General features: G+C 45.1%; 1 protein-coding gene across 1 annotated transcript; it reads right to left on the bottom strand.

Annotated features, from left to right (window-relative positions):
• Positions 1-190,537: 190,537 nt before the first annotated feature.
• Positions 190,538-784,996, bottom strand: SCARF2 (scavenger receptor class F member 2). The gene is made up of 11 exons (XM_069619200.1): positions 783,968-784,996; positions 499,312-499,370; positions 475,234-475,335; positions 430,587-431,106; positions 428,750-428,968; positions 422,656-422,784; positions 376,750-376,853; positions 352,302-352,419; positions 338,682-338,803; positions 235,994-236,146; positions 190,538-198,014 (listed from the first exon to the last, which is right to left on the bottom strand). Exons 1-11 carry the CDS (start codon positions 784,138-784,140, stop codon positions 196,762-196,764), a joined length of 2,952 nt encoding a protein of 983 aa, XP_069475301.1. The 5' UTR covers positions 784,141-784,996; the 3' UTR covers positions 190,538-196,761.
• Positions 784,997-1,153,433: the final 368,437 nt, after the last annotated feature.

Below are 1,153,433 nucleotides of genomic sequence, written 5' to 3'. Positions count from 1 at the left end.
TTGTATTCTTCGAAGTTGGCGCATTTGAGTAAGTTACTTTCCCAACTCAAAAAAAGCTTAGATATATTGATATCTGTGTAGCAGTCACACAGTGATTTGGGACATACTCATGCAGACAACCAAGCCATACTAAAAAGAGCAGGCGCCAAGGGAAAGCTTTACTGACTGCAACACTTTATTTCTTGAAATTGCCAGAGTTATAAGCCTCCCAGAGTTAGAAAGCATAAATACAGGATTGATATCACTGCGCCTGTAAAATATATCAGCGACTGCCGCACTATATGTAGTTAAAATGAAACTAATTTACATTGACTTTTCACATTATTGTGTCGCTGTTAACTCTTGAAACGCAGAACGGATTTGGCTAAAATTATGCAACAAATGTCTGACATGCACCCTTACACCCAAAGTTGAACATTTTGTGAACAGTTAAAACATTATTAAACAGAGATAAAAATGCTGTTTTCAGCCTACTCGCATTCATTTTCCCATAGAGAAAAAGGTGTGTTGAGTGTACATACATTTTGTAAAATCCACTAAAAAGATTTGCACCAAGTAACTGACTTTAACTCTCTTCTCCTTAACCACTATATCTCCTCTGTCCACTATCTGCCCACCCATTGAAATGGTAACTCTCGATGACCTTATTCTCATCTACTCTCACTCTCCACCTTTGATATACCCACCACCCCTTTCCCTCTAATCATTCCATCGTCTTTGTCTCAATCTCCACTCTTACTTCCACCTCACTTTCCCATCTACCAGTTCTATTCGCAAGCGGAATTTTCCCTCCCCCAAATCACCTATCTACTTCTTTGACCTACAGCACACTCTCTCCTCCAATGCAAAATTCACCATTCTATCCGATGATAAAGCCATGACTAATATGAATGTTGCTCTTAATGCTACCTTCTCCTCTCTCTTCCCGCTTGCTACAATCACTCCTAAAACCTCCCCTCCATGGTCATGGCTTACACCTACCAAATGCACAATGAAAGCAACAATGAGGAAAAACCTTTCCACTTGTCAAAGATCGAGACACTCCTCGAATCTTAAACTCTACCAGACTGCTCTTCAAAACTACTGCTCTGCACTGGACTCTGCCAAATGTGACTTCTATCGCTCTCTCATTTCGATTTTGCATCTTTAGTAAGCAGGCAAGTTCTAATGCTTTTACATTTTTTAGCATAGGTGAGGTTTGCAGAATGACGCATGTTTTGAGTTAGTTCTCTGTACTGAAAACACTGGCAGCGATTTACATTTCCTATGCTGCTGAGTGTTTTGTGGCATCTTTTGTGTCCTAATGTTTTGAAAATAGGTTTACCTTTTACTGGTGTCAACTGTAGGAGGTCTCTGAAAACAATAATGTGTTTTCCTCCAAACAATTCTTCAAAGTCAGTCTTTAGGACTTCCTACATTCTGTGGTGAATTAAAGCCAACATTAGGTTGGAAACCATGCTTACTTAATCTATTAGGAGCACTTTCATTTGTTTCCGAATTCTGCATACGTCAGTAGCAGCTTCTGCTGGTAATATGTAGTATTCTAATTTGTTTTGGTGTTCTACTGGAAGGAGCAGAAATCTGTGTAAAGTTACACCTCCTATGTTGTAGGCAGCTAAACCTGTGGGGGCTGTTACAACAGCCAAAAGGTTGTTGTTTGTTAAGTATTGTAGAAATGTGCTGATTATTTAAATTAAGAACCTTTTATCAGAACCAGCTTCACCACTTACATATAGGAGCAGGGGCTTATAATTATTACAGCTACAACTGATAGTTTCATGTTTAAAACTCTGTTCAATTTCTTCAGTGAATTCTAGATACACGGTGAGTTGTTCATCATTTAGCTGTGATTTGAGCAATGACAAGTTTTCTTCGGATTGTTTATATTGATACATGGTATTTCCTACTTCAGCCATTAAAATAAGTGGTTCTCCAAGTGGTTCTTGGCTTCCTGGAAGGCAAGGTTGACTGCCCTCAGGAGTATATTTATCTAGTTGAGCTTCAACTTCTTCCTCTTGTCGGCGTTCATTGTCCAAAATGTCTTTGTATTGCTTGAAATGGACATTTGGTATACTGCTTTCGTTTGCCTTGACTGTAGCTTCAAATGAGTCATGGTTACCTAATAATTATTTTTCTTTTCTCCATGGTTTAAAAAGTTACAATAGGGCCATGCAATAAAGTTACCTATGTTGCAGAGATTTAAATAATAATTTTTATTAATTTTTTTGTTTTTTTTTTGTTTTTATTTCATTTAGTTTGTACAAAACTTTTTGAAAAGAGATTTCCCATGCCCCTCCCACAGTGTGTCGGAAATGTTCCAAGGTATCAACGTGCTGCGGAGAGTAGCTACTCGGTGCGGCTACTTGGAACCAGGTAGCAACCGCTTCTGGGCTCTCAGATCCCATTCGTTCGGCAATGTCCCAAGATACTTCTCTATCCTGTTTTCGCATCACGGCTTCTCCGACACACCAGCGTTTTAGGCCCCACTGTTTATCATCTTTCTTGTCCGGCTTTGAGTAGTATTTCCAGTTTCTCTAGAAAATGTGTTAACCCAAAGATTTCTTTTCCCTTGGGTTATGGAATTTGCGCCATAAGTCCTCTCCACATAAAGTGTCATACTGTAGTACCAAACTTCCTAAGTGAACAGATCTGAGATCTTTCAGACTTTCACAGTACAGTGTGAGATGTTTAAGAGTCTCATATTGTTTCTCGCAAAAGCGACAATTAAGCATTACTGTTGTTTTCTGTGCTCTTATCGCTTGGCTCACTCTTGTGTTGAATAAGTTTAAACGGAATTTCATGTAGGTCATTCTGTGTCGAGCGTTAGGTGTCTTAATCAAGTATTGCAGCATCTGTTTACGGTCTTTGGCTTCAATGGGTGCATCATCAAAGAGCTTATGACGATTTTGCTCGTCCACTCTTGATAATTTTTATTAATAATTAGACTGGGTTTGACAAGTTTGACTAGGGTTCCTTCACAATTGAGACTACCTATTTGCCAGTTTTCTCATCTAGTGTCACATTATTTTTGTAGGAGTAGTTTTGGGCTACGTGGTACAAGCACATGTTTTCCAAAGCAGGACTTCTGTTTGGGTAGTATGTGTCTATTAAATTGTTCTGTAAAATGTCCTACCTGTTGGCATAATTTGTGGCTAATGTTTCTATCTCTTGGTAGGATATCAGTACTCTTTTTCGGGATGAAGCTGGACCAAAGTTTAGCCAATTTCTTCAGATTTGCCATATAAGGCTGTACCTATTAAATGGTATGCAGCTTCGTAGCACCCACATTCTCTACTGGAGAGAATCTTTATACCAAAGCTGTATCATTTTTGTGACAGTGTTTTGTCAGATGATATGTCATCCCAGAGGTTTTTTTGTTCTGTTGTTCTCAGCTTTGGTGAGATAGGCTGTGACATATGTTGCAACAGCAGTGGAATTGTCTGCAATATATTGTATGTCTACATTTGCATTCCACAAGAGGGCAATGATTGCATTGTAATCATTGATGTACTTTGATGCTTCATCCCGTTTAATGTTGTATGCGATTTTACTTGATTTGCCTTTTATACTGTGTCTAACAGAAGACATCAAGCTATTTACTTGTCCTTTTTCTGAAACTGATCTAGCGAAGCCAAAGCGACATTTGGTATATTATTTACCTTTGTTTTTATAACTACGTTGGCAGTATTTGCCACACTTATGTTTTTGGAAGCTTAAGATTTGTGTTCATAGGTCACTATGTGTGGTTTCAGAAGCGATGTGGCAGGTAATGTATTTTTGAATAAACTTTAAAACAGTGGAATCACTGTCATGGCCAAATTTGGGAGCATCATTTATCCACAAAAGCATATGGATGTGTGGTGCTCCTCTGGAATGATAGTCTTTTCTCCAGTGGAGGAGTAGTTTTATTGCAGATTAAGTGCAGCATGGCAATAAAGCGATGGTGAAAGTACCTTGATACATTCACAGGGTCAAGAGAACAGAGTTTTGATCAGAAGGTGGAAAACATATTCTACATTTTGTCTGAATCTAGGGTCTTCAGAATACATCCATAAAGAACGATATTATGATGCAGTTATTTGTGTGGATCTTTCATCATATCTTACTATTTTTCCTGTAGGAAAGAGTAGAGGAAAGGAAAGTAGAGGAAAGGAACATGCTTCTACACTTTTTTTCCCATATGCTCATTGGAGATCCTTTGGCTTGATGCATTTGATAGGTTTCATATGCATCTTGTATGGTGTCTTTGGAGTGTAGTGGGTGAATTGTATACTAGTCCAAAATGTTGGATGCAATAATAGGATCTATACGTTCAAATTGGCCAGTTGGTGGTGCATCCCGAATTATTTGGGTGGTTTCTCTTAAGTTCGCCTCTACGCTTATATCATTGTAGGATTAATTTTTTTCTTTTAGATATTGTAGGGCTTGTCTAAACTTGTTTAAGTTGACTAGTTGTTGCCAATTTTGTTAGTCTTTGGTTGGTACACCATTAACTAGTACAATCAAAGATTGATCTATTGAACATTGTACTCCTAGAATTTCTACATTTTTTTAAAGATCTAATGGCCAATATACTACTTTGCCACAAATGCCTTTTAGTAGCTTAGAAGGAGGCAATTTGGCTGTTTTGGGCTGAAGTCGTATTATAGCTTCAAATGTTTGTACTGTTTGGATTATAATGCTCACATACAAGTTCAGTTGTTGGAAAGCCTTTGGAAGTGGCAATATTAGTTATTAGTGACAGCACGTGATGGCATTTAATAATTGTCAAGCTTTGTATTGCAGTACGTGCAAACTATTGAGGGGTCAGTAATTTTGTTTTTATGTTCTGTTGTTTGATATAAAGCTAATTGGAATCATTGGATTCCTCACTGTGCTCTATTTTGTAGGACATATCTCCTATTTTTGTGTTGTTTTTATTAAATGTTTTGCAACAACAGACAGATACTTGGCCTGGTATTTCAGCAGATATGTTTAAATAGTTTCTATTTCTTTTTTATATGTGTTTGTGTCAGAGGTTGGTGTTTGTTCGGTTTTCACTAATGTTTTCTGAAGTTACTACATTTTCTAGATGAACTTCAGTTCCAAAATATTTACTTTGGATGTGCTCTATTTCTTGAAGGAGTTGTTTGGCTGTTCCATGTAGGAGAATGTTATTTAAATTTGCAGTTGCAGAGAAGGACCTTTTTCATAGTAAATCTAAGCACAAGATTGCGTATAGTGGAATGATTTGTTGCTAACATTTTGATGTGGTGGAACATGCTTTTCAAATGTCCTCACAGTGCGCTGTGGCTGGCACTGGACAGGAGTCAATGGTTTGTAAAGTTTTAATTCTACTTTTGTCTTTTAGTTTCACATAGTGATTGAGTAATTGTCATAAAGATTTTAAGTATTGTTGGCGTACGTTGCACATTGAGCTGCATGTCCATTTATACACTGCACAGATTGATTGGGTGAAAGGAACAGTTGGTACAATTTTTTTTGGGAATGTTTTTTCTATAAGGGTTTCCTTGTGGGATAATGGTTTTCCTAGCATTTCATACCCTCGGCCATTACTGTTAATGGCAACTGTTTTCTTTTGTACTTGTTTATAAGCCTCTTCATTGAAATATGGTTCTGTGCTGCTTGTGTGAATCCATTCACCTTCACAGACATTTAAAAAGGTATCTATATTGACATTGCGCATGTTTAGAAGTACTTTCTGTAATTTATGGATTAATTTAGTGGTTTCATTCTGTTTAAAATTAATATAAACAACTTTATTTTCAGTAGAAATACACTGTCAATTAGAGCTTAGAGGTTTAGTCTTCTGCCGTAGTTTTTAAGGGTAGATCATGACTTTTCAGCTGTCTTCATAAGATTGTGAAGCACTCTACGGTGGAAATTCTTTTGTAAAATAAATATTTTGGAATGCTCACTGTGGTTACGTTAACATTGTTATGTTATGTTATGTTACTTTGGATTTACATAGCGCCTTATGTACCATTAGTATAGTCTCAAGGCGCTGGTAGGTTGAAATCCCTCGGGAACCGAAGTTCAAGTCAGTAGAGAGAGTAGAAAGAGTCTAAGGTGCGTGTGAGCACCGTATATGTGTGCAGCTGGTGTGGTATTCGTGAAGTAGCTGCTTCTTAACGATAGGTGTGGTGGTTGAGAGATCAGGAGTATGTGTTAGTTCTGGCAGGTTTTATCCAGACCAATTCTGGCTGTGTTAGGCCTGAGGAGAACGCCTGGCTGGAGGGTGTAACCAGCAGTGTTTTAGTTAGAGTGATGGGAAGTATGAGGCGAATGTTGGTATGAGAACAGCCATACCGAATGGTGTCATAGTATCTCTGTGTTCTAGTTGGATGGTGGTGTAAAGAAGAGAGTAAGCGTGGTGATGTATGATGGTTTACATGTTCTTCAAACATTTAACATTGGTAGATATAGTGTTAGGTTCATTAGTAGGTTTGCTTTTGTTATACTTTTTTTTAGTTTTAGTTTTTGGAAGAAGGGCCTGGCTTTTTTTTAGTGCTCGCTGGTTCTGTTTTGTTGAGTGACGTTACCAGCAGTTTTGTTTTAATGTTTTTGACAATTTGTTTTAGAGGTGGATGACTATATGAATTCCTTTTATTCTCATCTGCTCTATTTTATCTTTGTTTTATACAGAGTTGCTTTTTAGTAGGCATTCTGTTGTGTCTGCTGGAAAAAAAGAAAGTTTGGGTATGAAAGTTGTTGAAAGTATTTGGGTGTATTGGGAATGTGTGTGTGAATGTGATGGTGGAGTGAATAGAGTGCGGTGTGATTGTGCAGTGGGATGATTGTTATGGGTTCGAAGGTTGTAAGAGTAAGAGTGTGTAGAGGTGTGAAGGGTTTTGGTTAGTGAGTACGAGAGTGGAGGTGTGAATAAGTAGGGGCATTATGATATTTTGAGGAGAACAGTGGGTGTTGTAATGATGGTGTTTAGATGAGAATAGAAAGAGTGTGGATGTTGAAATATAATGAGTAAGCGTGAAATAAATGTTGATTTGAAAGGAATACTGTAGGCTAATATGCAGCAAAACTATACTGTTACAATAACAGACAGATTAATACTATAGTAATGTACTTACTTTGTAGGATGTGAAGAGTAGTCACCTTCTGGTTGGTGTCTACAGGAATGTCCTTTTTTGTAATTGTAAAAGGACGTTAGTGGGTATGTATGGTAATGATAACATACTTTTAGTAAAATAAGTTATTTACGAATGTAGGAGGAGTTCGGAAAACAAGTTCATCAAGTTGTGTTATGGATAGTGTACAAAAGTATGTTAACTATTTTTTTAGAACAATTGGAATATGAGTAGTGCTGTTTGGGAGAGTAGAAGGCACAGGGCAAACATGTGTGTAAGACAAATGTACATTTGTAGGTTACTTTAGTGCTGCTAATTGTAATGAAAGAAGTGCTGTGTTTCTGGTGGAATGTATTTGTAAAATGTTGCACTGTTATTAAACAATGGGGAAATTGTGGCCTAGTTAGTAATTCAATGCAGCATTGTTGTTGCAGCAGAGTGTGGCATCTCATAGTAGAGTGTACACAGAAAGGTTGGGCCCTAGCTTAAAACTGCTCTTGTGTTCCGCTCTATAATTTGAGGAATGGATAATGTAGCAGAATGGTCACAGGTTGATGGAGGTAGTGCCCGCACCTCCTCTTGGTTGCAGTAAGAGTAGTATGGTCCCTGGTACCTTGCGCTCTTCATTTGTATAAGATAAATATCTACTCAGTAAATCGATCGAAAGCCCAATGTGGTTTTATTAATGTGAAGTCGACATGTAGTCTTGGTAAGTTAGCCGACATGTGTTTTGACCGCTGGAATCATTCCAAGGCTATCATGTAGCATACATGTCACATAGTGATACTGGTTAGAAGAGATTTTGGGTCAGATTAGTAAGTTAAAAGCATTCATGTATTACAGGCAACAGAGCAGGGGGTGGCCCCTTGTTTAAATAACAATTATTGTATGTCAGTCATACAGTGGTCCATATTACATAAGTGGAACCAACATAAAGCGTATTTAGACAATGTTAACAATTACAAAGCATCAATTTTACACAGGTAGTAATCTGAGAGAGGGGTTGGTGGAAAAAGGACATGGGGTAGAGGAAGGGAAAAGAGAGGGGGAAAGAGAAAAACTAGGGTTAGTTTCTGGAGGTTTAATTTATCAATTTGCCTAAATGTAGTTCTCACTGGCACTGTTCTGGTGTGCTATCCTTATCTATTATGATTGTTGCATGAGGCCTATATAGGTCTGGTGCTGGTGAGTGAGCCTGGTTGGGTGAAGACAAGCAGTTGTAGCGAGTCCTTGTTAATCCTGGGTTTATGGTCAGTCTGGTTAGTCTGGGGAGAGAGATGGTGAAGATTTGGTAAGTCCAAGGTGCAAAGTCCATGGGCCTCATTACGACCCGGGTGGTAAGGGATTACCGGTACCGGTATGGGCACCGGTACCGGTAATCCCTTACCGCCCTATTACGAGTTCCCTTTGCGGGTCCTCCCTTAACGCCAGGTTTTACCAGGCGTTAAGGACGGGACCCGCAAAGGGACTTGGTGCTAATAACGGTACTGCAATGTGCGGTACCGTTATTAGCGCCTTCCCCATTCCCATTGAGCCCTATGGGGGCTCAATGGGAATGGGGAAGGGCCCTGGTGAATGGGGAATTACCGCCCCGCCAACCTTGGAATGGAGCGGTAATAGCTCCATTCACCAGGGCGGAGTCGGTAAGGATTTGGAGGCAGCCATGGCGCTAATAGCACCATGGTTACTTCCAAACTCCTAATGAGGCACCATGTCTGGATTGTGAAGAGTTGAGCCCTAGTGTGCAAGCAAAGGAATTATTGGTTGTGTATGCCTGTGGATATAAGGTGCCATGCAGGTGCTGCGCTTGGGGGTGGTGAGAGAGCACATGCCTTCCTGTGATCCCTATGTCCTGGATGTGTGGATCCCTGTATGGAGCCCCAGCCTGTGGTGCCATGGATGTGTGGGTCCCCATGGGTAAATATGGCCTGTGGTGTAGTGGACACCACTGGAACACCCGCTAACGTTTAGCATATGCTGTCCCTGATAGCATGACGATAGAAACATATGCCCAGTGGGTGAAAAGTGGGCGAGGCAATGGATGAGAACCGATGTGTCCATTGCGCTGCCATGGGTCGAGACTTGGGCTTGGAATAATGTGAGGCTGTAAAAATATGTCCAGAGTGGGTATCCGTGTTGTGATGCCGTGAGCTAGACAATGCACGTGTGACAGTGTTCAGTCGGTGGTATAGTTGGGGTTCTTACCCCTATGCGGCTTACCTGGAGTGTTACTCCTGTCGTGATATGCTAACCTTCCTGATTGCGACCGGGGCTGTGTCTCCCTGCCAGTCCTATTATTAAAGGGCGCACTGTATGCAGTGAAGCTGCACACATACGTACAGTGCTATAGTGTTTGTTGCTGTTGCGCGTGCACATCTGTGGATACAGTTATCATAAGAATATGCGCATGTCACAAGCTGTTCGTTTAGTGCTGTATATCTCCTTTAGACCACAGGATGGGGCCTCAAGTAATTGGGTCGCCTGTAAGACCATGAAGGGTGAAGTATGTATCCCTCTGTCATGGTCTAGCCGAGGAGCAGTATGCTCTCATATTTGTGGTGTTTTATGTATTAGGTTTATATTACCCCATTATTTGGCCATGTTTCACTCAGTCATGAGCAGTGTGGTCTCATATTCATGGTTTATAATGTATTGGAATTGTATGAACCCATTGTTAGGCAATTGTAGCAAGGGCAGCGGGTGGGGGTGTTTCATTTGTGCAGGGGTGTTGTTGCAAGGGGGGGGAGGGTGGTTGTGCTCTATCCGTGTATTTGCCTGAGAGTAGGAGTGGTGTCAGATCAGGGATGGTGGTAAGGAGGGGGAGCAGAGGAATTTCTGTTCCTGTATTGGAAGGGTGTTGCTGTTTCTTTAAAATCTTTTGCTGAAGGTTTTCTTGTTAAGTGAATAGGTTTTTTTTCTTTGGCTGGGGGGGTATTTTGTTAGTCAGTAGGTGCCTGAGGATCACAGGGGAACAAAGGTAGATAGTACTCCTTGTGAGACCAATAGCTAACCGTTGGCCTGGTGGTGGGGAAGGTGGGCCAAATTTGTTGGTGGATCACAGTACTTTATAGAAATACATTGAAAACATTCAACATTTTGTAAATCCAATTGATTTGGATGTGCTGAGCCAGTCTGTTGAAGAAATCTGCTGCTGTCCCATGTAAAATGGGCTGAGAATGTTGTGCATCGTTGGAGCTCTTCTAAATAAAAGGCTGGGGTAAGGTTTCAGTTCAGCTCTGATATCCTGGTACATGAGGAGTAGTGACCAATGTTTCTTGAAAAGCTTTTGGATTTCATGACTGTTATAGTTGTATCTTGTTACAAATCTAATACTACTGTCATCACTTTGTTTCTTTGTCTTTGATATAAGGAGGGACTGCCTTTTCACCATTGTAGTTTTCTCTTTTGGAAGTTTCAAGTTACTAGCAGTGTAGCTTTCTTCATTGACTCTAAGGTCAAGAAGAGCGCATTCCTGTTGAAATGCTTCGACTGTGTTGGATTTACGCCTAGCTCTGATGTATTCTCCCTTTGGGTTATTGTTGATAACCGATCTTTGGTGGCAGCTGGTTGCATGTAGTACTGAGTTTACTTCCATTGGTTTACAATACGTTTTTGTGAGCAATATATAATTGATTATCATGGTTGTTAGGCCTAGCTTCCAGTTGTTTTGTGTGCATGTGGCTTGTTAGTTCAATACCGAAATTATTATTGTTGAGAAATTGTACATATCTTTCTAGTTGATCTTGCATGCCTTTCCAGATGAGTATTATATCATCTACATAGCCATACCATTGCACAATTTGCTGGGTGAGGTCCGTATTTCTCGGGGCATGCTTCTGTTTGAAATAATTCATTAAGCAATTGGCCAGTGAGGAGCATAGCTGGCTCCCGTTGCAATGGCCCTTGTTTGTCTGTAATGATCATCAATAAATAGAAACACATTATCGGCTAGAGAAAATTCTAATAATTCCTTGGTCATTTCTAACTGGGTATGATATGATGCCGATTTGTCAGCAAAGATATAGTGCATGCTTTCTATTGCCAGTTGGTGTTCAATTGAACTGTACAGAGCTTTGACATCTAGAGTTGCGAGGAGAAACCCGGGTCCCACTCTATTTCTTCCAAAATGTGCAGTGGGCATGGTGTCTCTCATATATGATGGTATGGTTGGTATCAATGGTTGTAATATGTTGTTGATGTAGCGTGCTAATGGTTCTGTTAGTCCACCAGTTCTACTCATGATAGGTCTGCCCTCCAGAATATTCTCAAATAAATTCTTTGTGAATCTTGGTTAGGAAGTATAGGGTTGGTGTTATTGGGTGGGTTACTTTGAGGTACTGGTATTCTTCACCCCAAAGCATTCCTTTGTCATGGTATTCCTTTATCATTGCTGAGTGCTCTTTGTGTATTACTGTATTAGGATTGTTACTTAGTTTGGTATACCGCCCTTCGGAGCCCAGATGGTTGTTGACCATTTGTATTAAATAAACCTTGTCCATCAAAACGATGTTGCTCCCTTTGTCTGCTTCCTTAATCATAAATCCAGCATCATTCTGGAGCCTTTGTTGTGCTTGAGATTCTTCCTTGTTCAGGTTTTCCCTTGTGTACCTGTTTTCTGTTCCTCTATCCTCTAGTTTATGAAGGTCCAGAGTTACCGCTTGTTGGAATGTGTCGATATAATTTTCAGAGAAAAGTTAAGGTGTACATTTTGATTTACATTTCAATTCTGGTAAATTCATGGATACATCTTCTATTTCAAGGTGAGCCATAAGTTCCTCCTTACTGGTGGCATTTTCCTGATCCAACGTGGACAGTTGGTGTATCTTCTGTAGATCTCTAAGTGTGGTAATACTTTTAATCTCCTTTGTAGTTGTTTTTTGTAGCAGATTTTTCGTGTGAATTTGAATAAGTCAATTTGTATGTCTATGAAGTTGTTGTAGCTGGTCAGTGAAAATGACTATCCCTTATTCAGTACTTGTCTCTCTAGTGGTGACAGTTATAGTAGAGGCTTGTAAAGAAGAGTACTTTATATATAAGGGGAAGTGTTAAATATAGATTCTTTGGTGGTATACATGTATGTGTGAGCTGGTGGAGAATGGTGGCAGTGTAAGTGAGGTTGAAAGTGTGACATTTATAAGAAATGAAAAATGGAAAATGGAGAGTGTTTAAAAAGGTTTCATTTTAGGAGCATTTTCATGAATGTAAAAAAATGGATATGTGAATTTATAGCAGCGCTGTGTGTAACTTTTTTGTAAAAGAAAAAAAAGCAGATGGAAAAGATGTGTAGAACATTTTTAAGTGGCACTTGTGTGGAAATTAAATATGTTGTCAGTACATGTATACTTTCCAATATGATGCATTCTAATATGTAGGTGCTAATTAAGTGTTGTTTTTGTCTTTGTATTGTGGGAATTGCAGTTTTACTTTTTCTATTAGAAATGTTTGACTACAAGTGCCAGAATGCAGAGAATAAAGTAGGACTGGATAAGCACCTACAGATTGGAACAGGTTATGTTAGCAAGTGTGGTGGCATTTAAAACGTTGTACACATCGTTTGCATTTGCTTTCTTTTTTTTAAAAAAGATACACACCATGTTTTTGTAAAGGTATACATGCATTTGTTAGCTTTAACGAAAATGCTGCTAAAAAGAAATATTTTTAAATGCACATTTTCCATTTTTCATTCAAAGTACATGTCATACTTTGCAAGCGTCCATGCAGTCCTGGTTTTGACTTTGCATTCTGGGAGTTGTGTGAATATTTTTTAATGCGAGAAGTGGTTTTGGAAGTGACAGAATGGACAGAAAAAAGAAGACTTGATAAGCACTTATAGATTTTAATGGGCCATGTTTGCAAGTATAAATGTACTGCCAGCATATTGAACTTGCACACACCAATTGCCATTTAAGCATGTTGTACAAATCATTTCAATGTGCTTTTCTTTTTTAAAGAAAATGTTACACACCCTGCTGCTATAAATGCACATATGCATTTTATAACTTTCATGAATATGCTCCTCAAAATATACAATTTTAAATGACAGCATTGCAAGTGAATGCTGCAATGCATAGATTTTGCTGGAGTGGTTAAAAAAGAGAATATGCTCATTGAGAAGCTTATTACAGGGTAAATAGCAGGAACCCTCTATGTATATATGTTTAAAAGAATTGCAGAAAATACTTAAAAAAAATATAACCATACCTGTACTATGTACTTTTAGATGCAGATGTTGAATCTGGAAATAGAAATGTTACAGAGTTTAACAGTAGTTTTTGATGCAGATGGCTGTGATTAACAGGAGCAGTGTAATCTCAGACTGTAAGTGTAAATCTGAAGTGTTGAACTGAGATGACAGGGTTAGGTGTAGAGTTGTTGCATGTGATTGGTGGATGGATGTGTGACTCTTTGAAAGCAGCCAATGAGGGAGTATTGAGAACATGAAAGTGGAAAGGGTAGAAGGGCTGACCCTGTGTTACGTGGTCCGCAGATACTGCAGTAGTCCGCAGATGGCACGTGCAACATCTGGGTCTTTCAAGGATACCTGGCATGGAAAGGGAACTGTGGGGATAAGCCAATGAGGTGTTCTGGATGTGGCTTACAGGAAGAGAGGGTAGTAGGTATTGTGATTATTGCGTTTAGTGAAGATGGCTTTGGCTATGGCTTTGAGGAAGCAGAATGTGTGGGTTTTGGGAGATTCTTCCATTCAGTCATTGAAGGTGTATGCTGAAAATCATGGGATCTTGGGAATTATTGGATTGGCAGAAGTGGAGGTTTTGTGGTATGCAGTTTGTGGCTTAACTGGGCAAGTTTGTTCTCATTCTCTCATAGTATGGCTCAATTTAATTGTCCAGACATTGTAATTGTGCATTGTGAATGGGACAGTTTGGGGTATTTGACTCCAATGTATTTGGAAGTTGCCCTGAAGGATTTCTTGAATAGCCTAATGGAACTGTTTCCTGCTGCAAAGATATTTTTTTCTGAAATGAATCAGAGGCAAACACAGAGATATCCAAACTTGTTCAGTTCACAAATGGAAGAATCGAGGCAGCTTGTAAATAAAGCTTTATCTGCTTTTTTATATGCTGCAGGAATGTTATCTTTTGCGAATGACAATTTGAGGTCTGATGGTGAGAATTTGTTTTGTGAAGATGGAGTTGATTTTACAGATGTCGGAAATGCGATTTTTCTTTGCAATGTTAGCAAGGCATTGAAAAAGTTCCTGCACATAAAAGCAAGAAAAGGCAAAGAAAGGTGTTTGTTAACACACCCCCCAAAACAAAAAAAAACAAAAAAAACAAAAAGGTTATTTTAAGAGCGACCATTAAAAATGGAATAACTGAAATTGTGTTTCATTCCTCCCTACCCCCACCCTCTTGGGTGGCTGCGACATCCACGGACACCACGGTAGTCGGTGGATGGCACGTGCCACATCCAGGTTTTTTCATGATGCCTTGCATGGAAAGAGTACTGCGGAGGCCACCGACAGCCGTGGATGTCCGCTGACATCGGGGGATCAGCCAATCAGGTTTTCTTGGTGTGGTGTACAGGAAGATAGGGTGGCAGGAGTTCTGCTTGCTGAGAGCACTAAAAATGGCTATGGCTATGTCATTCAGGAGGAGGAGTGTATAGATTTCGGGGGACTCTTGGATCCATTGGCTGAAGGCGTATGCTGAGCACTGTGGAGTGGCTGAAAATCTTGGGTTCCATGAATTTGAAGTCTCATGATATGGAGTGCGAGGAATTAAGTGGCCTGACTTACTCCCATTGTGTAAGAATATGGTTCACTTAAAACATCCGGATATTATTGTTGTTTATTTTCGAGGGAACAGTTTGGGATATGTTACCAGGATTACATTGCAATTTGCAATGAAGGATACATTTGGAAAGTTGACGAAAATTTTTCCAAATTTGAAAATTATGTTTTCGGGCATTGCTCACCGACAAATGTGGATGTGCTTGAATGTATTTTGTCCGCAAATGGAAAAAGCGAGGTGCAATGTCAATAAAGTTGTGTGTGCTTTCTAACAAGATTTTGGCATGACATATTTTAAAGGATGAGAACATTAAATTTGACATTGCCAACATTTTTTGGAGAGATGGAGTGCATCTAACTGATGTGGGTAATCAGATTTTTCTGGAAAATGTTCAAAATGCTTTGAAGCAGTTTTTGTGAGCATATAAAGTATGGATTTAAGTATTCTTTAGTAGTTGAAATAAAGAAAATTGATAAAACGGGATGAAATATGCACTTTTTGTGAAAGCTCGAAGAAACAATTAAGTTCAGTAAAATGTTCCTTAGTTCAGTTTATAAAACCAAACATTTCAAAAAATATATAAAAGACAAAAACACAAAAAAGGTTCTTTTAAGAGCACCGATTTTTAATGCAAAACAATTAAAATGATTAGTTTCCCATGCCAGGCCTGGAACTTTTTCTAATGTTTGCGGACTATTGGGCTGTCTGCAAACTATTGAGGCTGCACAGGCGCCAGTGACTTTTTTCCCACTTCTATTTTTTAACTGTAAAAGGTGGCTCCTAAATGAACCTTTTTGTGTTTTTTTGGTTTTGTATTCGAGGAGAGGTATGCTAAGGTGTGGGGAGGGAAGGGAAGGGGCACCAACCACAGAGACGAAGGGGCAGGTGGACAGAGGAAGATGTTGGGCGGGCCTTAATCAAAGTAGGTGGCAGTGTTTCTCATGCTCCTTGACCGCAACCTTGAAAGCACTCCGAAACTGCTCCCCCATACAGATCGGTGATTCACAGTACAAACTTAGGAGTGTGACGCCCAACAGGTAAGGGTCAACAGCATTTTGTATGGCCTATGTAGCCACTTCTTTGATCCTCCGACCCAAATGAGTATCCTTTGTGGTAACAGGAGCAGTTGAAGATGACGGGATGGAGGATGTCAACCTACTCTTACCTGAGAAAGGTATCGCCTTCTTGAGAGCATTTGGGTGGTTAGATTTGGTGTGGCGCCTCATGAAAGTTGTCACATAGGAATACAAACCAGGTTTCCCACTACTGATTACAACTTTGTACTGCACAAACCTTTGGTTGTAAAAAAATGTGCACACCCAGCACTCACTCCAAGTACTGGGCTTCCTCCACCTCATCCTCTTCTTCCTCTTGATCCTCATCTTCTGTATCGCTGCACCTGTTCCCCTGACCAGGCCCTCCAGGTGGTGGTGGTGGTGGGGGTGGTTGGGAAGCAGAGATGGCCATAGCAGATGCCATTGCAGCAGGTTTTGAAAAATCTGCAAAGCAGGTGTTTCCCAAATGCCATCTCCTGGACAGCCAGAATGAGAATTAGCAAAACGAATGGGTGGGTCCCTACAGAGGAGCTGTCTGCTGACTGAGCAACGGTTTGCGGACCATCGAGTCAAATGTAGGCCTTAAAAAGTTGTACAAAGTTGCCAGATCGATGAAGAATTGGTCTGGGAGCTGTGGAATGATAACGTTTCTGCTTGAAACACACTAGATTGGCTGAAAATGCACTTTTAAGCTGTCCGCATGATGACGTCAGCAGCTGTCGGTGGGCATGACGGATGTCTGCAGACACCCATTCTGTGCGAATCACAGGGCCCATGTGCACGGGTGTCCGTAGAACAGGCGTGGTGTCCGTGGACTAATTAAAAGTGCACCATGCGAAAACAGACAAGTCTGAACATCGTGCCTGTCTAGGGGCACATCCATTTTTGTGTGAGGACTCTCGGACAGTCCTAGTGTCCATGCACTCATAATTGTTTTTTGTTTTTTTTAAAAGACAGAACAGTATACACAGATAGTTACAGTATAAAAGATACATTTATTTAGGAAAGGCATAAGGTATCAGAATGGGAAACATAAATGGGAGAATAAGGAATGTCTGTACAATAATGATCAGGGGAGGAAGGGAGTGAGGTTTCATGGAAGTGAAGTGGGAGAATGGGATAACACCCTCCCCCCAATCTCATCCAGACCATGGCCTAGGGGATCATGGCCCAGACTCCCTCCACGAGATGAGTTTGCCTATTTGCCATACGACAAAATACCTTGGTTCAAGAACTTACACATAAGAGGAGTATGCCCACCTGTAAGATCAACACCAGCCCCCATGGCTCAAGATGATACCTGCGGCATGGATGAAATCGACTAGAGCAATGACTACAAGTATCCACATCGTTAGAAATGCCATGACAACATAGCCAACAGACAAGAGACCTTGTGCCACCATGCACACTGGTCACTCACACACCAACCTACACGAAGAACATACTCAGTTATGACGTAGCGGACCGTCACACTCACGGACGCGCATCTTTTTTATTTTTCACATAGGCCTTCCAGAGCACCGCAGAAATGCAAGACACCTGAAGAGATCGTGTATATGCTTGCTGATGCTTCCTTGCCACCTATCTCTACAAGACGCTATCACATATACGTAATGCTGCATATGATGATTTGTCACTCCACGACCACAAGGGACCCATGAACTGGGCCTGAGTAGGCCACGAGCAAGAGTCCCCAGGTTGGAGCCTTGCAAACGAAAACCCCTTCAGAACGAAATACAAGTGCTGATCAGGCAGAACAAGCCCCTAACGAGGGCCCACAGCCAAGGCCACGATGTTGCAACTTGCATGCCGAAAGCCCAGTGCCAAGGTTACACCTGCAAATGCTAAGCCTTCAGACACAGAATACTAAAATCAAATGCTCAAAATTCTGCTCCAGCCACGGTCTCTCCACACGTGACAAAGCCGAACTGACAAGGTGCCAAGTCTACGAGACAGAGAAGCAGCCAGGGTCTCACAGAGTGCAACAACGAAGCGGCAAGATGGACACCTACAGTGATGAGAACGACTCGCCTATGAGAAGACCTGTCCGTTGTTTGCACAAAACACATTGGGCCTCATCACGACCCAGGCGGTAAGTTACCGCCTGGGCCGTGACTTTACCACCATGGCGTAAACTACGTTTACGCCATGGTGGTTGGCGGACTTACCGCCCCATTCGGACCTTGGCGGGGCGGTAAGTCCCCAATCCCCATTTACCCTTCCCCATTCCCATTTTTGCCCCATAGGGCATAATGGGAGTGGGGAAGGCGTTAATTACGCCACCGTAAATTACGGTGGCGTAATTAACTCCATGGTCCCTTAGCGCCATGGATTTTAACACCTGCTAAAAGCAGGTGTTAAATTCGCCATGGCGCTAAGGGACCTCGTACTCAGGCGGTAAGGGTCGGCGCTGTTTACGGCGCCGTAAACCCCTTACCGCCTGGGTCGTAATGAGGCCCATTGTTGCTAATGACAGGTACACCGCGAGCTGGGAACGACAATGGTCCTAGGCTTGGGGCCTCGCAAGAGAACCAATCAGAACACAGGGGGACTCACTACTGACATCATTTCTCATAGCCAATCACCAAGGGTCCCCTTGATGCAATTCTGAAGTAACAAATGGTCCCTTCCAATAACAACTTTCTCTATATGCTAACCATACTAACCTTACCACTTGGAGAGCCAATCCTTAGTGGCAATAGGTTTTCACGCTAACTTTCTCAGGTGACGCAGGTAGCGCGTCATACTGTAGTAAAAAGGGCCTGCGAGCCCCTCTGAGAGTGATTGTTGCGCTTTCTCGAATGCATACGAGAAACCCATCCCTGCCGTTGCAATAAACCGCAGTCTCAGCCTTGCTTCTTGTGTGTGCCTCATACTCATTTTTTGGGGACACGGGAGGAGTTGTGGTCTCCCAGCCCGGAGGCCGGCGGACGGCTCTGCCGACTCCGGGATAATCACCACGACAAGTTGGTGGAACTGCTGAGATCTGTTGAGATCTATCCCCTTGTGTTTTTATTCCAAGGCCTCTCGTTGCGAGGTGGCCCGGCAGCGCGGCCCCCTCTGCCGCTGCCCCCTTTTGAGGACTACAGGACCATCGCGGAACTGCGAGAAGACCGGACGGCGCAATCTGGATATTGGCCCTCAGGAGCCGATTGAGAAGTATCCCGCCCGCGGTTGGCGAGTGTCCGGACGTGTCCAGACGAGGGGAGGTGGTGAGCTTCTTGGAGGGGTGCACGCGGTCGAGCGGCCCCGCCTCAAGGTGAGTATGGCACACCCACCAAGCAATTTAATGTTGTAAGGGAGGGGGGATGATTTGCGAAAAGGGCGGCGGGGGTATTTACGGTGTGTGCTAATGATTTGAATACTAAGTGACAACAGGTAGGCGAGCAGTGGTGAAGGCAGGCACGAGGGCCATGTCCCACTGCGTCGCGGAGGAAGGTGGGTGGAGCCGAAAGGCACCACACGTGATCGTTAGAAGGCACTGATTTGTTCGGACCGAGCACACATGTATGAAAGGGGTGTGGATTTCCTATGAATTGGCGTTTTAGGTCAATGAGTAGATGTGGATACCTACTAATTGAGTGTTGAAGCTCGTTAGGTAGATGACGTTTCCCCGTAGGAGGTAGCTAGAGTGTTGCCTAGTGCGGAAGATAATTGGCTGGTTAAGCTCCCCAGGTGAGGGGCGTATCACACGCGAGGCGACGTCACCTGCGCAGTCCGATTATAAGAGTTGTATTGTCGAATCCCTTGTTCCGGGCGTAACAAGAAGACAGCTGGGGGGTTGACGGGGTCAAAGAGTTAAAGTACATTGCGTGTTTTAATACTGTAAAAGTTCTTACCGGTAATAGGCTAACGAGGTTGGTGATGTCACCTGTAGGATACCATAGGACACCGCGGCTGCCTGGTGTTTCGCTCGGGTTGCCCAGGAGGTGACCGAGAGTTAAACAACAGGGAGAGGGGCAGAATAGAAGAGGTGGGGAGGCCGCGCGCGGGGAGCGCCGGCACCTCTCAATAAGGACGGAGCGAGAGGGGGAGAAGCGGCCGCGCACGGAGAACGCCGGTCACGTTGAGCGCAGTGTTCAAAAGGTGGAGAGTGAAGGTGGGACGGCTGTACAAGCACGTCACACAGGGCACGCAGCCGCAGTGGGCTTTGTGTACCGTGGCCAAAGGGGGCCGTACAAGTGAATCCAAAGGAAAAGAGAGAGATAACTGTATATTTCTGAACTTAATTGCTTTTCAGCAGACGATCGGAAGTCCCCCAAATTACGAGGCCAGGTAAAGAAGTTTGCAATTGCAAAGTGTTAACATGAAGGAGAACCATGTCTTACGAGTTAGGGTCCATATGGTGGGGGACGACTCTAACTACCCCCCTCCAACATATCTGTAAGATGTTATCACCTCATAGGGAGAAACTTATCAAATACAGCATTGCATGGACACAAGGAACAGACAACAAAATGACGACACCATGGCCGCCTAACGGCAGTTTTGACCCATTTGTTCAGCACATGCTACTAACAAACATACACAACACGTACAAGGGGAAGAAGTTAGCTCATCATGTGGAGATGTTTAACTTGTGGAGGATGTTCCAGGCCACGACCAACAGGTGTGTTTACCGTGGAAGGGACCACAGAAGAGAAGGGGAGTAAGGAAACAAGGGAGGGCAAAGGAGGTAAGGAAGAAGGAGGGAGTGCGGGTGCGGTGGTTATCAATACACAGAACAATGAGAAGAACAAAGGGGAGGGCAAAGGGCCTGGCACCACACGTGACGTGGAGATGAAGAAGGAAAGGATAGAAGAAATGCCTTTAGCGAAGGTGGTAAAGAAGGAGGACGGTGGGTTATATCCAGTGACAGAGTTACGAGAAGCAGCGAGGCAGCAGTTGATGGCAGCTGAGGGGTACTCAAACCCCACCTATAGCCCTCCACCATATACCGCTACAGGTAGTTACCAGAGGGGGGAGGTAATGAGCACGGTGGGTTCGAGTTCCACAGAGATGGGCGGAAAAGGGGGAAGGAGAAGTGAGGAGTACATCGCGAACATAGGACCTGACGAGTGGGTGGCTGCGCAGGTGTTCTTAAAGTTGTGGGGTCACTAACTGGAGAAGAGGAGAATGCGGTAAGAAGAGCGTACAAGGATGATGAGGATGGTTCACAGGTAGTGGACGAGGTGAGTAAGGTGAAGGAAAGAGAATTGTCACAGGAAGAGGAGGAAATGTTGGAGGACAGGTTGGCAGAATTGAGGGAGGTGCGGAGTACACGGAAAGGACGTCCCGTGCGGAGCAGCGTGACGTGAAAAGAAGAGAGGAAGAGAGGGAAAAGGAAATGGTTATGTGGAAGAAGAAAATATTATCTGAAAGCACCAGGAAATACGAAGAGGGTAAAGTAATAGAAAGCATATTACAACAGGAACGGGAAAAAAGGGAAAGAAAGGAAGAGGAAGAAAGGATGTTAGCAAGGGTAAGTAGTGAGGTAATGAAGGAACTAAAAAAGAAGAGAGAGGAAATTGGGGGAGAGATAAAGGCAAGGGAGGATGAGGAGAGTGAAGGTAAGAAGGTGGGCTGCAGAGTGAGAACATACACCCGACAGGACTTGGAGGTGCCCACAACCTCGACGCAGGGCGAAGAGAGAGGGAAGGATTTAATTTAAAAACAGTGGCAGTGGGAGGGAAAAGAACAGAATGGGGGTTGTCGCTGTGGGACGGGTTCTGCAGTGAAGAAGATGAGGGTATTGGAAAAAGAGGAAGCAGTGGCAATAGGGAAAGTTTAGATAAATTGTACCTCATACGTGCAAAAGTTGAATCACCATGGACATGCGGAAAAAGGGAAGAGGAAAAGAGAGGTGAAGAACAGGTAAGAGAGGTAGCAGGAAGAACAATGCCAGCAGCAACACCTGCGCTAACAGTCCACCACGCCCACTCACGCCTACGCTCGCCATACATTGGCAGGCTTAGGGAACTCCCTCGACACAGGCAGGAAGAACGACCACACACACCTGCGGTGAAACAAGACAGCAATAGGAAAGGGAGGAAGACTGAGGAAGACAATATGACGAGTACTCATAAAATAGATATGATAACAGAGCTTCCCGACACAGAGAACGAAGACGAGTACACTGACACTGCCTCACCGTTACGGGGGAACAGAAGGGTTACAATTTAATGCCACTTTTGGAAAGGGGAGGGGTACGACTGCAATATGTTCCCTGGAAGCATGCTGATAAGGAAAACATAAAATGTAGACTCCCATCATTAAGCGGGGGAGCGGTAAAGTGGATATATGAAATGGAGAAACACACTGCGGGGCAAAAGTTAGCGGTGGGTGATGTGAAGGGGCTATTAATATGAATACTGGGGGATGCAGCAGATGACATCTGGAAAAGGGTGGGCTTTTGCGGAGTTACTACTACAGACACGTCACATGATGGGGCACCATTCACCAACTGTAGGCATGCACTATGGTAGGCCCTGAGGGTCCAGTACCCAGACACATCAGACATAGGAGCTATCACCTCACGCAAAATGCGTGAGAATGAAGATCCTGTTGATTACATCCAGGAGATTCAGGAGAAGTGGCGCTTGGAAACTCGCGAGCAGTGGGATAAAACACCAGCCATCTTCTATCACATACTAGCACAGGGGCTCCCGGAGGCAGTACAAAGACAACTGAAGAAGGTAGTGGGATTAGAAGCAAAGCCATGGCCAGAAATACAACTAACGATAATACACCACTGTAGAATATGGCAAGAAAAGATGAAGCAACAGGAAGAAGATAGGAAGGCAGAGGAAGCAAAATTAGTGCAGAAGAAACTAACCAAATACTCAATGGAAGGTGCCTTAATTACAACACCAGCAGCGGTAGCACAGACACCCACGCCAGTAGTGATAGCACCGGACACAAGACAACAACAAATCGCCCAATTACCACAACCAACGCAAATAATACCACAGCAGGTTTCATAGCCCCCATTATACACAGCCACTGTTGGGGGGGGGATACGTGCAACCAGGAAATGGATATTACAACACCTTCCGGGGAAGGGGCGGTATGATGAGAGGGAGGGGATATACCCCGGCCCACACAGCAGCAGGTGGGAGGGCTCCGAGGTCACTGCCCCAATGGGCAGCCAGTGTACCAAGATAACACAGGCAATTTCCCATGGCAGGCCAGGGAACCACCAGCATGTTAGGTCTGCGGAATGGTGGGACATATGTCACGCACATGTAGAGTAAGGCCATAGTATGGGCAGAGCAAGGGCAACAAGGACATGTGGGGGAGCAACAGGTGTACCAACAACAACAAGGGATGCAACAGAATGCCACACAACAACAAGTGCAGTACGTTGCACTACAACCACAGACACAGGGTCACACTTCACCACAGCAACAGATGGTAATGACACAACAACATCAGATGCAACCAGAACCACAACCAACCCCAATACAGGACAGTAAGGTATCAACCACTGACACACCACTACCACAAACACAGCTGGGTAGAGTGACGATATTAGGACACAACTCCTACACCGGGGGGTGGTATGTCATTATACCCACAATAGGCCAGCCCACAGATGTCCTTGATGTGTCCCATCCTGTCGGTAACACCCAACTGTGCGGAGGAACCACGCATACAGGTAACGATAGGTGACAAAAAGTTTGCCTTCCTTGTTGACACCGGGGCAACCAGGTCATGCAGAAGGGAGGGTAAATTTAAGATGTCAGGTAAAGCCATGCACACTCAAGGATTCTCTGGGGCTTGAGGGTTGGTTCCCTTTACTGATAACATCTCCTTATCTATAGGAGAGAATGAAATGTCCGTCCCGCTCCTATACTCAAGGAAGTCGCCAGTAAACATACTTTGGAGGGACATTATGAGCAGACTGAATATGACTATATCCTTCACGGAGAATGGCATAATTTGCTCTACACCAGGAATAAACATGCTCACAGCACGGCAAATATTCAAAGCTTACTGTGGTAAAAAAGTAGCTCGAGCTGAGCCAGTTGACGGAGAAATGTTCCAGTACTGGACAGATATGGCATTCGCATGGATGCCAGGGATTGAGGGCAAGGTTTGGGGGAGACCAGTAGCATACTTATTCAGGCCAGAGACACCAGCAGATGAACCAGAGAGGAAGGTGATTTCAGTAAGCATCAAAAGCATCATGGCAACTCCAGATTACATTGCAGTTCATGCCCAAAACAGGGAGGGCAGGGAATGGAGAACAGTAATAGCATTGGCAGAGGTGTGCAGACTTACGCAGGTGTCTGACGAAGAGCTTTTCTCAGACGACAAGGGAGAAGGGGTGATGGTGTTCATGATGAGTGTTGACATTTGGCTGAAGGTGGCATACAAGCAAATGGCGCTAAAAATGGCCATGGCACTTGAAGCGCCCACATTTACCCCAGTACCATTTTATGAGGAAGACATGGCAAAGGTTCCAGCATCCTTGTGGACCACCAGTCCATATGACGTGGGCTGTATAAAGAGCATTTGGGGGGTAAGAATAACATTGAAGAAGGGAGCAATCCTACCTAGAGTCAAGCAGTACCCATTATCAAAGGAGGCAGACGAGGGCATATATGAGACGATATCAGCCCTGATAAATAATGGCATATTGGTACCATCAGAATCAACATGCAACATGGCTGTCTACCAGGTGCGCAAGGCAAAGGGAGGGTCATGGTGTTTCATCCAGGACCTTAGGCCCTTGAACCACATATTAGAGGCAGAGTACCCTATAGCAGCAAACCCGGCTACAATACTATGTGGAATACCAGCTGAGGCATCACGGTTCACCGTAATTGACCTCAAAAATGCCTTTTTCTCCATACCTCTGCACCCAGACTCACAGGATCTCACGAGTTTCACAAAGTGGAAACATACCAGGTTGACCCAAGGGTACTGTGAGTCACCCTCAATTTTCAACAGGGTAATACAGATGGATTTAGGAAACATCCAAATGGAAAGCACAGTGCTGCAGAATGTCGATGACATAATGATTTGCAGGCACCACGGAAGAGAGATGCAGGAAAGATTCAATAAAAATGCTCACAGTGTTGGCTGAAAAGGGGTACAAAGTGGACAAAGAAAAGTTACAGTACTGCCAGGAACAAGTACTATATATTGGCCAACTAATTTCCCAGCATGGAAGACACATAGCACCACAGAGAGCGCAAGCGATAAAGAACACACCACAGCCACAAACGGTGCGATAACTGCAACAGTTCCTGGGCTTATGTAATTATTGCACAGCATGGGTTTTTGATTACAGTTCATACATAGGACCCCTAATTGAAGCACTGAGGGAAGCACAGCAGGGGGACAGGAAGTTGAAATGGACAAGAGAAATGATAGAGGGGTTTGATGAGCTGAAGAATGCCATATCCTCAGCACCCGTGCTGGCCACCCCAAACTATGAGCACCAATTTTTCATTTTTTCACATTGCGACTCAGCAGTAATGAAGGCGGTTCTGACTCAGAAAACAAGCATGGGACACAAACCAATAGCATTTTATACAGTGGTAACTTGGATCCTGTAATGTTAGGTCACTTGCCTTGCGAACAAGGTCTCGCAGCAGCCGCATTCGTGGTGGAAAAATCATCATCAATAACAATGGGGTGCCCCAATACACTATTTGTGGAGCATGCACTGTTCGCAGTTTTGAACAAACCCAAATCTACGTTGACCACACAAAGGGCCTCAGGTTATGAAATAATTTTATCCAGACCAGAATTGACCATTGTTAGGTGCAGCACTGTAAATCCAGCCAGATTCCTAGCAGAAGTAATTGAAGAAGGTGATTATGCCCATGATTGCACACAAACCACTGAAATATACTCCTGTACAAGGAAGGTTGAGGAGGATGCACTAGAAGAGGGTGAGATAATGTATATTGATGGGTCCTCAACTATAGACCAGACAGATGGAGTAAGGAGGACTGGAGCAGCAGTGGTTAAAATGACAGAGGATTTGCTGTATGTCCCGGTCAAATGTGTCCAACTGCCACAGCATTATTCGGCCCAAGCAGCAGAATTAGTGGTACTGATTCTGGCGCTGAAAGAAAGTTTTGACAAAAAGGTCACCATATATATATATATGTAACGTCAACAGTACACTCGGGATTAATTAAATGGCAGAGAAGGGGTTTTAGGAGAGCAGATGGTACCCCAGTAAAGCATGCCCTCCTACTAGCCAAACTCATAGAAGTAATAAACGATCCCCAAGAAGTGGCATTGGTTAAGTGCCAGGCACACACCAATGGTGATGACTATATCTCAAAGGGTAATGAAGTAGCAGACGCACACGCAAAACATGCTGCGTATTTTGGTGAACTGTGGACTCCCCCAGAATCAGAGAGAGGGAGGAGGAGGTTGAAGGCAAGACAAATGTTGATGAAGGTTGGGTACACACATCTCCCCGCAACACAGATTATGGAGTTGCAGGCATCTGTGCCAATGGCAAAAAAGAAACTGTGGGTAAAAAGAGGGTGCACGATGTCCCCTATGGACGCATTATGGCGACAGAATAACACTGGAAGAGTAGTTATGCCACTAGCACTGTTAAAAACTGCACTTACTCAGCTACATCATCCAGCACATACAGGAAACAAAATGATTGCAGCACAAATTAAGGAAAACTGGGTTTTTCCCAATTTAAACTCCCACGTTGCCAACTTCATCAGCAAATGCCTAACATGCCAACAGTTCACGGCCGGTCACACGCTGCAAGTGATAAAAGGTACTATACCCCGGCCAGAAGGACCCTTCCTACACCTTCACATTGACTACATTGACATGATCAATGTTTGTCAAGGACATAGGTACATGATAGTAGTAGTATGCCCCTTCTCAAGGTGGATCGAAGCTGGTCCCTGCACACATGCAGGTGCTTTCAGAGCTGCCAAGTTTTTAGTGAGAGAGGTCTTCCTTAGGTGGGGTGTATGTGAAGTGCTACGGTCAGACAACGGCCCGCACTTCGCAAACAAACTATTCCAGCACATCACTGCCCTTCTGGGAATAAAGCACACATTTGCATGTGCATATCACCCGCAAGCAAATGGCGTGTGAATGCCTGAACAGCCTCCTAAAGGAAGAGATAGCAAAGATTCAGCAGACACCAAGAAGAGCTGGTGGTACTGCCTCCCCTTGGCACTATTCGAGTTGAGAAATAGACCAGGTTCCGACCACCACCTCACCCCCCACGAGGTGGTTACTGGTCGTCAAATGCGTCTCCATTTAACGCCCGCATCAAGGGCACTAACTGACAATGAAAGTTCTGCAAATGTTTTTGGTGATGAAATGCATCAACATGTGTCTACCTTGATTACTAGTGTCGCCTTTATCTCTGAACAGCTCGAGCGCAGGCAGGGCGGGTCGAAGAACACCCAACGCGAAGAATCAGCTGAAGAACAAGAACAGCAAGGACTGTGTAAAATTACGGAGGGTGACAGTGTTCTCCTCTGGAATTTTAATCGTAAGTGGCATGAACCCCGTTTCACGGGGCCACACTTGGTAGAGGGAGTAGCTCCTCGAGCAGTAAAGTTAGCAAGTAAAACCACTTGGACTCATCTTCACGACGTTAAGCCCTACAACTACAAGACCCGCCCTCGCGCTGACAATAGGGCCACTGTGCAGACGACATCATCAGCAGCACCATCGGCGGACAACCACACTGCAACAGCCAAAGAGGACAATTGTGACTCTACCCCCGATCTACCCCCAGCCACGGACATCTTAACGGAATTCAAAAAATCAACCCTAGCCCATCCCATGGTTACAAGGTCCCAAACGAAAGAAACACTTGCTCAGCCCCGCCCTGCCCATCACACCATTGAGTAAAGAACATTAAATTATGAAGTAGAATGTTGTATACACCACTATAAACACTTGTATGTTCTCTTTTCCTTTTCTTTCGCACATGCAGGTACCGCATATTACTGTATTGTCTAGAAAGTTAAATAACTAACGTGGTGTTCTGCCCAGGAGTAAATGCTGCCCGCAGATGATTATAACCCTGAAGCCCTATCACACCAATTTGTATACCACATAAGGAGACCAAAATATCTGAAAAGAAGGAGGGTACGTGTGTATTACACAGCATTTGTTTTGGCCATAGAGCAATCATTTCCCCATCTTCATGAGCACCTACCAGCTCTGAGGGATAGGTCCCTGAGATTAATGTGGGAACAGCTTTTCGCCTGGGCAATGAACGATTACCTGATAGGGAGTGCTTAATTAACAATACTAACCATAATAATGCATACCTTCATAATTTTCAGGCGGGCAACTTTAACATCGCAAGAATAAGCTGCAGGACCGCAGCAAAGGTAAGAGCAAAATGCCGGTGAGATTAGTGACTGTAATAAAACTGTTAGGTGTGTTGGTAATCACTGGTTTATTGGCTGCCTCTGTATGGCAGAACACCTATGCTTTGAATATTATGGCTGCACCTAAGACTAACATACCCCCTTCCACGGCTGCAACAGGTACAATATCAGGTGGTACAAGTAGCACTAGAGGTGAGGGTTGTAGAGTTAAATGCAGCACATACGTAGAAGAGAAGGAAATTAACACATAACTTACAGATTCAGCACACGTATCAAACAACATTTGGTATAAGCACATGACCAAAATTGGTAAGCAAACAACGGAAGACAACTGCTACGTTTTCTCATTGATCCCGTATGCCATGAGTGCATCAGGAACATTTGTTGCTACAGAAGTACCAGCAAAAACGATGTCATGCTTGATATATATAGCACTATTCCAGACAAGAGGACGATTCCAAGGGACGGTGGTGAGAATAGAATGGAAGACGGGGGACACGTATCCATACAAAAATAATTTCCTCAAAACATACTCGGCCTACCACAAGAGAAGCCTACATACTGAAGCCTTTAGGTACATCACTGACGGCCCGACAAAGGAGAAACTAAGAAGGTTACACTGGACTACCTGCCATGCGATTGGTATGCGACTGAAATACCTGGAGAACAAGGGTGCTGGGAAAGGCCCCTTATAGTGATAAATGGAAAAGTATATATGAACGATAAATGACAGATAGGAGTAGTTGGGAGCAACATAATAACGAGAGAAAACACTACCACCATACAGGAACACAATGACAGATGTTGGACAACATGGAGTATGTATGTACCAATGTTAACGTGGATGGAGAAGGATGAAGACCCAGTAAGAATACTACCACTATCTGCACCCACATTATGCTACCAACACAGAGGAGATGTGGCTGTAGGGTACAACACCAACTGTAAAGACATAGTGGAGTTGCCTGAGGGGGGTGCTGGCATAGCGGTAACAATGGATCACTATTGGGCCTGCGGTGACAAGGCATATCATACACTGCCCTCCTCTTGGAATGGAGTATGTACTATGGTACCCATCAACGTGCCATCACTAGTTGTGCCTCAAAAACACGTCAACTTGGCCAATTTCCCCAAGATGGACGAAGGGAACAAGAGAAGGAAGAGGTCATTGAGGGATACAGTAGGTGATGAGAACAACAGCAATACTGTATTATCAAGAGCAAAGAGACAACCGGAAGCGCTTACAGGAAACTACCTGTGGGGACGATCAGAAACAGCACTCACCTCCATTCCACCAGAGCACAGATTATTTAGTAGAGCGGCGATGTTCTTCTCATCAATAATACATCCAGGATTGCAGGCATACGCAAATGCGAAATGGCTTCAGATAACACGGTGGGAACTGATGATGACAATAAATTCAACCGTCAATGGATTTAACGCAATAAAAGAAGAGCTGCGAGCAGTGAGAATGGTGGCGCTACAGAATAGATATGTGCAATGGAAGGAGGGGTTTGCGTGAAAATTGGACAATCATCTACACATTCATTCCTGCTAATGATGCAGACAATGGAACACTTACTGAAGCAGTATCCCAACTAGCCCTGATGCACTCAAAGATGGAAGAAGAGAATAAGGGAGTAAAGAAGGACAACAGCTGGTTTTCCTTTCTGTGGCCATGGATGCCTTCATGGATATCAGATGGGCTAAAATTACTTGTAGGATTGATAATACTGGGTACAGCTCTGTTGATTATGATAAAGTTTTGGAGAGCAAGAAAAGCTCGCACAGTGGATGAAATGATGGAGATGGATGGCATGCACGCCTTACTACTAGCAGATGACGCTCTACACACGGATATGATAATAAAGGAAAGAGAGAGGCTGCACAAACAAATTATCGACAACCACAAGGATCCATCATTCCTGAAAGTGGAGAACCCAAGAAACCCGATGATCTATGTAGGGAGATGGGTATACTGCAAACATGGTGGCACCTGCGTATATATGTACTGGTCTTTTGAAGATAATGTGAACCATTATGGACACTTGGCTGGAGTAACTAAAGTATGGAGAGTAAAAGGAGATAAGGAGAAGGATGAGTTTGTGGTCGACAAGTCGACCAGAGGGGGGACTGAAGTGGGAGAATGGGATAACACCCTCCCCCCAATCTCATCCAATCCATGGCCTAAGGGATCACGGCCCAGACACCCTCCACGAGATGAGCTCACCTATTTGCCAGACAAAAAAATACCTTGGTTCAAGAACTTACACATAAGAGGAGTATGCCCACCTGTAAGATCAACACCAGCCCCCATGGCTCAAGATGAGACCTGCGGCATGGATGAACTCGACTAGAGCAATTACTACAAGTATCCACATCGTTAGAGATGCCATGATGACATAGCCAACAGACAAGAGCACACGTGCCACCTTGCACACTGGTCACTCAGACACCAACCTACATGAAGAACATACTCAGTGTTATGACATAGCGGACCGTCACACTCACAGACGCGCATCTTTTTTATTTTTCACATAGGCCTTCTAGAGCACAGCAGAAACGCAAGACGCCTGAAGAGATTGTGTATATGCTTGCTGATGCTTCCTTGCCACCTATCTCTACAAGACGCTATCACATATACTTAGTGCTGCATATGATGATCTGTCACTCCACGACCACCAGGGACCCATGAACTGGGCCCGAGTAGGCCGCGAGCAAGAGTCCCCAGGTTGGAGCCTTGCAAACGAAAACCGCTTCAGAACAAAATACAAGTGCTGATCAGGCAGAACAAGCCCCTAACGAGGGCCCACAGCCAAGGCCACGATGTTGCAACTGGCATGCTGAAAGCCCAGCGCCAAGGTTACACCTGCAAATGCTAAGCCTTCAGACACAGAATACTAAAATCAAATGCTCATAATTCTGCTCCAGCCACGGTCTCTCCACACGTGACAAAGCCGAACTGACAAGGTGCCAAGTCTACGAGACAGAGAAGCAGCCAGGGTCTCACAGGGTGCAACAACGAAGCAGCAAGATGGACACCTACAGCGATGGGAACGACTCGCCTACGAGCCTATGAGAAGACCTGTCCATTGTTTGCACAAAACACATAGTTGCACATTGTTGCTAATGACAGGTACACCGCGAGGTGGGAACGACAATGGTCCCAGGCTTGGGGCCTCGCAGGAGAACCAATCAGAACACAGGGGTACTCACTACTGATGCCATTTCTCATAGCCAATCACCAAGGGTCCCCTTGTTGCAATTCTGAAGTAACAAATGTCAGGGACAGCCCAAGTATACCACCTGATCTGGTCCCTTCCAATAACAACTTTCTCTGTATGCTAACCATACTAACCCTACCACTCAGAGAGCCAATCCTGAGTGGCGATAGGTTTTCGTGCTAACTTTCTCAGGTGGCGCGGGTAGCGCGTCATACTGTAGTAAAAAGGGCCTGCGAGCCCCTCTGAGGGTGATTGTTGTGCTTTCTCGAACGCATACGAGAAACCCGTCCCTGCCGTTGCAATAAACCGCAGTCTCAGCCTTGCTTCTTGTGTGTGTCTCATTCTCATTTTTTGGGGACACGGGAGGAGTTGGGGCCTCCTAGCCCGGAGGTCCGCGGACGGCTCTGCCGACTCCGGGATAATCGCCCCGACAGAAGCGTCTAAGATTACAATTTTGGGGAATATGATGAGGTTGATTGCTAGGGTTTAGGGGGACAGGTGTAGGAAGGACAGTGATATTAAAAAGTTTTAATCACATGATTTGTGACGTGCTTTAAAGTGATTGCCAATTTGATCCAATTTTTCAGACAGCATCTTGATCTCATGATGTACAGTTGGGAATGCATAATTAAATTCAGGTGTTGCTTCTTCATGACAACTATGTACTGTACAAAAATAAGAAATTCTTTTTTTTCAGTGAGGTTTCTACAAACTACAGTATTTTTTAAATATTATACTAAACCATGTATTGTATAGGATTAGAAATGTTATTGTCACTCATTTCTTCTTATAACCACTCCAGTGTGTTTGCCATTTCTGTGAGAAAAACAAATAGTGTTTTTTTCTTCAAAGAAATGTTTATATAATGAATGGTAATAATAGAGAAATAAATTCAGTGCACTATTTAGTGAGACCTTGTTTTCCAGCGCCAGATTTTTAAACTCCCCATTTCCATAGGACTCTTTGAGAGTGGGGAGACGGAAGCACTGTTGCTAACGGTGCTGGTGCTTCTGTGACAATTCTGCCTACCGAGGCCACTACGCTCGGCAAGTCAGACCTGTCGCGCGCAGAGGCCCCGGTAGGCAGACCTGTAGTGTGGCGGTCCAGAAACAAGGGTGCTGGTAAACTTACTGGCACCATTGTTTCCGATCCGCCACACTTATAATGATACCTATTGTGTGCTAAATGAAAAAATAATTTGTTCATTTTCAAATGATGATTTTGTGCAAAAAGGTATATTTTGGGTGTAGTAAATATAAGTCATGTTTGTTTGTGTTTATTGGTTCAAGGGTACAGCATTTTCTGTTGTTCCTTCTGCTTCTTGGCTTTGTCAATACTACCTTCTGCAAACTACTGCACTGTCTGCAGACTCTACAACTGCTACATTGGGGGTGAGTATAAAATAAGGAACTTGTAGCAGATTAAGGGTGCAAAAATAAAAACCTATCAAATTCACTGAAAGAAATGTTGTTAAAGGGACATTATGGTTACAAGTAAAACCAAAAAACCTGGAAATTCAACATTTATGGTAAGCCAAGCAACCATAACTCGCGCCGCCATCATGCACTGCTACGACTAACACCCAGGACATGAAAGATGACATCACAAATGTAATTTATGACATTAGAAGTGGAACGAGGGATAACGGTCCGGCAGCCCAAGTTATCGGACCAAGCAAAGCGAGGGCGGATAACGAGGGCTTCGGAACTATTATCCCCCATTCCCGCCCCTGCGATGGGAGATGAATGCCATTAGCACCCTGGCTTGCCAAAGCGCTAACCTGTGGTGCTACAAAAAAGGATTTTCCTTTCTACGGCGGCACACATGGGACATCCCGCTGCAGGAAGAAAAATCTGTTTCCAAGATGGCCACCTTGGAAAGGGAAGGCAGAGCTCCATACAGAGCCCCTCTTCCCTTTGCATGGCAGCCTGCAGAAGGCGAAGAGAGAACCCTATGACCATTTTCAGCTTCCACACACCAACTGCCACTTAACAATCTTTTACAAATCTTTTCCATCTACATTTCCCTTACATATCCAAATAAATTGTAAATAATGCTCCTATAAATGCACATTTGCATTTTTTAGTGAGAGAAGTTCATAAATAGAAGGGGCAGTACAGATGGGCAAGTGCTCATGAGAACCCAGGAAGGAAATACCAAGGTAGGTCAAGGTGTGACGCTACTAGGTAACTACTGTAGCAGAGGAGTCCCAAAGGTGGGTTGCATCTTAACCATAACATCCCTTTAAAAATGTTATTTCTGTAAATTTAATAGATTTCTATAAGTGAAAAATGTTCATGGGGTTACATCACTGTATATAAGTTATTAATAATTCCTCTTTTCACATATATGAAAGAACTATACAGCTCCTTTAAGAAACACATTTTTTGCAACGCATACTTATGTTTGTTGCTATCAGCAGTGCATGCTGGGGATGGAAATCATTGTTCAATTGCCTACAGCATAAGGTTTAACCATTACCCCAGCCGAACCAAACCACCACTATTATTCACTGAACCTACCCTGCATCCTAGTTCAGTGTCCACTATACCATAATAATGTAACCAATGGGCAGTGCCCATAACTTGCAGCCATGGGCAGTCTCCAAATCCATTGGGCATAGGCTTCAGCCATGCCGCATTCCCCAATAAACAAATCAGAGTACACATTTGCATTTGCCGAGGTCCAGGCCCACTACCCAGACACCAAATGTATATCATTAGTTTTTCTACATCTTACATCCTTACACTTGAAAAAATAAAACACGAGACATATTTTGCCTGCAGGTCCTCGTTAATGCTCATCGCGCAAGTTTGTTGTAATCTAGTCCACCACTTTTGTCTGTAACCGCAAGCAGAATATGTTTTCCCATTCAAACCTACTGCTTTGGCCATGCCGCATGCCACAATAAGCAAATTACAGTACACTTTTCTCCTTGCTGACGACCAGGTGCATTGCCCAGACACCAAGGTTATATCCCTGTGTTGTGTACTTACTATTTATACTTTAAATAAAAAACACATGACATATTTGCAAAACGATGCTTTCCAGTTCCTGCTGACCCTCCTTGTGCATATTTGCTGCAATCTCATCCAGAATTTCAACCTGTACCTATGAGCACATTTCTTTCCTTTCAAATCTATCACAATTTCGAAAATCTTGACCACATAGCTGGTCCCTGGTGGACATGGCCAATTTATCTCCATTGGTCATCCCTCGTGGTCATGGCCAGTAGCCAGATTGTCCAGGTCATGACCTTATGCCATGAACTGGACAATCTGGCCACTGCCCATGGCCACAGGCTATACCTCAGTCTCCAAAGCTATATCATTATTTTTTGTATCTGATACTTGTCAAAAAATAAAACGGGGACACATTTTCAAAACCATGCTTTCGGGTCCTTGTCAAAGCTCCTTGCACGAGTTTGCTGGAAATCCACCCATGTTTCATTTTTCTTAAAGTGTCAAAATGTATGTCCATACAATAGTCATATAACTTAGCCCCCACTTGACAAAATTCATTCAGACTTTGCACAAACATTCAAAGTTGGGTCTATAATCTTTCTTGAAACTTTTGTCTATGTTCGTCAAACAGCAACTAAGTTATAAGCCAACTAAAAATGTTAAGACCCCCTCTAACTTTGCCCCATCTTGACATATTCCCATCAAACTTTACAAAAACATTAATATCTTGATCTAAAATCTTTTTTCAAACTTTTGTGCAGATTCGTCAAATGGCACCACATTTATAAGCCTTTAAAATATTTTGGGAACCCCCCTCTAATTTGGTTTTATCTTGACAAAACAGCCCCACACTTTCCATAACCATTTAGAATCAGGACTAGAATGGAAATCCCATATTACATGCAGTTTCTTTGAGTGGTGCCAAAGTTATAAGCAATCCAAAAACTGCTTTTCACCAACCCTGCAATAAGATGTTCACAGACATCACAGGACTGTCCTGGGTTTTTTAAAGCCATATCCCATCCTCATCACCCCTCACCTCCCCAGGGATCTCGCCAGATATTGTTTGATAGGTTTGACAAGTGCAATGTTGTGTTGATTAATATTTTTGACAGCGGCTGTCCATGAATCCAACATGGCGGGCGTGCCCGAAAATCTGACGCACCTCACACTTTTTCATCATCCAATCAGCGGGGACGTCTGATGTCCGCAGACATCACGCCGTCCCTCTAGACCAATCGGAGGCCCGTCCGCAGACCGAACAGGGATGTCAGTCCACGGACCAAACCCAGATAGCACTAATTTTTTTTTACCTAATTTTTTGTCATTTAAAAAATAAACTACTGGATGCGTTTACACCAAATGCAAATTTGATGAAAATCCGTCCAGCGGTTTGGGCTGTAGGCATGCGAAAGATTTCTTTTCCATTGCGTCAATGGGAAAAACCACACATTTTGGTAACTTTGCCCCCCCCTTAACGAAACCTCACCAAACTTTGCAGAATCAATCTTGCAGAGCCATATACTTTTTTCACAACATTTCGTGAGGATCCATCTGGGGGGGGTGGGGATGGGGTGAAGTTATAAGCCACCCAAAAAGTGCTAATCCTATGATTAAGCAACTTAACCATAACTACGGGCCCGCTACTGCAGGCCCTGTAATACACACACACACATCAGCTTCCCAGTGTTTCCTTTTCATATTTCAATATTGAATCTTATCACTCCCTATAAAAAACGAATGGTAAAATAGGATAAAAAGTTGCCACCATACTTTGAATAATTATCAGAACAGGTTTGTTTAGCACCTTTGGGGCATAAACTGTGCTCTACAAATAATATTCAACTAAAGTAAATGAACACAACTAAAACGCACTTTCGCCATCAAAATCGAGGTCTTTTAAGAAAAAGACTGTAAAGAAAAGTAAAAGAGATTAAGAAAATTAACCACTCTGGGGGTCATGTTCCAAGTCACAGAGAGCGGCATAAATGGAAACAATAATGGTGGTATGATTTCAAGGCATGTTTTACTAGTCTGCAGGATTCTATACATTTTGTCATGGAGATTTGGTAAGCAGGACAAACTATACTTCTCCGCCTGCTGTGCGAGGTCTGCCTGACAAATGCATCTTTATTACTTCAAGTATGTACTTTATTGCTGGTGGTAATGTAACAGATTCCAATAGGATTTGCCTGCAATTACCACCTTGTAAAAGCAGGCTGATTCCATAGGGTTGCATTGCAAATGCATCCAGCAATCATTGATTGCAAAAGGCATTTACACTTTCCCACAAGCAAAGTGAAAATGTGAAGAGTAAAGTCAATATCGTCTTTCACATGTAAAGCTCTGCATTGCTTCTTGATACAAATGGTATGATGGATATTTGAACATAAAAGATCGAACCGAGGCGGTCCCATCCGTGCAATCAGTACATTGAGCAACATGACCCCAGACTTTGATTGGAGAGAGGCTAAGGGTGAGGTAGAACGGTGGTGAAAGTATCAATGAAGCAAAGAAAGAAATCCTGAATTAGACCTCACTATCTCACACAAAAATATTCCTGATGCTTGCTGGTGCCAAGAGAGACTGGCATGAAGGGAGAGCTTGATGACTAAGGTGAAAGCCTCAATTTAAGAGATTAGGTGTGTGGATGGTGAGGGGGACAAGAGACCAGGATACAGAGACTTACTGGAAATATACAACAAAATGGATGTCCATGAAAAAATCAAATGCAAATAGTCAGCTGATTTTCGTTTTTTTCACGGACCTCCCCTTTTGGCGGCTCACTTGGCTGTGTGCCGCCGACTCCCTGTCTCCCTGCAACGCCAGTTCCCTTCACTTATGTGGTTGGGAACCTGCGCCGCAGGGTCCTTTTTTAAACTTTATTGTACAGGGAGCGGGGGACCGTCACAACCACTTGTGCCATTATAGCGCAAAAGCGTGTGGCAGAAACCCACAAAACACCCCGCTCCCCTTCTTTGCTATAATGGCACCGTATGGCATTTTTGTTTGAAATTTTCGACTGTTTGAAATTTTCATACAGCCGAAATTCGAACAAATATGACATAGGTTTTTTTTTTTATATTCGAACATTTCTATGGATACCCAACAATATATTTAGGTACCAACAAGGAACATCAATAAACACAAATATAAATCTGTTATTTGTCTATGGTGCGAAGAGGTCCTTCTTCGATGAATGTGCACTTTACAGACACACCCCTGCTATGTTGTGGAGAGGCTTATATGGAGACAAGTATTGGGATGCAGATAACTGATTGGGGAGACAGGGGACAAAGACTGAGGGGAAGATATTGAATGATGCAGTGTAAGAGACTTAATGAGAGACAGAACATGATGGCGAGGTATGCTTTTGATTAAGCTCTAACAATCTGTTTTGGGATTTATCCATAAACTCTACAGTGAAAGGATTAATCTCACACAATATGCGGTCCTAGACATCTGTCTGCACCTGACTATCACTTACGTGGCAGCTCGTCTGTTTGCAACTTAACATACGTTTTCCCAGATGTCTGCCAGCATGTGCCTGATTTGAATGGGGCTGAATAGTTGTTGACCGTTGGTTGTCAGAGAGCTGTCTGATTGTGTCTGTTGTGCGTATGACTAGCAACCAACTTTAGCTGTGTTTGTTCCTCGTTGTCTGTCATTACCCATCAAAAGCATTTCTGCATTTGACTAGATATTCCCATGTACTGATCTGGTATATGTGTCTGTGTCTGAGCAGGGGAGGAATTGGGCCCAGAACAAGACTGAGCTGCACTCTGGCAAAATGTGTCATGCAGGAGCGCTGTCAAGGCCCAAGGACCAAACGATCCAGGTTCCCTCTGTCACACTTTAATAGTGCATCAGGGGACTTCTCTGAGTTGGGGGACAGGGTGATTAATTCACAAGCTCTGAGCATAACAGCCCAAGACTCACACAAAAAGCCCAAGTGTAAAAGCGTCGAGAGCTCTAGTTTGCCTGAGTGGTACCGCTTTGCCAGCTGTTACCGAGCACATACCAACACGCACGCATGCATTCACATGGTGACATAGTAGTAAAGAGGTAGTGATAGAATCAGAGTGCTGGGAGCTTAGACCTTCTAAAGGAGACGGTTCGTGGAGAGAGAAGCAGTTGCACTGTTTAGGGAGAAGATGTAGTGGTATCCACGGGTTATTGAAGATAGCTACTTAATAAATAAAAGAATATAAAAGAAGCCTACTTGTGTGGACCACATCCTTCATTTGGGGATGAGTGGCTGGAGTTACACCACGAGTGCTGGACAAAGTTAAGAAAACCCAGGGGTGCTGCATTGAAATGTTCCAGTGTCTCCATTGGGATCTAAACTGGATTGCATGTCCGTTGGAGGTGTCTCCTGTTGTCCAGAGGCTGGAGTTTCCCAAAGTGAAAGTGGAAAACCCTGAGGTGAGGCATGAGCTTCAGTGTAATTCAAGCACTCAAATTAGCATGAGCGGGTGCTACTTGTTGGAGACATGGGGTTCTGAGGAAAGGACCTCAAAACATGTGCCAACGTGCTACCAGGAAAGGGTCGGCAAGATAGCACAGTGATTGAAGGAAAGAACCTTATAACGTTCAGTTGCGTGCCGCCATCTTGCCTATGTTTCAGTTATAATTGTTATTTCTCCCTTCCTTCATCATGTCAGTACTGCTGTAAAATTACTGTGATACTGAAAACAGCAAATAAACACAAAGTAAACACAAATAATGCTGCAACAAGTGGGAACCATACAATTATACACCCACCTCAACCATTTCTCTGAGTGCCTGGTGAGCCACCAATTCCATGCACAGATTAGAAGGAATACTGGGTGAACTATATTGGAACTATTGAAAATGAAAATTTCCCACCAACAAAAAATAAAATGTTATTATTACACTCCCTAAGTCCAGAGGGATACCAAAGTTTCAGAGAATGGCCCCTTTACAATCACGGACAGGAGAAGGAAGAAATAAATATGGAGTGGCATTGAAAAGCCTTGATATATATTATTAACCCAAAACCAATGTGGCTGTAAATATATACTATTTGTATTCAAGGAAGCAAAAGAGGGATGAATCTGTAGATGACTATGTAAGTGCTCTCAAAAAGTTAGCATTGACGTGCAATTTCGGCAGGCAGTTAAAACAAGATTATTTTATAAGGGATCAGATTATAATACATATGAACAGTAATATTATGCAAGAGAGACTATGGATATGTGATGATCCTTCGTTGGAAGAAACCATAGCGATTGCTAAGGAGGGGTAACATGCCACAATTTGTGCAAAAGCAATTAAACCGAAGGTTAAGGACTTGCAGAAACCGACAGAAAATGCTGTAGTCAAATCAAAAGAGATGAAAGGGACACCTTTTGGGAAATATAAGGAGAATAGTGCTGGCGAGAGTAAAAATAAAGAGGACTGGAAGAGTAGGCAGTGCGATGATGCTGAGGAAAAGAAGATTATATTTTCGGGTGAAAGATGCTATCATTGTGGGGAAAAAGGTACATCATGCTAATGCATAACATTGGCCTGCTTTAAATAAAAACTGTTAAAGTTGGGGGATGGGAGGCCATTTTGGAATTGTATGTAGGAATAGAAAACAAGACAGCAGAGTAAGGTGGGTACAGGAAGATGAAGAGGAAAGGGAAGAGAAGGAAGAGCAGGGTGTGGACTTTGTTACTATACTGCAAGGCAAAGGAAAAAGGGCACTGAAGAGCATGTTTAAAATCGATGGTGTGTACTCAGAGTTGACAGTGGATTCTGGATCTCCATATAGAATTATTACAAATGATAAATAGAGGGAGCTCTGTAGAAAGGGTTATGAACCTGAATGAAGAAATCTGATAATAAAGACCCAGGAGCGTTTGAGAGCTCTGTGATTAAAATGCTCGGTTATAGAATGGCCTTAATTGAATTTGAAGGGAGATTGGCAGAAGTGGAGGTGTGTGTGGCTAACTAGGGAGTGAATTGTTTGGGCTGGGAAGACCAAGCCACACTTAAAATTACACTGAATCCTAGGAGAGAGGATCCAGTATCAATCATGGTAACGAATGAAATGGAAAGCAGAGAATATGTGAAAGGAAACCAAAAATGATTGTTTCCTACTATATTTAAAGATGGAAGAGGGACGCTTAAGGGATATTGTCATAAGATAGAACTCAAGGAGAGGGTCATGCCTATGTCATATTGGCATGCCCCGCGTTCCTGCACACGGACGACTGGGGTCATCCGTTTCCATGTGGAAGTTGCCTTGGCGACTATTTCCAAGCCGCAGGACACGCCGCACTACATTTCCCAGCATTCCCCCTTTTTGCGGTCACATGACACGCCAACAACGCGTCTCACGTCCTGGGAAAGAAACTCGTATTTAACTCAGATTGTCCATGCCACGGGTGCTCCTAAAACTAAGCAGTTAGTTGAAGTGCCCGATTCTCGTTATCCTGTTTTCTGAATCTCCTGGACCCGGCTCTTGGTTTACGGACTATTCCATACGTCTCCTCCCTTACCATTTCTGGCGCTAAAACCCTCGACTGTTTTCCCTTTGGTAATCGGACCCCTGGCTTTGTATACGGATTGCTCTCTCCTGCTCCTGTTTGTTGTGACGTTTTCGGATTTGCTTCCTCATCACTGAACTTCCAATTAAGCTTTGTTTATCTCTGGCTGCTATCTCCACGGACTTCCTAATTCCCCTTCAATATTCTACGCATTCTGGATTGTTTAATGGTACTTTTCATTTCGTCACAAGACACATCACTCTACGCATCAACGTGACTATATGGACGCTTTCCTGATTCTACTGGTCGCTACCTGGATTGCTTATCACCACTTCAGGGACGCTTTGCTGAATTGAACAAGGGATTTCTTTTTGGACATTAGCGGCGCCCTCGTGCCGTTTGGGTTAGGTGAACCTCTGCACCAACTTCGACCAACTGGGACCTTCTTCCTGCATCACCTGGTTTTCGTGGTGTGTTTGGACTCACATAAGGTTGTGGGATATCTTTCTGGCTAAGCAGGTAAGAGAGGGTAATTGTGGGTGGCTGGTCGCTGCATTTTGGATAACCCTAGTTCATCCTATTGAATCATTGTTTTGTTTGCTCCCTTAGCTCTGTTGTCGCTGCTCCTGCCTTTTCGCTCAAGCCCCTGGCCTGTTAGTTATTATTAAATTCCTACAGGCTATGCTCTTGGGGGGGAAGTCTTGTTTAGCATCACGCGCAAGGTGTCCCGGAAGAATCTGGTTCACTGCACGTTCAAGCTACCCCAGAGCGGAAAGGGCTTCCCGAGAGTGGATGCTGACTGTATCCTTTACACGACTGTATCCTTTATAAAGTTTGTCTAAACTGTGACAGATTTAGGAGCCTATTCTATTTTTGCCTGTCGGTCATGGACACCGGAGCTGATCAAATGGCTACTTTGATGCAAGCCTTTGCGGCTTTGCGTACCGACATGGCATCAGCACATGCGACCCTCCATCAGCGCATGGATGTACTACAGAGTTTCTTGCAGCCACTACCACCCGATGAGGAGTTTGATGATGCTGTTGCAGCGGCAGCTCCTCCTACACCCCAAGTTCAACCTCCTGCTTCAGCCCCCATTGTACTTCCTGGACCTTTTCCCTTGGCCCCTCTGGAACGCTTTTTTGGAGATCCAAAAACATATCGGACCTTCATAAATCAGTGCCGTCTGCATTTTCTGTGTCGGCCACTGGCATTTCCTGATGCTGTTACTAAAGCAGCGTTCCTTCTTTCCCATTTGGGAGGAACAGCAGCGGCTTGGGCTAACCCGTTACTCGAAGCCAACGACCCAGCCTTGTATGATTTTGATACCCTTATTCAATCCATGAATAGAGTATTCGACATGCGTTACAAGGCACAAACTTCTGACCTCGAGTTCCTTGCTATCAGTCAGGGCAAAACGGACCTCTTATCTTACCTTGCCCGCTTTAATCAGTTAGCAGCGGAAACTACATGGCCCGAACAGAAGAAAGCAGCCGTCTTCTATAAGGGACTTTCGGAAGAGTTAAAAGACGCTCTATCAGTGGTACCGGCTCTACCGCCCAGTTTTCCGGAACTGGTAGACCTGGTTTTACAGGTCGATGCTAGGCTACGACAGAGACGTGGCGAACGACGTATCCCTGATCTTCGTCTTCCAGCCAAGCCAGAAACCTCCTCTTCTGCCTCTCCAGGAGAGGTCGAACCGATGCAAATAGGAGCTGTCAGAGGTCCATTAACCAAAGCCGAACGGGAACGGCGTATGGTTAACAATCTATGTTTCTATTGCGGCCAGTCAGGCCACTATATCCGTGTATGCCCTAGGCGACCTGTCAAGACGGCGGGAAACGCCAAGACTCGTCCTTAAGCCGAGCCCTAAGGATGAGTCACCAAACAGATGGCTCGGAACAACGTTCCCCCTCCTCACACATCTACCTGGCTATGTATTTTGTGATCCCTGGTGTGGAGCCTTTCACCAATCCAGTCATGATTGATTCAGGGGCTAACGGTAACTTCATGGATATACAGTTGGCTCGGTGCCATGGTTTAATGGTAGTTCCTAAGGTTAGACCTGAGGAGGTGCATGCTGTAGACGGTTCTCGTCTGGTATCCGGATGGGTAACGGAACAGACAACAAAAATGCTGACAGTGGTGCACACCTGGTAACAATTGATATAGAAATTCAAATCATCATTATATGTACAGAAGAGCTGGTTTAAGAATTTAAAGGTGCGGGGGAGGAAAAAAGGCCTTGGCACAAAGCCTAAATCAGAAAAGAGAAAATAGAAGAGGACCCAAAAAGTGGGGCCCTCCCGTCCCCTGCACACTGTTTACTGATGCCACATAGGGCCTTCAAATATATGGATATAGATATATAACAGCAGTTTGTTAGTTGAGCATATAACAATTTATTTGGCAAAGAGGAAAACAAAATTTGCCAAAAGGCACATTCTGTTGTACAAAGTAATTCGTGACGTTTAACATATTAAAACAAATTGCGAAGAAGCAATAAATGATGGAGAGGTGATGCTGTCCAATTGTGGAGTGGCCGACGCGTTTCGAGGGTAACCTCTTCTTCATAAGGGCCCAATTGAACTGTTGACAACATTTCAAAGATTTTACTTTTTGTCTCCTTGAAATGTTGTCAACAGTTCAATTGGGCCCTTATGAAGAAGAGGTTACCCTCGAAACGCGTCGGCCACTCCACAATTAAACGGAACAGACAACCCCGCTTTGCATGTCCACCACAGAAGGCCACACTGAATATATAGTATTTGACCTTATTTCGGCCCCTCAGTTTGGCATCATTCTTGGTCTCCCCTGGCTTCGGACTCACAACCCTGAAATCGACTGGATCCAACAGACGGTGCGTTTTTCTTCTGTGTTTTGTACCCAACATTGTCTTCGAAACCCAGATATGACGTCTGTTTCTCCTTGTTTGGCTTTGGTGGCTAATGTCCCCTCCATTAATGCCACGCGGAGTGATCCAACGTCCGAACTGCCGACGGTATACAAGGACTTTTCTGATGTCTTTGACAAGGGGCTATCAGAGAAACTCCCTCCACACCGTTGTTACGACTGCCCCATCGACTTAGTGCCTGGGGCAGTGGTGCCTCACGGTCGTGTCTACTCCTTAACCGTCCAAGAAGAGGAACATCTAAAGGAGTATGTGGATAAAGCATTGCGTCTGGGACATATTCGACCTTCCCGGTCCCCTGCTGCCTCTCCCATATTTTTTGTGCCAAAAAAGGAGGGAGACCTACGCCCTTGCGTAGATTATAGGGCCTTGAACAAGATAACAATAAAAAACCAGTACCCACTACCCCTCATAACGGAACTACTTGACAAGATGACATCTTCCACCATTTATACCAAATTAGATCTCAGAGGGGCATATAATTTGGTTAGAATGCGAAGTGGTGATGAATGGAAAACAGCTTTTAAGACGAAGTTTGGGCTCTACGAATACTGTGTCATGCCCTTTGGGCTTTGTAACGCCCCCGCCACTTTTCAGCACTTCGTTAACGACATCTTTGGAGACATGCTGGATTGTTATGTAGTGATCTACTTAGACGACATCCTGATATTCTCGGATTCACTCACTCAACACATCCAGCATGTCCGCTCCGTGCTGCGGCGTTTACGTACTCACTCCCTCTATGCTAAGCTAGAGAAATGTGTGTTCCACGCCGCCTCTGTTGAGTTCTTAGGGTTCCAAATATCAGCAAAAGGGGTGCTCATGTGCACTTCCAAAGTCAAAGCTGTGATGGACTGGCCGGTTCCGGACTCTGTAAAAGCGCTCCAGTCTTTTCTGGGTTTTTCAAATTTCTACAGACGCTTTATTGCCTCCTTCTCTGAAATAGTGGCACCTCTTACTCGTCTCACTAGTCCCAAAGTCCCCTTTGTTTGGGACAATGAAGCCCAGTCGGCCTTTGAGGCATTAAAGAAGGCCTTCACCACAGCTCCTGTTCTACAACACCCAAACTCCTCTCTCCCTTTTATAGTGGAGGCTGATGCCTCCGCAATAGCGGTGGGGGCCATCCTGTCTCAGACCTGCCCTGCTACGCAGCGGTTGCACCCGGTGGCCTATTTCTCTCGAAAACTGTCCCCGGCTGAACGCAACTATACCGTTATGGAGAGAGAGTTTCTGGCAATTCGAGCGGCTTTCAAGGAGTGGAGACACCATCTCCTGGGTGCTCGACACACCATAACGGTGTACTCTGACCATCGGAACCTCCAAGCTCTTTCACATGCAAAATGTACTAATGCCCGCCAAATACGTTGGCATTTGTTCTTCACACTATTCGATTTCACGGTTACATATCGCCCTGGCCTTCTACATGGGAAGGCGGATGCCCTATCCCGTGTCGGTACCGATTTTATTACCCAGGACTCGGTGTCGCCTATATTGCCCTCGGGTTCTGTAGTATGTGTCTGTTCGGTCTCCGCCTCACTCCTTGACCGAGTACGACAGTGGACCAAAGATCATGCTTCTTTTCTCAATACTTTGGATGCCCGAATCGTTACGGGTCTTCCTTATGTTCATGGGCTTTTGTATTTACCTGATGACCAAACCAGACGGAAGGCCTTGGAATGGGCACATGATACCCCGTTGGCTGCGCACCCGGGTCAGCTTAAAACCTATGACCTGTTACATCGATGGTGCTGGTGGCCGGGCATGAGGAAAGATTCTGATTCATACGTATCCAAGTGTGCGGTGTGTATTCAATGCAAGAGACAACCTGGGAAACCTTTCGGTCTATTGATGAAGATGCCTCTCCCACCACATCCGTGGCATACGGTTACTCTAGATTTCGTGGTGGAACTCCCCTTGGTCAGGGGGATGTCAACTGTGCTTGTAGTAGTGGATGTTTTCACAAAGATGGCACGGTTTATACCATGTTCTGGTCTACCTACTGCTCCATTGTTGGCTAAACTATTCTTCGATCATGTGGTACGTTTCTTCGGTCTTCCTACAATCATGATTTCCGATCGGGGCACCCAGTTTACCTCACGGTTCTGGAGAGCCCTTACCCATTCCTTGGGCATAGATGCACGGCTTTCATCATCCTACCACCCTCAAACGGACGGACAAACCGAACGCACCAATGGCACCATGGAGCAGTACCTTCGCTGTCTGTGCTTGCAACATCAGACCGACTGGTTGTCTGTTCTGGGAACCGCAGAATTTGCTTATAATAACTCTCGGCACTCTTCAACAGGTTGTTCCCCGTTTTACGCTTTGTATGGTCTACACCCAAGGATTCTTCCGCATGACCTACCTTCATTGGACCAGATCCCTGCTGCAAAATCTACAAGAGACACATTGGTTGCTATCCGCGATTCGATTATGTCTCATCTCCTGGCTGCGCAGTCTCGGACAAAAGAACAAGCGGATAGGCATCGTTCACCTGCCCCCTCTTATGCACCGGGTGATCGTGCCTGGCTCTCGACCAAGCATCTCAACATTCGGGGTAAACGAAAGCTTTTGCCTCGCTATGTAGGTCCTTATAAGGTACTGCATTGTCTCAATCCTGCGGCAATCCGTTTGGACATTCCATCTCATTGGCGGATTCACCCTGTTTTCCATGTTTCCCTCCTCCGCCCCTTTGTACCTGGTACCCGTCTTTCTGTTGCTCCCGCTCCCATCGACGTGCAGGGGGAAGACGAATACGAAGTGCATGCTATACTGGACACTCGTCTGCGTCACGGAGTACGATCTTACCTGATTGATTGGAAAGGTTACGGCCCCGAAGATAGAACTTGGGAACCGGCCTCAAATGTGCATGCACCCCGGCTTTTGCGTGCCTTCTTTTTGGAAAGATTGCGTGCCCGCAGGGGTAGTCGCTCTTTGCGGAGGGGTACTGTCATGCCCCGCGTTCCTGCACACGGACGACTGGGGTCATCCGTTTCCATGTGGAAGTTGCCTTGGCGACTATTTCCAAGCCGCGGGACACGCCGCACTACATTTCCCAGAATTCCCCCTTTTTGCGGTCACATGACACGCCAACAACGCGTCTCACGTCCTGGGAAAGAAACTCGTATTTAACTCAGATTGTCCATGCCACGGGTGCTCCTAAAACTAAGCAGTTAGTTGAAGTGCCCGATTCTCGTTATCCTGTTTTCTGAATCTCCTGGACCCGGCTCTTGCTTTACGGACTATTCCATACGTCTCCTCCCTTACCATTTCTGGCGCTAAAACCCTCGACTGTTTTCCCTTTGGTAATCGGACCCCTGGCTTTGTATACGGATTGCTCTCTCCTGCTCCTGTTTGTTGTGACGTTTTCGGATTTGCTTCCTCATCACTGAACTTCCAATTAAGCTTTGTTTATCTCTGGCTGCTATCTCCACGGACTTCCTAATTCCCCTTCAATATTCTACGCATTCTGGATTGTTTAATGGTACTTTTCATTTCGTCACAAGACACATCACTCTACGCATCAACGTTACTATATGGACGCTTTCCTGATTCTACTGGTCGCTACCTGGATTGCTTATCACCACTTCAGGGACGCTTTGCTGAATTGAACAAGGGATTTCTTTTTGGACATTAGCGGCGCCCTCGTGCCGTTTGGGTTAGGTGAACCTCTGCACCAACTTCGACCAACTGGGACCTTCTTCCTGCATCACCTGGTTTTCGTGGTGTGTTTGGACTCACATAAGGTTGTGGGATATCTTTCTGGCTAAGCAGGTAAGAGAGGGTAATTGTGGGTGGCTGGTCGCTGCATTTTGGATAACCCTAGTTCATCCTATTGAATCATTGTTTTGTTTGCTCCCTTAGCTCTGTTGTCGCTGCTCCTGCCTTTTCGCTCAAGCCCCTGGCCTGTTAGTTATTATTAAATTCCTACAGGCTATGCTCTTGGGGGGGAAGTCTTGTTTAGCATCACGCGCAAGGTGTCCCGGAAGAATCTGGTTCACTGCACGTTCAAGCTACCCCAGAGCGGAAAGGGCTTCCCGAGAGTGGATGCTGACTGTATCCTTTACACGACTGTATCCTTTATAAAGTTTGTCTAAACTGTGACACATATGCTGTGATACATGTACCCATAGCATTAAGAGATAATGTTAAGGAAGAACTTGATAGACTTAAGAGAGAGGGAGGAATAGAAGAGTTAAAAGTGTCAAAATGGATGTTTCCCAAAGTTGTAGCTTAAAACCTAATGGTAAGGTTAGAATTTGTATGGCTCTGAGGGAGTTGAATAAGGCAATTGTGGTAGAAAAGTATCTGTTGCACTGAATGAAGATCAGACCAAGCTCATGATGGTTGGCACTCCGAACATAATAACAAAAACTTGGATCTTCTCTGATTGCTTTGCTATAGCTGAAAGTAACATTGCCACAAAAAAGAAAGTCAAGACGCTAGGCACCGTTCTTGATCAGTGTAAAGACCGGAGGGGGTGTCTGTACTTCCTCTCTCTATGTGGTAGAGGAGAGACACAGAGGACCCCTGCCAAGATTCTCTATTATTGGTAACGTACTCGAGCAACAAAAGACTAGCTTCTCATGAGGTGAGGCAGGCTGGTTCTTAGGTACAGTGTAGTCTCCAAGCACCCACAAAGGAATGTCCACACACTGTATAGGTTAAAACACAGTCTTTATATAATTAATATTCGAGGTGATATACACTATCACGATAACTCACTTTGTACTCAGAAATCAACAATGGTAAATATATACAGTTCTAAAGTGGTACCACTAACGTTATCAGATCTCATTAAAGTGCATACGGTCAGAATGACACACAGATCAAAATAAAGAGGAAACCAACAGTAGAGAGAGGAAGGAAAGCAAGATGGTTGAACAATCGGCAGAATACTGGTCACTACCGTTAAACACAGTTCTGTGTGGAGATCCCGCCACCTGGGTAACCTGTAGAACAAAGATACATGCCCAGTCCATATATTGTTCACACTAGCCTTCCCAATAGTTCTGCAAACCCAAAGTACCTGGCATTGTAGCGTTCTTCGTTGGGGAATTGACGGCCCTTCTTGAGTGTCCTCCCTTTCAGGCAGGGGTCACGGGTCGTCGAACGTCCTACGGAGAACAGGGCGAGCTACAACGGTGAAGTGGTCACGTCGTTCCTAGCGGTGCTCGTTGACGGGGAAGCGTAAATGTCCTGCAAGGAAGAGGCATGCGGGGCACCTCGGTGTTGATAGCTCTGGACCGCAAAGAGTTTGAAGAACTGTGGCCCAGCAAGGGCGTCGAGTCGTCGCCGTCTCTGTGGTCTTTGGGTGGCAGGAAACCCACTGGTGGATGCTCCTTGGCGCGTCAACGGTCGGGCCTTTTCCAGCAGGATACAGCGGCGACGATGCGGATGAGAGCGTCCATGGATTTGAAAGTTCTTAGGCAAACGGGAGCATGGCGGCTCTGGTCGGCGACGGCGTTCGTCGACAGTCACGGTCAACAGTCCGGGCGCTTCTCCTTGGAGTTCTGCAGCATTCCCCGTATCGGGTCGGCTGCCTGTCAAAGGTCTGTCTACCAGGGAGCTTTGGCACAAATCAGCTGGTGCACGATGGTCCCTCGTAGCTCGGGAAGAGGGCGCCTTACCAGGTCCTCTCTGGGTCAGTCCTTGGAGGCACAGCAGATTTCAGATTGTGAAGGAGAGCAACAGCAATACTTCTCGTCCAGCAGGGTTTCAAGGTCAAGCTTCAGTTACTCCAGTTACTCGTCGTAGTGGACTTCAGCTTCTGAGCACGATTCCTAGCAGTGAGATGTCCCCAGATATACTGTTGATCTCCCATTCATTCTGCTGGGTCACACTCAAGCATCCAATCACGACTAAGGGCATTCATGCAGGCAGGCAGCCAATCAGGCACAGAGTGCATTCAGGTCATTCACTTCTCTCCAGACACTCACAACAAGTTATGTGTATTGGGACAAGTACCGAGCCATTCAACACTCCACTCCAGCAGTCATACCGGTTTTGGGCAGGGCAGTCCCATTCATTGTGTCAACCACCAGATACTAGACACCCACCCACAACAGAGAATGCGTATTCGTCACACACTCCATTCACCCAGGTCCCACCCACAGGCGTACCCACAGCATACGGTCGTTGAGAAGGCTCCAGCCTGTCTAGTCAGCACTTCCCCACACTACCATATATGGAACTTCCACCGAACAGCCAGTCAGGGGGAAGGGACAGAGGCAGGGCTTCCCGTGACTTCGGGAAGATCAAGGTAACAGGTGATGGAAGGCAAGAGGCCATGGGGGCCATTTTGTCTCCATCACAAATCTACCGATTCCAATGACAGGGCCTGGGCATCCCAAAATGGAGGACGCTCAGGGCACCAGTCATTTCAGCACAGAGCTGCCACCAGCCCGTACCCTGCTCTGTGGGCCACACACAGGTGCCCATAAACATACACTAGGTGCACAGGGTTGTACCTCTACCCATGGGTGCCATAAGGGTATCCTATGGGTCTGTTCACCAAACCAAAAGAGAGAGCTGCACCGCCAGGAGTCCCACATGAACTCCTGCGCAGAAAACACGACAGAACACACAATAAAAGCAGTAAAGGACAAGGATAAGGGAGGCCCTGTCCCTCCGATGCATTTTCAGCATCACAGTCACCCCCCCAGACTGAGGTTAGGGTGCCTAATCTCCCACGAGACAGACAACCTCATCCAGACGGTCAACATACCTTCTGGAAAGGCCATCTGCATTATTGTGACTCTTCCCTGGTCTGTGCTCTATGGTGAAGTCTAGCCATTGCAGGTTAATAGACCACCTGAGCAGTTTCAGATTTTCACCCTTCATCTGCATAAACCACTTAAGGGGCTTATGATCTGTTTGGACCTTGAAGGTAGACCCAGTGAGGTAGGACCTAAAACGCCTAAGACTCCAAACTATACTAAAACATTCCTTTTCAACAGTAGCCCTCCGAAATTCTCTACTCTTGAGTTGTCTACTGATGAATATGATCGGATGTTCTCTTCCTTTGTCATCTAACTGGGACAAGACAGCTCCAATTCCGGTGTTGCAGGTGTCAGTTTGAACGATAAAGGGCTTGCTGTAATCAGGCGCACACAGCACGGGTGCCCTACACAGACTTTCTTTCAAGCCATTAAAGGCCCTCTGACAGTCTTCAGTCCAATTAACCTTCCTGGGTTGTTTGGGCGAAGTCAGAGCTGTCAGGGGTGCAGCTATGGCTCCATAGTCTGCCATGAAATTGCGATAATACCCAGTGAGGCCCAAAAAGGCTCTCACCTGGGTTTGAGTAGTGGGAGTCTCCCAGTCATGTACGTCCTGTACTTTACTGGGGAGAGGTTGGATTTGACCCCCTCCTACCTCATGACCAAGATAAGTGACTTTCCCCTGAGCTATCTGGCACTTGGTGGCCGTGATAGTGAGGTTAGACCTTTTCAAGGCCTGCAACACTTTATCCAGATGTGTCAAATGCTCTTCCCAGGTGGAACTGTAGACGGCAATGTCATCTAAGTAAGCCACACAAAAGGCTTCCAGTCCACTGAGCGCATCGGTTGACCAATCTCTGGAAAGTGGCAGGGACATTCTTCAACCCAAAAGGCATTACTCTAAACGCGTAGAGTCCCTCTGGTGTTGAGAACACTGTCTTTTCCTTGGCATGGTCCGTCAGAGCTATTTGCCAATAGCCTGAGGTAAAGTCAAAGGTGCTCACAAATTTGCCAGCACCGATGGTGTCCACGAGCTCATCAGCCCTGGGCAATGGGTGCGCGTCAGTTTTGGTGACGGCATTGACTCCTCGGTAGTCCACACAGAACCTCCAATCCTAGGTGCCTGACTGGGAACTTGCCTTGGGGACAAGGACCACGGGACTGGACCAGGGACTGGTTGAGGGTTCAATAACACCCAGATCCAACATCTTGGCGACCTCCGCCTGGATGTGGTTCTTAACGGTATCTGACATACGGTAGCACTTGCTTTTGACAGGCACACTGTCACCAGTGTCAATCTCATGCCTACACCATGGTGTAGGGCCTGGTGTCAGGGAAAACAGAGAGCCATACTGCCGGAGCAAAGCCCTGCAGGCCCTCTGCTGCTCTGCTGTCAGATCCGGAGAGAGATGTACTCCCTCCACGGAGCCATCCTGAGGGTTGCTATGCAGCAAATCAGGAAGAGGCTCACTCTCATCCTCTTCTTGCTCTGAAGCTAGCAAGAGACATGAGACTTTGGCTCGCCTGTGGAAAGGCTTGAGCCTGTTAACATGGAATACCTGAGGGGCTACCCCAGAGACTCCCATGTGAACCAGATAATTGACCTCGCCCATCTTGGAGATTATCCTGAAGGGTCCAGTCCATTTATCTGCCAAAGCCCGAGGCTTGGTAGGCTCCATCACGAGGACCTCCTGTCCCGGAGTCCAATCCACTTGCGATGCTTTAAGGTCATGCCAGTACTTATTCAATTCCTGGCTGGCCTTAAGATTCGCTGTTGCCTGACCCATCATCTGTGTCATCCTCTGTCTGAGGCCTAACACATAGTCCCCCACTTGCTTGGCGGGACCTGGAGGGGTGGCCTCCAAACCTTCTCTGATCAAGGCAAGGGGCCCTCTCACGGGATGTCCAAAGATTAATTCAAAGGGGCTGAAACCAACAGCATCTTGAGGTACCTCTCTGTAAGCAAACAGCAGGCATGGAAGGAGAAGATCCCACTTCTTCCTTAGGGGCTCTTCCATAGCGCCTAGCATGCCCTTGAGAGTCTTATTAAATCTCTCAACCAGACCATTGGTCTGGGGTGGTAAGAGGTGGAGAACTTGTAGCTTACTCTGCACTCTTTCCACATAGTTTTCATGTAACTCGACATGAAGTTGGATCCTCTATCGGAGACAACCTCCTTAGGGAATCCAAGACGGGTGAAAATGCCCAAGAGAGCCCGGGCAACCACCTTGGCCGTAACCGTCCGAAGGGGTATAGCCTCAGGGTACCTGGTGGCATGATCGACCAAGACCAGGATGAACCGATGTCCACTTGACGCTTGAGGGTCAAGGGGACCGACAATGTCGATGCCCACCCTCTCAAACGGTGTGCCAACCACTGGCAATGGTTGCAGTGGAGTAACTATAAAGTGTAGTCGAAAGGCACTCGCCTTCCGTTTATACCTCAGTATTGTAACACATATGTAACAGAAGGCTAATTTATTATAAAGTTATTCCTAACGCTGAGTCCCTAACACAAAGTTAAATGACCCTATCTGTAAAAAATCTCGTATCCATATGTTGACTGCCCTAGGTATTGGTGCTCCACCGACTACAAGGGGATGTCAAAATCCTGACCCTATCCTCTCTAAACCACTTTCCTAGTAACTACAAGTAAGTGCACACAAGGTGGAGGTCGGGATCTTATATTTATTTTTTCCGCCCCCAAGGAGTGTGTTTTATCATTAAAAAACAAACTAGCAAAAACTCTATGACCAATGGTCAATAGAGAGATTTTTTTTTAAAACGTATTTTCTCACCACTATGTTATGTAGGGGAGAGAATAAGTGGTGATAACTTAATACATTTCTTTTTACAAGCCCTTCTCTCTATATGTAAGGGTATCGGGGTCTGGGTTATCAACCAGTACTTCTATAAGAACAGTCAACCGGTTTCAGCAGGATTCTTGAGTGGCCGCTTTCTTCAGGATGAATACTTGTGGATCTAGTATTCTATAAGTATCTTCAATTCTATGAAGTTTTTGAGGATATCTTCCGGGGTCCACCTGGGTCTAATGGAATAGTCCCTGATCCTCTATATATAAGAGTTCTTTCTCATGCCTGCTATAAGCTGTGGGTATCTTGACCTCAGTTGCATGTGTTGTTTGCAGGATTCTGTCTTAGACATTCAGTCCTGTGTGAGGAAGGAAGGTGCACAGACCTTTCTTCTCTCCTGGAGTGTTCTATCTCTTTGCTATTATAGCCGCCTCTTGTTACGCGATCTGATGGTTGCAGTGGGGCAATGACTCTGCCTGCAGTCTTGCCAGACAACTGACAAGTTGGGCAGATCCTGCAGTGGGACTCCACTTCTACTCCCATCCGTGGCCAGTAGAAATGGGCCGAGAGCCTCTGCTTAGTCTTCTTGGTCCCCAGATGATCAGCTAAGGGAGCATAGATCCCAATGGGTGCTGTCGGAACAGCAGGAAGAGCAGGGGCTCCCTCCACAGAGGTGGCCTTCTTACTTTTCCGTTTCCTTTGCGCCTTGGGTTTCCCTATCAGCGAGGGAGCCGGGCTTGCAGCCGGACGCTGTGTGACCTGCGATCGGGTGACTGCCATAGCAGCCATGGGTAGACCATCCGTGATCATCCTTAACTCGACCAAATCGTTTCCCAACAAAATGTTTTCAGGCATGTTGTCCTGAACCAGGACCGGTAGCTTTGCTGTCCTGTCTCCAATCGTAATGTTGACTAAGGCTACAGGTGATCATTTGGGAGTCCCACCAGCTAAACTGGTGGTTCTCAGAGGAGCACCTACATAGTCCATTGAGCAGGGTCCTTTCCACCACTGTCATGCTTGCCCCAGTGTCTCTCAAACCAGTAGAAGGCTGCCCATTCAAGAGGACACTTCTCAAAAACCTACGAGTGTTCTGTGGGATAGTGGCTAGTACTTCTGTGTACTGGTCCCAGGCCCCAAGGGAAACTAAGGAAATCTCTACGGGAGCACCGAAGGTGATCCCAGTAGAGGATGGGAGGACAGCGGCCTCCACCTCAGGTACGGAGAAGGGATAGGTCAGGCTGGCAGCCTGGACTCTAAGTGCCTTACCCTTACATTTGGGGTCACCCCTTTGGTGGTCCAGAACCCCACAATCCCAACAAGTTCCAGGAGTGTGGGGTATGGTACTGGAGCCACTGGGACCCTGCTTTGCAGCAGGGGGACCACTACTCTTTCTCCCACCCACAACAGACTTATCCCCACTAGGTTTTTGAGTCTTCGGAGAGGAAGGTCTTGGTTTACCTGACTGTGACTGCTTTTGGGACTCCTCAGCTTTCTGAGAGGCCCCCTTTTCTTTGTCCTTGTCCTTCCACTCGAGTCCTTAGGGGACACCCGTGGGAGAACCACTTGTCAGCCAACCTAGCCAGCTAAAAGGGGTCAAAAATGTTCTGGTCAGCAACATACTGACGCAGCTCTGGTGAACAGGCTTCTGTAAAATAGTCAAAAAACAAGAGGTGAGACAATTCAACAAATGTTTTCACTTTGTAACCATCAATCCACCCCATCATGTTCATGTGCGCAGCACTCACCCAGTCAATCCAAGACACATTCTCTTGTTTCTTAAAATCCCTGAACCCTTTAAGATATTGGGTAGGCGTCTTGCCAAACTTGGCAATTAAAACAATCTTCATGCATTCATACTGACCCCTTTCTTCCACACTCAGTTTCAGAATACAGTCATATCCAGTTTGAGGCACTCTGCTTAACAAACACTTAGCCCAATCTCTCTTATCAACATCGTGAATTGCACAAGCCATTTCTAACGCTTCAATCCATTGGAGGATATCAAAACCCTCCGCATACACACCAACCAAATCTTTCATAAACTTGGTTGCTGGGAACCTAACACTCTCAACTGGTTTAGCTGAAGTCTCCACTCGAGCTTTCTCTAACTGGATTCGCTCACATTCAGTGTCCTTGTCTTTGAGTTCAAGATCCCTATTCTTGAGTTCCACTTGCTGTGCCAACTCCTCTTTCTTAAGCTCAGCATCGATTTCCAACTTGCGATATTCAAAGGCCAACTTCATCCTTAATAACTCAAGTTCCAAGGAACTGCTGGGGTTTGGAACATAGGCAGCAGGAATGGTTGCATTCCCAGATTCAGATTCGGTGACAACACTCAGGGTAGAGTCCTCACTGGTTGCATCCCCCCCTTCAAGAGTTTCAACATCAGTCTGGTAGTCCACCAGGGCAGCTATCACCTCAGCCCTAGACTTATCCACAAAGTCTAACTCCCTGGCTTCACAAGCATCTTGAAGAGCCTCTAAGCTCATCCAAGTCAATTTACCATTTGCAATAGATTCCATTGCTTGTAATGCAGTTATCTTGTACACGACTAAACCTTAATTTAATAAAGTGCAGCTATCCTTCGTAAGTGGCACGGTTATACACTGATTCTTAAAATCATAAGCATACCACCACTGTCACCAGCTGTAAAGACCGGAGGGGGGTGTCTGTACTTCCGCTCTCTATATGGTAGAGGAGAGGCACAGAGGACCCCTGCCAAGATTCTCTATTATTGGTAACGTAGTCGAGCAATCAAGGCCTAGCTTCTCAGGAGGTGATGCAGGCTGGTTCTTAAGTCCAGTGTAGTCCCTAAACACCCACAAAGGAAGGTCCACACACTGTATAGGTTAAAACACAGTCTTTATATAATTAATATTCGAGGTGATGTACACTATCACGATAACTCACTTTGTACTCAGAAATCAACAATGGTAAATATATACAGATCTAAAGTTGTACCACTAACATTATCAGATCTCATTAAAATGCATATGGTCAGAATGACACACAGATCAAAATAAAGAGGAAACCAGCAGTAGAGAGAGGAAGGAAAGCAAGATGGTTGAGAGGAAGGAAAGCAAGATGGTTGAACAATCGGCAGAATACTGGTCACTACCGTTAAACACAGTTCTGTGTGGAGATCCCCCCACCTGGGCAACCTGTAGAACAAAGATACAAGCCCAGTCCATATATTGTTCACACTAGCCTTCCCAATAGTTCTGCAACCCCAAAGTACCTGGCGTTGTAGTGTTCCTCGTCGGGGAATCGACGGCCCTTCTTGAGTGTCCTCCCTTTCAGGAAGGAGTCACGGGTCGTAGAACGTCCGAGGGAGAACAGGTCGAGCTACAACAGTGAAGTGGCCGCGTCATTGCTAGCGGTGCTCGTTGACGGGGAAGCGTAAACGTCCTGCAAGGAAGAGGCATGCGGGGCACCTCGGTGTCGATAGTTCTGGACTGCCATGAGTTTGAAGAACTGTGGCCCAGCAAGGGCATCTAGTCATCGGCGTCTCTGTGGTCTTTGGGTGGCGTGAAACCCACCGGTGGATGGTCCTCGGCGCGTCGACGGTCGGGCCTTCTCCAGCAGGATACAGCGGCGACGATGCAGACAAGAGCGTCTGGGCACTTCTCCTTGGAGTTCCACAGCAGTCCCCATTTCGGGTCGGCAGCCTGTCGAAGGTCTGTCTACCAGGGAGCTTTGGCAAAGTCAGCTGGTGCAAGGTGGTCCCTCGTAGCTCGGGAAGAGGGCACCTTACCAGGTCCTCTCTGGATCAGTCCTTGGAGGCACAGAAAATTTCAGATTGTGAAGGAGAGCAACAGCAATTCTTCTCGTCCAGCAGGGCTTCAAGGTCAAGCTGCAGTTACTCCAGTTACTCTCCGTAGTGGACTTCAGCTTCTGAACACGATTCCTAGCAGTGAAAGGTCCCCAGATATACTGTTGATCTCCCATTCATTCCGCTGGGTCACGCTCAAGCATCCAATAACGACTAAGGGCATTCATGCAGGCAGGCAGCCAATCAGGCACACAGTGCATTCAGGCCATTCACTTCTCTCCAGACACTCACAACAAGTTATGTGTATTGGGACAAGTACCGAGCCATTCAACACTCCACTCCGCATTCATACCGGTTTCGGGCAGGGCAGTCTCTCTCATTGTGTCAACCACCAGATACTAGACACCCACAACAGAGAATGCGTATTCATCACACACTCCATACATCCAGGTCCCACCCACAGGCATACCCACAACATACGGTCATTGAGAAGGCTCCAGCCAGTCTGGTCAGCACTTCCCCACACTACCATATATGGAACTTCCACCCAACAGCCAGTCAGGGGGAAGGGACAGAGACAGGGCTTCCCGGGACTTCGGGTAGATCAAGGTAACAGGTGATGGAAGGCAAGAGTCCATCGGGGCCATTTTGTCTCCATCAGGAATCTAACGATTCCAATGACAGGGCCTGGGCATCCCAAAATGGAGGACGCTCAGGGCACCAGTCATTTCAGCACGGAGCTGCCACCAGCCCTTACCCTGCTTTGTGGGCCACACACAGGTCCCCAATAACATATACTAGGGGCACAGGGTATGACCCCTACCCATAGGTGCCATAAGGGTATCCCATGGGTCTGTTCACAAAACCAAAAGAGAGAGCTGCACCGCCAGGAGTCCCACATGAACTCCTGCACGGAAAACACAACAGATCACACAATAAAAGCAGTAAAGGACAAGGATACGGAGGCCCTGTCCCTCCGATGCATTTCCAGCATCACAATCAGTATCTAAATTTGAAGGCGCATGTTAGCAACCTGGTCTCATCCTACGCTTATTACATGAAATTGTTAGTTCATCTTCGCCTGTACATTTCTTAGACTAATGCAGAAACCATTGCCAGGGCTATAGTAGGCTCAAAATGTATTATTGCTGTAGCCTTCTGATAGGCATCAGTAAGTCGGGATCCAACCGCCTACAGGTAATCCAAACCAGTGCGGTCAGAGTAGTCACAGGCCTGGGCTGGAGATATCATGTCTCTAGGGCCAGACGGAGCTTGCACTGGCTCCTGGTAGAGTCCAGATTACTATACCATCTACTTCTGATCACACATAAATGGTGTGTGGGAAGGATGCCTTCTTACTTGCAGCAACTTCTAACTGAGAAATCTAGTGCCAGAGTCCTAACACAAATCAACTGAAGCCCCCTAGATGTAAAACCAATAAAGCCATGAAAGGGGCTTTTGTGAATGTGGAAAATAATTAAAACATTGCTTTTCTCCTAAGTAATCCTTTTCTTAAATCGATATGCTATACTTTTTTTGGATTGTTTTAATATTTTGTATTGTGCTTGTCATTGTGTCTGTTTCTTACTTGTGCATCCTTAAGCCTACGGGTCATTGGCTGTGCGTTATAAATTATTGAAAGTAAAGTTAAAGTAAAAGTGATATCTGAAATGTTGAATTTGATAGGTTTGCGGATACATTTTCCACAATTGATTTGTCTGTGGCATATCATCACATCCAATTACATCAAGAGTAAAAAAAAAATCCACCACCTGTATAACTCCTTTCAGCATGTACCGTTAGGTGAGGATGCCATTTGGTTCGGCAACAGTGGCAGCTGGATTTCAACGGGTAATGTCACAAATGTTTGGGTAAATGACTGGAGTGCAAGTGTTCCAGGATGATATTCTAGTGTGTGGACAAGGAGAAAAACAACATAATGAAAGACTGTGTATGGTGTTGAAGATGTTAGATGGAAATTGACTTATTGTGGAGCATAGTAAATGCAAATTTAGCATGCCAGAGGTTTATTATTTGGGTCACACTTTGTCTAACGGTGGATATAGACTGAGGATTCAAGCTATGAAGGCAATAGAGGAAGCTCCTTGTCCTAGTAATACAAATTAATTACACTCTTTTCTGTGTTTGCCAGCGTATTACAATACATTCATTTCAGGGGTTACAGCCTTAAGGGGAAATCAAGAATAAAACAAAATGCTAAATTTGAGCAGATGGAGAACCAAGAACATGGTGTAAAATGTATTAGGGGTAATATAGTAGAAGCCCCCATGTTAGGAGGGTTTGTACATGGGAGGAAATCCATAATTACAGTTGATGCAAGTTGTAAGGGCTTGTGTGCAGTGCTATCTCAGAAAAATGGGGAGAACGAACAATAATGTTTGCATCTAGAGCAGTGACTGATACAGAAACACGTTATTCAGTTATAGAAAGAGAATTGCTAGTCTGTTGTTGGGGAGCAGAACATTTTAGGAAATATGTATGGGGAGAGGAATTTGTGATGAGGATGGATCGTAAACCGTTAGTAGAAATTATGATGGTGCGAGGAATGCCAAAGGCAACTTTGAGGATTGCCAGGTTGGGATTGAGGTTAATGGAATACAATTGTGAGGTGGAATATTTGCCAGGAAGTAGAAAATGCGTGGCAGAGTTTGTCTAGGATGCCATTATAGACGGGTAGTGGAGATGTATTGGTTGAAGAAGTAGAGGAACACGTGTGTGAAATTGTGGAAGCATTAAGAAGAGATGAGTGGGAAGAATATTGTAGAGAAGATGAATTGCTGAATTAGGTGGAGGAATGGATTATCACGGGGTGGCCAGATAAGAACAAATTAGTCGAAAATATATAGGGTATTTAATGGTTAAGGAAGAGTTATTTGTTGAAAAAGGATGGATTATCCATCTGGCACATGAAGGACAACGCAGAGTTGTGTAACGCTCACCTGGTATCCACGGGGACGTCACTCAGCCTGTTCTGACTTCTTATGACCTCGAACCCTTCCCTGGAGTCTACTCGACTGGGGACTGGGCCTGAAACACAGCATTGGTAGAGTTTAACTCTCTATTGTCTCTGTGTGCTTGAACCCCTTCTTAGCCGGGGTCCAACCCTTCCCTTTGATCCACAGCTCACCTTGTTTTCTTGCAAAGTGTGGTCTCCGTCCTGCTTTCAGCGCAGGGGCGTTTTGATTGATGCTGGCTCGTTGCTGCCTAGTTACTTCACTGGCAAGAGTCTGACAGGTAAGTATAATGAGTCTTTTGAACAGTTCTCTAACTTCGTTCCTATCCTTCCTTAGATGATGGCCGGCGTCCGGGGATGGCGACGTGCTGCTGAGATGAGTAGCGCTGAAGGTGAGTGAGAGCCCGGTGCGCGATGCGACCCTTCCGTATTTGTATTGAACTGAGTTCTTTTTCTGTGTCTTTTAGGTGCCGCAACGTTTTCAGCGTGGATGCCGGTTATGAAGAAGAAATGCAGTGAGTAAGCGGTATGCGCCGCCTCTAGATGTTTCCACGCTAACCTGGAGTGTCTTTCCCTCTTGCAGATGGATGAGAAGTTCCGGAGACAGAGTTCCCCCAGAGCGGCTGGGATTCAGGTAAGCGTTTGAAGCTTGTACAGTCTTTAAAAATAAGCAAAGATTTGCTGAATGCTTACTAATGCCTTTTTTCTGTTCTTTTCCCTTTTCCTTAGGAAACGGCGTGCCAGGATGGGAATGATACCGCCGAAGATGCCCGCAGAACAGAAGATGCGATGAATGATGTGCAGAAGCGCTGCAAGGTAAGGCTGTTCCTAACAGTGTTCTTGTTCTTGCAGGAGCTGAGTGCAGAAGAAAGATGCAGGCCTCCTGGAGACCGATCCGAACACGGTGAGTGTCACGCTGCAGGTGCAAAAAACACAAAGTATGTTTCTCAGCCTGGGTGTGGCTTAAATAGTCTCTGGGTATCCCAGGTGTCTCTGGCTGAACCACACCCAAAAGACTAGACTGCACATGCAGTTCTGGGAACCGAAATATGTGGGGGCATACATCTTGTCCCCATCAGTGCACTACAAGTCCAATCCCTAATGTTATCCTATGGGAGTGAGTGAGTCTGGTGCCACAAGCGCCAAGTCTGACTCCAGGTGGGTCTTTGGAGGGATGGAGAGGCCCTTGAGGGCCATGTAGGTGACCGTGGCCTGGCTCCAGCCTGACATCTTGGAGGGCTGGGGACATGAGGGGCAGGAATCATGACCACTGCTATAACAAAGAGAAAGGTAACGGACAGATATTGGGTCCGACAATGGATACACTAGTGTCGAGAATATTGAATATGCATGAGCCTTGTGTAAACTGTGATAAGAATTTATTAACCAACAAACTACTGTTAAATCCCATTCCTGTTCCAAAGGGACAGTGGATGGAATTAGGAATTTATGTTCTGGGTCCTTATGAGGGTTTAGGACAAGGTAACAGGTTCTTGTTGGTAATGGTAGATAGATATTCATGAAGGCCGGAGGCAGCGGTTGTGGATAAAGTGAAGTCAAGGAAGGTTATTGCATTTTTAGATAAGCTCTTTAAAAGAGGAGGACATCCGGAATATATGCTTAGTGAAAATGACTCTCAATTTAGAATGAAAGAAATCAAGAAATTCTGTGACACATCAGATTTTGGGTGGAAGTCTTCATCAACCTATCTCCCAGAAATGAATGGCATGGTGAAAAGGTTGAATAGAGTGATTGGGGATTTTGTACAACTAGCTTTAGATAATGGAATGGACTGGAAATGGGCTTTAGTGAGTTGATATGAGCATTAGAGTAGTACCCCATAGTGCTCCAGGAGTTTCACTTTTCAGTTTGATGAGGGGTAGATAACCTAACAGTAGGTTTTCCCTAGCGTGGATGAATGACACGTTAGGAATTAAAAAGATAAACAAAGGATTTGTTGCCAGTAAAATGTTGGATACTCAGAAGAAATATAAGGAGTACCATGACAAGAAGTTTATGTGAAGCATAAAGAGAGGAATGCACAAGATTTAAGTAGGAGATGTTGTGAAAGTAAAATGGGGAAGAAGCGATAGAAAGGGAATATCTAAATTATCTGGTCCAATGAAAGAGTTAGAGTGCTTTAAGAGTGTGGTGAGAGTGGACGATGGAACAGTTTGGAATTTGAATAGAATTGTCAAATGTGCATCCAAGATATTGGTGGAAAGAAGGACTGAAGAGAGAGATTAGGATGAATGGGATCATGCTACTGAGAAGGGCATTGCGACTGGCAATGCTAGGGATAGAGGTGATGCCAATGGTCTGTGTGATGGATGGAGAAACCGTAGTAGTTAATAGATTTGATGAGGGAAGAATGGAGGAAGTTGTAAGAAGGAATGTGAGGATTCAGAAACTGACGGACAAGTTAAAGGGTTACCAAATAGTGTATACGTTTTAAATTTCTTTTTATGTATTTGTATTATTGTTTTGTTAGTACTGGATTCATTTTTAGTATGGTTCTGTTGTGTCATACTTGTTATTATCAGAAGGGGCTGTGTAGTAATGAAGTAGTAATAGAATGAGAGTGTTGGGAGCTTAGAGCTTGTAAAGGAGACGGTTGGTGGCGAGAGAAGCAGTTGCACTGCTTAGAGAGAAGGCAGAGTGGTGTTTGCAGGGTTGATGAAGATACCTACCTACTAAATAAAAGAGAATAAAAGAAACCTATGTGTGTTGACCGCATTCTTCAGACATGTAGCAGCATCACCACGAGATATAAAAGAGATGGTCCTGGTGCAGGTGCCAGAGACCAGCTGGAGAAATGTTCCCAACGTGTGGGTCTCATTATGGGAAGCACAGCTGCCTTTGCTATGGAGTTGGGTGTATGAGTGTGGGTGCTAGGCGGAATCCCGACCAGCCCTTCTCTCGACCTAGATTCCTGCTGGGGTACTGCGAGCCCCTCCTGATCTGTGCTGGTACCCGGGCCCCTACAGCAAAGGAGACACAACACCAAGTACTGTCCAAATTAAAATATTTGTCTTGTTGTTTACAGACATTCTTCTGTTAGAGTGAGGATTATAACAAATTGAAAGAGCATAGAGCCCATTTTGCATTAATTACTAATGAAGGGTTTCATGCCTGATTCCATGATACAGCCATATTTTAAATATACAATTCAGTGGTCATCCTTATGTTCCCAATAAGCTCTTTGATTTATGCAAATAGCCAGGACTTACTCCTTTCTGCAGGTGCCCCCTCAGCTCCTGCGCCATCCCTTAGCCCCTCCCACATCACTCTGTCCACCTATTAGCCCCCATTCATGGAGGGAGAAGATGGTTCCTGGAGTAAATTGTGTCCATTCCCAGCACTGTGTCTGGGTATGTATGTGTGGTACGTGTCTCTGTTTACCCTCTTTTTTACCTGAGAGGGCTTACAGACTATTATGTATGTAAATGCATTTTTATACGATAGTTAATGAGTGCCCTTCTAATTATTTGTTGATTAAGGCCTGTGGAGCTTCCCCAAAAGTGACCCATGAATATTCATTGGTGAGTGACCCTAAAGTTTCTTGATCTGTGAATATTCTTGGTGTCTTTGTGGTGTCTGAACTATCCCCAGGATCCCACTCTGTCATGATTAATTAGGTGGTCACACTCCACTCAGGGCATTCCTTTCCCCCCAAGCAAGGTGGCACATACCCAAAGTGCTTATACAGATTCAACTTTAGTGAGGCCTCCCACCCGTCTTGCACCACCCCAACAAACACTATCTATAGCCCAAATGGGCCCAAGCAGGTGTATAGTAAGAATATATATATATTTATTTAAGGTTTGACAAAACAGAATATCAACCAACATCAACCACCAATGCTGTGACACTACACAATATCACAAATTCAAATTCCTTGCACCAATTGACTAACACAGGTATAAAGGAATTACAGTTTCGATATGACACAGATACAATTTGGAAATATGCAGCCACAACTTACATCAGATTTACTTGCAAATTAACCAATAGAAAACATTCGCAATACAATGGAAAAATCGTTTTGCAACACACATTCAAAGGACAGGCAGTGCTTTGGGATTCTGGTTTGGGGGGCAAGAGAATGAATGGAAAATTTCGTTTTTTTAGGCTTTTATTTGAAAGGCACAGTTGGGAAAAGGAACTCAAATGGGGAATCCATTTTTCAACTTTTATTTAAAAGAGAAGCAATTCTTGGTAATTCTGGTTTGGAATACAAAGGAATAAATGGGGCATTTTGTTTTACACCATCACATAAACTTGAATGGCAGTGTTTTAGGGTTACTTATTTGGGGATTATGGACATCCTCCTTCAGGACAGGAGTCAGGAGTGTCAGAAGGACAGTCACCCAAGTCTTTATTGTCTATGCCAGCTCTAACACACTGGGCATGAACTTTGCCAGTTTTGAATTCTAACAACACTGAACCCGTGATTTTCTTCATGGGAATTAATTGATTTAACTTCAATTCAATGTGCTAAGGATATACACAACTTCCCCCCTCCCCACAATTTAATGGAAAGGATTAAGGTGGTCTGTTCCCAACACAATGCAATTCAAATGGACAGGGTGATTTTCTATAGTGGAATTAGTTTGAATTGGGTTTAATCCAAGGGGCCAAGGGCATTCCCAGTACTAACCCCCTACCTGCTATGCAAGATGGAGATTAAGTCTGGCTGTTTCCCCCCTCACACTTTTGAGGATATCTCTACTTACATGGCAGGCTTTGGTCAGGGAAAAACAGCAGGGCTCCTCTGAGGACAGCACAGATCTGGTCATGGATTTTCAGTGAAGGAGTTTCTCCTGCACCCAGGCTCCCACTGACTACTCTGATTGGTTGGCAACTAACTTCTACATTTCCCTGTCACTGTCTCCAATGCAAGGATTGAGGCCTCTCTGCTAGTTGTTCCTCACAAGAGTCCGGCAGCAGACTACCTCTCAGAATCAAGTGGAAAAGTCTTGTTCCGATGCAATATTGACCTCTTAAAGGGCTCATGACACTCCTACATTATCAAAATGTCGATGGTAAGGATTGGCTAGCACTCTCCCTTCACCTCCCACCAAGATGCCAACTGGCTGCTGATAGGATCAGAAGTTGGGAGATATGTATGATGTAGGCTGACGGAGGAGAAAGATTGTTCATCCCAAAATGAAAAGTGGGTTTTACCCTTTTGGGTTCTCAAAATCTCACAACATGGCAGCTATGCAAATTTTTCAGATAACTACATAAATCTATATAATTTTGGATTCTACATGTTATGGTAAATTGTAAAATACATTTATTTTGGCACATTCTTCCTGGGCAGAGCCAATGTTTTCTCACGGTTTACTGCTGCGCCTAAATAGTTACAAGTCTAACACTGCATACTTCCAACATTAATTTTACCGTCTATCAAACTATCATTATTTCCAATTCTTCAGATTTATGAAAATGACAGAATCATAATTCTGATCATAACTCAAGTCATGTACATGACAGAAATTTCATTTTTACATGGTCCCAACTAGATTTCTATACCCTTTAAAATGAACCCGGTGTGGGCACACTGGGACACACAATGCTCTTTTTAGTTAGGAAAATGTGTTCAATGTTAAACATATGGCAAAGCATTATATGAAAGGTGGTTTGGATTATGATCGCCCCAAGCAGTTTCATTTCTCTTCTATGACCAGATCAGGACATGTGGCTGGCCAATATTTATTCTGCCTTCTTCTCCTGAGCTTCAAATGGTCTTTGTTCAGGGCTAATCCACATGTTATGGGGAACCTGACCTTAAAGGTCATTTCTGTTGGTCATGTTATCTGTATCACAGTACTTCCAATCTCTCTCTCTGTATTTTTAACATTTGGACTGATAACCAGACCTGTTTCCTTGGTGGCCCAAAGGTCTTGGGGTCAAAGTTTCAGCTCACAGAGAAAACAAGTTGCAGTTCACAATTCCGAAAGGCTAGCATATTGCATTTACCCACCGTGTACATGTAACTTTCAATACTGCACCAGGGCCTGGTATTCACAATATAATCTAAACAGAAATACGTTCACTCTTGGTATTCTTCACATAAATATGCCATAGTTACATAAGATACATGTGTTCATTTATGCAAAAACAAAATAGGCCTTTCCTTAAAAAATGTTTTATGTGCTGAAATTAAGTCTCTTTATTCTTCATGAAGGCAATTTTTTAGCTTCGAAATGCACAGTATTTCAAATGTACTTATTTCCTTCCATTTGCCCTTCTGCAGCCTTAAATCTGTTACATGTGCCTTTACAAAATGTCAGCATCTGCAGTGTCACATGTTTTATAGAATCGATGGGACGCAGTTAACAATATTGCAGTTCTAAGTCTCGCTTTTATTAAGCTGAGTGCCTGCACATTTTAACAAAATGAATAGATGCCCGTTCTTGCTCATTCTTTAGGATTTATGTTAAAATCACTGCTTTGTACTGGCTTTTATATTTCAATGGAACTCCACACTTAGCCAGCTTCACTCTCACAATGTGGGCTAGCATGGCCTCCCCATGTCTGTCGCTCTGGGGCTGTCTATTTACCCCACAAGCCCCCACCCCGGTCTTTGATTCAGGTGACTCAGAGAAAAGAGCAAGTGGAGAGTGGGGTTTTTGTTTTATCTTTTTGCTTTGGCTCATTCCATGAATCTGTTCGTTGGAGCATGTCTGCTATTTTCCTGTCCTGAGGGAGTGACGCTCTGGTCTGTACACCTCTCTTTTTGAATTTGGTCCTGGAACTCCTCCATTTCTGGAAACTCCAGCCTCCCCAGCTGTGAAGGTAAGGAGTTATTGAATCTGTCGAGTGTAAAAGAGGGGTTGAGTATTTTATACAGTACTTCTTTCCCGGTAAATAGGGATAAAAACTGACAACAAATGACAGTTAATACATTGCAACCAACTGTTAACATTGATTTTAATTGACATACACAATTCAACAACATTCTCTTTCTCTAATTTTGGTGCATTCCTTATAAGCATGAATTGTTTTACTGCCTGTTAATGTGCAATATTCTCCATCCGGGTTTCCATCCTTTCCTTTCATTCTTCAGATGGTTCCTGGGCTTTACCGTGACTGAGCTCTTCAATCAGTCGTAAAGTCTGTCAGGGGTGACAGCTCTTCAACTGATTGACATGGACCCACTTCTCTTCCGTATGTTCTCCTTTAGGGATGTGGATCTTAAAGGTGACAGGTGAGATTTTATAGACAATTTCAAAGGCACCGCACCAAGAGGGGATGAACTTCCGCTCCTTGGTTTGGTTCCTTTGGAAATTGTACAGGTAGACCGTGTCTCCTACTTCGTACTCCTTCTTGGTATTTTTTAAGTCATAGTAGGCTTTAATTCCCTCTGCCAACTTTTCTAAATTGCGCTGAGCGTAAGAAAAAGTGTGCTGAATGTGTTTCCATGAATAGTCACTGTACTCATGTGTCATGGACGCGTTGATCAGGGTCTGCTCTTGAGTTCTGTAGAGCAGATGCTGAGATCGCACCATTTTTCATTCAGTCAGGAGCTCAAATGGAGAAATTTTGGTTGCAGAAGACGGCGTGGACCTGATGGCCATTAGGACAAGCGGTAATCAGATGCCCCAACTTGGTCCAGAGTCCTCCACAAACCTCTTCAAGATGCCCACAATTGTTTTTTTGTACCGCTCAACTCCCTGCTTCAGGCTGGGCAGTAGGCAATGTGGAGTTTTCTCTTGACCCCTAGTATCTCCCATATCTTGGTCATCACTTTGCTGGTAATATGACTTCCTTAATCCTTTGGGGCAGGCCAAAATGAAGGAGGATGTGATTGATCATTAGTGCAGCAGCTGTCTTCGCCTTACAATTAATTCTATCACTTGGTAAACAAGCATGTCACGGTCAATATTTACTTGTTTCGTCTAGAGGAGTGAATCACTGGCCCAATGAAATCAACTTGCAAATCCGACCAAGGCAGTGTCATTCCCCTTTTCTGTAGGGGATCTCTGTGTGTGAGAGAACTTGGCTGAAACTGAGCACACACAAGACACCCCTTTAAGTAGATGTCAAGGTCCTGCTATGGCCACATCATGGGCGTAACTTAACATCAGGCTTCGGAATGAGGTAGGTACCACCCCCTGGTCACACCCGGACATCCTCCTTCCTGATATAATTGGACTCTGTCAGAGGAAAATTCACGGGGTCGTCAATGTGTTGATAACATTTCCCAATAATTGTGTCCCCTTTTTGTGCAGTAATCAAACCTGCATTTGGGGTTTCTTTACTCAAATGGGCAGGTGAGAGTTCGTTATTGGCATGGGTTTGGGACCTAGTGACAGCAGCGACCTGGATTACCCCCAACAGGGACTGAGACCCTTATTGGTGATTTTATGCCTTAAGAAGTTCACGCGGTTCTTGCACCACTGTGCCTTCTGAAACTACAGTTTTGCTCCGTCTTTCTGCAACTGGGTCAGAACATAGCCTATTTCAACTACGTGTTCCTCCACAGTTGAACTCTTGATTAAGACATTATCTACACAGGCCAGGTTTCCCCTTTCACTCAAATTAGGCATGGCCTTATGAAGGAAGATACTAAATTCGATGCCAGAGTTTATGCCTCCAAAGTGGGAATGGGTCCACGTGTATTGCTGCCCCCCCAAGGTAAAGGCAAGCTTTTACTGATCTTTCCTACTCATGCATACTGTCCAGTGACCATTGGTCAGCTCAATGGGGGTATACACCTTTGATGCTTGGATCTGGGCCAGTCCCTGATCGATGCAGGGAAGGGGCCATCTTGACATGTGGACCCGTTTATTTAACTCCCTTAGGTCTGTGCAAAATCTCCATTGGCCATTGGGTTTGAGTATCCCCAGTACCGGGTTATTAAAGGTACTGTGGATTGGACGACTTATCCCACAGGAGTCTACATTTTTAATAATCTCCATGAGTGACTCCATAGACGCGAGGTGTAACTGATATTGCTTCACAAACACTAGAGCCATCTCGGGGTCCGTAGGTATGGCAGTTGAATGTATCTCTGTGTGCCCACAATCATATGAATTCACTGCAAAGATATCCTGAAAATCCAGAAACATCTGTTTCAGCTTCTGCTTTTGCTCCTTGGTCTCACCAGCATCAGTGAGATTGATTTGCTCTTCGACCACCTGCTTAAAGCCTGGAAAGACCTCAGGTTTGTCAATTTTAGTGGTATTCCTCAATTGGGTGGAGAGGTCTCTTGTTATGGTGTTGGCCTGTGTGTGTGGTTTCAAGGATGGGAGGTAGTCACTGTTGACTCGGAATACAACCTCATCCTTCCTGATGTCACAGGTCCCCTCTCCCCCACCATAAGGGCAGGAAGAGTACATCAAGAAATTCCCCCTTGGTGAAAATCTTTTCCGGAGGGATACGGTCATCGATATGGAAGCAGTCATTTGGAATTGGTCCAATGATCTCATTACATAAATCAATAGGATAATGTTGGGCATCAACCACCATTCCAATATAGGTCTCTGTGCCCAAAATGATATTTAGAGGGTTGCTAATATCCACCAATATTCAAATGGTGTTGTGTTCTAGGGCAACTAGGGGTGTCGGATGTAAATACAAACCTTGTTGTCGGAGTTGATAATTCAAATTTATATAGGCGTTGCGGTTTTTGAGGTTCTGTCCTCACTTAATTTTAAGCGGAATTGTAAATTGTCGCACCTGTCCTGGGATGGTAAATTCTTCTCTCACTTGAACTTCAACCGCATACGGCAGCAATTGAGCTGACCGGAATGCTTTCTCAGTGTTGCCCATGGGGTTACCCTCCAGTCAGGACCAGGCTTTGTTATTAATTAGGTCCAAATTAATTTGCAAATAGATTGAGCATGTAAATGCCTAAGTAAAAGGTGGAGGGCATATCTTTCACAACCCAACAATTATGTTCTATGCTTTTGCCGCCAATGGACATTTTTAGCATACACCTGCTACGCAGGAGATGTTTGGAATTGGGAGTTTCCAGGCCCATTTCCCACTTATCAATCAATTTAAATGTTGGAATGGTCTGATCCTTTGGGAGGTTCCTGAATAATGCTTCACTGATGAAGCTTCTTCCGTTATTCAGGCATACTCTGGCGATAACAGGCTCCTCTCCCTCATTTACCTTAATGGGAAAAAAACAGCTGGTCACCCTTTATATGGTTGTCGGTCAAACTTTGAGCTGGTTTTTCATCATCTTTTGTCATGGGATTTTGGTTTTTCCTCTGATTGTGGATTGGTATAAAACTTCAGAGTATTTTCCCTCCAGTGTGGAATGCAGTATGAAAGACGGGGTGTATGCGACTCCAAGATTGTGGCAGATGAAGTCTTTAAGCAACAGGGTTTATGGCCTTCTCGACCAAAAAGGGGCCAAAATACTGTGGTCAAAACTTCCCTGGCTTCAGTCGACGAGGCAGGTACTTGGCCAATAACCAAACCCAATCTCCTTTTCTGTATTCCTTATTCTATCTTCTCTTCCAATCAGCAAAGGCCTTGCTTCATGCTTGAGCCTGAAGCAGGGCTTGACTGGTCCTTTATTGAATCTCCTGGAGGTTCTTAATGTTCTCCTCAACTGTTGGTACCGTGGTGATTACAGAAGGCAGACTGGCAATCGAAACTGAATGAAACCCATAGGAACAGAAAGATGGGCTTTCACCAAGGGCTGAGTGAACCATGTTGTTTTACGAGAACTCAGCCAATGGCAACAGTGTAGATCAATTATCTTTGCGTAAAGTTGGCAAAACATCTAAGATATTGCTCCAGGGTCTGATTTATGCCCTCGGTTTGTCTGTTTGTTGTGCCTTTGGGTTGCCTTTGTCTTTCGATTTCTCATACTTACCCTCTGTTCTTTAGGTTCTAGCTTTTCGGGGGTCTCAGATTTATATTCAGACTCAGAGGTTTCCAGGGGTTTTATTCCAGTGGGAAAGGAAGCTTCCTCTAGGGCTTCGCATCACCCTTCCACCCTGGCCCCCAACAGTGGTACCTGTTGGTTCTCAGCGGTTTCTTCCCAGGTGTTGAGTTATTCTGTCCAGCAGTTTCCAGTTGAGGGTTCTTCTGAACCCTCAACATGCATTCCAGGTCTTGAGTTAGTTGTTGGACTTGTCACTCTAATTCTGACATTTTTTCTGGTTGTTTGGGAGGTCTTCATTCATACCTTTGCTGCTCCCGGAAAGGGTAGCTGTTCCATCTTCCAGAGTTTCCCTGATAACCTTCCATCCTAGGTCTCCCTTCGCCCTGATTTGGGAATTTATTGTCTTGAAAGCAGAGAGAAAGAGGAGGATTGTTCTGGAAATTGGGGTTTGAAGGGTATCTAGGAAAGAAACTTAGGTTGGGGGGGTGGAGTATGTCTTCCCTCCGGAGGGAAGTTCTGGGGGAAGTTTTGAGGGAGGTTTCCTAGGGCATTACTTACCTGATTGGACCCCCCTTGCGCTGGGGGAGTGCATACATACCCCAGGATGGGTCTGTTACCCTTCTATCTTGGACTGATATAGGTGACAGGGTCAGAGGACCGTTGGTTTGGTACCCTGACTGGCTACCACCAGATTGGGTTGGATCTGAGGGTCTCCTCTGCCTCTCATTCTGCTTGTTGGTGGGAGGAGTATTTTTAGGCCCCCCCGTCTCCAAGTCCAATGTGGGTGTATTTATTACCTCTGCTACCTTTGCTACATTTGCATCAGCGGGTATGTGGATGGTTTGGGATTTTTAGGGTTGTTTTTGTATTCAGAGGGCTTTTTGAACCTCATAAATCCGAATGGCCTGTTCTATCATCCAATACAGCATCCTACGCTCATGCAAATGCCTTACTAGTTGGGTCATAATGTATTTCAGGAGCGCATGGAAATATGTGTTGATGAACTCCTGGCTTTTTATGTTCACCCGCCTAGAGGTCTGTGCAAATGCTCGCTTCAGCTTCGGCACAGACTCTCTAGGCACTTGGTATCCCCACACTTCGGGTTGTATGTCGCCTTGCAGGCCTCCTGAGGGTTTATGTGAATGTAGAAGTGTTTTAAAAAGGCTGCCTTACAGGTGGACCATTTCTGGTGATCTTGGTCGTCCAACCCTGCAAAGAAGCTGGCGTATTTAGGGGAAAATGTCCATTTGACAAACTGCATGGAGTTTTTATCATTATTATTACCAAATGAAGTCATCATTTGGTCATAAAGCTCTAGATGCTCCCATACTGAATATTTGTCATTCAAATGGTAGGGAGTCATAGAGATCTTTACGTCCTTTATCTGATTCTCTTCTGTTTGGCAGACTTTCTTTTCCGCTGCACCTGAGTCCACTCACCCTTTGACTCAGAGCTGCTGCTATTATTAGTCTATTCCATGTCCTCTCAGCGTCACTTACCTCTATGAGACTGTGAAAACCTCCCAGAATGAAGGGGTCTGATCTTTTCTCCCCTGTGGTGCTGTGGGCTCTCAAGGCCATTTCCCTTGTACTCTCCTTTTCTCACGGGGTAGTACCCATCTTCCTCATCCCTCCGTCCGGGCATGGTGGGGAATTCCCCCCACCTCCCTGAATGTTTGGAGGTTCATAAGATGCTCTTTTGAGCTCTAAACACTGGCCCTTCTCTTTCTGCAAAGAAAGCGAACCAGGTGGTCCCTTTGTAACTTTGCCAGTCCAACTCCCTGATCTTTTCATCATAGGAGCCCTCTTGGTCAGAAGTACCTGCCAGGGTATTTTTAAATTCCCAGAGCCCACTGGTCCGGCCACCTTCCCTTCTACTGGGTAGAGATGAATATTCATCAATATCTGATAAGGATTGGCCTTCTGGCTCAATTGAACTAGGCCTGGTTGAGTGCAGCTGACTCATGTTTCCCTGTTGTTGAAAACTGGCAGGTATGAAGTCAGCTGCACACCGTACATATGAAGTGGTGAGTTGGCTTGAGGTCCCTGGTAGAGGTCATCACACTGTAATCGGAAGATGCTTTTTCATACCCTAAATGGTCAGGGGTATGGGGCCAAGCCTGATTTGCATATGGTCTTTCCCTTCTGTAATGGCTTGGCAGGCGAAGAACGGTGGTCTGGAGGGTTGCCCAGAGCGTTGCCAGTGGTTAAGATTAATTCTAAACCTTCCAGCCATCACCTCTTTGTTTTTGCTATGTCACCCCGAGTGGGACGGGTATGCCCAGACGTGGGTCCCGTGCCTGCTGGGCCTAGAGACCCAAGCTACTCCTCACTGATGAGCCCCAACAAGGGCGATACATGTTTGGGGATGCTTGTGGTCTCGTGCAGAAGGGATGTGGCCTAGCAGTTCGGGCTGGACTGCCCCTTTTGGGGTGGGGCCAAGCCTGATTTGCATATGGTCTTTCCCTTCTGTAATGGCTTGGCAGGCGAAGAACGGTGGTCTGGAGGGTTGCCCAGAGCGTTGCCAGTGGTTAAGATTAATTCTAAACCTTCCAGCCATCACCTCTTTGTTTTTGCTATGTCACCCCGAGTGGGACGGGTATGCCCAGACGTGGGTCCCGTGCCTGCTGGGCCTAGAGACCCAAGCTACTGAGCCCCAACAAGGGCGAAACATGTTTGGGGATGCTTGTGGTCTCGTGCAGAAGGGATGTGGCCTAGCAGTTCGGGCTGGACTGCCCCTTTTGGGGTGGGGCCAAGCCTGATTTGCATATGGCCTTTCCCTTCTGTAATGGCTTGGCAGGCGAAGAACGGTGGTCTGGAGGGTTGCCCAGAGCGTTGCCAGTGGTTAAGATTAATTCTAAACCTTCCAGCCATCACCTCTTTGTTTTTGCTATGTCACCCCGAGTGGGACGGGTATGCCCAGACGTGGGTCCCGTGCCTGCTGGGCCTAGAGACCCAAGCTACTCCTCACTGATGAGCCCCAACAAGGGCGAAACATGTTTGGGGATGCTTGTGGTCTCGTGCAGAAGGGATGTGGCCTAGCAGTTCGGGCTGGACTGCCCCTTTTGGGGTGGGGCCAAGCCTGATTTGCATATGGTCTTTCCCTTCTGTAATGGCTTGGCAGGCGAAGAACGGTGGTCTGGAGGGTTGCCCAGAGCGTTGCCAGTGGTTAAGATTAATTCTAAACCTTCCAGCCATCACCTCTTTGTTTTTGCTATGTCACCCCGAGTGGGACGGGTATGCCCAGACGTGGGTCCCGTGCCTGCTGGGCCTAGAGACCCAAGCTACTCCTCACTGATGAGCCCCAACAAGGGCGAAACATGTTTGGGGATGCTTGTGGTCTCGTGCAGAAGGGATGTGGCCTAGCAGTTCGGGCTGGACTGCCCCTTTTGGGGTGGGGCCAAGCCTGATTTGCATATGGTCTTTCCCTTCTGTAATGGCTTGGCAGGCGAAGAACGGTGGTCTGGAGGGTTGCCCAGAGCGTTGCCAGTGGTTAAGATTAATTCTAAACCTTCCAGCCATCACCTCTTTGTTTTTGCTATTTCAGGATGCCTCAAAGCCTGTTTATACTTGGCTATTTCATTTTCCAACCTCTCACATTTGTTTTGTGTTCTCAGTCCCTATCTCTTGGTGACATGCAGAGGCCTGAGCTTTCAATTCTGACACCAGTGAGAATGGCTGTGGCTTCTAGCACTTTATTTTGTGCCATTAATCGGTCTCTTAGTCCCTTGTTCTCTTCACAATGGGACTCATTTTCCTTCTGTGAGGCTTGTATCATCTGTGCATATTCAGATCTTTACTTTTTCAGGAGACTAATCTTCTCCCCTTGTGCATTGTTGACCTGTGTCGGCTGCTCTATGTCAACCTTTGCTTGCCTCACATGTTCCATTTATTTTTTGCATTGTCTAGCCACATGCCAGTAAGTTCCTGACAACATATCTCACGTTTCCTACGCCCTTAACTGACACACTTCCTGAAACAGGGCACTATTCTCTTGACTTAATTTGGAAATGTGATCCCATAAATGCTCTCTCTGCTATTTCAAGGTGTTCAGATCTTGGTGCATCTGACCGTATTCACCCTGAGAATTAACCTCCTTAATAAATAACTTGCTGTTTTCAGCTTTCCGTTGTTTAACCTGTGCTTGAAATGTGAAAATATCCTCTAAGCAGGCTCTATTGTGAACAAATCGCTCATTTAATTGGTGTTGACTTGTGCTCAGATTGTCAACACATTCTTTAAACTGCCCTTGCAGTTCAGAAAATTGAGCCTCTTGCTCTGCATTCCCTTGTTGTTGTGTCGCTAACTCATCTTTTAGCTGTGAATAGTATTTTCTAATTTTGACTATGAATTGTGGCTCTGTTGCGCTTTTGCTTCTAATTGTTTCCACTCTCTCTGGGCTTCATTCAAAAGCTCAGCCTGGTTTTGCACAGAGGCCACACTATCCTGGTGTCTTTCTTCCATGATCAGCATATCAAAATACATATATCCTTCAGCTGAACCGTTTTAATTTGCTCATCTTTGCTGGTCTGTGTAATATAAAAGTTTGTCAGGGCCTGATGTAACAGCCCATTATCCTGCCACATATCAACATTTGCAGAAGTAACCTCCGGCATCATTCTAGCCGGCCACATTCCATGTTCTTGTTCTACCCATTCACCTTTAATAAACAACTTGGCCATGTTGATTTCTACGGTGCTGATTCTGAAATGTGCTCTGCAATGGCAAAGATCTCAACCCTGTTCCTCCTTAGTTTCCACTCCCAATGACAACTCAAAATCAACACTGTTTTATCTATACACCGCCTTGGAACCCAGGGTACAGGTCTTAATGGCACCTTCACAATGCAACACAAGTTTCCATCCATTGCGATGAATATGAATAGTCTGCTGCTAATGTACTGTCACAAGTGAAGACTCTCAACCAAAACCCGGCCAGGAGCCCCCAGGTATGTTGCAATTAATTAGGCAGTCACACTCAACTCAGGGAGTCCCCCCCAAGCAGGTGGCATGCACCCAAATTGCTTATACAGAAAGAACTTTAGTGAGAATTCCAACCCGTCTTGCACCACCCCAACAAACAACCTCTATAGCCCAAATGAGCTAGGAACCAGGCCGGTGTGCAGTAAGAATATATTTATTTATTTAAGGTTTGACAGAACAGAATATCTACCAACATCAACCACCAATTCTGTGGCACTACACAATATAACAAATAAAAATGTCTTGCACCAATTGACTAACACAGGTTTAGAGGACTTACAGTTTACAGATATGACACAGGTACATTTTTGAAATATGCGGTCACAACTTACATCAGATTTACTTGCAAATTAACCAATAGAAAACATTCAAAATACAATGGAAAAATCGTTTTTGCAACACACATTCAAAGGACAATCAGTGCTTTGGGATTCTGGTTTGGTAGGCAAGGAAATCAATGGAAAATTTCAGTTTTTGTAGGATTTTATTTGAAAGGAACAGTTGGGAAAAGTAACTCAAATGGGGAAATTGTTTTTCAACTTTTATTTAAAAGAGAAGCAATGCTTGGTAATTCTGGTTTGCGATACAAGGGAATGAATGGAGAATTTAATTTTGCACCCTCACATACACTTGAAAGCAGTGTTTTAGGGTCACTTATTTTGGTATTATGGACACCCCCATTGGGACAGGAGTGATTTTCTATATGCAAATTCATTGATTTAAATTGAATTCAATGTGCTAAGAATCTACACAGCTCCGCCCCCCACACCCACAATTTAATGGAAAAGTTTAAGGCTGGCTTTTCCCAACACAAAGCAATTGAAATGGATAGGGTGATTTTCTATAGTGGAATTAATTTAAATTTGATTTAATACAATGAGCCAAGGACCTTTCCAGTACTACCACCCCCCCATTCCACTATGCGAGATGGAGATTAAGGCTGTCAGTTTCCCCCCTCACACTTTTGATGGCATTTATATCTCTACTTACATGGGAGGATTTGGTAAAAGAAAAACAGCAAGGCTCCTCTGAGGACAGCACAGATCTGGTCATGGATTTTCAGTCAAGGATTTTCTCCTGCACCCAGGCTCCCACTGACTACTCTGATTGGGTGGTAACTAACTTCTAGAGTTCCCTGTCACTGTCTCCAATGCAAGCATTGAGGTCTCTCTGCTAGTTGTTCCTCACAAGAGTCCGGCAGCAGGCTACCTCTCAGAATCAAGTGGAAAAGTCCTGTTCTGATGCAATATTGACCTCTTAAAGGGCTCATGACACTCCCACATTATCAAAATGTTGATGGTAAGGATTGGCTAGCACTCTCCCTTCACCTCCCACCAAGATGCCAACTGGCTGCTGATAGGACCAGAAGTTGGGAGATATGTATGATGCAGGCTAAGGGAGGAAAAAGATTTGTTATCCCAAAATGACAAGTGGGGTGTAACCTTTTGGGTTCTGAAAATCTCACAACAACGCAGCTATGCAAGTTTTTCAGATAACTACATAAATCTATATATTTTTAAATTCTACATTTTATGGTAAGTCAGAAAATACTTATTTTATTTCTGCATGCCCTTCCTGGGTGAAGCCACCATTTTTTGCGGTTTGCTGCTGCACCCAAGTAGTTACAACTTCACTCTCACAATAGGGCCTAGCATGGCCTCACCTTCTCTGTCGCTCTGGGGCTTTATTTTTACCCCACAACTCCAAAGCACCGCTTGGTTGCCCTTCATTTCTTCACTGCTCCCAATAGCTTCCCTCCCTCCCATCACCCCAAGAATATTTTCAACTTTTTTCAATTCCCAGCGCAGAGATTCTGCAAATAGAAACAAATGAACAGCATGCCTTACTACACTGTGGGGGCGGACAGATCTAAGTAGGGCAGTGGTGCATAGTAGCCAATGGGGGGTGGGGGGAAGCAAGACCCTAAGATGCTATCCTCGGTTGATCTCAAACGTTTCCAGATTAAGTTCTGTACATATTTGAAACATATCTAGGACCTTGAACTACCTGAGATTCAGAGGGCTCGGTTTCTCCTTAAACTGGCTCACCCAGCACTACTGGTAATAGACCTTTGTATGAGTAACAGTATCTGTATTTAATTGTGCATTCATGAGTATCTGCCCAGTTGTGTATTGTGTAAACATATCCCTGTTACAAGCAGGACTGGTGCAATGAATTATTTTGACATATTTTGGCACCAAATGCCCTCAACAATGTTGCCATATTTGATGGTTTTAGGGTTTAATGGGCCCATTGACTGTACCTGTATTATAATATATAGCACTGGTCCTCATAGCAAAACACTCAAGCTCAATTTCTTCCTTTTTTTGTTCACAATACTGATAGGTTGAAAGATGGAGAAAGGAGTTAGATTATGATGGGAAGCATGTGGTGAAACCAATCTTATTGCAGTCCTTAGATCGCCAATCTAAAGGGCTACACAGAAAGAGCACTGTGCATGGGTCGACACAGTATGTCGCACTTCGAGGCTGTGGGGCGGGGACCTTGACTGCCGGGTGAGAGTGGTGGGAGGAAGGGATGTGCATGGCAACACAGTGAGGAGTGGGCCAAGGCGGAGACAACCTACATGGCAAAAAAGCTGGGGGACAAGAAAGTTTAACTTGTTAGTGCCGACCGTTTCAAGGAGGCCTTCCACAAAGTTGCTCTTTCCAGAATGGAATTTGGACCCAGAGACAAACAATCTGGACATTCTCTGGAGTCAAAACGAAGTCATCAACGGTTCAGGAACAGCTTAAAGGGCTGCATTCTCTGTAGGATCTGGGCCATTGAGAAAAATGTGCTACAACACTCAATAGAGCTAATCTCTGCTGCCACTGTTTAACCCATCGTTGAAAAACCGGCATCTAAAAAACATCCAGATAGAATTCTATAGCTACCCTCTGACACCATGGACACCTATTGACTCCGAGACGGTCCAAATCACTTTAGACTTTGGCAAAGAGCACACTATAACAACCACCAGTATGCAAATTCCACTTCATATATCTACTGAAAAACTACCCTATAACTTTGCAGTAGAACAGTGTGTACACATTTTCACTGGTTCATGTACCTTGCCAGCACTTATTTCTCCTTTTGGGACCTTTGAAAAACTTGAGAAGTACACCGGCCTCAAGGAAAGCCTCTTCCGTGCCAGCAACATGGTCAAGTGCACACTGATGCATTGCAATGCAGAAAACCAAGGTTAAAAACAGATTTGTTTTTATGACTAAATGTACACAGTGAAATGATCCATTGGCTGCAATTGAAATAACTAACATTTTGGGAAAGAAATATCAGAGCAATGGAAATTAACCACATGCTTTCATTGCACTTAGCCGGTCAGATAGCACAGCGAGTAGAGTGCTCGCTTTGACATCCGTGCAGAACCTCAGCAGGTTCGAATCCCGGCAGGGTCAAACTCAGCCCTTCATCCTTCTGAGGTCGATAAATGAGCACCACACACCGTCGGTAATAAGCAGCGCTCAGATACCCGAAAAACTAAATAAAGGAATACCACAAATTCTCCTCAATTAAAGCTCATTAAGGGGCAGATTGCCAATACTTGCACAGGGTTACCCAGTGTAACAGTGGGGGAAAGGTTTGGACTCATACATTCTGAATCCAAGTGCAACCCCCTTTAAAGATGCCCACCTCAGGCTGGTAGCATAAACCCAGGGAACATCATTCACTCCGAGTAGATGTCTAGAATAAAAAAGTGCAGTGAGTGGTAGAGCAGGAGAGCAGGCATTTCAGAAACATTGCACCGGTGCAAATGCAATTATCACTTGGGTAGACTTTGTTCTAGTGCAAAACTTAAATCAGAGATATAACATAAGGACAGCTTCACCCTGTCAAATGAACATGTTTATAGTAAACAAGTTTCCTGCTTAGTATTCAAGTCCTTGGAAGAGTGCTGAATCCTTGAAAGTTGCCTGGGTGAGTAAATCACAAGTTAAGTGCTCGCCTCTTACATGGGGCCTGCCTCTCTTACATGGGGCCTGCCTGCTGCTCGCAAGTTTGTGTTCCGAGGCAGGGCATGGTAGCCCATCCTCCTTCTCAGGGTGCCACATTGAGTACCATTGAACTGGATAATACAAAACACAATTTCTAAGGCAGTTAGAAGCCGGAGGAATCTAGAAATACCATACAGTGATGAAAAAGGTCTCTAAATAAAAAAAAACAACTGAAGAGGGAGCACAATCATGAGAAAAGCAAAGCACTAAACAACATTATTTCTGGCACTGAATGACATGCCACGAGGTTATAGAATGTGGAGACAACACTGGGGTTAGTTTGCAATGAACCAAAGTAAATTAAAATAAATATAGTGGAAAACAGATAAAACATACAACATCTCATTACATGTGCAATAATGTGAATGTTGAGGGATTCACCGTAGAGATGAGAAATGCACCAGGATGTTACATGCAGCAGGATCATCTGGAGAAAGTGCTGCAGACATTCCACGTTACAAGGGAAAATAATGAAGCATGGCCAAAGTGGCTGCTCACAGACCCCGACCAGTCCTTGGGACGGGTCCATGGAATAACACTCTTCTTTTCCTATGGAAGTGTGAAGCACTTACCTTCTTATCTCACAACTGAATGCATTATGAAGGCAGTGGAATGCAGTACTGTGACAACCAGCCAAATTACAGTGGGCTGTTGAATTACATGAGGCTTTACAACAGTGACTGTGACCACGCAAAGAACCACTAAGAAAGGAAAACTACCAAACACTGACAAAGAGAGGAGTGTGAAGCAAAGGGCTACTTGCACCCTCAGTGCCTTGCCTTGGCTTCGATGCAACTCTAGCAGAGATTAAGGGGTTCAAAGAGGAATGCTCAGGATACAGGACACCCAACTGGTGGCACTGAAGATGCTCCCACATGAATGTGGCCTGCAAAGAATGATTTTTGGAACCCATTTCGAGATTAAAATAAGGTAAGAGGAACGAAAGCAATACAATGGAGATCCTATGAAAGCAGAGTACAGATTTGCAGTAACGCAATTGAGTGGGGAAGGGTTCAGACAACTATAAATGAAAGTGAATGAATAAGCCAGAAACACATACCTGAGGGACGGTGTTAGGCAAAGTTTGTATGCAGTACCCTACCCTCTGGGAACACCACAAACAGCTCTGACTACAGGTATAGGAAACCCAAACTTTGGTATAAGCTTGTACTACACAGTGTTGGTAGTGTGTTGAGCAGCCAGTCTTATCTCAAGAGGGGTCACTGTGAGGTCTAGTGGAGTTACACAGATTTACAGTTACAAGTATGCAAATAAACTCTTACACTCAAGGTTTCTTGAATAAACAATTATTAATTTATTTATCAGTCAGTTAGAATAAGCATTCTTCAGAAGGGAGCAAAATAATAGTAACACTCAAATACACTTCATGAAATACACACTCTTAATATCTCTAAATCAGTAGATACCCTTTTGGGATGGCCCACAGACACTACCTACACCATCAGGTGACTTCAATTGCTAGGGTGCTGGGGACATTAATATATCACTGTTGCATTTAGGATCATATAGTAATAAGTCAAAGGAAAAGATTATTTACAACAAACAAGAGATCACAAATATTGTTAAGCAGGCAAATTCTTTTGGACCGCACCCAAGAAGAGTCAGTAAGTACAATAGGCTAGGCCAAAGTGAATGGGCAAAATGTCTTATATAGGATGAAGCATTTCTGGTAGGTTCATGGAAGAGTCTTGACACAATGTTTTAGAAGTCTTTGAAGAAAAGAAGTATCAAATGTAGGGCCACACGCCGATTAGACTTGTGAGTAGTAGAAGATGCAAGCAACTCAATAGCAAGAGGTAAATTCTCTTAGACTTTGTACAGTACCTTAAAAATGAAGAAAAGATGCAGCAGATGACTCTTGTTCCTCTGCAGCTCTGCAGATCTCACTGTTCCTGGGCCTCAGTTGTGGGGACAAGAGGGAGGACATCGGGGGACTCCTGCACTGCACTGGGATGGTCAAAATTCGCAACCGGCAAACTTCACTTTCAGTGGCTGTTCAGTGTTTCAGCTCCTCGCGTCTACCGCAAATAGCAACACCATGGTTCCTGGCTGTCAAAATGGACTTTGCTTGCTTCTGGGGTCCTACGCTCTGTTGTGGGGGCTCAAGCTCGGACAATCCTGCTTCCTGGGAGTCCAGAGGATCTTCATGGAGCTCTAGGCCAGCTTAAAAACAAAGCACACAATCTTGTATTCCTCTCCCTGGCTATACGGTTTCCAGCAGCAACTCTGTGGAAATTCAACCAGCTTTGAGATGGATGTCCAGGTGGCTTACTTTGGAGTTGATTGGTCCCACCAACTCAAGGGGAGAAGTTGTCCTTGCAGGGGCTTATCTGTCAATGCGAACTTGGCGTTTTGGCACTGCAGCAGGGCTTCACCGCGCAAACCAAAGGTCCAGGACTTACAGCAGGCGTCCTCTTCAAGTTCTTCTTTGGTTCCTTCATCCAGTGGTCGACTCTGCCTTCCAAGCCAAAAGCCTCACCTTTTATTCAGTTCTCTCCCATTCATTCCAGCCTAGCTGCCAGTCACCCAGCTGGGTGGCTGTCCTTGCCTGACAGACAGCCTGCCAATCACCACAGAGTGCATTTGGTTCTCCTAGGAGACTAAGCACAGGGAGATTCGGGCACCTCCCTCATTCCTGCCTACCCCAGACACCCTGGAGCCAGAAGCGGCCTTCACTCATGAATCCCACCAAAGGCAAAGTGAACAATGGGACCAAACCTGGTTTGTCGCACAGAGTAAATCTCAAAGAGAACCTTTCCACAAAGAAATGGCGAGAAAAGAAGACTGGGCCATTTTGAAAAAAATGGCACCCTTGGGTGCTGTACTGCAGCTGCGAATGCAGCCCACCGTAAATGCACATGATAAGCTTGACAAAGGGGATACTAGGTAACCCCTCCAGCACCCTATTGTAAGATAGTGTGTGCTGGGTCTAGAAAGCTACACATGGAAGTAAAGTCAATTTCACTTTACTGATCTGGGAAACAGTAGTTTATTCCAGAGAACATATTCAAACCTTTGGGAAATCTGAAAGACTTCCCTGTGTCACTGCATTTTCTTTCATCCATCCATAGGGCCCATAGACTGAGACTCAAGATTGTGAGTCACATGTATTCCCATGTCCATTCATAACACAGCTTCCATGCAAACACTCAAGACATATTCCTAATACAGCAAAACGCTAGGCCTAACCCGAGTCTGAAAGCAATAGAACATATCTCTCAGCTGAATTTTTCAGTATCATCTTAGTCAAGGAAAGATAATGCCAAATTTAGGAATAGTGCTTATGAAGTGGGGTTCAAATATGGCCATACTGAGCCAGCAGTGAATATTGTAGCAGAAGCTGGCAGGACCAGGGAATTCATTCAATGCATTCAGGGAAGTGACAGAATCATTAACACAGAAATAATTTGTATTCATAGCTACCCACCCACATTTTTATATATATATATATATATATATATATAATGGCCTCAATATCACTAGTAAGACCCACATACTTTAATTCATAAATATTTGACTTGAATTGCTATTTATGTATTGCTGCAATTAAGTTGAGTTGGTAAAGCTAAACTATTATTGTTTCTAAGTGCAGGTTTCTAAGTGCAGACGCAGGGATGTCATGCTCCCAAGACAAGCACGTTGCTCCTGAGCTATCCTCCCGAGACTGTCTGTTTGAAACGTCTGAAAAACATTGGTTTATATATGACTTGTGGCTGCTCTTGTAGACCAAGATGTGACACACAAACTCTGTGTCAAATGTAATTACATAGATTTTCTTACTTGCTAATGATTAGAAAGCCAATTGATATGCATTTTATACTATAGGTAGTAATATGTTAGCAAAATTCAATCAACACAATTAAATCAAAATATATTTAGAATCCAATATTTTATATGATCCTGTCCAAAACTCGAATAATTGCCAGCAGTGCATTTTCATCCCTGCCCTCAATACTGTACTACTCCTCATTTCTATTTCACATTCTCATAAACTGAACAGAATGTTTGCCAAATCATTATTACCATACCGATAAACTATACTTATAATTTCCTGCCAAAACATGTTTTGCCCTCTGGGCTTTTTCAAGGCTTTCTCCGTTATTGGTATATCTATAACCACTCTTTTATTTCTAACCAAGTCAGATCATTTGTGCAGAATTCATGGTAGTATAATATTATATATTGGATTCCATTGAAGAGATGTAAAGACAATGGCGAAAACATATAAAGAAAAAAAAAAAGGAAATTCAAACATCGTGTTCGAAATTTCTTTTACTTCCTTCTGTTGCTCATTCTCAATATAATTGTATATTTATCAATTTCTACTAATGTGATACTTAATTATTTCTCTATTTTTCTATCTTGATCTAGTAGCATTAATACTGTAGTCTAAGTGCCTTTTGTATTATATGTAACTATGACCCAATAATCAATACATTTGCAAGTACCAAGTTTCAGATCCTATTGATTTGTCGATTTGAACATACCTTAAGTTTACCTTAAATGTAAGGCCTTCTGATCTTATTCAACCGTTGCACACTATTACATCAATCATAGACATAATACAAAGACCTCTGTTCAAAATGGACACTTTTGTTTTTACAATTTGAAGCCTAATATAACAGCGTACTGAAAACCAAACACTAGCTAGAAATGTCCGAGTCTTTCGCAAGCAAATGCATACATCATTCTCCTTTTGTAGTCCTAGTCATTCAGCCTGATTGCTCAAATGATCCATTGTCGGTGCCCAGGAAATGGATTGCTATCAGGAACATGATGTTGGTTATGCACTTGTAAGTATTTATTTATGAAGCAAAAACCTAGCTGGGAATCAGTGGGTCACTGTACATAGGGAAAACACCCAGTGCTTTACAGATGCATCGCAGGGGTACCAGAGTTAGCTGGAATGGAAAGGGTATTGAGGAGAAGGGAGATTCTCGTGCGGGAGAAGTTCTGGAGGGGGAACGTTCAGAAGGGAGGAAAAGTACAGAAAGTTTAAATGTTCTGAGGGGAAAGTCATGTTGAGTGGAGTGGTCATCTTTTCGCACAAAGACTGTGGCAGGGATCTGGATCTGCAAGGCAAATTCATAAATTTGATGGGAGGTTGTAGGGCGGGTTTGAGAGGCAGAGGGATGTGGTTGCGTAGTGGTGTAATTTTGCATAATGTTTATACTGGCATTGATTGTAGGGTGTTGGGGAAGGTTTAAAAAGCAGAGCATTTGTTGCATGTTTTTTTATTTGGAGCTCCAGATGGCGATGGAGGAGCCTGCCAGCCTCTGCATTCTTTATTTTATGGAGGGCTTAGTAGGGATTGCACTGGTGGGATTCGTGCAGGGCTGAATGCCATTGCACTGGTGGTCTTGATATGGTGATGTATCCCATAGCAAGACTCTTTTTGAAAACGATTTGTTTTACAAAAAGGTGAGGCTTATATTTTGCCTAAGTAGTGGGTTGAATCTTCAGACAAGGTCAAGCTAGCCACTTTGCCTGAGTCCTAATATGCTTCTCCACCTGCACCCTAAAATGTTGCCAGATAGTACAGCCTATATACAACATGATGCTTGTGCCTTTTCTAATACATGTTGAATTCCAAGCACTATTGCCTAGTGTGTACTTTCATAGGCATAGGTTACTGTTGAACCAAGAAAAATGCATCATTGTGTTTAACAAACCTCTACCACTTCACTCTTTTCACCGGTTTCTCTCATCCTCCAAATTGTGAGCTGCAGACTCAGTGGTGGTTGGTGCATAATCGACTGTGGGGCACACCTACCTTCTATACAGCAGTTGTCCTCATTCTGTCATGCACAGCACTCCATTTCAGGAGATATCTGCAGTATCGCCAGGGTGGGGGTACGGAGGGTACCTGCCTCCCCTATGAAATGTGTGCCCCCCTCCCTAGGAGGCAGGTGTGGGATATGGTTGCTGTGCCCTCCCTCTCGATCGAGAAGGCCTGCATAGAACAGAAGAGAAATGATTTTATGGTCTGGCAGGACACCAGGAGCCAGGTATAGGGCTTGTGCTCTGGGTGGTGGAGGGTCAGGATGCCAGGTATGGGGCTTGGTTATGGGTGCATTGGGGTCAGGATGCCAGGCTTGGGATTTGGAGTTTTGGTGATAGGGGGCAGGAGGCCAGGTATAAGGCTTGTACTCTGGGTGGTAAAGGGTCAGGATGCCAAGTATGGGTCTTGGCGCTGGGTGCTGTGGGGTCAGGATGCCAGACATGGGCCTTGCAACCTTTGTGGTGCCGGGTATGGGACTTGCACACTGAGTCATGGTGGCAGAATTCCAGTTATAGGGCTTGTTCTCTGAGCAGTGGGGGGGGCAGAATGCCAGGTATGGTACTAGAGCTCTGGGTGAAGGGGGGAAGGATGCCAGGTATAGGGCTTGTAACCATGGTGGATGATAGCTGACCAGGTGTATGATGGAATTATTCATGGATTTGAGGCTGTACTTGTATCAGAACATGTCATACTGGAGCAGGGTTGGGCAAGGATGACATGGCACTGTTGGAACTTGCATTACGTTGACTGTGATTAAGTAGAGTTGTTTGAAACTGGCAAGGCTAAGCTTAACTGGCAGGCTGGCATATTGTGCTGAACATTGCAGTTTTCAAGCGTTCCATGGTGTACTTAGAGATTAACCTAGGCAGGTTGGCACTTTTATTATCAACTCCCTTCAAAGGAAGAACATGGGCCACCCTGAATTAACAGCACCCTGCAGCATTTGAGCAAACTAAGGTATACTTTGAAGTAACTTGGCATTTTGGTGGCACTTCCAAACCCAGTTCTGTGCACTGCATGATCTGCTAGCACAGTATTAAAACTGGTGTCACTGACCTACCATGCATTCCAGAGCTAATATACCATGTAGAAGTTCCCTGCAGTGCGATATAACATAGACACTTGTATGCATATCACAACCCATAGACGTGCCCTAAGACTCCATCTTGTACCGCAATAGACGCCATCTTTTACTAGGCCCAGAAATCATCCCCCTGCAAAGAGCAGTTCTCCCATCCCCAGCTCCTGCATGGACAGCCCAGAGCTCTGCCACCCCTTCCTGTCCTGCCAGCTCCGCTCAAGCCCTGTTCCCACGGAAGCCCGGCGATTCATTTGTTGCAAACAGCATAACATCATGTCCTCACAGCGCCCATTCTGCAGAGCATTAGATCAGAGCAAGTCTCTGCACCAGAACCCATCCATCTCCACTAAACTACCTGTGCCCCCTCGACTCCCACCCACCCAAACCACAGCCCACTAGCTCTAACCCCTCAAGTCCTTTAATGCAGATACCTATCTGACCCGGCCTCACCCCGACCCCACCAGAACCTCCATCAATATACTAATCCTGCACTGCAATATATTGTCTAGAATCAAACACTTGCCCACAAATACCAGTAAGACAGATGGGAGCTCAAACCTTGAGGTGGACACAAGGGTGTGGGGCATGCGGTATCAAAAGCATTGTGGAGGGTAAGGGTTGGAATGCCTATAAACTAGCTCATGTGACCGAAGCACCCTGATTCATGTAAGATTTGATGTGTGCCATTACTCTTTCATTATCAGTTCTTGTTGTTTAGGTTAGCTAGATAGAAATGTGTCTTGTTGTACCCTGACCTTCACCGCGAAGATGAGCCCAGCTGAACCACGTGCCACCGTAGTGACATCCCAGCAGCAGCCAATCCAACGTGGTCAGCCCTTTTAGAAGCATAATGTAGGATTCCATTTCACCAATTGTATTGTAGAATTGTATACCTATAGCCTTACGTCACTAATGACGTGTTTGCACTTATAATGTGCTGCCCGTGCATTGTTTGGCTCTCAGGCAGAAGAGTTCTTTGCTCGCTATTATTCTTATATAAAGTTTGTTATACTAGCAATTGATCTCAGCTTCACTCCCCAAAAGGGGAGCGTCCTAATTATTTGGTCTATTGGATATTACGTGCATTGTTGGGTGTGTGCCTTGAGGGGTGCAGAGCAAACTGGGACTGGTCTGGCCAACTCACTGATGGATACCCCTGCTTACTATAAGCCCCAAGGAGACACTATAGCAGAGGGGACAACTAGAGGGAAGATCTTTGTTCTGACCCCGCTACTCTTGGCACCGGTAGCGGGGGATAACACAAGGAAGCACTCCCGGTGAGGCACAAAGAGGGAGACAACTGCGGTGCTACTAAGGTAGTGCATTACTTGCGATTGATAACCTTCAGAGCTGATTCACCTGCGGCGACAAACGTGCCCCCCGGTCGCAGCATGGGGAGATTGACAAGCGCAAAGGGGTGGAAAGACCACAGAATGGGAAGGACTACTCCAGTGGGCATAACAATATTAGGGTAGTGCACGGCCCATGGTTGGAGACCCTGAGAGCAGGTTCGCCATGCAGCGACCACATATATACCCCCCCTGGTCAGAGCGTGGGGCAGTCTTCATAGTGCAAGAGAGTGGAAGGATGACAGAACATAAGGGACTAATTTAGAGAGCATAACCTCGACACCATCATACATATCAGTCCACAAGTCAGAAGTAACTAGTGACTGGAGATGCTGACTCTGAGGGCCGAGAAACCATAACGTGCTGAGGAGGTGTTAGATCTACCGCAAGCACGAGATTTGGTGTGTAGCCCTTACATTGACCAAGTCCAGGGCAAAAATGTGATGTTGAAATCAGGCAAAGGAGGCAAACAACAGTCTGAACTACACTTCGACACACCCTCTCAGGGTACAAGCAACAAACCAATAGACGGACCCTCAGATGGGTGACCGCAACCCACTCCCCAAGATCCTGTGGGGGTTTTTCAACATACTAAAGAAATGTTCAACCAGTTGCAGAACAGTATCCAGTCCCTGGATGAGAAGACGGATACCCTTACCTGTAATGTTGATTACATCCAGGTCCTCTTTGACAATCATGGGGAGAGACTAGATGAAGTGGAGGGGCGAGTATCCACTCTGGAGGATGAATCCACATCCACAGCCAGACATATGATGCTAGTGAAACAGGCCCTGAAAGAGTTTGCTGATAAACAAGAGGATTTGGAGTCCAGGTCCAGGAGGAACAACCTGCGAATAGTAGGCATACCCGAATCAGTGGTACAGAGAAACATGGAACCCCTAGTAGATGAGATACTGCGCGAAGCACTGGGACCAGAGGATTTCTCAGCGGTATTCATAGAGGAGAGGGCGCACTGAGTGCCGAGCGGAAAGAAACCGATTCCTGGGGTCCCACCATATCCGATCATTGCACCATAAAGCCAGAGAAAAGGGAATAGTGACCTATAAAGGAGATACAATCAGACTCTTTCTGGATTTTTCAAACAAGGTACAAGCTTCCAGGAGAGCATATATGGAAGTCAAGAAACACATGCGGGAGAGAGGTATCCGTTGTGCCATGCTGTTCCCAGCCAAACTGTGGATAGATCATGAGCGGCAAGCAATTTTCTTTCATACCCCAGAGGAGGTTAATGCCTTTCTTGAACTGCAAATGAGGAACCCAGACAACGCGGGAACAATGGGGGATGTCACTTCTACAGTAACATATTCTTGAACAATAAGTGATGTGTGAGACAAAGTGGGCCTACCCCTAATGCAGAAGATTATGTTTGATAGAAAAGATAGGAAGGGGACAATGCTGATAAATTGGGGTGATCAGCGGAGGAGGGAGGGAACCGGATATACTGATGAATTGGGGTTGTCTGTGGTGGTGGAGGGAGGGAAGGGTGTAGAGAAAAGGGCACGTATGAATCTTAATGTACGGTTGAATCATGGCGCACTCAGTCATGGTAATTACCTGTGGTCAGGAAGGTTGACCACCTGCTGTCTAAAGATATCCGGAAAAGGTCTGCTCTCTAAAAGACACAATGATAGTGACACTTAAATACATAACATGGAATGTAAGAGGGCTGAACTGTCCATCCAAGTGTCGTAGGGTCCTACTCTACATGCAGCGCCATCAGGTTGGAATGGAGTTTCTACAAGAGACTCATGTAACTTTGGAGACAGAATCTAAATTTGGGAAAAGCTGGGGGTGTCATAGATATTTTTCTTCCTACTCCTCGTATGCAAGAGAAGTGTGCATTCTCGTCCATAGCTCTGTTGGGTACCGCCAGACCACTATGGTGAAAGACCTGGAGGGGAGGGGACTTGTGGTGCATACAAGGTAAATCATAAACCCTAGTTAACTACTATGGCCCGAACCAAGATAAAGTGGAGACAGTAGACTGGATTGATCTTCAGCTGTGGAATCTTCAGCCCGGGGAGGTAGTTTGGGCTGGGGACTTCAAAACGGTCATGAACCCCGTTTGTGATTGCACGGAAAGTGGCCATCGCACGGTACCCAAAGTGACAAGCAAAATACAAGGCATGTGCCTAACATGGAAGATTGGGGATGTTTGGAGGATTAGGAACCAAGGAACACAGCAATACATGCACCACAAGTCAGCCCACACCTCAGCGTCATGGCTGGATTTCTTCTTGGTTTCACATACACTTATGGAGAGGGTCCTGGAGACAATAATCCTTGCTCGCTCATTATCAGATCATGCCCCAGTGTTAATGACTGTTGAGTTAATGTGTCTCGAGAGAGGAAGGCCACCCTGGATATTTAAGAGTGAAAGCATCATGATACATTGTTCTGAGATCGAGGCAATAAACATGTTTTTTAGATTAATGTTGGGTCAGTGAGATCGGCAGGGACTTTATGGGAGAGCTTCAAATGTGCAATGAGAAGGGAGAGCATATCAAGGGAATCCAGTATACTACCACAAATTAAAAGGGAATTGGCAGTTAAGGAAAATTGTTTACAAACACTGGAATTTGCAGCACCCACACCATCATACTCAGAACAAGCAGACATTATGAGACACTTACAGGAGTTTAACGAGTTAGCACAGAGGGAGGCCAAATTAATAAGGGGGAAAGGAGCAATACTGCAATATGGGGAAGGGCAGAATCCAGGCAGCAAAGCTGGATAATCTCAAGGGTTGAGTTTTATGAATAATGAATGAACAAGGGGTGAAAATATTCACGGACACAGAGCTAGTTCGGGAATTTCACCGGTTCTATAAACAGTTATACTCATCCCAGACCCAAGCCTCCCAACAGGAGATAAATACTTACTTGGATCAGGTAGCCCCACATTGATGTACAGATGAACAGAGGGAGTGGCTGGGTCGACAGTTGACACTGGAGGAGGTATTAGGAGCTAGTAAGTCCCTCCAGTCTGGGAAATCCCTGGGACCTGACGGGTTTACAGCTGAGTTTTATAAGCACTATACTACCAAACTCGGTCCGTACCTATTACAGATGTGCCAATAGAGTCTGAGGGATGGCCATTTGCCCAAATCCCTGAGAAAAGCGACAACACAATTCTGGCCAAAATATTAGCCTCTCGGCTAGCACCCCTAATGCAAACAATGGTGAGAGCAGATCACCAGTAAGTCAAGTTTTATACCAGGATGCTCCTCCTCCTATGGACTAAGGAGGCTGTTCAGGCTCATCTCAGCGGTACAACAGGAGGACCTAGCCAGCCTAGCAGGGGTGCAGTATAGTTGAGTAAGGATTTTGAAATTGTATAAGGCGATATTTCAAAATTTATGGACACACCCTTTTGATAGAGCAGGCTTGCTTTCACTGCGAATACATGAACACAACACCCAAATCTCCATCCCATTTCTCCCTGTTGTTAGGGACCCGTCTAGCATCCAGTGACTGAGCCAGCTTGTAGAGTGTCAATATAGTCTTTCTACCTGATGTATGAGAGAGAATATAAGTCAAGCAGGCATGTGTAGCAGGTTCTAACAGGGATACTGGCCAGCACACTGAGATAGCCACCCTGAGACAGAAGTGGTATAACAGTTGCAGCAGGGTGTCCCCAATATGTTCCTTGACTTCTTTCCACATAATGAAATGGTCAGTCAAATAAAGATCACCTATAGTTTGTAGGCCCGCCCCACTCCATATTCTTTCCACCACCCTTCCCATAGTGGGTGCTAGAGCAGCCATATCACAGTGGGGAAGGCACCTATTGTTTGAAGCAAGGACCTCCAGTCGTCTATTCAGTCTGTTCCGAGCATCTGGGGTCGCCCACAAAGAGTTCAAGGGATGTGCTCGCCGGTATACATTTCCTGTAAGCAGCATCACTAGGGGGGAGGGGCCTGACTGCAAACACTCCAGTTGAATGCGGGGGGCATCTGGCTGTTCAACCAACCATTAGGCAGCATAATGAATCTGCGCCACCAAGTAATAAAGATTGAAATTGCGAGCCGACAGCCCACCCACATCGTATGGTCAGGCCAAGTGCCCCCACCTCATCCAGACCTGCCCACCGGACCAAATAAAGGAAGAGCACATACCAATAAGTTCAGTAAAAAAGGCACACTCAGACAGTAATGGAATGTTATGAAACAAATAAAGAAGTTTGGGCAGCACAGTCATCTTGATTAGCGACAGCCTCCTCACCAACGATAGCGTAATCTGCCCCCATTGTAATAGTTGGCCGTCAGGCCAGACCGGTAGGCCCCATAGTTAAGACCAAACATCAAGGTGGCTGACCTTGCTACTCAGATCCCCAGATAATGAAAGTCATGCGCTGTCCACGTGAGACCTGACGTGTCTGTCAGTCTCTGTGTGCCATCTGACAATGGAACAATCTCAGACTTATTACTGTTAAGGTGAAGGCCAGAGTATCTGTGATAACCTACCACCACCCCCATTACCTGCATCAGGTTAACCTCTGGGTTCCTACATACAACAGAATATCATCAGCATATAATTATATAATGTCAGGTTTGCCACCTAAACGGATTCCCGCCCCACTAAACCTATCAAGGATGAGTAGCGCCAATGGTTCAATTATCAAAGCGAACAATAGGGGCAAAAGGGGGCACCCCTGTCTTGTTCAACCACCTAGCCGCAGAGTAGGGGACAGCATTCTGTGTGTATGCACATGAGCAAACGGTTGCGAGAAGAGTAATCTGACCCAGGAGGTAAAGTTGGGACCAAACCCATAATTGGACAGCACATGGAAGGTCCACAAGACTGTGTCAAAAGCCTTCTGCATATCCAGGGAAGCCACCACCACCCGAGAGTCCGATGGGACCTGAGCAATCACATTATAGAAACGCCTTATAATAGACACTGGGCCCCATTACAAGTATGGGGGTAAGGCAACAATGCTGCTACCGTACCGCCATACTACGAGTTCTGCTCGTGGGTGCCTTTGCAGCTACCAGGTCCGACCTGGAGGCCGTACCGGCATCCGCAATCCCAACAGGACTGTAGCACTGGTAGCCTCGTAACGAGGCCCACCGTGGATTCCTCTGGAATAAAGGCTGATTGATTCAGGTGTACCATATGGACCATTAAGGCAGACAGTCAGGTCGCGAGAACCTTAGCATAAATCTTAGCGTCAATGTTTTTAAGCGAAAAAGGCCTATATAATCCACACTCATCCGCTTTCTTGTCTGGCTTAAGGAGGAAAATAATAATTGCTTCACTCAGCGTATCATGTGCAGGGCTAGCACATTCTGGAATTCTTTATAGAACTCAGCACAAGACCCATCCGACCCCAGTGCTTTCCCATTAGGGAGATCGATGATGGCTGTTTTTATCTCCTCAATTGTAATTAGGACCTCCAGTGTGTCACTGGCCTCCCCAGAAGTTGTTGAAATTCCCCCAAGATACTGCTCATCTCCGAAGTGGTGGCAGTGCCATTTGGCAGGTAGAGGGTAGAGTAAAACCGATAGAACAGTTCACTGATGTCTTCGTTTGTGTGTGCTATGAACCCATTCTGCCTCTTGACGTATATAATGTGCGTGGGCCCCCTCTCAGTTCTAGTAACCTGAGCAAGTAGCCGGCCAGGCCTATCCGCTTCCACATAGCGCCTAGCTGCCAATGACCTGTCCAGACATTCTAACTCCCTACTAGTTGCTTCCCAAAATTCATCTAGCTCAGTTTTAATTGCATGTCTCAGGGCAGGAGAGGAGATCTGCTCGTGCTGCTGCTCCAGAAAAGACAAAGAGGAATCACGAGTCTGCAACTCATTCCTGGTACTCTTAAGGACCCCAAACTCAGTGGACATCGCTATCCCCCAGGCGTACGCCTGAAAAGCGTGCCACAAAGACATAACTGAAAAAACCGTGGAACACATTAGTCTGAAAATATGTCACAATATGATCATGTAAGTTCATGGAGAAAACAGGGCGTACACATGCCACGCCCCTTGGATATTTTGCAGAGACAGAAAAATGGGAGAATGATCCGACAGCCGAGCGAGACAATATCCTACATTCTCAACCCCATTGAGTAAGGAGCTGGATATCAACCACAGATCGATACGAGAATGCATATCAAGTACAGACAAGTAATATATATACTCTCTGCACGTGGGTTGCAATGAACACCAAGCATCTAGTAAACCTATAGCAGTCATATTGGCAAGAATGACACGGGTTGCGCTGGTGAGTGCCCTAGGTGTCTGAGATACGGTCAAGATCCGTGCTCAATATCATATTCAGGTCGCCCCCGCAGATTATCGAGGCCATAGGGTACCTAGTTCAAAGTCAGAAGACAACCTTGTAAAAGTCTCGGTCGTCTATGTCAGGTCAGTAAATGTTAACCAATAGCGCTTCCCACTTACACAGGATTCCACGTACATATCTCCCGCCCTCATCTATTTTAGATTCCAAATGTACAAATTGCAATGAGCGATGCACCAGTGTCATAACACCTCTGGCTTTTGTTGAGTATGACGTAAAATATCTATTCTCTCCCTACCCATGCGCGAAACCCTCCACCTGCCGACTCTGCAAGTCAGTTTCTTGTAGAAACAGAATTTCGGCACTGTGCTGATTCCATATGCCACTACTCTGCGAGTCTTCATTGGATTTCCCAGCCCCACACATTCCAGCTGAGGAGATTAAGAATCTGTCTCAACCCACCCACCTGCGCCATTGGCACCTAAACAAAAGGGGGCACTCAATGACAGCACCAACCCCAACCTTCCAACCCCTGTGTTCTGTCAGCAAGTGCATTTGAACATGTACTCCCCTCCAACCCAACAAAAGGCACACACTTCCCACCAGCAGAGAGTGCATTTTCAAACCTCACAACGCCTCAGTTGCCAACCCCACCACCCCCACCCTCACCGTCCCCCAAACATCGGCGGTATCCATCCTCCCACCCTCAAACAGAACAACACACATAGGCACCAATTAATCGAAAAGTCTGCTAAAATCCTGCATAGACCACGCGCCGAGAGCAACTCTTTGCGAGCTTGCATGAATGTGTTTTTCTGCACACACTGGATATTCATGGAATTTTTCCCGCAAAGTAAGCCTATATGCAAGTTGCGGCTGGAAATCCTGGACATCCCCTTCCGAAAAGCACAAACAGCCATTAATGCCTACCTGTGCGCAGTCCTCGGGTGCAAACTCATGCACCTCTGTAATCCTGCTTAGAGTCCCTCATAACCATTCCCAGCATCCCATCAACATGTGCAAAATGTCTAGTAAAAGTTGTGATTTCCCGATATGCGTGTGAATCCCCATAAACCATTTCTGCACCCCGCAATACTTCTTACATGCGCCTCTTACTTCTACCGGAATCTTGACTGCATGCACGCGCCTCTAAATCCAACATGCAATCTTACCTCTGCACAGTGATTCCTATGCACAAGTGTCTATCCGTCTGCCTTCGAGTCGCAGTTACATCAAGAGCTTTACATGGTCATTTCCCTGACGTGAGGTTGCGCGGTCAGATCGATGAATATGATTTTACCTGCACAGTTGTGGGTGTGTGATCACCTCGGGTGGGCTGTCCCTCGCACCCACTATTTTCCTTGTTCTTCCTCATTCTGCATAATTCGCCTCCTACTCTGGTCTATGTGCAGGCAACGCCCACGCTGTGAGGTGTCTCACGCAATGCGAACTACTGTACGCAGAGATGCGCAGATTTTGATGAATTGATGAAAGGGGTTTGGCACGCGGTTTGGCACGTAAAGTCCCAATTTACTGCACAATTAATTCCATGAATCTGGCACTTGCAAAAGGGGACAACCGTTGCCATGCGGTGCGGCTTCTGCTACCTTGTAATGTAAACCAACATTTTGAAGGAATAAACAAAGATTTTTACTAAAGTCTTATTGACCATGCCATTTTGATTATTCTAGTAATAATACTTAAACTGCAGTAGTATTTACTACAAACTGGAGTCCCCAGTTAGCTTTTTTAATCCCTCGATATTGTCTCTGGAGGATAGATCAGCAGCAACGTGCTCGCCTTGGAAGCTAGACGACAAGTCGCAACACAGGTTCGATCCACGGCTCAGCGCTTAGAAACATCTGTGTATTAAGCGCGTTATAAATAACCTATCATATCATATTACTTCACCCTGGGAGGCGGTGCCATCCAACGCGGGTAGGGAAGTGAGGCCGCTACCCGATATTCCCCCTGGCGTGGTACTCAGTGGGAGGATCCACTTGAAGGGGACCCCCCTCTGTGGGAGAAGTGAAGAATATTGAGGGAGAAAGCAGTATGACAATTAACCCTCTGCCCACAGAACCACATCCGCACACACTCTTAAAGCCACAACATTCCCATACGCTGTACCCTTTTTTTCTGCTCTGAGTTGCTTTATGCAGTGTAGACCTGTTTCTGAGTATGAGGAAAACCATACTGGGATGAGGAAGAGTAAGAAAAATGATGGCTGTGTAAATACTGACACAAGGAAGAAGAAAAGAGGAATGTAGAGCCCCTCGCAGAACCAAAGGAAGCATCCCAGTTCTCAAATATGCAGGCCAAAGATTAAAAGAGTGGAAGGACTTTTCTGGCTGTATGACCCTTCCTGGAGGAACCGCGAGCTGAAGGGCGCTGCAGTGCCAAGGACAGTGACAGAAGGAGACCTGGATGCTGAGCAGCAAATTAATTTTCGTGTCCCTGCAGAGCATGCCGCCGACATCCGTGAACCACAGCGCAAGATCAGATAACCGGCGGCAGGTGGGAGAAGGTATCACTGTATCTGTGAGGAACCCAGGACTGGGGGGCCACTACACGATTTTGAGGGGCGAGAGAAGCCAGAGGAAGCTGACAGTCAGCAAGAGGGGCCAAGAGAAGCTGAGGGCCAACGAGAGAAGCCAGGGGAGACCAGTAGAGCATAGAACCAGAGAAAGAAGCAGCCACAGAGCAGGAGTAAGGAGCAAGCCCCTGGTGCTGGAAGAAACTATAAAGCAAATTGTGATAATGAATGGGAAAATGCGCTATGAAGTAGAGGACAGTGTGAAATCCCTAGTGAGGCCCTGAGGAGTGAAATAAAACTAAGTCGATGCAAAAGAGAGATCCCCAAGAAATAACCAATTATTGAAAATAATCCAACTGAGTACAAGAGTCATCATCTTCCTCGGACCAGTACTTGGAAGAAACCCAGAGAACATTGTATGTCAAACATTGCCGGGCAGGCAGTGAACTGGGCCTGATTGAGAGACATCCTAAAACTGAGAGAATGGGCTGGGGCAAGAATGCTGAGAGAATTGAAGATTTGTATGTTCAAAACCGTGCCTGGCAGGTTAGTGAACCAAGCCTAATTGAGGGACACTATAACCTTGAGAGAGGGGTCTGGAACCCAAATGTTGAAAGGATTAAAGATTTGGATGTACAAAACAGTATCTGGCCAGATAGTTGAAAAGAAGACCAAGGGAGAGAGATACCTTTTATATCTTGTTTTCTGTGCTTAGTTCAATTAAAACTTTTCACAGATTTATAACGGAACAAAACATTAAGCACATCAAATTACATATTCATACCCTAAAATCAGAATTGATTTTTAAAAAAGTAACATCTAAAATCAACTTCCACAAATTTCACATAATTCATTTACACCATATTACAGTTAACAATCTAGTAACAATCTAAAAACATGTAACCAAACACAATAAGAGTGTCAAATGTAATGTAGACAGACTGGAGTTCAGGCAGTAGATTCAGAAATCTACACTCTTGATTTCATCATAATTATGAACAAATTGACACAGATTGCACATGTAAAGGCTACCCAACACTGACACTCAGTCATCACGTTTAGGTGTCTCCAGCATGTCTCAATTTGCAAATTTAACAATATTATTATTAATATTACTATTATCATTATTATTACAGTATTTATTTAGCACGGACCTAGCTTCGAGAAGCAACAGAGTGCTTTACAGAGGTATTCAAGACAGATACAAAATGGAGCGTTTGCCGATGTATATAACAGTGCAGATATACAGCAGGGGTAGGATACTGAGGGGCACAGAGAGGTACGGCTGTACCAGTTGGAGCGGAGGAGAGGGGCAGGTGGTGTCCAGTGAGTCAGGTGACACGAGGGGCGAGGTGATGGCTTAGGTGTTGAGGAGGAGAAACTCTTTGAAGAGGTGGTTCTAGGATTATTTTCTGAATTGTAGTAGCGTGGGGCGACCCTGATTCTAATGGGGAGGAGCTTTCATAGTCTTGGGTCATAGGCAGAGAAGGCTTGTTTTCTGGTCCTTCCGTTTCTGCAGCCTGCGGATTTCAAGTCTGCACGTGTCCTGGCTTCTGGTATTGTGCTGTCCGCCAGAGATGCTGAGTTTGTCAGCAAGGTAGTTGGGTGACTTGTGGGCGACTGTCTTATAGATGATGCAGCAAGTATTGAAGGTGATTTGTGCCCCTTCTGTGGGCAGTGGGAACCAGTGAACGGTGATGAGGGCCAGACTGATGTGGTTGTAGCCGCATAGATCCTTGATCAGGAATGTGGCCGCGTGTAGGACACTTCTCAGGGGCATAACACAGGACAACAGGGGGCCTTGCAGGAGTGCATTGGCCCCATTCAGGTGGGATAGGACCAGTGCTTGAACAGTGGGTCTAAAGCTGACCATAGGAAGGAAGGGCTTGAATTTCCACAAGAGGGAGAGCTGATTCCAAGCTATCTGGGGTTTCTTGGCTTTGGCTATGTGTTTCTTGAAGGACAGGTTTTTGTTGATGTGGAACCCAAAGGACTTAGTACAGGAGATGAGCTCAGGTGTGAAGGCCTCAGAGTTCATGGTTAATAGCTAGGCTTGTATGTCTGGGTGTCCAGTGTTATTAGTGAGGAGTAGGTATTAGCTCTTGGAGGGGTTAATCTTCAAGTATGCATTGGGCATCCAAGACTGGATCAACGAGAGGCAGGTTTTGAGCCTATGGAGGTCCTCGTTGGAGTCTATATTGAGTTATAGCTGTGCATCGTCAGTGTATTGGTGGATGTGGATGTTTTGTATGGCTAGGAGGGCTCCCAGCTGCTTCATGTATAGATTGAAGATCACTGGGGAGAGGATGGAACCCTGTGGGACTCCACAGGTGATGGGCAGCATTGGCAAACTAGAGGAGTCCATCTGAAGAAACAGCTGGTGGTTTGCGAGGTAGGACTTGAACCAGCGTAGGTACGTGTTGCTGATCCTCATGCACAGAGGTAGGTTGTCTGTAAGCACCTGTGGTCTACTGTGCAGAAAGCGGCCGAGAGGTCAATTAGAACCAGGAGGCAGTGGTGGCCATCATCAAGGATGTTGAGGGTGTTGGTGACCACCTGTATGGTTGCTGTCTCCATGCTGCATATGGGTCTGAATCTGGATTGGTAGGTTTGGTGGAGATTGTTGGTGTTGATGTGTTGCTGCAGTTGGGTGGTTACCGCTTTCTCAATTATCTTACCTAGGAAGGGAAGATGTGTGATTGGGCGATAGTTACCGAAGTTGTCGGGACCCAGAGTGGGTTTCTTAAGTAGAGAGAGGATTTGTCCTGTTTTTAGGGTCGATGGGAAGGTGCCTTGATTCAGGGAGCTGTTTCTGACCTCCAGGTAGTGAAGGAAAGCATCTTCAGGGAGGGTCTTGTGGACGGATGCTGGGAGGATGTCATCTGTATACAATGTAGCTCTGAGGGCATGCAGGGTTTCTACCAGGTCCTCTGTCGAGAGTATCTTGAATGTTGTTCAGGGTGTGGAGGTTTTTGCGAGGACGGATATGAGGTGGGTCTCTGGATGCAGAGGTGGTGTCCATGTGCTGGCGAATCTTGCTTATTTTGTCGATGGCAGTATATTTTTCGATGGAGTGTGGTATGCCAGGGTCAGGTAGTGGGTTGATGCAGTGCTTTACCGCTTTGAAGAGGGCTCTGTCTTTGTTGTCGCCTTCTGCTAAGTTGTTCTGATAGTAGGAGGCCTGTGCTGTGTTGATTAGTTGTCGGCAGGTTGCGCAGAGTTCCTTGAGGAGCGCCAGGTCGGATGCGGTCTTGGAGTGGCCCCTAATTGTCTCTTGCTTCCTAATGACTCTTTTGCTGAAGCGTACCAGGGGGCTGATGCATTTGGTTTGCAGGTGCTTGTTTCAGAGGCACAGGTCGGTCGATGTAGGCTGAACGAGAGGCTTTGAGTGCTTCCAGTAGAGAGTCATAGTTTGTTGGGGTTTGTTTGGGGTTGTTTGGTCCCTATAAGGTGGAAGTTGGCGAGGCCTTCCGTGAGGGTGTGAATAAATGAGTGAATGTTGCCTGAGTGTGTGTGTGTGTGTGTGTGTGTGTGTGTGTGTTTCATCTGGGCCGCCCTCTGAGGAGCTGATTTTAGGGATAGGAGGCAGGTGAGGACTGGGGGAAATGGAGTTTGCCCTACTATTGCATTTTCCATCCATAAAAAAGTAAGCATGCTAGGTGTTATTACGTGGCTAGATTGGTATTATGTGACAGACAGTGTAGCCATTTTTTACTGTGGCAAGGTATTTTTAATGGGCATCCATCCATGATAAAGCAAGCATGAAATGTGCTATTGCGTGGCCAGACTGGGATTTGGGTGCATCCAGTCTAGCCATTTTTTACTGTAACCTGACATTTTCTACTGGTCATCTATGATAAAGCAAGCGTAATACTTGTTATTACCTGACTAGACTGGGACTTGGGTGCAGCCAGTCTAGCAATTTCTTACTGTGGCATGTCATTTCTTACTGGGAATCACTGATAAAGCAGGCATGATAAGTGCTATTATCTGGTTAGACTAGCATCTGGGTACAGCCATTCTCGCCATTTCGTAATCTGTCATAGAATTTTATACTGGGCATCTATGATAAAGTAAGCATGATAAGTGTTATTAGGTGGCTAGACTGGCATTTTGACGCAGCCATTATTGTGACATGTCATATTTAATGGCAAAAGTCAACAGGTGTGTGCCCTTATGTGGGGATACTGCCAGCCAGCCAGCCTGGACATGGATTCTCATAGCATCCTTACTGGCATGTTGTGCAAAGAAAACATGAGTATGTTCTTCTCTGTGACTACTGGAATACATATATTTGTACAGACATCCTGGATATGTATGGGCACACTCAGCTTGAACATGTTTTTATACTGGCATATATTGTGGGAAAAGGGATCATGAAAAAGTGCATTGGGGAATGCTTCTGTGCACTGTTGGTGAATTGCATCTATTGGGTTTTTGGTTTGGAGTAACCCTACAAAACCAACTGTCTAGTTTTTTACTCAATTTTTCATAAAAATATATTTTCTCGGGGGTGAGAACCCAGTTTGGTTGGTTGCACTAGCATATTTGTGGGAGATGTATACACCCCTCTAATAAAAAGATTCACCAGCTGCCACTCGATGAGTGGTTGGTGGGTGAATTAATATAAGTGTACCTGCACCATGTGAAACATTCCTCAAGTTGGCTTTGCCCAAAGATACCCCTACAACATGTAAGAAAATGTCAATGCTCCAATGCTCCTTGCCTGTGTCCCTGCCTTAGATCCCAGAATCCGTTCGGAGGCGCTGGGCAATATCATTTTTCTTCCTGCTATTGTTCTGTGTTTCCCCATTTGTGTAGTAATACCAGGGTTTCCTCATGCTCCCTTGTGTAGAAAGATGTTTTTAAAATTACATTCCTTGGTTGTGTTCCTTGTCTCTCAATGTTAGCCAGGTGGGCTAAATGATCTCCTATGTGTTGTACATCTTGTTCTCTTTAGTAATTCCATTTGGTGGGACACTCTGTTTCCCTACTTTCTACTACTGACATTCTAATCCATCAAGCCCCCTATTTCACCTGTAGGTCCAGTTAGTCCTCTCTAGTCAGTGCTTAATTTGTGGGGGTGGTTGCCGGTGGCCAACACCGGAACTCTTTTTTGGGCACCGGAACTCATGCGGGCCAGCGCACATGCAATTGCTTTGTTTGTTCTTCCATTTCGCTTTGCTTCGATTATAAATCACTGGGATTTGTCATTCTGATCTCAATCTCTCTCGTGCTTGCTGGTTGCAGGCCATGGCTGGCGGCCTGGGAGGGGCCAGCAATAGCAATGAACAACAAACTGTTACAAACATCAGCCAATAAAAACTACCATTCTGTTGTTACTATGCAGTATTTGATGCAGTCTGTATAGTAACATAGAATGCACAGTTTTCATTGGCTGTTCTTCTGAGCCAGTGAAATTACATGGTGACGTGTTGTGGTTGCCATAGGAGGCAGCACAGCGCCACCTTCTTTTCATGAGTTACTGTGAAGTGAAGGTGTCGAGGCAGGGTGACGTCGGTCCTGACTTGTGAGAGAGAGAGTCTGCCCTGCTTGGTGCGGTCTAGTTGCTTCCTGGGGCCCCCTCTGCCTGCTTTTTCATTTATGCGGGTGCCAGTGTGCGCACCCGCCCTCCCCCCACCCTGAGGCCCCGACAGGAGACCAAGTTCCAGCCGGCAAAGAAGGTAAGTCACTTGTTGTTGCGTGCGGTGTAGCCTGAGCCTGTCACAGTCAAGTGATCAGGCAAGGCCCAGGTTGGGGCTCGGGTGGTGGCACGGTCCCCTGGTGGTGTCCTGACTCCCCAGGAGTCAGGATCCCACCAGGGGCCCATCCACGCCCAGGCTTCTGTCTGTGTGACCTGTGTGCAGTGTGCTGCTGACTGCAGTCAGTGCCAGGCCCAGGCCAATTTCTGTGACCAGGGGCTGCCGGCTGCCGCAGACTAAGTCGGATGACTCTGCCGCAGGTGGCCGGGCCTGTGGATTGTGCCCAAAAGTACATTTTTTACTTTTTTCTTTGAAAACCTGACCTTCTGTGGGGCCGGTGGCTGGGGCCCGCCCCACGGAAGGTAGGTTTTAAAAGAAATAACTTATTTTGAGTGGCCGCCCAAATATACGTTTCTTTCTTTTAAAATCTTACCTTCCGTGGGGCCGCTGCGTGCGCACCTATTTTTGTCATCATCAGGCTCAGCATGGCTGTGGCGGTGGAGGCTCCACAGAAGGTAGCCTATGTGATTGAGGCAAGGGCAAGGTCCAGGACCGGGCGGGGCACGGGTGTTACTGGCTGCGTGGTCCATGGTGGACTCCTGAGTGACTGGGTCTGTGACCTGCCTTAACGGCTAGCTGGTAAGTCACTTGTTGTCATGTGCAGTGCAGCCTCAGCCTGTCACAGTCAATTGATCAGGCAAGGCCCAGGTCGGGGCCCGGGTGGTGGCACGGTCCCCTGGTGGTGTCCTGACTGCCCAGGAGTCAGGACCTCACCAGGGGCCCACCCGCGCCCGGTAATCTGTCTGTGTGACCTGTGTGCAGTGTGCTGCTGACTGCAGTCAGTCAGTGCCAGGCCCAGGCCAATTTCTGTGACCAGGGGCTGCCGGCTGCCGCAGACTGAGTCGGATGACTCTGCCGCGGGCGGCCGGGCCCGTGGATTGTGCCCAAAAGTACGTTTTTACTTTTTTCTTTGAAAACCTGGCCTTCTGTGGGGCCAGTGGCTGGTGCCCAGCCCCATGGAAGGTAGGTTTTAAAAGAAATAACTTGTTTTGAGTGGCGGCTGTGGCCCATCACTTCGAAAGTGATGGGCCGTAGCCGCCCAAATATACGTTTTTTCTTTTAAAATCCTACCTTCCGTGGGGCCGCTGCGCTGCGCACCTATTTTTGTCATCATCAGGCTCTGCATTGCGGTGGCGGAGGCGGCCCCACGGAAGTTAGCCTATGTGATTGAGGCAAGGCAGGGCAAAGCCCAGGACCGGGCGAGGCACGGGCGGCAGCATGGTCCCACTAGTCTGTCACAAAAGGAATGAAATGTCGTTTGCAACTTTGGCCACTTTTTCATTGGTGCCGAGCCCGACTCAAAACATTGTATGCCCAAGTCCGACCCTGGATAGCATTCATCTAAGCGAAACATGAACTGTGAATTTTTGCCTGGGTGTTTCCTTTTTTCCTTTTAATGTTATCGGCCTCATTAGTTCCCAAACGAGCTTCAGCGAGGGGACCCGGTCCGGAACGGTGCACGTGTTGGGCCGAAACCGAACCGGCTGCACTTCACGAGAAAAGCCCATGCAAAGACGAACTTCTGAAATGCCATTTCAGGCAAAGATACACACATGGAAACTAGACGGGATAAACATGGTGCACGTGCCCACTAATCTGTCGTCATAAATAAAAGCACTAGTTGAGTTTTCGTGTATAATTCTCAACCGTCTTTTGCTGTCATTTTTTACATAATTGTAGTGCATGTTTTCTATCCTGATGTGTGGTTTATACACCAGATGTGACCCTTTAACCTGGGTACAATACGCTCCGAGCATGTGCTCCGAATGAGAACACATGCAATCCTCAGATAGGAATCCTCAGATAGAGCTGGGTGTCTGTTACACCCCGCAGTTTAGTTTAGTGAAGTATGGCAAGAACATGTCAGTGGGAAGGAGATATCCGAATATGCATTTTCCTCTGGCTCCTGAATATTGGGTGACAAAACATATTTAGTTTTTTAATATGTGCCAAGGTGGAAATAGGCCCTAAAGCGGAAGTAGCACAGGCCGTTGATTTCACAACAATGTCTTGCAGAAATTACTTTTTCCAAGTTATACAACACCATGCTCATGCTTGAAGGAAGGGTGAAGGGGGATGCATTTATGAGATGTGATGACTGATGAGGGCTTGAGAGTAAATTGATTACACAAAACACATGGATGAGGTGACTGAGGAACGGGCTGAGGGGAGGGTGCTCTTCCTGAGATAACCGATTAACAATACTTGGTGTACTTTAACAGACTGTCAGATGGGGCACAAGGGGTAGAGACAAATACAGTGCAACAGTGACTGAAACAGAATGTTTTTTTATTTATTAGCATTTTTAAAGCGTTCACACAGCCCGGGGGCATCGAGGCGCAGTTACAGGAGGAGCATGTTTTAGTTGCGTATTTATAACGCGCTTAATACCCAGAGGTTTCTAAGCGAGTAGTCGGGGATCGAACCTGTGTTGCTTCGTGTTGTCTTACCTCCAGTCAAGCATTTTTCTGCTGAGCTATCCTGAGTCCCGGGACAATGATTGCAGCGCAGCTCCACTCAGAGCCATGTGGGAAACAGGGCTGTGGGAGGGGGTGGGCCGGGCGGTGAGGGTTCATTCTACAAAATTGACAAATAAGATAACATCCACAGGTTTGCAACAATTTTATCAAATGCATTATCACTTCGAGGACAGCAAGTATGGTCCAGATGTCTAACAAGTGTGGTCTAGAATTTAGAAGTCTGTTCAAATGCACTCTTGCCTCTGGGTTTGCCGGAATAGGAAGGAAGGGCTTGAATTTCCACAAGAGGGAGAGCTGATTCCAAGCTATCTGGGGTTTCTTGGCTTTGGCTATGTGTTTCTTGAAGGACAGGTTTTTGTTGATGTGGAACCCAAAGGACTTAGTACAGGAGATGAGCTCAGGTGTGAAGGCCTCAGAGTTCATGGTTAATAGCTAGGCTTGTATGTCTGGGTGTCCAGTGTTATTAGTGAGGAGTAGGTATTAGCTCTTGGAGGGGTTAATCTTCAAGTATGCATTGGGCATCCAAGACTGGATCAACGAGAGGCAGGTTTTGAGCCTATGGAGGTCCTCGTTGGAGTCTATATTGAGTTATAGCTGTGCATCGTCAGTGTATTGGTGGATGTGGATGTTTTGTATGGCTAGGAGGGCTCCCAGCTGCTTCATGTATAGATTGAAGATCACTGGGGAGAGGATGGAACCCTGTGGGACTCCACAGGTGATGGGCAGCATTGGCAAACTAGAGGAGTCCATCTGAAGAAACAGCTGGTGGTTTGCGAGGTAGGACTTGAACCAGCGTAGGTACGTGTTGCTGATCCTCATGCACAGAGGTAGGTTGTCTGTAAGCACCTGTGGTCTACTGTGCAGAAAGCGGCCGAGAGGTCAATTAGAACCAGGAGGCAGTGGTGGCCATCATCAAGGATGTTGAGGGTGTTGGTGACCACCTGTATGGTTGCTGTCTCCATGCTGCATATGGGTCTGAATCTGGATTGGTAGGTTTGGTGGAGATTGTTGGTGTTGATGTGTTGCTGCAGTTGGGTGGTTACCGCTTTCTCAATTATCTTACCTAGGAAGGGAAGATGTGTGATTGGGCGATAGTTACCGAAGTTGTCGGGACCCAGAGTGGGTTTCTTAAGTAGAGAGAGGATTTGTCCTGTTTTTAGGGTCGATGGGAAGGTGCCTTGATTCAGGGAGCTGTTTCTGACCTCCAGGTAGTGAAGGAAAGCATCTTCAGGGAGGGTCTTGTGGACGGATGCTGGGAGGATGTCATCTGTATACAATGTAGCTCTGAGGGCATGCAGGGTTTCTACCAGGTCCTCTGTCGAGAGTATCTTGAATGTTGTTCAGGGTGTGGAGGTTTTTGCGAGGACGGATATGAGGTGGGTCTCTGGATGCAGAGGTGGTGTCCATGTGCTGGCGAATCTTGCTTATTTTGTCGATGGCAGTATATTTTTCGATGGAGTGTGGTATGCCAGGGTCAGGTAGTGGGTTGATGCAGTGCTTTACCGCTTTGAAGAGGGCTCTGTCTTTGTTGTCGCCTTCTGCTAAGTTGTTCTGATAGTAGGAGGCCTGTGCTGTGTTGATTAGTTGTCGGCAGGTTGCGCAGAGTTCCTTGAGGAGCGCCAGGTCGGATGCGGTCTTGGAGTGGCCCCTAATTGTCTCTTGCTTCCTAATGACTCTTTTGCTGAAGCGTACCAGGGGGCTGATGCATTTGGTTTGCAGGTGCTTGTTTCAGAGGCACAGGTCGGTCGATGTAGGCTGAACGAGAGGCTTTGAGTGCTTCCAGTAGAGAGTCATAGTTTGTTGGGGTTTGTTTGGGGTTGTTTGGTCCCTATAAGGTGGAAGTTGGCGAGGCCTTCCGTGAGGGTGTGAATAAATGAGTGAATGTTGCCTGAGTGTGTGTGTGTGTGTGTGTGTGTGTGTGTGTGTGTGTGTGTTTCATCTGGGCCGCCCTCTGAGGAGCTGATTTTAGGGATAGGAGGCAGGTGAGGACTGGGGGAAATGGAGTTTGCCCTACTATTGCATTTTCCATCCATAAAAAAGTAAGCATGCTAGGTGTTATTACGTGGCTAGATTGGTATTATGTGACAGACAGTGTAGCCATTTTTTACTGTGGCAAGGTATTTTTAATGGGCATCCATCCATGATAAAGCAAGCATGAAATGTGCTATTGCGTGGCCAGACTGGGATTTGGGTGCATCCAGTCTAGCCATTTTTTACTGTAACCTGACATTTTCTACTGGTCATCTATGATAAAGCAAGCGTAATACTTGTTATTACCTGACTAGACTGGGACTTGGGTGCAGCCAGTCTAGCAATTTCTTACTGTGGCATGTCATTTCTTACTGGGAATCACTGATAAAGCAGGCATGATAAATGCTATTATCTGGTTAGACTAGCATCTGGGTACAGCCATTCTCGCCATTTCGTAATCTGTCATATAATTTTATACTGGGCATCTATGATAAAGTAAGCATGATAAGTGTTATTAGGTGGCTAGACTGGCATTTTGACGCAGCCATTATTGTGACATGTCATATTTAATGGCAAAAGTCAACAGGTGTGTGCCCTTATGTGGGGATACTGCCAGCCAGCCAGCCTGGACATGGATTCTCATAGCATCCTTACTGGCATGTTGTGCAAAGAAAACATGAGTATGTTCTTCTCTGTGACTACTGGAATACATATATTTGTACAGACATCCTGGATATGTATGGGCACACTCAGCTTGAACATGTTTTTATACTGGCATATATTGTGGGAAAAGGGATCATGAAAAAGTGCATTGGGGAATGCTTCTGTGCACTGTTGGTGAATTGCATCTATTGGGTTTTTGGTTTGGAGTAACCCTACAAAACCAACTGTCTAGTTTTTTACTCAATTTTTCATAAAAATATATTTTCTCGGGGGTGAGAACCCAGTTTGGTTGGTTGCGCTAGCATATTTGTGGGAGATGTATACACCCCTCTAATAAAAAGATTCACCAGCTGCCACTCGATGAGTGGTTGGTGGGTGAATTAATATAAGTGTACCTGCACCATGTGAAACATTCCTCAAGTTGGCTTTGCCCAAAGATACCCCTACAACATGTAAGAAAATGTCAATGCTCCAATGCTCCTTGCCTGTGTCCCTGCCTTAGATCCCAGAATCCGTTCGGAGGCGCTGGGCAATATCATTTTTCTTCCTGCTATTGTTCTGTGTTTCCCCATTTGTGTAGTAATACCAGGGTTTCCTCATGCTCCCTTGTGTAGAAAGATGTTTTTAAAATTACATTCCTTGGTTGTGTTCCTTGTCTCTCAATGTTAGCCAGGTGGGCTAAATGATCTCCTATGTGTTGTACATCTTGTTCTCTTTAGTAATTCCATTTGGTGGGACACTCTGTTTCCCTACTTTCTACTACTGACATTCTAATCCATCAAGCCCCCTATTTCACCTGTAGGTCCAGTTAGTCCTCTCTAGTCAGTGCTTAATTTGTGGGGGTGGTTGCCGGTGGCCAACACCGGAACTCTTTTTTGGGCACCGGAACTCATGCGGGCCAGCGCACATGCAATTGCTTTGTTTGTTCTTCCATTTCGCTTTGCTTCGATTATAAATCACTGGGATTTGTCATTCTGATCTCAATCTCTCTCGTGCTTGCTGGTTGCAGGCCATGGCTGGCGGCCTGGGAGGGGCCAGCAATAGCAATGAACAACAAACTGTTACAAACATCAGCCAATAAAAACTACCATTCTGTTGTTACTATGCAGTATTTGATGCAGTCTGTATAGTAACATAGAATGCACAGTTTTCATTGGCTGTTCTTCTGAGCCAGTGAAATTACATGGTGACGTGTTGTGGTTGCCATAGGAGGCAGCACAGCGCCACCTTCTTTTCATGAGTTACTGTGAAGTGAAGGTGTCGAGGCAGGGTGACGTCGGTCCTGACTTGTGAGAGAGAGAGTCTGCCCTGCTTGGTGCGGTCTAGTTGCTTCCTGGGGCCCCCTCTGCCTGCTTTTTCATTTATGCGGGTGCCAGTGTGCGCACCCGCCCTCCCCCCACCCTGAGGCCCCGACAGGAGACCAAGTTCCAGCCGGCAAAGAAGGTAAGTCACTTGTTGTTGCGTGCGGTGTAGCCTGAGCCTGTCACAGTCAAGTGATCAGGCAAGGCCCAGGTTGGGGCTCGGGTGGTGGCACGGTCCCCTGGTGGTGTCCTGACTCCCCAGGAGTCAGGATCCCACCAGGGGCCCATCCACGCCCGGGCTTCTGTCTGTGTGACCTGTGTGCAGTGTGCTGCTGACTGCAGTCAGTGCCAGGCCCAGGCCAATTTCTGTGACCAGGGGCTGCCGGCTGCCGCAGACTAAGTCGGATGACTCTGCCGCAGGTGGCCGGGCCTGTGGATTGTGCCCAAAAGTACATTTTTTACTTTTTTCTTTGAAAACCTGACCTTCTGTGGGGCCGGTGGCTGGGGCCCGCCCCACGGAAGGTAGGTTTTAAAAGAAATAACTTATTTTGAGTGGCCGCCCAAATATACGTTTCTTTCTTTTAAAATCTTACCTTCCGTGGGGCCGCTGCGTGCGCACCTATTTTTGTCATCATCAGGCTCAGCATGGCTGTGGCGGTGGAGGCTCCACAGAAGGTAGCCTATGTGATTGAGGCAAGGGCAAGGTCCAGGACCGGGCGGGGCACGGGTGTTACTGGCTGCGTGGTCCATGGTGGACTCCTGAGTGACTGGGTCTGTGACCTGCCTTAACGGCTAGCTGGTAAGTCACTTGTTGTCATGTGCAGTGCAGCCTCAGCCTGTCACAGTCAATTGATCAGGCAAGGCCCAGGTCGGGGCCCGGGTGGTGGCACGGTCCCCTGGTGGTGTCCTGACTGCCCAGGAGTCAGGACCTCACCAGGGGCCCACCCGCGCCCGGTAATCTGTCTGTGTGACCTGTGTGCAGTGTGCTGCTGACTGCAGTCAGTCAGTGCCAGGCCCAGGCCAATTTCTGTGACCAGGGGCTGCCGGCTGCCGCAGACTGAGTCGGATGACTCTGCCGCGGGCGGCCGGGCCCGTGGATTGTGCCCAAAAGTACGTTTTTACTTTTTTCTTTGAAAACCTGGCCTTCTGTGGGGCCAGTGGCTGGTGCCCAGCCCCATGGAAGGTAGGTTTTAAAAGAAATAACTTGTTTTGAGTGGCGGCTGTGGCCCATCACTTCGAAAGTGATGGGCCGTAGCCGCCCAAATATACGTTTTTTCTTTTAAAATCCTACCTTCCGTGGGGCCGCTGCGCTGCGCACCTATTTTTGTCATCATCAGGCTCTGCATTGCGGTGGCGGAGGCGGCCCCACGGAAGTTAGCCTATGTGATTGAGGCAAGGCAGGGCAAAGCCCAGGACCGGGCGAGGCACGGGCGGCAGCATGGTCCCACTAGTCTGTCACAAAAGGAATGAAATGTCGTTTGCAACTTTGGCCACTTTTTCATTGGTGCCGAGCCCGACTCAAAACATTGTATGCCCAAGTCCGACCCTGGATAGCATTCATCTAAGCGAAACATGAACTGTGAATTTTTGCCTGGGTGTTTCCTTTTTTCCTTTTAATGTTATCGGCCTCATTAGTTCCCAAACGAGCTTCAGCGAGGGGACCCGGTCCGGAACGGTGCACGTGTTGGGCCGAAACCGAACCGGCTGCACTTCACGAGAAAAGCCCATGCAAAGACGAACTTCTGAAATGCCATTTCAGGCAAAGATACACACATGGAAACTAGACGGGATAAACATGGTGCACGTGCCCACTAATCTGTCGTCATAAATAAAAGCACTAGTTGAGTTTTCGTGTATAATTCTCAACCGTCTTTTGCTGTCATTTTTTACATAATTGTAGTGCATGTTTTCTATCCTGATGTGTGGTTTATACACCAGATGTGACCCTTTAACCTGGGTACAATACGCTCCGAGCATGTGCTCCGAATGAGAACACATGCAATCCTCAGATAGGAATCCTCAGATAGAGCTGGGTGTCTGTTACACCCCGCAGTTTAGTTTAGTGAAGTATGGCAAGAACATGTCAGTGGGAAGGAGATATCCGAATATGCATTTTCCTCTGGCTCCTGAATATTGGGTGACAAAACATATTTAGTTTTTTAATATGTGCCAAGGTGGAAATAGGCCCTAAAGCGGAAGTAGCACAGGCCGTTGATTTCACAACAATGTCTTGCAGAAATTACTTTTTCCAAGTTATACAACACCATGCTCATGCTTGAAGGAAGGGTGAAGGGGGATGCATTTATGAGATGTGATGACTGATGAGGGCTTGAGAGTAAATTGATTACACAAAACACATGGATGAGGTGACTGAGGGACGGGCTGAGGGGAGGGTGCTCTTCCTGAGATAACCGATTAACAATACTTGGTGTACTTTAACAGACTGTCAGATGGGGCACAAGGGGTAGAGACAAATACAGTGCAACAGTGACTGAAACAGAATGTTTTTTTATTTATTAGCATTTTTAAAGCGTTCACACAGCCCGGGGGCATCGAGGCGCAGTTACAGGAGGAGCATGTTTTAGTTGCGTATTTATAACGCGCTTAATACCCAGAGGTTTCTAAGCGAGTAGTCGGGGATCGAACCTGTGTTGCTTCGTGTTGTCTTACCTCCAGTCAAGCATTTTTCTGCTGAGCTATCCTGAGTCCCGGGACAATGATTGCAACGCAGCTCCACTCAGAGCCATGTGGGAAACAGGGCTGTGGGAGGGGGTGGGCCGGGCGGTGAGGGTTCATTCTACAAAATTGACAAATAAGATAACATCCACAGGTTTGCAACAATTTTATCAAATGCATTATCACTTCGAGGACAGCAAGTATGGTCCAGATGTCTAACAAGTGTGGTCTAGAATTTAGAAGTCTGTTCAAATGCACTCTTGCCTCTGGGTTTGCCGGAATGCTGGAACCACTACACCTACCATAACAAGTGTTTTCCAATTTTAAAGCATTATACTTTCTCAACCCATGTGTGCCCTTCCCCATCCATCCCACTGCTAGCCTGTGCCAGCAGTTGCTGCAGCGCCAAACATGTGACATGGATCAGCAGCAATGTGATGGGCTGGTGGTGGGCCAATCTAGTTAGGTCTAGCACTGAACTGGTGCGGCCGGCGCGCCCGTGCTGAGGATGGCGCTGCGACCGCGCTGAGGGCAGGGCCATGCCCAGCATTATGGGGCCAATATTTTTTGGGCACCGGCACTTATTTCTTTTTACATATTAAGCACTGTCTGTATCTGTAGCAAAACGACTGCTTGCTGTCTCTCTGAGTATGTTTGATAAGGGGAGGCAGTATACTTTGCAACCTCAAAGTGGTGGATGGGATCAGCTGTATCAGATCCATGAGTATAAGTGTTTAATGGACAGGGGAGTATCTCCCCCATCCACAAAACGTATTTATTTTTGAAGTTTGGCCACTGATTTTGAACACAAACTGTTTACTTCACTTAGTCTTAGTTTGGCATTGTTATTCATTTTAATAACCATCTGCTGTTTACTATGAAGTAACTGCTCCCTTGATTCAAAAATACTGGCTTGACTAGATTATAATGCCTTAGTTCTAAAAGCCATTAATTCTAATGCATTTTGTCTTTTCTTTCTTAAGGAATCTTTTTGATGTAAAGCATGCTCTTCATTCATTGTCTCTTGGGTTATATATTGCCAACTAGCACTGTCTTTACTCAATTACCCTGTTTGCGGCACTGTTCATCATTGACTTTTCCATTTCTTTCACAGTGTCACATTTTCATGTATTCCTTCCACTCATTCTTGTGCAGACACACTGTTAGACTTCCTTGTACTGTCGCGTATACTAATTGCAGAGAAAGTAGATTGTTTTTAATAACAACACCCCTTTTCCTTTGCTCGCTGGGTTGTGTGCTGCTTGACTACTTTTAAATTCTGCTGGAACTGATCCTCCTCAGCCTGTGAATCTATGGCTTTCGCAAATCATTTTGTAAATGTTTCTTGACTATCTTTAGTTGAGTTTTTAAAGACACAATAGCAAAGCATTGATGTAGGCGGTGTGATCATACAATGTATCCTTTCATTTGTCATGCATCTCTAAATATGGTGTATAAGAATCCTTGAGACTCAGAATGTCTTTGTCTAGGCATTCCTTGAATTCATTACATATTTTTAATTCACATTGTATTGTCTATAGTAGATACTATTATCATTGGCTTGGAGTGTGTCTTCTTTCCAGGACCTCCTCTAATTGCTTTATTTCTTATTCTCTGCGATCATTGGTGTGTTGAATATCTGTAAATTCTGGTGATATCTTTTGAGCAGTTTCACTCTCTGTATATATTAATGTCATTCTCCAGTTTCTCCACTCTGTGTCCAAACAACTTAGGATGAAAAAGGAGCTCTATTGAAAGGTTGGTCAGCAAACGACTTTCATCATTCTCGGCAGTGCTCACATAAGTTTCTGTAATTACTGTTTTTATAGCCCATGTTCTTTATAAATGTCTATTCCTACCTTCTCAACTCTGTCCTTCCTTTTGTCTTTCCATGATTCCATATTCGTTGTCACCAGCTGTCCATGAAGACACAATTTGGACAAGGCATGATCCTGAGCTTTTTGTATGACTTGCTACTTCTTTGTATATTTTTAGAAAGATATTTAATAATTAATCGCAATCAATATTTGATGTTCAATGAACACCTGACAATGTCTCTAGATAAGTCCGATCTATGATATGATATGGCATTTATAACCCACCTATGCACAAGTGTTTCAAGGAGTGACGAGGCAAGGGAGGGGGAACAAAGGGAAGACAGAAACAACTATCTTTCTGTGCCAGGTGACATTGAGATAGCTCAAGTGCAGTGGAAGGGGGGGATGGGGAAATAATGCAGGGGAGAGAAGGGGGCAGTGCAGTACATGGGATCGACAGTAAAACTAAATAGAATAAATAAAACCAATAAGTAAAAAGTACGGCCAGCTGGTGGCAAGTGCAAGGGTAAGTGCAGGCATCAGGTGTCAGATACTGGTAGGGGATTTAGGGATACAGAAAACAGTCCCCAAGTGCAGGGGTTTCCAGGGAGGCAGTGCAGGTGTGCAACTGGTGGGGGAGGAGACCAGGGCCCGAGAACAGAGGGTATCCAGGTGACCAGTGCAATTTCAGTTTCAGCCAGGAGTTCAGCAGGGGAGAGGAGGAGAGAAAGCAGAAGCAAAGAGGAAGGTTTTGAGGTGCTTCCGGAACCGGAGATGATACTCCTCAAGTTTCAGGGAGGCAGTGAGGCTGTTCCAGAGGGAGGCCCCACCAGAAGAAAGAGATCTACCACCAACTTGTTGTTTGGAGAAGCAACTGACCCTGAAGGAGTTGGAGGTGGATGAGCGAAGAGCTCTAGAAGAAAGACATTTAGGAAGAGAGTCTTGAAGGTATTGAGGCACCAGGTGCCGGAAGGCCTTGTGGACAATGCTGAACTTAATCCTCAAAGCCACCGGGAGTAAGTGCAGAGATTTTTGTCCTGGAAAGATAAAATCCCTGGGCTCGAGTCCAAGGACAAGTCTCACAGTCCTGTTCTGGATGAGTTGCAGAGGGCGGAGGGTATAAGAAGGCGGATTTAGTAAGAGGCTGTTGCAGTAGTCCAGCCTAGAGAGAACCACAGCTCTGGAGACAGTGAGCGTCTGGAAGGAAAGAAAGGAAAGGAAGAATACCTCTGAGGAGGCACAGCTGATAGTGTGACTTCTTAGAGATGTCAGAGATGTGAGGAGAGGAGGAGAGTGTGGAGTCAAAGCTGACCCCAAGGTTTTTAGCCTCACAGGTGGGAGCAGGAAGAGGGCCAAAAGAGGCCGGCCAGAGAGTGACAGGAAAGGAGGAAGTAGGTGGGCCGATGAGGAGAATCTCGGTTTTACTGGCATTAAGGCAGAGATCATTGGCGCCACACCACTCCCGGATAGCAGACAAACAGTCAGAGATGAAAGAAGGAGAAGATGTGGCCGAATGGAGCTTGAAAATGAGTTTAGTGTCATATGCATAGCACTGAAAGTTGGGGCAGAGAGTGGCAATGCAGTGGACAAGAAGTGCCAGGTATTGGTTGAACTGCCAGGGAGAGAGGTTGGACTCCTGGGGAACACCACAGGTAGATATAGAGATAGAGGAGAGGAAGGACCCAAGTTGGACCTGGGAAGGGCAGTCGGAGAGGAAAGAGGTCAGCCAAGCCAGGGCCTGATCGGTGGTACCCAGGTTATCACGGAGACGGTTGAGCAGGATGGCATGGTTGACCATGTCAAAGGCAGAAGAGAGATCAAGTAAGATGAGGACACAGGGGGTGTTGGAATCGAGGTTGGAGAGCAGGTCTTCACAGATGTTCAGGAGAGCCGTATCCATGCTTCTGGCCGCTCTGAAGGCAAACTGATGGTCGTGGAGACAACCAACAGATTCAGTGTGAAGATTTAGATGGGAGATGGCCAGCTTTTCCAGGAGTTTGCCCAGGAAAGGAGTGATGGAGATTGGGCAATAAACGGGCAGGGTGGGTCGGCAGAGGGTTTCTTAAGAAGAGGGTGGACAAGGGAGTGCTTCAGGGGGGAAGGGAAGACTCCAGAGGTAAATGAGTGGTTGTAGAAGTCAACCAGAGCAGGGGCCAAGTGTCAATGAAAGGTGTCAAGGTGGTATGAAAGTGTCAAGCAAAGAGGTGCTCCTTTGCTCCTTCAGAGCAATCAAGGACCACATTGCCACCCTCGCTCCAGCCAGAGGCCCAGAAACTGCTCTGCTGAACACCTGTGAAGATTTGCTCTCTAACCTCAACTTCAGCTCTCCCTCTGTCCTCATCCTTCTTGACCTTTCCTCTGCTTTTGACACAATCAATCACACTACCTTGATCAACAGACTCTGTGTGAACCTGGACATCACGGCTCAGGCCCTGGCATGGCAGACCTTGTTTCACCTGCAGCATCCCTCCCAGGTCCAACTTGGGTCTTTTATCTCCACCACTTCTCTTTCCACATGTGGCTCTTCAATGTCTATTTGGCCCCTTTGGCCCACCTGATCTCCTGATTCTCTTCTAACTTTCAGTGTTATGCGGATGACACTCTGCTCTCCTTCAGGCTTCCCTCAGCCTCCTCTCCCCCATCGCTCATTCCTGACTGTCTATCAGTGATTCAGGATTGTGTACCTTCAGTGATCTTTGCCTTAATGCAAGTTAGAAGGAGATCCTTCTCATTGGGACCCCTGCTCCCGCTTTACCTCTCTCACTTGGGCCACCCTCCTTGGGCCCTATACTGTTGCCATCCTGTTAGGCAAAACACCTTGGCATCACCTTTGATTCCACCCTTTCCTTCGCTCCTCACATTACAGACATTACCAAAAAAGGCTCCCATTCCAGCTGCAACTCCAAAGAGTTATTCTACCTTTCCTCACTTTCCCCTAGAAGCTCACTGTCTCCAGAGCCCTGGTTCTCTCCATGCAGGACAACTGTAACAGCCTCTTTCTCAATCTGCCTACCTCTACTCTTCACCCCCTGCAACTAATCCAGAACATGACTGCAAGACTTATCCTTCGCCTCAAACCCAGGGACCATATCTCTCCAGCCCTGAAATCTCTCCACTGGCTCCCGGTGACTGCAAGAATCAAGTTGAAAACCCTCTGTATCATCCACAAGTCTTTTTGGGGCTGGACCCACACTGCATCCAACTCTTTCTTCTGAAATACCTTCCTTCTAGAGGCCTTTGCTCAGCTACCTCCAATTTTTTGAGGGTCGGATGCTTCTCCAAGCAGAGAATGGGGGTAGATCTCTCTCTCCTCTGCAGGTGCCTCCCTCTGCAATGGCCTCAGTGCCCATCTCAGGCTTGAGCCAGACCTTCTGAGGTTCCGGAAGGAGCTCAAAAGCCTCCTTTTCTCCTTTGCGTTCTCTCTCACCCCATTGTTAACTTACCTGCCTGCTGCGCTGTATGGTTGCTTGGTTCCCTCAGAGTCTCCCTGGGTACCAGGCTCCTCCACAACCAGTTTTCCTTGCACTACATCCTGGCCTACAGCACAATTAGGGACTATAATTGTAACCCTTATAGCCTGCCTTGGCCTCCACACTTACCTAGAGCCGCGCTGCCCTGGCTGCACTTACTCAGAGCCATGCTGCCCTGTTCGCACTTCCCCTTTCCCTTCCTTGACTTCCCCTCTCTCCTTCCCCTTGCGCTTCTATTTTCACACTTGCACAATGTGAACAACACAAGGCCAAGTAGGATCGTTTGTCTAGCCCTCCCAATGTCTTCCCTCCCTTGTCTTGTGGCGCCTAGAAACATTTGTGTACAGGTGCGTTATAAATGCCATATCATATCACTTCATATCAAAGCTTATCACTAATCATTGCCTCAATAATATGTCTTGCTTCACAGTGGGCTCATATTCGAGTTCTCTGTAATTTGGCGGTGGGGACCAGTTATGCTCACACTGTAATGTAAGTTGGTACCCAACTGTCAAATTTGTGTCATTTGCACATGGGTTGCACATGTGAAGGCCAAAATGTGGTGTACAAGTGCATATTCAGGCTTTTCCCCTTCACATATGCACTCTGCAGTGCAGAGTGAGTATACGCTGCCCGGCATGCTTGCATGGCAGGCAACATTTACTTTAGATTGTGAGCACTTCTTGCCATGCACGCATAGCAAGCAGTGCTTACAATGAAAAATAAACACTCTCTGGCATCATTTTAAATTGTAAACGCTGTCTGCCATGCAAGCATGGCAAAGATCATTCACCGTAGATCCCTATGGGGTCGCCTGCTTTAGGCTGGTGCATAAAGCTGTCAGACCACATAAGGATCTCCACCATTTGCACTGGTATAAAAATCCATGCAGATGCAAATGCTGGAGTGTTTGCATAGTGGAGATGAAGGGCCAGCGGAAACGCAAGTTGCGTTCCGCCCCTCCTCTCTGCCATACAAATGCTTGAAAATAAGCTGTGATGTTAATGGAAGGAGTAAAACCAAACACAAGGCTTTTACTACTTCATTAACGTTACTGCTATATTGAATATGAGCCCCAGAATGCCAATTTATTTTCTCTATACCGCAATCATGTATGTACACATAACATCACATCAAATGTCTATACAACTGAAATGATATGCCTCACACATCAATATTCAATCGATAATCTAAATTCTCTGTCTATAGCTAAATCCAAAAACGAACTGTATCCTTTGTCTAGTGATTTACCTCGATGATCATATTCAGCACAAGAACACTTTTTTACCCACATATCTCTGATCTCAGACACAATCTGGTTAAACGATGTATGTGTTTGTTGATAACAAAGCTATCTACATTCTGCATCATGACTTTGAACCCCCAACAAGTCAAGTATCAATATGTGTGATTTAGTGACTCCCCCGAAGGAAATTCAACAACCGACCATGAAGTTGAATGCACACAGAATTTCAGTCCAAGTCCTGTAACAGATAAAAGTAACACCAGTTTCATTAGCCATGTGAGACAATCCCACTCGTCAATCTGGTACAAGAACAGACTGTTTTAGGGTGTCCAGACAAAGGGTCGAATTACTTTTTTTAAATGTATTTTTTTTGGGACTTGGAATAGGTTAATTTTGTGGTTTTTGGCTAAAAAACGGGTTTGGGAGGTGGACCCCCCCCCCCCCCAAATAAAGTGCATTCGATTTTTTTTTCGGTCCTTATGATTTGAAACAATTGCAGTTTGACCCTTTGTATTCGATCCTTTCACCCTAAACCCTGTTTTAGATTAGAATATTTTGTTTATATTGTAAAAGTATAAATTAACTTAAATACAGTAGGTCCCCACATCATAACAGGCAACGTCACATGTATAATACAAAGACATTGTTCCTTAAAATACATACATCCATAAATTATCATAGGTGAATGTCAATCCAAAATGCTGAATCCTTGTATTAAATCACTTTAATGATTAGCACAAGTTTAACTAAGCATAGAGAATCTATTTAGTGAATCTTGGATAAAGCACAGGTAGCCCACTTTATTGAATCATGGCAATCAAAAAAGAGAGCCATAATATGAAACATAATCACATCAATGCCTTTGATTGAAAACATATTTCCCTGTTCTACCACACCTTAGCTTTTTATGGTGAATAAGAATTAGGACAAATATGGACAAGTAAAATAGATGTGTGAAAGGGAATATATTTGGTATGCAGGTTCCTTTGGATTCTACTCTCTAATCAAAACCTCACCCACACATTCTTAATACTGAAAGTGAGAATTTAATTTGAGACATTAATTGACTAAGACTGCTACAGTGAATCAAGTATTTGAATTCCTTTTTCAAATCAGTAGCATTCTATGCATCAAATGGCACAGATGGCACATATTCCAAGAAACTCTTGATTTCTGAAACAAACCAAGGAAATTCAATCATTAATTTTTTCTGCAGGTGCTAATGTCCCATCCAATATTCAATTTCTAAGGAAATTCGCCACAGGTGTACTTATGTTTTCAGCTGCTAAAGAGAAATCTTTGGGACAAAAATTGACATCAACAATGATCTCCCAGGACACTCTGATTGCTGCTGTCCCACATCTGCCCCAAATGGAACATCATATCATACGAAACAAGGCACCTAACTCCTCTTCTCAGCCATTGGATCAAGGTAACATTATATTTCAAGTGTGTCACCTTCTTACTCTGTGGGGAAATCCTCCTGCTCTCTGGAATGAACTGCCTCAGCTCCCTAACAGACAATTTGCCATGACTTTCCTTGTTCAAATTCTGTGCTTTGTCAACTTGCAGGAATATAATGATCTTGCCTGCTTATAACCTAAACTTGGCCCAGCCATCCCAACCAACTACCGGCCATTCACCACTGCCCCATACCTCCTTAAAGTCCTAAATCATGCAGGGTGCTGGCAGATCCAGCTATACCTGAAATCCAACAACCTCCTAGGTCTGGGATAGTCCGGTTTCCTCCCCGGCTATGGCCCGGCTATGACACGGAATCACCATTGTTGGACTAAAAAAAACAATTGGATGAGATTGAGATGCTGACAAGTAAGCCCTCCTCCTTCTGCTTGACTTGTCGGCTGCTTTCGACCTTCGTGGACCACAAAATTCTGTGTGAACACCTAGCCTCTGCAGCTCACTTCTTAGCTGAAACTATCTCTTGGATTTCCTACTTTCTGACCGACTGATTCATGAGAGTTTTCTTGGCCAATGCCTCAGCCTCTCTGTCATCTGTGGTGTTCCCCAAGGTGTGTGTGTCTCCCCCACCCTATACAAGATTTTCATCAAACCCCTATTTCACATTTAAATGATTTGGGTATAGTGAATTATCTTCAAAACATTTGCTATCACCCTCAAATGCCTCTCGAACAGTGCCCACAGGTACCTCTCGCAAAAACTGAAAAAAGCACAATTGGCAAGACCCACCTGCTCCTCCCAGTCGTACCGAATGATCACACCAAGATTCAGACTAAAAACACTCCTAAAACAATTGTAATAAATAATAATGATGGCCGGGCTACAGAAATCTTGAGGCTGTTTGAAGAAGCAGGGGCCTCTGCGGTCCCTTTCATGTGACTGGCTAGCATTATGGGGCATCACTTGCCTTGGGCCCCCCGCACTGCAGGGCTGTGGAGGACCCTGCAACACCAGTGCTAGAGGGAGCCTTTTGAAATAATCCAAGATATGAATTAGAGGTAAGATTATTTATTGTAGTTTATTCATAAGCCCACCGGCTCATCAGTGCAATCTCTTCCACCCCCAACCGACTTTCTCCCATGCATCTTTCCCTTGTATTCCATAATCCACATTCCACATTCCATGCTTACCTCAGCATGGAATGTTATGTGTAGAGCATGAAATACTACACATCTCCCTTTCTTACATTAAGACAATACCAAATGTGAACAAGGCATTTAAATATGGTATGTAAAACATTCAATAACAACAAGTTTGATATTGGTGGATGGAGGGAGACTTTTGCGTCTCAATTCTGTCAACAGTCACAGGTTAAATTTGCTATATATGTTCTTATCTAGTAATCCATAAAGCCAAACACACTAAAAAGGGAACATCAATTTAGTGGTTAACAGTACACACCCTAGTGATGATTAATCAAACACTCCAATGGAAGAACATGGATATTTACATACTCAATATCATCAATTTAGTGGTTAACAGTATTCATCCTGGTAATGATTAATGACACTCCAACGGAATTAACACTCCAACTGAAGAACATTGATATTTACATATATACATTCCTTGATGATTATATAAACCATTTGCCCTTAGGTTCATCAACTATCTAACTGACATAGGGCCTCATTCCGAGTATGGCGGTAAGGGATACCGGTCACCGTTAACGAGACCGGTGCCGGTAATCCCTTACCGCCACATTCCGAGTTCCCTTTGCGCCCTCGTCCTTAACACCTGCTTTTAGCAGGCGTTAGGGACGAGGGCGCAAAGAAGCTTTTTAGCCAATAACGGTGACTGTAAAGTACGGTCACCGTTATTTGCAATTTCCCCATTCCCATTGAGTCCTATGAGGGCTCATTTGGGAATGGGGAAGAGCCCTGGGGAATGGGAAATTACCTGCTGGTACGGGTCCGGTGCCGACCAAGGCGCTACTACTCGGAATGAGGCCCATAGTCTTAAAGTCCGAAGGTCTGCCACACACAAGTTTGGCATGAGTTAAACAACTCCTCTCTCTATCTTTCCCTTCATCCCCAAACTTGAGACATTTTCTCTTCCCATCAATGTTTTGTCCTATGGTACTTGTGCTATTGTGTTTACCATTCACACACTTGAATATTCTGTTAACGTTCCACACTCTGCCATCTGATACTCTAACTGCTCTGTGAAACTTCTCCAAAACGTCCATAGGCTCAGACCAATCAACACCTCTCCCTGCTCCTATATGTGGAACGTTTATCCGTACCCAGTCACCTTCCTTATTAACACAGCATATTTCTGCTGCTTTTGTAATGTCAAAACAAATGTTATTATTTACTTGCTTCTTGATAACATTCTCCTTGACAATATTAAAATCAATGGGCCTCATTATGACTCCGGCAGTAGCCGTGCCGGTAAAAACAACACGGCTGCCGACAGAGTGATTTATTTGCCGGTGCCCAGCAATGGGGACTTACCGAGGCATTACAGCCTTGGCGGTCCCGGTAATTCCTCATTGTCAGGCGCAGGAAAAATTACTCCCCATTCCCATGAGTCACATTGGACTCAACGGGAATGGGGAGGACGGTAGCACCGGCACCATTCATGAATGGTGGTGCCGGTGCTACTGTCAAGGTCTGTGAGCGGTGCCATTCCGCCCACCAGGTCAGACTTGGCGGCTGAAAGACACCCGCACGCAGAACTCGGAGTATGCTGGTCCAGTAACAATGGGGCCAGTAGCTTACCGGCACCGTTGTTACCGGACCGGCATACTTATAATGAGGTCCAATGTCTTTCTGGCATGCTCTGCCCAACCAGGGCGGACAGACTCTAGTATTGCGTTTTCTCCCGTTCAACACCTCAAAGGGTGAAACTTCTGTAATGGGATGAGGTGTAAACCTATGTGCCATTACTGTGTTCTCGGCTGCCTTGCACCCATCTCCATTCTCTGAAATAACACACCTGATGCTATTCTTGATGACTCTATTGAATTTCTCAACAATTCAGTTTGCCTCTGGGTGACAAATTGAGCTGGTTTTATGCTCTATGCCATTTTCTTTCAGAAAAGTCTCTATTTCTTCAGATAGAAGTTGAACTCCATTATCTGTTACAATGGTCGTGGGATAACCCTCTCTCTTACAAATGTCTTCCAAAAATGTAATACTATCTTCAGAACAGACATTCTGTACCCATGGAATCTCCACCCATCTAGATTGCATAACTATTAAGACAATACAAAATTATAAAGTCCCTTGACTCCTAATAGGTCCCACAATATCTAACCCTACACGCTTCCAGGGTACAGATGGAATAGACATTATTGTCATGGGTTTGACTCTTGTAATACAACCATTTGCGGAATCTTCACAATTGTAACAATCCATGATTAATCTCTCTACCTGCAGGTCCATTCCAGGCCACCAGTAATCTTATATGATGAGTTGTTTGGTTTTGTCATTCCTTCGTGTCCCTCATGTACTTTCACTAGTGTTGGGTGTCTTGACCCACGTTCAAGTTATTAGGCTACAATATTGTGCTGTGGGCTTAGGGAATCCAAGAGGGCGGAAAAGCCCACATTGCGCCAGAATCCAGGAAAACCACGCAGTTTTGCGCACACCAAAATGGTTGCCTGACCTGCCACCCACCAGTGCGAGCGTGATAGGCCAGAAGCGCCATGAGTGAAATGTGGTGCCAAAGGAAAAACAGCAGTGCCTGTTAGCTCAGAAAGCGCTTTGAAATCACCTTGGTTTCTCTGAAATGCAAGCTAAAAATGCCTATTTTAAACATTGCAAGATATTCAAAAATCTCACTGAACCCAGAAGACATTTGAAAGAATGTATTCTTGTGTACATACAACATCTGGAAAGATGAAGAGCCCAAAACAATGTTTATAACAAAACTGGCTGAGCTGTGGATGTCAGCAGCTGAAGTGAAATTGGACTGAAAGACATTAAAATCTAAATGTTTAAAATAAATGAGTGACCTACTGTTGAGTGTCACATAGTTTGCAACTGTTAAATGTCATAGTTTTAAACTTAGAATCAGTGTTCTAGCTGCATGTGTAAAAATTGCAAATTTGGTTTGAATGTAGAAAACTGGGAACAAAAGTGACATTTGGCTGAAGCCTGGCTTGAAGAGAGTGAATTCTGCCCGGCAACTACCCCCGACAGGAGTTGAAACTTGCTCAGCCACTCTTCCCAGGCCTGGCTGCATTCTGCTGCCCCCACCAAAAGGAGATGACACCCCCCTGATTGAATCAGGGGAGGAGCACCTAGGACTGGAGGGAAACAAAACAAAGCACTGTCCTTGGCCCAGGCAAATGTTAAATTAGGGGTGTCGTAAATGGCTTCCTCTTGGAAGGAAACGGGGAGGGGCACTACATCTGTGAGCAAGCTGAGCTTGGGGGAAGTAGATAAGCCAGAAATTCCACCATGTGCTTTGGAAAACCACACCCCTCGGGGCCAGAGCATAATTTAAAAAAAAGATGAATAATTCATAGTGCGGACTTGTAAAAATTATATAAATAATATCATCATTCTTGTGATTTTTCTGTGCACATTTTAAGAGGTGTTAGGACTCTGTGGTATGTTCTTGGGGATAGTAGCGGAAAAAAGGTTGTTACTCCAAATGTATGCATGTTAAAAATCTGACACTTTATCATCTGAAACCCATATCCCTGGTGCACATTTGTATAAAATCTGGAAAGGTTTAGAGGTTGTTATCTGGATGAAAAGGGCAGAATTCTATCATAAGTGGACACAACATCTTACAAAGACAGGGATTGGATGGTTTGGTGCTACAGAAAATATGTTAACTGGACATATAATATAAGAAATATGGTACATAGATAAATATGTATTTGGATCAGAAATAGATTTTGTGCAATTTGACAAGGGGAGGATCCTCTGACCATAAACCTACCTCATCACTCTGACTCACAACCCAGGTCCCCCAATCAAGGGAGAGAGGAGGAACTGGCCAATGATAAGTTGAGAGGGTTGGGCATGCAGAATGAGCCGACCCATACACTTTTTCAAAACACATAAAAGGAGACGGTGCGGGACAGGCAGGCCATTCACTCTTCACTTTCTGCAGAGCATTTTGGCGGACGACTTCACATCCAGACTACAGACTTTGCATCCAGATTGACTCCAGAACAAAACTCCAAGAACTCTAGAACCCAACAGCTGAACTCCTATCAGCAGGCCTTCAAAACCTAGCAACCAAACCAAACTATTCAAACAGCCGGGCTGAGCTGTCTGATTCTGGCTAGTACCCTGTGCCACTACCCAGAAAGCAGTGCTGAATCCAGAACCACAGACTAGACCAGAAAGCAGAGCTGTATCCACAACCAGAGATCTGTGCAGTGCCAAGAACTTTTGCCAGAACCAGAGACCAGACTGCTGTGAGCAGAACCGTCAGGAGCCCAGTCCAAACCTGACCAGATCGGGGACGGAGGCCCATTTCTTTCAAAAATATAGTGTGAGTACTCAGCCAGAACTGTGCAAAAACCCAATCTCTTAGTTTAATATGATCTTATTCAAACTATTTTAACCTATTGAGAACTGCATCATAGAAATCGTGTCCCTTCTTTTGATTCAAAGCTGCAAAACTGTCATCTGTCATTTTGAACTTTAAAATTTCATTTCGAGAATCTACCTTCACAAAATCGTCCGTATCTCCGGAACCGTTTGTCCTAGGAACAAGCTAAGATTCTAAGCTTTCCAACGAGCCCTAAACCGACTTGCTACTCCTTATAGTGCCTCTGTAATCGCACTCAACGCACTCAGAAAAAGTGCCGCGATTTGCGATTTGGCTCAAATTTCTTCACATGTCAAAATAGGAGCTCCTTGCTTTCCTTTGCTGAAATTCGTTTGCAACCTGACAATCATTCATAGAGCATTGCTAAAGTGATCATGAACTAATTTAAAGTAGCTATCACTCACCCTAAACCTCTAGAGGGAATAAAAAAAATGTTTTTGCATATTTTTCCCTTCTTTGCATACCACCTTTAAAGTACTTTGCCTGTGTTTAAAATCATCCCTGTTTCTCTAAGCTTGCTAGGGGGGAACTGAATTCGTATTGTACTGTGATTGTATTCCTGGAGAATTGTGTGTGTTACTTCCATCTCCTTACATTGCATAGGGGGGGAGTGAATTGTCAAAGAAAAAGTGATCACATTATCTTTTGCTGAAATCATATCAAGTTTATTTCTGTACTGCCTTTTATTCATCTTTGCATCTCCTTGAAACCATAAAGCATTCTCTGATACCTTATTCCCCTGTTCCTAGTCATAAGTCACCAGAACTGTGCTATTGTAGGATTACCTATTGCTGATTACTGCTCATATTTACAAGTGTGATATCAATTATTAATTTATTATAAAAGTGCGATATATATATATATTGTTTAATTCTCAAATAAACCTTTTAAATTTGCAAAACAAACTTACTTCTTGGCTCAGTGGGGTCAGGGGGATTCTAAGAGAGGGGTGTTATTTAAGGGTTGTCATCCAGAGTACACGAACTGGACATAAAAATATATAAATAAGGGCTTCCCTTGAGCAATCCCAGACAAGGCACTGACTTAGTGGGACTGCTTGATTGGAGTCTTTAACACTAGAATGTTCTTTCTTAAATTGGTGGGTGGGATCAGTTTTTCCCCTCTCAAAATCATGCCTCTGTTTATTAGCAATTCATCAAAAACATGTCTAACTGCATCGGGCATTGTCCCTTTCTTAATATCACTACTTTTAATGCCACATTCCAGACATTCCTATACATTCTTGAATACTTCATCTGCTGACATAGCTTCTTCCCACTCTTTCTCTGACACAATCTCTTGGTTAACGCTTAAAATGTGATCCTCTTCACTCTCATCATGCCTTCAACCACATTGGTCCGCCATGACAGAAAATCGGCTGCTTTGTTCCTCACTCCAGGTACGTATTCTATTTCCCAGTTGTAATCTTTCATACTTGCAACCCACATACGTATTCTTGAAGACATTTTGTCAAAATCTTTTGTCATAAAAAATTCTCTTAACGGTTTGTGATCTGACCTGACCACAAATCTCATACCCTAGAGAAAGGGACGGAACTTATCAATCGCCCACTTAATTGCTAGTAGCTCTTTTTTAATCTCATAGAATAATTCTCTTCCGCCTCCTTTAACCCCTTAAGTGCCAGGCTATTGTGAAAGCATACTCGTCCTTGGCACTTAAAGGGTTAAAACCCTGGATGCAAAAGCAATGGGATACTCTTTCCCTTCATTTATCTGAGACAATACTGCCCCCAAACCATGATTGCTCGCATCTGTTGTGAGTCAAAACACTTCAAAACTCTTAAAAGTGGGTGCATTGTTTAAGACTACTTGTATTTCCTCAAATTCATGTTCGCATTTATCATCCTATTGAAACACCACTCCTTTCATCATAAGTTTTCTCATGTGAAAGGTTTTATCAGCCAGCTCGGGAATAAACTTGGCATAGTATTCAGCCATTCCTAGAAAGGATATTCATGTTTCCTTGTTATTGGGGCTGGGAAAATTTAAAATGGTATTCACTAGATCCTTCTTTGGTCTAATACCTTGTTCAGATATTTTGTGTCCTAAATATTGTATGGTGGATTTATGGAACTTGCATTTTTCTTTACTAAGTGTTAGACCAGCTTCCTTGAAGGTGTCTAACACTCTCCAAAGTCTAAAATTGTGTTCTTCCACTGTTCTCCCATAGACGAACACATCATCTTGAAAACACAATACCCCCTCCATGTGGTGAAACAATTATGCGCTGAAACACGTCTGCTGCTGATACAAGGCCAAAAGGCATGGGTTTACATCAAAGCAGTCCTTCAGGGGTGATAAAGGCAGTTGCATTCCTAGTAAGAGGAGGCAATATAATTTGGTGGTACCAAGACTTTAATTCCAAAATGCTCATCACTCTTGCACTGTTAATTGTGCCTAGTATTTCTGTTATATTAGCTAAGGGATGTATGTCTGGTATTACACATTGATTCGCATATCTCAAATCTATACACAATCTAAGTTTCCCATTGGGTTTGTGAACAATGACTAACGGTGAGACCCACAAAGAGGATTCAACCCTTTCCATCAATTCTTCTGCCTCCATTTTATAAAGTTCTTCTTTCACAGTACCTCTAATAGCTAAATGTATTGGTCTTACATTTTGCACAATTGAAATGGCATTGGTTTTCATGTGAATTCCATTCATAAAATCTTTTAGATTACCCAATTCCTCTCGAAGAACTGTGTGTTGGTCAAACAGTTCTGGTGATTTGTCATAATCTACAGCATAGACTGCTTCTTCAGCATTGGGGTCTAGTTTAATTTTGAGTCTATTTTGATGTGACCAACTAAGTAGTTGATATGTTCCTTTGCTGGAAATATAGATGTTTCCTTTTGCTGATCTGTCCTTAAATCGCATGGTAGACCAAAACTAACCTTCTAAGTCAAAGCGTTTGCTGCCACAGGCTACTGGTTTAACTTCCACTTGATTTAGCACAATATATTTCTCCATATTTGCATCAAAAATGGATCTAGTTAGTAAAGTATACTTGGTTCCAGAGTCAATTACCATATCAATTTTTATACTGCTGATTTCTGGGGTTGACATGGGTTTATCAACATCAGCGTCTTCATCCTCCACATTATTTCACAATCGATGACGAAGGACCCCTCTAACTCTTCACATAACTTGTCAACACAGTCATTGTTTTGAGCCTGCACTTGAAAAGTTTAAATCATGGGCTGCAAACACGTAGTGATCAAAAAGCTTCTTCCAACATTTCCAGGGTACACTGCGTTCACCTCTGGTATCTAAAAAGTAGTTAGAGGTATTCCTTGCATGGTTGTTAGTTGTGGTTGCAGCTGTTTTCCTTATGTTGTTGCTTTATTTTCCTTTTTATAGAGGTGTTTTCTGTGATTTTCAGTGTTTCTAGGTTATCTTTGGCGAAGCTGGAATTTTTAGTTGTATTGGAGCTGTGTTCTCAAGAAAATATATTCCTTACTGGCTCCTTATAGTGTGACAGACTTCTATTTGTTTCTCTCCATTGTGACCTCTTTTCTAACAAACCTCCTTTGTTTATTGTTTAGACTTGTTCCGGAGTCTTTTTGTTTTACCTTCCTTGATTAATGTTTATAATGCACATCCCTTGATGGGCTGTTCTTTACAAAGGTGGCAATGCAGATGGTGTGTTAAAGTTCAACTAATTCACATCAATGCTCATCCTTTGATGTCCTTTTTCATTAAAAGCAGTGGTGCAGCAGTGGGTTCATGTTCACTTTTGTTAACTTCTCACCTAAATGTACCGGCGATGCATAGTGTTGGCACTGGTTTTCTTGGAAACAAAAATGGCGGCGTGTAAAGTGACACCGTAGGGTCCTTTACTCTGATGACAAGCGATGCATTGTTCTCGCGCTGCTCTCACTCTCATCTCTGCAAGCTGTTCTCACGCTTGTCCCTATCTTTGGGGGCGTTTTGCCTCCCTGGTGCTCGCACTTGATGCAGAAGTGTTCCGCTTAGTTTGGAAGTTCCGCTTCGTTTGGGAGGCAGGCTGTGCAGGACTGACTCTTGGGACGCAATTGCTCATGGTTCACATACTTTAATAAGATGGGCAGGACACCTCACTTTCACTTGTGGGATGAATCCACAGCCTTCGACTTAGTAGACCACAGTAAACTATGCCTTACGCTAGCAAACAACTTTCATTTTTCAAAGGATCGTACCGCTTGGATCAGGTAATTCCTCCAGATCGTACATCTAGAGTAGCAATAGGTGATGTAGCAGCAGATCCCATAACAGTCCCATTGGGAGTTCCTAAATGATCCTGCCTCTCCCCGACGCTCTATAACGCATATACCAAATTACTCTTTGCAGCACTAGATGCTATGGAAGTTATATATACCAAGTTCGCGGATGACACACAAATACTTATCCCCATCTCAGGCAACCTCGAACAGGACACCATCTGTGCTAACAAAATTTACACCATCATCCAGAACTGGATGTCGACAAATAGCCTCGGCCTTAATGGAGAAAAAACAGAGATTCTCATAGTAGGCTCCCCAGACCGACTAAGTAAGCTCCACCCACAATACTTAGCTATAGTCATAGACGGCACCCCAATAAACATCTCCAACCAAGTTAAAACCTTATGGGTTTATCTAGACTCTAGCCTTACCATGTGCAAACACATTAGTGCACTCGCCTCATCCACAGCATACACGGCCAAACGTATTGCCCTAAGCAGACCTTTCTTCACGCCCCAAAACTGCATCATGCTTGCCAGAGCCCTCATCTTGGCCAAGATCGACTACTGTAACACTCTCCTGTTAGGCACCTCAAAAGAAAATATAAACAAAATGCAACTACTTAAGAACAAAGCATGGAGAGCAGTGCTAGGCATAAAAAAGAGGGATCACATTTCACAACACAGGAGAGTGGCCCACTGGCTGCCCATACAAGCCAGGATACTACATAAAACCCTTAGCATTGCACACAAATGTGTATCGGTTAATGCACCGATCTATCTCAACCAATGCCTAACCCCCAAAATCACAACTAGAACACTCAGATCGAACACAGACACGCACTTATGCATCCCCTGCTTCAGGAATGTGAGAACAGGTAATTCCAGCTTCCCAGTAGCAGCCCCCAGAATCTGGAACTCACTAGCAACCACTATTTGTAATGAGCCTTCCCTCCCACAATTCAACAAACTCCTCAAAACCTGGCTCTTTAATAAATTATAAAAAGCCACAATCTCTCCACTACACACATTAACTATGAATGTAAATACTAAGACTGTAAGAGTGTAAACCTGTATTTCTATGTAACCATTCAATGGTACTCAAGTCAAGCAATTCCTCCGTGTAACAACCTGCACCTTTTCAAGTAATAACACTGTTTGCCTGCAAATATGCTTACATGTAATGACTAAGTATCTTAAGTATTCTTGTAACTCCCTGCATCTGATCAAGTAATAACACTGCATGCCTGCAAATATGTTAACTTGCAATGACTAAGTATATAAGAAATCTTGTAACTTATGCCATGATACCCCTCCTTTTCTTGTCCTGCGCTGTAGTGTGGTGCTTGTTTCTTCCCACCACGCTGTACTAGAGAGTCTCGCTTTTCACCTTTCTTCCCACCGCGCTGCACTGCAGAGCCTCGCTTTTCACCTTGTCTGCTGGTTAAGACTCAGCAGGTTTGATAACGAATGACTACTTAGTGGGCTGCCATTCAGTATCCTCGTCCCCACTGAAATAATCCAAGATACGAATTAGAGGTAAGATTATTTATTGGAGTTCATTCATAAACCCACCTGCTCATCAGTGAAATCTCTTCAACTCCCAACCGCCTTTCTCCCGTGCATCTTTCTCCTTGTATTCCATACTCCACATCCCACATTCCATGCGTACTGCAGAATAGAATGTGACGTGTAGAGCATGAAATACTACACATTTCTGTTCCAATGAGCAAGGACTTTTGTTAATTTACACTGCCCAGCCCATTGTTGAATGTGATGTATACAATGCTGAAACACTGGCAACCTCATGGAAAAGGTAAAGCAGCATTAGGTTTAAAAGAGGCTCCTGCTTCCAGTCATCACAGTTTTCAGATGCTGAATTCCAACAACACGTGTGCCGGCAATGAAATAGTACCTTCTAAATTTGCACACTGCTTGTGGGATAGCAAACAGAGCCAGGTTTCTACAACAAAGAAAACTGGCAAACAAACTGGCTGGTCTCCACTTTCCGGAGGCCCAGCCATCCAGTCAACGCTTTCCAGGGCATACAGCCCCCCATGGATACAATTAAAAAGAACCTGCATTTCAAATGCTTGGACTGCTACCAAGATCTGATGGAGGCAGGATTCCACGATTAGCATAGATGCCATGCCTGGCTAGCTGCAGCAAGCCCGTCAGAAACAAAATATCCAATAATGCACATGAGTGCCTCAAAGTCCAGAGCTTTGAATTGTGGGCGTTTCGTTCAGACTTTCAGAACACAATACTAAGTAAAAACCCAAGTGAAGGACGTTTTCTGAGAACATGTGCTTACTGCAGAAAACAATTGCCGAAATGTGGCTTTGACGCTTGTAGAATACCCAGCAATTTGAGGAACAGATGTGCATCAAAGAGCTCATGGATGATCTAAGGCTTAGGAAGGTCCTTAGAGAGACATCCTGAAAAGGGTCAGTTACATTTTGTAACAAAAGCACAACACTATTTATATCGAGCATGTACGGAACAGCAAATAATGATGAACACAAAGAGGAACAGTCGCATGGTCTAGTCTGCAAAAGGCTATTCTACATGGCCATCTAATGCTCTACCACAAGGAGGATACCATAATGGCCCTAATTCATGGTTCTCCAAATCTGGTCGCTTGAAGCCATATACCCTCCATATTTTCTGAATATACACACACTAAATGCACTTGAATGAACTGAATAAAAATGAAATGTATTCACTTAGTCATTGGTTATTGTTGGGTCTTTCAATATCAAATTTGGAGTCCACTGCCCTGGAACTATGAAAACTGACCCCCTTCTATTGTGCCAAGCAGCCAAGATGTTAAGGAGAATATCGAGTTGAGAGAATAATATTCAAAGTCCAATATTCAAAGGAGATTAGTGTTTTGCAGTACTGTCTTGCTCCTGCTGTTTTAAGCACTTTCCATTGCAAGCACTCACTGAAACATTGTTTTACAACACTGCCCAACCAAACTAACTCTAATATCTACACCTTATATGCAAAATGTAACCAAACACTGAAGGACTTGGTAAACATAAATGCCCCCCTGAAACAACAGGGTTAAATTAACTGCCCATGGTATACCCAAGACATGGCTGACAACAAACCCACTATCCGAACACAACGTAAACTCTGGAGCGAAACTCATAAGCACGAGGACCTCCCTTTAAGGATGTTATGCAGTACTCATCGGGCAGTCAACAAGCTAAAGCTGCATACTACTTCATGACTACTGTGACCACTGTGAACAGGAGAAAAGCCCTTTTTGTGACAGCCAAATGCTGCTCTAGCACATTGTCCAACGCAATAATCCCTAAGTCCACAGGAAAATGTATCACCAGTACAGATCAAATCAGACAACATATTGATGCATCAGAATTGGGGCACACTCCCCCCCCCCTGCTCATGATCTAACCTCATGCAGCTCAATCCTCGACATATTTCACACCCCTCACCAACAAAGACCAGGCTAATACTCTGGCGTCACTAGTGCCTACTTTATACAAGGACAACATCCTTCCCTCTGAAATTATGAAACAGTTCTCTGGATGTTCCCTTACCCTCCCCATCCAAATATTCAATGCTTCCTTGATCATGGCATCTTCCCAAGAACCTAAAAAACATGATGGACCGACCCACTGACTCATCAACAAACTCAGTCTAGATCCAGACAACTTTGCTAACAATTGGCCAATCACTAGCCTTCTGTTCATTGAAATCATTGAAGAGGCAGTTGCCAACCTACTCCACGATATTATTAACCAACACGGCCTTCTGCGTGATTGCTAATCTGGATTTAAACAGAGATTCAGTATGTAAACTGCCATCACCCAGGTCATAGACTATGCTTTTCAAATCATGGATACATTTCACTTATTCCTTTTGGTCCTCCTTGATCTGTCTACCTCATGTGACATGGTCGATCATGTCATACTACTGTAGGTGCAGAATAATTTCTCCTCTGTTTTGCTCTTTCCTGCTTTCATTTTTCATCATGTGATTGTTCGTATGTGATAGTGCATATATAACATCATTTTCATAGCTGTCCTGAAAAATCTTTTCAGTTGTTGTCAATGCAGTCAATGCATTATTTATTAGTATCTAGTATGTTCGTCTGTTTTCACTTATTTTCTTTCTAGGACTATTTGCATTGATTAATCAGACAATGAAAGCTGCAGTCAGGCTTGTCTGTGAGTGACACTAGTGGCAACATTTGACAGAGACTGATGTAATCTGGGAACTTGCACAGGAACTGATAGTACAACCATTTTAAGGTGGAAAATGGCGATCTTGACAATCTTTCAGATTAGATCCTTCCAGAAGGAACCAGAACATATGACCCACAAGTTGAAGACATATGTTTCGATGACAGTCTTGCCAGTCACTTCAGCATGTGCTGGACATGGCAGGGAGGCCTCTTCCACTGGGACTTGTTTGTATGTTTGTTTATTGAAGGATTGTTTGTGGTTTCTGCTATATCATGAGGGTTTGACATACAAAGGTGTATGTCTGTTTTTTCCATACTCCTCTTGTGCCAGAACAGTAAGGTAGGAAGTCCTAATACAATCTCCAGCATGGTGATCAAGCAGAGGATGGGCCTCATTACACGGAAGGCGGTATTGATTTAACGTTACCGGTAATGATTCACCGGTAATGTTAAATCCCTATGTGGATCATGACCCCGCACACCGCTATTAGTGGCACCGCTAATTACGGTGCCACTAATAGCGGACACGCCGCGTGCGCGCGACCCTCCATTCCGTTAATTACATCATGCCGCTATTAGCACAGCATCACAAGGCCAGTGCACATGCAAATAGCGGCATGGTAAATCCCCCCAAACCCCATACCGCCATGGTGCAAATACCGGCATCGCGGACCACCCGTTAAGGGAAATGGGCAGTGTACCCACCTGCCACAGGTGGACCAAATCAGCACAGGTGAAGGCAATGGAGACTGTGGCAGCTGAAAAGGAGCACACCACACCCCTTCCCACACCCCTCCCCACACCAAGATGGTACCGATACTGGCAGCATTAAATGGCCTGGAGGACCTCATTGCAGCGCAGCTGCCACAACAACAGGCAGCACAAAGGAGACGCAGGAGGAGGAGGAGGAGTAGGGCAAGACAGGCACAGCAGGCACCACAACGGCACCTAATCATACCACAGAGGCACCCACCAGTACCCAGGACCAGAGCCAGTCCATTCAACCTGACCCCTGAGCAGATACACACCCTGTACCATCTGAACAGGGCTCCCATCACCAGCATCGTGGACATGATCCACAACGACATTGCGAGCCTCATCGACATCAGAACTGCCATCCCCCCGCTACTGAAGGTGGTGAGTGTGCTCCACTTCCTGCCCACAGGCACCCATCAGCATACAGTGGGACAGATGCATGGCATCTCGCATCCAGTATCCTCACGCACGCTGAACCAGGTACTCGATGCACTCCTGAAGCATGCACCTGAACACATATCCATGCCACAGACTGGCCAGGAGATTGCAAACACAAAAGTTGGCTTCTATTGACTGGCAGGCATTCCAAGTTGCATCGGGGCCATCGACTGTACCCATGCGGAATTGGTGGTCCCACATCACAATGAAGCGGTGTACCGAAACAGGAAGCAATTCCACTCTATCAATGCCCAAATAGTATGTGATGCCAGCAAGATAATCACACATTGCTGTGCCAGATTCCCAGGATCAACACATGATTCCATGGTTCTGCGGGACTCAAGTATGCCACGCTACATGGAGCCACACACCGGACAACGTACGTGGCTACTTTGTGAGTAGCAGGGCAAGCACATGGCAGCGTGATTTTGGGGGGGAGAGATACATACTCCAACTGGGTGTGAATGGGGGGGGGAGATACATACTCCAACTGGGTGTGAATGGGGGGGAAGATACATACTCCAACTGGGTCTGAATGGGGGGGGGAGATACATACTCCAACTGGGTGTGAATGGGGGGGGAGATACATACTCCAACTGGGTGTTGACTGGCGTACGTAGGGAAAATGGACATACAGATGTACGCCAATGTTCTCCAGGGAAGGCCACAATGTACCTGAGAAGCATCCACATGCAATTTGATGCTGCACGACTATGAGAACAGTGCAGGCTGCAAAATATTACACATCCATCCCCATTGCACATCATGCCACGCTACACATTACACACATCATCAACATGGCGTCAAGATGGTAATACAGAATCAGCGCATCACAGCATCAACCCAGCAATGTACCCTTGAATGCATGCAAAGGGAACACCCCTAGACATGGCACTGAACCACACACCTATAGCACCACGGAAGTGATGCTTCACAGCATGGCAACATTGGTGTCAGAATGTCAGTACACAAGCAGTGTGCTACAAAATTTGCCTGGCCCAGGGACACCTAAGACCGGGCCACACCCAGGACATGTGAAAACTACTGTTGTAGGCATTATTGTGCCATTTCTACTTGCAGGGTCGGCCACACACTTGCACGTTGCTGTCACACAGACCATCTGCATGTATGCGCACATATCAGCACTTGCATCACAATGCTATGTCAATTTGTGTGATGTGAACAGGCCGCCCTTGAGGTGAACAGTAACAGGACCCCATTCATCCCCCCATACAGGTGATGCGGCCTATCCCCTGAAAACCTGGCTCCTCACACCTGTACGGAGACCACAGAATAGGCACAAGGAGGTAATCAATAATGCACATACCCATACCCGCATTGTGACTGAGCAGACCTTTGGACTCTTGAAGTCACGTCCAATGTGCATTACCAGGTCTGGTGCTGCTCTCCTGTATGGACATAAGAAGGTGGGCAAGATCACCATGGCATGTGTCATGCTGCACAATATGTGTGACAGACGGAATAGCCCACTGCCCCCTGACGTTGGGATAGAAGCACATGATGAGGATGATGGTGTTGATGTGGACGGAGGTGAAGGGGATGCAGGCGTTGCAAGAGGGAATGGCCAGGAGGCACGTGCTGTGAGACAGCATCTGATCAGGCAATCAATCTGCGGAAAATGTTTTCGTACTGTCACATGGATATGGGGAGGAATGCACTGGTGTATGTCTCAGAGCACGCAATGGACCCTGTCGCCAATGAAGTACACACACACACAATGAAGATGTCCAAGGCTGTGTTTTCATCAGAAACCAGTGTATTGACTAACATAAAGGTGAAGAAGTGCAAGCCCCACAACATCCCACCACCCCCCCAACAGACCCATAACACCCTTCCCACCCCCCCACAACATCCCACCACCCTTCCCCCCCCAACAGACCCATAACACCCTTCCCACCCCCCCCACAACAGACCCATAACACCCTTCCCACCCCCCCACAACAGACCCATAACACCCTTCCCACCACCCCCCACAACAGTCCCTCATTTCTCTGCCATTTCTGCCTTGGCCAATGCACACCGGGGTATCCCCATTAACCCCCTAATTGCAATTGTCCTTGGAAGGGTCTTGAGGGTTGCCAGACGTGCGCCTGGTGGTTCACATCGAGCGCCTCAGGGGGCTTGTTTGAGTCGACCCGGAAGTCGAGGATGGGGCAGACTGGCCTTGTGGGTGAAAGTGGCGGTCCATTGTGTCTGCCATGCGGACAAGCACCTCCCTCAGACTTGCAATTTCATTGCATATCCTGTCCGTGTTGGCGTCCATGCGCTCAGTGGAGTGCCTCGCCGTCTGGACTATCTTCTCTGTGAGATTTGCAGCCCCAGCGACATGCTGCCCAACCAGCACGGTCAGCTCCTGTTGGCGCTGCAGGATGGCGGTGAATTGGTGATCAGTGCCGGGTGACCGTGCATTGGATGCCGTGCCCTCAGATGGCTCCAATGCAACAGGTGATGGTAGCATGGGTGACATTATTGCAGGGTTGGTGTCCTCGTAAGTCCCATCAGAACTAGGGGTCTGGGATGCCACGGGCTCTGGACTTCCTGGGGGGCTTGGGGTGTGCATCTCCATGTGCTGGAGTAGGGTGTCCTCTGGATCGGACTGGGGGCCAGTGGCGGCTGCCTCACCAGCAGAGCTTGCCGCAGCTGATGGTGGGCCCTGGGTGTCTGGCATTGTTGGCAGTGTGTTTGCCTCCGGTGGTGGGGCCACAGTTGGTGGTGCAGCTACTGCTGCCCTGGCAGTGGCACTGTGACGTAGGCTGCCACTCTTCAAGTGTGGCCTTCCACCCTTGCCCCTGGATGTTGCAGGGGTTTCCTCCGGCTCCTGTGCCCTTGGCCTCTTTGATGTAGGTGGTGCCTTTGATGCATCAGCAGCATCCTCCCCATCTGTATGTGAGCCTGTCAGGGACAAGAAGGGGGATGGCATTGGTTGCGTTTCAATATACTCAATGTAAATTACAGGAATGATGCAGTTGTGGACATTGGGACTTAGCAGTTGTGGATGCAGGTGATGTGCCAGTTCAGTGCCTCATCCATGCATGGTTGAGTTTGGGACTTGTCTCTGGTGATGTGTGCATGTGTGTGTGTTTGGGTCTGACACTGACATGGTGATGGATGGGTGCATGTGTGGATGTGTGTCCATGCATGAGTGGGGTCTGGGCTCACATATGGGGGTGACTGTGCATTCACACCGCATCCTGTCATGTGTACACTCACCTGCATCGGAAGTGGTAGCCACGCCGACCTCCATGCTGCCCACTCCCTCGATGCTCTCGGTGGCAATCATGTTGGCGCATGTCTCCTCCCATTCCTTCAGGCGTATTGGGGAGCCATCTCCGCCAGCAGTGGCAATGCGGTGGTTCTCCGCCAGGATGCCCCTCACCCGCAGCCTGAGGTCATCCCACCTCTTCCTGCATTCGCGCACAGTGCGCGTGCTGGTGCCCACGGCACTGACTTTGACGTCCACCTCCTCCCAGATGGCTTTCTTCTTGAGCAAGATGGCGCGGCGCATATCATTTGCAAAGACTACCTCTACATGCTTTGCAAGGGTCTGTGTCAACATGACCAGTTCCTCGTTGGTGTACTTTTCCTTCCGCTGCCTGTCACAGGTTTTCTTCAGGGCCTTGGGCATGATGCAGGTGTCACGGTTGATTTCACACAGCTCACTACTCCAATATGGTCCAGGGGGCAGAGGATGGCAATGGATTGTGTTTTTAAAGATGGCCGCCGTGCTCTTTCCCGGTCCGGTGCGATGACGCTATTTCCGCTTCTGCTATTTAACGGTCGATGCTAATAGCGGTCACCGCTAATAGCGGTGACCGCTAATAGCATGTACAGTGAGGGCGGAGGTGCTATCAGCACTTTGGGCGGGCCCGGTAAGGTGCTTTTGCGGCATGGCGGTAGGGTCATTTACCGGCATGGCCCTATGCGCGTGTCCGCTTACTCGTAATGGTGCGCTATTGGTGGTCTCCTGTGAGGGCGGACACGCTAATAGCGCCATGCCGGTAAATCCCATTTTTTAGCACCTACCGTGTAATGAGGCCCGATGACTCTAGGAGGTGCATCTTTGAAGCAAACCAGGAACTGGTCTTTGATAAAGTAGTGGGATCATATGCAGAGGTATACAAGTCATACCATTATAATCGGTAGTATAATCAGTAAAGGGCTGTGTCTGGTTAATAATGTCATAGGTCACAGTAGCATCTTATCGCTGTCTGGTAATATGAAACACTCCCTTTGGTTAACTGCTTTTTTTTCAAACTAGAATTGAATTTGGTCGGGAATATTAGTTAAGCGTGTTCTTTATGACCTTCTCAGGGGCACATTGCAGAGTCTTTGAACCCCATCATTTTCCTCCAATGGGTTGCAGATAAATGGGGGTTTCCATAATGGGGGTGTGAGTGTATATGGATGCGTGAATGTAAAATGGCAGATGATGAAGTGGTCAGTATCAGGTAGAAGAAATAAATAAGAGACAAAAAAATAAATAAAACATGGTTAAGGAACAACCTAAAGAGGTCACTGTTCCAGCCAGGCGCTCACTGGTAAATTATATGTAAACCAAATATAGTGCAGAACATGTAAAAAATTACAGGAATGGCATAATTTGCCAAGGGAAAATCATCATAACCAGTTCCTGCTAGAAGTTACACACATTGACCGCTTGCCAATTTAAATTGTGCCATATATTTAGAAAGGGTAAAATGTGCCCAACACACTGGGGCAATTATTCTGAATAGCATAAATAGGCATCAGAAAGGAAGAGTAGCTCCTAAATTAGGGGATTTAAATACATGAATAATAATCTTAAGGAGCAGATTGCAAGTCTGAGGATCAGGGTTTGACCGGGAGAAGAACCAGGCCATAAATCCACTTACTGGACCCCCGATTGGTAAACTATGAGTAGGATGAGGAGGCAGCTAAGAATATAATTGAATTATTTACTGGTGCACCCACCACACCCTGATAGGATGAGTATATGAACAGTGTAGCTGCACCATTCTCAACTGTACTACCCCACCTAGGGCAACCCAAGCAATGGGCCATATGGGTCTCAAGGAGAACCTATATCAGCTCACAGACTGACTGTTCTAGGGCTGATATGAATCAGCTTGCACAGTTAATAATGCCAGCAGGAGTAAGAAAGAGACTTACTCAACAGAAGCAGTGGCCAATTGATGATCTGTGAAAGGGAACATGAAGGAAACAGGCCAGCAACAAACGTTTAGTAGACGTTCCCAAACTGTGGTCCTAGAAAACAGATTAGGGAAAGATACATTATTGTAACTGAATTAAGGGGAGTCACCAGCGATTATTTGGACAGACTGGAAAAAGTATTCAAAGAACAGTAAGGTATAATGAAGCCAGAATTTACAGCAGAGGAGGCAGTAGCCAGCACCTTTGTTTCTGGGTTGCAAACTAAGCTCCAAATGCAACTCAAAATTATCTGTATTGGTTGGCAGACAGAATCCCTCTCTGAGCATGTGACAGTGGCAAACAACTCTGTGCTTGTCAGGAACAGAAGAAGGAGACAACTGAAAGCAAGTTTTTAAAATACAGTAGCAAAACTCCAGGGCCAGGCCCCAAGAGGGCAGGGGGATTTATAGTGGAGGAGCAAATGGAGGGGTTGAGGAAGATGGAGAAGTACCCTACAAGACAGCCAGCAGCGCAAGTACCCTAGTCCAACAGCCTGTAATTACTGCAAAGAGGAGGGCCAATGGAAGAATTAAGGTCTGAATGAACCACAGCTGAATTTTCTCATCCTACCTCAAAAGCAAGATTCATGAATTCCCAAAACTCACTGCCCCTAGTTTTAAACTAAGAAATGAATACCAAATGCTCTAAGTGATTATCAATGTTGAGGCTGACTGAGATAAAATATGTAAAAAATCAGCTAATTTCAGTAGATCAATATGGTCAAATTAGACAATGGCCCTCATTATGACCCTTGCGGAAATCAACCGACCGGACCGCCATAGCGTAAATAGCGTTTCCGCCATTGCACGATGGAGCAAAGTGCGGCTCATTCCGACCCATCAGGCACGAGCACCACGCCATGGCGGAAGTGCAAAGTCCGCGATGGCGGAAATGACCCCAAAACGGCCCACACCGCCGCCTTACGGCGCCCTAGGTGCAATACCGCCACCCATCTCAGCGGACACCGCAGTGAGCGCCAACCGGAAAGTACGGTGACCGTAAATATACGGAAACGGAAGTAAAAGCATGGTCCCGGAACGGTACACATCCCGCCGTACACCTATAAAACCACAAATTCCACACAGCCATTAAAAATACTACCCTGAGACACATCCCAACCCGTCATCCACCCTAGTGAAACCAAGAAAAATGGGAAAAGTAGCGAAGAAAGCGTGCGACCGCAAGCGGCAGGTCCACTTCTCCCGTGAGGAACTCACGGTGCTCACGGAGACCCTCCAGGAGAATGCTGCCGTCGTCTTCTCGACGCAAATGACCAGGACGGCACTTGCGAACAAGAAGGCCATATGGGCCCTGGTGGCACAGCGGGTAAGTGCGGTGGGGACCGCACCCCGCAACCCACAGCAATGCAGAAAGCGATGGGACGACCTGCGGATACGCGTCCGTAGCATACTTTCTGCCAACCGCAACATTGCCACAGCTACCGGGGGAGGATCGGAATCACCCATCAAGTTGACCCCCTGGGAAGAAATCTGTGCCTCCACCATTGGAATGGAGAGCATAGAGGGAGTCGGAGGGATGGAGAAAGGAGTGCAGACATCCGAAGATTCAGGTAGGTGTCCCAAATAAAACAATGCCAAAACCACAATGTCCAATCATGTGAAGTACCACGTGCCCACATAGTGCAACAGGAACACATGTCCAGGAGAACGTCCACATACATAGGCCTGATAGCACACTTTAAAACTCACATCAAATACATAAATAATTAAAAATCCTAAAAACACCCTCTACACGTGCAGCAGGCACACCCTAACTGCAGGCTGCCAAACAACTGCACCCTCACTCCACGCACAAATGAAACCACCTCCAAGGCCCCGACCCAAATCACCCTCAGGTACCACCCCAATGCATGTGATACATTGCCATTCCAATTCCCACAGACCCATCAATAACGCTTGCCCTCCTTTACTCCACCACAGGGTCCGATCCAAACGACGAGCTCCAGGACACCCCTACCAGCACACCTGCAAAGAGGGCCAAGACCAACGGCCAAAGACCCTCCACCTCAGCTGCACGCATCAAGACACGGCAGCAGCACAAATCAAGTGGCAGCACAGAGGAGGGAACTCCAACAGGCACCCCAGCAGCCAGCATGCCCACAACAACACCACCACAGGTCCCCCCAATGGATGTCACAGTAGGCACTGCTTCTGGTGGCAGCAGCACCATAGGTGATACTGCATTAATGGCAGCATGCTCCGACACAGAAAACGGGGATGTCGAAGTTAGATCCATCCATGACCTGTCTCAATCCCCCTGTCTGTTCCATCCCGTACACCATGAGGATACCACGCAGGGGCACCCACAAGACGACGACTGGCCATCCCCCACAAGCCCTGTGGCAAGGCAACATGAGGTGATCAGCCCCTCTGTGACACCACCGCAAATGGCCATGGCCCAGCAGAGGCAACAGTCCCTCGACCAGGTAATCGTGCAACAGCAGCAACTGGCCACGCTCCTCAAGGACCATGCCGATGAATGTGGGGGCACTAAGGCAGCCATAGAAACATCAACTGAGACACTAAGGGCAGAAATGGAGAGAAGTACAGAGACACTAAGGGCACAAATGGAGAGTAGCACCGAGAGCCTGAGAGTAGAAATGGAGAGAAGCACCGAGAGCCTGAGAGTACAAATGGAGAGAAGCACCGAGAGCCTGAGGGGGGAACTGCATGCGACGTCCAAAGACGTATGTGCCGAACTTGCCGCAGTGCGCCATGTGCTCACTGAGCTCTCACAAACCCTTAGGGACATGCATGGACGTGAGCAGGCAGAGACATCATCCGTTGCAAGTTCCGTCCAGGGCAGCCCCCAACGTAGATCTGGGAGGAACCTGCGCTCCACAGGCAGGGGTGCCCATGATACCCGCAGAGGGGGCTTGCAATAGCGACAGCCCACTGACAATGAGCATCTTTGGACACTGGTGTTCGGGGGGGAGGTAGGAGGGTGGAGGGGGTGTGTTGGGCTCACTTGGGTGGCGGGTCGATAGGGTGTTTAACATGATATCACATATGCCATAAACAATGCACGATCATGCAATGAGATGTGTGGACATTGATCTTTGTGTACGAGGCCATTATAGGCGTACAGTCCATATTGTGCATGTTCCAGACACACACAGTGCCACGAGTCCCGTGTCCATGTATCAGCCACCAGGCGTGAGTGCTAGAAGCATGCATCTATGAGATGCTGACGAATGTCACGGCCCTCCTGTGCCTCGCAGACTCCTTGAGGTGCTGCCACATCCCCACCCTCATCATGACCATCATCAGGTGCTTGCAGTTCTGCGTCAGGGGGCATGGGCACATTTCTACGTACGCACATGTTGTGGAGCATGACACATGCCATGACCATCTTTGCAACCTTCACATGGCGGTACAGGAGTGCCCCGCCAGACCTGCTGAGGCAGCGGAAACGAGTCTTCAGTAGGCCGAATGCCTGTTCTATGACTACACGGGTACGTGAGTGGGCATGGTTGTAGTCCTCCTCATGCTGGTCCCGTGGGTTCCGGACTGGTGTGAGGAGCCATCTCTTCAGTGGATACCCGGCATCACCTGTATGTGGACAAGAAAGGAATATTGAGGAATGCCATTGCTACGTACGCACCCTCCCCCCCCTTCCTGCCAGGTCATTGCCGCATCACATACCCCACATCATCATGCATGAAATGAGACTCACCGAGTAGCCAGGATCTGTTCCCTGCGTGTCGCTCCATGTAGCGTGGTATAGTAGAGTTCCTCAAGACCATAGAATCATGGGTTGATCCAGGGAATCTGGCACAACAATGTGTAATGATCCTGTTGGAGTCACACACCATTTGTACATTCAGGGAATGAAATTGTTTTCGGTTGCGGTACTGGGCCTCCATGGCATGTGGGACGACCAATTCCACATGGGTGCAGTCGATGGCACCAATGCAACCCGGTATGCCGGCAAGTGCATGGAATCCCACTTTTGTGTTGGTAATTTCCTGCTCCGAGCGTGGTAGAGAGATGTAGTCGTCTGCGTGCTTCAGGAGGGCATCGAGCACTTGCAATAGTGTCCGTGAGAACAGTGGCTGTGATATGCCATGCAACTGTCCGACTGTGTGCTGGTAGGTGCCTGTGGCCAGGAAGTGTAGTACAGACACCACCTTCAGTAGGGGTGGGATGGCGGTTGGGCTATCTATCATGCTGACAAGGTCAGCTTGTGTCATGTCCACAATGGCGGTTATGGTGTCCCGGTCCAAACGGTAGAGGGTGTGGATCTGCTCATCAGTGAGGTTGAACGGATGTGCTCGGAGGCGTGGGATTGCGGGCTGCCTGCGTGGTGGTAGTGGCTGTGCTGGCGGCCCTTGCTGGCCCTGCCTTGGCCTCCTCCTCCTCCTGCGTCTCCGCCGTGCGGCCGGTTGTAGTTGGTGTTCGTCTTCTTCTTGAAGTTGGAGTACTTGCAGTGCTATCAGGTCCCCCAGGGCCAACATGGCTAGTCCTGCCGGTAGCATTTCGGAGTGGGTGTGGTTGTGGGAGGAGACTGGGTGTGCAATTTATGTGTTTTCAGGCTGTATGGCCTCCACCTGTGGTGATTCATTCCACCTGTGCAAGCTGCACTCCCCTTTGGGCGAGCACGTCCCGCACACAACGCTGCAATTCGACGAATGGCATCTTGCTATTGCAATCATGTATTTGTACCCGATGGCAGTGTAACATTGGTTGATATGTTCATTCGGCTATGGTCCCATTGTTTCACATACTATCTTTGCAGTCGCGAACAGACTTGTGAAGGGTCAGTGGAACGTAGTACTCGAGTAACGGTGGACCCTCATGCAACACTGTACCGAGCTTCACCGACGGGCGGGGCGTCCCATTTGTGAGTGAAGGCAGTTGCCATTTTCACACACAGCCGCACTAGATGGATTAATTTGTGATTTCAAGCGGCCACAGATGCCTTTTCGACGTGATGTTGCAAATGAGGAATTCGAAGGGCGGCGCTTTCGGTTTTCAGCTAGCGGCGAGGAGATGCCCACAGGTCTGACTGCAAATATAACGTTCTATTGTTCAATGTCCTTGGGACAGGGGCCATGGCGAGGATGCAATGATTGATATGAATAGTTTGGGATGCGCAATAGCGACGTGGGCGATGAGGCCGGACGTTCCCAAATACATGTTACTTCACAACACTGGAATAACGGGCTGGGGCACAGTGGATTTTGCAGGCTGCATAACGCACAGACTCAATGGACATTTCACATGTTATGTGAGTATGGAAACAGGCGTTTTCATTACGGGATGAGGGAATGATGTATGGATGCATGGACAGATGATTTGATACAGAGTTTGCCATGTACAGGGCTTCTTGGAATCTATCCGCCTCCCCTGCGCTATGTGATGCAGGGCTGCCATAGTGGGACCATCGTCTATCTGGCCTTGTTGAGCCCTCCCTGTCTCGACGCGCCTTCAGACACTTGTGTCTATGCACGTTACCAATCCCATCTGATGGATTCTGTTTTAACAGACGCATGCACAGGTACACTCGTTTGTGATAGTGTTTTCACCTCGATATAGATAGTTATGATTCGCAAGTGGTTTTTGGGTGGTGATGATCCTTTGGAGTGGGCTAGCATGCATATGGCTGTGGATTTGGTGTGATCATTGAAGTGAGTAATTCAAATGTAGTTCTGATGGCCATGCTATTCTTTTTCATTTCATTTGGTTGACAGGTATCTCCTCCCCTTTTGCCACTGCCATCTGTATGCCACTCCTGCAGATGGATTTTACTCCCGACACCTGCTGCTTCGTGTTAATCAGTGGAGCAGCATTACGATCTTATGGGACGATCGCCAATGGGCCACATGCCCTTACGCAGTACTAGTGGCTAGGAGCAACATTTCGGCCTTTCAGCTGGACTAGTGCCTCCCTATTGGGACGGCCCTGCGGTTCTAGGCGCTTCCATGTTGCCTTTTCGTACGGGAATGTAGCCCCTGTGTACCATGAAGGAACAGGGCGTCACACAAGAAGTAGCTGGTCATTTATTGCGGATGCAGCCCACAATGGTGAAATGTATTTTGGAGTTCATGGCCTAATGGCTGTATGGGCTTGGAGAATTTGTTGTGCATTAAATTTCTATTCTGATATGAACCGTGTAGCGTTCTTCTTTGCAAGTGATGTGGCATATTACTATTTGGGGAGCGATGTATTGTGAAGAGATCTGCATTGGGTTCCAGCTTCGGGGTATAGTAGCGTGGTACTGTGCTGGGCGCGTTTGCCTACGAAGCCCAGTGAGGTCAGGGATAAGGGCTGCCATTATGACTGTTTTGATGATGTCATGCTCAGGGGCGGGGGATTAGCTTTTGTGTAACAGATGCCGGTCAGCCAGTTGGATTGGTGGAATGATGTGATTATCGGAATATTGCTGGTCACAGGTGCCTGTGTTTGCGTGCGTTTCTTGGTGGGAGACTGAGGTCATGTCCATTTGTATAGCTTCTGTATTCGTGCCATCTGTGCCCTGCAGCTCCCATTGGGCCCTCTTGAGATTCATTTGTTCGTTGGCAGGCATGGATGACTAGTACATTTCACTGGTTGTATTGTGTGACTTCATTGGACCTACGGGGGGTTGTACAATGTGGCCAGGGAGCGGTGTACAAGCACTCAGTAGGGCCGTTTACGGTTGGTTCGCGATGCCGTACTTCTCACCATGGCGGAATGGTACTTTCCGCCGTGCTTGATGGCGTTAGGTGCATGTCCGCTAGGGTCGGAATTCGCGTACCGTTGCGCCATGGTGGTAATTACGGTTTGGCATGGCGCGCGCGCGCGTACTTGGTGCAGTTAGCGTTGGCGTTCACTACGGTGTCGCTAATGGCATCGTACTTTGCGGTGACGGGTCATGATCGCACCGAGCGCTATTCGATGGCGGTATTGCATTTCCGCCATCGTTTTTCGATTTCCGCCAGGGTCGTAATGAGGCCCAATGTGAGGTGGGTGGTCAGACCGTTCCTTGTCTGGTAGATGCAGGAGCTCTTAGGTCAGCAATCTGGTCCAACTGCTTGTTTGACATTCATTTGTCCTTCATGACTGTCAATACAGTAGGCATATCGGTTTATAGTGACTTTTTCGAACGTCACATTTTCGAAATACAATTTTTTCGACACAAAAATGCCAAAAAAAAGAAATTAAAAAATTTCAAATGTTTTTTTAATTTTAATTTTTAAATGAGGGGGTTCCCCCAACCCTCTGTGTTTTTTTATTTTTGACACTTTTTTTTACGAACGAAACCAAAATAAAACATATAAAATAAAAAATAAAAACATTCAGAATTGTTTTTTCCGCATTTTTTTTAATGGCATTTCAAAATTTGTTTTCGAAATTTGACTGGATATCAGGCATATCGAATACACCTGTCTAGCACTCCATTACTGAATTAGTGCCTGTCATTGTAAGAGCATTATTAGGGTTGAGGGGTTTGACTCTGCTGAGCATCCATCCCAGGAAGCTGTTTTCACTGCTCTTGAAGTGGAGAAAGCTTTCCTTTCCCAACACTATGGGAAAGCCTGATTTCATTCAAGGCCGAAATCTTTAAGAGAGATCCGGTTATATGGGTATCTTTCTTGACCACATTTTTCAATGAGATAAACAGTTCTTTGATTTTGCCTGTCGGAGGGGAGCACCATATTTTGAATTCATAAGAAAGGAGACCTGCAACCTCCTATGAATTATAGACCCAATCCCTGACCAACTCACTTGCCAAAATATATGCGAAAGTCTTATTGCAGTCTCTGGAAGAATGAGCTGAGGAACATGACATTCTATCCTATACACAAGCAGGTTTTAGGAGGGGGGTGGAAACTATTGACCAGGCTTTTAGGTTGGACCTCATTTTGCAAAAACTTGTTATACTTCAATTCCAACCTATCTACATGGCGTTCGTTGACCTCCAGATGGCATTTGACATTGTCCCAAGAGATAAACTGTGGAAGGTTTTGACCAACTGCTAGTCCCTCTTTCTCTTACTGTATTCCTGTAATTATGCTTGTGTCAGATGGAACTACGTGGGCAAACTAACAAATTCCTTCCCCGTCAATATAGACGTAACACAGGGCTGTATATTTGCTTGACTGTTATTCTTGCTATATATAAACAGCTTAGCCACAGATATGTCTGCAGCATCATTAGATGTCCCAAGGTTGGGCCCTGTCTAGTGGAGCCTTTTACTCTTCAAAGATAATCCAGTGCTGTTGTTAAAAAGTCCAGCTGGTCTTCAGCATCACCTTACGACCTTTGGAACATTACATGTGACTAAAAGCCTGACTATGAACACATCTAAAACAAAAGCCATAATGTGTCGTACTACAGGTTGCCTTTATCATGCCAAGCCTATATTTTATTTAAACAATTTATTTGATATCTGTGAATGGCTTTGAATATCTGGGAATAACATTTGTCAATAACTTGAAGTGGGCTAAACACGTTGAAAAGAGCAACCTAACTAGACAAGCTGGTGCAGAAGCTGGCTTTTCAGACCATTTTGGAGGAAGGTCAATTTCCTCAACTCTGATCATATATGTTACCCAGGCCATTGCAGCAATAGTTTATGGTGCAGAATTATGTGGTCATGCGTAATGTGTTCCTCTTCAGACGAATGAAAAGAAATTCTTGAAGCATCTTCTGTGTCTCCCCTCGATTGCCCCCTCTGTTAGTAGCCCCTGAACTGGGGCATATCGAAATTAAATGTGAGGTTATGATTAAACCCTTGTTATACTGGCTTAGGATGTGGACCTCTGGAACTTGGACGAACTCAACGCCTATAGAGAGGGTATTGTTGATTTCTTATCTCTGGATGGTGTGAAATATTTACTGTGGCTGAAATATGTCAAACAATTGCTTATGGCATCTAGTATTACCTCACAGTCCAAACCAGCTCTTAAGGGGAAATGTTGTGAATTGGGCTTTGGGAACTAGATTAAAAATCTGTTACATAGGTCAATGTCAGCAAGTTATTTGAAAATTAAATGTAACGTGGCTATGGAACCCAGCAGGAATGAAGAAGAAATCTCTGTTTACTAAATTCTAAGGGGGCATTCTTCCCCTTGCTAAATTTACCAAACATTGGGGGAAAGGAACATCTGTTTTTTGTCGAGCATGTGTGAAATTAGTGGAAGATGATCTGCATTTTATGTTGTCTTGTCCATTATATGAAGCTTTGAGACCCAAGTGGCTTAAACCATTGCTAAGCCTGTATCTGGTTTCAACTCTTATATTAATGAAATTATGCTCCTCAACCATGTGGTGTCAATGTTTTTATTTACTGATTTCAGAAAGAGGGAACATGTCCTTAAACAGCGGTAGACAATAGATTTCTCATCTGAAATGGATGTGGCATTCATTGATGCTGGTTTACTCTGTTTGTTTGCTTTCAGACACCTCCCTGGATCATGTACCTATTATTTTGCTCAGAATTCCATGTATTGTGATGTTCTTTTAAAAAAATGGTGATTATTGTCATTTGCAACTTGTGCAGTAACACAAGATTGGGTATAATGCTGTTTGTTTATATGATTGTATTGATACTCTGTTGTATTGATTTGTTTTGCGTTTATGGTGTACAACCAAAATAAAGTTGATCTTGATGATGAAGAGCCCATCGGTTCCTGTAAATGTATGATAAAGAGACCTTTTTTGTAAATTGAATTGCAGTATGTAGTTACCCCAGTACACTAAGGCAGTGATAGCTCTGCTACACAACATGCTATCATCCAAGGCAGAGCCCAGTGGCATGCATTCATCCCCAAAACTCACCAAATTGATAGCCACGGTTCCATGTACTCTTTGGTCAACACATGAGATTTGCGTTAGTTGTATTTGAAACTCAGAGCCAGTGAAACTAAGGTAGACCAGTTGGAGCAGTTACTCAGAATTCTCCAGTATAAGTTTGTCGGATATTTTAACCCATACAAATGAGCCTCACTGCCTCAATTTACAAAGGGCAAAAGAAACAGCCAAAAATGGATGCGCTAACCCCTGTGTGCGCAAAAATCTGCCAAACTGCGCATGGGTCACACTCACCAAAGGCTGCACACCCCTGCCACACAGTCAAAGAGGGGGTGAGAACAGAATTCTCACTGCAGGAGAATGCCAGTGGGTGCTGTTACAGTTAACATAAAGCAAGGCCACAGAATTGGGCTAAACATCGAAAATGCCTCTTAAAATGCAGCTTTTGCAAACTTCACATTGCTGTTTTGGCGCTAGATCCATTCATTTTCCAGTGAACCATTGAAGTTAAAAGTGTACTGAAATCACAGATCCTCCAGGTGGCTCAGAGAAACCGGGCCTCACTGACTGAGAGCAGCTAAGAAATCTATTTGATGAAAAACCAGTCCAGCAACAGTTTGTTTTCAGTTACACTGGAAAAATGGGCTAAAAGTGGCAACATATAACAATTTGAGCTGTACAGAGAAAACTCCAAACAAAGGCGGGATACATATATCCAGATTGCAAACCAAAGCCCAGCACTTAAGGACAGAAATAATACTGAATTAAAAGTGATGTGCTGCATAAGAAAAGTGGATTTAAAAGACTCAGTTTAAAAATGCTTTTCCAGGGAAGAAGTGAAAAAATCACTTATTTAAAAGCATGTCTTGGTGAAAGGTCTAATTCTTTAAATATAAAAATCTACCTATAACTGTGTTCAAGTTAAAGTTTGTAATGAAAGCTGTAGGTAATTCTTTAAAGTCAAAACCCAGTTTGGAATTAAATAATGAATTCTGACTTGACAGTGCCCAGCCTGGGAAAGATGAATCTTCATGTTAACACCTTGCTGCTACAGGAAGGCTTAATTGATGCTGGAGGTTCTCGCATATTGACAACAATGAACTGATTAGACATTCGTTTGGGGCCCAGCCAAGGACAATGGCAGGCTGCCTACTGATCCCTGGAGGGGAGGGTCTGGGAGCTTCCCTCTCGAGGAAGAGGACATCCAACCTTGATCAAAGGAAGTTGACAGCTGTTACCAGTTGAATGAAAGTAAAAAAAAACTGCCAAGAACTTTTGGTGTTTATATGCCTATTTGTGATTCAGTTTTGAAACTCTATAACTTTGCAACATGAAGGAGGATAAATCTAAAATTTGGTAGTTGTAAATCTAATGTTATGCCCTTTCTTTGAAGATGTGAGTGAACCCTGTACTACAAAAGAAACCAAAGTTACACAAAAAGAAGAATTGTGGCAAAACTATTGATGCTGCAAATATAATATTGTACAGCCGTGTTCTAGTGATGATTGCCCAGATATGTAATGAATTAGGAACTGTTAGGCCAAACCGTTATGATTAAAATTGACACAATTTCACAGAATGACAAAGACAGCTCTCACTGAGATGGGAATTGGAGGTAAAGATAACCCATAAAATATGTAATGCATGTGTCTGATTGTAGTAGAGGGCATAATTATAAAAATGTGTATTTGTGGAAAAGTTAAGTTTTGGTCAAAATCACTGTGGGAGTTCCTAAATCGCATCATAAAATATGACAGCTCTTTCTGACTTCCAATCAAGAAAAGACAAGTGCCTTTGACCTATCATGGATATGGGGGTGTGGTTTGAAATTCTGCCCCTACCATAAACTTTGTGATGTCACTTGGCATGCTAAATATAGGAACTTCACCACACACACACACACTGATTCCTGACTCCATCCTGATTTCCTCGCAGCGCTTTGTTCCTGACTTCTTCATCTTGGCCTGATTCCAGACTACTTTGCAAAACCAAGGCCCAGCAAATCCTAAACCATCCCAAAAGAACTTTAGGAATTTAATTCTGATCCGGTTTGGCTTGCTACCATTCATGCTTGCCTACTGAACTCGCCATCCTGCTAATCTACCGTGTCCAGTGACCAGAAGGGCCAATCCAATCCAAATCCAGTCTGAGGTGCCGCTCAATTGAACAGAACCGCCCAGCTGACCATCCTGCCAGAGGTGCCCTGCTGCCGGTAGACCCAATCCAGATGACCAGAACCCTGATGGTCCAATCCAAATTTAGAGTGGACTGTAAGTATAAACAGGAATCATAATAACCAATAGTATATTTGCATTGTCCTATCCCAATCTCAACCTATTCCATCTTTAACTCCAGAACCTCTAATATTGTCAGAGCCGTTGTTGCGCTGATTTTTTCTCATTTGTTTCATTAAACTATAAACCATTACTGATTTGGGTCAAATAAAGTAATTCCCAGAATGGAAACCAGAGTATCATACGTGAAGAGTTACAAGCGGTTGTGCGTAACTGTGGAGATTTACGGGTGGCATTCTCTTTTTCATAGTCATTAATATAGTTTAATAAACCAATCTGTCATTTTTAAAACCAAATTTCTACTTTCTCTGTTATATTTTTTTCAAAAACGCCTCTCACTAAAACTTACATAACTTCTTCAATTTTATAGCTAGAGACTTAGGGCCTCATCACGAGTTGGGCGGTAACGCCGGCGCTAGTAGCGCTGGCGCTAATAGCCCTACCGCCAAACCCCCCGGCATACAAACAGATACATAAATGGACTAAGCCACTCCAGCCCACCCAACCACACCAAGATATTCAGATCCTGCAACAACTTGAAAATGCTGGCCAGCCATCTCCAAGACCACCGACAAAACAAAGGGTTGGCCTAAACACTCATCTCAATGGCAGAGCTAAACAAGTCCCATGATCAAACCGTGACCCAAAAGATTTGTGGCCAGGGTTGACAAATAACACACAAGATAAAGAAAAACACCATGCGACTCTTCATCTTGAACAGCATCTTTAATTTTCGCCATTATACTTACCGGAGGGCGTCCCCTACCAGTATCACACTTCATCTACCTCAACCAACTGTCCATTAAGATAAGAGTCGACCTCTCCTAACAGTGCACTACTGCCAATCCTACAATCACCAGACTTACAACTCCACTATCCTTAGTGCACTTCTCACACACCACTCACTAATACTCCTAAAAGGGCGCTACCCCCAGGATTTACCTGACCCGACACTATAACCAAAAGAGGAGCTAACTCACAACGGTTAACTCATACAAAGGCGCTACCTCCATATACAGTATACCAAAACCCAAAACTACTATGGTTGCTACACTTAAACACCTAAAAAAAACACTCATCTCCTGTCACTCTCAAAGGGGACATTACCTCCATCTTTTACTTCAAAAACCAATGAACAACCAAATGAGGCGCTACCTCATCATGGTTAATTTACAGTGACACTACCTCTGTTTCACTACACAAAGGCGCTAACAGAGGTGCTACCTCCTAACCTACTCTTCACTCATTATGACATACACATACAGCACGCAAAGTCACCTCGCACCACTAAATAAGAACTTTGCACACATCAGTCATACCTGTGATACTCATCATATCAATTCCATTAAGCCTCATATACACTCCCAAACTTAGAAACAGTGTGAGTACCACAAATGACACTTCTTCAGAATTTACAACTTTAAACTGAAACAACTCCAGCATAGTTCATTTCCTTGTCCATGGCTTGCATTAGTTCTAAATGCCTAAAAGTCCATGTTGATGCTTAAAAACCTTTAACCTAAAAATCCTCAATAGGTTAAACTAGCTCATCCACACACAAATAAGCTCCACGCAATATCTCATTGCATTTAACATGCACGTTTCACTATAATGCCTTATAAGTCAATGAATCTGCAAATGCTAAAGAAATTGTTAAATTCTAACAGCAATGTCTTAACCTTTGCCTTACACACACTCATCAGACCAGCATTTCACTTCACAGGTGCTCTCACTCCCACTCTTCCTGTATACAAATTAATTGTGTGTTTGAGGCCTGCCATTGCCCCATGCATGTGCTTCATGAAATACCACCAGACCCAAGGCAAGTACTTTAAGAACACACGACAAGGGTAACGTTTTGCTACACTGCACCTTTTCAATTTTCATATTGTGCTGGTCAGTTAATAAAACCACCCAGCCTACATTTTTCAATTAACCAAAATAGTTGAGTCACACATGTGATGTCATGAGTGATGTCATCAATGATATTTTTGATGTCCTGGATGTTAGTGTTAGCAATGCACGTAGATGGTGCGAGTTATGGTTGCTTAGCTTACTATAATGGGGGAATGTGCAGTGGTGTCTAGTTGCACTGTGAAGTATAACATTCCTTTAGTGATATTATTTTACTGAATGCACATATATATGTATGGCAGGGAAGGAAAAGAAAGGGGCTAAACAAGTGATGTCATCATTGATGTTATCATTGACATTAGAGATGACATTTTTCATGGTTTGGTGTTAGTGTTAGTAGTTCACAGGGGTGGGGGCAAGGTTGGGGGCTTAGTTTACCATAACTGCGAATTTCAGGGGTTTTTCAGTTTTAATTTGAAGCATAAAGGGGAGGTGGTAAGTTTTTTTTTTTGTGAAGTGTACAGCTTTTTGTTAGGGCAACTTAACCATAATGTCCCCTCAACAAAGTTTTGTTTGTAGTGAATTTCACTGGTTTTTGGGAGGGCAACTTAACCATAAAGTCCCCTAAACAAAGTATATTTTGTAGTGAATTTAACTGGTTTTTGGGAGGGCAACTTAACCATATCGTCCCCATAACAAAGTTTTTTTTTGTAGGGAATTGCATAGGCTTTTGGAAGGTGGAACTTAAGCATGAAATTGTGGCAATGAAGTCGTTCAGCAGAATATACACTGTAATCATTTGATTCTGAAAGATATGTAGTATAGTGTACGTACTTGACATAGATTTGACATACAGAACCCCCTCCTTAATGATATTGGAAAGGGACGGACTGAGCGCCTGTTTGCGGACGGGGTTGGACAGCATCAACATTACCCAAAGAGGTGGGGGATAGCTGAAAATGTACTATTGTCTTACAGATAAAATGTGCAACGTAGAAGAAGGACATAAATATATTATAAGTAGTAATGAGTAAATATGGAAACCTGAAGTTAGGAAAAGAAAACCACACATTTAATAATCATGTAGAATAAAGTGGATGGTACCATAAAAAAGAAAGGATGCCTCCAGCGTAATCACTTCACAGAAACTCAGCAGCCTGGAATGACAGTGGACGGATGCAGTAGGACGAAGGGACATTACAGCAAAAGAGTGAGTAGAGGTCATGTTTTTATATGGGTGATTTTTTTTGTGGTATGTAGTGCATAAATAGTAATTTCTTTCTGTTGTTTTGACTCAGAAATGGCAAGTACTTTGGAGTGGCTGGAGGAGCATTTCACACATGACGAAATGTCTGAAGACAGCGACAATAATGGTACAGAGTGCTCTGCATATGCAAAATAGTGACCAGTATTTTAGAGGCATTCAACCTATGTATTTCTTTTTTTTAACAGACCAGGAAAGAAAAGAACAAACGAGACAGAAGAAGACAGGATAAAAAGGATAGAGCAGAAAATGGACACATTGAACAACAATATTCAAAGTTTAGGGGAGTTTGTGGAGGACTGTGTGAGAGGAAAAGTTTGTTATCATTGCCCCACCTGCACCTGCCCTGCATCTCCATTCCCTAGTGAACCATCCCCAAACCTTGAACAGAAAAATAGACATTTTAACGAAATATCCATCCCTTCTTCCCCTCACAAATCTTCTCCTCATAGCCAGCCTGTGTTGAATCCTAATTCCCCCATATTTGTTTCCGTGTCCCCTTCCCCCGCTATTTCTTTAGATTGATGTGTGTGTGTGTGTGTATGAAATGTTTTTGTGCAGTAGTTGTAGAGAAAGAGAGTGTGTGTAGATTTTTTTTTTAAAAGACGTAAAATGTTCGCGAACATCGCGCCTGTTCGACCTATCCGTAAGCAATGGAATGTGGGTGCTGTCTAATGTGAAGTAAGACGGATGTGATGTGTGACTGCACCATCTTTTCAAAATGTGCGTACATAAACAGAAACGGGTGTCCAAAGGATATACTACATACTTCTTCGGCGTACTGCTTCGAAACGAGATAATACATGGTCGTAGAACACACAAGATGTCCGGAATGGGTGTAAATGAGTAAAAAGGGAGTGTGTGAAGGACAGTATAGCAGTCCGTATTGGGCGCAGTCAAAATGTTGCCGTCTGTAGAACAGGCATGGTGGCCGGCAAGATCGCAGGCAAAAAAAATGGAGTTGTCCTAAGGACACTGGAACTGTCCGTACAGTGAACATAGCATGCGTGCACATGCGCAGTACAAACGTAAGGATTGTGAACATTGCGCCAGTTCCTAACTTTCCGTCTCACTTGTGTCCCACTTTGAAGTAGTTTGAGAACCCGAACACTGTCCGTAGGACACTTGTGCGCATGCACATGTTTGATTGTTTGCATTTGCTGTCCAGGGGACTTTCATTACGGGGGCGGATGTGTTGAGGACGTCATATTGTGACCGCACCTAAGCTGAGCGTGGGGACTGGTTTCCGTGGTTTGTGTGCTTCTGCAACAATAAAAATGAACTTGTAGACACAAGGCAAAGAATTGTGGAGTGTAAAAATTTAATTTCACACATCCCAAACAATAGGCCACCTCAGGAGTTGCTTTGTAAAATGCGTGTACTGCTTTGTGGGGATGAAAACAGTCACGAGGCACACCGCTGCACCTCTACAAAAGGCCACACCCCCGAGCGCATCTCCATTGTCCTTCTAGCTATAGCAGATTGATGTGCGTTGCCTTTACTGATGTAGTGACCAAAAGGAAACTAATCAGTGTGGCTTCCAAGGCTGCTGTTGGGTTATTAGCCTCTGCACCACCCCCAAACCCGCCACCATCACCACCTCACCAAGGGCCTGCAGAGAGATATATGGGTGAGGATGTAGAGATTGAGGAAGAAGAGGAGGAAGAGAATGAAGTGGAGGAACTCCGCACTAGGAGCACTCGGCTGGAGTTGTGGGTGTGGCGGTTGTTTTCCGTTTATGAGAACGTACCAAAAGCACATTCGAACTTGGTGAAGTGTAACCAGTGCGATGTGGTTTTGGGACGTGGGAGATTTGGAGCGTACAGTTTTGGTGCGACAACCATAAAGCGACACCTCACTTTGTTCCACACTGCGGACATTCGCAAGGTGGTGCCATGTGAAGAGCGTAGTCGTTTGAGTTCCTCCACAGCATCCTCGGAATCCAATCCTCCCACATCAAGAGACACTCCTGTGGGGGAGCGCCTCCCTCCAGCTGCTTCACAAGCTATTCGCAATGCTGTGGCCCCTTACCTTTCAAAGGTGACAGTAGTGTGCACGTATTGTGACGCAGTACTCTGCAGGGGGGAGAGTTTTTGAAGTGCTTTTGAGGCTGCAGACACAGAGCACCAGAAGATTTGCTCCTTACCTAAATAAAGATCACCCTTAATATTTGTCTGTTCAGTTGCCCTTTCTTATCCCCGTGGCTGGTGTCCTTTCCTTAACCTCCTTTCGCCTCTTCTCCTACTGTGTCGAGTGCTGTTAATCAATGAATGTAAAAACAACAAAAATGACAGAAAAGGCTCTTTTCAGAGCCGCCTTTCTCAGTGTAACAATAGAACTATGAAGTGAAGGCCATAGACCCCTGCGGAGTTCAGCAAAAGTTTGTGGACTGTCGTAGAGGGGAAAAAGGGAGGGTGCAAGCAGAGCAAACGCAATAAAGTGTACGTTGGAAGTAAGTTGCGGCTCTGGAACGAGCCTTTTGGTGGTGTGTTGTGTGGGTCAAAAACAGTGGATTGGGGAAAACGGATTGTCAAATAGGTTAGTGTGATTGCAAAAGAGGGCGCAATGCATTTTGTAAATTGTGAAGAAACAAAGGAAGCATTCATTTGTAAACCATGCTACCTACAAATATCCATTTATTGAGCAAAGATTTACAGGTGGAATGGCTGACAAATCCTGTGTGTTTGGTACAAAATAACATAGGAAATCCTTAGAATGTTAGATTGTGAAAATAAGTTGCGGTAGCAAGTTTTTGGAATTTCGGTTATTAAGAATGGTTCTCGTCACAAGTAGGGCACTTTGTACTCTCATCTAAAGCACATTGTACTAGTATACAAACAGTAAAGTAGCCTTACCAAATGATAGTTAGAGGTCACTGTGCGTTCACACACCATGCCAAAGAGCTTCCCCATCACAATTATGCACACATGCACACAGCACACATACATTGGACAACAGACCAAAGTATACTTTTTATTCTCAACAGACACCAAAGAATGCCTACCAAAAAGCAGCTCTGTAGAAAGGAACGCAGAATTAGAGCAAATAAAAATAAAGGTGCCCAATGTAAGCATCCACCTGTTGTAGAGTTAGTGGAGAATCTTGGTACAAACCACCTAATGCAGTTGGGTAACCTAATAAAAGAAGTCTCAACTACCAAAACTGTAGCTCCTCCATCAAAAAGTGTCAGAAATCACAGAAATGTTGTCAAAAAAATGGCTGCCAGTACAGCTAACAATGTTCCTCATAATCCTGATAGTGTACGAAGAACCCATAGTAAAAAAAGTACTTTAGCAAAAATGTTTCATCACATAGTCCTTCAGAATCTACTAAGAAGAGGACCAAAATCATCCTCACCCCTTAAAACGTACCCTAGAAAGTAAATTCTACAAGCACTCGTGGACAGTGCAATCCTTCTCAAAAGGAAGTTGTTCATATTAGTTTTAAAAAGGATGAAAGCACTAACAAAACTAAGTACCAAACTACAAATGAAACTCAGCAATAAACGGAATGGAAACAAAAATAATTTTTTGCATGTTTGTGGTGGTGAATGGAGTCACACAACAACCACAGAGCCATATCTTAATGAAGAAGCACACACACAAAATCAAACAAACAATTGCCATCCATAGCAGTGGACAAGGGTATGAGGAAATCAATACTACCTTCATGGAACAAGAAACACTGCTTACAAAATTATCTTCTGAAAACTCAGAATTACCTCTCGATTCAGCAGAACCACACCATACAGTATACAAATGGCCGTGCACATCAATGTGTGCCATTCCAAACAAAGCTTTCAAATCTTTACGTCAGTTCCTCAATCAATATGTAAAAGGTAAAGACAAAAGTAAAATGAAAGTGCTGCAAAATATGGATATTTGTGTAGTGTGGAAACACACAGGATTAAAAGGACATTCATTAGCCTGCATTTCTGGGCCTATTTGCAAAAGTACCTACCATGATATCAAAATAATATCAGTACATCATTCCAAAGTAAGACATTTTGTGTATAAAATATACTGTGCAAAATTCCAGCTTCAGAATTAGGCAATTTAAATACCACTCTTCTGCATGGTACACCTAAATACTTACAAGAAGAAATTGACCGTATTCAGAAAAAAGTATTTTGGAAGTGAGAGCCATGTAGAAAATGCAACAGTTTTAGAGCATAGTAGCGACAATTCTGCACATAACTACCTTCTATTACACACATACAGAAAAGAAATACTAAAATTTAAAAGGTCATCAGCTGAAGTACCAAACCATATGTGTGTATGTTGCCGCAGAACGTTTTACAAAAGGAACACAAAAAATGTGGAAATAGCATACAAAATAGAAAACAATGAAGACTCTAAATGGTTTGAATTAGCTTTGTACATTTTAACTGAAAGCAAATATGAAATAACTGAACGCCTAATATGTTGCAGTTACTGTACTGCAAAATTAGACAACAACCACACTCCTTCAAGTGCAATTAGAAATAATTTGGAATTGTTTCCATTATCAAAAATCCTGCAACAGCTCAATTTGTATGAGAGCATAATAATTCAAACAGTACACCCATTTCAAGCAATTATACGCCTTCATCCAAAAACAGCAAATTTACCTTCCTCTGAATTGGTGAAAGGCATTTGTGACAAATAGTTTACTTGCCATTAGATCTAATGGAAAGTGTGCACACTCTAGGAGTGGAACGTTCAATAGAGCATTCTTTAATAGTCTTGGTAAATGGAGTACCAACAAAGGAAAAAAAAAATTTGGCAACAATTAGTAGACTTACACAAAGTTACACAAGCATTGCAATATCTAAAAGACAACAATGAGTACTGCAAGGAAATAAATATTGATGAAAGTTTAAGGGTAACAACTGAAATAATTCAAGAGCCATCAGAAACTGGACAATTCGAACTTCTGGATCCAGCTACAGTATCCACTCTTTTGGACCATTACACAATTCATCCATTGCATTCCAATGAAAGTATAGATGATGCACTAGAAACTTACGAAATGCAACAAACCAAAGGGTCACCAATGAGTATTTGCGAAAAAAGTATAGAAGCACGTGCTTTTCCACTGCTATTTCCTACTGGCAAAGGTGGGAAATACGATGATAGACCCACTCAGATTGGGGCATCAGAATACCGCTCATTACGAATGTATTCGCAATATCCCAGATTTAGACAAAATGTGGAATACATATTCCACCTACTCTATGAAAGTGAATTAGCAACACTATGTTACGGAGTTGCACACATTCTTAAATCTGGAACGCACTTTCAAAATATGTCAGCTACGTAGTTAATACAAAACGTACAATAAAAAGATGAGGTTTTACAATCAACTATAACAAATTTGTTTGCAAACATGCGTGGTACAAAGGAATACTGGTTTAGACAGCATGGAGACCTGTGTTGCATGATCAGAAACCTTGGACCACCAACTTGGTTTGTTACGCTAAGTTGTGCAGAATATGCATGGGAAGATTTACATGAGTTCCTATACATAGCAAACAGTAACAAAAACAACATACATACTTTAACACCTGGAGAACTTTGCTCTCTAGATCCAGTTAATGTCTCAAGATAGTTCCATCATCGTTTCATTGCAATGCTACACTTTATTTGCAATAAAACTGTTCATCCCCTTGGAGAAGTGCAACACTTCTTTTGGAGAAAAGAAAATCAAGCGAGAGGAGCACCACATATTCACATGCTGTTATGGATCAAAGGTGCACTGAAATGTGGGCACGATAGTGATAGCACTGTTTTGCAGTTTATCCAAAGATATGTCACATGTGAAATCCCTTAACAACAGACACATAGTGAGCTGCATGGGCAGATTTTACAATTTCAAAGACACAAATGTGGCAAATATTGTCGCCGTAAATACAAAAACAAAGATAAATACTACACCAAATGCTGCTTTGGTTTCCCTAGACCAGTTACAGAAATAGGTGAAGTAAATAACTTCATGTCTTCAGTTCGACATAGTGTTAAAGGTAAATCACCTAAAAACACGTATTACATAGAAAGAAGGGAAGAATCAAAATATATCAATGATTACAATGCACTCATTGCCCTATTATGGAATGCAAACATAGATGTGCAGTACATTGCAGACAATTGAACTGCTGTTGCACCATATGTTACAGCCTACTTAACAAAAGCAGAAAAAACAGAGCTTCAAGACCTCTGGGATGACCTAGCATCAGACAAAACATTATCACAGAAATTGTACAGCCTAGGCATAAAAATGCTCTCTCATAGAGAATGTGGGGCCTATGAAGCAGCAGATCGTTCAACCGGTACTGCTTTGTATGGAAAATCAGACAACATAGTATGGCTCAGTCTTGGTCCTGCAAAATCTAGAAAAAGAGTGCTAAAATCATATGAGGACATAGAAACAATTGCCAGAAATGATCTCAACAGCCAAGACATTCTAAAAAACAATTTACTAGACACATACTATCCGAACAGGAGTACCACTCTGGAAAGCATGTGTCTATACCACATAGCTCAAAACTTTGCATACAAAAATAATGTAAAACCCGATGAAAGCAAACGTAGATATAGAGTGACCGATTGTGAAGGGAGCTTAGTGAAACTTAACAAACGAAGCTTAATTAATCATGTGAAATTGTCATTAAAAACTCCTCAACAGAAAGAACTATATTACATGTCTCTGTTGCAACTTTTCAAACCATGGAGAAAAGAGGAAGACATACTAGATAATTATGAGTGCTATGAAGATGCTTTCAAAGCAAATGAAAGCACTATCACTGATGTTAACTTTATGCAGTACAAAACAATGTTACACAATGAGCAGCAAAAGGAAGAAGACATTCAGGCCCAACTAGATAAAGACTCTTTCGACAGTAGTCAACCTTCTGTAACAGGAAGTCAAGAACCATTAGGACAACCACTAATATAAAATTAGGCTGAAGTTGCTATGGCAGAAGTAGAAAACACCATGTATCAGTATCAAGAAGATACAGAGGACTTAACTGTACAACAAGCAAAACTTAACAACGATCAGCGCACCATTTTTGAAGAGGTAACAAAACATTGTGCATGGCGTACAACACGAAAATAAAGAATGTAACTGCCAAAATTACAAACCTATACTGCTGTACGTCAGTGGTGAAGCTGGATCAGGGAAAACATTCTTAATCAAAATGATCAGCAAGTTCCTTCAACAATTGACAAACAACAAACTGTCAGCTGTTGTAACAGCCCCCACAGGTTTAGCTGCCTACAACATAGGCAGTGCGACTTTCCACCGATTACTACTGCTTCCAGTAGAGCATCAAAATGAATTAGACTACTACAAACTTTATGCAGAAGCTGCAATGGAATTACATAGAGTATTGAAACAAATGAAAATGCTACTAATAGATGAAGTGAGCATGGTCTCCAATCTAATGTTGGCTTTGATTCAGCTCAGATTGCAAGAAGTACTTAAAAGTAATAACGAAGAACTCTTTGCAGGGAAACACATTATCGTTTTCGGAGATCTTCTACAATTGACTCCTGAAAAGGTGAACCGATTTTTAAAACCTTATGCCACAAACTCTGCCGGAAAACTGTTGGTAGCATAGGTAATGTTAACCTTTGGCAACATTTCCAATACAGAGAATTAACTGAGAACATGCGGCAATCTGCAGATCTCACTTATGCCAACATCTTAAAAAGTATTAGAGTTGGTGTATTAGCGCAAGAAGCACAAGCTGTATTGAAAAGCAGCATATCCATGCACTTCATGGTGATAATGCATGTGCAACTGATGTTATGGAACAAATAGCGCACAAAACTGTCAATTGTATGGCCTTAATGCCAACTCTTGCAAGCTGTTTCAAATTCAATGAAACAATGTTAAAGAAGGAAATGCAAGCAATAATAGAAATTAGCGCCACAGACAAACTAGACGTACATGGTTTGACAGTACCCATGTGTGAGCAAGCCACAACACGACAAAACAGTTTAGAAAATTCAATCTCCAACACAGCTGGGTATTGTAATTATCATTAAATTGTAGAGTAATGCTTAAACGTAACCTTGACGTAGAGCAAGGGCTAGTTAATGGAGCACTGGCACAGTTGTTGGCTTTCAATCATACCCACGTGATAGCAGCATTCAGTTTGTAAATATTCGCTTTGATAAAGTTTCAGAAGTGAAAAGGATAGGGCGCTCAATGGCTCGATTTTTTCTCTTCAAAGACATGTATGTACGTAGAGAGCAATTTTCTCTAACTCTTGCAAATGCAGTTACCATTCATAAATCCTAAGGTCTTACCCTAGAGAAAGCATTGATAGATATAGGAAAGACAGTGTTTAAGGAAGGCATGAGCTATGTAGCATTATCACACTTACGTACACTTGACCGTCTATTGCTAATACATTTTGATTCAAGTAAAGTCAAAGCTGATATTCCTTGCATTCTAGAATACAAAAGATTGCGTTCACTGTACACCCCTCATCTGAAACAATACCCTGTTCCAGATAAAGTGAAACGTGGTAAAAGAAAAGTAAATGAAACAGAAATGCAACAGGAAATTCTGCAAAAAAAAGAAAAGATGCTCAAGTTTCATCAATTGCCGCAAACATAGAAGAACCTATTAGGGAATGTAAACCAGGCACGTCGGCAAAGAAGCAACAGAAAAACCGAAAAATTCACTCAGATACAGAACCTGCTGGCCCATTCAAATTTACAAATGAAAGTAGGGTAAATTGCTCTGCAAATGTAGCAATGAATATTCTATTTCAATTGCCACCAATTGTTAACAATATTTACCTGCACAGAACGGACCAATTGTGTTTGCAAATGTTAGTGCTGCATAGAAATGCAACAAGCAATCCTGGCAACACATACAGTGTTCATGGAGTAAGGCAACAATTGGACGGCTGTGCTGGAATGGTGAGATTCATTATGAACTCACAAGAAGATCCACAAGAATGTCTAATGTACATAATATTAGTATTGGAAAACAAAAGCATAGCTGTAAATGAAATCTTCCAAATTTGATACATGTGGAAACATACATGCACTCTCTGTAACAAAGTGATACAGGAAGAAATCCCAAATGAGCGATTTGTGTATATATCCATATCAAATTGTGAGAGCATTCCATTTCAGCAACTTGTACAAAATGCAAACCATGGCAGATTATGTAGTATTTGCAATTCAGACAATCGCTCTACCTTACTGATACAATCACATAGTGCCTACATAATACTTATGCTTCTATGTTATAATGCAGATGGCACCAACAACAACTGCAAACTAACTGGATTTACACACGGTCAAGTGTCACTTGGAAAGAAAACCTTTACAACAGTAGGAATAATCTACCATGCAGGAGCTACAACCAATGCAGGTCACTACACTGCATACATTAAAAAGAATTCTGGATGGTTTGAATGTAATGATAGCACCATTACTCTAAAGCAGAGGTTGCCAACTAACCTAACAAATGCGTATTTAATGTTATTGAAGCCAAAATTTACGAAATAATGTGTACTTCAAAATTGCCAACAAAGTATGTGAAAGACTACAAACAGTTAGAATACGCCCACAGGTATCTAACTACCCAACAGGATGTAAGAATTACACAAATAAATGATTATCACAGATCGTTGGAAACAAATGCACAGGCAGAATACGCCTTTACGTATCTAACTGTTGTTAAAAATAGGCAGGAAGGCAACAAAGAAAACCTTAATGGGAAAGATAAAGGGAACAGGATATGTCAACGACACAAATGAATGAGTATCACAAATCTGTAGGAACAAATGCACAGTTAGAATACGCCTACAGGTATCTAACTACCCAACAGGATGGAAGAATGACACAAATAAATGATTATCACAGATTGTTGGAAACAAATGCACAGGTAGAATATGCCTATAAGTATCTAGGTGTTGTTAAAAATCAGCAGGAAGGCAACAAAGAAAGCATTAATGGGAAAGATGAAAGAAACAGGATGTAACGACGACACAAATTAATGAGTATCAAAAATCTGTAGGAACAAATGCACAGTTAGAATACGCCTACAGGTATCTAACTGTTGTTAAAAATGGGCAGGAAGGCAACAAGCATAACATTGATCAGAAAAATGAAGAAAACACTGAAAGGAAAAAATTAAGTACTTAGTTGCATAAGAAATGAAGTTTTTTTTAAATCCGACAAGGATTTTTTTTCCCCAGATCGAAGGATTAGAAAAGCAAACACAGAAACTGAGCGCAATGCACAGTACACTGGTTTGTAGACTAAATATGAGGGTCTAAAAAAAAAGTTAACTGTCTATTATGCAATGTGGTAAATGTGGAAAAACTGCAAACATTAACACACCTTTTTCTTTCATCACAGAAATGGAAAAAGTGATACTTCCGCCAAGTACGAAAACCAATTTAAAAAAAGTTTATGGATTGTGAACAAAGTAAGGAGTAAGTATATTGGCAGGCATTTTCTACTCCTGGGAATCTACTTGTCTAATCTATGGTAGTAATATGCTGCAGTGCCGGTAGGCTGGCCTTTCGTCTGCAGTGAGTAACCTACCACCTATGCCTTACAACCAAGTTTCAAGGAGTACAGTTCCTATCCACAACCATCGCTGCATATGTAAAACATGGTCCTTGTAAATTAGCTGCTTATAAATTTACTTTTCGGACCATCGTCTGCAGCCATGAAGTAGAAACTAGGGCATCAACACAACAACCACAATCCACCACACCCACATTAAATTGTAACTCCACTGCTTATTTTTTTTTTTATTATTGAATTTTATTCAGGAAGTCCTGAATTTTATCAAGATTTTGAACAACTTGGTTTCTCCAGTTCTAGGTTCTAGGTTCCTCCCCAGTCCTCTGTTATGTCCCTCTGGTTTCTCTAGGGTGGTCAGAAGATTCCCGCTTCAACCCAATCGACTTGTTGAGTCTCAGTTCGCCTGGGGAGTCGATGCACTCGGTGCCTGATTGATCTGCTGGAATGCTCGTTCAATTAAGTTAACCATAGCCACCGTCCATCTGGTGGTTTCTCCTGAGATTAATCTGTTCCACAACTCGTCTTCTTGTAGCATCCATGGGTTTGTCAGCGGTAGGGGATAAGTACTTCTGTTTTGTTTGGTTTTGGGACAGTCTATCACCAGATGTTTCAGAGTTTGAATCACTTCTGCCTTTTTACACAGGCGGCAACCATTTTTGCTCTTCGATCCCCGGATGGTTATAATTTCCTGTGTTAGCAGTAGATTTAGTCTGGCTTTCATGAAGAGATTTCTCTTCCTTTTTTCCGGAAATTTGGCACAATAGTTTTTTTTTTCAGTTTATTAAAAGTCGGAGGAAAATGAGTTAAGAGTTTGTTCTCTGTTGCTTTCTCATTCGTGTGTATCCAGTCCATCTCCTCCATTTTTTGTTTAATTCTGTCAGGATTTTCCTTTAGCTCCTTTTCTGTGCAGGCTATTTCACTTAGCTTTTCTTTTCTGTTTTCAGCCCATTTATTTAGGGCTTCGCATTTACCGATTTCGATTTGTACCCTGATGATGTTATAAACGGGTAATGTGTCTGCCATGATGATTTTCCTATAGGGTCTCATGGCACTTTGATCGACCATGGATGTTAGTGACACTAAGCCCAATTCTCGTCTGATGGCCGGCATGGAGGTCAACTTAGGCAACCCTAAAACTGCTTTCCAAACAAGCCCCTCCAGTTTGTTCCAGAGAGGACGTGGGATATACAAAGAGGCTTCCATTCCATACACCAGGGCTGGTACAACTTTGGTCTTGTAAAAGTTTATCGCAGGGATTAATGAGAACTTCCCGAACTTGTTGTCGACTGCTCTTGTTTGCGAAGTTAGTCATTTGGCTTTATCCCACAGCATGTCTTGCATAGACGTATCTGTTCCTGAGCTGTCAATTTGGACTCCGAGATATCTGATGTTTTTTACCATTTCTATTTTGGTATTGTCGAGAAACCAGGTCACTTGTTTGGTTAGTTTATTTGGTGCTTTCTCAATTGCCAAAATGTTCATTTTTGCTTTGTTTATCTCTAGATGGTTATCGTCAATGTATTTCGCCAGATTAGATAGTTTGCGTTGCAGCCCGATTTTTGTCTGGTCTGTTAGGATAACATCATCTGTGTACAAGAGTCTTGGGATGATGGTTTTACCAGTTTTTGGCAGGAAAGCCCTAATTTTTGCTTCAGAATGCTGGTAATCTCCTAAGAATGCAATAAATAGGGCCGGGGCCAGAGGGCATCCTTGTTTGACACCTCTGTTTACCATGATTTCTTCCAATACAGTACCTTGATGATTTAGCTTAACTCTTATCTTAGTTTGCGAGTGGAGAGCTTTTATTGGATCGAGCACCTGTGTTGGGCAGTTCCAGCCGTGTAATTTCGACCACAGCTTGTTTCGATCTATCTTGTCGAAGGATTTCGAGAGATCCACAAAGGCCACATACACCTTGGGCGCTCCTTCCTTCACTTTGGCTTTCAAGATGCTAATTAGCATGATGTTAATCGTTGTGCTGCCATTTTTCTGGAAGCCCATTTGCAGGTTGTCTTTTGATGGACCATTTCTTTCCCAGGTCCTGAAGTGTTCGAGCAGGTGTGTTGCATATATTTTTCCTATGATATCCAGTAACGCTATCGGCCTGTAACTCTGGGGTTCATCTCTACTACCCTTCTTGTGGACCGGTATTATGATTGCTTTCTGCCATGTCTCGGAATCTGTTTTTTTTTGTTGGAGTCCGCAAAGATCTTACCGATCACTACCGACCACTCTTTAGGAAACAGTTTGAGGTCCACGTTCGTCAGTCCATTGGGACCAGGATGTTTTCACCTTCCTGATTTTCGTTTGTATGTCCACGGGGTTTGATACAACAACCCAAGCTGAGTTGAGATCGAGCTCCATTACGGGTGTGGTTGCCTTTGGACCGTCGAATTCTGTCGTTAGGTAGTTTATCCACTTTACTTCCGACACTGTATTGCTCTGCATCGCACTTGATGTATTGTTCATGTTTTTTATCAGCGTCTAGAATTCGTTAGATTTTTTTGCCGATAATCTTTTCATCATCTCTTCAGCATCGTTTTGGTATTGTGCTGCTCTATGTTGTTTCCTCCAGCTGTTGTACCTTTTCACTTCTAACTGCCATTTCACCCAATCTTCTTTGGCGTTCATTTTCTTGGCCACTCTTCTCAATCTCCGCCCCACTTTTCTTTGTTCAACAACTGCTTTGTCGTACGCGTGCTTTGAGTGATTTTGTTTGGTGACTTTTCCTGACCCTGGCTTTTGGTATGCCAGTAGTAATGGCAGATAGTTTGGTCTTTCGTCAGCCTTGTTAGACGAATTACTAGCGACTCTCTGGTCCCAAGATTTTTTGATTTTCTGGATGTCCGCTTCTGTTAAACAGAGCTGTGTTTGTTGGATATTTTGTTGGATATTTACTTCAGTGACCACGTGATAGTTCGATTTCACTCGTCTCTTTCCTTGTCAAGTACAAGACAATACGTTGTGGTCACTGTGTATTGTTCTTTGAACTTTAAAACTCTCAATGCTTTTTGTTAGACCTTCCGTGATCAATATGTAGTCTAATGTTGCTTTTGAAGACAATCGTTCCCAAGTTGGGATGTTATTTTGCTCCGGGAACAGCGAGTCTATGTTTTGGATATTTCTTGATCTGGTAACTTCATTCCATGCTTTTCCTCGGTCCTTAGTTGCTTCAGTTCCACCGGGCCGTTGTTCGTCACTCGTCACTCGACTTCGCCTCAGATGCTTCATTGCATTTCGCATTGAAGTCTCCAAATATGATGATTTCAATGTTGTCGAAGTCTTCGTACAGCTGATCAATTGTTGCTCCCATATTGAAGCAGAAGGTTTTTGTTGACATACGTTGCGTGTTCCAATAGCAGTTTATTATTGCTAGAAGGTTTGGTTGGCCGCCTCGCTTCTTCGCGCAACGTTGTGAGTATGTTGTCAGAATCACAAGCATTTCATAAGCTTCTTTCCACTTTCTGGGTTCCGTTAGGCCCAAGCCCGTTTTGATTGCCGGTAACAGACCCCAGGATGGTCTGCCTCAGAGGCCCTTAGCTGCTGGCGATATTTCCACAGTAAATCCGTCGAGCGTAGGTTTGTCCATCAACCATGTCTCTTGCAAACAGACTATGTCATGTAGGCCTAGATTCACGTCTCCTCTTGTCGTTAGGTGTGTGTGGCCTATCGTATTCCAGGATCCCAGACTATATTTTTCATTTTCGGGCCGCTCCGCTCCACTTGTAGAATCGTTGTGCTGGTCTCGGGCCAGCCCTAGTCGCTGTTATTTGCCGCTATTCTTGTTCCAAGTTGATGTAAGCCACTTCCATGGGCCTTTCGTTTGGGCTGAGTAAGACTCCTTTGAGTTATTCTTTAGCTCTTGGACTTTTGAACCTGACTTGATTTGTGTCCGCTGCTCATAATCTTCCTTTCTTCTACTTCTAACTGATCCATGGCCTTAATTGGGATGCATTATTTTCGAGTCAGTCTTTTGCCTGTTATTTTCCTCTTCTTTTTTCCAATTATTTTCGCTTTGTTGTTTTCCATTTCTTTGTGTGTGCTGGTTCTTTCTTTCTAAGGCTTCAATTTTACTTTCCCAATTCTTTTGGTGACTGCTTGTTCGGTCTTCCACCGCCGTTATGTAGCTTTCCACGTGTGACATTTTTGTTATCATGTTCGTAAGAATTGCTGTGTTGTCTTGAATCTCCTCTTTTATGCCTTTGTAGAGTTTACAGAACGGCGCTAGTACAATGGTCATCGCAGACATGATTGCTAACATGTCTGGCTTCTTGTTAGGGGATTCTTTCTGCATTGATGCTGCAAAGTCACTTAGCCGTCGGTTCTTCAGGGATAATTGAGATGTATCCGTTCTCCTAGAAACCCCTGGTGATTCCATTGCTGCACGCTCCATAGCTGACCTTTGATCCTGATCTGTTGGGCACCCTGAAGTTCTTTTGTTCATTCGATGGTTATCCCGCTGGCGTGCTTCCTCATCTGATTTTTTCGATGTTGGCGTTCTTACCTGACCTGTCGACAAATGGGGATTTGTCCAGGCAAAATGATGCTCACTTTCAACCTGTAAGTGGTCCCGCCGTTGCGCCTCTAGCATTATTTGGTCAGCCTGCGATGTCTCCAACATTTGCTCCTCCACTCTTTATTCTGTTTTGCCCGGATTGGCCTGCGCCCCTTTCTTTGTTCTTTTGATCTGCTCGTTGTATGGTTTGCATCGGGGATCGCTCCTTGTGTCTGTTTGGTTGATCGACGGCTGCCCTACCCCCCTCAAATCTTCTTGGTTATTACTTCCTTCAATATTCCTGTCATTAGGATTTTCTTGAGCTCTGGCCTCTTCGGCAGCCGGTTTTGGTTTTAATGTACAGACCATGTCAGTTTTCCTCTGCTTTGGACAAGGCGGAGTTTCTTGTGCCACTTCTAGCATCTCTGCGTCTGATACTTCCGTCTCCGTATTTAGCTTTCTTTTGTATTGTTGCGTAAAGAACGCCTTTAGGGGCATGATAGAAGTGGGTTTGGCAGGCCTTTCTGGGTGGTGCCCCGCCTTTTGATCACCTTTAGACCTAGACTTAATTTAGATTTCTCCTTTTTTTCTTTATGCTCCATCACGTGTGACATTTTTGTTATCATGTTCGTACGAATTGCTGTGTTGTCTTGAATCTCCTCTTTTATGCCTTTGTAGAGTTTACAGAACGGCGCTAGTACAATGGTCATCGCAGACATGATTGCTAACATGTCTGGCTTCTTGTTAGGGGATTCTTTCTGCATTGATGCTGCAAAGTCACTTAGCCGTCGGTTCTTCAGGGATAATTGAGATGTATCCGTTCTCCTAGAAACCCCTGGTGATTCCATTGCTACACGCTCCATAGCTGACCTTTGATCCTGATCTGTTGGGCACCCTGAAGTTCTTTTGTTCATTCGATGGTTATCCCGCTGGCGTGCTTCCTCATCTGATTTTTTCGATGTTGGCGTTCTTACCTGACCTGTCGACAAATGGGGATTTGTCCAGGCAAAATGATGCTCACTTTCAACCTGTAAGTGGTCCCGCCGTTGCGCCTCTAGCATTATTTGGTCAGCCTGCGATGTCTCCAACATTTGCTCCTCCACTCTTTATTCTGTTTTGCCTGGATTGGCCTGCGCCCCTTTCTTTGTTCTTTTGATCTGCTCGTTGTATGGTTTGCATCGGGGATCGCTCCTTGTGTCTGTTTGGTTGATCGACGGCTGCCCTACCCCCCTCAAATCTTCTTGGTTATTACTTCCTTCAATATTCCTGTCATTAGGATTTTCTTGAGCTCTGGCCTCTTCGGCAGCCGGTTTTGGTTTTAATGTACAGACCATGTCAGTTTTCCTCTGCTTTGGACAAGGCGGAGTTTCTTGTGCCACTTCTAGCATCTCTGCGTCTGATACTTCCGTCTCCGTATTTAGCTTTCTTTTGTATTGTTGCGTAAAGAACGCCTTTAGGGGCATGATAGAAGTGGGTTTGGCAGGCCTTTCTGGGTGGTGCCCCGCCTTTTGATCACCTTTAGACCTAGACTTAATTTAGATTTCTCCTTTTTTTCTTTATGCTCCATCAATGGGAGTTTCTTTGTTGATCTCATTTTCAGGAAGTTAGTATCCCCTGATTTTGTTGATCTGAGCTCCATTTTTGTTTTGTTTATTCTTTTCTTTTTTTGCCTGGCTGCCGTCTTTAGTTGTTCACCATCTGTCTCCTTATTGGAGTCTTCGGTTTCACCTTCTCTTTCACTTTCTGAATCAGTGTCTCCATCATCAGAAACACCTTCTTTTTGACTTTCCTTGTCAGTCTCACTGGCTGAAATCTCTATCATGTTCTTCGTGTCCTTAACTGACCTTTTCTTGCTGGTTTCAGGCTTTACCCAACCTGGTGAGTTTTCGTGTTGCTCCCCGTTGCTGGTATGTATCATTGCCATTGTTTTTATTTTATTTTGGGAGGTTTCCACTTTTTTCGATGTAAAGTCTGGTACCATTTTTGCACCTTTCTCTTTACATTTTTGCAGAGTCCCGACTTCTCGTGTTGGGGAGTTTCCCATGTTTTCTCCTAACTTATCCACCCCCTGAGGCCCCTCCACACATTGGACCTGGGCGTCGGGACCCTTTTCCACTTCCACGGAGTTTGGGGCATCCATACCACTGCCCGTCTGAAGGGGAGAGGCTTAACCGCGGACCGGCTCTTCCCGGGCCCCATCCGTTGCATTTCTTCCCCCTCTCCGCTCCCCGCAGCTGGGACTCTGATTGGCGTCCGGCGAGAGCCCTCCTCCGACAGCTCTCGCACGGGCTCCACTCGCCTCACCGGCGGACGGCGGAATACAACCAGCTGAGAGCAGGGAGGGAGACGGCGGCCTCGTCTCCTCGCTGACGCCCAGCCCACGGGCACAGGCATGATCGTGACTTTGATCGCGGGCTCCCATGATCCCCGGGTCCTCTCCAACCTGGCCAACCATGACCTCCCGGATCTCTGGAAGTCCCGGATCCCCCACCGGAGACGCTGGCACCAACGGCCCAGGTAGGCTTGCTCCTTCTTCTTCTCTTTCGTCTGTGTGTCCGTGGGTTCCGGCTTCATTCAGATCTCCATTACACACAGGTGTGTGGCCAGTTATTACCGGGTCCATGAGCTCGTTCACGACCCTGGATGCGGGTCTTGAAGCTGACCCCACCCCCACCTTGCCCCTCTCTTCTTCCTTGCACAGGAGACTTTTGCATTACTTTTGATGGGTGCACTTCAGGCTCCATGCGGCTCTTGCTCTGCGTCTGCAGCGGACTGCTGCAGACTGGCTCTCTACCTCGGCTCACCAGCTTCGCTCACCGCTCCGTGGTGTGTTGGTGTTGATATAGGCACCTCCTTCTCACAACGATGTGGACAGTGACTGCTGCAGACTGGCTCTCTACCTCGGCTCACAAACTCCGCTCCACTGCTTATGACTTCAGTCTTGCATGCATGGGCTTTAGCCATGCACCCAAGACTGCAGGGTCTCCCCACAACCACATTGGTGATGTGTGGTAGTGGGGGTTATTCTATAGGTGTGTTATTCTTCAGTACCTCTGCCCAGAGGCTTCCCTCCTAGGTGTATGTCTGTAGATCTAACATGGGATGGGTGTGCAGTGTCTTCCAAGTCTAGTACATACCACTTTGTTCTTGGATGCATGGCCTTTGGCAATGCACGCAAGACTGCACACACTCCCCACAACTTGCCAATCAAAACGCAACACCACGGCGGTGGTTGTGGCAAGGGCCTACAGTCTTGTAAGTAGGGCCTTCGGCCTTTGGCCAATGGCCATGCATCCAAGACTCTAGGCCCTGGCCACAACCACCGTAGCATGTGCCACCCATGGCGGGGTACTAATAAATATAATGATAACCATTAGAAAAAATAATGCATTCATGGCATGTTGTCAATTTCAATGTTCCCTAACACCACACGTGTCCTTACAAATCTAACAACTCCCCAGTGCACTGCATGGGCTGAAATACTGGCCTTCCAGGACCCCTCATTTTCTGTGCATACAAGGAGGCCACAGGAGGTATAAGTGTACTATTGGGTGCATGGCTTTCGGCAGAATCTCCCCACAACCACCTCATTGTTCTTGGGTGCATGGCCTTTGGCCATGCACCCAACACTGCACACACTCCCCACAACTTGCCAAAGAAAATGCAACCCAAGGGGTGCATGCATGGGTGCCACATGCGGCGGTGGTTGTGGTCAGGGCATAGAGTCTTGGAAGTAAAGCCTTCGGCCGACGACCATGCATCCAAGACTCTAGGCCCTGGCCACAACCACTGTAGCATGTGCCAAACATGGCAGCGTACTTATGAATATAATAGTAGGCATTGGAAACAGTAATGTATTCACAGCATGTAGGCAATTTCAATGCTCCCTAACACCACACGTGTCCTTACAAATGTAACAACTCCCCCATGCAGTGCACAGGCTCAAATACTGGCCTTATTGGAACCCTCCTTTTCTGTGCGTACAAGGAGGCCATAGACATACGTCATTAAGTAAGTTTGTGTACTGTGCGTACAAGATGTCCATACACATTACATCATGACGACCGACCCCCAGAACAAGAGCATTAATCACCCATATGTTAAGACTGTAGCCCCTGGCCACTACCACCGTAGCATGTGCCACCCATGGCGGTGTACTAATGAATACAATAATAGCCATTGGGAAAAATAATGCGTTCATGGCATGTTGTCAATTTCAATGTTGCCTACCTATACCCGTGTGCTTTCAACAGATACAAACTTCCTGCCCACTACATGGACTGAAGTGCTATCGTTATTATCCCCCACATTTACTGAAATTACATCATAACGGCCGAAAGAACAAATGCATAGATCACCCATTTCTTACTGTGTGAACCTTTCCCAATGCTCTGTGAGACAGCAAAATAGGGTAATGAAAAAAGCATGTGTACGCTGGTTGTTGCTCCGCTTTCCGCGGATCCAAGATGTCGGGGGCATCCAAACCATCTGATGCAGAACACGTCTCGCAGCCAATGGGAAGAGACATTGCATGCATGTGGTCATGATGGCAGCCCCTTAGCCAATCGGTTTCTTGTTTGTCGACCGAACAGGGAAGTGTGACCGCGGAGCGAACATAGATATCACTAATTATTTCAGACCTACTTTTTCATAATTATAAATAAACATACTGCATGTATGGTGACAAAATTTACAAAAGCACGCTTTCTGGGCCAAGCCCCTGTACCTGCCGCAGATTTCGTCAAAATCCGTCCAGCGGTTTCACCTGTAGCCGTGCGCAACGTTTTTCCCCCATTCAGTCTATGCGAAAAAAAGACGTTTGGTACCCCCCCTATAACTCCGCTCCCCCTGGACGAATTCTCACCACACTTTACAATAAAATTCAGAGTGTCCCATACACCTTTTTTGCAAAGTTTGGTGAGGATTCGTCCAGGGGGAGCAGAGTTATAAGCCGCCCAAAAAGTGCTCTTCCTATGGAAACAGAAACTTAACCATAACTACATGGCCACTCCACTACCGTGGCCATATTATATATATATTCAGTGAAAAAACTTTGTTAAAGGGACGTTATGGTTAAGTTGCGCTACTAAAAATCTATGAAATTCAGTGAAAAAACGTTGTTAAAGGGACGTTATGGTTCCAAGTAAAACCGAAAAACCCCTGAAATTCGCCAGTTATGGTAAGCTAAGCAACCATAACTCGCGCCACCACCGTGCACTGCTAAGACTAACACCCAGGACATCACAAATGTCATTGATGACATCACTGATGACATCACATGTCTGGCTCCCTCTCTTTTCCTTTAGTGACATATCTAGGCCACATGGTTTTCTTCAGTAAGAGTCAGGAACTAAAAATTGTAAACATACTATATTTGTAGACTTATCCTTCAAGTAGGTTCTTACAGTAATTCCCTTAGAGTCCAGTCACATCATATGAAACATATACATAGGGGAAGACACAAGCTTGAAAGACAGCAATCCTTTCTGTGCATGAAGATAATCAATAGAGTTATCAGCACTTTCTGATAGTTCTGTTGTTTTTTTATGGCTGTACTTTCCCTGTATATGCTCATATTTGTATACATTGTACTCACACTACTTTCCTTAGGGTCCAGTCACATCATGTGATACATATACATAGGGTAAATAGCAGCTTTGAAACAGCGCAATCATTTATTTGCATGAAAATAATCAATTAGGTTATGAATTGTTTCTGCTACTACTGCTTTTTCGCTTACTTCACTTTCCCTGCATATACTCATATTTGTGTGTGTTCTTGTCTCTTTGTGTTTTGTCTGTAGTAATGCAATTATGTAATACATGGGTTTTATTAGCTACTTATTACATATTTCACAGTACACAAAACTCTAATAAGAAAACAATTATTTCATTATTCAACATATCAACATTATGAATATTATACCTTCATCATGTATGCTGCACACAATGCTATGTTTCTGCATGAGTAGCTTAGTATGCTAGATAGAACCTCATAATAGAATGCTATTTATATCAATGCATTATTTAATGCACTAATTAGCTTGTGATATTTATTGCAATGATCCTTGACACTTTTTTCTCAACATTATATTAAGAATCCCTTGTTCAGAAATTTCATGAAAAGTAAATACTCATGTGATGTCATCAGTGATGCCATCTTTGATGTCCTGGGTTTAAGTCTTAGCAGTGCACGGTGGTGGTGTGAGTTATGGTTGCTTAGCTTACCATAACTGGCGAATTTCAGAAGTTTTTTGGTTTTACTTGGAACCATAACGTCCCTTTAACAAAGTTTTTTCACTGGATTTCATAGGTTTTAGTAGCGCAACTTAACCATAACGTCCCTTTAACAATGTTTTTTTACTGAATTTCATAGGTTTTTAGTAGCACAACTTAACCATAACGTCCCTTTAACAAAGTTTTTTTTACTGAATTTCATAGGTTTTTATTTATTCACCATAGCGTCACTTTAACACATTTTTTTTAACCATAACGTCCTTTTCAATGGAGGAAGACCACTAGCATCCTAGGTTCTCAAAGTGGGAACCCGGCGTGGTAAAAAAAGATTTTTCTTCCCAAACCGTGACGCTTGTGGCGTCACGGTGTAGGAAGGAAAATCTTTTACCAAGATGGACACCACGGAAAGGGAAGGCGGGGTGTATAAAGAGAAAACAACAGGGCATCGGCGGGGGGTCGGGAGGACCAGGAGAGAGACACGGGGCATGAGCAGGGGGTGGGGGGAACAGGAGGGAGACACAGGGCATTAGTGGGGGGTACAACAGGGAGACATGGGGCATGGGTAGGGGGTGGGGGGAAACAGGAGAGAGACACAGGACATGAGCGGGGGGTGGGGGCAACAGGAGGGAGACACTGGCCATGAGCAGGGGGTGGGGGGCAGCAGGAGAGAGACACGGGGCATGAGGGACAACAAGAGAGAGACACGGGGCAAGAGTGGGGTGTGGGGGTACAGGAGGGAGACATGGGCATGAGCGGGGGTGGGGGGACACATGGGCCATGAGCAGGGGGTGGGGGGCAACAGGAGAGAGACACGGGGCATTAGCAGGGGGTGGGGGTACAGGAGGGAGACATGGGGCATGTGCGGTGGATGGGGGGCAACAGGAGAGAGACACATGACATGAGCGGGGCGTTGGGGGCAACAGGAGAGAGACACGGGGCATGAGAGGGGGGTGGGGGGAACAGGAAGGAGACACGGGCCATGAGCGGGGGTGGGGGGGAACGGGAGGGAGAGACTGGCCACGAGCAGGGGGTGTGGGGCAACAGGAGAGAGACACAGGGCATGAGGGACAACAAGAGAGAGACACGGGGCATGAGCGGGGGTGGGGGTACAGGAGGGAGACACAGGGCATGAGCGGTGGGTGGGGGTACAGGAGGGCGTCATGGGCCATGAGCAGGGGGTGGGGGGCAACAGGAGAGAGACACGGGGCATGAGCGGGGGTTGGGGGGCAACCGGAGAGAGACACGGGGCATGAGCGGGGGGGTGGGGACAATAGGAGAGAGACACGGGGCATAAGCGGGGAGGTGGGGGGGAAACAGGAGGGAGACACAGGGCATGAGCGGGGGGTGAGGGGAACAGGAGGGAGACACGGGGCATGAGCGGGGGTTGGGGGGAACAGGAGGGAGAGACTGGCCACGAGCAGGGGGTGTGGGGCAACAGGAGAGAGACACAGGGCATGAGGGACAACAAGAGAGAGACACGGGGCATGAGCGGGGGGTGGGGGTACAGGAGGGAGACACAGGGCATGAGCGGTGGGTGGAGGTACAGGAGGGAGTCATGGGCCATGAGCGGGGGTTGGGGGGCAACAGTAGAGAGACACGGGGCATGAGTGGGGGGTGGGGGACAACCCGAGAGAGACACGGGGCATGAGCAGGGGGTGGGGACAATAGGAAAGAGACACGGGGCATGAGCGGGGAGCAAACAAGCCCATATAAAAACCAAATGGAAGAGCAGCTCGCAAGTCAAAATTATCTACTCACTAAGGTAGTTATTAGTCATCACACAGCATGTGCCCCTATGGCTCGTTGTGTGAGTGATCAAGCTAGCCTAGTCTCTGAGGAAGATCTTAGTAAAAAAGAGGAACTATTAAGACAGAGTAAAGCCATTCAAACCACAATAGTGATCACGGATGTAGAAGAGGAGCGAACAAGAGATCCCCCAGGAAATAAGGGGAAATCAAAGACTCCGAAATTAGCTCACACAACTTCAGTTGCCATAGAGAATAAGAATTTGTCTGCCAATGGAATAAAAGATCCCTATGTGAAAGGAGAGTGCTGCGGGTAGACTGCATGGAAGGATCGGTGGGCTGCTGTTTTCAATATCACAAGGGACTTCCATTTCAGAAGATAACCCTAAAATAACACATTTCTAACCGCTAAGCCCAACTTGTGGCATCAAACCCAAACTGAACTGAGCAGCAGGGTTATAGCCAATGCAGATGGTGTTGATTCTCTGAAATGGTAAGTGGGGGACAGATAGCAACTTTCTAGGATTTTTGAGTTAACAGAAGGCTGCTCAAGTAAACATAAGAAAATGAATGTGACTCAATGAGAGAAGATCTTTATCTAATGAAGCCAGTAACTATAGCATCTACAAACAACAATGACAAATAGTAGACAAAATGCTATATTTTGAGCTATGGCCACATCTTGGGCTCAATATTGTTTTTAATCGAGCAAAATTATTAAGACTGCTGCGCAAAATGTCCACCCTTGAAAGAATTGCTATCACAGACATAGAGTACATTAGCTTTCCTTTTGAACCCCGTACTGATCTCATGGAAGTACACTTGAAATCCTCTTTTGTGATAAAATCCATATTAGAAGAAAAAAAAGAAATATTCAAATATGGTTGTTTTGACAATCAAGATACGGCAGGTTTGTGATGAAAGGCTTAGTAGTGGCAAGATTAGGGAGGGCATAGTTCAGATAGGGTTCGGCCCTTGGCCATTTAAGTAGTAGAACCCACACTGGTAACCAATCAATTTGGATATGCTTACTGAACATGTTGAAGCAGGAACTGACAAAGTGTGATGGCGGAAATAATATGCTTTGACAGTTTACAGCTTCTAGCATGGAACAGTAGAGGGTTTAACCATTTTATGGTAAATGATGAACAAGCTAATTTCTTTGATATTTCTGATGTAATTTTCTTCCAAGAAACTTGTCTCACCACTAAAATTTGGAGGGTTGGTTTTACACTAGTACAGCAGGCGGACATTAAGTCAAAGGGTGGAAGGCCTTCAGGGGTCCTACTGATAGCAATCAGAAATTCAAGAACGAAATGTACTCATTTAATCTCAGATTATATCCCTGTTATTCTGGCAGTTGTAATTGAGATTAACCATCTCGGTAATACCCAACATGCACGGCTAGTGAATTTGTACTGGAACCCAGCGATGAGTGATCTGGACTCAAATGAGTCTCATGTAATTCTAGCCGGTGATTTAAACTCATATTGCCTATGCAGTGGTTTGATAAGTAAAAACAACAATGTACTCAAAGGGAAAAAGTGGCGAGCCATGTTCTTGCAATGGGGATTGTTCATTGCAAATGCCAATTTTATGGGAGATTTGCCACCAGAAGTCACCTGGAAAAAAGGTGGACAATCCTCCATGATTGACTACATAGTCCTCTCTAAATATAGGTTTAATATATGCACTTCTCTAAAAGTGATACACACCAACCCTAACAATCATAATATGTTGTGGGCCTCATTTAAAATAGACCCAACATAAATATATCCAAAATTCACAGTAGCTTGACAGTTCATTCTGTGGTTAATTGTATTTGAAAAATTGAAAAAAGGTGGCTCTACTCTGACAAAAAGAAATGGAAGAATATGTTAATTTTGCCTCAGAGAGGGAACTGAGTGCAGTCTGTTCCATAACGTTAACACTTTTTTGTGGGAGAAAGCAATGCCTAAAGATGTACAGCTATCCAGACCTAGCCATTAACATAGTTTTGACCAGGCAGTATGAGAAAGGAAAAAGATTTAACGGCAACAACTGCGACATCTTTCTTTAAACCACATGGATGTTGAGGGTTACATAAAAAAGAAAGTTGAAATCACCAGAAGGTATACAAATTGGATGTGAAACTACGAATACATGATGGTACAAAAAAAACCGGACAGTTAATGCTTAATACATTATTTAAAAACAATTACATCATTGTTCATAATTAATCATTTATGTAATCATCAAATTGAGTTGCAAGGTAGTGGTGTAAGTGAGGCAGACTGGCATTCCCACTGGCTTAAAATGAACGGTGAAACAAAAAGTTGTAAGGGCTTTTCTAAACAGGTGGCCAGGGAAATGGAATTTGACAAAGATGATATGGAACGGGTTATTGCCAAAGTCTTGTCTTCTAGGGCTGCGGGGCCAAATGGGTTGGTGAATGCCACATTGAAACTAAATAAAGAATTGTGGATTCTTTTGCTTGACATGCTGTTTAAAGAACTATTGGAGCCACAGTCAATGCCAGAAACATGGAAATAATCAATCATAGTACCAATTTTTAAGGACGGAAATCATCAGAATCCAACAAATTACAGGCCAATAGCCCTTTTGGACTCTTATAGTAAAGTATTTGCTTCTTTGGTTCTTGAAAAACTTGAAGCTTGGGCCATAGGTATTGGTATCCTATCAAAGTTCCAGACAGGCTTCAGAAGGGGAATTTCAACTACCCTCAATGGCCTAGCCATCTCAGTGTTGAGAGATAAGGTGTGGTCTTCTAATGGGGCTTCCGGTCCGTCGATTGATTCATTTTTCTAAGTCCTTTGACACAGTCAATCAACACTTTCTGTTGCAGAAGATAAGGAAATGGAAAATATCCCGTCTATGTTATCCATTCTGTAATTCATCCATGAAGACACCAAGATAAAAATGAGGCTGGATACTGAGGGTAATCTACCCACCACTAAGGGGCTACATCACAGCTGCATAGTCGCTCCATGTCTTTTTAATCTTTGTCTATCAGACCTTCAAGAAACCATGCAAAATGTATCAATTGGTTAGTCCAAAGATTGGAGGATTACCTACACATTGGCTGGCCTATGCAGACAAATTGGTTCTCCTTAAAAGTGGGACTATCATTGTTAGAAGTATGGTTTCGGTGGTGAGTTGTTTCATTAATGAGTAAGCTGAACTCACCCTTTTCAAATTAGCTATATTAGTTGCTTCAGTTGGAACTGAACCGTAAATCTTCCAAATCTCCTGAATATTTTTTATTCTAAAACCATTGATATATTGGATCATTGTGGGAGAACCAAAATGTATCTGATAGAGAATCCAAATCGGGTTAACAAAACATTAAGACCGTGGACTGGGAAGAAACGATAACAAAATTAAATAGCTATGAAATGTATTCCACTTTCTCATACCTGGATAAGCCCCTGTGTGAACTTCCTAAATATCTTAATCATTTCCCATGATCTAATACTAGAAGCACTTTTTATATGGGGACATTTAATATTCTTTTTCTAAGGATCGTGACTTTAGCCTGAGAAACTGTGTTTATTGTAAAAATCCATCTGTTATTCAAACTCTTAAACATAATGCTTAGGGCATTTTTTCCAGCGCAGTGGTGATATTTGTACTGAGCATGTGTGGAGTATTTAAGGTAAACATATTTTTGGATTCTGAAATAAGCCTATTATGAATTAAATGAATACCCATTTTTAAATGTAGGGAAAATGTAATTAACATTTTTAGAGTTTTCAGAAGAGTTTTAAAAAATGTGTATGGATTTTATTAACTCTTTTTTATACTGTTGTTCCATTGTATAATGTTCTTAATTAATGTCTAGTTTACTGTTTAAATATGTATTAAATGTTTTGTGAAAGACCAAGGTTTGGGCCATAACACAATTTAAAAACAGTTTCTTCTTTTCATTTTTTAAGAAACCTTTTCAGTGGAAGAAAAGTTAAGGGAACAAGTGTAAAAAAATTGCACCAGAAGTGTCATAGGTTTTCAGCAGGGTTTTCAACAAAGCATTACTGGTTGTTATTTTTAAAACGTAAAGTTCCAGTACAAAGGACGCGTCACAAAATGCTGTTCAAAAGGGGTTTTAACATATGATGTTTTTGTTTGTGTTTTTATATTTTTGTTGGAAGGAAGAAGGTGAAAGGGAAACGGTTGAACATATTACAAAGAAGTTGCCATGCAAGGGTGCTTATAAGGGCTTCTCACAAAGGGCTTCTTCTGTGTACTTTCTTCGGTGCAAAGTCTGCGTCTTTACGTTCCTTCTGCTGCTGCCTGTCCAACTCTACTTCTTCATGTTCCATCTCTGGCTTAGCCTACATCTCTCCCTCCTTGTGTTCCATCCTCGGCCAACCGTCAATCTTCTCCTTTTTTACACCCTCGACCATCACATTGTCTTTTGCCTCTTACCATCAACATCCCAGTGCAACATACCCTGACAGCCTCCACTTCCTCATTGCCACCATCTCCTTCATGAGAAATCCAGACTCTCTTGCCACCTCCTCCGACATAACGTGGGCAACCCGCCCTAATGACGGCATTCTGCAGCTCTATTCTTTCAACCGTTCCACCTCCTCCTCAGCTTCTGATCATCACTTGACAGCTCCCCCGCAGCATCATTCAATGCCTACATATCTACATCCCCATATGGACTGTCAGGTTTAAACTCAACAAGGTGTGCATCTATGACCACATACACCCCTGGACCTAGCTCCATCCACTTATCCGAAGATTACATGTTCCCAAATGGAGGCACTAAGGGACACTTTTTCATAACGGCTTCCACCTGGTGTTTCATGAAATGTTTTCTTTGTTTCAATTTTTAAAAACATTCTCAGTGGAATAAGGGAAGTTTAAACTGTTTAAACAATCACACCAGTTGTGTCATAGCTTTTCTAGCAGGGTTTCAAGCCAAGCATTCATTTTTGTATATATTTCTTTCTTTCGGTGGACGGTTAGGTTTTTCTTTTTTTTTTAAACTTTATTTTTGGTATTTAAAACATAGAACAACTTCACACCCACATTTGGGTGACTTAAACTTTGCGACAAAAACCCAGATCCCTCTCTCCGACCCCCTTTCCCCCTCCACCTCTTCTCTTGAGTTCAGTGTCCCCTTTGGTAAGTGTTGTAGCTTTCCAGTCTCTCGGTTTGAGGAAGTAGCAGTGCACAGTCCATGCCTTCACCGAGGTGTACCCTCTGTTTCTGAGGTGTCTGCTGAGGGGTCTTCTGCTTCACTCATCAAGAACAACATCAGCAGGCCCCAGATGTCTGGAGGACGAGCATGTAAGGGTAGTTGTTTAATAAAGTCTGTTTATACATCCTGGCAATAGAGAATGTCCTTGCGCCAGGCAGTGATTGCCATGGGGGACCTCGGCCCCAGGCCATGGCGACTCTCCTACGAGCTAGTTTCAGCAGAACCCCAGCTAGTTTCCTTATTGGAGCGGAAAGTAACCTTGTCATGCCCAATAAGGCTGCTGTTTGATTTGGTTGTCCCACAATTGCAGCTGTCGTCTCAAGGACTTGGTTCCAGAAAGGGATTAGTTCGGGGCACTCCCAAGCGAAGTGAACAAAGTCTGCTGAAAGAGTCCCGCATCTATTGCATTTTGCCAATGCACCAGGATGGTGTTTGTTGGCTTTTTCTGGTGTGTAATAGGTTTGGTGAAGGAAGTTGAAGTGGATAAGTTTGAGGCATGAATTGAGGGTGACTTTTTGTGTCTGTTTCAGGATGTAGATCCAATCTTCTTCTGAAATGGATACATGCAGTGACTTTTGCCACCTGGATTTTGCGCGTGTGATGATGGGGGTTGTGCTGGAGATAATGGATTTTTAGATCTGCGACATCAGCCTACCTTCGCCTTGTGCCTGAATAACGTTATGTAACAGTTGCCAGGTTGGTGGTTGACATGGGAAGTCGGGCAGGAGGGTCTGCAGGGTGTAACGAGTCCTGAAGTAAAGGAATACGTCTAGTGCAGAGTTGTCCCCTTTCAGTTTTGTTTGATCAGCGGTTAGACAGCCATCCTCTGTGAAGAGGTCCCCTAGGGTTTTTATGTGAAGTTTTTCGACCCATTGGTGAAACACTTTCTCTGAGGTCAGTGGAACTCCTAGTATAAATTTAACGGGCAAAAGAGGAGAGTATCGTGTTTGTACCCTGAGCGTTTGGGCTAGTGTCTTCCAAACTTTGTAGGTCGAGAGCATTACATTCATTGTGTTGCTGGGGACGGGAATCTGGCCAAAGATGACAGCAGTCAGTAGGTTAGGCGTTGCCAAGGCTCGTTCCACTTGTACATGAGGTCGGATTACTTGAGTGACATACCAATGACTGAGGTATTGTGCTTGCGCTGCCCAGAAGTATTTCTCCAGATCTGGGAGGGCCAGCCCCCCACTCGAAACCGGGAGTGTCAGTGTTGCGTGTGCCACTCTGGCTGGCTTGCTCGCCCAAAGTAGTTCAAGGACCAAGCTTTTCAGTTTTTTCAGAAAGGTTTACGATATCAGCAAAGGGATATTGGTGAATAGGTATAGCAGTTTTGGCAGGATCACCATCTTGACCAGGGAGGCCCTTCCCCAAAGGGTTAGTGGAAGAGTCTTCCAACGTGACACTCTTTCTTGAAGGAACTTGACCACCTCTTCGCAATTATCTCGAAACACCTCATGCTGATTCAATGACATATGTATCCCCAGGTATCGGACCTTGGAAGTTTTCCATGTGAATTGGAAGTCGTCTGTAAACGGTTTGGTTGCTGGGGTCAGTGGGAATACGATGGATTTGGATTGGTTGATTTTTAATCCGGAGGCCGCTCCAAATTTAATGACTTCCCTCATGACAGGGTTCAGATTGTCCTCGGGGTCGCGTATGAACAGTGCCATGTCGTCGGCGTAGAGGGATATGATGAGCTTGTTTGACCCTATGAGTCCCCTTTGATGACGCTGTTCTCGAAGGTTGGAGGCCAATGGTTCCATTACCAAGGCAAAGAATAATGCTGATAGTGGGCAGCCCTGTCTCGTGCCTCGCTGAAGTTCTATAGGGGCTGATTTGGCTGTACCTACAATAATATTAGCTTGTGGCTTTGTGTATAATAGAGAAACAAGTTTGATGAAGCGGGCACCCAGTCCCATCCTGGTGAGTACAGTGAACAAAAACGGCCATTCCACCGAATCGAATGCTTTTTCGGCATCGAGAAGAACTGGAATTGCCTGCTTTGAGGGGTCCAGTGCCTCGATGATACCGAACATTCTCCTGATTCCGAAGGTCGTATTGCGGCCTGGTACGAAGTCGGCTTGGTCTGCTAGCACAAGGGATGGCATCATTGGCATCAACATTTTAGTAAGCACCTTAGCGAGTATTTTATTGTCGAGGTTAAGCAGGGAGATAGGACGATAGGATGCGCAGTCTTCTGGTGGCTTGCCAGGTTTGTGTAATAGGATGACATTGGCGGCACAGGAGGAGTGTGGAAGGTTCCCCTTTTCCAGTGCTTCCTCGTATACCGCCGCCAGGAGGGGAGCTAGGGTGCTTGCAAATGCTTTATAGAATTATCCCGTTAGGCCATCTGGGCCCGGCGCTTTGGAGCAAGGGAGGGTCTTTATGGCCTCTATAATCTCTTCTTGTGAGATCATCTCATTCAGAGGTTCACGCAGGGGTTGATCGACCCAGTACAGCTCTGTGTTTTCCAGATATTCTAGGGGGACGTTTGAGTCTTTGTTAAGTTTGGCGCTGTAGAGATCTTGGTAGAAGAGTCTGAATTCCTCTGCTATCCTTTCGTCGGTGTGGATCGCCTCACCCTGTTTGGTTTGAATCCATTCGATTTGAGACTGTTTGTTGTCGGCTCTGATTAGGTTCGCTAGAAGAGCGCCAGGTTTTTGGCCCTCACCATATCGTCGGATTTGATTGCTGCAGCTTAGAAATTTGATCTCACGGTCTGCTGTGGAATTGAATTTTTGCAGTTCCTTTTTCAGAGCGGCTGCTATTCTTGGGTCAGCCATGCTTGCGTTCTGGAGCTCAAGGTGTTTTAATTTCTCTTTGCTGGTTGCCAGCTTGCGCCTGATGAGTTTGAGGATGCCGTTTTCTTTGGTGTGGCAAACTCCTCTAATAAAGCATTTTAGAGACTCCCAGATTGTGCCAGCAGAGGGGACTGATCCTCTGTTGGCTTCGAGAAACACATTGATCTCCTCCCTTAGTTCTGAGTCAAATACCTCATCACGCATCGAGCCTCTCTTAAAACGCCACCGCTGTAGTGGCGATGTAGGTTTGGAAGGCTTAAGACTGAGGAAACAAGGGGAGTGGTCTGAGAGCGTTCTTTGATGGATGCAACACTGGCCGCTTGACAAGGGGCCATTCTCTGAGGTGAAGAGGTAGTCGATTCGTGAGCTTGTGTTGTGTACCGCAGAGTGAAAAGTGAAATCTCGTAGTTCCCCATTAGAAACTCTCCAGGTGTCTTGCAGATCGAATGCTTTGCAGATTTCCTTTATTTGGAGGCAAGCTTTGGAAAGAGGCTGTGGAATGGCTTTCGATCTGTCTCTTGTTGGATCTAATACCGTGTTCATATCACCTCCCCAGATTATGGTTGCCGGGTCTTGAGCTGAGTTAACACCCATCCAAAATTGTCAGGGCCATGCACGTTTGGTGCATAGGAGTTGATGAAAGTCATTTTCTGGCCTGCTATGATGCCGCTTACTAGGACCGCTCTCCCCTCGGTGTCTTTCACCGTGCGGACCAGTCGGAAGCTGATCCTCCTATGTATGAGGATGGCGACTCCTCTAGAGTAGGAGGAGTATGAGGAGAAGTATCTGTGGCAGCCCCAGCTCTTAGCCCACTGGTGATCTTTCCCTGGGAGTAGGTGAGTCTCTTGAATCATGGCCACGTCCACCTCATGTCGTCTGAGGTATTGGCGGAATTTCCTGGTTTTGGATGGGATATTGCCTCCTCTTATGTTCCAAGTCAAGACATTGAATGGGTCGAGTTAATCTTTATGTTGGACCACTTTTCGTTTCCAATTATCAACATTGATGCGGCTAAGTTTAGCCCAGTGTTGGGGTCAATGCCTGGAGGTAGGGTGCCTGAGTGGTGTGGCGGTAATGATAGTGGGCTGAGGAAAGGGGGACAGGAGGGCGGCGGGGAACGGGCAGTGCTGAACTTTCCTGGTGTACTCTGAGAGCACACTCCACGGGCAAACCCCAACAGGCCCGTAACTTTTCTCTCTTTAGGGTGGGCAACCCCCAACTGGCCCACAGAGAGGTCCCTCGTCAACCAACAAGAACAAATGGCGGACCATGGAGTTACCATGCCGACGGGTGTACTCCACCCCGAAAAAACTCAACTTGTGAACCAAACAGTTGCTGTGCTAGGGCACCTGGGGCCTCCCAAGTATCTCAGCCCCGTCTTACGTTCATTGTGGATGTTCACCTTTCTCTCTGGCCAGCCGGAGGATGGCATCCCGATCTCTATAGTTAAGTAGCCTCGCTATGATTGCCTGGGTGGCGAGCCTGGAGCAGGTCTGGTCGAATGTACCCTATGTGCCCTCTCTATTATGAAAAGTTGAGATAGTGCCTCTCGGCCGAACAGGGCTATGCAAAGGGACTCCACGTAATCTTCCATTTTCTCCTGCGTTTGGTGCTCTCTCACCCCAACTATCCGTAGGTTGTTCCTTCTTGAACGGCCTTCTAGATCCTCGCACTTGACAATTGTTGATTTCATTTGAGATTCCAGTTGTGAGACTTTGTTGGCTAGGGTTGTTGAGTTATCATCAAGATTAGCTACTGCTCAACATCGTTCATGCGTTCAGCGTGGGAGTCCATACGATGCTGCAGGACTTTAGAGGCCAAACCATCCATTTTATTGTTCAGGCTGCCAATGCCAACTTTCAAGTCTAGGAGGATTTATTTGATCTCAAATGGGTTATCAAATGTTTCTTCCTGGTGTGGACAAACTGACGATGAGGCCTGGTCCTCCTGATGGAGGGGCGCTTTTGGGGTTGAGCCACTTTCAAAGCTCAGTTTCCTCTGGGATTTGTCATTTTTCCCCATCGTGACTGCGGATCTGGGTATGTCTGTTGGGTCCGGCGGATGGACCGTTACGCTTAGGGCACACTGGGGACCCTTCTCTGGGCAGGAATGTTCGTTGTTCGTCGTGATCGGTGGACGTGTAGACTTGTAGGGTGGAGGTCCGCTGCTATTGTGAAGGGCGGACTCTTGTCAAGTTCTGTTCTTACTTTATTTGGAATGGGTGACAGAGCACGATCGGTGCGAACAAAGCTTTTATGGCTTTCTCTTCCTTCAGGGAGGGGGGGAGCGATGCAGCGGAGGGCTATGGGGCAGGTGTTTGGTAAAAAAAAACACTTTGTGCTTTGTGAAGACGACTGCTGGTTGCTTTTTATACAGGAGGAAGATTATCGGCTTTCAGCTGCTGCAAGTGTGATGAGAGGGTGGGATCTAATCCTCTTGTGGTATGGCTGGCTTCATTTTTCTATGGTGTTGTTAACCTCCGGGTTGACGGGAGCAATCCGGCCGTCCAGGGGCTGGCGAAGCGCCACCAGCGCGGGGCCGTAGCCAAGAGAATGGCAGCAAAGAAGGACATGTGTGCCGAGTCCCGTGTGTTTATTTGCGTGCGGGGGGGAGGCCCGCGTTCGTGCTGGCTTCATTCAAGGAGCAACGCGACCTCCTTCCCTCACCTTACCTCTGCACGCGGCAGTCCTCACGCCCCCAAGGCAGCCGGGCCCTTCTCGGGTGTCTCGGTGCTCTTGGGTCCCTCGACGTTTCCCCGCCCTCAAACCTGCTGATGGTGAGCCGGAGTTCGGAGCAGGCTGGATGGTTGCTGGGGGGGCAAGGGGGGAAGCGGCAACCTGCCTCTCGCCCAGTCGCCTCGCCACTGAGGCCTTGTGTCGACCCCCAGCCCCAGATGGCCAAAGGGGGGCAGGATCCTCCACCGGTCTGCTGGTGGACGCCTCTTCCCCAACACTCCGGGCAGGCCTGTAACACGCAGCTCGGCCGGCAGATTTTGCCCCAGATTTCGTAGGATGGTAGCTGGAGCAAGCAGATATTCAGGGATGGGGGACAGGGTTTGCAATATCACCGGGAACAGCAAGGATTGTTCAGGATTGATGCAGGGCTGAGCGGGAGCCTAGACCAAGGCGGCCATCTTGGTTGGCCCTGTAGCGCCCTCTTCGGACGGTTAGGTTTAAAAAAAAAATCACAAAGTATGTGCAACACAGCACCGTACAAAAAGGGTTTTAACAAAGGATTTCATTTTAAAATGTTTTATATATTTGGTTGGAAAGAGGAAGGTGAAAGTGTTTAAAAGTTTACAAAGGTGGAGTTACTCAAAGGCGTTCGTAAGGGCTTCTAACAAAGGGCTTACATGTTTGTATTTGCTTTGGTGAGAGGAGGAAGATAAAAGGGATCAAAAAGTAGGTGTTAAACCAAGGTTTTCACAAGTGTTTCGAATACATTTTCTTTTTCTTTTTCTTGGTGGAAGGACGAAGACTAAGGGAAAGGTTTCAAACAATCAGAAAGGATTTTCACACAGAGTTTTTTTTATTTTTATTTTTGAATGGATGGAGGAGAGCTAAGGGAAATGCTTCACAAAACTTCACTTCACAAAACAAGACAGTACAAAATAAAATGTAACACACAGGGAATACTTGAGATATGCCTTTTATATTAACACAAATCTATCTAGAGATTCTAGATCTCTGATTGGCATGAAAAATCTCATAGAGAGGTTTGTCTTTTCTGATTAGACGGCAGAAATGGGGCCGGTCCGCCAAACTCTCAAGCATGTTTAGGTGAGAAGCAAGTTAGGGTGAGAGTTCAGCCTGCTACTGAATCTCATGAGACCTCACAAGTCCAGGGCTCAAGTGGAGGGTTCACACGGGTGGATAGAGTCTCACCACTTATTTTCAGTATTCCCCCCACCCTCCTTTTTTCAGAGGGCATCCTGATATGCTAATTTCTGGTCATGCAATGAGTCCTCCCACTTTTTTTTAAGACCTGACCCCTGTCCATTGTACTCTGGCCATGGAACTCAGTTCGACTCACAGCTTGGTGGGTGGGTACCCACCTCTACTGCCGACAGCAAAGACCCTATGAACCTTTAAGGGGAAAGAAGAACGGAACGAACGAAACTTAAACAAGATATTGTTACAAACAAGTATAATTTTATTAACAAAGCTTTTTGTCCAGCATTGATGCCAGGTAACAGTACCAGTCATTCAGTACAAAACACATAAGCATCCCCTCACCACTCTTCCAGAACACAGGATGAGCTTTTATAATTGTTTCAACACAGTGTTCTGTTATCCGGTTATAAATAACGCTTTTGACTATTTCGTACATTTGTTTTCTGGTCACTGAGATCATTACGAGCCGCGAGCACCAAAGGGGAGCAGCCAAAGCCAGCTTGACCTCTCCACTTGGCGCGGGGCTGGACTCGCCCAGAAGAAGGAATGCGGTCAGTCGCATAATCTGCCCCTATGGAAAATCCCAGTCCCCGGAGTCCACACAATAAGAAGTAAATGCAAAGTAGCACATTGTTCTAAAGGCACACAAAATAACAAAAAAAGCAAATGAGACAAAAGTATAATAAACGAGTGGGTCTAAATATGGCATGTATGTGCTTGATGTGTTGGAGCAGTTCAACACAAGCAGAGTTTCCGGGAAAGAGCTAAGGGTATGTTCCCTCATGGCTACAAATGAACTCATGTATAAACCAGGGGTATTGGGGTGCAGGTGGGCTAGTGGAATGCCTCTGAACAAACAGATCAAGTCACCACTGAGTCAGCAGGAAGTGCAAAATGTCAGGCTGGTATCGCGGTACTTCTTCTATCCAGGGCCCCTTGCATGTGAAAGAGAGTAGGACATGTGGGCCTGGCGTGTCCGCCCGCAGGCATGTGGTGCAGATACTCTACATGGAAGTGTGGTGTCCATTCTGTGATATATAGTCCAGATGTCCACGGTGATCTGTTTAAAAAAAATGTAGAGGTGAGGTGTCTGATTCTGTGCTCTTTAGCATGAATGGGGGAGCATGGCTTTGTCTAGCAGAAACGTGATGTGTGTGCTATTTTTATGTTGAAGGCTTTGTGGTTGGGGGGACTATGGGTGAGTGCTTTTTCATGTATGACTTTGAGGAAATTGAACTGTGCGACTGTGTGTTGGGGCATAAGGCGTTAGGAGTTAAGGGATTATGGGAAAGTATGCACTTACTCTGCCAAAATTGTCCTCGGACATAGTATGATAGTTACATTGTTTCTCTTCTCCCCCTCGTTTCTCTTCTGTCCCCTTCCTCTCCAACAATATCTGAAATGTCGCCAGGCCTAGTACAATAGTCGCTTGTTTTGTTCCTCTCCTTTCTTCTCCTCCCCCTCTCCTATTGTAATCTTCCTGCTCTATCAGAAATGTCATCAGGCCTAGTACGTTAGTCGCCTGTCTGTTCCCCTAGGCATTAACTCCATTCTGACACAGCGTGTAGCGTCAATGGAAAGATGTTTCACCGCTCACCCACCCCACTCAATGATCCCCTGTTCCAGCACTCACCTACCCCGCTCAATGATCCCCTGTGTCACCGCTCACCCACCCTGCTCAATGATCCCCTGTGTCACTGCTCACCCACCCCACTCAATGATCCCCTGTTCCAGCACTCACCCACCCTGCTCAATGATCCACTGTGTCACCACTCACCCCCCCTGCTCAATGATCCCCTGTGTCACCACTCACCCACCCCACTCAATGATCCCCTGTTCCAGCACTCACCCACCCCGCTCAATGATCCACTGTGTCACCACTCACCCCCCCTGCTCAATGATCCCCTGTGTCACCACTCACCCACCCCGCTCAATGATCCCCTTTGTCACCACTCACCCACCCTGCTCAATGATCCCCTGTTCCAGCACTCACCCACCCTGCTCAATGATCCCCTGTGTCACCACCCACCCACCCCGCTCAATGTTCCCGTGTCACCACTCACCCACCCCGCTCAATGTTCCCCTGTGTCACCACTCAAACACCCCGCTCAATGGGAATAATTAAGAACAATATTTATGGGTAGTGGAGGGAAGGTGGAACGGGGAGCTTGTACCCCACACAAACCAAATGCCACACAAATTGCGATGAAATGGTCACTGCAGCGAGATGCGCCAGATCACGTATGTGCACTGCGCCTTCATACGTGAAGAAAGTGTCATATACGCCAAATTGGTGTGTGGGGCTTTCTTAAGAGATAATAACGACTACACACGTAGCTCTGCTAGGTGTCATCCCGCGGAGACCAGTTCCACTGCCATCTGTCTACTGAAAGAGTGTTCCCAGAATGCTGGGCTATTCCCACTTACACCAAAGCAAGTCTTAATGCGTCCCCTGAATGCCTGCTTCGAAGTAAGTATGCATGTATTTACTCATCATCTTTCTGGCATTTGCATAGCAGCAAGGTGCTGCCTTCCAGCCACTTCAGAGTGCATGCCCTTTCAGCCAACTCCATGAAATGCCAAAATACATGGAGTGCGTGCCAGAAAGCACAGACTACGAGTCATTCATTAGAGGTTGAAGGAGCAGAGGACATTGGGGGCTTCTGGCATCCACCCAACGCATGGATTACCAGAAAGAGTCAGCTGAACGAGGCCAAAACAACATACATAGGTCCTCGGATCCTGTATGTGCAGCAGCTGTAAGGCTCCACCCCAGACAGACACGATGATGAATATGCTGCCATGAGCATTCACATGTTATCAGACTTTAGAAAATGTCAGTCTCATTTAACTGTATAAAAACACTAACAATATACACACATGTATAACCATGCATTTGATTTCTTTGTGTATCTTTCTTTCCCTGTGTTTCTCGTTGTTGTACGTGTGTTTTTTCTATTGTTTGTCATGTACTTGCGCAATGATTTATTTGTGGTTTGGGAACTGCACATGTCAGTAACAGCCCTGAGGAAGAACTTAGCTCGAAACACGTGTAGGCTGAATGCATGTGTTTTTTAGAATTATTTTCCCAACTACAATCTTACTAGACCAAATATGTGTACTCACGAAAAAAAATAATCTCTGGAGTCACAGTCCCATTGATACATTGATTTATGTGTGGAAACTTGTTACATGTTGTTGTTTTGCATTTTAGGCTGAATACCTGTGCCCTTTGTATTTATCTGTATAACCACAGTCTGGCCAGACTAAATTTAAGTGCTCTCTGATTTGTTTTCCCTGAACCAGTTTCACTAAAAATGTGTGTATAATTTAGAGACATGCTAAATGTTGTAATTTACTCTTTGATGTTCCATTTGAAGGATTCACAATACACTGAAAATCGTTGATACATGACTTTTTGATTTCTCGTGTGAGGCTCCCGGTGAGACTCACTGTTGGTATATTTTCTGCTATACTTCAGTAACTGAGCTCTAGTGATGTTACTATTTTCAGTGGTATGCGTGCCACACTACATGTCTTACTAGGTCAGGGCTGTGTATAATGGACCACGGTTATGAAATGAAGCCCAATTCACTGCAATGCCTTGTTTGATTTGAACAAATCTAGGGAGGTTTTCTTATGGGTGTGAATATCAACTACGAAGGAGCTCATGCACCTACCGACTGCCAATGCTGCTGTGTTAAGCATGAAATTGTAGTAGCAGAAATGCACACACAAGTGCTTTCATGCGGCACCAGGTAGGAGAGGCGTGGCATGCCTCTGGCCTGTAGAAAGAAAGCATGCCTCGATCTTCCAGTTCAAGAGTCACAGGAATTACCAGACTCGGTAAAGAAAGGAGAGCAGGTTGTGTACTAACAAGACCTAGGATCAATGGAAAAGGAGGCACCACCTGCATTACAGATCACGTAATGCATGCAGCAGAGTATGGGTAGCGCCAAGGCACTTGGGAGCAAGCTCGTGGAGGCTGACAGGTGAAGGACACATGCTCTGATCCTGCTAAGGATTAGCAAGCAGACACAATCTGAATGATTTAGTAAGGGGACTGGGAGCAAAGACAAGCCAAGATGTCAGAAAAGCCTCATAGTGGGAGTGCGCTGCTCAGAACATGGTGCACATTTGCATCACTATCAGATGTAAGGGTTGGTCATACATTTTGCAAACGGTCAGAGAATACAGAGGCTAGGCAGCTGTCCACATAGGGCTATATTTGTCCAGCTCCCACTGCAGTGCCGAGAATCACTCCTAGTTGAGAAATGGGAACTGGGCAAGGCCTCTGAAAGAAAGAAAATGACATGGCTTAAACTTCACATTTCACTGTGGTGAGTACGCAAATAAATTGTCTCTGGTGGGGGGGGGGGGGGGTTGTAGGCTCTTACACATAACAAAGAACAGCTCTCCCGACCTGTTCCAAGGAGATTCCATGAGGCAGTCCAATCACATACACACCTCAACGCCATTGTTGTCTATGGTTGATGTCCAAGAGGGTGGCACTTGCTTGCACCCCAATAACTGTCTGGACGAATTCTTGTTGAGGAAGCCAGAGGATTCTTCTTTTTGCACCCTATGCCATGTGGCCTAGTTCTGAGATATAGTGTGTGACATGGACTCATGGACCCACAGAATGTTTGATGGGTGCTGCCTGTCACCAGGCAACAGTCTGTAAATATGGTTTGTGTCCATAGTAAGATTATGATAATGTCACCCCCTGGCTAGCTTTGATTCAGTGGCAAGGCTAACTGAGTAACTTATCAAGAGGGTGCCACCCAGAGAACCTTACCTAACATGCACCATTGCTTTTTTGGAACACCAGCTTCACTAGCAATGTAACAATCCCGAAGAAGTGCCCTGTTCTGCACGAAACACACATAGACTACATCTTTAGTACAGTTGGCTATCTTTTGCAGTGAGGATGTGACTAATCACATTTACATCACAGATTGAAAACATTTCTGAATATTAGAAGAAAGACTTATCTAAGTCCTTAAACCCACTCATTGCCCAGGCTGAACACTCCATTTAACATATTTACTCCAAGAGAGAGGGAGGGTTATTTTCAGAGCCACTACAGCACAGAGACTGCCTTCTCTTCTTGCTGTTGCGCACATTGATTAGAAATCATGTCTCACCCCAGTGATGAGCTTCAAATGAAAAGAATGATCAATCTTCCCTGATGCAGCAACATGTCAGAGAAGGACATATTCCAAATCCTCCTGAACCCGAGGCGCTAGGAACTATGAGCGTTTCTTTCCAATGGATACATACTTTAGGTTAACACCGCTTTCCACTTATGTCTGAAGTTATACAGGTTCAAAATAAAAAACAACTTGGCATTTGTCTTCACAAATATGCAGTCCGTGGAAACTCGCCATGTAAGACTTGAATACAAAAAAAGGCATGAACACAACAAATAGTAGAAAAGCTAGCTTATCCATTATTGCAAAATATAACTGAGTTACACAAGTATTTTATATTAAAATAAGCACTGCTTATGCACTTTATAATACTGTTACCAAAGTCAATCTTGATCTTCTTTATAAAATAATACTGCTCTCTTCATGTAGCATTGGCCACATAACATAAAGGGATCCCAAAACAAAACACAACACGGTACCTTGATACTAATTACAGTAAACAATGAACCCAGAGGCCTCAGAGGGTCAGCTACTGCAGGTCATTCCTTCCGTTCTTTTCCTTTTCACTTTGAAATGTACCGTTCCATTGCCATTCCCCACCCTCATGCAACCGCCCGCCATCCACGGATGCTGATATAAGTGAGGCACTTTGGTCCCATCCAAAGTATCTGTTAAATAGGAAGTGCTGAAACCCCTTCAAAAAAGTAAACAAACGATGCCCCATGAGCTCAACTTGCAAGGTTCTCTTCCCAGCTCCTGGGTTCCACGAGAGTCAAACACTGATAATCCCGGCTCCTGTTATTTATGCTTATTTGGGATGTGTGGCAAGATCAGCCATCCTACAAACAGCACAGGACACTAAGCGGGGGCAGGCACTCCCGATAAAGAGTTAAGTGTGGCCACTCTCTTGACATGATCTTTCACACAGACCAAAGGTTCATGAAGGTCCTTCTCATTTTGGAAATCACATGCTCTAGATATTTGCTTCCTAGGCCATTGACTCCAGTGCAGCAGGAACTCGAAGCCATACAGAGGCTGAACTTCTTCTAAATGTCAGGTGAGAAGACAGGACTCCCCCATAAATCACCAAGGTATAGTCATGGTGTTAGGCTCATCCTAAACACACATTTAACCATCTATGCTGCAAGTGTGATTCCTTTATTTGTGTCTTGGCTGAAATTTGGAGTACAGCAACATGAATCTCAAGGGGGATCTTCCTCTCACAGCTAACAGTTTTTCAGTTGCAAATTTCAGAGGAAAGTGTATTAATACCGCAGTGGACGAATTTCCATCTTTCATCTTGACGTCACTACTTTACCGTCTGGGGGGGCATGATGGCTGTTTTTGGCTGACTCTTTGAGTCAGAGTCTGGGGTGGATTCTCTGCTTTTCTTTCTTGGGGGTTTCTTGATAGGTGTTCTCTTGACAGCTGGATCCACGGTTTCTGGTTTGGAATTTGGTACTTGTTCTTGGCTGCTGTTTGAGTTCTGCTTCTCGACACGTTTTGCTGGGCTGGGGACGGCTTCAGACAGTGGGCTAATAACCTTTTGTAGATTTGTTGTAGTGGGTAGAGTTGGCTTATTTGTTCTCTGATTGGCTGTAACTACTGAGCGCTTGGCCTTCTGCGGGGGTGTAGGTTTCTCCTTCTGGTTCTGAAGTGGCCCAACCCCATTTTGTTTGGCGGTGCCTTCACTCCTATTGAGACTTTGGGTTTTTTCCTTCAGCTGGGCAGCTAGTTGGGTGGCAGCTTCTGATGAGAAGTGGGGGTGGACCACCTCGGACAGTGATTTGCTGTGGTTGCGGTTCTTGGGAGTTTCTTTGCTTTCTGCAGCCTTTTTGTCGATGTGGAGGTTTCCAATCTTCTTAAGTGCATTTTGAACTGTGCCATTGATATTCTCTACCTGGTCTGGGACGTGCCTATTTCGGTGTTTTGTTCTTGATGGTGATTGTGGCTCTTCTGGTGTAACAATTTGGTTAGAATGCTTGTGTCCCCTTTCTCTGCTTCTAGAAAGGACTTTCTCTTCATTTCTGTGATGATGTGAACCAGAGGATGTCTCACTTGGGATTCTTTTTGTACTGTGGTCCTTAGCTGGAACCTGTCCTTGCTCTGGAGAATCGGAAAGGCTGGCTGCTTTGTCAGGTGACTTATTAATAACAGGTAAAGAATTGGAGTGATTTGAGTTATATTTACCATGAATCCAAGACACCTTTGGTTTTGTGGATGGATCTGGCGGAGGAGGTTTGGTTCTCTCAGGGGAGGGTGGTTTACCACCGATGGTGGCACTCTTGTTGTCTATAATGGAGTACTCTTCATCCCTTGATTGCTTGGATAATCTAGCAATTTTGGCATAAAGGGCCCCACCAGTTGATCCTGACCCGCAGGAAGACCTCTCGCTATCAGAAGATTTGAGAAGTGGAGTTTCACTCATGTCCGACTGGAAGGCTTTGTTGGATCCAGTTTCTTTCAGGTAAGTGTATTCCCCCGCTTCTTCTTCACTAATCATTGGGGCAATCTTTTCGATGAGGCTGGAACTTCTTTTCTCCTTGCTCTCTGACACTGACTCTGGAGGAGGAAGAAGACAGGTCATTTAATATTTTACTTGTTTTAAACTGTTGCATCACCACCTTTGAATGCTAGGATAGTTTACATTGGGTCTGCAGTGCATAGTTAAAACAAATCTTCCAAAATAATGGCTACACATCTTTTAGAAACAATAGCAGTAACATTGGTAAGTGGTTCATAATCCAATACAGACTGGTGCAAGATAGCAGAGTAGGGGAGGGGCATGTTTTCCAAAGTCCTTTTGAACATTAGGTACTAACACCAAACATCCAGTATCTTTCATGGATCACTCTTCCTATCCAAGCTTTTCCCATCAATCTCATTGAGCAGCAATTATGGAGTATCAGCATAAGAACCTCTGCCCATCTCAAAACGTCCCCATCTCAAGTATGACTTCCTGTACAAGACATAACCTATACACTTACATGATACAAGTTTCTTTCATGCCTCATGGATCAATGGATCAAGTATATTAACCATCAATCTCTGATTCTAATTAAGAGGAAGATGTGCATTATATCCAATGTCATGCTCATAAGGCTTATGGCCTGTGGAAATACTAACACATAGCATTCAGGAATATTCTATATAAGTTATAACATGCCTGGCATTCACACACACAGCTGAATCCAGCATTGAAGAAAAGGCAGAGATAGTGATTCTTTTTAGGTATAGATTTCAAGGGATTCTCTGTAGCCAGCAACAAGGCTAGACCTCTATCTTACTATGCTTGCTCTGAAGCCTTCTTCCCTGGTGAAGCTCCGCCACAGTCTTTTTGGTCTACTAGAGATTTTCAGGATTCCATGGTGTGAGCCAAGATCATTTACAAAAATTCGGTAGGTTCCTCAGAGGAAGAATTGTCCTCCCGTCTACTTTGTACTAAGAATATGTTATTATGTTTTGATTGGGTGACAAATATGGATTTGCTTTCTACATACAGGATTTATGACCACTTTCTATATGATTTAACATCTTCTAACACAGTACAATGTTTTTTAAGAAAGCATCCCTCAAAACAATGTGGAAATATGATGTTGAGGTTGAAATTTAATGTGTTTCAAACTAATGATGTGATGGTGCAAGGTTAAAAATTCTGAAAAACAAAAGACTATTCCGCTTTTGTAATAAGGTGGTAGAAACTTTAGAACATCTGAATACTGAATGTGACAAATTGGTGCATGTTCGTAATCAAGTGTTTGGTAAATTTGAGCCAATTACTGATGAATTATTTCTTGTTACCTTTTGGCATTGGTTGCTCTGTGAATCTAGTACTTCATTGTGTATTGCTGCCATGAGATTTTTTAATTAGCTGTTTATGGATGAAATGTTTTTGTTGCCTTAGAAACATTTCTTTTTAATCTGTGTATTTTATGCTATTGTGCAATGCCACTTCGAGTATTTATTTGTATATACCTATATATGGTTGTGATTTTATATGTTGATGTTTCTTGTTAGTAACTGTGTGAAATGTTTATGTAAAGCTCACAATACATAAATACAAATAAATAGATAAGAATTCAGTGATTAGATACAGTAGCTGCACCTACTCCTCACTTCCCATTGGTTAACATTTTGAAATCTATGACAGACACCAGTCCAATTTTCTTGGGTCTGGAATGTCTGTCATTTCTAAGACCATTGCCATAAAATTGTTATGCCAATAATTGTTTTTGTGCCCTTAACACAACCATAATTCTAATGTAACCTGTTTATTGTACTGACTTTCACCATGTCACCTACCTCACCATTGTGTCATTTTGGCCACTCTTGTCACTACACGTTACTATGTGAAACAAAAATGTGACATCTCTGACCAATATTGTATAATCATCACCCTTGATAAAGACCCTCCGGGGTTGAAACACGTTTCGGCTGACCATCCTTTCTTAAACTATGTGTCCACATCATGGACAATAAAATCACATAATAAGACACAGCAACCTGCGTGAGATCCTCTTTATTAACAAGGGTCTAACATTTCACGTCTAACTGCAAGGTAACTAGGACTTCTCTGCAACTATTTTACGAGAAGATTGCATATGAACAGAAAGGTACATGAGATTGCATGAAGATGGAACAGAAAGGAAATTCAGATTGGCGATAGATCTACTACAGTCTGCCAATAATAAGGGATTTTGTGTGATCAACCATCCAGGGATGGGATCTAGGTCAGAATATGTAACTTATATTTTCAAAATGATAGCTAATGCTTCCAAACAGTCAATTGGATGAAAGTTGAAGGGCACTCTCTCTGGCTCTACACGGGGGCGAAGATGGTCAAGAGCAATCTGGTGTCTTCTCTATCACCCCCATGGTTCTGGTGATGGTGGAGAAGGCAGTGTGGGTGAAGGTGAGAAGTGGGACGAGTACATGAGTGGATTAAAAGCAAACGGGTTTGAGACTGATTAGGTGCATATCCAATCTAGGTTTTCAAGTAGGTCTTTTCAGCATATAGAATTGCTTTTGTTCAAGCTTTCAAATATAGTTGCCTACTTGTTGATGAGATTTTTACAATAACCATTCAAATGTTCGAGAGTGCCGGAGCCCAATATGTTTCCCTGTCTCTACATGCTCAAAATGTACACATCACTGCAGGGCGTGCACACTTCAGAAGATTAATTTCATGTCTGTGTTTCACCAGGTTATCTCTTAGAGCTGGCCAGGCGTTCTCCTTATCAGATCCAGCCCAGGCCTCTAAGCACTTGCAATACTTTTTGTCTCACTAGTTTCTTTTATATATATGCAATACATAGTTAGAGGTAGAATATTTCTTAATTTCATTGTGAAAAATACAGCAGATCACTGTTGAGCCACATTTTATTTCTAACAAAAGCAGTTTCCAGCAGGCTGAAACGCACGCTCTGCATAGGATGAACTGTAAACGTAAGTGTGTATACTATGAAGACCTATGCATATTTGTACATTGGCAGTATACTTATACAGGATGTGACATGCTGCTACTATATCAGCCTGGGGCATTTGAGCCTGTGCTTGGCATATGATGATATCCTTGGGACAGGTGAGGCTGCAACTTACTTCTTGTGACTTTCCAAAAAATGTTGTCAGTGTGCATAGTTCAACGAGGTAAGTACTTGCCTTTGATATGTATCGAGCCTGCACTAATATGAACAGATATTAATACTTATATTAACGGTTATTAGTACAGTGCTTAGAAGACGGCTGAACCAGTATGGAGTTACTATCTATAAAACCATGATATTATGAATAGGCATTATCTGGCATTGCATAGCATCACAGGGACAATATTGGCTACAATTGGCATATGATCACAGCAAATGTACAAGTGAACTGGTGCTGTACATATGATGAATATATCTGACATTAACCCACACTAGATGGCATTTGTGAGATATTTTAGACTGTGCTGGGAATATTGTCACAGCATCTGCATGTGTAAGTCTGCACCTTGTGGATTTACCAGTCGTATGAAGTATTTACTGGAACTTGAGATGCACTTGACATTCAATGGCAACACCTACGCATATGAGACTGTACATTGTATACAAAGACTATACCATGCATAGGAGGCATTACATTATATAATATAGGATTTCTGATGCTTGTGAGGATGCACTTGGCATATGATGGCAGCACCTGGGCATGTTATGCTATATCGTACATATGACATACCAGGTATGTGAGGCTATACCAGGCTTAGGGCCTCATTACGAGTACGACGGTGCGGGAACAATCAGTGGTAACCTGGAAGTCATTCCTTCACCACTGCATTCCTGCACTGCCATACTATGAGTTTGGTAGTGAGGTGGAGGATTCACCTCCAGCAAAAAGCGTGCAGTGAATCTGTGACTTACTGGCGAAAAGGGGCATAATCAGCAGAATGAATGCCAGCAGTAATTCCCCTGAACTCCCCATGGAGCCCTATGGACTCCAATAAATGGGGACTAACACCGCCTACCACCACCTGTAATCCAGCTGTAATTGCGCCAGACAAAGTGGCGGTAATGGTACATTCGTTTGGTGGCATTTCAGCAGATATACCACTGAAATACCGTCAAACATGTAAAGAGGCCCTATTAACATAGCAATATCTGCACGTTAGTGTACACTTGGCTAATTAAGGTAACAGATGGGAGCTTAAGGTAGCATTAGGCATATAAGAACTATACCTGTTGGGTGAGGATGCAAATACCATAGGACGGCACTAACTGGCCTCATGCAGCTGTAGTTGCATATGATTACAGTGCCTCCAGCCTATGCAGGCAGGTCCTGCTGGGTGTAGCCCTTAGATATCATGAACCAACCTGGGGCATATCAAAACAGCACCCTAGTTAAAAACTGCTTGGTAACTAAAATAGTCTTTTTGCTTTTGTAGCTATTCATTTATTAAGCGTAAACCTATACAAGCATTTTTTCACACCTACAATTTCACTTCCGGGTGTGTCATCAGATGTTCACTTCCTGTGATCTCATCACTGTCAGTGTTCACATCACATCCCTGCATGTGATGTCTTTGGGAGTGTGATGTCACGTCCGCTACCACTGAAATGTTGATGCATTGACACCCCTCTCTCTATAAAGGACACCAGCATTTACAAATGGAGATATGTGAACGGCTACTCACAGGGCTTGTGTTGTAAATGCTGCACCTTTTTTTGGCAAGCATTCTTTTCAATGCCTCTAATCTGTCCTTATCCTTCTGGAGCTTGATTAATAGAGAGGAGAATGCTCAGTGATATGCCTCTTCCGAAACATCTTAAAATAGGTACTGCTTGAGCGGCCTTCTGCCAGTCAGGATGGGAGAATGTTGACCTTGAACGCCAACATTCCAAAGGTGGATATTCCATTACATTTAAGGGCCCCTTGATGTTCAGGAAACTGATTTACTGTGCCTCTGAGCGGCTTAAAGCTGCTTCCTCAAAGTGTCCTTTTATTGGCCATTAGCATCTGCGGACTTCCTCAGCATCTACGCCTTTGGTTCTATTGTTCCTCTCTCCACGATTAGTGCCGGACTCCAATCAATGAGTCCAGCACATGTTGGATATGTGTCATGTTTAGGCCCCAGTGGCTCAGACACCAGAAAATTAATCGTCCCACGGAAAGGCATGAACGACTAAAAAAAGTCATGTCGTCACATAATGAACCTATAAGTGCACGTGTTTCTAGACAATATTAATGCACGGAAAGTAATTGAGTGCCCTTGCAAATATCTCTAAAATCAACTGTGAAAGTCTGGGAAATTATATCAGAATTCAGCGAAAGCCCCAAGTCCTACTACGCGCTGCCCGTAGAACATACTGCTCACAGGTGGATCTATCACTGAGGGAAAACAGGAGAACATGGACCTGGGTTCAGCTTTAGCAGAATTACACGGAACGTATGCGTTTCCACAGGTTTTGCAGCATTTAAATTAATGTGCGCCATTAACCGGTTCAATAGCACGACAAACAGATTGGAGACTGAACCTCCCTCCTCCCTTCCCAGTGCCCACAGGATCTTCTTTTTCCCAACGCTCCTTGTGCGTCCAATCATTGTTCTCCATATTCCAGTGCCACCATGCCTAGGTGCCCCCATGCACATCATGATCGTCATTCCCTCCTCTCCCTCTGATGTCCCCCTCTCTACAAGCTTTTGGGTTTCTCACACACCCGACTCTGTGCTCTCTATCATCAGCAGATTGTCAATCGTCATTTCGCCCATTCTTCTACGACCAACTCCCCCTTGTGTGCTCGATTCTCCTTCACCCTGCTCGCTTTAGAGTCCCTTGTCCTTTATCGTGTAGGTTAGGGGCCACAGTTTGACACCATGAGGGCCAGGTCTACAATGATCAATGTATTATGGTTACATGATACCTACAAGGAATATTCCCGATGACCCTGAAACTTAATTTCAGAACATTCTGACTTCTATCCGAAGGACCTGCATGCCCCAATCAAATCTTATAGAAATCTCACATTTCCAAAACCCTATGTCTAAGGTCCAAAGCCTCAGAACAAGGCTGGGCAATTGCTGCGATGGTTGAGAAAATGTTATCGCAAAATGCCAGCCCTGAATCATTGCACTGGCTGACATTTGCGACCTCAGTTGAGTTTAAGCCAATGTAAATTGTACATAATTCCCATAGCAATTCAAGACCCAGATTCCTAGGTAATACAATCAAATTATATTGGCCAATCAGGAACCTACTTTCGTCCAAAAAACATCTGATGATGGTTTCTACATTTCGGCAAACAAGATATGGTAGGCAGAGAATTTTATGTGGCAATAAATATGTGAAATTCCTAACCACTGACCCATAGAGCTATATCTGACCACCAGTGCTAAACTAAACACCTTATTCTTTTGGTGGGTACTCATATTACATGCAGCTAGTCTCCTTTGACTGTCTCTACTGGCATTGCCTCTTAGGAGGTGATAGAGCACTGTGTAAATTCTAAATAGCATGACCTACCATGACATAAGGTAACAAAACATAACAAAGGGAGAAAAAGAAGGTGGTTTGTCTTTGACTGGGAATCCTACACTCAGCTTGGAGATAGACTATACTGCTACTGCAGGATCTGTGGAATTGGACCCCTTTCCTGCATTATATGGCAATGGAAAATTGCCATGTATCTATTGCTCTAGCCCCCCTGTGCATTTCACAATCATAACGCTATTTATCACCATGCATATTTCTGGAATGTATACCATTTTATTGATGAAAGATTGTAACACCTCGAGAGGATATATCTGACCCCAACAGTATGAATAATGCCAGAGCAAGAATGAACACGCTATTAAGTCTGTAACCATTTAAACTGGCTTCAAACTGTCACTGTAGCCAAGGACAGCAAGAATGGATGTATCCACTGTGGGTAAGGGTCTCCAATAAGCTGTATCCAAAACCAAATCAGCTATCTCTATATCATAAGATTATGGTTCCACCATCTCGCTATTCAATTTTGCTCAGAATTCACTAGGAAAAGGAATTGTTCTTACACTACAACCGCAGGAGTCAGGTCCGGCCATAGGCATTACAAATCTTGCTTTCGTCTTTCGGGCTCTTTATTGCAGATATCATTAATAGTTCCCTGGAAGGGTCGCCACTCCCTAGATGTGTGTATTGTACAACTCTTCTGGAAGAAAACCTCTTTGCATGACAGCTGTCTCGTGCATTATGGGCTTACAGCTATTCTGCTTGCTATTGCTATGCAATAACGTGTTGCTTCTCAGGTACCAGAACATATGAACACAATGTTGCCTGCATCTATCCAAGAAGAGCCTGCTTGTGGAACAGAGACAACATCCATAGGAGGGATGATGTCCTTACAATGGTCCACTATGGACAGTTATTATTATTGGTATTATTAGTGATCTTTGTCTGAATGCCAACAAGACAGAGATCCTCCTCATTGGCTCACCTCCACCCTCCTTCCCTCTCACTCTCTGGCCGGCATCCTTTGGCGCTCCTACCACCACCTACGAGGCTAAGAACCTTGGGGTCATCTTCAATTCCACACTTTCCTTCTCCGCCCACATCTCTGATGTCTCTAAAAAGTCAAACTTCCTACTGCACCTCCTCAAAGGTACTCTTCCTTTCCGCTCCTTCCCCCAGAAGTTCACTGTCTCCCAAGCTCTGGTTCTCTCTAGGTTGGACTATTGTAAAAGCCTCTTTCTAAATTTACCTGCCTCTACTCTCTGCTCTCTGCAACTAATCCAGAACAGGACTGCAAGACTTGTCCTTGGCCTCAAGCCCTGGGATCGTATCTCTCCAGCTCTGAAATCTCTCCATTGGCTCCCAGTGGATGCAAGGATTAAATTCAGCACCCTCTGCATTGTCCACAAGGCTTTCTGGGGCCTGGGTACAAAATACCTTCAGCTATCCCTCCGCAAATACTTCTCCTCTGGAGCTCTTCACTCCTCTACCTCTAACTCCCTGAGGGTCAGTTGTTTTTCAAAGAAACAAGCTGGGGGTAGATCTTTGTCTTCGGCTGGGGCCTCCCGCTGGAACAGCCTCCCTGCCACTCTGAAACTTGAGGAGAACCATCTCCGGTTCTAGAAGCACCTCAAGACCTTCCTCTTTGCTCTGGCCTTCACCCCCCTCACTCCTGCTGATCTGTTCTCTCCTGGCACCGGGCACCTGTCCTACCCTCTGCCTTCCGGGCCCAGGTACCTGCCATCATCCCGCACTGACTCTGGGCCACCCCTTGCACTGGGGTCTGTATCTGTACCCATACAGTCCCTCCTCTTCTTCCTCCACTTATCACACGTACCCTGTCTGCTGCCTAAACCCAGCACATGCCACATGTTGACTACATTAACACTGTTTGTTGCCTTATTATTTATTTATTTATCTGTTTCTCCTTTTCTCTGCACTTACCATTTCTCCCCCTTGCATGCACTTTTCCACTCTCCCTCTCCTATGCACTTGCACATTCTCAATGTCACTGGGCCTAGCAAGATCGTTGTTTTGTTTTCCCCTGTTCCCCTCCCTTGCCTTGTCACGCTCTGAAAACACTTGTGTACGAGCGCGATAGAAAAAAAATATCAATATCAATATCAATCCTCCCTGTCATAGCCTACTGGTCCTACAATAAATTAATTATACTGTCCTGGAACATGTGATACAGTATTGGTGCATATACCTTCTGAAAAAGGGAGAGCAGAGGGACACCAAGACTCTTTATGGAGTGCTGAGGGGACCATTCAATCTACCTTTCTGTAGACTATATATATGTTCCCTTTAATTGAATCCAGGAAAGGGTGCCACGTATGAGCTGAAGACTCTGAACTATACATCTTTTTGGAGACAGCAACAGGCTAATTTAACCATCTTATCTACTGTCTTAGAAAACCAAAAAGTGGGATTTAGCCCTGGTGCATAAATGCATTGAAAATGTATCTTTTTTGCACTAAGGCAATGTAGGCCCTGGTGCTTATACCATGTCAAACTGCACTTGCAACGGGGTTGCTTTGCCTGTCGAGAAGCTGGAAAGCCAAAGGCCCCAGATAATGCTTGATTGAGGGTCGTTCAAAGCCAGTAAGACCCACATTGTTGGGAAACAGGGTGTATCCATCCACAAAACCCCCCCTGGTTGGGGAAGGGTAGAGTAAGCCAAAATGAAATTTGAAATTATATGTATGCAGAATGCTAAATACATTATTATAACAGATAATCATTGGCAAGTTATGCATATGTTTTTGCTTTAATGGTGTTTAGCAAAGAAAATGGGTGTCATTAAAAGTTTGGGGATAATTTGGTGGTAAATCTGTTGAATTATCACCAGGATTGTTGGCCATTACCACCCCTTGGTCCTGTGGGTTTATCCCGATATTACAAGTGGTGGCAAGGCTGTGTAAATACCGATTTGTGGAGTCCATAGGACTTCATGCGGATATTGTCATAATTACTAATAGAGGTAATTTCTCTGCAGTAATTCCACCAATATTTGGAGATGAGGTCCAATTGTGGTAAAAAAGTAACAGCAATTCCGTTACTGCTTACTTTTGATGGCAGCAATGGAATTACAACAATTTTTGCAGCACAGCAGATCTTGGAGATAAAGCAACAATCTGGAGGTGGACCCCCCCCACTTTATCTCCAAACTCGCAACTCGGCTCTGCTGTAAAAATGGTGGTAATTCTTTTGCTGCCAACAGAGGTGGCAGTAACGGAATTACAGTCACTTTTTTACCCCACTGCCCAACTTGTAATGAGGCCCTGGCGGTTTTGAGGGTAGGACGTAAACAGAGAGGAGTAAAAATTAACCCAGGAGAGCGGGTTAGTGATGAGGGAAATGAGGGTAAAGGAATAGAAAGAAAGTGGGAAAATAGAAAAAGGGCTGAGAGGAGGATTGAGAGAAAAGCAGAGAGAAGACGAAGAGTATGAATAGATGTACAGAAGATTAGATAAGTATGGAAAGATAGGGGTGTTGGATAAGAATGATGCAAGAGAAAAAAGCCTGTTGGGATGTGGTAATAAAATGGTTATGACATTTATAGCAAAAGGGGAAGGGGAAGGCGATAACACAAGGGAGAAAGAGAAGAGAGTGAGGATGGGACACATAAATAGAGAGCGAGAGAGAAAGAGTGAGATTGAAAGAAAGTGAAAGAGAAGCATCCCATTAAATAACATCCAACTAACTAAAGCTAGGCACTAGAGAGTATGGGAGAGTGGGACAAGAGGGGAAGGAAGAGAAAAATAGATGATTTATTATATTAAAACAAGGGAGTTCTAGAGAGAAAAGGGGATGTAAGTAGGTTTGGGAGGGACAGAGAGGAAAGGGAGCACAAACAGGAATGAGCAAGTAGTTGAGAGGTAAAACATGAAAAGGAGGAGGGAAGGGGGATAATAACAGCAGTGGTCGAAGTGGGTCGGGAGCATCAGGGATCGGTGTTTCTCTACTATTTTAAATTAAGTTTTACTGTTCCTATACTTTTATTTTAAAAAGAAACCATTCCAGAATCGTTTTATTTTAAAATAAAAGTGTAGGAAGAAGTTGAAACTTGCACTTTAGTACACTGCAATGAGCATTCCCTTAGATAGCAGGTGTGTTTGTTTGGGGGGTTGGATTGTGTGTGGGAGGTAGCGAGGGTGGGGAGCTGGGGGAGGCCAGTAGGGAACATAGTTCCACTTATTTTCATACACTTCTACCACTGAATAACAGGCTTGTGTGTTTCTGAGCAAGGAGAATCATGGTGAAAGAGCCTGACAACATATACTTGGTTGTGCTCATTCACCTAGATTTTGATGATTCACTGCACCAAGTCAATCCTGAGTGACCTCTGTCTAGCAGGCATGTGTGCATCACCAATCTGTATTGTTAGCCATCTTGTCAAACATGGCCGCCGTTTTTGCACGATTGAATTCTACAGGCTGCCCGTCGTTTTTCTTGGTGCATGAAAACTGCGAGCCATCGGCATCAATCAAGCTACTTTGTGGGGATCTGCTTTTGGATTCCCAGCATGGTGCGTTGCCTGGTGGTGCACACGATATGGGGAATCAAATTGAATCTGAGCAGACATGGAGAAAGACACAGGATGCATCTTTTGTGATTTGTACATGCACATCCTAATAAGAATGAGGCAGTTAAAAGGAGAGAGAAGTCAGATGCCCTACTTCGTATTAATAGTTTTGGGCTTATGCAAATATGTTGGTGAGATCTTGCTTTGATGACAAACTGGCATTACAGCTGAAAGCACAAAAATTACACAGTATTTCCCAAAGCCATGCAGCTGCCTCTCCTCCTTACCAAAAAAGGACACACAATTCTAATTACATAGAATTATATTCTATAAAAAGAAAAAAGAGGAAGCATGGTCAGGGCAGAGTCTTATGGAGCACAGTTCGAGGGCCTGTAAAGCAACACTGACTTCCACTTAAAACAACATTACAAACCTCTGAAACAAGGGATCCTAGGCCCAGTAGAGAAAGAGATGTTTATATATGTGCCAAGTACTGTATTTCTGTGGTGGATGCACAGCTGAAAGGGTCAATGCACGTTTACAGAGAGCTGTGTGAGCGGAAGAAATGTAATCATCTCCAATCCCAGAAGAGTAGCTTTAGTGTATCACCAAATATCACCAAGAACAAGAAGAAATGACCCAAACATTTTAAAAAAGAGGATACACAGAAGAAGAGTTAATGACGGCCAAAGATAAAATTGACACTAAGGAACAAACATCTCTGCTGGCACCCAAAATCAAATACAACTCTAACACAAACCAACTAGTTTTTGTGAGCAAGTACAGTACACAGACACCTAGAATCAAAACAATGATACTGAAGCATTGGGAAATATTACAGTGCGACAACAAACTACAAGATGTATTTAAGGACAAGCCCATTTTTGATTTCCAAAGGAGTAACAACCTTAGAGATTTGTTAGTTAGAAATTATCCCAAAAAGAATATTCAACAAACAAAGAAGAAAGGTACATTCCCTTGCATGTCCTACAATAATTGCAATAATATCATTAAAGGAGAATCAGTCACCAACCCTACAAAAGGTGAAAAAGTTAAACTCCTAATCTATGCAACCTGTAACACCGAATGTGTGATATACTTCATTAAGTGTCGTTGGGGCCTACTGCATATAGGCCAAACCAGCCGGATAGCAAGAATTAGTTGGAACAAACACATATTCAACATCAGGACTAAGAACCAACAATCTCCGTTTGCAAGACATTTTCAGCAAGAGAACCATCATCTTTCTCAAATCAAATTTCAAATTTTGGGAGTTATCAACTTAACGAATTGCAACATGAGAAGTAGTAAACAACTCCAATAGAGGGAGGCTTACTGGATTGATAAACTGGACACAGTCTCTCCGCATGGTCTGAATGAGGAGTTCGATTTATTTTGTTACTTGTAAGTGAAGGTTTTTCTTCCCCGTAACACTTCACAAATGTTTATTATGGGAATACACAGTAAATCTAGAAAAGAATGGATAATTTTGGAAACATATGCACCTCAGTCTTAATGTGTTTTATTTTGTTGTATATAGATATCCAATGTTAGAACAGGACAACAATATCAATGGTTTAGCACGTTTCTAGATGCATCTTGTTATGGCAAATCTTTGGAATATGCGGTTATTTTGAAAAACCCCTTAGCTCTACTGGTGTATCACATTTCTGGACTGTAACCATTTTAGGGTTCAACGTAACTGCATAGTCATGCATATTAAGCTTATTGTAAGTCAAAATAAGAGGCATACAGCTCGATTTGTATAATGAGATTGATGCTACTCATTTTGGCAGATTACTCGAATATGCAATCATTTTTAATACCTAGATTCATTGACCGATGTTTCAAACTCCCATATTGTAACCCTGTCAGGGTTAATCATATTTGTAGATTCATTATCATTAAGCCTTTAATTCTTGTTACATCAGTTCATCTTATGGCAGATTGATATACAGAGCATGAGGTTATGAGGGAACGCCTTCACCTCCAGTGATGCAAGATAGCTACAATATAGAGGTTCCTGCATACACATACAACTACAAAGCGGTCTACATGACAACGGCATATAACGGCCTTAGTATTACAGAAACGTGATCACGTAGTGCAATGATGTATTGCGCCACATGTTAAAGCCTATCAACCTTAAGCTAATGGTGGTTTCATGGACACGCATACAACACGGAGAACGGCGTCAGACAATTTGCTTAACTGTAGTCTACTCTAACATGAGTGATTGCCACAAATACGCGTAGAGTAAGTTCCTTCTCCATTTTTGTACAGAACTCTCTTAATTGAAGACACACGCTACAATAAGTAGCATTTCAACTTGCCCCACTATTATTTTGTCGTACTGTAAGAGGATTCAATTCAGCACTACAGCTAAGTCAACGCCTGGTCTATAATACTGAATGAAAACCCTTATTGATATATCTTTATGTCCAGTTCATGCGTTCTGGATGACTACCCCTATATAACACCCCTCTCTTGGAATCCCCCTGACCCCACTGAGCCAAGAAGTAGTTCTGTTTTGCAAGTTAAAAGGTTTATTTGATAAATTAAACAATAGATATATATATCCCACTTTATAATAAATTAATAATTGAATAGCACACTTAATCTGATATGATAAAGATCAACAACGGAGAATCTGGCACTAGCACACTTCTTTATAATCACTAATGAGTTGACATGAAATGGATAAGGTAGCACACTGGTAAATAGGAACAAAAGTATAATGTGGTAGAGGATGCTTTATGTAAGCTCAGGTGGATGCAATATTCAATGAATGCAGTACAGAAAATACTCAATATGATTTCAACCAAACAATGTAATCACTTTTCTCTGGCAATCCCCTCCCCCCCTTGATGCAAGGCAAGGAAATGGAAGGAAAACACACAGTTCTCAGAAATGCAATCAATGTAAATCAGTTCACCCCGGCAAGCTTAGACAACAGAAGTTTAAAAACACAGGCCCAAATTGCTTTGATATGTGCTGGCAATGAATTAAAAAATATGCTAAATTGCTTTTAATTCCCTTTCAGAGGTTCAGGGTGAGTGGTATCTAGTTAATATTAGTCCAGGCTCACACTAGCAATGATGCAGGGATAGTTAGCAGGTTAAACGAAATTCTGGCAAATGGAAGGCAAGCAGCAGCAGTTTTTACATGTGAAGAAATTTGCAAATCGCGGTAAAATTCGCGGATGCGCCGAGCGCTATTACAGAGGAACCACAAGGACTATCTCTATCGTTTTGGGGTCCTAGGAAAGCATAGGATCTCAGCTTCAAAATGGAAGTTACTGCAAGTCTCTAGCACAAACGGTTGCGGAGATATGAACGATTGAATAAAGGTCGTTTTTCAGATTTGAAATTTTAAACGCACACTTTTTCAGCTTTAAAAATGATGGCAGGATAACACAATTGCTAAGCTGCAGTTCTACTTAGGTTAAAATGGATTGAATTATATTATTTTAACTAAGAGATGGGTTCTACACAGTTTTACTATGTACTCACACTATATTCTTGAGTGAAATGGGCCTCGCCATGGATCTGGTCAGGTTTTAAACTCGCCTCTGGTCTGGTCTGGTCTGGCCTCTGCACTTCACAGTGATCTGGGTCAGCTCTCTCTGCTGGTCTGGGTCTCTCTGGGTACAGCACTGCTTTCTCTCTGGTCTGGTCTCTTAGTTCTGGATAGATTGAAGTCTCTAGTTTGGCTTTCTGGAGGTTGATGGAGGTAAGTATGGATTTTTCCGGCAGAGCGTCCCGCTGCAGATGGAATTGAAGGTCCCTATCTGTCCTGTCTGTCTGCTTTTATGTGTTTAGAATGTGGGTGTGTTCTAGCATCACTGACCCTACCTCTCTCTCAGCTTCTAATTGGTCAAACTTCCATTTATCATTTGATTGGGGAATGAACTGTGAGACAGAGGGATGTCATTTTATGGCTTGCAGATAGGACACTCCTCTGTCAGATTGCACACATTCTATATTTGATAATAAAAGACATATTTCACAGTTACACAGTTGCTTGAAATTACATATACATGGTGTGGCTGAATTTAGCCATGTCTCTGTCCAAATCTGCTGTTTCTAAGAGCTTGCATTCAGAAATGGCACATAATTGACTTTTTAACTGATTTTTCACTTTCTGACATTGACCCAACTTTACATACATGTGTGCAGGGAGTAGGGACATTAACTGATGAAGTTTCAGACTTTTAACATGCACACATTTAGAGTAATATCCACTTTTCCGCTAACACCCCCCTGAACATACCACCGGTTCTAAAAACCTCTTAAACTGTGGGCAGAAAAATCACAAGAATTATGGTATCATTTATAAAATTTTCACATGTCCGCTCTATGAATGATCCATCTTTTTCTAAACAATATTCTGGCTACAAAGGGGTGTGGTTTACCCTCAGCACAAGGTTGAATTTCTGGTTTTTCCAGTTCTGCCAAGCCAGCTTGCTCTCACAGGCAGTGCCCCTCCCCTTTCCTCAGGAGGAAGCCACTTTTTACGACCATTTACGACTCCTGCCAATAAAACCTTTGCCTGAGCAAGGACAGGGCTTTGTTCACTTTCCTGCAGAGCACAGGTAATTCAATTATCAGATAGATGGCATATCCTTAGTGTGAGCAGCAAAAGGGCAGCTAGGCCTGGGAACACAGCTGTGACTCAAGTTTCACTCCTGATGGGGGTAGTTGCCAGGCAGAATTCAGTTCCTTAAGCCAGGTTTCAGATAAAATGTCACTTTTTGTTCCCCAGTTTCTGCATTCAAATAAAACTAAACATTTTCACATATGCAGCTAGAAGGCTGATTCTAAGTTTAAAACTATGACATTTAAACAATTGCAACCTATGTGACACTCAAAAGTAGGTCACTCAGTCAATTTAAACATTTAGATTTTTTTTAGTGTCTTTCAGTCCAAATTTACTTAAACTGCTGAAATCCACAGCGCAGCCAGTCTTGTTATAAACCTTCAAGTTACTTCAGAATATAACCTTACATTGGATCCACCTCTCAGTAAGTCTTTCTTTGGCCTGTTTTGGGTTCATTTATTCAGTTTTCTACAAAATCTGGTGGTTTTAAAACGCCGGCTTTTGGATAGTGGTGAGTACTGGTACTGCACCCCTTTTTGGGATTTAAGAAAATGAATTCCCAACAGTTATGGGTTTGCTTTTGGCAATCAGCATTGCCATTCCCAATGCTTTCAGACTACTGTGCGGGTAGTCCAATGGTGGTTTTAGGCAGTTTCCTTCTGTGCCCATAACATCGGCAAAAATGGGTGGCAGCCTATTCTTCATGCATTTCCCTATGCATTTTCTGGGAAACTCTGGCCATCATGAGGTTTTCCATGTCAGTACTGCACAGTTTTGAGGTAGGGCTCGGATGCATGGGTAAATACATCCCACAGTACAGGCACAGCGGCTCCAGCTTGTTTCCCGATCCATGCACCGTACTGCATACTACTGTTAGGTAAAACCAGTAAGAGCACAAATGGTACTTTCTCTTACTAATGGATGGTAAGTGATCACTAAGCCAGAGGAGATATTACATTTTACTTTACAGTTTGCAAAACAAAGTCAGTGCCTGGTACAGCACAGTAGTTGATTCAGCTACACATGCCACAAGTAGTGACATTTGTGGTAAGAGACACTTTCTTTTAATTTGATGAATTGTTTTGCTGGGCTGGAGTTACTAGGAGATTAATTCATTTTTCAAACAACATTGGTTACTCACAGCTTGATTAGGAAACGGCTGACATACATACTTTCACTTTGTAAGAAAGACTCCAGAGTTATTCTTCTTAGAAAGGCATATGAACACATGACGGGCATTGAGGATCCCAATCACCTTGAATCTCTTCATTTTTCAAATAGAGACCAGGTATTATTGTGTATTTTCATTTATTAACTTTTCGATAAATATGCATAATTAATTGATTCTTTTCTGTAATTCATTTTATCCGATCACGTTCTAAATAAATGTTTCATATTGTTTGTTTGTTTATTATTTGTAATGCGCCAGAATACCCTAGGGTAACAAGGCACAGCAGATACAGGAATTTGCGAAACTTAGTTGCAGACAATAAAATATGTACATGGCATATACACAGTAATAATGAAAGAAAAGCAGGGAATATATACATATATACAGTTAACACATGTATGTACGGTATGTCCAAATGACAAGAGGGAGATGCAGATCATGGCTCAGTATGTTTAGACAGCGGCTGTCTTCAGCCAAGACATAATCTTGGATCGGAAATTTTGGTAGGGTAAGTCCATTCTGAGAGTGGGTGGTACGGAGTTCCACAGTTTAGCCGCTTTCAATGGGAAGCTGTTACCTCCCATGGTGGAGCGTTTGTAGTTGGGGACGGAGAGGCAGTCTCTGTATACTGTCCTTGTCGGTCTCAAGGATGTCTGTCTGTGAAATCTGTCGATCAGGTAGATAGGGGCTGCGTTATTGACGGACCTGTGGGTGAGTGAAGCAGTTTTTAGGGAGATTTTATCTATGATAGGGATCCAGTTGTTCTGTTGGCTGTGTACTGTGATGTGGTCTCTTCTGGAGATACCCAGGGCCGCTCTGAGTGCGTTTTTCTGGAGAATTTGTAGTTTGCTGGTGGTGGCTTTGGAGGACCCAAGATAAAGCGTGTTGCAGTAGTCTAAGCGGGATCGTATGAGGGCTCTGGCCAGGGTCAGACAGCCTGGTGTCAGATAGAAAAGGTTTGGCTGCACGGATCAATTTACACGTGTAAGCCGTGGAGGAGGCTAGTGAGTTCACCTGTCTGTTAAAGGAGAATTTGGAATCCAGGTAAAAGCCCAGTGTTTTGACTTTGTGTCCCACTCTGATAGTGTTGCCATCGATCATGAAGGATGAGTAGGCTGGGCTTAATTTCTTTAGTCTGGCAGTGGTACCCAAGGTGATGAGTTCAGTTTTATCATCATTCAGGCATGGTCCATGAGTGTCCATCCATGCCTGGATGATGATGTAAACCCTATTCACCAAGGCCAAATCCTTTTCATAATCTCCAGAAAGTGGAAGGAGGATCTGGGTATCATCTGCATAGTTAGTGTAGGTGATACCGAGATGATCCAAATCATCGAAAAGGGGCTTGGTAAGTATGTTATACAATGTAGGCAAGACACAAGAACCCTGTGGTACGCCACAGGTGATGGGTATGGGGTCTGCAGCATCTGTGGGCGTGAAAACCCTCATGGTTCTGCCATTAAGGAAAGATCTAATCCATGTAATGGCCTCGGAGGAAAAGTGGGCGGCAGTGTGTAGGTGAGTGCATAGGACCGAGTGGTCAACCAGGTCAAATGCTGCAGAGAGATCGAGGAGGAGGAGTAAGGCTGCTTGGCCATTGTCTCTGAGCAGATCGATCTGTGTTTTAAGGTCAATAAGGGCTGTCTCAGGCCTGTGTTGGGGACGGAAGCCTGATTGTCTGGCTCCTAAAGGTGATATTCTTCCAAGTTCTTCTGTATTTGTACATAGGCGACCTTGTCCAGGATTTTTAGGAGGAATAGTACAGTCGTTATGGGTCTGTAATTAGTAGGAGTAGCTGGGTCAAGTGTAGGTTTTTTTAGTAATGGTAATACCCAGGATTGTTTTAAATTAGTTGGGATGGATCCATTGGAGAAGGAGGCATTGATTAGCTTTGTGATAAATGGGGAGAGGTCACGGCCAGCATCTTTAATGAGCTGTGCTGGACACAGGTCTCCCTGTCAGTTAGAGGGCTTCAAGGACAAGATGATTTTTTCAACTTCGAGTATGGTCACTTTAGTGAAGTTGAAGCAGGTATATTTGCTTGAAGTCTGCTTCTTGGGTAGCTTGGAAAAGACAGGATTGTTCAAGGATGCTTTTTTACAGGAGATTTTGTTTTGTAGCGTAGCGATTTTGTTGGCTAAGGCATTTTGGATTTCGGTGCACCAATTCTTGTCTTTAATGCAGGTGTCTGGTGGTGCTATGGGGGTTTCTACTTCTTTCAGAATAGAAAATAGTTCCTTCATGTTTGATTTGGCTTGGGAAATACGGGAGTCAAAGGAGGTACGTTTTGCTAGGAGGATTTCTTTTTTATACAGGACCGCTAGTTTGGTGAGTTTGATTTTGTTGGCTGCTGATGGGTCTCTTTTCCAGGTGGTTTCACAGTTTCTTTTTTGCTGTTTTAGGTTTTTGAGGAATGATGTGTACCATTTGTTCAAGTGCATTTTGGGCTTGCTTGGCCTGAGTTTGAGAGGGGCAATTAAGTCCAGGGAAGTGGACATAATTTTATTGTATTCCTTGACCAGGGTCTCAGGATCCAGGTTGTCAGGGAGTGAATTGAGTGTGGGGAGTAGGTTAGGGATAAGTCTCTCCACCGTGATGCTCTTTTTGTTTCTCGTGAGTGTGGGTGGAGCCCTACTAGTCTGCATAGGAGGAGGTCTAGTGGTGGACAGTGAGAACGATACCAGGTGGTGGTCAGTCCAGGCTAGTGGTGAGATGTCGGTGATGTTAGCTAAGCAGTTATAGTCGGCCACCCAGTCAAGTATTCTGCCCTTGTCATGGGTGGGTTTCAGGCTTCTTTGAGTAAATCCTAATTCGGTGAGGGTGTTAAGCGTGGTGATGGCGGGTTGGTCTTCGGGGTCATTGAAACCCATGTTAAAGTCTCCAAGCGCGAGCACCTGTGTGGAGTTTTTTAGGTTAGTAGATAGGATAGTGTTAAGATCATCATCAAATGTGCCTAATGGGCCTGGAGGGCGATGGATCACATGGATGTTGAGGGTTTGGGCATAGGTAATGGGAACTTTGACGGAGAGTAGTTCGCAAGAAAGGACACTAATGGTGGTGGCTACTCTTATAGGAAGGCTACATTTATGAATGATGGCAACACCACCTCCTCTAGAGTTAGGTCGGTCTTGTCTCAGGATAGTGTAGTTGTCAGGGACTGCTAACATAAGCATGGGGCCTGCTCCCGGATGGAGCCAGGTCTCTGTGATAGCAAGGAGGTCAAGGTCTTCATTGATAATTAGGTCTGCAATTTCAGTTGCATGAGCTACTAGTTTTCTAGCGTTGATTAGAGCTCCCTTGATTTGGGGGCTCGCTGTGGGTGTAGTGGTAGCAGAGGCTGACAATTTATGTGTGGATTTACTACTTCTCTGGTTAGTGGGATAGAGTAGAGATTTATTATGGTGGTTCAGAGATAATTTAGGTTTAAGGTTGTTTACGCTGGTGGGAGTGGAGTTAGGTCTCTTTGTGGTGGGCATAGAACGGGCGAGTGGCTCGTAGGTTTTGGCTAGTCTAGCTCTGAGTCTTGTGTTCCTGTCTATGGTGGGGCAAGGGACGCTGGTCGGTAGCACTGGAGGTGCCTCAATTATCATTAGCTGTGAGCTGCTAGTTGAGTTGGAATTTGGTAGGGTCGCGCACATGGTAGTTGGATGTTGAGGCGGCATGTTGGACAGTACTGTCATGATTAAGAGGAGCAGGGAGCAGACAGCCCAGCTACTGAGCAGGGGAGGCATGCTAGCTAGTTGTAGCAGGTGTATTCCTAGAAGGTAGGTGGTCTGGGGCTTAGGAGGGGTGTAAAGGTGAGATGTAGGATTGGGATTTAGGCTATGATTAAGGACAGATGGTAAGCAGATAGGTGGCAGTTGGGATAGTCTAGGGCAGGGTGCTATCAAGCGGTATTGACCTCTGATGCCAAGTGGGCATTCATCATAAGCAGTCAGGCTCAGATAGGCAGTTATCCAGCATGTTGTAAGCTAAAACAGTATCTAGAATAAAGCTAGAAAGGGAGCCGCAGTTTGTAACAGGCTAGCAAGCATTAATGGCCTCTGGGCGAAATGGGCGAGCAGCATAAGCAGTCAACAATCATATTAGCAATAGGGCAACATATTGTAAACTCAGCAATATTTAGAATAAGGCTAAAAGGGAGCAGCAGCTTGTAAGAGGCTAGCAAGCAATAATGGCCTCTGGGCGAAATGGGCGAGCAGCATAAGCAGTCACAATCAGATCAGCAATAGGGCAACATATTGTAAACTCAGCAATTTCTAGAATAAGGCTAAAAGGGAGCAGCAGCTTGTAAGAGGCTAGCAAGCAATAATGGCCTCTGGGCAAAATGGGTGAGCAGCATAAGCAGTCAACAATCAGATTGGCAATAGGGTAACATATTGTAAACTCAGCAATGTCTAGAATAAGGCTAAAAGGGAGCAGCAGCTTGGCAGGCAATAGTGTCCACTCGGGCAAGGGTAAATGTACATCACGTGCAGCTGTGTGGAGTGCAACTCGAGTCAGGCAAGCATGGCGGAAGTTTAGACGTTATGCCGGTCGATATGGGCTACTATGGGATAGCACGAGTAGACGGATGGTGTGCCGTACGTCGTGCAGGCATTGAGCAAGTTGAGGAAGCACGGGCACAGGTAGTAGTGGGACGGGTAGCGCGACGATCGGGTACGTATTGCGGGTCAGTTAGTGCAGTTCAGCTGCCGAGCACTCTATAGTTGGCAAAATGTACAGAATGATAGTGGAGGGCGGGCGGGTGGCTGAATATATGTGAAGTGATCATTGAAGATGCAACAGTGAGTTCATTATTTCGGGCGGCAGGTCGGAAATGTTAGCTCTGGGATCTCACCGTAATCAGCTCATTCAGGACGGGGGACGCACTCGAGCACGATCCAGCTCGGTCAGGCTCAGTCAGGAGGGGAGCCTTTGTCTGTTGCCCTCGTCGGGGCCAGCTTCGCCTGCCGATGCACCCCGATTGGTCAAGGTGCAGCAGGCAACCAATCACGAGGCAACAGGCTTCAGGGGCTTCTCAGTGGAGCAGAATGAGTGAAAGGAAGCAGCGGCGGCCATCTTTAAAAGGCAAAAACCTTGTGTTTTTGCAATGCCGAATCTGGGTGAAATGGACTTCGTTTCAAGAGTCCATGCAGCACAAAGGGCTAATGTGCTTGTGTTAGGAAAGATTTCATAATTGTGGGTAATTTTCCTTCCATGTGGCAACCCCTAAACTTTTTGCTGTTGTTTTCACCATGATCTAGACTTTGCCAGAGAAGTGCAGCCTTCTGCCGCACTCCTCTGGGCTTTCGCTCCATTCTTACGGGGAAACTGACATGCGCTTAAGACAGTCAGTACCGGGAAACGCTGTTTTCCGTAGTTTCTTTATCATGTTGCAGCTTTCGTGCAACATGACACAAGAGGGCACTGTAAGCTAAGTTACTGCTCTCTTCGGTCTATAGCCTTCTACAGGCCCTAGATACTCTTTTTGGATTGTAACTGATCGGTGCAAGTGAATCACGGACGGAATGGTGGCAGCGATCGTTTCTTGTGTTTTGAGCTCCTTTTGGCGTTTTAAGCACGTTTCTCGCGCTTAGCCCAAAATGGTGGCCTGGCTCCCAAAATGGCTAGACCACGAGGCTCCTTTGTCCTGTCTGCTGACCGTCTTGCTCCCTTCACCTTCCCCAGGTCGAGCCGACCCGGGGCCTTCCTTATTTGGGCATGTACTTTCCCACGAAACACAGATGCTTTCGCGGGCTTCTACAGGCCTTGTGTGTGCCTCCAGGATGTGGGCTGGGATGTCTGGTCCCAATACACATCCTGGGTGCCAGAGAGTCTAGGGTGGTGTGAATGCCTGGGACCACCGTGGTCTGTGATAGGTCCACGTATGGTGTGAGAGTTGATGAGCGGATCTCCCATTGGGTCCCCTCCGTTTTGGCGCGAAGGGAACCGTGGATAAGAGGGGGCTGGAAACGCCACTACCATGTCGATCTCCTGAGTTCTCACGAACAAAGGAATACAGGAGCCAAGTATCCTGCAACCACGAGGCTGCACCGAGGAATCGCTGGTGACCCGCTGAAGGACTGCTTCTCGGCACTGCTGTCGCTTTGTGAAACCCTTTTTACCTCTGATCGCACCAGAAGGCCTGTACTGGTACTTCGACCCTTGAAATAGCGGGGACAGCTATTCTCGGCATCTTCACCATCTCCTACACGTAAGCCTTCGGAAGTGTCTCTGGGCCATCCAGCAGACTGACCAGCCTACACAGGATTCTTGCTCTGTAACCGCCGCCAGGTTGTGTTGTATTTCGGGTTCTTGTCACTCTCACACGATTCGTACACTTGGCATTCCCAGGTCTGAAGTGAGTAGTGTAAATTTGGCTGAGATACACACGGCCGCTCCGTTGCCCTGCTGTGGTAACAAACTGTGCGGGTTCACTTAGTTTGGGACATCTTTAACTCAACTCTGCTGCTGCAGAATCTACACGACGACGAGACGTCCCCTGCTCCCCTGAACCTGCCAGCACTGAAACTGACGCGGAGAAGCCTGGGTCTGCTTGCATCGGGGACCGGTGAGTAGCATAGCTAGGAACTTGTCGCCCTCCTGCAGGAGCCCATAGCTTTTCCCCGCTGTGTCAAACAGCACGCCTTTCGGTACTCGCGCTCTGCTTCTGCCCACAGTGGAGGCTGCGCTTGAGTCACGGAACTCTGTTCTTCTTCATTTGTGCACCAAACTGAACTGCCTGATTCCCTCGAAGAGACTCCCCTTTTTGCCCGTTGGCACCAGCGTGTGCAGGTACTTTTGAGCACAAGGCTCCACTCTTCGTAGGGCTTGGACTTCCTTTTAGTTAGGTGTCTCTGAAGGCGGCCTGGGTCTAATCATTATTTCGCACTGCCTGTTTTCCTCCCCTTCTAGGTGGACTACACATTTCGTGCATCTAACACTTTAGACTTGTTTGTATTTGTATATATATTGTATTGGTTTGGTATGTGTTGGTTTACTAGAGTTTTATTGTGATTTCTCGCTACGGTCATTGTTGCAAAGGCCTTGGAATAAATGTGTATATATTTTTAATATAACACCTGTTTGGAGCAGTTTGTAAGTGTCCTTGCTTTGTGTGCTCATTGCGGGCTTTCAGTCACCCTCACCCCTCTTGAGACCTAGTCTTGACTGCCGCGATCGCTACCCTGATTGGTCTGGCTTGTCCAGAGGTTACCCTGTTCCAAGTAATTAGGTTGGCCTTCTGAACTTCTGCGCCGCCAGGACAGAGTTCAGAAATCCGTCATAACAGCTTGCCAGTATACTTGGTATGGATGCACAAGCGGATGGCTTAAATTATAAAGTAAATTAGGCGATTTAGATCGTGGAAGGCTGAGATGCCTAAATACAAAGGTGTAGCCTCCACGCTTACCTATGAGTAGGCAGGGCTTCAGGCAGCATGGAGCTGCACCTGCAGCTGGTGGGAGAGGGAGCTCCTGCTCGACCTCATGAGAGCCTCAAAGATTGTATTTATGGAGCTCGCCCTGATGAAGGACTGATGTCTGAAATGCATCTGCGACATTGGCCTCCAGATAATCAATTATGAAAATAAAGAATAAATAAGAAGATTTGTATTCATGAAATTATCTTGAATGTTACTTTTCTGAATTAAGAGCGTATCTAAATTGGTACGGTTTCAGTAACTTAAAGTAGTATTTACTACAACCCTTGAATTCAACAGCTCTGGTGACAGTTTCACCAGACATTTGTGTTGCTTTAGCTTTAGTGTATCATATGTTCAAGGTAGATAAAGTAAGTGCTGCTCAGTTAATTAGGCTTATTACCCATAAAAAATAAGTCTGACAATTCTGGGAATTCCAACTTAAGGTCATTACAAACATTCCAAAATAACAAAAAGTTGAAGTCCACAAACGATTGTGATGCTGCTACTAAGGTGACTAAAAAGACTCAAAACGACTCCACAAGATTCAATTTAACCATAGTGCTAATATAACCCATCTAATATTGAAGGTAAGTGTTGTGAAGTAGTGTTCACGTGTGAGCTAACGTTACATTTGAGGTTTTGGAGGAATGCTTATGCTTGAGAGATATTTAATTTACATTGAGTGTTTGTAGTTAACTTAATGTTGGCTTTCCCGCGGCCCGGCCCAGTTTTCTCTTTCTCTTCGACACCTCCAATATATTTTATTTTATTTGAATTTTTGTTCAGTGCTTGCACTACCCAGAGGGTCTCAGAGCCCCATACACAGTTCAAAGGTTGCAAAGGTGGGCGGTGAAGTGGAAGTTACAAAATAGTTTCAGGGTTGTATAGGAAGATTAAGATAGACAAGTGGTAGCAGAGGAAAGGGAAATGTTATTTGTGGGGAATCAGGTACATTTTGAGGCTCTTTCTGAAAGTGGAAATGGAGGTTTAGTGTTCCATGCACTGGGTGCCTACTATGTAAATGCTTGTTTTGTGTGCATGTTAATTTGCATAGTGGAATGGCTAGATGATGCTGGCTGGCTTGTCTGGTGTTTGTGTGGGTGATGAGTTTGTCGTGAAGGTAATGTACCCGCAGCCACCCATTAGACAACTCCAAGGCAAACCCAGCTAATAACTGCACCCGGTGGCCTGGCGGTTGTGCCCCATGTACCGACATGCCACCCAGTATGGCCATTGACCTCGCTAAAAACTCTGCTCTAGGCACCTCAGAGGCACGCCGGTGATGCATGCTATGTCCGAAGAGAATGACCTGTGGCTATGTCCAGGAGCCTTTGGTCCGGGGCATGGGGCTCACAATATTCTGACCACCCCAGTGACTATTGTGGATCTCCGGGTTATCACTAGCATGTGGACTCAGTCAACTACTTTCCCTTTAGAACTGCCTTTAGCCCCCAGATGGCCATAGGTGGGCGATGGGTTAATAAGAAGCTAATGGACCTCATACACTAGTTTGAGCAAGGTCTGTGTGCATTTATTGCACCAATCTATGCCCTCCCACCATTAGGTGTGGCCCACAGGAATGAAATACACCCCTTTTAAAACTGTTTGCTGCATTGGGTCCGCAAGACTGTGTTAAATGTCCAAAGGATACGTTTTGGTCCATTTGGAAACACTTTCTGCATCCAATGCCAATCTGATTAGCCAATTGAATTGCCCGTTACTAAAATCCACAGACTGGATCAGCAAATGCAATTTCTCTGATCAGGACCAAGATTGAGAGTATGATCCTGGGGTTCACAGCGAGGGTCCAGAGCCAAGAGATCTCTGACAGGATTGGGTCATTTGTGCTTAAAACAAATCATCCTTCAGATGTATTTGAACCAAACGAGCAAAAGCATACTTTCAGGACCAGATGCTAACTTCTGGTGAACGTTTGGTGTATATCCATTCATCAGTTAGGGCTGTAGTTAAGAACACAGTTTGCCCTTATGTGAAACCATCAGGGAAACTAAACTTTTGGAATCCCCCAACAACTTTGCCAATCCAGGATGAAAATGTACAAAACTTTCCAAAACAATCAGAGTCGGGTCACTGTTTTGTTATGGAATGTTTCATGAAGTTTCATGAAACATTGTGCAAAAAGTGCTCTTTTCCAGGAAGTCCAACTTAAAATAACTACAGACCTGCTGTATTTATATGTATATCCATCTCTATTAAAGTCAGCGAAAGAATGTTGCTAAGGCAACGTTACGGTTAAAAACCTGAGAAATTCAGGGAAAATCGTTTGATGATGGAACATTAAAAACCTTTGAAATTCAGTACTTCTGGGCTGCGTAATGGGGGTTCAAAGTTATCATGGCATAGCTTCCAACACCTTACGAATTTCATGGCTTTTGTTGCATTGAACCAGCGCCTGGTCGTCGCTTCAAATCAAGTTTTCTCACTGAATTTTAAAAGGTTTTGTTGCACTGCACTTATTCATCTTAACTGTCCCTTGCCATTTTTTTTCACTGAATAGCAAGGGTTTTGTTATGCTATATTTCCCACCACCTATAATTCTACAGTTTTTATTCCGATTTTCATAACTGTTGCCTTGTGCTCAGTTATCAATGTGTGTTCTTAACCTACACAACATGGGTTTTTCCCCCAATTTGGGTCCCTCCGGTTGAAATTCCGAGACCTTTAAATAAAAAGTGCTTATTTTTATCCCTCCTTAATGTATAATTTTCCATATTTGACTCTCTTTCATATTCCTTACATCTTCCCTATATTCAATACATTTAAATTGCTGTTATATATATGTAGTTCAAAACAAGTTTCTTATATGAAGAGCATGATCTTCAGCGCTGAAAAGTCATAAAGATCAAGGTCTTTCTAGTTAAATCATGCAAAACGCTTGTCCAATCAAAAAAGAGGATAATGAAAACAAGCATCAGAACCATTTGTTCACTTTATTCTCACAAACCACCAACAAATGAAGCAATTTCTCCCAAATCGCACATCCCCAAATTACCAAATCGACCTAATGCCTGCATTCAAACATTTTAAGTGAATTTAGAAATTGACCCCAGCATTTTCATTATAATAAAAAACAGGGATTGCTTCCTAAAGTCACAAAGAGTATTTATCATACATTGTACCTGCTAGATCATAATATTTAATTTCTTTCAAAGTTTTGACTTTTTGCTTTTGCTTAGAATATTGATGTAGAGGAAACACTTGAAAAAAAGAAAAGCTACACTATCCCTAGACCTCTCACCTTCGCATATCCCTTTCACTTACCCTGCCAAATTCCTCCCCAGAATCAAACCTATCTTACTTCCCAACCACATATCATTTTAAGGCCTTTTTTCATAAAAATGAACTCAGTCTTTTGTTTTCACTAATTGATATTTTCTACCTGTCAGGTTTTCAAAAATGAAAATCTTCTGCTCTAGCTCTGGTAGATACTTTACACATTTATGGATGATAGGGACACCCTACAATTTGCAAAATTTAAGACAAAAAACTTACCAGATTTTTGCTAAACCAGCCGAGGATTTCCTTCTCCACTTTGTGCCAATTTTAAAAATAAATGGGTGCAAATGCATCCAGCAGTTTGGGCTGTGCACTTGAGCAAATATGTACACATTGGGCCTCATTACAAGAGTGGCGGAATGGGTTAACGGTTGCAGCAAAAGGATGCAGACCCGTTAACACCATTCTGCCACATTACGAGGTCCCCTCGCGAGACCCCCTCCGAACTTGGAATGGCCCGGTAATTCCCCATTCTGGAAAACCGGACCTGGACCCGATTTTGGCAGCAGCCATGCCGCCAATAGCGGCATGGCTACCGCCAAAATCGTAATGAGGCCCATTTTCTCTTTATGAATATCAATGGAAAATACACATTTTGGTACCCTTTATATCTTTTGAACTGTAACAGGGATTTGCGCCAAATTTTCCATTTTGGTGGGATTCAGGCCAAACATTTAATTTAGAAAAAGCCATGCTGAATTGTCCCCTGTGCCAAATGTTATTAGACATAGGATTTTCACATTTCTAATTGATGATAGGTTTCTCCTTAATAATAGGGTGGCTATATATGTCACTAAGGTCAAGGTTACAGAGGAAAATAAGAAAAATAAATATCAGTTAATTTTGTAAATTCTCCAAAACGGACAGAAAGAAACTCATCTGACCTCATCCAAACATACATGCCAAATTTGGTGAACATTCATTTAAGGACATTGGGCCTTATATGTATAGCTCTGGGTTTTTAACTACCTAACCAGGTGCGTCAGCGCATGTGGCCGGTTTGCACTGGTTAATGTCTGGGATGTGTTTAGACGTTGGATGCTTTGCTGCTCTTTCAGGGCACAGGTGCTGGGTACAGTTCATTACCCTTTTTGTTTTTATTCTGTTATTTACTTTGCGAGTGATTTCCCCCCTGATCCCACCCCTTCCTGCTCCTTCTCTTTTGGAAAGGGGTTGCATGCATAGAACTGAAATCCTAGCGCATTTTCTTGTGATGGATTTTGGTACTGCTTGTAAACCTGTTGGTAACAATCCCTGCATTCCATTGGTTTCAATACAGCAATCCCAGAAGAATTGAAGGTGTTTACTGATTCCTCGCACTTATTATGTAACAAGAATGATGTGCAACAGTCTGCAGAGAGAGATGTCATGTTTTCTTTGCTATGTGTCTCCCACATTGCTTTAGCACAATCGGCAGACGCACTCATGCCCTCTCATTACATATTAGAACCCAATGTGAGTCCCAATCTGCTTCATCAAGCTTATAAGAGTTGCATGGATCTCACCTGTTTCACTGATGTTGTGACATCTACTGTGAGTCCTTTAATGAGCGTAGCCATAGAGGAGAAGAGGGTGCCTCTTCTTTGCATACTCCTTTACCCTTGAATAATATCTTGGGTGTGCTTGATCATCAAACCATTTGGCAACCTCCAAGTCACCTGCTCTTTCTCAGATGAATTGTTTTATCCAGAATGTATTGAAAGAGGATAATGTGGAGTCTGAAGTAGGGAATCCTGATATTAATAGAAGCAGTCACTGTCTAAAAATCTATCTGCTGAATACACGGTCATTAGTCCAACATGCGACCGAAATAGCAGACCTCCTAGTACAGGCAAATACAAATATTTATGCCCTTTCCGAAACATGGCTTCATGATATTGCTGCTCATGTGGCAGCTCTTGCCACACCAGATGGGTATAATATTCTCTGGGGTGATTGGTCCTCGACCAGAGGTGGGGGAGTGGCTCTTACATAAAAGGATTCTTTGAAAATTCACATGTCGAGGACTGTGATTTTGGATAACTGTGAATCCTTATTTGTTAAACTTGTCTGGACCATTATACTTCTGTTGGTATCCTTATCCTCTATAATCTGCCACATAAAATTCCTGAGTTTGAAGAGCAATTGGTAGCTCTTCTTAATGATGTTATGAAACCTGGTCACATGCTTTGATTTTCGGTGATTTTATTATGTGGTCTAATAATGATTTTGATCCAGATGTGACTTATCTCTGTAGCACTCTCGAAACAATAGGTTGTCATCAAATTTCTAGAGCTGCTACACATGTTGGTGAACATTTACTAGACTGGGTTCTATCTTATAACATCATCATCAATTCAATGCAGATACACCCTTGTTTCTGGTCTGATCACTGGTTAATTTCCTTCAATATAGTACTCCCAAAAGCTATATCTCATGTGGACTCTTACCACAGAAAAATAAAAAGGGATTGGAATTTTAAAGAACTCTTGCCAGGGGCTATTACCCCGTTGGTCTCCTTGAGTCTTGCTAAAATATCTCCTACCTTTAATTTAAACAACCTTGTAGCTCAATTTCAATCATTGTCTCACGAGGCAATCGGTACTATTGCCCCTCTATGATCTATAATAATAAAAGGTGAAACCAGAAAGAACATCTGCTTTAATAGTGAAATAATTGAATCAAGGAAAGAGAAAAGAGTTTGCGAAAGGGCATGAATGCAGATTCCTTACTTCGGTATTAGAATGCTGAAAGGAACCATAAGCAAACTATTTTTGCAGCCACACAGCAATATTTTAATAACAGAATTTTAAAGGCTAAGGGCCTCATCACGAGTTGGGCGATATCGCTGGGGGAGTTACTGCCGGGGCTGCACAGTAAGTCCCCATTCCTCATGGGGCCCAATGGGGCCCAATGGGTAATTCTCGGTGCTACTACTTATTAGCGCGGCGGTAATAGCGCTGAAAAACAGCAAAATCGCAGTGGATTTGCCCCCACCTCAGAGCTGGGGGTAAATCTTGCTGAACCCGTGATTTGGCAGACTCTTAAATGCAGCTTTAATAGCATTACCACTGCATTTAAAAGTTACCGCCAAACTCGTGATAAGGCCCTAAATCTAGTTCCAAGGAATTATTTACAATTCTAAAAGAACTAGAAGGGATGGGAAGCAGCAGTCTGATATTGACATCACCAGTGCTTGGTGTCAAGGCATTCAGCATGAATTTATTGATAAAATAGCGAAACATCAACAAACTATCTCTGTTCGGCAATCCTTCCTTCAGTCTTCTACTCATAATGCCACGGTTTTCATTTCATCAGGCTTCGGAGAGCGAAGTTCATTTAATAGCTAATAACATGAAACTGTCACCATGTGTGGGTGATGTTTGTCCAGAAAATGTCTTTAAGAATTATCTGGGTCTTATTCTTCCAGTCTTTACCAAGATTGTCAATGCCTCTTTTTCTGAATCAAATGTTCCACTTCCTCCTAAGGAATCTTGGATCACCCCTCTTCTAAAGAAAGATAGTCTAGACCCCTCAATGGCATGCATCTTTAGGCCTGTCACAAATGTTCCTTTATTAATGAACATACAGGACAGAATTGTCTTTCTACAGTTTCAGGAATTCATAGAGACACATAACATTATGGGTTTCCATCAGTCTGGGTTTAGATCCAAAAATGGGACGGAAACAGCTCAGCTTGACCTTAAATCGAACATGGTCAGTATTATTGATAAAGGCCATGCTGCACTGTAACGGCTGTTAGACTTGGCTGCAGCATTTGATTCAGTTGACCATGCCCTATTGGTGGAAATAGTGGCCAGCATGGATTGCTGCTGCCATAATGATACAGCCTGGATTAAATCATTGTTAGGGCCCCAAACAGTAAGAGTGGCCGTAGGTGAGTTTCAAGCTAGTCCTGTTGAACTCAAATGTGGAGCTCCTCCGGGGTCTTGTTTATCTCCAATTCACTTTATTATGTATACTAGACCCCTATTTGTTATTTTGGATAGTGCTGGTGCTGTCTATGCTAACTACACTGATGACACCCACATTGTACTGTAATTGAATGGAGACTATGATCAGGAATCTGCGGCTATTAATAAGATATTTGTATGGCAAATAATTTGTTAGCACTAAATGACATTAAAACAGAGCCTAAATTGCGGAAAATGGATTCACAGTTTATTATAGTTGATTGTCCAATTGCTGTCTCGCCTTATGTAAAAACACTTGATGTTTATTTTGATTCAAAGCTATCGTTTAGCAAACATGTCAATCAGCTCCGCTCGTCTTGTGCCTATATGTCCTGTCTAGTGATACAAATTCGACCATACGTGTCTGAGGTAATAGAGAGCATTTGGCATCTGCGCTTATTAACTCTCGGCTAGATTATTGTAATATCCTACAGAACGGCACTTGTAAGTACAACCTGAATAAATTATGTAAAGCTCAGAATGGGGTTGTTCGGGCTATGTGTGGGCATGCCCGGCAGGAGCATGTTACGGTGACCAGACAGTCTTTACACTGGCTACCCATAAAACACAGGATCTCACATTAAGTGCCCATGATAATCCAGAAAGCTCTGTCCGGTGCTGCTCCAAAATACCTTGTGGATCAGTTCAAATCTAAACCATACAATTGTATCTTGCGATCTGATAAAAGCAAGGTGCTCTTTCAGCCCTGTTTCAAACTGGAGAAGTTTGGTGTTCTAAGCTTTGATGTTGAGGCACCAAGTACATTGAACAATCTCCCACCAGATTTAAGGGATATTCCTTGCTCCACTCGCTTTCATAAAAGAAATTAAAACATTTCTCTTTGATAAAGGCATTGATTAGCTTCCTTTCTGATTTGTTTCTGTTTGCTTTTTGTCTTTGTGTGTACCCTGCGGCCTGTGGGTTTGTGGCTCCATATGTTATGTTATGTTATGTTAGCGGTACTTGTATAGCACACCGTCACCAACGGAATTGGTCCACAGGTGCTCTGGCGGATCTGTAAACAAGAAGGGTGGGGTTAGGGTTAGTCGGGAGGAGGGGAGAAGGAGAGTAGGAGAAGTGGTGTGCTGTTGGCAGCTTCAGTTCGGTATACACCGAGTGCTGGGCTTTTGTGCTAGTATCGGATCGGATGAAGGCCTCGAGTGCTGTGGGTGAAGTTTATGTGTTGTTGCTGCAGTGTTGTAAAGTGTGTGCGGATTGCTGGGAGAGAGATGGTTGTGTGGTTTGTGTGGGTTTAAGTATGCAGAAGATTGAGGGTTTGGTTAGTGGGGTCTGTATCCTGGTTCAGGTACTTATGATTCTGTTAGAGTTGTATACCTGTGGGTTCGGATGTCGCTGGTTCTTCGTGGGCCGACTCGATTAGGTGGTGTTGCGCTGATCCAGCTGTATCCTATTGAGTATAGTTTGGATACAAAACTAAACTAAACTAAACTCATTGCAAGTTTGTTGTTATCTAGCGGTAAATCTGCCAGAATACCTTGAAATGGAATTACTGTTACTGCCACTTCATCCTGTGGATTTACCACCAGATTACAAGTGATGCTTGGCAATTTAAATCCCCACTTTTCAGAATCCATGGACTCTGTAGGGATTCTGGTGAAATTACCACAGATTACCACATATTTATTGTCAGTAAGGCAGCAGATTTACCTCCAGCATTTTGCTGGAGGAAAATCCTCCACCTCACTTCCAAACTTGTAGTACGGTGGTGTGGTAAAATGACAGTAATGGAATTATTGCCACGTTACCGGCCCTTTGTTCCACACCACCGTACTTGTAATGAGGCCATTGTCATGTAGGAACACAATCAGACAGCCTCATTATGAGTTTGACAGTGTTGTAGAAAAGTGGCAGCAATTCTGTTACCATCACCTCTATTGGTGGTAATGGGATTATCACAATTTTTACTGCACTGCTGAATTCTGAGCTTAGAGACAAAGTGGAGGATTCACCTCCAGAAACAAACCCTGGGGTAAATCCTCCCCTTTACCTCCAAATATCAGTGAAGTTACCAGAGAGGAATGACCGCCTATGTTCATCTGCAATAAAACCCCATGGAGTCCTATGGACCGGCGACTGCCCTTGGGTGGTAGCGGTGTGTGGTATAAATCAACATTACATAATATAACTCAAAGATTAAGATTTAGTTACACCGTCTTGCCACCACTCATATTCCCATGGTAAATCCATGAGACCTGTTGGGTGTCCTGACCCACGTTTGGACTATTATGCTGAAACATTTGGTGCTGGGGGCTTAGGAAATCCAAGATGGCGGAAAAGCCCACATTTGCGCCAGAATCCAGGAGAACCGTGCAGTTTTGCGCACACAAAAATGGTCCCCTGACCTGCCACCCACCAGTGCAAAGAAAGATGGTTCTGTTCAAAACCCATTTTTATTAATGTCGAAAATTGCTAAGATCATGGGCCCAAAACCACCAAACAAAAATCCATCTATGGTTGAGTGTTTTACTTTCCTCTACTACAAATCCACATCAATGCCATGTCAAGCAAGGATCATATAATATCAAGTAAAATCCTTTCTTTTTGAAATGTATTAATTCAAGACAGCTTTCAAAAATAGGTGCAGTACCAGCATTGGACACTGACCGGCGCTGGCGCTCTATAAATCCTGACAGGAGAGCTGTCTTGCAGAACTGGGCAGTGAACAGAAGGGGGTCTTATGTAATTAAAAGTTCAAAAGACTGGCCTTTCCTGAGAACGCTTAACACCCCAGAGACCCACACCAGGAGGCAGGACATCACATGGCCCTGTTGATTGAGAGGGAGGGGACTTCCCTGCAGCCTGCTAGAACCAACACAATAGACCCTTGCAATTGAATGGGATATGCTAATTTTGGGTGTGGACTGTAAACAGAGCTCTGCCTCGAAGGAGAGACATGTGATCCCTGACTCCTCCAGTTCCTAGGGGCGGGCCAGAAAGGACTGTGGATTCATATTGCAGCAAATATATGTTTAAGTTAAATGCTTCTAAAATCTTGTTTTAAGCTCACAGAAATGTACAATTTGAGGATCCTGAAAATGAAAAATGCTCTAACGATTTGAGCCAAAATTTCACTTTGTACGGTGTTCTGGGACCGAACCCCGCTATTTATTAATATTGCAGACACTGTGTTTAGGATAGAGACATAGTAATTTCCAGTAATATACTCAGGGAAGGGGTGCAGGTCTGTGTAAATTTTGAGGAAAAAGCAATATGGCGAAAGTCACTAAAAAGCACAAAATGTTGCCATTTGTGAACCCAGGCTCTGAGGGGGATCAGAGTTGGATGAGAGTGTATCTTAAATTAATCTGTGAAATGTGTATGTAATTTCAACGACGTGTGTATCTGGGAAACCTGTTAGTTATGGAAAATTCATTTTCTAAGTAAAAGCAAAGGGGCGTTTCTTCAAAAGACTGTAAGACTCTGACTCACTCTGGCACACTATCCCTTCTCAAATCAGGTCACGGAGAATCCTTGACCTATCAAATCATGAGAGGGTTGGGCATGCAGAATGAGCCGACCCACCCACTTTCAAAACACATAAAAAGAGACTGCTTGGACAGGCAAGACATTCATTTCCATTTTGTTGCAGAGCATTTTGCCGGACCACACAACATCTAGAAGGAACATCCAGAACTTAGACTCCAAATAGACTACAGAACTTAAAGCAAAGGCCTATCCTACAAGCTGAGAACTCTTCTCAGCAGGCCTTCAGAATCCAGCAATCCAACCAAACTATTCTACAGCCGGGCGAGCTGTTGGATTCTTTGCCAAGAACTTTTGCCAGAACCGGTAGCAGACCCAGAAAGCAGTGCTGTATCCAGAATCCACTTGATCCAGACCAGCAGAACCACAGACCAGACCGCTGTGAAGGGCCGCTAGCAGACCCAGACCAGATCGCTGTGAGCAGAACCAGTACCAGAGAGAGCGAACTTGACCAGACCCTGACGGCCTATTTCAAATTCATAGTGTGAGTACTCAGCCAGAACTGTGCAAAACCAATCTCCTAGCTTAAAATAATCTGATTCAAAACATTTGAACCTGTCCAGAACTGCATCATTGGAATCGTGTGTTCATTCTCCGATTATAAACCTGTAAAATTGTAATTTTGCCATTTTGAATCATTATTTCATTTCTGAAAAACTACCTTCATAAAATCGTCCATATCTTTGGAATCATAGGTGCTAGGAACATGGTTTAACTTTCATCTTAAAGCTAAGATTCTAAGCTTTCCAACAAGCCTAATACTTGACTTCCTTATAGTTCCGCTGTAATCGCGATCGACGCACTCGGAAAAAGGAATTGACAGTTTGCTTCATTTCAACCACGTGCAAAAATATCTGTCTTTTGCTTCCATTACTGAATCCTGTTTTCAATCTGATAACCATTGCTGAATCATTGGTCGGGCTGACCTGAACTGATTTAAAGTATCTCTCACTCACCCTGAACCTCTAGAGGGAATTAAAAGCATTTTCAGCATAGTTTTCACTTCATTGCCACCACATTTAAAAGGATCTTGCCTGCTTTAAAATCATATCTGTTTTCCTCTAAGCTCGCTGGGGGGAACTGGAAATTTGTATTGCATTTTGTATTCCTGAGAATTGTGTGCTCCCTTCCATCTCCCTATCTTGCATAGGGGGGAGGGAATTGTCAAAGAAAAAGTGATCATATTATCTTTAGTTGAAATCATATCAAATTTATTTCTGTGCTGCATTTTTCCCTCATTGCTTTTCCTTGAAACCATAAAAGTATTTTCTGCTACCTTATCCTTCCTATACTAACTCTTCATTGATTGTAAAGAAGTGTGCTAGTGTCAGATTATCTATTGTCGATCAACATTATATTAATATGCCTAAGTGTGATATCAAATATTAATTTATTATAAAAGTGTGATATATATATATATATTGTTTAATTTTTCCAATAAATCTTTTCAATTGCAAAACAAACCTACTTCTTGGCTCAGTTAGGTCAGGGGGATTCAAGGAGGGGCGTTATATAAGGGTTTATCGTCCAGAGTATAACTTGTCATAGAAATATATAAATAAGGGCTTCCCTTGAGCAATCCCAGACAAGGCACTGACTTAGTGGGAGTGCTTGATTGGAGTCACTTGACAGACCCAGTGGAGAAACTGTAACCATTTTTGGCCATAGTGAGGCAAGTGTACCACAGAATAACTGCTCACCTGCACATACACACAGACATTAACAACCCATATATCCGGGAACATTCCAATTCCAGTGGAATGGTACAAAACTGGCACCTGGATATACCTGATAATAGATCCCGGATAAGGACACCAGAAGTGCAAAAACGAACACACAAGCCTACAATCTGGACAACTCCGATCATACCAACCGATATGAAAAACCATTTGGATACCTGTGGGCATCACCGTCGATACAGAGAGCGCATGCGGAGAAGACACATAGGGGGTCATTCCGAGTATGGTGGTAGCCATGGAGCAATTAGCTCCATGGCTGCCTCCCATAACGGTACCGCCTCCGGTCTTGTCCAAGGGGGACTTACAGGTCCATTCCGACCCTGGAGGGACCGGTAAGTCCCCATTGAACAAACCATTCCCCATTCCCATTTGAGCCCCCAAAGGGCTCAATGGGAATGGGGAGCGCGCAAATAACGGGCTTGTGAATGGCAAGCCTGTTATTTGCACCCTGATCCCTTAGCGGGACCTGTAAGGGACGTGTGGTCCGACCACACATCCCTTACGGTTCCCGCTAAGGGACCTCGGAATTGGGCGGTAGGGGATTACCGGCAACGGTCTCCTTACCGGTGTCCGGTATCCCTTACCGCCCAACTCGAATGAGGCCCATAGGCAAAACACAACTGGATGAATTCAGCACGTCTGTGCTGAACATTTTGGGTCTGATTCATGGAATACTTTGCACGGTCAAGTACTTCTCATTGTTATAAAGTGATTTTGCACTGCCAACAAGTACTCTGATTCATGGAACAGTACAAAGTGTCTTTGCACGCGAAAAAGACACTTTGCACTGTTCCATGGATCAGGGTGGAGCAGTGCAAAGTATATTATTGCCGTGCAAAGTGACTTTTCATGGTAAAAAACACTTTGCAGTGTTCCATGGGTCAGCGTGTTTGTTGGCAGTGCATAGTCACTTTGCACCAATGAAAAGTACTTTGCACCGTGCAAAATATTCCATGAATCAGGCCCTTTGTGTTTATAGCCTCGTAAGTGCCTTCTTAATTGCAATGGTCCAAGTGAACCTTTATTGACTTTGACTGCTCCCCATCAATACATTGATTCCGGAATGGCATGTTTCTTACAATGTCCCATTTGCTAATAAAGGCAGAGGGCCCGAGTCTTAGGCTGTTGCCACTGGGAGGGATCCATCTTCTGCCATGTCATACAACAGGAGCAACTTTCCAGCGGGCAGCGAGTTTCTTCACTAGACTGCGGAATGCCATCTGTACGCAGCGTGTTTCTAAAAGTGGCGCTTGGCACAAGGACAAGACTTATGAATCATAATGGGCTGGATTCGGAGGGGGGAAGGAAATGGCCTGCTTGGGCATGCTGGGAAAGCAGCTGGCCGCTTGACATGGCCCAAAGTAAACTCCTTAGGTTGTGACTCACCCTCATGCGGCACACAGTACACTGGGCCATCATCTGTGGTATCGAAGGATGAGAAGGAGCCCCGGGAAGACCAAGAAGGGGAGGGCTGCTCCACGACAGAAGGGGGCTCAATGTAGCTGCAGTTGAATGTGTTTTCCATATCGTGATGAGCCACTGGAAGGGAAGAAACCAAAAAAGACAATAAGGAGCTGAATGGCAGTCGATTGATTGAATCATGCGCACAGGCGAGTACGGATTGCAGCATACACAATCAATGTATAACCTTTCATTTTGTGCAGGATGTCAGATTGTTGGTCTTCGCTCACACCTGTGTGTTGCCTGTCTTCCTTGCAATCAGGTGACCTTTGTTTTGTACAACTAGTGAAGCCAACAGCAAAACAAGCGATCCGTATGGGGGCACCTTAGCATGCCACACTCCCAGAAACCATAACTGGTATGCCGCAAACAGGCTCAACACGTTGTTTCTAACATATCACAAAGTTATGGCAGTTACTAATCTGGTGCAGGCCCAAATTCATGCCACTTCTTAACCACAGCAGCCAAATGGCTTCGGCTGGACACATCCACCCACAAACTAGTACGACCCAGTCGCGTTTTCACGCACTCCACGTCGGATGTGTGTGCAAATAATGCACATATAATGAACCTTCATGAACACCCATATGGATTTTCCTGCTAAGTGAGTTGACAAGCTCAACCCTTGCCACTGGCAGGTAGTTTGGCATACGACCAGCAGTGAACAAGAGCAGGGCCATTGTTGTCCCATCGCAACGACTTTTGATATGGACAGATGGCTGGTAGATCAAGAAATCAATTGAAAGAAGTGAAAACATTCCCCAGTAATTTGACTTACTCTGCCTGGCTGAGGAGAAACAGAGACCATCAGCGATACTTGGAACTGCATAAATATCACTGAGAAGGCACAAAGTTACCCTTTTATAGATCTTGTTTCATAAACCGCCTGTGGTCTCTCATGGGAGGAAACCAGCTGAATGGTGTTCCAGTCCAAACACAAGATTGTGACCTAACTCATAATACAGCTGCTATGTTCTGCTGTACAGTAAAAAAATAAAACATTTCCAAAAATGTATTTTGCTCTTTTGTTGTTTGAAAATGATGCTCATGTAGTAGATAATAGTGATCAATTAGGATGATGGATAGGACCTTATCAGGAACCTTACAAATGTGGTAAGTGTCACAATACCAGCTGTTACATTTTCAATTACGATTGACTGTTGACTGTATTGTCTTGGTTTTTGATGGCTGACTTCCCTTTTCATATATCGGAGACATAAGTGGGAGTAAATAAGATCATGTTGGGGCCACCATGTAGAAACATTGCATCAGTGAATGTGCAATTAGCAAAATTGTGCTAGTGCCAAAACATTATTTCAGTGCATCTTTGTACTAGGGCAAAGGATTGGTACGAGGGCAAATATTACTCTGGAGCCAAAATGCATTGAACGATAAAGCTTTTTCACAAAGGCAATGCTGCGCCCTTTCGCTAATTGCACTTGCACTAGTACAAAGTTCATGTAACACCACCAAGGACAGGATTATGATAGGTCTGTAGCTAGCCCATTGCAAGGCACAAACCACTCTCAAGTAACAACGGGTGTGCAAAGCAATCCTTAACGTGGCGTCACTTAAATTGAAACGCCTGCCGGATAAAATGCATTGCAATACGCTTGTCCAAACACAACAACCTGTGCATGGGTTCCCAGTGTAAGTGGCTTGAGATTAAGATGCATTTGCATACGAGAGGGAATTTATAATGTGCATGCAGTCAGTGCCTTACAATTTGTTGGGCGAAAATCTATAGTGGTACATCGCACCTTTTACAATCAGGGCGCCGAATACATACAGGAACATTTTTCCTGTTATGTGCTATCCCGGTCTCTGCGCTCTCAGTCGGCTCTACTGATCTCTGTTCCTCGAGTTAGACTGTCCCATATTGGCGGTGCGCTTTTTCTGTGATGGCCGCAAAAACCTGCAACAGTCTTCGTTCTACTTCTCCGTGCCAGTGATAATCACCTGGCCTTCTGCCGCACTCTAAAGACCCATCTGTTCTAGACCTCTCTGCTGCTGTACCTTCTGCCCTTTTCAGCGCCAAGATACCTCCGGGTGAACGTGTGCTTTAGAAATGCATTTAACATAACACATGAACTTCACTCATAAAGCTATAGGGATTATCAGCATGTGAAATAATTATAAATTGCTAATGGACCGTTCTAAAGGCCGTGCTTTTTAATTTTTTCTGGCCACAAACATGTTAAATCAGGGACACCATGTATTTAGGAGTAGGGGGAAGAAAGTGCTTATTAAGCAAATTGCCAGTTCATACATATCGTATGTAAATAGGGACACCCAGTGTGGGTACAGAGGTGAAACCTACGTCGCTGTATCCGTTTCTGGGGAACATTTCTGATACGTGGTCGGGGAGAACGCCTATCTTTTGGCTGTACTGTGAAGGCGCTCTGAGCTTCATATACTTGGTATTGTCTCTTCTTCTCCATCAAATGTTGGTTCTCACAGCGCTGAATGTTTTCTCACTCTTGATTCTTTCAGGGTAGACAACCTCCGGCTACTGAGGACCCATTGTCTCCAACTGGACTCTGACTGGCTTTGTTTCTTTGGCCTTTAACCACCTCAAAAGAAGCAAGCGCCTGCCAACTAAAATGTGCAGTCAAAAGCTTATAACAACGTTAAACCCAAGAGTTAAACAAAAGGAGTCATTATCTGGAGCAGGCCAGGAATAGTGCTGGAGCTTTCGCCAGGCCTCTGTACTCCGCGCCAGCTACTGCGGAAGGCGCCACAGTGTTCTCAATGTGAACCCTCTGAACTGCACCCTGAAGCCGTAGGGATCCTGCCATCGGCCCCCTGGTCCCACCTGCCAAAGCTGTGATCCAGAATATTCTCTCTCACCCCACTTTTAATGCATTCCCCACACTTAATCTTTTTTTGTGTAAGGGGTCGAGACTTCAGTTTGTATGTCTTTGCGGTTCTTTTGATATGGTTATTGATAACTAATTTGCAACTCCAACTGGAGGATTTCTAAAACTTGTTGTTTGCGGTTGTGACTTTACACTCATCAAGGAAAGTTGACCGCATGTCCACATTCACAAGCGAAGCAGACATTTAGGACAGAGAGTGCGCGCAGACATTTGAAGGAATTTGCGTTTGCTAAGGGCAGGCAGTCGCTGCAGCGGGTTGAACAGAAGGTATAATGTCACTGTCAAGGAAACTCAACAGAGAATCCACTTGCATTCCTATCGGCCGATCGCACTCCGAGAAGAACAAGGGTTCGCTTTTTAAGCATTAGTGTCCCAGGGAACAATAACAGAGATTAGTGCCCGAGATGGCTCGTTTCTGATTGGCTGTGCCAACAACATTAGCAAAAAGGTGGTCATTGGGGAGTTAAATCCAGTTTTGCTTGCCAAATAATCTACCATGACAGTTTACAATTTATCATCATTATGATTAATTTAGAAATGCTGCACTTAGCAATCAATACCTGTGCATATTAAGCAAGTAAGAGCAAGCATTTGTTTGAGGAGTAAAGGAGAGGTATCAATGGCACTTGAGAAAAATCCGATTAAATGAGCAGAGGTGCTTGGGCACGGAAAGTGAAAATGAGTTGATTTGCACATTTAAAATATGTGAGAAGAGTATACATCTTTGTGGAGAGTAATGGAGAAAGAACTATGGTGCTTCTATGAGGAGTGTTTGAGTTGATTCTAAGAGGAGCATTTGAGTAAGCATTGTGTGTGCCAGAGCAAATTGTCGGAGAGACGGGCTGAAAGTTGTTGTGAGTGCAAAGAAGAGCAGGGGAAATGCGGGTTTTGAGGAGAGGAGGGGGAATTATGAGATTTGGAAGAGGTAGTGCAAGTTAGAAAGAAGTTGAGAGGCGCAGGTGGGAATGATGTGAGAATGGCAGGTGTTTGGAAAGGTAGGTGAGCAAAACAGAGGTAGGAACATAGAAGAGTAAAAGTAGGAGAAAGGGAAAGCAATTGTGGTGTGAGGGCGTGAGGTTTGATAGGAACGCTCGTTAGGGGGCGAGAAGGACCAGTGTAGAATCTGAGGAGAGTGTGAAGGGTAGACACCAATGACTTGTGATGTAAAAGATTTCTCTGGAGATCACAGTCTGTTTCTACTTCTTCGTCTTCTCTTAGCTGTACCGGGAACGGGACCACTTTCTGCTATGGAGCTGATTTTGAGAAACAATCTGTAGCCCTCCAACGAGCAAATGATAAAGAGGATTTTGGATGTGTCTGGTAACCATGCAGACTCCAGAAAATGACCCTACAGCCTACATAAACACAGAGTGAAACATAACAGAGAGAGAGAGACACGTGTGCATTAAAGCCCTGAGGGGTCCCTAGGATAAAACATATACAAAAACATGTAGAGCCTTCTAAAAAAAAGAGATGAGACCTACAAGAGCAAGAAAAATCCCTATCCAAGAGGAAAGCAAGATTAGCAATTTCCTGATGGAGTTTCACAACTTAATACAAAGAATAACAAGAAACTATTTAAGGATTGCCTTTTGACCAGATCTTTAACATAAGAGAACCACAGTGCAGAAACACAGCCACTAGGAGAAGGGAGTCATTCTTCTGGCCTTAGTTGATTATAATAGTGGTAGTGTCAGTTAGGTTAGTTTTGGGCAGCAGACTGATTCTTATTGGATATTGATTCACAACTGACAATTACCTTTCTTAGTAATGTAGGTAGGGAACACCCCATAGTTATATGGAAAGATAGCCCTTCCTTTTTAATAGGCACATAGTAACAATGTCCTCAGAGTGTCCGTGACCTTCTTCTGATCTGCCACAGTACCCATGGAAGAAGATATGTAAATTTGTTGGGATTGTTTTCCAGAGGTTCCAGTAATAAATCATGTGCCGGGGGAGGGGAGACTGTCAGTTATGGAACGGTGTCTGGTTTGCTATATAGGCATCACATCACCATGAGGCGCAGCACTCGAACATGGCTGACATCCCTTAATCAGGAAGTTGAAAGGTCTTTGCCTTTTGTCATATTTTCAGAACTCTTCAAGGGTAGTCCTTACCTAGTACAAGACAGTGCTATCTCATCTAAGGAAGTACCACTCAAACCAAACCGTTCTACTCTCTTCAATATTATCCCCAACTACTAACTACTATCCCTTGCAAACATTTAAGGCCTTTACCATGCACTAGACACTCATAGTGACAGAAAAGCTATTGTAAAGCAATAAAATATTCGTACAAGACACCAGAGTGACCTTTTGCAAAGATACAGACGTCTTTAAATCTTGTGATTTGTGATTTGTGAAGCATTTCAGCGCAGCAGGAAGCAGTACTCTGTGATTTTCCAATTACTGTGACACCCCTGAAACAATTCCAGAGCACAAAATGTGACTTCTGTGGTAATGTTCCTGGTGGCTATCAGCAATATAGGCACTGAAGCCTTCAACCAAAACTCCCTCCATATATTTATTTCTTCACCACTTCCTCTCTTCCAGCCATTTCCTTCTCACTTATTGCCACCCATTTCTCGCGGATCCTCCTTACCTTTTGCAAAAACGTAACGGGATTGCACCTCCATGGCCAGTGAGCATCCGGTGCCCACTGGAAATGTATAATGGTATAAATATTAGGGGCTAGGCTTAGTATCCAGCAGTATGCTGGGTGTTAATAGCATTATTGCTCTTTCCTGCAATTGCAATATGGGCAGTTATGTGCTCTGAACCCCCATTATGCATCTTTGATTCACTTGGGCCCATAAGGATGTAAGTATGGCTTCTGAGCACATTACTGCCCACACTGCTCACAGAATCTGGCAATAATGCCTAATCAATCAACGAGGCTAATGTGACTGCAAAGGGCAGGTTAAGGCATATCTGATGACACCGTCTACCAAACTAATTGTTATTTTACATAAATACATGGGGAAGAAATTGTTGAACAACTGCAGTAAATGAAGGCCTGCAAATTGTAAATGTACATGGGATAACTAAGCATTTAATATATTGGAAATTAAACATTAGCTTATCTTCCTTAACGGCCCTAATTGTGGCTTCACTGATGATTGGCCCTGATTGTTTTAAAGTAAAAACTATGACACAAGAGTACAAATTACATTGCAGTGAAACACACAAAAACTGGAGAAATCCAGCAAGTCACGGGTTGTGCCATCTGCCAGATCAAAGCCTGATTAATTGGCTGCACTCACGAACACCCATGCATCTGAAGCAAAAATACCCTGGAAGTACATTGGAAATGCATTTAGACAAGTGTCCAATCCATACCCACCCCCCCCCTAGATGATCACATCCTATTCTGATGTGTTAAACATGGGTCTTAATTCAGCATACTTTAAAGTGGACTAAATAGTAGATGAGAATAGCACATACTTTGAGGTATTTCTGTTGAAAATATTTGTTCCTTGACTTCGACCGTGTGGGTCTACTTCATGCTGGTGTGCAAGCTTCCTCATTGGAGAGTTTTCGAACAAAATGGTTTTGGTGCTGACATTTTCGGCACCTGCTTTGTCCGGATCGGCTTTCACTGTGCCAGTCTTCTCACAGTCAACCTTCTTGTTGACATTTTTTTCTCTGCACTGTATGTCTTGGCTCGAACTTACTCTGTGACATGTGTGGATGTCCTGTGTGTGTTGCGGGCCTTGGTGTGTGAGGTCTCAGTGCTTGCATTGGGCATTGGCTGTGTGCCAACACCCTCACTGGTTTCAAATATTGATGTGGAGGCTTTATCGCAGAAGCCTTACATATGTCATATGGTGGCTCACAGGCTACTCATTCAGACAGCCCATCAGCTGGTTGGGAAATCCAGGGGTTCCCTTGTCTTTTGGAGTTTTGGGTAATTTTCTGTCTACATGGGGCCTTAGGTTTCACCCTCAGACTTACTGGCTTTGACAGCCTCCCTTCAATAAGCTGTCCAGTGCACTCTTAGGTTTTCATTTTCAATATGCTGCACATAATTCCTCTTTGTGGTGCATGGGTTGGCAGTGATTATAAACCTTAAGGGTATCTTGCCACAGAAACTTTGAATTGCATTGAATTGGAATTGTATTCTGGTCTCAGGAGACTGAGACCAGTATACGTACATGAACAATTCAAGCAATTTATTTTAATATAACCAGTCACACAAGGGATCATGTGGATGCCACTTTGGGGGAAGGGGAAGTGAAGGGGCTTGATGTCGCTTTTTTAACCCAGTCAACATTTTTTTTGGTGCAGGATTCATGTCTGCACGGAAAAGCTGTTTTTTACCTGCCATTGTGTAGTCCGGTGATTGGTCTGTTTCTGCACCCCACTCCTGGGACAAGTTCAATGGTAAAAAAAAGAACAATCTGAGAGCCTCAACACGCAGAGCATAATGGATACTTACACACCCTGTTAAAATCAATGTTTTACTTTGGAAGTGAACAACATATTATACTCTGGACCAACCCCTAGTTGGCAGCATATGCATAGTATGTGAATTTAAAAATAGAGATAACAAAATGGGAAACTAATAGCAATAAAACAAAAATTACTAAAGGTAAATGGGGGAGTGGTACGGTGGGGATTCCCCCATTTTATAAGAGAAGGGAGAAAAGCATCTTAAAACAAATAGATACAGATATATCCAAGTATTGCCTGAGGAAGGGAGGAATGAGCCCCCACATGCTTACATTTAATGGCACAATCTTATTCTTAAAGGAAGAAAACAAAGACCCCCCTCAATCTGTAGATCTCCACATAGCTGTGTATTACACTCAACGTGGACTTGGTGGACCATGGGACGTAACTGTCTCAGGATACATCTTTTAAGCCCTCATCACCTCAGATCTTAATCACTGTTGACTCCTTGGATTTTGATAAGGGGCTCCACTGTGAATTTCATTGAAACCCCCAACTCATAATTTGATTAGCACAAAAGCTATGTACAAGGTTATGCTGGGGCTAATGGCCATCCATTATGCATATAAATAAATCCTCTCTACTCCATTGCCTGTGACCCAGTGGATCGTCAGCGCTGTAGGTGTTCTTCACGCTGACTTATAAGCTACAACATCACAGTGTTTACAGTACGCATCCTAGATGGGCCGGTTCCTTGGTCTACTGCAGAAGGTCTTTTTCATGAACTGAGTGAATAACTTTTCAAATGAATCATCTCTTATAGATACATATATTTGGATAGAAGATATTCTCTGCATGGTTCATCTCATATAAGCAGATACTCAGTGAGATAGATTTGGGTATAACCCAGCTAACACCTGTTCTGTTTTTTGGACATTCTGCAGGAGCTCAAACTCCTCTTCCAGAAATCCCACATGCCTCTCATTTCTACCACTGCATCTCTGAAATTGAAAGCTTGAAGCACCGCACTTTATAGCAATTGAATGTCTGTTGTTCGAAATGTTGATGTATTGAAGGAAACCCAGAGGACTCCGCTTGATCATGATTCTGAGTTTAGTGGTAGTTTAGAGTTTAGTGGTAGAACTCCCCCACTTAGCCCTGAGCTTGAAGGTAGGAGCACTCCAATCTCTCATTGACAATGTGTCGCCACCTTCCTTCCACCTGGTTCAATGGTAGGTACGATTGAAATCACTAAGTTACTTACAAAATACTCAAGAGGGTACTTTTGCGTTGCCCAATCCTCTTTGACAGACTTTTTCAGTTATTTGCAGCGGTGAGGAATATCCTCCTCATTGTTACCTGAAGTTTACTTTGTCCAGGATGCTAAGCTTTGGACAATTGGGAGCATCACAAATGCTCAAAGAAGATGCTTAGTTGCCTTGATCAGAGAGTACAGATAAATACGAATGCTCTTTTAACTGTCTGTAAACTGGCAAGCATCGCAATACAGCCACAGAAATCACTCTATCCCAGTGCACCGACTTCAACTAGAATGTTCCTTTGCTGGATTGTTCCAGCGCTTTCTCCTCCATTCTCCACCCGTTCTGTGTCTGCAGAGCTGAACACAAGTTTATTGGTCTTATATTTCAGACAAGTCGGGGGGATATGAGTGCCCTTCGGAATGTTGATCTAATTACAGCTTTCTGCAGAGCTATTAAGTTTTGTTGGCTGGTGCATTGCTGCTCTGATGTGGGTTCTGCACAGAAAGGACACTGCAGATGTGCATCGCTGTGGTCATATTATGATGGGGCCGCCATCATTACCACATTTAGCTCTAAAGTCTTTCCTGATTGAAAACATGTCGGTCAGCTTTGTTAGGGACCCATACATGTCCTATCCGCATTATCGCACGATGGCTGCAGTAAACATGTACAAGAACCAGGCATTCCATCTTCTTGTTAAAGATGTATTTTTTTATTTTGGAGGGGAGATTTTTGAAAGCGCTTGTTGTGATGGAATGACTTCTCTGCAGGAGTATAAGGATGAGTAGCGGCTAAACTGCCTACTCAGACCGCACACTTCAACAAACCAACAATGCTCGCAAACTTAAAGGTAAAAAAGGCACAGCTAAGAGATACACCTCCAGAGCCTTTTGTTGCAACATGGGCTGAAGGAAAGCTATACTCTCAGAAGGGGTGTGACTGCGATCCAGTAGCAACCCAAACAGCAAAGTACCACAGTCCAAAATAATGGAATGTCTAATCAAGTTTAGATAGCAGCTGGGACCGAAACGGCAATAAAGCACCACAATGTAATGTAACATAATTTGTTATTTGTATAGTGCCTTTATCCCAATGGTATGGCCTCAAAGCGCTGTGGGAGAACACCCTCAGGTGACCAAAGTCCAAGGTATGGGAAATTTATCATAGAAGTTTAGAATGCCTGTGTGCATTTTGGCCAATATGAAGTAGGGTGGTGATAGCTAAGCCCCCAATTAGCAACCCATGCTGACCAGGCATGTGGATGGGTGCAGTGAGGTAGTTGGGTGTGTATGAAGATGCATGTGAGAATGCAGTGGTATAGATGGCACTATCTAGATACAGCATTGATGTGGTGTGTGAAAGTGTTAGATCGGCATCCATGGTGCATCCCAGGTTCTTTACTGAGTTGGATGCTGCAGGAGGGGGGTCCATGCAGGATGGCCAGGGGGTGGGTTGGGGGAAGAGTGCGGTCTTGCTGCAGGTTATGATTTCTGTTTTACTAGGTTAAGGAGGAGGTGATTAGCCATAATCTAGTAGGAGATTTCTGACAGGCACGCGGCAATGAGGGTAGCTGAGGTCTTGGGGAACTTGAAGATGATCTGGCTGTCAGCGTAGTTGTAGTAGATAAGGTCATGTGAGCTAATAAGAGCACGGAGGGGACTAAGATAGAGGTTGAAGAGTAAGGGGGATAGGGAGGTGCACTGTGGGACCCTGTTGGTGACAGGGTGGGGGGAAGAGGTGTAGGGGGGAGCAGGGTGATTTGTGATTGGTTAGTGAGGAAAGAAGATATCCATCTTAGTGCAGAGTCCCTGATGCCGTGGGACTGGAGTCTGTCTGTGAGGATGCTGTGGTCAATAGTGTCAAAGGCTACCAAGAGGTCAACAAGAATTACTGCGGTAGAGCCTTCTGAGTCTGCAATTCTTTTCAGGTTATCTCAAATGGAGATGAGGGATAATTCAGTTCCTTTACAGGGTTTGAATCCAGATTGGGCAGAGTCGAGCAGGGAGCTGGATTTGGTGAAGAGGTAGAGCTGGAAGTAAGCTGGGCAGTCAATGAGTTTGGCTATGAAGCGGTTGTTGGAGATTGCTTGGTAGTTGGCTGAAAGGTGGTGGTCAAGCGGGGTGGGGGGTTTTAGTAGGGGTTTGACATGCAATGTCTTCAATGCTGCAGGGAAAATGTCTGAGGTCAGGGAATAGTTCATTGTAGATCTTGTGACGCTGCCTCCACAGTTTAAGGAGAGTATATTCTTAAGGGGGGGGGGCATGGATCTCCTGGGGATCCAGATGGGTAGCTGTTAGCGAGTAGCTTCAGGAATTCTGGATAGGAGATACTGGAGAAAGAAGAGAGGATAGGGTGTGAAGGGGAAGGAGTGGAGTGTCAGGCGACGGAGCAGTCAAGATAGGGGGAGAGCAGCTAGATTAGTGCTGATAGTGCGCTTTCTTTCTATAGTGATGTTGTAAAAGTGGTCCAAGAGAGTATCAGAGAGTGCTTGGGAGATAGGGTAGGTGGGGAGTAAGGGGCCTTGAATTCTGAGATGATCTTGTGGATGTCCCTGCTGTAGTTGCAGGCGTTAGCGATTCGGTTCCAGTAGAAGGATTTTTCGGCTTTCCTGATTTCTTCCCTGTAGGCCTTAATCTGCTGTAGGTGGCTTGGTTCTGAGGGGAAGGGGTGGCCTGCCATTTGTGTTCCAACGAGTGGTTAAGTGTTTTGAGGGATTTGATGGCAGGGGTGAACCATCTGGGTGTAGGGTCGTGTCCATGGGAAGAGGATCTGGATGGGGTGAATGGTTTGAGGGCACTTGAGAGCCATAGGTCTGAATAGTAAATTGAGGGCAGAGCTCCCTTGCGGGGGGTAATGGGAAGGGAGTAAAGCAGGGAGTCAGCCAGGTCAGGGGTTAACATGACCTTGTTCCACAGAGGAACAACGGAGGATGCTCTGCTGCTGCTGAGGTGATGGAGGGGGGCGGTCAAAAGTGAGAAGAGGATGGCTGGGTGGTTGGCCCAGATTGGTGATCTGGGGTAAGTGTGGAGATCGATGGGAGGATCTGAAAATGGTATCTACAGTTTGTCCAGCTGGGTGTGTGGCACCTGAGATCAGTTGCGTCATGTTAAGGGCTTTCATGTTGCTGATGAGTGGACAAGTCATAGGTTTGAGTGGTGCATCAAACCAAATGTTGAGCTCTCTTTGAGGTCTGCAAATGAGTGAGAAGCTGTGGGTGAGGAATGGATGGAGTGATAAGGAATTTCACCAGGAGAAATGTGCAGTCTGCATTGCATGCGTGTTACTCGGAGTATGTGACGGTGAGGTGTAGTTTGTGGAGGATGACTAACCCTCCTGCTCTACTGGTTCTGCTGTGCACGATCAGTGAGTAGCCTGAGAGGAAAGCCTCATGAGCTATGGGTTAGGAATCCTCAGAGAAACAGGTTTCTGTGATAAAGAGAATGTCGGGCTTTCAGAGGAAATACAGTTCAATATGCTGTGTCTGTTTTTGGCGACTGATCTGGTGTTAATAAGGATGCATGAGATTGTTTTAGATGGGTGGGAGTGGTTGTCCTCCATAGAGGGGGGTGACGGAGGACCGAAGGCGGGGGTGAGTGCATAAGTGAGTGCATACAGTGATGAGGAATTCCTGGGTGGAATCCCACAGGAGGGGTCTGGAAGTAATAAGATGAGGGCAAGGGGAGGGGTGTCTAGAGTGGCAGAGGGTTGATGTTGGGGGTGGTGATGGTTCTCTGTTGAGGGGTGGAGGGGATGCAGGGAACAATCTTTGAGTGTGTGAGAAGAGTGCTCGTAATGTATGATTTCTTAGGAGGGTGTTTGGTTTGGATGTGGGCGTGAAGGGTGTGTGAGAGGGGGTGGACGAGCACCCCTTGTTTGATGTGAAGGGTGTGGGGTGAGAGGCAGCGTCGGTGATGGGGCACAGCGGTTGCTGGGGTTTACTGGGAGAGGAAGAGGATAAAATGTGGTGGAGGGGGCGGTTGGGGAGCTAGGTGCAGATGTTCAGAGGAGAGTCAAGAGGGCTGGGTGGGGTCAGTGCTGGGAGTGTTGGCAGGGGAAGTGAAGAGGGAATGTAGTAGGTTGGGTGACATAGGGGAGGTCCTAATAGTGTAGGAGAGAGGTGCAGGCCAGTGTCCGGTCGGAGATAGGGTGAGTAGTGAGGGGATGAGAACGGCTGATTCTGTGTTTTGATGGGTTCTTTGGTGCCAATGGTGTGTGTATGATGGTTGGTAGGGCAGCTAAGAGGGGGATATTGGCGAGTGTAGCCTGGGCGGTGCTTACAGATGGAAAAATAAGGGGTTGGTAAGATTGGTGGGGAAAGTGTGGGAGTGGCAGTGATGGGAATGCTGGGGGAGAGATTCGTGAGGGGGTGCAGCTGGAGGAGTCCTGATGTGTGGAAGGGGAAGGTGTCGGGGCCCAAGTGCTGGGTGTGTGGGGGGGGCGCTGGAAGGTGGAGGGCAGGAGCACAGGGAGGGGCCTGGTCAGGCTTCTGGTCGGCCACAGTGCCCTCTAGCCTTGGAGCTGGTGGAAAGTTTGCTGCCTCTGCTCTGGTGGTTGGAATCACGCTTGGGGGCTTGTGGCCCTGTCTGCCCTTTCAAGGCCAGCTAGATTGACAGAGGTGGCAAGTCCAGGTAAGGTGAGACTGGATTATAGGCGAGGGCTAGCTTCATGTCTACAAATAGAATGCAGGTAGGTACAGTACAACTTCAAAAAAAAGTGTACAGGGAAAATACTTAATAAATTGTCAGCCAGTGCCGAGTTCAAAACCCGCAAAATCTAATGTTATGGTCCCGGCAATTCCCCGACAGCTGCATGTTTTTGAGGCCAGACCACAATAAACCCTATTTTCAAAATCCAAATGGGATTAGACACACGCATGAATGATTGCGATTAAAAGAGAAAAATAGAAGCAGTCTTTTAATTTTTTGAAGTTGGAAGAAGCATGGTTTGGAGACAGACACAACTTAATGTGTCTGGGACAATTCAGAGTCAGAAGCGATACCAAGGTTTTTTATGTGCGTTAGTGAATGTATTGCCTGCCACGTATTTGTATTATAGAGCAACGAGGTAAAGCGCACACTTGTATTTACCTGAAGTCCATTCTTTAAACTATCTGCGATTAATTACCCCTGCTATGTGTTCAAAGAATCATTTTTCACAGCATATACATTTAATCAAACAATTGAAAGATTTCTTTTACTCCTATTTGTTTTTCTTTTTTATGTACTATTTTAATTACTGTTGATTAATTACAGATTTACTTTTTACATTTTAAATGCATCTGTTTGACACTACTGTTCATGCATTTCATGCGAGTCATAGAGTGCATTTTTGGTGAAATATGCTTGCTGTGTATTTGTTTGTCTGAGAGGTGCATTTCAATAAGACGGTAGGTTACCGATTAACTTGTCACATAAACAACATTATGAGGTGGATTCCAGAGTGGAAGTGCCCTCACAGTTTCACTTGTGTGCAATTGTGCTGAGGGTTCCATGTGTTTTTACTGACCAATGCCTCACCACAGATTTTGTTATTGCTGTTTTTCCTGAAAATTGCAGGATGAGACCACACAACCCCCAACCTCTTCCCATCCAGTATTGCCTCACCCAAATCAACCATTTACTTTTTTGTGGCATAACATTTTTTCAGTAAATACCACCCTGAGGACTTTGACGTTTGTAGATTCTCCAATAATCTGTGATGGAAGAATTAGGAAGAAGCTAAACGTCGGGCTCCCTCCTGGAAGCCTCAGTGATGGATAGCGTAATACAGTTTCACAGCAACAATTACTTGGGTTATGTTTCCGGAAGATATGGGCCACGCCCCTACGGCTCAGCTCGAGTTTCTATGGAGAATGTGGCGCTTTAAGCTCAGATCGAAGTGCCGAACAGGTGTTCGCATGAGTTTACAGAGTTTGCCATAGTCTGTCTCCTCAAACAGTGAGAAAACGTGTGGTATCACCTAAAGCACTCTATGTGTACTTTTGGGAACACTGTTTCCATATCATCAATTTAGACAAAGGTGGCACTGGACTATGACTAAATTCATCAGCACTGCTAGCTTCAAATATAGGGTAGGGTTTCATATTCAAATCACACAATCAATCCATTGTTTTTTCAACCCGTTTTCAGTGACATACATGCCTCTCGTTAAGCTCTTATTTCTACATGTGGGGAGATAGTTTGAACCTGTTCTCTAAAAAAGTGGACTAATCATGTAGCTCACAGGGTTAGTAACAGGTGGTATTTTTGGGTACGCTCAAATCCACTAGTCTCAGCTGTGATTTGGTTCCTCTTTTCAGAATTGCATGACATGTTTGTATTGACGTATGGCTGGATGGCATCCACCCGCTTTCCTGTGTGGTAATTAGGATGAACCAGCATGTAAGAAGTCTCATTCTCCCTCTATCCCTTTAAGGTGGAGCACTATATATATATTTTTTTTCAAAGGTCTTCAGTTTGACTCAGACCTACCTTGCTATCTCCCCAAGGCACTACCAATAAGTGCTGTAAAAATACAACTTTGGGCTTCTATCGATTATTCATGATGTCACTTCATAATACCATATTCTGAACCTGGAAACCATAACTGGATCCATCTTGTGAAGCAAACATTACGGAAAAAGGAATAATGACGGGAACCTTTGTAAAATAATTATGGCTGGACCTGGCACTGAGTATGTCAATAGAGTACAGATAAGTGCCTATTATAGCTTACTCAGGTGCAAGCTACTGAAGGGACCAAGCAACCACTTCAACATGAAACACCAAGGATGAGTCCCTTTCTCAGTCCTAGCAAACAACTTGTGGCATTTCATACTCAGGTGACACCACACTTTCAATGACCACCTGATTTTCAGGAACTCCCCCAAAACGTGTCTGTTACAACGCCACAATGAATGAAATATCACTCCAGAGGCCAGACTTAATCTGGTTAGTTTTGCCCATGTGTACTCCATGACAAATGCCAGACTCCAAGACCTTTCATCAACCACAGGCATAAGCTTGGCCAAGGACATTTCGAGAACATAACTACCAACCACTACTTTCATCACAGGAATATACCAAGGACAGCAAGCACACAGCAGCATTATTAACATTGTCAGAACAGGATCTTTGTGGTATTGATTCCCCACTAACCTGCTCCCCATTTTGTACTCCCACCTTACACACCACACTGATCTCATTACACACCCTGTAGCAGGATGCTTGCTCATCCCCTCAACAGCTCACAATAACTACAAAAGAGTTGTGCACAGATTGCTCTGCAAAAGTCTGCACCACTTCTACCATCCCACCAACCGTACACATCACATCCTCCAGACCCACTCCTTTCCAGTGCCTCGCTGTGGGAATCAAGCAGGATACTGATCTGAGGGGCTCCCTTCTGGATACCCACTACCCAAGGCTCGTCACGAAGAACAAGCTAGAAACATGCTGGCACACGGAAATCAGGTTCTTCTGATCCGCACTCATCAACACTTCCGGAGCCATGTCTTCCTCGCCCTATCATCCCACGAATCTCATATTCCTCTTTCTCCCAGAACTGTGACTCAAGAGGCCATCAATATGTAGAAAATCACTCAACATTACATTTGATGACATGAAACGGAGCCTACGGTTTTCATGCCATAGTTCACAAGGCCTTCTGGGGCCTGGGGCCTCAATACCTTCAACTCTCTCTTCCTAAATATCTTCCTTCTCGAGCTCTTCGCTCATCCACCTCCAACTCCCTCAGGGTCAGTCACTTCGCCAAGCAACGAGTTGGTGGTAGATCTTCTTCGGCTGGTGCCTCCCTCTGGAACAGCCTCCCTGCCTCCCTCAAACTTGAGGAGAACCATCTCCGGTTCCGGAAGCACCTCAAAATCTTTCTCTTTGCTTCTGCTTTTTCTCCTCCTCTCCTCTGCTGACCTCCTGCCTGCTAACCTGAACTGCACTGGCTACCTGGACACCCTCTGATCTCGGGCCCAGGTCCTGCTCCTTCTCCCATCAGCGCCACACACCTGCACTGCCCACCTGGCAACCCCCGTACTTAGGGACTGTTTCTGCATCACTACAGTCCCCCTACCAGCCCTTGACACCTGAAGCCTGCACTTTCCCCTTGCACTTGCCACTTGTGGCCATTTACTTACTTATTGTTATCATCTTTCCCATGTACAGCACTGTCCCTGACCTCTTCCCACGCACTTGCGCGATCTGAATGACACCTGGCCTAGTAGGATCGCTGTCCGTCCTCCCTTTGTTCCCCTCCCCTGCCTTGTCGCGCCTCGAAACACTTGTGTATAGGCGCGTTACGAATGCCATATCATATCATATGGCACTGTAGAGTCTGGGTTCAATAAGGTTGAAAGGACGCAGTGATGAAGTAGGAACCGGCAGGTACAAAAGCTAAGTGCTTTATTAATGGTTACAGGCTATAGGCCAGAAGTAATGGGGAGAGCTAATGTATAGGCATCCCAAGTCCCTAACTGTAGTTCCTGGAACCCTGAGGGAACACAGGGTTCTAACCCAGCTAACATTCCATGGCTTGCATTGCCTTATGCGATGCAAGCCCACACCACAGGCACCAAACAGTCCCAAGTAAGTTATTGTGTTCATTGGGTTGCCACATGCCACAAACAGCATTCTCTCTCATAACAGCCAAGAGGCCCCATGCCATGCATGCTACTTTCAGCCAGTGCCGATTTTGCATGTTGCATGCTGGGAATTCTAGATTGTTTCCCGCTGAAACCTGGGCCTAAAAGTCATCATGTATTGTACAAAATCAGGAGTGGCTGAAGGGGTCACGCATAACAATGTTCCAATTGACAGCCATGATCTCTAAATGGCAGCGCTTGAAGTCACCCGACTCAACAAAACTCCTTTTGCATCATATCTCTTGCGGGTCCTGTTAGAATCCGACCCTGTGAACTGCAAGTCTCTGGGCTGGCCCCCAGCCATCTGAGACGACTGTAATTTATTGCCCCTGCCTTTGAGAGCGGAGACTTCCCTCCTCCGCTCTGAAGTAACAGTCATATTGAAACAGGAAGTGGAAACCACAACACGCAAAGTGACCTGTGGCAGGAGGGAGTACAAGAACAATTGCCTCACAAGTACATCTAAGCCGAACACGACGTTCATTGAAATCACAGTCCTGCCTACCATATAATGCACCCTTATTTTTAACACACGGGAAACGAAGGGGCGAGAATGGTGTTTTCGTAAACGTATAAACAGGATAGAAGGGGGCGGATATTGCAGCCCACGAGGAACCCTTCTGGGGAGCGTTTCCTGCAGCTGGCAGGCCTAAAACATCTGTTTTCATAGCGATCAGTGCGGAGGTAAATCAGGGCCTGACACTGAGGGGTGTGGGGGACTGTGCATGTGCCTCAGAGACCATTATGGGGCACTGCAGGTACAGCAGCATTCACTCACTCAGCTCTGAGGATGTCTTGTCTCACTGGGTGAGAACTGAGCCTTGCTCCTAGCCAATTTACTGAGAACCATGGGGCCTGATTTACAAAGCGCTTTTCAATGGGATTTTCTCATTGAGCAAACGCTTTTGTAAACCAGGCCCACAGACCTTAATAGCATCTCACACTTGGAATCATTCTCTCGCTCCCTCTGTTAAAAGAGCATCTTTTATTTTCCCAAACTTAACATTTTACCCCTTTGTATCCATTGACCATGCGATCTAGGACAGGAGCATTGGCACGTGTCATCTGTTTGCAGCAATTTCATTGAATGCTACAAGTGTTTCTCATGCCACTCCAAAGCTAACCAAGAACAGTGTTAGAGACAGCATTTGCCCTTCAGTTATTGTGTGGATACTGCACTTCTCCCAGAGGTGCTTGTTTAATCTACATTAAGTGCTAAAACAAAGTCTTTACTAACACAGCTGCATGGAGCCTAGTCTTCGTCAATCATCAGAGGCAAAAATTGATATAGGGACTTCTGAACAATCTGCAGACAGATCAGTGCTCTTGAAAGATTAGTATGGCAGGGGAAGAATCAGAAGTGAGGTGCCAAATCAGTTCTTCTTAGGCCATGTCGATTGCTCACAGTTTCCTTCTAGGCCAGTCACAGTTACCGTCTCGGGCAGTCACATACTGCCATTCTCTGATGAAATAATTACTGCTCTGCAGGCGTACAGAGATGAGCAGTGGCTTAAGCGCCTACTCATCCCCACACTCGCAGTAAACCCACAGCGATCCCAATCATACAGAAAAATCCCAGCAGGTTATTATTAATAATAGGGTATTTATCGAGTGCAGCCCTAGCTTTGGGAAGCAACTGAGCGCTTTACAATAATAGAAGAACACTGTGAGGGAAGCAGAGAAAAAGGAGTGGGAAGCTAAAAAGTGAGGGTGGGCAATTGGCAGCATGGGGGGAAGACAGTGGGGAGAAGATCACCAAGTCCCAGGTAGGGTGGGGAGTGCAGGGTCTATACCTCCTTTGCTTCTTTTGGTAATGCGTGCTGAACCAAGGCTTTGCTCTTCAGGAGCATTGTGCATTGGTTCAGAAGCAATCCAGACAACAATAGTACAGTGATACCAAAATGTAGGAATGTCAAACCAAGGTCCAATAAAAAAAATAGGATCTTTAATTACTGACAAAAATGCACACAATGAATACAGCACTACTGGCCCACCCATGTGGGGAAAACACAGAGAAAGTATTTAAGGAGTAATCTGGATTGGTAGATGGGTGTCCAGGCAAAGATGTTAGCAGCAAAATGTCATAGTTAATGACTATGGGCTTCATTATGAGTATGGAAGTACCGTACCGGGTACCGGGTCCGGGTTCCAGGAATGAGGAATTACCGGGCCATTCCGACCTTGGAGGGCCCGGTAATTCCCTTTCCTGGGACCCAGACCCGGTACATCCCCATTCCGATTTGACCCCCTGCTCGATATGGCTTATTTGGAGATATAACTGCCACCAGGCTGCTGGAGTATACAATTATAATATTTCTAAAAAAATCTACCTTTTGGCTGTTTGAAATATGAGTTCTAGCAGCTGCGTTCAGGAATGCACATGTGACAGTTGAGCCTGCCATGCTGGCATTGTAGGACAGTTAATGGAGAGGTCTGAAGATAGTCATAGCAAGGTACTTGTGCCCATTATGCTTTTTGCCATGAAGCATTATGGAATTGAGTACTGATTAATATATCCCGCTTTCAGACACAGAATGAGCATCATTAATTTATTAATAACAATAAAAAAAATTAGGCTATTTTACCCTCGCAGATGGCATTCCAAAACACATAAATAGTTTGATGCAGCCAAAGGATCAATGCATATGTTATAGCTCTCACGACCGTTACCAACACATTTTTTTTAAATAAAATAGTACAGAAATCTCAAAATATATCTCATATATGCAATCAAATGTTATGTTATCTTATGCTATAGCATAGTAGACTATCCCTACCTGGTACACAGTTCTAGACATTTGAGATCTTGGTGGAAACCACAACAAGTGCCTCTACCTTTCTTTTTCTCTGTTGCCACTTGATGGCTTTGTTGACTGCCTATGTATGGTCTGATACAAGGCAGGATGGTGTGCTGGGAATCTGAATTGGGGTGTGTGATGACCCCCATATGTACTTTGCCCTAACCCTTTGTTAGGGTTATGCCATGGACCACGCTCCGACAGCTTAATACCCCATTCTTTTGTTTCAGTATGCTTCCTGAATCTTAGTCGAAAGTTCCACTTCCGTCCTCTCTACAATGGATGCTCTCCTGGACTAGTCTTCTTGTTTGCAATTGGTTTCTCTTTTCTGTGTTTAATCATGTCTCCTTTTGCACCCACCCCCTCCCCCACCTGCCAAAAACCACTTTGGGAGAGCGAGCTGCAAAAATAAAATCTACCAACCACAGTAAGTCAATTGCTTCAAACCCACATGTAAATCCACCTCCAAACCTGATACAATACAGGTATTCTATGTTATCTTATGTTATGGTATGTTAATAGGCATTTTTATCTTTTGGTATGGTCTCAGCACACTGTAGGTTGAAGGTTGTCAGGGACCAGAGTTCAGGTCAGTGGAGATAGAGCAGTAAATAGTGCATGTGTGCCCTCTGTATGTGTGAATTCGATGCCTTCTTTATTGTGTGCAAAATACACTACTACTTCAAGGTGCTGAAATAACCTTTTTTCCAGAAAGTGTCAAGAGTTTCTTTAACAAAGTTGTTTATTTCAAACAAAGTTGGAAACCCTTATGTAGCATTGTTTATGATAATGCGTATTACTTTATAAACAGATGTGCTGTCTTCTCTGAAGGTATTAAAAGCTGTTTTGTTCGATCTGTGAAATATCTCAACACCTTATGTAGAGGAGCAGTTACATGCCTCTGCAGGAAATCCCACCCCCCTACCTCCTATATTTTGGAAGCCTGAGATTGTGCCATGCTTGACACCAGCTGTTGTGACCATATCACAGCAAATATTTGAAAGAAGGTACCCACTGAGAAAACCCTATCAAATGTATCCCAGAAGAGTCAACAATCTGGGGGGATGAACTCTCTGAAGTAGTATGAGAAAAAATTAAAGAGGAGCAAGTGACATCACAAGAGATAAGTGTGACGGCCTGAGTATACTGGCTGAACAGAATGTATGGATCTTACAGAAAATGATGATGAAGTAAAGAAACAAGTAGACTTTCATATTCGAAAAGAAGATTGCACATGTGTGAAGCACTGCAGAAAATGCAAGCCGTTCAATAACTGTACAGATGCTGTAACACAAGTGGATTAAGTGATCATAGAAAGCTGGCTATATGTAGTGAATAGACTGCAGGCGAAGCCACCATTGTATAGAAATGGTCTTCAGTGTCATGAATTTAGTAAGCCCACACCCATGGAGAGGAAAGGCTGAGAAATGTGTTGCAGCAGGAATAAGCTGAGATTGTGGAAATGAATAGCGAGGATGTCTGGCCTGGTGTCAAAGATGAGGCGGCCAAGCCCGGTTATCTATTCTCAAATGCAGTGAACGTGAGAAGCTGAATCATCCCTTATTAAGGTGCAAAGAAAGAACACCATGCGTGTCAAGTTTTAATCATTTAATACATTTAAATGCTGCAAAATGGTCCAAATCGGGTCTCGTGCCACGTGAGCTGAGGATAGAAATAGAATTGAGCTTGGAGTCCTAGAACAACGATAGTGTGTGCTCACACTCCCTTATATTCTCAGAGATAAGATTACACTGCAAGGCCAAGTTCAAAGACAATCTTCATGGCAGAAGGCATGGGTGATGAGAGATGATGGGCTAATTGGGTGGGGTGGTAAAGTCAAGTACACCTCCTGGCACCTGGGTCTGAGCTTGCGTGCTGATAAGTGAACCGAATGTTCCAGACATGGCACAAGCGTGCCAACCAATTACAGGGGGCTGTATAACGAAGGGCCTTATAGTTTGAAGACAAATGATATACCGTGTATTTAATAGTGTTGAAGATTACATGTTTTAGAGTTGGGCATAAGTTGTTCACCTGACAGTAGATATCCAATCACAATCCCAGCCCGTGTAGAAAGTATACTTAGATGTTCCCCTTGAGCCTATCACAATCCCTCATGGGTTGTTCTCATTTGTCACGTAGTATGATGTCACGTCTGATGTATTTTTTGTATAAAAGGTTGTTTTTATGTGAAATTCACTGAGAGCTTGAGCGAACGTCCGATGATGTCCGTTGTAACTCACTGTTTTAGATCATTGTTATTAAAACAGCAACCTTTGCCATCTTCCTGAGTTGGTTTGATTATTTGGTGTCAGAGTTATTCTGCATCCCCAGCCATTGCATGCACAATATCCAAAGGCCCATATGCTCACTTACATTTCCCAACTCTAACCACATACTCTGTGATCAGTTTCATTCACAGGGAGAAACAAAGACGTGAACTAGACCACAGTGTGGGGGAGAAGATGAGTCAGGAGTGCATAAAGTACTTAATAGACATCCTGGCCAAGAATCCAAGACAGGCTAATGCCTCCATGGTTTGAAACACTTGCAGTGATAGCTCAAGACTTCCCTGAGGTGGGCTCCGAAGCGTGTTTCTTTTCAGAAGTTACACTGATAACCCACAGATCGTTTTCTATTTGGAAGACGAGATGGATTGCTTGGAAATACATAAGATCTTCTGCCAGTAAGATAGTTCAACAGTTTGAGCACTCGCTGCTCAGATTTGTGTATGAATTCCTGGTGGCATTGCGGCACGGCCAACTCAGCTTTGCCTCCTTCTTAGGTTGATAGCTGGGTACCAACTTCAGTTGTGAGATAATATTTGTATGTAAATGTTCTATGTGCAGCACTTTGGCGAAAGCACTATATATATATATATATATACATATATATATATATATATATATTTATATATATAAAACACGTTATTAGTATTACTGAAAAATGGATGAGAGAGAACTGGCTGGGTTGAAATGAGGGTAGGCCTGAAATTGGTGATGCCTGTACAACAATAAGGCCTTTCAAACCACGGGGGAAATCTACTAAGGATCGGGTTTAACCCCTTATTATAGGCCGAAACGCAGTGCGTCCACATATAACCTTGATAAACATCTAGTCCATATAAAAACCTGTGGAGTAACAGACATTTAGTACTTTGCAGGGATGAGGAAAAACAGTGAAGAGACAGAGGCACAAGATAAAAGAGTAAGACGCGGTGCTCAATATAGGAACATCAAAACCGTGTGATAAATAGGATGAGACCATTGATGAAAAAAGTCCTGTAGAATAAGAAATCACATTGTGAAAGTGCCCTACTGTCTCCACGTTTTTCAAATCACTCTGTTATGAGGCGTCCAGTAATTAACGCGTTTTTTTAAATGAAGCACATATGTATTTTCTGGTGTTGTAGAACTCATGATGATATGGCATAATAGAGATGCCAGTCTTCCTTGTATACTAACCCATTTAGAATGACGTATGATTGTTTGTATTTGTGAAAAGTATGGTGTAATTTATGTTTTTTAACACTATACCTTGCAATAAGGAAACTACTTTGTGAAATACATGTATTCAGTTTTCCTTTGCAAGAACCAAGTATGCTTGTTGAAACATGTCAACCTCTTGTCATTGTTTTGGGCCTAAATATTGGTGAGATACAGGAGAAGGAGGTACTCTATAATCCTTATGTACACTAAGCTGAATTTCTACGACACTTCAGAAGTGTGCAATGCTGTACATGGCTTGTTGTCGGGAGGATGGACTTCAGAAGTGTGCAATGCTGTACATGGCTTGTTGTCGGGAGGATGGACTTCAGAAGTGTGCAATGCTGTACATGGCTTGTTGTCGGGAGGATGGACTTCAGAAGTGTGCAATGCTGTACATGGCTTGTTGTCGGGAGGATGGCAGCATCTCCATCCGCACCTGGCTTAGTTACAGATGGAGATAGAAGTTTAGATACGTTAAAGCACGTGGAGAACCATTTTAAGTTCCAGCCTAGCATGATCCTGCAGCTTTGCATATTTTATTCTCAAGCACACGGCCCGAGTGAGATTATAAATATATGTTGCCTGTGGTAAGGGGTCTAGCTGCAACAAACAGATGCTCATATTTGAATGGTGAGCGCTATAGAGGGCAGCTACTAATAGATAACAGACGCTTGTTCTCAGCAGGACCCTGCATAGCATGCTTCTTCTGCTATGGTATAGACTCTAGCAATGGCAGTAAAATAGTTCAAAGCATTATCTGCCTGGCACCCATCTTCCATTGCTATGACTGTCTCTGCTGCAACCCCTATGCACGCTACGGATCCGTTTTCTTTTTGAAGAGAAACGCTATTAGTACTCCTGGGCTGAGATCCGGGGGGCTAATAGCCTAATACTCACAGTGGCGGACTGAAAGGCCCACTAATGGCACCGGGGCCAGATGTTAAAGCCGAGCTTCCCTGAGGCTTCGAACTCGCGCTCTGAGCTGTTATCGGTTGGTCCAGTCCCCCAATGCGTGTATGCTTGCCAACACATGTAGATAAGCACACACACGTTGAGGCACTTGAGTTTACGATTTAGGTATAAGTGCAGGATTGTGACTGGTAAACACTACAAAACTCAGAATGGGGGTCCTTGGCTAGGCAACAGTCACTAGACAAGTTCAAGCAGCGTCCTTGACGCCCAATGATGAGCAGCAGCATCTTGTCAGTTTCAGAGATGCAAGTGTGACAGTACGGCTTCTTAGAACATCTGGACAGAAACACGTGTACAAGGAATAATTTCAACCACAAAATAATTCTAAACAACAGTGTGCTGTGCCAGTTATACACAATAACTATTGCATGTGTTTATTTATTTTATATTTAATATAATGGGCCTCATTACGACCCAGGCGGTAAGGGGTTAACGGCAGCGTTAACAGCGCCGACCCTTACCGCCTGAGTACGAGGTCCCTTAGCGCCATGGCGCTTTTAACACCTGCTTTTAGCAGGTGTTAAAATCCATGGCGCTAAGGGACCATGGAGTTAATTACGCTACCGTAATTTACGGTGGCGTAATTAACGCCTTCCCCACTCCCATTATACCCTATGGGGCAAAAATGGGAATGGGGAAGGGTAAATGGGGATTGGGGACTTACCGCCCCGCCAAGGTCGGAATGGGGCGGTAAGTCCGCCAGCCACCATGGCGTAAACGTAGTTTACGCCATGGTGGTAAAGTCACGGCCCAGGCGGTAACTTACCGCCTGGGTCGTAATGAGGCCCAATGTGGTTTTAGTTCAACAGAACCATTCCACATATTACATAATTTTTAAAATAAATCTACCATTAATAAGATAACATAATTAATCCATTGACATACAATAACTACATCGTAAATAATACTATAAAACCAGTCACGTTTGCATAAGCGTAATCAGATCTTTTCGCTCAATTTAACTGCAGCCATAGTTCATACTGTACATGGACAACACATAGCACAAATTAAGGCAGGACTTCATCCTCGATTATGGCAGTGACAATATGAACAAACCCGGGCAAGTAGGATTATATAAGATTGTTTCAATGTCTCGTGAGAAGTTGATATGAGCTGTGCAGTCTCAAGGATCTCAGGCCTATTACATAAACGACAGGTACGAGATTTCCGGGGGATACGAAGTCTAGGGCCCAAGGTAGTCAATGTTGGAAGATGTTCTAACCTTAACAGCAGATACAACCTACTGGCCAAACTAGAAGGACAATTCAGCAGATATTGCTGCAGAGTAGATAATGTATAACTCAAGTGGAAATGGCCTGGGTATCTTTTGAGTAACGCTATGTGAGTTAACTTGGAGACCCGATCCCAGGTACTTAGTTTATGTACGAATTTGTATTTCTGATTAAAGAAATCAAGCGACCAATCAGGAGCGCAGTTAAGTTTCTCAAATAGGTCGATAGTCAGTTTTGCCCATAAAGACAATGCAATGACTGATGGCAGGTCTGTATGCAGGGGGAAAGGACGCCACTTATAATTGCCTTGGTCACCTACTTGGATAACGTTTTTAAATGTATCAATGAAAATAATGAAGTGCATCTGAGAGAGAAGGAGAAAGGAAATGAAACTTCACAAGATAATTAATTGCGATCCGATTGCCCGAAAAATTGGAAAGTTCATTATAAAGGTCAAAGACTGATGAAAAAGTCATAATACCTTTTTAAATAAATTTTTAAAAATACAAGCTGTCGCCTTTGAAGTTCTTCCGCATAGCATAACTCATAGCCCTCAACAATGGGCACTTAGGATCCTTCCTTGCCTGAATAGAAATATTCCCCTCTTTCTAAGGACTTGAGGAGAGTGAAAGCAACCCTAATTCTAGGCGCACCAGCTCAGTCAGCACTGATCTGGGCAAATTCAAGAAGGACCTCCAGAATCTGCACTCAATAACTTTTAACCAGTGGAAATATGTCACTATACAGGATTCTAACCTATACACAACGTTGTGCGTTTAAGATTACCGGGGAATGTTGAAGGATTTATCTTAAAAAGAGTATGCCAAGAAGAGATATTAAAGGGATAAAAAGATGAGGAAAAATAAAATTATGTAATTCAGATCCCCAGGAAGACTCAGACACCAACACCTAATAAGACTTATGTTTTCCACCACTATGATTTTTGTGTTGCGAAGGGACCAGCAAGGGCACAGGAGTGGCTGACAGCACAAAATATAGCTGCTAGCTCAGCTGTGTCGGGTAGTGGGGCAACTCATATTGCGGAGACGATTAAGGTGGGGCCCTGGAGTGAATGGAAGAGAAGAAGGGTTTGAGAGGAGGAGAAATAGTGAAGTCAAAGTACTCAAGCATTGGCTGAAGGGTAATGGAGAGCATGCGAGGATGAGTGAAAAGAGAGTAGATGAGGTAGTATAGTTACGGGCATCTGGGTGCAGACAGGTAGCAAGAGCAGGGATGGATTCCTTGTATGAAGCAATGACAGAGAGCCATTTCTGCACCAGTGGCACAGGATACCATAAATGGTTGTCATCAGCTGTTTTATAGGTCTGGAGATCTATTGTATATGGAAAATTGAGAGGGCAAGCCAGGCGATAGTGCCCAAAGAAATTTGCCAGGGCCTAACTGAAGTAATGTGCAAGACATGTTATCATCAAAATAAGTGAAGAAGTCTTTCCTCTAATTCTTCACCTATTTTGCTGATAACAAAATCAAGGCAATGTGGTTGTCATAGAGGTGTAATTAGAAAGTAAAATCATAACATTTCAAATTCATGAAGTGAAAAAACAAAAGTCCTCCTTTATTTCCAGACAATCTACTAAACATCCACAGAGGACAAGCGAGCTGTAGGAATAATAGCTTGTGTCGACACATTGGTTGCAAGGGAGGTTATGCACTATTATTGATGGAATGCAGTACAACATGGCCGGTGAAGGTTCCTAGTCATTACATCGAATTCCTACCGTCGACATATAATTGAATCTAAAGAAAATACACCCAAAAAAATTGCATTGAATGCAGTTGCTTACATTTTTTTTAATGGGGGTCCTCCGAGCCCCCCTTTTTTTAACCTTTAAAACCCATTGGGCCTCATTACAAGTGAGGCAGAATGGGTTAACGGGCTCCACTAATGGTGGCGGGCCCGTTAACACCATTAAGCCTCATTACGAGGTCCCCTCGCGGGACCCGGTAAGGACGCGGGAACCAGGCGTCCTTACCGGGTCCCGCGAGGGGAAGAGGGAGCTAACAACGGGCTGGTCGTAATCGGCCCGTTGTTAGCTCCCTCTCCCATTCCCATTGAGCCCTATTGGGGCTCAGATGGGAATGGGGAAGGTCCGGGCCCGGGTTCCCAGAGAGAGGAATTACCGGGCCCTCCGAACTCGGAATGGCCCGGTAATTTCCCATTCTGGGAACCCGGTAAAGGAGCCCAGTTTGGAAGCAGCACCAAACTCGTAAGAGGCCCATTTTAATTAAAATAAACCCTTTATCTTTAAAAACAATGCATTCAATTCTTTTCTTTCAATGTAATTTTTTAGATGGAATGGCATTCGATTGTATTGCATTCGATGCAATGACCAGATACCACTGGTGATCAGTCTTATTATAATGAACCACGACTGTCACGAAAGTAGTTTTCGAGGAAGTTTTCTACAAATGGGGATTTCCATTAGAAATATTTTCAAATCATTGGGTTGCAGTTTAGGTCACCTAAATGGAAGGAATGTCTGGAGGAGCTTTATGTGAATCCCAATGCACTTTAAAATCAAATAGTTTGCTTGCTAGCCTTACAGTTCTTAGCTAAATGGGCTCTTCGCCACCTTTTTTACATTTTAGAAGTTAAGAAGAATATTCTTTTCTGGAAATTGGATGTTTTGTTGATTGGCCTCAGCCAGGGGGCATCAAGCAAGTTTGCACCACACTTGGTCCCATTTCCCCCCAAGCCAAGCCTTTCACACCCATCAGCACCACAAGTTCAACAAGAAGGTCACACGTGCTAAAAATATTCTGTGAAATTAAAATGAAATGAAATTATATCTGGTGAGCTCTTGGGCCAGTGCCCAGCTGGGGTCCCGCGAGGGGAAGAGGGAGCTAACAACGGGCTGGTCGTAATCGGCCCGTTGTTAGCTCCCTCTCCCATTCCCATTGAGCCCTATTGGGGCTCAGATGGGAATGGGGAAGGTCCGGGCCCGGGTTCCCAGAGAGAGGAATTACCAGGCCCTCCGAACTCGGAATGGCCCGGTAATTCCCCATTCTGGGAACCCGGTAAAGGAGCCCAGTTTGGAAGCAGCACCAAACTCGTAATGAGGCCAATTTTAATTAAAATAAACCCTTTACCTTTAAAAACAATGCATTCAATTCTTTTCTTTCAATGTAATTTTTTAGATGGTATGGCATTCGATTGTATTGCATTCGATGCAATGACCAGATACCACTGGTGATCAGTCTTATTATAATGAACCACGACTGTCACGAAAGTAGTTTTCGAGGAAGTTTTCTACAAATGGGGATTTCCATTAGAAATATTTTCAAATCATTGGGTTGCAGTTTAGGTCACCTAAATGGAAGGAATGTCTGGAGGAGCTTTATGTGAATCACAATGCACTTTAAAATCAAATAGTTTGCTTGCTAGCCTTACAGTTCTTAGCTAAATGGGCTCTTCGCCACCTTTTTTACATTTTAGAAGTTAAGAAGAATATTCTTTTCTGGAAATTGGATGTTTTGTCGATTGGCCTCAGCCAGGGGGCATCAAGCAAGTTTGCACCACACTTGGTCCCATTTCCCCCCAAGCCAAGCCTTCCACACCCATCAGCACCACAAGTTCAACAAGAAGGTCACACGTGCTAAAAATATTCTGTGAAATTAAAATGAAATGAAATTATATCTGGTGAGCTCTTGGGCCAGTGCCCAGCTGGGGTCCCGCGAGGGGAAGAGGGAGCTAACAACGGGCTGGTCGTAATCGGCCCGTTGTTAGCTCCCTCTCCCATTCCCATTGAGCCCTATTGGGGCTCAGATGGGAATGGGGAAGGTCCGGGCCCGGGTTCCCAGAGAGAGGAATTACCGGGCCCTCCGAACTCGGAATGGCCCGGTAATTCCCCATTCTGGGAACCCGGTAAAGGAGCCCAGTTTGGAAGCAGCACCAAACTCGTAATGAGGCCCATTTTAATTAAAATAAACCCTTTACCTTTAAAAACAATGCATTCAATTCTTTTCTTTCAATGTAATTTTTTAGATGGTATGGCATTCGATTGTATTGCATTCGATGCAATGACCAGATACCACTGGTGATCAGTCTTATTATAATGAACCACGACTGTCACGAAAGTAGTTTTCGAGGAAGTTTTCTACAAATGGGGATTTCCATTAGAAATATTTTCAAATCATTGGGTTGCAGTTTAGGTCACCTAAATGGAAGGAATGTCTGGAGGAGCTTTATGTGAATCCCAATGCACTTTAAAATCAAATAGTTTGCTTGCTAGCCTTACAGTTCTTAGCTAAATGGGCTCTTCGCCACCTTTTTTACATTTTAGAAGTTAAGAAGAATATTCTTTTCTGGAAATTGGATGTTTTGTTGATTGGCCTCAGCCAGGGGGCATCAAGCAAGTTTGCACCACACTTGGTCCCATTTCCCCCCAAGCCAAGCCTTTCACACCCATCAGCACCACAAGTTCAACAAGAAGGTCACACGTGCTAAAAATATTCTGTGAAATTAAAATGAAATGAAATTATATCTGGTGAGCTCTTGGGCCAGTGCCCAGCTGGGGTCCCGCGAGGGGAAGAGGGAGCTAACAACGGGCTGGTCGTAATCGGCCCGTTGTTAGCTCCCTCTCCCATTCCCATTGAGCCCTATTGGGGCTCAGATGGGAATGGGGAAGGTCCGGGCCCGGGTTCCCAGAGAGAGGAATTACCAGGCCCTCCGAACTCGGAATGGCCCGGTAATTCCCCATTCTGGGAACCCGGTAAAGGAGCCCAGTTTGGAAGCAGCACCAAACTCGTAATGAGGCCAATTTTAATTAAAATAAACCCTTTACCTTTAAAAACAATGCATTCAATTCTTTTCTTTCAATGTAATTTTTTAGATGGTATGGCATTCGATTGTATTGCATTCGATGCAATGACCAGATACCACTGGTGATCAGTCTTATTATAATGAACCACGACTGTCACGAAAGTAGTTTTCGAGGAAGTTTTCTACAAATGGGGATTTCCATTAGAAATATTTTCAAATCATTGGGTTGCAGTTTAGGTCACCTAAATGGAAGGAATGTCTGGAGGAGCTTTATGTGAATCACAATGCACTTTAAAATCAAATAGTTTGCTTGCTAGCCTTACAGTTCTTAGCTAAATGGGCTCTTCGCCACCTTTTTTACATTTTAGAAGTTAAGAAGAATATTCTTTTCTGGAAATTGGATGTTTTGTCGATTGGCCTCAGCCAGGGGGCATCAAGCAAGTTTGCACCACACTTGGTCCCATTTCCCCCCAAGCCAAGCCTTCCACACCCATCAGCACCACAAGTTCAACAAGAAGGTCACACGTGCTAAAAATATTCTGTGAAATTAAAATGAAATGAAATTATATCTGGTGAGCTCTTGGGCCAGTGCCCAGCTGGGGTCCCGCGAGGGGAAGAGGGAGCTAACAACGGGCTGGTCGTAATCGGCCCGTTGTTAGCTCCCTCTCCCATTCCCATTGAGCCCTATTGGGGCTCAGATGGGAATGGGGAAGGTCCGGGCCCGGGTTCCCAGAGAGAGGAATTACCGGGCCCTCCGAACTCGGAATGGCCCGGTAATTCCCCATTCTGGGAACCCGGTAAAGGAGCCCAGTTTGGAAGCAGCACCAAACTCGTAATGAGGCCCATTTTAATTAAAATAAACCCTTTACCTTTAAAAACAATGCATTCAATTCTTTTCTTTCAATGTAATTTTTTAGATGGTATGGCATTCGATTGTATTGCATTCGATGCAATGACCAGATACCACTGGTGATCAGTCTTATTATAATGAACCACGACTGTCACGAAAGTAGTTTTCGAGGAAGTTTTCTACAAATGGGGATTTCCATTAGAAATATTTTCAAATCATTGGGTTGCAGTTTAGGTCACCTAAATGGAAGGAATGTCTGGAGGAGCTTTATGTGAATCACAATGCACTTTAAAATCAAATAGTTTGCTTGCTAGCCTTACAGTTCTTAGCTAAATGGGCTCTTCGCCACCTTTTTTACATTTTAGAAGTTAAGAAGAATATTCTTTTCTGGAAATTGGATGTTTTGTCGATTGGCCTCAGCCAGGGGGCATCAAGCAAGTTTGCACCACACTTGGTCCCATTTCCCCCCAAGCCAAGCCTTCCACACCCATCAGCACCACAAGTTCAACAAGAAGGTCACACGTGCTAAAAATATTCTGTGAAATTAAAATGAAATGAAATTATATCTGGTGAGCTCTTGGGCCAGTGCCCAGCTGGGCACACGAGCCGACAGTTTTCGCAAAGAGTGATTACTCGGCTCCATTGCGGTTTTGCTGCTCCTTTTTCAATGAGGGTTAAACACTTTTAGCCCCATATTATTTTCGCTGCTACCAGAGACCAAAAAAACAAACCCTTTTAGTAGTTGTATTTCAGCTCTTCAGCTTGCTCTGACTTTAGCTGTCAAATCTACTTCTGGCGCAAAGATGACATGAGTTAAAATAGAAACGGAATGTGAGGATATGCACTGAAAAGCGCACGAGGGTGCACCTCAAAGTAAAATGAGATTCCGCTATTTATTTAAAGAGTTTTGTTGGTCTGTGGAGCAGTTTAGTGAGAATATGGAAACCTGTCATGAGTCAGGGGCCATGTCCCAGGCATAGTAAGTGGATCGGGAGGATAGCTCAGGGCGAACGTACTTGTTTTAGAAGCAAGACGACACGGAGCAACACAGGTTTGATCCCCGGGTACGGGCTTAGAAAAGCGCATTATAAATAACCTATCATATCATATCACCTGCAGCACATTTGCGTGCTAGGATCCTGGCTCATTTGAGGATGCAGTCACTTCTGTCTTCTGTTATATACCCACTGCTGCTTAGAATTCTGCTGAGGTTTCCCCATGCTAGGTAAGAAAACGTGCCCATCAATGCAAACAATGGAGGTGCATGCATTTCTAGCAGTAGATTTCTGTGAATGGGCAAAAAAGCCAAGATTATCAAGTGGGTACAGACTTTTTGACAATAACATAATGGGCAAACTGGTTCGAATCTGATTCAAACCTAATCATTTGAAATGATTTGAAAGATTTGAAACCCGATTCAAGGGGATTGATTCTATAAGAGTACTTGTTGGCTTGACTGGCAATTTTTTTCTTTTTCTTTTTCTTACCTTCATTTGAGTTCCTTTTTTTATTACACATAATGACCCTCATTACGAGGTTGGCGGTAACACTGTATTACCGTTACTGCCGCCTGGTGTTGGGTGTCCTGACCCACGTTTAAGCTATCATGCTACAACATTTGGTGCTGTGGGCTTAGAAAATTCAAGATGGCGGAAAACCCACATGTGCGCCGAAATCCAGGAAAGCTGCGCAGTTTGTGCGCACACCAAAATGGTTGCCTCACTTGCCACCCACCAGTGCGAGAATGAAAGGCCGGGTTGCCATGAGGGAAATGGGTTGCCAAAGGAAAAACAGTAGCGCCGGTTAGCTTCAAAGCGCTTTAAAATCACCATTGGACTACCCGCACAGTAGTCTGAAACCATTGGGAATGGCAATGCTGATTGCCAAATGCAACCTAGAATTGTGGGGAATTCATTTCTTAAATCCCAAAAATGGGTGCAGTACCAGTACTCACCACTATCCAAAAGCCGGCGTTTTAAAACCACCCTGTGTTTCTCTGAAGGCAGGCTCAAAATGCCTATTTTCAAACATTGCAACATGTGCAAAATATTCACTGAACACCAGCAGACATTTGGCAGAATGGAGTTTTGTGTGCTTACAAAATCTGGGAAATGAAGAGCCCAAAACAATGCTTATAACAAAACTGCTATGGAGTCAGCAGTTTAAGTTGCACTGGATTTAAAGACACTAAAATCGAAAATGTTTAGATTAAATGAGTGACCTATGTTTGGTGTCACATGCCTTTGCAATTGTTTAAATGTCATAGTTTAAACTTAGAATCAGCATTCTAGCTGCATGTGTAAAATTGCAAGTTAATTTAAAAAGCAACAAAAAACATGACAGTTAGCTGAAAGTCTGGCTTAAGGAACTTGATTCTGCCTGGCAACTACCCCCATCAGGAGTGAAACTTGAGTCACAACTGTGTTCCCAGGCCATCTGCCTTTTGCTGGCCACACTAAGGATATGCCATCTATCTGATAATTGAATTACCTGTGCTCTACAGGAGCTCTGAACAAAGCCTGTCTTGACTCAGGCAAAGGTTTTATTACAGCGGTCGTAAAATGTAGCTTCCTCTTGGCAGAAGCTGGGAGGGGCACTGCCTGTGAGAGCAAGCTGGCTTGGCAGAACTGGATAAACCAGTATTTCCACCATGTGACCTGGGAAACCACACCCCTTTGTAGCCAGAATATTGTTTAGAAAAAGATGAATAACTCATGGTGCGGACATGTGAAAATTTTATAAATGATACCATAATTCTTGTGATTTTTCTGCCCACAGTTTAAGAGGTTTTTAGAACCGGTGGTATGTTCAGGGGGGTGTTAGCGGAAAAGTGGATATTACTCTAAATGTATGCATGTTAAAAATCTGAAACTTCATCAGCTAATGTCCATACTCCCTGCGCACATGTATGTAAAGTTGGGTCAATGTCAGAAATTGAAAAATCAGTTAAAAAGTCAATTATGTGCCATTTCTGAATGCAAGCTCTTAGAAACAGCAGATTTGGACAGAGACATGGCTAAATTCAGCCACACCATGTATATGTAATTTCAAACAACTGTGTAACTCTGAAATATGTATTTTGATCATATATAGATTTGGGTGCACAGATGACAGGGGAGGTTTTTCAAGAGATCATAAATGGCTGACATCACTCTGACACAACTTAGTTCCCCAATCAAGTGAGGAATGGAAATTTGACCAATGACAAGGGAGAGGGGCAAGTTTAGTTATGGCCAACACACACACCCACTTGCAGAACATATAAATGGACCACTGAAACTTAGGTAGGGACTTTCTATTCCATCTGCCGCTGGAAGCTCTGCCGGAAAAATCCATACTTACCTCCATCAAATTTCAAAGAGCCAACACTTAGACTCCAAGATAAACAGACTTCAGAACCTTAACCAGAAAGGCCACTGCCAGCAAGAGTATTTGTCAGCAGGCCTCAAAATATTTTTGCAATTGAACTCTTCAGACAGCCGGGCGAGCCGTCTGAATTTTGCCAAGAACTTTTGCAAGAACCCGGTGACAGAAATATCCAAAGAGAAGGCAGGACCCGACCCAGAGAACCGGTGCCTAGCAGAGACCAGGCCATTGTATCCAGAGTGCTGACCCCGATGCTGTGAGCAGTTCCAGAGGCCAGGCGCTGTGAGCGGAACCCGGGAAGACCTGACCAGATCGTGACAAAGCCGCCTTCCTGTTTAAAATCTCTTGTGAGTACCGCCAAACTGTACCAAACCAAAGCTCTTAGTTTAAATTCATCTAATTCAATCTATTTAACCTAAGTAGAACTGCCTGATAGCTCCAAATCTGTCAACTGTCATTTCTAGTAAAATCTGTCACTTGTCATTTTGAGCTTTTAAAATTTCAAATCTGAAAAACGACCTTCACAAAATCGCTCATATCTCCGCGACCGTTTGTCTTAGAGACTTGCAATAACTTTCATCTGAAAGCTTAGAATCGTGGCTTTCCTAGGAACCTAGAACCGCATTCCTACCCCCTATAGTTTTACCGCAATCGCGGAACACGCATCCGCGAATTTTACCGCGATTTGCAAATTTCTCCTCGTGTAAAACAGCTGCTGCTTGCCTTCCATTTGCCAGAAATTCGTTTAACCTGCTAATCATTCCTGAATCATTGCAAGAGTGAGCCTGAGCTAATATTAACTAGATACCACTCACCCTGAACCTCTAGAGGGAATCAAAAGCATTTTAACATATTTTCACTCCATTGCCAGCACATTTAAAAGCATTTTGCCTGCGTTTTCAAAACTCCTATCTGTTTTCTTTAAGCGTGCTTGGGGGGGTGAACTGAATCACATTTGATTGCATTTTTGAGAACTGTGTGCTTTCCTCCCATTTCCTTGCATTGCATAAAGAGGGGGGGAGTGAATAGCCAGAGAAAAGTGATTACATTGTTTGGTTGAAATCATATTGAGTATTTTCTGTACTGCATTCATTGAATATTGCATCCACCTGAGCTTACATAAAGCATTCTGTACCACCTTCTTCTTTTGTTCCTATTCACCTGTGTGCTACCTTATCCATTTCATGTCAACTCCGTATTGATTATAGAGAAGCGTGTTAGTGCCAGATTCTCCGTTGTTAATATTTATCATATCAGATTAAGTGTGATATTCAATTATTAATTTATTATAAAGGGTGATATATCTATCTATTGTTTAAATTATCAAATAAACCTTTTAACTTGCAAAACAGAACTACTTCTTGGCTCAGTGGGGTCAGGGGGATTCCAAGAGAGGGGTGTTATATAGGGGTAGTCATCCAGAACGCATGAACTGGACATAAAGATATATCAATAAGGGTTTTCATTCAGTATTCTGGACTAGGCATTGACTTAGCTGTAGTGCGGGATTGAATCCTCTTACAAACTGGGGGCTCGGATGGACGTTTGGGTTATAATACCACTTGTGCAGCTTAATACAGTGTGCTAACTGACGGGATACATACATCCGGTCGGATCACCACGCTGCATTACGCTGTGAAGCATTCCTCAAAAGGGACACTCCAAGAAAAGTTCTGTTCTGCAAAAATAAAATACTAACTTCTGTAAGTCAGGACAGAGACCAATCTCTAGAATGACGACCTTGGTAGATATGAAAATAGCCAGAGAGCACTTCTTACATAAACTATTTGTGAGAGGTGAATGGGCTGAGCAGGGCCAGGATGTCTGGTTGCAGGCCATCACGCGACAGGTCACTGAAACAGGGTCAGACTTATGGAGAGATCAGGGTCCATTACATGTGGCCCTGAGTGAACTATATATGGCTCCTAAAGCCAAAGAGGAACACAATAAGATTGCCAGGATAGCAGCATACCTGTACCTATATATGGGAGACATGCAGGATAGATGTGCTGAAAGCCAAAATCTGGCAAATAGGCAACAGGTGGTGTTAGAGAAGGTCCAATCTGACCTGGTCTCTTCTGAGCAGAGGCTGCAGGGGAGCCAGGAGTCAGAAAATGACAGCAGGCAGTACATCATTAAAATAAAAGAGGATATGGGCATCCTACAACATAATTGATTACAGGAAAAGACAGACCAGGATACCAGATTTCTGGCCCTGCAGAAGGAGCACCAAGGCAGTTTGGACTCCTTACTGCAGAACCAGAAAAAGTTGGAGCAACAGATCAATTTCAACAGGGCATGCGCGGAGCAGGTAGTCACCCTGCAAAGCCAGCTAGATAGAGAGAAAGAGGAGAGCAATAAACTGATTCTGAAAGACCTGGATACCCAGGCAGAGTTTGATCAGGAGCGCCAGAAAGCTGGTGCCTTCCAAAGGCAGAGGGACGACCTGGCGGCACAAATGCAGGCTCTTAGTCAGGAAAGAGACGCCATAGGCCAGGAAGTCTGCCATTTAAAAAGGAAAATGGAAGAAAATCACCTGGCCCTCCAGGGGCTGGGTGACCTCCAAAAAGAAAACCAGAACTTGTTAGAGCACACCAGGAGGGTGGAGGATGCTCTAGCAAGAAAGGAGCAGGCCAATAGGGACACAGCTCAGGAGGTAAACCTCCTGCAGCAAAGACTGGCCCAGTTCTCCAGGACCAACCAGGAAGCACAGAGGGAAAATGAGGCCCTCTGTCAACACAATGATAGGCTCCAACAACAGGTAGCGATGCAGGAGAGACTGATAGAGTCTAGTAAGGCCTTAACTGAGGAACTGAAGGCACAAATGCAGGCTCTTGCATTGCAACAGGGAGCAGGGGCGGATAGAGATGAGGTTCGCTGGGAAATGGAAACTCCGGAGCATAACCTCAGGAGCCCTAGTACCAGAGGCCCTCATACCTCTCAGTCCCTGGACTCTGCCACCCCCATGTCCCCTGGCGCACGTGAGCACAGGGCCACAGGGATGGCAGATTACTATCCAGCTAAGAGTATGGGGCTCATAGGCCAGTACCACCCAGGAATGGAGGGGTGGGCATCCGGGTATGGGCACCCAAGTACAGTACAGTTCAATGGGGAACCCCAGGAGAGTAGGCCGATTAAGGGCATCCTGAAAACCTCTGCCCAGTTAGGTCAGTGGAGGGGGTACCCATCAAATCCTGGCAGCAAGGAGGAATCTGAAGACTCCTCTGAACTGCGCAGGACACAGGAGACCAGGTCCCCACATTCTGCCAGCCATTCCCAGGCTCGCAGAATCCGGGAAAACCTGGAAGAACAGACGGGAACCTCTGGGAGCAGTGCCTCTGAGTTCGAGGACGAATGGACAAGGGTTACCCGAACCAAAAGGGCCAATAAGGCAAAAAGGGCCTTGCTTAAGGACCCCTTAAAACAGATTAAGGCGATCAGGAGCGTCATCACGCCTTACCATAAGAACGCTAAGTATTCTGTTTGGGAGCACTTAGAGTTGTTTGAACAAATGATGGAGACTTTCCATTTGAAGGACAGCCAAAGCTGTATTCAGTATGTAAAGTGGACCTTCTCCCCGGAATACTCCAGTTTCTTTGCGGGGCTGGAGGACCAAAATCATTTAAGATGGTCCACCTATAAGGCGGCCATCTTGAAACATTTTTCTGTTCACAAAAATCCTCAAGAGGCTCGCAAGGCAGCCTACAATTTGCAATGTGGGGAGGATCAGGCCCCACAAGAATTTGTGCAAGAACTGAAACGTGCTTTTGTGCAAACCACCAGAAGGGTGCGCACAGATAGTAGAGAGTTCATTAATACGTTTTTTCATGCCTTGCCCAAATACATAATGACCCAGCTCGTGAGGGATTTTCACGAGAGAAGATCTTTAGACTGGGTCATTGAACAGGCTACCCGGATCTATGAGGTGCAGAAACCGGTAGATAGCAAAAGTAATGCCCAGAAAAACCCCAAAGCCAACAGCACCCCTGCTGCTGCCAAGGTGGCAGAGGTAAAGGTCACCCCCGTTTTGGATTTGGAGATGGGGGGGCCTAAAAACCTACCTGCACCTAATAATGCTAGGCCCAGGAGGTCCTCGGGTCAGTCACAGACAGGGAGCCAAGGAGGCAGCCCCACAAATGGGGTCCCTCGCTCTCCTGATTATGTAAGTCCCCGTTACAAGGGAAATCGACCCATCCTGGGTTATGTGTGGACTCCTCCAGCCCAAGGGGGGGGATCCAGCCAAGCACCTAACCCAGGGAACTTCCCTCCAAACTTCCCACCGGAGGGCAGAAACTCTCCAAATCCTGGGCAGAACTTTTTCCCCAGGTATCCACCCAACTTTCAGCCCCAAAACCATCCATCCTTCTTTCCCCAATTCCCTGAGCCCAGACCACTGAAACCGGGAGAGGGGAGGCCAAGGGTGGAGGGGTACCCAAATCTTCCCAACCCGGGGTATTACCAGAGGAGGGACAGCTACCCTTCCCAGGATCAGCCCAGGGGAGAAAACAGGGCCCCGTATCAGCCGGAGCGGGTTTCCCAGTTAGAGCGCCAGGTTCAAAACATGGCGCGGGATATGGGTCACATACTGAGGGCTCAGCAGAACCCTCAGATGGGCGTGCCGGCGCAGAACGCACCCAACGCTGGACCTGGTGCTCCAGAACAATGACGGGGGCAGCACCCCGATAACTCACCGGTTCCCAGGGAGGAGGCACAAAGGGAAGGGGGGTGTAAAGCCTTGGAGGAAGCTTCCTTCCTCACTTGTAAACAGCCCCTGGAAACCCAGGAACCGGAAACAAAATCTCTTGCCCCTGAAAGTCTGCCTCCTAAGGAGCAGAGGGGGGGTAGGAGAAACAAAAGACCCAAACAGACTCAGTTTGAGGAGGAGGTACAGATCTTCCAATTTGAGGGAGAGGGATCCTCAGAGGATCCTGGGAAAAGGATCTTCTCCTTCAGAGAGGGGGGAACTCCTCCCAAAGAAAAATGGGTCCCTAGGGATGCAAATCCAGACTGGGGAGATGTGGAGACTGAGCTACCGCCGCCCACCATCTCATCCCAGAACCAACCGCAAGAAAATCCCCTCGTTCAAACCCATCCTGGTGACTGCCTCCAAAAAGGGGGGGGCGGCCCAGAACCGGAGCCAGGGGAACCCACAATGGCTCTGATCTCCAGTTGCCAACTTTTTCTTTCAGATTCCCAAGGCTTTCCACAGACTTCTGCCCAAATCTCTTCGCTAGCGATGTCCAAAACCAGAAAATTAGCCCACCAGTTGTCCAAAAATGTACATTATCTGTGCCCCCTTGAGGAGAAGGAGGGAAGATATTATGCCCCGGTACAAGTACAGGGACAGGGTACAATTTTGGCACTGGTGGACACTGGATCTCAAGCTACCCTTCTGTCCAGAAGGGCCTTTGATGAACTGAATGCAGGAAGGGAAGAGAATTACCAAATTCCTCTCACCTCTCTTCCTGGACAACTGCAGAACTTTGACGGGAAGGAAATTCCCGTCGAGGGGACGGCAGACTTGGACATTAAAATTGGGCGACACAAGTTGAAACACCCGGTCATAGTTGTGACCCCAGAGGGCACCCCTTGTTTACTAGGGAATGACCTCCTGAGAAGGTTGTCACCCCTAATAGATTGCGTAAACAAGGTCCTCTGGACCCAGACTAGCCGACCAATAAAATTAAAACAGAGTGTCAACCATGTTAGTTTAAACGGCACCTGCCACATGGTTGAACAAAAATCTGACCAAGTAGAATTTCACTTCCAGAACAACCAAATTCCAGATGTGACAGTAATAGCAGTAGGACAAAAGACTGGTGATGGGGGGTCCTCTCTATTTCTGAAAATCAACCTTCCTTCCAGCCTAAAGTGGTATTCCACGCTGGAAGGAAACACTCTGAAATTCTATACTAATCCACAATCAGAAACTCCCACTCCTATAGTCCAGAAAGATGTGAAATCAGCTCAAAGCCTGGCTGATATTCAGCAAAGTGGGGAGCAGTTGTTCATCCCTGTTCAGTTAAATGATGGGAAGGACTCTGTTCTCGCTCGAGTGTGTGTGAACAACGGTAAGAGCTTCATCAGTGAAGCCATGTTTCGCCAACTCCCAAAGGATCCAGCCATTCCCACCTTCAAACTGATAGACAAATGGGAAATGGACCTGGAAGCACCTAATTCCAAACATCTCCTGCCAAGCAGGTGTATGCTCAAAATCTCCATTGGCAACAAGAGCATAGTCCACAATTGTTGGGTCGTGCGAGACGTCCCTGCCGCCTTTTACTTAGGCAGTGACATTCTCAATCGCTTTGCCATTAGTTTGGACCTAATAAACTTCAAAGCTTGGTCCCGATTAGCGGATAATCCCATGGGCTTTGATGATCCAGAAAAAGCATTAAGGTCAGCTCAATTGCTACCTTATGCAGTTGAAATTCAGGTTAAAGAGGAAGTCACCATCCCAGAAAGGACCCGACAATTCTCCCTGGAAGTGAAAGTTAAAAGGGGACAAGAGTTGAAAAACCCTGATGCTTACATACATCTAAATGCTTCTCTCCAACAGCAAGGGTTAGGGGTAAACCCAACACCATTAGTCAACATAGAACATGACACCATTCCAATAGAGGTGGATAACAGCGACTTAAAGAGTATTACTCTAGCCGCAGGCACCATTATTGGAATGGCGGTTGATGACCGACATTTCTCCATGGATCTTGGAAATGAACTGTTAGGGCCAATCCCCAAGGACTGCTTTGACAGTGACAGTGATGACAACACAACACCAGACAGGATTTTTACCCGGCATGGGGGGAACTTCCTGGTGTACACTTCCTGCCCCTATGGTAAGGAAGATGTGACTTGTGACTTCAGGAGGGATGAGGTGATTTTCCAGGTCCATGAGGGCTGCCTTTCCCACCTGAAGCATCCAGTCCAAATCAGCACTCTGACCAGGGACTTCTCCACCCAGCTGGAGGAGGCCGCTGAAATAGCCAAACCAGAAGTCTTTCCAGGCTTCAGGCAGATGGTGGAAGAGAGAGTCAACCTAGCTGATGCCTGTGTGACTCTGGAACAAAAGCAAAAGTTGAAACAAGTTTTCTTGGATTTCCAAGATCTCTTTGCGGTAGACTCATATGACTGTGGTCGCACTGACATCCACACAACAACAATCCCCACGGACCCTGGCATGACCCCAGTGTTTGTGAAGCAATATCGCTTGCCTCTCGCATCCATGGAGTCCCTTACTGAAATAATTAAGAACCTTGAGTCCCGGGGAATAATCCGTCCAGTCCACAGCACCTTCAATAATCCGGTGCTGGGAATATTAAAGCCAAACGGCCAGTGGAGACTCTGTGCTGACCTCAGGGAGCTCAACAAACGGGTCCATACTTCCCGATGGCCTCTGCCCTACATTGACCAAGGGCTGGCCCAGATCCAGGGGTCACAGGTATTCACTGAAATAGACCTGACCAATGGGTACTGGACTGTGCCTGTCAGTAGGGAGGACCAATACAAGCTGGCTTTTATCTTTGGGGGCCAGCAGTACACCTGGACCCGTACTCCCTTCGGATACCTCAACTCCGGCAATGAATTCAACATTTTTCTACACAAGGCCATGCCCGACTTGGGTGCAAGGGGTAACCTGGCTTATGTAGATGATGTCCTCATCAAAAGTTCATCTGTGGAGGAACACATAGCAGAGATCCGTTGTGTTCTGACACAGTTGAGGGCCGCCGGAGCAAAACTTTCCTTTCAGAAAGCACAGTGGTGTAGAACCCGTGTTAATTTCTTGGGGCATGAGATTACTCCTCAGGGCCTCTGTCCCCAAGAAAAGAAAGTGGAAGCACTTCAGAAACTGAAAGACCCCACAACTCTGCGGGAACTAAGGAGCCTCCTTGGACTGACTAATTACAGCAGAAAGTTCAGTGAGGGCTACGCAGAGATCACCAGACCCCTGATTCATCTCCTGAAGGGGGGGGTCAAGTGGGAATGGGGTCCAGAACAAGCCGAGGCGGTAAAACAACTCAAAAGAAGCCTCTCACAAGCGCCTTGCCTAGCTTACCCTGTCAGAAACAAGGAGTTCTTCCTGGAGACGGGGTTCTCTGATACGTGCTTGACGGCCGTATTATACCAAAAGCATGACAAGGTCAATAAAGTAATCTCCTATGCGAGCAAAACTTTATCCTCTGTGGAGGAAAAATTCAACGATTGTGAGAAGGCACTCCTGGCAACGGTGTGGGCATTGAAGAATTACCGCCCGTTTATCCAGGGGGAACACATCATAGTGGAGACTCCACACCAGCCTCTGCAATATCTCCAAAGTGACAGAATCCGGGCCGGAAATGTGAGTAATTCCCGAATTATTTCCTGGATTCTGTCAATGCAAGGCTTTCCTGTGGAGGTCAGATATGGCCAAAACAAGAAGAGTCCCCTCGCGCAAGGTCTGGCTGACTTGCATGATTGTGCCAGAGAAAACTGTCTCGAGGACGAAAGTCTAAAAATAAAGGACAACATGGAGGCATACCTTAATTCCCCCCACAAAGTCTTTGAAGAAGACAAGTGTGAGGGAATGCCCACTGTGTATGTGGATGGATGCTCTTACCATGTTGACACCAACGGGGAGAAAGAACTGGTGGCCGGCGTAGGGAATGCATGGGTGAATGAGTCCCCAGAACCCTCCGCTGGATACAAAATTGGTCCCCGAAGTAGTCAGGTGGCCGAATTGATGGCTGTGCATCAGGCCATCCTCACTGCTGTCCAGCATCAACTCCACGAACTGGTCATAATCACAGATTCGGATTATGTACGGAACGGGTTCGTGGAGCACCTGGTTAATTGGAAAACCAGAGGCATGTTATGTGCTAACAACAAACCCTTGAAACATGAGAAGTTGATCCAAAACATTGATGATCTGGTCACCTCGAATGAGATGACCATCTATTGGAAAAAGATCAAGGGTCATTCCAAAGTAGAGGGACCAGACAAAACTGGAAATGACTTAGCTGATCAGCTGGCCAAAACCGGGGCCATCCAAGGGGATCTAATTGAGATTGAGTCCCTGTTGGGGGAAATCCAGGTCACTGCTATCACTAGGTCCCAGACAAATGCTCACAATGACCTCTCAATTGCACAATGGAGTAAGGAGACCCCTGATGCTGATTTGATTACAGCTCAGAAGGGGGATCCAATAATTGGTAAATTTTACCAACACCTTGAGGACCCTGAGAACTTTCCCCTGACGGATACCGATTACATTGGGAAAGAGGACCTAAGAGTGTTGATGAAATGTCCAAAAATGTTCCGGATCCAAGACGGTTTGTTGGTAAGGAAATCCAAAGCTGGCCACGATCAGTGGGTGGTTCCTACCTCATTCCGAAGCCTGATGTTAAGTCACGCCCATGATGCGGCCACTGCCGGTCATAGGGGGTTTCACACAACATTGGAAATCTTAAGAGAGGTTGCATACTGGCCACACATGGGGCAGGACCTCGACCAATACTTGAAGGGGTGTCTTGTGTGTGCACAATTTCAGCCATCATCCCTCACGCATCGTGCACCTCTCCAAAAGAGGGGGATGACACTGCCATGGTCAGATTTACAAATTGACTTTGTAGGCCCCGTGATTCGCTCTGCTAGGGGGAATAAGTACATGTTGACCGTCACATGCTTGTTTACCAAGTGGGTGGAATGTCTCCCAGCCCCAAATTGCAAGGCAGAAACGGCAGCTGCCTTGATGATTAACCACATCTTTTCCCGTTTTGGTCTACCTCAAAGGATTGAGTCAGACAGAGGTAGCCACTTCACCAGTGAAGTAATGACAAAGATGTGGGAGATACTGGGGGTCAAGAGAAAGCTGCATATTGCTTATAGACCAGCTTCTTCTGGGGCAGTAGAGAGGTATAACCGAACCATTGTGAGCATATTAAAGAAGTTTGTGGCAGATTCTGGGCCAAGTTGGGATATCCGATTACCTCTGGTCCTAATGGCTATCAGATCTACCCCTTCATCTGCAACCAAAATGTCACCATTTGAGTTGATGACTGGGCGCAAGATGGTGCTTCCTCAGCATTTGCTCTACAGGACCCAAGAGCAGACACTGATAAATGCCTCCACTACTCATGAGTATGTAGAGAATTTAAGGAAACACCTCCAACATGCTTTTGCTTATGCTCAGCGGAATCTAGAAAGATCAGCTGATAGCATGAAGACCCATTATGACCTGAAAACTTCCAGGAAGGAATATCAGGTGGGAGACCGGGTCTATCTATACAACTTCCAAAGGAACCAGGCCAAGCAGCGCACATTTTTGCCTACATGGAAAGGACCCTTGGAGATCATCGACAAGATCTCCCCTGTGGCCTACAAAATCCACATCCCCAAAGGTCCTTTGGCAGCGGGGGAAGACAAGTGGGTCCACATAAACCAGTTGAAATGTTGCCATCCCAGGCACACTCTGCAACAACTGGAGGAATCCTCTGGAATCCTAGCGGGTACTGTCTCAGACTAATTCTGTTCCAATCATAAAACATACCACATCTAGTCTCTAAAATATTGTGATTTGCATGAAACTGTCTCTTAGTTAGACTGTTTTTTTTCAAAATAAGAATGTAATGTTTCGTTTTGATGAAATGCATATGCTGCCCCACTATCTCAACAGTGGTGGAAAAACGTCTATGAGTAGGTATTGCCGCTCTTCCTTTGTCATCCTAGGAGAAAGAAGACCTTGAGACTGGCCAAGGAGGACGATCCGGAGACCGGGAACGAAGATCCAATGGGCCCAGTGGACCGCCCAATACTCCCATCAGGACTGGCGAGGAGAACCGATCGATCAGTACCGGATGGAGAAGAAGATGCTGAACTGTGCCATCTACAGAGTAGGAAGAAGATTATGCGGACAGACCGGTGCGTGGGTCAAAACCCTTGGGCAAGCGACTCCCCATCGACTCAAATTCAAAGTGCAGTCGCGTGGGGGGGCTTGTTGGGTGTCCTGACCCACGTTTAAGCTATCATGCTACAACATTTGGTGCTGTGGGCTTAGAAAATTCAAGATGGCGGAAAACCCACATGTGCGCCGAAATCCAGGAAAGCTGCGCAGTTTGTGCGCACACCAAAATGGTTGCCTCACTTGCCACCCACCAGTGCGAGAATGAAAGGCCGGGTTGCCATGAGGGAAATGGGTTGCCAAAGGAAAAACAGTAGCGCCGGTTAGCTTCAAAGCGCTTTAAAATCACCATTGGACTACCCGCACAGTAGTCTGAAACCATTGGGAATGGCAATGCTGATTGCCAAATGCAACCTAGAATTGTGGGGAATTCATTTCTTAAATCCCAAAAATGGGTGCAGTACCAGTACTCACCACTATCCAAAAGCCGGCGTTTTAAAACCACCCTGTGTTTCTCTGAAGGCAGGCTCAAAATGCCTATTTTCAAACATTGCAACATGTGCAAAATATTCACTGAACACCAGCAGACATTTGGCAGAATGGAGTTTTGTGTGCTTACAAAATCTGGGAAATGAAGAGCCCAAAACAATGCTTATAACAAAACTGCTATGGAGTCAGCAGTTTAAGTTGCACTGGATTTAAAGACACTAAAATCGAAAATGTTTAGATTAAATGAGTGACCTATGTTTGGTGTCACATGCCTTTGCAATTGTTTAAATGTCATAGTTTAAACTTAGAATCAGCATTCTAGCTGCATGTGTAAAATTGCAAGTTAATTTAAAAAGCAACAAAAAACATGACAGTTAGCTGAAAGTCTGGCTTAAGGAACTTGATTCTGCCTGGCAACTACCCCCATCAGGAGTGAAACTTGAGTCACAACTGTGTTCCCAGGCCATCTGCCTTTTGCTGGCCACACTAAGGATATGCCATCTATCTGATAATTGAATTACCTGTGCTCTACAGGAGCTCTGAACAAAGCCTGTCTTGACTCAGGCAAAGGTTTTATTACAGCGGTCGTAAAATGTAGCTTCCTCTTGGCAGAAGCTGGGAGGGGCACTGCCTGTGAGAGCAAGCTGGCTTGGCAGAACTGGATAAACCAGTATTTCCACCATGTGACCTGGGAAACCACACCCCTTTGTAGCCAGAATATTGTTTAGAAAAAGATGAATAACTCATGGTGCGGACATGCGAAAATTTTATAAATGATACCATAATTCTTGTGATTTTTCTGCCCACAGTTTAAGAGGTTTTTAGAACCGGTGGTATGTTCAGGGGGGTGTTAGCGGAAAAGTGGATATTACTCTAAATGTATGCATGTTAAAAATCTGAAACTTCATCAGCTAATGTCCATACTCCCTGCGCACATGTATGTAAAGTTGGGTCAATGTCAGCAATTGAAAAATCAGTTAAAAAGTCAATTATGTGCCATTTCTGAATGCAAGCTCTTAGAAACAGCAGATTTGGACAGAGACATGGCTAAATTCAGCCACACCATGTATATGTAATTTCAAACAACTGTGTAACTCTGAAATATGTATTTTGATCATATATAGATTTGGGTGCACAGATGACAGGGGAGGTTTTTCAAGAGATCATAAATGGCTGACATCACTCTGACACAACTTAGTTCCCCAATCAAGTGAGGAATGGAAATTTGACCAATGACAAGGGAGAGGGGCAAGTTTAGTTATGGCCAACACACACACCCACTTGCAGAACATATAAATGGACCACTGAAACTTAGGTAGGGACTTTCTATTCCATCTGCCGCTGGAAGCTCTGCCGGAAAAATCCATACTTACCTCCATCAAATTTCAAAGAGCCAACACTTAGACTCCAAGATAAACAGACTTCAGAACCTTAACCAGAAAGGCCACTGCCAGCAAGAGTATTTGTCAGCAGGCCTCAAAATATTTTTGCAACTGAACTCTTCAGACAGCCGGGCGAGCCGTCTGAATTTTGCCAAGAACTTTTGCAAGAACCCGGTGACAGAAATATCCAAAGAGAAGGCAGGACCCGACCCAGAGAACCGGTGCCTAGCAGAGACCAGGCCATTGTATCCAGAGTGCTGACCCCGATGCTGTGAGCAGTTCCAGAGGCCAGGCGCTGTGAGCGGAACCCGGGAAGACCTGACCAGATCGTGACAAAGCCGCCTTCCTGTTTAAAATCTCTTGTGAGTACCGCCAAACTGTACCAAACCAAAGCTCTTAGTTTAAATTCATCTAATTCAATCTATTTAACCTAAGTAGAACTGCCTGATAGCTCCAAATCTGTCAACTGTCATTTCTAGTAAAATCTGTCACTTGTCATTTTGAGCTTTTAAAATTTCAAATCTGAAAAACGACCTTCACAAAATCGCTCATATCTCCGCGACCGTTTGTCTTAGAGACTTGCAATAACTTTCATCTGAAAGCTTAGAATCGTGGCTTTCCTATGAACCTAGAACCGCGGAACACGCATCCACGAATTTTACCGCGATTTGCAAATTTCTCCTCGTGTAAAACAGCTGCTGCTTGCCTTCCATTTGCCAGAAATTCGTTTAACCTGCTAATCATTCCTGAATCATTGCAAGAGTGAGCCTGAGCTAATATTAACTAGATACCACTCACCCTGAACCTCTAGAGGGAATCAAAAGCATTTTAACATATTTTCACTCCATTGCCAGCACATTTAAAAGCATTTTGCCTGCGTTTTCAAAACTCCTATCTGTTTTCTTTAAGCGTGCTTGGGGGGGTGAACTGAATCACATTTGATTGCATTTTTGAGAACTGTGTGCTTTCCTCCCATTTCCTTGCATTGCATAAAGAGGGGGGGAGTGAATAGCCAGAGAAAAGTGATTACATTGTTTGGTTGAAATCATATTGAGTATTTTCTGTACTGCATTCATTGAATATTGCATCCACCTGAGCTTACATAAAGCATTCTGTACCACCTTCTTCTTTTGTTCCTATTCACCTGTGTGCTACCTTATCCATTTCATGTCAACTCCGTATTGATTATAGAGAAGCGTGTTAGTGCCAGATTCTCCGTTGTTAATATTTATCATATCAGATTAAGTGTGATATTCAATTATTAATTTATTATAAAGGGTGATATATCTATCTATTGTTTAAATTATCAAATAAACCTTTTAACTTGCAAAACAGAACTACTTCTTGGCTCAGTGGGGTCAGGGGGATTCCAAGAGAGGGGTGTTATATAGGGGTAGTCATCCAGAACGCATGAACTGGACATAAAGATATATCAATAAGGGTTTTCATTCAGTATTCTGGACTAGGCATTGACTTAGCTGTAGTGCGGGATTGAATCCTCTTACACTGGCATCCTCGTGCTACCGGGATATCACAGGAGGAGGCTGTACTATAAGTTCCATAGGACTGCATGGGGATGTGAACCTTGAAGATTTACTGTTAGTAACGGTGATGGTGCTTCAGTGAAAAACTTGCCGATAGGAACCTGAACTCCCGGCAGGTAAGGCCTGCCGGTAGTTCAGGGCCCCTACTGGCAGACTAGCAGTGACCCGGCACCTGTATTTCCATACTGGGTCACTTGTAATGAGGCCCAGTATCATTCTGAGGATAGTCCTTTGTTCAGATTGAATCCTATTGCAGACACTTCAAATCTGATTTGAACCAATAGTTCCCTATGTCTCCAAATGGCGTAAACCATTTTGAGCCGCAAATAATGGATTTCGTGTATTTTAGTCCTAGGTTAGAATTGCCTCCCAACTGATTTGATCCATTATTTTAATGATTTGGATCATGATTCAAGTCAAACACTTTAGGTTTCCCCCTCTCCTAGGAAACACAGCCTCAAAGAAGGCAAAATAAAAAATCACATGGAAATGTATCATTATTGCAAACCTTACCTCGAGGGGTAGGACGAAGCGCTGTACAACAAAATACAAAAAAACAAATATATCCTACAGTAACATAAACTCTCATAGAAATAACCTCAACAGGGTAGAGTGAGAAATGAAACAACTCTCATACCTCACCCAAAAAAGAAAAACCATGAAGCTAAGTTCATTGGCATGGAGCAAGGGCTTAAGGAATATACCAGCATACGTAAATTACTCACATGTTTTTCAAGTTGATATGTTTGATAGTTGTATATCTAGGTTTCCTTCCCCCACAGCCAATAAGCATACAATCCATATGTTTATCTCATTCTGGGATAGGAAAAATGCTCATCTCAATCTGATCCCCATGCAACACCATGTTTGACCTCGACCTTCCCATTCAGCCATGCCCGATTCTTGCCCCGCAGGGCCTCCTATGGTTCAAGCCATGTATATTTTGGGACATTAGTTATAATAACAGCCCTTCTCTCTTTCATAAATAATGGGCGCCCTGAACTTTCTGCATTTCTTGTTCACATCTTAAACTAACTCATAGTCAGGGTGAAGAGAAAGGGATATGAAGCCGCCATGTTCAGGATATCAGACTTGCAGTGTTGATATTAGAACACGATACGGATACATGTGGTACTGTACATATGCATGGGTGTGGAGGATTTGCCAATCTGATAGTAGTATTATTGCCAGGAAATCCTTGGGTATCAACATTTCGTTCCCTGCAAGACGATGAAGGTAAATCTGCTAGAGCCTCTCCGTCTAGTGTAGAAGATTGGCAATGGCTTCAGCTCTCTGATCAAGCAAGGGGTTGCCTGGTTGAACTTCAGGAGCACTCATTTCATCTCTAAGTGTAGGACTAGCACTCAAGTAGTTGTAATCATTTTGTTTTTATCATTAAGGTTTGCCAGAGGTGGTTGAGCGTATTAGGAAAAGTAGCCCAAACTCCTCGCAACTAACTCTACTGTCTTCAATTTGACTTTGGCTATTATTCATTACAGATTGAATTTCTTAGCATTACTGTTGACTGAGAGGCAAGCAACTCAGCTGGAGTTTGATCATGGTTGGTATCCTTGAAAAAAACATTGCTAGACTCTTTTAGAACTCCTGGAACCTGCAGGTCTCTTCCTTCTGGGTCCGTACATGTGGGCAAGTTGCCTTAATGGCTATTGAAGCAACATGATTCGTTTTCAGAGGCATTCTTTTTCCTAGTCGGGAGCACAGGACTGCAGTTCAGAGCAGGAATTATTTCGACATTGACATTAGACACTAATCCCCATTCTTACTTATTTCCTGTCTATCAGAAAGTGTCTGGAGTGCTCCACATTTTCTGTTTTGTCCATTTCATTCAGGCCTCCTCCTCTTAATGCAGGTGTAGGTGGCTCAGTGATATGCATGACCCTCATATCACTCATCCAAGTCCTCGTAATGCACCTCTTGTTTCTAAATCTTCATCAAAATATGCAGATTATCAGATATTAGTCACATTGATATTTACTGACACTTTACCAGTACTACTACTCTTGCCTCCCCTACTAATCATATACCTCCCACGTTACTAATGGAAGAAGCTCCTTGCATAGAAAGTAAGAAGCAATTATCAAACAGTCCCCCCCCCACGCAACCCCGGATTGCCCATGGGAACAGATGTATGCATTGTGGCAAGTATCGCAGGCGTCAATCAGCACGCAGCAGCGGAAGGGTATTATAGGGGAAGTGGTCTAAATCGAAGAACAGAGCAGAAACAGCCACCATGCCTGCATTGACAAAGGATGCAAGAATAGGAATACAGAGCTGTAAAATGCCAATGGAGACAAGGCGGGCGTGCAGCAACACACAGACACATTACACCAACCCAACGCTCAAGTCAGCTACGTGCAAGTGAGGCTGCTTTTATCTCAAGTCGACTTGGCTTTAGCTAATGCTAGATACTGTGCAGAAGTGGGCCAACCTAATGGAAATCAAACCAATTCTTCCCAAAAAGGACTCGATGAGCTAAAACCGCTAGACTCTATCCGTCCGCACTTCATGAGGCGGTCCAGTGGAATCAATGCGTCCACATGTGGACATCCAGCACTGTGCTTTGAGACTCAGGCTTCACCTCAAAGAGTCCAAATGAGGTGGACGTGGCTGCTTGCTTCTGGTGTCCACTAGAGCTGGACTGGCAGTTAAGGTTACACTGCTTCTATTGGGGAAACATGGTACTGTTCTCCGTACTCTTGGGCCCTTTTCCTAGTTTAGAAGCATAAGCTTCAGTGTTGCCACTTTGATGTGAGTTCTCAGTATATATGTGCATCATTAGAGGAGACTGTGCAGCCTATGTGTAGCATTCACGGATGCACGGGGGAGGGGCACATTGATTGACATAAATACAGTGCTTGCATCATCCACTGCTGCTGTATCTGCCGGTATGTGACATTAATTGTGAACCACAAAGGATGTTCAAAAATATGATCTTGGGTTCCAGCAATCGTGCAATGCTCTCCCTTAGCTTCACTTTTATATATATATTGCCACGCTTAGCCCAGTGGTGACTTAGCTTGGACTGTTAGTGCTTTTGAGTTGAAATTCGCTGAATTTCATTCTGTAGAACTGAACCTAAGTGACATGTCTCTTGCATATTTTGTGTCTTTGTTTCAGGGACTTGCAGAGTCCAGTCGTCAGCCCGTGTAAGTATGTTGGTGTGAGTATCTAAACTTGGAGGTGCGATCGCTTGCTCCATCAGGAGTGTTTCGATTTCTTTCCAAGGAGAGCAGTGAATGAGCTGTTGTACATTATAAATCCAACAGTCAGTAAGTAAACCTCCCCCTGCAGGTACTCAGCCGGAACTGCCTACTGATCCAGGTGCTCAATATACACTCATTGCTAATTCAACATTCCATATGCAATCTCCAATTCTAATGGTGTTCACATGACATGGGTTTGATCAATTTAAATGTACTGCATCTGATAATAAAGAATTATAGAGTTTGCAGCGTTAGCCAAACAAATATTTAATACTGGAATAGCGTGGGTAATCAGGTCTTAAAACCTCAGCTGGGATTCTCCTGGACCTATGAGTCCAGATGGACAGTTGTAATCTGGTTGTCACTCTGACATGACTTTTCGTTCTCATATGTTGGCCTCCACAAAGTGTTAATTGTTTGCTGCATTTAATATCAGTGCTAGCTCAGTACCTGGCCACATGGCCACCGCCCTCATCTTCCCACCGCTTCCCGTCCTTCCTGGTTGCCCTCTCCTGTCCCCACATGTTTTCTCTCAGCCGAGTAACATCAGTAGGAAGAATCTGACATGCAATGGGACTGGCTCAAATGTACATGTTAGCGGAGGAGCTGAGATGATTTTCCCAGCTGCTACGTAAACAGATACTTCCCCTCAATGAAAATATTATGAAAGCTGAGGCTACCCCCATGAAAAAGTAACCGAGCAAGCAAAGCCCAAAGGAAACGTTCTCAAGAAATAAGAGGAGAAGGCTGAATCCCTATCACTCCAAGACGTGTGTGGTGGGCAAGGGTGACCCATCACACAACAGAGCGAACACACTGAGGGCCCCAACGAGCTCCACAAAGAACCTCTGTCTCCCTGGTGGAAACTCCAGTTGGCTAGTTTCCAGAGATCTCTGCTGGATTCATTAGCCGGCCTGTGGGTTTTTGGACATCTGCTGAACTTCAAAGTAGAGAATTCCAGTGATTTTCCGCTGCATTTATAAACTGGTTATTAGTGTTTAATGCTGTGTACTGGTTTCATTCTTTATTTTTACTTAACAAGTAGAATGTTCATCATATCATGTTTTAAAATGACGCTTCTTGCGTTACTTATCCAAACTGTAAGCATCCCCAGGCAGGACAAAAATACGCCTCAGGCAAGGATCGAGCACCTTGAAACTACAAGTGGTGCTCATTTGGTGCAGTACAAATGTACAGTAACATAACATAGCTCAACAGAACAGAACAGAACATTGTAATAACGTGTAATTAATGGTCCTCAATGTATTGATCATGGAAGCAAAAATGGTCGAATTCTTGGATTTTGTTGGATTCATTCCTGCATTCTGCAGGATGAACACTCATGTCTAGGGAAATTGCTTAACTTGTTCGGGATATGCTGATGGCTAGTGGGCCTGATTTGTAACAAGCAACGGCCAAGCCAACAGTTTGGCTTTTGTATATGCATGGTGTGGGGATTTTCCAGGCACTGCCATAATGGTACTACCTTCCCATAAGAATGCAACAGCTGGCAAATGGTATTAGTGGTTTGGTATATTACGGAAGTGCTTGGCAAATGCCTGTTTAATGCCTAGAGAATATATATGTTTAAACTATTGGCTTTTCCAATGTTTATTTGTACAGGAGTGCAGTAAAAGGAATAGATGCATGTGCACACATATTGCGTATACTTAAAGTGGCATCCTCTTAAAAGCAGATGACAGAGGTGTGTGTTCTGGGAGGAGAGGGACAGGTAGTTGGTGGCAATAGCCACATAGACCATCGTGGCCAACTTGATCATTCTCTTCCCGCCGGCTGTATTCGTGCTTTAAAAAAAAAGTTCTGGCCTCTCCCTTGCTCAAAAAGGCCCCTCTAGATTCAGCCATCCCGGCTAATTGTCGTCCCATCTCACTGTTGTTGTTTTTAATGAAGATTCTCAAAGCCATTGTAACACCCCAGCTGAGAGTTTTTCTGGAGGTGGATGCTGTGCTGGACCCATTTCAATCAGGTTTTCATCTTCTGAGGGGCACCAAATCAGTTCTGGTCTCGGTCATCGATGACCTCTATGTTATTCTAGACCAAGGTGGAGCAGGTGTCCTTGTTTTGATGTACTTTTCAGCTGTGTTTGACACAATTGACCATGCTATTCTGTGTCAACGTCTCGTGGAGGTCGAAATTGGTGGCCACGTTCTTGACTGGTTGCAATCTTTTTTGTCTGATAGGACACAATCTCTTTCTTTGTCCCCTTTCTCTTCTGCTCCATACCCTTGACTGTGGGATGCTGCAAGAAACAGCTATGTCTCCTCTGTTGTTCAACATTTATCTTCTCCCCGTGGTTAGATTCATTAATGCACATGGCCGTAGGTTTTACCCTTATGCTGACGACATGCAACTTATTTTGCGTGTCAACCAGGATGCGGAGCATGCTGCATATCATCTCAGAAATTTAGCCCGACATTGGTAGTTGGATACAAATGAACTGGCTTCAGCTTAATTCTGATTAAACAGAGGGCATGACTCGCTCAAAGGCTCTCCCTGGTCGGCTGAATTTTGGCCCCCCTCTTTGGGCTCTCTTCCTTCCCCAGGTCAGATTAAATTTGCCTCATCATTGTCAGTAGAGCCTCAGGTCAAGGCCAAATATAGTGCCACCCATTTCAAACTTAAACTACTCCGAAAGATTGTTCCATTTTTGCCTGCTAACTTGCATGGCCTGGTGGTCTCCACCTCTGTGATGGCGACCTTAGACTACTGCAATGACATGCTGTTTGCCAACCTAAAACTTGTCTCCATCGCTTACAGGTGGTTCAAACTCGGCTGTCCATCTGGCTATGGGTCTTTCCCAAGTTTGACGGACCTCTGCCGGGCTTCGGAAGTTGCACTGGCTTCCAATTGAGAGTCGTATTAAATTTAAGATTTTGTGCATGACTCATCGGCCCTATCAAAGGTGTGGATCTTCTTACCTTAGCCAGAAAATAAGGAGCTACTGCCCCTCCCTAGTCTTCGCTCTGCCAATTGTGCTTGCTTCATGTTCCTCATTTCAAGAAGTCAACTGTGGATGGCAGAGCCTTCTCGACTGCTGCCCCTGCTTTGTGGAACTTGCTTCCTTTTTTTCTCCAGACTATTTCAGATCATCTGTGTTCTAGGAAAGTTTTGTAAACTTTTTTGTTTAGACACTAACAGGCCGATTCATGGAATTAATGTGCGCCGAAAAAACGGCGCACGCGTGCGAAAACGTGCGATTCGCAGTGAAATAGCGAAAATCGCAGTGCAAGTGGGATTATCGCACAGAAAACATCGCACATCTATTCATGGAAGTCCGTGCACACGCAAAATGTGGGATGTGCGCTGAAAAAGTGCACGGCGCACGCTGGCGCACGCTGGCGCACGCTGGCGCACAGGTCATCGAACGCCGTGCGATAAGGCCACAGCGAATTCGCACATAGCGCAACACACATAACAAAAGTAGGCGTAACACGGGGCGTCACACGCCGAATGGGGAACAACTCGTGAAAATGTGGGCGTCACGGGGGAAGTACAGGAGGCAAGTGCGCAGAACGCCCACACGCTCGCCTACAACACGTATTCATGGAATCGAAAAGGGAAAAACAGCGCACGGCCAAAGACGCGCACAGGCCCATACATGTCCGCCACACGAAAGCAGGCGGTAGCGTCCCTGCGGAGGAAAAAAATGTGCGCCAAAGTGCTACATGCGCGAGAAGGCCCAGACGCGATCGGGCCTGGGGGAGCGTGTGCGTGTATCTCAGAGGTGCGCGAGAAGTTTCACACGCGATCGGGCATGGGGGAGCGTGTGCTTGTATTTCAGAGGTGCGCGAGAAGTTTCACACGCGATTGGGCCTGGGGGAGCGTGTGCGTGTATTCCAGAGGTGCGCGAGAAGTTTCTCACACGCGATTGGCCTGGGCGCGTGTATTTCAGAGGTGCGCGAGAAGTTTCACACGCGATCGGGCCTGGGGAAGCGTATGCGTGTATTCCAGAGGTGCGCGAGAAGTTTCTCACACCCGATTGGCCTGGGCGCGTGTATTTCAGAGGTGCGCGAGAAGTTCCACACGCGATCGGTCCTCAGGGAGCGTGTGCGTGTATTTCAGAGGTGCGCGTGAAGTTCCACACGCGATTGGCCTGGGCGCGTGTATTTGAGGGGCTCGCGGGTGGTTTTACAAGCAATCAGGCCTGGGGGAGCGGGGTACGTGTATTTCTGGGGCTTGGGGTGGTTTCACACGCGATCGGGCCTGGGGGAGCAGGGTACCACTCACCTGTCTGCCTTGCATGTAGAAGAACGCGTAGCCAACACCCACCCGCTGTGAAGTGTAAGCGAGTGAACCCCAACACCTGCAAAACACACGCACCGCACCCCACAAAAAGCAACACCCGTGCGCGATACGTCACAGACGCGCATACGCGCTAAGGGCCTTTGGTCCAATGGAATCGCGTATGCGTGCTGACGCGCTTACGCGCTAAGGGGCTTTCCTCGAATTACACGCTGACGTGCAGAATTTTCACGTGCCAAATCACTCCGTATCAAGCTGGCCGCGCGTAAGCACACGGAAGACCACGCTCCTGCCCAGAAGGCCGAACTACTGCCCCCCAGAGCCCCGAGCACGCTCCCACCTGCCATCTGCTGCTGCCTGACTGCCTGCTGCCCACGTGCCCTGCCATTTGTTGCCTGCACATCAGCCTGGGGTGCTGTTGCTGTGACCACCCCTGCTGGAACCGAAGACTCCCGACTGGGATTCCGTCGCTCCACAGCCCAGCCCTAGGACCCAGTTTCCCACCCACTCCTGCCTCTGGGGTTGTCATGTCGGGCACTGCAACATCTGGCACCACTGACAACCCCCGGCCAGAGAGGCTGAGGGGCACCAGCTTCAGTGCCACCGAAGTTGGTGTCCTGGTGGAGCATGTCCTGGGGCAGTATGATGCCCTCTTCGGAAGTTCCCGCGCCGACAAGGAAGGACGGACTCGGATCTGGACTGACATCGTGACTGCCATCAACGCGGAGGGGGTGGCAGTCCGCGACTTCCAACATGTCAAGAAGTGCTGGGAGGACTTCAGGTCCAGGACCCTGAACAAGGCCCGGCGCCTCTTGAAGGCAGCGGATGCCAAGGGGCGCCGGGGCCACTTGTCAGAAGATCAGATGAGGGTCCTGGAACGCATATCCCCAGCGCTCCACGTCCAGGTCCTTGAGAGGCAGACCCGTCTGGAGTCGAGCGGTAAGTGTACATGCATCCTGATTGTGAGCTGTGCGTGTGGTGATGTTTCAGTTGTGTGCAGGATGCACATCTGTTTTTATGGGGTCGAGTATGGGTGGGGGTGTACAGGGCCGTGGGGCTAACACATGCGAGGGCTGTAATGTGTGAGACATGGATAGTGCTTGTGTGTGTAGGCTTGCATGCCAAATGCAGTTGTGTGGGCACACATGTTTGGATGAATGTGTATGTAAGTAGACATGTCCGTGATGTCACGCATGTATGTTGTTTTCAGCTGCATGTATCAGCACTGTGCACGTGTGCATTTGTGTGTATTTGACAAGGGGGCAACAGTGATGCAACATGGATGCATGTGACAGCGGGATGTGGAAGCCTGATTGGCAGATGTGACATGGATGCCCATCTGAACACTGCGACACTTGGCAGAGGTGTACACATGCATGCAAGTGTGGTAGTGTGTGTACATGTGTGGTGCACTTCCTGTGTTGCATGTGATGTCTGGCTGAGCTTTGCCTGCTCATGCTGTTGTATGGGTATGGATGGTGCTGGCAGTTGCGATATGGCTGTGGTATGGCTCATGTGTGCGAGTTGAAATGACATGTGTGTTGGGGATTGTGATGGCATGTCTGAGGTTTGCAAATGCCACTTATGTACAACTGTCATGTGTGTATGTGTCCATTGTACAGTGCCCTGATGCCTGTGTTTTATTTCTCCCTGTCTGCAGCGTCAACTGATGAAGAGGGCGGAGAAGGTGCTGTGGAGCACAGCGGCGGGGATCCCACCACCAGCCGGAGACGCAAGGCCCGGCTCCCCTCCCATGTTGCCATCTCGTCGGGGAGTGAGGAGACCGGTGCCGCGTCCCAGGCCGCAGCTGCCGGGGGGAGGTCCAAGAGGCGGAGGTTGGAGTTGGACTCCTCGGCAGCAGAAGGGGCAGCTGGGACCCCACAGGGCCCAACGGGGGAAGATGGCACGGAGTCATCCAGGTTGGTGGGGGGTTTGGTGGAGGAGGAGGCCATGCAAGCAACAGAGACGGGGTCTGAAATACACGCACACGCTCCCCCAGGCCCGATCGCGTGTGGAACTTCTCGTGCACCTCTGGAATACACGGGCCCAGGCCAATCGTGTATGGAACTTCTCGCGCACCCCTGAAATACACGCACACGCTCCCCCAGGCCCGATCGCGTGTGGAACTTCTCGCGCACCTCTGGAATACACGCGCCCAGGCCAATCGCGTGTGGAACTTCTCGCGCACCCCTGAAATACACGCACACGCTCCCCCAAGCCCGATCGCATGTGGAACTTCTCGCGCACCTCTGAAATACACACACCCAGGCCAATCGCGTGTGGAACTTCTCGCGCACCCCTGAAATACACGCACACGCTCCCCCAGGCCCGATCGCGTGTGGAACTTCTCACGCACCTCTGGAATACACGCGCCCAGGCCAATCGCGTGTGGAACTTCTCGCGCACCCCTGAAATACACGCACATGCTCCCCCAGGCTCGATCGCGCGTGGAACTTCTCGCGCACCTCTGGAATACACGCGCCCAGGCCAATCGCGTGTGGAACTTCTCGCGCACCCCTGAAATACACGCACACGCTCCCCCAGGCCCGATCGCGTGTGGAACTTCTCGCGCACCTCTGGAATACACGCGCCCAGGCCAATCGCGTGAGGAACTTCTCGCGCACCCCTGAAATACATGCACCCAGCCCGTTCGTGTGTGAAACTTCTCGCGCACCTCTGAAATACACGCACACGCTCCCCCAGGCCAGTTTGCGTGTGAGACTTCTCGCACACGCGTGTTCCCGAAACCCGTAATACACGTTCCCCGCTTTGCGTTTGCTGTTTGCCAGTCCGGTAAACTGGTACAGGGTTGGCGCAGCCCTTTGCGATGGTTTTGCGATCTTGATGGCTTTTCCTTGCGCGAGGGTGTTCTTTGGGGCGTAACTGGCACTGCTGCAGGGTCGCTGCGCCACTCTGCGCCACGTCTGCTTTTGGAGGCGAGAATCCATGAATACGCTGTGCGCGGAAATTGATTTTATCGCACGCGGCTGGCGCAGACATTCGCACGGGCACACTGTGCGCCAGCCGCGTGCGACACTTTTGTGAGGAATTACATGAATCGGCCTGTAAATGTTTTGTCTTGCTGTTGCTTTCTTTTTGACGGTTATCTGGTCTCCCTCTTTCAGGCATGACCTTTTCAGCACCAGGACACCTTCGGGTATCAGTGGTGCTTTATACGTTTCATAACATAACAACATAACATACGTGTAAGTAAAAACCCAAACAACACCCAAAGGAGCTGTGTCCTTACTCTCGATTCATCTCCCGTCTAGGATCTGTGCTCCTCTTCTCATTATATCTCTCTTCTATTTTCTCTTCCCATCCCAGTAGTTTTGGTTTTAAAGTTGCACTTTCAGTGCCACTTAATAGCCAAAACTAAAGCTGTGCGCCTCTCTGTGCAGTCCAAACCTTCAGCAGCACAGAGATGCTAACATCTATACAATGACCATGCCACCTTATACACAGTGGGGACTTGTACACTGTAGGAACTGACAGGCAACATATACAGTGTGCAGCCGGGCTGCATGCACATATGTTTTCATGAGCAACTGACATCCAAGTGCTTGTGCAGCCAGACTCTTCTAATGCCAGCAAGTGACAGTCCTCCAATGATGAGACGTTAATTAAGCATTTCAGGCCCTATCATGTTACACTGACACCGTCACAAGAATGCATGTCTAACTCTTGTAAATGGTCGACGTGCGTTTGGGAAAGCAATGTCTCATGAGGCTGCTGTCCAGTGCTGTAGCATGACCCTTCTGTGCTTTGAATATTGCTCTTCCTTTATGGGCAAAGAACAGGGAACTGGTTGAGAAGTCGCTCACATTTGTGAGCATGCACTATGTGCAAGTATGTGATGTCTGGGGGCAGCGAACTGCATCTGAACACCGATGGATTGGTGTGGTGCTAGCAATTTAACTATGCCAAATGAGTCAGAAAGCTATGCAAACAAATACGTTTTCAGATGTTTTCCGAAAGATAGTTAGTTAAAGAGTTTAATTAATGTAGGTGTAACGGAAGGGAGTTCGAGGCTTGAGGGCCTGCTACGAAGAACCGTCTGTCACCCCAAGTGGTAGTTGTAGAAGAGGGAACTACCAGCATACCTTTCTCCATCGTTCCCAGAGCACAGGAGGGTGGCTGGCTTTACAGTTTTGGATGTTAGATAGACAGGGGCGAAACCGTGAATGCATAAAAAAATGAGGCAGAGTAATTTAAACTGTATTCACTCCTGCACTGGAAGCCAATGACGGCTATTCCGGAACTTTGATATCAATGTTTTCCGTGGCAATGAGAATATCAATCGCAATGTGGAATTTTGTGTGACCTGAAGTCGCTGAAGTTGGTATTTGGGTAAACCAACTAACAGGGCTTTACAATAAGCCAGCGTGGTGTTTGTGAGAGATCCCACTACAATAGGACGGTCCTTCTCGGAGATGAGCGTGTTGAGTTGCTGTAGACGGACACAATATTTACCAAATGTTATCTTTCATTCGTTTGTTGCCTGGAGGGCATATTTTCCATAGCAATTGCATCTTGGTGCTGAGAGTAACAGTTAAAAGTCAGATGGGCATGCAGTCCAGCAAGTGTTTGGGCAAATCTTAACTGATTATTGGAATTACTGGAATTGCTCTGTCACCCAAGGGTATGACAGCCAATGAGTTGACACTGCTCCTGTGCTATCTGCTCTTGCTGCCATTTCCTGGTCATGCCTCACTCTGGAGTTGTTTGGTCTAAGACTCAGCCTTGATGTTAGGACTCACACTTTAGTCTTCACGTGCCCCTTTTAGGAATGTTTCATTTACCAAAGCTAGGAATTGTGCCACACAAGGGGTAGCTTTCGGCATCACCCTTTCTTTGGATTATCTAGTATTGTGGGTGCGCTTTTGGTTTTTAGGGAGTCCAGAACGCTTCAGCAGCAGGCAGGCTTCCTTCATCCCCCGAAATGCTGAACTTGGTTGCTCTCATGGATGAGTTTGTGTTTCTCTAACTCTTGATGAATATTAACTTTCTTTTGAATTTCAATGTTCGTGTCCCCTGGCTGCTCTCCAAGCTTCAATTCTGCTTTCTTTTCCATGAGTTGCTTCTCCACTGTAATCTGCCTCCTTCCAAGGCTGAACAAGGCTTAATGTTGCTCATTAGGTAATGAGATTGGCACAACTCATGTGAAGTAGAGACTAGATTTTATATTTCCTAGCATATGACTCTATTTCTCATTATGGGAAGGTAGGACCTCAAGATCTGATGATGGAGTGAATAGTTTATATTCCTTATATATGCGTGTAACATTTGGGACATGCTGACTTAATTTGCTTTAGTGGTTGAAAGAAAAGACTCACCATATCCTATTATGTGTTGGAGAAAATGCCCATCTCATCATGTTCTAGGGCAGTAGTTGCAATCAGGTAATGGTTTGCAACTTAATACGTTCCATCATGTGACAAAGCATTTTAAATGGTGAGGGACTGTAACAGAATTTTTCCATTTTCATGAAGGGATGAAACTGGTCACTTTCAGTCATATGATGAGCCACTAGAATTATTATTGGCCATTGTTCATCCCAATGTTTGATAACCATATATAAGCCTTACAGACTAAGGCAGTGGTTCTGATTGTGTGACAATTGCCCACCAAGTTATGCCCAAGACGAAGCCAGAGATATAGATTCAGGAAAGGGTAATTATTTTGGGTGCTAATGAACAAATGCGAAATGTATACGGCTATTAGCACAAGGTGTGATAATAGCATTATAGGCACGTGGGTTGTTTTAGAGTGGTGACAGTGATTACAGCCAGTTTCGAAATGTGCAATGTAATGTCAGTGGTCTTGTAAAGCACTGTTCTGCCACTATTGGTGCTCTTGCTACTCTTGGCTCTGTAAGAAAAGAGGGGGTCAGTGGGAAAGATGCATGCAAAACATGTGATGTTGATGGGTTTCAGATTGGAAGTACCCCGTTCCAGAGTGCAAATCTGCTTTCTATGAGTTTGGCGGAGATATTTGGAGTATGTTATCCATAGGGAAGAGGCCGGATCAGATAGACTGCAGCGCTTTGGGTCCGAATACCCACTGATAAGGGAGATTACGACAAAACGGAGGGATTAGTAATGGCTCAGTGTTTATGTGCTCATGGATAGCCCTGTTGTGGCCGTCTGTGTGGGGTTTTGTGTGTATTTTGTAAGGTGGTGTGAGATCTTTGAGGCAGACGGCTAGCCAGGCAAACAGGGTTGGAGGCCTCACAAGGTGAAAAGCCTGCAACCCTGTACTCCCACCACTGGCTCCTTGCATACTCATCCCATTTCACTAGCTCACAATGACCCGGTCACCTCACTCTCTCTCTCTCTCTCTCTCTCTCTCTCTCTCTCTCTCTCTCTATCTCTCTCTCTCTCTCTGTCTCTCTGTCTCTCTCACATCAATACATTGTATCCCTTGTGCAACAAAACAAGCATCTGCGAGTTGGCATATGAGGGATAAGGGGCAGCCTGTAAACTCCAGTCAGTTGCCATAAACTACAGCTGAGGGTGAAAGGGTCGAAGCCCCTTTGATTCAGAGAAATTACTACTTGAAATGTGGGGCCCCAGTCACCCATGTTTCCATACTTAGACAGGCTGAGAGATGCCTCAAAGCTCACTCTACCATGCTCAGGAGCTGTGCTAACTGGCCTCCTGGGAATTCTGCCCAGCAGGGCTGGGCCTCTCCTGGGCAGGGCAAGAAGTTTTGCCAGGCGTTCATCGGGCGTTGGTCCGGGAAGGGGCTAGATTTGCTGCTCATTTTGCACAGTAGTCTGCCCCTTTTGTCTGTCTCAAACCCCAAACTGTTCTAACACAGTCCACAATGAAAATCCTCCCTCCACCACCAACAACAGACACAAACTCACATGGTTTTAATGTGCCACCAGGTCGTTGATATCAGAGTAACGTTACAACCTTGCATGGGATTCTTCATAATAAAACACAGACCTGAATATATGGGGGTGAGGGGTGGATTCATCAAATAAAGTGCTGCACCTTGGCTTAAAAAAGGGGACAGAGAGGTGCGATGCTGCAGGATAGTGGAGAGAGGTGTGTTGGCAGAGACAGACAGGGGTTTGTGGTTGGGGTTATGATGGACTTTCCAAAAAAAACTGCTATCTTGAGTTTGCGGTCTCTCTGACCACATTCCAGCTATGGGTCTCTGGGGTTGTCCTTACTTGTGACACAACTAAAATGATGGGAGCAGAGCCAAACAGACATTCTTTATTCATCCAGATTTGTAGAGCTGTCCTTCCACGTGCAGGGCGTGGCTGTCAGTAATTAGCATACTCCAGGATGTGAGCTGTACCACACAGGAGGTCACCTGGAGCCAGGGAATATACCGTCTGACCCATTCACAGTTATTTAAAATACAGAAGAGAAGGAAGGGGAGTACATGGCTCTCTGAAGTAGATGGGATGTTGACTGTAATTTGCGTGCTTACATTTACAACTTTTACACAATGTGAAAAATCACAGGAATTTGAACGGAGCAGAGCTTTATTTCGAAGGTTAAAACCATCATAAAAGACACTGTGCAAAATTAAGTATACAATAGTTTTCAATAATTAAAATAATACACATTTCTATGCTACAAATTTAAGAACATGCTTCAATCAGTGATAAGACTCCCTCTATGAACAAATACACAGCAAAGGCAACATCTTTGTTCGCAGCTAAACATATATCTTTAATAGCTTCTTTGGTTGTTCGGCAGTTAGATCTTTTTAATAGCGCGATTAAGAAACTAAGCCTCAGCTTTTTTGATAGCGGGCAGAAAAATAAACATGTGTAAGAATCCTCAGCGGCTTAGCATTACATGGTCAGGAGGCGCTCTGTTTTTATCTAGACCTATCCATGTGAAGGCTCCACACAGACGGTACTGGTAAGCAACTAGCCCTCAAGTTAAACAAAACACTCCATGTATGTGGGCTCAAAAACCAACCCAAATAATCAGCTATTCATGCATTGCACCCATGTGCAAAATACTAGCGGACTGAGTACTTCACGCTTTATACACAATAACGCTTGGAACTTCTTTGGTTCATAAACCTCCCGTGTACCAGTAGTAAATATTTCTTCGAGATAGTATTAGATGCGCAAACAAATTCTCAAGGCTTAATAAGCCAAACTCTTTCTTTAGCTTGGTCAGCCAGGGAATTATCATGCAGATATCTGATTCTAGCAAATCTTTAATAATTTCATGGGTCAAGTGTGACTTGGCCTGTGACCATAATCTGATTCAAATTTCAGAAGTTTAAGATTAATTACATCATTTATGTAATCCAATCCTAATTTTTGATGGATGAAATGAGTTGGTCCACTTTTGTAAACTCTGAGGAGTTGTCGTAGGAATTTGTTTTCCTTTAATTGAATATCTTTTATTTGGGAGAAGCCCCACACTTTAGCCCGTACACACAGACTGCTACAAGCCTAGCCTGATAAATTGTTAATGCAATAAATTCCCCATATCACTTCCAAAGTTTATATTTGCTCCATTGGCTTGTGCAAATATTAGGTTAGCGCTATTAATTTGATCTCTTCAATTTTCTCCAGGGTTTCATGTTGCTTTACCAACAGGAATTACCTCAAAGTAATTTATTTTGAAGTAATTACTTCTAATACAAAATCATCACATTGTTTTTTCAAATGTGGGGGGTTTCCCCCCATAATCTCCCCTTTCCCAATACTCCTGGCCTACCCTCCACTGGAACTCCTTACCTCTCTCAATCCGCTCTATTCCTACCTTTTCCTCTTTCCGCACGTCCCTTAAATCTCTCCTTCTCCATTCCCCGCCATGATACCCCTGGCCCTTTTTTTTCTCTTGCTCCCCCTCTCCCACCCTTTCCCTCTTCCCTCCTTAAGCCTCTCCCTCCATTTCCCTCCACCCCATTCTCAGCCCTTCCTTTCCTCCTCCTCCCAACCCCCCCTCCCTCTTCCACCTAGATCTACTCCAATTCTACCCCCCTTTCCCTCTATCTAATTGCTCTACATACTGTTTTGTTGACTGATTCGAGTTTGTAATTTGCTTCTATTGTTACTGTTATTATTATGTTAAATGTATCCTGTTGTTGTTATATGTGCAGTGCTTTGCTCTAAAGCGCTATATAAGCCTAATAAATACAATACTAGTATATACTCGTGAGAGTCTGAAAGGCCAACGGGTGCGGGCTAGTAAAACAACACGTCCACCCAAGAAAGAATGTACATGTGTCTCCCCACAATTTTTGGCATGTCTTTTGTGATTTCATTTAGCTCAGATGCAAGAACGCTGACATAAAGCTTAAATAAGAGTCGAGCCAGCTCACACCCTTGCCTGATGCCGCGGAGGACACTAAAGTTAAAATTAAGTTTCCCTGAACTATCCAGCCCCACAGCTGACTCACAATTATTATGCAGAGAGATCAATAGATTTAATAGGGGTGTGGGCAGACCGAGAATACCCAATAGGCCCCACAGCTTGTCCCGGTTTACCCTGTCAAAAGCCTGGCTCAGATCGATAAACCCCAGGTAAACCGGACAATCATATCCCTTTATGTATTTATCCAGTATCAGCCTGAGGTTTAAGACCTGCTCGGTCATGCCCACTCCCGATCTGAATCCATATTGTTCCTTGGGAAAGATTTTATTATTTTGTGCCCACTCAATTATGCAACTATATACAAACCGCCCCAGCCATTTTGCACAAGACTCAATCAATGTAATAGGGCAGCTGGGATCCAATCTATCCCCTTTTTCAAAGAATGGTTCTATAATGGATTTCTTCCAACTGGGTGGTATTTGATCATTTGCCACTATGGAATTAAAAATCTTGTTGAGAGAGACCAAAATGAACGTGTGAGGACGCTGCTCCTCTCTGAGCCGTTGGGCCTAGTGAATTCGGTTCTCCCCCCCGTGGACACTGGCCTGCCTGGGGCCACCCACGGGCCCCCGCAGCGACTGAGCCTGATTGTGTGGAAGTGACCAGAAGGACCTGACAGATCCGCAGGCCCGGAAGGCTGTAGGCCCCGCAGTTCGCACACAGGGGATAGAGAAGGCGTCATCATCCTGCCCAGCATCAAACCCGGCGGAGAGTACGAGAGCCGGTGGGGAGCCGGAATAGTCCCCCTGACACCCTCTGAGGCACCCAGCAGCCCCCGACCATCAGAGGGCTTAGAATTTGAAGTGCGGTGCCTGGACCGGGGCAGTGCGGTGAGCTGCAGAGGCAAGTTGGTGACACCAGTCCAAACAGCATCCCTGCGGGAAGCCAGGTCCCCACAGTGGTTTTACGTAGGCATCGGAGGATCAGAGCTGACCAAGTCCAACAAGAGGAAGGCGATTGGTGCCAGAGCCCAAGTAGTTGCGGCGGGACCTCGGACGTCCCTCCCAACAGCTGGGGTCCCCAAGGAGAAAGGCCACAACACGGTGAAGCATCGGCTGACATCAGGAAGGCGGGTGTCCTTGAAACTAAGGTGAGGAGACCCACGAAGGAAGGGGGGTGACCCAGCGGTGGAGGGATATAGATCGAGATCGAGGGAGATCGAGGGAGACCTCGGAGGAATGGCCAGATTGCATTACAGTGAAGGGGGCTGGGCAGTTTCAAGCTTTTGCGGGCAAAGACAGATGGGAGCCCATCGAAATCCGGGAAATGCCATTAAGAGCGGCACCCGGGCCCACAGGGTGAAAGAGGAGCCACGTGGGGAGGCATAGACTTGGAACCTTACGTCGGGTGGTGGGAGTCGACCGGTGCTTCCCTGTGACAGCACCCAGAACCGGTCGCAGAAAAGGAAACCTGAGACCCCGACTAACAGGATATGCGGTCTGAAATGGGAGGCCCAGGTGTGGAAGAAGCCCAACACCTAACTAGGGGGCTAGCATTGGAGCCTGTGGCAGGAAGCCACCACAGGCAGAGGAGAAGAAAGAAAGGCTAAAAGGTGGGGGAAAACAAATGGAGCAACGAGTGAACCCATGTCCCACAGCACAACAGGGTGAGATCCCACGTGGGAAGAGCTGACCGGGTATAGGCAGTGAAGCCGTGGAGTTGCCCCATAGGATACGGTAGATGGTGCAGAGCTACGACAAAAGGGCATGTGGACCTGGAGGAAGGACACAGGCCCCCCACAGAGAAGCCCAATTAAGAACAATCTGGTGGACGCCCGGGGGTGCAGTTCTTGGGCAAGCCCGCTACACACCAACGAGGTGAGCTGCCCCAGGGGGACGATCGAGCACCATTGAACTAGAGGGAGTGGTGAGGGGAATGGTGACCTGGGGCACCCTGTAATTTTAATTCAGAGGGCCAGCGCAGGACCCAGGAATGCCTCAAGGACTGAGGGTGGCACTGAGGGTGGCGTCTGGTTTTCCCCAGGTAACTCAGGGTGACCAACCCCAAGTTCCTTGCAAACATTTTTCAAAAAAGGTAGCAGGCGCACCGCTATACTGTTTTAATGGCTTGTTTCATGTTTGTAAATTTGCTCCTATTTTTATTATTTTTAATGTTTTACTTTTATTTTTATTATATTCCATGTGTTCTTGTTATAATGTAAAGTGATTTGGCATAAAGCGCTATATAAACAAAATAAATACAAATACAAATACAATGTGCTACTCTGTGACCTGGGTCTTTGGTTGTAGAATGCTGACTGGAAGAGCCCCTTGTGTCTACCCAGCGCAGTGTAGAGACCCATAGACACAAACATGCAACACAAAGAAGAACCTTTCAGTTCCCTAAAAAGTGGGCAAAACGGCATGTGTGTTTGTACAGCATCAGTTAATTTGGAAATATCGGAGCTTCCATGTAAACTGGCTCTAGGCTTGTAGAATCCTGTTAATGTGACTCCCCCTGCAGGTATTGGGCCACACCATTTTATCCCCCCAATCGTTTTGTGTAGGGTTTTTCTACCCTATGTTTTTTGCACTGGACAAAGCAATGCTAGGCAAGCTTGTGCATCATGTCCCTTACTGAGAACACGTATGACATTCAGTGACATTATTGAAGACATATATGAAACCTAACTCATGGGCCCTTAAGTTAGTATGGGTGCAGCCCTGACCCACTATTCCTCTTTTTATACATGCACAGTGTACCTTCAGCTTAAAAACAACATCCACAAACAAACCAGGGTGCTCAACCTCGAAAATCATCTGGCACCCGCTACTGGCCATAGTTGATGTATCCCGTTCTCATGCGAATGTTGAATTACATTGCTGCCCATATCAACTAACCTAAACTGAGCTGTTAAGATCAAAAAGTGTTTATTAAACGGAAACCACGTTGACACCAACATCTGTAAAAAAACTTGAGAAAACTCGGCAATTTGGTAAGGCTTTCGAGGGACACTCCACCCTTACATGATGTGTTAAACGATATAAATGGAAAGTGTTCGCCTGACCTCAGCCTTCACAATAAAAAAAGAATCTATTTAAGCACGTTACCAGAGTGTGTTCAAAACCCCCACTCTCTTCCCCCGTACAGACCATGATGCAGTGTACAATTCATGTCTTGAGAAAGTAAACACAGTCTACACTTGAAGCAAACCACAAGTGGCATGGGTGGTCCTTGAACAGTCAATGCCGCTCTCTTAGCTGCATATGAAGACAGCGTGAATTTATAGCACAATGCAAACTAGTCCACTAATATCTAAGCTTTATCGTGGCTCAAACTGGGATGAATTCATTTCCAACAATGAAATCTAGCATTGGTTATTGTAGCCAATCAGATTAGCACATTTATTTGGCCTATTTCACAATCTGTTCTCTGAAAGTTGGAGCGTAGTCGCAAATAATATGAACATATGGCAAGGATGAAAAGCCAAACGCCACAGATCATTTCCATCAAGTGAAATAACAGCCTTCTCAGGCAGCAACAGGGGCCTGCAGCATCAACCTGCTAGGAGAGAAAGAGGGAAAGAGGGAAAGAAAGGGAGGTGATGGGTGGAGAGCAAGGGAGAGCTCTGAGAAAGGGCTACATGATGAAACAGGAGAGGACGTTCGAGAAGAAGAGGTGGGAAAGAGAGCAGTGGCGTAGCGGGGCCCCTCGGACATCAAAAAGAAATAGTTTCTTTTTGAAGTCCTCCTGACTTCATAAAGAAATTATTTCCAATAGACCGTATCGGAAATAATGTCTTTATGAAGGCAGAGTGACTTCAAAAAGAAACTATTTCTTTTTGATGTCATAGGGCTCCACCGCCCCATGACACAGGGGACTCCATATCATGGGGTGGAGGGAGAGGGAGAGCCCTATGAATTAAAAAATAAATTGTTTCTTTTTGAAGTCACTCTGCCTTCATAAAGAAATTATTTCCATTATGGTTCGGTCCCTTAATGGAAACCATTTCTTTATGAAGGCAGAGTGACTTAAAAATACGATTTCTGTTTGGAGTTATAGGGCTTCCCCCTCAACCCATGACATGGAAGTCTCCAGCTCCTCAGGCATGACAAGCATTTATTTATTCGCATTTGTTGAGAGCACAGCAGCCCGGGGGCATCGTGGCGCTTGTTACAGTGGGTGATCATAACTTAGTTACATACAAAGATACAGACAGTTAGTTGAAAAGAACAGGGAGCTAGATGCCTCGTTCCCAGCACCAATGGATTCAAAAGGTAAGTGCATGGATTTTTTTAATTTGTGAGCATGCATGTAAGTGTGTGTGCGTATATGTCTATAATGCTATGTGTGTGAATGAGTGAGTGCATGATGTATGGGTGGCTGCCTCTGTGTGCGTGTGTGTGAGTTTATGGTGAATGGTGTGTGTGTGCTTGTATTTCATGCCTAGATTACTTATTGGTAATCTTAATTACTCCTAGCCCTACTATTCCTCATCCTAGTACTTGTGTATGAGGTATAGACAAGTACTGGAACTAGGTACAGGGATGTGGAGGTAATGCCTGGATTAGTTACCTGTAATTTTCATTACTCCTAGCCCTACTGTTCCTCTTCCCAGTACTTGTTTATGAGGCACATTGCCTCATACACAAGCACTGAGATGAGATAAAGGTATGTTGAGGTAATGCCTGGCTTAGTTACCTGTAATTTTCATTACTCCTAGGCCCACTCTTCATCATCCCAGTACAGTGGGGATGTGGGGGGGCGGTGGAGGTTGAGCGCTAAATTGTAATGGTCATCCATGTCCAGGCTAAGCAGGCATAATATGTGTTATTAGTGGCTAGACGGGCATTTTGGTGCAGCCAGTCTAGTAATTTCTTACTGTGGCTTGCCTTTTTTTTACTGGACATATCTGATAAGTCAGTCCTGCTAAGTGGCATTACTTGGATAGGCTGGCATTTGGGTGCATTCAGTCTAGCCATTTCTCAGTGGTGGCTCGTCCATAATGGGGAGGGGTGTCGACCCATCGGCCCTCTCACCCATTATAGAGGAGCTGAGGAGCCAGTCCAGTTAAACACTGAGCACTCCCTCAGCTGTTTTCTTCAGCTGAGGAGGCACTCCTGGGCTGGCTGAATTGTCAAAGGGAAATGTGGTTTTCCTTTGACAGTTATGTTCCCAAGCCACACATGATCAATGAGCCAAGCAAGGCTGGTGGCATAATGCTTCGCCAGGCTTTCACAATCCATTGGAAATGCTGGGGTACCACATGTCTGTATGTGCGAGGGGGTGCTCCTGTACCTCCTCGCACATACAAACAAAGCAGGCTGGAGCATGGCATTTCATCACCCATGCTCAGGGCCCTGCGCGCATGTGCAGGGACAAGGAAGCTCTTGCTTCCTAATTCCTGTTCATGCTATTCAGAGCTGAAGCACTAGGTATAAACTTCACACTGGGCCCGCAATGTACATGTATGTTAATGTATTTATTGTTTAAATATGTGTTATGAGTGAGTGTATAATGATGGGTGCTCGTGTGAATGAGCAAGTGCATGCTGTGTGAATGTTGTGTGAATGTATGTGTGTGTGTTTGTGCTGGTCTATGGAGCTGCTTTTGGCGAGTGGGGGCAGGAGGGTTGTTCAACAAAGGCATCTGTGGTGCTGTGTGGCAGCCCAGGGGACAGGGATGATACTTTTGACTGGCCATCTATGATAAATGTCTATTAAAAAAATACCATGCCTTCCCACTTGGCCCCCAGCACCTCATATACACACATAATCACATTGATTGTGTGAATGTTTGAGGAGCTGTGGGGTCCAGGGGGCAGACATGCCATTTTTACTGGTCATCTGTGACAAATGAAGCATGATAAGTGCATGATAAATATAATTCTGTGGCTGGACTGGCACTTTGGTGCAGCCAGTCTAGCAATTTCTTACTGTTGTATGACATTTTGTATTGGGCATCTTTGATAAAGCAAGCATGATATGTGTTATTACGTGGCTGGACTGGCATTTTGGTGCAGCTAGTTTTGCCATTTCTTACTGTGGCATGATGTTTTGTATTGGCATCTTCAAGAAAGCAAGCATTATAATTCTTCTGCAGCTTGACTGGCGTTTTAATGTAGCCAGTCTAGCCACGTCTTATTACAGTATGACATTTATTTTGAGCATCTTTGATAAAGCAAGCAGTAAGGGTTATTATGTAGCTAAACTGGAATTTTGGTGCAGGCAATTTGGATGGATTTTCACACTGTAGCATGCATTTTGGTAAAGGCAACAAAAGTATGTTGTGGGGGTACTGGTATATATCAGCAGAACCAGCGTGGACATATTTTCTTATAGTAGCATTACTGGCATTATGAGTATGTTCTTATATGGGAATACTGGTATATGTTGCTGCATCCTTTATTGAAATATATGGGCACAGTCAGTGTGAACATGTTTTTATACCTGCACATATTGTGGGCAAAGTCATCATGAAAATATGTTGGGGAAATGCTCCTGTGCACATTGATAACTTGCATCTATTGCATTTCTATCATGAGTTCCCCTACAAAACCAATTGCAAACTGTTTGGCTTTTTACCCAATTCTTCCAAAAAAGTGTGCTGTAAAATGCAGAATTGTAACCCATTGTTTTTTTTAAAAAAATCAGCGGGGGAAACTCCCCGCACCACCCTTAATTAGTTTGGGCTCCCTCGCTGTGCTCGGTCACTAAGACATAGTTGGGGGCAACATATACACCCCTCCACTTAAAAAATTCAATAGACACCACTGCTGTTTCTTACTGTGGAATTATATATTTTTCTGGGCATCTGTGATAAAATAACCATGATAATTGTTATAGCTTCGAGTGGCATTTTGTGCAACCAGTCTAAGTATGTCTTAATGTGGAATGGCATGTTTTATTGTAATATGTTCATTATGTTTCTAGACTGGTCTAAATTGTGCAGCCAGTTGGGCATGATTTGCTTGTGGAACTGCATTTTTAAGGGCAAAGAATTACATTAATTAAAGCATTAATGCTCCTGCACACTGTTGGTGACTTGCATGTATTGGATATTTGGATTGGTCTTACCTAAAAAACAAATGCAAACGTTTTGGCTTTTTAGCCAATTTTTCTCAGAAAGTGTGCTGTATAATGCATATTTATATTTTTCTCCCACTGCAGTGTGCATGATCATGGTGTGTATTGTGCAAGCATGGTAGTCTAGGTCGGTCCACATTGTGGCGTGACCCTTGCTATGTGGGCGAGCTTGGGGTGGAGGACCCTCAGCATAGCTTGTAGAGAGGGCCCCCAAATGTTGTGCTATGCCTGCCGAAAGAGAGTCACAGCACATCGAAAAAAGGGTATATAGATGGTGACAATGATAACAGTCAGGGCTCACTGCCCACTCTACTCTTAACATCAAAGAGTGACTATGGGCAGTGGCAGCTGGTACATTCTTTTATCGGAGGGGCTAAACCATTTCCAATGAATATGCATAAACAACTGAGCATAGCGAATGAGACCGAACCAAGCCAGGGTGATTGAACCCCCTGATAAAAAATGTTTTTTAAATAGTGTGCTCAAACGGTGCTGGAAGATAAGATGGGAAACAAAGCAATGTAAAGCATTATCTAACACATGCTGACTTTGCCCACCATATGCTACTGTATTTTATTGCTGAATGTGCTCATACATGAGCAAATTCAACCTCATCACCCCAACCGTCACTGAATTGCACTAGCTCACACTGCAAACCTGTATCACCTAAATCCTACCACATCATTTACAAGGCTGTCACCCTGAAATCCCCAACCTACCAAACTGAAAAACCCAACAGCTCCGGAGGCCTACGATCCACTAGAAGTAAGAACATGTGCAGAATTGAACTCTGCTGGTGCAGGAAGGACAAAAAACAGAAGACAGGCATTCTCTTTCTGTGCCCCAAGACTCTGGAACTGCCTCTCCATCAACATCGGGTACTCCCTTTTGCTTCTATAAATCAGGAAGGTACTCAAAACCCTCCTCTTCAATGAATGGTTCCTCTCTAAATCCTTGGTCCATACAATGTCCACTCCCTACCATACGTGAGAATGAGTGATCTGGTTGCCACTGTTTCCTCCCCTAGTTACTTTTAGATCCATTGCTGACAATTACCCATCCTCCCCTGTTGTTAGATCCCCATTGCTTCTCTGCTCCCTAAGCTTGCTCTTCCCCCTATGATTGTAAAGCACTCCATTGCTTCCTGAAGCTAGGTCAATGCTCAATAAATACCCTAATAATACTACTATTAATACATAATAATAATAATACATGTCCATGCTGGCTGAACCAATATTTGAGTACTGTGTTGTTTGTACTTTGGAGTACTTTGACATAGGAACATGCTAATTTTTTCATTGCCCATAATGTCAATCTATGCCATTATCCCCACATAAGAACATATTCCTGTTGGGTGTGCCCTCAATGCAAAACAAAGAGGTGCTAGCTGGAAGGTTTAGAATGAATGTTATACCTCTGGCAATTGCTCTGGGCAACCCTCCAGACCTGATTCTTCACCTTCCAAGGCATTACAGAAGGGGAAAGACCATATGCAAATCAGGCTTAATCCCACCCCCAGAGGGGCAGTCCAGCCCAAACTGCTAGGCCACATCCCTTCTGCAAGAGACCACAAGCATCCCCAGACATGTTTCAGCCTCATTGGCTGTCATCAGTGAGGAGTAGCTTGGGTCTCAACACCAGTAAGAAATGCTGTGCCATAGTGCGAAAAACTGTCCAGACTGGTTGCACCAATAATGCCAAATATAGCCACGTAAGAACACTCATAATATTGGTTTTACCATTTAAGGTCAGAAAGAAAAGCCAAGACACAATAAGAAACCCCATCTTTGCTGGCTGCTGAACTGACCCACACCATCCCCATGTAAGAACGCTCATGATGCTGGCTTTGACCTTAACTCCATTTAAAATGTCATACTACAGTAACAAACATGTCTTTGCTGGCTGCATAAATACACCTCCATGTAAGATCACTCATCATGTTGGCTTTGCCCTTAATGCCAATATAATATGCCATTCCACAGTAAGAAAACATGTCTCTGCTGGCCACACAAATGCTTCCCATGTCTAAGAACACGCATCTTGGCTTTTCACATAACATAAATATAGAATGCCGTACAATATTACGAAAGAATGCTGTTGTTAACTACACAAATGCACCCCAATGTAAGAACAATAATCATGTTGGCTTTGCCCTTAAAGTCAGTGCAAGATGTCATGTCATAGTATGAAAACATGCCTTTTCTAGGTACACAAAACCCCCCACCCCCATGTAAGAACACTAATGTTCGCTTTGCCCTTAACATCAGTATAACATGTTATGGCATAGTAAGAAAGCAATGTCTTTGCTAGCTACACAAATGCCACCACCATGTATGCACGATAATCATGTTGGGTTTGCTCTTAAAACCAGTATAGAATGCCTAGTCATAGTACGACAACAGTTATTTGCTTGCTAAACAAATGCAAGTGCCCTCCTCTCCCCACCCTTTATATGAGAACACTCATCATGTTGACTTTTTCAGTGTGACTGAAATACCATGCCCCAGTAAGGGTACATGCCCCTGCTGGCTGCATGCAGCAACTCTCCCCACAATGATGGCGCTGGGGCCTTTCAATGTTTTCAGTTGAAATAGGGTAAGGGCTCTGAGGGCCTGAGCAGCTGCTCTGTTTTGGCAGTCTTTTGACACAGAAGAATACTCCTCTATTTCAGGACATTAAACATGCACACGGTGCAGACTGACTTTGCTAGTGGCATCAGGCCATCATCTCCTTCTTGCAGTCTCTGGCAACATTCTTAGCCCCTTGTTGCCTTTTTTGTGGGTTCCCCAACATTAGCACCCTGTTGCCAAAGGCCACATTAAATAGCTGTTCAGTGTCCTGTGATAATCTGCAGCTATTCACTACCTTGATGTATTCTTTTGAGCTCATTTTAATTTATCACATATGAATTCACATGTGTTGTGAATAGCAATTGCATCCAAATACTGTAACTATATTATTATTTTTTGTTATTTCTACCATTATCAAAATGATGCAGCTGCACCTCTGTCACTCATACATACTTCCTATTCAAGCATGTAATGTATAATGACCAACAATTAAGTGAAAAGACCAAAGGTGCGAGGTAGTATATATTTAATTAAGACACAGATTCGATAATGATGCAATATTATACAAATGTGCTAATGTCTGGGAGTATACATTAGCAAATGTGTATAATATTGTATCATACAGGCACCCCTTTATGCCCCCCAAACATCATGCTGGAATGGGCCCCCATGACCCTGACACATCATGGGCGGTCCTGCTCCCCCCTGCCTCGCATGTACCATTCATACCCATGCATCAGAGAAGTAGCCACGCACCCATGCAGCTCCTTGCATGTGCACATTTAAACATTCACTCTGATTCAAAAAAAGAAAATTCACTTGCATACATTCATACATTCCTCATTCATGCATTCACGCAATCAGCTGCACTAATTTTACTCTCATTTTCACCAGCATTCAGTCAATTGTGCATTCAGCAATCATTTGCATTCATTCATTGTTCAATTAAAATGCAATGCTTGTGTGTGTGTTGGCACGGGACAAGGCACCTGCTCGCCCCACAGCTGCTCTGGAAGGCCCTCCATGCAAATCCTCTATGGGGAAAGCAGGGAGAGGTGATAATCAAACACCTCTCCCTGCTTCCTTTTGTCTGGAGAGTGAAGCAGAGCAAAGAGAGCGGCTGGGTCTAGCCGCCCCAGTCCCTCCTAATCCACTGGGAGGCACAGGAGTGCACTTGGGTATTTTGAGGGTGCAGTATCCCATCCGGCATAGACAGTGGGCTATGCAAGGCTGGGGAAGCAAAATGCCCTGGCATTGCACGACTCGTTGCCCATTCTAAACATGGGTTCTTTCACTCAAGGAACAGCCTTGTTTCCCCACAACACAGGCCAACCCAGGAGCACTCGTGTAGCTGCATGATGTAGCTGAAGGGGAGCTCAGGTTTTCATTGGCCTCTGGCTTCTCAGGATGGCACGATCAACAGCAAGGGGCAGGCTTGCACTGGCCTTTAGGGCAATAGGCCCATGGCCGAACCAAAAATGCAAAATGTGGGCCAGTTTCTTTGGTCTAAGTGGGCCACTTTGTTTTGTGGCCAATGTGGGCCAGTTTGACGAGTTACTTCACTATGTGATTAATAGTTTTGGCCAGTGTTGTTGAATAAATATTCTTTAAAATACACAATTTGCATAATATTTTACGAAACCCCTTCTGTACTATTCAAACAGTGTCACAAAAGGAATGAATAGCCATTTGCAACTGCGGGACACTTATTTATTGGTGTCCGAGACAATGTAATGGCCCAGTCCGACCCTGGCAAGGGGCACACATTTTCAATCTCGCTCTCAGTGAAACTGTTACGAAAGGCCTCACATTAGAATGTCGAGAATACACTGAGCAATACTGTTCTCGGTGCGAATAACTCAACTTTTGTGTGACAACATGACGCTGTATAGTCATCATATTTTCGTTCACAAAACAATCTACACAAACAGACAACTGCCAGGCATGTTTAACTAAGCTTGCCTTCACGTTCCAGACCCCCAAACATTACCTCCTAAACTCAAACAAGGAATTATGGGAGTGATACTGAAAAAAATAGCAACATTCCACTCTGAGATCCTGTGCAATTGCAAACCTACTAGGCTGCATACTCCGTTGTGCTCCTCACTTCCTCCCCGGCTTGCTTTCTGCGTCCTTCTTCTCCTGCAGTTTTCCCTGTACTCATCCTGTCTCATGCTACCCCTATGCTCATTCACGCGTGCATTGGAAAAGTAAAAAAAGCATACAATGCCATTACCTGTATATTGCAGTAGTGCCTGCACATTTGATGGAAGAACCTTTGCATTTGATGGCATGGGATGTTGTATCAATAAGTGTTCTAAAATGGAAGCGTCTTGGCATTGACCATGGCCGCAATTTTAGTGGGGGACAGGGGTGTTTGTCACCCCCAACTTTCATGACACACCATTTTGTCCCCATTCATTTGGCGGGGACACCTTTTCTTCAGATGTCATGTCCCCCCCAACATTTTCAGCAAAGTTACTCCACTGACATTGACAGTGCTTTTATCACAGTGAGTGAGTGCATGGATACACGATGCCAATACCTTTCATGTTGTGGCAGTACTTGGTCACGTGATAGCAGCACTTAGGTCTTCCTTGGCAGTGCCTGTATTTTATAGCAACATGTGACGTATAATGTGATCCCTTGGGCAGATGACGGTAGGGTGTGGAATATTTGCGTTTTGTGGCAACATGTTGTTGCACTAGCTGGGCTCATATTGGCAGTATGATGACATACAATGATGCACGTATGCATATGATGCCTGCAGCTGGGAATGAAGCTTCAATTATGTGTGTGATGGTAATACATAGCCATATGGTCCCTCTCTTGGCCCCTTGTTGTGTGCGTCTATTCCTATAGCATTCACAGCGTCTCCATTAGCACCATCTGTCTGTTCTTTCCTAGTAACCTTTCAGAGGACAGCACAAGGTGGCAGACTGGGTGAGAAACGCACATATACTGCCCATACCTAGCATATTGCAGCACTGCCAGGACATGTGTGGGCCATACCTGGCAATTATTAGAAGTACCTGCATTTTATGGACACGTATGTACAATACGTGAATGCTGGTGTAATATCTGGGAATTTGATGCCACAACCTGGCCAGGAAATGGTATTTGCTTGGCCGATGAAGGCTGACAACTGACAAGGGAAGAGGATGCATGCAAAGGTCTGGGAGCACAACTACCGAGAACGAACACAGCCAAAATCCTGTGTTCTGTGGGTTGGTTCCCACTCAGGACAGTTTACAACCATGTTTTACCTCATTGTACCTTTTACAGATGAGAAATACCATGTGCATATGCATTTGCATATCTGTCTGTTCCCGCCCCCCGGGACAATTTAGCACTGACATTCAAGGTAAGTCTCCTGTGAACCAACAACAATGCCAGGCACATGTTTCGTCCTTGTTGGGCCGCATCAGTGAGGTGAATCTGAGACTCTCTAAGGACCAGTGAGCAAGAGATCCACATCTAGAGAAAAAGGCAATGAAGCACAATAATGTTCGCAAAAAGAATATGCCTTTCAGAACAATGCGCAAAAGGGAGCTTAACCAGTTTCTAGGGCCCCAATAAATGGATCTGGGTAGCTGGGGCCTTCAAACAGTACCTTAATCAGTTATCTTCTGTTCAATGGTGTCACACCAGGCTTCACCACATTGTGCGAGTGGGTCAAACCAGGTATATGGTGATCCAGTCAGGGAGCAGATGTTGAGTCAGGTTCGAGATGAAGCACACTTCAGTTTTATGTGGCATACCAAAGATGAAGGTCGATGAGTTTACCAAGTTCGGTTCAGTGCTTGATCAGGGGTTCACACTGAAGATGCTGGTGGTTCAAGCTGCAAATCAAGACACGGCAGTTCGAAGGCTTCTGCAGAAGCAAGCGTCTTGTTCGAGCTGAGGCAATGCAGCACTCAGGTGCTGTGGCAAACTGGTTTGAGGCTCAGCCACAGCTGTTTGAAGAGGTTCAAAGACTTGCCAATGGGACAACGTGGGTCCTGATGTTTCGGTTATGTTGGTTTTGAATGCGTTCAATAGCCTTCAACAATGGTTTGGTACAGTTTGACGCAGTAGTAATACAGGAGACCAGCTGCTTGGCTTCTTCTGTTGCTGTAAGTCCCAATCCAGGACCTCATGGACAAGATGTGTCCTTCCTCTAGTTCTCTCAATGGCGTGAAGCTGGCAAACACCTGCAGGAGTCGTACACCCGCAGTGAAGTCCATGGCACCAATGCAGCTGGCAGAGAGCGAGGTCATGCTTCAGCAATAGTTCACTCCTAATTTGACCTGAGAGTAGGTAGAGAACAGAGTTTGTCTCTGCAATAGAGCACTCCACCTTAGAGGTTAAGGGCTTTGAAAAGGCCAACTCTCCCAAATGATATCCAAATGATTTCTTCTTGCAGTCTGGGAATGAATCAAAGCAACAGGGTGATAACCCCTCACTTATTATGCAATATTCCATTGGGATTGGTTGGAATTAGCATGCTTTAAGGAGTTCAGTCCTTGGTAAAATAACACATGACTTGTGCCTTGTTGCATCATACTCAAAGTGCTTTGCTGTGCAGGAAGTGTTGGAAACAGAAGGGAAAGAGAACATAAAACTAAAATGGAGGAATCTATCCTCCTTTTGCTTCTGCTACCGACCTGTCTAAACCAGCCTCTTCACTAGCCATGCTCTTCAAAGACTCTTTGGTGTGCAATCCCCTATTGTGAGGAAGCCTTTTGTTATGGAATTGCCCCATTGACGCCAGGCTGTTAGCTCATCTGCTGCTGGGAGATCCCAGGACTGGCAAGGAAGGAGTTACCCAACCTTCCAGGATGTCAAAAGAATCAGGACACCAGCATGTGTCCCATTCACTAGAATGCAGAAATGCAGACAGACATCCCATAGCTAGTCTTAGCTCAAAGCGTTGACACTGGTTTGTTACAAATCAGATGTGGCTTTTAATAATTATGTGAACCATCAGCCACCCAACCAAAGCCTAGGTATGGCTTATATTTCCAGATTGTCCGGTCACCAGTTTGATGGTTTATCATAATTATGATATTTTGGAACAGGGGTGCAGATTTAAACATTCTCTGAACTGTACTGACTTTTCTGTCTCGGCAGCTGTCAAATAGGGCATATGTGACCTCTGAGCCTGTTTTGTGCCATGGGAGGGCATGGGCTTCAAATCAGGATACTGATGCAACAGGGCACAGGGGTACACTATGCATATGGCATTCGGTTTGATGAAAGCGGGGAGTCCGGTTAGCAAACCACCCTTTCCTAGATGGAACTAGCCAAATAATTGTATTAATACAAATAAAAAAGAGGACTGTTTTAGCCTTACCAGGTGGCAATTCCTCACGTAAACACACAAGAATTTGACACAAATGCTGAATGTAGCCTTCAGCCGCTTTGCCCTATTTTAGAGCTTGAATTGCTCACCCTGTAAACGAAACAGGGCAGACATGTTCTCCAATGTTCACAGTTTGGAGAATGTCTGCCGCATGCATTGTCTGCGTTATTATGAAGGTGACCTTTGGCGTTGTGTGACTGAGGGCAATTAATGGGATGTTTCCCATTCAATGCACAGATCTGGTTGATGCTAGCAGCTTTAGTGGGTTATCAGCATTCCCGTGCAACATGTCTCATCATGTGATACCACAGACATACTTTGCACAGGTTTTACATAGAAGCATGAAAATTGGTTTGTCCTAAGCACCACTGATGTGATTTTTATCACCACTACTTCCAGTGTTTTCCCTCCACCCCTAGGGCAGTATCCATCACCCTCTCAGCATGGGGCTGTTGTAGGAGAAGGGGTAGGGAAATGCATGTTCCTGTCACTGAGCAACAGTAAAGAGAGCAGAAACAACACCTGCAGTAGGCAGCTGCTCTCAATTGCCAACACAGGAGAGGTTTACCAATGTCATATATTTATATAGATAGTCCACTGCTCACACCATCCATTAACTCTTGATGTGTAATAAAAGCCATGCACCCCGTATAACACATCAATACACAATAGTGTATCATTAATGTCACTATACACAACACACTAAAATCATATTTGAGACGAGAATATATAGTCATATCTGAGACATAGACAGCCATCTAGCTCTAGGGATGGCAATGAAAAGATGGCTATTCCCATCCACACACTAATCTTAATCCCAAATCAAAACAGGCTGACTGCACTGGTCCCAGTGAGGCAATGGCAAGGGATGAAGGTAATACTTCCTATCAAGCGTAGGAGCTCTCGACAGGAGAGCTCCTGGGAACCCTGCTTTCAAAAGTGTACTCACAAAAAAAGCCATCCCCATACCAGGGTGCTCCATACCGAAGGGCCATTAAAGTTACCGACATGGGAAGGGGGCAGAATTAGGGTAGCCACAGAGAATAAAAAGGACAGCAGAAAGGGTTCCACCATGTTGCTTCCCTGTGGGGCACGAATTTCCTTCATGTATCCTCTATTTCCATACACAAGGCACTTTGATGATGGAGGCAAGGGTCACTTGTAACAGCAATACGGATTGGACCCCTTATGACAGGTGACCTGTTAGCTTTGTTTTTGATTTGTCTATGGACCATCAAGAAAAGAATAAGCATGCACAATTTGACCTCTCTTGGGAGTGCAGTCTATTCCAAAGTCTGTTACCATAGTGGTGAAGACAAAAGGTATCGAAGGTAGAGGAAAGCTCTGTTCCCTTACCAGCCCCAGGCAACAGTGGAGGTGACTGTTCTTGGACCAAGGTCTCAGTGCTGGCTCTACTGGAACTAGGACCCTGTTCAATGGAGGTGATGGGTCCCATGTAGGTGCAAGCCAGGCTCCCTGGAGTTGGTGTGCAATCAAAGGACCTACTGTTAGGGACAAGGCTCCAAGAGGCCACAGAACCTCCTCTCGGTATCTGCAGTGCTATAGAAAAGCTTACCAGAGTCCCTGGAAGTTTAGATTCCAACTGCACGATCGAGCGCAGAGGACAGATCCGTTCTGTGCAGTCCGTGTCGGATGGCAATGACGCAGAGTGTCACAACATTAGTGGGTCATGCCCTCTAAAATTGTATGTTATACCTTTTGCACCCCTCCTGAAAGTATAGCCTGTTCTTGGCCCATATTACCATAAAAGGCAAAGGAGGTATACCCATCAGAATGTGTTTGTTTTACCTTAAATATTGGTATCACTGCTTGTTTAGAAGTAGTTTGGAGCTGAGTAGGCACTTTGGTCACAAAGCCTCTCTGCACTCCTGGAGAGCAGTAGTCATTTCCTTGCAGAGCAAAAGTGGTCAGTCACTTGGTACTATTACCTTTGCAACTGCACATATTGATGGAGCCCCAGTCGTCTCTAAATGACATGCTGGGTCATCAACATGGATGGGTCTGAAGAAGCTATCAGGCCTTCTGGTGGAGCCCAGACCCTTTTGTCAGAGGTGGTTGAGAGGATGGATGCGGGACCAACATTATTTGATAGCATGTCGTGCTAGATCACCAATCGCTGACTGCAGGTGGTGCATTTGGAAACATCAATAAGAGTTGAGTTCATGCTGACTGTAAAGGAACTACCTTCCCGATAACTGGCATTGGTAAGTACTATATCCCAATTACATGACTGCGTGTAGACAGAAATCCCAGTAGCTGAATGGGTTGCCAAACCTGCAATAACTGATTAAATTTGTTCGCTCTATCTCCACTAACATTATGAAGTTAGGGATAGTGTCCAATAGTCAATATATATGAGGTAAAAAACATTGAATATATGTGGGGCTCAAACCCCGTGATTTCCAGTCTGTCGGATATAATCCTAAAGTATTGACTGTAGGTGTTTCTAAGTGATTCACATCACCAGTAACTCGCTGGGTAGGCCACACCTCTAATGTCTCATCATAGGTAGAGCTATATTTCCAGTAGATGATTGTGTGCAGGATTTAATATACTATACCTGAATGCGGGTCAGGAAAAATGCCCAGTAATTTAATGCATGTGGGGCTTAATATGATAAACGATTGTAGGTGTGGCTAAATCCCCAGAAAATTACCAATATGAAAAAACTCAGCATGGGTGGAACAAAACATGCATTGAATGGATGTTTGTGGCGTGTAATGTCTGACTAATGACTCCAGATTGGGTGAAATACCCGGAGAATGGCTGATATCTGATAATTGAATGTGGGTGGGGCAAATACCCAGTAAATTAATGTGTGTGGGGTTTAATATCTGAAAAACTTACATCAGGTAGGGTTTATATAATTTAAATAATTGATGGTGGGATGAACCTCTCACAGATGTCATAAATTAAACTATACAAAAACAACAGGGACTATTTTTGGGTATTCAAACTGTGTGTTGCCCAAAATGGTTTTCACACTAAGGAAGACACAGTTATGTCGAGTGGGGACGAGTTTTCACAGAGCCAGTGGATCTGACTACGCTTTCCAAGTCGTCTCTAGTGCACTTGTGTTGTGCTAAAAGACACATGCTCCGCCACCTTGGTTTAAGCATGTGTTTGTTGCCGTACAGATGACGGTAAAGTTAATTTTAATAGATTTTCTCTGTGGTGGCAAGTGCAGATTATGTTTTAAAACAGTGAAGAACTTTCTTCAGCAGGTGTTCTCTCTGGAGTGTATTCACCTCAAACAGTAAGGGCCCGTAGGTACTTGGTCAGGGGGTCCTATATCAGAACGAGATAGACCTGTGCGGATAATGCTGGGCAATAGGTTTTGCCGTTCTATATCCGACCGGTTTCTGTGGGACAGAATTAGTGAGCCACATTCATCAGGGCTAGGCAAGGCATCTGTGTGTATGCCCGCTGTGGTTTATGTCTGTCAGCGGTGTCTGCATATCTTCAAAAACCTCTCCCTGTAGGGGTGACAGGAGGGAGGGGAGAGAGATAGAGCAGGGGTAAATGTCCATTTTGAAACCTTCGTAATAGGTTTTCTCAAAACACTGCATTGTATGTAAAGAACAGAGGGGAGAAGGCTTACCCGCTCCGTGTGTGAAGGAAGCTCTCCACGGGGGGTGAGACGGCCCGGAACTTAGGGGCCAAAAGACAACGATTACTGTCAGCTATGATGCACTGGTGCATCTTGATGGGAAAGCGACAAACAGCAAAATATTGCTATCTATTTTAACCAAATTGGGTGATTCTACTGTAAAAAGCTGCACGCGCACGGCGTTGCAGCTGCAAGTTTAGCAATTGTACACGAAGGACATCCTGTGTAAGCACACCAACCCGCGCGTCTGCCTCTCAGAACCCAGAGTCTGGGGGAGTGGCTGACCGCGGGTAACTACAAAGATGGTCGCTTACCTTAGATCGTCTCAGAAGGTCTAACGGGCCGTGCGCGAGAGGTTTACTTCTCCGCGGGTCGCGCTCGCCTTCTGTTTATGTTTCCATTGTGTTCTGACCCGTGCGGTCACGTGAGCCTGACTCCAGCATGGCCGCCCCATTTGGAAGAGGCGGCGGCCATCGCGGAGTCAGGCGCCACGCGCAACGAGGTATCAACGAGGTATCATGACCCTACAGCTGAAGGACCCGTGAGTGCGATTGTGCAGCCAACCATCAGGTTGAGAAAGGAGTCTCATATACACCTCACATACTTTCCTAGTTGAGTGAAAGGACCGGGGGGAGTAAATGGATAAACTAATTTTGAATGAAGGAATTTCAATATGGAATGCAAAATTAGTGAAAAATCACTGACAAATCCCCCAGTCGTACGCACAACACCAATGTGCAAGTCTAGCTGGGATGACTATGGCAGGCACTGTCTCAGCCCATAGGGGCAGGGGATGCATTGCAAGTACCACAGAGGATGTAGTCAACATTCCGAATAGTAGAATAAATGCATAAGTTACATGATTAAATTCAAACATTACATGCAGTGGCTCACAGCTAGCCAGACATTAAGGCAATTCAGGCAAAAGCATTCGAATGAATGGAGACAGAGATTGAGACTTAAAAACACAAAAAAACTGCTGCAAGGGTTGTGCAGTGGCCAGTTATCAGAATTGGTTATAAAGTGGCCAAGGTTTGCCAACTGGTGGGTTCGTTGAGCCCAGACTTATCTGTCTGGAGACGAAAAATCCAGAGTTGTTCACGTCTGAAAAGCAGATTGTGTATATTCCCCCCCTGGTGGGGATAGCCATTTTTTCAATTATTGTCCATGTGAAGTCTGTAGGAGTGTGTTTTTGAGCCAGAAAATGTTCCACCATGGGTGCCGTGATCTTCTTCGTGTGGATGCATGATCTGTATTCCGCAAGGCGTGTTTTAATTGGACGTGTTGTCATGCCTACATTACGTTTGTTGCAAGGGCATGTAATGATGTAGATCACGTTGCAACTATTGCAGTTCGTGAGGGTTTTCTGGATCCACGGGAAACGCCATCCTATGTCAATCGAGGTGGTTCTCTTGGTACTTGAGCAGGCGTTGCATGTGCCACATGGAGTGTGGCCAGTTGCTTGGTTCTGTCCCCACAGTGTATTGAGTTTGGGTTCTTTCTCTTTGTATGAGTGCACAAGGGAATCACGTAGGTTCTTCCTTCTTTTCAATGCAAACCTCAGAGTCTCTAAACTGTGTGAGCCAACATTCAAGATCGGCCATAGCTTCAGGATTTCTTTCTTGATCTTGTTAATCAATGGGGAGAAGCTCAGTACTGCTGTGATGTTATTGTGGGATTCATTCAGCTTAACATGATGTTCCAGGGTAACTTCTCGCGGGATGTTCCTGGCTCTTTTTCGTGCCTGTTTGATTATACGTTTGGGGTAACCCCTATTGGTGAGTTTCGTTGCAAGGCCTGCCGAATGCAGATTATAGTCTGGTAGTGTGGTGCAGTTTCTCCGGTATCTCAGGAACTGTCCAAAAGGTAGATTTCTTCTCAGGCTTGTGGGATGGAAGCTCTCATAGGTGAGCAATGAGTTTCTATCTGTAGGTTTATTGAAGACTGTACTGACAATTGTTTCATTACGTATCTCCAGGGTGAGATCTAGAAAATGTACCAACACAGTGCTGTGGGTTTCTGAGAACATTAGAAAGGGGTTCTGGCCATTGAGCCACTCCATGAACATTACAAGGTTGGGTTCATTGCCTCTAGAAATTAGAAGCACGTCATTGATGTATTTCGACCACAATTCCAGGTTGGGTAGCCATGGATTGTCTGGACTGTAAATCTTTTCTTCTTTGAAGTTGGCGACGTACAAGTTGGCAAGACTCGGAGCAAATGTGGCTCCCATAGCTGTTCCGACACTTGCTCATAGAACGTGTTCTCGTAGATAAAGACATTTTTGGTCAGAGCGATCTCAGCCAGTTGCATCACCAGAGTGACTGGGGTTTGCATGGGGGGATCTCTATCTCGTAGTATTTGCTCGATGACTCTGAGTGTGGCCATTTGAGGGATCTTAGTATAGAGCGATTCAATGTCTAATGTCACCAGGATGTTCTGTGCAGGATTAAAAGGGCGGTCCTTGATGAGTTCTAGAACAGCTTTAGTGTCCTTAAGATAGGATTGCATTTTCACAACTTCTGGTTTCAGGAAACAGTCTATGAATTGTGACAGTGGTTCCAGAATAGAGCCTATCCCGGACACAATGGGTCTGCTGGGTGGTCGATTCCTCCCTTTGTGGACTTTGGGGAGAGCGTAGAAGGCCGGCTTTTTGGGGGATTTTGGATTGAGGAATTCGTATTCCTTATTACTGATGAGTTCATCAGCACTGGCTTCCTCTAGAATTGGTACTATCAACTGTCTGATGGCTTCAGTAGGGTCCGTGACAAGTTGTCTGTAGCTCGTGTGGTCTTGTAAGGGTTCCATCACCATTTGGTGATATGCAGTCGTGTCCATTATTACAGTGGAACCCCCTTTGTCGGCCGGCTTGATGGTAATGGCTTCATTACTGGATAGAGATTGAAGTGCCTGTCTGTTTTTCTTAGAAAAGTTCTTGAATCCCCGCGTGATCTCGGATTCTAATTCTTCTAGTTTCTTAAGGAGTACTTTTTCAAACGTGATCGACTCAGGTGTGATGGCATTAGGTGGAGGATAGAATGTAGATTTACCTCTCTAAGTGGTGGCACTCTTATCTTCTGGGAATGTAATTTGTCTGAAGTACTGTTTTAGTCTGATTTTTCTAATGAGCTGAGCAATTTCTATCCTGGTTTGGAATGGATCATGTTCAGCTGAGGGTACAAATGAAAGTCCCTTCTCGAGTAGGTCTTCTTCTTCTGGAGATAAGGTATATTGGGAGAGGTTCATCACTAAGCTTTCTGTATGAGGACTACTCTCCTCTGGGTGTCCACCAGGATGCTGGTTCATTCGGCCGGCAATGCTGCCTGACCTTGGCCGCAGCTTTTGCTGTGGGTGACTCGCGTTGACTGAATCTGCCAATGCACTTGCGGTTGCCAGTTGCCTCTTCCTTTGTTTTTTGCTTTTCCCTGCCCTCTTGGAAAAAAAGGTCTTGGTGGACCACTGTTGGTTGGGGCCGCGTTGCTCACTGAGCTATTGGATCCTGAGGTGTTTGATCCGCTGCCAGAACTTCCACTCGAGAACGTCCATTGATTGGGTCTTGCTCGGTTGTTATGGATTCTTTTCCTATTATGCTGGTTTACTTGTTGGCCTGGCATAGATGTATTATTAGCACTCAGGTCTTCGTAATATGCATCTGTGATATAGGGGTAGATTCTTTCTTGTGTGTAGGCTGCCAGATCTTTCTTTAGTTTAGTGACTTTTTTGTTGAGATTGAAGTCTCTAAATTCTTTCATTGTGGCCTCTAGGTCCTCCAAACTTTTTTTGTATTGGGCAAGAACATTCGAAGATTTCAGGCTCTCTTGCTTTTCTTCTATCTCCTTCATTAGTTTTTCTGAGACAGATTTGGCTGCACTGATGATTAACATCAACCAGTCCCTGGTGCATTTATTAGAGATATAACTCCAGTCCTTCCTGAATTCTATGTGTTCTAGAAATATCCTGGGTTCTATTAGTATAATCAGCCCCAAGAGAGCGGCAAGGGCTCGCAGATACTGCGTCATTATTGCCCCATGCAGTTCTGTCCTTATCAGCTGTTTTTTCAGGACCTCCAGCTCGTTCCATTCGTTGTTCGCCGTTCCTGCTATGGGTATGGATATTTCATCTCCTAGAATTGTGGTCGAAATACATGGACGACGTGCTTCTAATTTTTAGAGGCAATGAACCTGACCTCGTAATGTTCATGGAGCGGCTCAACGGCCAGAACCCCTTTCTAAAGTTCTCAGAAACCCACAGCACCGTGTCGGAACATTTTCTAGATCTCACCCTGGAGATACGTAATGAAACAATTGTCAGCACAGTCTTCAATAAACCTACAGATAGAAACTCATCGCTCACCTATGAGAGCTTCCGTCCCACAAGCCTGAGAAGAAATCTACCTTTTGGACAGTTCCTGAGATACCGGAGAAACTGCACCACACTACCAGACTATAATCTGCATTCGGGAGGCCTTGCAACCAAACTCACCAATAGGGGTTACCCCAAATGTATAATCAAACAGGCACGAAAACGAGCCAGGAACATCCCACGAGAGGTTACCCTGGAACATCATGTCAAGCTGAATGAATCCCACAATAACATCACAGCAGTACTGAGCTTCTCCCATTGATTAACAAGATCAAGAAAGAAATCCTGAAGCTATGGCCGATCTTGACTGTCGGCTCACACAGTATAGAGACTCCGAGGTTTGCATTGAAAAAAAGGAAGAATCTACGTGATTCCCTTGTGCACTCATACGAAGAGAAAGAACCCAAACTCAATACACTGTGGGGACAGAACCAAGCAACTGGCCACACTCCATGTGGCACATGCAATGCCTGCTCAAGTACCAAGAGAACCACCTCGATTGACACAGGATGGCATTTCCCGTGGATCCATAAAACCCTCACGAACTGCAATAGTTGCAACGTGATCTACATCATAACATGCCCTTGCAACAAACGTTATGTAGGCATGACAACACATCCAATTAAAAAACGCCTTGCGGAACACAGATCATGCATCCACACGAAGAAGATCACGGCACCCATGGTGGAACATTTTCTGGCTCAAAAACACACTCCTACAGACTTCACATGGACAATAATTGAAAAAATGGCTATCCCCACCAGGGGGGGAATATACACAATCTGCTTTTCAGACGTGAACAACTCTGAATTTTTCGTCTCCAGACAGATAAGTCTGGGCTCAACGAACCCACCAGTTGGCAAACCTTGGCCACTTTATAACCAATTCTGATAACTGGCCATTGCACAACCCTTGCAGCAGTTTTTTGAGTTTTTAAGTCTCAATCTCTGTCTCCATTCATTCAAATGCTTTTGACTGAATTGCCTTGATGTCTGGCTAGCTGTGAGCCACTACATGTAATGTTTGAATGTAATCATGTAACTTATGCATTTTTTCTACTATTCGGAATGTTGACTACATCCTCTGTGGTACTTGCAATGCATCCCCTGCCCCTATGGGCTGAGACAGTGCCTGCCATAGTCATCCCAGCTAGACTTGCACATTGGTGTTGTGCGTACGACTGGGGGATTTGTCAGTGATTTTTCACTAATTTTGCATTCCATATTGAAATTCCTTCATTCAAAATTAGTTTATCCATTCACTCCCTCCGGTCCTTTCACTCAACTAGGAAAGTACACGAGGTGTATATGAGACTCCTTTCTCAACCTGATGGTTGGCTGCACAATCACACTCACGGGTCCTTCAGCTGTGGGGTCATGATACCTCGTTGATACCTCGTTGCGCGTGGAGCCTGACTCTGCGATGGCCGCCGCCTCTTCCAAATGGGGCGGCCATGCTAGAGTCAGGTTCACGTGACCGCACGGGTCAGAACACAATGGAAACATAAACAGAAGGCGAGCGCGACCCGCGGAGAAGTAAACCTCTCGTGCGCGGCCCGTTAGACCTTCTGAGACGATCGTTCTAAGGTAAGCGACCATCTTTGTAGTTACCCGCGGTCAGCCACTCCCCCAGACCCTGGGTTCTGAGAGGCAGACGCACAGTTTGGTGTGCTTACACAGGGTCTCCTTGGTGTACAATTGCTAAACTTGCAGCTGCAACGCCGCGCACGTGCAGCGTTTTACAGTAGAATCACCCAATTTGGTTAAAATAGATAGCAATATTTTGCTGTTTGTCGCTTTCCCGTCAAGATGCACCAGTGCATCATAGCTGACAGTAATCATTGTCTTTTGGCCCCTAGGTTCCGGGCCGTCTCACCCCCCGTGGAGAGCTTCCTTCACACACAGAGCGGGTAAGCCTTCTCCCCTCTGTTTTTTACATACAATGCAGTATTTTGAGAAAACCTATTACGAAGGTTTCAAAATGGACATTTACCCCTGCTCTATCTCTCTCCCCTCCCTCCTGTCACCCCTACAGGGAGAGGTTTTTGAAGCTATGCAGACACCGCTGCCAGACATAAACCACAGTGGGCATACACCCAGATGCCTTGCCTAGCCCTGATGAATGTGGCTCACTAATTCTGTCCCACAGAAACCGGTCGGCTATAGAACGGCAAAACCTAGTGCCCAGCATTATCCGCACAGGTCTATCCCGTTCTGATATAGGACCCTCTGACCAAGTACCTAGGGGCCCTTACTGTTTGAGGTGAATACACTCCAGAGAGAACACCTGCTGAAGAAAGTTCTTCACTGTTTTAAAACATAATCTGCACTTGCCAATACAGAGAAAATCTATTAAAATTAACTTTACCTTCATCTGTACGGCAACAAACACATGCTTAAACCAAGGTGGCGGAGCATGTGTCTTTTAGCACAACACAAGTGCACTAGAGACGACTTGAAAAGCATAGTCAGATCCACTGGCTCTGTGAAAACTCATCCCCACTCGAAATAAATGTGTCTTCCTTAGTGTGAAAAGAAATTAAACTATGACACTTATCGTTAAAAAAACACTCTTCTCGTTTTGAGTGTTATTTTCTCTGAATACCAAAAAAAACTAAAAGCCATTGAAGTATACCAGAGATAATCTCTTTTGTTAATGACAGGAAATGTACCAGCTAAAGTAGTCTGCTGGTCATGGTGTTTACTAATATGCTCTCTAGTTTAGGCTTGTTACAGCAAATGCCTATATTTCTGGCTTACAAAAAAACATTTGGGCAGATCCGATTGGTGCAAAACAAAGTTGCAAGACTGATCCTCGGTCATAAACCTCGAGCTCACGATGCTCTGGTACTAAACACCCTGCACTGACTTCCATTCTGAGAATCAAACGTATGGTACTTTTTGTGAGGGAGAAATCTCATAAATGGCTAATTTTCCTTACATATTGAGTCCCTCAGCAGCTTTGCTGGATTTCTAGGATTTTTTTTCTTCACCTGGTAAGAGTGTGAGCCTTTTTCCCCCCCACTTTTACATGTGTTTTGCTGTGTGTGTTTTTACCATTTGTGTGATCTTGGGCTCTGGAGCCTCACCTACTCCATGAGCACCATGTGTGTGTGTGTTACACAGAACCCTCAATGCAGTAACACAGGGTTGTCTTTTAGACTTCCCTCTGACTCCATTTTTCTGGGACTGACTACTGTCTCCCAGAAACATGTAAAGTTGTGATTGTCTTTAAACTACAGACCCAGTACACCCCATCTTACATGGAGTATTGGAAAGGGTTAAATCTTATCCCTTTTTATCTGTGGGCCTCATTACACGCAATGCGGTAAACCATGGTGCTATAAGCCCCATGGTTGCCGCCGGTACCATACCGGTACCACCATGGAGAAAAGGGGAATTACCACCCCATTCCAAGGTTGGCGGGGCGGTAATTCCCCCTTTCTCCATGGCCCTTCCCCATTCCCATTTTTGCCCCATAGGGCTCAATGGGAATGGGGAAAGAGCTAATTATGTACCGCAAATTGCAGTACCGTAATTAGCACCAAGGTCCCTTTGCGGGACCCAACTTTAACGGCTGGTCTACACCAGCCGTTAAGGTCGGGTCCCGCAAAGGGACCTCGTAGTAAGGCGGTAAGGGTTTACCGGTATCAGTGCCCTTACCGGTACCGGCAAACCCTTACCGCCTACCGTGTAATGAGGCCCTGTGTCTCTTGGAGCACTGTTCTGCTCCCTTTACATTAAGACTAGGCTGGTGACAGTGGTATCTACCCTAAACTCTCTACCGCGATTATCTTATATAAATGTGGTAATGTTTTAGGCTATTATATTAGCCTCGAACATAAACCCCATTGACCAAATACATTTTATTTTGGCTCCCATCGGGTTTAGTCACCATTTCTTTTTGTTAAAGTCTTTCTTGTGTTCTTCTCTGCGCACCAAACCGGCGATGATTCCTTTGTTCGCTGTCTTTTCGCGGGTTTCTGCACATAAGCCCTCCTTAATGCGCCTGAAAGTCTGGGTAGGCAGGATGTGAGGGAGAGGACTTCGGACCCCTGTCATGGGTTCCCTTGGTAACCCAAGTCGCACTCTTGTCTGATTGGCTAAGGGGACTGAGCCAGGCTGTATGAATGGGGGAAAACTGCACAAAAAGCAGGTCTCTGGGACTGGAAAGACAGAGTCGCCACTGGAATTAAAGAACCAATGAGGAACTGGCTGAAGAGGACCCCCACAACGACTGAACCACCTGTTGAAGCCCTGCTGTAGGTCCGAATCTCCAGAATCCAACGACAGAGAAGATCCTCCAGGAACTTCTTCCCTTGAACTGGTGGGACCAACCAGTTCGCCCAAACTTCAAGCCAGGACCCCTCCTCTGGTCGAATTCGCTGTACAGAGCTACAGTGGGCCGGAATGCCAGGAAAGTTGGACACTGCTTGGGTTTTAAGGAGCGCACCTTTTATTTGTTGCTTTGCTCTGCTGCTGGTTTCTTGCCTGCGTAGTGTACGACCCTCCAGTCTTCCTACTTCTGATCAGTCCGACAGTCACTTCAGGAACCGTGAGCCTGCAGGAACTACCAGGAACGTACACCTTCCTCTCCGTTTTAAGGTACTGTGCAAACCCGGTTGCTCGTTTCGTTCAGCCGCGGGGAAAGGGTGTGAAATCTTTCTCCAATCCGAGGGCTTGTCCTTCTCTTCTTTTTACCAACCAACCTCGTCTGTAAACCGTGCCCCAAACTTTACCGCGAACTACCTTGAACCGTGTGATCTTGAGCAGAAGACTTTTAACCCATTGACTTTGGCCCTAAGCCTTTTCTATCTGATCTCCTCACTGAAGTTCCTCTTTTTCAACTGCCCTGAGTACTTACCTGTTGGTTTGATCTAATTTCTAATAACATTTGTCTTTCCTTCCCTTTTAAATTGCTGGAGTGCCATTTTGCTCCCACTTCATTTTGTGAGCTTAACTTGTCTGGGATTTAAGGGAAGTGATGTGGGGTACTGAGAGTGTGATTTTTAAACTGCTTATAATGGTGTAATGTTATACAACTGAAGAGTGAAATAAATGTTTATGTTTTTACTTGAAAATCCTGAGTCAATGTTTGCCTGAATCAAAGTAATTGCTGTCCTTTCTGTAACTATTTGATACTGCTCACTTACTCTTACTCTTGGCAATGTTTGAATATAACCACGGGATTCAAGGTCTCTCAGGGAATCAATTGCTTCTCTTGCTCTTCTCTAGGCTACCCCCTGTTGCATCTGATGTTGCAGACCCACTCCCTAGACTTGGATTCTTTAACAACTTTTCAATCAATTCAGTCTTTTTGCCTTTGGCAGAGAGTTTCCTTTCTTTACACATGTTTCTTAAATAATCAGTAGTGTAACTCAGGAGGGTCTCCTGACTGTGGCTTTCCATATTAGACATGATTAATATTGCTTTTGGTGATGTTAGCCTTGTGGTTAGTTGATCCAAGGTAATAGCAGCACTCTAAGTGTAATTACTATACTTTGATCCTCACCGCTGTACACCAGTATTAGGCACTGTTCACTAGGCCTGCAAGGGAGAGAACCTTGAGAGGCTCTCCAGAGGAGCTGATAGAGGAAACTATCACTCCCACTCCACAGGAGTTGCTCGCTGCTATTTCTAGTAAGAATGAGGCAAAGGGGAAACCCAAAACCTCCAGAAAAAAGGCAGACATCACCCCTGTGCTACCAACAAGAACATCACCAAGAATGTCCAAAGTCACACCTGTGACTACTCCACCTGCAGAGGCAGAGTGTGAAGTGCAACCATGTGTGGTTCAGTCAGCATCTGAAGAGTCCGATTTGAAAGAAGACACTGTCTTAGTTGGAGATCTTGACCCCATTGAACATCCTGAGCTGCAGTCTTTGTTAGCAGAAGGTGGACCCAACAGGGCAGACTTTAGCAAAGGACAGAGAGAGTTTCCCACTCTTGAAGGTCTTCTACAACAGGCTGCTAACCAACTAAATGGGCAAGAAGTTGGAAAGCACAGGTTAAGCTGGGAAGATGGCCTCTTCTACAGTGAACCAACTGAGTCTATCCCTGGGGACCGCAAAAGAATTGTAGTGCCCCTTGCCAACAGACTCCAGTTCCTACAGTTCGCCCATGAGATACCTTTGGCTGGTCACTTGAGTTTCAAGAAGAACAAGGAAAGGCTCTCTCTTTACTTCTGCTGACCTAAAATGGGTGCAGAAGTTGAAAAATTCTGTAGGAGCTGTCACACTTGCCAAACCTCTGGCAAAAGTGGGGCCAAGAATGTGGCACCCCTGGTGCCTCTCCCAGTTGTGGGAGTTCCTTTTGAGAGGGTGGGCATTGACATTGTGGGTCCCCTTGACCCTCCCACATCTGCAGGGAACAGGTTTATCCTGGTTGTAGTAGACCATGCTACAAGATACCCAGAAGGCATACCTATGAGAACTTTTACGGCTCAGGCTGTGGCCAAGGCTATACTTGGTATTTTTACCAGAGGCTTTCCTAAGGAAGTGATATCCGACAGGGGATCCAACTTTATGTCCCACTACATGCCATGTGGAAAAACGTACACGTTCTCTACAGCCTACCATCCACAGACAAATGGACTGGTAGAGAGGTTTAATTGTACTATGAAGAGCATGATAGGTGCTTTGGAGGAACCCCTTAAGAAAAAGTGGGACCTTCTACTGCCATGTGTTCTCTTTGCATATAGAGAAGTCCCTCAGGAGGAAGTTGGACACAGTGCCTTTGAACATCTATATGGCCGTCCAGTCAGAGGTCCATTGGCCCTGATCAAGGAGGGGTTGGAGAGTGCTCCTTCTCCCAAGCCAGTCAGAGTGACTGACTATGTGATAGGTCTCCAGAGGAGAATGTCACAGATGATGGCAGAAACAAGTGATAACTAGAAAACAGGTCAGGCTCTGGTCAAACATTGGCATGACCAGAATGCCAGCATGGATGAGTTTCCTCAAAACCAGCTTGTACTAGATATGGTGCCAACAAGGCAGAGGGCCTTGCAGGACAAATGGATAGGACCCTTCAAGGTTGTAGGCAAACTTGGAGAGGTGAACTATTTGATGGATTTAGGCAAACCTAAGGAGGTTCCCATAGCCTTTCACACCAACTGGTTATAGGCTTTTGTCTCGAGACCAGAAGTGGGAGCTTTGCTCCTAGCTTCAGCTCAAGAGGAAGAAGACAGTGAACCTCTACCTGACCTCCTCAGAGGTCAACCTTTAGATGAACAAATAGAAGGAGTTAATATCTCTTCTCAACTGACTTCTAAACAAAAGGAGGAGTGCAAAGTTCTGTTGAATCAGTTTGCCTCCCTGTTTTCACTAACACCAGGCTTGACCCCTTGGGGCCAGCATGATATTCTCACTGGTGTCTGTTTACCTGTGAAAAGCAGAGGTTACAAAATGTCAGAGCATGTGAGATCCCACATCAAAGAGGAGGTCAACAAGATGCTTGATCTCGGGGTTATAGAGCCATCTAAAAGTCCATGGTCTAGTCCAGTTGTTCTAGTACCAAAGGCAGGATCCAAGCAGTTGAGATAATGTGTGGACTATAGAGCCCTAAATGCAGTCACTAAGACTGATGCCGATCCTTTGCCAAGGACAGATGAACTGGTGGATAGACTTGGTTCAGCCAAATACCTCAGTACATTTGAGCTAACCTCAGGCTATTGGCAAATAGCACTGACAGACCATGCCAAGGAGAAAACTGCATGTTATAGCCCAGCAGGCCTTTACCAGTTTAAGGATATGCCTTTTGGACTAAAGAATGCACCTGCTACATTTCAAAGGACGGTTAATCAAGTTCTGAATGGGATGGTGGAGGACTTCTGCATGGCATGCTTGGATGACATTGCAGTGTTCAGCCCTACATGGAAAGAACTTATTGATCACCTGGGATATATTTTGCAGGCTCTTGAGCAAGCCCATTTGACCATGAAGGCAAGCAAATGTCAAATTGGTCAGAGTAAAGTGGCATGCCTTGGTCATGAGGTAGTAGGAGGTGAGATAAGGCCATTGCCCAGCAAAGTACAAGCTGTGCAAAACTGAGCCGCCCCTACTACTCAAACCCAAGTGAGAGCTTTCATAGGTCTCACTGAGTACTACAGGAATTTCATAGAGAACTATGGGTCCATAGCTTCTCCCTTGAATGTGATCTCCTCTCCAAAATTCCCCAAAAAGTTTAAATGGAATGAGGAGTGCAATCAAGCCTTTGAAAACCTGAAGAAATCCCTTTGTCAAGCTCCAGTCCTATGAGCTCCTGATTATCACCAACCCTTCATTGTGCATACAGCTGCCTCCAATATATGTATAGGTGCAGTCCTTAGTCAACTGGATGAGAAAGGTAGGGAGCACCCCATTTGCTTCATCAGTAGGAAACTGAAGGACCCAGAAACAAGGTGGGCAACCATAGAGCGTGAGCGTTTTGGCATTGTGTGGTATCTGAAGAGGTTTGAAGAGGTTTAGACCAAGTTTGTATGGATCTACCTTTGTGATTCAGACAGACCGCCAACCCTTGAGATGGTTAATGCAAATGAAAGGGGAGAACCCAAAACTTCTAAGATGGTCAATCTGCCTGCAAGGGTTTGATTTCACCATTGAGCACAGAGCAGGATGTCACCACCAAAATGCTGATGGCCTCTCTAGGATGTTTTTGCCGACTAGAGGTAGAGATTCATCCAGGAGTGGATTAAATCCTCCTGTCCCTTAGTCTGGGGGGGTGGTGAGTGTTAGGGACAATTCTCATAAATGGCTAATGTCCCTTACCTATTGAGTCCCTCAGCAGCTTTGCTGGATTTCTAGGATTTGTTTTTTTCACCTGGTAAGAGTGTGAGCCTTTTTCCCACTCTTACATGTGCTTTGTTGTGTGTGTTTTTACCATTTGTGTGATCTTGGGCTCTGGAGCCTCACCTACTCCATTAGCACCATGTTTGTGTGTGTTACACAGCACCCTCAGTGCAGAAACACAGGGTTGTCTTTTAAACTTCCCTCTGACTCCATTTTTCTGGGATTGACTACTGTCTGCCAGAAACATGTAAAGTTGCCATTAACTTTATGTAGTCTCTTTAAACTACAGACCCAGTACACCCCACCTTACATGGAGTATTGGAAAGGGTTAATTCTTATCCCTTTTTGTTATGTCTCTTGGAGCACTGTTTCGCTCCTTTACATTAAGACTTCGCTGGTGGCAGTGGTATCTACCCTAAACTTTCTACCCCGATTATCTTATATAAACGTGGTAATGTTTTAGGCTATTATATTAGTCTCGAACATAAACCCGCTCGACCAAATACATTTTATTTTGGCTCCGGTTGGGTTGTGTCGCCATTTCTTTTTGTTAAAGTCTTTCCCGTGTTCTTCTCTGCGCGCCAAACTGGGGATGATTCCTTTGTTTGCTGTCTTTTCGTGGGCTTCTGCACAGAAGCCCTCCTTAAGGCGCCTGAAAGTCTGGGTAGGCAGGATGTGAGGGATGGGACTTCGGACCACTGCCATGGGTCCCCATGGGTTCCCTTGGTAACCCAAGTCGCACTCTTGTCTGATTGGCTAAGGGGACTGGCCTTGCCAGGCCATCCAACCTGCTGTGTGATTGAGAGCCAGGCTGTCTGAATGGGGGAAAACTGCACAAAAAGCAGGTCTCTGGGACTGGAAAGACAGAGTCACCACTGGAACGAAAGAACCAACGAGGAACTGGCTGAAGAGGACCCCTACAACGACTGAACCGCCTGGTGAAGCCCTGCTGCAGGTCTGAATCACCAAAATCCGACGACAGAGAAGATCCTACAGGAAACTTCTTCCTTTGAGCTGGTGGGACCAACCAGTTTGCCCAAACTGCAAGCCAGGACCCCTCCTCTGGTCGAACTCGCTGTACAGAGCTACTGTAGGCCGGATAGCCAGGAAGGTCGGACCCTGCTTGGGTTTTAAGGAGCGCACCTTTTATTCGTTCTTCAGGAACCGTGTCTGGGATTTAAGGGAAGTGGTGTGATGTATTGAGAGTGTGATTTCTAAACTGCTTATAATGGTGTAATGTTATACAACTGAAGAGTGAAATAAATGTATATGTTTTTACTTGAAAACCTTGAGTCAGTGTTTGCCTGAATCATAGTAATTTCTGTCCTTTGTGTAACTATTTGATACTGCTAGCTTACTCTTGAGGTTTGGCTGCTCCGTTACTGCAACCACTTTAACAGTGTAGCTACAGGCTTGTACCAAAGGTGAATTTGTACTGTCTCTTGTTGTCTTAATTGTGTGTGTCGGTGTTCCCAAAGGCTACTGCATATAATTCTGCCTAACACTTCTGTCTAACCCAGGAGAATACTGGAAGCATTCAGAAATAGATGACGGACTGCATCAAACCCTCTATTCCTGCAAGGACCTGGCAATCCTTCTCAGCTACGGGACTGCATTCTTCCTGTGCCAGAAAAAAGGGAAACAAAGTCTAGTTTTGGCTTAATAGGTTTCCGTGCTCTGCAATAATCTTTCAGATGACGGAGGAGCCTGGTTTTGGGCTTAACCATTTTAGATTGTTAGGGACTTATTTGTATGGTCTCAAGAAGTTGAGTTTGATGTACTGTGGATGCTTTTTATTAATTTTCTTATATAATTTTAATCATGGTTTTATTGACAGGGTATCCTGCGTGATTAAGTTTAGGACAGGTAAAATGTTATTTTATTGTAATAGTATGTTTTACCGTGTGTGATTATTAACTGTAGGCTTTAGTACATCGTTTTATTGTAATGCGCTCATAGGCTCTTGCAGCTAGGTTTGCTTTATAATTGATTAAATAAATAAATTAATAAATTCACTGCAAGTTCCAAATGCGCCTTAAACAGGAAGTGCTACATGATATGATATATGACATTTATAACACGCCTATACACAAGTGTTGCAAGGTGAGGCAAGGCAAGGGAGGGGAAACAGAGGGAGCACAAAGACACCGGTCTTACTAGGCCTAGTGAAATTTAGATTGCGCAATTGTAGGTGAGAGGGGAGGGGAAAAGTGCCAGGGGAAAGGGAGGAAGGGCAAGTGTAGGACACAGGATCAAAAACAAGAAGTGCGGCCAGCAGGTGGCAGTGCAAGGGTTACATACAGCCAACACATGTCTAAATAAGTGCAGGTAAAGGGACTGTAGGGCTGCAGATACAGACCTAGTGCAAGGGTTGCCAGGAGGCAGTGCAGGTGTGCAATTGGGCGGGCAGAGACCTGGGCCTGAAGTTCAGAGGGTGGCCAGATGACAAGTGCAGCATCAGACAAGAGATCAGCGGGGAAAAGGAAGAGAGAAGGCAGAAGCAAAGAGGAAAGTCTTCAGAAGCTTCCTAAACCAGAGATGGTTCTGCTCAAGTTTCAGAGAGGCAGGGAGGCTCTTGCAGAGGGAGGCGCCAGCCGAAGAGAGAGATCTGTCTCCAACTCGTTGCTTGGAGAAGCACCTAACCCTCAGGGAGATGGAGGAGCAAAGACCTCTAGTAGGAAGATATTTCCGAAGTGAGAGTTGGAGGTATTGTGGTCCCAGGCCCCAGAAGGCCTTGGGGACAATGCAAAGCGTCTTGAAATTGATCCTTGCAGCCACTTGGAGCCAATGGAGAGATTTCAGGGCTGGAGATATACGATCCTTGGGCTTGAGGCCAAGGACAAGTCTCCCAGTCCTGTTCTGAATGAGCTGTAGAGGACGGAAAGTAGAGGCAGGCAGATATCAAAAGAGGCTGTTGCAGTAGTCAAGCCTAGAGAGAACCAGAGATCTGGAGACAGAGAGCTTCTGGGGGAAGGAGAGGAAAGGAAGAATACCTCTGAGGAGTTGCAGTTGGTACAATCCAGGATGAGAGAAGGAGAAGAGGTGGCAGAGGGGTGCCTGAAAGAAAGCTGAGTGTCATCTGCATAGCCGCAAAGTTGGAGCAGAGAGCAGCAACGCGGTGGGCGAGAGGTGCCAGGTATTGTTTGAACAACCAGGGAGAAAGGTTAGACCCCTGGGGAACACCACAGGTAGAGAGAGAGAAAGAGGAGAGTAAGGACCCAAGTTCGACCTGTTCGACCAAGTTCAAGGGTCGGTCCAAGAGGAAATAAATCAGGCCAGAGCGTGATCAGTGATACCCAGGTTATCACAGAGTCGGTTGAGCAGGATGGCATGGCTGACCATGTCAAAGGCAGAAGAGAGATCAAGTAAGATGAGGACAGAGGGGAGATTAGCATTGAGGTTAGTGAGCAGGTCTTCACGGATGTTCAGGAGAGCAGTTTCCATGCTTCTGGCAGCTCTGATGCCAGACTGATGGTCATGGAAGTCATGGAGACAACCAACAGATTCCGTATGAAGATTAGTATGATTAGAGTACCTAACCACCTGAACCGTCTCATCTACTAATTAGACCTAAGCACGACTTCACAATGACACTCATTAGACATGTTCCAGGAATGCCTTTGCTTGTCTGAGAATCTTTGTGCAATCCCATCTTCATTGACTAATTTCCGCTTGTCACCCGCCCTGCCCTGAAATGAATTGCGTTGCATGTTGCTATGTAACAAATGACAATTGGGGTGGGGGCAAAAAGCACATAAGACCACGGGCCGCCTGAACTTTGAACTGATTTGGGAGTACCCTTTCTGCATGTTCAGAACACACGTGGCACAGCTGAAGGTGTCACAGGTCTGAAATATTCCCTGACTCTCCAGTGACATCCTCTGTAGATCTGCTTCATAGTCCAGAGATCATGAAAGGGCAAACCAGTGTCTAAATTCAGCACATCTGGCCTCGCCATGTGCAGAACATCTGGCACACACCATGGCAGCTGTGAACTAGACCCCACCCGAAAGAGTTATCCTCTGAATATTTAGGACACATGGAGGTGTAAAGGGCCGGCTTACTAAGCAGTGCGCACAGACCACTCGGCGCTGGAAATGAACAGAAGCCAGACTCCTTTACCCTCTGGAAACTCAGAAAATGTGGCAAAGGCAATGAGAGGTATGAATGTACATTGTTAGCCTATCAATCACTGCAACATTTGGGACACACAATGAAGGGTCAGAACTTTGCTGAAACACAGACCATTTACCCTCTGCATACCAGGAACATAATGAACACACAGAATGATAGCTCTGAACCTATTATACCAGGACATGTGGCAAACACAATGAGAGGTCTGAAGCTTCTTGAGAGTTAACAGTTTCACCCTACAGTATGTCTCCAAAATGTAAGACGCACAATGACAGTTCCGAACTGAGAGACAGGAGTTTCCGCTCTGCAAACCCGGAACATGAAGTACACTGCATGATAGGCCTAAATATTTTTTTTTTATTGTTGTATGATTAGTTTACATAAAACCTTATACAACATAAAGTACATTCCAAACAAGTAGAAAAATACATTTCATTTTATGAGCAGAACATTTTTTAACACTTTTATCAACTTTTAAAATCGTTCCCAGACATAAAATCAAATTCCATATGTATTATATACAGTTTACATTTCATATACCGTATATCATTTCATATACCATAGGGTAAATCTAGTCTCTACTCATTGAACATTTTACGCCCCCTGCATGCCCAGAAAATGTGGCAGATCTGATCGTTCCCACTACTCAGCAATATCACCCTCTGCCCGATTGTAACATGTGGCATACACCTATGCCTTTTCCTTGGGCTCAGGAGTGTTACCCTCTGCATGCCCAGAATATGTGGCACATGCAAAGGCAGATGTGAAGGTACCTAGTACTCAAAAAGTGTATCTGCTGCATGCCTGTAACATGCTAAAATGTTAAGTCTGAAATGTCCTGTGGCTCTGGAATTGCACCACCGGCATGCACAGACCATTTGGCCACAACATGTTAAAAGTGTGCACCTTACCAGGCAGTCTTGACCCATGCTAGTCTTGAGCACACATTAGCTTATTCTAACTTACCCACAACCTTGGGTAGCTTCTGTCGGCCCAGTGGTATCCTGGGCAGCTTCATGCTGATGCGGCTGAATCTGCCGCACAGGCGCCTGTGTGCTTTCTTGCTTGCAGACGGTTCTTGGCTGGCACTAGGAGATAGAAGGATTATGTATTATTTAAGCAATAAGCCGTGAGCAGGGGGGCATTATCACTTCAGGTGATGCCCCGAGGTCCATAGCTACAGGCCCGAGGGAAGTGAATGCTCAGTGCAATAGTGAGACATGTTCTTTATCAAAATCATATAATATGTCATGTGGAGTGCCAGGGTTTGGCAAGAACTGCAATCCACTGTTTCATCTCTACGGCCATGGCCCTCTACTTTCAGGTTTGATCTTCCCCCATTTGAAAAAGGCTAAGTGGCATAACATGAAAAGGCACAACCTACACACAAGTGTATATCACTGATATCCTAAATGGCACACATCAGTGCTACAGATCAACACCTACGTGATACAGACAGAACAAATGTGCAAAGGTCAAACTCATACACTTTTTATTCACACAGAGGTGATCATTCACTCAGTCCAGTACAACGCCTGGCAACATGCCATTCAAAATACAATATACTATTAGGAAAATGTCGTTTTTCATTCTTTGTCTAACACAGTCCAGGTGAGTGCAAAGTAAAATGCCATGCTGTGTGGCAGTCACGCCCTCTACAGTATACTGAAACATGACAAAGGAAGGACGACCTACTGATACATAATGTAACACCAAATGGCATGTGATAGGCAGGCTATGGTATATGAGAGACAGACCTATAGGATTATAATGTAACACATTATGATATGATATGATATGATTGTTTATTTATATAGCGCCAATACACAATGTGTTTCAAAGCGCTTCGAGGCAAGGGAGGGAACAAGGGAAAATACAACCACATTCTTTCAGGCCATGAACAGTAAGAATGTGAAATTAACTATCGTACTCGGCCTGACGACATTTCAGATAGTGCAAGCGCTAAGGCATAGATAAGGAAGGGAGGGGGAGAGTGGGAAGGAAATGGAAACAGACAAGCGACTATCATACTAGGCCTGACGACATTTCAGATAGTGCTGAAGGGGTGGTGTGGAGGAAAAAAATAGTAATGTGAGGATGGAGGAAACAGAAGAGGCTATTATATTAGGTCCAGGGACAATTCGGATAGAGTAAGTGCATAGAAGAAAGTAAGGGGAGGAGATAGGAAAAGGGAGAACGGAAAGGAGGAGAGAAAAGAGAGTAAGCAGTCAAAAAGAGTGGAGAAGCAAGAGTGGAGAGCGAATACAATTGCAGAAGTCAGTTGTAACACATAATGTTGCAAGCCAGGATACAAGATGAAGATGGGAACAGCATGATTCAGGGCCACCATGAGTACAAGATGCAAAGGAAGTCCAGCATGAGAGTTGAGAAAGAGTGACGCACCGTGAATGAATGAAGTCCATAAAAGTCAAATCCAGCATTGGCCACAAGACAGTGATGGTGAAGGAAGGCACCCGGTGGGCGGGGCTTCCTAAGTGGTGAAAAAGAGCAGCAGGCAGGAAGGTACCAGGTGGGCGGGTCTTAGGCCAGGTGACCTAGATCCACTTGCACCTGCTCCCCATCTGCAAAGGAAAAGAAGCTGGAGGGCTCCTTTAGTAGGGAAACAGAGCGGCAATCAGGAAGGCACCAGGTGGGCGTGGCTTGCTAAGTGGTGAAAAAGAGCAGGAAGCAGGAAGGCACCAGGTGGGCGGGGCATGCTAAGTGGTGAAAAAGAGCGGCAAGCAGGAAGGCACCAGTTGGGCGGGGGTTGCTAAGTGGTCAAAAAGAGCGGCAGGCAGGAAGGCACCAGGTGGGCAGGGCTTAGGCCAGGTGACCTAGATCCACTTGCACCTGCTCCCCATCTGCAAAGGAAAAGAACCTGGAGGGCTCCTTAATTAGGGAAACAGAGCGGCAAGCAGGAAGGCACCAGGTGGGCGTGGCTTGCTAAGTGGTGAAAAAGAGCTGGAAGCAGGAAGGCACCAGGTGGGCGGGGATTGCTAAGTGGTGAAAAAGATGGCAGGCAGCAAGGCACCAGATGGGCGGGGCTTGCTAAGTGGTGAAAAAGAGCGGCAGGCAGGAAGGCACCAGGTGGGCGTGGCTTGCTAAGTGGTGAAAAAGAGCGGGAAGCAGGAAGGCACCAGGTGGGTGGGGCTTGCTAAGTGGTGAAAAAGAGCGGCAGGCAGGAAGGCACCAGGTGGGCGGGGCTTAGGCCAGGTGACCTAGATCCACTTGCACCTGTGGACGCTATAATATGTGCAGGAGACGGCATTTTCTTTTTTGAGGTAAGACTGTTTTTAGTTGCTTATTGTGGTCGGCATACATAAATGCTCGTGTTTGTAGTAAGATGTTGTTGCACTGACTTTAAGTGCGTGGTCTTCGTGTTATTTTGTTTTTAGAAGCAGATGTTTGCTGCATGATACACGCTGGAGCTCTGCAGTGACCCGACGCATTCTTATCTAGTTGTTTAGCTGAACAGACCTTCATTTTCAGGTACATTTTACCGGGGTGATATTGGTTGCAGATTTCATGATGCTGGGGCATACAAACCGTTTGGTTTAGGGATTTTTTACCCTTACATACAACTTGCATTTTTTCATGCTGTTTAATACAGGTTCTTTGGAGATGACATCTGGATTAATTCAAAATAACTTTCAGCATTGCAGCAGACTTCAATTAGGTAACATATTTTTGTTTGATCAAGCGGCAGTTCGAGCATAATGGGCTGCACATAAGAGGTGAACGGCAATCGACTGTTCAGATTACCCTTTCATAGTCTGCATACCAAAAGCACAGTGGTATCTGTGACCTTCTGCATCAGTATACTGATTTAGAGTTCTTGCTCTACCAGTGGCACAGAGCAGGTCCCGAGGTCGGAATGGCCCATTTGACAGGTGCAGTGGCACCCAGGTATCTGCAGTGCAGTGGTTGCATTTAGAATATGCACCCCTGTTCCAAAGACTACATAACTCTGACGATGTTGTCCTGGTGGCACATACAACTGTAAATATAAACCATACCTGAGTTAGGCTATCTCTCAGAGTTATCCCAAACACATTACATTCATTTCGCACATGTAGCAGCCCCGTGGGTCCAGTTCAGTTGTTTAAGGATTAATCATGTGTATTCCTCCCAAACAAGGCCCAACCCTGTCAACTGACAGGACTCACCATGGGGGATTGCTTCTCTTTGTTCGTTTGTAAGGCCAGGTAAAACCGTTTCCCAGAGGACAGCCACTTCACAGGATGCTGGCATGGGACAGAAGCCATGAGGCATGCCCATTCACAGAGAGCCAGGCCTCAAACCAAGGGCTGCATTTTCATTCATTTTCATTTAACCTATTGAAAGGGGAGAGGGTGGAATTACGGTGAACCATAGATGGGTCTGTACTGTTTTCGGAGGGTCCTGCCATCTTGAGTCTCTCTGCCTCTTTTTCTCTTTCCTATCCCCTCCAATTATTCTGGAGCAAAGCACTTTCGGTGTAACATCATAGGGCAAAGTCCACACCTTTCAAGAGAAGGGATTGGACCCCTAAAACAGGCTAGCTTTAGTCCGATCACCTTGGGACTTTTGCCTATGAAAGAAGGGGTCCCCCACCACTCCGTAGAATCATCTGGACTCAACTTTAAGCATCCTGAAGATTAGATGGACCCTGCTTAGAGAACACTCTTTTCTAAAGTCCTCCATTTGTGGGGTGAAAGCAGAGGTTCCAAAGGCAGAATCAAGATCTGCTCCATACCATCCCCAGGGAGCACTGGGGGTGAACACTGCTGCTGGACCAGAGGTCTGTCTCTTGCCAGCCACCCTGTGTCCAGGACCTCACCGTGCTGCAGGTCCCATGAAGGTGTGTGACAGCATCCCCTGTGTTTGGGAGCCTGAGAACAGACTGATATTGGCCCTTCAGACCTTGAAGTGGAACTCATAGTACCTGGATGCAAGAACAGCCTAGATCCTTGTTGTAGATGATGACACGCTCCGAAACCTGATTCAAGTGCACCTTGCCACCAAGCAATCCAGCATAACCCATCAGTGCTGCCCGTTGGCGCCCATTTTTCCCTGAACTGCTGTCCACAGTTCGACCGTGTTTTCACCGTTATACTGCGCCAGCAAAAGCATGTTGCCTCAGCTCGAACTACAAAGTACTGCTGTCTTGTCTTGCCTGAGTCACCGTCTGAAACACCAGCTTCTTAATCTCTGCTCCTGTGAGACGACTGCCCAAACACTTGTGTTCCCCGAACTGCGACCTCTGAGTCTTTGCATCAAACTGAATCACCTGAGCATCTTGGTACCAGCCCGACTGCGGAACCAGACCTGGTAAAGATCTGATCTGCACAGCTCGAGTAGTTTGTGCAGCTACCCTTCCATTCGACCCCACCTCGATGCTCGCTAACCTCTGTTTCACCGCTACTGTCACATCTGCGACCAAAGCAGATACCATGGCCGACGACAAGAAACCTGGTTCAATGCTGTCGAACCCCTGAGACATTTCAAAAATGTATTTGAGTGATATCTGCCCCCCCGGTTCATCTTTGTGCCATAGAGACTGGATAGGTCATTTTTATCCCTTCTTGCAACTGGAAGAAATATCCTTTTGAACATTGTGGTCTTTTGAACGCCTTTTCTCTCCTTGTCTCATCATCCAGAGTGCTGCATCTATTCTATCTTCTACAAGGGTGGGGTTTTTACAGTCTTTTTTTTAAGTTTGTTATTTTTGTACAGAACTCTATTGAACATTCCTTTATTTTGGACTGCTATACGTCCCTGTTTGGATTTCTAATGAAGGGTGAACAATCCTTATCACCAGCCTATTGCTAAACTCAAAATGTCCATCTAGAAAAAGCTCCACTGCCCCTCTGCAACTACTTTCCATATACAATGCTCGTGTGACACCTATCTACTAGGGATAGCAGAAAAAGAAGTCCCAAAAACTAAACTGCTCTAACATTACTGCATACGATCGCACTTATAAAAGCCGATTATAGCAATACACTTAAAAAGATACATTCAGATGGGGATTTTTGGCCCACTTTATTACACCGTCGCATGAGTGTGTATCAAATAATATTTAGAAAATGCAACATAGTGGTAACATACACTGGATACCTTACGATTAATGTTATGCAGTTTATCACTACAAAGGATATCTGTAAACTGGCCGACCAGTTTTGGTGACAGCACAAACAATTCTATATCACCTTTTTCAGGACCAATACAAAGATTGAACAAGCTTCGTCTTTATGTCTTTCTGGGTCTTCCCAGCTATTTAATAACTGCAGCACTTTTTGCTCAATTAACCTACAAGAGACCAAACACACAAAATCGGGACATTGACTGGTACAGCAAATAATTGTTACAACTCAAGTAATAAATACAGGTCTCAAGGCACTTATAAATATACCAGCTGCAGCAGTCTGGAACAGTCATTCAAAGTAATGGTGCCTACCTGTCTGCACAGTACATTCAACTGCTTTGTGTTCAAGAGGGTAATGCGTGTCATTAAACCTGCGATTACCCAAACATCACTGCACCCGTGAAATGATTGCATGGCAAATAAGCCAACAAATGCCTGAAATTGGAAAACATATCATTGTATGTTAGTACCTAAAAGCAGAAATACTCTTCTTGAAAACATTTCTGAACAAGAATGAGAACACTCGTTATCTTGTGCGTAACTACCAGTCACTCACTGCATCTACTGGCACCTAAAGTCCATAAAGGACCATTGGTCATGTGGATGTGGGTCTTAGAGGTGAGGTGATAGAGGTGAGCACGCAAGCATCAATGCCATGCACCTCATGAGGCTCGACCAACACCATAACCCCTCCTGGCACGTTGTTCAAAGTCACCAAAGTGAAAGCAACGTAGTTTCAGGAGCCTAACTACATGCTCCTATTTACTCACTCCATCCTTATGTCATGGTGCTATCAATGGCAAAGCCCAAGTCAGATAAATAACCGTAGCAGGCAACAACCAAAGTCTGTGATTACCTCACATCCTCCTCCTTGTCATCATGAGTATCTTTCACTGAACCTGGCTTTTATATGGAGCAATTAACAACTTGCGTCTCATGACACATAGCCAGTGTCACGTGATTCGTAAAGTCATGTATATTGAAACACCAATGGGGCCAGAATGAGCGTGCACTGGACTAGATGTGACTTTCGCCTGTATGCCCCCGTATTCACTACTTGAGTCTTAGAGGAGGGTAAATGCCACTCCGTTTAAGGCTCAATTAGAATGGTAGCATGTATATAAGTATATATAGAAGACGACCCAATTGTTATTATTGTCTAAAGGACACAATCTTGAACCAAATGATCATCCTCACACTGACCAAAACACAACATCATTACCTTCATGTTTTAGGAATGAAAAAGACTATACTAGACGGGCAATAATTTGAAATTCCCTTACCACTATCATAATGCAACCATGCACATCTAATCAAATCTTATTTCTCAAAGTTGCATTCATCCGTAACTCCAACCTCTTGGGCATATTCACATAAATTCCAATTTGTGTACTGGATAGCGTGCTAAACATGTACACTTCAGACCTCTTTCACCTTAACAAAGTGTATAATGGAAAATGGCCTCTGAATGGTCATTAGATTCACCTCACCATAATTGCCAGGTCATGCTATTGTATGCTCTCATTAAGGCCATGTGTGTCTGATTTTATTTGAAAAGTCCAAAGTTGTTCACACTTAAGCTCACACTTAAGCAGTGTTGATGTAAATGAACACCTCTCCTTGAGCATAGGCCTTCTCAAGAATAGTCCACATTAATCATACTGAGAGAAATGGCTAACTAGTGGAGCTCATTGTGTATTCCTTCTGATACAAGATGTATGCTCCAAATTCCTCTTATTGATGTGCCTCATCATCATACCCACATATCAGAGATTGCATGTGCATGTAATCATATAAATAACCCCTGCCATATTACAGTTAGAAAAGACTCTCTCGATCCAGGGGGTTTTCCATCCAATATCAAGGGTTTTGGAATGTTTGAGTTGTGGGAATACTGTGCATGGCCCACATGGGGCATGGCCCATCAGCCCTCTCTCACTCCACAATTCTCTTTGTGAGAACGATTGAGGATGTTCCAAATCAGATGTATGGACCAATATGTCTATGATTTTCTGTCTTTTCTTAATCGTGATCTGTAGTTTTAATAACAAGCACTGTCCAGTATTTAGAATAGGCCACAACCTCAGAATCTCTTTGTTTAGCCTTCCAAAAAGTGTGTAACTAATAACAGCTGTAATCATCTCATTGTTCATTTCCTACAGTCTCTGTTCCAAGGTTGTTTTCCTAGGGATATTACGAGACCTCTTAGCCGCTCTTCTTACAGATCTTCATGGGAATCCTCTTTGCACAAGGCGTTGTGTTAATGCGTTTGCCTGTTTGTATTCTCTTACTTCTGAACAAGTTTGTCAATGGCATAAACATTGCCCAAAGGGGAGGTTGTCTCATAGTACCTGTGGATGATAGCTTCTGTAATGTTAATGTTAAATGATATTTGTACCGCGCACTATCACCACCGGAGTGGTCCCCTGTTGATCTGGTGGATCTGTTGCAATAATGAGTTACGATCTGTTGTTTTTTTAACAGCAAGGTCATCAGTGTCAAGTCCTGTGCTCTAATCTTTAAATCCCCAAAATCAATCTCTACCTTACTATATGTGTGTGGATTCTGGTTGTTGATCCATGTAAAAAACTGTAACAGTGCCTCCTGTTGGCCATTAAATATCAGAAAGACATTGTCAATGTAGCTGTGCCAAGCCAGATTCTGCTCATAAAAAGGGTTAGAGGAAGGATAGATGCAGGATTGTTCAAACTCATTGACATAGATGTTGGCTAAACATGGGGCGGTCTTGGCCCCCATTGTTGTCCCTGAGATCTGATCAAAGAATTGATTCATATAACAAAACACATTCTTAGTAATGGCTATCTCCACTAGCTGGAGAATGAAAGTAGCAAGTACCTCCCTTGGTTTTTGTTCAAGGAATCTTTGTATGGCCAATAATGTTGCTTCTTGAGGAATCATAGTGTACAAAAAACTCTATGACCATGTTCAACAAGTACTGAGTTTCTGGATTGAAGTAAGACATATATAGGGGTGTAGACACTGTTATATCCAGAAAATTACAAAACTAAAGAGTATATAAATTCAATCTCAACTTCTAAAAACTCATTTTGCATTAAAATTAATACAATATTACAGTTAAAATCATGAACTTTAAACAAATTGGGCCTCATTATAAGTAAACCGGTACGGAACTAAAGGTGCCAGTAACAAGTTACCAGCACCTTTTCCAGACCGGGTCACTGCAAGGCTGCCGCTAGGGGCAATGAACTACTGTCAGGCCTGACCTGCTGGTAGTTCAGGCCCCTACCTGTAGGTTTTTTAGTGAAGCACCGGCACCATTACTAACGGTACTGGTGCTTCAGGGTTTCCATTCCCATGGAGTCCTATGGGGTTCCAAGGGAATGGGAACTTATTGTACCACTGCCCCCTATGAAATCCCAGTAGCACCAGGATGTCAGGCAGCGGTATTGCCGATATGAGGTTACCGGCAACCCACGGTGAACAACAGCGGGTTACAGCAACTTCGTAATGATGGCCCGTCTAAATCTATGTAGTCATGTAATTACAATCAGAAATGTTGATAATGCGCAGAACACATTCAAATCACTTGCCCATAACAAAACGCCGGTCAACCTTGTCTCGGATCCTGTTTTTTGAAGATCAGATATAATAATGCTCTTGTCAGAGATGGATACCTTTGTATTGTATTTGTCAATTATATCACACACAAAAATGTGGATCGACATTCAGGAATTTCTGGGCAAAAATGACATCATCTGAGCAGTTCTTTCGGTAAGTCCAGACATCTGAAGCCAACTTTCATTTAGATCCCGGAAGTTAAAACGTGGCCTTGACAGATGGAATCTATCTTTCAAGAAGATATTTCTAGTCAAGTAAACCTGAGGTCCTTTAGGCGACAAAATGGCTGTTAATGCCATGTTTTCTGGTCAGCTTATTTATAGATCTTCCCTCTCTTTGAGGAGAGTGCTCTCTAGCTCACCAAGGATTCTGCTTGGTCATTCAGTTGGATTTCTCCTAATTGAAGAAAGTGAACTGGACATATGAGCATCTGTCTTTCAGAACATGACTCATCAATACACGAAAAATAACCTGAGAGGACATTTTCAAAAAAAACGTTTCTGGCATTTCAAAATCATTTTGAAAGCACTTTCGTATGGACTTGTGTCTAATTGCTGGCATGAGAAACTGACTAACTGGATTTGAATGCAGACTTCAGTAAAGCTGGTAGCACCTACATTAACTAAGCAAGTCATTCTGTTCATTTAAAAACACACACGGGAACTGCCTCCGCCTTCAGTCAGTGAAATAATAGGTCAAAGGGGGTTTTCTGCATTTTCTGAAGGTTCAGACTGGAGTTTGGTGTGCGATTTGAACTCTATACGTAATTTGTTTCAGGTGGGGTTGAGGCTTGAACAGCCACCTTCCGCTAGGGATGTTAACAAGCTATGGTCTGCGGGGGGTGGGGAGGGTGTATGTGCTTAGACGATCTAGGTATATGGCTATCAATCACATATGAGTGGAATGCTGTATCTGTCGCAGGCCCCTACATATGTGAGCCTGAGTTTGTGTGTGTGTCACACTTTTCAAGATCCAACCTCATGCTTGAATTCCACTAAACGTATTTGCTTTCACATCTATGTCATACTATGTAGTGTGTTTATACTGTCCACATTACTACCACAGTGGTCCGATAGCACCAAGACTTGTCCCTGTAGTGGCAAATTGTGACCCGCAAAGTTAAAAAGTAGAACGCGGTCTGTTGCATGAGAAGAAAAGCGAAATAGTTGGAATGAAACACAAGCAGGAAACGGAGAGAGGCCAGGCAGTCAAACAGAAGTCCATCTGTTAACATGCTAGGTCTTACTCATACATGTATGCGCTGTACCTTAAAACTCTTAAGCTATGGCTCGAGCAAAGCCAAACTCTGGCCAGCAGCTGTTGTCAGAATGGAGCCCCTGCTGCAAATGTACACTTTCATTCTTGAATGCATGCTGCCAGCTGCCCAGCTCAGCACTGCATCGGAACAATAGGAGCACGAGGCCTGCCGCTATGCTCGATGGCACGTGGAACCCGCAGCCACGCGCATGTATTTTTAGTAGCATTTTGTAATGCGCCTAACATGATGCGGCTTGACCACGAGGGCAGTTTGGTCAGTTGTTCAGCAAGACTTGCATGAACTTTGTCCTTCAAGTGATTTCATTAAGTGCCAGTTAGCTGGCGAGGCACGCGGCCAGGGTGACATGAAACCTCTTTTTGCATAGTTTATCAGGGCTGGTGCCAGACTGTGTGGCACTCGAGGCGAAATTACATATTGTCGCACCCCGCTCTATGTGATTTCTGGGACGTCATTTCACAAAAATGCCAAGGGTAGCGGAAGTGACATCACACGACCCTTGACCCCTGGTGACAGCACAGGAAGTGATATCATTTGACCAAAACCCTGAAGTGACATCGTGGGATGCAATGGAACGCGACCTTTCACCAGTTGACAAAACAGGAAGTGCTATCACATAGCATTGTACACTACAAAAAATATAGTTACGATATCACTGTAATGTGATGTACATTTCATACAAGAATGGATCGCAATATGTATCGTTAAGATCAGTGTGTATAGGCCCTTTTTACCAAATTACTGTGAATGCAAGCAGACGTCCATGACCAAATGATAATGATGTGCTATTATATAGCACTTACGCTTAAGCACTGTATATAGAAAAAATATACACCCAATATCACCCATCCTGTGTTGGTACTCATTTATCGACCTCAGAAGGATGAAAGGCTGAGTTGAGGCGTTTAAGAACAGACTAAATCAGTGACTGACCCTCTGAAGTGTGCCTTAAATAAACCTTTAATGAGTCTAGCAATTATTGTATAGAATTCCAGAAAGACACATTATTTGGTATTCCTAATCTTTCTTATTTAGGCTCAGTGCTGAAAGTGTTAGACTTGTGGCACTTCTTTTTCTTCTTTTTTTTTAAGGGGCCTTAACAAGAAAGCCAGCCACTCCAGAACTAATGAGCCACATGGTGCTGGCCACAGCCCATGAGCTTGCATTACAAAAAAAAGAACGTTTTTTTCTTTTTTTTTTCTAGAGGTCGCAAGGGAGACCTCAGAGGTTGCAGTTGCGACCTCTGGTGACCCCTAAATGACATCCGTCCCTGTGTGACTTTGGGGTGTAAAATACTGATTGGGTTTCCCACTGCCCAAATACATTTCACAGATTCCAAATATAGAAAATGATGATATTGTGTGGAGGGTTTCCCCCCTTCTGCTGTCCCCCTCATCTCACCTTCCGGAGGCTGCCCTCTCAAAACTCCCCTCTGCATTTTTACATTCCTGACGTATCACCACCCTCCCCCACCTGTTCTTCTCTTGTTGATTTTCCCGATAACCCATCTTAATGCAACCGTATTTCTAGTTTGGGCTGTTAGGTGTTGCTAGCAACACCTATAAGCTTACACTATTGCATTAGGGTTTATGGTCTTTCCATCAAATTTATAGCATCGAGGGACATTTCTATCGAATATTTTGCAATGACAAAATGTGCATCAAATGCATTTCTTTTAATGGGGGAGGGTCCTCCCAACCCCCCACCCCGTTGTTTACCCTTTAAAACCCCCCACACAAAAATGAACCCTTTACCCTACAAAAACATGCATTTGATGCATATTTGTTCGATGCAAATGAATTCAATGGAGAGTACACATAAAGAGAAATGGCATATGAGGAGGGACCCACATCCTGTAGATGTTGTTTGGTAATTTGCCCACCCATGGCCATGCAAATCCCTATGTCCATTCCCACCCAGTTCCTACCCCTCACTGCCCTAAACACCTCCTCCTGGGAACTCTTTGAATTCGCCTTAATCAAGCCTTATCATCAAACATTACACTCAAAGTGCCAGCCAGTGTTCTTCCAAAGCAGTCTTCTGAGAGTTAATAACTTAGTTGGAGTTCTAAACCCGCTCAAGGTGGAAGAAAAATGTCAACCAGGTCTGCCTTCAAATACCGATTTATAAGCCCTATTCTTGTCCTTCACTAAAATCCTGTTAAAAACAAGCATGTGCAAAGTCAACCGTTTTGCATTGTGTATAAGTAGTTGGCATTTGCCAGGCACTGCTAACCGATGCCCAGGTACTCACACCATGTTGCACCTGCTACCATCAATGACCAGTTAATACCACTATGGATGTGCCTGGTAAGTGCCTTTCCCAAGCATACACAAAAGCCCAAACTGTTGGCATTGCCAATGACTGTTTCCCCTCTTGCCAGAGCCCCGCAACAACCTTGTTTTACTTTTGACTAATAAACGCTGCAACTATTGCACTTTAGTACAGCTGAGAGGGAGATGACATGTGAGGCGGAGCACACAGCTTTAGGGTGTTCTTTGATTAGTTACCCACCCACTGCCTGCCCATGGTAATCCTGTGGCCCTTCCCACCCACTACCTACCTTTCCTCGCCCAAAATGCATGCTCCTGGAATCTCTTTGAGCTAGCTTTAGCAAGCAGTCCTTTCCTGCAGAAGGGGGGTGTCCAAGTAGTTCCGTCTGGGCCCCCTTTCGGCATGGGACCTATCTCGATTTCCCTATGGTCTTTGCCCTTTGAGTAATGGCTTGGCAGGCTGAAGCACGGAATCATGGGGGGCTCCCCTGAGCAATGGCAGAGATCGTGCTAATCCTTCCAGGCATCACCTTGTGTGTGTTGCCAAAGGTGTGCATCAGGTGTTAGCAAGCCCCCTGAGGGCGCCTTCCTTATTTCCAATATCGCGCCCGTGTTTCTGTTGTGTGTTCTACCTCGACAGCCTCTGTCGGTACAATAAAGGCACCCTCAAATGAACAAAGGATACAAGACACATGAGTGAGGCTCTATACATGTTATACGCCATCAGCACTAATATTTAATTTGCCATCTTACAAAACGACAGCCTATTCTGTAAACAATTACAGCAATGCATGGCGGAATTTGCTGCTTGCCTTCCGTAAGTCATTGATTTTGGAGATACTACAAATATGGCGCCCATATAACATCATTAAAATGAAACAGGTCGTGTGAGGTCTGATAAAAAGATGCTCCTGGCCACGCATCCCCAAATTAGTGGCCATCCCCACCTTGCACACAGCTATTCAAGTTTGGATGCACGTCAAAGACTTATTTAATTTGGGATATGACTGTTGGGGATGTTTTTATTTATTACACCCCTGCACTTGATGGACCTTTCACTTTTTGTGTTTCTAAAGTTCTTTACTAATACAGATCAGAACCCACATACACCCAGTCGTATGGAATGACATGCAGGCATTTACAGCACTAAATCCCCCACAACAACAGTTAAACACACACTAAACTGACACCCCCTAAATTATCCTAGAGACCCCTCTCACACACACAAGCATGAGGCTCCAGCTCAACGCCCCCCCCCCTCTCTCCCCGTCTTCCGCCTCACCCCTAAGAAGAATACATGGCATACTTACTCCAAGAGGTCTTCCTTCTTGCGGCAGACGCAGCAGCAGAACAGAAGAGACAGCAGCAGGATCAACAGGAAGGCCACCAGAGCTCCGGCCCCAATCACTCCCATGCGCTGATTGGCTTCTGCAATAAGACACAGGCGCACAGTCATGCTCTGCAGCCATTAGATAATGTGCGCAACCTTCCGTGTGTCTGCCTCAGTACCATAACGCGACAGTGTTAACCCAGATAATGAGAGTCCAATCAGAAACGTGCAGTGCTGGAAGGAGAAGCACCTGATGGGCCATGATGTGTGTGGGAAGGAGTTATGCTCATTACTTGCCCATTCTATCCGATGCTACGTGGGTAATGTGCTGTGCATAGATGTCTGCAGCCAGCTCTGTGGGCGAAGCTTCCGGTTCTTTCCTGTGTACTTCAGGGAAAGGATTGTGCCTGCGTATCCATTTGGTGTGTGTGGAGGGAACATGATTGGTGATGTGGGATGTGGAATGGGATTGAGAAGAAGTGGTCCCTGTCTAGCTCTGCACCACGTAAAAGTGAGCTGTGCCTGCTCATACATGTACAGTCAATACATTTGGATCCCCCCCCCGCCTGGGAAGACCGATTGACCAATGAAAACCTGTTTTTCCCGGGCACGATGCTGTAATCACCACCTGCATCGCAGCCATTTAAATAGAAAAGGGACTATGTCCCTTTTCAGATGACAGTGGCCATTTTGGAACATGTTTCTTATGGCCGCCATCATACAAACAAGGACCTAGTCCCTTTTCCATTTTATTGGTGGTGGCCATTTTTTTACTATTTTTTTTTACTCCAATGCGATGTTGGCGTATGCTGCGCTGATCTCCCATCAGACAATAAAAAAGAAATCTATCCGCACCCTGGTAAATCCCGGGGTTCAAATAGCTTTCAGGCCCCAGCTGGGGGGCGGACATGGGCTTTAACAGGAGGCTCCAGCTTCCCATTCATTGCCGCAACATAGTGGAACTCCCTGCCATATAACCTCAGAGGTATCTCATCCCACATAGCCTTCCGCAAGGAAATCAAAACGCGACTCTTCATTTGAGTTCTCCCAGTACCTACCCCTCGGTGCTCTTTAGGCACTGATTTGCCCGGCATGTAACACTGCTTCTTATCCAAGTAACTTTGCCATGTGTAACCTGTTCCAACATTGCTACGCGTCATGTAACCAGTAAGCATTGTTGTAACCTGTAACTAAGTCACTCTCTTGTAACAGCACCTCGATGCCCTTGGGTTGCAAGTGTGCTTTATAAATACAAATACATAAAAATTAAATAAATAAACAGGCCGCAGCCCGAGCTGAGCAGGCCGTTAAAACCCATGTCCGCCCTTCCACCAAGGTGTGAAAGCTATATTATCAAATATGTGCTTCCATTTAGAAGGGCATCAAAAAGCAATTTCAACAACAGTTGTTTAGGCGCAAGAGTAAATAAATTAGCATATGAAGGTCAATTCATATTGATAAACATGGACACAACAATGATTTTAAGTAAACCAGCAATAGTGGAATGCCTTATCTGAACTGATGCAGTATTCCAAACTCTGGCACCTGGCCAGGCCTGCCGCAGTATTCAAAGAGCTGAAGCAGAGGCTATACACCATGGATAGGAAGAACGAGCTACTTCAGAGTGACCGTAGTAAACAGCAACATTTCTTCACAAGTAACCGCTTCATGCAGCACCCGCTCCATGTTTGCTCAATGGCTCTGTGCATGCGCAGTGGCATCAAGCGTGTTAGTGCGCGGGCAGAGTTAGAAGGTTTGCACATGGGGCAGAATGTGCACCTTAAGTGGCTGTACCTGCCCACCTATCATGCCATTATGAAACAAGATGTGGTGATGTGGCACGGTCCTGATGAACAGAAGGATTAGTGGTCAATAGCTCAGATTTATCCGTGGACTCTATACGGTTTTGACAGATCTTGTACAGCTTGTAGGATAAGGCTGTGTTATACGAGTGAGTAATCCCAATGGGTTGAATTGCTGATTAAGTACAGTGGAAATGTTTCCTGCTCAAAGTGAGAAAAACATTTCAGAATTCAAACCACCGTATTCCACAGTCACTGATGTGCTGGTGTGAGTTCAAGGGGCAGCGCAATGGATGCAGTTCTGGTGATCATGATCTGCCGGGTGAGTCCACAGCTCCTGGATTTCCTACATATGATGCTATTTTGAGATCTGACACCATACATATATGCATTGGTCTAAATGTACTCCATGGGAGAGAACCATGACAAATCGGAGAATGTGAGTTTAGTTAATTAGTGGGAGCACAAACTCATACTAGCACACAGCTAGTGGGTCCTGGGTCCACACTTTCCTTTTGCCGTGGCTCCAGCTCATGACAGCTATGTCTGTGCACATAGTACTTACGGACTGATGACTCTTAAGCAGATAAGATTTCAGAACATTGATGGCTCGCATCTATATGAAAATATGAAATCCATTACTACAAAGCCCAAAATGACGATTTTGTTTACCCCATTTCTCTGCATATAAAAATATATTTGGGCGACCACCCACAATCCGCCCCCACAGCCACATTTGTTATGAACTAAAACCATTTCTGTAGATGTATATATATATGTATGCAGTGAAATGGGGCTGTTAAACATCGGTATTGTCGGCTTTGCAGTGATGGTCTACGATATTTCATAGTTATACCCATGGCTCGATGTGGTGGATTGTGATGTAGAAAAAACTCCCAAACAACGGAGTTGAGTTTTGCTGCACTGTTATAGTGAGAGGAGGGCGCCAGTTTCGTTTGCCTGAGCAGGATGGGCACTGACAGGAAGTGGGTCACTATGTTTTGAGAGAGTGACAGATTCGCACAGGTCTATATGGTAATACAGCAAAGCCCGAAGGCCCTGTCCAACATGTAAGCGTGAGCTGGCTCTATGTGTCAATGGGATCCAGTTTAATGACTTGTACCACTGGTAAGTGTGTAGTTTTTGCTCATGCTACGGGCCCAGTGGTCTATAAAACACACCATTGTCCACAAATGTTGACAACATTAACCCCATTGCACCGCGACTACTCCTACAGTTTAGCAAAACAAGTTAAACATTGTGTTCTGTGGGCCACATTCTCTTTCGTCCGTGGTTCTATATTTTGCCCCAGTCCGACTGTGGATAGGGAGCAGGGCCAGTGGTGTAACACAAATTGTGGGGGATCCCCCTGCAAGCCGTGCTGAGCCTCCCACTCCCCAAGCTCGTTCTGAAGCTTATCAGAGCCCCTCCACTACGTAGTGTGGTGGGCCGGCCACCATGCAGGGGCTGCGCGTGGCCCGCAATGCCACTGAGCAGGGCCCTAACAGTGCATGTTTGCTTAAAGTTGCAGTATGGGTCTCTAACGGGAAATGAGACTGCGTCAGTCAATAATGAGTAACAGAAAGCAAAGAGGGTTTCACAGAGGTCTGCCACGAAGACCTTCCTTCATAGAATGGACACATGGCTCGTGATCATGGAAAGGGGAGTTACAAAGTGCCAAGTGTTTGTTTCTGTGTGGATCCAGGACTCACTTGCAATGGACTGACACTGAATCAATCACATTTGGAGAATACAAACGGTGCATTCGTTTGAGACACAAGAGGAAAGTTATCATCAAATGTAAAAAAAAAACAGTATCAGTATGAATACAAATGTGTAACAAAAAGCATTGTTAAAGACAACAGTTTGGGCTTTTGGGTAGCTATGCGATAGGCATTTGCCAGATACTGATACAAAGGTACTTCCTGAACATAAGATCGCCACAGCTGGAGCATTAAGTGATTTCCTGGGCATATGATTTCAGTACCTGCCAAATGCCTATCTAATACCGCAAGCCCAACCGGTTGTCTTTGGAATTGCTTCCTTTTACCAGAACATCAGTGCAAAGGAAGCATATAAATCAAGTAGCTCTAAGCACACTTGGATACGACATTGTTATTACACCACTAGCCATGATCAGCTACTTTCAGCAGACTACTTGGAAAAACACAGACAGGCTAAGTTTGATTTTACTAGAGTGAGCTCAAAGAGATCCCAGTGAGATATGTTTTGGGCGAGGAGGGGCAAGGAGTGGCTGGGAATGGCCATAGGGATGTGCATGACCATGGGCGTCAATGGGTGGGTAAATGACCAAGCAACACCCACAAGCTGCGTGTCCTCCTCACATGTCACCTCTCCCCTACCTGTACTCCAATGCAATGGCGCCAGTTTATAGGTGGTGCTAAAGCGCCACCCAATAGCCCAAACTAAACATAGGCATTCTGGCTTGTTTGGCTCTTTCAGTATGACGGAGGCATCAAACCATCTGTATCAATAACAGCCCAAACTGATAATTCTGCCTCTGTCTGACAGTAAAAGATGTGTACTTCTGTGTGTCATTTGTGCCCTGGCAATTTGTTGAAAGGGTGCATGGTGTGGAAAGGCACTGTACATGCTCAACCATCTGCTATGGACTGGGTTAAAGCCGGCTGAATGGCAGAGCACATGCCTGTTGTGCCGAGGGCTAAAGGGGTGTGGTTGGGCTACTGAGTCATGTGTTATATGGAAGGTCGCCTGCCTTTTCAACTCTGCATAGGATGAAAACAATGCTAAGGCTTGGTCATTCCAGAGATCCCAAGACCCAGGAATCCACATGAATGGGATCTAGGGAAGGGGCGTCATTTCATCAAATGGCAAGGGGTAGCAGAAGTGATATCACTTGAACCTTGACCTCTGATGACATCACAAGAAGTGATGGTATTTGACCCTGCCCGAAGTGACATCACAGGAAGCGAAGGAACACAACCTTTCACCCCTTGACAAAACAGGAAGTGGCATAACATAGCATTGTTCCTAAGTAAACTACGAAAAATATGGTTACAATATCACTGTAATGTGATATACATTTCATAAAATAATGGATCATCATATGTATCATTAATATTGGTGTGTATAATAGTAATATTACCAAATTACTGTGAATGCAAGCAGACTTCTAAGGCCAAACAATACGGTGTGTTGTTATATAGCACATTTACGCTTAAGCGCTTCATATATAACAAATATTCGTACAATATCACCCAATGGTACTCATATATCAACATCAGCAGGATGAAAGGCTGAGTTGACTGTGGGTGGAGTTGAACCTGCAGATCACACACACATAGCACTCAACCCACTGAGCTATCTTTCCGGCTTCAGCTATCAGAAACCCAGCCACTTCAGAAACAAAGAGCAACATGCTGCTGGACACAGCCCATGGGCCTCAATAAAAAAAGGGAGACCTCAGGCGTCTGCTGTTGTGACCCCCTGCGACTCCTAAATGAGGTGCATGAAGGTCAAAGGTCATGCCAATTCTGCAAACTGGTTCAGAAGATAAACCAATATAGGTCTGCTGAGAAAAGGCACGCCGTCGGGGGAAAGGTGTTGGCTTACCTGCCCTGATTACCCTATAGCAAAGCACAGAAATGAGCAGGGGGAATTATTCAGCACAACACTAGACTGTGCAGGCATAACCACCTACGTATATCTCGACCTCTTTTAAAGACCACGAGCTGAACCATCAAAACCACATCAACAAATGAGAGGACTGAAAAGGCACAGCTCTTTATTAGAGCAGAGGCCTGACCAGACACAACCTTGTTAATAAAGTGCAGGACTAAAGAGGCGCAAACTCTTCGATACATTGCAGTGTTGAACTGGGCAGGCCAAGTTATGCAATACTTCGAATGGGTAGATATAAAATCCTATATACATTATAGGACTAACCATGCACCCTCTGTTTAGTACTTTAAATGGTTTAGCCTGCATTACTTATTAAATTCATCCCTCGTTTGCACAAAGAGAATTTCTACAAAAGAGCGCAAGACTGAGCATGCATAATCTCTTCAATTCAGCACAGGGTTGAAGAGACCTACCTCTTAAAAGCAGGCAGCATCATCTGTTCAATAAATCACATTCATAATGCCCTTTGAGGTATGTGACAGAATTGAGCTGATGGAAATCTTGCAATAAAGATGAATTAGAAGAATGTTTGTGCCCAGGGTTGACCATTGTTTTTTGGTTCGAGTTTTCACCAGTCTGCACTTGCCATCTTGATCTCCGGTTTGAATTTTGGATTTATCTGTCCAGGATCAAATCGGTCCTTCATATTCACCTTTCGTGACAAGGGTGGGGTCAAATGATATCACTTCCTGCGATGTCATGAGAGGTCAAGGGTTGTGTGATGTCACTTCCGCTTCCCTTTGCATTTTGGTGAAATGACGTCCTTGTTCACCTTCCGACTAATTCACGTTTTCCCATCCCCTGGCTCACACATTAACTTCCTTGTAGCTTCCTGATTTCAGACCTCATTTTTTTTGGCTCTCGTGTGCTGTTTGTTATTTTCACACCCCAGTTACTTCGTCCCATTCTCAGTCTCTCCTTTCACATCCCCGCAGATGATTTCAACTCCACTGCACTTTCGCCTTTATTTTGTACGGCGTGAATCTCTGTACCCCCTATCTCACTCACCCCACACACCCCTTTCTCATTACTCATTTGCAATCTTGATTTTGTCAGGGAAATACCCCTGTACACCTCGGTTCATTGTCCTTACCCAGTGCCTTAAGTGACACGTTAAAATCAGCATGGGCTCCTTAAGGGGGCATGGCCTAATGATGGGGGTCATCTGCTGGCTCTTTAGGCCATGGCCCCTCAATGAGCTCCCAGCTTAATGGGCTGCAGAGATGCCTGGCGGGGGACAGCGCCACATGTTTTCACCCTTAATTGTGGTGCTGTCCCTCGCCCGGCATTCCTTTAACTAAGATATGCAGCGATCACCGGAGGGTGATCGCTGCATATCTTAGATCAAAGAATGCCTGGCAAAGGACTGCTCCAACCAATAAGGATGAAAAGGTGAGTATGCTGGAAGCCGAGGCCAGTTTTCATAAAGGCTGAAGCTCCCGCGAATGTGGGAGAGCTTTAGGCTTTCGAAAAAAAGGCCTTTGCTTCAGGCAGCCGTACCTTTTCTTCCATAATGGTAGCACGGCTCACAGGCATCTCTTGGTCAAAGCGATGCCTTGCAGGTGCCGGTACCACCATTATGGAGAAAAGGCCTTTTTTTTCTAAAGCCCGAAGCTCTCGCACATGAGCAGTACTTCAGGCTTTAGAAAAAAAAAGCCTTGGCCTCTAGCAGCTTCATGGGCTGGGACTGCCAGGGGCCATCAGGGAGCCCCAAAAGGGCCCCATCTCAGAACCATTTCTCTGAGCCTGCAGAGGCTCTGCCCCGGCTAGCCCCTGCCCACTGAAAGCCCTATCCTTACCCCTGGCCCAACCCCCCCTTTTCAGTGTAGACCTACCTTTCCACATTTACCTCAGTGATCGTCCACCCTTGTTCTCCTGTTCTCCCATCTTCATAGTCACACATTGAAAGCCCTACTGAGAGGTAAAGGTTGACTTGGTAGCCGTTACCTGTTATTTTGCTTTTAGAATGCATTTGATCAGGGGTGTTGCTAGGTCTGGAAAAGATCCATAGTTACCCTAATCTCGGGGCTAGCTAGCCTTTTGGTTTTAGCCCCTGTGCTTTTATCCGGGACTACAACAAAAGACCAAGGGCTACAGCCCCTTCAGCCTCCCCCGCCCCCCCCCCCTTAGCAATACCTCTGCATTCGATCATAGTTTGTGTACCGGCTGTTTAGGAAACTTTCATTTTGCCCACTGTTGAATCCTATAGTTCCGATTCATGGAATTGTTTGCACGGTTTGTACTGCAAAAATGACTATGCACTGATTTTGCTCGGACTTTGCACCGCAAAAATACACTTTGCACAGTTCGATAAATCAGGGTTTGAGTCAGCAGTGCAAAGTCACTTATAAGCAGTGCACTTTGAACGGTGCAAAAACACTATATGAATCAGGCCCATAGACAGGAAAAACTCAGTATCCCGATGTAGGTTGTCTTGTAAATCCATTCCAGTGCGCCTAGAGGAGGTGTCCAGTGTGTCAGAGGTGCTATGGAGGGTCACAGCTGTAGGGACCTCTACCACAGTTAAGGAAACACAATTACCGGCAACAAGGACTCTCCCATCTCCTCTAGGACCTCATAACAGAAAGTCAATCGACTAGTCATTTAAAAAGCACGGAAAAGGCAGATGACAAGTTGAACATGGCATCTGACAACATTTGCCACCACCAAGTGCAACATTGCCTTTTGCAGTTCAGCTCCATCAGAGAACCCCCCCCCTCATATGAAATTTAACACAACAATCTTAATTTACACAGGACATAGGATTCTCAAGTATATTGCAACGTTAAATGGCACACACATACTAAATTTAGATATGTTAATAATGCATACACAGATACAAAAATATATACATACCCTATGGTCTGCTACCTGTGGCAACCTTGTTCATTTGGGTTACAAGCATCCATTTCTAGAGTTGTCCCTGATTGCTTTGATGTTTTCCTGCTCCTCTCTGAAACTTGAATACATGCTCTGTTTGCATGTTGTCTATTGTTTTCTTTCATTTTTCAAAAGGGAAACTCCTATCTTGCTGTTCATAATTCAATGCCACTAATGAACCCTGCACACTGAACTGTTTTACATTTGAGATCAATTAAAATAGACATAAGGTTCTTTCTTGTCCCTCCAAATCAGAAGCTGCAAGCATGGTAACGCTGGGACTGAAAATCTACATTTAATTAATTTCTGAAAATGTGGACTATTGATTAACTCCTACCTGGAATGTGACTGACCTATGGGCAAAATAACGGGGGAAACATGTTTCTCATCAACCCACTCAGTCATATTTTTATTCACTCATCTGCATCCTTTAAAGCTAATTGGTTGGATTTTTATTTTTATTTTTTATCAGCGTTTCCCAACTGACTAATCTTGATTTCCATGACACAGATTTTGTTCCTTGAAGTCTGTTTTGCAATCATCATTGGCTGGTTTGGTAAAAGACTGTGCCAGCCTCAAATTAGACTATTTTCAACAATCATTTGTGAAGGTACAGAGCTGTCTCGAGCCAAAGGGCCAGCCATATAAATATTAGAAGTTTAACATAAAATGTACCACTAAAATGCACCATTGTTGCACCCATAGCATCCCCACGCTCTTCTTACTCCAAATGGCCACTTCATCACCTGCCAATAAAGACATTTTAGTTGTTGGTGATTGCTGGTCTAACCACCAAATACTAACGGATGCCATGCACATGGTAATTGATTTATGTTGTGGAATGCACTAAATACTGTTGTCAAACAGTATGGGCTTTGTGTATCTTTCCACAAGCAAGAAGTGCTTAAAAGGATAAAGCACATGGCATGCTATGGAGTGCACCTTCCCAAGGCAGGGGTAGAGATACACTGTAGTTGGCAAGGCGTTATTGCATTTCCCTTCCCTGTTTCACAATCCGCGACCTATGGCATAAATGCATAGGTATTTGATGGCAACTTGTGGCAATGGTGTGAGTACCAGGGCATTTGATTGTAATAGTTGGAATATGATAGCAATAGCTGTCATATGGTATGGAGAATGGGGCAAATTATTGTACTGCCTGGTAATATTATGGGAATAGCTGGAGAATGGTGAAGGCATGGCCAGTGACTGTACAATGACAATATAAATGCCCAAACTATTGGCTTTGTCAATGATTAATTGTTCTTCTGGACTGTTTGTGTTATTGGTATTAAATCTGCCTCCGGTTTGATCTATAACTCAGAAGGACTGTGTGCATTTGAGAAGTGTGTGTTCAAGAGGCGTGTTCCTCACAACATCACAGGACAGTGTGTCAAGATATAGGAAGCAGCTTTTGGTGCTGGGGTGGGGGGGAGGGGCGAGGGGTTGTCGCCTGAAGAGGCCTCAGCATTTTAAATAATTGCAGGACAGTGGCAGCTGGAGAATGTTTTCAGTGGATGGTCGTTATTATTGCCCCTGAAATAAAACGAGTGACCGCGCACACCGGGTGAGCCCTAGCAGATGCAGGGTGATGCTAGGGCATTCTCTACCTGAGAACATGTTCAAAACAATGGATTGAAAGGATGCATTTGATATCGCAATTGTTGGGATAAATGGGGTAGAAAGCCAAACATTTACAATGGGGTGAATTAGTTAGCACCTGAAAGAAACCAATACATTCCAGGTCACCAGAATTGCACAGGAACATTGTAAAACCTGTTCATAATGTTTATACCCACAATATATGTCTTTGTTCTCAGTGTAATGTGCCCACAGTACATGCCAACCATGCCACTCTAGAACACTTTTAGGATCCATGCCCATGAACACTTTCATAATGTTTTGACCACAATATAGGACAGCATCAGGTGAGGACTGCCCTATTGGGCAATAGGCCCATGGCCGAACCAAAAAAAAAACATGCCGGTGTGGGCCCGTTTTTTGGGTCAAAGTGGGCCACCTTTTTGGCCAATTTGGCCAGCCAGTTGGATGAGTTCATTCCCTCTGCGGCTAGTAGTTTTGACCATTGTTGCTGAATAAATATTCTTGAAAATGCACCATTTAAATCACACTATACCAACAATGCCCCCCTTGGTTACCATTCAAACAGTGTCACAAAAGGAATGAATAGCCATTTGCAATGGTGGGTCACTGTTTCATTGGTGCCCGAGACAATTCTATGGCCCGGTCCGAGCCTGGACAGCATCACCACTATAAAATAATGTCATGAAGTGCCATCTGCAATATAATACAGCACTGCCACAGCAAAATACTTCATGATGGTGCAACCACAATGTATGCCATAATTCACAGTGTAAAACCATGTCATGATTCCATGCCCACAATATATGCTAGAAATCCACTGTAAAATGTATTCACGCTGCCAGTGTGGCCCTCCTTCCCTGCCAAACAAATACGCAGGCATTTGTTGCACTTGTGTGCGCACAGACACACACATTAACACATACCCACATGCATGTGCACTTTCAAACTCTTGCACACAGATACACACACATACAAACATTGCATAACAATCAAAACATGCACCCCTCCATGCAAACTATTTTTGTTTAATGCACATATGCAAGTGATGATGGCGTCTTCAGTATTCTCTGCCTTTTTTTGCATGGGGGTTTAATATCAGAAGGATTCAGGAAGGTACTGTCAGGGAGCTGAGGGAACATGTGTTGGTTTCAGGGTTCCAGAGCATGGTTAGCAAGCCACTCAAGAAGTGTACTGGAGGGAGTGCTGTCTGTGTGTTGCCAACCAGCTCACCTGTTCTAGCATTCAATTTAGTTAGGACCAGGCTCACCACTTAGCCAAGCGGCTGCAACCTGATGCATACCAGGATACGAAGGAGGGTGCAAGGGCGACACTGATGATATGTGTCCACTCCTGACTCTGCCACTGATATGCCAATGGGTCAGTGATGTGTATGGACAGCCAATCACCAGACCTGTACCTCAGCAGGGTCAGGGTGTATGGCTCCACGGTGAGAAGGATACATAAGTGAAGAGAGATCTTGATAAACACTTATCTATACCTCATCTGGATGAGTGTACAATATGCCTTTGGTTGCGAGTTCTTCGCACGATGTCTAACACATACTAACTGTACACCGAACCAGCTTCAGGCACAAGCATCTGTGTGCCTCACTTCACTCCACTACTCTAAAGACTAAACATGGAGGTGAGAATAAGGTGGTCTCATCTGAACATGCTCGCTCATGTCGCTCATGTAAACAGTATTGAGGAAATGAAGCTCCTGGCAGGAATGGAACAGGGAAAACATTTAATCAATTAAATAAGGCTTGGGATAGACACAGGGGAGGAAAAGCTGGAGACCAAGCAGTGTTTATGTTAGGGATCTGCAACCTTCGGCTTGCCATTTATTTTGGATTACAGTTCCCGTCAGCCCTAGCCAGTATAGCCAACAGTGAGATGTGATAAGGGGAGGCAGACATGAAGTGAAAGGTCCAGTGGGTATTACTGCTGTTACATTATATTTCCCCATGTGCTCCAGCAAAATATATTTAGACAATATCTGGACATGTCCGCACCAAAAATAGACCCTAGGTGAGGTAATAGTAAATGCAGATTTGCACACCCTCCTCCTAGGTGTAACGCGGTCCTGTCACGATCACTGCGCGCCAGCCGTTCCGCTCCTGCGTCACTCGGCATCCTCTAGAACAGGCAGAGGCCTAGCAGGTTTCAGGGCTCTTTCTTTCCCCTCCTTTCCATCCAGCAGGACCGTACCTCAGGGAGTCGAAGGCTGCCTGTGTCAGCTGTGCCAGAAACAACAGCTGCTATTAATAGCTGGGGGCTGGACACTTGCTCGCGTTCCGATTATGTAGCTTTAATACGCAGCCTTCTCATAGTCCTGGCGAGCTGACTGCCCACGTTCATAACAAAGTGCGACCAGACAGGCCTGCGTCCAGCAGTCACGTGCAGCCGCTGGCTCTCCACAGGGAAAATAAAGCTAGGAGGGGCCTTGAAATAGTGCAGGCCCCTAAGAATCGCTCTTGCAAATCAACAAGTGAGATTCTATATATAAAACAAGATTGAAAAAAAAAAAAACATAGGTAACGTGACATGGAAGGCCACGCCTTGCCCTGCTTTCAGGTGTCGTAAAAACAAGACCATTAGGGGCATCTCCTGGTTCAAATGGAAAACTGCAAACATGTCAATAACAAAGTAAACTGCATGCACACAGGGCTGTCACATGGTTTGGTGAAGCCCTGGGCCAAAGCTTTGGTGAGGCCCCTTACTATTTTTTGCACTGGCCAGAGGGGACATGACGCTACGAACAGGAGAGACAAGAACTCTCCTTTGAGTTCATGGATGGGGGAATTAGGTTTGTTATAATTGCAAAGCCATGTTCAAGTCAATAATCAACGGGCATGGTGCCAGCTGCATAGAAATGCCATTCAATTAACACCATTGGCGCTATTAAACAGCACGAGTCTGTATATTGAATTGGTAGCAACTCTGTGTGTCTCTGATAATGCAGAAGCTGATCTAAACGCCACATGCCACCAAATTGATCCTGTTAATACAATTTGTAGCTGGTTGGCTGGAATTTTCACCAAGGTAAAATGAGGACCATTTTCTGCAATGGTAGTTCAAAGGCGAGCCATGAGGTGGCACTATCAGGTTTCCAGCATATCACCGGCGCCCTCACATTCTACAAGTAGTGCCAGGCACACTCGTCAAGCCTACAGTGCACCCTATTTAGAGAGGAACGATTATCTTTTGCCGCGTACCTTGCCATTTGCAAGGAATCCTCCTGCACTTTGTGCATTTCCCATATTGTCCACACATCCTAATGATTGATTAGGAGGATGCATATAGCCCATTTGGACTCAAATATCCCCAGTGATAACTCACAAATCCGCCCAGGTTGACTGTTTTATGTCACAGGGCTGCCATTGTTTGGCAGATTATGTTGTTGTTGTATAAAACCATGAGTTAATATAATCAAATTAAATTGCTATACACCCTGTCTCTGGAGCAGGTTACCAATGCAGATAAGACTCTCCACCATAGAGGTTGGAAGAACCTGTAGAACCTACACTTCAAAGAACATCTTGCCATCCACTGTTTGCTTCACTTAAACCTGAGCACGTACCTCCCCTGTTCCTCAGGAATAAAACCATGAAGAAAAGGCTTTTCAATGACAATCCTGAGAAAATAATTCTCCTTGGCATGCCATCCATTGAGGGATTTATTGAAGTAGCCTCAGGTAAATAAATGGATTTTTGTGAATATTGGTGAACAACACCTTGTAACAAAAGCATGAGGTCTCAATGTTTACATTGAGTCTATCAGGCTGAAGTTTAAAAATAAATAAATAAATAAATAAAATAAATGATACCAAAAGGGGCAAAGACAAGCGTGCTAGTGTTAAAGCCAGGTGCGAATGGAAGAAACATTTCTGTTATGTACAGGCCCTTCACAACTCCTATAATTCGAGTCTCTGTGATTGCCCTACAAACTTTCTGCTTTAGGTGACGTAGCCCAGATTCTCTAAAATGCATTTAGTTGACCACAGTCACCCTGAACCTGTTCGATAATGGCACCTTCCCAAATAAAAAGCCTTGATGGACTTTTCAGTTGGTCACTTTCAAATGGTTTCTACTAGAGGCAGATGAAGCATATGTGGCATACCCCTGAGGTGTAGGAGACAATATTGAAACGAAGTGGCATACCCCTGAGGTGTAGGAGACAATATTGAAACGAAGTGGCATACCCCTGAGGTGTAGGAGACAATATTGAAATGACGACTGACTGAATCCAAAATTAGAGATGCTGGAATGGTAATTTGCCTCATTCACATGTATTGTCTTTTTCTTTAAATATCATGAAAGGTTGTGCTTGTAAAATGCTGGGAGTTACCTTCTCACCTGAGAGACAGCACCAGAAAAATGAGGCAGATTTTCCCCACAAACTATAAATCAACATTGTAATTGCATAGGAGAACCCACGAGCGAGCCCAAGGACTGGCTTCTGATGAAGTATAGAAGCACGGCAAGAAAGGAGGAAAGCTCCTTTTTCAAAATAAAATATTCTACTTTCATCTGAAAAACGTTATCTTACTGCATTGCAACAATGCACTTTACAGAACTCTACAAATAGGAAACATGCTGTCTGAGAAATGCAGAGCAGCATTGCATCTATTTAATAATAAATCTATTCCCTGCAAATAGTAGGGTGCAGAGTGTGAGAAAGCCAAAGTACTGGTGCAAGTTTTTACATTACTCAGAAAACAAGACCTTCATATATCACCTGTAATTTTATAAAACAAAATGTTCTGATATACTTTCAAATGAAGCATCGAAGTGTACAACCATTTCATTTCAGAAAGTGTTGCCATGTCATTTCAAATAACATATCACATTGTGAACGACTTTGCTTTAACTTTGCATTATCTCATTTAAAACATGTGAGTTAATCTTGAAGGTAAATCATGTATTTCTTTCTCCAACAGAAATAAAAACTAAGTGGACTATCCTTTCAAGAATATATGACAGAAAAATACTGTGATGCATTCATGGATGCAAATAGAAGCCTATTGTAAAGGTATTGCGTGTTATAGGTATATGTGAGACTGTAAACAGGGAATACATTACTATTCAAATCTGCATGGACAGGTTGATATTAGAATGTTGCTTTGTCAATGCTAGTGTTTCTGATTTTTCCAGGGAGGCAGACAACAAGCTAATGTTTAGCATAGCATATATTTCTTAATGGGAAAGGCTTCCCATAAGAATAACTTAGTCATCTGGAGATAAACATACTTACTCATCCTGAGCCAAAGCAACACATTCAAATCTCTATTACAAAGAGCCACCAAGGCTCATTGTTCAAGGCCTCTGGTCAATGAGATGCCCCATTCACATGGACTCATATCAAGAGAAATATTCTTAAAAGAATGCATTTAAACATTCTAGAAAGGCCTCAAATAGTGCACCTGCATTGATAAGAATCTGGACTGAACACAAAATATGAGGCTTTTTTCCTGGCCCAGTGCTTCAAAATGATGGAATTTACTTACGATCTTGCCTCTTGGCATTAGCTCTCCCCATAAAATCAATAAGGTGCCATTCTAATGGCAAGTTAAATAAAATAGGTCTTTCAGCTTTACTCATTATGATTCATGGAAAGCTTCACAAAGGGGCTTTTGAGAGCTGTTCTCATGATTTAGCATGCTGTACTAAATCCAAAATAAAGTGCATCATTAGCTTTATAGGGTGCTTTTAAAAACAATATTCTACATATCTCCACAACGAAAGAGAAGATATTGTGAAGCTGCGAGAGTCTCCTCTTTGATTGCAGGCTAAACACAATTATTAATAATGGATACATTATATAGATGTTAATAATTCAGTCATATTTCATCTTGCATACTTGTGTTGGGTGTCTCTGAATTCGGGAAGGTAATGGCAGTCTAGAAACCCATATTTCATTGATGTGTCATATTGCTACTATGAGATATGGGATAAATATAATTCTCAGTTCAAAGTGTGCAGCCCCACCCTGTCTCATGTGCAGAAACACAAATACCCTATCAAAAAGAAGTTGTGTATTCCTGTTAAGCAAACCATTGGACAAACTTGACCAATCAAAACATGTGAGATCACCATAACATAATGTAGTAATAGTACACATTATATAAGCAGAAGCTCACAGGGGAGAAAGCCAGTAAGATTATGATGGTGGTAAAAAAGGAGACCCCCCTATTCCAATTGGATGAGTGCTGAGCTTGGGTAATGTCTGGTGGTTAAAAGGCCTTGTCCACGAGGAAGCCTGAAGGAGATGTTTTCAGACGCAGACATGTTTTCCTAGAGAGACGAAGTTACAAGAAGGGACCTAGATAATTGGGAATTTCCTGGAAACATGCAAGGGTCTTTGCTGGCTCTGTGCCTTAAAGCATTATCCAAAAGTGATTATTCCCCAATGCTATTCCCTCTGGAAATATTTATCTGCAAACTCTCAGGAACTGGTGGACTGGGAAGGAAGACAACTAGGTGGAGCTCATGCCAAATAGAATGCTTTCATATGTTGCTTTCTGACTATATTTAGATCCCAGTAAAATCTGATTTACTGTCGAACACAGAGCATTTTCCAATGCACGGTGTGCAGAGCTTGATAAATGATCACCAATAGAACTTAACTTTCACACACCAGGTTATGGTGATGAATGCCTTTTTCTCCTCTAGATTCCACTACAATAATACTATCTACATCAATCTTCCATTGTATTAATTAAATAAATTATATGGCAGACATAACTTTCATGAAGTTTAAGACACAGAAGCACATTTCACCTGCTCGTCACGTACTACACTGACTCACAATCATGAAGAGAATAATGTTCAAGGGCCTATGTATCGTTTTCAAAGGCTTACATTTTTCCTGTGAATCACCTCTTTCTTCCAGGTTTAAATGGTATGTATCTAGGCGTGCACTGAGATCTGGTAGTGAAAGGCTTATACACATTCCCCAGAATTTGAAGGAAAACTGAGAATGGCGTGCCTTTTCGTGCATGCTACAAAACTATGGAATGCAATAACACTGACTAATATCTTATCTTTTAGGAAGAAAGTCAAACATAGCTATTTAGCAGTTCTTCAAACTAATACTAGGTATCGGTTCACTTTTTGTTTTGTCATAACCCTACAGTGTCAAGATACTGTCAGCGGATGTTTAAGCTGTACACACTCCCCATACAATACAATACAATAAAATGGGAATAGGATGTTGTTGTCTGTCAGTGTGAAAATTATCCTGCCTTCAGTGTATTCAAAGATGACATAGATTGCATTTACATTGGAAAAAAAAGTATTTTCTGCCTTCCTATGCTGTTTGTGCAGTGTAAAACAGATAGCATTTCCCAGAGTCGAGAGATCAGCATTTTGCAAATCATAAATAAATAAAAAGGAATACTGCGTTTTTCACAGGTTTAGACAGAGACTGGGTTTCTCAAGCCGTGTGCAATGCCTAATAGCCTCACAGTGGATTCATAAATATAGACATTTAAAGGTCAAGTAATTTGACATACTTAAACAGAGTTTAGCTAGGGCATTTCTATTTCTATAGAAAAGATGCTATTTGAAGTGGAGAGTAACATTTCACCAATTAGAATGTGCTGAAGGGAGAAGAACCTGAAATAGATAAACCAAAGTCATTCAAGGGGATTGGGTGGATCATTGTTGTCCTTTCAGAAAATCAGGACCTTTGGTAGATACAGAGCGTAGATAAATCAGCATTTTGTGTTTTGTAAACTGATAGCACAGCTTAATGGAGTTTGTATTTCATTTACATGCATGATCTACAAACCCATCACACTACATTGCACATGGGACACGTAAATAATGTGAAATAGGAAGCAACTGTATTTTTCTGTGTAACTTTAACCTGCTGTATCATCTGCAAGGCTGTCCACAACCTTCCGCATTAAGAAACTCAACATCAGGCCTACAATCCATCAGAACTAAGGTCATGTGCAGACTTGAACTCTGCCAGTACAGGAAGGAAGAAAGCAGAAGACAAGCCTTCTCTGTCTATATACCAATTTTCTGGAACCTCCTCCCCATCAAAATGTGACTGGCCCCATCACTTTTATAGTTCAGGAAGGAGCTCAAGACCCTCCTTTTCAAGTAATAGCCACTCCCAAACAACTAGGTCCACAAATCCTTCACACCCCTCCCTACCTGAGACAGGGTAATCTGATCCCAACGGTTTCCTCCCATAGTGACTTGTAGATCCATTGCTGGCGATTGCCCTCTTTCCCCTGTTCTTAGATCCCCAGTCCCTTGTTTCTCTGCTCCCTCATATTGTACTTTCTTTTCTCCTATGATTTTAAAGCACTCTGTTGCTTCCCGAAGATAGGTCTGTGCTCAATAAATACCCTAGTAATAATAATAATAATAATAATAATAATAATAATAATAATAATAATAATAATAATAATATTTATTTCTCTTAACACCAATTCTATGTAAATGTTTGGGAAACATGTGAACACACTTACTGATAATCAGTGACGTAATCATTGAATTAGTTGTGCTATTTAGAAGTTGCAGTGTATTCAGAATTAGACATACTTGGTGTGACTGCATGACTGAATTGGACTTCAGTGGAAATTTCATAGGGGGGTTGGTTTTATTTTGTACATATTGTGCCTATGTCTAATTATATATAATATATTGGGATGACTTCCTCAGCAAGTAAGGACCCCATTTGAATTAATTTCACTTTAATAAAAACAAAATATTGATTGCATGCACAGCCTTTTTCTTGTCCTCAGATTGCGGGTAGGGATTGACTACAAGGGGTGTTAAATTATGAAAATATACCATTGAATCCACACAATATCATACATGGGGAATTGCTGTATTCCCTCTGCCAGGCACTGCACTATTTGGACGATGAGCAAGTCAGAGGGAACAAAGGGTCAGTGCCATTGAAACTCCTATCAACCCACTCCCTAATTCATCTGCACCCCTGGCCCCGCCACAACTAATTCCCTAAAATAACCATTTGGGATGCTAACTGTGATAGTTAAGGGATGCCAAATACATTCCATGGGTAATCTCACAAAACATGATGATTTAGATGTCACCAGAACTAGTATATGGTATGAGGGACCCTGATTCCCTGTTCTGCATGCTTATGATGTTGCATGGCATGTGGACTCAACCTCACACCTGAAGAAATATGCTGATGTAGTGAAAAAACAGCCACATACCTTGCGCCTGAATTTCCGGCACATCCTACAGAATGAGGGCGAGAGGAAGCACACGATACCCTGATCTCACTCTTCTTTGGAGTGACGGTGTAAGCTAATGCCAAGAATGACAGCCAATAAATGTGTTGTTCCAATGTGCCAATAAAGTATGTGTACGGCTGTCTACAGCATATGCTACTTTGGGAATGCGGTCTGACTTGGAACAGTGGGCAGCTGGCTGCCTTCCACTTCTGATCCAGCTTCCCGAGCAGTTACAGTCCTTGGCACGGTCTAGAGGCAGCTAAAATGAGTCCTCCGGCAGGCTACTGGCCCGGCAACATGTAGCTGATCGTGGCACATGGATATGCAAGAAACCCCCCTCCAGAGACTCTTTGTGGGCATAGGATAAACTCGACTGGCAGACTCCAACAAGCCAGGATCAGCTGCCCTTGAGTACATTCTCCAGGCCAGTGTATGATATAACCCATCTGCCAGGCAGCCATTAGCATGGCAGCCTAACTCTTTCAGCTGAGCAGACTTACGAATGTAAACACAGCTAAGGAAATACCCCAAAAGGTGAGGATGAATGTGGGGTAATCAGAGAGTAAAACAGGTCCCAACAATTAACGGGCTTCCTCTCTTTACCTTCTACATTGCCGCGGCCAGAGTAAGACATACTCCTTTCAGTCACACTTTGTCAGTTGCTAGTTTCTTTTGCCAGAAACAAGGTCCCTTTAGTTTCTGCACTGTTAACAGTGTTCATGCACATGAAAACTGAACATCTTCCAGGCTGCTTTTAAAATTGGAATCTAATGAAAGACTTGACCCTGCAAGGACAGACACACCCTGTGTTTATCTCCCTGTGCTACCCTGTTTGAACCTAAAAAGGACTGGCTTGCAAGCTTGGACCTTTGCTAAAATCCATGTGGGACATAAAAGTCAGGGTGACTTCTTGTGCCTTGAGCAGATGGTAACTGGCGTGAATATGTCTCTACCACAGCTATACCAGCTTCCAATAGGCTCAAGGCTTTTAGGCAATCTCTTGATCTTAATGGGGCCAATCAGACTCTGGCTGTTAAGGTTAGTGCTGCTTTTGCCTCAAAAGACCAGTTATGTTGGTCTACCTTCAGGGCTTAATTTGTGTGGAGAGGTGGGTATTTCTGAGCCCCGGCACTTATTTTTAAACCCAGGTTGATCATGTTATGGTGTTTTGGCAACTTTATTATTTTAACTGTCAGTCAGTCAGGCATAGTATCACAACAATCAACAACAGTGTGCACTGGCCAGGGTTGGTTCATTGTTATTCACAAACCTGATGACCCAGGTTGTCAGGGCAGGACTATTTATCTGTTTTCATGTAAAACAATGAGATGCAAGGTGACAATCCTGAGCACCAAAGCTACCATGTCCAGACACTGCCCCAGTCAGCCTGCATGGCATTGCAGCAAAATCTCGAGTGTAATAACCAGCACGGTGAGTTGACTGCAACAGGACAGTCACCAGCAAAAGCCCCAACTCAGGGGCACAGTCAGTGAAAAGTCTCATATCGAACAGGAGAGCCAGTCATGAGTGCCAACCAATGCAAGATGATCTTGCTGGAGTAATTGACAGGCAACTCATCAGGTCAGTAATGATTTTGCCTACATTTGTCCATCAATGTACCATAGGAGGAATGCAGTTTTGCCCTTTTTTCCTGTGGTTAGATGGTTAACATGTTCCGCTTGACACTGATAGGATTAGAGCAAAATGTTAATGGTGATGTGTTTTTTAAAAAAAAAAACACTTAAATATTTATTTTATTTCAATACACAACTAATATGTTGATTTTACCCTCAACGAACCAGTGGGAGTTGGAGGTTTAACCCCAAAATATGTTCACAACTTATTGGAGAAGCTGTGTAACACTTTATGGAGCAACAGGGGGGTGTCAACAGTAAATGGGTAACTGCAAGAACATGTTTGGTTCGTGGCACTTATTTTCTTACAAATTAAGTACTGTTTCACTTGTACACCTCTTTGTTGCATTCTCCCTCTCCCATAGGCATGGTACCAATGCTTCCTGCCTCAGTATCCTGGCAGCTCATGAGAGGAAGCATTCTGTGCATGTTCAGGATTGTACCCAATGACAAGTGCTCAAGGAGCCAGTGCAGCAATTCAGCGTGGAACGGCATGCTAATATAATCAGGTTTAGAAATACATACACATTTCTAAATATAAGCGGGACCAACGAGCATTGCACAGGTCTGTAGTTGACATGCACATGGGAGTCTGCTATAGCCTCGTGTATGTTTTATTGTCTCATAACTTCCTATTTTTGAAAAATCACAAAATTGGCAATCTCACAAAATCACCTATACTGGTGGCACAAGGACAGACCCCACTCAACCCCTGTTATGGGGCTGGAGCCAGTCCCGAACATACAAACACACTTTCACAAATAAATATATAGATAGATTTAGCTTGTGCGGTTTATCTTGTTATGTCCCCTACGAGAGGTGAAACTATGAATTTCCACATTTGTGACTAGTCTTATATCTGCTCCATGGTGCTATTCACCTCCTGGACTATGGTTCACATTGACACCTCACTACTGACCCCCAATACCTGGTGTCCATCACTCATTCTGATATATAGCCATTTTCTAAAAAAGGGCTGACAATATGCCTCTGGAAATGTCTGCCTCCGCCGCCAGCCTTCCATCAAACATGCAGGCATGGGTTAATGCACTATTTTTCTTTGCTACCCTGGCAGTGACCCCCTTTCTGTGTTTTCAGGTGCACCTCATGTTTGAGAACTGCGTAGAAGCAATTGAATTTGAGGACTTTTCAGCAGGAAGGAAAATGACCCTCTTCTGTATCTTCCATGGTGCTGAAAGACAATGGTTGCTCAACTAGACTCCTATAGCAACACACCAATATGGTACAGCAAGTATTGAAAATCAGGGACGTCATTTAGGTGTTACGAGGGGTCGTACTTGCAACCCCTGAGGTCTCCTTTGCTACCTCTGTGGTCTCCCTTACTACCCCTAATTTTTTTTTTTTAAACAATTGAAGCTCCTGGGCTGTGGCCAATGCCATGTGGCTATTTGAGATATTGGTCTTTCTGGAATTCGATACAATATTCACTAGACTCATTAAAGGTGTATTTCAGGCACACTTCAGGGGGTGAGTCACTGATTTAGTCTGTTGATATTGATATTCTTAAACACCTAAAATTCACAATGCAGACAAAATCCTCCAAAAAGCATTTAGAGTAGAATTAGCATCCATTTCGGACTATGTATTTTAGTTTTCGCAAGTTCCAGTTATAGCAAGTTTTTTTCTGCCGATACATATGGTGATCCATTCTTGTATGAGATGTATATCAAGTAATATTGTAACCATATTTTTCATAGTGCACTTAGAAACAATGCTATGTGATGCCAGTTCCTGTTCTGTCAAGGGGTAAACGGTCATGTTCCATCACTTCTGGTGATGTCACTTTGGGGTGGGAGTCACATGACATCACTTACTGTGATGTCATCAGAGGTCAAGGGTCATGTGGTGTCACCTCCACAACTCCAGGCATTTTTCTGAAATGACGTCCCTGATTAAAAGGCTCAACTTCACATAGAAACCATGTTTGGCACTGAAGTAAATGACAAAATGGAACGGAAGAAGATCGACGTTTGCAGGGGCTGAATGCCTGAGTATGTTATGTTATGTTATGCTATCTTAACTTATACTGCGCACCGCTACCACCAAGGTGCAGTCTCCAGGCACTCGCGTGGCCCTGCAAGAAAGAGGACAGTGTTGGTTAGTGAGGGTAGAGGGATAGGATAGCTCCAGAACAAGGAGAAACTGACATCTGTGTGTGTTGGGTTGTAGATAGGTTGATTGCTTGCACTGGCCATAAGGGTAAGGTCCAGTGACGGGGATTGTTGTATGCGTGTGTTAGTTACGCTGGGTCTGTGCTTGTGTGTAGTTTGGCAAGCCCATGGGCATGTATAGTACAAGGGATGTGTGGTGGAGGGGAGCAGGAGTGGAGAAGGCAACTTTGTGAAAGCGTCAAGAGAACTAGCCTTCGTGCGCTTGGTTGGTGTGTTTGATTTGCAACCCCCCAACGCACTCGGCACAGCCATTGCCAGAGGCATGGAGCATTCCTTAAGATACATGAGAGAAGTGAAAAAACGAGCCACAAACAGATGTATATGCAGTGGGAAGAGATGGAGAATATGGCTTCAGAGATAAGAATGCCCCTTCTCTGAAGCACTACCATAGATGTGGTCAGAACAGATACCCGAAAAGCACAAACTCACCATATGTATTCTGTGCACGGAACATCCTACGCCAGCCTCTTTAACAACAACAAATCAAACAGATGACCGCCGTGAAAAAAGGCAAAGCAAGCTTTACAAAGAGCTCTTTTCTATGATTATGACTGCTTTGGTGGAAAGAGTGATGTGCTGCCTGGGTCAGCGGGCCATAGCGATGGCCATAGCGATGGGTAAGTTCTGGTCACTGTGGAATTTAGAATAACATGTGCTTGATGCTTGGCAGGTAAAGGAGTGGAGGAATGTCTGATACAGTCCGTTCTTTGCAATCTAATTGGCTGTGGCGCAACAATAGGGTGCTGTAGAACAATAATTAATGCAACATGAAGCCGAGGGAACAGGTGTAGGCCACTGAGGCGAACATTCAGCATGTAACACATAGAAACCCTTGCACCTTGAGGTGCCATTAACCCCTCATACATTTTTGCACTTGTACCTAAATAGGAGAATCAAATTTGGTCATGATCTTTTTACCTCATTAGCAAAGAATTCCCTTTGGACATCCCTATGTAAGATAAAATAAGGTGTTTCTATGCAGCAGCTTAAAGGGTTCCACCACAGGGTCACCAGTGGGAGAAACATTGTTCCATATAACATCAAATCTTAGGACATTGTAAAGAGAGGAGGAACCACAATTTCACTGTGCTTGTGTGGGATACACATAGGCACCGGCCCTCCTTCATATCTTCACATTGTCTTATAATGCAGGTCAAAAAACCTCATCACAGAATTGCGCTGACCTTCTATATTGACCTATAGGCTATCATAAAGAGGAATGACACCCAAACCACCTCTTCTGTTTCAGGTCTTTTCTGGTAACTTTTAACTAAAAGGAAATTGATGAAAAGGTCCTCATGCTACATACTGTAGTAGGTTGGCATCACGCAATGTCATTTACCGGCTGGGACTGCACGGGGGCGCTGGTGTGAAATGCCCATAGTACTGTCCTAACTGGATATTTCTGCACTGGGATGCATACTCACCCATATGACATGCTCCTGAGACTGGGTCGCACCGGTCATCACGACAGTTGCAGCTCTGATCGCAGTTCACGCCATATTGTCCGGCAGGGCAGGTCATATTGCAGCTAGCATAGAAAGAGAAAGGGAACACTTACACCAATGTCTACATTTACTCTCACCAGGACATGTGGATAGCAGGAGCATCAGGGATATCTGTCACCATAGTAACAACAATCCAAAAACGTATAATGTTATATTCAATTTCACCAGGTCACATCACAAAGGAGGTACCACCTTAAAAGATGGTGCCCCCCCACAGAGTTGTTGAAGGATTGTTCTGTCGTAAATTCCAACCTTTTTCTAAACTCAAAACAAATAAAATGACCCCAGGGAAGTTGGGGCAGAATCTCTATATGGGGAAATGTTTAGCACTGAAATCTCAGCAAACACTGTCTGCAATCCCTATGTTCACAGAGCTTCAATGAATGGCCTATTGTGAACTTATCCGCTACTGATATCTATCACTGGACATTCACACAGACCATGCAGTCATGAACCACAATCGCGAGTGTAGATGTAGAATAGACAAAGCTTCTTTCACTCCACGTGACAGTGGACGCGTCCTGTTTTCTTGTCATTGGGCCCTTCACCACATTTACAAGTTATGTTATCTTATGGTATATTATGTACAAAATAATGAGCAATATCAAAGATGCATGTCCCGGGATCATGGACTAACCATGGCCACGTTACAATGAACACAGCAAGGCTGGTGACTTATGACAATAGGCAGCTCTGGTTGCCTTTCCTTATATGTCACTGTTACATGGTCAGAGAACATGTATCAAATTATTTCCATGATCCATGGACAAACCCTGGATAGAAATAATTGTGATCGACATGTTAACGATGGCCATGTATATACATGGAAAACTTTGCTTATCCATGATACACCAAAGGCTACCTGTCCATGTATACTCCTGTTATATGGATGATCACCCTGAACAAATTCAGTGTGATTCATGGACAGACCGTGGACAAAACCCTGAGACTGGAAACGGATGACCGCCAATGTAAACAGATAATTCTGTTTATCCAAAATACCATGGAAAAATGAAAAACAGGTCCTCCCTAAACCATGTGATGACATGACTAAACACTTCTAAAATATAGCTAAAACACCTGGCAAGCCATACATGCAACACAGTTTGACAGAGTTGATTACATCTTCCCAAACAAAATCCCAATCACAAGCCCAGCACTCAACTAATTCGACCCAATCAGAGAAATTAACTTCAAAATAATTGGTGAAAGCAAGTCACAAAGTAGGACCCCCAGCAGATCCTTGGCCCTGGACACCAGCAAGGAGATCCTCACCAATGAAAGCCCAGTACTATATGTTTGATCAACTGATGAACACTTCACCTGAAACAGGAATTATGCCAAGAACCTACTCAAAAACATCACCAGGGATCCAGATGATCCCCCTAACATCAGACCTATCACAAACATACCTTACCCTGCTAAAATCCTGAAAAGCTGTGTTCATGGACAAATCCAGGAACATATTGTTGGGCGACAGATAAATAGGTCATACAAAGCTACTGCCCCTCCCACAGGACAATACTGGAGAGGTGAGAAACGTTACTCACTAAGGCAACCATACCACCCATATCCCAGGCAGCTACAACAAGATATGGACAATCTGAGCAAAAAATTGCAAGAGTTATAAAACTAATGCTGCGACAATACATGTGAATGCATTAGACACAAAGCAAATGTGCACTCAACATGAAGGACATGCACACTAGGTAATATATGCATTTATACATGAAGAATATTGACATAGCAACCACAAAAATTTAAGAATACTAACAAAAGCATTCTATAAGCTCGATGCAACATGAATGACACGTGAATATAGCTCACAAACACAGAAATGCGAGAGAAATGAGCAGCCATCTTTTCCAAAGTGGAAGCTGCAACACGCTTACAAAAGCCTCAAGGCTTTGAGAGAACACAAAATGCTGAAAACACAAAACATACAGATCTGTGAATAACTCAAACAGTAGCTAGAAACTCAAGCTAAGTTTACCATGAACAAGGGAGGATAGGAAAGGCAGAGCGAAAACAAGAGATAACAATTTCCAAGACGAGATGATTTAAGAATACAACCAGTCTTTGATTGCCAGGTGCAGGACAACTAAAAGCCAAAACACTCACATTAATATTAAAATCCTAATAAATGCAGGGTTACATAATTTCAAACACGTTCCCATCACCTGTGACCCATAATTCACACCACAAATTGAACGTTGTTGAATTTGAAAACACTATTTAATGTTCTCCATGACTACATTTGTAAGGGGTCAGGTAGCTCAAGAACAACATCTTTGCCTTGGGAACAGGGTGATGCTGTGTAACGTGGGTAATTATAGGGACACCTATTTTTAAAGCACTTGGAAGTTGTAGGAATCCAGTATGAAGTACTATGTAAATCACCAAATTGTTATTATATGGCATTAAGCACCTGTTCCAAGGGTTGCAACGGACGGTAACGGCCTGGCGGCCCAAGTTAAAGGCCAAAGCGAAGGCCCTGGGACGTGACTTCTCGTTGCATACCTTGGAAGTGATGGTTAATGTAATTAGCACCCGTCCCGTGAGCTGGGACAGGGCTAACAAAGTGTTTTTCATTCTGTGAATGGGTCGCATTGCGGCGTTCTGTTCACGGAACTAAAATACTGTGCAAAGATGGCCGCCATGGAATGGGAAGGCAGGCCTCTGTACAGAGCCCCTCTAACATTTCGATGGCTGCCGAAGCGGAGCAGAAGGCATGGCAGCAGCTCCGGAAGGTGGCACTCGCCAGTGCAGCCGTAACCAGGTAACTGGGGGGTCGGATTTTATAAAAGTGAACAGAGGGTGGGGGGGGATGGCCGGTGGGCGACCCAGCCATCTGGCAGCTTGGACCACGGGCTGAGATCGTGTTTCGAGCCTCCTGAAAGGCTGGCTACAAAACACAGTGTGTTAGTAATGTATAAGTTTAGAGCAAATTTCTTGGAGTTCAATATACTGTAATAAACCTTCAATGCTTACCTGGCCAACTTTACAGGGATTGTTCAGATTTCCATTACGTTGATCATAACTAGCATAGCCAAACCGGCAAGTAGAGGAGTGAAAGCAGTGTTAGTGAGATCGACTGTGCCCACTCAATAGAAATGTCTGGCACCAGGACTGCTTGACAGGCTTACATCATGCGCTAGAAATCACGTGTCATTTGATGGCCGACTGATGAACGCTGCTGAGAACTCAGCTGGACATGCAGAACTAAGACCCAAATGGTGGGGCCAGACTGGGCCTCCAGAGAATCAACTGTGCTGTTGGTTCTAGAACATAGCAAACCTTATTGAGCAAGTACAACTTCCTGCACGACGCTGCCAGCCCCTAGCTGCAAACCCCACAGAACCATCATTCCAGCTGAGCACTGTAATGCATGGTGGGAATTCATGCAGTAAAGACATTGAAAAAGCACATTGTTTACCCTTTCTCAGAATGGAGATGTCCATATGGAAAAATAATTTTCTGAACACGATTCCTCTAAAATGTCCGCTTCGATGTTTGTGATTTTTGCCACACATGTACAGTTCATCATGAAATTGTGCATGTTTTAAAACATTTGAAAATCGCATCAGCCAAATTCATGATGCTAACTTGTAAGGAAAATAAATGTATCTATTTTTTGAATATTCGCACAACTCATGTAGGGGTTTGGAAGGTCTAATGGAATACACAAGCATAGGCATACAACTCATCTAAAAAGAGCCCTGGAGCAGAGAGCAGGGCACTGCTCATGCAGGTTCCCTGAGAGCTAAATTCATTGAGGGCTGACTGAGGGAGGTCATCCTGTGCAGCATGCGTGCCCTCCAGTGAGTGAGTGCACTATTTTGTAAGTGTTCTAATTTTTGGCACTTTGCATTTGCCCTTTCCCCGCGCAGCCTTTCTGCCTGCCTCCGCCTGGTCTAGATTGGTGCCTAGGGGGGTTCACAGGACCCAAACCAGGAACCAACTGTTCCCCACAGCAGTGCAGTAAGTGCTGCACTCCATCCACATCACCCAGGCCTTTATGTGTGTTATGTATAATGTATACCGGTGTAATTACTATTTGGAAAGCTTGCCACGTTTTAGGCCTTTGCTCTTCCTTCCTCTGCCCATTCCCTCCTTGCTTTTGTGCTGCTTCCCACCGGCCTTGATTCATTGCTTTAAGATAGTCATGTCACCCACAAATCTTCATGAGCCCCTGACAGCTCAAAGACCGAGTAACATCCATCGCCCTGTTATGATTGACTGCCTAACAACCCATCATTATTAATTCTGGCCCCTGATTCGCTAGATTCCTTGTTGTCCCACTGTATGAATTGTTTAATTTAGATTCATTGTGGCCCATGGTATTGTTCTGCCTGGCATCAAGTGGATCTAACTCTTGCCCTCGGTTAACTGTTGCTTAACTGTACCTATTATTACCCGACTGTCCTTCTTAAATGTTGCATAAAACGAACTGCTTTTCTACTGCATGACTTGCTCGCCAAAGATTAACTGCTGGCCCCTCTGTATTTTGCTTCCTGCCATCTTAGATTAATCGTTGCCCTAGGTTAATTGCTGCCCCCATTCTATTTAACTGGTGCTAGAGACTAAGGGCCTGATTTACAAAAATGTTTCAACATGGGAAAGTCCCATGGAAAACATGTTTGTGAATCAGACCCTAAATGTTGCCCTGCTGTAAGTTGCCCCCTCCCTTCGTAGATAAAAAAGAATTGCACACTATATGTAAACTGCCACTCTAGATTAATGATTGCCCTCTGCATACCCCCGTGGGTTCTAGGCAGGGGCATGTGCCTGATATTTTACGTCGTGGTACCCAAAGGCAATATATGCCCTATTATGTGGTGTTCCCTGACACATCGGTCTACGCCCTAAATTGCCATTAACCCACTTCTCTAAATCTCATCTTACACACTCCAACAGCCTATGCACAGACCAACTACACCTCTCTCACAAAGCTCCTGAAAATCCCTCCTGCGGGTATCAAACAAGAGAAGACTACATGCAATCAATGTACATACTACAGCCCCGGCCAAAGCATCATAGCATAGTGTGCAAATGAGGCACTTATCTAGACACACTTGCCTCTGTGCCCTTGACACAAATCACCAAGAAACAGACCAGCACACAGTAACAGGGGACAGCCGAGCTGCATGCAGCAACACTGTAGGAAAGCAGGCTGCCATTCTCCTCCTCTTTGCGCTAATCTAACACACCCACCTCTTTTTCAGATCTGCCATGGTGCCTGGAGACCATGCAGATGGTATCAGGTAATAATGTTCCCAAACATAATGTCCTCATACATAATGTCGCAGGGAAATGCCATTGGCAACTTTATATTTGGTCTATGGGGACGGGTTGCGGGGATGTCCCCTGCTCCCATTGAAAAAAAACAGGGGTTTTGGGGGTGTCCCCCGCATGTTCAATGTAATAATGTCTCTGCAAAAAACTGCAACTTTTTTGTCAGGGGACCATTTTGCAGGGACATTATTACGTGGAACCTGCAAATGGCAGTGATTCATAGTATAAATTCCAGTAAAAGAACATGATAAAACATATCAAAACATAATATAATATTTAAAAAAGCTGCAAAGAAGAGGACATCTCTGACGGCTTCTATAACCGCTGCACATTCACCTCAGTGGCCCTGCTGTACTCCTCCCAAATACTCTTCCGGCCTTTCCTGTTGGACACGTTCCAACACATGTCTGTCACATATTTAATTCTTGGTTGTTTAGTAAGCAGTTCAACAGCATTTTGTGGGCTGTGCATCCAAACGTCAGGGCGAGAGGCTGCAAACCTGTGTCACAAGGTATAGCTCACTGCCTCCACCATGGTTGATGCTTAAGGGGCAGTATTGGGTGCGCTTCAGGCAGTGGTGTTGTTAGGTCTGGAAAACTCTCTGAGCTTCTGTCTGGGCTACAACCAAAAGACCCTGTGTTATAGCCCCCCACGGGCCCTCTAGCAATGCCTCTGGCTTCAGGGTTCTGGCTGGAACTCCTTTAATGTTCTCTGAGATGCTTTCAGACCGAGGTCTAGCTTTGGAGCCTAGTAGAAACTGGAAAAAGTTATCTTGAGATACCACCTAGGTTTTTTAGTGGGGAAAACTATGGGTGGTTCATGAAGGCTTCTTCTGCTTTGCCAAAAGGCAGCAATCAGATGACTCCACTCAATAGACATGGCCTGGAAAGCCCACTCTTTACAGCAAGGGTACTCATTGAAAGTTTCAGGTCTTAAGCCAGTGTTTGAAATGCTGACCTTGCGGAAGGGCACAGGGTGAACCCGATGGTTGAACACTCCTGCGGGTGAAACTGCTCCATCTAATGCTGCTTCTCAGCAGCACACACAGGAGCTGTGTAGTATAAGAGTGAGGGCAGTCGCTCATGGAAGGGGTGATGGAATATATGAGTGAGCGACAGAAGGAGGAACCGGTGGGGCTGAGTGAGGTGCACAGGTGTGGTCAAGTCCAGAAGAAGTGACGGCCATGCATGAGGGTGCTTTCTTTGACCATTCTATGCTGGCTCTGCAGGCATTCAGCCTGTCAACAGCTCGATACGTATCCCTCATACCATTTCTTACCTGTAGAAATCTTTCATATGCGTTTAACCTTTCTCCACATTTACCTCTTTTACCCCTTCTCCGATGCTCCTTTCTGTTCTATTGCATGCCATGGTCTGGATACACCTGTTGGGGGGCACAAAACGACTCTCTGGACGAGCCTGTGGCACCTCGTTAACCCACAACTGTGGTGACTTGCGCATTGCAAAAAACTCTTAACATCACATAACATGTTCATGAACTAAATTAACAATTAATCAAATTGGGGGTCATTTGTATATTAATTGGCTCTGATGCAAGCTTGGCTTTGTGGGCCCTTATTATTATTATAATATAATGTATAGAGTGCCGGACTAAGGCCTGAGGGCATCTAGGTGCCGCCTTTATGCAAGGCTGCCCCCCCAAAAATACTGTAGCCACACTCCTGCCTTTTATTTCTTGTTTCTGATCTCTGGGCCGCAAGAAGCTAAATCTGACGATCCCAACACCAAGTCGCACAGCAGAGGATGGTCAGGCCATTCAACACTGAGCCGCACAGCAGAGGATGGTTAGGCCATGCAACACCAAGCCGCACAGCAGAGGATGGTCAGGCCATGCAACACGAAGCCGCACAGCAGAGGATGGTCAGGCCATGCAACACCAAGCCGCACAGCAGAGGATGGTCAGGCCATGCAACACCAAGCCGCACAGCAGAGGATGGTTAGGCCATGCAGCACCAAGCCGCACAGCAGAGGCCGGTCAGGCCATGCAACACCAAGCCGCACAGCAGAGGACGGTCAGGCCATGACACCCATAAGAAAGAACAGAGAGCTTTTAGAAACAGAAACCGCTCCAAAAACCTCTCTAAACATGCAGGAACCAAGCAGCAAATGGATACAATTTGACAAGTTAAGAGAGGAAAATGAATGCCTGCAGACAGCTCAGCTGATGTGTCAGCAAGCTTGCAGAGCTATTGATCTACCTGCATTCACAGAGGTCTGCTTTTCATTCTAGTTGAAATTGAAAATGTCCACCAAAGATTCAAAGCACTATGAAAGAACCAGGTTTTAATAACAATGGGCATGATACATCACTAGCTAACTTGATAGCTAGGTAGATGATAGATAGGCAGATGGTTAAGTGGACAGAGGCAGTGCAGACTAAAGGAATAGTGAAAGGTAGACAGACAGAGGGAGGAAGAGGTAGAGAAAGAAGGAGCATGACTGAAATATAGTGTGCGGGAGAGAGATCAACTGACTTCTGTATATTGGATTTATCCCCTGATATCATTTTTGGGGGTTGCATCCATGTGAGCGTACCCCCCTCTGTATCCCCTGGTACCTTAGCATTGTCACTTAATGTACGGTCCATTCTTTGGCTCTTGCTCAGAGCTTTCCAGATATGCATGCAAACTAAAGGCCCAGAGAGGATGAAAGTATGAGTTTACAGCACTGTGGGATTTTGAATCTACCCCTGCCATCTGCCAGCACAACCGCCTTTCTCTCTGATTCTTTTCAACATGATGCTGCTGCTGCACCCCCTTTATATGAGGGGATGGCGCACCCAGCTTTTGGGGAACTCCGAGGAATTCACACATCTGTTATCTTGCCAGCTCATCCTATGATCTCCCTCCCCTGCTTAAAAACCACAGGCATCATTCTGAAATGGAGGCAATGGAGCCACCCCAACACAAGGTGAAGGGAGGGGAGGGGGTCATGATTGGCCTTTAACTGTGTACACTGGGGTAGAGGGGATTGAGGACTTTTGGAGGCACACTTCTTAGAGAAACAACCAGAGAGTTGGTCCTGTATCCTGCTGTTAAGTCCCCTGAGTGGCAGAAGTCAGTGCAGGGCCCACTGAACACAGCGCCTCAGCAAGATCGAGTGAGCTTTGAGGTGATGCTCAGCCTGCCCAACAACATACTAATGCTGGTGATGTGAGCGCCCGAAGTTTCCATCTCTCAGGCATCCCTTTCTGTGAACCTTAATGTCTGGCCTCCCATAACTCTCATCACTCCGCTTATGGTAATGAGTATAATCCCTAGACTGCCACCTCCCCTCCTCTGCCAATTACCAGATCCTTGTATGCACAGCACTCAATGTATTTTTTTTGAGAGAGCGAAAGATCGACAGACAGACTGACAGATGCAAAGTGAGAAAATTATATGGCAGCTATCTGCATCTGTTAGTGGCAGCATTTTGGGGACGAGGCTATGCTGTCTTTCTTGTTATGCCTTCTCATGCTTTGCAACATCTTCTAATGTTTTATTATGCTTTGTCGTGCCCTTAATGAGCCCAGCTAAGCCATGCTATTCCTTGCAATATGTGGTTTGAATGTTTGCTCCCCTCCTTACCCTAATCACCACTTACTTCTACCTTATTCTTTACTGCTTCCAGTGATTCTGCCTGCTGGGATTTGCTCCCTTGTTTCCCACTGTCATTTTACTCCCTGGCGGGCCACTCTGAGTTTTCTCCCTGGCGTCCTATGCAATTAATGCCTAATCTTGTTTTGCTCCCTGATGTTCAATGTAATTCATCTGATGTGATATCTCACTCTGACCTCTTAGCATCAGGAATCTGGCCTCTGTTGAATCCTTACTCTACCCTCCTCTCGGGACCTATTCTCACTGGCTCTCTTCTTGGTACCCACTGCATTGGGCTCCCTAGGTCTTCCACTCCTCTGTGTTCCCCCAATCTCACTAAAATATCAGTTGCTGGGCACTTTCCACAGCTAGAGTTACCAAGCCACTGTAGTGTGCCTCAGACCATCTCCTCCCAAGTACCTTTCATAAAGAACATCACTACCGATTTGTCACATTGACTACACCGGGTGAATGTTCCTATTTGCCCACTGGGCTTTACACTAACCTCCCTACGCTAATCATCTCAACCTCTTTGATCAAACACATTATACAATACCAACTAAGCTGCTAGCACACACCAACTGAATAACCCTCCCAACATCCATCAAACATCAGAATATTGCACCTCTAAAATCAGCTTACATTTCATAGAACTGCACCCCTAAAATCAGCTTACATTTCACAGACCCAGCCAATGCATCCTCGCACCACGAGCATGCAAGCCTCCCCTTGTGGTAACAAATGCCTCTATGCTTGCAACACTGGACACCTGGAAAGAGACGGCACATAGAGCTCTGGGCACCTCCCGTCGGCTCACTTCAACACAACGGCAAATCTATCTTGCACCTTTCCTCACCCTCCAGTAACCAAACCCCTTCCTTCTCTTTTAGATCTGCCAGAGCACTTGGAGATCATGTGAACTTTGATTCCTGGATTTAAGGCTTTGCCAGTTTGCCCTCTCTGACTCTGCTCCATGGCATCTCAGCCATCTCTCTTCATACACCTTCATGCATGCACACGTGCACACATGGACCAAGCAGTTCCCCATTCCTGTGCTCCTCTTATATTTTCTTCTGACCCCTCCTGCTTCTAGTTCTCCAATCAGGCCTGGGTCTGCTTGGCATACATGGATGAATCATTCCGTTTGACCTCTGTTCCACTTATTTTAAAAACTTTTGCTTTAGTCACCTCCCCAATGTCCTCTAGTTTTCAATTAATCAAGTTGCTTTCCATGCCCCCATTTCTCTACTATGTACTTCTGGCACCCTGTCCTTTCAGTTGAGCAACCAGTGCTGTATCAGTTTGCCCACCATGCCAACTAAATTCATTCTGACACCTTCCTTTCAGGTCTCCAGTCAGAGATGTTTCAGTTTGTCCTCCATGCCTCTGTTCCATTTTTATTCCAAATATGTCTATTTACACATGTTATTATTGTTCCTCCATTCAGAAATGGTTGTATGTGTTCTCTATACGTGCCCCGCTTCCTTGGATGTCTCAGCCTTTCCTCATTCCATACTCCTCTTTAGGTTCTCATATTAAGCAACCACATACACAGATTATTGTGGGTCCAGACCAGATAATCTTTCATTCTAAATTAGGATCATGTATTTATATAGGATTCAGATTCATTTCTCCTTCGTTAAATCCTGGTGCCGTCTTGGTCTGTGATAGGGCAAATTAATATATCTCTAATCCCATGTCCCACAGAATATCAAGAACAGAGCATTTCTGCTGTGATCGTCACCCGCTGGGGGGCAGGGAGGTGGTATGGGGTTATATCGAAAGCCAGCTAATTAATTGTGAGGCGATGGAGGGGAGAGTATGTTAATGGTGCTCATCTGGGACCACGCTTTCCTGCATAATCAGTGCGTTGATTCCTATATTATTTCACAAGGTGGTCGATTTGTACACGCAGCTCAAGGCGGCCCTACCTGGACACCTGACCAAGGACTAATTCGAATGGATGTACAGACTGACACACAGACCGTAACTCACAGTATTTACATAGGATTCAGATTAATTTCTCCTTCGTTAAATCCTGGTGCCGTCTTCGTCTATGATAGGGCAAATGAATATATCTGCTAGTGTTATCAGATGCCAGCCCATACACTGGCTACCCGCACCATGTATAGTGCTTTGCTGCTCTCGAGCTAAGTCTGGACTTTTAAATCAAATAAAATGTGCCCCCCCATTACTGAACTGATTCACACTTCGTTATTCCATGTTCTATTTGTTCTGTGTCCAAGTGCTCAGTTCCTCGTATTTCTTTGACCCCCCCCCACCACCCTCCTTCCCCCATCCACCTCCCAACGCGTCTTCCCTGAATGCTTTCATTTGGCATTGGTGTTCCCTCAAGGTCTTTGGTAAGGTTTTGTGTGTATGTAGTGTAAGGCAAAGATTTTGCTGATGCCTTCAGGATGCCCTCGTGGGTGGGAGTACCCGGGTTTTGGCACCCAATGCTATCAGAAGCAGGCATCTGCTGCTCACAAGCTTTTCATAAATGTCTCTAGCCTTAGGGAACTTGAGCTCACAATTGCAAAAGGAAACGAAACAGCATGCCAACTCCCTTCCTGGACTTTAGTACATGCTTCAGTACAAATGTGAGCTCTGAACCACGTGACTCACTGACCCGGGACCTTGCGTTCTGCTTTGACAGGACACACCCTGTTTTATTTCACACAGAGGGATGTAACCGTCCAGGTGGGGAATGTTGCAACATCAGCAGAGGCACTGTCCAGAGTTCCTGACATTCGGCAAACTGAACGGGCACTTAGAAGGTCCATGCTGGAGAATGCGGGCACCGTAACTGCTCTCAATCATCAAAGACTAATAATTCAACCCACCAGCCTACCATCTGCATCCTCCAGGTGCTTAATCACCGTCTCATCAAACCTCCACACCTCTCTGTTTGGGAAGCACCCAACTGGGTCATGGATCATAGTCCTGTCCATTTACATCACCAGGGAATGTCAGGCGCGCTACTGTTTGTGGGCAGCTGTACTTCACCATTCACAATGTTTCGCCAAATGTCTTATTTCTCCGGTATATTCGTCATGTTCATTAGTTTATCTACAGAGTTTTCACTGCGCTCAGATGTAGGCGCTACGGCAGTGGCAAAATAGATTAGTAACTACAGGGGACAAACAGCTGGCAAAGACACCCAGATATCTCATTGTATTTGGTGCCTTCTAATACTCTCTTCAGGGCTTCCTGATGTACTGTTCTAGAACATTCCAAGTCTGTTTTTAGGGCAACAGAAAAGGATGTACATATCTCCCACTTCTGTTCACTCATGATATTGAGGTGCTTTTTGTCTGACTATACCAAAAATATGGAGTGGATTCGGTGGTTTTGCACCAGAGTTGCAGACCCCTGCATGATTCGGTTTGAGTATTATAGAAATGTGTATGCAAAACCACGACCTTGCAACCATTGTTTGTGCAGATGTGTTGGGCTACAACTCCCATAAGCCCTAGCCAGGATAGACAATACTGAGGCTTCATGGGAGCTATTGTTCAAAGCATCTTGAGAACTACTAGTTGCAGAGCCCTGTCCTATATTGAAGAGTAATGCTTAATACATCAGAATATTGCAATTCAAGAAGAATTAACGCTGTACATTAAATATTCATATGATTCAACAAAAACAACATGATTATTTGTTTAAGAAATGTGCTTTGTAACTAACACTGTAGGTAATCTTGGCTTTGTAGAGCATTGGGCGTGGGTTGGTTGAATATGGTGCCTGGACTCACCCGGACAGGGCTGCTGCTGAGAACAGGAGATGCGACAGGGTGGCGACACAAGACTGATGCAGAGAAGTCGTGCTGTGTGCAATCAGTTTGTGGAATGCAGACAGTAACAGAGAATTTCCGTCAATTTGTGATGGTGCCTGGTACAGAGACATTCGTTTTAAAGTGGTGTTCTACAGATGCCGGCAGTGGAAAACCCTATTCCGTGTGCTAACTACACACAGGTGCCAGCAGACGAGATGGTCTCACGGTGGAGAGGATTCCCAGCTAAAAGCTATATAAAGAGTCTGCCACATTGGCTTCTCCAGTTATACATCACTGTGAGATCTGCGTTCCACGGTGGAGAGGCTTCTCAGTTAAAAACTATATAAAGAGTCTGCCACACTGGCTTCTCCAGTCATACATCACTGTGAGATCTGCGTTCCACGGTGGAGAGGCTTCTCAGTTAAAAACTATATAAAGACTCTGTCACACCGGCTTCTCCAGTCATACTGCGGTCCACGGTGGAGAGGCTTCTCAGTTAAAAGCTATATAAAGAGTCTGCCACACTGGCTTCTCCAGTCATACATCACTGTGGGATCTGCGTTCCATGGTGGAGAGGCTTCTCAGTTAAAAGCTAAATAAAAGAGTCTGCCACACTGGCTTCTCCAGTCATACATCACTGTAGGATCTGCATTCCACGGTGGAGAGGCTTCTCAGTTAAAAGCTAAATAAAGAGTCTGCCACACTGGCTTCTCCAGTCATATATCACTGTGGGATCTGCGTTCCACGGTGGAGAGGCTGCGTAGTTAAAAGCTATATAAAGAGTCTGCCACACTGGCTTCTCCAGTCATACATCACTGTGGGATCTGCGTTCCACGGTGGAGAGGCCGCTCTGTTAAAAGCTATATAAAGTGTCTGCCACACTGGCTTCTACAGTCATACATCACTGTGGGATCTGCATTCCACGGTGGAGAGGCTTCTCAGTTAAAAGCTATATAAAGAGTCTGCCACACTGGCTTCTCCAGTCATACATCACTGTGGGATCTGCATTCCACGGTGGAGAGGCTTCTCAGTTAAAAGCTATATGAAGAGTCTGCCACACTGGCTTCTCCATTTATACATCACTGTGGGATCTGCGTTCCACGGTAGAGAGGCCGCTCTGTTAAAAGCTATATAAAGAATCTGCTACACTGGCTTCTCCAGTCATACATCACTGTGGGATCTGCGTTCCACGGTGGAGAGGCTTCTCAGCTAAAAGCTATATAAAGAGTTTGCCACACTGTCTTCCCCAGTCATACATCACTGTGGGATCTGCGTTCCACGGTGGAGAGGCTTCTCAGCTAAAAGCTATATAAAGACTCTGTCACACTGGCTTTTCCAGTCATACTGCGTTCCACGGTGGAGAGGCTTCTCAGTTAAAAGCTATATAAAGAGTCTGCCACACTGGCTTCTGCAGTCATAAATCACTGTGGGATCTGCGTTCCACGGTGGAGAGGTTTCTCAGTTTAAAGCCATATAAAGAGTCTGCCACACTGGCTTCCCCAGTCATATAACACTGTGGGATCTGCGTTTCCCGGTGGAGAGGCTTCTCAGTTAAACGTTAAATAAAAGAGTCTGCCACACTGGCTTCTCCAGTCATACATCAGTGTGGGATGTGTGTTCCACGGTGGAGAGGCTTCTCAGCTAAAAGCTGTATAAAGAGTCTGCCACACTGGCTTCTCCAGTGATACATCACTGTGGGATCTGCGTTCCACGGTGGAGAGGCTTCTCAGTTAAAAGCTATATGAAGAGTCTGCCACACTGGCTTCTCCAGTCATACATCACTGTGGGATCTGCGTTCCACGGTGGAGAGGCTTCTCAATTAAAAGCTATATAAAGACTGTCAAACCGGCTTCTCCAGTCATACTGCGGTCCACGGTGGAGAGGCTTCTCAGTTAAAAGCTATATAAAGAGTCTGCCACACTGGCTTCTCCAGTCATACATCACTGTGGGATCTGCGTTCCACGGTGGAGAGGTTTTTCAGTTTAAAGCCATATGAAGAGTCTGCCACACTGGCTTCTCCAGTCATACATCACTGTAGGATCTGCGTTCCACGGTGGAGAGGCTTCTCAATTAAAAGCTAAATAAAAGAGTCTGCCACACTGGCTTCTCCAGTCATACATCACTGTAGGATCTGCATTCCACGGTGGAGAGGCTTCTCAGTTAAAAGCTATATAAAGAGTCTGCCACACTGGCTTCTCCAGTCATACATCACTGTGGGATCTGCGTTCCACGGTGGAGAGGCTGCGTAGTTAAAAGCTATATAAAGAGTCTGCCACACTGGCTTCTCCAGTCATACATCACTGTGGGATCTGTGTTCCACGGTGGAGAGGCCGCTCTGTTAAAAGCTATATAAAGTGTCTGCCACACTGGCTTCTCCAGTCATACATCACTGTGGGATCTGCATTCCACGGTGCAGAGGCTTCTCAGTTAAAAGCTATATAAGGAGTCTGCCACACTGGCTTCTCCAGTCATACATCACTGTGGGATCTGCGTTCCACGGTGGAGAGGCTTCTCAGTTAAAAGCTATATGAAGAGTCTGCCACACTGGCTTCTCCATTTATACATCACTGTGGGATCTGCGTTCCACGGTGGAGAGGCTTCTCAGCTAAAAGCTATATAAAGAGTCTGCCACACTGGCTTCCCCAGTCATACATCACTGTGGGATCTGCGTTCCACGGTGGAGAGGTTTCTCAGTTTAAAGCCATATAAAGAGTCTGCCACACTGGCTTCTCCAGCCATATATCACTGTAGGATCCGCATTCCAGAGTGGAGAGGCTTCTCAGTTAAAAGCTATATAAAGAGTCTGCCACACTGGCTTCTCCAGTCATACATCACTGTGGGATCTGCGTTCCACGGTGGAGAGGCTGCTCAGTTAAAAGCTATTTAAAGAGTCGGCCACACTGGCTTCTCCAGTCATACATCACTGTAGGATCCACATTCCACAGTGGAGAGGCTTCTCAGTTAAAAGCTATATAAAGAGTCTGCCACACTGGCTTCTCCAGTCATACATCACTGTGGGGTCTGCGTCCCCGGTTCTGATTCCTCTAGAATGGCACAGGAGTTATTTTTCCCTCTGTTTCCCTCTCATCAGATGTCATTGCATGTTATGGTTTGCTGCCATCGCAGTGACCAACATGCCCCGAGTGCAGCATTATGTGGAGGTTTCTTTGGCTGTTCTTTCCATCTTTCAGGATGGTCTTCCAGCTTTTGTTTCTTCTTCGCAATGTATCTCCCTTGCACCTTTGTCTCTGCCTTGCTCCTCTAATCAGCCATTTTGCCACCAGTCCCACAACTTTCAGACAGTGTCATGCCACTGCTTGCAGTATTGTTTGTGGCAAGCCAGCCAACTTGTCTACTGGGCTCAGTGTGCGTTCAGCTTAACCCTGCGAACCTCCCTATCGGTTCTAGCTTGACTTTGGTTTGAGGCTCGTTTACCTATTCACAACCACCATCTTGAAATCAATCTCCCATCTGATTAGGAGGCACCCGTTTCAATAGTTGCATTATGTGGCAAAAAGGGCAGAAAGAGGTGGTCAACTTTTTTCTCGATGGTCATTACACCTCAGTGCGTGCAGTCACTTCAGCACGGCCATCGTTCCTTTTAGCAAATACCATGAGATAATATCGCAGAAAGGAAAATAGACGATCCAAGCCAATGGAATTTACATAACATTTACAAACAATTTCAGAAGTTACTTTTGATTGGTCTAATATCAAAATACTGATATGTCTATTTAAACTGAAAATGCCTTAGGTTGAAAAAGAAAGGCACATAACTGCAGTACTCTCTCTTTTACATTCTTTCTACTTATAGACAGGAATATCACAGAGCACCAGGTGAGCCATGGAATGCTTCACTCCTCTCTCCCGTGTCTGTGCTCCATCTGGGTGAACGCTGCCTCCCGCCACCTTACCTGGAACCTATGAGGAGGCGAGTGCGACTGAAGACGTTCCATTTAGCAAAGAGCAAAACTGCTAGATCTGCCAATGCGTGGTGTCTTTTGAAGAGATGTAAATTCCCTGCATGGTCCACCTCTACTGACGGACATTCCACACCTCAATCCTTCCAACATAATACTGACTGCACATCTTCCCCTCACATGACTCCCTGGAGATGCTGAACGTGGTTCCCCCCACTCTTGCATTGACTCTGCCCCCTGATCACCTTTCTGCGTCCCTGGCTCCTACCCACGACTCATCCTGACTCAGGAACCTGGAACTTGCTAATCTAAAGTGTTACTCCACGAATAATAATAACATTTATAAAATGCATATTGTTGGCGGGGCAGGATGAGAAGTAAGGGTCTTACGTTGTGGGGGGTAGACTGGGTGCCAGGTATGGGTTGTGTGTTGTCGAGGGGCAGGAAGCCATGTGTCGATCCTTTTCTGTGCTTGTCTTTGGCTCTTAGAACTAAAGGCAGATCCTCTGGGCCCCTCTATGGCATAGCTCTACCACTTAATTTGCTAGCATCACCACCTCTTAACACTCTTCTAAAAAAAGAAAATGGAATGGGATGGGAGGAGATGTGGCCTGCTATCAAATTCCAAATCGGGATGGTAGGAAACCCAGGCTCAAATTCCAGCTTTCCCATTTCACCACATTATATTATCTCAGTGAAATCATTGTACTATATTTAGTATGTGGGGGGAGGTTCCCTGGGACCTGGGTCTTTAGGAAACCCTAAATATGACTGAAAGATATGTTGCATAAAAGGAAAGTCATGTCATCAATGAATACTATATATAGTTGAGAATGTGTGGAAGGAGGCGAGGTTGATATTGATTTCAGTTGTTCTGGAAGGTGGGCTGTTGTATTGGGTGCTTGGACCACTACACCATGGGCCAGATAATTGTACTTGGCCCCCCGGCCATAGGTTGCCCCCACCGCCAACCCGTGCCAGATACAGCTGTATATGTCAGGTATAGATTTTGCATTCACTATATAGACTTGCATGACCACATGCTGCTATTACATTTCAAGTAGAGATTTAAATGCTCAGTCGCTGTCATTTTATACCAGGTATAGCTTCACATTCTAGATAGAGTGATCATATTATTGAAGCTACAGCATTGCCTAGCCAGGTTCTGCCGTCGTATAGCAGGTGGAGTCACATACCTCTAAGGCCTATTGCCAGTAAATGCAGATTAGAATTTAATTTGAATAGGGACTACCAGTCTCGCTTATAGCCTTGAAGGCAGGTAAGTTCCTAAAATGCAAAATACAGCCTCATACACTGAGGTACTGATATCATATACCAAGTACATCCTTGGGTGTTCAGGTTCTGTGTCTCCTGCCAGAGGGACCACATTATTGCATGACCTGTTCCCGCCCATAGTGTTCCTGCTATTCAGATATTCTGTGAAATCAGAGCCAGGCCAGGACAGGCTGGTGCAGCAGGTGCCATATGTAGTCAGAGCTGGAACTATTAGAGATGGGATGGAGCTGCCCTACAGGAACAGGAGTCCTCAATGAAAGGGCTCCTCTGCTCCTACATGCACCGAACCCCAGTCACCTGCCCCCCACGGTGGCAGCAGGCACTGTAGTTATAGGCAGAGAAGCAGAGATGGCCAGCTGACTATCCCCCCTGATATCCTCTAGACTGTGCAAGGTGGAGACGTCATTGCAGCTTTACCTCCCTACACCACATTCTGTGAAGTGGTAGAGGGACACAAGTCAATAAACAGACGCATTCTGGACATAAACGGGCATGTGCACAAGCACCCGATTAACCACCTGAGGTTGTACCTCTCATTCCACAAGCCTTGCATTTGATCGACATGCATGCAATGGCCATGCGTGTCCTGTTGCTCTTTGACACTCATAGAGTCAAGATGGGAAGTGCAGTTTAAGAGGGGTACTGTAAGCTTGAGGGAGACATTTGTATCAATGGGAGGCGGGTTCTACCCCCCAACAAACCTCTCCATGTTTGTATTACCTTTTCCCCATTTAAAGCCTTAGATGTTAAATCAAGTATCTCCCATTTTACATGTGCAGATAGGGTGCAATACTTGCCATTTATATTCTCAGATGATGTGCCCATTACCATTCAAAAAGGCTGAGAAAAAGCATTGTGTCACGAAACGGGGGCCCCACCAAATAGCATGAGATTGATGTCTGAAGGGTGCTGGCAAGGATCGGCCAAGCATCCCAGCTAATGGAAAGAGGATGTTGAAATGCACAGATGAGTGACTATTTACTCTAGTATGCTGCCTGATATCTCAGGACCCATGTCCTCTATGTGTTTCTACAGGCTAACAGTTCTATATAATAAATACATATCTTAAATTACCTATAAGGACCATGCCTGGTTTGAATGCATCAACCACACAGACAAGATCAAGAAACTTATATTAATGATTATACCTTGCAGGGGAGGGATTAAAACAGAAGGGACTCCAGGACTCTGAACCTCTAACCTGATGATGGCCGTGAGGGCGGCAACGTATCTCCCTTTACCATCCTTGTGTTCCTTAACAAACGAACAAGCACAACAGGCTTGCCCTTGGCAACAGAACAATGCTCGTGCAAAATCAGTTTCCTACGCCATGTGGGCTGACCTAGCCCCACATCCGCAGAAATCAACAAATTAAGTACACCACGTGAATAGTTATGCTATTACAGCACCCAGAAACTACAAGAATCCAATGTAACGTTCCTCATAAATTGGCCATTTCTTAAGTCCTATCCCCCACCCAAGCTGGATGCTCTCCCACTCACGCGTCCAGTATGGAAATGGCTTGCGCCTGCTGGGATCTGGGTTTTCTTGTTCACATTGAACTCGTAGCGACCCCTAACACCGGCACATCTTTCGCATAGCCTTCACTTTCACGGTGGTGAACTTTATCCACCTCGTTCCACCTTGTTAAAGGGCTGTTTCAAGATCTATGTGTCCCTGCGGTGCTTTCACTTTTGCTCTAGAATTGTACACTAGTTTAGCAGATGCTCTTAAAGATTTCCCAAGTCTTATACATATTTGTAGTGCAAATCCACATTACCTCCTGCACAGTCTGCTTTTTCTGCCCAGTTCAGATCAACTGATCATATTTCATAAAATGGCGCCGTATTGTAACGCTGCTCCCTAGACGCTGTGTTTCCCTTTGCGGCTAATATGAATTGAATGCAATACTGCTACTTAAAGCACCTTGAATCTTTGACTAAGAGCTCTATAAAAGCATACAATAAACAGTCAATAGCCTTAGGGTGAGCAGGGTATTCTGGATTTTCTGACAGGCTCCTCTGTCAATAGTTTCTATGTTCAGACTGTTTTTCGACGGCGTCACTGAAGACCTTGCACTACTGTCCATGGCCACCTTGTAGGAAAGGGTTCCTAAAAGAGTCTCTAGCTACTATTCCTAAAGGAGCCAATCTGCCTTTGCTCCTGGCTAAACACACAACGAACACTTTATCTTACATGGCAACATGATATGTTTGGTTATTTATAACGCGCTTAAACCCAGAGGTTTCTAAGTGCGGGATCAAACCTGTGTTGATCTATATCGTCTTGCTTCCAAGGTGAGCACATTGCCCCTGAGCTATTCTCCCAAATCAATGGCCATTACAGTCGGGAGATGCTAGCCCAGTACTGGTTGGAACGCTGCATCCTAGGATTTGTAAGCTTGGGACTATAAGGGTAAAATCTGTGACTACAATTTCCAGAATGTACAATGAAAGCCAGAATTAGACCAGCACCCCCCGAATGGGGCATGTTGGCCCGTATTCTTCATGACCCAGGTAATTGAGATGCCTTGCCATTCAGTTATTCATAAACTGAAGTTCTACAGCATTCTGACAAAGGTCCACACCACATTGTCACACTCCTACTGCATTGGCCAGACTGGTATGTGCTATTGTAGCTCTCACACAAAAGAGGTACTCACTCTGTGGTGCTGCTGCAGCTCCTTGCTAGGTTCGACATGCGGCAAATCACACCGTATGAATGAACCGAGACTTGTGAGGAGATCTGACTTCATGGGCCCTGAAAACGTCACCCCATGGCAGTCTCATCATCTCATGTGGAGATGGCAAATGTTTATCTGAACTGCCTACTGGAGATGCTACTGTCATAACCACTAGGTTGTGCGTACACATTGTATAGCTGTTGAAGAAAACTACTGACACCTGAAAATGGATGCTGTTGGCGTAGAATAAATGGTAATACACACATAGGGACTAATTCATGGAACTCTTAGCGTGGTGCAAAGTGACTTTGCACTGCCAACAAGCACGTTGAACCGAGCTTAATTCACAGAGCGGTGCAAAGTGTATTTTTGCGGAGCAAAGCCATTTTGCACTGCTAAGGTACTCTTTTTTACAGCGCTAAATGGGCCTAATTAAAAGCTGTGAATTAGGCACTTTTAGCGAGGTGCAAAGAGTTCTTTTGCAGTGCAATGTGACTTTGCTCTACAAAAATACACTTTGCACCACTCTGTGATTTGGGCCTGGTTCAACGTGTTTATTGGCAGTGCAAAGTCACTTTGCACCAAGCTAAACGTTCCATGAATTAGGACTAAAGCCCTTAATTATATCCTTTGCTAAAGTCAATAAGGAACAGCACCCACTCCTACACCAAGGTCAAAAGCGCTGGGGTCCTGGCAGCTGTTAATGCTTTCGAAGAGTAATGCTGCACACTGATGACAGCACATTGGCTTTTTACTATTCATTCCAAGTCTACCTTATAGTGGTTCATACAAAATGGCGGTTGTGCATTTCTTCTTAGGCCAGTTGAAACATACACTTTATCAATCAGTTCTTCGCTTGCCAATATGCAATTAAAATATCAAAATAATGTTCTGCTGCTCCCACAAAGGCCTATACAATTAACTTTCTGAGATCCAGGAAAGCAACTTCTGCATTCGGATTAAACGTCTGGAAACAACTAAGCATTCTCCTTGACATCAATGGGCCAAACACACTGTCAACCCACCGGCAAAACCACCTGGATCTGCCTCTGACATCAATTATTGGCTCCTGAGTGATTACTAGAAGATTGAGGCAGACTGCACCTCCGGAAAGATTTCTCCTTTCCACAGCGGTGCTTTCCTGCTGTACACTGTGTACTATTTCCAGTGGCTGGTGGTCCAGTGACTCAGCAGAAACCCTCCATCCCCCACCGGGAACCCAGCTCTGCTGTTTTCAAGCTCTGCTCTGAATTTGTTTTGCAGACCTCAGGAGTAATTCTTGCCAGGACGTCAGCGCAGAAGCACGTGCTGGTTTTCCAGTGTTAACCCGTTTGGTGGAAGACAAGAGTAATGCTACACTGGCAGACACAACCAATCACCCAGCAGGTCTTGTCCCCTGCAGCTTCAGCAGCAGCAGCAGGCCAGTTTTTAAGAGAGAGGAGGGTTCTAGGGCGATGCTTGTACATGCACTCCAATAGTTACAGGAGCATTGAGGCAAAGTGCAAAGGTTTAAATGTAATGCTCAAATCCTATCCCAGACATTTGATTTGATGAAGGCTAAATCCGGGCTTGGAAAGGATGCATAGGCAAAGCACACTTCTGCCAACATGGTCACTGTTACGTTGCCTGATGACTGATGAACGGATGACCTTCGGCTATGGAGATGCTGAGGAGAGGCTATGGATCAATGGGCTTCATGACGAGGGCCATTGTGATTGTTTATTTCTTGGCATACACTGTGCCTCATATGTAGGCTTGTGGGATATTGATACGTGAGCAAGGAAATATTCATCAGTGTACACAAACAAGCTCGAAAAGGAATGCGCCCAATCAGGGGAGACCACACAGCTTTTCTGGATCAAAGCCATGAACCACAGCTCATCCTTCAGAGCCACCATGCATAGAAGTAGTTCCCATCACTCTAACATCTAAGGAAGAAGGAAAATGAATTGGACTCTGAAAGTTGATCTGTGAGACGGGAATTGACAGGACGCCCTATTCTCTCCCATGGCCTCAGCCAACCTAGCTATTCATCTCAAGGCCTTTCCAGTAAAATTCTGAGTATCAGTGAGTTGATTCTCAGGATAGATTCCCTGGGAGACGGACCAATGCACAATTTGATTGCTTCATGTCTGTCACCTCACATAGAACCCAACACTGCTGGTCATGCTCTAGATAAGGGATCTGCTACCTGCGGCTCTCCAGATGTACTTGACTACAACTCCTGTGATCCCTCCCAATCAACTACGCTGGTATGATGGAAGAGAGTTGCTGGCTATGGTGGATGGGAGCTGTAGTTCAAACAATCTGGAAAGCCAAAGGTTGCAGAACCCTGCACGTGATCGAGGGTGTCATCCTCATTCACACTTCAGGGAACCACACATTAACTCTAGCTTCATGGCATGAAAAATCAGTGGTTAGGTATGAACCCTCACACAGTATCCCAAACCGCCATGAACTCAGATTCCAAATATGTGGCAATGATACCCAGATCCACTTCACAGTTGAATGAGTACATGATTAGGTGCTAATCTGACCAATGAAATTCCCATGATTGCCTCTCCCATGTACAACAGTGGGAGAAAAACAGCCTTTTTGGATTATAAATTGGATACCCAACTGAGAATCTCCTTGTAGGGGATTTACCACATAACCAAGCCTCTTTTATTGTGAAGGGTGGATGGGGTTGTCTAATGGATGCAAGAAGAAGATTAATTTGCAAACAACAATACGTTTCATGCAGCAGCTGCTTGCTCAAGCCGTCCACAATTGAAAAGGAAAAGTCAGAACATGTGATAAATACTCAGAGTGCAGGAGAAAAAGAGAGGTTTACACCAAAGAGAAATGGACATCATTAAAGATAGCAGCCATATATAAAACTGTCAAGGAATTCAGACATATAGATTCTGGCAGATATGATCCTGGTTAATGAGCGGTGTATTTATGTGTCCTCATTATATAAAGAAATAGAAAAGAAATTTATAGCGATCCCTACATTTTTGACAGATCTGGTAATGTATAACGCCATTCCAATAAGCCCAGAGATTTCACAGAGGGGAAACTGCATCAGCAAGTTTAGATGCCAGGAGATTTATGTAAACAGGAGCCAGCCATGTGACCCTCATACTTGACACACCTATTTAACTGGATTAATAGTTCACAAACTGTTTCTCCATCGTGGTGAGGGCCAATGATTGTACCAATTTAAACAATGTGATAAAGAAATAACCATTCTCATTCCCACCCAATATCCCTAATGGACTCTACCAACAATATCTATAAAGGGATTTTACTAGGAAGATCATGGGAATGGGTTCAGGACAACTGAATGTTAAGCCATTTGCAGGCAGGTTTTCAAAGATATGTAAGTATGGCCAACAAAGCTCTTGGGATTTTATTTGCTTCTTTTATAAACATGATGCACTGAAAAACTCCCCTATATGTATGGTTTTCGTTGATTTAATTGCCTCACTGATGTGACTCTGAACTCGAGGTGAAGCTCCAGCAATGCCAACTAGGTGGCATGCAACATGTGTGATTTGGCTCACATAGATTATCCTACTGTTGCAAATGCTGCAATGTTGCTGGAAGTTCACCTCCAGTTTGGAGCCACATCACCAAGGCAACTTGAGTATGCACATTAGCCCAAGTTCAAGCTTTTTTCTCCAGAAAATGAACTTTGTCTTACAGGGCAATGCTACTTTCTGCATAGCATAGCTTAAACAACCCAAGACAGACATGTCTTAAGACTGCAGATAACTATATATCTGGTTTGACCCTTATTAGGAATCATCGGTGCAGTTTAGTCAGAAAGTGTTGTGGTTGGAGCATTGGGACATGTTTAGCAAACACCATCAAAGTTATGGTGGGTTTAGAAAGGCTAGTTTCCTCTTCAGCAAACCTTTCCTTTTGTAGCCAAGTAAATGGCAAACTCACATTAAGCAATAAGCCCCAAGCCACAGGGGTATTACCGAGTCAGGCAATGAATGCCCCGGCGCATTACCTGACTCGGTAATGCCACATGGCGAGGGACTTATTGCTATAAGTACCCCGGCCCGCAAGACCGGGGTACTAATAGCATTGTTTTTCTGATCCGAAGCGCTGCAGCATTTCAGAACAGAAATAAAAAAAAATGTCAAACAAAATTGCCACCAGGAAGGGAAAACGGAGTCCGTTTCCCCTTTCCATGGCGGCCATAGGCCGCGGACGTGCTGGAAACAGAGCTGTTCCCAGCGTGTTTGCTCCCAAAACAGGACCAAAAAGAAGGTAAGTGGGGTTAGCAGGGCAGAGAGGGTATTGTTTGGAGGATGGTGTGGGGGCAGAGGGACACAACACTTACCTGAATACCTGACGGGGGGTGATGGCAGCCTCCAGCCGTGTGGAGGCTCGGAGTGGAGATTGCCCCATTTCGAGCCTCCTCATTGGCTGACGGGCTTATACCCCCTCCCCCGCCGGGAACAAAGGAAAGGAATCCCGGGCGAGGGATTCCCGGTCAGGTAAAGCTCCAGCGAGTGTCAATCAGATTGCATGTAACAATCTGATTGTCCCTCGCCGGGGTAAAATATTCGTTAACTATTTCTGCAAGTTACATACTTTGCTTGAAAAATGAACTGCTGATAAACCTTAGCTTTCGATTTTTCACTTGGTCCCCAGAGAACATTTCCGATAACATGCCCTATCACTCATTTTTCTGCAGCAATTCTGCAGGTTTTAAAAACGGCAAAACTTATTTTGCAGACTTTACAAAATTTCACCAAAATTGTTGAAATAATTGAATGCACAATTAAATTAAACAAAGAGAATACGATTAATAGATTTGTTTTGTGAGGAAACATCCCCGGATGTATCACCTGCCACTACAATGATCCAACCCCAAAACTTTGGACAGGACACAGGCTATTTTTCATTTAAAATAATACATCAACATTAAAGGTGATCTCATAACTTTAATGCTGTGATGGGAGGTCATCCACAATATTCCACACAAATACAGGGTATATGTGTAATGAAAAGAAACACAACCTGTTATGATCTCTATAATGTTTTACATTCACAATTCACACACACATCCATTTGTATAAAACCATGTCTTAATAACTATTATATAAACAAATGTACAATCTTCTCTAACTTGAATATTCAAATTATCACTGCTTGTAGGCATCTCATTTCAAAGAAAGCAGAAAATAAACCTTCAATATTTAGTCCATTTAATTTTCTGTGACACCATTGACAAGTGTTGGCATCAGAGGAAAACATTTGATCCCCATAGTGCTTTCTTATTCTAGGGCTGATTTTACTCTACATTTTGGGCAGTGTTGGTTTCTAATTTGGCCAAAATCACAAGAAACTGGATATGGTAGGTTTGGCTACTTTGTTTGCAGGTTGGGGTTTACGATACAAGCTTTAATTTTAGACAGCACAATATCTTCATTCATCTAGCCCACTAAAGGCAGAGTTATTTCTTTTCTGTGCAATGTTGTTTGGAAAAATGACATTGTTTATTTAAATTTAAATAATTTTCTCTGAAATAAAGGAGATAAACTAACTCCTATTTTATGCCACTTCAGGTGGTACAAAAGCCTATACAGGATTTCTATTTGTATGTAAACTATGATTTTCAGAGGTAAAGATGTCAATAGATTACTGTAAATCTATAAATCACATTGTGCACCATGTCAAAATGCAGTTTGCAGAAATTGAGATTGGGAACCTGTTTTGACACACCTGAAAGTATTGTTATTTTAACTTTTGTGAACAGCAAAGAGATGTTAATATTCAGAAAACCCACGTCTGGCTGGATGTACTCTTTGCCCCAGAAGTAGTGGTTGCAGGGTATTTCTCTATGGTTAAACATTATTACCATAGGATCTTCCCAACAAATGCCAAATTGCCTCTCAAGGCCATAACTTGCAATTGGATGAAGAATCAGATAGGAGCTGTTGCATATTGTCTTTGGGGTGAGAAGGAAACACTGCCCCATTTTATTATAACATTGTTCCCCACATACCAAGATATTAGGAAACTATGCTAACAGTGAATCTTAAGGGAATCTGACCTGAGACAATGGAGACCAGATTTTATGTTGTTAATATCTGCAGCAAAGGTTAACATGGCTTTCACTTCTGAATGTTGGATGCTCAGGGATTGGATGCAAACTAAAATGTACATTACATTTTGAGATGATGGTGCCACACCATGAGCTAAATGCTGCACTGATCCTTTATGTATTGATCGGAACAGAGATCTTACTTTTAAAAGATGCAATAACTATGTGCGCTCAATGTGCAGTTATTATGCAATGCATTTTATGGATTATGTACTCCAAAATAAACTGGTGTGATGATGACAGGTACAGATATAAATTGTCCCTGTGAAGACCCGGGCATACATTAATATGTAGCTACTATTAGAGTGTAATATGCCCTGCACATTCATAAATTGTAGGCCATTGTCATTTGAGTAAGCGTCCTCAAGGTTTCCCGTACAGTCCCTGTCCCCATTTAGTGACATAGTGTACAAAGGATTCCCCAAACAACTTTCAATTGGTTTATCTGTTAAAATACCCAGGACAAGGAAGAACACCAACAGCTCCAGGCTGCTCCATTCACTAAGCTCTGTTCCCAGCCTGTCCTCTGCTTTCATAATGCCTCTGAGGCAATCTGCTTTTGTTGTGGGAAAGGCTTCTGCTTTGGGCTCACTCTGGAGAAGGTCTCCTTGGGGGAGATCTCCATCAGGTAAATTTAGGTGGAACCTAAATCAGCACTAAGCTTCAACCCTCTGCAGTTTTCTCCAAAACCATCCACAAATGCCTGTGCCTTTGGCCTGAAATACTTGGAAACCCCAACACATGCAGCATGATTTGACTGGAAGGGGCACATGATACGTTCTATTCACATATTGACACTCCCAATTATATTTGCCTTGATTTTAATTTAATTGGTCCAATATATTTTCCCCTCCTCCCCTCCAGAATGATGATCACATTGGAATTGTCCATGAAGCAGACACTCCATAGCTGATAGTTTATTGCTCTGCCTAGGTCAAAGGAGTCAGGGTTGTATGGATATCTTGTCTTTTCAAGCCTTTTTTCTTTCTTCTTTTTTTTTTGTTGGCAGAGGTTTACAACAGAAACACACCCACACCGCCCGAGTTGGCAATGTGTGCAACTACAGGGGTGTCAGGGGGCTCGGCGGGAAAGGAGGGTCATGCAGCACGAAATGCAGCTCAGAGTCTGTAGTATTGTAGTGTCTCCAAGGCGGACCCGGAATGGCCCGGTTTCCATGTTTGAGGGTCAATGAACCTGCCTTCGGGGTAAAAATCCGATAATGCCTGGTAGCCTAGGGTCCCCCAAGCCGGGTTAGGGCAGTGTCATGTGTGGCCTCCAGTCCAGGGAAGGCCCACACAGGGAGCCATTTATAATATGGAGGGGATTCCCCAGTTTGATGTAACAATCGTTTCCAGGCGCGCAAGGTGGTACCGAGTGGGTCAATGGGAGAGTCGGGTAAGTAGTGCTGATGTAGTATAATGACACTCCGGTAGTTGCATACATTGCCAAATCGGGTGGTGCGCAAGCGTTGTCTCCTCTTTATACAAGTTGGCACAAGCCGCTGCCCCAACCATGGTTCTCGGGGCATGCGAGGAGTGGGCGGAGGAACTGGGTCAGTCGATCAAAGACCATTTAAGGGAGAAGATGTGCTCGCACACCCAAATGGTCTCCCTTAACTTCCGCTACCGGGCCATGCAGTACAAGCTATTGAACAGGTTGTACTACACCCCCTACAGGATCTCTAAGTTTTCCCATACTGCCACACAGTCCTGTCCCCGCTGTAGGGTTGAGGGTGCTGACCACCTATACATGTTCTGGACTTGCCACAAATTGCGGGACTTCTGAGGGAAAATCATGGACACACTTACTGAGGTAATAGGCACCACAATAGATCCTGACCCAATGGGGATTCTGTTTGGGGTTTGGGAAACCGAAGATGTCAAGCGCGTGGCCGAATTCCTCAATATCATCTGCATGGTGGCTAGGAAGTATATACTTCAAAGCTGGAAGAACCCTTCTCCCCTGATGTTCCGAAAATGGTTGAGCCTGCTTACATGGTCACGAAACTGTGAAGAAGAGTACCTCTTAACGCTCCCTACTCACCCCCGCTCCAAGAACATGTGGACTGCATTTAGCAGCTACCTCAATGGTCAGTAGGAGAGGACATCTGAGAGTAGCTCGTCTTCCCCCCCGATTGCAAACGTTTGATCCCTTTGCGCCTCTTTACCCTACCCCCTTCCCACGTATTATGCAATTATATATGTGGCTTATTGTACTATACTTATGTATCTGATGCATATCTTGTTGCTCTAGCATTAAAGCAGCAGCCCTCTGACTTTTTGACCTTGACGTCCCTCGTCGACTGTGAAGCTCCATGAAAAAGTTGTTTGGGGAATATAAGGGCTTTCATTTCTTGTATTTTGAGATTGGAACATATGACTGAATGCCCACTGCTTTGTCTATTCAGCTCAGCCAATGGATTAGTTATGATTAATGGCATAGTTTTTTTACCACAAAGCTGACCCCTGAAGCTCTGATATGCAAAGGCCAGATTTACAAGATTTCAGCTGCATGGACCATCTTCACCAATCGGGGATCCTTCTCTGTTACTCCCTGCCCACCTTTAAACACTGTAGAGTGTGAATACGTTAAAACATTTCATTTTGTTATTTTTGTCCACACTTCTAGGTACATAGGAGACTACTCCACACAAACATTTTAGCAGAACTTCCTTCTGAAAAACACTCTCAGGTGATATGTCTGTCCCTGCATTTGTAGGCAGGTCTCTAGATAAGAATTTGAGTATTGTATTCCCCATTTTGCAGCTGGGAGTAAAATGATTTTAGGGATTACAAGCAATGTTCTCCTTCCTGTCTGGTGAATTTCTAGGCAAGAAAAAAGTATTTTAATTGAAAAATATATATATAGTCTTTGTGGCTAGCAGTTCCCATAAATGATAATAAGCATTGTTATTGCTGCTGCAAACCCCTACAATGGTTATGAGTGCAGTAGAACATATTTTTAACTTACCAAACAATAAAATAACATAACATAACACAACTCAAGTATCTGTATACCTGACGTAGTTCCCCCCAACATGAGTCGTGGCTTTGCCAGTTTGTGCAGATACCTCTATTTTGTCTCTCAAGTATCTGTATACCTGGTGTAGACCCTGTAACATGAGGTGTGGCTTTGCCAGTTTGTGCCTGTACCTTAATTGTATCTCTCAAGTATCTGTATACCTGATGTAGCCCCCCATACCATGAGGTGTGGCTTTGCCAGTTTATGCTACTTTGAACCACCTCTATGTTGTAACCGACTTGTGTGATTTTGTACTCATAAGAAAATCTCCTTGCACCTCTGTAACTAGCATCAGAGGCGTTGCAAGGGGGGCCTGAGGGGGCTATAGCCCTGGGTCTTCTGGTTGTAGCCCTGGATAGAAGCTCAGGAGCTACAACTAAAAGGCTAGCTAGCCCTCAGTCCCGACAGTCCCAACATTAGTACAGCCCCAGATCTTTTCCAAACTAGCGCCCTGATGCCTGAGTGTTTGGTGCGCTGCTATAAATGCAATAGTTTTCACACCAGGGAGAACTATAGCAGTGTTCAACATTTTGTGAGGTCTTTTTCATGCCACTGGCCTACCATCCCTTGAACTGAATGTGAAGTATGATTTTATATAAAAAAAAGAATCTCAAAATGTCTATATTCTGCCAGGTCTTTTGGCTGGTATCCAGAGCTGCATTTGATAACTGCCTCCAAAAAGGAGTTCACCGAAAGCAGTGATTCTTCCATAATTTAGCGTTCTGTGCAAAACATGTCTCTGTAGAGTTTGATCCTTATGAAAACCCAAACACATTTGGTAATGTCAAACAAAGGACAGTTATGGCAATATCCGGTTGGTTTGTGTTCAAGGCTTTATGAGTTGTTCATTTTTATCTGAGAAGCAAAGCAACATATTGAGCACTATTTTAGAAAATATGTACACTTCCTGTTCAATCTTCACCTTGCAAACATTTATCAATTCAGCACTTGCACCAAAAACTACCCCTAAAAAGGTGTGGTTTGTCTCTATGCACAACAAGGAGAATTAGATCTGCATGCTTTAATGAGAACATAGCAAAACTCTGACATCTTTCTGGTAGTGGCAGTGACAAAGGAAACAGAGACAACATAAGCTAGCAGGAGATAGAGCGAAGGCATGGACAGGACTTTGTAAAAAGAAGTGCAGACAAAGGTTAGAGAGAGGACCGGAGAGAAAAAGCGAGGCAGATAGACAGAGAGAACCCGAGAGCGGCAGAGAAAGAGATAGTGAGAGGGGGAAGTGAGGGGACAAAGGAGGGTGTTGTGAGAGAGCAGGAAAGGGAGGGCAGGTGAAATAGGGAAATGGATAGTGATGGCGGGCAAAGAGAAAAGACTTAGCGAAGAAAAGAGGGAAAGAGGCATGAATACATGGGTAAAGAAGAAAGGGCAGAGTATGTGTATGTATGTGGTTTTCTTTATAGCGCAACCATAGCTGTGAATGAAGTGAACAAGTGGATAGGTCAAGTTATGTTGCTGCCATTTGCTGTGGTAATAGGGTACAATATTATGGATAAATTTAGTGTAGAATATTAAGTGTACATTTAGAAGGACATGGAGAGAGGGGATACAGAGGGCTAAATATTATGGTGAGAAATGGAGATCGAGACTTGATTAATTTATTGGTGGATGGTAAACTGTGGTCTTGTTGAATTATACACCTCTGAGTTTCAGACATCCTTATCCCCCTGAATGATCCATTGGGTGCCTGGGTCTTCATCAGTGCGTTTCCTTTCCTCACAGTTTTGCTGATAGAGTAGACAAGGCACAAAGTGTATACTTTTCAATACCCCCAGGAGTTATCAACCACCTCCCCAACATTAGTCACCCTATATCTATGCAGCTCTGAATTTAAATGTCCTCTCTTTCCCCCTAGTGTTCCACACTTCTGAATCTAGTCATTTGCTTCAATTTTAATACATTTGTAGGTAGAATAACACAAATCATAGAAGAAGCACGGAGGCTCAGTGTGTGAGGAGACATGAATGGTGAGTGGCACAACACACACGCAATTGAGTCTCGTTTGGGCACTGGACACAGAGGATGTGATAGATATGATATGATATGAGACATATAACGCACCTGTACACAAGTGTTTCTAGGTGCGTGAATGGAGAGGGACCACTCATGAAGATAGTAGAAGGTGTAGGGATAGGCATTAAAGAAGGCAGGTGGCAGAAAGGGAGAGCATAAGAGTGACAACCTTGGAGCCAGGAATAGAGCCAGGGCAGTGGGGGAAAAGGAGAGTGCGTGTACACTTCTACACCCCGGGCAGCCATTGAGCATAGATGCCAACAGGCTCCATATCATTTGGGAGATGCACATGCAGTCCGGCTTTGCTAGTAGCCTTTTGGGACTTGTACACCTGGATTTATATAGGGACAAGCTTTCAAAGTGTTCAAATAAATGACAAGAAGAGGGTCTCCCAAATACCCTGGAGACTAGCAAGCCTGCAGGCTCTCTGGGCATTTCTGTCTCCCTTTCATCCAGCTAAATTATACTGAAGTGTGCGGATAGACATTGGCATTTATGTACATGCGAACAGTTTGACAGCCACATTTCCGAAAATTGAATTGAACTGGATTGTTAATTACAATACGCCAGTCCACTCTGAGTGAGAGAGACATGGTGCAAGAGAGGTGGGTTGGATTAAAAAGGAGAGTGGATCTTACTGGCCTGGGCATAACTTTACCGGGGGACACGGGTGTTTGCCAGGGACGTTATTTGGGGGTCGCAGTTGCAACCTCTGAGGTCTCCCTTGCTACCCCTTTGATCTCTCATGCTACCCCTAAAAATGTTTTTAAAAAATATTTTTTTTTTAAATGTAAGCTCCTGGGCTATGTCCGGTGCCATGTGGCTCTTTGCTTCTGGAGTGGATGGCTCTCTTGTTCAGGCCTCTTGAAAAAAATAGGGGGTTCCACAAGTGTAACACTCTGAGCAGGAGTATCAAATAATTTTGTCTTTCTGGAATTCTATACAATAATTACTAGACTCATTAAAGGTTTATGTCACCCACATTTTTCAGTGGGTGAGTCACTGATTTAGTCTGTTCTTAAACACATCAACTCAGCCTTTCATTCTTCTGAGGTAGATAAATGAGTACCAACACAGGTTGGGTGATATTGTTTGTATATTTCTTCTACATAAAGCGCTTAAGCGTAAGCGCTATATAATAACACATTATTATCATTTCGCCCTGGACGTCTGCTTGCTTTGACAGTAATTTGGTAATATGGGCCTATACCCACTGATATTAACGATACATACAGTGATCCATTCTAATTGAAATACATATCACATTATAGTGAGAACGTAACCATATTTTTGCAGTGTACATGGGAAAAATGCTATGTGATGCCACTTCTTGTTTTGTCAAGGTGTGAAAGGTTGTGTTCCATTGCTTCCCGTGATGTCACTTTGGTGTGGGGTCAAATGACATCATTTCCTGTGATGTCATCAGAGGTTAAGGGTTGTGTGATGTCACTTTTGCTAGCCCTGGCATTTTGGTGAAAAGATGTTACTGGTGCTTCCCCCCACCCCCAAACTTTGAGGTACACCATTGTGTCCCACTCATTTGGTAGGGGCCCCTTTCATTTAGGTGTCATGTTCCCACCAACATATTCACAAATGTACTCCACAGCTTCCTGGAAAAGGAGGGGGTGAGACTCGGCAGCAGAAGCAAAGACTGGCGTCAAAAGAAGCCCACCATGTTTTGAAAGGATGTCGGGGAAGAACTACTGTGGGATAGTGCATGAGTTTCCCGCCCGATCGGATTCCTCCCCACGCCCTTTCCATCACATCCCCTGTGGTCACAAGGCTCTCGGGCATGCCAAAAATAAGAGCACAGAGTCCTTTTAGTGCTAAATAAATCCAGTGCTGCAGGGATGTTTGCTCAGAAAACAGCGACGTGTACACAACACTGCTCCCGGCAGGCCGAGCCCCCTCTCGCTCCCTGGGAACTAGGAAAACCCATTTAATCATATTTCTTTTTTTATTAAATAACTTATTTTTTCTTTGATAATGGTCTCCCTCAGAGATACGCAAAACATGCTCCCCATTCACAACAACGGTTCATTCAGAAGCTGCGCACTCAGCGAAACCAAGTAGCAGCCTGGGAAAATGATGAGTATATTTTTCACAGTTTCACATTTTGCTTCGTTGTGCATATTTAAATTTTTGTGGAAACTTTTACTTCTGTGTTTTGTTGTTAAATAACATGATCATGCTGCTTTAACACTTCCTGGTGGCGTTGTCTCGGTCTCATTCTTCAAGCCTCATCCTTCCTCCTCCTACTCAATGTAATATCCCAAAGAAAGGCTGCTTTTAAACTGTGCAGGATTTACTGTGGCACAACAATAATGGCCCTTTTTTGTTTATGGCTCTTTTTTCCTAGGATCCCTGTGCAATAGATGAAGCAGGGCCAAGGACTAGAAGCAATTGTGGTGTTCTCTGAGTAGGCTGAGGGAGGGACGGAAGAATGCAGACATTTTGACTGCGTTTACTTGCGGTACGAATGTCTACCATCAAAGGTAAGGCTCTGACTTGGAAGGTAGATTGAAAGCAGCTGGCAAAGAATAGGAGAAGCTCAGAAAGGCAGAACATACACAAACGTGCTGACCCCGCATGGGTGCCAACCAGACGATATCCCGTCCTGCCCCATAACCTTGTGATAACTTCTGAAATCAAGTGGGATTAGACAGCAGGAGCATCCCCAAACCAGAACAAGTGAGTGGGCCGATTGGCTCGTCTCTAACCAGTCATACACATTACAGAGGTCGCAAGGCTTTCAAATGGGGAACAACGTTTGCGTGAATATGCCTTGCTTGAATATGCTGTTGATAACTAATATGCTTAGCGCATTTATTATCTATCAGAATGTTGTGTGAGCCATGGAACCTGAAGAACATGTAGGTTCTAGGTTTGATGGCTTAACTGGACTTTCAGGATGGGAGCTAGACCTGTGTGGAAGTCATTCTACTGCTCTCCTGTTCCCCCACCTAGACTATACCCTGTATCTAATAAACCACGTTCCTTTTATTCCGCCTGACTCCTGCCTCATTCATGGTCCTCCTAGCGTGACTTACCTGAAGAAGTATAATGTTTCAGTAACATTTTCATTCAACTTACTGAATGACCCCCACTGCCAGAAACTCACATGTTTCCTAGATAGCATGCAGCACCGATGGAATGATGTATTCTGCCAATTGTCAATAACAAAGAAACAGGGATTATTTTAACAGATGTAGGCCTCTGATCCAGCCTCTTGAGGTCCACCTCAAGCATGATTGGGTCATTGATTGTGAAAGCGAATGGTGGCGTACAGCCCCTCCCCCACACCAAATCACTGTACGGAGAAATAGAGGGCTGGCTGAAAATGACCTAGTATCCATATGGCTCGTGTGCAGCTTTGTTTCTATATGGGTCAACTTATGTCTAAGAATAATATGCCCTTAGAAGCCGATCACTCATAGTCCTGTGCATGCAAGACCACCTTAAACGTGTTATGTGGGTAGACAGAAGGAGCTTTCCGGGAGGGATAACATATAACTTTCTGACTACAGAGACAGAGATCCATCGTAGACTGTAGATTGCTGAAGCTGCCCTCACTTTCTCCTCACTAAATCTCCTAAATCGTCCTTGGTTACAGTTTCATCAAAACTGGGTAAACTATTTACAACACCTTGAGGGAGTCTGTACCAACCCCTGTGCATTACAACAGCATAATGCAAGGGTGGACAAGGCCAACTGAGCCACAGACAACTAGCACCACAGATACAACAACATTGGGTCCACTCTGTTGCCCACCTAACAGCATTTGCCTGAGTTCTTATACATCTAAGTCGTCCCTGCTTACAGTTTGTTCAAAACTGGGTAAACTATGTACAACACTTCTTTGGGTTGATTGTTCCCATTCAAAAAAAAAGGAAAAAAGAAAAGATATACTCACAATCCCAGACCCAAGCACTCAAACCATGCAGGTAAAAAACAGGAAAGTGGGTCTATCATATGTTTATTCAAAAACATTGTCTCTTCATGAGAGTACACAACTCAGGACCACCCCTACCATTAGGGCACGGTTAAGTAAACTAGTTAAATCGTATGTGAAGGTAAAGGTTGCATGATAGCCGATAAACTACTCCAGACCCCTGGTAGGTACAGAATGCCATTGCTGTGATTAGCTTTCTAACCCATCCCTGGCCAGGAAGAGAGGTTTGAGCCACCTTGTCAACGAACACATGAGCAAACATGAGAACGTTGTTCCTCCAAAACTATCAAGGACCACATCGACTCCTTGGCTCCTGCCCTTGCTGACTTCTGCAACCACTCCTTCGCCTCTGGCGTCTTCCCATCCCCTCTCAAGCACTTCCTTGTGCACCCCCTGCTTAAGAAACCCTCTTCCGACCCTTCCTGCCCAGCTAACTATCTCCCAATCTCTATCACTCCCTTCCTGGGCAAGCTCCTGGAGAAACTGGCCATCTCCCAGCTTAATCTCCATGCTGAATCTGTTGGTAGCCTTCATGACCATCAGTCTGGCTTCAGAGCCGCAAGAAGCACGGAAACTTCTCTCCTGAACATCCGTGAGGATCTACTCTCGAACCTTTACTCTAACATTCCATGTGTTCTCATTTTGCTCGATCTCTCTTCTGCCTTTGACACTGTCAACCATACCATCCTGGTCAACCGTCTCCGTGATAACCTGGGTATCACTGGTCAGGCTCTGGCTTGGCTGACCTCTTTCCTCTCAAATCGACCCTCCCAGGTACAACTGGGGTCTTTCCTCTCTGACATCTTTTTCTCTACCTGTGGGGTCCCCCAGGGTTCTAACCTCTCTCCTGGCTGTACAACCAGTATCTGGCACTTCTTGCAATCCGCAACTCTGCTCTCTGCCCCAACTTTCAGTGCTATGCAGATGATACCCAGCTCATTTTCAGGCTACCCTTGGCCTCCTCTTCTCCTTCCCTCATCTCTGACTGTCTTTCTGCTATCCAGGAATGGTGTGCCGCCAGCGACCTCTGCCTTAATGCCAGTAAGACTGAGATTGTACTCATCGGCACACCCACTCCCTCCTTCCCTGCAGCTCTCTGGCCGGCCTCACTTGGCCCTCTTCCTGCAAGGCAAAAAATCTCGGGGTCACCTTTGACTCCACACTCTCCTTCTCTCCTCACATTTCTGATGTTTCTAAGAAGTCACACTACCAGCTGCACCTCCTCAGAGGTATCCTTCCTTTCCTCTCCTTCCCCCAGAAGCTCACAGTCTCCAGAGCCCTGGTTCTCTCGAAGCTGGACTAATGTAACAGCCTCTATCTAAATCTGCCTGCCTCTACTCTCCGCCCGCTGCAAATCATCCAGAACAGGACTGCGAGACTTGTCCTTGGCCTCAAGCCCAGGGACCGTATCTCTCCAGGAATGAAATTGCTACACTGGCTCCCTGTGGCTGCGAGGATAAAGTTCAAAATCCTCTGCATTGTCCACAAGGCCTTCTGGGGCCTTGGGCCAAAATACCTTCAACTCTCTCTTCCTAAATATCTTCCTTCTCGAGCTCTTCGCTCATCCGCCTCCAACTCCCTCAGGGTCAGCGGCTTCTCCAAGCAACGAGTAGGGGGGATATCTCTCTCCGCAGCAGGGGCCTCCCTCTGGAACAGCCTTCCTGCCTCCCTGAAACTTGAGGAGAACCATCTCCGGTTCCGGAAGCACCTCAAAACCTTCCTCTTTGCTTCTGCTTTCTCTCCCCCTCTCCCCTGCTAAATCACTGAAACTGTACTGAATCAGCAACTGGGCCACTCACCAATCTCGATCCTTGGCCCAGCCACTCTCCCCTGCACTGCCTCCCTGGCAACCCCTGCACTGCGGGACTGTCTCTGTATCCCTAGAGCCCCCTTCCCAGCACTTGTCTGCACTTATACTACACTTGCCACCAGCTGGCCCTTACTATTTATCTTGTATTTTACTAATCACTTGTACTGCACTTTCTCCTCTCCCTTTCCCCCTTGCACTTTTTCCAGTCTCCTCTACCCATGCACCTGCGCGATCTGAATGACACCTGGCCTAGTAGGATCGTTTGTCTGTCTCCCCTTGTACCCCCCTCCCTGCCTCATCGCGCCTTGAAACACTTGTGTATAGGCGCGTTACAAATGCCATATCATATCATATCATAACGTGGTCCTCCCCAGACAAAATGCAGAAAGATAATTACATATAAACTAACACTTCCGTTCCCACCATCCTTACTGGCAATGTCAACAGTCCATGGCAGGCACAACCTTTCAGGAGCCAACCCTTCCTCTAGTAGCATAGCACCTGAACCTCAGCCAGCTATAATAATAATCATTGTTATTATTATTATTATTATCATTATTATTATTATTATTATTATTATGGGCAGATAGTGATAGGCATCTATATGGCCAGTAAATGGAGGGGTTGCTGTGCGTCCCCTACTTCCCCCTCCAAGGAGAGGAAAGTAGGACCTAGCACAGAAATCACAAAGGGCACTCCAGAGGTGCTGTCAGGACACCAAGCAAACATTTGGGATGTGTTCTCTGAAATGCACACACACACATACACACACACACACACACACACACACCCAGCCAATCAGATGAAGTGCCATTCTTCACCCTTTGATAGCAAACCAATCCAGAGACTTTCTGTGTGCTCCAATCAAACATTGCTTAACACGGGTGCCTACCTCTCCTTAACCAACTGTAGTAGATAATGACATACAGAATGGACAAACTATAGTAAACCCTTCTATGGAAATACTCACTTCAGATAAAATGAGCAGCCTGGTGCCTCAGCACAGCTGATATCAATGTACACCAACATAGGAGATTACAACACAACCAAACATAACCCTCCCTGATTTGCTAAGTCACATGCTCTACATATAAATCTTAGTTAAGAAAATGACACAAGTGCCCCATACTACATGAACCGGGGTAATGTTCTGGCCTGACCTAAACTCATTGGAAACAAAGCCACCTGAGCTGGAAATGAGGCTCCTGTCTAAGAAGACATGTGGTCCTTGAAATTGCAAATTGAAGGTCTGACTTTGAAGTAACATAATTTGAAACTGTTAAGATATACATCCTGAGCTGAGCGGCATTACCAGGCAGGTAATGCCCCAACACGTAAGTTAGAAGCCCAGGTGTCACGCTGTACTGGGATAATTATAGTTTTCTTTTCAAGTTGAGAAACAGCTTGTTTGGCGTTTTTCAACTTGACAAAATTACAAAACAAGATGGCCGCCATGGATCAGTGAGAAGAAACTAGATGCAGTCCCTTCTCTCTGTTCATAGTGGCCATTGCCAGGAAGGAGATTTGCTGGGAAGACTGAGTGTTCCCGGCATCGTGAGGGACTGAGGAGCTCAAGGTAAGTGGGGAGGGAGTGGGGTATGTAGAAATTGAAGTTGGCCTGAGGGGGGACTGATGGGGGAGGGAGCATGGGTGCAGTTACCGGATTCCTGGCCGGGAAGATGGTGGCCTCCCGTTTCTAAGGAGGCTCAGAGGGAGGGCTTTACAATGTGTTAAATCCCTCGTCATGAGCATCCTGATTGGCTGTGAGGCCACCATCATCCCCCTAAACCTCCCACCGGATACCAATCTCTGGTATTCCATGGTATCCAGAGAGATTACTAGTGTAAGGATATAAAGAGTCATGACATCTATGGCAGGCCTCTCTCAAGAAACTATGATCTAGAACTGAGCGGGTGTGAGCTTCATACTCAACCAGTGAGCTGTACAGTCTACGAGGCACTGTGCTAAAAACCTGATAACCAATTACATGTTTTTATAATTAAGTTTGTATAACACTCATGCATTTTTAATGTCACTTTGGTGCACTTTCAGGAGGGCGGTGGCAGTTCACCAGGACCAGCTCTAAGTGGAGTTGATGTACTGGCGCAAATGAGGCCTAAGAAGTCCATAAAGAGCCGTGGTCAGCTGGGTTTTTCGACTTCTTTGACTTCTCAGGAAGCATGGAGGGTGAATGGTATAGGAGGGTGATCCAAAAGGAGGAACTTATTAAGTGAAGAAATCTCATGCAGAGCCACTTGAGTTTAGCCACTTAAATGTCCAATTGGTTTAGAGAGGCCAACCATAGGCATCCGGTCGACATCAAGATGTAAAACAAAGCTTGTAAGGATGACATTCAAATTTGGGAGTTTCAGCCACAAAGAACACAATGTATCCACTATTACTGAAAGGGATATGCATCAAAAATGTGCTTGAATCAATAGCACACACATGTTATGACGCTAGGGAAATGAGAGAAGCAAAGAAAGGCACCTTTGCTTCATTATTCCCGAGGGAAGCTTGCTGTCACCCTGGATCAGAGAAGGACACTGCCCACCAAAGGCTGAGGTCAAAGGGGTCCCCTGTGTCTTCTGTAAGTGGTCCCCCCACAGAGGATTCGGAAGGGTGATGCCTGAACAATGAATGGACGCTCCTAGTGAACTGCAGGAGAACATCAAAGCAGAGCAAATAAAGAATGGCGACCCATATAGACACCAGGGGCTTGATTTGCCAGGACACCTCACAAATAAATTCAAAGTTGCGCTGTGAATAAAAGCTCCCTCACCTATAAGGGGCAAATCCATATTAAAAAAAATATGCTTCAACCTATGATGGACAATGACCAAATAGATGCAAAGGAGGTTAGAGCAAACTAAACGGTGACACAGATTGGACCTTTCTGTAGCCTTTGCCTGGACTAAAGTTACTAAAATACAAATTGTTGTAATTCGCTCCCGTCACATACATACTCTGTGGAAAGGCGCAGTCTTGCTTGTGGTGGAGGACAGAATAAGGGCGGCAGCACTACAGAAAACAAACAGCTCTTCTTTGAAACGTTGGCCTGCATTCCTTGCTACGCCGTTAATGGCCCCTGACAGCATGTGCTCCACAGAAGGGCTGCATTCCAAGGCCTCTGAGCTCATCGGGACGCTGTCCACCGGCACTGACCCAATGAGGCCTCCAGAGGAGACGATGCTTCAGCAGCTCCTGACATTTAACGTGTTTTCACCACAAAGCTCCATCACTTGAAAGGTCGCGGTCCCTGGGGCACAATCCATTGCATTTTCTGAAGCCCTTTTCCAGCTAATAGCTTCCTTGCAAACAGAGGCAGGGCATTATTTGGATATATGTATCAAAACTCTCCCAAATCGCCTTGTGTTCAAACATGACCTCTACTGCTTAAAAACGCGGGATCCCTGTCAGTTCTCGAAGGGCAGCAAAGTTGTGATTCTAGTACATACTAGAAAACACGTTCGCCTGCGCCTCTTGCACTGGTGTTGACCCATTAATGCTCCTGGCCCAGCTGAAGCAATTCACTATGCAGTGGTACTGCCTTGCTTGACTTCCTCAAGCACCATCTACCACGAGAAAACTCCAAAGGGACTAAAACCACGCAGCCACATACATCTTTGGCATTGAAAGGTCTGATCACAATAACACTCCGTTCAATGCACGCATGCACTAGTTTCTGATAAATACATGATTGGCCTCAAAATCATATGCCCTGGTTGCTGTGCCCGCTGCCACCATAGTAGTTTGCACGCACTGGGGGCTTTGTGCAGAAAGTGATGCGTGGATGCTTGGCTCTTTAGGTGACATGGCTGCTCCAGGCGCCTGTGGTCAACATCCTAAGCTCAACTGCCTCCTCACTCGGGCAAAAGTGTCTTGGAGGTAGAATTCTACTTCCATCTGCAACGCTCTCTGGCCACGCAGGGAGGCAGAAGGCCCACCTGTTCTCATTGTCCTATTTCCGTCTCTCATTGTCCACAGATTCCTTCTTAAACCCTCACCCCACGTCCCTCTGAAGAGCCCCTGGCACGGAGACTCCCGGAGTGACACATAAACCAGCCATATACACGAAATAACGTTTTTACAAAATCACAGTATCCAAGTGCTTAATATATGACACTGGAAATCCTGTTCAAGTGGCAGATGCTCCACCAAGGGGTGGCCAAGGGGGGCCACGGTCACCCTTATAGAAGCGCTGCCGCCCCCCACCGACCCCAACTGCCAGTTATGTGTTTGTTTTGGTGTGCCACCCCAAGATTTCCAGTGACGTCATCAGTCCACCCCTATGAAAAATGTCTGGGGGCGCCACTGTGAAGTGGTGATCTTTCACGAGGCTACTATCACTATGCTCACATCAACACCTATACCTACTCACACACACACACACATATGCATGTAGGCTCTCTCTATCTTCCACACGTGCACAAACACACACGCACACACATACACAAACACACACCATATGTAGCAGGGTTGACATGGGTCGCAATCAGCACCTTAAACACAGCAGAGGAATAAAGGCTCCTATTAATATAAGCCCATCTGAGAATTACAACATCATTGAGTTACCATGAACCAAGGATTTCACGTTCAACATAAGATACATGTCTTTTCTTTAAATGTGGTTTGTTGTTCAAAGTGACAGAACTGAGTAATTCCTGTAAGAGTCGGAGCCATCAGACTAACATTGGTGTCACTGAAAAAAGAAAAGAAAAAACTTCATCTATATTCATAGTTCCCACCTCTGCAATGATACACTTCCAAATCATCATCTTCAAAATGTATGTTGTCGAACCCATGTTAGAAATGGTCAAGGACATCTCTTTATAAAATGGAGGTCAAGAAAACCCAGGCCAACAATAAAACCAAAAACACTTTGGTGGGCAACAAAAAAACAGGCTGGTAGACAAATATTCTAGCAGGGATATGCAGACTAGAACACAAAACCCAGAAATGTTGGTCAAGGAGGCCTAGACCGGAAACACAATTCAAGGATATCTAGTAAGGAATTGGAGGTCAAGTACAGTGAGCAGGAAACTTCGATTAATACAGACCACAAAGCAATGCACTTCCATAACCTCAGGCCAAAAGTGGAGGTAATGAGCATGCAGACTCATTACCGGATGCTCCACAAACCCCAGGCAAGAAGTAGAGGTCAATGACACTTGCTTAGAAATGAATGCACGGCATCGGCCAAACAAAAATGGAGGTGTCAGATACCCAGTCCAGAAACATAACTTAAGGAAACCGGGAGTAGAATGATAATTCAATGCGTCATGCCAAGAATAGAGGTCACTGACATTTCCAAATAATAGAGGCCGCTGGCTTCTGGGACAGGGGGCAGAAGGAGTGTGAAATGGTTTTCAAGCACACACAATCTAGAAATAGAGGTCAAGAGCAACAGATAGATGGATCACAGTACTTAGCACAAACATAAACAGTTAGTGATACCTGCCCAGGATGTGGAAATAACTTACAGACAGCACAGAAATGAAGATACTGGACACACAGAAAAGAAATTGAGGTAATGGGCATATTAGCTGAAAATCTGGTTGATTGACAACTATGCCAAAAATGTAAATATGGTTAGTCCTGTCAGAAATGTAGACGACTGACATGCAACCCATTCTTGGCAGTGAATGTGGTAATGGATTGCAAAGACGCTAAGCTCTAACAGTGAAAGCTAATAGCACAAAGGTCATGAATGCATTTTGTAAACACATGTTATTAAAGCATACAAGTTCCTGTCCACTTTGCCAAAAATGGACAGAGATTTTAGGAAGTCTTGGCTATAACTGGTTCTCATGGATTTCAATACAAGAAAAAGAGGCTAGAAAAACCTGCAACAAAAATGGAGGCAAGGCGGACCAGTTCCAAAATAAAAAGACAAAGGTTCAGTAATCTGCAAAGGCACAGACATCAACAAGAGCATACCATAGAGCTGCATTGTAAAACAAAAAAAAACAACAGAAAACTACCAAAACTCCCTGAAATAACAAGCAAACACAATGAGTCTAATTGTGCTTATTCCAGGTGTAGATGTAGTCACAACCAAATCAGAACTCGAAATCAGAGATATTCAGCCAAGACATAGAGGGGAATGACTATAAGCGCAGAAGCCAAAGTCATGAACACTGTTACATTAATCCAATTTCTAAAGACTCAAGCCCATCAATGGAAATCAGAAAATCCAGCAGAAATGCAAATCGAGGAAACCAACCAATAACATGAATCCAAAGACCCTTGATGAAGAGACAGGTGTTAAGGGCACCAAGACACGAAAAAGAAGTTACAGACATCAAGATGAACTAAGCCACTCCGAACACAAACAGAAGAAATCAACTATATCAAACACAGAAAGAAGGTCAAGAATATCCAGCTATTGAATTCAGAGTTTGAACACAGGGAAGACAACTCGAGGTTTTTTACTTTCCTCAAATATAGATCTCTTGAAATTCAAAATACATAGACAACCAAAAGCATAAACAGATGACCCAACCTGGATTGGACATCAAGCACCTCTATCAAGATTGTGAGTTTATTTTGTTTTTGCACAGCATGCCTCCCAAAAGGGCAACTTTTAGAGGAAGATGAAGCAGAAAGATGAGCTGTAGTTGGTCTGACTACTGTTAATAGAAACATTTTTGCCACTCCTGAAGGCTGAGCGGTCAATGGACCATCTGATTTTGATACGAATAGTATCCCAGGAGGCCCTTCTTTGTCCTACACAACTCACAAGAGCATCCATTTTTGACCCCTTTGGTGACCCTGGAGCATGCAGACTTCGATTTCGATCTTATGGTTGGTAAATAAAAGGGGACGATATCACATAGTTATATTAAACAAGGTTACTGCTATCCCACATTGGCTACTCAAAGCACCTTGAATTCCATATCAGCTTTCACTGTAAAACCGGGACAAAAATTGATGTTATTAACATTCTTCACTAATCTGTGAGGCACTGATACACATCAGAAATATAGAGATTGGTCAATGGCATAAACCAAAAAACATATTTTAGATTTCCGCTCTTGCTGTGGACTACTAGTGACCACAGTGATCGAACATAGAGGTTTGCAACAGTCACGCATGATTTGGGGGTCAAGGATACGTGCCACTGAGATTGGAATTTGTGATCAAACACATCTACTACAGATTTGCAGGTTTTGGTTCACCCATAGAATATGGTGATCAATGACATCCAAAGCAGTGATATCAACCTTACTAAAGGCAGACAGGTAGTGAAAAGACAAAAAAGGCTCGAAAAGTAGGAAGAAGACACAATCCACAGAAATTCATCTTGAGGAAACATATCATAGAAGGGGAAGTCAACACAACATTCCACGACATGGAGGCCAAAGATATTTTGTCTAGAAATGGAAAGCAACAATACCTAAACCAGAAATTAAGATACATTAAGAGAAAAACACAAGACAGCTATGAGAGGCTCAATCACCTAGATCAGATATGGAGGGCATCGCAACCAAGCAGAATTCATATGTTTGTAAATATACGTAACACAGATATAGATCTCAATAATTCTTTATATGAAGGGTTGTATATTGTAACAGAACTTTCCCTTTACTCCGCAACACCCCTCTCTCACTCTCTATTTTGGGAGAATCCACCCCTGCAATCCCTGTTTGAACTCCACCACCCACACCCCCGACCCCCACCCCGCTACCCTTACATCCCAGCCTTGGGTTTGCCTCCTGCACTTGTCCTCTTCCCCAACCCACATACTTGCTCTCTGCCTTCGGCAAAGCTGTTGTAGGTGCGGAGACAACTTGGCGTTAAGTGCTCCGGCACACAGGGGTGGTATCCATCGTAATGACCTCCTGCTGGTGAACTTTTTATATGACACCCTATTGCCGGCAGCCTCCTAACCTACAATGATTTGGTAGTTTGCAAAAATCCAGCCCAAAAAGAGAAATCATTGATGCTATAGTACAACCCATACTCCAGCCAGTCAATGTTTTTATCCCAAAGTAAGTGCCACCTGAGGACAGATTCCTATAACCTGAACATAACACTGTCTAGCATTGGCCATCTAGCTGCAGAACCAAGCACTGCCTGTGGCCAGTTCTCTGCATCAGAAAACAAGTGCTGCTCGTGGATAGATCAGTGTATCTTGGGAAAGGTGTGTTATCAGGATATAATTCCAGTCTGATTCAAGTGTGAAGCCTTCTGTTCCACAGTACATTGGGGGCGGAAGCAAAAGGTGTATTATCAAGTGTCACCCTGGCAAGCAGGCAACGTTCCAAAACAATAGGCATTAAGAAGAATTTTTGACAGCAGCATAGTCAGATAAAATAAGAGCAACACTTACTAGGGGCCGTACGATCCTGCACTGCAAAGGCACAGACCGGTCTCAAAGTGGCATTCCCCGTTGTAGCAGTCGTTGCAGACAAAGGCGCAATTCTCGCCATACGTGCCGTTGGGGCACTTGACTTCGCACCTGGGAAATGGATGGCAAGACCTCTGTTCAGAAAGCTGCAGATACTGAAATAAATCACATTTTCCACTGGATGCAACAGTTGTCTGATTGGTGCTCTGTATCTTTGAAGTGGCAACATAAGCAGCTACGTTTGGACATACATGTTGGCAAGTTTGTTGACAATCAAAAACTCTTTGCTGTACATCAAAGAAGTTCTTGAGGTATCTGAAGAACTCCTCAACGCCTATGGATTTTTTCCTTTACGTCAACCTTCAAGTCACATTTTACAACTGACTGTTAAGCATATCTTGTTGTAGCCAATACATGTGGGAAAACACACTTTTGTATTTGTATTTTCTTTTGTTTATACAGTGCTTAACACCTAAGCACTTCACAGAGGTAAAAATGGTACAACAATAGAATATGACAGTAAAAATCAATTAGCAAGCAAATGCTCTTTTAATCAAGGATGAGGAAAAACCAGAAGAAAGAGAAACTGGGAGCAAAGGTAGCGAGAAGGAGAATAGAAAGAGACTAAAGAGGACAGATGGGAGGAGCTAGAACATAGAGACATTTGAATACTAAGTAGAGAAAGAAAAATAGAAGTCAGACTTCAAAAGTCAGCGACTGAAGACAATGCAAAACAGAGGAAATAGAATCATAAGGAGAATGAGTGGAAGGAACGCGACTCTAAGAATGATAAGTAGAGCAAAGTGGAGCAAGACGGTAGACAGGGAGACCAAGTAGTAGGCAAGAACAATAGAATAAGCGTGAGAAGACTAAGGATGAAATTATAATTTTGGAAGCATGGCAAGTTAAGAACCAATGAGATTTATGGATATTGAAAAGTTGAAATCGGCAGGAGTGTGAGATAGAAGAAATATGAGATGGAAATGAGAGGGAGGAGTCAAAAATGACTCCAAGATTAGGGGCTAAAGCAGAGATAGAGAATAAAGAAGGGGGAAATAGATAGAAGATGGAGGAAGAGGGCGAGGGATGGTGAAAGCAGGAAAGAAAAGAACTTCAGTTTTTGAGGGATTAAGATGTAGATAGTGAGAAGACATCCACTATTGGATAGATAGCCGACAAGCTGAGAGGGAGGAGTGGATAGAGTATGAGAAAGACAAGAAGGAAAGAAAGATCTGCAAATCATCTGCGTAGAGATGGCAAGAAAAGCCAAAGGAAGTAACAAGAGAACCAATGGGGGATGTGTAGGGAGAGAATAGGAGATGGCCGAGAACAGACCCCTGAAGCATACCATGCAAAAGAGGGAGGACATGGGAGGATAGACCAGCCCAGGAGACAGAGAAGGTGTGGTTAGTGACATAAGATTGAAACAAATTCAAAACAGAACCCCTCTGACCAAGATGAGAGAGGAGAATAGAATGGTCAACGGGTCAGAAATGTGCAGACAGATCAAGGAGTTCAGGAGAGAGGAGTGTTTGGCATAGCGTGAAGAGAGGAGAGCCTCTGAGACTGCCAGGCAAGCAGTCTCTGTAGAATGACAGGGAGCAAAAACCAAGATTGGAGGGGAGGAAGAAGAGAGTGTTGATCGACAAATGAGGAGACTTGGGAATAGATGATACGTTCCAATAGTTTAGATAGGAAAGGCAGTAGATAGATGTGGAGAAAGTTAGAGGGAAGAAAGGGATCAAGAATGGGTTTTTTTAAGATTGGGAAGGATTGATGCATGCTTAATGTGAGCAGAAAGGGTGGCAGAGGAGAGTGACAGATTAAGGGGGACAGTGAAGTGGATGAGCCTTAGCGAGGAAGTTGCAGATATCAGAATTAGAAAGTGGACAAAAAGAAGTCATCAGTTCAGCACAAGAGTAAGAAGGTGAAAGCAGAAAAACTGGTGAAGAAGTAGTAGTGGAAGGTGAGATTGAAGACCGTAATAGGGAGATTTTTAAAGAGAAATAATTAGCGATGTCTGAGACTAAAAGTGAAGAAAGTGAAGCAGGATCCTGGGCAGAAGGAACAAGAATGGGTTTAAGATTTAGAAAAAGACAACAGGGTTGAGAATAGTTGAGAATAGACAGAATAGTTGAGAATAGACAGAATCAAAGAGAGTGTTGAATTACTATTGTTTAGCAGAGAATAGTGGGTTATTTTAGGTTGAATGAAGAGTAGACAGGGAATACACATCAACGGCAGTCCTAGACTTAAGCCAACGTAGCTCAGCATACCGAAGAAGTCAACAAGCAAAACGAAGAGCAGGAGTTGTCCAGAGCTGTGATGGCTTATGGGAAGGATGGAAGGGCACAGAAGGATAAAGAAGATCAAAGGTGTTCATCAGTCAAGTGGATGTAAGAAGTGAAGCAGAGATAACAGATAGAGAAGTGCATGCATCAAGAGAAGAATTAAGGAAAGTAAGGGCAAATGAGAAGGAGGAGGTACTGAAGGTTCTAAGGTCACGATGGAAGAAATCCACGGGAAAAGGGTGAGGTGAAGGGGGAGAACGAGGGAGAGGAAAGAAAAAAGATAAAAGGAAATGGTCTGAGAGAGAGTGAGAGGTACAGCAGAGACTGAGGAGAGAACAGGGATTATTGAAAAAATGTGATCCAGAGAGGAGCTGGAGATATGACGAGGGCCTGTGGGAATTTGCAATAGGGTCTAAGAGTCAAGAATAGGAACTAAAGAAACAGAAGCATGAGTAGAAGCAAGATAAAGGTTAAAATCACCTGCAAGAAATAAGGGATGGTCAAAAGGCAGAAGGCAGTAAAGGAGTGATTCAAGATCATTACAAAAGGAGGCGATAGGACCAGGAGGGTGGTAAATCACCAGAAAAAGCAAGTGGGTATGGAGAAGAATAAATAGCGTAGAGGTATTTGTACAACAAGGGCATAAGTACCCACTGCCAAACTTGGCGAGAGAATTTGGAGGAACAGGAGATAGGATACAGACGCCTCCACCGCAGCCAGAAGAGGGGGCGTGTGGCAGAAAAATTTGTGTTGAGAAGACAGTGGAGCAGGGATTACATTATTAGTAAAAGAAAGACAGGTTTCAGTAAAGCAAAGAAACTGTAGGTGTAAATGGGACGAAAGGTCAAGAGCACAGTGAGCTTTATTGTTAGGCGAATGAGTATGCCACAGGCCAAAATTAAGGATTTTTGTAAGATCTGTGGTAGGTGAATAGATAAGGTTATTATAGTTACGTGGAGAAGGAGAGGTAGTGGAGTACCAAATGGAATGCAAACCAAAGGCCTTAGGGGCAAAGAAAGTGCAAAAGAGAACTGAGGGCAGAAATTGATTGTGGGGAGGAGGATATGGAGACACCAGAGTGTTGATTCGAAGGAACCTCCAGAGAAGTCAAGACGGAGGTGTACAGGTGGGCGAGCAGACAAACAGGCAAGGGCTGCTGGTAGCATCAGATTGAAAAACACACAGAGGTAGCAGTAAAAGAGGATAGCAAAAGACATATGCCGGTAATTCTGGCGGGTTCCCGGCAAACGTGCCTTACCATTATGGCACCTGATATCCTTTTATTACCAAGATATTATGGGTACCGGCAATGGTGGTAAGTTCCCATTCCATTGCGTCTCATAGGACTCCATGGAAAGGGTATGCCACAATCACTGGCACCGGTATTACCAGTGCCGGTGATTGCACCAATTCATTGGCAGTATGGGCCTTAACTACCAGTAGGTATGGCTTGCTGGTGGATCAGAGCCCCTACCAGCAAACTTGGAGTGTGCTGGTCTGGAAAGAATGCTGTAGCCGGCATTGCTGGCATTTTTCCCAGCATTGTTACCATATCGGCACACTCGTAATTAGCCCCATAGTGAGTAAAAGAGACAGGAAGCTACCATCAGCAAGCCGCTGGGACTTTGCCTGACTTTGCCAAGGATTCACCTGGAAGGCAAAATGTTATTTTTCTGGGGCGGGGGAAGTGGGAAGGCAAAGGATGTGACAAAGCAGGATAGGTGGGCAGAAGGAGGCAGACAATAGTCTGCAGTCCGTTGCAGCCTGATGGATCTTGTCCCCAGCTCCACGCCATACAGCATGGACACTGACAGCCCGGCTGCAGCACAGAAGATGGTGGGGCCGGCACACAAACCAGCAGCAATCCAGGAGCCAATTAAATGAACCAATTAAAATATATATTTCAGAAAAGCACATTAACCTGCTTCACTCCTACACATATTCCCTGATTACTAAGCATCAGAAACAGGGATCGAAATTAAGATTGGACGAGCAGGAGCTAAAAGCGGCTCCTGGGTATTCAGCATTAACCAGTGAGCATGAGCCCACTGGGCCCACTGGGGCACGAGGAGCTGGTACATAGCACTGCACAACTCTAACTCCCATGTAAGATGGAAACTTACATTTTGTGCTTTACTTATGAACCCTTCTGCTTTATATGTCTTAGAGATGTGTCCTAATGCAAAAAGTTAATGCCACAAAGGTATGTTGGTTCGGCGTCACTTGGCCTGTGGAGCCAAAAGTAGTTAATTGTAGCTCTTGATGTCCAGCTAACCAGGCTCTTCTGAGATACAAGCAGGAGCTAAATAGCTCTCAGCTCCCCTCAATTTCGAACCCTGAGAAATGTCAGCTCTTGCTAAATTGACAGTAAGATTCATTTTAGATACACGCCTGGAATGCAGACGTATTCCCTTCTTGCCTTGCTATGTTAATTCCAAAACACACAAGGAAGTACCTCTGTTGCTCTGATGAGAACAATTAATTGTGTATCATTGCTGTTGTACCACCGATCCTTCTAAAATATATATTTCACTTGTGTGTGCACAGGCAAGTGAAAGAACGTGCTTCCTGCTGTGGTTTGGCGAATACTGGAAGGTGACATTGCCTGCAGAAAGACCGTGCTGTGGGAGTGGCACACACATCCCTTTTTTCATAAAATGTTATGCTTGAGGCCCATCCCTGTCGCTGCAACAGTTTCCCCTGTGCTCATGATGCCCTGATGTAAGACAGGCACTGTGGAATGCTCTGTGTAAACTGAAATCTTTAATAATCCCTACATAAATTATTGTGACCCACATTGAAACATTCATGAACGCCACTAGAATTTATCTAATTTCTTTACATTTCCTTTATATCCCCTCTGCAGCAATGTGCACCAAACACCCTGGTGGGTGGGTGTCTGATCTAACCCCTGACCCATGATGGGAGCTGGTAGCCAATATGTGTTGAGCCAAGGCCACACTGAGTAAAACCGTAGAAAAGAAGGGTGTGGTGGGCTTTGGCAAGTACTCCCATGTTATGGTATAGTATGGTATTCTTTATTTATAAAGCGCCTATACACAGGCAAGTGTTTCAAAGCACTCAAGGAGGGTAGGGACATGGGGAAAAAGCAAGTCTCTCAGAGCCCTTGACATTCTGAGATGATAATAGTCTGCACAGGCAGAGTAAGTGCGTAACATACATTTAACAGATTGAGATACAGCAACTGCAAAAGCACAGACGGTTAAAGGGAAGGGGAGGTCCAAGTGCACCTGGTCGGTGGAGACTGGGGTAAGTGCAGAGAGAGCCCCTCTCTTGGGTTATTTCTCAAGTGCAGTGAGTGTGGGTGGGGTGTAGAGCCCTGAAGCAAGTGCGAAAGAGGACTGGTGGGTGTGCGAGGGACCCGTAAGACTCAGAGGCACACCAGGCGGCCAGTCAGCCAGCTGTAAGGAAGGGGAGAGGGAAAGAGCAGAAAACTAGACTAGCAGGGCAGAGGGAGAGAGAAGGAAGAGGAGAGGAGGAAGGTCCCAAGAAGTTTCCGGAAAAGGGGGCAAGTGGGATACAACTGAAGTGTTTGGGGCTGTTACCCCCACACCCAAATAATTATATATATGGAGAAAAAAAACAAGATTCAGTGCAAGTCATTATTGTCTAAAAAAGAAACAAAGTATTTTGCATTGATATTTTTTTGCAATTTTTTAAAACAATATTTATTTTAAAGGAATGAGTACGTATGTCAGATCAAACTGAGATCTCCCGTCATCAGTGAGAAGCATCTGTCCTTGAGGGCAAGTTGAGTACCTTACCGATCTCCGATCCAGCCAGGGTTGCAGTGCAAGCACTTGCCACTGATGTGGTTGCAGGTGTGGCCATCCTTGCATGGAGGACAGATTTTCTCGCAAGCCTCGCCATAGAAGCCGGAAGAGCAGACCTGGTCGCACTTCGTCCCGTTCCAGCCCGCTTCGCAGGCCAGGCACCGACCATCGGCGATGGTGCAGGGCTGCTGTCCTTTACATTGTCCGCACCTGAAGAGATGTGACAGGAATGCATGAGGATGTGTATTCATGAAAGAAAAGTAGATTTACAATGATGTATTATACCAAATAGAGGGTTCAGCCACTGAAGAGGAATTGCTGGGGCTCTGAGAAGTTTCCTTTGGTAATCTGGTATCAGGTATTAATGTCCCCATACATAATGTCATCGTGAAAACCCATTGGCAACATTATATATGCTGACATTATGTATGGTGGCGGGGATGTCCCCTGCTCCCCTTTAATAAAAAAAAAAGAACAATCAGGGGTTGTGGGGGTGCCCCTGCATGTTCAATATAAGAATGTCTGTGGAGAAAACTGTGACTTTTTTGTCAGGAGACATTTTTGCGGGGACATTATTACATGGAACCGATAATTTATCTTCAGAAATATTATAGAACATAGGACGGTATTACAGAAAGTTTGCTCCGGTCCAAGTGCAATTAGCACTAGGGCAAAACTTGACCTAGTGCAACAACAAATTCTTAAAACGCATTTTTTTTACCCGGGTAATGTTTGACCTAGTCCTAGTGCTTTGTCTCGATACAAAAAAAGCATTGAAAGAATATGTTTTCTTCATTAGAGCTATTTTTCACGAGTGCTAATTCCAGTGTCACTAGTGCAAAGTATCTGTAATGCTACCCATGGCGTGATCATCAGCAACATTATTTAACCACGATATTTTTTTCCAGAATTTGGTGTCTAAATACTGTTTCATCTGTTTCATAAACCCAAATCTCTATTTGTAGATTATAAAAGAATGCAAATGCTTATTGTGACAAAAAAAAAACATCTCTCTCACCCAGGACTCCTGATCACGTCCCCAAAAAGATGCAATGATCACCACTAGAGATGCTGCGAGGCAGTCCAATTACACATGTCTTTTGTGCCCACTTCCAATTTTAGTAAGTGTTAATGTCAAACTAGATCTGTTGAACAGATCCCCAATACATTATACTACAGATCCCTCCATCAGCTCATACGTTTGGGGAGAGAAAGCCAGTTGAATTTCCTATGTCATACTACCTGTATGATATAATGAGCAATTTCCATTCACATACAAACATACCGAGTATACAAATGTAATCCCAGAGCATTGACGATTTATAATCCAAATTGAAATGCTCCAAACTTCAATTCAAGAATTGTACACAAAATGCACATATTAGCCTACACAGTCCATATCACTTGATGCGAAGTGTCTCAGAACTTTAATTCAGATTAAATAATCTAAAAAACTGCTCCGGTGCCACCTGGAATTCTGTTATGTCTCAAGAATCAGTGATTGTGACGTCATAGTACAGCTGTAACAGTTATTGCAGTTAGCATAGTAATGACGTTCTAGTTGTACTTGTGAGTAAGGATGTCACAGGTAGGCTGCAATATTGAGATTATGCATAGGCTTTAATACAGATATTACAGGCTATAAAACAAAGTAAGGACTTTATCACATGTCTTATACACCCACTGTGTTTTATGTGGCTAACTAAAGGGCTGTATTCTGCTGGCAATATTTGCCCATTTCCATGGCATGATGGAAACATGTTATAGCCAGGCACCTGGGTATCACAGCAGTAGGAATGAGCACATTGATCCGCAGATAGAAACATACCTCCTCCTGCAACCTTGTCCATACAGTCCAGCTGGGCAAGGCTCGCGACAGAATTTGCCCCGATACCCTGGATCACAGGTGCAGGTTCCATCCACTTGGTTACATTTGCCCTTGTGGCACTGGCAGTAGCGTTCACAGCGTTGCCCCCACAGTCTTTCGCGGCACTGGCATCTGCCGGTTAGCTGCTCACAGGGAGAGTTGTTGCAGGCACACTGGTTGTTGCAGCTGCGCGCCCACCATCCGGGCTGGCAAATGCACCGGCCAGTCATCTGGTCGCATTGTGAGTTGGTGCTGCAGTAGCAGGCATTGGAGCACTGTGGCCCCCACCAGCTGGACTCACAGGTGCACTTCCCATTGTCCTGGTCGCATTTGCCATGCTTGCACAGGCAGGCGTTCTCACAGTTGGCTCCCCAGCGGTTTGGGTTGCAAGTGCACTGTCCGATGACATCATCACAATGGCCATTTGGGTGGCAAGCACATTTCTCTTTGCAGTCTGGACCCCAAAACTGTTTTGGACATTCTAAAGAGGGGGGAAAAAAGGACAAATCAGCTTTTAAATTACTGTATTTCAAGCTCTAGAACAGGGATCGAGGGAAATCACATATGATTTTCATCTAAACATTTAACTGTTGCCCAATGAGGTTTTAGATGGACCATGATTTCAATGCACGTTTAGTTTATGCTTAGTGATTGATATCAGCAACATGTAATATTGTCTCCTTTATAACACCTCATGGTGCCCCTTTCTGAGCTCTCAATCTGGCATATTCAAGAGAAATATTGATTTGATTAGCTAATCCGAAACAATGATATGATGCTTATGTACAGCACGACATGTTTAGTTATTTAAATTTATATTTATTTATATTTATATACAGGGATGAACAATCCTCTTTTGGTCAAAAAAGAACATACACTATGATAAGATATTAGATTTGACGGGAAGCAGTGAGCTTCTTACAATGGGGTAAGTTTGAATAAGATTCTAACCAGGTTGGTTGGGAGGGTCAATGGAACAGTCACTGGGGACAATACATGGGTGGAAATACATATATTAAGGACAATCAACGTTAATCATGTTTAGGTGCAGGAAGGCAGCACAGGCAGCTGTGTAAGGGATGTGACCATGATGGATGAACTACTAGAGAAGAGGCAGAGTAAGTGAGGGACAGCGACCGGATAGCGGAGAGGGAAAAATGTTGGCTTGAAGGCAGATGAGAGGCAGGTTAAGACAGTATCTTGGAGGTGAAGAGGTAGCCTTTCAGTTTGGTTTTGAGCAGGTGGACTGTTTCTTGGATATTGCAGGGAAGAGAATTGCATATAAGCGGTGCAAGAAGAGAGAAAGAGTGAAAGCAAGAGGAATCACAGGGAGGGTGGGGTGCCACAAGGGTAGTCGAGGAGGCAGAGCGGAGATTATGAGAGGGCTTAAATAATTGGATAGAGGAGGATAGATATGGTGGTGCCTTACCATGGATACATTTGTGAATCAGGAAAAGACATTTAGATCTGGCCCTGTGTTGCATTATCAGCTATTCAGCCTGGTGATGGTAAGAAGAAGTAGGTGTAAAGAGAGGGAGTTCAAAAAGAGTCCTGGTTGCAAAGTTAATGATCTTGTCAAGAGGACAGAAAGCGTAGTTGGGGAGACCAAAGGGGGTGCAGCTGAAATGCCTCCACTCAATAATAGAGACTTAGGAATTGCAAGATCTGGCAATGCCAAGATCAGGACTCAATCCCCAGAAATAAACGCTAAGTATGGTCTTGATAGGGCAGATCTTTAGATCAGATGATTTGAAAGTGGGGGTTTCGACCATAGTAGAACAATGGGATTGGTGGGAGAGGTTGGGGTGAATAACATAGCCTCGAAACTGCCATCCTAAAGATAAAGAATAGCCTTAAGAAAGATTAGCAAAATAAAAATAGGGTATACACAGTGTTAGGGAGAATTCTCTGTTAAGGCTAATTTCTCAAACCTAGTGAGTCCCCCAGCAGCTTTGCTGGATTTTTGGGGTTTATTTCTTTCTCGTGCTAAGAGTGAGACTCTTTTTCTCCCACTCTTAGACATGATTTGAGCTATCCTTTGACTTTGCAATGTGTTTAATGGGCTATGGGGTCTTTTACTCCATAGGGTTTCATGTGGTTTTTGGCAAGTGTGTTACACAGCACCCTCAGTGCAGTAACACAGGGGTGTCATAGTGACCCCCAAACATAGACTCCATACCCTGGGACTGACTACTGTCTCCCAGGGCATGTAAAGTCACCATTGACTTTACTAGTCTTAAATTGGGAACAGAACCAGTACAAACCATCATATTGTGGAAGTACTGGTAGGGGTAATTAGATTGCCCCTGGGTCTGTTTTTCGAGGGGGCACTGTGCAGTCCCCCCTCGTCGAGTTTCTGGCTGGTGGCAGTGGTTACCACGCGAAATATTCCTTAAGAATATTTACTATGTGATTTTCCCATTCATTTTAAATGCACCACTTTTTGGTGCAATGTTAAAGATACCGCTGGGCTATTTATTTAATATTTATTCCCCGGTTGGGTCTTTTCGCCAGGACTCAGTTTTAAAAAGGCGTTTGTGTTCGCTTCTGTAACTCCAACCCAAGTCAAGCCCTTTGTCCCACTTTTTGGCGGGCTTCTCCACAGAAGCCTCCAAAAGTGGTGCCACTCTGTCTGGGTCTACAGGATGTGTGGGAGGGGGTTTAGGCAACCTGGACTGAGTTGCCTCGGCAACTCAAGTCGCACTCTTGTGTGATTGGCCCAGTGGTGAGCTGCCCGGCTCACCACTTAGCATGTTTGAGTGACAGCTAGGACTGATGAATGGTGGTTTTCTGCATAAAAGCAGGGCTTTGGGGACTGGAACTTCAGACGTCGCCACAGGACCAAAGAATCCGAAGAGGGAGAAGCTGAGCCGACCTGCAACGATGACACCATCGGTGGAGCCCTGCTGAACCGACTCACCACTTCTTCCAATGACAGAGGAGATCTTCATCCCGAAGAGTCTTCTTCCCTTGACTGGTGGGGATAACCAGTTTGTCCGCCTTTTTGCCTTCCCGGATCATTTCATGGCCGCCTTGCCTGTGCCAAGCACCTCGGCAACCGGGATACCACGTTTTTCCACTACCGCAAATAAAAGGGTAGTACCTTTTAACCGGAGAACTCCGCGGCTGGTTTCTTCCCTGGCAGTGCAACGACCTTCAGCTTTCTTCCACGACGAGATCTTCTCTTCCTCTGGACAACGCTGTGACTTGCATCCACTGCCAGGAACAACTGCCCCCGCTGGAGGATTCTTTCCACTTTCAAGGTACTGTGTTCGCCTGGCCTCCCTCGCAACAGTCTGTGTGCGGTGTCTCGTAAATCCTCATCTTACCACTTGGGTTGGCCCTAGGCTGGCTAACTGAACTTTTCTGAGCTGAACTGATTCCGTTTTAAACTCTCTGCAAGACTTTCCAAGCCTTTTAAACTGTGTGATCTTGGGCGCATTGGTGTTCTACTCTCTCCAAGAGGGAGCCTGGCCTCTGAACTTTTTGCTCACAAGTAGACTTTGACTTTCCTGCCTTGCTGGGTGCTTCTAAAGTATTGTGTTGTGTGCTTTTCCTAATTTCTGCCTTTTCCCTCCCTTTTTCTTAACTTATTGGAGTGCCATCTTTAGTTAAGTGCTCACCTCTGTCTGGAAATAAGTGGTGTTAACTAAGACTTGTCTAATAAGGAATAAGGGATGTATATATATTAATAGTGACTGTGTTTTTGAACTTGCTTACAATAATAGTGCTAAAGTGTTTCTAAGTGTGTCTTTAAATAAATAATTATATACTTTGATACCATAGTTCTGGTCAGTGTTTGCTTGTGCTGCTGTATTTTGGTACCTATCTTGTATACTCTATATGCTGTCTAACTCTTCTTGAGAGAAGTCTGGCTGCTCAGCCACAGCTACCAGGTAAATCTGGGTGGTACAGACTGCTACCAATTGGGTTTACTGCCAACACCTGTAGTCTTAAGCCTTTTGCAGTGGTCCCTAAGGGAACTGCACAGGTTTCTGCCTAACACTGGTGTACAGCGGTGGGATTTGTATTGAGTATACATTGTAGTGTGCTTACAGATACCTTAGTGCAACTAACCACAAAGCTTAGCACTAAAAAAGGTATTTTCTAAACCTGTCAACTATGGAAAGTTATAGTCAAGAGTCCCTTGCTACAAAAACTGCTGATTGTTTAAGAGTTCTCTGTAAGCACAAAAATCTCCTGACTAAATGCAAGAAAATGGAGCTAATAGAAAGGTTGTTAGCAAACCAAAGTCTGGATGGTGGTTCAGAGGAACCTACCACTCCAGCAAATGTAGATAACAGCAATGATATTGATATTGAACCTAGTATTGATAACCTTGAGTCAGAAGCAGAAGAGGAGGGTGAAGATGATGTTGTTGTCTCCCCTGGCCCTCTACCTGCCGTGCCAGCTGTGCGTACTGGACCTTTACCAGGTCCCACACGTAGTCCTCAATATCTGGAACTAGAGAAAATGAAACTTGAATTGGAGTTTAAGAGATTTAATACTCAAGCAGAACGAAGACACCAAGAACGGAATCAAGAACTAAGGCTCAGGGAAATGGAGCTCAAGCATGAGCTAGAGATGAAAAAATTGTCTGTGGAAAATGCTTCTCCCTCCGGATCCTCTAGGAGTTCCAGTCCCAAAAGACCCCGGATGCCTAAAGAGCTTGTGGTATGTATGAGCCTAAGTTGAATGTGTTGGATTGGTTGAGTCTGTTTGAGTATAATCATGGGCTCCAGAACATTACAGGAAATGAGTTACTTTCTTGGTTGTTCTCTAGGCTCCCCCCTGTTGCAACTGATATGGTAATGGAGTTGGGGGAGGAGGATAAGAAGGATTATGAATGTGTGAAGCTAGCTTTGATAGCTAGATTTGGGAAGACCCCTTCCCAGTAGCTTAAGAGGTTTAGGACCCTCAAAAAGCATGATGGTACCCCTTGGGCTACCTGGGTGAGTGAAAGTTTGAAGAACTTAGAGGGATGGATTAAGCGTTACAAGGTGAACACCTATGAGGGAATGAAGAATCTTGTGATGGAGTCAATTTCTGATGCCTGCTCTCCTGAGCTCAGACAGCACTTAGCTGATTCAAATGAATTAGATTCCAGAAAACTAGCTAAGGCTGCTGACTTGTGGGTTGCCAACAGGGCTACTCACAAGGACTCGGGGTAACTCAGAAAAAGAATGAGGGGAAACAGCCAAAAAAGGACTCCAAAGAGAATTCTAATAATTCCAATCCCAAAGAGGGCCCCAAACCAAACAATAAGGGTAAGCCACAAGGGAAACCGAATCAGAGTAGTGTACCTTCTGGTAGTAAACCAGAAGGAGGTCAGAGCAAGCCACCATTCAAGAAAGCATTTGGTAAATGCTATGTTTGTAGCTCGCCTGACCATGTGAAAGGAGATCCCAGATGTAAGGGTAAACCTTCAGGGGTCCAGCTTGTCTCCTTAGCCTTCGCTCCAGAGGAGGAAGTACAAATGGCAAGTGGAAACTTTCTGTTACTAGCTGATGAACCCATTGGAGTCTCAGCTAGTGTTTCTTTAGTGTCTCTGGGGTTGTGCGAACAACATAATGTAGATGTATATAATTCTATCCCAGATAATACTGAAGAGTATTATAAGGACAGTGTCCAGATGAATGGTCAGGAGACTCCTGCCATTAGGGACACTGGGGCCAGCATAACTGTGGTGGATAAATCATTTTTTCAGGCAGGGGATGTTGCTAAGGCACCCAAACGCCTCACCAAGTTAGCTGGAGCACCTGTGCAGATGCTTCCCCAGTTACCAGTTATCATCCAGTGTAATGACATGACTGTGAAGATACCTTTCAGCATACAAAGTGAGGTACCAGGAAGGGTTCTGTTGGGTAATGACCTGAAGACTCTTGGAGTAGTGTCACATACCCCCAGACCTCCTAGTAAAAGGTTACAGGAGCTCACCAGACCTGCAAGGGAGAGAACCATGAGAGGTACTCCCAAGGAGATGATGATGAAGGATATCACTTCTACTCCACTGGAGTTACAACTTGCTATCTCTGAACAACAAGAAGTAAAGGGGAAACCCAAGACTTCTAGGAAACAGCCAGCAGCAAGCACTCCAGTGCTTCCAACAAGGACTTTCCCTAGATTGTCCAAATTTACACCTGTAACTCCACCTCCAGCTGAGGCTGAGAGGGAGGTACAACCCTGTGTGGTTGAGCTAGACTCTGAAGAAGAGCTAGTGGAAGGCCAAGAACTCACTGGATATCTGGATCCTGTTTACCATTCCTGAGCTGCAGTCTTTACTGGCAGAAGGTGGACCCAACAGGGCAGACTTCAGTAAGGGACAGAGAGAATGTCCAACTCTGGAAGGTCTTCGCCAACAGGCAGCTTCTCAGGCTGATGGGCAAGAGCCTGGGAAGTATAGGTTGCACTGGGAAGATGGCCTCTTCTACGGTGAACCAACTGAGTCTGCACCTGGAGACTACAAGCAGCTTGTAGTACCTCAAGAAAACAGACAACAGTTCTTGCAACTGGCCCATGAGATTCCTTTGGTTGGTCACTTGAGTTTCAACAAGACCAAGGAAAGGCTCTCACTCTACTTTTATTGGCCGAAAATGGGGGCTGAGGTAGATAAGTTTTGCAAGAGCTGCCACACCTGCCAAACTTCTGGTAAGGTTGGTTCCAAGAATGTGGCACCTTTAGTGCCTCTCCTAGTTGTGGGAGTCCGAATTGAGAGGGTAGGGATTGACATTGTTGGTCCCCTTGATCCCCAACCTCCTCAGGCAACAGGTTTATCCTTGTTGTAGTAGACCATGCTACTAGGTACCCTGAGGCAATTCCTAAGTTGGATGTGTTGGATTGGTTGAATTTGTTTGAGTATAATCATGGGCTCCAGAACATTACAGGAAATTAGTTACTTTCCTGGTTGTTCTCTAGGCTCCCCCTGTTGGAACTGATGTGGTAATGGAGTTGGGGGAGGAGGATACGAAGGATTATGAATGTGTGAAGCTAGCTTTGATAGCTAGATTTGTGAAGACCCCTTCCCAGTATCTTAAGAGGTTTAGGACCCTCAAAAAGCATGATGGTACCCCTTGGGCTACCTGGGTGAGTGAAAGTTTGAAGAACTTAGAGGGATGGATTAAGGGTTACAAGGTGAACACTTATGAGGGAATGAAGAATCTTGTGATGTTGGAGTCAATTTCTGATGCCTGCTCTCCTGAGCTCAGACAGCACTTAGCTGATTCAAAGTAATTAGATTCCAGAAAACTAGCTAAGGCTGCTAACTTGTGGGTTGCAACAGGGCTACTCACAAGGACTCTGGGGTAACTCAGAAAAAGGATGAGGGGAAACAGCCAAAAAGGACTCCAAAGAGAATTCTAATAATTCCAATCCCAAAGAGGGCCCCAAACCAAACAATAAGGGTAAGCCACAAGGGAAACCGAATCAGAGTAGTGTACCTTCTGGTGGTAAACTGGAAGGAGGTCAGAGCAAGCCACCATTCCATAAAGCATTTGGTAAATGCTATGTTTGTAGCTCGCCTGACCATGTGAAAGGAGATCCCAGATGTAAGGGTAAACCTTCAGGGGTCCAGCTTGTCTCCTTAGCCTTCGCTCCAGAGGAGGAAGTACAAATGGCAAGTGGAAACTTTCTGTTACTAGCTGATGAACCCATTGGAGTCTCAGCTAGTGTTTCTTTAGTGTCTCTGGGGTTGTGCGAACAACATAATGTAGATGTATATAATTCTATCCCAGATAATACTAAAGATTATTATAAGGACAGTGTCCAGATGAATGGTCAGGAGACTCCTGCCATTAGGGACACTGGGGCCAGCATAACTGTGGTGGATAAATAATTTTTTCAGGCAGAGGATGTTGCTAAGGCACCCAAACGCCTCACCAAGTTAGCTGGAGGGCCTGTGCAGATGCTTCCCCAGTTACCAGTTCTCATCCAGTGTAATGACATGACTGTGAAGATACCTGTCAGCATACAAAGTGAGGTACCAGGAAGGGTTCTGTTGGGTAATGACCTGAAGACTCTTGGAGTAGTGTCACATACCCCCAGACCTCCTAGTAAAAGGTTACAGAAGCTCACCAGACCTGCAAGGGAGAGAACCATGAGAGGTACTCCCAAGGAGATGATGATGGAGGATATCACTCCTACTCCACTGGAGTTACAACTTGCTATCTCTGAACAACAATAAGCAAAGGGGAAACCCAAGACTTCTAGGAAACAGCCAGCAGCAAGCACTCCAGTGCTTCCAACAAGGACTTTCCCTAGGTTGTCCAAAGTTACACCTGTAACTCCACCTCCAGCTGAGGCTGAGAGGGAGGTACAACCCCGTGTGGTTGAGCTAGACTCTGAAGAAGAGCAAGTGGAAGGCCAAGAACTCATTGGATATCTGGATACTGTTGACCATCCTGAGCTGCAGTCTTTACTGGCAGAAGGTGGACCCAACAGGGCAGACTTCAGTAAGGGACAGAGAGAATGTCCAACTCTGGAAGGTCTTTGGCTGGTCACTTGAGTTTCAAGAAGACCAAGGAAAGGCTCTTCCTCTACTTTTATTGGCCAAAAATAGGGGCTGAGGTAGATAAGTTTTGCAAGAGCTCCCACACCTGCCAAACTTCTGGTAAGGTTGGTTCCAAGAATGTGGCACCATTAGTGCCTCTCCTAGTTGTGGGAGTCCCATTTGAGAGGGTAGGGATTGACATTGTTGGTCCCCTTGATCCCCCAACCTCCTCAGGCAACAGGTTTATCCTTGTTGTAGTAGACCATGCTACTAGGTACCCTGAGGCAATTCCTATGAGGACTGTTACAGCTCAGGCTAAGGCCCTCCTTGGTATTTTTACCAGGGTTGGGTTTCCTAAGGAAGTAATCTCTGAGGAGGTCACATTTTATGTCCCACTACATGAAAGCCAAGTGGAAAAACTGTGGAGTTACTTGCAAGTTCTCTACCGCCTACCACCCTCAGACAAACGGATTGATAGAAAGGTTCAACAGAACCATGAAGAGCATGATAGGTGCTTTAGAATATCCGCTTAAAAGAATGTGGGACCTTCTATTGCCATGCCTTCTCTTTGCTTATAGAGAAGTCCCTCAGGAGGGAGTAGGTTATTCTCACTTTGAACTTCTTTATGGCCATCCAGTCAGAGGTCCATTGGCCCTGATTAAGGAGGGGTTGGAGAGTGCTCCTTCCCCCAAGCCAGTCAGAGTGACTGACTATGTTATAGGTCTCCGGAGGAGAATGTCACACATGATGGCAGAAGCTAGTGATAACCTGAAAGCTGGGCAAGCTTTGGTCAAATATTGGCATGATCAAAAGGCTAACATGGTTGAGTTCACTCAAGACCAGCTAGTTCTAGTTATGATCCCAACAAGGCAGAGGGCCTTAAAAGATAAATAGATGGGACCATTCAAGGTTGTGGATAAACTTGGAGAGGTGGACTATCTGGTGGACTTGGGCATTCCCAAGGAGGCTCCCAGAGTCTTCCACACCAACCGACTAAAGGCGTATGTCTCCAGGCCTGAACTAGGAGCCTTGCTTCTAGCTTCAACAGAAGAGGAAGAAGAGAGTGAAGCTCTCCCTGATCTCCTCAGAGGCTTACCCTTGGATGAAAAGATTGAAGGAGTAAATCTCTCTTCAAATCTGACACCTGAGCAACAAGAAGAGTGCATATCTATGTTAAAACAGTTTGCCTCTCTGTTCTCACTTCCACCAGGCTTGACCCCTTGGGGACAGCATGATATACTCACTGGTGACTGTCTGCCAGTCAAAAGCAGAGGATATAGAATGTCAGAAAATGTAAGGACCCACATCAAAGGGGAGGTCAAGAAGATGCTTGATCTCGGGGTAATAGAGCCCTCTACTAGTCCATGGTCTAGCCCAGTTGTGTTAGTACCAAAGGCAGTTTCCAAAGAATTGTGATTCTGTGTGGATTATAGAGCTCTTAATGCAGTCACCAAGACTGATGCCCACCCTTTGCCAAGGACAGATGAGTTGGTGGATAGACTTGGTTCAGCCAAGTTCCTCAGCACATTTGACCTTACGTCAGGCTATTAGCAAATAGCTCTGACAGACCATGCCAAGGAGAAAACTGCATTTTCTACCCCAGCTGGCTTATACCAATTTAAGGTTATGCCTTTTGGACTGAAAAATGCACCTGCAACATTCCAAAGGATGGTAAATCAGGTTCTGGCTGGGATGGAGGACTTCTGCATGGCATACTTGGATGACATTGCAGTATTCAGCCAATCCTGGGAAGAACATGTTAACCACCTAGGACATGTTTTGCAGGCTCTTGGACAGGCCAATCTGACCATAAAGGCAAGCAAATGCCAGATTGGTCAGAGTAAGGTGGTCTACGTTGGGCATGAGGTAGGAGGTGGAGAAATAAGGCCTTTGCTCAGTAAGATTGAAGCTGTGCAAAATTGGACAACACCTACTACTCAAACCCAGGTGAGAGCCTTCCTAGGCCTCACTGGTTATTACAGGAATTTCAAAGAGAACTATGGGACCATAGCTTCTCCACTGAATGTAATCTCCTCGTCAAAATTCCCTAAGAAGGTCAAATGGAATGAGGAGTGCAATCAGGCCTTTGAAAACCGGAAGAAAGCTCTATGCCAAGCACCAGTATTGAGAGCTCCTGACTACCACCAAACTTTCATTGTGCCGACAGATGCTTCTAATGTAGGTATAGGTGCAGTCCTTAGCCAACTGGATGAGAAAGGTAGGGAGCACCCCATTTGCTTCATCAGCAGAAAGCTGAAAGATCCTGAGACAAGGTGGGCAACAATTGAAAGAGAATGTTTTGCTATTGTGTGGGCACTGAAGAAGTTTAGGCCATACTTGTATGGCTCTACTTTTGTGATTCAGACTGACCTCCAACCCTTGAGATGGTCGATGCAAATGAAGGGGGAAAACCCAAAACTACTGAGATGGTCAATCTGCCTGCAAGGGTTTGATTTTACCATTGAGCACAGGTCAGGGTGTCACCACCAAAATGCTGATGGTCTCTCTAGGATGTATGTCATCGATTAGAGGTATGAGATTCATCCAGGAGTGGATTAAATCCTCCTGTCCCTTAGTCTGGGGGGGGGCGAATGTTAGGGAGAATTCTCTGTTAAGGCTAATTTCCCAAACCTAGTGAGTCCCCCAGCAGCTTTGCTGGATTTTTGGGTTTATTTTTTTCTCCTGCTAAGAGTGAGACTCTTTTTCTCCCACTCTTAGACATGATTTGAGATATCCTTTGACTTTGCAATGTGTTTAATCGGCTATGGGGTCTTTTACTCCATAGGGTTTCATGTGGTTTTTGGCAAGTGTGTTACACAGCACCCTCAGTGCAGTAACATAGGGGTGTCATAGTGACCCCCAAACATAGACTCCATATGCTGGGACAGACTACTGTCTCCCAGGGCATGTAAAGTCACCATTGACTTTACTAGTCTTAAATTGGGAACAGAACCAGCACAAACCATCATATTGTGGAAGTACTGGTAGGGGTAATTAGATTGCCCCTGGGTCTGTTTTTCGAGGGGGCACTGTGCAGTCCCCCCTCGTCGAGTTTCTGGCTGGTGGCAGTGGTTACCACGCGAAATATTCCTTAAGAATATTTACTATGGGATTTTCCCATTCATTTTAAACGCACCACTTTTTGGTGCAATGTTAAAGATACTGCCGGGTTATTTATTTAATATTTATTCCCCGGTTGGGTCTTTTCGCCAGGACTCAGTTTTAAAAAGGCGTTTGTGTTCGCTTCTGTAACTCCAACCCAAGTCGAGCCCTTTGTTCCACTTTTTGGCAGGCTTCTCCACAGAAGCCTCCAAAAGTGGTGCCACTCTGTCTGGGTCTACAGGATGTGTGAGAGGGGGGTTTAGGCACCCTGGACTGAGTTGCCTCAGAAACTCAAGTCGCACTCTTGTGTGATTGACCCAGTGGTGAGACGCCCGGCTCACCACTTAGCATGTTTGAGTGACAGCTAGGACTGATGAATGGGGGTTTTCTGCATAAAAGTAGGGCTTTGGGGACTGGAACTTCAGACGTCGCCACAGGACCAAAGAATCTGAAGAGGGAGAAGCTGAGCCGACCTGCAACGACGACACCACCGGTGGAGCCCTGCTGAACCGACTCACCACTTCTTCCAATGACAGAGGAGATCTTCATCCCGAAGAGTCTTCTTCCCTTGACTGGTGGGGATAACCCATTTGCCCACCTTTTCGCCTTCCCGGATCATCTAGTGGCCGCCTTGCCTGTGCCAAGCACCCCAGCAACCGGGACACCACGTTTTTGCACTACCGTGAATAAAAGGGTAGTACCTTTTAACCGGAGAACTCCGCGGCTGGTTTCTTCCCTGGCAGTGCAACAACCTTCAGCTTTCCTCGAGAACTTCTCTTCCTCTGGGCGACGCTGTAACTTGCATCCACTGCCAGGAACAATTGCCCCCGCTGGAGGATTCTCCCCACTTTCAAGGTACTGTGTCCGCCTGGCCTCCCTCGCAACGGTCTGTGTGGGGTGTCTCGTAAATCCTCATCTTACCACTTGGGTTGGCCCTAGGCTGGCTAACTGAACTTTTCTGAGCTGAACTGATTCCTTTTCTTTTAACTCTCTGCAAGACTTTCCAAGCCTTTTAAACTGTGTGATCTTGGGCGCATTGGTGTTCTACTCTCTCCAAGAGGAAGCCTGGCCTCTGAACTTTTTGCTCACAAGTAGACTTTGACTTTCCTGCCTTGCTGGGTGCTTCTAAAGTATTGTGTTGTGTGCTTTTCCTAATTTCTGCCTTTTCCCTCCCTTTTTCTTAACTTATTGGAGTGCCATCTTTAGTTAAGCGCTCACCTCTGTCTGGAAATAAGTGGTGTTAACGAAGACTTGTCTAATAAGGAATAAGGGATGTATATATATTAATAGTGACTGTGTTTTTGAACTTGCTTACAATAATAGTGCTAGAGTGTTTCTAAGTGTGTCTTTAAATAAATAATTATATACTTTGATACCAAAGCTCTGGTCAGTGTTTGCTTGTGCTACTGTATTTTGGTACCTATCTTGTATACTCTATATACTGTCTAACTCTTCTTGAGAGAAGTCTGGCTGCTCAGCCACAGCTACTAGGTAAATCTGGGTGGTACAGACCGCAACCAATTGGGTTTACTGCCAACACCTGTAGTCTTAAGCCTTTTGCAGTGGTCCCTAAGGTAACTGCACAGGTTTCTGCCGAACACATAGGTGAGGGCAATGAAATAGAATTGGTAACAAATAAAACTAAGAGTCCAAATTGAAAGAAAGTATCAGCTTGAGGGGAGAAACTAATGAGCCAAAGAAAAACATAAACAAAGTTTGAATAGGAAACACTTTTGAACACAGTCAGTTGAGTCTCTTAAATTGCTGAACCGGACAATTATAGTTAGGAAAAAAAATAAGATTCAAAAGTAGAAGTGTAGGTCAAAAAATGAGAAGGCCCACAATCCAAGTGTTACAAAATCTGGAAATCATAAACCGTTACGAGTCCTAACAGCTTGTCAACATTAAAAAAGGGTAAAACAAGTTAGAGCTAAATTACAAAGATACAACAACTAAAGGAGCCCATGGTAGGACAGCTCAATCACATAAATTAAACCACACTAATTTTCTAATGCTAACCTAAACTGGTGGAAATCAAGAACAAGGAATTAGACGTTTGGTGCATAAACAAGCATATGGGTGCCACCACTACCCAGAATACTACATTAAAAAAAAAAATGGCACTTAGGATAAGCTTGCCAGGAAAAGATGCTTCATTTAAAATCAACATAAAAATACTTTTTTTCAAGAGATTAACAGTCCCCCACTGAATTATCAAACAGTTGGGATTATAGGAAGCAGGGACATCCACTACAGTTAATTTATAGATGATAGCAACACTCAAACTGTGTTAGTTAGGTACTAAAACCTTTCAACTGAAGGCAAACGAGTCAGAAAGGGAAAGATACATTAGATTTAAAGTTCCTATCTCTCTACCAACGATGGGAAACAATTATTTCCTGATGGTGTTAGAGATATTGGTCATACAAATTGGAGAGTGGGTCGTGAGAGTGCAATGGTGTTGTGTTGGAGTGTTACATTGATGGCCCTTTAAATCATTCCAAATACAAAAGGAGTTTTTGGCATAAAGCGCCAGTGCGGGAGAGTGCCGTTGTAGTGCAGTCAGACTGAAGGAAGGAGTGGACATTCTAATAGTCGCCTGATAAATATGGAGCCCGGTCTGCTACCAAGAACTCGGGCGATGCTCTGCTACTTGGAACGCACACATGGGAAAAGCCAGTCTGAGCGGTAACCGGCGCAGGACAGAGCCCGAGGTGAGTGAGCTGGATTTACAACTTACCAATGGTGGTAACGGTATGAAAGTTCACATGCCGAGTGCTAAAAACACTGCCAGCACTCCTAACATCATCCCACGCCTGACTTGTCCCATCTAACTCCAGCAGCATCCCCTCGTTCCGGATCCAATAATCGGCAGGTAGTGATAGAGGGAGAGGCAGTAATTGCTATTGCCAATGCCAATGATGTGCCCTTCCCTTACAGACCTGACCTCCCGAGCCAGCTTCCCTTTCCTCTCCTATTTCTGCCTTGCCTTCATTCTTAGTAGGTCCCTTAGTAGGCCTACCAGTTTACCACTCCCACACTGGATCATTAGCAAAGAAATCTCCACAAACCCATGAATCAAAGGGGGGAATATGATGTTTTTCTCCCTTTTGTATGATTAACTGGTTTCACCTTGGTTCTTAATTTCCTTTAAGCTTTATGATGAATCCATTCACCAAAGCATGGGACTTCACTATCCAAAACCAAAGATGTAGGAAGATCAGATATTACTGTCACTAATACTGAACAATTCTTTTCTAGAATGGTAACATCAAGAATGGTTCAGGGATGTTTTTTTATCCCATGTACACAATTGATTTTTTTATAGCCCATGGTTTTCCAACTAGCTGGAAGAAGACTTGCTTGTATGGAAGAGATTATACTTCCAGTATCTAACTGGGCCCAAATAGTTTTACCCTGAAACACTACATGCATTCTATAAGTGGTCTTTTCCCCAGTACACAACATGTTATCTGCCTGATTTCCTTGCTTATATTTAGACAACTTAAAGATGAAATACTGTCTTCAGAAATATGCTGCTTTTCCTCTCCCCACTCATCTTGTAATACTTTATATGGATGCTGAGGTCTACATCCATACTCATATTGTACAAAGCTCCCACATTTAAACACCTTAGCTCAGGAGATACATCTTTTTCAGAGAAACGTAAATCTCTAAAAGGAGAAGTGGTTTCCTGTGAGCATCTGGAATTCCATTTTTGGGATATCCCAAAACCTGAAAGTAAGGTTTTATCTCCCTCTTCATGTGTCGAAAAACATTTCGGTAGAGCTGAAGAAGTACATCCATGTGATCTTCTATCACTGAATCTGATTGTTTCCTCAAAAGGATCGGGATTTTGTTTTCCTTCCACACTCCAAGTATCACTTGTTTGCTCTTGGAAAAGAGGTTCAAGTTCTGGGCAACTAGTGTCTTACTCAAAACAATATAACATGGTAGTCTTAGAATGATCCCTTTTGTCGTAAACAAGGGTTCAAGATTAGGGCAACAACTCTCTTTCTTCATACAATATAACAGGGTAATCTGGTGATCTTCCTGTTTGATCTTATTGGAAACAGGAAGAAAAAAACATTTTCTATAGTTATCACTAGCACATGCAGGTGAATATTTCTCCTGATGCCATGAATCCCAATCTACAACATACAATAATCTGCCCAATCTATCTCCTCTGTGGATTTCATGGGTAGTGGTTGAAAAATTGAGAACCATGAGTTTTAATTCATTTCCACTAGAGATATGAGGATAGATCTTAAAACTGGGTCCTTGTTCAGGTATAATGTAGGCAGAGATATAAATGGGAAATTCTACCTTTAGTAACAAAGACACTATAAATGTGTCCTTTCGTAGTAGCAAATGATTCTGAGGGAAATACAGATGATACATATTCCCTTCAACATATTGATTTTTTGGAAGAATAGCCTGGACTGAGACTTTTAAGAATTGCATTCCTAAATTCACCATAGAGGCCACAGATTGCAAGGCACTTCTCTAACTTTCCCGGCTCCTTTGATGGAAAAGGAATCAAAGCTCCTTTCCTCCCTGGTAAGGGGGTGGGGGTTAGAACCAGTGTTTTAATGGGAAGTACAGGAGGCACGAGTAGGTGGAATAGGTTCAGACCAACTTCTCTCTCTCTGATTCAGCCTCAGTTTGATCAGAGTCTACCAAATACATTGCAGATCCCCAGTTCGTATCAGCAGATGCTGATCCCACTTTTGACACCATATATGAGGGATCAGTAATGCGAGGCAGACAACTGCTTGTATTTTTCAGTAAGTTAGACTTTTTATTAAAGTAAAAGTTTGCAAATAAAGCCTTGCTTGCCCTACTCTATCAAGGAATTCCTTATCTAGTCTAACGGCTAAGGGAACCATCTCTAGCATGGGTAAAATGGCCCTCACACTAAACAACAAACATTCAAAGAAAGTGACAAAGCAATATAAGATACTAAACAATAACTGAACAATATTTGGATGACCTTCACATGTCCTGGGTAAACCTCCTTTCCCCAGGTTGTAAAGTCAGTTTCAAAATGTTCAAAGGAAAACGAAACCAGTACTTATCAGTTCCAGGTCAAAATAAAAGGTCATCAAACAAAATTCCACTGGTAACAATTCTCTGGTTTGGTTGAAAGGATTCCCTTCCAATTCCAGCAAATACAATATCACCAATGGTAATCTTGGTTGTCTTCTCTTCAAGCTTCTTTGACACATTTAAAAAGGAATAGTTTACTTTTATGACTTCTCCAGCTACAAAGATACAACTTTACAATGTCTGCAGTACGTTTGGTATATTTGCCAGGATGCCTCTCTTTGGATTGCTGCTTCCTTTTAACAACCACTCTTCACTGTTGTTACTATGAGAACAGTCATCTTCGTCCCGCATAATGCCACTACTTCAAACCCCTCCAATGTGACAACCTCTGACAACTTTATATACCACCACAGTACACGTACTTCTATCACTGCTTTGGATTTCTTAATTGTCAGGTAGAGCCTGACAAGACACTTCAACCTCTTCAGGTAGGCAAGGCACTCTTCCCTTTATTGACTTTCAAAATGGGGGCAGCGTCTTTGCCTCTTCCATCTGTCTAACTGACGCAAGGATATAATTGCAACTGTTCAGTACTTCATATTTATTTGGCATGTATTGACGAGACACTTATATATGAGACCACTGGACTGTTGACAACTTCGCAGATTAGGTGGATGGGTTTAAACAACAAGGCGTGTTGTACTATAAAAGGGGTTTGCCTCTTGACTTGGGTAATAGTCACTACTTACAATAAAGAATGTCAATTCTCGATAATACAAGGTTCAGTCTTCAAAGTGAAAACATAATAGGGCACAAACACCCACTCTTTAAGGTAGATTTTGAAACTTAAATTATTGGATATCATTTTATTCCCATGTAGTATCAAGGAGGGCACTTCTAACTTTCCTCGAGAAATGCAATTGGTCACACGCGACCTTCCTTTGATGTAGTTTTCACTTCTAACTCTTCTAGCTGTTGTAAAACGTTAATATCAGGTTTTCAGAATGGAATCTTTTAGCGTTCCTTCTGCACAATTAAGGACACGCAACCACTCCGGTAATACAAAAGAGTTCAACAATGGATGTAATAATTTTTACTTATCACGCAAATACTGCAGCTTTCAGAATAAGCACAAAGGTTACATTTCCATTGTTAAAAGTCAGTTTAAGGATAACAAACAACTTCTACTCGCTTTTATCTATATGCGAGCCACTTTGGAGTTGGTTACAGTTACTGACAAGGCTTGTTGAGTGAATCTAAACACTGTGCTTCACTCACCGGCTTCAGGGATCTATATGCGAGCCACTTTGGAGCTGGTTACAGTTACTGACAAGGCTTGTTGAGTGAATCTAAACACTGTGCTTCACTCACCGGTTTCAGGGACACTGCGGTTTCTAGTTGCTCTGCTTTCCTGGTTTCCTTGACCATTACTATTACTTTGGGCTCACTTGGGACCTACACCTTTCTCCAGCATGGGTGTCTCCGGTTCGGCAACCTTAGTTGGGAGTCTCCTTCACTACAGAGACCCTTGGCTTGCCTTCTACTTCTGGCCTTGGGCTCCAGCATGCTCTTGACTCCGCAATCACAGCAACTCGGCTCACATGGGGAAAGCTTCACTTTCAGCACCTCTTACTTTGCGCAGCCACTGCAATACAGGTTTTGGGAACACTGGACCCTCTCAGAACTCGCAGGTGAAATCTGCTGTCTCCACATTCAGGCTTCCCTTCTGTGCTCTCAATTCCTCGTGAATTGTCGGCTTAGTGCTTCTTTATGCTACTAGTACTGCCAGCCTTCCAACTCCTGCTCCAACTCCTTCTTCAACTGCTTTCCTGCTGGGGCATTTTATTCCTCACACGTTTGACATTTGGCCTCAGGTGTCAGCCATGAGTTTCAATTGCCTGACTCCTAGCATGGCTATTAGCCTTAATTGCCTGACTACTACATCTACATGTTTCTTCAGCCCTCTTCCTCATCTCAGTCCCTCTAGTATTCTGGGAGGTAGTTTGTTTTACCAAAGTTAGGTTTTTCCACTTCTTTATTGCTTATAAGTGTAGATTTAATTCCCTTCACATTTTAAACAGAGGCGCTGTGGATTTTAACTTTTATAGAGGAAGATGGGTTTTTTGGTATAGTGTGCTTTGATGTTACAACCTTAGGGTTCATAAACGGTTGAGAGACATTAAAATGTCAATAAGCCATAACCTCTTTTGGCACAGTGGTAAGAATCTCCCTTTCAGAGGAAAAATTCTGTGTCTCATCCCAGGGATTGTCCTCACTACTGAAGGCAAGCCTGTGCATGCTCACAACAGAAACAATACAGCCCACTAGGGAAAAAGGCCCAAGACACTCTTGCAAGGATAACAAGTATTTATTTCTACAAAAATAGGGATGCATCAGCAAAGAACTCTGCTGCTGGGGAACGTTCTGAGGTCCCTTGGCATGTGCAGTACATTATAAGCACAAAAAGCATCACTAATGACGTCATAGTATACAGTACAATTCTACAATATGGATTGGCGGAGGCCTATAGATGTGGGGCCTGCTCCATATGGGATGCCAGGCCATTGGTCCATCTTCATCTCCTCATCTTCGCTCACGTGGGTGCTTCTGGGCTCGTCATCTGTGGTGGGCTGATCTAACAATGAATTACCTACTCTAACATGCACTGTTATTCTTATGATTGTAACAAAGCACCTTGCAGATCCAGGGATGGGCTCGGGGGAGAACCAAGGTCACACTAAATTACACCCACTTCACTCAGCAACTCAGAATTCTGATTCCACCCTACACCTCGCTGCACAAATCACTGAAGGCGCAATAGTCTTGCTTCTGATCTTAGTGATCGATCGATCGAGGGGTGTAAAGGTTTTATGGTTGGTGGTCTCGGTTTGGATGGTGCTGTGGCATGTGGGGGTCATGGGATGTCACGCCACTTACCTGGAGACCGGGATCCTCTATGCCAGTCCGCTTCACTCCTTCCTGGCGGCTCTATCCGCGCTTTCGCACGTGGGGGTCTGCTGCCGGGAGAGTATCGGGGGTCCGAGCTGGTGTGTCTCTGCGCATGCGCGGACGACCATGCTCCCGGCTCCGAGCATGCGCAGTAGACTGGGCCCTCGCTACTGCTGCAGCTTGCGTTCCAGGGCTCGTCAGTACCAGGCAACGAGACGGCTTGCGCCTCAAGCCTCTCGGTTGCTGACGGCCCATAAGAGGAGTCGAGAGCGAGGGTTAGTTGCGTCTCAACGCGGTTTGTTTATCGCGTTGCTCGCTAGACTCCCTAGCGTTCTGTTCATTTTCCTGTTCCTTGCCTTGTTCTTTGCTTGGGTCCTGGTTGTTGTCCTGCTTGTCTTCCTTGCTGCTTCCTTGTGGGGTTCCCTGGTCTCCCTCCTTGGCCTTCCCCCCGGGGTTCCCCTTCCTCAGTTCCCTTTGGGTCTCGCTCTTGGGCTCTCCTAGGGTTCTCCTCTCCTGTGAGTTCCCCTCCTGCCGGGTTCCCCTTTTCCTGTGTCAGCTCCTCGCCCTCTTGCTTGTCAGCCTGTACCCCTTGGAATCTCCTCTGGCTGCCTTCCTTGGCCTGACCTTACCTCTTCAGCTACGTTGCCTTGGTCTTCGTTGGAACTATGACCATTCCCTGCATCAGTTCTGTTGTTTCCTGGACTTGCTCTGCTGAATATCCCACTCCAGCAATCTACCTCATCGGACATTCAACTACACTGAACATCTGCCTCTCCTGTCAGTGCTTGCACTGTCCTGATGTCACGCTAATCAGGAGAGAGCACCCCGTGACGTTGGGAGTCGGTCCATCTTTCACCCAGTACCATTTTGGGTGGTGGAAGGGTTGGTTCCTCGCGTCATACGTCTGTCTGGAGACAGTTGTCAGTCTGGCTGCCACATCAAGATCGACAACCAAACCAACAGGTACTCGAGTTTCTCGTGATAAACACCATAACAGATTGAGACGCCTGCCTTCAGATTTGGAGATGGAGGACGATCAAGCAATACGAACCGAGTTACAAAATCTTACGCCAAATGGTAACACAGGGGGCAATGAGTGCCCCGCAATCGGAAGGTTCATTGGCACATACATCTCCAATTAAATTTGACGGTGATCCGCGACGAGTGGCGGAATTTTGTAATCATTGTCGAATCCATTTTCTCTTCAGATCAACTTATTTCAACAATGACAAGTCCAAGATCCGGTAAATTCTGGGAAATTTAACTGGGAATGCTCTGGCCTGGGCAACACCTTTGGTAGCTACCAATAGTCTCATTTTGAACGATTTTGCATCCTTTGAGAAAGCTTTCCTGGAAGTTTTTCAGACGCCCAATCTGGCATCTGCAGGGCAGAATCAATTGATGGATTTGAAACAAGGAAACGCCGATTTGATAACATACATCAGTCGTTTCCGTCAATTGGCAACCGATTCACAATGGCCAGATATCACACACAAGACTCTGTTCCGCAGAGGCCTGAGAGAAGAATATAAGGATGAGTTGCTTCATATCCCTGGGCCAGAGACCCTTCAACGCCTTATTGAACAGGTGCTCCGGATCGACCAAAGGTTAGCGGAACGAAGAATGGAAAGATGTCGTTCCGAGAGGTTTACCTCCAGAATGACCAGTGCACCTGCTGGATCGTTGGGTTCCACAGATTCTGGAACAGAGCTGATGCAATTAGGGGTTATGAGAGGTCCTTTGTCGGAGGAGGAGAGGAGACGAAGAAGGACGTTACGTCTGTGCCTTTATTGTGGGGCCTCTGGGCATTACCTGGGCACATGTCCTTTGCGCCCCCAGAAGAAGAAGGCGGAAAACTAGAGGACCTGTTGTGTAATGGAAGGGCAATGACAGGTCTCATTCCTTTTTCAGTCCTTTCCTCATCTTGTTCAGTGCTTCATCCCATGCAACCAGCCGTTTTACTGACCTTGAGGATTCAACTACAATTGCCAGACGAGGTCCTGGAAGTATACGGGTTGCTGGATAGTGGAGCCTCAGGTAATTACATCGATGAAGCTTTCGCTACCATCAACAAGATACCACTCATTTCCAGAGATGCTGCCCTACCTGTGGAAGTCATCGATGGGACTCATTTGTCTTCCGGACCCGTCCGTCTGCACACAGTGGGTCTTGCGCTTCGGATTGCCGAACACCTGGAGAATATTGCCTTGGATGTCATTAAGTCACCTACATACAGAGTGGTTTTGGGATTACCCTGGCTTTAACATCACAATCCATTTATCACCTGGAGGACTCATACTCTGTCATTTTCCTCCGCTTTTTGCTCTCAGAATTGCAGCTTGCCAGCTCAGATTCAGACCCCTTCGACTACTTTGGAATCCCTTGGCAAAGGGTCTGGTCTTTGTTCCATTTCTCATGTTCCACAAGTGTACGCCGATTTTGAACGTGTGTTTTCTGAGCCAGGGGACATACCTTTACCCCCACATCGTTCTTTTGATTGTGCCATTGAATTGTTGGCAGGCTTTGAGATTCCACTCGGAAAACTGTATTCTTATGAACGAGAGACAAGTATTACACGACTGTCAGAATGCTTAAGTAAGGGATACATAGCACCTTCAAAGTCACCCGCAGGACTCCCTTTGTTTTTGTTAAGAAGAAGGAAGGAACCTTGAGACCTTGTGTTGACTACCGGCAATTGAACGATATTACTACTAAGGATCGATATCCATTGCCGTTGATTCGCAGTATCCTGGAGACCCTCCACACTGCCCGGATTTTCACCAAGCTTGATTTACGTGGAGCCTATCATCTGGTTAGAATTAAGGCTGGGGATGAATGGAAAACTGCATTTAAAACACCTTTCGGGCATTATGAGTACCGGGTTATGCCCTTTGGATTGTGCAACGCCCCGGCCGTTTTCCAGCGGTTCATGGATGACATTTTCTGTGACCTGATAGGTGTTTCGGTCTGGGTTTATTTGGACGACATTCTGATATTTTCCTGTATGAGGAGGAACCCGTAGGACATGTTCGTGAGGTTCTTCGTCGCTTATCTAGTAACCAACTAGGCTATTTATTCCACACTTTTCACAAATTTCAGCACCACTCACCAGGTTGACCAGCAGCAAGATTACTTATGTGTGGGATTCTCTTACTACTAAGGCATTCAATTCCCTGAAGACGGCTTTCATTACCGCCCCTATTTTGCGTCACCCTCAAGATGAACTACCCTACATAGTGGAGTCAGATGCTTCGGATTTCGCTGTTGGGGCTGTTCTTTTACAATGTGATCCCGGAACTTCCATTGAACATCCGGTGGCCTACTTTTCACGCAAACTGTCCCCCAGCGAGAGGAATTATGCAGTAATTGAAAGGGAATTGTTGGCCATAAAGACTGCATTCGAGGAGTGGAGACATCTTTTACTTGGAGGTCGCTTCTCTGTAGAGGTCCGTACCGATCATCGTAATCTGCAGTACTTGCGTTCTCTACAATGCCGTACGCCTTGCCAAGCCAGATGGGCTTTATTTTTCTCTCCATATGATTTCCACGTTACATACATCCCTGGTGCCTCTAATTTGAAGGAGGATGCCTTGTCCCGATCCTTGGAGAAGGAGGATGGAAACCCCAGTCTGGATCAGCCGTTGATTTCCCCACACCATTTCTTGTTGACACTCTCTCCGCATTTACAGTCCATTTCCGATGCCACCCAACGGGATCCGGAACGGACGGGTCTTCTTCAGCGGAAATCAGTATCCGAATATGAGGGTCTCCTGTTCTTCAAGAAGAGGTTGTACATTCCCGAGGGGTCTATTCGCAACGACATTCTGCACGGCTTTCATGATTCACCAATTGGAGGACATAGTGGAATTAGCGCTACTCGAGAACTGGTATCCCGACAGTTTTGGTGGCCTGGTTTGGTTGGAGAGGTCGAGAAGTACGTGGGAAGTTGTCCCGTATGTGCCCAGTCCAAGGTTCCCAGGAGGCGCCTTTGGGATTACTTGTACCTATGGAATTAGCTCCTTATCCATGGCACACCATCGCCACCGATTTCATTGTTGAACTGCCTCCCTCTGATGGATATACCTGCATAATGGTGGTGGTTGATTGCTTTACAAAGTATGCCCACTTCATTCCTTTCGTCAAGATACCCACGGCTGCCCAGATGGCTGTCGCCTTTTTGCACAAAGTGTACCGGTTGCATGGCCTACCTGAAAAGATCATTTCGGATCGGGGATCTCAGTTCCTCTCACATTTTTGGGGTAAAGTGTGTGATCATCTTGGCATCCGCAGGGCATTGAGCTCTGGTTACCTTCCGCAATCCAACGGTCTTACGGAAAGGACTAATCAGACTTTAGAGTGTTATCTCCATTGTTTTGCCAACGCTACTCAGTCCAACTGGAAGACTTGTCTGGATCTTGCTCAATTTTCATACAACAATTCTGTCCATGCTTCTACAGGATACAGCCCATTCTACTGCTCTGCAGGCCAGCACCCTAAATTGATGCCTTTCCATCCTGTGCCTTCCAGTTCGGTTCCTTCCGCCGATTCACTGATATCAACCATTCGGAAGCAACATGAGATTTATTTATTTATTTATTTTATTTGTTACACGCCCAGACCCTCGGGTGTCACGGCGAGGTTATAAGATAGCTTAGAAATTAGTCACATTCAAACATTACGTTAGTTGCATTACATGATATAGGTTACAACATATTCACAACAATATACAGTGGCCTAAGTATTCACAACAGTATCCGATGGAAGGGGTCCTATCTTTGGGGTCTAATATTGGTTGAAAAAGCAGGTTTTTAGCTGTTTCTTAAAGATCGTGAAGGAGGATGCTTTTTTGATGATGATGGGTAGGGTGTTCCAGTGTTTGGGGGCTAAAGTGGTGAAGCTGCTGCCCCCTGCTCTTGTGGTTTTGAATCGGAAGGGGGGGGTCCAGGAGGAGTTTGTCGTTGGATCTCAGTAATCTTATGTTAGTTTTAGGATGCAGAGTGTTATTGAGGTAGATAGGTCCTTTTTTGTAATGCATTTGTGGGTGATGCATAATGTTTTGAAAATGAGCGGGCTTTGATGGGGAGCCAGTGGGCATCTTTCCTGGTCTTGGATATATGGTATGATTTTTTTATGCCTAGCGCTGCCCTCAGGACTTTGTTTTGCAAAAGTTGCATTTTGGCTAGTTTGGTGTTGGAGGTGCCCAGTAGTAATACATTACAGTAGCCCAATTTCGATAGGACCAGTGCTCTGGCCAGGGTGAGGCAGTTTGCTGGGGTCAGAAATTGTCGGCTGAGTGCAATTAATTTGGAAGTGTAGGCCGTGGAGGAGGAAAGTACATTGATCTGTTTAGTCATGGTCAGGCTAGCATCGAAGTACACGCCCAGTGTTTTTACTTGTTTTGACACTGGAATATTGGTGCCGTTGATGTTGATGGTTGAATATTCTGGCTGAAGGGTTGCTAATTTGGCTGGAGCTCCTACGATGAGGACTTCCGTCTTCTCATCGTTAAGACATAGGCTGTTTAATGCCATCCAGTTTTTTATGATGACGTAAATTTTATTGATTGTTAAAGTGTCCTGGTCATAGTTGCCTGTAAGAGGTATAAGGATCTGGGTGTCATCCGCAAAATTTGTGTATATGACACCCATATCGTCAAGTGCTGAGAACAGGAGCTTGGTATATGCGTTATACAGCGTGGGAGAAGGGCAAGAGCCTTGGGGCACTCCTATGGGGACTGGGATGGGGTTGGCTGCTTCTTTGCCTATGGACACTCTGGAGGTGCGGTCAGTTAAGAATGATTTCACCCAAGCAGTGGCTGCCCCAGAGAAATTAAATTCACGGGCAAGTGAGTTGCAGAGTTTGTCGTGGTCCACCAAGTCGAACGCAGCTGAGAGGTCCAACAGCAGGAGAATGCAAAGTTTCCCTGAATCTCTAATGGCATCCATCTGGATTTTGAGGTCCAAGAGAGCTGTTTCAGTGCTGTGGTTGGGCCTGAAGCCTGATTGTCTGGTGCCGAGGAGCTGGTTAGATTCTAAATGGGTTTGAATTTGGTTGTAGGCTAGTTTGTCGATGATTTTGAGTAAGAATGGGACCGTGGTTATGGGGCGATAGTTAGTTGGAATGGTGGGGTCTAGATTTGTTTTTTTTAGAAGTGGTGTAACCCAGGCTTCTTTAATGCAAGTCGGAACTGTATTGGAGTTGAATGAGGCATTGACGAATTTAGTGATGAGGGGTGTCAGGGTGGGTGCACAGGCTTTGACTAGTTTGGCTGGGACAGTATCTCCTTTGCAGTTGGATGCTTTTAGTTTGGAGATAGTATCGAGTACGAGATTGTGGGTGGCTGGTGTGAATTGGAAGGGGGGTTGGAGTTGTCACTGGAAAGGGTACAGGGATTAGGGAAGGGGGGGTTTGTAGCTAGGAGTAATTTTTTGGAGCTGATTTTGTTTTGTAACATAGTGATTTTGGAGGCAAGAGCATCTTGTATGGTGGTACACCATTCTTTGCTTGTGTTTATGGGTGTGTCGGTCGGAAGTGGATTTTCAAGTTCTCTAAGGATAGAGAAGAGCTCTTTGGAGTCGGATGCTGCATTGCTAATGCGAGCATTGTAGGCGTCAGCTTTATGTGAGATGATAGCTGATTTGTAGAGGGTATTTGCGTCTTTGAATGCTTTAGCTGAGTCCGGGGAGGGATGTTTATTATGGGCATGCTCAAGAGAGCGTTTTTTCCTTCTAAGGGCGATTAATTCCTCGTTGAACCAGAAGTTGGATTTTTTGTTGAGGCGCCTTAGTTTGGAGGTTACAGGTGCTATGGTGTTAATCACTGTGGAGAGGCATTTGTGGTAGTACTCAGCGATAGTAGTTGGGTCATTGCTGAGGATTGAGTGGGTATCTAGCAATTTGTTCAAGGTGGGGTCGAAGTTCTCAGCTGTGAGCTTTTTAGAGTTTCTACTTTCGATGATGTCCATAGATATGTTCTTGGGTGTGCAAGGGTCGTCGCTAGTGATTGTAAATTCTATGCAGTAGTGGTCTGTCCAATTCAGTGCGGTAATCGGGCCTAAGGTGATGTTGGTGTTGAGGGTGAGGATCCAATCAAGGGTTCTGCCCTTGGTATGGGTGGGGACATTGACGTGTTGGCAGAAGTTCATGTCATTTAGTGCCATGATGAGGGCGGTTGCTTTGGTGTCTTGGTTATCATTAAAACCTAGATTCAAGTCACCAATGATGATACATTTCGTTTTGGGTTTGAGGAAGGGCGCCAGTATTAGTGGGATGTCTGTTTCTGGGTGGCTGTTTGTGCTAGGGGCTCTATAGATGACCACTATGTTAATTGTGGTGTTTTCATTCAATGAGAGTTTGGCGAGTAGTAGTTGTACCCTGAGATTATTTCAATGGAACTTGATCTAAGTTTGATAGTGTTTTTTGCAATGATGGCCACACCGCCTCCTGGAGTGGTGGTTCTATCAGATCTGAGAATGGTGTAATCTGGTGGAACAGCCAATGCTAGCAGAGGGCCTGATGCTTGGTGTAGCCAGGTTTCTGTGATTACTAACATGTCAAGGTCAAGTTCGATGATGAGGTCATGAATATCAATGGCGTGGGCTCCAAGGGAGCGGACATTGATGAGTGCATTTTGGAGACTAATGGGAGGGTTGGGCTCCTTAGTGGGAGTATTTGTAGTTGGTGGGCCACTTAGTGGAGTAGTTTTAGTTGCTCTAGGCTGGGTGTGTTTGTCGTTTGTTGTGTGGGCCGTGGGTTTGGGTGATCTGGGATGCTGGGTCTTGGTAGTAGGGTTGTGGTGTGGTAGCCTTGTGCGAGCTCTTAAACGGGATGTTCTCTCATATCCTAGGATAGGGTGTGTTTTACCATTGCTTGAGGGGTTGGGGTGTACATGTGGATCATCAGTGATGGTCGAGGTGGGATGGTGTTCCTTACTGGTTGCGTAGGTGTCCTTGAGCCTGGAAAAGAGAATGGAGGAGGATGGGAAGGGAGGTGTGGTAGGGAGGAAGGGGGTAGGACAGGGGATGGGATGGTGTCTTGGGCAAGCTAGTTTGGTGAGCCCATTACTGAGGGCGAGGAAGTGAGTGCCAGTGCACGGGGTGTCCGCTCGGACAAGGCAGAAGGGGAACATGATGCACAATATCCAACTTAACATAGCTAGGGATATAGGGGGGTGGTGTAAAGTGAGGCTCGGCTCGCTTTATTTGCACCAATTGGGCTAGATACAGTAGTCAACAGTAAAATACTGTTAGGCTAATAGCAAAAATCCTAGGAGGGCCTGTGAGTGGTCAGGAGCGACCATAAGGCACAACACTATATCACAGTGGTCTCTGAGCGACCATAAGGCACAACACAGTATCACAGAGGTCTCTGAGCGACCATAAGGAACAACACAGTATCACAGAGGTCTCTGAGCGACCATAAGGCACAACACAATATCACAGTGGTCTCTAAGCGACCATAAGGCACAGCACAATATCACAGTGGTCTCTGAGCCACCAAAAGGCACAACACAATATCACAGTGGTCTCTAAGCGACCATAAGGCACAACACAATATCACAGAGGTCTCTGAGCGACCATAAGGCACAACACAATATCACAGTGGTCTCTAAGTGACCATAAGGCACAATACAATATCACAGTGGTCTCTGAGCGACCATAAGGCACAACACAATATCACAGTGGTCTCTAAGCGACCATAAGGCACAACACAATATCACAGTGGTCTCTGAGCGACCATAAGGCACAACACAATATCATAGTGGTCTCTGAGCGACCATACAATTGACAAGCGACCAGGAGGGTCTCAAATGGGTCATAAGGTGTATTAGTAGGGGACCATGTTTATGCAGTAGGTGGTGAAAACACACTGTTCAGGGCTGCTCAAGCTGTAACAGTACTATGAAGGTCAGCCTATTGTGGACGCTAAATTTCAATAAGCACGGAGAGCTGGATAGGCTATTTCAATTGGGCATACTGGACAGAGAATAGCATATGCACAGTAGGCCACAGTGGCTAAGGTTCAAGTAGCATAGGCCCAGTGGGTAGCAGAAACTAAGTTACACAAAATCAAAGAGGGCATGGTTCAGCATAGTCTCCATAGGCTGCAATGACTACAATACTCATGGGCACAGTGGGCAGAGATCAGCAAAGGCTACAGTGACTAAGATGCTTGTAGGCACAGTGGGCAAAGATCAGCCTAGGCACAGTGGGCTGCAGTGACTAGGGTGCAAGTAGCAAGGCACGAAGGGCTATAATGATTGCATTTCAAATGGCATAGGCACAGTGCAGGCAACAAGGTAAAAGTAGGTGACCATATCGCTGGCAGGGAGGGATAGCATATTATAGCTACCTATTGAACTGTGATGGGCAAGCCTGAGCACCCATGTAGTGGCTAGTTTCAACACATATGGGGAACACCTTATTGAAATAGTGCGGTCATTATGGAAAGTCGAGCCTCATGCTTTGGGACTGTGTGAGCTGCACGATAGTGGGCAGAGTTATATGAGCACAGCTCGCAGCAGCGCAAGAAGTGTTACAGAATGGCTCTATGTCATTAAGTGGAGCGTAGATACTGGATCTCGATTTCAAGGTTTTTCGTTTCCCTGCTAGAGGTGCAAATTAAGGCCCCAAGGCTTACCGTGATGGGGGCCCATCGTAGAGGAGGACGAGGCTCCCTCCGAGCTACCTTTAGAAAACAGGGGTGAAGGGATGGGCACTTCCTCGCCTTCCCGTCGCTAAACAGGGCCTTTATACGGCCTTCATGCAGGCCGCCGGCGCATCCGCCTGCCGGCGGATACTGGAATCAAAATATGGGGCAGATCGAGGCACAGCCTCGCTGTGGTGCCGCGTCGCGCCCGGCATGGGCGGGTCAGGCGGAAGATTGGGATACGGTCAGGCAGGCCGTGTGATGCCGGTCTGCGCTAGCTGTAGGATACAGCCTGGTGTCCGAGATGGCATGCAAGTCTTTGATGGAAGCTAAGGAACGTATGAAATTGCAGGCTGACAGGAGGAGAAGTGTGGAACCTGACTTTCAGGTTGGTGACAGAGTTTGGTTGTCCTCTAAGAACCTCTGCCACTTAACAATTTACCCGTAAAGTTGGCTCCTCGATATTTTGGCCCATTTAGGATAACCAAGTGCCTGTCCTCTGTGGCTTACCGCCTCCAGCTGCCTCCGTCTTGGCGGGTCCACCCGGTTTTTCATGTCTCCCTTTTGAAGCCCTATGTTCACGATACCCATGGTCGTTCCTGTCCTCGCCCAACTTCAGTCCTAGTGCAGGGTGTCCCCGAATTTGAGGTCCAGGAGATCTGTGATGCCCGTTTCCGCAGGGGGGTACTGCATTTTTTGATGGACTGGAAGGGGTATCCAGCTTGTTATCGCACCTGGGAACCGTACCGGCATGTGCACGCTCCCCGCCTTGTGCGTGAATTCTATGGTCGCTTTCCTTGGAAACCTGGGGCCCCGGGTCTTTCTGGGGGGGGTCATAGTGTCACGCCACTTACCTGGAGACCGGGATCCTCTATGCCAGTCCGCTTCGCTCCTTCTTGGTGGCTCTATCCGCGCTTTTGCACCTGGGGGTCTGCTGCCGGGAGAGTATCGAGGTCCGAGCTGGTGTGTCTTTGCGCATGCACGGACGACCATGCTCCCGGCTCCGAGCATGCACAGTAGACTGGGCCCTCGCTACTGCTGCAGCTTGCGTTCCAGGCCTCGTCTTGGGCTCGTCAGTACCAGGCAACGAGACGGCTTGTGCCTCAAGCCTCTCGGTTACTGACGGCCCATAAGAGGAGTCGAGAGCAAGGGTTAGTTGCGTCTCAGTGCGGTTTGTTTATCGCTTTGCTCGCTCGACTCCTGAGCGTTCTGCTCAGTTTCCTGTTCCTTGCCTTGTTCTTTGCTTGAGTCCTGGTTGTTGTCCTGGTTGTCTTCCTTGCTGCTTCGTTGTGGGGTTCCCGGGTCTCCCTCCTTGGCCTTCCCCCCGGGGTTCCCCTTCCTCAGTTCCCTTTGGGTCTCGCTCTTGGGCTCTCCTAGGGTTCTCCTCTCCTGTGAGTTCCCCTCCTGCCGGGTTCCCCTTTTCCTGTGTCAGCTCCTCGCCCTCTTGCTTGTCAGCCTGTACCCCTTGGAATCTCCTCTGGCTGCCTTCCTTGGCCTGACCTTACCTCTTCAGCTATGTTGCGTTGGTCCTCGTTGGAACTACGACCATTCCCTGCATCAGTTCCGTTGTTTCCTGGACTTGCTCTGCTGAATATCCCACTCCAGCAATCTACCTCATCGGACATTCAACTACACTGAACATCTGCCTCTCCTGTCAGTGCTTGCACTGTCCTGATGTCACGCTAATCAGGAGAGAGCACCCCATGACGTTGGGAGTCGGTCCATCTTTCACCCAGTACCATTTTGGGTGGTGGAAGGGTCGGTTCCTCGCGTCATACGTCCGTCTGGAGACAGTTGTCAGTCTGGCTGCCACATCAAGATCGACAACCAAACCAACAGGTACTCGAGTTTCTCGTGATAAACACCATAACATGGGATGAAAGCATGGCAAAGCTTTATATCTCATGTGGGGATCTATAGGGGCAGGATGGACTTGCTATGTACTTCGTGGAATGGTACTGTTATTGTTATTGTTATATAGCTTTTATAAGGTGCAACTTGCCCAGAGGCCTCAGTGCGTAACAAGTCAGAAAGGGAAAAATAAATCAGAACCAAGGAGAAATAAGAAGGAGGATATAAAGAAAGTAATCTGAGTTAAAGAGAAACGTTTTAAGAGATTTTAAAAGAAGACAGTTCATCACAGAGACAAAGAGAAGTGGGAAGGCAAGGAGGAGGTTGTGAATCACTGAGACCTGGACTGGTTGGGGGTTGTGTTCACACTCATGCAAGGGCTTAATGCTAATACACAAAATACTGTATGCTGAGCTTGGGCCTAACTTCTGAGATAGCTGCCACTAGCCAAGATGCCGTTCGCACCCGTATCTATCACATAGCTTGTAATGCATGCACTAAGGTGATCGTGCACCCTCCTCTATGTGCACCCCCATACGCCCTGCTCCATGGATGTGCTCTATTAGTGTCCAGTTCTTGTTTGGTATTACCTGGGGTGTGGGAAGACCCTCTCTCCTTCCCAAAACTTCCCTGGGACCTTTCTCCACTAAGGTGATCCTGCTGCAGTACATCACCCCCAGGGATGGGATCAGGAAGTGCCTGCCTTCCCTGGACATCTTGGAGGAGACTTTAGGCAGGGTTTCAGCGAGGGATCTGCAGGATTGTTCACAAAATCAAGACGGTGCTGATAGAGAAAATAGAATCTCCCGTTACCGAATCACACACCATCCATGTGCTTGCATGTTGTAACAACTGCTCACTTGAAACCGAGCAGGACACTTCACTTAGACTGGCTAAAGACACATCTCCTATTAGAGAATATTCTATATTCTCAAGGAAGAAAAAGAAGAAACCAGAAGTCAAACTACAACTGAATAAAAAATAAAGAAATATGGTCCAATGCAGAAGACTGAAATCTAATTATTCAAGAAAGTTCCTAAGGAACCTGGACATACCTTCCAGCCCGAGAGAGTTAACCAACCACACGTAAAAAGCTATTAGAACAGTTCAAGGTGCTAAATGTAGAGACATGACAGTGTACCCCTTAGAAGAAAGCATCCACCAGTGACAACGGGCCAGGTGGACAAACACACATGATGAACTTACGGACGATTTGACAAACATGTCAACATACTCAATCATCACCCTCAATATGAGGCTGAAAAGCAAGACTTACCTGATGAAGTCCAAACGTTACCACCGAGGATCCTTTTGGGGTGGGGGCAGGAGTGAGCAAGTAACCCTAGTGACCACTGTATCCAGAGCTATCTTCCAAACATTAGAGCCTTAATCAAGAGGACTAAAGTGAAAGAAACAAATCAACTGGAAGAAGGGTGGGTAAATTAATTGATGACTGAATGGCAGTGGCTGACACAAGACAGTAAAATCATTCAAATAAAATGTCTTCTGTTGGAAAGAATCCTGCAGCTGGACGACATCCTGAGAGTGAAATGCGGGAACGTACTTAGACTTCTATTCCATATTCCAACATTGAGATCCATAACCTCTAATGATATTGAAACAGTAGAATTTCTAAACAACTGCCATTTGTATCGGGTTGTGATTCACCTGTCATCTAATTTGGTCAAATAGGCCATCTTGAAGGAAGCATCATTCCTCCTGCCATTGAGATTTGACCGGACGTGATGCCTGGAACTCTGAGCGTAGTTAACCGGGCTGCCGAAGTGAGGGTATATAACCATACGAAGAACAGGATATCAAGATAAAAGAACATGGTGAGTACTACTAAGATTTTAAGGAAAGCGGACCATTTTATTGATTGAAGGTGGCTTCCTTGCAAACCTGGGTACAACTGAGGATGTATTGTTAACAAATCCAGTGGCGGTAAAAACAACATTTTGGAGGAAAGACTGGTTAGAAACCTATAAACAAAAAAATGAAATTTAAGCTATACCAGCAATCATTCCAAGAATGTCACATGTACAACACTCTCCCTAAGTATTTAAGGACATTGCCTTGCAGCTTTTTTCGATTACAGTAACAACATGACTTGCAGATTTTGCACAAAACCACTGCAGCACCTTTTGTTGTTTTGTACAGGCCTCACAAACATACGCACACGCCACTTAGGAAACTTCTTTGAAGAGATGAACTCGGTTAAACCAGATGAGTGGTGGGTGATTTTTATGTGTGGAGAGTGGGTGATATTGGCCATAGCGTTAATTCAATTCCTAGAGGAAATCTTTAACTAGGGCATAAACGTTGAACAGGGCAAATGGTTATTATAAGGAATTGTATCTTTTTCCTGTTTAACATTTCAGAAGTTTTTAATAAAATTAAATGAAATGAAATGCAATCATTGTATTGTTGAACTATGGTGCATGGTTTGTATTAAGCCAAACATCAACTTAAATAAACAACAACAAAAAAAGATAGTGGGTACAAGGGCAAACACAATGAAGAAAATTTGCCACCAAAGACAGAAACTACAAAATCATGTACGAGATTTTAGAAAATCACCAGGATGAGGTCAAGATTAGGGCTCCCTGTTTCAACCCATGGCTAATATTGCAAAAAAAAAAAAAAAAATGTCACGTGTTATTGAGTACATTAGAAAACATGTACAATAACTACCTCTGACTGATGTGTCTACATTCTCCATTCATTCACGTTTAAACTGGTACCAAGACAAACAACACAGAAAGTGGACAACCACGAACTGCCAGCGCCTATTACCAAAGCGTGTCATCCCACCCTGTATGTAAACTCCTGAGAACCCTGGAGTTTGGTTCTCTGGCAAACCAAGTGCCAGGCTGCAGACAACACTCCAATTCCTAACTTTAACGGTGCGTAGGGGACCGGTTTTTCGCAACCAAAACTCCAACCTTTCTGAAAACATATTTTCAGGGAACGGACCCCTGCAGCAAGACTGGAAACATGGCCAAACACCTTAAATCAAGAAAAACGGACATCAAGAACCTATTTTCCACTAAAGCATCCACTATCCACGCCTTTCCGGCAACACCAAGCGGGCCTGATAACCTAAGGCAACAATTCATCAAACTAGAAAGACTATGTATCAAGGAAATAAACACATTTTGGGAGTGATTCACTCTCCAAACCTACATGGAACAGGAAAAAATACCCAGAGGACTAAGGATCATTATCTTCCCAGACTTCACGAACCCTGAAGATGCTGATCTTGCAGCGAAATGGGAGGAAAACCTGATGATGAGCTCCAAAATTATGATGGAACTACTAACTGAACATGCCGACAGGGCTCACAAAAGACTAATCATAGAAATTGACCAACTAAAGAGTGAGATTGAATCAAGCAAGTCACCTACTGCCACCAAAGACAAAAACTACAAAATCATGTAGAAGATTTTAAAAAATCATGATGATGAGGTCAAGATTAGGGCTCCCTGTTTCACCCCCATGGCTAATATTACAAAAAAAAATCATGCGTTATTGAGTACATTAAAAAACATGACTGATGTGATGTGACTGACTGACTGATGTGTCTATATTCTCCATTCATTCACGTTTAAACTGGTACCAAAACAAACAACTTCCTCATTGGTAGTTGAACCTTTCAAAATAGGCAATCATGATATGCTTGCTTTGATTTTGGAGTTGTAAGAGAATGGAACAGAAACTGTCCCACACATGGGACACGTAGAGTTTAGTAAAAAGAGGAACAGAAGAAAATAGACAACAAGAATGCATGAGAGGGCATCACATATTCTGGAGAAGATAGATATAGGGGAATCGGTCTCTGGAAACTACAACATCTGGCATGCACATCAAAACTGGACATCTCTTCATTATGAATTTACAATAGTAATTGTTGAACATCCGATTTGTGTGCTGAATTTAAGTAGAAATGGAGAAATGCGATCTAGTACCAAGACAAATGATAATGTTTTGCAGTTAAACAAAGATAACAGTATAAGGAGAATCATGAACAATGAGGCACCTGCAATGGCAGAATGATTTCTAAAAGTGAAAAACGGAAAACTATGCATTGCCACTGGACTTGTTCACAATCTAAAATACATTCCTTAAAGAAATGTAATAGTATGCTAGCACTAGCAAAGAGACATGATCATCGAAGATTTTGGGCATTATTTAATGCCATGGAAAATGTCATCTCAGTGATAACCTATCATCAGATTTAAGAAAATGTGTGGAAAAAATGTACAGAAAGACATTTTGCTTCAACGGGGGATATATGTGACCAAATGCCAGTTAAATAGAATAGATACTGGGAAATGGATTACCCTGTTGGTGAGATATGTCATATAATTATAGGGTGATCTAGAGCAGCAGAAATTGATCAAATCTGTAATATCATTTACATTTAGTATCTGAGATGTTGTTCCACATATTTTCATTGGTTATTTAACCATATATGTAGTTCAGGATTACTTATTTCATTTTGGATAAATACAAAATAAATCCTGGTCCCCTTTTATCATCAGTGACCCTACCAAGAATAGTTTAATAGCCTTATTAGATATTTCATGAAAGATCTGTGTGAACATCCTTCTGAGTGCATTAGAAAGGTGGAATCGAGCCTGATTTCAAGGGCAGGTTTTTCCAAAGGAATGCCTGTAAGCGTGAACCTTTTAACCCTTTTTACTAGAATGCATTGATCTCAAAATCCCACCCATTGTGTGTGGCATTTATGAGTTTTACTGCACCTTTTGACAGAGTGGACACAGCACACCTCTAGAATAGGCTGCTCTCAGGGAACATAGGCCATGCCTTATATATCTGATCAACGCCTTTCATCATAAAACAGTAGCTCAAATCGGTCTTGACGTGCAGGGGGATTTTACAATAGAACTTGCTACATATTGGGGTCTAAAACAAGGAGGTGTCCTTGCCCCACGCTATTCAATTTAGATTTCTAGATTTAGTTGACCTTCCACTTTATCTTTCTAGCATTAGTGCATGTCCTCCAAGGTTGTGTGTGAGCAGATCCAATGAATGCTTAGTTGTAGTTTGTAGTTTATTATTTGTATTGCGCACCAAGCCTGAGGGTATTCGGGCACATTGCATAAGGTTGTTCACAGCTTAGTTGTACATAGGAAAACATTTACAGTTACAGTGTAGTTATATAATGTCAGTAAACATATTTACAATGAACTATTTTACAAAATAATTACACAGAGGAGCATATATACAATAATAAACTTCGCAGTAAGATTACCAAGGGATGTCCAGAGTAAGAGAAGGGCTATTGCAGGTGAAGGCTAAGAAGATTTAGAAAGGTGCCAGAGGCTCACTTAACCATCAGAGTCTCTGAGCAACTTTATAAGGTTGTATCGAAATTTTGTGTATGATGGTTCTAGTCTGAGGGTGGCAGGAAGTGAATTCCACAGCTGGGTAGCCTTGACCTGGAAGCTGCTTCCTCCCACTCTGGCTAGTTTGAATCTGGGGGTCAGGAGACAATTTGTATTGGAGAGTCTTGTTAGTCTTCTCAGGTTTAGTGACGATTCTGTTCACAAGGTAGCGGGGGGCTACTTTAGTTACACATTTATGTGTAAGGGAGGCGACTTTAAGATTTATTTTGTCATTTGTGGACAGCCAGTTGTTAGCTCTTCTAGTGTCAGATATATGTGCTCTCCTTGTAATTCTGAGTGCAGCTCTAAGAGCATTATTTTGCTGAAGTTGGATTTTTTTTGTAGTTTGTCTACTCGCCCCAATGTACATGGCATTGCAATAGTCGAGTCTTGATAGTATAAGAGCTCTAGCAAGGGTAATACAACTGTTATTGGAGAGGAAGCTCTAATCAATTTGCAGGTTTAAGCTGTGGTCTAGGCCAGTGTATTTACCTGTTTGTTGAAGGAGAGGGTAGAGTCCAAGTAGAACCCCAGGGTTTTTACTTCCTTGGCGACTGTAATGATGTTATTGTCGATATTGAGAGCTGAATATTTAGGGCTTAGTGTTTTGAGAGAAGATGGTGTACCCAGGATGATGATCTCTGTCTTGTCATCATTCAGGCATAGTCCATGGGAGGCCATCCATGCCTGGATGATGAGGTAGACCTTATTCACCAAAGCCAAATCCTCTTCATAATCACCAGTAATCGGTAGGAGGATCTGCGTATCATCTGCATAGTTAGTGTAGGTGATACCCAGATGATCCAGATCATCGAAGAGGGGCTTGGTGAAAATGTTGTATAAGGTAGGCGAGACACATGAACCCTGGGGAACACCACCATAATGGGGATAGGGTCAGCCGATGCCATGGGAGAGAAAACTCTCATGGTACGATCACTCAGAAAGGATTGTATCCATGTGATGGCATCTGTGGAAAAGTGTGCTCCTGAATCCAAGTGGCTGCACAAGACCTGGTGGTCGACCAGATCAAAGGTGGCCGATAGGTCCAGTAATAGGAGGAGGGCAAGGTCACCTTTATCCCTGAGGTCATCTATCTGGGCCTTCAAGTCAATTAGCACAGTTTCTGTCCCGTGCTGAGGCCGGAAGCCTGATTATCTTGACCCTAGTAGGTGATTGGATTCCAAGTGTTTTTGGATTTGTAAATATGCCATTTTATCTATGATTTTCAGAAGGAAGGGTACCGTGTTGATAGGTTGGCAGTTACTGGGGACTAGGGAGTCTATAGTCTGTTTTTTTAGTAGGGGGAGCACCCAGGATTCCTTAAGATTGGTAGGGATGGAGTTGGTGGTAAATGAAGCGTTGATCAGTTTAGCGATGAAGGGTGACAGATCTCTGGCTGCGTCCTTTATAAGTTGGGCAGGGCATTGGTCACCATGACAATTGGAAGGTTTGAGTGAGAGTATCATCTTCTCTGTTTCGAGAATGGTGACTTTAGCGAATTTGAACAGAGGCAAAGTGTCGGTAGTAGTGGGGGTAGTTGGCGTGGTGCTCCTGGATGTGTTAGTAGTTAGTGAGGCTTTTTTATTGTTAATTTTTATTTGTAGGGTTGCAACTTTGTTGGCCAGTGCATGTTGAATATTTGAACACAAGAGTGTATCCTTGATACAATTGTCAGTTACAGGGATGGGTGCTTCTAGTTCTTTAAGGATAACGAAAAGCTCCTTTGTGCTAGAGTTAGCTTGGGCTATTCTTGTATTGTAAGGTTCGCGTTTGGCTAAGAGTATTTCTTTTTTGTATAGGGGAGAGATGGCACTCAAATTAATCTTATTTTATTCAGATGGATGTGATTTCCACAATGTCTGGCATGATCTTTTTTTTGGTACGTAGGGTTTTTAGGTAAGGTGTATACCAAGAGTTGAGGTGGGCCTTGGGTTTACTTTGTCTAAGTTTAAGTGGCGCTATTGAGTCTAGGGATGTGGTCATAATGTGGTTATATTCTTTAACCAATGCATCTGGTCCTACATTTTCTGGGTTAGCATTGAGAGTAGGTATAATGAGAGGGAGTAGTTTGTCGCAAGTGATGTTTTTTTTATTGCGAGTGGGGATGGGAGGAGCTAGTGAAACAGGCAGGGTGATAGGTTTACCAGTGTTGAGGGTGAAAGTTATAAGGTGGTGATCCGACCATATCACTGGAGAGATGGAGGAAATAGTGACGTTACAGTTGTGATCTGCTATCCAGTCCAAGGTTCTTCCTTTTGGGTGTGAGGGGTCAAGTACTTTTTGGGTAAAACCTTGTTCTGAGAGGATATTTGCCACATTGGATGCATGTGCATCTTTGGGGTCGTTATAACCTATGTTTAGGTCTCCTAGTAGTATAACTTGAGAAGAGTTTTTTAGATTATTGGAAATGATGTTAGATAAGTCATCTTCGAATGTTCCAATATGGTTTGGTGGTCTGTATATCAGATGAATTGTGAGAGTTTGGGCACTATTTATATTGAGTTTGGACGATAGGTTCTCACAAGATTTAGCGTCCAGATGGGGTGTGAGTCTAATGGGTAAATCGTCTTTTACAATGAGTGCGATACCTCCTCCTCGTGTATCAACTCTATCTGATCTTAGGAAAGTATATCCTTTCGGTATAGCTAGTGAAAGCGCTGGACCTGCAGCCGCATGCAGCCAAGATTCAGTAACTGCTAATAAGTCAAGTTGTTCTAGCTTTATGATCTCTGCTATCTCAATGGCATGGGCGACCAAAGATCTCGCATTTATTAATGCTCCTTTGAGGGTATGGCAGGGTGGGCCTATGGATGACAAATTATGTGTGGTTCGTAGAGGGTTGTCTTTGGATTTGTAAGTGTGGGTGTCATGTGCAGGTGTGGTGGATCTGTTATTACAAGGTACTAACGTTCTAGCTAGAGGTTCATACAATTTAGAGAGTCTTGCACGGAGTCTTCTATTTCTATCAAGAGTAGTACATGGGTAAGTTATCAATAGTTCTTGCATGGTTGGATTGGTGAATTTTTCTTTACTTGTACAAGATGAGGGTAATGCTAGTGTAATATTGGGGAGGCTATGGTAAAAGTAGTTTACCAAAATATTTGCTATCAAAGTGGTGGGTAATGCAAGAATAAGGCGTTTCAGTGTCCTCCTAGGAAAGTACATTTTTAGGAATACTATGATAGGAGGGCACAAACGCAGGCACAGTTTGGCAGTAGGCACAATCAGAGAGATTGGCCGCACTAGGCTAGCGTAAATGGGCAGGAGGCACTAGCACAATTTGGCCATGGGCATAGTCAACATTAGGCAAAAATAGTAGGCAAGGCAGATGGGCAGGAGGCACAATCACAGTTTAGCAATGGGCATAGTCAACATTAGGCAGAATAGTAGGCAAGGCAGAAGGGCAGGAGGCACAATCACAGTTTAGCAGTGGGCATAGTCTCGCTTAGGCAATTTGTGAGCTGCAGTCGGTTTCAGCATAGGCTATTAACAGTTGCACGGTAAGGCTATAATGAGTGAGTATGTAGTAATGTGCTAGTCCCATAGGGCATAGGGCACAATAATGGGTGGGCTAAGCATGGCAGGTGCATTCAGAAAGGTGCACTGGCAACATTCAACGCAGAAAGAGACACATGCCTTAGTGTATCATTGTGAATTAATCTTATTTGATTCAACCAGAATTGGTTTGCAGAGTCTTTTGAACAGGACATATTTAAAAATGCTTTAGAAAGTAATATTATGAAAACACAAATTCTGCAGTTTATTTTTGAATGGAATAAAAGCACATTTAAATATTATGTAAACATTGAATTTAAATATTTGGAAACATCTTTGACAAGAAGATAAGCTTGCACTCTCAAAAAAGAGAAATACAATTAAAATGTACACGACTAGTGAATGTCATGGTGTTATCTGATAAAAGAAAAACAGGGCTACTGTTTAGCACCGATTTTGAAATTAATAAAAGGGAACTCAATCTCTAAAATTATGTTTGGCAGTGACGATTGGACATATAACAACACAACATGCTTGAGAAAAGTGGAAGCAAAAACCAGTGGAGCTGCTGAATCTTGAACTTGGGATGCCATCATGGCTCAAAATACCGGGCAGAGCTGTGTTGGGCCTTGTATTCAACATTTAAAGAACAACAGAAGAGAATGCAACGATGGCATTACAAGAAGAGTTATGTCTAATCACGTCTATTCTTTATGGTTTAGTAGGAAAGATATATGAACGATATCCTATTTTGGAAAAGATGGTACATCAGGGGAAAAAGGTCAACGGGGATAGAAGGTTAGAGGTAAAAGACATGTTGAGAAATTATCACTTGGATTACAAGACAAAAAGAACCAAGTCAAACAAGCAGTATAAAATAATTTTTGAAGCATTGCCCTGTTCCCCAGTCACCAAAAATGAGGATATGCTTACAGTTTATGTATAATCTATTAGGATGAGGTAATGGATGCAAGAAACTGCACTTCACAGGGACTGAGGATTTGTAGATTTGGAAGAATTGTTAGAGATTTAAAGCTCTTACAAAGAAAGGTCGTTGGGTGCAATTGATGGTGTTTTTTGCAGTTTTGTGCTATTGGAATTTTATTATTGCTCGGTGTAAACAGAATTTGCCTGAACTATGAGTGACTGTTTAAAAGAGGATTGCATAGTGTTTAATGTGTCATATATTTTTGTCAAAGTTTAAAAATAAATGTGATTTAAAAATAAATGTTAAAAAAAACATTGGGCCTCATTAGGACCCAGGCGGTAAGGGGTTTACGGCGGCGTAAACAGCGCCGACCCTTACCGCCTGATTCCGAGGTCCCTTAGCGCCATGGAGGTTTTAACACCAGGTGTTAAAATCCATGGTGCTAAGGGACCTTGTTGTTAATTACGCCACCGTAATTTACGGTGGCGTAATTAACGCCTTCCCCACTCCCATTATGCCCTATGGGGCAAAAATGGGAATGGGGAAGGGTAAATGGGTTAATGGGGACTTACCGCCCCACTCACCTCGGAATGGGGCGGTAAGTCCGCCAACCACCATGGCGTAAACGTAGTTTACGCCATGGTGGTAAAGGTACGACCCAGGCGGTAACTTACCGCCTGGGTCGTAATGAGGCCCATTGTGTTTTTTCTAAGAAGTGTGACATATTTTATGGGGACAGATCTGAGACTTTCGCTAGCATCTCATCACGAACAAGCAAAGAGGAGGTTCATTTTGGCTATGGGGTTCCTAATCTCTCTGCATCTTTCGAGCGTCTTTTCTCAGTGCTATTATACTTTTTCATGATTCAACATATATGATATACATCCATTGATTTAGCGGATAGTTGTATTAATTGAAGTTATATAAAAACAGGTGTTTATACAGTGGTATATATTCTCACTTTCTCATGGTTTAATACATGACATAATGTTACAAAACGTATATGAGATGCCCTGAAAGAGCAGTGTTGCCGAAAGCTCAGCACTTCATTGTAAACTGATCAAATTCTTGCAGTGAATGCACTTCACGCAAAGGGGGAGGGAAAGAGTGTGTTTCAGACAGAAACAGACTCAGTGGAGCACGCGATTTCGAGTGTCCTTTCCTGGGCATGAAAGGACACTCAGAATGAGACAAAGTGTTGTGCTGCTGTGATGCACGCGCTCAGTCACACAACCCTGAATGATGCAGTCTGATGATATCTACGCTTTATCTAAAACAGAATAACGCAATGGAGCCTGGCAACACATCCATCAATGGAACCTTGAAAGTGCTTTCTTGGAACAGACTCAAGGGCTCTCAAGTCCCGTATCCTTCCTCCCAGCAAATCATTTTGTAAAGTCTGATGAAGGAAGAGTGGTTATTTGTCAATTCCCATATAATGCCAGAAAAAGGAAGAAGGAAGCGTGCCACTGTGGATTATTATGTCGTGCCTGGCACAAAAAAACATGACTGGACACAAGAGTCTTTGCTTCTAACATTCATTCATTCATGGCCATATCCAGAAAAGGTTGAAACGGTTTCATCTTAAAGTTTACTTTTAAATTGATTGAAAAGGTGTCAAGAGCAGAATACGAAATTGAAGGAAAACAATATACAATTAGGAATATTTAAATTGATTAAATTACAATGAAGTATTGTCTTAAAATCGTACCCTTATTAGGGTTAAGAAAATCAAAATATTTGATTAGAAGGTACATATTCAAAAGATGTGTTGTTTTTCTTTTGCTCATTTCGTAACCACTTTAACTAGTTGTGTATCTCAGCCTGAGACGAGTAGCATCAGATTACTTTGTTAAGGCACACATACCTTTGACTTTGTGGTGCATACTTAGTTGGGCAGCTGAGTAATAACTATCCAAATGTATGCACACGAGAGTAGAATCATGCCACAGTCAAGAATCTGGTCATATGTGTATGTAGTCGACAGGTGATGCATCTCCATAGATGTCCACTAAGGAGCAAACAGAATATACACTTTCTGCCACACAACTCCCCCATCTCCTTGTCCTTGTGCTGATGGAGCGATAAGGAAATATGTCCTCAGCTGGCTTTGCCAGGAAGGTACTAAACCCGCAACAGTGTGATGTTGAAACAGCAAGAACATCTGAAGAGCCAGTGCACAGTTATTGAGTGAAATATAATGTGTCCACTCCATGCACACATATTCTCTTTATTTGCATGTTTGCATGCTGGTGAGTTCGCCGTTCTCTGGCTTGAATCACACTACTTTAGAAGTTGTTGACAGATGCAAGAAAATATTTTTCATTTGCTTTAGGTTTTTGGAAGTTGCCATTTCTTCTATCCTTTGGGGGCACTATGGATGGCACTGTTTTCTAGTAGTGGCTCACGGGTAAAGGGCGGCAGAAATATTGGCATGAAGGTTGTAGTGAGATGAATTATATCGGTAGAAAAACTCTGTAAGTGTCCCCAGGCTAGATATGTTTGATTCACAGGTGGCTCTATAGAGCTACAGTTTTGTCTCATCATCAGTTCAGTTCACGGAAGCTAAACAATACACAACATGGACACTAATTAACTAGTAGTGCAAAGCAAGTGTGAATCCGCATGGGTAACAGAAGTTATAATCTTCGCTTTCTGCCCTGGACACGTAACACACATTGCTAAACTGTTGTCAACCTTACATGACACTATTATGGAGCAAAGTCAGAGTTGATTGTGGACACCAACTTGAAACCAGCAGACAGGAGAACTAGTCCTACAAAGTGGTTGTGAAAAGTAAGTAAAGTAGTAAAAGTGTAAAATAGAAGACATTTAACAAATAGAAAGAGTGCAGAAAGGGTGACAGTGATAGGGACAGGAGGGTACTATCTCTCTTGCAGGTGTGACACTGTTGCACCCCACAATGTTGGCTATCACAGTTCAAAATTCACCAGCCCTACTCTACCTATTCCATTGTATTCTTTGTGAACGTGTAGAGCGCTGACTAATTCACAGACAATCAATGATAGGGGAGGGAGGGCTACTCAGAAAGTCGAGAGCTCAGAAGAGATGTGTTTTTCAAATTCTTTCAAAACTGAAGATGGTCAACAGTGTCGCCCAGGTGTACCAGAAAGAAGGGAGTTCCACATTGTAGGGGCCAACACTCCTGCTCAGGCCATACGATGACTCAAGATTTTAAGCACAGCTTGTCATTCATGTTATTCATGTCACTTACTCGACCATACAATTGTCTCTGACTGGCACTGGGGAGGGGTGATGTGCAATCTGACTCATTACCTTGTTGTCAAACATGTCATGCAACTGCGAGGACTGCTATACATATATTGAAAATGTGAAGAGCATCTTCAAAGGAGGTGAAGGGAAGTGTGAGAGTCAAACTTTATAAAAAAGATCCCCAAGTCAAAGACATTTGAAAGGATATCCTCAGAGGAGTAACTTTGTTGAAAATGTTGGGGGATATGACATCTATAGGAAAGGGGCCCATGCCAAATGAAGGGGACACAATGGTGTGCCATGAAAGTTGGGGGGAGGACACACACGCTGGTTCCCCCTTAAATGACCCACATGGATATCCTGAAATGCAGGTTTCAGAGGAATTCTGAAACCGAAAGAGGTGGGAACATAATCCAAGACAAGCAGGTCGAAAGAATTACTTTTTACACTGACTTACTTGTTTCACAATTGGCTCCAAAGTATCCATGGCGACAGCGGCATTCATTGGGTCTCACACAAACTTCATTCTCTTTGCAGGTGAAATTGCCTTCACAGAGTGCTAAACAGGTGCAGGAAAGAAGGGATACAGCTTTTCGTAAAATGAGTGGGACCCATCAACAGATTTCAATTCTCATGGCTAGACACTGCAAATGAAATACCTATATTAGGAGTGAAAATGAAACCTCAGTTCCAACGCTGTCATTTTATGACCATCTCTAGCAGATTGCAGCTGGGAAAAGCTTGAGATACATTTTTACGAGAAAGTGAGATGGGATAGTCATAATCAAAGTGCCAATTGCTATTCAACGTCAGAGTTTAATCTGCCATTCTTGTTGCATTTCTCTTCTTAAGTGCATAAATGCAATCGAAATAAAAACACGGAAGGGAATGTCCCAAACAGGGACGTCATTTCACCAAAATGCCTGGGGTTGAGGACGTGACAACACACAGCTCTTGACCTATGATGATATCACAAGAAGTGATGTAATTTGACCCCAAACCCAAGTGACATGACAGAAAGTGATGGCACACTACCTTTCACCCCTTGACAAATCAGGGAGTGGCACCACATAGCATTGCTGCTCACTAAGCTAAATATGGTTAAGATATCATTGTACTATGATATACATTTTATCACCATATGTAGCGTTAATATCAGCGTGTACAGGCCCATATTATTTAGATCTGTTAGTTGTGTGACCACCAAAATTGATGGTACCATGTTCCCCTGCCCAATGGACCTTGACAAATACCCACTGGCTACTGTTTGCAGCCAGGTAAAAAAAAAAAAGAAATACAAGTTTTTTTGGGCCAGAGGTATCAAAGGAGACAGTAGGGGTCACAGCTGCGACCCCTAGCAGCCCCCAAATGATGCCCCTGCTCCCAAAGTCGTGGGAATGACAGATTTGATTTGTGAGAAACAGATGTAAAGGCATAGCACTAGCAGTGAAACTGATGTTTGCTCGACTAGAAACACATAACTTTAAAGGGTATTTTCAAATATGGTCTTGTATTTGCTGATTATCATCTCACCTGGTAAATCATGTTCTCTACATGTATAAGTAGATGATTTTCAAGCCACTACGGGGCAACTTTCTGGACTCACTGCCATCCCAATGCATGTTATTAATATATCACAACAGTATATCAAATAAAGGGTTAATTGTGATATTCATAAAGTATGTTAACAGTCTGAGTGATCGCCTTGAGGGAGTTTTCAGTGTCTATGTATATTTTAGATAGTTCTGTTCGCCTATGGTGAAACTGCATTATTATATATGTCATGCTGTATGGTTGCTGCTTTAATGTCTTGCAATTGACAAGTCAGGTCTCAGAGTGATGGTATTATCATACACTGTACGGTCTTAACGTCTCAAAGAAATTCCCCCCAAGATATGTATAAATGAGACAAAAAGAAATGAAAAGTCCGACTTGCATCTTAAAACATTTACTGTGGTTTTTTTTAAGTGTGTCTGTTAAAACCGCATCCATTGTGGTCAGATTATATAAATGGATATATTTTTTTTATAAGAAGTAATTTTCCACCCACAAAATCCAGCACATATCTCTATAGATATGGCAAGAGGATACAATGTTTCAAGCGTGTGTATTTAGGAATGTGCTGTAATGCAATGTCAAACAGAAGGATGAACAATGCTCGTGATGCAGTATTAACATGATTCATGAGGTTGTGTCCTGTGGTTAAGAACTCTCACTAGTAGTGTTGGTGATCACCAGTGGCAGAATATTGACTACAGTGATACACAGGGCGGAAGAAACACTGTGAAGTAAGGGAAGCCAAAGCAAGATTGAAAATTGTAGAACTATGGTTACTGCGATGTGTGCCATTATATACTACTTCTACTACTACTATTGCAACTACTTAGTGGAATATATATATTTTTTGGGAGAATGCTTGCCAGGTCTATTTTTTTAGCTGGCCTAGTTTTTCATTAGCAACGGGGCCGAGGGGCGCAGCCAATCAGGTTCCTTGGTTCACAAGCTGATACTCCCATCTCAACCTGCTTTCCATGGAACCTGATGGCTGCTTCTTGTGGCAGCAGCGCTGCCCCCCGCCGCAGTAGCTTCCCAGCATCTCACTTTTCTGGCCTCCATGGAAATAGAAGAGGGGTTCCCTACAGAACCCCGCCTTCCACAACCATGGCGGCCATCTTGGCACAGTATTTTCATTCATTGAATTAAAATCCTTTTTTTTAACACCCATGCTTAGCGCTTTGGTAACCCGGGGTGCTATTAGCATTTGTAACGCGTTTCATGGGCTATACAGGGGGTAATGTCCCGGTGCTCTCATTAAGCGCCCTCACTTAGCTCGGGCCTTTAACTCAGGCTGTCAGGCTTTTACCCCCAGTATAGCCCGTGGAACTGGTTACTAACGCTGTATTACTGTTTTTATATGTGAGTGATTGTATTTTCTAGCATACATTTTTAAGATACTGGATTTTTGTGATTATAATCAAATGTTTAGCAAATCTCATGTTATTGGTACGGGAAGAAACAACAAGATAGGCACAACGATTTTAGTAATGGAATATTCTGCATTTTTATAATTTTTTGTAAAGTTAAGCACATTTGTAATCGCTCAAATGTATCATTATGAACAAACCACTATAATTGTGATTGCAAATATAGTCACAGTAATACGTTGTGGCAGTGTGAGACTTAGCACACAGATATCACGCTATACCTTCTTGTCGGAGAGTTGAAGTAATTTAATAAAACAAGTTTCACTTTAATAATCTCTTAGCAAAAAGTCTGATAGTTTTAGAATGATTCCATAATTGACACACCACTTTTAGGTTGTGCAGTAGAAGCCGAAGCCCCATTGTAAAACTGGAAAGAATTAACAGCGCATCTTAGAGTCCAATGGAACTTCAGAATAGCCTTAGTTCAATAACGAGAACAACATGTTTTTCTACAGTTCATGGTGAGGAATGTTGAATATGCAGTCCTGGCCTCCTCATTGGATGCCACGTGTGGTCTGATAGCAGCGTTTCACGCAAACACGAACACACATATCCAAGCCTTTCTTTGCTTGGCTATCGCAAACAACGTTATATCTGTCCCCCAATATTATTTCATATCAATCCGAGAGTATTGCTTGCATATTAATGGTCACTAGACCTCAGATTATCTTTTTGACCGGGGAATGCACTCTTCAGTGCACTGCCAAAGGTTTTCCATCATTTCCCTTGTTAACAGCATCCTCTATAAGGCAGGGCTTCCACTATGACAGAACTGCAGCTATGCAATGAGTGAGTCCATTGCCAGCTCTCTCCAGCCATATCAGAATAATCTGGTTCTGTGTGATATTTCTAGGTCGCCTGACTAAAAGACCGATTTTATTTTGGTCGATTTTAGGTGACCTATAAAAAAGCGAAAAACCACTTTTCCACGCCCCCCATCAATCCCAACTGCCCACCTCCCCCACTGGCAGGACTAACCCAAAATCGGGGTATGTCACCCACCAAACCCCTCTCCCTCAGCCCCAGCACACCCCTCCCCACCCAAGACTCCCCCTATCCCCAATCCATCACAAACACCTAACACACACAAACATACACACACACAACACACACAGAAACTTACCTCCTCTCCCTTGACAGCACTTCCGGGTTCTGGAATGCCTGACAGCCCCTGCGCGCACTCATGTGCGACAAGGGTGTGACCGTTTGTTTTAGAAAGACCGCTCCATGCGGTCACAGAGCGGTCTTTATAAATCGATCCTTTTTGTAGTCATTTTTTTTAAAATGGTTACTTCACTTATGACCCATAATTCACCTGAAAACCATACTAGACACTCCTAAAATGAGGGCAGCTCCATGAGACATTAGTACCAGGTGTGACGCAGCTGTCCTACTGCTGCAAGTCCTTCCATTCATTGCCACACACGACCATCCCATACGTGTTGGTGCCCTGATGAAGGCCAACTTAGATTATGACAATGCTTTTATAGCAGGCATTCCTCAAACTCAATTAACCTGATTAAAGTTGCTCAAAACACGGCAGTCAGATTTAATTTTGCATGCCAAAATCTTATTCTATTTCACACTAACATAATTCTCATTACTGGCTGCCCATTAGACAGAAAATCGAGGTTAAGATTATATGCCTGCTTTAAAATGTATCAGCACCCGGATTTCAGTTGGAGAGAATCCAACGTCATCATCCTGCTCGTAATGTCCAATCGGCTACTGAATGTCTGCTAGTTGTGCCTGAAGCTAGTTATGTTATTATAGGTTATTAATAAGGCACTTAATACCCAGAGGTTTCTAAGCGCGGACCCGGGGATCGAACTTGTGTTGCTCTGCGTCTTCTTGCTTCCAAGGTGAGTGTGTTGCCCCTGAGCTATCCTCCCGAGAGGTTGCAGCGGCAAAGGTGATAGGCATGTCTACTTCATAGGAATTCCCTTCCCTTGCCGCTTAAAGAAATTACCTTCTTGTTATTATTCTGGAACATGTTTAAGACCCATCTTTATAAATAATTCCCCCGTTCTCTTTGATATTACACCCAGTTTCCCTTATTCATCTTTGCCCAGGTGCAGGGTATTCTGTTTTGGTTTAGGCCTCTCTATCAGTCAAATCAAATCAAATCATGCACTTACTTATCTCATAACACTTATGAAAATACCCTGCTGAGTCAGGGGAATGGGCACAACTTGTTTCTAAGGGTTTTATGGAAAGCGGTACATCTTTCATTCAGGCGGCATCTTCGGAATTGCATGTCTTTCTCCGCCAAGATGGCACTTCAAAAATGGCTGGGATCTTTCTATTCATATAATTCATTTCCAGTTTTCTGTTTTGAGTCAGCAGAGCAAGATCGGGATTTGTTTATAGCCCAAAGATGCGAACAAGTGGTGAGCCAGTTTTGGAGGCACTGAACAAATCGGGACAAAACATAAAACAAAGGTCGCTAGGAGTGCAAGATGGGTTGGCGCTGTGAAAGATGTGTACACATTTGTTGGGAGAGGTAGGGGAGAAATAGTTGGCAATAGCAGGGTAGGGGCAAAAGGAGGTGGACAGAAGAAGGTGGGGAGGGAGTGACCGGAAGACTGAGTGTGTCACACATTTTAGAGATTTCAGAGGAAATGTAGTGAGCAAAGGTATTAGCAGAGATGATGGGGAAAATGGATATTGGCTTGGGATTGGGGAGCAGTGCTTGGAAGGTAGATGAGCGAGTGCAGATATTAGGTTTGTGAAGTAGAAGGATTTTGCAGAGTCCAGTAAAGTGGTGAGTGTAGCAAGAGAATGTTCTATATGTTAGGGGTAGTGTGAGGGTTTGTGATTTACACGTGCATCATATTTGCTTCGAGTGCCTTCATCTCAGAGATGATCCAGAGGTGAAAACAGGGACAGAAAGGTGTAAATGTGCATGCAGGATGGTGTTGGTGAAAGAGATGCAAAAGGGCATAGCGAAAGTGAGAAAAGGGCAGTCAATGGAAGAGGCATCAATTGGAGAGGGAGAGAGCGGTACGCGCATCAACAAGGTAAGGGGCAAAAGAGTCCTGCTTTAATTTCCGCTTGGTCATTGAAGAAGGGAGATGAGAATTAAAGTGTGAAGAGACCAACATTTTTAAGTGAACAATAGAGTTATCAGAAGGGGGAGGAGTTAATGATATGATAAGTCATTCATAACGCATCTGTACCCAAGTGTTTCTAGGTGCGGCAAGACAAGGGGGGAAGACAGAGGGAGGAAAAAAAACAATCCTACTAGGCCTTGTTTCATTCAGATCGTGCAAGTGTAAACAATGCAGAGTGCAGGGGGCAGGAGAAGGGGGGAAGTACTAAGGAGAGGGAAGGGAGAAGTGCCATCAGGGCAGCATTGCTCTGAGGATGAGCAGCCAGGGAAGCGTGGCTCTGGTTAAGTGCAATGAGGCAGGGGACTGTAGGGTTCCACTTACAGCATAACATGCACAGTAGGCCCAGAGGCAGTATAGGGGAGACTGGCCATGGAGGAGCCTGGCACCCAGTTAGACTCTGGGGTTAGCCAGGCAACCAGTCAGTGCAGTGGATGGGAGGATCAGCAGGGGAGAGAGAGAGAAAGAGAAAGCAGAGATGAAAAGGAAGGTCTTGAGCTGCTTCCGGAATTTCAGGTGGTCCGGCACAAGTCTGAGAGGAGAAGGGAGGCCATTCCAGAGGGGGGCACCTGCAGAGGAGATAGATCTACCCCCCACTCTCTGCCTGGAGAAGCGTCTCACCCTCAGAGAGTTGGAGGTGGCTAAGCAAAGGGCTCGAGAAGGAAGGTGCTTTGGAAAAGAGAGTTGGATGTAGTGCAGCCGTGGCCCCAGAAAGCCTTGTGGACGAGGCAGAGGGTGTTGAATTTGATGCTTGCCACCACCGGGAGCCAGTGGAGGGATTGCATGGCTGGAGAGATACAGTCCCTGGGCTTAAGGCCAAGGACAAATCTCGCAGTCCTGTTCAGGAGTAGTTGCAGAGGGCAGAGAGTAGAGGAAAGCAGATTGAGAAAGAGCTGTTGCAGTAGTTCAGCCTATAGAGAACCAGGGCTCTTGAGATAGTGAGCTTCTGGGGGAAATGGAGAATATGTCTGAGGAGGTGCAGCTGGGGGTGGGCCTTCTTGGCAAGGTCCATGATGTGATGAGAGAAGGAGAGAGTGGTGACACCAAGGTTTTTTTGCCTCACAGCAAGGCAAAGGAAGAGGGCCAGAGGAGGGCAGCCATAGTGAAAGAAGGAAAGCAGGAGTCCCAAAGAGAAGGATCTCAGTCTTACTGGCATTAAGGCAGAGATTGTTTGAGGCACACCAATCCCGAATAGCAGATAGACAGTCAGGAATGAGCGAGAGAGGAGAGGAGGCTGAGGGGAGCCTGAAAGAGTGTCCTCTGCATAACATTGAAAGTTGGAGGAGAAGTAGAGATCACTTGGGCCAAAGGGGCCAAATAGACATTGAAGAGCCAGGGTGAGAGGTTAGAGCCATGGGGAACACCACATGAGGAGAGAGAGGTGGTGGAGAGAAAGGAGCCGGGTCGATCCAGGAGGAAGCAGGCCAACCACTCCAGGCCCTGATTCATAATGCCCAGGTTCTCACAGAGTTGATTGATCAGGAAGGCATGATTAACTGTGTCCGAAGAAGAGGAAAGGTCAGGAAGGATGAGGACAGAAGGAAGGCTGGAGTCATATTAGATAGCAGATCTTCAAGGGTTTTCAGGAGAGCAGTTTCCGTGCCTCTGGCTGCTCTGAAGCCAGATTGATAGTCATGGAGACAACCCACAGAATCAGTGTGGAGAGTAAGCTGGGAGATGGCCGGCTTTTCCAGGAGTTTGCCCAGAAAAATAGTGATATAGATCGGGCAATAGTTTGCCGGACAAGTAGGATCGGCAGAAGGCTTTTTAAGGAGGGGGTGCACAAGGAAGTGCTTGAGAGGAGAGGGGAAAGTTCCAGTGGGAAAGGAGTGATTGCAGAAATCGGTCAAGGCTGGGGTGAAGGTGTCAATGTGGTCCTTGATGGTTCTGGAGGAGCAAGGGAGCCATGTTTGGATGGCACTTTCATAAATCAGACTTGTCAAGAAACATTGTCAGGTGTAGTCGGAGAGAAAGAGGAGAAAGGAGGAGGAGAGGGAAAGGCGACCAGAGGGGGCCCGAGAGAGGAAGAGGGAGAGGAGAGAGAGGACAGGATGTTCTGAGTTTGCCATACAGAGGGCCTGGGAGAGAACAGAAGAGGTGGAGACTGCAGAAGGATTAGCCAGCTCCTTGCAGATTTTTAAGATGTCGTCCCTGTTATTAGAAGCCACAGAGACGCAGGCTTGGATGTGGACTCTCTTCTTGAACAGGACAGAGAGTCTGTACTACCTTTGGAGCAGGTGGAAGGCAAGTTTGTCAGTGGATGTGCTCGATGCCCTCCACTTCCTCTCAGCCACCCTTCACTTGCGTTTCAGGGCGGCGAGGTCAGAGTCATACCAAGTGTTGCACTTGGAGGTAGGCTTCAGATGGCTTCTCATGACAGGGGCAAGGACGTTCATAATGTTGGAGAGTGAAAGATGCAGGTTAAAGAGGACTGTGTCAGAGTGTAAGTCAGCCGCAGGCACAGTAGGAGCAGAGAAAGTAGCGGCAATGGCATCCACTGACACACACTTCATGGTCTGAATGACTGAGAAGGTAGGTGGCAGTGCTAGGGTGGGCTTGGATTAGGGGATAGAGAGTTTCAAGTGAGAGGAGAGTAGAAAGTCGTCAGTCCAAGAGAGAGGAGTGGTGATAGGATCCGAGAGGTGGATGTCTGAGGAGATGAGAACATCCTACGTGTTCCCGGCAGAGTGTGTCAGACCAGATGGTAGAATGGAAAGAGAGTAAGAGAGTGTCCCAGAGGTTGCGGAAGAGCCCACATGGGATTAGAAGCATCCAGATGTATGTTGAGGTCTCTGAGGAAGAGAAGTTGAGAAGTAGAGGCAAGGAGACAAGAGGAAAGGCCAGTCCACTCTGAGAGGAAGGGGGTGATCTGGCCAGGTGGCCTATAGATGGTGGCCACGGTCAGAGAGAGGGCAGGAGAGATAAAGAGCTTGCAGACTAGGAATTCTAAGGAGGAGTAGGCCTGTGTAGGAATGACGAAGCAGCGATCCACTCCGGAAAGATCAGTGCTACTCCACCTCCGGGACGGTTGGTTCTGGTTTCGGAGAAGATCTTGTAGCCTTCAAGGAGGAGAGTGTCAAAACGCATGACAGCTGACCGTGAACCATGTCATGGAGAGAGTGAAGACATCCAGGTCAAGTTCTTCAAGGGGGTAGCAGATGTCAGAGGAGTGTTTGACAGAAGAGCGAGAGTTGAGAGTAGCGACGTGGAGCAGGTTGCCACATTTGAAAGACTTCAGTGGTGGGATACAGCATGAGGTATGCCCAGCGGAAGTGATAGCGTTACAAGAGAGTGGGAGCGGCGTGAAGAAGGTGGCACTGTAGCCAGAGATGAGGAGGGTGGTGCAGAGAGGTGGCAGAAAAAGGGCGTGGCAGGGGAGCCAAAGAGGTGCTAGTGGGAGTAGCAGTAAGTAAGTTGATAAGACGCGTTAGACGCCAATAGAAAAGGAGGAGAGTGGGCTAGGGCCCTGGACCAAGACAGTGAGATTCAGATAGACATTAATGATGGTCTTAGAGGAGTGGAAGGAGGCCAAGAGGGCTTCCCACTGAATGGCAACATTAATGGGAGGAGGAGAAAGGAGAAAAAACAGAAAACATATGAGGTGTCCATACATAAGGAGAGGCAACAACCAACAGGATGTCAGTGAGAGTCTGTATGGAGGAAGCGCTGATGTAGGTATCAGTGACAGGGAGACCTGGGTGGAGACCAGGATATCCCTCTTGAACTTCTTCCTTCCAGACTTAATGAGAGGGATAGGAGATAGAGTAGCATTTAGAGAAGATGGGAGAGATTGAGAGCACCATAGAGGGTTAGAAGAGGAGGCAGGGGAGAGTAAGGGCAGAGGAAGCACAGCCAACTTTGAGCACCACATGAAGCACCAGAGGGAGGGTCATACTGAAGGAGGAACACAGGGGGAAGTAAGGCAATGCACTACAGGAGAATGCAGGCACAGTGGAGACGGAATACAGGAGGAGGGGAACAGCGCACTGCAAGACCCAGATTTGACTTTCCTAAAAAGAGGGAAAAAGACCTAGCTTCAACATAGACAGCAATGCAAAAACACACCCAAATTCGACTTTCCTAAAAAGAGGGAAAAGGCCTAGTTTCAACAGAGACAGAAATGAAAAAACACACCCAGATTTGACTTTCCTAAAAAAATGAAAAAGGCCTAGTTTCAACACAGGCAGCAGACAGCAATGCAACACAATTTGACTGTACTAGAGAGATGTGATTGAGGGCCAAGCAATAAGGATCACTGATGCTTATGAGTGGTGTGATACAATCAATAAAGTAATTACAGGGTTGGGTCAGTTTAGCGGGGTGCAGTTATTGCTGCCCCCAGAATCACCACACATATGTCAGTAGAAGCAGGTTGACGGCTGCTGGCTTCCTGCTTCCCTGGCTGACACCGGCAGACAGCATCTGCAGCTGATACCACTGGAGCTGTCCTTTGCCTCTGGTCCTTTGCCAAGTGGGCTGACACGCAGGGGTTGTCTGAAAGGCTGTCGGATAAGGGTCCAGTTCATCAATGGGAGTGCAGTGGACTGGAGGGAGGGGAAAGTGGGGGGAACAAGGAAGCGTGGACAGGTGAGGTAGGGGGAGCATCAAATCAGGCGTTGTGGCCTGAGAAGCGCTAACAATCAATACATTTTAAAGGTATGAGCCTGGAGCCAGTTGCTGCGGTGCTGGAAGCTCCAAATCAATGAATTAAATAGTTGGTCCTTGTGCCCAAGAAGCAGAGTACTCACCCCAGGCACAATGTCCAAGAATTAAGAGGTCAAGAGACTTCCAACCAGAATGGAAAAGCTGGCTCTGAAGGGAGAATAAGGAGTGGTCACATCAGAGGGTCTTAATTTCAAAGTGGGTCGCTGTCGAGGGCATGGGAAGGTTCAAGTCCACCAGAACGACAATGGGGAAGTCAAGGGGAAGTGACTCAAGGACAAGGTTTCGGTCAGGGAGGAAGGAGGTGAGAGGACCATAGGGATAGCAAGAAGTGTGAGATGAGTAGGAAAGATGAGTTGAACAGTGGCATATTCAAAAGAGGAAGAGATGATGTCAAAAGGGGTAGAAGAGCAGTGCTGAGGGCATTGGTGATAAGGAATCCCACTGCTCCACTCTTCCCAGAAGGTCATGGAGAAAGGGAGAAGGTAGTAGAGTCAGCGTGGAGAGTTTCCAGTGCAGCAGAGTCATGAGAGTATATTAGGTTTCAGTGATAGCAAGAAGCAAAAGTTGAGGGTGATAACAGACAAAGTGGCCAATGATGTAGGCAGACTTTTTCAGTTTGATTGTGCATTTCAGAGGTCAGGTAAAAGAGTGATAGGGTTTAGGGAAGAGGAGCATGTGTTACACCGTAGGTTAGAGGGATAGTTGAGGTTGAGGATCCTCATAGAACAGGGTTGTCAGGTTTGTGGGTGTGGGTGTGAGGGGCGATGGAAAAATGAGGAGAAGAAGAGTGAGGTAGATGTTACACCAAGCTCTGGCTGATGACTATGTGAAAATGGGAGTAGAATATAGAGTACAAGAAGGGATGGAGCAAGGTCAACACACGATAGAGGATAGAAGAAATAGGCAAGTAAAGATGGAGAATGAAGGTGGCAGCCCAAGATGGAGTAGCTGAGTGAGTAGAAATGGAAGGGGGACTGGTTGGCTGGGAAGGAACAGGTGAAAGTTCTGAGTTGGGCTAGAATGGGGCTATATGTAACAAAACCAAGCCCACAACATGGTTGTTATTTGGATATTAGAGGTAGCAGCAACTCTGCAGTGAATATAGATTCACTGGGTCAAAGATGTGGAAGAAGGAGTTATGCCAAGGATGAGCACAGTAAGGTCCTAGCATGAGCAAGCAGCACGTTTTCGTTAGCTTTTAATTGAAGACTACTGGACAAGATGTCCATTAGAGACTCAATATGAAGTGAGGCAGTGTGTCACATGTACCTTTGGGACCCAAAAAGAGTGTTCAATGTAATTTCCAAACTTGCAGACAGGATGCAGGAAGGTTCCAGGGTGTTGTAGGCCTAGGGTGCTATGTTTTTAGGCTGGTGCCTCAGATGCTGCACATGATCCTCTTGGAATGCAGGATGTTCAAAATAAAACTACTGTAAAATGAAATTCCAGTCACATGATGCAGTCACATGACCATCAGGAGCCTATCAGGGCACTTAAACTGGCTTCCAGACTTGTAGAAAGGATGCAGACAGGGCCCTGTATGTTTAAAGACGAGGGAGCCTTGTGTTTGAGGCTAGAAAATGCAGGTTGTTGCAAAAAGAACATTATTTTAAAATTAAATTCTTGTCCCATTATGTGATAACGTGACCCACTTGGAGATACTCAGAGTACTCAAGATGGCTTACAGACTTGCAGACAGGAGAAAGGCAGTGTCTTGAGTGTTGTAGGCCCAGGGAGTTTCATTTCCGCTGTTGGGTCCTGAGATGGTGCACAGGATCCTCTGGGAATGGAGACTGTCACAAAACGAAAATGGGTTTACAAAGAAATTCCAGTGATATGGTGTGGTGGCATGACCCTGTAAGATACAATCAGACTGTTCAAGATAGCTTGCAGATTTGCCAACAGGATGCAGGAAGGGTACTGGATGGTGTAGGCCCCGACATCTCCGTTTTTAAGGCAGAACCTGCAGATGGGGTACAAAATATTCTGCACAATAGCAGATTGAGAAAACTAAAAATTCTACAACTGCTGGATAACCTTTTTGCAACAATGAAACACCCAACACCCACTGAAAATGTTGCAGAATGTCAAGCCATAAAACTACTGAAATATCATGCGTGGGGGAGTGATAGAGATGAGTAGCCGACGGATGTCTACAACGGGCCCTTAAAATGGGGGATCAAACAAGTAACGAGGGTTTAATGCATTTGATATAAACTGTTCACTGAACAATTGACATTCAACTTTCCCGTTTTGTGTCTTCTCATTCCTTCTTTTACGTCCCTTTGTTTACGTCAATACAGGTCTATTCTTTTAAATACTTCCCAATTCTGACAATTCATTGTGACATATTAACATGCAACCTGGACTCCTTCACCTGACGATGCTATAACACTGTATCACTGCTCCCCCCGAATGTCAGACTTGTGACTTAGCAGTAGTTCTCCTCAGTGAGTGAATGCATTAATGCAGCAATTTATGTAGCGCCAAGTGCGATATCTAAGCCATCTGCATTGGGCGTTAGATGGGACTGAAGGGCTGACTGGCAAAGAGCTGGTGTGTTTAAGCGCATCTTATATTTGAATAAAGCCTAAACTCAAAACAGCAATTGACATACATTTATTTGTTCACCCTTGGGATAAAGATTTGGTGCATGCATCCAAAAATTGAAGTGCGATAATGATAAAGTTAGGCAAATGGGTAAATAAGTCTAAACATACATATGTCATGCACAATTCGTTTGCCAGCGTGTGCCCATCGCCAGTCATCCAGCATGTGGACAATGAGTGTATCAAGGATAGAGCCAAAGACACAAATGTGCGTCATATCCACGACATCGTAACATTTTAGGGGATCCACAAAGAGAATTTAATTGTATCCACTTTTAACAACTCCTAAATTACACCGGATTAGATCTAGCATAAGGGGGCACTTGTGTATAGGCGCGTCATAAATGCCATATCATATCATATCATATCATGTGAACAAATGAATTCTGGATTTGCAAGGTATGTTGGGAGGGGTATCAAGGATGAGCAACTCATTCTCTGTTTAAGTTCAGCAATTGTAGACGTGGGTCGTTTTAACACCAAGAGTAGATGTACAATTGTTCCGCAAATGGCTTAATCTGCTCAATGAAATATTATTCCATCTGGTATTTAAATGAAGTCACTCGGCCTGATTCTCAGAAGCATTTTATAATGGCGCGATCCCATAGGAAAACGTTCTGTGAATCAGGCCCACTGTGTTCAGTACCTTCGTTATGTCTTCCAGAGTGATCACTGGGCCAAAAAGTGGTGCAGGAGGTGTGCTATATCATTGCGAATGATAACCTATGGGGTTTGAAGGTGCATGTGTGTTCATCTTGATGTTGGTTTAGTGGGGAGATGTGCATGTCTGCCCGTGTCCACAGTGCTCAGCATCCATACCGTTCCAGAGGGAAAGAGGCCCAATTGACTTGGGTTGTAATAATGCATCTGGCACCTTTAGAATCATCATGGCACTCACTTCAGGGTGTATATGTGAGATTGCTACAATGGCACTTGCTCTCATATTGCCTCATGCGATATTAAGGTGCATTTGCAAATCTGCAAATGGTGTTTTGCACATCTACAATCACAATAGCGTTAGTGCAAATACGCTGGCGATGCATCTGCTCATGTGCTATTGACACTGCGCAAGTGCAAACAGCGTTTGCACATGTGTTATTTCGCTTGTGTGTGCCGGAAGAGGGCATACACATATGCAGATGAAGCATAATACTGCCCCAGACTTGCGAAACCATCAGCGAGTTCTCAGGGAGCTCTCAGGGAACTCTCAGGGAACTCTCGAGTTTCTTAGTTCCATGGGCGAGAAACCCCTCCCATCCTGTTTTATTCTTGGAAATCTGGTATTTTTAATTGTGTCTTTTTCTTTTCAAATGTAGGACTACAAATAACAGAATTCCATGAAGAAGAAAAATAAAAACAGGACTGTGCGACTTTTTCACGCATGAAACTGGTAAACTTGCGCGCCATTGTGATAATTTAAAAAGCAGTTCATTAGAAAACCACTATATGGAAAGAGTTTTCTGCCAATGTATTGTTAATGAGAGCCGTCGAAATGATTACATGGGCTGCAGGCTCTGGTTTTCCCAACAAACCCTCGTGTATCATTTATTTTGAGTACAGCCACAACACTTCTTCGGTAGAATAATACTCTTGGCTGTTTTGACCCCTGACAACAATGGACAGACATAACACACATCCACCTTTCTTGAATTTGTCAAAATACCACGTTACTGCCATTCCATTCTGCAGACGTGTAATCGGGCTCACTGCAGACAGACACTCCGTATTAAGGGACCTTCTGCTTCCGTTGTGTGATAAGTGCCCGGGGAAGTACTCTATGGGGTGGGAAACTCGGACTTGATTAGGCTTGCCTCCTTGCCCGAATGCTAGAATGTTAAAAACGGTATTTCTTCTTCTCAGCTATGTTGAAACTGAAATATAACGGGGCTGACATAAAAAAATAATATTCAGTCATATTTGTTCTCTTCGTTTTTTTATTTCCTTTTTTTCTTCTGCCAATGCTTCTTCTCTCTATTTTCATTCATTTCCGTCCTTTTGTCTTACATTTTGTTATTACCCTTTCTCTTTATTTTCTATTTGCTTTCCTCTCTTTAAAAAGGATCTCAGGTGAGCCCTGTGTATTTCCTTCCCTAACAGCCCTTTACCCATAATTACACGCATGTTTGTCCCATACTTTACAATCGCCTTCTTATTGTAACCCCAATCCTACCCTCAGCTCTCCCACCCCGTCTTTCTTTCTATGTGCACTACCTTTAACTGCAAATTTGCTTCACTTGTTCTGGAATATGCAGCCGGTCTGACATTGATACTAAACCAAAGAAAAAGGCGCGTATAGGTGCACTCCTGAGGTGTAGATAGGATATAGTAAGAGTGTACTCAAGAGAGTGGGAGGGTGCGGGGGAGAGGTAGACAGCCCTGGCACTGGGCTGTGTGTTCACTAGGCAAAAGAAACCGGTGTCTACAAGCTGTGGAACACTCGCGTCCCCCGCACACCAAGTATGCTTGTATAAACCAACAGTCTTTATGAATAATAAATCATATACAATCTAGAAAAAAAAGATACAAATACTGAAGTTTTGATAGCAAAAAACACTATGCTTAAACCTGACATATAATTGGTTCCATGTATGGTTAAATCATATTACATATTACAGTTAATTCATCACATTTCATCAAATACAGATGAATGTCCAAAGCGTTTCGGGACAGCACTCCCTTCATCAAGAGCACAGTTTCCAATGTCCTTTACAAATCAACAATTAACAGTGATCTATAGTATAACATAAAATTAATATGTATTAGCCATAATGGTGATTTAGAGTTTGCTCAACATATTATTTATAAATGCTTACCAGCTGCACCTCCTCAGAGGTATTCTTCCTTTCCTCTCCTTCCCCAGAAGCTCACTGTCTCCAGAGCTCTGGTTCTCTCTAGGCTGGACTATTGCAACAGCCTCTTTATAAATCTGCCTGCTTCTACTCTCCGCCCTCTGCAACTCATCCAGAACAGGACTGCAAGACTTGTCCTGGGCCTCAAGCCCTGGGATCGTATCTCTCCAGTTCTCAAATGCCTGCACTGGCTCGCAGTGGCTGCAAGAATTAAGTTCAAAACCCTCTGCATTGTCCACAAGGCCTTCTAGGGCCTGGGGCCTCAATGCCTTCAACTCTCTGTTCCTAAATTAATTCTCAAGCTCTTCACTTTACCGCTTCTCCAAGCAACGAGTTGGTGGTAGATCTCTTTCTTCAGCTGGGGCCTCCCTCTGGAACAGCCTCCCTGAAACTTGAGGAGAACCATCTCCAGTTTCGGAAGCTCCTCAAGACCTTCCTCTTTGCTTCTGCTTTCTCTCCTACTCTCCCCTGCTGAACTCCTAGCTGAAACTGTGCTGGTTACCTGGCCACCCTCTGATCTCGTGCCCAGGTCCCCTCCCCTGCCAGTTGCACACCTGCACTGCCTCCCGGGCAACCCCCGCACTTGGGGACTGTTTTTCTGTATCCCTACAGTCCCCCCCAGCACTTAACACCTGATATCTACTCTTACCCTTGCACTTGCCACCAGCTGGCCGTACTTCTCTTTTGTTTTATTATTTATTATTTGATTAGCCCATGTACTGCAATGTCCCTACCCCCTTCCCACCCCGCCCCTGTCCCCTTCCCCCCTTGCCTTGACACCTGGCCTTGTAGGATCGTTGTCTCTGTTCTTCCCCCTCCCTTGCCTCATCGCGCATTGAAACACTTGTGTATAGGCGTGTTATAAATGCCATATCATATCATATCCATCATGGCTCTCATGTGACCACTTTAGAATTTCACCTGGTAAGAATTTGTAGAAGATGATGAAGGAGGTCTTCAGTTCAAGTAATGAGGGGAGAACTCCCCCCCACATAAAGTCAGGTAAAATGGCTTTCCACACATGCAGATTAACCTATTGTTTCACAGTTTGAGAGAGATCGTAACCAGCCGTAATTGACCCTTTAGGTTCCATCCCCCGTCCTCCTGTCATTACTTGAACTGAAGCCTTCCTTCATCATCTTCTACAAATTCTTACCAGGCGAATATCTAAAGTGGTCACATGACAACCATGATGGATATATATGTAATATGTTGAGCGAACTGTAAATCACCATAATGGCTAATACATCCATCTTAATTGTATGTTATACTATAGATCACTGTGAATTGTTGATTTGAGAGGGACATTGAAACTGTGCTTCCGATGAAGGGACTGTTGTCCCGAAACACGTTGAGCATTCATTTGTATATGGAAATATATATGTATTTGATGAAATGTGATGAATTAACTGTAATATGTAATATGATTTAACCATACATGGAACCAATTCTACCTCAGGGTTACGCTTATAAAAACATTGTGTTTTTTTGCTATCATTGTATATGATTTATTATTCATAAAGACTGTTTGTTTATACACACACACTTGGTGTGCAGGGGACGCAAGTGTTCCACAGCTTGTACTGATACTAAACCAAACCAGCCCTCGTCTTACTTGCATTTACTTGCCTTACATTCATTGTCATCTTGGTCATTCGTAACACTGGTAAGTAGGTCAAAGTGTCAAAATGACACGTGTTACCATTTCAAAACATAAGCGCACAACTCAGTTAAAACATGCCATTAGCCAGGCAGAACCAACGATAGGTCACATTGGCCCTCATTACGACCCTGGCGGAAATCGAAAAACGATGGCGGAAATGCAATACCGCCATCGAATAGCGCTCGGTGCGACTATGACCCGTCACCGCAAAGTACGAAGCCATTAGCGACACCGTAGTGAACGCCAACGCTAACTGCACCAAGCACGCGCGCGCGCGCCATGCCAAACCGCAAACACCACCATGGTGCAACGGTACGCCAATTCCGACCCTAGCGGACATGTACCTAACGCCATCAGGCACGGCGTAATGTACCATTCCGCCATGGCGAGAAGTACGGCATCGCGAATCAACCGTAAACGGCCCCACTGAGTGCCTGTACACCGCTCCCTGCCCACAAAGTACAACTCCCCGTAGGTGCAATGAAGCCACAATGCAACCATTGAAATGTACAAGTCACCCATGCATGCCAACGAACAAAAGAAACACAAGAGGGGCCAATGGGAGCTGCAGGGCACAGATGGCACGAATACAGAAGCCATCCCAATGGACATGACCACAGTCCCCCACCAAGAAACGCACGCAAACACAGGCACCTGTGACCAGCAATATTCCGAAAACCACATCATTCCACCAGTCCACCTGGCTGACCGGCATCTGTTACACAAAACCCAATCCCCCGCCCCTGAGCATGACAACATTCAAACTGGCATATTGGCAGCCCCCATCCCTGACCTCACTGGGCTTCGTAGGCAAACGCGCACAGCACAGTACCACGCAACTAAACCCCGAAGCTGGAACCCAATGCAGATCTCCTCACAATACATCGCCCCCCAAATAGGCATATGCCACATCACTTGCAAAGAAAAACGCTACACGGGCCAAATCAGAATAGAAATTTTATGCACATCAAAATCACCAAGCCCATACAGCCATCAGGCCATGAACTCCAAAACACTAATCACCATTGTGGGCTGCTTCCGCAAGAAATGACCAGCCACTACCTGTGTGTCGCCCTGTTCCCCCATGGTACACAGAGCCACATTCACGTACGAAAAGGCAACATGGAAGCGCACAGAACCGCAGGGCCGTCCCAATGGGGAGGCACTAGTCCAGCTGAAAGGCCGAAATGTTGCTCCGAGCCACCAGTACTGCGTAAGGGCATGTGGCCCATTGGCGATCGTCCCATAAGATCGTAATGCTGCTCCACTGATTAACACGAAGCAGCAGGTGTCGGGAGTAAAATCCATCTGCAGGAGTGGCATACAGATGGCAGTGGCAAAAGGGGAGGAGATACCTGTCAACCAAAAGAAAAGAAAAAGAACAGAATGGCCATCAGAACTACATACCAACAACTCACTTCAATGATCACACGAAATCCACAGCCATATGCATGCTAGCCCACTCCAAAGGAACATCACCACCCCAAAACCACTTGCGACTCATAACCATCTATATCGAGGTGCAAACACCATCACAAACGAGTGTCTGAGGGCGCCTCGAGACAGGGAGGGCTCAACAAGGCCAGATGGACGATGGTCCCACTATGGCAGCCCTGCATCACATAGCGTAGGGGAGGCGGATAGATCCCAAGAAGCCCTGTACATGGCAAACTCTGTATCAAATCACCTGCCCATGCATCCATCCATCATTCCCTCATCCCGGGATCAAAATGCCTGAATAATTACTCACATAACATTAGAAACATCCATTGAGTCTGTGCGTTATGCAGCCTGCTAAATCCACAGTGCCCCAGCCCGTAATTCCAGTGTTGTGAAGTAACATGTATTTGGGAACGGACGGCCTCATCGCCCACGTAGCTATTGCGCATCCCAAACTATTCATATCAATCATTGCTCCCTCGCCATGGGCCCTGTCTCAAGGACATAGAACAATAGAACGTTACATTTGCAGTCAGACCTGTGGGCATCTCCTCGCCGCTAGCTGGAAACCGAAAGCGCCGCCCTTCGAATTCCTCATTTGCAACATCACGTCGAAAAGGCATCTGTGGCCGTTTGAAATCACTAATTATTCCATCGAGTGCGGCTGTGTGTGAAAATGGCAACTGCCTTCACCCACGAATGGGACGCCCCGCCCGTCGTTGCAACTCGGTACAGTGATGCATGAGGGCCCACCGTTACTCGAGTACTACGTCCCACTGACCCCTCACAAGTCTGTTCGCGACTGCACAGATAGTATGTGAAACAATGGGACCACAGCAGAATGAACATATCAACCAATCTTACACGGCCATCGGGTACAAATACATGATTGCAATAGCAAGATACAATTCCCCGATTTGCAGCGTTGTGCGCGGGACGTGCTCGGCCAAAGGGGAGAGCAGTTTGCACAGGTGGAATCAATCACCACAGGTGGAGGCCATACAGCCTGAAAACACATAAATTGCACAGCCAGTCTCCTCCCACAACCACACCGAAATGCTACCGGCAGGACTCGCGATGTTGGCCCTGGGGGACCTGATAGCACTGCAAGTGCTCCGACTCCAAGAAGTAGACGAACACCAACTACAACCAGCCGCACGGAGGAGACGCAGGAGGAGGAGGAGGCTAAGGCAGGGCCAGCAAGGCCCACCAGCACAGCCACTACCACCACGCAGGCAGCCCGCAATTCCACGCCTCCGAGCACATCCGTTCAACCTCACTGATGAGCAGATCCACACCCTCTACCGTCTGGACCGGGACACCATAGCCGCCATTGTGGACATGACACAGGCTGACCTTGTCAGCATGATAGATAGCCCAACCGCCATCCCACCCCTACTGAAGGTGGTGTCTGTACTCCACTTCCTGGCCACAGGCACCTACCAGCACACAGTCGGACAGTTGCATGGCATTTCTCAGCCACTGTTCTCACGGACACTATTGCAAGTGCTCGATGCCCTCCTGAAGCACGCAGACGACTACATCTCTCTACCACGCTCGGAGCAGGAAATAACCAACACAAAAGTGGGATTCCATGCACTTGCCGGCATACCGGGTTGCATTGGTGCCATCGACTGCACCCATGTTGAATTGGTCGTCCCACATGCCATGGAGGCCCAGTACCGCAACCGAAAACAATTTCATTCCCTGAATGTACAGATGGTGTGTGACTCCAACAGGATCATTACACATTGTTGTGCCCGATTCCCTGGATCAACCCATGATTCTATGGTCTTGAGGAACTCTACAATACCACGCTACATGGAGCGACACGCAGGGAACAGATCCTGGCTACTCGGTGAGTCTCATTACATGCATGATGATGTGGGGTATGTGAATTGGCAATGACCTGCCAGGAAGGGGGGGGGGGGTGTGCGTACGTATCAATGGCATTCCACATCATACGTTTCTCGTCCACATACAGGTGATGCTGGATATCCACTGAAGAGATGGCTCCTCACACCAGTCCGGAACCCACGGGACCAGCATGAGGAGGACTACAACCATGCCCACTCACGTACCCGTGTAGTCATTGAACAGGCATTCGGCCTACTGAAGACCCGTTTCCGCTGCCTCAGCAGGTCTGGCGGGGCACTCCTGTACCGCCATGAGAAGGTTGCAAAGATGGTGATGGCATGTGTCATGCTCCACAACATGTGCGTACGTAGAAATGTGCCCATGCCCCCTGACGCTGAACTGCAAGCACCGGATGATGGTCATGATGAGGGTGGGGATGTGGCAGCACCTCATGGAGTCTGCGAGGCACCGGAGGCCCGTGACATTCGTCAGCATCTCATTGATGTATGCTTCTAGCACTCACGCCTGGTGGCTGATACATGGACACGGGACTCGTGACACTGCGTGTGTCTGGGACATGCACAATATGGACTGTACGCCTATGATGGCCTAGTACACAAAGATCAATGTCCACACTTCTCATTGGTTGATCGTGCACTTTTTATGGCATATGTGATATCATGTTGAACACCCTATCGACCCGCCACCCAAGTGAGCCCAACACACCCCCTCCACCCTCCTACCTCCCCCCCGAACACCAGTGTCCAAAGATGCTCATTGTCAGTGGGCTGTCGCTATTGCATGCCCCCTCTGCGGGTATCAGGGGCACCCCTGCCTGTGGAGCGCAGGTTCCTTCCAGATCTACGTTGGGGGCTGCCCTGGACGGAACTTGCAACGGATGATGTGTCTGCCTGCTCACGTCCATGCATGTCCCTAAGGGTTTGCGAGAGCTCAGTGAGCACACGGCGCACTGCGGCAAGTTCGGCACATACGTCTTTGGACGTCGCATGCAGTTCCCCCCTCAGGCTCTCGGTGCTTCTCTCAATTTGTGCCCTTAGCGTCTCTGTACCTCTCTCCATTTCTGCCCTAAGTGTCTCAGTTGATGTTTCTATGTCTGCCTTAGTGCCCCCACATTCATCGGCATGGTCCTTGAGGAGTGTGGCCAGTTGCTGCTGTTGTTCGATCAACTGGTCGAGGGACTGTTGCCTCTGCTGGGCCATGGCCATTTGCGGGGGTGTCACAGAGGGGCTGTTGTCCTCATGTTGCCTTGCCACAGGGCTTGTGGGGGATGGCCAGTCGTCGTCTTGTGGGTGCCCCTGCGTGGTATCCTCATGTTGTACGGGATGGGACAGACAGGGGGATTGGGACAGGTCATGGATGGATCTGACTTCGGCATCCCCGTTTTCTGTGTCCGAGCATGCTGCCATCAATGGGGTGTCACCTATGGTGCTGCTGCCACCAGAGGCAGTGCCTTCTGTGGCATCCATTGGGGGGACCTGTGGTGGTGGTGTTGTGGGCATGCTGGCTGCTGGGGTGCCTGTTGATGTTCCCTCCTCTGTGCTGCCACCTGATTTGTGCTGCTGCCGTGTCTTGATGCGTGCAGCTGAGGTGGAGGGTCTCTGGCCGTTGGTCTTGGCCCTCTTTGCAGGTGTGCTGGTAGGGGTGTCCTGTAGCTCGTCGTTTGGATCGGACCCTGTGGTGGAGTAAAGGAGGGCGAGGGTTATTGATGGGTCAGTGGGAATTGGAATGGCATTGTATCACATGCATTGGGGTGGTACCTGAGGGTGATTTGGGTCGGGGTCTTGGAGGTGCTTTGATTTGTGTGTGGAGTGAGGGTGCAGTTGTTTGGCAGCCTGCAGTTAGGGTGTGCCTGCTGCACGTGTAGTGCGTGTATTAGGGGTTTTTAATTATTTATGTATTTATTGTGGGTTTTGACGTGCGCTTTCAGGCCGATGTGTGTGGACGTTCTCCTGGACATGTGTTTCTGTTGCACTATGTGGACGCATGGTACTTCACATGGATGGACTGTGTGGATTTGGCATTGTTTTATCTGGCCCACCTACCTGAATCTTCGGATGTCTGCACTCCTTTCTCCATCCCTCCGACTCCCTCTATGCTCTCCATTCCGATGGTGGAGGCACAGATTTCTTCCCAGGGGGTCAACTTGATGGGTGATTCAGGACCTTCCCCGGTGGCTGTGGCAATGTTGCGGTTGGCAGAGAGTATGCTGCGGACGCGTATCCGCAGGTCGTCCCATCGCTTGCGGCATTGCTGTGGGGTGCGGGGTGCGGTCCCCACCGCACTTACCCGCTGTGCCACCAGAGCCCATATGGCCTTCTTGTTTGCAAGTGCCGTCCTGGTCATTTGCGTGGAGAAGACGACGGCAGCATTCTCCTGGAGGGTCTCTGTTAGCACGGTGAGTTCCTCACGGGAGAAGTGGACCTGCCGCTTGCGGTCGCACGCTTTCTTCGCTACTTTTCCCATTTTTCTTGGTTTCGCTAGGGTGGTTGACGGGTTGGGGTGTGTTTCAGGGTAGTGATTTTAGTGGTTGTGTGGTTTTAGTGTTTTTATAGGTGTACGCCGGGATGTTTCCCGTTCCGGGCCCATGTTTTAACTTCCGTTTCCGTATATTTCCGGGCACCGTACTTTCCGGTAGGCGCACACTGCGGTGACCGCTAAGAGGGGTGGCGGTATTGCACCTAGGGCGCCGTACGGCGGCGGTGTGGGCCGTTTTGGGGTCATTTCCGCCATCGCGGACTTTGCACTTCCGCCGTGGCGTGGTGCTCGTGCCCGATGGGTCGGAATGGGCCGCACTTTGCTCCTTCGTACAATGGCGGAAACGCTATTTACGCTGTGGCGCTCCGGTCAGTCGCTTTCCGCCAGGGTCGTAATGAGGGCCATTATGATTTGTAGGACATCGCTTAGATACAGCGTTGAACTTAACTGAAAGCAGTAAAAATGTTGCTCACCAGAGAGGCATTCTTACTGCCCCTTGTTTGATGGGCTGGTGCACTGCTCTGCACCCTCTGGGTCGCTAGATGTTTTGGACTACAACTCCCATCCGCAGTTGCATGCATAGTCAATGGCAAAGGATCATGTGACTCATAGCCCAACACATCTGGGCCACTACGTTGCAGATCCCAGGGCAAGGGAATATCCCATAGATGATGTAAATATAAGTCAATGTTGATTCCAACAAAATACGAGAATAAGGGTCCCAGGAGTCCTATGTCATGTAGTGTCATGTAAAGGTTTTTATGGCTGTTTCCACACTTCCAAAGCCAGTGTTTTCAGTAACCACATCAGGACTTGAGAACCCACAGTTATTGGACTGTGTATGAAAAGTAATAATACTCACCAACTAAACATTCTTCTCCTTGTTGCTTCCATCCAGGACAACATGCCAAAGTAGAAGATCTAAAAGAAAGAGAAGCAGGAATCATCAGCATTGGAGTCTTATACTAATCATTTGCAATTTTTAAGGAATCTACTTTGCTTTGAGAAACAAAACCCCGTATTTTCAATTCTGGTCATTGAACGCAAAAACACACTTCATCCTGGTGCTGCCAGCCCACTGCACATCTGTAAACCAGATGGTTCATGAGAGTTCTGAGGTCTCTGCCAGATGCTTCCCGTGACAAGTTAACTTCCTTCTTAGGGATTTTAGAGAGTGCATGCTATGGGCGGCACATGCATGTGTGGAATCAGTCAATTACCCGTACCCCTCCCAGGCATTCTATTGTCAATTTCCTCACTGAGAGTAGTGTGAAAATGTAGTGCAATGGTTCCTAGACCGAGAAGACCGTAATCTTCATTGCTGAGGTAATTCTAGGGGCAGTTACTATTTGATAGTTAAAACATAATGCCTCAACCATGTCCCTGAGAAACATTCTAAGGGTCTAAAGGGTACAGTCGTTCAGGCCACATGTCTCTTCAATATCTGACCGCTCTGTGTGGGTGCAGGCAATGACCCTCATGCACTAGTGTGTCCAGCGTAGCACCCTTAAGTCGTCGGTGCACAGGATTGCCCCACCATAAGCGATTCAGAGTCAGTAGAGATAATAGCCCCATGGAAATGTTGTCATACCCATGGCTATACACTGTCTACAGTATGTGGCGCTACGTCACGTCAGGTTTTCCCCATAGACCTTTGACCACAAGCCTCGCTTTCTTCAGATCACGCATTATATCCCCTGCCGCTGCTGTCAAATTTCCATAGTGGGACACCAGTGGCAAAGGAAATGGGAAGACAGCCTACTAGTCATCTACGATGCAAAGGGGCCAATGAACATTTATTTAGCCACTTAAGTCAGTACCGACATTGGTGTAATTAATTCTCCAATGAGTGAAACATATGGCACCATATCCAGAGAAAAGGCACTAAATGGTACCCTAGAGCATGCTCACATCCTCAAAATGGCCTTGTGAGAGGGGGTCATGAATTGTGCTATCTGATACCTAAGCACGGGCAAACCGCGATCGATTCAGAAGTGACCTTTGCGACTTCCTGATTGTGAAATGGACCACTTGCTTTCAAAAGGTAGCAAGCATTGACTGCTTGATGACCACGAATTGTTTCCCAATGTAGTTATGCCCTGTCAGCCTCGTGCCACAATATGACACCATGTATCAAAGTGCAATGGTGTATGTTTTGAGCGATCAAGGGCAGAGAGTTAGTTTGTAAGAGATGGATTTCCAGGTGCTCTGGTGGATCTGACGAGTGGGGTGGTTAGCTTATTAGGGAGAGAGGCAAAATGCAAGATAGCTATCCTAGTGCAGTGATGCATGCGGCCGCAGGTGTCCTAAGCCCTGCATGCAGGTGAGCGTGAAAGCGGTGTGTGTTGAGAGCAACAGAGGGGTTCGGTCCATTGGGTAGCCTCGCGGCCTAAGGTGTCAGGGTGCCGGTGATGCGTAAATTGGTTGCATGAGTGAAGTGCTCCCTTGTTTGATGTCTATTGAGAGGGGTAGTTAAAATACTGCGTGATGAGTGGCTTAATTTTTCTGTGTGTAGTGTGTTTGAGCCAGGAAGATGACATGTTAGTGGGTTAAGGCTAGCACACGCTGAGGAACCAGGGAGCAGAATAGCACAAGGGGCCATTTTGTGGGAATGAAAGGGGAGTACATCACAGTCTAAAGGCAGACTTAGAGGGGCACCAGGGTGTGAATCAGTGTGGTACAGCAGCAACAACATGTTTTGCCCTAGTGAAAGACCATTCAGTAACACAAATGAGTTCCCCGCACAGTGAATGTGGTTACCAATAAAGATTAACCCGACCCACGCCTCAGCAGCCTACTTCCAAATGTAAGCTCTCGCTGCACTTTCAAAGATCCGTGTTGATGTTTGTATTTGAAGTATATTTCATGTTCTAGACTTTCAGCAAACACAAATGTCCTCTGGCAGTGAGTGAGCCATCACAGGCCATGATTGTAAAAAATAAATAAAAAAAACAGGCACTTCCAGAAACCTTACAAAAACGTGTTTGAAAACAAACAAAGTGAAACAAACGTGGGTCTCATTCACAAGGGGCCTCTGAATGTGTGCACCATAGAGGCTATCTTCTCCCCTGCCTATTGCAGATGCTAACATGTCCTGGTTCTTTTTGTTTGGAATCGAAATGCATTTTCTGAAATGTTCAAACAAAATGTCCGAATCTTCTGTATGGGAGCATTTTGGCATGTTTCCTGTTACTGAACTATGTAGTCAATCTGAGAGAATTTGAACGTGTTATTTGTTTTTGCTCTGGGAAATATATCTAACAGTGTGTTCCTGTGTTACATGTTATTGAGTTTTAATCTCAATGACTGCGCATATCAATGAATTGCTTGTTGCTATTCATGAGTGACATTTCCCAAGTGAGGCTCACTAGGCACTCACACATTCTTCAAATAACTTTGAGGAAGTTTGAGGGGTTCAAGAACAATTGTAACTATTTTTGAAACTCCACATATCTCCCTGCAATCCGGTATGAGGGCGTTAAAGAGATCAATGGTATTTCAGGGTTACAAAGAGATGTTTGAGGTATGCTGCAACTCACAAAATCCTTGTAAGATGGCTCAGTGGGAAAACAGACTTGCTGCAGGTCTAGGTGGGCAATCACAGGTTCCAACTCAGGCATAATGGCATCCCCTTGTGTCCTCATGCATCAAACCGATGAAATGAGTACAACTGAACAGAGATATAATTCCTGTTTTGTGGCAAATATCAATTCCATTTGAGGTTTGAGCTGTACTATCCAGAAATGGTCATGTTTCTTTGTGCATTGTTAGGAATTATATCCCAAGTAAATGGTGCTCATTTCATTGGCTTCAAATGGGTGAAAGGCAACATCTGTCTGCCTTCTTTCAAGCCTGTGACCTCTCAGCTATCCTACCAATCAATCATTGATTACATTGATAGAGCTCAGAATTGGCATACATCAATATAATGTTTCTTCCTCTTCCCCTTTGGTAACATAGCTCAGTGAGTCAATAGACCCGCTGCAGACAACCGTGTGAAACTTGTAGCTCACAGGTTTGAATGCAATCAGGAAGGGTTCAGATTTTCACCCTTCTCAAATTGTGAAATTAGCACAAATGGGTTTGGAAACACTTTCCAACATTGTACCGAGAACCAACAGCACTCTCAATGTGTGCCCTATCAATACAGGCTTTGCATTGCTCTTTACACGTTCTATGCACCTCACAAGTAAAAAGGCTCCATCTAAGATACACAGAAGGAGAAGTCACAACCTTCAATCGCTCTTGAGTTATGACTCCAAACAGGTATTTGGATTCAAGCTTATCTTTACCTATTCAAGGTCATCATTCAAGAAGGCTTTAGATAGAGACTTCTTAGGCCAGATTTCAGAAGATCTCTGTATGTGCCCTGTGCAGCACACAGCATCTTTAGTTAACGTTAATGTCAATGGGTCTTGTACCGCGCACTGTCACCACTTTGTCATGGTTTATTACATGGCACATTCCAGCCAGGGAACTCCTTCCCCTGCAGTGAATGTGGCGCACAATAAAATGCTTTTTATTTTTAGTATACTACGGGTTATTTTTGAGTAGGCCTCCAACCCGTCTCGCACCCAACCTCCACCAGCACCCTTGTCACAATGGACTAGGAACCAGGCCGGTGTGTATTAATAAGATATTTTATTAATTTATTATTCAATGTAAATGAGAATAATCAAAAAACAACTGCCACCAAAATTGTGGCAATACAAATGCAATATCCTATCTAGAGCGACCAGGTTGAAATAGACTGGTACATACCGCTTTTGTATTAATGATATGATATGATATGATATGGTATTTGTAACGCGCCTATACACAAGTGTTTCAAGGCGCGACGAGGCAGGGAGGGAGGGAAACAAGGGGAAGACAGACAAACGATCCTACTAGGCCAGGTGTCATTCAGATCGCGCAAGTGCAGAGGTAAGGGGAAAAGGAGAAAGTGCAGGGGGAGGAGGTGGGGGGGAAAGTGCAGTACAAGGTAAGTAGCGTAATAAAATAATAAATAATAAATAAAAGGGCCAGCTGGTGGCAAGTGCGAGGTAAGTGCAGAGCAAGTGCTGGGAAGGGGGCTGTAGGGATACAGTGACAGTCCCACAGTGCAGGGGGAGCCAGGGAGGCAGTGCAAGTGGAGAGTGGCTGGGCCCTGGACCGAGGTCACTGAGAGTGGCCCAGATGCAGGTTTAGTGCAGAATTCAGTGGGGAGTTAAGCAGGTTTAGCAGGGGAGAGGGAGAGAGAAGGCAGAAGCGAAGAGGAAGGTTTTGAGGTGCTTCCGGAACCGGAGATGGTTCTCCTCGAGTTTCAGGGAGGCAGGAAGGCTGTTCCAGAGGGAGGACCCTGCTGCGGAGAGAGATCTACCCCCAGCTCGTTGCTTCGAGAAGCGGCTGACCATGAGGGAGTTGGAGACGGATGAGCGAAGGGCTCGTGAAGGAAGATATTTAGGAAGAGAGAGTTGAAGGTATTTAGGCCCCAAGCCCCAGAAGGCCTTGTGGACAATGCAGAGGGTTTTGAACTTAATCCTCGCAGCCACTGGGAGCCAGTGAAGAGATTTCAGTCCTGGAGAGATACGGTCCCTGGGCTTGAGGCCAAGGACAAGTCTCGCAGTTCTGTTCTGGATAAGTTGCAGAGGGCGGAGAGTGGAGGCAGGCAGATTAAGATAGAGGCTGTTACAGTAGTCCAGCCTTGAGAGAACCAGGGCTCGGGAGACAGTGAGCTTCTGGGGGAAGGAGAGGAAGGGAAGAATACCTCTGAGGAGGTGCAGCTGGTAGTGTGACTTCTTAGAGACGTCAGATATATGAGGAGAGAAGGAGAGTGTGGAGTCGAAGATGACCCCGAGGTTTTTAGCCTTGCAGGTAGGGGCAGGAAGGGGGCCAAGGGCGTTTTTGTAAGGGGTTACTGGCGTTAAGGCAGAGGTCATTGGCGGCACACCATTCCTGGATAGCAGACAGACAGTCGGAGATGAGGGAAGGAGAGGAGGAGGCCGAGGGTAGCCTGAAAATGAGCTGGGTATCGTCCGCATAGCACTGGAAGTGGGGGCAGAGAGCGGCGATGCGGTGGGCAAGGAGTGCCAGATACTGGTTGAAAAGCCAGGGAGAGAGGTTGGATCCCTGGGGGATACCACAGGTGGAGAAAAAGATGTCAGAGAGGAAGGAGCCCATTTGGACCTGGGAGGGTCGACCGGAAAGGAAAGAGGTCAGCCATGCCAGAGCCTGACCAGTGATACCCAGGTTATCACGGAGACGGTTGAGCAGGATGGCATGGTTGACAGTGTCAAAGGCAGAGGAGAGATCGAGCAGAATGAGAACACATGGAGTGTTGGAATCGAGGTTCAGGAGCAGGTCCTCACGGATGTTCAGGAGAGCAGTTTCCGTGCTTCTGGCCGCTCTGAAGCCGGATTGATGGTCATGAAGATTACCAACATATTCAGCATGGAGGTTAAGCTGGGAGATGGCCAGTTTCTCCAGGAGCTTGCCCAGGAAGGGAGTAATGGAGATTGGGCGATAGTTGGCCGGGCAGGAGGGGTCGGAAGAGGGTTTCTTGAGGAGGGGGTGCACAAGGGAGTGCTTGAGGGGGGATGGGAAGACTCCAGAGGCGAATGAGTGGTTGCAAAAGTCAGCCAGGGCAGGAGCCAGGGAGTCGATGTGGTCCTTGATGGTTTTGGAGGAACAGGGGTGAACCTGTTTAGACGAGGCTTTCATGGATCGGACTTGTCTGGAAACCTCATCAGCAGAAAAAGGTGGAAAAGCAGAGAAGGAGGGCGGAGGGGCGGCTGCAAGAGAGCAAGAGGAAGAGCCGGGAAGAGAGGGAGGGAGGAGAGAGGAGGAGAGCGAGGACAGGATGTCCTGAGTTTTTGAGATGAAGTGCGAGGCCAGTGCAGTGCAGAGGGCCTGGGAGGGGACAGGAGAGGTAGAGACTGCAGCAGGGTTGGCCAGCTCCTTGCAGATTTTAAAGAGTTCGGCCGAGTTGTTAGATGCCTCAGAGATGCGGGCTTGGATAAGTGCTCTCTTCTTGGTGAGAACAGAGAGCCGGTATTGCCTTTGGAGCAGGCGGCAGGCCAGTTTGTCAGAGGATGAACATGAAGCACGCCATTTCCTCTCTGCCACCCTGCACTTGCGTTTTAGGGTGACGAGATCCGAGTCATACCAGGAGTTACATTTGGCTTTGGGCTTCAGGCGGATTCTCATGACGGGAGCAAGGATATCGAGAGTATCAGATATAGAGGAATAGAGCATGGAGAGGGCTGTGTCAAGGTGGGAGTCAGCCGAGGGGGGAGAAGGGGGCGAGAAGGTAGCAGCGAAAGCCTCAACTGACACGCGCTTCATGGGTCGGATGACCGAGAAGGTGGGTGGCAGTGAAGAGGGTGGCTTTGCCTGTGGGGTAGGGAGGGAGAGGTGGGAGGATAGGAGAAAGTGATCGCTCCAGGAGAGAGGAGTGGAGAGAGGGAGGGAGAGGGGAAGGTCAGAAGAGATCAGAGCATCAAGAGTGTGCCCTGCAGAGTGAGTAGGACCAGACGGGAGAATAGAGAGTGAGAGAGAGTTGCAGAGTTCGCGGAAGAGACCAGTGGGGGGACAGGAGGCATCGAGGTGGATGTTGAAGTCACCGAGAAAGAGGAGTTGGGTGGTTGAGGACAGGAGTGAGGAGGAGAGGTCAGCCCACTCAGAGAGGAAGGAGGAAATTTGACCAGGTGGCCGATAGATAGTAGCCACGGTAAGGGAATGGCTAGGAGAGAGAGAAAGTCGGCAGACAAGACATTCAAAAGAGGAGTAGGTCTGCGTAGGAGTGACAGTGGCAGGAATCCACTCAGGGAAGATAAGGGCAACACCACCCCCTGAACGGTTGGGCCTGGGCACGGAGAGGATCTTGTAGCCGTCAGGTAGGAGTGTGTCGAAGCTGGTGGCAGAGCTGGCAGTGAACCAAGTCTCAGTGAGACCGAGGACGTCGAGGTCCAGTTCCTCAAGAAGGCGACAGATATCAGAGGAGTGCTTGATGGCAGAGCGAGAGTTTAGAGTGGCAATGTGGAGAACATTGTAATGACAAAACAAGATCCACACAAAGTGATAGCACCTAGAGTTAAGCACTACACCCTGCAACACTCACCCCCAAACATCAATTGGACTTGATTCCTTTCAATAGAAGGCAGTGACAAGGGGTAGGAAAATAGGGGGGGGTGGGATCGGTTTTGGGGTGAAGCCCACCACCACAATATGGGAAGCCAGGAAAGAAAGGGACAATCTGTTTTTGGAGCAAAATGAAAGAATGGGGTTTTTATTATTTCTCACAACTGCTAGGGGACAGAATAGAAGAAAATGTGTACTGCTTACACTTAGGAGACAGGCAAAGTTTTAGAGAATACTAATCAGCACACCAGGGAATCTAGAAATAAGTAGGAAAATCGGTTTTTGGGAGAACGCTAATGCAACAGGAAAATACAGTGGCAAATGGAAATTCGTTTACACTGAGGCTTACAATGACAGGTAGGCTCTGGGAAAGGAGTATAACTCACAAAAAGAAAATAAAATCGGTTGGAGTTCAGGCTGACCGATGCAAAGAGGAATGACACTGGAAAATGAAAATTCGCTTAGCACGGCATAATTTAAACACATGGACACATTTGTTTTTTCAGCTCACAAGTGGATTGATTCTTTTGGGCAACGCTTTAATGACTATAACAATTAACAAAAACATTAGGAAAAAGATTGTTGGTTTTGAACTTCACCAATTCCATTCCAGTGAAATTCAATGGGAGGATTAATTGATTTACTTACAAAAATACTAAGGATTTACACAGACAAATGAGGGGTATGGGCATATGCTAATATACACAGGCAAACAAGAGATTCTTCTATGGGGAGATGACTGAACTACACTGGCAATTGGGGTTTTCAATGGGGAAATATTGGATGCACTGCTACAGACATGAAGGGCTTATACAATTTAGGGCTGGGGTTATTGCTACTTACAAAGCAAGCCTTTGTTTAAGTTTCAGGAAGGCCAGCTGCATCTCAGGACACTCTGGAAAGATAGGGCGGGGGTCTGGTCACTTCACTCTCAAATATGAATCGTTTCAGTAGCCTTCTCTCTGTCCTTCTTTTCTGTCTCCCCGGTTTTTGTCTGTCTGTCTGTCCTGAGTCCTAGTACAGTCCCCCTTATACAGCAGAAATGACATCACTAATTTTACAATCTAGAGGGAGTACCCTGCAATAATCCCTGCCACTAGGATTGGATAGTTACCCTCTCTCTCTCCGCCCCCAGTCAGGATTGGTTTAGGGGTTGGGAGCACCATCTGTCTTTTTTCCATTTGCCATCCTCCTTTGTTCTCTTTTCAACTTTTTGGCAAACACTAGTTATGTATCACAGCATCATAATTGTACTAGCAACTGCCATATGAAACATATATTCTGTGTTAGCTGATCATGGGGAATTAGATAAGCCAGCCACCAAATCTGTACGATGTAGCATGGCCATGTGTCACATTGTTGTCATTTTCATAAAATTTACAACAGCTATGAATATGTAAGTTATCAAGCATATTCCTAATTTCATTTTCCACGTTTTCACCCATTCTCACATTTGTAACATGTTCAGATCAGCCGGAAACCTAGTCTAACTGGCCATTACAGTTCCCAGAGTCACAGCTAGATGCATTTTATACCCCCCAAAACCACCTGGAAATTACATGAAAAATGGCATTAAAATGAAATTAATCCTCAGTCTGATTGCTGTGCAAAATGCCTTAAAATGAAATAGACTTTTATATTAATGATGAGTGTTTCTGTCAGCAAATGGGATGGCTGCTTCATTTCCCACAGTCATCTGTTCCCCTGGGTCAGCCTGTGACCAGAGATTTTTATGAGTCTCTTTGAAATTAGTGTGGGCTCTTTGAAGTGGGTGCAACAAGGATTCACACCTTTTAGTCATGCTTCAGCCCAGGATGGCCTTTTCTTGAAGTCCCTGCTTTCCTGCCAGCAAGTCTGTAGAATAGTGAATTTTGACGCCTTTAGCAGCATCAAATTTTATTGCGGCATTATTAGATGGGAGGTGTGACATCCAGCTGGAGTGGGGCTTTTCATTTGCGAAGTTTTTACCTGAAGTAAGTGTCTCTTCAAATGTCATTGGAGTTGTGTGGGTGAACATATATATACTGCTTTGGTCAACCCAAAAATCCTGTTCTGCTTTACTGACATTTTTCTGTGAGCAGTGATATCTTTTTCCATTGTGGCTTTTTAAAGCCGTTTTTATTTGCAAACACATGTGGGCCGTTTTTGCTTCTAATGTTTAAAAATTCTGTTTTCAATATCACAGGGTTCTTTGATTCCTCCTTCTTTTGTGAATTAAACTACTGATTGTCCATTGGTAATGACAGGTAGGCCCCTTTCCTCATGGTCCTTTAATTTTTCATGAACAACAAAAGAAAAACCCAGGCCGTTTTTGTTGCAGTGTTTAAATTCCTGCCATTAATGTGACAGGGAAAGCAAAAGCCAGGCCATTTTTGGTTGCAGTGTTTAAATGGCTGCTATTCATGTGGAAGGGACTTCCGTTTGGGGCCTTTAAATGCACCCCACAACTTGCGTGTCTCTTGGTGCACTGGCGGATCTGCAATGGAAGGAGGGTTATGGGGTGTGTTAGTGGGGTTGAGAGGGAAAAGAGCAAGATAGCTTTGATGCACTGTTGGCAGCATCAGTTCAGAAAAACAGGTCACTGAGCTTTATGATAGGTTATTTGTTATACGTTTAATACCCGGAGATTTCTAATCGCGGTCCAGGTGATCGAACCTGTGTTGCTCCGTGTTGTCTTGCTTCCAAGGGGAGCACGTTGCCGCTGAGCTCTCCTCCGTTGGTGCGTTTTCGGTTGGTATCCGCCGTGTAATGTTGAGGTGCGATTGTGTAGGGTTGTGTATGTGTGTTGTGTATGGCTCATATACTGACCAAATGGTTGTGTTTGGTCAGTATATGAGCTATCACCCGAAGGTCTGCAAAGACTGCATATGTAATATGTGTTGGTGCGCCAGTGGTATCATGTGCTAGAGAATCTGTGTGCTGCGCAGAGCACCGACAAAACATTCTGTAATATGGGCCTTTAAAAAAACAAGAAAAAAAACGATTATTCATTCACAAAATGCCTCTAATTTCTAAAGGAGTGACTGGGATTTTAGCTTATGCTCTGCAAAGGAAACAGTGTCAGTTGATCATATCAAGGACAGACATGAACCTGTCATGCACATTTATGAAAGTGTTGCATTTTGACTGCTATAGGCTTGGAGAATATGTACCTGAAGAGTTAATATTTACTCTTACTTGGACCAAGTGCCAAAGAGAACACATGCTTGCCATTATACATGAAACCCATATTGTTTCTCTTGTCTGAGATCCTCTGGCCTTTTTGCTCCTTGTTGACAACATTTGTGTATTATCAAACCAGCAGCAACCATTTTGCATCAAACATGCTTAAACATTTGACCTGGCTGAACCCCTTGACATTCTCCAGCATCAAGCTTTGCTGTAACCGGATTGTGCATGCATACTTCTTACTTTGATGAGCTCTCATCTAAATATTGTGTATATAAGTTATGTATTATATTACTCCTCTGGGCTTTCAGTCTCAGAATATTTTCATGAATCACATATTACTTGTTTGCTCTCTGCTAGCTGTGATTTGACCCTTTTGTTTGAAACCTTCCCGGGTCCTCAGTCAAAGAATTTTAGGCATCACATTATACATTTTGCCTCTACAATACCCATAGGTATTACTGAAATACTTCAAACAATTAGCTAGTGTATTCAAAACATCTGGATGATTTCCACATAGAATATTGTCATTTGAAAGTTGGATAAAAGGTAATGATTCACAAATGTATGTCAGATTCCATCCATCAAAATCTACAAGCTCCAGAAAAGAATGTGGCCAGGTTCCAGTCCCTTCTTCAGGGCTCTGAAAGAAACAATATTTCATCACTTTCTGGGATTTGAAAGAACTCCCAATAAGAAAGACAACCAAACCATCTGTGTCTTATATTTACAGTGAGGGAGGCACCCTGGGAAATAAAAATGGCATGTTAACTGGGTCAAGCACGGCAGACCACCACATCTAGGGCTACAACCTGGGGTTAACTGTGGGGTAACCCAGGTTAAGGTAGATACCACAGCATTCCGCTGTGGCCTGCCTTGATTGATAACCCATTAATAATTCAGACATTGTAACTTGTCTCCCTTGCTATTTTGCTCTGTTGTCACAAGTTCAGTAGGATTTTGTGCGCCCAATTCAGGATGTATGTACACCTATAGCTCAGCGCCCACTCCTGGCACAGGCAAGTAGTCAGACGAAGAAGGTTTAAGTAATTTCTTATATACAAAACTATCTTCACTACAGCAGGATTTATTATAAACATTGATCTATTTATCATGTATGACTTTTCTCTCTACCCAGGATTATCGCAAATCAGCAGCAATACTAAAACAAAGCAAGCATCTTCCTAACTTTTGCATTTCTTTCCCACTATACCACAAAATGTATGACTCAAAGTCGTTGATTTTCAAATATTCACCATCTTATATTTTCCCCACCAGGTGGTAGGGCCCATTGTAATCCACACTGGACAACAGTCCGGAATAAAGAAAATCCTAGTTGAATAAAAATGCAAATGCCCACATTCTAGGTGTATGCCAAATTCAAGATACAACGAGATCAGGAGCAGTAGACTTGAAGACGCCCTTATGATACAAAATGTGACCATGTTATTGATTGGATTGTGGGATGAAAGTGTGTCTGTGTCAAGTGTGTTTGATTTTGTGATTACCAGCGTTCTTACATCTCTGCTTATCTCGATGATGTTTTCTGAAACCATGTCTTCTTAGGGTATGGTTCAGACACAGCTGTATGTTTCTCTGTATCCTTCTGTTAGATCATGTGTCTAATGACTGTGCGCCTTGAAAGCCGGATCCGACGCATGATAGTACTGGTTACCTGCAGCTTGCCTGCTTACTTTTTCGGCCTCCGAGACTGTTTTTAGTGCCTTTAATCATTTTATGTCATCCTCAGTAACCTAGTGCAAGGCTGTTTTGTACAACGTCTTAGAGGTTGACTTGGTGTATATTTATCCCACCTGGATCTGTGAGATTTTCTGTCTTTGGGTTGTTATACTTTTTTGCACCTGTATCCTTCATTTCTCTGAACTTTGTTAGACACTTTTAATTGGCTTTTATTTACTGAGCAAGAGTTGGATTGTGGGATCCATCGCTGCCATTGGTAAGATTCGGGTGTCTTGTTTTTCTCTGCTAAGGACCTCTTTGGGTTCTATTTCACTCTGGTCTGATTACTTTGACAAGTACCATTATTGTGTTCCTGATTTACTGATTTCCTGATTTACTAAGCCGTCGCTCCGAGGAAGGTTTGGCCAGCTGACTAATGTACTGCACGCCTATCCCATTGCCTTGTGCAAATATTTAAATAATTATGTAAACATTTCTTGTAAATTGAATCAAGTAAAAAAAAAATTTAAAAAATTGTTATGCACCTATTACGCGGGTCCTCTCCTTTCATGAGTAGATGTTGGTCGTTGCTCTGTAAGATACATCATTTTCTGTAGTAAGATGTAATCTTCTTGTCACGACTATAAGGTCATCATGCAAACACTAATTCCATTGGCCTGTCCTTTTCTCTATTTATGAGTATGTGTTTTCCTCTAAAGAGCAGCTCTTTGTTAGCTACATTCTTAGGTGAAATTTTATGTCAGCAGTAACTAGCAATCACAGTCCTTCCATAAGTATTAGAATGAACTGCATCTTTGTGAATTACAGCATATAAACTGATTTCACATTCACCACTGGTAAAGGTGTCGAAGTGACAGTATTGAAGCAATAATTTGTCCTTCTTGAAATCACTTGGGCACATTTGCTTTTTGGGCTGCATGGAGTTATGAACCACATTAATCATGAAACCATATAAAATAGGGCATTTACCGGTTCCAAGACATTCGATCTTAATGATATGTTATGCTACGTTACAAGGATGTATACCGTGTACCATTGCCATTTGAATGGTCTCCAGCTGCTCTGAAAAGTTGGGTTACATTAGTGGGGCATGAGGGGAAACTCAAGTTGCCTGCGTGCAGTTCTGAAATACCCTGGTACAGCATGCAGGACTGTTTCTAGGTGGTCTGTGTCGAGGGCATAGTTGCCTTTGTATCCGGATGGAAGCCTTGTAGACGCATGGTGCTAGAGAGCATTGGTTGGAGTGGTGGTGTGTAAGAAGGTAGTGGAGTTTGGTCTCTTTAGGGAGGGATGAGGAATTGAAATTTGTTTTGCTCACGTTTGAGATCATGTTGCTAAATTAGTACCCGGCGAGGGACAATGAGATTGTAACATGCAATGTCATTAGCCCTCGCCAGGGTGTTACCCTACCAGGAATCCCTCTCCCCCAGAACGTTCCTTCCTTTCTGTCCCCGGCGGGGGAGTGTGGCAGCCACTCAGTCAATGAGGAGGCTCGGAACGGGGTAATCTCCACTCTGAGCCACCACAAGGCTGGAGGCTGCCATCTTCCCCCGGCGGGGATCGAGGTAAGTGTTGTTCCCTCCCCCTGCCACCCAATCCAAAGAATCCCCTTCCCGCCCTCCCAACCCCACTTACCTTCTTTTTTGTCTATTTCGGGAGCAGACACGCTGGGAACACTTCTGTCCCTTCCATGGGGGCCATTTTCTTTGTTTATATTTTTTCCTATTTTTTGCCATGGTGGTGATTTTGTTTGTTTACCTTTTTACATACATTTTCAATGGCTGCCTTGGAAAGGGAAAACAGATTTCTCTTTCCCTTGCCTGGCGGCCATTTTTTGACATTTTTCTTTTCTGTTCCCAAACGCTGGAGCATTTTGGAACAGAAAACACATGCTCTTAGTACCCCGGTTTTACGGGCCGGGGCACTAATAGCAATGGGCCCCTCGCAGAGGGGCATTACCTGAAGTGGTAATGCCCCCCCCTGCTCGGGGCCTATTGCTTAATATAACTATCACTGCTGTCCTAATTCCGGTATCAAGACTCATTGAAGTATATGCAGGCAACCAGAGGGATGCTCGCTGTAGCCCGCTGAACCATCTGCAAGTCATACAAGGCGTCTAAACCTTCACAGTACTGCGACGGCATCCTTGGAGCTAATGTTGAATGATATAGCAACCTAGCCACATATATGACATGTTAACCCAATCAAAATCTCCAGTCCCCTCCCCGGCGGTAGTTTCCATGAAGAGTGAATTGTGATCAACACGGAAGCAGGGGGGCAGAGGGGTGCCTGATAGCTGAATAACACAGGGAGACAAAAGGAATGATCAGGTATTGTTCTTGCACATTACATGTCAACAATGAGGTGAATATCAAACTATAACAATAATGTGCCTTTTACCTTTGCCCATATATTCTGTTTGCCTCTGTTTGTATCAATGTGCACAAATCATTCCGTTTCAATAATTTTGGACTCTGTGAATCTTGTCCCAATCGTATCTGACAATAAAAAGCATTCAGGTTGGAAACGTTCTCCTTCACAAACTCTTTCTGAGTTGCATTAACTTGTGTTGTCTTAATTATTCAAAAAGCATAACTCCATTCAGGGCACTCTTTCTAAGGTTTGACACTTTTTTCATGGTGCAAAGATGTTTGCTTACAGCGGGATTAACAGTCAAAAAAGAGTTGCTTGAGCAGCTAGCTCACACATCTGCATTTTTCTAACAGCAATCAGCACTTGAACATAATTGTTTATGATGGTGAGTGTTTATAGATTAATTTTAATTAAAATGTTGATTGTCATATTTTGCATTGTATTCTCATGTTTTGTATTTATTGAAGAACAGGGTGTAATTTAGATCAGAAATGACCTACAAATAAGTCATTGATAGAGTGGAGGCCAGGGGTGTTGCTCGGGGGGGGGGGGGGGGAAGGAAGGGGGCTCTTATGATGTCCTGTAGTGCTCAAACCATTACTACACAGACCACTTGTAGAGCCCTGGATATTGATCCAGGATACTTTATTATACATAAGTACATATGTATAGCTCCAGTTACTTGTATGTATCTTACACGGTAGGTAGACAGGTGAACATATATGGTCAGACACTGACAGATCATGACAGACCACCGGCTATCCTCTCACATCCAGCTCAGCCCCCCAACTGACATTCATGGAACACTCACTCACAACACTCACTCAACATTCTCCTAAGCTATCATGCATATACAACATTCCATCGGCTTACATTCCTGGCCAGTGGTACAGGACAAGATCAACTCACATTACAACATATCCCTTCCTATGAACAGTCATACCCCACATATAAACAGGCATACACCACAGCATCTCCCTTTCAAACAGAAAACCACTACACTGGAAACAACCAACCAACAACTCAGACGCACAGTCCATCAATCACCAACATAACATTCACACAGGTCACTAAGTCACAAGAAAAGCATTCACACAGGGCACCCACTCACACACAACACAGTATTCCTCCACCACAACCAAGAGCCTTCCATCCGGAGCTGCCAACCCCAGGTACAGGGTCTGCCACACCCTGGTACAAACACCCAAGGGGAAACACGCAAATAAACTACACACCAAGAGGTGGGTAAACAGGGTGGGGAGGGGCTCACGGATTGGCAAGCACCCGACCTGGATGCAACACGTACCATTGATGCAGAGCCAAAGTGGAACACAACCGTCAAAGTCTAACAAACTAACACTCAAGGAAGGTGGTGTTGCCCATAACAGGAACAACAGACACAGATGGGGCACATAATGCACCAACTTCAACCCTCACATTACAGACAAAGCACAAATGCAATCAGCTCCCAAACCTCACCCAAATCAGTCAGTCCCAACAAGAATAAGAACCACCAGGAAAAACTCACAGAATACTCAACCGTCACTACAGAACATCTATCCTGGCATGCGTCACGACCATCATCAAACATCACCAAGCACACCAAACACACCACACTGACACTGCTGTGCAAACACTAACAACCTCAGACTGGCACAAAAGGAATTGTGGAATGAGACAGCAGGATACAAATGCAAGCATACCTCTCACACGGGTGGTGCCATGCCACACCTAGCATGACAATACAGGAAGTGAACTGTATTCATTCATCCTCCATCTGAGCCACATACACCCAAATGCAGTGTCTCCTACCGTGCATGCACACATGACCCTCAAACATGCACAACATATGCACCGCCACACCTCAACACACACATCGTCAGTACAACATATAACAGATTAAACAGAAAAGGTGCACCTGGTGGCACCCAGAAACCAACTGTAAGTATGAACATTGCAACTAAATGGTAAAAAGAAAATGGGAACAATTGGCCATCATTTGTAAAATTGTCTTTAAACAGATGCATTAACTTAAATCCCTTTAGAATGCCCGTATAAAGGGCAGTCCATACATTTTTGGATCAGTTTATCTCCCTTATCCTTATTTGTCTATCCTTTTTATGTCCATCTGGAGGACAGTTCAGGGCATTTGCCCTAATCCTCTGCTGCACTCTGTACCCTGAGGCAGTCAGAAAATCATCTCTATCCCAACAACTGGATGCATACATATGGTGCATGGATGCACCCTAATGACACCAGATACCCTAACACCGGTGCATATCCTAAACCTGGGGCATTAACCCTAAATGCAAAATAAGTCTATTCACTTGAGCCTAAATTCCCTGAGCAGGTCTAGCACCAACAAAACAATTAGGTACTAGGTAAACAGATGACAACAATGTTATGGGTTTGGTGGGCCACAACACTTAGACACAACTTGACATGACAACGGTCCACAACTAAAGAAAAAGAGGTTGAACCTCACATCACATTGGCAGTCACATCCCATATCACTTGAACAATATGAATCCTGCATCAGTTAGACACTAGTCCTTCTCTTCAAGCTCTGCTCGCACCCTCCTGGCAGAGGTAGAGCATTAATATGTCCTCATGAAACCACCTTTTTGTTTTAAAGAGATCAGTAGGAGCTTTTCCCTACCGCATCATAGTATGCATATCCTGAATGACGTTGATGTAGGATTTTAGCATAAAAGCATTACCCAAAACAATGCAAAGATTCTCATTTAACATTCCTTATCATCCACTTTAAAGTTCCTTATTTCGACTTTACGTTGACTTTATGTGCAAACCATTTAGCAATGAGAAACGTGATTCTCTCATGCTGTAAACACCAATATAAATCCTTGGCCATGAGCTGTGCCGGTGTAATCAGGACCAACACAAATTCAAATGTACAAAATGGAGCAACTCGAACACCTCATGTGAAAACATCCATAGTATCAAAGAACGGATTCTTCTTAAAAAAAAAAATAACATTCTACTTTACGCTGCCGGAGGTCTTCCTTCTTGTAAAAGTAATCATTTAGTTCACTCGTTTTTCTACCTCCATACCATTGGGATACTCTTTTAAATGTTGATCCAGCCTCACCTTTGTGTCACTGATGTAGTTAATACTAGTAATCCTTATCAATAGTTGTTACAACATTTCACTACACTCCTGCTCCTTCAGGTCGCAGTGTTCATTCATACTGCGGTGCATGTTTCGGAAAAGGGATCTCTGCTGGGGACCCAGTGTAGGCCAGGCCACGCTTCAGGGGCTTTTCCTCTATCTTCAACTCTTTCCCAGTTCCTGGCGTTGGTGTTGCTTGGCAACAGGAGCATGTTGCTGTTAAATGACGTGTCAACGTCATCATTCAGGAGCGGGCATTGGGTAGGAAAGAGCTCTGTATCCCCTCTGATGCCGGTCAGCCTGGACTACCAGTCCCATTTGGGGATGCATTGCAGGGTCGTTTCCTCCATGCCGCCACGCCGCCACGCCAGATGGCTTCTGCCCTGATCCCCACTGTGGGGACGAATCCTTGTACTCCTGCAGTCCCTCTGAAAATTGGGACAACACAGTGAGGACAATGAGGAGTTGAGACAGAACTCCGCCGTTGGGACGAGCATTACACCTGCTAACGTCATTATCCAAACAAGAACTGGCATGTTTTCTCTCTCCATTTATTCTCACTCTCCTGCACCAGATACCTTCATTTCCATTGGATCCATTGCGGTGATCACCATACAAAGAGACACGGACCAATTTTCCATGTTCTAAAGAGCTAGGTGACAGATGGACACTGGGGGCAGCAACCCAAAGGGCCCACAAGAACAACACTGGGTGAGGATGGTGACTGACACCTGGGGGAACAGTGGGTGACTGTCTTGTAGCTGCCCCCACCCCCAAAGCTCTCCTTACTTATTTTTGCAGCAGATGTGTCTCCTGTATCTGAAAAGCTGGCTTCCTGGTTTGGGGTATAGCCCCGGGTCTTTTGATTGTAGCCCCAGATACAAGCTCAGGGTCTACCACCAAAAGGCTAGCTAGCCCTGAGTTCCGACAGTCCCAACATTATTGTAGCCCCAGATCTTTTCCAGACCTAGCAACACCTTTGGAGGAGGCTATACATAACAGCATTGTTTGACTGAGCGATGAATTCTGGGTGGTGAAGGAGTAAGAGAGGGAACACATACCATATACATGGACTGGTGTTTTTAACAATAATTTTTAATATCGAAATCTTGAGTCCAGTATTTACACATTTATACACTACATACAGTGGTACTGACGGCAGAATGCAAGAGAGGTGCGTTGGGTGGTTAGTTGGACATGAAGGTGGATTGGCCTGGTAATACCTCTACCAGGTGGAGGTTGAGCTGTATTTTGAAGAGTTCTACTCAAGAGACGGCTTTGATGGCCAGAGGGACAGTATTTGAGTGGAGTGGGGAAGTTAGGGAAAATGTGTGAAAGTGAGTGGAGACAAGAGTGCGTGGTGAACTGATAGATTGTGAAGTGTCAATGAGCATAAAGTACACAAGGGAGAGTACAGCAGCGAAGAAGTGGGGGGCCAAGACCATAGATGGATTTGTAGACGTTTAGCAGGAATTTAAAGATAGTGTGATTTTGCATCGAGGGACATCCACCATGGTGACAGTAGGTAGATGTGAAGAAAGATCTGGGTATGTTGAAAGGTGTGTGTCTGAAAGTTGAACAATGTGTTGAGGGCAACAGACAAATAGAGGGGTCAAGAAGGAAGTAGGCTCACACAGTAGTGCAGTTGAGGAGCACATGAGTAGAGATAAGTCTTTTATTTGAGTGGCGTGTGAGGTGTAGGGAGATTATTCTATTGTTTAGGAGGTTGTATTTGGTTGTGGTGGCAGTGGCTAAGATGAAATGAACGAATTTCAGGTCACTGTCAAAGAGATTCCCAAGGTTGCAAGCCATAGGTGAGAGGGTAAAAGATCAGGGGGAAAGAGATGCGAGAGAGGTCAGTGGGGTAGGCCTTGGAGGCACAAAGAAAGGTCACTACAGTATTTGAGGATTTCAGCCAGAGGAAGTGTAGAGCAATCCAGTGGCAGGTGGTGATTGGGCAGTTTTTTTCATGTATACTGAGACAGACGGGTGGATGAAGGGAAGAAGAGGGAGATTTGAGTATTGTCAGCAAAGAGGTGATCGTTAAAGCTAAAGGAGAAAATACATTTTCTGAGAGAGAATGTGTATAGGGTAAATAGAAGGGGGCCTATGACTGATGCCCTTAGGAACACCCACTGATAGGGCTGCACAGGAGGGTGTTCTGGAGTTGCAGGAGGTGAAAAGGGAGTGGTGAAAGAGATGGGAGCAAACCCAGTTGAGTACAGTTTTCTTGAAGCTGGGGGAAAGAGGTTGAAGCATGGAGGGATGATCCACAGTGTTGCAGCAGAAAGTCTAGAAGAGAGAGAACGGTGGAGAGAAAAGTGTGGTGGACTGTGGTAAGAAAATTGATGACATGGATAAGAGCAGTCTAAGTGGAGTGTTTGGTTCGGAATCCAGATTGGAGAGGGTCAGCAAGCGAGTGTTCCCCAAGATCGTTGACTATATGATTGAAGGCATTTGCTTTTATCACATTGTATGCAAATCGATAGCAATTCATTGAATTGAGTGTTTCAGAAAACCAGTGTTTCTCCCTTCAGATGCACAGTTATTATTAATATAAGTTAACCAGTCTTGTCTTCATCATGGCCACAATATTTTAAATCGGTAATCACTGTTCACAGAGGCATACATTTTACTTAGACCTCCCCTTCAGCAATGTGGCCAGTTTCTCCAATTCTAAACTTGTCTTAGTTGTTGTACTAAGAATGAGCAAGTCCCACAGTTTTGTAAATTGTTCTATTCTGAGGTACGCTGTTGATAAAATAATTTGCAGCTAAAGTAACATGGTCTGAATTGAATTGTTCTTAGCAATGGTCTTGACAAACAAAAATGATGCAGAGTTTTGACTTCTTATCCTTTCAATTCATGCCAAATGTAGCATCCAATTGGACCGGAAAAAACTCTGGAGTAATAAATGGAGTCAGAGGGACTCAGGGAGTATCTTGTGACCAGCCTCTCTCGAGTCTCTCTACTGCCAGGACACTCATGCTAATGACATAACACTTGAGTGGTGTTTATATACTGCCAGCAGAAATAAATCCATCATAGCTGCCAAAGAACGATGGCAGCATTTAAAATGAATCTTAAAATACCATTATCCCAAAATAGCCCAAATCATTTTACATTGAGCATTGCCTCCTGAAATCCTACTCCAGAAATTACCACTGCCTCAGCACCAAAGCAAACCACATTCAATGTCATGATGCCTCCAACAAAAAAAGATTCTTTTTTCTATGTTTGTATGCATGTAGGAAAAGGATTTAGATGGGAAACAAAAGAGTGCTGTTCATAGAGACGTAAACTCCTTGATTTAGAATGCTATCCGTTTCATGCCAGTCTGCATGTTCTTGGATAGCTGATGCCCACACCAAATGGCCCCCTTCATCAACCAGTTCATGATGGGCAGAGTTTGTCCAAATGTACTTCTAAGTAAGGAATTCAATTTAACATAAAGATTGTGAGGAGATGTGATCACCCTGTGTGATTTCTTTCAGCCCCTGTGATGATCTCACTCAACCAATAGAATGGCACATTAAGAGTACTAAAACGATATGTCAGTATGAGCTAGTGTCTGTAGACATTTAGACATTTAGAGATGTGCCGAGCAGGGACCCCTCAGTGGAAAATGGACACTGAAAACCAAAGAAATCTGACATTCCAGTCTAAATATTTCAAATTACAGTGACCAATTTCGAATGTATAAACCTACACAGCAGTAGAATGGACATTTACAAAACTACATAAGCAGTGAAATTCGATAAAGGTGCCATTTTGACTTGCTTTTTTGTCTGTTACTCATTACCAAAGCCCTATCAACAAACAACAAACTCTTAAAAAAAAAAAGGAAGTGCAGGCACAAAACAAATTGGTTTCTAACACCAATGCCTAACACCAACGCATTTACTACACTGATGAGGAGAAAAATGTCCAATTATTAGATTCTGGTAGACTTTGATCAACAATACATTAATGCGAAATAGCCAATGCAGTCACATTTCTGCATACTGAACTTTAGAGAAATTCAGACAGCCTAAGGTCAAACCTATCATCCATAGGAAATGTCAGAAAATTCTATGGCTAATAACTTTTGTGCCGTAGGACAGATCAGAACACACTTTCATAAATGAGAGTTTGAGAAAATTTGTGTTACGGTTTAAAAGATATAAAGAGTCAAAATAAGGGTGTGTTTTTCACTTTTCCAACCATTTCCCCACCTCACTCTTCCTCATCACAGTCCCCAACTACACAACTTCAGTCTTCTTCATCACAGTTCACCACTAAGCACATCTTGCGCTTTCTCTTCGCAGCCCAACACTACCACCATGTCACTCTTCTTCATCACAGTACCCCACTACCACCATGACACTCTTCCTCATCACAGTCCCCCACTATCACCCCTCACTATTATTCATCACAGTCCCCCGCCACATCACTCTTTTTCATCGCAATTCCCAACTTCCACCAACTCACTCATTCTGATGATACCATGCCACTACCACCAACTCACTCTTCTTCATCACAGTCCCTCTCTACCACCACTTCACTGTTCCTAGTCACTGTTCCCAACTACTGCATCTCACTTTCTCTCAATACAGTTCCAAACTAACCCAACTCACTCTTCCTTGTCGCAGTCCCCAAATACACAACTTCTGTCTTCTTCGTCATAGTCCCCCACTAACTCCACCTCACTCTTCCTCATCACAGTACTCCATTACTAATCCATTTCATCTAGTGGAAACAAAAAAGATTAAATACTTTATAAACCTGATAGTGAGTAGCTCCTGAACAGATATTGGTAACAAATGATATGACATCATTAATGTGATCACAGAAAAAAAGACAGAATAACAGGTGGTGGGAGGTGTAGCATAACAAAACCCTTGAAATTCGGTCAGAAAACTTTAGTTAAGGGACAGTCAAGGTGAATAAGTTCAGTGCAACAAAAGCCTTGAAATTCAGTGAAACATGTTTAGTTGCTGTTACATTAGGTGCCAATTTAAAGCAACCCCTGAAAATCGGCAGGTGCTAGATGGTGTGCCATCTTAACTGTGAGGCCTGCGGGCAGCTTACTCAGATACTTCACTGTATCCCAGGAACAGTATTTTTAAATGCAAACCTCAACCAAGCTTTGCACCTGAATCCACGCTTATATGCAGACACACACTTTTTAAATGTTGCATATGCCTTTCTCGCCCACGTGATATGCTTTCCCAGTGATGGTACTCATGATCTCATGTCAATGTTAATGTTGAAGGATATTTGTACCATGCACTATCATCACCGGAGTGGTCCCGTGGTGCTCTGGTGGATCTGAAACAAAAGGGGGGTAGGTTAGGGCGTGTTAGTAGGACAAAGTTTGAAGAAGAGCAAGGGAGCTGTGAAGTACTGTCACCAGCTTCAGTTCGATTAGCACGGTTTGCCAAGCTTATTGGTGTGGTCTTTGGGCCTAAGTCCACTGTGAGCTTTTATGTGGGGTCTGTGGGGTGTGTTTGTTGTTGCATTGTGGTGAAGTGTGTGTGGGTTGCTGCGGTTTTAAGAGGCGTGGTTGTGTTTGGTTAGAGTGTGACAGGTGTGTGAGTAGAGGTGAGGTATTTTAGAAGTTTTTTTTGGGGTTGGTTAGTAGCCTTGTTGTCCGGAGAATGCACACTCCTATTGTGTCTCCTTTGTGATTTAGAGAAGGTTGTCTTCCCTTCAGTGATTAAGTTTCAGCATGATAAGGCTATTTCGTCTCTCTGTCATTATGCTAGGTCAGCTACTTTTGTGTTTCTATCTTTGTAATTGGCCACCCTCTATATCCTAGTTTGTCGTTGCTGCAACCTAGTCCTTTTGGATCGATTTACTTGCGACCTGTGCCCGTACTCTACATCCTTTCTGGCTGGCAAGGTTGGTGGTAATGCCTTTATGTTGGGCATGTTTGCTATTCTGTCCTCGTAGGGTTGTCGCTCGAGTTCTGTTCCACCTAGCAATGTCTCTCTTGTTCCTGTAGGAGATTCCCTCAGTTGGTCCTAAGTATTGTCTGTGCCATCATATATTCTATCAGTCTATTCTTTTGTGTTTCCTGTATGATTGTTTCAGTTGTTTCCCTCTGGTTCCGAGGTGTTGAAGAGCCAGGTTTTTAGAAGTTTTCTAAAATTTTAGGTGGTTGTTGGTGTTTCTTATTTCTTTTGGGACGTTGTTCCAGGATTTTGTGGCTAGGTGGGAGAAAGTGGAGCCCCCTTGTTTTTTCCTGGCGTAAAGTTTTGGTTCCAGGCTGATTACATTGCTTGATCTGAAGAGTCTCATTGGCTTGTAGATTCTTATTTTCTTTTGTAGAAATTCTGCTCCCTGACCGCTGAATACCCTGTGTGTTGTGCACATTGTTTTGAAAGTGATACGATGTTTGATCGGAAGCCAATGTAGCATTTTTAGCACTGGAGTGATTTGGTCTCTTCTGGATAGTTTGAGGAGGAGTCTAGCTGCTGCATTTTGGATGCATTGCAATTTCTTCAGGAGGTGTTCCGGAATCCTGAGGTAGAGTCTGTTTGCATAGTCAATACTTGACATGAGTGAAGGAGGAAGAGGCATTTCTTAATTATCGCATTTACTTGTGGTCCTAATGTTAGAGCGCTGTCCATTAGGTTTTTTACTACCTTAGATGTTGTGGGCGTGGTTCCCAGTTCCGACTGCCATGAAATGTAGGTGTTCTCTTGGATTTTGGATATAATCACGATTTCTGTCATTCCTGGGCTGATTTTTAAGTTGTTGGTGTTCATCCTGTCATAGATTTCTTTAGTAGATTCTACTAGGGTTGTGTGATCGGCTTGTGTATCTTCGATTTTGTAGATGATTTGAGTGTCGTCTTTGTAGTTGTAGCATATAATGTTGAATTTTTTGAAAATCCTGATCATCAGAGTTTGGTAGATGTTGAAGTATAGTGGTGACAGTGAGGATCCTTGTGGTACTCCACAGTCGTTAACTTGTGGGGTAGATTTGAATGGTTTTATCCATACAGTTTCTGTTCTGTTTTCTAGGAATGGTTTAATCCAGCGTAGTGCCATGTCCGTTATACCTATATCTTCTAATCTTTTGATTAGGGTGTCATGTCTTACTGTGTTGAAAGCTGCTGAGAAGTCGAGCAGAATCGGGGCTGAGGTGTTGTTTGAGTCTGCATTCTGTTCCTCTTGTGGGTCTGAAGCTGACTTGTGCTTGGTCTAGCAACTGGTGCTTTTCTACATGTTCTTGGGTTAGTTTGTATATGTAGGATTCTAGGAGTTTTGCCGGGTAGGGAATGTTTGAAATCGGTCTGTAGCTGGAGAGGTCTTTCACGTCGCCACTTGTGTTTTTTAGAAGTGGTTTAATATATGCTGATTTAAAGGATCGTGGTCCAGTCCCTATTGTGAGCGACAGATTCAAGATATTTCTGTAATATTCTGATGGCGTTCCTTGTGCGAGGATTGATTTATATATGTCAGGAGGGCAGGGATCCATGGGTGATCCTGCTTTTTTGCTGTGTTTTACCAGCTTGACAAATGTTTCTACTGATATTTCCAGGAGGTTTTGGAGTTTGTGCTGTGGCTCCTCATCCGGTCTGGTTGGTTGAGTGTTAGGGTAGGTTGGTCTGTTTTGTATGATTTGTTGGATGTAGTTGATTTTGTTTTTGAAATGGTATGCCAGGCTGTTGCATAGTTTCTTGAGGGTATTGGAGTGTTGTCACAACCTGGTGGGTTTCTCATTTCGTTTATGATGTTGAACATTTCTTTTAGTGTGTTGGTGGCTTTGGTGATTCTGTCATCATAATGCCTTTTCTTTGCCTTTTGAATATCCTTCTTATACGATCAGGTTTGTCTCTGGAAGTGGGTTTTCTTATCTTGGTTGGATTCTTTCCTCCCTTCTAATTCTAGGATCTTCTTGTTCTTTTTCATGGTGCTTAGTAGTGGGTTGAACCATTTTGCCATTGCTCTTTTTCTTGAGGGGGTGAACATATGTGGTATCATCAGTGATGTCATTTGTGATGTCAACAGGTTGCTTATCGGCTGTGCAATGTATGCCTGACAGTTGCACCTGCTGATTTCCAGGGTTTTGCTGCACTAAATTGGCACCTTAATGTCAGCTCAACTAATGTTTTTTCACTGAACATGTCGGAGGCTAGTGGAAAGTTTAATAGGCCACTTGGGCTTCCATTTCCTTTTTAAATGTTTCCTTTTTTAAAAGGAGCATTAATGACTATTTAATTACTGATTAATAGCAATAATTAAACCGTCATTTTAGAATTGCCCCTTTTGTTCCTGTGTCTGCTTTTTGGTAGACTTGATTCGACAGGTAATGTGTATTTGATGATTAGTATTACTGGTCTGCCGCCCCAAAGTATGCCTTGCACTAACAGCGAAAGTGAAATCAAAGGGATTACCTCTGTAGCGCTTGATGGGATAATTAGCCCCATTACTTATAGCCTCTGAGCAAAGTATTTTAAAACAGCTGTTTGCCAGAAAAAAGGTCATTAGGCCACATTGACTGCAAGAGTTTCGGTTGCCAGAAGAAATGTACATTTTTAACGACCAAGCGCCAAAATGGAACATTCCGGTACACATTTTAGGCCACATTTAAGACTCTTAGGGCCTCATTACGAGGTTGGAGGTAAGGGGTTAACAGCGCTGATAAGGATGCCGGTGCCGTTAACCCCTTACCGCCACATAACGAGGTCCTTTAGCGGGAGCCGCTAAAGGACCAGGGAGCTAATAATGGGCCTGTTATTAGCTCCCTCCCCATTCCCATTGAGCCCTATGGGGGCTCGAATGGGAATGGGGATGACTTCTCTGAATGGGGAAATACCGGGTCCTCCAAGGTTGGAATGACCCGGTAAGTCCCCATTCAGGGAACCCAGACCCGGACCCAACTTTGGAGGCAGCCATGCCGCAAATAGCGGCATGGCTACCTCCAAACTCGTAATGCGACCCTTAGACTTTTATGTCCGAAATCGGGCCCCCTGTTTCCCCTCTACTCTGGCGCACTATGCAGCTTCTTGAAGTTGCCTTAGTAAAGTACCCGAACTACTTCTGGTAACCCACAATGTATGCCACATTTTAGCTTTCCTGATTATGCTTCGTATGATGTTCCCGTTAGTTTGATAGTGTGCATACACTTTATCCGAATCCTCAATGCTGCAAAAACGAAAGGGTGTGTCGGAAAAAACACCATTAAAAAAATAAAATATGCTATTCTAGTATTCAAACTTCTCTCTGTTTTACAGTCAGGCAGCCCAGCACATTTATTGCGCAATGTGTTCCGCAAATTGCAGCTGGGAACCATCGCCTGACCCCATAATAACAAATAATCAAGTTGCTAAAAACATCAAGTCTGTTTGAAGGCGGCAAGGCTCCTATGAATGACCAAGTACATGGTTTGACCAGTAAGCAACAAGGCTCGGGTGTTTGAGGAAAATATACAACAGATTAACTGCACAATGTTGCAATGGCCCACTGATTTTGGACATTACGGAGAGGGGCTTGTTAAATACAGCAGAAATGAGTGAATATTATTGCTTAGGTGGAGCCATTGTGTGTTCATAGACAGTCTGACATGCCTGAACTGCTTCCATATGACGAGTACATATGGCCAGGTACTGACATCGTGTGTAAGGTGCCATCGCCCCACCCATATCCAGCCAACATGTGCACTATCTACAGTTCATAGGCCAAGTAGAGCCTCATAAGCCACAATAGATACACCCTGAGCAAATTCTCCCACTGGGCAACATGTCTCATAGTGCATTATATCTCACATACTATGGACGACTTCACAGATGACTATACATCCCAGAATTCAGAATACCCAAACTGCCATGTCCCCGAATTCAGTCAGCCACAGTCAGTATAGACAACCCCATAGGAAAACGTGTTATTGGATGCATTCTGCTTCACACAGCACATACACTGAAAGAAGACTAGTTGCCCCAAAAAGCAGACTCTTACTCTCATAGGAATAGACTTTCAACAAGCCGCCTGGATTGCAGAGAACAAATGCCCCACACAGACTACATTCTAAATAATGCCCTTGCCTCACTCTCTGAAGATGCCCCTACAACACAAAACATCATAGAAGGCCTTTGTATCCAGTATCCCCCCCAGAGGACTGTATGCAGCAGGAACCACTGCACCTAGCCCTATACTAAGGTTGGGCACATTTTCTCGAATGTGATCTGCAAATTCCTACAAACCTCCTAGTGAGATTCGGGTAGGTTCAAGGGTTCCGGCAGATGTTTCTTCCAGCCTGAATCTGCCCGAATCTCCTGTAAGAGCCAAAAACCTTCAGAAAAATTCTAGAGTAGTACAGACAGGTTGGGGCTGATTCGTGAGAAAGAGAAACATATAGAAAATAACTTAAACAGCTTAAAGAACGGATGGAAGGTTGGGGTGGGGGATGGATGAGGTTTGGTTGGTGGATAAGCAAGAAGAAATGGAGTTCTGTGCATCAGTAGTGTTGTCCATGAAGGGCAGCACATTATGCTCGGCATTAGCCTACCTCAGTAGATTAATGCACCTACAGCATTGATCTATGGGTAAATTGCAGGTCCCAGTATTGAATGTGGGTAAGAAGAACTCATCCTTTCATTCTTCTGAAGTCGATCAAATTAGTAAAGTTGTAGTGGGGATTTGTAACATTGCATGTCAGACCAGAAGAGTCAGTCACATGTCAGGCATGTCTTGGTCTGATTTTCACCATTGAGGGGTTGACACGTTGTGGATCATTGAGGTTTGTAAGGTTACAATATAGAACATTAACAGACATGTATTTATGAAAAGTTCATACAGATGGAGAATGCATTAATGGTTCATTAAGTTTTATTCTGCTGAGTTTTCTTCCAAGAGGACCACTGAGGTTATTTATTTAATAATAGGGAGAGTCCATGACTGCAGGTCAGTAACCTGAGAAAGGACAGTAGGGCTGAAACAGAGACAGTCCCATGTCAAGCACTGATGATGTACACTCTGGCATTCCTTAATGGAATACGAATTATACTGGTAGGATGTCAATGTTATAAGCTCTGTACTAGGAAGGAAACACCCCATCTATTTATAGAAAAAGGCCTATGGGGCAAGGAGGGCCGTACAAGCTCCTGACGCTAATATATGCAAGGCGGCTGGCCAACACATCATTTGTGCTGCAGCACAGCCCCCTGGAAATGCAGAGGCCACATTTGCGAATAAGATCACCTGCACCTTTCCCAAAGTAATGCAAATAAAAATGCACCCTGTGCACATTTTGATTTGCATTGTTTTGGGGAATTTGGTTCAAAGTGTTTTTTTTTCAATTGTTACATTTGTTCAGCTGCAAACAAATAGTTGCATTTGGTTTCTAAACTAATAACACACAGCTTTCTTTGAGCATCCCAAGCAAGAAAGGTTCTGAACATCTGACCTATTCAATTAACTTTATACTTTGCTTGCTTTGCACATGTGCTGGCAGGAAACGGTCTGACCTCTTCAACCCAATGTTTACAGCAATACTTCATCAGCATGTACTGTCATGAGCTTAAACCGCATCTGCCACTAAATTTCAGGTGGACCCGAACCTGTCACTTGGGAACCCAAATCTCCCAAATAGAGTAAAATGTTTGGGTGATTTAGGGTATGGCCAAATTTCCCTGACTTACTCAGTATGGAGAGCACATCACACCACTATCTGTACCAGCCTGTACTGTTCCTAACTCGGCAAACATGTTAGCACAGAACTACACATTAGAATGCACTTTTCCTCACTCATTTTAGCTGCCACAATAGGACTACTTGCTCTAAAATGCACTCCTTGAAAACTGCCAATAAAATCCACAGAGGATAACCAAGGCAGCATCAATAGTGTCAGCTGTATTTACAGTTGTAGACAAATATGTCCCCGGAATACAGATGTGTCTGTGTACAGAGTTTCATATAATGAAAATCATACATATGACATTAAGGTACATTTAAACAATACACTTGCTATAGCAGCAAACTCCTACTTTGAGGGGCATGGCTAAGAACACCATGGTTTGCCTGCACAGTTCCACTCTTCCTACCCACGTGACACTATATTTGACTGCGGCAGATCGCTCCATCAAATGTCATAAATTGCGGCATGCCAACTGATAACAATGTGTAATTTGTTTCCGGTTCTCTGGCAAAAATACGCCTCACCGTCATGTGTGGCACGTCAGTCATTTGCCAGCATTGCACATGCCTGCTTCCTGAGCATAATCGAAAGCCACAGCTGTACAGCGTCAGGTCGTTCCTAATTCTTGCCAACCAATCACTGCATCTTGAAGTCTTGCCACATCATATCAGCAGTAATCGCGGTTGCATCGTGGTTCTGCTCAGTACAGCTGCATGCTTAGTGCTCATGAGAGAACATGAAATATTGTTTGAAGCGACAAATCGGTGCCACTTAGAGGTCCTTGACTACATGATCCTTGCCTGCTGTGCGCCAAGTGTCAGCCCTAAAAAAAATGCAGGCACTGGATTGTTTGTTGAGCGGTTATCCACCAAAGGTACAAATGTATCCGCTCACTCTGCATTGTAACAGGTGAAGCATGAGTAGGGAGAGTGCTGGAGGGGAGCAGAGAATTGACCCAAGCTAATGTGAATCTTTTAGTGTGTTGGGGCTCCCCACCGTGTACCACTATCCTGTGACATCCCCTTATTTGTCGGGTCCAGTAGGCCGGCCATTCAGAGACCCATGTTTCGTAGTGATTAATCCTGACACTGAAGCTACATCATTGCTGCATTCTCGACGATTGGATGAATGCTTCCCCTCGACGCAAGAAAACGTGTACTCTGCATTACGATCTCGCAACCTGCATTAATCCAGTCCATCCTTATAGGACGCTGATTCGTGAAACATCTACTACTGACAGTATTTGAACCAGAAATAACTAGCATATAGCAAGCAATCACCTCTTTTCACTGAAGGGAATTCCAATAGAGTTCATAGAATATCCAATTGAAGAAATGCTCGTTCTCTAGTTCACCACAAAACCCATAAGGCGTAATGTATTTCATGGCAGCTCCCTGTTCCATGTTAAAACACCCAATTGTCAAGCTATAAAAGGCTGATCTTCCTAACGACAGAGAGAGTCCAATGGTGGAATTCACCATCAGTAAACAACCTCTCTCACATGATACAGCGAGAAATCCCAAGCTGCTCCAGAATAGGCGGCACTGTCAAGGCACTCGGTCAATGCCCTACCTAAACTATGAGGGGCATTGCTCAAGATGCCACTTTGTGACATGAAAGAACAGAAATGGGCGTGAGGAATGCCAGTGCTTGAATGCCCTCGAGTTTAATGTACCCTCTGGCCATTGGTCTGTGCCTCGTACACAGCCCTGTCTCTGCGACAGTGGTGTGTGTGTGTAAGGGTCTAAGGCTAGAGGTTTGGGGTTCAGAGAAACCCGTGAGCGACAAGACGTATGAAGGAGCACGGCCCAGCTCAAGCAGACCTAGGCTCGCTCAACTCCCTTCACTACACAATCCACAGTGCTCTAACTCACAAAAGCATTTGCAAGTGCAAAGGTTTAGCACACAAAATGCACAAAACGCTGTGTGCACAAGGAGGTCAAGTGCACTCTCCACCGACTTGAGCAGGGGTGTCCCGGTCTTATACTAAAAACTTAAATGGGCCTTCATAGAGCAATACATGCTTATTTGGAGGCCCAGCTCCTGAGGTGCCCCACTACCAGCAAAGTGGTAGTCTACATAGTGTGGCCACTAAAATTTAGCAGCTCTTTCTCTCATGCGCCTCCTGTGGCCTGTAAGAGGATTCAATTCAACACTACAGCTAAGTCAACGCCTAGTCTGGGATACTGAATGGAAACCCTTATTAATATATCTTTATGTCCAGTTCATGCGTTCTGGATGACTACCCCTATATAACACCCCTCTCTTGGAATCCCCCTGACCCCGCTGAGCCAAGAAGTAGTTCTGTTTTGCAAGTTTAAAAGGTGTATTTGATAATTTAAACAATAGATATATATATCACACTTTATAATAAATTAATAATTGAATATCACACTTAATCTGAGCAGTAATCAATAATGGATAGTCTGGCACTAGCACACCTGTGAATAGGAACAGAAGAATAAGGTGGTAGAGAATACTTTATATAAGTTCAGATGGATGCAATGTTGAATGAAAATGCAATACAGAAAATACTCAATATGATTTCAACAAAACAATGTAATCACTTTTCTCTGGCAATCCCCTCCCCCCTTTATGCAATGCAAGGAAATGGAAGGAAAGCACACGGTTCTCAGAAATGCAATCAAATGTAATTCAGTTCACCCCAGCAAGCTTAGACTACAGAAGTTGGAAACACAGGCCCAAAATGCTTTTATGTGTGCTGGCAATGAAGTGAAAAATATGCTAAAATGCTTTTAATTCCCTCTAGAGGTTCAGGGTGAGTGGTATCAAGTGAATATTAGTCCAGGCTCACTGTAGCAATGATTCAGGGATGGTTCTTAAGAGGCAAACGAATTTTTAGCAAGGAAACTGCTGTTTTCACACGTGGAGAAATTTGCAAATCGCGGTAAATTTGCGAGTGCGTTTTTCGCGATTGCGGCAAAAGTGTAGGGGGTAGGAAAGCGGTTCTAGGTTCGTTGAAAAGCCAAGATTCCCAGCTTTCAGAGGAAAGTTACTGCAAGTCTCTAAGACAAACGGTCACGGAGATATGAGCAATATGGTAAAGGTCGTTTTTCAGATTTGAAATTTTAAAGTTCAAAGTGACAAGTGACAGCTAGCAACTAGAAAATGACAGGTGACAGCTTTGCAAATGACAGGTGACAGGAGGCAGTTCTACTTAGATTAAAATAGCTTGGATTAGATTATTTTAACTAAGAGATTGGTTCTGCACAGTTCTGCTGGGTACTCACAATATATTTAGAAATAGAATGGGCCTCGCCACGGATCTGGTCAGGTTTTAGACTGGACTCTGGTCTGGTCTCGGCACTTCACAGTGATCTGGGTCAGCTCTCTGGTTCTGCTAACAGCGGTCTGGGTCAGCTCTGCTCTGCTGGTCTAGCCTCTCTGGATTCTGGAGATTGATGGATTTGAAGTCTGGATCTCTGGATGTTGTATGGTCCGGCAGCATGCTCCGCAGCAAATGGAATTGAATGTCCCTATCTGTCCTGACTGTCTGCTTTTATGTGTTTTGAAAATGGGTGGAAAGGCTAGCTTCCTAGGCCCTACCCCTCTCCACTTGTCATTGGCCACTTCCTCCTCTTCCCCTTGATTGGGGGAATGAAATGAAGTGTCATCATGATGAGGTCTGTTTATGATACAGAGATCCCACCCCTGTCAAATTACACACAATCTATGTTTTGACCCAAAAGACATATTTGCACAGGTACACATTTGTTTAAAATTACATGCACCCATCACATATCACAGGAGGTATACCCTGTCCAAATCTGCTCTTCCTGAGAGCTTGCATTGAGAAATGGCAACATATTTCACTTTTTTGTCAGGTTACCAATATCAGATTCTTACTCAAATTTACCCAAATGTGTGCAAGGCATGCAGGCATTAATTGATGAAGTATCAGACTTTTAACATGCATACATTTTAAGTAATACCCTCTTAACTGCTAGCTTGCCCCCAGATCATGCCACCGGTTCTAAAAACCTCTTAAAATGTGGGCAGAAAAATCACAAGAATTATGGTATCATTTAAATAATTATGACAAGTCCGTACTATGAGTTATTCATCTTTTTCTAAGACCATATTCTGGCTACAGGGGTGTGTCTTTTCAGGTCACATGGTACAGAAACCAGTTTTTCCACTTTCTTCAAGCTCAGCCTCTGTCTCCAGTTTCTCCCCCTCCCAGTTTCTGCCAAGCCAGCTTGCTCTCACATGCAGTGCTCCTCCCCTTTCCTTCCAGGAGGAAACCACATATACGACTCTCACCAATAAAACATTTGCCTGAGTCAGGACAGGGCTTTGTTCAATTTCCTGCAGAGCCCAGGTAATTCAATCAGAGAAGTGTCAGATCCCTTTTGGTGGGAACAGCAAAAGGGCAGCTAGGCCTGGGAACACAGCAGTTATGCAAGTCTCATCTCCTGTCGGGGGTAGCTGGTGGGCAGAATTCAGTTCCTTAAGCCAGGCCCCAGCTAATGTCACTTTTAGTTACCCAGTTTTCTGCATTCAAATAAAACTAACCATTTTTACATATGCAGCTAGAATTCTGATTCTAAGTTTAAAACTATGACATTTAAACAATTGCAACCTATGTGACACTAAAAAGTAGGTCACTCATTTCTTTTAAACATTTAGATGTTTAGTGTCTTTCAGTCCAAATTTACTTAAACTGCTGAAATCCACAGCTCATCCAGTCTTGTATAAACCTTCAAGTCACTTCAGAATATAACTTTACATTGGATCCACCTCTCAGGAAGTCTTTCTTTGGCCTGCTTTGGGTTCATTTATTCAGTTTTACACAAAAAGAGAAAAAAGTCTGGTGTTGTTTTAAAACGCCGGCTTTCTGATAGTGGTGAGTACTGGTAATGCACCCATTTTTGGGATTTAAGAAAATGAATTCCCCACAATTCTAGGTTGCTTTTGGCAATCAGCATTGCCATTCCCAATGGTTTCAGGCTACTGTGTGGGTAGTCCAATGGTGGTTTTAGGCAGTGCCCTTCTGTGCCCATAACATCGACAAAATGGGTGGCAGCCTATTCTTCATGCAATTCCCTGGGCATTTTCTGGGAATCTCTGGCCATCATGATGTTTTCCATGTCAGTACTGCACAGTTTTGAGGTAGGGCTTGGATGCGTGGATAAAAACATCCCACAGGCCTCAGCCGCTCTATCAGTCCCCACCAGAGCAGTTATTATCAGAAGAGTGACTCACAGTGTCACAAGCTACAGTGTTTTTTAGTGCTTAACACGTTCCCATGGGTCAAAAGTAGAAGTCCAGTAAGGTCTATACGTTTCATGGCTATTCTTCAAGGCTCGCAATCTTAACTGGCGTAGCTCCAACCTCGGGCACAATTGAAAACAACTGTTGCGATTTATTGGCGCTTATGAAGTTTCCCTGCTCTCACGTTCTCTGAGTAGGTTTACAAACACGTGCGCTGCGTCTATTAACTGTAAGATTCTCTTTGGCTCCAAGGCTGTAATAAAATAAGGAGTGTCAGGTGACACATCAGAAGAAGCCGTGGAGGCTATCTGGACGGGGTAGGAGCCATACTTCCAAGGGGGCAATGACCAAAGGCATTACAAACATTAGAAAGTTGGCAATAGGGACTTTTTTCTCAAAAGAAAAAGTAAAAGAATAGGAAACATAGATAAACACAATTGCCTGCTCTTGCTCAATAACAGCCCGACAGACATACAATACAAGTAATGGTTTGTGCTTTTTACAATACTCAATCATGAGCACAAAAGAATGATACTCTACTAATTATGCCAGGGGTATCCGCTACTCTAGTAATCATGCAACAGGGTATGATACTCTGCTAATCTTGCAGAGGGTGTGTGAATCTCTACCAGTCGTTCACTGGATGGAGGATATTCTACTAATCATGGGCAAAGGTGTCTGATACTCTGCTACACATGCACAGGGGTGTATGATATTCAGCATGCGTAGTGGTGTCTGATTCTTTACCACAGCATGCTCGGGTGTCTGACACTCTATGAATCATGCATCGGGTGTATGATACACTACTAAGCATGCATAGGGTTATCTGATACTCTAGTAACCATGCACAAGGAGGAGTGATACTCATCATGAACAGGATATATGCTAAGTCACTGATCATGTGCAGGGGTGTGTAGTACTCTACTAATCATGAATGGGTTGAACGAAACGGTACTAATCAGCCAGTCAAACAGTATGTTTTGAATATACATTAGCCCTAAAAGTATAACCAACAGCAACAATAAACATACACAGAAGAATATCAGTTGCAGTTATCCAATGGAAACAGGTTAAAACAGAGCTACACAATCAACGAGTAAGCAGTAAGGACGCAATCCATTGTGATTTCATTAGCAAGTCTTCCTGCTTTAGTGCACATCACAAATACGATAGTAGAGTCCATGTCACTAACAGAGTACTTGCAAGAAGTATAAAGTGGCTCTACATTGCCTAAAAGGCAATTTTCTAAGTAATATATGGTGCTCGTTCTAATGAGGGCATATGCTGGGCTGAAAAATAAAAAATGCATCCGATCTTCACAAGAAGCATTACAAAGTTGTCAAGAAAGGTCTCTCAATGCACCATCTCTTACTGGGGACCAGGGCTTTAAGTGGGCCGGGGCCTGCCGGGGCTGGGCCCCGGCAGTCTCCGAAATTTCGTTTTGAGGCGGGGCCCTGCCGGGGCCCACTAATCTCCCCTGTCAGCCCCGGCCACTACAGGAAAAAGCATTTTTTTCTACAGCCTGAAGCTCTCGCTCGTATGCGAGAGCTTCGGGCTTCAGAAAAAAATGCCTTTCAGCCATAATGGTGGCGCCGCACCTGCGAGGCATCCCTTTAATCAAGGGATGCACGTGGGCCAGCGCCACCATTATGGAGAAAACGTGTGGCCGCTGGAAGCAGAGGCCTTGCTTTCTAAATACTGAAGCTCCCGTGGATTCTCGGGAGTTTCAGTCTTTAGGAAAAAGGCCTCTGCTTCCAGTGGCCTCACCCTTTCAGTCTTAATGGTGACGCTGCCCCTCCCCAGCTGGCGAGGGGCAGCGCCACCATTAAGGCTGAATAGGAGAGGCGCTGTCCCCTGCCAGGCAAGCCTATAGAATAGAAATGCAGAGATCAGCACCCTCTCCCCCAAAGGGGAGAGGGTGCTAATCTCTACAAAAGGCTGCCTGGCAGGGGTGCCAGTAGCCCATTGAGCCGGGGCTCGTCAAGGGGGTGTGGCCTAACGGCCCATCAAGACCCCCGTTGTTAGGCCACGCCCCCTCGATGGGCCCCGGCTCGATTTGTAGTGCCACTTAAGGCACTGCTGGGGACCACTTTCCCATGACCACCCCGAGAGATAATAAGTTAAGCCTTGCCTTCTTCATGACGGTGCGTTCATATTTAAACTTAGTCCAGGTCAGATAATCTGGAATTCTGTCAGCAATCAAAATAATGTACGTTGCAGGTTTGGGCACTTCTTTTTGCCCACGTTCTGTATACAGCTGGACAACTATCTTGCTGTATGGCAGAGAGATAGGTAATGGGCCAGTAAAGCATGACATCCCATTTACAAGAGCATTGTGTTTTTTCACAAAAGCTACCCAAGAGATCAATAAAGAGTTAGCTTCTTAGATGAGGAAATGAGTCAAAAGAAGGTGAGTACATGTTGCTTTCTCATTTGTCCAAGCCCTTAACCAGTGCTTCACTGGTCCCTGCTTTACCTCATCTGCAAGGTAGACCATGCCCAGCTCTCTGTGGGCAGCAAATAAGGGGGGCAAAGTAGGGGGACCAAGTAGCAATTTAATGAAGCCATTTCTTTCATTGGCCAGATTCCAGATGCATATGCTGCTCGAGCTTTAGCATTAGCCACTTACATTCTTAGAAACATATCAAAAGGCTGTATTTTAAACACCTTAGCCAATCGCAACACACGTCTGAGGGACAGAGCCATTTTAACATTCTGTTGTGCAATGGGTTTTGTGCCTTTCAATGTTTATGTAAAAGTGATGCATGCACAAGGGTGTCTGGTGTCTACTAACCATCGGCTCAACATGTTCAGGGACATGCAATGTTTTCTACAACCTAAAAAGGAATGCAAAATATGATATTAAACATGTGTAGAGAGGTACAATGCTACACGTGCAGAAAGGCATTCATGAAAATGCATGCAACTCCGATAAACGTGTACAGGAATGTATGATATGATATGATACGTCATTTATAATGCGCCTGTACGCAAGTGTTTCTGGGTGCGACAAGACCGGGGGAGGTGGGTGGGGGTGAGACAAAACAAACGAAGGTCATCTGAAGATCATCTGTCAAGCGATGAAATAAGCAAACAAAGTCTGGGGTGGTTCCCATCTGTGTTTTCAACCTTTGCCCGCTGATTGGAAAGGCTACTTCGAAACCCTTGGTCGCTGCCCGCACTGATCTTAACTTTCCTTGGGCTCAAGGTACTAACACTAACAGCAATAATGTCACACTGGGTCCTCAAGATGTACCTCCTCAGGCGACTCCCTGGAATAGCGTTCTGGTCTGTTTCGATAACGCCTTGGCCCCATCTACCAACACATTTGGGATACCTACCCCTGGCCCTGGTAACTGTGTGAGTAGAAACAACAGTGATGTCCAGACCTCTCTCTGCATTTCGGCCCAGGAACCCACACAGAGCGTCCCTTCTGGAGCGTCTGCTGTAGTTAGCTTGGCAGGCCATTAGACTTCAGTTGATGTTCCTAACGTGACTTTGTCTGTTCCTCCTGCCGTTGGCCTCCAGAAAAAGGGTTGCGATCCAAATCCCCAGAAGGGGGGTGGGCAGCAAACCACTGCATGATTATGCCCCTGTGTATAATTTAAAACAACTGTTTGCTGTCCCTGCAATTACCTCTCCCCCACAAGTGCCTACTGGCCTAGTAGCCAGATCTGCATCTACATCCGTGGCCCCATCTCCGGCCACATCCACCTGGACCGGACCTGGCCACATAGACACCTGTCCTCCTATTGAAAAGGCGCTGCAAACTAGGAGCCTTTTTCGAAGAGATCTATCAGACTTCTTGAATCGGGCCTAAGTATTGGAGCTGTTTAATTCCATGAATCTGCTACGCTTCATTAACAGCCATGACATAAAGGATGTGCTCCAATGTGAGGGTCCTGATTGTGTTACTTCATTTCTTTATTTATCTTCGCACTCTATGGTTGACTATGTCAATGACTATTCCCAACAGTTTTTTAGAGCTGGATACAACTGTGTTGCTCTGATCTGTAATATACTACCCCCCGGAAGTATGGGGGCAGATCCCATTATCAGTTTGCAAGCAAATGAGTATCTACTATTCAATCCAGTGGGTGATTTTTGCGCTCTGCCATGCCTTAACCCAGCTATAACTAATATTCCTCAGAGCGCTCGGCCCTCCAATCTGGGTTCGGGGAGGCAGCTGTTAGCACAGTCAACAATGGTAACCACTGGAAGGGGCTTGCACGTTTGGTTCAACAGAGAAATCTGAGTCACCTAATATCTTGATCGGATGGATGTCCCTAAATGATTCATCTGGGAAACATGACAGCATGCTTGTCAACATATAAAAACCCTGCTACGCCGCCGCTCATACTGCTGCTACGAAAGATCTGGTGGAGTGGCTCGATTCCGAGACTGACGTCCTCACAATAATACTGGTTGGGAAGTTAACTCTAGGATTCACAGTAATCAAGCTTCTAAGGCCGGGGACACGGATGCACACCACTCTGGCCCTAGGTATGAGTCGATCACAGTTGCTCTAGGGGCCTGAGTTGGGCGGCTCTACTGTACACGCAAGGCTTTGTCATGATGAATGGAGCACGACCATTGGACTGTACACCGCAGTTTACACAGTCTTCCCCATCCAGTTCTAGTATTATTGATCGACAGAGGCATTCATCTACGCTTGGAGAGTGATAGTTTTTCTGTCATTCACACTCTAGGCGTGGAGTACTCCAGTTATAGTGACCGTAATACAGCGTCAGTAATTCTTAACAGAGCATTGACCCCACTGGGATGCACCCCTACTAGAGTTGATGCTGCACTGGCAACAGCACGTAGGGTCTGTTCTGATTTTCCAACTATAGGGCCTGTTCCAACTTTTGTGGACAATGAAGGCTTGGGCCTTGAGAAAATAATACTATACAAGGGGATCGCTCAGGTCTCCGAGAGTATTCCCATGGTGAACAAGGGCAACAATCGGAGGGCCACTGGCCCAGCCAGGTTACAAAGACATGACTACGACAAAGCAATCCGTGCCAAAAAGAGATCTATCCGCACAGAGTTGTGGAAGTTATCGTGTGAGGCTGTAGATCCAGTCGTGCTTCCTGAAGGCAAGAGGCTGATTATATTAAACTATTCTAAGTGGCTTAGACTCCACAAGCACTCTAGAGACGGTCATAAATGGTGTGATTTGGTTATGACAACCATTAATCATGATGCAAGGAAATTCTGGCAGATTGTCAATGGCCAAAACTCACCTCCCCTAGACCTTAATGGTGTCCCTGAGCATGAATGTACTGCCTATATCTCAGCCACCCTTGGTTATCCTAACGCTAGGAAGCCTACATGCCCAGGGAGGTAGGAACCTGGACATTTTGGAAAAACATATAAGAGGTTGCAGTTTCATCACCGTCAGTAAATCCTGATCATCAAGGCCAACATCACTTTTTGGGCAAATGTTCTTCACCATATTTTCAGTTGTATCACTATTATTCCTTATTCCTAGCATGACAGTATTCTAGTTCCAGTTCCAGTTCACAAGAAGGGTGTTCCTGCGGACCCATGTAATTATCGCCTATTGGCAATGTTGGACGTCTCATCCAAAGTTTTTGCACAGATCTTATTGGATGAATTAACCAACTGGGTACAGACTGGAAACATCATTCCCTGGAACCAAACTGGCTTCAGAAATGGCTGCCCGACTTCTGTCAAAATGTTAGCCCTCACCACCATTATCGAGCAGGCTCTGCTGATTCGCAAGAGACCTATCTCTGCAGCATTTGTAGATGACAGTGATGCATTTGATACAGATGATCGTGGTATGTTCTGGGGGAAGCTGGATAGATATTGGATCCCACCAGGCCTGTTAAAGATGATCATGTTATTACACTCTGAAACCTATGTTAAGGTCCAGTTGGAGGGCAATGGCAAAACATCTGTTTAGATTCACACTGATTTAGGCCTAAAGGAAGGTTGCATCCTAGTCCCCATCCTCTTCAATCTATACCTTTCCGACATGGGGATAGAATTGGCTGACCCAAAGTGCCTCCCACCTACGCTTGGTGATATGGTGGTATTAGGGATGGGATATGCCAATGACATTGTCATTTTGGACCTTACGCCAGATGGTCTCCAAACCAAAATGGACAATCTTAACTCCTTTTTTGCCCTGAATTCTCTTAGGGTCAATACTGCAAAAACTAAGATCATGGTCTTTGATATTCCTCACAGGCGTGCAGTCAGAATCAGTTGGAATTTGGAGGGCATTCAAATTGAGGTTGTGTCCCAGTATGTATATCTCAGCATTGCTTTCAAAGTCAATCTAAGAGGTGTGTCTAATCTGAGTGGCCTAAAGGTACGATCTGCCAGAAATTTGGGGGCCGTTTGCTCTTTTGCTAGCCGGGGAGGAGGCTATTCAGTGGGAGCACTGCTTAAGCTGTATACTGTAAACATTGCTTCCATCTTTTGTTATGTAGCTGAATTTTTGGCCCTGGGATCACTGGGGGTCCTAAACAAGATCAAAATGAAACTGCTCAGGCATCTCCTGAGACTGCCCTCCTATGTCCCTGCTGAAATAATTGCTCTGAAGCTTGACTTCTTCCTGATTCGATAGACAATTATGTTAAGTAGTCTGACGCTCTACTGGAAGTTAGCACACGCTCAGAGCAACGCTCTCACAGGGATTTTGTTTGAGGCTTTTACCACGAAGGTCCCTTTCATGAAGCACTCTACCATGGAAATGATGCAGCGTCTTGCCGATCAGTGGCTTAGGAGCTCTCGGGAGGAATTTCTGATGCTGGCTCTGAACCATTTGAAGCGTATGATGAGGGGTAAGCTGGGGAATTGTAAACATGACCAAATGATTGTCACCTTGGCCTCAAAGTCCACGGCTGATGTTTTTTTCGCTATATACTTGACAGGCAGATGGCCCCCTTATATATTCGTGCATTCCTAGGAAATCACATTGTGTGCGATTACCTACGTCTGAAATTCAATGCTGTTAACACGCTTGGGATTGTAGGCAGGTGGTCCAAAATACTAAAGGGGGAAAGAATCTTGTCGTTTCTGTGGTGAAGATGAGGTGGAATCGGTACGACACCTCCTCTCCTATTGTAATGCCTTGGTACAACTGCACAGAAGGGCCCGGAGAACATCATGGTTGAATCTCCTGTTTATCCCGTTGCTCTATGGGAGTTTTTATGTCTGTTCTTGTGAGGGACTAACTGTTTTTCTCCCCAAAATGTGGAGAGATGTGTATGGCACAATTTTAATCTTAAAGGATTGAATGCTCTTCACTCTTCTCTTGTTAACTACTATTATTAAATTGTGGTTCATCTAGCTGGTAGGTCATCCTGCATTTGTGAAATGGCCTTGTTGTAATGTATTAACGTTATTTGAAACAACAAATGAAAAAAAAATATTTAAAAAAAACTTTCTTACTAGGCCTGTCATTCAGATTCTGCAAGTGCAAACAACGCAAAGTGCAGGGGGAGGGAAAAGGGGGAAGTGCAGGGGAGAGGAAAGGGGAAAGTTCCATTAGGGCAGCAATGTACAGAAGATGAGCAGCCACGGAAGAAAGTCTCTAGGTAAGGGCAAGGAGGCAGGGGACTGTAGGGTTACAGTTACAGCCCCTAAGTGTGTGGTGGGCCCAGAAGCAGTGCAGAGGAGACTTGCTGTGGAGGAGAATGGTACTCAGTGAGAATCTGGGGGGTAGCCAGGCAACTACTCAAGAACTGAACCTAAAATGTACAAAAATGTATGATAATCTACTAAACATTTACTGGAATATATGACACCCCACTTACCATATACAGAGATGTATGATAATATGCTACACACATACAAACATGAAATGCATACCCAACCCTCCCATTAAACTGGGATCAAGTAACATTTCTATGACATCCCCACCACTTCACAAACAGAACCATCCTCATCCAATCCATCACCATCCAAAGCCAGACCACAAAAGACAGCATAGAAAGCCACTTAGACTTAAATACCCCATCAGAAACCTCAAGAACAAAGCACATATAAGTAATGAATCTGATAACCAATCCACCCAACTGGTGAACAGGACAGCAAAGAGCAAGAAGACAAAACATTCAGAGAGGCAAAAGATCTCAAAGACCGCTCATCGAACACCCCCAATCCAAACCCAACCTTGAATAATCCTAATGTCACAACTTCACAAAAGCTCTGAGATAATAAATGTAACCCTCGATAAAGGAGAAGCTATAACAACTATAATATGCACCATACAATTGAAGAACTGAACATCAAACTCCCAAGCATCACAGAAAACAATATAACCAATGCCAACAATTGATCAGGAAAAATAGGGGCAGGAGGCCAGCCTAATCTCTGAAGAAAATATGCAAACATCCACCATATCTATGGAGGACACAAAATTATATGAACACATGCAGATGTTGCTGATCCAGATGTAGCACATAATCTGCCACAATCCATCCAAATCATGGATAAAGGGAACTGCTGCCACTTGGTCCTTCTTGACCTCTCTGCTTGTTTTGACAAGGTTGGCCACTTCACACATGCAAGCCTACTCACAGAAAGAATGGGGATCACAGGCAAATAATTCAAATGGTTTCCCCTCCTACTTATCGGACAGGTACTAAGTGGTCCAGCTGGGCAACTTTAAATCTGGCCATTGCCCTGTGACCTTTAGAGTCCCACAAAAATCAATACCAGTGATCTTCAATCTCTATGTGGGACCACTGAAGTCACTTCTCAATGACTCTAATAGCTCACTTAACCAACATTCCAATGATACGCAATTATACCTCAAAGTGACTTGCACTCAAGACATTTCACAATGATTTGCCTCAATCCAAGATTGGATGACAAGCGCCTTTCTGAAACGTAATCCATCCAAAATGGAATGTATACTACTAGGCCACCCATCGAAACAGGAGGCCATCTAAGGGTGGCTGAATGACATTCCCCTTGGTGGTTTGACTTCTCACTTGGCCCCATGTGCCAAATAACTCTAGTTTGTTATCGAGAACAATCTTTCCTTCCAGCAACATTTCATAAAAAAAAGCTCAAACTGCGTTGCATTAACTAGCAATCCTCTGGAAAAGAAAACCATTCCTCTCATCAATGGATTTCAGAACCACAGAGGAGGCTCTGGTAATCTCAGAGCTTAATAGGGGGATGTCATCCTCAATAGCCTCCTAGCCACACACAAGGCCCCACTTTGGAGTCTTCGGCATGCTGCTGCATTTCGCATAACCTGAATTAAGACATTTGACCACATCTGCTCTGAAGAGGTTCAGAGTACCAACATCCACTAACCGGTCATTCAATTGAGAAGTAATTCTCTTTGGATGGGCAGATGTGGTCATTCAATTGGCTGGACTCAATGGAACCCCACACTCTAACCAAACTAACAGAGTGAAAAACTAAGGAATCATACTAGATGCAGAACAACCCATCTTTCTGCAAATGAATGAATCCCCTCTGAAATCCCACTTTCAATTTCAAATGCATTATAAGCTAATGCCTCTGCTAATAATGGCTCAGAAATGTGACATGACAAGAGCAATAGTACTCTCCAATCTCAAGTAATTCAACAGTATCACCAATTAACAACGCCACAGAAGTTGTTGATATAGAAAATAGCAGCTAGAATGGTACTGGCCAGAAACCACATTGTACCTTATTCATTGATCCAACAATATCACACCTTGGTCCAAGGCCCTCAAGGCCAACCTCCTCCTTTTTGATAGATGTTTCTCGTGCCTTATCAACTTCCTTTCCTCTCCTGCTATACCTTTTTCCCCCTCTCTGGCTCCTCTGCCACTTCCATTTTCTGCCACTTCTACGGCTCCCTCTACTGCCTCTCTGGCCACCCTGTTGCCTCTTTCCCCCACCACTGCTCTTGCACCCTCCTCCTCCTTCCGGCTCCCTTGCCTTCTCCTCCTTCTTCCTCTGCCCATCCTGGGGCACCTCCAACAATTTCACAGGGTGTACCTCTGACCTGTACCCCTCCACAGAAGTCCTTCTTAGGGGGCAACATGCTCCATATTGCTACTCTCAACTCTTGCTCAGCTTTCAAACACTCCTCTGACGTCTCCTGGAAGAACTCGATTTGGATGTACTTGGTCTCACCGAGACTTCATTCATGGCCAGCTCTGTCACGAGCTTTGACACTCTACTTCCTGATGGCTACAAGATCCTCTCCAAACCCAGAACCAACCGTCCCGGTGGGGGTGTAGCCTTAATCTTCCTGGAGTGGATTCCTGCTTCTATCATTCCTATGCAGGACTACTCCTCCTTTGAATGTCTGGTCTGCAGGCTCTCTGTCTCTCCTTGCCTTTCTCTTACAGTGGCCACTATCTACAGGCCGCCTGGCCAGGTCGGCCACTTCCTTTCCGAGTGTCCTGACTTCTCCTCCTCCTTCCTTGCCACTACCTCTCAACATCTCCTCTGAGACCTGAACATCCACCTGGATGCTACTTGCCATTCTTCGGGACTCTTTCACAACCTCAGCATCTCCCTCTCTGTATTCTTCCCTCTGGCCTGACTCACTCTGCAGGGCATGCCCTGGATGTTTTGATCTTCTCAGACCTCCCCCTCTCTAACCCTCTCAACACTCTTCTGTCTTGGAGTGATCACTTTCTACTTTCCTCCACCTCCCTTTCTCTACCCCTCAGGTCAGGCGAAACATTCACCGTTACTTTCTCTCCTCCTTCTGCACCTTTGGCTGACTCACATCCAGACACAGCCCTATCTAACCTTCATCTCTCTATCTCTAACACTCTTGATGTCCTTGCCCCTGTCATGAGGATCCGCTTGAAGCCCAAATCCAAGTGCAACTCTTGGTACAATTCCAACCTCATCACCTTTAAACGCAAGTGCAGGGTGGCTGAGAGGAAGTGGAGGGCATCAGGTGCACCCCCGGCAAGCTGCCTGCTCCAAAGGCAATACTCTCTGTCCTTTCCAACAAGAGAACCCACATCCAAGCCTGCATCTCTGCGGCATCTAACAACTTGGCCGAACTCTTAAAAATGTGCAAGGAACTGGCCAATCATGCTGCAGTCTCTACCTCTCCTGTACCCTCCCAGGCGCTCTGCACTGCCTTGGCTTCTCATTTCATCACTAAAACTCAGGACGTCATGTCCACCCTCTGTTCCTCTACCTCCTCCTCCTCCACTCTTGGCCCGTCTGTGGCCGTCTCTCCTCCTCATTTTTCCTCCTTTGCCTTGGTCACCCCAGATGATGTTTGTAGACAAGTCTGATCTATGAAAGTCTTGTCAAAGCAGGTTCTCCCCTGTTTATCCAGACCTATCAAGGACCACATTGACACCCTAGCTCCAGCATTGGCCAGTTTCTGCAATCAATGCTTTGTCACTGGTACCTTCCTGTCACCCGTTAAGCACTCGCTTGTGCACCCCCTTCTAAAGTAGCCCTCTGCCTATCCTTCCTCCCCGGCTAACTATCGCCCGATTTCCATCACTCCTTTCCTGGGCAAACTCTTGGAAAAGCTGGCCATCTCCCAGCTTAATCTTCACACTGAATCTGTTGGTTGTCTCCACGACCACCAGTCTCCACGACCACCAGCACGGACACTGCTCTCCTGAACACCTGAGAAGACCTGCTCTCCAACCTTGATTCTAATATTCCTTCTGTCCTCATTCTCCTCAATCTTTCTTCTGCTTTTGATACAGTCAACCATGTCATCCTGCTCAATTGCTCCATGATAACCTGGGTATCACTGATCAGGCCCTGGGCCTGGCTGACCTCCTTTCTCACTGACCGACCCTCTCAGGTCCAACATGGGTCTTTCCTCTCTTCCATCTCTCTCTCCACTTGTGGTGTCCCCCAGGGATCTAACCTAGCTTACTGGCTTTTTAACAACTACCTGGCACCTCTTGCCCACGGCATCGCTACTTTCTGCTCCATCTTTCAGTGTTGTGCAAATGACACTCAGCTCTCTTGCAGGCTCCCCTCAGCCACCTCTTCTCCTTCTCTCATACCAGACTGTCTGGCCACAATTCAGGAATGGTGCACCGCCAATGATCTCTGCCTTAATGCCAGTAAGACGGACATCCTCCTCATCGGAACACCAGCTTCGTCCTTTCCCCCCTCCCTCTGGCTGCCCACACTGGGCCCTCATCCTGCACCTACCTGTGAGACTAAGAACCTTGGGGTCATCTTTGACTCCACCTTCTCCTCCTCACATCACTGATATCTCTAAGAAGTCAAACTATCAGCTGCTCCTCCTCAGAGGTATTCTCCCCTTCCTCACTTTTCCCCAGAAGCTCACTGTCTCCAGAGCTCTGGTTCTCTCTAGGATGGACTACTGCAACAGCCTCTTTCTAAATCGTCCTGCTTCTTCTGTCTGACCTCTACAACTTATCCAGAACAGAACTGCAAGACCTGTCCTTGGCCTTAACCCAGGGATCATATCTCTTCAGCTCTGAGATCTCTCAACTGGCTCCCCGTGGCAGGGATCATGTTCAAGACCCTTTCCATCATACACAAGGCTTTCTGGAGCCTGGGACCACACTACCTACAACTCTCTCCTCCTAAATATCTCCCTTCTTGAGCTCTCCCCTCATCCACTTCCAACTCTCTCAGAGTCAGTCGCTTTTCTAAGCAGAGATTTGGGGGCAGATCTCTCTCTTCGGCTGAGGCCTCCCTCTGGAACAGCCTCCCTGCCGCTCTCAAACTTGAGCAGAAACACCTCCGGTTCCGGAAGCAACTCAAGACCTTCCTTTTTGCTTCCTCTTTTTCTCTTCCTCTCCACTGCTGATGTAGCTACTACTCCACGTACTGGTCACCTGGCTACCCTCTGAACTTGGGCCCAGGCTCCTGCATGTCCAGTTGCCATTTGCACTGCAGCTTGGCTCCCCTAGCACTTGTGGTCTGTGTCTGCAACCCTACAGTACCCTTGGTCTGCACTTTTGAGACACCCGCTGGTTGCACTTTGAGTTACCTGCACTCTCCCCTCCCAACTCATCCCCCAGCACTTCTCCCCTTGCTCTTTGAAAATATGTCAAATGGAGCCAGGTAAGTTTCTTTAAGTTTATTTCATGGAGCCCCCACGGAGCAAAGCTCCTGCCTGGGACACTCCATCTCAACTGCCTCTTTGCGATCACGCGGCCGCCCTGATTGAACATACACAAAGGTACGCGTGATCGCAGCGAGGCACAGAGCACGTGTGAATCACGTAGTTCCCTATACATCTTCCCCCTCCAAGAAAATAAAGTAACAAAGCAACCCCAATCAATAACAGCATAAATAATACATTACTATGACAATAAAAGAATTGAAGAAAGCATAACATAGGAATAATAATGACTTAACATTTTGCCTTTCCAGAAACAGTTTTTTGCATTAGCACAATTATTCCCAAAATGAAGAATGAGATTTACACAAATGAAACTATCTAACACTCATAATCTCTCATCCATACAGGCTTTGATCTTGCCCTATGAGAACCTTCCCCATTCAGGTCCTCTTCTACCATCCCACCTGCATTGCTATTCTCAAGTCGCAATGCTGTTCTCCCAGATTCCTCTTTCAAATCTATCGCTCTTTCCAACCTTCCTTTTGACCACACTTCTCCCCCTTCTAGGATGACCACACTTCTTTTAACTGCCCATATCTTCTTCGGACCAAGGAACTTACTCTCCACACATTTATTCACCAACCTGGGGTTTTTAACATAGACCATCTCCCCAACCTTCCACTCCTGATCTTTCATACTCATCTTGGCATCGAACAACTACTTGTTTCTTTCCTGACTCAAGCTGATAAGCCTCATAATGCGATCCCGATCTACTTGAACAACTCTGGCCATACCTAACCACCCTGGACAGAGCCTTGTTCCAGGCTCTCTACCCTTCATAGACACAAACAGAGAAACTCCTGTCACTGAATGTGGTGTAGTTACATAGTTCCAAGTTAGCATGTTCAACACTTCCCTCCAGGGTTGTCTCAATCTCATTGCCATTTGCAAACCCTGCTTTAAATATCTGTTGACTCTCTCTACAAGACCATTTGCCTTGGGGTTATACAGTGCTGTCCTGGTGTGTTTTATTCCATAACCAGTTAGGAACCTCCTCATGGCCTCAGACACAAATTGTACTTTCAGTGGGTACTCCTTCTTTAAGAAAGACTCTCTCCAGGAACACAATCAATTCCCTGGCCATTACTTCTTTAACAGCTTCCCACTCAATCCATTTAGAGTGAAAGTCTACCACAACAAACAAAAATCTCAGGCCTTCACCTAATCCCGCTACCGGACCCATAATGTCCACCGCCAACTTGGTCCAAGGCCGGTCAGGTATGATGTTGGGCGCTAATGGGGTTTCTCTTACCACTCTGCACTTGTCACTAGTCTGGCAAGCCATACAATCCTTGATATACCTCTCCGCCCCCCTGTCAATCCCTGGCTCTGTCTTAATTTTCTTTTCATGGCTCCTTCTCCTGGGTGTCCCTGATGCGCAAGTTCTACCAACAGAGATCTGAGAGATTCTGGGGGAACTATACACCGTCCCCTCCTTAATCTGTCTTCATACAAATTCAACTCTTCCTTAATGTCCCACCACACATTGAATGTACTATCTAGCTCTTTCTTGTCTGCCCATCCCACCACCGTCCACATTTTGATCAATTTGAGGTCCTCATCCAAATCCTCTTCCTGTGCCCACCTTTCCTGACTAACAGCACTTTGTACCTCTGCTACTACTGACTCCTCCTCTACCTCCTTCTCGGCTTTGTCTACTTGTGTATTGCCAACCGGCAGCCTGGACAGGCAATCTGCAACTACATTCTTCTTCCCAGGGAGATAACTTACATCAAAGTTATAATTTTGAAGTCCTAAGCCCCACCTACCTATCCTGGGTAAACCCATAGCCCAGCTTCCCCTTTCAAAAAGCCGCACCACGGGTTTGTGGTCTGACCTGACGTTGAATCTTCTCCCCCACAGAAAATATTTAAAGTGACTCACGGCCCAAAACATTGCCAATGTTTCTCTTTCGATAACTGAGTACTTACACTCCGCACCCCTGAGTGCCCTAGAGGCAAATGCAATGACCCTTTCTGTGTTATTCCTGTCATATTGTACCAGGGTTGCACCTAAACCCAACATGCTTGCATCAACCACCAAGACAATCCTATCTTTAGGATCAAACCCCCCAATAGATGGAGCTTCACTCACCGCCTGCTTAATAAAATCAAAAGCCGCATCACACTCTGAAGTCCATTCAATCTTTGCACCCTTCTTAAGTATCATTCTGAGAGGTGTGGACACCTTGGCAAAATCATTCATGAATCTATGATAATATTCGGCTAAACCCAAAAATTATCTCACTTGGCCTTTATCTACTGGCACACGAGCACATGTCACAGCCTCCACTAAATTCCTTTTAGGTTTCACCCCTTGCTTATCGATCTCGTGCCCCAGATACTCCACCCTGTCAACAGCAATCTTACATTTTCTTCTTTTCACAGTCAACCCAGCCTCACACAATCTGCTTAACACTTGTCTCAAAATCACATCTTGTTCTTTGATTGAGCTTGCATATATTAACGTATCATATCATCTTGAAACACAATAATGTTGTCTACCCCATTCATTAAAGTTTCCATCGCCCTTTGGAACACGGCCGCCGCTGAGGCAAGCCCAAACGGCATTCTGCAATACCTAAATGTTCCAAAGACTGTTATAAATGCTGTTAAGTGTTGACAGTCTTCTTTCAGGGGAATCTGATGATACGCCTGAGAAAGATCAATCATTGAAAATACTTTTGCATCATTAAGCATCGACAACTTGTCACCAATTATCGGCAAAGGGTGTCTATCTATTAAAATGTTCCTATTGAGGTCTCGCAGATCTGCACAGAGCCTAATGTCTCCATTCGATTTAGCAGCAACCACCACCGGTGACAACCATTCGGAACTTTCGCTCTTCTCTATGATTCCTTTCTGCAACAATGACTCAACTTCCAACTTACGTTTCTCGCTCAGATCATGAGGCAGTGGCCTCACCTTGTGCACCCTAGTAATGGCGCCAGCCTTTAGCCGTATCTCATGTTCAAACCCTTTTAGCATCCCTAACTCCTCTTGAAACACCGTCGGATATTCCTTCTCCCATTTGTCTCTCAGCTCAGCCACAGCAAAAGGCTCTTCGGCACTTGCTTGAATTCTAATTCCCAATTTACGCTGTTCACCCCACCCCAGGAGGGATGAACCTTCTTGAGTAACATACACTTCTGAATCACAGCTTCTCCCTTTGTACTTAATGGAAGCTTGGAACTTCCCCAAAACTCCAATTCTCACATTACCATATGCATAAGGCTCTATTCTGTGCTCCTTCAATAGCTTCACATCACCCTGCATGCAACCTTCAAAAGTTGCCTTTGACATGAGGGTCCACGGTGAACAACTGTCCGCTTTCATTGTTACCACTCTATCGTTGACCATAAACACATCCGTTGGTGCACTTCCCTTGTGTGAAACATCTGATACTTCCAGTATGTGTTTGGCCTGGCTGCTTTGCAACGTGACTGAGTTCTCTTCCTGTTCAGGCACTCTTCTGCCAGATTCAATGTTTTGCACCAGCCCGGATTCTCGACAGACTCTCGCGAAGTGTCCCTTCTTCTTGCACTTCAAACATGAAATGTTTCTTGCAGGACAGAATATATTTGTAGATATGTGGCGATTGCTCCCGCACTTGTAGCATTTAACCTCCTTGTTCGTGATTCCCTTGCGAAATCCTCTCACAGCAGCCACTTCACCTTCTTGCTTCTCTCCTTTCATAGATAACATGTACTTGTGGGTCTGTTCCATACTTCTTGCCGTTTCCACAGCAGTCTCCAGTGACACATCCTATGACAACAGTCTCTCCTGTATTTTCATGTTATTAGTACATCCGACCAATTGGTCTCTTATAAGTGAGTCTGTTAGCAGTCTGAACTCACACGTGTGACTGAGGAACCTTAAAGCTGCAATGAAGTTCTCCACTGGCTCCTTTGGATCCTGCTACCTCTGAAAAAACGTATGTCTCTCGAATGCAATGTTTTTCTTAGCCTCAAAATGAATCTCTAACTTTCTCTCTGCCACAGAATATTGATCCAAGTCCTCTTGGCCCTCCTGCGGAGGTTCAGGTAGTCCATCATAAACGCTTCTACCTTCAGTCCCCAGATTGTGGAGCAAAATCGCCTCCTTCCTTGCTGGAGCAAACTTTTCACCCCCTATAGCAATCAAGTAAGTGTCAAACAGCCTTTTCCACCTGTCCCACCTCACTGGCGGAGTGCCCCGGCTCTGATAGGAAAGGCGGTGGTGGGATCATGCTTGCTGCAGCCATTGTTAATGTATGTGTTCTTGTACTGTGGATAATACCAAACACTTATCCTGTAAATTTATTTTTCATAAAACCTCTTCTTATTTACAGCCCACGTGATTCTGCATTTAACTTTCCTCCTTAGAGTGTCTTCTTTAACACTGTCAATATGCAGAATTCCTTTCCTTGGCCTGTTCGAGCTCAATCTCTTTTCTGTGGCAATTGGGCTTGTATTTTATTTATTTTCTCAATGTCCCTTGTCCAATGGGAGACGATGCGTGCAAAACCTTGAGTGGACCTCCCCCTCCGCTGGGCCCAACTCCCCTCCCAGCTCCTCACCTCAACATCCAATTAGAGCTGGGGGGCAGGCCCAAAATGGGATCGTCCGTTTCGACAGTGCTGGGAGCTCGGAGCAGGGCTGGGGATATCGTCAGCCCGCAGCGCCACCTCACACTCCAGGCAGCGCCGCTTTGATTGGCCACGGCTCGCTCAGGCCGTGGTGCAGGGCCTCCCCTCCGTTGCAGCTCTGCTCCGACTTTGCCTTAACGGAAGGTCTGATTCAGGAGCAGCACGCCCTCGCTGCCCACACTCCGCGGCGGGCTCCTGGTTCCCCTCGTCGCCAAATGAAAACATGTCAAATGGAGCCAGGTAAGTTTCTTCAAGTTTATTTCATGGAGCCCCCACGGAGCAAAACTCCTGCTTGGGACACTCCGTCTCAACGGCCTCTCTGCGATCACGCGGCCGCCCTGATTGAACATACACGAAAGGTATGTGTGATCGCAGCGAGGCACAGAGCGCGTGTGAACCACGTAGTTCCCTACACTCTTCCCTGCAATTGTGTGATCTGAATGACACAAGGCCTAGTAAGATCATTGTTTTGTCCTCCCTCTGTTTCCCCCTCCTTGTCCTTTCGCACATAGAAACCCTTTTGTAGAGGCGCGTTATAAATGCCATATCATATCAAATCATAGTTCCTAATCGCTTGAAATGAATCCCCATTGAATCCAAAATGAACCTTAAGGCAAAGCAATCAAAATTCAGAAGACCCTAAATATCTTCCATCCTATCACTAGAAAATGTGATGAGTGGAATGTTTTTAATTAATCTCAACCCTGATCTTTTTTTGCATCGGTATACGTACTGCTGTTTTTTAATCTTTCAATTGATTGTCTAGCTGCCCATTGAGTGTTGAATGAAGTCCGAATTAAGTTGTATTCCTTACATTGTTTGCAACATATTTATGCAAATTGCATTTTCTCTAGTATCATTGTATTAAACCTTTTCTAATGACCATCGTGTTGAGCCGAATTGTGTTGCCCCTTCTTATTATATAGGCACACTTGCATTTTCTTCTTTTACTCTGGCAATTGCTTCGGGAGCTATATGTCCTGTTGGGGCCCTTGAATGGTGCTTATGCACACGTCACTTGCTGGTGCCTCAGGCTTGAAAGGAGTCACGTCCGTGCAGAGGGCTGACGCAATGGCAGTTTATGGCTACTCAGACCAGTTCTGCGGTTTGAACATCATGATGGAAGCTTTTGTGCTTCCCGAAGTGTGGTAAGATTTGTATCTGTCTAGATAGGCCTTTCTTGATAATATCATTATAATACATGTCAGTCTGCAATATCCGTATAGAAAATTGAAAATAATGTTCTTATTACAAATCAGTTGTGATGTCACAACTGACTTGTAATAAGAAAATTACATCCCAACTACTGCCTAATCAGTTATTACACTTCAGTTGTGATATCACAATGTCTGCTGCTTGAGCCAGCAAGGGTCAGAATTTCAGCGGTCAGTGACTGAATTAACTAAAGTCATTAACGTTTTTTCAAATTCCTTGCTTGTTAAATAGTTTTCTGTGACACTTTACAGTGAATAATTGCCAAGGAATTATTTATGGTAGAATGTCTAATTTGTGCACTGCTGAGGTTAAACACATGTGAGCAAGAAGCTGCATGGCATTACTTATGTTAAAGTACACAATGAAAATGTTTTTAGTGCATTTTATTAAATTGTTTAAACCTGGGAGGATAGCCCAGTGGCAGCTCACTCACCTTGGAAGCAAGACCACGCGGAGCAACACAGGTTCAATCCGTGGGTCCGCGCTTAGAAACCTCTGGGTATTAAGCGCGTTATAAATAACCAATTATGAGCTATTTTTCTGCAACACATTCAATGCTGCATATTAGCTTTTTAAATTCAAACAGATTTTACATTGAATATATGGCTCATCATATGGAAGACCTCATGCAGAACCGGGAGGGAGGTTCAGGGGCAACACGTTTGACTTGGAAGCAAGACAATGCACAGCAAACCAGGTTGAATCCTGGTCTCGTGCTTAGAAACTGGTCCCCGATATTAAGCAAGTTATAAATGAACAATTAGGATTACATTACATTAAGCAAAAAGCTAGGTATTAAAACGAATGACACAGTGTGGCCATGTAGTGTAAGTAATAAAACACCCCCTACCATATGTAAAAAGGGTATTGAAAACCATCTCAGAGTTTCAAGACCTTATAAAGGAATTATGCCTTTGGCCTGGTTCTCCTATTTGGTCACGGGACTCCTCGGTGTCTTGCAATATCCTTATAACATGGTGTAGGGGGTACTTTATCCAAAATATCTTCAAAATGCCATTGCTTTGCTGATATACTGTCCTTTCCGAAAGCCAGGCTACTGTCCCTGAAGGACATCTTTGGTTCATTTACATTTTGAACTTTAAACAAAATCATGGCTTGTAATATAGTGCAAATAACCATGGATATTTAAAGATGCTGTTACTAAACTATCTTCAAACGTACTCCGTACTGCTGTAATACACATTAGATCAGCCATTAGAAATGTGGCTGCACTGGCCGACTTTATTGAACAATATGATCTTGACAGTTCAATTTTACCTGGAACCCGCTTTACACATAGCGGCTCCACTGCCTTTCACAGGCTCGTTCCTCACAACCTCTCGATCAAATGGGTAAATTGCATTACCAGCAGAGGAAGGGAGTTGCAGTCATTAACAAATCCTGCTGGACTCTGATGAATTTTGATGCTTTGACCTGGGATACACTATTTCACATTTGTACGATTACCTTATACTTATCTCCAGTCTGTTCCTTTCAAATTCTATAATGTTATTGCCCACCTGGGCCGACTCATAATTTCCTGGAGAACCTAAATGATTTGCTAGCCTTCCAAGTTCTCAGATACTCCACACAATTATAATTGAGGAATTTAATATATGGAACAATATTTCAGACAATATGGATTAAATTAACTGATACTCATTAACTAATTAACTTGAAGTGCACAATATGTTGACTCTGGTCTTTTCATCCGCTCATTGGCTGGGACAATTTGGATTTAATTCTATGCAGAGGTTCTGGAGTGTGGTGCCTGGACATCACGCTGGTAACTTGGTCCGATCTCTGTTTGAGTTTTTTTTTTTTTTTTTAAACCTCACCAGCCACCCTTTTTCAGGGTTTGGCACGTAGCACTAAGGATTTACTTAAGCTTATGGGACAAGACATCAGTTCTGCGTTAGCACTTCCTGACTGAACACATATATGGCTGTCATTACGAGGTGGGTGGTAAGGGATTACCGGCACCGGTAAGGACACCGGTGCCGGTAATATCTTCCCACCCTATTCCGAGGTCCCTTAGTGGGTCCCTCCAGTAACGCCTGGTCTGACCAGATGTTATGGACGGGACCCGTTAAGGGGCTTCAGAGCTAATAACGGTAGCACAAATTGTGGTACCGTTATTAGCTACTTCCCCATTCCTATTGAGCCCTGCGGGGGCTCGAATGGGAATGGGGAATTTTTTTTTCAATGGGGACCTATCGGTCCCTCCAAGATCGGAATGGACCAGTAAGTCCTCATTGAACCAACCCAGAGGCGGAATCGGTATGGAAGGCAGCCATGGAGCTAATTGCTCCATGGCTACCACCATACTCGGAATGAGGCCCATAGTGCGAACAATATATTTCCGTTAATATCTGTAATTCCTTTGCCCTACTTCAGACCAAACATTTAAAAATACATTGTAATCGATGGTATAATACTGCATTGGGAATCCTGATGGAGGGCCACTACAGCAAAGAAAGGTCGTGGAGAATATATTGAGATGTGTCTTCGCTTTTTTCTTCCAGGTCGGCACTAAATAGCTACAAAAAAAGGCTCTTTTTTGGGGGGAAAATCAACCTTTATGTAAAAACCAAAATAATAACGCCATCAATAAACCAAAATAATTGCTCGGCACTACAAATCAATGTGTCACCGAAGATTAAACTGACAAATGACTATGAATTCTTGTGTGAACCAAATTAAAACAATCCTGGAAGATCTTAGCAAAGTGATAGACAACTTGCCTATGGAAATGTCCATTTCTGTGTTCAAGCTGTTAAGGCTGTCTTTGACTTCTCCCTGATATATATCCATCATCGTCAGGTCATAAAAGTCAGCAATTTTAATTATGACACTTTTCCAGCATTTGTGACCTACAGACAGGCTCATCATTTGATAAAGACATTTTATGAGCTATCCATTTGTTGAGCTGTTCAAGGGGACCTTAAGTCCTCCACTATCACTCCTCTTCCAAAAAAAGCCTTGCTCGACCCAGGTTTATTACGAAAGAGGGTGTGCGCAATCTCTGACAGATCTAGTGTGGAGGCAGGTTAGTGCAGGAAAGGCAGTAATGCCCCAGGAATTTGCTTTTGTAGCATTTGATCAGCTGCACTAACCATTGCATGTGTCTAAGCAACATATCACTGCAGATATATAGGAGGATTGGTACATGTCAAACATACAGGAATGATTGACCATGTTAACGTCCAACTGTGTCATTTGCCAGACATATAGCACTGGACACACCCTGAGAATATTGAGAGGCATGTTGCCCAACCAAGCCGCATCCCTTGCTCTTTCTTAGCCCTTTAAATTCATTTCTAAATTTGCAAAGCTCTAACAAGATATATCTGTGTGTGTCTGTGTTCTCTACCTCGTCTGGGGCGGGTGCGGACTTTCACCCGCAGGGCCTCATTGTTTTGTTTTCCTCACACAGCCTGCAAGGATTCAGGCCTACCTTTGAACATAATACCACATCTATGTTTCTTATTATTAAGATCCATTCTGTGTACGTGGGCGGTGCGGATACAATATATTCACCTATCACCCTATGAAACTAATCGTTAGTCGGCCTTAAATCTATTTAAGATCCTACAGTCAGCGTGCCTTATACCATTTACCTTATACCTTACCAGCTCCCCCTGCCTCCTGTGTCCACCCATATACATTTCCTGTGCATTCAAATATTCTTTGCAATTTAGATCGTTTGGGAGGGGCTGGATCTAAACATGCATCCAAACAAAGGCATAGGGCCTGTTCCACTCTTTTTGTGCAGTAACGGACTCCTCGGGTCAAACTGGGAGGTTGTCTCTCTAATCCAATTCCTGTTACCTGTGGGCTACCTCAGGTGTGTTCTTTGACCCTGTTGCTTTTTGATATCTCTATCCAGCCACTGATGTCTCTTTCATACAACTTCCATCTTCAATCCCATTCATGTGCAGATGACACACAGATTTGTCTGTGTGTCAATAATCCTACAAATTCCTTTCTGAACATTGTTGACTGCATGTCTAAAGTCAAGCTTTGGATGATCTTGAATACATTATAGTTCAACCCTTCAAAGACATAGATAATTTAATTTTGACACATAAATTAGCTCAATGATGCATCTAGATTGCAATCCTCTCCAGTCCAGTGTGAACTTTCATACATAAAGTCAAGAATCTGTGTTGTTACTGGCAATATGATTTGGGCTGTGAACATTAGGTCAGGGTGATTATTAAGTCTATTTTGTATAGACTTTGTTTACTATCATCTCTTCTTCCCTTCATTGCTGTTGCTGATCATCCAATTGTGGTTGGAGCACACGTTACCTCCAAGATAGATTACAAAAAGGCCATTTTAGATGGCAAACCAAAAGCAGCACATTCTGTGCTTTCGCTTTCAGGTTGCACAAATTGCTGCAGTTGGGCTTATTTTCCATGTTTCGAAATCATCTCGATCTCTCAATTGCTCAAATCTATCAATTGGGTGCCAATCAATGAGATTATTCAATTCAAAATACAGTGAGCATGCATGGACAGGCACCACACTATTCATCTGATGGGATTCACGCCAACCAGCCAACGCGCTCTGATCATCATCACTTGTTGAGAATAGTTCCATCTTATTAGAGGCGCCTAGAAGACAGGCACTTCTCTGTTCTGGTCTTCCATCTTTGGAATTCTCTTCTTGTCAATTTGTTAAGCATCGATTCTTACTTCTGTTTCACAAACAACCCTGTCAATCATATATTTTCAACTACCTCCTGGTTGATCTCTCTTCCTCTTAACCAAAATCAAATGAACCACTGGGAATGCCCTGGGCACCCTTCCCACCATTATTCTTTAGCCCGTCGGCAACATTGCAAAAGGGGATCAGCCATTTGCAAATCAGTCTTGGTCCTGGTACCAAAGGGAAGAGTTCAGCTAGAACTGTTAGGCCATGTCCCCTCTGCATGGAAACACAGGCAACTACAGACATGCTTCAGACATGTTTCAGCCGTGTTGGGCCTAATCAGTGTGGTGCAGCTTGGTTTCCTATGGGGCAGCGAGAAAAGTACCCTTGTCTGGGCATTCTCTCCACCCACAGGGAAACAATAATGAAATAATTTGATCGGTGTTTGGTTAGGAATGAATCTTAACCACTGGTAATAATCTGGGCAACCTTCCACACCATCTTTCTTTAGCCCATCCGTGCTATTTCCGAAGTGGTTCAGCCATATGCAACTCATTTTCTGAGGGAAGACACAGACACCAACGTGAGAGCCTTTAGCCTGAGACATAATTAATTACCGCCTGGGCCATAGGCACCACAAAGCAGGTTACACACTAGATTTGATTTTAACGCAGAATCCCCAGGCAACGTGGCAACCAGATTGCTCTAATTGCATATTTTCTCTCTGCCAGTATTTTATACTGCACCACCCCCTTTTCTGACAACCTGTATACCTGGAAATTAGCATCTGTTCTGGGATTGTATTTCCCCACTTTGATCCACTCCTTAGTTGTCTCAGCCGTCATGCCATATCAGTTCAACTTCCCACATGTCCTTGTCTCTGTCTCTTCTTATATTGTCAAACGACTTCACCTTCCGCTTTTCATGCTGGCAGCAATTTAAAGCAATTTGTAGTCTCTTAGAAATGAAACCTATATAGGAATTTAAGACATTCTACACAATGTGTACAAGCATGTGTGGTACTCCACTAATAATGTAATGCATGATAACATCAATAAACATGCACGAGAATTATGATACTGCACTGCACATATTAAAGGATATATTCTGTAAACGTAAGTCACCCAGAAATGGGGCTGCTTTGTCCTCTATACAGTTCCTTTGTTCATAACATCGTCTGCTATCTCCAACAAATTACACAGCAAATGGTAGAGATTGAGTCTGAATTATTATAATGCATGCTCCAGCATATCCTCTGCTGCCCTCTGGCCCCAATGGCCACAGTGCATCACAGTGAGACCAGGATGCCCATAAGGGATGCCAGAAATTGAATGTATTCCTCCTAACATAGGAGTCACATGCACAGCAGTGTAGCCAAACCACTTTATTCCAGGTTCATGACAACACACAAAAAACAAAAAATGAATAAGCTTCAAAGCAGTTTGATCTTGCTTGTAGTTTTACACTGTGCTCATTGTCAAGCCCGGAAATAGAGGAGTACATTATCAAGCAAAATATTGCAACAATAAGGTAAGCTTGCATTGAAAGCAAAATCCTTGTCAGTGAAACTTGTAAACAGCCATTTTACTTTGCCATAAAAAGTCCCTGGGCCTGATTTGGTTAAACTATGCACAAGCCATCATTCAGTTACGCAAGCACACAACCTGCGAATGTGAATAAACACTGTAGCTGGTGGCAACAATATGCATACTAATAAAGAAAGTAATTCAAGCAGGCCCACATGGGGCCCTGATAAAGAGGCTAACAAAGGAGACAGGAAACCCCAACAACCTTTCATATGCAACAGTGTCAACCAGATGCCAGCTCCCGCCCTCAGTATTGACAGTGAAATGTCATGTCGGGGACTGCTTGGTCATCCCTGCAGGGGGACACCATTCAGAAGGTACGAGTATGTGGTTTGATGGAGCCAGACAGTCTGGCCTCGCCACAGCTTCAAGGGAGTGTTGCAAAGCACTCTGGTTATGAGCTCATACATACAGGAGTTTGTTAATGGGGACCCAGGATTGCTTAATTAAGGTAGGCTTAGCCTACACCAATCCATGTGGTCCATTTAGCTTTAAAAGAGGGCTAAGCCCCTCTTTTGGCAGATCATCTGAAGACTTTGCAGGGAGTAGCAAGAAGAACTCATCATTCAACCCTGGCTGAATGTACAGTCTGCCTTACATCTTCTGTCAGTGAAGGAAGTCCAGGACCTCCAAAGAGGGAAGCAAAATCCCTCCCCTAAATAATCTCACTGGGAACAGAGGGAGATCCAGAATCCAGAGGACCATCCATCCACTGCAAAATCGGTAACCAGCTAGCACACAGTGTGCCCTGCTAGGCTATCCAGCAAGTTTCCTAAGTGGGAAGTGAGAAAGGTCTCTGAACCCAAAACCAAGGACATGGTAAAGGACGACACAAGCCCAGTGAAGAAGCTGGGAGAAGTTCCTCGATGAGCATCTACCGACGTCCACCTTAATGGACATTTTCGAGCCAGTCGAATCCTCGAGCTACAACCGACTGCACCACTGACCGTTGTTACACCACAGTCGCTTAAAGAAATCGGAGATGTCTCGAACAGTGCTTCAGAACTGCTGACCAGCACAGAGACACCGATTCCTGACCCCGAGCTGCCATGTAGGACAGCCTGCAGCTGTTCGCGCAGCTTCACTCGTCGAACTGTCTTGCTGCCTGATACCACAGCTGTCTCCTGTCTTAAAATCTGTCACAGAACCCGCCAAGTGCACTGAAGCTGACCCGACCCTGTTGACCACCATGAACACCTACAGCACAAGGTACATTGTGGTTCTGTCCCCCTCGTCCTTCCTGGAGGGGCCCTATAGACATTTCAAGACCCATTTCTACCTTTGTGCAGAAGCCAAGTATCTGTGAGTTGTTGCAATTATTTCCCATACCGACTACCCTCCTGTCAGTATCTAGAGTGCATCCCTTTTTTGTTCTCTGAAACTGTCTGTTCTCTGCATTTCTAAGCAGGGTGGGTTGTATTTCATAATGTTGCTAGAACTGTCTTGGAATAATAATAAAGTAGATATTTGTATACAAGCTTGACTGGACAGTCCGTTTTATTGTTGGGTAATAATTGTATTTTTGGTGTGTTGCAACTAACCAACAATCCACGACCTTTCAGAGATAAGCCTGCGATCCGTCCTCATCACCAGAATCGGAGTAGGAGGTTTATAATTTGCTTGTGTTTCCAATCAGTTTGCATCCCTTCTTGTGTACTAGAGGTGTGGGCTGATTGGTGGTTTCAAAACCAATATCCATCCCTGGACCACTGGTGCCTTGGAAGGGGATTTGTCACAGGGAAAGCAACAAGGAATTGGGCGAGAGCAGTGTTCATGCATCGCTGTAGTTACTAAACATACCATTATGAATTTAGGTCTCTAGTCACAGTATGCGTGGTGGACCATATAAGCCGATTTGAAATTGACACTTGCCTTTATTGACAGCCGGTGGTCGGCTCACAGATATGAGGGTATATTCTGAAATTTGTTCCTGTCCATCAATATACGTGCCATGGCATTTTGGACTTTGTGGATCCATACACCAGCTAGAGTAGGCATGCAAATAAACATGCTAATGGCACGATCCAGATGCCAGAGCAACAGAGTAAAACTGCCTCAACTTTCTCTGGGAAGCATAAACAGGGAAAGACTAGTTTCGGTTTGAACCTCCCTTTGCCCCACACTATTTTATCACTGATGAGACGTGCGACCTCATGGACAGTTCCTTATCAATGAGAGCACTGAGGTGTTTTATCTTCTTATAGGGGAAAGGCACTCTCCTAGTTGCTGCGGCCATAAAAAGGGTGGCATTGCATATTCCAGCTTCGCTTTCATCAATCTCCTGTTTTGGATTGATTCATTTTCAAACAATGGTCAGATATTTCGTTTTCATTGGTAGTCATACAGTAACTGAATGTTCCCATTGAATCTAAGGATTTAGATTTAAGTTTGACGATTAAGTGAGCTTTGGTACAGTAGTTACACACATCTTCACTGAAGGTCTTATTGAGCTGAGCACCCTAGTTTGTTATATATTACATAGTAAAAGTGCTAAAGTGTAGCCATTGGGGACTCAGCAATCCGTGTTCAATAGTTGTGGCTTATAATGTGGGATGCCAATGCAGCGTTCTGATCGATGATAGCCTCCCCACTGATGGCTTGGGGCCCAATTCAAGACCCCTTTGGAAAGCGCTCTGTGAATCAGGGCCTTAGACTCCAGTGCTCCTGAGCAGGTAAATAATATGATGTGGCAAACTGTATCAAATGAGGTGTCGAACATTAGCAGCCTTCTGTTTTATAATCGTAGAAGCATCAGTGCTAAAAGGCGACCTGTGGCAATAGTTGCACTTTATAAACAGACTGTAACATAAAGCTTCATCCTGCCACTTTGGAAAAAAGTTACACATTGATACAATTTGCCCTTTGATCCAACGATTCAAAAGTACAGTGATGTACAGAGAAACAACTGTGCTCAGATGTAGCAGGGGGACATTATTTACGATTTAAAAAAAAGTTACCACTAACAAGAATCTCATATTTCTCTTCTATAACTATGCTCCTGGCTGGAACAACCCATAGCTGCTATTTTCTGGCACATCTGTTAGAAGTCGTGGGCGTGGAAGAAATTCATTTGTTTTGATAAAGTAATGGATTTGGGGTCAAGTGGTAGATTGATCCCAAGGATTTCTGCCAGTTTTTGGCTAACCATAGAACTAAATTCAAAACAATGATTTGCGTCACTCTCTAGCACTGCGAACCTGAACAGTAAAGAGTGCACATCAGGAACAAAAGAGAGAACTCGCAGCTGGCGAGCACGCGGCAGGCAATTAGAGAGAACATAGCAGGAATAGTTTGGCCAAGTTAAATTGTGCTGGAGAAAAAAAGAGGGGAATGCTGCAGCAGATTTGTAGAAATAAATATTGGTCTGCGTCAAGCAAGACACTGCTGAAGAAAGGCGCAGACAGGCTGACAGAGAGATCTCAGCAGACAAGAGAGAGCGCGACACGGATGGAGAAGAAGGAGAAGAAGAAGAACAGTCGAAGAACAAGAACAAGAAGAACAAGAACAAGAAGAACAAGATGAAGAAGAAGAACAAGACGAAGAAGAACCAGAAGAAGAACAACAAGATGGAGAAGAAGAAGAAGAAGAAGAAGAAGAAGAAGAAGAAGAAGAAGAAGAAGAAGAAGAAGAAGAAGAAGAAGAAGAAGAAGAAGAAGAAGAAGAAGAAGAAGAAGAAGAAGAAGAAGAAGAAGAAGAAGAGGAAATGCATAATTGAGCAGACGAACATTCAGTAATAATCACATCGATTATCAAGAGCCATGAAACAATTCCCTTTGGGTGTGCGGTATGAATCGAAAATAATATCACAATTATTAACGAAAGAGTTGAAGAGAAAGTAAGGCCAGAGACAGCCTGAATAGGGGTGACGAACACGGATAGTTGTAATGGGGGATTGACAGCCTACAAAGACAGGGACAGGGAAAGTGTAGAGAAAGGGGAACAACAGTCTGATCAGAGGCAGCTTTTCTAAAAGGCCAGATTGAATCCAAGGAAAAGAGGGAGAAAGGGAGAGAGAGAGCGAGAAATAGAGAGCGAGATGAAGAGAGGCAGAGACGATACAAGAAGATAGGGGAGAGAAAGCAGATAAAAGACAAAGAAAACTTGAAGAGAAAGCGTGATGGTCATCAGCTTTAAGTGGGACAGAGACAGGTCTAGCCGTCCTACCTGAGGAAGGTGGTAGTTTGAAAAAATAGATAGACAACTTATTAATCACTTAAGTGCTGAATAATATGCATGTCTAGCAACCCGATGTTCATGTAGTTTGTTTTTTGTTGAGGGCTGCAATGGATTCAGACAATAGGCAAGAGTCCCTGGCTCTGGAAGGAGCATGGCCCCTTCCAGACCAATGGAATGGTGGTTCTACATGATTACACATGCTCCTTTTGGAAAGGTCATCTGTTTGGTTGACTTACAGCCATTTATTCCCTATTATAAAGAGGTCCCCCATGCCATTCCTACTTCTCCCCATCTTTTTCCCACCCTACCAATGCGCCACCATATATATATGCATATATATGCATTTGAATGTCTCGGCCAAAGTTAACCAAAATGATGACCTTTAAAAGAGGGTCTGAGAAATCACTGCACACCTGAAGCAACAGCAAGACACAACAGTAGTGGGAGACAGAATACCCTAACGCTAAGTATACACATGGTGGTTACTAAGCAACTAAAGCAGCTTTTTAATGGAAAGATTATTGTACGCACGCATACTAGCACCTCTTCAAATGTCTTCCCATACCTGGACTCCAGTCCCCCGAGTGCGTTCAACCCAGTGTGCGTTGTGACCATACTAATGGTGAAAGGCACTATACAAATGATGTATTACATGACATGACATGACATTACATTACTTCAACACTTTAAGAGGCATTCAGGAGTTTGCTTATATGCTGTTTGTTCAACTTTGAGGCATAGAATGTTATATTTAGCACCAGTTTGCTTCAGAGCAACCAGTATGTTTAGCACCTGAGACTAACATATGTTATGGACTCTAAATATTTCAGGACATTTTTTTAGCCATGGAGACCGTTTTCTGTTATATACGATTTTTAAAACAACATTTTACATAATTTTTGTATTGTTTTATAAACTGAAAACAAAGGGCCTCATTACGACTTTGGCGGTAGCCATGCCCTTAATAAGGGCATGGCTGCCACCAAAACCCGGTCTGTGCCCGGGTTCCCTGAATGGGGAATTAACGGGCCATTCCAAGTTTGGAGGGCCCGGTAACTCCTCCTTCAGGGAACCCGGGCCCGGCCCTTCCCCATTCCCATTCGAGCCCCCATAGGGCTCAATGGGAATGGGTGCATGGAGCTAACAACGGGCAGATTACCACCACCCCGTTGTTAGCTCCCTGGTCCCCTCGCGGGACCGGGTAAGGACGCCTGGTTTTACCAGGCATCAGGGGAGCTCGTAATCAGTTGGAATGGGTTTAACGGGTCCGCATCCATTTGCGGCACCCGTTAACCCATTCCGCCAGGGTCGTACTGAGGCCCAAAGTATTAAGCTAAAGATAATAATGGAATATTAGCCTTTAATTTGCAATTTAAAAGTGCCCCTCCCCAAACTTGCACTCACTCAATAGCCCAAAGTTCCATGCAGGATGGTCCGTTGTTTGCTACTTGCCATAAAAGAACATGAGGCCTAGGAACGACCTTGAAGTCTCCTTCAGACAGACCACAAACCCAAATCAGCCTCTGGTTGCTCCCATGTAAGAAAAACAGTGGCTTCTTAAAAGTCACCAGCATGTTTTAGATCGCTGTGGTAAAAGACGGACAATGAAGCAACTCTTTAGAGATATGAGGTATAATACAAAATACAGGTCCCCACAAATACAATTCCATGAAGCAGACAGGAACAAAGAAGGGATGTGTTCAAAAAGCGTGAAAGACCTATTACAAAGATATAAGATACTGTACAGTTCCCAGTACACCGCAACCATTGGGCAAATGGGGCTTTAGCCATGCCCCACCACGTCCCATACCCCACCAATACAATATTCTGGGTGAGATTGGTTTCACCTGGCTTACCTTCAGAGCGCAATAGGGCAGGCATGACATAACACAGATGAACAATGGTGCCATGGGGCTGTGCTCTTAAAGGCCAGGCAATTACTTCTGTAAAGCATTTATTGCTTGAAACTGCACTTTTGTATGCAGACATGTGTAGGCAGTTGAAATCGTGATGAGGTGTCAGCACTTGCATGTCAGGGGAGTGCTTGTAAGGGTAAGAGGGGGCAGGTTTAAGCTTCACCAGAAGAGTCTCACTAGAATGTGTAAAGATGTTAGACGCCCTAATAACCACATTTGCTCAAGAATATACACAGAAAGAATGTGACTCACAAAATATAACTGTTTTTTAACCTTAACCGCTGAGCTTCAATCAAGTCCATGCAAAAGGGACGAGCATACTTGTCCTTAGCACTTAAGGGGTTAAAGCTAAGTTGATATCAAAGAGGTCTACTAGTTATAGATGAAAAGAAAACTCCAACAGTACCCAGAATCCCGTTTAAATGAGATCATACTACAATGCAGCTAGACATGCCCAATAAACCACCAGATGACAAAGCCAAGCACACACCACACTCCAACCACAGCACCACCATCATGCTGGCACGTACCAACTGAAATGTGCATTCTGTCCTTCAATTCCATCATGTTTAGAGGCTCTGCCAGTGGTTCAAAAAGCTAAATGTTCTGCTAACATGGCACTAGGTCCCACCTGATCTGTAGGTCGCAGGTTCGAAACTCAGCCTTTCATCCTTTTGAGGTCGATAAATGAGTACCAATTTCGATTGGGTGATATTGTATGTACATATGTGCTCTGTAAAGCACTTTGGATTAAGGCGCTATATAAATAACACATCATTATCACAAGCATGCCTTGGCAGAAAACACCCCTACACGAGTACATGTGATCCTCCCCCCACAGTCTACGGCGTTAGCCCCTCTCCCAACATTATAAGGTATACTGCCAGCCCCCTGGGGTTTTAGTCTATTTGTGCCCCTGTGAAATTCAGTCAGTGGTGTGCTGTTTATAAATATTTATTTTGGGTTTGAGAATGCCTCGTTCATTGTTCAGCTGATGACATGCTCCCTGCAGTGGGGGTGGGGAGTGGTGGAGGGATTGAGGGGGGTAACCTGCGTATTCAGGGACCCATCATCCCCATCTCCCTGCCCTAAAATGAGTTCCTGATGCTCCAGGGCGCATCCTCCTCCCCTTGTGTTTGGCGAGAGTTTCGCTCGTCCACATGCATGAGCGGAGGGGCTCCTGTTGGGGAGGAAGCCTGAAAGAGTGCCTCGCACACTAATCCTGGATCACGTGGCCCGGGTCTTCCTCATAAGTGACTGTAGCGTGTCGATCCATGTTGGCTGGGCCTGATAAGTGACTGTAGAGTGTCGATCCATGTTGGCTTGGCCTCATAAGTCACTGTCGTGTGTCGGTCCACGTTGCGCCCGCTCCAGCATCAGCACCCCCTGCTTTCCTGTAGCTTTCATCTCTGACCGGCGGCAGCAGGACCCAGCTGCTGGAAGAGCAACCCCTGGCGCTGGGCCACTGTTTACTTCTCTGAAAGCGATTAGGATGGCGGACAAGTTTCCATGGAAAGCGAAGCGGCCTCTTCCCGGCTCGCTGCAAGCCCGGATTCTAGGTTTCTCAGGTACAATAGCGGGCTCCGAGGTTTAAAATGAATGCAAGTCCCTGCAAATGGCTGCTTTCACGTGGCTGGAACTTTACCGATTGTTCCCCTACATTTATAATATTGAACAAAATATGGCATGGCCTTGCATCTCATTCGCAGTGAGGATTGATTTTCCCGAATTCTGCAAAAAAAATGGCTCGTCAGATGTCAGATCCAGCTCCCCAATCCCGAGAAATCCATGTGCACTCTACATTAATTTTAGAGTGCTGCTGTGCCGGGTTTTGAACGGTTGTAGCTTGGTTCAGAGGCAAGACACTTCGCTACAAGGCCACTTCGGGGTCTGAGCAGGACCCCCGTGAAATCCCTTGTCAACATTGCAATGTAAGGGAAATAACTGCTGTTGGAGGTTTTAAAAGGTGTGCACATTTTATACTCTGCTGACATTATACGAAATAGGGCTATCTTCCAGGTGTTCAAGATTGATCTTCTAAGGGGCTAAGAGGCAAATGCTTATGGGGTTGACAAAAAATACCCGCCCTATTTTCCCCCTCCCAACCCCATGCCCCTGCACACTAGGTGGGCTCGCTCGTTATAAAAAGTACATTTGCACCACTGCAGGGCCTGTTTTACAAAGCGTGTTTCAATGAGATGTCTCTATTGAAGAACGCTTTTGTAAATCAGACCCTCTGTATCTTAAACGAACCCGACGAAATGTAACTACACTTGTTAAGAGTTTTAGAGGGGTGTCGGCCGGCCCAGCTTTAAGCATTTAATATCAGGTTTTCTTCCCACTGTATACATATAATATATAGTCAGGCAAAGATAAAAGGGGCGTTAGCGCCGACAGGGCACATGTGTTCATGCATTCAATGCAAGACATAGCATAGAACAGCATCATAATGTATAATATGACATAACACGGCACAGAAAAGCCTAACATGACATAACAATGAAACATAGCACCCTAACTAAGCAAAGTATAACATATCAAAAACAACACAGTAAGGCACACCATAACAAACATAAAGCAGCATAGCATAACGGACATATCATAAAAGACATTAGCATACAATATAGCAACATAGCATATCAGAACTAAAATAACAATGTTCTACATCACAGCATAACTACATAGCGCAAAATACTGTAACATAACAGAATACAATGTACAAGAATTCGGATAAAAATCATAGCAAACTTATTGTAGGAGTCCATAATGGAAATACATAGCCTAGAAATATGCCTGCTGCCTGCATAGGATTGTGTTTGGGGTGCGTCATGCTTTACCTTGCTAAGAGTCACACCGGTGTCCAGGGACGTGTTATCTTTCATCTCGAAAACCAGCTGCAAGAAGAGCCGAATTATCAACTACAAACAATAAACGACCTCAATGTACACGAAGGCTAAGCGCCAAAGATAGTCTGATCACTTCCAGTTCCCAAAAGATAGCATAGGGGTCCTATTCCCATAGAAAGGGTTCACAAATTCATCAGTCACTGGTAAATATATATACATATATATATATATATATATATATATATAGTGATCCGGGTGTGCAGTGAGTGGCCTGGGGCGGCACGTGCTACTCCTGGAATCTGATTGGCCACCCCCGGTTCCAACTAATTATCCTAAACTATGATCATTATGTGTGTGAGCGCTCGTACTTCATGCCACCCCGGCATAAGCCAGTGCCCCACATGGGCCAACCCAGGAAAAGAGTCTGGACACGCCACTGCAGGTGTGAGGGTGGAGTAGAAGGTTATGTGCACCAAACACCCTCAATCCCAGGTCCAAGGGGCCCATCCCTCGCACTGGTGTCCCGGAGCTCCCTAGTAGGACCCCACCGGCCGAACGGTTGATCATGGGGTCACAGCAATCTCCAAAAAAAGGTAACAAAAAAAGAGAACGACTGGCGTTTCACCGGACCCGTGGACAAACCAACATTATCTCCACACTTCTACGCTTCTTACTGTACAAACACCAGAGTACTGATACATGTGAGGCAGATATTTTAAAGAGATAGATTCAAAATGTCGTAGCACATGCGCTTCCCTTAGCTGGCAATTGCAAGACCTAGGGAGGCGATGTGGTCTTTTGGCCATTACGCTATCTTTGGAATCTCGACAACTGGGTTCAAATCTTAGCTTTCCCATTTGAGCAAAGGTTAGATGACTCCAGGCAAATCAATGTATCTCCTTGCAAACATGAACTCTACGTAGGAGGTGTACAATAATATGCAATCAAAACAGATGTCAGACGTTCTGTGTAATATGTTCTGAGTTAAACGTTTCCATGCCAGTCAAGTGTATGAAAAGAAGCAGTGGAACAATGTTCCCTATTGGCCGGCCTCCGTGCCCCCACAAACCTCATCACCATGACCCCTCCCATGTACAATACCAACCCCCAAACACATGTTTCAGGGAACGTTCAGTGGAGTGCACTGAAAGCGCAATTTTCATTCTTACACTGTTTTTGTCATATGAAACCTTTACGGAACAGTTTCTTTTTTAACTAAAAGTATAGGAACAGTAAAACGTGATAGAGGACCACCGCTCCCAGCCGTTGCGCCCACTGCGACCACTGTATCACGCACCTCCCAATGATTTTCTGGTGCCTCTAATCAGAACCCCCACATGCTTCTGTGTACAGCACTTTTGCTCCAGGTGCTTGGCTAAGCCTTCAGTGGAATGTGACTGCTTCTTGGAGACGGGTTTAATGTAAGATGCCTGTGTACTGTGCTAGTTCCCTTCTAATGACGATTTCGACCTGGAGGAGCTCAGAGACTGCTTTCATAGATGTAAAAGATCAGCTCCTCGAAATTATGGACCAGAGTTCAACAGCATTCCTCGCGTTATTAGATCTGTAGGCCACTTTCGATACTCTGGGCCATACCATTCTCATGGCTAAGTTGAAGCATGGTATGGTCAGAAAATGCTGCACAGCTAAAGTGAAACGTGATGCATATAAATGGGAAGACCGTAGTAGCATTGACAGTGGGGTGCCACCAGGAGGTTGTCTGTTGACATTGCTGTTTAATGTATATTTAAAACCACTCTATGACTGGTTAATATCTCAACACATCAGCGTTAAGAACTGTGCTGATGACACAGCCGAGTGCCCTCTTGACCTCAGACAGACCTCAAAACAGAACCTTGGTGTAAAGCGCTCTATAAATCAATAAATCAAATCAAATCAAATCAAAAGAACCAGGAGTGCGCAGAACACATGTTTAGTAATATTGAACACTGGACGTGCACCAGTGGTTTAGCGTTAGGGCTTTAAAAATAGGGTGCCTGACATCATCCTACGCACTACACCAAGGGACACTCTAATAGAAATATCTTTAGATAAAGCCAATATAAAAAGACAATCGTGAGAAAGAAATCTGGGAATCAATGTTGTCTCTCATCTGTCCAGGTATCAGCATGTTAGTAAAATAATGAGCCCTTGCAATTTAAATGTCATGATTCCCAAACATCTCAGAGCAACATGCATCAGGCATTACTCGACGGTCATCGATTCCAGGGTTGATCATGGAAACACACTCTTACTAGGTGAACCGCAGTATGCAGTCATTCATGTACAGGTAATTCAACATTTGACTTCTAGGATGGTAACCATCATATGGGACACGCATATCTCCTATTCTTAGGGCCTACCGGTTCCAGCTAGAATGACATTCTAAGCACTTACCTTTGTGTTTAAGGCATTCCATGAGATAGATCTGAAATGCCTGCAATGGAAATTCCAACTTTACTCCCACCTCACACCCTGAGACCTGCTCAATCACTATCTTGAGTAAGCATCAGATTCCAGTGATCTACAGCAATGATGTGCTCTTTTCAAGCCGCGGCTATCAAACTCGGGAACTCTCTTCCACATGAACTTAAATCCATCAAACAACTCCTGGATTTCAGAAACTTAAAACCTACCTTTTCAACTAGATCCCTATAGTAACTGTAATATGTTCCTGAACAAGAGCGTTTAGATACCTGATGGTTGAAAGGGATCTGGGTGATCTGCTCGTGAACGTAAAACTGCTTGGGCTCCCGTTTTAATCATTCATTGAAAATTAGGGCCGAGCAATTTTTGTCCCCCGCATCCATTGTTAAGGATTCGGGGGACACCCCTGCAACTCCTGAGGCTGCAGATACCAAACATGGAGAGTGGGGGACACCCCTGCAACACCCGCTCCTCATGTTCAGTATTTTCAGACCCAAATTGTTAGAATATTTTTGAACTGATGGTAGTGACCGAATTCGGTCAAATCTACCATGTGTTCAATTTGTTTCGAACAATTTGGGTAATACCGGCTTTAAGCGCTATATAAACTCACATAGATAGGTAGATATAGGTCTTCTTTTGTGGAGGCTTGGCTTGAGGAAGGAGATGGCTGCTGGAGGAGAGGTTTAGGACAAGAGGGACAAGGCAGTCATAGTGGTATTTAGTTAGATGGGATGTTGCTAGGTCTGGAAAAGATCCGGGGCTACATTAATGTCGGGACTGTCGAGACTTGGGGTTAGCTTGTCTTTTGGTTGTAGCTCCTGAGCTTCTATCCAGGCTATAGCCCCTTGACCTCCCTTCGCAACACCTCTGTTAGTTAGGATGAGAAGGGTAGGTAGTGTTTGGTTCAGCTCGGGGACATGTAACACAAATGTCCTGATTATGTTTTTAACAAAAAATGTTACTGAGCATAAGATTGAACACGCCCATAGAGCTTGGATAAACGTGAATTCAAACTTTCAACTCTTTGTTTTGGGGGGTATACATTCTAGCCAGTCACAGTAAAAGCCAGATCTTGCAGAGAAACAGTAAATGTGCATTGCTTCTTTGAAATATCCTGCTACTGTTCATGGTACTACATCACCTGGATGATCCTTTCCTGATGAGATGTCAGGTTACCGAACCTACATTTGCCCTCTTGTGTGAATGAGGGAGAAGCACAGTGGCAGGCGTGACGCCAGCACAGCTCCAACAAAGGTACTGATACGACATGCAATTTTGGGCAGGTGCAGGTTTTGGGGGCTGGGGATGGTGCAAACTGAGGGTATGGGTTTTACATGAACACGCCCTTTAAATATAAAAAAAAAACATAAAAAGAAGGGACAAACCAACGAAGAAGGAAATATTTGAGGACGAGCGCAGCAAGGGAGCTTTGTGATGGCAGGACTAACTTCGAGGAGGAATGTCAATGGTGAATGGACATGGGTAAGTGCAGCAGGATGAGCAACTGAAGGGGGGGAGTTTGACATGTTGGGAAGGAACAGGTGTCGAAAGCCGGAGAGCTGGGCATTAGAATTGAATGTGAGGATGGTCGGTTTACAATATGATGCAAAAAAGAGCAACCGTAACACACAAAGAATAATATGGCTGCAGGGGGCCTGACAGAGGTCCATCACTCTCGTGCGTGTAGTCCTGAGAGACAACCATCACTCTCAGAAACATAATGGGGGCACATGTGCTTCCCTCTTGTTGATCTTGACATATGCAACAGTGGAGTTGGCCAGTCTGAGAGTCCTTAACATACTGATCTGTAATGGAGGTTCAGGAACCACAACACCTGGGGGAGATGATGAGTCATGTGGAATGTAGAAGTATTCGAAATGACAATATTTTGTGTCAAAGGCATTGAATGCCAGCTCAGAACAGAGGAACTCCTTCCATTGTTCCAACTCTGCTGTCCTCAGTCTTTACAGCTGAGCCAAGCACCTTCATAATTCTGAGAGGATCACCGTACTTCGAGTCTCCTTTTCACAAAAACCCAGGCCACTTGGTGTTCATGACACCCGCCATGTGGAGTTACAGCACCGTTTTACCTGCTAATCAGGTGGGCATGCTTCCTGGGTTTCTGTACTCGCACCCTCCCATGAGGTGGAAAGGGGGACCCTTGGTGAATGAGTCTCTGGTGGCCTCAGGGACTAGTGTTACAGCTTTGGTGTTGCCTTGCTTTTCTAAATTAACTTCAGGTCACTTGAGCAAGTAGTCAATCACCACCAAAGCAAAGCATGAGTAATTGAAACACCTGTGTATAGGAGCGATATAAATAAAATATCACATCATAATGGAGAAGATTATCATATGGCCCATGATGTTGAGCACAATCTTGAGCCATGACTCCTTTAAGTGTACTAAGGGATGGTTGATAGCCCCTAGCGATCCTTAACACCTGGTCAATGTTGTAAAAACTGGGACATTTCCTTACCGACCAATCTTTCTGGCAGTCCATTTCTGACAAGCAGAAGTTCTCCCTTACTGTTTTTGTTATGGCTACAATTACCAATTGCCTTGAATATACACTATTAATGATTCCCTCCCTGACTGAAAGTTATCAAGCAGGACCAGAATAGGGTCCAATCTTTGCTCACCATGAAGGTGAGTCCTTAAAGGACTTCACCCAGCTCCTCTGCTGCCCATGTTTCATCCGAAATATCACTGCCTAGCTCACAGATCAGCACGAGGGGCGTTATTAGCTCCTGACCCTCTAGGCCACCCATGGGGTCAGGCAAAGGAAATTTGGAGAGGCAGTCTGCAAGGACATTAAGATTTAAAAGGGCAATGCAATTTGTTCCTGCCTCGGTGATGCCTTGGCCGAGTCGCTGTCAGCTAACACTTGCAAAAGTGTGTTACGGTCCATGCTGAGGGACAAAGGGGCACCCACGATCTATTGCTGGAAATGGTGCACCACCAATGGACACGCCAGGGCCTCTCTCACAATGACAGAGTAGTTGACCTCTGCTGGATTGTGGCTTTTTGATGCAAATGTTGCTACGACATGTTACGCTCCTCCTGCCGTCTGGGGTAAAATGGCTCTGAGACCTTTAGTGCAGGTGTAGACCATTATGTTGTTTGGTCTGTCAGTGACAAATGGCTGTAGTACTGGAGCATTGGCAATCCCCTACGTGGCAGCCCCAAAAGCTCATTGATGTTGTGGGGTCCGACCAAACCCCAATCCTTCCTGAGCAATCTTTACAATGGTTCAACCTCCGAAGTAAAACTTGACAAACTTTCTAGAAAATGTACAAAGACCCAGAAGTGACAGCAACTATTATTTGACGGTGGGAGCAGGAGTTCAGTTGATTGGGTGGATAGGTTGTTGCTGCGGATGCATCTCCTTGGCTGATATTGTGCTCCCAAGGTATTCAACTTCAGTTCAGAACCGTTTCAATTTGTCCTGCTTTAACATGAGGCCGCCATTTTGGAGAGCCTTGAGAGCATGATCCAGTGCTATCTGGTGGCTTATTATGCAACATGAGAAGGTAAATTGATCGTACATCTCTAGATGCTGTCAACCCAGTGATGGTCATAGTGAGCATTTGTTTCATCCAGGTTACATTGAGGGTCTGGTAGATTGTGGCTCAATGTTTACTCTGTATTTTCCTGTTTGACCATCTCCCATATGTTATGAACATTGTGATTTCCATATGACATTAACCATTGAAGTATCCTTTCTCATATTCATCATGCTGAACATTCCTGTCTTTTTGTCTGCTGCTTCTGAGACCTGCACCATCGCCCCTCTTTATTTTCTACCTCCTATTTCTGGTTTTCTGGGGACTCCCTCATCATCCTCATTTTTGCCCCTCGCCCGTCATTCCTTTCACACTTCGACCCGCTCTCGCCCAGCCTCCCGTTTCTTCTGCTTGTTCTTCTTAACCAACCTCTGCTGCACTGTCTCTTCGCGGATGTTCTCTTTTCTTTTTTCTCTATTTGCCTCCTGGTTGTGCAGGACAGCTCTGAAAATCTTTGCCCTCACCACACCCCAAGCCATCTACACCTGCTTTATGTTCTTTTTAATTTACGATTCCCCCACATCTCCCCTTTACCTCCCGCATTGCCTTGTCTTTCTGCCTTCCCGAGTTCCTGTGCAATCCACATGATGGTCCCATCTGCAGCATCTCCAGTGCCCAGACCCTCCTCCAAGCTTCTCCTAGCTGTCCTCCTCTACCCCATCCACGCCTCTGCCCCAACACCCTCCAGGGCCTGCCTCTCTTTCCCCTGGCTGCTTAAACCTACAATGATGCAACATGGCAGGAGCACTGAGAGTATGGGGGAAGAAAAAAGGAAAGGGTCACAAAATGGGTGGAGCCAAACAGCAAACCTGTGTGGGGTGAAGAGGGATCCTATGGGCCTAAAACTCAAGGGGAGGTGGATCAAGTGACTGAGTTGACCTGCACCTAAAGTGAAGGGAGAAGAGGTGTTGATGATGTCCTGAAAAAAAACATACAATGGGGACAGCAGTGGCAATCTGGCAGCAGTCACAGATATATTAAGAGCGGACTGAAATAAGAACTTCAAAATCCATGGTGTCCCATGTGTGCTGGCCAATGTGGGAAGAGCACATCTATGTACCTGGTGTGACGCACCTTCTACAGTGCACTGGAGGTATGAGAGAAGGATGGTCAGGCCGCAAGGTAACATCCAGAGCTGTGATGTGAGGACACACTGAGGGAGGTGCCAGCCGGGCTCTACTAAGTGGGAGGTGAGTACGCAAAAGAACGGGAGCTGACCAGGCCTGGCAAACCTCTGATGATGTCCTGAAAAGTCATAGAATGGTTAATGGCAGGGGACTGCAGTGGCAATCTGGCAGCAGTCACAGATGTACCAAGAGCAGACTGTGATAAGAACTTCAAAAATCCATGGTGTCCCATGTGTGTTAGATAGCAGGATGGTCAATGTGGGAAGAGCACACCTATGTACCTGGCGTTAGGCACCTTGTACAGTGCACTGAAGATATGAGAGAAGGATGGCCAGGCTGGTCGCAGGCCGCAAGGTAACATCCAGAGATCTGGTGTGAGGACACCTGAGGGTGATGCCAGCAGGGCTCTATTATGTGGGAGGTGAGTACGTAAAAGAACAGAGCCGACCAGGCCTGGACAAACCTCTGAGACAGCAGCACAGCGTACTTTAGCCGGTGATGCTAGGGATCTGGAGATGTGACTGAATGCGTGGGAAGGGAGCAGAGGGCCGACGAGACCGCAAGACACAGGTGCAACTGTTGGCTAGCTGAGGAGGACGTAAGTGCAGCATCATGGTGCAGTTGACAAAAAGAGCACCTCTTCTGAGGGCTTCAGTGGCAGGCTGGGAGCAGAGTCGAAGATCAGTGGACGTTCGGCAAAGGAGGGCAGCTCATCTGTGGAACTGGATGGAAGGGAAGACAACAGAGGTCTTCCCTCTGGTGGAACATTAATCAGAAGGCATGCAGAAGGTAAGAAGAGGTCTTTATTGCAGTGGAGAGAGAGATACAAACTCTGAAGACACTGCCATAGCAGAAACAAGGGCAAGGACACAGGGCACCGAGGGGAAAGAAGAGAGGGTGGTCGGGGGGTGGACAGAACACATATTAATATCAAAGTGCTCTGAAAACACAAAAGATTGTGGGGGTCACACTGTTATGGTGTCCACAAAGAAACTAGTAAGGGAAAGAATGTGCTTGTCTATCCAATTAGAAGTGTACCCTACACATTACACATATATCTGCAATTCATCATTGCCCAGATGTGGTCGGCAGTGGCCGGAGACATCAGACTCTCATAGTCAGGGACATATGTTAAAGTGACTCTCATCGTCAGCATGAGTTCAATCCGAACGCAAGCGAATACCACAGTGCCCTTAAGCCAGTAGAAAGGTGCAATGCAACCATCAAAAAATGGTACTCACATTCACTATGAATAGAATAAAGGAACTTCCATGCTAGCAATGGGCACGTGCGCGTAGGAACCCCCCACCCCCACTATTTGCAGACATTCTAGGCTCATTGAGGCATGAAGCTGCATATCCCATACTATCTGGGAGTAATGTTAATTAACGTTGCCCTCTTCTGTGACCAGCAAAAGAAGTTGAGGCCTCGTGTTTTACTATATCTATGGATAACTATCATCTTCATCTGTTAAGCACCATCAAGTTTGACATTTGATCCTCCGACTTCTGCACATTGGTTTGGGCAACGTCGTTGTCATGGGCGCTGTTTAATAGTAGGCCACGCGCCCTCAGATGTCTTTAAAGACGTTCAAGGGTTTGAGAACAGTTGTGGCTGCCGTCAAATGCCAATTAACAAGGGGGGTCCTGGGAGTCCCTCTGCCAGACATTAGTCCTGGTTACGAGAGACTTACCCAGAGTCTTTAGCTCACTGTGGGATGTTTTACCCATGCATCCGAGCCCTACCACAAAAACTGTGCAGTACTGGCATTGAAAACATCATGATGGCCAGAGCTTCCCAGAAAATGCCCAGGGAAATGCATGAAGAATAGGCTGCCACCCATTTTTGCCGATGTTATGGGCACAGAAGGGCACTGCCTAAAACCACCATTGAACTACCCACACAGTAGCCTGAAACCATTGGGAATGGCAATGCTGATTGCCAAAAGCAACCTAGAACTGTGTGGAATTCATTTCTTAAATCCCAAAAATGGTTGCATTACCAGTACTCACCACTATCAGAAAGCCGGCGTTTTAAAACAACACCAGACATTGGTGTAAAACTGAATAAATGAACCCAAAGCAGGCCAAAGAAAGACTTACTAAGAGGTGGATACAATGTAAAGTTATATTCTGAAGTGACTTGAAGGTTTATAACAAGACTGGCTGAGCTCTGCAGGTCTGCAGCAGCCTAACTGAAACTGGATTTAAAACTACCAAAAATCAAAAATGTTTAAATTAACTGAGTGACCTACTTTTGAGTGTCACATAGTTCGTCACTGTTGAAATGTCATAGTTTTGAACTTAGAATCAGCATTCTAGCTGCATATGTAAAAATTATCTGGACTTAAACTGGGGAACAAAAAGTGACATTTTATCTGAAACCTGGCTTAATGAAACTGAATTTTGCCCACCAGCTACCCCCGACAGGAGTTGAGACTTGCACAACAGCTGTGTTCCCAGGCCTAGCTGCCTTTTGCTGCTCCCACCAAAAGGGATATGACACTTCTCTGATTGAATTACCTGGGCTCTGCAGGAAATTGAACAAAGCCCTGTCCTGACTCAGGCAAATGTTTTATTATGGGGGTCGTAAAAGTGGCTTCCTCCTGGAAGGAAAGGGGAGGAGCACTGCCTGTGAGAGCAAGCTGGCTTGGCACAACTGGAAAAAAACAGAAATTCAACCTTGTGCTGGGGGAAACCACACCCCTTTGGGGCCAGAACATAAATCTAAAAAGATGGATCATTCATAGAGTGGACTTGTGAAAATTTTAAAAGTAATATCATTATTCTTGTGATTTTTCTGTGCACATTTGAAGACGTGGTAGGACCCGGTGGTATGTTCAGGGTGGTTTTAGCGGAAAAGAGGATATTACTCTAAATGTATGCATGTTAAAAATCTGACACTCCACCACCTAATGCCCACACACCATGGGCACATCTGTGTAAATGCGGGGGAAAATCCAATATTGGTAACCCGACTAAAAAGTGAAATATGTTGCCATTTTTTAACCCAAGCTCCTAGGAAGAGCAGATTTGGGACAGAGACTACCTCATGTGATAGGTAATATGTACATGCAATGACAAACCACTATGTATTTGAGAAATGTGCATTTTGAATCAAATATAGATTTGTGGGCAAACTGACCAGGGGAGGATCCTCTGACCCATAAAACCTACAGCATCACTCTGACTCACAGTTCCTTCCCCAATCATGGGAGAGGGGAGAATTGGGCCAATGACAAGTTGAAAGAGGGGCTGGCTAGTGATGCTGCACACACACCCACTTTCAAAACACATAAAAGCAGACAGTCAGGACAGATAGAGACATTCAATTCCATTTGCTGCGGAGCATGCTGATCGACGACTTCACATCCAGAGATCCAGACTTCAAATCCATCAATCTCCAGAACCGGTAGCAGCACCTAGAAAGCAGAGCAGTATCCAGAATCCAGAGAGGCTAGACCAGCAGAGCAGAGCTGACCCAGACCACTGTTAGCAGAACCAGAGAGCTGACCCAGATCACTGTGAAGAGACCCAGACCAGACCGGAGTCCAGTCCAAAACCTGACCAGATCCGTGGCGAGGCCTAATTCAAAAATATATTGTGAGTGCCTAGCAGAACTGTGCAGAACCAATCTCTTAGTTAAAATAATATAATTCAATCTATTTTAATCTAACCAGAACTGCCTCCTAACTGTCACCTGTCATTTGCAAAGCTGTCACCTGTCATTTTCTATTTGCAAGCTGTAACCTGTCGCTTTGAACTTTTAAAATTTCAAATCCAAAAAACTACCTTTATTTAATCGTCCATATCTCTGGAAGCGTTTGGGCTAGGAACTTGGTTTAACTTTCCTCTGAAAGCTTAGAATCTCACCTTTTCAACAAGCCTAGAACCGACTTATACTTTTGCCGTAATCACGATTCTCGCACTCGCGAATTCTACCGCGATTTGCGATTTGGTTAAAAATCCAGCCACGTGTAAAAACAGCAGCTTCCTTGCTTTCCTTGCTAAAAATTTGTTTGCCTCTTAAGAACCATCCCTGAATCATTGCTAGAGTGAGCCTGGACTAATATTAACTAGATACCACTCACCCTGAACCTCTAGAGGGAATTAAAAGCATTTTAGCATATTTTTCACTTCATTGCCAGCACATATAAAAGCATTTTAGCATATTTTTCACTTCATTGCCAGCACATATAAAAGCATTTTGGGCCTGTGTTTCAAGCTTCTGTAGTCTAAGCTTGCTGGGGTGAACTGAATTACATTTGATTGCATTTCTGAGAACTGTGTGCTTTCCTTCCATTTCCTTGCATTGCATAAAGGGGGGAGTGGATTGCCCGAGAAAAGTGATTACATTGTTTTGTTGAAATCATATTGAGTATTTCCGTACTGCAATTTCATTCCACCTTGCATCCATTTGAAACCATAAAAGTATTGTTGCTATCTTATCCATCCTATAACCACTCATCATTGATTATAAAGAAGTGTGCTAGTGCCGGACTATCCATTATTGATTACTGCTCAGATTAAGTGTGATATTCAATTATTAACTTATTATAAAGTGTGATATATATATCTATTGTTTAAATTATCAAATAAACCTTTTAAACTTGCAAAACAGAACTACTTCTTGGCTCAGTGGGGTCAGGGGGATTCCAAGAGAGGGGTGTTATATAGGGGTAGTCATCCAGAACGCATGAACTGGACGTAAAGATATATCAATAAGGGTTTCCATTCAGTATCCCAGACTAGGCATTGACTTAGCTGTAGTGTTGAATTGAATCCTCTTACATCACTATCTTTCACAGAGAAGAAATATCCAAAAAACATATCAGTCTTTCTCCTGCCTTGGGGCAGTCCAGCACCGAAATGCTTGGCAATTCTCCTCTGAAAAAGAGTACCAAGAGCAACCACATCTCCCGGCAATCCTCGACCGTAGACGAACGGGAAGTCCGTGGTACTCTACAGGTGGCACTATTCCTACAAAACAGCACAGTGGTGTGGGAAATAACTCAGAACTGTGCACCAAGAAACAATTGCATTTGCGATTTGCCCAGTGCAAACCACAAATGGAGTGTGTTCATGGAGCCAAATTAGGAGCTATTTTTCCACTCGATGTTACCTACTTCTTCTGCTGCTGAAGTATAAAAGACTGGGTGCTCAATTGCTGCATTCAAACCGGCGATCCTCGAGTTTCACGCCGATGCCCGCAGCAGGTTCTTAAGCCCACAGGAGGTTTTATCAGTTGTACATTACCAGCTGGTCCTAGTGATGAATGCCTAAGCGGAGACACCATTTCACATGTCATGTTCTCCCAGATGTGTAAAATAAGAGATATTGTCCCCTTTTGATGTTTGCACAGATGCAGTTTGCATTTCTGGAGCGAGTCAGCATTTTAGAGAAAATCAGAGTCTACACATGTGCTGCACATTCTGTGCCATGCGTCATGATTTCTTAAACTTAGTTATCCTTGTCACCTTCGTTTAGGTCCCAAGTATGCAAAGTGTTGCTAAGTCCCATGCTCATTCCATTAGACTGCCTCATGCTATAGTGTCGTTCACAGTGTCTCGGGCTGCAGAGAGGCCAACGAGGCTCAATTCGCCTGTATGAGTTTCATCGAGGTTGGTGAGACCTTCATTTTTCTCAGCAGTTTATATACCCGTCATGGGCCTGTAGCACATGATGGGCGGAGAAATGGAATACATGGTTTGTCTCCATATATTCTTAGAGTTGTCTTACCCCCTAGTGCATGGATTTTTGGAGATCAGCTGGTGATTGATACGTATCAATGTATTTGTTAATGATTCCCCCAGGCAGACTTGCTTTTACAGTGTTTTTGATGTCTGCTGAAAATGTTGGCAAAAGCGGCCTCATGCAGGAATTTGGGCAGGGCTCCAATGGCATGTTTGATGCTTGAGGGCCCAATTTATGCAATCTTTTGCACGGTTCAAAGTGACTTTGCACTGCCGACAGAAACCCTAATTCATGGAACTGTGCAAAGTATATTTCTGCAGTGCAAAGCCCCTAATGTTTTAGGCACCCTCCAGGCCTCCTTCACTTCTAAGGGTTGAACTAAAGTGAACGCTGCTTGTAAGGAAGAGATTGGACACATTCTTTCAAGCTCTTCCACAACATATTGCTGCAAGCATCGCCTCCTGTCTGCTGCCGTTGCCTCAGTGTAAGCAATCACTTATATTATTGGTAGATATATAAGGAGTCTCATGTGTCCTTTATACATACACTACTATAAGTAGTATCTCATGATCTCTGCAGATTGATTACTGTAAGCAGTCATCTGTGTCCTATGTATTTACAAGTGAACCGTCTCTCATAATCGCTGTAGATGCATCACTACAAGCCACAGCTCATGATCTCTTTAGCGATATCACTATAAGCATTCTCCTATGATATCTGTAGATCAATTACTGTAAGCAGTCCTATGTGTTCCATGTTACTTACTACAAGCAGTCTTGCATGCCCTCTCCCAATGCATTACCGTAAGCAGTCTATGATGTATGCAGGCATATTACTGCAAGTAGTCTCTCGTGTCCACTGTATTGGCCTTCTTGCCTACTTTCTGGAAATAGATTATTCTGAGTGGTCGTTCAGGCTCTTTTAGACACTATAATGTAAGCACCATCTCATGCACAATTGTGGCCAAAGTACTGTAAGGACGCTCGCATGATCGTTAAGACCCATCACTGTAATCAATATTTCATGTTCTTTGTTGACCATCAAAGTAAATAGTCCATCATGCAACAACAGGCAGATCAGAGGAGATAGTACCTCATGCCCTTGCAGACACATCAGTGGATAGACTCCCTCATGCTCTTGCAGACACATCAGTGGATAGAGTCCAGCATGCTCCTGCGGACACATCAGTGGATAAACTCCCTCATGCTCTTGCAGACACATCAGTGGATAGACTCCCTCATGCTCTTGCAGACACGTCAGTGGATAGACTCCCTTGTGCTCTTGCAGACACACCAGTGGATAGAATCCATCATGCTTCTACAGACACAGCAGTGGATTGAGTCCCTCATGCTCTTGCAGACACATTAGTGGATAGAGTCCCTTGTGCTCTTGCAAAAACATCAGGGGATAGAGTCCATCATGCTATTACATACACATCAGTGGAGAAAGTCCATCATGATCTTGCAGACACATCAGTGGGCAGAGTGCTTCGTGCTCCTGCAAATACACCAGTGGATGGAGTCCATTATGCTCGTACAGACGCATCAGTGGATAGAGTCCCTCATGCTCTTGCAGACACATCAGTGGATAGAGTCCCTCATGCCCTTGCAGACACACCAGTGGATAGAGTCCCTCATGCTACTGCAGACACACCAGTGGATAGAGTCCATCATGCTTGTACAGACACAGCGGTGGATTGAGTCCCTCATGCTCTTGCAGACACATTAGTGGATACAGTCCATCATGCTCGTACAGACACATCAGTGGATAGACTCCTTCATGCTCTTGCAGACACACCAGTGGATAGAGTCCCTCATGCTCTTGCAGACACATCAGTGGATTGGGTCCATCATGCTATTACATACACATCAGTGGAGAAAGTCCATCATGATATTGCAGACACATCAGTGGGCAGAGTGCTTTGTGCTCCTGCAAATACACCAGTGGATGGAGTCCATTATGCTCATACAGACGCATCAGTGGATAGAGTCCCTCATGCTCTTGCAGACACACCAGTGGATAGAGTCCCTCATGCTACTGCAGACACACCAGTGGATAGAGTCCATCATGCTTGTACAGACACAGCGGTGGATTGAGTCCCTCATGCTCTTGCAGACACATTAGTGGATACAGTCCATCATGCTCGTACAGACACAGCAGTGGATTGAGTCCCTCATGCTCTTGCAGACACATTAGTGGATAGAGTCCCTTGTGCTCTTGCAAACACATCAGGGGATGGAGTCCATCATGCTATTACATACACATCAGTGGAGAAAGTCCATCATGATCTTGCAGACACATCAGTGGGCAGAGTGCCTCGTGCTCCTGCAAATACACCAGTGGATAGAGTCCATTATGCTCGTACAGACACCTCAGTGGATAGAGTCCCTTATGCTCTTGCAGACACATCAGTGGATAGAGTCCCTTATGCTCTTGAAGACACATCAGTGGATAGAGTTCATCATGCTCATACAGACACATCAGTGAAGATAGTAATTCATGCTCTTACAGACACACCAGTAGATAGAGTCCCTCATGTTCTATGGACATATTGTTGGATATAGTGCCTCGTGATCTTGGAGACATATCGCTGTAAGCAGTTTCTCATGAATTTTATGGACGCATTACTGCAGGCAGAGTAGAGAATGCAAGGATAAGCAGCTCTCCAGATTTTGTGGGCAATGAAAGCCAACTTCATGTCATATTCTTTTAAATTCCATCCAGGCTATCCCCAACCATCAGCTGACACATGTTTCATCCTTCTTTGCACTTTGCCAAGACTTCCATTTTGGATGGGGTGACAGTTACGGCTTAAATATCAATTCTGACTAATTTCTTTAATATGTCATGCTCTAGTTTCTTTTCATGAATACCATTAAATCCTTTTTTTAAAGTGTTATTGCAGTTTACTGGGTGCTACTAATCACAATCGCTGCATTAACTGGCACGTGCAGGGATGTAACTGCACTATATAAAGATCCATGTGCAGTAATGTATTAGTTAAGCGCATGGGCATTCACCCTATATGTCATACGCCAGTTCCAAAGATGTGCTTTATCGTTTGAAGACAATCAACGTAAAGCGTCTGTATAAAGTGCAACTATGTCATTCATAGTAATATTTCCTAACTGGTGCACAAAGTGCAATAATATAATCATTTATGTAATGTATATAGCGCTTAATGCAGAAAGACTGCTTCGAGGGGCTGTAAAGAACATTATTATTACCCACGTGTGGTGCTTAATTTATCAGCTGCGGATGGATGAAGGGCTGAGTCAGCTCTGGCTGGTGTATTCCGCCTTTGTTGCACTGGTGGGCTTGTTGCACTTGAGTTATTCATGGGGCATATGGCCTGTCCTGTATACTCCTGTATCCGTCTGGCACTCTGGTCCTAATTCACAGAATCATTATGAGGATGCAACCCCATTGGAAAACACTCTGTGAATCAGGCCCTCTATGTCTAAATCCATGCCTTATGCACGGCTCAATAAAAACCTTTTGCTGGAAACAGTCGCTGCGTTCTTTGTGCGCACATTCCAGAAAGCGGCCTCTCATGCTCGGTGCACAATGCCCAACAATATGTTTTGTTCCCATGGCAGGATCATTTGGGGGCCTTGACGATGCAGTGATATTGTGCCTTATTTTAATATTTATTTATTTATTGCATTTGTCACTCGGCCAGACCCTTCGGTATCACGGCGAGGTTACAGACAACTTAAGATACATACATAAATCGAGCCAGTGTGGCGCAGTTATATTGACACAAGTTACATGGCAAAAAGTAAGAACATGTGATTACAGTTATTGGCAGAGCAGAACTATATACATAAATGTAGACCTATTTGCAACATGTTGTGGTGGCTAGTTATTATTCGTATTGGTTGAATAGCCAGGTTTTCGGCAGTTTTTTGAAATTCTCAAGCAATTCTTAATTTTTGATAGTGAGTGGAAGAGAGTTCCAGTGTTTAGGGGCAAGGTGTTGGAAACTTGCGCCCCCCGTTTGGTATTTTTGTAGCAGGGTTTTTTGAAATTCTCAAGCAATTCTTAATTTTTGATAGTGAGTGGAAGAGAGTTCCAGTGTTTAGGGGCAAGGTGTTGGAAACTTGCGCCCCCCGTTTGGTATTTTTGTAGCAGGGTTTTTTGAAATTCTCAAGCAATTCTTAATTTTTGATAGTGAGTGGAAGAGAGTTCCAGTGTTTAGGGGCAAGGTGTTGGAAACTTGCGCCCCCCCGTTTGGTATTTTTGTAGCGGGGTATTGCCAATAGTGAGCGGTTATTAGACCTTAGGGATCTGGTAATTGATTTTTTGGTGACTACATGGTTTAAGTATAAGGGTGCATTTTCATGGAGGCGTTTGAAAGTGATGCACAGTGTTTTGAATATGACTCTGGCTTTACAACGTACAGAAGTATACAATACAAAATACATACTTAAACTGAAGCAGCCTTTACATGTCCGTGCCATGTCGCTAGTTTTTGTTCGATGGATATAATACACCATATTGCTAAGATGATTTTGCAGATAGGAAGGCGTTTCCCAGTGTGGAATGCGCAGCGAGTCTCCATAGCATTCCGCCTCCTAGGGCTTTGCTTTGATATCCTCAGTGCTTTGAAATGTACAGTGTGCATTCCATCAGATACACATGCTCATGCCTTCTAATGGTCGTGGGTCGGAGGTGGCGGTAAATTAGTACAATGTGTGCCACGTGTGGCACCTCGCTCAATCGACCCGGGCCATGTCATGTTTCACTTCCTCTGAAGCACAGACTGAAGTTACAAAGTTTAAGCGCAGTGAGGACAGGGCCCCCAAGGGGGAAGACAAGGCCTCATGCCCTGCATGGGATTGGACGTTGTTTGGATGATGCCCCGTTCATGGTAGCTTAATACACTCTGTGGCGGGGGGACGGGAGTGTGGCCTTATGTTAGCAAGACGATGGTGTAGGAGTTGACTTATTCAGTTCCTCTCGCTTTCCTCGTGCCGTGTCTTGTCTCGTGTGTGTTGAGATGGTCAGTAGAGCAGTGGTCGAAGTGCACGAAAAGAAGTAGTGGAACTATGTTCCCGGCTGGCCTGCCCACGCTCCCCACAAACCCTATCGCCACAACCCCTCGAACGGCAAGCCAAACCCCCAAACACACACACCTGCTGTTTAAGGGAAGTTTCATTGCAGTGCACTGAAGTGCACGTTTAAACGTATTTCTGCACTTGTATTTTAAAAGTAAAATATTCTGGAACGGTTTATTTAAAAAATAAAAGCATAGGAACGGAAAAGCTTAAAAAAAAAAAAGCAGAGGCGCACCGCTCCCAAATGCTTCCGCCAACTTCGACCACTGCTATAGAGTCATGTAAAATACTTTTTTTTTTTTTTGGACAGTGAGTTCGAACAAAAACATATATATGAGGGGAATACAATACACAGGACAATACTTCGGCTAAGTAAATTGCATCAGGAAATGAGCATTAATATTGCGCACTTTTTGTTATAAGTTGGTACACATACAAGGGATCATACATACAAGAGTAGACTGAGGCAATATAAAGGCAGCGGGCCGACCCTGCTGGTGATGTCTGGCCAGAGTGAAGCGAGAGCCCTTTAACATCCGCGGCGGTGCCATAACTGGCAGAGCCAGCACAATGCAGAGGGTTATATTTATTTCTTTATTTATTTTATTTGCAAAGCACTGGAACAAAGCCCATAGGCATGGAAGCGTGTGACTGGACAGACAAACAAGAAAACATAGAAAAATATGAAAAGTCAGATGTCAGAAACAAGGGTCAATCATTCAAATAGGATAGACTTCAGCGTACGTTTGTAGGCTGGCAGGGAAGAGCGAGATCTCAAGTCAGTCGGAGGTACATTCCAGAGGCGACGGGCTACCATAGGGAAGCAACCTTCAGATACCACAGTCAGTTTGGCCTTTGGGGTCAGAAGGAGGCCCGAGTTGTTGGATCGTAATGTACGTCTGACAGGGAGCCATCCCAGCACAGATGAAAGGTAGGCTGGGATTTTGCCAAAAAGACAGGAGTGAGCAATGCACAGTGTACGGAAAACAATGCACTTTCTAATAAGAAGCCAATGCAGGGATTTTCTTGCTACAGATACATGCTCTGATTTGTGATACTCTGACAGCATTGTCCTGCACAACCTGGAGGCGATTCAATTCCCCCTGACCTAACCCCTGTAGGAGGCCAGAACAGTAGTCTAAGCGGGACCCGATGATGGCTCGAGCCAGAGTGGCGCAACTGCGAGCATCTAGGAAGGGGCGGATTGGCGCCAGGAGCTTGATATAATAAGCAGGAAACAAGATGACTAACATGAGCTTTCATGCTCAGCTCTTGGTCCAAAATAACCCCCAGGGTCTTGACCCTTTGTAAGGGTTTTGAGAGAACATTCAGCTACTTTGAAAGTTTGGAATGCAGGGTCCAGATTACAGAGGTTCTGTGCAGTGCCCACAATCATGATTTCCGCCTTTCAGTTGTTAAGTGCCAGACCATTAAGCAATAGCACCTATGTATAAGATTATAAGTGGATTTGATTGTCAAGGAGTCAGTCGCATGATTGCCAGTGTGTGGATAAGACAATTATGTATGTATATATGCTCTGTATGTAACTTTTGCACAAGTTGCGCCCTGATGCCTCCAGGGCTGATGGTGCGCGTTGCAAATAAAACAAATACAAAATACAAACAGGTCAAAAGAAGGCAGGGTAAAAATATTAAAAAGCATGGGGATAGACATGAGCCCTGAGGGACCCCACAGGTCAGAACAAAACCCTCTTTAGCGGCATTGTCACAATAGATTCTTGCTGTTCGCTATGTCAAAAAAGAGGGAACACATCTAGCCGCTTCAGGAGAAAAGGCGGTGACTAACATGGCATGATTCACCAGGTTGAAAGCCGCCATCAGGTCCAGAAGCATCAGGATTGCTGTTTTACCTTTATCTAGATGTTGCAAGATATTGGTATTCAGATGCAACAGCATGGGTTCCGTGCTGTGATGACTTCTGAAACCTGACTGTTTTAGGCTTAGAACATTATGAAGATCAAGAAAATCTTGAATTTGCTGGTGAGCGATCTTATCTAACATTTTCAGGTGAAAAGGTGTATTAGTTACGGGCTAATAATTGCCTGCCATGGATGAATCGAGAGTTTTTTTTTTTAGCAAAGGAGCAATCCCTGCTAGTTTGATTCAGATGGGAACATCATTTGCCAAAAAAGATAGATTAACAAACTTGGTAATTAGAGGGGCAAGGAAGTGGGCGCAGAATTTTACAACGGTCGCTGGGCAAATATCCCCTTTACAGTTCGTTGGTTTTAGTTTATCCAACATGTCCAAGACCACAACATCAGTCACTTTAGAGAAGATGAAACGAGGTATATGGTTCAATGGTCTACCAGGACTAAGTACGGGCTTGTCACGTAATGGTGTATTGTTGTTGGCCACAATGTCACATAGTGTAGCATTCCTTATCAACCGAGGAGTTGGACTTATGCCATTTCTTTAGGTCCCTGTCTTTAGGCCCCTGTCTTTCAGAGATTTTCAGAGATTTTCATTTCTGGATGTCAAGTGAGTACCATTGTTTCGACAGTTGTGTCTTTATCCATCTCTCTTTCAGCAGCGCACAATTGTTCACTGACCGAGACATCATTTGGTCATAAACTGATGTGATTTTAGAAGCGGAATCAATGCAGGCAAGATTATCCAATACAGAGGCGAAATAGGGGTGCATAGTCGAGGGTGTCAGTTTACGTTGGTTACGATATGCAGTTTTTACAGGAGAATTCCTCTTTTTTTCAGCTGGCATACTATTTGGTTGCTGAAAGGAGATGAGAGAGTGGTCCGACCATGGGCAAGGGTTGTTGATGGTTGTTTAATATGTTGAGTGAACTTTATCACCATTAGCACAAACTCAGTCATAAAATTATCCACCGGTCAATCTTTCTATACCTTCCTGAAGAACCAGTATTATCATATTGGAGAAACACGTGTCGAGGGAATCAGCATGTTGAGGGAACCAGCATGTTAAGAAGAAGCTCAGCTAAATAAGACATTTATATGAAGTAATATCAATGTCTGCACCAAATGCAACCATCAACCTAAGCACTACAGAAACAACAAAATAGGAAGCAAAGAGGTAAGCAACAAGCTATCCCATTGGATATTGAGCAAACTATTACAACTGTGGGATGTATTTACCCATGCATCCGAGCCCTACCTCAAAACTGTGCAGTATTGACATGGAAAATATCATGATGGCCAGAGCTTCCCAGAAAATGCACAGGGAAATGCATGAAGAATAGGCTGCCACTCATTTTTGCCGATGTTATGGGCACAGAAGGACACTGCCTAAAACCACCAGTGGACTACCCACACAGTAGTCTGAAACCATTGGGAATGGCAATGCTGATTGCCAAAAGCAAACCCATAACTGTTGGGAATTCATTTTCTTAAATCCCAAAAAGGGGTGCAGTACCAGTACTCACCACTATCCAAAAGCCGGCGTTTTAAAACCACACCAGATTTTACTTTTTGTAGAAAACTGAATAAATGAACCCAAAGCAAGCCAAAGAAAGACTTACTGAGAGGTCGATCCAATTTAAAGTTATATTCTGAAGTGACTTGAAGGTTTATACAAGACTGGCTGAGCTGTGGATTTCAGCAGTTTAAGTAAATTTGGACTGAAAGACACTAAACATCTAAATGTTTAAAAGAAATGAGTGACCTACTTTTTAGTGTCACATAGGTTGCAATTGTTTAAATGTCATAGTTTTAAACTTAGAATCAGCATTCTAGCTGCATATGTAAAAATGTTCAGTTTTATTTGAATGCAGAAGACTGGGGAACAGAATTGACATGTAGCTAAAAACTGGCTTAAAGAGATTCCAATTTTGCCTGGCAACTACCCCCCATCAGGAGTGAAACTTGAGTCACAGCTGTGTTCCCAGGCCTATCTGCCTTTTGCTGGCCACACTAAGGATATGCCATCTCTCTGATAATTGAATTAAGGGGAGCCCCCACAGAATACAGGAGCTCTGAACAAAGCCCTGTCCTGACTCAGGCAAATGTTTTATTGGCGGGAGTCGTAAATGGAGCTTCCTCTTGGCAGAAGCTGGGAGGGGCAGGGTCTCTGAGCTTGGCAGAAACTGGAAAGACTGGTTTCTGTACCATGTGACATGAAAAGACACACCTCTATAGCCAGAATATGGTTTTAGAAAAAGATGAATAACTCATAGAGCGGACTTGTGAAAATTTTATAAATGACACCATAATTCTTGTGATTTTTCTGCCCACATTTTAAGAGGTTTTTAGAACCGGTGGCATGTTCAGGGGGGTTTTAGCGGAAAAGAGGATATTACTCAAAATGTGTGCATGTGAAAAATCTGACACTTCATCAACTAATGTCCATACTCCTTGCGCACATGTGTGTAAATCTGGAGAAAAATCTGATGTTGCAAAACCACTAAAAAGGTGCAAATATTGCCATTTCTGAATGCAAGCCCCCAGGAAGAGCAAAGTTTGAACAGGGTATACCTCCTGTAATGCATGATGGGTGCATATGATTTTAAAACAATATGGACCTCTGCAAATATGTATTTGGTTCAAATCTAGATTTGTGTGCAAGTTGACAGGAGGAGTGGACTTTCTGCAGGCTGTAGAATGACATCACTCTGACACAACCTAGCTCCCCCAATCAGGGGAGAAATGAAAGCTTGGCCAATGATAAGTGGAGAGGGGCTGGCTAGTGATGCTGCTCACACACACCCATTTTCAAAACACATAAAAGCAGAGAGACAGGACAGATAGGGACCTTTAAATCCATTTGCAGCTGGAAGCTCTGCCGGGAAAATCCATACTTTACCTCCATCAACCTTCAGAGACCCATACCAGACCAGCAGAGTAGAGCTGACCTGTTAGCAGAACCAGAGAGAGCTGACCCAGATCACTGTGAAGTGCAGAGACCAGAGTCCAGTCTAAAACCTGACCAGATCCGTGGCGTGGCCCATTTAACTCAAGAATATAGTGTGAGTACCTAGAAAACTGTGCAGAACCAATCTCTTAGTTAAAATAATATAATCAATTCTATTTTAATCTAAGTAGAACTGCCTCCTAACTGTCAACTGTCATTTGCAAAGCTGTCACTTGTCATTTTCTAGTTGCAAGCTGCACTTGTCTTTTTTAACTTTAAAATTTCAATCTGAAAAACAACCTTTATTTAATCGCTCATATCTCCGCGACCGTTTGTGCTAGAGACTTGCAGTAACTTTCATCCGGAAGCTGAGATCCTAGGCTTTCATAGGACCCCAAAACAATATTGATAGCCCTTGTAGTTCTTCTGTAATAGCGCCCGGCGCATTCGCGAATTTTGCCGCGATTTGCAACTTTCTCCACGTGTGAAAACAGAAGCTGCTTGCCTTCCATTTGCCAGAAATTCGTTTAACCTGCTAGTTACACCCTAGATCCTTGCTAAAGTGATCCTGAACGTATTCAAAGCATATACCACTCACCCTGAACCTCTAGAGGGAATTAAAAGCATTTTAACATATTTTCACTTTATTGCCAGCACATATGAAAGCATTTTGCCTGTGTTTAAAACTCCGATCTGTAGTCTAAGTTGCTGGGTGAACTGAATTACATTTGAATTGCATTTCTGAGAATTGTGTGCCTTCCTTCCATTTCCCTGCATTGCATAAAAGGGGGGGTGAATTGTCCAAGAAAGTGATTACATTGTCTTTGCTGAAATTCTATCAAGTTATTTTCTTTACTGCATTTCATTCCACATTGCATCCATTTGAAACCATAAAAGTATTGTTGCTATCTTATCCATTTCATGTCAACTCCTTAGTGATTATCAAGAAGTGTGCTAGTGCCAGATTCTCCGTTGTTAATCTTTATCATATCAGATTAAGTGTGCTATTCAATTATTAATTTATTCTAAAGTGTGATATATATATCTATTGTTCAAACTATCAATTAAACCTTTTAACTTGCAAAACAGAACTACTTCTTGGCTCAGTGGGGTCAGGAGGATTCCAAGAGAGGGGTGTTATATAGGGGTAGTCATCCAGAACGCATGAACTGGACATAAAGATATATCAATAAGGGTTTTCATTCAGTATTCTAGACTAGGCGTTGACTTGGCTGTAGTGCTGAATTGAATCCTCTTACAAATTGGGGGCTCGTGCCGGACGTTTGGGTTAGATCTACCATTTGTGCAGATTAATACAGCGTGCCAGCTGACCAGATACACATATCCGGTCGGATCACCACGCTGTGTTACGCTGTAAAGCACTCCTCATAGGAACGCTCTTAGGAAAAGGTCTGTTTTGGAAAAATAAAATACAAACTTCTGTAAGTCAGGACAGAGACCAATCTCTAGAATGACGACCTTAGTAGACATGAAAATAGCCAGAGAGCACCTCTTACATAAACTATTTGTGAGAGGTGAATGGACTGAACAGGGCCAGGATGCCTGGTTGCAGGCCATCACGCGACAGGTCACTGAAACAGGGTCAGACCTATGGAGAGATCAGGGTCCCCTACATGTGGCCCTGAGTGAACTATACATGGCTCCTAAAGCTAAGGATGAACAAGACAAGATGGCCAGGATAGCAGCATACCTGTACCTATATATGGGAGACATGCAGGATAAATGCACTGAAAGCCAAGATCTGGCAAATAGGCAACAGATGGCATTAGAGAAGGCCCGATCTGATCTGGCCTCTTCTGAGCAGAGGCTGCAGAGGAGCCAGGAGTCAGAAAATGATAGTAGGCAATATATCATTAAAATAAAAGAGGATATGGGCATCCTACAACAGGAAAAGACAGACCAGGATACCAGATTTCTGGCCCTGCAGAAGGAGCACCAAGACAGTTTGGACTCCTTACTGCAGAACCAGAAAAAGTTGGAGCAACAGATCAATTTCAACAGGGCATGCGCGGAGCAGGTAGTCACCCTGCAAAGCCAGCTAGATAGAGAGAAAGAGGAGAGAAATAAACTGATTCTGAAAGACCTGGATACCCAGGCAGAGTTTGATGAGGAGCGCCAAAAAGCTGGTGCCTTTCAACGACAGAGGGACGACCTGGCAGCGCAGATGCAGGCTCTCAGTCAGGAAAGAGACACTTTAGGCCAGGAAGTCTGCCACTTAAAAAAGTAAAGTGAAGAAAATCACCTGGCCCTCCAGGGGCTGGGTGACCTCCAAAAAGAAAACCAGAACTTGGTAGAGCACACCAGAAGGGTGGAAGATGCTCTGGCAAGAAAGGAGCAGGCCAGTAGGGATGGGACTCAGGAGGTAAACCTCCTGCAGCAAAGACTGGCCCAGTTCTCCAGGACCAACCAGGAAGCACAGAGGGAAAATGAGGCCCTCTGTCAACACAATGATAGGCTCCAACAACAGGTAGCGATGCAGGAGAGACTGATAGAGTCTAGTAAGGCCTTGACTGAGGAACTGAAAGCACAAATGCAGGCTCTTGCATTGCAACAGGGAGCAGGGGCGGATAGAGATGAGGTTCCTGGGAAATGGAAACTCCGGAGCATAACCTCAGGAGCCCTAGTACTAGAGGCCCCCATACCTCTCAGTCCCTGGACTCTGCCACCCCCATGTCCCCTGGCGCACATGAGCACAGGGCCACAGGGATGGCAGATTACTATCCAGCCAGAAGCATGGGGCTCATAGGCCAGTACCACCCAGGAATGGAGGGGCGGGCATCCGGGTATGGGCACCCAAGCACAGTGCAATTTAGTGGGGAACCCCAGGAGAGTAGGCCCATTAAGGGCATCCTGAAAACCTCTGCCCAGTTAGGTCAGTGGGGGGGGGGTACCCATCAAATCCTGGCAGCAAGGAGGAATCTGAAGACTCCTCTGAACTGCGCAGGACACAGGAGACCAGGTCCCCACATTCTGCCAGCCATTCCCAGGCTCGCAGAATCCGGGAAAACCTGGAAGAGCAGACAGGAACCTCTGGGAGCAGTGCCTCTGAGTCAGAGGATGAATGGACAAGGGTTACCCGAACCAAAAAGGCCAATAAGGCAAAAAGGGCCTTGCTTAAGGACCCCTTAAAGCAGATTAAGGCGATCAGGAGCGTCATCACGCCTTACCATAAGAAAGCTAAGTATTCTGTTTGGGAGCACTTAGAGTTGTTTGAGCAAATGATGGAGACTTTCCATTTGAAGGACAGCCAAAGCTGTATTCAATATGTAAAGTGGACCTTCTCCCCGGAATACTCCAGTTTCTTTGCGGGGCTGGAGGACCAAAATCATTTAAGATGGTCCACCTATAAGGCGGCCATCTTGAAACATTTTTCCATTCATAGAAATCCTCAAGAGGCTCGCAAGGCAGCCTACAATTTGCAATGTGGGGAGGATCAGGCCCCACAATAATTTGTGCAAGAACTGAAACGTGCTTTTGCGCAGACCACCAGAAGGGTGCGCACAGACAGTAGAGAATTCATTAATACATTTTTTCATGCCTTGCCCAAATACATAATGACCCAGCTCGTGAGGGATTTTCACGAGAAAAGATCTTTAGACTGGGTCATTGAACAGGCTACCTGGATCTATGAGGTGCAGAAACCAGTAGATAGCAAAAATAATGCCCAGAAAAACCCCAAAGCCAACAGCACCCCTGCTGCTGCCAAGGTGGCAGAGGTAAAGGTCACCCCCGTTTTAGAGTTGGAGATGGGGGGGCCTAAAAACCTACCTGCACCTAATAATGCTAGGCCCAGAAGGTCCTCGGGCCAGTCACAGACAGGGAGCCAGGGAGGCAGCCCCACAAATGGGGTCCCTCGCTCTCCTGATTATGTAAGCCCCCGTTACAAGGGAAACAGACCCATCCTGGGTTATGTGTGGACTCCTCCAGCCCAAGGGGGGGGATCCAGCCAAGCACCTAACCCAGGGAACTTCCCTCACAACTTCCCACAGGAGGGCAGAAATTCTCCAAACTCTGGGCAGAACTTTTTCCCCAGATATCCACCCGACTTTCAGCCCCAAAACCATCCATCCTTCTTTCCCCAATTCCCTGAGCCCAGACCACTGAATCCGGGAGAGGGGAGGCCAAGGGTGGAGGGGTATCCAAATCTTCCTAACCAGGGGTACTACCAAAGAAGGGATAGCTACCCTTCCCGGGATCAGCCCAGGGGAGAAAACAGGGCCCCGTATCAGCCTGAGCGGGTTTCCCAATTAGAGCGCCAGGTCCAAAATATGGCACGGGATCTGGGTCAAATACTGAGGGCTCAGCAGAACCCTCAGATCGGCATGCCGGCGCAGAACGCGCCCAACTCTGGACCTGGTGCCCCAGAACAATGACGGGGGCAGCACCCCGATAACTCACCGGTTCCCAGGGAGGAGGCACAAAGGGAAGGGGGGTGTAAAGCCTTGGAGGAAGCTTCCTTCCTCACTTGTAAACAGCCCCTGGAAACCCAGGAACCGGAAACAAAATCTCTTGCCCCTGAAAGTCTGCCTCCTAAGGAGCAGAGGGGGGGTAGGAGAAACAAAAGACCCAAACAGACTCAGTTTGAGGAGGAGGTACAGATCTTCCAATTTGAGGGAGAGGGATCCTCAGAGGATCCTGGGAAAAGGATCTTCTCCTTCAGAGAGGGGGGAACTCCTCCCAAAGAAAAATGGGTCCCTAGGGATGCAAATCCAGACTGGGGAGATGTGGAGACTGAGCTACCGCCGCCCACCATCTCATCCCAGAACCAACCGCAAGAAAATCCCCTGGTTCAAACCCATCCTGGTGACTGCCTCCAAAAAGGGGGGGGGGCCCGGAACCAGAGCCAGGGGAACCCACAATGGCTCTGATCTCCAGTTGCCAACTTTTTCTTTCAGATTCCCAAGGCTCTCCACAGAATTCTGCCCAAATCTCTTCGCTAGCGATGTCCAAAACCAGAAAGTTAGCCCACCAGTTGTCCAAAAATGTGCATTATCTGTGCCCCCTTGAGGAGAAGGAGGGAAGATATTATGCCCCGGTACAAGTACAGGGGCAGGGTACAATTTTGGCACTGGTGGACACTGGATCTCAAGCTACCCTTCTGTCCAGAAGGGCCTTTGATGAACTGAATGCAGGAAGGGGAGAGAATTATCGTATTCCTCTCACCTCTCTTCCTGGACAACTCCAGAACTTCGACGGGAAGGAAATTCCCGTTGAGGGGACGGTAGATTTGGACATAAAAATTGGGCGACATAAGTTGAAACACCCGGTCATAGTTGTGACCCCAGAGGGCACCCCTTGTTTACTAGGGAATGACCTCCTGAGAAGGTTGTCACCCCTAATAGATTGTGTAAACAAGGTCCTCTGGACCCAGACTAGCCGACCAATAAAATTAAAACAGAGTGTCAACCATGTTTAAACGGCACATGCCACATGGTTGAACAAAAATCTGACCAAGTAGAATTTCACTTCCAGAATAGCCAAATTCCAGACGTGACAGTAATAGCAGTAGGACAACAGACTGGTGATGGAGGGTCCTCTCTATTTCTGAAAATCAACCTTCCTTCCAGTCTAAAGTGGTACTCCACGCTGGAAGGAAACACTCTGAGATTCTATACTAATCCACAATCAGAAACTGCCACTCCTATAGTCCAGAAAGATGTGAAATCAGCTCAGAGCCTGGCTGATATTCAGCAAATTGGAGAGCAGTTGTTCATCCCTGTCCAATTAAATGATGGGAAGGACTCTGTTCTCGCTCGAGTGTGTGTGAACAACGGGAAGAGCTTCATCAGCGAAGCCATGTTCCGCCAACTCCCAAAAGATCCGGCCATTCCCACATTCAAACTGATAGACAAATGGGAAATGGACCTGGAAGCACCCAATTCCAAACATCTCCTGCCAAGCAGGTGTATGCTCAAAATCTCCATTGGCAACAAGAGCATAGTCCATAACTGTTGGGTCGTGCGAGACGTCACTGCCGCCTTTTACTTAGGCAGTGACATTCTCAATCGCTTTGCCATTAGTTTGGACCTAATAAACTTCAAAGCTTGGTCCCGATTAGCGGATAATCCCATGGGCTTTGATGATCCAGAAAAAGCATTTAGGTCAGCTCAATTGCTACCTTATGCAGTTGAAATTCAGATTAAAGAGGAAGTCACCATCCCAGAAAGGACCCGACAATTCTCCCTGGAAGTGAAAGTTAAAAGAGGACAATATTTGCAAAACCCTGATGCTTACATACATCTAAACGCTTCCCTCCAACAGCAAGGGTTGGGGGTAAACCCAACACCGTTAGTCAACATAGAACATGACACCATCCTAATAGAGGTGGATAACAGCGACTTAAAGAGTATTACTCTAGCCGCAGGCACCATTATTGGAATGGCGGTTGATGACCAACATTTCTCCATTGATCTTGGAAATGAACTGTTAGGGCCAATCCCCAAGGACTGCTTTGACAGTGACAGTGATGACAATACAACACCAGACAGGATTTTTACCCGGCATGGTGGGAACTTCCTGGTGTACACTTCTTGCCCTTATGGTAAGGAAGATGTGACTTGTGACTTCAGGAGGGATGAGGTGATTTTCCAGGTCCATGAGGGCTGCCTTTCCCACCTGAAGCCTCCGGTCCAAATCAGCACTCTGACCAGGGACTTCTCCACCCAGCTGGAGGAGGCCGCGGAGATAGCCAAACCAGAAGTCTTTCCAGGCTTCAGGCAGATGGTGGAAGAGAGAGTCAACCTAGCTGACGCCTGTGTGACTCTGGAACAAAAGCAAAAGTTGAAACAAGTTTTCTTGGATTTCCAAGATCTCTTTGCGGTAGACTCATATGACTGTGGTCGCACCGACATCCACACCACAACAATCCCCACGGACCCTGGCATGACTCCAGTGTTTGTGAAGCAATATCGTTTGCCTCTCGCATCCATGGAGTCCCTTACTGAAATAATTAAGAACCTGGAGTCCAGGGGAATAATCCGTCCAGTCCACAGCACCTTCAATAACCCGGTGCTGGGAATATTGAAGCCGAACGGCCAGTGGAGACTCTGCGCCGACCTCAGGGAGCTCAACAAACGGGTCCATACTTCCCGATGGCCTCTGCCCTACATTGACCAAGGGCTGGCCCAGATTCAGGGGTCACAGGTATTCACTGCAATAGACCTGACCAATGGATACTGGACTGTGCCTGTCAGTAGGGAGGACCAATACAAGCTGGCTTTTACCTTTGGGGGCCAGCAGTATACATGGACCCGGACTCCCTTCGGATACCTTAACTCCGGTAATGAGTTCAACATTTTCCTACATAAGGCCATGCCCGACCTGGGTGCGAGGGGTAACCTGGCTTATGTAGATGATGTCCTCATCAAAAGTTCATCTGTGGGGGAACACATAGCGGAGATCCGTTATGTTCTGACCCAGTTGAGGGCCGCCGGAGCAAAACTTTCCTTTCAGAAAGCACAGTGGTGTAGAACCCGTGTTAATTTCTTGGGGCATGAGATTACTCCTCAGGGTCTCTGTCCCCAGGAAAAGAAAGTGGAAGCACTTCAGAAACTGAAAGACCCCACAACTCTGCGGGAACTAAGGAGCCTCCTTGGACTGACTAATTACAGCAGAAAGTTCATTGAGGGCTACGCAGAGATCACCAGACCCCTGATTCATCTCCTGAAGGGAGGGGTCAAGTGGGAATGGGGTCCAGAACAAGCCGAGGCAGTAAAACAACTCAAAACAAGCCTCTCACAAGCGCCTTGCCTAGCTTACCCTGTCAGAAACAAGGAGTTCTTCCTGGAGACAGGGTTCTCTAATACGTGCTTGACGGCAGTATTATACCAAAAGCATGACAAGGTCAATAAAGTAATCTCCTATGCGAGCAAAACTTTATCCTCAGTGGAGGAAAAATTCAACGATTGTGAGAAGGCACTCCTGGCAACGGTGTGGGCATTGAAGAATTACCGCCCGTTTATCCAGGGGGAACACATCATAGTGGAGACTCCACACCAGCCTCTGCAATATCTCCAAAGTGACAGAATCCGGGCCGGAAATGTGAGTAATTCCCGAATTACTTCCTGGATTCTGTCAATGCAAGGCTTTCCTGTGGAGGTCAGATATGGCCAAAACAAGAAGAGTCCCCTCGCGCAAGGTCTGGCTGACTTGCATGATTGTGCCAGAGAAAACTGTCTCGAGGATGAAAGTCTAAAAATCAAGGACAACACGGAGGCATACCTTAATTCCCCACACAAAGTCTTTGAAGAGGACAAGTGTGAGGGAATGCCCACTGTATATGTGGATGGATGCTCTTACCATGTTGACAACGACGGGGAGAAAGAACTGGTGGCCGGCGTAGGGAATGCATGGGTGAATGAGTCCCCAGAACCCTCCGCTGGATACAAAATTGGTCCCCGAAGTAGTCAGGTGGCAGAATTGATGGCTGTGCATCAGGCCATCCTCACTGCTGTCCAGCATCAACTCCACGAACTGGTCATAATCACAGATTCGGATTATGTACGGAACGGGTTCGTGGAGCACCTGGTTAATTGGAAAACCAGAGGCATGTTATGTGCTAACAACAAACCCTTGAAACATGGGAAGTTGATCCAAAACATTGATGATCTGGTCACCTCGAATGAGATGACCATCTATTGGAAAAAGATCAAGGGTCATTCCAAAGTAGAGGGACCAGACAAAACTGGAAATGACTTAGCTGATCAGCTGGCCAAAACCGGGGCCATCCAAGGGGATCTAATTGAGATCGAGTCCCTGTTGGGGGAAATCCAGGTCACTGCTATCACTAGGTCCCAGACAAATGCTCACAACGACCTTTCAATTGCCCAATGGAGTAAGGAGACCCCTGATGCTGATTTGATTACCGCTCAGAAGGGGGATCCAATAATTGGTAAATTTTACCAACACCTTGAGGACCCTGAGAACTTTCCCCTGACGGATACCGATTACATTGGTAAAGAGGACCTAAGAGTGTTGATGAAATGTCCAAAAATGTTCCGAATCCAAGACGGTTTGTTGGTAAGGAAATCAAAAGCTGGCCACGATCAGTGGGTGGTTCCTACCTCATTCCGAAGCCTGATGTTAAGTCACGCCCATGATGCGGCCACCGCCGGTCATAGGGGGTTTCACACAACACTGGAAATCTTAAGAGAGGTTGCATACTGGCCACACATGGGGCAGGACCTCGACCAATATTTGAAGGGGTGTCTTGTGTGTGCACAATTTCAGCCATCATCCCTCACGTACCGTGCGCCTCTCCAAAAGAGGGGGATGACACTGCCATGGTCAGATTTACAAATCGACTTTGTAGGCCCTGTGATTCGCTCCGCGAGGGGGAATAAGTACATGTTGACCGTCACATGCTTGTTCACCAAGTGGGTGGAATGTCTCCCAGCCCCAAACTGCAAGGCAGAAACGGCAGCTGCCTTGATGATTAACCACATCTTTTCCCGTTTTGGTCTACCTCAAAGGATTGAGTCAGACAGGGGTAGCCACTTCACCAGTGAAGTAATGACAAAGATGTGGGAGATACTGGGGGTCAAAAGGAAGTTGCATATTGCTTATAGACCAGCTTCTTCTGGAGCAGTGGAACGCTACAACCGAACCATTGTGAGCATCTTGAAAAAGTTTGTGGCAGATTCTGGGCCAAGTTGGGATATCCGATTACCTCTGGTCCTAATGGCCATCAGATCTACCCCTTCATCTGCAACCAAAATGTCACCATTTGAGTTGATGACTGGGCGCAAGATGGTGCTTCCGCAGCATTTGCTCTACAGGACCCAAGAGCAGACACTGATAAATGCCTCCACTACTCATGAGTATGTGGAGAATTTAAGGAAACACCTTCAACATGCTTTTGCTTATGCTCAGCGGAATCTAGAAAGATCGGCTGATAGCATGAAGACCCATTATGACCTGAAAACTTCCAGGAAGGAATATCAGGTGGGAGACCGGGTCTATCTGTACAACTTCCAAAGGAACCAGGCCACGCAGCGCAAACTTTTGCCTACATGGAAGGGACCCTTTGAGATTATAGACAAAATCTCCCCTGTGGCCTACAAAATCCACATCCCCAAAGGTCCTTTGGCAGCGGGGGAAGACAAGTGGGTCCACATTAACCAGTTGAAATGTTGCCATCCCAGGCACACTCTTCAACAACTGGAGGAATCCTCTGGAATCCTAGCGAGTACTGTCTCAGACTAATTCAGTTCCAACCATAAAACATACCACATCTAGTCTCTAAAGTTTTGTGATTTGCATGAAACTGTCTCTTAGTTATACTGTTTTTTTTTCAAAATAAGAATGTAATGTTTCGTTATGATGAAATGCATATGCTGCCCCACTATCTCAACAGTGGTGGAAAAAACGTCTATGAATAGGTATTGCCGCTCTTCCTTTGTCGTCCTAGGAGAAAGAAAACCTGGAGACGGGACAAGGAGGACGATCCGGAGACCGGGAGCCGAGACGCAAGGGGCCCGGTGTACCGCCCAATATTCCCATCAGGACCGGCGAGGAGAACCGATCGATCAGTACCGGATGGAGGAAAAGATGCTGAACTGTGCCAACTATTGGAAGAAGATGAGGAAACATCCCAGGTCTTGCGAGTCCCATTCGTGAAATAGAATGGCCATCGCAAGAGGGGGGCTTGTGGGATGTATTTACCCATGCATCCGAGCCCTACCTCAAAACTGTGCAGTATTGACATGGAAAACATCATGATGGCCAGAGCTTCCCAGAAAATGCACAGGGAAATGCATGAAGAATAGGCTGCCACTCATTTTTGCCGATGTTATGGGCACAGAAAACCACCAGTGGACTACCCACACAGTAGCCTGAAACCATTGGGAATGGCAATGCTGATTGTCAAAAGCAAACCCATAACTGTTGGGAATTCATTTTCTTAAATCCCAAAAAGGGGTGCAGTACCAGTACTCACCACTATCCAAAAGCTGGCGTTTTAAAACCACACCAGATTTTACTTTTTGTAGAAAACTGAATAAATGAACCCAAAGCAAGCCAAAGAAAGACTTACTGAGAGGTGGATCCAATGTAAAGTTATATTCTGAAGTGACTTGAAGGTTTATAACAAGACTGGCTGAGCTGTGGATTTCAGCAGTTTAAGTAAATTTGGACTGAAAGACACTAAAAAAAATCTAAATGTTTAAAAGAAATGAGTGACCTACTTTGAGTTTCAGATAGGTTTCAATTGTTTAAATGCCATAGTTTTAAACTTAGAATCAGCATTCTAGCTGCATATGTAAAAATGTTCAGTTTTATTTGAATGCAGAAGACTGGGGAACAGAATTGACATGTAGCTAAAAACTGGCTTAAAGAGATTCCAATTTTGCCTGGCAACTACCCCCCATCAGGAGTGAAACTTGAGTCACAGCTGTGTTCCCAGGCCTATCTGCCTTTTGCTGGCCACACTAAGGATATGCCATCTCTCTGATAATTGAATTAAGGGGAGCCCCCACAGAATACAGGAGCTCTGAACAAAGCCCTGTCCTGACTCAGGCAAATGTTTTATTGGCGGGAGTCGTAAATGGAGCTTCCTCTTGGCAGAAGCTGGGAGGGGCAGGGTCTCTGAGCTTGGCAGAAACTGGAAAGACTGGTTTCTGTACCATGTGACATGAAAAGACACACCTCTATAGCCAGAATATGGTTTTAGAAAAAGATGAATAACTCATAGAGCGGACTTGTGAAAATTTTATAAATGACACCATAATTCTTGTGATTTTTCTGCCCACATTTTAAGAGGTTTTTAGAACCGGTGGCATGTTCAGGGGGGTTTTAGCGGAAAAGAGGATATTACTCAAAATGTGTGCATGTGAAAAATCTGACACTTCATCAACTAATGTCCATACTCCTTGCGCACGTGTGTAAATCTGGAGAAAAATCTGATGTTGCAAAACCACTAAAAAGGTGCAAATATTGCCATTTCTGAATGCAAGCCCCCAGGAAGAGCAAAGTTTGAACAGGGTATACCTCCTGTAATGCATGATGGGTGCATATGATTTTAAAACAATATGGACCTCTGCAAATATGTATTTGGTTCAAATCTAGATTTGTGTGCAAGTTGACAGGAGGAGTGGACTTTCTGCAGGCTGTAGAATGACATCACTCTGACACAACCTAGCTCCCCCAATCAGGGGAGAAATGAAAGCTTGGCCAATGATAAGTGGAGAGGGGCTGGCTAGTGATGCTGCTCACACACACCCATTTTCAAAACACATAAAAGCAGAGAGACAGGACAGATAGGGACCTTTAAATCCATTTGCAGCTGGAAGCTCTGCCGGGAAAATCCATACTTTACCTCCATCAACCTTCAGAGACCCAGACCAGACCAGCAGAGTAGAGCTGACCTGTTAGCAGAACCAGAGAGAGCTGACCCAGATCACTGTGAAGTGTAGAGACCAGAGTCCAGTCTAAAACCTGACCAGATCCGTGGCGTGGCCCATTTAACTCAAGAATATAGTGTGAGTACCTAGAAAACTGTGCAGAACCAATCTCTTAGTTAAAATAATATAATCAATTCTATTTTAATCTAAGTAGAACTGCCTCCTAACTGACAACCGTCATTTGCAAAGCTGTCACTTGTCATTTTCTAGTTGCAAGCTGCACTTGTCTTTTTTAACTTTAAAATTTCAATCTGAAAAACGACCTTTATTTTAATCGCTCATATCTCCGCGACCGTAGATCCTTGCTAAAGTGATCCTGAACTTATTCAAAGCATATACCACTCACCCTGAACCTCTAGAGGGAATTAAAAGCATTTTAACATATTTTCACTTTATTGCCAGCACATATGAAAGCATTTTGCCTGTGTTTAAAACTCCGATCTGTAGTCTAAGTTGCTGGGTGAACTGATTTGAATTGCATTTCTGAGAATTGTGTGCCTCCCTTCCATTTCCCTGCATTGCATAAAAGGGGGGGTGAATTGTCCAAGAAAGTGATTACATTGTCTTTGCTGAAATTCTATCAAGTTATTTTCTTTACTGCATTTCATTCCACATTGCATCCATTTGAAACCATAAAAGTATTGTTGCTATCTTATCCATTTCATGTCAACTCCTTAGTGATTATCAAGAAGTGTGCTAGTGCCAGATTCTCCGTTGTTAATCTTTATCATATCAGATTAAGTGTGCTATTCAATTATTAATTTATTCTAAAGTGTGATATATATATCTATTGTTCAAACTATCAATTAAACCTTTTAACTTGCAAAACAGAACTACTTCTTGGCTCAGTGGGGTCAGGAAGATTCCAAGAGAGGGGTGTTATATAGGGGTAGTCATCCAGAACGCATGAACTGGACATAAAGATATATCAATAAGGGTTTTCATTCAGTATTCTAGACTAGGCGTTGACTTGGCTGTAGTGCTGAATTGAATCCTCTTACACAACCAATTTAATCAAGGACCTAAAAAATACAGTAGTACTTCAGCGCACTAAAGATAACAACACTATTAAGGACCTTCTCCCTTTGTGGGGGCAACTAAACTAAGGGACATAACAAAGTTCCAAGGATCATACTATGAAGTACTACCAAGGCTCTTAAAGAACTCCATTAAACAAGAAGTCACCTCAAAGGACCCCTAAGAACAAGAGCAATTTCAATAGGTCTTTACTGTGAAATTAACAAATATCTAATAAACACGTGCTTGCACTTACTTTGTGTCTCTGTTCATCACTCAAAGACCAACTTACTTTTGATACCTGTAGGCGCAACCAACAAGGTAATATACCCATCTTCCTTTATCTCTCTCAAACATTGGGCAACCTCAATGTCGTATTGCCATGCAGCCACAGTTACCTCACCCCTACACTCCAACTAGCTTGCATTTGTGAGCTCGCTTTGAGACTGCGAATAGGTTGCACATTTTTCAAACAGATTTTATCACCATTAGCACCTGTGAAAAAGCGCACGTGAGTGGTAAAGGATAAAACGCATTCTGAAAAGGAAAAACAGACTTGCCCTTAGTCCTGCGACACCAGTTCTAAAAGAGGGAGCCCGTTCTAGGTTAAAATTATGATGATGTTATTAACACTGCAAGTGGGCTGCCAAAGAGGCAGCATGGTGCAGGAATGAAGGTAAGTGAGTTTTTTCATTTGTTAGTTTTTCTTTTAGCCTTTAGCACCCATGTGTACTTTTTGTGGGTGCTAAAGGTTGCATGTGGCAAAGTGGAGCCAGGGAGACACAGGGAGAGAGCCCTGTAGCACTTGGGAAGTGCAGAACGTGGGCTTATACCAGTGAATACATCCCACGTTACCATCTCCCAGGGTGGCTGGTGTCCTGTATTGCAGAAGGGTCATCATGCAGGTGGGAGCAGGACACTAAGGCGGGTCAAACTGCACAGCACAATATCAAGTAGTTGTTGATTTGAATGAGTGGAATCCGTGATATTTTGTGGTAATGTTTGCTTTAATGGAGCAGGGAGCTTGAGTGTTCTAACATTCATTGGCCTCTGAATCGTTCACAATGTGCCCACCTTTTTCACCGAGCAAAGCAATGACCTTGAAGAACAACAGAGTGAGCAGTACGGAAGGCCGAGCCGCGAATACTCAAGCAAACATTACCACACTCTGTTCAGATCCCCCAGGAAATGATGGCATCGATTTCCATATTTTACCTCAAGAAAACGGGAATATTTCGGCAAAACGAAGTATATGTTGTGGCATTTATGCTGAATTGAAATTGTTAGAAGTAGCTACTGAGCATACAGCATTCCATGTCTAATGTCCTTATGGACAGCTCTGGTTTGAAAACAATCTCCCATGAAGGGATTTCCTTCATATAAGTGATGGGTGGTGTTTTAGGCAATGGCGGATCAGGGATTGAATATGAGAAATTGACATGAATTTGTCTATCTGACTAATCATAATAGGTGGCAGATTGGTACATGCTATATGTTGTGGCTTTTTAGCAGCATTTGAGAGATTGTGCGTAGCATTTAAAAATGACAAATTGTGTGTTTTTGTTTGTTGGAGCACAAAATAGATATAGGCTAGATGATATGTTATAATTGTTTGCAAATTTGAGCACTTGCTGATACATGAGCCCAATACTGACTTTCAGAGTATTGCTGCCATAAACAGAGGATAATACAGGGCCAACACGCTCGTCTTGGAAGCAAGACTACGCAGAGCAACAGAGGTTCGAATCCCAGATCCACGCTTCGATACCAAACTCAGGTACGGTATTAGACACGTTATAAATAAACAATTAAATTAAATAACAGAAATAGGGGTACAGCCCATATATGTCAGGTCAGTTGCTAGACTAATGCCTAGTAAAAGTGGGCTACGTTGTCTGGCAAAGCAGTACAATGTAGGCATTACTTCCCCTCAAACTGAAGCCAACACTCTGTAGTGGCAAAACAAACTGATCACATAAAACGTGAAAGATCAGACCCCTGTTCCCATGGCCCCTGGACATGCGGACAGCACCTGTCCCGGCACAGAGGTTATACAAATTTGGGATCTGTTTTAGCAATGCATGTGGCTCCAGCCAGAAATCCTGCCGGCAGAAGGCAATCTATCATTAGACACGCAGCATTCATATGCTCGGGGGCCACAAGGAGCACTGAGGAAGCAGTTGTAGCATCTAATTTAACATATAATAAAAGGCCAGATGTATGTTTGTCCCTGTATTTTTTTCCGATGCAGTAGCTCTGCCTGTTGTCACCGCTAGATGGAGCAGTTGCCTTAGGATACATAGACAATTCCAATTTGCATAGCTTCGCCTGTTACAGTGGTGCAATTCACATAGCTTCGCCTGTTGTCCCCGCTAGAGGGAGCCGTAGCCTTAGGATTGATAGTGGTCCTACTGTGTCAATGAAAACCTGAACTTTGGCCCGTGTAGACTAGTTTGCAATTATTCATCTGTGACACTCCATCCATTTACTGTTCAGCCCTGTTTCTACCATGAGCTTCCAATAGGAGAAGTGCCAGGTTTTTTATCCCCCCCCACTGGGAGTTTAGGCCCTGGAGAGGGGCCCTTTTTAATGTACGGGTCACATGGCTCAACCTGAAGAGCATGTGCACAGTTAGGAAGATATTCGAGGCAGTAACACAACATCTTATGGCTCCTAAATTATTCCAAAGGTAGAAAGGGTGCACAGCAGAAGAATCTCCTGAATCTTCTTCAGAGGTGAATTTTCTCCTAAGATGTAGTTTGAGGATACCTCTGATACCTCTATAGGATGTATTGAACCACTTTTGCTCTACCATGCGGCATCCCGGTGTGCTGTTGGTGCCAGAAATATCAAAATGGCAGCAAAACCTTTATGCGCGCAAAAACCTATGAAAATCGTGCTTTACACCATGAAAAGAGGGCTGCCAAATCTACCATGCATGTTGTCAGTGGTGGAACGGAGATCTCACTCCTGAAACATGGCACTGGGCGTCACAATAAGTAAAAATGGAGCACAGAGGGAAAAGCAGTGCTTTGCTGAAAGAAATCCAAAATCTTGCTTTTAACTCCTTTTTCCTGGTTGCTGAAACTGCAGAATGCCTGTACAAAACACCCTCAAACATCCAATATTCTTGCTGGGTACTACAATTCAGTTAGTTCAGGAAATCATTATGAACATACAATGTCCTGAAAAGCTGAATTTGTCACCAAAACATTCACAGCAAAAATGAGCCTGCCTGTGAAATCTGTCAAAATCTGGGCGCAGTACCCGCGGCCGCCTGTATGACAGCTGTTAGAAGCCTGCATAGAATTTAAACTTGTATAAACTGAAATCAAATGTCTGAAAAGTAAGTGACCTGTTATTGAGAGTAACCTAGGTTGTAACTATTTAATCCCATGGTTTAGAATCTGGAATAAGTGTTCTAGTTGCTTGTTTTGAAATTACAAGTTTGTTTTAAACCAAGAAAAAAAATGTAACAAAATGACATTGAATTCAAGCCTGCCTAAAAGCAATCAAACCAGTCCAACAGCTTCCCCCACGGAGGCCAGGCATCTCACTTCTGCTTCACTCCACCAGGAAATCACATCTCTGTGATGATTAGATAAGGGGAGGAGAATTTGGGGCTGCAGGGGAAGGGGACAATGGACATCCTTTGGCTGAAAGAAAACGCGAAGTGTGAAGAGTCATAAATGGCCTGGCCCAGAAGGAACTGGGAGGGGATTGCTTCTGCACTGCTAGGAGAAGAAGAAGGCAGAGCCAAACCACAATGTGTTGCTTAACAAAGGCCAAAAGCACATTTTTAAAAGACTGATAAATGACTGTGTAAAATTGTGAAAAATATGTAAAAAACAGATTTATGAATCTAATTTTTGGTGGCACGTTTTAAGAGGCCCCAGAACTCTGGGAGATGTTCTGGGAAGTAACAGCGGAAAATATGGTTTTACACCAAATGTATATATGCCAAAAGCAGGAAACGTCATACACTCATGCCCATATTCAACGCGCACATTTGTACAGATTTTCTGATAAACTGGATATTGGGTTCCGGACAAAAAGGGCAAAATTCTGTAAAAAGCAGACACAAGATCTTACAGCGACGAGGTTCGGGGGAGTATCTGCTACACAAAATATGTAAACGGTATATATGATTGTGCTAGAGATTGCACACATGTAAATATGTATTGTACTAAAAGTAGATTTTATGTTCAAAGGGACAAGGGGAGGATTCTCTGACTCATAAACTCACACCATCATGGTGACACCCTGTCTTCTCCTCCTATCAAGGTAGAGAAGAGATTCCAGCCAATCGCCTGCCTAAGGGGCACACTTAGGATAAACAATCACACACTCCTCTTTATCATAAGTATAAATAGAGACAGCTCAGGACTTAGAAACACACACAGATTCACCCACTAACCGATTGCTGGTGGAGCACCGTGCTAGAGAACCATCCATCTTCCTTGCTCCAAACTCCAGAAACTTGGAAAGCAGAAAGGCCCATTCCATTAGTTGAACCATTTTCAACTAGGCCTTAAAATCCAGAACTAGCATCCCACAACCTAAGGGGAATCAAACAAACAGCCGAGCTGTGCTGTACTGCTGCCTGCTAAATAATTATCATCAGAACCAAAAGATCCAATCCCGTTGAGCCGTGCTGTGACCAGAGCCATTGCAGACCCGATCCAGTGCTGCGAATGACCCAGTCCAGTCTGGTGTGCCCAGCTGTCTATCTCAGAACCAGACTCCCTTCTCTGACCAGAAATCTTGACGGACCAGAATCCTGACGGGTCCGTGTAAAAACATATCTAGTGAGTATCTATAGATAGGACTGTGTCACTAGCATATGTACTGTCCATAAGTAATCCCTGTCTTAATGACATCCTCTCTTGTATTCAGAACCGGTAGTGTTAGGAGTATTTTTGAATTGTCAGAACTTTCTTGCGCTAAGTTTCTCTCATTTGTTTTCTAAAACCATAAATCATTAGTGTGTGAATAAATAAATTGAATCCCAGAAAGAAAGTGAGTATCCACCACGTGAAGGGTCCCTGGCCAGGACTGTGGAGATTCATGTGTGGCATTCTCTTTTTCTATAGTCATAATCTAGTATAAGAAATCCCATTTGTCTTTTAAAAGTGCATTCCGGTTTTCCCATTCTTGCGCCTATCTCAGAAAAACGACCTCCACTAAAACTCATTACTCCATAACTCATTCAATGTTTATGCTAGAAAAAAAATGTCAACTTCTGCTTGTAGCTAACATCCTCAGCTTTCCATAGAAATCAAATCCATATAGTTCTCCCGCAATCGCGATTACCGTGCACAGAAAAGTTTGCCGCAAATTTTATTTTAGGAAATTTCAGACACGTGTAAAACAGATTTTGATTGCACCCGACCTTAGTTTTAAGATTTCACATTGCTTATTAGTATTAAATCATTGCTAGTGTTTGCCTGTAAATATCTAAAGTGGCTCCCATAAGAATTTAAACAATTTCAGCAATTTAAACCATATTTAGTGTTTTACCCAATCCATTCTCAAGATAACTTTAAAACCATTTTTACAGCTTGCCAATCAATTCTGTTTCTCCCGTGTGTTGCTGGGGGGAAATTGGGATTGACATTGTGTTGAATTCTGCATTCCTGAAACCTGTTCTCTCTCCTCCTATCTCTTTACATTGCCTGTTGGGGGGTGGGGGGGGGGTTTGTGGGGTGTGCAGGGGGAAATTGTAATCAAAAGTATTATTTCTGTGCTGAATTGTTATGCTCACTATTACTCCTTATGATTAAAGAGATTGCTTACTGTTACCTCACCTCATTTGTGATTATTGTATATACATTAAACATAGTGTGATTATATTGTAACTACATAAATAAATATTTTAACTTTGCAAACCAGCCTGATTCCTTCGTTCAGTGTGACCAGGGAGGTTCCAAGAGAGGGGCGTGATATGAGTGGTACATCGTTCAGAATAAAAGAACTTTTAGACACAAAATAAATAAGGATTTCAGTTGTGCATTAGACGCTAGGCATTGACTTAGGTGGAGTGCCGGATTGAAATCACTTACACCACATGTTTGACGACTGCGGAAACACAACCTGAGAGCTTATTACAGACACTATCCAATGGTACCTAGTGCTATTTTGCATGGCATTAGCACCAGGGCAAACATTGCTCTGGCACAAAAATATACGCTTTCAATTCCTGTTTGCACCAGGACAAAGTTTGCATTAATGCTAATAGGGAACACTTCTTAGCAGAAGGGTATACATGGTTTGCACTAAAGTATTTTTTGTACTAGAATGAATGCCGTGAAAAATAAAATGTGGATCATTGAAACATTTTCTTAATATGTGCCATGATGTGGACTTTGTAGTTAAGATTTGTTCGCCTCAGAACTTTTAGCAAATGTTCTTGCTATCTACAGGTCCCTGAATAACTTACACTAGAATATGGGTCTGCATCCTTTGGCTCTACAGATGTTTTGGACTACAACACCCATTAGCCCTAGCCAGCACAACCACTGGTGAGAGATCATAGACACTCCCTGTAGCCTTCCCCCATTGAAGAAGAATAAAAAAAGGAACCACCTGGGGAAGGGCCTCGGGTGGCTGGGACAGTGGGTCGGGATTGTGTATTCTCGTGAATTGTGTATTCTCGTCCCGCTGTTCCAGCCACCTAATTGGCTGAGCACCCTTCCCTGGGTGCAAATATATTGGATATTGTTCTGGTCAGCCTCCAACAAATCTCCCAAGCCGCTGTGAGTGTTCTAATGCCAGGATCTTTGACCCCTCTTGAACACCTTTCCTGAGCCTTGCTCTGTCCAGGCACTAGAGTTCTGTCCATCACACACCTCTTATTAGCAGCCCTTAGTGTGATGGTGACCCTGTCAGCTTGACAGGCAGAACAGTGCTTTCTCCTGCTGTAGAGCATGTCAGCTAAGTGACTGGGGTTGGGCAGCTTCCATGTGAAGGGTCCTCGCCATGCCAATTTCTCATTTTAGTCTGCACATTGCCCCTCGGCTGAAATGACAGTACAGTACTGTAAGTGCCTGGACTATTGCTCGTTCATGACCAACGCTGCCATTTCTGCCCCTGCTCTCAGTCTCCACTAGAGCCTTCATTGTTTCTGATGATCCTGCTTACTTTCTCGCTACCTGGAAGTGCGCAGGAAAGGGTCAGAATTCCACAGTCAGAGGGAGAAAATCTGCCTTTGTATTTCATAACGTCCAAAATCTGTGCTCATTAAGAAATCAACGCCAGACTGCACCACACGATTTGGACTTTCCCTATTCTTTGGAAGCCATGTCTAGTACTGGCCATCCGCCAGCACTTCGTAGCTTGGAGGAAGCTTCCTCATTATGACTACACGTTCCATTTACTTTACTTCAGAGGTCGTAGCCAGTATTGTCTAACGAGCGGGCCTGAAGCTAATATAGTTGGGCCGTCCGTAGTGCCATTAACATCTGTAAATGCCCACACAGCGCTGCTGATGGGCCTTGCTTGCTCAGGCCCCTACTCATTCTACGTCTCTGCGGTCCACTCCTTTCATCCTCCCTATACACCCGTAACCAGACCCTAAAGCCTGTGCGTGTCACATGAGATTAAGAACTCGCCCTGACGTCCCATCTAAATTTCCCTGAATGGATTCCCGAAACGTTGGCGAGAATGTTGGATTTCCACACATGGAAAAAATGCAAGACTTTGGACTCGCGCCATGTTTGAGGTTGACATATGAAGCTGCTAACTGAATTGTTTAGACTGCAAACAGGAAATGCACAGCATTCCTCTGCAGAGGCTCTGCCAGCAGGAAGCACCGGAGGCTGAAGTGTCTGCTTGGGGTTGATGTGTGACTATCAAGGGTTAAGGGATTGGGATCAGAAAGGTCAATTGCGATATGCTGCACGAATGGGTCTACCTGAAGGAGAGCATATGGGCTCTATATATATATATATATCCTCGGAGAGTGTACCAGCTATCTCTCTGAAATCCTTGCAAAGCAGCTGAGCCCCCTATCAGCTTCGATACCAGCCAGGGGATGGATTACAGAAACCTTGCACTGCGGAAAGTGCAGTTTTGACAGTATTGCCCTAGAACAAAACCTAGATTCTCTCAATGCATTTTTGCAAGAGGGCAATGTTTTCCGTAGTGCTAGCACGAGGGCAAAATGTGCCGTTTCTAAAATGCATTGTACACATGCATATTTGCACTAGGGCAACGTTTTCACTAGTGCTAATGCCGTGCAACATTTGTACTTACACCATTGCAAAGTTTCTGTACTGATGCTGCTAGTGAACAGTGCAAAAACATTTAGAGCGCTAAATCATAGCAGGTTCTGTGAGTGATTGCCATTTTGCTTTGACAAAATCACCACTCCATATAAAGGGTGATGCGGCCCTTATTTTGGGGTACGGCAGCCTGGGGAGCAGATACCTGTCACAGTAATCGTTATGCGACTTTACATATTCCACTGGGCAAGTCACATTCACAGGTGGCTTTTTCAAGCTTTATTACATAGACTTGGCTACTTTTTGCCCAGACTCTGGTGTCTTTAGAACCATCCAAACCCTTAACCCAATTTATTATCTTTCTCTTGCAGAAAATGTCTCAAGAAACCCCATCCCTCCTCCCCTCTCCCCTGCTCAGGTCTCCCCCATAGCGATATCACGCCGTGCGGTTGGGTTCTATGTTCACGTCTCGCAAGCCTTGTGGGGCAGCGGGGACCTTTATCAATGGCCACTATTGACCTACATAGACCATCACATGAGGGCACCAGCCAGAATATTCTGAGATCTGAGAACCGTACAATCAGCTGTAACCATAGATACGCGTAGGATCTGGCCAGACGCTCAACCAGATCTGCTTAATGCGACCTCTAGAATCACTGAAGCACAGATCCTCCCCTTTACCAGAAAAACAAAACCAATTTAAGACCAATTTTGTTGCACTTCTAAATATCTAGTAAAAGCTGAAATAAATGCTGTTTGGTTGGTCGAACATTGTGAATGACGTTTCAATAGCCCGTTTGTATTCTAAAACGAATGTAAACCCAACTTGAAATAAAATGTCCACTATCCATAAAAGTAATCTAGCCTGTGAGAAGCATGTAACCTCAAGGTTTGACTGACTAGTGGTGCAAGCAACAAACTTCTGGACCTCATTACAAGTTGGGCGTTATTCCAGTGGTAAATCTGCCGAAATACAGTCCAACTGAATGACCGTTATTTCCACTTGATCCGGCAGAATTACCGCCGGATTACAAGTAGCAGTGGCGAAATAAATCCCCATTTTTATAGAGTCCATTGGTTTCAATGGGGCATTTTTTGGTGGAATTACAGCGACGGTAAATCCGGCGATTCTGCCGATTTTCACCAGAAAACGGGGGGATTTACCTCCAGCATGATGCTGGAGGCAAAATCCCCAATACAGGGCCATACATAGTAAGGCAGTGCACGTCCATTTTTTTCACACACTGCCATACTTGTAATGAGGCCCATTTACTTCCTACCGGGGTTAACGGAGCGACTGGACCAAGCAGTCCAGAGCATTGCACCAGTGGAAATGACACGTTTCTCCTACCCATCAGATGTCATGCAATGGCTCTGCCTAGTATACAATGCTGTGGAATGTCGACAGTGAGCAGAGATGCTGTGTACCTGTCCTGTATTCAATAGCAGAACGGGTGCACGGCTTCTCCGCTCTCCCCTGCCTGATTGGATGGCCCCTGCTTTGCTGCTTGCACTCTATCTGCTTCCTTGGCTTCTTTGTCTCAGTCAGAGTAAAGGGAGTGAGGAGACATCCTCCAGTGTCCCAGCATACCCCTGACCCGTACATACCCCTGCATGCAGTGAAAAAACAGGGAAATGGACCCGGCCTGGACAGTGCAGGGCCAACTCACTCCAGCCACCCTATTTCCACTCCTGCATTCAACCCTTCACGCCACCATTACGTTGGTGTGCAGTAGAGAAAAACAGCTTATCGAGTCCCTCCCCACTGCATGCTGGGACCAGCAATGCCCTTTATATGATAACTCGAGATAATGGAATCAGGACTTGTAATGCTATTACGGCATAATTGGTTAAGGGTACCTGGTCATGATTTAATTGACCCTTGCATTACATTCCTACTTGTGAATAATGGACTCAGGAATGGCAGTGCTAACCTGGAATTATGGAATCAGTCCATGCAGTTCGAACTGCTTATAATAGAATAAGTCCGTGAAATGGCAACTGGGCATAGTGCAGTCAGACCTTGCAATGCAGAATACCCGAAATAGAATCATATCTTACAGCGTTTGCTGATTAACATCAAATAGGTAACAGCTGGCCTTCAGTGCTCAGTGATGGAAGCGGGTCTTGCAGTGCTATACAATCCTGCTTGCTGTGCTTGCTGGCAACAATGGAATGTGCTCTTGCTGTGCTTACAGGGTACAGTTGAATAGGCCTTGCTGGTCAAAGTGGTCTTACTGGGACTAATTCAACATGGGCTTAGTCTGCTAAGTGGTCATACGCATTTGCTGTGGCAGAACTGTGCTTTTGGTAATAGAAGGATGACACTTTTGGCACAGCTAGGACATTTCTAAGGATCTTTTTAGACTTCCTGGTCTTCACAGATTTCTCTTTAAATAGCATTGGTGGACCTTAAAAAAAATGTCTGCCTATAAAATGTATTAATCTGCTTTGTCATGCTTGATGCGCTTTGTATCAAAATGGAAATATGCTTGCTTGAATGTGTACTATAATCTATAATAGACATCTCATTAGGGCTAGGAAATAGAATATGTCATCAGTACAATATGGGAAAAGCTGTTATTCCTCTTCCGCTCAAAGGAGGGCCCTTTATGACTAGTGCAGATGACAATATTGATCGTGACAACAACGCTACTACTGCTCCCGATTCATTCCATGCAGAAGGAATATCTATGTCTCAACATCGAACAGACAATAATTTCAGTGGCACTGATCAGACAATCTCCAGACATTATGATGCTGGAGCAAACGAAAAGACAACACATCTGTCTGAGTCTTACAACAGCATTGCTCCTGCTTCTCCTATTGGAACAGATTATCCTTTGCCAAAGCAAGAAGACCCAAACAACGTTGACTGTAAACTAATACAGCAAGCCACTGAGAAAGAATAAACCTGTCTGGAGCATGTGAAACAGGTTCTGGCGAGTGACAACCTCCAAGTAAATTAAATCATATCCTGGGTGCCAAACCACACAAGTCAACAAAAGGGACCTCCAAAAAGATGAGGAATTGACACTAGGCCATATGCTTCCTTTATTTCCAGATCATGGCATGTCTGTGGCCATGATTCACCATTCAAGAGTATTATGAAGACATCAGCACAAGCTCTTAATCCTGGGCAGGTGGGAATCATCTCATTCAATCAGCCATGCTAATGATTAGCAAAACAAAACCAGTGGAACTCATGCTGAGGATACATTCATTGCAATGTCTGGTGGACTCCATATTGAGATGGCAGTTCTCAAGGTACTTGGAAACCTTCAGAAGGAAAATAGGTGAACTGGAGCAATTGTTCAGGCTGGTGTTAACACATCTGGAAAAGCATATTCATTAAGAAGAGCGTCTCATGTGAAACACACCCATAGGGTTTAGCAGGTCAGAGACAATAGTCTCTATGCAATTCTGCAGCAGGCTTTTAATGAGCACAACAACGACTTTAAGATATCAGTCAAGTAACATTGCTAAAAGACTTGTATAAGGAAAGAAGTGTTGTATGTGTCCAGTTCCAATTCTGGTATATCAGTTGGAACGTTACAGGAGTTTGATGTCATGCTCTTCATATAGGCCTTATCCAAGATAGTTTTTAGGTTTGGCTCTTTGGACGATACCCGTGATGCAACATAGATCATTGTCCACTTACTTGATAAGGTTTCACTTAAAGAGCACCATTGCAACAGCCATGAAGAATTCATGCAAGGGAAATTGGTTATAAAAAGTAAAGATATACATTACATACATTCTCTGTTATTGCCATTGACCAGGCCCAAGAGAAGAGTCATGCATATGTGAAAGGACATGGTGGGGCTGCAAGTCTGACAGAAAACCCAGCAGGTCTGCATTGTTGGATATTCTCTATTCTTGAGATGGCCACTAATTTAAAGAATTTGATGAATAAATTAATAAGAGATGGGGGCATGGATGAGCATCAGAATGGGAGAAAAAGCATTCACAGATGGGGTATGCAGAAGATGACAAATCTCTCACCCAGCAACAGAAAATATAGGAAACTATTTAATGAAACCAGCAGTGATGTTATTGCACTCCACATTATGAATATAATACATCCAGAAATGGTAAATAGACTGCTCAGTATTGAGAAACATATAGTTGTCCAAAACATATGTTATTGTATTGAGAGGCTTCTTAATCATACCAAATGTACCACAGACCCTATCACACAGAACAACCTTCATATCTTCATCCATCCTCAAAGCAGAGAAAAGTCAAACTGTTACCCTTCACATCACTAAATTACATCTGCTCACATTTTTCTAGATGTGATGTTGCATCCAACATGTGTAATGGTGATCTGAATGTCATCTTTCAGTATGAAAATCATTCCAGTCTTCCAGCTTTTTTAAAGATGGGGAGTCAGAGAACTGGAAAAAAGTCTGATTTATTTCACAGTCTGGAACAGCCCACATCTGGGAATGAAAATATCTCGGGTTCTATGGTCCAGGTGGCCCTTTTTGGATGGTACCACAAATGTTAATATTCTGCAACCAGGATTTGAAAAAAACATTCTAAGATTATGTGAATTATTTTTTTGGGGCCCTGCATCAAATCACAGCTTCAATTTGTATTTGGATTAGACATAATCTGGGATGTGTATAGAACTGGGATCCTGAAGAGTGACTCACGCATCAAAAGGGGAGATAAGGTGTTTGGAAAGAAGTTGAGCAAAACACCAGCAAGAGTTTCACTGTGTGGGGTACATTTATCCACCCAGCAGAACTCTCCTACATCACCAAAGCACATCTCAGCAGTCCCGAGAAGAATGGCTGTGCTGTTTACCAGGCACAAATGGGGCAAGATGAAACACAGAACACCCTGAGAATTGCTGGCAATATTTTTTCGTTTGCACCAAAGAAAATAATCCAAAAAGGCAGCGCTGCTATAATGCCAGCTGAAAACTTTTCACTGAAAAAGAAAATATTCTGCCTTTTAAAATGACTGCACCCTGATGCTCTTTTTCATCTGTTCAACAGTACACAGTTCTGATCCAGTGAGACCCAGCTATGTCCATCCAGATTCAGGTTGTGCTCCAGCAAAAAGGGGGCCTTTCTCATTGAATGACAGGCTGTGCCAGGCAAGATCTGTGAAATAACAAAGAACTTCACTTCAACCGTACGCAAATAACGTTTTACTTTTATAACAAAATATCACAGCTAAACTCTTCACAAAAAGCCCTCTCTCTCCTAGCTCATGTATGTTTCAAAGAAGCTTTTATTTGAACAGGTGCCTGGGCATTAGAAACATGACGGGAGCTTTGAAAAGGTTCAGAAATTGGATGAGAGGAAGCCCGCATTGTAAAGTGACAGCCAAGGAAAATTAACCACGTGTAACATGGTGCTTTTTACAAACAAGAAAATATCTGTTTAAAAGTGAAATGTTGAATTAAGGCCCTGTCCTGCATAGAAATGTGATGGGGGTTTGTTTTAAAACATATATAGGATATTTAATTCCAACAGACCTGCTTTCTGGTTCAGAAAATATAACAAATATAAAAAAAGATAATTGCTGTGAAGCCAGCAGGAAACAGGTTTGCAGGCCCTGGCTTCAAAGGACTGACAACAGGATCTACTTCCCCCCAAGTGGACCAGCATCTGGGGCATATGAAAGGACCAAGGGCGAGAATGTAACACCCTCGTCAGACAGAGCGGCACTGCTCCAGCCTGGGACAAAGGATTTCCAGGACACATAGGTGCGACTTTCAGGTGGCACCTCCTCGCAACTCAAACTGAAGAGCTTCAAGGAAATCGTCATGACAACCTCTGTGCCAGTGGACCAGAGAAAGACATTTGGTTTGGAGGGTTGGAAACTGCCCCTCTTTGGGGCTAAATCCGGCCTCCTATGATTCTAAAGAAATGTCTTCTTAAAACTTTCTGCAACCTGAAAACTTAATAATGTGAAATGTTGCCAGTACGAATGTAATTTTTACACTTTTAAAACAAGACGATGTAGACCTGTCTGACAGGTTGTGGGCGCAAATGCCGGAAAAATGACATTTCCGGGGAAAAGTACAAAGGACCCGGTTATGAAAGTTGGATGTAAATATGACCCACATTAATCCGCTTCAGTGCACCTATTTATACATTTTTAGGAAAGACGGTTCCCACTAAAATTGTGAAAGATTATTAGAAGGGCTAAATGACACCGTATAAACTTGGGAGTGGGAATGAAATGCTCTGTGTTAAATATGTCATTTGCTATGTGATTTGCAAAAGCGCCACAACTGTAAAAATTTGCAATTTATGTCATAACTGATTTTTGGCAAAATTGACTGTTGGAGGGCCATGGGCATTGTAAGCACACACCATATAACTGATGACATGTCCCTGAAGTCCAACCGGCTGACATGAAGGCGGTAACAGTCACCTCTGACCACTCCAGTTGATAGAGGCATGTCAAGCCAAAGGTCTGCCCCCATAGTAAATCCTATGATGTCACCCGCCTTATAAAAGGTGGAAGCTCAGACACACTCACTTCTGAATTTGCAGCTCCTATGCATCCAGATATTCACTCTGCAAGATTCCAGATTCCACTGCCAGGCCAGAGCATGGCTGACCCTATCCAGGCAGGACCGCCGATCCTGAAAAATCCCACTAAAAATCCCAATAACTCAAAGTGAAAGGGGAAAGGTGGCTGAATCCTCATTGGGATTATCCAGTGCTACCTTCTTGCCCTGCTACCTGCTTGCCCAGCTGATCGACCTCACTGTCCAGTGACCAGACCAGGCCCAGCTGTTCCCTTCTAGGAGAGCCCGCCGTGGTGCACAGTGACCAGACCCTTGCTCCACTGTTCACATGCCCGGTTGGCAGTCCAGAATCCCATTTTCAAGTGCTGACTGTAAGTATCACCCCATCCCATAGCAAAAAGTAGCATATCCCATTCTGATATGTTGCCTTTGTTCCACCCTATAAGTAAAACCATCACTACCCGGATAACCTGTTAAAATAGTCAGAATCCCCTGTGAATTCTGTTTTTGACCTCCATGTGTTAGCGCCATTCTTTCCTATCCTTTGAGTCCATTGTATAAATCCTTAGTCATATTTTGGATAACTTAATTAATTAATAGAGCTGAACACGGCGTGAACAGGTTAACTGTGCAAATTAACCTTTGAGCGTACCGTGTCTTTCTTTAACAATCTAGTCACAAAAATATTGTTTAAGTGAAACTGGTCATTTCCTTTCCAAACCAATTTTCCTTGTTCACTGCTTTCATTTTTAAAACCAAATTTCCTTTCCTGTTAAGAATCTCATCCAGTCATTCATTTAGAGTCGTCACCCTTTCACTTTCATATTATCCCTGTGATGCGCATTTGTCTCTCAGCATAACACATGCATTCCAAATGTGTCTGTTTAACCCATTTAAAGCTGTGTTGACATTTAAACCCATGAAAATTAGCAGATGTAATTTCTCCACGTGTGATTTTGCTGCACTGTGTGTTCCTTCCAAAGTTGATTTTTTGAATCGTATGTCTGTTGCTTGTACATTGCCTTGTAGTTTACATGTGTTCTGACTCCTCTGATCCCGTCATACTCATTGCTACCTTATTCATTGAACCGCACATGTAAAAATAATATTGACCACTTCAGAGTGCTATTTTGTGTAATTGCAAAGGTCTTTAAATCGTGGGGGAAGGTCGGATTTTAATTCTGTTTGCTGCCTAGTATATCTGACTCCTTGCTACTCCTTTATATCCACACAAAATTCAGTTAATCAGGGTTTGAGGGAGCGTTGGAGGGAGAAATATTAACTGGGGTGCTATCTACACGAAAAATAATATTGCTCCCATTCATTTGTGCTTTGTGCATGTTATATTAGAAGGTCAAATTAAGTGTATTCTATCATTTTACAGTGTTATTATCACCCCAATTGTGATTGCTGCCCAATATTAAACTTGTGTGATTTCAGTTGGATTTTCAAAATAAATAAATATTGTATTACCACCCACCGGCCTGGTTCATGGTCCATTGTGGCCCGGGGTATTTGTAAAAGGGGGTGTGAGATGGGTTGGGTGCCATCTCAATCTGAATTCTTAGAAAATAAAGTAAAAGTGTTTTAATTGTGCGCTGCCGCCTAGGCCAGTAACAAGAGTCCTGGTCTGGTGTGTGACTCCCCATTAGAATCCTTAACAACGGCATTAATGAAAACAAGACTGAATTGTTTGCCTTCTTGGAAACAACTGCAGCAGCCGCTGCCACAAACACATGATTATCACAAATGATACCAATGTGCTTTGTATATATTGTTAATACATCTTGAGATTGGCTCGATGAAGAGGCTGATACTCGCATCCTACTCCACTTAAGTGATGCTGGAAAGCAGAGGTTCACAGAGAAACATAGAGCAAATGACAAAATACTACTTCTTATAGCCAACACTCTTCAATATGGCATGGTCTAAAAGCGTGCCAAACTTTAAACTTCTATCCCTAAAGGCACAATTGTGTTACTTATCTACCTAGCTGGTCAGATAGTACAGCAAGCTGAGGCTTTTGAAATATGGCTTTTGACATTGACATCTTTTTTGACATCTGTGCGTAGCCTGCTGACATAGTGTGCTCTAGAACCTTGAAGCGTCTGTCTGTGCTAGATAGAATTAAAATAATGATCTCAAACCAAATAATCTGACAGACTCAAAGAATATGGCAAAGTAGTACTTTATTGTCAATTTAATAAAGTAGGGAGACCTGACGGACATTGGACTGATGCATGCACACTTGCACAACAGCTTGGATACATAGAGGTCTTATACTCCAATATGCCTCAACTATGATGTCATTCTATGTGGAAAAATACAAAACCTATCCGGGGAATGGATTGGTTAATTGAACATATCTACTTATAGAACATATAAGGATTAGTACATCATTGGCTAGCCATTATCTGTAGAGCACGCCTTGAACTACCTCCAAATATGTATAGCACTGATTATAGCAGACAAAACAACAGTGGATTGGTCTATGCAACAATGTATGTTACGTTGTCCCCCACCCCCACTGATTGGTTGGCATACTATGGACTTTTGTCTCTTTAGCAGCATGTACGTGAAACAAAACTTAGGTGTTTGAATCCCATCAGACTACTCCCAGTTTTCCCAATTAGTCCATCATCTCTCATCGGTAGGCCATAAGCCACAGTCTTCCATTTGTAGTTGACCTTGTTGCCTGTTCACTTTCCTGGAACATTCAAGGGAGTGTGAGCACACCATTATCTTAGTTTAAGGCTCTAATGAATAGCCTTTGTTTTCGCCTTCTGAGTCACGCATGAAGAGACCACAAATGTGTCAATTTCAGCCTTCTATTTACTGCTATTTGATTTAATTATACAGGGTTCTGTTGCTCCTTTTGGCCTTTAGAGACTCGCTCACTCTATCTCACATGAACTTTGTAGACTTTTAATTGACTGGCAGTTTGGCTTTCACAGATGTCTTATTCTTCTTCCAACTATGAAGAATGTCCTACATTCAGAGAGTATCCACATACTCCCTTTGTGCTCTGTGCGTATCCTTTAAAAAATAGCATCCTTAACTCTGGGCCAACCTTGACTCATTGTCGGCTCTGCACACAGAGCTATTTTTCTGCGTCTCCTGATTTTACAGCCTCGGCCTGTCTCTGAGGTAGCTTGGTTAACCTCAACATGAGCCCACGTCCACCTTCCTACTATGGCTGTCCTTGGGACGTTAATTATTCCTCTTTAGCAAGCTTCTATATGTTTTCTTTCTACCTTACGTTACTGCGTATTTACAGTTATTGGTCAGTAGGTTGCTTCATCTTCCTTAGATCCATGATTACCTTAGCTTTAGGTGCATGTTACTCTTAGTGCATCAGTGACATTGTTACTTCTAAGTATTTTCATATTGTTTTAGCATAGGTTCATGTATCTTCTTTATGACATCACCTTGTCCTTGTCAGATTTCACTTTAACGTCCATCTATAATATTAATTGATGTATTCTGACATCTTGGCAGTTGACATCCTTCCATCTAGCATTTTTCCATACAACATACTTCCAAACTTTTCAGTGCGAGGATACATTCTGTATGACTGTCTGAGTGAATACCGTCTCTTATACACTCAATGCGGCATGGAAACAATACAGGGGTCTCATTATTGCTCTTCTCTGACTGTTTAAGTCTGACGGCAGTGAGGGTGTGGGACCTGGCAAGATAGTGTCTACCTGCTCCTCTACAGGAGATTTGAATCCCAGCAGGGCCAACTCAGCCTTTCATCCTTCCGAGGTTGATAAATTGAGTACCACGTGGTGGGTAATGATAACAACTGTTATTACAGCGCTTTGATGCCCTGGGTGAGCTAGCGCTACATGGAAACTGGTATTATTATTATTATTATTATTATTATCTTCAGGGCAAGTATAAACTATCCATAATGGATTTTGGATTTTTTGTGTGAAATGTGCCTAATGAAATGAAATCTTGCTAGCTATTTGGCTCTAGTGGAATGTGGTCTTTCTATGCAAATTGAGCGTAATGTAACAAGGCCGCAATGTGCTGGCTAATGGAATATGGCCATGCTTTGCTAACTGGGCATTGTATAATCTGGCCATCCGATGCTAACTGGACAGACCTAATAGATTACTTGTGTTTAAATACGTGATATCCATTCCCTCAAACAAAGATGTTGTTTTTGTGTGTTAAGAAATCACTATATCAATCGAAGGAGACACATATTGCCATTTACAACCAAATACAGACGTTGATGATTATTGTTATATAAGTTAAGGTCAAGCAGAATAATCAGCTACCATGTGCAATTTTGAAATTAAAAATATTTTTCTTTTCAAATTACCCTAGGTATTACAACCTTGTCTGATACATTGCATTCTCTCTTATATATTTAGCATAAGCAAAGAAAATATAGAATTATTATGGTATTTTATAAAACCGTTTCCATTTATTAAAAGGGATATATAATTTTCCAAATCAGATAAAATACAAACACATTTTAGAGTTATAAAATACAGGTCAAATTTTGAAAATAATGATTGGGTTAATGCTCTGGGTCCAATGGAAGGCAGTAACATTGAAACAGTATGCTAAAATAAACTTTCACCAAAATTTCTGCTACTAGAGTAATGCATTGACAACAAAATAATTTAAATATATTTTTTGAAGTAGTCAGTCCTTCTTGTAACATGTTTCTAAAACTACCTAATGCTTAAACAACGTTGATCTCAATAATAAATAGAGTATTTTGTTCTAGATTTGCACCAAAAACCTAAACTCAAATAACACTAAATAGATTAAAGTCTTGCATTCAAATGACAAGACACATCCAGGGGAAGATTCTTGAATATTCCCTGGTCCTCAAAGTTGACCAAATACACTTAGCACAAGTTTTGCTGTTTGTATAAAACAGAATGGAGCAAACTGATTTTGCCACAATCCCTATTACATAAAGATTTCTGCAATTGGGTGAAATGATTTTGCCCATTCCTTCCGTCAGCGAAATTGAGAAGAGAGCAAAACAGTTTTGCTCAAATTCGGGAAGAACCCAATAACTTATAATTTACAGCCAAGCCAAAACCACTGAGCAAACGATATGAATTTCTTTTTTTTCGGTTTCTAAAGTAAGGAAAACAAATCGCCCTCTGCTTTTCAATTATGAAGATGGAACATTGATTGTGGCATAATATGTTAAATTTATGTTTTTTTGTTTCATATTTGATTTATTGAACCGCATTTTCTTAAAGAATTGGTGTAGCCCGATGAAGTGGGCGTAACCTCGAAAGTCGTGTTAACATCTTTGTATGGATACATTTTGCATACATGCCATAAGAATGTACCACATGAATCTAGAGGATATACATAAGAAACCTCACGAACCATGAAACGAGAAGGACCACCTGTGAGCATTACATTTAGGGTGTCCTGTTTCAGTGCCTGTTTAGTCATTTCCAATGATGTTATTGTCTAGTGTTTTCAGAAAATGCTAAGATCTGTGTTCATTGGTGCTCATCCATTTTTCCAATTTAAAAATATGATCACGTCCAGCATTCTAGTGGTTACACAATAACATTACGTATACTGCTGCTTGTATGCCTTGCATATTTCTTTAAAAGCATGATTGTATATTCACTATTTGTAGTTAAATGCAGAGATATCACATGTTCAAAGCTTTAACAGCAAGAATTCAGAAACTGACAGGAGCTTGGAGTGTTTTTGGAACTTAGGGCAGGGAAGAACAAGCCACAATGTATTTATTTATTCACATTTTTAAAGCGCACATCAGCCCAAGGGCATTGTGGCGCTGACATATAGAGAGCTATAGATGTGCGTTGTGAGTACTCAATTTGGTGAACCTTCTGTGTGGCAGCTCTTGGAAGGGGCACTTAGTTAGCAAAAGCGCAAGTGAATAAAAGCACCAACACATTGCCAGATTCCTTGAAATAATGAGACTTCCTGCACTTTGAATAGTTACTTTTCTGAGGTACTGTGAGATACTGTGAGATACATGTTTTTTAACCAAGGTGAATGCTGGGAAGCGTGGTTCGTGGGATGCAGGGCTGTGATGAGTGGACACCCAGAAAGTACCAAATGGAGTCTGCTGCATGAAGGCAGTTATCAAGTGACCACAGTGATCTCAACTTGCTCCATGTCTCACATGCTAGGCCATCCCCTAGTGCCCCATTCCTTGCTTCCTGGGACCTATGAAGGCAATGCAGAGCTATAATCAGAATGCTATTAAGACTTACGAACAACCAGCACAACCTGCCTGGAAAATGTTTAAATCATGTAGCGCCCCCTCACTGAAGATATTTGAAGAATGAAAAGCGAACTTTCGCAAAGCAGCTAAAAGATCACTTTAGCAATATAGAGCACATATAATGACTCTGAGCAACTATATTGTCTCCAGTTGATTTTGAGTTGCTAACAGGCCTGACACCAACAGGAACATTCATATCTAACAACCCACATTTGCATTATGGGGAAGTGTAGCTCTGATCTCTGATTTTCATTACAAATACCAGCCTACAAGTTCCAGCATGAAAAGTGCAATTCAGTCGAATGCCTGTTTCGGACAAAGGTCACCCACATGGCATGGTGCAACACCACTTCTACCTCTTATCCTAGCTGATAGGTATTTCACAAGCTTGGCCTCGATGTGACCTCTGCAGCTTTGCCTGGAGACCTTTTTAGCAAGTAGGTACAATTACCACTAAAAATTAAACATTAGTTCTCAGGGTGTTCCTTCAGTGTCCTTAGGTTTTAACTGAAACCCATAACACCTAATTAGGTTTTAACTGAAACCTGGCCGGCCTCATTATACTGTTCTAAGGGGTAGAAGTATATTTGGGAGATTACAATACTATCCAGGGCTAAGGAAGAGACAACAATTATGGCATTTGTGAGTACATAGATCGGTCATTACGGGATGTTCTTGCAAAAGCTCATGGCTAACTCCCAATACTGATATTTTCATACTTGCATCCTTATTTGTGAGTGTGCACTTGCATGTAGGCATCAGAGATGCACAGATGCAGGTACACAATTTGAACTGGGCAAATGAATGAATTGACAAGATAAATATATATATATATATTTCTATTTGTGCATACACATATTGGAAAGAAATTGAATTCGGTCAATAATATTTGCATGTATGTAATTATCATTTACAAAAAAAATCCATGTAGATTATTCATTATCAATGCGTTTTCAAGTAAAATACTCAATAGGTATGAGACACACTCACAAAAGCATTTAGAATGAAGTAGCTAGCAAAACGTGTTATTCGGCAAGTGGGGGAATCAGTGGTGCCATACATCTAAATATGTAGGTCAAAGAAAGGTGATCTTGTGAATTTCAGCCATGAAAAAGCTTTCCCATATACTCAAGAAAACTATCAAGTGGAACGCCAGCTAGAGGCTTTCACTTCAAGTAACACACGAGGACAGACGAAAGTCGCCTTTAACAATACATCTTTCAGCTCTAGTGACGGCAGCACACATTGCTCTGCACCAACTAATCGCCGTAGATCCAATTACTGCAAACAAAATAGAGGTAATAATTCCCGAGGCAGAAACAACTCGAATCGTGGGCAAACGAGAGGGCACCCAGCTAACAGGGGGAATGGCCAATCTTTTTTAGAGAGGGGTCCAGAGGCCTGGGATCTAGAGCCTCGAGTGACGAGGAGTATGCAGGCCTTGTTGTAAATCTCTCTTTATATCAACACACCCAAGTGGAAATGAGAGTACTTGAAAAGGAAATGGGTTTCGTTGCCACTAACTTGCATAATCCACTCCTTTTCCAACAAGAATTCCATCAACTGATGAGAAAGAATCATCTTCATCGGTATTTTCAGGACAATGTCTATGATGCAGAACCCTTAGAATCAGACCTACAGAATAAATCTAACTTTTGCGTTCCTACGAACGTAGATAGTCCCGAAGCCCGGCTATTTGAAAATAGGGTACTGAAAGACATAGAAAAATTGGAACTTTCTAATATGAATCAGACATACCATAACACCAGCAACGCTGAAAAAACTGCGAGAAAAAAAACTTTTGAACAATCGGGAAATAATAATTCGTAAAGCAGATAAAGGCAGTGCAATAGTACTCCTGAACCGGGAAGACTATGTACTAGAATGTAACCGACAACTTCTGGATCTAACCTGTTATCAACCACTCGAAGAAGATCCAACCCCTAGATTAGCGAATATCATATCCAACAAAGTCGCTAAAGCTGAAGAAAGAGGTTGGATCACAGGGAAAGAAGCAGATTTTTTAGTCAAGGATAAACCTTTAATCCCACAATTTTATGTGCTCCTGAAAATTCATAAATCTCTGATTAAACCACCCGGGAGACCCATAGTCTTGGGAGTGAATTCTGTCCTAGAACCTTTGTCACGTTCTGCTGACAAATTTTTAGAACCGTTAGTAAAAAAGGTGGCTTTGTATGTCCAAGATACAACACAGATCATTGCGGAAGTAGAAGGAGTATCCTTTGACCCTCAAACTGAAATACTCCTAAACCTTGATGTGGTGGCCTTATATGCCAACATACCCCAACAGGCCTTACTGGAGATGCTAGAGGAGAAACTATTAAGGGACCATACCACCATAAGAACACCCATATCATTCATCCTCTGGTGTGCAGAAATGGCCTTGATAGAGAGTTATTTTCACTTCAACAGCGATTTCATCAAACACATCCAGGGAACGGCTATGGGAGCCACACTAGCTCCTAGTGTAGCCAATTTATACATGGAGTTCTTTGAAACCAGTACCATCATGACCAACACCAATCCTTTCCATGATAACATCAGGTTGTGGCCACGCTACATCAATGACATTTTTGTCAACGGAAAGGCTCTTTAACACAACTGGATAAGTTTTTAGGATGGATCAACCTTCAAAATAGTTTCTTAAAATTCACTTCCAAATACAGTACCCACGCGGTCGACTTCTTGGACATTTCAGTTCTGTCGGATACCAATTTGAAAAGACCATTTGTAAAACCTTTCAGTAAACCCACCGATAAGAACTTGGTTTTACATTACGACAGTTTTCACCCGAAACATGTACGAGACAACCTCCCATATGGACAGTTCCTAAGGTTAAAGAGGAATAGCTCTAGAAGATCTAACTTTAAAACGGAGGCCAATAATATGCAAGAGCGCTTACTGAAAAGAGGTTACCCGAGTAAAATCGTAAAAACTGCTCTGAAAAGGAGCGAGAATAACAACAGAGAGTCACTTCTCGAATATAAACAACAGAGATCTGGGAAGACCAAAACAGACCCTATTGTGTTCGTTAATAACTACAGTCACATGTCTAACATGATTAAGAAACTAGTCTGTGAACATTGGAACATCCTGCAGAAGGGTCCACATTCTATTCAGAGACCGATTGTAGCTTTTAAGCGGAGCCGGAACATCAAAGAACAAATCACTCGGAATGACGTAACACTCAAACCAACGATTCCCCCACATTGAGACAACAATGGGGCCTACAGGAAGTAGTTGGACATTTCCCGTGTGGATTTTGTACCTGCTGTGCCTTTACAAAGAAAAGCTCCTCAATAAATTTTGGATTACGAATGCCAAGGCTACAGAAAACCCACACAAACTGCAACACCAGTTGGGTGATCTACGCGATCTGGTGCCCATGTAACAAAATGTACATAGGCAAAACAGAAAGAAAAGTAAAACTACGCATAGGTGAACACCGGAGCTGCATAAAAAATTGAACTAGAAAGACTCCACTTGTTGATCACTGGATAGAAAATATCCATCAAATCCAAGACCTGTCATAGTCCATAATATATAAACTCAAGTTGAGCAATGATACTAACCGAAATAGGCTTTTATTGTCCAAGAAAGAACGGGAGTTTATTTTTTTGACCAAGAGCATGGACATAGGCGTGAATGAGAAAATGGATTGGGTCATGTAGCCCCTTGTCTATCCAACACAGTCCTGTAACTGACTAATGTTAAGGTTCTCTGAAATTTTACCAACGTTAAGAGACAGCCCATTCCATGAACAGACATGGAACTGTGACAAAATCTGTATCGACTCTTGCATTAGTCGATTTCCCATCCGTGTACATACACTGTTTAGCAAGTTCATACACCTTCGGCTATGGAAACAGGTTATGTGCACCCTGATGCTGTCTACCTTTCCAACCGGCTTAACCACGCTGGAGTGATGCATTCCCGCATACCCATCCATTGGAACACTGATCATGCATGACTAGAGAAGGCTAGGCACTTCGCTAACCTTTTCTGTCCATTCGAGTTCCCGTGGCTGACGTAAATAACAACGTAATGCTCACTGTGCAACTAAGTATTTATGACTTAGTAATAAAACACTCACCTCCTTTATCGACATATTGAAATGGTCACTGCACATTGCTCGGTTTGCAATGCTTGCTAACCCGACCTCCTGCGGGATCAGTGGCATGCCTTTTACTTCCTGCAAATCAATACGGTTAATCCTACAGCCAAAGTCGCTTCCAATGACATCTGGCGAGGAATGCCATGTCCAACAGTGCGATCATGTGACGTGATACACGCTGCGTAACGCACGCATTGCAATGATTGGCTACGAATAAGCCGGTAGCGATTTAAAAACACCCTACAGCTCAACGTGAACGCACGCGATTATGAGCCTGAGAGACCGACGCTTCAGCTGACTGATCCTCGTGCGCCGTACCCACGGAAAAGACGGCCCGGGACAGTGCATCTACCGCCTGCAGTATAACTGATATTCAGGTAAGCCGTGAACCTTTACTCCGCGAGGACCTTAGGACTCTTATACTATCTAATACTCATGGCTAATATAGTTCTACTTTGTTCCTCCTCTCATAGAATCTGTTAAGCTCACGCTTTTAAGGAGAGAGCTAACGGCGACCCCAAGGGAAATGAAAGTAATTCAATAAGCTGTGACGTTGCTTCATCTTTTTCGGCTTTGGGAACTGCACAGATTAGTCGAACACGCTAAAATCGTTGGTCTGGTGAGCTTTTAAACTTTTGCATTTAAGCTTTTGCATCTACTTGTGGAAAAGGACAGCTCATCACATTGCAGGGGCCCTATAAAGCAATTTAGGCAGCAGTAGTGCCATTAGTTACTCAATTAGATGAAGCGATGCGATGTACCCATTTCGGTGCTCCTATGTGCCAAACTCAAACACTGCTGCCACGTTCACTTTGGGACATCGTAAAAAATGATGAATCTCATAGTCCCTCACGCTAACACTATGGCTGATGTTATCTCTCCTCTAATGCTATTCTTACACACAGGAAGAAAGAAAACTTATCGGACTTCACCCCGATTTCTCATGGACACTAGTAGTGTGTTTTCCCATTGAATCTTACCACCTCTGATTGTTGACTGCGCATTACCGCATAGGTACATAGATATATATATTCTTGTGTGTGTATGTTTAAATTATCTCACTTGCAGGAGTGATAGTTACTCCATTAAGGATGAGCTTAGCTTTATGTGGTCTGTGACCGTATGCCATCTCTCTTGGCAGGCCAATTCCGTATACCTCACGAGGAGATAATCACTCTCCTATAAGAGCAATTGGTGAGACACGACCTGCAACGTTTGACATTCTGTACCATCGACAAGGTAATCACTCGTTATGTCGAACCTTTTGAAATTGATACCACTACCTATAATGTCACCTCTGGGTCTTGCCACACAATCACTATTGGGCTGAATATGGGAATTCGACCTTGTTGTACTGGTGTCCTTGGCATGCTATACTAATCCTCTATACTGGACCCATTGACCATGCTACAATCTGGCAGAGAGGGTCACAAAGATAATTAGGCTCTAGGTGTAGTTTCATCTTTGGCATTGTATACTAACTCTCTGCACCTTCTCAGGTACACCCTCCTCCAGGTATCATGAACTAGACTCTGTAGCTATTTCCTCTGATCCAACTCTCTTCTATCTTTTGAATGAGGATCTATGACTTTCAACGTTTTTCATGTATCGCTAAGTCTAGCATTTGACTCCTTAACTAACTGTCCCTCGCCCTAATATGTTTTTGAAGGGTTGGAGGGTATTTGAGTAACCAGTGTTACTTGAAACCGGCCTTGTTTAACTATCTATTAGCTCCCCTTGCTCTGGGAATCTAATTCCAGGTTCCTAGATTGAGATTATATATTCAATTTGTAATCCCTATAATGGATATTTACTCTCCATTTCTCTACCACTTTCTTACAGGGGAAGATACCTCTTGCAGTCCTCTCTTCACGTCTTCATGAAACAGAAGATTTGAACTATCGCTAACTCAACCTATTACTTGGTCTTTGACTAGACTAGGCTAGTACAACAGCACCAAGTCACTGACTCTGTGCAACAGCTTCAATTGTATGTCTGCCCTGATGAATTTCCAAGGATTAACTCCCTGAATAGATTAGGAAAGAAACATTTTGGGCTTTTTAACCATTGTTTGAATTTTTATATGTGTGAATGAATATGAATATAAGAGTAATTGACTGGAATGAATGAGTATAAGTGGAAGAGTGATGCATTCAAGTATGACCAAGTGATGATGCACGACACAAGCCACTTTACAATCTAGGCCGCTTTTTGGGCTTTGACTTTGGAGTTGTTTTGCACACATTATTGCAGTGAACTTTTGTCTAGTATTACACTGGCATTTTGATCACACTTGTTTGAAGTAGTCTGTGAATCATTTTACATGACAAATGTGATGTGTATTTTTGTATAATGCAAATTAAAAAAAGTATTTTTTCTACACATAGTAGCAATGCCTTATTCATTTTTGAGTGTGGCTGAAGTTTGAGGACATGAGCTAGTTTTTCCTGTTATAAGAAAGCGGTACTCTGGAGTCATAAGCTCTATTGTCTATTATCCAAGGGTTAAGCCCTTTACATGAAGGTCTGCTTTAGACTCCTTACACAATTCCCCTCAACCTCTCTGTGTTATGATGTGGTCAAAGAAAGGTGACCTTAAAGCGAGCATTTGCAGATGGTAAAGTGGCAGGTTATAGAGACAAAATAACAGATAACAACGCATAGCAAGGCCATCAAGCACATTTGTTGCCATATCTGCCACTTTTCCATTCGGAATGCATATATTCTACGAAATTGCGGCTGATAGAGATTTCTGGATAATCAAGTCCAGCATAGCAAAGCTTTTGCTAGATAACGGTAACATACTGTAGTATCAGCTCTTAGCATTTTTTGCCACAATCAACAGTGAAATATGTTTCACAGTAGAAGTGATACATATTAAGAAACCACTCCCTAACTGTGCAGAGCGTGTAAAATGACCAGTGCTGCAATACTCAGTCTCTGAAAAAAGTCAGGCTTTGTGCCCAGCAGAACGGATTCCCTGAAGCTCCACTTCCCAGCTCTGGCTGAAGAATGATATGAGGACTTCAGTAGCAAAGCCATGGCTTGCTGTCTCCCTTATTGTCACTGCCTGATAAAGGTCACTCTGTTTCCTTCAGAAAAGCTTCTGAGAGGACTTCCGTGTTATCATCCCCTTGGGACACAAGTTTGCTTCTCACTGGCACGTGGTCCTGAGAGCTCAGTAAGGCATATCTGAAGAGGACGCTTATTCACAACTCGTGGTTTCCACGCAGTGTAGCTAGAGGCAATGCCATGAAAGGAGCCGTGAAGACCAGCCTTCCAACACAATGTGTGAATGCTTCACTGTGTATACATACTGCTGCCACATTATGAAGAATGCCCCTCCAGCCATGTATGCCTATCACGTGACTATGTTGAGCATGGCATACTGTGCAGCCCCATCCCATTTGCCATCACAGAATCTCCAAAGGGTCCATTTTAGCAAAAGTGCGGTTCAGCCCACCGTTGCGAATTTGGAAACTCTCACTTAGCTTGTACCGTTACCGCTGCCCATTCTCAATTTTCTAGCCCAACAAGGGAAAATAAGGTATTAGCTGAACTTGTTTGCAGATGTTTTTTGTTGCTGTAGTGGGTCAAGCTGTGTCATACTAGACACCAACATGAAAGATTGGTTTAGGTTTGAGAGTTGAGACCTATTACAATCTAATATAAATTGGTCATGTGTCGCACACCTCTTCTATTTTGGAAGCCTCGTTGGAAGAAAGACTCCTTGGAAGCATGGAACAACTCTTGTCTTCCATTATTTACACTGACAGAGCAGAACGAGCAAATGCAGGTTGGCTATTAATGGAATCCTGCCCCTAAACCATGCACAGAGCCGAGACATTTAGAAAGCTTCTGTTTGGTCACAGTCTAATGCCATGAGAGGAGGATGTTTGACTGAGAGATTCGAAGGCCAAACTGATCACATTTTGCTGCCATCAATTCACAAAATATTGATGGGTAACGAAAGTGAAATCATAGGCTATCCGACTTTGGACTTGACGTTTGACCCTCATCATAGGCAACTGCACTTTTTAAAACAGTTTTAATGGAAACACTGAGACAGCACTATAATGTTGGCGTGTGCTGTTGCACAGCCCCTTGTCGTTGCTGGGACAAAGGGCTTGGCCACGTTTGGGCCAGAGACTGGGGGAAGTGATGGGAGGGGGTTCCGGTGCACAAATTAGTTTCTGTTGGGCGAATAAAGAAGTTACACGCAACCTGTATGGTGTCCGTGTATTTAATATTGCAGGCGGCGGGACAGTCCTCTGTCATTCATTTAAAGAGAGTCTCAGCTCACACATTGGCGAAGAGCGTATATGCCCACTCGGCGGTTCCCGGCCTGTGCAACCCGTGTATGATCCAGGCAGTGTTGAAGGCTGAGGGAGGCCGGTAGGACCGGCATCCAGTTACTGCATGCCACTGCAGAGGGCGAGTTAAGAGGAGTTCAATCAAACACCATTGGTGCATGATTGCACCTTCTCTGGTCTTCGCTCGTGCCTTTTCTCATACCCGGAAGCCGACATTGGGTGCGGCTGCATAGAGGCTGCACAGACGCCACCCGGGTGAGTAGCACAAAGATACAACACCACCTGGGGATACAGTAAGGGAGATTTCCAAGTAACGTGCATATGGTGAGGCCATGCTGTCCCCCAAAGGACATCAGTCCAAAGTGGCTACACAGAGCTGGCGACAGCAGTGTCAAGCGGACACACTGGTACAGAGACCCAATATTCATGAAAGTCACCACATTGGTGAGACGTGGAACCAAAGGTACAGACTAAGGACATTCTTCTGAAAGGCAGTACAGTTTAGGTGGCAGGAAGGAGAGGGAAGAACTACAGAAGGAGCACACCAACGTTCTGCGCATCATAACCTGCCCATCATCACCATGTCTGACAGCGAAGTGCCAGTAACATTGTCTGCAAGGCCCTTGGATGTGTGTCAACAAGCCACAGGTGACACGCAAATAATGCACCTGCCCCCAGAATTTGACTTCCGTGACACCAGCAATTTGGGCCCTAAATGGGTGCTGTGGTTAAGAGACTTCACGTTCCATGTGGGGGCCATGGATCTCACCAATGACACAAGAGTGAAGAACATACTCTCACCGGCAGTGGGCCTGGCAGTGAGGGACATTGTAGGGGAATTGATTGACACAGAATCAAGATCATTTCCATGAGCTACATGAAGACTGTCCGATTACTTTGCACCCAAAACAAATGTGGATTATGAGAGACACATCTTCCACACAACCTGTCAGGAGAAGGGGGAGACGCTTCACAATTTCATGTTGAGACTGTGCATCAAACTCAAGACCTGCGAATTTCACAGACATTCCAACAATGAAACACTGCACTGGCAGGTAATCACAGGATGTGAATCCCAGGCGTTCTGAAAGAAGTTGTTGCAGAAGCAACGTTCTCTGGAAAAAATACTTGCTCTCGACCACATGGAATCCACCATTTATCTACAAATGGACAACATGAGCAAAGTGACCTTGACGCCTCAGCCGGCGGAAGGGGAGAGTGTGCACAAGCTCTCGACAGCCACCGGCTCGACAGGGCGACACCACGTGTTTGAAATGTGACATGAGTATCCTCATGCGAGCTTGTGCCCAGCGCTAGGTCAAAAGTGTACAGCCTGCAGAGGTGATGATCATTTCTGGGCTGCCTGCAAGAATGCCCGTCTACCAACACAAGGAAGACAGATGCCGAAGAGAGATGGAGGGTGGCACGCACAAGCCCACGGGCAGCAGGGGCTGACAGTGAGTCCAAATAATACAGCGTGATGGACCGTGAGAGCACCAGGTCACTCCCCCACAGAGACCATCGAGCATCAGATGGACCAGGGCAGTGGCCCTCCAGGCGACACGGGCGCTACATAGAGGTGCAGTGCCCATCAAGCAGCGACTCCGTATCGCCTACGGACGATCAAAGGAAGAAGGGCTATCTGTGGACATTGAACAATGACATGAACAAGGATCACATCCCGAACCTGATATTGCATGTCAATGACACCCCCGCTGAGTTCCTAGTCGACACAGGACGACAGTCAACATCCTGAGTGAGGAAGTGTATAACAGCCTCCTGCAACCCCTGAAGCTGAGACTTGTGGACTATAGATATTTACCCCTATGGGTCCACCACACCCCTGCCATACCAGGGAGTCATCTCAGCAATATGCTCTCACAAGTGGCACGCAGCGCAGCTCCAGTTGCATGTGCTCAAGACAGAGATTAACAGTGGATGCATCGTAAGTTTCAAGACAGCGGTGGACATGGAGCTCTAGCAGCTGATGGCCCATAAATACCTCAAGAAAGTTGAGGACATCAAAATGGCTTTCCCAACACTATTCAAAGGGCTCAGCAAGCTCAAGAACTGCAAGATCCAACTCCACATCGACCCGAATGTCAAGCTAATAGCCCAACACTATCGGGGCATTCCAGTCAATATACAGAGGCAGGTGGAGGATGAACTTGAAAAGCTGCTAGACCAGCAAGTTATTGAAACAGCTATAGGGCCTATGCACTTGGTCCCCAAAAAGGCAGGAGAAGGTTCCATCCAATTATGTATGGACATGAGGAGGGCGAATGAGGCAATACAAAGAGAGAGACACCAGGCAACTCGAATCACGAACATGATTCACCTGCTCCACGGAGCTAAAGTATTCTCAAAACAGGACCTCAGAAAGCGGTATCACCAGCTAGAAACCACCCCAGAATCAAGGTACATTACATATTTTCTCAGAAATAGGCATGCGACTGGACCCAGACAAGCTGGTAGTGCTCAATGAGGCTGCAAGCCCACAGTGTGTCTGAGTTATGCTCGTTTCTTGGACTAGCTAGTTATTGCTCCAGATATTTGCAGGACTACGCCACCTTAAATGCGCCCCTCCGACAGGTTACCAAACGCGACCAGGCATTTCAATAGACGCCAGACTGTCAGGAAGCTTTTGAAAAGGTCTGCAATGCCATCTCTGAGGCAGAAGACATGACATATTTTCACGCCGACAGACTCACAGAGGTAGTCGTGTAAGCAAGCCTGGTTGGCCTGTGTGCCATTTTGACACAACAGTACTATGACAACCTACATCACAAATTCATAGTGGCATATGCCAGCCAGAGCCTCACACACACCGAGCAAGCATACTCACAGGCGGAGAAAGAGAGTCTGGCTGTTGAGTGGGCCTGTGAGTATTTTCACATATTTCTTTATGGGAAAGCTTTCACGGTTGTCACTGACCATAAAGCCCTCTTGGCTATTTTCCGGCAACCTGAAGGCGAGGATGCCTCTGAGAATTGCACGGAGGGACCTGCGCCTGCAGGATTACAAATTCACCATTGTTCACCCACCAGGGAAAGAGGCAAACTCGGCAGACTTCCTGTCGAGACATCCGACGGGACCGGCTGGTGCAGGCCTGTCCATCGCAGACACATACCTCAACTAAATGGTGCATCACATGTAGCACTTCCCCGTAGAGTGGGCCACACTCAGGAGTGAATCAGAATGCAACCCAGCCTGCACATCATCGCAGGCTGTCTGTCCAAGGGTGAAACGAAGCAATGCAGATTGCAGTTGAGAAGCCAAGCAGTGGCGGTGCAGCAGGATGTATGCAGCCTGGAGTTGGTGCAGGATGAACTCCCAATGGTGGAGGATCACATTGTGATGAAAGGATGCAGGGTTGTGTTGCCCAGCATGCTCCAACAGCAAGTCGTCCACCTGGCTCATGAAGGTCATCGGGGGGTGGTGTCAATGAAATGGTTACTATGGCAGGTCTGGTTCCCCAAGCTGGACGCCATGGTGGAAGACACAGCCCAGAATTGTGCCACCTTTCCTGTGGTAGCACCTCTGCTGCACCTGTCTCCGCTCCCTGAGGGAGTGTGGGAGAAACTTGACATAGACTTCTTTGGACGCTGAGAGACAGGTCATACATGATGGTAGTGACTGATGAACACTCACGGTTCCCAGACGCACAGATAGTGGCATCCACCTCTGCAACCTGTGTCATAACTGTCTTGTATCGAATTCTCCCGACCTACGGCATCCTGAAGGTCATCAAATCAGACAATGGTCCCCCATTCACCAGCCAAGACTTTGCAAATTTTGCCAGGTACATAGGCTTCCAACACAAGAGGATCACTTCCCTATGGCCACAGGCTAATGTCATCGCCAAATGCTTCATGGCGAATATTAAGCAATACCTAAAACTGGCCTATGTCACCAACAGTCCTTTTGAACAGACTCTGTACCAGCTGCTAAGAGAATATCAGCACACCCCACACAGCACCACATGTTCGAGAGGGTCATCCGCACCTGACTACCAGAGGGCCCAATTGCCCAACCCCAGAGCTCATTAGAACAGCAAGACAGGACTCGGGACTAGATGGAAAAGGAGAAAATGAAGGACAGGGCAGATTCCAGGAGGGGAGCCAAGGAAAGTAACATAGAAGTGGGTTACCAGATACTTGTGCGACAGCCTTGTGTTCGGAAAGAGCACACCAGGTTTGCACTGAAGCAGCAGATTGTCACAGGCAAGAAATCAACCATGTTGACCTCTCAAGGAGAGGCTCACAGCACCATCACCCGAAACTCCTCGACTTCAGCAAATGCTCTGGTGAAGTCATGCCTTTGTGGTACCCTTCCAGACGGATCGGCATGGCTTGGTCTCAGATGATTCGTATCTGGGCGATGGTGAAATGTCTGAAAATGAAGAGACGTCCGACATCCGAGAGCGTGGACAAAAGGAAACGACACTGGGGCCACTGGGCCGTCCTCAGAAGTCTTGCATAAAACCCAAAGACTGATTGAAGAGATTGGGTAATTATATTCATCAAATGTGTAAAAAAGACAGGAGATGTAATGTTGGGCGTGCGCTGTTGCAGCCAGTCAGGGGAAGGGACAGAGTCAGGGCTTCCCAGGACATTGGGAAAACAGGGTAACAGGCAATAGAAAGCAAGAGGCCCCAGTGGCCATCTTGTCTCCTATCAGGAATCAACTGATTACAGTGGCAGGGCCTGGGTTCCCAAAATGGAGGATACTCAGAGCACCTGTCAAATTCAGCATGGAGCTGCCACCAGCCCATACCCTGCTCTGTGGGCCACACACAGGTGCCGAAAAACATACACTAGGGGTACAGGGTTGTAACCCTAGTGCCATAAGGGTCTCCCAAGTGTCTGTTCACCACAACCAAAAAGAGGAAGCGCTGCACTGCCAGGAGTCCCACATTGACTCCAGTGTGGAAAACAACACAGAACACTCATGATAAAGGAATACAGGGCAAGAACATGGAGGCCCTGTCCCTCCAATGCATTTCCAGCATCACAGTGAGTTTGTATGCCAAGAAGCATATATGATTGTGGGCACGTTATGCCTAGACACTCCCAGTATGTGCATAACAGACAATAGGACATCCTTTTGAGAGAATGTTTATGTTTAAAAGTACATTTATTTTGTCTTTAGATGTTTGAAATGGAAACACTCAAGTCTCAGTCACTAGATGTGGACATTTCAATATCCCACACCCCTGATTAGATTGAATTACCTTATAGATGTCAATAAAGTCTTACACCATAAAGTATAATCATCCAGGACCACCAGACGCCCAGCCTATGGGCCTTTGAGCCTTGAAGAGACAGATCCATTGTTTAACGTGTTGATGCGTTCTCTGGAGGGGCCTTGCGTGTGCTGTTCCTGCTGTGCCTCGCACAGTATAATTCAGCAGGTGCCCGCTGTAGCTTAGATTTTTCACATAGTACCAGTGAAAATTATTTCCTTCAGGCTTCTAGCTTATATTTTGAACATGTTAACACTATTTCCAGTTTCTGTGGTCTGCCACCATGTGGTGCAACGCTTCATCAAATATCTGAATATAAATGGGCAATAGTGTTGCACAGAATATTGCCCATATGACAAAATATACGTTTGATTATACCTGGGATGGAAGCAACAAGGAATACTTTTTTTTGGCAGTGGCTTTGCACATGGGGTTACAGCGCAGCGCAGTGCGGTGAGGTATGGTCTGGCGATTTCTGGTGAAACGCCACACTGGATTAGCATAGCAGCGTGGGTATTTTTGAGGCTGGCTAATGGCTGGTAAGGAACTCTACTTTAGCAGGGTGTATTGGGGGTTGTATTTTGTATTTTGATCATTAGGGCTGGAGTGGTGGAGGGACCTGTAAGAGGGACCCTGAATACAATAAGGTTTGGCTGGTGGAGACGTGAGTGGGTTTGGGGATGTGAGAACAACTAGATAAACTGTGACATGGCCTTCCTTGGGTTGGCCCTTGTGGGATGCCGATTGGGCAGTAAGTCTCACTCCCTTCTCTGATGTGGATTGCGCCATCAACATGGACCTTTAAAAAATGAGAAAGAATCAAAGAGATGTCAGCATTTTGGTTATAAATACCACAAAAAGGAAGAGACTACTCTTGGGAGTGTGGAGTGGTATTTACGTTTGCCTTTGTTTATTTTAGCAAACTTGGTGTAAACTTGGTACACACCTTTCTTACCAAATAGCATTCAATATTTCTTAAGGATTCCCTTTTTCCAAGGCGAGGCGACATTCCGCGCTAACACTATATCACCCCCAGATGCCTGCGGGCAGCCCCAGTGTTGAATTTACCTCTGATCCCCCTCTGCGATGACTGTACTCTGTAAACCCTGGAGTCCAGATGTGAGCCCTCACAGCTGGAGACTAAGGGGAACAACCCAATGCAGATGTCTGGCCGTGGCGGGGGAGGGTGGGAATATGGCAGGAATTAGGAGGTTAAGGAGCCTTAATAATAAAATAATACAAAAATAAAACCCCTTTCTGCTGCAGGCGCCTCTAGAGATTGAGCTGGGTGTCAGAAAACGAGAACATTCTGTTTTTGCGGCCTACACGGAACATAGCTGCAGGGTAAACCAATTCTTGCGATTTTTGGGTCCGCAGGAATGCTGTAGGCATACCTGAGGGTAGTACGGCTAGCAAAAAATAGGATATTTTTTAAGTCCATAATTCTTCAGAATTCAGGCCACCGGGAGTCCTACGAGAACACGTTGTTTCCTGTGCAGAAATGGCGCGAACCCACCTGGCACCGTGTGTGCTACTGTGTAATAGGAAAAGGAGCAAACAAGTTTTGCTCCGATGAATATTGCTTAAAGGTGTTTGCACTGGGGCCAAACCATCGCAACTAGATGTTGCCATACGTATTATCTGGTATGCAAAGAATCAAACGAATGCATTCTCCCAACGTTGCAAATGCACAACGACGTAAGAAGCCAGGCAAAGACATGCAACCAACCTTTTTCTGGAAATGGACGAGAGGAAGGGGTCTAAAATCACCGTCAGGTCATCCACCATCACCAGCAGGCCCCAGCTTGTTTAGCCCTTTAGTTTCAGTAGCCAGTCAGCAGAGGATCATGACCTTTGACAATACTTTGGTGTGGCCCTGCCACATGACAATACAATGGAGGTCATCCCTCACAATAGCTAAGACACAATATGGCACAGAGCATACCAGGACATCTCCAGGCATACATTGCAAACCTCCCTGCTTATCTCCCACTTTCCAAGATGTATTGATTTATTGTCAATTATGTTATTACATTTTGATAGTGCTTTCACCCAAAGCACTGTATAGTACAAATGTTAGTACAATATTTGTTATAACAGGAAGGATACCATGAATACAATATGCACACTTTAATCAATCTTTAAAGAAATAGAATTAATAAGCAGAGGGAAAAGCTACAGACAGAAAATGCTCTTTACAATCAAAGCACTACAGACTTGGATCGAGGGTTCCCAGTGATCAGGGGGCTAGATGGATACAGGTGAATGGAAGGGATATGACCAAGTGCCAGTGACCACGACTGCGGACTTCAAAAAAGGATGAAAGACAATGCGATTTAATCATCCTCCTGGTTAAGATCCTTTGCTCTTCCATCTGATTTCTCGATCCAGTAGACACTGATCTCTTTTCAATGCTTCTCCCACTCCACGTTTTGTCTGTACTGTTTTGTGTGCAGCCTGAGGGCATGTGGCGCGATATATAAGAATTCTAATAAATAAATAAACACCAGCCCTGGCACCATGTCGGGAGGGACTACACCAGAAAGTGTGCAAATGTTATGTCAAAAGGAAGAAGGCAAACTCACACAAATCTCCCTGATTAGGGAAGAACCTCACAGATCAGTACTGTAGTCTCGTTCTTACTATGACATTTCTTTTGCCGTAAACCGTTAAACAGCGCAGACGCTGCGAAAGGTGGGTAGAGAATTTGGGTGGGCATTCTTCGGGTAAGCACATAGATCCGGTAAAACAGATCACTCTTAAATAAAACGGTACAGGTACTGGGAGAAGATAACAAGGTCTTCAATGCTTTCCTGGTTGAGAGGTGGTCTTGGGAGCAGTGCTCAGGTAAACACACATTATGCCTGATCTGCCTTCTCAAATTAAGTGGCTGGAACAGGCAAGACGAACAGAATTATAGAAAAAAAACGGGATTGTAATTGCTAAATATATTGGAGACCAACATGGGGCCTAGGGCAGGTAAGGGTCGTTGCACAATATATACATATGTGCAAGTCTACGCTTAGCTGAACCCAAAACCAAGGCAAATATGTCAATGCCAGAGTCAAATGGTCCTTCCTATTCAAACCTAGCAGTAGGCAATGTTGTGAAATCATACAGACAACACATTCAAAAGTAGGATATCCTAGATACATTAAAGTGAAGTAATCAATTCAGTACTTCATTTAAGCTCATTTTGAACGTTTTCAAATCCAGAAAATGCCAAAAAATCCCCAAATCAGGAGCCTGAACTACTTCCATTGATTGCACTGTGTTAAAACAAAAAAAACTTCCTGTTGCGGAGCTTCTGGAGTTGGTGATATTTTTGTTTTCCATACACATCATCCTGTGTCCCTTCCTCCTCTCCCTGTGCTCATATTGGGATTTTAAAACTCCAGTGGCTCTTTTGTACAGCTATTCCTTGCAAGACTTGAAAATACAAAGCAATAGAAGCCTACAGAATCATCATACCTAGATATTTATTTCCAGTTTTTTCAGGAAAGTAATATACTCTCAAAATCTGGAGCATGACAGTATGTGAATGACTTCCACATTCCTAGGCTTTGCAATTTTTTTACTTCCTCTCCTACAAAGTTAACTGTATTTCACACATGGTCAAGGCCAAAATGCAGTGTACTTTGCAAGGGGAGGATAAGTGTGGGAGGTTCTCACAATACTAGAATTCCTAACACTGGACTATACCCATACGGATACAACAGGCCAGTGCACACAGCCACAACCCTAAATACCAGCCATTCTACACATAAAAAACACACAGACACACCCCAGCAAAACAAGCACTCCCATATAAACATCCCAGGCATTAGGCCTTACCTGGATGTATACAACAAGCCAGTGTGCATAACCACAACCTTAAATACCAGCCAATATTCCGATAAAACACACAGAGCCCTTAAGTGGTGACGGTATTACCGCTGCATTTAAGGGCTGGCCAAGTCACGTGTTGGGTGGAAAATGACATTGTTACCTCCAGCTTTGTTTCTGGAGGTAAAAATTACAATTATCCGGCCGTTTTCAGCTGTTGTTGGCACTATTGCCACTGAGGCAATTACCGCGAGTGGTAATAGCGCTTCCCAAACACATTGGGTCCTATGGACCCGATGGGGAATGGGGATTTGCCGCCCCCCCTGCAACTCGTGATCTGGTGCAAATTGCGCCGGTCCAAGTTGCGGTAGCACTATATTAGCGTTGCGTGGTATCTGCCCAACCCATGATGAGGCCCACAGACACACCACAAGAAGCACTCACATAAAAACAATACCAGGCATTGGGCCTTACCCGTACGGATACAACAATCCAGTGCGCATAACCACAGTCTTAAATAGATGCCAATCAACACATAAAACACACAGACAGACCTTAACATAACAGAAATTCACAAAACAACCCAGGCATTGGGTCTTACCTGTGCGGATATAACAAGCCAGTGCCTGCAATCAACCATCTTCAAGCAAAACACAGACAGATGAAAGTTTCTCCTTTTTCTGGACCTATCCTTTGACTCTACCCTCACTAACCAACCCATCCTCTTTCTTGCAGAGCCACGTCAGCACCTGGAGACCGCCCCTTGGTGATGGTGGTGCACGGTAAATTCAACATAACATAACATAATCTGGTCTAAGTGGCTAACAGTTTGCGAAACCAGTTATCTGTCTGCAGCTAATAGATCAGGTGGTCCATGTGTTACCGTTGCGACTTGTGTTGGCCCGTGCCCAAGCTCCTTTGTGCAAGTCTCAGGAGACCAGGTCTCAGCTAAAGCACCAATAAGTATAATGTTCACCTGTGTGGCATTCATCTTTCCTTTATTTCATACCATCCATTCATCAACTGCTAAAGGCCAAGAAGTGTAATGTGTCAGAACAGACCGACACCCGCTGGTAGCTGTGTGCATTTGGCATAATTGTAAAGCAACATGCAAAACAATTTCAGGAATTTCATTATTTGGATCTGCTCCATAATATTCAGAATGTTTTCAAATCGTTGCATGCTTTGCTCTATACACCGATTTGCACCAATCAAATCAATACAATATGGTGGTCCACTGTGTCGAAAGACTGCCCAGAACTCTAATAGATCATAAGTATGATACTGCCATCATCGGCCTGAGCTCATAAATTATACAGCAAAGAACCTACTGATTCTGTGATTTACCAGTTCAAAATCCTGCCTAATAACCATTTCATAAAAAGTTGATTTTCATAGAGTTCGAGAATTACACCCCCATAAGTCAATACTTTAGCTTGCTTGGTTACGTTAGATTGGAAATTTGACTAAAGTCTGAAAGTGATGAAGGATCCGTTTCAGCCTTATCTTGGGGTGGCAACACATTGGCACAGTTAAATGCTCCTGTGACGGTGGACGTATACAAAGCTTAATGGCAATGTATTGGCATAGACACAGTTAAACTTTTTCAATACTATCTCTTTTCTGAAAGTATCCTCCTTCGTGCTACTTTTGCATCTTTACTAGCACTCTTCTCTTTTTGTTTCTTTCCAGGGTTTGATGTTGCCCATCTCCAATTTGATTACAATTCCTGTGTTGAAATTTGTGTCGTCTTTTGTATGCCGCTTTTAGTCTGGTTATCTAAGTCAGTCATATTGGTGTCCGGTCTCATGTAATTTCTATTTTGCATTTTGTATGTTTATCATTTAAACATGTTCATTATATGGCTACTCCCCAGATGTGTTTTGTCATGTCCTTACATAAACCTACTAGGTCTTTACATTCTGTATCGATTATATGCACTAGCAGGGTTTCCCTCTTTTTAGTTTAGACCCATTGCTGGGGCTTTTGCACCACCAAATTATGCAAAACAAACATAATGAAATATATTGTATAGAGAAAGATATGAAATTGCAGAGGAAGAAAAAGCCTATACTGCACAGTGTTACTGCACTCAACCAAAACAATGAATAATTGTCCAACTCATATACAGACCACCTATATACAATACCAGCAAGCCTTCACAGAGAAATTCACAAACACAGGATCGAACCATGGTTCAAGAAAGAGAGTGAAAGGTCAGCCAATGCCCTCATGATTATCTGGCAAGCTTTCATTTCAAACAAATGGTCAACAAATCACGCATTTGCCAGACACACACAGGATGAAATTGTCTGCAGGAAAGGATTTATCAACACAAGAACACTTTTACAATCAACACCTCAACTCGCACAAGCGAGTTGAGGTGTTGACAACTTCTTGACAAAGGGCTCCATAAATTGGAGAATGATATGCCGGGATACACTGGCCCTCCCAGCCCCCCAACACCATTCATCTTATCACAGCGAAACGAAAAGGACAAGTTGGGTCAATCCACAACTCATAAACCCCAAGAAAACTAGCCACAAACTGGATCAAGCCTGGAAAAAACACCACAACCAGGCTGTAAATATCACAGGTTATTCTGAAGCTGAAAGCGTCGAGAGCTCACATTATTATTAAAAGAAACGTTGCACTATGGACAGGAATACTTTAGAAGATGTTTGCACAGATATTATTAGAAAATGCAATATCAGAACGCTGGAGGAGGTCCATATTGATTCCTTTTTTTTTTAAAAGGGTTTGAGGACTGCCCCTCATAATTACAGGCTCCAAGTGATGATTGACTCTAGTAGTAAAATCTTTGCTTCACTTTTATAGGCAAAGATGAATAATTGAGTAGAGGAAAAAGGATTCATTAGCAAGATTCAAACAGGATTTAGACGAGGCCTTTGCACTTCCCGCGACATGTAGGCATTACAGTATTTGATGGCTGACACTCACAGGAAAGCTAGAGCCCCTTTATTTAGGTTTTATTGACTACGCTAGTGCATTTGACCGTGTCCAGCGTCTGAGGCTGTGGAATAAATTGGACAAATGGGGAATTGACTCCACTATTCTACATTATATTAAACAGCTATAGTCTAATACACCTGTGGCTGTTAGGTTTAATCTAGAGGGCCACATTACTAAATATATTGCTACTAATCTTGGTTTAAAGCAAGCGTGCATGTTGGCACCCCTGCTTTATAACATATGTGGCATATATGGATGAGACCCTTGAGAAATGGCACAATTTCCCTCTGAAAATAGACAAAGAACATACACCTTGCCTCTCATACACCGATGACACGCTCCTGTTAGATCGCGCACTGGTAAGGCTTCAGCGGTCCCTTGAGACCCTATATGCCTTTGCTAATGATAACCATCTGAGAATAAACCGTAAATTAAATTAATATATTAGTATTAGGAAGCACACATAGAGGCAAGAATCATTATGAATGCAATGTTGGCGGTGAGGTACTTGGATGTGGTAAAATTGTATGTGTACTTGGGCATTCCAATTAAAGATTGCCCGGAGAACTCCTATTATGGTACCTTTGTAAGAAAGAACATCAGAAAAAAATGGCTTGTTAAGATGTTTTTGATTAGGAGGTGCGGCTATTTAATAGAAGGGTACTTAGAGATCTGATAGGACTACCCTGCTCCCTGGTTTATTGTACGGCCTGGAGGTATTATCAGAATGCTATGTGCCTTGGCTCAGAGTCATAGAGGGAAAATTGCTTTGATCTACATAGGGCCTTCCTCAAGCAGTCCTTGTTGCAGCCACCATGATGGAGCTTGGTTTGACTTTAAAATTAGCGCTCTGAAAAATCCAGAGATGTACATTTTATATGAGGACTTTGACAAATGGAATTGAAGGAGACACCCTTTTTTAGGACTCATGGTGAATGCTGTCTGCAGCAATGATACTAATCATGTATTTATAGAGCTTTGTATGGCATCTGAGGAATTGTTAATGGCACTATGTCTTAACCTAAAGACAATGCCCATGAGATAATGAGGAAGCTGAAACCTAAAAATAGTAATTGGGATTGCTCAATGACATTGGAAATATTGGCTAGTAAGAAGAAACATAGGGCCTATGCTTATCAAAGCTTTAAGCCAGGTCTCCCTCATAGCTATTTAGTAAAGCTTTGAGGCCTTGACCTCAAAAGATATATATTGTATTGGTGTCTAAACATACTACACACATAGAGCACACCAGAGCTTGGCTTGGCATACCATATGATAAAAGATTGTGTTCTATGTCTTTTTAAGAATGTTGAAACGGCTGGATATGTATTAACGAATTTCCCTCATTTCCTTAGACAATACTGGAAAGACTATGCATGCTTTATTTTTCCTCACCATCTTGTATATTTACTAATCAGTTTTGGGCATGTGTTTATTCTGCAGGCTCCTTGATCACCACAGCAGCCTCGTGTCACATATGGAAGATTGTGCTACTATTTTTAAAATAGATGAGGAATGTATAAATTGAATGTTGTAACACTTATAGGGTACGTTTTCTCTTCGTTAATTGGAAATCCACCATGCATGAATGTTTTAGACATTGTGTTGTTCGTATGTATTGGGATTATTAATGTATTGATAGAATTTTAATGGTGAATATGTTTATTGATGCTATTGATGTTTTAACTGGTTTCTGTCTTTTGTAATGTATATTGATTGGATAAGTGCAAAAGGGTTTACTGTAAATCCAATGCACGATATATATAAAACATACAAGCTAATTTAAAAAATCAAATGCCAATAACAAACTATTTGTCTAAACAAAACAGATGTGCCAAAAGCCAAGACACTGAACTACACAGAAAGAATCAGAACGACAGCCAACCCACAAAAGGACATTTTCAAAATCATCGACGAGATCACAAACCCTGCTTGTGCATCTAAAGAAACCCACACCTTCCCAGAAGCTCTGAAATGACATTGCAATCCATTTAGTAACAAAATCAACAACATTCAGCAAACCATCAAAGAGCTGACTTATATACAACTAATAATGCTCTGATACAAAATACCTGACAACACCAACAGCGCTCAATCATGTCAGACTGATTAGCACAGAAGCATTTCTCAAAATTATCATAGAGAGCAATATGTTCTGATGCCCCAAAGACCCCTGCCCACCAGAAATTTTCAAATGCTTATTCATCAAGGAATTCAGAGCTTACTATTTTCAAAAATTGATGAACTGATCACTGGAAACTGGAATAATGCCAAGCAGGGATGTCAATTCACCAAAATGCCAGTGTTAGTGGAAGTGACATGTCATACTACCTTTCGCTCTGGTGACATCACATGAAATAGCATCACATTGACATTTAACCTCAACAACATCACCTGAAGTTACTGACAGGTGTACAAAACGTGCATAAGCCTACATTTTATAAAATGCCAAACCACATTTTAACTAGGGTGCTGCTTTGACATGTGATGGGGGGGTCATGTTATGATAGGGGTAGACCCGTTCGAACCAACATAGGACAGGGGCACTGCCATGCTTATGCCAACACAGCCATATTTGGCAATTTACTGCCAGCTTATACCAATTATAGCTGCACATGTCAGGCCTAGTAATCATATGCCAAATGAAGCCCCACATCCCAAGGTGCTGCCACAATACGTATTCCAAATGTATACTCTATTTGAGGAAACAGGCATCTTATACCTGTTATACCTGCACCGTATAGCCTAGATATAGTTAACATATAAGATTTACAGCTTTATGCATCCAGTTGCTTCTATCATATGCCAAGTGCATCCTCAAATGTCCAGTAATACCACCCAATGTCAGTTAAGGCCTCACACACCTGGTATGGTTGGCATACGTAAGGGAGAGCCTCACATGCCTACTTGCTGCCATCATGTGTGAAGTGCAGCCTCAAATGTCCCATTAATGCCATTCAATACCATTTATGCATGGTATGTGATACTGTATGAGCAACCTCCAGTGTAATTGATTCCATTATGTGACAAGCTCAGCCTCAAAGGATCCATAACCACCACATGGTTCCTTATGTGCTCATCTTTGTGAAAGGCTCAGGAAAAAAAGCTTTTCCATCCTCGTTTGGGGATGGTCATGCCAGTGGGACAGCCACCGTTTAAATCGTTGTGTTACACATAAAGAACAATTCACGCAAGGGTCAGAAATGACCCTGTCATGATTTGCACATCTCCCTGCGCCTGGTCCCAACAGGCATAGGGGGATGACCCTTGTTTCGGTGTATTTGAAAGTGCATCCTATTTGTGAATGCAGGATGCACTTCTAAATGCACAAAAGAACCCCCTGAATGCTGTAAATGTACTACGGGTTGAAAAGTGCATCTCATCACCTGAGCTAAAAAAAAAAAAGGTTTTGCCAATCTGCCCGTATGACATTATTCTGAGGCTATGCTTGGATTTATTGATGCTAACACTTAGGCATGTATCCATCACTTGTATAGTGCTTTGATAAAAGCACTTTGCATGAAACACTCATATACAATTATTTGATTAAAGAATGAGTAGCCCTTGCTAGGATTCAAACCTGTGACATGTAGAACACACACAGATCCCAGCAGTGAGATATCCTATCAGCCATTTCTCCTTTATTATGCATACCACAGCATTTGTTAATGCATTGGTTCTGGGGGTTACATTTCTTATTAACATAACACCTATTATTACAATGCTTGTAATGGCCCACTAGTAAAACTGATAATAGTAGTGTTATATTTTGCTTTTCAAAAGGACTGGAGGAGGACAGGAGGGGGTGGTGGGTAGATATCCTAATAAATATTTCTTTTTAAATGCACAAAATATTAAACAACATTCAGTGTCACAGTTGTCTAGCTCACTGAGTTAAGAGCTCAGCTCTGGTTGATAAATTAAGTACTACTGGATTTCACATAATAACACCTATTGTTACAGTGCTTAGAAGCAGGAGGAGTCAGGAGTTGACCTATAAAGGTAGTACCCGAACCAGTGTCTCCCTATACCATGGTTAGAATCTACACAACAGCACCCGCAGGAGACACGTTAGAACTAAGTAGCACTGGCTATTCCTCTGTCATCCTTTACTTTTCCACATTCTCTGTCCAATCATACCATTCTTGCCTTTCATGAGCCACTGAAACGTTTGTGTACAAAAAATATATATTTATTTATTCAACATAAAAAGTATAAAAACAAAACAGTCTCTACTCCACCTGTGATGGAATGTTCTACAAAACATAATGATTAGGTCAAAGATTATTGTGATGGGGTTAGTAAAGTGCGCCTAAATATTCTTCTAAAATAATACATTTTTATTTGGCAAATTGTCACTCTATATAACAAAGTAGGTTGTCTGGACTTAATGCCATACATTTTTAAACTGCCAGTTCCGATTAAGCGTAGTAACCAAAATCATTTCCATAGGCCAAGCCTAGTCGGCACACACAAAAGGTCAGCAAAACTAATGGTTGACTTTGAGTTTCCCGTCTCAAACTTTCATTTCTTTACTGCTGCACTGTGTTATTGGAACACAGAATGTCGCCAACAGTGTGTTTTCGGCCTGTAAAAAGTGGAGTCTGCTCTTTCAGTCGAGCGCCCCTTTGTTTTTATTGAGGCGATCATCAGGACACAAAGAAAGAGTTTTGTCCCCATGTTCAATCGGTAATGTTGGAGTTTCTTAGCATGGTTGGGTAGACCCATCTATTCTCATTTAGCAGCTCTTGGGACTCTGCATTGATGTCCCTTCTTATTGCAGCAAATGCTGTTTCAAGTTTTCTAAAATGTTTTTCACTTCAAAGTTGCATACCACACTCGAATGTTAATTTCTTTAGCTTGCTGATCTTTTAAAAAGGCGACCTTCCCATCTTGAAATGTCCAATGAAGATAGCATTGGTGCAGTCAATCAATGACGCTTTCGTGCCTGGGTTGAATCCAGTGCGCCTTCCCTTTCCGTGCCTGCACGCCTCTGCTGGAGTCAGGAGACGTACATGAATACGGTATAATACAAACTATTTTACCTCTTATGCAGGAAATTCTAGGCCACAGTAACATCAAAACCTGGAGTATTTTTGGACAAAATGATAGGCCTCAGAAACATAAACCATTAAAGTTGACTTTGGCTAAGAAGTTCTGGGTCTGGGGCATCAACATTCCCTTGCCTCCTTCCACGATTACTAATCTCTAACTGCAGCTTTGTCCTTGTAGCACACAGGAGAAAGCCAAACTGCACAGATCTATTTCCAAAATTAAAGAGGGCTCTGAGAACCTGCTTTATTTTTGCTTTTGCTGCGACCCCTGGTGACTCCATAATACCAAGAGCTTTCACAGATGCCTGCATAAAACCACTCCAAAAGAACAAAGCGTGGATGACCTGACTAACTGCAGGCCCATGTACTATGTGCCCTTCCCAGCCAAAATCATGGAAAGATACACATTCAAATAAATTCCTGAAAACATGAAATAAAATGGGGTAATGGACTTATCCCAGGTAGGATTTTCGATCAATGAGAGGAACAAAATCAACACTTCCTTCGATCTGCAGGTATGTACAAATTTACACTGACAATAACATATGTTGAGCTATCCTACTACTACAACCTGCAGCATCAGTGCCACCATACACAGAACATTCATCGAAACGGAAGCATCTGGCATGTGGAACATCACTACAATTGATTAAATAATTTCCCATAGACATAACCAAAATAACCTGTCTACCGCCTTTAATCTTAAAATCGCTAACCATCAAATGCAGCATCCCAGTAGGACCAATCTTTCACCACTTGTTTTCAACATATACATGGCCCCCTTCATGAAACAAATTGAAAGCATGTAACTATATAGACAACACCAAATACATTTTGAAGATGATGATGGATATCCACTGAAACAACTCCGACTCTGCCCTAGTGAGATGAACTTAACCCAAACAAAGTGGAAAATCCTTGCAAAAGAAATGAACAGCATGCACCACTTCCCTGGTCTACAGTAATGGGAACACCATACATCTCAACAGTAAAGACAATCCTAGTGTGAGGACACAGTCCATGAGAATTCCAGAACTACCGCCGTACGAAAATACATATACCACCTGTGTTCAATCAGGTGTATCATGCAATATCTTAAATCCCCACACTGGAACCTTACCATAATTTCAAAGATTCTCTTATGCTTCATCTAAGACTAGACAGGAGAGAACACACCACCGTAGCCTGGAGATGCCTCCGCAAGCCACCAGTGAAGAAAATGACCCATTTCAAGGCACTTTGCATCGCACAGAGAGCACTGCAAGTTCAGAGAGTGGAATGCCTTCAATTTAAAATCACCTGCTGCCAACGATAACAGATTCTTAGATCTAGCGGTGGGTGACATGCTCATCAAATGTAAACCCTATGAGAAAACGAAATAAAGAGGATCAGCTTTCTCCATCGCTGTAGGAATCCAGACAATAGAAGGCAACCTAACATTCAGGAAAATGTTAAACACCGGACCTTTTAATTTTTATTTATTTATTTTTTTATTTATTTAAATTTGTATAGCGCGCAAGCACCCCAGGGGCATTGAGGCGCTTTTACTTGCATGAGCTTAGTTACAGGCATGGTATCAGTAAGAGGAACACCAGGATAGAGATCAACTCGCACACAAGTGAGAGATGAATAAACCACACCATTCTAACTCATATGACCAAAAAAGTACGATCTGCTACCCAGCCAACAAAACCAATTCCCTAAATGAATCTGGACAACAGAAGACAACCTAAGATTCAGGAAAATGTGAGAAACCTGTTGGGTTTAATATATTAGAATGGAGAGCAACTCTCAACAGAAGAGATTAATACATTACAGTAGAATGCCACAAAATGGACACCTTAGAAGAACCTGCCACGCACCCAACAGACGTTGCGCTAGAATGTACATAACAAACATACACTCAAAAAGGAACAAAACTACAACAAAAAAACAAAATGAATTTTTCTTCAATTGCATAGGGCTTAAACCGCACCATTAATACACATTGAAAGGAACCAAGACTGGGTAGTGGGTGAGTGTGGAAGGTGGTTAGTAGCAGAAGAGTGCATGGCTGCTGCACTGGTCTTCTGTGGTGGTGCCTTTACACCGGCAGGCCTCCTCTCCAATGTCTCTGCCTGGGACCAACGATGATGCCTCTTGGTCTGAAGCAGCTCTTTGAAGGAACGCCCCATAAGTTGGCCTTGCCAATGCCTGTTCATTGTGCACTAACATCTTTAAAGGGACGACTTGTGAGCGTTTCGTGTCACCTATCCTAGTTGTTTTTAAGAAGCTTTTAAAACAGAATTCAATAAGCTGTTGTTTCAGGTCTTTATATCAATGTTTTTACATCGTTGTGCATTTGCAACTTTGGTGCTGAGGCATCGTTCATTTTCTAAGTATTCATACTATGTAGATGTGTTGAGGGGTAAGTGGTGTACGTTTTTAAAGAGTGTATGGGGTGTTCCCCCGCCCCTGTTTGTAAAGTTTAAACAAAAGATGCCCCAGTTCTGATGCTTTCACACCGTTGCAAATGCACAACAATCAAAAAGAAATGATGTGAAGACTTGGAAGTGAAAAAGTCAAATGGTCACTGCATGACCTGCCGAGTGCTTAATCAGATTCATCACAGGATTAATCCATGGGCACACATCCGAGACAGACCTATGTTAAATGCTCCCCATAGGCGTCATATTGCTGTGCAAGGTCCTCAGAATCAGCATTTTTGCAATGAGGGACTCCTGTAAACCATTGTTGCCTCAGGATGCACTGAACCATTAGGCGGGTTGGCGGTCTGATGGCCCACCCGAACAGAGATATCACAGGAGAACCGGGATAGTTAAAGACTACATCTGGCTTTGATCAGCGGATCAACCCTTTTCACTATATGCCCAAGGCTACTGTATTTTCAGAGACAACATTCAATGTCTGTGCATTAATACAGTTTGGAGGCCCTGCAAGCAAGCTTCCTTCTACTTGGATAGATTGGTATTCGTTTTTTCACTGCAGGTATTTCTAGGTTGGTGAAATGTCCCTAATTACTTTTCCACCCCTCCCGACCAGAGGCAATGCATTTTCTTCTGACTTTCCAAAGATAGCAAAGTTATTGCTGCCCCCTGAAGTTCTCTCTATCCTGCCTTTGTCTTCTGAGCCTGCATGCAAATGGCTTTATAAGGAAGCCATTGCAGCATGAACTGAAAAACTGCTAAACATCTTGAACATGTCTATGCCCTGTTGTTAGAGGTTTTAGAGGAGGGGTCTTCAGCCTTTTACGTTGGCAAGAGCTACTTGTAGTTAATGGCCAATAGGCAGGAGCTATTGGGGTGGTAATATCTATGAGGAGGAGAATCTGTACCAAGATTTGTTTGGGCGGTTTATTTGCTCTTTATATAAAAAAGGAATAACATATGCATTTACCATGATAAGAATAACTTCAAAACCATCTTTATTTCATCACTTGTTATTAGTATCGGTCTCCTAAAAAATTGTCAAGCCTATGAGAATGTAGGAAACCAATCGGAACATTCAATCTGAAGGCTGACACTGCATGCTATCCACCAGTGTTCAGTGATCTGGTGTGTAGTTTGAAACAGCAAGAGAGCTCAGATGTTGTCAGGCAGGATCAAAGTTTTGATTTCCGGAAGTCTGTCTGAAAAGGGCAGATTTGCAGACGTAGGCAATCATAGTGCAGATACCCTCCTTGGCATAGTGTTTGCACCATACTGCACAACTGACATGGCAGAGATAAATTCACTACAGTTTTTTAAATCTCTTACAACAGGCTTAGTCATGGGAGTCACTGCATCCCTCGCAATTGCACCATCAGTAAAAGTACATTTGTTTTCATCAAATAATGAACAACTTTGAAGGATGCCTCTTTAACAGCATTTGCATTGTGGTGGTTAGTTTACCTACTTTTTAGGATTGCAGACAGCTTCCTTTTGGATAATAATTTTCATAATATGTGCTTATTACTGTAAAATGCCTATCAACGTTACTCATTTTTCCCACTGTGACTGTCTTTTCTATTTATGCTGGAAGAAAAAATAATGGTTTCCCACTTTGCATGGAAATGTTACATCTTTTGCCTTTTGTTGGATGGTGCGCTTGCATCTGCCTCCAGGATTTCATCAAGGGTAGTTTATTTGTGTCTTTTGGGGCTGCATGCACAAAAACAGTATGAGGAGTATTTCAATCAAAGTGTTATACATTTTTTAAGAAATTCAGCACATACCACGTTCTGCTTTGTCACAAAAAAATCCTTTGCCAGATTAGCATATTCTCGATTCATGCAAATTACTCACATAGTACTTATTTTAGTTTTGAAGTATATGGAACTTTGCTTATGTAAAGCCGAGGTATTTGGAAATTATTTAGCATTGTAGCTTTTGTCGGGATTATGTATTCATTGAAGCAATACGCAATTTAGGAAGATACTTTGTAATTGTATATACTGTGTACAAAATGTAATAAACTAATTGCACAAAACAAAAAGGAATTGCTCACATGCCAGGTCACAAAATTCAGCCAAGGAAAAGTAAGCTAAAGCCTACTATGTTCACTGCTCTTAAAGGTTTTTTATGTATGTCAAAATAATTGAAAAAATTAAAAACATGAGCTTGTGGAAACCATGTGAGCAAGTTATATGCAAAAATGTGTAAATCACAGGGCTACACTAATACTCAGTTTTATAGTGATGGCTTGAAACATGCACAAATCATATAAAAAAACAACCAGACAATATATGAATCGTTATATTAACATTTTGAGCATAGGGAGTATGGTTGTAGCGAGGAGTGACTTATTCATAATGGGTGGTGACCTGACACCCGTTTGCCCTTCATGAAGGAGGCAATATCACAGAGAACAGCTCACAGGATCAGTGCCTCTCCCTGCGGGAATCATGCAGGTCCCTCTGGTGCATGACCAATAGGCCTTGCCTGGCTTGCATGTACAGCTCTATCAGACATAATGGAATGTGTTAAAAAATTACTTGTAAATTGTATGGTGTTTAGCCCAATTTGTTAGCAAAAACACTGCTAATAAATGTCACTGTTTGAACCCAGCATTGAAAGGTCAAAAATCCCCTTCCAGTACTTGAACATATGCGTACAGGTTCCCCACACATCTCTGTAGACCTTCCGGTTTGTGTACATAGCCAAAGGGGATCAACCATATTAATTGTTTTCCTGTCCCATGGGGCGTCTCAGTGTTCTTTCCACAGGGAAAGATGAATACAGATTCACCACCCTGTTTTGGGCAGTGCTCTATTACCTAGTGACTAGGTTTAAGCTTTATTAATCTTATACATATCAAAATATATACATACAAACCACTGCTCACTTTTCCCACCTAATTACTTTGTTCGTACTCTGGTTTCATAAAACATAGGCTGGAACAGAACTCTCAAATCATGGTATTTAAGTCCTGGTATTGATAACACTTGTCATTTGACACTCATGTTTACTTTTATAAATGTAAGTGGAGGAGCACGAAAATACAGAGCAGCTAGTGGTTTTCCACATGTACTTAAATGTAAAAATGCTGTTAGCACTTGAATTCCTGTATTGGCACATGCATATAGGTGGGTTCCTCCATATCAGAGCCAATTCCATCTTTACCGTTAATATAGTTGGGGTAATACTACCTTATAACAGAGAACTCAGTATCTCCAAATAAAAAATAAAAAAATCATCAGTTGTACCATGAACAGCAGCTATATGTACCCTTTTTCTTGCAAGCTGAGGGAACTGGGACAGATTGTCTTTTTCAAACACACACACACACACGCACAAACACACACACACACACACTTACTTTATTTTACCGATTCTGATTGAAAGCCTACAACTGCCAGAATGCAAAACAATTCTGAAATACATCAAAAGAAACGCAGTGAGGCTGAAACGATCACAGCCTGAGCTTTGTTTCACCTGGCATGCAGATTTATGCAGCCCTTCCCTTTCTAATCAGCCATCATTTACACCTCTTGGTAGCAATGGCCATCACACACATTTCCTATTTAATTTTGTTACTGATAGTTAACCCCTTGTTGGGACACTGCCCAGAGCCCTTGAAGCCCAGATGCAGACCCTCCTCTCACCATACACACCGCCTTTGACTGTTTCCTTTGCAGGAAGAGGGCAGGGAGGGGGAAGGAGAACAGGCCCGGGACTTCACACACCAAAATAAACACACAGTACTCATTTAATGTCTGACCCGAAGAGCTACTGGGAAGTCTCAGTCGAGCTCACAGTGTCTCGCAATCTACTAGTTGGAGACCCTGGTTTTAGGGTACTGAATCATGCGGATGTTCTCCATTGAGTTGTTGGGATGGGAACAGGTTGAGTGGCAACATGAAACCATGAGTCTTGGGGTCCAATCCTGACTCACTCTTAAAAATACATTGTAATAATGAACAAATAATGCATTCTCCCTCTATCCCTTACCTGTTAAAATGGTAAACCAATACAATGACAATGCAAACAATATATGATATGATATGGCATTTATAACGCGCCTGTAGACAAGTGTTTCTTCTGAACGATATTCATTGCTATGTACAAATATTGCCGTTTTCATTTGCTCAGTGTCTTGCACCCACTTTCTAGTTCTACATCTGGCATAGCCAGCAGCCGCAAAGTTTTAAAATATTCATATGTTCCTGTTGCAGTTACCAGTTGCATAAATTCTTTCTTTCAAATGTGTTGTGAATTGAATTTTTGAAAGCAAATAAACACTTGCCAAAACTGTGTGGGTTACTGTTCAATTGGAGCCTTCCTATCCATTGGAATACATTGCACTGTTTTATAGCAGTGCTCCTACATGGCTAAGCTCCAGCGGCCATCTTGTGACAGCTGGAAGATGATCGACCGCCAGAGACCCAAACTACTTATGGAAATCTTTGGGGACACCTCTTGTGCCTACATTATTCACCCCTTGTTCTCCACCCGCCCCAGCCGTCGTTGGTGCCTCTAAGCCTGGCACAGATCAGGAATGTGGAGAGGGGGTCTGAGGACATCTGGTAACTTATCCATAAAATGAAACACTTGGACTGAGTCCAGAGCAGCTTAGCTAGCTTCACGTTCACGTTTCCCTCCACAGCCTCGCAAAGGCAGGGCGGTCTAATCAGACACTTTTTATTGTCAGGGCAGCATATGCACACATGAAAATCAAGCTTGCAGATTTCAAAGTGTGTTTTCGGTGAAAGGCTGAACATTTTGTTTCTGGTTCAAATTAGTACTTACTTGGACATTGTGTCCCTGTCAGCACTGACTGCGTGCAGAGGAAGTGGCCGGCACTCAGTAGGAAGGCAAGGCAACGATAACGAGCCACTTCCCTTCCTTAATTTGCGTTTACGTTTTGCAAAAGAATTGAGTTAAACCTTTGGAGTAGCACTGGGGTCCACAAGGCTAAGAAATTGCTGATTTGCCCTATTTTCACTATTTTACAAAGTGCAAAAATAGATGCTCCAAATTAACATAGACAACAAACTAAAGCATTACCACATAAAGACAGCCAGCAAACTTCTTGCCTTTTCTTCAGACCACAACAAACCCTAACTAGCATCCAACTAAAACAGGTTTTCAGCAGTGCTGGAAATGGAAAAAATGTACTGGGGGAACCCTCTCATCCTTGGAGGGTTGGGGCCACGGGGAGAAGGAGTGGGGTCGAGGAGCGTGGCCCCAGGCTAGGTCATGCAATACAGTATCTCTTCATAGAACCCAATCCTGGCGATTTGCATAAAAGCAACGATTATTATGGGAACATAAGAATGTCCACAATTATGAATTTGAAACATGTCTTATAGTGATTTAGTAAGAAACCCTTTTGAGCGAATAATGGAAGTAGGGCTAAGCAGTTTTGATTGGGCACACTACTCGCGCTAAGAAAAAAAAATGTGTACATTGCAGGACATATATACCAGTTTGGACAGTTGCAACAAGAATGTGAGGCTTTGAGTGTATCTGTATTCAGTTTATCATGCCGAATCTACTAAGAGTGTGTTTGTTTGAGTGTCTGTGGGCACGCCCCCGCATCTTGGGACGGGCTCCATCAAGAATTTGTCTTGCTGGAGCGCTGCTGTGTCTTTTTTACCGGCCCATTTCCTGCGCTGCCTTTCAGATCATTGGGCCTCATTCTGAGTTTGCCGGTATCCTGCCGGTAGAGACGCCAGAATACCGGCAAATGTAGATACCGTTTTCGGCACCCGGACTGGCAACATTGCCGCAGGATTACGGGTGCCGTAGTGATGCTGTAAATCCCCATTCACGGAGTCCCATAGGACTCCATAAGGGGATTTTCTGTCCGGTGCCTGTAATGAGAGCTTATTTTGCCTGGTAAGGTGCCTGGCTTACCTCCAACTCTTAGCTGGAGGTAACACAGCAGCCCTACCGGCAAACCGTGAGTCGGACGGTCCGGTAAAGTGCCGGTATTCACGAATACCGGCACTTTTTACCAGACCGGCCGACATAGAATGAGGCCCATTGTTCTGAGGTGCCTGTCGAGTTTTTGCTGTTTTTTTGTCTCCAACTCTTAGATGGGTGCTCGATCCTTGAATGAATAACACTGGCTTCATATGGGCCTGATAAACAATGGCCCAAAGTTGCAGAATGCGAGCTTCAAAGTCTGCATCGCATTCTGCGACCTTGTTTGCTTGCAGACATATTTTTAATTAACAACAGGGTTTTAGGTGGGAGGGACTGACTGGGGTTGCAAGATGCACACAGCCAGCCCTTCCTTGTATAGATAATCATAATGCATACAATTATGGTTCACCTTCATGGGTATACATTTGCGCTCTATAAATTGAAAAATAACATGAACATAACATTCACAATGAAAAGGCAATAGGGGTGAGCAAACTAGTGCTGGCAATAATCCAACTAGTAGAATTATGGGTGGTTTCAATCTCGTTCATTTTTTTAATTGAAATATCGATGCCACTCAGAGATTAAAAAAACATGGGCCCTGCAAGGGAGAAGGCAAGCTGCTCTATTCCCCCACAGGGTTCCACTGTGGCCCTGTAGGTCCGCACATAGTAGTGAGTCGTGTTACATGTTTCTATTTCCAGATCCCTTGTACTGGAAATATAAAAAAATAAATATATAAATTATTGCATTATTCTTGGGGTGCTGTTTGGGGGAGGGATGTCGTGGGCAATAGTGAGCTGCAGAGGGATGCACAGGGGTATTTTGGGAGGAGCACAGGTGTTGGTTTGCAATCCCAAAAGTGTCCCATGACAATATGCTAAAGATAGAACTTTTCGCTCTGTGTCCCATAACATTTGTGGGACACTTTTAGTGGAGTTTACCCATGACTACTAGACATGGATTAGCCAACTGGCTCTGTGACAGAATGCCATCTATGAAGCCTGAAGATTGTTTTATTTTTGATATAAAATGATGTTAGTAAATATGTCTATGAAAGTGAGATCTGCTAAACAGCCCCCACTTTCACAATGTTCCATGCTGGAAAGTGCAGTGCTCGGCACAGCATTTTCTTCGTGGTTGCACTTGGGGTAAGTCGTGTGTTTTTCCCATCGGCCTGCTTACGCTCATTTTGCTAGTTTTATATGTGCCTAAGCTAAAAAGAATGTATCTTGCATACTGTTTAGAACTGCCACTTCACTACATTGTTGCCTGATTCCCCTTCGGGTTCCGCCCTCGCTCCCGCCTCCCACCCCTCCCCGACCCTTGATTGGGCGTGCTACCCTGTCTTGTAACTCCAGCGAGGGTGTAGCTTTGCCTGCCTTGCTCGGCGCAACATTTACTTTGTGATCGCATTTGGTTTGAGTTGTGTGTTCTTTCCATCGGCCTGCTCATGCTCGCTATTTTTATATGTGCGTAAGCTAAATTCAATGTATCTTGTGTACTTTTTAGCACTGCCATTTGGCGGCACTGTTGTCTGATTCCCCTTCCTGTTCCTCGCTCCGTCCCACCACCTTCCCCTCCCCCGGTCCCGTGGCAAAGCGCAGCTCCCACCATAACAGCTCCATAGGGTGTTTGCCGATGATCGCTGTGGGAGCATGCAGCGCAGCGTCAGCCAGCAGTGAATATCAAGGAAGAAGGGTGCGGACAGGCGGAACAGTCATTACTGCTCCCTATTCAACTGTCCTCCTCTCGTATTAATTCTAACATCTAATTCTGCAGTCTGCTGCTCTTGGCAGTTGTATGTTATTCATATCTGGCATTGGTGAATTGTCATAATTAGCCTGTGGGGCTTTTTTCCCCCATTCTAGGAAAGTCGAATCGGTGTATTCCTGCATTTGCTGCTTTGTTTTAAAAATTAGGCTTTTTCCCTCTATCCTTCTATTCTAGGTTCTGCACTCTGTCCAGATAACTTGCTTCTAGGTGTCATGCTTACTGCTGTATGATTTAACCTAGGCCTTTTTCCCTTCCTGGACACTTGACTCGAGATTGTTGCATTGCTGTGTGGTTGTAGTTGGTGTCATGCCCTGCAGTTGTTCCTCCCTCTCTCCTTCGCTCCCCACTTCCTTCTCTCTGCACTCTACTTCAATGGTGCTCTCAATCTCCCCTATCTTCTCTAATTGCTATTCTATCACCTATCCTATCCCTCTGTCGAAGCCTGGAAGGAAAAAGTTCAAGAAGGATCTTATGGTCTCCAATTTAGCCCTGCTCATGGCTGACACTTATGTCAACGCTTCTTCCAGGCATACTTTCACCGACATCCTCTTTGTTGTTCCTCTCCGCACCTTTGGATTCCCCATATGGTCTGTGTGCTCTCCCCTTTCTCTTCCTCTCCCATTAATGGTGGCACCCGTTGGGAGGTACTCTTGGCATCCTTCCTGTTCTCTAGGGTCATCATTAATGTCTACCTAAATGGCACTGTCATGGTCCAGGGCTCCCAGCCCAACCTCCTCCTTCTCGATAGGTGTCTTCTGTCTCATCAACTTCTTCCCTTCTCCTCCACTCCTCTTTCTCCCTCCGGCCCCTCTGCCACCTCTGAGGGGTGTGCCACTCTCCTGTACCCCTACTTGGAAGACCTTCAAAAGTGGTAACCTGCTCCACTTAGCTACCCTCAACTCTTACTCTGCCGTCAAACACTCCTCTGACATCTGCCACCTCCTCGAAGACCTCAACCTAGATGTCCTCGCTCTCACCGAGACATGGTTTGCTGCTAGCTCTGTCACAAATTTTGACACTCTCCTCCCCGAGGGTTACAAGATGCTCTCTAAGCCCAGGCCTAACTGGCCCGGGGATGGAGTGGTCCTGATCATCCCAGAGTGCGTCCCTGCTACTATCATACCTACTCCTCTTTTGAATGCCTTGTCTGCAGGATTGGTGTTTCTCCTGGCGCTCGCTGAGTCTGGCCACCATTTAGAGGCCTCCTGGTCAGGTCTCCTACTTCCTCTCAGAAAGGGTTGACCTCACCTCTTCTCTCCTGTCCTCCTCCTCCAAGCTTCTCCTCCTCTGAGACTTCAATATTCACCTTGACAACCTCTGTGACTCTCTTCCCCTCTCCATTTTTCCCTTCCAGCCCGACGCACTCAGCCGGACACAACTTGGATGCTCTCATCTCTTCAGACATCCCGATCTCCAACACTCTCATTACTCCTCTCTCCTGGTCTGATCATGCACTCCTGTCCTCTCACCTGGACCTCCTGGGTCGCCCGGCTAAGCCCCCTCCCTCTTTCTCCGTCATTCGACCTATGAAGCAAATGTCAATTGCTGCTTTTGCTGCCACCTTTACCTCCCCTCCTACTCCTGCCACTCACTCTCACTCTGACCCAGCCCTTACTAACCTTCAACTCTCCATCTCAAACACTCTGGACATAGTTGCCCCTGTCATGTGGATCTGCATGAAGCTGCCTCCAAGTGCAACTCCTGGTATGACTCTGACCTGGCCACTTTGAAATGCAAGGGCAGAGCAGCTGAGCCGAAGTGGTGGGCTTCGAGCACATCCTCTGACAGACTGGATTGCTGCTTGATCCAAAGGCCATACAGATTCTCTATCTGCTCGAAGAAGAAGGCCTACATCCAACTCCGCATCTCTGCAGCCACTAACAACATGGTTGACCTTTTCAAAATCTGCAAGGAACTTGCCAACCCTACTGCAGTCTCCACTTCTCCTCTGCCTTCCCTGGCCCTCTGTACTTTTCTGATCTCTCACTTCATTTCTAAAACTCGGACATCTTGTCCTCACTCTCCTGTACTCCACACCTTTCTCCCTCACCCACTCTCAGGCCTCCCTTGGTCCCCTCTGTCCTCCCCTCTTACTCTCCTATTGTTCTCCCATAACACCTGATGAGTTTTCTAGACAAGTCCGCTCTATGAAAGTCTCATCCAAACAGGTGCTCCCCTGCTCCTCCAGAACTATCAAGGACAACATTGTCTCCCTTGCTCCAGCCTTGGCCGTTTTCTGCAATCACTCCTTTGCCACTGGATCATTCCTCTCATTCCTCAAGCACTCCCTTGTGCACCCTCTCCTCAAAAAGGCTTCTGATGACCCTAAATTTCTGGCAAACTACCCCCCTATCTCCATTAGCCCCTTCCTGGGCAAACTCTTGGAGAAGCTGGCTATCTCCCAGCTTATCCACCTCACTGAATCTGTTGGTTGTCTCCATGACCACCAGTCTTGCTTCAGAGCTGTCAGAGGCACAGAAAATGCTCTCCTGAACACTTATGAAGATTTGCTCTCTAAATTCGATTCCAGCTCTCCTTTTGTTCTCATCCTTCTTGACCTCTCCTCTGCATTTGATACAGTCAATCATGCCTCCCTGATAAATCATCTCTGTGATAAAGTTGGCATCAAGGACCTGGCTCTGGGCTGGATGACCTCCTTCCTCTCGGACTGACCTTTTCAGGTTCAACTTGGCCCTTTTCTTTCCACCATCTCACTCCCAGCTGTCGTGTTCCTCAGGGCTCTATCCTCTTGCCTTGGCTTTTCAACATCTACCTGGCCCCACTAGCCCACTTAATCGCCACCTTCTCTCCTAACTTTCAGTGTAGTGCAGATGACACGCAGCTCTCTTTCAATCTTCCCTTCTCTGCCTCCTCCTCTTCCTCTCTCATTCCTGACTGACTGTCTGCTATTCAGGCATGGTTTACTGCTAACAATCTCTGCCTTAATGCCAGGAAGAGAGAGATCCTTCTCATTGGGACCCCTTCTCTCTATTTCCCTCCCACACTCTGGAGCCCCTCCAATGGCCCCTTCCCCTCACCATCCTGTGAGGCAAAAAACCTTGGTGTCATCTTCAACTCCTCTCTTTCCTTCTCTCCTCACATCACAGACCTTGCCAAGAAAGGCCACTTTCAGCTGCACGGCCTCAGAGGCATTATCGCTTTCCTTACCTTCCCCCAGAAACTCAATGTCTCCAGAGCTCTGGTCCTTTCCAGGCTGGACTACTGCAACAGCCTCTTATTCAGTCTGCCTAACTCCTCCCTTTGCCCCCTTCAACTAATCCAGAACAGGACTGCAAGAATTATCCTTAACCTCAAGCGCAGGGACCACATCTCTCTAGCCCTAAAATCTCTCCACTGACTTCCAGTTGCTGCGAGGATCAAGTTCAAGACCCTCTGCATCATCCATAAGGCTTTCTGGGGACTGGGACCCTACGACATCCAACTCTCTCTCCCTAAATACCTCCCTGCTAGAGCCCTTCTGTCGTCTAGCTCTAACTCTCTGCAGATCAGATGCTTTTCCAAGCAGAGAGTGGGGGTAGATCTCTCTCCTCCGCAGGTGCCTTCCTCTGGAACAGCTTCCCTGCCCCTCTCAGACTTGAGCCGGATCTCCTTAAGTTCTGTAAGCTTCTCAAGACCTTCCTTGTCTCTTCTTCCATTCCTCTCCCCCTCCCTTGCTAATGTCCCCCTCTGCCTCTTGACTGGCTGCATGGTTTCTTTAGAGTATTACAGTGCACCAGGCGCTCCTAGTCCAGTCTACCCCTGCACTTGGACTCCCCTGACCCTCCCCCTCAACCTGCACTTGCCCTTCCGGGCCCCTCCCTCTGCACTAGCCTGGCTGGGCCTGCACCCGTGTAGCCCTTCCAGCCCCCTTACCTCGCACTTAGCTTGTGGGCCTTCCTTCCCCTGCATCTCTGCTTCCCCTGTATAGGTTCACTGGGCCTCGTCTGGCACTCACTTTTCTCACAGGTCCTTCCCCCCTGACCGGCGCTCTTCCCACCCACACCTCTCTTTACTGCACTTGCACAATCCTAATGTCACAATGCCTAGTAGGATCGTTTTGTTTTGTCCACCCTGTTCCCCCACCCTCGTGTCTTGTTGCGCCTCAAAGCACATTGGTTATAGTCGCATTATAAATACCCATTAAATAAATCAATAAACTGGTAACTCTGCTGAGCCTGTCTACTGACACCTCTCAGCGGCTACCTTGTATTTTGGCTTCATGGTAGTTACGAAGTGACGTGCATTCCTGTGAACAACCTGATGGAAAGCAAAGTTCCAATAGTGAAGACCTTTGTTTAAACGTGGGAAATCCTGATCCTAAATTCTATAGTTGTTGGTTTTTCATGAGTCTGGTGGTATAATACAATCTAAATATGAGCCATGTGTAGTTTGGACATGATGGCCTCTGGGAACCTATAATTATACTGGTCAAAACCTAATGGCCATTGTCAGCCTGGTTGTTAGAGAATCGTTCACTGACAGCTCCTTGTGTATAGAAGCCTCTGAGAATGGGTTTCACCACAAACAACCATTTCGGATTAGCCTAGGAGAACACCTATTCATCTTTCAGACAAGGCACCACCTCCCAAAGATAAGAAATCTCCCCAGGGGTGTAGCTGGGAACCACTGCTTCAAAGACAAGCCCTGTGAGGACAAGGCCAAGCTCACACCAGGGTGATAATCGACATAGATTCTTTAATGAAGTGGGGATAGGAGAAAGAGCAGAGTTAGAGTAGTAAGGAGAGAAGCACAAGTCTACTTAAGGGTTCTGCCATTTTAGATTTTTCCAGGCCTCCCACACTTCCTGTGCCACCACCCCACATCATGCAGACAAAGCACTATCTGTATAAAATCATCAGATCATCAGGTAAAGACTCTGTACACAGAGGCAATGATTGGGGCCCATACAGAAGTTATAAGGGAACCGATCCGCGGTGGCAGATTGCCTATTTAAGATGATGAGCCCACCCCCTAAATTGGATCCTCTTTGGACTAATGAAGTTGAAGGATTTCATCTGAAACATGTCTGTCTGTACAGTCTTCTCCAGGTTCTTCTTTCATACAGGTAAAGTCAGGTAAAGACAAATACTTCCAAGAAAAGGGAAAGCCTTTACCTCAAACATCCCTGGGGAACATTTGGGGTGACCTGACGGCTTGCCCAAAATGTTCCCAAACCACTCCAAACAAGGGTGCTCAGCTTGCAGTAGGCCTAATGCAAGCTGAGGCCACTGGTTCTCAGGTACCTACTCAATGAAGGTGACAGACCTTGCAAGTGCTCTCTAGAAACCGTCCTGCCTGGAAAGTGCAGAACAAAGTATACACCTTCCCCTGGTTACCCTAGGAGGAATAACCCAGTGGCCAGAAGTGAAGAACAAGCTCTGCACTGTTTAACTGGTTTAATCCATTTTTAAGCTGCCTCAAGCACTTTCAGAGGCTTTTCTAGCCAGCACAAGTACCCAGGGCTGCCTTTGACACTCAGTGCTTTTCAATTGGCTTTTAAGCCATCAATCCACTGACTTGACCAATCGCCTAACTGCACCTTGCCACTGAAAGATTTCACTGCATTGTTGGACATCTTTGAGCTTACTGGACTGATTCGAGACACCAACTCATCATACCTTATGCCTGTTCTTCGCCTGATTTGTCACCTCTACAGACTACTACAAATTCTTTACCATTCATGCTGCCTCAACAGTTTCATCGTCCGCTATGCATTTGGAACATCCAACTCAGCATATCTTTATCGACACAACCCTTTGCAAAGTACCTAGATGCCTGGCTGGCTTGATGCTGTTCAGTCCCAAGAACAAGCATTACACGTAATTTAAGAGGTTTTTAACCCCCTCACCTGCCTTTAAGGACCATAATGATTAGAAAGAGCCCACTCGCTACCTTATTTAACAGACCTCTTCATTGAACTTGACTTTGCTGTTCAAATTATTCCCAATGCATCCCAGTCGTAAGACCCAGAGTATCCCTTTTCATTACAAAGTCTGAATATTCCCTACCATTACTTTCAAGTGAGGGTTGCAGTGTTTTTGATTAATGTGTTTTTATGTTTATTTTAAGTATCCTATTTGTATAGAACCTTCTTTTGTTGTTTTACCACAGTGCCGTTGTTGTTTGGACTGCTTCTCTGCTAGCTCACATCCCTCCAAAGAGTATAGCCTGCCCTAAGCCCATGTTAATAAAAGAGGTGAAGGAGGTACACCATTCACTTTGTGTCTGATTCACCTGTATGGGGGATATCATTGCTGATTTAGTATCAGTGTGGGGCTCAGTAGGAGTTTCAATCACTACTCATTCCTGTACTCCTTCAGCACAGTACTCATTTAGACACAAACTTTTCATCGTTTTGGAATCCCCATACCTACTTTGGGTCTGTGAGCACGTTTTCATTTGTGTTTTTTACATTTCCACGATAATGGAAATACTTATGGTTTCTGTGATCACTGACATCTAAGCAGGACCAGTGCCTCCGGTGCGCAATTTTCTCTGCACTCAGCCTGTGTGTGACCTGGTGCATGGGAAAATCAACAGGGAGTGCCACACACATGAAAGCAAACGCCTTTGAAAATCAGGGTTACAAATACATGTGCAGCACTAACTCCCCCACACTGGCCTGGGCCGGCATATTTTGTGCGTGGCACATATCTGCCGAAACAATGGAACTGGTGTTGATTGATTCACGTTTGGGTGTTGTTCCATCCACCAAATGGAATGTTTGCCCTGATTTGACTGTGAAAATGGCACATGCAATTCAGGAAAAAGACTTTTGTGAATTGAGGTCTATGAGTCAATGTTGCTCGTCAGCTCCCCCATGCCTACTCTCTGATTTCGAGTACCCTTCAGCTGAAACAGTGTTGCCTTTTGAACTGATTTCAGGCCCTCTGAGAATAATGTACTATCCCCAATTTCCATGCTCTATTGTGCCAATTACATTTTGCTGAGGATGCTCAGCAAGCTGAATCACATTGATAGTTACCCAGGTGGTGCGCAGAGACCAAGACAGTTGTGTGCAGGATTGATCAATGATACAACACACAAATGTGGTTTTCTGTATATTTTCCATTGCCAACCAAACAGACTCCCATCTAGCATGTGCATGTTATGGATGTAGAAAAGGCTATTGAATGAATAGTGTGGGGGTGCGGGTTCCCTTTGGTCAGTATACAATGGATTAGAATTATTCAAGCAATAATTGAGATTATCAAAATGATTTACATGGGGATAAATACAACAGTAGTTGTGAATGGCCAACAATCAGTATAGTTTGCAGTAACATGTGCATCTCGTCAGGGATGGCCACTGCACCCTTTTCTATTTCAATTTTATATTGAAACACTGCCCACTTAATAAGGCAAAGTTGTAGAATCTCCTAATTTGGCGTTATAGGAGGAGATGATGTTGTGGGTTTTTCAGATGATCCGGTCAAATCCATTCCTGCAATATATCACAGTGTGAGTCAAAGTGGTATAGTTCAGGCTACAAATGAAACACTAAAAAACACAGAACCTCACAAATTAAACTGTAAAACATCAATGAATTCCCAAGTGGTAGATTTTAGGATTTATTTTAGTACTAACATCTCTAAAATATAAGATACTAGCTGCTGCCCGCGGCCTTTTGCTCGTGTGTATTTTGGGATTTGGTACGCTAGTGTTTCTCCCTTCAGGTGCTAGGATTACCAGATAGTTAGGTGAGCTCACTCTGGAACATGCCACGCAAAACTGCCCATGCGAGAAACAGTCTTCTATTAGGTCAATCACCGCTACCTTTAAAGTCTGCCCCTGAGATTTGTTGATGGTCATGGCGAAACAAACCTTTAAGTGGAACTGAAATCTTTTGAATTGAAACGAATATTCTGAAGGTATAAAAAAAAATGTACACCCCCTTTTCAAACTTCCTTAACTGGATTTTCAGAAAATGGTAAAACACGTGTTTCTCTATTTTTGAAGATTAATCTACATACCAATTTTCACGTCTGTAACATCTTCAGTTTTTGAAATATAGGTACCCTCATAAAAAATCAACCGCCCTTTTGACCTCCTTAGGGACAGAATTTGCAGAAATTCTTTCATAGTGAGTGCCTTTGGCATGGAAACAATGTACCTTCCAAATTTCACGTTCCTAGGTTAAACGGTTTGAGCTGACCGTTGATGAGTTTGTCAGTCAGTCAGGACTTCTTCTTTTATATATATATATAGATTAATTTTGAAAAAAATATTGGTAGAAGTACAAAGGTTGTTGTAAAAATGAGGTCCTATTCCTCCTATGTTTTTTTAGGACTAATGTAGTAACATAGGTAACATTAGCCATGTTGCTTTATTTGTTAAGGACACTCCACTACCATGTTATGCAATCCCAACTAAAGTTTCTTAAAGCTATAATGTCCACATTCATCTGGTATAAGAAAGCCCCTACATGCTGGTCTTAAGAAACTCCAGATTGATTGGTGAAATGGGGGAATTCTCATGATCAATTTTCTAGTTTTTTTTTTTTTTTAAATAGGCAGCTCAAATGAATAGCTAGAGGGCCTATTTTATGATCGGCGGGAAATGCCAGTAGCGACCCGAAATTTAAGAAACTATGGACGTGTATCGAGAAATTCCAAATATTGCATTCCACTGTTCTTTAAGTGGGTCTGGCTTAAATGCCTGCAAATATACTCTCAGGAATGTAAATTGTGTCAAGTCTATTGAAAAAATAAGGAGCAGGTTTGCTATTTTGAATAACATGTTCATTAAGTACCTCCAAATACATAGTTTTCTGCATAAAGCACAGATGTGCTCCTTCTCGGAGATACTTCCACTTATATTGAGCAGGCAGCACAATTTGTAATGGGCTATAAGTATGTTTTGTGACAGTTTTCCAGGTTATGACCTGGATAATATGATGAAATATAATGGTATGTGGAAGATGTTGCTCAGAGGAGAAGTTGAATGGATTACCATAGTTTATAGACTCAAGCTGTGTGTTAAAGTTTGTATGCCTAGCTGATGTATGTTGCATCATGACAATCTCATTTGTAATTCTTATTCTAAACTGAATCGGTTGGACAGATTTTCTCTTAAATTAGACATATGTGCCAGAAGTGTCTTTTCCTGTCTGTAGAATGCTTTTCACTTGTCTGCTTTAAATCTCAATATTCCAATTTTACAAAATGTTTTCATGTTGTCACTTTGTATTACTTGTTTTGACGTTGCCACTGGTTGATAGAGTAATATGTCATAATAAAAAGTCAGTACTTTCTTAACAAATCTGCCATCAAGTCTCCAACAAGGTTTCTTAGCCTTGAAGGGGTCTCTATGAAGACTGACATTTTTGCATTGTTTGTATCACCTTCCTTTCCACAGCATTGACTCCCTGATGCCCACTACACAAGCAGATGCTGATCCAGGTTTCCCAGAGTCATTTAATTGAGATCTACGTTAGATGTACCTGCCATGATCTTTGCTATGCTGGCTTTGACCAGCCTCTTGCCTGCTAACATCAATGTATTCTAAGTGTGACATTTCTTTCACCATCACTAAGGTCTTCAAAGTTACTCACTCATGCTTGGCCATGGTAGAACACACATATTTGAACCAGGGTCCAGGAAACCTCTAGAGATTTAGATGTAAGGGCTAAAATGCACGAGTCAAAAATCACTGATCTTAAAAGATATGATTAGATATAGTAACAATTTAACAAGGGGATTGCTGTGCTATGCTGGCACCTGGAGATGGAGGGTGGGGGCTTTATTTATTTATTCATTTGTAAAGTGCACTAAACCCAGGGGCATCAAGGCACTGTTGCATGACCAGTTACACACCAGCAGAGTCCAAAGGCAGATACATTTGGTGAGCGCAAGGCTCAATGATTATGCAAATAACCAGGTTTTTAAGGTTCACCGGAAAAGCCAGTATGACTGTTCGGCTCTTAGGGCAGGGAGAAAAGAATTCCAATGTTTTGCTGCCATCGTCGGGAAGCTTGAAGCACCCGCTTTCACGCGTTTGGACTTTGGCTGGACGAGACGTGTGCATAGGCAGTGGTAAAGGAGTGATCTCTGTGGTACAATGATTCACGAGGGATGGATTATTGATACATGCAAGTAAAAGTGGTAATTAAGGTGCCAAACTGACTCATGGGATTTAGTGACCAACACTGGCTCATGGGGGTGATGTATGCATGCCACTGACAGGTAAGTCCAATTACTGGATAGTATTGAACCATACTGTTGATTATTGTGTAAAGAAAGGATAAGGGGACACCATCCACAAGTCGATGTCATCCTACCTTGTATTTGAAGTACCTCATAGTTCTTCCAACACAGTAGCACTATGGCTAGCAATACTCTCTTCTACCTGTGAATACTGTAACCTGTATAGCATACCTCAACACTTCCACTCCAACCCCACCTATCTCTTTTTTTCAGTCCTTGCTTCTGACTCCTTTCTCCTTTTTGCGGGCCTTAAAGTGAGGTATTTCACAGTTTAATGCACTACAAATCCCCGTTAAAAAAACGAATACGTTGATACTATAATGTATTATTATGCTGGCTCAGGAATTCCTATAGATCACGTGTCGTGTCAATTGATGAAGACCTCCCTCTGCTTACTCTTAGGAAAATGCCACCTGGTGGACACCTCTATCTTGGTGGGTAAATTCAAGTGTAGGGCTGACTCATAATCTGTATCTGTATCACACTATAGAAGATAGTCCCACAATAACTGAACCCCAGGTGGTTTGTGGGGCACTACCAGGTATGAACATATCTTAATATAATGAAAATGAAACAAAATAAGACTTTCTACACGACAATCCTTACTAAGGTATGAGATGAAAGTCTCTTAATAATATTGTAGTTAGGTAATTATATTTCAAAGAGATTTTAATGTGGCAGATACTACGTCCAAACAGATTGCAAACATTGAGGTTTCATTGTATACTAGCCACCACCATCCAGAAATGTGTCATATTTGTAATAGTAAGCAGTGAGAAAGCAAAGGATGCTACTTTGTGAAACATTTGCCAGCCTGTTTGTTTAAAGCACATTCCAATTGAAGTAATATTAGCACCTGGAAGACAGTTGCTGGCCAATCAGGTAGTCAGGGAACATGGGCAGACCGTACCAGTAACCGACCATGATCTCTCGGCCACCTGCGTGCTTCCTCTTGGTGTCTGTCATTTTATTTCAGCCCGGGCTCCTTAAAGCCCATTGCTGCCTAACCCCCATCTACTTCTCACCTAGCTGCTGATGGAATCCCCCCACACTACTGCTCTACTGCGCCACTTACTAGCTCATGCTGGTCCGGCCCGGACTCCTTCTCAAGGGCTGCCATAAAAATAGAAAAGGGATGTACCCCTTGACTATTTTCCTCTCCTTTTCTCTCGTCTCCTCTCCTCTCCCCTTCTATCTTTGTTGGTAGAGTAAATGAAAATTGGCACAAGCAATGCACTTGCCACCCATTTCCTTTAAAAAATAAGTGTAAACTGTAATCAGTGCGGAGGGAGCCCTGAGGTGCTAAGGGTGCTAGCCCCCCGCTTTTGGAGACAGACAGGGTTGTAAATTGCATTGTGTGTCCCCTAACACAGGGGTTATCACCATAAAGGTGGACACAAGTAAGTGAAAATAAGCATTTTTTTACTTAATAACTACAATATTTCTGAAAGTTCTTTGCAGTGATAAAATTGCAGTAATAAAGAAAAGTAGTAATAACTAAAAGTAGGGAAGGAATAACAATGAATGCTCCTGAGTTAGATCCTAATCACAATATTATTTGTCAAGAGTTTGTTTTCACTTCAAACTAGGTTTACCTCATATGCGCTGAACTTGATGTCCGAATGGCCGTCATCCACTCAGAAAATAAACATTTCCTTATAAGAACTTGAGTTAAGTAATTAGTACGCGTCATTTCTGGAAACCTGAATTTCTTCTCTCCTCTCCTCTCTTCTCTTCTCTTCTCTCCTCTCTCCTCTCTCCTCTCTCCTCTCTTCTCTCGTCTCCTCCTCTCTCCTCTTCTCTCGTCTCCTCCTCTCCTCTCCTCTCTCTCCTCTTCTCCTCTCATCTTCTCTCCTCTCTTCTCCTCTCCCCTTCTCTTCTCTTCTCTCCAGGTCAATGAAAAACGTCCATCTTTTGGAAGATGTTTTTATGTGTTGGCATGGATAATATGTGCAGTGTTATGTGTAAGGTTTGTTTAAAACCAAATCATTTTCTATTTTTTCAGAATAAAAAATTAAATAAACCTCCGGCAAAGGAGATGATAACTATTATTGAGCTAATGCGTTCTCAATATCGCTGGAGAAAGTGTTGTTACTATTATTTGTATTGTTATTAGGGTATTTATTGAGCAGGGGCATAGCTCCGGGAAACAACGTTATCACAGGTGCATTGACTCACTCTCTTCATTACAATGGAGTGATGATGGATAAGTGCTTACCAATTCAGAGATAACAATAGACATTTGTTGTGAACAATTAATCGAGCATGTGTGACTAACAGGCAGCCACTGTGGATACATAATTGTTTTAGCTACGATTACACACATGCACTGGCGCCCACAAACCTAGATCTCGACAAACACAAAGATATTGTGACAAATGCAACCCTTAAAGCCTTTAACTATCTTAACATATATCCAAAAATGACAGTCCTCCATTTCTTCAGGATTTATTTGCCAAACTAGATTTTCCACGTATTTCTCCACCAACAATCTAGACTCATCAAGACTTTGGTAGCCTGGCACATGTTTCCCATTGGGCATTAGCCACAACCCATCTTGGATCATATGGTGTGCTCTGCTGGCATGACATGTCTCCAGCTCTTTAGACTTCTCCCACCAGTTTAGATGCCCCTGACTTTACTGAAGATGGGCTGCAAACCCCACTGCCCAATCATACTTGGTTTGTACACAGGTGGGCCAAATTAAAGAGATCACCATCACCCATTTGTACACACTTGATATTTTCCATCAAAATTATCTAATCTGGTTGTTAGGTGATGATTTAGTCTGGTGGTTAGGTGATGATTTAGTCTGGTGGTTAGGTGATGATTTCGACTGGTGGTTAGGTGATGATTTAGTCTTTTTGTTAGGTGAGGATTTCGTCTGCTGGTTGGATGAGGATTTCGTCTGTTGGTTAGGTGATGATTTAGTGGTGGTTAGGTGAGGATTTCATCTGGTGGTTAGGTGATGATTTAGGTGATGATTTAGTCTGGTTGTTAGGTGAGGATTTCGTCTGGTGGTTAGGTGATGATTTAGTCTGGTTGTTAGATGAAGATTTCGTCTGGTGGTTAGGTGATGATTTAGTGGTGGTTAGGTGAGGATTTCATCTGGTGGTTAGGTGATGATTTAGGTGATGATTTAGTCTGGTTGTTAGGTGATGATTTCGTCTGGTGGTTAGGTGAGGATTTCGTCTGGTGGTTAGGTGATGATTTATTCTGGTGGTTAGGTGAGGATTTCGTCTGCTAGTTAGGTGAGGATTTCGTCTGGTGGTTAGGTGATGATTTAGTCTGGTGGTTAGGTGATGATTTCGTCTGGTGGTTAGGTGATGATTTAGTCTGGTGGTTAGGTGATTGTATGTTTCACCTCATGTTGATTTCTCTGTATTAGTCACTGTGAAATGTTGGTACATTGTTCTTTACGCAAGACTTCTGATACCAATTAAGTATAATTCTGCTATGGGAAATATAAATGAACAATCAATATCTTTCCCACCTGCTGAGTGTAATTCAACATCTGTAAATATTATTCAGTAAATATGATAACTAATTTCACCAACAAACAGCTATTGAACGTTAGCAATGAAGTAGTGTAAGAGATTGTCAATCCTATGGCTATACAATGTTTTTATCTAAGTACAGAGGTTGTGGTAATCAGCACTGAAAATGGATAATATTTTTTTCCGAAACTGTTCATTTGGAATGGGTGTGTGGATTAGGCTAAACGGCCAAAGTGGCAGGCAGCGTGCGGATATCCTGCCTTTGTGGAGGGTGCGTCTGAAGACCATCACAACCAAATTAGTACTAGCACGATATTAGCAGGTCTGCTTTACCTCACCCAGGTGGCACCACTTTCAAACAGGTCTGCTATGCTTCTAATATGACACATATTTACCTTCCTGAAGGGGCTGCTATACCTTTAATGTTACTGTGCAAGCACTAATCCCTAGGCCTGACAGATTGTGGCTCTGACAGTACTGGTCATTCTTCTCGGGCATGCAATACTTATGATTTCAAATGGTCAGCATTTCTTAGAAGGAAAGGCTGTTTTATTTGTTTTATTAGTACCCAGCGAGAGTCAAACAGAATTTAACACACTCGCCGGGTCGTTACCCAGCCGAGAATCCCTCGGCCGGCATTTCCCTGCTTTGTCCACGGCAGGGGGCGTGGCAGCCCCTCAGCCAATGAGGAGGCTGGAAGCAGGGCCATCTCTGCTCCGAGCCTCCACACGGCTGGAGGCTGCCATCGTCCCCGCCAGGGACTCAGGTAAAAAAATGTTTTCTTTTTTTCCCTTCCTTCCTCCTCCCCCCTGCCCTCCCAACCGCACTTACCTTCTTATCTTTATTTTTTCCGGATCGGACGTTCTGGGAACAGAATTGTTCCCAGCGCGTCCGCTCCCAATGGCCTCCATCGAAAGGGAAAACGGACTCCGTTTTCCCTTCCCCGGCGGCCATTTTGTCTGTCATTTTTTAATTACTTATTTTTCTGTTCCGAAACACTGCAGCGTTTTGTGACAGAAAAAATGCTTTTAGTACCCCACTCTTGCAGGCCGGGTACTAATAGCAATATGCCCCTCGCGGCAGGGGCATTACCGAGTCAGGTAATGCCCCCGGGCCTTCATTATATTTATGGGCCCCAGGGCATTACCTGACTAGGTAATGCCCCCGCTGCGAGGGGCATATTGCTTAATTATGAGGCGAATTGCCCATTGGCATGTCATGTTGGTTGCTGGGACAGCAAATTCAGGCATTAATATTAGCAATCAATTTTGTATAATGAATTCAATTATATTTAAGCAATATGACCCATAGTTATAGGCCTATGTTGTTTGCCTAGTTGTGAAAGGTTTTATCATAAACCAAAGCACAATTAAAAAGAATTTAAAAAATGCTAAAATAATATTAGCAATGAACCTACTGTACAAACTGAAAACCACCCTCATATAGAACTGGCCAGTTGTGGGCACTTCAGCGCTCGGCAGTCCTGGCAATGACCACCAGATGCATTGATGGTTGATCTTTGCAATGAGCCCCAAGCACATCACTCTTTCCCTGTGTTTCCTCCCCCCATCTCGTCCTCCCACTCAGTGTTTTAGCATGGCCAAGAAACTAGAATAACACACATTCACTTTCCCTTTTTTTCATGTCTAAGTCCATCCGCGTATGTCCTCTACACCCTGAGTGTCTTCAGATGACTAAGAGCGGTATCAAGTGCAACACACACAGTCAACAGAACAGGACACACATTGGACGTGCTACTTCTCAACAGTACCAGCATCCTCTTATAGGGACAATAATACATGATGCATGTTGACATTAAGTTGAATGCAACAGTGCCAGCATTTCTCAGCTACAAGAAGACATCTGAGACTCAGTACTTGGATTGACTCCCAAGAAAAACTTGGAAGAATTAAAGAAGCACAACAATTTCAAAACTTTAAACATTGCATGCCCAAAATCAATGCATGAGAGATTTAGAAATAATTGGCCAAATTCTCAAAAAGGAGCGCAAATGAAAAGAGCGCAGAGGGTGCACTTGGTTTCATGTACACCCATTGCCAAAAAGCACAGGTCACCGTATTCTCAAAGATGACCTGCGCATTTCATAAGGGTTTGCACAGTGGTGCAAACATGTGCTGTCCAGTCCCACTGCACACTCCGACACTAATGTATAACAGGCTCTCAGCAACCAGGTGGTTGCTGGGAGAATATTTCACAGATTAGCAAGGGCTAACACATCTCCTCACCTGCGCCAAGAAAGTTTTGGGATTCTGGCACAATGTGTTTGTCCTTTTCTTGCTTTTTAAAATCAGAGTGAATGTATTAAGCCATATTATTCCTTCAAATACACTCCTAAGTACAGAAGCAAAGCTACTCCTCACCCTTCCACCTCTGGTGTGCAGAGACAACTTTATTGTTCTGTCACTTTTCTAACTGGAGAAATGCTAACGTAACCGACCTGAATTGTTTGGTTGCTGAACCTTACAGTTTTACTGCTTATGCCCGAAAATATCACCTTCTCTGATTTGACTGCTGGGGATCGCAGTGATGTGCAGACAATGATGTCTTCATTATCCACTCACTGCCACCCTAACTGAGCTCGGGAGCGCTCTAGGCACGCTTATACTCAGCCATCGGGTAGGTCATTTACACATTGAAGGTCAGTTTATATTTCCTAGCACCTCAGGTCCACCTCAACACTAAACTAAAATAGAAATGTACTGCTGATAAATCTTCAAGCTCACCACAGTCAAATTACAGCTTGCTTTAATGGAAATCTAATAGAAATTCATCTGACCCCAACCACTACACTATACATGTGCGCACCAACACTCATTGAACAGGGAACGATGGTATCTAATGCTAACGCAAGGCAGACTAACATAAGGGAGACAGTCTTAGAACGGTTTTGTGGATCCAAGCAACACTCCTCTTTCAACTCCAAGTGTGGAGTCATGCTACAAGCCCTACCCCAAACATGCCTAGTAAATGAAATTGAATCTATGAATAATATGTTTATGTCATCTGAAAGTAGGGGTGTATCGAAATTTGGCTTTGAGTAAGTATTCGGCCGAATTCTGGCTGAAAATTAGAAATTCAGCTTCGGACGAATACTTTATTACTTTTCACTCAAAGCCATATAGTTTCCTTTAAATACATTAAGTACTGCTTTTACTGCACGCCTGGAATCATTCAGGCATGTATAGTAATCCTTTAAAAATATAATTAAACAAATGCTGCTGTCACATTTTTGATTGAATACATGCAGAGCAGTGGTGTGAGTGTGCAAACAAAGTTGCAGCCCTTCATGTGCTGGGGAGGGGTAAGCTGAAGCAAAACTCTCTATTGTTAATGCATCTCTGGTATCCCCTACATTTTTCAGCTGAAAACCATTGAGTTGGAATGTTCATGAAGTCGCTATTGAAAACAGTATTTTCTGTAAGAGCTGATTGATTTGCTGATGACCTGGGTGAGAAATCTGAAAGTTACAGGTTCCAATCCCACCAATACCCAATCCAAATAATATAATTAATATAATTAACTGGATTAATATAGCTGGTGCAGAGATCCCAGTAGGTTCCAAACCCTGAGAAAAATAGCTCAGTAGGTAGTGTACCTGCAGCGTGCAAACTAAGGTTATTAAGCAAGTAAGACAGCTCAGTGAGAAGTGTACCTACTGCAGAGATCTGATTAAAATATTGAAACACAGGATTCAGTTCCTGCCCTCTGCCTTTCTCATGTTGCTAAAATACGCCCCTTTAACCAATGTTCCCCAGTCTTTGGCAGCAGAAATATTCCTCCCAACATTAGAGAGTTAAAAAGTGGGATATTTGTGTAACTAATACAAGGAGATACAATTGTACAATTTAGAAACATTGGACAAATGGAGGTACAAGTGAAACAAATAAGTAAAATAATAAACATGCACAAGCCAATTAAAGATCTGAAAATCAGCACTGCCCCTTCCCTACATGCTCAGCCGAGAACCATGGGGGACTCTGCATTCCCTATATATTTTTGTCTGGTGTCTTTTACCATGCTCCAAAACACTACAGACATACCCCACCCGAAAAAGAAAGAACAATACTATCTATTAATGAAAAGATATTTTCACATGCTTCATCCCCACTCAGTACCATAGGTAGAATCAATGGATGTAGCATCCCAAAGGTTTGTATTCAGTAGACCTTCAGCAGTCAGCAGGGTGCTCATTGATGTAATCACTCCTTTTGTGTTTCAGTGCCTTGCTTGTGCCAGAAGGCTTAAGATGGACAGGCCCTAAAGGAACCTTTTAAAGTACAAGTAGACACATCCAACTCTCCACTTACAGTGATTGCATACATACATACATACATACTATACTTATGGGCTAGTCCTAATAACTTGGGGCTGCCCAACAAGTGACACCTATTATTGCAAAAAATACAAACCGTGCTGTTATTGAACAGTTTATTTTCTGTTAATGTATTACTTTCATGGTTTGCACAAGCATTTTCCATACACAATAGCGAAAAGAAATGCAATAAAGAATGGATATATATTTTTTAAAGTGTGTTTTTAATTTACAAAGTGTTTTTCTTGTCTACATAAATTTATTTATTTAAAGGTCATCTTTTCAGCTCCGTATTCGGCTCCGACCGAATATTTTTCCAACTATTCTGTATTCGGCTGAATACTTATCTACTGTTCGCTGCACCCCTAGCTGAAAGCAATGACAATTATGTAACAACATAGTCACAAAGAAGTGGAAATCTGCAATATATGAGTATGGCATAGGGAAATATAAACTAACTTGGGATGAAGAATTCAACCATACCAGCAAAGGCATTATGCCCTTTGTTATTCAATGGGCCTCATTACAAGTTTGCCGGTCTGGTAACAACGGTACCGGTAACGGTTGCCGGTACCGTTGCTACCGGACCAGCAAACTACGAGTTATGCTCACAGGTACCTTTCTGCCCGCCCGGTCTGACCTGGCGGGCAGACCGGCACCCGCGAGCTCAACTTAACGGATGCACCGGCACCATTCATGAATGGTGCCGGTGCATCCAACCTCCTCATTCCGAATGCGGAGTAATGTGTACCGGCACCCGGCAATGGGTAATTACCGGGTCCGCCGGGGTTGGAATACCCCGGTAATTGCCCATTGCCGGATTCCGGTAATTTCACGAGTTTGGCGTAATGAGGCCCAATGTCTGAAATTTGATTTATGTCTGGCTTATCATAGGTAGGGTTTCCACCAAAGTAGGGCAACACTGGCCCAGAATGTAGGCAGGACCTCTATGGAACAAATTGGTAGATCATATCATGAGTAAATCCTACTGCGACATTGACATCCGGTGGATGATGCCGGAAAACAAAAGACAGTTTCGTAGAAAAGGGATATTATAGACTTAATACCGTCCACATGGAAACAATGTTGTCACCCTGAGACACATTGAAGGAGGTCTTAATTTAACTTGATTTAGGGTGAGATAAAGTGACAAGGGATATTAGGTGACAAAGGAGTCATTACCTTGACATAATGAGACAGTATTTCACCAGGTGCACACTCTGCAATACCTGGAACTATGATTCCTGTGTAGCAATGCAGCACTTTTGTAATTGCATATGTGGCACTGCACTGAGTTAAACATTGCGGGCGTGCTCAATTGATGATGCAGAAAGAAGAACCAATGTACTCATTCAAGACATGGAGACTGCATCAAGAGAATGAATATGGAGAACCAGCACAAGATCATGTGGTCCACGGGATAATGGTATCAGCTAGAGCAGCAAAACCAAGCTACATCAACATAGAGTTTCAGCCAAGGTCTCAGTACTTCTCTCTATTTGAATGAATTCTCTCTAAGGGATTCAAATGCATAAAATAAAATTCTTCCAAGCACTTCTACCATTTGATTCACTGCATGTTTTGCTCCACCCTCCCACAACAGTGATTTTGCTGGTTTACGACAAATAAAGCGAGTACTCAATTTCGTCCCAGAGGACCAAATTGGTCTAATTCCACAACCTGGAAGGAAATACTTTCGAAGGGAAAGACGAGAAGATGAGTGATGAGTAGGGATCAGACCACCATGAGAATAGGTGACACTGCTCATTATTTAATTGAATTTTAATTTTATTGAATTTATAAAGAGCTTTTCACTGAAAGCGTTGTTACAAAATATTAGAAAGTGGTACAATTACATGATAATGCAGACACAAAATACCTAATAACAGAAGGAGGGGGGAGAAGAACAGATAGTCACTAAGTAGAAAGACGGGAGAGAAGATGAGCTTTCAGGTTATATTTAAAAATACAAAGCGATGAAGAAGAGTGGAGAGAGAGAGGGAGAGAATTCCAGTGTTTAGGGGTTAAGAGACAAAAAGATCAGAAACAGGAAGAAACACAGGGGGTTTGGGGACAGTGAGAAGAAGCAGATTCTTTGATCAGGGAGCCAGAGAGGGAGAATACAACAAGACTGGCGAAGAAGGATGGGGAGGAGCCAGGTTGTGGGAACATTTAAAAACAATTGAAAGAAAAGGGTAGAGAGGACGTGATTCAAAGGCAAGCTGTGAAATAGAAAGTAAAGAAGATGCGATAGAGGAGCGAAAAGGTAAAGAGAAGAGAAGACGAACCAAAGAATTATAAACAGATCAGAGAGGAAAAAGATATGAGGCAAGGAGGCCAAGAAGAAGAGAAGGGCAGTAGTTGATACAAGAAAAGACCAAGCAGAACAGAAGAAGTTTAGTAGCATGGAAAGAGAGATACGGGCGAGCACAATGGATGTTAAAAAGGGCACAGCAACAGGAGCGAGCAATAGAAGATATTTGCACTTGAAAGGAAATAAACGGATTAAAGATAACCCCCATATTGTGCGCAGAAGAGGAAAAGGGCATAAAAGAAGGAGGAAAGAAGAGAGACAGAGGAATAGCTGAAGTCGGAAAGAACAGAACCTCAGTCTTAGAAAGATTGAGGTGTTGAAAATGAGAAGACATCCAGTTTTGGACAACAGAAAGACAAACTGTTACAGTATAGTGCAGAATAGAGTTGAAGGAAGAAAAAGAGAGAAAAGTGTAGGTATCTTCTGTGTACAGATGACTGGAAAGATTTAATAAAGAAGTAAGATCCGAGAGAGGGGCAGTGTAGAGAGAGAAATGGAGAGGACCAAGTACAGAACCTTGAGGGACACCATAGAGAAGAGAAAGTGAGGAAGAGGTGTTTCCATTCCAAGTTGAAGAATAGGACCGCTGACAGAGATAGGAGCTGAACCATTCAAGAAAAGAACCAGTAATACCCAAAGAAGGAAAGGAAGAAATAAGAAGAGTGTGGTCAACAGTGTCGAATGCTGCAGATAGATTGAGAAGAATAAGTAAAGAGGAGAGTTTAGAATGATGAGCAGATAGAAGAGAGTTGGAAACAAACAGTCTCGGTAGAATTAGAAGGACGACATTCAGATTGGAGAAGTGGTAGAAGAGAATTAAGATTTAGGAAACTAGCATACTAGGCGTATGAAGCTGGATCAAGAATTTTAGAGGGAAAGGGAAGAAGTTAAATTGGGTGAAAATTAGCATGAGTGGAAGGTACACAATTCTTTTTTTATTGGGAGATTAAGAGCATGCTTAAAGGTAGCAGGGAAACATGAGTTAGAAAGAGAAAAATGAATAAGTGAGGTGAGATAAGGAAGAAGATGGGGATCGACATGTGAAATAAGAGAAGAAGGAAGAGGATCAGAAGGAAACGCCAATTATATGAGCACAGGTAAGAAGGGCAGAGGTATCGGAATCAGTTAGAGCAGAGAACGAGGATAAAGAGTATGAATGTGAACCAGAAGAATAAGGGGGAGGAAAAGAAGAAAAGCAGAATAAAGATTAGCAACTTTTTATGTGAAGTAACTGGCAAAGTCAAAGCAAGAAAGGGATGAAAGGAGGGACGGTCGCATATTTAGGAGACGGGGTGTTGTGGAGAAGTTGGAAGAGATGATGGGGGTGATGATGAAGGGAAATAGTAAAATCCAAAAAGTAAGATTTTGTTGCCACATGTAAAGCATAGAGATGGCAGCGGAGGGAGATAATATCAGAAGTGAGTCAAGGCTGAGGAGTTTTTTGAGTGGGAGTAAAAGAACAAAGAGGAGAGACAGAATCAAGTACAGACAGCAAGGTAGAATGTAGGCTATGATGTAACTTGAGATTGTGATCATAATTGAGAACAGTCTAGTGAGAAAATGGTGACATGAATGTACTTATTTTACTTATTGTGTTGCGAATTTAAAATTAAATTATAATCATTTAAGTATATTTTTCAAAGAAAGTATCTTTTCTATCTTTGCATATCTGTGTTCTTTCTACAGTGGTTGGTTTTACTGTGTTTTCTAGTTAGTTGTTATTGTACATGGTGTATTTGATTAACATATATATTTTTATAGGATCTTGATTGGAAATTCCTCTATTTTTGAATATTATACTTTGATGTCTTGAGGATAAAGCCTTTCCTCTGCCCATATTACTACAAAAGTAAATCTCTGAACGAAGCCTGTTTTGCTTTTATGATTGTTTTGGCTCTTGGTTTGTAGAAGTGTTAGGGCTGAGTGGGTGCTTTAGCCTTGCACTCCTAAAGGGCAGACGTCAATTTGTCACAGCCATACTCCCTTATTTTCTATTCCATATACACCTCCCCTTTATCAATTATTTACCCAAAATATTTGCTCTTTATAGTGCTTCTTTTTAATAAAAATGTGCTTTCATTTTTTAAACATTTGCTTTAAAGCCTTGTTATTTTGAAACTCCTAATTTTGAACATGTTACTGGCGCAGAGTCTGGCTGAATGAATATGCTTGAATAACAATGACTTGCCTAAAGGAATGTGTAGGCACTGTAACATCAAAGGGGAACACATCTTGAATCTCAGACTGAAAAACAAGATGAAGCCTTGCCAGCTGGACTTAGGTCCACGTGTGATGTCATGAGTCTGGAAGACCACCTCATGTTGGCAATGACGGCACTACTACAGTCGAGTGACCCAAACTGTAGCCCTAATCAGCTGTAAACTATGAGGTAATCTGAACTCTTCCAAACAGCAGTTGCCTACGTGGACATAGACACAAGTCTCACGAGGATAGCTCAGGAGCAACGTGCTCACCTTGGAAGCAAGACAACACAGAGCAACACAGGTTCGATCCCCGGGTCTGCGCTTAGAAACCTCTGGGTATTAGGTGCGTTATAAAAAACCTATCACGTCAAAAACATGAAATGAAAATAGCTGAAGGAAGTCTGAGATGACACGCATGACAGATGCAGTTCACTCTTCCTCCAGAGATGAATAGCGAGACATTGGCAGCTGATGAAACAGTGAGCGTACACCTCCAATGGGTTCAGTGGAGAGTGAAGTTTGTGTCAGAACTCACACCTGCCAAATTTCATAGCTGACGAAAAGAATTTACCAAGTTTACCCCAGCCATAATTTTACTTGACATTATGTCTGTGTTATTCAGAAGAATTCTTGCATCAGTGTGGGAGTTCACAATCCGGGGAGCCTAACAGCTGCTTACCCCTTCATTTATCTGTGTATCTCAATTTCCCCTGCACACTTCTACTTCCTATTCTTACCTCTCCTCTGCCTCAAACTCTCCCTTTTTCCCCAATCCTAATCCTAAACCTGTCCCTTTGATGTTAGTGGCTCTTTGGGTGTGGACATATTTAGGGGCTGATTCATTGAATTATTTGCACCGAAAAACGGGGATTTGTGCGCCATTCTGACCGCAAATCTCCATTTGTAAAAAAGGGATTTGCGGGCAGAATGGGGAACAAATCCCCGTTTTTCGGCGCACGTATTTCCATGAATCAGTTTGTTAGTTAGATCTCACATTTGGACTACATTCTCTGTCAGGACAATGCATTTCCTATTAAGGATATTGATGTACGGTCGAACACGCAGGTAAGATTAGCTTAATTATTAACTAATAAATTCAATGCAGAAACCCCGTGGACAGCCATTGCCTTTCCTGTATCACATTGCTGTTTGTGTGAATTATAATCGAATCCCTTTTCAGCTCATCCTGGGTCACCCCTCTTCCATAATTGCAAGTTGCTGGCAGTTTTTTAAGAGCATTGACATATTCACCCACCGTTTCTCCACTCTCTTTCTTGCACAAATACATTTTTTATCTATTAACAGCAATGCTCATTTTAGGCTAGTAGTATAAATCGAGTTGCTGCAGTAGAAACTCGTACTCATTCCTGCCATCTCCTTCACCTGCCCTAAAAAGTGGTATTTCCCTATATACTCTGTACCCTTCAGGACCTAGTGAATGTCAGAATACAGTTTTCTTTTGCGCTGGAGTGAGGTTCTCACATTATATGGTACTGACATATTTTGCCCAGATCTCCTTCCATTCTACTCATGAAATTTGGGGTTCCCCTGGTACTGTTAGGCAGGGTTGTGGAGGATGCGCAGATATGCCTGGCATTTTATGTTCCCATGTTGGATTCAATCATGTATTGTGCACTGTATTGACAAAATAGCATTCTTACCTTTCGTCTCTTATGCATTCGAGATCCCTGGTGATCCACGGCCGTTGAATTAATGTGCTTAGAGCTTAGACCAATTAAAAATGGCACATTATAGGGTCCTTTTCTCAAACATGCCTCTCTCGACTGTTTACGGTGGCACACTCTCTAACGTCTTGAATCCTTTCCCCTATTTTACAATGCAGTTGCCATGGTACTGGCAACAACATCATTAATAAAGCCCTGAAAGCGCTTTGCAAGGCCTGTTCCGGCATGATTTCCAATGCATACCGTGTCTTTACAGACTCCATTCCCCGACCCTTCTACCTTCAACAGGAGCGTCGGTCTCAACTGTTGGAGGTGGCGTGTGACCCCCAGTCCCCCGCACGCATACACACGCACACATGCATGCAATCGTCAGAGAGACACGGGACTCTTAGTGGTGCTTCTGGCGGGCAGTCCTCGATCCTCTTGAAGTAGGATATATTTCTCATGATCGTTCCCCTCTCGTTGGACGCCGTGACCATGGACCCCTTGACCTGTGTCACTCCTAGTGGCTGGGCCTCATATGTGAGGGATAGCTTCCCTTCCTGACTCCTGCTTCGGACCAGTACTGTGTCCCCAATTTCAATGGTCTTTTCCTGAAGGTTCCGGCATACACTTTGCTGCTCGTTCTTGACCCTTCGCTCTAGGCGAACACGGTTGTTGTCGATCACCCCTGGGTGGCGCCCCTCTACCTCTGGCAGCAGTCCTCTTGGGCAGCGGTTGAATAGTGCCTCGGCCGGCCCGACCCCGGTGGACTGATGGGGGTTGTCCCGTACTCCCGAAGGAATTCAAAAAGGTTCTGATGCAGTTCCCCTCCTCCATCCAACGAGATTCTGAAGATCTTGTTGAGCTTTCGCATGAAGCGCTCGGCCTCTCCGTTCGCTCTAGGCCAGAGCAGAGTGACCCTCCGGTGTTTGATGCCCCTCTCCTCTAAGTATCTGGTGAACTGCTGCCCCTGGAATGGCGGGCTATTGTCAGAGCATATTTCCGTGGGGAACCCGTGGGTGGCAAACATCTTCTCCAGTGCCAAGATGGTGTGGTCGCTGGCCGTAGACTCTACCAGCTCCACCTCTGGGTACCATGACCATTGGTCCACAAGCCTCGACCCGTGGAGCCATTTCCTGGCATGACAGGGCCACTGGCAGGGCCGTCTCTACGACATTGTGTACTATCTCAATACAGTCCACCACCTCAGCGGGGGCGCCCGGCCCCTGGATATCTGGACAAGTAGTCTGCTGGGTTATGGGTGCCCGGGCGATATTGCAATTTGACATCATACTCAATCAGCGACAGCATCCACCGTTCGATGCGTGGAGGTGGCTTGGAGGAGGCGCCCACCATGATCGGAATAAGTGGCTTGTGATCGGTGATTACCACAACAGGCTTTCCTAAAATGTACAGCCTAAAGTGTTTGCAGCCCCACAGAATGGCCAGGGCCTCCCGCTCAATCGTCGAGTACCTTTTCTCGGTTTCTGTGAGCGCCTTGCTGGCATATGCTATCGGGCGCATGAGTCCATTTAAGTCTGCCTGCATTAGCACTGCACCCAGCCCGACCGTGCTGGCATCCACGACTATCTCTGACTCCCTGTCCGAGCTAAAGTATGCCATGGTTTCCTGGCCCAACAGTGAATTCTTGATCTCGGCGAATGCCCTTTGTTCCTTGGAAGTCCATCCCCATGCAACATTGTTCCTCGTCAGTGCACGTAAGGGCTCCGACAGTGATGCCAAATCGCGAATAAACCACCCGCAATAGTTCACCATGCCAAGAAAACTTCTTATCTCGACCGGTGACTCTGGGGGTGCCACCTCACGTATGTCTCTCACCTTCTCCGGGTCGGGCGAGATGCCTCCTGCATGGAATACGAAACCGAAGAATTCTATTCGGTCCTTGAGGAACTCACATTTCTTTTGGTGTAATGTCAGCCCTAGACTCTTGAGTCTTTCCAATGCTCGTTCCAGCCTCTTCAGGTATTCAGATTCCGACTGGGCAAAGACCAGAATGTCATCTGACATGTTAATGACACCTTTTGGTCCTGCCAGGGCTCCACGGATGACATTCTGGAAGACTTCCGCCACTGACGAGACCCTAAAGCTGAGTCTTTTAAATTGATATAGCCATTCGTGGGTCGTAAATGTAGTTATATAACGTGATTCCGGGTGGAGTTCCAGCTGGTGATACTCAGATCTTAGATCGAGCTTGGAAAAAACTTTCGCCCCCTGCAGCTCACCCACTATATCATCCAGCCTGGGCGTGAGGTGACGTTCCCTCTTTATGGCGGCATTCGGCAGTCTCATGTCCACACAGATGCGGAAAGCTCCTGGTTGCTTGGGCTTTGGTGCCACCACTATGGGGGAGACCCATGGTGTTGGGCCCTCCACCCTCTCGATGATGTCCAAGTCAATGAGCGATTGGAGCTCCTTTTCCACCTACGCCCTCAGATGGAATGGAATTCTTCTGTGCTTGAGGGCTGTCGGCCTCATGGACCCATCAATGTGGAGGCTAATAGGGTCCCCTTTCAACTTCCCCACGCCCTGAAAGATGCTTTTGAACCGATGCAGCAGGCGATCAATGTCTGTGTGGTACACCACCAGGGTGAAATGTACGATGTCTAGGGCTTCGGAGGCAGCGCAGCTCAGCAGGGAATGCAGGCTTACATGAGTCACAAAAAAACTGGCCTTGATCTTGTTCAGCCCGTGTGACACAGGGACCACGAAGACTCCTTGAATTGGCAGGGGCGTGTCCCCCCCAAAGGAGTATATCCGGGCCTTGGACTCTTCCAATTTAGGAGGACCTGGGAGAGCCTCATAGTGTTCCGCTGCTAGACACAGACCGACGCTCCCGTGTCGATCAAGACAGGAGTGGGCACATCGCCAATGTTCACTGTGCATGTCGGTTGCGTGCTCTGCTTTGCTCGTGTGGCAATGCTTGAGATGAAGAAAACATCCTCTTCCTCTTCCTCGGCAATGTCCATGTCCTGCACACCTTGCTCGATCATCGACACTTTTTAAACCGTCTGGGGTTACCCCTGCTTGGCCTTGCCGGCCCCCTAGATGCAGCTACTGGGGTCGTGGCCCTGCACACTCTTGCGTAGTGTCCTGGCGTACTACACCTTCCGCAGACCCTTGTCTTTGCAGGGCATTCCCCAGCATGTGGCGGGTCGTATCCACAGTACGAACAGGACTGCAGGTTCCCGGGCATTGTGGGACGGTCCACTCTTTTAGGACCCCAGCGCATCCTCCCTCGGGCTGAGCGCCCAATGGCAAAGGCATCCTCGCCCTTCCCTGGATGCATTGCCATGTCCATCTTTGCAGATCTAGACTCCGCCAGTTCATATGCTCGCCCAGTGTCCAGGATTTGCGCAAGCGTCAGGCCTGGCTCCCTAAGCACCTGCCTCCGCAATTTCCCAGAGCTGCACCCCTGTATCAACTCGTTCCTCACCATCTCCTCCTTATTCACCCAGCTGCAGGTGCTTGCAAGGTGCCTCAGCCTTGCACAGAACTGGTCCAAGGACTCCTCCCCTTGTTGCTTCTCCGCACACATCACAAATCTGTCGAAGGCGACATTCGCCACGGGAAGGAAGTGATTCTAGAGGGCCTGTTTCACCGCATCATAGGTGACCCCCCAAAGGTTGAGCGAGTCAGAAATCCTGTGGACCTCCGTGCCAGCTGAGTACACCATCGTGGCCACCTTCGCATCATCATCAGTCTCACCCGAGGCCCTGAAAAACATTTCCAGTTTCTTCACCCATAGTAGCCACTTTGGCCCCCGTTTGGACGGTGGGCCTGAAGTGTCGAATTCAGGCATGGGTGCCAAGGTGCTATGCAGCCTGCGTGGGACTGGCATGGGCGCCCCATCCTCTCCATCCTCCTCACCCATGGTTGTGACTGGGGTGACGGCATGACAGCAGGGTCAGCCCAGAAGTGTATTCCACTAACCTTCTCTTGGATAGGAGAAATGTCCAGAATCAGGTGGCACAGGTTGATGATGGGTTGGGCCTGCAGCTGCAGCAGGTGATGCCTTCAGCACACTCGATGCGCCATCAGACTATCCAAAGTCAATGGCCACGGCCCTTTGTCCTTAAAGGGCCATGGAGTGTCCAAAAATTAATATCTGCGGTCCGGATCGCAGCCGGCGCATGAGCACATGTGTGGGCCACAACCGCTGTGATCCGTGTGCTCCAAAAATGGCCGCCGGCCAACTGCGTAGGTCTGTAACAGCGTGAGGAGACAAACACTTTCACCGACATCAAAAGCTGCCGGAGCAATGTCGCGTTCCCCTTTGCCACGGTACCTCATCGCCAGTGTTGGAAGTGGCGTCTGGCACCCAGGACCCCGCACGCATACACACGCACACACGCATGCAATCGGCAGAGAGACACGGGACGTGTCTTGCTGGTATGGGGTCCCGGCGGCAACTGGCGACCGGGACCTCCTGTATTGAACAAGCGCATGCGCGAGCCAGAACGAGGCTTGCGCATGCTCACACCAGTTGCGTACTACGCAACATCAACCCCGTCTGCAATCTTATTTTTACCAGTCCCGAAGGGCTGCTGCCGTTCTAGATGCTTGTCGCCAAATTATATATGGTCACACATGCAAATAAGAGTAGCTTCTTTATGAACTAATAAGTTCAATGTACCACCCCCACGGATACCACTCCAACAGCTCCCATTGCATACACACACTCCAATAGCTCTCCGTTACCTCCCTGCATCTTTCAGGATGCTAGAACACACTCTTAGTTCCAATTCCATTCCAAATTTCTTGTAACCAATAGCCACTGCACATATGCATTTAGGATCACATATGGATTTCTTATTTTTAAAAAGGTAACTTTTAGTCTGACTACCACAATAATTCCCCTACCGTATTGGTAATACTAAGAACTTTTTTTTTTTTTACAAGAAGACAGGCTAGTTCCATCCCCACAAAGGTAGACATAGAGGTTTAGAGTCTAGCCTCACCCCCCACCCCCACATAGCTGGACTCAATGCAAAGAAGCAGAGTAGTTTCTAAAAAATATAGCACCTTGCTAGAAACACTAGAATGCATGCCCATACCACAAGCCACACACTGCAACCACATCCCAACATTATAAAAGGGCAGTGTTACTATATAAATAGTGTAAACAACCCAAGACAGACACTTTGCAAGGCTGCAAGACAACTACATACCTGGTTTCACCCTTATTAGGATCATCTGTGCAGTATTGTTTTGACAGCCTTGTGGATGGACAATTGGGCACAACAGCAATAAATGTATGTCTTGGGTTGACTAAGCTATGTATAAAGTAGACCTCTCTTCAAACACAAAGACAACTTCCTGGAGAAAATTGGCTTGTATTTGGGCTAATTGGCATACCCACAATGTCTTGTTGATGTGACTCTGAACTGGAGGTGAACTTCTAAAGATGGCTACTAGGTGTTGTTTTAGAACTTGTGACTTTGTTCAAATGGATTATCCTACATTACAGACGCTGTGGTAGCGGCCCTGTAGTTATGTTTAAGTTGATCAACTCATAGAAAGAGCACTTTTTGGGTGGCTTATAACTTTGCCCCCCTTGGACGAATCTTCACAAAACTTTGAAAGAAATGTGAAGTTTGGTGCAGTTTCGTCCAGGGGGGGGCAAACTTACAGGAGGGTCCCAAAATGTGTGGAAATCCTCATAGATGCAATGGAAACCATTTTTAGCTTCTGGCTATAGACAAAACTGCTTGACGGATGTTCACCAAATTTGTGCCAGGAGCGGCGGCTTGGTCCCGAACGCGTGCTTTTGTAAATTTGATGTAAATCGGTCCAGTAGTTTTTTTAAAAATGGGTAAAAAGTAGATCACATAAAATTGATGATATCTGGGTCTGGTCTGCGGACTCCCTTCCTGATTCGGGGTCCGGAGACACCGGTGGGCCAATCAGACAGCAGTGTGACATTCACAAACATCATACAAAACCAGCTGATTGGTCGGTTAAAAACGTGAGGTGCGTCAAAACTTTTGAAACAGATGCCATGTTGAATTCGCAAACAGTGCCCGTAGTCCGCGGACATTGCAGTAAAAACATATTACAAAACACAAAATTGCACTTGCCAAACAAATGAAACTATCTCTAGGGAGGTAAGGAATGATTAGGAAGGGATGTGATGTGGCCATAAAAAGCCAAAAATCAGGTGTCTTTTTTTCTCTGATGTCCGCAAAATACTTCAGATGTTTGGGGACCTTGCTGTGATGTTCGGGGACCTCTATGCACATTTCTGCTTTACAGGGTCGGTGAAAAGCAGTTTTTGGTTGGCTTATAACTTTGGTGCCACGCAATGAAACCGCATGAATCTTTGCAATATCATTTTAGACCGGACCCTGAATAGTTATGCAAAGTTTGGTGCTGTTTTGCCAAGAGGTAGCAAAATTAATGGGCATGTCCCAAAATATTTGAAAGGCTATTAAATTTGGTGCCGTTTGACGAATCTGCAAAAAAGACCCAGATTTGAATGTTTCTGCAATGTTTGGAGAGATTTTGTCAAGAGGGGGCAACATTAGAGGGGGGTCTCAACATTTTTAGATGGCTTATAACTTTGTTGTCATTTGATGAATCTGCACACAAGTTTTTGGAAAGATTATAGACCAAACTTTGAATGTTTGTCAAAGTCTGAAGGGATTTTTTTCAAGTAGGGGCTAAGTTATATGACAATTATTTGTATGTACATTTTGACACTTTTCAAAAAATAAAAACATGGACGGACATGCAGCAAACTCGTGCAAGGAGCATTAGCAAGGACCTGAAAACATGGTTTTTCAAATGTGTCCGTGTTTTATTTTTTGAAAAGTGTCATAATGTGGGTACAACAAATAGTGATATACCTTTGGTGACTGAGGTATAGTTTATGACCATGGGCAGTGGGCAGATTGTTCGGGTCATGGTCAAAGGCCATGACCCGGACAATCTAGTTACTGGCCATGACCATGAGGGACCGGCAATAGGGTTAAAATGTGCATGGCCACCAGGGACCGGCTTTGTGGTGAAGTGTTTTGAAATCAGGATAGTTTTGACTGGGAAAGAAAATTATTCTTTTATTCTATTTTTCAGGGTCTGGGAGTGTAAAAAATGAAAAAATAAAAATACAAATAAAATGCTCTTGGCTACAGTCCGAAATGCTGGACAAGATTGCAGCAAACTTGTGCGAGAAGCATCAGCAAGGACCTGAAAGCATTCCTTTGCAAATCTGTCCTCTGTTTTACTTTTTTGAAAGTGTCAAAAAGTAAGTACAAAAAATAGTGATATAACTTTGCTGCCTGGGCAGTGGACCTGGCCCTCGGCAAGGACAAATATCTAATCGATTTGCCTATTGGAGAATGCGGCATGGCCGAAGCCCATGCCCCATGGATTGTGGAGATTAGCCTTGGCTGCAAGCCATGAGCACTGGCCATTGGTCACATTATGAGGTTATGGTGGGCACTGAGCTAGGATGCAGGGTAGGTGCAGTGGATAATGAGGGTGGTTTGGTGGCGCTGGGCTCAGGGTCTAGCCTCATGCCCTAGGCAATTTAACCATGACTTACATCCCCAGCAAGTGCTGCTGATAACGACACATATCAGAATGCTTTGCAAAACAAGGTTTCTTAAAGGAGGTTTACGGTTCTTTGATATATGTTAATAGAGGAATTATTAATAACTTATATACAGTGATGTAACATCATGAAACATTTTCATTCATAAAAACCTATGAAATTCACAGAAAAAACGTTGTTAAAGGGACATTATAGTTAAGTTGCACTAATAAAAACCTATGAAATTCAGTGAAAAAACTTTTCAAAGGGTCATTATGGTTACAAGTAAAACCCCAGAAATTCATAAGTTATGGTAAGCTAAGCAACCATAACTCGCACCACCACTGTGCACTGCTAAGACTAACACGCAGGCCATCAAAGATGACATTACAAATGTAATTTGGGACATTAAAAATAAAACGTGGATGGAATTGCAGAAAACTTGTGCAAGGAGCATTGGCAAGGCCGCAAAAGCATGGTTTTACAAATGTGTACGTGTTTTATTTTTTTTAAAGTGTTCTAATGTACATACACAAAATAGTGATATACCTTTGGTGACTGAGGTATAGCCTGTGGCCATGGCTTCAGTCCTGAAACCCGCCTCTGGCTCCAGTGTTTCTGAAAAGGCAGGATGTGACGGAGGTTCCCGAAACTCCCCTCTCCTTTGCCTCTAGGAATGCCTGAATGCAACCAGTCCTGATTGGCTGGCTGGCTGTCCTTTCGGGACAGCCACCCTGCTGTGTGATTGACAGCCTAGGCTGTGCATAAATGGGAGAAACCTGTTTAAAAGGTGAGGGTTTTTGGACTAGAGTCAGAGTCGACCACTGGGAGAAACGCCTGATGAAGAAACCATGAATGAAGCTTGCTGCATCCTCCTGGACCTTTGAATTGCCCAGTGAAGCCCGGATGGTGTCCTGAAACTCCTTTTTCTGATCGACAAGAGAAGCTCCGGACGGGACGACTTCTTCCCTTGGGTTAGTGGGACCAGCTAACCCTGAGACGTACTCCACTGGACCATCTTCCCTGATTGGCGGTACTTCACTGCTGAAAGAACCGAGTCACAGGGGTCGAGAAACCCATAGTCGGGTGCAATGTCTGCAATTCGGCCAGAAGCTCCAGAAATCTCCTACAGACCTTCCAGAAGCCGGATGACCAGAGCTTGAGTCCCCTCACCAGAGTACAGGACTCAAGGAGTGAAGGCAGCCCAACTGGTATCCGAGATCTGCAGTGGTGCTGTTTACTGCCCGCTGAAACCGCGAAGTGCTACTGATCCGAAAAGAGCCTGTAGCTGCCGACGACTTGCAATTTGCTGCCGCAGGAGCCCTCCAGATATCCTCCCTCTTGTCGCCATGCCTGAGGCTCAGGAACCCAGGATCTGCACCGCTGCAACAGGACAGAATCCAACTGGACCACTCTTCTTCAAACCAGAGGTACTGTTTAGACGTCGGTCAGTGTCTTTTTGAGCAGTGTTTTCTCAGTTGAGACTTGCATTGGCTACTTTTGTTAGAGTTGATTCCAACTCTGCTTTTCACAGGCTTAACAGCTTATGACCCTACAAGTGATTACTACAACTCGCTATCATTGTGCATGACATTTTTTATCTAAGAAGTGACTCTGCTCTATAGACTGTGCTCCAGTTGACTTTGGCTGTCCTGGCTCCCTGACTCTTCCAGTGAATTGACTTTGATATTTCTATCCCTCACAGGTGGTAACTTGTTTTAGACTGTTATTGCTGGGAAAGGCTTGTCTAGACTTCATTGGGAGATGTAAGTATACTCACCTGCCCTGAGAACCTGTTTTAACCTTGTTCCTTCCTTTAAACTTTCCTTTATGCAAACCTCAGAATCTATAAAGTATAACTAGTGATATATAAATGTCATTACTGTCCTTGTGAATGAAGTCACCTCCGGGTTTAAGAAGTGTGTAAAAAGCATCTCTAAAGAGTATCCACTACATTTGTGCAGATTCTGGAAAAGTATTTTAAAGTATATTTGATTGTTACATATCTTGCCCTTTTTAAAGAATGCTTATTTAAAAATTGATGTTAAATAAATAAATAATTGTTTATAAGTGAAACCTTGAGTGCAAGTGTTACTTGGCTACTTGTATTTGCGAATGTCATTGTGAAATAACGTGGTACCAGAAGTAACACCCGGACCAGCAGGTCAGTTATCTGCAGGTTTATTAGTAAGTTAAAATCCAGTTTCTTGTTGCCACCTATCCCAGCTCCTTTCGATTAAGGATGCTATTAGCCAATCAACAAAAAAAACATTCCAATCAGTAAACCTAGTATGACTCAGAACAGCGAGAAGATATTTTAACTCTGTGGGCCATGATGGAGATATAGTGGTCAGTCTCCAACCCACCCACGGAGAGCACTCCACCGCATGGATATTAGCATCAACAATAATAACCACGTGACTAATAGGCCTCTCCAAACTGGCCACATGCAAAAGCCATTGCTCTCACCTTTATTAACCACACAAAGTGCGCTCCGTTGATTAACGACCTTGAGTGAAGGCAATCTGCATTGTAACTTGTAAAGTTGATCGATAGCTACCTCCTTGACTTACAACAATAATAATGCGCTTGTGTGTGCGCGCAGGAACATGAAAGGGGGCTGCACGCGGGGGAACAGGAGGCTAATGTAGGCCTCTAACTGACTGTGGGCGTTTGGGAGCGTGACACGAGAGGTCTGATAGATTGCAAGCTAACAAAGTGTGGCCTGTTGTCGTGCAGGTAGAGGATGCTGCCGGTCTGCGAGCTCACATGGAATGATTTATCTGCAGCCCTCTTAAGCCCAGACTGGGCTTGAGTTTCTCCCCCCAGCAACGTCCCGGCTCCTGACGCCTTTTTAATGGGCGTCTTAAAGCAGGACCATGTGCAGAAATGGAGACACGGAATCGTTAATTTACTGCTTCCTGTTTCTCTTTGCGCCGGGAACCAGGGGCTCGGGGAAAGGGTCTAGGAGTCTGTAGCTAAGGGCCGGAAGAGATGGAATGCAGAGCGGGAAAGGACGCGTTGTGGAGGCAACTTTGTGTCCCGGGCTGACAGCGTACCGTGCCCCGAACCCACAATCTTTAGAACTGTATAATTGAGGAAACGAGGAACAGGAAGCTATCTACACACTTCTAACATTAATCAATTTTTCAGTGTTCAAACAGTCCGGGGTAGATCCAGTCACAGAAAGTGACGTTGGGACATGGCAGGCCCGCCCATCATTATTTCCCATGATCCTAAGGATCTGCAACAGATCTGAAGGCCGGAGCCCAATTAGCAGCTTCTCCTGCACTGATGAGACGAGTGACACCAGCGCACACGCAAACAAAAAAAAACACTGTTTATTACTTTTTTTTGCGTGTTTGCGTGTCTTTCAGTCTTTTTTTTTGTAAAGTGGTTGAGTCGGGTGGGCGGGGTCTTAGGGAAGGGGGTGGGGCACCAGTGACATCATTCCTTAGGTTTTGCTTTTGAGAATGTAGACAGGTATGGTGATATATCACCAACCAACAGTCATAACAGACAACACAAAATGTGAATTTTGATGCAATGGGTGTAATACTCATATGCATAATTTCTTTTAGATGCTTTCAAGAAAGGTGGTAAAGCTGGTGCAAAGGCAGACATGTAATCGTTTTCTAAGGTATATTGGAGGTAATGTGCGTGAGCCTGAGAAAGCGACCACTGTCCCTGAAACACATCATTAAGCCCCATGTCTCTCAGGCCACACCTTTGAAGTCTGCAGGCACAACCATCTCCAGGGGTGGGGCGAAAATGCTGCCCTTCATTCTGCTCAACCAGTACAGCGGAATTGAAGGGGTGTCTGCCCACTTTCGCATCACTGGTGGTCAGCTCTTTACACCTGAACATATCAGCCTATTTGGAGGACAGTCTTTTTGTAGTCCCTGATTGCTGACAAGCATGCCTTTTTAGCCAATCAGGGGACACTTAAAATGTGGTGCTTCTAAGAGGTTCATGCATCCGGCACTTTTTCAGAATTTCAACCACGCGGATTGTGAAATGTTGCCTAATCCAAGAGACGGAAGAGGGCAAAATGTGAAATCTGCACAGTGGCAGAATAGCCAAGAGGGCATATTTTTCTGCCACTCTGCCATTCTGCTCCATATTATTGCAACTGGGCATTTGGACCACCTTTTCCCCCTCACATTCTTCCACTCCCACACCTACCGCACAGCCGGTATGTCATGCTTCATCTCAAATGTCCTTTGCATCTGAGCAGGGTCCTCCCCCGAGTGCCTTCTTATCACTTACCGAATGTGGCCTAACATGAGGACATTCTCCCTAGGCAGGGCAATTACTGTGCCCTCCTAACCCTGACCCCCCCCTTGAAATCTGACCACGTGGCTAGGATCCACAAGTCCAGTCCTCGGGACAATTCTGGGCTGCCACATGGGGGTCAGCTCTGGGAATATTATGTTAGGGCTTGCAACCATTGCCTTGAAACACATTGTGCATAGGCGCATTATAACTACCCGATAAATAAATAAATAAAACCATGATTGGAGGGTCCCCTCATGCCTCCTATATGTCCTTCCAAGTCCAAAACCATTAGATGTCTAAAGACATATAAGGGGGTGAGGTGATAGTCATGTTGACAATCTTTATTCCACTCTTGTAAATAAAATCTTTGTACAGATACCTCCGCTCTGGGCGTCCTTAATCACTGGACAGACACTCACCTTTGAATATACAGTTTTATCTGGGGGTCTGGGTCATATTTTAGTTGGTAGACCAAAAGAACATGACTGTATTTTTCCTAGCGCGTGCTTAAGCAGGTTAATTGGGGTAGGCATACATAGTTGTGTTACATAATAACAAGTTAGTGCTCAGTCGGGGAGGAGTTGACTTCTTGTCAGGGATGTACGTCAATGTTCTTTCAAGCAGTAATGCGTGCAGGGAGTTCCAGGCACTGGATGCCTAAGCAGTTGGCTATTGAAAAAACGGAAAGGGGGCACCCACAATATCTCGGCAGAATAGAAACATATGTTTTGGGTAAGTAAAGTACAGCTCTGGTGGGGTTACTGAAAAGAGTCCGAAGGAGATCTTTTATTAGCAGACAACAGTCTTGAATTGCTGATTGGACTGAATAAAGACAGGACATGTGGCTCCCTTTGGTGTCAATCAGCCTCAGGCAATGGTGCACACGTCTGGCCCCCAAGCCTACAAAAGGATCAGAATTCCTGTATATCCACTCAGCATGTAAAGGATTTCCCAATTGAATCTATTGGACGCAGATTTATGCCATGAGAAATCATTTTGGAAATCCCAGAAATAGCACCCGTTTACGGCCTTAAGTGCTGGAGTTGTGGGTGTCACTGAGGTCCCACATTAAGTGTTGTGGCGCTGCCTTATGGATACAAGATTGCCAGCTTGTTAAAATAACACTAAAGCTTCCAGAAATGCCAGAAAAAAAAGAACTTCGAGTTGAGTCCCTTGAACTCACCAGGGACGGTGAAGCAGTGTTCCAGTCTTGGCGACTAGGCTTTACCTAACAGACATCACATTGAAGCTCTCTTCCCAAGTGCAGAAAAAGCCGATGGCCACGGTCAGACCCCATTCCCCCGTCGCACAGACTTTTATTACTTTCATTCATCGTTATGCTTATAGCCCTAAAGCATGGGTCTGCAACTTTGGTTCTCCAGATGTTCGGGACTACAATTCCCGTGATATCTGGCTATTGGCTATGCTGGTTACGGATGATGAGAGTTGTAGTGCAAAAGACCTGGAGAGCCAAAGGTTGCAGACCCCCGCCCCAAGAGTGAGTGGAAGAAGTCCACCTAACAGAAGGTTCAGGTGCTGTATAACATATTATAACAAAATGTGCTATTAGCAGGGTAGGAAATGGGCCGGAACAAGAAGAAGCGGAGCACTGGCAACGTTTGTCTTGCCGAAGCTTTGCTACCTCCCGTGCCCCAGGGGCTAGCCCAAGAAATTCACAGATATGTCCTCAAGCCAGCTCTAGGCGGGTGACTGAATGCAGGTACAGCCAAGGCCTCAAATACTGTTTTGCAGCTGTCCAGAATGCTACATATGCCTTGCTAGTTACAGACAATGGGCCTCATTACAAGTTAGCCGGTCGGACATAATGGTGCTGGTAAAACCGTACTTGCACCGTTTTCCGGACCGGCTAACTATGAGTTCTTTGGCTGTGTGGTGGTACACCCGCCAGGTCTGACCTGGCGGGCATAAAGCCACCCGGTCACGGACGGACGTGGAAACACCAGCCCTGTTACAACATGATGACAGTGTTTCCACTTCCCCATTCCCGTGGAGTCCTATGGGAATGGGGATTTACAGAATGCCAGCTCCAGATTTACCGGATCACCGGGGCTGTAATGCCCTGGTAATTCCGGCAAGTCCGGAGCCGGTAAATCCCTACGGGTCTGGCGGCAGCCTGCCGGTTTTACCTGCACAGCTACCACTGGACTTGTAATGATGTCTAATGTTTTGCTAGGGTGAGAATTATTACTAATGAAAAGTGCAAGTCCAACTTCCATTACTCTCTCAAAAGGGTGTCTTGCTGGATCACTATCAGGCATGTTTCAAGTTTAAATTTGTGGGCATTCTTATGTTCCCATAATACGCTTGGCTTTTAGACAAATGGCCAGGCTTTGGTTCTATGAAGAGATACTGTGTTGCATCACCTGGCCTGAGACCACACCCCTTGGCAACGCCCCGCCTTCCCCTAGGTCCTCCGCCACCTCCCCTCAGCCCCACCCCCAATCAGGAGAGGGTTCCGCCAGTAGTTTTTCCCCATTTCCAGCATAGTCTATTAGGCGTACTGCATGAAGGGAAGGTGAGGAAATGAATCTCATATCAGCTGTTGTTCAAGTTCAAAACTGGTGTGTTGTGGGCACTCTATATGGGGACCCTTATATGTTTCTTTGAAGTTAACCGTTCTGTGGAATGAAAAGATACTACCATTGTGCTTGCCCGAGCTGCCATTTTGTGGGAGTCCCGCCAGGAAATTCTGGACACAGAACTTAACTCGAGGGTTTGAACATTTCGGGATCAATAATGAAACACAGACTTCTTCAGGTCATTGAGAGAATGAGTTGCACTTACCTGTGGGAGGAGCTGACAATGGGACATAGGGAGGAGGGGTCAATACACAGGGTTGTGTCCCCCGGGCCCAGGTGCGTCATCATCATATGTTTTTACATTCGTTTGGATTATTTGTTGAGTAGTACCTGAGTACGTCCTCACAGCAAGAGCTGAGGCAATGGGGCACATTTTAAGAACTGTTTTTCTCCACTATTTTACACGCAAGTCACACACAAGTGGAGCAAACTCACGCATTTTTCGGGTCCCCTAACTCACAAATGTAAAAAAGACGCAAATGTAAAACTTGCATTTCCATTCACGTGCTCTTTAAAAGCCTTTCAACACCAATGTTCTTAGAGCACGCGAGAGGGGGCTGACAACCCTCACCCATCTCTATGGGGTTTATGGTCCCAATGCACGTTTTAGTGTCAGGGCCGAGTCGTACAATTGAATATGTATCGCAAGACTGGTTGTAGGTCCCAGTCATTCCAAGCCAACCCCGTGCTTCGTCTTACAAGGACAATTCCCCAACCTGGAACAGTTGAGGTGAAACCTATGGTCGCAGATGTGTGTGACTTCTCATTTCCACACCTGTAGCTGATAATGAATTGGCTCCAACGATTTATATATTTACTTCATTTGGCTCTGTTTCCAACCAGTGGTGCCACCAAACACTACAGCATATGATATGGGATTTGTAACGCGCCTATACACAAGTGTTTCAAGGCACGATAAAAGCCACACATATGGATAGCAGTAATGTATTCTAGTCATAGACAGCGCCACGAGCTGAATCGCCTCTTCAGTGCTTCGACTGTACTACCTACAAATAGATTAGTTTATTGGTATTTATTCGGGGTATTTATTGGCTGCAACCCCAGGTTCAGGAAGCAATGGATTGCAGGTCAATGGTGGGGATTTTGGACAACATAAGAGGGTTATGAGGGGGCGGTGCTTGCAATAATGTATTCACCACTGGCGCGCCATTCAGAGTAGCAGGGAATAGTTCACAGTGTGCAACATGTAATAGTGCTTTGAGGGGATTTAGTAGGAGCCTGGGCTGTAATCGGTGGTTTTGAGAAGACATGTTTTGGTCTGGTAGGTTGTATTTCATGAGGTGCGAAGAAGGTGATAGAAGACTTTGAATTATTTTCTGAATTAGTGATGGCTTGAGGGCACTGGCAACAAAAGTGCTCCAGGGCAGCACAAGCAAATACACAATGTCTTTCCATTTGCCCAAAGAAGAATGCTCACACACTAGTTATGTGCATGAAGATATCATCGTACCGCTCAAAAAAGGCATATGGAAATTGCCCACAGTGTCTGTCCATGTGTGCAAAGACTGCTCACAGTGGCTGATCACGTGTCCAAAGACTGCTCACACTGCCTGACCATGTGCATGAAGAATGTGACCAAAGACTGTTCGCAGTCGGCCTACGTGCCCGAAGGTTGTCACACTGCCTGACCATGTGTATGAAGATTGCTCGGGGTGTCAGTCCGTGTGACCAAAGGTTGCTCACATTGCCTGACCATGTGCATGAAGAATGTGACCAAAGTCTATTCGCAGTCTGCCTACCTGCCCGAAAGTTGTCACACTGCCTGACCATGTGTATGGAGATTGCTCAGGGTGTCAGTCCGTGTGACCAAAGATTGCACATACTGGCTGACCATGTGCATGAAGAATGTGACCAAAGACTGTTCACAGTCGGCCTACGTGCCTGAAGGTTGCTCACACTGCCTGACCATGTGCATGAAGAATGTGACCAAAGACTGTTCACAGTCGGCCTACGTGCCTGAAGGTTGCTCACACTGCCTGACCATGTGCATGAAGAATGTGACCAAAGACTGTTCACAGTCGGCCTACGTGCCTGAAGGTTGCTCACACTGCCTGACCATGTGCATGAAGAATGTGACCAAAGACTGTTCACAGTCGGCCTACGTGCCTGAAGGTTGCTCACATTGCCTGACCATGTGCATGAAGAATGTGACCAAAGACTGTTCACAGTCGGCCTACGTGCCTGAAGGTTGCTCACATTGCCTGACCATGTGCATGAAGAATGTGACCAAAGACTGTTCACAGTCGGCCTACGTGCTGAAGGTTGCTCACATTGCCTGACCATGTGCATGAAAACTGCTCAGTGTGTCAGTCTGCGTGACCAAAAATTGTTCATGCAGTTAATTTGCTACTAGCTCCTTACAATGTCCATGTGCAACAGGCTTTCACACTTCAAGCGCACATTCTTAAAGGCCCCCACCTTGTCTTTCCATGTGTCGCCAATGTCTTAAAACTCTGCAATCTGTGCATTAAGCTGCTAATAACTAAGTTCCTCACAGTTCCTGTTTATGTGCCAACAGGTTCAGACAAACGAGAGGTTATTTTGCTACAGCTCTTTCATTTACTGCCAAACTCGTAATGGGACTGAATGTCTGCCCATGTGCTTGCCAAGTGTTGTCTGTCTATGCCGTCGATAAGCTCCCCCCGCTGTCTTCCCTGCATCAATTCTTAACGTTACATTGTCCATGATGCCCTGTGTCTGTCTATTTACATGTCATGAAAATTGTGGGAACCCAGTGATGTACTTCCACCACTACTGGGAAATCTTTCAAAAAATATACTAATCACCTGAATGGGAGGACAGTGAAATACAATTTTTAGCACACTCCTATCAACATGATACTGACTTAATGAACACCCTTCCTCTAGTTACCCCAGCTAACACCCAAAGTCAGTTCTTCAGAAAAATAACACAATGTAATATATATTATACATCATAAAATAAGTACACAAACTGGTCTCCTCGGACTCTATCACTTCTTTTGAACAAACAAAAAAAGACAATTTACAAAACAAGCTTCTGTGTGGGGGTTAGTATTTGAGACTGTTTCCTCAAACCCAGTTTAACAAAATAACTGTGTATCACAATTTCAAACTCATTGTTTACATGTATGGTCTTCCACAGCACATTTAAATCACTCTTTCCACCCAACTGTTGATGATCTTTGCACCAAATAATGCTGCTTCGTATCAGTTGTGGAGCTGTGTTCGCCTCCGATCATTCTTTCTATCCCATGCTCATGCGCCAACATAAACACTTCTGTCTCCAAATGTCATCACATACAATGTCTAAAAACAAAACGTTGACACAACTGTGTTTCGGCCCTTAGGTTTGCAGGGTCTCCCTTTCTCAGTGCTTAGGAGCCTCCTTTGTTATAAACGGGCCTTCATCAGGACTTCACAGATCCCTTTATTCCAGTCTTCGCTTTTTCACCAGCTTTGTAAATTCCACAAGGTACAGCAACAATTCTTTCACTTAAACCATTCAAAATGCTATGGACCTTTAAATGGCTCCACTTCTGGAAACAATCCAATTTGAAATGATTTAATTAAAAAATGAATCTTCTTTCATGTATCTAAACCAAACGGCTTTCAGGATGGTCAATAAATGCTCCACTTCTCAGAGGGGCATGCCCCTTTTCAGACTGGCTCTCCTCTGTTGGCATCTAATTTCCCAAAACTCTCGGCTGTACCTCATTCTGGTGGCACTAGTTCTCTCCCTCTGCTCTATCTGCAGAGCTTCTGTCTCCACTGGACCCTGGTCCCCAGGTGACTGGACTTAAGCTAGCCTGCTTTAGGGGTACAATCCATTGCCTGGAAATTAGTGAACATTGCCCTTTTGATGTCACACACAAAGTGCTTTGCTCCAGATGACGTTTGTTTGTTTGTTTGTTTTTTTATTCATTTGTAATGCGCACCAGACCCAGAGGTATCAGGGCGCAGAATGCACGAAGATACAAGAATACAGGAAAGAGAAAGAGAGGCAGAGAGAATCAAGATGGCAGAACAGTTCAAAAACTGTGCAGACCCCTCTCTGGCTCACCGTAATTTTGCCCCCTCCCCTTGCAATAGGATCAACGGCCTTTAGAAATGCAGCCCTCTGATGCAAGGCCTGGCTTTCTGTAAATGGGTGTGCCTCTTGGTTTCTGTTCCCAGGCCAGTGTCCTGTGGAGTGGCTGCCCTGGGGGATGGGGTGTTACCTATGCGTACAAAGGAACAAAGAGAAGCAATCCCCCAAAGCTAGTCCTGTATGTGCACAGGGGTGTACCTTGTCTGGGAGGAATACACATAACCCTGACACAGCTGAACTCGATCCACAGGGCTGACAAATGGGTGAAATCAATTTAATGTTGATGGGATAACTCTGAAAGATGCTGGCCAACATACCCCAACTCAGGTATGGCTTATATGTACAGTTTTATGTGCCACCAGGACATCTTCAGATGTCGTTCCTGGGACAGCAATGTATATTTTAAATGCAGCCCGGGCACTGCAGATACATGGGTGTCACTGCAGCTGTCAAGGGGGCACTTGTGGCCTCTGAACTTGCACTGTTTTACCGGTAGAGCAGGCGCTGTGAATCAAGATACTGATGCAGCAAGACACAAGTACCCACTATGCTTATGGCATGGAGCCTATGAAAGGGGAATCTGATTAGCAGATTTCCCTTTCAGAGATTAAATTACCTGCCTCATTTTATTATTTAAGCAAAATCAAAAAAGCCAGGGCTGTCACACCCTTGTCAGATGGCAATTCATCACAGATCCACTTTTTAAACGTTATTTGTATATGTACGTATATAGCACACACTGAAAAAGATTTGCTGCACATCTTTTTCACATTACAAATGTCCTGTTATCTTACTGAGCTTTTATACTGCGCCAGTCACCACCAAGGTTTATTGTGCTCCCACTGGGGGTTTACAGACACTGGTCTGTGGAGGAATGGAAAAAAAGAATATTTGGAGAGGAGGGCATGGGAGGAGAAGATTTTAGGCAAACATGAGAAATTTCTGATTTCCAGATTCGGGCATGAAAAGGAGGCATGGGATATGTGATGGTTTGAATGCATGTGGCTTCAGTGCAGAATGATCAGGCCGTACAAGTGATTGGGAACTTGACTCATTCATAATCTTTCTGAGCGATAGAGAGGGAGAGAGAGAGAGAGAGAGAGAGAGAGAGAATATATTGTATAGTAATAAGCAGGAGGCCAGTATCAAACAACTACTACAAACAGGTGATGCTTCTCTCATAGTACGTCTTTTCGTCTGTCTTTAGGTCTTGAAAGTACATTTGCAAAATTCAAAAAGACACTTTTAGCTATGTCGCTTTGCATTATTGTACTTGTGGACTTGTGGTGAATGGGGGAAATAAAACTACATATTTTCTTTTTGCTTCACAGACTTTCTATACGGATTCACATTTTTGTCCCATTGGTTTATTGTGCTTTTATACTTGTGAAGTCATCCATGTAAAGCAGCGTATTCATGAAAACTAAACAACTCATGTGCCTGCCATTCAGAGCTGGGAAGATACATGGCAAAGTTGCAGACTGCTCTCAAATCCCACTTTACTAAATGTGCATGTGATTCTCGCAAATCACTTTATGTGCTGTGCTTTATTTGGCACAGCCAGACATTTTAAAAGTGATTCAGTTCTCACCGTGGGCTATTTAAACAATCTCACGTGTGGCCTTTATAATGATAATACCAATAATAAGAAGGATGATCGTTTATATATACAGTGCAGAGTTTGTCTCTTGGATTACTCAGTCTCCCTGTACTAGAACTTTCCAGGATCCCCTCGAGTAGGGAGGTTTCAGGTCACATTCATTAATGTCATTTCACCAATGTCAATTATTTTCTGTCATGTTACTTACAGTGATTTCAACCCATATGAAAATGAATGGGCCCTGCACTCCTTTTGTTGCCCAGTGTCTTTCAAATCATAGAAACGTCTCTGGGATTAACTAAGTCATAAGTAATTTATTTGCACTCTGATGTGGGTCTCAATATTCCTGACAGCCCCAACAGGACAGAAAAGATCAAATATGCCGTGTGTCTGATTAATATGAATACTGCTTTTACTTTGGTTCACAACCCGTTAAGAAAAGCTCCTTTTCCTGTTGGGCCTCCATGTCTTGGGGGGAGAGCGTTGCTGCTAGCCCAGTGCTGCCCATTAACTCTTCAGACAGCCCTCAAGATCCTCACTTGCAGAATCACAGTGCCCAAGGGGTCCAGTCTTTTAATGAACCAGTGGCCTCCCCAGAGCCCGCCTTCGCCTCTGTCCCACCACACTCTGGCCCAGGTCTCGGGCTTAGCTCTGGAGGCCCGCTGTGCTTGACCCAGCTAGCCTTTCCTCCTGGCGTCCCCCAGAGACCCTCCCACACTTGAGCACAGAGGCACAAAGGGCCTCGTTCGCTTGCTCTAGGACTGCCAGAATGGAATGCAACACTATCCCTGTCATCACCCTGGAAAAGCACTAGACCTCGGCAAGAGGCTTGGTGCAAGCTTGCCGAGTTTGATGGATGGGATCTGCCAGAAACGTGTGAATTGGACCGACCCCGCTCTTGCAGCACACAGGGAACGGGAATGCGCCTGTCACGTGGCTATAGAATAGCTACTTCTGTGAAGAACGACAGCTTGGGCTGCCAGGATAGCGCGGGGAAGATGCATACCGCCATCCCAGCTGCCAAGTGGCTCCCTGCCCCACTTAACACCGTCAGCCAGTCCTGCCCTCTCACAATGTGTTAACTGTTACACGCGTGGGTCCAGTCAAGGAAGGTGAAAAGCTGGTATTATTGGCATGGGGTCACTTGGCAGGTATGGGAAACCCAAGTGCACTGCCTCTGAGTAACAAGCCCAGTGTATTGGGTGAGCATGCGTGGAAGTCCAACAAGCCAACATGTTAAACATCAGGAACAAGGAAGTCAAATAATAATAAAGACTGCACCATGTCTAAAATGTGACTCCCACTTCTAAAGCCTCAGAGGGATTCTTAAGCATGCTGATAGTATTTTACACGCCCCACCCCTTCCCTCGCTGTGCCCACCTTGGGACTTGCATACCACACATTTCTACTGTGTCTTTCACATCGTTCCCACACTTGAAAAAAACCTACCTGTCTTCTTACATAACAATTCCGTTGGAATGTCTTTGTCATTTACCCCCAAAGGTTTAAGCATGGAAGTATTTTGACTTCCAACAAAAGCAATCACATCCACATTCTTAGAGTTTCTCTCCCAAAATGTGAAGGGAAGCACTAGCCAAGCCCCGATACTCTGAGACTAGGCCCCAGTTGAGGTGACATAAATACTACCTGACTGAGGACATAGAGCAGGAACATGCAACATGTCAAATGAGTTAAGAATGAAGACCCAAACAGTGACATGTAACACACCTAAATACATTCAGACTGGTGACAGCAAAAGGGGTGTCTCTAGGACAAGGCAGAAATAGGCGTCTATCTCTGTCATTGAGGCGCAAATTGGCCCAGGATGGAACTACAAGGAGGAAACAGGGCTCAATTACAGGTTAAAAGGTGGAAAATATTCCCTTCAGTCAGGGCAGGAAAAATCCTAGAATCAGCCTCAGACATAGAACATCAACATGTAACACACCCAATACTCTAAGCCTTCAGATCCAGAACTGCAATGTGTAACACACCCCATTACCCTTAGTCTTAGCATCACAACACAGTAATACACACAAGCCCAAATACTGTTAGGGTGAGGTTCCAAAACATTAGTACATGGCATTTTTTAATCTCGGCAACTGCAGACACAGAACAGTGACACTAAACACGCCCAAACATTAAGCAACTGATTACGCAGAACAGCAACACATAACATTCCAAAGTATTCTTATGACAACAAACTACAGTAATGCATAATTTACTGAATACTCTGAAACTAATGACCCAGTACAGTAATGGGTAATCCATCCTAATAGCCTGGCACTGAACACCAAAAACAGAAACACGCAGCTCTCCTAAACTTCTGAGACTGAGGACCCAGAAGAGTAAAGCATAGTCATGCAAAATACTCTTAGACCGGGACCCTTGTCTAGTAACACATATCCCATCAACATAGTCTGAGAAAGAAGGCCAAGGACATTAAATGATATTAAAGTCAGCCAAATCACACATCTAGCACAGACTACCATGAGCATGATGTCTTAATCTAACCAGTGATTCTTTACTGAGGATTAGGGAAAGATATTTCAACTATCCACTCCTTAGCTGCAGCACTGAGGATACACATCTTTTCAATCTAAAACCCTCCTAATCTTTGCTTTCAGACTCAGGCCCTGAACTGCACCAGCAATGTCTACCAGCCAATGAGCCATAAACCTTGGTTTGGGTAATTTCATGTATAATCAAGGTTATATTAAAGAGGAGTTCTTTTGGCATCACTGCATTAATTCCAACAGCATAAGGCTTTTGATGGCATTGTATATATTTGGCTGAAGGTAGAAACTAGCCTTAACATAACCATATAGGAAGAGATATAGAGGAGTTGTTGTATAGTCACCGGTGAAACCTAAGAGATGTTGTTGGCCATCATAGGTCCCCATGTCTATAGGAACTGCTACAACGTTGAAATTAGATTGATATGCCATCTAATGTGGAAAAGTCTCACTGTAGAGTAGGTGGCAGTATGTGGTAATGTCCGGTCCTTGAACTAATGTCTAATAGAGACTACTGTAAATCTAAATTTAAATGTAGATGTTTTTATAAGGTTTTTATGATATGTATGTTCAGAGAATTTAATGTTTCTCCTTTACCTGGTAATCTTTTTATCTAATGTCCTTGTTAATTATCTATGTTTCTTTTATTATAATTTTGCTTCTATTTAAGGTATTTTATGTGTGAAGTTTCAATGTAAACTAAATCACAATAAATTTATTATTATTATAAATGATATTAAAGTCAGCCACATCACACAACTAGCACAGACTACCATGAGCATTATGTCTTAATCTAACCAGTGATTCTTTACTGAAGATTAGGGAAAGATATTTCAACTATCCACTCCTTAGCTGCAGCACTGAGGATGCACGTCTTTTCAATCTAAGACCCTCCTAATCTTTGCTTTCAGACTCAGGCCCTGAACTGCACCAGCAATGTCTACCAATGTGCTGTTTATACACTGAATACCCAGAGAGGGACACCTAAACATGGCTCAGGGTCACGTGATCACACAGAACACTCCTCATCCACAGCACTTACGCCTGTAAACACTGGGCAGTCAGGCATCAGAAAGGACCCATCACTCCTTCCCTTCCCACATTGGCTCTGTTCCAGCTCGCCAAGGCAGACAGGGGCTTGAAGCACTCTCGCTGCCCCTCGCTGCACTGCAATGACTTTACAATGGGCACTGAAGACCACCTGGGACCTCACCAGAAGTCTTTCTCCGAGACATTGCCTGACCCCATTATACCACGTGGCGTCACAGATCACCTCTCCCTGCATGAATGACTAGGTCACAGAGGGTTTACATCTTTCTCCCCAGACAGAAAGTTCACAAAAATTAGCAAAACTCACTTAAATATGCGAAAATAACATTTCAGTCAGAACACATGGAGTAGCTTGGAGCGGATGTAGACGAGGTGCTAGATAACACGGGATAACGTAGGGGCATGGAGAGGAAAGCACAGGAAGATGTCCAAAAGTCGCTGCACACACACAATCACGTGTTATGATGGTTCGTACACATGATAGTTGAATATTCTGCAGATTTTGTAAGTCTGAAAATTGGCCTCTTAGAAGCAACAGTGTTGAAAGAATTCAAAGACTGCAACCCGCTCCTATAATTCGGAAGATTCCATACGAAAGCCTTCAGGGCAACCTATCATTTGGCCACTTCCTTCAGTACACGAGGAACTCTTCTAATTTGAAGGAATTTGACCAAAGCAAGGCCAGTGCCCTGACACTCAGCTTGATTGAAAGAGGGTACATGGCACACCCAAAGAGAAAGTACCTTGGAGATCAACTGACACAGAAACAGCAAATTACATGTATACTAGAATATATACGACATGTCAGCCAGGTTCAAACAGTCGGAAACATGGCATATTTTGAATGGCTGAATGAACATTATTCCACGTCCACGTTTTCCCTTCAAGGGAGCAAGGAATATGAGAGACAGGCTGATCCACACAACCACAGACATCCCACTGCCAGACAGACAAGACGCACTCTGGGAGACAGGCCCTGCACTTGGCCACTACCCATAAGGGAGTTGTGCAGTATACACACTATGGAAACATAGGCTTGAAAACACAATCACAACAAGGGGCTCTTTCTAACTGAAACGTATGCAACGTGATATACAGTAACTAACTAAGCACAAGTGCTTGCAGTCTCAAACATGGGCGGGTGACAGAAATGGCCGTAAACAACAATGATCTGAGCACCGATCCTGCATTAGGAAGGAGAAGTTCAAAGTTACATCATGTCGAACATTTCAGACACAAAGGACACAAGGCTCGCCTCCTCTGGTGAACAGTCACTGTATATATTAAGATCACCAGACTGGGTGGGAACATGGAAACTTTACTTTTGCACCGAGTACAGAGATTCATTTTGTGCTTGGTGATGGACAGCAAAGGCCTTAATGAAGCCATGGATTGGCAGAGACGGGTGATAATTTAATAGTAAATCCCTCACTAACAGCAGATTAATAATTGCCCGAGCATGAGGCTAACAAATCCCACTGGACAAAGGATGCATTTACCACAAGGCACACAACTAATTCAACTGGTGCCCTTTCCATAATTCTGGGATCAAGTTCTCAGCACAAGGAGGCTAGTCCTGATGCATAGTAAAAGGGCACATACTGCCGGGTCTGTGATACTTAAGACACACGACCACCTCAAAGTGTAATTTGAGTCTCTAGCACACCAAGATACTTCTTGTATTGCATTGTATTATATTTTGATATTTATATAGCGCTCTTTCCCCACTTGTGTGGCCTCAGTGCACTTTTTCCTTGGTTGAATGCCCTTGGTGACCGTAGTCGATGTGGTTAGAGATTCTAGGGGATTAGCTTAGATGCCTGTGTGCATGTTTGCCATTCTAAGACTTGGGTGGCTGCCAAGGCTCTACTAAGCAGCCCAGTAGATGTCAGACACGTGGGTGGGTGCTCTTGAGGTTAGAGATAGATGGCTGTAGTTGAGAGAGTCTATGTGAGGCCAGCTATACAGGGTGGTGGTCGCTGTATGCTAGTGGCAGAGAGGTTGTGGTACGCCAGGTGTTTCAATCTTGATGGATATGTGTGAAACTAGGCCGGATGTGCTTAGCCGTAGATGTGTTCTATCGTGCATGGATGTTTGGCCGTGCCTGCGGCCTGTGTCCATGCTAGTGGTGTGAGCAATACGTGCCGTAGGCTGAGAGAATTGCTTGTTTGTCCAGGTCTAGAATTGAGAGTCCTACAGCAATGGGCCTCGGTTACCTACTGTAGCTGGTATCAGCGTATGATAAGCAGACTAAACACTGCTAACAATGCAATTTGTGTACTAGACTGAACAAAGCTAGATATGAGAGCACTGTATAGTGGAAGAGATATCTAAATCTGACAATGCAAATTGTACACAAGACTAAACACAGCTAACTAATAATGCAATTTGTGTAAAAGACTAAATACAGTGACCTAACAGTGCAATTTGTGTACAAATCTAAACACAGCTAAATAATAATGCAATTTGTGTGCAGGACTAAACACAGATAACTAACAATGCAATTTGTGTACAAGACTAAATACAGCGAGCTAAGAATGCAATTTGTGTACAAGACTAAACACTGCTAGATTTCAAAGTCCTGTGTAGTGGGAGAGAGGCTTACATCTGACAAAGAAAATTGAGTACAAAGCTAAACACAGCTAGATTTGACAGTCCTGTATAGTGGGAGAAAGGTCTACACCTGACAATGCAATGTGTGTACAAGACTAAACACAGCTAGATTTGAGAGTCCTGTAAAGTGGGAAAGAGGTGTAGACCTGACAAATTACATTCAGTGCAAGACTGAACACAGCGACCTAAAAATGCAACTTGTGGACAACTCCCCCATAGGCTGGTAGTAAATTATGCTACATATTGAGGATCAATGTTGGCATGAAGCCACTTGGTTGAAAGAATTCTGGTGCCCCTGTCACCTAGACAGAGAACTTTCAAGATGGCCTCTGTGGTGCTATCACTTTATGACTTCCTCATGACTCAGGTAGCAGAAATGCGCTCAGGTTTAACAGAAATTGTGCATGGGGTTGAGTAACTGTTTGAAATATATTGAGTAACAATGGGTGCCCTGGGCCATGGCCGTGAAATATCCCAGTTTATGTGTACATATGAAATTCTAAAAGGATAAATTGTGATAAGGGTTTCTTATTATTAACCGTGTTTGAATTTCCTCTCTCCATTTAGCCATACGACCTTTTCCTCTTCAGAAATGTGAACACAGACTGCTCACGAAGAAGTGACTTAAGGTTGTTCAAATGTGCTGTTTTTACGATGATTAAGAGTAGTCTCCACATCAAAGGACTAAGTGACATTTAAGTGACATTTAATTGACATTTATTGAGCGTAGGGTACGACTGTATGAATGTACATTCAAATGTTGCTGGACTATGTGTTCTATTTTAAATGAGATAGGCAGTCAGATGAGGAAGCACGACCTTTCAAAAGAGGGCTTCTACCAGTGGGTTTTTGGGCTGAATGGGATATGCCAGATCCGTTTGAATTTCTGCAGCGGAGGTACGGACAGTGAGTTATCTCTACTACAGTGATAGAAGTGTACCAAAAAAGTAGTGGAATTGTGACTCCGGCAGGGGACAGAGTAGGAAGGAAATGAGCAACGTGCCACACATTTTCAAGGGTTTCAGTCATGCTAGTGATATCCGGTGGTAAAGTGGAGACTTGTGCCTTAACTTCATAAAGAACAGTTCCAGAATGGAGAAAATGATTGCAAAAAGCAGTGGAGCTGTTAACAGTAAATAATAAAAGTAGTGGAACACTGCTCCCAACCGTTCCCGCTCACTTCGACCACTGCTCTACTAGGCAGTAAGTAGCCATTGAGACGTTATTTTGCACTTCCTTTTGTGCTACAATGTGTCAGGGTAGGTGGAGAAGCTGTTTAGTCCTAGCCTACACCCAAAGGATTTCTGTTTTCCAATACCCCTACCACAAAGGGAAGAAGCAGTTGAGGAGAAAAATAATTTGTGGAAAAATGTAGCATGCATGCCCATTAGATGAACAGACATAGATACACCAAATATTTTTGTCCTCAGGATACATCACAGAGAAGCCTTTATACACCTCTCAACTCACACGCATTTGGTTGTCACCCACCTTATGAACATTTTACTCACCCGCCACGCCCCCTGCACGCCAATACATTTAAATGGGCGGTCGCCCGCACAAAACAAAATCGAGTGTTTTCACCTGCCCTGGGAGCACAACAGGTTGAGAGCTATGCCTTTATGTAAAACACTTGAAACACAGCAAAAATGCATATCGCATGATGTAGCGGTACCCCTGATGGCATTACTCAACTGTTTACAAATGTCCTCAACACACTGTATCTCACAGAGCAGAGTACAGCCACAGTTAGCTTGATTGTATCCGGCAGAGCCTGGTGCAATACATCTGGTTTATTTCTGGTTCGCTTCACAACGTTTTTGACATTTTTGACAAACCAGAAACATTTTGCAAAAAAAGAACTGGAAGCCACAGAGGGCAAAACGCCTCATATCACACAACAGGACATTAGGGTGCTGGTGAATTATCCAGTGACCGCTGGTCATTTTTTTAATGGTTGGGATTTGGGGATTTTTCAATAGATACATCATTTTGAATAATGGCCCAAAATAGTTAATTTTCAGTAGACGTTTTTACAAAAAAAATTGTAAAAAGCCACACAATTTACAAAATGTGTAGTCGGGTAACCCATTACATAATTAAATAGATGCCAAGTTACCAAAAGTACACAGGAGCAGCCACCATGAACTTTTTTTCTTACTGTAGACTTTGTTTATTATGGACAAACAAATAAACATTAAGTGAGTCCTTCCGTGGGGATAATGGCATATCTTGGCACAGTCCGTACGGGACCAGGTAAAAGGTGTAATATAAAATATTAATGTAAACTTACTTCTAGTCACCTAAAACAAGGGATGTGACACCCCTTTACACCAATACAATAGCCACTACTGGAAATATCATCCAACTCTACCAAATACAACCGTATTACTAAGGGTGGGTGCATATCATACAGCCTAAAACATCACAGCTTCAAAATGAGGGTGCATATCACACAGGGCTATGTCACAGCCTTACATAGCAAGCGTTCAAACTACAGAGCATTGTGTCACACTTGTTATGGTATGTTACAAGGGATGTGTAGAGGACAACTCTTCTATTAACAAAAACGATGTATGCCAGTAGAGTGCATATCACACAACCATGCACCAAACAGCCATGCACTGGGTGTGTGTATCTCTGCATGTAACATAATACAAAGTTTTAGATAATACAGCCCTATTGCAAAGAATACCTATCACAGAGCCTTACAGTAATACAGCACCTCAGATTTAAAACGAAGGGTCATATCGCACACTTATTCCACAGCCATTAATAGTGAGAGTTAATTGTTGGGTGCATATCACTAAACTACATATTGCACAGATGTATAATGAGCATACAACAGAGGTGTATATTCCAAGCTTTATAAAATACAATGGAATTAATATTGCAGTTTTATATTTCAACGCCGATAAATCAGTAATCATATCACAGGCAAAAATTAAACAGGCATATAATAATAATTTATATGAGAGACTTCCAAAACATGCGCAGAAGCAGTCCAAGGGTGGAATGGGCATATTCGATTGAGCCTTCTTCAGATGTGGAGTGGGTGCTCTTTGATTGATGCTTCCCTAAACGTGGGAATTACTTGCCAGTGGACTTCTCCCAAGTACCCAATGGTATGCCTATGGTTTCGTTAATCACTTCGTTTCACTGTACAGAGTAATAATCGCTTCACACCCAACAACATGTCAGGCTTCGCCTCCATTCCCCATCAGAGCATGCACGTTCCCGGACGAGCTTGGCCTCAGTCCAAGTCTCCAACACTGCAAGCACCTCTGTAATGGCTTCTTGCAGACTTGAAGTGCTTCCGGTCAGCCAGGTGTAAGGCAAAGCTTTCAGAAACAAACACAAAGCAAAGCACTGTCTTGGGGTGAGTCTGACCTTAGTTTAATGGTGCTTGTAAGTCTATAGGGGTAGGCCCTTCATAACAGAAGTGAAGTAACAACTGCAGCATTGCATTACTCTCTCCTGGGTATTGCTGGAGCACCACCTTTTTCCAACTGTATCTGCCATGGTCCTCTTGAAATGCATGCTGGGTTTAGAGGGGCTGGGCCACAGTCTCTCTCTGGTCGTGGATGTATGCACATGTTGAGGTTGCAGACAGTGCGAAACATTGGCACAGTCCCATTTCTAAATGTTCCTACGTATTGCACACCAGTGAGTACAGGCACTATTCATCTAATATTCAGCTGGGTATGGAGTGAGTACAGGCACTATTCATCTAATATTCAGCTGGGTATGGAGTGAGTACAGGCACTATTCAACCAATATTCAGCTGGGTATGGAGTGAGTACAGGCACTATTCATCTAATATTCAGCTGGGTATGGAGTGAGTACAGGCACTATTCATCTAATATTCAGCTGGGTATGGAGTGAGTACAGGCACTATTCATCTAATATTCAGCTGGGTACGGAGTGAGTACAGGCACTATTCATCTAATATTCAGTTGGGTACGGAGTGAGCACAGGCACTATTCATCTAATATTCAGCTGGGAATGGAGTGAGTACAGGCACTATTCATCTAATATTCAGCTGGGTACGGAGTGAGTACAGGCACTATTCATCTAATATTCAGCTGGGTATGTTCAGCCCGCCACAGCTGAACACTCCCCTGGTCTGTCTTCATTGTGTTTATGTATTTACGTACCTATTTATTTATTTATTTGGATTTTTTCAAAGCGCTACCTCACACCAGTGAAATTGCTTCAAAGTGCTGATAGATGGTGGCCTGGATGGTCACAGCTAAGCTCTATGGTCACATTCTCGATCCTTTGCTGAGGATAGAATGTTGACTCCAGAGAGGAACGGGGCAAGTGAGGTGGATGCCCTGTGACATTACCAGCTATGCCAGAAGGCTGTGTTGAGGATCCCAGCTGAGGAAGAGAGACAAAGGACAGTTCAGCAAGTGAAGGGGGCAGAGGAAAAGTGGACATCAGGCCCCATTCCTAGCTAAGCCCAAAGACTGCATTCACAATATTGACCAGGAGGTGGGGTGAGGCGGGAGAGAGGCCGCCATATGGGTTTTGGGGACAGCAAGCAAAATGTAACATGCACAGGATTATATTATAGCATCAAACACCCATTGGGTGGGCTGAACTGGGGGGCAACTGCCCGGGGCCCAAATTAGAGGCCTGACTGAAGCGAACGCTTTAACACTGGGCCCTCATTTCAGATCCCCAGATCATCCTGTGAGTTGCTAAAGCAATGTATTTGTTAGGAGCAATGGGCTGCAACAAGGGGAGATGAGGGAAGCGGCAGGAAGCAGGAAGTAAGAAAGCCAGAGGGTGTGGATCCAGCACATAGGTCGATCCGAACCCGAGCTTGGATCGTGAGATTCCGCCCAGGTTTGGAGCGACCTCATTGGCTGATGCACCAGCTGAGCGTGCTAAGAATTATTATATGAATAACTCCTCATAAAATAATTCTTTGGCCTGTCAAACATGGATAATCAACATGAGGCCTGAGCTTCCATCTTGATAACGTTCACCTGGTAGAAAAGCACTTTCTGGCGGGCTGAACACTTGAGTGCTTGACTGGCTGCATTTTTTGTGACCTCATTGAAGGTTGTGTGTCGCAGTTGTTAGAGCCTCAAAACACAGGTGAAATATATGAATTGTTTGTGCTGGTACACAAACTCTGAAAAGCTCTGGTCAGGATAATGACACAAGCAGGTAATGCAATATTATAATTTCACAGCTTACACTCATTAGCAGTTAATGTGCTGCTCCACCAGCCCCCCGGAATTCCAGGGCGAACTTGAAAAGGGTTGTGTTTATCCAGTTGACCTCCATGAATACCTTTGCATACCCACAGTCCTTCTTCACCATCACATTGTTGGGGTCTAGTTTATGAGGCATCTGCAGTGCTGTTTAGTTTCTGGGGACAGAGAGTATTCAAATGTGCCCTATTCCTGCCGCTTTTTGTATTTATAGGCAGCAGTGAGAAGTGGGATGATGTCTCATTCGCAAGGAAGGTGGCGATCTCGAAGACTTGTCGGTCTTTTCTGGGGTCTGGACCCAGAGGTTCCTGGCCTCTGGAAGCTGTGCCCTGAGTGCAATCCTGCCCGAATTGCATGGTCACACTAGACAGTCGCCATCTTAGCCAATGGAAAGGATCCAAAACGGATATCCAGACATTTTGAAGGAACAACAATTAGAACAGCACCACTGTATTACCGCTATCCAGAACACGCATACTCAGATTCAATGTAGGATGCGAGGCTAGATGACCCTCTGTTGTGCAATGAGTTACTCGCTGTATTGTCATCTCATCCACAAAACCTGTGAGCACGAACCCTGCTAGAAGCCTAAAGATATGGACTTGGGGGGCATGGAGGAGAAATATTCTTTAAAATGTAAGATACTGTGATGGCAGATTTACAACACCCTGATTTTGTATGATGGTGAAAACAAACTAAAAAAGTAAATCTGCTTTAAACTCGAAACATTTGTCACATCTTCAACTGGGAAAATATAGCACAACAGTTGAAGTGCCCTGTGTCTCTGCGCCTTGCAGCCAAGCAGGCCAGCTGCTGCACAGATCTCCAGTGGGATCTGCCTCCTTCCAGGCCCGTCTGCTCCCTGACTTCGTACTGATGCCTGCAGAGGTCCAGCCATGTTGATACTGACCGACTCTCTCCAGGATCCCTCCCACCACTGGCGACGAAAGAAGTGGATCGGCAAATTAACTGGAAATGTATGTGCTTTATGAACCCAGTGGAACTTCGTGCAGAGGAAGTTGGGTGGGAGAAGTTCCAAGAATTGTCTCTTTTCTTAGCAGGTGTCAGATAACATCAAAGAGGTTGCGTGTCTGTTCTTTTTTTTTATAAGAGTTCGTGTACTAAGATCTGGGTTCTGGTTGAATGGAAACAGGTGGATAAAATGGGCAAATAAATCTGATCCTTTGATGTAGCAAATTCTTTCAAGGACACGTGCCTCTGCCCGTTTATGCACCCGCCCTGTCGTACGTACCAAATGAATGTGGTTATCTACTACTTTCAGAGTGGACCGTTTGGTGTCATGGGAGGTAGATTAGAAGCCAGAACCGCCACCAGCAAGCAAAGGACGCAAAAGACGTGCAACTCATCGTTGCAAAGATTTATGTCCTCCTGGGAAAAGTGGTCATTTCCTACCTCCAACCCCTTAAAATGGGTCTTATTCAATATCTACAGCCTTAAAAGGGTGCCCCTGGTGACATTTTGCAGGTGGCACCCTGGGCTGCAGCCAAGGATTGCTTTATTTTGGCACTGACCTTGGTCCTAAGCCTTCCAGCCACTACCAAACTAATTGCAGTCTAAGCTTTTCTAATGGCATTTGATGCAACATATAGAAAATAATGTGTGTTGTTATGCAGTGTTCGATGATGGATTCCTCCTGCTTCCAAGCTCTGTAATAACAGGTACTAGTCTAATCCCATTTACTGGTACTCAACCGATCAGCCTTGGGAAGATGAAAGTTCACTTTTGCTCTGTCACAGGATTTGAACTTGTGAAGTGCAAGCTGGCCCCAGGTGAGAAAGAGGCTCTTTACTCGTGAGCTATCCACCTAGACGCATCCTACATGCTTGACTACGGTACTACCTTTGGGCCTCATTTATGGGAAAATCCCATTGAAAAATGCTGTGTCAATCTGGCCCATTACATGTAAACGGGGGGAACACTGGCACTTTATATTATTTCTTCAAAATAGGAATTCTTCCTTGTACATTTGGGTTTGTTGACTGCTTTTTGGGTCCATATTAGGCGTTTAGATGCTCTATTTCAACTCTCCAGTGATCTCTTCAGATCAGCATGTGAACTGTCATTTCATAACACCTTTATCATCAGCATTCAGGACACACCAGATTATCAAGGGGATCTGAAGCATATTTCAACGAGTTACAAACATTTCCAGTTGGCTGTTCAAGGGATTCTGAAGCATATTTCCATCAACTATATAACCATTCCTACCAAATGCAGGCAGGTAGTGAGAAGGCTGAGAAATCTGCCTGCAATCTACAGGACACAAAGACATGCTCGAGTAGGACACCCAGACCCTTCTACACTCGAATGTACACCAGAGTCTATAACATTAATATTGATTAATCAGGTGCCGCACTCTGTCGTATAGCTATTGAAGTGGGAGAATGGAAAAACAGGCTCCCCTCCTTCCCCTCTCGCGCCTGGACTAAAGGATCACGGCCCAGGCACCCGCCACGAGAAGAGTTTGCCCACCTACCAGACGACCAAATACCCTGGTACAGGAACATACGGATGTGTCAATCTGCCTGCCCAGCAGCACGCCCCGCCCATGACGACACCTGTGGCGCGGATCAACTAGACTAAAACCTACACGTCGTTAGAGATGCCATGACGACCTAGCCAACGGTCAGCACACCTGTGCAAATATACACACTGGACACTCCCGCACCAATCTACACGAAGAATATACTCAGTGCTATGACGTAGGCGACAGACATACTCACGGACGTGCATCTTTATTATTTTCCACATAGGCTCTCAAAATGCAGAAACGCAAGACGCATCATGAACTCATCTAAAAGGCTTGCTCACGCTTCTTCTAAGAGCCATGTACCATAATGAGAAATACAACGAAGACACGATACTGGCTATAAGACAATATGATACTATAACCTAAAGCGCCTGTGTACCAAACGGTTCCACCTATGCACCAGGCCTAAGTAGGCCGCAAGCAAGAGCTTCCATGGACGTTAAAAGAACAAGAGTCAGGTTGCTGATCCTGCAGAATGAGCCCGGCGAAAGCAGACAGCCAAGGTCGCAATGTTGCAAACCAACATTCCGAAAGCAGACCATCAAGGGCACGATGTTGCAACCTAGCACGCCGCGCACCAACGTTAAAGTCACACCTGCAAATTAAACCAGGCACACAGTGGAAAAACAATATTAATTGTGCAGAATTCTGCCTCAAACACGGTCCCACCTCACGTGACCAAGCCGAACCTGACAGGATGCCAAGCTCAGGAGAAAGAAGGCGTCTGGATCCCTCGGTACAAGACACAAGCAGACACACTTAAAAGGCTTGATGGACATCTGCGACAGAGGGAGTAGTCGGCCTCCCAACTCATGAATAAGTCTTCACATTGTCTGCACGTACCCATAGTGAAACATTGTTGCAAATGACAGGTACACCGAGAGCTGGGAACAGCGATGGTCCCAGGCTGGGAAGCTCGCGGGTGCACCAATCAGAACATGGGGCTCTTATCACTGACGCCATTAATATTAACCAATCATCAGGAGTCTTCATGTAACAATTCTCATGTATCTAATTGTAGGGACAACCCAGTATATCACCTGACTACACTTTATCCACTAATATTGTTCTCTATACGTATGCTATACTAACCCTACCACTCGGGCAACCAATTAAGAGTGGCGATAGGTTTTTTGCTAACTTTCCAAGGTGACGCAAGTAGCGCATCATACTAAAGTAAAAAGGGCCTGCGAGCCCCACGATTGTGTGTGTGTCAGGACGGACGCGTACGATCCTCGACCCATCCCTGCTGTTTTTGTTTAATAAACAGCAGAGTCACCTTGCTTCTTGCGTGTGTCTCATACTCTATCTCTTCTGGGATATACGGGAGGAGTTGGAGCCTCCCTGCCCGGAGGTCTGCGGATGGCCCGGCCGACCCCGGCAGAATTTCCCCCCGACAAGTTGGAGGCACTGCTGAGATCTGTTTAAGATCCGCCTTTATATTTTTTACTTTTTCCAAGCACTCCAGTTGCGAGGAGGCCCGGCAGCGCGGCCCCCTCTGCCGTTGCCCCCTTCTGAGGACTACAGGACCATCGGGGAGCTGCGAGACGACCGGACAGCGCAATCCGCATATTGGCCTTCGGGAGCCGGTTGAGAAGTATCCCGCCCGCGGTTGGCGAGTGTCCAGACGTGGTCCAGACGAGGGGAGGTGGCGAGCCGCTTGGAGGGGTGCACGCAGTCGAGCGGCCCCGCATCAAGAGAACTTGGTGAGCATGCCACGCACAACAAGCAATGTGAAATTGTGAGGGAGGGGGGAGGAATTAAATATGGGAGGTGTTGCACAGGTGCGCGGCGAAGGCTTGACAACTTAGTGTTGGAAATAGAATGAATGGTAGTCGAACAAGTGCGAGAGCAGTCGACTACGTTACGCGAGAGAGGGTGGAGGAGCACGAAAACATCACGTGCGGCCGCTCGTAGAAACTGATTGGCCTAGGTAGCGACTACGTGCAAGGGTGGGTGTGTGTGTGTGGTTTCCTACAATTTGGCATTTATTGATCAATGAGTAGATGAGGATCCCTATTGTTCGAGCAGGAAACTCGATAGATAGATGACGTTTTCCTGTAGGCGGTAGCTAGTTAGTTGCCTAAATACGGAAGATAATTGGCTGGTTAAGCCCTCCTGTCGAGGGGCGTATCACACGCGAGGCGACGCAGCGTGCGCAGTCCGATTATATTATTGATTTGATTACCTTGTTCCAGGAGTGACAGGAAGACAGCTGTAGGGTTAACGGGGGTAGATTGCAAGTGTATTTTGAACTTAAAGAATATTTGAAGAACTTATCAGTAGCTCGAAGAGATCGGTGACGTCACCAGTAGGGCTTTCATAGGATATCGCAAGCACAAGGAATCTTCGCTTTGAGAGTGGTGGGGAAGAGAACTGTGGTAAGGGAGTGGAAACGGAGATAAACGGTAATGAGTTGATCGGGGAAAGGCGAAACGGGGGACGTGGCTGCGCACGGAGAACGCCGGCCACGGCAAAGTGTAGAAGGGGGAGGAGAACGTGAAAGTAGGACGACTGTATAAGAACGTCAGAAGGGGTACGCAGCCGCAGGGGGCTACGTGCGCCTCGGCCGCAGGGGGCCGTAAGGGTGTTGTATGAAGAAGGAAAGACAGAAGAGAATATACAAATGTAACATACTATATTTTTTATAATTTTCCTTAGCGGACTATCGTAAGTCCCCAAACTTACGGGGCCAGGTAACAATATAAGGCTGTATATTGTAAACTACTAGTGAGATAAATTGCTACCATATAGGGGAAGGGTAGCAAGTGGAGCGCTACTATGTCATACGGGACAGGATCGGGAGGGTGGGGGAACACCCTCATTACCCCACTACAACACATATGCACAACACTACCACCCCATAGGGAGAAACTGATTAAGTATAGCATATAATGGACCCAGGGGACGGATAACAAAATGATAATACCGTGGCCGCCTAATGGTAGCTTCGATCCATATGCCCAACATTCACTATTGAACTATCTGCACAATACATATAAGGGGAAGAAGTTGGCAAACCACGTGGAAGTGTTTAACTTATGGAGGATGTTCCAGGGGTCCAGACCAGGACCAAATGGAATGTTCACTATGGGGGAAACACGGGAAGAAAAGGAGATTAAGGAGGAAGGAGAATTGGAAACAGGGGAGTGAGGACCCAAAGAACACGAGGAACAGAGGAGAGGGAGGAGAAAAGAATAATAAAACAGATGAGATAAAAAAGGAACCGAGCAACGAGATACCCATAGCAAAGGGAGTGAAAACAGAGGGAGGGGGGTTGTACCCTTTAAGGGAATTAGGAGAAATAGAAAGAGGACAGTTAAGGGCGGCTGAGGGATACTCGAACCCGGCATACAGCCCTCCACCATATGTGGCTCATAGGAAGATGCCAGCGGGGGAGGGGAGGACTGGAATAGACCAAACTGTGGAAATAGGAAATGATGAGTGGGTAGCTGCACAGATACTATTAAAATTACGAGGCTCGTTAACAGGAGAAGAGAAGGAGGTAGTAAAGAAAACAGACGAGGATAATGCGAGGGAGAGTGAAATGAGGGGGGAGGAGCTGTTACGACAAAAGGAAGAGATTTTGGAGGAACGACTAGCAAAATTAAGGGACGAGCAGAATGAATTGATCAAGCAGCTTGAGAGGGAGGAGAAAGAGAGAGCGAGGAAAAGGAAAGAAGGTAAGAACGAATTGGAGAAAATACGGGAACGAACGGAGGAGCAAAGGAGAGAAGCTGAAAGGGTAAAAGCAGCAGCAGAAAGGGTATCAAGAGTAGTACTGAGAGAGAAGAAAAGAAAAGAAGAAGAAAAGGAAAAAGAAATGGCAATGTGGAAGAGGAGATTACTATCAGAAACAACTAAGAAATACGAAGAAGGGAGGGTGATAGAGAGTATAGTAGAAAGAGAAAGGGCGAAATGGGAAAGGAAGAAGGAGGATGAAAGAATATTAGAAGAGATGAGGAGTGAAGTGATGGAGGAATTAAAAAGGAAAAGAGAGGAAAATAGTAGGGAGATGGAGGAGAGAAATGAAGGAGAAAGAGAAGATAGGAGAAGGGAGAGTGGAGCATGGGGGGATGTATATAGAGACACAGAAGTAGCAACAACATCAGCACAAAGGGGAGCAGTTGATAAAGGAGAAGCAGGAGAACTGGACCTAATAGACTTACAAACAGTAACGATTAAGGGGAAAAAGACAGAGTGGGGGTTGCCGTTTATGACTGACTTTTGTAGCGAGGAAGAAGGAGGAGTGGAGAAGGAAGGAAGAAAAAGTGAAAGGGAAAGTTTAGATAAACTATACATCACCCGGACCAACACAGACTCACCATGGATCAGTAGGAGAAAGGATGAGCTGGAGAGACGTGAGGAGGGAGAGCGAGGAATAGTGGAAAGACAGACACATGAGGCTGCACCATCCCCATCACACCCTCCCCCATCGCACCCTACATGCTCAACCACCTCACGCTCGTTACGCAAAATAAAACTCGCGCCCTTCACAGATGAACTAACACCCTATGCATGTCGGCTTAGAGACCTCCCTATTCGCAGGCAGGAAAGACAAATACACATGCCCACATTAAATACAGGAAAAGATGGGAGAAGGGGAAAAGATGGAGAAGAAAGAGTTACGAGCAGGGGAAATACGGGCGAAATTGAAGATGGTGAAGAAAGGGAAGAGGAGGAAGGGTGTGAGGACTCGATATTATGGAACACAAAGGGTGAAACGAGTCATAACTTGATGCCACTTTTAGAGAGAGGAGGGGTTAGACCGCAGTATGTCCCTTGGAAGCATACCGATAAAGAAAATATAAAATGCAGGCTCCCATCATTAAGTGGAGGTGCGGGTAAGTGGATATATGAAATGGAAAAACACACCGCAGGACAGAAACTGGCAGTAGGAGATGTAAAGGGCCTGTTAATATCAATATTAGGGGATAGAGCGGATGACATTTGGAAGAGAGCGGGATTCCATGGGGTAACAATAACAAACACATCGCATGATGGGGCACCATTCGCAAACTGCAGGCATGCATTATGGCAGGCATTGAGGGTACAGTACCCAGACACATCAGACATAGGAGCAATTACCTCACGCAAGATGCGTGAGAATGAAGACCCTGTTGATTATATCCAGGAGATTCAAGAGAAGTGGCGCATGGAAACTAGAGAGCAATGGGATAAAACACCAGCAATATTCTATCATATACTAGTACAAGGGCTCCCAGAAGGAGTTCAGAAACAACTAAAGAAAGTAGTGGGAATGGAAGCAAAACCATGGCCTGAAATACAACTGACTATCGTGCACCATTGCAGGACATGGCAAGGAAAAATTAAACAAAAAGAAGAGGATAGGAAAACGGAAGAGGCTAAACTAGTACAGAAAAAACGTACTAAATACACAATGGAAGGGGCACTAATAACTACGCCTACACCAATGACCCAAAGCCCCACACAAGTAGTGGCTGCACAAGATTCCGCCCAAATACCACCTTCACAGACTGTAATACAACAGGCGCCGCCAATACAACCATACACGACCAACATGGGAGGAGGAAATACAATGGCAGGAGCTGGGTATTATAATTATAACAGGGGGAGAGGAGGATTTATGAGAGGGATAACGCCCAACAACAGGTGGGAGGACTTAGAAATCCCTACCCCACAGGACAACCAGTATACCAGGACAACACAGGGAGCTTCCCATGGCAGAGTAGGGAACCACCGGTGTGTTGGAGTTGTGGACTATTGGGGCACATGTCACGCACGTGTAGAGTTAGACCAGGACCACCATCATGGAGTGAACAGGGACAACCAAGGCCCCCACAGGAACAGCAGGGCTTACAACAACAGCAGACGTTGCAACAGGGAAATGAACAACAACAACAAATAACACAACAGCAGCCACAGACATATTCCCTACCACAACAACAGGTAGCGATGTCACAACAACCCCAAACACAACAAACACAACTGGGTAGGGTGACGGTCTTGGGACACAACCCTTACACAGGAAATGGCCAATCATTGTACCCTCAATAGGACAGCCCACAGACGGCCTTGGTGTGTCCCATCCTGTTAGTAACACCTAATAGTGCGGAGGAGCCACGCATAGAGGTAACGATAGGTGACAAAAAATTATCATTCCTTGTTGACACCGGGGCAACCCGGTCTTGCATAAGGGAAGGTAAATTTAAGATGTCAGGCGAAGCCATGAACACCCAAGGATTCTCTGGGGCTAAGGGGTTGGTTCCCTTTACTGATAACATTCCCTTATCTATTGGAGATTATGATCTGTCAGTTCCACTTCTATATTATAGTGCCTCGCCAGTAAATATACTGGGGAGAGACATAATGAACAGGTTGAATATGACGATATCATTTACTGAGGACGGCATAATTTGCTCTACTCCAGGGATTAACATGCTCACAGCACGACAGATTATGCAAGCATACTGTGGCCAGACAGCGATTAGGGCGGAGCCAGTAGATGGCAAACTATTCCAGTATGGAACAGATATGGCAATTGCATGGATGCCAGGGATAGAGGGGAAAATATGGAGGAGGCCAGCAGCCTATCTGTTCAGACCAGAAACACCTGTTGATGAACCAGAAGGAAAGGTGGTCCTAATGGACATTGAGAGCATTATTGCAACAGCTGATTACATTGCTGTACATGCCCAAGACAGAGAAGGAAGAGCATGGAGGGCCGTGATAGCATTAACAGAAGGATGTAGGCTTACCCAGGTGTCAGATGAGGAGCTGTTCTCAGATGATAAGGAAGAAGGTGAAATGGTGTTTATGATGAGTGTGGAAATATGGCTAAGAGTGGCTTACAAACAAGTAGCACAGAAAATTGCAATGGCACTTGAGGCACCCGCATGCACCCCAGTCCCCTTCTTTAAGGAGGATATGTCAAAGGTACCTAAATCATTGTGGACTACTGGCCCCTATGACGTGGGGTGCATAAAAAGCATAGGGGGAGTAAGGATCAAATTGAAAAAAGGTGCCATACTCCCCAGAGTGAAACAGTACCCACTATCAAAAGAGGCAGAGAAGGGTATATATGAAACCATAACGGCCTTATAAATAATGGCATATTATCCCCTCGGAATCACCTTGCAACACGGCTGTGTACCCAGTGCGCAAGGCTAAAGGAGGGTCTTGGCGCTTCATACAGGATCTCAGGCCCTTGAACAACATAGTAGAAGCGGAATATCCTGTAGCAGCAAACCCGGCCACGATATTGTGTGGCATTCCAGCAGAGGCATCACGATTCACATTGATCGACCTTAAAAATGCTTTTTTCTCAATACCATTACACCCAGACTCACAAGATCTGACGAGCTTCACTTACAGAAACACAAAGTGGAAGCACACTAGATTGCCACAGGGGTATTGCGAATCACCCTCAATTTTCAACAGAGTAATAAAGAGGGATTTGGGTAACATTGAAGTGGAAAGCACAGTGTTGCAGTATGTGGATGACATAATAATTTGCAGTACAAACGAAAGAGCATGCAGAGAGGACTCCTTAAAGATGTTGACAATATTGGCTGAAAAGGCTACAAGGTAGACATGGAAAAGATACAGTACTGTCAAGAACAGGTACTTTACATTGGTCAGCTTATATCGCAACATGGAAGAAAGATTGCACCACAAAGAGCACAGGCCATTTCCAACACTCCAATGCCACAAACTGTGAGGGAACTGCAGCAGTTCCTGGGACTGTGCAACTACTGTAGAGCGTGGGTATTTGATTACAGTTCGTACATAGGACCCCTGCTTGAGGCGTTAAGGGAAGCTAATGAAGGGGAGAAAAAGCTGGGGTGGACGATGGAGATGAAAGAGGCTTTTGCTGAATTGAAAGATGCAATATCAACTGCTCCAGTACTGGCGTCCCCAGACTATGAGCGACAATTTTTTATATTCTCACATTGCGACTCAGCAGTAATGAAAGCAGTGTTGGCTCAAAAAACAAGCATGGGCTACAAACCAGTAGCATTCTACAGTGGTCACTTAGATCCTGTGATGTTAGGTCACTTCCCTTGAGAACAAGGTCTCGCAGCAGCTGCTTTTGCAGTGGAAAAGGCATCAGCAATCACCATGGGGTGCCCAACTACACTGTTTGTGGAACATGCACTATTTGCGATATTGAATAAACCTAAGTCCACCCTAACCACGCAGAGGGCATCAGGCTATGAGATCATTTTATCAAGAGCTGAACTATCAATTGTTAGATGTAGCACGGTCAACCCTGCAAGGTTCCTAGCAGAAGTAATTGAGGAGGGAGATTATGCCCATGACTGTACAGAAATAACTGAAATGTACTCATGTACTAGAAAGGTTGAAGAAAACGCACTGGAGGGTGGTGAGCTCTTATTTATTGATGGGTCATCAACTATCGATCAAAGAGATGGTATAAGGAGAACTGGGGCAGCAGTGGTAAAAATGATGGAGGTTCCGGTGTGTGTGGCAATGAAATGTGTGCAATTACCACAGCATTACTCCGCTCAAGCTGCAGAATTGGTCGCACTGATCTTGGCGTTGAAGGAAAGCTTTAACAAACGAGTGACCATATACTCAGACAGCGCATATGTTACATCCACTGTCCACTCAGGGCTGTCGAAATGGAGAAGAAGAGGGTTTAGGAGAGCTGATGGCACGCCAGTGCAACATGCTCTCTTATTGGCTGAACTGATTGAAGTAATAAATGACCCCCAAGAACTAGCTTTAGTAAAATGCACCGCACACACCAATGGTGAAGACCACGTCTCAAAAGGGAATGCAGCAGCAGATGCACATGCGAAGTATGCTGCATACTTTGGTGAGATATGGAACCCCCCAGAGTCACAGAGAGGGAGAGGGAGGGGAATAGCTAAAGAGATGTTGATAAGAGAAGGGTACACCCATCTCCCAGCCACACAGATTATGGAGCTACAAGCGGCTGCACCAATGGCCGAAAAAGAAATCTGGGTAAAAAGAGGATGCACAATGTCACCAACTGACGCACTATGGCGCCAGGGTGGCACTGGAAAGGTTGTAATACCATTGGCACTTTTGAACACTGCCCTGAGCCAACTACATCATCCAGCCCACACAGGCAAGGAGGTAATTGCAGCGCGAATTAGGGAAGACTGGTTCTGCCCCGAGCTAAATTCTCATGTGTCAAATTTTATCAGTAATTGTCTCACATGTCAACAGTTTACGGCCGGCCATACTCTAAAGGTGGTAAGAGGTACTATACCCCGGCCAGAGGGACCTTTCCGACATCTCCATATTGACTATGTTGATATGATCAACATATGTCAAGGAAATAGGTATATGATTGTAGTGGTATGCCCATTTTCTAGGTGGATTGAAGCAGGGCCCTGTTCACACCCAGATGCATTTAGAGCAGCTAAATTCCTAGTGAGGGAGGTCTTCCCCAGGTGGGGAGTGTGCGAGGTGTTAAGGTCAGACAATGGCCCACATTTTGCAAATGAAATGTTCCAGCACATCACCTCCTTGCTGACCATAAAGCATAAATTTGCATGTGCATACCACCCACAGGACAACGGTGTATGTGAACGCCTGAACGGCCTATTAAAGGAGGCAATTGCAAAAATAAAACAAACAACAAAGAAGAGTTGGTTATATTGCCTTCCATAAGCCCTATTTGAGCTAAGGAATAGACCAGGGTCCGACCACCACCTCACCCCACACAAGGTGGTTACCGGACGTCAAATGCGCCTTCCCCTAACGCCAACATCAAGAGCATTTACCGACCACGAAAGCACAGCAAGTGTTCTTGGTGATGAAATGTACCAATATGTGTCTTCTTTGATTACTAGTGTAGTGTTTGTGTCTCAACAGCTCGAGCGCACACGGGGCGGGTCTAACAGCAATCAACAAGAAGACGCGGATAAAGAATTGGAAAAGGAAGGACTGTGTAAAGTTGCTAAAGGTGACCACGTACTACTTCGCAATTTCAACAGGAAGTGGAACGATCCCCGATTTACTGGCCCCCATCTGGTAGAGGAGGTATCAACGAGAGCAGTAAAGCTACAGGACAAACGTGCCTGGAACCACCTACACGACGTAAAGATCTACAAACTCCAGACCCGCCCCAGCGCCATCGACACATCCATTGGGAGAACAACAACAACATCACCAACGGAGGAAGAGAGTTCTACCACAGCCAACGACCCAAGTGTTCCCATACCCTGTCAATCCCCAGATTCCCCAGAGACAATAACTGAAGAAGAAAAGGGCTATCCCCATACTAGCCACCCCATGGTCACACGCTCAAAGAATAAAAATACTTCCGCCAGTTGAGCCCAAACCCCCTGCCCATTGACCCCCACACCCACTACAAGTAATAACTGAACCAAAGGACATTTTCTTGCACAAATACACATGTAAACACGTGAATGCTTTCTTTTCTTTTCTCTTGCACATGCAGGAATTGCGAATTATTGTACTGCTAAGAAATATATAACTAACAAATTCACTGCCCAGGAGTAGACGGTACCCTCAGACGATAACCACCCAGAAGAATTGTCACACCAATTTGTATATGAAATAACAAGGCCGACGTACCTGACAAAGAGAAGGGTACGTGTCTACTACACAGCATTCCTCTTGGCCATAGAATACTCAATGCCCCATCTCCATCCATATTTGCCTGCCCTAAGAGATAGATCGCTTAGATTGGCGTGGGAACAGCTCTTCGCCTGGGCACTGAATGACTATTTGATAGGGAGAGCTTAAACAACAACAACTAACATTTAATAACTAGCATATTGAGAATTTTCAGGCGGGCAACTTTAACGTCGCAAGAATACGCTGCCGGACCGCAGCAAGGTAAGAGCAAAATGCCGGTGAAATTAGCATATGTAATAAAAATAATAGGGATTGTGGTAATCACCGGGTTCTTGGCTGCCTCTGTATGGCAGTACAGCCGTGCTACAAATATTATTGCTGTACCCAAACCTAATACACCCCCATCCCCAGCTGCAACAGGTGTTATGTCAGGTGATATTAGTAAAATTACACACAAACGAAAGAGAGTTCAACGCAGCACATACTCAGATAATAAAGGTATTGACACTTTTATACAAGATTCAGCACACATCTCAAACAACATATGGTACCAACACATGACCCGCATCGGTAAGCAGACAACAGAAGACAGCTGCTACGTTTGCTCATTAATACCATACGCCATGAGCGCTTCCCGAATATTTGTTGCCACAGAAATAGATGAAAAGACAGCACGATGCATAATATACTTGGCACTGTTCCAAACGAAAGGAAGATTTCAAGGGACAGTGGTGCATATGGTGTGGAAAACACGAGACTCATACCCATACGAAAACAACTTCCTCAAGACTTATTTGAGTTACCACAAGAGCAGTTTACATGCTGAAGCATTCAGATACATAACAAGTGGTCCTGCAAAAGGGGAAACAAAGAAAGTAACGCTGCAGTATTTACCATGTGATTGGTACGCCACTGAAGTTCCTGGTAAACTAGGATGCTGGGAGAGGCCACTGGTGACGATAACGGGAAAGGTGTACTTGGACAACAGTTGGGAGATAGGAGTGATTGGCAGCAACATGGTAACAAAGGAAACTATCTCAACTATCGAAGCACACAACCACAGATGTTGGACGACTTGGATCAAATACGTGCCCATGCTCACGTGGATAGAGACGGATGAAGACCCAATAACAATACTGCCGCTGACTGCGCCTAAGGTATGCTACCAACATAAAGGAGAGGTGGACGTAGGATACAACACCAACTGTGCAAGCGTGATGGAGTTACCTGAGGGGGGAGCAGGAACAGCAGTGATAATGGACCATTACTGGGCATGTGGAGAAAAGGCATACCACACACTGCCCCCTCTGTGGAATGGTGTGTGCACAATGGTGCACGTCAATGTACCATCACTAGTGGTACCCAAGAAGCATGTGAATGTGGCGAACTTTCCCAAAATGGATGAAGGGGACAGGAGAAGGAAGAGATCTGCACCACCTCAGGTGGAGCAAGGGAACAGGACCAACGGCAATAATACCGTCCTAAATAGAAGGAAAAGACAAGGAGAGCCCCTGACTGGAAATTACCTATGGGGAAGGTCGGAAACGGCACTTACTTCAATTCCGCCAGAACACAGATTATTCAGCAGAGCAGCAATGTTCTTCTCCTCAATAATACATCCGGGACTGCAGGCTTACGCAAACGCAAAATTGCTTCAGATAACTAGATGGGAACTAATGATGACCATCAATTCTACAGTAAATGGATTCAACGCAATAAAAGAGGAGTTGCGAGCTGTAAGGATGGTAGCACTCCAGAACAGATATGTATTGGACCTCCTCACAGCCATGGAAGGAGGAGTCTGCGCAAAGATAGGGCAATCATGCTGCACGTTCATTCCTGCCAACGATGCTGACAATGGTACACTGACAGAAGCAGTTTCACAATTGGCCCAGATGCACTCCAAAATGGTGGATGAAAGTAATGGTGTGAGAAAGGATGAGAGCTGGTTTTCGCTATTATGGTCGTGGATGCCATCTTGGCTGTCAGATGGACTGAAAATAATAGTTGGTTGTACTATTTTGGCTGGAGCTACACTGATCATAATAAGATTTTGGAAGGCCCGGAAGGCACGCACCATTGACGAATTGCTTGAAATGGTCGGTATGCACCCCTTGATGCCAGCAGATGACGGCCAACACACAGGCATAATAATAAAAGAAAGAGAGAAATTGCGCAACCAGATCATCACCAACCACCTGGACCCACCATCGGTGAAGATCGAGAACCCAAGAAACCCCAGGAGTTACATCGGGAAATGGGTATACTGTACTCCTGGAGGAACCTGTGAATATATGTACTGGTCATTTGAAGATCATGTTAACCACTATGGACATTTAGGAGGAATAACTAAAATATGGAGAGTAAGAGGAGATAACGAAAAGGATATGTTTGTGGTCGACAAGTCGACCAGAGGGGGGACTGAAGTGGGAGAATGGAAAAACAGGCTCCCCTCCTTCCCCTCTCGCGCCTGGCCTAAAGGATCACGGCCCAGGCACCCGCCACGAGAAGAGTTTGCCCACCTACCAGACGACCAAATACCCTGGTACAGGAACATACGGATGTGTCCATCTGCCTGCCCAGCAGCACGCCCCGCCCATGACGACACCTGTGGCGCGGATCAACTAGACTAAAACCTACACGTCGTTAGAGATGCCATGACGACCTAGCCAACGGTCAGCACACCTGTGCAAATATACACACTGGACACTCCCGCACCAATCTACACGAAGAATATACTCAGTGCTATGACGTAGGCGACAGACATACTCACGGACGTGCATCTTTATTATTTTCCACATAGGCTCTCAAAATGCAGAAACGCAAGACGCATCATGAACTCATCTAAAAGGCTTGCTCACGCTTCTTCTAAGAGCCATGTACCATAATGAGAAATACAACAAAGACACGATACTGGCTATAAGACAATATGATACTATAACCTAAAGCGCCTGTGTACCAAACGGTTCCACCTATGCACCAGGCCTAAGTAGGCTGCAAGCAAGAGCTTCCATGGACGTTAAAAGAACAAGAGTCAGGTTGCTGATCCTGCAGAATGAGCCCGGCGAAAGCAGACAGCCAAGGTCGCAATGTTGCAAACCAACATTCCGAAAGCAGACCATCAAGGGCACGATGTTGCAACCTAGCACGCCGCGCACCAACTTTAAAGTCACACCTGCAAATTAAACCAGGCACACAGTGGAAAAACAATATTAATTGTGCAGAATTCTGCCTCAAACACGGTCCCACCTCACGTGACCAAGCCGAACCTGACAGGATGCCAAGCTCAGGAGAAAGAAGGCGTCTGGATCCCTCGGTACAAGACACAAGCAGACACACTTAAAAGGCTTGATGGACATCTGCGACAGAGGGAGTAGTCGGCCTCCCAACTCATGAATAAGTCTTCACATTGTCTGCACGTACCCATAGTGAAACATTGTTGCAAATGACAGGTACACCGAGAGCTGGGAACAGCGATGGTCCCAGGCTGGGAAGCTCGCGGGTGCACCAATCAGAACATGGGGCTCTTATCACTGACGCCATTAATATTTACCAATCATCAGGAGTCTTCATGTAACAATTCTCATGTATCTAATTGTAGGGACAACCCAGTATATCACCTGACTACACTTTATCCACTAATATTGTTCTCTATACGTATGCTATACTAACCCTACCACTCGAGCAACCAATTAAGAGTGGCAATAGGTTTTTTGCTAACTTTCCAAGGTGACGCAAGTAGCGCGTCATACTAAAGTAAAAAAGGGCCTGCGAGCCCCACGATTGTGTGTGTGTCAGGACGGACGCGTACGATCCTCGACCCATCCCTGCCGTTTTTGTTTAATAAACAGCAGAGTCACCTTGCTTCTTGCGTGTGTCTCATACTCTATCTCTTCTGGGATATACGGGAGGAGTTGGGGCCTCCCTGCCCGGAGGTCTGCGGACGGCCCGGCCGACCCCGGCAGAATTTCCCCCCGACACTATAATATTAACACAGCTTTATTTGTGCATATTTGTCAAACCTTCATTTTCACATTGTCTCATTGACACAATCTCACACATGAGTGAATCGTGAAAAAACACATATACCAATGTATTCATAACCTTTATACAATAACAACAATCATCATAATACATGATCATATTTCATATATTGGTCTATATCAACATTAAAAGACAATCTTCTAACTATGCAAAGAAGAACCAAAAACGTTCAAGTGCATCAAAGTGCTTACAGATAAACCAACTTGATGCTGGTTTGAGATGGGGAACATGGATGAAAACATAGCTACAGTTAAAGATACCCTGAGGTTCAATACGTCTCGTGGATCCCCACTTTACAGGTCACCATGCTATGTGTCATAATGTTCAACGCATCCTTTTTCTAGGTGTTGAATTACCATGTTACTCTGCCTGGGATGTTCCTATACCTGACCGGATGACTTTACTTTCCGTCCTATACACTGGAATCCATTCATGCAAAGTGCCTCCTGGATCAATGACAGGGCCATTTTCATCACACAGAGATATTGTAATGGAGAACAGTCAAATTCGTGCAAATCTAGAGATTAGGAGATTATCACACCACAGGCGATCTGTGGCTAAAAACAGTGAGACTATTTAATGGGAATACTATCACCCAGCAAATAGGACTAGTGCAGAGTGTTTCACCCAACTATAGGATTGACCTTGTTTGGTGTTCCAAAACAAGAGCTGGGCTTCTTATTTGATCAGACAAGAGACTGGCTGTAATTTCTTTATAGTTGCCTGCACATGCAAACATATTTATGCTGTTGATCCTCAGTTCTTTCTTTTCAGACACTGATATATCAATGATGTTTCTTAATTATTTATCTCATGGGCACAAGTCCTAAAAGGAGTTCTAATATCTACAGCTATGATTACTTCATAACATCAGGTCACAAAGGCTATTGACAAATGTCTACCCCCAAAGTTACTCAGCTGGCGGTGCCCAGGGAACCCAACAGCACACAGGCCTGCCCACCTACCGAGAGTGCATTCATCCCCATCACTGATCTTATTTCGGGCAGTAGGCACATGAAAAAGTCCCATGGCATCACGAACTCTGGGCCCCTCCTGAGTGTGCATGTGCTTCAACTTCCTTTCTGTGGGGGAAATTGGAACATATTACCTAGTGGGCTTACCCTGTATGCAAATCCCTGGTTCAGAAGGCTGGGTAGGTATCCAGATGTTAGAAGGATCCTCCCCTTCATCTTACACCCCGTGCATGCTGCATTAACATTGCAGAGCGCATCGTATCAGACTTGAAGTAGTGAGTGAGACACACACATCCGTACTGCGAGAGCTATAGGACAGCAATCGTCGGGCTATCGAACCCAAGTCATTTAATTCTCATTTTAGCTGTGCAAGTCATTTGGGCAACAAAAACTGTATTACACGCACAAATACATTATGGACCGCAACAATGTGCGCGCCGTCCAATGTCACGATACACGCAAATGTGTAAGCATCTACTTACTTGGAGAGGCGAAGCTTGGCTGCATTCAAATTGTCTGCTCAGTTTCATGATGGATAACTAACTGCAGCCATCTTGGATTACTATAGTTCAAGGTTCTCTCCATCATGTGGGGGAACCCATAAGTACTTCATATGGGTGACTGTTCAAAGATGGTGGACATATTTGTCATTTTACATACCAACCCCAAAGACTTGTGAAATAGGATCTCAATAGCCTTTACATTGTTTTATCCCCCGAACAACAATCAACAGCTTGTTGTTCACACTCGGTGGAATGTCCACATGGCTTATTGGCATTAAATGTATTTATTCCCTTTTCCCCTTGTCAAGCCCCAAATTTCCAGATCGCACTGCCTAGGGTGTGTTTATTACTGAAAATGAGGGCCCAATTATTTTTGAGCTTGGAGCAGCAACATACTTTCTCCGAAACACTTCAGTTTACTGAGTGTCAAGGTCTGCAGTATGGCCAGGCTATGTAAAATATAGCGGCCATCTTGGCCAAAGCGGTGCTCCTGAAAATGTTTATTTTTCCCCTTTCCCTGGTGCTCCTAGGTAGAAACACAAGCTTATAAATATTGCACAACTATTTACACGAAAATGTGGGACCAATCTTTTTAATGTTGAAAAAGGGCAATATTACCCACATTGTAGGCAGACAACATTTAGCATCTTATTGCATTTTTCTTTCTGCTCAATGCGGTTGAGGGATTTATACCTGTCGACCCCCTAGGAAGTTCTTTAACCACCTAAATAATGAACCAGAAAAGGTCAGAGTGTTTGTGATTCTGTTCGATGAAATGGTTGACCAATAGTTTGTCTGACACCTTGTTTTTGATACAAGACTGGTGCTCCCAGATCCTTTGATGGATCTCGCATGATGTCTTACCTACATTGAGAAGGGAACAAGGACATGAATTCCATATACTGCCCATTTTTGTTTAGTGATGGGTGGAAGGTTTTGAATGAATCTGAACCACTGGCATTGCTCTGGGCAACCTTCCACAACACCGTTTTTTAGCCCGTCTGCGCCATTGCAAAAGGGGTCCAGCCATACGCAAATCAGTCAGGTACTGCCACCAATGGTAGCAACCCAGCCCAAACTGCTAGGCCAGGTCCCCTCTGCGCAGAAACACAAGCAACCCCAGACATGTTTTGGCCTTGCTGGGCCGTACCTTTTCCTTAATGGCCATCCCTTAACTTTCTGTTACCATTTACGGGCAACCGCGTTGCTTAGGGCTTCCTTCTTGTTTCGCCTTTTTTTGATAGGACTCGGATTAAATCCACTTTTACCCATGGTCCATCATTTTTAAATCCACTGTTTAAGTTCTCTCCCAAGTTTACCAATTGCTTGGCGTCCCCACTGCCTTGGAAAAGAAACTTGTTTCTTGATATAATCTCTCATTTCTCTCCACTCATTTCACTCCCACGCCAATCCTCGGGGATGGCAGAAAGTGCAACATTAAGCTTTACCGAGCAACACATTTTGGACACTATTAGTGGCCCCTCTTTTTTCACCCCTTCGGGTGATAATTCTTTACCACCTCCAGGAGGAATCATCTCAGGAGATAACATCCTAAGACTAAAGAAAAAGTGTTTCCGCACGGAACTTCATGCTCACTTTTTGAAAGAGTATTTGCGAGCCAGCATTATCCCTAGTGGCCTGGTCATTTGAAACACTCCATGTCTCTTCTTAGACGACAAGGAATATGTGACAAATTTTAGCTACGTGGCTACCAAGTGTAGCCGTGACCTCATGGTATTAACCATCAATACCGCAACATGAATTGCTTCAAATATTCAGAAAGACCTTGACCTTGAGGAAACTACCTTCTCTACTAACGCAGCAATCACCAATGCCAAGAACCTACTAACAGACATCAACAAGCAATTTGAGGATTTCAAGACTGCTACCCTGAACCGAAAAATCAAAAAACTTCAGAAAGACACTAAAGAGTTTAACTTGGAAGTAATTTACCCTTACATCTCCGACAATTACCTAAACAACCTAAATCAGGGCACACCACAAGGTAACCGAAGGAATCGCAGAAGAGGGGTAGCTTTCTCGGGCTCCAGCAGTGGATCGTCCTCGGATGACCAATCTCGACAACAACCTCGGTCACAAGGCCCACCACCAGAAAACTTTGGATATCCTGCTCCATCCCCATTTTTTTCCTTTTTTAGGGGGTGGGGGGTTTGGCAACCCCCAATGGGGCCCGCCACAATGGGGGTTCCAACCACGCGGAGGAAGAACAAACCAACATCCCAGATGCCGCAGACAGAGATACTAGATCCACCCGAAGACCTTAAAAAATTCCAATTTTCAATCTGGCTAACATTTCGCTGTCAGATGCAGAAACTTCACTGCTCACCAAGGGCCTATCCTTTGTGCCAACAGCACAGACTGACTGGTATGACTCCGAAATGGAGATACCGACTTTCTTAAGAAAAGTCAGACTAAGAACATCTTCCATGACCACAATTTTGAACCAGAGGAAACAGATGAAGACACTGGACTACATAATCCATAGTCATTCACCCCATCTGATGGCCAAATACTTATCGAGCTCTTAACATTTGAAAGATGCGTGCTGGAAGATTTTGATCGGCTACGAAAGAAACCCTACAAAACTAAACATAATATGTCTCTAGCTGAGAAATAGGCACTAACATCGCTACAAACCAACAAAAACATCATTATCAAACCATCGGACAAAGGGGGAGTTCTAGTGATCATGACCATAGACCAATACAAAAACATGGCTCTAGCACTACTTAACGACCGAGAAAGCTACTCATTACTTCGCAAAGACCCTACTCGGGAAATATCACAAGAAATATCGGAATCTGTAAACTTTGCATTACAACGCGAGTGGATCTCGCAAAAAGAAGCGGAATACCTAGTAAAACCAGCTGGCAGGACCCCGTGCTTCTATTCTTTGCCCAAAATACACAAAGACTCCACAAACCCACCAGGGCGACCAATAGTTTCAGGATGCGGCTCAATCATTGAACCACTATGCAAATTTGTAGACACTTTTCTGCAACCGATCAGCATTCAAACTCCAACCTACCTCCGGGACACCACTCATACAATAAGCATCTTTGAAGACCTAGAATTTAATCCATTGGAACAACTGCTGGTTACTATGGACATTAAATCACTATATACCAGTATTCCTCAAGAAGACGCAATTCAATGCATCAGGGAATGGCTCACCTTGAATCCTCCCGAGACCAGGACACCAGTGAACTTCATTGTCGAAATCATGATGATTGCACTTCGTCGAAATTTCTTCACTTTTGACAACACCATATACCTGCAAACGAAGGGAACTGCCATGGGTGCAGCCTTCGCGCCCATCCTAGCTATCCTGTTCATGGCCAAATTTGAGAAAGACTTCGTATTCTCCAACCATAACAACTGGCAAACCAACATCAGCCACTTGCACTGCTACATCGATGACGTCATTTTCATCTGGACTGGTAGCCCATTGGAACTTACTAACTTTTGGAACTGGCTAAACACCTGCAATTCACATATTCAGTTCACGATTGAACAAAGTAACTATGAAATAAAATTTCTGGACCTATCAATCCGCTCCACAAATGGAAAACTAATGTGTGATTTGTATCAAAAAACAACTGCCCGCAACACTCTACTTCATTACACCAGCAACTACCCGGAACATACCAAAAACAATTTACCATATGGACAATACTTAAGAATACGCCAGAATTGTTCTTCCCCAGATGACTACAAGCACCATGCTCAGAGCTTGACCACACGCCTCAAAGCAAGAGGTTACCCTAAGAAACATCTAGATCAAGCCAACAAGAGAGCTCGTAATTGCAACCTTGAACCTCTTCTCCAACTACAACGAGAAAATGCAGACCTATCGGATGAACAGCTTACATGTGAAGTCACCTTTGGAGCCCACACATCGAAAATTAAACAGATCATCAACAAGTACTGGCATATCGCTATCGCCTTAATATGCCTGAGGACCCTGCTCCCAGATTTGCATATAAACGAGGAAAAAACCTAAAAGAACATCTCGTCCATTCGCTGTTTCAACCGGTCTCAAACACCACCCGTACTCTTCGACCCCTGCAAGGACACCATCCATGTGGAAACTGTGTTGCCTGCAAATTCACCAAAAAAATGATCTCCTTCCAATTTGGTCCACGTAACTGGACACTCAGAGACCTGACAAACTGCAAAAGCCATAATGTAGTCTACTGCATAGAGTGCCCATGTGGCCTTAGATATATTGACCAAACAACACGAGCTACCAACACCAGAATATCGGAACACAGGTCAAAAATCCGATGTAAAAACATAACTGCGCCCCTGGTTGAACATTTTCTGGCATTGAACCATACTCCTAACAACATCCTGTGGTGGGTGATTGAAAAAGTCAAAGGAGGACCTGACATCCACCACAGCCTCATGAAAAAGGAAGCACGATGGATTCACAGGCTGGACACATACCATCATGGCCTAAATGAGATTTTTCAACCCATTACATAACGACTCTTAATGCTGGCCAAATACTCTCTCAACCCTATATATATGCATCATCGCCACATGTCTTGAGTAACGTGACCGTGCCCCCCCGACCCCCTGGGTCGCACGGCAGTGATAAAATCAGCTCCCTAACTAGACATAATAAACAATTTGCGAGATGCCACATATACGCACTAGTCATCTAAGCATGGAATCAAACAAGCACCAATTCATTGTGCTGTGCCTGTTAACTTCCCTGATCTTTACTCAGCCTCTATTCCTATCATCAATCACAATTGCTAATGTGCACTGATGCAGTACATTGTCTCGCCTTACCGCCACAGTGTTTTAGTAATTGCAAGTGATGACCAGTATTCCCAACGGACTGGAATTCCTGAGTACTACTTCAGTAAATGAGGGGGCATGCACACCCGTGTAACATTTGTTTTGTCAATAATGACAAAATCTCCAGTGTGCTTGCGTTGGCGTACCTAGCAACGAACAGCTTGTTCGCCCTGCGCTACGGATGGACCTCTCCTTCCACATTCTTGGGAACACACGTCTCACCGACTCACCCGCGGCAGAGACCTCGCTGACTCCAGAAGCGGCGCAGCATGACACAGCGTCTGAACCACAAGGTGAGCCCGGGGCCGCTGGCTTGCACGCGTTCACGTGTCTGTCTGGCCCCCTGGCTAACGATACGTGTGCTCGCCGAACCAAGGGCAATTTTCCTGCACACCGCACTAATTCCTTAGCCCTGTATTTAACCTCGAATAAACCTGCACTAAACCAGCATGCAGGCACTACTCTTTAGACACTAACATGTCTATCTCTCTAACTAGCACTGGAACACAGGATGCTTCGTTCTTCTCCTTTGCTGCCGCATGATTTTATTTTAACCATTGCGGCTAGTTTTAACAGCACCAATCTTCAAACACCATGTTTAGGCTTCTTCCGAGGGTCACACAGTCTCCATTTGCTCACAATTTGCAAGCTGCACCTAAACACACTGGCATGCTTTGTGGCACCCAGCTTGCAAATAAATAATATAATTTTTAATTTAATTAATTTAAACTTTAGTTTACCGCCTACAGCTAACTTTGTTAGCGGTCTCTGTGCTCTATTTACCTAGTGACCTCTGGAGCAGTAACAAAACTACTGGCTCCCTAAATTCAAAACGGTCTAACCGTATGATTTGTCCATTCCACACAGCCTCGAGACTATTCGTGAACCTTCTGCATTTATTGGGAAGCCCGCTAATCCTGACTTGGTACCTGCATTAGTGGTCCTGGCACAAGACGGTCTCCTCTTTTCCAAAAAGCGTGGCCACACCAATGCGCTTGAGCTAATGCGCACCTGCAAGTAAGTTCACAAACCGGTCGCTATGAGAACAAACTCAGCCCTAACCCTAGTCCCATTGATTGGGATTCCCATGGTATTATACCCACTCACAACATACCTATGTCACCCCTTACAGGGTCCCTGATTCTCAGCCCTGACGAAGGCGGACTTTACATCCACTTACCACCGCCGAAACGTGACAACTACAGGGAACAGTGATATACCTGTATACTAGCCAGTTGGAACCTCTGCCACCAACCAGCTCTTGATCACGTTGGCTAACGATCGGATATCTTGCGTCAAAAGACCCTGCATCATTCATTGACTTTCTAATGAAATAACTTTCAGCTAAATAACTCTTTTAGCACTAAATAGGGGAACGCATGATGCAAAGAATTTACTAGCAAAACTACACATGCATCTATAATTTGTTTCCCAACTTCGCATCAAATCTGAAGCATCATTTCTTTAGAGATATCGGATTTGATCATTTCACAAGATGTTGACTGCACATGTTAATTGTTTTCAACTTGTTTCACAATGTGTAGACTGTCCCTTTTTCTTTAATGTAAATAACCATTCACAACAGCTTTATATTTTGCATTTTTTGTACTTACATGTTCTAGCTGTTCACTTTATACAGCAGTAAACAATTTTATGTATTGCTTGCATTTTTTCATTTCTCTACAAATTGTCTAAATGCTTTGTTTGAGTTTGCGGTAATATATACCTAGTGGTTGATTCATTTAGTGATTGCTAAAATTAGGCAACACATGTTTTGCTTTTTCTAAACAACTCAAGAGGATAGGCCAAGTAGTTGTATTGACCTATTTCTCTTGAAATGTTGTGGTTACTATAAAACAGTAAAGGTACACACTTCGTTTCACTGAAAAGGTTTTGTGAACAGTAGATGTGTTGCTGTTCGAAATGATCGATGTAGAGATTAGAAATACTAGGGGCAAAATTTGCCCCATACATGTACCTTGTATTTGTTTATACCTGCTATTTTCAAAAAGGAAAAGGTTCTCAGTTAATGCAATGTTGTCACATTCAAGAATAATTTTGGTGGGTACTTTATCTACATTCTCTCGGGCGTCTACATAAGCCTTGAGAACCGAAAGGCTTGCCATTTGATGGATGCTTGTATAGAGCGCTTCCACGTCTAATGTGCCAACTAGATCAGTTTGCTCCATCTTAATGATGCAAGGATGTTCATAATATCCGTGGTGTCCCTAAAGTATGAATGCATTTTCAGTACCAGTGGTTTCAGGACTAAATCCAAATACATGGATAGAGGCTCAAGAATGGATCATATTGCAGAGACAATGGGACATCCCAGAGGTGATGTCACATTTGTATGCACCTTTGGAATAATATAGAAGACTGGATTGATTGGGTGGAGTTTATTAAGAAAAGTGTTCTCATCCAAGTCAATCCAGCCCTCATTGTAAGGCTGAGGATCTCTTCCTGTAACCTGTCTGTGCGATCAGTGTCCAATTTGTGGTAATGTGCAGGGTTGTCCAGAAGGTGCAGTGCTTCTGCCCTGTATTGTTCCCCGGACCACAGCACTATACCCCTGCCCTTATCTGTACGCCCTGTTGTTATGCAGATCTTCCATTGCCTTTCTTTTCCCACTTGTGAGATTATCTCAAGCAGAGTTGTTATGCCTGAGCAAGGCCTCTGTGGCCTTTAGGATTTTATTTTCAAAAGCCAAAATGTTCAGGCTCATGGTTGATGTAGTGGGTGTGAACGTGGAGGGTGGTCTGAACCCAGTGACGCTTTAGCTTCTAGGCTGATCATTCTGTGAAGAAATATTGTAATCAGACTACCCTGAAGAATCTTCTAAATTCAATCTCTAATTCCAATGCCTCTGCTTTTTTGGTAGAGACAAAATTCTGTCCTTTTTGTAAAACGTTCACTTCGTCGTTTGACAGAGTATGATTGGAGTATGATTGGAGTATGACTGGAGTATGATTGAAGAGATTGAAAATCAGCGTCACCAGTTCTGCTGTTGCTCCTGCCGGTTGGGTTGTTCCACCGGTGGGTTCTGACTCCATCTTCCCCTTGATTGTATCTGCAACAGGCCCTCCCCTCCTGCCTCTGCCACCCCCCACCCGAAAAAAACTGTTGGGGTTGTACAGCGCCTCCTCCCGATGTCGAGGGTGCCTCTTCTCTCACTGATGGCTCACTTTCACTAGCACTAGAGGTGTGGGAAGTGTCTGAAAATGTGACACGTTTTCTCGCTGTGCATGTACCTCCTGACCCCTGATCATAGCTCTGATTTTGCTCTTGAGAATTGTAAGGATGAAGGTAAGGGTACGTGTTTTCCTCTTTGTATATGTCTATGTCTATCTGAGTTTCCACCATTTATTGTCAACTGTTGGTTGTCTGAACTTAACCATTTCCTTGTTCATGTTTAGCATCAGCAATCACTGAAAGGGCCACAACTGAGTCCATACAACCAAGCTACAATGATGATGTTAAGTGCTGATGGATGAGATGGGCACTGAATCTGCAGTGTCAGCACATATCCTACAATAAGGAGACAATGGGCCTCATTCCAAGTCCGGAGGTAACCGAGCCGGAAAAACCGGCAGCTTGCTGCCGGACTTGGAATTAATTACCGGCTCTGGGATTGCCGGAAATACCGGGGCATTACAGCCCTGGTGGTCCGGAAGCCAGCATTCCGTTACTCCCCATTTCTGTGGAGTCCCGGGAATGGGGGCCGTGGAAACACCGGCACCATGCAGTAATGGTGCCGGTGTTTCCACGGCCGTCTGCGGCCGGTGGCGTTACGCCCGCCAGGGCAGACCTAGCGGGTGTAACACCACCGGCCACAGAACTCATAGTTAGCCGGTCCGGAAACGTTGCCGGTACTGTTTTACTGGCACCGTTAAATCCGGTCCGGCTAACTTGTAATGAGGCCCAATGAAGGGGAGAAAGAGAGAGCAGGTCATATTTCACCAGTTACTGCAGCGTTCAATTGGTAGTTTTGACCAGTTACTGAGCGTATGTACTTAAGAATGTTACACATTTTACTAACCATTCCCCCTTCGTTCACACAGTTTGAGCATGTGTAAATGTGGGATACTTTTGTATTGTGCCAGGTCCAATTATCTAGCCTAGACCCACCCTGGAGTTAGAGATAATAAAACAGAAACCGGGACATAGATGTATACAGAGGCAGAGAGAGAAAGAGTGGGAGGGAAAAAGTTGGAGAGAGAAAGTGAAAGAGAGAGTATGCGAAAAAGGAGAGAGAGAGAGAGAGAGAGAGAGAATGTAGAGTTCAGGGGAGAAAGAGTAATAGGAAGGAAGAGAAGGGCCGAAGGAGTGAGACAGAGGAAATCCCCTTCGGGTGCAGCTGCCTCTGCCTCCTGACTTATAGCAGAAGTGCACTGCCCTCACCGAGGCAAGCAGAGCCTCTTCCTTCCTCAATAAAATCCTCCTCAAAAACGATTCTGGGGCTACACGTTTCTCTTCCTGCTCGCAAATAACACGTTTCTTCCGTTTTAAACAGTCACACAGCTGCACTAATAAAATGTACAGAGAGAAAAGGGGCGCTGGTTGAATGAGCTGGTCGTGTTCCGAGTCTGCATGTCCTTGCGCTCCCTGTGGGCCTCCAGTGAGGCCTTCCGTCAGAAAGCAGCCATCTGCCCGCCAAGCACAGGCGGCCACGCTGCCTTGGCAGCGCAGACAGCCCGGATTCAGAGGCACACAGGAGGTCCTTTTCTAGGGCCTCGTAAATTGCACAGAGCAGACGTGTTACGTTTGCACGTAAGCAAAAGGTGCGAAAAGGCCCCCCGCGTGCACATTTCATAACTTGCAATAAGAAGTCCAAAAACAAGATGTAAAAGAGGTGAAATCACATGTACGCCTTATTTTTACGCTTCGTAATGCAAATTGTGTAATTGCTGCCTGCCGTTCTGCCTTCAATACCATAACGTGCTCCTTGCTTCACGCACACAGTTGGCCTCATTATGACTCTGGCAGTAGCCGTGCCGGTAAAAACGGCACAGCTGCCGCTGGAGTCTTTTTTTTTTCTGGTGTCCGGCAATGGGGACTTAACGGGGTATTACAGCCCGGCCGGACCCAGTAATTCCCCATTTTTTTTTCCGCCAGAAAAAATTCCTCCCGGCTCCCATTCGAGTCCCGTTGGACTCAATGGGAATGGGGAGGACGGTAGCACCGGCGCCATTCTTGAATGGTACCGGTGCTATCGTCAAAATCTGCAAGCGTGTCCATTCCGCCCGCCAGGTCAAACCTGGCGGGCTGAAAGGCGCCCGCTCACAGAACTCGGAGTATGCCAGTCCGGTAACAATGGTGCCGGTAGCTTACCGGCACCGTTGTTACCGGACCGGCATACTTATAATGAGGCCCAGTGTGGGGAACCTGCAACCTTACGAGATGGCTGCTATTAACACAGGCTCTTAAAGCTTAGCTGCCGTTTGTAATTTGTTTTATTATTGGGTGTTTTATTTACAGGTGCTAAATTGACACATGGCTTCATAGCGGTGGTTGCAGTCACTGGGTGCAGCCAGGTAGATGACAATTCAAATGGAGAGAAATTACAACTGGAGGATAAGTGCAGCAACAAAGGATTTTGCAGACAGGTAGTTTGAGGAGGTAGGAGAGGTAGGGGTGAGCAGAAAAGTTTCTTATCAGAGGAGGTAGATAAGAAAGGGTGAGAAAAAGTAAGGAGGGTGTCAGAAGAAAGACCAAAAGGTGTAGAGGGGAGATACTTTTACGATATGGAGAGCTGTACTCAGCAATGGGGAGTTGCTAGGTCTGGAAAAGACCCGGGGCTAAGCTGATGTCAGAACTGTTGGGACTGGGGGCTAGATAGTCTTTTGGCTGTAGCTCATGAGATTCTATCCGGGGCTACAACCAAAAGATCAGGGGCTATAGCCCCCATAGCCCCCCCCTAATAGGGTGGGTAAAAAGGATTAAGTGCTAGAAGGCTAGAGGTTTGGGGCGGTTATGAGTGTAGGTATGCGTGGAGAGGGGATGGTGAGAGGGGAGACTGACGAGGGAGTTGAAGGTGGCAGACGGGTGCTGATAAGAGTTTCAGGAGGGGTCTGTTATTCTTGTAGCCAATTGTTGAGATACCATTGTTATAGGTACTTTTTGAAAGTGAGTGTGGCTTTTAGGTTCCAGCGTTGGGTGTTCTGGGAGGGCATTCCACAGTGAGGGCGCTATAGAGGAGAGGGTTCTTCTGCCGTGACATTTTCTGTGATATTTGTGGGCTTGCAGCTTGAGTTTGAAGGAGGAACAGAAAGTATGGGGAGTGGTAGTTTAATGAATTTAGTTTTTTAGGCAGTGTGGTTCATAGGTTTTCAGTAGGGAGGGTAATGATGGGGGTTCTGATTTGTATTTGCTGACTCATGGCTGGCCATTTGAGGATTTTCAGGCTTTCTGATATGCGGTTGCATGGTTTTAATCTCATTATGAGCCTAGCAGCTTTCATCTCTAGGCTTTGGGGAGCATTGATGTTCTGTTTGGTGGTGCCTTAATGCATTATTCAAAATTGTTTATTCCTTCTAACCAAACATCTGCGAATGGCTTTGGCACATGTTAGATTCAATTAAATGCCTCTAAGAGCATTGCTGTTTATTTATTTATTTATGCATTTATTAAGCACACTTAACCCTAAGGCATCCAGGCGCTGAGTGCTGGCGGTAGGTCTGGCATGGTTAGTTGGGGAACTAGATAAAGGGCCATCCTCCATCTCTAAACTAAGTGACTGTTATTTATTTTGAAAACCTGCATCTTTTAATACCTTCAGTTGTCACTTGTTGCCCATGACTTAAAAATGTTGAGTACTGGTGTGGTAGAAGGTCAAGAGAAAACAATTTGCAAGGTACATTGGGCCTCATTATGAGGAATGCGGACCCGTAATGAACGGTGCCGGTAGGGACCGGCACCGTTCATTACGGGCCGCCCCATTATGAGGTCTGCAGCGGGTCCAGCTCTTGAACGCCTGGTCAGACCAGGCGTACTTAGCGGGACCCACTAGCAGACCAGGATGCTAACAACGGGCCCGTTATTAACAGGCCCGTTGTTAGCATCGTCCCCATTCCCATTGAGCCCTATGGGGGCTCAAATGGGAATGGGGATGTACTGGGTCCTGGGAATGGGAATTACCGGGCCTTCCAAGGTCAGAATGGCCCGGTAATTCCCTATTCCTGGAACCCAGACCCGGTACCCGGTATGGGGGTAGCCATGCCGGTAAGAACGGCATGGCTACCTTTATACTCGTAATGACCCCCATTGTCTCTTTACATAGCAATGGTATGTGTTGGGCTAGTTACATCAGGGCTAATTATGTGGGCATGATTCTCAATCGGATGGACCTGGGGTTGAGGAGGTGGTGCATCCATTTCACGGGAACTTGACTACCCTGTAGTGGGAACTGGCAAGCTTGCTGATGCTGCTTTACCACCGACCACATTACTGCATCTATGGCTACTAGGATATGACTTGCAGGAAGTATCAGGGCAAGGGGGTACAGATAAAACACAGATAAGGAGGGTAGAATTTTTTTTTTTTAAATAAAAGGGGTCATGGCTAGCGGTGGCGAAATGGCAGCAATTCGCTCTGCTGATAAATTGGGGAACTCTGAGTAAAATGTCCTTTTTTGGAATTTATTTGGACCGACATTTTGCTTTTTATTCAAGACATTTTGTTGTTTGCAAGAAATGTTGTTTCTGTCCATGATATTGCAGGAAAAAACACAATTTTGGCAAACAATGACATTTCATGAGAATAAAATGATAATTAAGGCAGTACCAAAATTTTGGGGAAAAAGTGAAATTCACCTAAAAGCTGTAAATCAAGAAACAACCTGCTCAGCTGGTGAAGCAAAATTCGAGGTGAATTTCACCCATTTTGTTTCACTGGCAGTCATTTTACCTACACCTAATCACAGTGCTGCACCCAATGGGCAATACATGTAAAATCAAATAAAGCAAAAGTCATGAGTGTATCCCCTGTTGAAGGGCAGGGCATAATTCAGGAACATGGCGGCGGAGCAAGAGATCTCCCTGGGTTACAGTGGGCTTGGCCAGCAACAAGCTCTGCAGCTCTTAAGAGGCGAGCAGTTAGAGGAACAGAAGTATAAAATAGCACAGGCAAGGGAACTGTGGGTGCATAGCGAGGGTGAAAAGCAGGGGGGATCCTCGCTGGCGGACCCCTTTCAGATTGGTGGAGTGCAGCGAGAGGGAAACTGGTCAATATCAGCATTGTGAACAGAGGACCGACCACCACAGAAGAAAGGGCTGCAGGACCACTGAACACGATTAAAATGGTCCAAATCCCCCTGCATTGTCTGTAGTCAGTGCATGTGAGAGGCTCAGGTTGCGGCAGCAAGACTTACACCATCCCCTGGCCCGCAGCTTCCCTCAGAGTGCATACATGTATACCCACATCATATTAATACCCAGAAGTGCACACCGATCTGTCCTGCATATAGATCTCTTGCAATCTTCTTCTATTTCCAAGATGGAGAGGAAGAGGGTCGAACCGGTTCTCCTTTGGATAAAGGTTATTTTCTTGACCCTGCAAATGCAGCCCACTCCATGAGGTCAGTTTGTTGCAGCGCTTTCTCTTCGTGCTCCTGTAGTTAGCTGTCAGGCTCGATCATGATCCAGTTTTGGGATTCTACCTGGCCTAGTTGAATCATTGCTGTTCCCAATTTTTCACTGTCATTTCTCACTTGCCGTTGTGGAATATTTTATTTACCCATGTTTGTTAAGAGTTTTTTATTCTATTTTGAGATCTAATTATGCTGTTTTTTCTCTCTTTCTTGTTTTTCGTCTCCTTTTTCCATGTAAATCATATTGCCTGTTATCCATATATGTATTAGCCTTGAGGTTTTATAGCACCAAAGCTGTCACCGATTACCATTGCATTGGGTAACCACAACAGCTATTATTGTATTGTTAGGTGCTCACCCCCCTTGCTTCCCCAGACCACTCACCCTCCTCCTTCCTCCTTTTCCTCATTTGCCTCTGTCTCTCCGGAAGAAGTCACCTGAGTTGTCAACTCCATGAAGGTCTCTTCCAAACAGTTTTCCCCTTGCTCATCCAGAACCATCAAGGACAACATTTCCTCTCGCCCCTGCTCTCGCTGATCTCTGTAACTACTCCTTTGCTACGGGTTCTTTTCCATCCTCCCTCAAGCACTCCCTTTGATGATACCTCCTTAAAAATAATGTCAGCAGACCCTTCTTGCCCAGCCAACTACCGCCCCATCTCCATCACCCCTTTCCTGGGGAAACTGCTTGAGAAGTTGAACCTCCACCAACTGAACTCCCACACTGAACTTGTTGGCAGTCTTCACAACCATCAGTCTGGATTCCGAGCAGCCAACGGCACAGAAACTGTTCTTCTGAACACCCGTGAAGAACTGCTTGCATCCCTTCATTTCAACTCCCCTGCTGTACTCATCCTCCTGGATCTCTCTTCTGCATTTGAGATAGTGAACCACTCCATCCTCATAGAAAGGCTTCATGACACCCTTGGTATCTCAGAGCGGGCACTGCACTGGCTTAGCTCCTTCCTAACTGACCGTTCGTCCAAAGCCTTGCTGGGCGCCTTCTCTTCCCCTACTTCCTCCTCCACCTGTGGCGTCCCCAAGGGCTCTATTCTCTTGCCTTGGCTCGTTAACTTCTACCTTACTCTGCTGGCATGCCTCATTTGCTCCTTCTCCCCCAACTTCCAGTGCTATGCTGATGACACACAACTCTTCTTCAAACTTCCTACAAACACCCTTGCACCCTCCTTCATCCCTCACTGCCTCTCAGCCATCCAGGCCTGGTGTTCATCTAATGAGCTTTGCCTCAAAGCCAGCAAAACAGAGATACTCCCTATTGGGACCCAGCCATCCAACTTCTTCCCTTCACTCTGGCTTTCCTCATTGGGCTCTCCCTATTCTCCCTCTTTGGAAGGCAGGTCCATCTGAGTCATCTTTGGCTCCTCCTCTCTCTCCTTCCTCCCTCATACTCAGGACATTGCCAATAAGTCCCACTTTCAGCTTTTCCTTCTGAAAGGAATTGTACCATTCCCCACCTTCCCCCAGAGACTCAATGTTACTCGGGCTCTGGTTCTCTCTGTGGCTTGACTGTTGCAATAGCCTCCTCCTCAATCTACCTTCGTCCACTCTGAAACCTCTCCAGCTAATCCAGAATAGGGCAGTGAGACTCATCCTGGGCCTCAAGCCCAGGGACCACATCTCTCCTTCCCTACAAAGTCTTCACTGGCTCCCAATCACAGCACGGATTAAATTCAAATCCCTCTGCATCATCCACATGTCTGTCTGGGTCCGGGAACCCCTCTATGTGCAACTCTTTCTGACCAAATACTCCTGAAGGCCCTTAGTGACATTTACGACCACTTGGTCCCTTGGCGCTGTAACCAAATAACCTTGAACAGTTACGACTGATTGCTACACCGACTACCCTCCTGTCAGTATCCAGAGTGCATCCCTTTTCTTCGTGAAACTGTACATCCTCTGTGTTCCCTTACATGGTGGGTTGAATTTTGTAGTGTGCCAGAACTGTCTGTTGTAATAATAATGAAGTAACCTTAACTGGAGAATCGCTTTTATCATTGGGTAATAATTGTATTTTCGCTGTGTTGCAACTAACCAACGATCTACGACCTTGTGGAGATAGGCCTGCCGTTCCGTCCACGTTACCAAAATTGGACAAGGAGGTTTATAATTTACTTGTGTTCCCAATCTGTTCATATTCCTTCTGGTGTCCTAGAGGTGTGGGGCTGATTGATTGTTTAGAAACAGATATTCATCCATGGAACACTGGTGCCCCGGAAGTTGATTCGTCACACTCATGCCACCAAGTTATGGTGATGGGACTGCTTCAACATACAGGGAAGCAGAGCCGCCCTACTTCCTGATCTAAACCCTCAAGCTGCACTTAGCTGTGGACACACCAACATTGCCACAGAGAAAGGAAAAAGGGTGATTGAACACAAGACACCATGACTGCCGGGTACAGAAGAAGAGGGGCCAATGCTTGGAAACAGCATTACCGAGAAGTAGTGGGGAAAGTTAAAATACAAAGATACATATAAGGGGATAAACTTGAGGGGCAGATGTATTTGGGTAAGACCAATGGGGGTGGTTAGGAGAAAGGGAATCAAGATACGTCCGCAACAGTCAAGGTGTGTGTATCTGAGATGTACCATGTATACACTCTATGATCTGTTTATGCAATTACAGAAAGATGGAGATCCTTATTCTGGTTGCCTCTTCCAACGAACAAAGGGAAAACCAGAATAATCCAAGGAAATCTGAGGGATGGGAGCCTTACTCCCTCAAAACTATGTTTACTTGTGAAGAAACAATAGATTGTCTTTGCTTTAACAAAAAGCATTCCTCTTTAGATATAATTCCACCATGCTCGACACATCTTCCCTCGGCCCCCACTGTTTGATATGTACACTCACACTGCCTCAAGACCATCTGTTAGCAACAATTGATTAGGAAAAGGACCAGCACAGTCTCTCTGCACTGGATAGTTGCAAAAGGTTTGGTGCAGAATCCATTGCTTGGTTCTCAGGTTCTCCACAGAATGCAGGCCAGTGTTCGCACAGCCTAGTCCAGGCCCAGCCTGTTTGTACACGGTTGTTGGCCTGTATCTGAGTATAAAAGGGGCTCAGCTCCCTGTCCGATAAACCCATCACATTTAGGTTTTCTGAAGCTGGTCTTTCACATGTTTGCTTTTAGTATACATTCTCTAGATTATCACACATTGCATAATCACATATATCTCTGTTTCAGTTGAAATCTCTGTCCTCATCATGTTGTTGACTGTCATTAACTGGTTATACTCAGTGTTTATTTTACACAACAATTTCATATTAAAGGCACTTTCAATATACATTTCAAAACTCATCCACAGCTTGGCGACCTTTTTCAGTCTTTATATAGAGAGTTTTACACACCAAATTTCCAAACGGTATGAATAAAGGTGGGTCTTTGAGTTCCTTTAAAAAAAATGTTTACTAAAAGGTGTAGGAAGGGTATCTAGTCAATTCATCTAAACCCATTCCATCTAATACCATTCCATCGAAATTATTCCATCTAAAAAATGTCCATCTAATGAAGTTTTGGGGGGTAAAGGGTTAATATATGTTCTGGTGCATTTTAAAGGGTAAAAGACAGGGGTTTGGGTGGACCCCCCCCCAAAAAAAAGAAAGAAAAAATGCATTAGATGGACATTTTTTAGATGGAATGGTTTTAGATGAAATGACCATAAACCTGTAGGAAGCTTGACATTTTAATGAGTTATGAAATATATGCAGAACATATTTTTAATATCAAATGAATGTGTAAGATAGATGCTGAGGATAACCAGAGGAAAACAGTCCACACGATACTGATTCTGAAATATCAAGTGCATGCAAAATATTTTGACTATGTAATTGACTCAGGAGGATCGCTCAGGGGCAACGTGCTCGCCTTGGAAGCAAGACGATGCAGAGCAACACAGGTACGATCCCTGGGTCTGCGCTTCGAAACCTCTGGGTATTACGTGCGTTATAAGTAACCAATTACAATTTGTGATAATTTCGAGATTGTATACCGGCAGCAAATGTGCCAGAGTGAGTTGAAGCAATTCATCAGAGATGAATGCTGGGCTTCATTTTAGGAGTGGAAGCTTTAGTCTTTCTTCACTGGCACGTGCTATTTATCAGCATATGTCGTGTACAACTGTAGTTTCTGTTGAGTGGAAGCAAAGGGTTTACCACTAGAATGTCTGGGGGGGGGAGAGGGGTGCTGATCTCACACTAGGATTCCCAAGAGCACCACACTAGTCAATACATGTGCTAAATGCTCAGAACCCTGCTAAGTGTGTTTCTGAGGGAATACCTTTTAGTAAATATTCAAGTGTAATGTGTTTCTTATATTATTTTGCATGCAGACAACTGACAATGCTTTGATAGTGAAACATGGTGCAGATTCAAGCGCAATCGGATTTCTGACCCTTAGAGCCGCTAATTGATGAAGTACAAAACATCAAAATGAATGAAAGAAAGAAACAATTAACATTTATTATTAAACACATATGACAAAGTATAGCAGTTACTGCTGCACTCGTTTTGTTAAATGCGGGCCACTTTGGGAGGAACTATCTTTCCTTGCATACAATGCTGTAACTATTCTGAGCACAGATGCTCCACTGGTGTACAAATAAGACCCTTACGGTAAAGGAGTGCAGCTTGAATATAGTTAATAGTAACTCCATGAAATTGTCCCCTGTACCTCCAGTGTTCAGTTGAAAAGCATACCCTTGCTGAGACAGTGGCGTCTGGGGAGAATATTCTGTGAAAGGTTTCCAAGAGTATGTGGTTCGTTAGCGAGCAGAAAGAGGTTTGCTTTGTTAAATTAGTGCAAAGTGCCTTCTTTCCCACCCTTGACATCATCCACAAAGGTTTGAACTGACACGAAGGCCTCCACTGATCACTCCACCACTGTGTTCCTAGCTCACTGAAGCACACCAATCACTTGCAGGGATTGATGATTTGACAGGATCTGCCATTTGTCCTTTTGAGTCCACATTGGACATTGCAACATGGAGACAGTCTCCAGGACACTGGTTAAGACAAAGTAGAAATCTGCTAGGCCATTGGAAATAGAAAAGGAGTAGTGCAGCCACAATGGAGAGGTAGATATTGAACGCAGGAGACAGATATGCTATTGTTTATCACATCTGGTATCTGGAACTGCATGACCATCTAACTTTGAAGTGTTGATATTTTGTTTTATTTTTTTGATCGCTTTTCAGATATTTTGCAGAATGTTCTTGATTTTCAAAAACTATGTATTCTGAACAAATCAGTACAAGTGGCAAAAAAGCTGGGAGAGATTGCAGCTCTATATCAGAGTGTCATTGGTGAAAATAATCAACTCCACCTATGTAGACAGAGAAATAAGCTAACAGAGAAAACAACTACACCCTTTATCACTATTCCCATACACGCTCTTATCACAAAATCGCTCTAATACAAGACAACTCTGAAATCTCTACGATAACTATCTACCTTTCTTCGGGGTATTGCTGTGCAGGTTATTCTATGGAAGTGGACACCAGAGGTAGGATGTTTCATTGAGCCCCAAGGATAACAAGGGGTTCTCTTCTGCATACCATTCCACAGGTCAAACCACTAACTGGCTTGCAAGAGAGCCCTAAGTGATTGACTCCACTGAAATGTATATAGCACTAGAAGCTACGGCAGTCTTGCTTCTGCAGTCAGGCCCATAAGCTGTAGTCAGCAGTGGTGTCTTGCTGTAAATTTGATTTTTCAGGGATGGAGCCAAAACCCAGTGTTGTGAATGTGGCATTCAGGGGGGTCTTGGAGAAGGACTGCCTGCATAGCCACTACCAGGGATCACTTCGGCCTCTTTAGTCAGCCACTATTGTGGGAGGGGTGTAGTATGCATCTGTCTTCATTCTGACAACAACTTGCCTAGGATAGCATTGCCTCAGCTGAAATATCCTCAAACTCCAATCAGTCGAATCCTCTTACATGTTGGCTGTTGTACAAGCGCCGTAAGCTATCATTCTTGAAGGGGCCAGTTAGAGGCTCAGCAATGAAGAGTAATGTTCAACTGGCAATGTGCACCAACTGCCTATGAGGTTTGGAGGTTTCTAAACCACATCATTGTAATGAATCCGCCCGGGCTTATGAGAGTGTCCGCGTCCAAAGTTGGCTGAATAAAGAACGAAGGTTGGAGGACACAAATAGGAAGGCCAAGTAGGAGGTGAGGAGAATCTCGATGACCCTCATCCAAAACAGGTAGGATACTGGAGGAAAGGAGAGAAAAGATTGACATGTCTGCATGTACAATATTAGAGGATAGGAGTGAGTGATCTGAGTGATAAGAAATTCTTCTGTGTTATATGCAGCAATGAACATATTCTAAAAGTGAGGCCATTGTTGAATTATATAATCTTTTTTCTGTTGACTTATTTAGGCCGTGAGAGTCACTACTACCAATAGGTGTCATGGTGCTGGACCCTAACAGCAATCAGAGATCTCTTACAATAAGTTGTTTCAAAGTGAATGCAATATTTGTTGGAGGCATCCCTAAGAATATTTCTGGCAGAACCAACTACAGAATAATGCATTTGAAAAAGACACAAATCATAAGCATACTGCATTTGTAAATAGCAGATACTCCCCACTAGGGGTGGATCACAGCACTTTGCAATCTCAGAAGGTCAATGCATCTAAACCAGGATATAGATAATAAATGGAACAGCTCGTTCATTATCATATTTAACACGTGATTCATGTGAATGGTTTAAAGAGGTAAGGCAGATGTTTCTAAAATAGGCTTACACTCTCTCCAGATTGCATTTGATGGCTGCCTCGTTGCTTAAGAAGTATCACTGTTTGCGGAAAAGTGGACTACCCGAGCAGCCAATATTTGTATTGGAGGCAACAGTTTGTCATTTAATTTCGAACTAAATAACACCTGCCTGTGACGAAAGGAAGATAAGTCATGGGATTCTCATGGGGCCCTGCCTTCCTGTGTGCAAATTACCATGTAATGTTATCGAAAACTTAATTAGATCTCCCATAGGACTGAGAGCGCCAACCCATAGTTTACAAAGGACTGTAAAATGTTTCATTGGACTCCTTTTTCCAGAGCATTTCTTGTGGGTTGATAATTTCACGAACCGTTTTTGTAAGTGTTAGCGTCCCCCGGTACTATTAGCAAAGGCAGAGCTCTCAAGTTTGAAAAAGGAAAGAGGACCCAAAAGAATTTGTCCCCTGCACACTAATTCTTTTGGGTCCTCTTTCCTTTTTCTTGACTGATTTATGCTTTGTGCCAAGGCCTTTTTTCCTCCCCCGCACCTTCAAACCTTTGAACCAGCATTTGCTGGACTGTGTTCTACTTTTTGAAGTTTTCCTTTATATTTACTAGGTGTGCACCCCTTATCTTCCCTTCCAGAGCTCTCAAGCTTCCCATTGTCATGCTGGAGAAAATCATTCAGTCCTGTTTTTGGATCTGCGTGATCTGCCCGTGAACCTTTTGTCCGCGGGCCGAATGCCTGCAGTAAAACTGCTCAGGCCCCTGCTTTGACCGTTCATTCAAAACCGGGGCCTGAGCAATTTTTGTCCCCCGCATCCATTGTTAAGGATGCGGGCGACCCCCTTGGATCCCCCGAGGCTGCAGATACCAAACATGTGGAGCGGGGGACACTTCCACAACCACCTCTCCTCATGTTTGGAATTTTCAGACCCAAATTGTTCAAAAAAATCGAACAAATGGTAGTGAGTGAATTCGGTCAAATCTACCATGCGTTAAAAAATGTTTGAACAATATGGGTAATACGCTGTTTTTATGTTGAGATTTTGGGACTTTTTCCATTGTCTTTCCCAGGGCAGAAGGGGTCACCCTCGTTTCAGGATAGACGTGTTCTACCAAGAACAATGCTGTGTTCAAGAAGTTACATTTCAGATTTACTGAGTATTGAGTGTCATCCTCCCTGGATTATTGTAACATAATCTACACCAGATTGACCAAACAATAGTTAGATAGACTACAGAGAGCCCAGAAGCAAGCAGCAAGCTGTGTTCAACGCTCTAAAAAGAGGACCATAAAACACGGGTCCTGAAAACCCTCCTTTGGTTGCCATTGGAATCCAGGATTAAATATAAAATTCTATGTACGCAGCACAAAGCACACTGGTGTACACGAGCAGAATACCTTGTCTCCCTACCTTCCGGTCAAATCACTAAACTCAACTGGTTCCAATATGATCCATCAACGGGCCTTTAAATGTCTTAAACATGGTGGAAGATCAGTGATAGTAATGGACCTTAGACCCTGAAAAATAAAGTTGGAGATTAGAACTGGATCAATTGCGCTTCCAAATTCACCTAAAAACAGAAATTTTCAAATCGTCAAATGTTTAAACAATAGATGCTAAGAGGGAGGCACCCTGAGGATGCTGGAGAGAGCATCATTCCTTCCGTCAGGCTGGACTACAACTTTCCACGATCTCTAAGGCATGTGCATTTTTATTGTATTTCCAGCACTCCAAAGTGATGGCAAGGTTGTGGCCTTTCAACTGATATTCGTAGAGTGCAACATTCACCTAGCACAGGCTCGCTTATTTATTTATTTATTTACTTATTTTTGCATTTATGGCAGCGCACAAAGCACTCGGGCATCTAGGCGCTAGTTACAGTAAATCGTTCACGCTAAAGTATTAGAACCTACGGAGGATGTATCCTTACTCTGTCCAGTAACGGGAAAAGTGTTCAGGTTCTTCCTGCACAAGGCGACATGCAGTGCTTTAAAAATAAATATATCAATAAGGGTGCCAGCAAACGATGCTCGCTTTGAGAAATGCCCGCGCAGCTTTCTGTTAGCTCATAAGTGAGATCCGTGCTGCTTTAACAATGGCCGGCTGATATTGCTTTTGGGTGCATATGAGTGAATAGATGTCTCATCAGAAAAGCTGGAATCAGCCTCCAAGAGGGCGGTCTGGAACTTCTGTGTGGATAATGCTACAGGACATGTTGCAGTGGGGCGGAGAGCAATGTATCATTGGAATTCTCTCCTAGCAACCATCTAAGATTACAAATGTGACCCGGCAAAATTCTCTATAGTTGCAGGATGCTCTTTAGTAAAAAGTGAGTAGGCAACAGAGTATGATCATTCACCAATCATTAGTAGACCTGACATGAAACTACGGTACTCACAAAACTGAATTACCCTTTGTTATCATAAGCTGTGCAGCTCCATTTTGAAATACCTTTGAAGACATTTTGGGATATGCTGTTTCCTGCCAAGCTTGCTTAAGGTACCATGGCTGGACTGGAGATGTGACGAAGCCAGCCTCAGGTCTCCGAGCTCAACAACAGTTGTGCTTGCTGAGTAGCTGAGCTTGCCTGGCTATGGTGTGATCAGTGCCCTGTTAGCATGAAAACAGAGTATAGAAGCTGCAGGACCCTGTTTCTCAAATTGAGCTGGGACTGACATGAATAAGGAACTGACAAAATTCTTTTGTAGAAACCATCAGAAAGCTCCTTGAGGCAGAGAGCTGTGGTCTCAAGTGTTGACTCAAAACACTGCAATTTTGGCACCAGACTCTGCATATTTTTTAAATGACTGGGAAACAATCTTTGTATATTTCTCAGTGTATGTTTTCATCGATGCAGATAGATAGCCCTGTCGGCCGAAGAACCCGCCCCATCCTTGTCCTCTAGAAGTCTGTTCATCCCTCTGAGCCTTCCACCAAGGTTATCTCAGGCTCTGGAGCTGGTGTGGGACTCTTTCTTTGCCTGGAACCTGCACCCAAAGAAATTACTGAGAGTAAGGCCCCTTTTCCTGCTTGGCCCTCTCCATTCACCATCAGTCATATTTCCTATTGGCTCTCCTACAACTCCAGAAGCTGCTGATCTTGACTTGAACCACAGCTAAACCACCCTCTCAGTGGCCTTTTTGAGCTGCACTTTGGTTTGGACTGGCTCTGGTCCCCTGTGCTACTAGAAAGACCCATGATCAGTATTACTTGCTATACTTGTTCTATTCTCCCATAATCTTACAGCGTTTCATGCTAAAACCAACTAAATTCTGGGACCCATAGACTTTCATTGGAAAAGAGTCCAAACTATTCTTAATGTACTTCCCCCCCCCAGATTCCACCAGCAATTGTGCAGTGGAACATAGTTAACAATTGTCCACTTTGTTCACAAATACTCTTGCTTTGACCTATGAGCAAGCTTTCTTACTAATTTGCATTCATTAGCACCTATGGCAAAGTAAAGTCTTAAGCTTGACCGCCGCTACTGATTGGTGACACAACCCTTTTTGTACAAGGACCCATTTGACCTATCTCTGTTTGCCAATAGCTGAATGGGGTTGGTGAGGGGGCCAATGGGAAGCAGAGTGCGTCAAGCCAACAGTGCAAGGAACTCATGTTTGAGTCTCCAGTAATATGATGGCAGGGAACGGTTACATGTGCATCTTCAATTACACGCATCCATGCTGCCGAATGTTCATCGTTTGCACAGCGGAGTTCAAAAGGGGAGGGTAAAAGGCGACGTGCAGGCATGTACGTTGCCTTTTGTGCTCCCCTTTTGCACTCTGCAGTGCAAATTGAGTGAACGCTGCCTGCCATATAAATATGGCAGGCAGTGTTCACAATGGATTCCAACGGAGTATGCCTGCTTTTTGCTGGTGCAAAAGGCCAGCAAACTCCATAGGAAGAATCTGCTGCATTTGCGCCTGCATGAAAATCCATGCCAGAGCAGGTGCTGGAGAATGCGTATAGTAGAGTGGAAGGGAGCGGCAGAAACGTAAGTTACGTTCCGCCCCTCCTCACCACCATGCAAAATGAGGCGTGACGTAAGAAACATGCGCAAAAGTCTTACACCAGGCTTTTATGCATTTTTTTCTTACATTACACTGAGCTTAAAATGAGCTCCTCAGTCTCTCTAGTCAACATTCTAATATAGGAATGAATACAAGTAATCAAATAATAACGCCAGCTGTGCGTTGCCTATAGATTGGACTTCCGTCCTTCTAGCCTGAGCTGGGGACCTGCGTGATCTCACTTTGTGCTGTTGTGTTACTCAATTATCCCTCTGCCAAACCCAGTGCGGGGACCCATTTATATGTTCATACAGGATAAACAAACCCTGCATCAGTCTACGCATAACCTCTCCTGGGAAGCCAAGCCCCCCATTAGCATAAGGGCAGCGGATATGAGACCACTAGATGACACCATCAAACCCCACAGCAGGGCCGAGGGACACAGAGTCTGAAAGTTGACACTGCGGCGGCCTGCGCGGTGGCAGCACAAAGTCCACGAATGAATGGGGGGCCTGTTCCAGCGCTGCCGGCCTCACTGAATGGACTTTGAAATGCACAGGGGAGACTTGTGTGCACAGCCAAGAATTCTCACTTCATTTTGCTTCGCGCTGTGTGTATCTCTCTTCACAGTACCCCCGTGCATTACTGCTGCCACCACACAAACACTGCACTGTTACAAACACGCGGCCCACGGGGCGAGAGAAACATCCAGAAAAAGGTCTCCGAGTCCGATCTTTTAGAAGGTTGAGAAACCCTTTTAGGGACCACTTGCCCCTTTCATTTACAGAGTGTGTGTGACAGCTTCAATGTGAAACAGATGTGTGTTGCCCTTCCTGGGGAGTGTCGGCTTACAGCTCAGCTGCACTGGTTTTCCTGGGAGCCCCCCAGTAGAAGGAACCCACCTGTTGGGAGAGAACTCAAAAGAGCCTTCTGAAGGCTTTCAAAGATTCGAATCAGCCCAAACCTGTTGAAAGGCATGCACTTTTTTCAAAGGATAAACTAAACACGCGATTTTTTTCAGAATAACATCTCTTTGGGGTAAATCTATGCATATTGTAGTCGGACAGATCTACTGGGAATCTAGAACTAGCTCCTAAATCCAGCCCTCACTAAGTGGGATAGGAGTTTGTCTTAAGGTGTGACTGACTCTGCCCCAGCCACAAGCGACACCTATACGAGGAATATAGGATTTTAAGAGGGCTACACAGATGGTGGTTGTTGTTTGGTTATTTACCCACCCATTGGCTACACATGTCCATTCCCTATGGCCATTTTCACTCCACTGTCTTCCCTTTTCCACTTGCCGCTCTCCCCAGGCCCCCTCTCCGGCTGTTTATTTGTTTCCCTTCCTGCTTCTCCTGCCTTTCTCGAGCCCCCGGCCCCCCACCCTCTCCCGCTGATTTGTCTGTGACCGTGGTCACGTGACCAGGAACAAAATTGGACTCAGAGGGTTTTCTCTGTGGGTGGCGTGTTTCTGTGGCAATTTCCCTTCACAACAGCAGAAAGGTCACTCTGGTGAGTGCCGGTTCGGCCCTTGCGCCGACTCCTGCTCTTTTGCATTATTGTGGTGCCTCTGCTGCCTTCCCTTTCCCACTTGCCACCCCCCCCCATCCCTCCTCTGGCTGTTTATTCGTTTTTGTTCCTTCCTTCTCCCACCTTACTCCAGCCCCTGGTCCACCGCCCTCTCCCACTGATTGGTCTGTGTCGGTGGTCACGTGACCAGGAACAACACTGGGCCTGGATCGTTTTTCTCTGTGGCGGCATGTTTCTGTGGCCATTTCCATCCACACCAGCAGAAAGGTCACACGCTCTTTGGCATTATTTTGGTGTCTCTGCTGCCTTCCCTTTCCCACTTGCCCTCTCCTCTCCTCCCCCCCTTATTCATTTTCCTTCTTTCCTTCTCCGGCTTAGTCCGGCCCGCGGCCTGCCACCCTCTCCCACTGACTGTTGAGTCACGTGACCAGGAACAACACTGGACTTGGATAGTTTTTCTCTGTGGCGGTATGTTTCTGTGGCCATTTCCATCCATACCCGCACAAACTTCACCAGATCTTTTTCATTATTTTGGTGCCTCTGCTGCTTTCCCTTTCCCACTTGCCGCCCTCCGCCATCCGTGGCAGTTTATTCATTTTCCTTCCTTCCTTCTCCCGCCTTACTCCAGCCCGTGGCCCACCTCCCTCTGCCGCCGACTGGTCTGGGACCGTGGTCAGTGACCAGGAACAACCAATTCCCAGGCCTCCTCGGGGCAGCCTACCCCAGATAGCCGGTTAAGGACTGCAAGGCAAAGAGCAGCTCCCCAGGGCAGCTCCCATTCCCTGTTTGCCCCTGTTGGCCCATGGACGCCGGACCTTACACTGAACAGGTACACTCCCGGTAAGGTAACGTGGTATGGGAGGGGAGCGCAGCCATTACCGTGCTCTGGTAAAACTCTGCCACTCCTCAGTACTATTACTTGTGCCTAACCTGCTGCAGACCCACATGGTGCACTCTCTTCTTAGATAATGTGTTGAACTCAGAATGATCAGGAGGGTAGGCTGTTTATGGCCCTTGCAGCTAACGGGAGGTTTAGCTATGAAGTGACTCCAAAACTACTGCAAAGTAATTTTGGATTATTGTAATTAATTATTTTTAGACGTTTTGATAATCTGTATTTGATCTTGTTGTACATTTCATATGTTAAATGAAATAGCTTTCGTGATTGTGTTATAAGGTTTATTTGAACCATAAAAACACACAAAAAAAGAAATAAAAACTACTGCAAAGTGTCCAGGGTGTTGCACTGGAGGAGTCATGGGGGTGGCCAGTCTCTCACTCTGTTCAGCTCCTGTTCGATCGGTAGCTGCACACATAATGACTATGCCCCTCTTGCATACCTTCTCTAGAGCACTCCACGCCACCCACCCACATGCCAATAGCACTCCTCAAACTTCCCATACCTGGACTCCAGTCCCCCGATGGTGTTCAACCTACAGCGTGTTGTGACCATATTATTGGTGAAAGGCGCTATACAAATTACACACTATTATTACTACTTGCTCTCTCTCCACCGAAAACATAACCTCCTGTGATCTCTTTAAACTAGCTGCATCACATGGCAACATCAAAATATGTGCTTTATTGGGCCTGCAAGCATTATTTCTAAGCAGTCTTCTGAGACTTTATGGCTTAATCACCACTGTAAATGAGCTCCTTGTGTAATAAAAATGTCTTAGCCAAGGTTGCCTTCAGCAGCTGATTTGTAAGCAATGTGTGTATCTTCACATCAGTTCCTTGTACTTAGGTTATGCTCAAAACAAGCACTGGCAAAGCCAATAGTTTTGGCTGCTGCATAGGTAATTGGAAGTGACATGACACTGACATAAAATGCCCAGCTACTCACCCCATTTGAGAAGTATTGTCATTTTATCACCAGGTGGTGCCATTACGTCAGCCTATCCCACACCAACACAAAACTGAAAAATGTGGAATATGTCAGTCTTGTTTAACACATGCGTGTGGCAACTCACGAAACATGTCCAATCATATGGCTGCACTTTCTATAATCGTGTAGACGATTCACACAGCATGGGGAGCCTTTTGGGAGGCCAGCACAATTCTCGTGTTCACTTTTGTTTGAACTCAGATTGAACACCAGCATAGAAGAGGTCGCAGTCTTTGGTACTGAGGCTCATATCTGTACCAGTAAACTCTGCTGCGAATCATGGGTGGTTACTTGAGAACTTCCTTATTCACCTGAATAACAAACTCTGCCTCCAAAATCGTGTCCGGGTCCGGTCTGGTGGAGTGGGGATTTACCGGGACATTCCGCCCTAGGCGGACCCAGTAAGTCCCCATTTCAAATGCCATTCCCCATTCCCATTTGAGCCCCCACAGGGCCCAATGGGAATGGGGAAGTAGCTAATAACGGTACCGCAATTGGCGGTACCGTTATTAGCGCCCAGGTCCCTTAGCTGGACCCGTAAAGGACGTGTGGACAGACCACATGTTCTTTGAGGCTCCCGCTAAGGGACCTCGGAATTGGGCGGTAAGGGATTACCGGCACCAGTCTCCTTACCGGTGCCCTGTATCCCTTGCCACCCAAATTGTAATGACCCCCACTGTCTTTATAGACCATCCAGGTGCAGTGAGGAAATCCTGATGCTTCTAAATAAATGAAAATATGTCCAAGTTTCCATACTCGAAGTTTCCGCAAATTATGCCAATGTTTTGCACCTGGATGTTTCATAATATGCCGTGATCCACCTCAAGCGGGTCCAGTCAGCAGCAGCACAGGCTACAATTGCTACAAAGAACAGGTAGCACTTGGGCTCTGACATTCATGCATACGATTACCATCAAAGATGAATTCAAAGACCCCTGGATAGGGCTTCCATCGTCAATGATGCTGAATTTCCGGTGCAAAGATGTCTTCCGTATCAGCCGGTTTGGACCGATAGTTCATCGGCAGATGTTTGGCTCCTTGGCGCTCCTAGAATTGGGAGCTGTTGTGCAGCAGGCCAATTGGTGGTTGCATCACCCCCCTTGAACATTCTGCTCAATTCAATGTATGCCATTGCCAATCACATGCAACTTCATAAGACTAAAAGGACCATCATATAAGACCCTTCTCATCCCTCTTAGGCTAGTAGTCATGCATGCCGCACACATTTCAAATAGGACAATCCACATCTAAATATTGGTCAGTTCATTGAGATCCACGGTTTTTATCCATCAGAGCATATTGTGTAAAGTGGAGCATCCGGGTAACAAGTAAACACGGCAGGCTTTTCTGAAGCCAGAGTCATCAGATTCAAGGAGCGCATGCAGTCCCGCACCCTCAGTGCTTCTGTGCACCTCCTTTGTTGGTTTATTTACTCTCAATCTACTTGTCTGATTTCCTTCTCTTCTTTACTTATTCATTTATTTATTCATTTTTTCCTGGCATTTTGTTCTGAAATTATCCAATGTTTGAATACTCCCAGTAGTTGAAGAAAGAGAGTTGGGGCACAGGGAGAGAACCCTGATTGGCAGGGAATCAAACAATGCGGTCAAGTGCAGTGGATAACTAGACCACTACACTGCACCTCCACCTGAAAAAGATGTATGTGAGGCTTCTATGAGGTATTTGCAAGAAAGAAATGACTGTGCGCCTTCAGGTCATGTGCCTGCTAGGACCAAGGAAGTTAACGAGGCAGTGGTAAAGATGATGTTGAACAGATATTGAAAATCCAAATGAAGACAATCAACATATTTCAAACAACATATTTTGGCCAGTCCCCCTGGATTCACCGAGCGGATATGTGAGCCAATTCCATGATAGGAGATGGGGGCGCAGCGCTGATTGTCTAGGGGCGAGTCAACGCTGGCTGCTGCTGTATACACCCCCACAGCAACCCAGTGAAGTGGTCCTTTATGTTAAAGCCACCCCCTGGAGGAAGCGCACATAAGCATGACTGGGAAATAGCACGAGGGACCACGTGCATCTTGAAGATCAAATGTAAACCACGTGACTCCTTGATGATGCATTCAAGGCAAACGGTAGTTCGGATGCATGTTGGCTTGTTTTTATTATTTATATAAGCACAGAGCGTCACTAAACAGTAGCTTCAAAGGGCTACATAGAAACAATACTTTAAAGATAATCTGACACACCATTAGAAACCAAAATTAAAAATTTAAAAACACATGCCTGGTACAGTGACCCACTATAGAAGAACAATATTTAAATTCCTTTTACAAATGTAGAACACGGACAGCTCTGTTAAAAATGTGGGTAGGGCATTCCAAAATGTAATCCCTGCCATTTGCTGAGATTTGCTCCTTGGGAGACACAGTTGTAAAATGACAGATTTGGTCCTCGGGCCCACGCTGGAAGGTAAACACCTGACAAACATTGGAGGAATCACCAACTGAGAAAGTTGATTATTTTCCAAGGAAAGCCCAAACCCGAGTTTGCCTTCACAAATAACTTAGTAGCCAATTCATGATGTTGTGCAAAATGTGAAGGTGATCACTTTTCTTCAAACCAAAACAATGAGAATGCCCCCCCTTCATTATAGGCTGTGTAGAAACTATTGACACCATCACCTTGACGATCACATACACATAGGTGCATTAAGAAGGCAAGGTGGGTATGCCTTGGCATGACCGAACCGGCAAGACCTTTCAGCTCCCATTCTCACTGCCTGTGTGATCTTGGCCCGACCATTTACCAAAAACAGCATAGTAATGAGCGGTCATGTGAGCTAGCCCCCTTGTAAGGGCACTCTCCATTCTCTTGTGTTATTGTCTTCAGTTCCTTTAGTGCAGGGGTCTGCAACCTTTGGCTCTCCAGGTGTTTTGGACTACTGCTCCCATCAGCCTTAGCCAGCATAGTCAAAGGGAAAAGATGATGGGAGTTGTAGTTAATAACTTCTGGAGAGCCAAAGATTGCAGACCCTAGTGTCAGTGACACAAAAGTCAACAGCTGGGAAGATTCGATGCGGAGGGTTGCAGTTTTTAAATGCCCCCGTGCAGAGCAGAGCACTCCGGCGCCATTGCACCAGATTCATGAGGGCAGCAGGGTGAACGGTAACAAGGCCGAGGTCACCTCTGAGCGCTCTTTGGGAGTTAAGTGGTGTGGGAGGGAGGAAAGTGATTCAACAAGCAGAGCTTCAGGCATCATGGTGAGCTCTGGCAGGCCCCATCCCCCTCTCACAGATGCCCATATTAGTTGGCACAAGATGTAGCACTGCATGAGCCTTCAGGGGGAAACATACATATTTGGCAAAGCATGCAAAAGGCACCGTCTACAGACGAGCAAAAAAGTTAAAAAGTAGGTTTCTTGAATGTGCAATGTTTTTGAGAAAAGAATACATGTATTCTTTTTTTGTGTGGCTAAATCCAGTTATTTGACTGTTCATTTACTCTGTGCTCATTTGTTAGCCATGATTAGGCTTCTTTTCACCAAAGTGATGCCCCGTAAAGACCAAAGGAGCAGCTTCTTCAGAATGCAGCCCATACAGGTGCGGCCCAGAGCGCCTCGCTAGCTTGTCTTGCCCGACTTGGCTCCTCTGCTTCCTCTCTCTCCGTGTCCTTCCAAGTGGACGCTTCATATTCAACCTTCTGACTGTATTCTCATTATTGGACCCTATTGATACATACATGCACACATGCATATACTGTGTCAAGGCGGAAGGTGCATGCCTGGCCCATTGAAAACACAACATTGGAAGCACGTCTATCTCCAGTGCATTCACTTTTACGGGCCTGTCTACTTCATATGCGATTGGGACCCAAGGATTTACTTGTAACTGTGCACAAAGCGTGTACAATGGATCCCTATGGGGTCTACCTGCTTTATGCGGGTGCATTCAAACCGCATAGGCATCTCCAGCATTTGCACCGGCCCAGGTGCTGGAGCAATTGTGTGGTGGAGAGGAAGGGGGCGGCGGAAACGCAACTTGCATTCCGCCGCTCCTCTCCGCCATACAAATGCTTGAAAATGGTGGGGAACATTAATGGAAGGCATAACAGCCTTACTCAAGGCTTTGCATGAACGTAACACCCCATGGAACATGAGCCCTACGGTTGTGCAGCACTCCTGGCCTCTGCTAAAACGTGCACAGTTTAGGACCACTCCAAGGATGGGTTTAAAACAAGAGCAGAGGCTGGGGGTTTGAGGGTCCTAAGGAGCATATGGCACTAGATGCCCCCTGGGTTGATGCATCCCAGTTGGTGAAAGTATCACTCCAACTCTTCCCCCACTTTCTGGCACTTGCCAAAGTTGGAGGGTCCCTGGCGAACTTACAAAAGCTCGTACGTGAGCAAGTATTTTTATTGAGCACCCCTGACTGAATCTCAATGCCTTAAGGCACTGAAAATTATAACCAAAAAGTTCAAAGCAACTACTGTAGAGGGATCATTGAAACAAATGCGCCTCAAAAAGGCCTTTGGAAAAACGGTGATCAGTGGCATAGACAGGGTTCTGCCTGAATAGCAAGGCCCAGACTCATTTATCCAGTACTGAACATTCCGTTCAGTTTGTCCTGACAAGTGAGTGGTGCAGGCTCATCCTGTACTGGCATTTCAGCTGGTTTCACAGGGGTGGACGGTGGGGGACAAGTGGGCGCCCTGGATCTAGATGCCGTTTTTCCCAGCTGAGCTATGAAAAAAGAGGTGTACTCCCAGCATTCCTAAACCTGCTGAGTGTAGAACACTTTCAGGACATTAGCTAGCCTTGATAGCTTAGATAATCTTGTTGAACATTATATGTTGCTTGATAAGCCAAGCAAACAATCTAAAATCAGAATCTGGCACCAACTGTTGTGTGCGCCCCCCACTCTCCCCCTGGTCGCCTGTGATGTTGTGTGTGCCCCCCACACCCCCCTGGTCACCTGTGATGTTGTGTGTGCCCGCTCTGGTCACCTGTGATGTTGTGTGTGTACCCCCCCTAGTCACCTGTGATGTTGTGTGCGACCCCCACCCCCCTTGGTCGCCTGTGATGTTGTGTGTGCCCCCCTGGTCGCCTGTGATGTTGTGTGTGCCCCCCCCGGTCGCCTGTGATGTGTGTGCCCCCTCCCCCTTTCTTGCCCGGTAGTGCCTTCAATTATTTTTGCACTTACATGCTGCAGCCGCCCTGCAACATGAGGTAGGAACCATGCTTTTGCCTATTGCTGGACTTTTGCATCAGCTGGTTACAATAGCACAGCAAGTAGAGCGGTCGCTTTGACATCAGTGTAGAACCTGCCGACACAGGTTCAAATCCCGGGAGGGCCAAACTCAGCCTTTCATCCTTCCTAGGTCGATAAATGAGCACCACACACCGTGGGTAATAATAAGCAGTGCTCAAATCCCTGAGGGTTCATAGCGCTATATAAATGCAAAATTGTTATTATTAATATTGTGTGAAATGTACCTATGATGTCCCTTTTCCATAGTCCTGATGTAGTTCCCCGCAACAAGAGGCGAGCTTTCCCAAGTATGTATTAAATCTACCTATTATGTCTCTCATATGTACTCCTCACGTAGTTCCCCGTAACAAGAGGTGAGCTTTCCCAAGTATGTATTATATGTACCTATTATGGCTTTCAAACATACTCCTGATGTAGTTCCCCGCAACAAGAGGCAAGATTTCCCAAGTATGTATTAAATGTACCTATCATGTCCCTCATATGTACGCCTTATGTAGTTCCCTGCAACAAGAGGCGAGCTTGTCCAAGTATGTATTTTTTGCACTATCCAGGTTCAATGTATGGCTAGTCTGTAACTATTGTAACTTGTATGCTGCAAGCACTTCTGTAACCATATTCTTAACTCAAAGCGCCTAGATGCCTCTGGGCTTTGTGCGCTATATAAATATCTAAATAAATAAATAAATTGGCATCCAGTGTAAACATGCTCGGACTGGCCTATACTGCAATAGGGCAATGCCCAAACCAAAAACACAAAATGCTAGTGTAGGACAGTTTTTTTGGTCAAAGTGGGACACTTTTTTGGCCAATGTGGCACAGTCTGATGAGTTACTTCACTATGCGGTTAGTAGTTTTGACCATTGTTGCTCCATAAATATTCTTTAAATTGCACATTTTCATGACAATTTATAAAAAAAAAAAACCTTGTGTACTATTCAAACAGTCTGCCACAAGAGGAATGAATTGCCTTTTGCAACGGTGGGCTACTTTATCATTGGTGCCCGAGACAATTGTATGCCCCAGTCCGACCCTGAGTGAAAATCAGGTTCTTATATCACACTTCATGCCAGATTCTGACCTCTAAGCGTGGGACGGGGTACCGAGCCTGCGCTGCTCTCATTGTCTTGTTTCCTAGATGAGTGCATTGCCCCTGAGCTATCCTCCAGGCACTTTGTAGAGTGACACGGGCTGGTCTCATGGTCTTTATGGATCCCCATACCAACCTACAAGTCACATTTTCTGAGTCTTATGTAAAATGGACATATAGTCTGTTTCATTGACACTGCAGTGAAAAACACACCCAGCTATCAGAAGAGCCCATAACAAGGTGAATTCATAACCCCATCAAAAAATTTGGACCAGAATGTCCCTACCAATTATAGGACTATAACAAACACCACCTTTCTACAAAAAATTCTGGATCGGGTTGCATACTCTCAAATAGCTCAACACCTCAATTTGCACCGCATCCTTAACCCTTTCCAAACGGGCTTCAGACAAGGTTTTGGCACCAAGACCTCATTGCTGGACCTCAAATCTCAACTTCTAAAGAGACTGGATAACCAACAGATCTCGTTACTGATTACTTTAGATCAATCTGCGGTGTTCGACCTAGTCGACCCTTCTATTCTGGCTTACAGGCTTATGTCTGTAGCTAACTGTTCCCTAGACGCTACCAAATGGCTGATATCCTTTCTCTCTAATAGATTTAGTAGGGTATGTGCCAACGAGGCAAAGGCCCCTGCCATCCAAGTGCTCTTCGGATTTCCGCAGGGAGCCAGTTTGTCACCTTGCATTTATAACATCTACATGGCTCCATTCTTCGTCCATCTAACTCAAGAGGCCATATTCTCTTTTCTAACTATGTAGATGACACTCAATGTGTCATCCCACTCACTGGCCAGCATGACCTGGATGAAATCGAACTCAATCGCATATTTTCCATCATTGAACACTGGATGATGCAAAACAATCTTGCACTCAACCGGGGAAAGACCAAACATATGGAAGTGGGCTCTGAGAACATCCTAGCTAAAATAGACCCAGCCTATAAGTATTTTCAGTTGGGGGACGTTCAAATCACTATCCTCCCCAAAATAAAAATCTTGGGTGTGATACTTGATCAATCACTCAATATGAAATCCTATGTAGCCAGTACAGTTGCGTCTGCCTCCTATTATATTAAACTACTAGCACATTTGAGACCGCTTATCTCCAAACAGAATGCTGAATCAATTGCGCGTGCAATTATAGGTGCTAAATTAGACTATTGCTGTAGTCTGCTGGCAGGTTCCAGCAAAGCCTCTATCATCCATCTCCAGGTAATCCAGAATGGAGCGGTAAGAGTTGTAGCTGGCCTCTCATACCGGACCCACGTGTCCGAGGCTCAACAAGCCTTGCATTGGCTCCCTGTGGAGGCCCGTATTTCCTTCAGACTCTTGGGCACCACCTTAAAATGCCTTTTGGGAAACATGCCCCCATACCTACAAAGGTATATTGAAAAAAAAACTTGTTACAGAAACCTGCGTTCCAACAACCATAATCTTCTCCATCAGCCAAGAACTAAAATTAAGAAAGCGCAACTGGGGGCCTTTTCATCTGCGGAGGCCATGCTCTGGAATGCTCTTCCTAGCCATTTGAGATGTGCACCAGCACTGAGTAATTTTAAGAAGGGACTAAAAACCTTCCTTTTTAATTAGCACCTCCCTTAGTCTTCGTCCCTCGATGCTCAGGCGTCTTGGTACTGTTCGCTGATTATGTTTTTTCTTATGTTCATCTTGTCTGCACCCTCACACCCATGCGTCTATGGCTGCGCATTACAAATGCTATAAAGTAAAACAGAACTCATAATCTACAGTGCGGCTGCACACCACCTCAATCCCTTGACCCAGGCGACATGGGCCAATGCCCAGTACCCTCATTCTCAGTAAAGAACCTTGACAATGGACAGTGGTTTTATGCTTGAACCACAGGTAAAAGCCATTGTCATAAATTGCTTTTTTCAACTTTGCACTGTACAATACTTCATGCCTTATCTTCCCATTTCTAACGGGACCATGAGCTTGATATCTATCTATCTATCTAGCTATCTAGCTATCTATCTATCAAGACTGGACAATGCAAGCAGCCTTTATCGCCGCCACCCAACATAATTCATGGAAAAATGTATTGATTCCAAAATACAGCTGCCACAAAACTCCTTAGAATGAAATGGTTCAAGCACATTATGCCATTGCTGCACAATCTCCACTGGCTCGAAGAGTTGCCATCACCCGCCTTGCTTACCATGGAAATGGCCTAGTTTCTTTCATAGGGAGGTTCTAGAGCTACACACTATCCAGGCCTCCAAGATCCAGTAATGCTGCTTTAGTTCTACTTCCTATTTTAAGCAAGAAATGGCAGGGAGGAACCTCATTCTCTCTACTGGCCTCTAAACTCTTGAACTCTCTTCCCAAGCAACTTCGCATTGGAGGAGACCACCAGACTTTCAGGAAACAGTTCAAGATGTGGGTCTTCAATGCACTTATACAACTACCTATCCAAAGTTGTGCAAGGAATAGGTCTTCTATATATACAACAGACAGACCACAACTCACATTCCTTTGTTGGACAGATCATCCCTGTTCCACAAACTTTAAACTGGACTACAACCACCAAAGCCAAGGGAGGAACCCTACTTGCATCTGAGGACGTTTTTCCTGGGTCCTCACAACCTTGCCTTCCTTTCTCCTATGTTTCCAGCCTCAGTAACACCACCATTTCACGTTTTTCACCACATTCGGTCCCAATCAGATGGCCCACAAGGCCTAGCTTACAAATCACAGCCTCCTTCCCTCCTCTGCTCACAGCAACACCCACACTGCATCTATTGCAGCTCTCCCAGCTCTGAGACCTCCCTTATGGATAACCCACTGTGCATCCCCTGTCCCCCTGTCCCTCTGAACACAGAGACTCCCTACTGATGAACAGGAAATGGGTGCTCCGACCTGCACTCATCAACACAGCAGTTTGCATGCATCTGCCTCTCCCTCTACGCTGCTAATAGTCCCACCCACCCATATGTGTTTCAGAGCCATGCACACTGAGCTCAACATGATTGGCAGAAGGGGGGTTTAAAGACCACTCGCCTTACCTTACAGCAGCCTGCAAACAGTTGTCATCATCATTTTCTTGTGCTGGATGCATTATTCATCTATTGATAGTCCGGGGATATAGAGAGGAAAGCGCTTAACTATGGAGTTTTGTCAAGCTGGCCGGTGTCAGCCAAGCGCATGTGTGTAATTAGAATTACAGATGGCATATATGGACAGGAATCAAGGCAGAAAGAAACAACTGGAACAATGCCTCAAGACACAGGGCTGTCACACAACCGCCTGGGCACATACCAATGCACAATCAATACACAAATATTGCCCATACATTCATTAGTGCAGACAATGTCCCATTGCCTCTTGTGTAGAATATGAAAGGCCTTGCAGAATGAACATTCCTTTTTATTTTATATACCCGGTTGTGGTATACGTTGATCTCCTGAATTCTGCAGCAAAAAAATAAACAGAAAGATTCTCAAAATGTTTAGCAAATACTATATTTTATTCCGTGTCCTCTGCGCGATTTGGATACATGTTTAGGGATACGGAAGGATCAGACATTCCTTTTTTTGGCAACAGTGTTCAGAGGGGGACCTTTTGTATGTAGTTGATAAGGGTTATACTAGATTATGCACGCGTCGCTTGTGGCATAATCCGGTACATGAACAGAGTGTGATGTTACCTCTGAGAATTTAAGGTTTGACGGCAAGTTACACGACTTCGGCGGTAACCCTTAAATCTGGCGGTAGCGCTATTACCGCCGGATTTAAGGGTCCGCCGAATCAGGGCTTCGGCGGATATCTCCCCAGCTCTGAGCTGGGGGGAAATCCGCCAAAAATTTGCGCTATTACTGCCAGCGGGAAATCCGCCGGCGGTATTAGCGCGAAGATTCCCCATTGAGCCCAATGGGAAATGGGGCATTCCCGAATGGGCTCAGTGGGGAATGGGGACTTACATTACCGCCGAACTCGTGATCCGGCGCTATTAGCGCCGGGGAGTTCGGCGGTAGGGCTAATCCCGCCCGCGCTAATAGCGTTACCGTTACCGCCCAAGTCGTGATGAGGCCCGAGTGTTGAGTATTTGGCCGTCCCTAGACTAAGGTTCATAGGTTTAGGAGAGATCGATTGGTTGTCCTGAGAATGAGATAATATATTTAGACTGGCAGGCGGAAGGCAGGACAGCGAGATGTGTAAGGACTAGCATCAAAGAACAGCAGGCAAGCTAGAACAGAACCTAAAGGGCCCGTAAGAATAGATGGGGGGGTTGCTTTGTTTAAGATTTCTGTCGGGTGTGCAGATATATTTTTAGTGGTTCACTGATAAGGCTTTATTGTTAATCTGATGGTGCTGAGGGTATTTTTATGTGAGCCCAAACCTGCCTCACAATAAAGATCCCTCCTTGGTTTCGGCTGATTGGTGATGCTGCCATCACTGGCGACTGTTATCATGTACGTGGAAGAGGTCTGATGAAACTGGCTGGACTGGGTAATGCATCGCATATGTTCCTGGGAGGGCGTATCCTTCCACGTGCACAGTAGTGCTTTGAAACTGAATGCACATGGCAGGGAATGATGTGGAGCGCGTGTTGCTCAATGCAGAGAGAGTACGAAGGGCAGAGGCACATTGAAGCCACAGAGGCATTTTTTGATATCCCACTCCAGCTACACAATACTGCACAAGGCCCAGGCATTTTCTGGCAATTCCTAGTCATGGAATGGGCATCTGGTGTAATGAATGGCAAAGCTTTGAAATGCTGGGAGTACCGGGACTTTTCACAGCAGAAGCCAGTACCAGTATATGATGAGAGTACCAGGGCAAACGAGGATAGTGCCTCGGCATTAGAGGGTTCTATCTAGCAGCTTGGGAATGCCAAGCAAATGGCGAAACGATTGACTTTGCCAGAGCTAGTTTCAACATAGTGCAGATTCCAATGGTCTTCGTACACCATATCAGCCCCCCTACCGCCGCCCGCACCCAACGTGCATGGCACAGGCAGGCATAAACAAGAAACAGAAATGAAGGAAAACCGAAATTGCCCTGATCAATGTCTGTCTAGAAGTCACGTGGCGGCGTTGATGTCGAAATACTCAGTGATCGGGTTGTGGTCAGGATGCCATCGCAAGAGCAAGGGGGAAAGGGCGGTCAGGGCCCTTGACAAATACTGGAAAGTGGGGAGCAGGAAACAGTGCGCATTAAGTGAAGCACGGCACTGCGCCACAGATCCACTGAGTCAAGCCATAAAAACAGCTCTATTTCACGAGACATACAGTGAGTCACTTGGACTCAGTACCTCATTAACCACAGTTGCTCAACTACTTTCTGCTGACAGGGTGACGCGGGTTATTTTTACACACACACACCATGGATACGAAGGTGAAAGAATTGCACAGCAAACGCCAATTATCCATTATTGCAAACATTCTGTACAAAAACAACATAGTGCTCTTTGTGAAAAGAAGACAATGACATGTGTATAAACCATTGGGTGCTAATTTCATAAATAGTAGAGTAGTAATGTGAACGTTTGTATGCACATAACAGAAGTTCCGAGAAACACGTGTCCTCCCACGTCAGGCGCCATGTTGCCAGTAGTGACGGATCCCTAAAACCAGGAGAATCCTGGCTCTCAGGCAGGGGTGGGAACCAAAAGAGGCCCTGGAAACGTGTTTCGAAGTGGCCCCATATTACGCAGTGTGATCAAGCCCCAACCTTTCCCCATAAGAACATTCGGAGATAAAATAGGCAAGCGCACAAAAGAGGCCCACCAGGACATCTCCAGAGTTCCTTGTGGGCCTGTCCACCCCTGGTTTCAAGATACCACAAGCAGTGAGTGATCTAAAACACCAGGGGGCGCATGATGAAATCACGAAAGGTCTGCTGCAGAGGTTGTGTGTAATCTAAGGCTCACCGGTTAGGATGCTGACAAGGCCGACTCAGCCTTTCAACCTGCTGTGGCCGATCAATTAAGAACCACGTCTGTGGCAAAGTGTGTTAGCACCAGGGAGGGAGTGTGGTGCGCTGAAAAAGAACAGATGATATAATTATTAATATTACTGTGATTATTATTGTCAATATGAATAGTAATATTAATAATTATGACAAGAATAATACTTGTATTATTCTTATTGTTTTTAGTTTATTTGGATTTTGATTCTTACTAGGCCTTTCTTCCCGGTGTCCATGTGATAGAGGAACAGTTTTCATATGTTTCCACAACTCTCTTTCTAAAAGGAAGCAGAAGGGGCTGGCTCTCCATGTGAGGGGTCAAACAAAGTTGCTAAAGGGATGCACTTAAGCAAGCTCTGCACTTAAAAGGTGAAGCTCTTGCAGATTCGCCAAGTGAACAACTACCCCGATCCATAGTGGAATGTAGTAAGTAAGGATCCTTCTTCCGGCTTCCCAATGGAATGCTATGGGAAGCATAGACCAATGCCCCTTCTAGAGACAAAGTAGGACTACGCTCCATTCCAAAGAGACAACTCCTCATTCAAAGTGGCAGTGCCTCTGCTATCAAGGAAATGCTGTATGAAAGAATACGGGCAATGAAGAGACACCATACCACTCCTCAAGAGACATGGCCCTTCTTGAAGGGCCACTGGCGCTCAGAGACAGACACTGACAACTCCGAACCAATCAATCTTTATCCCAGGGACGGTGCCACTCCTAATGAACCTACTACTACTCCCAATCACAAAGCGCCACCCCTGAAACTTTCAAAGAAGTCCATGCCCCATAAAACAACCAATTCCCCTACAAAAGAGACAGTGCTTCTCCTATAACATCAACTCCATTCCCAAAGATCTATGACTTTTCCTAAAGAATCAATCCTATAAAAGGGGCAATCATCAGGGGTGGACTGGCCCATAGGGAACTCTGGAGATTTCCCGGTGGGCCTCTGCACCCTGGGCCTCTTTTGTGTGGTATTTCCAAATGTTCCCATAGGAAAAGCATTGGGCTTGCTGAAAATGTGTCATATTGGGCCACTTTGAACTTTATTTCCAGGGCCTCTTTTGGTCCCCAGTAATTATGTCCAGGGCCTCTTTTAGTTCCCAGTCCAGCCCTGGCAATCATCTCAAATAGTGAATGTGTCTGTCAAGGTTCATTGTCCTGCCTGAAGAATAAAAGCCCACCCTAAACAGATAATGCCCTCTTGATAAGCAAATGTTCTGCATAAACAGCCAATGACACTCGTAAATAGTCAATGACCTCCTAATGAAACAATGATCTTGCTTAAGAGTAAATGCCCCATCTAGAAATAAGAGGCAGTGTCGTGCCTACAGAGTCAATGGCCCTCCTAAAGAGACAGGTCACCTCCTAAAAAATCAGTTACCATTCTAAAGACTCACTGGCCCTCACCTAACGATCCCGTGCTCTGTATAAAGTGCAAAGGTTCCTCCAGAGTCAATGCCATGTCTAAAAGTTTAATGCCCCTTCTAAAGAGACGATTCACCTCTATGCCCAGCATAAAGTGAACATGGTTGCTGCCTAAAAATGTTGTGCCTCTCTTAAAGTATTACTGTCCTGGAAAAGAGGCAGTCCCTTCCCTAAAGAGTACACGGCCCTCCTAAATAGACAATTGACCTCCTAGAAAATCAGTTACCATTCTAAAGAGCCATTGACCCTCGCGTAAAGGTCCTGTGACCTGCCTAATGAGCAAATGTTCTCCCAAAGAGTCAATGCCATGCCTAAAAGGACAATGCAACCCACTAGAAGATCATGTGCCCTACTTAAGGAGAGAGCAAAGGGCCTTTCAAACTAACAGTGACTTGCCTAAAGAGTCAATGGGCCTCATTACGACCCAGGCGGTAAGTTACCGCCTGGGTCGTACCTTTACCACCATGGCCACGACTACGTTTACGCCATGGTGGTTGGCGGACTTACCGCCCCATTCCGAGGTGAGTGGGGCGGTAAGTCCCCATTAACCCATTTACCCTTCCCCATTCCCATTTTTGCCCCATAGGGCATAATGGGAGTGGGGAAGGCGTTAATTACGCCACCGTAAATTACGGTGGCGTAATTAACAACAAGGTCCCTTAGCGCCATGGATTTTAACACCTGCTAAAAGCCGTAAACCCCTTACCGCCTGGGTCCTATGCCCCCACCAAATGGAACATTAACCTCCTAAATAGTCAGTGCCTAGCATTAACAGTCAATATCCCCTGCCTAGAGACCCCATGCCCATCCAAAAGAAGCAATGTCCCTCCTAAAAAGAGTCCATAACCCCCTCTTAAACATGCCCTTCTTAAAGAGCCAATGTCCTCCCAAAGAGACAGTGCCTTCCCTAAAGAGTAAACGGCCCTCCTAAATAGACAATTTACCTCCTAGAAAATCAGTTACCATTCTAAAGAGCCAAGATCCCGTGACCTGCCTAATGAGCAAATGTTCTCTCAAAGGGGCAGCGCCTTGCCTAAAGAAATAATGCCTTCTTAAAGAGACAATTCAGTTCTGAAAGAGTCAGTGCCTATCCCGAACAGTCAATTACCCTTGCCAACGAAAGTGAGAGCCAATTCTAGACAGCCACCTTATCACCCTGCACCCTTCTGAAAGAAACACTGTCCTCCCAAGGAGACAGTGGCTGGCGTAATGAGACGTTGCCCCTCCAAAAGAGACATTTAGGGCCGATTCATGGATTTTTTTTGCATGGTTCAAAGTGACTTTGCACTGCTGGAAAGTGACTTTGCACTGCCAACACAAACACTGATTCGTGGAACTGTGCTAAGTAATTTCTGCAATACAAAATTAACTTTGCACTGACTTTGACAGGGTAAAAATACACTTTGCACAGTTCCATGAATCAGAGTTTGTGTCGACAGTGCAAAGTCACTTTTAAGCAGTGAAAAGTCACTTTCAACTGCACAAAAAAAATCCATGAATCGGGCACTAAGGACCTATCCTAAATAGTCAATGAACCCCACCAGCAGACCATGTGCCCTTTCTAAAGAAGCAGTACCCCTCCAAAAAATCTGAGTCCGTTCTCGAAAGTGAATGACCCTAGCCTACACACTCTCTGCCTTTCATGAAGAGTAAATGTCCTCCAAACAGACAGTGCATTGCCAACATTAACAACTCAATACACGTCAAAAAGTGTCTACAGCCCTCCCATTGAGTGGTCAAAGTCTTCAAAAGACAGTACCAATTCTAAAGTAACATTTTTGATCCCAAAGTACAAATGCCCCCTGAAGAGTCAATACCCCGCCTACAGAGACATGCTTTCTCCTAAATAATTGATATTTATGCGACCCTAAAAGCCAGGGAACCACTAAAAAGTAAAAGTCCCCTGGAAGAAACCATACCCTCCCTAATGAAGCAGCACCCATTTTAAACAGTGCCATGATGCACCAATACCCCTCCTTAAGACAGAGTGCCATCCCTAAACACTCAGTGTTCCTCCCAAAGAGTCAATAGAGCTCTTAAAGAGACTATGTCCATTACATATGGTCTATGCCCCTCCAAACAGTTAATGCCCAGTTAAAAGGCAATGACATTTGGGCCCTCCAAAATGTGAATAGTTTTTCTAAGGCGAAAAAGATCCACCGTGGAGTGTCAGCAGCCCTGGTAATCAGCAACTCTCCCTTCTAATTAGTTTATTTGCTCCTTAAATCAATTCCCCTGCGAACGTCAATACTTATTCTAAAGAGTGAATGAAGAGTGCTGAAGAGTCAGTACCCCTTCATTGGCCTATGTCCCACCTGAAGAGTCAAAGGTCCTCCTAAAGAAAATGCCCCTTCTAAAGTTAATGTCCCACCTAATGTCAATGCCTCTAAATGTTCATCCTGGAGTGTCAATGCCCTGCCAAGAGCCAATGCCCTACCAAGAGCCAATGCCCTGCCAAGAGTCAATGCCCTGCCAAGAGCCAATGCCCTGACTAATGAGTTAATGGCCATTCCAAAGTCTATATCCCTCCTGAAGAGTCTATGCTCCTCCTAAAATCAATGACCCTCTGAAAGAGTAACTACCCCCTGAAGAGTCAATTTCCCTTCTAAGTTCAATGTCCCACCTTAAGAGTCAATGCCCGTCCCAGAGTAAGTGGCCCACCTAAAGAGTCATCACCGCTCCAGAAGAGTCAACACCTCACAAAGGTCACTGCCCCATCTAAAGTCAATGACCTTCTGAAACAGTCAATGCCTTTTTAAATAGTTAATTCCCTTCCTAAAAAGTAAGTGACCACCCTAAAAAGCTAATCCGCTCCTAATGTGTGCAGACCCTTTCTAAGGAGACATTATCACTTCTAGAGACCAACGCCCATCAAAATGAGTCATTAGTTAATACCTCCCCCCTCCAAAGAGATAGTACTATTTGAAATAGATAGTAATCATCCTAAACAACCAATGGCTCTTTTTGAGATGAAAGATTCCAGCTAAACAGTGAAACCCCACCAATGAGATGATGCCCTTTTATTGGGCGTGTGTTCCTCCTAAAAGGTGAATGCAGATACTAAAACGAACAACACTCTTGCTAAGGGAAGAAGGGTCCTCCAAAAGTAACACTGGTCCACCCTCAAAGAAGAGTTTCTGTCATCAATAGAGAGAGTGCTCCTCCTTAAGACTGAATGCACTTTATAAAGAAACAATAGACCATCCACAGATATACTGACATGTGTAAAGAGTCACCTATACACCGTCTCTCCTGAGAAATCATCGCTCTCAAAGGTCTGGAATATCTAAAGGTTGGCTAGCAAATCAAGGTTTACCTCCAGGAGAGGAACCACCTCACATCTGGAACAGAGGGTCTTCCAGGCCTTCCCTTTGAGGTAGAGAAAAGCTCCATGCGTTCATCATCTCTGGCAATGGCTGCAACATGTCTGTGGCCCCAGAGTCCCGAGAACTCATGTCATGGGTGTGTGAAGCAGCACACCGTGCGTGCCCTTTGCCAATGCAGAGAGAGACAGAATAATACACTGCGCACAGGAGGGAGATTTTTCTGGGGACAAGCTCTGTCCAAAACAAACATTTTCTTCAAGAGTTCTGACTTTCACAGAAACCCATCCCTTCTGCTTCCTGTACAGCCCTGTTAGTGGTCATGAGTGTCCGGGGGGCCGAGGAGGTAAGAACCACTTAGCCTGGAGTCCGTGTGTGTTCGTGCGAGGGTCACAGGCGGTAATAAGGCCCTTCTCTTTCTTTTATAGGTCTAGTTGCACTGCTCACCTAGTACAACTAACTTAACACACCTACCCATACTTTGCGTAGCTTGGAAAACTGCATCAAATTGAGAGGAACACTTGATTTATGTCCCCTTTGTTCCCATTTTGGGGCCTTTATTTGATGGGAGAACACTGATACTTCAAATGCCACACACTGGCGAACGGAAACCGGGGTCGGACAAGGGCACAACATCCACCCAGGCACCACTGAACAGGGGGCCCACAATCACACTACAACTCATTACTAGCAAGAAAAGACGGTGTGAGTACTATCCAAGGGGGGAGGGGGAGCTGATCAAATCTGTTGCGAATAATGCATTTGAAATCATATATGCATTGGTTGAAACTAGTGTAGTAAAACTGGTCCATTCTGTCAAGAAAACTGGCCATCTAAAATCCTCAGCATTTCCATATTGCCTTACAGGGAAGTCCGAGCCTGGTGGCAACTAAAATCTGTCATTAGAAAAGAGGAACATATTGCAGTGCATAGATACAACTGTGCCCAGGCTTAGGGCCTGGTTCATGGAATGTTTAGTAGCACGGTGCAAAGTGACTTTGCACTGCCAACAAACACCCTGATTCACAGAGCGATGCACTGCCAACACACACCCTGATTCACAGAGCGTTGCACGGCCAACACACACCCTGATTCACAGAGCGTTGCACGGCCAACACCCACCCCGATTCACAGAGTGTTGCACGGCCAACAAACACCCTGATTCACAGAGCGTTGCACTGCCAACACACACCCTGATTCACAGAGCGTTGCACGGCCAACACACACCCTGATTCACAGAGCATTGCATGGCCAACACACACCCTGATTCACAGAGCGTTGTACGTCCAACAAACACCCTGATTCACAGAGCGTTGCACAGCCAACACACCCTGATTCACAGAACGTTGCACGGCCAACAAACACCCTGATTCACAGAGCGTTGCACTGCCAACAAACACTCTGATTCTCAGAGCGTTGCACTGTCAACACACACCCTGATTCACACAGCTTTGCACTGCCAACAAAACACCCTGATTCACAGAGAGTAGCACTGCCAACAAACACCCTGATTCTCAGAGCGTTGCATTGTCAACACACACCCTGATTCACAGAGCGTTGCACTGCCAACAAACACCCTGATTCTCAGAGCGGTGATACATTTGCAGTGCAAAGTGACCACACATATTAGCATGGATAGAGGTTTATGCACTCAGTGCTCATCAGGGAAGTGTACAGGGGAGCCACAGCAAGCCAGGCTTCCAGCGCCTTTTGGCCGAGCTGCTGGATGCGTCGTCTTCGTAAAAACACAATACCGAACAATCTCAACGTGTAATCATATCAGACACGCATTGGAAAAGCCAACAGTTTTTACTTCCCTGTCATGCGAGAAGTATTTTCCAGGCACTGCTTAATGGTACTACCTGCCCATGAGATTGCAACAACTGGAAAAAAGTGTTAGTGCATGGGCATATTATGGCAGTGCCTGGCAAATGTCTACATATTACCTATTTAAGGGATAAATGATTGGCTTTGCCAATGGTTGTTTTTAAAATGAGTTCAGTGCAAGGAACATATGCAAGGATGCACATTCCCTTTCTATTTGACACTCGCTCTCCCTTCCTTCTACACACAATCCTTCCCTGCCCCTCCCTTTACTCTCCTGTTTCCACTCCACTTCTCCCCCCTCTCAGTCAATTGCTCTTTGCACTGTTTTGTTGAATGATTCAAGTTGCCACTTTGCTCACATTGTTATGTTGTTGTTATACTCTGTATTTAGTTGTTCCATTGTACAGCGCCTTGGAGTAAAGCGCTCTATAAATAAATAAATAAATATAGCTTATAAATCAAGTGGTTGAAGACAGATTCAGTTAACATATCTTTATACTAGGAGTTGGTTACAGCTGCAGTTAAGCCATTGCCTTTCATTCGTCTGAAAACTTGGTCAGAGAGATGTCACAGGTGTGTGTTTTGGCCAGGGAGGCAAGGTAACAGGTGAGAATGGCTGTAAGGGCTAGCACGGTAATGGGTGGATAAAAAACCGCAATCCGTGTTTCCCTCCTCACAGCACATGTCATCACTTCGGATGGCAATGGCTTTAGCGTATTGGATGCGCTTGCAGTTACATAGTAGCCAAAACAAAAAAGTGAGAGAAAACACTAAGGGGCCGATTCATGGAATTTTTTGCACGGTTCAGTCACTTTGCACTGCCAGCATAAACCTTGACTCATGGAACTGTGCAAAGTGTATTTTTGCAGTGCAAAGTGCAAATGGTCATTTCTGCAGTACAAAATGACTTTGCACTGACTTTGAACTGTACAAATACTCTTTGCACAGTTCTATGAATCAGGGTTTGTGTTGGCAGTGCAAAGTCACTTTTCAGCAGTGCAAAGTCACTTTAAACCATGCAAAAAATTCCATGAATCAGGCCCACATTGTATAGAAAACGTATGCACACAACAACCACAGGTACGCATGTGCACCCAACATACATAGCCACATGTTCTTAGCATGCCATGTGCACTCTACTTGCAAGTATCCGCCCTCTTGTGCACATTAAAGCATCACCCTGCCAAACTCAGTATACAGCACTATGCAAACGTATTATACAGGCTGTCATGCACTCTCTGTAAACGGACACTCTTGCGCATACTGTATTGAGGCCAAGGTGAGCAATCGGGGTCTGATTTACAACACCGTTTTCAATGCGGAAATTCCATTGAAAAGCGCTTTGGAAATCAGGCCCATAGTATACAGATCCAATGCATACTCTAATTTCAGATTCTGTGAACAACCAGAATTCAGAGTCGAACGAAGAGTGTACATGCAAACGCTTTGTACACGCAATAAAGATCTCAATGCGCCCTCATTACAAACGTATTTGTGACACACATTATAAAGACTCTGGGATTCTTTGCACGTTGTAAAGTGAATTTTCACTGGTGCAAAGTCACTTTGCACTGTCAACATATGCCCTGATTAATGTACCAGTGCAAAGTGTATTTTTGAAGTTCAAAGTCACTTTGCACCAGTGCAAAGTCACTTTGCACCGTGCAAAAAATGCCATGAATCAGGCCCTCCGGCTGCCGAGCAGAGTACAGCATCGCTCGCTAGTGATGGTCGGTCCAAGCCACGTTTTCCACTATCTGTACTTAAAGACCACGATTATCCTGCGGCATTCCCGTGTTATTCATGCAGTATGGTGCAGCTCAATGGAAAGTTCAAGTTGGACCAGCATATTAGTGTCAGATGACTCTCATTGTAACCGTAAACACTTGAGTTATCCACTGCACTCGCTGTGTACTAGAGTGCACTCTGAGCCCGATTCATGGAATATTTGCACTATTTGCACTGCGGAAAAGTGACTTTGCACTGCTGAATAGTGACTTTAAACTGCTGAAAAGTGACTGCACTGTGGACACACCTGATTCATGGAACTGTGCAAAGTGTATTTTTGCAGTCCAGGCGGTCATTTTTGCAGTAAAAAATGACTTTGCACTGACTTTTCACTGCAAAAAATACACTTTGCACAGTTCCATGATTCAGGGTTTGTGGCAGTGCAAAGTCACTTTGAACCGTGCAAAAAAAGTCAATGAATCGGGCCAAGACTATTCAGACCCCCGCCCCCTCCCCCACTGTGCAGTCAGAAAACAGACCCCCCTGGAGGACAACTGCATACACAAAATACACAGACGCCCTGCAAACTTCGGTGTATAGACCCCGTCACGCACACTCCGTTTCCTGTGAATAGACCAGGGTGCACCCAGTGTGCCAGCCCCACAGTACACATCGCGTGCATATTGATTGACCTACCCCGCAGACTTGCACACGTTCCTCCCGCGCGGGCTCAGCTCCTGCGCCTCCGCGCAACACATCAGCAGGACCAGCAGCAGGGCACAGGCCGAGCCCCAGAGCCGTGAGTCCCCCAGGGTCCGATGGACGGTCCTCCTGCGAACACCAAGCGCCGGGCTGCTCTCCTGACCCATCTCCGGAAATATCAGACGTTCACCCGAAACTTCGCCCCAAGACCCCCGACTTCCCGGGTCCCAGTCAACATCCGGAGTTTTCTTCTGACTCCCAGGGAAGCGCCCCGAAAAAAAGACTCAAGAACGACAAAACACCCCCAGTTAAAGCCCCAAAACGAGAGCAAATCCTACGATCCACATCCAGCCCAGGCCAGCGGAGAAAATAACGGTTCCTTGTGAGAGGCAACAGAAAAGAGCAGTTCCCATCCAGCGGTGGCAGCTCTCCCTTCAGAAGAAATTCCATGCAGGCTCGGGCTGAGAAGAGCGCGTGCTACGAAGGGAGAGGGAGGAGGAGAGGAGAGACCTCAGGGAGGGAAGGGACATTCGGCGCAGGAAAAGAGAGCACCATTCACACAGGAGAGCCGTGCATTATTCACACGGGATGGAAAACAGACCACATATATGCACTGACTCACAGGAGAGGAGGAGTGAGGGCGAGAGAAAGAGGGAGAGAGAGAGAGCAACTGTATGCACGCTGAGAGAGGCAGAGAGCAGACGTATCCAAAGAGAGGGGGTGAAACCCAAGGAAAGGACTGCTTTATTCAGGCGGATAGGGAAAGAGAGAGGGAGAGCTGTCAGTGTTATCCACAGTTGGGGGCTAGAGAGTGTTAACTGCACTTAGAGAGCAGTGTTATCCCCGCGCACACAGGGCTGGAGAGGGCAGCGCAAAGAGAGTAGTACTTTTCGCAGAGGGAGAGAGCGCTCCCATACACACTGACGGGGAACGAGAGGGGAGCCTTATTCAGAGGGAAAGATCAGAAGCCTGAACAATTTTCTTCATCGGGGCCGGGGAGGGGCAACAGGGAAGTATGGGGGCGCGCCTCGTCACACGGTGATCTAGAGAGAGAGAGAGTAGCGTATTTACACTGATAGGGAAAGAGAGCGGCTTTATTCGCTCACGAAAGGAAAGAGACTCACGACGAGTCTCACAGAGGGAGGACACAAGAACGTGCACACAGATTGAGGCAAGAGAGCGGCTTTATTCACACTTGGGGGGAGGGGTGTGGGGTGGGGCTCTCTATTCACCCAGGATGTAATGTAAACGGTTCGGGCATACAGTAGCGCTACCTCTGCAGTTTTGGCATCCTCTCGGAGCTTCACATGGGAAATAGAGCAGTTTTATTCACACAAGATGGGAACAGAAGGTTATGTAATTTAATGCCTCTATATGCAATACACTATGTAAGCCCCCTGTAACTAAGTCGCCCATCTATGTAACAGCGCCACGATGCCCCCGGGCTGTTTGTGCGCTTTATAAATGCAAAAAATAATAATGTTTTTTTTAAAAAAAATATTAGTTTGGTTGAAATTATTTCAACCTTTCAAATGTACAGTTAACATTAAACTTACATTTTTCACAAATCATGTAAACAGATCAATCTCATTCTACATTAATAATCAAGAAAACAGAAAAAAGAAATCTGATAAATTGATACACAAAAAAATAAAACCGTTAAAACATAATTAAAACATGAATAAATATACCAAATTTGAACTCATAACCAAACCATAAGCACATAAGACATGAGACATGACACAATGAGGACATCAGAACGGAAAATTACATTCCATAGCGCCTCATAAAGACTGAACTAAGTCACGAGTGATATTTACCAAGTGACTTGTAAAATTCTTGTTCAGTATCTTCTAATTTGATGACTTTTAAATAATTCATAATTGCATATTCTATTAATCTCGATTGGATGTTCAACAGATAATTCCACAGCATTTGGCTGTCTATGGTTTGGTAATCCTCAAAATATTTTTTAAAATGCATGTCCCTTTTTTACAAGATTCCTCTTTGACAATCCGTCACTCCGTTTCCAGTCAAGAAGATTAATCCTGATCGTGCCAGCCTCTGTCATTTCAAGGAGAGATTTGTTTGCCTCCGGTTTGTGGGATGTTTTTACCCATGCATCCAATCCCTACAATAAAACTGTGCAGTACTGGCATGGAAAACATCATGATGGCCAGAACTCCCCAGAGAGTGCACAGGGAAAACATGAAGAATAGGCTGCCACCCATTTTTGCCTATGTTGTGAGCACAGGAGGGCACTGCCTAAAACCACCAGTGGGCTACACACACAGTCGCCGGAAACCATTGGGAATGGCAATGCTGATTGCAAAAAGCAACCCAGAACTGTGGGGAATTCATTTTCTTAATCCCAAAAATGGTTGCATTACCAGTACTCACCACTATCAGAAAGCCGGCGTTTTAAAACCACCAGACTTTTGTGTAAAACTGAACAAATGAAGCAAAACCAGACCAAGGAAAGACTTGCTAAGAGGTGGATACAATGTAAAACTATATTCTGAAATGACTTGAAGGAAGTAATTATTTAATGTATATGTAAAAATTGTCAGTTTGATTTGAATGTAGAAAACTGGGAACAAAAAGTGACATTTAGCTGAAACCTGGCTTAATGAAACTGGATTCTGCCTGACAACTACCCCCGACAGGAGTTGAAACCTGTTCAGCCACTCCCCTTGCCAAAAGGAGTTGTCACCTCTCTGATTAGATTAGGGGTGGAGCAGCTGGGGACTACAGGGAGTTTAACAAAGGCCTGTCCTGGACTCAGGCAAATGTTATATTGGGGGGACGTAAAGTGGCTTCCTCTTAGGGGAAACTGGGAGGGGCAGTGCCTCTGCTAGCAGCTGAGCTTGGGGGAAGTGGATAAACCAGTTATTTCACCCTGTGATGTGGGAAGCCACACCCCTTTTTGACCAGGGCATAATTTTAAAAAGATAGATAACTCATAGTGCGGACTTGTCAGAATTATATAAGTAATATCATTATGTTTGTGATTTTTCTGTGAACATTTTGAGAGGCGTTAGGACCCTGTGGTGTATTCTGGGGGGTTGCTAGCGGAAAATAGGGTCTCACTCCAAATGTCTGCATGTTAAAAATCTGACACTTCATCAATTAATGTCCATATCCTTGCGCACATGTGTGTAATTTTGAGTAAATGTGCGATATTGCAAAACCAGTTAAAAAGCGCAAAATGTTGTCATTTTTTAATGCAAGCCCCCAGGAAGATCAGAGGTGGACAAGCATGGGCCATAAGGAATATATAATGTGCACATGTAATTTCAACAAATTGTATATCTGGGAAGGATGTATTTGAATCAAATATAGATTTGTGAGCAAACTGACCAGGGGAGGATCCTCTGACTCATAAACGGATTTCATCATGCTGACAATCCATTTCCCTCCCCCAATCATGGGAGAGGGGAGAATTGGGCCAATGACAAGTAGAGAGGGACAGGCTTAGCTAGGCCCAGGCACACACCCATTTTCAAAACACATAAAAAGGGACTGCCGGGACAGGTAGAGACAATCAATTCCATTTGCTGCGGAGCATGCTGACCGACGACTTCACATCCAGAGATCCAGACTTCAAATCCATCAATCTCCAAAGGCCAGAACTTTACTTCAGAACTTAAAGCAAGGGCCTAAACCCACAAACTGAGAACTCTTCTCAGCAGGCCTCAGCAACCTTAAAATCATTTGAAAACTATTCCACAGCCGGGCGAGCTGTTTGAATTCTTTTGAACAATTGACAGAGACCAGACTAGAGATCCAGAGTGACCCAGACCGCTGTGAGCAGAACCAGAGAGCTGACCCAGATCACTGTGAAGTGCCGAGACCAGAACCGGAGTCCAGTCCAAAACATGACCGGATCCGTGACGAGGCCTAGTTCAAATTTATATTGTGAGTACCTAGCAGAACTGTGCAGAACCAATCTCTTAGTTAAAATAATCTAATCCAAACTATTTTAACCTAAGTAGAACTGCCTCCTAGAAATCGTGTCATCTGTCATTTTTAAAGCTGCACAACTGTCACCTGTCAATTCTGCAGCTGCAAGCTGTCACCTGTCATTTTGAGTTTACTTTAAATCCGAAAATCTACCTTTATTTAATCGTCCGTATCTCTGGAACCGTTTGGGCTAGGAACGAAATGTAACTTTCATCTGAAACCTTAGAATCTAAGCTTTCCGACGAACATAAAAGCGACTTCCTACTCCTTATACCTTTTCCGCAATCACGATTCACGCACTCGCGAAATTTACCGCAATTTGCGATTTTGGCTCAATTTCTCCACTTGTCAAAATAGCAGCTCCATTCTTTCTTTTGTTAAAATCCGTTTGCAACTTGGTAATAACTCATAGAGCATTGCTAAAGTGAGCCTGAACTAATACCAACACGCATCTCCCACTCACCCTGAATCTCTAGAGGGAATTAAAATCAGTTGGCACATTTTCCCATCCATTGCCATCACATTTAAAAAGCATTTTGGGCCTGTGTTTCAAACTCCTACCTGTTTCCTCTAAGCTTGCTGGGGGGGAACTGAATTTCGTATTATATTTGATTGCATTCCTGAGAACTGTGTGCTCCTCTTTCCATCTCCTTCCATTTCTTACATTGCATAGGGGAGGGGGGTGAATTGCCAGAGAAAAAGTGATTATCTTATCTTTTGCTAAAATCATATCAAGTATTTCTGTACTGCATTTTATTCCTCATTGCTTTTCCCCTTGAATCATAAAAGTATTTTTGCTACTTTATCCATCCTATACTAACTCCTCATTGATTGTAAAGAAGTGTGCTAGTGCCAGATTACCCATTCTTGATCAACATCATATGTCTAAGTGTACTATCAGATATTAATTTATTATAAAGTGTGATATATATATATATTGTTTAAATTCTAAAATAAACCTTTTAAACTTGCAAAACAGAACTACTTCTTGGCTCAGTGGGGTCAGGGGGATTCTAAGAGAGGGGTGTTATATAGGGATAGTCACCCAGAACTCATGAACTGGACATAAAGATATATCAATAAGGGTTTCCATTCAGTATCCCAGACTAGGCATTAACTTAGCTGTAGTGTTGAATTGAATCCTCTTACAAATTGGGGGCTCGTAGCCGGGGATTCCGGATTAGATCTATCACTTCTGCAGATTAATACAGTGTGCTAACTGACAAGATACATACATCCGGTCGGATCACCACGCTGTGTTACGCTGTAAAGCACTCCTCAAAGGAACGCTCTAAGGAAACGGTCTGTTTTGCAAAAATAAAATACAAACTTCCGTAAGTCAGGAAGGAACTCAAATTCCAGAATGACAGCACTGGTAGACATCAAAATAGCCAGAGAGCACTTCTTACATAAGCTATTTGTGAGAGGTGAGTGGACTCATCAGGACCAAACGGTCTGGTTGCAGGCAATAGCGCAACAGGTCACTGAAACAGGGTTAGATACATGGGGAGATCAGGGTCCCCTACATGTGGCCCTGAGTGAACTATATATGGCCCCTAAAGCCAAAGATGAACATAATAAGATTGCCAGGATAGCGGCATATTTGTATCTATATAATGGAGCCATACAGGACAAATGTGCTGAAGGCCAAGATCTGGCAAATAGGCAACAGATGGCATTAGAGAAGGCCCAATCTGATCTGGACTCTTCTGAGCAGAGGCTGCTCAGGAGCCAGGAGTCAGAAAAGGACAGCAGACAGTACATCACTAAAATAAAGGAGGATATGGATGTGCTGCCACAGGAAAAGGCGGACCAGGATACCAGATTTCTGGCCTTGCAGAAGGAGTACCAAGAAGGTTTGGACTCCCTACTGCAGAGCCAGAGAAAGCTGGAGCAACAATTATATTTCAATAGGGCATGTGCCGAGCAGGTAGTCACCCTGCAAAGCCACCTAGATAGGGAGAAGGCAGAGAGCAATAAACTGATTTTGAAAGACCTGGATACCCAGGCAGAGTTTGTCCAGGAGCGCCAGAAAGCTGGTGCCTTCCAAAGGCAAAGGGACGACCTGGCGGCACAGATGCAGGCTCTTAGTCAGCAAAGGGATACCTTAGGCCAGGAAGTCTGCCACCTAAAAAGGAAAATGGAAGAAAATCACCTGGCCCTCCAGGGACTGGGTGACCTCCAAAAAGAACACCAGAACTTGTTAGAGCACACCAGGAGGGTGGAGGATGCTCTGGCAAGAAAGAGCAGGCCATTAGGGACACAGCTCAGGAGGTAACCCTCCTGCAGCAGAGACTGGCCCAGTACTCCAGGACCAATCAGGAGGCACAGAGAGAAAATGAGGCTCTCTGTCAGCACAATGATAGGCTCCAGCAACAGGTAGCGATGCAGGAGAGACTGATAGAGTCTAGTAAGGCCTTAACTGAGGAACTGAAAGCGCAGGCTCTTGCATTGCAACAGGGAGGAGGGGCTGATAGAGACGAGGTGCGCTAGGAAAGGGAAACGCCTGAGCATAACCTCAGGAGCCATGGTACCAGAGGCCTTCATCTCTCCCAGTCCCTGGACTCTGCCACCCCCATGTCCCCTCGCGCACATGAGCCCAGGGCCACAGAGACGGCAGATTACTATCCAGCTAGAAGTATGGGGCTCATAGGCCAGTACCTCCCAGGAATGGATGGGCGGGCATCCGGGTATGGGCACCCAAGCACAGTGCAATTTAGTGGGGAACCCCAGGAGAGTAGGCCCATTAAGGGCACCCTGAAAACCTCTGCCCAGTTAGGTCAGTGGGGGGGTACCCATCAAATCCTGGCAGCAAGGAGGGATCTGAAGACTCCTCTGAGCATTACAGGACACAGGAGACCAGGTCCCCGCATTCTGCCAGCCATTCCCAGGCTCGCAGAATCCGGGAAAACCTGGAAGATCAGACGGGCACCTCTGGGAGCAGCGCTTCTGAGTCGGAGGATGAATGGACCAGGGTTACCCGAACCAAAAAGGCCAATAAGGCAAAAAGGGCCTTGCTTAAGGACCCATTGAAACAAATAAAGGCAATAAGGATTGTCATCAAGCCTTATCATAAGAACGCCAAGTATTCTGTTTGGGAACACATGGAGCTCTATGAGCAAATGATGGAGACTTTCCATTTGAAGGACAGCCAAAGCTGTATTCAATATGTAAAGTGGACCTTCTCACCAGAATACTCCAGTTTCTTTGCGGGGCTGGAGGATCAAAACCATTCAAGGTGGCCCACATACAGGGCGGCCATCTTGAAACATTTTTTCTGTGCACAGAAATCCTCAAGAGGCTCGCAAGGCAGCCTACAATTTGCAATGTGGGGAGGATCAGGCCCCACAAGAGTTTGTGCAAGAATTAAAGTGTGCTTTTGCGCAGACCACCAGAAGGGTACGCATGGATAGCAGAGAATTTATCAATACGTTTTTCCATGCCTTACCCAAATACATAATGACCCAGCTTGTGAGAGATTTTCATGAGAAAAGATCTTTAGACTGGGTCATTGAACAGGCTACCCGGATCTATGAGGTACAGAAGCCTATCGAAAGTAAAAATAACGCGCCGAAAAACCCCAAAACCAACAGCACCCGTGCTGCTGCCAAGGTGGCAGAGGTAAAGGTTGCCCCCGTTTTAGATTTGGAGATGGGGGGGGCCTAAAAACCTGCCTGCACCAAATAATTCACAGCCCAGAAGGCCCTCGGGCCAGTCACAGACAGGGAGTCGAGGAGGTAGTCCCACAAATGGGGTCCCCCGCTCCCCTGACTATGTAAGTCCCCGCTATAAGGGAAATCAACCAATCCTGGGTTATGTGTGGACTCCTCCAGCCCAAGAGGGGGGATCCAGCCAAGCACCTAACCCAGGGAACTTCCGTCCCAACTTCCCACAGGAGGGCAGAAATTCTCCAGATCCTGGGCAGAACTTTTTCCCCAGGTATCCACCCAATTTCCAGCCCCAAAATCATCCATCCTTCTTTCTCTAATTCCCTGAGCCCAGACAACCTAATCCGGGAGAGGGGAGGCCAAGGGTGGAGGGGTACCAAAATCTTCCCAACCACGGGTACTACTAGGGAAGGGATAGCTACCCTTCCCGGGATCAGCCCAGAGGAGAAAATAGAGCCCCGTATCAGCCTGAGCGGGTTTCACAACTTGAGCGCCAGGTCCAAAATATGGCACGAGATCTGGGTCACATACTGAGGGCTCAACAGAACCCTCAGATGAGCATGCCACCGCAGAATGCCCCAAACTCTGGACCTGGTGCTCCAGAACAATGATGGGGCAGCACCCCGATAACCCACCGGTTCCCAGGGAGGAGACACAAGGGGAAGGGGGGTGTAAAGCCTTGGAGGAAGCTTCCTTCCCAACTTGTAAACAGCACCTGGAAAACCAGGAACCGGAAACAAAATCTCCTGCCCCTGAAAGCCTGCCTCCCAAGGAGCAGAGGGGGGGTAGGAGAAACAAAGGACCCAAACAGACCCACTTTGTGGAGGAGGTACAGGTCTTCCAATTTGAGGGAGAGGGATCCTCAGAGGATCCTGGGGAAAGGATCTTCTCCTTTAGAGATGGGGGAACTCCTCCCAAGGAAAAATGGGTCCCAAGGGACACCAATTCAGACTGGGGAGATGTGAAGACTGAGCTACCGCCGCCCATCATCTCATCCCAGAACCCACAATACCGAAATCCCCTGGTTCAAACCCATCCTGGTGACTGCCTCCAAAAAGGGGGGGATGGCCCAGAACCAGAACCAGGGGAACCCACAATGGCTCTGATCTCGAGTTGCCAACTTTTTCTTTCAAATTCCCAAGGCTCTCCACAGAATTCTGCCCAAATCTCTTCGCTAGCAATGTCCAAAACTAGAAAGTTAGCCCACCAGTTGTCCAAAAATGTGCATTATCTGTGCCCCCTTGAGGAGAAGGAGGGAAGATACTATGCCCCGGTACAAGTACAGGGGCAGGGTACAATTTTGGCACTGGTGGACACTGGATCCCAAGCTACCCTTCTGTCCAAAAGGGCCTTTGAGGAACTAAATGCAGGAAGGGCGGAGAATTACCGAATTCCTCTCACCTCTCTTCCTGGACAACTGCAGAACTTTGACGGGAAGGAAATTCCCGTTGGGGGGACTGCAGACTTGGACATTAAAATTGGGCGACACAAGGTGAAACACCCGGTCATAGTAGTGACTCCAGAGGGCACCCCTTGTTTACTAGGGAATTACCTCCTGAGAAGGTTGTCACCCCTAATAGATTGCGTAAACAAGGTCCTCTGGACCCAGACTAGCCGACCAATAAAATTAAAACAGAGTGTCAACCATGTTAGTTTAAATGGCACATGCCACATGGTTGAACAAAAATCTGACTAAGTAGAATTTCACTTCCAGAACAACCAAATTCCAGACGTGACAGTAATAGCAGTAGGACAACAGACTGGTGATGGGGGGTCCTCTCTATTTCTGAAAATCAACCTTCCTTCCAGTTTAAGGTGGTATTCCACACTGGAAGGAAACACTCTGAAATTCTTCACCAATGCACAATCAGAAACTCCCACTCCTATAGTCCAGAAAGATGTGAAATCAGCTCAGAGCCTGGCTGATATTCAGCAAATTGGAGAGCAGTTGTTCATCCCTGTTCAGTTAAATGATGGGAAGGACTCTGTTCTCGCTCGAGTGTGTGTGAACAACGGTAAGAGCTTCATCAGCGAAGCCATGTTCTGCCAACTCACAAAAGATCCAGCCATTCCCACATTCAAACTGATAGACAAATGGGAAATGGACCTGGAAGCACCCAATTCCAAAAATCTCCTGCCAAGCAGGTGTATGCTCAAAATCTCCATTGGCAACAAGAGCATAGTCCATAATTGTTGGGTCGTGCGAGACGTCACTCCCGCTTTTTACTTAGGCAGTGACATTCTCAATCGCTTTGCCATTAGTTTGGACCTAAGAAACTTCGAAGCTTGGTCCCGATAAGCGGATAATCCCATGGGCTTTGATGATCCAGAAAAAGCATTTAGGTCAGCTCAATTGCTACCTTATGCAGTTGAAATTCAGATCAAAGAGGAAGTCACCATCCCAGAAAGGACCCGGCAATTCTCCCTGGAAGTGAAAGCTAAAAGAGGACAACATTTGAAAAACCCTGATGCTTACATACATCTAAACGCTTCTCTCCAACAGCAAGGGTTGGGGGTAAACCCAACTCCATTAGTCAACATAGAACATGACACCATTCTAATAGAGGTGGATAACAGCGACTTAAAGAGTATTACTCTAGCCGCAGGCACCATTATTGGAATGGCGGTTGATGACCGACATTTTTCCATCGATTTAGGAAATTAACTGTTAGGACCAATCCCCAAGGACTGTTTTGACAGTGACAGTGATGACAATACAACACCAGTCAGGATTTTTACCCGGCATGAGGGGAACTTCCTGGTGTACACTTCCTGCCCCTATGGTAAGGAAGATGTGACTTGTGACTTCAGGAGGGATGAGGTGATTTTCCAGGTCCATGAGGGTTGCCTTTCCCACCTGAGGCCTCCAGTCCAAATCAGCACTCTGACCAGGGACTTCTCCACCCAGCTGGAGGAGGCCGCTGAGATAGCCAAACCAGAAGTCTTTCCAGGCTTCAGGCAGATGGTGGAAGAGAGAGTCAACCTAGCTGATGCCTGTGTGACTCTGGAACTGAAGCAAAAGTTGAAACAGGTTTTCTTGGATCCAGACTTCAAATCCATCAATCTCCAAAGGCCAGAACTTTACTTCAGAACTTAAAGCAAGGGCCTAAACCCACAAACTGAGAACTCTTCTCAGCAGGCCTCAGCAACCTTAAAATCATTTGAAAACTATTCCACAGCCGGGCGAGCTGTTTGAATTCTTTTGAACAATTGACAGAGACCAGACTAGAGATCCAGAGTGACCCAGACCGCTGTGAGCAGAACCAGAGAGCTGACCCAGATCACTGTGAAGTGCCGAGACCAGAACCGGAGTCCAGTCCAAAACATGACCGGATCCGTGACGAGGCCTAGTTCAAATTTATATTGTGAGTACCTAGCAGAACTGTGCAGAACCAATCTCTTAGTTAAAATAATCTAATCCAAACTATTTTAACCTAAGTAGAACTGCCTCCTAGAAATCGTGTCATCTGTCATTTTTAAAGCTGCACAACTGTCACCTGTCAATTCTGCAGCTGCAAGCTGTCACCTGTCATTTTGAGTTTACTTTAAATCCGAAAATCTACCTTTATTTAATCGTCCGTATCTCTGGAACCGTTTGGGCTAGGAACGAAATGTAACTTTCATCTGAAACCTTAGAATCTAAGCTTTCCGACGAACATAAAAGCGACTTCCTACTCCTTATACCTTTTCCGCAATCACGATTCACGCACTCGCGAAATTTACCGCAATTTGCGATTTTGGCTCAATTTCTCCACTTGTCAAAATAGCAGCTCCATTCTTTCTTTTGTTAAAATCCGTTTGCAACTTGGTAATAACTCATAGAGCATTGCTAAAGTGAGCCTGAACTAATACCAACACGCATCTCCCACTCACCCTGAATCTCTAGAGGGAATTAAAATCAGTTGGCACATTTTCCCATCCATTGCCATCACATTTAAAAAGCATTTTGGGCCTGTGTTTCAAACTCCTACCTGTTTCCTCTAAGCTTGCTGGGGGGGAACTGAATTTCGTATTATATTTGATTGCATTCCTGAGAACTGTGTGCTCCTCTTTCCATCTCCTTCCATTTCTTACATTGCATAGGGGAGGGGGGTGAATTGCCAGAGAAAAAGTGATTATCTTATCTTTTGCTAAAATCATATCAAGTATTTCTGTACTGCATTTTATTCCTCATTGCTTTTCCCCTTGAATCATAAAAGTATTTTTGCTACTTTATCCATCCTATACTAACTCCTCATTGATTGTAAAGAAGTGTGCTAGTGCCAGATTACCCATTCTTGATCAACATCATATGTCTAAGTGTACTATCAGATATTAATTTATTATAAAGTGTGATATATATATATATTGTTTAAATTCTAAAATAAACCTTTTAAACTTGCAAAACAGAACTACTTCTTGGCTCAGTGGGGTCAGGGGGATTCTAAGAGAGGGGTGTTATATAGGGATAGTCACCCAGAACTCATGAACTGGACATAAAGATATATCAATAAGGGTTTCCATTCAGTATCCCAGACTAGGCATTAACTTAGCTGTAGTGTTGAATTGAATCCTCTTACAAATTGGGGGCTCGTAGCCGGGGATTCCGGATTAGATCTATCACTTCTGCAGATTAATACAGTGTGCTAACTGACAAGATACATACATCCGGTCGGATCACCACGCTGTGTTACGCTGTAAAGCACTCCTCAAAGGAACGCTCTAAGGAAACGGTCTGTTTTGCAAAAATAAAATACAAACTTCCGTAAGTCAGGAAGGAACTCAAATTCCAGAATGACAGCACTGGTAGACATCAAAATAGCCAGAGAGCACTTCTTACATAAGCTATTTGTGAGAGGTGAGTGGACTCATCAGGACCAAACGGTCTGGTTGCAGGCAATAGCGCAACAGGTCACTGAAACAGGGTTAGATACATGGGGAGATCAGGGTCCCCTACATGTGGCCCTGAGTGAACTATATATGGCCCCTAAAGCCAAAGATGAACATAATAAGATTGCCAGGATAGCGGCATATTTGTATCTATATAATGGAGCCATACAGGACAAATGTGCTGAAGGCCAAGATCTGGCAAATAGGCAACAGATGGCATTAGAGAAGGCCCAATCTGATCTGGACTCTTCTGAGCAGAGGCTGCTCAGGAGCCAGGAGTCAGAAAAGGACAGCAGACAGTACATCACTAAAATAAAGGAGGATATGGATGTGCTGCCACAGGAAAAGGCGGACCAGGATACCAGATTTCTGGCCTTGCAGAAGGAGTACCAAGAAGGTTTGGACTCCCTACTGCAGAGCCAGAGAAAGCTGGAGCAACAATTATATTTCAATAGGGCATGTGCCGAGCAGGTAGTCACCCTGCAAAGCCACCTAGATAGGGAGAAGGCAGAGAGCAATAAACTGATTTTGAAAGACCTGGATACCCAGGCAGAGTTTGTCCAGGAGCGCCAGAAAGCTGGTGCCTTCCAAAGGCAAAGGGACGACCTGGCGGCACAGATGCAGGCTCTTAGTCAGCAAAGGGATACCTTAGGCCAGGAAGTCTGCCACCTAAAAAGGAAAATGGAAGAAAATCACCTGGCCCTCCAGGGACTGGGTGACCTCCAAAAAGAACACCAGAACTTGTTAGAGCACACCAGGAGGGTGGAGGATGCTCTGGCAAGAAAGAGCAGGCCATTAGGGACACAGCTCAGGAGGTAACCCTCCTGCAGCAGAGACTGGCCCAGTACTCCAGGACCAATCAGGAGGCACAGAGAGAAAATGAGGCTCTCTGTCAGCACAATGATAGGCTCCAGCAACAGGTAGCGATGCAGGAGAGACTGATAGAGTCTAGTAAGGCCTTAACTGAGGAACTGAAAGCGCAGGCTCTTGCATTGCAACAGGGAGGAGGGGCTGATAGAGACGAGGTGCGCTAGGAAAGGGAAACGCCTGAGCATAACCTCAGGAGCCATGGTACCAGAGGCCTTCATCTCTCCCAGTCCCTGGACTCTGCCACCCCCATGTCCCCTCGCGCACATGAGCCCAGGGCCACAGAGACGGCAGATTACTATCCAGCTAGAAGTATGGGGCTCATAGGCCAGTACCTCCCAGGAATGGATGGGCGGGCATCCGGGTATGGGCACCCAAGCACAGTGCAATTTAGTGGGGAACCCCAGGAGAGTAGGCCCATTAAGGGCACCCTGAAAACCTCTGCCCAGTTAGGTCAGTGGGGGGGTACCCATCAAATCCTGGCAGCAAGGAGGGATCTGAAGACTCCTCTGAGCATTACAGGACACAGGAGACCAGGTCCCCGCATTCTGCCAGCCATTCCCAGGCTCGCAGAATCCGGGAAAACCTGGAAGATCAGACGGGCACCTCTGGGAGCAGCGCTTCTGAGTCGGAGGATGAATGGACCAGGGTTACCCGAACCAAAAAGGCCAATAAGGCAAAAAGGGCCTTGCTTAAGGACCCATTGAAACAAATAAAGGCAATAAGGATTGTCATCAAGCCTTATCATAAGAACGCCAAGTATTTTGTTTGGGAACACATGGAGCTCTATGAGCAAATGATGGAGACTTTCCATTTGAAGGACAGCCAAAGCTGTATTCAATATGTAAAGTGGACCTTCTCACCAGAATACTCCAGTTTCTTTGCGGGGCTGGAGGATCAAAACCATTCAAGGTGGCCCACATACAGGGCGGCCATCTTGAAACATTTTTTCTGTGCACAGAAATCCTCAAGAGGCTCGCAAGGCAGCCTACAATTTGCAATGTGGGGAGGATCAGGCCCCACAAGAGTTTGTGCAAGAATTAAAGTGTGCTTTTGCGCAGACCACCAGAAGGGTACGCATGGATAGCAGAGAATTTATCAATACGTTTTTCCATGCCTTACCCAAATACATAATGACCCAGCTTGTGAGAGATTTTCATGAGAAAAGATCTTTAGACTGGGTCATTGAACAGGCTACCCGGATCTATGAGGTACAGAAGCCTATCGAAAGTAAAAATAACGCGCCGAAAAACCCCAAAACCAACAGCACCCGTGCTGCTGCCAAGGTGGCAGAGGTAAAGGTTGCCCCCGTTTTAGATTTGGAGATGGGGGGGGCCTAAAAACCTGCCTGCACCAAATAATTCACAGCCCAGAAGGCCCTCGGGCCAGTCACAGACAGGGAGTCGAGGAGGTAGTCCCACAAATGGGGTCCCCCGCTCCCCTGACTATGTAAGTCCCCGCTATAAGGGAAATCAACCAATCCTGGGTTATGTGTGGACTCCTCCAGCCCAAGAGGGGGGATCCAGCCAAGCACCTAACCCAGGGAACTTCCGTCCCAACTTCCCACAGGAGGGCAGAAATTCTCCAGATCCTGGGCAGAACTTTTTCCCCAGGTATCCACCCAATTTCCAGCCCCAAAATCATCCATCCTTCTTTCTCTAATTCCCTGAGCCCAGACAACCTAATCCGGGAGAGGGGAGGCCAAGGGTGGAGGGGTACCAAAATCTTCCCAACCACGGGTACTACTAGGGAAGGGATAGCTACCCTTCCCGGGATCAGCCCAGAGGAGAAAATAGAGCCCCGTATCAGCCTGAGCGGGTTTCACAACTTGAGCGCCAGGTCCAAAATATGGCACGAGATCTGGGTCACATACTGAGGGCTCAACAGAACCCTCAGATGAGCATGCCACCGCAGAATGCCCCAAACTCTGGACCTGGTGCTCCAGAACAATGATGGGGCAGCACCCCGATAACCCACCGGTTCCCAGGGAGGAGACACAAGGGGAAGGGGGGTGTAAAGCCTTGGAGGAAGCTTCCTTCCCAACTTGTAAACAGCACCTGGAAAACCAGGAACCGGAAACAAAATCTCCTGCCCCTGAAAGCCTGCCTCCCAAGGAGCAGAGGGGGGGTAGGAGAAACAAAGGACCCAAACAGACCCACTTTGTGGAGGAGGTACAGGTCTTCCAATTTGAGGGAGAGGGATCCTCAGAGGATCCTGGGGAAAGGATCTTCTCCTTTAGAGATGGGGGAACTCCTCCCAAGGAAAAATGGGTCCCAAGGGACACCAATTCAGACTGGGGAGATGTGAAGACTGAGCTACCGCCGCCCATCATCTCATCCCAGAACCCACAATACCGAAATCCCCTGGTTCAAACCCATCCTGGTGACTGCCTCCAAAAAGGGGGGGATGGCCCAGAACCAGAACCAGGGGAACCCACAATGGCTCTGATCTCGAGTTGCCAACTTTTTCTTTCAAATTCCCAAGGCTCTCCACAGAATTCTGCCCAAATCTCTTCGCTAGCAATGTCCAAAACTAGAAAGTTAGCCCACCAGTTGTCCAAAAATGTGCATTATCTGTGCCCCCTTGAGGAGAAGGAGGGAAGATACTATGCCCCGGTACAAGTACAGGGGCAGGGTACAATTTTGGCACTGGTGGACACTGGATCCCAAGCTACCCTTCTGTCCAAAAGGGCCTTTGAGGAACTAAATGCAGGAAGGGCGGAGAATTACCGAATTCCTCTCACCTCTCTTCCTGGACAACTGCAGAACTTTGACGGGAAGGAAATTCCCGTTGGGGGGACTGCAGACTTGGACATTAAAATTGGGCGACACAAGGTGAAACACCCGGTCATAGTAGTGACTCCAGAGGGCACCCCTTGTTTACTAGGGAATTACCTCCTGAGAAGGTTGTCACCCCTAATAGATTGCGTAAACAAGGTCCTCTGGACCCAGACTAGCCGACCAATAAAATTAAAACAGAGTGTCAACCATGTTAGTTTAAATGGCACATGCCACATGGTTGAACAAAAATCTGACTAAGTAGAATTTCACTTCCAGAACAACCAAATTCCAGACGTGACAGTAATAGCAGTAGGACAACAGACTGGTGATGGGGGGTCCTCTCTATTTCTGAAAATCAACCTTCCTTCCAGTTTAAGGTGGTATTCCACACTGGAAGGAAACACTCTGAAATTCTTCACCAATGCACAATCAGAAACTCCCACTCCTATAGTCCAGAAAGATGTGAAATCAGCTCAGAGCCTGGCTGATATTCAGCAAATTGGAGAGCAGTTGTTCATCCCTGTTCAGTTAAATGATGGGAAGGACTCTGTTCTCGCTCGAGTGTGTGTGAACAACGGTAAGAGCTTCATCAGCGAAGCCATGTTCTGCCAACTCACAAAAGATCCAGCCATTCCCACATTCAAACTGATAGACAAATGGGAAATGGACCTGGAAGCACCCAATTCCAAAAATCTCCTGCCAAGCAGGTGTATGCTCAAAATCTCCATTGGCAACAAGAGCATAGTCCATAATTGTTGGGTCGTGCGAGACGTCACTCCCGCTTTTTACTTAGGCAGTGACATTCTCAATCGCTTTGCCATTAGTTTGGACCTAAGAAACTTCGAAGCTTGGTCCCGATAAGCGGATAATCCCATGGGCTTTGATGATCCAGAAAAAGCATTTAGGTCAGCTCAATTGCTACCTTATGCAGTTGAAATTCAGATCAAAGAGGAAGTCACCATCCCAGAAAGGACCCGGCAATTCTCCCTGGAAGTGAAAGCTAAAAGAGGACAACATTTGAAAAACCCTGATGCTTACATACATCTAAACGCTTCTCTCCAACAGCAAGGGTTGGGGGTAAACCCAACTCCATTAGTCAACATAGAACATGACACCATTCTAATAGAGGTGGATAACAGCGACTTAAAGAGTATTACTCTAGCCGCAGGCACCATTATTGGAATGGCGGTTGATGACCGACATTTTTCCATCGATTTAGGAAATTAACTGTTAGGACCAATCCCCAAGGACTGTTTTGACAGTGACAGTGATGACAATACAACACCAGTCAGGATTTTTACCCGGCATGAGGGGAACTTCCTGGTGTACACTTCCTGCCCCTATGGTAAGGAAGATGTGACTTGTGACTTCAGGAGGGATGAGGTGATTTTCCAGGTCCATGAGGGTTGCCTTTCCCACCTGAGGCCTCCAGTCCAAATCAGCACTCTGACCAGGGACTTCTCCACCCAGCTGGAGGAGGCCGCTGAGATAGCCAAACCAGAAGTCTTTCCAGGCTTCAGGCAGATGGTGGAAGAGAGAGTCAACCTAGCTGATGCCTGTGTGACTCTGGAACTGAAGCAAAAGTTGAAACAGGTTTTCTTGGATTTCCAAGATCTCTTTGCAGTAGACTCATATGACTGTGGTCGCACCGACATCCACACCACAACAATTCCCACGGACCCTGGAATGACTCCAGTGTTTGTGAAGCAATATCATTTGCCTCTTGCATCCATGGAGTCCCTTACTGAAATAATTAAGAACCTTGAGTCCCGGGGAATAATCCGTCCAGTCCACAACACTTTCAATAATCCGGTGCTGGGAATATTGAAGCCAAACGGCCAGTGGAGACTCTGCGCCGACCTTAGGGAGCTCAACAAACGGGTCCATACTTCCGATGGCCTCTGCCCTACATTGACCAAGGGCTGGCCCAGATTCAGGGGTCACAGGTATTCACAGCAACAGACCTGACCAATGGATACTGGACCGTGCCTGTCAGTAGGGAGGACCAATACAAACTGGCTTTTACCTTTGGGGGCCAGCAGTACACATGGACCCGGACTCCCTTCGGATACCTCAACTCTGGCAATGAATTCAACATTTTCCTACATAAGGCCATGCCCGACCTGGGTGCGAGGGGTATCCTGGCTTATGTAGATGATGTCCTCATCAAAAGTTCATCTGTGGAGGAACACATAGCGGAGATCCGTTATGTTCTGACACAGTTGAGGGCCGCTGGAGCAAAACTTTCCTTTCAGAAAGCACAGTGGTGTAGAACCCGTGTTAATTTCTTGGGGCATGAGATCACTCCTCAGGGTCTCTGTCCCCAAGAAAAGAAAGTGGAAGCACTCCAGAAACTGAAAGACCCCACAACTCTGCGGGAACTAAGGAGCCTCCTTGGACTGACTAATTACAGCAGAAAGTTCATTGAAGGTTACACAGAGATCAGTAGACCCCTGATTCATCTCTTGAAGGGGGGGGGGTCAAGTGGGAATGGGATCCAGAACAATCCGAGGCAGTAAAACAACTCAAAAGAAGCCTCTCACAAGCGCCTTGCCTAGCTTACCCTGTCAGAAACAAGGAGTTCTTCCTGGAGATGGGGTTCTCTAATACGTGCTTGACGGCAGTATTATACCAAAAGCATGACAAGGTCAATAAAGTAATCTCCTATGCAAGCAAAACTTTATCCTCTGTGGAGGAAAAATTCAACGATTGTGAGAAGGCACTCCTGGCAACGGTGTGGGCATTGAAGAATTACCGCCCGTTTATCCAGGGGGAACACATCATAGTGGAGACTCCACACCAGCCTCTGCAATATCTCCAAAGTGACAGAATCTGAGCCGGAAATGTGAGTAATTCCCGAATTACTACCTGGATTCTGTCACTGCAAGGCTTTCCTGTGGAGGTCAGATATGGACAAAAAAAGAAGAGTCCCCTCGCGCAAGGTCTGGCTGACTTGCATGATTGTGCCAGAGAAAACTGTCTCAAGGACGAAAGTCTAAAAATCAAGGACAACATGGAGGCATACCTTAATTCCCCACACAAAGTCTTTGAAGAAGACAAGTGTGAATGAATGCCCACTGTCTATGTGGATGGATGCTCTTACCATGTTGACAACGACGGGGAGAAAGAACTGGTGGCTGGCATAGGGAATGCATGGGTGAAGAAGTTCCCAGAACCCTCCGCTGGATACAAAATTGGTCCCCGAAGTAGTCAGGTCTCAGAATTGATGGCTGTGCATCAGGCCATCCTCACTGCTGTCCAGCATCAACTCCACGAACTGGTCATAATCACAGATTCGGATTATGTACGGAACAGGTTCGTGGAGCACCTGGTCAACTGGAAAACCAGAGGCATGTTATGCGCTAATAACAAACCCCTGAAACATGGGAAGTTAATCCAAAACATTGATGATCTGGTCACCTCGAATGGGATGACCATCTACTGGAAGAAGGTCAAGGGTCATTCCAAAGTAGAGGGACCAGACAAAACTGGAAATGACTTAGCTGATCAGCTGGCCAAAACCGGGGCCATCCAAGGGGATCTAATCTAAATAGAGTCCCTGTTGGGGGAAATCCAGGTCACCGCTATCACTAGGTCCCAGACAAATGCTCACAATGATCTTTCAACTGCACAATGGAGTAAGGAGACCCCTGATGCTGATTTAATTACAGCTCAGAAGGGGGATCCAATTATTGGTAAGTTTTACCAACACCTTGAGGACCCTGAGAACTTTCCCCTGACGGATACCGATTACATTGGGAAAGAGGACCTAAGAGTGTTGATGAAATGTCCAAAAATGTTCCGAATCCAAGACGGTTTGTTGGTAAGGAAATCCCAAGCTGGCCATGATCAGTGGGTGGTTCCTACCTCATTCCGAAGCCTGATGTTAAGTCACGCCCATTATGCGGACACCGCTGGTCATAGGGGGTTTCACACAACACTGGAAATCTTAAGAGAGGTTGCATACTGGCCACACATGGGGCAGGACCTCGACCAATACTTGAAGAGGTGTCTTGTGTGTGCACAATTTCAGCCATCATCCCTCACACACCGTGCGCCTCTCCAAAAGAGGGGGATGACACTGCCATGGTCAGATTTGCAAATTGACTTTGTAGGCCCTGTGATTCGCTCGTCTAGAGGAAACAAGTACATGTTGACCGTTACATGTTTGTTTACCAAGTGGGTGGAATGTCTCCCAGCCCCAAACTCCAAGGCAGAAACAGCAGCTGCCCTGATGATTAACCACATCTTTTCCCGTTTTGGTCTACCTCAAAGGATTGAGTCAGACAGGGGTAGCCACTTCACCAGTGAAGTAATGACAAAGATGTGGGAGATACTGGGGGTCAAAAGAAAGCTACATATTGCTTACCGGCCAGCTTCTTCTGGAGCAGTAGAGAGATATAACCGAACCATTGTGAGCATCTTAAAAAAGTTTGTGGCAGATTCTGGGCCAAGTTGGGATATCCGATTACCTCTGGTCCTAATGGCCATCAGATCTGCCCCTTCATCTGCAACCAAAATGTCACCATTTCAGTTGATGACTGGACGCAAGATGGTGCTTCCCCAGCATTTGCTCTACAGAACCCAAGAGCAAACGTTGATAAATGCCTCCACAACTCATGAGTATGTGGAGAATTTAAGGAAACACCTTCAGCATGCTTTTGCCTATGCTCAGCGGAATCTAGAAAGATCAGCCGAGAGCATGAAGACCCACTATAATTTAAAAACTACCCGAAAGGAATATAAGGTGGGTGATCGGGTCTATCTATACAATTTCCAAAGGAACCAGGCCAAACAGCAAAAATTCTTGCGTACATGGAAGGGACCGTTTGAAATTATAGACAAGATCTCCCCTGTGGCCTACAAGATCCACATCCCCAAAGGCAGTTTTGCGGAAGGGGAAGACAAGTGGGTCCATATTAACCAGCTAAAGTGTTGCCATCCCAGGCACACTTTGAAGCAACTGGAGGAGTCCTCTGCAATACCAGAGGGGACTGCTCCAGATTAATTCAGTTCCAACCCTAAAATATCCCACATATAGTCTCTAAAATATTATACTCTGTAAGCCACTGTCTTTGAATGATAACTTGTATCTCAAAAGTAAAATGTTAGGTATGTTAAAGTATAAAATGTATATGTCTGCCACACCATTAGTAGTGATGGAAAAATGTCTACGAAAAGGTATTGCCGCTTTTCCTTTGTCGTCCTAGGAGAAAGAAAACCTGGAGACTGGCCAAGGAGGACAATCCGGAGACCGGGAGCAGAGACCCAAGGGGCCCGGGGTACCGCCCAATCCTCCCATCAGGACCAGCAAGGAGAACTGATTGATTGACTGGAGGGAGGAAAAGATGCTGAACTGTGCCACCTATGGGATTGGAAGAAGAGGAGGCGAACATCCCAGATCTTACGAGTTCCATCAGTGAAAGGACAGAATGGCCATCACAAGAGGGGCGGCTTGTGGGATGTTTTTACCCATGCATCCAAGCCCTACAATAAAACTGTGCAGTACTGGCATGGAAAACATCATGATGGCCAGAACTCCCCAGAGAGTGCACAGGGAAAACATGAAGAATAGGCTGCCACTCATTTTTGCCTATGTTGTGAGCACAGCAGGGCACTGCCTAAAACCACCAGTGGGCTACACACACAGTAGCCTGAAACCATTGGGAATGGCAATGCTGATTGCCAAAAAAGCAACTCAGATCTGTGGGGAATTCATTTTCTTAATCCCAAAAATGGTTGCATTACCAGTACTCACCACTATCAGAAAGCCGGCGTTTTAAAACCACCAGACTTTTGTGTAAAACTGAACAAATGGAACAAAACCAGACCAAGGAAAGACTTGCTAAGAGGTGGATACACTGTAAAACTATATTCTGAAATGACTTGAAGGAAGTAATTATTTAATGTATATGTACAAATTGTCAGTTTGATTTGAATGTAGAAAACTGGGAACAAAAAGTGACATTTAGCTGAAACCTGGCTTAATGAAACTGGATTCTGCCTGACAACTTTTCTGTGAACATTTTGAGAGGCGTTAGGACCCTGTGGAGTATTCTGGGGGGTTGCTAGCGGAAAATAGGGTTTCACTCCAAATGTCTGCATGTTAAAAATCTGACACTTCATCAATTAATGTCCATACTCCTTGCGCACATGTGTGTAATTTTGGGTAAATGTCCGATATTGCAAAACCAATTAAAAAGCGCAAAATGTTGTCATTTTTGAATGCAAGCCCCCAGGAAGATCAGAGGCGGACAAGCATGGACCATAAGGAATATATAATGTGCACATGTAATTTCAACAAATTGTATATCTGGAAAGTATGTATTTCAATCAAATATAGATTTGTGGGCAAACTGACCAGGGGAGGATCCTCTGACCCATAAACAGACTTCATCATGCTGACAATTCATTTCCTTCCCCCAATCATGGGAGAGGGGAGAATTGGGCCAATGACAAGTAGAGAGGGGCAGGCTTAGCTAGCCCCAGGCACACACCCATTTTCAAAACACATAAAAAGAGACTGCTGGGACAGGTAGAGACATTCAATTCCATTTGCTGCGGAGCATGCTGACCGACAACTTCACATCCAGAGATCCAGACTTCAAATCCATCAATCGCCAAAGACCAGAACTTTACTTCAGAACTTAAAGCAAGGGCCTAAACCCACAAACTGAGAACTCTTCTCAGAAGGCCTCAGCAACCTTAAAATCATTTGAAAACTATTCCACAGCCGGGCGAGCTGTTTGAATTCTTTTGCCAAGAACAATTGCCAGAGACCAGACCAGAGATCCAGAGTGACCCAGACCGCTGTGAGCAGAACCAGAGAGCTGACCCAGATCACTGTGAAGTGCTGAGACCAGAACCGGAGTCCAGTCCAAAACCTGACCAGATCCGTGACGAGGCCTAGTTCAAATTTATATTGTGAGTACCTAGCAGAACTGTGCAGAACCAATATCTTAGTTAAAATAATCTAATCCAAACTATTTTAACCTAAATAGAACTGCCTCCTGGAAATCGTGTCATCTGTCATTTTTAAAGCTGCACAACTGTCACCTGTCAATTCTGCAGCTGCAAGCTGTCACCTGTCATTTTGAGTTACCTTTAAATCCGAAAATCTACCTTTATTCAATCGTCCGTATCTCTGGAACCGTTTGGGCTAGGAACGAAATTTTACTTTCATCTGAAACCTTAGAATCTAAGCTTTCCGACAAACCTAAAACCTACTCCTTATACTTTTTCCGCAATCACGATTCACGCACTCGCGAAATTTACCGCGATTTGCGATTTTGGCTCAATTTCTCCACTTGCCAAAATAGCAGCTCCATTCTTTCTTTTGTTAAAATCCGTTTGCAACTTGGTAATAACTCATAGAGCATTGCTAAAGTGAGCCTGAACTAATACCAACACGCATCTCCCACTCACCCTGAATCTCTAGAGGGAATTAAAATCAGTTGGCACATTTTCCCATCCATTGCCATCACATTTAAAAAGCATTTTGGGCCTGTGTTTCAAACTCCTACCTGTTTCCTCTAAGCTTGCTGGGGGGAACTGAATTTCGTATTGTATTTAATTGCATTCCTGAGAACTGTGTACTCCTCTTTCCATCTCCTTCCATTTCTTACATTGCATAGTGGAGGGGGGTGAATTGCCAGAGAAAAAGTGATTATCTTATCTTTTGCTAAAATCATATCAAGTATTTCTGTACTGCATTTTATTCATTATTGCTTTTCCCCTTGAATCATAAAAGTATTTTTTCTACTTTATCCATCCTATACTAACGCCTCATTGATTGTAAAGAAGTGTTCTAGTGCCAGATTACCCATTGTTGACCAACATCATATGTCTAAGTGTCCTATCAGATATTAATTTATTATAAAGTGTGATATATATATATTGTTTAAATTCTCAAATAAACCTTTTAAACTTACAAAACAGAACTACTTCTTGGCTCAGTGGGGTCAGGGGGATTCTAAGAGAGGGGTGTTATATAGGGGTAGTCATCCAGAACTCATGAACTGGACATAAAGATATATCAATAAAGGTTTCCATTCAGTATCCCAGACTAGGCATTGACTTAGCTGTAGTGTTGAATTGAATCCTCTTACAGGTTGAAGGGTTTGTTTGTTCAAGTTCCGGGCGTTTCAATAGACCTAGGTCTTTGTAGAATCCTGCTACGGCTATAGTCCATCTGGTGTTTTCTCCACTCATCAAGTTTTTCCATCTCTCCTCTTCGTCGAAGCAATAAACATTGCTGAATAAGCGGCCCAAGTGGAGGGTCCCTTTAGCTAAACAGGGACAATAGACCATAATGTGTTCCATAGTTTCCCTGGATTTACCACAATAATGACATATATCGTTGGACCATATGGTAGGGTACCATCTCATCTGTCTGCCATAAATTTAATCTAAACCGGAGGAGGCCCCTCCGATGATGTACACTAGGAGCTTTAAGTAAATACGGCTCAATGGTTCCATAACATTTTACCATATAAGGATTATTCATAAAATCTCGATACTGCTCACACTGAGCTCTCATTAAGAGCCAATCATGTTCACACATTTTAGTTTTAGCTTTATTCAGGTTGTTGAGTGAAAGCTCCTTGGTGATGTCTGCATTTCCAAGGACTTCCTCTGCTTTAGTTCTCCACTGGTTCACAAATGTGTCATCTGAGGTGAAAACATATGCTGCTAATGCTTTTAATAAGTCATTATATGTGGCGTTGTCCAAACACTTTCTATAGAATCAGCATAATTTCCACTCATAATGACTATGTAGGGAAATTTGTCCTATTTCGTGTCTGATTAGCGCTATGGGAACCAATAAGGGCAGATTAAGTAGTGATTTCCAAAATTTGCCCTCAATCCTGTCCCAGTAATAATGGCATTTCCAGCTCTTGGTTTTGGCTCCATATAATAATATGGGTATTACTTTCTACTTGTAGAATGACAAGATTGGCAAAATCGAGTACTTATAGAATGGCGCCTTTATTATGCGCACCTGAGAAGTAAGCGTTAGGAGCTTTGCTTCTAAGCTAACATCATACGGCCGATCACCATGATCATTATTTATGTTCACACCTAAATAGGTGCATTCATTAACAATTGCTAGTCTTACATCGTTCAGCCTCTAAATGTTAGCTACTTTTTGCTGGTTGATGGTTCCAAATTGCATGACTTGTGTTTTTCCGGTGCTAATCTCGACCATGTTTTCTCAAGCATAAACATCCATAACTTCAAGCATTTTACGCAGACCTTGGGATGTTTTAGCAATTAGCAACAAGTCATCTGCATACAAGAGGCATCTTATAATGTAACTACCAAACCTTGGAGAATCAGTGATGATTCTCTTGAACCTGTCTCCAACATCAGATATGAACAAATTAAAGAGGGCTGAAGCAAGGGTGTACCCTTGCTTCAGCCCTCGTAAGGTGGAAATAGGAGGTGATAACAATCCATCCTGAGTCAATATAACTTGGATTGTAGTCAGATGGTGGAAATCAATAATCCATTTTAGGATATTCCAAGGACATTTTCGGTCCATGAGTTTCCCAAAGAGCAGCTCTCTGGGAACCGCATCAAAAGCGGTCTTAAAGTCGACTTAGGCTATATATAAAGGCTGCTTTCTCTGCCGACTACCACAGATGAGCACATTTAATACAAACAGATTTACACCTGTCCCTAGGTCTGGAAGAAAACCTGTTTGATTGGGATCCCGAATTTGCTCAGTGTTCTGCCATTTATTGAATTTCTCTAAGACTAGCCGAGCAAAGATCTTCCCCGGGCAATCTAGAAGTGTGATCGGTCTATATGATGCAGGATCTAATCTCAGTCCCTTCTTAAAGAGCGGTATTATTACTGATTTCCCCCAGGAATCCGTAATTGTGCCTTTTTGCACAATTTCGGTAAAAATATGTTCAAGTATTGAGGCACACATGATTGGATCTTGTTTTATCATGATGTTATTAAGGCCATCTGGACCTGGGGCTCTAGAATTGCTCAATTTCGCAATATAATATAATAGGTCATCTCGATCAAAATGAAACTCTGATTACCAAGTTGACTCAAGGAGATTAAGGTTACATTGTGAAAAAGGAGTGGCATACATTTTACAAAAATACTCGGTCCATACATCAACAGAAATGGGGTTAAGCTGGACCGACGATTGTGTTTTAAATGTTATCTCATTTAGCGTCTTCCAAATGGTTGCTGTTGACTTCGAGGCAATATTGGACAACATATGTTGACTGTCATACTGGAATTGCAGATCTCTTCTGCCACGCAGCCAGTTTTTATACTACTGTTTGAGCTTCTTAGCTCTTATCAATTTTTCACTCAATGGTAAGTAATTAAATCTCCGGAGTGCTTTCCTCAAATAGTTTTCTATCTTCAATTGCCAAGTCAAAAGTGTGAGTGTGTTTAAATGCATGACCCTGAATGTGACGTCTAACCTCTAAGAAAGTCTGCATAGCTGCCGTGTAGCTGACATTCACGGTCAGAATGCCATCAAGCTTTATGAGGTTCGATTTGGTCCATCTCAAGCGGTTTCTGCTATTATTAGCCACCAAACAACCTATGTAACTGCCATTTGGTTCGGTGGATTTTATTGCAGGCCAGATCCATGTCACACATAGCTGACTATGGTCACTGTGGTCTGATGTTTTGACCACCATTGAGGTAATCAAGTCCAGAAAGGTTACATTCGTGTACCCATAATCAATTACTGCACTAGCTGATTCACGATGCCATGTGCATTTTGGTGGAATGTCTCCTTGTATATAACCATTGAGTGTTTTTAACTGCCTTTCTTTCATGATATCAGTCCATATGGATTCCTCTTGGCCCCATTTTTGATTCCCTTTTGGTATTTAATGGGGATTCAAATCTCCACCAACCAAGATAAGGTCGATATCACGATTTACCATGATTATATCTAAGTCATGAGTGAATTGGGAGAAAAACACACTTGGGGTGACATGAGATCTCCCCCAGTAGACATTGAGAATTATCAACTTATATTGGGCTTTCATAATGCTAACAATCTGAATATAAGGAGAGGATGAAGGAAGTGATTCCATGGTGAAATTGCAGTCAAGTTTAGTGGCGATAAGCAACCCCGCCATGGGTCGACCTCTTGTTTGTACCAGAGCTGGTGTTATGATCACATTAAATCCATTCCATATAGACAGTTGGGTTAGCGAAGTCTCTTGGAGCACCACTATATCATAATAATGCATTTCTGATATTTGGGAATTAACAAAATGCTTAAAGCCACGTGTGTTCCAAGAAATTAGATTGATACTTTCATTCTGGACAAATTGATACGCCTGATAGTTAGTGTTCCTTTGACTTGTATTAATTTGAGCAAGTTGTCCTGGTTGATCGAAGGTCAAATTACCTTTATCCTGGCCATAGATTCTTAAAGACCTTTTTGCAGATGTCTGCATCCCAAATATTTCTTGATTTAATTGCTCCTGGTATAAGTTGAAGCCCTTGTCAAATAGCGTGGCTCTTTCATACCATATAATGTTAGCAATAGCGCAAGACTGCATATACAACCGAGCCTTAGAGAGATCACATTCATCCACAAATTCAATAAAATCTATATCACCTGAAACAATTTTGCTTAGTTTATAAATATCCTTGCAAATGTTTAAGACACTCGTACGATTCAAATCAAATTTCGGATAGGGGTGATCTCGACATTCTAGCCTCAATTGAAAATGCTGCTTTAGGATTTGCTTCCCAAACAGATTTATAGGAAATCAGCTTTACTCCAATAGATATCGAAAGAGAGTGTTGTTCACAATTTTCCGGAAAGGCAACGGATTTTGATCGTATATTTGCACATGCCGAAACACTAGACAAAGGAGCCTTGTTTACCTAGGAGCTATGCACGTGGCTTGCAATAGTAAGAGAACCAGAGCTGTTCATTCTATCAAGCACTACTAAAGCCAATAGCTTTGTCTTTTGTAGAGTGCAACTTTGTTTTACATGTGTGTTCACCATCATGCAGTACGGACATGACTCTTTTACAAGCGAGCAGGGTACATGTGACCACCATCATGATTTAATGATGGCATTGGGCAGTGAAGACGGAGCTATCCTGAACCCAGTGCAAAGAGGACTGTGTGCTGGACTTACCACAATTATCCAGGATTTAGGCCCTCATTCCTAATTGGGCGGTAGCCATGGGCTATTAGCACCATGGCTGCCTCCGAAACCGGATCCGGGTCCGGTCTGGTACAATGGGGACTTACCGGGTCATTCCGACCCTGGAGGACCCGGTAAGTCCCCATTGAACCAACCATTCCCCATTCCCATTTGAGCCCCCATAGGGAATGGGGAAGGCGCCAATAACGGGCACACGAATAGCAGGCCCCTTATTAGTGCCCTGGTCCCTTAGCGGGACGTGTGGTCCCACCACACGTCCTTTACGGTTCCCGCTAAGGGACCTCAGAATTGGGCGGTAAGGGATTACCGGCACCGGGCTCCCTTACAGCCCAACTTGTAATGACCCCCTTAATCTTTCTCCAGTTTGACACCGATACCAGGCGTTAAGGACGGGACCCGTTAAGGGACTTTAGAGATAATAATGGTACCGCAATTTGCGGCACCATTATTAGCGCCTTCCCCCTTCCCATTGAGCCCTATGGGGGCTCAAATGGAAATGGGGAATGGTTTTTTCAATGGGGACTTACTGGTCCCACAAAGGTCGGAATAGACCGGTAAATCCGCATTGAACGAGGGCGGACTCGGTACCGGTATTGGAGGTAGTCATGGTGCTAATAGCGCCATGATCACCTCCATACTCGGAATGAGGCCCACTGAGTATGAAATGTGTTAGTTTCGAATTCTAACAAAACTCATCCTGTGATCCTTTCTATATGGGAATTAATTGAATTAACTTTATTTAAATGTGCTAAGGGTCTACACTGATTTTGCCCCCCTCACCCACAATTAAATGGACAGGATTAAGGCAGGTAGTTCCCAACAGAATTCAATTTACCTGGATAGGGGTTTTTTTCTATGAAGAATTCATTGAGTTATCTTTTTAATCAAATGAGGTCAGGGTCTACCCAGTGTTGTCCCCCCACCCACTAATGAAAAGGTATTAAGGCTGGTAGCTTCAAACACAATTGACAGCTTTGGGATATATCTACTTAGCTCAAGAGGCCAGCTGGATTTCAGACCCTCTTTCAGGAATAGGTAGGCAGCTCACACCTCTGGTCTCTACTCACAGCAAGGTCCCGCCAGCCAGATTTTAGGCCTCTCTCTCAGATAGGGCTCCCAACTTCCAGGCAAAAAGTCTCCAGCAAGTGTCCCAGGGTCTTCTGGGTATCAGCCTTCCTTCTCTCTCCTCTCTGTTGTTGTCAGTCTGCTCGCCTCTCTTTTTCCCCTTCTGTCTCTCTCTCTTTGTCCCTTTTCCATTGAAAACTGATATTGTATAGCGCTGATGACACTTACATATTATGAATATTCCCACGCTACAGATTGGACAACTCTCTTTCTCCCCTTCCCACTAATCCGCCTACTGCCAGCTGATTGGGCAAGGAGTTTAGAGGTCTGTATATGGATAATGGGGGAGGAGGAAGATGCATTATTTCAAAATGACAGGTTTTTACCTTCTGTTTTTTCCTAAAAATCTCACAACATGCAACTACCTTCATTTTCAGATAACTCCATAAACATATATATTTTTAAATTCTACCTTTTATTGTAAATCGGGAAATACTAATTTCACTTTGGCACGCCCTTCCTGGGAGGAGCTATGGTTTTTTGCGATTTACTCAAGGGCTGAAATAGTGAAAAATATGCCACTTTGCAATTCAACCATTCATTTCGCATTCTATCAGTTCACAAACTTTCCAATTCCTCTGAATTATGAGTAGGTCAGAATCACAGTTTTCTTCCTAACTCATATTCTATACATCACAGAAAATTAAGAGATACCTAGAACTGATGGACATTCTGTGATCTTTAATATGAATCCTGGATGAGCTCACTGTGACGCACGGTTCTCCTGTTATTAAGGAAAAAGGAGTCCAATGTTAATCAATAGCCATGCATACACATGGGAGGTCGTAGTTTCATATTCCCAACAACCCCTCCTGAGTTTAATTTCTCCCTGGTCACATGTGGCCTGAACATCTGCTTGGCTCATGTTATTCCATCCTGCCATTAAGTGTATTCAAAGGTCTCTTTACAAAGCTAATGCACAGTTAATGGGGAGGCCTGACCTTAAGGGTAATTTCTGCTGGCCGCCTTATCTATACCATCCACAATTCTGATCTAATTCTTTATATTTCCTTGTATTTTAAACTGAAATCCAGGACTGCTTTTCCTGTTGGGTCCAGCCCAAAGATCTTAAGGTCAAAGTTTCAGAGGCACAGACCTTTCAGTTCAGTGGGGAAAACAAGCTTCATCCATAATTCTAACAGAATAGCATTTTAAATTGAAAAGATGTGTTCAACATGACATGTTGTATCGCATCTGGTCATGCTATTATAACTACAATACAAAATGTAAACAGATATAATAATTTTGCATTTATAATAATAATAATTTAGCATTTATATAGTGCTACGAACCCTCAGGCATCTGAGCACTACTTACCTACCGTGTGTGGTGCTCATTTATCGGCCTCGGAAGGATGAAAGGGTGAGTTTGGCCCTGCCCTGGGATTCAAACCTGCGTCGGCAGGCTCTGCACGGATGTCAAAGTGAGCGATCTACTTGCTGTGCAATTTGACCGGTAATAAGTTCACCTTTGATATTATTCACCCATAGACCACTGTTATCATAGGAACCCTTTGTTCACTTCTCCAACAAGAAGGCCTTTCCGTTTAAATGTCAGTTTATTTGTGGAAAGTAAGTGTCTTTCTCAGAAATATGTCACTTGGCTTCACTTTTGAAATGTAAGGCACAATTCCTCCTTTGTATTTTTGAAATGCACATCATTTCAATGTATCTTTTCCCAAGTGTATGCTGCAGTTTTGAACCTGTCAAAATGTGCCTTTTCCAAGTTCACACAAAGTCAGCATCTGCAGAACCACATGTCTTTTTGGAATCCATTGGACACAGTTAGCCATATTACAGTTCTGAGGGTCACTCTCCTTCAGCTGAGTGCCTTTTCATTTTGACAAAGTTGAGGTAGGCCCATTTCTGTTTCTTCTCTAGGCCTTAAGTCGAAAGTCAAAGTTTTGAACTGCCTGCATCGCAGGTATCAACATAACCTAGCTTCATTCTGATAATAGGGCCTTGCATGGTCTCTCAATCTCTGTCACTCTGGGGCTGTATTGTCACCCCTAACGTTGCCAGCTATTCAAAACAAACAGAACTCTAATGAGAGGCCGTTATTTCCCTTTTGTATAGAGCACCATGACGATTCACTTCATTTTGTTTTATTTTGCCCTTCTTACAGCAACTTGAGAAGAAGCTTTTTCAAACCTTTATTTAATTCCCGTGCAGTTAGAACCACCACCATGTGGAAGTGGGAGGTAGGTCCACAGTTTTGAACCACAGAGTCAACAGACCAGGTGGGGGTGTGTTGTGTATGCAGATGGACTGGGTCTCCCCTCTGGTAATAACAGGCAGGCTGCACTGAAAAATAGGAACAAAATGAAGGCACCAACGTCTTTGTAGAAACCATGAACAGATGTATTACAGGAAGAGGAGCAAACTCATTGCCAGCAGGATAAATTAGACACACTGGACTATCTAGGCACACTCACTGGCATGGAACCCAGGGCCCTGGGGAGTACCCTTGGATGCAGGGGGAGGAAGGGACCCAAGGGAGAAAGGGAAGGGTTGGAGGGGGAGTTGGAGAGGGGGCTGGTAGAGATGGTGAGGGTGAAAAAGAGAGAGAGAGGCACCACAGAGAGACACAGAGGGAGAGAGGGGGAGACAGATACTGAGAGACAGGGAGAGAGGAACATGCACAGAGACAGAGGGGGCAGAGAAGCAGAGAGGGACAAAGATGCAGAGAGTGGCAGGCAGAGGCTGAGAGGCCAGGAGAGAGAAGCAGGGGAGAAAGAGAGTCCAGGAGACCCACTGGTGGACAAATAGAGCAGGTTGAGGAGGCAAGGAACCAGGGGAGAAGGATAAGGCCAGACGGAGGGGGGTACCTGCTAGAAGGGCACAGGCCTCAGTAGCCTCTGCCCCCAACCCACATGGTCAGCACACCACACCAACACCACCAGCAACCAAAAAGAAGAGAGCTGTTCTCTCTCTACACAGGTCTTATATAAGGCTGTCGCTCCCACCCAGGAACACAACATGTGGTTGCCAGGGATACGTTTTTGTGTGTGGTCTCCAGGGAAGGGGAGACCAGGCAACTGATTTGTTTTGTTGTTCAGGGACATGTTTGTGGTTTCCATGGGAGGGGAGATGGGTATACATTTTCAGGTAATTACAAGGTGGAGGACAAGTGCACTTCTAGAGCCCACCCCCACCCATTCCCACAATTGGGAAACTAGATTCTGTGTGATTACAATTATAGAATGCAGTGCAGGTGGGATTAATTGCAGGATTGGGGAATGAAGGAGGTTCCCAGAAAGAGTGCAAGAGGTCAGGGGCTAGCTTGGTGACTCAGGATAATTACAGGGTGGGGACAAGTGGCTTTCCAGAGCCCACCCACCCCCATCATGGACACAAGTAGAACTTGTTTTGTATGGCTCAGGTTCGGACAAGTGGGAAAAAAGGTCAGGCCAGATTGTTAACTCTGGAATTCTAGTAGCTGGGTGGGGAACAGGTTTAACTGGTTTTTGGAGTCCTTTCCCAGTGTCACATTCACACATTACAGGAAAGGAAGACACTCTCCCCCGAACCACGGAAGCCGAATGAACTCAACCCTCCCACCGTGGTTGGCACAGACATCTGATATATAAAACAGGTCGCCACGTGGCAGCCAATGGGGGGAAGAGGGGTTAGGGAGAGGTTGTGGATAGGATGGGGAATTTAGGAACACCGGAAAAAGGGTAAGGAACTCCTACTTTGGATGGGACAGGGGAAACACCAGGAAAGAACCCTACTCTGTCCAGCATGTAACACTAACCACGTATATAACCTAACTTCTTACCTAGTACACCTTACTACGTGTACTAACCCCATGTTGGTTCACAAGAAAACACATATGAAAACAGCGCAGTTTGTGCGCACACCAAAATGGTCGCCTGACTTGCCACCCCCCGGTGCGGGTGTGCTGGGTCAGAAGAGCCATGAGTGAAATGGGGTGCCAAAGAGAAAAACAGCAGTGCCTGTTCGCTAGAAAGCACTTTAAAAATCACCCTTTGTTTCTCTGAAGGCAAGCTCAGAATGCCCATTTCAAACATTGCAGAATATCCAACAATCTCACTGAACACCAGCAGACATTTGACAGAATAAAGTCTTGTGGGCATACAAAATCTGGAAAGAGGATGAGCCTAAAATAATGTTCATAGCAAAACTGGCTGAGCTGTGGATTTCAGCAGTTTAAGTAAATTTGGACTGAAAGACACTAAAAATCTAAATGTTTAAAAGAAATGAGTGACCTACTTTTGAGTGTCACATAGGTTTCAATTGTTTAAATGTCATAGATTTAAACTTAGAATCAGCATTCTAGCTGCATGTGTAAAAATGGTTAGTTTATTTGAATGCAGAAAACTGGGTAACTAGAAGTGACATTAGCTGGGGCCTGCCTCAAGGAACTGAATTCTGCCTGACATCTACCCCCACAGGAGTTAAAACCTGCTCAGCCACTCTTCCCCTTGCCAAAAGGAGTTGTCACCTCTCTGATTAGATTAGGGGTGGAGCAGCTACAGGGAGTTGAACAAAGGCCTGTCCTGGGCCCAGGCAGATGGTTTATTAGGGTAGTCGTAAATGGCTTCCTTTTGAACAATGGGCCTTCCAGGGCCCAGGCAGATGGTTTATTAGGGGGACCGTAAAATAGCTTCCTCTTGGCAGAAGCTGGGAGGTGCAGGGTCTCTGAGCTTGGCAGAAACTGGATAAACTGGTTTCTACACCATGTGACCTGGGAAACCACACCCCTTTGGGGCCAGAACATAAATCTAAAAAGATGGATCATTCATAGAGCGGACTTGTGAAAATTTTATAAGTGATATCATTATTCTTGTGATTTTTCTGTGCACATTTGAAGACGTGTTAGGACCCGGTGGTATGTTCAGGGGGGTTTTTAGCGGAAAAGAGGATATTACTCTAAATGTATTTATGTTAAAAATCTGACACTCCACCACCTAATGCCCACATGCTTTGCGAACATTTGTGTAAATGCGGGGACAAATCCAATATTGGTAACCCGACCAAAAAGTGAAATATGTTGCCATTTTTGAACCCAAGCCCCCAGGAAGAGCAGAGTTTGAACAGGGTATACCTCATGTGATATGTGATGGGTGCATGTAATTTCAAACCACTGTGTATCTATGAAATATGTCTTTAGGTCAAATATAGATTGTGTGTAATTTGACAGGGGAGTGTCCTTTCTGCAAGCCATTAAATGACATCGCTCTGACACTCCACTTCTTTTCCCCAATCAAGAGAGAAAGGAAAGCTTGACCAATGGGCAGTTGAGAGAGGGGCTGGCTAGTGATGCTGCACACACACCCACTTTCAAAATACATAAAAAGAGCCACTGGAAGCTAGAGAGGAGATTCTATTCCATCTGCTGCGGGACGCTCTGCCGGGAAAATCCATACTTTACCTCCATCAACCTCCAAAGAGCCAACATAGAGACTTCAATCTATCCACCTTCAGAGACCAAGACTTTACTTCAGAATTTGTAGCAGAGAGGTCAACTACAAGCTAAATCCCTCTTTAGCAGGCCTCAAATCATTGCCACTATTCACAGCCAGGCGAGCTGTTTGAATTCTTTGCAAGAACTCTTGCCATTTGCCAGAAAGCAGTGTTGTATCCAGAGAGAGACCAGCTGAACCGGAGACCGCTGTATCCGGACCCACAGACCTGATCAGAACCAGAGACCCAGACCAGACCAGCAGAGTAGAGCTGACCCAGACGCTGTGTGCAGAGACCGTCCGTGGCGAGGCCTATTTCTAAATATATTGTGAGTAGCTAGCAGAACTGTGCAGAACCAATCTCTTAGTTAAAATAATATAATTCAATCTATTTTAATCTAACCAGAACTGCCTCCTAACTGTCACCTGTCATTTGCAAAGCTGTCACTTGTCATTTTCTAGCTGCAAGCTGTAACCTGTCGCTTTTCAACAAGCCTAGAACCGACTTCCTACTCCTCATACTTTTGCTGTAATCACGATTCTCGCACTCGCGAATTTTACCGCGATTTGCAATTTGGTTAAAAATCCAGCCACGTGTGAAAACAGCAGCTTCATTGCTTTCCTTTGCCAAAAATTCGTTTAACCTGCTAGTTACTCCTAGATCCTTGCTAAAGTGAGCCTGAACTCATCCCAAGTATATTTCACTCACCCTGAACCTCCTAAAGGGAATTAAAACCATTTTCAGCATATTTCACACTGCATTGTCACCATATTCAAAGCATTTTGCCTGTGTTTCAAAACTCCAATCTGTTGTATAAGCTGCTGGGGGGGAATTGAACTGAATTCTATTTGATTGCATTCCTAAGAACTGTGTCATCTTCATCTCCTTACAGTGCATAAAAGGGGGGGGGTGAATTGTCCAAGAAAGTGATTACATTGTCTTTTGCTGAAATCCTATCAAGTTATTTTCTGTACTGCATTTCATTCCACATTGCATCCATTTGAAACCATAAAAGTATTGTTGCTATCGTATCCATCCTATAACCACTCATCATTGATTATAAAGAAGTGTGCTAGTGCCGGACTATCCATTATTGATTACTGCTCAGATTAAGTGTGATATTCAATTATTAATTTATTATAAAGTGTGATATATATATATATTGTTTAAATTATCAAATAAACCGTTTAAACTTGCAAAACAGAACTACTTCCTGGCTCAGTGGGGTCAGGGGGATTCCAAGAGAGGGGTGTTATATAGGGGTAGTCATCCAGAACGCATGAACTGGACGTAAAGATATATCAATAAGGGTTTCCATTCAGTATCCCAGACTAGGCATTGACTTAGCTGTAGTGTTGAATTGAATCCTCTTACAAATTGGGGGCTCGAGCCGGACGTTTGGGTTAGATCTATCACTTGTGCAGATTAATACAGCGTGCCAGCTGACCACATACACATATCCGGTCGGATCACCACGCTGTGTTACGCTGTAAAGCACTCCTCAAAGGAACGCTCTAAGGAAAAGGTCTGTTTTGCAAAAATAAAATACAAACTTCTGTAAGTCAGGACAGAGACCAATCTCTAGAATGACGACCTTGGTAGATATGAAAATAGCCAGAGAACACTTCTTACATAAGCTATTTGTGAGAGGTGAGTGGACTCATCAGGACCAAACGGTCTGGTTGCAGGCAATCGCGCAACAGGTCACTGAAACAGGGTCAGATATATGGGGAGATCAGGGTCCCCTACATGTGGCCCTGAGTGAACTATACATGGCCCCGAAGGCCAAGGATGAGCACCACAAGATTGCCAGGGTAGCGGCATATTTATATTTACATATGGGAGCCATGCAGGACAAATGTGCTGAAGGCCAAGATCTGGCGAGTAGGCAACTGCTGGCATTACAGAAGGCCCAATCTGATCTGGACTCTTCTGAGCAGAGGCTGCTCAGGAGCCAGGATTCAGAAAATGACAGCAGACGGTACATCACTAAAATAAAGGAGGATATGGATGTGCTGCAACAGGAAAAGGCGGACCAGGATACCAGATTTCTGGCCTTGCAGAAGGAGTACCAAGAAGGTTTGGACTCCCTACTGCAGAGCCAGAAAAAGCTGGAGCAACAGTTAGACTTCAATAGGGCATGTGCTGAGCAGGTAGTCACCCTGCAAAGCCACCTAGATAGGGAGAAGGCAGAGAGCAATAAACTGATTTTGAAAGACCTGGATACCCAGGCAGAGTTTGACCAGGAGCGCCAGAAAACTGGTGCCTTCCAAAGGCAAAGGGACGACCTGGCGGCACAGATGCAGGCTCTTAGTCAGGAAAGGGATACCTTAGGCCAGGAAGTCTGCCACTTAAAAAGGAAAATGGAAAAAAAATCACCTGGCCCTCCAGGGACTGGGTGACCTCCAAAAAGAACACCATAACTTGTTAGAGCACACCAGGAAGGTGGAGGATGCTCTGGCAAGAAAGGAGCAGGCCAATAGGGACACAGCTCAGGAGGTAACCCTCCTGCAGAAAAGACTGGCCCAGTGCTCCAGGACCAATCAGGAAACGCAGAGAGAGAATGAGGCTCTCTGCCAGCACAATGATAGGCTCCAACAACAGGTAGCGATGCAGGAGAGACTGATAGAGTCTAGTAAGGCCTTAACTGAGGAACTGAAGGCGCAGGCTCTTGCATTGCAACAGGGAGCAGGGGCGGATAGAGACCAGGTTCGCTGGGAAAGGGAAACTCCTGAGCATAACCTCAGGAGCCCTAGTACCAGAGGCATTTATCTCTCTCAGTCCCTGGACTCTGCCCCCCCCCCCCCTGTCGCCTTGCGCACATGAGCACCGGGCCACAGGGATGGCAGATTACTATCCAGCCAGAAGCATGGGGCTCATAGGCCAGTACCTCCCAGGAATGGATGGGCGGGCATCCGGATATGGGCACCCAAGCACAGTGCAATTTAGTAGGGAACCCCAGGAGAATAGGCCCATTAAGGGCATCCTGAAAACCTCTGCCCAGTTAGGTCAGTGGGGGGGGTACCCATCAAATCCTGGCAGCAAGGAGGAATCTGAAGACTCCTCTGAACGGCGCAGGACACAGGAGACCAGGTCCCCACATTCTGCCAGCCATTTCCAGGCAGCAGAATCCGGGAAAACCTGGAAGATCAGACAGGAACCTCTGGGAGCAGTGCCTCTGAGTCAGAGGATGAATGGACAAGGGTTACCCGAACCAAAAAGGCCAATAAGGCAAAAAGGGCCTTGCTTAAGGACCCATTGAAACAGATTAAGGCAATCAGGAGTGTCATCACGCCTTATCATAAGAACGCCAAGTACTCTGTTTGGGAACACTTGGAGCTCTATGAGCAAATGATGGAGACTTTCCATTTGAAGGACAGCAGTAGCTGCATCCAGTACGTCAACTGGACATTCTTCCCAGAATACTCCAGTTTCTTTGCGGGGCTGGAGGACCAAAATCATTTAAGATGGTCCACCTATAAGGCGGCCATCTTGAAACATTTTTCTGTTCACAGAAATCCTCAAGAGGCTCGCAAGGCAGCCTACAATTTGCAATGTGGGGAGGATCAGGCCCCACAAGAATTTGTGCAAGAACTGAAACGTGCCTTTGCGCAGACCACCAGAAGGGTGCACACAGACAGCAGAGAATTTGTCAATACATTTTTCCATGCCTTGCCCAAATATATAATGACCCAGCTCGTGAGAGATTTTCATGAGAAAAGATCTTTAGACTGGGTCATTGAACAGGCTACCCAGATCTATGAGGTGCAGAAGCCCATAGAAAATAAAAGCAACACACAGAAAAATCCCAAAACCAACAGCACCCCTGCTGCTGCCAAGGTGGCAGAGGTAAAGGTTGCCCCCGTTTTAGACTTGGAGATGGGGGGGCCTAAAAACCTACCTGCACCTAATAATCCTAAGCCCAGAAATCCCTCGGGCCAGTCACAGACAGGGAGTCGAGGAGGTAGTCCCACAAACGGGGTCCCCCGCTCCCCTGACTATGTAAGTCCCCGCTACAAGGAAAAACAACCAATCCTGGGTTATGTGTGGACTCCTCCAGCCCAAGGGGGGGGATCCAGCCAAGCACCTGACCCGGGGACCTTCCCTCCTAACTTCCCCCAGGAGGGCAGAAATTCTCCAAATCCTGGGCAGAACTTTTTCCCCAGGTATCCGCCCAATTTCCAGCCCCAAAATCATCCATCCTTCTTTCCCCAATTCCCTGAGCCCAGACAACCTAATCCGGGAGAGGGGAGGCCAAGGGTGGAGGGGTACCAAAATCTTCCCAACCAGGGGTACTACCAGAGAAGGGATAGCTACCCTTCCCGGGATCAGCCCAGAGGAGAAAATAGAGCCCCTTATCAGCCTGAGCGGGTTTCCCAGTTAGAGCGCCAGGTCCAAAATATGGCACGGGATCTGGGTCACATACTGAGGGCTCAACAGAACCGTCAGATGAGCATGCCACCGCAGAATGCCCCAAACGCTGGACCTGGTGCTCCAGAACAATGACGGGGTCAGCACCCCGATAACACACCGGTTCCCAGGGAGGAGGCACAAGGGGAAGGGCGGTGTAAAGCCTTGGAGGAAGCTTCCTTCCCAACTTGTAAACAGCCCCTGGAAAACCAGGAACCGGAAACAAAATCTCCTGCCCCTGAAAGCCCGCCTCCCAAGGAGCAGAGGGGGGGTAGGAGAAACAAAGGACCCAAACAGACCCACGTTGTGGAGGAGGTACAGGTCTTCCAATTTGAGGGAGAGGGATCCTCAGAGGATCCTGGGGAAAGGACCTTCTCCTTCAGAGATGGGGGAACTCCTCCCAAGGAAAAATGGGTCCCAAGGGATGCCAATTCAGACTGGGGAGATATGGAGACTGAGCTACCGCCGCCCATCATCTCATCCCAGAACCCACAATACCGAAATCCCCTGGTTCCAACCCGTCCTGATGACTGCCTCCAAAAAGGGCGGGGCGGCCCAGAACCGGAACCAGGGGAACCCACAATGGCTCTGATCTCCAGTTGCCAACTTTTTCTTTCAGATTCCCAAGGCTCTCCACAGAATTCTGCCCAAATTTCTTCTCTTGCAATGTTCAAAACCAGAAAGTTAGCCCACCAGTTGTCCGAAAATGTGCATTATCTGTGCCCCCTTGAGGAGAAGGAGAGAAGATATTATGCCCCGGTACAAGTACAGGGGCAGGGTACGATTTCAGCGCTGGTGGACACGGGATCTCAAGCTACCCTTCTGTCCAGGAGGGCATTTGATGAACTGAATGCAGGAAGGGGTGGGAATTACCAAATTCCTCTCACCTTACTTCCTGGACAACTCCAGAACTTTGACGGGAAGGAAATTCCCGTCGAGGGGACGGCAGATTTGGACATTAAAATTGGGCGACACAAGTTGAAACACACAGTCATAGTTGTGACTCCAGAGGGCACCCCTTGTTTACTAGGGAATGACCTCCTGAGAAGGTTGTCACCCCTAATAGATTGTGTAAACAAGGTCCTCTGGACCCAGACTAGCCGACCGATAAAATTAAAACAGAGTGTCAACCATGTTAGTTTAAACGGCACCTGCCACATGGTTGAACAAAAATCTGACCAAGTAGAATTTCACTTCCAGAACAACCAGATTCCAGACGTGACAGTAATAGCAGTAGGACAACAGACTGGTGATGGGGGGGTCCTCTCTATTTCTGAAAATCAACGTTCCTTCCAGTTTAAGGTGGTATTCCGCACTGGAAGGAAACACCCTGAAATTCTTTACTAATCCACAATCAGAAACTCCCACTCCTATAGTCCAGAAAGATGTGAAATCAGCTCAGAGCCTGGCTGATATTCAGCAAATTGGAGAGCAGTTGTTCATCCCTGTTCAGTTAAATGATGGGAAGGACTCTGTTCTCGCTCGAGTGTGTGTGAACAACGGTAAGAGCTTCATCAGCGAAGCCATGTTCTGCCAACTCACAAAAGATCCAGCCATTCCCACATTCAAACTGATAGACAAATGGGAAATGGACCTGGAAGCACCCAATTCCAAAAATCTCCTGCCAAGCAGGTGTATGCTCAAAATCTCCATTGGCAACAAGAGCATAGTCCATAATTGTTGGGTCGTGCGAGACGTCACTCCCGCTTTTTACTTAGGCAGTGACATTCTCAATCGCTTTGCCATTAGTTTGGACCTAAGAAACTTCGAAGCTTGGTCCCGATAAGCGGATAATCCCATGGGCTTTGATGATCCAGAAAAAGCATTTAGGTCAGCTCAATTGCTACCTTATGCAGTTGAAATTCAGATCAAAGAGGAAGTCACCATCCCAGAAAGGACCCGGCAATTCTCCCTGGAAGTGAAAGCTAAAAGAGGACAACATTTGAAAAACCCTGATGCTTACATACATCTAAACGCTTCTCTCCAACAGCAAGGGTTGGGGGTAAACCCAACTCCATTAGTCAACATAGAACATGACACCATTCTAATAGAGGTGGATAACAGCGACTTAGTATTACTCTAGCCGCAGGCACCATTATTGGAATGGCGGTTGATGACCGACATTTTTCCATCGATTTAGGAAATTAACTGTTAGGACCAATCCCCAAGGACTGTTTTGACAGTGACAGTGATGACAATACAACACCAGTCAGGATTTTTACCCGGCATGAGGGGAACTTCCTGGTGTACACTTCCTGCCCCTATGGTAAGGAAGATGTGACTTGTGACTTCAGGAGGGATGAGGTGATTTTCCAGGTCCATGAGGGTTGCCTTTCCCACCTGAGGCCTCCAGTCCAAATCAGCACTCTGACCAGGGACTTCTCCACCCAGCTGGAGGAGGCCGCTGAGATAGCCAAACCAGAAGTCTTTCCAGGCTTCAGGCAGATGGTGGAAGAGAGAGTCAACCTAGCTGATGCCTGTGTGACTCTGGAACAAAAGCAAGTTGAAACAAGTTTTCTTGGATTTCAAAGATCTCTTTGCGGTAGACTCATATGACTGTTGTCGCACTGACATCCACACAACAACAATCCCCACGGACCCTGGCATGACTCCTGTGTTTGTGAAGCAATATCGCTTGCCTCTCGCATCAATGGAGTCCCTTACTGAAATAATTAAGAACCTTGAGTCCCGGGGAATAATCCGTCCAGTCCACAGCACTTTCAATAATCCGGTGCTGGGAATATTGAAGCCAAACGGCCAGTGGAGACTCTGCGCTGACCTCAGGGAGCTCAACAAACGGGTCCATACTTCCCGATGGCCTCTGCCCTACATTGACCAAGGGCTGGCCCAGATCCAGGGGTCACAGGTATTCACTGCAATAGACCTGACCAATGGATACTGGACTGTGCCTGTCAGTAGGGAGGACCGATACAAGCTGGCTTTTACCTTTGGGGGCCAGCAGTATACATGGACCCGGACTCCCTTCGGATACCTCAACTCCGGCAATGAATTCAACATTTTCCTGCATAAGGCCATGCCCGACCTGGCTTATGTAGATGATGTCCTCATCAAAAGTTTATCTGTGGAGGAACACATAGCGGAGATCTGTTATGTTCTGACCCAGTTGAGGGCCGCCGGAGCAAAACTTTCCTTTCAGAAAGCACAGTGGTGTAGAACCCGTGTTAATTTCTTGGGGCATGAGATTACTCCTCAGGGTCTCTGTCCCCAGGAAAAGAAAGTGGAAGCACTTCAGAAACTGAAAGACCCCGCAACTCTGCGGGAACTAAGGAGCCTCCTTGGGCTGACTAATTACAGCAGAAAGTTCATTGAGGGCTACGCAGAGATCACCAGACCCCTGATTCATCTCCTGAAGGGGGGGGTCAAGTGGGAATGGGGTCTAGAACAAGCCGAGGCGGTAAAATAACTCAAGAGAAGCCTCTCACAAGCGCCTTGCCTAGCTTACCCTGTCAGAAACAAGGAGTTCTTCCTGGAGACGGGGTTCTCTAATACGTGCTTGACGGCAGTATTATACCAAAAGCATGACAAGGTCAATAAAGTAATCTCCTATGCGAGCAAAACTTTATCCTCTGTGGAGGAAAAATTCAACGATTGTGAGAAGGCACTCCTGGCAACGGTGTGGGCATTGAAGAATTACCGCCCGTTTATCCATGGGGAACACATCATAGTGGAGACTCCACACCAGCCTCTGCAATATCTCCAAAGTGACAGAATCCGGGCCGGAAATGTGAGTAATTCCTGAATTACTTCCTGGATTCTGTCAATGCAAGGCTGTCCTGTGGAGGTCAGATATGGCCAAAACAAGAAGAGTCCCCTCGCGCAAGGTCTGGCTGACTTGCATGATTGTGCCAGAGAAAACTGTCTCGAGGACGAAAGTCTAAAAATGAAGGACAACACGGAGGCATACCTTAATTCCCCACACAAAGTCTTTGAAGAGGACAAGTGTGAGGGAATGCCCACTGTCTATGTGGACGGATGCTCGTACCATGTTGACAACGACGGGGAGAAAGAACTGGTGGCTGGCGTAGGGAATGCATGGGTGAAGGAGTTCCCAGAACCCTCCGCTGGATACAAAATTGGTCCCCGAAGTAGTCAGGTGGCAGAATTGATGGCTATGCATCAGGCCATCCTCACTGCTGTCCAGCATCAACTCCACGAACTGGTCATAATCACAGATTCGGATTATGTACGGAACGGGTTCGTGGAGCACCTGGTTAATTGGAAAACCAGAGGCATGTTATGTGCTAATAACAAACCCTTGAAACATGGGAAGTTGATCCAAAACATTGATGATCTGGTCACCTCGAATGAGATGACCATCTATTGGAAAAAGATCTAGGGTCATTCAAAAGTAGAGGGACCAGACAAAACTGGAAATGACTTAGCTGATCAGCTGGCCAAAACCGGGGCCATCTAAGGGGATCTAATTGAGATTGAGTCCCTGTTGGGGGAAATCCAGGTCACTGCTATCACTAAGTCCCAGACAAATGCTCACAATGACCTTTCAATTGCACAATGGAGTAAGGAGACCCCTGATGCTGATTTGATTACCGCTCAGAAGGGGGATCCAATAATTGGTAAATTTTACCAACACATTGAGGACCCTGAGAACTTTCCCCTGACGGATACCGATTACAACGGGAAAGAGGACCTTAGAGTGTTGATGAAATGTCCAAAAATGTTCCCGATCCAAGACGGTTTGTTTGTAAGGAAATCCAAAGCTGGCCACGATCAGTGGGTGGTTCCTACCTCATTCCGAAGCCTGATGTTAAGTCACGCCCATGATGCGGCCACCGCCGGTCATAGGGGGTTTCACACAACACTGGAAATCTTAAGAGAGGTTGCATACTGGCCACACATGGGCCAGGACCTCAACCAATACTTGAAGGGTTGTCTTGTGTGTGCACAATTTCAGCCAACATCCCTCACACACCGGGCGCCTCTCCAAAAGAGGGGAATGACACTGCCATGGTCAGATTTACAAATCGACTTCGTAGGCCCTGTGATTCGCTCGTCTAGAGGAAATAAGTACATGTTGACTGTGACATGTTTGTTTACCAAGTGGGTGGAATGTCTCCCAGCCCCAAATTGCAAGGCAGAAACAGCAGCTGCCCTGATGATTAACCACATCTTTTCCCGTTTTGGTCTACCTCAAAGGATTGAGTCAGACAGAGGTAGCCACTTCACCAGTGAAGTAATGACAAAGATGTGGGAGATACTGGGGGTCAAGAGAAAGCTACACATTGCTTACAGGCCAGCTTCTTCTGTAGCAGTAGAGAGATACAACCGAACCATTGTGAGCATATTAAAGAAGTTTGTGGCAGATTCTGGGCCAAGTTGGGATATCCGATTACCTCTGGTCCTAATGGCCATCAGATCTACCCCTTCATCTGCAACCAAAATATCACCATTTGAGTTGATGACTGGACGCAAGATGGTGCTTCTTCAGCATTTGCTCTACAGAACCCAAGAGCAAACGTTGATAAATGCCTCCACAACTCATGAGTATGTGGAGAATTTAAGGAAACACCTTCAGCATACTTTTGCCTATGCTCAGCGGAATCTAGAAAGATCAGCTGAGAGTATGAAGACCCACTATGACCTGAAAACTTCCAGGAAGGAATATCAGGTGGGGGACCGGGTCTATCTATACAATTTCCAAAGGAACCAGGCCATGCAGCGAAAGTTTTTGCCTACATGGAAGGGACCCTGTGAGATTATAGACAAGATCTCCCCTGTGGCCTACAAGATCCGCATCCCCAAAGGCGGTTTGGCAGAGGGGGAAGACAAGTGGGTCCACATAAACCAGTTGAAGTGTTGCCATCCCAGGCACACTTTGCAGCAACTGGAGGAGTCCTCGGTAATCCCAGAGGGTACCGCTCCAGAGTAATTCAATTCCAACCCTAAAAGATCCTACCTATAGCCTATCAAATTCTGTGTTTCTCAAGTTTATGTGTTCCTGTCTCTTAATTTAAAAAAAATGTGCATGTTCATATCTGTTGAGTTCTAAAATATATATGCCACCCCACTATATCAATGGTGGGGGAGAAATGTCCATGAATAGGTATTGCCGCTCTTCCTTTGTCGTCCTAGGAGAAAGAAAACCTGGAGACTGGCCAAGGAGGACGATCCGGAGACCGGGAGCAGAGACGCAAGGGGCCCAGTGTACCGCCCAATACTCCCATCAGGACCGGCAAGGAGAACCGACTGATCCACCCCTGATGGAGGAAAAGATGCTGAACTTTGTCATCTGCGGAATTGGAAGAAGATGATGCGGACCTCCGAGCACGTGGGTCAACATCCTTAGCACCCGACATCCCCTCGACTCAATCCAAGTGCAGTCGGGCGGTGGGGTTTGTTGGGTGTTCTGACCCACGTTTGGACTATTATGCTACAACATTTGGTGCTGTGGGTTTAGGAAATCCAAGATGGCCGAAAAAACCCACATGTGCGCCAGAATCTATGAAAACCGCGCAGTTTGTGCGCACACCAAAATGGTTGCCTGACTTGCCACCCCCCGGTGCGGGTGTGCTGGGTCAGAAGAGCCATGAGTGAAATGGGGTGCCAAAGAGAAAAACAGCAGTGCCTGTTCACTAGAAAGCACTTTAAAAATCACCCTTTGTTTCTCTGAAGGCAAGCTCAGAATGCCCATTTCAAACATTGCAGAATATCCAACAATCTCACTGAACACCAGCAGACATTTGACAGAATAAAGTCTTGTGGGCATACAAAATCTGGAAAGAGGATGAGCCTAAAATAATGTTCATACAAAAACTGGCTGAGCTGTGGATTTCAGCAGTTTAAGTAAATTTGGACTGAAAGACACTAAAAATCTAAATGTTTAAAAGAAATGAGTGACCTACTTTTGAGTGTCACATAGGTTTCAATTGTTTAAATGTCATAGTTTTAAACTTAGAATCAGCATTCTAGCTGCATGTGTAAAAATGGTTAGTTTATTTGAATGCAGAAAACTGGGTAACTAGAAGTGACATTAGCTGGGGCCTGGCTCAAGGAACTGAATTCTGCCTGACATCTACCCTCACAGGAGTTAAAACCTGCTCAGCCACTCTCCCCCTTGCCAAAAGGAGTTGTCACCTCTCTGATTAGATTAGGGGTGGAGCAGCTACAGGGAGTTGAACAAAGGCCTGTCCTGGGCCCAGGCAGATGGTTTATTAGGGTAGTCGTAAATGGCTTCCTTTTGAACAATGGGCATTCCGGGGCCCAGGCAGATGGTTTATTAGGGGGACTGTAAAATAGCTTCCTCTTGGCAGAAGCTGGGAGGGGCAGGGTCTCTGAGCTTGGCAGAAACTGGATAAACTGGTTTCTACACCATGTGACCTGGGAAACCACACCCCTTTGGGGCCAGAACATAAATCTAAAAAGATGGATCATTCATAGAGCGGACTTGTGAAAATTTTATAAGTGATATCATTATTCTTGTTATTTTTCTGTGCACATTTGAAGACGTGTTAGGACCCGGTGGTATGTTCAGGGGGGTTTTTAGCGGAAAAGAGGATATTACTCTAAATGTATGAATGTTAAAAATCTGACACTCCACCACCTAATGCCCACATGCTTTGCGAACATTTGTGTAAATGCGGGGACAAATCCAATATTGGTAACCCGACCAAAAAGTGAAATATGTTGCCATTTTTTAACCCAAGCCCCCAGGAAGAGCAGAGTTTGAACAGGGTATACCTCATGTGATATGTGATGGGTGCATGTAATTTCAAACCACTGTGTATCTATGAAATATGTCTTTAGGTCAAATATAGATTGTGTGTAATTTGACAGGGGAGTGTCCTTTCTGCAAGCCATTAAATGACATCGCTCTGTCACTCCACTTCTTTTCCCCAATCAAGAGAGAAAGGAAAGCTTGACCAATGGGCAGTTGAGAGAGGGGCTGGCTAGTGATGCTGCACACACACACCCACTTTCAAAAGACATAAAAAGAGCCACTGGAAACTAGAGAGGAGATTCTATTCCATCTGCTGCGGGACGCTCTGCCGGGAAAATCCATACTTTACCTCCATCAACCTCCAGAGAGCCAACATAGAGACTTCAATCTATCCACCTTCAGAGACCAAGACTTTACTTCAGAATTTGTAGCAGAGAGGTCAACTACAAGCTAAATCCCTCTTTAGCAGGCCTCAAATCATTGCCACTATTCACAGCCAGGCGAGCTGTTTGAATTCTTTGCAAGAACTCTTGCCATTTGCCAGAAAGCAGTATTGTATCCAGAGAGAGACCAGCTGAACCGGAGACCGCTGTATCCAGACCCACAGACCTGATCAGAACCAGAGACCCAGACCAGACCAGCAGAGTAGAGCTGACCCAGACGCTGTGTGCAGAGACCGTCCGTGGCGAGGCCTATTTCTAAATATATTGTGAGTACCTAGCAGAACTGTGCAGAACCAATCTCTTAGTTAAAATAATATAATTCAATCTATTTTAATCTAACCAGAACTGCCTCCTAACTGTCACCTGTCATTTGCAAAGCTGTCACTTGTCATTTTCTAGCTGCAAGCTGTAACCTGTCGCTTTTCAACAAGCCTAGAACCGACTTCCTACTCCTCATACTTTTGCCGTAATCACGATTCTCGCACTCGCGAATTTTACCGCGATTTGCAATTTGGTTAAAAATCCAGCCACGTGTGAAAACAGCAGCTTCATTGCTTTCCTTTGCCAAAAATTTGTTTAACCTGCTAGTTACTCCTAGATCCTTGCTAAAGTGAGCCTGAACTCATCCCAAGTATATTTCACTCACCCTGAACCTCCTAAAGGGAATTAAAACCATTTTCAGCATATTTCACACTGCATTGTCACCATATTCAAAGCATTTTGCCTGTGTTTCAAAACTCCTATCTGTTGTATAAGCTGCTGGGGGGGAATTGAACTGAATTCTATTTGATTGCATTCCTAAGAACTGTGTCATCTTCATCTCCTTACAGTGCATAAAAGGGGGGGGTGAATTGTCTAAGAAAGTGATTACATTGTCTTTTGCTGAAATCCTATCAAGTTATTTTCTGTACTGCATTTCATTCCACATTGCATCCATTTGAAACCATAAAAGTATTGTTGCTATCGTATCCATCCTATAACCACTCATCATTGATTATAAAGAAGTGTGCTAGTGCCGGACTATCCATTATTGATTACTGCTCAGATTAAGTGTGATATTCAATTATTAATTTATTATAAAGTGTGATATATATATATATATTGTTTAAATTATCAAATAAACCGTTTAAACTTGCAAAACAGAACTACTTCCTGGCTCAGTGGGGTCAGGGGGATTCCAAGAGAGGGGTGTTATATAGGGGTAGTCATCCAGAACGCATGAACTGGACGTAAAGATATATCAATAAGGGTTTCCATTCAGTATCCCAGACTAGGCATTGACTTAGCTGTAGTGTTGAATTGAATCCTCTTACATACAGCAACTTGAGAAGAAGCTTTTTCAAACCTTTATTTAATTCCCGTGCAGTTAGAACCACCACCATGTGGAAGTGGGAGGCAGGCCCACAGTTTTGAACCACAGAGTCAACAGACCAGGTGGGGGTGCGTTGTGTATGCAGATGGACTGGGTCTCCCCTCTGGTAATAACAGGCAGGCTGCACTGAAAAATAGGATCAAAATGAAGGCACCAACATCTTTGTAGAAACCATGAACAAATGTATTACAGGAAGAGGAGCAAACTCATTGCTAGCAGGATAAATTAGACACACTGGACTATCTAGGCACACTCACTGGCATGGAACCCAGGGCCCTGGGGAGTACCCTTGGATGCAGGGGGAGGAAGGGACCCAAGGGAGAAAGGGAAGGGTTGGAGGGGGAGTTGGAGAGGGGGCTGGTAGAGATGGTGAGGGTGAAAAAGAGAGAGAGAGGCACCACAGAGAGACACAGAGGGAGAGAGGGGGAGACAGATACTGAGAGACAGGGAGAGAGGAACATGCACAGAGACAGAGGGGGCAGAGAAGCAGAGAGGGACAAAGATGCAGAGAATGGCAGGCAGAGGCTGAGAGGCCAGGAGAGAGAAGCAGGGGAGAAAGAGAGTCCAGGAGACCCACTGGTGGACAAATAGAGCAGGTTGAGGAGGCAAGGAACCAGGGGAGAAGGATAAGGCCAGATGGAGGGGGGTACCTGCTAGAAGGGCACAGGCCTCAGTAGCCTCTGCCCCAACCCACATGGTCAGCACACCACACCAACACCACCAGCAACCAAAAAGAAGAGAGCTGTTCTCTCTCTACACAGGTCTTATATAAGGCTGTCGCTCCCACCCAGGAATACAACATGTGGTTGCCAGGGATACGTTTTTGTGTGTGGTCTCCAGGGAAGGGGAGACCAGGCAACTGATTTGTTTTGTTGTTCAGGGACATGTTTGTGGTTTCCATGGGAGGGGAGATGGGTATACATTTTCAGGTAATTACAAGGTGGAGGACAAGTGCACTTCTAGAGCCCACCTCCACCCATTCCCACAATGGGGAAACTAGATTCTGTGTGATTACAATTATAGAATGCAGTGCATGTGGGATTAATTGCAGGATTGGGGAATGAAGGAGGTTCCCAGAAAGAGTGCAAGAGGTCAGGGGCTAGCTTGGTGACTCAGGATAATTACAGGGTGGGGACAAGTGGCTTTCCAGAGCCCACCCACCCCCATCATGGACACAAGTAGAACTTGTTTTGTATGGCTCAGGTTCGGACAAGTGGGAAAAAAAGGTCAGGCCAGATTGTTAACTCTGGAATTCTAGTAGCTGGGTGGGGAACAGGTTTAACTGGTTTTTGGAGTCCTTTCCCAGTGTCACATTCACACATTACAGGAAAGGAAGACACTCTCCCCCGAACCACGGAAGCCGAATGAACTCAACCCTCCCACCGTGGTTGGCACAGACATCTGATATATAAAACAGGTCGCCACGTAGCAGCCAATGGGGGAAGAGGGGTTAGGGAGAGGTTGTGGATAGGATGGGGAATTTAGGAACACCGGAAAAAGGGTAAGGAACTCCTACTTTGGATGGGACAGGGGAAACACCAGGAAAGAACCCTACTCTGTCCAGCATGTAATACTAACCACGTATATAACCTAACTTCTTACCTAGTACACCTTACTACGTGTACTAACCCCTGTTGGTTCAAAAGAAAACACATAAGCAAGCAACATGATGAAAACAAACATTAGGAGAACTTCCCATCATGATAAACAAGACACACGGCCCTTCGGGCAGCAAAGCAACATTTAACATAAATGATTTCCCTCCTATACTAGTTTACTGCACCAGTGAAGATTTGGTGAACTTGATAAACGTAATGTCCATGGATCATATTGAGTCTTTTGTCAGTAAATAGTTCATTACTCATAGAGTGAACCAAAGACAATATGGCCGCTGATCGTATGAGCTCAAACCAATCCACACTGCTCCCATGATGAACAAATTCCACGAGAAATACCCTCTTAGCCGACCCTGCAAACCAGGAGCAGTGCAAACATTACCCAAAATAGATGAAGATGCACAAGACGGAGACAACTACAACTACATGGACAGAATTGACTAAAGCACTGAGAAGCCATGCCGCAAGTCATTAGAGACCACACAACATAGCACCGTCAGACATGAAGCACATGTGCCATCCATACATTTGGGATGCCCCCACACCCAAATACACGAAGAACACATGCGTACAGTTCGATGAGTTAGAGAACAGTGACATGCACATACTGTCTGCAAATAACCCTATGGAATGGCAGGAACACTCAAGGGACCTGACATAGCCATAACACACTAACCTATGGATACTATGGACATGCGCAAACAGTAGAAACCAAACCATAGTAGGCCACAACTGTCTCAGAAAATCTGAAGCCACGCTGAATGCTGTGGATGCAGAATTACCACGTCTGGAACAAAGCCGCTGCCAAGGTCGCATTGTTGCAAGTGGCATTCTTTACCCTGAACTGAAGTAACACCGCCAGCAGAGAAGCATCATTCTCCACAAAATACAGAATAATTCAGAGCTCCAGATCTCACAAACACGGTCTCTGGAAATGTGACCCAGCCGAGCTGTTACTGGGCCAAGAATTGGCATCTGGGAAGACCAACCATCTCACGGACCAGACAATGGTCGCAACAAAGTTGTTAATCTCGAGCTATAGTCATGTGCTGGGAAAGGAGGACTCTCACAGCAATAATCGTCTACACACGGTTATACCGCAGACACATATTTGAATATCACAGACACAGAGTTGCACATAGCACCGTGAACAGGTGCATTCCGTGCTGGGAATTGATTCTATCCCAGGCCTGGGGCTCACTACTCAGCCAATCACAATCTATGGCTCTAGGGGTGGGTAGCTGGGGCCACCGACCAATCATCAGGTCCACATACTGTAAACATTTGTAAGTAACAGTTTTCGGGGATAGTCCAGGCCTGACACCTGACATAGCAATATCCAATCCAATAACCTCTGCAGGGGAACTACCACTCGTCACCCAATCCAGAGTAGAGTTAGCTTTCCGGAGAAGGGCCCAGGGTGTGACGTACCTGTGATATAATAATATATCAAAACTGACCTGCGAGCCAAAGTTCTTCTAGATGTGTGTGGATTTGCCTCCGAGCATGTGATCCCTGTTGGTTTGTTGGCTGTAATAAACCTCAGGTGAACTTGCTACTTGTCTCGACTTGCGTTCTTTTTGGGGTAAGGGAAGGAGTTAGGCCTTCCATGAGTTCGGCACCCTGCCTGCCTAGGAGACTATCCTAACAAGTTGGTAGCAGAGGTGATGGTTCATAGAACCAGCCTGGCAAGAAGCTGCCTCCTTCGCCGCCGGACCTGAATGACTATGGGACCCTTGTGGGTATTGCAAGAAAAATTAGAAAGCACAACCAGTAATAGGCTGTCGGGAGCTGTTTTGGAAATTATCCCACTCGCGATCGGCGTAGGGTCCAAGGCAGACCGGAAGGGCGAGGCAAGTGGTTCACGGGGAGCCAGCAGCCGAGCAGTGACCACGAACACGGAACATAAGTATTGGTCCAGACAATCAGCAAAGAAAGGTGTGAGGGTGGGCATTATATGTGCGAGAGCAGGGAGGTGTTGATTGTAACGTATAGTATTGTGTAGTATTTAAAGAGTATTGGTAGCAGGTGCGTGTTAAGTAGGGAAGGGAGCAGAGGTAGAAGTCCCTTTTCCATCTCCAGGGAACGTTCTGTCTTTGAGGTAAAAAGTTCAGGTGGTAAACCAGGACTATAGACTTGATAGGCTTGGACTATAGAAGTATGTAAATAAAGTATTCCTATGAGTTGGGCGTTTTAGATCGGAGCATAGATGACGGTATTCCCGTAAGGGTTAGCTGGAGCTATCCTAGATTGCGGAAGGCGTATTAGCTGGTTAAGTCTCCTGGAGAGAGGCGTTTCACACGTTAGGCAATGCAACGGGTGCAGTTAGTCACAAGAAATAAAAGTATACTGTAACCTGGAGAGGTGGGAAGACAGCTGTGTGGTTTTGGGTTTTGATTGGGGGGATTGGGAGCAACAGGCTATTGTTCTATGTGTGCATAAATTGTCTATTTAACTGTTTGAACTATAGGTCGGTGCATAGGACGGAGTGTTGTGACGGTGAGGAGCTAGCATTGTGGACTTGGGATTGGTAGAGAGTCGAACGAGTGGCAGTGCGCGGTAGGCGCATGCACAGGATTGAGGTGGTGTGCCGGAGAATGGCAGCGCTGGCGAAGGAGGGGTTGTATGCGGAGTATGCCGTTTAAGGTGCAGAGTCACTGGGGCATGTAGCAATTAAAGGCTATAACCATTGCATTGTAACTTTTCTCCATTGACAGCTTAGTATCAAAATCCTTGATTAGAGGTCAGGTAAACAATTATTGATATATCCAATGTATAGCGGGATGGTGGGGGGAGTAATGCCAATACAACACCTGTGCAAGACCCTGCCACCGTACAACATCATCGTACAACATCGTAAAATATAGTATACAGTGGTCAAAAGGCACTGAAGGGAAAATAGCAAGGCCATGGCCACCTAACGGCAGTTTTTCCAAGGACGTGCTACAATCACTACTGACACACTTACAGAGCACATACAAGGGGAAGAAACTAGCAAACCGCATGTCCATATTCGAACTTTGCTGCATGTTTCAGGAGGGGGTGGGAGAAAGGCCATGGATGATGAGCCAACAGGAGATAAAGGAGGAGGGATCTGACCCTTCCGCGCCTCCTCCAGCCCCGCCTAGTGGAATATCCGATGACACAGATGAGGAACGGGGAATATATTAATTGAGCAAACTAAGGGCAGCAGAGGGGTATTGAAACCCAACATATAAACCACCTCCATATACGAAAGACGAACAACAGCAAGGTACAGGGCAGGCCGCCAGCAGTACCGAACAAAATGAGGAAGGGCTGTGGCGCGCGAAAACAGAATTTGAAGGAATAGGGGTGGAGGAATGGATAGCCGCGCAGATACTCCTGAAATTAAAGGGGAAGACAACAGGGGTAGCTGAAGGGGCAACAAAAGCAATAGAGGGCTTGGAATTGGAACGGGGAAGGCGTGACTGGGCAACACAGCTGGGGGAGGAGCAACAACAACGGGACAAAGCAACAATGCAAGAACGTGAGGACAGGGAACAGAGACGGGAAGAGGAAATGGAACAGGAACAGCGGGAGCGGAGAAGGGAAAAGTAGTTAGAGATAATGGAGAGGGAGCGAAAGGAGAAAATAGAAAGGGAACAGTGGGAAAAGAAGAGGGAAGAGTGGGAAAAGAAGGGGGAGACAATAAAGAGGCAGAGATGGCAGTATGGAGGAGGAAAATATTAGAGCAGGAAACACATAAGTATGAGGAGAGAAGGCTGAAGACGTTACAGTTGGAGAGGCTGGTCAGGGTATGGGAACGTGTAGAGAAGGCGCCAAGTACCCCTATCTCAACCAATCTGCCCCTGTTAACTGCATGCTTTGAACCAAGATATGAGACGTATGAGGAACAGTTAAATCAACACAGAGCAGAGCATGGACTCTGTGCAGTACCAGTGAGATTACCAATACAAAAGAGGATCCTTGAGGCTAGATTCTCATTGAGGAAACCATACCTGTACACAAGGAAATATGATGATTGTTTGAATAAAATTCCAGAAGAAACCGGAGATCTGAATGACGAAGAAGAATGGTGACGTCAGAAGAGAGCTGAACTAACACACATAGAAGAGATGCAGAGACAAGAGAATGAAGATATTCTATAAAGGCATCAAGAAGGTATCAAAGATAAGCATCATCTTGGGATCAACACGAAAAGGCTTATGCTACAGAAACAATGAAGATATCAAGTGCGTTTATATATGTTCAGATGCAAAAGAAACGCAAGCAGACAAAGTAATCATGAGGCTAGCTATGTAGTGAGAGATTGCGGCAAGCGCCAACGTATACATATATAGGAGTAAGTGAATTATGGACGATTCCACTAGGCATTAATAGCAGTGCTGGACATTAGCAAGAAAAGCCTTATTTTGGTGTGTCGCAGTTGAAAAGCAATTTGAAATACCAAGTGAATCTCAGCAGACAGAGTTGGATGAGCCAAGAAGCCAAGGTCTTATCAAACTGGAGCAAAGCTGACATTGGATACAAATTGTATGAATGAACAGAACGTCTGTCTGGAAGGAATGGACAAGAACAAAAGATGTCAGAGGTTCATTATATAATAGTATTTTAAATACAATAGAAGCTCGATTTCATGGTCTCGAGTCACGTGGAAGAATGAAGTTGGATGATCGAGGTGGTCACTCCTACGCACAAGTGCAGAACGTGCCTTCACTCCTTAAAATTCTCAGAGCTAGAAGAACAAACTCAAGGCAGAGTTCAAAGACTAATTGACAGTAGACCACTAAAGATGATGATGGATTGAGATGCTAATTGGTGGGAAGCAACAGTTAAGGCTAACTCACCAGCACCTGGACAGCCAGCCTGCGACCTGCTAAACAAAGGAGGAAAAGTACAAAAGGGGTTAGAATGCCAACCAATAATAGAGGACTGCATAATTAAGAGTCCTATAGTTTGTGTAGCCAATGGGACATTGTGTATTTAGTGATGTTCATAGGAACATGTTATTGGGGAGGGTTTAGTAGCCCCACATGATGTTAAGTAGCCTATTACCTTCCCTCACCATCCCATACTAGTATGGATTATATACTTAGCCAATCACCCATACTCATAGGTTTTTGTAGTTTGCCACGTAGGATGATGTTAGTAAACACGTAGGTTAAACGTCATTGATGATGCGTTTTTGGTATAAGATCTTAGTTTTTTCTAAAATGCATTGAGTAAGAGGATCTAGCGAGTTCGTTGATTTTCGTTAGGCTCCCTGTTTTAGACAATTGAAAATAAAACAGTTTCCTTTTTGTCAATTATGTGGGTCGTTTCGATTATTGATGTATGAATAAAAATCTGCATCCCCATCCCTCTCCAGGGTAATTGCTCATCTTAAAGGGCTGATAGACTCAATTCACTTGGTAGCTGAGAGGATGGTTCAGACCATCTACTTAAGTAAACCTTCGAGTCCCGGAAATATCGAACAACCTTTGCCATTCGGCTGGAAGGATGTGAAGCTACCCATGGACAGTCCTTAGTGTAATTTGAAAAAGCTTGCAAGCGCGGTGTGACGGGTTCCCTGGTTTTGAAACAAGAATCTCCTCCCAGGTCCATGAGAAGCAGATCGAACCGAAAGTTGGAGAGGCAATAAACAAGGCGGACGATCCCGAGGTTCTGGAGGCGAAAATGAGAACGGTGAGTAAAAAAACGTTGACAAAATGTATGGGTGATGAGTGAAAAAAAATAGGATAAGGGAAAAGTGAGTAACGCAGGGAGGCGGGATAACTATAACGTAAGAATAAAAAGAGTTATATATGTACATATTGAATAGATATTGACTTGAGTGTGGCCAAGCAATAAAAAGTATCGTCAGAGAGGCCACGATAAATATAATACGCCCTGGCCTGCATTTTAAAGAATGTACCAGAAGAAATCTTAACCTAAAGTCCCAAAAGTGGAAGCATAGGCATGGATTCAATTTAAGACTAATTTAAGGAGGTTGATTTACACTTCGTATGAAGTATTTTAGAGGGAAAGACTAGTCTTAGAGAAAAGACAGTGGAGAAATATATGTGACCGGTCGAGTGAGTCTGTTTGTCTGTTCATTTTATATGGTTATGAAAAAATAAAAATGACGTCATAGAAGTGCGAAGTTGAAAAAGTTAAAGTGATTGTTTTTAAATTGAACTTGATGGTGTTTTTTCTAGCAAGATTAAAGTAAAAAATGTGATTTAAAGGGTTTGGAGCCTGCGACGAGTGGTGCACGCTCAAATTATGTTGTTTTTCTGAAACATGTTTTTCAAAATCTGTGATTGAAGCAAGCGAGTGATAAAAACAGGTTAAGAAGTAAAGAAGTTATGTATGGAGAATGTTACTCCACTTGTGCATCTCTGCAAGCAATTGCCTAAACATGCGCCTAAACGTACACAGTATAGTGCGGAATGGGTTAAAGGGACCGCTGATAAAATGTTTATGCCGTGGCCACAGGGAAGGTCACTTTTGAAAGCAGTACTGCAGCACATGATGACCTATTTGCATGCAGCATATACGGGTAAAAAGCTAGACAAGCGACTAACAAGCTTAGAGCTCTGGAAAATGTACCAAGAGGAGCAAGATGAGCCGCTCTCTGTAGACTAGATACTTAATGTATGCAAAGAGGGGGGTGAGGAGCCCTCTGCTCCCCCGCCCCCACTGAAATAAAAGACGAGAGTAAGAAAGACAATGGGCTTTATCCATTAAGAGAACTTAAAGCAGCAGCAGGATATTGCAACCCGGCATATGAGTTGCCTGCGCACAGCAGTGATGAGGGTCCTGAGAAGAATACTGAGAGAGAAGGGACAATGAGAAACGCGATAAGGAGAGAAGCTATCGAGCAAGCACATCTCTAGATATAGGAAGAGAAATAAAAAGATGGAAAGGAGAAAGAGACAAAACTGATGAGTTAGCACTTCTACGGAACAAATGGATGGGTGGTCAGAATTTGCTTAAACTCGATTGGTAAAGGCGTCGAGGACATAAAGCACAGGGAAGATCGAGACGAGCAAGACAAAAAAGTATAAGGAAAGAGTGGAACGATTGAAAGATGAATGAACAAAAAGAAATGATAGACAAAGATGAGAGCAGTTATATCAAGATGAGCAATCGAGAAAACAAGAAAAGACAGAGGAACAAAGAAAACGCGTTAATAGACAGAGAGCAACCGAAGAGCAGGAAAGGCTAGAAGAAAAAAGAATGAAGGAAGAGGAACAGAAGTTGAGGGACAAAAGAATGCAGAGACGAAAGGATGAAGAGATACGCAGGGCAAATGAGAGAAGTGATGAGAGGAAAAAAGAAGATAGGGTAAGAAGAAGCAAGGAAATGAAGAGAATTTGACAATGATATGGAACACAAAAGAAAGCAGAGAGCACGCGATTCTGATTGCTTGGAAAAGGAAGTAAGGAATCTGAATCCAGAAGTAGCATGCGAAGATATAGAGGACTTTTTCCAGAATACGAGTCATTACCAGGCCCGTCTAGCAAAAATCTGGAAGACGAGTTTGAATCTAGGAGCATTGGGGAGACAATCGAGAAGGTCTATCATGAAATGAATGCCGAGAAGGAATCCAAAGGAAGGGAAAAAACGATTGATTAGAGAGCACTCAGTTGTACGGCACAGAGGAATCCTTATGTAGTACAAAGCATAAGGAGCTGTCTTTAGATAGACTGACATTGTACAAGGATGAAGAGGAGAAAAGTTGAATGAGTTGGGCACAGGAAATGTCAGCCGAAGACAGAGATACCTTCCATAGGGAAGAAAGAGGGGATGCACGTGGCCCAGAGGGATGTTTATCTATGGATAAGGAAGTTAGATGGTCAGATCCAGGCCTTCCTACCTCTCGAGCGTTGAGGTCCTTGACACGGATGGGTCGACCTAGGGGTCATTCCCATGGTGAGAGGGGGGACTCGCCGCCCTATGTGAGCAGGTTACGATCGCTGCCAGGTAGAAGGCAATGTGGAACCACTGTCCCTGCTTTGGAAAGATTAGCTGAAGGGGAAGAATGTGAATTTGGGGCTTCGCAGTTTCCTTTGCTAGAAAAAGGAGGGGCAAGACCACAGTATATACCTTGGCCTCAGATGGACAAGGATAATCTAAGGTATAAACTCCCAGGTTTAATGGCTGGCACTGGGAAATGGATACATGAGTTAGAAAAAATGACGGTAGGGAACACATTAGCTATAGGGGACATTAAGGGTCTCTTAATTGCCATACTTGGTGAGAGAGCTGACGACGTTTGGTCGAGAGCACGATATGCTGGTGTCAATACAGTTAACACTACTCATGATGGGGCACTGTTTAATAACTGAAGAGCAGCAGTCTGAAAAGCTCTTAGATTACTGTATCCGGGCACGTCCGATATGGGCGCTATAATGACGAAAAAAGATGCAGGAAGGGGATTGTCCGTTGGATTACATTCAAAATTTTCAAGAGCAGTGGTCCTTTGAGACACGCGAAGCTTGGGGAAAATCTATACCTGTGTTCTATCACATACTGTTGTCACACATTTCAAATCTCAGGTAATGCAATCTGAATTATTTACAAATACAATGAATGTATCAGTCCTACCTATGTTGCCTTCCTACAATTTAAAAGAAGCCCTCATGTTTTTGCCATTCCTAGGTCGCGCTGATGGGCTGCTTATCTAGGGTGAGGGTTTAGTTATAGAAGCTTGCCCTAACACTTATCTAATACAGTTGGTTAATCATGGCTTTAAAAAACACATGGGACATAATTTGTAACATGTGTCCACTGCTTGGCAAGTGAAGTAATTTCAATTTTATTTGTCTTCTATGTTAAACAGGTATGTATGAAGTCTAAAAAGTTTTACCAATCTTCATGAACCTAGTACAAAGTACCAGTAACAGTGGACCGAGCTCTCTCGGTTTAAACCCCATGCACTATCCCAGAGTTCAATATTCTTCAGTTCTCAGTATAGAGTTAATGGAGCATAAATCCATCCCCTTCTGTTAGTCATAAGGGGGTAAATCTTCGACCTATTGTCCAGGTTTGTTGGTAGATTCCTTTCTCTCAGGCCGGATTGGGCCTACCGGTTTCAGTGGTGTAGTCTGCGTGTACCACTTTCTACATGGCCAGAAAACAGCAGTGTTGGGTGTGCTGCTACAACGTTATTTTTCAGTAACTGCTTTGATCATTATTGAGGGACCCCACCCTTATCTTTTCCATTCCCAAATCTGTCGGCCCAGTTGGACGGGACAGCTTCAGGTGATTTTTAAAATGTCTTCTGTTCAGGCGCCTCAAATGATGCGTTCCGATATACCTTCCTCGCATGCGTGTGCTTGTCTGACAAGCACAAGCAAGGGAGGAGACTCCACGCCATCCTACTTTACCGTTAGGTATATCGGAACGCATCATTTGAGGCACCCGAACAGAAGAAATTTTAAAAATCACCTGATGCTGTCCAGTCCAACTGGACTGACAGAAATTCGGAATGGAAAAGATAAGGTTGGGGTCCCTCAATAATGATCAAAGCAGTTACTGAAATATAATGTTGTAGCAGCACACCAAAAACTGCTATTTTCTGGCCCTGAAGTAAGTGGTACACGCAAACTACACCACTGAAACCGGTAGGCCCAATCCGGCCTTAGAGAAAGGAATCTACCAACAAACCTCGACAATAGGTTGAAGATTTACCCCCTTATGACTAACAGAAGGGGATGGATTTATGCTCCATTAACACTATACTGAGAACTGAAGAATATTGAACTCTGGGATAGTGCATGGGTTTTAAACCGAGAGAGCTTGGTCCACTGTTACTGCTACTCTGTACTAGGTTCATGAAGATCGGTAACATTTTTTAGACTTCATACTTACCTGTTTGACATAGAAGACAATAACATTACAATTACTTCACTTGCCAAGCAGTGGACACATGTTACAAATTATGTCCCATGTGTTTTTTTAAAGCCATGATTAACCAACTGTATTAGATAAGTGTTAGGGCAAACTTCTATAACTATACCCTCACCATAGATAAGCGGCCCATCAGTGCGATCTAGGGGTAGCAAAAACATGAGGGCTTAGTTTAGATTGTAGGAGGGCAAGATAGGTAGGACTCAAACATTCATTGTATTTGTAAATAATTCAGATTGCATTACCTGAGATTTGAAATGTGTGACAATGTCGAATAGGGTATGACTCAGGTGCAGTACCCGACACGGTCCAAAATGTGTGTGTTCTATCATATATTGTGCCAAGGGCTGCCAGACCCTGTACAAAAGCAGCTCAAGAAGTTAGAGGGTATGGAAGCGAAACCATAGTCATAGATTCAGCTGACCATTGCGCATTATTGCAGACTCTTACAGGAAAAGAATCGCAAAAAGGATGATGTAAGGAAAGGTGAAGAGGCAAAATTAGTGCAGAAAAAAACTGTCCAAATATGCCATTGAAGGAGCAATGTTGACCAGTGCAGGTGGATCGAATTCACAGCAAACAGCGAATATGCCGCAGACGAATTACCAAAGATAGTTTGATCAGGGCAATAATGGGTTTGCTCCATGAGGAAGAGGAGGATTTCGAGGAAGAGGTTTTCAGAATAATCAAGGGAATTGGCAGAATAATCAGGGAAACTTCCAGAACAATCAGGGTGGGTTTCAAAATATGCAGAGTGATAATCAGAATTAAGATGGGCAGAGTCTGAGACCTCTGCCTATATGTTGGTCATGTGGGATGACAGGGCATCTTGCTCGCATGTGTAGAAGTCAAGGGTTCGTGCAAAACGGCCAATTTTCAAGAGGGGGGACTTTAAACCCGCCTGCATATTCACAGCAGACTGGAGATGGGTTCGCGCAAAATCAAACGATGCAGCAACAGCAAGCGCAGAGAGTGCAACAGGCTTGCAAACACAGCAGATAGCAACTAATCTGCCACAAGGGCAGTCACAGCAGTCACCTATGCAGATTCAGCAGAGCACGAGCACAGGACAGTTAACGACTCCTAGGATAGGGCGTGTTACTGGTGATGGAGGGAATCATTTCACGGGTAACGGAATGAGGCTATACCCACAATAGGACAGCTCACTGGGAGACTTGATGTGTTCAGTAGTATCTGTGATGCCGAATCCGCACGAGGAACCGAGGGTAGACGTCAATATAGGAGGCAAACATTTTTCATTTCTAGTAGACTCAGGCGCAACGCGCTCATATATACGAGAGGGAAAGGTTTCAATGTCTGGCAACGCCATGAGTACTCAAGGTTTCACAGGAGCTACAAGTAGAGTTCCTTTTACTGAAGAATTACCAATCTCTAAAGGGGAGTGTGACATGTCAGTGCCATTGCTTTACTCGAGGCAGACACCTGTCAATATATTGGGTCGAGATTTAATGACAAAGTTGAATATGACAATCTCATTCACTGACAAAGGTATAATGTGCTCAACACCAGGAATGCATTATTTAAACGTGCTTGGAATTATTATGGCATTTTCAGGTCAGATAGCCATGAGAGCCATACCATTAGAACCAGAAGTTTTTTTATTATGGAGTATGCATTCTGATGACATGGCTACCAGGCCTAGTAGAAAGAAACATGAGAATACCTGATGAATTTTTGTTTAGACCAAACATACCTATGCATGAAGAGAAAGAGTGAATCTTTCCTTTAGAAATACAAGCAGCCATATTGCGAGGAGAAATGGCTTTGCTTGAGGGAAATGATCAGGATGGTAGAAGATGGTGCGCTGTAATTGCCTTTGGTGAAGGTTGCAGATTAACTGACATCTCTGATGACGATCTATTTGGAGATCATCAATCTGATAATGAGGTGAGATTTGAGATAAGCATTACTGATTGGGTAAGAGTAATTAAACGTGAAGTCCCACAGAAAATGAATGATGTTAGCACAGCAATGTCCTGAGTATTTTGACAAAGATATGGCAAAAGTGGCAGTTTCATTATGGATCACAGGCCCCTATGACATAGGCCTGTTAAAGGAGGTTGGAGAGGTGAAGATTAAATTGAAACCAGGAGCAATTTTACCTCGAGCACGACAGTATCCCATGTCTCGAGAGGCAGACAAAGGTATTTTTAAGATAATTTCCGCCATGGTGGATCAGGGTATCTTAATGACATCAGAGTCACCCTGTAATACGGTGATTTATCTGATTAAAAAAGGGAAAGGAGTGTCGTGGCATTGAATCCAGGATCTTCGCCCAATAAACCAAGTTGTTGAGGCCGAGTTCCCTCTAGTTCCTAATCCGGCAACAATCATATGTAATATACCTGTTGAAGTACGATACTTCACGGTGATTGACTTTAAAAATGCATTTTTCTCAATCCCATTGCACAAAGACTCGAAGGATCTGACGTCATTCACATTCAGACAGACTCGCCTGAAAAGTACTCGCCTACCACAAGGGTATTGTGAGTCTCCATCGATTTTTAATAGAGTTCTCCAGATGGATTTAAGCAATGTTAATTTAGCAAGTGTTTTGTTGCAATACGTAGATGACATTTTAATTTGCAACACTTCAGAGGAAGAGTGCAGAGACTATTCTGTTCAGCTGATGATTATACTTGCTGATAAAGGATATAAGGTTGACAAGGAGAAGTTACATTATTGTCAACTGGAAGTGTTGTACATAGGCCAATTGATTTCACATGAATGAAAAAAGGTCACTCCTGAAAGAGCTGAGGCTATTTTGAAAACCGCAAAGCCAGTCACAATAAAGCACATGCAGATATTCTTGGGACTATGTAATTATGTCAGAGCATGGGTCTTTGACTACTGTTGGTATATAAGGCCTTTATTGCAGGCCTTAAAAAAAGCACAGGCAACACAAGAGAAAATCGTGTGGACTGAGGAAATGGAGGAAGGACTTGACGAATTAAAAAAGGCAATTTGCAATGTTCCAGTTTTAGGGATTCCTAATTATGCAGAGAAATTCTTTTTATTCTCACTTTCATGCGGCAGTGTTATGACAGCAGTTCTTACACAGAGAACCACATTGGGGTACAAGCGCCTTGCATATTATAGTGGAATATTAGACCCAGTAATGAGAGGTGACTTTCTGTGCGAACAATCTTTAGCAACTGCCGCGTTCGCCCTAGAAAAAGCTGCAAGCATAGTGATGGGATGCTCCATGACATTATTTGTTGAGCACGAACTATTTGCCATTTTAGAGAAACCAAAAGGCACGTTGACTTCTCAAACGGCTTCCGCCTATGAGGTAGCAATTTCAAATCCAACGATCAAAATAGTTCAATGGAGAATAGTGAATCCTGCCATGTTTGTAGCTGAACTACTGGCAGAAGATGAGCATGTGCATGACTGTGTGAACTTTGACGAGTTCTATGACGAAATCTCTAGGATAAAAGAAAATGCATTGACAGGTGGAGAAATTGTTTTTATTGACGGTTCTTCAAGGATTGATCAAAATGATGGGCAAAGATATGCAGGTGATGCCGTGGTTACGCACACGGCCAATGGGGAGTTTCAGAAGATGGTAAGTGCTCGACTACCGTCTCATTATTCAGCTCAGGCTGCAGAATTAGTGGCGCTGATTGTCGCGCTCGAGAAACATGCAGACCAGGAAGTAACAGTGTACCGCGACTCCACCTATGTGACATCAATGGTGCACGCAGGGTTAGCATGTTGGAAAAGGAGGGGCTACCTTCGAGCAGATGGTACACCAGTGCAACACGCAGCCTTATTAGACAGGCTTCTTAAGGCACTACAACTCCCAGTAAGCATTGCGGTCGTTAAATTTGCAGCTCACACTAAAAAGACAGATTTTATCTCACATGGTAATCAAGCAGCAGACAATGAAGCAAAATTAGCCGCATATTCAGAAAATGTTATGGCATTTGAAATGCCTGATGTAAATGAAAAGTTGGTTGTAATGATGAACATGTCTGAAAAATATAGTGATTTGTCAAAGACACAATTAATGGAGGGTCAGGGGGAAGCACCTCCAGATGAGAAGGATTTATGGACACGAAGAGGGTGTTCTTTAAACCCCTCTGAAGCATTGTGGCGACAAGACAGCACTGGTAAACCGGTGATGCCTGTAGCCTTATAGAGGGTAGCACTGGAACAGCTACACTATCCTGCACATGTAACTAGGGAGAACCTCACTGCAACTATTGCAGAGGACTAGTTTGTACCAAATTTATTAGAGCATGTTGCGTTCTATGTAGTGAGTTGCATTGTGTGTAAAAAATTCACGGCTGGGCATACAATGTGCACAGTTAGGTGAGTTATTCCAAGACCGAATGGCCCCTTTCAGCACTTGCATATCGACTATGTTAACATGCTGCAAGTATGTAATGGATATAGATACATGATTGCAGTAGTCTGTCCCTTTTCAAGATGGATCGAAGCTGGTCCATGCACACATCCAGACTCTACATGTGCAGCCAAATTCTTAGTAAGGGAAGTATTTCCCAGATGGGGAGTATGTGAAGTAATGAGGTCAGACAATGGCCGACATTTTTGAACCAGACATTTGAGCAGATCAGCTTGTTGCTTAGTATAAAGCACAAGTTTTCTTCGGCTTATCATCCGGTAGGAAATGGTATTTGTGAGAGGCTCAATGGCTTGCTTAAGGAAAGGATAGCCAAGTTGAAGGTTAACTTGAAGAAAGGGTGGTTGCAATGCCTACCAATGTCATTTTATGCATTACGGAACCAACCAGGTCGGACAACCATCTCACACCTCATGAGATAGTGACAGGAAGACGTATGAGGACACCTCTTATGCCTCCATCCAGAGTTAGAAGTGATGCTCAGCCTACGTCAGAAATGTTAGGAATGGAACTGCATGAATATCTTACATGTATGACTTCAAGTATCTCTGTCATTTCAGGTCAGCTGCGTCAAAAAGGGTGTTGGGCAGCTCAGAACACAGAAGGAGTTGCTTCAACAAACAGAACGGAAGAACTTTGTGTTCCCCAATTATTCCCTGGAGATGCAGTCCTAATCCGCAATTTTTCAAGGAAGTGGCATGAGCCTAGATTCAACAGCCCTTTCATAGTGGAAGACGTCATGCCGTCTGCAGTCAGAGTGCAAGACAGACGTGCTTGGACCTTTTGAGGTGACGCAAAGGTATATTCTGGAGAGACCCTATCCCTGCACCCTTTGGAAGCAAGCATCGGGGAAGAACCTCAGCACGTGCAGACAAGGTCTATGACGAGGAAGAAGGATGCAGAAGCTGTCAGGTTAAGAAAAAAATGTCATTGGACTGTGGCTTGTTCAGGACACTCTTTTGAGATACTTATAAAAGAGTAGATCTTTGTTCTTTAAGCCACAGGAGTTTATTGACTTTGGACTGAGGCATGCTTAAGCCTTGATAAAGAAAAAGAAAAAGATATGCCAAGACGAGGGCTTGTCGTCGACAATTGGAAAAGAGAGCAGTAACTTGATTCATTCCACACTGAGTTCTTGTTTGGGTTTGCCCATGGTGATTTCAGATGATGACGCTTCACGGCTCGTTCTTGCTTATTTCGAGTTTGTGTTGCGTACGCACCCTTTTGCTGTGGGGAGAACTACTCGTATTCCTGATTTCTTGCAAGATCCTAAAAATAGCGCAATTGTGAGAAGTTTGCTTCGAGTGATCGCTGAGCAAATTCTACAGTAGCCTGAGTACAGTGAAGAAAGGACAGATGCCCCTAACAACTGATGCTGCACACAGACTTGTGAGCTTGGTATTCTTTCATCTGAATCAAGAGTACTTACACCTTGTTGGAAGACACACGGACATGCTTACCTTTCTAAGGGATCCAAGAAATACTGCAAACTTGAATGTAATCTTGGAAGGAATCATAATCCAAGTGAGTCTGTACTCAGAGCGAAATCTGAGATCGGAGTAAAGTTCTCTTCGAGGGACAGATCGAAAGGTTACTGGTCAAACAGAAACATTTGGTTCATGCTGAAAGAGATTCATCATGTCATCTAGCTTGAAGCAGATTCTAGGAGTCGATTGAGAGTTGGGGTATGTCATTGAACTTATTTAGACTTACTGAGATCGTTTTTCTTCATACCGAAAAGGCATTCACGTTTTCGTCTAGTAAAGAACTAAATCGAGGAGACCCTTGAGGGTCTGTACTTTCATCCAGTAAGCAGACAGTTGATACAGGACGAATGCTGAGTAAAGATGGCAGCTTCCAGAAGCAGTGCTTAATGCTGATGTATTAAAGTTACTTTTCCCTTCCTTAGGCAATAAAATGGGAAGTATTAGTAGCAATATAATTATGACAGACGCGGAGAGACGTCCATATTATACATGAAATCGTTGCTGTAAATGGTCATACTTATGCATTATTTACATGTACATCGTGTTTATAATCATACTGCTTACACTGACACTACACACATTGTACTACCTTGATGTCCATGGAGCTAAAACACCTGTGCATCTTCCTGAGCAGAAGGAAGATGCAATTGTGGAAACTACTAGGCAGCCTACACCCTATGTAGTAATTCCTATCCCAAAGAAAGATGACAAACTGCCTGGTTCTGAGATAGATGTCACTAATAATCGTTCACATGCAAAAAGTGTCATAGAAACTCTTTTTGGGCACCAGAGAAAGCCATTACAAAAGGGTCAGGAAAAATGGTTGTTAGAAGATGAGCCGACACAGATAATAAATGCAGTCACCTGGTCCTGAGATAGAGACACCTAAGTTACCTTTTGGATGGAAGGCACGCCTGAAGGTTATAGCAGAATCTATATGGGCGTCATTTTCTGATGCTAGAAAAAGGCAGTTGGATAATGACTTTTTGAAGCTTCACCTACTTGGGGTAGGTGAAGCTTCCTGTACTAAGTCCAGCTAGGAGAAGTTATGCTGACACACTTCATGACATAATTCTAGAAGGTCACATGAGAATAATGAGGCCTAAAAGAAGCACCCAAGAGAAGAGGATGATTATGAATTGAATAACTACCTGGACAGTACAGCTCACCTGGGAAACAACATATGGTATCAACATATGAAGGAAGTTGGAAGAAGGACTTCAAAGGAGGGATGCTTCATATGTGCACTCCTGCCTTACAGTATGGGGAAATCCAAGATCTGCGTAGCTATTGAAATAGATGTCCAGACAGCACAATGTCTGTTACACATAGCACTGTGCCGTACAAGAGGTCAGTTCATGGGACGCACAGCCTATCACAAATGGGCAACTGAATGGACAGATCCAGATGAAGAAGATTATATCCAGGATACGAAAACAAGAAATGAGCAGCAGACCAAGAATATTGTGATCAGATAAGAGAAACTCTGAGAAAAGGGAGCTGAAGTGAGAAGAGAAGTAAACAAAAAACTTGAGATTGCAGGGAAGTCTGCAGAGGACATCCGAAGATGGAAAAATAGAGGCCAAATGCACATTTGGGAATCAGTACTGACATCTGATGGATGGGAAGAAGGAGTGGTAGTTTGCAGAGCATGGGTGGTCATCGGTTTCTATAAACCAACCATTGACTTAGTACAGAATGGATGCAAGCCACTATGGCCAAGACTTGCCAAACTACTGACCTGGGTCAAAGACGGAGGAGGACCCTTGCCGATAGTGCCATTGGTGAATGCAAACATGTGCTTCAGAAATAATGGCACAAGAAAAGTTGGTGAGAATCAGAAGTTTGGTTGAATCTTTGATGTTCTAGGAATGAAGATTGGGACAGCAGTGATCATGGATCATTATTGGGGTTGTGGATCCAAGGCACACATGAAGCTACCCAAAGACTGGGGAGGAATATGCACACTGGTGAATGTCCATGTTCCAGCATTGGTGATTCCAAAGAGTGATCTAAATCTCAACAGTTTTCCAAAAGCAGATGCTCACCTGAGGAAGAAGAGATCTGTGGAGCTGATGAAAAGAGTGAATAGAGAAAACTATTTCTCAGCTAAATCGATAGAAGCTTTTGACTCTATTCCTTATGAACAAAGGCTGTTCAGCCAGACATCTTCAGTATTCACATTGATCTTCATGCCAAGAATCCAAGTTGGAGCAAATACCAAGTGGTTGCAGCTTACCAGATGGAAATTGCTACAGACGATCAACACGACTATAAAGGGATTCAATGCAATCAGAGAAGAGATGAGAGCCATACGACTGATGACTCTCCGGAACAGATATGTCTTAGACATGATCACATGAATGGATGGAGGTGTTTGTGCAAAAAGTAGAAAATCATGATGCACATTTATACCTTCTCATAATGACGAGAATGGAACCTTGACAGAGGCCATAGACATGCTGACGAAACTCCATGGTCAGATGATAGACGAAGTAGAAGACATTGCTGATGATAGCTGGTTTGGATCATTGTTTTCCTAGGTTCCACAATGGATGGCAGACATTTTCAAGTTTCTTGGAGCCCTGATAGTAATGATATTACTTGGATTATGTGTAACCAAGATAATAATCTCGCAATGCAAAAAGACAGCAAAGAAAGCAATAGGAATGAAAATCATGATCGTTGTCAAACCAAGATGGAAACCCAAAGATTTGACAGATGAAGAAATCAGAGACTTTGTGAAGGCCAGTATCCATGCACCAGAGGGAACAAAGTTCCTGTATCCAAAGAATCATAAGAAATATGTGGAAAAATGGATCTATTGCAGTCCAAGTGGACAATGCATGCTCATGACATGGAACAAAGATGAGCATGTCAAATCAGCAGGATGCCTGAAGGGAGTCATAAAGATATGGGTCCTTAAGAAACCTTTTTCAGAAGAGGATGCCTGGATGTGAAAGATGATGAGAGAGTGGTCGATGAATCGCCCAGAGGGGAGAGTGTAGAGAAGGAACCAGTACCCCTACCTCAACCAATCCGCCCGTGTTAACTGTATGCTTTGAACCAAGATATGTGACGTATGAGGAACAGTTAAATCAACAAAGAGCAGAGCATGGACTCTGTGCAGTACCAGTGAGATTACCAATACCAAAGAGGATCCTCTAGGCTAGATTCCCATTGTGGAAACCATACCTGTACAAAAGGAAATATGATGACTGTTTGAATAAAATTCCAGGAGAAACCGGACATCTGAATGACGAAGAAGAATGGTGACATCATAAGAGAGCTGAACTAATGCACATAGAAGAGATGCAGAGACAAGAGCATGAAGATATTCTATAAAGGCATCAAGAAGGTATCAAAGATAAGCATCATCTTGGGATCAAGACGAAAAGGCTTATGCTACATAAAAAATGAAAACATCAAGTCAGTTTATACGTGTACAGATGCAAAAGAAACACAAGCAGACGAAGTAATCTTGAGGCTACCTATGTAGTGAATAGATTGCAGCAAGCACCAACATATACATATATAGGAGTAGGTGAATTATGGATGATTCCACTACTCATTAATAGCAGTGCTGGACATTAGCAAGAAAAGCCTTATTTTGGTGTGTTGCAGTTAAAAAGCAGGTTGAATTACCAAGTGAATCTCAGCAGACAGAGTTGGATGAGCCACAAAGCCAGGGACTTATCAAACTGGAGTAAAGCTGACATTGGATACAAATCGTATGAAGGAACAGAACGTCTGTCTGGAAAGAATGGACAAGAACAAAAGACATCAGAGGTTCATTAAATAATAGTATTTTAAATACACTAGAAGCTCAATTTCATGGTCTCCAGTCACATGGAAGAATGAAGTTGGACGATCGAGGTGGTCACACCTACGCACAAGTGCAGACCGTGCCTTCACACCTTAAAATTCTCAGCGCTAGAAGAACAAACTCAAGGCTGAGTTCAAAGACTAATTGACAGTGTTAGGGAGAATTCTCAGTAATGTGCTAATTCCTCTCTACCTTAGAGACCCCCAGCTCTTTTTTCTGGACTTTGGGACTGTGTACTTTTAATTCTGTGTATTTTCTGTGTTTTGTTTTGGTTTTATGTAGTCTGACAAACACCATAGGCATCATCTTTTACATCGTGTAACACAGCACCTTTAGTGCAGTGCCACAGGGAAATCTCTTGGTCTCCCCAAAGGTTTAAATACCTTTCTCTTGGACAACTACTGTTTCCAAGAGCAGTGAATGGATATTGACTTAACTGTTTTAAGTGTAACTTTCTAGACCCAGCACACACTATCTTACACTAGAGTGCTGGAGGGGTTACTTAGTATCCCCTTTTGTCTGGTTTTCATGTAACACTTTTATGTTACCCTTTTCTATAAGATTCGGCTGGTGGCAGTGGTTTTTCCTACCATTCTGCGGTTCTACCGCAGGCTGCGATAATAACCTTGGTAAAACCCTGACAGGTGCCATTGATGTCAAAATGGATCCGGTCTTCTTTTTTCGCTGTTTCTTTGTGGAAAGGTCCTTCTCTAGTTTTACTCTGCGCTCCAAACCAGGTTTGGTCCCGTTGTTCGATTTGCCTTTGGCGGGCTTCACGAATGAAACCCGCCTCTGGCTCCAGAGTGTCTGGAGGGTGCAGGAAGTGAGGGAGGTGCCTGAAACTTGCTGTGCTTAGTCTCCTAGGAGACCGAAATGCACTATGTGGTGATTGGCTGGCTGAGGAGAAAAAACACTGGTTTGGACACAAGAGATGACTGAATCATTTGACGAGCTGAAGGAAGCAATATGCATGCCTCCAGTGTTAGGGACCCCAGACTACAAAGGAGAATTCTTCCTGTTTTCACACACTGACGGTGTGCTTATGAAGGCAGTACTGACACAGAAAAAAAGCACGGGCCATAAACCAGTTGCTTACTACTGTGGATAGCTTGACCCAGTAATGAAAGGACACTATCCATGCAAACAATCATTAGCTGCTGCAGCCTTCGCAGTGTAGCGGGCATCAACAATAACAATGGGATGTATTACCACCCTTTTACGTGGAACACGCCCTGTTTACGATACTGCACAAGCCAAAGAGCACATTGACAACACAGAGAGCATCAGGTTACGAGATAATACTATCAGAAGCAGAATTGAGGATAGTAAGATGCAAGACTGTAAACCCAGCTTTATTCATGGCAGATGTCTTCAACCAAGAGATTGGGCTCATGACTGTACCAAAAACATAGAGCAATTCACTGAGACATGCAAGATGGAGGAAGATGCACTTGAGGGGGGAGAGGTGCTCTACATTGATGGGTCTTCAACTATCGATCAGGATGATGGGATCAGGAGAACAGGGGCTGCTGTAGTAAGATTGAAGGAGGACTGGACAATTTAGGTAGTGGCGAGTGCCCGGTTACCACCCCATTATTCAGGGCAAGCAGCATAACTAGTGGCCCGCATTTTGGCTCTACAACACAGCGTAGGAAAGAGTGTGACAATATACTCGGACAGTGCCTATGTCACCTCAACAGTATATTCAGGAGTGACCAGATGGCTCAGAAGAGGGTAAAATGTCCATCATATTTTGAAGAATTGTGGGAATTGAAGCAGAGGACACAGGTAATGGGAGGAGTGAAGCAAATGGTGCTGAAAGAAGGGTACGATTACCTACCAGAAACTCAAATTATGGAACTGAAGGGAGCTGCACCCAATGATGAAAAGGAACTCTGGGTAAAGAGAAGGTGTTCAATATCCCCCACAGAAGCGCTATGGTAAAAAAACAACACTGGGAAAGTGGTCATGCCCTTTGCGTTACTGAAAACAGTATTGACACAGTTGCACCATCCAACACACAGGGAAAGAGGTCAATGCAGCACACATTGGAGAATCATGGTTCTGCCCCAATTTAAATGAGCATGTGGCACATTTTATTAGTAACTATCTGACATGCCGGCAGTTCACTTCTGGGCACACCTTGAGAGTTGTGAGAGGAGCCATACCTAGACCCGAAGGCCCATTTCTACATCTCTGTGTCGACTACGTGGACATGATCCTAGTATGTCAAGGATACTGCTCCATGATAGTTGTTGTCTGCCCATTTTCAAGATGGATAGAGGCTGGACCCTGTTCCCAAGCCAACTCTATCCAAGCTTCTAAATTTCTGGTTCATGAAGTATTCCCAAGATGGGGCATTTGTGAGGTCCAGAGGTCTGACAATGGCCCTCACTTCGCCAAAGTAATGTTCCAACACATCACTACCCTGCTAGGAATAAAACACAAATTCGCATGTGCGTACCATCCACAAGCAAATGGGCTGTGTGAACTTCTCAATGGCTCCCTGAAGGAGCACTTTGCCAAAACTCAGCAGAGCACCAAGAAAAACTGGCTCCATTGCTTGCCATTGGCACTATTCGAACTGCGCAACAAACCAGGGTCTGACCACCATTTAACGCCCCAGAAGGTGGTGACAGGACGGTACATGCATCTTCCACTGGCTCCTCCCACTAGGGCACTAAAGGACTGTGAAAATGTTGCTGAAATTCTGGGTCAAGAAATGTTTGATTATGTCACTTCACTGGTTTCTTGTGCTTCTTTTATCTCTTGTCAGATAAAGCAGACCGACGGCAGGACAGAAGACAATGTGCAAGAGAATACTGATGACACAGAGCAGGAAACCCCTACAGGACATTTAGTACAAATCGGTGACCTTGTTTTGTTGAGAAATTTCACCGTGCGCTGGAACGCACGCCTTTTTACAGGACCGCACGTGGTTGAGGCAGTCACCGACTAAGCAGTGTGAATACAGGGGAAAACGGTTTGGAACCACTTGCAGGACATCAAGCCCTACAAAGCATCGGCCTAGCCCAGAAGAGTAACTGCAGAGTTCGACAAGGCCAAAGCTACAACTACCAACGATCCACAAGAAAGCACAAATATCACAAATACCCCTGAACTAGAGACCACTGGCCACCCTATGGTCAGGCATTCCCAAACCACTTAAATACCCACAGCAACATTGGTGCAAATTGACCAATGAAAAACACTGTTCATTTCTGCCCAAACATATACCCCCGGTGAAGAAGCAACTTGGAAAATTTTACACATTGACAGCAGTAACAAGATTTAACTTTCTCCTTTTTTTTCGCACACGCAGGTTATGGACATTTACAGCTGTAACATGATTTAACTCTTTTTCTCTCTCGCACATGCAGGGTGCTGCGACTTTTGGTATAATTGTTAGAAAAGTAGCTTGATGTTACCTCCCATTGATCGCCCCAAGGCATTCTCCAACCATTTTGTCCACACTATAAGAAGACCCAGACACTTTAGAGCACGTTCCCCTGAGATATACTTCCTGGTATTCATAGGATATTTGCCCCAAGCATACCCACAACTCGTACACAGCACATACCCTGTCCTGCCCACACTACGAAACATATCCATACAGAACATTTGGAAGAAAATCTTTGCATGCGCTCTTGGTGATTACTTAGTTCATGGAGCTTGAATAAATACTCACAATTACTAAACAAATAACGCTTTTTCTCACGAATTTCAGGTGGGCAACTTTATCATCTCTTCAGCTGCTCAAAAAAGCAGAGTAAGTGGTTATGATGAATAAAATAAAGATTGTCATGAATGTTGTGTGGTTCCTATTATCCACTGGTCTCTTGGGTACTGCCTTCTGGCAGCTGTACTTTGCTATGCATGCCACCGCTGCATCCCTTACTAACACTTCCCCGATCAAAGCAGCAAGGACAGCCATGTCAGGTGGAAAAGAAGACACTGCTGATAAGGTAAGGAGAGGTAAGCACAGTGTTAGCACAGACATGAAGGGAGTTAACATGTGTAGAGGAGGTCCCAGAAATGGCCTGCACCCCTTCCCCTCATTTCGAGGTACCAGGAGCGTACTCGCCAAGTTATGTGATGTATGAGGAGCAAATTAACCAACAAAGAACTGCACTGGGACTCTGCCCAGTATACATCTGTATATCCATACCTGTTGAAGCACCCATAACCAGACAACCCAGGGCAGCACGGTACCCTATCAGACAGCCATACCAGCCGCTGATCCAAAACGAAGAGTACCAACAGACGGTCCATGAAGAGACCCAAAGAGCCCTAATGGAAGGCCAGAGGAAATGAAATAAGGGCCTGAACAGACACCTGAATGAACAAAAGCAGCTATCGAAGATAGCACGCCAGTGCGAGTAACTACGAAAATAAATGTAATGGACACAGAGAAGAGATGATGTTAAAACGTGAGGAAACGTTGCTACGAGAGAAGACGGAAGCAACCGACCTGTTAAACGTGTGTAAATAGGCTTGAAACGCAAGATGCTAAGAAATCGATACTGCTTGCAATGCTTAGTAGAAGATAGAGCCATATATACCTATATAAGGTAACCATATATCTACCTCAATAAGGCACATTATACAAGTGCGGCTCCATTTTGTAAAAGCAGAAATATACCTAGGCGGCCAAGGCCTAACTGGTCGGGTTTCATATCCAAGCCCAAGCCAGGGGACAGAGCTGAATCGAAACTCAACAAAGAGCGGCTCATGCCTAGGAAATCGAGGTCAACCAGAGAAAGGGAGGAGAGCGTCAGCTAACAAGACTCAAACTTCAGAGCATACCAGCCTGCCTCATGAAGGTCAAGATAAGGGGGGCCCATGCAGATGGCGAGGCTGAAACAGAATTAAATGCACTAAAAGCTGGAAACTGAAGCAGAATCATGGTGAACTAACACATGACCAGCCAGGCGCGACGAGGTACCACCGCCTGATGTCATCCAGGACCCGAGGATGCCATAACTTTTCCTGATAAGAGACTACAGTTTTGAGGCCATCCTTAGCCAACTAATTGACACATTGCCATAAAACACTGATTTATGGAAGGGAGGCACGGTGAAACTTGGGACACCATGTACATGGGTGTCCATTCTGCATGCCGCTAATTAAAACGGGGATATATGTCTAGGGGCGTAACTTGCCCAGTCACAATGGACCATGTAATCTAGGGTCCTATAGATACTGTAACCAATAGGACGTCGTAGTTGTAGTGATGTCCATCACGCATGATGTAGAGGGATGGGTGTAGCGCCCACCCGATAAGAGTTATCCAATCCGCATGCCCTATTATGACATACAGATATAGCACCTATACTTAAGTTACCTTTCCTAACCAATTATATTGCATGATGATTTTTTATGGAATCGGACATCAGTGATGATGAGTTTTGCTTATAACAATGACTGAAGTTCGAGGAAGTCGGAGCGAGACAGGTGATCGCAATGCTGCTGATTTCCATTTGTTTCTCTGTTTGATGTACCTGTCATTAAACAGACTTCCCTTTGCCAACTTGCTGAGTCCTCATTATTGAGTCGTGTTGGAGTAAGTGAATCCTGCACCCACTGTCCTCACATGGTGCAGCTATCTTGTCTTACAAGTTCCAGAGGGTGAGCGCTGACCTTGGGGCCCGTCAGTGAATTCCTCTCCTCCTGAACACTTGGTAGCATGAGGATGGTTTCGGCCTTTAATTATTGATTATATAATACTAAGACACCTTAGACCAATGGCACGAAGTAATTCCGGGCCTTCGGCAATATCACAAGTCCTTTCGCCCTTCCAGCTGAGTAGACTGAGAAGCTCCCTGTGGACAATGATAGAGTAAATCCATAAAAAATCTGCAGTGGGTCTGAAGGAACCCGCCTTTCCAAGCATAACCCTTCGTATTCCCACGGGCAGCCAATCGGACGAAAAAACCTTAAAAGGCTGGAAGAGGAAGGGGCGGTGATCCCGAAGTTCCAGAGAGGAAAAGTTGCGATCGGTGAGTGAAACAACAAACTCGTTACTTTGGCAAATGTCATGTAGGCATTAGAGCTAGTAAGGGAAAGGTAACGGTGGGAGGCGGAGAAAACATTAAATAGTCAGAAGTAGAGAAGACTGTATATATATATATATATATATATATATATATATATATAGGGGGTAATGACTCGAGCATAAGAGATAAAGAGTGGATACCGGGGGGGACACCCGAGAGAAAAACAAGGGGTACCGGGGGAACACCCTAGGTAAAAATGGAAGGATTACCAGGGGGGCACCTGAGATAAAATCGTAAGGATTACCAGGGGGACACCTGAGATAAAAACGTAAGGATTACCAGGGGGGCACCTGAGATAAAAACGTAAGGATTCGCCTTATTCCTGCGCTTTAATACAGCGGTCAGAAGAAACGTGAACTCAGAGCCCACAGTGGGGGGATGGTTAGGCTACGGTAACGTTTAAAGACGTCATCAAGGGAGTTTGTTTAAATCCATGATGGGGTATTGATTAGAAGGCAGGTATATGCATGACCAACCGGTGTTCGTCTAGTCTGTCAAGTGCCTGTAATACGTGTCTTGTTGTATGTCAAATGTAAAATAATTGTATTAATGATTGTTTGAAATGCATTTTGGCTTTACGCGATTCTGTAACTAGGCGGGAATCGCCATTGAATTGATGGGTTTTGAGTAAATTGTTGGTATACATTTTGGCGGGAAAAGATTGTATTGGAGCTTGCTTATGTGGAGCTTGCTCATACTATTGGAAGGTTAAAGAACTGTATAAATACTGGTAGTGACGAAATTAAAAATGGAGGAAGTTACCCCGCTTGCGCTTTTGTGCAAGCAGCTACCCAAGCATGCACCTAAACTGAAGAAGTATAGCACAGAGTGGGTTAAGGGTACCGCCCACAAAATGTTCATCCCTTTGCCACAGAATGGGTCCCTTTCTAAGGCTGTTTTACAGCATATGACGACCTTCCTACACACCACATATACAGGCAAGAAGCTAGAGAAACGTCTTGCTGTTCTAGAATTGTGGAAGATGTTTGAAGAAACGAAGTTGGAAGAACCACCCACAGACTGGATACTAAATATATGTACGGTTGGGTGTGAGACGCCTACCGCGCCACCAGCCCTGCCTGAGCCAGTCATTTAAGGGAGTAAAACAGAGGGGCTTTACCCACTAAGAGAACTTAAGGCAGCCACGGGGTATAGCAACCCCGCATATGAGTCGCCTACGTTCAGTAGTGACGATAATAAGGGAAAGGAACAGGAAAACAATATCTTCTCCGTGGTCTCAAGGGACAAAGGGAGATGCGAAGATGAAGGGAAAGATTGGGCACGGAGTTGTGCACCTCCAGATAAGGAGAAAGAGGGAAATAAATGTAAAGGAAATGAAGGTAGAGTTGATGAGATAGCATTCGCGAAAGACGAATGGATGGGAGGTCAGATATTACTGAAGTTGGATGGAAAAGGAAGTGATGGTTTTGGGGCCAAGGGAGAGGTCGGATGAGATGCAAAGGAGAGAGAGAGAGAAAGAGATGGAAGTAAGGGATGAAAGGACAAGAAAGAAAGATAGGCTAAGGCGAGAACTATATCACGAACAGCAAGATAAACAGCTCGATTGCAGACAAGAGGTAGCCTACGACCGGTACAGACAGCCTAAGCAAAGGATGGAAGAAGAGCAAAGGGTATGTGAGAAGAGAGCGAAGAGACGAGAAGAGGAGGAGATTAGAAGGGCAAAGGAATGTAGAAATGAACGAATGAGGGAAGTAGATAAGGCTAGAGAAAAAGCAAGGAAGCGCAAGGAAATAAACAAGGAAGTGGAACGTAAGCGCAGACAGAGGGTACGGGATCTTGAATATTTGGAGCAGGAAGTCATTAAACTACAGTAGAATGGGAAGACATAGAAGAATTCATTCTTGCAAGCGATGAGGTACCAGGTACAAGCGGGACAAATATTGAAGATAGCTTCAACACCAGAAGCATCGGGGAAACGATTGATAAAATCTATGACCAGATGGGGCTGGAACCTATTTCTCAAGGGGGAAGGGAAGATGACCGCTTAGAGAGCACTCAGCTATATGACACTGAGGATGTCACCCGAAGTAGTTGGAGCAGGGGACTGTCCCTAGACAGGCTGGAGATAAGGCAGAATGAAGAAAATGCAAGGAGTTGTGTAAACTGGGATAATTCAGAAACCGAATCCCGTGGGGAAACGGAGGACGTGGCACATGAAGAAGGGAGACAGTGCGAAAAACAGCTCCCAGGGGACCGAGGGGGTACGATGGTCAGACGCTAGCGGGTCCACAAGTAGGGCACTGAAGTCTGCTGCGCAGTCCGGCTGACAAGAAGGAACACCCCACGGACAGAGGGGGGGCAGCACCTACCTACGAAGACAGATTAAGGGCATTGCCAGGATGACGGCAAGGCGAGAATGCCACACCAGCGGTAGATAGAGGAGCTATGAGGAAGGAAAAGGAAGACTGCGCATTCCAATTCCCGTTGCTAAAAAAGGGGGGAGCAAGACCGCAATATATTCCATGGCTACACATGGACCGAGAGAATTTAAAAAATAAGCTTCCAATGCTGACAGCCGGGAAGTGGATACATGAGTTAGAGAAAATGACGGGGGGTGTTACCATAGCTATAGGGGACATTAAGGGTCTCCTAATTGCCATACTTGGTGAGAGAGCAGATGATGTAAGGATCCGTTGATTTATATCCAGAATTTTCTAGATGCGTGGGTGCTCGAAAACGCATGAGTCTTGGACAAAATCTATCCCTGTATTCTTCCACATATTATGCCAGTGGTTGCCTGAACTGGTGCAGAAGCAGCTAAAAAAATTGCAAAACCATGGGCCGGAATACAGTTGACAATTGCACACTACTGTAGACTGCTGCAAGAAAAGAATCAGAAAAAGGAAGCAACCCGTAAGGGTGAGGAGGCAAAGCTGGTGCAAAAGAAACTCTCAAAGTATGCTCTTGAGGGAGCCATGCTGACAAGCCCAGCTGAGCCAAGCGCACAGCAAGCAACTAACCCATCGCCGAACAACCAGGGTAACGTGGGATTTTACCCGAGGGGAAGGGGTTTTGGAGGAAGAGGATGGCAGAGTAATCAAGGAGGGTTTTGAGGTAACCAGGGAGGCTTTCAGAATAATCAAAATGGCTTTCAGAATGCTCAGATGGGCAGTCCAGCTATGCCAGATGGACAGATGGCCGACCACCGCCAGTGTGTTGGCTGTGTGGAATGTCAGGACATGTGGCGCGTATGTGCAGAAGCCAACGCATGTGGCAAAATAGCCAAGGGATGGGGGCAGGCATGGTGAATCAGCCTGCCGTCCCGCAGCAAAGCACTGCACAAAATCACACAGTGCAGCAGCAGGCACCGCGCCTACAGCAAGGTGCACAGCAAGTGGTTCATCCCCCCGCACATGATGAACGTACCGCAGGGACAATACCAGCAGGCACCACCGCAAATGTCACAGAGCACTAGCTCCAGAGGGGGAGTCAACCCTCGGGCTGGGGGAAATCAACAAGCGTACAGTGGGCCAAACTTATATATGAAATAGGACAGCTTACGGGGGATTCTGATGTGTTCTATCCTATCAGTGACACCAGACCCTAATAAGGAACCTAGGGAGAAAGTCGTCATAGGGGTTAAAGAATATTCCTTGTCAGTTGACACGGGTGCGACATGCTCGTGCATACGAGAAGGCACGTTTTCCTTGTCTGGCAAGGCCATAGATACTCAGAGTTTCACGGGAGCTCACAGTAGAGTTCCCTTTACAGACGCACTCTCAGTCTCTGTGGGAGAGCGCGAAATGAATGTACCCTTATTATACTCACGTCAGAACCCAGTAAACATCCTGGGTCGGGACTAAGTTGAATATTACAATCTCGTTTACCGAGAACGGTATAGTGTGCTCCACTCCAGGAATGCATCATTCAAATGTGTGTGAAATGATCAGAGTATATTCTGGACGTTTAGCCATGAGAACTATACCATTAGAGCCAGAAGTCTTCGCATATGGGGTACGGGTGCTCATGGCGGGATTGCCAGGCCTCGCAGATAGAACTATGAGACACCTGATGAGTTTTTATTCAGACCCAGAATACCTATGTAGGAAGAGGAGGGACAAGTATTTCCCTTAATGATACAATCTGCTGCAGTGCGAGGGAAAGTGGTATTGGTAGAAGGATATGATGACAAAGACAGACAATGGTGTGCTATTATCGCCATCGAAGAAGGGTATCGAGTGACTGACGTCACTGACGACGATCTGTTCGAAGAACACCCTGACCTAGAAGAGACGAGGGTGGAAGTAAGTCCCACATTTTGGGTCAAAATGATCAAACGGGAGGTGCCACAGAGAATGATGTTGGTGCTGATACGTCCAGAATACTTTGATGATGACATGGCCCAAGTGCCTGCCGCGGTATGGACTACAGGGCCCTATGATATAGGCCTCCTGAAAGGGGCAGGTGAAGTAAAAATTAAACTGAAACCAGGAGCAATTTTACCACGAGCACGACAATATCCCATGTCCAGAAAGGCAGATGAGGGGATCGCGAAGACAATTTCTGCCATGATGAGCTGGGCATCCTAGTGACGTCAGAATCACCTTGCAAAATGGTTATTTACCCTGTCAAGAAATCAAAGGGAGGGTCTTGGCGTTTAATCCAAGATTTACGAGCATTAAACAATATAGTTGAAGCAGAATTCCCTCTAGTCCCTAATCCATTCACAATTCTGTGCAACATACCAAATGAGGCAGAATATTTCACGGTGAATGACCTAAAAAATGCATTTTTCTCAATCCCGCTGCACCATGACTCTCAAGATCTGACGTCATTTACTTTCAGACAAATGCGCCTGAAAAGCACGAGGTTGCCACAGGGGTACTGTGAGTCTCCGTCCATTTTCAACAGAGTCCTGCAGATGGACCTAAACAATATTACAGTAGACAGTGTTGTTTTGCAGTATGTGGATTACATTCTGATCTGCAGCATCACAGATGAACAATGAAGGCGTGACTCTGTCCAGCTACTGACAATCCTGGCTGAGAAAGGATACAAAGTTGATAAGGAAAAGTTACAATACTGTCAGCGAGAGGTGCTGTAAATAGGCCAGCTCATCTCACACGAAGGGAAAAAGGTAACCCCAGAAAAGGTTGAAGCTATTATGAACACGGCTAAACCACTCACGATAAAACAAATGCAAAGCTTCTTAGGCCTGTGCAATTATGTCAGAGAATGGGTTTTCGACTACAGCTCGTATACCAAGCCCCTGCTTCAGGCTTTGAAGAAAGCCCAGGCAACAAAAGGAGAAATTGAATGGACTGAGGCAATGGAGAAGGGGTTTGCAGAACTTAAGGGGGCAATTTGTAAGGCCCCAGTTCTCGGGATTCCTAATTATGCAGAGGAATTCTACCTGTTCTCACACTCTGATGATAATTTTATGACGGCAGTGCTCGTGCAGCGAACCTCGCTGGGGTACAAGCCCCTAGCATATTACAGCGGGAGTCTGGACCCGGTCATGAGGGGCCACTTCCCATGCGAACAAAATCTAGCTGCTGCCGCCTTTGCCATTGAAAAGGCGTCATCTATTGTGATGGGGTGCTCCATGACATTGTATGTCGAGCACTCGTTATTCGACATACTAGAGAAGGCAAAGGGCACGCTGACATCACAGAGAGCATCTGCCTGTGAGGTGATTATTTCCAACCCATTGATCAAAATAGTTCAATGTAAAACTGTGAACCCTGCTACATTCATAGCTGAGCCAGTCGCAGAAGGAGAACCTATTCATGACTGTGCGAATTATGAGGAATTCTATGATGAAATCCCCATGGTATAGGAAAATGCCCTGGCAGGTGGCAAAATCGTGTTCATTGGCGGTTCTTCGAGAATCGACCAAGAAGACGAACAAAGGTATGCAGGCGTGGCCATGGTAAAACACCTAGCGAATGCAGAGTTTCGAGTACTCATCAGTGCACGAATACCCTCTCACTATTCTGCGCAAGCTGCAGAACTGTTGGCGCTGATACTCGCCATTGAGAATCATGCAGACCAAGAAGTAACTGTATACAGTGACTCAGCCTATGTGACATCCACAGTACATGCAGGCCTAGCGCGCTGGAAAAGGAGGGGCTACCTCCGAGCGGACGGCACGCCAGTGCAACACGCAGCCTTACTGGACAGGTTGATAAAAGCACTACAGCTTCCAGTGAGCATAACGGTCACGAAATGCGCCACCCACACCAAGGGGACAGATTTCTTGTCACGTGGAAACCATGAAGTGGGCACGGAAGCCAAGCGCATGGCATCCAAAACTGAAACAATCATGGACATGGAGGTGGCAAGTACCCATGAGAGGATGATGGTAGCGCGAGCCACACCTGAGGCCTATAGTAACATGGGGCAGACTCAGCTAATGAACTCCAAGGGGAGGCACCTCAGGAAGAGAAAAATGTGTGGAAGCGTCGAGGGTGTTCTTTAAACCCCTCTGACAGGGTTGTGGAGGCAAAAGGGCACTGGTAAATCAGTGATGTCTGTCGCCCTGCTAAAGGTAGCATTAGAACAACTACACTACCCCATCCATATGTCAAAAGAAAATCTTGCTGCAACGCTCGCAGAAGACTGGTTCACACCGAATTTAGCAGAGCATGTTGCATTTTTCATGGTGAACTGCATTATCTGCCAACAGTTCACCGCTGGGCACACATTAAAAGTAGTGAGAGGAGTTATCCCCCGGCCGAGTGGTCCATTCCAGCACTTGCATATCGACTACGTCAACATGATTCAAGTGTGCAACGGTACAGGTATTTAATTGTGGTGGTGTGTCCATTCTGTAGATGGATAGAAGCAGGTCCCTGTACACACCCAGACGCTACCTGTGCTGCCAAATTCCTAGTGAGGGAAGTGTTCCCTAGATGGTGGGTGTGCAAAGTAATGAGATCAGATAACGGGGCTCACTTTGTTAATGCAGTGTTCGAACAGATCAGCTTGTTGCTTGGTATAAAGCACAAGTTCTCATCGGCGTATCACCCGGAGGGGAATGGGATATGTGAGCGGCTCAAAGGCGTGTTAAAGGAGAGGATATCCAAGTTGAAGCTCACATTAAGAACGGGATGGCTGCGCTGTCTACCAGTGGCACTATATGCACTTCGGAACCAACCCGGCTCCAACCATCATCTTATGCTGCACGAGATAGTTACAGGCAGAAGGATGAGGACCCCTCTTACCCCCCGAGATAGAGCTAGATGTGATGCCCAGCCAACTAGAGAGGTTCTGGGAACAGAGATGCAGGAGTACGTTAACTGTATGACATCCAGCGCCTCTGTCATTTCAGGCAAGCTGCAGTGACGGCGAAAAGGGGACAGTGCAGCACAAAACACATCAGGAAGTGCTGAAGCTGACCCCGCACAAGGTCTACATGCGCCCCTCGTCTTCCCTGGTGACAGCGTGCTTGTGAAGAACTTTACCGGGAAGAGGTGGGACGAGCCAAGATTTAATGGCCCTTTCATCATAGAGGACTGCACCCCCTCCGCCGTCAAGCTCCAGAGCAGAAGGGCATGTATCTTCATAAATGACATTTAACCGTATATAGGGGAGAGCCCTCCTGCTGCATCCGACTGCGAAGAAACCACAGACAATGGGGAAGAACCTCAGCACGTACAGACAAGATCCATGGCGAGGAAGAAGGACGCATGAGCAGAAAACCAAGACAAAGAACCTGGATTAAAGTTGTGGCATAAAACTGGACAGGTTCCCCAAGCAAAGGGGTATAAGGACATAACAAACACTCTGTACATCCCAGTTGCAGGGTAAAGAGAAGCACATCCAAAGCCACAACAACATTGATGAAACAAACTTTTGAAAGCAAGTCATGCCCAAGTACTACAAAGCATCAAGACTCTGATAGACTGTAAACAAAATATTCTCAGAGAGTGTGACACAGTATCCTGAAGCATCCAGTATCAAGACTTTGTGCACAGAACTTATGGTACATGCCAGCAGAAGTCTCAAGTGGGATGTGCTAACCTATTTTCAACTTGTGATGTTCCCATACCCATCACTCATCGGGAGAGAAGCCAGTGTCACAGACTTCATTCGAGATCCAGCTAACAAAAAAGTAATCTGGCGGCTGCTAACCATCAACGCAGAGGTCTTCGCTGAGTTACCCGAGCATAGTGAGAAGGACACAAATGCTTCCACCACCAATAGACATTGACAAACTCACATTTAATTTGTTCTTCCAAATAATTGAGAAATGCTCAGGGCTCGTCGGGAGAACAACTGATACACACACTTAAATCAGAGATCCAAGAAACCTAGCTCAACTAAACCAGCTGTGGACTAAATTAAATCATTTGGTGGTAATCCACACAACAGGAAGGTGCAAAGACTGTGCAAATCAAAAGAAAAGCTTGTGATCAGGACACAGCCAAACTGGGCAAATGTCCCTATCAGCCGAGGACACCCGGCTGGCACAGAACGTCCTGTTTAGATTAGTCACAGACTATCCAGAAATGGTAGGAAGGCCTGCAGATGTTGACGTCATCACATTCGTTAGAGATCCGGCCAACGCCCCACACATGGGCTCACTTCTCCATGGTATAATGCTCCAAGTGGAGCTGTCCAACTTCCAGCGAAAATTTCTAAGGAGATTCCAGTGAGACTTTCCGCCAGAGACAGATCAAGGAGACAAAGACACAGTTCTTCATTCTTCCGCCGAGGACAGATTGAGAAGAGCAGAAACAAGGATTACGACATCTTGTTCCTAGTTTATTTTTATTTTTTCTTCTATTTTTCTTATTATCCTTTTCGTCATCCTTCCGCCGTGGAGCAGATAGAGGAGAGAGAGACACTGTTCTTCAACCTGTCGCCGAGAGAACGAGCAAAACGAGCGAACCCAAGAACATCACCAACTTATTTTTCTTTTTCTTCATTTTTCTCATTTTTCCTATTTTTTCAGATGTTCACTTTTATTTTAATTTTTATTTTTGCAACATTTTATTTTTGTGTGATTTTTAGCAGTTCCATCTCTTCATTCCTTCGCATTGAGCAAGTTCCAGCATGTCCTCAGGACCAAAGCAAATTCGAGGAGTGCACTGGGACCTCACCTATTATAGATATGCATAATGAATGTGATATACCAAAGTTACTAGCCTAACCCTTTTCCATAGTCTAGCACAGGAACTGTACTGAGTACCCAGAGACTACCGTCATCACTCACATGAGGGGGGACATTTGGAGAAGCACTCGTCATTTAATAGTAATGAACTCTTGAACTATGAGACCAGAGCAAGAGAAGGAATAATTAACTGACTATGAACTCATTCGAAATGGGGGCCCAGAACAGTAACTTGGTTTTACCCACAAAAGAAGGGCGGCCCCACTTCGCTGGAAGAAAATGCTGCAAATTGCCATTCTGAACGATTATGTGTATATGTATAGTTATTATTATTGTTTTTCTGTCATTAACAATCAGAACTGCTTTCTTCATTGGTGCACGAAGTGTCCCAATCACAGTGCACCCACCAGATAATGAATGTCTGGAGCCTACAAAAGCACCCAGACCCTATATCGTCATTCCAGTACCAAGAAAGCCTGATGATAAAAGTAACAAACTAAAATTAAATATAAATAGCAGTCATTTAGACACATTTGTGGTCACAAATGAAGAGAAAAGCTGGAGACAGGATCAGCATGGAATAAATAAATAAAAATAAATAAATAATGAATGTCAATGCTGCACTGACCACTGCACGCACTCACACACAGGATGCACACAGACAAGGGCAAGTGCCAATGGCTACAGGGCCTCCAACGAAGGCAGCAGAGAGGGGGAGACTGCCTGCCGAACAATCAGTTCCAGAAAACAGTGACCAAGAGAAGTCAAGTGAGAAACCCAAGAGAGAGGGCATAGCAAAATCCCTCGAAATAACAGAAGTAGCCACAAAGGAACTCACAGAGAAAACACAAACACTGATACACTATTTGTTCCCCTTCATAGTCAGAGCAAAGAAACTGGACGAGGAGCTGGAACATAGAACTGCTGAGACTATAACGACAAGCATGCCAGAACGCCACTGAGAATCAAGAGAAGCCCACACGAAGTTAACAATGAACTTAATGATTACCTGGACAGCACAGCCCATCTTGGAAACAACATATGGTACCAGCACATGAAGGAAGTAGGACGAAGGCAGTCGGAAGGAGAATGCTTTGTCTGTGCTCTCCTACCATACAGCATGGGAAAATCCAAGATCTTCATGGCTGTAGAAATTGATGTCCCTACAGCACACTGTATGTCACACGTAGCAATGTGCAACACCAGAGGACAATTTATGGGAAGAGACACTTCATTGATATGGGCCACCGAAAAGGACTACCCAGACGAAGATGGCTACGTCCAGGACATTAGAACAAGAAACAGGGCGCACACCAGGAATCATGTGATCCGATATGAGAATCCTGACGTCAAAGGATCAGGGACACAATGGGTGACAAAACCAAGACTGAACATTCACGGAAAAACTGCAAAAGAGGCACAAATTTGGAAGAACAGAGACCAAATGCAGATCTGGGGAACAGTGGTTTCCCCAAATGGGTGGGAAGAAGGAGTAGTAATCTGCCGAGCTTGGATGGTCCTTGGAGCCTGCAAAGAAGCAATAGAAAACTCTCAAAAACTGTGCAAACCCCTATGGCCAAAGCTAGTAAAGTTACTAACATGGGTCGAAGGTAGAGGGGGTGTCATGATGCCTGCTCCCGAGGAGCCAGGTCAGGCCCAGCGTCCCCGGAAGCAGACTTCATGCTCACCAAGCAGGACCCAGCAAACCACTATAGGGGCTCTTTGGACCTTGTCCTGGCGCCTTTGGTGCCAGGCTCATAAAAGGCATCTATCCTGGCGCCATAGGCGCCAGGCTTTTTTGGCAGAACATATGGTAATGCTTGGGTGAACTCACCTGAGACAGACCATGCTGCATACTCACCCGAGGCAGACCATGCTGTCTGAAGCTCCAAGCCAACTAAGGCTGGGGAGGAACTATTTTCTTTCAGGAACTCTTTTCGTACTCGGGTGGGGCCAGTGGAAGAACACTCACCTGAAGCTCTTCCAAGGCTATTTAAACCACGCCCGGATGGCCACACGTGCTTCGCGTTATTCTGCATCTGCAGCAGGACGCTCACCGAGTCGGCTCCTGCATCCTGGCTCCTGCCACGCCCGCCAGCACCTGGAACACCTGCAAGGAGAGAAAGGCAAGCATTAGGACATTACTACCTTCATCCAGCATCCGGATTCTTCACTCCGTCGATCCTGCAAAAGAAAGTCAAGGGTTAGAAAAGCATCTCATTGCTCGCTGCAGCACCGCTTCCACTTACCTTCACGTGGCGCTGTCTAGCTCTTCAGCGGTCATAGGCGACATCGGCCGCATCCCAGCACCTACGGAAAAGAAAGACAATAGTTAGAAGCACTCCGCTTCTCACGCTGCCGCGCCGCTTCCACTTACCTTCACGTGGCGCCGGCAACCTTTTCAGCGCCCATAGGCGACATCGGTCGCATTCAAGACCTACGGAGAAAAAGGACAAAACAAGGTGAGCAACAAACTAATTGCAAAAGGACAGATTACTCACCTTAAGTCTTACCTGAATTTTGTTGGGACCTCAGTTCCCTTTTCGGGTCGGAGCGGCTTTTCTGGCTTTTCCGTACCCCGGCCCCTATGGGGAAATAAGACACACTCATTAAGGTGTCGGAGCAAACCACTACGGCACACCTTCATTAAAAGTACTCACCTGAGCTTACCTCGGAGAATCCATTCCTCCACACGGATTCCTCACCTAGTCCCTGAAAATTAAACAAAGGCCAAGGGACAAATAATACTTGATCTTTTGAACTATATACTTACGGCAGCATTTTGGTAAAGGCAAGCAAGCAGACATCGAACCCTCGCCAAATCCGAGATCCAGTGAAGTAACTGGAAATCTACGCGCCCCTGCGTCAGAAGCAGGATGGAGAGCTCGTCCATACAGAAATTAAGGTGAGAGTCTGCGGAAGGCACAGCTAGGGTTCGAGGAGGGTGAGAAGGGGAAAAAGGGGGGAATCTCACACACAATCTAGCAGACAGTTCACTCCCTTTTCCCATCTACAGAAGGATTATTCTACGGGACAGACAGACAAGGTTTGGGGGTCCAGTCCAGTCCATCTTCCAAGCACTACGCTTTACCGTGGAAGAAGTTGTAGCAGTCCAGAACGGGTCGGCGACTCCGTGGGAATCAGGTGAGCGTTACAGGGGGACCCTTACAGATATTGCCACTGGAGAGCCCGAAACTATGTTTCAGAAACAATGGCACAAGGAAGATGAGAGAGAATCAAAACTGCAGACAAATCTTTGAAGTTCCAGGAATGACACAAGGAACCGCAGTTATTATGGACCATTACTGGGCGTGTGAATCCAAGGCATACATAAGGCTGCCGAAAAACTGGGGAGGCATATGCACACTAGTGAACGTCCATGTTCCCGCGCTAGTGATCCATAAGAATGACCTGAAGTTGGACAGTTTCCCGAAAGTAGATGCTCATCTAAGAAGAAGGAGATCTGTGGAACTGGTATCCAGGATGAATAGGGAAAATTACTTTTCTCCCAAATCAGAAGAGGCATTCCATGCAATCCCGTATGAACACAGGCTGTTCAGCCTCACCTCAACAGTATTCACAACACTACTCCTGCCCCACATCCAAGTTGGAGTGAATGCTAAATGGTTGCAGATAACTAGATGGGAGTTATTGCAGACCATCAATGCCGCTATAAAAGGATTCAGCGCAATCAAAGAAGAGCTGAGAGCAATCAGACTGATGACCCTCCAAAACAGATATGTGCTTGGCAGGATCACTGCAATGGATGGAGATGTTTGTGCAAAAATCGGAGAATCATGTTGCACATTTGCACCATCACACGATGAAGAAAACGGAACCCTAACAGAGGCCATATGCATGTTGACAAACCTGAAAAACCAGGTGATCGATGAAAGTGATGAAGTGGACGATGACAGCTGGTTTGGAAACCTATTCTCATGGGTCCCACAATGGATGGCAGATATATTCAAGTTTCTGGGAGCTCTACTAGCAATGGTATTGCTTGGATTCTGTGTTATCAAGATAATCATTACACAGTGTCAGAAAACTGCGAAAAAAAAACATATGGATGAAGATAATGGTTGATGTCGAGCCAGGGTGGAAACCCAGAGACCTGACTGATGAAGAAATAAGAGACTTTGTGAAGGCCAGCAAATTTGCGCCAGAAGGAATAAAGTTCACATACCCTAAGAAACGAAGAAGGTATGAAGGAACATTAATCTACTGCAGCCCAAATGGACAATGCCAGCTAATGACATGGAACAAAGATGAACATGTGAAAACAGCAGGGAGTTTGAAGGGAGTGATAAAAATATGGACTCCAAAGGCTCACACATTCACACCATCATGTACAAACCCTGAAGACGATGAACATGACACAGAAGAATCAAAAGAAATAAATGCAAAGGAGGTTGCAGTAGTGGTCGATGAACCAACCAGAGGGGGGTGTGTACAGGAGGTCCCAGACATGGCCTGCTCCCCTTCCCCTCATTTCGAGGTACCAGGAGCATACTCGCCAAGGTATGGGACGTATGAGGAGCAAATGAACCAACAAAGAGCTGCACTGGGACTCTACCCAGTATACATCAGAAGATCCATACCTGTTGAAGCACCCATAACCAGACAACCCAGGGCAGCACAGTACCCTATCAGACAGCCGTACCAGCCGCTGATACGAAACGAAGAGTATCAACAGACGGTCCATGAAGAGACCCAAAGAGCCCTAATGGAAGGCCAGAGGAAATGACTCAAGGGGCTGAACAGACTCGTGAATGAACAAAAGCAGCTATTGAAGATATCACGCCAGTGCGAGTCACTACTAAAATAAATGGAATGGACACAGAGCAGAGACGATGTTAAAACGTGAGGAAACGTTGCTACGAGACAAGACGGAAGCAACCGACCTCTTAAACGTGTGTAAATAGGCTTGAAATGCAAGATGCTAAGAAATCGATACTGCTTGCAATGCTTAGTAGAAGATAGAGCGGCAAGCGCCAACCATGTATCTACCTCAATAAGGCACATTATACAAGTGCGGCTCCATTTTGTAAAAGCAGAAATATACCTAGACGGCCAAGGCCTAGGAAATCGAGGTCAACCAGACAAAGGGAGGAGAGCGTCAGCTAACAAGACTCAAACTTCAGAGCATACCAGCCTGCCTCATGAAGGTCAAGATAAGGGGGGCCCAGGCATGTGGCGAAACTGAAACAGAATTAAATGCACTAAAAGCTGGAAACTGAAGCAGATTCATGGTAAACTAACACGTGACCAGCCAGGCGCGAAGAGGTACCACCACCTGATGTCATCCAGGACCCGAGCATGCCATAACGTTTCCCGATAAGATACTACAGTTTCGAGGCCATCATTAGCCAACTAATTGACACATCGCCCTAAAACGCTGATTAATGGAAGGGAGGCAGGGTGAAACTTGGGACACCAGGCACATGGGTGTCCATTCTGCATGCCGCTAATTAAAACAGGGATTTATGTCTAGGGGCGTAACTTGCCCAGTCACAATGGACCATGTAATCTAGGGTCCTATAGATACTGTAACCAATAGGATGTCGTAGTTGTATGACGTCCATCACACGTGATGTAGAGGGATGGGCGTAGACAGCCACCCGATAAGAGTTATCCAATCCGCATGCCCTATTATCACATACAGATATAGCACCTATACTTAAGTTACCTTTCCTAACCAATTATATTGCATGATCATTTTTTATAGAATTAGACGTCATTGATGACGAGTTTTGCCTCTAACAATGACTGTTCAACTGAAGTTCGAGGAAGTCACAGCGAGACAGGTGATCGCAATGCTGCTGATTTCCATTTGCTTCTCTGTTTGATGTACTTGCCATTAAACGGACTTCCCTTTGCCAACTGAGTCCTCATTATTGAGTCGTGTTGGAGTAAGTGAATCCTGCACCCCCTGTCCTCACATAGTGCAGCTATCTTGTCTTACAAGTTCTAGAGGGTGAGCACTGACCTATGGGCCCCTCAGTGAATTCCTCTCCTCCTGAACACATGTATCTCACAGACACAGCACACGTAACAAATAACATGTGGTACAATCACATGTCCAAAATTGGTAAGGATACGACCAGGGAGAGCTGTTATGTCTGCTCTTTAATCCCCTATGCCATGAGTGCCCCCAGAACCTTCGTAGCGGTTTATAGTCTTTCCATCCAATTTTTTTCATTGAATATACTTTCCATCGAATTTCTTCCATCTAATTCTTTTGCATCTAATGTGGTTTAATACCACTTTCAATCGAAAACCCATATAACAAATGTTTCTTTTTTTTTTTTTTTTTACCCTTTATCACACCCAAATACACATACATACATTTTTGATGGAAAATATTCTTTGAAAGATTATTTTGATGGAAAATTGTTTCAATGAATATTTCTTCATGGAAAGTCATTCGATGGAAAAGCATTCAATGAAAATACTAAATACCCTTCGTAGCAACAGAAATACCTGCAGCAAGAGCACAATGCTTGATGTATCTTGCAATGTTCCAAACGCGAGGAAGTTTCCAAGGAAAAACAGCAACATTAAGGTGGATGTCAAATGGAAGTTTTCCATACAAAGATAATTACATTAAGACATTACCTATGTTGAACAATTACTGGCAGCTCAGTGAGGGGTTGCAATACATAACTGAAGGGCCAGAGAAAGGAGAAACAAAGACGATCACACTGAAGTACTTGCCATGTCCATGAAAGGAAATAGGAGGAGAGCCTGGTTGCTGGGAGAGGCCACAGATAATGATCTATGGAAGAGAATATAGTAATGATGGATGGGAATACGGAGTAGTGGGAAGCAAGGCACTAACCCTAGTAAAAGCTGCAGTAAATAAGGTACAAGAAGAAAATCACAAATGCCTCAAAGAGTGGGACAGAAGTGCAAATTTAGTGACATGGGTGGATAATGAAGCTGGACCACTGCCTATAATTCCCCTGAAAACACCAGCTCTGTGTTATCAACACAATGGCGATGAAGAAGTATGAGAAAACGAAGGATGCAAAAGGATAGGGAAGATACCGGAAATGGGAGCAGGAACTGCAGTGCTGATGGATCGCTATTGGGCTTGCGGATCCAAAGCATATGACAAACTGCCACCAAACTGGGGAGGAATATGCTACATAGCACACGACAATATGCCCTCATTGGTGGTACCGAAGAAGGATGTGACGCTTGATGACTTTCCTAAAATGGAAAACAACAAAAGAAAGAAGAGATCACTGCATACTGCACCATCTGTCCAAGCAGACAACAATGTCCAGCAGAAAGGACTGAGCAGGGTGAAGAGAGTGGGGAATTACTTCTCAGGGAAATCAGAAGCAGCATTGGACAAAATACCAGCATCACACAGACTGTTTAGCAGAACACACATGTTCTTTACATCACTAATACCTGGAGTTCAGACATACATAAATGCCAGGTGGTTACAGATCACTCGCTGGGAGTTGATGGTAACTATAAACTCAATGATGAATGGGTTCAATGCCATAAAAGAAGAGCTCAGAGCGATAAGATTGGTGGCGCTCCAGAATAGATACGTTCTGGATCTCCTCACGGTTATGGAAGGAGGAGTTTGCGCAAAGATTGGAAGTTCCTGTTGCACAATCACACCTGCCAACGATGAAGATAATGAAACTCTCTCAGACGCAGTTAAACAATTGGCCCAGATGCACGCAAAGATGGAAGAAGAAGCAAGTGGAACAGGGAAAGACAAGAGATGGCTAGCATATCTCTGGTCATGGATGCTGTCCTGGCTGGCTGATGGATTAAAAGTGATAGTTGGAGCTCTAGCACTGGGAGCAGCATCCCTGTGTGGGATCAAGTTATGTATTGGCATGTGCAAAAAGACGGAGGAAGAAGCAATAGGGATGCAAGTACTTCTGGAGATGGAGACTGGAGAATCAATGGATGATATTGTGAAAGAAAGAGAAAGACTGAGAGAAAAAATAGCAGAATCTGACATATTTCCGCCTGGAATGAAGGTACCAACCCACGCAACCCTAAGAAGTACGTGGGGAAATGGATCTGGTGCAAACCTGACGTTTGGTGCGTCTACATGTACTGGTCATTTGACAATCAATTCAACTATATGGACACCTCGCAGGGATAACAAAGGTGTGGTGGTTGGTGGACGATGGAGAAGATTGTGGTGGTGTGGTCGACAAGTCGACCAGAGGGGGGACTGAAGAGGGAAGGTCAAACTATGTCCCCCATCCCGGAAGACACCCCAACCGGAAGAAGAACGAAAGACAATATGGCCGCCGATCGTATGAGCTCACACCAATCCCCACTGCTCCCACAATGGACAAAGCCGATCCTACAACCCAGGAGCAATGCAAACATTACCCAAAGTAGATGAAGACGCACAAGACGGAGATAGAAACAACTATATGGACAGAATCAACTAAAGCACTGAGAAGCCATGACGCAAGTCGTTAGAGACCACACGACATAGCAGCATCAGACATGAAACACACGTGCCATCCGCACATTCGGGACACCCCCACACCCAAATACACAAAGAACACATGCGTACAGTTCTATGAGTTAGCGGACAGTGACATGCACATACTGTCTGCACGTTTATTATTATTTTGCCATTAGCTTATCGCAGCAACGCAGAAACCGCAAAGAAGCAAGAAGGCCACGTGTGAATGCTTGCAGATGCTTACATGCAAATAACCCTATGGAATGGCAGGAGTACTCAAGGGACCTGACATCGCCATAACGCACTAAGCTATGGATACTATGGAAAAGCGCATACAGTAGAAACCAGACCATGGCTTAGGAAATCATAGTAGGCCACAACTATCTCAGAAAACCTGAAGCCACACTGAATGCTGTGCACACAGAATGACCACTTCTGGAACGAAGCTGCTGTCAAGGTTGCATGGTTGCAAGTGAAATTCTTTACCCTGAACCGAAGTAACGCCGGCAGCAGAGAAGCATAATTCTCCACAAAATGCAGAATAATTCAGAGCTCCAGAGCTCACAAACACGGTCTCTGGACACGTGACCCAGCAGAGCTGATAGTGGGCCAAGAATTGGCAGCTAGGAAGAGAAACCGTCTCACGGGCCAGACAATGGTCGCAACAAAGTTGTTACACACGAGCTACAGCCATGCGCTGGGAAACGAGCAATCTCACGGCAATAATGGTCTACACACGGTTATACCGCAGACATATAGTTGCATATCACAGACACAGAGTTGCACATAGCACCGTCAACAGGTGCATTCCGAGCTGGGAATTTATTTTATCCCAGGCCTGGGGGCTCACTGCTCAGTCAATCACAATTCATGGCCCTAGGTGTGGTAGCTGGGGCCAGTGACCAATCATTAGGTCTACATGCTGTAACAATTAGTAAGTAACAGTTTTCGGGGATGGTCCAGGCCTGACACCTGACATAGCAATGTCCAATCCAATAACCTCTATAGGGGCTTCTATAGGGGAACTACCACTCGTCACCCAATCCAGAGTGGATTAGGTTTCTGGAGAAGGGCCCAGGGTGTGTCGTACTTGTGACATAATCATCTATAAAAACTGGCCTGCAAGCCAGAGTTCTTTTGAGATGTGTTTGGATTTGCCTCCTAGCATGTGATCCCTGTTGGTTTGTTGGCTGTAATAAACCTCAGTTGAACTTGCTACTTGTCTGGACTTGCATTTCTTTTGGGGTAAGGGAAGGAGTTAGGCATTCCATGAGTTCAGCATCCATGGACTCCTAGCAACACACCCTGCCTGCCTAGGTGACCATCCTAACACAATGTTGTCAGTTCTGCGACAGGATCTTGTACTGGCAAATTCGGGAGTATGAGAGCTCTGTCTTGTGTCCCCTCAGGAGTACTTTGGGCAGCCTGTTTAGCTGTCTGGTCTGCCAGGATGTTCCGGTCTGGTCCACTTTACAGAGCATTATTGACATCTTGTCAGGTAGGAGCAAAGCATCTAAAAGGGCACCGACATGGGAAGCATTCCTGATTGGGGTTCCAGCTGATGTGAGATATCCCCTTTCCCACCAGATGATGCCAAAATCTAGGCACACACTTAGTGCATACCTACTGTCAGTCAAGCTATTAACCTGCTTCTTTGACATCAGTGTGCAGACTCTGGTGAGGGGCACAAGCTCTGCCACTTGGGCAGAACAAGGGGGAAATATTTGCTCTGCTTCCAGGACATTGACAGTGTTGTTCACTTCATCCCAGGGCACAATAGCATAACCGGATATGAGGGTTCCATCAGACATTCTCTGTTGGGATGACCCATTCACAAATAGTGTATGGGACCCAGGGATTGGAGTAGCGGAAAGGTCAGGGTGGACAGTAACCTGCTGATGTACTTACTACCTGGAGGAAGTCATGCTCCTCGAGGTACTGATCACACGCTGGCACTAGGGAGGCGATGTTGAAATCGAGAGCCCTCTCTATGGTGATGTTATTCCTGTTGAAAAGGGTCTCCTCATATCTCAGTTTGCCAGCTGGAGAATGATGTTGGGTCCTGCTATGTGTCAACAGAGCGTGCACAGAGTGGGGTACCCTAACAACAAGCTCACTGTCCAGGACAAAATATTTGCTCTTCTGAACCAGGCACACAGAGCTTGCAACAGCGTGCAAGCAGGAAGGTAGGGCAGCAGCAACAGGCTCAAGCGGAGTGCTATAGTAGGCCAAAGGAAACAGTGCACCACAATGATGTTGAAGCAGTACCCCTGAAGCTATTCCTTTCCTCTCATGACAGTAAAGGTTGAAGCATTTATAATATTCAGGCAAGCCCAATGCAGGTGCACTGCACAGGGCTGCTTTGACTCGTACTAAGGCTTCCCTTTGCACAGGGGTCCAAGGCACTGGGTCTACCTTATCCGGCAGGATGGCCTCCTGCAGTGGTTTTACTAAGATGGCATAATCACAGATCCATTGCCAGCAGTATCCTACTATGAATAGAAGGAGCGCAGGTTGCTTTGAGTCACTGGGGGAGGTAGGGCTGTGATAGCCTTCACTCTCTCTGGATCCCAAGACCTGCAACCCTTGCTGATGATATGCCCCAGATACTTCACTTGAGTTTTACAGAACTGCAGCTTCGCCTTTGATGCCTTGTGGCCTCTGCTAGCCAGCTCAGCGAGCAGATGAACCGTGTCAAGAGTGCACAGATCCTCTGTCGTAGAGCAGATCAGCAGATAATCCACGTAGATCAAAAGCTTGCTGGTGCTGGGCAGCACTATCTCCAAGAGGTCCTGGTGCAGAATTTGGCAGAACACTGTAGGGGCATGGATATACCCAATTGGCGTTCTTTTCCAAATCATCTGGACACCCTTAAAGGAAAAGGCAAACAGATGCCAGGAGGATGCAGAGGAACACTGAAGAAGGCACTGCAAAGATCAATGACAGTAAAGCAGGAAGCAGTTACAGGGATGGCAGCTAAGAGAGTTGCAGGATTTGGGGTGACAGCCATCGGGGGCTCCACTATAAGGTTAATAAGCCTGAGTTCCTGAACTAGGCAATAGGTGTTAGAATTGGGCTTTTGAACTGCCATGATGACGATATCGGAAGGGGACCGTGCCACGGCCAGGATGTCCTGTCTTAACAAGGCATTAATGACAGGGCCCAGCACCCTTTCAGTGTCTGGCTTCATAGGGTACTGGGGAATCCGAGGCAGGGAGGACCCAGGGATCACCTGAACAGGCAGGGGCTGAGCAGATTTGATCAGTCCCACTTCTGTGCTCTGGGTGGCCCACAGGGTGTCAGAACAATGATAGAGAGGGTAGGGCATAGTTCTCTGAATCCCTCTGTTTTTGCAGATCTCCATGAAGAACTCATCAGGATTGTCTAGGATGTAGAGAGTGCCTTGACTCTTTTTGCAAAAGATCACTGCATCCTCCTTGCCCAGGAACTCCACCCCCAGCAGGTCTTCAGAGGAGGACGCACACAACATGAAAGCCTGTGTGCCAGTAAGGGGACCCAGACAAACCATAGTTGGCAAGGTGACAGGCACCTTAGAGGGGATGCCCTCTACCCCTAAGCGGTGAACATCCATCCAGACACTGGGGTATCTGGGAACTCTCCCAGCCTCCGTGTGCTGAAGGTGGCTCCTGTGTCCACAAGCATCCTGGAGTGCTTGTTACGGTACAACGTTCATTCATCCCCCGGTTTTTTTCACAGGGCAGAAGGGCATGCAAGAGGTAGGGTGGGGTGGTATATAGGGAATAAATAATAGGGGAGGATGCGGGGGACCGCCCCCGCAAAAAAATAGAAGATTATTTCTACTTAGGCAAAACACTTTCAGCAACAAGTGCAGCGAAAAGAAAACGGGCGAAGAATGAACATAGAACCCTTGTTACCTAACTGGCTGTCACGAAGGGGCCACTGGATGGTTAGGGCAAGGAGTTGGGGTTCTGGGGGTACTTCATCTGGGTCCAGTTCCTGTCAGGCTTGAACTGCACTGGGTGCTGGCTTGGCTGCTGGGACAAGGGTTGCAACGTGGTGCCAGAGGAGGCATCCTGCCTGTTCTGACTGCTCGCTGGGGGATGAGAAGCGTTGGTCTGGGTTCCAGCCTGGGGTTGTACAGGCTGGAGTGCTGGGTTAGGACCAGCATTCTGATTTGATTCGGGGTCCAGGCTGAGTGGGGAGCCGAAAGGGACCAGGAAGGTATAGTCCAGGTAGCTGTGATTGGGCCTGAGCAGACAGGGCTGTGGTCTGGTTCTGCTCATGCTGGATCTGCTGAGGACAGTTGTACTTGCAATGGCCCCATTCCTTACAATAGGCTCACTGGTCCTGATGCACAAAGGGTCCAACTGGGATGAGTACCGGCAAGGGGGGATACTGTCCTGGGACAGGCGGAGGCTAATGGGGGCTCTGAAATCCCAGTACTTGGGGTTCAGAGGTGGCATCTGGGAGAAGTAAATGATTCCTCCTCTTCCTCTCCTGCTAAATCCATGCTGTCCTCTAGAGGCCATATACTGGCCTCCTTAGTGTGCATGCAGCATCTGGAGGGGAGTCTCATCCAGGTCTGGAGATGCAGGCGTAGCAGCATCAGCGGCTGCATCAGGCTGCATTTGCAGAGTGGCAAACTACGGCTGCAATTTTTTTCTCTTCAGTGTCCTCCTGCTCCTTCCGTTGATGGCTGCAGTAGTGCCTGACTTGTGCCAAGATGCCGGAGGCTGTCCCACCCGACACATATCCACTTGATGTCTGCACATGCCTTTGGCAGAAGACCCTCTACAAACTGGGTGACGATCAGGGGCCTAGCTGTCTTAACAGGGTCATCCATCCCAGAGTATTGCTGGAAGACCTGTTTTACTCTTTCAAGATACTAAGTCACATCCTCAAATGTATGCTGCTTGCATGATTTGATCCTTTCAAAATCAGTGACTGCAGGGTATAGTTCTGCTATTGCGTTTACAATTTCTTCGAACTTCTGGGACAATGCAGGATTGGCTGAAGTCATACTGTCACCGTCTGTCTTCTCAGGCAGATTCTGAAGGTCCATTTCCATGGTCCAGTTAGCCTTGGTCATAATGGTGGCCAACTAGTCGGAGTATAGGAGTGTCCTCAGTAACTGACGCTTGTCAGCCAGAGAAGGGGCATAGGTGGCTATCACATCCCTCAAGAACACTACACATTCCTGAGAGCTTTTCCTAACATTGGGGAACTGGCTAATGTGAATGCCTGAGGGGAAGCCACAGTCCTCATGGGTGCTACCACCCCCTCCTCTTCCTCTTCTGAGGAGGAGGAAGAGTTGGTGTCACAATCCCTGGGCTTGTTGAACAAGTAATTAATGATATCGCCCTCCCTTACTTTGAGGCAAGACCGGGCTTGGACAGGAAATCCTTAGCTAACCTTAGATCCCCTGCCTTCTTGGGGTACAGCTCAATGGCAGGGTGTTATACCTTTGGATGGTTTCTCTGCTCCTCCTAGTCTCTACGCAGGGGGAAGGCATCTGACATATGCCTCTAACGGCTGAAGGGTTCATGCCTGTTTAGAGGTTGGCACAAGGGTTTACACAGGGACTTTGGATGCAGGGGCCTGGTCAGTAGACCTGGTAGCCATGACCTGGCTAGCCAGCGCAGGGTCCTCAGGGGCAGATGATCCTACGGGAGGTTCAGGTGCAGAAGGGTCAGACAGTACAGGGACTCAGGCAGCAGGGGCATACACACAAAGGCCAGGGAGTGGGAAGGGAGCAGAATAGCTGGGTGGGGGAGCAAGCGCAGACAAATCTAGAACATCCTCTTGGGCGGAAGGGGTTATTGGGGGTAACACTGAGAACAGGTTGGAGCCACACCTAGAACTGGAGTAATTTCTCATCTTCTCTAGATTATGCTGTTCTAGCTTTTTCTCTAGGTTCACTTGTTTCAGCCACTTCTTCTTTGCCATGGACACACTTTGCTGGGATCACAACGTGTAGGCCTCCCACTGCCTAACTGCTGACTTCCCTTTCTACCTTTTAAGAACCTCACACATGCAGCTAGGTGAGTCTCATCAAAGGAGCGTTCTAGGGGCCAGATCAGTAGGTTTTGAAGCTTGGTTTGTTTATGCCATACTGGCATCCATCTGACAATGTCTGGGCCATGCACTGTAGCCATGAGTGTCACAGGGGAATCAGGGAAAAGGCTCACTCCCTGGCTCGCAGAATTTCCTATTCTAGCAGGAAAAAAGAAGTTGTACACAAACTAAGATATCTTTACAAGTACTAAATTACTACAGGGCATAGGTCAGCACCATTGAGTCCCTACTATCCAAGTCTGTCATCCACGGTTACTCTAGCGCACTCACAATCGCTCACAGGCTCCCACTGATGCACACTCACAGGCGCTCGACTAGGGATGGGGTTGGATGAAAAACTGTTGCAGGACATGGGCACGGTAATGCCAAGCTACTGGTCCACTTTCGTCCCTGGAAAACTATTCGGATTCAGGCAGGCGGGCAGATCTGGCACTCCGCACAAAAGTGTTCCAGGCAAAGACAATCTCTAGAGGCCCACTCTCGTTGTCCTAAAGAAATACATGGCTCTCACGACCAGGCAATTCACACAATAAAAATGGTTAACTGGGTGAGGTTGGGCCTTGTACTAGCATTGTTCACTCCTAGTGAGTGTCTAGAAGATGAGTTTGGTACAGACTAGGTGGCTCTGGTACTAGTTAACTGAATTAGGTGCTTTGGTGTGGTGAGGGCTCCAGCCGACCAGACAAGCAAAATGAAGGGTGCCAAGTGTATACTCCAGAGAATTATCTACGGGTGGACTTATTATAAAGATGCCACCTCACCCCTGGGTGAGGGCTCCAGCGACCCAGACAAGCAAACTGATGGTATCAGGGCACACTCTGCAAAGTATCTACAGGAAGACTTACTATTAAGATGCCACCTCACCACTCTTTGCACCCAGATTCATGCACACTAGTAAACTGAATTAAGCGACATGTAGTGTGCTCTAAAATGAGGCTCTCGGTGGACCGGTCCCTTAGGAGAGCAATGAGCCACAGCTACCCGTGTTCACCCTCCAGTATGGCCCTAGAAGGTGAGGTTTGTTACAGGGTAGGTGACTCCTCTCTCCTGAGGAACTATCATGGTAAAACCAAACACGGGATAACATTTGGGGTTGAGAACTGGGGGCTATGACTAGTTGGGTAGATTATCTGGAAAGGTAAACCCTACAATTTGCCAGTACAATTGAGTGATGTTGTGTAGATGTGCAGATCCTCCTCTGACAATGACAACGCGCCAGCGCCTTTCTATTGTGAGAGTGGGACCTGGGTTGACTGGATGGGTACACTGACCTACCATCAGTGTTACCACCCCCCTCAGAGACTAAGAGCCCTCCCCTTAAGCTACAAGCTGGCAATGTCAGTGCGCATGACTGATGTGGCAGTTCTTACCTTACTACTTGATCCAGCAGATAGGCAGCTAGACACTATTACAGCAGGCAGCTCTCAGGGCAGGAACTCCTCTTCTCTGGGAGGGGTCTGTAGATTCTCAAATAGGGAAAATGGACAGAGTGGAAATAGACAGAGGAGAGGAGTGCAGGTCGCAGAACAGGGGCGAGTTTAGTCAGTGAAGGTGCAGGCATTAAGGTGCTTTTCAGGTGATCAGGGACCTAGACCTGGTTCTGGACCCGAGTCATGGCACCAGAAATCTGTGGCAGTGGGAGGCAGGCCAAAATGGGGGAGGCCGTGAGGGAGACGCCAGATAGGGCCACAGTTTTGGGTCGGCGAGTCAACCGACCTGGTGGGGGTGTGTTGTGTACGGAGACGGACTGGGCCCTCCACATGGCAATAACAGGCAGGCTGCACTGAAAAGTGGGAACAAAATGAAGGCACCAAAGTCTTTGTAGAAACCAGGAACCGATTTATTACAGGAAGAGGAGTAAACTCATTGCGCAAACCGGCCCCTCATTTTAAGGCCCCATTTAAAGGCCAGAAACTTGTGTGTGCCTCTGTTCGACCACAGTTACATTGCCGACGCCGAGAGGGCAGGAGCCCTCCCTCACATCCGTGCTGGATACAGATGAAGTGCCCTCTACATGCGCCTAACTTCCGAGGGTGAGTCGAGCTGCACTTGCAGTAAGTGTGCCTATTACCCATCCGCTCTGCGCCCTGCTCCAAGTACTCAGACAATGTGAGCCGTCCCTGCAGGATTGCCCGATCGTTGAATTTTAATTCATTTTTTTCCCTCATATGTGCTTCGGCAGCCTCGTAGCAACACGAGAAGCTCATCCGAAAATGGCCATCATAGCACTGTGCTACGTTTCCAAGCAACGCATCCACAGCTAGTGAGCGCGCACCGATAGGCTGTGTGCCTCCTCTTTACCGGATCTACGACACCGGATGACGCAAGCCAGCCCCTCATCTTAAAGCCCCATTTAAAGGCCAGAAACCTGTCTGTACCTGTCCGTGCTGCCGGGACCCAGGGCACGAAACGCTTCTCAAGCCACCCCCTCACCCATCGAGTACCCGACGCCTAACTCCTTTGATCGCCGACGAGTTGACTGTCTACATTACCACCAACAACTTTTGAACACCGCGGTAAGAATAGTTCGTTACCACATCTACTATTCCCAACTTCTCCACACCTTTCGCTGATCAGTGCGTACGCAAATTGCGCCTGCCAAGAAAATACTTGTGCTTGAATTGACTTTTAAGTTACTACCCTGTCAGTATCTCATTGTGCCAATATTAACGTACTGTATTTTTTTGTAACCAATATGAAAATAAGTCAACTGTCATGCCTCCCACTAGTGTTCGCGACTAGCTGAATATCTCTATACGCTGGAAACTCACCGTTTCGCTGTTCACCGCTCTGCGGATCTCACCACACTATGATTAGAAAACTCCCTGGACCACACTGCTTCATATGATTCTTTCATGCATGCGAGTGCGTAACGTATACCATATCCTGACAGGGAAATTATATTTGCTCTTATATGCATGTAATTTAAAGTGATCCTACATCTGATTATACACAAGTATTTATGTGCATAGTACTGCCTATCACATCTTATGTGAGAACCTGATCGTGTAAATACATACTAGCTTCAGATTATTCCTTTGTACTATCTTCTGATAGGTAACGGGATCCCTTCAGCCACTATTGCTATAGGACTGACGGCTTACTGTCCTTAATCTTTGCCCTTTGATAGTGCGCCTTCTGTCTCGTTATTCAGTCAACTGTAGTCACATCCTGTGTTGTTTATTAGCACCGCTGCATGACAATCGCTGCCAGGGCAAACGCCGCTGTTTACTAGTCCTACGCACCTCGTGGTTTAACCACTTATGCTGCCACTGCTAGTCATAAACTGTTTGTCTTCTTTAAATGCATTATATACCATTGTGCAAGTATCATGCTGCCTGCGCCCTAATGTGACATGTAATGCCCACTACTGATTATAACAACCACTAGATAATTACAATTTAGGAATAATCACAAACATTGTGTCCGTACATTGCCCCTCATAATACAAATCAGCTCCTAGTCAGATCTAGACAACCTCTAACAGAATTGCCATAGTACTCTATACTTCCTCTTGACTACTCTTAAGTAAACCTAGAGTAGATACAACCTCTACATAGCCGTGCTGCATGTACCGGCCTTGATGGCACATCTAGCTGAAATATTCAGCCGCCTAGCATCCCTACCTCCACGATCACACCCGATCCTTATTACTTTGCGGAAAGTAATCTACCACCCTAGACTTCATGGCCAACCTGCGGATTGTCATTCTCACCATTGCCACATTTCTTCCCTTCTTCAACAGCATGGCATCTTTGAAATTCCTTCCTCATCTCAATCCTAGCCAGTTCCAAACAGTGAATGTTGTAGACTTAGAGAGCAGTAATTACCCCCTCTCGCTGAGTCAATGGGTACTGCGCTATGCCTCCAGGCCTACCCCTAACATACCATGCTCTACCACTTACAGAAATGCAAGACTTGGTACAAAGAACACCCATCAATACAAAACCCCCCAACTAAATATATAACAGTCAACAATGACTTAATTAGCACAAATAATACTGTGCTAGTACAGGCAGCTAAACCTATCCGCCCATTATCCCCTCTTCCCGCCGAGGCTCGCTACATCAAAGGAGCCCTCATCAACCCCAGGTCCTTGATTGCTCATGGACTAGACATAGCAGATCTCATCGCAGCCAATCACCTAGACTTCTTAGAAGTTATAGAAATGTGGCTACATCCAGCAGCGGGACCCTCCCTCATGCTAGTAGTACCCAAACACTACTCAATCATCAGAGCGGACAGAACCACTGGCAGAGGTGATGGAGTCGCTATCATCACCAAAAATACACTTGGCATCAGAGAATTTGATAGTCATCCATTCTCATCTGGAGAACTCCTCTCTGTCAAACTCCCCTTATCAGCTGCACGTACACTGCTCATCCACCTTCTGTACAGACCACCTGGCCCTATATAAGACGTCACACACCTCCTCACCCAGAACACCAAACCCAGCTCCCAAATCATGCTACTGGGTGACCTGAATTTAGGTCTACACGACAATCTAGATACTAATGCCATTGCCCTAGAAAACTCTCTCACAAAACTATGTTTCTCTGACTGTATCTCCGATCCAACACACTGCAAAGGCAGAACCTTGCATTTGGTAGTAGACCTAAATTGGAACACCAAAATCCTTCCAAACTCTCTGTGCGCTTGGTCAGACCATAACGTCATTTCTTTTGAGATCCACAACAACAGTCAACCACCACCCAGCGACCAACGAGCTCCCCCAGCCTTAACAAGAAACTACCGCCTGATCACCTTGGAAAGTATACTCCCCCTACTCCAACCTATCACTAACCCACTCAAGAACTTAGACACTGATCCAACCAAATTGGTGGATCTATGTAACCAGAACCTACTCCAAGCCCTAGATCAACTAGCTCCATTCAAACTGAGAAAAGCCAATCCCCCTGCACACTTAAATAAATGGTTCTCATCTGTCCTGAAAGCTCTACGTAAATCTAAAAGATGTTCTGAAGCCAGCTGGAAAAAAAAACTTTGGTCCAAAGTAAGGAAAATGTTAACATTGCCTCCAATGCTTACAAAGCCACTAGAATACTAGAATTCACCATGCCAAATCCAGCACCAAAGAGCTCTTCACCATCCTCAAAGAGTTGGAGTCACCCATCTCTTCACCAGGCTCTTGCAAGAAAGATGCCATCTGGTGTGCTAACATCAAAAGGCCCTCTTGGATAAAATTGTAACATTATAAGCAAAAATTGAAGCAAAAAAACGTAGCCTTGCATCTACTCCCAAACTAAGCGCCTCACACGCTTCGCCTTCCTAACTCAAACTCCACCCTTCAATCAAACCATGCAGCCTTTTCCAATTCACCCCAGTCACATCCAAAGAGGTCGAAACTATCATTGCAAGCCTTAAGCCATCTAGATGCCAAGGTGACATATGCCCTGCCACAATTATAAAAGACGGGGCAAAGGAACTTGCTCCATTTATCACCTCCTTCATTAACTCCTCATTCCCCTCATGCTCTAGCCCCAAAAATTTCAAAGATGCATGGGTCATGCCTCTCATCAAAAAACCTAATCTTGACCCTAATATTCCCACCAATTACAGAACTATTACAACCGTGCCTTTTCTTTTGAAAATACTAGATAAAGCAGCCTACATCCAAATACAGAACCATCTCGAAGCCGGAAATCCTGGTTTAGACCTAGACATGGTACAGAGACAGCCCTTCTGGATTTAAAAATCCAGTTGGATGAAGCTAGAGACAATGGAAAGCCGGCCATACTCCTCTTACTCGACTGATTGGCAGCGTTTGACTTAGTCGACCACAACTTCTTAACTACTCACCTAACCACAGCAGCCTCCTTTTCCACTAAAGCTGCAGCTTGGGTCCATTCCTTTCTCTCAGACAGAACTATGGGAGTGTTTTCTCCTGCAGCATCGGCAGAACCATCTCCAATTACATGCGGAGTCCCACAGGGCTCCTGTTTTTCTCCAACCCTTTATAACATCTTTACATAGCTTCTGTTCGACCACTTAGATGACTTGGCCGTCTTGTATACAAAGTATGCAGACGATACACACATTCTCATCACTCTCTCACGTTCATATGACCAAGACTCCACACTTCCAAATGTAATATACAGCAGAATTCAAGCATGGGTGGCCTAAAATGGTCTTTGTCTCAACGATGACAAGACTGAGCTTTTGCTCATCGGCTCTAGGCAACAACTCAATAAATTAGGTCCTCAATATACCTCCTTCAATATCGATGGGAATAATATCAAAGTGGTAGAGAGATTCCCAGACCCCCCTTTGTTTTGCATTAATTAACTTTGGGTTTCACCCTAAGTTAACAGGGCGATCCAGACGTGGACCCCTTGCTCACTGTTCTTAGAGAGGCACCAGTTTCACCTCACTGATGATGCCCAACAAGGCTGAAACATGTGTATGGGGTTACTGATGGTACTCTTGTTCAGAGGAGAATTGCCTAGCATTTCAGCGCTGGACTGCCCCTGGGCAGGACAAAGGCTGATATGCAGGGAAACTTCTTCTCTGTGAAAGGGACAGTGTGCTAAAGACTTGGTCGAGTCTCTCCCAGGGGTTATTCATCCAAGAACAGGTCATTGGGCTGTGTTCGTGCTGGTAGAGAGATTCCCAGACCCCCCTTTGTTTTGCAATAATATCAAAGTGGCCACTGATGTCAAAATGCTAGGAGTATATCTGGATTACACCCTATCTCTCTCTAGGCAAGTAAATGCGCAGCCTCAGCAACAGCAAAGACTTCCAAATTAATAAACGCTTGCAGACCCTTTTTGTCCTCCTACAGTTGCATCACACTGGCAGGAGCACTCATACTCTCTAAATTGGACTATTGCAAAACCCTATACTTAGGCACTAGTCAGCGAAACTTAAATAAGCTACAAGTGCTGCAAAACAATGCCTTAAGAACGGCACTAAACATTCCTCGCTGCAACCACATCTCCCAAGCTAGACGCAACACCAATTGGCTCCCAATACAAGACAGGATCACATTCAGAACCCTAATGATTACCCACAAATGTCTGGCTAATTCAGCCCCTAAGTACCTTATCCACAAATTCTCCAGAAAGCAATCTTCTAGACCTACCAGAGCCAACTATGCTGATTGCCTCAACATCCCCAAATTCAATTTACATAAAGCGGGAGGGACTAGCTTCCCAGTGCTGGCAGCCATAACCTGGGATGTTCTGCCCCCTGCTCTAAGAGCCAAACCATCCTTTCCAGCCTCCAGAAACAAGGTAAAATCCTGGCTTTTCTCTCTGCTGAATTAATGACACCACAACACCTCTGTCTCTATACCGTTGCTCAAACCACCTGCCCATAGGACCTGAGTCTAGATATGTAACACTAAGCGACCATCCTTGAAGTTATCACCTGCAACTGTGTAGAACACTGTATATAACTGTATACTACTCCCATGTCATGTGGAAATTTGAGACTTGATCTCAGCTGCCTTATATGTTTTGCGCTACACTTCTTTTGTAAATTTTTGTCTTCACTTGTCCTGGTAATATTATTGCCAGTCTTTTTGTAACAAAATGTTGTATATTCAAGCAAAAGCACACAGATACCTTCGGGTTTGGTGCGCTATACAGGCAAATAAACTAAACTAAACTATAAATTAGACACACTAGACGAGCTAGGCACACACACTGGCATGGGTTCTATGTTCATTCATCCCCTGTTTTTATTTTGCGGCACTTTTTGCAGGAAAGGTTTTGCCGAAAAAAATCATACCATTTTTTTTTATTGAAGTGTTGGGGGTTCCCTCAAACCCTCTACCCCTATTATTTATTCCTTATACACCACCTGACTCCACCCATATTTTTCAATGTTTTTTTCATCAAAAAGTGCCACGAAAAAAACGGTGATGAATGAATGTCGTACCCAGGCATGGAACCCGGGGCCCGGGGACTACCCTTGGATGCAGGGGGGGAATGGCACCACGGGAGAAAGGGAATGGTTGAAGAGGGAGCTGGAGAGGGGGCTGGTAGCGATGGGGAGGGGGAAAAAGAGAGAGGCAGGTGCAGAGAGGCACAGTGAGAGACACAGAGGGAGAGAGGGAGAGACAGGTGCACAGGGAGACAAATACTGAGACACAAGGAGAGCGGGACAGGCACAGAGACACAGCGGGACAGAGAAGCAGAGAGGGACAGATAGGCACGGAGAGGCAGGCAGTGGGGGGCAGAGGCTGAGAGGCCAGGAGAGAGAAGCAGGGGGAGGCAGAGAGGCCAGGAGACCCACTGCTGGAAATATAGAGCAGATTGGGGAGGAAGGGAGCCAGGGGACAAGGATAATGACATACAGGGGGAAGGGTACCTGCTAGAAGGGCAAGGGTCTCAGTAGCCTCTGCCCCAACCCACACGGTCAGCTCACCACACTGCCAGCAACCAAAAATAAGAGAGCTGTTCTCTCTCCACAGGTCTTATATAAGGCTGTCGCTCCCACCCAGGAACACAACATGTGGTTGCCAGGGATTTGCTTTTGTGTGTGGTTTCCAGGGAAGGGGAGACCAGGCAACTGGTTTGTTTGGTTGCTCAGGGACAAGTTTGTGGTTTCCAGGGGAGGGGAGATGGTCATGTTAGAATATAAATAATAATATGCATCTTTCTTAGCCCTAAGCAAATCCCTTTTTGCGATCAAAATCCCGTTCTTTTACTAATATTCAAAATGGGGTCGCATTTATCAGTCATTGAGTAAAAACAAAATAGAAATGTGTTCATGGCTTCCTCTGTCAGTCATTACAAGAAAAGGCTGGGTCCGTGTAGAGGGCATGTATCATCCACCTGGCCTTCACCGATAAACCTATGTTAAATAACATTAAGGACAGGTCCTCCTATTCCACAAAGTAGGAAAGTCTACTCCAATATGGCTCTATTCTCTTAACTAAATGTTATGTAAAGACTGGCCGCACTAAGCAGAGGTTAGTAAGACTGGCCGCACTAAGCAGAGGTTAGTTACACAATGAGTCTTAGAGTTCACCCCTTCCACTTTGTTGAACGCACGAAAGGTATCTTTTAAAGGTTGTGAAAATAAGGTGACCATTATTGGAACGTAGGGCAAGTAAATTCTGTGTTTAAGGCCTCAAACACAAGTCACCGTCCGTGAACTGGTGGAAAGAGCTTGTAATTAAAGCCACAAGCAAACAGACCCTCCAGTTTATAGCGATTTTGTGATCCCGCAAAATGCTGCGAAAACGGCCGTTTTGTGCAAAAACAGCATCTTTTTTTTTAAAAAAGTCATTTGCAAAAATTACTGTTTTAAGAAAAATTATACTCAGGGTGCCAGGTTCTCAACTTTTTTTTTTTACACAAGAAATGAAATGCGCTAACGCATCTCATCACTTGCGCCCCAAAAAAGTGCTGCCCAATCCACAAGGGACACATGAACGGGCACATTTTATATGCGCGCCCATTCAGATGGCCTTTTTCACCTCCTTGATCAAATAAAGTGGCGTTTCTGTCAATTTAAAAGTGCAACCCTCATTTCCAAGCAAGATGCACTTTTAAATGTGTAGAAATTGTAGGCAACCCTATGCGCACGGGATGGGGGCTGCCACTGCATGACAGGGTCTTTCCTGACCCTTTTATGCATTTCTTTTAAGGTATGAACCGCTGCTGTGTCGCTTGCATTTCTGTTCCTCAAACAGGATCAAAATGAATTTTTTGGGTCGCATTTTACAGCGGCAGGCACCTGGAGGGCCTGTCCCTGTGAAAGGCGCTGGGAGCTTGCAGAACACTGTCGGTAGAGCGATTATATTCAAAGTACTGCCCATTTTGATGACAAAAATCTATTGAAAGTTCCAATTTGACCTATTTCGTCCAGTACTATTCGATCGATTTTTATAAATACTGAACATGTGTTGCGGGGGTGTCACCCACTCCCCATGTTCAGTATTTTTGGTCTAAGGTGGTTGCAGAAGTATTTTCCCCTTTTTCTTCAAAATTGGAGGCGGGGACAGAAAAAAAGAAAATAACGAAAAAGGTACCCTGCGGAGTCGGATCCAACCCGCGTTAGAGGGATGGATCTGGCACCGCAGGGTGGCAGGGGAAGCGGCAGCGACCAAGCAGTTAAGTAGGGGAGGGAGTGGGGTGGTGGTGAAAGGTACATTTTGGCTTGTTTGGCAGAAGTGCAAATCAATTTGCAGCGAAATTGACTACGGTCAATTCCGCCGCAAATAATTACACTTCGGTCAAACAACCCAGATCACCATTCAAGGCAGCTAGCCAGCGCACAATTTGCGCTACAGCTCAAGCCTGTGAAAATGCGCCAGCCACCTTTGAGAATAAGGTGACCTTCTCATTTCCAAAAATGGGTTGTCTAAAAATAGCATATCCTCCGTTCTTTTTTTAAATGCCCCATTATTTGAGGAACTGGGTCAAAATGTACCATTCAAAAAAATAAAAAAAATGGTTACACTATGAGAGAGAGGGAGAGTGATGGGTGAGATGTGAAGTGATAGGCAAGAAAGCAGAGGGAGAGCAGTGGGTCAGAGGAAGAAGCGCTGCACAAGAGAACAGAGGAAGCAGTGATGCAGTGGGCCAGAAATCTGAGAGTGAGCAGAGCTACAGAAAGTAGATGGAGCGTGTGGTCGGTGAGCCAGAAAGCAGAGAGGAAGCGGTTGGCCAGAAAGAGGCAGTGAGCTGCAGATTGGGAAAAAGGATGAGGGAAGAGTGCGATAGAATGGGAGAAAGGATGGAAGATGCAGAAGCAGCACAAAAGAATGAAGGACTGTATATTGCGGGAGGAATTGTAGAGTGTAAGGTGTGAGTTGGGAGTATGATTTGGAGTGTGGCAGGGGCTGGGCAGTGTAAATTGTGACTTGACAATGTGACATAGCACGTGAGTATTTGTATGACAGAGTGAGAGGTTAAGGAATGCAAGTTGTGATGGAGAGTTGGTGAGATGTGTGTTGGTGAGAGAGGTGTGTGGGTGTTTGGGGGATTGGAGATCATAGAAGGGGAATATTTTCAGCATTACAATTGATAATGATCAATTTAGTTAATACTATTAAATAGGCATGAACATTAAACCAGAAATGTAGCCAAATCAAACAGTGTTCTGCCAAGCCAGAGACATCTGGGACTCTTCCTATTAAATTAATACAAAAGATACATAATAATGATACCCTGGCTCTCTTGTAGCCTTGCACTATACCTATTTCCTGCAATGTGGCAATCTTACACCCTCCAGTTAATACAAAATGTCCCGCAAAAATGCTGCAATAAATAAAAGTTTGTGCCGCAAAATTTGCCATTTCATGCTGCAAAATGTGCCATTTCATGCTGCAAAACCTGGAAGGTATGTGCAAAGTGTAGACTCTTGACATAACAATACCATCTGTTGCATATGCAATTTGTTCTGCCTTCTGGGGATTAGGGTGACAATGTGCATGTAGTCTGAACATATTTGTGTTATTATCTTTTGCAAATGAATAACAAATGACCTATGCTGATGCAGGCTTCATTTTTGTATAAAATGAGATGCCATGTACTATTCAGGCACTTCACTTCTCCACTCTCCATGAAATACTGGTCGTGAATGAACCTGAAGTTCACTCGAATGTATCATATGCACAAAATAAATCTTACCTTGCGATTTTTAAACTCTGTCTCAGATACTCTACTTTGTTTGAATTATAGTGCTTAGAAGTCACAAAATGGCGCCCAACATGGGGCCCCACTGAAGATGAGGGCACTTTGACTAGACGTGATGGAGAGGAACCTGCTGAATGGACTGAATTTCACTCAGAGCAACAGAGACAGAACTTTGTCAGTAAGTATAGCTGTTTGGCAGGTAAGACTTGGTTGGTGGGGTTAAACTGAAAATATTTACAAATACCTTCTTTTGCAAGGAAAAATCAGAACGTTTTATGATGCCTGGACCCAGTAAACTTCGCAAATGTTGGTCCGGACTTTGTTGCGTTCGTTCTACGAATGACTTAGAATATGGTCAGCCTGCACCCCCAGAAGGTACCCCGGCATACGAGATGTATGTCAAATATGGGTTAGGAGTCAAATTATGCCTAGCTCACGATGGCCAGAAAATGGCACTTTTGATGTATCCATAATTCAGTATTTAGAATCTGTAAAATTAAAGAATAAGGCTAGAACATCTGCCTATGATGTTATCCGCGATTGGCGCAAGGAAGCCACGCAGAAGGTCAAACGCTGATAAAGCTTTAGTTTGTGATCAGCAAAAATACCAATAACATAATAGAGAGATAGACAGAGAATGTCAGCTACAAAGAACAGGAATTTACCCTGTTATACCTACTACTACCCAAGATCCTGTACTAGAACAAATACTTAATAACCCTCGCCAACATCTCCTTCCCTCTGCGCCTCCTCCTCCGTATGGTCAACCACAGAGCCCATTAGTAGGAGAGCTCCCGGACCCTAAACCTCCTCCCACTCTTCCAGATCCCCAAAATATGCCCCTCTCAATAGAAGAAGATGACATATCAGACGCCAGCATAGATCTTCCCAGTGAATATATACATGGGCCTTTGACTAAAGAAAAGGCACAAAGATTAGAACCTTTTATTAAGAATACACAAGATGCTTTAATGCCTACCCAACAAAGAGAATTGAGGGAGCAGGCTATTTGGTTAATATCGAGAGGAGTCAGACTGAATGTGGTTGAGGAAGTACTTTAAACCCAAGGTCCTGAGTGAATAATTTTGTTATAATGTTTGGGAGATGAGATTTAAATCCAGTGGGTACAAAAATTGCCTTCTGCAGTTCCTAGGGAATTACAAGATTTGAATTTAGCTGCCTTCTCTTGTCATATGGAGAACAATGCCTTTTCACATGTTAAAAGGACTTCGGAAGATATTTGATGAAATGAAGGGACTAGAGAAAGCCCAATAGGAATTAGAAACTGAAACAAATACTTCTGGATGTGTCCAACAACCTGTTATCGTTACAGCATGTAAAAAATCTTGTGTGTCAGATGAAGAATTACAGTTAATTACGTATACTGTTCTTAGATGTGCCACCACTCTGATCCCTCTCTCCATCATTTGTAGTACTTATTGTCAGTATACCCCCAGATGCAGATGCATGCTGTGAAAGTAATATTGGATGCAATTATGCAACAAAATGAGGAAGGCGAGTTAGAGAATTCTGTGGAGTTACAACACTTGAAACTAATAATAGATAATGCATTTATGATGAGTATCTCAGAGCAACTCATCCATTTAATAGCACTTTTAAAATGACAAAAACCACATAGTTGTCAGCTCCCTATGCGGGAAGTGCTGCCTGCTTATATACCGCAACATGCTACGCTTTTTGCTCAAGGAAACCCCGCCCCTGATAATCAAGGGAAAACAATTATGCAGCCTGCTAAATATGATACCCAATTTGTTCACGTACCCTTTTCTAGGCAAGAAGTGAATGCATTAAGACAAACAATTCCTGACATTAGGAAAAATCCTACAGGATTTTATAAAGAATTAGAGATTGTTTTGAATACCTTTATCTTTACTAGTAGGGATTTGGAAAACTCTATTCTCAGTAATTTTACCATCAGATAATTGGACACCAATTAGAAACATCACTGACCCTGCGTCTTTGGGGAGAACATGGGACGCACTTTTCAGCTTGATGCTAACAGGAGAGCTGGGGAAAGGCCAACTCCCGCAGTACTCGATCTTCCCACTATGATAGTTGCACAACTCAAAAGGGTGGTACCCAAGAAAAAGATGAATTGGGATAAGATGGCCACATGTGTCCAGAATAAAACTGAAGGGGTACCTGAATATGTTAATACTTTTGAGCAAGTATTTATTGATTTTTCAGGACAAGAAATGACTACGCCGGCAGGAAACAATTATTTGTAGATAAATTCATCTGACAATTGTTACCTGAAATTAGCATTTTATAATGCAATTAGCGCTTGGCAGACTAAACCCCATCAGACATTTTGCATATGGCTCAATATTATGAAAATAGAGTAAATGTGGAGAAAGAGAAAGCAGAAAAGAAGAGAGTGGATCTTAAAACAAGAGTGTTAATACAGCAAGTACAACAGGGAACTAGGGGAGGGCCGCTTATTTGCTCACGAGGAAGAGGTGTTGGTCCATTTGTACAATTTTCACCGCCAGGGCCTAATCAGTGCGAAGCTTGCAGAGAGGAGGGGCACTGGAGGGAACAGTGTCCAGTCTTGTTGAATAGGGGAAGTGGAATGTATCAAAGAAGGGGAAGAGGACGTCAGGGAGGACAGCTAGGAAGTAGGGGCAGATCGGTACCACCTGGGCTGGCGATTGGCCCAGCGGCAACTACTACAGTCCCTATTAACTCCAATGTTTTTTCGATAATCCAAACAAGTCTTTTGTCACTAATCAATACAATATTGTAGATTTCTCAGAATAGGACAGCCCTCAAATGAAAATGGAAGCAATCCTGATCCCTGCGGATCAGTCAGGACCCTACGTTCACATGAGAGTTGGGAGACAGGAGCATCGATTTCTAGTAGACACAGGGGTGCAAAGAGCTCTATAGATCATGCTAAGGTTCCAGATAATCATTGAGTGGGCATACTAATATTTCAGTAGGGTTTACTGGAAAACCTGTAGTCAGTAAAGTATCAGCCGCAGTACCTGTCCTTTTAGGACCAGCAGCCAGTGAGATACCGTTCTTATTAACTACACAGTGTGGAGAGAATTGGTTGGGGTCAAATTTGATGAAAAAGTTGTGTGCTACTATTTATTGTACACGAGACAGAGTACACATTACAGTATGTCCGTCGAAAATGAATCAGTTTTTAGCACAACCTTTGCCACCCGAGTTTGATAACATCCCTGATACCTTATGGATAGTATCGGATAATGACATTGGTCTTATGGATTTTTCCCCAGTATAAATAGAAATAGGACAGGGAGCAATTTATCTGCATATTCCTCAGTACAAAGGATCCGCTGAAGATTATTCAGCTCTTGAAATAATTGTCTCAGACTAAGTAAGACAAGGGATAATAGAAGAAATAATGGGGAGTGTGTGCAATAGCCCCATTGTACCTGTTTTGAAAAAAGGGGAGATGGGTCTACCATATCATCTTGTTATTGATTTAAGAGCAATTAATACGATTGTAGTACCTCTGTTTTGAATAGTTCCAGACATTAGTGCCATTATTACCATGATATCACCATTTGCAGAATACTTTTCGGTAATCGACTTGAAACATACATTTTTAGTATACCATTACATCCAGGAAGCAGATTTTTGTGTGCTTTCTCGCTTGGTGGGAGAGCGTATACTTTCACTAGAATACCACAAGGTTATAAAGAAAGCCCAAGTATATACTGCATATACTGTAGGGCACTTAAGGAACAGTTGGATTCCTTGAAATTGCCTGAATCTGTTACATTGATTCAATATATTGATGATTTGCTTATAGCAGCTCCCACAGAGGAACTCTGTAAGCATGCAACTATATTGTTATTGTCTTATCTAGCCTGCCATGGTCATAAAGCATCTTTTGTAGAAATGTCAGTATTGTAGACAGGAGGTAGCATATATTGGGTACCTCCTGTTTAAGGAGGGTAGGAAACTAGCACCTGATAGAATACAAGCGATTTCTAAAATACCATAGCCAAAAACTCAAAAACAAGTTAGAGCACTGCCTCCTATTGTAGGCAATGGATACCCAATTTCTCGCTTATTGTCAAACCTTTGATACAACTTACGACTAAAAATGTACAGGATCCAGTGCCATGGACTGTTGACCATCAAGAGGCATTTGTTTTGTTGCGCACAGCGCTTTGTTCTGCTCCCGTTTTAGGGACTTTGGATTACAACAAGGACATTGTTTTGTTTGTGCATAAAGTTAATGGATGTGCATTGGCTGTTTTGACACAGGAACATGGAGGAAGGACAGACTGTGTGGCTATTTTTCCTCCACGTTAGACCCTGTTTCTTGTGCTTTGCCTAAATGTTTGCGTGCAGTAGAAGCTGCAGCTTTGTCTGTAGAACAATGTGAAGGTATGGTTTTAGGTCACTCTTTAACTGTAATGGTACCTCATTTGGTCGATGTCCTTTTAAATAAGACTCAGACCCAATATATGACTACGGCCATACTTACCAGATATTAATTGATATTGATTGCAACACATATCAAAATTAAGTGCTGCAATACTCTCAACCCTGCTGAACTATTACCCATACCAAATCAGGGTACCGGGGACAATGAGGCAGCGGACCATAATTGTATCTTTGCAACTGAAGAAGACACTAAGGGCCAAGTTGATTTGCGAGATATCCCCCTTCCACAGACAGAAGGAGAATTATATTGTCACGGGTCATGTTTTAAAATGCCAGATGGAACCACAACTGCAGTTTATGCTGTTACTAGTTTAAAAACTATATTAGAGACTAAACGAATATCCTTTAATTCAGCACTAGCAGCAGAAATCATAGCTTTGACTTGTGCTTGTGAATTATCAGAAAACCTTTCTGTAAATATTTTCACTGGCAGTCAGAATGCTTTCGGAGTAGCACATAATATAGGAAAACTATGGGAGGAAAGGGGATTTTGACTTCATATGGAACCAAGACACAGCATAGTTCCTTAATATTGTGACTGTTGTCATCTCTAACGTTACCAAAGAAACTAGCAATAGTTAAATGTGCTGCCCATCAGAAAATAGTGACTGAAATTCATAAATGAAATTATTTTGCTGACTCTATTGTCATGATGCCTACCTCCAAGGAGCCAGACCAGGCCCAGCTACCCCAGAGGCAGACATCATGTCCCCGAGGGAAGTCTCAGCAGCCCCAAATAGGGGCCCTTCGGACTCAGTCCTGGCGCCTTTGGCGCCAGGCTCATATTGGACAACAGTCCTGGCGCCATAGGCGCCAGGCTCATAAAAGATGACTTTGTGTAGAAAGGTGCTTGGTGTAAGCTTACCTGATGCAGACCATGCTGCAACATCCAGGCCATCTAGAGGCCTGAATGGGACTACTTTATCTTTGGGGACTACTTAACCACACGGGTGTGGCCGGAGGAAGAATACATACCTGAGAGGAAGGATACATACCTGGAACTACTTTGAAGGCTACTTAAGCCACGCCCAAGCAGCAACTCACGCTTCGCGTTGTTCTGCATCTAGCAGCTGGACGCTCACTGTGTCTGCTCCTGCATCCTGACTTCTGCCACGCCCGCCAGCATCCTGGAACACCTGCAAAGGGAGAAGAGAAGAGAATAGAAGAAAGAAGAGTCCTTACCTGCTAAATCCGCATCCCGGAGACATTTCGCCGACGATCCTGAAAAGGAAGACATTCATTTTAAAAGCACATTGCATCGATCGCTGCAGCGCCGCATTCCACTCACCTTTACTGGGCGCCTCCATGTTCAACAGCGACCGTCTGGATCCGTAGCCACATTTCAGCGCCTAGGGAGAAAAAGACAAGAACAAAGGTGAGCTAGGGAAGAGAATAAGAAAACCTTAATTTTCCATCATAAGACTTACCTGTTGGGTCATTCCCACTTCATTTCGGGTCAGTGCCGCATCCTGGCATTTCCGGACCCCGGCCCCTAAGGGGAAAAAAGAGACATCAGCGTTAGTGAGCGAATGCTAAGACATTACCTGAACGCTCATTAAAGACTTACCTGATATCTACTGGAACTGCACCTCTCACTTCGGTCGGTGCCATATCTCCGGCATTTCCGAACCCCGGCCCCTATGGGGAAAAAAGACACAAGGATTAGTGCATTAATACAAGGACACTAAAGGACCCTCTCATCAAACAACTCACCTGAGTTTCCTTCGTCGGTTCCATTGCTCATCTCAGAATCTGTGTTCTGCACCTGAAATAGAGACAACGGACAATTATTATTTCGGGCTCATACTTATAAACTGAATTCTCACAGTATTTAACCGGGAAGGTCAAGCAAACTTGAACTCTCTACAATCCAAGATCCAGTGAAGTAACTGGATTACAACGCGCCCCTGCATCAGAAGCAGGATGGAGAGCTCGTCCTTTCAGTTTCAGACCCTAAGGTGAGACTTCACGGGGAATCGCAGAAGGGTTTCGTGGAGGGTGAGAAGGGAGTGGGAGGCTTACACATTATCCTGCAGATTGTTAATACTCCCTTTTCACACACAGAAGGATAATTCTGCGAGCCAGACAAGCCAGAATTGAGGGTCCGGTCCTGTTCATCTTCGGAGTCCTGCGCTTCACCATAGAAGAGGCAACAGCACTCCAAACCAGGCCTGCGCCTCTGTGGGAGTCAGGTTAGCGTTACATCTATAGCTAAGCAAACAGCGTTAAATTGTACCTCAGGGATGTATAATGATGAAAATATTAGAAGGGCTCAGGAGGATTTAGGATGTATGGGGGAAACCTCTGTTAGTATTAACCCCTTAAGTGCCATGGGTTTCCACCCTCCTCCCCCTAGTGCCAAGGCCTTTTTTGGTGATTTTGGTATGTCGCCATTCAATCCCTTGTAACTTTTTTGTTACAAAAGATTCTCGGCCAAATTTAGCCCCTTTTTTTCCTACATGTAGGCGGTCATAACGTCACCCAGGAATCCTAGGTTGCAGTAGGCGGGTGAGAGAAAATAACCAAAAAGGGAGAAACGTTTGGGTTTTTTCAGAAAATGCCAAGAAAATGATGTACAAAGAAGCCTGTGTTTTTTTCCTTGTAAGAGCTAGGAAGAAATGGTTTGCTGTGCTGAATTTGCCATTTTCCAGAGTTTTACGAACAGGTTGAGTGGAAACCAAAAAATCATATTTTGATATGGTTATCAACTGTTTTGTGAGAGGTAGGCGACGTTTTTGGCCTTTTTTTCCAATAGGACATGCGTGGACGGAATGGAAGAGGAGGGTAGGAAAGCTGAATGGGAAGACAGAAAGGCATACATTTATGAAAAGTAGACAAAATTCCAAGTTCAGGAAGGGGTGATTTGCGGAAATAGGCCCAGAATGTATTACCCACAATCCCCAGCAAAGTTCAGAATTTGGCAAAAAAAACACAATTTTCAGACATTTCCCTCTGGACACCCACCGAAACACACCGCCAACAACACATGTCTTACTGTCCCGCGTTCCCACAGGTGTCCCGATGAAAATGGTACCTCACGTGTGTGGGTGCACCTACCTGGGCGTGAAGGAAAAAGGCTAAACCACTGCTAACCCGCCAAAGGGTTGGGGAGTCAACCTACAGATTTGGCCCTGGGGTGTCGCAGCCACCAAGGAAAACAGGTAACCCCATGCATTTCCAAAAAGAAGACATCCGTGGGAATCCACAGAGGTCTGACTTGTACCAATCGGCCCAGAATTTATTACCCACAATCGCCGGCAAAGTCCGACCTTTGGCAAAAAACCCACAATTTTCAGACATTTTCCTCTGGACACGCACCGAAACAAACCGCTAACAACACATGTCCTACCATCCCGCGTTCCCACAGGTGTCCCAATGAAAACGGTACCTCACATGTGTGGGTGCACCTACCTGGGCGCGAAGGAAAAAGGCTAAACCACTGCTATCCCCCCAAGGGTTTGGGGAGCCAACCTACAGATTTGGGCCTGGGGTGTAGCAGCCACCAAGGAAAACAGGGAACCCCATGCATTTCCAAAAAGAAGACACCCGTGCAAATCCAGAGAGGTTGGCTTGTAAGAATCGCCCCAGAATTTATTTCCCACAAGCCCCAGCGAAGACCCACATGGGAGATGGATGGGGGGTCATCTCATAGAATAGTGCCTCAGAAGTATGGGTGCCTCCCTGAGCCAGTGGATGATGGGCCCGCATATGAAATGTGGAGGATCACCCAGAGAACCCCTCTAGACCCTGCTGCATTTGTAGCCCGTATCCACGATATCCTTCTGAAAATCCCCCTTGGCTTTGTTGCATTTGATGTCTTCCTCGAAATGCGTTGGGGCACCGCAACACAGATTTTTTGTTATAATCCTAATTACCTCTGTGATATCTACCTTGAATTGTAATTTGTCATAATAGATTGGCAGACTGCACAAGAATTCATCCACTAATTAACAATTTAATGTTTGGCTGAATTATTTCGGCCTTTGACAGTGTGCAGGGGACGGGAATTCTCTGACGGGAGTTCTCCTATCTTAGGGAACTTTATTTTCATTTTGTTGACTATTCCCGCCCATTTGTCAGGGCAGGCTTTCCCTCCCCTGCACCTAAAGATTAGAAACCTTATCCCCAAGATCGATACATCCACTTTACACTACACAGACTTACCAGGAGTGCATTGTATACATTCTTAGGTATCCCTGTCCATGGAGCCAGGAATATTCTGCTCATCACTGACCTTGGCTGCAAGCACCAGCCCTGGACTATGTGCTGCAAAATCAGTTTTCATTCGTCCCTTAGTATGAGGCCTGTGGCTTCATGTAATTCTACTATAGTTATGCTATGATTTCTATATGTCCATGTTATATTATTTTCCTTATGGGTTAGTGGTACTTGGTTCTTCCAGGTTCCTTATACGACCCTGTAGTTCCATGTGGTTAGTTGCAATATGGGGCTGCAAGCTTGTTCTGCATCTCTTGCTTTCTTGTGTTTCTGCATTTCTATGTTTTGCTAATGAAAAGGAAAGGCTTATGACAGTATGTATATGTATCGGTCCTCTATCAACAGAACTGTGTAAGCATGTTCTTCGTGTGTGCACGTGTGTGTCCGTGTAACTTCATACAGGGATGCGAGTTTGCTTTGTGTCCAATGTTACTATGTCGTGGTGTCTCTAATAAAATCAGCGCAGCTGGATATTTATCGTTAGTCAACCAGTTCCAGTGTTGAGGCACCTGTATCCATGAAGATGTCAGCTGGATACGGTTTGAAGGGTGAGGTAGTGAGAGTCAGGAGGAGACTGTGATAACAAGAGCTAGGGATCCTAAGGAAGAGGTGGTAAGAACTGAATGAGGTGGTGGTGAAAGCAGTTTGATTAGGATTGCATGAGAAGGCTGGAATGGCCCGGGGCAGTGGCAGAGGAGGTAATAGACTCTGGCATGGAGCTCAAAGTAGTGAGAGAGATAAAAGAAAGGACGATGAATGGTGCAGTCCTGCAGGTGAAGAAGGGGCATGTTGAGTAGTGAGCGTTATCAGAGACTTGTTACACCAATTCCAAGCCCACAAGAAGTGTGTGGCTACACTTGTTGGAGTCTATGGAGTGGTGCATCCTCAAGACATTCTAGGAAACTAACACTTTCGGCTTGTGTTGTGAGCAACTCTTATCACTTGATATTCATGGTTATAGGACCAGAAAAGCCCTCATCTAGCAAGTCCATGAGGAATGGCAACCATCTTAGGCTGAGTGGGTGAGTGATTATGGTTAAACGTTCATGCAATTGTTATGTTCACTACTTGAGGTTTTCAGTTGATCTTTTATTTTTGCACTGTAAAAATAAAGACTGCGAATCAAGTTTCCAGGGTCCAGTCATTTGTACATCATACTCGGCCCTTTGTGAAACACCCATAAAGAAACCAAAATCTTTCATCGTCACTTTCTGTAAAATGTCCATAGATTAAATTCTAAGCCTCATCTCCAAAATGAATATTACTTCGAGTCCAGCAACCCTCTATGGCACACTCTTATAGAATAATGTATCAAAGAGATCCTTCAATTATTCATAGATTTTATCAATAATTCATTTGCCAAAGGCGCATGCTTGATATCCTTAAATCTTACTGGAGTACACCCTTGTTAAACATCTGTCCATTAAACCCAAAAATCCTATAATCTGCCTTCCTACCTAAACTCTTGGAAAGAATAGTAACTATGGAGCTCCAGGAGTATTTCAAAACACATGACCTTTTCAAAATTAGATTATCATGTTTATGCCAAAGTCAGGGACCTGTGACCACACTGAGGATGTTCGAGAAGATTTTGATTATTTTGCATATTGATAAACACTACAATACACGTTCTGATAGAGCTAGATTTGTCTGCAGCATTCAGTATCCTAGCTCACCAGATAATCCTGTAAAAACATCAATTAGTGGATAGAGTGTTGGATGGAGCTTTGCTATTGTTCACATAGTTCTTATTCAATTGTCACATTTATGCAACCATATATAGCTTGAAAACTGGTCACTCTAAAATAGTGCGTAGATTTCCATGGGAATCTGCACTATCCACACTCCTTCTACACCATGCCCCTACATGACCTCTTGTTACAGCAGGGAGTGGCTGCCAATGCTATGCAAATGATACGCAGCTCTACTTCAAAGTTTTGGGGAACCCCATTCAAGTTAATGCTAAACTCTCTGTACAGACCGGAGGGGGGTATCTGGACTTCTGCCCTCTGTATGTTTGGGGTAGGAGCACAGAGCACTCCAGCCAAGTTTCTGTATGGGGTAGCGATGGACGAGCAACCAAGGCTTAGACTCTCAGGAGGTGATGCAGGCTGGTTCTTAAGTACAGTGTGTCCTCAACCCCCACATAGGAATGTCCACACAATATGTTAGGTGATAACAGAGCTTCTTTATATAAAATAAGGTTCAGATGAATATATACACATAATTAATACCCTTTGTACTCAGGCAACACTGTTCAAATAATGCCAAAAAATATATACACTCTATGTGGTACCACACTATACTTAGATTCATTAAAAATGCATCAACTGCTGACATTTCTTAAAAAGTACGAGGATTGCTAAGCAAGGTGTAATTTCATAGATCACTGTAGAAAGGCAAGTTTGTTTAGGAACATTGGCAGTATACTTTATTTAGACTTAAATAGTGATACTGTGTGAGGATCCCCCACCTGGGCAACCTGAAAGGGAAACGTTAGGTTGTACTTTGTCTTGTATATAACGCCCAGTCCAAATAAGTTCAATAAGGCTCTGCTTTTCTTCTACAGGTGCCATAACCCCAAAGTACCTGAGATGCCACAGGAGAACAGTATCCAAGATGTATCTGGGACCCCTGGATGATTCCTGAGGGTGGAAGATGCTCTTAATCGTCACAGTACCTTTGGTGCCTTGGCAGGCAAAGTGGTGGAGTTTGTTGGCTTTACTTGATGGGACCCCTCGAGGATGGGCCCCTTTTGGAGGAAGGAGTCACTGGGATGTCGAGGTCAAGAGAAAAGAAGGAACCAAGCAGTGTCAGAGAGGCAGCACTTTTGGTCTTCACAGTGGTCTCCGTTGACGGGTCGTTACTCTGGCTGTGGATGTCACATGAAGGTGAAACTTGCTGTGGACCCCAACCAGGCCAGGTTGAAAAGATAAGATCCTTGGTGGCCTCAGATGACTTTGGGTGGTGTCGGGTGTAGTGGCAGAAGTAGGTGTCGGGTTTCAGGATTTTGCGGTTTACCGACTTTTGGTTCTTTGGTGCTGCAGCCACAGCACATACCTCTGGATGGCTTCTGGCAACCTGGACTCGACCACTGGACTGGAATGCAGGCCCTCACCAAGTCTGGACCCTAGAGACATCATCTTCAGATTTTGGTGGCAGGAAAACCACTGGTGGACCCTCCTCTGCACACAGCGACCTTGAATCTTCTCTGGTGGGAAAAAGTAACCAGATGTTGGGTCAGAGATGTCCCTTGAAGGATTCTTCAATCAAATCAAACTTTTGCAACTCTGAGTGTCAAGCAGCACTATTCCAGGGTATCCCATCTTCTGAGCGATAAACAGCAATCTGGCTTCCAGTAGTCGTAAACCCTCCTCTGGATCCTGGAAGACACAACTGGACTTCTTTGGACAGAGATGTCCAGGCACTCCTTTCTGGACTCATGAGGACCCCTCTCTGGACGGCAGACACACAGGACTGACTTCCAGGGTACTTCAGATGAAGAGCAGCAGGTGCATGATGTTCCCTTGTAGCTCGGGAAGAGGTAGCCTATCCTGGTCCTCTCTTGATTCCGTCCTTGGGTCAGCTCAGCAGTCTTCAGAGTCCTTGAAGAAATGCAGCTGCCGACTCCTTCCTCCGACTGGACCCAGGGTTCAAGGTTCAGGTTTCAGTTTCAGAGATCAGAACAAATTGGTGGGTGAGGGGTCCCTAGTTATACACATTTGTTCCCCATTCACTCAGGCTGAGCCAGTCTCAGCCAGCCAAAAATACACTAGCGCATTCATGCAGGCAGGTAACCAATCAGGCTCACAGGCATTCAGGCCATTCACCCAAACCAGACACCCTTAACACAGAATTTGGATTGGATTGAACACCCAGCCTTTCAGAGAACTGCACTGCATTCACTTCAATTTCAGTCAGGGCTGGCCCAGACACTGTATCACACAGCTAAAACCAGGCACCAACAACCCAGAATGTGAGTTGACTTTATACTCCATTCTGGTCCCACCCTAAGGGTGTACCCACACCACACAGTCCCTGGGAAGGCTCCAACCAGTCTGGAAGGAGGCAGACCCAGAGCCATAATTGGTTCTTCCACCCAACAGCCAGTCAGGGAGAAGGGGAAAGAGTCAGGGCTTCCCATTACTTTGGGAAACAAGGGGTAAAGGCAATAGAAACCAAGAGGCTCCAGTGGCCATCTTGCCTTTGTTCAGGAATCCATTGATTGCTATGGCAGGGCCTGGGTGTCCCAAAAATGGAGGACACTCAGAGCCGCTATAAAGTCAGCATCTACCTGCCACCAGCCCATACCCTCCTCTGTGGGCAACATGTAAGAGTGCTGATTCTAAGTTCAAAACTATGACATTTCAACAGTTACAAACTATGTGACACTCAAAAGTAGGTCCCTCATTTAATTTAAACATTTCGATTTTAGTGGTTTTCAGTTCAGTTTAACTCAAGCTGCTGACCTCCACAACTCAGCCAGTTTTCTTATGAGCATTGTTTTGGGCTCTTTTTATTTCCAGATTTTGTATGCACACAAAACTTCATTCTGCCAAATGTCTGCTGGTGTTCAGTGAGATTTTTGAATATCCTGCAATGTTTGACATAGGCATTTTTAGCTTGCATTCAGATAAACCAAGGTGATTTTAAAGGGCCTTTTAAGCTAACAGGCACTGCTGTTTTTCCTTTGGCACACATTCCACTCATGGCACCCCTGGCCCATCACGCTCGCACTGGTGGGTGGAAGGGTAGGCGACCATTTTGGTGTGCGCACAAACTGCGCGGTTCTCCTGGATTCTGGCGCACATGTGGGCTTTTTGGCCATCTTGGATTTTCTAAGCACACAGCACCAAATGTTGCAGCTTAATGACTCAAACGTGGGTCAATACACCTGACAAACACACAGGTGCACAAAAACACACACAAGGGGCACAAAGGTGAACCACCACCCATGGGTGCCATAAGAGTATCCCAGGGGTGTTGTTCATTAAAAGGTCAAATGAAGAGCTATACTGCCAGAGGCCCAGGCTAGACCTCAGTGGGAGAAAACATTCAGAAAACACACACACAGAAGTGGTAGGACAAGGACTCTGAGGCCCTCTCCCTCCAAAAGGCATTTCCAGCATCACACTCTCCTTATTAAAACCTGGACGGATGAAAATTGGTTACGCATTAGTAGTGATAAAACAGAGCTTGGCATCATCAAGATCACAGCCAACAATATGACACTTATCTCCCATTCCCCTCTTTTCAAATTGCGGATATCACAATTCCATGTTTGCTCAAATTAGAGATCATAGGGGCCAGATTCCCAAAACCTTTTTTTGGCACAAGTGAGCAGATTCACTAGCATTCTCTGCACTCCTTTCATTTTACTAGCCCTCAGTGTCTATTTTGATTCCAACTTTAACATGCCAGTTCATACAAACTACACAGTCAATGCTTCCAATTAATATATCAGATTGTTCTAATAACTGCAAACATGCAATCATTCCTTCAGGAAAACTTCCTTGCATCCATAGTCAAAATCATAAGTGGTGCTAAAACCTTTGTAACGTCTTGTGCATGAGTGCCCCTAAGAAAGGTATACGCCTTTTTTAGGCCCTTCAAAATAAAATTGTACAGATCATCACGAGTTCCCCAACAAATGCTTGTGCCACCCACTTCTGTAAACCAAAAAAGCTACCTGTTGGCACCAGATTTTCTTCCAAAGCCATAGGCCCTCATTACAAGGTGGGCGCAAAGGGATACCGGGCACCGGTAATGACACCGGTGCTGGTAATCCCTTTGCGACATACTACGAGGTCCCTTTGCGGGTCCCGTTAAGGCTGCCTGGTTTTACCAGGCGGCCTTAGCGGGAGCCGCAAAGGGACCAGGGAGCAAATAACAGTACCGCAAAATGCAGTACCGTTATTTGCACCTTCCCCATTCCCATTGAGCCCTATGGGGGCTTGAATGGGGAATGGCTCTGGTGAATGGGGAATTACCGGCCCCGCCGACCTCGGACTGGACCGGTAATTACTCCCCTCACCAGACCGGAGTCGGACTGATTTTGGAGGCAGCCATGGCGCTAGCAGCGCCATGGCTGCCTCCAAACTCGGAATGAGGGCCATAGTCTTGGTTCATTAAAGCCTGCATGGACAAATCCCTAACTACCAAAGTCCAGGTTCACCTCTTATCACCACTGTAGAATCCTTTTTCGGAGCTCATCATCTCATCCACACACTATGCCATGGGTTAATTTCCTGGAATACTTAGAAAAACGTTCCCATACACCTCAGACTTCATCTTAATTGTAACATCCTGTGTGGGACAAAAAAAAGGAAAATAAAATGTAAAAAACGATCCTTCAAACCAATTAAAAAAAATGTGAGTAAAGAAGCCCCTGGCACGTGATGCTGTGCGGATGATGATTTACTCCCATTGCCCAGACTCAAACAGCAGCAATCCCCTGACACGGAAGGGATCGCCCATAATCACGGCTGCTTCCCGGTGCCTTCTGTCACTGCTGCAGGACCGGGCTCCCTCTGAATTGTAAGGCGTTGGACACCCAGGAAGGGGAGTGCCATCTAACAATTTAAGGCCCGCCCCCCGCCAAGGCGGGCCACAGACACTCTCCAAGCTGCATCTGTCATATGCAGCACAGCTGGACCCCACGCTGCAATCAATGCCAGTCTGCTCCTTGCATACGGAGCTAGGACATACAAATTAAAGGGATTCCCCATATACTGTTGCTGCCGATTTCTGGGCTGCACCTGACATTAACAGCCCAGCCAAAAAGAACTTTTGGCCCCCCACGCAAGCTGCTGTCTGCCTGGCAGAAGAGCACCCTGTCTACTAGGAAAGATCATAAAGCAGAGGAAAGAAAGAACTACAGCATAAAAGACCTTGAGACGGCCCTGGCCCTCTGTCTCCCAAGTAAAGTTTGTATAAATAGTGCACAGTGCACTGTATGAGGACTTTGTATATATTTGTAAAGACTATATTTATAATTTTAAAATGACTGTTATATTTTTAATAACTTGTATATTTTTGAAGAACTATTTATATTTTAAAATGACTATTTTCCCTACTGGTTTTATTCTGCAGCTACTTAGGTAGATTAAGAGTGTAAACACTGTTGTGTGACTCCCCTTTTTATATAAAAACATTAAAAACTGCTGGTGTACTGGGTGAAGGGAAAGGAATGCTAAAGATCAACTAAAGAAACCATACACCTGCATTTCATTGTTTGCCTTTCCTTTTCTGTGCCAAGCTATTATTAATTAATTAATCTTTTTTAACACACCTAATACCAGAGACCAGTCTCTAAGCATGGGACCTGGGTTCAAACCTGTGTTGCTTTGCGTTGTCTTGCGTCCATGACAAATGCATTGCCCCAGAGCTATGCTGCAAACCCAGAGTTTCTTTCCTAGGGGTTTTGGGGAATCCAAACCTAACTTTTGCCCTTTCATTCCACATCCACTTCCCACAGAGGTGCACCAAGGTGATTCCAGGTAAGCAGGGGTTGGTGGAGACAGACGAGAGGCTGGTTAAGTTTTAAAGTCTTACAAGAAGTGTTACAAAGAGTATTGTCATCCCCCAACACTTGTCTCCCATTAAGTGTGTTGAAATATCCATGGCTACATTTTTTGTGGGCATTGCAGAGATCATCTTTGGTGTGTATGCACCCTACCTACTCTACCTACTTACTTAGTCATACTTAACCTTTTTCTTTCTGGGGTTAGTGTATATTACTAGAGTACATATCGATTTTTGTGGTAAATATGTTTTTTAGTGAAAAGTTGTGAATAGGGTGGTATGTATATACTGTTATAATCATTGTGTTTCTGATTTTGGCTAGATTTGCCACCACACCCGATTGACAGGTTCCATCCTCATGGATGGGCTTCAGGTAGCCTGCTAGGCTGAGGGCAAGGGGATTAAGCATGACCATTGTTTCATTATAAGTGATGTCCCATGGAGCACACACCTCCATCAGGTGCTCAAGATGATGGAGTCCCTAGTGGCCCTCATTGGTCCGGTCAAGTGCCTGGGTAAGGCCCTTAGCTTAGCGGTGACCAGTATCCTAGTCTGCCATGGTTCTGAGGAACTCCACCCTAAGACATTTCCCCCTACCATCCACGGGGGAGACCAATAGTATTGTATTCTCTTTGGGCATTGTTAGGGTGGATTCTCAGAAATGTGCTAATTCCCTGCTACCTTAGAGACCCCCAGCTCTTTTGCTGGACTTTAAGACTTGATTTTTATCCTGGAGAGAGTGAGACCTTTTTCCCACTCTCTCATGTATTTTTCTATGATTTGAACTCTGTGTTTCCTTTGGTTTTGGAGTCTGACAAACTCCACAGGCATCATCTTTTTAAATTGTGACACACAGTACCTTCAGTGCAGTGTCACAGAGAAGTCCTTTGGATTTCTCCAAGATTTAAATACCTTCTCTTGGATAAACTACTGTTTCCAAGAGCAGTACAGTGAAATTGACTTTACTTACCTTTTGTAACTTTGTAGACCCAGCACACACTATCTTACATGGAGTGCTGGAGGGGTTACTTAGTATCCCTGTTATCTACTTTCTCATGTAACATTTTTATGTTACCCTTTATACAATTAATGGCTGGTGGCAGTGGTTTACTTTTTATTACCATTGTGTGTTTTTACCACAGGCTGATTCCTCAGCTGCAGTATTGCACCCATGGGTGCCCATTTTGTCAAAATGGCCTGGTCTTCAAAGCTTTCGTCCCTTTGTTTGTTTTGTCTTTAGCGGGGTTCACTGCTGAAGCCCGCCTCTGGCTCCAGCGTGTCTGGCAGGGCAGGAAGTGAGGGAGGTTCCCAAAACTCCCTGTGCTTAGTCTCCTTGGTTACAGGAATGCACCCAAAGGTGATTGGCTGGCTGGCTGTCCTTGGAGGACAGTCACCCTGCTGTGTGAGTGACAGCTAGGCTGCGAATGGATGGGAGAAACTTGCATAAAAGCGAGGTCTTTTGCTTGGAGGGCAGAGTCGACCACTGGACGAAGGAATCCGAAGAAGAACTTGGAAGAGACACTTCCTGCAACTCCTGGACCATTGGTTTGCCCGGTGAAGCCCTGCTGCAGTGCTGAAGCTCTGAATTCGCCTCGACAAGAGAAGCCCTGCAAAGGACAACTTCTCCCCTTGGGTTGGTGGACCAATCGACCCCAAGACAAACTCATCTGGAAATCCTCTTGGCGCTGGCTGTACCTCCATTGCTGCTGCCAGAACTGATTACCAAGGAGAGGAACACCAGATTTGAGTGCATAGTTTTGCATAGATCCTCCAGACTCCCTAGAAACAGGGCTGACCAAGCCTGAGGCACCTCAACAGAGCGCTGGACCCCAGAAATAAGGAAATTCCAAACGGTGTCCAAGAACGCCGGTGGTGCTATTCGTAGTGCAGGAGGACCCAGAAATCCTCCCTCCTGTCCCCACTACTGAGGGGCAGGAACAACAGGATCTGCCATACTACAACAGGAACAGAAGCCAGCTGGAACCAATTTCTTCAGACCTAAGGTACTATGAACTAAGGGGTACTTGCCTCTTGTGGTGCAGTTTTCTTGTTCTCAGTGGAGACTTGCATATACTGCCTTTTGCAGAGTTGCTTGCAGCTTTGCCCCTCACAAGCCTCACAGTTTATGGCCCAACAGTGATTTCCTTTGCAACAAAAACTCTCTGTAACATTGTGCAAGGCGTTTTACTCACCTTCAAGAAGCACTTCAGCTCCCCTAGACTTTGCTCAAGTGACATTGGCTGTCCTGGCTCCCTGATAGATATTTCTAACCTCTGACTTTGTGTTTTGATCTGTGCCTACAAAAAGGCATACATTATTTACTTGTATAGCTGGGAAATTGTTAATCTACATTGCACTGGGGGTTCAAAAGTACTTACCAGTTTGAGAAACATGTTAACCATTATTTTCTTCTCTTACCTTTTCCTTTTTGACACCCAACTCAGTATTACTCTAAATGTGCCAGTGATATATTAATGTCCACAGTGTTCTATTTACTAAAGTCGCCTGAGGGTGTAGGAAGTGTCTGTGTACTATCCAAAAAGGGTATCTACTGATTTATTGAAACTGAGAGAGTGTATTTTTGAAGTGTTTTTAAGTGTTACATGTTTTGCTCCCTTCTAAAAACTTGTTCAACTGACTGTTAAATTAATAAATAATTGTGTAATCAAGAAATCTTGAGTGTAAGTGTTTATTTAAATACCTGTCATTGTGAAACTCTATGTAACAACACTACAGCTCACATTGACCCCTCTTGAGATGAGCCTGACTGCTCAGTCACTCTACCAACTTGTGTAGTACAGACTTATACCAAAGGTTGGGTTAACTATTGCCAAGAGGACAAGGCTGGTGCAGTCTCCCACAGGACACTGCATACAATCTTGGCTAACACTGGTGGCAAGCGGTGATGATCTATTGTAGAGTTGTTACACTGAGTATTTTGCTTTGCATTGTGTTCAGCTAAACCCCCAGAAGTCTAAGCTCCATCAGAACAGCAATTGTAACATGCCTAAAATGGATGACTTTAAGCAGGAAGCCCTGTTCATTTTAACAGTAGATCAACTGAAAGAAATGTGCAAGGTCAGGAATCTTACTGTAAAAGGAAAGAAAAATGAGTTGATTACAAGGTTGTTGAATCGCCAAAGCTTGGATAGCAAGCCTGTAACCCCTACTAATCCAGAAACTGTGGAAAATGATAATGAGGATGACAGTACAGAGTCTAACTCTATTGTAGTAGAAGAGTCAGATGAGGTAGAGGAGTCCCAGGATAGGAACCCCTTTTTGCCACAGTCTGCCCTTCAGCCTCAAACCATGTCCACTGGGACCCCATAAGGTCCAACACTGAGTCCAGAATATGTGTCTCTTGAAACAATGAGACTTGAATTGGAATTTAAAAGGTTGCAAGCTCAAGCTGAAGCCAAACATCAGGACATCAAGCTCAGGGAATTGGAAATGCAACATGCTCTTGAAATGAAAAGATTGTCTCTTGAAAATGTTTCCCTCCCAGAGTCCTCTAGGTCTTCCAGTTCCAAGAGGCCTCACCTGCCTAAAAAAGCAGTGAGTATGTATGATGTGAAACTTTATATTTTGGATTGGTTGGGTGCCTTTGAGTACAATCATGGGATTCAGGGTCTCACACGGAATCAGTTGATTCCTTGGCTTTTGTCTAGGCTTCCCCAGTTTGCAACTGATGCTGTAGTGGAAGTGGGTGAACTTGAAAGACAGGAGTATGAGAATCTGAAGCTGGCCTTGATAGCCAGTTTTGGGAAAACTCCTTCCCATACCTTAAGAGGTTTAGGACCCTCAAAACGACTGATGCAACCCCTTGGGCTACCTGGGTGTGTGAATGTTTGAAAAACGTAGATGGTTTGGTTAAGGGTTACAGAGGAAACACCTTTGAAGAAATGAGAAATCTGTTTTTGTTAGATTCTATTTTTGATGCCTGCTCTCCTGAGCTGAGAATTACTTGGCTGACTCAAATGAGTTTTATTCCAAAAAGTTAGCAAAGGCTGCTGACTTGTGGGTTGCAAACAAAGTCACGCACAAGGATTCTGGGACCACTCATGAAAAGGATGAGGGGAAGCAGAACAAGAAAGATGGAAAAGAGAATTCTAATTCCAAGCACCCAAAAGAGGGCCACAAACAGAAAAAGGGCAAACACCATGGGAAACCAGGTCAGTCTAGTGAAACCTCTGGTGCTAAACCAGAGGGAGGTCAGCAGAAGCCCCCATGCCAGAGAACATTTGGTACATGTTATGCTTGTGGGTCAACGGACCATGTGAAAGGGGATCCCAGATGCAAGGGTAAACCTTCAGGGATCCTCACTGCCTCCTTAGCCTTCATCCCTGAGGGAGAAGTCCATATGGCAAGTGGTAACTTTCAACTTTTGGCTGAAGACCCCATTCGAGTCTCGGCCAGTGTTTCTTTAGTATCCCTGGGTCTGTGGGAACAACAGAATGTAGATGTGTATAACTCTATTCCAGATAATACCAAAGAATATTACAAGGACAGTGTACTTGTGAATGGACAGGAGTCCCCTGCCATTAGAGACACTGGGGCCAGCATTACAGTAGTAGATGAAAGCCTTTTCAAGCCTGAGGATGTTGCTAAGGCACCCAAAGGTCCTACTAAACTTGCTGGAGGCCCAATTCAGATGGTTCCTTTACTGCCAGCTCTCATCAAGTGCAATAATATGACTGTGAGAATACCTGTCAGTGTACAAAATGAGGTGCCTGGGAAAATCCTGCTGGGGAATGACTTAATGACTCTTGGAATTGCATCAAGCACTCCCAGGCCTCCCAGTAAAAGGAAGTAGGAGCAGACTAGATTGGCCAGAGAGGCAACTTTAGATGACTCTCACTGGGAAGTTACAGAAACTCCTATAACATCCAGTCCACAGGAAGGGCACCCTTCTAATTCCAGGATAAAGAAGGAGACAAAGGGGAAACCCAAGGTCTCAGGAAAGAAGAAAGGTGTCACACCTGTTCAAAGGACAAGGACATCCCGGAGAGGACAGTCCAAAGCCACACCTGTGACTCCTCCACCAGCTGAGGCTGAGTGGGAGGATCAACCAGAAAGTGGTGAACCAGCTACTGGTGAAACACAGCTGGAAGAAGCCCTTCCCCATGTTAGAGATCTGGATCTTAAAGACCATCCTGAGCTGCAGACTTTGCTTGCAGAAGGTGGACCCTCTAGGGCAGACTTCAGCAAAGGTCAAAGAGAGTGTCCCACTCTTTAAGGACTTTGCCAACAGGCAGCTTCCCAGCTGGATGGGCAAGAGCCAGGGAAGCACGGGCTGTACTGGGAGGATGGCCTCTTTTACAGTGAGCCTGTGGAGTCTACCCCAGGAGACTACAGAGGACTTGTAGTTCCTCAGGTGGTGAGACCCCAGTTTCTATAATTAGCCCATGCGATTCCTCTAGCTGGTCACTTAAGTCTTAAGAAGACCAAGTAGAGTATCTCTCTGTATGTCTACTGGCCCAAGATGGGGTCTGATGTAGATAAATTCTGTAGAAGCTGTCACACTTGTCACACTTCTGGCAAAAGTGGAGCCAAGAACGTGGCACCATTGGTGCCTCTCCCAGTGGTGGGAGTTCCTTTTGAGAGGGTAATGATTGACATTGTTGGGCCCCTTGCCTCTCCCACATCTTCAGACAACCAATTTATATTGGTTGTGGTAGACCATGCTACCAGATATCCTGAAGCCATACCTATGAGGACTGTTACTGCTCAGGCAGTGGCTAAGGCCCTCCTTGGTATTTTTACCAGGGTTGGTTTTCCTAAGGAGGTTATCTCAGACAGGGGGACCAATTTTGTGATATGATATGATGTGTTTCAAGGAGCGACGAGGCAAGGGGGGGACAAAGGGAGGACAGACAACGATCCTACTAGGCCAGGTGTCATTCAGATTGCGCAAGTGCATGGGAAGGGGAGAAAGGAAAAGTGCACGGAAAGGGGTGGAAAGGAAAGGTGCGCAGGGGGAGGGGGGAAGGTAAAGTGCAGTACATGGGAGGTGGAATAATAAGACACATAAAACAGCCAGCCAGTGGCCAGTGCAAGGAAGTGCAGATGTAAGTGCTGGTAGGGGGACTGAAGGGATACAGAAAAACAGTCCCCAGGTTCAGGGGTTGCCAGGGAGGCAGTGCAGGTGGGTAATTGACAGGGCCTGGGCCAGAGATCAGAAGGGTGGCCAGGTAACCAGTGCAATTTCAGTCAGGAATTCAGCAAGGGAGGGGAGGAGAGAAAGCAGAAGCAAAGAGGAAGGTTTTGAGGTGTTTCCAGAACCGGAGATGGTTCTCCTTGAGTTTCAGGGAGGCAGGAAGGCTGTTCCAGAGAGAGGCCCCTGCCGAAGAGAGTGAACTGCCACCAACTCGTTACTTGGAGAAGCGACTGACCCTAAGGGAGTTGGAGGCAGATGAGCGAAGAGATCGAGAGGGAAGATATTTAGGAAGAGAGAGTTGAAGGTAGTGCTGCCCCAGACCCGAGAAGGCCTTGTGTACAATGCCGAGGGTTTTGAACTTAATCCTCGCAGCCACTTGGAGCCAGTGCAGAGATTTCAGTCCTGGAGAGATACGATCCCTGGGCTTGAGGCCAAGGACAAGTCTCGCAGTCCTGTTCTGCATAAATTGCAGAGGGCGGAGAGTGGAGGCAGGCAGATTTAGATAGAGGCTGTTACAGTAATCCAGCTTGGAGAGGACCAGGGCTCTGAAGATGGTGAACTTCTGGGGGAAGGAGAGGAAAGGAAAAATACCTCTAAGGAGGTGGAGCTGGTAGTGTTACTTCTTAGAGACGTCAGAGATGTGAGGGGAGGAGGAGAGTGAAGAGTCGAAGATGACCCCAAGGTTTTTAGCCTTGCAGGTGAGAGTGGGAGGAGGGCCAAGGGAGGCCAGCCAGAGAGCTGCAGGGAAGGAGGGAGTGGGTGTGCCGATGAGTAGAATCTCAGTCTTACTGGCATTAAGGCAGAGATCGTTGGCACCACACCCTTCCTGGATGGCAGACAGACAGTCAGAGATGAGGGAAGGAGAGGAGGAGGCCGAGGGTAGCCTGAAAATGAGCTGGGTATCATCCGCATAGCACTGAAAGTTGGGACAGAGAGCGGCGATGCAGTGGGCAAGGAGTGCCAGGTATTGGTTGAACAGCCAGGGAGAGAGGTTAGACACCTGGGGGACACCAAAGGTAGAGAAAAAGATGTCGGAGAGGAAGGACCCTAGTTGGACCTGGGAGGGTTGGTCAGAGAGGAAAGAAGTCAGCCACGCCAGAGTCTGACCAGTGATACCCAGGTTATCACGGAGATGGTTGAGCAGGATGGCATGGTTGACAGTGTCAAAGGCAGAAGAGAGATCAAGCAAGATAAGAACGCAAGGGTTGTTAGAGTCGAGGTTGGTGAGAAGGTCTTCACGGATGTTCAGGAGAGCAGTTTCCGTGCTTCTGGCAGCTCTGAAGCCAGACTGATGGTCATGAAGACAACCAACAGATTCAGTGTGGAGATTAAGCTGGGAGATGGCCAGTTTCTCCAGGAGCTTTCCCAGGAAGGGAGTGAAGGAAATTGGGCGATAGTTAGCTGGGCAGGAGGGATCAGCGGAGGGTTTCTTAAGATGAGGGTGCACAAGAGAGTGCTTCAGGGGTGAAGGAGTGATTGCAGAAACCCGCGAGGGCAGGAGACAGGGAGTCGATAGGATCCTTGATAGTTTTGGAGGAGCAGGGGTGAACCTGTTACGACGAGACTTTCCTAGATCGGCCTTGTCTAGAAACCTTGTCTGGAGAGAAAAGGGGAAAGGCCGAGAAGGAGGGAGGAGGGGTGGCTGCAGAAGGGCCAGAGGAAGAGCTGGGAATAGAGGGAGGGGGGAGAGGGGAGGAGTGTGAGGACAGGATGTCCTGAGTTTTTGAAATGAAGTGAGAAGCCAGTGCCGTGCAGAGGGCCTGGAACGGGACAGGAGAGGTAGAGAATGCGGCAGGGTTGGCCAGTTCCTTGCAGATTTTAAAGAGTTCAGCCAAGTTGTTAGATGCTGCAGAGACGCGGGCTTGGATATGAGCTCTTTTCTTGGTGAGGACGGAGAGCCGGTATTGCCTTTGCAGCAGGCGGCAGGCCAGTTTGTGAGAGGATGAACTTGAAGCACACCATTTCGTCTCGGCAAACCCTACACTTGTGTTTTAGGGTGTCGAGGTCAGAGTCATACCAGGAGTTGCACTTGACTTTGGGCTTTAGGCGGATTCTCATGACAGGGGCAAGGATATCGAGAGTATCAGATATAGAAGAGTGGAACATGGAGAGGGCTGTGTCAGGGTGAGAGTCAGCCAGGGGGGGAAGAGGGGGTGAGAAGGTGGCGGCAAAAACCTCAGCTGACACGCGCTTCATGGGTCGGGTGACTGAGAAGGTGGGTGGCAGTGATGGAGGTCGCTTGGCCTTCGGGGTAGGGAGGGTGAGGTGGGAGGATAGGAGAAAGTGCTCACTCCAGGAGAGAAGAGTGGAGAGAGGGACAGAGAGGGGATGGTCTGAGGAGATCAGAAAATCGAGAGTGTGCCCTGCAGAATGAGTCGGGCCAGAGGGTAGAATGGTGAGTGAGAGCGAGTCGCAGAGGTCGCGAAAGAGTTCAGAGGGGGGACAGAAGGCATCCAAGTGGATGTTGAAGTCTCCAAGCAGGAGGAGTTGAGTGGTTGAGGCCAGGAGTGAGGAGGAGAGGTCCGCCCACTCGGAGAGGAAGGAGGAAATTTGACCCGGTGGCCGATAGATAGTAGCCAAAGTAAGGGAATGGCTAGGTGAGAGAGAGAGCCTGCAGACGAGGCATTCAAAAGAGAAGTAGGCCTGCGTAGGAATGACAGAGGCAGGAATCCACTCATCAAAGATCGGGGCGCTGCCACCAACCGAGCGGTTGGGCCTGGGCTTAGAAAGGATCTTGTAGCCATCAGGTAGGAGTGTGTTAAATCTGGTGACAGAGCTGGCCGTGGACGATGTCTCAGTGAGACCGAGGACATTGAGGTCAAGTTCTTCAAGAAGGCGGCAGATATCAGAGGAGTGTTTGACAGCGGAGCGGGAGTTAAGAGTGGCATTGTGGAGAAGGTAGCCCTCCTTCAAGGACTTCCGTGGAGGGGTACAGATCAGAGGTACGCCCTGCGGAAGTGTAGAGAGTGCCGGAGAGGGGGCAGAGGGGGAGGGGGGAGGCAAGGTAGCCAGGGAAAGGGGGGAGGGGACAGCAGGAGAAGAAAGGAAGTTGATGATGCGCGGAAAGCGTCTATCAAAGAGATGAAGGTTTGCCTGAGGGCCTTGTACCAAGATGGTCCCATTAGAGTAGACATTAATGATGACCTTAGAGGATAGGAAGGAGGCCAGGAGTGCATCCCAACGGGTACCACCATTAATGGGAGAAGAGAAGAAAGGAGAGAGAACAGAGACCATGTGAGGGGTCCATAGATCCGGTGAAGGAACGCAAAGAGGATGTCGGTGAGAGTTTCCTTGGAGGAGGCTCTGATGTAGGTATCGGTGATAGGGAGGCCTGGGTTGGAGACCAGGATGTTCTTTTTAAACTTTTTCCTACCAGACTTAGTGAGGAGAGCAGGATAGTCAATAGAGAAACAGTTTGAAAAGATAAGGGAGACAGAGAGCACCATAGAGTAGATGAGAGAGAATGGGGGTCAAAGGGGTAGACAGACAAGACAGAGCGAGGCAAGTGCACAGCAGAGTGGGACAAGACGACGACACTTAGGAGTTGAGCGTAAGAAAGGCACCAGATATTCTAAGACAGGAAAGAGGACATACCTAAATTTGAGAATCCTAAAGAGGGAGAAAAGGCCTAGGTTTCACAATGCAGATTATACGGGGTGGTACCAGTACAAGCAATTTAACACCACCTAAATTTGAGAAGCCTAAAGAGGGAGAAAAGGCCTAGGTTTCACAATGCAGATTATAAGGGGTGGTACCAGTGCAAGCAATTTAAAGCCACCTAAATTTGAGAATCCTAAAGAGGGAGAAAGGACTAGGATTCACGATGAGGTACTGAAGGCTCATGGTTTTTTGCAGGTAGAGCAGCAGAGGTTAACAGTTAGTGAGTGGAAGGAGGGGGAAGCAGGAGGTTGAATGGAGAGGGCTGGCACCTGGCATCCCCTGCGGACACCTGCAGACACCCACAGGAGCCGCCCTTAGCCGTGGGGTCTGCCGGGCAGGAGGCTGCCCAGGAGGGTCAGCTAAAACAAGAAGAGAAGTGCACCCAAGGGGGGGTTAGAGGGCGGGGTGGTTGGTGGGCGGGGAGGCGGGAGGGAGGAGGGGACCAGGAAGTGGCTGTAAGGGGTGGGGGGAGGGTGAAAAGCAACGCGCTCGGTGCGCACTCAATTTAAACAAAAATGCAAGAAAAATTACAGATTTTAAACTCACAAGACCCTGAGGATCAGAAGGGGTCAAGTCTGCTGCAGGACTGCCAGCGAGCTGCTCTCTCTCGCTAGGCTCTGAGAAAGAGGTGAGCGGGGAGAGCAGCCGTCGGGTAGTCCAGAGGGACAAACAGCAGCACCAATCAGAGGGGGGGTGGGCGGCCAGGGTGGCGGGATGGGGGAGGGGACCAGGAAGTGGCTGTAAGGGGTGGGGGGGAGGGTGAAAAGCAACGCGCTCGGTGCGCACTCAATTTAAACAAAAATGCAAGAAAAATTACAGATTTTAAACTCGCAGGACCCCGAGGATTGGAAGGGGTCAAGTCTGCTGCAGGACTGCCGGCGAGCTGCTCTCTCCCGCTAGGCTCTGAGAAAGAGGTGAGCGGGGAGAGCAGCCGTCGGGTAGTCCAGAGGGACAAACAGCAGCACCAATCAGAGGGGGGTGGGCATCAGGGAGGCAGGAGGGGACCAGGACGTGGCTGTAAGGGGTGGGGGGGTGAAAAGCAACGCACTCGGTGCACACTCAATTTAAACAAAAATGCAAGAAAAATTACAGATTTTAAACTCACAGAACCCCGAGGATCGGAAGGGGTCAAGTCTGCTGCAGGACTGCCGGCGAGCTACTCTCTCCTGCTAGGCCTTATGACCCACTACATGCAGACCTTGTGGAAAAACTGTGGAGTGATCTACAAGTTCTCAACAGCCTATCATCCCCAAACCAATGGATTGGTAGAGAGGTTTAACAGAACTATGAAGAGCATGATATGTGCTTTAGCGGAACCCCTTAGAAGAAAGTGGGACCTTCTACTGCCATGCATTCTCTTTGCGTATAGAGAAGTCCCTCAGTAAAGGGTTGGTTTCAGCCCCTTTGAGCTGCTCTGTGGTCATCCGGTTAGAGGTCCATTGGCCCTAATCAAGGAAGGGTTGGAGAGTGCTCCTTCCCTCAAGCCAGTGAGAGCCACTGACTATGTGTTAGGTCTCCGAAGGAGAATGACACAAATGATGACAGAAGCTTCAGATACTTTGAAAGTAGGTCAGGCTCTGGTTAAACATCGGCATGACCAGAAAGCCAACATGGTTGAGTTCACTCCGGATCAGCTAGTTCTAGTTATGGTACCTACAAGACAGAGGGCCTTACAGGACAAATGGATTGGACCCTTCAAGGTTGTGGGCAAACTTGGAGAGGTCAATTACTTAGTGGATTTGGGCAATCCCAAGGAGGCCCCTAGGGTCTTTCACATTAAACGCCTAAAGGCATATGTTTCCAGACCAGAACAAGGAGCTTTGCTCTTAGTCTCTGATCAAGAGGAGGAGGAGCGTGAACCTCTACCTGACCTTCTCAGGGGACAGCCTTTAGATGGAAACTAGAAGGAGTTAATTTCTCTTCTGATCTGATTCTGCAACAACAGGAGCAGTGCAAGGTTCTGTTAAATCAATTTGCCTCCCTGTTTTCACTAACACCAGGCTTGACCCCTTGGGGCCAGCATGATATACTCACTGTTGACTGTCTCCCTGTTAAAAGCAGGGATTACAGAATGTCAGACAAAGTAAGAACCCACATAAAGGAAGAGATCAAGAAGATGCTTGATCTTGGGGTAATAGAGCCATCTACAAGTCCATGGGCTAGTCTAGTTGTGCTAGTACCAAAGGCAGGATCCAAGGAGTTGAGATTCTGTGTGGACTATAGAGCTCTTAATGCAGTCACCACGACTGATGCCCATCCTTTACCTAGACCAGATGAGCTGGGGGATATACTTGGTTCAGCCATGTTTCTCAGTACATTTGATCTAACATCAGGCTATTGGCAAATATCTCTGACAGACCATGCCAAGGAGAAAACTGCATTTTCTACCCCAGGAGGCCTCTACCACTTTAAGGGTATGCCTTTTGGACTCAAAAATGCACCTGCTACATTTCAAATGATGGTAAATCATGTTCTGAATGGGATGGAGGACTTCTGCATGGCATACTTGGATGACATTGCAGTGTTCAGCCCCACTTGAGAAGAGCATCTTGACCACCTTGAATATGTTTTGCAGGCTCTTGAGCAGGCCCATCTGACCATAAAGGCAAGAAATTTCAAATTGGTCAGAGTAAAGTGGTGTACCTTGGACATGAGGTAGGAGGAGATGAAATAAGGCCATTGCCTAGCAAAGTACAAGCTGCACAAGACTGGGCCACCCCTACTACTCAAACCCAGATGAGAGCCTTCTTAGGTCGCACTGGTTACTATAGGAACTTCATTGAGAACTATGGGACCATAACTTCTCCCTTGAATGTGATCTACTCACCCAAATTCACCAAGAAGGTCAGGCGGAATGAGGAGTGCACCAAGGCATTTGAAGGACTTCAGAAAGGCCTTTGTCAAACTACAGTATTGAGAGCTCCTGAATACAACCAGTCCTTTATTGTACAAACTGATGCTTCAAATACAGGAATAGGTGCACTTTTGAGTCTGCGGGATGAGAAAGGTAGGGAACACCATATCTGCTTATCAGTAGGAAACTGAAGGACTGTGAGACAAGGTGGGCAACTATTGAACTTGAATGTTTTGCCATTGTGTGGTCTTTGAAGAAGTTTAGACCATACTTGTATGGATCTACTTTTGTAATTCAAACAGACCACCAACCCTTGAGATGGTTAATGCAAATGAAGGGGGAAAATCCTAAATTCTTAAGATGGTCAATCAGCCTCCAAGGGTTTTATTTCACCATAGAACACAGGTCAGGGTGTAATCACCAAAATGCTGATGGTCTCTCCAGAACGTATGACCAACTGGAGTAAGGAGATTCATCCAGGAGTGGATTAAAGCCTCCTGTCCCTTAGTCTAGGGGGTACGAGTGTTAGGGAAATTCTCAGAAATGTGCTAATTCCCTGCTACCTTAGAGACCCGCAGCTCTTTTGCTGGACCTTAAGACTTGATTTTTATCCTGGAGAGACAGACCTTTTTCCCACTCTCTCATGTATTTTCTATGATTTGAACTCTGTGTTTCTTCTGGTTTTGTAGTCTGACAAACTCCATAGCCATCATCGCTTTACATTGTGACACACGGCATCTTCAGTGCAGTGTCAAAGAGAAGTCCTTTGGATTTGTCCAAGGTATAAATACCTTCTCTTGGATAAACTACTGTTTCCACAAGCAGTAAAGTGAAATTGACTTTACTTACCTTTTGTAACTTTGTAGACCCAGCACACACTATCTTACAAAGAGTGCCAGAGGGGTTACTTAATAACCCCTTTGTCTACTTTCTCATGTACCATTTTTATGTTATCCTTTCTACAATTATTGGCTGGTGGCAGTGGTTTACTTTTTCTTACCATTGTGCGTTTTTACCACAGGCTGCAGTATTGCACCCATGGGTGCCCATTTTGTCAAAATGGCCAAGATCTTCTTTTTTCTCTATTTCTTGTTGTAGTGGTCCTTCTTGAGATTTACTCTGTGCGTCAAACCAGGTTTGGTCCCTTTGTTCGTTTTGTCTTTGTTGGGGTTCACTGCTGAACCCTGCCTCTGGCTCCAGTGTGTCTGGCAGTGCAGGAAGCGAGAGAGGCTCCCGAAACTCCCTGTGCTTAGTCTCCTTGGTTACCGGAATGCACCCAAAGGTGATTGGCTGGCTGGCCACCCTGCTGTGTGAGTGACAGCTAGGCTGCAAATGAATGGAAGAAACTTGCGTAAAAGACAAGGTCTTTTGCTTGGAAGGGAGAGTCGACCACTGGACGAAGGAATCCAAAGAAGAACTTGGAAGAGACGCTTCCTGCAACTCCTGGACCATTTGTTTGCCCGGTGAAGCCCTGCTGCAGTGCTGAAGCTCCGAAATCGCCTCGACGAGAGAAGCCCTGCAAAGGACAACTTCTCCCCTTGGGTTGGTGGGACCAATCATCCCCAAGACTAACTCATCTGGAAATCCTCTGAGAGCTGGCTGTACTTCCATTGCTGCTGCAGGGACCGATTGCCAGGGAGAGGAACACCAGTTTTGAGTGCATCATTTTTAAGCTGGACCCGAGCTCCAGGAATACCCTCCGGACTCCCTAGAAGCAGGGCTGACCAAACCTGAGCCACCTCAATAGAGTGCTGGATCCCATAAGTAAGGAAAGTCCAAACGGTGTCCAAGAACCGCAGTGCTGCTATTCGCGAGAAGCTGAAACCGTGAAGTGCCGCTGATCTGAACTTTGTCCATTGCTGCTGCCAACCTCCGACTCGTAGTGCACGAGTCCCCAGATGTCCTTCCTCTTGTCCACATGACTGAGGACCAGGAACAACAGGACCTTCCATACTACAACAGGAACAGAAGCCACCTGGAACCAATTTCTTCAGACCTAAGGTAATGTAAACTAAGGGGTACTTTCCTCTTGTGGTGTAGTTTGCTTGTTCTCAGTGAGACTTGCATATACTCCCTTTTGCAGAGTTGCTTGCAGCATTGCCCCTCACAAGCCTTCCAGCTTGTGGCCCAACACTGATTTCTTTTGCAACAAAAACTCTGTAACATTGTGCAAGACTTTTTACTCACCTTCAAGAAGAACTTCAGCTCCCCTAGACTTTCCTCAAGTGACATTGGCAGTCCTGGCTCCCTGATAGACTCTTCTAACCTCTGACTTAGCTGGGAAAGGGTTAAAATACATTGCATTGGGGGGTTCAAAAGTACTTACCAGTTTGAGAAACTTGTTAACCATTATTTTCTCCTCTAACCATTTCCTTTTTTACACCAAACTCAGTATTACTCTAAATGTGCCAGTGATATATCAATGTCCACAGTGTCCTAGTTACTAAAGTCACCTGAGGGAGTAGGAAGTGTCTGTGTGCCATCCCAAAAGGGTGTCTACTGATTTATTTAAACTGAAAGTGTGTATTTGTGAAGTATATTTAAGTGTTACATGTTTTGCTCCCTTCTAAAGAAGGCTTATTCAACTGACTGTTAAATTAATAAATAATTGTTTAATCAAGAAACCTTGAGTGTAAGTGTTTATTTGAATACCTGTCACTGTGAAACTCTGTTACAACACTACAGCTCACATTGACCCCTCATGAGATAAGCCTGGCTGCTCAGTCACTCTACCAACTTGTGTAGTACAGACTTATACCAAAGGTTGGGTTAACTATTGCCAAGAGGACAAGGCTGGTGCAGTCTCCCACAGGGTACTGTATACAATATTGCCTAACAGGCATTAACCACCTGCACAGGGTTACAATCCATACCATTAATTTGTAGTCGATGTCCTGGCTTGCACAGAACTGTGCCCCGTCAACCCGCAGAAACCACTGTAGGTGCCATCATGGCAGCGCCCTCAAGCACCCCTATTTCATCAGGTCTTAGCGTGCATGCCAGTTCTACACCAAAGGATAGAGGCATCAGATTGATCGCTTCCTCCATGGCGGATGATTTCAAGGATGTGTTAAATTAGGCTATTGAAACACTATCCGAATATGGCTCTTATGTCCGCCTGAGACCCTTCTTAGGAGAAAAGCCTACCCTGAGAGGTGAATTGGAATGTCAGATATCGGCGGACCAGACCAATTAGATTATCCATGACTTGAGTTCTTCAGAACGGGAGAAGAGGCATTGCATCATCGAGAGGCGCTCCTTGCCATGCGTCCAGGCCCCACATCAAAGGACTTTATGTACACGCTGGGTGGAGTGTTTGGAGCCACTGAATCAGGGACTGAGCTGAAGGTTAAGCACTGTGCCACCCATCTCCAACAGGGTGAGATGCTCTCGGAGTCTGGGCCAGGGCCAAGCCAATTCTATATCTGGCTTTTCACAGTAGGGGGTTGAGCCAAACAGCCTGAACCTGGTCAGGCTGCAACAAGTCATGCGCAGAGCAAGATCACTGTGGCTGATGCTTCTGCAGCACTTCGTCAGCAAACAGACCCAGAAACCACCATCTTTCGCAAAACTGGTCCAGAAGGTGCATACTCTGGAAGGAGAAATTGAGGTCTCAGTGCACAGACTACCTAGTCAACTGGTGTCCCAATACACAGCTCCTGAGTTTGACCTGAGACCTCAAGTGGAGGAGTTATGCCACCCATCCAGGCCATGAAGCTGCAGAGGGCACAAGCCAAGACACAATCTTTTGTGACATACATTCGACCAGAGCTTAAACGAGGGTCTAGACAGCCATCCCAGTAGAGGGCACACCAGCCCTTACAGTGCGCTTACGAGCCACCTCCACCCCGAGAGTGCCTAAGGTATACTGATACACAAAGAGAGATGTTCCCACCAGTGGTTAGTTCAAAATCTATTTAGTAATTTTTTTTATACGAAATCAATTCATTACATATTAGCATATTGTTTAAAGAAATCAATATTTTTAGGTGGAGTGTTATTTGTGTTGATTCAATCAAGCATTTTCATTAATTTGAGCATGAGTCTCCATTCTCATTGTGCATAGTTTCTACACAATTTTATGAACATAGTTAAAAAAAGGCTTGCATAACAATGGTATTACAAATGTGCTAGAGCAAAAGGATAGTGTAAGTAACATAATATATACATTATTACACAGGACAAGACAAGCAGAGTAACATAAAATACCTAAAATTCGCAAATTAATTTCACGAGTAGTCCAGAGTTGACATGCTGTGTTTCGGCGTGAGTAAATTAACCACCTTACACAATCAAAGCAATGGTCTACACTAGGTAAATTCCTCAGCCTGGGTTCTTTATACAATTGTTTCTTACTAGGCCATCATCTCTGGAAATTAGTAATGCCGCATGAGAAATAAATAAATATGCTGGCATAGCAGTCTAGAGTAGTAGAGGAGCAGGTCCCTTTTTAAATGATCACTGAATAGGGGAACAATGGCATACAGCACTGCTCCAGCCATGGTTGTTCTGCCACAGGTGTGGGCAGGAGGGCAACACCTTCCATATGTGCACAAAGCCACCGGATTACATCAGAGTCACAAAGAGGTTCCAGGCCTTGAATACTCCAACAGATGCAATATTGGGAAACGCCAGCGAGGACCATGAAGTGGAGCACCTGAATCCTCATGACTACTATGCTCCAACCGAGTAAAGACAGAGAACATCAAGCCTGAGTCACCAGACTGCCCCAGGCTGCGCTAACACCACTGTTGGGCAAGTCATCTAGGAGCCAACATCCATCTAGATCGGCTAGTTCACCTGAGAGGAAGATCACCGGTAGTTTAACTTCCATCAGGCCCAGCACCGACATCAACACCCAGGCTCTGGTCTGCATCAGTCGTAGCGAAGAACCCACAACACCACTGGTGATTTGAACCACTTCCTTGATGTTTGACTCATGGCAGGATTATGTTGGAAGATGACTGGACCACAGCACATGGTTCATGCACCCTATTTGCCAGCAGGCGTATTTGCAGAAAGAGATCCTGTGCAGAATGCTACCTGATGGACCTGTTGGAGATGTTTACACCACCCGGCTCGGGCAGATCATGATCATGGCACATGCCACAGTGATGGTTGCTGACACAAAGCAACTTAGCAGGGAGCAACACCCAGGATGTCTGGTGATGGTGGCACCAGAACATGGGGTGCTCTGAGTGGATTTCCTGGTACAGCGTCCCTGGTGATGACAGATGGCATGGAGCTGAAAACCATCAAGATACCGGTCATTAATGTGACCAATCAGACCATCCGCTTTTCAAGTAGCACCATTATCACACATTTCCACCTGACCTCTTTCCTAGCCCCAGTGAGTTGTACCACTAGCTCCTCCGAGACAGCGCTGGAACATCAGATCCTTGTGAATGATGATACGCCCTTCAAGGAGCAATTGCACTACCTTGCTTCTGGAGAAATGGAGGATATACACCTGGGCGATCTTCTGCAGGCAGGGTTCATCCAGGAGCCCCTATGTTTCTCACATAGCTATCACCCAGAAGAACAGGGATGTCTCGATGTGCATCAATCATAGTAAACTTAACACCCGCACTATTCCTGACCAATAAACAAAAACTGGGGTGGATGAGACATTGGAGTAAGTGTTTTTTGGTCATTGACTTGCAGAGTGGGTACTACCAGATCCTGATGCATCCAACTGATCAGAAGCTGACAGACTTTATCTGCCAACTTGAATTCTACAAATTTGTCAGGATGCCACAAGAGATCTTCGGTGTGCAGGCAACATTCCAGTCCCTCGTGTTAAACACTGTTGCGACATGAACAACCTACAAGTACTGGTTTGGGAGGACACTCGAAGAACACAATAGGAGGTTCATGAAGGTTTTGGATCCCCTGTGAAAGCAAGGGCTAAAGGTCAGTGTCGACAAGTGCCAGTTTTGCCGGATGAGCGTCAAATACATGAGGCACATCATCTCCACTGACAGTTTCTCTGTTGATCAGGAAAAGATGGAGGCCCTCCTCACCTGTCCAAGACCTCAGGCACTGAAGGAGTTACAGAGTTTCCTGGTATTCTGTAACTACTACCGGCCATTCATCATGGGATAGAGCACCAGGGGACCACTCCGGTGGTGATAGTGCATGGTATAAATGTCCTTTAACATTAACATTAACATTAACATATGCCAACATCACCTGACCACTTGCAGATCTCACCAAAGGATATCTACATACCAAGAGGAGATGGAGGAATACGGTCAACTCTGAAAACTATTTATACCATCCTTGAAGTCCTTTAGTGAGATGTCGCCTGGCCGATGACAGCTGGCCTTCGAGGAGCTCAAGTGGACCCTTACAACAGCACCATTCCTGGCCTACATGGATCCTCAGTTGCTTAACATCTTGCAAGTGGACGCTAGGCTGGAAGAATTGGGAGGTGTTCTCTACCAGGAGACCAACGATGAGATGAGATCAGTCCCTTTTGCCAGCTGAGGCCTCCACATGGCAGAAAGGAACTACTCAGTCCAAAACTCACAGTTCCTGGCATTGAAGTGGGCTGTCACAGAGAATTACCTGAATAGTAAGTACCACTTTCATTGTGAGGATGAATAATAACCCCATTATATATGTGTTGAAGATGTCGAAGCTGGGTGCTACCGGATACTGATGGCTTGCCATATTATCAACATACAATTTCCATTTACAATATCGACCTGGGCACACTAACATCAATGCCAATTACTTTTCTCAGAGGCCTCAACCTCCACCGGACCATACAGCTGGATCAACCTCATGAAAAGATTTGTCTTCAGAAGGCGTTAGAGTTATCTGCCAGGCTCCAAGTCAGCAGGAGCCAGACAGACACTGGGGCATGGACTGCTTAGGCTCCTCAGCAGCTGAGGCAGCACCTGCTGTTTACTGTAACATTACCAGTCTGGAGGCATCTGAGCCACCTCGTTTGACCCAGGATGAAATCCGTTTATCCTATCTAGAGGATCTTAGTGTTGCGCCTTTCCTAAAAGTCAAGACCACGGTAGCAAATGTGCCCAGAGATGTCTACCATGACCCAGAACAATCTGCAATGCTTACGGAGTGCAAGATGCTCATGCAGAAGGGTGGAATCCTGATTAAGGAAAGTAAAGTTGAAGACAGGCTACTACATCACCTGCTTTTACCACTAAGAATTGGATGAGCTGTATTGTATGCGCTGTACAACCAGCATGGCCATCTTGGGAGTTACAGAACCTTTGAGTTGGTCTGCTCAAGATGTTCTGGCCTAGACTAGCAGCCAATGTAGAGCACTGGTACCAGCACTGTGCCAGGTGTGTCACCAGAAAGACTGCACCTCGTCCTTCAGCCTATCTTCATCATCTGCAAAGTTCTGGTCCCATCTGTAAGTGACGTCAATCCAGCACTCCAACTAAGTCAATGCCTAGTATGGGATGCCCAATGGAAACCCTTATTTATATATTTTATTTCAAAAGTTCTTTAAATCTGGATGATGAACCCTTGTATAACGCCCCTCTCTTTGAATCTCCCTCACCTCACTGAGCCAAGAAGTAAGTTTGTTTTGCAAATTAAAAGGTTTATTTGAAGAAATGAACAAAATATATATATCACACTTTTATGAATAGAATAATATCTGAATAGCACACTTATGAATATGAACAGTGATCAGTAAGGGTAATATTACAATATCAACAATTTCTTTAATCACTTGGGAGTGGGAATAGGAAGGATAAGGTAGCAGAGAATACTTTGTATGAGTTCAAGGAAATGCAAGATAGGAAAAGAATGCAACACAGAAATAAACTTGATATGATTTAAATCAAAAGATAATATGATCACTCTTTCCCCCTGTTATTACTCACTTCGCCCAGTATGCAATATGAAGAGGTAGAAGAGGGCACACAGGTTTCAGGAATAACTGATATGAAAGAATGCAGTTCAATCCGAATTCCCCCAGCAAGCTTAGAGAGAACAGGAATGCTTTAAAAATAGGTCAAAATGCTTTTGAATGTGATTCAATAAATGGGAAAATGCTAAAATGATTTTAATTCGCTAAAGGAGATTCAGCACTAGTAGGAGTTGCTTTGGATTGGTTCAGGTCAACACTAGCAATGATTTATGAATGATTATCAGATGGAAAACGAAATTCAGAAGTTGAAAGCAAGAAATAGCTATATTACATGGAATGAAATTTAACCAAATTGCGAAATTGCAGCAACTTTTCCACGTGCAGGAAACGTGATTACAGCAAAACTATGAGGAATTGGAATGTCATTTTGGGTGCATTAGAAAGCTGAGGATGTTAGCTTCAAAATGACATTTAAATTTTGTGTGGTTCAAAAGTTACAGAGGTTTTTGTGAATGTAGATTTTTGATTTTTCAGAAATAAAGTCAAGATTTCAAAATGAAAGATGCGCTTTAAAGATTTACCAACAAGGATAGGCTTATACTAAGGAGCTATGAAGAAGCAAGGCACTCAACGGGCAGCCACCAGAACAGCGGCGCCCCCACTCTGATCTCTGTCCGTCAAAACACTTGTCCCTCTTCAGAAAAATATCAGCGCAAAGATGATTATTGCTACAGTTATCAAGAATTATGTGGAGGAGAGAAGAATTTAGGATAGACAAAAGAGATTCAATAATGCAGTTATGGATAGGTTAGAGTGGTTGGATTAGGTTACTTTAAATTAAGAGATGACTATGGACAGTTCTAGACTAGATACTCACTCCGATGGCTTTGGAATGGTCGGCCCCGTCAAAGATCTGGTCAAAGGTTTGGCTGGGGTTCTCTCGCCACCGGCCAGGTCTCAGCACTGGGTTCTGCTCTCAGCAAGGCACTGCGGTCTGCGTGGCCTCTTGGAATGGATCTGACAGGTTCCGGATACAGCTCTGCTCTCTGGGTCTGGATCTGGGTTCTAGCACAGGGTTCTTAGCTAGAACAGCAAAACAGCTTAGCCAGGCTGTTGGATTTTGAGATGCCCCTTGGAGGTTTAGGGGTTCGAATCAGGTTGCAAAAGATTCTGCAGGCCTGCTGAAAAAGGTTCAGCTTGTGGGTTAGGCCTCTCTGCTTCAAGGTTCTAGAGTTTGGTTCTAGAGTCTGGTTTCTGGATCTATGTCTGGATCTTCCTGCAGGGTGCTTCGCCAAGAAATCAGTTGAGAAGTGGAAAGTGTGTGCTTTCTGCCTGCCCTCAGCAGTCCCTATTTATGTATTTCCAAAGTGGGTGGGGAGGCTGATTCTCTATGCCCAACCCTGTAAGGATCTGATAGGTCATAGGATTCCTTGTCCCCTGACTGGAGAAAGGAGTAGCGTGTCATCCTGTGTCATGTTTATGGCTTAAGGGAAAACCCCTCCCCTTTGCCTCGCTACAGTATATATTATTTTTCATAAAAGACATCTTTACAATATGCACAAGTTGTTAATACTAAATAAATTACATGACAGATTGCCTAAGGTACATTTCTGTTCAACTCTCATCTTCCTAAGAGCTTTGGTTAAAAAATGACAACTTTTTCGTGCTTTTGGTGGGTTTCTCAATATTAGTTCTGCACCAATTTTTATATATGCATGCACACCCCATCTGGGCACATTTCTGTAATTTATCATGTTCCTAGCATAAACACAGTAGCTACAATATGAATATATTCTGGGGTTTAGTCTCAGAACATCGCACGGATTCCAGCTTAGTCTTAAAATGTGAGTGAATTTTTCATTTTAACAATCTCAAAGTTTCACATTTTTGTCAGTTCAGTGCAATTTGTTATAAGCATTTTTCTAAAACATATAATATTTTCTCCAATGTTAATCCACATTTCAGTCTGGTCCGCCCCAGAGCTGGGCTGACTCAGAGGGTCACATGTCCTTCTTCCTGCCATCAGTTTGTTGTCAGTCATACCCGAATTAGCATTTTCTATTCAGCCCAAGGACTCCTTTGTCTGCACTCAGAGCAACAGGCTAGCGTGCCCCCCCTAGTTCCTATTCAAAACAGCCTGTCAATCTCTCAGCCAGGGGCAGGGGGAAGTTTCCTTTGTCCAGGGAGAAGGTGTGGAATTGGTTTGAAACACAGTGTGGGAAACTTTAACTCTTAACCCAATGTCTACAAATTGTCTTTTCTTATAATATAACTCACATTTTTAACACATACATTAAACCATTTCCTGCTTCAAGCCTTTTCAGAATATAGTTTTAAATTGTATCCACCTCTTCTGATAGCAAGTCTTTTGTTGGCATAGTTTGAGTTCCATGTTCAACTTTACCGAAAATGGTTTTAAAACGCCGGCTTCTGGTAGAGGTGAGTAACAGTATTACACCCATTTTTGACAGATTTCTTCCAGCAAGCAATCCTCAAAAGTATACTTTGTTCAGATATAGATACACTTCTGTGGACCTTATATTTATGTAGATTCTTGCGGGAGAATGATGTTGACCACCCAACAAGGAGGTTGGATATTTTTGGGTGGTTTGTAAGCCATGATTTCTACAAATTTGACACTAAATAAAAACAGATGTTTGAAACCAGCTCTGTTTCTTTTGCAATGATTTTGCTCTGTGAGCAGCCAAATGATGGGTTTTGGCAGCGGTCTCCTGTGTTACCACTGACGTAGATGGTGGCCTATTTTTCAGGTTTTCACTGTGCACTTTATGGTGATTTCTGGCGAGCAGCATGCTTTCCGGCGGCCATTATGATGTTTCTGCTGCCAGCAATGCACAGTGATGTTGCAGGGCTTGCATTAGTGGGTTAAGACATCCCACAAGCCCCCCTCTTGCGATGGCCGTTGATAATCCATCAATGGAAATTCGCAAGACTGGGATGTCAGCCTCATCTCTCCGTATTCCACAGATGGCAAAGTTCAGAATCTTTTCCTCCATCAGGAGTGGATCGCCTGGTTCTCCTCGCCAGTCCTGATGGGAGTATTGAGCGATACTCTGGGCCCCTCGGATCTTTGCTACCGGTCCCGGGGTCATCCTCATTGGTCAGTCTCCATGGTTTATCTCTCTCTCTCTTTCTCTCTCTCCTATGGTGACAAAGCAAAAACATATTTGTAGACATTTCCCCATCACTATTAATGTAGTGGGGCGGACATATACATTTTATAAATCAGGAGACATTTGCATTACTGTATTTTATAGACTATATGTGGAGTATTTTAGGGTTGGAATTTTATGGATCTGGAGTAGCCCACTCTTGGGTTCCAGAAGACTCCTCCAGTTGCTGCAGAGTGCGCCTAGGATGGCAACACTTTAGCTGATTAATATGGACCCACTCGTCTTCCCCTTCTGCCAAACTGCCTTTGGGGACACAGATCTTGTAGGCGACTGGTGAGATCTTGTCTACAATTTCAAAAGGTCCCTTCCAGGTAGGCAGAAATTTCCGCTGTTTGGCCGGGTTCCTTTGGAAATTGTATAGATAAACCCAGTCTCCTACATTGTATTCTTTCCTGGTAGTCTTTAAGTCATGTGGGTCTTCATGCTGTCGGCTGATCTTTCTAGATTTCGCTGAGCATGGGAAAAAGCACGTTGAAGGTGTTTTGTTAAATTTTCAACATACTCATGTGTTGTGGAGGCATTGATCAATGTCTGCTCTTGGGTTCTATAGAGCAGATGCTGGGGAAGCACCATCCTGCGTCCAGTCACCAGCTCAAACGGTGACATTCTAGTTGCAGATTAAGGGGTAGATCTGATGGCCATTAGGACAAGAGGTAATCGAATATCCCAACTTGGCCCAGAATCTGCCACCATTTTTTTTAATATGCCCACAATTGTTTTGTTGTATCGTTCTACTGCACCACTAGAGGCTAGCCGGTAAGCAATATGTAGCTTCCTTTTAACCCCAAGTGTCTCCCACATCTTTGTCATTACTTCGCTGGTGAAATGGCTACCTCTGTCTGACTCAATCCTTTGCGGTAGACCAAAATACGAAAAGATGTGGTTGATCATCAGGGCAGCTGCTGTTTCTGCCTTGCAGTTTGGGGCCGGGAGACATTCCACCCATTCAGTAAACAAGCATGCCACGGTAAAACATACTTGTTCCCCCTAGAGGAGCGAATCACGGGCCCAGTGAAATCTACTTGCAAATCTGACCATGGCAGTGTCCTCCCCCTCTTTTGGAGAGGCGCCCGGTGTGTGAGGGATGTTTGCTGAAATTGTGCACACACAAGACACCCCTTCAAGTATTGGTCGAGGTCCTGCCCCATGTGTGGCCAGTATGCAACCTCTCTTTAGATTTCAAGTGTTGTATGAAACCCCCTATGACCGGCTGTGGCTGCATCATGGGCGTGACTTAACATCAGGCTTCGGAATGAGGTAGGAATCACCCACTGATCATGGCCAGCTAGGGATTTCCTTGCCAACAAACCGTCTTTGATTCAGAACATTTTTGGACATTTCATCAACACTCTGAGGTACTCTTTCCCAATGTAATCAGTATCCGTCAGGGGAAAGTTCTCAGGGTCCTAAATGTGTTGATAAAACTTACCAATTATTGGATCCCCTTTTTGAGTCGTAATCAAATCAGCATCTGGGGTCTCCTTACTCCATTGTGCAGTTGACAGATCATTGTGAGTATTTGTCTGGGACCTATTGATAGCAGTGACCTGGATTTCCCCCAACAGGGACTCGATCTCTATTAGATCCCCTTGGATGGCCCCGGTTTCGGCCAGCTGATCAGCTAAGTCATTTCCAGTTTTGTCTGGTCCCTCTACTTTGGAATGACCCTTGATATTTTTCCAGTAGATGGTCATCCCATTCGAGGTGACCAGATCATCAATGTTTTGAATTAACTTCCCATGTTTCAAGGGTTTGTTATTAGCACATAGCATGCCTCTGGTTTTCCAGTTAACCAGGTGCTCCACGAACCCGTTCCGTACATAATCCGAATCTGTGATTATGACCAGTTTGTGGAGTTGATGTTGGACAGCAGTGAGGATGGCTTGATGCACAGCCATCAACTCTGCCACCTGACTACTTCGGGGACCAATCTTGTACCCAGCAGAGGGTTCTGGGGACTCATTCACCCATGCATTCTCTACGCTGGCCAAAGGTTCTTTTACCCCGTTGTTGTCAACATGGTAAGAGCATCCATCCACATAGACAGTGGGCATTCCCTCACACTTGTCCTCTTCAAGGACTTTGTGTGGGGAATTGAGGTATGCCTCCATGTTGTCCTTGATTTTTAGACTTTCGTCCTCGAGACAGTTTTCTCTGGCACAATCATGCAAGTCAGCCAGACCTTGCGCGAGGGGCCTCTTCTTGTTTTGGTCATATCTGACCTTCACAGGAAAGCCTTGCATTGACAGAATACAGGAAGTAATTCGGGAATTACTCACATTCCGGCCTGGATTCTGTCACTTTGGAGATATTGCAGAGGCTGGTGTGGAGTCTCCACTATGACGTGTTCCCCCTGGATAAATGGGCGGTAATTCTTCAATGCCCACACCGTTGCCAGGAGTGCCTTATCACAGTTGTTGAATTTTTCCTCAACAGAGGATAAAGTTTTGCTCGCATAGGAGATTACTTTATTGACCATGTCATGCTTTTGGTATAATACTGCAGTCAAGCATGTATTTGAGAACCCTGTCTCCAAGAAGAACTCCTTGTTTATGACAGGGTAAGCTAGGCACGGTGCTTTTGAAAGGCTTCTTCTGAGTTGTCTTACTGCCTCAGCTTGTTCTGGACCCCATTCCCACTTCCCAATTCAAAAGATGAGTCAGGGGTCTGGTGATCTCTGTATAGCCCTCAATGAATATTCTGTTGTAATTAGTTAGTCCAAGGAGGCTCCTTAGTTCCCGCAGAGTTGTGGGGTCCTTCAGTTTCTGGAGTGCTTCCACTTTATTTTCCTGGGGACAGAGACACTGAGGAGTAATCTCATGCCCCAAGAAATTAACACCGGTTCTACACCACTGTGCTTTCTGAAAGGAAAGTTTTGCTCCGGCGGCCCTCAACTGTGTCAGAACATAACGGATCTCCGCTATGTGTTCCTCAACAGTCGAGCTCTTGATGAGGACATCATCTACATAAGCCAGGTTACCCCTCTCACCCAGGTCGGGCATGGCCTTATGCAGAAAAATGTTGAACTCATTGCCGGAGTTGAGGTATCCGAAGGGAGTCCGGGTCCATGTGTAATGCTGGCCCCAAAAGGTAAAAGCCAGCTTTTATTGGTCCTCCCTACTGACAGGTACAGTCCAGTATCCATTGGTCAGGTCTATTTCAGTGAACACCTGTGACCGTTGGATCTGGGCCAGCCCTTGGTCAATGTAGGGAAGAGGCCATCGGAAAGTATGGACCCATTTGTTGAGCTCCCTAAGGTCGGCGCAGAGTCTCCACTGGCCATTTGGCTTCAATATCCCCAGCACCGGATTATTGAAGGTGCAGTGGACTGGACGGATTATCTCACGGGACTCAAGGTTCTTAATGATTTACGTAAGGGACTCAATTGATGCGAGAGGCAAGCAATATTGCTTCACAAACACTGGAGTCATGCCAGGATCCGTGGGAATTGTTGTTGTGTGGATGTTGGTGCGACCACAGTCATATGAGTCCACCGCAAAGAGATCTTGAAAATCCAAGAAAACTTGTTTCAACTTTTGCTTCTGCTCCAGAGTCTCACAGGCATCAGCTAGGTTGACTCTCTCTTCAACCATCTGTCTCAAGCCTGGAAAGACTTCTGGTTTCGCTATCTCAGCGGCCTCCTCCAGCTGGGTGGAGAAGTCCCTGGTCAAAGTGCTGATTTAGACTGGTGGCTTCAGGTGGGGAAGGCAGTCCTCACGGACCTGGAAAATCACCTCATCCCTCCAGAAGTCACAAGTCACATCTTCCTTACCATAAGGGCAGGAAGTGTATACCAGGAAATTCACCCCATGCCGGGTAAAGATCCTGTCTGGTGTTGTATTTTCATCACTGTCACTGTCAACACAGTCCTTGGGGATTGGTCCTAACAGTTAATTGCCTAAATCAATGGGAAAATTTCGGTCATCAACCGCCATTCCAATAATGGTGCCTGCGGCTAGAGTGATACTCTTTAAGTCGCTGTTATCCACCTCTATTGGAATGGTTTCATGTTGTACATTGACTAATGGTGTTGGGTTTACCCCCAACCCTTGCTGTTGGAGAGAAGCATTTAGATGAATATAAGCAGGGTTTTTCCATTTCTGTTCTCTTTTAACTTTCACTTCCAGGGAGAATTGTCGGGTCCTTTCTGGGATGGTGACTTCCTCTCGAATCTGAATTTCAACTGCATAAGGTAGCAGTTGAGCTGACCTAAATGCTTTGTCTGGATCATCAAAGCCCATGGGATTATCCACTAATCGGGACTAAGCTTTGAAGTTTATTAGGTCCAAACTAATGGCAAAGCGATTGAGAATGTCACTGTAAAAGGCGGCAATGACGTCTCGCATGACCCAACAATTATGGACTATGCTCTTGTTGCCAATGGAGATTTTGAGCATACACCTGCTTGGCAGGAGATGTTTGGAATTGGGTGTTTCCAGATACATTTCCCATTTGTCTATCAGGTTGAATGTGGGAATGGCTGGATCTTTTGGGATTTTGGCAGAACATGGCTTCGCTGAATGAGCTCTTACTGTTGTTCACACACACTCGGGCGAGAACAGAGTCCTTCCCTTCAGTTAACTGAATTGGGATGAACAACTGCTCTCCAATTTGCTGAATATCAGCCAGGCTCTGAGCTGATTTCACATCTTTCTGGACTATAGGAGTGGAAATGTCTGATTGTGGATTGGCAAAGAATTTCAGAGTGTTTCCTTCCAGTGTGGAATACCACCTTGAACTGGAAGGAAGGTTGATTTTCAGAAATAGAGAGGACCCGCCATAACCAGTTTGTTGTCCTACTGCTATTACTGTCATGTCTGGAATTTGGTTGTTCTGGAAGTGAAATTCTACTTGGTCAGATTCTTGTTCAACCATGTGGCATGTGCCGTTTAAACTAACATGGTTGACACTCAATTTCATTGGTCGGCTAGTCTGGGTCCAGAGGACCTTGTTTACACAGTCTATTAGGGGTGACAAACTTCTCAGGAGGTCATTCCCTAGTAAACAAGGGCTGCCCTCTGGAGTCACTACAATGACCGGGTGTTTCACCTTGTGTCGCCCAATTTTAATGTCCAAATCTGCAGTCCCCTCGACGTGAATTTCCTTCCCATCAAAGTTCTGAAGTTGTCCAGGAAGAGAAGTGAGAGGAATTTGGTAATTCTCCCCCCTTCCTGAATTCAGTTCATAAAAGGCCTTTTTTGACAGAAGGGTAGCTTGGGATCCAGTGTCCACCAGTGCCAACATTGTACCCTGCCCCTGTACTTGAACCGGGGCATAGTATCTTCCCTCCTTCTCCACAAGGGGGCACAGATAATGCACATTTTTGGACAACTGGTGGGCTAGTTTTTTAGTTTTGGACATGAAGAGAGAAGAGATTTGGGCAGAATTCTGTGGAGAGTCTTGGGAATCTGAAAGAAAAAGTTGGCAATTGGAGATAGGAGAAGTTTTGAGTTCCCCTGGTTCGGGTTCTGGGTGCCCCCCTTTTTTTGGAGGCAGTCGCCAGGATGGGTTTGAACCAGGGGATTTTGATGTTGTTGGTTCTGGGATGGGATGATGGGTGGCGCTAGCTCAGTCCCCACATCTACCCAGTTTGGATTTGAATCCCTTCGGACCCATTTTTCTTTGGGAGGAGGTCCCCCATCTCTGAAGGAGAAGATCCTTTCCCAGGACCCTCTGAGGATCCCTCTCCTTCATATTGGAAGATTTCTACCTCCTCCTCAAAATGGGTCTGTTTGGGTCCTTTGTTTCTCCTACCCCCTATCCTCTACTTGGGTGTCAGACTTTCAGGGGTAGGAGACTTTGTTTCTGGTTCCTGGGTTTCCAGGGGCTGTTTACAAGTGGGGAAGGAAGCTTCCTCCCAGGCTTTACACCCCCCCCTTCCCGTTGTGCCTCCTCCATGGGAACCGGTGAGTTGTCGGGGTGCTGCCCCCGTCATTGTTCTGGAGCACCAGGTCCAGAGTTTGGGGCATTCTGTGCCGGCATGCTCATCTGAGGGTTCTACTGAACCCTCAGCATGCGACCCAGATCCTGTGCCATATTTTGGACTTGGCGCTATAGCTGTGAAACCCGCTCAGGCTGATACAGGGTTCTGTTTTCTCCCCTGGGCTGATCCCGGGAAGGGTAGCTATCCCTTCTCTGGTAGTACCCCGGGTTGGGAAGATTTGGGTACCCCTCCACCCTTGGCCTCCCCTCTACCGGATTAGGTTGTCTGGGCTTAGGAAAGTGGGGAAAGAAGGATGGATTATTTTGGGGGTGGAAGTTCTGTGGATACCTGGGGAAAAATATTGGGGAATTTCTGCCCTCCTGGGGGATGTTAGGAGGGAAGTTCCCTGGGTTAGGTGCTTGGTTGGATCCCCCACCTTGGGCTGGAGGAGTCCACACATAACCCAGGATGGGTCGGTTTCCCTTGTAGCAGGGACTTACATAGTCAGGGGAGTGAGGAATCCCATTTGTGGGACTACCTTCTTGGCTCCCTCTCTGTGACTGGCCCGAGGGCCTTCTGGGCTTGGAATTATTCGGTGCAGGCAAGTTTTTAGGCCCCCCATCTCCAAATCCAAAATGTGGGCAACCGTTACCTCTACCACCTTAGCAGCAGCAAGGATGCTGGTCGGTCTGGGGCTTTTCTGAGCATTATTTTTATTTTCTATGGGCTTCTGGACCTCACAGATTCGGGTGGCCTGTTCAAAGACCCAGTCTAGTGATCTTTTCTCATGAAAATCTCTCACTAGCTGGGTCATGATGTATTTGGGTAAGGCATAGAAAAACGTATTAACCAATTCTTTGCTGTCCGTGCGCACCCTTTTGTTAGTCTGCGCAAAGGCATGCTTCAACTCCTGCACAAATTCTTGTGGGGCCTGAACCTCCCCACATTGTAAATTGTAGGCTGCCTTGCGAGCCTCTTGAAGATTTCTGTGAACAGAAAAGTGCTTTAGGATGGCCGCCCTATATCTGGACCATCTTGAATGATTTTGGTCCACCAGCCCCGCAAAGAAACTGGAGTATTCTGGGGAGAATGTCCATTTTACGTACTGCATGCAGCTACTGTTGTCTTTCAAATGGAAAGTCTCCATCATTTGCTCAAAGAGCTCTAAGTGTTCCCAAACAGAATACTTGGCGTTCTTGTGATAAGGCGTGATGACACGCCTTATTGCCTTAATCTGTTTTAAGGAGTCCTTAAGCAAAGCCCTTTTTGCCTTATTGACCTTCTTGGTTCTAGTAACCCTGGTCCATTCATTCTCTCACTTAGTGGCACTGCTCCCAGAGGTGCCCGTCTGACCTTCTAGGTTCTCCCGGATTCTATGAGCCTGGGAATGGCTGGCAGAATGTGGGGACCTAGTCTCCTGTGTCCTGGGATGCTCAGAGGAGTCTTCTGATTCCACCTTGCTCCCAGGATTTGATGGGTACCTCTCCCACTGACCTAACTAGGCATAGGTTTTCAGGATGCCCTTAGTGGGCCTACTCTCCTGGGGATCCCCACTAAACTTCACAGTACTTGGGTGCCCATACCCAGATGCCTGCCCATCCATTCCTGGGAGGTACTGGCCTAGGAGCCCCATACTTCTGACTGGATAGTAATCTGGCATCCCCATGGCCCTGGGTTCATGAACACCAGGGGACACGGGGGTGGCAAAGTCCAGGGACTGGGAGAGTTGAAGGCCTATGGTACTAGGGTCCCTGAGGTTATGCTCAGGTGTTTCCCTTTCCCAGCAAACTTCATCTCTATCAGCCCCTGCTCCCTGTTGCCATGCAAGAGCCTGAGCTTTCTGTTCATCAATCAAGGCCTTTCTAGTCTATCAGTCACTATTGCATGGCTACCTGTCGCTGGAGCCTATCATCGTGCTGACAGAGAGCCTCATTTTCTCTCTGTGCTTCCTGGTTTGTCTTGGAGTACTGGGCCAGTCTTTGCTGCAGGAGGGTTACCTCCTGAGTCCCATCCCTACTGGCCAGCTCCTTTCTTGCCAGAGCATCTTCCACCCTCCTGGTGTGCTCTAACAAGTTTTGATGCTCTTTTTGGAGGTCACCCAGTCCCTGGAGGGCCAGGTGATTTTCTTCCAGCTTCCCTTTTGAGTGACAGACTTCCTGGCCTAATGTATCCCTTTCCTGAGCAAGAGCATGCCTCTGTGCCGCCAGGTCGTCCCTCTGTCTTTGAAGGGCACCAGCTTTCTGGCGCTCTTCCTCAAACTCTGCCTGGAAATAATTTATTGCTCTCTGCCTTCTCTCTATCTAGGTTGCTTTGCAAGGTGACTACCTGCTCTGTGCATGCCCTATTGAAATCCAGTTGTTGCTCCAGCTTTTTCTGGCTCTGCAGTAGGGAGTCCAAACCTTCTTGATACTCTTTCTGCAAGGCCAGAATTCTGGTATCCTGGTCTGCCTTTTCCTGTTGCAGGATACCCATGTCCTCTTTTATTTTAATTAGATACTGCCTACTTTCGTTTTCTGACTCCTGGCTTCTCTGCAGCCTCTTCTCGGAAGAGTCCAGATCAGATTGGGCCTTCTCTAATGCCAACAGGTGCCTACTTGCCAGATCTTGGCCTTCAGCACATTTGTCCTGTATGGCTCCCATATATAAATATAAATATGCCGCTATCCTGGCAATCTTGTTGTGCTCATCCTTGGCCTTAGGGCCATATATAGTTCACTCAGGGCCACATGTAAGGGACCCTGATCTCTCCAGTTATCTAACCCAGTTGCAGTGACCTGTTGTGTGGTCGCCTGCAACCACACATTCTGGTCCTGCTCAATCCACTCACCTCTCACAAATATCTTATGTAAAAGGTGCTCTCTAGCTATCCTGATGTCTACTAATGTCGCCATTCTGGAAATTAATTTCCTTCCTGACTTACAGAAGTTTAAAATTTTATTTTGCAAAACAGACCATTTCCTGAGAGTGTTCCCTTTTGAGGGGTGCTTTTACAGCATAACACAGTCTGGTAGCCCAACAGGATTTATGTATCCTATTAGTTAGCACGCTGTATTAAGCTGCACAAGTGGTAGACCTAATCCAGAAATCCCGGACGAGCCCCCAATCTGTAACTTACTTCAATCCAGCACTCCAACTAAGTCAATGCCTAGTATTGGATGCCCAATGGAAACCCTTATTTATATATTTTTATGTCAAAAGTTCTTTAAATCTGGATGATGAACCCTTGTATAATGCCCCTCTCTTTGAATCTCCTCGACCTCACTGAGCCAAGAAGTAGGTTCGTTTATCAAAGGGCAATATTACAATATCAACAATCTCTTTAATCACTTAGGAGTAGGAATAGGAAGGATAAGGTAGCAGAGCATACTTTGTATGAGTTCAAGGAAATGCAAGATAGGAAAAGAATGCAACACAGAAATAAACTTGATATGATTTCAATCAAAAGATAATATGATCACTCTTTCCCTCTGTTATTTCTCACTCCCCCCAGTATGCAATATGAAGAGGTGGAAGTTTCAGGAATAACTGATATGAAAGAATGCAGTTCAATCCCAATTCCCCCAGCAAGCTTAGAGAGAACAGGAATGCTTTAAAAACAGGTAAAAATGCTTTTGAATGTGATTGCAATAAATGGGATAATGCTAAAAGGATTTTAATTTGCTAAAGGAGATTCAGCACTAGTGAGAGTTGCTTTGGATTGGTTCAGGTCAACACTAACAATGATTTATGAATGATTATCAGATGGAAAACGAAATTCAGAAGTTGAAAGCAAGAAATAGCTACATTACATGGAATGAAATTTAACCAAATTGTTTGGGTGCATTAGAAATCTGAGGATGTTAGCTTCAAAATTACATTTTAATTTAAATTTCATTTCTAGGACGTGCGGTTCAAAAGTTACAGAGGTTTTTATGAAGGTAGATTTTTCAGAAATAAAGTCAAGATTTCAAAATGAAAGATGCGCTTTAAAGATTTACCAACAAGGATAGGCTTATACTAAGGAGCTATGAAGAAGCAAGGCACTCAACGGGCAGCCACCAGAACAGCAGTGGTTCAGGTCAACACTAGCAATGATTTATGAATGATTATCAGATGGAAAACGAAATTCAGAAGTTGAAAGCAAGAAATAGCTATATTACATGGAATGAAATTTAGCCAAATTGCAGCAACATTTCCACGTGCAGGAAACGTGATTACAGCAAAACTATCAGGAATTGGAATGTCATTTTGGGTGCATTAGAAAGCTGAGGATGTTAGCTTCAAAATGACATTTAAATTTTGTGTGGTTCAAAAGTTACAGAGGTTTTTGTGAATGTAGATTATTTGATTTTTCAGAAATAAAGTCAAGATTTCAAAATGGAAGTTGCGCTTTAAAGATTTACCAACAAGGATAGGCTTATACTAAGGAGCTATGAAGAAGCAAGGCACTCAACGGGCAGCCACCAGAACAGCGGCGCCCCCACTCTGACCTCTGTCCCTCAAAACACTTGTCCCTCTTCAGAAAAATATCAGCGCAAAGATGGTTATTGCTACAATTATCAAGAATTATGTGGAGGAGAGAAGAATTTAGGATAGACAAAAGAGATTCAATAATGCAGTTATGGATAGGTTAGAGTGGTTGGATTAGGTCACTTTAAATTAAGAGATGACTATGGACAGTTCTAGACTAGATACTCACTCCTATGGCTTTAGAATGGAGTGGGCCCCGTCAAAGATCTGGTCAAAGGTTTGGCTGGGGTTCTCTCGCCACCGGACAGGTCTCAGCACTGGGTTCTGCTCTCAGCAAGGCACTGCGGTCTGCGCGGCCTCTTGGACTGGATCTGACGGGTTCCAGATACAGCTCTGCTCTCTGGGTCTGGATCTGGGTTCTAGCACAGGGTTCTTAGCTAGAACAGCAAAACAGCTCAGCCAAGCTGTTGGAGGTTTAGGGGTTAGAATCAGGTTGCAAAAGATTCTGCAGGCCTGCTGAAAAAGGTTCAGCTTGTGGGTTAGGCCTCTCTGCTTCAAGGTTTTAGAGTTTGGTTCTAGAGTCTGGTTTCTGGAACTATGTCAGGATGTTCCTGGAGGGTGCTTCACCAAGAAATCAGTTGAGAAGTGGAAAGTGTGTGTTTCCTGCCTGTCCTCAGCAGTTCCTATTTATGTGTTTCCAAAGTGGGTGGGGAGGCTGATTCTCTATGCCCAACCCTCTAAGGATCTGATAGGTCATAGGATTCCCTGTCCCCTGACTGGAGAAAGGAGCAGCATGTCATCCTGTGTCACATTTAGGGCTTGGGGGAAAACCCCTCCCCTTTGCCTCGGTACAGTATATCTTATTTTTAATAAAAAACATCTTTATAATATGCACAACTTGTTAATACTACATAAATTACATGACAGATTGCCTAAGGTACATTTCTGTTCAACTCTCATCTTCCTAAGAGCTTTGGTTCAGAAATGACAACTTTTTCACACTTTTGGTGGGTTTCTCAATATTAGTTCTGCACCAATTTTTATATATGCATGCACACCCCATCTGGGCACATTTCTGTAATTTATCATGTTCCTAGCATAAACACAGTAGCTACAATATGAATAAATTCTGGGTTTTTAGTCTCAGAATATTGCACAGATTCCAGCTTAGTCTTAAACTGTGAGTGAATTTTTCATTTTAACAATCTTAAAGTTTCACATTTTTGTCAGTTCAGTGCAATTTGTTATAAGCATTTTTCTAAAACATATATTTACTCCAATGTTAAATCCACATTTCAGTCTGGTCCGCCCCCAGAGCTGGGTTGACTCAGAGGGTCACATGCCCTTCTTCCTGCCAACAGTTTGTTTTCAGTCACACTCAAATTAGCATTTTCTATTCAGCCTCAGGAACAACAGGCTCAACAGAAACACTTAACAGAAATGGTGTTCCTTTTTTAGAAAGAGGAAGAAAAGAACAAAAGGGGGCAACGAAAAACAAAATGGAAAGCCGAACACAAGGTTACAACAGAAAAAAAACATAGTAATTAATCTATCCTCAAGATTTCTTACATCCAGAGAGACTCAGACTCTACAGAAAGGCCTAAGTTTTGTTCCCACTCATGACAGCACCTTATTTGAGTCCAAGATCAAATTGTATAAACTTATTCGGAAGATGAAGCTAAAAGTATTCTTTGCTGAACTTGAACAAGAACATCCTGGCGACAAGGACACTCTTGACCTTAAAGAATTTAGGGGAAAAAGCAACTTCAATCCACCTATTTTGGTACCATCCATTTAGATATTCCAAAAACAAGTAAGGAGAGATCTTGAAAAAATAAGATTCGGACACCAAAGGAACCACAATATGAAACCTCATGAATTAAAACTGATTAAGAATCTGTATGGAGATGAATCAGTAACTATAAGATCTGCAGATAAAGGAGGAAGTCTAGTGCTACTGAACAGCAGTGATTATGATCAGGAATGTGCGAGACAACTCAGTGACACTAACACCTATGCCCCACTGGAAACTGATCCCACAGAGGAGATAAAAAGCAACCTAGAGAAACTGCTAGGGAAAGCGGAAGACTTTAAATGGATTAACCACAATACCAAGACATTTCTAAAAAATTCTCATCCACGGATACCTCATTTTTATACTTTACCAAAAGTACACAAAGATATAAATAATCCTCCAGGAAGACCCATAGTGGCAGGAATGGGTAGTATCTTAGAACCATTAGGCAAGTACATTGATTATTTCCTCCAAACGCTTATCCAAAAAACCAGTACCCACATCAAAGATTTCACGCAGTTTTTACAACATTTGAGAGCAATACCATTCAATTCTAACAATATTTATTTCACAGTAGACGTCAAGAGTCTCTACACCTCAATCCCACACAATCTGGCTAGAGAAGCAGTAGAGTGGTTACTTCTTCAAGAAGAAGACATACCAGCACAGAAGGAATGTATCATGGCACTTCTCAAATTCATTGGTAATAATTAATATTTTCAATACAAAAACACATATTACTTACAAGTTGCAGGTACAGCAATGGGGGCCATTATGGCCCCTACATATGCAAATGCCTTCATGCACAAGTTCGAGACAGAACATGTACTTCAGAACAACCAGTGGCATAAAGATCTAGCCATATGGATCAGATACATTGACGATATTTTTGGTGTTTGGACTAGAACAGAACAGGAACTTCTAGCTTTTTTCAATTTTCTTAACCACATAGATCCCAGGATCCAATTTACACATGAACACTTGCATTAAACTATACATTTCCTTGATGTTGAAATAAAGATCACAGATTGTGAATACCAAACCACAATTTTTCGCAAAAGCACTGACCGTAACAACCTCTTACACAGACTGTGCTTCCATCAACCCAGCTTGATTAAGAATCTCCCTTATAGCCAAATGCTACGGGTCAAAGGGATAGTCAGTGACCCTATAGACTATCAAAATGCAGTCAAAGAAATGTGAGACACATTTCTAGAAAGAGGATACTCTAAGGAGGAAGTGGAAGAGGCAGCTATTCAGACTTCTGCTCAAGATAGAGAAGATTTATTGAAACCCAAAGCGAAAACTGAATCTACACCTCTCCTTGTCTTTGTATCCAAGTATTCCAGACAAAGCAACCCCATTAAAACAATAATTAAGAAAAATTGGAACACTATCACTTGCGACCAAAGAATAGAGCATTTGTTCAGAGTACTTCCTGCTTTTGCCTATCAATGTAGTCAAAATTTGAAAGACAAGCTAGTCAGCACCAAACCTCCACGCAAAAAGAACATTAGAGATCGCATTGGGACATTCCCCTGCTTAAATTGCAGCAACTGTAACTACATCATGAAAGGGGAGAATGTCAATCATCCATATTCCGGAGAAAAAATCAAACTGAAAGATTACGCCACATGTGATACACAGAACATCATCTATGAGATTAAATGCCCCTGCGGCCTCTTTTATGTTGGGCAAACACAACGTACTGCCAAAGTCCAGTGGAATGAACATCGTTCTTGCATAAGAAATCACACTAACACTTCAGCGGTAGCCCGACATTGGCATGATAAACAACACAATCTGGCACAGATAACATTTGTGATCCTAGAAGTAGTACAAAGGATACACAAACAAGAAAATCTACAGAAAAGATTAGACCAAAGAGAAACATATTGGATTGACCGACTGAACTCTTTGACAGCAAAGGGGATCAATGAAGAGATCAACTATATGTGTTTCCTATAAAACATGAGCTGCATCTATTTCTCCACATAGACTACAAGAGAATCCGAATGTTTTTGATCCTGACGTTTGCCATTGTTTTTAGTTTTTGTTTATTTTCATTTTTTGCACAAACTATGTATCATATATTTAGTAGCGTCCTATTGAATTTGAATTTCATCCTTGGATCCGGTTCTCTGTAGACTGAGGAATTTGAGTGTCTGCCCAAAGCTTGGCTCCTAAATATCTGACTCGAGACTGGTAGTTGCACGTACCGTATTGTTTCAGTGGCCTTCATACTATTTTAATCAATGTAGCTGAATTTCTTACACTTAGCGCAAGTCCATTTGCTGATGGCAATGCCTGCATGCAGTGTCGACATCAGCAAAATAACTAAGACTGTGTATGTAACCATGGAGACCCACCCCCCGTATTAACGGGGGGTGGGGCCCGAGGCGTTCGTGCAGTAGCTAGACTGCTGCATGCCGCCTCGTCCCGTCTCCATGACAATCAATGCATGCCTGAGAGAATCTCTACACCCGCGTTCTTGTGAGCACGTGTTTTCTACATTAGAAACATGTTTTTACCTTGTTAATCGGATTATATTTTAAGAATCACAGTAGTTTAATTTTGGCATGTAGTGCATGCACAAATACTCTTTACACCGCTTTCTGGTATGACAGATTTGTTTTGTAGTAAGCCTAAGATTGTGTTCGTAGCCATGGAGACATCCCCGCTTACCCGCGCACACAGGTGGCAAGGGTATGAGGCAACGTGCAGCAGCTTCGCTGCCGTGCATCTCCATGGCAACAGATAAATACTGGAGATAGCATTTGCACTCGCGCTTCGGAGAGTTGACTTCGTGACTCTGTTCCACTGAACAAGGTAAGCGTACCAAATACACGGTGCATTATAGTCCTATGCCGACCTCATGCTGCACTTAACAGTTCCTTTATCTATGACAGGGTCAACGTTTGCACATGCTTTCTGCACGCTATTAGAAGATCCCTTTTTGTATACACCAGGTACAACACTTAATTTTAACATATTCCTGTTACACACTAGTTATTTCGATTTTTTCAACTTAGCTGACTGTCAGTTCTTTTTTGTTTGTTTCCATGTCAACACCTTGGCACACATGGATGGACAGTTAAAATATTGGTATGTGATTTTTCTGCCTTTACTTGGATGATTTCAATATATTGATACCTGGTGTTTTGTATGCAATTAACTGTAAAAGAAAGTGTATGCTAGATATTTTGTACAGCCCTGAAGAAGGTTGCAAACCGAAATGCATAGGCATATGTACATGAAACCTTAACCATTGTATTTGCCTGGCCTCATTGAATATGAAGGAATAATATTTGATGAAAGAACCAAAGAGGAATGTGAATAAGCAGTTCCTTTGTGATAATTCTAACCATTTGTAGTGAAGAATTCCTATCATTTTGAACAATTGATCAAAACAATAGCACACACTCATGTGCAGCCCGGTTAAGGGCCAACTGAGAGCATCAGTTCCAATAGAGTGGAGTCACTCTATTTTTGGTTTTCTCATCGGCATCAAGAAGACCCCTGCAACTCCATACCACCCTCAGAGGGATGCCCAAGTAGAAAGGTTCAATTTCACCCTCTTGGCGATGCTGGAAACCCTGAGGCCGGAGGAGAAGAGTAGGTGGAGTCAGCATGTGAATACACTAACCCATGCTTAAAGCTATCAAGAATGATGCCACCGGATTTACACCATACTACTTGTTGTTCGGAAGGGACGCCCGGCTGCCAGTTGACCTGTGTTTTGGAGTGTTTGCAGATGCAACAGGTAGCAAGAACAATGCCAGGTATGTGAAGCAGCTCAAATATTAACTAGAGCAAGCCCATCAGCTCACCTACGCTACCATGGAGAAGGAAGGGAAATAAATGCTGCTACGATGCCAAGGCCAAGTTTGCCCATCTTCATCCTGGTGATCGTGTGCCTGAGAAAGAGAGGACTCTACAAGCTAGTTAACAAATCAGAGACTCAACCGATCATCATTGAGCATCAATTAGGCAAGCTCACTGTCTACTGACTGTGAGAGAAAAGACGGCCAAGGAATATGAAGACCTTGCACCAGAAACACCTGCTCCCAGTCGAGGAGGAGTTTGAGCTAACACCAGCAGTTATAGAAGTTGAAGAATTGTTCCCAAGGACTAGAGACAGGAGTGACTCTGCGCTGAAGGGCCCAAAGAGAAACACCATTCGATGGCTCAGTCCCCAGAAGCTCCTTAATCTAAAGACACAGAGAGTCCAGCTTAAGGCCAACTAGAATCCATTGATGATGCTGACACAGAGGGTGATCAGTTTGGCATCTATCAACACCCTTTTACAGATAAGACACTAGTGTGGGTCTCTGTACCCACAGATCCAGATCCCACTACTAGGGAACCTAAATCCCATCCTGACAGTGTTCCTTCCGAGACTAATCATGATCCCATCGCCCCTGTTATGCTGGACGTGGCAGAGGAACCTTTACCCTTTCCTCCACTGGAAGATAGGGACCCTGACTCAGTACAGAGTGGTCCACCAAGTCCAGGGATAACCCTAGAGGAGGCCCTGGCTGCTTTCCGTCATTCTATAAGGGAAGGCAGGCCTGTGATGAAAATTAACATACCATTCACCAGGGGTCCAGTGTGAGGTTCATATTATCTGTCCCTCGCAGCTGTTTGTTCTCCTTCTTTAGAGCAGGTTCCTAGGAATTCTGCAAAACTGTTGGAGGTGCCCGAGATTCAGGGTACTGGGGGGAAACCATTGGCCTGTAGATCTAAATCTTGGCCAGATACATTTATAGATCAGGCCAGAGCTATTCTCTGGGCTCGCGATAGTTCAAAGGAGGAGATCCTGTTACCCCCTGTGGGGGTCAAAGAAAAGACAAGAAAAAAAGAATTCCTGCTGTGAAAAGCAATGCAGGGAACCTTCAAATCAAAGAAGAAAATAAACAGAGTAAACCATCCCTCTGCGTGTTGTGCCACGCAGGTAACCTTTACTTTAAAGAAGAAATGTGTAACCCAACACGAGTGGAGCACCTTTAAAACTGTTAACCCGACCTTCATGAAGGATGATGGGAGCTGGCGCTCCACTGCTTGCCTTTTACCATCGATGCCCAGGCTCATAATGCGGCATTCCCTTGACAGGGAGAGGAGCAACCAAAATCACTTCTGCCTCCCTGGTGTCTCCTGTCACCGCTGCGGGCTTGGGCTGCATTTAAACTGCGCGCCGCCCCAGCCCTGGAAGGGGAGTGCCTCATAGCAATTTAAGGTCCAGCACCACTAATGTGGGCCTCGAGACTGGCAGTGCTGCATCTGGCATGTGCATACCATGTGGAGCATTGGTTTGAGGAACCCCACGCTACAATCAATGCCGGGCTGCTCCTGGCATATTCAGCCGTGCCTTAATAATTAAACTGACTCCCCCGGCATGGTTGCTGCTGATTGCAATGTTGCACCTGACTTACACAGCCCAGCCCCCCACACATGCTGCTGCCTCCCTGCCAGAAGATCACCCTGCTTAGTTGGAAACATCATAAAGGCAGTCACCCAAGTAAGGTTTTTATAAATAGTGTACAGTGCACTGTATAAAGATTTTTTAAACTTGTTTAAAGACTATGTTTTATATTTTTAAAAAGATTTTTGAAGAACTGTTTATATCTTAAAAGGACTCTTTTCTCTACTATTTTCAGTAATGCCGCTGCTTAGGGAGATTGATAGTGTAAATAATGTCAAACAAAAGCTAAAGATCAACTAAAGAAACCTTACACTAGCGTTTCGTTGTCTGTCTTTCCTTTTGTGTGCCAAGTTATTATAGCCCAGTGTGGTTTTCCCAGGGGTTTTTGCGAAATCTGAAACCAGCTTTGCCCTTTCATTGCACATTCACTTCCCACAGAGGTGCACCAAGGTGATTCAGGACTCAGGCAAGCAGGGTCTCTGGAGACAGTTAAGATGCAGGTTAAGTTTTAAAATCTTACAAGAAGTTTTAGGAAGAGTATTGTCATGCCCACCTACACCTGTCTCCCAATAAATGCATTGCAACCATCAACCTGCTTTGCACATTCAGGAAATCCCTAAAGAGATACTGCTTGAAAAACATTTTGCGCCCATGTAATGATAAAAATTAGTCATGTACAAAATTAAAAATGAGAAAATTGTCTTCACCAATACTCATAAAAATATGAACATTTACAGGGTAATTCATAGAAATTCGCACAAAAGTGGCTCACGCGGCTGGCGCACAGTGTCCCCGTGCGATACACTGCGCCAGCCGCGTGCGATAAAATCCTTTTCATCGCACAGCGTATTCATGGATTTTAGCCTCCAAAACCAGCCGTGGCGCAGAGTGGCGCAGCGACCCTGCAGCAGCGCCAGTTACGCCCCCAAGAATGCCCTCGCGCAAGGAAAAGCCTTCAGAATTCCAAAATCATCGCAAAGGGCTGCGCTAACCCTGGACCAGTTCACAGGGCTGCCAAACAGCAAACGCCAAGCGGGGAACGTGTATTTCAGTGGCTCTCGGGAAGTTTCACACGTGATTGTGCTGGGTACGTGTACATCAGGGGTGCGCGGGAAGTAACCCACGCGATTCCATCAGGGCACGTGTATTCCAGGGGTGCAAGGGAAGTATCACACGCAAAAACAGCAGGGTACGTGCATTTCAGGGGTGCGCAGGAAGTATCACACGCGATTCCATCAGGGTACGTGTATTCCAGGGGTGCGCGGGAAGTATCACACGCAAAAGCAGCAGGGTACGTGTATTCCAGGGGTGCGCGTGAAGTATCACACACAAAAGCAGCAGGGTACGTGCATTTCAGAGGTGCGCGGGAAGTATCACACGCGATTCCACCAGGGTACGTGTATTCCAGGGTTGCGCGGGAAGTATCACACGCAAAAGCAGCAGGGTACGTGTATTCCAGGGGTGCGCGGGAAGTATCACACGCAAAAGCGGCAGGGTACGTGTATTTCAGGGGTGCGCAGGAAGTATCACATGCGATTCCATCAGGGTACGTGTATTCCAGGGGTGCACGGGGAGCAATAAACGTGAATTGCCCATGTGGATCCTCCCAGGTGTTCCCTCTACACCCTCCACGGCCCCTGCAGGCGGCCCACACCACAGGGGACTACCCTGCACATGTCCCGCAGGCAGCCCATCCACCATGCCCATGCCCCCCAGCCAACCCACATGTCACCTTGCACTACTGCCCACCAACGCATGTCCCCCTGCACCCCCACCCCCCCGCAGTCGGGGCACCCTCCACCAGGCCCCCACTCATGTCCAACTCATGTCTCCCAGCACCCTCACCCCCCAGCAGTCAGGGGCACCCTCCACCAGGCCCCCACTCATGTCCAACTCATGTCTCCCAGCACCCCCACCCCCCAGCAGTGCAGGGCACCCTCCACCAGGCCCCCACTCATGTCCAACTCATGTCTCCCAGCACCCCCACCCCCCAGCAGTGCAGGGCACCCTCCACCAGGCCCCCACTCATGTCCCCCTGCACCCACACCCCCCAGCAGTGCAGGGCACCCTCCACCAGGCCCCCACTCATGACCAACGCATGTCCCCCTGCACCCCCACCCCCCAGCAGTCAGAGGCACCCTCCACCAGGCCCCCACTCATGTCCAACTCATGTCTCCCAGCACCCACAAACCCCCCAGCAGTCAGGGGCACCCTCCACTAGGCCCCCACTCATGTCCAACCCATGTCTCCCAGCACCCCCACACCCCAGAAGTCAGGGGCACCCTCCACTAGTCCCCCACTCATGTCCAACTCATGTCTCCCAGCACCCCCAAGCCCCAGCAGTGCAGGGCACCCTCCACCAGGCCCCCACTCATGTCCCCCTGCACCCACACCCCCCAGCAGTCAGGGGCACCCTCCACCAGGCCCCCACTCATGTCCAACTCATGTCTCCCTGCATCCCCACCCCCCAGCAGTGCAGGGCACCCTCCACCAGGCCCCCACTCATGTCCCCCAGCACCCCCACCCCCCAGCAGCCAGGGGCACCGTCCACCAGGCCCCCACTCATGTCCCCTTGCACCCCCACCCCCCAGCATCCATGGGCACCCTCCACCAGGCCCCCATTCATGTCCCCCTGCAATCCCACCCCCCAGCAGTGCAGGGCACCCTCCACCAGGCCCCCACTCATGTCCGCCTGCACCCCACCCCCAGCACTGTAGGGCACCCTCACCAGGCCCCCACTCATGTCCAACTCATGTCTCCCAGCACCCCCACCCCCCAGCAGTGAAGGGGACCCTCCACCGGGCCACAACTCATGTACATCTCATGTCTCCCAGCACCCCCACCCTCCAGCAGTGCAGGGCATCCTCCCACCAGGCCCCCCCTCATGTCCCCCTGCACCCACACCCCCCAGCAGTGCAGGGCACCCTCCACCAGGCCCCCACTCATGTCCAAATCATGTCTCCCTGCACCCCTACCCCCCATCAGTGCAGGGAATCCCTCCACCAGGCCCCCACTCATGTCCCCCTGCACCCCCACCACCCAGCAGCCAGGGGCACCCTCCACCAGGCCCCCACTCATGTCCAACTCATGTCCCCCTGCACCCCCACCCCCAGCATCCAAGGGCACCCTCGACCAGGCCCCCACTCATGTCCCCCTGCACTCCCACCCCCAGCATCCAGGGGAACCCTCCACCAGGCCCCCACTCATGTCCCCCTGCAATCTCACCCCCCAGCAGTGCAGGGCACCCTCCACCAGGCCCCCACTCATGTCCCTCTGCACCCCCAGCACTGTAGGGCACTCTCCACCAGGCCCCTACTCATGTCCAACTCATGGCTCCCAGCACCCCCACCCCCCAGCAGTGCAGGGCACCCTCCACCAGGCCCCCACTCATGTCCCCCTGCACTCCCACCCCCCAGTCGTGCAAGGCACCCTCCACCAGGCCCCCACTCATGTCCCCCTGCACCCACACCCCCCAGCAGTCAGGGGCACTCTCCACCAGGCCCCCACTCATGTCCAACTCATGTCTCCCAGCACCCCCACCCCCCAGCAGTGCAGGGCACCCTCCACCAGGCCCCCACTCATGTCTCCCTGCACCCACACCCCCCAGCAGTCAGGGGCACCCTCCACCAGGCCCCCACACATGTCCAACCCATGTCTCCCAGCACCCCCACGCCCCAGCAGTGCAGGGCACCTTCGACCAGGCCCCCACTCATGTCCCCCTGCACTCCCACCCCCCAGCAGTGCAGGGCACCCTCCACCAGGCCCCCACTCATGTCCCCCTGCACCCACACCCCCCAGCAGTCAGGGGCACCCTCCACCAGGCCCCCACTCATGTCCAACTCATGTCTCCCAGCACCCCCACCCCCCAGCAGTCAGGGGCACCCTCCACCAGGCCCCCACTCATGTCCAACTCATGTCCCCCTGCACCCACACCCCCCAGCAGTGCAGGGCACCCTCCACCAGGGCCCCACTCATGTCCCTCTGCACCCCCAGCACTGTAGGGCACTCTCCACCAGGCCCCCACTCATGTCCAACTCATGTCCCCCTGCACCCACACCCCCCAGCAGTCAGGGGCACCCTCCACCAGGCCCCCACTCATGTCCAACTCATGTCACCCAGCACCCCCACCCCCCAGCAGTGCAGGGCACCCTCAACCTGGCCCCCACTCATGTCCCCCTGCACCCCCATCCCCCAGAAGTCAGGGGCACCCTCCACCAGGCCCCCACTCATGTCCAAATCATGTCTCCCTGCACCCCCACCCCCCAGCAGTGCAGGGCACCCTCCACCAGGCCCCCACGCATGTCCCCCTGCACCCCACCCCCAGCATCCAGGGGCACCCTCCGCCAGGCCCCCTCTCATGTCCCCCTGCAATCCCACCCCCCAGCAGTGCAGGGCACCCTCCACCAGGCCCCCACTCATGTCCCCCTGCACCCCTAACTCCCAGCACTGTAGGGCACCCTCCACCAGGCCCCCACTCATGTCCAACTCATGTCTCCCAGCACCCCCACCCCCAGCAGTGCAGGGCACCCTCCACCAGGCCCCCAATCATGTCGAACTCATGTCTCCCTGCACCCATACCCCCCAGTAGTGCAGGGCACCCTCCGCCCGGCCCCCACTCATGTCCCCCTGCACCCCCACCCCCCAGCAGCCAGGGGCACTCCAGTAGTGCAGGGCACCCTCCACCAGGCCCCCACTCATGTCCCCCTGCACTCCCACCCCAGAAGTGCAGGGCACCCTCCACCAGGCCCCCACTCATGTCCCCCTGCACCCACACCCCCCAGCAGTCAGGGGCACCCTCCACCAGGCCCCCACTCATGCCCAACTCATGTCTCCCAGCACCCCCAGCCCCCAGCAGTCCAGGGCACCCTCCACCAGGCCCCCACTCATGTCCCCCTGCACCCACACCCCCCAGCAGTCAGGGGCACCCTCCACCAGGCCCCCACTCATGTCCAACTCATGTCTCCCAGCACCCCCACCCCCCAGCAGTGCAGGGCACCCTCCACCAGGCCCCCACTCATGTCCAACTCATGTCTCCCAGCACCCCCACCCCCCAGCAGTGCAGGGCACCCTCCACCAGGCCCCCACTCATGTCGCCCTGCACCCACACCCCCCGGCAGTCAGGGGCACCCTCCACCAGGTCCCCACTCATGTCCAACTCATGTCTCCCTGCACCCCCACTCCCCAGCAGTGCAGGGCACCCTCCACCAGGCCCCCACTCATGTCCCTCTGCACCCCCACCCCCCAGCAGCCAGGGGCACCCTCCACTAGGCCCCCAATCATGTTCCCCTGCACCCCCACCCCTCAGCATCCAGGGGCACCATCCACCAGGCCCCCACTCATGTCCCCCTGCAATCCCACCCCCAGCAGTGCAGGGCACCCTCCATCAGGCCCCCACTCATGTCCCCCTGCACCCCTACCCCCCAGCACTGTAGGGCACCCTCCACCATGCCCCCACTCATGTCCAACTCATGTCTCCCAGCACCCCCACCCCCCAGCAGTGCAGGGCACCCTCCACCAGGCCCCCACTCATGTCCCCCTGCACCCCCACCCCCCAGCACTGTAGGGCACCCTCCACCATGCCCCCACTCATGTCCAACTCATGTCTCCCAGCACCCCCACCCCCCAGCAGTGCAGGGCACCCTCCACCATGCCCCCACTCATGTCCAACTCATGTCTCCCAGCACCCCCACCCCCCAGCAGAGCAGGGCACCCTCCACCAGGCCCCCACTCATGTCCCCCTGCACCCCCAGCCCCCAGCAGCCAGGGGCACCCTCCACCAGGCCCCCACTCATGTCCAACTCATGTCCCCCTGCACCCCCATCCACCAGCATCCAGGGGCACCCTCCACCAGGCCCCCACTCATGTCCCCCTGCACCCCTACCCCCCAGCACTGTAGGGCACCCTCCACCATGCCCCCACTCATGTCCAACTCATGTCTCCCAGCACCCCCACCCCCCAGCAGTGCAGGGCACCCTCCACCATGCCCCCACTCATGTCCCCCTGTACCCCCACCCCCCAGCAGCCAGGGGCACCCTCCACCAGGCCCCCACTCATGTCCAACTCATGTCCCCCTGCACCCCCACCCTCAGCATCCAGGGGCACCCTCCACCAGGCCCCCAACCATGTCCCCCTGCACCCCCACCCCCCAGCAGCCAGAGGCACCCTCCACCAGGCCCCCACTCATTTCCCCCTGCACCCCCAGCATCCAGGGGCACCCTCCACCAGGCCCCCACTCATGTGCCCCTGCAATCTCACCCCCCAGCAGTGCAGGGCACCCTCCACCAGGACCCCACTCATGTCCCCCTGCACCCCCACCCCCCAGCATTGTAGGGCACTCTCCACCAGGCCCCCACTCATGTCCAACTCATGGCTCCCAGCACCACCACCCCTCAGCAGTGCAGGGCACCCTCCACCAGGCCCCCACTCATGTCCAACTCATGTCTCCCATCACCCCCGCCCCCCAGCAATGCCGGGCACCCTCCACCAGGCCCCCACTCATGTTCCCCTGCACTCCCACCCCCCAGTCGTGCAGGGCACCCTCCACCAGGCCCCCACTCATGTCCCCCTGCACCCACACCCCCCAGCAGTCAGGGGCACCCTCCACCAGGCCCCCACTCATGTCCAACTCATGTCTCCCGGCACCCCCACCCCCCAGCAGTCAGGGGCACCCTCCACCAGGCCACCACTCATGTCCAACTCATGTCACCCAGCACCCCCACCCCCCAGCACTGCAGGGCACCCTCCACCAGGCCCCCACTCATGTCCCTCTGCACCCACACCCCCAACAGTCAGGGGCACCCTCCACCAGGCCCCCACTCATGTCCAACTCATGTCTCCCTGCACCACCACCCCCCAGAAGTGCAGGGCACCCTCCACCAGGCCCCCACTCATGTCCCCCTGCCCCCCCACCCCCAGCAGCCAGGGGCACCCTCCACCAGGCCCCCACTCATGTCCCTCTGCACCCCCACCCCCCAGCATCCAGGGGCTCCCTCCACCAGGCCCCCACTCATGTCCCCCTGCAATCCCACCCCCCAGCAGTGCAGGGCACCCTCCACCAGGCCCCCACTCATGTCCCCATGCACCCCTACCCCCCAGCACTGTAGGGCACCCTCCACCAGGCCCCCACTCATGTCCAACTCATGTCTCCCAGCACCCCCACCCCCCAGCAGTGCAGGGCACCTTCCACCAGGCCCCCACTCATGTCCCCCTTCACACCCACCCCCCAGCAGCCAGGGGCACCCTCCACCAGGCCCCCACTCATGTCCAACTCATGTCCCCCTGCACCCCTACACCCAGCATCCAGGGGCACCCTCCACCAGGCCCCCACTCATGTCCCCCTGCACCCCCACCCCCCAGCAGCCAGAGGCACCCTCCACCAGGCCCCCACTCATGTCCAACTCATGTCTCCCAGCACCCCCACCCCCCAGCAGTGCCGGGCACCCTCCACCAGGCCCCCACTCATGTTCCCCTGCACTCCCACCCCCCAGTCGTGTAGGGCACCCTCCACCAGGCCCCCACTCAGGTCCCCCTGCACCCACACCCCCCAGCAGTCAGGGGCACCCTCCACCAGGCCCCCACTCATGTCCCACTCATGTCTCCCAGCAACCCCCACCCCCCAGCAGTCAGGAGCACCCTCCACCAGGTCACCACTCATGTCCAACTCATGTCACCCAGCACCCCCACCCCCCAGAACTGCAGGGCACCCTCCACCAGGCCCCCACTCATGTCCCCCTGCACCCACACCCCCCAACAGTCAGGGGCACCCTCCACCAGGCCCCTACTCATGTCCAACTCATGTCTCCCTGCACCCCCACCCCCCATCAGTGCAGGGCACCCTCCACCAGGCCCCCACTCATGTCCCCCTGTACCCCCACCCCCCAGCATCCAAGGGCACTCTCCACCAGGCACCCACTCATGTCCCCCTGCAATCCCACCCCCAGCAGTGCAGAGCACCCTCCACCAGGCCCCCACTCATGTCCCCCTGCACCCCTACCCCCCAGCACTGTAGGGCACCCTCCACCAGGCCCCCACTCATGTCCAACTCATGTCCCCCAGCACCCCCACCCCCCAGCATTGCAGGGGACCCTCCACCAGGCCCCCACTCATGTCCAACTCATGTCTCCCAGCACCCCCACCCCCCAGCAGTGCAGGGCACCCTCCACCAGGCCCCCACTCATGTCCTCCTGCACCCCCACCCCCCAGCAGCCAGGGGCACCCTCCACCAGGCCCCCACTCATGTCCAACTCATGCCCCCCTGCACCCCCACCCCCAGCATCCAGGGGCACCCTCCACCAGGCCCCCACTCATGTCCCCCTGCACCCCCACCCCCAGCAGACAGAGGCACCCTCCATCAGGCCCCCACTCATGTCCCCCTGCACCCCCACCCCCCAGCATCCAGGGGCACCCTCCACCAGGCCCCCACTCATGTCCCCCTGCAATCTCACCCCCCAGCAGTGCAGGGCACCCTCCACCAGGCCCCCACTCATGTCCCCCTGCACCCCCACCTCCCAGCACTGTAGGGCACTCTCCACCAGGCCCCCACTCATGTCCAACTCATGGCTCCCAGCACCTCCACCCCCCAGCAGTGCAGGGCACCCTCCACCAGGCCCCCACTCATGTCCAACTCATGTCTCCCAGCACCCCCACAACCCCGCAGTGCAGGGCACCCTCCACCAGGCCCCCACTCATGTCCAACTCATGTCTCCCAGCACCCCCACCCCCCAGCAGTGCAGGGCACCCCCCACCAGGCCCCCACTCATGTCCCCCTGCACCCACACCCCCAGCAGTCAGGAGCACCCTCCACCAGGCCCCCACTCATGTCCAACTCATGTCTCCCAGCACCCCCACCCCCAGCAGTGCGGGGCACCTGCCAGCAGGCCCCCACACATGTCCCCCAGCCAACACGTTATCACAATCCAGATCCCAGGCTCCTATGCCCACCCAAATCACACCCCACGCCACCTCAGTCTAAACACCCAAGCTTTACATCCATTCAAAATTGAAATACCCATTACATGATAGATAACAAATAAGCAGTATGCGCATGAGTACAAGTCCGTCAGACCCACACAATGGCAACACATGACTGTGAAAACCCACATTGTGGCAGGCATGAAACCAATGAGAGAAGTCCACACATTGAAGTAAGAAACAAAAATGTATTACAGTGTAAATGAAGTGAATGAAATCAAAACAAACAATAATGGCAACAAATATCAAAATGCAGCATGTCCACCAAAATAATAAATAATGGAAATGGGAATCCAAAATAACCGTAATGAAATTGTGTCCAAAGTCACCGTCCAACAAAGCAAATCCAAAGGGCCAGTAAAGTGAAAATCCATTGCTCCATGGTGAAAAAATAATAAAAGGGGAAGGCCACAAATCCACTGTCAAACTATGTACAAAGAGCAAATCCAGGGTCCATGATCCCAACGATGTAAATGAAACCTACAATAAAACCCACCTAACTAATAACTATATACAAAAAAGTGGGGCATAGTCCAAGTGCCCCAAATTAAAAAAATAAATAAAACCTAACACTAATTAACTATATATAATGGCAGCGGGCTAGTCCAACGGCTCACTTCTGGATGTTGCGGCCAGGGCATCATCGAACTCCTGCTCAATGTCCCGGAGGCGGTCCTGTTACATGGCCCCGAGGGTCCGCAGGGACGACGACATGTTCTCCTCCAACTCCCTGCGGATTGCCTCGAGGCACTCGGCCCGCCTCAGGGCCCTCCACATGGAGTTCTCTGCCCTGACCATCGTGAGCCGTGCCACTTCTGCCCGCTGCCGCTCCGCATCTATGGCGTGGCCCAACCGCTGCTACACGGAAGACACTTCCCGTCCTGGGTCCTCCTGCCCTCCGGCCGATTCCTGCCCCTCCGATGTCGAAGGCCCCGAGCCATCGTGGCTCCCACCTACAGCCTCCTGCTGCTGCTGCTGCTGTCCATGTGCCCTGTCCGATGGTGCCTGCACATCCTCCTCCAGCTGGGGTGCAGTTGTTGATGTGGCCACCCCTGCTGGACGTCTGACTCCCGAATGTGGCAGGGATCTGTTGTCCACCAGCCTGGCCGCACGGTCAGAGGCAGCTCCACAGGGCACCCAGGTGATACATGGGTGGGAAGATGGCATGGAGGACGTCTGGGGCATAGGGGGTTCCGTTGAGGAGGGGGTCAGAACAAGGTCTAGGAAACGGAGGAATTGGGCCATGGTGAGATGTCCCAGTGGGTCAACGCGGTCAACGAGCCATGCAAGAAGACGTGCAGTCTCATCATGGAAATACTGCCGGTCAGCTCGCATGGCCCGTTGACGCAACGCCACCCCACCCTGGACAGGCTTAACCTGTTGCAGGATAGCCACATCTGCAGGGAGAGGAAGGCCAGTTGCTGTAAGCCAATCCCCTCCCTGAGGACGGGTCTGGAGGTAGGCATCCCTGCTGGTGCAATATGATGCAGTGACAGGAGCAGGGACAGGAGTGCACACAGGCAACTCCGCGGCGGCCTGTACTGCCACTTGTCCCTGGTCCTGCACTGCACCACTAGCACCAGTGGAATCCCCACCTCCAGACCCTGCCTCTGTTGCTTGCTCGGCCTCCTCCTCCACCAAACCCCCCACCAACCTGGATGACTCCGTGCCATCTTCCTCCGTTGTGTCCTGTGGGGTCCCAGCTGCCCCTTCTGCTGCCGAGGAGTCCAACTCCAACCTCCACCTCCTGGACCTCCCCCCGGCAGCTGCGGCCTCGGACGCGGCACCGGACTCCTCACTCCCCGACGAGATCACAACCTGGGAGGGGAGCTGGGCCTTGCATCTCCGGCTGGTGGTGCGACCCCTGCTGCTGTGCTCCACAGCACCTTCTGCGCCCTCTTCATCAGTTGACGCTGCAGACAGGGAGAAATAAAACACAGGCATCAGGGCACTGTATAATGGACTCATAAACACATGACAGTTGTACATGAGTGGCATTGGCAAACCTCAGACATGGCATCACAATCCCCAACACACATGTCATTTCAACTTGCACACATGAGCTATACCACAGCCATATTGCAACAGCCATCACAATCCATACAAATACAACAGCATGAGCAGGCAAAGGTGAGCCAGACATCACATGCGACACAGGGAGTGCACTACACATGCACACACACCACCACTCTTGCATGCATGTGTACACCTCCGCCAACTGTCGCAGTGTTCAGATCGGCATCCATGTCACACCTGCCAATCATTCTTCCACATCCTTGGCCATGCAAGCCTACACACACAAGCCCCATCCATGTGTCACACATGAGAGCCCTCGCATGTGTCAGCCTCACGGCCCTGTACCCCCCCCCATACTTGGCCACATAAAACCACATGTGCAACCTGCACACTCCTGCCACACCACCACACGCACAGCTTACAATCAGTATGCATGTAGACTTACCGCTCGACTCCAGACTGGTCTGCCTCTCAAGGACCTGGACGTGGAGCGCTGGGGATATGCGTTCCAGGACCCTCATCTGATCTTCCGACAAGTGGCCCCGGCGCCCCTTAGATTCTGCTGCTTTCAGGAGGCGCCGGGCCTTCTTGAGGGTCCTGGACCTGAAGTCCTCCCAGCGCTTCTTCACATGATGGAATAGTCGGACTGCCACCCCCTCCTCGTTGATGGCAGTCACGATGTCCATCCAGATCCGAGTCCGTCCTTCCTTGTCAGCGCGCAACCTTCCAAAGAGGGCATCATACTGCCCAGGACATGCTCCACCAGGACACCAACTTCAGTGGCAGTGAAGCTGGTGCCCCTCTGCCTCTCTGGCCGGGGGTTGCCACTGGTGCCAGATGTTGCAGTGCCCGACATGGCAACCCCAGAGGCAGGAGTGGGTGGGCAACTGGGTCCTGGGGCTGGGCTGTGGAGTGACGGTATCCCAGTCGGGAGTCTTCGGTTCCAGCAGGGGTGGTCATAGCAACAGCACCCCTGGCTGATGTGCAGGCAGCAAATGGCAGGACACCTGGGCAGCAGGCAGTCAGGCAGCAGAAGATGGCAGGTGGGAGCGTCCTCGGGACTCTGGGGGGCAGTAATTCGGCCTTCTGGGCAGGAGCGTGGTCTTCCGTGTGCTTACGCGTGGCCAGCTTGATACGGAGTGATTTGGCACGTGAAAATCCAGCACGTATGTGTGTAATTCAAGGAAAGGCCCTTAGCGTGTAAGCGCGTCAGCACACGTACGTTAATTCATTGGCCCAAAGGCCCCCAGGCGCGTCTATGACGTCACGCGCATGGCCGTTGAGAATAGCGCGTGTTAAAAAAAAATACACGTCTGAGTGTCAAAGCGTGTAATTGGTGGAAATGGCCTCAGCGCGTATGCGCGTCTGTGACGTGTGTATAAAAGGTACGTGTAGAACACCATTTCCTTGTACGTGCTTTTTGTGTAGAGATCGAGTGGGTGAAATCTGTACTTCTTGTCGGTTCACACGCGATTTACTTCACAGCGTTTCAAGTTCGTACTCCCTGTTACCTCTGACAGCTTTTTCTCTTTTCTTCTTTTTCCTGGGCCTGTTTCCTCAAACAGCGTTCCCTTCTACTGTTGTCCTGTGTCCTCAGACAGCGTACAATTCTTCTTTTGGCGGGGGTTTTGCCAATGCGCACACGCGCGTCTTTTTCACGCTTTTTTTCCTGGCAGACGGTGAGTCGCGCATGTATTTAACATCTGTGCTTGCCCCGTGTGTCGCGTACCCCTTCAGAGGTCATTCTAGGCTGTGTGTGACACGCATACGTTCATTCTTGTGTTTCTGGGTGCCACAGCGTAGTGCAGGTTTATTTTTCCACAGACGTGGTCTAGGAGGGGTTGTGTGCACCTTACTTCCCTTTTTTGGGGTGCCTGTGCGTTGCGTGACCCGTCATCTTTCCCCAGGGGTGACATACAGCCTTGCTAGAGCACTCGGGTTCGATTACCATCTGGTACCCAACCCTTTTGACCCCCAATTTCCCAGGACAATAGTTCACAGCATCTCCCATACACACAATAACATCAGTGCCATGGCTGGGAGGCGAACAAGCCGTAAGGGTGGCAAAGGTGGCCGAGCCCCAAGTGGTGGCCGTGGTGGATCCGGTAGGGGACGTGTCCGTGACTTGCAGGGTACCCCTAGCCCCCCATGTGTGGAGGACCAGTCACAGACACCCATGCCCCCCCCCTGGTTGGGGGTATTGGGGGTAACGTGGCTGACACCATCCAAGCTCAGCCCTTGTTGGACCAGCCCACTTTGGCACCAGACCTGGCACAGGGTGACTCCATGGCTGACTTCCAGGTCAGCAGGTCTAGGCCACGTGCGTCGGTGCACGTTGGTGTCATCAGGCCATGTGGATCAGGGCCAGCTAGGTCATCTGCTGCCCCGAGTAGGCAGGGTGGGGAGGCTGCAGGGGCAGCTGCGGCTCCATCCACCCCACCTCTCACACACCCAGCCAGGACAGTGTCGTTCCAAGTCCATCCTGCTGACATTCCCCCTGACACCAACACACTTGAGCTAATGCCTGCACCAACTCCCATGCTGAGTGTGCAATCCCACACTCCTAGTACAGAGTCCACCGGGGCTCCTGCCCCTAGTGTCCAGAGCGGCGTAGGACACTCAGGATCACGACCACCTTCCAAGCGGTAGAGGAAGAGTGCTCGTCCAGTAGAGGCTGATGCCCCAGACACAGCTACACAGTCCGGCCTGTCAAGGAAGCCCAGCTTCAATGAGGCCGAACTGAATGCACTTGTAGAGTATGTGTCCGCACATGACCGCGAAATGGTGATTGTTGCAGGATCCAAAACCACACCTGCACAACGTCTGGTACACTGGCAGACGATCGCGGACATCATAAGTGCCCTTGGAATCGTGAGGCGCACAGCTACTGAATGCTACAAGCGCTGGAATGACCTAAAGCGCAGGGCAAAGAATAAGCTGGCCTCAAGTCATGCCGCTACTCTAGTGACTGGAGGTGGGTCTCCAGCAGAGGGCATAGAACTCACTCCACATGAGCATGTTGCTGGGACCTACGTCACGGAGGAACAGATCCAAGGCGTGGGAGAACTGGCAGATTACGAGGCATTGTCCGGTGAGTGCACATGCATGTGTGTGTCATCCATGTGCATGGTGTGTGTGTGAGGGCTTCTGTTTGGGTGCCAGGTGAGGGTGTGTGTGCCTGAGTGGTTTGGGTCACCCATTTGCCTCATCCAATACATTCTGCGCACCAGCATTTGGGTATAGCAGTATCCCTTCTGCCAACAGTAGACATCCAGCCCAACACCACGCCAGTTGCCCTTGAAGTGTCATCTTGCCACAACATTGTTGCTTATTTTTCTCTGTTTATTCAGGCAGATTGTTTGCATTCCAGCACTTTTACTAGGCATTTCTCAGTCCTATTGTCACATGTCTGACATGGCTATGGTACAGTGGACTGACTTTGTTTCCTGGATATCATTTGTTTAGACATGTCCCTGTGCTATAGGACCATTTTGGACTGGCAGCTCCAGGTTAAACATTTGAACCATTTGAATTAAAAAAGCAATTTCATGAGCAAACTAGACTGAATGAACAATTGGTGCCCTCCTCTCCGTCTTCACTTCATGGCTAGGGTACATTCCATCTGTGTGATGGCATGTGTATTTGACCTGCCAATCACAGGCCAATGTGTGATGCCACTGCTAGGCAGCATGCAGCAAATGTGTTCGTCTTCCATCTTGGTGTCATCAATGTGTGCCATCTGCCTCCCCTTCATACGCAGTGACGGTGCATGCATGGGAGGGTTTTAGTCATGTGGGACATGTGTCAATCAAGTACTAGTTCTGTAGCTTCTCAGCCCTAATTGTGTGCCATAGTGCTAATGCCTGTTTCCATTTATTTTCTTTTATGTCTTTGCAGGGGATGACGCACTTGATACTGCTGGGGTTGTGGAGATGGTGCAGACCCAGGAGGGGTCTCAGTGCTGACCGACCACCAGTCAGGGACGTGGTGTGGTGGTGGGTGAGAACCCACAACTGCTGCAGGTCGTGCTCTCAAGGGGTGTCTCTGGGTGCACCTCCCCCGAGCTGTATTCAGGTGTCGATTCGGATGATGAGACCTATGTGGCGTCGCAGGTGAGTGTTCCTGGGAGGGATTCTGTTCTGTCTGACCCACCTGCACCAGGGGTAGAACCCTCAATGGGGATGTCAGTGTTGGCAGGTACGCCTTTGGTGGTTACGGATGCAGAGTCACACTCCGCAACATCTGATCCTGTTCCTGGGCCAGCAGATCAGAGGGGGAATGCAGTCCTGCAGCCTCAGGCAGTGCCGGCACAGCAAGGCGCAGTTCGCCTTGCCCCAGACAGGTGTGGTGCCCGCCGACGTGGTGGCTGTACGCCACCTGGCAATACGGCATGGGAGCAATCCATATACGGTATGGCAACCCAACAGGCAGCATCATCAGAGATGATGACTCAGGCTATGGATAGGGTGGCCACTTCCATTGTCCCCCCAGAAAGGCTGATGGAGCGACTACAGCAGGCAACAGACTCCATCTGCCAGTCACACAGGGAGGACATGTTGGCATCCAACAGGGACAGGCAGGCGACACTGGAGACTCCGCGGGAATCCATTTCTATTGAGTCCCAGGGCCACAGGGAAGCCCTGAGGGTGGAACTCCATCAGCTCAGGGCAACTCTGGTTGAGCTTGAGGCTTCAGCTAACACGAGGACAGAACAGCAGCTGGAGCGGTTCACACGTACGCTCTCAGCTGCGATGCAGGAAACTAGGGCGGAGGTCTGGGCATCCCGTGAGTTGTTGCATGGGGACCTACGCACAATTATCCTCCAGAAACAGACCTTCCACACCCGCATGCTTGCTGCCATGGAGGACCAGACTAGGGCTTTGCGTGGGCTGCCTCTCATAGTGCCAACACCTCCTGATGCAGCTGCAGAGGGTGAGTAGAGCGACAGCAGCAATTCTCCCACAATAGGGTAGCCGTGCAGGCCATGAGCCCATGGAGGTGTTTTTTTTCTTCGTAAGATCCACATAGGTGGGTTTTGGTGTGCACCCTGTCCGCGGACCTCATGGGTGGCCTTCCCCACCCCCCCGGGCCCATTAATGGGCATTTTTGATATATATATTTTTTTTTAATTTGATTTTTTGGACAGTGTGTTGCCTTGTGTGGCTCCCGTGGGCATACGCTGTATTGTGGCTGGGCACACGCAGGCTTGTCATGAATTTGGGTCAGATGCTTGGGTTTGTGTGACACACATCCCTCCTGCTTCCCGTTTCCATGGGCTTGCAAAGGGTGTGCCCAAGTGACATTGACGTACACGGTGACGTTGGACTCCCATTTGATGTGTGGGCAGTCTGTAGTCAATACTGTCTATACATTCCTAGTGCATATTGTTGTTGTATTGTACACTGCATGGTGTATTGATATGTGCCTCTGCATCCATCTCATCCTCCTAATTTGCAGGTCCATTTCTCATGTCTTCACAAGGCGGTCTACTTTGGAACTGGAGTCCATGTTGTAAGCAGTGCAACTACACTCTTGCGTGGCGCTAACACTGTATACTTGGAAGTGTTCGAAGTGCTGGCATTATCAGGTAGTGAGGCTACCAATTTCTTAAGTCTGTACTGTCATGTTTAAGGTAGGTTGGAGGTGTGTAGGTGATTGGTATTCTTGGTAAGTATTTGGTAATGTGTGTTGTAGGTCCTGCATTACTGTGAACATTTCATGTGTGGCCAGTTTCCATTAGGGACACTGTAGTTGGTGACACTTGGGGCATGTTGTGGGGATTAATTTGTTTGCTCTCACATTGAATGCAATGCCATGGTGTGTTGCGTGGCCGTGCCGAGGAAGGGTTGGGTGACATGGCACTGTTCTCATGTAATATTTTGCAAGTGGGTATTCATTTCTGCTTCATGTCAGTGTGTCTTTTGATGACACTGCATTGGTGGTGTTTGTGTAGGTAGGGATGCACACATTGTGACACTTCCACATGAACAATCTCAGGCTGCTATGGTTCTGACAGTTGACTGTCCCTTTGTTCATCATAATTGTCAGGTCGAGTCATCATTGCTTATCAGATGTTATGTGCCAGGGCTGTGTGCACTCCACAGGGGTGTGATTTCTATGTGAAGTAATTAGCCACCAGCTGCGTACGGGCTGCCTCACCCCGTGCCCTTTCCCCTCCCATGCGCAGCGGGCGTGCATGTGGTTGGGGATATGGGGGCACCACCATGTCCACAGCCAGGCCCCGGCGTGTTGCAACATTGTGCAGGACACATGCTGCCACTATGATCCTGCACACTACTGGGGGCGCATATAACAGCTGCCCGCCAAAACGGTCAAGGGAGCGAAAGCGTGACTTGAGCACTCCGAATGTGCGCTCCACTATGCCCCGGGTTGCAATATGGGCTGTGTTGTATCTTACCTCGGGAGGTGTGATGGGGTTCCGAATTGGCGTCATCATGTGGGTGCTCAGAGGGTAGGCACTGTCCCCTGGTGAGGAGGTGATGGGTATCATTAGTGGGGTAGTGACATAACTCTGCATCTGACATGCATGCATGTGCAGTGGCATTCATACTCACCAAGCAGCCATGTATCGCCATGCCGCCCAGCTTCTAGGTCCCGGCTTAGGGTAGACATTCGGTAAATGAAGCTGTCGTGGGTGGACCCTGGATAGTTGGCATATACTGAGGTGATGATTCCCTTGGCATTTCATACTACCTGCACATTGATGGAATGCCAGTGCTTGCGGTTCCTATAGATGTGCTCAGATGCCCTGGGGGGACGTAGTGCCACATGGGTGCAGTCAATCGCACCTAGCACTTTGGGGAATTGTGCCACACCGTAGAAATCCAGGGCGGCAGCCTGCCTTTCTGCAGGTGTCCTGGGCAGGTATATGTGCCTGCGGACTGATGGGCGTGCAGTGATGATGTCCAAGACCTGGTGTAGGCAGCGTGACTGCGTGGCCTGTGACACCCCACCCACTATGGCACTTGTCCGCTGAAATGATCCAGTGGCCAAGAAGTGTAGTACATTAAGGACCTTCTCCAGGGGGCTGAGTGCTTGGGAGCACAGGGTGGGTGATGTGAGGTCATCCTCCCACTCACTCACCAGGTCCAGTATTATGTGAGGTGAAACCTGTACCTCCCAAACACCTGGTCAACAGGCATCCCAAAATGGTTGGTTCATGGGTGTGAAAATTCGGGCCCTCACTATCCTCCTCCTCCTCCTTTGGTAACCCACGGCCACTGCTGCTAGGAACGGTATAATCATCCTGGCGTCTGAGCTTGTTTATTGTTTCTGCGCACTTTTATGCTGTGCGGGTCGACGTACGCCTGCTTCCTGCTGGCGTACGTGTTTCCGGATTAGCACGTTTTTTTGTGCGCATGCCTTAGCCCCATTCAATTCCATGGATATGTTTTGTTGGCGAGCGTGTAAAACTTCCCGCGCACCCCTGTAATACACATACCCAAGCAAATCGTGTGTGAGAATTCCCGCGCACCCCTGTAATACACGTACCCAAGCAAATCGCGTGTGAGAATTCCTGCGCACCCCTGTAATACACGTACCCAAGCAAATCGCGCGTGAGAATTCCTGCGCACCCCTGCAATACACGTACCCAGGCCAATTGCGTGTACGCGCACTTTCATCCAATTACACGCAATGATACTCTGACGTGCAGTGTTTCCACGTGTGCTCTGTCATCATGTGCTATGAGGGAAACACCCGCGTGCGTCACGTCACAGACGCGCTTACGCGTTGAGGGCCTTTGGTCCAATGGAAACGCGTATGCGTGCTGACGCACTTACGCGCTAAGGCCCTTTCCTCGAATTTCACGTTGACATGCAGGATTTTCACGTGCCAAGTCACTCCGTATCAAGCTCGCCACGTGTAAGCACACGGAAGACCACGCTCCTGCCCAGAAGGCTGAATTACTGCCCCCCAGAGCCCCGAGCAGCCTCCCACAAGCCATCTGCTGCTGCCTGCCTGCCTGCTGCCACCGTGCCCTGCCATTTTGTGCCTGCACATCTGCCATCTGCAGGGGTCCAGTTGCTGTATCCACCCCTGCTGGAACAGAAGACTCCCGACTGGTATACCATCGCTCCACAGCCCAGGACCCAGTTGCCCACCCACTCCTGCCTCTGGGGTTGCCATGTCGGGCACTGCAACATCTGGCACCAGTGGCAACCCCCAGCCAGAGAGGCAGAGGGGCACCAGCTTCACTGCCACCGAAGTTGGTGTCCTGGTGGAGCAAGTCCTGGGGCAGTATGATGCCCTCTTCGGATCGTCACACGCCAACAAGGAAGGACGGGACAGGATCTGGGACGACTTGGTGGTTGCCATCAACGCGGAGGGGGTGGCAACCCTCAACATCTAGAAAGTCAAGAAGCGCTGGGAGGACTTGCGGTCCAGGACCCTCTTGAAGGCCCGGCGCCTCGTGGAGGGGGGTCGGGGCCACATGAGTACCATCCAGCTGAGGGTCCTGGAACGTGTAGACCCAGCGCTCCATGCCCAGATCCTTGCGAGGCAGACCCATCTGGAGTTGAACGGTAAGTGGGCAAGCATTGCTGTGTGAGACAGGGCATGTTGCAGTGTGCTGGTTGTCTGATGCTTGCCTGTATGTGTGACATAGGCCATGTACGCATGTATGTGTGCAGGGACATCATGGTCATGCATGTGAGACCAGTAATGTGTGAACCACACGGTTGGTGCATGTGTTTAAATGCAACATGGGGAGCCCTATGCGGATTGGACACATGACAGCATGCCAGTCTTTGTTCCTGGACATGGGTGGGGGTGAGGGATGGGTGCTGATGCCATGTACATGTATGGTATCCATGTCTGTGTGTCTGACCTGTGTGTCTGTGACTTGTGAATGCCATGGATGCATGACACATGTCTGTGACAATGTACAGATTAACAGATGCAGCCTAGTTATCCTTGTATCCACTGTGTCTGGGGTGTACAAGGCCAGATGGATGAAATTACGTTGATGTGTGTGCATGTGATAGGCATGACCCATGATGCATGTGAGTTCCATAACAACATTGTATGTTTGGACAGTCCCTTGGACGTGCATGCAAATGTCCATAGCATGTGCCATGCCTGTTACTGTGTGTGTTTTGCCTGCACTGACCCATGTGTTGTGGAGGGACATGATGAAAGTGATCTTTGACAATGCCACTCATCTGCTATTGCTTCCTATCTAGGGGACCATTGTACAGTACCCTGATGCTTGTGTTCTATGTCTCCCTCTACACAGCGGCAAGTGAAGAAGAGGGCGCTGTGGAGCAAAGCGGCGGGGATGCCCCCATGGCTGCAGCGGAAGGGGTGGGTGAGCCCCCACAGGGGCTTGCAATGGCGGAATACGGTGTGGAGCCATCCAGGTTGGTGGTTTCCACAGAGGAGGAGGAGGCCGCTACTGAGGCGCACATGGGGCCTGGTGGGGGCATCCCTGCTGGTGCAAGTGGTGCAGTCCAGGGGCAGGAGGCAGCACAGGTCGCCGTGGAGGGGCCTGTGCATGTCACTGTCCCTGACACTGTGACTGCACCACCATGCACCAGCAGGGATGCCCCATCCCAGGCCCGTCCGCAGGTAGGGGGGATATCCATGTCATCTGACTCCGCTCCACCTGCGGACGAGGGGACCCGTGGCCGTATGGAGAAGGTCCTGATTGGTGTCGCGTTGCGCACGGGTGTCATTTGTGATGACGTGCATGCTTCCCGGGAGGAGCTTGCACGTCATCACGAAGAGCACCGTGCCAACGTGGCCCAGTTGGGATCGGCCGTGGTCGAGGGTTTCATACATGTGTCGACCAATCTGGCGGCCCTCTCCTCCTCTGTGGAGACTATACGCCAGTCATTCTCCATGCCGTCTTCTGGCCCAGATACCACCAGCGCCCCCTGTGAACCTGCCCTGACCAACGCAGCCAGCTTGGTGGGGATCCCATCCCTGCCACAGTGGGGAGTCGGTGGTCCAGCAGGGGTGGACACCACAGCAACTGGACCCCAGCAGATGGAGGATGTGCCGGCATCATTGGGCAGGGCACGTGCATGACGGCGTCGGTGGATTCCATCAGCCTGGATGCCGTCGTGCTGGCAGAGGCAGTTGCGTCGTTGTCAGGGCGGAGAATTCCATGCGGTGGACCCTGAGGCGGGCCGAGTGCCTCGAGGGAATCCGCAGGGAGTTGGAGGAGGACATGTCGGCGTCCCTGCGGACCCTCGGGGCCCTGGAACAGGCCCGCCTCCGGGACATCGAACAGGAGTTTGATGATGCCCTGGCCCGGGACACCACAGAGTGAGCTGCTGGACTAGCCCGCCGCCTTTGTATATAGTTAAGTAGTGTTCGGTTTTATTTCTTTTTTTTTAATTTGGGGCGCTTGGATTATGCCCCACTTTTTTGTGTATAGTTATTAGTTAGGTAGGTTTTATTGTAGGTTTCATTTACATCGTTGGGATCACGGACCATGGATTTGCTCTTTGTACCATGGATTTGCTCTTTGTGGCCTTCATCTTTTATTATTTTTTTCACCATGGAGCAATGGATTTTCACTTTACTTTCCCTTTTGATTTGCTTTGTTGGACAGTGACTTTGGACACAATTTCTTTACGGTTATTTTGGAGTCCCATTTTCGTTATTTATTATTTTTGTGGACATGCTGCATTTTAATATTTGTTGCCATTATTGTTTGTTTAGATTTCATTCACTTCATTTACACTGTAATACATTTTTGTTTCTTACTTCAATGTGTGGACTTCTCTCATTGGTTTCATGCCTGTCAGAATGTGGGTTTTCACAGTCATGTGTTGCCATTGTGTGGGTCTGCTTGTTTGGTATCTATCATGTAATGGGTATTTCCATTTTGAATGGATGTAAAGCTTGGTTGGGTGTTTGGACTGGGGTGGCGTGGGGTGGAATTTGGGTGGGCATAGGAGCCTGGGATCTGGATTGTGATGACGTGTTGGCTGGGGGACGTGTGTGGGCCTGCTGGCAGGTGCCCCGCACTGCTGGGGGGTGGGGGTGCTGGGAGACATGAGTTGGACATGAGTGGGGGCCTGGTGGAGGGTGCCCCTGGCTGCTGGGGGGTCGGGGTGCAGGGGGACATGAGTGGGGACCTGGTGGAGGGTGCCCCTGGATGCTGGTGGGTGGGGGTGCAGGATGACATGAGTGGGGGCCTGGTGGAGGGTGCCCCTGGCTGCTGGGGGATGGGGGTGCAGGGGGACATGAGTGGGGGCCTGGTGGAGGGTGCCCCTGGCTGCTGGGGGTGGGGGTGCAGGGGGACATGAGTGGGGGCCTGGTGGAGGGTGCCACTGACTGCTGGGGGATGGGGGTGCAGGGAGACATGAGTTGGACATGAGTGGGGGCCTGGTGGAGGGTGTCCCTGACTGCTGGGGGGGTGGGGGTGCTGGGAGACATGAGTTGGACATGAGTGGGGGCCTGGTGGAGGGTGCCCCTGACTGCTGGGGGGTGGGGGTGCTGGGAGACATGTGTGGGGGCCTGGTGGAGGGCGCCACTGGATGCTGGTGGGTGGGGGTGCAGGGGGTCATGAGTGGGGGCCTGGTGGAGGGTGCCCTGCACTGCTTGGGGGTGGGGGTGCTGGGAGACATGAATTGGACATGAGTGGGGGCCTGGTGGAGGGTGCCCCTGGCTGCTGGTGGGTGGGGGTGCAGGGGGACATGAGTGGGGGCCTGGGGGAGGGGGACATGAGTGGGGGCCTGGTGGAGGGTGCCCCTGGATGCTGGTGGATGGGGGTGCAGGGGGACATGAATGGGGACCTGGTGGAGGGTGCCCCTGGCTGCTGGGGGGTGGGGGTGCAGGGGGACATGAGTGAGGGTCTGGTGGAGGGTGCCCCTGGATGCTGGTGGGTGGGGGTGCAGGGGGACATGAGTGGGGGCCTGGTGGAGGGTGCCCCTCACTGCTGGGGGGTGGGGGTGGTGGGAGACATGTGTGGGGGCCTGGTGGAGGGTGCCCCTGGATGCTGGTGGGTGGGGGTGCAGGGGGACATGAGTGGGGGCATGGTGGAGGGTGCCACTGACTGCTGGGGGGTGGGGGTGCAGGGAGACATGAGTTGGACATGAGTGGGGGCCTGGTGGAGGGTGCCCCTGACTGCTGGGGGGTGGGGGTGCTGGGAGACATGAGTTGGACATGAGTGGTGGCCTGGTGGAGGGTGCCCCTGACTGCTGGGGGGTGGGGGTGGTGGTAGACATGTGTGGGGGCCTGGTGGAGGGCGCCCCTGGATGCTGGTGGGTGGGGGGGCAGGGGGTCATGAGTGGGGGCCTGGTGGAGGGTGCCCTGCACTGCTGGGGGGTGGGGGTGCTGGGAGACATGAATTGGGCATGAGTGGGGGCCTGGTGGAGGGTGCCCCTGGCTGCTGGTGGGTGGGGTTGCAGGGGGACATGAGTGGGGGCCTGGTGGAGGGTGCCCCTGGCTGCTGGTGGGTGGGGGTGCAGGGGGCATGAGTGGGGGCCTGGTGGAGGGTGCCCCTGGCTGCTGGGGACTGGGGGTGCAGGGGGACATGAGTAGGGGCATGGTGGAGGGTGCCCTGGATGCTGGTGGGTGGGGGTGCAGGGGGACATGAGTGGGGGCCTGGTGGAGGGTGCCCCTGACTGCTGGGGGGTGGGGGTGGTGGGAGACATGTGTGGGGGCCTGGTGGAGGGTGCCCCTGGATGCTGGTGGGTGGGGGTGCAGGGGGACATGAGTGGGGGCCTGGTGGAGGGTGCCCCTGACTGCTGGGGGGTGGGGGCGGTGGGAGACATGTGTGGGGGCCTGGTGGAGGGTGCCCCTGGATGCTGGTGGGTGGGGGTGCAGGGGGTTATGAGTGGGGGCCTGGTGGAGGGTGCCCTGCACTGCTGTGGGATGGGGGTGCTGGGAGTCATGAGTTGGACATTAGTGGGGGCCTGGTGGAGGGTGCCCCTGACTGCTGGGGGGTGGGGGTGGTGGGAGACATGTGTGGGGGCCTGGTGGAGGGTGCCCCTGGATGCTGGTGGATGGGGATGCAGGGGGACATGAGTGGGGACATGGTGGAGGGTGCCCCTGGCTGCTGGGGGGTGGGGGTGCAGGGGAACATGAGTGGGGGTCTGGTGGAGGGTGCCCCTGGATGCTGGTGGGTGGGGGTGCAGGGGGACATGAGTGGGGGCCTGGTGGAGGGTGCCCCTGACTGCTGGGGGGTGGGGGTGGTGGGAGACATGTGTGGGGGACTGGTTGAGGGTGCCCCTGGATGCTGGTGGGTGGGGGTGCAGGGGGACATGAGTGGGGGCCTGGTGGAGGGTGCCCCTGACTGCTGGGGGGTGGGGTGGTGGGAGACATGTGTGGGGGCCTGGTGGAGGGTGCCCCTGGATGCTGGTGGGTGGGGGTGCAGGGGGTTATGAGTGGGGGCCTGGTGGAGGGTGCCCTGCACTGCTGGGGGGTGGGGGTGCTGGGAGTCATAAGTTGGACATGAGTGGGAGCCTGGTAGAGGGTGCCGCTGACTGCTGGGGGGTGGGGGTGGTGGGAGACATGTGTGGGGGCCTGGTGGAGGGTGCCCCTGGATGCTGGTGGATGGGGGTACAGGGGGACATGAGTGGGGACCTGGTGGAGGGTGCCCCTGGCTGCTGGGGGGTGGGGATGCAGGGGGACATGAGTGGGGGTCTGGTGGAGGGTGCTCCTGGATGCTGGTGGTTGGGGCTGCAGGGGGACATGAGTGGGGGCCTGGTGGAGGGCGCCCCTCACTGCTGGGGGTGGGGGTGGTGGGAGACATGTGTGGGGGCCTGGTGGAGGGTGCCCCTGGATGCTGGTGGGTGGGGGCGCAGGCGGACTGTTAGGCGGAAACCTGTGCAGTTCCTTCTGGGACCACTGCAAAAGATTTAGGACTACAGTTGTTTGGCAGTAAACCCACTTGGTAGCAGTCTGTACCACACAGATTCACTTGGTAGCTGTGGCTGAGCAGTCAGACTTCCCTCAAGAAGAGTTAGGCAGTATGTGGAGTATACAAAATAGGGCAGTCTACACAATAGAACAAGCAAACACGGAACAAGGCTTCGGTGTAAAGATATAAAGGTATTTATTTATAACGACACATCTATGAAAAACACTCTGGCACTAATACGGCAAACAACTTCAATCACAATTACTATAAGAAAAACGATCAATCCCCCTAACAATAGTTCGACAAGTCTAGGTTCAACGGCACCACTTATTTGTAGACAGAGGTGTATGCTTTAACCTAGATGGCACTCTAGTATTCGTTAGGACGGGAGAGAAAAAGGCAGGTTAAGAAATCACTCGGCACCAACACTTTTACGAACAAATGCAAGACGAGTAAGGCAAGGTCTACTGCAGATCACAAAGTTCAGAGGCCAGGCCGACTCGGAGAGAGGCAAGGCGATATGTCCCAAAATGTGTCTCAGTGGAAATGCGCTTTGAGTCTTTATCGCAAATTGTTATGGAAATATTGGACCAGTTCAGAATAGAAAGTTAAGAAAGCTTGGAGGTGACCCAATGGAGAGGCGAGGATTAAGACATGTCACTCTATCCGGCAACAAGGGAAGCCAGGCGGACACGGTACCTTGTTTGTGGAGAGACAGCTCCGGCGGGGGCAGTTGTTCCTGGTGGTGGATGCACGTCGGGTCTTTGCCAAGAGAAGAGATGATCTCGTCGTCGAAGGAAAGTTGAAGATCGGTGCACCACCAGGGAAGAGCCCAGCCGCGGAGTGCTCCGTCACAAGGCACCACCTTTAGATCGCGGTACAGGTGTAGTGGCTATCCGGTTGCCGAGGTGCTCTGCACGGGCAATTCGACCACTGCGTCCTGGAGCGAAGAAAAAGCAAAAGGAGATTGGTTGTTCCCACCAGTCAGGGGAAGAGACTCTCCGGCAGGGAGATCTCCTCTGTCGTCGGGAAGTGGTGAGTCGGTTCAGCAGGGCTCCACCGGAGGTGTCGTCGTTGCAGGTCGGCTCAGCTTTACCCTCGTCGGATTCTTAGGTCCTGTGGCGACTTCTGAAGATCCAGTCCCAAAAGCCCTGCTTTTATGCAGAAAACCCCCATTCATTCAGCCTATCTGTCAATCAAAACACGCTAAGTCGTGAGCGGGGCGGCTCACCACTTGGGCCATTCACACCAGAGTGCGACTGGAGTTGGCAAGGCAACTCAGTCCAGGGTGCCTAAACCCCCTCACACACCCCCTGTGGTACCCAGACAGAATGGCACAACTTTGGAGGGCCTCTGTGTAGAGGCCCGCCAAAAGTGGAACAAAGGGCTGAACCTTTGGGTTAGGAGTCACAGAGACGAACACAGACGCCATTTTAAAAACCGAGTTCCAGCAGAAAATACCACCCAATAGACTTATTTAAGATAAGTAAACTGGAGGTATGTTAGAGATTAACGAGAAAAAGTATTAATCTCCAACAATGGGAAGAATCCCATAGGATTATATTCGGGGTCGAATATAACAAGTAGTTTCCACTGCCACCAGCCAAAACTCGATGAGGGGGGATGGGACAGTGCCCCCTCGAATAACAGACCCCGGAGTAATCAAATTAATCCTACTAGTACGTCCACAATAGGATGGTTTGTACTAGTTCTGTTAGTAAATTTAGGTCTAGTAAAGCCAATGGTGACTTTACATGCCCGGGGAGACAGTAGTCAGTCCCCGGGTATGGAGTCTATGATGGAGGTCCGCTAGGACGCCCCAGTGTTACGGCACGGAGGGTGCGGTGTAACATACATAGAAAAACATATGAGACCCTATGGAGTAAAAGACCCCATAGCCCATCGAACACATTGACATCCAAAGGAATTACACACATTCATGTCCAAGAGTGGGAGAAAAAGAGTCTCACTCTTGGCAGGATGGAAAAAAACAAACTCCAGAAATCCAGCAAAGCTGCTGGGGGACTCACTAGGTTAGGAAATTCAGCCTAAACAGAGAATGCTCCCTAACACTCGCCCCCCCCTCCCAGACTAAGGGACAGGAGGATTTAATCCACTCCTGGATGAATCTCATACCTCTAGTCGATGACATACATCCTAGAGAGACCATCAGCATTTTGGTGGTGACACCCTGACCTGTGCTCAATGGTGAAATCAAACCCTTGCAGGCAGATTGACCATCTCAATAGTTTCGGGTTTTCCCCTTTCATTTGCATTAACCATCTCAAGGGTTGGTGGTCCGTCTGAATGACAAAAGTAGAACCGTACAAGTATGGCCTAAACTTCTTCAGAGCCCACATGATAGCAAAGCACTCTCTTTCGATTGTTGCCCACCTTGTTTCAGGATCCTTCAGCTTGCGGCTGATGAAGCAAACGGGGTGCTCCCTACCTTTCCCATCCAGTTGTCTGAGTACGGCACCTATTCCTACATTTGAAGCATCTGTCTGCACAATGAAGTGTTGGCGGTAATCAGGAGCTCTGAGTACTGGGGCTTGGCAAAGAGCCTTTTTCAGGTTTTCAAAAGCCTGATTGCACTCCTCGTTCCATTTAACCTTTTTAGGAAATTTGGGCGAGGAGATGACATTCAGTGGAGAAGCTATGGTCCCATAGTTCTCGATGAAATTCCTGTAATACCCAGTGAGGCCTAGGAAGGCTCTCACTTGGGTTTGAGTAGTAGGTGTTTTCCAATTTTGCACAGCTTCAATCTTACTGAGCAAAGGCCTTATTTCTCCACCTCCGACCTCATCTCTAAGATAGACTACCTTACTCTGTCCAATTTGGCATTTACTCGCCTTTATGGTCAGATTGGCTTGTCCAAGCGCCTGCAAAACATCTCTTAGGTGGGTTACATGTTCTTCCCAGGAATTGCTGAACACTGCTATGTCATCCAAGTATGCCATGCAGAAGTCCTCCATCCCATTCAGAACCTGGTTTACCATCCGTTGAAATGTAGCAGGTGCATTCTTCAGTCCGAAAGGCATTACCTTAAACTGGTATAAGCCAACGGGGGTAGAAAATGCAGTTTTCTCCTTGGCATGGTCTGTCAGGGCTATTTGCCAATAGCCTGACGTCAAGTCAAATGTGCTGAGGAACTTGGCGGCGCCAAGTTTATCCACCAACTCATCTGTTCTTGGCAAAGGGTGGGCATCAGTCTTGGTGACTGCATTAAGAGCTCTATAATCCACGCAGAATCTAAGCTCTTTAGATACAGCCTTTGAAACTAACACAACTGGGCTAGACCATGGACTAGTAGAGGGCTCTATTACCCCGAGATCGAGCCTCTTGTTGACCTCACCTTTGATGTGGGTTCGTACGTTTTCTGACATTCGGTATCCTCTACTTTTGACTGGCAGACAGTCACCAGTGAGTATGTCATGCTGGCCCCAAGGGGTCAAGCCTGGTGAGAGCGAGAACAGAGAGGCAAACAGATTCAACATAGATTTGCACTCTTCTTGTTGCTTGGGTGTCAGATTGGAAGAGAGATTTACTCCTTCAATTTTTTAGTCCAAAGGTATGCCTCGGAGGAGATCCAGAAGAGCTTCACTCTCTTCTTCCTTCTCGGATGATGCTAGAAGCAACGCTCCTACATCTGGTCTTGAGACATACGCTTTGAGTCGGTTGGTGTGGAAGACTGTCGGAGCCTCCTTGGGGTTGCCCAAGTCCACCAGATAGTTGACCTCTCCGAGTTTACCCACCACTCTGAAGGGTCCCATCCATTTGTCTTGCAAGGCCTTCTGCCTTGTTGGGATCATAACGAGAACGAGCTGGTCTCGAGCGAACTCAACCATGTTAGCCTTTTGATCGTGCCAGTGCTTGACCAATGCTTGTCCAGCTTTCAAGTTATCTCTTGCTTCTGTCATCATGTGCGACATTCTCCTCCGGAGACCTATCACGTAGTCAGTCACTCTGACTGGCTTGGGGGAAGGAGCACTCTCCAACCCCTCCTTAATCAGGGCCAATGGACCTCTGACGGGATGACCATAGAGAAGCTTGAAGGGAGAATAACCTACTCCCTCCTGAGGGACTTCTCTATAAGCAAAGAGAAGGCATGGCAGTAGAAGGTCCCACTTGCGTTTAAGGGGTTCCTCTAAAGCACCTATCATGCTCTTCATGGTTCGGTTGAACCGTTCTACCAACCCATTTGTTTGTGGGCGGTAAGCCGTTGAGAACTTGTAAGTAACTCCACAGGTTTTCCACATGGCTTTCATGTAGTGGGACATAAAGTTTGACCCCCCTGTCAGAGATTACTTCCTTAGGAAACCCGACCCTGGTAAAAATACCAAGGAGGGCCTTAGCCACAGCCGGAGCTGTAACAGTCCTCATAGGAATAGCCTCAGTATACCTAGTAGCATGGTCTACTACAACAAGTATAAACCTGTTGCCTGAGGAGGTTGGAGGATCAAGGGGACAGACAATGTCAATCCCTACTCTCTCAAATGGGACTCCCACAACTGGGAGAGGCACTAAAGGTGCCACATTCTTGGAGCCCACCTTACCAGAGGTCTGGCAGGTGTGGCAGCTCCTGCAGTGTTTTTCCACTTCGGCCCCCATCTTTGCCCAATAGAAGTAGAGAGAGAGCCTTTCCTTAGTCTTCTTGAAACTCAAGTGACCAGCCAAAGGAATCTCGTGGGCTAACTGCAAGAACTGTGGTCTGTTCTCTTGGGGTGCTACAAGTCATTTGTAGTCTCCAGGTGCAGACTCGGTCGGTTCACTGTAGAAGAGGCCATCTTCCCAGTGCAGCCTGTATTTCCCAGGCTCTTGCCCTTCAGCCTGAGCTTCTGCCTGGTGGCAAAGACCTTCCAGAGTTGGACATTCTCTCTGTCCCTTACTGAAGTCTGCCCTGCTGGGTCCACCTTCTGCCAGTAAAGACTGCAGCTCAGGATGGTCAACAGGATCCAGATCTCCAATGAGTTCCTGGCCTTCCATTAGCTCTTCCTCAGAGTCTAATTCTACCACACAGGGTTGTACCTCCCGCTCAGCCTCAGCTGGAGGTGGAGTTACGGGTGTAACTTTGGACAACCGCGGGGAAGTCCTTGTTGGCTGCACTGAAATGCTGGCTGCTGGTTTCGGGGTAGAAGTCTTAGGTTTCCCTTTCGCTTCCGATTTCTTCGAGACAGCGGCCGACAATTCCAGTGGAGCAGGAGTGATCTCTTTCTTCATCATCTCCTGGAGAGTACCGCGCATGGTCCTCTCTCTTGCAGGTCTGGTTAGCTCCTGTAACCGTTTACTAGGAGGTCTGGGGGTGTGTGATACAACTCTGAGAGTTTTTGAATCATTACCCAACAGAACGCGTCCTGGTACCTCACTCTGTATGCTGACAGGTATCTTCACAGTCATGTCGTTAAACTGGATGAGAACTGGTAATTGGGGAAGCATCTGCACAGGCCCTCCAGCTAACTTGGTGAGGCGTTTGGGTGCCTTAGCAACATCCTCAGCCTGAAAAAACGATTTATCCACCACCGTTATGCTGGCCCCAGTGTCCCTAATGGCAGGAGTCTCCTGACCATTCACCTGGACACTGTCCTTATAACACTCTTTAGCATTATCGTGGATAGAATTATAGACATCTAAATTCTGTTGTTCCCACAACCCCAGAGATACTAAAGAAACGCTGGCTGAGACTCCAATGGGTTCATCAGCTAGCAGTAGAAAGTTTCCACTTGCCATTTGGACTTCCTCCTCTGGAGCGAAGGCTAAGGAGACAAGCTGGACCCCTGAAGGTTTACCCTTACATCTGGGATCTCCTTTCACGTGGTCAGTCGAGCCACAAACAAAGCATTTACCGAATGCTTTCTGGAATGGTGGCTTGATCTGGCCTCCTTCCGGTTTGGCAGCAGAAGACACACTATTCTGCTGCGGTTTTCCCTGTGGCTTACCCTTCTGGTTTTGTTTGGGGCCCTCTTTGGAATTTGAGTTATTCGAATTCTCTTTTGAGTCTTTTTTAGCCTGTTTTCTCTCACCCTTTTTCTGAGTTGCCCCAGAATCCTTATGAGTAGCCCTGTTGGCAACCCATAAGTCAGAAGCCCTAGCTAGCTTCCGGGAATCCAATTCCTTCGAATCAGCCAAGTGCTGTCTGAGCTCAGGAGAACAGGCATCATAAATCTACTCCAACATAAAAAGATTCTTCATACCCTCATAAGTGTTCACTTTGTAACCCTTAATCCATCCCTCTAAGTTTTTCAACCCTTCACTCACCCAGGTAGCCCAAGGGGTACCATCATGCTTTTTGAGGGTTCTAAACCTCTTAAGATACTGGGAAGGGGTCTTCCCGAATCTAGCTATCAAAGCTAGTTTCACACTTTCGTAATCCTTCTTATCCGCCTCCCCCAACTCCATTACCACATCAGTCGCAACAGGAGGAAGCCTAGAGAACAACCAGGGAAGTAAATCATTCCCGGTGATGTCCTGGAGCCCATGATTGTACTCAAACAGTTTTAACCAATCCAACACATCCAATCTCGGTTCATACATACCCACTAATTCCTTCGGCATTCGGGGTCTTTTGGGACTGGAGCTCCTAGAGGAACCAGAGGAGAGAGAAGTATTTTCCACAGGCAACTTTTTCATCTCTAACTCGTGATTAAGTTCTATTTCCCTGAGCCTTAACTCAGCTTGTTTCTGCTCAGCCTGGGCATTCATCCGTCTGAACTCAAGCTCTTGGTTTCTTTCAGATTGAGCCAAGAACCGTTTGTATTCTAATTCGAGCTTCATTTTTTCAAGTTCAAAATAAGCAGGGTTACATGTGGGACCTGGTATGGGCCCCGTAGGCACAGTAGGTAAGGCAGACAGAGGCTCAGAGTGGCTAACTTCATTAGGTTCATTTTCCTCTTCTGACTCATTATCAAGACTTTGATTCAGATCAATACCATTACTGTTTTCTACATTCGCTGGAGAAGTTGGTTCCTCTGAACCAGTACCCAGACTTTGGTTTTCCAGCAATCTCGCATCAATTCTAGATTCTTGCCTCTTACAGAAAGATTCTCTTGTCTACAGAGAGCTCTCAAACTCTCAGTAGTTTCACCTGACAAGGATTCTTGACTGTAAACTTCCATAGTAGACATGTTTTTGAAAGTAGCTTTTTATTTTTTTTTTGTTTAGTTCTAAGCTTTGTGGTTAGTTATCCTAAAGTGTCGAAAAGCACTCTAAACTGTATACTCGATACAAATCCCACCGCTGTACACCAGTGTTAGGCGGAAACCTGTGCAGTTCACTCTGGGACCACTGCAAAAGATTTAGGACTACAGGTGTTTGGCAGTAAACCCACTTGGTAGCAGTCTGTACCACACAGATTCGCTTGGTAGCTGTGGCTGAGCAGTCAGACTTCCCTCAAGAAGAGTTAGGCAGTATGTGGAGTATACAAAATAGGGCAGTCTGCACAATAGAACACGCAAACACGGAACAAGGCTTCGGTGTAAAGATATAAAGGTATTTATTTATAACGACACATCTATGAAAAACACTCTGGCACTAATACGGCAAACAACTTCAATCACAATTATTATAAGAAAAACGATCAATCCCCCTAACAATAGTTCGACAAGTCTAGGTTCAACGGCACCACTTATTTGCAGACAGAAGTGTATGCTTTAACCTAGATGGCACTCTAGTATTCGTTAGGACGGGAGAGAAAAATGCAGGTTAAGAAATCACTCTGCACCAACACTTTTACGAACAAATGCAAGACGAGTAAGGCAGGGTCTACTGCAGATCACAAAGTTCAGAGGCCAGGCCGACTCGGAGAGAGGCAAGGCGATATGTCCCAAAAAGTGTCTCAGTGGAAATGCGCTTCGAGTCTTTATCGCAAATTGTTATGGAAAGATTGGACCAGTTCAGAACAGAAAGTTAAGAAAGCTTGGAGGCGACCCAATGGAGAGGCGAGGATTAAGACACCTCACTCTATCTGGCAAAAAGGGCAGCCAGGCGGACACGGTACCTTGTTTGTGGAGAGACAGCTCCGGCGGGGGCAGTTGTTCCTGGTGGTGGATGCACGTCGGGTCTTTGCCAAGAGAAGAGATGATCTTGTTGTCGAAGGAAAGTTGAAGATCGGTGCACCACCAGGGAAGAGACCAGCCGCAGAGTGCTCCGTCACAAGGCACCACCTTTAGATCGCGGTACAGGGGTAGTGGCTATCCTGTTGTCGAGGTGCTCTGCACGGGAAATTCGACCACTGCGTCCTGGAGCAAAGAAAAAGCAAAAGGAGACTGGTTGTTCCCACCAGTCAGGGGAAGAGACTCTCCGGCAGGGAGATCTCCTCTGTCGTCGGGAAGTGGTGAGTGGGTTCAGCAGGTCGGCTCAGCTTTACCCTCGTCGGATTCTTAGGTCCTGTGGCGACTTCTGAAGATCCAGTCCCAAAAGCCCTGCTTTTATGCAGAAAACCCCCATTCATTCAGCCTAGCTGTCAATCAAAACACGCTAAGTGGTGAGCGGGGTGGCTCACCACTTGGGCCAATCACACCAGAGTGCGACTGGAGTTGGCAAGGCAACTCAGTCCAGGATGCCTAAAACCCCTCCCACACCCCCTGTGGTACCCAGACAGAATGGCACCACTTTGGAGGGCCTCTGTGTAGAGGCCCGCCAAAGATGGAACAAAGGGCTCAACCTTTGGGTTAGGAGTCACAGAGACGAACACAGACGCCACTTTAAAAACCGAGTTCTGGCAGAAAATACCACCCGATAGACTTATTTAAGATAAGTAAACTGGAGGTATGTTAGAGATTAACGAGAAAAAGTATTAATCTCCAACAATGGGAAGAATCCCATAGGGTTATTTTCGGGGTCGAATATAACAAGTAGTTTCCACTACCACCAGCCAAAACTCGACGAGTGGGGATGGGACTGTGCCCCCTCGAATAACAGACCCCGGAGTAATCGAATTACCCCTACTAGTACGTCCACAATAGGATGGTTTGTACTAGTTCTGTTAGTAAATTTAGGTCTAGTAAAGCCGATGGTGACTTTACATGCCCGGGGAGACAGTAGTCAGTCCCCGGGGATGGAGTCTATGATGGAGGTCCGCTAGGAAAAAAAACAAACTCCAGAAATCCAGCAAAGCTGCTGGGGGACTCACTAGGTTAGGAAATTCAGCCTAAACAGAGAATTCTCCCTAACAGGGACATGAGTGGGGGCCTGGTGGAGGGTGCCCCTGACTGCTGGGGGGTGGAGGTGGTGGGAGACATGTGTGGGGGCCTGGTGGAGGGGGCCCCTGGATGCTGGTGGGTGGGGGTGCAGGGGGTCATGAATGGGGGCCTGGTGGAGGGTGCCCTGGACTGCTGTGGGGTGGGGGTGCTGGGAGACATGAGTTGGACATGAGTGGGGGCCTGGTGGAGGGTGCCCCTGACTGCTGGGGGGTGGGGGTGGTGGGAGACATGTGTAGGGGCCTGGTGGAGTGTGCCCCTGGCTGCTGGTGGGTGGGGGTACAGGGGGACATGAGTGGGGGCCTGGTGGAGGGTGCCCCTGGCTGCTGGGGGGTGGGGGTGCAGGGGGACATGAGTGGGGGCCTGGTGGAGGGTGCCCCTGGGTGCTGGTGGGTGGGGATGCAGGGGGACATGAGTGGGGGCTTGGTGGAGGGTGCCCCTGACTGCTGGGGGGTGGGGGTGGTGGGAGACATGTGTGGGGGCCTGGTGGAGGGTGCCCCTGGATGCTGGTGGGTGGGAGTGCAGGGGGGACATGAGTGTGGGCCTGGTGGAGGGTGCCCCTGACTGCTGGGGGGTGGGGGTGGTGGGAGACATGTGTGGGGGCCTGGTGGAGGGTGCCCCTGGATGCTGGTGGGTGGGGGTGCAGGGGGTCATGAGTGGGGGCCTGGTGGAGGGTGCCCTGCACTGCTGGGGGTGGGGGTGCTGGGAGACATGAGTTGGACATGAGTGGGGGCCTGGTGGTGGGTGCCCCTGACTGCTGGGGGGTGGGGGTGGTGGGAGACATGTGTGGGGGCCTGGTGGAGGGTGCCCCTGAATGCTGGTGGGTGGGGGTGCAGGGGGACATGAGTGGGGGCCTGGTGGAGTTTGCCCCTGGCTGCTGGGGGGTGGGGGTGCAGGGGGACATGAGTGGGGGCCTGGCGGAGGGTGCCCCTGACTGCTGGGGGGTGGGGGTGCAGGGAGACATGAGTTGGACAAGAGTGGGGCCTGGTGGAGGGTGCCCCTGACTGCTGGGGGGTGGGGGTGCTGGGAGCCATGAGTTGGACATGAGTGGGGGCCTGGTGGAGGGTGCCCCTGGCTGCTGGTGGATGGGGGTGCAGGGAGACATGAGTTGGACATGAGTGGGGGCCTGGTGGAGGGTGCCCTGCACTGCTGGGGGGTGGGGGTGCTGGGAGACATGAGTTGGACATGAGTGGGGGCCGGGTGGAGGGTGCCCCTGGCTGCTTGTGGGTGGGGGTGCAGGGAGACATGAGTTGGAAATGAGTGGGGGCCTGGTGGAGGGTGCCCTGCACTGCTGGGGGGTGGGGGTGCTGGGAGACATGAGTTGGACATGAGTGGGGGCCTGGTGGAGGGTGTCCCTGGCTGCTGGTGGGTGGGGGTGCCGGGGGACATGAGTGGGGGCCTGGTGGAGGGTGCACCTGGCTGCTGGTGGGTGGGGGTGCAGGGGGACATGAGTGGGGGCCTGGTGGAGGGTGCCCCTGGCTGCTGGGGGGTGGGGGTGCAGGGGGACATGAGTGGGGGCTGGTGGAGGGTGCCCCTGGATGCTGGTGGGTGGGGGTGCAGGGGGACATGAGTGGGGGCCTGGTGGAGGGTGCCCCTGACTGCTGGGGGTTGGGGGTGCTGGGAGACATGAGTTGGACATGAGCGGGGGCCTGGTGGAGGGTTCCCCTGGCTGCTGGTGGGTGGGGGTACAGGGGGACATGAGTGGGGGCCTGGTGGAGGGTGCCCCTGGCTGCTGGTGGGTGGGGGTGCAGGGGGACATGAGTGGGGGCCTGGTGGAGGGTGCCCCTGGCTGCTGGGGGTTGGGGGTGCACGGAGACATGCGTGGGGGCCTGGTGGAGGGTGCCCCTGACTGCTGGGGGTTGGGGGTGGTGGGAGACATGTGTGTGGGCCTGCTGGCAGGTGCCCCTGGATGCTGGTGGGTGGGGGTGCAGGGGGACATGAGTGGGGGCCTGGTGGAGGGTGCCCCTGACTGCTGGGGGGTGGGGGTGGTGGGAGACATGTGTGGGGGCCTGGTGGAGGGTGCCCCTGGATGCTGGTTGGTGGGGGTGTAGGGGGTCATGAGTGGGGGCCTGGTGGAGGGTGTCCTGCACTGCTGGGGTTGGGAGTGCAGGGGGACATGAGTGGGGGCCTGGTGGAGGGTGCCCTGCACTGCTGGGGGGTGGGGGTGCAGGGAGACATGAGTTGGACATGAGTGGGGGCCTGGTGGAGGGTGCCCTGCACTGCTGGGGGGTGGGGGTGCTGGGAGACATGAGTTGGACATGAGTGGGGGCCTGTTGGACGGTTACCCTGACTGCTGGGGGGTGGGGGTGCTGGGGGACATGTGTGGGGGCCTGGTGGAGGGTGCCCCTGGATGCTGGTGGGTGGGGGTGCAGGGGGACATGAGTGGGGGCCTGGTGGAGGGTGCCTCTGGCTGCTGGGGGGTGGGGGTGCACGGGGACATGAGTGGGGGCCTGGTGGAGGGTGCCCCTGACTGCTGGGGGGTCAGGGTGCAGGGAGACATGAGTTGGACATGAGTGGGGGCCTGGTGGAGGGTGCCCCTGACTGCTGGGGCGTGGGGGTGGTGGGAGACATGAGTTGGACATGAGTGTTGGCCTGGTTGAGGGTGCCCGTGGCTGCTGGTGGGTGGGGGTGCAGGGAGACATGAGTTGGACATGAGTGGGGGCCTGGTGGAGGGTGCCCTGCACTGCTGGGGGGTGGGGGTGCTGGGAGACATGAGTTGGACATGAGTGGGGGCCTGGTGGAGGGTGCCCCTGGCTGCTGGTGGGTGGGGGTGCAGGGAGACATGAGTTGGACATGAGTGGGGACCTGGTGGAGGGTGCCCTGCACTGAATGGGGGGTGGGGGTGCTGGGAGACATGAGTTGGACATGAGTGGGGGCCTGGTGGAGGGTGCCCCTGGCTGCTGGTGGGTGGGGGCGCAGGGGGACATGAGTGGGGCCCTGGTGGAGGGTGCCCCTGGCTGCTGGTGGGTGGGGGTGAAGGGGGACATGAGTGGGGGCCTGGTGGAGGGTGCCCCTGGCTGCTGGGGGGTGGGGGTGCAGGGGGACATGAGTGGGGGCCTCGTGGAGGGTGCCCCTGACTGCTGGGGGGTGGGGGTGCTGGGAGACATGAGTTGGACATGAGTGGGGGCCTGGTGGAGGGTGCCCCTGGCTGCTGGTGTGTGGGGGTGCAGGGGGACATGAGTGGGGGCCTGGTGGAGGGTGCCCCTGGCTGCTGGTGGGTGGGGGTGCAGGGGGACATGAGTGGGGGCCTGGTGGAGGGTGCTCCTGGCTGCTGGGGGGTGGGGGCGCAGGGGGACATGGATGGGGGCCTGGTGGAGGGTGCCCCTGACTGCTGGGGGGTGGGGGTGGTGGGAGACATGTGTGGGGGCCTGGTGGAGGGTGCCCCTGGATGCTGGTGGGTGGGGTGCAGGGGGTCATGAGTGGGGGACTGGTGGAGGGTGCCCTGCACTGCTGGGGGGTGGGAGTGCAGGGGGACATGAGTGGGGGCCTGGTGGAGGGTGCCCTGCACTGCTGGGGGGTGGGGGTGCAGGGAAACATGAGTTGGACATGAGTGGGGGCCTGATGGATGGTGCCCTGCACTGCTGGGGGTGCTGGGAGACATGAGTTGGACATGAGTGGGGGCCTGGTGGAGGGTGCCCTGCACTGCTGGGGGGTGGGGGTGCTGGGAGACATGAGTTGGACATGAGTGGGGGCCTGGTGGAGGGTGCCCCTGGCTGCTGGTGGGTGGGGGTGCAGGGGGACATGAATGGGGGCCTGGTGGAGGGTGCCCCTGGCTGCTGGGGGGTGGGGGTGCAGGGGGACATGAGTAGGGGCCTGGTGGAGGGTGCCCCTGACTGCTGGGGGGTGGGAGTGGTGGGAGACATGTGTGTGGGCCTGCTGGCAGGTGCCCCTGACTGCTGGGGGGGTGGGGGTGGTGGGAGACATGTGTGGGAGCCTGGTGGAGGGTGCCCCTGGATGCTGGTGGGTGGGGGTGCTGGGAGACATGTGTTGCTGATCAGTAGTGCAAGGTGACATGTGGGTTGGCTGGGGGGCATGGCCATGGTGGATGGGCTGCCTGCGGGACATGAGCAGGGGTGCAGGGTAGTCCCCTGTGGTGTGGGCTGCCTGCAGGGGCCGTGGAGGGTGTAGAGGGAACACCTGGGAGGACCCACACGGTCAATTCACCTGTAGTACTACCCAGCACCCCCGAAATACACGTACCCTGCTGAAATCGCGTGTGGAACTTCCCGCGCACCCCGGAATACACGTACCCTGCAGAATTAGCGTGTGGAACTTCACGCGCACCCCGGAATCCAGGTACCCTGCTGAAATCGCGTTTCGAACCTCCCGCGCACCCCGGAATACATGTACCCTGCAGAATTAGCGTGTGGAACTTCACGCGCACCCCGGAATCCACGTACCCTGCTGAAATCGCGTGTGGAACTTCCCGCGCACCCCGGAATACACATACCCAGGCCAATTGCATGTGGGACTTCCCACGCACCCCGGAATACACGGACCCGGGCAATTTGTGTGTGGGACTTCCTGTGCACCCCAGAATACACGGACCCAGGCAATTCACGTGTGGAACTTCCCGCCCAGCCCGGAATACACGCACCCAGGCCAATCGCGTGTGGAACTTCCCACGCACACCAGAATACACGTACTCTGCAGAATTAGCGTGTGGAACTTCACGTGCACCCCGGAATCCACGTACCCTGCTGAAATTGCGTGTGGAACTTCCCACGCACCCCGGAATACACGTACCCAGGCCAATCGCATGTGGGACTTCCCACGCACCCCGGAATACACGAACCCAGGCAATTCGCGTGTGGGACTTCCCGCGCACCCCGGAATACACAGACCCAGGCAATTCGCATGTGGAACTTCCCGCGCACCCCAGAATACACGTACCCAGGCAAATCGCGTGTGGGACTTTCCGCGCAGCACAGAATACACGCACACGCTATTTTTCACACAGCAGGTGTCCGTGTTTGTCACGTACCCCTTTGCACGTCATTTGTCTTAGAGGGCCACAGTATGTGACATTCATCATAGCTGTATATAGGTGCTTTTTGTTGGCGCACATTTTGGCACACATTTATTTCAGGGGCAGGGACGCTACCGCCTGCTTTCCTGTGGCGGACGTGTTTGGGCCTGTGCGCTGGTTTGACTGTGCGCTGGTTTGCCCTATTGGATTCCATGAATACGTGTTGTAGGCGAGCGTGTGGGTGTTCCGCGCACTTGACTCCTGTACTTCCCCCGTGACGCCCACATTTTGACGAGTTGTTCCCCATTCCGAGTGTTACGCCCCATGTTGCGCCTACTTTTGTTGTGTGCGCCGCGCTATATGCGATTTCGCTGTGGCCATGGCGTACGGCGTTAGATATCCTGTGCGCCGGCGTGCGCCGCTCACTTTTTCAGTGCACATCCAATATTTTTCTCACTCACGGCCTTCCATGAATCGATGTGCGCTGGTTTCCTTGCGATTTTTGCACTTGCACTGCGATTTTCGCACTTGCACTGCGATTCGCATGTTTTGGCACCTCTGTGCGGGAATTTTCGGTGCACATTAATTCCATGAATCGACACCTTAACCTGTATCACTTGGGGAAAATATGCTAAAGGAGAAAACACCAACGCAATGAGACATATATAATTATGGAGACATTAAAACTATCTTCTCCCATACTCAGGAAGAAGTGAACATTTTGCTAATACCAAGCAAGGGTGGAAAAGCAAACACAAAAGAAATACCTGTCATAAAATGGAAAATCACAGCGATTTCTGCGTTTGAGAACACCTACCAGCATGCCTCCATGAATACATCAGGAAAAAAGACCACTGCACCAAACACATCTACGGCCAAAGTTACAGCACCATACCAATTTTCTAAATATTAAGGACTACAAAGTAGAAGGCATTGCAACACAAAATCCACAATTCTCAAATGCAAGTCAAGAAACGTGATTTACTGAGAAAGAGCATGGTCACCATAATCTTACACATACACTGAGTAACCCACCCTACCATGGTCTCAGCCGCGGTGTCCAGTCATTTGGTCGACTGAAAACTGGTCGAATGACATTTGGTCGAAAACCAAATGGTCGAATTTTTTTTTTATTTATATATTTATTTTTCGGGTTTTCGTTTTGTAATAAAAGGGGTTTTTAGAGAAAAAAAGGGGGTTGGGGGGGAACCCCCCCAAAAAAATAAAAAAAAGGGTTAAAATAAAAAAAATAAAAATTCGACCATTTGGTTTTCGACCAAATTGGTTCACCATTTGTCTGGTCGACCAATTTTTTTCGACCAAATGTCTGGTAACCTCAGCCGCAAACAAGAACACAATGCATGCAGTTTTAAAGATAAGGATGGGCCATTTCCCCCCAGGAACAATACTCTAAGTACTTACCGGTAATCTTCTTTACTTCTAATGCTACTTGCCCTTGTCATGGTGCTTACTCTCTGAAGGGTGATCAGCCCACCCAAAGAACCCATTACCATTAATTCTCTTGGCAGCAGGAGAACACCTGTCAACAGAACTAGTGAAGGAAGAATAACAACAACACAAAGTGGAAACATAGAAATCACAAAGCAACATGGGCGAAATCAAAAGACCTAACCAAAAGGTCACCACGTTCCTTACATTTTGCAACCCAGGTTTTAATGTGATCCAACCAGGGAAGTGTGGTAGACCAGAGTGTGTTAGTGTGGTAGACCAGAGTGTGTTATCGTTTTAATGCTAAAACCAATCCACGCCTTGCGAGCCAAGCTGTAACATTACAGTGATTGCAGACAGCTGAAGTGAGGAGAATGTTGGCTCCTGCCATACAGACTAGCTGAGTAAAATTCAAATGCCAAACAAACTTTGAGGCAATTTCCAGCATCTGGAAGCAGTGGGAGTAAGGGTGAGTTCACTGATGCCAGTCCAGTTTCCTGAACATAGCCGAATTGGAGCAAAAGCACCTTCCATCACACAGTGTCAGGAATTATGAGTGGAAGGAAAGAAGTCTCATGGAACTTATCCCCCCCACCCCTCTACAATAACAGGGATGCAGTGCCTTTCCAGAGGAACCAGGGGCATAGGCCATCACCCTCCAAAGAGATACAGGATACAAGTCAACAGTTAATGAGAGCACAAAAAAGGAAGCCCACGTCCCGCTAGGCAGGGGTAAAGATCAGTTATCATTGTAGGGAGGGTAGAGAGAGAGAAATACAAGGGGTCCTGAAGATAACCACTGTGCACCAGTAGCGTCTAGGGAGCTACCCATTTTCTCTGATACATTTCTGTTAAACCTGGAAGAACTGTAAAAACAGCCATCTTCTATCGGGCATGCTTACTCACTGCGTAAGCGATTTTATAACCCGAACGAGGAATCATACAGCCATGTCCTCACATCACCACTGAAATGTCCACTCAAAGGAAGTGATTACATATCTGTAGCATCCTCTTTCTATGTTCTCAGTGTTAATGAGGACACAGTCCTCGGTCCATGGCGAGTGGCTAGGCTCGGCATGGGTAGGCGGGGCCACTGCCAAAAGTTTCAGCAGTTGTCGCGTAGAATTAAAGGGAGTTGACACGCCACTACCTGCGGCTCCTTGTCTTTATTTATACGTGTGTCACTTGTCTAATTATCCTGAACCGGCTTAACACTGGAGACGAGGTTTTGAACAAACGCGCGCAGTGCATAAAAACACATGCGCCGTGTTCCAGCCTCCCGCGGTGCACACCGCTCCTGTCGGAGCCCCTGCTGATGTCCCGCTGCCATGCGAGCAGCGCCAACAGCCCGGAGAATTCATCCACATGCCTACAATTATATAAGTGAGTGATTAACACCTCACACCTGCAAATTAACCCTGAGGATAGCAATCGCGGCACCATTCCCTACGACGAGGGATCACCTATGCAAACACTCTCACAACACGCATGTGGCAAGGGATTGCCTGCACCCACCTGCTACAGCCACATTGGAACATGCTCCACGTGCCTCAAAGTCAACATTCTCCTCCTACCATGTGGTGTGCGTGCACTGTGCCCCCAAACTCAGTGCACACAGTGGTGAATACATTGCAACATGTCGGGGGACGAGGCAGTTGGCAGCTCCTCCTCACAAGCCTCGCCTCCCCATGTCTCCCAGCCACATGAAAGGGCAGAACGGGGAAACGAAACACTTCAGGTACAAGCGGTCCCCCACTTCGACATCAATGACACTAGCAGCCTAGCACCACGGTGGAACCGATGGCTTCAGGAATTTCAAATATATATTGATGCAATAGGAGTGAGGGAAGAGTGCCGCATCAGGGGAATACTGCTGCACTCGTTAGGACCAGTAGTCCACGACATCGTCCTTAAAATGCCACAAAGCTCCACCACTACTTTTCAAGGTATTATTGATGCCTTGAACAACTATTTCGCCCCACCGCGAAACGTAGATTATGAACGCCACATCTTTCATACGTCCACGCAAGAAAAAGGTGAAACCTCGACAATTTTGTCATGAGACTCAGAAAAAGTGTGAAATATCTTTGAACATTACTCAACTGAAGAAGCTCTAAAATCACAAACAATTGCTGTGTGTAAGTCAGCAGAATTTCAGAAAAAACTACTGCAGAGGACCAGATCACTAGAGGAAATGCGACAATTAGCCAGAGTGGACATGGCTCTCTCCATGCAAACCAAATCATTAGGAAACATTAAAATTAAACAGACGTCGTCCACTGCGCCACTATTCCAGATCCGGTCAGCAGAATGATAAAACAGTAAAGACCAAAAGAAATGCTAGAGATGTGGCTACAATTTTCCTAATGTCGGGCCCTGCCCAGCAGTTGGTCACACGTGCGATAAGTGTGGTGGTGAAAACCATTTCCAGTCCGTCTGTAAAAATGTCAGATACTTCCAGAGGCCTATGAATTACAGTGGGCAAAGCAAGATACGGGACAGCTCCCGCACCAGACAGCTGACATCGCTGACAAGCAGAAGTCAATGGTCTTCAAGCAGGCGAGAATCCCCACGCAGATCCCGAAAACCAAGGGATAGGAGAGATGAATCTCGAAGAAGACGCTCGCCGGAAATCACAGAAAAGAGGTCCAGAAGGCACAAAGTGCGATACATTGAAGTCTCACAAAGACCCCAAAACGCATCAGACTCATCGTCGTCCAGCGGTGACCGCAAACGAGGCTATGTACATGCCCTAGGTAACAAAACAGCAACACAATATAGCCCGACATTATCACTGCAACTAAATGGTAGCCCCCGAGAATTCCTGATTGAGACTGGGGCGACCGTAAATGTAGTCAACAAAGCAACATACCAAGGCCTCAAATGAAAAAAGACGCTACAGGCAGCGGAAATTGACATCTATCCATATGGAGAAAACACACTGCTAATATGCAAAGGCATGTTCAAGGTCACCTGCACGTACAAGGACAAAATACCAAAAATATTGATATATCTAATAGAGGGTGAGGGACCAGGTGGTAGCATCCTCAGCTTCAAGTCTGCCATAGTGATGGGTCTAGTACACATCATGTACCAAATCATGACAGCATATACCACAAGCCCAAAAGACATGATGCAAATGCTGTTCCAAGACTTATTCAAACGACTTGGCCAGCTCAAAGGGAAACAAGTCAAATTACATATCAATCGTGACATCAAGCCGGTGGTACAACATTACAGAGGAATACCGCTGAACATCCAGAAGCAAGTAGAGGATGAAATAGAAGCTCTCCTGGATCAAGACATCATAGAGCATGTAACCAGACCCACGTCATGGGTATCTCCCATTGTCCCAGTCCCGAAGAAAGAAAACGGAAAAAGCCTTGCATCCGCATCTACGTGGACATGAGGGCACCTAACACGGCCATTGAAAGAGAGAGGCCTACATCACCGAGAATGACAGATCTGATGCACCTGCTTCCTGGAGCTAAAGTCTTCTCGAAACTAGATCTTAATAAGGGCTAGATCCCGACTCCCGATATATAACCGTGTTCTCCACCCACATGGGATTATTTCGCTACAAGCCACTCAGCTTTGGGGTGTCTTCGGCTGCGGTAATTTTCCAGGACGGGACAAACCAGATAATCAAGCACGTCTCAATTTTAGTGATGACATCCTGGTATTTGACGCCACTCAAGAATCTCATGGCGATGCATTGTGGCGCGTGTGCATGGCGCTGGAAGAAGCAAACTTAACTCTGAATGTTGACAAATGCGAACTCAGTAAGACAATGCTCAAATTCTTTGGGCACATTTTCTCAAAGGACAGCCTCCAGCCTGACCTGGAAAAAGTTCAAGTGCTTGTAGATGCGCCTACACCGCAATCCATTTCAGCCATCCGTTCCTTCCTGGGGATGGCCATTACTGTACTAGATATATACAGGACTTTGCATCCGTTAGCACCCCACTAAGACATCTCACAGGAAAGGCACAAGAGTTTACGTGGTCAAACGACTGTGAGGACGCCTTCCCGGAAAGAAAAAGTCGGATTGCATCGGCCTTGTGCATGGCATACTATGACCCAAACTTGGAAACAGAACTGACTGTTGATGCGAGTCCAGTCGGATTAGGAGCAATCCTTGCGCAGTTCAAGCCCGGCTCTCCTTCATCAGAATCACGCCGAATTGTAGCATATGCCAGTCGCAGCCTATTGCCGGAAGAATGTGCATACACACAGCCTGAAAAAGAGAGTTTAGCTGTAGTGTGGGCCTACGAAAACTACCACCTATTTCTGTATGGACAAAACTTTACCATCATCACAGACCATCAGGCCCTCACAACCATATACGGAAAGTCGACAGCAAAAATGCTGCCTGCGAATTGCCAGGTGGGGACTCCGCCTCCAAACATATTCCTTCAAGATACTGCACTGACCTGGAAAAGAAAACAACCCGGCAGACTTCCTATCAAGATACCCTGTGCCCGCTAAAGATGAATCACAATTCTGCAAGGCAGATCAATATGTCAACTAAATCATTAGCAACGCACTTTCCAAGTCAATCCCCATCCTAGAACTCCTCCATGACCTGAACAAGGACCGGTCCTCTGCATAGTCAGGAAAGAGTATTTTCCAGCAGATGGCACGACGCGACGCAAAACAAATGGAAACAACCCTATCAGAGCAAGAACAGAAACAACTTTGGACACTCAATCTTCTGAAGTATGCCCTGTCACTGTCTCTGCAAGGTCTGCTGTTAAAGGAAGACTGGATAGTGATCTCACACACCCTACAGGACCGAGTCATTGATATAGTTCACACCGAACACAGGGGAATATTATCCACCAAATGACAACTGCGTACTAACTTGTGGTTCCCCCAAATGGAGACGAAAGTGGAAGAAGTCTTGGGGAAGTGTACAATATGCAAGGGGGTTGCTCCCTGCACATTCCCCGAACCCCTAATGATGACAGCCATGCTGACTCAAGTATGGAATGAAGTGGCAGTCGACATGTTTGGGCGCCTTCCCAACGGCAAGCACGTCTTGGTAATCATGGATGAGATGTCACGGTTCCTAGAGGTACACTTGATACGCTCCACAGCAGCACATGCTGTCATTCCAGCTCTGGAATAAACTTTTACTGATTACGGCATCCCAACAGTCGTAAAATCTGACAATGGTCCACCGTTTAGTGGACAAGACTTCAGAATGTTTGCCAAACATCTAGGATTTCAACACAGGAAGATCACCCCATCTTGGCCACAGGCGAATGGGACTGTCGAGCCTTCATGGTGAATTTGAAACACATCCTACAAATATGCTCCATCATCAGAGGATCGTTCATGCAAGTGTTCTGCAACCTACTGCTAGACTACTGGAACACCCCTCACAGCTCCACAGGAGTGTGTCCATCACAACTAAAGACAAAAGAGAAGGACAGAGAGAGTAAGGAAAAAATGAAAACATACGCGTATGATAGGAGGAGGGCAAAGGAACCAGAAGTATGCCTTGCGGATCAAGTACTAGTGTGTGAAGCACAAGGGTCCAAAGAGATGCCGGCATTCAGCCCACAACCCATGACAGTCCCCCACATATAGGTGTCCATGGTGACAGCAGCAAGTCCACAAGGTACGATCACACGAAACTCCTCGTTTTTCAAATGGCTGGAAAGTGAAACAACACTGCGGAATGAAGAGCGTGTTTCATCTGATGATGGCTCTGATAGTTGCTCTGACTTCATGGACGCTGATGTAGACACAGACAAAAGTGACATTGAGAGGAATGATCACCTCCCAGTGATTCACAGCCCTTTGAAAAGAACAATACGAAGACCCACAAGATGGATAGAAGAAATAGGGTAAAGTCAGAGCTTTATTGTTAAAGCGAAGGGGAGATGTAGCGTCCTCTTTCTATGTTCTCTGTGTTAATGGGGACACAGTCCTCTGTCCATGGCGAGCGCATAGGCTCGACATGGGTAGGCGGGGCTACCACCAAAGGTTTCGGCAGTTGTCGTGTAGAATTAAAGGGAGTTGATACACCACCACCTGCGGCTCCTTGTCTTTATTTATACATGTGTCACATATCCAATTATCTTGAACTGGCATAACAATATCGAAAGTACAAATATGTTGTGCACACAAAAAGGCGTGCCCCATACATGAGTGCAATAAAGACAAAAATACATTCTCATAAATGCTGCTTCCGCAACACATCCGGTTGCAGCAAACACAGAAGGAACATTGACATCAATAGAACACATGCAGCCACATGCAGGCGAGGAGCCCACAAATTCAAAGCAAACCCCTGCAAGCACCATCTTCTCTGGACAGACTTATCACCACACACGTCGCCATATATCTGCCCAGAAACATCATCTTGCAAACTGCTTGCCCTGTGACACCAGAGTTAGGGTCCACCAACACACCTGGGTCTCATGCACATAGCAAAGATACTCTTCACCTGACTCAGCAGATGGCGGACTCACATGCCATGCCAGCTGGGCCACATGCAAGCATTGTGGCATCCCTCACACCTGCATTTACACTGATGGACACCCACAAGCAATCAGGGACCAGTTGGCTGGACCAACTAAGCTCATCGAACCATTAGAAGACAACAGATTGACAATGCCATCCTGGCACAGACGAGCTAAAGGAAAAAGCAACCATGGCCAAAAGAAGACCAAAATAGATATTTGTAGGCTTCTCTTCTGTTACAGATTCAAGTCACTAGAAGTGTTATGCACCCCAGAATCAAGCACTGCCAGATGTGCCAACTTGTTCAAAGACACACATTGTCATTGGGTTTGTGGTTTATGTTTTCCTTGTGTGTGTGTTATAAGTAGTTTTATTAAACATGTGTGCTTATTTGTTTTCCTATTAAGTTGTGCCTGTAAAACCTTTTCTGTTGACCAGTTTGTATTATGCTTATTTATTTTTAAGGTTCGGATGTGTTCTTGGAAGCAGGTCTGGGAATTGATTTCAAAGTGTAGGTAAATGAAAGGTGGAATTTGTGCAGGTGAATAGAGGCTATGGAAACAACATTACATTTCTTTAGATTGTGTTTTTATCCATCTATGGTAGTTCAATCGGTATCCAGTGATAAAGTCGCCTGGAAAAAGGTCGACAAAGGGTGCCATTTCCCCAAATGTGCACTCCCACGAAAATCAAGCACTTTCAAACAATATTTTAGGAAAGGAGTTAGAATAGTAAATAATACCGTCCTTGAATTGTATGGGAAGGCCTTTAGGGGTTCAGGGAAAACAATCACCTACCTGGCGTCTATTTCCAGGGGACATTTTCACATAGAATCGTTTAATTAATTTGTTGTGGGTCGCATATTGTTGAGATGGAATTATTGATTTGTATTCCATTTTAGGCTTATTGGTAGGTACTTGCTGTGGGGGTGTCATTGTGTGTGTGTTTCTTTTAGTGGTTATAATTTTTCCAGACTTATTCAGATTTTCTTGATTGGCATGCAACAATATATGATTTCTTTGATAGGAAGTTTGTTGCTAAATATTATTTTTGTTGCACCATATTTTTTTAATGTTTGATTTATTTCCAAGTGTGTTTACTTAACATTTGTTATCTTGTCTAGGCATGCCCAAACACTCATTCACCCACATACACACATTTCATGACCTTCAACCCATGCATGCCACACCCGCAGTCACTTTTCAGATACACCTTCCCATTTGGTGGCAGCAATCATGTCTTTAGTCTTCTTTCCGATCTGGGGCTCCAGCAGCTTCCGGGAGTTGAGGGAGTGGAACAAGTGTGAGTTCCTTGCTGGGTTCTGACCTAGGTTGCCCATCAACATTCAACCTGTGGACTGAAACAAAGGGACTGTACACAGACCATGAATTACATATCCGGCTTCTGGCATGCCTTCTGTTTAGCGAAGTGGGCAGCAAGGGGGCTATGTTCGAGTGGTCCCTCTCTACCTCCAACTTTGGCCCATATGCATGTGTTTTTCAGTGGAGGCTCCTGGGTAGATCTGGCTTTGTTGACACACTGCTATGCTAGATACTCATGACAATGGTTGCTCTGATTGTCCCCTTTAGTTCTCTCCTGTGTTTTGAGGGCTTCTCTGTACCTTTCCGGTGAAGTTTCATTGAATGTTGTATGTGTTTTACAGTTTATATTTTTTATTTTAAATATTTTGTATAGGGTCTCATTGTGTACCAAGATTCTTTAAAGTGATGGAGGGGAGGTAAGGGAGGACGAAGAACGCAAAGGGTGGTAGATCAGAGAAATAGGACCACACAATTATGGAGTAAGACGGTCTAGGTTAAGTTACAGTTAGCAGCTAAAGTCCATAAATGAGTACATTCCTGCATACCAGGCGTAAAGTATGTACAAACAGTGCATGCATTAGGGTGGTTCCTTAAGCAAAACGTTCCAGGGGAGAAGATGGTAGGAGGTGGGGAAATGATGGGGAAAGCAGGGGGGATATAAGTGCAGAGCGAACAGGGAGGGAGGCTAATGAACAGATTGGAGCATATTAAGTGGGGTTGAGGCATCGAAAGGGGGTGATACATGGAGGATTTTCTTGAAATTGGCTATTTGGTAAGTTCCAGTGGAATGATTTTCCACAGAGCCATTGCTGCTGAGGCTCAGGAAAAGCCGCCCAAGTGTTTTTTTCCCCTCTCATCACAGTGAGTTTATTTCGTCCTCTGATCGAAGGGGAATTGCAATGGCAAGGAATTTATTTTAAAAAGGCAAGCAAAAACGTGAGGACAATTTGTAGACATTTCTAAAATGGCATTCAATGCTGTGTACTCTCCAAAGCAAGAACAATTACTCCTGAAAAAGTGTCATCTGCACGGCCAAACCTTCATAGTAAAGATTCTGGTTATGCAGCAGTTTGAGGTTTTTTTCACCTGTAGCAGACATCTCACATACACATTTATTATTACACGTGTAACGTAATGACTGCTTTCTCTGAAAGCTCCATCTGACGTTTCCCTAGACATAATTCTTTTTTTGACCCCAAAACTAAGCGCTGCATCCTGAATTTGTGCGTGATTAATAGGATCGTGTGAAATTACAAAATTTATGACAGGATGGAGGAGAGGGGCAACCGTCTCAGCAAAAACAGGCATAAGATAAAACACAGCTGTTACTCCTTCAGTGAGACATAAATTATACTAATAGCCAATTCGCTTGTCCTCTTCCAGTGCATGCCTTACCAGCTCGAGAGGGGGGAAGATTATTTTGACCAGAAGAGGCACAGGCTACACAGAAGTTAGGGTAGGAGAAACCAGTGATCCTCATGTTTCTATTGAAATAGGTGCACAACGCCAATATTGAACGTATTACACGAGTTACAATATTTTACAAGTAACACCTAATTTAAACATCTTACAACATTCGATCTTACAACGGTTCAGGCTTCCCCACTTTGGCAGCCAACCCCTGTAACACTCTACCGACTGCCTTGCGAGCTGAACAATATTATCGGGCGTTCCAGAGAGCCTTAAAGCGTACACCTGGACCTGGGGACTTCCCCATGCGAATAGACCAACTTGATATGTCATGTGTGTAACCTGTTTTGTAACAGTGCCTTAATGCCCCTGGGTTTAGTGCGCTTCATAAATGAAAGAAATATATACATTCAATATTCATTATATCATGGTATCCTACTGTTATCCTGAGCCTGAGCTGAAATACCCTCTTTTTTGAACTGCCAATGACATGGTTAATCACAATAATTTCAAAATCATACCCAGAACCTTCAAATGAGATTCGATTTGAAATGTTTTACAAACATTGGTGGAATTTCTCAACATTAAGGGCCCGATTCATGGAAAAGTGCGCAGAAAACCTGCAATGCCCACGTGCCGAGAACATCACTCTGTGAGCCTGCATGCAGAGGTCTTTCTGTGCGCTCCGCGTATTCATAGAATTGTTTGCGCAAAGTAACTGTATATGGAAGTCGCGGCCAGAACGCTCCCTATAAGCCCCCAGGCAAATCAAAAACAACCAGTAACAGCCACCTTTGCATGCTCCCAGTGTGCGGATACATGCACCTTTAGAATAGTGCCCCTGCAAGCAGGCATGCATCTCAGGGACCCTGCGCAGTGTCCCCGTAACTGTTACTGTCATCCCGACAACATGCGTACAATTTATCGTAACTCGTGAAAAACGCAGAAAATGTGCATGCGAACCCCGTAAACTGTTTCTGCACCCCACTACACTGTGTACCAGCACCCCTAAGTTAGATCGGTACCCCTAAATCTAACACCTGATCTTACCTCTGCACGGTGATTCCTTTGCGCAAGTGTCTCTACGCCTGCCATCGGATGGCATATAGTAGGCCGGCTTTGCGTGTCCTTTTCCATACTAGGAGGATGTGCGGTCAGATACCTGAATAGTAGGACTGATCTAAGCAAGGGCCTCGGAAAGGGCTTTGGGCCATTACGGCCATGTCCGCCTGCCTGCTGGGGTGAACCCCGGGGAGCGAATGGCTTTCTTTTATTTCCTCTATAGATTGGAGTTTGTAAGTGGCGTCAGTCTCCTATGGGAAAAAAAAAGAAACCACATGGCCGCCGCCATAGGGAAAAAAGGGATGAAGCCCCTTTTCCATTTCTATGGTGTCGGCCGGAGTGGGAGGTGCGTCAGACCGGAGTACAAAGCTCCGGTCCTGGAGGTAAGTTGTGAGGGAGGGAGAAATTGGGGAATCAACATGACTTATAATTAAAGCCTGTTTTCCCTGGGTCATTTAGAGCCACTCTAGCCAATGCATAGGCTCCACGCTAAATTGTCTGTCTTCTGCCATGAATACATAGGTTCTGCTGGTCTTGATGGGTCTCCCATTTACTTTCAAATGTGTGGTTGGTCACTGTTACCTATGCACTCAATAATATTGTAGTAGTCTTGCTAAGATTGCATTCCCTCTACTGAAGGTAGTGTCTGTGCTCCACTTCCTGGCCACAGGCACCTACAAGCACACAGTGGGGTAGCTACATGGAATATCCTAACCAAGTTTCTCATGCATGCTGAACCAAGTGCTGGCTGCCCTCCTGAAGCATGCAAGGGACTACATATCCCTACCACACACTGAAGAGGAGCTTAATGACACTAAAATAGGTTTCCATGCACTGGCAGCCATGCCCAATTGTATCAGTGCCCTGGACTGCACCCATGTGGAGTTGGTGGTCCCGCATGTCATGGAGCAGGTGTACCGCAATTGCAAGCTATACCACTCCATCAATGTGCACATAGTATGTGACGCCAGCCAGATCATCACACATTGCTGTGCCCGATTCCCCGGGTCAACGCACAATGCAATGGTGCTGCGGAACTCATTGCTGCCCCGCTACATGGAGCGACATGCTGCACGACGTGCCTGGCTGATGGGTAAGTCTGCTCACAGGTCCATGGTAGTGTTTGGGGTGGAGGGGCATGCATATGCCACCTGTCTGTTCCCTGGCCCATGGGTGTGATTGTAGTTGTGACGGGACACTGTCCATGCTGGCAAACACTGCACCCCTAATCAACACAGCCTGAACATGACACTGAAAATGTATGCTGTCATACACTGGACGTACACCATTTACATGATGACAGACTCTCAAGCAGCGCACACCCCTCAGCATGTCCACTGTACATCATCTGACCGTACACACAGTACCACACTGCAGCAACATGCTGTCACAAAGCCTAACAATCATGACAGCATCAAAACCACCTCATAGCTCATGTATCCATGAGTGCGCAGTATCAGATCTCACTCAGGGAATACACCGACACTGGCCCTCCACCACGGTAACACCACATCCCACCATGGCAAGATGCGTAGATCAATGCCAACACCATGAACTACTTGTGACAAGACCACTACGTATCCAACCTATCATGGAGTCTACATCACCTATATGAGTGTGACAGGAATGGTAATCGTCCACAGTACATTACTACTTGCATGCAAGTGTACTCCCTGCATCATCAAAATAAGGCATCCCTACACTATTGTTCCATACCAACAAACACAGTGTGGCATCCTCAAATGTGTGCAGATGTGTAAGGACATGCGCATGTTGACATGACATATCTGCATTCATTGAATTCTAAACAACTTGGAAATGGTGTATCACATCTAAATGCTACATTCATAACCCAACATGAGTTAGGCCACATCACCTGGCACACATCCCACACATGTGAGTGCATCATGATCCCTCACACCCACTCAGGATGAGGGTTGAGTCTGATGTCAAGGCCCCTCAGTCCTGTATGTCACACATGACCACCACCATGATTTTCAAATTTCTGAACAGGCCAGTTAGTCGTGCATATGAATCGTCAATGTCTGCCATCGGGAACATCATGCATATGAACATGTACAATGTACAGGCTGAGCACAGATGCAATTAGAGAATTTCACTCAGAAATACCTTGGTGTGCTCCCATGCAGGTGATGCTGGCTATCCCCTCAAGCCATGGCTCCTCACCCCAGCCAGAAATCTGCGGAACAGGCACGAAGAGGAATACAATAGGGCTCATACACGTACCCGTGTCATCATCGAGCAGACCTTTGGCCTGCTGAAGGCACGTTTTCGCTGCCTGAGCAGGTCGGGTGGCGCACTCCTCTACGGGCCTGAGAAGGTGGGGAAGATCATTGTGGTTTGTGCCATGCTGCACAACATGTGCATCTGGCGGAACGTAGCTCTGCCACCTGACATTGACCAAAAAGCCCCAGGTAAGGATGAGGATGAGGAAGGAGATGTCGCACATCGTTCTGGTCGTGATGCACATGATGGACGTGCTGTGCGCCAACATGTAACAGACAGTTTTTTCTGATACACTGGCATGCCGAGGGTGGGAATGTATGCGGGACTGTGGCCACTGGGATTGTGTGGATTTGGGCACTGTGTTTGTGGTACAATGGGCACTGTACACTGTAATGTAATAAATGGACACACGCAAAATGAGCAATGTCCAGTCAAGTAAATCTTTTCAAACAAACGGGTCTATTGAACAGTAATTAACGGTGACATGATTTAACCCTCCACCTCGCCCCCTCCCCTAAACCCGTCCCCCAACAGCCCCACACATCCCCTCCCCCCTCCCCCCAACAGCCCCACACATGATGAGCAAAGGAAGTCCCAAAAAGGACCTGCAGCGGACACACCCATGTTGGCCCTGCTACTGCGTCCCCTTCTTGGTAGGGGCTGGGTCCATTGCAGTCCGTTGCATGCTGCGCATGGACCTGCATAGAGGGCTTGAAGGGGTCGAGCTGGCACCCGTGGCAGTGGATTAGCCAGATGGAATTGGCTCAGTTGCGGCTGGGGCACGCTGCGCCATGGAGTCAGCTATCCTGGTAAGGACCTGTACCACAGCTGTGAGGGTTTGATTGAGCTGCTGGGTGTTGCGATCCATGGATTGTACAATGGCCGCTGTGCCTTCACGGATGGCAGTCCTTGTGGCCTCACCATCGGCCAAATACTGCCTGACCAGCTTGTGCATTTGTCCCTGCCGGGCCTCCATCCTTGCCATGCGCCCCTCCATTTCTGCAGTACCAGTGCCCGTGGTCGATGGCACATTAGCACGAGACTGGTCTCGGGTGTCGTCCTCCGAGACGGACCACTCCCCGCAACTGGCCTGGGCCCCCAAACCAGGCTGAGGGGTGGGCTGGGGGGTGGCCTGGGGGCTTGGTGTACGATCACCATGGAGTCCCTCCTGTGTCTCCAACTCAGGACATGCCGCATCATCACAGCTGTGTGGTGCTGAGGCAGCTGCCTCACCCACTGAGCTGGTGGCTGTGGAGTGTGGCCCATCAAGGTCAGGTTAGACAGTGGCGTGCGGGCCCTGTGTGGCAGTGGCAGCATGTGTGTGGTCCACAGGTGCATAGGTGTCCTGTGCTGGGGGCTGCATGGATGGAGGGGCACTGGTGGGTGCCTGATCTTGCGCCCGGTCCATCCTGCTGGACCTTGAGGTGGAAGCCCTGGTGCCATCATCCCTGGCCGTGGCCCTTTTTGGTGTTCTCTTGGCCGGTGCTGTGGCATCATGGCCATCACTGTCCACTTCCGTGCCTGTGGGGGACAGAGGGAGAGGTAGGGCATCAGTTAAGGATGGTACTTGCATCATGCAGGCATAGTTGTTTGCGCAGTTTGGGGCATGTGGTTGTTTGCATGCTTGTTCATGTGTTGGCCAGGGTGCCTGCAAGTTTGGGGCGGGAGTATTGGCATCCCTCAGGTCTTTGTATGTTTGGCATGGTGTGTGCTGTGAGGCCTACAGGTGTGTTGTGGCTAGCGTGATGTGTAACACATGCTGTACTAGTGTGTTTTGGGGGGTGTTGGATATGGGGGCAGCATGCAGCATGGATGGTGACGTGAGGGTGGTGGGGCCTGCATCTAGTTAGGGGAATGTGATTGTGTGTATGATGGGGGATGTTTTTGCTTGCATCACTTTCGGGTCTGTCCGCCAACATTGTTGTATGTTTGACAGTTGTGGTTTGGGGACACTCACCTTCAGCACTGGATGTTGCTGCACCATACTCTGCAGCACCGACACCTTCGATCCCCTCCATATTGATGGTGGTGCTGCAGGTTTCCTCCCATCTGGTCAGCTTGATTGGGAGTGTGTTCTGCCGCCTGTCGCTAGCCCCTTGTTGCGGACACGGAGCCGGAGGTCATTCCACCTCTTGCGGCAGTCTTTCACTGTCCGTGCCATGGTGCCCACCGCACTGACCTTTCTGGCCACTTCCTCCCAGATCTCTTTCTTAGCAAGCTGTGCTGGCCTCCTCAGGTCAGCACTGAATACGACCTCCCCATTCTTCACCAGGGTGTTAGCTAACATGTTCAGTTCCTCGTCGCTAAAACATGACTTTCTCTGGCGGGGGACCCCTTTTCTCGTGCATTTAAACATGGTGCACGTGCTCTGTGGGCCGATGTCTCCAGGCAGGTCCTGTGTGGTGAGGATTGCGATGGATTGTGTTTTCTAAGATGGCCGCTGCTGCATTTCCCGTTCCGACTCAATGATGCTACTTCCGGTTCCGGTCATACCAGTACCGGTATGACTGTGATGGTAATACCAGTGCCGTTATTTGGGGGTGGTCGGCAGCGGTGGTGTTATCAGCGCATTCCATGATGCTGCTGTCAGGTGTTTGAGGGTCCTTACCGCTATGCCGGTACGGCCGTTACCGGCATGCTGGTATGCGCATGTCCACTAACTCGTAATAGGCCTGTATCAATGGGTTGGTTGCCTCATGGACACGCTCATACCGGCTTGCCGGTAATGACTGAGTTTTACAGCCAATCTCATAATGAGGCCCATAGTGTAACTGTCTCGGTTATTTGGTCAATTAGGGTCAGATTTATAGAATAAGCACATAGACCCCTGAACCCTTATGGTCCTTTTAATTGAGGTAACGTATCATACGATGGAGGGGGATGCAGAATAACTCTTACACCAAATAATAAGACTGACTCAGGAAGTTGGCAAAAAGACTCTGTTTTAATCTCAATTGTCTAAAATAGGGAGTTACAACGACATCAACGGATGTCATACAGCATAGTCCCCTTCAGCTCAAATCAACGCATTTCATGAAAAACATACTTTTATAATGAAAATTCGTCATACGTGACTTCATACTACGTGGCAAACCAAGAAAACTTACGTGGGATTCTGATTGGACTAAGGGGAACATCTAAGTATACTTTCTATAAGGGATTGGATTGTGATTGGATCTCTATTGTCAGGTGGACAATTTATGCCTGTCCCTAGTGCAAGTCATCTTCAACAATTATTAAGTACACAGCTTATTATTGGCCCTCAAACTATAGGGCTCTTCATTATACGGCCCTCTATAACTGGTTGGCACACTTGTACCCTTCTGGAATATTCGACTTGCTAGCAGCACGTAAGCTGCTGCCCTAGGTGTCAGTGAGTGGACTTGACCACCTTTCCCCACCCAATTAACCCAACATCTATCATCACTCATGCCTTCTGCCATTTGAATTGTCTTTGAACTTGGTCTTGCAAAGAATCACTGCTCCTGAGAATATAAGGGAGTGCAAGCACGTTCTTATCTTCAAGTCTTGGTGCTGCATGCCCAGTTTCTGTTTCGTTTCCGTCTGACCCATGTGACAGGAGACCATGCTTCAGCTCCTTTTTCGTATTTAATACTGTTAAATTAATACAACCTGGCACTCATGGTATCTTTTCTTCGCACCTTAACAGGGGCTCATTCCGCTTCTCAAGTTCTCTGTATCTTCAAAGATATATACCCAGTTCTTAGCTGCCCCAACCCTTGACATCCTGCCAGACAGCCTTCTCGGTGCTATCTCGATTTCCAGCTGCTTTCTTTGCTGTGCCACACTTTCAGACATGAATTCTTTCTTTTCCATTAATCTGAGTTTACTAAAGTTGCGACATCGAATATCCAGATTCTATATAATGGCATCACCGCCTGCAGTCTTTTCACTACATATAGTCAGCCTTTATGATTACTTAGTGTACTTGCGTTGCTGCATCTGTACAGTTTATAAAATGACTCATATTTTCTGCATTGCTCTTTGCCCATGCAATCTTCAATCTGCGTATGGAAGTATTCTCGATTCTTTACTTCGGGGATCCTGCTGATTTTACATGTTCATCAACACTCCAGGTCATGTGACTACATTGTCCATTCGGGTTACAGTAAATCCATCGTCCCACATACTTCTTGTGATTTCTTGGATGCGTGAAGTTTGTTCCTTCAAGTGCTATAATGCTGGCCTCTATATATTTTCTGATTTCTTCATCAGTCAACTTCTTGGGTCCAAACCCTGATTTAACATCGATCATGATCTTCATTCCTACTGCCTTTTACGCTGTCTTCTTACACTGTGTAATTATTATCCTGATCACCAGAATCCAAACATGGTCATCACCAATAGTGCTCCAAGAAACTTAAAGATGTTCGCCATCCATTGTGGAACCCATGAGAAGATTGACACAAACCAGCTGTCATCTGCAATCTCCTCTGTCTCGTCTTCCATCTTCTTGTGCAGGTTTGTCAGTAACGCTAAGGCCTCCATCAAGGTCCCATTCTCGTCATGGTGAGAAGGTATGAATGTGCAACTTGATGGCCCGATTTTGGCGCAAATACCTCCATCCATTGCTGTGATCATATCAAGGACATGCCTATTCTGGAGAGTCATCAGCATTATAGCTCTCAATTCTTCCTTGATAGCGTTGAATCCCTTTAAAGTAGTGTTGATCGTTTGCAGGAGCTCCCATCTGCTTATTTGTAACCATTTATCATTCGCCATCGTCTGGATCCCTGGCATGAAGATACTTGTGAATATCGCTGAAGTCTGACTGAACAACTTGTGTTCATACGGAATGGCATCAAAAGCTTCTATAGATTTAGTTGAAAAGTAATTCTCCCTTCTTGTCCGATTGAGAAATCCAAATGATTTTCTCTTTCTCATATTAGCATCTGCTTTTGGAAACTCTCCAATGTTCAGGTCACTCTTCGGACTCACTAATGGTGGAACATGAATAAGCACTATAGAGCAAGTCCCTCCCCAATCTTTGGGCAACTTCATATAGGCTCTGGGTCCACAAGCCCAATAGTGATCCATCAGTACTACTTTTCCATCCTTCAACCCTGGTACATTGAAAATTCGGCCACACTGCTGATTTACTCCAACTTTCCTTGTGCCATTGTTTCTAAACACAGGGATGCACTTGCTAGAGGTACTATCTGCAACTGTCCTCCTTTATCATCGACCCATGTCAGTAACTTTACAATTTTCGGCCAATGATGCTTTCATTCATTCTCTGCAGTATTTATAACTGACTCAAAATATCCCGTCAATGCTTTTGCTTTACACACAATTAGGCTTTCAGCCCATCCTTCAGGAGTCAGCACTTTTCCTTTGATTTGTAGTTGACCTCCTTCTTTACATCACTGTATCTCTTCTTGATTCTTGCCTCGACAATTTAGCATTTTGTTTTCTTCTCTTCTGATTCCTGCTTCATTCATCCCAGCATGTTCATATCTTATCACTAGATTCCTTGATTCTGACTTCTCTTCTGTCTTTAAATCTTGCACATAGTTATCTTCTCTTGGAGATGTCTTTTCAGTCACCCATATCAATGATGCTGTTCAACCCTGGAATTGTCCTCTTATCTGGCAGAGTGCGAGATGTGTCAGGCAATGAGCTCTTTGCACTGGTACTTCTGTAGCTGTGAATATCTTAGAGGTTCCCACGCAGGGCTTTAAGTGGGCCGGGGCCTGCCGGGGCTGGGCCCCGGCAGGCTCCGAAATTTCGTTTTGAGGCGGGGCCCTGCCGGGGCCCACTTATCTCCCCTTGCAGCCCCAGCCACTACACGAAAAGGCTTTTTTTCGACAGCCTGAAGCTCTCGCTCGTGTGCGAGAGCTTCAGGCTTCAGAAAAAAATGCCTTTCAGCCATAATGGTGGCGCCGCACCTGCGAGGCATCCCTTTAATCAAGGGATGCCTGTGGGCCGGCGCCACCATTATAGAGAAAACGTTTCAGTATTTAGGAAAAAGGCCTCTGCTTCCAGCGGCCTCACCCTTTCAACCTTAATGGTGACGCTGCCCCTCCCCAGCTGGCGAAGGGCAGCGCCACCATTAAGGCTGAATAGGCGAGGCGCTGTCCACTGCCAGGCAAGCCTATAGAAAACAAATGCAGAGATCAGCACCCTCTCCCCTGTGGGGAGAGGGTGCTGATCTCTACAAAAGGCTGCCTGGCAGGGGTGCCAGTAGCCCATTGAGCCGAGGCTTGTCAAGGGGACGTGGCCTCACGGGCCAGCAGGACCCCCGCTGTTAGGCCACGCCCCCTCGATGAGCCCCGGCTCGATTTGTAGTGCCACTTAAGGCACTGTTCCCATGGCATAAGGTATGAGTGCACAAACGTAGCAACTCTCTTTAGACGTCCTCTCTCCCACCTTTTTCATGTGCTGATATCACATGTTACTACCCAAGTGTGCTGTACTGTCTAAATATGTGTTTATCCCATTATCGTATTCCTCTGTACTTCTCCTGTATCTTCCTCTCAATTTGTCAGCAACCCAGGGAAATAACTAAAGCAGCTCTGCTGTGGGGGGATAACACAAAAGGTCTTGCTTTTCAGTAATAGGCAACTCTACAAGAGTTACTGGAGTGGGGAGAATCAAAGGAATTTCTGCTTTACTTGGACCAATAAAATAATAAATCAAAAGGAACAAGAAAGCACAAAGCATAATGGTGCATATGTATATCACAAACCAACATATTAATCCCCACCACTTGTGCCATTCTGGTGTCTCTTGTGCTCGTTCATTTTCTGAAATTGTACCATTTTCAATGTTTCTCATTTTGTCTGTAAACTGTTTAAGGAAGGAAATACACTTTTTAATCAGACAATTACGATAAATCGGGTAGCTGCTAGATTTCCTCGACTATTGCCACAAGCAGTCTCCTAATCACAGGGCCATTCTTAGGATCTTGCAAAAAAAGTATGTATTTGTATTTGTATTTGTTTATTTGTATAGCGCGCCTGGCCCAAAGGCATCTGGGCGCATTTCTTAAAGGTTACAGTTACATAAATTTAAAAAATGATACATATACATAGCATTTTATATATCCATTTACATACAGAAGATATTTACAATGGTGTTGCACAGTTGTTATGAGGAAGATATCTGGTGTTAGCTCTAGTGGTCCTGCGCTACAAGCCAGGTTTTAGCTTTACATCTGAAGGAGTGGAAAGAGGATTCAGATCTAAGTGGGTTTGGTAGCGAGTTCCAAAGCCCGGCGGTGAGCACCGGGAAACTGCAACCCCCTGCTTTCTGAAGCTTGAACCGAGGTAGTAGGAGGCAATGTACTTGGGCTGCTCTATGAGGGCAATCAGAAGTGTTCCGTATGAATCAGTTAGACAGGTATTTCGGTGCCTGATTGGCAAGGCATTTATGCATAAGTGACAGTGTTTTGAGAGTGATTCTTTGGGTGACGGATAGCCAGTGTAAGCTACGTCTAGTGTCGGAGATATGATGAGATCTCAGGATATTTAGTGCTGCCCTGATGGTGTTGTTTTGTGATATTTGTAGTTTAAATTCCGTTGGCTAGTCCCTAGATAGAGCGCGTTGCAATAGTCGATTTTCGACATGATAAGGGTTCTAGCAAGGGTAGTGCAATTGGCGATGGTAAGGAATGGACGTTGAAGAGATTATGGCATTAGTTTGTCTTGTTAAGGATAGTGTAGAGTATAGAGGTATGCCAATGGTTATAGTGTCGTTGGAAACCTTTATGATGTTGCCATCAATGATGAACGAGTTGAAGGTTGAATCTAATTTATTGAGTCTTGGTTGGGATCCAAGGAATAGTACCTCTGTCTTATCGTCGTTAAGACAGAGCCCGTGTTGTGCCATACAGGCCTGGATGACCAGATAGACGTCATTTAGTGCCTTAGAGTCAGCTTTGTGGTCTCCAGTGATGGGGATGAGTATTTGGGTGTCATCTGCATAATTAGTGTAGGTGACACCCAAATAGTCAAGAATATCGAAGAGGGGCTTTCGTAAACACATTATAGAGTGTTAGTGATACACATGATCCTTGGGGGACCCCATACAGAACTGGTGACGGTTCCGCGGGGGCCAGCGGGGAGAAGACCCTCATAGATCTATTCTCCAAGAAGGATCTGATCCACGTGGTAGCTTTGTCAGAGAAGTGGACTGCGGATTTGAGATGTTGGCAAAGTATTTGATGGTTGACCAGATCAAATGCCGCCGATAAATCGAGCAGTAAGAGGAGGGCCAGCTTGCCGTTATCTTAAAGGTCTTCGATTTGGGTTTTTAAATCGATTAGGGACGTTTCTGTTCCATGCCTAGGTCGGAAGCCAGACCTAGCCACTAAAACTGTCTAAGGCCAAGGAAGTTATTGGATTCTAGATAGTCCTGGATCTGCAAATAAGCTGCTCTGTCCAGGATTTTGAGTAAGAAGGTGACAGTGATGATGGGCCTGTAATTAGTACGGGTGCTCATGTCTAATGATGTTTTTTTAAGTAGGGCAAGGACCCAGGCATCTTTGAGGTTGTTAGGCACGATGCCTGTGTTGAATGAGGCATTTATTAAGGCAGTGATGAATGGTGCTAGTTCATTAGTCTGCTGCGAAAGGGCGTGGGGTGTTTGCGTCCCGCGGGGGACTCTGTTTGGCCCAAGAGGGCCTCCGTCAATGAAGCCACGACCCCCTCCTTGTCTTCTGCTGCACGCCAGGACCCGCCAGGTGAAACCGCGGGGAAAGGGCGTGGGGTGTTTGCGTCCCACGGGGGACTCTGTTTGGCCCAGGAGGGCCTCCGTCAATGAAGCCACGCCCCCTCCTTTTCTTCTGCTGCACACCCTGACCCACCGGGTTAAGCCCGCAGGGAAAGGACCCGGGGTGTTTGCATCCGCGGGGGTGTTTGTGGCTCAGCAAGGGGTTCCTTAAACTTTCAGACTGGTCAACCATTTAACCCTCTTCAAGCAAGGTGAGCAGGAATCGAAAGTGGGGGCCTGTTTGGGGAGGACTTTTTTTGGCCCATTGAGGAGGTCAATTTGCTTTTCTAACACACGGTTGCTGTAATGGTTTTCCCAAAGGGAATACATGGAATACATGGAAACCCAAACAGCTTATCCCACTCTAACTATGGATCCCCCACTCTCCTCACTGTTCACTCCTTTATTCCTGGCTAAATCTGCCCTCTTGTCTGGTTTACAGACCCCCCCTGGAGACTGTTCCTAATTTAAAACGTAAGACTTTGATGGTGAAACGTAAGGGGGGGGGGTGGGATCCTCTGGGCCCAGCAAAGCCCCGCACCAACCCAGGGTGAGCAGTTGAACAGCGGGGCATTGAAGTCTGCCACCCCCCGGAAATATTCCATTGGGGTCACGTAACCAAGGAACACATGGAACCCCCCTGACGCCCCAGCTGGAGACCCCTGATCCAGGAAATGTCGAAGTTTCTGCTCCCCCTGCCATGGATAAGTCTTCCCTTCCTGTGGACCCTGAAGCTGACAAAGACAAATGCCACACTGGAACTGAACTCCCCCAGCACTCTGTGCCAGCCGGCCTCCTAGCCCCTTTCAATTTAGCTGACTTGCCAACCCTGCATTCGCCCTTTGAGTCCCTCTGTCGGGGTTTGATGAAATCACTGGTGACTGCTCTGGGAAAACCTCCATCTCAGACCCCCGTTGCCAGTAACTCGCTACCTGGCACTAATTCAGGGTATTCTGATGTGGACCCTGCTTCTCTTTTAAGCACAGCCTGCTCTGCTGACATTTCTGGGTGTACTAAGGTTATAAGCCCCACGGAAGAGGATATGGTGTCCGTGACGCCACGGTTAAGCTCGACCCCAGTAGCCGGGGCACTGGGGGTTCCTCCAGCAGTGCCTGGAGCGACTACCTCATCTCCACAAGCACAGGGTCCAGTCCTTTTTGCATTTAACCCCACTTAGAGGCTCCAATCCCAACACCATGGTTGCTCATGGTTCTAACCTTATTACCCCCAGGCCAACGGAGAGCGCATCTCCTACCAAGGGATGCAAATGTGACCAGGTTCTTGTTAAACTCATAGCAATTAGGAAAATGCTCATGACCCTAATGGAAAACCAGGAGAGGGGAGGCATAATGCCTCAGGGGGACCCCTGTTGGTCTGTCAGGGGGACAAGACCCCTCCGAAACCACTGTTGGAACATGTTATGGCACTGGACTGTGCGCACCTACCAACCCCCAAAGACCAGACTGCCTCTTATAGTAGGATACTGAGGAAACGTCTGCACACAGATGCCCGCCGAGAATCCAGCACTCAGCTCTTAGAGCAACACAGAGAATACAGTATCGTGCCTCAAGCAGATTGCAGAGAGTTTCACAATGAGCCAATGCCCTCCCAAACTTGTGGGCAGCTTTCTTATCCTGTTGAAGGCGTAAGCGAGAAAACCCATGTAGCAAATGATCATCAATGCAGGGGGAATCTGAGCGAGCGACATGGCAAGGGTGTGTCGGGCCCTTGCACAATCTATCTCCATGGGGTAAGAAAGAACCAAGGGATGCTCTATTGAATAAATGTCTACACTGACTCTGGTCCGCGAAAGGATGTACTTTTGTATCTAGAGAATCCTTGGAGGGATGTTCCAGAATAAGAAACCTTAATTCGAGCCTCTTTGATTATGTGAAACTGAGTTTCCATAATGGGAGACTGGCTAAAAGGGTGTTGGGTAGATCTGGGTGGCATGGTTTTCATGAGTCACTATTTTTGGCAAGACCCCGATGGCTGTCCTGTAACTGCCGAATTGACCGCATCTCATACACCCCTAACGGGTGCGAACTTGGCCCCCTTGGGGCGATGAGATTTGGGGACCACTGTGGTTGAATTCACTGGTTTTGGCATAGTTTTGTCTGAGGCTGGACTTCGTTCTCCTTGCATTTGTTTTCGCCTCTTTCTCCAGAGACTTGTGGGGTTGTAAGTGTGCTTTTATTGTTATCGTTTCTGTATTGGGAGCACTTTGATGGCCATTTGGCAGAGTAAAGTTTGTATGATGATGAGTTCATTAGTAGCCTCCTTAATGATGGGTGCTGGACATGTGTCGCCCTGGCAGTTAGATGGTTTAAGTTTGAGGATGATATTTTCTACCTCTTTGATGGAGAGTGGTGAGAAGTTAAAAGGTTTGTGGGTGTCTTGAGGGAGGTCAGTGGCTCTGGTGGCAGTACTATACCGTGAGACAGTGGACAAGCTTCTTTGTTTGGCGTTGATTTTAGTTTGTAGCGTGGTGATTTTATCTAGGAGTGCTTTTTGAATATTAGAGCACCATGTATTGTCTTTGACACAGGTATCAGGGGGAGCTGAAGGAGATTCTAGTTCTTTAAGTATCTTAAAGAGTTCTTTAGTACTGGACTTAGCTTGTGAGATCTGATTGTTCTAAGTGTCTTTTTTGGCTTTGAAGATTGCCTCTTTGTAGTTGAGGGATGCTAGTATAAGGCTGTCCCTATTCACAGCTGAAGGTAGGCTTTTCCAGCGGGCCTCTGCATTTCTTTTTTCCTTGCGTAGTATTCTGAAGTGCGGCGTGAACCAAGAGTTCAGGTGTGCACGTGGTTTGGATTTCCCTAATTTAAGTGGGGCAATGGTGTTAATGGCTTTGAGTATGGTTTGATTATATATTTCAACAAGGGCCGTGGGGTCAGCGCACGACTCAGTGGCATTGTTTAGTATGGGTAGTATTAGTGGGAGCAGTTTCTCACTCGTTATGTCCCTTTTGTTTCTCGTACTGATAGGTGGTGCGATGTTCTGTTTAGAACAATGGTTATCAGATTTGATATTGAAGGTTATCATATGGTGATCTGACCAGGCGCAGGGTGTATTGGACATTATGTTGATGCAATGCTGCAGTTAAGATCTACCAGCCAATCAAGGGTTCTCCCTTTGATGTGGGTAGGTTCCTGGATGCGATGGGAAAAGCCCAGTCCAGTTATCGTGCTGGCAATGTCTAGAGCTTTATGGTCATTGGCATCTTGGAAGACAAGGTTAAGATCACCTAATATAATGATTTGTGAGTTAGGCTTAGTGTTAGCTGATAGGAGGGTGGTAATGCGAAAGTGGAAACTGGTCCAGGTGGCCTATAAATGAGGTGCATGGTGATGGTTTGGGTAGCTGAGACTTGCATTTTAACAGACTATAGCTCAGCTGATAGAATATGCTGACTTGGAATGGGTCTAAGGCCTAAGGAGCTTTTAGAAATAAAAACGACTCCCCCACCTTTGGATTGGTTAGAGTCTCTATTGCATCTTGTGATGGAGTAACCATAGGGGATGGCAAGTGATAGTGATGATCCTGCAGCTGTGTGTAGCCAGGTTTCTGTGATGGCTAAGAAATCTAGATCTTGAACTGTGATGTAGTCTGCAATGTCCAAAGCATGTGTGGAGAGTGACCTCGCATTAATTAGAGCACCCTTGATAGTGGTAGTTTTGTCAAGGGTGTGATTGATATCGGTGATAGTAGAAGGAGCCTTGGGTAGGGTGTTCTTGGTAAATATTATCTTGGGAGTGTATGTGTGTTTGATAGTGGTATTTTGAGTTTCGGAGGTGGTGATGGGATTGTGTTATCGTGGGGCTGCAAGTGGGAATCTAGTGCCTAGTCTAAGGTTGCTGAGGTGCAAGGTTCATTAGGTACGCGTTTGGTGGCAAAGTGTTGCAACCATAAGGCTAGTGAGTTCAAGTAAGTGTTAGGTGGTAGCGCAGTAGTGGTGGGAGTGGTAATGGGCTGTAAAGAGTAGAGCAGGAGGGTAGAGAGAGGAATGCTCTCCGCTGACGGGAGTCTAAGGCTAATGGTGAATGTTGTGCAGGCCATATTGAACATTTTAGTCAGTATCATGGTGGGCTGAATTAGTATGTCCCTGCTGGTGCTGGAGAGGGACCAGGCTGGAGTTAGTAAGTTGCAAAATAGCAGTAGTGTGTGGGATATATTGACCCACTCAGCAGAATTCCCCACATCACCAAGCCGCACTACAGCAGAACCAGCAAAATGGCTGTGCAGGCTCCTGGGGGCATCATTGCATCAAAACCGCACTTTGCAGTGACAAAAGGATGGCTGCACCATCTTGCCAAATGCAAAATGGACGAGTTGGAACCGGGAGCACACAGAGAAAAGTGCCAGTGTGTCCTGGGGTGAACCCAAAAGAAGTGAATCAAAGCAGCGCTTCTCTGCTGCTTGCAAAAACAAAACATTTCCATTGAAAAAGGGGATATTTCAAATGAAAGATCGAATTTGCAAGGAAAATGTAGTCACTAGATGTTGAAATGTACTTTGGCAAATAAAGAAAAATACTTTTGTAAAAGTGTATGCTGGATAAGGCCCTGCCCCTATCTAGCAATGTGAAGGGGTTTTGTGCTGGGAAATACATATATGGGATGTTTTATTTCCACAGTATTGCTTTGACTCCGGACAAAATAAATTAATTAAAATGCATTAGCTGCACTGAAAGCGAAATAACTGTTTTTTCTGGCCCTGCTTGGCTTCAAAAGACATTGCATCCCTCAAGAGAAGCCACACTAGATAATAGAACACACAAGTGCTAATTGCCACCTTGAATGAACAAAGACAAAGAAGGATCACCCGATCATCAGACTTCTGTCTGAGCTGAGGCCTCTTACAATAGAGATTCTGGGACATGAACATGTGAAATGAAAAGTCACACGTCCCCGCAACTTCTACTGGGAGCTTCAAAGCCAACTCAAGAGTAGCCTTGTAAGCTATGCCCATATATGGTGAACAATACTGACCATTGCCTCAAAAGACTATTTTATTAATAAAATGTTTAGACTTTTATCTTTGCAACAGGACTTCGCAAGAATGTAAAGGTTTTAAAGTTTAAATGTGATTTTCCTGGCGTTCTAACAAGATATCGTAGCCGTCTATAGCATGTACAGGACGCGAACCCCGGAAAATATGAATCATGATAAAAGTACACATAGTGGAACGTTAAAAATTAGTAGAAATATACCCCATGATAATATGTACGCATGCTTAAAATTGGGAAATTTTGGGTGAAGCGGTTCCCACAAAAAATCACTGATAACTAGTAGAAGTGCGGAATTATGTCACACGGATCTGGGAGTTGGACTTCTATGCTCTGTGTAAAAGATGTAATCTGCCTATGTAATTTGCGAACATGCCACAACTGTACAAATGTGTAATTTATGTTAAGATTTATTTTTGGCAAAAAGGACTGTTGGAAGGCTTTGCACGTCATAAACACACAACTCCATAAACGGAGTTCCCTCCTAGAGGAGGCAACCAACATTGGCTGACCTTTCCGGTTAGGGGGGTATGTCTAGCTCAGTTGTTCCCATCAATAAACCCGGTGATGACACCCGCTTTATAAAAGGGGTGGGAGCTCACAGGGACTGGTCAGACTCTCTCCTGAATTTCCAGTTCCTGTGTTCCTGATCTTCTACATTCATCTTGCCAGATTCCAGATCCCACTGCAAAGCCAAAGCATAGCAGATTCCAGATCCCATTGCAAAGACAAAAGCAAGGCTTCAATCCAGAAATCCCACTAAAAGTCCCAATAATCGAAGGGAAAAACTGTGGTATTCTTTTGGGAAGCATCCTTAGACCAGCTTTCTGACCACTACCTGCCTGCCCGCTGTAGTCTTGTCATCCAGTGACCAGATTTGCCCAGCTGTTGCTGTAAAGGGGCGCCCGCTGTGACCAGTGACCAGATATTGCTTCGCTGTCCTGGAACCCGGTTGGCTGTCCCAAAATCCCAAACTCCAGCGCTGGTTGTGAGTATTTCTCCATCCCACAAGAACACATAGTCTATCCCATCTTGAAACTTTGTCTTTGTCCTATTTTCTAAGTAATCCTATTCATACCTGGGTAACTTGTTTAAGACTGTTAGAATTCTCTGTCCATCCTGTCCTTGACTTTCTAAGTGCCAGCGCCATCTCTCTATTAATTCTGTCTTGTGTAGGTCATAAGCCCTTCGTCATATTTTGAGTAATCAAATTAACTTCCACCCAAACTTGAACGCCCTGGTGACAAAGTTGACGCCGCGAATCAACTTTGGAGCTTACTGTGTCCCTCTTTAACAATATAGTAATTAAATCTAGTTTAAGTAAAATTTGCCTTTCATTTTTAAAATCAATTTTCTCTTTTTAAGTGCTCTATTTTCCTAAAAAGGAACCTCATTCTACCTTCCATATCTTTCTCAATTTACCAGCTAAAAAAATGTTTTTACCTCTATATTGTCCCTGTGATAAACATCTATTCCCCTGCCCAAAATTTGCATTGCGATTCTGTCTATTTCACCCGTTTTTCATAAAAATCGTCTGGGTCATTTAAACAGGAATTGAGAAAAATGCAACTTTCCAACGTGTAATCCGGCTGCACTGTGGTTCTTACGTTCATACTGCTTTTGAACTGTAAGTCTTTTGTAATACATTGCTTTATAGTTGCTAGTGAGCTAACATCCTTAATGCTGTGATAAAACATATGCACATCATTATTCAACCGCACGTTTAATTTAAATATTTGTCAATCCCGAGGGTCATTTTACACAATTGCAAAGGTTTTCAACTCAATGAGGGAAGATCGGATTTGCATTCTGTTTTTCTGCCTCTTATCCCTAACTAACTGCTGCTTCGTTGTAGCCACTCAGAATCCGATTATTGGTGGGTTGAGTGAACAGTGCAGTGAACAGTGCAGGGGGAAATCTTAACTTTAGTGCTATCTACCAGAACAGTAAAATTGCTCTGATTCATGTGTGCTTAGGATATGTTGTCGTAGTAGGTCAACCAAGTGTATCTCATCATTTTCCATTGTGATTATTACCCCATTGGGGATTGCCGCCCCATATTAAAATTTGTGTGATGTTTGCGAATTTTAAAAATAAATAAATCCTGTATTTTCACCAACCGGCCTGGTTCATGGTCCATTGTGACCCGGGGTATTTGTAAAAAGAGGTGCGAGACCGGTCTGGTACCAGCTCAACTTGAATTAACATTAAAGAAAAAGCATTCCTATTGAGCACCACATCCCAGGGGTTCCATGTAAAAATGTCGCCACAAAAATCTTGCCATGCAAAAATATCATTATTGCATGGAACATGCGGGCGACACCCCCGCAACCCCCAAAAAATTTTTGTTTTCTTTTTTTTGCCCCTGTCCCCATATATATGATCACCCAAATAATTTTGCCACAACATTTTCCCGGCAATATTATTTACGGCGACCATATATATGGGGATATTATTACCTGATACCATCCCAGGCTAAGACCAAGTGTCCTGATCCTGTGTGGGAAGCCCGATTGGAATCCTTAACAACATAGTGAGGTAAGGTCTTGGTAATCAAGCGATGAAATATGTTGCTCAATCTAATGTTGACCGGGGAGATGCTGGGCAGTAGTCGTGTAGAGCACTTGGAGCAGGTGGTACAGATAGTGCATTCAACAGCCTTTTAACTGGGGTGTATGACCTAGGATACAGTAGAGGTACTTCAAATCAGGGTGGTAGGTGGCAAAGACATGCACAATTTAGGATTGCAATGTAATTTGCTAGTTGGGAGTACAAGTGACAGTGATGCAATCGAGTAAGGCACACAAATATGCAGAGGGGGCAATTCAAGTCAGAATAATGCAGTTAGGTATAGCACACAAGGATGCAATGATGGCAGTACAAGTCAGACCTGTTGGAGTACAATCGAGTGAGGCACGCAAAATGCAATTGGGTACGGCACACAAAATACAGTAGGGGCAATTCAAATCAGAATAATGTAATCAAATATAGCACACAAGGATGCAATGGGGCAATTCAGAATAATTTAGAATAATGCAATCATGTATAGCACACAGAATGTAATGGGGCAATTCAAATTAGATCAAATGGGGTATTGTAATAGAGTAGAGTATGGCACGCATAGAGTGCAATGGAGAGTAGCTCAAGTCAGCCATAGAGGTCGCGAGGCAATCAAATGGAAGGCCGTCGCAATAGTGGAGGTTCATGAGCCAGCTCCACAGATAAGTCTAGCACGTATAGTTTAGGAAGCAGGCTGCAATGATATAAATAGGTTGAGGAACCTGAACAACAATAGTATATGCAGTATTAAGGGTTGGAAGGCTTGTCAGTACTGCGTGGAGGTCAGTGGCACAGCATGCAGTTGATAATCTCATAAGGCGCAATTGGAGATTGCGCTGCAGTAGAATGGGATATGATGCTATAGGTAATGCTATCATCACAAAGTCGAGTTTAGGATCACTGTGCGGGACCACTGCGGCATAAGTATAGTGGCAGAGCAGATCGAAGTGGTCTGGGGACTGCACAGAGGGGCAAGATCACTTTTACAGAAAATGCAGCAGCAGAGCAGATCGGAGCGGCCTGGGGACTGAGCAGAGCTAGGTTTGCAATGCCAAGTACTTAGTGGTACTTGATTTGTGGTGGCAATTGGGATGGCCAAAGGTGTTGCAATCATGTGATACAGGCAGTAGAACTAGGCTAGCAATAATAATGCATAGTATCAACTAAGTCAGATTTATATGACACCTTACACACAGCCGTGAGCGGGCACAGTCTTAAAATCACAAGAGACTAGGCATAGCAACACAAAGCACACTAGAGTGCAGAGGAGACTATATGGGCTAGTTGTGTGAATCAGGGCAGTAGCTCTTGTGGCTGTATAAACACAATATACTCTGCATAACATCATAAAACACATTTAAATACAGGGTCAAGTATATAGGCTAGATAAGTGGTTCAAAACAGTGCCACTTTGTAGCCAGATATCACAATTGGCTTGGCATGGCAGCATAAAACACATTGAAATGCGGGGCCTACTGGATAGGCTAGATTTGTGGTACACGGCAGAGACAGATTGTAGCAGAAAGACACAGGTGGCTGGTTATAGCAGCACAGGGCACATCGAAATGCGGAATGGGTTGGAAAGGGTAGCTATGTGAATCAAGGCAGTGGCGGCATGTGGCAAAATAAGCATAAAGGGCTGGGCATAGCAGCCCAAGACACACTGAAATATAGAACAACCTAGGTCAGCGGCTCAGGTCGATAGCAATTTAGGGTTCAGAAGTCAATGCAAACCGATACAGGCCGCCTAGATATTGTGCTTAGAGGTAGTTAAAATGCAGAATGGTTTGAGCCCATATGAGACAGTTTTTAGCTAATAAGCAGTTAGTAGGCAAAGATGTCAGTATCACGCCTAACAAGAGCAGGATAAGCTCTAAGTATAAATATGAAAATAGCGTGCAAAAGCCTATGGGCATCATCGTTTGTCAAAACCATAGACTCAGCCAAACAGTTGCTTTGTAAGGAATGAATCAGGGTACTGCTCACGCTTCCAATTTCTAATCAAGTGTTGTCATTTGAGTATATTCATGACATACCAAAAACTTTCCTTTTCACAGATTTCTGTGGCTCAAGAAATGAGTTTGCTCTCCTGCTATAATATCTATAAATTGTGACTGAGGAGAGCCACAGTCCAAATGCAAATTTGCATTTATTTAATCAGCAACTTTATCATCCTTCTTCCTTATCATCGATCGAGTCTGCACATGCTGAAATTCTTCTTCTTGTCTTGCTTCCGGATCGATCGTTGGGGGTGCGACAGTATCACCAGTGTAGAGTTTGACGTCATTAAGATGAATCCAAGCTCTTCTTCCTTGGACTTTTACTGCTGAGGGAGTAATATTTTCGACCATGAATGGGCCATTGAACCTTGGCTTATGCCACTTCCTTGTGAAGTTCCTTATTAGGACAATGTCACCAGCAAATCATTTTGGTACTGTTAATAGTTCTGCAGGTCCGGTTGCTGAATGGTTTTCATCTGTGTCTGAGACTGATCCCCCTGTTGCTTGAGTTGATCTGAAATGACAGATATACTAGCGGTCATACATGTCAAATAAGCACGTAATTCATTTCCTAACATTTCTGCTGTGTTCTGGGCATCACTTCTGCTCCTCGATGGAGGAGTCAAAGGCATTCTCATTCATCTCCCTGTCACTAGCTCGTGGGGTGTGAGGTGGTGATCCGACCCAGGCTGGTTCCTTAATGCATACAAAGCCTGGGGAAGGCAATATAGCCATCCCTTCTTCAGTGTTAATTTAAACTTGGTGATCCTCTCTTTAAGAAGACCGTTGAGTTTCTCACATATCCTGATCGCTTGCGGGTTATAAGCAGAAGAAAATGTGTGCTAAATATTCAATAATAAACTAATCTGTTCAAATACTTCATTAACAAAATGTGGTCCATTATGGGATCTCAGCACCTAACACACTCCTCATCTCGGAAAGACTTTTTGTACTAAAGCTTCACTGCGCAAGTGGCATCAGGGTGTGTACACAGACCTGCTTCGATCCACCTGGAGAAGGGACACACCACCACTATCATATACCTATATCCACTGCATACTTGCAGCATGTCAACAAAATCAATATGTAAATGCTGAATAGGACCATTTGGTCAAGGAATTACTCTTAGAATCGTTTGCAGTGTATGCCCAGCGGTAAACCTTTGACATACAATGCAGTTTACTACATAAAATGCAACGTGTTCTAACAAATTTGGTGTGAACCAGTCTTCTGCAATTGTTGCAGCCAGACTTTCCCTAGTTACATGTGCAGGGTAGTGCAGCTGTTCAAGCGCTACCTTTAATAATAATAATAATTAGGCATTTATATAGCGCTACGAACCCTCAGGTATCTGAGCGCTGCTTATTATTACCCACGGTGTGTGGTGCTCATTTATCGACCTCGGAAGGATGAAAGGCTGTGTTTGGCCCTGCCGGGATTCGAACCTGCGTTAACAGGCTCTGCACGGATGTCAAAGCGAGCGCTCTATTCGCTGTGCCACTTGACCGGCTAACAATGCTACTGGCATCACCGGCTTTCCGGTGCTGTCCTGTCACCATATTGCTCCTCTGGGGGATAGAGGACACCCCCTTCGTTTCCATAATTCCTGCTCTTCCTGTGGTGCACTGCCTTGAATTTCCACCAATTGTACTCTAGGTAAATGATTAAATCCCTCGTTTACTACCATTATAGTGACTACTTTCTCCTTAACATCTGGAGTGTCAAAACTTGAAATATCTGGGGAATATGCAACCCTTTTGGCTTCTGCATCTGCAGCTTAATTCCCACAAGAAATAAAATCAATTTACTTGGTGTGCGCTGCGCATTTAACTATTGCTATGGCTAATGGGATTTGTAGTGCCTTAATAAGTCTGTCCAATAATGCTGCATGCTGCACTGGAGTGCCGTCCTCTCTGAGGTAGCCCCTCCTTTTCCAATGTGCTAGCCCTGCGTGCATGGTTGACGTCACGTAGGCAGAGTCACTGTACACCATCACTTCCTGTCCTGCATGATTTTCAAGCATGACAATAAGCGCTGAAAAGTGAGACGGTAGCCTTGCACTTGCTACAACCTCAAATTCGCCATTTGCTCTGTGTTGCACTACAGCTGCACCAGAATTACTTTCTCCACTTGGTTGCTCGATTTTTGAAGAACCATCAATGAAAAGAATCTCCCCTCCTGACAGTGCATTTTCCTTTACACGCGGTATGTCATCATGAAACTCTGTATAATTCGCGCAGTCACGAAAATGCCTGCCCTCTGCCACAGGCTCAGCTACAAATGTGGCAGGGTTCACTATTCTAGATCTAACAATTTTAATCGCTGGATCGATATTATTATCTCATACGCAAAAGCTCTTTGCGATGTTAATGTACCCTTGGGTTTCTCTAAAATGGCAAACAACGCATGCTCTACAAAAAGCGTCATAGAACAACCCATTACAATGCTTGTAGATTTCTCAATTGTGATCACGGCTGCTGCCAATGACTGTTCTCAAGGGAAATGTCCTTTCATAACTGGATCTAGAATCCCACTATAATATGGCAGAGGCGTATACCCTAATGTAGTCCTCTGTGTAACCACTGCTGTCATGACAATCCTATTTGTGTATGAAAACAAGAAAAACTCCTCAGCATAATTGGGAATTCCTAAAACAGGAGCTGTACAGATTGCTTTCTTCAACTCTTCAAATCCTCCCTCCATTTCCTCAGTCTTTCTATTTTTTCTTTGTTCACCTGGGCTTTCTTTAGAGCCTGCAAAAGGGGTCTTGTGTACAAACTATAGTCAAACAACCAGGCTCTAACACAATTACCTAGTCCCAGAAACTGTTGCATCTGCTTTACCATGTGCGGTTTTGCAGTTTTCATAATTGCCTCAGCTCTTTCGGGCGTTACCCTCTTTCCCTCACGTGAGATCAACTGGTCTATGTACAACACCTCTTCTTGACAGTACTGTAGCTTCTCTTTACCAACCTTGTATCCCTTGTCTGCTAGGATAGTCATTAATTGAATTGTGTCTTGTCTGCACTCGTCTTCTGTCATGCTACAAATCAAAATGTCATCTAAGTACTGTATCACAGTGCTCTTCAAATCAATATCACCTAGGTCCATCTGGTGGACTCTATTAAAGATCGATGGGGACTCACAGTACCCTTGAGGCAAACGAGTATGTTTCGGTCGAATTTGGTGGAATGAAAATGAAGTCAAATCTTGTGAGTCCTTATGCAATGGGATTGAGAAAAACACATTTTTCAAGTCAATCACGTGAAATATCGCGCTTCTACTGGGATACTACATAGTATCGACACTGGATTAGGAACTAAAGGAAACTCTGCCTCTACAATTTGGTTAATCGGTCTCATATCTTGTGGAAATATCCACAACCCTCCCTTTGATTTCTTGATAGAGTACACCGCGGTGTTAAACGATGATTCTGATGGCACCAGGATACCTTGTTCCATCAATGCTGAAATAGTCTTAAAAATACCTTCATCCGCCTCTCGAGACATGGGGTACTGTCTTGCTCGAGGTAAAATTGCTCCTGGTTTCAGCTTTATTTTAACCCCCTCTAGCCCCTTCAATAGGCCTACGTCATAGGGACCTGTAGTCCATAAAGCGCTTGGCACTTTTTCCAAGTGTTCATCAAATAATGCTGGACGCTGCCGCATTATCGCCATTCGCTGTGGGATCTCTCTTTTCTCTATTCTAATCGAATATGTGATATTCATAGAGAATACAACTTCATCATCTGATGGGTCATCTCTAAACATGTCAACATCAGTGACTTGAGTCAATCTGCACCCTTTCCCGATGGCAATCACTGTTCTCCATGGCCTCCCCTCGTCATCTGTTCCTTCGGCATTGCCATTTCCCCTCGTACTATTGCTGCATCTAACTCTTGGGGAATAGTCTGCCCCCCTCTTCATCCATAGATATCTGTGGTCTAAATAAAAATTCATAAGGTATCCTTATAGTCCTTCCCACTAAGCCAGGTAGCCATGTTCACAGAATGCTCACGAAATTTTATTAGTTAAAAATCAATACATTTCATAAAACAATCATAAAAATGATCATAGTACATAAAACATATACACTATGTCAAAACAACACAAGTAGGAACACCATGGGTGAATAATGTTGCAATAATTTCTTAAGGATCACAAAATGTGTGTACATATCACACTCTGATTCCTATGCCTCACTACTTTCAGCCTATTTCCTATTAGTGTATAGCAACGGGAGCAGTTGGAGCACTTGCACCTTGAAAGGAAAAGACTTTTAAAGCTTGACCCTGAGAAGGGAGTGGAGACGTTACACTCTTCCTTATTTCAAGAGTCCCCCAGGAATGATATGGGGTGTACCAGGTTTTGAGCCCCAGTCACAAACAAGATGGCGACCATCTATCCTTATCCTGAATTGAGAAAAGCCAGAGAAAACTAGACGTTTGGATCTGTCCAGATAGCGTAGAGAAGAGAAGAGGATACGCAAGAATTCCTGAAGAAATTGGGAATCTGCAGCAAGTATCAGAACAGGCCGCAGAGTTATTAATGGGAAAAAGAGGGTTCTCTCCCCAACAAAAGAAGATGTTTAATTCCGCCACAATACACTTTCCCCAGAAGAATGTCCTACATGTTTGTATAATAAGGACAGAAACTTGTACAAATCGGGTTGTTTGATATACACTAATTAGAAATAGGCTGAAAGTAGTGAGGCATTGGAATCAGAGTGTGATATGTACACACATTTTGTGATCCTTAAGAAATTATTGCAACGTTATTCACCCATGGTGTTCCTACTTGTGTTGTTTTAACATATTGTATATGTTTTATGTACTATGATCATTTTTATGATTGTTTTATGAAATGTATTGATTCTTAACTAATACAATTTTGAGATAATTAATTCCACCTGATGTGAGAAGAGTGTTAGATGATACCTAATAAAATATCAGACTTTCTTTTCGTATAAAAAAAAGTATATGCCCACAGAGCAAGAAGTCTGTTGATCCCTTTCTGTGACTTAGAACCGTTTTGAGAATAGAACAGAATGCTCACCCCATAAAGAAAAACTTCTGGTTCCATTGGTACTCCTCGGAGAGCCATTTGCCCTGTGAATGCCAATATAAATTCACCCACATTCATATAATGTATCCTAGGAGGGGAGCACACTATGCCTTTGTCATTAAACGAAATCGTCATGTTAATTTTCATCATCAAATCTCTTCCCAGAATATTAACTGGTGTCTGCCGTGAATACAACAATGGAAAAGACATGTCACACTCTCCTATGGAGACTGGTAATTCATCAGTAAATGGAACTCGGCTTGTAGCTCCAGAGAATCGCTGAGCATTCTTGGCAATTCCCGACATTGGATATTTTCCCTCTATACATGAACGAGTTGCACCAGTGTCTACTAAAAAAGAAAAAGATTTGCTTCCTATCGTCACATCAACCCTTGGTTCCTCTTGGGGGTCTGGTGTCACTGAAAGTACTGAACACATTGAGTCACCCTGTGAGCTATTGTGAATACATGCCTGTGAAAGGATTCCTTCCCACCACAGTGACACCCCCTATTCTAGGTGTCAATAATTGTCCTGTATTTGCATTCTGCTGTATCTACATGGGTGCATGCTGCAACTGCCCTTGCGGTGGATTCAATGGTGCTTGCTGTGGCTGCAATGCCTGTTGCATTTGCGGCGCTTGTGCCAGATACACCGCCTGATCTTGGGCCAACCCTTCCCTAGCCTGTGAGGTATATGCTGGAGGATAAGCTGTTCCCCCTCTTTACAATTGGTCATTCTGCACATACCCTTGGCATACGCGTGTGCACGCAATATGCCCTGTCATACCACACATCCAACATATAGGGGGAGCCCTTCTGACTAGTCCCCCTTGCTTAAATCCTCCTTTTGCATTTTGATGATTGTTCTGCATATTCTGAAACCTACCTTGATTACTCTGAAAACCACCCCTTCCTCTATAGCCCATTCCTCTGCCTCGTGGTACAAACCCATTCCCTCCTTGGTCCATTGAGCACTGATTATTCGCCTGCGATATACCCACTGCTTGCTGTATTCCCAGTCCCTCTCTGCTCGTTAATAATGCCCCGTCTATGGCATATTTTGACAATTTCCTCTGAACTAGCTTAGCTACTTCAAGTTTTCTAGCATCATCTTTCTTCTTATTTTTCTCCTGTAACAGCCGACAGTGATGTACTATAGTCAACTGTATTTCAGCCCATGGTTTTGCTTCCATTCCCACCTGTTTCTCGAGTTGCCTCTGTACCTGCTCAGGCAACTCCTGACATAAAATGTGGTAAAATACTGCCACTGTTTTTCCCCACGGCTTGAGAGTTTCAAGAGTCCAGTGTTCCTGAATGTCCTGAATGTAAGCAAGCAAATACTCGTCCTCTTTCATATTACATGTCATGATTGCACCCATGTCTGATGTGTCAGGATACTGCACCCTGAGAGCTCTCCAGACATCTGCTCTACAATTATTAAACAGCGCTCCATTGTGCGCTGTGTTTTGTGCCGTGACACTGGAATAGCCTGCTCTCTTCCAAATATCATCAGCTCTTTCCCCAAGAATGGCTGCTAGGAGACCCTTAATGTCCCCTATTGCCAAAGTATTTCCTCCTGTCATTTTTGTTCGAATTCATAAATCCATTTTCCCGCACCCTCCATTAAACTGGGGAGTTTGCATCTTAAATTACCCTTATCCATCTGCGGCCATGGAATATACTGTGGTCTTGCTCCTCCTTTTTCCAATAAAGTAGATTGCATAAACCCTAACCCGCAATCGGCTCCCATCGTTTGCCTAGCAATAGTGGGGACAATGGTTCCTGATCACCTTCTTCCTGGCAGTGACCTTAACCTCTTCACATATGGCATTGACTCTCCCTTCTCGCTATACGATATTGTGATGTTCTGGATATGCTACGGGATCCGGTGTCCTATATTTAGGTCAATATCACGCTGCTGCTGCCTCCTTTTTTGTTCCAATTGTTCATCTAATTCTCTTCGCTTTCTCGCTTCCCATCTAACCCTTTCCTCTTCCTGTCTTTTCTCCTCTCTTCTTACCCCTGCTCTTCGTTCTTCTTCCTTTCATCTCTATATTCTTTTATCCCTTAATTTCTGCTCTTCCTCCTCTTCTCTTTTCCTCTCTTGTCTATCCCGTTCTTCTATTGCTCTCTGTCTGTTATCATACTTTCTTTGTTCCTCTGCCCGTTCTTCCTTCTTTTGTTGCTCCTCCTGATACATCTGTTCTCACCACTGTCTGCTCTTTCTTTTATGCTTATCCTCTTTTAATCTCTTTTCTCGTTCCCTCTCTTTTCTATCCTGTTCATCTTGATCTTCCCTTTGCCTGACTTCCTCGATACTTTTCCCATCTAGCTTGAGTAATATCTGTCCTCCCATCCATTTGTTCTGTACGAGCGCTACCTCATCAGTTTTATACTTCTCTCCTTTCCCTCTCTTGATTTCTCGTTCTATATCTGCTGATGTATTTGATTGCTCATTGTTCTCTTCCTTGCCTTGCAGGATCCTAAAGATCTCCTCCTTTCTTTTGGTCTCTTCTGGACTATCGTCACTGCTATAATCAGGCGGTTTGTATATCGGATTACTATACCCTGTCACCGCTTTCAGTTCCTTTAACGGATACAACACTATGTCTTCCGTACTATCGCCGTTTATTTCTGGCGAGGTAAGGGGAGCAGAAGGCTCAATACCTTCCTCCCTGCACTGGTTAAGCATCCATTCCTCAGGTGGCAGACTCTCTCTTTCTTCCTGGTACATCTTCCAAAGCTCTAAAATAGCTAGCCTCTTTTCCAATTTCTTCGCCGTGTACGCAGCATGAAAGTATGTGGTCATGTGCTGTAATACCGCTTCTGACAGCGATCCCCCTTGTGGCCATGGCATGAACATCTTATCTGCTGTGCCCTTTACCCACTCTGCACTATACTGTTTGCGCTTGGTCATATGTTTTGGCAATGTCTTACATAAATGCATCAGAGGAGTAATGTCTCCCATTGTGATGAGTCTCAATTGACTGTCAATACTTACCAATGTTTACACAAATACTTTTATGAAAACAACAAATATGAGCACGCTCCAACACTTGCCGCTCAAAACCTCTTATTTTTCAATAATTTCAGTCTACCTCTATGTCGCAGCTGACAATTGCCATAGATAGATAGTAGCTTCTTATCTTAACTGCGATTTCTACACAACTTATTCGTGTCACTCCTCAACACCCTTTTTTAATACAAAACACACAAACAGACAAACTATTTGACTCTTTTACATTAAACCATGGTATTCATCCTCATCATCTTGCCCCTAATAAATTCCCTGATTACAGAGTGTAGATTATCTCCTAATAAAGACCTGTCCTGTACGCAGCCTATTTTACCCTGATCGGAGTATGAGATAACCTCTTCTAAAACCCTCTTGGGTGAGGAATCCTGGGCTTTCTTCTCTCGCTTATTACACATAAAAAAAATCTCTTTGCTACTTTTATAATTTCCCCATTACTTTTACTGTTACTTTTCTAAATTACCACAATCCCAATCCCATCCCCTCAGTTTGCCATTCCCCTTAATCTACTCACCATTTTCTCATTCAGCTCGAAGCCTTCAGTATCGGCTCCGTCCTCCAATCAACCACTTTTGCCTTCCGTCCACAAAACGCCTGTGGAAACCAGGTAGGGATTTCATCAAAGAGGGACCCCACCCAGCGTCTCGATTTTCTTGCAAGTTTTCTATTCGGCCTCGCTCCTCCTCTTCCGGCTAGATGGCAGAGGGTACCCGATCGTCCGAAACTCAGGAGTTTTACTGGTCGACAGGTCTTTTCACTCAACCATCTGACATGCTACCACATGAACCCTTATGGTCCTTTAAATTGAGGTAACACCTGTACCATGGAGGGGGATGCAGAATAACTCGTACACCAAATAAGAAGACCAGCTCAGGAAGTTGGCAAAAAGACTCTGTTTTAATCTCAATTGTCTAAAACGGGGAGTTACAACGGACATCAACGGATGTCATACAGCATAGTCTCCTTCTGCTCAACTCAACACATTTCATAAAAAACACACTTTTGTAATGAAAATTCATCATACATGACATCATACTACATGGCAAACTAAGAAAACCTACGTGGGATTGTGATTGGACTAAGGGGAACATCTAAGTATACTTTCTATAAGGGATTGAATTATGATTGGATCTCTATTGTCAGGTGGACAATTTATGCCCACCCCTAGTGCAAGTCATCTTCAACAATTATTAAGTACACAGCATCTTATTGGCCCTCAAACTATATGGCTCTTCGTTATACGGCCCTCTATAATTGGTTGGCACACTTGTACCCTTCTGGAATATTCGACTCCCTAGCAGCACGTAAGCTGGTACCCCAGGTGTCAGTGGGTGGACTTGACCAGGTCTCCCCACCAAATTAACCCAACATCTATCATCACTCATGCCTTCTGCCCTTTGAATTGTCTTTAAACTTGGCATTGCAAAGTATCACTGCTCCTGAGAATAGAAGGGAGTGCAAGCACGTTTTTATCTTCAAGTCTTGGTGCTGCATGCCCAGTTTCTATTTCCATCTAACCTATGTGAGAGGAGACCGTGCTTCAGCTCCTTTTTCAGATTTAAAAGTATTAAATGAATAAAACTTGGCACTCATGGTGTCTTTTCTTCGCACCTTAACAGGGGCTCATTCCACTTCTGATGTTCTCTGTATCTTCAAAGGTAGATAACCAGTTCTTGGCTGCCCAAACCCTTGATATCCCGCCAGACAGCCTTCTCGATCCTTCCTTGATTTCCAGCTGCTTTCTTTGTTGCACTACTCTTTCAGCCATGAATTCTTTCTTTTCCATGAATCTGAGCTTACTAAAGTTGCGACATCGAATATCCAGATGCTATATAATGGTGGCACCGCCTGCAGTCTACTCACTACATATAGCCAGCCTTTATGATTACTTAGTCTACTTTCGTTGCTGCATCTGTCCAGTTTATAAAACGACTCATATTTTCTGAAGTGCTCTTTGCACATACAATCTTCTTCCACGTATGGAAGTCTTCACGATTCTTTACTTCATCATCAGATTCTGCATGAACTATGCATTCTCCTTCTTCAGCCACTCTTATCAGTGCGTCACCTTTGCTTCTTGTGACGTCACCAATCTTCTCTTTCACTCATCTTCATACTCCTTCAGGGATTTCCTCCAGGAGACTGTCAATTCTCTGAGGATACATCAGATAAGGTTTTCTCAATGGATACCTTGTCTCAAAGGCTTTACGTGGTATAGGCACCATTATCGGCGTCGCGCATGTTGCAATTTCCGGTTTCCAATATATAGGCCAAATGGGGGCGGGACTTCCTGCAGAGGCATTCAGCTGCTCCTCTACACCCTGCAAAGTACTCTGCGCATACAATAACTTTGCGAGCAATTGCGCGCGAAAGTCTCTTTGTGCATACTACGTATTTATGGAATCCAAAGTGCAAAGTAACCCGACCCACAAAGAAAACTGAGCTACGCGAGGAACACCCACAACACACCCCCATGCAAACCAAAACCATTGCCAAAGACCAATGTTTACGCAAACCTTCGCATCCACCTCTGACCCACCATCAAGCACCCATGCAAATCTGCACGTGGTCCCCCGCAAGTCAAGGTGGCACCCTGACGAAACTGCGTGCGGATGCCCATAAGCAACGGCTGCACCCCAGCAAAACTATGCGCGGTACCCCATATGTAACTGATGCACCCCAGCGTAACTGTGTACAGTCCCCCATAAGTAACAGCTGCACCCCTGCAAATCTGTGCCCGGTCCACAAAAAGTCACAACCACACCCCTGCGAAACTACATGCAGTACCCTGTAAGTAACAGCTGCACCCCTGCATAACTGTGTGCGGTCCCCAGTAAGTAATGGCTGCACCCCTGCAAACTGTCCCCCTTACTCCCAAGGCACCCAAACTGCTGGCATATACCCCTAAGTCACATCAGCCCCCTCAAATCCCGGTACCACCCACCAGCCCCGCTCACATCTGCTAATACCCCAAGCAGCCCTGTCACCACCCACTACCCCCCTCACCTCCAATACTACCCCAGACAGCCCCCTCAAGTCCTGACACCACCCACCAGCCCCCCTGAGCTCTGACACTACCCCAGGCAGCCCCCTCAAGTTCTGACACCACCCACCAGCCCCCCTCACCTCCGACACTACCCAAGGCAGTCCCCTCAAGTCCCGACACCACCCACCAGCTCCTCTCACCTTTGACACTACCCGAAGCAGCCCCCTCAAGTCCCAACACCACCCACTAGCCCCCCTTCCTCTGGCACTACCCCAGGCAGCCCCCTCAAGTCCTGACAGCACCCAACAGCCACCATCATCTCTGACACTACCCCAGGCAGCCCCTTCAAGTCCCGACACCACCCAACAGCCACCATCATCTCTGACACTACCCCAGGCAGCCCCTTCAAGTCCCTGACACCACCCACCAGCCCCCTTTAGCTCCGACACTACCACAGGCAGCCCCCTCAGGTCCTGACACCATCCACCAGCCCCCCTCATCTCTGACACTACCCCAGGCAGCTCCCTCAAGTCCCGATACCACCCACCAGCTCGCTCACCTCTGACACTACCCCAGGCAGTCCCTTCAAGTCCCGACACCACTCACCACCCGCCAGCCCCCCTCACCTCTGACACTACCCCAGGTAGGCCCCTAAAGTCCCAACACCACCCACCAGCCCCCTCACCTCCGACACTACCCCAGGCAGCCGCCTTAAGTCCCAACACCACCCACCAGCACCCCTCACCTTTGCCAATACCTCAGACAGCACCCTGACAGTCTGCCACCCTACCAGTCCAATGTGGATCCGCTATTTACCCCAACCTATGTGGTCTGCTTCCACCATGAAGCAGCCCTTCCACATGTTCACCACCAACACGATCTACTGGTAGCACTGTTGTTGAATCCAGAACCAAAGCATCTCCTGTCACTCCCTGGCAGACCTGAATCTGCATCACCTCAACTGAACAGCAAACTGTTGTACCACCTGCACTCTGGCCCCCCCATGTACATGTGGCATGTGAATGCAATGCAAAGTGGCATGTGCATATTGCCCATGTATCATTGCATAGGCCTCAAAGGGCAGCAATGAAATGCCTGTGGAGGCCAGAAGTACACAGAATCATAGCTTGGGCCTACCCACAGAGAATGAATGGGTGCTTTAAAGCCCATGCAAAAGTATCACAGGTTGGAAGGGTTGTCAAAGTCCCTGTCAGGGATGAAAACATGACAGGCCTGTTCATTGGTGATAGGAAGCCAGTCAGAGAGTGTGTGCCTCAGTGAGACAGGAAATGTGTTCCGCCAAATAGAAACAGCAATCATGGGACTCCTCTGCATTCCAGTGGCAGAGGTGGTGCATGACATGATAGCAGACAGTGCATGACTGCAGGTGTGGGTGGGCGGTTGAGCATGACATGGGAGTGACACAGCAATGCAACGTCAAATGCACAAGTGATGTGTCCACACCACCCATCCAGAGTGAGGCACTTCCCACCGCAGTACCCACAATGCCAAATACACACTACAGTGAATAGAGTGTAGGCACATACACAATCCTAAGCATGTGCCAAGAGGACACCTGAACAACAGTGGACCCGAAAGGAAAACAATGCCAAAGAAACACCACCTCCAGTATCAAATGTGCAGAGGCAATACAGATGACACCAGATACCACACACAATGTAAACATGTTGAACACGTGGAAGTACACATATACAGGTGACAATGCATCCCCAATGAGAGTCAACAAAAACCATCATAAGACATCCACACATCACCACAACCATACCCGTATGTACATCATCAGACACACAACTGAAGCCTCCATGCCAACCACATTGACACACTGACGCAAAACACGCTGTGCCCCTGCACATGCAATGGAACATGAAAATCATCCAGTGCACCCTGAAGCTGTCTGATGGCCACACCCCCACATGTCAGGCACACATGCACCCCTTCACCAGCAAACATCACAGCATCAGCATGACACACACAGTTAAGCCACAATACACATGACCTACAATGAACAGATGCACTGGGAGAACATTAAAACATCCAATGCATAGACAGACAAATAGGCTGCACAAAGTCTGGAATCAAGTGATGGAAAACCTGTATTGAAATTCAACTATATAAATAAAAAAGGGAAGGAATGTCTGCAAAGTCCGGGGAATAAAAAAACAAAAAAAGTCACAAATTACACCTAATCATAAATAACTATTAACAAAGGCAGCGGGCTAGCCCTCTCCAATTTCCGACAACCTCTTCACCAGGGCTGAGTCGCAGGCAACATGCTCCTCCCTCAGGCGGGCCTCCGTTGTTGCCTGGAGGGCTTGCAGGGTGGCCACCATCTGTTGTTATGCCTGCTCTGCAAGTTGCCTCCAGAATGGCAGCCTGCCTCCGTGCTCACAGCAGCGCCACCTCAGCCGTGGCCACCATCACTGCAGCCCCCATGCCCGCTGCCTCTCTGCTACAAGCTGCCTCTGGTATCGCCTGAACACAAAAGACAAAGCCTACATGGCCCCCCTATGGTCCACCTGCCTCATAGGTGCTACAGGTGGGACTGGAGGATAGCTCTGTGGCAATGCGCAGGTCTTGGAAAAAATAAACAACAAAAAACAAGTGTGTTATAAATAACCTGCCCTTCCACAATCAAACTAGCACATAGATACCTACGGGTTATGTGCTTTGCAAATAAATACAAAAAAACAAACAAAAACAAACAAAAACATGCCTCCTCGGGTTGGTATGCTTTGTCGCAGTCTGCCTCCTCATAGTTGACATCTGCTGCCGCCATGCAGAGTGAAAGCTGTGTAGGTTTGCCCTCCAACCTGGTGACTGCTGTCGGGGGCATACGGCACCTGCACTGCTCCGAGGTGACTGCTGACCCTCCACTGCCTGTGGCTGTGCCGGTGCCTCGGTAAGCACAGTGACCACCACATCTGACGTTGAAGGACTCCCACCTCGGGCAGGGACGTTAGCTCCACCAGGCAGGGCGCAGGTGATGGGACTGGTGCACAGGGTGCCATGCTTGAAAGTGGCCCGGAAGGCACCCTGGAGGACGACTTGTGCACCGAGGTGGAAGCAGAGGATTGGGTCATGACAGAGAACAACCCACAAAGCCCACCCAAAACATTGCTGTCGCCAGCAAGGACATGAGGTGGAACATCTCATTGTGATGATGCACAAGCATACTACAAGTAGCCTGTACATCATCACAGATGACTGCTGTCCACCTCATGGGACCAGCCAGCAAGGGCAGCACATGATCCCGGACGGACACATCAGCTGGCATGGGGATGCTGGTCTGGGTGGAGGCATCCCAGCAGGTGGGCACTGCTGCATCCAATGGCACACTACAGGATTTTGTACAAGCACCTCCACGGTGGCATGCACAGCCACATGCCTCTGGTACAGGGTTGCAGCATGAACACCCTCCTTGACTCCCCCACCTGACCCCATCGACTGGACTGAATTGCCACCTCCTCCACCTCCTCCAGCTCTGCAACGATTGGTGCAATGGAATACGGTCACAGCCCACATCAATGCATGTGGTGTGAAGGTATGCAATGTTGAATAGGTCCTGAAGCGGATGAATGACCTCACACAAAGGACCTAGAAGAAACTCAGTGACAACATGGCCTCTGCACTGGCCACTGGAGGGGGGCCAGCAGAGGAGGAACAGCTGACCCCAATCGAATAGGCTACAAGTCAACTCATCAGCATTTAGCAGGTGCGAGGCGTGGGAGGCGTGGAGACCTATGAGGAAACATCTGTTGAGTGGCATTTGTGTACATTGTATGTTTGGACTGTCATGTTTGAGCAACTTATTTAAGTATCGTAGTACAGCTGGCTGCAGTTGACAGCAATCCTTGGTCAATGCATGTTTTCTACCGTGTTCACTTCTGTGACATGGCCTGAATTCTGTGAGGCTGCTTTGTGGTTCACATCATTTGCACATGTTTGTGTGACAGTACACATCACTGTCTACTGGGCCTCACAGCTGTGCCAGTACTTGCATGCAGGGTTGCAGTGTCAAACACATGTGCACATGGCAAGACACTATGATGTGCCCCCTTGACAGGCACACATTACCCACAAGGCACACCTATGTCACTTCCAGGAATTCCTCACCCATATGAATCAATCATTGCAACATTCATAAGGGCATGTCTCTTTGCATTGTACATCAAGTACATGCGACATATGTCATCCAGGCACATAATTTGCTGCTGCGGTGCATTTATGAACAGTCACCTACTCTTACGTAATGACTTGTCAGGATGCATTACAAAACTGACTGTAATGACACACTGGGCCTCATTACAACCCTGGCGTTAAGGTGTTAACGGCGCCGTAAAAGGCTGCGGCGCCGTTAAACCCTTAACACCAGATTCACACTTTAACGCCTGCTTTTTGCAGGCATTAAAGTCCATCCCGCTAAGGGACCTTGGTGCTAATTACGGCACCGTAATTTACGGTGCCGTAATTAGCACCTTCCCCATTCCCATTGAGCCCTACGGGCCAAAAATGGGAATGGGGAAGGGGCCATGGTGAATGGGGATTTACCGCCCCGCCAACCTTGGAATGGGGCGGCAAATCCGCCATCCACCATGGAGGAATCCGGCATGGACCATGGTGCTAATAGCACCATGGTCCAATGCCAGGGTTGTAATGAGGCCCACTGTGGTGTGACCAGACCAGCCTGCCAGGGGATGAGTGCACACAGACCACTGCCCTGTGTAGCATGCGTAATTTTCAGACAACTTAACTTATAAATTGCAAAGGCCCACACTAGTCAATTCATCGATGAAATCAGCTGATGGCAGGTCATCATTCAAAGGTGGTCAGTCTGGTACTCTCCCATTGATTGGTCTTTAGACAGCCCATGTGAAGGTTTACGGAGTTGAATAATGCCAATGAGTATGGCTGTCTGCATTGTATGTCATGTGTGTGCAATTTCCAATAGCAAATATGATGTAGCAGTTCAAGTTTGTGTCACCAGTTTGACATTGACATGTAAAGCCCTTATGTGGTTATCAGTCGATGCATGACTGACACATGCCGTGTTGATTGCATCACTGTTGATGACACTCACACAAACATTCGCCTTTCTGTGTCCTTCAGACATACATACTCGTGCTGACATGTGGATTCTGTTTGATGTGGAATGACATGGCAGCAACATCGCTCACTCAGATATGGCATGAAGCCTCTGTTGCTCCTCCTGTCATGAGATTTGTATATGGTGAAGTGCTGGTTCTCAGTATGAGCATGCCCGGTAAACAATACTGACACATCTTTGTAGGTAGCTGCTCATAGATAGGCACTGATGCCCCAACAACATCACCCATACAGGATGCATGATTGTAAGGAAAGAATGTTGCACCTATATCCGATTCCCAGTCCATGTGCTTTAGCAGTATGAATGACAAAATCTGCTCTTGACATGTCGCGTGGGGTCCACCTTTACAGTGACCATGCCAACTCACCATTATGCATGCCTCATGGGTGATACGTTGCCAACAGACCACAACCATGCTTCGACTGTCAGTGCTGGCATTAGCAGCTCAAGTAAGTGCTGGCCTGCAGCCAGTGCATACCGTGATGTAGTGGTGTGATATGTGGGTTTGGTACAGTTGAGTGTTGCATTTGTGATGATTTGTGTGATTGATTCATTTGATTGTGTGTGGGTACAGTATGGCACACTCGTAGTTGCTGCATATGTCAATGTTCACAGTGCACTGTCGTATGTATATGTTACACAGAGCTGGCTCAGGGAACTAGTACGTTGTGCGGTCACACTGTGCCAGGCACAGATGGTGCCCAGCCAACACACACAGTGTGAAGTGTAACTGCGTGTGTGACATGACAGCTCCCGTTGCATGACAGTGCCATTCAATGCAACACTCAATGACTGTTAGTCACTCACTCATGGACAGTCAATGCATGAATCTTCACATGACAATGTCATGTGAAGGGCGCTGTCATCACACACAATGTGCATGGACACTTCATTTACATGAATTCTGCTAGGCATACAGCAGGGGACTTGCACCCACGTACAATCACACACAGGGCGCTGGTAGACCTGGTGTCATCATTGATGTGACACATCAAATGTTAACAGTCATATGTCTATTTACATATTTTGCCCAGGACAGGGAGACCTTGACTGTGAGGGTTGTGATTTTGCCTGCACACTCATCATTGCTGCACACACATCACGTCATTGACTGTACATGGACTATGGTCGGCACATTATTTTTTAAATTTTTTTTATTGACACAGCAGATTACTATCAACTTTTCAATATTATTCATGAATAATGACATAGAAAAGAGAAAAAAAGGAGTCTTTGCCACAGCTCATCCTTGTCATGGATGTGAATATTTTTGAATAAGTCTTTAAAATAGAATATCCTTGATTCTGTTAATGTTAGGCATTCCGTCATTAGATACTTCATGGTTTCTTTAGTTGATTTACAGAATCGACAGATATTCTGATGTGATGAGTTTTCGTCTAGCTCTCAGATCGTTGGTGTTGCATAGATTCAATCAGAATTTCATAAATGCTATTCTATACGTTATGCTTGGCGATTGGGTGAATTATTTTTGGAGTTCTCCATATTTTCTTATGTTGAATGGGCTTGAGTCAAGGTCTTTATACATGGTACATTGCTGTCTGGTTGTTATCCAGTCCGTTTGCCAAATCTTTTGTTTCACTTTATCTGGATTGGTCTCAAGGAGGTCCACAGTTGTTCCGGCTTCCTGTAAGATTAATTCTACTGATCTTCTCCATCGATCAATGAATTTATGATTGGAAGTGTTCAAATATTCCGCCAAAAAAAAGAGGGCACTATTTGTTTGTTTGGTTGTTGTACATTTGCTATATAGCGCGCATTTTCGCCATTTATACATAGCAGACAATGATAATAGGCCCAGCTCATGACGCAATATAGGCATTGGCTGTGAGTTCGGCATTTGCAAAACTGCTCTCCAATACCGTGCTTCAATTCTTTGCCAATATACATCTGATCTTTCATCCTTTGTCTCTGAGCTATAGAACGGTGGTGTGACCTTCTGCTTGTAATAGGTCATGACCGGGATGATCAAAAATGTCCCATACTTCGCATTTATGATTTTTGATTGCGAGATTGCAGTATTGATTTTATTTCATATTCTTTCTTCATAGGGCTCGTCTTTTCGATGATTGTTGATATTAAGACCTAAATATGCATATTCATTGGCTATTGGCAGTATTTGTTTTTGCAAAGTCCATGTCCCCAATTTTTGTCACTTTTTGATTTGACCGTGTTAGACTATTTCTGACTTTTTAACATTTATGGTTAAGCAGTTTGTTTATGCATCTATTGACAATTCATTTAGTAGTAGTTGCATGCCTACCAGAGTTTTGGTCATTAAAACCAGGTCATCGTCATATAATAACCATTTGATGTATTCATTTCCCAGTTTCGGAGAATCGCTATTTGTTTTATTAAAACCATTGCCTATGTCGGAGATGTAAAAATTGAATAAGGCAGAGGCGAAAGTACATCCTTGTTTTAAGCCTATTCTGGTGTCAATAGGGCTTGTGAAAACTCCATTTGTGGAAATCCGAATTTGGACAGTTGTTCCCGTGTGTAGTTGATGAACATAATTTATTAGGGATTCAGGGCACTCTGCGTCAATGAGTTTTTTTATCAACATTTCTCTTGGAATGGAATCAAATGCAATTTTAAAGTCTGTAAAGGACATATATATCATTTGATTGTTCTCTTCGGCATTTGCCTTTAGGATGTTGATAATTAGCAGGTTGATGTTTGTGCCTGTTCCTCGAATGAATCCCGTCTGAAAGGGATCATTTATTTTTTTCCTTTTTGTCCATAAGTTGAATTCCTTTAACAAGAGGCTGGTAAAGATTTTACCTGGCGTAACCAAAAGGGCGATCGGTCTATAAGCTGCTGGATCTGCTCTATCTCCTTCTTGATGATAGGTATTATTAGGGCTTTTTTTTCCAGGATGGAGGGATGACGCCCCTCAACACAATTTGTTTTGAAGATGATGTAAAGAATAGTGGCCCATTGTTCTTGATCAGATTTCATGATTTTGTTTGATAGCCCATCTGGTCCGGGGGCACGAGAAGAACTTGAGATAGAGATTGAATGTAGTATGTCTTCTCGGTCAAAGCAAAAGGTGTGAGCCATCAGTGATGTCTTAAGATTGTTTAGACAATTCGGAAATTGAGTTGTGTATGTATTTTCGTAATATTCCTTTCAATTCTGTTTAGTTACAGCATTTAGTTGCACCAATGTTTGTCTTTTATTTGATGCGATGTTTAGCGATTGCCATATCCCAGCAGATGACTTAGAAACAATTTTTCCCAACATTAGCTCTCCATCATGCTGCACAATTAAGTGGTTTCGGTTTCTTATCCAATTTCTATAATTACATTTCAAGTGTTTAATTTGCAAAGTAGAGGTGACAGTAGGAACATTTAGAAGTTGTTATATTTTTTTCCTTAACAAATTCTTTTTAATTTTAATTTCACTGTCAAAACCATGGGTGTGCTTAACTACACTTTCACGATTGTTCATGGAGAAAGTTTTGAATAGTTGCATTGATGAGATGCATATGTCGAGATCAATGTTTCCTTCGTATATATTTTTCTCCAGGTTTGTTTGAAATTTTACTAATCATTTCACAGCTGCCAGCCAGTCTCGTACTGTGGTAGAATATGTTAGAATAAAGCAGCTAAAGGCTTGAATTATGCTCTTCTTACGGCGCCCCCTCACAAAACCCTTTTAGAGCGTGTCAGGTCCCAGGACACGAATAGCACCTCATAGATAGCAAAGCTTGGAATGTGGCTCTTCCCCCGTGTGCAGCTTGCTTCCAAGAACAGAAGCACCGTGTTCTGTTCAACAACTAGAAGATGTCTCCGCACTTTCTAAATTGCACATTGTTACTAGAATAGACAGCGAAAGTGTCATAATTGTCATACTCATCGGAAATGTCCATCATCATCCCGGGTTCAAAGAAACTTAATAAAAGGGGGGTGTTAAACATGACATAGCTGATTGTATGATATGCATTTTGTATATATGTAACTGATGTACGTAATTCGCTCTCTTGCGTCCCTCGAGGTCTAAAGAATACACGTCGCGGGGCGTGAGACCACAGTTGGCCAATTGGGACTATTTTGCTTGCAATAAACCCTAGCATTGGGAATTTGAACCTCGTGTCTGGCGCATCCTTTCGTGTATGGTTATTGCCTTGTTTCCATATCGCGAGGGACCCCTAACGGCCCCTTTCAAGATGGTGTCCGAACAGGGACCCTCCCCCACCTGCCCCATAGTATACGTTGTAACGGAGTAAAGAGGTGTACGGGGTGCCCTGTAGAAGTGAGGAGAGATTCCTTCGCAGATCTGCACACATCTGATCCCTGATCGACGTACCGGGCCAGAGGGCAAAGGTGGCGAGGGTCCCGAAACGAGGCAGAAGCCAGAGAAGCGCAGACACGACGTTGGGAGAGGTTGCGTCAGGACAGGCGACTTGTTTTATCAGGTGAGTCATTCCCCGATTCAAACGAAAACCTGATTTTTGGTAGAGTGTTGATTTTGCAAATTCAAACGTCCAGGTTATGGTTAGTTAACCAAGGGGAAGGTTAAAAACATGCCTGGAGTACTGTCCACTTTAGCGGGGCTTTTCCGCTGCGGTAGACAGTCCTTGGAAAATGGCCAAAGTGCACCGCCTGGGGGAACGCCGGCTTATGACATGTATGCAAAATATGGTGTGGGTGCGATAATATTTTGTGAAATTTGGCATAGGCAAACTAGAAAGCAACAGGACCATCAGTGGCCGATTAATGGCAGCTTTGAGATTGCGAGGATAGATAACCTAGAAAGGGTGCTGATTAGGAAAAAAGCACGACCCGCAGCTTTTGAGACTATCAAAGATTGGAGGAGGGAAGCAATGCTCCGATTTAGGAGTAGAGAGAAGCATGCACGTAGGTACAAATCGAAGCTTGAGGTAGCAGAAGAAAAGGAGGAGGAGGAATGGACGGCAAGTCTAAGACGGGAAGGGAGACGTGAGCAAATGAACATAGAAGGAATATACCCGCAGCAGGAACTACACATAGCAGACGAATTAATGGAACATTTGCTAAACCATACGGGTCAAGGCCCAAAACCAGGATCGAAACTAAACACGCCAGTAGTGACTGCGCAGGCCCAACCAGTAGCTCTCATACCCCCTCCCAAAGCCCAAGCACTTCCCCTCACGCAAACATTAACCCACGCCCCAACCACAGCTCGAGCCCTCCCACAAGCGCAAACCGCAGACGCACAATTTCCCAGCACCCAGCAAGGCCCATCACAGATGCCACCTGTGTCACTTGTCCCATCGGCACCTCCCACTCCAGAGACAGATTCAGCACCATCCGCCCCTCCCGAAGTCGAAATTGAGACCGGGGAGGCGAGAGGCGGGGCTGAAGGAACAGGATTTGGATGGGCAACTCGCAGCGCGATCAGCAAAGAAAGAAAGATTGAATTACAGCAAGAGGCAGAAATGTACATAGAAGGAAATGATGGGACGGCAGTATTGGCCTCATTATGTGGGTACCGAAGAAGCAACGAGAGACAGGTAGTGTTGGAATACATGGGAACATTTTTGGTGGGAGAATGGAAAAAGTTACTTGAGAAATTACCGCCACAACGATTGTTAGATTTGAACCAATTAGCATGTTGTAGAATAAAAGATGAAGAAGTAAAGGAACATGTGAAAGGACTTTTTGATCTTAAAAATGAGTTGGACAATGAGTATGCTGAAATGTTTGCTGCACCTGGATACAGGGGTTGGGATATTAGAAGAGTTGGGAGAGGGACGGTAGAACCATACATACAGCGGAGATATTACATGTCATCTGTACAGAGGGGCGACAAGCTGAAAGTATGTGTACGGGAAGTGATAAAGTGGATGTCGAATCCTAGTATCCCAACAATGGTCATACATGACATATTTGACGAATATTCCATGCCAATGAAAAGAAAGGCACTGCAATCGATGGCTGAACATTTGATAGACAAGGATATAAAAAACAATAAGGCTAGCCCACCTGAGATACTAACGGTATACAAGAGAGCATTCGAGCGAAGTACAGGAGAAACGGGCCTATCACTGGACTTAGGAATACTATTGAACCCAAGAGAAGGGGGAGGGATCGTGAGTGGGGCATTTCCAATGAGAGAGGTTCCGCCCACGTTTATACCAAAAGTAGAGGTCCCTGCGATGGGAACAGTAGGGGCGCAGGTAACACCAGCCCATTTCACCGCCCAGTATGTGCATGTCCCCTTTTCCAGGCAAGAGGTGAATACTATAAAACAGACGATTCCCGATATATATAAGAAAGAATCCAGCAGGTTTCTACAAGGAAGTAGAGTCAACCCTGAGATCAGCAGTGCTTACTATGAGCGATATAGATTTGATTTTCCCAGTCATTTTGCCAGCAGATATATGGAAACAGATAAGGACGGTAGATGACGTGGGGGCTTTTGGCGCCACATGGGCGGAGTTACTATTGGAGGACAAAAATAAAAAAGTAGGGGAAAATCCGGGAACCCGCATGGCAGATCTACCAGAACGGATAATGTGGAGATTGAGGGAAATAATTCCAGAAAAAAGGATTCAGTGGGACAAATTAACTACATGTTTACAGGGCCAGGATGAGCCAGTAACGGATTATTTCAATAGATTTGAAGGAGTATTCACAGACTTCAGTGGGCAGGATGTGAGAACAGAGTCGGGGAAAAGGCTATTTGTTGATAAATATGTGAGGGGACTAATATTACCAATTCAAAATATGTTAATGGCGTCGGTAAGTGCCTGGGCAGCAAAACCAGTGAGTGAAATATTACACATAGCCCAATATTACGAGAACAGGGTAAATGTGGCGAAAGAAAGAGAGATGAAGGATAGAGTAAATTTAAAAACGAGGGTGTTACTGCAGCAGGTAATTGGATACAATAGAGGTAGAGGAAATGCACAAGGCAGAGGAAATTTGAATAATATGCATGGGGTGTCATTGGGATTAAATCAATGTGCGTACTGTAAGGAGGAAGGACACTGGCGAGCGCAATGCCCGCACCTACAGAATAGAGTTGGGTTTGGCCAGAGAAGGCCTCATAGAGGACATCAGGGGTCAAATGGCCCAAGCAGAAATAGCATGCAGCAACAGCAGGGATATACCAATGAAGGTAATCAAAACCAATCCTATGGTCAAAACCAAGCTCAACAGAACCAGGCATTGAACCAAAGTGTTCCGAACCAAAATCAGGGTGGGCAGGGCCAACAGAGAAATGATCAGAGTGGAGGACACCGAGGGGGAAATGGGAATATTTTTGATACACAGCCAAACACGTATTATAGCAGCAGCGGTGACTACACATCGGACGATGTGTTATTTTCGCAATAGGACAGCCCACGGCAGGGGTCGGAACCAGTGTCTATTCCTGTGAATCAGAGAGGACCCTATGTAGAAATGAGAGTCGGGAATAAGGAGCACCGTTTCCTTGTAGATACAGGGGCACAGAGGTGTTCGATAGACCACCTCTTGGTTCCGGAGATCCCACTGTTGAGGAAAAAGAATGTTTCTGTATGGTTCGCAGGTACACCAGCAATTAACCCCGTGTCCGAAGTTGTCCCAATTACAATAGGACCATTTACGGAACAGTGTCCATTTCTTCTGACAGAAAATTGTGGGGAGAACTTGCTAGGATTAAATTTGTTGAGAAAATTGGGGGCAGTTATACATTGTACGGCAGATGGGGTGTTCCTCACGATTTGGCCTCACGATGCACCGGTGACGGAATTTATGTCAAAAGCGTTACCAGAAGAGCTAAGTAGAGTACCAACCTGTCTGTGGGCAATGCATGATAACAATGTAGGTTGCTTAAAAATAGAGCCAGCAAAAATAACTTTGAAAGAAGGTGTTACATTACCACGAATTCCCCAGTATACAATTTCCGTTGAAGGTGAGAAGGGATTTAAGAGTATTGTTACTGACATGGTGAGATTGAGGGTGGTTGAAGAAATTGCAGGTAGCACGTGCAACAGCCCGATTCTTCCAGTTTACAAGAAAGGAGGCAATGAAGTACCATATCGTTTCATAATTGATCTGCGCGCATTGATCAAAGTGGTAGACCCACAATTCCCTTTGGTCCCAGATGTCACAACAATACTGACAATGATACCGGCCACTGCAGAATACTTTAGTGTAGTTGATTTGAAGAACGCGTTCTTTAGCATTCCAGTGGATAAAAGCAGTAGATATCTGTTCGCGTTCACTCTAGGAGGTCGATCATTCACATTCACACGCATTCCACAAGGATACACAGAAAGACCGAGCATTTACAGCAGTGCACTAAAAGAACAGCTAGATATGCTAGAACTACCAACAGGTTGCGCACTCTTGCAGTACATAGATGATTTGTTACTAGCTGCTGACACAAAAGAGATCTGCAAAGAAAGTACTATATTACTATTGACACACCTAGCGACCCATGGTCACAAGGCGAGTTTGAAGAAATTCCAGTATAATCAAAAGGAGGTGTCTTATTTGGGTTACCTACTTTCGAAAGAAGGGAGAAGATTAACACCAGAACGCATAGAAAGTATTTCTAGTATGCCTATTCCAAAAACTCAAAAAGGAGTGAGAGCTGTAATAGGCATGGCCTCTTATTGTCGGCAGTGGATCAGTAATTTTGCGTTGATTGTGAAACCGATGATAAAATTAACTAAAAAGGATGCAGTGATGCCTTTACAGTGGGATGAGGAATGTCAGAGAGCGTTTGAGCAATTGAAAGCTGCATTGTTTGCTGCACCAGTTTTAGGCACTCCTAACTATAAAAAGATCTTTAGACTTTTTGTGAGTGAGAGTGAAGGATGTGCATTGGCGGTTTTGCCACAGGAACAAGGTGGAAGAAATAGGCCGTGCGGCTATTATTCTTCCGCGCTGGACCCTGTAGCGCGCGCACTCCCACGATGTTTGCGATCTGTTGCAGCGGCTGCTGCGTCAGTGAAACAAACGGAAGGAAAGGTATTGGGGCATACTTTAATTCTGATGGTGCCACATGCCATAGACGTTCTATTTAACAGAACACAGACGCAAGACATCACCTCTGCTAGACTAACAAGATATGAGCTCATCTTGTTTGCACCCCCACATCCAAATTATGAGGTGTAGCGCATTGAATCCTGCAGAATTAATGCCACTGCCCATAGCAGAAATCGGTGACAGCGAATCACCACCCCATGATTGTTTAATGGTCACTGAAGAAGAAACAAAGGGAAGAGTTGACTTGAGCGACATCCCACAGAAAGAGCCAGATGGGGAGTTGTTTTGTGACGGCTCTTGTTTTAAATTACCTGATGGCACATCAACGGCCGCATATGCAATTACTATTCTAGAAAGGGTTGTGGACAGCAGAAGAATCCCCTACAATTCGGCACAAGCCACAGAAATGATAGCCTTGACTAGAGCTTGTGAACTCTCTGAGAAATTGAACGTGAATATTTATACTGACAGCCAGTACGCCTTTGGCGTGGTTCATAACTTTGGCTGACTCTGGGCTGAGAGGGGTTTCTTGACATCACATGGGGCCAGGATTCAGCATGGCCCTTTGATTGTACGATTGTTGTCTGCACTCACGTTTCCAAAGCGCTTAGCTATAGTAAAATGCGAGGCGCATAAAAAAGTAACATGTAAAGTGGGAGAGGGAATCGAATTTGCAGACAGGATTGTGAAACAAACAGCCACTGATTTGAGTACTAGAATGATGACAGTACAGACAGAGGAAGTACCTTGTATGATAGAGAATGGAGTTGCCACAGTCAAAGAAATGCAGGCTGAGGCCACGACCGAAGAGATTCAGGGGTGGGCTGAGGGTTCTGCTGAGTTAGATTTGGAAGGATGTTGGGTGGACAAAGAGACCAAGAACTGGATGTTGCCAAATTGTTACGTAACCGCAATGGTTACAATGGCGCATAGCCCTACCCACATTTGCGCGAAGAAGATGGTACAGCATTTATCCACAATATGGAAAAATGAGCACATAAAAAAGAATGCAGAAAGGCTAGTGCAGAATTGTATTACGTGCCAGCAACACAATATAGGGAAGGGAACCGTGACTCCAGTAGGTAGTTTTGGCCCACCCTCCATGCCATTCGAGGTGATCCATTTTGATTTCATAGAAATGGAAAGGTGCCAGAACTACAAATATGTGTTAGTGGTGATTTGTGCATTTAGCAAGTGGGTGGAGGCATATCCTTTAAAAGACTGTACTGCCATGTCAACAGCAAAAGTAACGTTGAAAGAGTATTTCTCCCGGTTCGGGCTGCCCCGTGTCCTGTGGTCAGATAACGGCCCACACTTTGTGGGGGCAGTAGTACTACAGATCTGTGCAGGTCTACAGATAGAGAAACGATTCCACAGTTCCAGGCATCCCAGTTCTGCCGGGCTTGTTGAGAGACATAACGGTATCTTAAAGTCAAAAATAGCTAAAATCTGTGCTGTGAGCAAGTTGAGTTGGGTGATGCATTACCCCTAGCGCTATTGTGCATGCGCACGTCTGTGCAGGCTAAAACTGGGCTCTCCCCCTATGAAATTATAATGGGGAGACCGGCAAATGTATGGTGCGCATCGCAGCCCAAAAGATTATGTGAGGTCGAGCATCCTGTGTTAAGCACGTACTGTGGCCTTTTAATGCAGAAGTTGCGTTTGATTCATCAGCAGGGGCAGGAGGCGTTACCAGTGCGATACACCGGACCGGGGCACTCGCTGGAGCCTGGAAGCTGGGTCCTGATTAAGAACTTTGAGCGGAAGACAGCATTAGCACCCAGGTGGCGCGGCCCCTACCAAGTACTTTTGGCGACGCAAACGGCCATTCGAGTGGACGGTCGCAAGGCATGGATCCATGCGACACATGCCAAAAGATTCCCAGGACTGCTGACAACTTCCGACGACCAGAGAAAGGAAATGGTCTCAGAAACGAAAGAAACTGTTGCCAGTCCACTGCCACAGCATCAGCCTGAGCGAGAAGTGAAAGATGAAACAAAGCCTAAGAAAGAAGTGAAACTCGAAACAAAGCCCGAGGAGGCTGCCAGAAAGGGGAAAGGGCAAAAAGTGCCCCAACGTTGCTCAGCAGAAACAACATCACTGCCGAGCGACACAAACTCTGCATTGCAAACACCAGCAGAAACAACACGTGTACCCCTTTGGCGCCCGCCAGTTTCTGCAAACGCACCAAAGCCAAAGAAACAAACTACATCATTGCCACGGCGTTCATCGCTACCCATCATTGTGCCACAGGCTGACACCCAGCCTGATACTGGAAGTGCAACGGCACTATTCACGGACCATACAATACCAGGAGTGAAACGATATAATTTGCGGCCTCGACAGGCAAAGTAATCCACAGATGTTTGGTGCTTTTCTTTTGCCTTTGGTTCCACTCATGGACGGAGTAGGAACCAGGGGCGTAGAGGAGAGAAGTGTGAGAGTTGTGCAAGTCGGACAATTCAAGACTCACGGCTCCTCGGTGCGCTTATAATAAAGTACATGTGTCAGGAGCCAGGGCAGGACAAGCTGGACGCACATAAGTACTAAGGCTGATAGAGTACATGTGTCCTAAGCCAGAGCGGGACAAGCTGGATGCACATAGTACTCTTTCAATGAAGAATTGTTCAGAAATCGTCTGAGCAGTGGGAGAAAGAACAACTAATCTTGCTCGGAGTGGATAAGTGATCTAGGCTGTGAAAGGGTTGGCAGAATTGAACTGTGACATTTTCGTTGAACTTTTCTGGCATCAAGAACGGGAGACATTTGCGATGAACTTTGCCAGCAAGAAGAAGGACGATGAAGAACAAATCAAGACCGGTTTCAGCCTCCTCCTGCACCCCTGCTGAAAAGATGATAGTTTTAGAGACTGTAAATTTAGGGAAAAAGCATGGTAAAAGGAATAAGGTACTGATTTGGACATTGGTCCTGTGTTTCTTAAGTATGGTAGTACCAACAATAACAGCTATTACACTATGGTTCCTGGAGTCTGCGCACCCATTAGAAACACTTTTGCCAAAAGCAGCTACTGAAAGCCCGGTTCATGTAATCACTGGTACTTTGTCCCCAATGGAAGAAAGACATAGAGAAGGATATGGCAACAATACATTGTTGCTCATCATGAACATGACCCATGCGGTTTTAAAGAAAAAAGATTGCTGGGTTTGTGCCCATTTACCACAGCATGGTGGGAAAGGGATAGGCTGGTATGTACAACCGTTATTGTTGGTTTATTCATGTGAAGTATCGTTGAGTGCAATGTTCATTGGGAAATGGAACAAGAGTAATACGGGTCAGCTAGATGAGACCAATATGAATGAATTTGAGGAAGTGATCATGAGACTTGTGGCTTGTTCCATATTCCACAAAGCTTGCGTGTTTTCACCAGATCCCATGAGTAAAAATACACGAAAGGCAACAAGACTAGATAGATTACATAGGCAGAATAGACCGACCCCGCCAACAGAAGAAACATCAGTAATGACATTTCGAATGATGGATGAATGGAATAAAGATGCTGTGCCCCCTGCCTATACAGTGGATCACAGCCCAAAAACTGCTCCCCTATGTTTAAAGAAAAAAAGTTCCTATAAAGTAGGAATGTTTAGCAGCTGCCTGAACACTGTGGTTTTAAAGCACGAAATAGAACCCGTGTACGTAGGGGACCCTGTTTACTTTATATGTGGGGCAAAAGCATATCCATGGTTACCTAGGAACTGACGAGGTACATGCTATCTAGGTCTACTGTTTCCAGGAGTGTTCCTCTTGGAGACAGCAGAAGTAGCCAGACGAACAAAAGGTAGAACTCAAAGGAGTAGTGAAGATGGAATGATAGCAATAGATATAGCCAAATCGTTTATACCATTCTTGGCCCAAATAGAAAATTCCTATAATATAAGAAAACTGTCTAGAATATTAAAAAATACAATAGATTCAACAACGGATATTTTATTGAATATGACGTTAGAAGAGAAAGGAATAAGACTAATGGCACTACAAAACAGAATGGCTCTTGACATAATATTAGTTGATCGTGGGGGAGTTTGCAAACTCGTAAAAACTGTGTGTTTATAGATGATTACTTCCCTACGATATTTAAAGCAATCCGGAAATTACATGTCCTAAGTTCCACACTCTCTACTGAAGAAGGGTGTTGGGGGATAGGATCCTGGTTGTGGGGATTATTGCGGTCCTGGGGATGGAAGCTAATGGTGGTACTTGGTATATTCATAACATGTTGCTGTTGCATACAATGCCTACCAATAGTTTGCACTGAGACAACTGAGGGATGTGCTAAGGGATGTATGCACATGGTGTCGAGAGGAAAACAAACGCATTGCCGAAATAACAGAGACACTGATGAAACAAAAACAGTAAAACAATTCATGGCTATAGACATTAATGATGAAGATGATGCTCATGATAGCATGAAAGGTTCAGACATAGATACCCCAGACTTATCCTCATCAGAGGAGGATACAATGAATGAATAAGACGTTTGGCATACGGCCAAAAGGAGGGTTTGTCAATCTGGAAAAGTGAATACCCTTCATTTGAATGATAGACGTATCTTGATGGCCGAAGGCCAACCGTCTTATGCACAGAATTATAGAAATACAGACTGCTATGCTTGACGAACAAGCGGCCATTTTAAACATAGCAAGAATTGCCATTTTGCTTGTTAACCATTGCTCATTGCTTTCTGTCTAAAACTGCTTTGCAGCTTGCAATTCTTGCGAATTCTGCTTACTCTGCTCAAGTGTTAACATTGTTGTCTGAATATGAAAGGGCAAGGTCACGGGACTGAGGAGTTCGTTGAAACTCCTCATGAGTAGCCCAGAAAGGAATGCCCACGCTCCCTCTCTGTAGCCTTGGGGGAGAGATGCAGGGCATTTAATCATTTCACAGCAGCCAGCCAGTCTCGGATTGTGGTAGAATATGTTAGAATAAAGCAGCTAAAGGCTTGAATTATGCTCTTCTTACGGCCCCCCCTCACAAAACCCTTTTAGAGCGTGTCGGCTCCCAGGACACGAATAGCACCTCATAGATAGCAAAGCTTGGAATGTGGCTCTTCCCCCGTGTGCAGCTTGCTTCCAAGAACAGAAGCACCGTGTTCGGTTCAACAACTAGAAGATGCCTCTGCACTTTCTAAATTGCACTTTGTTACTAGAATAGACATCGAAAGTGTCATAATTGTCATAATCGTCGGAAATGTCCATCATCATCCCGAGTTCAAAGAAACTTAATAAAAGGGGGGTGTTAAACATGACATAGCTGATTGTATGATATGCATTTTGTATATATGTAACTGATGTACGTAATTCGCTCTCTTAAGTCCCTCGAGGTCTAAAGAGTACACGTTGCGGGGCGTCAGACCACAGTTGGCCAATTGGGACTATTTTGCTTGCAATAAACCCTAGCATTGGGAATTTGAACCTTGTGTCTGGTGCATCCTTTCGTGTATGGTTATTGCCTTGTTTCCATATCGCGAGGGACCCCTAAGGGCCCCTTTCAATGCCTGATAGAAATAATCGTGCTGTTTGTTCTTATAAAAGTCAGTTGTCAGACTCTGATTTTTCTCATTGCTTCTTGGATGTTCTCTTGGCGCAGTGTTCTTGTTGTTACCATTAAAGTAATTATCTTGCAATTATCTTGCAAGTTCACAGTTTCCTGATGTATAAGGAAGCCCAATTTATTCAATGATGTTGCCTCTCTTAATTGAACATCCAGTACCACTCTGGATTTTAACATAATTTGTGCTGCTGTCAGATCTTTGTCATCCATAAAATCAACTCTATCTATATCATTAGTGTCTATTTTTCTTAAATTGGGAATTTTATGTACTATGTTTAGTATGCTCGTTCTATTTAGGTCCTATTGTGGGTAGGGATGACTTCTACAACATATTATCATTTGTAGTTTATCCGAGAGTTGTGATGAGTTCTTCATCCAATTAGTTTGTGCTTCTTGTCTCTGCTTTGTGACAATTATACGATCTGTTGGTTTATTATTCTTTGCTTCATTTCGTGGTGTTATCCATTGTCTTACAGGAGCTGATGTTTTTAACTGTCTTTGTGTGTTTTGGACTACATGAGGATTAAATCTTTTCTTTGTTTGTTCTTTATCAGTAGTGCAGTTTTTTTGTGGAGGCTCCTGATTGATAGTGTTGTAGATCATCATGCTCCTCCGTATTTCATCACATATGTAATCTTCATTTATTTGTTTATTTTGAGATGCCTGTATTGATAGAATTCGGAATTCTCTCTTGAACTGAATTCACGTTGGTTTGGTTATCGTTTCCTTGTACTTGATTCCTCATGATGTTTTTTTCAGATCTTTCATCAAGGTTAATTCCTCCATGGTACACACGTGTTTGTAGGGTAGAAGCTTTCAGCAGTAGTTCTTCGTTCACAATAGATGGATCTCGCTGATAAGTTTTCCCTTCAATCAACTTCTTTTCCATTTCCTTTCGCATCTCCTTAATAGTTGGAGTTGTCCTATTTATAAGGTTTTCATCTTGTCTATCGCAAGTTGAAGGACTTTCAAATTGAACATTCAGTGGTTTGTCACTCGATAGAATGTATCCTGTTATTGATTTTCGTATCTGCTCTCGCAAATCCTCAATGATTTTCTTCAAAGTGACAGATGAAGCATCTTCCTGATTTATATTTTTTAAATCAACAGTGGCTTGAGTTGTTTTCCTGTGGCTTAATTCATCATGTGTCTCTTTTGTTTGCACTTTATTTTGATCAGCGTTCTTCTCTTTTCGCTTGTTAAAAATTGGGGCAAGTTTAAGTGCTGATTTTAGAGGTTTCAGGATGATTGGTGCTATTTTTTGCAGTTTTTTCAGGGATTCAGTCTGACTACCTACAGTAGAACTTACTTTTTTACTCTCAATGGCCTTTTTTTCTTCTTGAGGTGTATTAGCATTTCGTTTTTCGCAAGTTCTCCTTTCTTTTTTCTTTTTTTCCTTCATTATTTGTTCAGCTTGCTTTTGCTTTAATTTCTGGATTAATCTATTAGATTCTCCTGTTTTTTTCTTTCTTTTTAATAATGGGATCATCATCATTCAATTTTTGTTCATCCTCTATGGAATGTATTTCAACAGTCGGAGAACATTTTTTATTCGTCTTCTGAGATTTTTTTCTCTTTTCTTTATCAGATTTGACGGATTCAGTCTTGTTTTTTCCCTCAATGGCTTTGTTTTTGTTCTGATTGTGATCCCTTCCATTTTTCTTATTATTTTCTGCTAATTGTGCAAGACGTATGAATTCTTGCATTGTTGATTCTGAAAGAGGTGTGTCATCCATTATCCCATCTTCATCCAGCTTCAAATCGCAATGACATGATTCTTCCTGTTTTGTAGGAGAATATTTTTCAGATTGCTGTATTTTGGTGATTAAGCTTGCCATGGTCTTTTTTAAATCTTCATCTCTCTCTTATAGTTTCAAATTTCTTCATCATGTCTTGATGATATGAGTGTATTTCATTTTTATTTGATGTTGTTGAGTCAGTTATTGCATTCTTTAAGGCAACTAGTTGTGGTGTCATTAATTTCTAAGTCCTTTGTGATCTCCAGTAGATGTCCTGTATGTAAACAAACTTCTGCACGTATTTCTTCATAAACTTTTACTATTGATGTAAGTACGTAAATCAGGGCTATCATTGTGGATGAGTTTTCTTAGTGGTTTTTTTCTTCAGTTGCTACATGAAGGCTATTCTCATTCTTGTCTTTTATGTATTCAGAAGGATGCCTGTGCTGACTCTTATCTGCATTCATATCGTCCATTAGGACCAATATGGCATTGAGATCAAACGACAAACCTATGTTGGGGTGATTATCGGAATGGATCAAAGCTTGATTCGACAGGTCAATCCTCATATCTTTTTTCTGATTAGTTTTCTGGTTTTGATGATCATTAATTTTTTCCGGTTTCTTTCCTGCAAATTGAGTCTCTTTTAAGTGACTATGTTGCTTTCCATATGAATTTTGATTTTGTGGGAAATAATTAAGTATTGTGTTTTTAACCGTTGTTGTTGTTAACGTGTAGTCCTTGTGCAAGGGTGCATTTTCATAGCATCTATTATTCTTCAGAGTAAATGCACCAATATTGTAATTAGTAGCGAGATGAGACAGTCCGGAGATCGATCAGATAGATACTTTGGATTCCAAGGAAAGTAGATGTTTTCCTATCACAAATGGGTGATTTACATATTGTTCTGTTTATTATGGGTGTGTTTTTACGTCAAATTGATGGCTCATCGAATTCCGGTATGCGAGCTTCAAGGCCAGTCATTGTACTTCGCAAGTTATATCCAGACATCTCAGGTAAAGGTTTTCTCTTTTTTTTTTTTCCTTGAATAGTTCCATATTTGCAATATTCAATGTATATCAACTTTTGTAAGACTGTTTAAGTCAATAATTCAAATGTATGTTTATTTGGATGCTTGCATGTAATACGGGTCAAAGACAATGCCTATATTCCTTGTTTCTCTTCACCGGCACTAGAACACGTATTATGAGTTGGGTCAAAGGCAGCGCCTGCAGTCCCCGCTCTGCGTTACAGGCGCTAGTAAAAGATACAGAAGGATTAGTTCTATGGCAAGGTCTGCAGGCCCGTTCAAAATGTTTGCAAGCAGACAGGAAACAAAGAGCAGTTTCAGTAAATCCAGTCCTGTTTTCCCTTTTCCACCTTATACACGTGCACTTCTGGCGCCGGGAGTAGATCGAAAAGCTCCACTTAAAGCGTCCAAGAGAGAAATGCGACTATTTCAGTTAGTTGGAATATGTGCAAAGATTTTGCAGGATAGGTTTGGCTCTAGGGAGAAGCACGAGGCAGAAAAGAGCAATTTCTTGCAATGACTTACCAGTTCTACTCCTCAGCTCCTCAGACCCAAAGACCCCAAGACTCAGCCCTGATGTTAATGGCAGTAAAAAGGGGACTGGAAAACAGCAGGAATAGCAGGTAACAGGTTGCAGCCCCAAGACTCAGCCTCCGACTCCGCGGCCGCTCCGCGGCGGGAGGAGAGTTTTAAAGGTTGATGTTAATGTCAGTAGAAAGGGGACTGCAAAACAGCAGGAATAGCAGGTAACAGGTTGCAGCCCCAAGACTCAGCTTCCGACTCCACCTGCACAATGACACATAGCCTCTGCCTATGGTCTGCACAATGACACAAGGGACCCTGCTGTCCAAAACAAGCTGCAAAGTCACATTTCAGACACATATCACAGTGGTTGCCATGTTGGGAGGATGGAGAGGAAGTAGATGGCGAGGGAATACATGTGGGCCAGGACCAAATGCACCCACTGGAGCCCTTTGTCAAGTACATCACATTGTGCCTTCCTCAGGCATGCAGAAATTGTGGCAATTTAGTGAAATGTGTGAACAGTCTTCATGTGGATATTGACATAACATGGTTCTCAAGTGCATAGTTGTAACTACCTGCTGTCTGTCATATTTTGTGCTTGGTGGTATATGTGGTTTTGCTGGCTAACTGATGCCATGTGCTGGCCTTCAGCATTGCGGTGAACCAGGTGTTGTACTTCCCCCTGGGTTGTGTACAAAGATGCCTGTTGTATGACCCATCAGTCATGGTTAGGCCACATTTGTACGGCTATATCCACAATAACTGCATGGGCAAGACACAGGGGCTGAAGGGGCATATGTCGACAAAAGCCATACATCTATGGCATACTGCTCACAATGTGACAAGTCACAATGTCTGATGTATGGGTGTACGGCCATATTCACTCTGTATACACTTTTATGCACATGTGCATTTTTTTGGAGGATAGACATGACTCACAATGTCGCCTGTCCATGTACAGGTGATGATGCAGTGGATGTAGAGGAGTAGGAGGAGAAAGAAGAGGAGTTGGTGCGTCAGTCCACCAGTGGGGGCCGTGGTGTCCTTCTCCATGAAAATCCACAGGTGCTACATGCGATCATCAGTCATGCTCCTGCTTCTTCAGACTCTTCTGATTCAGATGCAGAACCAGAAGTGGATGACTCACTGAGGGAGAAGGTGAGTGCCCCAATGGGCAGATCCGATGGGGCCGTTGAGTGTGCAATGGTGCAGCAGTCTCCACAAGGCCAGTCAGTGGTGAGCCCCATGTATGCAGTGGTTACGGCTGCAAGACCTCCCTCACATGAGTTGGTGTCAGTTTCTGGGGCTGATGTCCAACGGAGGGTTGCAGACCTGCAGCCAACAACAGGGGCACTGCAGCAACAGGCCTGGTCCCTGCATCACAAGGTGGACGTGTGCATGCTGGAGAGACAGTGTGGGAGCAGAAACTGTTGCGTGCTGCCATTAAACATGTCTATATGTTGAGCCGTGTTGCAGAGGGCATGGATCGCCTGGCCAAGAGCATGTCCGCTCCAACAGCCCTGGATGTGCAACAGCAGAAAATGAAGCGGTCCTCAAGGCTGTCCCACAGACTCGGAGTGGAGGCCAACATTAAGGGCCTGTTGGGAAGGGGTCAGACCCTACCCACCCCACCAGTTCAGAGTGAGACAAGCCCCATTGGGAGACCTGTAATGGACTAAGGGGGGAGGTGGGCATCGTAGCATCCCCACACGATCACCATATTATGCTTAATAGACGTAGTATATGCATGCGAACATGTGGGCCATTTTATTATAAACAAGTGCGATTTCGTTAGTCATAGTTGGAACAGAAGGACTTTGAAGCCACGAGATATTCAGCACGCCAGATTGCATGTAGGAGCCTGATTCCAAAGCCACAGTGAGATGGGCTGCATTTCCAACCTTCAAGAAACCCTCTTTTGTTATATAGGTTGTTGCCAATGTGTTTTATTCAGAAGGAATGTGCCCTGCAAGGCCATGAGACAGCGCCAGGTGCCACAACGTGCATGTTTATCATGGCCTGGCTAAAGCACGCCTCCAACCCCCACCCCGCTAACCCCGATTTAAAGCCATTATAACTGTTTTAGATTCGAGACCCCCTGAATTCCACGATAAATGACCCCAGTCCAACACCCATAAACTAAATGGGCATCAAGAGATCTAAAGAATATGGCTGCACCATTGTCAGTGCACAACAACATGATTTGTAATGCAAGGTACATGGAGGAATACATTATAGTTCAAAACGAGAGTGGAAACCTTGGGTGCAGACAATGCGATAAGGAATGAATGGAGGATGTGTGGGTTAGCATGACCTAAGACTTCTCTTGTGCCAGTCCCCAAGCCTCCCAGGTGCATAGTGTGATGATAGAAATAACAATATTGCGTAGTTAGAATTAATTGTTAGTTTGACATTGGTTCCCTGGAGATGATGAGCCCAGCAGCACCCACGTGTATGAAGACGAAAAGTTGAAGATGGACCAATGATCTGGCATTCCATATGGAGCAGACCATATAAGTGTATTGCCCCATTCAATAGTGATGCTATTCGAAGTTATAATGTGTTGTCAGGGAACGTAGAGCCAGAACATTCAGTAGCAGCAGAGTCCTTTGCTCATACCTATTTTGTATGGGAATAAAACTTTGTTATCCTGGCAAGAGCTCTTGCAGCCTTTTTCCCTAGTGGGTTATATTTTCTCTGGTGTGATCGAGCAGGGGCGTGCCTTCAGGTAAAATGGGCTGATCTGAAGTGTCTGCAGGACTCCCTGCATGCAGATGCTAAGGGACCTAGAGAGGCCCTGAGGCGGGAGATGTTGGCATCTTATAAATCCAATCGCTGTGAGATGGAGAGCTTGAGGGCTTCACTGCATGATGAACTCTCAGCCACAAGGACACAGCTGCATGACGAGATGAATGCCTGAGGCAGACACTGTCCCAGCAACTTGAGGCATCACGACTCTGTGGCCATTTGGGATGAAGTGCATCGTTACCTCACCACCTTCGGAGTACTGGTGTATGTATCCATGCCACAGCTGGCCCTAGCCAATGAAGACAAGGCTTTGGCACTGTGTGGACTGTATCCACTGCCACCTGCAGGATGGCAGTCCCACTGAACTTATGGTTCTTTAGTAACGTGCATGCAAGGATGGGGTTGCAGAATAACTCAGAGTCCAAATAATCAAACCAAGTCAGGACGATGGCTAAGGTTGCTGTTTTGTAGGAATTACCTAAAACAGGGAGGTTACAACGGACATCAACAGACGTTCGCTCAGCTCTCAACAATTTTCTCATTAAACATAGACTTTATACTAGAAATAAGTCAGAGGTGAGGTCATACTACGTGGCAAATAAGAAAAACCTACAAGCGATTATAATTGGTTCAAGGGGAACATCTAAGTATACTTTCCATAGGGACTAGGATTATGATTGGCTGCCCTACTGTCAGATGGACAATTTATGCCTACCTCTAAAACATGTAATCTCCAACACTATTAAGTACACAGTTTATAATTGGTCTTCAAACTATAAGGCCCTTTGTTATACGTCCCTCTACAAATGGTTGGCACGCTCGTGCCATGTCTGGAACATTCGGTTCACTTAGCAGCACGTAAGCTCAGACCCAGGTGCCAGGAGGTGGACTTGACTTTTCCTCCCCACCCAATTAGCCCAACATCTCTCTACACCCATTCCTTCTGCCATGAAGATTGTCTTTGAACTTTGCCTTGCAAAGTATCCTTGTCTGTGGGAATATATGGGCGTGCAGGCTCTCACTATCGTTGTTCTAGGACTCCAAGCTCAACTCTATTTCCATCCTCGGCTCACGTGACAGGAGACCACGATTTGGTCCATTTTGCAGCATTTAAATGTCTTAACTGAATAAAACCTGGCACTCTTGGTGTTCTTTCTTTGCCCTTTAATAAGGGATGATTCATTATTCACATGTTCACTGCTTTCAAGAATAGATAACCGACCTTGGCTTCTTCAGTTTTGATACCAGGCCAGACAGTCTCGCCAAGAGCTTCCACGATCTCAGCTCATTCTTGCTGAGACACAATACTCTGCCTTTTCTCTCCATGGGTCCGGGCTTACTAAATTCATGACACCGATGTCCAGCTCCTATACAATGGCGGTTTCGCCTGCATACTATTCACTACATATAGCCAGCTTCTATGATGACTTGGTCTACTTGCATTTCAGCGTCTGTACAATTGTTGAACGGTTGATTTTCTGCAACACTTTTCTTCTTTCCACATACAAAAGTTTACTTGACTTTTATCTTTATCATTAGCTTCTGTGAGATCCATGCATTTTCTTCAGCCAGTATACTCAGGGCATCACACTCATCTCTTGTGACGTCACTAGCTTTTCTCTTTTGCTCTTTTTCATAATCCTTCAGGGGGTTCCTCCCTCAGATTGTCGTCTCATCGGGCATAGATTCGATAGGGTTTTCTCAGTGGATACCTTCTTTCGAATATTCACTGCAGTATTGGCACAACTACTGGTGTCAAACATGGCACGATCTCAGGCCTCCAACATACATAAGAGGTAGGGGAACGGGATTTCCTGCAGAGGCATGCAGCTGCTCCTCTACATTCCCCCTCTGGTCGAGTCCTCGACCACCTCTTCAATAGTTTCCACATCTTGATATTTTCTCTTGAAGAAGTGCTTCTTCAGAGTCCAGATATTCATCACCCCCCTCAGGGTGCCAGCTGATTTAACATGCTCATCTACACTCCAGGCCATGCCGTTGCACTGTCCATTTGGATTACAATAGACCCATTGTCCCACGTATTTCTTATGATTCTTTGCATGCAGAAACGTTGTTCCTTTGGGTGCTACAATGCTGGCCTCTATGTATTTTCTGACAGCTTTATCTGTCAATTCCTTGGGTCCAAACCCAGATTCAACATCGATCATGATCTTTATTCCTACCGCCATCTTCGCTGTCTTCTTGCATTGGGCGATCACTATCCTGATCACACAGTATCCAAACATCACAATCCCCAATATTGCTCCAAGAATCTTGAATATGTTTGCCAACCACTGCGCAATCCATGAGAATATGGAAGCAAACCAACTGTCATCCGTAATTTCCTCTGTCTCGTCTTCCATTTTGTTATGCAGGTTTGTTAGCGACGTTATGGCCTCTGTCAAGGTTCCATTTTCTTCATCATGAGAAGGTATGAATGTGCAACATGAAGGCCCGATTTTGGCGCAAACCCCTCCTTCCATCACTGTGATCATGTCAAGTTTTGCAGGGTCATTAGTCGTATGGCCCTCAGCTCTTCCTTGTTAGCATTGAATCCCTTTATGGCGGTATTGATTGTCTACAGGAGCTCCCCTCTTGTAATCTCCAGCCACTTGACGTTGGCCATTGTTTGGATCCCAGGCATGAATATAGTCGTAAATATTGAGCAGTCTGTATGAACAACCTCTGTTCATAAGGAATGGAGTCATATGCTTCTATTGATTTGGCAGTAAAGTAATTCTCTCTTCTGGTCCGATTGAGAATTCCAAGCGATCTTCTTTTTCTTAAATGGGCATCTGCTTTTGGAAATTCACCAATGTTCAGGTCACTCTGAGGAATCACTAATGCTGGAACATGAATGAGCACCAAGGAACATACTCCACCCAAATCCTTGGGCAGCTTAATGTAGGCCCTAGACCCACAAGCCCAATATCGATCCATAAGGACGGATGTCCCTACTCCCATCCTGGAAACGTCAACTGTAATTCTGCAGTCTGTGTTGTCTCCCACATGATTCTTTCCACGTCTTCGGAAGCACAATGTCGCATTAGCCAATGGGATTACAGCTATGGGGCCTGATTCATCTTCTACCCATGTCAATAGTTTGGCATGTTTAGCCCATGACTTCAAACACTTATCGTTCACCCTCTGTACCTCTTGTACATATTCTGGCTTCAGTAGATGAGCTGCACAGGACATCAGTCCTTTTTCCCATCCCTTCTTGGATTTCACTCGTCCATAGACTAAGACTTGAGTTCGCTCCCAACATTCAGGTGATCCAACTATTTCTGTAACATCAGGGCAATTCATTTTCTTCATCTCTTCAATGACCACCTCATCCTGTCTTGTTGCAGGATACACAAGCAAGTTGCTCTTCCATCCTGGTTCCTTTTCCATCTGTGTGGTCTTAATATAGTCATCCTGGTATGGAAATTACCATTTTGATCTTCATCGTAAAGTGGCACAAGCCGATGAATGTCACTATCGGTAAGTACCATATGATTAACTGCTTAGAACAGCTATTCTCCACAAAATGAATTTGGATACTGATCTCGTTTCCAATTTCTAATCAAGAACTGATGTTTAGGCATAATTCTCATGCTTCAATTTGTATTTCTAAAAGTTCCTTTTCAAACTACTGGAATTCTCTGCAAGTCTTTGCACTCTCTGCTAAAATATCTATAAGGAGTGTCCACTTGAATTCCAATCCAATATAAATCTGTATTAACCGCTGGTTGCTTTATCGTCCTCCTTCTTCGTCATCGATCAAGTCTGCACACGCTGAAATTCTTCTTCTTGTTTTGCTTCTGGATCGGCTACGGTGGGAGAGCGGGTCTCACCTTTATAGGCCTTTACGTCACCCAGGTGAAGCCAAGCTGGTCTCCCTTGGACCTTCACAACTGAAGGGTTATATTCTCAATACAAAAGGGACCATTGAAACGTGGCTCATGCCACTTTCGAGTAAAATTCTTGATGAGAACTAGGTCTCCAACATATAACTTAGGTGCCAGTAGTAGTTCAATTGGGTTTGTTGTTGAATTGTCTTCTTCTGTGTTCTGAGACCAATCCCCCTTGCGCTTGACTTGATCTGAAATGGAAGAAATGCTAGAGGTCATACATGTCAAATAGTCGTGCATTTCATCAACTACAGTTTTAGCTACACTCTGGGCATCACTTCTGCTCCTAGAGGGAGGTGTAAGGGGCATTCTCATACACCGCCCTGTCACTAGTTCATGAGGGGTGAGGTGATGGTCTGTTCCTGGCTGATTCAGAAGGGCATATAAGGCTAGGGATAGGCAATATATCCATTCCTTCTTCAAAGTCAATTTAATCTTGGAAATCCTTTCTTTAAGGAGGCTGTTGAGTCTCTCACATACCCTGTTCACTTGCGGGTGATAAGCAGAAGAAAACCTATGCTTAATTCTCAATAGAAGCCCTACCTGTTCAAATAGCTCATTAACAAAATGTGGCCCATGGTGGATCTCAGCACTTCACACAAACCCCATCTGGGGAAAACTTTGCGCACTAAAAACTTTGCTGCGCAAGTGGCATCAGGGTGTGTACATGGACCTGCCTCGATCCACCTACAGAAGGGACACACCACCACTAATAGATACTTATATTCATTACATACTTGTAGCATATCAACATAGTTGATATGTAAATGCTGAAATGGACTATTCGGTCGACTTATTACCCCTCTAATTGTCCTCAGTGTATGCCCAGCAGTAAACTTTTGACACACAATGCAGTTTACCTTAAATAGTGCAATGTGTTCCAACAAATTCAGAATGAACCAGTCTTCTGCAATCGTAGTAGCAAGACTCTCCCTAGTTACTTGCGCGGGGTAATGCAGCTGTTCAAGTGCGACCTTTAATAATGCTACTGTCATCACTGGCTTTCCGGTGCTGTCTTGTCGCCATAATGCTTCTGTGGGGGATAACAAACACCCCCTTCATTTCCACAATTCCTGCTCTTCCTGTGGTGCACTCCCTTGAATCTCCTTTAGTTGGGTTATTGAAACTCTTTCTGCACTATGTCAGTACTCACCATGGGAGAAAAGCAGGGTACTTGGCTTGGGTTCTGTTGTGTAGTATAACCTGGACCAAGATGGTCCAAGTCTCCTCACAAGAGGGCGACCTTTCTCATGATACACCCCTCTAGCCAATGTAATGTGAAAGACAGAGGTGTGGATCAAGTGAAAGAGCAGGAGAGCAAATAACACAGTCAATGCACCAAGCTGTAACAACAGGAGAGAAACGAGAGTCAGTACGATACTAAGTAACTGACAACCAACACACCCACTATAGGCAGTGACTAACCGCTCAATGAAATCTTCAACTGGTTGCACCTCATGTCTCCAACCTTGGATCTTCCACTAGGAAACGCAAGGATAATTACTAAGTATGCCAAAGACAACCTACTTCCAGATGTGTAATGAGGTACTCTGATTCTTACCAAGTGAACAGCTCAAGGGGTCTGGGATGATGGTGGTAGAAAGAAATCCAAGTTCAAGTAGCACATGAGGAAAGGGAATGGTTAGTAACGGACTAAACCCGAGCAGCATGAGGGACGCACTAGTGACGGGTTGATTCACAGTTAGATGTCCACAGCACTGCATCTAAAGTCCTGTGCAAAAGGGAATATCTTATTTGTAGTATGCAATGTTTTCGGGAGAGGGAAGTAGTTTACAGGGATGAAGAATTCTAGGGACAGGCCGATATCAGAGTTGTGCAGACTGTAACCAAAGGTGAATGTGGCAAACAGAAGCTGTCAGTGGGACAGGCCGAGGTCAGAATGAGGCAGACAGTAACCAAAGTTAATTGCAGCAGGCAGAAGCAGTCCATGGGACAGGCCGTGTTGGGAGTTATGCAGACGGTAACAAATGATGAAAACGGAAAGCAGAAGCAATCCGTAAAACAAGCCGAGGTCGGAGTTATGCAGACAGTAAGCCAAGTTGAATGCGGCATGCAGAAGCAGTCCGTGAGAGAGGTGAATGGGTCAGTAACAAGGAAGTGACAAACACAGGAAACGGAGTTCCTTAACAAAGGAAAGCAGACAGGAGTCTACAAAGCTTCAAACGGTACTAAGACGATCAGAAGCACCGGGCAGAAGGTTGGCCATTCCTTTAAGTGATTTGGGGGAGGCGTGGCTTATGCAGCAACATGGCACGTTGAATCACGCGACTGCCCTGGGACACTGAGCGTGCAGCTATGGAACGCAACACTATCGGGCCACCTGATCGTGTAGCATTGTGTGACCATGGCAACCTCCATGGCAACCTCCAGCACAGATAGAAGGGGTGATACAGAGACCAAGGGACTAGAGTGACATGCATCCGCTGAGGCAGAAATGAAGCCCGAGATAGGACAGAGGCAGACGGACCCGGAACCACGACACACTAACATGGTTGTGACTACTTTTTCTTTAATATTCTCAGTATCAAAACTCTAAATATCTGGGGAATATGCAACCCTTTTGGCTTCTTCGTCTGCGGCTTCGTTCCTGTTCGCTTATGCGCTGTGCATTTAATGACTGCTATGGCCACTGGGAGTTGTAGTGCCTTAATAAGCCTATCCAATAAGGATGCGTGCTGCACTGGAGTGCCTTCTGCGCGGGGGTAGCCCCTCCACTTCAAATGTGCTAACCCTGCATACGGTTGACGTCACATATGCAGAGTCACTGTACACTGTCACTTCCTATCCTTCTTGTTTCTCGAGCACGACTAATTCTGCCGCTTGCGCTGAAAAGTGAGACAGTAGCCTTGCACTTGGTACAACTTCAAATTCTCCATTTAATCTATGTCTCACTACTGCGGCGCCTGAATGCCTTTCCCCACTAGTCTGATCAATTTTCAAAGAACCATCAATAAAGATAATTTCCCCTCCTGCTAAAGCCTTTTCCTTCACAAGGGGTATATCATAATAAAATTCAACATAATGAGCACAGTCATGCATATGATCGCCTTCTTCTATTGGCTCAGCTATAAATGTGGCAGGATTCACTATTTTACATCTTACAATCTTAATCGTTGAGTTAGAATTCATTACCTTATAAGCTGAAGCTCTTCAGGATGTCAATGTGCCTTTGGGTTTCTCTAAAATGGCAAACAGAGCATGCTCCACGAAGAGAGTCATGGAGCAGCCCATGACAATACTTGTGGATTTTTCAATCGCGAATGCGGCAGCAGCCAATGATTGTTCGTAAGGGAAATGTGCTCTCATAACTGGGTCTAAAATCCCATGTAATATGCTCAAGGTTTATGTCCCAATGTCGTTCTCTGTGTAAGCACTGCTTTCATGACTGTCCCATTTGTGTGCGAAAACAAAATTCCTCAGCATAATTGGGAATTCCTAAAACAGGGGCTGTATAAATTGCTTTTTTCAGCTCCTCAAACCCTTCTTCCATTTCTTCAGTCCATTCTATTACTACTTTTTCCACCTGTGCTTTCTTTAAAGCTTGCAGAAGTGGTCTTGTGTATGTACTATAATCAAACACCCAGGCTCTGACATAGTTGCATAATCCCCAAAACTGTTGCATCTGTTTCACTGTGTTTGGTTTTGATGTTTTCATAATCGCCTCGGCTCTTTCAGGCATCACTTTCTTTCCTTCATGTGAAATCATTTGACCTATGTATAACACCTCCTCTTGACAGTATTGTAACTTCTCCTTGTCTACCTTATATCCCTTGTCTGCTAGAATAGCCATTAACTGAACAGAATCTTGTCTGCACTCATCTTCTGTGGTGCTACAAATTAAAATGTCATCTACATATTCTATCACCGTGCATTTGAGATCAATATTACCTAAATTCATTTGTAGGACTCTATTAAAGATCGATGGGGACTCACAGTACCCTTGGGGCAAACGAGTATGTTTCAGTCGGGTTTGGCGGAACTTAAATGACGTCAAGTCTTGTGAGTCCTTGTGCAACGGGATTGAGAAAAACGCATTTTTCATATTGATCACCATGAAATATCAAGCTTCCACCGGGATACTACACAGTATCGTTTCCGGATTAGGAACTAACGGAAACTCTACATCTACAATCGGTCTCAATTCTTGTATAAATCTCCATGACCCTCCTTTGGATTTTTTGATCGGGTACACCACGGTATTACACGATGATTCCGATGGCACCAGAATCCCTTGTTTCATCAGTGCTGAAATGGTCTGGAATATACCCTCATCAGCTTCTCGAGACATAGGGTACTGCTTTACTCGAGGTAAAATCGCTCCTGGCATAAACTACATCATAAGGGCCTGTGGTCCAAAGGACGCTTGGCACCTTTTCCAAGTCTTCCTGAAAAAAATGCTGGACATTGCCGCATTATCGCCAATCGCTGTGGGACTTCCATTTTCTCTATTCTTATCCAGTATGTAATGCTCATGAAGAACACTACTTCATCGTCTGTTTGGTCTTCCCTGAAAATGTCATCATCAGTTATGTCAGTCAATCTGCACCCTTCCTCGAGAGCTATTACTGTATCATCATCTACTCCTTCAAGCATTGCCATTTCCCTTCATACTATGGCTGCTTCCAATTCTATAGGGATAGTCTGTCCCCCCTCTTCGTCCATGGCTATTCGTGGTCTAAACAAAAACTCATCAGGTATCCTTAAAATTTTTCCCACTTAGCCAGGTAGCCATGTTAATAGAATGCTCACTCCATATAGAAAAATCTCTGCATCTACTGCAACGCCTCGCAGAGCTGCTTGCCCTGTGAACACCAGTATAAATTCTCCCACGTTTAAATAGTGTATTCCTGGAGTGGAACACACTATACCTTGATCATTAAATGAAATTGTCATGTTTAGTTTTGTCATTAAATCTCTTCCCAAAATGTCGACTGGTATCTGTTGTGAATATAACAAAGGAACAGACATGTCACACTCTCCTATAGAGACTGGTAATTCATTGGTAAAAGGAGCTCGACTCATAGCTCCTGAGAACCCTAGAGCATTCAGGGCAATTCCTGACATTGGATATTTTCCCTCTCATATACATGAACGAGTTGCTCCAGTGTACAAGAAAAGAAAAAGATTTGCTTCCTATCATCACATCGACCCTTGGTTCCTCTTGGGGGTCTGGTGTCACAGATAGTACTGAATACATCAAGACACCGTGTGAGCTGTCCTATTGTGGGTACATGCTCATTCCCATCCCTGTGAAAGTATTCCCTCCTACCACAGTTATACTTCCTATCCTGGGTATCAGCAGTTGTCCTGTATTCACATACTGCTGTGTAGGCATAGGGGCTTGTTGTGACTGCCCTTGTGATGGATTCATTTGCACTCGTTCTTGCTGTTGCACCTGCTGCACTTGTGGTGCTTGTGTCTGATACAATGTATGATCTTGGGAGAACCCTTCTCTAGTCTGTGTGCTATATGGTGGAGGATAAGCTATCCCCCCTCTTGAAAATTGGCCGTTTTGTACATTCCCTTGGCTCCCACATATGCTTGCAATGTTCCCTGTCATCCCACAAGTCCAACATACTGGGGCGCCCATCTGACAAGTCCTCCTTGAGTACTCTGGTTCTCATTCTGCGTACCTTGAAACCCACCTTGATTATTTTGAAATCCTCCTCCTCTCCCTCTGTAGCCTATACCTCTGCCTTGTGGCACAAACCCATATCCACCTTGATCCATCGGGCACAGATTACTCGCTTGGAATGTACCCATTGCTTCCTGCATTCCCAATCCTTCTCTGCTTGTCAATACCGCCCCTTCTATGACAAATTTTGACATTTTTTTCTGAACTAACTTGGATTCCTCAATTTTCCTATTCTCATCTTTCTTCTTATTTTTCTCTTGTAATAAGCGACAATGATGTACTATTGTCAGCTGTATCTCAGCCCATGGCTTCGCTTCTATCCCCAGTAGTTTTTTCATTGGTCTTTGTACTGGCTCAGGCAACCCCTGACATAAAATGTGGCAAAATAATGCCACTTGGCCTCATCACGAGTGTGGCGGTAACCCTTAAATGCGGCGGTTGCGCTATTACCGCCACATTTAAGGGTCTGCCAGATCATGGCTCTGGCGGATTTCGCCCCAGCTCTGAGCTGGGGGGAAATCCGCAGTTAAAATTGACGATTTCTGGCGCGATTACTGCCGACGGGAAATCCGACGGGAAATCCGCCGGAGGTAATAGCGCAAATTTTCCCCATTGGGCCCAATGGGGAATGAGGAATTCCCGAATGGGCCCAATGGGGAATGGGCAATAACCCTTCCACCAAACCCGTGATCCGGCGCTAATAGCGCCGGGGGTTTGGCGGTAGGGCTATAGCGCCGGCGCTGATAGCGCCGGCGTTACCGCCCAACTTGTGATGAGGCCCACTGTCTTTTCCCACGGCTCGCAAGTTTCAAGTTGCCATTTCTCCTGAATATCCTCAATGTAAGCAATAGAGTCTTCATCTTCCTTCATCTTACTTGTCATAATTGCACCCATATCTGATGTGTCAGGATACTGTACCCTGAGTGCCCTTCAAACATCTGCTCTGCAATTATTAAACAGCGCTCCATCATGCGCAGTATTCTGTGCTGTCACACTTGAATATCCTGCTCTTCTCCATATGTCATCAGCCCTTTCCCCAAGAATAGCTGCCAGGAGACCTTTTATGCCCCCTATGGCCAACATGTTTCCTCCTGTCATTTTTTCTAATTCGGATATCCATTTACCAGTGCCTGAAGTCAAACTTGGGAGCTTACACCTTAAATTATCCTTGTCCATCTATGGCCATGATATATACTGCAGTCTTGCTCCTCCTTTTTCTAACAAGGGAAACTGAGTGTACCCCCTCCCAGAGTAAGATCCCATTATTAGTCTATCCATGGCAGGGACGATCGTCCCTGTCTGTCTCCTTGTGGGTAACGACCTTAACCTGCTCACATACTGCGGCGACTCTCCCTTCTCACTGTGTGATCATCCTCAGGAATGCTCAGGATACGCTATGGCATCTGGCGTCCTATCCTTAGGTTGTTCCAGATCAGACCATCTCACTTCTTTATCCATTTGCAGGCTTCCTTCAGGGGCACACAGGCTTCCTCTTTCTACCCCAAGACCAGACTCTCTTTCCTCGTCTGACATGTCTTGTCCCAAACTAGTGTGACTATCACCCCCTACACCCTTATCAAGATTCAGAGTACTTAAAGACAATGCTCGACATTCATCACTGAACAGGCTTTCCTCCTCTCTTCGTGATTGAGGCACTGGGGATCGATCATCATTCCCTCGACGGAATTTCGTCTTAACTGTTGCTAGACCTTGTCGATCCTTTCTCCAATGATTTCCGCATCATATCTTTCTAAGTCCAATGCAACTCTAGATGTTACTTGTGTTGCTTTCCTTTATCGAATGGACTCTTCTATTCTGTCCCATCGTATTTCTGGACTTGGCCCTACTGGTTCCTTATGAGTGAGACTGGTATCAAGACCTTGTTGTCTCCTTTTTCGTTCCATTACTTCATCTACTTCTCTTCGCTTTCTCGCATCCCTTTGAATTCTTTTTCCCTCTTGCCTTCGTTCTTGTCCTCTCCTTATTCCTTCCCTTCTTTCTTCTTCTTCCCTTCGTCTCTGTAATCTTTTTTCCCTTAGTCTTTGCGCTTCCTCCTCTTCTTTCTTCCTTTCCTGTCTATCCCTCTCTTCTATCACTCTCTGTCTATTGTCATACTTTCTTTGTTCTTCTGTTGCTTTTCTTTTCTTTCTTGCTCCTACTGATATATCCGTTCTCGTCGCTCTGCTCTCCCTTTTCTGCTCATCTTCTCTCAATCTCTTCTCTCATTCTTTATCCTTTCTTTCTTGTTCATCCTTGTATTCTCTTTGCCTAACTTCCTTGATACTCTTTCCATCTATTTTAAGTAATATCTGTCCTCCCATCCATTTATTCTGCACAAGCGCTATCTCATCAGCTTTATCCTTCTCTCCTTTCCATCTCTTAATTTCCCTATCTATTTCTGTCGACAGTTTCGACCACTCACTCCTTTCTTCTTTTTCTTCTATGATCTTATAGATCTCTTCTTTTCTCTTGCTATCCTCTGGACTATCGTCACTATTGTAAGCTGGGGGTTTGTATATCGGATTACTATACCCTGTCACCGCTTTCAACTCCTTTAAAGGATATATCCATATTTCTTCCTTACTAGCGTCTTTTACTTCGGGCGAGGTAAGGGGAGCTGAAGGTTCAACACCTTCCTCCTTTCACTGACTAAGCATCTACTCCTCAGGTGGCGGGTCTTCCCTTTCTTCTTGGTACATCTTCCAGAGCTCTGAAATCACTAATCCTTTCTTGAATTTCTTCCACGCGTACGGAGCGTGCAAGTATGTGGTCTTGTATTGCAATACCGCTTTTGAAAATGATCCCCCTTGAGGCCATGGCATGAACATTTTATCTGCTGTGCCTTTCACACATTCCGCATGTAATGATGAGTCGCCAGGCATTATGCAGAAGTAATGAGGATTTATTACTAATACAAGTACATCTGTAGAGACCCCCAACCTTCCTCAGCCAGCTCTCCTTCCAACTGACTTTCTCCAGCCCCTTCCGATTCCGTTTCAGAACCCTACTACATAACATTCTATTGCCTTCCTAATGTAGTGCAAAGATGCAACATGTTAGCAAAAAAATTCCAATGTCTCACTTAGCACAATGGTGCTAATATCTGTTTTCACATCACACATTTGTGTTATCAATCTGATGTTACCTTTCACCCTTCACCATTTCTTCCATCTGTTCACACAATCACTTTAGCAATCCTAGACAAATTCCAAATCTGCCCACTCTGAGTTCTCACCACACCTCTCAACACCTGCACAACACGTACTGGATCCGACTATATCATGTCACCTTTCCTTTTTACAACTCCCTTCTTCACCCGTACCCAGTCCCCAACTTCCACTTTACACACCCTCCCAGGTCCTTTTTCATTCAACTTTCATACCCATCCATCCTTCCTCTCATCCATCCTTCTACCTATCTCTTCCACCACACAATCAGATTCTCTAGCCCTTTCCAACCACGGACGCAATGTCAACGTATTCAGCTTCCTGCCTCTCATCAATTCAAACGCACTCACTCTAGTCTCTACATGAGGCGCCAATCGCAATGCATATAGCCGTTCTCTAATGGCAATCTTCTTATCCTTCCCTGTCACTCCACACATCCTCACAGCATCCAAAATACTTCGATTCACCCTCTCCACCATCCCATTCATCTGGGGACGATATAGAGATGTTCGCTTATGCTCGATGCCACACCTCCTTAAGTACTCCTGAAACAATCCACCAACAAATTGTTTCCCATTGTCTGTCAGAATGGACTTAGGTAACCCTTCCCTTTCAAAAATACTTTGTAGAAACTCAACAATACACTGAGGTGTCACATCCCTCACAACTTTAAACTCCGTCCACCTGGAAAACAAATCAATCACCACTACGATAAATCTTCAGAGTCCACTACCCAAATCCATAGGACCATTGATATCCATAGCCAAATCACTCCACACACCCACCGGTGCATCAACTTTAATCATCGGCTGCCGTCTAGCCACAACACTCTTTGCCGACACTTCAAACTCCACACATGATTCTACCATCCTTTCTATATTGCGGTCAAAACCTGGCCACCAATAGCCCCATTTTAACAGTTTGTTTGTCTTAAAGGCACCAATATGACCTTGGTGACTGATCTCCATCAATCTTCTGCGCAAACTACCTGGAACCACCAGGCGCTCCCAACGATACAATATACCGTCCCTCACACTTAACTCTGACCTCATCTCCCACATCGCCCTCTCTTCCCCACTCAAAAGTCTTTTTTCTGGACATCCTTGTGGAACAAACTCCATAATTCTTCTCCACATTTCATCAGTGTTCAAGGCACATTCCCAATCCACACACCCAATCACCCCATCATGGGTAACGTACACCATATCTGTAACAACTTCCTCCGATTCATCTTGACATCCTCCAAAATCCTCATCCCACAGTCTAGACACATGATCAGCTTGTACGTTTTCCTTTGCTGATATCACCTCAATATCAAATGTGTGGCATTGTAATCTCACTACCCAACACGCAACTCTCCTCGACACTTTATCTAATCCTTTCTTCTCAAATATTGCTTTCAAGGGTTTATGATCTGTCCGCAACTTAAACTCTGTCCCCCACACAAAGTTTCGGAATTTCTCAATTCCCCAATGGCACGCTAAGGCTTCTTTTTCCAAAATGGAGTAATTTCTATCGGCACCTTTCAGCATCCTAGACGCATGTGTCACCACCTCTTCCTTACCCTCCATCCAAAACTGAGATAGTACAGCACCAATTCCTGACTCACTCGCATCAACTGAGATAGTACACCTTTTCTTCGTATCGAACATAGCCAAAGCCCTGGCCATAACAATTTTCACTTTTATCTCACAAAATTATCTTTCACATTTGTTGTCCGATCTGAATTCCACACCCTTCTTCAATACATTTCTCATTTTGTCCACCCCATCCACAAAGTTGTCAACAAACCTATGATAGAATTCTATCATGCCCAAGAATGATCTCAACTCTGCCTTATCCCTGGGTGATCTCACCTTCTTAATTCCTTCTACCAATTACTTCTTGGGTCTAAGACCCTCTTCCGAAATTTCATGTCCAACATACTCCACAACCCTACATCCAAAAGTGCATTTCTCTGCTTTGAGCGTTATCCCTTTCTTACCTAAAATACTTACCACCTTCCTCACATTCTTCTCAAGCACTTCCTCACTCTATCCACAAACTGTTATATCATCCTGGAAACACCACACGTCTTTCATCTCACCCAATAGTCTATCCATCACCTTCTGGAACACAGATGATGCCGAGATTAACCCAAATGGCATCTTGAGAAATTGATATACACCATCATGTGTTATGAACGCTGTGAGTTTCCTTGATTCCTGGTCAAGCTGAATCTGGTGATATGCATTAGCCATATCCAGTGTGGTAAAATATTTAGCTCTTCCAATCATGGTCAGCATTTCTGCCATATTTGGCAACGGATGCCTTTCCGCAACCACACATTTGTTTACTCCTCTGAAGTCCACACATACTCTCAATTCACCACTGGACTTTTTAACTACAACCAATGGAGATATCAATTCTACACTCTTTGCCGGTTCAATTATCCCAGCTTTATTCAATTTCTCAAGTTCCTTATGCACTCCTTCTCAAAGAGCAAAAGGAACAGGACGCAATTTGTCACTCACAGGGTTACTTCCTTCCCTCATCACAATTTTGCGCACCATCCCCTTAACACACCCCACTTTCTTGGAAAACACCTCCGGAAATTCTCCAATAATCCCTCTTTCCTCTCCCACATTAAGAACCTGTTCATCAATGTTGGGATCCAACCTTATCCGTAATCCTTTTTGTTCCCTCCAACCAAGAAGCGTATCTCCACTCCTAGTTACATATATTTTCCCTTGCGTTTCTCTGCCTTTACATTTGAACATAGCAATGCAACAGCCAATCACATCAATTTGTCCGCAATTGTACCCACCAGGCTTTTTGTCTGACGGCATCAACTCCGTGAATTTCCCACTCACTAGATTCTTATACACTGCCCGTGACATGAGAGTTATTTTGGCACCCGAGTCAGCTATCATGCGAACTGTCTTACCATTTACCACAATATCCGCAAAGCGATGCTCACATTCATCCTCACCATCACATTTTACCATGTTCACGGTAATCACTTCCACCTTTTCATCCTCATCCGAGGACTGTCGTGTTTCCTCCCCTATATACAACACTTTCTTGCCATCACCTATGGAATAGTTCTTGCAACAATTCTCAAAATGTCCCCACCTTTTGCATTTGCTACAAATTACTTGTCTTCCTGGACATTGGCAAAAGTGTCTAGAACTCGCACACCGGAAGCACAATTTATCCTCTTTCCTACCACCCTTCCCACCCACACTCTTCTCCCTCCCCAACTCGGGACCCATAGGCCCTTTATCCTTCACCTTCTTTTTAACATTCTTGTGATGTTCCTTTTTCTGCTCCCCACCCTTAATACTTCACTTGTGGGTGTCTTTGTCTCCTTATGCGACAACTTTGCCACACATTGCAATGTATTTTCCACCCTTTTTGCCATCATAATCACCTCCTCCAGCCCCAGTTCATCTTTTAGCCAAATCTCCTCAAGAATTTTGTCAGTTGAACAGTGCAGCATAAATTGGTCCCGGATGTGTTCATCCAACTTGTCCCCATATTTACAGTTCAATGACAAATGGCATAAAGCCATAATGTATTCTTCAACACTCTCCCTTTCATGCTGTCCTCTCATCCCAAAATCATATCTTTCCAGGACAGTACTAACAAGTGTTTCAAAGTGGCAATCCAATTTCATCAATGCCACATCAAATTCATTTACATTACTTTCAAGATCTAACTCAGGAATATCAGGTAAGGTGTCAAAGATCCACAGTCCCTCATAACCAATGAAATGCATCAACATAGACACATTGCGCTCAGCAGATATACTGTTCCCGCATGCCGCTTTAACATAGTGCAGGAATCCTTTTTTCCATGCCGCCCATTTTATCTTAACAGGACCTGGGCTGGGCATGAACATGGGCGGACCCAGCACACCTGCCATGGCCATACTTTCACCAACTCACTTCAATGCAGTATAGTGGTCACCAAAGTTACAGTTGAATGTTCCTGGTAGCACTTCCTCACCGTGCCTCACCATCTCCAATGTAAGAAATATCAACAAAAATCACCTGGGACGTGCATACCTTCCCAATTTGGCCATGGGCATGCACAGCAATAGCTGAGTTCAGCTCACTCCTAGAGTGTGTTTCCTTGCCGCCGATGCAACATACAAATCCCCCCAGATCTGAATCCTTCTGAGATCAAGCAATTCACCAGACGAAGGGCGTTGTCGCGTGTTGTGAGCGTCGGCACATAACTTCCTTGGGAAAACCCTTGGGGACATCGGCGTTGCTAGGTGCCAGGCACGCCTGTGCACAATCTCTCTCACTGCGCAGTGGACACCGGCATTGCCGGGCTCCAGGCGGGCTTGCGCACAACTCCCCTTCACTTTCCACGGGGAACGTTGCCGTTGCCAGGTGCCGAACGCGCCTGCGCACCACTCCCTCACAATGTAGGGGATGCCAAGCGTTGCTAAGCATCCGCCCGGCCTTCGTTCCTGACAACAGAGAAGGCAAAATGCTTCCCAGAATTCAAAAAGTGAGCCTTAAGGCACCGCACTGATACTCACATCCGCCACCGTAAAAGCGATGTCTGCTTGGTAAAGTGAACGCTGGGGAAGGCTGCCCTCCTCACAGCCAACAGCCGTGTTCCTTCAACCCCCCTCCATGGCAAAAAGAACACTGGGAAGGCGGTCCTCAACACGGCCGACAGCTGTGCTCCTCCAGCTCCTTTCCACGGCAAAGTGAACACAGGGGGAGCCGGTCTTCCTCACGGCCGACAGCCGTGTCCCTTCAGCTCCCTTCCAAGGCAGGCAGCCACTCCTTATTATGCGCTGTCCTGTCCAGGGTCGGGGGGTCTCATTGGAACATTGCAAATCCTCGTCGCCATTGTATTGTTGAGTCGCCAGGCATTATGCAGAAGTAATAAGGATTTATTACTAATACAAGTACATCTGCAGAGAACCCCAACCTTCCTCATCCAGCTCTTCTTCCAACTGACTTTCTTCAGCTCCTTCACATTCCCTTTCAGAAACCTACCCCATAACATTCTATTGTCTTCCTAATGAAGTGCAATACACAACACCGCACTATACTATTTGAGCTTAGGCATGTGCTTTGGTAATGTTTTGCATAAGTGCATCAGGGGAGTGTCTGCCCGACCAGGAAGTCACTGCCTATCTTCGGAGATGGAACACCCCAGATGGTAGCGTTTGATCTACTAAGGTAACCCCATTGGGGCCGTATTTGGACAATCCGCCGTGCCACATGCAGATCCTGCAAGAATACACTTGCGACTGCAACCTGCACTCGTTTTTAATATTAACGGTGCGCCCAGACTGCAGAATCCTTTTTTTCATTTATTACCACATGTACAGTGCAAAATCACACTCTACAGATACTCATCTACATTGCTCACAGCTGCCGAAAACCCTTCTAAGATGGTGGCCGTGCTTTGAGAGTCCGCAGCCATCGCTTTTTGCTCACTGTACATTTCACAGATGGGAAATATTCATTTGCATATCAGTCTTTGTCCCGCCCACATGGACAGTCCAGCACCGAAATGCTATTTCCCATCTGTGAAAGGTACAGTGAGCAAAAAGCGATGGCTGCGGACTCTCAAAGTGGGAAAAAACCACAGAACAGGTTATCATGCCATATTCTTTCTCATTCACCTCAATGATGAGCCCCAACAAGACTGAAACACATTTATGGGGATGATGTTGGTACTCTTGTTCAGAAGGGAATTGCCATAGCATTTCAGTGCTGGACTGCCCATGTGGGCGGGACAAAGACTGATATGCAAATGGATATTTCCCATCTGTGAAAAGTACAGTGAGCAAAAAGCGGTGGCTGTGGACTCTCAAAGTGGGAAAAAACCACAGAACAGGTTATCATGCCATGTTCTTTCTAGGGAGGGGCGCTTGCTAACTTTTTGAAAAATAGAAATATTAATTGCCACACCCTAGCTGCCTAGAAATATTGATTGCTGCACCCTAGCTGCCTAGAAATATTGATTGCCGCACCCTGACTAGCTATATCTCATACAAACTAATAATAGCCAAGTCACTCACCTGACCCTAGCATAACACTGAAGGTGCCATATCATGTTCATGCTCCTCCCAACATTATCACTCCTTCTACTCCTGCTCAGGACCATACGCCTGTCTATCATGACCACCAATGATGTTAGGAACCATCCTCTGCCCATCAGATATGACCTCAACACTACGTCCAGGAGCCACAGCATCTCTCTATCCATGTCATTGAGACTACCGTCATCTGATTGTATTACACCATCAGCATTCTTAGCTTCCTGCCTTCAAACAGCATCCTCACCCTTGCTCACCACACTAGCTACACTAAACAATCTTAATCCCATTACTCCAGTCCAACGGATCAAACAATTTGCCACAAGACCTACACCAAATCAACCTTGCTCAATGAAAAATAGGAACGCAAGACTGGGTTCCAGATTTTGATTCACGCCAGCTCATCACCCAAATCCAAAAACACTACCAAAGTAGTTGACACCACAAAGAATACTATAAACAACGTTACCTCGCACAGGGAAAACACTTCCCACACTAAAAGTAATCCGAACAATGCTACCACTCAGATTAAATGCGCACTCATTAACGCCAGATCCCTGTCTACCCACGCATTAGATATTGCTGACACCATAACATCACATGACTTTGACTTTTTAGCAATCACAGAGAACTGGCTTCATGCTGTGGCAGGGCCTTCACTCTCTCTTTCTATCCTTGACAACTATTCCATCATCCGTCTTGACAGAGAATCAAATCAAGCTAAAGGCGGGGGTGTCACCCTTATTGCGAAAAAACCACCTTAGGCCTGAGGCATATATCAAGCCAATCCATTCCTTCAGCAGAACTACTGTCCATCAAGCTTCCAATATCAGCATCCTGAACGATCACAATCCATCTCATATATAGACCGCCCGAGCCTCTATCTGCCTTTGAAGAAGACATTTCTCTCCTCCTCACTGCTAACACCAAGCCAGGATCACAAATTATCCTAATGGGCGATCTGAACATAGGCTTCCAGGACCCGAAAGATCTCAAGGTGCTAGTCCTCGCTAATACCATCACAGAACTAGGCTTTCTCCATCGTATCACTGAACCCACACATAATAAAGGAAGGACCCTAGATTGGTTGGCCGACCTCAACTGCAACATAAATATCCTGTCCAACACACCTTGTGCCTGGTCGGACCATCCCCTTATCTTACTTATCATTAAGGAAGGCAATCAGCTCGTCCATCAGGACCCATCACCACCAGTACGCAGCAGGAATAATCGCAACATAACAGTTGAGAAACTACTGCCCCTGCTACAGCCGATCACCAACCCCACTACTATTTACACAGACCCCACTGTCTTAGGTGACTTATACAACCACACCTTACTTAATGCCATTAATTCAATAGCACTGCTAAAACTGCGCAAAGCCAAACCCCACGCACATCTAAACTCGTGGTTCTCCCCACACCTCAGATCTTTACGCAAACCCAAAAGAAACTCAGAAGCTCTCTGGAAGAGTCTTCTGTCAGCCTCTAATAAAGACAAATTCATAATAGCATCACTCAATTACAAAGAGGCTATTCTCCAGGCCAAAAAAGACACATACAATGACTGTATCACTCAAGCTAAATCCAGCACCAAAGAACTCTTCAATATACTCAGAGTTAGAATCCCTTCCCCACCATCAGTTACTTGTACTAAAGATACTACCTGGTGCACCAATATTCAGAAAGCACTACTGGATAAGAAATATCGATGTTACAAAGTAAAATAGAATCCAAAAAACATAGTCTCCCCGCTGTCTCATCTCAACCCACCTCATCCACACCAAACCCGAATGCTCGCAAAATTTGTAACTCTCCTCTCACTATTAAAGAAGTCAAGGACATAATCACTAAACTCAAACCTTCAGAATTTCAGGGAGACATTTGCCCTGCTCCTATCATCAAAGAAGCAGCCAATGAACTGGCTCCATTCATCACTTCCCTAATCAACGCCTCATTTGAAACAAGCATAGTCCCCAACAACCTAAAAGGCGCGTGGCTCCTGCCACTACTAAAAAAGCCGACCCTAGACCCAAGCGTCCCCACTAATTACAGACCAATCACTACGGTACCTTTTCTATTGAAAATTCTGGACTGTGCAGCATACCTTCAGATTCAACAACATCCAGAAACCAACAACCTTCTTGGTCTTAGGCAATCAGGCTTCAGACCCAAGCACGGTACGGAAACGGCTCCGATTGACCTCAAGATACAGTACATAATTACACAGATATCAGTATTGAGATATGGTCAAACAAGGAAAGTAAACAATACACATAATTACACAAATATCAGTATTGAGATATGGTTAGGCAAGGAAAGTAGATGAGGTCGTCCAAAGTGCAGTTGTAAATTCAGGCAAAAAGTGAGATGGGAAGCATTCTAAGTCTCTTGCGGAAGGAGCTAGGTTTTTGTGTTTTTCCTGAAAAGTTGGAAGGATGGTTCAGATCTTAGTGTTAGTGGCAGCGAGTTCCAGTGTTTAGCTGCTAACACAGGAAAGCTCCCTCATGCCCTCTGGAGTTTAAACCTAGGGACCTTTAGGCTGTGTAATTGTTAGGATCTAGTTGGGCGGTTAGAAATATTATGGGAAGAATTGTCAGTTAGGTAGCTAGGCACTAGGTTGGCAAGGCACTTATGAGTAAGTGAGAAGGTTTTAAGCTCAATCCTCTGGTTGACCGAAAGCCAGTGGGTATTGCGTCTTATCTGAGAGATGTAGTGAGCCCTAGGTAAGTTTAGCGCTGATCTGAGTGCATTGTTTTGAATAATTTGTAACTTTTTTAAGTTATACTGGTTCGTTCCTAAGTAGAGCGTATAACAGTAATCTAATTTAGAAAGAATTAAGGCTCTAGCTATCGAGATACAGTTGGCTGTTGATAGGAACAGTCTGCACTTAAAGGACAAAGAAAAACTTGCCCTCCTCCTTCTATTAGACCTGTCGGTTGCATTCGACTTAGCAAATCACAAAGTCCTATGTTATCACCTCAGCTCAGAAGCACATTTCTCTTATAAAGCCAATGCATGGATCTAGTCATTCCTTGATAACAGATCAATGAGGGTCTTTGCACCCTCTGCCTCTGCCGAACCAGCACCAGTCACCTGTGGAGTTCCCCAAGGATCATGCATGTCTCCAACCCTATATAATGTGTTTACGAAGCCTTTGTTCGATGACCTTGACTATTTGGGTGTCACCTACACCAATTAAGCCGATGACACCCAAATACTCATCCCTATCACCAGATACTATGCAACTGACGCTAAAGTACTTAATGATATCTATCTTACCATACAAGCCTGGATGGCTAAGCATGGACTCTGTCTAAACGATGATAAGACAGAGTTACTCCTACTAGGCTCCCAAACAAAACTCAATAGACTAGATGGACAGTTTAACTCCTTCAACAATGACGGTAATACCATCAAGGTTTCCAAGGAAGCGAAAACACTAGGCATCTACATTGACTCCACACAAACTAAGAAGACAAATCAACACAACAGCCTCCGCTACGGCCTACAGCTGCAAATTAATTACTGCCTGCAGACCGTTCCTGACCACTACTAACTGCATAGTCATAGCTAGAGCTCTAGTCCTCTCAAACTTGACTATTGCAATGCGCTCCATCTGGGAAATAACCAACGGAATTGTAAAAAATTGCAAGTATTTCAAAATAACGCCATTAAAACAGCGCTGAACACCCCGAGATCAGACCACATCTCCGAATCTAGACGAACCTGAATTGGCTATCTGTCAATCAAAGGATTGCATTGAAAACCCTGTCATTCACACATAAGTGCCTCACGAATTCAGCACCTAGATAGATACTTGACCAACAACTTCACTCGCAACATCTCACATCGCCCCACCAGATCGGCACAGGCCCATCACTGCAAGATCCCCAGATTCAAACTTTAGAAGGCAGGAGGTAGCAGCTTTCATGTACTAGCAGCTAAACTGTGGAACACTCTACCTATAACTCTAAGAACAGAATCTACCTACTATAGATTCAGGAAAAATGTAAAAATGTGGCTCTTCGCGCAAGAGACGTGGTAATCTTCTCTCACCGCCTGTTAATTTTCTTGTACTCCTTGTTGCACTTGCTTTGTACCTTACTTGTTGTATTTCACTAATCTATATGTAATTATGTAACATTGTCTATGCAAGAAATGCGCCCAGATGCCTCAGGGCTTGGTGCGCTCTACAAATACATAAAATACAAAATAATGACAAATCTCAATTGACTGCCAATACTTACCCGATTTATTAAATAACATTTATACTTTTACTTAAATCACCACTTTTCAATGTCTTTAAAACAACAAATAAGAGCACGCACCATCAATCGCTGCTCAAACCTCTAATTTCAACACCCTGTCTATACCTTTAATCGATATATCTATATTTTTGATTGTCTATATCTATTTTCTTGATTGGCCCCAATCACTTCTCTACGCTCAATCACTGTTGCTCCTCAACTTTTTCAATTTTTTCACAACCTCTATCGCTCTTCGATATTTTTACTCAACAAACAACATTCAGACTAGTCAACATTACACATTTAAAAACAATGTGATCACCTTTTTCTCTCTCGCCTTTACTTTATACCCTATACAGGGTTTGAGACGTCACCTTACGTAATCCTGATTACGCGTTATATGTTTCTGCTCTACACCCGTTGGGATTTGAGACGTCTCCTTCTGTAACTCCCTTGAGTCAGGACTCCTAGGCACTACCTTTTCTTCTCACAATATTTCCAGTTACTTAAAAAGTATCACAATCCGATCCCCTTCATTTGCCATTCCCCTTAGTCTACTCACCATTCATTAATCAACTCGAGGCCTTCGGTATCGACTCCACATTCAATCCGACCACTTCATCTTCCATTCGCAGGGCGCATGTGGAAACCGGGCAGGGATTTCGTCAAAGGGGGACCTGCCCACCTTCTCGGTTCTTCTTGCAAGTTTATTTTTATCGGTCGCTCTCTACAGGAAACCCTGCGATCTTCGGGCTACTGGCAGAGGATGCCCGATCGTCTGAAACACTGGAGACAAACTAGTTTGGATCTTTTCCAACCATCTGCACCGCTACCATGTGAACTTATGGTTCTTTAGTAATGTGCATGCAATGATGGGGTTGCAGAATAACTCGGAGTCCAAATAATCAAACCAACTCAGGAAGATGGCAAAGGTTGCTGTTTTATTAACAGTTATCTAAAACAGGGAGGTTACAACGAACATCAACGGACGTTCTCATTAAACATAGACTTTATACTAAAAATACGTCAGAGGTGACGTCATACTACGTGGCAAATAAGAAAAACCTATAAGCAATTATAATTGGTTCAAGGGGAACATCTAAGTATACTTTCTATAGGGACTAGGATTGTGATTGGCTGCCCTACTGTTAGGTGGACAACTTATGCCTACCTCTAAAACATGTAATCTCCAACACTATTAGGTAGACAGTTTATCACTGGTCTTTAAACTATAAGGCCCTTCGTTATACGGCCCTCTACAATTGGTTGGCACGCTCGTGCCATGTCTGCAACATTCGGTTCACTTAGCAGCACGTAAGCTCAGACCCAGGTGCCAGGAGGTGGACTTAACTTTACCTCCCCACCCAATTAGCCCAACATCTCTCATCACTCATGCCATGAAGATTGTCTTTGAACTGGGCCTTGCAAAGTATCCTTGTCTGTGGGAATATATGGGAGTGTAGGCTCTCACTATCGTTGTTCTAGGACTCCAAGCTCAACTCTATTTGCATCCTCGGCTCACGTGACAGGAGACCACGATTTGGTCCATTTTGCAGCATTTGAATGTCTTAAATGAATAAAACTTGGCACTCTTGGTGTTCTTTCTTTGCCCCTTAATAAGGGATGATTCATCCTTCGCACATTCACTGCTTTCAAGAATAGATAACGACCTTGGCTGCTTCAGTTTTGATACCGGGCCAGACAGCCTCGCCAAGAGCTTCCACAATCTCAGTTTATCCTTGCTGAGACACAATTCTCGGCCTTTCCTCTCCATGGGTCCGGCCTTACTAAATTCATGACACTGATGTCCAGCTCTTATACAATGGCGGCTTCGCCTGCATACTATTCACTACATGTAGTCAGCTTCTATGATGTCTTGGTCTACTTGCGTTTCAGCGTCTGTACAATTATTGAACGGTTGATTTTCTGCAACACTTCGCACACGTGCAATCTTCTTTCTGCATACAAAAGATTTTTATGTTCATCATTAGTTTCTGTAAGATCCATGCATTCTCTTCAGCCAGTATTCCCCGGCATCACGCTTGTCTCTTGTGATGTCACTAGCTTCTCTCTTTTGCTCCTTTTCATATTCCTTCTGGGAGTTCCTCCCTCAGATTGTCATCTCTTCGGTGATACATTCGATAGGGTTTTCTCAGTGGATACCTTCTTTCGAATATTCGCTGCGTTATTGGCACAACTGCTGGTGTCAAACATGGCATTATCTCAGGCCTCCAACATATAGGAGGTAGGGGGGCGGGATTTCCTGCAGAGGCATGCAGCTGCTCCTCCACACCACCACACACATGCCACCTCAACCACCTCTGCCGTGATGTCCATGAGCCCATGGAGTTTTGTTTAATTTTTAACTTTTTTTTATTTTGGTGTTGATTTTTGTGGTCCACTCATGTGGATATGGATATGCACCCTTCCTCTCCCCTCCCCCTCCCCCCTCCAGGGAGGACATTATTTTACCCCCAGTCCAGGATGGACATTATTTTCTCGTTTTGAAACTGACCGGGCTGATCTGATTGTTTTTTTTTCTCCCTTGTTCCGGATGGACACATTGTTATGATTTTTTATACCCCTGTCCAGGATGGAGACATATGTTGTTTTTTCTCTCTGTCCGAGATGGACTGTTTTTATTTTTTTTCCAACCTTAAGAGATGTGCTGTTGCCCTCTCAAGGGAAGAATGTGTGCAGTACTGGAGATGCAGCCATGCACAGTTGTGTGAAATTCCATAGGCGCGTTATAAATGCCATATCATATCATGGTTGACTTGATTAAAACAGGATCACATGTGCAGGTAACAATGGGTTAATAGTCTTTTTGATCATATGTGCCGTATGCATGATTTGCTACTATGGCTGGTGACATATGTCTCATGTTGTTGCAGTGGTCCTGATTCATCCAGTGACAGCACTCCATGAGAGGTCCACCCTGCACCCTTTCACCTCCCTATTCCCCATGCTCTCTGCCAGGCACTGGCCCTCCATTCACAATGTGGAGGTACAGTTTCTGGTGGAGTTGAGGAGGGAATCACATCAGGGCAGCTCTGTCAGCAGGTAAGGATGTGCACTGTCAATCATGTAATATCTGAATTAGTGGTCACCACGATCTTTGCATGCATTCTCACACATTTGATTTACTGCGGGTGTAATCATTTCTTCACAATGAATGTCAGTGCAGATGTGTGTTCGTCCACATGCATGTGTGTATATGCATCCTTGCACATCCATGCGTGTGCATTGTTTTTCAGGTTGCACTTATAAAATGGACAGCCAAATGATGGGAATTTGCAGCACTTATCACACTTGAGCCATTGACAGTATTTGCCACATTCTCCATCAACATCCTCATCCACGTCCTGAATTCTCTGTACATCTGGACTTTTTTTATTGTTAACCACTTTCCTCACTCGCCGTTATGTGTTCTTACTACCACCTTTCCCTCCCCCACCCCATGTGAACTACAGGGTCCTGCATGTGTACTCCCTGTCCACACTACTGTATGACCCATGACAGAGCCCTCTCCACACCCTTACCTGCTCACATGACCTGCCCTGCTACAATTCCACATCTTACACACGTCCATTGACAGGTCTACACAACCTCGGCTGCTTCCCTTCATGGCCTTGACTCTGGTAAAACAGATCTGGCCATTTGTCTCCATTGACTCCACAGGACAGGTTGGCACTCTTGTTGCACCTAGGTTTGTACTGGTTTGCACATGTGTACCCCTGACAGATTTTAACTGTGTTCCCCAATCAAGTGGCTTGTTGTTCATGTTTTCGGTATGTTCTCTCCTCCCAGATGTTTTACATGTCTTTTCTTTTCCATTACTTGCTCTAATCCAGCACTGTGAGTGACTGCACTCTGAGCAAGTTGCCCGTAAATTGCTGTTCGGCTGTCTACTCTCTTTGACAACACCGTCTGACTCGTGGATTTCCAGTGGACTTCCAGTGCTAATTGTGCTGTACTTCGTCTTGAGTACGTCTATGGACATTGGACCGTATTAAGAGACTTTATACTCAACAAAATGGATGTAGAAGTCTAATATATACATAATCTTATCTTCATAGACAAAGACCGAGCAGCTTTCCCAGTATCCTACAAAGGGGAGGCCACGCGCTCCTGTGCGCGCTCCGAGCAAGTTGCCCGTAAATTGCTGTTTGGCTGTTCGCTGCTCACAGTGCAGCTAGGCACCTAGGTATTGAAGTCTCAAGAGGCAACTGGCATAAAGAGCTTGAGCTTCCAAGCGAATATTGCTATTCCAGCTTACTGAGCAGAGTGGTGGTAATCGTTTGGCAAGTATTAGACCAGAGATATAATTCAGCTCAAAGCCTTCCCTGCTCTATGCAAAATAGGCTGTATATGCTGAAATCAGGAATGTCAGCCCACATGATAGTTTCCCGGGCGTCGGTGACGTTGAGATCCATGCCGGCAAAACTATCGCCTGCCATTGCCAGCAGAAGGAAACTAACAGGTTTGGAGTCCTTCATGCTGGATAAAAGGAATGTTGCTGAAGACATCAGAGACTTTTGTCAACCGTGCCATGTGGCGGTCATCCCTACTCCGATGAATCTGGGTAGATACAACAGGTAGATACAATTAATATTTTTTAACTGAGACTCAATTAAGATCTGGAGCTTGTGGACGGCCGGCTGAGCAGAGTCTAAACCCAGTAATTATAGATCTGACCAGTCAGCCCTCTGCTAACACTGCAGACAAGTGCTTTTACATCTGTGACTATTGATTCAAAATCTATTGATATCGATCTTCTGGCTGACAAAAACCTTTCTATGAAACTGCTTGACGAAAGAACTAAAATGAATTTATCAATTGGTATCCCTGAGGGTTTCACCCCCATAACGATTAATCATGCAAATCATAATGAAAGTCCAAATCATTCTCAGAGCATGTTTTATCAAACGATTCATACGGTGGCAAATTCATCTCTGTCCTTCTCAAATCCAACTCCCTAGAGACCTCAGCCCCCTTCAACAACTCCTGCGATTCTGCGAGAGTCTCCGTTGGTGGCGCATAATTTGTCTCCTTTATTACAAATTACTTTACAAGTGTGGGATGTTTTTACCCATGCATCAAAGCCCTACCATAAAACTGTGCAGAACTGGCATGGAAAACATCATGATGGCCAGAACTCCCTAGAGAGGGCACAGGGAAAACATGAAGAATAGACTGCCACCCATTTTTGCCTATGTTGTGAGCACGGGAGAGCACTGCCTAAAACCACCATTGGGCTACACACACAGTAGCCTGAAACCATTGGGAATGGCAATGCTGATTGCCAAAAGCAACCAATAACTGTGGGGAATTAATTTTCTTAATCTCAAAAATGGTTGCAATACCGGTACTCACCACTATCAGAAAGCCGGCGTTTTAAAACCACCAGACTTTTGTGTAAAACTGAACAGAGGAACCAAAACCAGGCCAAGGAAAAACTTGCTAAGAGGTGGATACAATGTAAAACTATATTCTGAAATGACTTGAAGGAAGTAATTATTTAATGTACATGTAAAAATTGTAAGTTTTGATTTAAACTGGGAACTAAAGTGACATTTAGCTGAAACCTGGCTTAATGAAACTGGATTCTGCCTGACAACTACCCCCGACAGGAGTTGAAACTGGATCAACAGCCACTCTTCCCAGGCCTAGCTGCATCCTGCTGCCCCTTGCCAAAAGGAGTTAACACCTCTCTGATTAGATTAGGGGTGGAGCACCTGGGAACTGGAAGGGACAGAACAATGCAACTTCCTTGACTCAGGCAAATGTTATATTGGGGGCGTCATAAAATAGCTTCTTCTTGGGAGAAACTGGGGGGCAGCTGTGCCTCTGTGAACAAGCTGGCTTGGGGGAAGTGGATAAACCAGTTATTCCACCCTGTGATGTGGGAAGCCACACCCCTTTTTGACCAGAGCATAATTTTAAAAAGATAGATAACTCATAGTGCAGACTTGTCAGAATTATATAAGTAATATCATTATTTTTGTGATTTTTCTGTGAACATTTTAAGAGGTGTTAGGACCCTGTGGTATGTTCCTGGGGATAGTAGCGGAAAATAGAGTCTCACTCCAAATGTATGCATGTTAAAAATCTGACACTTTATCATCTGTAACCCATATCCCTGGTGCACATTTGTGTAAAATCTGGAAAGGTTTAGAGGTCGTTATCTGGATGAAAAGGGGAGAATTATGTCATCAGTGGACACGACATCGTACAAAGACAGGGATCGGATGGTTTGGTGCTACAGAAAATATGTTAACTGGACCTATAATATTAGAAAAATGGTACATAGATAAATATGTATTTGGGTCAGAAATAGATTTGTGTGCAATCTGACAAGGGGAGGTTCCTCTGACCATAAAACCTACAGCATCACTCTGACTCACATTTCCTTCCTCCAATCAAGGGAGAGAGGAGGAATCGGCCAATGATAAGTGAAAGGGGCAGGTTTAGTTATGACCAACGCACACACCCACTTTCCAAAACACATAAAAAGAGACTGCTGGGACAGGTAGAGACATTCAATTCCATTTGCTGCGGAGCATGCTGACCGACGACTTCACATCCAGAGATCCAGACTTCAAATCCATCAATCTCCAGAACCTGTAGCAGAAATTAACTCCAGAATTTGTAGCAGAGAGGCCTGAATCCACCAGCTGAATCCTCTTCAGCAGGCCTCAAGACTAACCAAACTATTCAACAGCCGGGCGAGCTGTTTGAATTTTTGCCGAGAATTTTTGCAAGAACCTGTAGCAGTACCCAGAAAGCAGTGTTACATCCAGAATCCAGAGAGGCTAGACCAGCAGAGCAGAGCTGACCCAGATCGCTGTGAGCAGAACCGGTGCCTGATTGACCTACCGAGCAGACAGAACCGCAGCCAGACGTGTTGACCAGATCCGTGACGAGGCCTAGTTCAAATTTATATTGTGAGTACCTAGCAGAACTGTGCAGAAGCAATCTCTTAGTTAAAATAATCTAATCCAAACTATTTTAACCTAAGTAGAACTGCCTCCTAGAAATCGTGTCATCTGTCATTTTTACAGCTGCACAACTGTCACCTGTCAATTCTGCAGCTGCTTGAGTTTACTTTAAATCCGAAAAACTACCTTTATTTAATCGTCCGTATCTCTGGAACCGGGCTAGGAACGAAATTTAACTTTAATCTGAAAGCTTAGAATCTAGGCTTTCCAACGAACCTACAACTGACATCTTAGTCCCTATACTTTCCCGTAATCGCGAGACACGCACTCGCGAAATTTACCGCGATTTGCGATTTGGCCCGATTTCTTCATCTGTAGAAATCAGCAGCTTTTTGCTTCTCTTTGCTAAAATTCGTTTGCAATCTGCTAATCATTCATAGAGTATTGTTAAAGTGAGCCTGAACTAATATAAAGTAGCCATCACCTACCCTGAACCTCTAGAGGGAAGTAAAAGCAATTTTAGCCCCTTTTCACTTCCTTGCAAACCACATTAAAGTAATTCGCCTGTGTTTAAAACTCATCTCTGTTTTCCCTAAGCTTGCTGGGAGAACTGGAACTGTGTATTGCATTATAAAGTGTGATTTGTTGGGATTCTTGAAGACTGTGTGCTCTCCTTCCATTTATGGTATTGCATAGGTGGGGAGTGAATTGTCAAAATAAAAAGTGATCATATTACCTTTTGCTAAAATCATAACAAGTTATTTCTGTACTGCATTTTATTCCACCTTGCATTTCCTTGAAACCATCAAGCTTTTTCAGCTACCTCATCCTCTACACTACTCCTAAGTAACTAAATCAGTGTACCCCTGTAACATAATCCATTGTTGATCACGGTCGTATTCTGAAGTGTGATATCAGTTATCAATTTATTTATAAAGTGTGATAGATATATATTGTGGAATTGTCCAAATAAACCTTTTAATTTGCAAAAAAAACCTACTTCTTGGCTCAGTGGGGTCAGGGGGATTCTAAGAGGGGGGTGCTATACAAGGGTTGTCATCCAGAGTACTGAACTGGATATAAAAATACATCAATAAGGGTTTTCCATCAGCATCCCAGACTAGGCATTGACTTAGCTGTAGTGTTGATTGAATATCGCTTACACAAGCGATGAATTCATCTATCTCATCCCTGGTTAGATTATTTTAAACGCTGTGGCAATGAGCCCTGAGACGGCGGGCCAATACCGCCCCAGGTAATGCCTCTGGTGTCCATAGTTACAAGGCCCCGGGGGCATTACCACGGGCGGTATTGGCCCGCCGTCTCAGGGCTTATTGCCATTAGTACCCCGGCCCCCCCGGGGTACTAATAGCATTTTTTTTCTGTTCTGAAACGCTGCCCATTTCGGAACAAAAAAAAAATAATTTAAATAAAATGGCCACTGGGAAAGGGAAAACAGAGTCCATTTTCCCTTTCCATGGCGGCCATCGGGAGCGGACGCGCTGGGAACAAAAGTGTTTCCAGCGCATTCGCTCCCGAGAAAAGAAGAAAAGAGAAGGTAAGTGGGGTTGGGAGCGGATAGTTTGCATGGGAGGGAGGTGGAGGAAAAAAAAACATACCTGAGTCCCCGGCGGGGGACGAAGGCAGCCTCCAGCCATGGGGAGGCTTGGGCCAGGGATTGACCCATTTCGAGCCGCCGGGGACAATCAAAGGCACATACGTGCGTGTGAGGCATTCCCAGCCGGGTAATGCCCCGACGAGGGCCAATCAGAATGCTTGTTGCATTCTGATTGACCCTCGCCGGGTACTAGTGGATAGTAAGATTTCTCGACAGTCGAACCAGATTGATGAAATTACCGCATGGATGCATAATTTCAATAGAAGGTATGGTTCTAGAGATAAATCCCTTTCCCTTAACAAATATGAGGCCCTGCTGCTGCACCCTGCCGAATCACTTAGGCTGACCCCATGTGTCTTAGCCTCAATTGCTCATATTATCCGTCCAGTGTTGGCAGGTTCAGAGGATAACAACAATGACCTTATTGAAAAATATTTAGGCAGGTTTGCTGTTCCAACTTCAAAGGTGAAGGAGGTGGTTAAAGTAGTGGGCCGTCATTTTGTCTTACTGCACAAAAACCCAGACTCATTTAAAGTGGAAAAGGTCGCTTTAATGTGACAGGCCAAAGCTTACAATTAAACGCTTACCTGGCTCCATGGCCTTACAGACTAACAAAATATTTTAAACAAGCAATTAAATAATTAAACATTTTCATTTCCCCCAACAATTAAATAATTAAATAAATCCACTTCCTCCCTAACTATCCCTTGGATCCTACCGTCTCCTTACCCCTTCTCCAGGCGTCCCGCTTTCTCCCCGGGGCCATGCCCCTCCAGGCTCAATACCTGTTCCCCCGGGGTAGGCCGCTTGTGCAAACAGCACCACCCCATCCTTTCCCGTGCCATTCCCCCATTGTGCTTCCCTCCCCCCACATCTAAAGGGGCCATGCCCCCGGCAACCAGAACCACTATCAAACCCCTCAAACTACCCTCTACACCAATCTCCCCCTTCCTATGACCTGCAGCCAGTCTGACCTGCCACATCAGCAACATAAATTTTACATCACAACTTTGCTAGTGCCCTGACCTGTCACGCACAACTACCGGAAACAATAGAGACCTTAAACTGACACCAGAAAACCCGCAAAAACTTGACATGGAAGGAAAAAACCCTGAAGCACCCAACTACATTGATCCCCCCCCTTTAGAAATAAAACCAGATACCAGACCTAACCCAAAAATAAAAGGGGGTGGGAGGGCGGCTCAATCTCATGTCCCAACCGTCGCCTGCCTCCCGAACCTTCCCCGACAGCTTAAATACCCCTTGGAGGTGCTCTCCCCTCCGGGAACCCCTTTTTGGCTTACTGCACAAAAACCCAGACTCATTTAAAGTGGAAAAGGTCGCTTTAATGTGACAGGCCAAAGCTTACAATTAAACGCTTACCTGGCTCCATGGCCTTACAGACTAACAAAATATTTTAAACAACCAATTAAATAATTAAACATTTTCATTTTCCCCAACAATGAAATAATTAAATAAATCCACTTCCTCCCTAACTATCCCTTGGACCCTACCGTCTCCTTACCCCTTCTCCAGGCGTCCCGCTTTCTCCCCGGGGCCATGCCCCTCCTGGCTCAATACCTGTTCCCCCGGGGTAGCCCGCTTGTGCAAACAGCACCACCCCATCCTTTTCCGTGCCATTCCCCCATTGTGCTTCCCTCCCCCCACATCTAAAGGGGCCATGCCCCCGGCACCAGAAAAACCCTCCACCGAGGTGTTCTTTATGCCCCACCCCCCCCACCAGTTTTCTTTACCTCCAACTCCTTAACCAAACTCCCAGCCAAGAGCCCAAGTCCGCCAGATAATGATTATTCCCATAAACCGACAAGTGTACACCATCCTCTCTAAATATCATGAATCCTTCATACACTATTTCTTTATGGACCAAACCTGTACCGCCACCGATGCACAAAATTCTACCATCTCTCTGTTTACCCCTTCCTTGCCCGCTCTATCGCTCCCTCATTTCTCGCTCCTCTCCACTCCACGGCAACTACTTAGTCCCCACTACAGATGCTTGAGGCACACTTCTCGGACCCATAACAAAAACCCTTTTATTTTCCTAAGAAGAGCCACACCCATATCCCTTAATGGATCATTTTCCCCAGCAGGAATAATCACCCTATCTGGAGGCCCATAGCTTTCCCTCAACCCAGCCAACATAGGAAGCAACTGATCCCAGCACAGCCCCCCAAAACTGGACCATCTTACCACAACATCTTTGTAGCTGCAACCCAGTTGCCTGCCAACAACCCTTTTCTCAGCTTCTTTCCCCAACCACTTAACCATAGCATGACCCACAAACCAGATTTTTTGACGTCTGGCCCGGCCTCCTAGCAGCATCTGAAAAAGAAATTACAAAATCACTTACAAATCAACAGCATCCTACTAAATGCAACACTCCTGCTACCAACTTAAAAATTCTTTAAAAACATCCCGTTTGCCCCGGTCCCTGACATACCCTTTGTAACTCCCTTACTTCCAGCGTCCCAAACCTTTTCGCCTACTCCTCTGCAACGCCCAGCCTGCTACCTTCAGATGCTGCACCCCTCCTAAATGAATGAGTTCCAACCTCCGAACCTTTCCCACACCACTAGTAACACCTTCCTCAGGAACCTATCCTTCCTGGCCATCTCCTTATCCCTCTCCGGAAACACCCCTGGTCCTCTCCGACCTGTCCCCCTATATTTCGCACCTCTCACCTAACCTTTAAACCATACACCTAATCCCACTTAGACCCCCTTTCTCCTCTAACCTATTATCCTCCTGCTCACACTTGGCCCCCACCTTTCCTCACCTTACTAATATGGCGCTGCGTTGCCCACCCTGCACCGGGGGCCCACATGCCCACTCGTCCATGCAGGCCCTTTTCTTTATTACTCCTTTTCGCCACTGCACCAGGGGCCAAACCTGCACCCCCATCCATGCAGTCCATTCCATATAACTAATCTTCAAGCTCCTTGCGTCCATTACCCCGTTTCCCACATGCTCCAGGGGCCCTAGTGCACCCCCGTCCATGCAGGCCCCTTTTCTACCATACTCCTCTCCACCGCTGCACCAGGGGCCAAACCTGCGCCCCCGTCCATGCAGTCCATTCCATATAAATTCCTCTTCCAGAACCTTGCTTCGTTGCTCCATTTTTCCCCCAGCTGCACCAGGGGCCCTAATGCACCCCCGTCCATGCAGCCCCATCTCATCACCTCCCCCTGCTGCACCAGAGGCGCTCCCGCACCCCCGTCCATGCAGCCTAAAGCTTACTCACCTTGTCGTGCGGCAAGCATGAGGGCTTCGCCACCGTCATCCATGCCCTCCAAACGACGGCCACCACCCTTTAACAGTTTCCACAGTTACATCCCCCCTGCGGCCCTCCCCTGCCCTACCCAAGCATCTTCGTTTTCACCCTTCTCCTACCTCCTTTGGATCGCCCCCAAAACCTCATCAAAACTTGTGCCCCCCTCCTTTTCCGATAAACTGAGCCTGACCTACCAGAACACCCCAATTTACATGGCATGCGGTCCTTCCCCCCACCTCCTTGCCCCGCTCCTCACCCTGACCCACTGTCCCCTGCCTGAAAGCAATCTGTAACCGGATGCCGACCCGCACAACTGCTGCACTCGTGTTTAAATTTGCACATCCACCTCGTGCAGCCTTCTTTATTGAACGCCCAACATGCTGCTGAGGGCTGACCTCTGCCTCATACCCCCGCAACCAAGAAAGGGCCGGTAAGGCACGGGTAAACCGCTTGCCGTGTGTACCGTTGGAGCTGTCCTCGTCGGCGCCATCCATTGCAACCAGAGATCCATATCTATCTCCCCCCAAACCGCCTGACTGTCCTCCGCCAACCTTGCTCTAAACTCCTCGTCATACTGCACCCAAGCGAAGCCCCCAAAACTCGTAAATGCCTTCCTAACTACATCCATATATTTCAGTACAGCCACACATCGCTCTGGGAATTTCTCACAATATACGCTGGCGTACATGATAAATGCTGACGTCCAATTCTCAATAGTCACTGGGACCCTTGTGCGCGAAGCTAGTTCCCTCTCTTCTTCCTTAGACCCGTCCTTTGCTCTCACTTCCCTATGGAGCAGCTTAAAAACATCTACAAATTCCCTTGCCTGAATCTTCTCCCTGGTCGCTGCCATTAAGTGCGCCCCCAAAGGTTTAGTGATACCCATGTATGGCAGTTTTTTCTCCTTTCCTTTCACTTCCACCTCTTTTTCTTTTGGACCTGTACCTCGAGCGCCAATGGCTCCACCACCTTGTCCGTTTGAACCTCTACTTAGCAATTGCCCTTCTCATCCCCCAAGGCTCCAATGACCTTTACACCAACCTCTTTCCTTACCCCTTGCAGACCAGACCCTTCATTTCCCGTCCCCATTCTCGTGTCCCCTCTCTGCCATGCAGATGACCATTCCCTCTCCCGCTCACCTCTTTCCACACAGCCCGTCTGCGGTCTGGCGTCCACTCCGATGCTCCTCATCTCTTTTCTTAACAGGCTCCTACTATGGGGACAAAACATGTCAGCAGTCTCACCCAGCCAATTGTTCCCCCGACCTCTTGCCATCCGACCACCCTGCACCTGTCTTTCCCAATCCCACCTCAAACCTTTCTCTCCTCCCCCCTTCTCCTTACAGTCCTATAGCCTTCTTCCTCCCACTGCCCCACATAATCCTCCAATCCAGCTTCATCAGCCCTTAACTACCATTGTGGATGCGAGCTCATGCTTGAGTTGAGTCGGTCTTCTTCTTGCGAGCCCGGGGCGTCCGCCCCGCCACTCCTTTGACGTCTTCTCGGCAGGGCCACAGAAACCCCTGCCTGGTCCTCTTCTCTCGGGCGAGGTGTGCAGTTGTCCACCCTGTAATCCTCCTTGCTAGGGGCTGTGCTGCACCCTCTAGGCTCTCCTTGCGCCGACCGAGGAGGGGCCGTTCTTAAACCCTCTCCCTCCTCTTGAACAGCGGGGGCTGCGCAACACCCTCCGCCCTCACTCCTCCTAACCGGGAGGGCCGTTCCCCGCCCTTCCCTAACCTCAATTGATGGGGACCTCTCCTCCTTCTACCACCTGCACTCTTCCGCAGGTATTTACCCCCTTTTCCCCTTTGCCCTGTCACCCCACACTGTGCCCCATCACTGCCCCCACCATGGCTCCCTTGACTCACCCCTTCTTGAGCACTCCTCAAATCCCCTAACTCCCCCTGGTTATTATTAACTCCCTCCCTCTCTGGCTCCCCACCTGAAATCATTACTCCCCTCGACGCTCTCCTGTCACTCTCCCTCCTCGTCTTCCTGCCCCTGTATTCCCACACCGTCCCTCTCCCCGCCGTGGGGGTGCAAGCCACCAACTGCCGCGAGAGCCCCATCTGCCGCTGGTATACGCTGCGGCCTACCCCCGCCTACCTCCCCCTCCACTGTGACTTCCACTACCGCCCCTTCCAATTGGGCCTTAGATGCCCTGCTAATGATTTCCAGGGCCTCCCTCAGAGCCCTAGCATCCACCAGACCCTTCTTACTGGCTCCCCGACCCAGCATTGGGCACCAATGATCTGGATGTGCACCAAAAATATGCCCCTTGCAGCTCAACTAGCTAAGCCCCCGAGCCAGCACCTATCCGTGGACCAATACCCCTAGCCTGGGCAAACCAACAACGAAAATTGGGCTATAAAATTAATATTCCTGAAAAACTGAATTAAAGTCTATAACTCCCAGATAAAATATAGAAATAATTATAAACCTAACACCGGTGCGCACACGCACCTTTGACTCTCTCTACTGACTTGAACTTCAGTTCCCAAGGGCGTTCAACCTACCAGCGCCTTACAGACCATACCCCTGGTACATAAGGCGCTATATAAATGCAAAGTAACATAACATAACCATTTTATTTTATTATTTATTTTATTATTTATTTATTTATTTTAAATTACCCCACCTGAAAATAACCCCTACCCTAAAAAGCCCCCTCCCCTAACTCCTAACCTACCACAAGGGAAAAAATACACAAAAAAAAAATAAAAAAAAACAGGAGCCCACGTTACTAAGGGGCTGAAAAACGAGATTAATACACTGCCCCCTATCGGCTCGCGGCCGCATAGCACTAGTACAGAAATTAAAGCGGACCTTTTAAGGGAACTGCAGTGCCCACTTTACACGGGCGAATGCTACCGTGCACACAATGCACGTAGCAAACTGACAAGCTAGGTGAAATATGGCCCTACCTGGGAGGGGCTGGCTGACCCCAGGCAGCTAGGACAGCGCTGCCAGATGGCCACAGGGCACAGGCCAGAAGATTCCTGCAGCTGATAACAAAAGCTGCCTCAAATAAAAGCACGCTCTCCTGACCGGACCTACCCGCTTGACAAAACAAAGCTGAATGAACACCCCGCTCCGCAGAGAACAATTTATGGCTAAGATAAGCCAACGAAAACTCATGTAAACAGGGGAGGGTGTCTTATATAGGGCACCCCTGACTATATGTAATTAAAATAAAATATTCTGTTTTTTATTTTATTTTTTAATTATAATTACTAACGCCCAACCTTCCACTATGACTAACCCACAACCCTGCCTCACCTGATCTACCCTAGACACACTGGGCCCATCTACCTCAGGGAAGGCTCGGGAGCAGGCGACCAGGACATCAATCTCACGTCCCAACCGTCGCCTGCCTCCCGAACATTCCCCGACAGCTTAAATACCCCTTGGAGGCGCTCTCCCCCCCACGGCCAACTCGCTGGCCGTGTGCAGCGCCAAAATACACCCCGGGGGGAAACGCTTTGCGTTCCCCCCGGGGCCCCCTGTCTGCACGTGTGCCGATGGATGTTGCAAGTGAAAGTAAGGATGTGCCGGTGGCTGTATCGAGTGAAAATAATGGTGCGAGTGTCGGTCCAACAATGCCAGTTCATAATTTGGCACAAAGTGCAGGTGGAAAGGGGGCAAACCTGTTTAATATGTTCCATTTTAAAACACATAAGAAGGCTGAAGAGAGTGTGTCCCTGCACCTATGCGACTGAGAGTTAATCATGCTGCACGCAATAAACATAATGCACTATCTAAAAATAGGTTGAATGCTACTAAGGGAAAGAGCACACCCCCTCTTCTAGAACATGCTCCCCTGAACGAATTGATTGCAATTCTAGCTGGAGGAGGCAGTTCAAACGACAAGCAACAAGAAAAAGCTTAAGAGTCCTCAGGGTTAGTTTGGACTGGTAGTAACATACCTGCTAAACATTCCTTGGCTCCACGTCAAATCCCCAATAGTGAGGCTGTACAGGCTTGTGTGTGCTGCCACAGGAGAATGCACCTCATCCAGGGGAGATACTCAGCCTCAAAACCTCATTACTGGAAATGATATTTCTTTACAACTTAAAGCTCTAATTCAATCATCAATAGAGGAGCTTTTGACACAGCAAGAACAATCCAGTTTAAGGCCTCAAGATAAACAGTTCTCTGCAAAACCACCCTCAGCAACCTTGCAAATCCCAGCCCCCAGAGATTCTGTGAGAGACGTTGCTCCACGTAAACAGCCCGCTAGTAAAATGAATCCTATAGTGGAACGAAAACCGTATTTTGCCAAATCATTGCAAAATATTTTATTGTTTTATTTTGAAAAGTCGGCCTGGCCTGCCCCTTTCCCTGCCTACGATCTGAACAGATCTTCAGTGCTGGCTATTTTTGAAGACATAGCCAGCCTGCAAGACATCACGTCGCTAGACATCTATCAAGTGGAATTCTTAAAGGAAAACGACTTCACCATAGTGAGAATATGGTTTGCTTCTAATGTTGTTGGAAATGTCGTTTGGCAGGCAAAAATGGAACTGATTGCCCTGGGTTTTGTTTTAGCACAGGATCCTTCATTGCAAAATGGGGTTCCCCAAGAGTGCCTGTCAAAAAAGGTGCCTCAGGGACATCAGTTGAGAGCGCTGCAAATGTATGGGCAAAGCCATGGTTCGGCAAGTTTGAGCACCACACAGTGGGAGAAACAGGTGATGTAACTCACGGACCAACAGAAATCAAAGATTGTATCGATTGCCAGTTGGAATACTTGCGGTTCTAGACACTTGTTTGACGCACGCGCTAGCGCAACATTAACATTTCAAATATTGGCGCTTCAAGAAACTTGGCTGACTGAGCAACCTCAGTGGGATGGTTATGAAATCAGCTTCAACCGAGCCAGGTCCAATGACAGAGGCCGAGCGTCTTCAGGTCTGCTGTTTGCAGTGGCAAGCAATCAGGGCTTAGAGATCTATCCTTGGGCAGCACCCAATCACTATTTGCAATTGGTAAGGATTAAATATCAAGACAACACTATAGCACTAATTAACATCTAATGCAATCCAGCAGCCTTGTCTGATGATACATTTTTTAGAGACCTGGAACTTTTATTGGGCATGATTTCGCAGGCAGCTGAGATCACCAACATATTTTTAGTTGGTGATCTAAATTTACAGAGCCTTTCTCCCAAGGCCGCAAAAAATAATTCCAGTGTGCAAAGATGGCTGAGTCTAATGTCAGACCGACAACTTCTCATGCTTAACAGAGCTTTTGCGAAAGACATTCCTCCCAGAAGCACATGGCGACGTGTCAATAGCGAATCTGTGATTGACTACATATTTCTAGACAGATACATCTTTAGTTGGATACTTGATTTTGAAATCATACTTCAGGTCCATAGTGACCACGAATTATTAGTGACGAAGTGGTCCTTGGATGAATTTAAACAAACATCCAACCATAAAAAGTATCAATCGGTTCTTAATGTTAACACCGTTCGCAGCCGCTTCCGTTGGAATGAACAATCTTTACATTCTCTGAAAGATACTATGTGGATTGGTAAACCGTATACATCTATTCTGCTGTTATTTCAGCACCATCCTAATGTGGTTTCACAAAACCATTTTCAAACAAAACATGTATTTGATGCTGAAGTCCAGACACGCAAAAGTGAGCTACGTAAGATGAAAAAATTTGCCCTCAGCTTGCCAATCCTTTCACGTAATAAAGTAATTAGGTCACTAAAATGCAAAAATAAGAAGTGGCTGCGGTCGCACAAAACGATTCTTTACCAACATGATGGTGAAGTTATGTTAAAAGCCATATATTCTAAATGTACAGCTGAAATTTGGTCCTTGTTAAACGTAGCCACCCATTCAAGGCAACTAGCGGTTCAGATAAATGGAGTCACGCAGCATGAATGGATCGGCCATTACTCCAATGTGTATAAGTTGCCAGATGATTGTCAGGATTTGAAGCTTGCACAAACTGACAGTTATTCTGAGTTGTAGATATTGGAGGTAAACATACTGTTCTACATAACGAAGTCCAGTGGTTCAAGAGTCCCGGCCCCAGACTGCTTGAGCAACTGGATGTTCAAACAACATCCTCACATATGGTCTCAGATCCTCTATAAAGTGTTCCAAAAAAGTCTTAGAATTAATTGCCTCCCAGATTCGTGGAGATGTTCAATTGTTGTGCCCATCTTTAAGAAGGGCGATCTGTCGTGTCCAACCAGCTATAGACCAATCACCCTTCTCGATGCTCCTGGAAAGATCTTCTCGAGGTTTATACTGAGAGACTTTAATCAATCGGCTATTCAACATTCTCAACGCAATATATTCCAAACAAGATTCATCACAGGAATGGGAACCACGATCAATCTTCTCACCATCAAATCGATTATTTCTAATTACATTCCGTTGAAACAATCATTATATTTAGTTTTTGGCTACCTACGTGCAGAGTTCGACTCTGTTTCAAGAGAAATGTTGTTTGAGAAGTTGATCGCTGCTGGATGTCCCGGATACTTGGTTGATCTAATTAGAGACTTGCATACGGGCACCAGAATTCAAATTAGGTTGGATCTGGAGGGGCTCATGGTCATCTCAAATTGCCACTCGCAGAGCGATGAGGCAGGGGTGTATCCTTGCCTCAGCCCTCTTTAACTTCTTCATATCAGACATTCAGAGTGTTTTTGTCGGGATACTCACAGATGCTCCTAAATTGGCTTCCACATTAGTCTCAGCTATTTTGTATGCTGATGATTTAGTTCTAATTTTGAAATCTCCCCAAGGATTACAACGCTTGCTAAATGCATTGGCAATGTATACACAGAATAATCCCTTATCATTAATCTGGAGAAGACGAAGGTTATGACTTGTAATTCAAATAAAAAAAAATGGTAAAATGAGGAATAGGTGGATGTTGCAGGGAAAAGAATTGGCATAAGTCAAACAATACACGTATTTGGGTGTGAATTTGACAGATTGTGTGGATGACCAGGTGCACTTTATATGCCTAGATATCAAGTTGAACAGATTAATCTCATAGGCTGTCATAATCCAGGCCAAATACGGGAAATTCTCTGACTCCCGCTCTCAATTTATATCTGCAAAAAGTGACACCCCTACCCTACTTCTGTATGGTGCTGAAATGAAAAAAGTGTCACCGGACCACGTTTGGAATAACTCGAGTCCAAATAGTGGCGACGGTTGTTGCAACTTCCCGGCTGTGTCCCCGGACCTATATTTAGGAATGAATTGGGCATCATGTCATTATATGCAAGATATCTTTGGCAAGTTATGGCCCTGTTCAGAAAATGTCTTATGTCCATTGATTCAACATTGCTTATAGGTATATTGTCAAAGCATATTTTTAAATCTGAGGATCTGTTCGTGCGGACATGGAGATCGCTAGTGTTACAGGCCCTGACAAATGCCGACATTGCAGTAGATCTATTAATCCAGAATCCGATGAGGGCAAAAACAAAATTATTCCAACATGATTGGATCCAGATAAGAACTAAATAGAATATCAGGACTTTAAAGATTAGCCACTTTATCATTTATTATGCGCCTAAGATTTAACCTATGGTACACCAAAGAAATTCAAGCTGAACGTAGAATGATACAGTCGCTTGATAACATCTGTTGATTTTGCAAGAACCCTAGCAAGGAGGAACAATTCCGACCTCTTCTGGTGGATTGTGAGGCACTTACTGTAATGCAAATCCATTATTTAAAATCAGCTGTGGAACAGTACCAAACGCTATCGTCAGAACTACTGTGGTGTTTGATATTCAATGGGCATATTCCGTCCCTTAGAATAGGTACAATTGGGATCTTACATGCTTTGAATTTGAATGATAGGGAGAATAGTACCTAAGCATTGTCCATTTGCCCGTGTTACTGTGTAATGCTAGATGTTGAATCAGTGTGCAATTTATATACGGTTGAGATGCTTTGCTTATGGTGTAATTCATATATGATGTAGCAGCCTTCTTTATGGTTTATAGTCTTGTGTAACGTAGTTCCGTTTGAATCAAACACCAACTATGTCTCTTGTTTAGGATTGAGATCTGATGCTCTGAAGCAAACAAGTCCAGTTTACCAATAATGTAAAAATGTTTTGGAAAGATCAAAATGTTTTTGATGGAAGCTCTTGCATTTAGGGTGACTGAGAGATAAAATGGGATGCAAAGTTCTGATTCTTAGGATTGTTTATCGGAAGGAATTTTTATTGAACTCAGCTCTCTAATTAGGGAGTTGTTTTAGGTTATGAATTGTATGTATTATTACAGTCTAGGTCAGGAACAACAGTACTGGACTTATTATTACTTTCTATGTTAATGTTAGCTGCACTCCTTTCTGTGTCTTTATTTAGTTTTTTTTAAAAATCAATTTTATGTAATTATGTATTTTACAATTGTTGCAAAAATTGTATTGTTTTTTTCTTTTTTGTTTCTATAATGAATGTATAAATATGTGCTTAACTATTGTAAAGTTGATAATTCCAGCTATAACAAAAATAAAACATTTTTTAAAAAAAGACTGCACAGTGTGTGAGTACATTGTGGGCAAATGTGTGTGGTACTTTGTCCACTCCCCCAGCTTCTATTTATCTGTTGTTCCTGTAGGTGTTGCCAGTGCACCCTATGATTCCTGCACACTTACTAGGCCTGTCTCGTCCAGAGTGTGTGGTCTGTTGGAGGGTGAGCCAACATCTGGATATTGTTGTCATGTCCATTTACTGTGGTGTCCAACGGGGGGGTTGGTGGTTGGTGCAGAGTCTGGAGATGTGGTTGAAGGGACTTATTTGCATGGATGTTGTGGACATGGGTCTCTTTCTGGTTCACATGCCATGGTGGGTTCAGCATGTTGTTTTTGTGATGAGGAGCCGACGATTGCCCTTTCACAGGTGGCCTTTGTTTCCGAGTCGGCCCTTCTCCATCACACCTATTGTCCTTCCTCACCCCCAACATATGTTATTTTTCCATCAATGTGCCTTCCAGGCTATCAGACCATGCATCATTTTTTTCCTGTCTTCCTGTCTATGTCTTCCTATCTTCACCCCCTTCTCTCTGCCCTCACCCACTGTAACGGCCAGCATCTCTCTCCTCATCTCCCCACCAGCCAGACTCCTCCTTGCACCATGATTCCCCTATCCCTCTCTCTCTCCACTCCACAGCAACACACACGTTCATCACTTTGTGCCCTGTCTCCCTCTGTCCCTCTGTCATCCTTCACATCAGCTACCACACTCGTACTTCCACTCCCCTGGCCTTCTCCTCCTCACCTGGTGTCCTTTTCCTCCTCTGCATCCATTGGTGACCCAAAGGCACCTGACAGTGGGTGTGCAATAAATGGCCCGACTTGTGCCTGCATCCCGGGGAAGACTGACACCTGTTTCCAGAGTACATGTCATGCTGTGCTTGAAATCTGTTTTCTTCACTGTCAAGTTGTAAGGTTGATAGTTGCTCACGCTCTGTTAGTTGGACTTCCAGACGTTGACACTGGGTGGTCCATGGGGTTACCTTGTTCCATACGGGAGTTGTCAAGGCTGTCCAGTTTTTTTACTTTAACGCCATGCATGTCTTTGAAAGCTTAGAATGTTGTTTTAGGTGGAATGCTGTGGATGCGATACAGGTGGGGGCCTTGTGCAGGTACGTTTTGAGGAACTCAGGGGGTCACATGTTGTGGTGTTGTTGTGGCAGGGAGTTTGGCACTATGTGGGGTGATTTTTTATTCCATTGGACTGAGGTGGCTGGGTCTGGCTTCATGGGTGCGAGGATGCATGGTGATGGTAGGCTGGGGAGTCTATGCTTGCTGTTTTTGCATGGCAATCAGGGGGGCACTGGTTGCAGGATGGTGGTTGTGAGGGAGGCTGTAACTGTGGGGTGTTTATTGTTAAGGTATCCTGATTTGAGCAGGTCCAGCTGCATGGGTGCAGGGACACATGGTGATGGGAGTCTGGCAAGTGATTGCTTGCAGTTTTTGCATGTGTCTTGCCTGCCGCGTAGCATCCTGTTCACTCAGCTTTTCACGGCATGTCTAACCATGCTGGCAGTCCACTCCTGGTACTTCTGCCCTTTCTGGAGGTGCTGTCCCAAGTCAACTCCACACACAGCATGGCATTGCAGGCCATTTGGGGTATGACATGCTCACCCCAGACACCAGGCACACACCATTGGCCTGGTATTGGTGTTTGCCATGGGGACATGTAGCAGGCACTGTACACCAGCAGATATGTTGCTACCTGTTGACAGCTGCTCAGTCCATCTCAACGCTCCCTTCAGTTCCCGATCATTGGTTCCCATTCAGTCCAGTCCCTCTGAACTTTGCCTTCCCGTCCTCTTGCCAGTTCCCTGCTCCCTTTGGAGTGCCATTCTCCTTGAACACCATTTCTCATTCCTTTATCATGTCTGCTTGTCTCTTTTATGCCAGTTGCCTCTGTGCCTTGCCCTCCTCTATGACTGCTACCTGTTTGCCCAGCTTCCTTCTGCCAGATCCTGTCTTTACTGCAATTGATGAGAAGTTAGCATTCCGTCATCTTGGACATTCCATCATCAGCTCCCCTGCCAGTGTTTACTGCACTGTACTGATGCCATGTTAATAAGGTGTTGCCCTATTGTGGCGTTGGGAGTGCTTCCAAGGGGATCTTGGGTTTCCAACCTCTGATTGACCTCTATTTGGGAGTCCTCGCAGTGTCATTCTGACTCCAGCCAGATCTGAGTGTTCACAATGTCCCCTCACAAGAAAAAGGGGTAAGTGGTACCTGGTCCTTCACTGCATGGCACTCTGAGGGGCAGGCAGTGTAGTTGTTGTGGGTGGGGAAGCTGTCACTGTGTGGGGTGTTTTCATTCCATTGGCCTGAGGTGAGCTGGTCCGGCTGCATGGGTGCAGGGACACATGGTGATGGGTGGCTGGAGAGTTACTGTTTGCATTTGTTGCATGGCACTCAGGGGGGCAAATGTGGCAGTGCAAGTGGGTGCATGGATGTTTTACCTGCTCTGACCTTGTGCTGTTTTTGTATACTGAGGCATTCTGCAAGGGAAGAGGGTTGATGATATTCTGGAGAACAGTGCTGTGGGATGCTTGCACGCAACATGTCAGCAGAGTAGGCTTGTTTGTAAGCCTACAAAGTGGAGGAAGGATGCATTCCAGGGTAAAGCTGCAGTAGGCTCCCAAGGGGAAAGGTGTGAGGTAAGCTGTGCATCGTTCTTGTAGTGAACCAGTAATTTTCTCATTCTGCATGTCTAGTTTTATGTAGATGTGTATTGTGAGCATAATTGTTGTGAGGGAATGGGATGACCACTCAAGCAGTATATTGTTGCGAGTCATGCATAGGGTGGCCAGGGCGGTCCACACAGGTGTTGGTTGTGGTTTTCATTTAGTGCTGTGCCTTCCCACTTGTGTTCTCCTGTGTGTTGTTGGGGGTCTGCATGCACTATTGTTGGTGGTGGCCATGTGCACAATTTCAGGGATTTTGTTGCTTGTATTGTGGGCTTTGGTGTGTGCAACATGGACAGTGTTGTTTACAGTTGCTATGACTGTGTCAGTGTTTGTTGCAGTTTATTGTATGGCTATGACCACGCACAGTTTGCCTCTCCCAGACACACATTCTCAGGGTGTTATGGGCATGTAGGATTGACTCCAAGTCATCACTGCATGGCACCAGGGATGTGGCTTGACTGTGTGTGCGCCACAGGAGCAGGTTTTCATGTGAAGTATGTTTGCATGAGCTGATTCCGTGCAGCCTCTCCCTGTGCCCTTTGTCCAACCAAGAGCAAAGGTGGTGTCTGAGGGTGATGACCCCCCTGCATATTGAATGGTATGCCACGTCATGTTGCGACACTGTTCAGGACACACGCTGCCACAATGATTTCACATACTACTGTTGGGGCATATAGCAATACCACGCTAGAGTGGACAAGGGAGTGAAAATGTGATGTGAGCACCCCGAATGTTGGCTCCACTATGCCCCTAGTGGCTATATGTGCTTCATTGTACCTTATCTCGGCTGGAGTGGTAGGGTTTCGGAATGGCGCGAGCAGGAATCTTGATAGCAGGTACACACTGTCCCCTGCAAATTTGTGGATGGTTGTTATTGCCATGTATTGTCATGGTCATTTGTTCACTGTGTCACATAACTGCATGCATGTGCATGACAGTTGATACTCAACTAGGAGCTAGCTGTTGCCATACGTTCCCGACGCCAGGGCCCGGTAGAGTGGTGACTGACAGGAGATGTAACTGTCATATGTGCTTCTGTGAAAATTGACAGTGACTTGAATGATGGCTCCTTTTGCATCACAGATAACCCACACATTGATGGAATGCCAATGCTTCTGGTAAATGTGCTCCATCAATCAGGGGGGGGGGCGTAGCGCAACATGTGTACAATCAATGGCTCCTACACATGGCAAGTGTGCTATCGCATAGAACTCGCACACTCTCTGCCTTTCCTGCAGTGTGCGTGGCATGTATATGTGCCTACGTACGCTCACACGTGATGTCATGCAGGCCAACACCTGGTGGAGCCAGTGGGATTGCGTGCCTGAGATAGGCCACCATCAAAAGCTGTGGTGCAATGGATCAATCCTGTGGCTATGAAATGGAGTGCTGTCAGCACTTTTTTTAGGGGGGGGTGAGGGCATGGGAGCAGATGGTGGGGGATGCAAGGTCTTCTTCCCACTCCATGTCCAGTTCTAGTATGACGTGGGGTGGGAACAGGTACCTTGCATACACCTGGTCATCTTGCATCCCAAACAGCATGGTGCGTGTTGGGAAAATCTGGGGTCTTCACATCCTTCTCCTCCTCCTTCTGTGCCCAACTACGATGGCTCCCATTATTCCTGCATTCGTGGCTGACCAACGTTGGAATGGTGTGCGTGCTTTATATGCTTTGTTTCCTGTGCACATTGTACTTTGTGTGTACTATCATGTGGCGGTGAGATTAGGAGGTTTGCATGTGACTTTTCCTGATGTGACCTTGCACGGTGAAATCCATACATTTGGTTATGTGTGTGCTTGGATGTGCATGTTGTTTATTTGCGTGGTCCCTCCCTCAATATGCCCATGTTATTCTTTGTTCTTCCTCATTTCGCTGGGGGAATGGAGAATATGCATTTTCCGCCCCCTATTTATTTCATTGCGTACGCCCTTCCCGCACTTTGCATGGAGTGTCGCTCGCAGCGCTCAACTGCATGCTAAGACCTGAAGGCCCACGGATAGCCACGGAAATGCACACATTCCATAAATCTCTGAATTGGGTTTTGCGTGCTGAAAAGTGCCCAGAGTCACTTTTCAGCACGCAAAATATTCTACAAATCGGGCCCTTAGTCTACAAGAAGTGAGTGAGTGAATGGGTGAGTGAGTTAAATCACTTTTCAGGTGCACTCGAGTGCAACTAAGCACCTTGTGGCACTGACTATTTAGGTAATGGCCACATGCTGCAGAGTAAGTGAAGAGGCAAGCTTACACAGCTAGCAGAAGAGGAGGCTTTGAGCTTCTTCATAATAGAGGCCAGATTGGATTTGAGCCTTAGCCCAGTGGACATATTATTCCAGAGGCTGGATACCAGGGCTTGAAACACCCTGTTAGTCTCACTGTTTTACAGGGGAGAACAGTGCTTACATATTGTGTGTGGAAGAAATGGATTGGAGCATGTTTAGGTGCTTACTGTACATACATTTTCCTTAACAGAGGAATTTTCCATGGAATAGGACGTAGAACTTATAGTGTCAGAAAAACAACGGACAGGTCACCCCTGCAGTGACCAGAAGGTGTGGACTGTGCCACCGGGCCGAAAGAGGCATGTGAAGAGTGCTGAGCCAGTGAGATTGTTGGGGAGTAAGGAAGCAAGCAACTTCCTGTGGAGGCTGATGCCTTGTGTAAAGCAAAGGAGAGACTGTAGAGCAGCAGGTCCCATAATTGAACAGCATCCCACCGGGTCTGGGGGAGGACGGCAGCACTAGCTGGGTCGCATTTGCCAGAGGTGACCTGATAGAGGTTGAGATCCCGGGGCCATGTGGCCAGTGAGACCAAGGAAAGGAAGCTGTGGAGAGGAGCCAGGAGACAAAAGGTCTGGAGCCACACATGCCAGAAATGGCACACGGAGAAACAGACAGATCCCGCAGACTTGGGGCTTGTGGCTAGGAACAGTCAGGCGTCAGGCCTGGTGGAAGTGGAGAGGCCCATGCTGCATCAGCTGTTCATTCTCGGTACAAGATAGCAGCACTGGCAACAGAGTAGCAAGGAAGTGATCATCCTGCCCCGGGGGCCAGTAAACCGGGCTAAAGAGATCTGAAAGCCCTGGGTGGCTCTGGCATTGGTGTTGCCCTAGGGAAGTGAAGGTTGCTCTGCCATGACCATGTAAACCAGGGCCTGGGCAGGGGGATGAAGGACCAGCAATTTGGGTGGGTAGTGATTGCAGAACCCTCCCAGCGTTTGCAGTAAAGGGCCTGGCTTCTGACAAAACCCTTTTCTTAACTCAATTCGTAAATGGGTCATTCAGTCAGGTGATAGTTCCTGAGGAATTGAAACTTTTCACTATTTCCCCTTTGTTAAAAAAGTCAAGTCTGGACCCTGAGAATCTGATGAATTTACGTCCAGTGGCAGGCCTTCCTTGTCCTGGAAAAATACTGAGAAAAGTCGACATAACACAATTCCAGGGATACGTTGAAAGAGAAGGTCCCCCTGGATCCTCTCCTGTCGGGGTTCTGGCCAAAATACGGGACGGAGACTGCATTGGTCATGGTTTGGGATCAAGTTGTGGAAGCGGGAGACCAAGGCAAATTGTCTTAACTTGTAATGTTGGATCTGTCTGCTGCATTTGACACAGCGGACCATACATTCTTTTGGAGCGACTGAAGACCATAGGGAACGCTTCGGCTAGTGTCCTCAAATAGTTTTCTTCATTTTTGTAAGGGCGATAGCAACGGGTGAAGTTGGGTTGTTTCCTTCCGAATACCCTCCCACAGTAGTGTGACTTGCCACAGGGATCTTCCCTCTCGCCGCTGCTGTTCAATCTCTATCTACGCCCCCTTTTCAATATTATAATAAGTCATGAGGTTAATTTTCAGTCTTACGCAGATGATACCCAAGTGTTCCTCAGACTGGACGACGTAGATGATTCCCTGACACAGTCAGCAGGTGTCTGTAAGAAGTTGGAGGTTGGATGGCCATGAATTGGTTACAACTCAACCCAAAGAAGAATACCTTTTTCTTCTGGTATATAGCCGGCACGGGGTGCACCAATACACAAGCACACTCCAGGCTGTCATTTCACAGATTTTTAAACACACCCTGGTGCATGACTGTGTGATCGGTGCCGCATAGCCAGCAGTGCAATTAGTGAGGAGGGTGAGCAACCATCACAGAGAGGGCAGGAAAAGGATCATTACCAGCCAACCACACTACCAGAGGTGCCAGGCCAAGGAAAAGGCCACTGACAAGGGAGGGTGTCTGTAATGAGTGCGAACCTATAGGAAATCTTGATAAGGTGTTCCTCAGTTCATTCATGAATGTTTCTACATGTATTGTATTGTATTTTGTTATTTATATAGCGATCTTTCCCCTCTTGTGTGGCCTCAATGCGATTTTCCTTGGTTGAACGCCCTCGGTGACCGTAGTCGATGTTGTTGGAGAGTTCTATGGGGTTAGTTTAGGTGATGCGTGTGTGCATGTTGCCGTTCTAGGACTTAGGTGGCTGGCAAGGCTCGACTAAGCAGCCCGAGAGAGGACAGACACATGGGTGGGTGCTGCTGAGGGTTGGCGATAGAATGCTATTGTTTAGAGAGTTTATGTGTGTCATCTATACCAAGTTCCTTTCGGCTGGTGGTCGCTGCGTGCTAGTGATAGAGGTGTTGAGGTACGTCAGTTGTTTTAGTCTGGACGGCTATGTGTGACTGGGCCGGATGGGTTTAGCCGTAGGCGTATTCTATCATGCATGGATGCTTAGCTGTGCATGCGGCCTGTGTCCACGCTAGTGGTGCGAGATATACGTACCATAGATTCGAGAGTCCTGCATACTGGGAGAGAGGCCCACCCCTAACAATGCAACCCATGAACAAGAACCAAGCACAGTTACCTAACAGTGCAGTGTGTGTACAAGAGTAGCCACAGCTAGAAATCTGAGAGTCCTGTCGGCCTAATCCTAACAATGCAGTTTGTGAACAGGACTGAACACCGCTACTTAGCAATGCATTTTGTGTAGGAGATTTATACACAGCTAGATTTGAGAGCCCTGCATAATGTGAGAGAGGCCCTTTCCCGACAATGCAATGCAGGTGTCTGTAAGAAGTTGGAGGTTGGATGGCCACAAATTGGTTACAACTCAACCCAAAGAAGAGAGAGGTGATCTTGTTTGGGCCAAAACATCTTTTAGGCAAAAATAGAGGCCTGCCACCAACATTTTTCTGGGGATCGGAAGAATCTGGGGTGCATATGGCAAAACGACCTAGGATGTGAAGGGCAGGTTTCAGCTAAGGTACAGGCCGTTTTTTATAATCTTCGGCTTCTTCGGCAGGTTTTGCCCTATGTCCCTCAGAATCACCATGCTACCGTGGTGGGAGCCCTGGCTAACTCTAAACTGGACTATTGTAACAGTTTATTGGCCGAGGCTTCCACCAAACAAATACACTGACTTCAAAAAGCTCTGAATGCAGCGGTTAGATTAATCTTTAGGGTAACAAAATCTACACAATTTCTGGTCTGTGCCAGTCTGTTCGCTGGCTAGCAGTGGAGGACCACACAAAGTTTAAAATCAGCTGCACAATCTACAAATGCCCGAGCAATTTAGCATCTGGATACATGGCGGACAAATCAAAGCTGTAGCGCCTTTCTCGGTCCTTAAGATCGGATCACAAGTACCTGAAGGTTGTTCCATCCACTCGTTGCGTACCTCATGGTTACTGCAGATTTTCTGTATTTGGGCCAACACTTTGGAATAGTCTCCCTCTGGAACTGAGAAAACTTGACTCCTTGACATAATTTCTAAAAAACTAAAAACGTTTTTGTTCAACTAATGGCCTAGCAGTTAGATCATCATAAGAGAGTAGTTGGGACATCTTACGGCCGGGACATAATAGCCCAATCATATTACCACCTGTGCCTTGATACGATCTGGTTCGTTTAGATGCGCAATATAAATGTCTCCAAAAAAAAAAACGAACCCCAGGCATGGAAAGTGTGGCAGAGCCAAGGGCTAGGCGCGGCCTGCATCTACCGCGTTTTAAAGTCTGGTTCAACGCCGGCGTACCACCTAAGCAATGAAATCAGGTACTGTAAACAGACCATGTCCCCCTGTCCATTTTTGTGACCCTAAAGACTGGTTAATTCCCTATTGCATATTTTTTTTAGTCACACTGTTTCAAATATTGCCTGTTTCCTCCCTGGCAACGTATACAGATTATACATTCATTTTCTGCATTGTGTGCTATTTCTGTGTAGGTTGGTAATGTCTCACAAACACACACCCTCCAAGAGTATAGCCTTCCCTCTGCCCACGTTACCATACAAGGCAAAGGAGGGTATATCGCGTGGCTGTGCCTGTTTTACCTTTATGATTGTGATCACTGTTGGTTTGTAGAAGAATGAGGGCTGAGTAGACAGCTTAGCCACTACTCATCAGTGTACTCCTGCAGAGCAGAAGCCATTTTATCACAGTCCACTACTGTAATAATGGCTGCACTGCCACAGCAGGGTGGGTGGCTCGGTGTATGGTGACGGCAGCAGCCAGACAGGCACATTGCCAGGTTCAACTTCCTAGTCCAGCGAGCAGGAGATCACACATATGTATATTTGCTCAGTATTATATTGACTGTGCTGCCCCTCCGCAGGATGGAGCCCTCAGGAGCCACATGATTGGCATTGTTAAGCTGGGTACTTCCCCTTTTTCTTCTGGTATATAGCCGGCACGGGGTGCACCAATACACAAGCACACTCCAGGCTGTCATTTCGCAGATTTTTAAACACACCCTGGTGCATGACTGTGTGATCGGTGCCACATAGCCAGCAGTGCAATTAGTGAGGAGGGTGAGCAACCATCACAGAGAGGACAGGAAAAGGATCATTACCAGCCAACCACACTACCAGAGGTGCCAGGCCAAGGAAAAGGCCACTGACAAGGGAGGGTGTCTGTAATGAGTGCGAACCTATAGGAAATCTTGATAAGGTGTTGACAGGCATGTTCCTTAGTTCATTCATGAATGTTTCTACATGTATTGTATTGTATTTTGTTATTTATATAGCGCTCTTTCCCCTCTTGTGTGGCCTCAATGCGATTTTCCTTGGTTGAACGCCCTCGGTGACCGTAGTCGATGTTGTTGGAGAGTTCTATGGGGTTAGTTTAGGTGATGCGTGTGTGCATGTTGCCGTTCTAGGACTTAGGTGGCTGGCAAGGCTCGACTAAGCAGCCCGAGAGAGGACAGACACATGGGTGGGTGCTGCTGAGGGTTGGCGATAGAATGCTATTGTTTAGAGAGTTTATGTGTGTCATCTATACCAAGTTCCTTTCGGCTGGTGGTCGCTGCGTGCTAGTGATAGAGGTGTTGAGGTACGTCAGTTGTTTTAGTCTGGATGGCTATGTGTGGCTGGGCCGGATGGGTTTAGCCGTAGGCGTATTCTATCATGCATGGATGCTTAGTTGTGCATGCGGCCTGTGTCCACGGTAGTGGTGTGAGATATACGTACCATAGATTCGAGAGTCCTGCATACTGGGAGAGAGGCCCACCCCTAACAATGCAACCCATGAACAAGAACCAAGCACAGTTACCTAACAATGCAGTGTGTGTACAAGAGTAGCCACAGCTAAAAATCTGAGAGTCCTGTCGGCCTATTCCTAACAATGCAGTTTGTGAACAGGACTGAACACCGCTACTTAGCAATGCATTTTGTGTAGGAGATTTATACACAGCTATATTTGAGAGCCCTGCATAATGGGAGAGAGGCCCATTCCTGACAATGCAATGCATGAACAAGACTAAACACAGCTATCTAGCAATGCAATTTGTGAGCAAGACTAAACACAGCTATCTAACAATGCAATTTGTGTACAAGATTGAAGACACTGCTAGATTTGAGAGTCCCGTGTAGTGGAAGAGAGGCCTACACCTACCAATGCAGTTTGTGAGCAAGACTAGAGGCAGCTACCTAACAATGCAGTTTTTGAGCAAGACTCAAACACAGCTATCTAACCATGCAATTTGTGTAGGCGATTTAAACAGAGCTAGATTTGAGAGCCCTGCGTAATGGGAGAGAGGCCAACTCCCAACAATGCAGTTTGGGAGCAAGATTAAAACACAGCTATCTAACCATGCAATTTGTGGAGATGGCTAAGCACAGCTATCTAACAATGCACTTTGTTTAGGAGATTTACATACAGCTAGATTTGAGAGCTCTGCGTAATGGGAGAGAGGCCCACTCCCAACAATGCAACATGTGATCCACACCAAACACAGCTATTGAACAATGCAACCTGTGGAGATGACTAAGCACAGCTATCTAACAATGCAATTAGTGTAGGAGATTTACATACAGCTAGATCTGAGAGTCCTGTAAAGTGCGAAAGATAGGGGGCAGAGGAAAATCAGAATTCAATCTAAGTGTGGTACATGCTAACATTGTTACCCCTGTCTACATGTGGCGCAGGTCAATCTTCACCGTTGTCTCTATGTGTGGCAAATTAGATAACATTAGTAAGTATGTTGGTGTGTAGTGCATAGTGCCAGTCAACAATTACAGGTCCAGCCATGAGTGGATTTAGGGTGGTGGGTACAAGTCTCTCTACGTATATGCATGTTGAAAAGGTCTATGGCAAGCTACGTTAGGAAAAAGTAAGGTAGAGTGGCAGGGGCTTTCTGGAGTAGAGTAATTGCTCTACACCCCACCCATGCCACACTTACAGTTTTGTTGGTGTCTGAACTGCTGGCTTCACTGGTTTCTCCTGCGGACACCGGCAGACACATCCTGGAGCCGCCATTGTAGGAGCCGCCCTTTGCCTCGGGGCCCTTAGCCACAGGGGCTGCAATGGGCAGAGGGCTGCCCTAAGGAAGGCTAGTTATGACTGGTGATATACCCTATCAGGGCACAGGGGCAGGTGGGGAGGCGGGAGCTGGGTGGGGAAAAAGGAAGCGAGGAAACACAGTGCACGAAGGGGCTGGGGGACTCAAAACCACACAAAATGGACACGGACAGCAAGGCCAATAGAGTTGGGGCCAGGATTCACTCACCTGCAGCGCTGGGTCTTAAAGTGGTGCGCAGGTGCTGGCGTGTAACACCAGGCTGCCGAGGACTTTAAAACAGCCTATCAGGGCATAGGGGCGGGTGTGGCATGTGTCCATTACTTTACTGTAGGAAAAATGTGGGCCTCATTACGACCCTGGTGGTCCGTGAACTATGGTACCGGTAATGCTACCAGTACCGTAGTTCCTGGACCGCAATAGTACAAGTTGTGCTTGCGGGTGCCTGACAGCCCACCAGGTCTGACCTGGCGGGCTGTGTGGCACCCGTGATCACAACTCCTCAGATGCACCGGTACCGTTGTGAACGGTGCCGGTGCATCCGAGCTCCCCATTCCCATTGAGCCCTATAGGGCCCTATAGGGCTCAATGGGAATGGGGATGTACCGGCTCCGGCACCCGCGCAAGGGGAATTACCGGGTCCACCGAGGTCAGGATGACCTGGTTATTCCCCTTTCGTGGGTGCCGGAGCCAGATGCGAGTTTGGGGGTAGCCTTACCAGCTATTCCGGCAAGGCTACCTCCAACCTCGTAATGAGGCCCAGTATCTAATTCACTTGCACCAATTACACTCAAAGGAAATTGATTATGAGGATGACGTGTTTATAGAAGCAGTTACATATTTGCTGTTTCCTTTCAAGACACAAACACTATGGTACGTTCTATTTTTTTGATTGATAATTGTAAAAGTTACATCTGCCATGGATAGTAAACACAATCCCGCTAATGAGACAGTGGCAGCTTAGTCCGAAACACACTGACAGCAGGGGGAAGAACAGCAGTGGCAATGAAGCTGTTTCCCTGACATGGCACAGGCAAGCTGGAAAATATTTAGGCCCTGGGACTAATTTATTTACAAATGAACCACTGAGATTTGCCCACTGTCCCCTTTTTTTGTTTTTTGGCTGTCCCCTTCTTCTCTCCCTTTCTGCCGTTGTGGCCACTCCTTTCTTCTATGTTTTTCAACTTGTGGAATCTTCTCCCACTTCTGTGATTCCTCCCTTTCTCCCATTCCATGTTTTTATGATATCCTAATCTTCTGCCATTCCCCACAGTTCTGCCCACTCTCTGTCCATGTTTTTCTGATCTGATGTCCTGTTCTCCACTCATTTAGGAACTTCTGTGATTTTGTGTAAATGTCTATTGGCCTAAAAGAGAGTGAAATACGCAAGGAGTCTTTCAACTTTCTGTATTGGAACCAAAGTAGAAGAGGTCCCAGAATAAAGTGCCAATTTAACAGGACTAGACTTGGGCAAGCAGTTTAAGCTACCAGAGGATAACATCTGAAATGTGAAGTATGTCTATAGAGAAGACTTACAAATTGGCGGGAGTAGCGAGGAATGTGAGAGTTAGAGCGTTTCTACAATTCCCCCTGCAAAGAAGTGCTACCAATACAGATGTTTTGCTCATAACTCCTTCTTGGGGTAGGAGAACACAACACCAAAGAAGCAGAACAACATGGTTTTAAGAAAAGAGATATGGATATGGCCTGAGTTTTGAGAGACTCAGTGGCGCATCGATATGGTCGTGCATGCTGCAGTGGAATGCAGGGTATACATTTACCGAGACAGGGCCATGGCACAGGGTTGTGGTGCTTTACAAAGAGACATGGACGCAGCTTAGTGAAAGGTAATCCGCCATCTTGTCTTTCATTAGTTTTCATTGTGGGTTGGATTTCAAGATTAAGAAGGTGTGCCTTGATGTGGTGCTAGCTCTGCTTTGCAGTCTGCAAAGAGGAGAGTGCAAGCACTGACGACACTGATAGGTGTGATTGGTGTCTTCCACCTCTCAGGTTCAAGACAAAGCACATATCAGAGGTAGAAAGATACATTGCAACTTTCTTTTGTACTCACACTATATCGCTTATTATCATAGTATTCAGGGTCCTGGGTGGATGAGGGTCCCAACTTTAACTCAAGAATCTCTGAGCTCATCCACAAGGACAGGTAACAGGCAGGGATGTAGGCAATTCGTGGCAAATCATCAAGATGCAATGGAGTCTGCGAGCGGCGATTAAAATGAGGGCAGTAGCATCCCACAAAGATTCGGAATCCTGGAAAAACGGTCTCTTTGGATTCCTGAATCTGGGAAAACCAAAAGCCCAGGTGCAAGCCACCTGCAGTGAGTAGCTGTTCCTAGTGCTTAGATGGTAGCGTACAAGCAGAAAAGAGGGCTGGTACAGTTTGGCATTGATTATTTTGCATTTAAACATGGTTAATGTTAAATTGCTGCAGGCACATCAATATGTGTTTAGCGGGGATGGCTATTGTCACGTCCCTTGATAGGTGTGATTGGTGGGCGATTTGAAAGGAGAGCAGTGAATAAGGTTGAATGCTGTGGGGAACAATGACTGCAAGCAGGCGATCACATTACGCATTTTTCAATGGGTGTCTTTCAGTCTTGATTGTACAGTTTTAAAATAGACTTTCCCAGGAACATATTACTTGTTATGCTGTTAAATGTAGAGTCTCAATAACAAGGGAAGGCATAAAGCTACAATTATACTCTTTTTGCTCAAATTGTTATTAGAATGATTCATATATTGTCAGGTTGGTGTGAAATGTCACTTGCACACATTTCTTTTACTTTCTATAAAACAGAGTGATATTTTAGCCCTATGTGTTTTTGTTACTTTTCATATGCCCATCACTTGCCTGCCATGATTTCATCCCTAGCCTGGCCACAAGTGGACTTGCCGTTTCCCTTACCCTTCCATCAGGTTCAATTCCCTGGTATGTTTTCCATGTCCAGTGATGTCAATGTATATTATGAACATTGCAATGCACTGTGCATGGCCACCACACCAGGGAGACCCAACTCACTAAGGATAGGTTCACTGTAGTGGGGCTGGTGAGCACAGCACAGTGAAATGTCCATAATCTGCATTTGTCTCTTTGCTATTGTCTGCTGTTTTGGGAAAGAGGCATCCATACCATCTTCTACAATGAAGAAGTTTTTTTTTAACATTGTTGGCTATTCGGTAGCCCCACCTATAGGCCGAAACTATTGCATTGGAGTACATAGGTGAGGAAGAAGGTATGTGAGGAGGGATACACAACATGTGGGTGCTGTTTGGTCTTTTACTCACCATTGACTGTCCAGAGCCGTGCTAATCCCTATGGCCATTCTCACCCATTACCTGCCACTGCAGCCCAAAACGCGTCCTCCTGGGATTTCTTTGAGCTATCTCTCTATTCTTCATAGAGATGACTCTATGTAGACTGCAGTTATCTCTATGTAGAATAGAGCTATTGTTGTTACACATTAAATTCTGGCTGTATAGGGCCTACCGATGTTTTTCAAAGCCGTCTTCTGGGTTTTAACGGCTTATTTGTAGCTGTAGAAGAGCTCCCGGAGCAATTATAATGTATTCACTAAGTGTATGGTCAGTCACTTGATGTATGTGGCCTCACAACCTTTCCTTGTGCTGAAGTCCTGTTAAAAACAAGCATTAGCAAATCTAACCATTTTCACTTGTGCATACTTATTAGAAAAGCATTTTTCATGGACTGACATCATATGTGCAGGAAATCACACAATGTTTCAGCTGTTGCTATCATATGGCCATGTTGTACCACTATGGCAGTCCCTGGCAAACGCCTATCCCATGCATACACAAAAGCCACAACTATTAGCTGTGATGCTGCTTGTTAATTTAAGGGCACCCACGCTCACAGAGTCCAGTCTCGTATTTGTGCCATACAAAATATGAATCCTATAAGCGTCTCACACGTGTGCATCACTAATCCAGTTTTCGTTTATATTTCCAGCGCATATGATGCTGGCGTACTTGTCTCGTTTCCTTGCGCCCTTCAAAATCGCTATGAAGTTAAATCACATTGTCACGATGGGCTGTGGGATGGAGCAAAAGTTGCGCACATCCTTAAGTGGATCAGTTCTCTGCTCCATTTAAATTGGTATTGCGGGCGAAGTTGACTCGGCTGTTGCCCGGGCAATATTGGGCACTAAGTGCGCCGTACAGGCAATTGTAAAACACAAGAGTATTTTTTAATCGGTTGCAATTTAACCCTGTTGTATACTGGACAATCAAAGTTCTTTTTTTTTATAAAGAAATGAACAATTATTCTTGCATTTACAGCAGATAGAAGTTATAGAAAGCATCACATGTTCTTTAAAGTTGCCCTGTGCTGCCATCACGTGGCCATGGGGATGAAATGCCGGACTCTATTAGACATATATTGGAAAGTTTATCGACATTTCTTGGACTTTTTTTTTACGTCCTAAGCCTTTGTTTGATAGGTTGATGGGTGGATGGGAAGAGATGGGGCTGTGGGGCGTAACAAGAGTCCATCACTCACTTTCAGTGAAAGGGGAAAACCCGTTTGAGATAAGTCACATGCTCAACATGCATATAGTACCCGCCTCCCCTCTATACATTTCATCTTATTTTCATTTAGTTTATTGTTTTGATTATTGTTAATTTTTATGTGGTTTAGTGTGAACTTTTCACATACATTCAATCTCTACAATAAATAATAACATTTTCAATTTTGTCATAGCATTAAAAAACAATTATTACAATTATTTAAAAAAACACACAGTACATTAAAACACTACAAACTCTCTAAAAGCTTCCCAATCTCTCCTTCTGAGAGCATCAAAACACTGAAATACATTCTCACCAAGCCATCTTCAAAATATAGCTAGTCTCGTAAGAACACTTCAAACATTATATACCGTAAAGTGCAGCATAATTAATGACTTTGCAACTTTTAAACATTGTGCCATACCCGATAACGTGCAATATGCAAGGGCCGATTACAGGTATTAGCAATGAAAGCAGAGTCTTGTTACTGGGTATATTGAAGGTGATTTAATTAAATGCGCAGCTCCAAGCTGTGAATGAAACAGTTATGCTCAAATGCACAGCACACATAATGATTAAGGTGACAATAATAGGTGAGGATTGATACAAAGTTGACAATTGAACAATCAAGATGAGACATTTGGGAGTTAATTAAAGCAGAGTTTTGGAGACATGATTGAACGCATGGGAGGAATCATGAATGACAAAGAACGCACCAAGGAAAAAAGAAGGAGAACAAAATAGGAAGGAAGGAGAAATTTGTGTTAGGGCTGGAGGGGGAGAGGAATCCACATAATGTCCAGCAGTGATGGTATCGGCCCAGTGGGGCAGGGTGTGGCCCAGTGGCTGGAATGTCAGGGCTGGGGGCCTCATTGGTACTTCACCAACCACTGCATATATTTTACGCCACAGGTTGTTAATCAAGGGAGCCATCCTATCAAAGCTTACATTCCACACACACTCTTTTTGCTATCCAATACACGGTAAGGAACCATAGTACTCTCTGTTTTTTTGTTTCTTGGCTCCACACAGCCCGGTACCAACACCCTCAACAACTAATACAAATGAGTGAAGTTTCATCAAACCGTTTTTCATTTATACTTTGGGAATTTGATGGGGGTAATTGCTGAGTGCGTGGGGGAAAGGTACACGAAGGACAGTGATGATCAACATTTCTAATAACATGATTTTTAACATAATTTTAAAGTTCCTTAAAGTCATTACTATGTTCATCCAATTTTACAGCCAAGATCATGATTTGATTATGTGCAGTTGGGGCTAGAGATTTTCTTTCTGATTCTTGGGGTTCTACATAATTAAATTGGGGTGTTGTTTCTTCATGTAAAGTATGTGCCTTGAGAAAAGAAGATATTATTATTTCAATGAGCTCTGCATAAATTACATTATTTGTTTATATTGAAAGATGTGTATTGTTCACCATTAGAGATGTCATCATCGCTCATTTCTTCTTTTGTGAAGTTTTCATCCAACCACTCAAGTGTGTTTGCCATTTCTGTTAAAAGAAATAGTGCTTTTCGCTTACAGGCCATGTTTACATAATGAATGGTAATAATAGAGAAATAAATACAGTGTGAACAGTTATGGTTTGTGCTTAGTGCATTCCATTATATTGTATCCAAAATGAAACAATAATTTGTATATTTTCAAATGATGTTTTGTACAAAAAGGTATATTTATAAATGGTGTTTATAATGTTGGTAACAAGATAAGGAGACCTATTATGAACGACTTAATGTATTAAGCAATGTACTCATCTAAACAACACATTTTAATGGAGTGTTGTTGTTAACACAGCAACCTAATCATGTATACAAATAGGCAATGGCTGCAGCATGCACCATATAATTACAATATTTTTAATCTGGTAATTTTCGATAGTTTAAATAATAAATGCCACCTTATCAGAGATTTTAGTAATGTTAAACATAGAATAAATAGGTAACAATTCAAGACTTACTACACACTTGTGTTAGTACAAAGAATACATATGAAGACCCTAATGCATGCAAAACAGAGGCACACACAGTAAAACTAAATTAATGGAGAAGGAAACAACAGCACCAGAAAATGTCATTAACATTAAAGTTCAGCTTTATTTATACAAATGAATTGTGTGTTTGAGGACTGTTTATTGCCCATTATATATACACCATTAGCTGAGATCAAACCATAAGGAAAGTACTTTAAGAACATAAGAAAAGGTTAACATGTAGGTATCTAGCACCTTTTTGAATTTCCTTATTCTGACTGGCAGTGAACAAAAACACTTGACCTAGATATGCCAGTGAACAAAAACAAATGGCCTAGATGTCATCAGTGATGTCCTGGGTGTAAATCTTAGCAGTGCATGGTGGCTTAGCTTACCATAACTGGCGAATTTCTTAGATTTTTCAGTTTCACTTGTAACCTTTAACAAAGTAATTTCACTGAATTTCATAGGTTTTTATTAGGGCAACTTAACCATAACGTCCCTTTAACAAAGTATTTTCACTGAATTTCATAGGTTTTTACCAGTGCCCCCTTAATTTGCTACAGGCTCCTTATATTATACTCGCCCCCAATATAACAGCTCTAGTGTCTGCAGACAGTGCGAAAGTCCGCGGACAGCCAGTAGCATTCACAAAGCCAGCCCAGAAGCACCAGGGACAACAGAAAATGTTGTACCCTTCAACCAACAAACACATATACATAAAACAACATTACTTATATTTACTACACCCAAATATACCTTTTTCTACATAATCATCATTTGAAAATTTACAAATTATTTTTTCATTTAGCACACAACATATTGGAATGCACCAAGCATAAACCAAAACTGTACACCTCATATTTTCACCTCACTATAACTTTGCATACAGACTCAAATACACCAGGCGCTTATTCGAAACAAGCTCTTACTAACTAGTAAGTACACTGTATTTATTTCTCTATTATCGCCATTCATTTTATAAATATTTCTTATAAGCAAAAAGCACTTTAAAAAACTATTTTTACAGAAATGACAAACACACTTCAGTGCTTAGAACATTTCCCAAAAGAAGAAATGAGTGATGATAACATCTCTAATGGTATACAATCCATCTTTTAATATAAATTCATAATGTAATTTGTACAGACCTCACTGAAATGAAAAAATATTTTTTTCTTATAGTACATAGTTTTCCCGAAGAAACAACACCCCAATTTAATTATGCAGAATCCCAAGAATCACAAAGAGAAGCTCTATCCCCAACTGTACATACAGTCTGGATGAAATCAGTAATGACTTTAAGGAACTTTTAAATTATGTCTAAAATCATGTGATTAGACATGTTCATTATCACTGTCCTTCTTGCACCTGTCCCCCTTTTCCCCAGCAATAATCCCCATCAAATTCCCAAAATTTAAATGAAAGACGCTTTGATGAAATCGCACTCCCTTCCTCCCATGATCATTATTGTACTGACATTTCTAATTCTCCCATTTATGTTTCCCATTCCGATACCCCAGCCCTTTCCTAAATACATTTATCTTTTATACTATTAATGTCTTTGTATATTGTTCTGATTTTTTTTTTAAATGCCCAATAATAGTCCGCTGACACTATGACTGTCCGGGGGTGTCCGCACACAAAATGGAGGTGCCCCCTGACAGGCGCAGTGTCCGGACATGTCCGGTTTCGCATGATGCATTTGTAATTAGTCCACGGACAGCGTGCCTGTTTCATGGATACTCATGTGTATGTGCCCTGTGTCTCCCGCCCAATAGGTGTCTTCGGACGGCCGGCTGGGTCATAGATGTCCACGGACGTCATCATGTGACCGCACCTGTGCAGCGTGATGGCCTGTCCGTGGCCGTGGACAGTTTCAAACTGCATTTTGGGCCAATCTAGGGTGTTTCAAGTTAGAACTGTACCCTTCCAGAGCTCCTAAACGCATTCTTGGTTGATCTGGCAACATTTTACAACTTTTCAAGGTCTATTTGTGACTCCCTATCCGTGGACAGCACGACTGTCCACGGATGGTTCCTCTAAAGGGACCCACCCATTACTTTTCCTCATTCTCAAACTGGCTATCCAGGAGAGAGCACCAGGACACACCTGCTGTGGAGATTACCTGCAATCCTGCATCAATGGCATCTACTATGGACGATCCTCCTCCCCATCCACCACCACCATCTGGAGGACCTGGAGGGGAAACAGGTGCAGAAATACAGATGAGAATCAAGAGGAAGATGAGGTAGAGGAAGTCCCTATCTCCAGCACCCGGAGTGAGTCCTCTGTGTGGCGGTTTGTCACCACCGTTAGGGATGTTCCAAAGGCTCAGGCAACCAAGTTACGATGCACTGAGTCACACTCAATCACAGGAAATCTGGGCTCTACTCCTATGAGATGACCTCCATGCGGTGCCACACCAAAACAAACCACCCGGTTGCTCGGAGAAAGGTGGTACATTTCTCAAGGGGCAGCAGGTTGACGCCCTCTACCCCATCTTCCTCAACTGCTCCTATTACCACAAAGGATAATCCTTTGGGGCAGAGGACTGCTGCTGCCGTCTCGCAGGCCATACAAAATGCTGTTGTCCCTTACCTCTAGAGGGTCACAGTGCTATTTTTGTACTGCGACGCACCGACCTGTAGCGGGGAGCAGTTCCATAATGCATTCAAGGCCACAGTAAAGGAGCATGAGAAACATTGCCACCTACCTTGAATGTAAGGCCCGCCCAATATCTTCCTCTGCCCATCCCTCTCTGTGGTTGGTGCCTCTTCCATCCCTCCCCTCCTTCACCTTACCTTGCCTTTCCTAAAAAACACAAAAACCCAAAACATATACAAAATCTAAACAATACAAAAAAATGGTTCCTTTTAGGAGTACAGCCCAGAATTTCTGCGACTGAGTCAGTGCATCTTGCCTTGGCTGCCTGAGCCTTTGGTACATCGCTAACCGTGTTGACAAACTGCCACACACATGACTCACTCTAGGTGCTGGAGCTATGGACTTTCTCTACCTCATCTACATCTTCCTCTTGATTCTCACTGTCCTTCCCGAGCCCAACGCTCTTCTACCTCCAACTTTCTGCGAGTGAGCCAGTAATCCAAGCAGCGATTTGGAGGGAGATCTTTATCCTCAGCAGGGGTCTCCCTCTGGAATAGCATCCCTGCCGGACCTCCTTAAATTCTGGAAACTCCTTAAGTCATTCCTCTTCTCCTCTTTCTTCTTTCTCAACCTCTACCATACTAACCTCTCTCTCTGCTCTATCCCTCCTTTTCTACACAGCTTGCTTACTGACCGCTGGGTGTACCTCATAGTCTGACAGGTCTCTGGCATCCCTGCCACTCCTCTCGCGCTTGTTTCAACGTTACTGCACTTGGTCAATGACCCTTAAGAGTGGCGTCTCTCAGCACTTACCCCAGTTCCTGACTGACTGGGCGCACTTGGTCTCTACCCTCCTGCACTTGTGTCCCCAGCCCCCTCCCCTCTCCAGTACCGTCTGTGCACTTGCATGATCTGAAAGTGCCATACCTATCTTCGCTATCTCCCCTCCTTGCATGGTAGTTCCTCAATGCACTTGGAAAAACTGCAGAATCGTCATCAGACCTATTTGCTGTTATCTACACTGTTAACTGTAATGTATGCACTTACTCTGCATGTGCAGACTTGTATTGTACAGAAATTCAAGGGCTCTGAATGAATGTTGTTCTCCCCCTTGTTCCCTCCCTCCTTGAGCACTTTGAAACACTTGTCCTGTGTATCAGTGCTTTACAAATAAACATTACCATCCCATATCACCTTTCACAGTCAAAAGATAAAACTGAAAAAAGAACTCACAGGCCCCTTTGCAGCCTGCACAGTCCGCAAGTTCAAGTGTGGGTGGGGAAATGTAAATCATTTCATTGTTTTTCGTGCAAAAATGATGGCTGTAAAACAAATGATTTTTTGTCTTTTTGACTTTCAAATATTTTTTTCATAATTTGGTTAAATGTACCAAACTAACAAAGATTAAATATTTTGTGTAACTTTCACTATTTTTCATTTTTATTTAATGCAACTTGTAACAAATACTTAAAACCATACTTTATGTGTTCACAAAAAACTGCTTTAATACATTTTGAACGTTTTCCAGAAAAATCTGATTGCCCACATCAGTTAGATGCACTCTATTCTATTAGATTCTATTGAATTTTTATAGTGCGCTAAATTGCACTCAGGCCTCAGAGCGCAACCAAGATACATAGGACAGACAAACAGTACGCTCCATCTCTTTGAACAATGTTGACAATATCAAATCTACATTTTTCATTATGAAAACAAGTCATGACAACATCTCGCAAAAAATCACATACAACTTTATTCACATTGCACCTTGCTATTTCCATTTGCAGAAAAAATAAATTCAAACATATCCACATTTGTCTCTGAGCATTTTCCATCAACTTTCTAAATGTATCCTTCATTGCAAAATGAAAATACGATAATGCAGCCCCAACTGTTCCCTCCACAATGAACAAAAATGATGTCTGAATGTTTCAAGTGAATCATATTCTTACAAAATGGGAGGAAGTCTGCCCACTTCATTCCTCGCACTTCATACCATGAAACTTCAAATTCATTAAATACAAGATTTTCAGCCAATCCACAGTGCTCAGAATAGACCTTCAGCCAATCGATCCAAGAGTACCCCAAAATCCATACACTCTGCCTCCTCAAAGATAGAGCCATAGCCATATTCAGTGCTCTCACCAAACAAAACTCCTGCTACCCTCTCTTCCTGTACACCACACACAGAAAACCCGATTGGCTGAAATCCGATGTCTGCAGACACCACATCTCCACGTCTGTCCGCGGTCTCCCTAGTCCCCTTTCCATGCCAGACATCCTCAAAAGACCCAGATGTGGCACCTGCCATTCGCAGACTGCCGCGGTGTAAGCAGACAGCATGTGCAATTGAAGGGAGTGGAAATGGAATACATCGCTCCGAAAACTATTTACACAATCCAACATAATATTTTAATTCTGAAAAGAGGCCATCCCTGAAGCATATAAAAAAGCAAATATACAATTATTCACAAGCTTCCTCACTTTTTCCATCTCTGGACGCCAGGCATTTGAACATATCCATATTTGCATTAGATTAATTGTAGAGAAAATAATCGGTACCGTTGCAAACAGTTCCATTAGGCTTTTCAAGAAATCCTTAATGGCAAACTGCAACAATGCAGCAGTCACATGGCCCAAACTGCTCCCCCCACAATAATAATATCTGGCCATTGAAATTGAGCCATATTATGGCAAAATGATAATAAACTCACACAATTTACCCCGGAAACTGTATACCACATACATCCCACTCCCTGCAATCCAGTAGTAACAGAAATGCCACAAGATTCACTATAACCTTTTAATAAAATCATGGAACAATCTCTCACCATCAAAACATTCATATTTTTCCTAGCAATAGCCACACCCATTTTCCCTGCACACATCTCCTTCCCTGTCTTCCTGTAAACCACAACCAGAACACCTGTTTGGCTAATCCCCACAGTCCCCTTTCTATGACAGGCATCCTTGAAAGACCCAGATGTGGCACGTGACCTCTGTAGACTACTGTGGTGTCCGTGGACACCATAGCACAGGGGCAGCCTTTCTTCCCTTTCCACTTCCATGTTAGTAACACTCCATCATTGGCTGCTTTTAGTCACACATCTATCTACCAATCACATCCAAAAACTCTACACCTAAAACTGTCATCTCAGTTCATCACTTCAGATGTGCGCTTGAACTTTGAGAGTACATATCTCCTATTAATCACAGTCGTCTGCATCAAAACTACTTTGACACTCCAACATTTCTATTTCCAGATAAATCAACAATATCTGCATCTAACAATACATAGTAGGTATACTTATATTTGTACAAATATTTTCTGCAACTCTTTTACAAATATATATATATATATATATATATATATATATATATATATATATATATATATATATATTCATTGAAAAAAACTTTGTTAAAGGGACGTTATGGTTAAGTTGCGCTACTAAAAACCTATGAAATTCAGTGAAAAAACTTTGTTAAGGGGACGTTATGGTTCCCAGTAAAACCGAAAAACCCTTGAAATTCGGCAGTTATGGTAAGCTAAGCAACCATAACTCGCGCCGCCACCGTGCACTGCTAGGACTAACACCCAGGACATCAAAGATGACATCACAAATGTCATTGATGACATCACTGATGACATCACATGTCTGGCTCACTATTTTATCTTTTGCTGACATATCTCGGCCACATGGTTTTCTTCAGTAACAGTCAGAAACTAAGAATTTTATTTTATTTGTAGACATATCCGTCTAGTAGGTTCTTACAGTAATTCCCTTAGAGTACAGTCACATCATATGAAACATATACATATGGGAAAACACAAGCTTGAAAGACAGCAATCCTTTTTGTGCATAAAGATAATCACTAGACTTATGAGCACTTTCTGATAGTTCTGTTGTTTTTTTTATGGCTGTACTTTCCCTGTATATGGTCATATTTGTATACATTGTACTCACACTACTTTCCTTAGGGTCCAATCACATCAAGTGATACATATACATAGGGTAAATAGCAGCTTTGAAACAGAGCAATCATTTATTTGCATGAAACTAATCAGTTAAGTTATGAATTGTTTCTGCTACTGCTTGTGCTTTTTTGCTAACTTCACTTTCCCTGTATATACCCATATTGGTATGTGTTCTTGTGTCTTTGTGTTATGTCTATAGTAATGCAATTATGTAATACATGGGTTTTATTAGCTACTTATTACATATTTCACAGTACAGAAAAATCTGTTAAGAAAACAATTATCATTTCATTATTCAACATATTAACATTACGAATATCATACCTTCATCTTGTACGCTGCACAAAATGTTATGTTTCTGTATGAGTAGCTTAGTATACTAGATAGAACCCCATAATAGGATGCTATTTATATCAATGCATCGTTCAATGCACTTATTAGGGTATATTTCTTGCAATGATTCTTGACACTTTTTTCGCAAAATAATAAGAATCCATTCTACACATATTTCATGAGAAGTACATACACATGTGATGTCATCAGTGATGTCTTCAATGACATTTGTGATGTCATCTTTGATGTCCTGGGTGTTAGTCTTAGCAGTGCACGGTGGCGGCGCGAGTTATGGTTGCTTAGCTTACCATAACTGCCGAATTTCAAGGGTTTTTCGGTTTTACTTGGAACCATAACGTCCCTTTAACAAAGTTTTTTCACTCACTGAATTTCATAGGTTTTTAGTAGCGCATCTTAACCATAACGTCCCTTTAACAAAGTTTTTTTCACTGAATTTCATAGGTTTTTAGTAGCGCAACCTAACCATAACGTCCCTTTAACAACGTTTTTTTCACTGAATTTCATAGGTTTCTAGTAGCAAAACTTAACAATAATGACTTTGACTTTATATACATGTCATATGGAACTGACTAGATCTCTTCTTGATGTCCGCGAACCTATTTAATGTTCGCGGACATGTTCGGAGAACAGTACCACTACCTAAAAACTGTGGGGGGAGGGGGTTGGGGGGGTATGTTTGATTGTTATATCATAATATAAGAACAATTAACAAATTCAAAAAGCAGCACACAAACACATTATATATAGTAATACATAAGAAATGTAACCCATATATGTAACACACTTACCATTCATTTAAATACAATATGTTCTGAAATGGAATATACCACAAGAACATAAATTGGCTTCCAACATAATTACCTCACAGACACAACAGAACTGAGAACAAGACCAGACCCACTGAATACATAGGACTTATCTTACCAGAAATAGTAAGTGTACTTAATTTTACTCATATATTTATAAACTTTCTGTATTAGATTAAAAAATATATTATATTTTCTTTTTTTTTCTCACAGAAATGTCTAGTACTCTGGAATGGCTAGAGGACAATTTCCCACATGATGAAATGTCACAAGATAGTGAAACTAATGGTAAACACCTTATAATATAAACCATTTAAATATTATTATTTTGTATACATTTAACATATATATATTTTTTTATACAGAGCATAACAAAATAGAAACTACCTCTGAAGAAGCTGTTATGGAAAACACGCTTGACAACATAAAAGAAAAAATTGATTTACTGTTGACCAAGTTTTAATAATTTGAAAACTTTTGTTGAAGATCATTTTAAAACAAAAACGTCATACCATTGCCCCACATGTACTTCCTCACCATATCCCAGCCAATTATCCCCAAACCCTCTCCATAATCCAAAACGTTTTGATGAGATTTCCATCCCTTCCTCACGTAATACCAGTCATGTTGAAACCCCAAATTCTCCTGTTTTTGTTTCTGTTTCTGCCTCACCTTCTCTGTCATAAATTATTAATATATGTTAAATAAAGTTTAATTTTTATATTGTATTGTGAATAGTTTCCGTTTTCTTTTTTAAAAACAATAAAAGTGTCCGTGGACAGTGCGAGTGTTCTGAAATGTTCGTACATAAACAAAAATGGAGGTGTCCTGAAGAACACCACACCTGTTCGTACTGTTCGCTAGCAAGTTGAAACTGTTCTAAGAACACACGTGCTGTCCTGAAATGTTCGAAAAGAAACAAAAATTAAAGTGTTCTAAAGAACACTATATCTGTCCGTAATGTTCGCTATCAACTTAAAACTGTCCTAAGAACACAATTGGTGTCCTGAAATGTTCGTAAATAAACAAAAATGATGTGTACTGAACAACAGTACAACTGTTCGTAGTGTTCGCTACCCAATTGAAAGTGTTCTAAGAACACAATTGGTGTCCTGAAATGTTCGTACATAAACTAAATTACACGTGTCCTGAAGAACACTATATCTGTCCTTACTGTTTGCTACCAAGTTTAAACTATTCTAAGAACACACGCGGTGTCCTGAAATGTTCGTTTCACGTGTGACGCACTTTTAATTACTTCAGAACCCGAACAGTGTCCGTAGGACATCAATGCGCATGCGCTAACCAATCTCCGTGCACTTGGTGTCCTGCGGACAGGCGCTTCCTTCGCAGACTAGTTCGCAAACAGATCATATGACCGCGCCCACGCTCATCGTGTGTCCTGAAATGCGGACACTGTTCGTGTCCCCGAACAATTTAAAAGTACATTTTCAGTTAATCCATAATATTTTTCAATAAAATCTCACCATGCCACAAGTCCCACATAGCAATCTTGAGTTTCTATATACCTTTTGAAACTTTCCGATCCTTTTTTTGTGTTCGATCTGTCCGCGCACAGAGCGCATGTCCACGGACCGCGCACAAGCACCCCTATAAAAGACCACGCCCAAGAGCTTATTCCCATTGTGTTTCTGGCTATTCTTCATAACACAGTGACTTTTGCTGCCACCTGCAGACTACACCATCATTGACATGGCATCCTTGGCTGCTGAACTGCCACTTGGTGCTGCACCTGCTTCAGCACCACCACCACCCCCTCCACCACCACCACCTCCCCAAGGGCCTGAAGATGGGAACAGGACTGAGGATGCGGAGGAGGAAGAAGAGGATGACGAGAATGAGGTAGAGGAAATCCCTACTACCCGCACTAGGCGTGAGTCTTGGGTGTGGCGGTTATTTACCATTCATGGGAATGGTCCTAAGGCTCGTGCGAACCATGTTACCTGCAATGAGTGCAAAATGATACTCAGTCGCGGGAAGCACGGTAACTACAGCTTTGGGACCACTACTATGAAGCGACACCTGAGGTCATTTCACTCTGGGGCTATTCGCAGGGTTGTACCTTGCGAAGAACGTAGCAGGTTGATTTCCTCTACTTCATCCTCTGTTTCTGATCCTGTCACCACAAGGACCACCTCTGTGGGACAGCGTCTTTCTCAAGCTGCCTCACAGGCCATACAGAATGCTGATGACCCTTACCTTTCGAGGATCACAGTTGTATGTATGTACTGTGACACAGTACTCTGCAGGGGGGAGCGACTTCGGAGTGCTTTTGAGACTATCGTCTCAGAGCACGAGAAGACCTGCTCACTACCCAAATAAAACCCACTCTACATCTTCCTCTCTCAGCTCGCCCTTTCTTATCCCTGTGGTTGGTGTACCCCCTTTTCCCTCCTTTACCCTCCTCTCCTAGTGTGTCGTGTCTGAAAAACCAAAAAAAATACAAAATTACAAAAATAAAAAAAAAACAAGGCTCTTTTCAGAGCCGCCTTTCCCAGTTAAAAAATAGAAGTGAAAATAAATGAAGCAGGGCTCTTTGTATTTTTTAGAAGTCCGCGAACAGTTCGCGAACATTAGAAAAATTGGGTTACTACTCCATCACAAACATTGTAATTTTCTCTGGAAAGAAGTGGTGGCTCTGAAAAGTGCCTTTGGTTGGTGTTTGTAAGTCAAAAATTGTAAATGCTTAACATCTACTTCAAAATCGTTGTTGTAATTCCAAAAAAGGTCGCAATGCATTTTGTACATTTCTCAGAAAAATCTGATTGCCAGCATAAGTAAGATGGACTCCATCTCTGCGAAAAATGTATGTACTACAAAACATAATATTTTCATTGTGATAAGAAGACATGCCAAAATCTCTTAGAAAGCCACAAACAGCCTTATTAACATTGCGCCTTGCTTTTTCCATTTGTGGACCAAATGAAGAAGAACGAAGCCACATTTGTCTCTGCGCAATCTGTGAAAATATCACTTGAGAATTAGGAAACATGTCCATAACCTTCCTCAGTCCTTCTTTCATAGCAAATTGCAAAAAAATTCCAGTCACATGCCCTAAAATGTTCCCTCCACAATGAATTACAATTATGTCTGGATGTTGCTCTGTCTCCAAAGTAGCACAGAGAGGTAGCAAATCCAACCACTTCATTCCACGTACTCCATGCCAGTGTACTTCCACATGTGGGAATCCAAGATCTACAGCTACTCCACCGCTTTCTGCATGCACCTTCAACCAATGTATCCACGAATCTCCTAAAATCCAAACAATCTGTTTTCTAAAACACACAGCCATAGCTATCTTTTGTTCTCTCAACAAGAAGAGTATCTCAGAAAATCTCTCCTGGCACAACACACCCACCAAACTTTCCTGACCAATCCCTTTCAGTGCTTATTCTCATTTGCATGACTTCTGAACCCAAAAATCCCCGGATGTAACTCCCGATGTCCGGGAACTACCGCCATGTCCGCGGACATATCGTAACATGAACAGCCCTTCTACCATTTCCACTACACTCTCTCTGCCATTCCCTCATTGGATGTACCTCAAAAATCACATGACCATGCACCAATCACATTCAAGACCTCTACATCTAACTGCATCATCATAGATCAGCACAGCAAATGTACTCTGAATCTCTCTGAGTACAAGTGTCATATCATTGGCAAGCAGCATCTACCACAAATACTGTACAAGTCTTCAAGATTTCTACTTGCAACTCCATGCATATCCATATGCATGAACACAAACTTCAGGTATGCATAATTTCTGTATAGTAGATGACATAGCTCTCAACCATTTTTGTTTTACAGGCGGGTGAAATCACCCGATTTTGTTTTTAGCGGGTGAGACGCCCATTGGAATGAATGGGCGTGCAGGAGGCTTGGCGGGTGAGTCTTGCCTTTACAAGGCGTGTGACACCCGCCAAAAGCGTGTGAGTTGAGAGCTATGGTAGATGAACACATTTTCAAACAGACTTTTACCTTGTAAAATCTGTAAAATGAATTTACTGTACTTTTTTCAATTTCCTAAAATCAACTACCACTTATACACCTTTATACTTTTTACTTTCCTTATACACACACACTCAAATCATGTTAAACTAACATTTTTTAAATGAAATATATAGACTACATATATTCAAACAAAATTGCATGCAAACACAATCTATGTTTAAACCTTTATAAAAATACTAATACAATTTCATATTTTTTGTTTTTATTTATTTATTTACTTAATTACTTTAAATTAGACATGACATTGAGGCGCTATTACCTAGAACAGTTTACTTACAGAAATAGTGGTATTCACTAATATATTATAAATTTCACAAGACATAGTAAAGATATTTTATTTTTGCTACAGTTAGTCATTCAATACAGTTTGTTCATTAAGAACATATCATATGTACTGAACTGATGCAATGTATCTTATGTAAATAAATTAGTTTAATGGTTTTACAGAAGGCACTGAGGATTTCAATTAAAAAAATCAATATCTAAATTAAAAACAGTGCTATATACAAACAAAGTTACTAATTTGAAGCTTTTACAGTTGCAGTGAAGACCAGTTTCCTGAAAAGAAGCAGCCGAATTCGAAGAAGAAAGAAAAACTAAGAAGTTACCTGTTAATTTAAAAAAAAAAAGTAAGTAAAATATCACCATATTATTTATATTATTAATCAAATATACTATAACATTAATACCAGCTATTTTGGTTTCTTAAAATAGAGATTTTGTACCATTTTGTCCAAAAGTTTCCATGTCGTAAACAGCGATTTACAACCAGAATGGCCCACAAATTTCTATTTTTGGACACACAAATTAGCCAACTGAACCACTACAATTTTCATATTATAGAACAAACAACTGTTTTAATTTACTATTTGTACTTTTCCACACCACTAGCTTACTTTTTTTTTGTCATCTGAACCCCAGTTTAGTGACACATAAATTCAAGAATACCTACCCCTACTAGTTTTAGTTCCCAATGCACAATCACACACCATTACATACATCTTTATCATCTTACTCAAAAACTCATGCACACAGCACACATACATTCCAGAACACCCCAACCCATATCTTCTTTATTTTTTTCAACACACCCTAAAGACTGCCTACCAAAAGACAACTCCGTAGAAAGCAACGCAAAATTAGAGCAAATGAAAATAAAGGTGTCCAACATAAGCATCCATCTCTAGCAGAATTTGTAAAAAAAGTTGAAACAAAACAGCTAATACAATCATTTAGTGAAACACAAGAAGTTTCAAGTACAACAACTTCGCTTCCTCTATCAAAATGTAAAACAAACCAAAAAACAATTAACAGAAAATCAGCTATCAGTACAGATAAAACTACTTCTTCAAATTTTAATATAGTGCAAAGTAAGCATACCAAGAAAAGTATTTTAGCCAAAATATACCGTCACAAAGTCCTTCAAAATCTTATAAAAACAGGAGAGAAATCAGGTTCAAAGCTTAAAACCTATCGTAGGAAATTAATCTTAGAAGCATTGATGGACAGGGCAATTCTTCTCAAAAGAAATGTATTTATTTTACTGTTAAACAAAATGAAACCACTAACAAAACTAATAACTAAATCACAAAAAAGGCTTCTCAATAAGCAAAATGTCAACAGAAAGAACTTCTTAAGTATCTGCGGAGGTGAATGGAATCACACTACGAGCACAGAACCATATTTTAATGAAGAAGCGTACAAACAAAAGCAAACGAATACAATTGCCATAAATAGCAGTGGTCGAGGTTATGAAAAAGTGAATAATACCATAATGGAACAAGAAGTACTCCTTACAAAAATATGCCCTGAAAACTTAGAATTACCCCTCCATTCAACTGAATCAGAACGTCTTGTGTACAAATGGCCATGCAAACATTGTTTGGGAATGTATAACATTCCCAAACAATGTTTCAAATCTTTACACCAATTCCTCAATAAATATGTAAAAAGCAAAGACAAAATCAAAATTAAATTACTGCAAAATATAGATACCTGTCCAGTGCGCAAGTACACAGGACTACAAGGACATTCATTGGCCTGCATTACAGGACCTACTTGTAAAACCACTTTCCATGATATCAAAAGGATATCAACACATCATTCAACTATAAGAAATCTAGTCTATAAACTGTACTATGCTAAAAGTCCTGCTTTAGCACTAGCAAAGTTAAATAACATCCTTCTACATGCTACAGCAAAAGACCTACTTGAAGAAATTCACTATATCCAGAAAAAATATTTTGGAAGTGAAAGCCATTTACAGAATGAAATAGCTTTAAACGAATTAAGCAACAATTCTACACATGGCAACCTTTTGCTAAACACATACAAAAAAGAAATACTAAAATTTAAAAGTACATCAGCTGAAGTACCAAACCATGTATGTGTATGTTGCCGTAGAATTTTTTATAAAAGTAACACAAAAACTGTGGACCTATCATACAAAATAGAAGACAATGAAGATTCTAAATGGTTTGAATTAGCTCTCTACCTTCTAGCAGAAAACAAATATGAAATAACTGAGCCCTTAATACTTTGCAGTTATTGCACTACAAAACTTGACAACAACCAAACTCCTTCACGTTCTATCACAAATAATTTGGAATTATACCCATTACCAAAACCTCTACAACAACTTAATTTATATGAGAGCATCATAATTCAAACAGTACACCCATTTCAAGCAATAATACACCTTCAACCAAAAACAGAAAAATTACCTCCCTCTGAATTGGTAAAAGGCATTCGTGGAAAAGTAGTTTATTTACCATTAAATCTAAAAGAAAATGTGCATACTCTAGGAGTGCAACGTCCAATGCAGCAATCTTTAATTATATTAGTAAATGGAGTACCTACAAAAGACAAAAAAATATGGCAACAGCTGGTAGATATATATAAAGTTAGACAAGCCTTCCAATATCTTAAAGAGAATAATGAATATTACAAAGAAATTAATATTGAAGAAAACTTGAAAGATACAACTGAAATAATTCAAGAAACACAAGAAGCTGGTCAATTTGAGCTACTAGATCCTGCTACAATATCAAATACTTTAGACCAGTATACAATTCATCCTTTGCACTGTAATGACACCGTACAAGATGTACTGGAAACTTACCAAATGCGTCAAACAAAAGGATCGCCAATCAGTATATGGGAAAAAAGTATAGAAGCACGTGCTTTTCCTCTACTCTTTCCAACTGGCAAAGGAGGAAGGTATGATGATAGACCTATTCAAATATCAGCTTCAGAATACTGCTCATTACGGATGTATTCTGAAGATCCCAGATTTAGACAAAATGTGGAATACATATTCCACCTACTCTTTGAAAGTGAACTAGCAACTTTATGTTACGGAGTTGCACACATATTAAAATCAGGATCACACTTTCAAAACATGACAGCTACACAATTATTAGAGAAAGTGATGAGGTTTTACAATCAAATATTACAAATCTATTAGCAAATATGCGTGGTACTAAAGAGTACTGGTTTCGACGTCATGGAGATGTACGTTGTATGATCAGAAACCTTGGCCCACCCACTTGGTTTGTTACATTAAGTTGTGCAGAATATGCATGGGAAGATTTACATGATTTCCTACGCATATCAAATAAAAACAAAACAAACATAGATATTCTAACACCTGGAGAACTTTGTTCTTTGGATCCTGTTAATGTTTCAAGATATTTTCACCATCGCTTCATTGCTATGCTACATTTTATTTGTAATAAAACTGTTCCTCCCCTTGGAGAAGTGCAACACTTCCTTTGGAGAAAAGAATACCAAGCCAGAGGAGCACCACATATCCACATGCTTTTATGGATGAAAGATGCTCCTAAATTTGGTCAAGACAGTGATGCCACTGTTTTACAGTTTATTGAAAAATATGTCACTTGTGAAATTCCATCAGAAGCCACAAATAGTGATCTTTGTGCACAAATTTTACAATTTCAAAGACACAAATGTGGAAAATATTGTCGTCGCAAATACAAAAACAAAGGCAAATACTACACCAAATGCCGATTTGGTTTCCCTAGACCAGTTACAAATACAGGTCAAGTAAACAACCTCATGTCTTCAGTTAGACATACTGTTAAAGGAAAGTCACCTAAAAATACATATTACATAAAAAGAAAAGAAGAAGAAAAATATATCAATGATTATAATGCAATCATTGCCCACTTATGGAATGCAAACATAGATGTGCAGTACATTGCAGACAATTCTACTGCAGTTGCACGATATGTCACAGCATACTTAACTAAAGCAGAAAAGACAGAGCTCCAAGCACTTCTGGAATGACCTGTCATCAGATAAAACAGTATCTCAGAAATTATACAGCTTGGGCATAAAAATGCTCACCCATAGAGAATGTGGATCTTATGAAGCAGCTGATCGTTTAACTGGTACTTCATTGTATCATAAATCTGAAAATATAGTATGGCTAAGTCTTGGTCCAGCTAAATCTAGAAAAAGAGTTCTAAAATCATATGAAGATATAGAAACAATAGCCAAACATGATCCCAACAGCCAAGACATTTTAAAAAACAATTTATTGGACACATACTACCCAAACAGAAGTAATACTTTGGAAAACATGTGTCTATACCAAATAGCCCAAAACTACACATACAAAAATAATATGAAACCCGATGAAAAAAAAAGGTAATATAGAGTGACAGACTGTGAAGGCAGCTTAGTTAAACTCACTAAACCAAATTTAATTAATCATATCAAATTGTCATTGAAGACTCCTCAACATAAAGAAGTATATTACATGTCCCTGCTACAACTCTTCAAACCATGGAGAAAAGAAGAACAATTACTAGATAACTATGACTCATACGAGGATGCTTTCAAAGCAAATGAAAGCACTATAACTGATGTAAACTTTACACAGTACAAAACAATGTTGCACAATGAACAGCAACATGAAGAAGAACTCCAAGCTCAACTAGATAAGGATACTCCTGACAGTAGTCAACCTTCTGTAACAGGAAGCCAAGAACCACTGGGAGAAACACTAATAACAAATGAGGCAGAATTAGCTATGATAGAAGTAGAAAACACCATGTGTCAGTATGAAGATAAGGAAGACTTAACTATACTACAATCAAAACTAAACAATGAGCAAAGTAGCATTTTTCAAGAAGTAACAAAACAAATTGCACATGGTGTAAAACATGAAAATAAAGAATGTTCCTGCCATAATTATAAACCTATACTACTGTACATCAGTGGTGAAGCTGGTTCTGGCAAAACATTCCTAATCAAAATCATTAGTAAGTTCCTTCAACAATTGACAAACAACAAACTGTCAGCTGTTGTCACTGCCCCCACAGGTTTAGCTGCCTACAACATAGGTGGTGTTACATTACACCGATTACTACTATTACCAGTAGAACACCAGAACAAATTAGACTATTACAAACTTTCTGCAGAAGCTGCAATGGAATTACGCAGAGTATTGAAACAAAAGAAAATGCTACTAATAGATGAAGTGAGCATGGTCTCCAACCTGATGCACCCAAGACTCTATGCCCTGGCAACAACCACCGCAGCATATCACATCCATAGAGTCAAACATTTCAACTATGATCTATGGGAAACTTTTAATGTCCGCGAACAATGTGAGTGTTCTTAGAACACTTTGAACTTGCCAGCGAACAATACGGACACCGTTTTCAGGACACCCCCTATGAACATTTCAGAACAACGCGATAGTTCTTACAACACTTTCAACTTAACAACTAACAATACGGAGATTTACATGATTTCCTACGCATATCAAATATAACAATACGGACAGCGTCCTAAGGACACCCCTGCACCCAAGACTCTATGCCCTGGCAACAACCACCGCAGCATATCACATTCATATTTGCTTATAACTTTGGGTGAAAAACAAATGTATAAGGAACAAAGGTATTAGATACTATGGATGTGATATGCTGCTATGGTTGTCCTTATTATTGTATACTTACTGTTTGGTCTAGTAATGGGAGTCCATGTTTTTCTTCTTCATTTCTGTGATAAAAGAAAATAGCATGTTAGTATTAGTATTTTGTAATGACTTATTATATTGTATAAGCAATATACTTTTATTTTTTTTCGACCCTCATATTTAGTAGAGTACAAATCAGAGTACTGTGCAATTTGCTCAGTTTCTGTATTTGTTGCTAAAATCATTGGGTCTGTGGGAGAAAAAAAAATCCATGTTGGATAAAAAAAAACCCTTTTTCTGTTATGCTACAGTTTATTTGTTTGTTTGTTTTCAATGTTCACTTTTTGTTTCTGGCTAATGCTTTATACTTTGCTTTGTTGTATTTTTTTTGGAGCAGTAACAGATTCTTCATTTGTTTTGATATTATAAAATTTTGGAGCAGTTAGATACCAATTGGCGTATTCTAACTGTCTATTTTTTTAATATATTTTAGTGGTTTTGATTTACCTATTTGGATATTGTTAAATTTTGGGACAGTTAGATACCAATTGGCGTATTCTAACTGTGTATTTTTTGGCCTAATTTAGTGGTATTCATTTATCTGATTAGTTGTTGTAGAATCTTTGAGCTGTTAGATAGCTTTTGGAGTATTCTAACAGTTTATATTATTTTAACACAAATTTATAATTTTGGGACAGTTAGATACCAATTGGCGTATTATAACTGTGTATTTTTTGGTCTAATTTAGTGGTATTCATTTATCTGATTAGTTGTTGTAGAATCTTTGAGCAGTTAGATAGCTTTTGGGGTATTCTAACAGTTTAGATTTTTTTTAACACAAATTTACTTAAAGGTTTAAATACAGTTTATTTATCAAATTTTGGTTTTAAGAACATCAAATAAGCGTTTGTAAGATTTGCTGGTAATCTCTGCTTTAGAGTAATGGTACTATCATTACATTCAAACCATCCACATTTCTTTTTTATATATGCCGTGTAGTGCCCTGAATTGGTTGTGGCTCCTGCGTGGTAGATTATACCTATTGTTGTGAAGGTTTTCTTACCAAGTGATATTTGACTATGTGTGAATCCAGTCAGCTTGCAGTTGTTTTTGGTACCATCTGCATTGTAACGTAGAAGCATTAGTATTACGTATTTACTATGTGTTTGTATTACTAATGTGGAGCGATTATCTGAATTGCAGGTAGAGCATAATCTACCATGGTTTGCATTTTGTACAAGTTGCTGAAATGGAATGGATTCACAATTTGGTATTGATATATATATGAAGCGTTCATTGGGAATTTCTTCTTGTGTCACATTGTTGCACAGAGTGCATGTATGTTTCCACATGTATGAAATCTGGAAGATTTCCTTTATAGGTATGTTTTTGTTTTCCAGTACGTGTAGTAAGTACATTAAAAATTCTTGTGGATCTTCCTGTGAGTTTATAGTGAATTTCACCATTCCAGCAGAGTAGTCCAATTCTTGTCTTATTCCATAAACACTATATGTGTTGTCAGGATTGTTTTTTGCGTTTCTATGAAGTACTAACATTTGCATACACAATGGGTCTCTAAAGTGTAAGTAAATGTTGTCAACAATTGGTGGTAATTGAAATAGAATATTCATTGCTACATTTGCATAGCAACTTACACCAACTATATTTGAGATTTAAATGGTCCAGGTAGTTCTGTATCTAACTGCTTTTTTTGGAGTTTGTCTTCCTTCTTTAAAGAAGTACCTGGTTTACTTTCTCTAATTGATTCTTTTTTGTTTGTGGTACTTGATGAAGTATTAGTTTCTTTTACTCTCTTTGGAGGATTTGCAGTGACGTCCTGTTGCATTTCTGTTTGATTTAGTTTTCTTTTACAACGTTTTAGTTTTTGTGGAACAGAATATGTGTTTAGATGGGGAGTGTATAGTGAGCGAAGTCTATTATATTCTAAAATGCAAGGAATATCAGCGTTTACTTTACTTGCATCAAAGTTGATTAGAAATAGACCGTCAAGTGTACGTAAGCGTGATAGTGCTACGTAGCTCATGCCTTCTTTAAAGACTGTGTTACCAATATCTATCATTGCTTTGTCTAGGGTAAGACCTTGTGATTTATGAATCGTGACTGCGTATGCAAGAGTTAGAGAAAATTGTTCTCTGCGTACATACATATCTTTGAAGAGAAGGAATCTAGCTGTTGAGCGTCCTATCCGTTTTACTTCTGAAAGTTTGTCAAAGAGTATATTGACAAACTGAATTTTGTTGTCACGTGGGTATGTTTGAAAGCCAACAACTGTACCCAGTGCTCCATTAACTAGTCCTTGGTCCACGTCAAGGTTACGTTTAAGCATTACTCTGCAATTTAAGGATAATTTTACCATCTTTTCTAAGCCTGCTGTGTTTGAGATTGATTTTTCTAAATTATTTAGTCTTGTTGTGGCTTGGTCACACATGGGTAGTGTCATACCATGTACATCTAGTTTGTCTGTGGCGCTAATTTCTATTATTGGTTGCATTTCTTTACTTAACATTATTTCATTGAATTTGAGACAGCTTGCAAGAGTTGGCATTAAGGCCATACAATTGACATTTTTGTGGGCTAATTGTTCCATAACATCTGTAGCACATGCATTATCGCCATAAAGTGCATTAATGTGCCGGGTTTTCAATGTTGCTTCTGCTTCTTTAGAAAGTATACCAACTCTCAAACTTTTTAAAATGTTGGCATAAGTTAGATCTGCAGATTGGCCCATGTTTTCTGTTAATTCTCTGTATTGGAAATGTTGCCAAAGGTTGACATTTCCAATGCTGCCAATAGTTTTACGGCAGAGTTTGTGCCCTAATGTTTTAAAAATAGGTTCACCTTTTACTGGTGTTAATTGAAGCAGATCTCCAAAGCTCTTCATAGTCTGTTTTGAGTACTTCTTGTAATCTGAGGTGAATCAAAGCTAACATCAGGTTGGAGACCATGCTCACTTCATCTATTAGTAGCATTTTCATTTGTTTCAATACTCTGCGTAATTCCATTGCAGCTTCTGCAGAAAGTTTGTAATAGTCTAATTTGTTCTGGTGTTCTACTGGTAATAGTAGTAATCGGTGTAATGTAACACCACCTATGTTGTAGGCAGCTAAACCTGTGGGGGCAGTGACAACAGCTGACAGTTTGTTGTTTGTCAATTGTGGAGTAGCTGTAGATCTTGGATTCCCACATGTGGAAGTACACTGGCATGGAGTACGTGGAATGAAGTGGTTGGACTTGCTACCTCTCTGTGCTACTTTGGAAACAGAGCAACATCCAGACATAATTGTAATTCATTGTGGAGGGAACAGTTTAGGACATGTGACTGGAATTTTTTTGCAATTTGCTATGAAAGAAGGATTTAGGAAGGTTATCGACATGTTTCCTAATTCTCAAGTGATATTTTCACAGATTGCGCAGAGACAAATGTGGCTTCGTTCTTCTTCATTTGGTCCACAAATGGAAAAAGCAAGGCGCAATGTTAATAAGGCTGTTTGTGCCTTTCTAAGAGATTTTGGCATGTCTTCTTTTCACAATGAAAATATTATGTTTTGTAGTACATACATTTTTCGCAGAGATGGAGTCCATCTTACTTATGCTGGCAATCAGATTTTTCTGAGAAATGTACAAAATGCATTGCAACCTTTTTTGGAATTACAACAACGATTTTAAAGTAGATGTTAAGCATTTACAATTTTTGACTTAGAAACACCACCCAAAGGCTCTTTTCAGAGCCAGCACTTCTTTCCAGAGAAAATTACAATGTTTGTGATGGAGTAGCAACCCAATTTTTTTAATGTTCGCGAACTGTCCGCGGACTTCTAAAAAATACCAAGAGCCCTGCTTCATTTATTTTCACTTCTATTTTTTAACTGGGAAAGGCGGCTCTGAAAAGAGCCTTATTTTTTTTTTATTTTTGTAATTTTGTATTTTTTTTGGTTTTTCAGACACGACACACTAGGAGAGGAGGGTAAAGGAGGGTAAAGGGGGGGACACCAACCACAGGGATAAGAAAGGGCGAGCTGAGAGAGGAAGATGTAGAGTGGGTTTTATTTGGGTAGTGAGCAGGTCTTCTCGTGCTCTGAGACGATCGTCTCAAAAGCACTCCGAAGTCGCTCCCCCCTGCAGAGTACTGTTTCACAGTACATACATACAACTGTGACCCTTGAAAGGTAAGGGTCATCAGCATTCTGTATGGCCTGTGAGGCAGCTTGAGGAAGACGCTGTCCCACAGACGTGGTCCTTGTGGTGACAGGATCAGAAACAGAGGATGAAGTAGAGGAAATCAACCTGCTACGTTCTTCGCAAGGTACAACCCTGCGAATAGCCCCAGAGTGAAATGACCTCAGGTGTCGCTTCATAGTAGTGGTCCCAAAGCTGTACTTACCGTGCTTCCCGTGACTGAGTATCATTTTGCACTCATTGCAGGTAACACGGTTCGCACGAGCCTTAGGAACATTACCATGAATGGTAAATAACCGCCACACCCAAGACTCCCGCCTAGTGCGGGTAGTAGGGTTTTCCTCTACCTCATTCTCATCATCCTCTTCTTCCTCCTCCGCATCCTCACTCCTGTTCCCCTCTTCAGGCCCTTGGGGAGGTGGTGGTGGTGCAGGGGGTGGGGGTGGTGCTGAAGCAGGTGCAGCACCAAGTGGCAGTTCAGCAGCCAAGGATGCCATCTCGATGATGGTGTAGTCTGCAGGTGGCAGCAAAAATCACTGTGTTCTGAAGAATAGCCAGAAACACAATGGGAATAAGCTCTTGGGCGTGGTCTTTTATAGGGGTGCTTGTGCGCGGTTTGCGGACATGCGCACTGTCCGCGGACAGATCGAACACAAAAAAAGGATCGGAAAGTTTCAAAAGGTAAATAGAAACTCAAGATTGCTATGTGGGACTTGTGCCATGGTGAGTTTTATTGAAAAATTTTATGGATTAACTGAAAATGTACTTTTAAATTGTTCAGGGACACGAACAGTGTCCGCATTTCAGGACACACGATGAGCGTGGGCGCGGTCATATGATCCGTTTGCTAACTAGTCCGCGAAGGAAGCGCCTGTCCGCAGGACACCAAGTGCATGGAGATTGGTTAGCGCATGCGCATTGATGTCCTACGGACACTGTTCGGGTTCTGAAGTAATTAAAAGTGCGTCACATGTGAAACGAACATTTCAGGACACCGCGTGTGTTCTTAGAACAGTTTAAACTTGGTAGCGAACAGTAAGGACAGATAAAGTGTTCTTCAGGACACGTGTTATTTAGTTTATGTACGAACATTTCAGGACACCAATTGTGTTCTTAGAACAGTTTCAATTGGGTAGCGAACACTACGAACAGGTATAGTGTTCTTCAGGACACCTCCATTTTCGTTTACGTACGAACATTTCAGGACACCAATAGCGTTCTTAGAACAGTTTGAACTTGCTAGCGAACAGTACCGGACAGGTATAGTGTTCTTTAGGACACTTTAATTTTTGTTTGTTTACGAACAATTCAGGACACCTCGTGTGTTCTTAGTACAGTTTCATGTTGCTAGCGAACACTACGAACAGTTGTACTGTTGTTCAGGACACATCATTTTCGTTTATTTACAAACATTTCAGGACACCAATTGTGTTCTTAGGACAGTTTTAAGTTGATAGCGAACATTACGGACAGATATAGTGTTCTTTAGAACACTTTAATTTTTGTTTCTTTACAAACATTTCAGGACACCACTTGTGTTCTTAGAACAGTTTCAACTTGCTAGCGAATAGTACGAACAGGTGTGGTGTTCTTCAGGACACCTCCATTTTCGTTTATGTACGAACATTTCAGAACACTCGCACTGTCCGCGGACACTTGTATTGTTTTTTAAAAAAAAACGGAAACTATTCACAATACAATATAAAAATTAAACTTTATTTAACATATATTAATAATTTATGACAGAGAAGGTGAGGCAGAAACAGAAACAAAAACAGGAGAATTTGGGGTTTCAACATGATTGGTATTAGGTGAAGAAGGGATGGAAATCTCATCAAAACGTTTTGGATTATGGAGAGGGTTTGGGGATAATTGACTGGGATATGGTGAGGAGGGACAAGTACATGTGGGGCAATGGTACGAGGTTTTTGGTTTGAAATGATTTTCTACAAATGTTTTTAAATTATTAAAATTAGTCAACAATACATCCATTTTTTCTTCTATATTGTGAAGACTGTTATCCATAACAGGGTTTTCTGAAGTTTTTTCTATTTTGGTATGCTCTGTACAAAAAATAATATATATGTTAAATGTATATAAAAAATAATAAATAAATGGTTTATATTATAAAGTGTTTACCATTAGTTTCACTATCTTGTGACATTTCTTCATGTGGGAAATTGTCCTCTAGCCATTCCAGAGTACTAGACATTTCTGTGAGAAAAAAAAAGATAATATATTTTTTTAATCTAATACAGAAAGTTTATAAATATATGAGTAAAATGAAGTACACTTACTATTTCTGGTAAGATAAGTCCTATGTATTCAGTGGGTCCGGTCTTGTTCTCAGTTCTGTTGTGTCTGTTGGAAGCCAATTTATCTTCTTGTGGTATATTCCATTTCAGAACATATTGTATATAAATGAATGGTTAGTGCGTTACATATATGGGTTACATTTCTTATGTATTACTATATATAATGTGTTTGTGTGCTGCTTTTTGAATTTGTTAAATGTTCCTATATTATGATATAACAATCAAACATACCCCACCACCCCTTCCCCCCACAGTTTTTAGGTAGTGGTACTGTTCTCCGAACATGTCCGCGAACATTAAATAAGTTCGCTGACATCAAGTTCATAAGAAGAGATCTAGTCAGTTCCATAAGAAATGTATATAAAGCCAAAGTCATTATTGTTAAGTTGTGCTACTAAAAAACTATGAAATTCAGTGAAAAAACTTTGTTAAAGGGACGTTATGGTTAAGTTGCGCTACTAAAAACCTATGAAATTCAGTGAAAAAATCTTTGTTAAAGGGACGTTATGGTTAAGTTGCGCTACTAAAAACCTATGAAATTCAGTGAAAAAACTTTGTTAAAGGGACGTTATGGTTCCAAGTAAAACCCAAAAACCCTTGAAATTCGCCAGTTATGGTAAGCTAAGCAACCATAACTCGCGCCACCACCGTGCACTGCTAAGACTAACACCCAGGACATAGAAGATAACATCACAAATGCTGTTTTAGGTGCAATTTCATGAGAGTTAAAAAAATGCATATGTCTATTTATAGCAGCACTTTGTGTGACATTTTCCTAAAAGAAAGAAAAAGCAGATGCAAAACATTTCTACAACATTTTTAAGTGCCACTTGTTATGTAGAAGTATAATATGTTGGCAGTACATGCATACTTGCTAACATAACCCATTCCAATCTGCAGGTGCTTATCCAGTACTGTTTTTTTCTCTGCAATCTGGAACTTATAGTCCAAGTTGTATAATAAGAAAAGTGGAACTACAAGTCCGAGATTGCAAACAAAAATACTAGGACTACATAAGCACCCACAGATTGGAATGGATTATGTTGGCAAGTATGCATGTACTGCAAGCATATCAAACTTAGACACACCAAGTGCTACACATATTTTCCATATGCTTATGTTTTATTGTATGAAGAAGTTGCACACAGAGCTCCTATAAATGCATATATTAATATCTTAACTTTCATGCAAATACTCCTAAAAAGAATTTTCAATTTTTCATTCAATATAAATGTCCCAATCTCTAGTATAAGACACCAAACACTGCTGCAACAAAAATCCACCATTGCATTACCACTAGGCCACAGTTTCCCAAGTCTTTATAAAAAACACTGCAACATAATATAAATATATTACACCAAAAACAGAGCACTACCTTTATTAAATCCAGCAGCACAGAAATAACCTAGATATGCACTTTTATTCGCACACATGTTTGATCTGTTCCTTCCAAGGTCCAAAACACAACTACTTACACTCCAATTCTTCTAACAACATAGTTAACACACTTTAGTACACCACTGATAACACACATTCATGAACTCTTTTTCCCAAGAACTCCTACCATCATAAATAACAACCCGGCTTACCAAAAGTACTTCACATTACCATACATACCCACTAAATGTCTTTTACAATTACAGGAAAGAAGAAGAGTACCAAAACCAGCTGCGGAAAAAAAGAATACCCTTCACATCCTACAAAGTACATTAATGTACCATGTATATTTCTGTAATTATAACAATATACTTCCACTATATATTAGCCCAGAGTCTTCTTTTCCAATCAACATTTATTTCACTCTAACTCATCATATTGCACCATTCACACTATTTCTATTCCCATCTGAACACCACCATTAGAACACCCACGGTTTTCCTCAAAACATCACAATGCTTCTAGTTATTTAATCACACCACCACTGCCTTCCTCACTAACCCTAGGCTACCAGACCTCTACAGCCTCTTACACTTCCAACCTTCCCAACCACACCTATTATGCCATTTCACAATCAAACAACACTCTATGCATCTCTACAATCAAACCCATTCACCATAAATGCCTATACATTACACAACTTCCAACCCCAAACTTTCTTTTTTCCAAACAGACACAACAGAATGCCTACTAAAAAGCAACTCCCAAGAAAATAAAGAAAACATAGAGCAGAAAAGAATAAGAGCAAGCAATGTAGTCATCCACCTCTAAAACAATGTATAGAAAGCATAAAAACTTAACAGCTAGTAACCTCGCTCAACAAAACTAATCCAGCCACGACTAAAAAAAATAAGCCCTCTCTTCCAGAAAATAAAAGTAATAAAAAATGTACAGAGAAAAACAGACCTACTAATCAACCTAACACTATATTTACCAATTTTAATACGGCCATTATATACCAATCGAAAAAAAATATGTAAAAATTGTTTTCCACCACAGAGTCTTCACAATCTTATAACAAAAGCCAAAAAGTCATGATCTACACTTAGAAACTACAGCAGGAGGCTAATCCTCAAATCTCTAATTGACTGTGCATTTCTACTAAAGAGAAAACTGTTCATATTGGTTTTAAACAGAATGAAACCCCTAACTAAATTAATCAATATATTACAAAAAGTACTTCTAAATGTGTACAATGTCAATATGGATACCTTTTCAAACTTTTCTGAAAGTGAATGGATTCACACAAGCAGTACAGAACCATATTTCAATGAAGATGCTTATAAACAAGAACAAAAACAGAACAATTCTCATAGACACAGATGGCTGAGGGAAGGAAATGATAGGAGACACGGTTATGCCGAAATAAACCCTTATAGAAAAAACAGCCCAAGCAAACTTTCAACCACACGTTCCATTAACCCAAACAAACCGTCCAGTGTGCAAATGGACATGCAGCTCAATGTGTAACTTATGCCAACAATCCTTTCAATATTTACGACAATTCCTCAATCAGTATGTGAAACTAACAGACAAAAGTAAAATAAAAAATGTACAAACCATGGACTCTTGTCCAGTGCACAGCCATACTGGACATCGAGGACATTCATAGGCTTGCATTTTAGGAACTGTTTTGCAAAAGCACCTTGTACTACATGACAATGTTGGCAACGCACCAATCCGCAATAGGGAGTCTTGTGCATAGACAATCCTATGCAAAAGTCCTGCTCTAGAACTGCACATTGTAAATAACATTCTCCTACATGTAACAGCCAAAGGACTCCTTAAAAAAATAGAACACATCCAAAGTAAATACTTTGGAACTGAAGTTCACTTAGAAAATTCAGTAACTTCAGAAAACATTACTGAAAACCTCACAAACACTAACCTCCTAACAAACACATAAAAAGAAATAGCTAAGTTTCAAAATACATCTAAATACATCTGCTAAAATACCAGACCAAGTATGTGTCTGTTGTCACTGAATTTTTCATAAAAAGAGCACAACAATAGTAGATATGGCCTACAAAATAGAGGACAATGAGGAATCCCAATGGTTCCAAATAGCTTTATATCTAACAGCAGAAAATAAATACAAAATAACTGACCCCTCGATAGTTTGCATGTATTGCAAAACAAAGCTTGACAATAACCAAATGCTGTCATGTGCTATCACTAATAACAGTACACCCATTTCAAGCAGTAATACACCTTCAACAGAAAACAGCCACATTACCTCAATCTGAGTTACTAAAGGCCATCCGTGGCAAAGTTGTATATTTGCCATTAGATCTTAAAGAAGTTTTAGAAACTCTAGCAGTACAATGTGCAATAGATTAATCTTTGATTGTACTAGTTAAAGGTGTACCAACAAAAGTCAAAAAATTTAGAAACAACTAGTCGACTTAAACAAAGTTAGACAAGCCCTACAATATCTGAAAAAAAAACAATTAATACTACAAAGATATCAGCATAGAGGTAAACCTAAGAGAAACCACCCAAATAATTCAAGATTCACCAGCAACTGGCCAATTTGAACGTGTAGATTCTGTTACTGCAGCCAACATTTTAGACCAGTATACAGTTCAGCCACTAGACTCCAAAGACACCATTGAAGATGCATTAGAAACATATCAAATGCGTCAAGCCAAAGGATCCCCAATGAGCATATGCAAAAAAAGTGTAGAAGAACATTCTTTTCCTCTACTCTTTCCTACAGGAAAAGGAGGAAGATATAATGAAAGGTCCGCACAAATTAGTGCATCAGAATATCTCTCTTTACAAATGTATTCTGAAGACCCCAGATTCAGACAAAAAATCAAATACATTATCCACCTCCTGTTCGAAAGTGAACTAGCAAATCTGTTATTTTCTTGTCTACCTTCAGTTGTGTCAACTGTGCCAATATACGGTTCATTTAGCTTGGTGCACGCTACAAATGTAAAAATAAAAAATAAAAAAAAAATGGAGTTGCACACACATTAAAAATAGGCTTTGTATTTTTAGACATGTCCGCTACCCAACTGCTTAAAAAAATAAAAGACAAAGATAATGTTTTGCCATCAAGCATCACAAATCTCTTGGCAAACATGCCTGGTACAAAAGAATACAGGTTCTGAGGTCATGCTAATGTATGTTGTATGCTAGGGAGCCTAGGCTCACCCACATGGTTTTTTACTTTAAGTTGTGCAGGATGACTTGCATGACTACTTATGCACTGCAAACCAAAATGAAGATGAAATAGACATGAAAACATTAGGAGAAATCTGTTCTCTTGACCCTGTCAACGTATCAAGGTACTTTCACCATTGCTTCATTGCCATGCTGCACTTGAACTGCAATAAAACTACTCTGCTCGGAGAAGTGCAACACTTCTTTTTGAGAAAATAATATCAATCCAGAGGCGCACCACACATCCCCATGCTTTTGTGGAGAGACCCATTTCAAATACACCATTTCTGCTGAAAATCATAGACAGGGTTGCCTACAACCAGATCTCTCAGCATCTTAACACCTCCCCGATTTACACAAATTCAAATCAGGATTTCGTCAAAATCATGGGACAGAGACGGCACTCTTAAAATCCCAGTTGTTACAAGCTTTGGATGGTGGTCAAACCTTGCTACATATGATTTTAGATCTCTCGGAAGCGTTTGACCTGGGAATCATTCCTTCCCTACCACCAGGTTAAGAGATATTGCGCATTTCTCAGCCCAAGCCACCCTGTGGCAGACAGGTGAGAGTGACGAGTGAGCTAGCCGAATCAAAACCAATGCCTTTGCTCTACGGGGTCCCAGAGGGAGTCCGCATGTCACCATGTTTTTACAACATCTTTCTGGTCCCCTTCTTCCACATGTTGGAACAAGAGAGGATTTTATTTGCCAACTATGCCGATGATACACAATGCATTCTCCCTATTACAGGATCTCATGAGGCTGACGAAAAAAAATATTAATAAAGTATATCATGTCATACAAAGGTGGATGGTTATGATTGTTGGCTCGGATTCTAAAATGGCCAAACTTGATCCGATGTACAGGTTCAAAACAAATAAAAGACTCTGGCCATTGTTCTGGATACTAACCTGAATATGAAGGTGCAAGTTAGCAGCCTGGTTTCATTACCATCTTATTACATCAAACTGCTGCGCCATCTCCGTCCACTAATATCAGAAAAAAGTTCAGAAACATTAGCGAGAGCTATTAGTGGTTCTAAGATCGATTACTGTTGTAGTTTTCTAGTTGGCTCCTCCTAAACTGACCTTGATCACCTCCAGGTGATTCAGAAGAGTCTTGAATGCAAGACGTAGCTTGCACTGGCTGCCAGTGCAGGCTAGAGTGCGTTTTAGGATGCTATTAATCATTCAGAAATGCCTTGTGGGTTAGATACCAATCTACCTTATGGAAGCTGTAGAAAAAAGGCACAGTCTCAGACCCTTAAGATCTGATAACTCTAACCTCCTAAAAACAACACGCTGTAAAACCAACAAAGTTCGTAATGGAGCCTTTAATATAGCAGCCCCACTTGCTTTGAATGCTTTGCCCCCTGATCTAAGAACTATTGAGTCGACTGATGTTTTCAAGAAAAAACTAAAGACCTTCCTATTCTGCTAGCCCCACAGTATATTTCTTTAGGTTGCCTCCAGTTGACTCTGTTCATGTAACATATATGTGTCCTGTATTTACAGGTTAGCTTGGGTACCGGGAGCGTGGTACAAATTAACATAACATAACAGTTGCTCCCAAATTTGGCCATGGCAGTGATGCCACTTTTACAGTGTATTGAAAAATACATCACCTGTGACATCCCTTCAGAAACCACAGATAACTGAACTACGTACACAGATCTTACGCTTCCAAAAACATATGTGTGGCAAATACTGCTGACGTAGATATAAAAATAACAGTAAATACTATACCAAATGTCGCTTCGGCTTCCCTAGACCAGTTTGCAAAAAGGGACAAATATATAGCTTTCTGTCTTCTGTTAGACACAGCGTAAAAGGCAAATCCCTAAGAACAAATACATCATTAAAAGGGACAAAGCATCCAAGTGCATCAATGATTACCCTCTTGTAGAATGCAAACGTAGACATACAATACATTGCAGACAATTCCACTGCAGTTACAAGACATATCACAGCCTATCTCACCAAAGCTGAGATGACATATCATCTGAGAAAACATTGCCACAAAAAATTGGATGGCTTCGGTATAAAAATGCTCTCCCATAGAGAATGCGTGTGCTACAAAGCTGCAGACCGTTTAACAGGTGCAACCTTATATGGCAAATCTGAACACATTGTCTGGCTAAACCTTGGTCCAGCTTCATCCCGAAAAAGAGTACTAAAATCCGACCGAGAGATAGAAACAATAGCCACAAATGATCCCAACAGCCATGACATTTTAAAAAACTGTTTAATTGACACATACTACCAAAACAGAAGTATTGTTCCAGAAAACATGTGCCTGTATGACATAGCTCAAAACTACTCCTGCAAAAACAATGCCACACCAAATGAGACTACTGGCAAACATTCAGTCTCCAATTGTGTA

This window comes from Ambystoma mexicanum, chromosome 10 (assembly GCF_040938575.1).
Source record: "Ambystoma mexicanum isolate Mex_15411 chromosome 10, UKY_AmexF1_1, whole genome shotgun sequence".
In the NCBI taxonomy this organism is placed as follows: domain Eukaryota; kingdom Metazoa; phylum Chordata; class Amphibia; order Caudata; family Ambystomatidae; genus Ambystoma; species Ambystoma mexicanum.
This window is presented reverse-complemented; position numbering and strand designations above follow the sequence as displayed.

Excerpts from the sequence above, each read along its gene's own strand:
- SCARF2 (XM_069619200.1), bottom strand. The coding sequence starts at position 784,140 with ATGGGTCAGGAGAGCAGCCCGGCGCTTGGTGTTCGCAGGAGGACCGTC. Across the intron at positions 431,107-475,233 it reads TGGAGCCAATTGTGAAACAA|AATGTCCAAAACAGTTTTGG; the intron begins GTAAGTCAGTGT and ends CCCCCTCTTTAG. Across the intron at positions 352,420-376,749 it reads CTCAGGAGCATGTCATATGG|AAGCCAATCAGCGCATGGGA; the intron begins GTGAGTATGCAT and ends GTCTTATTGCAG.